At 46.7% G+C, this 1040993-nt stretch overlaps 2 protein-coding genes and 1 long non-coding RNA gene across 8 annotated transcripts; 2 read left to right on the forward strand and 1 right to left on the reverse strand.

Annotated features, from left to right (window-relative positions):
• Nucleotides 1-18783: 18783 nt before the first annotated feature.
• On the forward strand, nt 18784-560968 carry LTBP3 (latent transforming growth factor beta binding protein 3). 2 transcript variants are annotated; one of them, XM_069645022.1, is made up of 28 exons: nt 18784-20199; nt 116606-116893; nt 117068-117303; nt 123878-123983; nt 191331-191423; nt 204053-204175; nt 204544-204696; nt 221120-221311; nt 224394-224410; nt 225257-225341; nt 264538-264633; nt 303320-303445; nt 303530-303661; nt 304285-304413; nt 307795-307914; nt 308327-308452; nt 340249-340371; nt 351634-351753; nt 415580-415708; nt 439634-439801; nt 450991-451074; nt 453990-454118; nt 492517-492654; nt 494270-494410; nt 555972-556133; nt 556797-556877; nt 557442-557570; nt 560546-560968. In XM_069645022.1, exons 1-28 carry the CDS (start codon nt 19965-19967, stop codon nt 560695-560697), a joined length of 3813 nt encoding a protein of 1270 aa, XP_069501123.1. In that variant the 5' UTR covers nt 18784-19964; the 3' UTR covers nt 560698-560968. The 2 variants fall into 2 exon arrangements, with proteins under 2 accessions (XP_069501123.1, XP_069501122.1); XM_069645021.1 differs by having other exon boundaries at nt 18785-20199; nt 557439-557570.
• Nucleotides 560969-660193: 99225 nt separating this feature from the next.
• LOC138567134 (uncharacterized) lies at nt 660194-680154 on the reverse strand. Of its 2 annotated transcripts, XR_011302110.1 has the most exons (3): nt 680088-680152; nt 677969-678053; nt 660194-663751 (listed from the first exon to the last, which is right to left on the reverse strand). It is a non-coding gene; the product is annotated as an uncharacterized lncRNA (long non-coding RNA). The 2 variants fall into 2 exon arrangements; XR_011302109.1 differs by lacking the exons at nt 660194-663751; nt 677969-678053 and adding an exon at nt 678526-678845 and having other exon boundaries at nt 680088-680154.
• Nucleotides 680155-680238: 84 nt separating this feature from the next.
• Nucleotides 680239-815090, forward strand: MEN1 (menin 1). Of its 4 annotated transcripts, none has more exons than XM_069645024.1 (11): nt 680239-680335; nt 704419-704484; nt 706293-706744; nt 773298-773521; nt 791372-791500; nt 791646-791686; nt 791803-791890; nt 792390-792526; nt 801670-801793; nt 811837-812010; nt 812200-815090. In XM_069645024.1, the coding sequence occupies exons 2-11, from the start codon at nt 704477-704479 to the stop codon at nt 812671-812673; spliced, it is 1851 nt and encodes a 616-aa protein (XP_069501125.1). In that variant the 5' UTR covers nt 680239-680335; nt 704419-704476; the 3' UTR covers nt 812674-815090. The 4 variants fall into 4 exon arrangements, with proteins under 4 accessions (XP_069501125.1, XP_069501127.1, XP_069501128.1 ...); XM_069645026.1 differs by having other exon boundaries at nt 811840-812010; XM_069645027.1 differs by having other exon boundaries at nt 773298-773506.
• Nucleotides 815091-1040993: the final 225903 nt, after the last annotated feature.

The following is a 1040993-nucleotide window of genomic DNA, read 5'->3' on the forward strand; positions in this document are numbered from 1 at the left end:
GAGGGGGCATACTGTCATGGGTACTGCGCGGAATTGGTCTGTGTGTCGCCGTTGGCGTTATGTTCAAAGTATAAGGAGTTATCCTCCCAAGATGGCGCCGCTTCCCTTGAGTGTAGTTTCAGTTCTCCGACTGCATCGGGAGACAGGAACTCCTCCCTATCAACATGGAAGAGTATTTCCGGTGTCAACACAGACCGAGCAGCGCGTTGCTACGACTATCGTCAGCCACTCTCCCGGGCTTCCCGGGAACAAATCCCCAAGTCAGTTTTGCATGGTTCACATCTTGGACATAGCCAGTTCGTCGTTCTCTTTCGACGAAGGTACATTAATTTCCAAATTGAGACTACATTACCCAGCTTCCTTCTTGACCACGGATGTCACGTCATACCACGGAGATAGCACTAACACTTCTCGCTACAAGAACGAACCCGCGAGAGCAACTGTGGGTTTCTGTTTATCTCTTTACGAGTGGCGGAGCTCCCGAAACCCATGTTAACAACACATAGGGACTCATTACACGGATGGTGGTAAGGATTTACCGGTACCGGTAAAATACCGGTACCAGTAAATCCTTACCGCCTTACTACGAGGTCCCTTTGCGGGTTGGGGGATTTAACGCCTGCTTTTTGCAGGCGTTAAAATCCAACCCGCTAAGGGACCTCGGAGCTAATTATGGCACCGCAAAATTGCAGTGCCGTAATTAGCGCCTTCCCCATTCCCATAGAGCCCTATGGGGCAGAAATGGGAATGGGGAAGGGCAATGGTGGAAGGGGGATTTACCGCCCCTCCAACCTTGGAATGGGGCGGTAAATCCCCTTTCCACCAAGGCGGTGCCGGTATTTTACCGGCATGAGCCATGGCGCTAATAGCGCCATGGCTCACCGCCTACCGTGTAATGAGGCCCATAGAGTCCTCTAGAACTCCTCCCCAGTCGGGGGTCTAGACACAGACACAGACATCCAAGACTTCCTCGTGCTTCCAGCTGCTGTCCTTCGACGCTCGCTAGCTTCGACAACAGTTTCTCAGAACCCTCAACGATCCCCAGCTACCAGGGTTTTTTCCCAACCAAGGGTTTCCCTGACACCTCCACTCCACGCCTGGTTTATTAGGCAGGGTGTGGGGGATTCAGGTAGATTGCTAATATCTGCACTGTGGTAGAAGACAAGGTAAGAGTGTCTGTTGTTATACTAACTGCCTACTCGTGTTAAAGCTACCTCTGTCTTTATAGTCAAGAGCCATCGCTCTGATAGTAAGGAGCTTGAAAGATAACACCCTTCCCCTGGCGTCTTTATCACAACTCCTAGTTCGGTACCAGGAGAAGGACCTCCTTCTCCTTGTATTGCTTGGCACAGTGCTTTATCACTGCTTTCAGCTTGATGTACATTTTACCACTCTGGTTTGATGTTAGCAAAGTACCACAACATTTTGTTTTGGCCCTATACCCTCCTCTGGTGGTCAGTGGTTCTCTCTTTCCCACTGTGATGAGGAGGATTTCCTCTTATGCTCTCAGTATCAGCTTTTGGGCACCTGACCCTTCTCTGGTCATACCAAGTAGCGGGCTTCCTGCTACTAAGGGGAGGGAGAGCTTTGTGAACCAGCCTCCCTTTTACCCTTGCGTTCCCTCTGGATCTCCTGTACCTCCTATTACCTTGTATGGGATCGTGGTATGTCACTGGGATTTCCTGAGACTTCGGGTCTTCTCTCAGGCCCTGCTGGTTCACTGCCGTGGCTCTGTCGGCTGTGCAGTACTTCTTTCTTCTGTTCCGCGGCTCTGCTCTCTTGCTTGGTCTGCTGCCTGGGTTCACTCCTGCAGAACCTTTGAGGACTCCCACTGCACTTCCCTGGCATCTGCTTCCCTCCAGTCATTCAGCAGTGCCTGGATCTCTCACTCTGGTTCGCCTCCACACCTGCTCCCGGCGGAGTTTGACAGGGCTGCGCTTGATATGGCTGTGCATGACCCATTTGATAGTCCTTTGTTCCTTTTTATACATTGTATCCAGTACCTCCCATACAGATTGTAAAAGTCCTTCATCTCTCGTAACAACCTAATCCTCATGCATCCTCAAGGCCTGCTCGTGCCAGGACTGTCAAAGTCCCTTACCGGTTTCAATGATGTGATCTTGATGTTTCCTCTGGGCCTACTCGTGTCAGTACTACCATAGGTTGCAGTATTGTAATGCAACATGTAGGTGTGGGAAGGAGTGTTCTGTGATGGAGGCATGGGCTGTGTGATGGGGAAAAGAATGGAATCATGGTTGTGTGGCCTCGAATGTACGTCTTCATCCCCAAGAGGGGAGTCCTCCCCTGAAAGGTCCTCCCACATGTTTCCAACCCTAAGGGGAAATTAGTTAGCGGCCACACCTCCCTATCCTTACAGGGAAAGGCTCCCTCCTGGGGAGAAGTGATGTCCTTCAAAGATTCATCACACCAGGTACCACCCAACCACAGTTCTTTGTAGGTGTCCATCGATAATGAAATTGGCCCCTGAATCATACATCAACATTTTTGCAGCTCCCAAGTGTACTTCACACATTTCGGCTTCCTCCATCTTCCTCTGATGCACAGAACTACCATGGCTCATTCTTTGTGTGATGTTGACCTGCTGGATCTAAACCCGATGTGCAACCATCCTTACATTTCTGATCTTGGAGACTTTGGCAAAATGTTAGAATCTACAACATTTGGTGAATTGTGAATTTGCGTTGCTGAATATGTGGTGTTTGTTCCTGCAATGAAAACACTATTTTTCCTACCTGTTGGTCTGCCTTCCAGACTGCTGCCAACTGTTTTTCTGGTGTTCACCTATCCATGTACTATGTCGCTTCACAAAGATTTGCATCAAACTTTCTGGGCTTTTCTGCTGCTACTTGTCTGGCTGTCTCCTCCATGCTGTTTGCAATAGCCATAGCTTCCTCCAGTTTGAGGACTTTGCTTTCCATTACCTTTTCCTAGATACACATCTTCTTGCACCCTAGCAAATATTGTCAGAGTGCCTCGTCCACTTTGGACCCAAAACGACATGCAATTGAACGTTTTTGTAGGCTTGTCAAGTCTTGGTTGATGGTTTGTTTGCTGCTGGCCTCATACTGGAAGGTTGTCCAACGCCAGGCATCCAGGGCCGGAAACCTTACGGTTTTCAGGATATCTCTCATTAATATTCATGAGCAAAAATGTGCATACGTTTAAAATCATTGTATGCACATTTATCTCATGAACATCAACGAGGAGCATCCTGAAAATCTGACATGGATCTCCGCTTGAGGGAAGGCACTTAATACCAGAGTTCAGTTTCTAAGCGAGGAGCCGCTGGATTCGAACCTCTGTTGCTCTGTGGTCTTGATTCCATTTACAATCTGTTCTTTCTATCGTTCTCTTTGACTGGGATGCTTCTGTTGAGCAGCCCAGGTGAAGAAAATCCAGGGCTGTCAGGCGGAGTAACCCAGGTGAAGGAAATTGCCCGCCCCCTGCATCTCATGACACATTGCAGCAGGGGTGGGTCTGAAGACCCAACAAGGCCACATAGCTCAGTGGTGAAGTTTGTGGCGTCCCCATTGTCGTGGGGACACTGCCCAACCCAGAATGGCTGCAGTGAGCATGGCAATGGACATGGTGGTATCCACATGACACCGGGGATGCTATCCGAAGACAAAATGGCGCCATGACCGTGGCTGTGATGTTGGGTGGGCCCCCTAGTTAACATGGCCCAGGCAGGATAAGAAAACAATGCCACGGGTGTGGCGGTTAGTGCGGGTGGGCCCCCCAGCCAACGTGTGGGCCCCCCAGCCAATGGGGCCCACCCAGAAGACTAAAGAAGGGTCGTGGGGCGTAGCAGTGAGTGAGGGCAGACCCCCACTCACGCAGGGGCCACCCAGGACAGGATAAGAGCGCATGCTGCGCAGTGACTGCAAGACCCCATGTGGTGGACGGAGGCACCCTGAAGAAAGAAGAGGGGCCAGGGCCTCATCAGGAGTCATCAAGGGACAGGCCCAGCCTGCAGCCAGCTTATGGCAGCCCACCATTCCGCATTGGTACCAGGAGCAGCCCTCCACGGTTCACCCAGAGCCAGCGCCACCAGAGACAGACGTCAAGGTACTGCAAAGGGGTGACTGACAGCAGCAGTCATCCCATTGTGACATAGGGCCTCATTAGTGTTTAACGGCGCCGTAAAAGGCTGCGGCGCCGTTAAACACTTAGCGCCTGATTACGAGGTCCCTTTGCGGGACCCGACCTTAACGGCTGGTTTTACCAGCCGTTAAAGTAGGGACCCGCAAAGGGACCTTGGTGCTAAGTACGGTACCGCAATTTGCGGCACCGTACTTAGCGCCTTCCCCATTCCCATTGAGCCCTATGGGGCAAAAATGGGAATGGGGAAGGGCCATGGAGGAAGGGGGAATTATCGCCCCGCCAACCTTGTAATGGGGTGATAATTCCCCCTTTCTCCATGGAGGAGTCGGTAAGTTACCGGCATGGACCATGGTGCTTTTAGCACCATGGTCCTCCGCCTGGGTCGTAATGAGGCCCATAGTGTTTATATGTAGTATTTATGTTGTAAGTCAAGGTATAAAAGTATGTGTAGTTATATGTACATATTTATTTAAATAATTTTATGTAGGGTCAATATTCAATAGGGGGAAGCGTAGATTTGGAGTAAGTAGTAGAGAGTATGTTAAGTAGGGTTTCAAATTCAGTAGGGGTATGATATGATATATGGCCATTATTTAAAATAGGTGGTAGAGGGGAGGTGCTGTGGCATGTGGTAGTGGGATAGTGTGGCGGCCTGCCTGAGGCCGCCTAGCGAGATGGGACGACTTACAGACGCCATCCTCTCACACTCCATGTGGGTGGCACTTTAGGTAGGTGGTCTTTTGCGCCAGACTCACCCTAAGGGTCCCTGAGAACCCTGCAAGGATGGGTGAACTGACAGAGCAGATCCCCAGTCAGATGGAGTTCACGCCAGAAGAAACCTAAGAAAAAAATAAAAGGTATAAGTGTTTGTATTAGATAAAGTGGTGTCCCCGTTAGGATCCCTATAAAATTCAATCATGTTTCTGTATCTCGTATTGATAAAAAAACATATGTGGTAGCCCACCTCCTGCTCTCAGCTATTTTATTTAGCAGTTGCAGCGCCAAACCCAACCCAGCCGGCTTGGGGTTAGGGGTGGTGGTTCCTATGGGAACTGTCCCTGACCTAGGCCAGAATGTGGGTTAGGCCGAGGAAACAGGGGCTACACAATATATACAGATAACCTAAGTCTAAGCAGATGCATATCTAAACCTTACATTTTGAATCTTAAAAAAATGTAAAGGTCCTTAAAAAATATATACAAAGTCCATACAGTGCACTGTACAAAAAACGATATATAAAAACACCTTACTTCAGAGACACCCTGGCCAGAGCTGTCTCAAGGTCCTTGCTGCTGCTCTTTATCGATGTTGTTCTGTCCTGGGCTCTCTTGTGATGGTTCCCTGGTAGGGCAGACAGCAACATCCAACACTTTCTGTAGCCCGCACTGATGCGCAAGGGCACAGTGATTACTTACAGTCAATCTGCAGTGCTGCGCTGGACCGGCGCTCAATTTACAAAACTGCCTACAACAAGTCTGTGGGCAATCACTCCTGTCCACGATGGACGTCCTGCTCGGCACCGGAGTGCCTCTGGAGGTAACCCTGGCAACGTGGTCACACTGCGCTGATTGGCTGGGCGCACCTTTTTCCTGGCCAATAGGAAGCCGGCACGAAGGCCCACATCAGGCCTTGCCAGCAGTGCACTTCTTCTTCTTTTCTGCAGCCCTCACCAAAGCGTGAGGGCATCCAAGCCACTTTCTCCATTTGCACAATGTGGCAGCATTGATGAGAGACTCTGGAGACAATATGGAGTCATTTAATTTTAATTCCCACTTGGGAGTTAATTCATTAGTGGCAAGCAGAGGCCACAGTGATTACTTGCAGTCAATCTGCAGAGTTGCGCTGGTCCGGCACTCAATTTACAAAACTGCCCACAACAAGTCCCTGGGCAATCACTGTTATCCAAGATGGCTGCCCTGCCAGTCACCAGAGTGCCTCTGGAGGTAACCCTGGCAACGTGGTTGCGCTGCACCTGATTGGCTAGGCACACCTTTTCCTGACCAATAGGAAGCCGGCAAGTGAGAAAGCCGGCCCCAGCACAAAGGCCAACATCTGGGCCCCTCTCTGTGCCTGTCCGGGCCGAGGAAGGCTTGGGGGCCCCATCACTTGCTGCTGCGCTGCTGCCTCCCCTGGAACAGCCACCAGGCATGCGGCCTGCTGCCCCACACACTCGGACCCTTGTAAGCACAACAACCTGCATAAAACCTGTGAGTGATGGCTGAACATTGTCACTTCCTCCACCAACTACAGATATTACTGAACCAAGGTGTGCCTAAACCATTCTGCCTGCCTGCCTGCCTTAGATAATCTCACCCATTCCTTTTGCAAACACACTCTTGCTCCTGTTTGCATATTCAAAGCATGGTGTGTGTGTTTTTTAAAATCCTTTCACCCCTTTTCTGAACTGCATTTTGTGCCCCTTTTGCATATTCAAAGCCTGGTGTGTGTGTTTTTTTTAACATCCTTGCACCCATCTGCAGTACTTCAGTATTCCCACTGCCTGGTGAGTTTGTGATTGAATTGTGCTGTGCAGCCCCTCCTCTCTATTCCAACTCTCTGCCACTGCCTCTATGGCAATCTCCATCTCCACTATCTTCTCTAACTGCTACACTATTGCCTATCCTCTGTCTCTCACGAAGTCTGGGAAAAAGAAGCTTTAAAAAGCCATTCTGGCCACTAACCTACCTATCGCATACACCTACATCAGTGCCACTTCCAGGGACGTCTTGATTGATATCCTCTTTTCTGTCCCATCGCCTGATCTATGGACTCCTCGTCTCATCTCTACTCACTCTCATTTCACATCCTCACCCATTAATGGTGGAACAAAATGGGCAGTCCTCTTGGTGGGCTTTGCATCATCCAGGTGCATCATTAATGTATATCATGCTAGCACTATCATGGTTCAGGGTACTCAACCCAACCTCCTCCTCTTTGACCGGGGCCAACCATCCCTCATCAACTTCCTTCCCACACCACTTGCTCCTCTTTCTTCCACTTTGCCCCCTCAACCCCTCTGGTGGGTGTACCACGCCCCTGTACCCCTCCAAGGAAAACCTTCAAGAGTGGAGACCTCTTGCATCTAGCCACGCTTAATGCTCTTTCTGCCATCAAACACTCTGCCGACATCTGCCTCCTCCTTGAAGACATTAACCTCGATATCATTGCTCTTACCGAAACGTGTTTCAATGCCAGCTCAGTCACTGCTTTTGACTCCCTTCTCCCTGATGGCTGTAAGATCATCTCGAAGCCTTGCCCTAACTGTGCTGGTGGTTGGGTTGCTCTGATCTTTCCTGAGTGGGTCCCTTCTTCCCTCATACCCACCCAGCCTTACTCTTCCTTTGAGAGCCTGGTCTGCAAGCTGGTCATCTCCTGCACCTCCTCTCTGACCATTACCACCATCTACAGGCCAACCAGCTCTACCACCCTGTTCCTCTCTGAATGGGCTGATTTCTCCTCCTCCCTCCTCACAACCACCTCTAAACGTCTTCTCGTAGGCAATTTCAACATCCACTTTGACTCTTCAATATGGATATACTCTATTCCGGGACCTTTGCTCCTCACTCTCCCTCTCCATTCTCCCCTCTGGTCCTACCCACTCAGCTGGACACACCCTTGATGCCTTCATCCACACTTATCTTTCACTCTTCTCCCCACTGGTCACCCCTCTCTCCTAGTCAGACCACTCTCTCCTCTCACCTGGGTCCTCTCGCCCCTCTGACCTCACCTCCCTCAGCCCTGCCAACCTCATTCACGAAAATCCATCCAATGAAACGAGTGTACGCTACTGCCTTTGCATCTTCTTTCATCCACCCTCTCCTCCCACCACAGAATTTACCACTGTCTGTGCTCTCAACAACCTCCATCTTGCCATCACTAATACCCTTGACATTCTTTTCCCAGTCATGAGGATCCGCCTAAAACATGCCTGCAAGCGCAACACCTGGTACAACTCTGAACTTGCAGACATGAAACGAAAGTGCAGAGCTGCGGAACGGATGTGGCAGACCTCAGGCTCAGCCTCTGACAAGCTGGCCTGTTGCCTGCTCCAAAGGCAATACAGACATTCCAATCCACACCAGGAAAAGGGCCAACATCCAGGCCTGCATCTCTTGGGCATCCTACAACACGCCTGAACTCTTTAAAATCTGCAAGGAATTAGCCAACCCTTCTGCAGTCTTCTAGACACCTCCTCCCTCCCAGGCCCTCTGTAACGCTTCACTGCAAAAGCTCAGGACATCCTAAACTCCCTTGCCTCTCTCCCCCCTTCTCCCACCCCCTGCCTCCTCTGGCCTCCCATCCCCCCTGCTTTTCACTCCTACTTCTCTCCTATCACACCCGATGAGGTCACCAGAGATGTCTGCTCCATGACGGGTCTCCGCCAAACAGGTATCTCCCTGCTCCTCCAGAACCATTAAGAACAATATTGTCTCTCTTGCCCCTGCACGCTGATTTCGGCAACCACTCTTTTGCCATTGGATCTTTCCCCTCCTTCCTTAAGCACTCCCTTGTGCGCCCCCTCCTGAAAAAACCTTCTGCTGAACCTTCTTGTCCCGCCAACTTCCACCCCATATCTATTACCCCCTTTCTTGAGAAACCTCTGGAGAAGCTGGTGTTCCCCCACCTATCCCAGCACACAGAACTTGTTGGTTGCCTTCACAACCATCAATCTCCATTCCGAGCATCCAGAGGCACAGAAACAGCTCTTCTGAACACCTGTGAGGAACTGCTTGCATCTCTTAATTCCAACTCTTCAGCTGTTCTCATTCTACTTGACCTCTCCTCTGCATTTGATATGCTCATCCACTCGATCCTCATAAAATACTCCACAATACCTTAGGTATCTCGGGGTGCACACTGGACTGGCTAACCTCCTTCCTCAATGTCCATCCGCCCCAGGTTATTCTGAGGTTATTCTGAGATCTTTCTCCTCCCCCAACCCTATCTCCACCTGCAGTGTCCCCCAGGGCTCCAACCTTTCGCCGTGGCTCTTTAAAACCTATCTTCTCCGCTTGCACACCTCATTTCTACCTTCTCCACTAACTTCCAGTGTTATGCAGATGACAGACAACTCTTCTTCGCACTTCCCTCTAACCCTCTCCTTACTTCCTCCATCATTCCTGACTGCCTATCTGTCATCCAGTCCTGGTGTACTTCCAATGATCTCTGCATCAACACCAGCAAATCTGAGATCCTTCCTATTAGGACTTCTGCTCCCTCTATTCTCCCCTCACTCTGGCCATCATCTATGCACTCTCTCACTTCTCATTCTTCTGAAACCAGATATTTTGGAGTCATCTTCAACTCCGCTCTTTCCTCCCTCACATTCAGGACCTTGCCACGAAGGCCCACTTTTAACTCTACCTCCTCAAAGGAATTCTTCCCTTCCTCACTTTCCCCCAGACGCTCAATGTCTCTAGAGGTCTGGTTCTCTCTAGGCTGGACGACTGCAATAGCCTCTTCCTTAATCTACCCTTTTCTTCCTTACGACCCCTAAAGCTAATCTAGAAAAGGGCTGCGAGACTTGTCCATGGCCTCAAGCCCAGGACTGCATCTCTCCAGCACTAAAAACTCTGCGCTGGCTCCCGGTTGCTGCAAGGATCGAATTCAAATCCCTCTACATCATCCACATGGATGTGTGGGGACAGGGACCATGACATCTACAACTTGCTCTTCCTAAATACTCTCCCTCCAGATCTTTCCGCTCCTCCGGCACCAACTCTCTGTGTGTCAAGTGCAGCGAGCTGGTGGCCAATTTCTTTCCTCAGCAGGCTCCTTCCTATGAAACAGCCTCCCCCTTCCACTTTGTCATGAGCTGGATCTCCTCAAATTCCAGAAGCTCCTCAAGACTTTCCTTTTCACATCCTCCTTCCCTTCCTCCCTCCTCTGTTAAACCCCCATGGCTGCTGAGATTGGTGACCAGGACCCGTATGTGTCCTCCTGGGCCCTGAACTCCCACACCCAATCGCCTTCAGCCTCCGCCTCTTCCCAGCCCTTGCCTTGGCTCCCATTGGTCCATGCCACCATTGGCCTGCACTTATTTATTGGCAGCTGACCACTCACATAGGCACTTACAGCTGCTCCCCCCTAGCACGTCCCTCCTGTTTACATAGCACGTTCCCCACCACTCCCTATCCCTTCTCTCTCCCTCTGCACTTGCACATTCTGTAAGTAGGTCCACCTCTATCTTTCATTGTCATTATTAATTTTCATTCCCATGCTCCCTCCATGTTGCCCTGTGGGTGCTTTGAAACACAATTCACTTGTTGTAGAAGCCCCTTCCAAATGCACAATAAATAAATAAATAAACAGCAGCAGCAATGTATGGGGGCCCCAAAGTCTTCACTTGGTCTGGGATGCCTATGCAAGGTGCAGCCCTGCAATCAGGTGCAGGGTGGGGAGCCCCACACAACTCTCCTCCAACTGGGCCATTTCTGCCAGGTGTGGCCCAGGGAGCCTTGGTCGGCCACCTGTCAGGGACGGCCCTTTTAAAGTTGTAGCCAGCCAAGGAGGGCTGTAACGTTGGGCGCTCCCCACTGTGGGGAGCACTGCTATTTACTGCCTAGGGCCTGAGGCGGTGACGTGGGGGCGCTGGGGGCAGCATTGATCAAGTGTGCTCCCCTGCTTATCAGGGGTTGCCTCAGTGCAGGACCGGGTAGCAGTAGTGAACGGGCAGAGTACGGAGCACCTCTAAACACATAGACTTCTTTTCTGTTGTCCATAGTGCTCAGCTCACGCCTGCGCAGTCTTTTGTTTTTTCAGAGAAAAAGGAACTCTTGTGGGACCGCATGTGATGGTCCTTTACTCTAACCTTTTTCTTTTTTGTTTCAAGATCCCCGGCGTGGCTTCTCGTGTCAGGGATCCTCTTCCTTTAATCCTGCAAGGGGGTTACACCTCATCAATGACCTGGATGGTAGCAGTCTCTGTGCTGCATCTGGGTCGGAAGCCAGCCTGGTATTCTTGAAGTAGGTTGTGTTGGAAAATCTTTTTGTGCAGTTTGAGTGTGACAGTCTTCTCAATGATCTTGCCAATGGAGGGTAGATGGGTAAGAGGATGGTAGTTTTGTAGGCTGTCTGGGACGAGTGTGGGCTTCTTCAGTAAGGGTAGAGTCTGATCATTTTTCAAGGTGTCGGGGGAGATGACTTGCATGAATAAGGCATTGAGAGTGTAGAGGAGACGAGTGAGAGCCTTTCCTGTGATACTCTTCACGATAAAGGCTGGGAAGATGTCTTTGCAGGAGGTGACCTTGAGTGATATAAGGAGGTTTGTGAGTTCTTCCAGCATTAGAGAGTTGAATTTTGACCATCGTTTAACAGGATGTGGTCGTATGTCAGGGGGGGGGACTATGGAGAGTCAATGTGGTGATGATTCGTGTCGGTTTTGTTTGGGAGGAACATGTTGATTTAATGATATCTCTCTGTGTATTTGGGTACTGCAGGGGCTGGTAGAGGGCTGATGAAGTGTTTGATGGCCTTGAAGAGAGCTCTGCACCTGTTCAAGGCTTCTGCTATGTATGCTGTATGGTCATTTGCTTGGGCTGACTTGATGGGGGTTCAGTGGACTGAGCAGAGACTTTTCAAGGTGGTGACAGCTTTTCTTGGTTGTCTTTTAATCCAGATCTTTTCTTGTTTGCAGATGGCGTGCTTAAGTTTGGTGAGTTCCTGTGTGCACTAGGGTGCAGATGGCTTGGTTTTGTTGGTTTATAGGTTCAGTGGTGCATAGATTTTGGCTGGGACTGTTAGAACGCAGTTGAGCTGGTTGAGAAGAATGATGAAGTCAGATTACGGAATGAGTGTGGAAGCCAAGTTGGTGAGGTTTTCTTTGATGACATCCATGGGGAAGTTTTAGAATGAGTGTTGAAGTGTCTGATGGTTTCAGTTTCCCTCGATGGGAGGGCTTTGAGTGCTGGAGCTCGATACATATGGCTGTATGGTCAGTCCAGTTGAGTTGTATAGGTGGAGGCAGTTGATGTTTGGTGCAGAGGTGAATACCAGGTTGAGACTGCTCCCTTTGGTGTGGTTGGGATCAGTGATGTGTTGTGTGTTGTGGAGGGTGTCCAGGAGATCAAGGAGATTTTGATTTGTTTGCTTGCTTGTGTTACTGGCAGATCGAGGTCTCCTTGGAAGACATTGATCAAATAGCTGACAGTGATACAGTGAGATCAGTATTTCATCCAGGAAGCTTTGTTACTCAGTGGTTGGCGGTAGATCAAGTGGAAAGTAGCAGATGCGGGGAGGAGAACGGAAAGTACATGTCTGGAGAATTAAAACATTGCTCAAAAAGAGAAATTACAGGCATGTGTTACTAACACTGATCCCCGTCCAATCTCCTGCAGGCCCCTACACTTTTGCTGGTGCTTTAACATGAGTGCAGCTCCCTTTGTTCCTAGCACCCGCCAATCCGTATGATCCACCCTGTGCCATTGCAAAATCTCTGCATCCACTGGCCCAGTCACCTGCCCACCGAATCGAGGAGGAGCCAGACTACAGACACCGAAGAATTAGAGCAAAGATGCACCCCTCTTACCCACACAAAACACAACGTGCCGGACACAATCCTCAGTAATCAGGAGGCTGGGAGACCACCAGTGAGCAGGAGAACAGCAGCGATGAGCTGAGGAAATCACGACCAAACAAGAACTTTGAGGCACTGATTTAGGGTGCACCTGGAACAAAGATGGGAGCACCCACCCCACCCTCCTTTTGTTTCTCACTTGCCTCAGCAGACCCTGATCCCCACTGTTCCACCTTTTCTGATGCCGGTGCCACGAGAAGACTTCACGCTGCACCTCGCAGACTTATGTGTCACAGCAGAACTTCCCACACACCTATTCAGCCAGGACTTACTCTAAGAATCCTTGCTGTTCTTATTTTTCTCTCTCGCTCTCTACCTCACGTAATATGGCACGCTCTCCGCTCCACCAGCGTGCACGTATCATCACTAGCAGGCCCTGATGTATTTACATATATTGAGGGAAAGGGTTAAGTGCATGCGTCGATGAATGTTCAAGCTGTCCTATTGCTGCAACCTGCATGCTACTCCTACAATCAGGCCCGTTTGCTGGGCAGGCAGAGGGGGAGACTGCAGAGCAGAGCTTAAGGTGCTCAGGGGAGGTGCAGGAAAGGTCCAACCCAGACAGCAGCCTCTGCTTTCATAGCCGGTAGAAAGTTCACCATTCCTTTGTTTCAAATAAAGGAATGCATATTGCGAACGCAGCCTCTGAGATGCTCTGGTGACCTCCGCCCACCCCCTAGTGTCCTGCTTATGCAGTTTGTGTTGATAGAGCCTTTAAAGTGGGGGAAATGTATAAGTGATGGCTGTGACGAATCAAATTCTGGGGCACGAGTGGTCCAGGGATGAATATCGGTTTCTAAACCATCTATCAGCCCCACACCTCTAGTACACCAGAAGGGATACGAACAGATTGGAAACATAAGCAAATTATAAACCTCCTTGTCCAATTTTGATAATGTGGATGGAACAGCAGGGTTATCTACACAAGGTTGTGGATAGTTAGTTAGCTGCAACACAGCCAAAATACAATGATTACCCAAGGATAAAAGGGACTGTCCAGTCAAGGTTGTATACAGATATCTACTTTAGAATTATTCAACAGACATTTCTAGCACACTACAAAATGCAACCCACCATGTAAAGGAATGCAGAGGACAGACAGTTTCACGAAGGAAAAAGGATGCACTCTGGATACTGACAGGAGGGTAGTCCGTAAAGTAAGTAATGGCAGTAGTTCAAGGATACTTGGTTTCAGCACAAAGGGAACAATGGGTTGTAAAATGTTGCTAGGGGCCTGGTCTTGCTAGTGAAAGACCAGGGGGACAGAACCACAATGTACCTGGTGCTTGTAGAGGTTCTTGGTGCTCAATAGCGTCAAGTCAGTTTCAGGCCACTTTGCAGCTTCTGTGGCAGAGTTCAAGATGGAAGACAGCTGCGGTTATCAGGCAACAGGCAGTTTGGTGAGCAAGGCCGGATGGACAGCTGCAGGCAGGCCTACACGGCGGCTCTGGGTCAGGAATCGTCTCAGTGCTGGTTGGCAGGTCTGAATCACTGTTTGAGGCGTCTCGGACAACGTTAGCGACTGAGGTGTGACAACAGTCAGTGGTGCAGTCGGTTGCAGCTCGAGGAGCTCGAAAATGTCCTTTAAGGGGGATGCTGGTTGATGCTTATCGATGCACTCCTCCTAGCTTCTTCACTGGGCACCTGTCACCATTTAAGGTGGATGGCCCAAAGCTGAGGAGAGTGTTGAGGGCACCAGCCTTGTCCTTGGTTTGGTTCAGAGACTCTCTGGCACTTCCCACCTAGGAAGCTTGCTGTAGAGCCTAGCAGGGCACGCTGTGTGCTGGATGGGTATCTTTTATGGAGCTGCTGGAAGTGTCCTCTGGGTTCAGTATCTCCCTCTGTTCCCTAGGAGATTTTTAGGGGAGGGATGGTGCTTCCCTCTTGGAAATCCTGGCCTTCCTTCACTGCCCAAAACTGTAAGGCAGACTGTACCTTCAGCCAGGGTCCAAATGCGTTCTTCTTGTTACTCGTTGTAAAGTCTTCAGATGATCTGCCAAAAGAGGGGCTCAACCCTCTATTAAAGCCAAGTGGGCCCCAATGATTGGTGCAGTCTAAGCCTACCTTAATGAACCAATCATGGGTCCGTACCAACAATCTCCTGTATTTGTGAGTGCTTTACAACAGGAAAGGTAAAGAGGTGAAAGCATGTACTACTAAGTCCCACCCATCTTCCTGTCTGTTGTGGATCAAAGGGTCTCTCTGGTTAATTGAGCTCTCTGTGTTACCTGATGAAAGTGGCAGATCTCCCTTGAATCTGTGGTGAGAACAGACTTTCTGTCTCCATAAAATTACATACTTCTACCATCTGAATGGTGTCCCCCTGTGGGGGTTGCATACTTTAAACACATGTATCAGACATGAAAGGTCACTGCCCTTAATATTGAGAGGCGGAAGCAGGCTTCAGGTTGACACATATACACATCAAAGGTGTTGGGGTTTCCTGTCTTTTGTTAGCCACGTGAACAGGTCGCTCATGGGCCTGCCTAAATTAACCAGTATGCGTAGCTGCCACCAGCATGTTCTACAAAGGATATGGTAGATCCATGGAGCCTTTGTTATTTTATTAGGCTGGCCATGGCAGGAGGAAGGTTTTGTCCTCCCCCTTTTGAGATGCGTTGATGTACTCCTGGTGTCACATTCCAACTAAATGTGACAGGGATGAACGCGCCTGTAGGCTGTGTCCAACCAGAGTACACAGGTCTATGTGTTTGTTGTGCGATGAACATAGGAAAATATGTGCAGATTAGCCCCACACATTTTCTGGAGGTTAATCATTCAATTTCATATAACATTTTAAAAAAGCCCAGGCGAGTGCACACCCACTGTATGGATAGTCGAATTCATCACAATGGCTCATATAAAAAGCCATTTCTTTTACACCACATTGATAAGACCATTGGGTATTTTTATTCTGAAGTCCAGCACAAAGTATCAGTTAGCTGACCAAAACTACACATTCTCCCAAGAGAACTAACATGCCACACAGAAGAAGTTTTAAACCATGTTCTTTATTTTCATGTCTTTTTATTTCACACACCAATACCTTTTTTTGTATATGTTTTTGTTACATATGGCGCATGCCTGAGAAGGCTGTCATTTGCTTGCCTAAGTGGTCTAGTGGCTGCTTTGGTACATGGACTAAATGCATCTCCTGTGCATCACATAACTTTTAATTTTCTTACACGCCAACCACTGCCAGATGTTTCCTCAATGTGATTTGGCACCTTGATTAGGAAAGCAGGGTTCATTGTGTGTCACCATGCAGACAGTAATAGTCTGTGGCAAATCAATGCTATGATATGTGTGCAGCAATGATATGTGTGCTGCCCAAGTCACCACCCTGTTTGTTAAGGTGCCTTGTGCTACTCCGCTATGTAACAGCACATATGACTCTTTTTGTTTGATGTGTCCCATGTCCATACAATAGCACACTGGAATTGTTTGTGTATGTAGCTCTAACGAGTATGCCATTCTGTCCCCACACTTAAACACATGAAGCAATCAAAGAAGTTAGAAGAGTAGTTGGCTCTAAATTTGGAAATGACCTTGCTGGGTTCTGTTTTCTTGGTGCATTGGGGTAGAAAAGCAGGTTGCAAGATCACAGGTAACTTTGTTTGAGGTTTAGCCAAACACCTAATTTGTTGAGTAGGAGAAAGGGGGGGGTTGTTCCTGGCTATCTTGCTTATGGGTTTCAAAGAATTGCACTTACACGTTGTTAACTGGGATGTAATTTCGCTTTTATTTGTGCAAGTGGTTGGTTTATGTTGTCATATACAAATAGTACATTGAGGGGTTCTTGAATCCCCTTGTTGTCAGCCGACACATGTTTTGACCCAAGGGTCTTTATCAAGGCTATTGATACTGGCTTGTAGCCCCCTGTGGGGTCCTGGTGCTTGTGCTGCGGTTACAGTGGCTCCAGTTGGGCCTTGTGGTGCCCGCGATCGGTGTCCTGAGACAGGACGCCCATCGCGGGCATCACAAGACCCAACTGGAGCCACTGTAACCGCAGCACAAGCACCAGACCCATTAACCAGGACCCCACAGGGTGCTACAAACCAGTACCAATAGCCTTGATAAAGCGAAATTACATTGCAGTTAACGTGTAAGAGCAATTCTCTGAAACCCATAAGCAAGATAGCCAGGAACAAAACCCTCCTTTCTCCCAATCAAAGAAGTTGCCTCAAATTGTACATCAACTGGGCCAAATACCCTTTCTACACTGCCACACCATGATGTTCACTAGCTGCAGGACAGCACCATTAAGAGATGCTAATGCCAGCTCTGTTAGATAAAGCATGGGCCTGCTCTTTTTTGCAGAAATAACAGCCAAAGCCTGAGCAATGGTGAGGAGGCTGAGGAACTGTGGACTCTATACCAGGTATCAGAAGCCAGTTTTGTTTAAAACGCTTCATGAGCTTATTACTGGTCAGGCTAACATTTGTAAGAAGTACAGTCCTTTCTGTACATTTTCCATCTTTGTTTAGTATCTCTTGTAGGGTATCCGTCCGTTCCTGTCTAAAGATATAATTCCCTAAAGATGTTTCTGTATTGGGGGCTGGTCATGCTCAGACTGAGACCCAACCCTTCCTCATCTAAAATTCTCCAGAGACAAGAAGCAAAAGAGCCCTTATACGAGTGGTCGAAGTGTATGAAAAGTATTAGTGGAACTATGTTCCCTGCTGGTCTGGCTCGCTCCCCACATACCCTATCCCAGCACCCCCTCCCACACACAATGCAGACCCCCAAACAAACACACCTGCTATTTAAGGGAATGCTCAGTGCAGTGCACTAAAGTGCAAGCTTCAACTTCTTCCTACACTTTCATTTTAAAACAAAACCATTCCAGAACGGTTTCTTTTTAAAATAAAAGTATAGGAACAGTGAAACTTAAAAAACAAAAGTATGGGAGCACTGCTCCCGACCGCTCCCGTCCACTTCAACCTCTGCCTTATACCCCTTTTTGCGTGGCTGGTGTTGCATTCATTTTATCCTCAAACCCAAAAATGTAACATGTCCAAATGGGTATGTATGGTTCATGGTTACAAACATTTGAATGTGAAGGTGAGTGTTGTGAACAGTGATGTGAGCACCAAGCCATATGTCTGTTGTGTATTTACTGATTCACACATACAACCTTTTTTTTATCACAGACTTGTTTATCAAATATAGATTTCTCTGATTATTGTTATATTCCCCAAAATGCTGTGATGTAATGCAAAGCAGACAGGAACACTCATTGGTGCTATTTGTCCCCTTTCCCACTCTCATAGAGGTATTTGAAAGAGTACAATAGTAGTGTCCCAGACTTTCACTAGTGTTACCTCTTGTGAAATACAAGTGAGTTGGTTCGATCAGAACATCTGCATCACAGGGCCAGTGGTCCATGGGCCCTCAGACCCAGCACACTGGTCACCTCAGTGCATCAGTACTGGCAGTCTGAAACTGCATTCAGGCAAGGCCTTCCCTAATAGCAGGTGACAGAAGAACCATTTACTTGGGCAGCAGCAGCTGTGTTGTCACATTAGAATTCTTCTGTAAAGTACTTGAATTACAATGTAATGAAACCAGCTTCATTTGTTTAGCAATGATATATTGATATTGAGGAGGGAATTGTCGCGTGACAGAGGTGTAGTTTGGGAGTGACGTATGCCATGGGGGGGGCACATTCTAGTGTTTCGCCCTGGGCACCAAGTTGGCTACAAACTGCCCTGCCTGTAATTTTCCCTCCCCGTAACAAGAGGGGGTATCCTGCTCCATTTAGAACGGTATCTGTATGAAAAAGAGTAGTGAATACAAGCTGTGCAGTCAGCACTGATTGGGTTTTTTTCATCTCCTGAATAAACAGCGTTATGAAGTTGCAAGAGTGGGCAGAAAGAGTTCACTGTTTATAAAAAAAAAGATGTTTTTTATATCATTATCATGAAATTGGTAAAGCATCAAATCAAAGCTGTAGGAAAATACGTCAACTGCTGCCGCCAACCTGGTGGGTTACACAAAAAAAGCAACACCCCTCCACAAAGACGCCAGCCCACCGACACATCCCAAAATAAAAACGTGTCGCCGCCGGCTGGGCGTCGTCGTAATCGCGCCGGTACACGTTTGAGGGGGCGCGGTGTTGGCCCCGCGCCTGCCCGCATCAGCCGGCGCCAAGTACTGGATCGGCGTGGCAGCCGGACAGGCTTGCGGTGGCATCGACCGGGAAGGAGCTCGCCTCATCGCGCCTCGCTGCCATTCCCGCCCACGGCTCGTATTATCCCGAGCGAGAGGGGGAGCGAGCCAGCGCCACAGGCGGAGGATTGTGCACAGACCCGCCAAGCGCCGCTGCACGGATTTAACCGTACACACAGACGCAGCACCCTTTTTTTGCCCATTGGTGTTGTGGAAACTTTTTTCTCGCTGCTGCCTCACTGGCCCCTGCGTCCTCTCCTGGTCCACCGTGTCTCGCCGGGATTGAGGGGGAATTAACTACGTAGTAGCCGAAGGAGGAAGAATGCACAGGAGAAGTAAGCAGAGAAGGCGAAAGAACCTTCCGGGGTACTAAAGAAAAGAACGTTTCTTTAAGCATTAGCAGAAGAAGAGAGGGACTGACGTCCCGAAGGCGCAGAGTTCACGACGTACCCGCGGGGCTAGTCGAAGTCGATAGGGGTGGACGTTCCGAAAGAGGAGAGCGAAGCCCCATCTCGAAATAATTAGAAGGGAAATAGAGCATAACACTTTAAAAAAACGGAACGGAGAGACAGCGTTTTGAAGGCGATACCCACAGAGAACGTTCTGGGAACATTGTAGGAGTAGAAGAAAGAGCGTGCAAGAAAGAGAAACATTCCGGAGGAGTTAGCAGACGGTGTTCGGGGACTTCCCGGAGGATTCGGAGAAAGTTGCATGGGTGTTAGCACACGAAGAGAGAGAGTGTGGTACGTTCCGTTGAAGTTGGAGGAGTATAAGAAGGTCTCGCAGATAACCGGAGAGGAGTGTAAGGTCCAGAATAGCTGGACAAACAGAGGACTGGCGCGAGGCGAAACAAATCTGGAGGAATTGAAGTACTAGAGGAGAGAACATTCCAGAGGAAAAGACACACAAAACCTCTTGAATTGGGTAAAGTAAAAAATTAAATATTTTGGAGTAGTTTGCGTAAAAGAAGGCAAGTGATCCAGTGGATGGGCAGTGACAAGCCTTCCAAAGGAAGTGACCGTTGAGAGAAGAGATAGAGTACTCAAGACAGACAGTGAACTTTTTTTGCCCCCTGCTCTGGAGAAGATGGCACGATGATGTCAAAGCTTCTCTGGATTTTGGCCCTGGCACTGGCCGGGTGGTGCGCCGCTGCCTCTCCTGGCACCGTAGCCAGGGAACGCTTCAAGGTGGTCTTTGCGCCTCTCATCTGCAAGCGGACCTGCCAAAAGGGGCAATGCCGGGACACCTGCCGCCCTGGCAGCAACATGACACTGATTGGTGAAAATGGTCACTCCACCGACACCCTCACTGGCTCAGGATTCCGCGTTGGTGAGTGAGTCTTGCCAAAGGGAGAGGGTACTGGGTGGAGGAGGGACCTTGTTCAAGAGGCCTCTGCCTCTAGACCTCCAACTCGTGCCACACACTCTTCCAGTGCTTAATTTGTAAACATATAAGTGCCAGGGCCCAAATATTTTCTAGCACTCCTGTGGCACTGTGGGTGGGCAGTTCCCCACCACTGCTGCCACCACCCGTAGCTGCTCCCCACAGTCTCCACATATTGGGGTTACACTACAGCTCGCCCCTGCTCATTGTGGTTCATGCATGCACAATCGCCGCTTCATAATTAAAGTGAGTCTGAGACAATGAGTGCCAGGACTCAAAAATAAGTGCCAGGGCAGAGCCCTGGCAAACACCTCCACAAATTAAGCACTGCATGCTTCGAACAGACTTCCAGGTTGCTGCCGGCCTGCGCTGCACACGTTGGACCTGTGCGACATGACTTTCAGGTCTGAGCACACTATCCACATAAGAAGCCTCCAGTCAATCAAAAAAAGAGGGTGATTGCTGATGGCCTAGGTTTGATGTAGCTCCAACATGATGCACTTTGTTTGTACCATAGCCTTAGTCATTGTATGCCTGCAGAAACATAAGGTTAAAAGTCATGAAAGACGGGCAATCCTTATTATTTGCATGTTTAAAGTGCTCACACAGGCAAGGGGCATCAAGGCACTGTTACAGATTTTGTTTGTTTTGTTGTCTTAGTTGCATATTTATAATGCACTTAAATACCCAGAGGTTTCTAAGCACGGACCTGGGGATCAAACCTGTGTTGCTTCAAGTCGTATTGCTTCCAAGGCGAGCACGATGTCACTGAGCTATCCTCCCAATAAACATAGTGTGTTTCAAAGGTGTGCCCCAAAGGTACCCAGATGTAGGACCACTTGAGACTGCCTTTTCCATGGACTAGGGACCCTGCATGTCCCCCGCATCTCCCAAACACTTAAGGGAGTCCTGCGCTTTTTAATATTCGTTTTGCCACCCGCCACATGCACATCTGCTACAGCCCCCTCCCCCATATTGCCTAGTGCCTCACTCCTAGGAGGGCCCAATAGTGTGCATCGAGCCCCACTTCCTGACTCCCCAATTCAGTTATTGGTGGGTCCTCTCTGGCATTGCTCTGGCTGGTTGAGCCAGTGAACCATCAGACATGTGCATTTTGTTATATTCTTTGTTCTATTTATATATTTTTATTTGAGATGTGTAAGGCACTCGTTGCACATTGTGGGGCATTAGTGGTTTTATGTGAAATGCAGGCGCAGAGTCTCTGAGAAGGCCCATATGCCTTTCATAAAATCAACACATACTCACAACCAAGAGAGGATCTTTTCTTCGAATAGTGTTTTTGAAAACGTTAAAAGGTGTGCATGTTTTAAACTTCAAGAACCAATCAATACAAATGTTTTCCCTGGAACTTGCAGTACCGAAATCCGACATTTTACCTTTAGTTGTTTATCTTTCATCAGGTTATATAGTGCAGTGGTGAAGTGTCTGGCCTGCAGACCCGAGGTTGGCTTTAATTCATAAATTCATGGAAGACTTTCAGTGTTTCTCATTTTAGCCGGGGGGGGGGACTGAGTCCACCCTCTGAAAAAAGTGGGTGGACTGCGTCTACCCGCGTGTACCCTCGACTTTAGCCCTGTGACTTTGTCAGTCAAAGAAACTCCAAATGATCTTCAAAAACTACAGATATGTTCAATTCTGCATGGGTCTGCAACCCAAGGCTCTCCACCATGGGCCATGTTAGCAAATGCAGATGGGAGGTGTAGTTCAAAACATCTGGAGGGCCAACGGTTGCAGGCCCATGGGGGCTTATCAGTGTGAGGTAGCTACACCCTGAGTAGTAAAGTTCAAGGGGCAGCTAATGCTATCCATCCTCAGGGATATGGTTTAAATAAGCAAGGCATATCCTAATTTACAATGATAATGCACTCCCATTGATCATGTCTACACAGCTCTGCCACCTCCGCCTCCGATGCTCATTGTGACACAGGCAGGTGCTGATCTCAGCTGAGCACTGCCAGCTTTGCATAGATCACCCAGATCTTGTTTTTACCTTTGCATTCTGGAACCATTTATAGTGGACCAATTAAAACTACAAGTGCTAAGATGCAAAAGTGTAAAACAGTAATTTACTCCCTTGTGATACCTGATATGGTTCAACTTTAAATCTCTGCAAACATAAACTGCAGACAACAAAGAACACCCACTTGTTGGCTGCAACGGGTCAGGGAAAACCTCAGCGTAATCCCAATGTAAAGGCTACGCCCCTTTAACTGTGTCATTCAGTGTGTGGAGCGCGCCAGAGACAGCCATTTAGCTTTAGATGGTACCGTAGTCTGAGACCCTCGGAGCGCTAGAATCTCAATGCCAGTACCACCTAGATGAGGGACTCTGAGCCAGAGCCCTTTGGACACTGACGGCTGCACAGTCGCATGAACCAAGACCAGCTATGTCTTTGAGCCAGGGTTCTCCATCTAGAAGGGTCTCATAGTTCCCATCAGACAAAGAGGGTCTCCGAGTCAGAGTCGATCTCACTTATATGAGAAAGTGTCCAGATTTGTAACCAAGCAGACTTTCGTCCACGCGAGATCCCACACTCAAATTGTGTGATCATCGGCAAGTTAACATCTCGTGTGCATGTTCCCTTATCTTCCGAAAGTTGGAGCACTTAGCGATGAATGAAGGTATGATGTCTTGCTATCAGCCTCGCCTACAGTGCTACCCCAGCCTTGGGACCAGTGTTTAATTCTTTGTAGGGACACCAAGGAGCCTTGGGTGTCAGAACCTGTTGCGGATGGAGAGTCTCGGAGTCGCAACCCATCATACCAGGTGGGTCTCCAAGTCTGAGACCACTAGCCTGGAAGGTTCTCAGACTTACAGTACTGCAGTCTGTGCCGTTGCTGGGGTCAAACCTTCTCTAATATGGAGTATTCCATAGTCCGAACCCCTCACGTTTGGTGGGTGTCTGAAGCAGAGCCACCTCAAATAAGATGGAAGCTTTTGCAGTCAGACATAGGGCAGGTTCAACGCCAAGGCAATCTGGGTGGCTGCCTAGGGCACCAATAGCATGGAGCCACCAGGGAGGTCAGGTTGGCCCTTCAAACATCAAAACTGGCCGATTGCAAAAGATGTGCGAAAGTGTCTCTTTGCCAGAGACTGCATACAATCTTGCTCTCCTCCAAGCCTTCCCTCTCTAACCGGAGGTGGTGACCGCTAGACTTGCCGAGGCCTCTTAACCTTTTAGTCTCTTACCAGACTGCACTCTTGTCCTCGTGTGCTCACTCGTCCCTCCCGGCCCGTCCAATCATCGCATGCAACGAATGTGACCTTCACGGAACCCACATGGATAATTAAGAACTGTACACCTTCACTCTGCCACTGACTTCGAATGGTCCTCTAAACCTGCTGTTAGGTGGGTTTTTGTTAAGAACATTGTCAATTGTTTGTCTCGGCTCCTGGGATGCGACCCGTGTCTGCTGAGAAAGGAACTGTTCCTTGCCTACCTTCCTAGTTCACACCTGCAACTCTTGTTTGATCCGAACATAGTGTGCTACAAACAGCATTATATAAATAATAAAATCCCTCACTAGAGTCCCACAAAATAAGAAGGTTTCCAAGACAGAGCCCAAGGCTCTTAGTGGGTCCCAGAATCAGAAACCCCTTGACCAGGTGGGTATCGGTGACGGAACCTCTCAGAATAGGAAGGTCTCCGAGCTGAAGCCCTTGAGACTAAGCGGGTGTCTGAGGTACTTGTACTAAGAGGGTCTCAGAGCCGTAGCTTTTAAACTAGGAGCGCCAGAGCCCCTCAGGCTATCATGGTGGTCAGCAACACTCAGTCCATGAGGGGGCTAGAGCAAGGGCTTCTGAGGTTCGTAGTGTCTCTTTGGCTTCTCTTAGTAGGGCTGCCTCATGGTCAGAACCTGTGAGACGTTCAGAGTTCCGCAGTGAGGGCCCTGTAAGAGAGGGAGAGTCCCGGAATCCGAAACACTAAGACTGGCAGGGTCTCAGGATCAGGGTCATCAGTGAAGGGGTTCAGCAGACACTGTCTAGGTCCAAAAAGGAGCAGACTATCCCATGGCACGTAGAGGGTAGGGCACCCTTACTTCAGCAAAGTTGATGTTCAAAATTGCTGCACATATTGAGAAACGCACCATTTTAAAAGAACATTGGGAATACCCTCGTGCTTGTTTTGATATCTTGATTTTGTGAGCAGGTATGTAACTCGGCAAGCAGAATTGCGTCAATTTAAAGCTTTACAGTCCCCAGTCACTAAAACCTTCACAGTTTTCTAGTGTCCTTTTACATTTAGTAACTTAACTAGCTACGCCACTTAATGCATTCATTTTCTTGGGTGTATCAGGCCAGGTTTAGCAACCCCGGATCTAATCTGAGTGGTGGGGCCCATCCAGCCTATTTTTGAATTGAGCCCCTGCTCGCCCTGTGCCGTTCACGGACCTGCCTGCTGAGGGTGATTGTTGTGTCACAGAGCCGGTCTGGGATGGTTCATGAGGGACCTTTTCTTTCCTGTATGGCTGAGCTCAGCTGAGCAGGGTGGGGGCCCCTAGGCTGGGCACTGTGTGGGCTCTCTTTGACACCCATTCAGCAGACCGGTGTTAGAACAAAGACACGGGGAGCGCCTCGTTCCAGAGAGCTGTCTTCGTCACCCACTTCACAAGCCAAATGCGAGCCTTAGGATCAGCTCACCCACCCAAACGAGGTGGAATGAGGTATCTGAGGTTTTTGGGGTGACTGTGACTCAATGGCCCGTCCTTCTCGGCACTGGAAATCGCCTAGGCACTCCTAGTCTGCTTGTGGTTGGATACTCACTGGTTTGGTTTTGATGTGACCCTACAGGGCAGGGACTGGTTTTTGAGGTTTTCCGCTTATTTTGTATTTGTATTGGGAATGTCAGACATGGCTTACAGTAACACATTTATAGACGGAAGGTGGAGGCATTCCCCTGAAAGATGCCCGTACATCACTGCAAATATGAGAATAAGTGGTGAACCAGCTTATGAAGGTGTGCACAAAGGATGACATAGGGCCTCATTACAAGTATGGAGGTAGCCATGCCGCTTTTAGTGGCATGGCTACCCCCATAGCGGGGTCCGGGTTCCTGGAATGGGGGAATACCGGGCCATTCTGACCTTGGAGGGCCCGGTATTCCCCCATTCCAGGAACCCGGACCTGGTACATCCCCATTCCCATATGAGCCCCCATAAGGCTCAATGGGAATGGGGAGGATGCTAACAACGGACCTGTTAATGACAGGCCCGTTGTTAGCATGCTGGGCTGCTCGCGGGACACGCTAAGGACGCCTGGTTTTACCAGATGTCCTTAGCGCGACAAGGGAGCAGACCTCGTAATAAGGCGGTAGAGGGTTAACGGCGCCGGCAGCTCTACCGGTGCCGTTAACCCTCTACCACGCTCCTCGTAATGAGGCCCATAGACCATGGGTAACACAAAACTAAAAGCTAACAAACGGGTGACTTACAAAGGTAAAATGAAGTAGGGCGGAAAGTGCTTCAAGCTAAAGACCGTGGTGGAAATGGGTGGGAGCGCTGCTCTTCTACTTACAGCAGGTGTGTTTGGGGGTTTGGATTGCACGTGGGAGATGGCGATGGGGTTAGTGGGGAGCGGGGCGAGGCCAGCAGTGAACATAGTTCCACTACTTTATTTTGTACACTTCGACCACTGGGTAAAGAGGAGTACAGCACAACTATACAAAATGGCACTATTACACAGCACTGTACAGAGTGGTGGGTTCACTTATGGTGGGTGGGAAGAGGAAGGGGTAGCTCCCGCTTTGGCAAGCAGGTGAAGTTTAAGCCCAGCTTTTCAGAGCTGTGCCATCGGGCTGGCTTTGATTGTGATGGGCAGTGTGTTCCAGTGGGGTAGGGGAAAAGAGCAGAAAGAAGTAAGAGGTGGCAAAAGGGGGGCCTGGGACAGTGAGCTTGACGGCAGAGGACATGGGTAGGGAACAAGACAGTGAGTCGAAAGGGATGCAATCAGCCAGGTACTGAGTAGCAAGACCATTGATGGCTCTGTAGGCTAGGAGAAGGAACTTGAAAGACAGCGTTTGAACATTAAGAGCCAGCCAGCCTTGTGCAGAAGTGGATGAAGATTTGGATAGGTTGTAGAGAGTGTGGGTAGCAGAGTTGAGGACTTTGTCTAGAGGCAGAAAAGAGTAGAGGGGAAGGGTAAATAGAGAGTGGAAGAGTTGGCCTTTCCGAGTGGGCTTTTGCAGTCCTTGGTATTTCAAAGAGAAGAGGCAAGAGATGTCTTGAGAGTTTTTGCATCTGTAAACTGGCAAGCCTGAAGAGATTAAATTAAGGGCCCTCATGTCTTGCTTGTAAATATACCAAAGTCACCTCAGTTGTGCTTAATTTGTTAAGAAGTAAATGTCATTGGGCCTCATTATGACCCTGCCGGTCAGGAAACAAGGGTGCCGGTAAGCTTACTGGCACAGTTGTTTCCTGGAACGGCATATTACAGGTCTGACTTCCGGAGTCGCCGTGTCCGACAGGTCTGGCCCTGCCAGGCACAGCGGCAACGGTAGGCAGACCAGTCACAGAAACACTGGCACTGTTGGTGTGCGGAGCCGGTGCTTCCGTGTCCCCATTCCCATAGACTCTTATGGGAATGGGGACTTATAATTTACCAGCGCCTAACCAGGGTTGTAATCTTCCGGTGGCACTGGGAAGTCAGGCGCTAGTAAATATTTATGGTCCAGCGGCAACCCGCCGGTAGCACTGGCACAGTTACCGCTGGACCCGTAATGAGGCCCATTGTGTCTTCGTCACATTGCCTGGCCATCAAAGCAGGCCCTCGCGCCTGTGGTGTTGAAGGGTAACACTGCATTTACACTTGGCTTGGAATCTCGTGGTTAGCCTACAGCGTCCCTATCTGGTTGGTCTCTTTCTCATGCCCCCATATCTCGCGCCCTCACCCAGTTTCTCTCTTTCCCTTTGTCCGCCTCTCGCAGCATCAATGCTCGAGTTTCTCATGCTCGCACTTCCTTTTCTTCGCCACGGCCTATTTCTACTCCTTAAATATGTTGATCCTCACGATTAAACATATCTGATATGCCAAAGAAGCATTTTATTAGTGGGGTGAGTCGGGATTTTAATTTTCCAAAGACATGCATTTTGTATTGTGGGTGGCAGCAAAGAAATCTGAGGTTTGCGAGTGCACTTGACAGAAAGTCACATAGCAACTCAAAGATAAAAAAAAACAAAGTATAACAGAGGGTTTGTGTGTACACTGCCAATTTGTGTGGAGTAATGTGGACTGTATGAAGTGTAGTTCTTCATAGCGGAATGCAAATATGGGTGCTCTTCATAGTGCGACAGCCGGGCGCTGCACTTTATAAAATAAAGTGCAATATTTACATACGTGCATTTTTAAAGGAAACGTAAAATGAACTTTCAGGATATGACTGCTTTTTTGTCACTTTATATTAAGGGTAACGTTTTCGCATCACGTGCGCTTTATTTTAAAAGAGGAGGAAACTGATTAAAGACATGCGTCTCCAAATAATGACCATGCATAATGACCATGCTTTCTCTTGTTATGGTTACAATCGCAGCAAAAAAGGGGAGGAGCTTTGGGAAACGGGGTCTGAAAAGGCACTGGACCAGGAAGTCTGCAAGTCATGTGCTAATTCGTGGACCTCTGCGATGGCTAATTACCCTTGGAGAGTTATAGGTAACAAAGCAGGTCATCTAGCAGGAAACCAGCGAATCAGATAGTTAAACCAGGATTTCAACATTTAACGCATTACAGGGGATGTTACCAATTAAAGTTTCACGGCTAGAAACAGAATACTACTTTTTAAATGTACTTTTGAAAAAGCTCTAATAAACCATACGCATAATAATACAAAATACCATTCATGAAGTTCAGACCTGAACCATTTTTGGCACTTAATCAGCAGGGGCTGTTAGCATTCGACACAAATAGAGTGCATTTATCAAACATGGAAGGACACAAGCGCAGGCAAACTTGTGGGTTACACTGAGGTCGCTGCAGCAGGCATGCTAGCACACTGCGAGGAGGAGGGTGGGGGGGTCATGGGCATTTAAAGGAAGCATGAACATATTGCTGACATGCATGTAGCCGGGGCTTGAAACAAGCAAAGCTACTGAAGCGTTTCTATGGTTTCAACCATAGAGCAGAAACCTATAATGCATAAATGCACATATTCTATAGCGTCCCCCTCTAGCTAGAGCTCTGTTTATCTTCTGCTCTGCATATCCCGATGCTCAAGATATCTCTTACCTTAGACGTATGGTATGAATAGGTTCAAAGGTCATATGACATCACTTACTTTCTAACAGCAATGACATTTTTTACTTGCCATCTATGCCCAGTATAAAATTTCATGCAACAGTAAGAAATGTCTAGACTGGTTGCATCAAAATACATACTAGCCACGTAATAACACATATAATGGTTGCTTTATCGTGCTTAAAGGACGCATGATAATAAAGATTACCCCTGCTATCTGCGCAGGGAGTATTAATTCTATTAAAGACTAGAAGGTGAGCATTATGCTTCAACTTCTTTAATTCACTACCCTTCAGCAGTTTCAACAAAACTTCAAAAACCATAACAAAACACTGAAACAGTCTGAACAGACTTTTCCTCTTTTCAGAACTACAATCCCCATAGTCTCTGTAGTCCATCACACTCCATGCCCAGTAATAACCACTTCCTGTCCCTGGGCTCCTCCTCTTTTTTACTCGCTCTGAAAGTCTCATTGCGAACATCACGCTAAGTCGTGCAACTGGCAACGACTCGAAACACTTCAACCAACTATCGAACTCCTTCGATCCCAGACGACTCCTGTCGCTAACCTCCTATATCAGTTGTTCTTCTGCTCCTCTACTAGACATAAAAGAAAGCAGAAAAATCAGGGTGGCATCCATGTATTGACATTATCATAATATCATCACTTTATGTAACCTCATAATCTCTTATACAATACATAGATTGGGTGGGAATTTAATGCTCGCCTCCTAGTCTTTAATAGAATTAATACTCCCTGCGCAGATAGCAGGGGTAATCTTTATTCTATGACAAGACTGGAGGCGAGCATTATGCTTGTTCAAATCTCCCCAACACTGTAACTGCTAAATTCTCAGTTGGCTTAAAATAAAATTCTTTAAAAGTTCGCTCAGTTGGCCAGTCTGCCGTTAACATAATATCTCTAAGAGACACTCCTGTCGTAAAGGCTTTAGACGCCATCGCTCCTCGCACTGAATGCGCCCCGTACTTCTCCACGTCTATACCAGCTGCAAGCATGATTTCCTTAACCCATCTGGCTATCGTGGCTTTGGATACCCCCTTGAAGGGCTTTCTGCGCGCTATCAGAAATTGCTTAGTACCTGCTGCTCTGAATTCCGCTGTCCTACTCTCGTATTCCTTCACGCAGTTTGCTACGCACCATTTAGCTCTGCTTGGGAAATATGGGTAGTGCACTGACGCCGTTCCCGTCTTAGTCCTACCTACAATAGAGAACATCACCCCTTCTGGGCCAAATGACCTCCTGTCTATATCCAGTGCTCTGACGTCTGACACTCGTTTGCAAGACACTAAGCACAATAGCATCGCTAACTTTCCTGATAATTGTTTGAGCAATAAATACTTGTTGCTGGGCCAACCCTCTAACAGCTTAAGCACCGATAGCACATCCCAGACGGATTTATAACAAGGTTCAGGAGGCACTCTAAACTTTGCTCCACGAATAAGCCGCACTACTGCTGGGTGCTCGCCCGCTGGAACCCCTTCGATTGGAAGGTGTCCCGCGGATATGGCGGACCTGCACACTCCTATGGTATGGAATGCCTTCCCGTCTTGCAATAAATGAGCTAAAAAGTTCAATATTGCCACTACAGGCGCAGAAACGGGATGAACACTTCTCCCTCTGCACCAGCTCGTCCACTTGGCCCAAGCCGCGTCGTAGCTCCTCCTAGTGGATGGAGCCCAGGATTCTGCGATGAGCTGTGAAGCTTGAGACGAAATGCCTGGCAACGCCCAGCGTCTCCTGATATCCTGCATGCGACGAGCGGGTGAGCCCCCTTTACTCTCCGAGGGTGATATGATCCAGCTGGGTCCGTGAGCGGTGCTCCCCTTCCGGGAGCATCCTCGGGTAATCTACTACTAGCTCCATGAGAGCTGGGAACTACACTTGCGACTTCCAACACGGCGCTAGTAATAGCAATTCTGCCGTCTCCCTCCGACACTTCGCTAGAACTCTGCTCAGCATCATAAACGGGGGAAACGCATAGTGTGGACCTCCGACCCATTCCTGCAGGAACGCATCCGTCCCTAGTGCTTCCGGGTCTAGCCTCCAGCTGAAGTACACCGCTGTTTGCGTGTTCAATCGCGATGCGAAGAGGTCTATGTGTACTGGTCCCCACCTCTCGGTCATCCTCCGAAACGCTGCTGGATCCAGCTTCCAATTGCTGGAATCCGTGCAGTACCGAGAGTTCCAGTCCACTATGACGTTCAGCGTCCCGGGGAGATATTCCGCTGTGACAGACGTCTCCGACTGCAGGCAGAAATGCCAGAAGTCCTTCGCTAGTTCGGCTAGCATCCTGGATTTGGTGCCGCCCAGGTGGTTTATGTATCGCACTGCTGAAATGTCCATTTTCAGCAGTACACACGATTTCATTCTCCCCTTCGTAAAGGCTTTGATCGCAAAGGATCCCGCTAGTAACTCCAGGCAGTTTATATTTAAGCGGAGCTCCTCCTCGCTCCATTTCACTCCTGTTTGGAGGTCCCCGCACCTTGCGCACCAGCCTAACCGGCTGGCGTCGGACTCTATGACTAGATCCGGTCTGTCTCCGAAAATGGCACGACCATTCCAGGTGTCCATATTCTGCAACCACCATTCCAGTTCTGTCCTGGATTCCTGATCCAGCGGAACCGATTGATGATATCTCAGGCCTTGCTGCAGATGCTTTATCTTTAGCCTTTGCAGTGCTCGATAATGCAGAGGACCTGGAAAAATGGCCTGAATCGAGGTCGCTAACAGCCCCACGATCCTCGCAAGAGTTCGGAGGGACACTTTCTCGCACCGCAGACATCCTCTGATCTCCCTTTTGATGTCGCGGATCTTTCGAGCCTGGAGCTCGAGTGTCGCTTTTCTGGTATCCAGGATGAAACCCAGAAAGTTGAGCCTCTGCGCTGGTACGATGTCTGATTTCTCCCTGTTCACTAAGAACCCTAGGGATGCAAGCAGGTCCAGGACCCACTTCGTCTGATGCCTGAGGGCTTCTCGCTCCTCGGCCAGAAGGAGGAGATCGTCTAGATAAATGATCATCCTTATTCCTTTCTCCCTTATAGCTGCAGCTACCGGCTTCATTACCTTGGTGAAGGCCCATGGCGCTGACGCAAGCCCGAAGGGCATAGTCTTGAATCGCCAGAGCTGTCCTTTCCAGCGAAAAAGCTAGGAAAGTTCTGAACTCCTCCGCCATAGGGATAGTCAGGTAAGCATCCTTCAGGTCTAACCTTGTCAGCCAATCCTTTTCCCTGAGCGAATCTCGGAGCTGGTGGATGCCTTCCATCTTGAAATGACGGTATACTAGCCACCCGTTCAACTCCTTTAGGTTTATAACTGGTCGCACTTTCTCCTTTCTGTGCACCAGGAACATGTTGCTTATGAACTCGGGTTCCTCCGGGCACCGTTCTATAGTGTTCTTCGCCGCTAGCAGCCGCAACTCCTGGTCTAGAAGGCTCTGCTCTGCGCGCTCTTAACGCTGCTGATGGGGCCTGCGCTCCTGCACTGGTGTCTGAACGAACTCTAGATGCATGCCCCCAATAGCTTTCAGCACCCAGGCATCGCTGGAAAGCTTGCGCCAGTTTCTCAAGAACATGCTCGTTCTCCCTCCCACTGGAGGGTAATACGCTGCTCCTTGCGTGAATCCTTGTCCACGTCTGGCTCCTCTTCCTCTACGACCTCTTGGGAAGCGTCCTCTGGACGGGAAGAAGGAGTCGTGCTGCCTATTCTCCCAGTATTGGGCCCTGGGATTCTGAGGTATTCGTCCCCCTTGGTTGCGACCAGCCGAGCGACCTCTGTGACGACTGGTCCCTCCAAAAACTCGATTGGGGAAGATCTTTCGAATTAGAAGCTTGCGCCTTCTCCAGAGACGCGTAGGTGCCCACAAAGCGCCCCATCTCCTTGCCGAAGGTCTCCCCGAAGAGGAGTGCTTGCGCTGCTTCTCCAGCTTCGTATGACGCTAAATCACTTAGCTTAGTATCTATCTTCAGTAGGAGGCCTCTCCGGCGCTCTGATGCGATGGCGCAATTTGCGTTGCCTAGGAGGCATACTGCCCTCTGAGCCCAACCTGCTAGGGCATCGGGGTCCACCTCCTCTCCGGTATCTTTGGCTCTCTCGGCCAGGTCCATTATTTTTGCCAGAGGCCCCGCCAGGTCTAACACCTTCTCCTGGCAACTCCTCCAAGACCTATCGATGCTCTTCCGAGGGTCTTTGCTAGATTTTGACACGAAGGTCAACATTTTAGGATCTAGTTCCGGCGTCTCGGCCACCTTCCCTGGGAGATCTGGTCTCGGGCACTCCGCTCGGAGCCTCTGTCGGACTTCTTTGTCCAGTGCTTTCCGCAATCTCTTTGTCATATATTGCGCCACTCTAGGTGAGGGCTGCCAGTCCGAGGATCTCGGGTTTCAGATGCTGTCCGGATCGAACATGTCCTCCTCCATCTCATCGAGGTGCTTCTCTTTGTGGCTCCTCTTTCCTCCGCTAGGCTTGATCTCAATTTCCTCCTCTTCCTCTTGGGAGAGAGATTCGCCTTCCTCCAGCTCTTCCTCTGAGCCTGGGCCGTCTTCTCCATGTTCTTCATCCCCTGTAGAGGGGGTCGTGAGGTTTGGCACAGTCTGACGCTGCAAAAATGCCTGCCGCAGCTTTGCGAAGGCATCGACTACCTCCGGGGCCTTTCCTTCAGCCCCATCTGAAGGGCCCTGGGGGTCAAGAGGGATTCTCCTCTTTCGGGCCTCAGTACCCCCAAAGACCCTGCTTCTGAGGGTTCCGCGGGCGTGCTTCCACCCCGTCCGGTACTGTCTACGGGCTGATGAAACATCGCTCCCAGGGACTCCAGCCTGTCTTGTAGGGGTCTCACCCCCATAGCCACTGCATCTATAAGCGAGCTTCCTAGCACCTGCTTGAAGCTGGCAGCCAACTCTGACGACTGCTCCTCTTCGCTCCATTCGAAATCGGACATCTTGCGTGGGTGCTGTGTGCCTGATGTACCCCAAAAGGGTGTCACTGCACGCCCTCTCGCTATAGACACTCTGGGGACTGTATGCGCGCCCCCTTTTTCATATTTTTTTTCACTTTTTATTTTATTTATTATTTTTTTTTTTTGGTGTGGCTGTACCGGAAGGAGGGATAGTCTATGAAAAATAATAAAGCCTGGGATGGGCTGTATTCAGTAGACCTCTGCAAGAGGCACGATTCCGTGACTTTGCTCCGTCACTATCAGCTTTGTGAGGCTCCTCCCCAGCTGAAGCTGCTTCGTGTGAATCTCTCCTTGGTCGCGTGTTTATATGCCGCCTCTGCGACCGTACGTTGCTCTTCCAGAGGCAGGGCCTCATCCTTGCTACTGCGGCTTATGACTGCCGTATCACCGCCGGGCCCAGCTCCTCGTGTGCACTTCGCTCCGCGACGCATATGAAAATGCGACCGCGGAAGCGAAAGCACTCGTCGACTCTGCCCCCGCAAAGGAGGGGGCCGAGAGGATTCAATCTCCTCGCGCACCGCTCGCGCTCCGCCTCCCCGAGGGAGGGGGCCGCTATACGGCCCACGCTTCCCTCACTGTAGGGAGAGGGAGATCAGGGCCGTATTACGCGCGATCCTCTGATCGCCCCGCTATTCCTTGTGGCGTGCGATCCTCTGATCGCCCACTCTTTTCCGTGTTCGCGAGCGATCCCCAAACATGCCGGACATATGGCACGGGGAGCGCAAACCGCGGAAAGGCCGCCCGAACGCACGGGCTCGCTAATCCCGAAGTAAAACACTCGGATACCCTAAATCATGCGCCACTGCGCTAAAACATATATACTCCTGCAATAAAGCTCTCATAGAATCTATAGTCTCCCCCTCTCTGCAATATCTAACTCTACATGCGCTGTAAACACAACTTTTCCACATAAAGTAGGGAGAGAACCAAAATAGCACTTATCTGCTTGAAGAGCTTGAAAAGAAGAGGAGGAGCCCAGGGACAGGAAGTGGTTATTACTGGGCATGGAGTGTGATGGACTACAGAGACTATGGGGATTGTAGTTCTGAAAAGAGGAAAAGTCTGTTCAGACTGTTTCAGTGTTTTGTTATGGTTTTTGAAGTTTTGTTGAAACTGCTGAAGAGTAGTGAATTAAAGAAGTTGAAGCATAATGCTCGCCTCCAGTCTTGTCATAGAAGTGTTATTGCGTGCCTAGAGTGGAAGTTTGGTGTAGTAAGTCTACCACTTTTTTACTGTGGCATTGAATTTCTACTGGCCACCTATGATAGAGTATCATAGATGGCCAGTAAAAAACGTCATGCCACAATACCAAATTGCCAGACGGATTGCACCAAAATACCAGTCTAGTCACTTAACAAAACACATCATGCTTGCTTTATCATGCTTTTAAAGCAAGCATGATAAGTGTTATTACGTGGCTACATTGCATTTTCATGCTATCAGTCTAGCCATTTCTTTCTGTGGCATGACATTTTTACTGGTCATGTGATACAGTATCATAGCTGCTCAGTAAAAAACCCTTCCCCTGACCCCACCCAAATCAGCCTCTCACGCTGGCACAAACCCAACACAAGCTCACCCACATTCATTCACTCATTCAAACACTCATTCATGCAGCATTCACACAGCTTTCATCTCAAAAAGCATTCATACCGCATTTACTCGCACATTCAAAAATGTACACAGCACATACTCGCTCATTCAAACACATATTCACGCATTCAAACAGCATTTACACAGCACATATTCGGTCATTCACACACGCATACATTGTGGTGAAGCAAAAGAAGGACTCTGACTAAATTGGGTCATAGTTAAAGAAGTTTATTTAAATAAAAAGAAAACGCCTAACTTGCCTAAGGAAGTTCCCTACCTAGCAAAACTAAAGCTAAGGGTGCATGTCAAAACCTAAGTAAAAAGTCTTCTGTCCGAATCGCAAACAACTAACTGGCCCTACCACTTTAGAAAACACCTAACTAAAGAAAAAAACACTTCTGCCTTGCTCTCTTATCATTTCGGAGCTCTGCTTCCCAGCCTCACTGGACACTTCCACACCCTGCCAAGGTAAGCATGGCCTTTGCAGACATTCTTTGCACCTGATGCGCATTTCTGGGCATTTATTTTTCAAAATGATGTAATCTACATCGGCTGCACGATGATTGCAGAAGCGCAATCTCACTAAATGGATGTAACCCATTTCCTGAGTATTTAGTTTTCTTTGTGCATTGCGCACTGACTTCCACGTGTTTTTGGCCTTTAAAGATGGCTGGGTTATTTTATCTGTGCTTCTTTGTTGTGTGGCATGGCCCTGACTCCTCTCCCATTGGCTGGCCGGCCTTGATAGGCCAATCAGCTGAACTGGGAGGCGGGAGCCGGCACCAGACCACGAAGGCCCACACAAAGGCCCCTGTCAGCTCCCTGTCTGCTACAGGTACGCTGCCTTGCCCCCCCGGACGCCTGTTTTGTTGTGGTCCCCACGCCCCCTTTCTGCCATTGATGTCCTCCCCGCCTCCTTCCTTCTTATACCACCCTTCCAGCCAGATAGTGCCCTTTATTTAATTTTTGTATTTTCATACTGCTGCCGCCCTGCAACATGGGGTAGACACCATATATTTGCCCACGGATTTGACTTTGCACCAGTTTGCTGCTGGTGCCCTGCAACATGGGGTAGATACTATGTATGTGCCTATTGATGGACTTTCACTGCCCATTGTTTGACGTCCGCATTTATGTGCTGCTGCCGCTTTGCAACCTGGGGCAGGCACCATGTAGTTGACCACTGATTTGACCTTGCATCTGCGTGTTGTTGCCACCCTGCAACATGGGATAGGCACCATGTATTTTCCCAACTGATTTGACTTTTGCATCTGTGTGCTGCTGCCGCCCTGCAACATGGGGTAGGCACCATGTATTTGCCCACGGATCTGACTTTGCATCTGTGTGTTGCTGCCGCCCGGTAACACAGTATTAGGCCCAATGGACTTGATCACTTTGTATCTCTCCTCTGCACTTAGGGTAGGATGTATTAACTTTGCACGTTCCATGATGTTGTAATTTACCTCTTAAGCTTCCTTTTCTGTAACCTGAAGCACTGAAACTAATCTCTCAAGTTTTAAGCGCCTAGATACCTCAGGGCTTTGAGCGCTATACAAATAAACAAACAATAAGACCACCCTAAAAAAAAATGAAAAGGGGGGAGGCTTGCACAATAGCCTCAGTATGGGCTTCTGCCTGACCTGACTTACAATGGACTTGTTCTCATTCTTAAAGGTGCTTTTGACAGCTATTTCAGCCATAGCATACAGTGTTCGTATCTTTCACTCTGTTGCCTGTAACTGCGTCGGTTTCGGTACTTCGTGAAACCAACTTTTACAGACCTCACTGCCATCCGCAAATCGATAGCGTCCGTGTTCCCACCAGTTCCTCCCTCGGCGTAAGAGGCGCTTACTGGGTGAGGCTTGGGGGCCCATGCTTCTCTCCTGTCTCTCATCTCTCATCGATGGCTGGGCATCCAGCCCACCCCTGCTCTTCAGTGGTCGCGCCACCAGAGAAAACGGTTGCCTCCCCATTCTTTCTCCTCCCTGACTGGAGCTTCTTGCTTGGTCAAGGCATCCGCCATCCAGCCGCCAGCCAGCAGGTCTCCCTTCATTCGCACCACTGATGGATCTGCGGCTCGATGTGCCTCTGCCCCTCCAGGACGTCATTACTACAGAGGCTCACTTCTGCATAGCGGTTGCTCTTCTCCCTTCATAGGAGTCTCTCCTCCCTCCGTAGGAGTCTCTCCTCCATTCACAGTCCGTTCTCTCCTTATACACGTCATTGGAATGTATGTAATTGCGTTTGTGTTCTGTGATCATGCCATTGAAGTGACATTCAGTATTACCTGAAGCCAATAGTCAAAGAAGGATCTTTGTTAATTATGCTTGTAACAGGGAACGCCAAAGTCTTTCTAACATCCATATATGCAGAAATGGTCGTTGTTAGAATGGGAGTCCTTGTCCACAAGCGGGGAGTCACTCCCAGTGAGGTCTCACTTGCCCAGACCCCTAGGGAGGGTCTTGCATAGCGGACTCACCTGCCTAGCCTCACAGGGGGTGGCTCCCCTCTGGGGAGAAGGGACGAATTGTCCAGATTTGTCACATACCCCTCCCGTTAACTGCGAGGCTCCCCCTTGATTAGGAAGTGGAAAACGACGTAAGAAGTCTACATTGCCATGTTCTTTGCCATTTTAATGTTCTACTGAGAAACAAAATGGTTGTAAATCTAAAAACCATCTCATGTCTCGGACATTGAAATCTTTCTTCAGATTCATCCAGGTTAGGGGAGAGAGGTCAGTCACGAGCCGGAACCTCCTTCTTGTAAGATAATAACGTAAATTCAGGATTGCCCACTTGATGGCTAGGGCTTCAAGTTCCACTGTGGCATATGACTGTTCTTTGTGGAACAACTTTCAGCTTGTGTCTAAGACAGGGTGTTCCAAGCCATCATATTCTTGTGACAATGCAGCTCCCTGTCCGACCTTGGAGGCATCTGTCTGAAGAATACATTCTCGGTTGAAATCTGGCATCATTAATGCAGGCTCTTCGCATATAATTTGTTTGAGGCTTTCAAAGCTTCGTTGGGCTTCATTTTCGTAGACCAGCTTTTGGGATGGAGTTCTTGAACTTGTCTGTAAGATTGACGGCCAAGGTAGAATACGTTGGTATAAATCTTCTGTAATAGCCTGTTAATCCAAGGGGAAAAAAAGGCCTCTTTTAGTTTTTGCTAACCGTGTTGCTTGTACTGCTTTGACTTTTTCTATCTTTGGTTTATTAAATCCATTTCCCACAAAATAGCCCAGGTACTGTACAGTTGACTGGGCCAGGGGAATGTTTTGGGGGTTGGCTGCTAAACCTGCTCTCTGGAGGACTCTTGCGATCAAATAAAGATGGTGTGTGTTTTTGGGCGAGGTCTTACTATTAGGGCTGGGCGATATATAGAGTTTTGGAAATATATCGAAATATTTTCGAAATCGATATGGGATGAGACAATATCGGTAACAGATATAAACATATATATATACATTATTATATATGCTACCATTTTTATTTACATTTTGATATTTACACAGCTGTGTGTCTTCCCGAAGAGGAACCATGTGTTTGCATTTCATTTTGATCAATGTCTTATAAATAAATGTGTTTGTGGCATCTCGCATGTAGTTGGCAGTTTACAACTGAGAATTTAACCCCCATAAACAATATTGAGATATGTATTTGCCCAAGAATATTGAGATATGACTTTTGGTCCATATCACCCAGCCCTACTTACTGTGTATAATGATGTCATCTAATATGCTCCAGTGTAGCTAGAATATGGTCTTAGGATTTTATCCATCAATCGTTGTAATGGGGCGGGGGCACTGTATAACCCCCAAGGAAGTTCTTTAACTTGAAAGAGGACTTTAGGAGTGAAAAGAGCATTTTCCCCCTATCGGTGGGGTTTAGGAGCACCTGCCAATAATCTTTGGTTAGATCTAGAGTGGATAGGTGTTTGGACGATCCTAGCTTCTCAATGAGCTTGTCACTTCTGGGCATAGGGTAATTATCAAAAGTGGAGATGGAATTTAATTCCATAAAATCAATGCAAAATCTCCAGGTCTTGTCTGGTTTGGCCACAAACACAATGAGGACTACCACAGACTCTTGGAGGGCTTAATGATATTGGCCTTGAGCATCTCATGGAGTTCGGTCTTGATAATTTTCCTCCTTGCCTCCGGGATCTGATACAGTTTCATATTCACTGTTTTCTCAGCTGGGGTGTGGATATAGTGAAAGAAACTCTGCACACTACCTGGTTGCTCGGAAAAACCTCTGGAAATTGGTCTAAAATGTCATCTTGTTGGGAGAGTGGTAGATGGTTGGGGATTAGCTGTTAGTCGAAGTAGGGGTCTGTAAGAGGGTGGACATGGGCACTGTAGTCTCCTCCATGGGGTCGACCTTCCACTCTTTCAACGGGTTTATATGATAAACTTGGGTTTTCTCTCGTCTGTCTGGCTGAGTCATAGGTGGTTTAATGAACCCTTTTTTCAAGAATTCTGTAGGGACCATACCATTTGGATATCTTGTTCTCTGAGGTGGGAAGTATAACTGGGACGGATTCCCCAATGAAAAAAGACCTGGCTACCGCTTGTCTAACATGTAGGGATTTTTGATGTTCTTGTGCCTTACCTAGGTGATGTTTGACAATTTCCTATACAGCTGCCATGTGTGATTTTAACTTCTGGGCTGTCTAGGAAGTGGGTAGGAGGGCTTCTTCTCTCTCCTTCCAGGTCTCTTTCAAAATGTTGGAATATGTCTCGAGGTTCTCACCCATACAGTAGCTCAAAGGGTAGAAGAAACATGTGGAGCTTTTCGTACCACAAAAAGAGAACATGGAACCACCCTCCTCTACCAACTTGTGGAGGATTCCTTTTAGGGTTTGTTTTAAACCTCTTCACAAGGCCATCCGTTTGGGGATGATAGACGGAGGTTCTGAGGGTTTTGATCTGTAGCATCTCTTTTACCTCAGTCATAATCTTTGACATAAAAGTAGTACCCTGATCCGTCAGGATTTCCTTGGGGACACCTACTCTCGACCAAAAAGAGAGGAGGAGTTTTAGGATCTGTTGACCAGTATTATTATGGAGAAAAAATGCCTCGGGGTAGCGGGTAGCATAGTCAACGATCACCAAGAGGTACTTATTCCCCAATTTTGATGTTTCTAGTAGGCCCACTGTGTCCATTGCTATTCTGGAAAAGAGTACTTCAATAATGGGAAGTGGTTCTAATGGGGCTGGGGTAACTGGAGTGGCTGTGGTTTTCTGGCAGATTTTGCATGTAGAGACATAGTTCTTCATATCTGTGAACACTCCAGGACAGTTAAATCTGGGTATCACCTGGCTTTGGGTCTTCCCTACCCCCTGATGAGCAGCCGTGAGATGGGAGTGGGCCAGCTCCAGCACTAACCTTTGATGAATGCGAGGAACCACCAGTTGTCCCGTGGAGTACATCCTTTCCCATGTCTCCTCGGTATAGCAATCTCTGTTTCAGGAAGAAAAAAGGACTGACTTGGCTACAACCTTGTTTTTCCAAGGTGACCCTCCCAAAGGCACCCATTAGGTCAGGGTTGTTCCTTTATGCAAAGGCAAGATCGGGTACCAAGACCATCTCTTCTGCCTCTCTCACCCCAGGTTCCTCTCTAACGTGTTAAGCCTCTCCAAAACCCATTGATACCCTCTCAGTTTCGAGTAGGGTCTCCATTTCCTGAGGTTCTGGAGTGAGGGCTTTCTCAAGGATTCCCTTGGCTATGGCCTCTCCATATTTAGCGCTGAATAGTCTGATATTCCATGGTTATGGAGGATCACCCTCCCCTCCCCACTATAATCGTGATCTATTAACCTGGTGGCAGTATTTAGGGCATATTGCCATGTTAGTATGGATTTAGTTGCCAGTCTAATATAGGCCCCAGGTGGAGGGGACAGACACAGTCCTGTTACTATTAAATATTAAATGTCTCTCCTTCGGGGGTATGGAGATGGTTTCCACGCTCAGTCAATACCAATGCATTGCAGAGTGGCCAGGGTAGGGGCTTTGGCTTTCTCTGCTGTCTTGGTAAAGAGTAGGGGTCCCCAGTTTATATTACCAGGCCTGCATCCCATTTCTGACAACATATGTGGTGAACCAGAAGAAGGACTCAGACTACATTGTGTCATAGTTAAAGAAGTTTATTTAAATAAAAAGAAAAATGCCAAACTTGCCTTATAGTTATAAGGTAATTTCCCAGTATAGCAAAACTAAAGCTAAGGGTGCACGTCAAATCTAATGTAAAAAGTCTTCTGTCTGAATCCTAAACAACTAACTGGGCCAACCACTTTAGAAAACGCCTAACTAAAAGGAAAAAGGGGAGGCTTGCACAATAGACTTGGTATGGGCTTCTGCCTGGCCCAACTTGCAATGGACTTGTTCTCAGTCTTAAAGTTTTGTTTTGTTTTGTTTTATTCGTATTTATATAGCGCACAACAACCCGAGGACATCGTGGCACGTGTTACAGTACAAATCTTAGTTACTTAGTTACATGGTCATTAGCAATATATATACAGGTTGCAATATAGGTACATAGTCATTAGCAGTATATATACAGGTTACAATATAGTTATATTACATTTGTGTTATATTACAATATACATGGCAGAAGTGGAGGAGGCAGTCCGCCACTTGCTAGTTGAGGAGAGTGGCCTTGAGGTTGTTGCGGAAGACAGAGATGGAAGTTTCAACTCTAAGTGTGGCAGGTAGTGAGTTCCAGAGTTTTGGTGCAATATAGGAGAAGCCTAGACCTCCTGCTGTGGCTCTCTTTATGCGTGGTTTGTGTAGCTGGTTGGTGTACTGAGCTCTGGTGGGGCGAGTGGATTTGGTCCTTGATATTGCTTCAGCTAGGTATGATGGAGCGGTTTTGTTGATGCACCTGTGACCTGTGAGTGATGGTGAGGATTTTCAGAGTAATACATCCCTTGACCTGGAGCCACCAGGCTTCACGTCTGTCGTGGGATATATGGTCTCTTCTAGGGATGCTCATGGCGGCTCTGAGGGCATTGTTTTGTGTGGTTTGCAGTCTGTGAATGTTTTTGGCGCAGGTGCCAGCTAGGAGGGCGTTGCAATAATCGAGTTTGGCTCCTATAGTTGCTCTAGCTATGGCCAAGCGTTTGGGCGTGGATAAGTAGGGTTTAATGGCATTGATGAGTTTGGTGCTGAAACCTGATGCAGAGGCTATGGTGCTGACTTGTTTGTTCATCGATAGATTTGCATCAATGTGAACACCTAGAGTCTTGACAGAGGATGATACGGAGATGGTTGAGTTGTCTAAGTTGAAGTTGTTGTATTGGGGGCTTAGTTTCGATAATGTGTTTGTCTGGCCCAGGATGTGAATTTCAATCTTCTCCCCATTAAGACAGGCCATTGATTGCCATCCAAGCTTAGATAGTGGCATAGATGTTGTGAAGGGCCGTGGCGTCTTGGTGATAGAGTCCAGATAGGGGTAAAAGTACATGAGTGTTGTCTGCATAGTTTGTATATGCAACACCCATGGAGTCAAGTAGGTCAAAGAGGGGTTTTGTGAAGAGGTTATAGAGGGTGGGGGCTGTACAAGATCCTTGGGGGACACCGCAGTTTATAGTGGTAGGATCTGCGTTAGCTGTGTCGGAGTAGACCTTCATGGCTCTAGGAGGATTCTGTTGCATGCCCGACATGGAAGCCAGATTGTCTTTTGCCTAGTATGGAGTTAGCTTCTATGTATGATTGGATATGTATGTGAGCTACTTTGTCCAGGATTTTTAGGAGGAACGGGGCTGTCGTTATCGGTCTGTAGTTGTTGGGTTGCGCTGGGTCAAGTGTTGTCTTTTTTAGAAGTGGCCACACCCAGGCTTCCTTGAGATTGTTTGGGACAGTTCCTGTTTGGAAAGATGCATTAATGAAGGCAGTAATCAGGGGTGCTAGGTCATAGGCACATTCCTTGATGATTAATTTAGAACACCATGGTATAGTCTTTCCAGTCTTCACATAGACTGTCCTGGTATAAATGATAATTATTTTTTGTATGGGTTTCACTCTTCCCCTTTTTAAAGACAAAAACTGTTGCTTTCTTTTCAGCAGTTCTATTTTTAAATGTCCAAATTCCTCCAGGATTACTCAACAAGACACTTCGCTGTCTCCCACCTTCGTGGCATTGGGACTCCCCCAAAGTCCTGTGGTACTCTGATACTTGTCTTATTTCACAATGATAGCATTTCACTTAGGCTGTCTGCTTGTTCTGGTATTACAGGTTCCGGTGGCCATATGCACTTAGCTAGCCTTGCTGCAGAATATTCACCTTCCTTTCGCTCTGTTCCCCAGAATTCCAGCCATAGCATACAGTGTTCGTATCTCACACTGTTTCAGCGGCGCTGTGAGCCTGTTACCTTCTTTTAAGTTCTCATGCTTTCGGCATCTGTTACAGCCGTAGCATACATTGTTTGTACCTCTTTTACACAATTTTTGCGGGGTCATGACCCTGTTAACTTCTCAGTTCTCGTGCTTTTGGCGGCTATTCCAGCCGTAACATACAGTGTTCGTATCTCTTTCACTCTGTTGTTCGTACCTGTGTCGGTTTTGGTACTCTGTGAAACCGTTACAGGACTCACAAATTGATATTGTGCATGTTCCTGCTGGTACCTCCCTCGATGTAAAAGGCGCTTGCTGGGTGGAGCCTCGGTACCCAGGCTTCTCGTCTGTCTCTGGTCTCAGTGTCAGTTGCTGGGCACCCAGCCCAACACTACTCATCAGTGGTCACGCCACCAGAGAAGACGATCGTCCTCCTGTCGCGTCTCCTCCACTGTCCAGCCTCCAACTAGCAGGTCTCCCTTCATTCACACCACCGGTGGCTCTGTGGCTTGAAATGGCACCACTCCTCCAGGACGTTGTTACTACAGAGACTCTCCTCTGCATAGCGGTTGCTCTCCTCCCTGCGTAGGAGTCTCTCCTCAATTCACAGTCCATTCTCTCCTTATACACTTTATTGGAATGCATGTTATTGTGTCCGCCTTCCATGATCAAGGCATTCAGGTGACGTCCAGCATTGGCATTCCCTGTTACAAGCATAATTAACAAAGTCTTTCCAGCATCCACATATGCAAAAAGGGTCATTTGGACTGGGAGTCTTTGTTCTCCAAGAGGGGAGTCATTCCCAGTGAGATGAGGCAGTAGCAGGGGATTGCAGGGGGATCACATGGGTTACAGCTGCGACCCCCCCAAATGACGTCCGTGCTTGAGTAGCACTATCGTCATGGAAGAAGTGTATTAACACCTTAGAGAAGTACAGGCCACGCTCCCTGCTGCCTTGTCACTTCTCTCTACCTGAGGGCTGCCCAGGAGAAGGAATAAAATGCAACCCTTGGGCATAGATTATAAGTGCCAGTGCTGTAAAATATAGCCAGGTGTCCAGCCTAAACAGACCCAGCGCAAATTAAGCTCTGGGCCGGGCTTGCATGCAAACAAAGGACCCCAAGTGTCACAGGCTCTTCCTGTTGGCTTGGGAGCTTGATGAGAGGGGTGTCAGATGACCCTCACATTCCCTGTTTGTAAAAGGAGGGGAACGTAGTCTCGAAACCTTCACAAGTCAGCTCTGGAAAGTACATGTGAGCATCTGCTGTTGCCTTTCCCTGAAGTGTGTTAGAGAATGGTCCAAAAATATGGATGAGCGTAATCTGGGTTGGTCAAGTAAAGATCCTCAATAAAGTCTCACCCATTAATGGTGACCAGTACCACATGATGTTCACTTCATCACAGTAAAAGTGCCAATTATAGAGAGCTCTCAAATTTCCTATGGCCAGGCTTGAGAAGGCCATCCAGTCCTGTTTATGCTTGGAATTCTGGGGCTTGTAGTTTTCCTAAATGTCAAACAGGAAAGTAAAAGCTACAAGTCCCAGAATCCAAAAGGAAAAACAGGACTGGATGGCCTTCACATGCATGGCCACAGGAGCCCTGTTTATATGGCACTCATGAAACATTATAACAGGTTTAGATTGCTACGAAGATTAGCTGAAGGCAGAAATGAAATACGTTTCTGGTATATTTCGAAGAAAATGGGGTAATCCTGGGAAATTTCTTTAGTCTCTAAGACGATGAGGTCGGACCAAAAAACCTCAGACTTCTGAGGCATGTGCATGGGTCTAAGGGTACGTTTAACGGTACTCACAGGCCATGCACATGTAGGAGCCTAGGAAAAAGGATGTGAGCGGATCAACATAGGGTCTGTTTTTACTGCAGAGGAGGGAGAACACTGTCATCTTGGGGCACTCGCAGGCCTTGCCAGTAAACACAGCAATCTGAGGGCCCAAAACATGGATTATTTGCATATCTGCATACAATGTCGTGGTCCACTTTACAGAATTTGATGGGGCTTTGTATGTCATGATGGGTTTCCAAACATGAACACTTCATCCACACCCATGCCTATGGTGGCCCGCCAGAGACATGGGTGAGGATGAAGTGTTCACATTATGAAACCTAGCATGATGATTCATACAACAGTGATGAAACACACATGCGTTGCCACATGTTGAATAGACTGCATTACATTGTACAATTATTCATAAAATGTGATGCCACTCGAAATCAAGCACCATGCATCTTGTCATTTGATACATTTCCTTTTACATATTATTGCCTTCAAGGGCTAACACATTCTATTTAATTAGTGATGGCAACTGAATGCAGAAAGCATTTGTTTATTAAATGATGGCTCACGGCTTGAAAAGTGGTGTCCAATTTTTGGAAGTGAATATGGAACCTGCACTCCAGGGTTCTGCTCTTTCTCCACCTCCCTCCTCTTTACCCCAGAACTCAAGATCATCTGCACTATGGTGAGATTCACTGAAATGAAGACAGAGGTCTAAGTGTGGCCCTCGTGAACCCCACCTGACACGCAGCCCGAATGCAGAGACATGAGAGATGTACATCACTCCTGGGCCCTTCATCACCATCGTCGATGTATCGCAGGTGTGAGAAACGTTACTTGCTCAGCCATTCAAACCATACCCGACTGACAATGTGAAGGAGATAGAGTTGTTATCAATCGAACAAGTTGACTCACTATATCCTCGAAAATCTGATGACATCATCACTGACACCACGACGTAGATACACTTAGATATGAAGCATACAGGCATCCATACACAAAGTTACTTGAACACTCACTAGTTTATTGCATATAGACACAAAACAAATGCTTATGACTCACGCAGGTAGAGGACAGGCACACACACGTATATCCTTTGCTAAGCAGAAACCGCAAGGTGCCAAGAATACATATATCCAGCTTGCACTTGCTTAACTGCGACTAACATGGAACGCCATAAGAACAAAGATGGAAGCCATAGGTGCACTGAAGGGAATGGGGAAGGCAAGACAGACTCCAAATACATGGAGAAGCTGCCAGCCTAATTCATCTTAAGACAGACAGATAGAGGTTCCATTGTAGACACAGTGCACACCCTAGCCAAGGACGAGCAGAGACGGAATGTTTTCAGTTTACTAAGGCGATAATACACCTGCAAGGAATATGGATCAAAATCCTCATAATTACAAGCAAGAGAGCGCCATTTCCTGGTCACTACACACGGGACCTGGAAGAACAGGACAATGCCTATTCACTCGAGGTAGATGGAGGAATGCTGTTCCCATCGAGCCAGAGGTGGAAAGATACAATTATTATACAGCTACAAAGCTGGATGTACTGTCTCAGGGCCTAGGCGATCAGAGATGGCAACATGATGGGAACACACAGCACCTTCGTGGTCGTTCCCATTGCCTTGAAAATGTTCCCTTAGCTTGCTAGCTGTCCAGGTCTCATGGCTGAGAAGACATGTTCTGTCCAATTCTTAGCTACCTTTCACATTAAGGCACATTATGTTGCAGTGACCAATAGTTTCTATGCTAACCTGCAACTTTGTATTTGTTAAATGTAGAGGTGGTCCTAGCCGGAGCCACCAGATATGGCAATCCAATAACCAAACTAATCCCTACGAATTGCATATATAGTTTTCCTAAACTGACCAATCCCCTTCCCTGATAGGTTTTGGGGGGACGCAACCTATTCTTGTGACATCATGTATGGTTAAAATGGTGTGACACATGTTTGGAGGACTTGATAATAAAGACAGTAAACCTTGCCCTATGATTGAGTCTTCCGTTCTTGCATCAGGGATTTTGTTGGGGCCCAAGTACCCTCTTGCTAGTAATCGGGGTAGCTGCTAAGAGTGCCCCTGCTGCTCCTTTACAAATATATTGTCTCCTCTGTCTATAGAAGGAGCCTTTGGCAGGTACACTGCCATCATCCCTCCCTGTTGATCCTCATCCCAAACCTCAGCTGCAGTTAATTGCAAATTGTGCTAGTGTATGCTGTCTGTATGTATCCTTTGACTGTCTGTGCTCAAGCCTGCCATCTCGCCAATCAGCACCAGGTTCACATATCGCCCAAAACGTGATTGCTTTGCTGTTGTGAAGCAACAGGCATTGGGCTCTGCTCCGTCAGCCATAGGGATCGAGGTACGGAGGTGCTGTTTGGAACGCTTTCTTCCTCCACAAATACTAAATAGAAAAAAATAGAAATAACACATAGTGTAGTGGAAGAGGTGTCAAAGGACTTGCCTTTGAGAGGGGGTGTAGAGTTCGATACACCCTCTGGCTAAGCTCACCAAAGCTATGCCCATGTACTCCTTGCTCAAATAGTTCATCACGTTCCTTTGGGTGATTGCCTGGGTAATGTGACCAAACATCGGCCTTGGTGGCCCCCACCTTAGTGAGCTTCTTTTTCCCCCTCAACATGTGATATATAGGCTGCTAAAGTACATATCCAGAGGTCAGAGAGTAACGTTCTATGAGATGGATCGATGTTCCACAAGTATGTAGAGGAGGATAGAGTATGTTCACTAATTGGGGGTTTGCCAGCCAGACTGCCAAGTTCTTTTCAGGTATACCAGAATAGCGTTCTGTGAATTTGAGGAATATTACACAGGTGTGCAGAGGAAAGAAGAGGCCCGCCGGAGTCGACCGCCAAACCCAGGGCGAAGCCATGGTATGGATGCCTTTTCTTCTAGGGCCATTGCCACCTAAACTGCCAAAATATTTCCAGATGCACCAGTTTCAGAGTTACTAGCCACTGTCCCTCCAATTGTTTCTTATAGTGAATGCGGCACTGAATGAAAGCGCTTCTATTGCGGTATCCCCTCTGACTTTCTGTTCTATTTGATGAGGCCCGATCTGAAGCCAATGCTTACCAGCGGGAGTTGGGGGCTCGGAGCGGGCACAAGTTGGGGCTTGGAGCGAGTGCTTTTGTTGATGGCAGACAGGTTTTAAAAGTGTGTGCGCGCGCAGAGATGAGGATTTCCATACATGTATGCCTGGATACCTTAATCTGCATTCCCATAAATTGCACTCTCCCCCGATGATGCAAGGCATCTAGACCTGCTCAGCCCTCTGAGTCCGCTGCAAGATCTGTCGGGCCACGCCCTGAAGGGTTGCCCGTTGACTGCGCTCACTTGCAGATGCAACGCAAGCACATCTCGTCGATCATCCGCACAGCCGCCCTGGATTGTCTAGGGTCCTCCAAGCTCCAGTCCACAACTCAGGGACCACTGTGGTAGGGGGCCGCACTGCCGGTACTGGAGGAATCAGCCGGAGCACACTGCTCGCGCATCCTCAGGGTGCAGCGGCCATCTTGGAATTCCATGCATACCTTTTTGATCTTCTTTCAGGATCTCAACAGCATCGAGACGGGTTTCTGGGTGCTTTCCAATGCCTCTAGTCGGGTTCGAGTTGGAGAGCGGACGCATAGGAATTCAACAAAATGGTGCAGTTCAACAAGCAGCAACGGTTGTATCCTAGAAGAAGCTTTGAACTTGCAGGCAATATTGAGCCAGCGTGGGAGAGATTAGTCCTCAGCAGCAATGTGGCTCGACTGAATCCATCCAAGCAATGCAGTTCAACAAATGGCAATGGCTTGAAAAAGCTTAAGACACGTAGGCGATGTTCAGGTTGGCATGGCTCGAAGGCGATTGAAGCACCTTCAAGTTGAGAGAATGTCAAAGGTAGCTCTGTTAGGTCTTTGCAAAGGCTCAAAGGCAGTCTGTACACTCACATAGGCTCAAAGTGATGTACATTGAGAGTCAAAGGCAGCTTTTTATGGCCCTAGTGGTTTTTTGGGGACCTTCAAAGGATCCCTGACGAAAGGAGTTAATCTTCTGCCTTTCCCTGCCAGGAAGGTAGCCAGGAGCAGTTGTCAGGCTTGTCACTTCAGCAGGCAGAGCGCTGGGTGTTGGTGTCCAACAGCAGTCAGACTTTGCCTCCAGCAGGTTGCTTCAAATGTTCCTCAGAAGTGGACATGGGGATGGTATGCACTCTCCTTGGACGTGCTGGTCTTCACCCAATGAATGGGAACTTTGGGCAGTTTATACCCCAACAAGGTTCAAGTGAAAGGGGTTCAGAGTTGGTTACATGATGAATCTTAGAGATACTTCACCATAGGAATCCCAAAGATGATTCCATTAAGGGGACTCGGGGGACCCAACCCGTATGTATTCTCTTTCCCAAATCAGAGTGGTCCATTTGATGCCTTCTGTAAGGGATCAATCCTTGCTGTTGTCTCAGAGTCATTCCTTCTGATGTCAGCTCCTAGAGTGCTTTGTCTGTAGGATGTGGAAGAAAGTAGGGGCCTGGCAAATCCAAGATGGCTGGCCCCTTGCCCCAGCATGAAGGTCCTCTCCCAGCTATACTGTCCTTCCCCCTCTCCCTTGCCAGCCTAAGATCAAAGAACTCCAGTAATTATCTCCTTTGTGTGATTTCTACATTATGTTGCCAAGGCCCCTTTGAAGTGCCTAGGTTCCACCCAAACCCAAGAGGAGGAATGTCCTGTTATCTGGGGAACAAACACAAGTAAAGGAGTTAAAGCTAAAGCTTGCAAAAGGCTAGGGTATAATATTAAACAATACCACAAAACACAGAAAATACCCTTTCGCAATAGTCAATAGACCAATTCATGAAACATGTATTAATGCTTTAAAAACATGATTTCTGTTAATCCATAGTTCTTTTATACATGAAAGTAATTGTCAATATAACATAATCATAAATCAACATGTACAATCTGGAGCAGAAACCTGATTGCACACATTCATGGGTGCCAATACAAACCCTTCTACATTTCTGGCATCCACATACTTACCACATGCATACCATTCATACATAATAATTTATAAGGAAAACCAAAAGCTACAAAACAAAAGCCAAATGTGAAGATTATAATGGTTTTGGTCATCTGCCAAAACCAGGAGTGTCACAGAATTATGGAAATTACTCCACCTTTTCTTTCAATCTTAAACCTCTAGCCAACCACTAGAGTAAACGATTGACAAAATGTTTGTATCTGATGTCGTCGACTCGAGTTTCGGCTTGAATGGTCCTCAAGATGACAATTGGACCAGCCTCATCAGGACGAGATGAATTAAGGTGTAGACAGAGAAGGATTGTAAAAACAACTACAATAAACACAAAATATATCTCACTCTCATAAAACACCTAACAATGTAAACAACACATTTATCAAACCTGATGTTGTTAAAAAGGCATTGAAAGACAATGCTCTCTATCTATATACTTAATAAGAAAAACAGACTGTGCCAGGTGCAGTCCCCACTGCCATGCCCACGTCAGGCAAAGATCACCCAAATCTGGCCGACCTCCCTATTACTCTGGCTTGCCATCTAGCGAAAGTGTGCAGCTTGTGGAAACCAAAAGGAATGATGTTCCATGTCATGCATGTGTCATGCTGTCCTAATACTTAGAATTCAACTAGGTTTCTAACAGTCAAGAACCCCTCTGGGTTGGTGGCTTACTGGGTGTGCAAAGTGAAAGGAACCTATTCAATGCCAACCTAAGTGTGGTACAAACGAGAAAAGAGAACCTCCAGGTGACACAAGCCAACCATACCAACAATGGAGAACACTGGTGAATGCATGGTACGGAAAAAGAACTGGAATGTTTACCCATGAAGGCGTGTCTCAGAAGGAAACAGTCATCGATTTGAATAGTATACAACAGGGCTGTAATCAAACAGAGTCAAGGTTGAATTACTGAACCTAGTTTGCGCCCAGTCCAGAACATAGTCAGTGTCTTCCCAAGTTTTGTTGGTGGACTGGTACCTGGGTGATGATTCCTGAGCGGCGCATGTCGGCCCAGCGCTGCCGGTACAATATTGCCTGTTGACGGGGCTGCAGTGCCAGTGCCAGTGAACCGGCAAGAGCAACCTTACCTTAATCTTGCTATTTGAAGACCATGTGTTCCGCACATCGTGGGCTTAGCTGATGCCATGCCATGCCGAACTAGCAGGTAATAGTGCACCAGCCCTGCCAAACGTCTTGCTAATTATATAAAGAGACCCATAGCCCAGCCAGGAGCTGAAGGTACGGTGCCCCGGTTGGTGGACATAATCTGAAGGGAATGCTAGACCGTGACTCTACTGTGTTACAGAGGGGTCACAAAGGTAGCCATGTTGGATGAGTGTGTTAAATCGTTAGTTCGTAGATGTTGGCTAAATAATGCAGACCACTGCAGCTCTTGGTTTATCCCGTTGCTGTGAGTTTGTAAACGGTGTATCCACCGTTGTTCCAACTTGTGTAATTTATTTGCACTGGAAAATCACTGCATACCTAGTCAATGAGGCTCCACGTTATGGCATTGGCTGTGTGTTGAGCTTCAATGAAATGTAAAACAAGGGGTGCCAACTCAGTTCTTATGCGTATACGAGATATATGCTTGTTGATCCTTGTCACCACCTTCCTGATGGTCATACCAATGTACAATAAATTGCAAGGGCATCTAATGCCATAAATGACATTACTGCTCTGGCAATTCGTACATTTACGTAGTTGCCACACAAAGTTATGATGTACAAAAGTCATGGCTCGAGAAGCAAATGCACTGCAGTTCCCACACGGATGGTGGCCCACTAAGGGTGCCATATTATTTTGCTATGCTGCTTGCAATGTATTTTGTCGCAACCCCAGAGTTTGGGGAATAAATCTTGAATGTACCAGACTATCACGCACATTGTGCCCCCGTTTAAGTGCAAACACGGGTGATCCCATAGTGCACCTGGTGTTGGTCACCATATTCCAATGCTTTTTAATCTTCAGTCTGTCTGGAAAAAGTGCTGACACAAACAATCCGTTGTTGCTCCGGGGAGTTAATAACGAGTCTCTGTCTGTGAAACCTGCCCTTTTGGCTGCTTGTTTGATGGACTTGCGTGGATACCCACGTGATGTAAGTATGTCTGTCCGAACTTGAGAATGATGAGTATAGTCATCCACATATGTGCAGTTCCACCGAATCCTCAAGAACTGGCCATATGGTAGATTGTCCTTGAGTGATTGTGGATGTTGACTGGTGTGCAATAACATTGAATTTCTGTCGGTTTCTTTACGAAAAAAACTTGTATAGATTTTACATAGGTGTTGTCCGATGGTCAGATCTAAAAGAGGGAGCATATATTTATTTGACTGGCTGGAAAAAACTAAGTTAGAGTCTCGCTGGTTCAGCCACTCCATAAAGAGCCCCAAGCTCTCCGTCTCGGTGCGCCAAATGAAATAAACGTCATCTATATATCGTCTCCATCATTTTACTTGTTGAGCAAAGGGGTTGTTATTTCAGATTAATTGTTCCTCAAAATTGGCCATATAGATATTAGCCAATGAGGGTGCAAATGATGCACCCATGACCACTCCATGTTTTTGTAAAAAAGTTTATTGTTGAATTCAAAAAAATTGTTACAAATGGCTATATATAATAGCTCACGTAAAAAAGCCAGATGGTACCATATGTGGCACTGGGTGGTTTTCCAATTTCCCCTGGATTATTATCATCGCTTTATCCTGAGGGATCTTCGTATATTGGGCAGAAATATCCAGGGAAACTAACAGATCGCTCGTAGTGTCAAAATCCTGGCCCTCAAAGGCATTGATGGCAGACATTGTATCCTTCAGGAAGGACGGAGTCTCTTCTGTAAAAGCATGTAGGAAGTATTCTATGTATTTGCCAATTCGTTCCAGAATAGACCCACATAAAGAGGCAATTGGTCTCCCTGGAGGGTCCTCTGCATTTATATGAATTTTAGGTAAGGCATACATGGCGGGTGTCCGGCAGTCGCTTGGTAATTAAGAAATTGGCCTCTTCTGTAGATAAAAAAACGAGTTCCATCGCCCTGTCATATAGGGCCTGGAGTTGTGTCCTCAATTGGCTCCTTAGATCTGTTCTCATTCTCTTGTAGTGATTCGGATTCTCTATCGAAGCGAGTACCATGTTCGTATATTGTTCCTTTGCCATGATGACTATTCCCCCACCTTTGACGGCAGGCTTAATTATAATATTTCTGTTGGTGGACAGATTTTTCAGTGCATTCCTTTCTTCATAAGTCAAATTATGGTCGAATGTGAAGTTACGGCATTTAGCCTTTAATGTCGGAGGTTCCCGGAGGACAATACGTTCAAAGGTCACAATTTCTGCAGGGATATGTCCCTTGGTATGAACGTGGATCTGGGTCTAAAATTCGTAATAGAGTTTTCAGGTCTGTCTTCTTTATCCATGAAGAAGGCCCTTAATTTCATTGATCGGAAAAATTGCCTCAGCTCTATCTCCAATGTGTTTAGGGAAATTGTTTGAGTTGGTACAAAACCGAGACCCTTCGTTAAGATGTTCGTCTCTGCATCAGTTAATACGTGGTCAGATAAATTGAAGATAGGGGGCATTACCGTGGGTATCCCCGTTGACGGGTATTGAATGTTTGTAGTCGGCCTACATACTGGTTGTTCATGTTCCGTCCTGTCCAGTGTCCACATCCTTGTTGCCTTTTGACTATTGCTAAAGGGTATTTTCTCAGTGTTTTTTCTGTTAACTGGGGAAGGCATCAACCCTGTCCAGCAGAGAACAAAGGGCGTCCTGGGCAAGCCACCATCTGTTGTAGGTATAAGTCACATGGCCAGGCACAGTATACAAATGGCCCTGCAGCGGCAGGTCACATTGAAAACCAAGTAGATACTTTAATGACATCAGACTGGGTTTTGGCTATTTTAAGTTTTTCCTCAAACGCCACTATAGCTAACCAGATATAGCTTTACATTTAGATCTAACCAAAGTACTGCCACCAAACACATGCAGTTACAGGTTATTTTAATGGTTGCCATCACTTTTAAAGGCAGCTCATAGCTGCTTGTATTCATTTTGATTTCGGCTGTTTTCATTCGACGTGTTACTGTGTAGCTGCCATGCTGCCAATTCACATTGCAGCTGCTGGTGTGTTATTAGACAGGACTAGCAGAGTACACATGTGTGCACTTTACTTTTTCAGCATGGAGCATTTTGAAAGTGTTGCCTGTTTAGTAGAGCCCGTTTTGTGTGAGAAAAAATGGTCATGATTTTGCATAGCAAACACATAAAATGCTCATGATTGCACACCACCATCACAGATGGTATTCTGTCACATATATCTATTGCTGGTCCTCCCTAGTGTGCCCATGCCAGGTCCACACTGCCCTTCTCGCTTGAGGCGCTAGGCACATAACTGCCAGGCAGTACTAATAGACCGTGCTAATCGGTTTTACACGCAGCTTTTGGTCTCCCAAAAGTAACGGGAAAGGTCTTGCTAGATTTAGATACGGCCTCGTCAAGCCTGCTTCCCCTTAACTTGAAAACAAATCTTATGTCTGCCACTTTCACAGCAGGCAAGGTAATCCTTGCAATAAAACAGGGTGTCCGCTAGGTTTTTCGCCATGAATATTGCCACAAGATATTTCAAAGTGGTGGCACTCAGACTTTCATGACATACCAGCAAGTGAGTCTTGTGATTTGTGTAGCGTCCAGCCTAACTAACAGGCTAATGACTAGTGTGCCTAACTATAGTGCCCACCGAGGATTTGCAGCAGAGTGGGCATCAGAAACTCGAGGTAGTTGCTTAGTGACAGCTGTACTCTTTGGCATTAGATCTGCTCTCTAGCCAAAAGGGCGTCTAGGAGGTTTCGTGAGCGTTTGCTCTCCTCCAGTGTGGCACTTCCTGATTCCCTAGAGCAGTGGTATTCCAACCTTTTTATGTTGACCCCCCCTCCCCCCGTGAGTGCAAATATTGCTGCTGAGCCTTGAGTAAAAATAGTGTTGCTGGGGCCATCATATGCCATATCTGCTATATTTTCTATTATAAGCAGTCGCCGTAATCCCTTTTTGAAGAGCCTCGCGCCCCCCCTGGACAACCTTCGGGTGCCCCCTTGGGGGACCAGCCCCACAGTTTGAAGACCACTGCCCCAGAGGGGCAAAAAGTGCTGCAGCTTTCGGTAATTATTTTCCAGACAGCACACATCGACATAGGGCCATACTAAACAGGTTATATGGGCACATGTGGCTCAAGGCCTACCAATAATGCTATAGGGCTTGAGCAGACAGCCCGGAGCCCCCATTGGTGGCAACTTGCGGTAGCCATTCATGCCCCTGAAAACACCGCAAACAAGTTAAAAAAAAAAGTGAATCGCGAAGGTCTGCCTCCGTGATTTCCTAAATAATGGTTGTATTTTGTGCCAGGGTGGTGCTGGTCAAGGGCTTCGACAAAATGTTATGGTCGTTTTCCGCCCAGTCTTTGTTTCTAGTAAGGAGCGCATTTGGCATGTAATGGCGTGTATTTTAATGCATACTGCAGTAGACACAAGTGTGAATCTTAGAGTGGCAGTTGCCGATTTCTCTGTCAAGTCACAGCTCACTGGATTGGTCCAGTAGCATTTCTAAGACCCTCCATCTGTGACAACTCCAAAGTAAGTACCTTAAGGAGATAAATGTTATGTTTTCACCTAACAATGCCGACTCGGCTGTGCTGAGTCTGGTTGACATGAAATGGAAGGGTTTACCATGCTTGCACATTCTAGTACTTATGACCTGGATTTTCTAGTACTGAAAGACCTGACTTTAGGATGTGGAAAACTACAAATACTGAATAGAAAATGAGATGGACTAAATAAAATAGGATATAAAGTACATGATTTAAGAGCTCTACTTCTGCCTCTGTGAGCTACACGGGTGTGACTGAAATGATTATATTAGGTGAGGACAATGTCTGCATTTGTTGTTCCTCGATAGTAACTTGTGCCCAAAGATCATTGTGCAGAGAATGGGGGAGAGCAGGCCAGAGAGGCCCAGCACAAAGTTTGATTTGCATTTAAAGGAATCACAGAAAGGAGGTAGGTATGCCTATTCCTAAGACCCAACCTTTCATAAAAGCAAGGAATCATGGAGGCTAAGTGGGGGCATTCTGCATTTTAAAGAATGTGGGTGGTGTAATGACCGCTACCAACTCCTTTGTTTTGGATACAAGTGGAGGGGTTGGATGCGAGGGATCAAATGAAAGCTAGAAACAAGGAAAGGGAGTGTTATAAATTAAGGATGAACAGGAGTACCACTATAGGCTGCTAGTGCTGCCACCGACTTGAAGTCTTAGAAGCAAGCCCCCCTCAAGTAGAGGGTTTCCCATGCTAGCCGTGTGGGGCTGGCTAGTCAGTTTTCTAGCACAGTGTACTGGGCCACATGGCCAGCACCTCACACTACAGCCTTCTAGAGTTTCACCCATGCCACTACATTGTCTAGCAGTTGCCCTGAAAAGAGGGGCACGGTGAGTGAGGGAGAGGGAAATAAAATCTGTATTTTGAGGGCCGTATTAGATGGTAAAGACCCACAGCCAGAGTTAATAGGCCTAAGCTAAGTGCCAAAACTTTGTGCTGGGCCTCCCTGGCCTGCTCTCCCCCATTCTCTGCACAATGATCTTTGGGCACAAGTTACTATCGAGGAACAACACATGCAGACATTGTCCTCACCTAATATAATCATTTCGGTCACACTGTGTAGCTCACACAGGCCATAACCAGCCAGTAAGGCCTGAGGAGCAGGGCATTAGTGCTATTAGCATCTGGTGCAAACACCCGTGGTGCTAAGAGTGAAGTAATGGAGGGAAAGCATTGGCTGCAGCAAGCATTCAACCTGAGGATTCTGTTTATGTGAAAAACATTAGCGCCATGGAAATGTAAACTGGGGCTCCGAGCGGTGCCCCTCTTCCATTATCATGACACCGGCGTCGATGTGCCGCCAAGAGGCAGCAGGGCGGATATTGAAGACGGGGCCTCCAGAGTGTGGCTCTGAGAGCGTATAAGGAGGTATGGTGCTGCCGGCAGAAAGTGGAAAGTAGCAAGGAAGCAGTGGCGATTTCAAGAGGCAGGCCTAATAATGGGGCATAGGGGAATGAGGTGTTGGCCTGCAGCTTCAAACGCGGGCTTCTGTTATGGCGCAGTCCGCCACCAGGTCAGGTGACGGCCACGTCATCTAGTTAATAAAGGGGGAAGTCTTTGCGCCCGCGCGGCAGATCCTCCCCGCAACCACTAAGACGACTTGTGGCTATGACCTGCTGACTAGCGAACAAAACAGATAAGAGCCCAAATTATACAGCACTGTTCATCTGTGGTGCTGCAGTGCCAAATACTGAAGGAACCAGAAATTCCCCTGAGCAGAATGCTGGAGCTTGGTCGGACGCAGGAATTGTCAGCGCCCAGAGCAGCGCAAATGGAGGAGGCGTCAAGAGGTGGCAGGCCGGAGCTGGTTTAAGCCGTCATAGCGAAGGGGCCATCAAGATCTCGAGGGAGACACGGCAGGCAAATCAGACAAGGCACGCCAAGGCTATGCCAAGGCTCAACCACTATGCGCAGATGTGCTGGGCCCCCTGGCAGGTGGCGCAGTTGTCCCGCCAACACCCAACACCACAGAGACCAGGATATCGGCAGGTCACAGCAGTGGATGAGGACCAGCAGCCGAGTGGAGCGGTCCTGTCAAGGGTGAACGACACTGGCAATGTTGCAGAGTCATTCATTTAAGGCCATCTGCCTGGATAACTGGAGACGGCGGAGAAAGCCTTGCTGATCCGTCTCCATCCTGAACACTGAATGTCCATTCTTGTCGACACAGGAGCATCGGTTAACGTGATGCCGGTGGCGAACTTCAGGAAGCTCAGCCTGATCCCCAAGCTACAAAGGGCCAGAATCCGAATTTTCACTTATGGGGGGGTCTTCACCTCTCCAACTGGACAGCACTTTCACTGCGACAGTGAGCCATGAAGGAGCCACAGCCGATGCAACGAACTATGTCACCTCCGTGGCCACAGACACGTTGCTAAACTGCTCAACTGCAGAGGAGTTTGGCTTGGTACACTTTACATTCAGAATCTACCACCATGACATCGAAGGCCTGATGGAGAGGTTCAAGGGGCTAATTGATGGGGTAGGCTGCCTCAAGGGTCAGGAAGTGCGGCTGCACATGGACTCTACCATCCAGCTGGTCGCTCTGTGCCAGAGACACATACCGCTACATCACGGAGGAAGGTGGGGATAGAAATCCTCAAACAGGAGGGAGCTGATATCATTGAAAGAGTGGTGGGACCAACACTGTGGGTGTCGCCAATAGTGGTAGCAGCTAAGCCCAAATGCCTAGAGGAGGAGTGCCTCTGCGTTGACATGAGGTTGCCCAACCGCGCAATCAGGAGGGAGAGACACCCTACACCGACTTTGGATGCCATCCTGGCAGACCTCCGGGGAGCTCAGCTTTTCTCGACGCTCTCAAAGCTGGATATACCCAGATGCCCCTGCATGAGGACTCCAAAGCTATCACAATGTTCTTATTGCACATTGACTTGTTCAGGCACAAGCGCCTGATCTTCAGCGTATCTTTGGCGACTGAAGTGTTTCAGCACTCCATCAGGGGTGTACTGGCAGGACTACTGGTTGTCCTCAATGTGAGTGACGATGTGCTGATCTATTCACAGTCTCCTAGAGAGCACTTGGCCAGGCTCACGGCAGTGCTCGCCAGACTTTCCCAACAGGGTCTGACCCTTAACTGAAGAAAGTGCCGGTTCATGGAATAAAGAGTGTAGTTCGTTGGGTTCGTCTTCCATGAGGGAGGGCTCGCACCAGACACCAGAAGCCCAAGCGTTTATCCCAAGGCTGTGGAGAGTAAGGAGCGAGGTGGCCCTGGGTCCTGAAGAAGTCCTACTTCGAGGAACACAGCTAGTGATTCCCCTCGCACTCCAGGATGAGGTGCTGAAGCTGGCGCATGACAGCCACCAGGGAACCAGTAAGACAATTGCGTGCATGCGTGAGTAAGTGTGGTTCCCCGAGTTGGAGCAGAAGGTGGAGGACGTGGTCGCCAAATGCATGTGGTGTCAAGCGGCGAAACCCCTGGCCAAAGGGCCCCCCATTGCATCGCTGTAGCGAGCCGACACCCCATGGAAGGCGCTCAGCATGGATTTTGGTACTGTCCTCCAATCGCAGCACTTCCTGGTGGTGCTCAATGAGTTTTTGCAGTTCCCGGTGGTCGGGTTCTTGGACTCCACAGCGGCCCGGGTGGTTGTCCCAGTGCTAAAGGAAATATTTGCAGCCTTTGGATTCCCTGAATCGGTACGATCAGACAATGGGCCCCCCTTCCTAAGTGAGGATCAGGCCAGGTTCTTGACATTCTTTGAACACCGTTGAATTACACCGTGCTGGCTTTGAGCCAATGGGAACGTTGAGAGGTTTATGTGGACCCTCAACAGGGTGTTGTGCATTGCCCTGTAGGAAGGGCGGCAGCTCAACCCTGCTCTCACTGACTTTCTGCTGGCATATCATGCCACACCCTACTCCATGACAGGAGTGTCACCAGTCGAAGCGCTATTTGTCAGGAAGGTAAAATCAACCATTCCTGAACATGTGTCCCGACAGCCAGTGGTGGTAGAACCTACAGAAGTCCAGATGAGGCATGAGCATTCCAATGCCAGGGAGACCGCTCTGCAAGGACTGACAGCCCAGCCACTGGAGATCAAAGACCGAGTGCTAGCCAGAGTGAGGAATCCCTCGCACAAGTTGTCTGCCACACGATTCGGTCCCATGGACAGTAACCGCTAGTCAGGGAACGATGATCACTGCAACCCGTGGGAGGGAGTCACTCACCCGGAACCAGTGCTCCAGATAAGATTTGGAAGGGAGAGTATTTTACTCCCTATTTTTTAAAGTTGTGAGTAAAATGATTTTTTAGAGAGTAAAAATGTAAGTCCATTTCCCAATTAGAGTATTTTATAAGCGAGTAGAATATTTTAACTGAAAAATTGAAATGTTTTTGTAAATGTTCTGGCCCTTCTGCAGCCACCCTCCCTCCCTCCTTCTCTGCCTTTCCCTTTTTCTCTGCATCGCCTCCCTCCCTCTATTCCCTGCTCTTCCTCTGGCCCTTCTGCAGCCACCCCCCCTACCTCCTTCTCTGCCTTTCCCCTTTTCTCTGCAGATGAGGTTTCTAGACAAGTCCAATCTATGAAAGTCTCGTCAAAACAGGTTCACCCCGTTCCTCCAAAACTATCAAGGACCACATCGACTCCCTGGCTCCTGCCCTGGCTGATTTCTGCAATAACTCCTTTGCCAGTGGAGTCTTCCCATCCCCCCTGAAGCACTCCCTTGTGCACCCTCTTCTTAAGAAACCCTCTGCCGACTTGTCCTGCCCGGCTAACTATCGCCCAATCTCCATCGCTCCCTTCCTGGGCAAGCTCCTGGAGAAACCGGTCATCTCCCATCTTAATCTCCACACCGAATCTGTTGGTTGTCTTCATGACCATCAGTCTGGCTTCAGCGCTGCCAGAAGCACGGAAACTGCTCTCCTGAACATCTGTGAAGACCTGCTCTCCAACCTTGACTCCAACACCCTGTGTGTCCTCATCTTGCTTGATCTCTCTTCTGCCTTTGACATTGTCAACCATGCCATCCTGCTCAACCGTCTCCGTGATAACCTGAGTATCACTGGTCAGGCTCTGGCGTGACTGACTTCTTTCCTCTCCGACCGACCCTCCCAGGTCCAATTTGGGTCCTTCCTCTCCGATATCTTTTTCTCTACCTGTGGTGTCCCCCAGGGATCTAACCTCTCTCCCTGGCTGTTCAATCAATACCTCGCACTCCTTGCCCACCGCATCGTCGCTCTATGCCCCAATTTTCAGTGCTGTGCGGATGATACCCAGCTCATTTTCAGGCTACCCTCGGCCTCCTCCTCTCCTTCCCTCATCTCTGACTGTCTGTCTGCTATCCAGGAGTGGTGTGCCGCCAATGACCTTTGCCTTAATGCCAGTAAGACTGAGATTCTACTCATCGGCACACCCACTCCCTCCTTCCCTGCAGCTCTCTGGCCGGCCTCTCTTGGCCCTCTTCCTGCTCTCACCTGCAAGGCTAAAAACCTTGGGGTCATCTTCGACTCCACACTCTCCTCCTCTCCTCACATCTCTGACGTCTCTAAGAAGTCACACTACTAGCTGTACCTCCTCAGAGGTATTCTTCCTTTCCTCTCCTTCCCCCAGAAGCTCACCGTCTCCAGAGCCTTGGTTCTCTATAGGCTGGACTATTGTAACAGCCTCTATCTAAATCTGCCTTCCTCTACTCTCCGCCCTCTGCCCTTTATCCAAAACAGGACTGTAAGACTTGTCCTTGGCCTCAAGCCCAGGGATCGTATCTTTCCAGGACTGAACTCTCTGCACTGGCTCCCAGTGGCTGCAAGGATTACGTTCAAAACCTTCTGCATTGGCCACAAGGCCTTCTGGGGCCTGGGGCCGCAATACCTTCAACTCCCTCTTCCCAAATACCTTCCTTCTCGGGCTCTTCGCTCATCCGCCTCCAACTCCCTCAGGGTCAGTCGCTTCTCCAAGCAACGAGTTGGTGGTCGATCTCTCTCTTCGGCAGGGGCTTGCCTCTGGAACAGCTTTCCAGCCTCCCTGAAACTTGAGGAGAACCATCTCCGGTTCCGGAAACACTTCAAAACCTTCCTCTTTGCTTCTGCTTTCTCTCCCACTCTCCCCTGCTGAAATTCCTGGCTGAAACTGCACTGGTTACCTGGCCACTCTTTCTGATCTCGAGCCCAGGCCCCGCCTTTTGCACACCTGCACTGCCTCCCTGGCAACCCCCGCACCTGGGGACTGTTTTCTGTATCCCTACAGTCCCCCTATCAGCACTTATGTCTGCTCTTATCTTGCACTTGCCACCATCTGGCCGCTTTCATTTATCTTATTTATTCTTCTACCCCATGTTGTTGTTTGTTTGTTTGTTATTGTTTATTTATTTGTAGCGCGCGCCACACCCGGAAGTAACGGGCGTGTGTTCAAGAATACTTCAAGCTTACAGGTTACAGTTACATACAGTTACAGACTCCAAGTAATTACATGGTGCATTGACAGCAAAAGAATGACGATATACAAGGTCATATACACAGGTATTTGTACACAGAGGTGTATACACAGTATACATTGAGGGTTAAAGGAGCATGTCGGTGTAGGTTCAGTTGCAGGTTGACAGGTGGGTCAGGCGTGAGTAGTCCTAGTGTCCGTCAGTTAGAGGTCATTTTCTTTGAGCCATTTAATACAGTTGAGTCTGAAGTGTGGATAGGATTGGTCAGACCTTAAGGAAGATGGGAGGGAGTTCCACAGCTGTTGCCTCCGGCTGTGCTCAATTTAAATGGTGGTACAACTAGTTTGTTGGTATATGCTTCTTGGGTGGGTCTGTTAGAGGTTCGTCTTTTGAATCTTTCTGTTAGGTAGTTGGGAGCTAGGTCATTGATATGTTAGTGATACTGTTTTAAGTTTAATTTTGTCTGCATGTATTGCACTTCCCCTCCCCCTTCCGCCCGGCACTTTTCCCTTTCTCCCTTCCCATGCACTTGCGCAATCTGAATGACACCTGGCATAGTAGGATCGTTGTCTGTCTTCCCACTGTTCCCCTCCCTTGCCTCATCGCGCCTTGAAACACTTGTGTATAGGCGCGTTATGAATGCCATATCATATCATAATATTAATTTATTTGCACCTAGTTATTCATGCACATTAAAAGATACATGTTTCTTTCTTCCAATCAGGCAGTTAAAATAGTTGTTTCTTCCTGTGGTACTATGTGCATTACTGGTTCTAACATATCAATGAAGCTGTGAGGGTGAAAGCAGGGGCGCAAGATTCTACAGGCCTTTTTCCTGTTTTTTGTTGTGAGGATTTTTACTCTCTATTTTTATTTTTTGGGAGTATTTGCCAATTTTGTTGTGAGTAAAAGTGGCCGATACACACCTTATCTGTAGGGCGGCCCGGAACAGCAGCTGGTTACGTGGCTTTCGGGAACCCCGTAGTGGTGAAGATGCAGCAGACAGCAGTGGCGATGATTCCCAGGGCCAGAACAAGATTGATCATCCGACAGACGATGAGATTGCTGCTGGGAAAGACAGCCCGGGGTCCGAGGGCAGCCCGGTCCTGCCACCAGACCAGGCAAGGTACCCCCACGATCTGATGGCCGGCTTCCTGAGAGACTATGTGCTGGAGTGAGCATCTGTGGAGATTCTGGGGGGTGGCCGCAAGTCTCAGCAATGATGTTATCTCCCAATGTTGTTGTTGTTTGTGTTACGGGGGAGTTTGGATGGGACGTTAGGGTGCATGCCACCACTAGGTCAGGTTACGGCTGCGTCATCTAGTCAGTAAAGGGGGAGGCCTTCCGCCTGTGCAGCAGATCCTCCCCACAACCACTAAGACGACTTGCGTCTCATTTGTGTGGCGCCGGGTAACCGGCCCACCATATAACAGCTTCTATCTGTCAATACAGCCTGAGCAATTGCAAAGCTGATTGGCTGGTACGGATTCAGCGTGTGCGTGTAACGCTTGTGATCACCTGCAACTACTATTTATGAATTTGGCACCCATGTATATGACAGTGAAGACCGAAACAAAGATGCAGCATGGCTTCTTTTAATTAATAGCGCTGTTTTTTAAATAGTTTTGCACAAATTAAATTCATACTGGTGCTCCAAATGTGAGTTGGGGGTAGGTCTTGCTGCCAATGCCTACTAGTCAAAAAGGGAAACCACAGCCTATAGGATTTGCACAATGCCATTTTGCATCACAGGATTGCCAATGTCAGGTTTAGAAAGGTTGTTGTAACCCTCACCATAGTCATGTGATGCCAATGTGGCTTTTTTGCACTGTAAACAGTCTGTATGTTTAAATCAAATGTCACCTTCCACTGATGGGATATTTTAGTTGCATTGTAGCAAGACTAATGCACTAGAGGGCCCTGGCAAAATGGAAAGGAAAATAGCCAGCAGTTAGCTTGTTCGTCACCCAGGATCAGCCCCCAGGATCGGCCTTGTCTTTTTTTTTAGTCTGGATTATTATTATGGTATTTATTGAGCACGAACATAGCTTTGAGAAGGAACACAGTGCTTAACAGAGGTATGCAACAATACAGATGCATAACAGAGCACTCTACAGAGGTATACAACATTGCAGATGCACAGCCGAGTGCTATTCAGAGGTAACAATAGAACAGAGATACTGCGGGTGGGGGGTAGGATACAGAAGGTCACAAAGGAGGGGTACAGCTGTACCGGGTGGCAGAGAGGAGAGGGAGCGGACAACATCTAGAGATTCAGGTGGTACCAAGGGTGATGTAATGGCCTAGGAGGAGAGACTCCTTGAGGAAGTGGGTCTTGAGTTCTTCTCTGAAATGTAGGAGTGTGGGGGGGAGAGTCTGATGCTGACGGGGAGGGGGTTCCCTAGTCTTGGGGCATAGACAGAGAAGGGTTGTTTTCTGGTCCTTTCCTTTTTGCAGCGGCGTATTTCAAGTCTGCACGTGTCTGGGCTTCTGGTGTTGCGCTGTCTTCCGGAGATGCAGAGTTCCTCCACAAGCTAGCGGGATGACTTGTAGGCAACTGCCTTATAGATGATGCATTAAGACTTGAAGGTTATTTCTGCATGTCGTGGGAGCCAGTGAAGGCCGATGAGGGCCGGGGTGATGTGCCATGTCTGCGTAGACCCTTGATGAGGCATGCAGCCGTGTGTAGGATGCTTCTCAGGGGCATAAGGAAGGATGACAGGAGACCTTCGTGGAGTGCATTGCCCCCATCCAGGTGGGGTAGGACTAGTGCTTTAACAGTGAATTCAAAGCTGTCCGGAGAAAGGACTGGCTTGACTTTATGCAGGTGGGAGAGCTGATACCAAGCTGTCAGAGTTTTCTTAGCTATGTGTGTCTTGAAGGAGAGGCGTTTGTCGATGTCAAACCCAAGGGACTTGGCACAGGGGGTGAGCTTGGGTGTGAAACCCTCAGACTTCATGGTTGATAGCCAGCTCTGTATGTATGGGTGTTCGGTGTTGTTGCTGGTGTGAGAAACCTGAGGATATTCTTCCAGCAAGACCTCATGAATCCCGTATCCATGTGGCCAGGACACGGCCATCGCTGTTGGATCCAGTGCCTGGGGTTTGGGGAGGATCACCTGGGTGGGGGAGACTGGGTTATGCTAGGGGAAATATCCAAGGTGAGACGCGGTATTGTACCGAGGAGGAAGAAGAGCAGGACAAAGTCCCTGAGGCCTTCGTAGGTTGCAATACATCTGCCACGCCTCTCCCATTAAATCTCTCCTACCCAGATCCAATAACCCCTCCATACAGAACCCATCCTATAAGATCTCTAACCCGCTTGTATCCAAGAATTAACTAACCCAGGTTCTGGTTATTTTGTCCCGAACACCCAATCTACTATGACAGAACACTACTGTTGCCACCATCCCCTATGTTCTGTTCTCCATCCCGGTCATTCTCGTCCATTGCACAAACATTCCCCATCCCGTCCCGTAGGATATTCTGACACTCCACCACCTCCCCTTTCCCTAATGAACACTGTTTTACCTCATGAAAGACAACTGACTTGTAATAAAACTATTTACCTGACATGTCCCGACACAAGGGTCAGGCAAAGTCAGGCAATTGACTTAAATCACACACTCCTGATGGCTCTCCTATTCTCCCCAAGGATAAAAGGTGGAGCAAGAGAACATAGCACGAGCACGGCAGAGAGCACAATGAGATTGCTAACCAGGCTCAGCAGTTCAAGAGAAGGAGAAAGGCGGCGGGAAATGAGAGGGTATTGAGGAGAGAAGCACCCTTGCCCGCTTCTTCCCAGGCCTGCGGAACCTTCATGGAAGAGAGCCTAAAACTGTGAACAATAGCAGAAGTGTCTTGCAACAGATGTCAACAGTACATGGGGCAAGCCTATGCCCCACTACTAGGAATGAGGGAGATTCCTGCAATTGTGGTACCGGCCTTGACTCCGAAAGAAGGAAAGCCAACTGGTTCATCACAGCCAGTGAGTCGAGGGGGAACCGATAAAAGCCAGGCTGTGGTGAATGAAAGTCACAAATGAGCAAAATGAACTAAGTTCAAAGAACTGTAAAAGTGTAAAGGGGAGACCAGCTGCAGAGGGAACCAGCACCACGTAGGTGCGAACTCGAGCGACTCTGGTCGATCCTCGTCTGAGCAAAACAACAGATACCAGAAGGCTGCAAAAGTAGCTCAAAGTGGTCATACAGGGGGTCTCGCAATATCCCTGTACAATCGAAAGAGTTTGATCTGTAAACAGTTGAAACAAGGGAAGTGCATCCTGCAAACATTGAACTGTGTGAAAGAGAAGAGTGAAAGTAAAGAGGGGTATGCGCCCAGAAGAGGGGGATTCAGGGGTGAGCAACTATCACTCTAATCGGGAGCCATGGTGAACCCGGTGGTGAAAGGCTAACAGTAGAGAAGGGGTTGGAGTCCGGCAGAGGGGAATCCAAGGTTGAAAAGTTGTCACCCCAAAGTTTGGTGAAAGTAAAAGTCAGAAGCGAAAGCAAAAGGAACCTGAGAAACGGCAAGAGTGCACCCAAAGGAGGGATGCCAGAGAAGAGGGGCAAAGTCTAAAGTACCAAGAAACATTGTGTTGACAAACGTGAACCCGGCTGAGGGATGTCCACTTTGAACTGTATGAAAAGACAATGAGAAACCAAGGGAAGTGAATCCCGCTAAAGAGAAGAGAAAGCAATAGTGAACCCGGACGAGGGAAGCTGAGATTCGAGAAGGGTCTACGCCTGGAAGAGGGGGACTCAAGGGTGAAGTCGTCTCCCGATGTATATGTGGAAAAGCCATAGTAAACCCAGCAGAAGGGTACTGGCAGTCAAGAGGGGTCCGAGCCCGGACAAGGGAGATCCAGGGGTGAAGCTGTCAACCAAAGTTCACTGAGAAAGGAACTGTCTTGTGAATTGGTTTAAATAACAAGAAGGGTCTGTGCCCAGAAGAGGGGGACCCTGGGTTGAACCCATAGCACCCTAATGAACTTTCATTTGGTTAAAGGAAATTTTGTTTTGTTATTTGAATACATCAGGCCCCCGAGGGCAAGTGATTTTCAAGAGAAATGAGACTTGGCTATCGAAGACCCTGTTAACTGGAAAGAAACTGTCATCTCGTGCTGGGAAAGCCTTAGACTGTGCTGTGCTCCAAGATTCCCCCTTACCCTGTGCTCAAAACGTGGGGAAGGGAGATCCAGGCTACCACATCCTGACATATTATTTGAGAACACATCATTCTTTTCTTGAAAACTGCCCCACACACTTTTGTATTAGTTGTAAGGATTGGCAATAGGTTTTGCTTAGTTTAGGCCCTTTTATTTGACACGACGCCACTAGGACTGCCTTAATTTTCATTTGATGGTCGACGCTTGCTCCCATTTTATATTTAGGTTTAGATTAGGCGATTTCCACCCTACGTTCATTGTTCAATAAACAACCTTGAACTCACTTGAGTCTGTCTTACTTGTTGCCACCATGAGTTCCTTACAGTGAGCAGTAGGAATGTGGTCATGGAGGGGTTGAGCTTCAAGTATACACTGGACTTACAAGACTGGATCAGCGAGAGGACGTTTTTTGAGCCTATGGATGTCCTTGATGAAGTCGATATTTAGGTATAGCTGTGTGTTGTCGGTTTATTGATGGATGTGGATGTTGTGTGTTCCTAGGAGGGCTCCCAGCGGCTCCATGTGGGGATTGAAGATCACTGGGTAGAGGATGGAACCCTGCGGGACTCCACAGGTGATGGGTAGCATTAGCAATCTAGAGGAGTCCATCTGAACAAACTGCTGGTGGTTGTCAGGGTAGGACTTGAACCAGCGTAGGACAAGGTTGCTGATCCCCATGCGCCGATGTAGGGTGTCCGTAAGCGCCTGGTGGTCCACTGTGTCAAAAGCAGCTGAGAGATCAAGTAGAACCATGAGGCAGTGGCGGCCGTCATCAAGGATGTTGAGGGTGTCGTTTACCACCTGTACAGTTGCTTTCTCCCTCCTGCATCTGAGTCTGAACCGAAATTGGTAGGTTTGGAGGAGATTGTTGGTGTCCATGTGTCGCTGCAGTTGTGCAGCTACCGCTTTCTCGATGATCTTACCTAGGAAGGGAAGATGGGCTATTGGGCGATAGTTACCTTGGTTGTCTGGTTACAGAGTGGGTTTCTTATTAGAGGGAGAACTTGTCCTGCTTTTAGGGTCGAAGGGAAGGTGCCTTGAGATAGGGAGCTGTTGATGATCTCCAGGTAGGGAAGGAGAGCTTCTGTTGGAAGGGTCTTGAGGATGGATTCTGGGAGGATGCTGTCTGTATACGATGTGGCTTCGAGGGTGGCCAGGGTTTCTACCAGGTCCTCTGTCGAGAGTGTCTTGAATGGTGTCCAGGGTGTGGGGTTTTCGCAAGGAGGGACATGAGGTGGTCTGTGGATGCAGAGCCGGTGTCTGTGCTGGTGAGTCTTGCTGAATTTGTTGATGAAGAAGGTGTTGATGGCGATGGATTTTTCGATGGAATGTGGTATGGAAGGGTGCATAGCGGGTTTGACGCAGTGCTTGACCACTTTGAAGAGGGCTCTGCGTTTGTTGTCGGCTTCTGCTAGGGTATTCTGATAGCAAGAGGCCTTGGCTGTGTTGATTAGCTGTCGGTGGGTTGCTCTGAGTTCCTTGAGGAGTGCCAGGTTGGATGCGGTCCTGGAGTGCCACCAGGTTTTCTCTTGTTTCCCTGATTACTTTTTTGCTGAGGTCGAGTTCTTGCATTTACGAGTGTGCTGACAGTTTTGGTTTGCAAGTGTGTTGTTTCAGAGGCGCGTATCAATCGATGGAGACTTTGAGGGTGGCCTTGAGTGCTTCCAGTAGAGAGTCACAGTTCGGTTGGGGGTGTTCGGGTCATGTAAGGTGGAGGTTGACAGGGTCTTCTGTGACAGCTTCCACTGGGGAGTTCTTGAAGGACCTGAACGTTTGTCTGAGGGGTTTCTCCTAGGAGTGCTTGACCGGGTTGGTGTGTAGGATGTTGAAAGGCACGGCTAGGTGGTCAGACCAGTTGAGGAGAGCATTAGTGGAGGGAAGACAGTGTGGTGATGTTTAGGTTGTTGTTGTTACCTTTATCGTGTGTTGGGTCTTTTGTGTGCTATGTGAGTCTTAGGGTGTCTAGAAGATTGAGGAGAGTGTCCTTCATAGGTTTGGTGGTCTTGTTGCCTGGGAGGTTGAAGTGGCCTAGGAAGATGATGTTGGCGTGTGTGAGGGGCATGGTGGTGACCAGGTCGATGAAGTCTCAGATGAAGGCGGTGTTGGGTTTGGGGGGTCTGCAGATGAGATGAAAGGTGACTGTGTCCATCTGGGAAAGCGGAAGTGGCACGAGAGGACTTTGAAGGAGCCACTGTTGTCCAACGTTAAGTCTGGTGCAGATCTACAAGCCCTTGTGGATGACTGTGAGGCCTCCGCCTGTCTTGTTCGGTCTGTCTCTGTGTTGGATGCTGTACCTGTCAGGGACAAGGACGTCTAGTGGGTGGAGGTGGGTGTCAGCAGGTCTCTGTGATGAAGATGGTGTCAAGCTCGTGTGTAGTGATGGCGTCTGCAATGTCTGCTGCATAGTGGAGCGGACGTTGGCGAGCATAAACATCTGTGTTGTGGATGGTGAGGAGGTGCTGCTGGGCTTGGGGTTGATGTGGGTGAAGTTGCTGCATTGCGGAGTCCATGCCACAGAAGAATGGCGATGTCGTTGGCGTTGCCTGTTGATGGTGGGGATGGCCTGTGGGGATGGAGGAAGAGACTGAATGTTGGCGCAAGCTTACCTGATGTCTGAGCAGGGGTTTGGGCCCTGGGTCCTCCTGGTCTGACCAGGTACAAACAGTAATTGCCTTTTTCTTTTCGTCTGCCCTTCACTGCGGGTCCTGGGCGAGAGACGTCCTTGATCTAAGAGTTAAAGGATAGTTCCGGGACTTTTTTTTATTGTCCCTACGGTTCGGCCATGTGTTTTTAAGCATAAATCGGTAGATCGTAGAAAACTTTCCTATGGACCTTACCCGACTTTTCGTCCATTAACGCACTCGAAATCAGCCGCCATTTTGTGATAATCCTATCATTTCCCCCCATCGACCTGGCTCACCTGCGTTTGCGGCACTAAATCATATCCCCCGCCCCTGAAACAGACTTTATCAAAACATTCATATTCCCCGCCTCTATCCGTGACGTGACTGTGCTGCGTAGGCAAACGCGCCCAGGCGTCTTCTACGCGACTCCACACAGAACCCGGAAACCAACACAGATCAGCTCACAACACAGCGCGCCACAATTCGGAATATGAAACTGTACTTTTAAATCAAACCGCAAGATTGTAAATTTGGTAAAGTACATTTATTTGACATCAAATGTTTAGAGAATATTCAGCGATTTGCATTTTTCTTTGCTCTCGATCCAAAATAGTTTGTCTTGAGGCAAGCGATGTTCGTGTGCAGTACACAGGGTGTTGGTTTACGATAAAATAAGCTCTTCGGTCGCACTGATAATCGCATGGCTGTTCCAACAACGAGGCACTAGCCACCACAACGGTATGTATGTTGCATCTAGCCATTAGTACCGCGTAAGGGCATACTTGTACTTGGCGATCGTCCCATAAAATGGTCAGGGTGGTAACGTTGTTCACGCGGAGAAGCAACTGGCGGTTGAAAAAGTCATCCGCCGGTGTCTGGTACTCGTGACACATACAATAATGAAGGATGTACCTGTTTTAAAAACATAAAAAATGAAATTAGTCTCACCATCAGATCTTTATTAAAATTATTCATTTTATATATTAGGTCGGGAAATTATTTCATAGCTAGGACAGTGCAACTGGGTATTATACGTCATTTCCAGTAACCCACCCCCTCTCCTCCGCCTTTTCAGAGCCGCCTGAGCGCCAGTGGACCACTTTGTCACTGATATGATATAATATGGCATTTGCAACGCGCCTATACACAAGTGTTTCAAGGCGTGGCGAGGCAGGGAGGGGGGGGGAACAAGGAGAAGACAGACAACGATCCTACTAGGCCAGGTGTCATTCAGATCGCGCAAGTGCAGGGGTAGGGGGAAGGTAAAAGTGCAAGGGGAAGGGGAGGGGGGAAGTGGGAGTACAAGGTAAGTAGCATAAAATAATAAATACATAGGGCCAGCTGGTGGCGAGTGCAAGGTAAGTGCAGAACAAGTGCTGGGAAGGGGGGGCTGTAGGATACTGAGACAGTCCCCCAGTGCAGGGGTTGACAGGGAGGCAGTGCAGGTGGAGAGTGGAAGGGCCCAGGACCGAGGTCGCAGACAGTGGACCAGTTGTAGCAGGGGAGAGGTAGAGAGAAAGCAGAAGCAAAGAGGAAAGTTTTGAGGTGCTTCCGTAAAAGGAGATGGTTCTCCTCAAGATAGTGCGCGGTACAAAACAATATGCCACATAGAACGAACAAGTACAACTTAACCCGTCTTTAAAGCTACTGTATAGTAATTAAATTGCGGTATAAACTCATCTAAAGAGTTACTTACATTATATTTGCATTTTCCATTGTGTCTGTGCGTAGGGCAGCCCCGAAATACCACTCCTTCTATGCCGACGTTATTTCTTCTAATGAACGAACATTAAATGGCTTCCGTTTCTGAAATTATATTCATTATCGTTTCTTACGTTATTGCACCACACCCCCAAAAAGAAGTCTTTCGGGATGGTCCCGGCCTGTCAAGGTCAAATAACAATAGAACCTTATACTGAGTCGTGGGCCATTCCGGCACCCGAGCAAAAAATCAAAGCAGCTGACCTTCACTTTGAACGAGCACACATTCCTAGTTAGCTACATTCAGTGTAAGGCCATCTCACAGGACTTGAAATTTACACTCCATCTTTGCATTTTGTCTGCGTGCATTTGCAGCCCCAGAGAACCATAAATACGGAGACATTCTATATTTTTTGAAAAATGATTTATATTACTGTTTGGTTTAATTTAATGCGCAAATGAACAAGGTTGGATAGACACATTGCATGTACACTGAGCAATCACTTTTATTTACACAATACATAGCTACACATATTCAATGGGCCTGCGACATGAGGAGACTCCAGAGCAAAGTCACAGGTGACACCCGGGTGGTTCGCACAACTGCACGGTGAAGGGAGGGGCAAGGGTGGAGAGACACATTGCATGTACACTGAGCAATCACTTTTATTTACACATTACATAGATACACATATTCAATGGGCCTGCAACATGAGGAGACTCGAGAGAACAGACAATCAAATTACAATCATTTAAACCGTGATGTGTATTTCTCAATGAGCTCTGCTTTAGGTGGACATGGAACAGAGGCAATGTTGGGTGGCAATGCAGTTGTCCCCTGCACAGGTTCGTTCACAACTCCATGTATGTGCCTCTCTAGGACATCAACAATAAGTCTCTCAATAAACTCATATTGCATATCCTCAAACACTGGTTTGATCACCCATTGTTTACTTCTTTTAGTGAAGGCCTTATTGTAGCGAAGCGTCCCTAAAGTTCCGGTCGTCCTACTTTGTTGACGGCCAACATTATGGTTATGTGCCAAGACCGCTAGAAGAGTCCGATTTATCATGCCCTCCATGCCAAAATGCAATAGTTTTGGCCTGTACTTTAGGCACATATTGTGGAACACCTCCAAATCTCCTGTGTGGCAGAATTCCGTGAGTCCCCTCAAATCTCTTGTTATAGTTTTATCAAATACAATCTTTTCAATGGCTTTGTGAGTGGGTGATGAAGGAATCAACCACTTCTTCTTCCGTGCCTCCTCTGTGGACAAATGGCCATGTTCACAATTGTGGAAATGTTGGTTTGTGGTTCAGCGGTGAACGTTGCTACAGTGTAGCATTACTGACCGCCATTTTTCCAGTAGAATTTCCAACGACCCTCCACATGTTTTTGAGCTCCACCAAAGATGGTTGCTGATTGACTTGGACCACTGTGAAATACCTTGCATATCTTTTTTTTTACCTGCAGCCGACATTTTTTTATTGATTGTTTTTGCAAGATGCCATACGTCAAATTGGTGATTTATATTTTTGTACTCTTCTCTCATTGTCTTGGCAATTGAAACGTGTCTGTCCGTGGCTATCAGGTTGATCCCCATTCCCCGCGATTGTAGTTCTTGCAATGATGCTACAAAGCCAAGTTTCTCCATGGCCACTGAGGATGTACTTTGTGACACCTGCACGACCACCGAACTCACAATTTTCTTACTTTCCATGTCCTGAAAGTGGTAGGTGCAGTACTTGGCTGAAAATCCTGGGCTGTCGCACTGTCCATCACCGGCTAGCCTGAACCGTTTGCCCGCGAATGTACTATCAATAGACATTTTTTCCGTTCTCCAAGCTTCGCTAATGGCTGGAAATAGATAATCGATTTGGTATTTGTAGAACTGAGTTTTCGCAATGAAATGGATTCCCACAAACTGAAAGAAATACTCTAACTTTTTAAAACTTGAACCACTAAAAAGTGCGGCCGCTGCACAAAGTAGATTGCCTGCTGGCAGTTGCCCCAGCATGGGTTGTGCAGACCATGAGAAAGGATGATATTTTGTACAGGTGGCATGTATTTTAAGGTTAGTGCCTCGAATTGCACGAGTCACATTAATCAATGGCTCCCCACATACTTCCCCACCAACCGAATGCCCACATTTCATCCTAATAATAATATCAATCAAACAACTATCGAATACAATGAATTTGGCCTCTTTCCTTATACTGTCACTCTGCATCCCAGCTGGTTTGGCCTGTAACGTTGAGGACATGTCACTCACATGAAAGGTAGAATCTCTGATATCGTCTTCCGCTATGTTCAGTGATATTGATGGTGTTTCATTGTCGTCCACTTCATTCTCTTCCATTGCAACATCTGTTCCTTCTCCGGCGATGGGTGAATAAAACAATTTCTTCAACTTTCTCGCGGTCTTAGTTTTTGCGGGTGTGGATTCTGTGAATTGATCTCCGACTGCATCCGAACTACCAGGAGGACATTCACTATCAATGGCTGGTGGTGGTATAGCTCCGTTGTCAATCACTTCATATTCTTCCCATTGGCACGATGCATCTCCAGTCTCAAGTCCCTGCCAAAAGGTTTGACAAGCAACATCTCTCGTTCGCTTCACTGTCTGTGTAGATCTAGTTCGTACACCCACTCGCAACTAGAGGACAGATTGGAAAAGGGATGTTCAGTTTAAACACAATTTACAGTATTGAACTATTAACAGTGAAAAACAACATAATATAGTGACCAGGACACTAACCTTCTTTTGCTTTCTTTTCTTTGAAACTTTCTTGCCTCGAACTTTAACATCAGGACCCTGTTGCTCTGACTCGTGTGTGCATGTCTCCACTTCCTCTTGCGCTGCAACGACTATATTTTCATGATAAGCACATCCATCACGCACTGACGCTCCATCGACTCCCTGAAACATAGAACTTTCATTAGTATGCATAATAATATTGAAAACACAAAATGTACTTGGGGACCAATACCCACGTACATCTCAATAGCAAAACACGAATGAACGCATTGTGTAGAACATTCAAACGACATTTATTCACGCATTGTTGATCTAGTTAGATGGAACTGTCAAGATCCATACCTTGGGCTCCGCATAGACTTCCATTGATGATATTATTGAAGATGACGCTTCAGCAACTCCCTGAAACACAGTAATTGCATTAGTATGGTTTTCTATTTTGTTAAAAAGAACATAAACTTTGTGCAGGCGTCAACGGCTCATCTAAATAGACCTGCACAAATGATCAGTTGTCTAAAATAAGTAATGGATATCTAAATATGATTCGATTTGCTCGATCGTTGGAAGTGTCACCACCCAGAGATCTGCATCAACTACTAGGGGTGATGTTCTTGTAGAAGAAGCTCCGTCATCTCCCTGAAACATAGTACTTGCGTTAATAAAGAAGGAAGTATAGCGGATGTAATCACGTCATATGATCTCGCTTGATCGAACTGTCAGTATCCATACCTCGAAATGCATAAGAACATCAAGGGACGCTGTAACTGCGGTGCACACTTCTGCAAGCTGTTGCGCCGACCCGTAACTGCATGCTCCCCCTTCTTCTTGGACTAATGCTTCATCGACTCCCTGAAACATAGGACTTTCATTAGTAATGAACACAATATTGAAAAAAGAAGACACATAGGAGGGCGACGACAGAAGGACATATCAATGGCTAAAAACGAAAGAAACATTGTGTGTAACAATCACGCTACAAGAATGCAAGATCTGATGATCTCCATCGATGGAACTGTCCGGAAACGTACCTCGAGCATCTGAGTGACATCAACGGTTGTCGTCAATGCGTTGGACTCCTCAGCATCTCCCTGAAAGACAGTACTTGCATTATTTTGGATAACAATAATTATAACTGAAAACAAAGACTAGAGGACGAGTACTAGGGTGTACCATTAGGTAAAATAATTACACGATAAATTAAAACTATTGATTTACATGCCTAAAACAAGTCAGTGGCAGAATAGCTAAGTAAGATTACCCAATAGGCGCTTGAAGTGGCTGATGACTGCAATAACGACACGGGTGGAGAATCTTCCGCCTTCATATTGAGTGGATACATAAATGGGGAAATTATTGTTAGCTAATGCTACACACTACCGCAAGGCCGAGAGCTAAATCCGTAAACTTGACTCACCAGTGGAGGGATGTGGACGAATAGAGTGGGAATAGCGGTTGAGAGCAATTTTCGCTTCGCTCGCGGTGTGTTCTTCTTTATTAGCAATGATGTGGAGTACATGTCTGAGCTAAAGTGCCTGCTGCAGATGCGGTATCGATCACCCCTCTTGTCCGCAAAGACTTCTAGGACTCTACTTTCAAGCTCAGACGGTGGATATCCGCAATATCGGACCCATTCTCTTATCTGATCTATTGTCTTAGGGAAAACATGCATTATAGTACCTTCAGATTTTTTATGGGTCTTCGCAGGGCAACCGCCAATGGAACAGGCAGGCATTGTGGAAAGTTCTGAAAAGTAAAGATCAACAATTCTCTATGAATACCAATGTGTTAAAAAATTAAATGACACATAAAAGGTTCAATGCAAGGTTCGTTTTGGTTCTTGGAACTATACACGTTATTCACATGCGGATAAGTATTTGAATAACTTTAGAAAAATAGAAAAATAATTTGACTAAACTCAGAACATGTGACTATTTCCTTGCATGTACTGTCTTGAACGAAAAGAAAACATGGATGCAATTTGATGACTACTAGCAAATAGATATAAATAAAAAAATTGGACGCAAAATGATTATGGTACATGGCCTTACCTTGACGAACAAACAGTTAGATGCAGGGATCAGAGTAGTTTCTTGTCGTAGAACAGGGAGCAGTTCACAGGTTGCAAACTGACGAGTTTGCTCGAAGTGGTCACGGAAGTTCACAGAGACGAAGAGCAGATAACCAGCACCTTCACGGGTTGACTAGCAAAGCGCAAAGAAGTTCTCATTAGAAATATGAAGTGGGTTATAAAGAATTCGAAACAGGGGTGTGTTTGTGAATGAATGACGTGTATATGTCGTGGCATTATGCGGTTTGCAGGGGGGAGTCCAGCGTGAGGGGGGATGCTTGGCAGGAGACACGGGGTCTGGAGGTAGACATGGGAACAACAACCCATGCTCTATAGACCACTTTGAAGTGTACATGGTCTTTGGCACCTCTTGGCCTTTATCGCTCCCTGACAGCTCCACTTGCCAGCGCAAGTACCCCGGTGCGAACTGCCTTTGATAGGGCGTAGGGTGGATTGGGGCGGTGGTCGTGCAGACAAGACACAGGAAGACTCGTGAATGGAGACACACTTATGTGGATTGCAGGGGGGCGTCCAGCGTGAGGGGGGATGCTTGGCAGGAGACACGGGGTCTGGAGGTAGACATGGGAACAACAACCCATGCTCTATAGACCACTTTGAAGTGTACATGGTCTTTGGCACCTCTTGGCCTTTATCGCTCCCTGACAGCTCCACTTGCCAGCGCAAGTACCCCGGTGCAAACTGCCTTTGATAGGGCGGGGGGTGGATTAGGGCGGTGGTCGTGCAGACAAGACTCGTTTGCCGCAGGGCCTCACCAAGGAGAGGCCATCTAACTGCATGTAAGAGGCAGGCTGCAGGATCTAGTACATGGAAGGCAGGGGGGTGAGTTTATAAATACCTCACCCTCCTAGGAGAATATATGGGTGCAGTTCACCCTGGAGACCCTGGATGCCTAGGCAGTTAGTCAGCAGCAGGCTGGCCTGTGGTGGCAAGGCGGCACGGGCCAGAGGGGGTCATCTCTGTACCCGGTGCCCAAAAGGATGATTTATTATGATCAACCATATTGATTATTTACCTATAACCATGTTTTGTATCAATAAAATCCAACGGCCTTTTATTGCCAACGCTTGAACAAAGTGGTGTGGTAAGTATTTTTGGGGGAGGAGGCAAGGCCGGGAGGCTTGATGCCAACCCGCAAAATAACATATGTATGTCTGCTGCATATGGGTTCAACGGTTATGTGGATTGAAGGTGGGCGGCCAGCGTGAGGGAGGATGCTGGCCGGAGACATGTGGTGTGACAAGACAAGGCACAGGAAGACTATTCAATGGAGACACTCTAGATTCATTTAAAAAATCAAAACAACCATTGTTAAAATATATGTTGGGTTTTATTTTAGATCTTAATTTCAATTGAACATAAATAATAAACATTACACATTGTAAAGTTCCGGTTGCAGCACATCCAGGGAAAATCCGCGGTATTGTCCACTGCCGCTGGGGAAATGTTGTCTAATGGCAAGTACCGCACAGGCAGGTATTACTCTCCGAACGCGGTGTCCGAGCCTCCCGTGAAGCCACCAAGTGAAGCAAGGATAGGCCACCAGCCTGTACCACCTGTGAAAAAGAAAGATGCAAACTGTATTAAAATGACAAAACTTTCTTATCAATGTCGATTCAGGTAAAAAATGTCATTCTGCTTTGAAAAAAATTCTATCTAGAAAATGCACAATATGGAACCAATTTACATGCGTTCGAATGATATGTAGATGTAATTTTATATGTGGGAGACGACCATGAAATAGTAGTGGCATCACTGACATCACAACCAGAGTATACTTACTCGTTACTCGGATTACGCGGACGAACAGTGCCGCGAAGTTCGTGCATAAGCACCATCATCATCCTCAACACGGTCCGTGAGAGGCAGGCTTCCCTGAACTCTGGCAGCTCGGTGATGCATTGCGGACTTGGCTCGCCTTCCGAAATGTAGGCCAAGCACCCGGAATTTTCACGGCAGCAGTAGTTCTCCTCCTCAGTTGGCATTAGCTCGCACCGATTGCACGTGCACCAGGTGGAGACGCCGTCCATGCGACATGGTCCAGGCTCTTCATCCATTGACTGGTCCTCCCAACTGCCGTCCGAATCCCCATCGTTTTCGCGTGCTTGCCTTTCCAGTAGTTCCTCCTCGGTGTACTCGGGCTCGTACATGTACGGCATTATTGTAGCCATTGTGTGGTAAAGAAAGTAAAATAATTTACAGAGATGGTACAGGTGTTCACAAGGCCTAGAAGCGGCGAAGGTAGCTGACCAGAGCACAGAAACGAGTCACAGAATACTCAAAGTAATACAGAGAGAGTAATGGAATCGAAAATCTGCTGCTGTGTGTTGTGAAACGGTGTGTTTATACTTATTGAGGAAAGAGGCGTCCTGCCATTTCCATGGCGACACTTCATTAGCTGAGGCGCAGCGATTGTTGACACGAAACGTGCTTTGGCGTTGGGAAATGGGCGGTACGCGTCTGCTGATGTCAGGCTCAGGGGCGGGGGATTTGATTTAGTGCCGCAAACGCAGGTGAGCCAGGTCGATGGGGGGAAATGATAGGATTATCACAAAATGGCGGCTGATTTCGAGTGCGTTAATGGACGAAAAGTCGGGTAAGGTCCATAGGAAAGTTTTCTACGATCTACCGATTTATGCTTAAAAACACATGGCCGAACCGTAGGGACAATAAAAAAAAAGTCCCGGAACTATCCTTTAAGAGCAAAAAGTAACAGGCCGGGCTAAGAAGGTGGGTAGGGCTTAGGCCACGTAACCTAGATCCACTTGCACCTGCTCACCAACTGCAAAGGAAAAGAGGCTGGAGGACTGCCTAGTTAGGGAAAAGGGCAGCAAAACAGGAGGGCACCAACAGTTTAAAGTGATTGGCAGGAGGGCTCGGTTTAGTCCATGTGACCTAGATCTACTTGCACCTGCTCACAAACTGCAAAGGAAAAGAAGCGCTTTCGCACCACCTATAAGCCGAAATTATTGCATTATAGTACAAATAGAGACATGGTATATGAGAAGGGACACACAGCCTGCAGGTGCTGTTTGGTTATTTCCCCACCCATTCACTGCCCATGGTCATACTAATGCCAATGGCCATTCCCACCCAAAATACCTCCTCATGGGAACTCATTGTGCTCGCTTTATTCAAGCCTTGCCCTTAAACTTTGCACACAGCCTGACAGTGTTTTTCAAAGCAGTCTTCTGATAGTTAATGACTTAATTGGGGGTTCAAATGCACTACTGGTGTAATATAAATGTCTTAACAAGGTCTGGCTTTAGCCCACCTATTTATAAGCACTATTAGGTATTTACCAGTCACTGCTATATATCCCCATGTACTTGCACCATTTGCACCCGCTACTATCAATATCCAGTTAATAATGCTACGGCAGTGCCTGGCAAGTGCCTTTCCCATGCCGGCACAAAAGCGCAGACTGTTGGCAATGCTAATGCTTGTCAAGAATTGGGATATTTCCCAATGGCGTAGTGTTATATCACTGAACGCATTCGGGGTTTGTTGCTCCAAAAAAAAGCATTGAGGTGAAAATGGGTGCAGTCAAGGGAAAAATATATTTTCAGAAACAGCAAGGCGGGTTTGTATAGAAGGATAGCACAGGGGCAACGCAATGGGGTTGCCTTGGGAACAAGGCGTTTCAGTGCAGCCTGGCCCTTAGACGCTGGAGGAGGATGCCATCATAAATAAGGTGTTAATAAACATCCCTCAATGTGGAGCCTAGGTGCACAGTGTGACATTTGTAATTAGCCCCTAGGACACCCGTGGTCAGGTCTTGCCCCCCTGTATCTGGAAGGAGACACAGGTCTTGACGGTTTGGATTTCTGGCGCACTGGCGAGCCCGGGTACGCTCACTTTATTGTCTGCACATGCGTGACGGCGAACATTGCTGTCGCGCTCAGATGACAACGTCACACACAGTAGCCCCGCGCCAACCATATGTGTTCAGTGTTGCAATACCAAGACAGAGGCCAACACCACCTGGAACGAGAAATTCACATTGGGCCATTCTAGATTTTTCATCTAATATTTTCTGGGCTGGGTCTAGGCATGAGCTGTCTTCCACCTTAATAGGACCCCTGACTCTTCCCATAAGCCTCTGTGAGGCTCTGCATAACCCTGGAATCCGTCCATTTGTATACAGCACATACCATAACTAATTCCCCTTCCCCACAAGACAAGTGGAGAATGACTCTTGTTTGTTTTTTGGCATAAAAGGCCGAAGATTTATTCCACAATATCATAAACCACACTGCACACATTTGTGGAAAAACACTCATAAGAGAGTGCCGTTTGCTTGGGGGAAGCTGAGCCCTAGTTGTTTCTCCCAGACGCCCCTGCCGCTTGGGCTCCCAAGGGGCGCTGAGTCAGAGAAGAGCGAAGACCTTTCCAGCTTTCTCCTGGCTCCTCCGGAGTCTGTCTCATGTGTTTGTTCGGCCAAACACCGCCTAGTCGTCGTGCGACGTCGACAAACAGGTATTTCCGCTTGTTCTGTTCGTAGGGTTGGTTGGTGGAAAACGAAAACCTTCTCTGTGGCTAACGGAGCGGGCGTCCTTCTGCAGCAGCTGCAGATGCTGCCGATAGTCGGGAACCCGCCCGTTATAAAGGGGAAGCCCTTCCCCTTTCTTTTGTTTCCTTTTCGCGGGCTTCCCCCCGATTTCGCTGCGCTTTCCCTTCACGGGCTTTTCTCCTTTTTTGCCGCGCTAGGGACAGCGCCTCCCCTTCCTCCAGGAGGGGGAGGCCCGAATGAGGACACTGCCAGGGTTATCGGGGTGCCTCCTCCATTAGCTTCGCTTTCCGTCGTCACTGTCATAACCCTGGCATCCGTCCATTTGTATACAGCACATACCATAACTCATTCCCCTTCCCCCCAAGACAAGTGGAGAATGAGTCCTGTTTGTTTTTTGGCATAAAAGGCCACAGATTTATTCCAAATATCACAAACCACACTGCACACATTTGTGGAAAAACACTCATAAGATGCGGCGAGTGCTCCGTGTCCAAAATAAACTGCTTCTCCCTTTCCTTCCCCAAGATTCCAGAATAGGCCCAACTCTCCCCACCTTGCGTCTGAGCCCCTCCTGCCCCTGCAGGCGCTCATGGGCGGGGAGAGTGCCGTTTGCTTGGGGGAAGCTGAGCCCTAGTTGTTTCTCCCAGACGGCCGTGCCGATAAGGCTCCCAAGGGGCGCTGAGTCAGAGAAGAGCGAAGACCCTTCCAGCTTTCTTCTGGCTCCTCCGGAGTCTGTCTCATGTGTTTGTTCGGCCAAACACCACCACGCCACTGGTGGGTTACCGCCCACAGTGGCTCCCTCCTTACTCCCCCCTTACATTTCCAGGATTTTCGTGCAGAGGTTCCAAAAAAACAGATCCATGCCCAATGGTGATAAGTGCACCCCATCCTTGAGGAAGTACTCTGGGGATTTTAAATTAATCAGGCCGTGCCTGATCTGCCCAAAGCCTCTGCCGCTGCAGAACTTTGCCATTGCACAGTTTAGCTTCCACCTGGACTTCTCCACTGCTGCGTGATTATCTGCGCCTCTCCACTCTGGCCTTGGGATGATCTCTGACCACACGATCTCCGTTTCCCCCAGTTGACCTGCTAGCTCCTGCATCAGAGCCCCCCTCCCTAAACTTGTCAAATCGTTACCCCCCTAATGAATGACCAATATGTCTGTTTTTTGCTTGTTGCTCAGCAATCTGCTCACCTGCCCCTGTAGTTGCGCCCATTTCATACCTGGCACCCCGTGCCACCCAATCCTGAACTCGCCTGCCGTCAGCTTTTCCTGCTCCGCCGTCCAGCTTGTCCCTGCCCTAGACACAAATGAGTGTCCTATTACCATACTGATCTCTTCTTGCTTCGGGCTGGTACTGGTGGGGAAAGAAGAAGGAGCGTCAACCTTACAGTTTTTCAGGCCTGATATATCTCTTGAAACAACCTGATTTCCATCTCCCAATTTGCTTGATTGCCGCCTCCCCCATGCCCACGGCAGCGGCTGAAGTGGCGGCCCCAATCCGAAATGAATGTGTCCCAAAGACCCCTTCTGTCTCCCCTATCCCTTCTAGCACCAGTTCCATCACTCTCCTAAACTGGAAGCGACTCAGTGCTGAACCATCCTGGTGAATGATTAGCGGGGCACCCTTCACTGAAAGAGGTCTTAGTTTTAGGAAACCCGATACTGCCTTGATTGGGCATACCGTGCTTCCTGCAATGAGCTGTGGAGACACTGTGCACCCTTTGCCTTCCTGGTCTGTCTTTGAACTTTTTAACCATACTGTAACTTGCGTCTCCGAACAGTGCACATCCTGAATTTGTAAAAAACGTGTTCCCTTCGCACCCTTGTTCTCTGGCACCAGTTCACTAACCCTGAAAGCCCCAAAGAATGCTAACGTGAACGCCTCCTTGAATAATGCCACTTCGAAACCCCCATGGCAGATTCGATCAAGGCACGCCAACACCTTTTGCAGCTTAACAACGTCTATGGGCCTCCTTTCATCACATCTAGGCCTCTCCTGTTTGGCCCAACCCTTCATAGTCATACAAATATAATGCTCCTTAGTGGGGTCACTCTTGCCCTCTAGTTTTGAAAAATGGGCGATAGCTGCCAGGTGGTGTGCCATCCATGACCTGGTTTTCTTTTCTTGCCAGTCCCAACCCACAAAGGCCCTCACCGGCATCTCTTGCTGGCCTTCTCCCAGTACCTCTCGTTTGAAATGCAGGTACCGCTCCCAGCATGCCTTGTACCTTTTTGTAGTGCGTGGTGCCAGTGCCGTCTGAATCAGGTTACTCAGATTACCCCAATCATGTCCCACCACTGTGTTTCGAACGGGGACATCACTTTTTCTGCTCCAGGGCAATTCTCCCAAAATGTCTCCCACTGTAAACGAGAGAGAGCATCAGCTGCCGTGTTCTGAACCCCAAGAATGTGTCTTGCTCGTACCTCGATATTCCCTTCTAGCATGCATTTGTGGAGTTCCCTTAGTAACCGTAACACCTTTGTGCCGCAGGCTGATCCTTGGTTAATGATTTGGACTACTGCTAAGTTATCTGACCAGAGCATGACTTTGCTGTTTTTCAGTTGCTCCCCCCACAGTTTAAATGCTACAACAATGGGAAAGAGTTCCAACAGTGTGATGTCCCTGGTGACCCCTTGCTGATGCCATTCCTCAGGCCATGCCTTTCCACACCACTTGTTATCAAGGATTGCCCCAAACACCAGGGCCCCAGATGAGTCTGTGAAGAACTTGCGCCTGTCCTTGTTGTTACATTCGTCTCTCCAAAACAACACCCCATTAAAGCTGTCTAAGAATGTGTCCCACATGGCCAAGTCCTCCCGCACTTCAGGCCCCAACCTGACATGTTGGCCAGCATGCTGTAGCCCAACTCTTTTCAGCTCGACACTTCTTGCGAATGCCCTACCCACCGGGATGACTTTCCCTGCAAAATTAAGGTTGCCTGCCAAGACCTGGAGTTCCCTCAGGGTTGCCTTCTTCCTACACCTTAATCCCTTGATGATCTCTTTCAGTTTTGATACCTTGTCCCGAGACAGCCTACATTCCCCTTTTACTGAGTCAATTTCAATCCCTAGGAAGGTGAGACAGGTTACTGGCCCCACAGTTTTTTCACAGGCTAGCGGCACCCCCATTACCTTCATCGGCCGTTGAAAAGTACACATGAGCTCCCCACACTCATTGGACCCTTTTCTCCTGATAAAAAGAAAGTCATCCAGGTAATGTACTACTGCCCCTTCATGACACTCCTGTTTCACCGCAAACTCTAAGAAGGTGCTAAACGCCTCAAAATAAGCACAGGCAATAGCCCACCCCATCGGTAAACATTTGTCATAATAGTAGAGATCTTGTACCTTAAAACCCAACAAATGCTGACTTTCCTCATGAATGGGTAACAACCGAAATGCCGACTCGATGTCAGCCTTTCCCATAAGAGCTCCCCTCCCGGCTGCTCTCACCACTTCCACTGCCTCCTCAAAGGATGAATAGTGCACCCTGCACAAGTCCTCGCTAATCCCATCGTTGACTGATCCCTCCTTCTGGGAACGAGAGGTGGTGGATCAGCCGGTACTGCCCTTCCTTCTTGGGAACCAGCCCTAGTGATGATATTACCATTGGTGGCTGCTTAAAAGGCCCCTCCACCCTGCCCAAGTCCACCTCCTTGGCCACTTTCCGCGCCACCACCTCAGGCATCCCCAGTGCTGACCGCAGATTGCGCACATCATTGCCTTTTTTTACCTCCATACATGGGATCTTGAACCCCCACCTGAAACCTTCACACAACAACCTAGCATCTTCATAGTTATGATAAGTATTCAACCACGGAGTCATTGCTTGTAAGTTAACCGGGGTTGGCAGCCCACATTTAATCAAACCATTACATCTTCGTTTTGGGGTAGACCTTGACAAATTGTTGTTATCCTTATTCCTTTTTTACCTTACTTTTCCCTTTTGGGCTGCTTCTGCATCTCCATTCGCTGGCCGAAGAGCTGCGTTCCTTGTTGTTACTTCCCCGGGGGTGCTTAAAACGGCAAGATTTGCCCAAGGGGCAACCTTCCTCTGAATTGACCCTCCAGCATTCAGCTTGAAATTCACATTGGGCCATTCTAGATTTGTCATCCAATATTTTCTGGGCTGGGGCTAGGCATGAGCTGCCTTCCACCTTAATAGGACCCCTGACTCTTCCCATAAGCCTCTGTGAGGCTCTGCAGAGAACTCCTCTCCTCCACGACCCTGATCGCCCTGCGTTTGTTAACGGCAGAACTTTGGAACATAGTTTCTGACGTGTTTTAACATTTGCACGATAACCATGAAACGGTGCAGTTTTGACATGAAACCTCACATAACGTTTCAGCCAATCATCTAAATCTGTGCCTCCTTTAAAGATTATGTATAAAGGTAATAAAAATGTGCATTACAAAAAAGCATTTGATTGTTTGTCGTCAAATTTCACATTTTCTAAAAGTTATATACGCAGCATGCTTGTCTTAAACAATGACTACAACCAGGTGAACTTATACGTTGTCTTTTGTTGTTTGCCTTTAAGTCTTGAATATACATTTACAAAACGCAAGGCCATTTTTTAGCCTCACTTAGTATTCTGGGACTTGTAGTCTTCCATTTGAGTTGGTGAAATAAAGGTACACTCATAATAATTTAGCTTAACACGTGATTATAAGGATTTATCTTTTTGACAGAGTAATTTATTGTGATGTATGTACTTTGCATGTCAGCTCTATAAAACATAGCGTTCTTGAAATCCAAACACACGTCTACCAGCTACAGCTGACAAAATAGGTGGTAAAGTGCCCAAGTTGCAGACGGGTCTAAAATCCTAGTTTCAGCACTTAACTGAAGTATGTGACACCGGGTAATTCTTTTAAGCTCAATGCGTTCTCCACCAACATTAGAAGAGATTGCCACCTTTTGTAAGTCATTGAAAAAAGCGTCACTACTGTTATTAATTCATATATAATATTGATAATAATAACAGTAATAATGCCAAGCATAATAACAGCAACTATTCATATGTTGCACATCACTTTGTCTCTTGGCTTACTCTTGGCAACTTCAAATACAATTTCCGATGATCCCATTGGATATTAGACTCATTGCCTATGACATAATTTCGAGTGATGTCACAGTGATCTCAACATATATTCAAAATAGGGGGCCTGCCTGTTTTTTGCTGCTCAGGGTCTCTCATATCCTAGAACCACTGATCTGTCTTTTTGAGATCTGTAACTTGGCATATTTTATTGATAAATTAATTTTCTTTTTAATGCATGTCCCCAAAAACTGAATCGCCCCAAGGTGTGTCCGGGTAGAACGAAAGGAATGTGAAGGATGAATCTGTACAGGTACGATATAGGTTTCATTTTTTTAAGGAATAATGGTTAAGCTCTGCAGTTTTCTTTTACAAGATTGTCACAATTTGCAATTCAGAAAGCTGCCAACAGACGTCCCTGTGCTGTTTATTCATCAGCTCCAAGGATAGCACAATCAGACTTTTCTACAAAATCAATGTTAGTCATAGCAGAATTGGGCACTGACAAGGTCCACTGCCTGGGTGTGGGGACCAGCAATGACACGGGATGGCCGGGTACCACCCAGAACCAGTGGATGTTGGTCCCATGGTGGTTTCTGGAGGATCCCCTTGCCACCCTACCTTGGTCCCCAACACAAGGCAGGGGAAAGTCTCAGTGCCTCATCGTGGCCAGTCCTGGGGACCTAGAGCCTCCCTAATCATCAGTCCACTGGGGCAGATTAATTAGAGCTGAAAGCCCTAGCCCTGCCTAATTCCCTGGTGAGACTCTGCAAGGTAATACGGCATCGCCCCTCCCCACTTGGGAGACCCTGACACTCTCTTTAAATAAACCTCCAGCTCCAGTGTAGAAAAAGTTCCCTTTCCCTTTGAGGGAAAACATTTCTATTCAGTAGACATTGCTAGCGTGTACATACATTGCCAAAACCGTGTCCTGAACAGGGGGGAAGTCATTTCAAAACTTAAAAGGAGCATTCGATGAGTCTGGGTGTCCCATAGATGTAATGTTGCAAACCCATCGCTTCTTGACCGGAAATTGTATTGGAGCAATAACCAAGTTACAGAAGCACTGTCTCTTGGTAGAGTGATTTTCTGTTGAGAATACAATATTGCACTAGACAGAGGAGTGTAGAAAGCATACTCAGTATGTCTCCAACGTGCAGGGGCTGTCAGTACAGATCACTCAGCACAGAGGAGGCTCACAGAGGGATCACTATTTTTCAAGATGGCGGACAGGTCAGTGATAGACCTGCATCCCCACATGCCCAAAGTAGACAGACTGGGGTGCACTCAGGAACCAAAACCAATCAAAGCCCTATGTCAGTTAGAGAGCACAGGTGCAGACCCGTGTCAGAATTCTTACCCACCAGGAGATGGAAGAGCCTTAAAAAAACTGGAAATTCCGCCTGGAAATGTGGGTTGTTGGAGCAGGAAGGCTGGATAGTGGTGAGTGGCGGAAGGAGCAGAGACTGTAGAGCTGGAATAGGCTGGAGAGGAGGCAGCAGTGGAGAGTAAGATGAGGTGGTGAGAGTTTAAAAGATTCAGGAGGAGGTCATAAGCTAAGGGAATGAGAGGGTACATAAGGAGCTGGTTATAGTTGAAAAGGTGATATAGGATGTGGTAAACTTAGGGACAGGAGTGGACAGAAGAAGTTGGTGGGAATTCAGAAGGTGAAGGGGGAGTCAATAATATCAGAGGGCGGTATATTTGGCAGAAAGAGGCCTGAAGGAGGAAGTGCTAAAAGCAGAGAAGGAGACGGGACAGGAGGCGGTGTTGAGATTTAATGGTGCTAATCCTCACTGATGAGGCCGAAACGTGTCTTGGGATGCTTGTGGTCTCGTGCAGAAGGGATGTGATCAAGCATTTCGGGCTGGACTGCCTCTTTTGGGGTGGCACCAAGTCTGATTTGCATATGGTCTTCCCCTTTTGTAATGGCTTGGCAGGCGAAGAACGATGGTCTGGAGGGTTGCCTAGAGGAATGCCAGAGGTAAGATTAATTCTAAACCTTCCAGCCATCACCTGTTTTGTTTTGCTATGACAAAAACGGCAACAGTATAATTCAGGGTGTGTTCCCTTATGCATATAGCAGATTGAGCTTATTTGTGAAATACAACCACATCTCTCTGATGAATTAGTACCAAAAAATATTGTTCTTTTTATTTCATAAATGTCTTGATTGAAACCTCTTGTATGTGTAATTCTAATTTGAGACATGCATGGAACATATACAAAACTCTGTAGGCAAACATAACTTCTGCATATTTTAATGCATAGACAAGACTTCTCTTTTCTTTGAGGAACATACACTACCCTTATGTGCTCGAAACAATTCATTTGGGCCTGATGAACCCTGCATAGCCATTGTCATGGGTTTTCAACAGAATGTCTAAAAAAACTCATCTCGTGGCACCCAACTGTGTAATTATTACACAATGCATTCAAGTATGCACTATTGTGACAAAACAGATGCTCTATATGTCATGTTTCAGTTCACGTTCACCTAATGCTGAACATTCTTCAGGAGTGCAATCTTGTTGAATAAGGGTTCTTCTATGATGTTCCTAATAGAATAAGTGCTCTCCACTGTCTACTTACTAAGCCCAATCTTATTAGGCTAGCAGCCTTCTCTCTTTGTGAGTGGCTATAATTACCACTATTGCATCGATATCCTCAACATGCAAGCATGGGGTCGCCCTCAGCAATGGCCTCACGTCATAGCATGAGAAGGTTTGCATTTTTTGGATCATCCTATAGGAAGCAGACTTCCCGAAATTACGGCTACGACGGAGTCCGGAGGTAAAAATAAGCATCGACAGGTGGCATCCTTTAATGCCACTGACAAAGTGACAATGGTGGTAACACCAGGAGGAGGGCGGGTCCAGGAGGGGCGGATAACATCAGGAACTAGATTCTGAGAGGAGGCCGTAAGAGACAGGACGCAGGAGTAGGTGGTAAAACAAAGGGGCCAGGAGGAGGTGTGAATATTAGAATCCGGGAGTGGCATGAAAAAAGTAACATCGGGGTATTCTTCGACTCCACACTTTCTTTCTCTCCTCACATCTGTGACGTCTCTAAGAAGTCACATTATCACAGAAGTCTGCACCTCCTCTGAGATATTCTCCCCTTCCTCTCCTTCCCCCAGAAGCTCGCTGTCTCCAGAGCTCTGGTTCTCTCTAGGCTGGACTACTGCAACAGCCTCTTTCTAAATCTGTCTGCCTCTACTCTCCGCCTTCTGCAACTTATCCAAAACAGTACTGCAAGACTTGTCCTGGGCCTCAAGCCCAGGGATCGTATCTCTCCAGGACTGAAATCTCTGCACTGGCTCCCAGTGGCGGCGAGGATTAAGTTCAAAACCCCCTACATTGTCCACAAGGCCTTCTGGGGCCTGGGACCGCAATACCTTCAACTCTCTCTTCCTAAATATCTTCCTTCTTGAGCTCTTCGCTCATCCGCCTCCAACTTCCTCAGGGTTAGCCGCTTCTCCAAGCAACGAGTTGGTGGTAGATCTCTTTCTTCTGCTGGGGCCTCCCTCTGGAACAGCCTCCCTGCCTCTCTGAAACTTGAGGAGAACCATCTCCAGTTCCGGAAGCACCTCAAGACCTTCCTATTTGCTTCTGCTTTCTCTCCTCCTCTCCCCTGCTGATCTCCTGGCTGAATCTGAACTTGCACTGGTTACCTGGGTACCCTCTGATCTTGGGCCCAGGTCGCCTCCCCGCCAGTTGCACACCTGCACTTCCCCCCTGGCAACCCCTGCACTCAGTGACTGTTCTGGATCCCTACAGCCCCTACTAGCACTTGACACCTGATGTCTGCACTTACCCTTGCACTGGCCACCAGCTTGCCGCAGTTTTATTTATTGTGTTTACTACTGTTATCCTATGCACTGCACTGCCCCCTCCCCTTTCCCCCTTCCCTTTTCCCCCCTGCACTTTTCCCCTTCCCCCATACCATGCACCTGCGCGATCTCAATGTGACCTGGCCTAGCAGGATCGTTGTCTCTGTCTTCCCTGTTTCCCCTCCCATGCCTCGTTGCACCTTGAAACACTTGTGTATAGGCGCATTATAAATGGCATATCATATCATATCATAACATCAGGGGAAGAGAGTAGAATGGAGGAGGGGGAAGGACATGTACCACACGTTGGAGGTGGTAGAGAAGATGGGAGTGGTGCAGAGCTCAGGAGTGCAATATTAGGGAGAGAAAGAGACATCCTGGAGATGAAATGGAAGAGAAGACAATCAACAGGAAGTAAAGTAGACAGCAAGAGCGGGAAGGTTCTGGTGGGCCAGGTCAAAACAGTGTGAGGAAGAACTAGACAGGAAGCAGGAGGTTACAGTTAGATTTGAGAGACAAGCAGCAAGGAATCAAGGAAGCGCTGAGGCAGACCCAAGGGCCCCTCTCTACCTCATCCGGCAGCTACAAACACTGACCCGTCTGCTCACAGAACCTTTTGCTAGAATTAGTTGGGGGCAGGACACTGGAAAGCCTGCAACTAGCTCAGACTGAAGAGGTGGGTTTGGGTCACACAAAACTTGCAACTCCAGAAAAGGGGATGAAGTAACATCCTCTGAACTGTATGTACAGACTGGGACATTTGCTCCACAGGCTGCAGAGTCCTAGCAACCTGCATTCAGTGGAAGAGACATTGTTTGGAGGTGACCATTACAGATTTGCCTTTAAGTTAGCCCCTACTTGTACCCAGTCCCCAAATCTAGTTCTAGAACAACAGTACTGGATCGTGGCATCCTCCTTGATCAGAGGTGACCTACAACACTGCACCTACTAGAATTAGTCATACGCCTGCTATTGTGGAGTAGTGTCAATGTGTATTAATGTTAGAAGGAACTCCCCTATTTTGTATGATAAAACAGATGAGCATTCTGTAAGGTCTGTTTTATATTCAGTTTGAAATTTGATTCGAAAAACAGGCCTCTATGAAGCACAATGTACCTGAGAAGATGCAAACCATCTTTTTGGTATTGTCTTGTCCTGCCCAGATCCCACCCCCCTCCATTGCCCACCATGCAGCTTGTGACTGTTTGCAGCTCTGCCTTTTCCACATCCCAGAACTAGATTAGCGCAAAGTCTGGCCCAGGCTGCAGTCTGGTCCTGAGGCCGGTCAAAATCATTTCACAGAGCTAAGCTCAGATCTCTCCAGGGAGCTTCGTCTAGGTCACAGTTCAGAGGCTAGCCTGATGGTGCCAACCCAGAGTCTAGCTTAGTCTGAAGCCCCAGGCTAGAGGCGAAGCATATCTGGATCCCATCTCTGCTCAGATCCTTTTCCACGCATCCTAGGGTCATGCCCAGATTCAAGCCCAGCAAAGAGTCTTGACATCATCATTGCATAAGGTCAATCACATCCTTGATTAGCCTGGAACTGCCCAAAGCCAAGACAATCTAGGACTACTTTGAATCAAGACCGAGCCCAAACTTGTCTGTTGGAATCCTTGGTGTAAGCCCATCCCTGTTCCAAGTCTGGTCCTGAACAAGCCCTAACCAGAGTCTAATCCAGCCTGAAGCATAGCCCTGCCAGCAGTCCTACCTGAAGGCTAGCCCTTCTCAAAACAAAGATTGACATTGGGACCGGCCTGTCCAGGCACCTTCATTACCAAAAGCCTAGCCACACCTAGATCCCAGCACAGTGCCAAGCCACAGAAAACAGCCCAACAGGAAGCCCACACTGTAGCACTGCCCTGGGCATAGCCTAACTCAGCCTAAAAGTCCAACCCTACCCAGAGTCCAGCCCAACATAGAGCCCTGATTCTATCTCTGCCAGTAGCCACCGCAGTTCAGAGTCTGAGCCATGACCATAGCCTAACCGGCACCACATAGAGCCAAGCCACAGTTTAAACCTGTCCAGTGCCTATCCCAGATACCATTTTACTGGGAATCTATGCATGAACACAGCCCTAATCAAGTCATCGTGGAGCTCAGCACTACCTGGTTCCACAAACTGAATTGACTCCAGGCATGTCCTAGTAGCATGCAAGGAATCATGAAGGATAGATCAGGACGGATACGATGTAGGCCTTTTTAATGGAACGATTGGTGGTTGGCTTCACTGCAGCGCTGATTCCATCTCTGTCAGTAGCCACCCCAGCTCAGAGCCTGAGCCTTGTCGATATAGCCCAAGCCCCACATAGAGACAGGTCAAAACCGAAACCTGGCCAGACCTTATTCATGACCAAATCCGCTCGGCTGGAGACTAGAAGCGCTCAGAAGAAAGCCTTGCTTTCGACTCAGTCTGTGCAGATGCTAGCCCTTGCATGAACCTAAACCAGCCCAAAGTCAAGTAGAATTAATGGAGCCCATTATAAAGAACTTCCCATGCCAGAGCACAGTCCACCACCTACTTGAGCTCAGCTCAGACCTGAGCCCAGTACAGACTAGTCCATCCCAGAGGGGAGCACATCACAACCCAAAATCAGCTGTGTTTTGGAATTACTAATAGCAGAACTCTGAGTCCCAGTATTATCAAGGGGGCATACATACTATCAGGAATGGAACTTTGAGTTGGGGGGCTATTATTATCAATCTTAGCATGCTGGGAAACTGGTCTTTTTTGGAGCAGAACTCTGGGTCAGAGTGGGTATTACAGCAGGCAGGGTCCTGAATAAGGTTCAATATTATCAGGATAGTTCTTAAGTTGTCTAGTAGTTGTATTGTCGAGAGAAGGTTCCTGGGTAAACAGGGTTATCTGGAGTAGAGCCTTGAGGAAGTGGGCATGTTCTGAGGAGAGCTCTGTGTGAGTTGTGTATTATCATGGATGCATATTATCAAGAGAAGAGGTCTCTGTGAGTCCCATCACTTTCAAAAGCTGAGTCTTAAGTTTTATCAGGAGCAGAACTCGTCGCTAGCTGGTGCATCACCAGTAATGGAGAGAGCTACGAGAGAGCCTAGTGTTACCTTAGGATTTGAGATCTGATGTGGTAAGGGTATTCTCACTGGCACAACAAGTAATGCTTCAGGAAATACCCTTTGGTATTTCCTATACTATATCATATGTATATATGCATTCTGTTTTGATTAAGATTTAAGAGTTGGCAGATTGTTCCAAGGAAGTTTTTGGGTGCTGGAATAACACAAATATGCATACATTTTTTCTAACATAGGTGATCATATCCCTGGAATGTGTACTGGAAGTGTATACATTTTAGGATTCAGCAACAAATGTCCGTGTGTGAGGATGGTTTAAAAAAAAAACTAAATTTTTCAAAATGATCATCTGTCTGGAGGCGGATGGGCCGGTGATGCGGTGATAAGGGGATGCCCTCTCCCTTCAGGCTCACTTATTCAAGTTCAAATGTAAACTTGTAGGATTTCCGTAAGTGCTCCATTTGACAGCGTGATGGCTTTGGGCCTGTCAAGGGGGGCCAGGAACCCTTCTTCGTCTGAGGTTGGTGGTCTGCCAGGGCAACTCCAGAGGTTGTATGGGAGTGTTGAGGTGGACTTTTGCCCCTGGCATGTATGTAGCTGCACATGTTCATTGGTGCCTCTGTTCCGATGCCCATCAGCCTCTGTCTTGGTCAGGTCTCTTGTTCTATTCTTTCAGATAGTTCCCAAGAAACTACAGCGATCATCATGCACCACACTCTTCAGATCCCGGAATGAAATAATGGTTCCTGGGAAGCAGCACCATCTGAAGAAAAACTCCAAGTACCAAAAGGCACCTGGGCCCAGTAGACAAGACCCGGCTTGAAACAGCAGGAACAGACTGGTTATCCAAATGGAATAGTTTTTCCTTTATGACCTAACAAACCCCAGACTGGACATAGGGTGCAGTGGGGAAGCAACAGAGGAGCTGGACGCAGCAAGAAGCTGCCAAACACTAAGGGTGACCAGGGAACCCCCCCCAAAACCTTTGTAGGCAAGGACCTACTTCATCCAGGAGGGGAACAGAGAACAACCATCCACTGTGACCGCATGGGCCTCATGGCAAAGATGGAGGCTGAAAAGCGGCAGGGACAAAGGTCTTTATGAACGCTTTCAGGGGAAGTCTCGGCCCCCAAGAAGATAGCTCAGAGATTGCCCCACAGAATCAGCTGACTCAAGTAATCAATGGAAGCAGAGGGAGGGGTATAGGCAGGAAGGGGCAGACCATAAAAAGCCAGTGGAGTCAGTGGACAGTGAGAGGTGTATTGGTGAGGTCAGAAAGCAGGTGCAGGAGGACCAAAAGGCCAGAGAGGAGTGTGCTGCAGCGGATCAGGGTTGAAAGCCCAATATCCAAATGTTCAAGAGGGAAAAGACTGAAGATTATATTTCAAAAATAACCTTTGGTCTTTCTCCCCTGAACATTTCCAACTTTACCCCCACGCACAATCCCAGCCCCTTACTTACCTTGCAGCCGCTGACTCTGTGTCCCTGCAACGCCTGTTCCCTTTCACTTTCGTGATCGGGAACCGGCGCCACATGCTCCTTTGCTTTTTTGGGGTTTTTTGGTGTCTTTTCCGGGATGGCTGCGGGTGTCACCCCCGCGGCCCCTGCTCACAATATAGTGAGCAAGGATGCGGAGGACACACCTGCAGCTCTTAGCACCGCATGGGTGATTTGGTCAAACTTTTCAGCTGTTCTGAATTTTTGAACGGCTGAAATTCGGCCAAATCACCCATTCGGTCTAATAAACTCAGTCATTTTGGATGCATCCTGCTGCAACTAGAGGATAACACAAAGGAGACTTAAAGGAAACTGTGGAGTGTTTACAGAGAGATGACGTAAGGTGTTGGGGTTAGAAATGGTACCAATTGGATGCGAGTGTGAGAGTGGCTAGAGGAAACTTTGGAGGGAGAGTCGGAGGCCAATTGTGATAAGTGACATTGCCAGGATTAGGTAGTGGTTGGCACTGCCAAGCCTTGATTGCTGTTGGCTTGGTGCCAACTATTGTGCTTCTGTGATTGCTGACCTTGCACGCAATGGTGTTGATGACAGTGGCAGGATTTGGTATAGCTGCCAGAGGCTTGCATTGGAATTTGTTGACGGTTCCAATCATTGGTTGTTGTTTATAGGACCGGGCATTAGTGTTGGCTGAAGATTTCAGACATTGCTGGTTGTTGGCAATGCTGGAATTGGTGGATGTTGGCAATGCCAGGTAACAATGTTTGTTAACTCTGCCAAGCATTGTTCATAATTTGTAGTACTTGGCCTTGGTTGTGACTGTTATTGTCAGTGGACATGGTAGCTTGCAAGGCTACGCATTTCTGGTTGTTTTCTGTGCCAAGCATTCGTGGTGATTGCTATTACCAGACATTGGTTGTTGCTAACAGATGCCAACATTAGTCTTGTTTTTTCACTCCCACACAACAGGCATTGATAGTTTTGGTTGTGCCATGATTTCTTGTTGGCTGTTAGTACCAGATGTGGTGTTTATTTGCTATATCCACCTTTGGTGCTTGGTATCAGTTGTGGACATTGGTCATGGTTTGGGGTGAAAGCAGTGAAGGCACTGGTTGTGGTTAGAATTGCCAGTCCCAGAGATTGTTGGCTGCTAGCAATCTTAGGCATTCTTTATTGGTTGCGGTGCTGGGTATTGCTGATGTTACCATTCTCTTCCATCAGAGGTTGTTCGCAATGTCAGGTATTGGTGGTGGTTGGCATTGTCAAGCATTGGCTATTGTTGAAAGTGCCAGTCATTGGTGGTTGTTGATGGTGCAAGTCAATGTTAGTGGCTGGCAGTGCTAGACATTGGTGGTCGATGACGATTCTAGACAGCAGTCGATTTACAGGGACTGGTGCTTGTTAAAGGTGCCAAGCTTTGGTAGTTGATGGCAGCGCCCAATTGTTCAATTCAAGATGGACACCCTCAATGATCAGTACAACAGGGTGTACACCTTTATTGATGACAATCTGGAGAGTTGCCGGCAACACTTCTTTTTAAATAGCATATGGGCCGAAGGGCTCACTTTATATTGAGTTACATCGAATATAGAGTGAAAGTCCACTGGAAAAGACTTGGGTGCAAGTTTTTAGCAACCCTCAACTTCGATTAAAAAACGAGTACAAAAACATCCGACAAGGGGGGAAAGCAAAGCAAAGATCTGAAACAAACAACACTAGCTACAGCTGGCGAACAACTGTTTTAAACATCTGTAATAGAATGTTGACAAAAGCGGAACGTTCGGTACTGGATATCTTTTATACTGATCCCCAAGTTGAAATCTTTCAAACACAATTAGAATTTCAATGATTGTTTAGAAGATTGGAGAGACAGATGTTTCTCTATAGAAGTCCACAGGCTGTGACAGAATCAACGATGTAGGGGGGGTTCCACCCCCACAAAGTACTTTTTGCTATAATACAGCACTTAAGGCACTGAATATACTTAAACATAATGTTTTACATCGTGTACATTTGATAAATCTGTGAAGAAATGTTCGACATAATATCAGTCATAGGAAACCCTAGCTACTAGAACTATCAACAACAACACTTCAATAATGATAGAAAGTGTAGATCAGTGAAGAGCCACTTAGGACCTTAATCATTTGCACTCCATTAAGGAGGTGGAGAGATTTTTAAGTAGTGAGACTATCCACAAACATTTCGAAAGTGGCCTTTCTTTAAACACAGCTACATTTAATGATTCAGTGATTAAGAAAGGAACAGACTTTGATTGAAATGATAGGAGACAGGTGAGTCCTTGAAAAAGAAAACATCCAAAAGAAGACCAGTTGTGCCGCCACGGTATAGTTTATTTGGAGCATGATATACATAACTGGATTAACCTCTGCAATGCCTGCAAAACTGGGGACCATGACACAAGAGATACCAGAGATTTTATACTTCAAATTCAGAACATTGTGTATGCTGAGGAAAATTTCCTGATAATGTCGATGGATATAATGTCACTATACACAAACATTTCACAAGATAACAGCATGGACGTAATATATGCCAGGTTAAAAACGATTGATTCGGAACTGGATCATGATAGTGGTTCTAAAAAGCATTTTCTTCTGGCAAAATAAAACTTTCTTCTTGCAAACTAAAGTGGAATTGATTCAGGTAAACGTTTCACCTAGCCTTGTAAGCAATTTACTTGCACTATTTTTATGACCAGTAAATTTGGACTAACCCATGAAGACAGCAGATCTTGTTTTTCACACGCTTCTTTGATGACTGGTTTCTAATATGGAGATTCTTGAGCCCCTTCCTCCACTTTCTGGGTTTTCACTTTCCCTCTACCTTCTGCCATTCTCCTAGTTTTATCTTTCACTCCACCTGTCTCCGCTCCCAGGGTTTTACAGTTTGCCACATCTTCACTCCTCTGGTGGTAACCTCCTCCACTCCACAGACCTTGCCACCCATTCCAACAGTTTTCCCCTCTCTACTATTAATACTCACCAATCTGCACTCCGAAACCCCTGATCATTGCTGTCCTGGGAGTTGGCCTTTATGCAGAGCTTGGACTGAATAGCTTCTCCCTGATTTGCCGTAAAGGTCAGGTGCTCTCTCTGAGCATTCTCCGTGGCAGAGATGCTTTTAAGTCCTGAGTCTGGGATAGAATTATTAAAATAGATCAGACACCATTTTGGATCTCTTGTTTGTGGAGCTTCAAGATGTGTGATGGTTCTGCAGTCTTGTCTCTTGCCCCTGGATTAAGGACTTTTCCTTTTTGGAGTCTGTTCTGGCTTCCCCTGTACTCAGTTGGTTAGTTTGTGTGCTATAAAGACGTTTTGTTTGGGAGTTTGAAATAAGGTTTCTCTTGCAGTCTGTGTTGTGTGAGTGTTTCGACAATGGATTCCCATTGGACTTGCAGCTCTAGGAAAAATCAGACGTTTTTCTTTCCTCAAGCCTGCCTTTATCGTGTATAAGAAGTGAATCCACTGGCACATGGAAGAGTTGTGCTTCTCCCGGTCACCCTGGTTGTTAAATGGTAGAAAGGTCAAGGTGTCCCTAACTGTTTTCTTCAGGGGTGGTGAAAGTAACTCTGTGGTCTTATTAGGGGTTCCCTATACTTTCCCTTCACTTGTATCTGTAGTTGAGTTTCCGGATCTACTCTAGGTTTTCCTTCTGTGTGAGGGGAAGTCTGTGAGATGTGGTGCACGGAAGAACAACCCACCGGCAAACGCACAGAGAACTTACCTCGGCATCTACTCAACGGGCTGGCCTGGGATTTCAAGATACCAACCAGTCTGCCTAATGAAGAATTAGAAAACAAGAACATTAAGAAGTGTAGTAATCATAAAAGCTTGTCTGCACCTGCAGCGAACCCCCAGTCAATAAACGCAGAAATCTGCAGACTTCAAGCTACTCATCCACCAGTAACCAAACTGATAATTGCGCTTCAATGTTCTGTGTAACTCGTGGCCCCTAGTCCCACAGCACCATCCCCAAACAGTGGACCTCACAAGTCACACCGCTTTGCCTTGATAAAGACCCTTTTGGTCGAAACACGTGTTGGCTGTTCTGCTCTTTAATCATTCCTTAATTATTTTTCAATGATTGTAACAGTAACCTGTCACAAGGACAGGTCAGACCTAGACACAATACCAATGTATATATGAAATGTGCCATTACAGTATTGACAAATAAAACATTGCAGAGAACTCCTTGACTAACACTGCAAGCGCAAAGTTGCCTTTGGTCCTTCATTATCCGTGGTACTAAACTGTTTGGTCCTTCCAGGTGGTCTTAGAAACTCTTTCTCGGTTCATGTTCCTAATAGCCCTTGCTGGCTTTAAGGTTGTAGTGATATCTCTCCCATGTCCTTGTGACCAAGTGACCTGGAGGTCACTTTGTTCCAGAGTCCATGGCCCCTTTTAAAGTGCTGAAAGCAAAGGAGAGCAGGAATCCCGATTGGCAGGGCAAACAAATTCTAGCGTGTTCCTTTATTTTCCATCATTTGCCATCAAGTGTTCTTAATAAAGAAATACATTTAGAAAAATATACTGTTCAGGTTTCCTTGTTTTTGTAAGTAAATAAACATGGTTACAGGTCCAGACCTTCTCTCGGTTTCATTTTATTTTTGTACTGCCTGAAAAGTTGCCAAATCCTCATGCGATCATCAGTGATTCTAAAATTCAGACTTAAATTAATGTTGAATTGTGATCCAGAGATGGGCACACGCCATGGCCACAAAGAGCAGTGTAGGCTTATGGCAGGCTTTAACCGCTACTGCCGCGCTATTCAGTGGTAGATTGGGGGATCATTCAGCCCTGACCACAATTCCACCATTTTAGTGGAAAATCGGGGTTGATACCTCCCACAAGGACTCTGATTGTGTGGCATGGCTGAGGTTCCACCCAGTCAGAGAGAACTTTACACTCTGGAAAATCAGGGCCCCCAGAACATTTTAGCCAATCAGTAGACCAAAATGCTCCATACACTCTCATTGTCAGGGGGCACTTATTTCCAGCCAACCAAGGGCCCAGAACTCGCAGGCCGCTCTGTTTTGCTGGAATGTAGTGCATTCCAGCTACATTATTTATTTATTATTTATATAGCACTGAAACATTACAGAGATTTCTTCGAATACCATTTCCCCTAATAAGATTTCACCGAAAGTATTTCACCGAAAACTGTAGGGGAAATTGTATATGTGTAATGTATAATAGGTGGGTTTGGGGTAAAGGTATACGTTAGGGTAGGGAGGGGTGAGGGCGAGCGGGCCCGCATTAAAGAAAAAAGAGTAGAAAAAGTAAAAAGAAGATGTGGTTTTTTTGGTGAAATGGATTTGGTGAAATTTCCATTAGGAGAAATATATTCAAAGAAATCACATGCATCCGTGCTGAAACACGACCCGTAGGTAAAGGAGCATTAATAAAACAAACTACAAAAAAACTTAAGCCATAGGACCGAAAAGTGGTCAGAGGAACCGGACAGTGGAAGAAAACAAGACGAATTACTGGAACAGCATTGTCTTTAAGCCACGTTTGAACCTGGTAAGAGAGCGTCAGGACCTTGGGTCAGGTGGAAGAACATACCAGCATTTGAGTGCAGAATAAGGAAAAGACCCTTAAGCAACCAGGGGCAATTTAGCCCTACGAGCATGCAAAAGGAAAAATGTTGTTGGATCTAAGCACTCTATGTGCTTTTTTTGCCAGACACGCCTATTAGACAAATATGCTGGACTTGTTCCATAGAGGAACTTGTGTGTGGTCAACAAGTGAAAAGTTATTCTGGCCACCAGAGGGAGATAGTGCAGGGCCTTCCTAGCCTCTGAAATATGATCTTTTTACGTAGGCCCTGTTATTTTCCAGTCTGTAAGCGGGCCAACTCTCCCTTACTGGTGCCTTGCAGCAAACTGGAATAGTTCGGTTTAGCACCAATAATGGCTCTGGCAATGATGGCTCGATTATTGTGGGTAAGAAATGGCCTGAGTTGGGCTAGAGGTTGGAGATGGTAAAGTGGATGAAATCAGACTATTGACGTGCGCCTTCATTTTTATTTTATTTTTTTGAACACATTTTATTGGTTTTTAGGACATACATTACAAATGAAGACTCCAAGGCAGTCGAACCATGACAAAACAGCACAACAAGAGGTCACTGGGTTTGCGTAACTCGTACTGCTCATTTGATATGTTTGTTCACAATAGCAGCATCACTTCACAGTACTGTTCTTTATATCTTATATTGGTTCGGCAACAAGGCAGATCAATGAGCATCTTCCCACTTTTGCCAAATTTACTCAGCTTTGTCGGGGCAACCTCTGGCTTTAAACACCCTCTGTTCCATAGCTATACAAACATTTACATCAGCAATCCATTGTTCAACCTGCGGCAACACATCGGATCCCCATAGCTTGGCTATGTTTCTCTTGATCAGGGCGGTTATGGTTGAAGAGAACAATTTCTCATATCGCGTCATCTCACCTTCGCCTTCTATTCCTAATAGCAACAATTTAGGTTCTCTAGGTATTACATGACCCATAACTCTCGTAAGTACATCACAGCATTGCTGTCAATAATGTCGAATATGAGGGCACTCCCATATTATGTGGAAAAAGGTTCCCTCCTCTTGGCGACATCTTAGACAGTTGGGATCTGTACTCTTGCCCCAATGGTAGAGCGCTACTCTCTGATAATATGCCCTGTGCAGTATCTTGAGCTGAATGAGTCGGAGTCTGGACGAGATTGCCATTTCACGAGGGTACATTAGGGCCAAAACCCATTCTTCTGGTAGGATTTCACCCACATCCCCTTCCCATTTGGACTTCAATTTCGACAACTCTGGCGTAGCAAAGGAGGTAATAACACTATACATAGTAGAGGTGACCTTGCCGCCGACATTTTCCAACACAATGTTCCTTTCTATAGGGGTGCAGTCTGGCATGTTAGATAAGACTGGGAGGTGTTTGTGTAGCGCATGTCTCAGTTGCTTATAGTGGTAGCTTTTGCTTTCGGGGATGTCGAATTTCATCAGAAGATTTTCAAAAGGCATTATTACCCCGCCCTCCATCACATCTCCCACATTCATTATTCCTTTCGTAACCCAGCCTGACCACCTTGGTAGCCTGCTCACCTCTACTAGGTTCCCGTTCCCCCAGAGTGGCTGGACTGGCGTTACTTTCTTGTCCCAACCTATGAACTTGTTGATTGACAGCGTTAATTGGGCCACCAGTTTTTGAGGGGTTACCAATCTCGGTTTCTGGTAGAGCCCCTCCAGCGGGGGTGGCTTTTGTCTCATTTCTAACTCGGCCCTTACATGTGAAAGCAATTTGTCCCCGTGTGGCATGTCGTTTACTACTTCCATCTGACTTGCCCAATAGACTGTTGGCGTGGGAGCCCAATACCTCCCTGCCAAATCGATCTTTGGAGCGTACCGAGCGCTATTCTCGGATGTCCGCCTCTCCATAAGAGCTTACGTAGTATACATTCAATTTTGCGGAAGAATACCACAGGGACGTGCAATGGGGCATTCTGCAGGACATATTAAAAGTGGGGCAGGGACATCATTTTGTACAATGCTGCTCTTCCCAAGAGGGTCAGCGGCAAGGGCATCCAGTGGTGTGTAGCCTCCTTGAATCTTTCCACTATTGGCTGCAGATTCATGTCTGTATATTAATTCAGATTTTTGGTGATGAGTATACCTAGGTATTTAAAGCAGGTTCTCTCGATTCGGTATGGGCAGTTCTCTGGGATTATGTCCTCTATCTCTCTGACCGGGAATAGTACAGATTTGGCCCAGTTTACCCTTAGCCCGCTAAAGGAACCATATTGTTGCATGATGTCAGTCACTATGGGACAGGAAGTGATCAGTTCTCTGAGATATACCAATAGGTCATCCGCATATAGGGAGACCTTGTCTTCCCAATCTGCCGAACCCGTAAAGCCCTTCCAGTTTTGTGAATCTCTCAACAAACAAGCTATGGGCTCTATGGCTAATGCAAAGAGCAACGCTGACAGGGGGCAGCCTTGTCTCGTTCCCTTACCCAGTTTGAATGGTTTAGATGGCCAACCATTGACTCTGGTTTCCGCCTCGGGAGTTGTATAGTAGTTGTATCCACCCCATGAATTCTGCGCCAAATCCCATCCGACGCATTATCTCCCATAGTGCCTCCCAATATATGGAGTCAAATGCTTTCTCGAAGTCTATTGCCAATAGTGCTAGGGGGTCACGGCAGTTCTGCGCCCTTTCTAGTGCTATATGTAATCTACGAATATTGATGCATGTTGACCTGTTTGGCATGAAACCGCACTGGTTCGGGTGCACTAGGGATGTGATCACTCTCTGTAGTCTAATCGCTAATATTTTGGCCAATAGCTTCGATTCACTATTTATAAGGGAAATCGGTCTGTATGTGCTGAATTGCTCCAGAGGTTTATCAGGTTTAGGAATTACTATTATGCTGGCCTTTCTAAGGTCAGCCGCTAAATATCCTTGTTCCTTTGAGTGTTTGTACATCTTTAGTAGATATGGGGCTAGCACGCATGGACCAATATTCTTCCAAGTCTCGATCGGGAAGCCATTTGGGCCTGGGGTTTTACCGTTTTGGAGTTGTGACATTGGCGCAATCAGTTCTTCTTCCGTAATATCCTTTTCTAGAAGGGATATTTGTTCAGCACACAGGGTCTGGAGGGTTATCTTATCTAGTAAAGAGGTGTCAACAGGGCCAGTGGGGCCTTATACAGCTCGGTGTAGTAGGCTGCAAAACCTTCAGTAATATCCTCGTCTGTTGAAAGCGGATGTGCATTCTCTGGTCTGATCATCCTGACCTGACTATGTCCCTCGTCCCTGCGCTCTAGACAGGACAGCATTTTGCTTGCCTTGTCCCCTACTATGTAAATTCTGGCTTTCATTGCTGTATGAGCTTGTTTGGCTTTGTCTAATGCCACATTTTACAGGCGATTTTGCGCTACGACAAGCGCTCTATGTGACTCGGGCCGATCTTGAGTTAGGTGGGCTTCTTCCTCTTGTTTAAATTCTAGTTCTGCTGCAGCTAGTTTCTCCCTGTGTTTCTTTCTTGTAGCCGCCACCCAGGAGAGAATTTGTCCCCGGAGCACTGGCTTGTATGCTTCCCACAGCACCCCAGGGCGATCCACTAACCCTACGTTGAACTCAAAGTATATATTGGTGACAGACTGTATATGTTCTATAAAGTCCAGAAAATCATAATAATAGCCGTTAAGACGCCATGTCCTGGCAGGGCTTGGTCTTGACTTTGCCACTTCCATCAGCACGGGGGAGTGATCCGATATTCCCCTCAGAAGGAGTTTTGCTACAATTGCCCTGTGGATACTTGTCCCAGGGATAAAGAAATAACCTATCCTGGATAATGAGGCATGCACTATGAATACTCTCTGGCATCGGGCTGTAGGTCACGCCATACATCACACAAACCCATTACATCAGCAAAGGTAGCAAGCTTCGTATGAACCTTGGGGTTTCTCCCTCGTAAGTGTCTCCTATCGAGTTCCACATTCATCACTTCATTAAAATCTCCCCCTAAGATCAACAAATCAGATGTGTCATTGGCAATCAGGGGGGTGATGTCATTTACTAATGCAGACAATAGCGCGGGGGCAGGTTGATCGCTAGCAGGCCAATTTTCTGATTCCATAGTGTTCCCACAGCAAAAGTAAATCTCCCCCCTGTGTCACTGTAGAGAGGGTGAAAGGTACTGATTTATGTAGCAGTATGAGTACACCTCGCGAGCCCATAGTGAAGCCTGCATGTAGTGCCGTGCGTTAGTTGGTACTTTTAAATAAGTTACAGGTCATGTCCGCTAGATGGGTTTCAGTGAGGAATGCTACATCTGGTGTGTGTTTGTTCAAGTATTGTATAACTAATTGCCTTTAGAGACTGCTCCCTAGCCCGTTGACATTCCAGGTGAGGAGCTTTAGAGTACGGTCTTTCTCATTGGGCATGTTCTGCCTGTGTGTGGTGGGTCTAAGACCGTGTTCCGCCATGTCTTTTCTGTAAAACTATGATTGCGTGTTCTCAATGTCTTGCGAGCTGAAAAGGACCTCTACGAGGAGGTACATATGTGTATGCTTGAAGTGTTACGTTCAGCATTCCATTTCGACCTTATATTAACATTTTAAACCAAAATACCAACCAAACATTCCCCTTCCCCCCTCCCATCTCCCTATACTCCGCCCCAATCCGAAATACCTGTCGCTCGAACATGAGCCTGGAGTTAAGTAGGAACTACTCCTGACCGTAACCAAAAGCATTTACAACACTCACAACAAGTCCCAGTGGGTTGAGGGTGGAGGGGTATTCTTCCGTCCCGATTTGCCGCTCATTTTGTGTTCATCCATGCTGCATATTATTACTCACATGTGGCACCGGAGTTGTAGATCATGCTGCATGTCGCCGTTTCATGTTTCAATCGCCCTCCACACGTGGCGGTTCGTCTCGCTCCTGTCCCAATGGGTGTCTGGCAGGGGGATCCTGCGCCGGAGGGCTTTCGGGTTCCCGTTTCTGTTGTTCCGGCTTGTATTCCAGTCGCCCTCAATATGTTGTTCTGCCCATTTCCAGGCTTCCTTTGGGTTCAGAAAGTGGACTGTCATACCTTTGTGGTAAATCTTCAATTGCGCCGGAAACACTAGGCCATATTTTACATTCAGGGAGTGCAGCTGTTTCTTAAGATGATCGAACGACTGTCTTGCCTTCTGCATCTCCCTGGTGTAGTCTGGGGAAAAGGCTATTCTAGATCCGTTGTAGGTTATCATGCCTTTAGTGCGAGCCATCTGGAGCAGCGCATCGTGGTCTCTATAGTTTAGGAATTTTGATATCACCGTGCGCGGTGGGGCACCCGGTATTGCTCGTCCAGTCGGCATGCGATGCGCTCTTTCAATTGAGAAAAATTTAGGAAACACTTTTGGATCAAAGATGTCCACCAGCCATTGTTCAAGGAACAGTTCTACACTTCGTCCTTCTGCTTTTTCTGGCAATCCCATGATCCGGACTTTGTTTCGTCTTGATCTGCCCTCGCCTTTATCCACTCTCCCTTCAATTGCCTTCAGGCGTGTTGTGACTCTATTGAGCTGTTGTTCCAGGTTTCTCAGTCCATCTTCTGCTCTAGAAATTCGTTGTTCTGCCTCCCCCGTACGGGACGTCAGTTTTTGGAGGTTGTGCTGCAGAAGTGAGAAGTCCATGCTGATACTGTCCATCTTCTGCACCATGGAAGCCCGTGATTCTGCTATTGCCACCATAACGTCCCTTAGAGATAATGCTTCCCCGACCTACGCCATAACTTCTGGGTGATTTTGTTCAGGCAGCGTGGTTGCCGCAGGTGTGGTGAATTGGTCTATTTTACTCTGGGTGCCTGATTTTTTGCCTGTGTCTTTGCCCATGGTAGTATTGCGTGGCGATGGGTAATACTTTCTTGTTTGTTCTGTGGTTGGACGTGCTGGGAGGTAGTTGGATTTCCCGTTGTCGCTCTACAGCGGCAGACAGTTCTGCAAGTGCTTGCTTATGTTTCCTGCAGCCAGACGTCTGCGGCGTAGGTACTGCCACTCAGAGCCAGGGGTCCATTGTTTCTGTTGGACACAGGGGGTCAGATCGGCAGTCTCATGCGGGAATCCCAAGGTCCAACCTGTGTTTCTCCTCTGATTATCGTCCAGACACAATTAGGTCAGAGTGGTTAGGTGAGGTTTTCGCTCCACCCTGTCGCTGGGTACTCGCAGTGTCTTGTTGGTCCTTAATTCCTGTGGTTAGGGAACTGATTCCTACTCCGGGCCTTGTTGTATGACTTTATCCGTGGGCCCTGGTTGTGTTCTACTGTGCCAGTTCCCTGTCTATGCTGCTCAGTATAGTGGGTCACTGTGAGTCTTTGGGTGAGTTCCTCTATTTCCTACAGGTCTGGCTGTGCACTGTTGCAGTGGTAGGACGGTTACCATGCGGTATTCGGGAGACTGCGGTAGTTCGGGTTGTCTCAGGCTCCCGTTCTGTGTTGCCACCGGTTATGCCTATGTTTATGTTTGACTCTTTTTCGCCAGCACCCGCCCACAGCCAGATACACGCTCTCACGTGTTCGGTGTCCTCAGAGTAGCCCAGGATTTATTTGTGGTCTTTCCTTCTAATTACTTTCACGTCCAGGGGGGACTTTATCGCCATTCATGCTCCATTGTCTGTTTGCAAGTTCCATGTGACTGAGCTTCCTCCCTCGAAGCTGGCCTCACTGTTCCCAACTCACTGCCACAGAGGGACATTAGCCGCTTTTACGGTGCACTATTTTGCCTTATTGCACTACGGGTCCTGTGTAGGTTTGGCAGTCCCCCAACAGTGCCTGGCGTGAGAGTGAGGGGGATGCGCTCCTCCGTACCAGCTCTTCTTAATCGCAAGGCGCACTTACAGTCTCCTTGCCACATTACCTGCCGAACAGCAACACTCCTATCTGTGCTGCTTTTGCAGCCTCCCGTTGTGTGTCGTGACGTGAGCCAAGTATGTGTACTCTAGCTGTGCATGGAGTCGGGATCGTGAATAGATTTCACTGCGGTTTGTGGATGGGACCGTTTCCCTTTCCCTATTGTGTGCCACTCGGCTGATGTGTGTTCCGGAGTTACACCGTCCATAAACTCAGGAAAGTTTACCTTACAGCCAAGCTCATTAGGGAGCTCTCTGGTTGTTTCCTTCACGGGTCGTCACATTTCCCTCTCTCTCATACCCGCTTCGATTCGCAGTGCGTCCGGGCTCATGCTACGCACCTCCCCGTCTTCCATAGTGCGGGGCGGTCCCAGGGCCACTCCACCCGCACGGCTCAGTTCTTCTTTCCTCTACGCCTCATCGACTGTGTGATTCCGGCAGGCGCATCTTCCGATCCGCCCCAGGGCTCTCAATTCCTATCTAGTTCAGGCTCTCCCCTTACCGCTGGACTTATTGCTGTTGCGCGTCGCGCGCCGTCATTTTAGTTTCACTTCTCCAGACTCCCACAGGGAAGGCTCCTCAACGTCGTGTGGTCTGAGTCACGTGCTGTTCATGACAACACTGCATCAATACTTGCTGTAGCTCTTCGTCTCTCAGTAGGATATCTTTTTATTCACAATTGCTATGGATGACAGGCTATTTCTTCAGAATTTCTGCAGCGGTCGCGAGAGCTCCGAAGGCTCACGTCCACATCGCTCTGCTGCTGGCCACGCCCCTCGCCTTCATTTTTAATTCTTGGTCAAAAATGATTCCAAGAGTCCTGACTTTGGGGAGCGTGGTGGTGGAACAACCAGCAATTTCGAATTTACGGAATTCGGGGCTCCGCTTTTTCAGCTGAGGCGCCGAGCCCATCATCATAAGCTCCGTTTTACCGTCTTTCGTGGCAAGGCATTTATCCATCATCCAAGTCTGGATTACAGAGTAAGCTGAGTTAATACTTTCAGTATCTTTAGTGAAGTCCCCAGAAAGAGGTATGAGACACTAGGTATCATCAGGAAAACTTGTGTAGAATAACTCATTCTCATCAAGCAGTTCAAATAGGGGTTTGGTTAAGATGTTAAATAAATTGGGGGACAAGCATGCTCCCTGGGGGACTCCGCATGTCACCAAAAAGTCCTCAGCCATGGCATTACCACTGAACAACCTAGCTGAACGTCCGGCTAGGAAGGATTTGACCCAACCAGCCGAGGCTGGTGAGAAAGAGGCAGAGTGTATTTGCCTATGATATGATATGTGGTATGGAATTTATAACGTGCCTGTACACAAGTGTTTCTAGGCGCCAAAAGGAAAGGGATGCGCCTAAAGGGAGGGAAGACATAGGGAGGACAAGTCAAACGATCCTACTAGGCCTTGTGTCATTCGGATAGTGCAAGTGCGACAACGAAAAGTGCAGCAGTAAGCAGAGGGGGAAGTGCCAGGGAGAGAATAGTGGAATTGCGATCAGGGCCGCATGGCTCAGAATAAGTGCAGCCAGGGCAGTGTGGCTCTGGGGAAGTTGGATGTTCTCATCTCCTCAGATTAGACTTTCCTAAAAGAGTAAAAACTGCCTAGTTTTTAACACAACAGCAATGCAAAAACACCCAGATTTGACTTTCCTAAAAGAGGGGAAAAGGCCTAGTTTTTAACACAACAGCAGTGCAAAAAGAAAATGTGACGACCCTAGAGAGATGTGAGGGATGGCTAAGCAATACAGTTCACTGAGATGCGTATGGGTGGCGCTATAAGAGAAATAGAGTAATTAGAGAGGTGGGTCAGTTTAACGGGGTGCAGTGATTGCTGCCACCCCCCCTGACCGCACCATACTGACTTTCGCAGTCTCAGCAGGTTGATGGCTGCAGGCTTCTTGCTTCCCCAGCTGACACTGGCAGACACTATCTGGAGCTGCTTCAGCTGGAGCTGCCCTTTTCCTTGAGGCCCTTACCTGCAGGGGGCTGCAACAGGCAGTGGGGCTACCCTGAGTGCTACATTCAAATAGGGCCTAGTGCCCAATCTGGGGGTTGGGGGCAGGCAGAGGAGGGAGCAAGAGGAGGGACAGTGGGAAGGAAAAACAACGGCAGAGGCCATGAGTCGGCAAAGATTAACAATTCAATGGAAGGCAGCAAGATGGCAAAAGCCTAGCAAATTCAGAGGGAGCAGAGCGCTCAGCCACCTACCATGTGCCTGGACAGCAGAAGGAAAACATTGCGCCGAACAACTACGGTAATGTTGCAAACACACCCACAACAACACAGGCCAGTGCTCAAACAGGAGGGTCGGGGTGGGCAGAGGATGAAGCAGGAGGAGGGACCAGGGGAAGGAACAATGGCAGAGGCCGCAAGTCGGCAAGGCTAAACAATTTAATGGAAGGTGGAAAGAGTGGCTGTGCATTGTTGACTATGTCGAAAGCTGCTGGTAAATCCAGAAGCATGACGATAGCTATTCCACCTTTCTCGAAGACCTGGAGGATACTCGCCTTCAAATCTAATAGTGCTGATTCTGTTCCATGGGCACACACGCAAACCCGACTGCCTCTGGCCCAGAATGTTATATTTGGACAGAAAATAATGCACTTGAATATAGGCAGCTTTATCCAAACAATTTAGCAAAAGGGGATAATTGGTAATAGTCCTATAGTTTTAAAGTACATTAGGATCCAAAGCAGGTTTCTTAATTAGAGGCGAAATCCATCCCTGCTTTATGCATGGTGGAACAACACTTTCCTGAAAGAAGCATTAATAAACTTTGTGATCATGAGAACACGTTTCTTAGCACACGCCTTGATAGTCAGGTCAGGACATACATCTCCTTTACAGTCAGTAGATTTGAGTTGTTGTAGTATAGCGGACACTTCCAGTTCTGTGTCCTGGCTAAACTCAAAAAAGGGGTTATTACAACCCACCTCAGTCACTCCTGGACTTCACCGTGATGCCATAAGCGCGTATCGTTTGTTGGTAATAGCCTTCTGGATTTTGGTCATCTTATTAACCATAAAGTCCGGAATGGATGTGCACCATCCTTTGTCTTTGGTGACCACCGAAGCCAAAGGTCATGGATCTTCCAATTCTTTAAGGACTTTAAACAGTTCTTTGGTATTGGAGCTGCCATTTTGATCGTATGATTATACATCATCTTTTTTTGCAAATATGATGGCCACCTGGTGTTTCTTGGCTACTAGATTGCATTTGGTTTTATTTTCATCTGTATTAGCTTTTTTCCTTGTATGGAAGGCTTTACGTTTGGAGATCTTAGGTTCATAAAAGAGGTGCCAGCGGTAAGCCTACATGTGTTTCTTGACTGAATACAGATCTGCTTTGATTTTATTTTTTTTCTGTACGGTTCAAATAACTCCAAAGTGCAGGAGAGAATGATCGGACCATGGGCAAGTAATCAGTTCTAAATTCTTAATTACAACCCGATGGCTGCCGATTCAGTTCAACGTCCTGCCTTTCACATGGCATCCAGGACCTGCTGAGAAAAACCCAAGTCCTCCAATGTAGCCTCAATGACTGCTGCAGTAGAGTCAGAACTGTCTCCCAGCCCAGGATTGAAATCACCATAGATCATAACTTTGGATAACGGTTTAAGCAGAGGCATCAGCATGTCGCAGAATTGCACATGGAAATCGGGCATTATGAATGGGCCGGTGGAGGGGGGCAATAGACCAGAATACAGTTGATAGTAGTATTGTAGTCAGCCAACCATTTAACATACAAAATCTCACCTATGATAGCCACTTCTCACATCTGCAGGGAAGCCTCATATATAATAGCCACGCCTCCACCAGGTCCTGTTTTGCGATCTACTCTGAACATTTGATAGCCGGGAGGAATTGCCACAGCCAGCCCTGGGCCAGCTGCATCATGCATCCATGTTTCCATGACAAAAAGGATATCGATGATCCTGCTCGTTAAGTAATTGGCCACCTTGGTTGTTGAGTAATGGGCTGTTCAGAGTCCTGCAATAGCCCTGGCTGTTGGTGGGCATGTCATGAACCCATGTGTCCTTAGCTCCATTAGCCTTTAGGGCATCACAGACTAAGGTCCCACCACCTTCTGGTTGGGTGGCTTGATCATACTCAGCTACTAAGCCGCGGACACAAGTGTTCTTCTCTGTATTTACACAACTAGTGATAGCCTGGCTCTGTAAGGAGGAGGTAATGGAGGGAGGTCTGCCAAGCAGTGACTCCGGCGTGCATTTTTTGCTGGCTGATTTACAGTCCTCTGAGGGTAAACCACTTTGAGTATTAGGGGAGGGTTCTATGAGTAGCAACAGGTGGGTCAAGAAAGCCCTCAACAGCATTCTCATTGAAAACCTCAAGCATAGGCTCTAGCAATGCTGTGGATGTAACAACACCTATTTCCTTCTAAACCCCGACACCTCCTAGTGTTAAAAGTCAATGGAATCCTTGGATTTCCATTTCAGTAGATGGTGCTGATTGTAATGCAGAATTCACCAATTCAGTTTCTGTATGTGTTTTTTGCCCCATGTACTTGTGCCCACAGACAGAACTAAGTGTTACATATCGAGATGTATTGACATGGTGTTGTGCTCTTCCTTTCACACTCACATAATATAGTGGCGTATGGTGCTTGCTGTGTGCTGTTGTTGCACTTAGTCCATGTGCAAAATAACAACGTGACTCTTGTGTTGCAGAAGGCCTCCATTCACATACCCATGCCCTCTGGTTAATCGGCATACATTTGACGTCCAGTGACATGCAAGGTCACTCTCGAGCAAAGCAAGACCCCAGTGGCTAACTTCATGACAACATAAGTTTCATCCTGTTTGGGGTGGGGCAGCACCTTGAAAGGCGAGAACTCCAACCACAACATAGACCTTTATCTTCAAGATCTGGTTTTGAATAGTAAATGGGCTGGATAGGAAACAGAATTTCCTACAGGGGGAGGAGAGAAAATATGCCTGGACAAGTCTATTGTTTATTCCGAACTGTAAGGCTAAATCCAGGTTTCCTTTAAGGTATTCTGTGTGGCACTGCTTGACAGGTGGGTTATTCCCCTCACATGGTGCACCCCAATGTATGCCCATCTTTCCTATTTAGAACTGGATCCTTTGGCTGTTTTGATTGGAACACATCCTTGCGTGTAGCTCATCTGCTAACCATTCTCTGTGACTGGCAGAATTTATCAAAGTCACTGGTACCGTTTTTATTTGTATGATCTGCATAAGGACTCGACAGCACCTTCTATCGTGCTCGTGGGACTATGGGGATCAATTTTCAATGAAGTCCCCCTACCTGGGGCAGCATGCCTGCACCCTCTCTGAAGGTGACTTGAGCATTGGTTGAGGAGGACCTGCTCCCTGGCTCGAGGTACATGTCAGAGGAAGGAGGGAGCAGTTGTTGGGTCTCTTAGAGTTGTTCCTCTGATTTTGCCTCTAAGTGCCAGCTCAAGTGCCTGATTTATGAACCTGCTGCTGGTGCCCTTGGTGGAGTTAGGCAGGACTGTCTCACGTGGAGAGAGACAATTCCATTTGTGGCAATGTTTGTGTTTTCTACAGAGTGAAGAGATCAAAAGCCCACGCACCCACCTCACAATTGTGAGAATACGGAATTGTGCAACAACCTAAAACATGGACCTTTGCCTACCAGGTAGCTCAGGGTGAATGAAACCTTAGCTGCCACCACTCATACAGACCTGCCCTCACTTATGTAATTGTGCCATCCACATGCTTGCCGAAAAAAAGGGCCGCTTTCGTGTCCCCCTGACAATGGAGTGTAACACTTTACTTGGCAGCCACATTTGCCACATTTTTGGGGATTACAGTAACCACATTTGGCAGATAACCAACCGGCTGCTTGACAGGCATAGATCATGCCTCTCATCCCTTAAAGCAGGGCTGTCCAACTCTAGGCCTTGAGGGCCAGAAACTTGTTGGAATTTCAGGATACCCCTCATTAATATTCATGAGATGCATTTGCATATAATTTCTAAATGTATGCACATGTTATCTCCTGAATATTCATGAGGGATATCCTGAAAACCTGTTGATATTCCGTCTCTGCTCGAGGCCTGGAGTTGGACAACCCTGCCGTAAAGAATGGCTTTATTCATTGTCGATCTTGATTAGGAAATGTGTATGGTCTGCCTTCGTTCAGTGAATGTACTTGCCACCTGTTGTGAATCTTCCCCCACTAAAGGTGGGGTCCCCTTTGCCATTTTGTTCACGTGTAAGAGCGACATTGTTTTCCTTTCCCCCTAAGTGATTCCCCGAGACAGCTTGCTTAGTCTGTCTCCACCTTTTCTCCTGGCATGTATGACGACAAGGACAAGTGGTGAGTGACAGTGCCAGATGGGGATGTTGTATGATATTGCCATACTTTTGTGGTGGTCGGCAGTGCCAGATGGCAGTGCTGTTTCTAGTGCCAGAATTGGTGGTGAATTGAAGAGCAGGTTGTGGTAGTTGTTGGCAGTACCAAACAATGATGGTTGTTGACTTTGCCAGGCTTGGTTGGTCATGTGCAGAGCCAGAAGTTGTTGATGATTGTCAGTACCATATTTTGGAGGTATAGGCAGTGCCTGACATTGGCAGTTGTTGGTAGGGCTGGGTTTTGGGGGTTGTTAATGTAAGACAAACCAAGCTGCTAGCAGCATCTGGTCCGGCTATGGATTGCATTGCTAGGCACAGGTATGGTGACATTGCCAGGCATAGGTATTCATTGATGGCTCCAGATATTGGTCAAAGTGTTTGGCAGTGTCCGGAGGTTGTGACTATGATTGCTATTCACTAGTGGTTGTTTGCAGTGCTAGGCATTGGTAGTGTTTGGCGCTGGCATGCAATCTAGGAGTAAGTAGTGGCAGGCATTGGGGATTATTTTAGAGATTTCTATTAACTGGGAGTTGTGTTGCTGCCATGAACTATGTATTGCAGATGTGCGCACATACACATGCTCACTTAGCCGTGTCCACGGGCGCATACTCCCTTATTTAGTGACTCACATTCTCCCACAGCAGTGCAGATATAGCTCCTCAAAAACGCATGCCTTTTACGGCCAATGGCAGTGGCGGAATCTCCCAAAGGGCCCTGGTGGCCAGCCATCTTCCTCAAGACCCTTGCTGGAATCATTTTCCATTAGCATCAGGGCTTTTCCAAGTTAACTTTGTGAGTTAACAGATGTGTAACTTAAATTGCACCACCAGTGACCCTCCTTCAATATTATGTATACTCCAATGAACAAAAAACCAGAGTGATAGTTCACTATAAAGCATTTCGAAGGAAGGCCTCCAACTATAGACCAGAAGGAGCTGGCACCTCTTACTTAGCCCTTTGCTTCAGGAACTCCTGTGGGCACAAATGCCAAATGAAGGTTCTCTGGAGATCTCTCTGCCCCACGCTCCTACATAACATGTTTTCGTTATGTTTCCCTACCTCCTTGCCTGTTTCTGCTGGGCGCTTTTACTCTCGGACTTTCCTTTTCCCTCCCCTTCAGTTCTGCTTTCTCCACTACATGCTGGTCATAAATGCATACCCAATATGTCTCTGCTCATTACGTTCATGTCCACTTCCTTCTCCAATGCCACTCTGTGGCGAGGATCTGAACTTCTCATCACACGTGCCCCTAAGCTTCCTGCCCTTCGCTTCTCTTCCCTTTCCAGCTTCTCTGTTCTAATGTCTCTGTTACTGCCTCACGTTCAGATGCGTTGCTAGGGGGGGCGGACTTGGGGCACTATAGCCCCAGGTCTTTTGGTTGTAGCCCCGGATAGAAGCTCAGGGGCTACAACCAAAAGGCTAGCTAGCCCCGAGTCCCGACAGTCCCGACATTAGCTTAGTCCTGGATTTTTTCCAAACCTAGCAACACCCCTGCGTCACGTTAGATAGTCTATGTGATTCTATACATGTTAAAATATTTCTTCCTTTCTCAATTCCAATCTCTGGTCCATTTATTGGATTCTCATGCACCCAATCTATCACAAAACATGTATTTTTCTACATCTACATAACTCCCTCTCTTTGCCTGTGGCATCTGCACCCACTTTCCCATCGTCTTACCTTTACTCCTCTTCCCCTACAGACTACAGTCTGGATACCCGAGGCGGGGGCTCAATACGCCAACTTCTGGGACAAGCCAGCTTCTCTGTGACAATTTGGCACACTATACAAACCTAGCATAATAACATGACAATGTTACTGCCCTTCTAAAGCAGTGGGGTCACAATTAATTGTAATGACCCCTTCAACCCACTGCCCCCAATCTAGTCACTGTTCTCCTGGGTTAATGCACTGGAAGTTCCTACCACCCCAGCACATCCATTCTTCTTTATAGAATGTGTGTTTGTGTGCGTGTGCGTGACCAGAAATGAGACCAAGACCCAAATTACTCACTTTTATGTAGATCTATTCAATAAACAAGAACAGGATGACCACTAAAGTGTATCAAAATAACTATGCAAAGAATTCAAAAAGAACTTCTGGGAATCCTACAGCTCCCTTTCTTTGGGACAAGGGAAGTTCGATCAAGTATGTCTCTCTTAGTGTCCATAATATAGAGGCCTTTGTCCACAACTCCTAGTTGCAGGCTTTCTGGTGTCTCGTGCCCAACGACTAACTAGATAACTAGATAAACAAACAGGTTTGTCGTCTCTCCGTCTTCTCTAGTGTAAAATAAAAAAACACCATCACTCCTGGTGTAGTAGCGCTGTCTCATAAATCCTCCTGTCTTCTGCGACTGCCTTGGATCACCAACCTGTTAAGCCGGAACCTCCCTAGGCTGAGTAGCTGGTCTCGTTTGTCCTGTCCCTCTTTCTCCCCACTCTGCCTTCACTTCATCCTTCCTCTCACGATGTTCCACTTCCAACATCTTGTCCTTCGTTTCCTCCTTCCTTTCCTGATGTTCACTCCAACCTCCAACAATCTGTCTCCTTCCCACCCTCCCCTCTTCATGTTTCTCCAATCTCACTTTCTTCATCCGTTTCCAAAACTACTCTCTCAGTCGCTTCTCCAGTGACCCACACTGTCAGGCTGAGCTGCTTGCCTTGTATAGGGTGATCGCCCCTCCCCATGCGTGGTATCTCAATGAGGGTCTGCACCGGTGTGAGCCTTTTTGGGCTAAGCATGATTTCTTAATGTGATTTGGGTAATGTAGTCAGGAAGGGGGCTTAGCCCTATCATTTTTAGTGCCTGCCAACAGTTTGGATTTCATTTTCCACTCAGTGACCTGCCCTGATGCAGCCCCCAGGCCATCACTTCATGTTTCCACATTGAATCATCTTCCCAGTGAGTCAAGGAAGTTACTTTCCATAATTGCATTTTGTAATTTGGTTACGACAAAGGGAGTAGGAGTTCAACTTTCAGGAAAATATATTAGTTAATGTAGGAATATGTATTGCTTTGCTGAGCTTTGAGGTCTGCTTGCTGTCCACTTGACCTCAGCAGCATTGAAAAACGTGAGTCTGATTTTGGATTGTGTATATGCAGCTCAATTCCAAATGCACTCCTGTCTGCAGGCACATGTACTTGCCAAGGTGTTGGTGTTAGCTTTGGCATCTTCCCTCTATATTTGTGTAGATAATTGCTTGCTAAACAGCAACAGGCAAGCTCTAACTAAAGAAGAGGAAGAGGTGGTCTCTCAAAAGGTTGATGATGTAAATATATTTCCCGCAAACTCCATTAACCTCTCTGATTTTCCTTGGCAGTGGTCTGTCCTCTCCCTTGCATGAATGGCGGCCAGTGCACCTCCCGGAACCACTGTCTGTGCCCCCCTGAGTTCACCGGACGCTTCTGCCAGTTCCCTGTCAGCCGCCAGGGGCACCAAGCAGTCCAGTCTGAGGGCAGCCACGGGGAGGCCGTGTCGAGCAAGCATGCCATCTATGCAGTCCAGGTCATCTCAGACACTCAAGGCAACGGAGAGCAGGCGTCCAGCAAGACCTCCGCAAGAGCCAGCATCACGGTGCCACTGGGCAAGGGCGAACACTCTGCAGAAGGTAAGAGGAGTCAAGCATCCATCTGTTCTGTGTCAGTGCCTGAGTCTGAAGAATATTGCGAGTAGTTCCTTCATCTGAAATGTCTTCCCTGGTCTGGAGAGTAGCTCCTTCAACCTGAAGAGTGGCTGCTCCAGTTGGTGTTTCTGATTCTTCTCATTTTCTGTCCCTCTGTAGTGCAGGCCCATCCACCGATGCTGAATGTGCGCGTCCACCACCCTCACGATGCCTCGGTGCGTGTGCACCGCATCGACAGCATGAGCGCAGAGGCGACCGGCCAAGGGTCCCAACATCTGATCCAGCACCCAGCACAAAGCTCAACAGGGCAGAGTGCCCCGAATCTGCACCCCAGCCGTCCACAGACCCAAAAGCCTCTGGGGCGCTGCTTTCAGGAGACCCTGCCCAAGCAATCCGTGAGTCTGGACCACCTTTCCTTATGTGACCCAACATAGAACAAGTGCCATGGGCCAAGCTTCACTTAGTCACAGAACATGCACAGGACGTGCAGCGTAAATGCAAGCTTCTTCTCAAACAACACAATGTTTACAGCTCAAGCGTTCCTTTCATGCATAGTAGGGTTATGTAAGGTCTATAAGAAGCAGAACAAGCTCCGTTTATTGTCAGCTCAGCTCACCACATAACCTGCTTCCTTGCATGAATTTTCACGCACCACCCACCCACCCATCTTCCAGCCCCGTGGCCAAGCACACAGAATTGTAATGGTCTTCAGTTGAACAAGATGGAAGACTCGCCCTAGCAGTTACAGTGCTTGTGGGAGGAGCCCCTCCACGCATTGGCTAGGGGGTTCAGACAATACAGCAAAATATAGAGGCATCAGAAATTCTACTAGGAATCGCCAACCTTTAAAGATGTCAAGGCCCAGTCTAGGAGACTACAGTGTAGATCGAAAAGTAAACTCGTTTTAGCAGACACAAGCCAGCCATCCTCCCGGAGCCTAATACTGACCGGGCTGATATCGGAGAATCATAGCACACCTCCATGGACCCTCCAGCCAAAGCCATCACTGTGGTGAGCTAAGAATGACCGGCCAGTCGATGACTGTGCCTGGGCATTCTCTTGAGTGATTAGCCAAAGGGGAGGGGAAAGAACAGTTTGAAATAGTATTCCAGGGCAGAAATTCCCTTAAAATCAACAAAATGGCTAACCCCATGAATAGGGGACTAGCATGAATAATTGTATTTAAAACATGGACTGTATCACCAATGGCCCCATGGAGAATAATAAAGATTTGCAAAACAATATATATGTTAAATGGGGGAGAAACAGGCCTTCCAGGTGGCCCCTGGAAGGAGCCATCTTCCCCACTGTCTCGGATGAGGCTATGGCTCCAGTTGCACAGAAGCAGTTGTAGGGTTGACTGATCACTGCAGAACGCGCTAATAATTCTGGGAGGCAATGGCTCCTGTTACCAGTATCAAGAGGAAACTTGACTGCAGGACATATTTGTAAACCCTGAAGTGCAATGATACAGTTATAAAGTTGACTAAATTGCAAGTCGTACATGTTTGGTGCTGTTTTGCTGTGATAGTTTGACCCACGCTTATTCTGCCTTTCCTTCTCATTCCTTCTTCATAGCTATCGCTAGTCTCGTCTCTTCTCTTTCTTCTACCTTTCTTTCCCATTCCTTCTTTCATTATTTCTGTTCTTTTCTTCTCTTCTTTGTTTTCTTCTCCACCTTCATGACTATCCAGGTCCCTTCACTTGTCGTTCTCAATTTCGTGTTCTTCTTTCTTTGAATGCCTTTCCTTCTCTTTGTATCCGTTTTCTTTCATTCATTCCACCTATCAGTGTCTTACTTTCTCTTTGATTCTCCCTTTCTACCAATCCAACTTTTTTCGTACTCTGCTTCATTATTTTTCTCTTTAATTTGTTTTCCTTTTTTCCCTGTGCTTCTTTTCTTTATTCTCGTCTACCTTCTTACCTCCTTTTCTTTCCCGTCTTTTCTTTTTTTAACTGAAAAACAAAAAGCCATTCACCAGGTTGAAGACGAATTTGCCCCCTTCAGGAAGGTCTGACGTGTCATTGCTCAGGCTATATATGATATGTAGGGACAGAGTACGTTTTTTGAAAATCTATTAGTATAAAATGTATTTAGATCCGTAATAGTTTCTAATGCACTATGCACTAGATAACTGCACAGATAACGACAACTGGAAGACAGCTAACTATGGGTGGTGTTTATCAATTCGTGAAAAGATAAGAAAACAGGAGGGAAGAAGTAATTATATTATGAAGGAAAGAAAGGAATACAAGAAAGAAAATAGAAAAGAGACAAAGATGGAAGGACGGGAGGGAAGAAAGAAAGAAGGGCAGCTGGAAAGAAATAAGACTGAAGGAAAGAAAGACCGGAATGAATGATGCAATAAAGGAAAGAAGGAAAGAAAGAGTGAATGGTGGAATAATGCAAAGGAATGAGGGAATACATGAAGTAAAGAATGAAGGAAATAGGGAAAGAAGGAAAGATGGAAGGAAGAAAGGTGGGAAGAAATCGGGGCCGAAAGAAAAAATGAACGAAGCACAGGCATGAAGGATGGAATAAAGGGGAGGAGCAAATAAAAGAGGATGATATGCTGAATAAACGAATGAAGGAAAGATTGAAAGAAGGAATGACGGGAAAAAGCTGTTATGCAAGAAAGAAGGAAAGATGATATGAACAAAGAAGGAAGCAAATATGGACAGAAAAAAAGGAATGGTGAAAGGAGAAACGAAGAATGAAGGAATGGCATAATGAAGGGAATAGGAAGATGAAAGGAGAGAAGGGCTGAAAGCTGGAAGGGCAGAAGCAATGGAAAAATGCAAAGGAAAGATGGAAAGGATGAAGACATTTAAGAAGGAAACACAAGGAAGGAGGATACATAGATACGAAGAGAGAACAAAAGTGGAAAAGAACAAAAAAGGGACAAGTAAAGGTAAAGGAAGGATAGAACATGGATATAAGGAAATACAGATGCAAAGAAGGTCAAATATCATTGCAAAAGGACATTAATGTATCCATTTCAGAATGTGTTTTATTGCACTTCAGAGTGGGGAAAATGCGGGCCAGTCCATTATGGATGCTTTGTATCAGCAGCCATCGGCTCCCAGACGTAATCGAGTCCAATTATTGATTCTTTTTTCCAGGTGCTGAGGTCTCAACAGAGGCAAAGGGAACCCTGGCAGCCACCAGGAGCTAAATAGTGGGCCACGCTTTGCTGTATTTTATTTACCTATTTAACGGTGATGTGTGTGGTGCCATCTGTAATCGGGTCACTTCTTTGCACCCCATTATTTAACATATGTTTTAAAGTCGTATGTTCTCCAAGGTATCGCTGGTGATAACTATACTGTTTTAAAATAAAATTGTTTAAGACCGTGTTCCTTTAATAAGACTGGAGGAACACTAGTAAATGAATACAGCGAAATTTCCTGTGAATGCATTCCAGACAAATACATTGCGTTAAAAGAATGTTCGAGTATAAATCAAGTACCTGCTCTTGGCTTCATGCGGTGCGACAGTAAGGAAAGAAAACTTGGATGAAGCCCACACGAATTGCGCAAAGATCTGTCCATGAAGCTGCTGCAAATATTCCCAAGATCTCAGTTTTTGGGGACAACCTCTTGGTGTTCCGAACCCATTGCTCTCCTTGGCCGAGCTAGGTGCCAGGAAAGATGACGACAGCCCGCACAGGCCCATCTAACATCACTTACTGCGAAATTACCAAAATATCCGCAGTGGAAACTACAAACAAGCAGTGGCAAAGCCAATAGCTTTTCACTATCGAGCAAATGGCAACGGTGTCTGGTATAAAACCCAATAACATAATATGTCAAAGGGCAGCTTCAAAAGCCCCAATAAAACCTTCATATGCATGGCATAGTCACCGTATGGCAAGGTGTAACCCGCATGGGCAGCTGCTGCCATCATCTGCCATGTACAGCTCCAAATGTCCCAATAATGTTCTATATACAATGTCCAAAAAGATGAAGGCGACAGCCAAGCATGATTACAGCAAGGCTGGGGTTCCTCCAGGGGCTCCAAGTTCACGTCTAATAAATTCAGTTGTAGCGCACAATGCTTTTCTGTTCCTATGCATACTGAAAATACGTGCTCGTGCCACGCACCTTATAAAATATATATATTTTTTTAAATAATGTTACAAAAAATTCAATGGGTTTTTCCGTTAAAAAATGTGTGGTAAAAAACCCTGCGAAAAAAAAGATCGTCCGATGAAATTACATGGAACCCAAAGCACATGTTTTGTTTTAATTAAGCACTTCCAGGGCATGGAAATATGCGCGTTTGGCTAGCCTGCTGCGCTGCCACACCATGACCCTTCAGAGGAAACTGCAGCAGCTTTAAAGTAGTTAAGCACTGACCCGAGGAAGAGGCAATACAGTTCAGCATCAACCGAGAAGCAGTACAAAGAGAAACCTGTTGCTCTCTAGAGCTGTTACAGGAACCACCCAAATGATCGGCGGGGAATTAGCTTGAGACAAATCCATTTAAAGAGACGACGAATCAGCTAAGAGAAGGTCAATCTCAGATTCACAGATTCTCCAATACCTTTGCTTGCAAAATTTGAAGGACAGCATTAAGAGGCCAATAGCTGGGGTTGCCCATTTCCTGTTGTAACGTGGGCCAGCAGTGGCTGCACTGTTCTGCATGAGTGTGAAGAGGTCAGTGGCATGATCAAAGCACTGGTGCAAATGTATTCAGCTATGAATCCTAGCCTCTCCTCTTCACACTTGCCTGTGATCCAAAGGCTGAAACAAATGCATGTTTCTTCTGTGAGCGCCAAAGCAGCGTTGAACTTGAATTAATGGCTGCTGATTGGCTGGAAAGACTGCTGAAATGACAGTCTTTGGCGCGTTGTAGGTGCTTATAGTACCTATGTGCTGTTGTTTATGTTAATGTAGCCATGGATACTTTCGGGCTAGTGCCAATTGGGATCCTCTTGCACAGGGCCTGACTGACATGCTCTGTAAAGAAAAGATTCCCATCCAATTTCTCCCACCTGTAAAACAAAGGATGCCTTTCGCGTTTTTCTTGGCTGGAAAGGCTTTCTCCTGCCATTTAATAAGTAATGCTTGTTGCTGTGTGATTGCCTAAGGGGTGAGGGGGAGGGGGGGCACAGAATTAGCATCTGAGCAGCTTATTACACGATCCAATATTTCACCACCCTGGTGCTGGCCTGCAGACCTGCCTGGAAGTAGGGAGGAGTTTCTGCCAATCTGCCATGCGTTTTACTCCATAAAATTCTTTGCCTTATAGGGAAGCCCCATTATATACATAGCTTTTTCAACCCAAGACAGACAGCTGGGTGCCAACAACCACACACGCATTTGAACCTCATTGGGGATCCTCACTGTAGTATAGTCTGACATCCTTCTTCTTCTGGAGAGATGATGTTTGCCATTAGTCACCCATGTCAGCTGCACACCTCCAGTACAGCTCCTTCCACTTCCCAGTCTCCCCAGCAAACTGAAGGAGGAACCTGCACTGCTTATCCTCTGGCCCCATTTTCAGGTGAAACAAATCAGATATTCTTCTCACTGACACCCAGATGCTACTCATCCTGGCTATCTGTGTGGTTGGAGCATTGGGGTATGTTTAACAAATGGCATCAATGTTATGGTGAGTTTAGAACAACATGAACAAACTTACCTACATGTGAGAGTAGAATATGTAATTTCAGCTAAGTGAAGTGTGCTACACCACCACCAAGAAGCCATACTTTCAAGTTCACTTCCAGTTCTTAACCACTGAGCAGTGCATTGTGGGTATGCATATTAGCTTTCGTTATACAGTCTCATCAACCCAAGCCAGACAGTGCCTAAGGATACATTCAACCACATACATTTTCCACGCTCATTAGGATGAATCTGCAGAGAAATCGAGGAAAGCAAAAATATAAGATGTCCCTTGGAAAGAGGTGCCATCAGCTGTGAATCAGATGACCCTACCAAACAGAGTTTAAAACTCTAATCAGACCAGCCAGTCGTTCATTCTCAGTCGAGCTGTCGATCATTTAGCCAGTGTTTGTGATGGTATGTGTGGGAACATTGGTGGCACAGTAAGACCAGTGCCATGGGCAGGAAAATAGAGCAGTGCCACTCCCTGGTATTGTCTGGCACATGTTACACACATGTTCTAACCAGTGATGCATTCTGCCACCAGCCTAATGCGCTTGTGATTTTGCACTGCTCTTTCACCTCCGGGACTCCCATCATTGGAATGCCCCTCCACCGGGAAATAAGGCTAATCCCTCCGAGACGGGCTTCTCATTCGCCCGTAAGAGTCACCTTTTCTCCCGGATGGGTTTCCCCTAAGTGTATGCTGCTGCAACGCTGACTCTTCCTATGAACCCCAACCACCCCACCACCAGGCTGCAGTTCTGCATACAGATGAAATAGTGTAGTTGACGTCCATCCTGTGCTCTCCCTATTGTCTGTCTCCATCTGCTCCAGACACAGTCCAGTTGTATGTGTTCCCAGTCTGATGGTGACCTCACATAAAGCACCAGCAGCCATCACACCCTTTGCATATTGCTGCTTGTTAGGCATAGTTTACCTATAATAAATAATAAATGCAAACCCATTCTTATGTTTGTTGGTTGGCATACATGTCACTCTAGTAAGGGCATCATTCTTATTTTAGAAAAACATGTTGATGTGCTATTCTTTTTTTTACTTTCTGCTTGCTACTGTATATTAAAGTAATTCGAGTTAAAGGGCGAGTATAGCTCTCACTGATTGTTTCTACTCGGATCAAGGCCAAAGAATTCCATGAAAATGCGTATTGCTGTCCAGACTATAAAGAAGCATAAGAAATATTGAACACTCGGGTTCTAATGTTAATGATGGGAAGATGGGCTTCTAAGGTTTTCTTGTGAATCCACGTGCGCAAGTGTCCAATGTTGTGGGTTTCTTTTGCTAATGCTACTTCCTCTCCTTTCCTGGTGGTGTGCGACTGCGGCGGCCCCTCAGTGTGGAAGCAACCCCCTGCCTGGGCTGACTAAGGAAGAGGACTGCTGCGGGAGCATCGGCACTTCCTGGGGACAGGGCAAATGCCACAAGTGCCCCCAACTTACATGTGAGTACAACCATCCCTCCACAGCGGGGACCATTGGAACCTTCTGTTGTGCACCGACCTTCCTCTGTTGGCAGTGCTTTCTCCCTCTATTCTCTACAATGGTACCACCATGGACTTCACCTGCAGGGCCAGTGCCTACTGTGTGGACAAACCGTGCCTTCATTTGCTGTAACACCAGTGCCTGGCCGTAATGTGAGTAGAGCCAGTACTTGCTTCTGATTTACCACCACAACCTCTATGAGCAAAAAGCACCAGTAGAACACCCTGCTGCTTCTGCCACAAAAATCCTTCGCGCTATTTTATGTACCGTTACAGTACTGCTCCGTGTTGTATGTAGTGTGAGAGTAACTTGACCTGGAAATTGTGAGTTCCGCAATGGTACTGTGTACTGTGTACTGCGATGTAACTCCTGTTCTTACAAGTACTACACAAGTAACTTTCTCTTTTGTGAGTTATTCAGGATCCACCCTGTACTTTGAGGTGACACCTCCCAGCTGAGATTAAAATAGGAGTAGAGCACAGCATGTCCTAGTATGTGACTCCTCATTAGAGCAGATCATGTCCTAATACGTGGCTCCTCAATAGAGCTGAGCATGTCCTGGCCTAGCCTGTTAATCCTCAGTAGAGCAGATCCTGTCCTGGCCTAGCCTGTAGCTCCTCCATAGAGCAGAGCATGCCATGTCCTAGTGTGTGACTCCTCATTAGAGCAGATCATGTCCTAATACGTGGCTCCTCAATAGAGCTGAGCATGTGCTGGTATGTGACTCCTCAGTAGAGCAGAGCATGTCCTGGCCTAGCCTGTTGCTCCTCAGTAGAGCAGATCCTGCCCTGGCCTAGCCTGTAGCTCCTCCATAGAGCAGAGCATGCCATGTCCTAGTGTGTGACTCCTCATTAGAGCAGATCATGTCCTAATACGTGACTCCTCAATAGAGCAGAGCATGTCCTGGCCTAGCCTGTAGCTCCTTCATAGAGCAGAGCATGCCATGTCCTAGTGTGTGACTCCTCATTAGAGCAGATCATGTCCTAATACGTGACTCCTCAGCAGAGCAGAGCATGTCCTGGCCTAGCCTGTTGCTCCTCACTAGAGCAGATCCTGTCCTGGCGTAGCCTGTAGCTCCTCCATAGAGCAGAGCATAGCCATGTCCTAGTGTGTGACTCCTCATTAGAGCAGATCATGTCCTAATGCGTGACTCCTCAGTAGAGCAGAGCATGTCCTGGCCTAGCCTGTAGCTCCTCCATAGAGCAGAGCATGCCATGTCCTAGTATGTTACTCCTCATTAGAGCAGATCATGTCCTAATACGTGGCTCCTCAATAGAGCTGAGCATGTGCTGGTATGTGACTCCTCAGTAGAGCAGAGCATGTCCTGGCCTAGCCTGTTGCTCCTCAGTAGAGCAGATCCTGCCCTGGCCTAGCCTGTAGCTCCTCCATAGAGCAGAGCATGCCATGTCCTAGTGTGTGACTCCTCATTAGAGCAGATCATGTCCTAATACGTGACTCCTCAATAGAGCAGAGCATGTCCTGGCCTAGCCTGTAGCTCCTCCATAGAGCAGAGCATGCCATGTCCTAGTGTGTGACTCCTCATTAGAGCAGATCATGTCCTAATACGTGACTCCTCAGCAGAGCAGAGCATGTCCTGGCCTAGCCTGTTGCTCCTCACTAGAGCAGATCCTGTCCTGGCGTAGCCTGTAGCTCCTCCATAGAGCAGAGCATAGCCATGTCCTAGTGTGTGACTCCTCAGTAGAACAGGGCATGTGGTAGTCTGGTATCGCCAGTATAGCAGGCCCTTCCTTGGACTCCACAGTAGAGCAGTGGGTGACTATTTAGCTCTGGGGCTTCTCGGGATAGTTGTACTGCCCGGGCCATTCAGGAAAGCAGGGCTCTTCTACAGAGCAGGCTTTGTCTAGCAGACTCTAATTGTAAGTCATGTTTTCTTCTGGGGCCCCTCAGCAGAGCACAGCCTTTCCAGCGGACCCTCCGTTGGGCAGTGTGTGCCCCTAAACACCTCAGTAGATCGGGGCCTCCTGCGCGTGCAGGCCCTGTCCTTGAGATCGTCAGTGGAGCAGGGCCTCCCCTGGGGTCCACGGTACGACAAGGCGTGTCCTGCCCCTCGCCCTCTCTCTTCTCTCCTCTCCATGGTGCAGAGCAGGGACTGTTGTGCCACTGGCCTCCTCAGGAGGACACGACACGCCTTGCCTCTGACACCTCGTTAGACCAAGGCCTGTGTTGCCCTCCTCCTCACCCACAGAGGGGGCATGTGGCGTATACTATTGATTAAGCGTCCTGGTGCTTCTCTGTCACCATGCCTTACATTAGTCCGGATTGTGCTTACATTCACCTGGGTGTTCAGTAGTGGGCGGGGGGTGGCGTCGGCTGTCGTGCCCTCGGCTACTCGAGTGGGCTGCCTTCCAGTTCCTGTGAATACATTCTGCAGAGCTTGGCGGGGCCCTGGGCATGATTCACTGACTGGCAGACATGACTGTTGCTCATGGTTTACTTGAAACGGGAATGTTTATTTTTCTCCTTCACTGTGTGGTCAGGAAAGAGCGCAGACTTGTGTTGGGAGGGGACAGGGAGCACACGGTCTCCTCAGTAACTGGCTTCTCGCTAGAGGGGTCACGTCTAGGGCAGTGTGGGGTGGGGTCGGGGAGAGCTCTGTCTCTGTGCCCCTTCAGCTCTGGTGTCCGCGAAGAGACTATGTCTACCGGTAGGTGGCCCTCAGTCTGGGTGGGTGCCCCTTCAGTACTAGATTTCTCCAGTGGTCGCCAATTGGGGGAGGGGGTAGCTGAGTCTGTTCCCATGACGCGCTGGACCACTCTCTGATTGAGGGTTCCCTCAATGGGCGTTGACGGTGTGCCCTTCCGCCGTTGGGGGTGGGCGTGTATGGGGGGGGGGGGGGTAGTGCTCCATTCCATGGATGAAGGGGATTTTGGTCTCCGAGTATATCTAGTCATTCATCTGTAAAGTATTTACAAGTAAGTGCATGGCAGAGTGTGTGTGCTAGGCCAGGGGTATGAGGAATCAGTGATGGGAGGGTTAAAGGGGAATATGTGAGGTTGTCAGAGAGAGGACTGGCCGTGGCCAAAGCCTAGACCAGGAATGTGTGCGTTTGTTGGGGGTATTAGGCTGAACGCCCCCTCCGAACAGCTCTTCTGCAGTGGTGTATGTGTGTTATACCCAGGGGTGCTGCTGTCTGGAAAAGACCCGGGGCTACGCTAATGTTGGAACTGTCGGCACTGGGGGCTAGCTAGCCTTTTGGTTGTAGCTCCTGAGATTCTATCTGGGGCTACAACCAAAAGACCAGGGGCTATAGCCCCCTTAGCCCCCCCTAGAGACGCCTCTGGTTATACCTCTCCACTTGTAATGCGCGTCCCGTCCTCTGGCTTCAGAATTCTGGCCTAGCTAGAGCTTTGTGTTGCAGTGTACTGTACTGGTTGAATAGTTTGTGAAGGTTCACATCATGAAAGCTGTTTTTTTTATTCTTGATATAGTGCAGATGAAATGAGGGTTGGCCTCTCCATACTGTTGTGTGTTTCACCGCGCCCTGCGGGGTGACTGTGAGCCCCACCCCTGTCACAGACTGCACACAGACACGTCCTTCTTGTTCGGGCTCCCAGGTCGCTCTGCGTGGCAGGGAACTCCCCCTTTATTTGTACTGCACGCGGCAGAGTGCAACATCAATCCACCAAGTGCGTGCAAACCTTAAAGGGGCAGCATCACACATACCAGTGTCAGTTGAGAGTTATTGCTCTGTCTGAGGGCCTTCCACCGCCATCATATGACTGTAGAGTAAGCAAGGGCCCAAGCAGGGAGGGATATGCATTGGCAGAGTGTGCAAGGGATCTGCTGTGGCGTGGGTAACTCGTCCCGCCTGTACCACACTGTACAGGTCTCTGTGTCTGAAGTGTACATCGAGTCCCTCCTTCCCAAAAAGGTTTGAGCAAAACACATCATGCATGGCCAGCGCTTGCTTCTCTAAACTAAATTACCACCTCTACCTAAGGAGGAGGAGAGCCATCTGGTTTTTGGGGAGCCTCGTGGTTACTCTAATCTCTTCCACTCACTACATGCCCCTCCCTACCCAAAACACATAATCCTGAAATCTCTTTGAGTAGTCACGACAAGCAGTAATATCAAACTTTGACCTGCCAGTGTTATTTCGAAGCAGTCTGCTGAAAGTGAATGGCTTAATTGCAGCTGTAATTTTGCCACTGCTGTATTAAATATCTGTACCAAGTGTGCCTTCAGTGACTTGACATGTCTTCTTTGCCATCAGTTTTTTCTTGCCTATACGTGTTAGATAGACATTTGCCACCCACTGCTATCATTTGCCTTGCTAATTACCCAATTTCCCAGCTGTTGCCATATTATACCTGGAACTGCCAATCCAATGCCACCACAAAATCCCAAACTGTTGGCTTTGCCACTGCTTGTTTTCTCTCGTGGTTCTTAGGTATTCGGGCTTCGCTTTGCGTCTCTCAGATGTTCGATCCGCACGAGCTGTACTGGGAGTGTGCAGTGAGGTGCTTCCCTGGTCTCTTGGCGTCTCGCCCTTCTGCCCCACGCCCCGGCCTCCCCCAATCTGCCCGTGTCGAGAGATGGGGGGTGCCACTGCCGTGCAGCTGCTTTGTTTGCGAGCCCCCTCAGGATAGGCCGAGGCCTGTGCAGTGAGGTAGTTGTTTTGGCTGGACAACCCCCCACCCTTTCCGCCCCCACCACTCGGCCTTCTCCACCACTCCAGAGGAGGCTGGGCTTGAGCAGCGAGGTGAATCGCAACGGTTTTGGCAGCGAGCCCCCCTGTCCCCTGGGCGGCTGGGCCTGTGCGCATATTTGCTGGCCTTTACTTGCTAGCATCCGTCATGCCGCCCATGATGTGGGAGGGGAAACTCGCATAGTGCCCCACCCACAGTTTGAAGGGAGGAGGGAGAAAAAATGAGGAGGGAGAAAAAATATGCTTATAAAGGCGGAGGTGGAAGAGGGTGAGAGGGATGATGTCGCAATACAAGATTATTGGCATGACAATTTGGGCAAATATTACTACATAGGGTAAATATATAAACTATTGCAATTTCTGCAGTAGTTATAACTGATTTCAGCTTTTTTTTAGAATTGTTATAATGCTTTATGCATTGTCTCTTCTTTGGTGACATGCTTAGACAGATTTAGCTTTTTTGCTACTAATTCTGGTGTGCAGTTCTGCTCTTGTCCCCTTTTACTTGTTGTCACAGAATGTGTGGATTTAAGTGTCCCTTCTCCTGCGCAGGGCAATTTCTAGACAATATTGCGCCCATGGTGAAACACCACCCGGGCGCCCCAAAGCTCGGTGCTCCTCGACTGCTACCCAGCACTGCACCCCCTCTCCAAAATAGTTGAACCTTGCAATTTAAATACTGTTTTATTGACTTTTACTTAACATTAATAAGTACACAAAGTACAAAACAATATTTTAAACAGGAATTCATTTTCTAATTCATGTTTTTGTTTGTTGTCTAAATGGAGGGCACTTTCCTTGATGATGCTTTTGCAAAAGAATCTACAGCTCCAGGTAATCTATTTTTCCAACAATTTCGCTCTCAATTGAAGGTGTGGCAAGAGCCAGTAACTCTCTTCAGATGGTGAACACGGCGCTTAGAGGCCATTCCAAATGCTCTGGCGGAAGAATGAAAGATGGGTGTGAAATAAAGGGGAAGTTTTAGGCGTTGGTGAAAAAGAATGCGGTTCCCAGCTACATTAAGTAAGATTATATTACAGAGTTCCTTGAAGCTACTTCAAAGCTCTGTAGGGGAAGACCAGAGCAAGTAGGTAGGCTACGAGGTGAAGCAGTCGTGTTGACATATGATATGAGGACAAAGGATTACACTACCTGCCAGATGGTGTGAGTGCACGAGCATCTAATTAGAAAACCTGGCACATGGTGAGAGTACCTGAGTATAAGATTACAATACCTAGAAAATGGCATGAATAATTAGGCACGTCGTGGCAATAGCTGCCCAATGGTGAGAGTTCCTGGGCATATCATGTTCTCTTCTGGCAAATAGTTGCCAGAGGAATATCTCATGTGCAATGTGCTGGTTTTCGCAATGGGACAATACCATGCAACACGTTTGTAACCTTGGTGGCACCGACTAGCCCCTACTTCATTCTGAGAGCGATGAATCGAGTACCCTCAGTGGATAATAATAAACACATTAAAACAGCGCTTAGAAGGGGTCCTTCTACGTGAAGCACTATACAAATCACATTATAATTTTATGATGCAAGTGCAACGCCAAACTATTGTAATGCCTAGTAAATTGTGCTTTTTGCTGCTGTCCGATGGTCAAAGTAGGACACTTTTGTGCATACATGTCATAGATGTGAGTTCCTTACTGTATGATGATGATAGGTTTTATGTTGCCATATTCTAGCAAAACCTATCAAATGATGGTAACTTGGACATGCAATTGCAACACTAGGTACGTCGTGAATGTATATGGCCATGTGATCTCAAAACCTTAAGTAGCAGGAAATAATTTTTTTTCACTAGACGCATTTTAAAACTGTTCGTATAATTTTCTTGTTGCTACAATAAATGTTTTCTACCTTTCCATATACATTTTTTCACAGTAAATAAAACACACACACACAACCAAAGGAAGTAATTCTCAGTGCAATCCCCTCGGACTTCAAACTTCCAATTTGCCAACTTCTGGCCCGTTTAATAAAACTTAGAGATCAGAAACAAACATAATGGGTAACAATATTGCTTTCACCCCTACTTAAACTATTTTTCCTCTCTTTAAAGAGCATAGTTTGGCAAGGTGACTTCATGCCACCTGAGAACGTTTCCTGGGCTTTCGTGTAACAGATACATGCAGTATGTAGTATTTTGTCCCAACTGGATTAACATACCAGAAAACACTGATTTTCAAAAGAAAACTCAGTGTTGTCCAGCTGACATGGAGGCGCTCATTTAAGTGCCCTAAAACATATATTAACCAAGAAAATTAGCTTGCCCACCTGCTAAAAGGCAAATAAATGTAAATTCCTCCCCTCCTTCCGTCCTCACATTGCACCTTCCTTTCCCCTTTACTTTGCTCTACCACTCCTGCTCCCACAACAGCCTACTCCTGCAGGCTAGCCCTGGCCCTTTTGATTAAGCCGGCAACAAACAAACAAAAAAAAGCCCTTTCAGTCCCCCATAAATCCGCAAGCCCCCTTTCAAGCATGCCAGTGCTATGCCAGTGTAATGCCCAAGTCATCACAGCGTTAAAGCACTGGCTTCACTGAAAGATGCCAATTTGTGAGGTGGAAGCCTTACAGAAATTCCTCCAAGCAGAGTATGAAGCCATTGGCTGCATCACGAGAGGTAGGACATGGGCGGGCTTTTGTTCCCTGCACGTGCCCAAATAGCGCTCAACAGTGTTAAATGGGGCAGCTCCCTGCACTCGCAGGAGGGAGATTAACAGGCTTCTCCAGCATGGGGTCTGGCATGGATTCACATGCTCATGAATATTCCCCGTTGTCAGGCTGGGAATCCTCGGTACAGAAAAAAATCAGTATCAGTTTCGTTTCTGATCTGTCTTTCCTAGTAGTAACCAATCACTGATCTCTGGGTCATACTGCCCACAGCCAATGACTGCCCTCTCCCTAAGCCCCACCTCCGGCAGCCATCCTCAGATTTTTACCGCATGTTCAAGTGTTGGGAGTCCTCGTTCTTAGCTCTCAAGCTTTTGCTGCGTTTTCGCGCTTTTTCAAAGAGAATTTCTCATTTTTCAGTTAAATTGAGCCTCAAGCTCCACCGTCTTTACATCCGATCAACGGGGACCCATTTTGGAAGTTTCTACGCCCCTCAAGGGTGAAGATTTTGTCGAACGACGCTTTTGGAGGATTCCAGAAGTTTCTGAGGCCTACCCCGGACATGGCCCAAGAGAAAGGGAGCTCGACGCTTGGGATGCTGTTCAGGACCTGCCCTGGATGCCAGCTGCAGAACGTGTTCAAGGAAGACAAGCATTCCTTATGCCTCTACTGTCTTCACGAGGACAAAACGCACGTGGAGGAGGACTGTGCGTTTTGCGGGAACATGTCGGAGCGGACCATGAGGGACCGCCATCTCCGTCTCGCCAACTGGCTGGAGGGAAAGAGCCCGTCAGGTGAAAAGAAAAAGAAGAAATCCGAGCGGTCTTCTAAGTCCTGTGAGGGCGCCCCGGCGACTCGGCTGCCAGGCAGGGCACACCCTCCCCAGTGCCATCGACCACGAGCCAACGCTCTGGCTCGGGTAAGAGGAAATCCGAGAACCCGGCCAAGCTTCTGGAGAGGACCCGGTCGATCTCGAAGATTTCGGCTGAGGTGGAGCGAGGCGTGGAGCCCCCCCCCATGGTGAAGGCCACAAGCACGCAGTCGGTGACTAAGGCCTTGATTCACCCAGCCAAGGCCTCTATCGAGGAGGTTGCAGCAACCCTGGCACAGCCTGCGGAGGTTACACCTGTGGTTGTGGCCTCGGGGCCCAGAGTCTCCCTGCCACCTCGGAGGGAGGCATCTTTCAAGCCCATCGAAAGAACCCCCACGAAAGCCCCGGCGGAGAAAGAGGGGGGGGCAGTGGCCGTCGTGGATTCAGACACACCCTCTGAGGAGGAACTTGTCGAAGCCCCTGAGAGCCACGACGCGGGCACGGAGAAGGACCAGCCCATCGAGAGGCATCCCGACGAGGGGGACGACGGAAGCGACGGTGGCGCCGAAGGGACCCCAGACCAACCGTTGCGCCCGTCGCAGCCAGTGCCGCAGGACAACTCGGCGGCCATTTTGATGGCAATTCAATCCTATTGTTTTAAATTAAGGACTAGATTGCCTTTACCCCCGACGGGGGAGCCTGAAGTATCAAGAAGCTCAACGCGATGGGACAAAAAGTCATCACGTCGTCGGCGACGACGATTGAGGCGGCCAACGCCCTGGCTATCGTTGTCTGTTACGACATGGAACTTTGGTATAAAATCGGTCCCTTGTTGGACTTCCTGCCGGAAGACAAGAGGGCAGAAGCCCTGGAAATCCTGCAAGAAGGCGAGGTGGCGTCGGACCACGCCATAACGGTGGCGACGGACATCGCTGACACCTGTTTCCGCCAGTTGGGCAACAGTGTTTGCCTCAGACAGTGCGGATGGCTGAAGGCGACGGATTTCCGCCAGGACGTACAAGCCAAAGTGTTGGACATGCCCTTCGACGGGAACAACCTGTTTGTGAAGACAGTCGATGAGTCCCTGCAAGCCATCAAAATGGACACGGAGACAGCCCGGGCCCTGGGAGTTCTCCAGCAACGACGGCTGTCCTTTCGGAACACCGGAGGCAAGCAAGGGGCCTCCAAAGGTTCCGGCAGCGGCTCCTCTACCTACCGTCAAGCGGCCCGTTCCTCGTCGCAGGAGGCCTATAGAGGACGGGGCAAGTCTGGAGGTTCCCACCGTCATCGCCAGGGAGGTCAAGGCGGCAAGGCGGCCTCGAAACAGGACTGAACCAAACGTGGCGTCGGGCCCCCACCGAAGCACCCCGGTGGGAAGCCGGCTGGCGAAGTTCATCAGCGTGTGCGAGTCCATCTCCACCGACCGTTGGGTGCTGGATACCCTGGCCCAGGGGCACGCCCTCGAGTTTCTAAAGAAGTGCCTTCGCTACCCGTGGCCAGGAAGGAAAACCACGTACCCCAGCTGCTGCTGGAGGTAAGGGCGATGCTTAAGAAAGGTGCCATCGAGCTCGTCGAGCTCCGGGTCTACTCAAGATACTTTCTCGTAAAGAAGAAAACAGGAGGTTGGCGTCCCATCCTGGACCTGCGGCGACTGAACAAGTACATCAAGGCTCAGAAGTTCCGGATGGTCACCCTCCAGCACGTGCTGGGACAGCTGGAGGAGGATGATTTCCTGTCATCGTTGGACTTGGAGGATGCCTACTTCCACATCCCCATTCTAAAAGGACATGAGAAGTTCCTCAGGTTCGTGGTCCAAGGACGGCACTACCAGTTCAAGGCCCTCCCGTTCGGATTAAAGTCGGCACCCAGGGTATTCACCAAGTGCCTGGCACCGGTGGCGGCGTGGCTATGCCTGCAAGGGATCCACGTCTCTCCCTACCTGGACGACTGGCTCATCCGAGCAAGGACAAGGGAGCTCACCGTAGAGCACACAGCGAAGACCGTCCAGGTACTCATGGACCTGGGGTTCTCCATCAACTTCCCCAAATCCCACCTGGTCCCTTCGCAGGTTGCCCTGTTTCTGGGAGCCAAGCTCGACACAGTGGCACGGCTGGCCCCGCCGTCCGACGAAAGCCATCCTGGGCAAGGTGCAACGCCTGCTAGCCACGGACGTAGCCAGGGTAAGATCCATCAAATCCCTTCTCGGGATGATGTCCTCCTGCATCTATCTGGTACACCTGTGCAGACTTCGAATGCGTCCACTGCAAGGGTTCCTCGACGCACGCTGGATCCAGGCGACGGGCACCTTCGAGGAAAGGATACCGCTCAACGAGACCTTCCGACGAGCGATCCGGTGGTGGGGCACTCGCAACCATCTGACGGTGGGCGCAGACTTTCAGACCGCAGCTCACCAGGTAACGGTGACGACGGATGCCTCCCTGGAAGAGTGGGGAGCGCATAACGGAAATTTCCACGCGAGAGGCCTTTGGCTCCCGGAGGAAAAACAGCTTCATATCAACATTTTGGAGCTCCGCGCAGTGTTTTGGGCCCTCAGGTCCTTTCTTCCGTCCCTCAAGGGCAAGGTGGTGAGGATCTTCACCGACAACACCACCACGATGTTCTACATCAGGAAGCAGGGTGGAACCAGATCCCCAGCCCTGTCCAAGGAATCCCAGGATCTGTGGCACTGGGCCATCGCCCAAGGGATGTTTCTGGTACCTTTTCATCTGGCAGGGATAAAGAACACCATCGCCGACTCAGCAGGGAGCTGCGCTCGTGCCACGAGTGGGAGCTACGCCAGGATCAAGTGGATTGACTCTTCAGGCTATGGGACAGACTCCAGGTCGATCTCTTCGCAACGGCGATGAATTCCAAGTGCCAGAGGTTCGCCAGCAGGTTCCCCCAACCGAGGAGCATGGGCGATGCTTTCTCGTTCTCCTGGGACAACCTGTTCCTCTATGCTTTCCCGCCGTTGCCACTGCTACTCCGGCTCGTCAACCAGCTCAAGAGGTCCCGGTGCAGGATGATCCTCGTCACAGCGGCGTGGCCGAGACAGATCTGGTTCCCGGACCTTCTGGACTTATCGGCGTCCCCACCAGTCAAACTGCCCGTGGACGCGGATCTTCTCTCCAGAGAAGGAGGCGCCATTCTTCATCACGACCCGAAGTCGCTGAACTTGCAGGCCTGGCTCCTGCAGCACTAGAGTTTGGGGGATACGATATACTGGCCGACTGCAGAGAGGTTCTTGCAAAGGCCAGGGCCTCCTCAACTCTCAAGTGTTACGGACACAAATGGAAGAGGTTCTCTGTTTGGTGCCGGGCACAGAAGATTAACCCTCTACGGATTACGGCCCCTCAAGTATTGCCGTACCTACTGTCGTTGGCCAAGGCTGGACTAGCTCACGCCTCCATCAAGGTACATCTGGCTGCCATCTCCAGATACACCAGGACAATAGGACGGGTGTCCTTGTGGTCTCATCGCCTGGTGAAGGAATTTATGAAGGGACTATTCCGCTCGTTCCCACCGGTGAAGGCCCCAGCCCCGGCGTGGGAGCTCAACGTGGTGCTGACTAGGCTCATGGGGACCCCGTTCGAGCCTATGCATACAGCACCATTGAAGTTCCTATCGTGGAAAACAGCTTTTCTTATGGCCATCACCTCCGCACGGCACGTGGGAGAGATTCAGGCCCTATATTGCAAGCCTCCATACTTGACTTTTCACGACACGAGGGTGGTGCTCAGGACGCACCCCTCCTTCATGCCCAAGGTGCCGTCGGACTTTCACCTCAACGAGCCCTTGGTGTTACCAGTTTTCTTCCCGTCGCCTTCGTCGCCGGCCGAGAGGACTTTGCACTCGCTGGATGTAGCTAGAGCGTTGAAGTTCTACGTGGACCGCACAAAGAGTTTTCGGAAGACGTCACAGCTTTTTGTGAACTTTGGACCTGTGAATCAAAGGAAGGCTCTCTCGAAGGCTTCCATTTCCAGATGGCTCTCCGGCTGTATCATGCACTGTCACCGGTTGGCAAACTGACCGCTGCCCGGCCGTCCGAGAGCCCATTCGACCAGAGCGATCGCTGCTACCACGGCGTTCTGCTGGACGTACCCCTGCTGGACGTCTGTAGGGCTGCTACGTGGAGGTCGATGCACACCTTCACGAAATTCTACTGCGTCGATGGGGATTCCAGGGAGGAGTCCAAGGTCGGCCAAGCAGTGCTGCGCAACCTATTCGCCTGAAGGGCCTGGTGTGGGGGTAAGAGTTGCTTAATGTTGAATTTATGTATTACTTAATGTTCAGCCTTTTGCCACCTCCTGTGGTTGTGCATGTGTGTACTGCTATGTAATCTTATATTCATGAGCATGTGAATCCATGCCAGACCCCATGCTGGAGAAGGAACAAGTTACTTACCTGTAACTGTTGTTCTCCAGCATGTGTCTGGCATGGATTCACATGCGAACCCTCCCGCCTACCCCTCTGCGGCTCTTCACTTAGTCATACTGCCACTTTACGTGCTACCAAATCTGAGGATGGCTGCCGGAGGCGGGGCTTGGGGAGAGGGCAGTCATTGGCTGTGGGCAGTATGACCCAGAGATCAGTAATTGGTTACTACTAGGAAAGACAGATCAGAAACGAAACTGATATTGATTTTTTTCTGTACCAATGATTCCCAGCCTGACGACAGGGAATATTCATGAGCATGTGAATCCATGCCAGACCCATGCTGGAGAACAACAGTTGCAGGTAAGTAACTTGTTCCTTCCTGCTGTGCCCCTCACCTCCAACTGTGCCCCATGCCTCTGCCTTGTGTGCCCGCCCCCATAAACTGGTCTGCTCCTAGTCACTCTGTTACAGACCAGTCTCGATTTCCAGTTTGTGGTCACTTAAGTCTTTATTTGGTCTTTGCCTGTCCTTTGGGGTATTTTTTTAAAACTAAATGTAAGTACTCTGCAAGTTCAAAGTTTTGTCCATGTGAAATGTAGCATTGTGTTGTATTGTGTTGTCCTAGTTCTTCTTTCCAGTACATTGTGTGTTGCTTCTCTAGGACTAGGGTCTGCTACCTGCGGCTCTCCAGATGTTTTGGACTATGGCTTCCATGTAGTCTCACCATTAACTGTACTGGGTAGGGCTGATGGTAGTTGTAATCCAAAATATCTGCAGAGCCAAAAGTTACAGAGCCCTGCTGTAGGACTTTTTATTTCTGCTCCTGTCTTTGGTTTCCTATGCTGAGAATCTTTGGAGCACTATTGCAGAAAGGCTGCACCTCTGTAAAGTGCTGTTCAAGGGTTTGTTTCAACAGTTTTATTGTTTGATCTTGCAGTGCCTGATATTAGTGGGGCATTGTGTTACTGCACTTGATGTGGCACCAGCGCCATTTAGTCTCAGACGTGGGGCCTGGAATTCCTCTAGTAACCTAGAGAGGTCTTTTATACAGAGACTGAACAGGGCTGTGCTGCGGCTGCCCTTGTCTCACTCCTCGTTGCTGTTTGGAGGCCCATTTTGCATGTGGTTAATTTTGACCCTGCAGCGGAAATACTTTTACATGGATTGTTTTATGTCTCATGCCCCCCTTCCCAGTTTAGGCTGAAGTAATTTAAGGTTGTATTCTGGGTGCCAGTTCGAAAGAAATACTTTTCAGAAACCTATAAAGCGATCAAATCGTCTCCCCCCGTTTTTGTATCTTACATATTTGGTGATCAGAAACTGCAAGGTGAACACATGTCTGTGATTCAGTGTTTGGGTAGGAATGCTATCTGACTCCTAAAATGTTTCCATTGATTAGGAAGTTCAATGTTTGTTGGTTCTTAAGGCTGCAGAATAGTCTGCCGAGGTTACTGTTTACACAGATTCCCCTGTAGTTGATTGGTTCCAGGGCATCACCATCTTGCTAGATAGGAGTGATGAGCCCCTCAGACCAGGTGTCTGGGAAGGGACCAGATTGTAAAATGATGTTGAATAGTTACACTAGTGGTTTTTGCACTCAGTACGAGCTTTGCATGAGCATCTCATTCAGTTTTTTTTTATCTATGCCAGAGGATTGCATTGCTTTCAGTTTGTGAATGACTATTTTAGGTCCACAGTTGTTATAGGTTTGTTCACGGGGGTTTTGCTGGTCTGTAATAATTCCCTCCAGCATACTGAGTTCTGTCTGGACATTTGTATGCTGCTCAGTGAGGTTTTCATTTGGGATGTCTTTGTTTAAGTTTTGAGGTAGCCTGTCCATATGACAATCCACTTGTTCTATCTGTTGCTGCATCACTTTTTTCTTGAATGTTTCCATGTAATTGTAACTAAGCATACTGTACTAAGTCATTTCTGTTGGGCCGCATTCTTGTAACCCTGAATCAAGCCTGCTTATGTTCCCTCATAGCGCCTCGATGCCTTTGGACTCTAGTGCGCTCTATGAATACTAAAATAAAATAAAATATCTGGCCATTATTAATAGCCATACTGGGTTTTTTATCTGTTGTAAGCTTTCCACACAGCACCCGTTTAGAGATCTACACAGCTGCTAATGGTGATATGCCCCTCGGTTGCGGACCGACCCTGTAGGTAACGGAACCACCACGCTTGTTAAGGGACCCGCTCTGCGCTCAGGCCTTTGACTTGGGTGACAGGCCGTTACCTACAGGGTTGGCCTGCCACCTCGGGCCTATCGCCCCAGTATAGCTCAAAAATTATTTCGTACAGTCCGCACATTGTTCAGAACGCTGAATGCCAAGGCACATTCAGCCAATTCCCTACGACGGTCAAGGCAGATTTTTGATTAACAATTTCCATTCACTTTTATGTTATGTTAATGCGAGTTATACCTTGCTCCGCTGCCATTTTCATGGTGTCTCGGTGCTCATATATACTATATACCAGATGTCTGCCACCTGTGTATCTCCAAATATTTTGCACCATGACCCCCTTTTCACAAACCATGACGGATAGAGGTGATGCGACTTGCAATCCAAAACATCTGGAGAGCCAAAGGTAGAAGACCCCTGTTATAGGCAAGCGCAACACTGGTTATAATGGCTTTATAGACGCTGCCCTCGAGCCGTACTGGGAGCTATGGGCCCCTAAACATAGTTAAACAACATTGCTGTGCTCTGGCTTTTAACTCGGTCTTCAGGGCCCATTGCTACTACTGCGGCCCTCAGGCAGCGTCTATTTATAGCTTAATTAGAGCATGTTATGTTTTCTTACTCTCAGATAATCAGAAACTGTGTAATGGAGGCCCAAACCACAGTAGATGCCTGTATTCTACGCATCACCTCTGCTCGTCTCGCAGCTTCCAGCTTCCTAGCCAATCAGCAATCTTGGAATGGAGGCTCTAACCAACTGTAGAGGCTGCATTTCAAGCTTCCCTTTGTGATGTGTACACATTGGCACTAGTCAAGGAGAGATGTACAAGCTGTGGCACAGGAATCCCCAGGTGCGGCTGCCCTTTTACCTACGGTATAAGCTCCAATAGCGTTAAGAGACGTTACCATAGGTCTCTATTGTGTGGTAGGTGATCTTCGCTCTCATTAGTGGCCCTCACGCTTTTGGTTCTGAACATCGTGAATGGCAGCCACCTACCACACAATAAAGGCCTGTGATGCAGGCTTTAATGCTTCATTGTGGCATGGGATCTTCAAAGATTCTAGGTTTACCACCACTAGGACAGCAAAGCCATTCAGTACTTGCAGTATTTAAATAATACTGCATGAGGTAAATACCTCACTACTCATAATGGTTATAGCCGCAAAAACAGAGGTGCTATAGTGAAATACAGTCTATTTGAAGCCACCCCACCATACTCCTAATGAATCACCAAGATTGCAAACCGTGTACCAGGTGTTCATTGTAGGCATATGGAAAACATACTGTCAGAACTGCACTGCATATATTGTGTGCCTTATATAGGTGCCTATAACCTTTGGCTCCCTGGATGTTCTGGACTATAACTCCATAAGCCTTAGTCGGCATAGTCAACGATGAAGGAGCATGGGATCATAGTCTAAAATATCTTGAAAGCCGCAGGTTGCAGACCACTGGCCTAGTACAACCAGACACAGACAGGCTGCCAGCAGTGCACTATTGTGACTGTGTACTTGCATCCCAGCGTGTCCTGTATTATTATTATTTGTTTATTTGTTTATGGTTATAGACATAACCTTTACAAAAGATAAAAACATAATACAAAAAGAAAACCAGATAAACAAACAAATTACTAAATTAGTTGAATAACTTATACATAGTTCCCAAATCTAAAGAAACACAGACGAGAACCAGAAGGCAATAAAACACAAAATACAGTGAACATACAATTTAACATGCTTATTCACTTACCTCATATTCATTACTCAGTATACAATTTACATGTTTTCCAACAACCTAACTACCGCAAGCTGTAATGATTTACTTTTCCCATGAAGCATTTTCCACCAAAGTAAATCTAAATTGACGACCTCTGTATCGTTAACAAATTTCCCAAAGTACTGTATTCTTGCATTCCTAAGAGTGACGCAGTCCACCATTAGATGTTCAAGATTTTCAATTGCATCCGGATAATTTCAAAATCTACAAATCAGTGGAAACTCATTCCCCTACATGACACATATGTAAAATTTCACAAGTTGGAAGGACATTAAATTTGAAGCGCATGTATTTCTGTTGAGCACCCTTATCAGGGAACAGAATTAAGTAGGATTCAATTGTGCCCAGTGTTTTAAAATCACACACAAGATGTTTGTATAAGACTGTTGCAGCTGCATTTCTGACAGTGACACTCTGTTAAGATGGAAATCACGGGAATGCTGCGTACCTGTATTTCTGGATGATCTCGACGGGGCAGCCAGACTGACGGGAAGACTTGGTAACACAAGCAACCAGCCCTTCCTCCACCCTGAATGGGAACTGGGTGGAAGATGAACCGATTCCCAATGCCACAACCAGGTTGCAGAGATGGCAGTTCTGCACGGCGTTGACCGAAGAAGTGGTAGGAGGGAATCCTTGAGGTGAAGTTAGAGTCCCAAGGTGTGGAAGGCCACACTCACAGCTGGCAATGGATGATGAGAAGCAAAGTCCAAAGGTGTGGGAGGCCACACCCGTAACAGGCAATGGGTGCTGAGAAACTGAGTCCAAAGGTGTGGAAGGCCACACCCGTAGCAGGCAATGGGTGCTGAGAAGCAAAGTCCAAGGTGTGGGAGGCCACACCCGTAGCAGGCAATGGGTGCCGAGAAGCAAAGTCCAAGGTGTGGGAGGCCACACCCATAGCAGGCAATGGGTGCTGAGGAGCAAAGTCCAAGGTGTGGGAGGCCACACCCGTAGCAGGCAATGGGTGCTGAGGAGCAAAGTCCAAGGTGTGGGAGGCCACACCCGTAGCAGGCAGGGGAAGCTGGGAGGATGAGAATCCAAAGAATGGCACAGGAGAACCCAGAATAGCCAGGCCAAAGATAGGGAGGAAAGAGGGCTGAGAACCAGGGCTGAATAGGGAGGAACCCAGGAGGAGAGAAACTGGACCAGAGAGAGGAGCCAGGAGAACCCCGGCAGCAGGAGGGAGAGGACCGGCAGGGAAGGAGGTAAGGACTGAGAAGCAGGGAAAAACAAGACTGGAGCTAACTGGTAGCGCGGGGAAAGGCGAGGACACGATCCGGAACAGAACGCGTTGAGACGCGATCTGTTCCCGACCGCGCCCTCCCCTTTATGGGCCGCCGGCGCCTGCGAGGCCTGGAGCGCAAGCCCGATGGTTGCCAGGCGCCGGCGGCCTCAGAATGAGGCTTGAGCAGCAAGCTGCTCCAGGCTTCGGCGGCCGCCCCCACGGCGCATGCGCGGGGCCGTAATTGCGGTCCCCGACGCAAGCGCCGCGGAGCTGCCGCCCCTGTCCCTGGAGCTCTCCCCCCCTGCGCCTCCCCAAACGCGGAAGCGTGGGTAGAGGCGCCAGGGAGGGGGAGCGCGAACGGTGAACCCCGGTCTCCTGGTAAGCGTGACACACTCCAATCTCGCCATTCAAATCTCTTTTTCACTTTCTTGGGGTTAAATATAAGAAGATCTAAGGAGATGCCAAGATGGTTCAAATATTCTACACAATCCATTTTCAATCTTGACAAATAATCAGATGCAGTTGTATCAAATCGAAAACCTCGACCCAAAAGATTGTACAAAGTGTCCTTAGGAGAAGTCATTAGTTTCCTAAACAACATCATCTTTCTCCATATAATCATATTTACCATGGAGGTGAACCCCAATTCATAACGAATGGCTTCCACAGGTACACATTTTAGTAGACACTTCACAGATGCCATTAGTAAGCGAGCTTCGAATTTGGGAAATTCAGCGAGCATCCATTTTGGGAACAGCTCGAGGCCATAGCACAGATGGGGTAAAATCTTCAATTTATAGTAGCGAAGCGTAGGCACAATAGAGAACTTTTCGAATTTACTGTCCACTTTTTTTAGTTGTATAATAGGAGGTGCTACCTTAATCTCCAAGAAGTCCCTATATTGAGATTTCTGAAGACACCCAAAAATTGGGTAACCCAGGTATCTCAAACAAGGACTCACCACTAGCTTAATGTGATTCAGAAGCCACACAAACTGTTTAATATAAGGTCTAGGATGCAGCCGTATGATTACTGTCTTTTTTTCATTTATAGCGAGACTGTTGGCCACAGTGTAATCCCTGAATCTACAGAGTAAGCACTGTAAGTCAATTGGGGTGTGGTCCAAGAGTAAAAAGTCATCCGCATAGGCAGTCCAACTAATTTTGACTCCTTCCACAGTGGGAGGAACAAAAGATTTTTCTTCCAATTTATTTTTGGCATCAGAAACATAGAGGTTGAAAATGGTGGGAGCAAAAATGCACCCTTGCCGGAGGCCGTTGGAGGCAATTATACAGGAGGTTAAGTGACCCAGATTGTTCAGCCGGACCTGGAGCTTTGATCCGTCATGCAGATGGATTAATATAGACAGGAGATCCAAAGGCATCCCTAATCGATGTAACTTTCCCCAAAGCACTGACCTATCCACCTTATCAATCGCAATCGACAAGTCGATGGAGGCGATGTAAATGGGTGCCAAATTCTTAGTCCACGCCTTTGCCTGCAAACCACCAAGGTCTGTTCCCACCCCTTTTCTAAAGCCAAACTGGAATTGGGACAAAATACTGTGTGCCTTAATCCACTCTCGGATGTACTTCAAAATAATTCCTGAAAACAACTCGGAATCCGCATCAAGAAGGGCGATTGGCCTATAGTTTTTAGGACAAGACTGATCGCCCTTCTTGTAGGCGTGTCCTGTAAAATTTCAGGGGTGCACATCCAGTCCTGAGTTTCTTTTGCTTTCTGAGACATGTAGTCTTGTGATTAGCGTTTGTAGGACACATAGTCCTGAAAACACAATTCCATGTCCCAGAATGCTAAGAAAAAGTAATGTGTGTAGGAAACCATAAAGATAGAAAGTGGGGCTTCTTCAGGGGATGCTCTGTTATGTGAAACTTTTCTTTTTTAGAACTTCCTGTCATGGGCCACATTTCCAATCCTATGATCTGAAGGACGTGTTCTTATTGTGTCCATGCAACTGATGCCTACCTGGTCTGGGGGCGGAGTGAACCTGATCTTCCCTGAGAAGGTCCCTGCTACGATCATACCCACCCAGGCCTACTCCTCTTTCCAATGCCTCATCTGCAGGCTTGGTGTCTCTCCTGTCCTCTCTCTGACTCTGGCCACCATTTACAGGCCTCGTTGCCAGGTCTTCTTCTTAGAGTGGGCTGACCTTACTTCTTCTCTCCTGGCTTCTACCTCCAACTTCTCCTCTGAGACTTCAATATTCAACTCGACTCCCCTGATGCGGCCGCTGGACTTTTCTGCAACCTCTGTGGCTCTCTTTTCCACTCCATTCTTCCCTCCGATCCGACGCACTCAGCCGCACACACCGTGGATGCTCTCATCTCTGCTGACATTCCCATCTCCAACTCCCTCATTACTCCTCTCTCCTGGTCTGATCATGCTCTCCTATCCTCTCGCCCGGCTCTCTTGGGTCCCCTGTGTAATCCCCGACCTGCACTGCCAGCATCCTCTGTCATTCGACCTATGAAGCGAGAATGAGTTGCTGCTTTTGCTGCCACCTTCACTCCCCCTCCTACTCCTGCCACTGACTCTGACACAGCCCTTACTAACCTTCAACTTTCCATCTCCAACACTCTGGACATCCTTGACCCTGTCATGAGGATCTGCATTAAACCTCCCTCCAAGTGCAACTCCTGGTATGACTCTGACTGGCCTCTCTGACACACAAGTGCAGAGGAGCTGAGCGGAAGTGGCAGGCTTCAAGCACATCCTCTGACAAATTGGCCTGCCGCCTGCTCCAAAGGCATTTCCAGACTTTCCATCTGCTTGAAAAAGATGGCCTATACCCATGCCTGCATCTCTGGGACCACTAACAACTTGGGTGAACTTTTCCAAATCTGTAAGGAACTCAGCAATTCTACTGCAGTCTCTATTTCCCCTATGCCTTCCCCAGCCCTCTGCAATTCTCTGGCCTCTCATTTCATTACTAAAACTCAGCACATCCTGTCCTCTCGCTCTCTTCTTCACCACACCCTTCCCCCTCACCTGCTCTCATGCCCCTTCCCACCTACTCTCCTCTTACTCTACCATGTCACCTGATGAGGTTTCTAGACAAGTCCGCTCTATGAACGTCTTATCCAAACAGGTGCTTCCCTGCTGCTCAGGAACTATCAAGGACACCATTGCCTCCCTTGCTCCAGCCTTGGCTGATTTCTGCAATTACTCCTTTGCCACTGGATCTTTCCTGTCACTCCTCAAGCACTCCCTTGTTCACACTCTCCTCAAAATGTTTTCTGCCACCATTTCCTGTGCGGCTAACTACCGCCATATCTCCTTTTCCCGCTTCCTCAGCAAACTCTTAGAGAAGCTAGCAATCTCCCATCTTATCCACCGCACTGAACCTGTTGGTTGTCTAACCACCAGTCTGGCTTCAGAGTTGCCATAGGCACAGAAACTGCACTCCTGAACACCTGTGAAGACTTGCTCTCTAATCTCGATTCCAACTCCCCTTTCGTTCTCACCCTTCTTGACCTTTCCTCTGCCTTTGATATGGTCAATCATGCCACCCTGATACATCTACTCTGTGATACCCTTGGCATCACAGACCTGGCTCTGGACTGGCTAACCTTCTTCCTCTCTGAATGACCCTTCCAGGTACAACTGGGCCCTTTACTCTCCCCCTTCCCACTGTCCACCTGTGGTGTTCCTCAGGGCTCTATTCTCTCACCCTGGCTTTTCAACATATACCTTGCCCCCCTAGCCCACTTGATCTCTGCCTTCTCTCCTAACGCCCAGTGTTATGCGGATAAGACGCAACTCTCCTTCAAGCTTCCCTCCTTTTCCTCTCTCATTCCTGATTATCTGTTATTCAGGCATGGTGCCCTGCAAACAATCTCTGCCTTAATGCCAATAAGGCCAAGATCCTTCTCATTAGGACTCCAGCTCCCTCCTTCCCTCTGGCCACCCTCCATGGGCCCCCTCCCCTCATCCTCCTGTGAGGCAAAAAACCTTGGTGTCATCTTCGAGTCCCATCCCTCCTTCTCTTTGCTGATCACTGACCTTGCCAAGAAGGCCCACTTTCAAAAGCACCCCCTCAGAGGCATTCTCTCTTTCCTCACCTTTCCAGACAAACTCATTGTCTCCAGAGCTCTGGTGCTCTGCAGGCTGGACTACTTAACAGCCTCTTCCTCAACCAACCCAGCTCCTCCCTTCGCCCCCTTCAACTAATCCAGAATAAGACTGCAAGACTTATCCTTGGCCTCAAGCCCAGGGACTGCATCTCTCCAGCCCTAAATTCTCTCCACTGGCTCCCGGTTGCTGCAAGGATCAAGTTCAAAACCCTCTGCATCATTCACAAGGCTTTCTGGGGTATGGGACTGCTCTACATTCAACTCTTTTCCTAAATACCTCCCTGCTAAAGCCTTTCGGTCTTCCAGCTCCAACTCTTTGCAGATCAGACGCTTCTCCAAGCAGAGAGTGGTGGGTAGATCTCTTTTTTCCGCAGGTGCCTGCCTCTGGAATGGCCTCCCTGCCCCTATCAGACTTGAGGCAGATCTCCTTAAGTTCCTGAAACTTCCCAAGACCATCCTGTTTTCTTCCTCCTTCCCTCTGCCCCTCTGCCTCATGACTGGCTGCCTGGTTTCTTCAGATTCCTACAGGGCACCCGGCCCCCCCATACAGTCTACTCCTGCACTTGGTCGCCTCTAACCCTCCCATTGCCCCGCCCACCTGGATTTGCCCGACTGGGCTCCCTTCCCCTGCACTCTCCTGCCTGGGCTTGCACCCGATGGGCCTTCCAGCCCCGTTCCTCACACTTAGCACGTGGACCCCTGCACTTGGGTTCTTCAACTGGCCTCCCTGGCTCCCGCTCAACCCTCCTGCGCCCCCCCTCCCCAGCATGGCTGTTTACTGCACTTGCATGATCTGAATGTCACAAGGTATCAGCCATGGCAGTGGCTGGCATGACTTAAATCGTGGGTACTCACGTGTGGACGGAGTCCCCCCACTTTTTGAAGAGAGCATCTTTATATGCTAATTTCTGGTGACAGCACATTTAATTGGTATATTAATGATTAACCCCACTTTTATTTTTAAGATTTGACCCCTGGTGGCTAGTTTTGATCACGTCGTGTACTGTAAAAGTAGTCCGTGAGGGGGAGCACTCGCATCTCCTGCCATCCCTTCCTCGCCATGTAGATGAAGGCCCTGCGTGCAATGTCCTCGATTGTTCTGTGTGAAATGGGAGCTCACACTTCCTACAGGCTGTGTCTGCCTGCAAGAGGCCCTGTAGATAATGCTGGCTGTAGAAGGGAACTCACGCAGCTTCTACAAGTTCTGCCTCTGTGCTACTTGCTTTGGGGGGTGAATTTGGGGGTTGGGGGGCGCAGGCACAGATGGAAACGGGTTGAGGCCGCACAGCAGAGAGGAGCTTGGAGGGCAGGAATTGCAGCCTGTTTTCCTAGTAGAAATCTCGTTTCTTTGTTCCCTGTCTGGTGGGTCTGTGCTGCTCACATTTTCCAGACCTGTTGGAATGGGTTCTGGCAGGAAGGGCCGGGTATTGTTGCTCACGGAGGGAGTGGGGGGATGGGCGCAGCCACGAAGAACGAAAGAAGGGATGGGACAGGAGCTGTGGGGGTGTGGGGGTGGGGAGCGAAGGGACGCCTGTAGAAAAAGTGAAATGGGGGAAACGGAGAGAGAAAATGGAAGAGAGTTGGAAACAATAACTTGGAGAAAGCAGGAAAGCATAAGCAAGAGAGAAGGGATACATGAGTAGGGCTGGGAGAGGAGTGAGGGGAGCTGGGAGAAAGTCTAGAGCAGCGAACCAGGAAAAGTTATGGGAACTGAAAAGGCCGAATAGCAGAGGTAGGCAACAGCTTGCAGAGAACTAGGACAAACGTTACATGGGGCAGGGTGTCAAGTACTAAAAAAAAGTGAGGGGACTCATTAACATATGGAATGGGATGTGACGCCACCAGAAATTAGCATAGCAAGGTGAAATAATCACACCAATTGTCTGAAACATTAATTGAACAACCTGGAGGAAAGGAAGTGAACATTGTTTAGTTTTGAACAAAATGGATTTTAGTTTTAGCTGTGGATTGTGTTAAAAGTTTGTATGTAAACTAACTCACAATAAAAATTAAAAAATATATATATGCCCATGGCATTCATTTGGCTTTGCATAACCACAGTGGTAGAAGTGCACCGAAAAAAGTAGTGGAACTGTTGTCTCCAGGGGAGAGGGTAGACGGAAGCCTAGTGCAATATGTGACAAGATGTTGCAGCCACGACATTGCAACCGTCTAAGTGACTAGTTAAGGCTCCTATTACAACTTTGCATTTGCACAGGGACATGAATGGACAAATGCTCTGTATAGAATGGGGAATATGGTTGCAAAAAGTAGAGGAATGGTAAACTGAAGAAAAAAAAAGTAGTGGAACACCGCTCCCGACTGTCCCCGCTCACTTCCATCACTGCATAACCATACAAATTGCACAGGACGAATGGCATTTGCCTTATAAAATCAAGACACACAAAAAAACAAGAGAGGATATTTTCTTCTAATAGTATTTTCAAAACAATAAAAGGTGTGCATGTTTTAAACTCCAAGAATCAATACCAATGTTTTACCTGGAGCATGCACTCCCGAAATGTGACATTTCAGAGTTGCTTGCTATTTCTCATCAGGTTTTATAATGAAGTGTCTGGCCTGCAAAACTGGCAACTGCGGGTTACAGTCCAGATATTGTCATACATTCAGAAAAGACAGCCAATGTTGTTCATTTTACACATGATATGATTGGTTATTTATAACGCGCTTAGTACCCAGAGGTTTCTAAGCACAGACCCGTGGATCGAGCCTGTAATGCTCCATGTCGTCTTGCTTTCAAAGGCAAGCATTTTGCGCTTAATACCCAGAGGTTTCTAAGCGCAGACCCGGGGATCGAACCTGTGATGCTCCATGTCGTCTTGCTTTCAAAGGCAAGAATTTTGCGCTTAATACCCAGAGGTTTCTAAGCGCAGACCCAGGGATCGAACCTGTGATGCTCCATGTCGTCTTGCTTCCAAAGGCTAAGAGGGCAGAAGCAGTCCGCCCGCGTGCAGCTTCGACTTCAGCCCTGAATTGGGAAGAACTAAAACATGGTGATAGAACTAGAAAAGGGGACATTACGAAGTGAAAACATATAGCATGCCACTCAACTGGATGAGTGCTAAGAACAGGGGTTAGGGCAAGGCACGTGGTTGGGGCGGATGAATTGGTGAGGACGGGGAGAGTTTAATGAGGAAGGTTGGACTTGTAAACTGAGGGGGTAATGATCTACAATATACGAAGTTCATGAGTTCTGCCGGGCCAGGCTTGCTGTGAGTGCAGATACTCCACATTCACCCCTCCAGCTTTATTATTTTTCAAGACGTAGTTGGGCTGATATTTCCTACTTGCAGTGCTGGAAATTGAACAAATTTTACCCTGGGAACCCTCACCTCCTTGTGGGTGGGGGTAGGGGGCGCCTGTGAGGGAAAGGATGGGGCTGAGGGGTGAGGTGCAGCACATTCCTTCATAGAAACCACGCCTGGCTATTTGCAGGAAAGCAAAGAGCATTATGGGAATATAATCTATCAGCAAGAAACCCTTTTGAGCTAGTAATGGAAGTTGTACTCTTCTCTTTTTATTGGTCACAACACTCACCCCTGCAGAAAAATGTCTGCAAATTGTAAGCATTTATATCAATTTGGATGTCTGTGAAAATGTTTGTGAGGATTTGGCTGTTTCTGTATTTAGTCTCCCGCCCCAACTCTGAAGGGTGGACTGCAAGAGTTCGGCTTGAGGACATATCTGGGAGTGTACTGGGCTGCTCTGCGATGAATATCAGGACGGAGCACAGCCCTGGCAGCGACACGCTTAGCTGGAGCTCCGCGTCTGGTTCCAGCCCACCACCTACCCTGCCTACTTGTCATGTCAACCCCCCTCCCCATTGTTGTGGCTCTCATCACCACATGGTATTTTGCCTAATCTCGTGCTCTTCTCCCCAGGGCCATTTTAAGCACTTTTGGGGCCCTGGACACGGACATCTTTGGGGCCCCCTTCCACCACCAAAGGAATTAAGGGATCAAGAATACTGGTCGCGCCCCACACCCGTCACGCTCACAACCTATAGGTTGATATGCTGTATCGCAGCATAATACGCATGTTTACTCCCTTTAAGTCCCCTTACCCTCTTCATTCTTGTTCTAATCAGAATGATAAACAAGTAGCATTTGAAGATCAGCATTAGCAATCTACCAAGAGGTTACTGTTCTAGTAGATACAGGATACCTTTTATCAATAGCATCCAGGAAGGTATGCAGCATGTAGTATTAATGCAGGACCGTATGTAAAAGGTACATGAAACCCATAATAGACAGCACTCACATTAGCTGTGTCACAGAATACAAAAGTGCTCATGCATGGATAGAGGAGACCAATTGGAAGGAAGTAGAACGCTACACATACCGTACCATGGATAGTGGAGGCAGATTAGAAGCTACCAGGAAGGTGTCTTTATCCAGACAGGCTGAGATTAGAAGTGGGATATAGTATTCAAATAGGACTGCCATTAGATATCAAAGGAATAAATGCCTGTGGTGTGCGATATAAATATGCTCATTATTAACATAGTGAAACCATGAATAAGGCTTTTATGAAGATCATACCATGAGAAGGAAATCACTCGAAGGGCTGACAATTTTGAAAGGCTTAGTGACTGGCAATATTGAGAGGTTCAGCAATATAAGATTAAATGAGATGCCCCGGATCACACATTGGTTAAGGTCTGAAGGGGTGAAGGTGGGATTTGTGCCAGACTGCAATTTCTGCATTTGAACACTTTCTTTTCCAGTTCTTACCATGAACTAAAACAATCTCATTTCATTAAAAAACAGACTTGGAAAGTACACAAATCACATTATTAAACAGGAACATTTTTAAACAAAATATTATAGAAGGGTGTTATGCAAAATGGGAATGATTCTAGCTTCATTCTCTCCATCATCAAGGGAAGTATATAAGAACCAGCATACCAATCAATGTGATTTAACAAATTTAATTTGGGTTTGTCTTTAGTATTTTAAAGCTTGAAATGCTTCCAAAACAATGGCTTGTGACATTTTCATTTATAAACGTGCATAAAAACCTTCGACTTTAACCAAAAACCAAACCGTTTTTTGTGTCAAACAAGCAGATCTTAAAATATGCTTGCCTAAGGCCTGCAACATATGGTCCGCTCTCGTCTGTCTACCAACCCTTCCAACCAAATGGCCTACATTAGAAGAAAGATCAAGTAATGGGCTAAACGATACCAGTAGCATGCAAGAAGGCAAACCTCACAGAAGACAGCACAGTAATGTAAGATATATTAGATGATTTGACCAGGATCACTGTATCGTCTGCTGGCAAATCCAGGATACAAACATGAACACTGTCGTTCCATAGTCTTGAATTTGGATACTTATTCAACTCTTGGACTAACAGTTTATGCCATCGTTGGAGACGATTGCCTAGATTTTACAACACCCAATCAGAACAAACCGATTTCTCGACCTTCACCATACAGATGACATGTTAGTTTTTATAGCAACCCCTATCTGGTACAGGTACATTGCTGATAATAGCAGATGTTGTTCTGCAAAACCAAGTACATATGCACGCAGGTTTATAAACTTCAGACACAGGAAAGGCTCAGCCAGCCTTGCTGGAATGTGATATTCTAATTTTGCATATGAATACATATCTCTGCAATGGGTGCTTCACACACTGAGCGAACCTCTGAACCATTGTGACACTCAATTTATCAATATGCATTTTACCATTCCCTATTGCACATGATCAACATAATTCCCACAGGAAGGAGCGAATGCTACAGAGTTGTGCCATAAGGAACACACAAACTATGTATACCACAGTGAACACAGAAAGCAATACATGATGAATTGATCAAGAAAGAATGCACTTGCCAAAACAGAAAGGCAATGGGTTTAGAGCCTCAGCAGCACCCCTAAAATATCCTGATGCGTGTTATTTAAAACTGGTGAACAATGGAATCTTACTTCTTCAGATCAGCTAGCCTTGTGGGGCACCCAAGGTGGGGGCCCCGGGCAAGTGCCCCTTTTGCCTTACCATAAAAACATCTCTTCTTCTCCCCCCTCATGGTCCCCACCTTTCCTCTGGTTCACCTGCTACCTGTGGTACCTCCTCTTTGGCTATGCAAACCCCCATGTCACTTTTCTAGTCTCTGCTTACTCTCCTGTTCCCATGCTCCTCTAACTTTTTGCATTTCTCAATCGCCATTCGCTCCCATTTTTACACATTTTATGATATGCCCTCCTTTATTTCTTCTCACCCCATGTGCCCCTTTCCCTTCTCGCCTCTCAAATTGACACTTTTCTTTGCCCACTCTGCCACCCTTCCCTGCTTTCTCGCATGCTCGTAACTCTTGCCGTCCCCGCCCCATCTCTTTCTCCTTGCCTCGCCCTCCTCTAAAGTAAACCTGCTACTATCTTAAGCGCCCTATGCTCTCATTTTGCATAAACATCTCTTCTCCTTTCCGCTTCTAGTGGCCAAACACAAACAAGGTTTCTCGCTTTCATTATGCAAGCACTCGGCCCTCTCACTTTCCGTGCACAAGCATTTTTGTGTACTTTCCTTGAAGGGGCAGGAAAATGTTGGTATTGCTCACTTATTTTGGACTAACGCCTACTCTTATGTGCAATCTGCACAACTACATCTTTTCAATCTGGCAAATCCACCATCTTCTCACCACCATCCCTCCCAGTCTCTCTTGACTCATGTATCTTCTTCCTCTGTTCCCAGGCAATCCTGCCCCTGAGGACTTCATCCACTGGGCAGCCGCAGGGATCGAAATTAAGATTGGCTAAGCAGGAGCTAAAAGCAGCTCCCAGGAATCCAGCATTAACCAGGGACGAGGAGCTACTACTGTGGAACGAGTATGTAGTACATAATGTTCCCCAAATCTAACTTCTACACAAGATGCAAACGTATAATTTTGTCCATAATTTATGATCCCTTATGCTTTAAATGCCAGATAGATGTGTCCTCGTATTATTTTTTGATTGTCCCAAATGGACAGAGTTAAATTTGCATAGGTGTTTGTTTGGCATCAGTTGGCCTGAGGAGCTAAAAGTAGCTCCTGGTAGCTGTTGGTGTCAAGCTAACGAGACACTTATAAGATAAAAACAGTAGCTAAAGGGCTCCAAGCACACCTAAATTTCAAACCCGGCAGTCGTCACCCTAAATTAAAAATAGCCCAATGTACGATGAAGGAAAAGATTTCTCCTTTTGGGTTGAGAGGATTTGTTTGTTTTGTTTTGTTTTATTCGTATTTATATAGCACACAACAGCCCAAGGACAACGTGGCACTTGTTACAGTACACAGCTTAGTTACTTAGTATATATACAGGTTACAATATACTTATATTACATTTGTGTTATATTACAATATACATGGCAGAAGTGGAGGAGGCAGTCCTCCACTTGCTAGTTGAGGAGAGTGGCCTTGAGCTTGTTGCGGAAGACAGAGATGGAAGTTTCAACTCTAAGGGTGGCAGGGAGTGAGTTCCAGAGTTTCGGTGCAATATAGGAGAAGCCTAGACCTCCCGCTGTGGCTCTCTTTAGGCGTGGTATGTGTAGCTGGTTGGTGTACTGAGCTCTGGTTGGACGAGTGGATTTGGTCCTTGATATTGCTTCAGATAGGTATGTTGGAGCGGTTTTGTTGATGCACCTGTGAGTGATGGTGAGGATTTTCAGAGTAATACGGTCTTTGACCTGGAGCTACCGTGCTTCACGTCTGGCGTGGGATATATGGTCTCTTCTAGGGATGATCATGGCGGCTCTTAGGGCATTGTTTTGTGTGGTTTGCAGTCTGTGAATGTTTTTGGCGGAGGTGCCAGCTAGAAGGGCGTTGCAATAATCGAGTTTGGCTCCTATAGTTGCTCTAGCTATGGCCAAGCGGTTGGGGGTGGATAAGTAGGGTTTAATGCCATTGATGAGTTTGGTGCTGAACGCTGATGCAGAGGCTATGGCGCTGACTTGTTTGTTCATCGATAGATTTGCATCAATGTGAACACCTAGAGTCTTGACAGAGGATGATACGGAGATGGTTGAGTTGTCTATGTTGAAGTTGTTGTATTGGGGGCTTAGTTTCGATAATGTGTTTGTCTGGCCCAGGATGAGAATTTCAGTCTTCTCCCCGTTAAGACAGAGGCCTTTATTTGCCATCCAATCTTGGATAGTGGCATAGATGTTGTGAAGGGCCGTGGCGTCTTGGTGATAGAGGCCAGATAGGGGTAAAAGTACTTGAGTGTCGTCTGCATAGTTTGTATATGCAACACCCATGGAGTCAAGTAGGTCGAAGAGGGGTTTTGCGAAGAGATTATATAGGGTGGGGGCTGTACAAGATCCTTGGGGGACACTGCAGTTTATAGTGGTAGGATCTGCGTTAGCTGTGTCGGAGTAGACCTTCATGGCTCTTCCTTCAAGGAAGGAAGTGATCCAGGATGTTGCTTGATTAGAGAAATGGGCTGAATGGGTGAGGTGGGTGGTGAGGGTTTGGTGATCTACCAGGTCAAAAGCAGCTGATAGATTGAGGAGGAGGAGCAAGGCAGGTTTGCCTTTGTCCATGATCTGTGAGATTTGATTTTTTTAGGTCTAATAAGGCGGATTCTGTTCCATGCCCGACACGGAAGCCAGATTGTCTTTTGCCTAGTATGGAGTTAGCTTCTATGTATGATTGGATCTGGATGTGAGCTGCTTTCTCCAGGATTTTTAGGAGGAACGGGACTGTCGTTATCGGTCTGTAGTTGTTGGGTTGTGCTGGGTCAAGTGTGGCCTTTTTTAGAAGTGGACGCACCCAGGCTTCCTTGAGATTGTTTGTGACAGTTCCTGTTTGGAAAGATGCATTAATGAAGGCAGTAATCAGGGGTTCTAGGTCATTGGCGCATTCCTTGATGATTTTGGGAGGGCAAATGTCTGCTTTGCAGAGGGATGGTTTGAGGTTTTTGATGAGATTAAGGACCTCAGGTTCAGTGACGTTTCTGAAGGAGAATTGAGCGTGATTGAGATTACTACGCTTGTCTTGTGTAGGGCGGTTGGTCCTTTGGTTTGGGAGGGCTTTGCACTGGTTTTGGTTTTTGTTCTGGAGGAGTTTTATTTTGTTGAGCATGGCAGACTGAATGCTGGCACACCAGACTTTGTCTTTAGTTAACCCGTCAGCGGTAGCTGGAGGAGTGACTAATTCATTAAAGATTGTGAATAGTTCTTTAGCTTGGGAGTTGGCCTTTGAGATCCTATCATTGAAGGAGTTGGATTTTGCTGCTAAAATGCCTTTTTTATATTGGAGGGCTATTTGTTTGAAGAGGCTCTTTAGATCACTCGGATCCGTTTGCCAGTTTTTAAGCGACTGGCGCTTTTGAGCTCAGAGGTTTTGGAGGTCTTCCGAGAACCAAGAGTTGCAGTGAAATTATTTTTATTCCTTCTTGCTTTCAAGTGGGGCTATAGAGTTTATGGCATTGGTGAGAGTATCATTGAAGATAGCTGATAGTATATTTGGGTCCTGAGAGAAAGGTGGTGTTAGGCAGGGGCTTTTAAGGTGGGGACGCAAGTTGTCTGCGTTGAGTTTTTTAGAACTTCTTATTGTGGCAGGTGGTACGTGGGTGAGAGTCTTAGGTTTAGGGTTGGTGGGGATGAGGAATTCGATGCATGTGTGGTCCGTCCAAGTAAGGGCGGTGTTTGAGGTAATGTTGAATGCACAGTTGTGATCCATGACCCAGTCAAGGGTGCGGCCTTTGGAGTGAGTAGGGGTGAGGACTCTTTGGGAGAAACCTAAGTCTGCGAGTTCTTTAGCTAGGGTTGCGGCAGATTTATCCTTAGGATCATTGTGTACTAAATTTAAGTCTCCTAATGGAAGGATTTTGGAGGACTTTTTAATGTTGTTGCTGAGTCAATGGTAGAGGTGCTCTTGGAAATCAGCTGGGAGTCCGGGAGGTCTGTATAGGATGTGGATGTTGATTAGATTATTGGGGGAGAGCGTAAGCTTGGCTGATAGGATATCAGCATTACCACCCCATGTACTATGGTCTGCTAATCTGATGGATAGTGAGTCTTTGTAGATAAGGGCAACTCCCCCTCCAATCTTATCACATCTATCTTGCCTAAGGATGGTGTAGCCTGTGGGTAGGGCTAGTGCGATGGCTGGGCAGGAGGCATCATTGAGCCAGGATTCAGTGATGCAAAGTAAGTCCAGATTAAGTGTGGATAGTAGATCATTTATCTCGAGGGCATGTGCAGGATTGTTGCTTCCAGACAATTATCCCTTTATGTTGTGAAATAGCGTCCCTGTGCGCATGCCCCTTATGTTGCCCAGCTGGGCAACATTTCTGTTAATCCAGTTCAGATTCTTTAGGTATTGCTAATGTTGCATGTACCCCAGATCAATTCTGTAAATATCCAAGCAAACGCAAGGCCTGAGCGTTGTCTAGAGGTCTAATAATAATAATTATAATAATGCAGTTAATTATATGGGGTATTGCTCCAAACTGTTGCCACCATTACGGCGACATTTCCATTACTGCGCCTTTTCACAGTGCAACATACCCAAATCACCCTCCCCCATTACACCATCTATGGGAAGCAGGGGTTGCGGGGTGTCCCCCACTCCACTTGTTCCCCTGTACCAAAACCCTCCATACTCCCAGCAGCTTCACCCTTCACCTTTCCATTGCCACACTTCTACATCCCATCTCCCCTGTACCAACACCCTCAATATTCCCAGCACCTTCACCCTTCACCTTTACAGGGCCAACACTCTACATCCCATCTCCCCTGTACCAACACCCTTAATATTCCCAGCACCTTCACCCTTCACCTTTCCAGTGCCACACTTCTACATCCCATCTCCCCTGTACCAACACCCTCACTATTCCCAGCACCTTCACCCTTCATCTTCGCAGTGTCCAAGCCCTCTGTCTTGCCAGTAAAACTCACTGCCTGGTATCCGCAAAACCTTGGATTTTGCCAGCACAACACCCCTCAACTGGTGTGTTGGATCTAAAGAGTCCGCTATTAGATAGGGCACAGACACTGCATCGGCATCTGACAGTTAATGAGGTCACTTGCGCCACAACCATGCTAGAGAAGGGTAGGTGCATAACCCAGTAAAGAAAATTGCAGGCAGTCTAAGCGTGCATCCTCATGTGACATTGGCCTTAAAGCGGGAGTGGTGCAGCTAATAGCCGAAATGTTATTAGGGATACGAATTTTATTACAATAAAAATGCAAGAATCGCTTCTAAGAAAATGCGCCCGCTGCCTTGTAAGAAATCCGAAAGTCTCAATTAAGGAAAGTATGCCCATGGCTTGCTTAGTCACACGCACGCACACGAGGGCACTGTTTTGGAAATGTGGACAGGGCTGACCTTCTTCTGTACCTCTCTGAATCGCGCTGTAATTATAGCTTTGCCAGAACTGTGCTTTTAAGGCTATATAATTTGCAGGGTGGATTTGTTGACTGGGAAACGCCGCCCACACCGCCCTCACTCGCTAAGTACGTGGCCATAAAAATCCACTGTGGAAAAAAAGAGTATTTAGTCGCAATGCTTTTGTCTGAGCAAACAAGGGCCTTATTCGAATTCGAACGGGCCTATTGATATTGACAGCTATAGCCTGAAAATTGAAGAGGGGTTTAAGTCGTTTAGAATTCTGTGATTTGGGGGTAGTTAAGGACCTACCCGTTTTTTTCTTCTTTTTATATTCTACATATATAGACCAACATTGCCTCCTCGACCCTCTTTCTCGTCCCAGTCCCCCTGTAGGAGACGTCAGTCTCCTGCAACATACCCCTCATTTTTAGTTTGGGCTATTAGTTGTCTCACCTATGACCCAGAAGTATTGCATTAGAGTACAGATAGGGAGGAATGGCATATGAGGAGCACACATACTGTAGGTGATTGGTTATGTGCCCACCCATTGCCTGCCCATGGCCATGCACATCTCTATGGCCATTACCACTTAGTTCCTGCCCCTCCCTGCCCAAAACACTGCCTCGTGGGAACTCTTGGAGCTCGCTTTAATCAAGCCGTACAATCAAACTTTGCACTCAAGTGCCTGCCAGTTTTTTTTCAAAGCAGTCTTTGGAGAGGTAATGACTTAATTGGAGTTATAAATCTGCTACTGGTGCAATAAAAATGTTTTAATAAGTCTGGCTTCAGCCACTCTGCGTGTCCTTTACTGAAGTCCTGTCAAAAACAAGCATTGGCAAAGCCAACAGTTTTGGCTTGTGAATAAGTATTAGGCATTTGTCAGGCACTGCCATTAGATGCCCAGGTACTCGCACCATTTTGCTCCTGTTGCCATCAATGGCCAGTTATTAATACCACTATGACTGTGCCTGGCAGGTGCCTATCCCATGCATACACAAAAGCCCACGCTTTTAGCATTGCAATGCTTTATTTTGGCTATAAGGTGGTGCTTTAAAGCCTCCTATAAACTGAAACAAATGCATTAGATACAGCTAAGGAGAGATGGAATTTGAGGAGGGAAAAATGCTTTCAGGTGTTGCTTGGTTTTTTACCCACTCATTGACTACCCATGGTCATGCCAATACCTATTCCCACTCAGTTCATGCCCCTCCTCGCCCAAACACACTCTCCTGAGATCTTTCTGAGCTAACCTTATCAAGCAGTATCATCAAACTATGCACTGAAGTGCCTGCCAGGGTTTTTTCAAAGCAGTCTTCTGAGAGCTAATGGTTTAATTGCAGCTGTAAAAGTGCTACTGGTGTAATAAAAATGTCTGTACTCAGCCACTTGATTGATCAGCAGTATGTATGCCTTTCACCGAAGTCCTGTTAAAAACAAGCATTGGTAAAGCCAATAGTTTTGACCTGTTAATAGGTATTAGTTAGCCATTTAACAGGCACTGCTAATTTATGTCCAGGTTCGTGCGCCATTTTCATTAATTGCCACTTAGTACCATTATGCCAATGCCTGGCAAATACTTTTGTGTCTAAACAAAAGTCAAATATGTTCGCATTTGCCAATGCTTTTTTTCTTTGTTGACCAAGCAAACAACCCCTTCTTGTCAAAAGTGAACCTTGACCCGTCCCCTGCAGTGGTGAGCATACAACGGCACCATTTACCCAGCAAATCTCTTGTTTTGTTTGTCTCCTGGCATATGGCCCGCAGGGGTAAATAGTTTAATGATGTCCCTTTTAATGCTGTCCCTTGGTTGTCTGCCAGCTGAGTTGCCATTTGTGTGGGTGTTTGAGTGTGAATGACAGCTTGGTGTTTCTGTATGTGGTTGTAGAGTATTCTATGACAGTGTGGTGTTCCGTTGGTGTGGTCTCTGCTGCATGTTGTGTATTGCTGTGTGGTGTTAAGGTGGAGGTTGGTTGTCATTTGGATGTTAGTCTGCATTTTAGCAGGTTTGCATGACACCCCAAGGAGGGCGCTGTTTGTGCTCAGGTATGGCAGGCCTGTGGTTTGCCAGTGGCAGTGGTGAACGGGAGGTCTATCGTGACTTTGGTGGTTCAAGGAGGCTGGAGTGTTCTCAGGTGTGGCAGGCTGGAGACCCGCTGGTGGCGGCAGTTGGTAGGAGGTGATACGTAGGATACGATGGTCTGGGGGCATAGAATTGTGCTACGGTCTGTTGGCGGATGTGAGTAATGCCTTGATGGGTCAATCAGTACGTATGGCTTGCAGTTGTAGGTGGTACATCACAGTATAGTCGTGTTTGGTTTTTGTGTGGTGCTCTGTGTGAGTTTTGCAGGGTAGTGGTGTTGGTGTTTGCTGTGCATGTTTGGTTTGGATGTGTAATGAAGGAGGTGTGTTGTGGTGTTGACTGTGCTGTGTGTCTGGTCTGGTAGTGTACGTTTCCTTTGGGTGTGTACTTTGTATGCGTGCGTGCCTTATCTCCATGTGTGAGCAAAGGAGGTGTGTTGTATTGTGCCTTTCCTCCTGTCCTTGTGAGCTGATGTCTTGAGAGGTTTCTTGAGTCTGTGTGATGTCATGATGGAATGTTAGTGTTTGACTGAATGTTCCACCCAGGCAGTTAGAACGATGTACCCTGGGCGGTGGGAGTCATTGAGCTCTATTCCCTATCCTTAATTCCTACGCCTAATGGATTTATACCTAATGTCAGCTGATTACTTTTGATGCCTTACATACCTACTTATGAAACCTTACCTTCTGCCTCCACGAATTTATAACACCTATTCTGCTGTAACGTTCCCGGCCTCGTTGCGCAGCATGGAGTATACATAGTTGGACACATATGTTGCCCTGCCTGGCAGACAATTTTAACAAGCCACAGACTTTCCTCCATTTTTGCAGGACATCGCAAGGAAAAACCCATATCTTTATAGGGAAGCAAAGCAGTTTGGTCTAGTATCTAATATTAGCGTGCAAGCAAGGCTGAGGCAGGAGATGGAGGCTCTATTTTGTCAGGTTCACACAGGTATGGACGTCCACTTGTTCTCTTGTGACTCTGCTGAATTCTGCACTAAATGTGTGCAATGGATCAGAGACCCTAGAAGTCATCTCTGCGTTTTCCTTGAAGGAGGGATGATCATAGAGTCCACAGCTTCTGCTCCCATTACAGGGGAAAGAATACCAGACACAGGATTGTTCCTGGTCTCATTCCAGAGCTATTGATGCATTGCCTCCCCTCCAACAAACCCTGCCTCCCTCTCCATACAACCAACAGTTCCCCATGGATACTTCAACAGGGGAAGCTGAAGCTCTGAAAGGGGGTGAGTGATGATGAGGGGAAGCAGGGAAGTTCCCGAAAAGAGAAGTTATAGAGGAGGTGGCCACAGATCTGCTATGAAAACCTGCACGTGAAGGATTTACAGCCACTCTGGTCCCTGACCTTGTCCTTGCCATTCCATACATTTGATATGTGCTAATCCCGAAGATTGCATTAGAGAGTATGGGTCATACTCGCTATGCTCCGGCCTGTAACTTGAGGCCCCAGGGGCATTACCTCAGGCGGTAACGGCCCGCTGGCTCTGCGATTATTGCCATATTAAACTCAAAGATGCTTATATCTATATCCCGTCCTTCTGAGTCACAGGAGGTTTCTCAGATTCCCAGTTGGGGTGGAACACTTCTAGATCCAGGTGCTTCTCTTTGGGCCATGTTACATAACAATGGTGTTCACAAAAGTCTTTTCACCCATAGTGGTGACACTGCACACGTAGAACATCAGTGTCTACTCCTATCTCGATGTCGGGCTCATCCATGCACGTTCTTCACCCCATTCATGGAGGGGCACACCTGTTGTTCAAAGCCTCCTGGAGAAATTCGGCTGGGTACTGAATGTGGAAAAATCGTTGCTAGTTCCCACCTAGGAAACTGTTTATTGGGGGTTATCTTTAACACCAGGAGTGGGAGGGTCACCCTCTCCTCTCACCAGACACTCAAACTGCAGACCAAACTCTCCATCCTACTGAAGAACATTGTCATGGCCCGCTTGTGGATGGAAGCTCTTGTCATATGGCCACTTGAGTGCCTGTGGTTCCCTGGGCCAGGTACCATCTGAAGCCCCCGGTAATCCACTTACTGAGGTACTGTCATTCAGCCAAAATGGAGTATTCCAGAAAGATCAGAGGAATTCCAAACATCAGGTAGAGCATGGTGTCTCAAGGATTTTCACCTACTCAAGGGCTTCTTCTCAGCCGCTGTGAGGTGTCGGAGTAAGGCGACACTGGCTCGGGTAGTGGTTTTGCCAATAAACATCCAAAAAATAAAAGGGGTGGAAAAAAGGCCCCACTACCCCGAATTCTGAGGGGTTTCCCTGCTGCAACGAACCTAACTAATGTGACAGTCATCAGGATGTCAAAATTAAGTTCACTTTCCTGTATCAAAACCTACTCTGACCCTCACACTCTATGGTCATCAAAATCTACTACAGGGAAAATCATAGTGTACTTGGCTGTCTGCTGGTATTCTTTAGCATGTCATTTCAAAAGGTACAAATGCTTAAGTAATCACAACTTAAATGTACGAGGAAGTGGCTTTCTGCCCCCAACCCCCACCCCTTTTCATTATCAAACAGTGCCAAGGGGACAATCCACTTCCTTGGTCTTTCCTCGCGTTGGCAATTATTCCAAGTTATTAGTAAGGTTGTTTTACCTGTATTCGGGTGATTATTAGGGAAAGAGATTTCATTCCCCTAACTAGGCTCCCACAATGACAAGCGGGACAATATCCATCCCCTGGTCTTTTCAGTTGGGCATATAGGGTGTTCCCCTCCTCTGTACACCCTTCTATCACCTAGTTCACGTGTTTAACTCTTCGGTTACACGATGTGTTCGCTTGCGAAGTGTACTAATCTTTTGTGTCGGTTGGGACACACTTGGTCGACTCTTTTGCCAAGTGGCTCAGCAGTTCTTTTCGGTAATTTATTATTTATTTCCAACAACAAATTACAATAAAATATGGCATTAATCTTAAAATCACATTCCTCACCAATCAGGCTCAAATCATATTAAACAGATCAGCATAAATTAACACTAAATATCCTGTATAAGAAAAAGGATAGAGGTACGCGACTTTTGGACACTGATCTCTGCTGGAAATGTAACCACTCAAGGGGCTCCCTCAGTCATTTGATTTGGTCATGTCCCAAAACTATGCAGTTTTGGGTAAAGGTTTGTGAACGTTTCAGTCTAGTCCTGAACATTGCAATTCCCATGAATGCTTCTTTACTCATTCTAGGCGATATTTCTATACTGGATGAAATTGATTTTGGCAAGAAAATTTGGCTGCTGAGTGCATGCATGGTTGCTAAAAAAATGATATTGAGGTCCTGGAAGTCAAGCCTTTCTTTCAATATTGATGAATGGGTGGAGGAGTTTCTAACTGTTTCGACGGATGAGAAAGCTCAGCAGTTTTTTCATGTTTCAAAAACTGAGTCTCACAATAAAGCGTTGGGTGTGCACTGCACACAGTTGTCTAAACTGTTTTTGTGGTGCAATTTCCCCCCCTTTTACTGCTCTCTACTTCCTCATACAGTTTGGACTTGTACAAGAAAAGGGTCAAGGAGGTAATGTCAAGATTACTTGCGTGTAATCCCATTACTCCTATTCCGTCTCTTCCTCGTCCCAGCCCTGGGTCCTTTCATAATTGTGGGTAATTTCTGAGGGGATATTGCTGAATTATGACAGGCAGCATGCAGGCCAAATGGTGTCTTTGTACCATCCAGGGGTTGTTTGATTGTTCAACAAAGAAAAAAGGGGATGTCTGTCTCAGGATGCAGATGCCTCATACAGCTAGGAATGAGTCGAGGAAGAGAAGGACTCAAAGTGATGGAATTACCATAGTTCATCTTGACATTATACTCCCTATGGTGTCATAGGCTGACAGTTTAGGAAACAAAAGTGTGGCAGTGCAATTGTTTTTGCAAACATACAAGCTGAAGTGAGCAATCCAGTGGCCAAATGCATTCACTGGGCTCCCATGAAGAGAGCCCTAGGATAAATGCCTGGATCAGTAACCAGTAATATTCATTAGTCCATCTCTTTCTTGTTCATCCTGTTATTTTTGTGGTGCATCCATTACCCTCAGACATGCAATGCCTTGGTTTGTCACTAAAGAAGGGATCATGGTGTAACCCTCAACTATCAGAGCATTCCTATTAAAGAGGCTTGTGTCCCCCCGTCTCCTCCTGTGCAAACCCTCTCCTGATGTGCAATTGAAGGCAAGAGGTCCAACACCCCATTGTGACAGGGGCAGCCAGTAAAGTAATGGAATGAGGAAGAAAGAAACACAGTTGTAACACTTGCATTTTCATCCTGCAAGCAGGGATAAAAATGCTTTTCTTTTTTTGTTTGCATCTCACAGTGACCTATCACTGTGAAATGTGCTCCCAGCACCCAGGTAGCTGCTGGCCGCATGTCAAATTTTAGTGTTGGTGGTGTGTTCCCAACATTAATGTATGCAGTGAATTTTTTGCACTCCCCCACAGCCCTCAAGAAATGATTAGAGCGCCTTTGTGGATCAGGTGATCTACAATGAACGCAAATGAAAAAAGCACTTCCTATGCACTTATTTCATTTGCATTCATTTTTCAGAAGCTGCTCCATGGTGACAAGAGGAGGGGCATGGGGCAGTTGGGAACCAGACATTGAAATACACAGTATTTTAAGTCAGAGCAGGATGATTGCTAACACCAATGTAGTCCTAATATTATTAACCTCTGGGACATAGTATCATGAGTCGTCCAAACATGTACCTAACAGTAAATGTAGGACCTCTAGAGGGAGTTAAACGGGCAAAGCACACAATAACACACCAGAGGTCACCAAAAGGTAGGATACGTATAGTCTAATAGCCCCCGTACTTTACACCCCTAGAGAAAACCAGATACAGTGACACTACAAAGGGATACATTAGGACTCCTTAGGAGTTGACCAGTAAAACGGCGGTAATACCGGTCCAGCGGTGTTCCAGGTGAGGTGACCGGTGGAATTACCTCCATATTACGAGTTATCTGCCCCGCCAGTAATGGAAATACCGGCTGGCGGAATTACCAGCATCGATGACCATCCGCCGGTAGTACCGTCAAAATAATGCCAGTAATGCCGTCTCAAACACCATACAGGACGATATTACTGTCATCAGATATAGCATCATCGCCGGAACGGGAAGCTTGGCGGTGGCCATCTTCAAAAACTGAATATACTCTGAATCACCCATTTCCTGCTGGCACCCTGTCTCCAAAGTTGCGGCAACATACTAGCACAGTAAAAAAAGGCCTGTCTGCCAGATCTCCGGCTTCGGAACCCAAAATTTACTCCGATGGAGCTAACTGCATTGGCAGATGCAGTAGTGGAGCATGCTGATGCCCTATTCAGCAGCGGCCACAAAAAAAAACTCTGCCCAGAGAAAGACAGCCAAATGGGCCGACATACAAGCAATGCGGACGGCAGTGGGAACTGTACCCCTTAGTGTCCGGGTTCCGCCAGAAGCACTTGGACGACCATAAGGCAAGGGATTGCAGCCTCATAGCCAGACACAGGAGGGAGAGTGCTGGCACAGTGGAAACTCTCCACCTCACCCCCTGGGACGAGACTGCCAGCTCCATCCTCCACATGAAGGGCATAGAGGGGATAGGGAGTGTGGAGGCTGGAGCAGGGACCCACAGCAATGTCAGCAACTACATCTGACACCATGTACATGTGAATGTATTGTCCAAAATCTTGCACCCCCCAGCAGAGATGCACAAAATGGGCACAGGAATGGTTCAACACATGGCAGTTACAGCAAATGGCCAATGAGCACACGCACGTGCCAATGGAGGCAGGTAAACGTAGCAATGAACGTGCACTGTAGTCGAAACCTGCATGCTAACAAATGGACACATGAAAAGCACCCATGAGTGCCATGATAGTCCATGTCAGAAAGTGAAGCCCCACAGCACCCACAACAAGCCATTTTGGCAGGCGAAAAGGCAATGTGCACATGCATGCACTGTGTACACCCTCAGCAGGCACTACTATCACCACCTACTAGTAGCTGCACCCATTGGAGCAATACCACCCAAGCCAACCACAGGAAATGTGCATCTCTGGGACACACAATGTCGCATGAGTGTAATGCAAGTCTTCAGAAATGTCTGTTACATCACTATCAGCTTGTTATTCTATTCCCGACAGGAACACAGTCCACGGACAGTGATGAGGCTGGACCCTCCACTGCAGGCACAACATCTGCCCCACCCCTGCACAGGCCAGACCTCTTGCCAGCAGGAGCAGACAGCAGGACAGGGCTGTCAGGCCACCACAACCTCCACCTACCAGCGCTGTGGACACACCGGCAAGTCCTGAGGAGGACACAATTCCCATGGTCGCACTCAGTGGCCGCCAGGCAGGTGACACGTCAGTCACTAACGATGCCACTGCTAGGTCTCAGCCAGCACCTGTCATGGGACACAGTGCTGCCATCCTTCCTGTGTCCGGAAGACACCGGGATTACAGCACACCCTCCTCGCCACCACGGGCAGTGCAGCCACTGGCCCATCATGGCAGGGCCCATGTTGGCAACACAGATGAGGACGAGGGGGATGAGGCGGAGCACAGGATGGGAGGTGCATCTCCATGCTTCAGCCATGGTCCTCCACAGAGCCCACCACCTCTGCTGGTGCCTAATGTGTCATCCATGAGTGCATGCCTGCTTGCGATTGAGGCACGGGAGGTTTCCATAGAGAATCTGGTGGCCAGCAGCTGCAGGAGATGCAGGCCATGTGTGAGTGTATGTAGGGTTGCAGCCGCAGGATGTCCTTGTCTCTCTGCCATGCCTTCAACGAGACAGAGAGTGCGGTAGCACACAGAAGCCACCTCCACCTCGACCCTGCACCAATGCATGCAGTTTACCCCGCAGTTCAGGCCCAATGGTCAGAGGCCTCCACCTCTGTGACGCCCACAGAGGGCTCCCTAGATGCTTCCCCAAGGCGCCACTCACAGCACCTCCTCACTGGTGAAGAGACCCATGCCCAAGAGACACACTAAGTGACAGTTGGACACTGCCAGGATGTTTAAGGGTGTGTTTTTGAGGAGGGTGTTTTGAGGGTGTGTGTTTGGGGAGGGTTTTATGATGGTGGGCCTTTGGGGAGAGGGATGCTGTTCTGATGAAGGTCGTTACACATTACTACATAAAAATAATTTTCACTTGAAGCCATGACAGGACATTGCTTGTTGTGTACAAGGTTTTAATGTGAGAGAACATTCTTTACAGAGGTGCAAGGGGAGGGTAGTGTGATGGCTTTTTGTTGGCTTTAAAAAAAAAGTCAATTAGTTCCTGGCGAGCCAGGTGCCGTCTCTGGCCTCTACCCGCTCAGTGTGTGCATGCATGGCACCCACAGGCACTGCGTCATCCTCCTTAGGGGGTGGCACGCCCAAATCCAGGGGCAGGGGAATGTTCTGCCAAATGCAGATATTGTGCAACATTGCAAATGCAAGCACAATCTGTTCCACCTTGCCGTGCCTATACATGTGCACACCCCCAGATGGGTGTAAACATCGGATGCCAGCCATCCACAGGCCAAAGGTGCACTCAACACACACCTTTGTCCGGACATGTGCCCAGTTGTATGCCACCTGTGGTGTCTGGGGATTCCTCGGAGGAGTCATTAGCCACAGAAGGTGAGGGTATCCAGAGTCACCTTCAAGGGGAAGGAGAGACATAGGTGTAAATCATGATGATGATCTGTGGTTGCATTGCCTGCAACAGCAGCATCTCGATAGTCTGTGCATGCATGTCCCATGCATCGCTGCACAGCACTATTTCACATTCCAGTCCTTGCATTTGGAGTCAAATGCTCAGTGGGGATGTTCAGTTTGTTATGGTACATTTTGCACACAGTTCACAGCCAACATTCATTGCTTTCATGGTCGATGATGGACAGGGCAGCATGCCGGTTTGGGTCTTCACACCTTTACATAACGGACACCCCATGAGCTCCATTGGTGTTTGTGGGCCCTACACCTAGTCATTCCCCACCCCCCTCAGCTCACACACCAATGGTGTCTGGAGGTGAGCAGACTATTCAGAATTTCAGAGTGTCGTTTGAGCAACTGTTCCCCCTGTGTAATGTTGTACTGTGTGGTTATACTTTGAATGGAAGGTAACCTTGGTTATTGGTTGTGTTGGCAACTGTCATCTACACCCTTTTCCCCTGGCTCTTGGGGCACCCCTGGACATACTTTGGACACCCCTAGGTGGGCCAGCCCCTTGTTCTTAGCCCATGCATGTTGTGAGATGTTTGATGTTGCATTCTGGTACCTGTAGTCCACTGGGTGTTTCTGGCCTGTTGGGGAAGCATGGCTTGGCCATCTACTGCTGCATCGTGAGTCATGTCCTACTCCTGTGGGTTGAAGCTTGTCATGTGTGCAGTTTGCGGGTGGGTCCTGCATGTCCAGGGCCTTGTCAGGGCATGCAATCTCCATGTGGAGCCCCCGCCCCTCCCATGTCACTTATACAGAAACGTTTGTGTGATGGAATATGTACTCACCGAATATCCAGGTCTGTTGGCCTCTGTGCCCCTCCATATATGCTGGCAGGGTGCTGTTCCACAGGACCATGGCATCATGTGTTGATCCTGGGAAGCAGGGACAGCAGTGTGTAATGGTGAGGTCTGCATCACTGGTGACCAGGACATTGAGCGAATGGAACTTCTTCCCGTTCCTGTACACCTCCTCTGAGGCCTAATGTGCCACCAACTCTATAGGGGTACAGTCCAGGGCTGCTACCACACTGGGCATGTGTGCCATGGCATAAAACTTTCCCTTTGTGTGCTAGGGTAGTGGAAAGTGAAATGTGCCGTCCCACATGGCGCAGGAGTGAAAGCAGGCTGTGAAAGCAGGCTGTGAGATGCCATGCAGTTGGCTCACAGTGATGTGGAAACTGCCTGTGGCAAGGAAGTGCAGTACCGACACCAGCTTTACCAGCGATGGTATGGCTGTCCTGATGGTGATCCTGCTCCCTATGTCATCTTGGATCTGGTTCAGCAGATCTGCAATAGACCCCCTGTTGAGACAGTGCAGGGTAAGAGTCTGACTGTCCGTGAGAGTCCACGATGAGGACCTTACCCAGGGTATGGGCGCACGCCTTGCATGGCGTCTCCTTGTCATTATCATGCTAATGCTCTCCCCTGCCTCATATTCCCTGTGGTAGTCCTCGAGCCCCTGTAGCTCTGCTGGCCTGGAGCAGCTGTATGGGAATATTGACAGAGGGCAGCATGGTGTTCTAGGTAAGTGTGTTTGGGGAAGGTTTGACCCTTTTTGTTCTCTTCCTGTGTGCATCTGGTGCACCTGGGTGCATTGGGTGCACCTGTTGCCTCATTTCCACCACCTGTATGCATTTACTGCTTGCTTTCAGGTGTAGGCATCTGTTGGGAAGGAGGGCGGATGTCCCAGACCCTCAAGCGCTTTCGGATGAGGCGGAGGCCTGGTAGTGTGCAGAAGGGATTCAGGAAGGTTACAGGGGGGAGGGGCGGCGGGAGGTGTTGAAAAGGGCCATAATGCGGGGAGAGTGATGCATGCTTCAGGGTACATTGGGAATTAGATGCCATTTTAGATTATAGCAGCCATATTGAAATTGAGGCCTAGCCACGCGCTGCAGCCAGGTTCGCAGTGCTGAGATATACACATGGAGAGAACTTTATGCATGCGGGAATAGGTTGTAGCTTGGGCACCGGTGAGAAAGGCCAGAGCTGCAGAGATTCCTAGGCCCTTCATTGTCTCATGTTACCAGCAGTCGTATCCAATAAGGAATGTGCCCTACAAGGCCATGAGGGAGTTGAGAGCTCTCTGCGAAAAGCGATCCCACGAGAAGGAGGGCACGAGGCTCTGACCTTCCCCGTCCCAGCTCAAAGTAATAGCGCCACTCTGCCCACATCCCAAGACCCCCAGCATTCCAAGGTACCAATCAGTCCCAGAACACTGCCATAAAACTGTTAGGCCCCCAATGGATCAGAAAAGATATGAAGGCAGGGCCCAGTTGCCTTCACAATAGGTCATTTGATTTGTGCTGCGAGGTGCCGGGAGGGCTAAAACAACCTAGCTAAAACAAAGGTGGAGGGATTTGGATGGGCGCCGACGTGTCTGGAATGAAGCTAGTGTGTGCAATGAAATGACCTCGAAGTATCCTCTTAGCCCGTGTCTGCAGTACCAGGTAGAGATAGTGCCTGCATTGTTTTTCTTTACATAATCACCAATTAATTGTAGCTTCATGCCTGATGACGCGCAAAGAGGAACCCACGTGGAAGAAGACGGACAGACGGCCTGGGACCAATGGCCTGGCATCCCTTAGAGCAGGTAGCCTATCTATAGGGTCTCACCAAACATCCGTTTGGATTTGTACATTATGTAATTTACGTCACTGATGACGCTGTGCGCCTTCATAAAGTGTTGCTCATACTGATTTTTCCAGAATGTTCCATGGCAGCAGAGTGCTTTGTTGGTCCATTTCAATTTTTGTGGAAATAAAACTTTGTTCTCCTTTCAAGAGGCGTGCTGGGCCTTTTTCCCTAGTGGGTTGCATTTTTTCTGGCTTGAGCATTGAGGGGTTTCTCTACATTTTTGGTGACCCTGATGTGGTCCCTGTGAGCCCAGCGAAGACAGGGGCTTCCAGACTGCATCTCTGGAGGTTCTGTGCCCACCTGCAACGACCTGTCCCAAGCGCGCAAACTGCAGTGATTTACAGGAGCCGTTTTAACAGAATTCCTCTCTGCTCGAGCGGGGCGCGGCTCCGAGGAGAATGCAGCCTGTTATTGGGACCCTGTGACGGGGGAGCTTGGGTGAACACACAAATGTAAGTACACCTCTTGCAAGCAACAACAGAGGACAGGAGCGAGTGGGGGAACTTAGTATGTGTGTGTGAAGGAAGCATGTGTAAGGCCGCGTGGCAAGTTCTTTTTTGTATTTATTATTATCATTAAGGAGATAAGGAAGAGGAAAACAGGAGTGTGGCATCCTTTCTGAGTAAGGGGAAAGGATGCTGCCATTTTTATTGTGATTAATGGATACAAAAGTAGGAGCTCCGTATAATGAGAGCTTGGATTCCTGTGCCCAATATATTCAATGTGGTGGAAGGAGATAGAGTAGTGGTTGTTGTTTTGGCTTATTAGTTTAGTTTATTGTTTTAGTGTGTTGAAATAGTATTGTGAATTCGGTGGACTGCAGAAACCAAAAGAGATTTTAGACTTGGTGAAAATGGTAGAGGATATAGAGGATACTGGCGTGAAGATGGTACCGCCCTGGATATATCAAACGTGACAGCGCCTGAGGAAGTGACGCAGTCTGCGCCTAAAGAGGGGCTTTATCCACTTACTGCCTGCTCAGCCACAGGATACACTAACACAATATATGTGCCCACGACTGCCTCCACTACCCCCCACCCCCCCATATCGACCAACACTGAACAGGGTAAATCACAGAAGGATTTAGAGGAGGCCTTAGAGGCAACAAAAGTGGAGCTGGCCCATCTGAGGGCAGTGAAGGAAGGTGAGAGCAATCGGGTGTGGTCTGGATGAGTGGCGGGCCAGAGATATTTCGTTCAGTTTGGACAGCAGCACAATTAAAGATGTGCACATTGAGAGACGGAAGGGTGACTACTGCGGAGCAGAAAGCATAGGCAATGGGACGGTGCGGTCAGACAGGAATGCAAACAGAGAACTACGAGAGGGAGAATGTGATACTGTGGATGAATTCTAAAATGATGAGAGGGGTGCCTACGAAGCGCCAGAGATATCACTCAGAGTAGAGAGCTTGATGAGTAGATATGGGCGGGTAGCAGTGTCAAGGAAAAAGGGAAGTGATGGATGGAAAGTAAAGCGAGGTGTGGGCACGCAACTGCCATTATTGCGCAAGTGACCCGGGAGGGCGCATTATGTGCCGTGGACTCAAATGGGCAAGAAATATTTGATCAAAACGGTTCATCCCCTTACTACTAGGGCTGGGAAGTAGATATAGGCTTTTGAAAAGCAGACAGCAGGAATTCCCTTGGACATGAAATGTTTACTTGTCGCAACTGTGGGAGATCAGGCGGGTGACGTGTGGGTAAGGCCGAGTATCCAGAGGTGAAGTTAGATGATGGTGCACACGATGGGGCCCCTTTCAACAATATCAGAGCGCAAGTATGGGATGTGCTACGGCCGGCATACCCGGACACACCGAACTTGCAGTCCATAATGCAGTAAACAATGGGGGACGATGAGGACCCCACGCAGTATATTTTAAAAGTTCAGGTGGTGTGGAGAGCGGAGATGGGTGACCAGTGGTACCGATCAGTTCCTCTTTTCTATTTTGTTATTAAAAGGTGATTACCTAAGGAAGTTCAGAAAGTGCTTGACAAGAGAGTGGGGGTAGAGGCAATGGGGTGGGACAAAATTCAGACCATCATTCTATATCATTGCAAAAGGATTAAAGAACGAGAAAAGGAAATGGCTCAGAGATTGCAATCTGACGAAGCGAAACCAGTGCAGACAAAATGTGCTAAAATAGCACTTGAAGGGCCAGTAACAACAAGTACAAAGACTGACTCGGCGGAGCAGGCTGCCCTACGCGCAGATGTGAGGATAACAGCATTTTGGCTAGGCAGAGAACAGGGGCGGTGGGGCGGCGGACCTCAGCATCAGTATCCCGAGTGGCACCAAGGAGGTCAGCTGCGGAAAAGATGATGGTTCCAAGGCGGCAGAAGCGTTTGGGGGGATGGGACCTAGGGGTGGTATTGGATCATCTCAGCGTTGGAGCTGGCGGGTAAGACTGTAGAAGTAAGCAGGGAGCGCGGTGCAACCCATACAACCAACCTTCCACTGTACCGCTACAGCCATGTACCTTCCCACCCCCGATGTTCACTTCTATACCCTATGAAATACACCAAGCATGCACCCAGTTGCCACCAAAACCCCCACACATGCGGGCACGAGCACCACCTAATGCACACTCACAAGCAGCCCAACAGAATACATTGTACGGTGGCCAAATGCCCACATCCAATGCAGTGCCAAATGGAACGGTATCACCGTACCGAGGGCTCAGTGTCGTGAGAGGGAATCTCTTTCACGTTCCTACATACCAATACCTACCCTGATTAGGACAGCCCACAGAGAGCTCTTGCATGCCCACTTGTAACGCTCACCTGATTCCCGCAGAGGCGCCGGTCTTGACTGGGCGTATACCGTATCTTCAAAGGTGATGTGTAACACACGGCTGGCTCTTTGGGCTGGACCTCTGTGCACTGTATGTCTGACTCGAAGGGTAAGATGTCTGCAGATAGAAAATATGGGATTAAGGAACTGGGTTATTGAATGTCTCTCTCTTCTTCCCTTTCTCTTCTCCGGTAGAACCCCAAAGGTTAACGCTCTCACCTTAGGTAAGTGAACGCCGTGCTCTCCATCTGCCTCGGGGCAGGGTGCTGTAACCAGTTTCTTCACTGGATAAGGGGAGCAGGCCTCTTGACTTCAGAGGACTGCTGTCTGTCGTTTACTGCACGAACGGTAAGTTTCGAGTAATTCTAATGTCTTTAAAGTCTTTAGTAATGATGTTTCTTGTTTTGCAGGGTTCCGGCGATGGCGGATGACGGGCTGAAGTGAGTTGAAGATGGAGCCCGTGTGATGAATAGAAGCGCCTGGAAGCATGTAAGTAAGCGCTTGTTGCCTGCTTCACGATGCGCTCTAACTGTCTTTTTATTTTGCAGGTACAAGTTCGGAGCGGCTGCAGGGTGCCGGAATACCCACTGGGTTAGATGTGGAAAGGAGTAATGGCACGTGAGTATTAAAGTTCCCCAATGTCTTTAAACGCACCTTGTTTTGTCTTTCAGATGCTGGATGCAGCGCCGAAGGCCTCCGGAGCGTGCGAAGAGTTGGTAAGCTTTTGTCTTTCAGATGCCGGAATGCAGTGTGAAGACCTCCGGGGCGCACGAAGAGTAGGTATGCCTTTGTCTTTCAGATGCCGGAATGCAGCGCGAGGCGTTGGTGACAGCCAATGGACCAGGTAAGTGAAGAGCTGTCACTGAAGACCGTAATGCTAACCTGTTCTTTCTTGTCTTTATAGGTGTTGCTGAAGACTGGATTCAGGATGGTAAGCCTTTTTCCTTAGGCCCAGGATCAGATGCAGAAGACACGATGAGCGTTCTGCTGCAGAGGATGCAGAATAACGCAAAGCAAGATTCATCCATCGGGTGTGGTTTAAATAGCCTCCTGTAGTGCTTAGGTGTCTCCTTCCGCAGCCACGCCTAGGTAAGAAAAGAGTTCCTGCTTTCCAGAAGAGTTCCAGTGTTCTGAATCTAGGGAGTGGCTCCTGCCCCACCCAACAGGAAAAGTAGTTCCAAACAGAAGAGGATCAGAGGCTCAACTGGCAGGCAAGTAAGCAGCATGGTCTGCTGCAGGTAAGTCCACCCAAGCATTATGAGCCCGGCACTTCCAGCGCTGGGACTGGGCATATTTATGAGCCTGGTGCCACTGGCGCCAGGACTGGGTCCAAAAGGTCCCAAGTGGGACTGGTTGGCACTCGGAACCTGGGTTATGGATCTGCTTCCAAGGGAGTTGGGAAAACCCTGACCTTTTGGAAGCAGAGATCATGACACCACTCCTGTCCATGACTACCCACCCTTACGAGGAACCCTTGGGCGCTGAGATCGGTAATAAGTAATGCATCTTTATGCAACACAGGTGCCACTAAATCATGCATCAGTGAGGGAAACTTTCCACTATCAAATAAAACTCTTGACACGCAAGGTTTTTCTGGGGTTGTCGCCATGGTTCCCTACACAAAAGTGGTAGCAATTAAATAGGAGGAAAAGTGGTGCATGCACCCCTATTGTACTCAGATTCATCCTTGATTAATTTGTTGGGGTGGGATTTGCTGAGTAAACTGAGCATGACCATCTCTTTCACGGACCATGGGGTGGTTATGCCACCCCAGGTATGTGTGCCTTGAGGGCGATGGTCATAATACAGGTCTGGGGTGGAGAAGTGGTGGTTTGCTACATCCCTGTGGATCCAGATATGTTTATGCATGGTATCACAGTTTTACTTGATGCTGTGCCCCAGTTTGGTAAAGCATGTTGGCGGTTGCCATCAGATTTCATATTTGGACCTGTGGTGACCCCAGAGCTTGTGGCAGGTATAATACTTTCTCAAGATATACAGGGCCTGGTTGTGTTAGCAAAAAGGATTGTTGTGGTGGGCACGTACTCCGATGGGTGCGAGTGGCGTACTGTATTGTCCAGCGGTGCCCCTCAAAGAAGTAAGAGGTGCAGAATTGTTTGAGGATCGAGTTTACGATGGAGAGCTTTTGTTAGCAATTTATATCCCCTGTGAGATTATGGTGCAATACTGCAAAGTGCAATGTTCCTTGATGGCCCTTGTTGCTCCGCCCCCTTCACTGAAACAGACTTAGAGCAGGTGCCTGGAAGATTATGGACAACCAATGCCCATGATTGTGGCCCTCCTGAATCAGGGAATAATTGTACCCTCCACATCCCTATGCAATACGGCTATCTATCCAATCAAAAAGGCGAACGGGGGGAGTTGGAGCATTATCCAGGCTCTCTGCCCTCTAAATGACATTGTCCAAGCAGAATTTCTGGTAGTTCCGAAACCCTGCAATGATACTGTGCAGCATTCCTAAAGAGGCGACCCACTTTACCGTGGTGGATCTAAAAAATGCCTTCCTCTCCATACCCCTGCACTCCGATTCACAGTACCTCACTGCGTTTACGCATGGGGGAATGCACTTCAAACACACAAGATTGCCTCAGGGGTACTGTGAGTCCCCCAGCATCTTCAACAGGATATTACATGCTGACTTAGGGAACATTGAAGTGCCCAGTACCAACATCCAGTATGTTGATGATTTGCTGGTGTGTAGTGACAGTGAGCAGCAGTGACAGAAGGACTCCATCACCCTCCTGCAGCTACTGGCATACAAGGGGTACAAGTTAGATAAGGCAAAGCTGTACTAGTGCCTCCAAGAAGTGCTCTGTTTAGGCCAGTTGATATCTGTTCACAGGAAGAAAATTATACCTGATTGCGCTGCTTCAGTTCGCAGCACTCCCCAGCCCAAACCTGTCATAGATGCAGAAGTGTCTAGGGTTGTGTAATTACTGTAGTATAACAAGGGGGTTTGTCTTACCCTCTATGAGTCAAAAAAGGGTGTGCACAATACATCAAGTGCACACTGGTTTTTAAACCCTTATGGGTGCTCATGTGATTGGGGCAACCATGATTTGAAGAAAACACATGTTTGCTACTGAAAAACACATATCTCAAATTAGTAAGAAAATGTCAGCATTTATTAGTTTTAGCTGATGCTTTTTCTTTTTTTGCAAAGTGATGCTTTTTCTTTTTTTGCAAAGTATTTTAAGTTTTGATACATACATAACAGTGTGAGGTAACCATTGTAATAAACAAACAAATAGTTCTATTGGTAATTCAGTGTAACATTTTTACAGATGACATACGTTGTTAAACATCCATATGCACATTTTAACAATGGATTTTGCTTGTAAAAATATCCCATGTGATTGGGTATAGGAAACACAGGAAAATGAATGTAAATGGAGGAGACGTTGATAGTAGGTCTCTAATGTCCGGCTGAAGTCTGACCTCATATACGGTCTTACTGTAGAGCATGCATTCTACACTATGCAGCGTACACCAGGCCCCTGTTACAGGGCCTCAAAGAGGCTCAAAAGAGTGACCGCAAGATTGTATGGACGGATGACATGCTCACCAACTTCAACACCCTAAAACAAGTGATCTCCACTGCCCCAGTGCAGGCTACCCCAGACTACACACAAGAGTTGTATCTATTTACCCATTCAAATGGCCAATTGATGAGTGCAGTACTGACACAAAAGAGCACGATGGGCCACAAGCCATTGGCCTACTACAGCAGACAACTAGATTCTATGATGCAGGGCCAATTCCCATGCAAACAAGCACTAGCTGCAGCTAAATTAAGATTAAGAAAAGCTCCACAATTGTCATGGGTTGCTCTGTAACACTGTACGTTCGCCATCTTGGAGCATTCCAAATCAACTTTGACTACACAGTGGGCATCCGAATATGAGATCATCCTGTCCAGCCCGAATATAATAAGAAACTGTAAATCCTACCACCTTTTTGACAGAACAGTGTACTGATGAAGACCTCACAACGCATAATTGTGTGAGCTTTGAGGGGGAGGAGTATAACATCCCAAAGACAAGGGATAGCCCCCTCGAGGAGGTGGGAGGGGGTACATTTCATTGACTGGTCAGCAACTATCAACTAGGGCACAGGTTTGAGGCATACTGGAGCGGCAGTGGTCCGCAGAGTTGAAGGTGTCAATGAGGTATTGGTGCAAAAGACACTACCCATGAATTACCCTGCCCAAGCAGCAGAACTTATAGCGCTCATTGAGGCACTTCTGGTATCTCAAGTGTGTCGCGTCACCATCTACTCAGATTCAGCCTATGTCACCACCACGGTGCATGCAGGACTGGAACTTTGGAAGAGAAGAGGGTTTAGGAGGGCTGACGGGTTCCCCATACAACATGCAGCACTGATTCACGCACTATCCCGACCCTCCTTGACAACAGTGGTGAAATGCACTGCCCATACCAACAGTACCAACAAGGTCTCACTCAGGAACGCTGCCGCGGATGCGGCGGTCAAGCAAGCAGCGTATCTCTCTGTGCCGAATGTGTCAGAGTACCCAGTAGTGGCGCAGAGTAGAGAACAGCTGCCAGATCCTCGCAACTCCTTACTGATTGCAAAACTGATTGAGTTGCAGGCACGCGCCCCACAGAAAGAGAAGGACTTGTGGGTCAAGAAGGGATGTAAACAATCCCCCACAGATTTATCATGGTGACAAGAGACATCGCGCAAAGCAGTAATGCCGCACAAATTGCTGCTGGTCGCATTCAACCAGCTGCAACATCCATCCCATGTGTCAAAACAACATATTGCTGCGGATATTCAGGAGGACTGGTTTGTCCCTAATCTGCAGTAGACAATCACTAAAATGGTTATTAACTGTACTACTTGTCAGACTTACAGCACTGGTCTCACCCTGCAGACAGTCCGAGGTACACTGCCCCGCCCTACTGGGCCATTCCACAAGTTGCATATTGACTATGCGGATATGGGTAAAGGGGTAGTCGGTCTCGCTACCTAATAGTGGTCGTATGCCCTTTCTGTGAGAAACCTCATGGTGTCTCACCCGCTAGTCCCCGGGGATCTGTCAATCAGGTGGCCAGGACACGGCCATCGCTGTTGCATCCAGTTGCTGGAGGTGGACCAATGCGGGAGGATCACCTGGATGGGGAGTTCTCGAGGAGTGAAAGCGGGACACCAACGGGTCAGATGTGGTAACCCCTTCCTTATAACACCTTTTCCACATCCTACCAGGTAGGATATTCAGAAGCTCTACTTCCCCTTTCCGACATAAACACTTTCTTACACCTTGAAAGACAACGGACTAACACCAGGGCCGTTTTTCTGACGTGCCTCTACACAAGGGTCAGGCATAGTCACGCAATTGACATTAACTACACACACCTGATGGCCCTTTCCCTTCCCCACAGGTATAAAAGGTGGAGTACGAGAGCACACTTTGTGCAAGGTGAAATGCACAAGGAGGTGTTTGTTCCAGGACAGCAGTTCAAGAGGAGGAGAAAGGCGGCGAGACTTAAAAGGATGACAAGGAGGGAAGTGCCTTTGCCATTTTCGAGCCAGACTTGCAAAGCCTCCAAAAGAGGAATGATAAGACCTGGAACTACAGCTAGCGTGTGGTGTAACAGATGTCAACAGTGTACAGAGCCCTCGCACACTGATAATCAAGGCAGAGGGAGGCGCTTGCTATCATGGTACCATCCTTGATTCCACAGACAAGAAACGATGAGGAGTTCAGCGCATCCGGTGAGTCGGAGGGAGAACCAATAATAGACCAAGCTGTGTTGAGTGAAGGTTGCAAACGGCAACATGATTTGAACAAAGGAAACACCTGTTACTGAACCTTTAAAACCCAGGTAGAGAACAGCGGCAGAGTGTTCTGGTGCCACTTAGGCACTTATTCGCAGGGCTCTGATTGGTCCCCTTTTGTCAAAACTACAAATACCGGTAGGCCCTAGCAGAGCCCGACGTAGGAGGTCAAAGTGGTCATACAAGGGTTGAGAAAAACCCCTTGTACAGTCGAAGGTCTTTGACACGTAACCAAGAGGAAAGCTAAGGGAAGTGAATCCCGCATTGTGAGAAAGCAAAGCGAACTGCGTAACTGGCAAATGTGAACCCGGCTCAGAGATGCCTGCAAAATGGGGTGAAGAATGATAACCCTGAAAATATTGTGAGACTGGCTAAGGAATGTCCACAGTGAAAGGTTGTTTAAAAGGACGTGGATACTACAGATAAAGGAATTTTTGAATAAAAGGTTGTAGTGAACCTGGTGGAGGGAGGCTAACAAGAGGATGGGAGCCCAGTTAAGAGGGATCCAGAGGTGAATAGTCAACCTCTTATCATTTTGTGAACACTCTTTTCTGGTGAATATTATCCTGCACTATTTTTGTAATTTATCGGTAAGGATTGACAGTAGTTTTTTCTTATTATTATTTGATGGTTGTAGCTGGCTCCCATCTTAGATTTAGGTTTAGATTAGGTGCTTTTCTCACCCATTTATACAGTTTAATAAACACCATTGAACTGTGATTACTTGTGTCTGTCTTTACTGTTTCCACCATGAGTTCCTTACATTTCTCACACTGGGTGGAGGTTGGTCCTTGTGCACACCCTGATGCAAAATGTGGGGCTAAATTCTTGGTCGGATAGGTTTTCCCTCAGTGGGGCGTCTGCGATGTAATCGGGTCAGATAACGGCAGGCACTTTTTCAAATAACTCTTTAAAGAGATCACTGCATTATTGGGCATCAAACATCGGATGTGTGCAATTTACCACCCTCAGGCCAACAGATTTATGGAGAGGATAAATGGTCAACTAAAGAGCAAATTGTCAAAGCTTTGCACCACATTAAAGAAAAACTGGGTGCACGATTTGCCCCTTGCTTTGTTTAGTTTGCGCACACAACCCTGTAAGGATCACCACTTAACGCGCAATGAGGTGGTAATAAGGTGGCATAGGCACACGCCCCTCTCTCCAATCAGAAGAGCATGTGATGTTCACAGGGCTGTGTCTATTCTAGGGGACGAATTTCAAAGCTACTCGTGTGCCTTAACCAAAGCCATAAAATGTATCTCTCAACAGATCGTGCCACCAAGGACTGAAGAGACGACCAGCGCTGCATCTGATTCTCCACCTACGTCACCCCCTCTCCACCTTTTCCCTGATGATCTTGTCTTTGTAAAGAACTTTGTCCACCGGTGGAGTGAGCCTAGCTATAACAGCCCCTTTGAGGTTGTTTATGCTACTCCTCTTACTGTAAATGGTCCTGAGTTGCGGTATTGGGGGCACCTATCTGATGTTCGCAAGGCACCCCAGGCCATACCCCCTGCTAAGCTCAGTAAAATGCTAGCAGTACAGGTTAAGTACTGCACATCAAATTCTCCACCTTGTAATGTTTCTGAAGAAACACATATAACTGCAGATTCACAGTTTCCTTCCTGGTATGTTTTGAAGGTTCTACATTAAACTTACCTCTGTGACACATAAAAGTGCTGGTACGCACTATTTTGCACAAGCGTTCTCTCCCACGCTCTCTCACTCCCTTTTTCTCTCTTTCTCTTTCTGAATTATTTATTTTGCAATGGGTGTGCACAGGTCTAACAACTCCATTTAAAAAAAGCAACATCCACGTTTTCAAGAATATTCGCTCATAACTGTTCTCCTCCACGTATACATGTGTTATGCACTGTGTAACGGGTCTATTCGCTATTTCTATGTTTGGACTAAGCATTTATTTCAGTGTAGTTTGATATGGGATGGTCATGTAAAGGGCGGGTTTAAAAAATACTAACATTACTAGTGGATCTTTTACTAACAGCTCTTTGGGTTCTTTAACACATGACAATGGGCCTCATTACGACTCAGACGGTAAGGGGTTTACGGCGGCGTAAACAGCGCCGACCCTTACCGCCTGATTCCGAGGTCCCTTAGCGCCATGGAGGTTTTAACACCTGCTTTAAGCAGGTGTTAAAATCCATGGCGCTAAGGGACCTTGATGTTAATTACGCCACCGTAATTTACGGTGGCGTAATTAACGCCTTCCCCACTCCCATTATGCCCTATGGGGCAAAAATGGGAATGGGGAAGGGTAAATGGGGATTGGGGACTTACCGCCCCACCAACCTCGGAATGGGGCGGTAAGTCCGCCAACCACCATGGCGTAAACATAGTTTACGCCATGATGGTAAAGGTACGACCCAGGCGGTAACTTACCGCCTGGGTCGTAATGAGGCCCAATGTTACAAATATAACTGAAATGAATAATGTCGTGGCCCATGATAAACACCCTAATGCATTTGTTTCTGTTAATGATACACTTGATTACTCATGTTGTCATTGTTTCCTGTGATTTCTGACATAATTGCAAATGACAGTTTCCCTCCTAGTGCCCCACATTTTACTAGTCCGAAACATTTTAAAAGACAAGTTAGAAGGGCCAAATAAAAGTATAAAAGTATCAAGGACTTGGTTTAGACACCATAGACGATGTGCACCATCCAGAGTTAAGTAATAGTTGGTATGCAGACATGAGCTCAGTGGGGGGAAAGAAGGTAACTGGAAGCTGATATGTTTGTTCCTTGATTCCACATCCCCCAGGAATCCCCAAGGTATTGACGCCACAAGAAACTCTGATTGTGGAGGCTCAATGTTTACTCCTTCTGACCTTGTGCAGATTGCGAAGCACTTTCCAGGCAATAGGCATGTGACTAAAAGTAATGGATCCTGACCAACTGCAATGTGCTCAAAACCCCAAAAGTGTGCAGTGCCTACAAAGACCTTACCTAAAGCTAGAAGGAGTGAGATTTGTGGCAGGTAGGTGGCAAGAAACTACAATGAGCTGCATGGCAGGAGGACTCGTATGGTTCAGAGAAGAAGTGATCAAAAAAGTGAATGCTGTGTGCAGCGGGTACTGAAATGAGCAAATAGCAAAACTCGTGTGGATTGAGGCAATGAAGAAACCAGCGAAAGTGCAAAAGCAGGAAGAAAATGAACTGCGTTTTTACAATGAAGGAGGCGTCTTTGTGGGGACCAATAGTAGGTTCAACAAGACATTTTACATCCCAGATCTCAAGAAAGGGAAAGCAGCTGTGATGGATGACTATTGGGTGTGCGCCCAGCAGGAATTTCTGCACCTCCCACCATCATGGAGGGGCACCTGCTCGCTGGCCTTGTTGCACTCCTGGTGGTCCCTGAAGAACATTTGATAGTGGGACCAGGTGGCTTGTCGATTCCAACATCTACACCAGCGTCTGATATCCCCACCACAGAAGCCCATATTCTGTATCTTGCCAGAGAAGGAAAAAAAGGGAAAATTGTGGAGAAGGTTAAATTATCTATCGCAAGATTCCTCACAATTACTCAAGGAAATACCAGATCAATACCGAGTCGACCGCAAAGAAGAAACCTTTTTTGCATCATTGCTGGTATTGGGAGTGCAGACTCCCGCAAATGCCAAATGGCTCAAAATTGTGCACTGGGAGGTGATCCAGCTGACGAATGACACTGAACTAGGCCTCAACACGATCAAGATGGAAATGCACGCAATCCCACTGATGACGTTGCAGAATCGCTATGTACTGGGCCTCCTCACAGCCATGGAGGGAGGGGTCTGCAAGAAGATTGGCAATTCATGTTGCACCTACGCACCACCTAATGATGCAGAAAATGGGTCCCTCACCAACATGATAGGGGCCCCGCACATCCTTGGCACTCGCATGCAAACAGAAGCCGGCATACAGGACAGTGATTAGTTTGACAACCTTTTTTCGAAGTAACCATCCTGGATGGGTGCTGTCGTGAAGATGCTGGTTCCTGTGATTGTGTTTGTGTTGCTGATCTTCTGCACCTGCCAGCTGGGGCGTTGATGCTGTGCCAAAGCAGTGCCTAGCAGCACAATGATTTGATTTACTTTTGTATTTGTAAAGCACAGAAGCCTGCAGCCATCGGGGCGCCGAGAATGATGATGACACTTAAAGAGATATTTTATCACAGGGACCCCTGAGGGTAATATCGAGAGTAACACACCACCCCAGAGCCTAGAGGTAAGTACTCACAGTGATGGCTCTTAGGAAATTGGTTTGGGAATCCCTAAACAACTCAGTGAGTCTGGCACTTCTTTCCAGATGCGGTTTACAGGATCCCAACAGCTAGGCACTTGAACCCTGGACCAATGGCGACCCAGACAGTGGGAAAGAGGAAAAACCACCCTTCTTAGGAGTGGGACCCTCAAGCCAGAAGTGGAAGCAATGGTGAAGATGGCTCCACGAGGGTGGAATAGCCCATTAAAGCAGGTTTGGGTGGCGCAAAGGACAGAGAGGCAGCCCAGCACCACAGAATGGTCCTTCAAAGGGAACAATGAGGGATGGGGGACCCAGGATGGCCCAGGCGATCAGAAGACCTATGGTGTTGGGTGTTCAGTAACCTTTTGTCCAATGGCAGCTTCCAGCACAAAGACGTACGACCCAGCCAGTTAAAACGGGAAGCAGCAGTAAAACGGCCCAGAAGACGGTCTCGGCAGTTTCCCAGACAAAGAGATGGGCAAAAACGAAAGGGCCTACAGCAGACCTAAAAAAAATGTTTGGTTCCCCAATGGCTGCCATAAAGGTGCACTGTACTGCTAATTCAGCAAATCGGCTTGCACCCTCTGTAAAGCCAAAACTAAATTCCAGCTGCCATCAGCCTACTCTCCAAAACCAGCACAAGTTTATAAAAATCCTCCTATGTCCAAAGTGTGGGCCTTAAAAAGCACCCTTGACCCTGGAGCCTTATTTGCTATGTCAAGAGACCATTTACTAAAAAAGGTTGCATGAAAGGGGCTTAAGTAAGAATCCCTCTGGCCACATAAAAATAGGCCTGAGATCCAAATGAATAAGAAGGGGAAAAAGCAGAAAGCACTAAAAGTCCCTAAAAGGACCATCAGAACCCCCAAAAAATGTATTTTGTTATAACAGGTGCTTTAGTCCCAAAGAAAGATCTAAAACCTTTGTGAGCATATGTTATACAGATTTCTCCCCAGCCCCTTGGTGAGGTGTGCAAAGACAGAGTTCCTATTTTAGGGGATTTGAGGCCACTTTTTGCTTTTTTCTCTTTATTTTTAAATATTTGTTCTCGCCAATTGACATTGTTTTTGCCCTTTTAAAGCACTTTCATGGCCATGGTGGCTGGTTACAGTTTCTTAGGCCTATTCTGGTTTGGGTGTTTTGCCTCTAAATGACCCGTCCAGGCTTCTTGAAGACCTATGCTGCCTCCTCATATCGGCTGGGTCAAGCCTTCTATGCTAGAATGATTTTCTGGGCTATTTGCCACTGCATCCGGCTGTTTCCTGACAGAATCTTCCTTTTTGGCTGTGAGTCACTGCTGTTATGGTGCTGAGACTCCAGCACCCCAACAGATTGTTTGCCTAGGACATCTGAGGGTGAATCCTGCTGTTGTCGCCATACAGTGACCATTTTCTGCTGATCTACCCTTCGTCCGTATCCAGTGAGCCGTTGGAAGCCATCTTCATAGGTTCCCTTGCCTTGTCTCAGTGAAAACATAAGCTTGAAGGTTAATTTTGTGGGAAGGTCCTTTGTTCCTTTTCTCGGTCGTCTGGGTCATTGCTGGCTCTGGGCGAAAGCCCAATGGGCCCTGGATCCAGTAAAACTTACATGGAAAAGAAGCTCTGTACTTATGAGGTTGTTTTGTGCTGCTGGGGCGTATTTTGCCGAATATGACTGACGATGTGAGTACGTACTTTTGTGTCTTTGGCTGGGCAATTAGTTGTGATACTCACCCCCGGGGTCTCTCTCGTCTGCTGTCGAGATTCTTTGCAGGCGATTCTCCACTGCACTTCCCATATTGGGGGTTCTGCTGCTCGGCTGCATCTCCCTCTGCGACTTTTGGTCCGTCTAGCAATCTCTTGAACTCTTCTTTGGGGCTTCTTTGCTCTAGAACCCAGATCAGTGGTGTAGAATTAACTTTCATTAAAGCAAACGGCCCCATAACTGTAACTCATCTTTTAGTACTTACCAGTGATTTTTCATACATTTTTTTATTCATGTTTTCCATTTCTCTAATGGTGAATGTATTTTAACACTGACTCATTTTGGAAACCTTGTAAATATTTTCCCTTAACTGTACTGTTACAATGTATTCTTAATTCTCTGAAGCCTATGGTTAGGGTTTGGAAATCCTTCAGGCCCTGCAAGGCTGTGTTTGAGCACCTTATGTGCATTAATATTATTCGTAATACTATGCCCTAGGGGGTCCACATTGGTGTGGAGTTTCAGTGTTGTCCTGAGGGATTTTTTTAGAATATTTTTCCTTTTGGCTAAAATATCTACTTCCCTTTTTCTCCCATGTCCGTCATGTGTTAGATGCTGACCACTTGGTTTAGGGCTTTCCACCTACACTGCAGATGGCTTGTGCATTTAGGACACTGTACATAATTGTGGAGGTCTATGGGGGGCTTTGCCCGCTTTTTAGGTTGTGTGGTTCCCTTGTTCTGCCCCTGTTAACCTTAAGTCGGCTGTGCTCGCATCCCTATTAAGGTCAGTGGTTTCAGTTCCTCAACAGAAGGTGGTACAAAAACTACCTTAACAAGGGATATGAAGAGATCTATCATAGGGGGGGGTGATATTGTGTCCACCAAGTTATAGTATTGCACAGAAAATAATTACTAGTCAGAAATACAGAAGAGTTACAGTGTATATAGTATAAAAATAGTAGGAGGGCCTTAGGCAAAACCCTTCCCATCATAAATCCAGTATCATCTTACAGTGCTAGAGGAGGGTAAAAAAGAGATTCACAGAAAATCAAAATGTGTTAACATGGGTTGAACATTGTTCATTACAGTCGATACCCTGAGGCACAGAGAATCCTTACATAGAAGTACTCAGGAACAAGCAATACCTGGAGGGAGAACAGCGTTAAACATATGTGAAGACCCTAGCAGACACTTCACAATGTTACATACGATTAGGCAGCACTGTCCTAATAAATCACTAGAATCTCCTAATATCACCAAGTCGCTCACAAAACTCGAGGACCCGTAGGGGGAGGGAGAGGGACGACGACCAAGGAAAAATATCAGTGTCCAAGTAAGTACCTTTTAGAGTCAACTTTTCCGAATTTAAGACCCCAAGGTTTTCCCACAGAGAACAATGGGGTAAACCCAAGCGGCCTATTGCGGTTCTGGGGGAAAACTAGGCAAGTTGTTATTTTAACTCAACGGTGCAGCGGAAGGATTAACTGTCCAAGGATCCCACAAGAGAAGCCTTCCAAGAAGAGTTCAAGTCCAGGGTTCAAGAGCCAGCAGGCCATGAAAGGTGGGTAACAGAAGCAGAAGTCCACTTCACACAATGGAAAACGCAGAAGGGGGAAACACACAATCCTACTGTTCATGCACCTACGTGACCCCTGATGAAGAATCCAAAGAACAAACAGTGACCCCAGGACTCTGGGACAAGTACTCAAATGGCTGGATGAGGAAGATTCGTACCACAAATGGAACGAGAATGGAGTTTTAAGGGCGAAAGCTTAAGTCTGGCTCTAAGAAGCTCAAACCCATTAACTAACGAACATCTAGATGAACAAAAAACTTCAATAAATAGGACACCTACGAGAAAGAGTGATCACGCAGGAGTGATAAGGCAGGAGCACCAGCATCTGAAAAAATGGTGGTAGGGGAGCTAGGAACCCAGCATAGCGAATGGCTCCAGGAAGGAGCAACCAGCCAGCAGGAAATATTCTCACTACTGAGGCAAGGGCAGAAGGTGACTCAGGTCAACCAGTGTAGGAGTCGTGGCAGGGTGACAGCAAGTCACCCAGTTTCCTGGCTGGGGAGACTTTCTAAATCGATGAACGTGGTCCAAGAGAACTTTGTAGAGATGCCCTACAGGTAAGGCCAAAAACCTTTGCCAAGACAGAACAGGCAGTCCAAACAGCAAGGAGGACTGTTGGAGGCAGGGGAGGGGGTGACAGGGGCAAGAAGGGAGGGACAAGGAAGTGTCCAGGAAGGGACTCCATAAGCCACAAATAAAACCATGAGCAAGGGCAAGGAGGCCAAGGTTTTGCAAGTATGGCCAAACAAGGTCCTCAGCAGCAGCAGCCCTTCTTCAGTTGCAGTCCTTCACCAATTTATGTTATAATGTAAGGAATGCACAGGGTCTCCCACTGTTAATTTATTCACTCAGGGGCTAGCCTAAGCCAGCCCTCGAATCACACCCCAGGCAGGCACAGGAAGGGTATGGTGGGCAGTCAATCAGACTTGCCCTTAAAACTGCCAAACACACTGGCACACCCCTACAGGATGTATATTGGGATTTCTTGGGCCATTCAACCATTCTACACTAGTTTTAACCACAACCAAGAGTTCAGGGGTGGGCTCAAGGTGACCCAAAACAAAATTGGCAGAACTAGATATTAAACTACATTAGTATCCCAATGGTTACCACATCAGCGCATTGGGCTATGAATGCGGTAAACTTAACTACACCCCTGGTGAAACCAAATATAAATTAGAGCTGCCACCAGCTGCCTACACCCAAACACTCTTGAAGGGTGGTAGAATCAACATGGGAACAAAAAAGGCGTGCTTAAAAACACCTTAAACACACCTTTGCCTCAGGAGCCATTTGGGCTACCAAGAGCTGCACATCAGCAAAAGGGTTGCAGTGTCCTGGGGGCTTTGGTGGAATGTATGTTCTCAGGGCAGAAAAGTCAAATAAAAAAAGAAGCAAAAAAAAATAAGGGGCCCAGAAAGCTAGGTAGCCCGGACCCCAAAAAAGAATCATGCCACGACAAAAGTCTCGGGAAACACATTTCCTTCGAAAGGCAGTACCTGGAACATGAAGTGTAACTGGCCACCTGTGAATCGTAGAAATTTCTGATGAAGCTTGACAGTTTGAAAGTGGAGACAAGTGTCCTCCACCTCTATGGAAGTCCGAAAATTGAGCAGCAAGATCAAGTGAATAATCTTTTGTAGAGTAACAATCTTTAACTGAACAGTTTCTATGAAGCAGTTGGCCTGTTGCAGAGTAATGATTAATTGGAACTCTCTTGACTTGTTGGATACTAGGAAGCCATGAGAATAAATCCCCTCACCCTTCCTTTTGGTGGGACATGAGTGATAGCCTTCCTGGGAAGCATAATCTCACACTCCCCTATGCGGCCTTCCTCTTCAGTGGGTCTTTTGACCAATGGGTGAGTCTTACATTTAAATTTAGAGGAGGGAGCGATGGTCTAGAGTGCACCCCCGAGACAGAAGGTCCAGTACCTGTGGATTGGAAATGGAAAGAGTCCACTCATCGAAGCAACCCTAGTCTTTTGATGTTTCTGCTGAGGTCAGTCTTTTTGAGTCCTTTAACCAATGTCTACTGAACTACAGTGCCAAAATCGTGGCACTACAGGAGACCCACATTCGTAAACGGAATACGTATAAAGTGAGGTTTAAGGGGGTACCCCCACATCCCACAATCGAATGCCCAGGGGAAAACGAGAGGGCCCCTCCTAGCCTTCAAGGAGTTACCGGGACTGCACATCATTGCTAGGGAGGAAGACGAGGAAGGCAGATACATCTTTGTTCATATTCGCTGGGGGAGGGAGCAATGAACGGTGACGTCAATATAGCCGCCAGTGAGGCGTGGTGCGGCTTTGCCAGCAGGCGCTGCTGTTGGCCTCACCAGTGTTTCTGCCACTGCCAACTGCTCCCTGCACCAGCTTGTTCTGTTCCTGCATGCTGACTGTGCCTTAATTCCCTGCAGGAGGAGTTTGTTCTATCGCACTGATCTACCAATACTGACCTATGTCTTTCCGCACTTCGTGGGTCATCGCTCACCAGTCCATCCCTGCCTGACCCTGCATACAAGCATGTCCTAGCAAGTGGGCTTTTATCTTTTCTCATACCGTAACATTTCTGATGTCTTTAACTAGAGTAATTAGTATGTCTGATCATCGTAGTACCTTTTGCCTACTAATTTAGGCTTCAGCCTTGCGCTGAAAATGCCGATTTTGACCGCTGTCTTGTGCTAAAATGTAACGTAACCTACTGATTTTTTTTTTTACCTCCGCCTTGTTCTGAAAATGTAGTAACACCATCTCTACTGTAACTAGCTCCAGGGTTTTTGTGCGCTGCTATGAATACAAAAAAAGAAGGAAAAAAAGGATTGACGAGTTTAAATTTGACACAGTCTTCAAATACGATTCAAATTGAAAGACACAAGAAAAGCAATATGATAATGAGTACCCAGTGATGGACCACAAGACCCTAAAGAGAAATTTAGAGTACAAGTGTTCAATTTTTTGCAGGACACTACATTACATGATATATCAGAAAGGTTGAAACAAATGAAGCAACACAGTACAACATAGGTGTATCTGTGTGACATGAAACCGTTTCTTGGCAGTGCCCTCCTTTTTGAACACTGCAGGGACCTGGTTGTGGCACTGACCTCTGCTACAGTCTCAGACTTTGATGCAATGGGCCTAAAAGACTAGCTTTTTGCTTTTAAGGGCATGTTTCCAGAAGGCACACAGAAACCGCTTGATGTGCTACAATCAATTCGGTGTGGTCACCTGTGCAATGCTTTCCCAAACGCATGGGCTGCTTCACAAGCTCTGCTGACCATGCTGGCCTCTGTAGCCAGGGGAGAAAGAAGCTTCTAGAAATGTCTCTGATTAACCACGAGCCAAGAGAAGCTTGTTTCATTGGCAATCCTCTTGTTTGAAAGTGACATTGCTTTTGATCTAGATTTTGGCTGACGTCATGACTGAGTTTGCTGACAAAGAGGCAAGACAAGGTCACTTTTAGAATGAGTTGGCCTTTGAGGCATGTGCTCATTGGGGAAGAATAACTGGATGAAATTATTTTCTCGCAAATTGGGTTCCCATATAAAAACCTTTGTACAGGTGATTGCGTCCCTCTATGCAGTTTTGTTACTGTTCTAGTACATGTTTTTCTGCTTTAACAAATGGAGTTCAGTCTTGCAGTTTGTCATCATGATTTTTCGTTCTGTCATTTTACTGTACATTGGACCTCATTACGAGAGTGGCAGTATGGTCAAAATGGCAGTAAAGTGTTGACAATTCTTTGGCTGTTGTATTACCGCACTGCCATACTACGGGTTGGTAGGTAAAGTGGAGGCTCTGCCTCTTAAATGGATTTACCCTGCAGAATTACTGCTTGCGCTAAATCTCATAAAATTCCACAAATGGGGATTGACACCACCATGCCACCGCTTAAAATCCCTTGGTAATGATAAGGGACCGAGTGCCAGCCACTATAAACGTGTTTGTGGGTAATTCCACAGATTTACCATTGAACTACTGCCAGAGCCGTAATGGGGCCCATTGTTAGCGATGCATGGGCTTGTAGTGGGTATTGGGATCCAGGCAGGTGGGATCGAAGGCGCGCCGGCAGGGTTGCGCCAAACTTTGCTTTGCCCGGGGCTCTGTCTGAGCTATGACTAGCCCTGAGGTGCCCATTTTATTCAAAGTAAATGGGGCGCTGAAGTACTAGGAGGAGGTAAATTCTGATATAAATTGACATAGTCTACATTTGGAATATGCAAAATGTAATGGAATTGTAGATGAGAAATAAACAAATGTATTATTCCTAAGTACGATGAAGTGCCATATTGTGCGTAACTGTGCCAGTCTGTCAATCAGTCCCATATTCTCCTTGCCCCTGTTCAGTGCCAGAAGCCATACCTTTTTTCATTATGTGAACTAGTCTCCCCTCACGGTCTTGTATGACAACTGGGTACACTGCGGAAGTGCATACTTGCTAAGATGACCGATTCCAATCTGTGGGTGCTTATCCAGTCCTGTTTCTTTCTTTGCATTCTGGGACTTGTAGTCCGAGTTTTATAGGGCGGGACTACAAGTCCCAGAATGCAAAGAAAGAAACAGGACTGGATAAGCACCCACAGATTGGAATGGGTTTTGTTGGCAATTATTTAAGTGAATTAGAAACAAAAGCACAATTATTTAAATCGACAAAGCCCCAATCGAACAATCTGGGCTCAGTATTTTACTGAGTTCAGTCATGGAGCGCTGCACTTAGCATACAGGGGAAGAAGCTGTGTGTTACAGTATAAGCACATTTTGCGCTGTTTGTCTTGAGAAAACTCTTATAGAGCGAAACAATAAACCTCTTAACTGATATGCTGTATGCTTGGGCCTCCATGATTGACTTGGATGAATGTGTTGGCATCTGAGCTGTGGACCACCTGCGAACCGGGCACCAGGAGCACTGTCCCTGCCAGTCCTTCTACACCAGCTGCGCACGTCCCTCTCGTGCAGTTTCTCCAACACAATTGCTCATTATTACATCCTCAGTAAAGAAGCAATGATGTGCCTGTTTAACCGGCAGAATAACAAACAGAAGCAGTGCCTTATTGCCGGCAATAAGTACACCCGACTCAGTTTCCTGCACCTTCTTGATGATCTTTTTGTACGTTTCAATAAATGTGATTTAAAAAGAAACGCATATTCGAGCTGCCAATTTGTTAAACACATAGTGCATACTGGGGAGTAGCTTGAACACCTCCAAACTGTGGAACTTGAACTGTTTCTTTGTTTTTTCAGGATTGTTGCCAGCTTTTTAACTAGTTGATTCCACCATTTTCATTGTTCCCCTCTTCTAGTACTAGACCCCATGCCAATGATTCAGCATCCGTTCGGGCACCAGAATGCACGCCTTTGTCTTCTTACTTGAATCATCACCCGGTTTGGGTAATAGCTTGTGTGTGAGCTGTTGTACCCCTACATGTAAGCTATTCGGCCCCCTGGAAGTATCTACGCCCACATGTATGGTGCTGTGCCCGAGCTGTCCTTTTGTGATCATTCACAGAACCAGTTTCCTGCTGCTGAGCCCCTGAACTTTGCTCAGCACCAGAGCTCCCCTCTCACGTCTCATACTCTATCCCTCCTCTCGCTACTTCCCATGTGACCTCTCCTGTATCTTCTGTTCTGTTTTGCAGATACCGGCGTGCAGAAGACTGGGCCACTCAGGGGTGATGTGGGTATCGACTGCCCCCAGGGCTACAAAAGACTGAACAGCACCCACTGTCAGGGTAAGGCTCCTAGTACCTCGGGGGATCTATAGATTTGTTTTAGTTTTATTGTGGGAATCAGCTAAGAGGGAGTAAGTGCAAATCCGAGGTGCTCAGGGGCATCTCCACAAATAGCTTATGTGCAAACATGTTTGTGAATGTACAATGTCAGATAGATTTCGTATATAACTCCTTATTGTTTCTGCTTCTAAAATGTAACCGCTCAGTTTTCCCACCATTTATGAACCACTAGTGATATGGTTTGAGAAGTGATGGGAAAAAAACCTATTAAAAGTAGCAGACGCCCAGAAGACTATTTTGAGGAGTCAGACATGTGTGATCGTTTGTAACTTCCTTTGGACCTGTAATGGAGTCAGAATAAATGGTAATCAAGACTTAGGCCCTCATTCAGGGCCTCATTACAAGTTCAGCAGTGCAGGATCTGTGGAAATTCCTTTACCACCACTTTTTTGGTGGTAACAGAGTTACTGCTACTTTTCATGCACCGTGGAATAATACATTTGAAGGTAAAGTGGAAAATGTACCTCCCAACAACTAGCTGGAGGTAAATCCGACACATTCCCTCCAAAAATTGGTGTATTTACCGCACTGTTAATCCACTGGCTGTAGTCTGCCAAATATCACCATGGCGCCCTATGGATTCCAAAAATGGGGAATGACCAGCACTTGTAATCCCATGATAAACCCACGGGACCAAATGACATTGAGCTTGGCGGAAATTCTGCAGATTTGCATGCAAGTTACTACCAAACTCGTAATGAGGATCTAAATTAGAGTTTGAAGGTGCAGTAAAGAAGTGGCGGTAACAAGATTACCACTACTCTGCGAAACTGCCGGGTTTTGTGTGGACGAAAGTTTCTCCACAGAAAAACATTGCCGCATGCAGCAAGATGAAATTCCCAGTGGAGTCCAATGGGACTCGGAAATGGGGAGTAACACAAGGGTCTGCATGGCCCTGGATCATGTGAACCCTTCTCGTTATTGCACAGTTGCTGTGTGGAATAACGGTATTTGAGTTTGGAGGAAATGGTAAATGAAATACTGCCAAACTTTAAATGAGGCACTTAACAGCTCGGGAACAGAAGAAGCACTTCTTTAATTTCACTTATGACTGATGCTCACATCGCTTGTAAATACGATTTGTAGATAAGCTTCCTTAGTGACCCATGATCTCCAAAGGGCTATTGTGAGATGATTCTATCATATCTGTGGTTAAACATCAGCTTTTACTCAACCTCCCCAGAGAGCCTCACTGGACTGTGCATTGGTAAACAACGCATAACATATCAAATGGAAAAGAACGGTGGCGAGGTGGAAGAAACGCCACCACCAACTGAGTCTGCTTTCCCGTCCCACTGTCACGTGACCACCGCTGCTGTCTTTGAAATCTGGCACTCCAGGTGTTAGGGGAATTCTTCTCTGTTCCTGTGTTCAGGGTGTGACAGGAGTCTACTGACAGACGACAGGGTTTCCTTTAAGTCTACCTGAGACTCTTAGTGGTCAAGGCGCTATCGCAGCCACTGCAGTGCTCTGGAGGGTCAGCACGCTGGTGACAGATACAATAGAACCCTTCCTAGCATTCAATAAGAGAATGGGGGTCATTCCGAGTTGGGCGGTAAGGGATACCGGGCACCAGTAAGGAGACCGGTGCCAGTAATCCTTTACCGCCCAATTCCGAGATCCCTTAGCGGGAACCGTAAAGGACGTGTGCTCTGACCACACGTCCTTTACGGGTCCCGCTAAGGGCCCAGGGCACTAATAACGGGCCTGCTACTCGCGGGCACGTTATTAGCGCCTTCCCCATTCCCATTGAGCCCTATGGGGGCTCAATGGGAATGGGGAATGGTTGGTTGAATGGGGACTTACTGGGCCCTCTAGGGTCGGAATTACCCGGTAAATCCCCATTCAACCAGACCGGACCCGGTTTGGGAGGCAGCCATGGTGCTAATAGCACCATGGCTACTGCCCAACTCGGAATGACCCCCAATATCAGGATATATCTTTATCTGTGGAAATAAAATAAAATGCTGTATTAAAGCTGAGTAATGGTCATTTATATAGCACCCTTTCCCCATTTGTATGGCCTCAATGCACTTTGTGCTTGGAATGCCCTCGGTGACCGAAGTCCATGTATGGGAGATTCTAAGAGTTAACTTTAAGATGTGTGTGTGCATTGTGCCAGGTTAGGACTTATGAGGGCTGGCTGGGCTCCAGTAAGCACCCTGCGTTCAGGCACGTGGCTGGGTGCTGTTGGTGGATTAGGATAGAGTGCTAGCACAGGAGACTCAATGTGTGCCCAGCTAGACCGACATGTTTTCGTAGGTTGTCACTGCATACTAATTATAAAGGTGTTGAGACACGTCTGGGGTTTCCGTGTGGACGGCTATGCGAGCTGCTAGACCGGGTTTGCATAGCCATAGCTGCATTCTATAGTGCATGGATGGGGAGCTGTGTCTGTAGCACCTGTCTATAGATGTGATGTGAGTTATACATACCTTAAACTCGGATGGAGTTCATCTTCGATGGAGCTTTCCAAGGTCCAAAGCGATTAGCTGGTCTCGCCAGCTGTGGACTCCCTACACTTGAGAGCCTGAGTAGTGGGGCAGACGCCCAAGTCTGAGGGACCGCAGCAGAAGTAGAACCACCCAAAGCACCAAAGCAGCGGGGGAAACTCTCAAGTCCGAGTAAAAGCATTAAAAGGCATCGCTGTCAGATATGAGACGCAGCAGTAAATGCAGAAACGCCTAGGTTTGAGATACCTGGATAGAGGGAGAGACGCCTAAGATGGGGACACGACAGTAAATGCAGACGTACCTAAATTTGGGATACGTGGATAGAGGGAGAGACGTCTAAAATGGGGACACAACAGTAAATGAAATGGCACTTAAAGGTTGGTGTGTAGCAGTGATAAGACTACTACTTTTTACTTGTAGAACAGATAGTTCGAGACCAAAGAGCCCGACCCTGCCAATTGTGGGACACCAGAGGATTTCAGGCTCCACTGAGGGCCTCTGAGCAATAAGATTTCCTAAGTTAGGTTAGGATTCCCAAAGTCAGTGTCTATTCAAAAGGTAATATACCTCTTCCATAGAGTCAAGTGCAGCTGTACTGTGGGAATAGGCAAACACTTGTGGTTTTAAGAAAGAAAGGGTAAACTATAAAACACGTTTAGAAAAAGCTTTTTGAAGTTAGATTTCCCCACTATCATAAGCAGTCTCTGGTTGAGCATTTTTAAGAAAGGGTCCTTCAGAGGAGGGGAGTCATTAGGTTTACCAGAGATGATGTGTCAGAGATGAAGATGATCTGGGGCTGGGCATGGTGCAGCTGTACGATATCCAACAACACAAGGCCAGTAGCCAGGCATTGCAGATAGTGGCCCAGTGATGCAGAGCAGGTAGGATTGTGGCTACCTGGAGGTCCATGAATCTTAGATGCAGTTTTCTTCTTTGAAGACCATCTTTTGTAATCGTAGGCTGCTGGTTACACCGTTATTCACCCTAAGTCGTGTGGAGGGTGAGTAATGTCTGGAGGTATTGCCTCTTTGTGACCAATCTTCATTTCTCTTCCCCTACTACCCATGCCCCCAGTTTGGTTACTCCCCTAAACTAAACAACTCCCCTCTAAAATCTACTACCAACTTAGTGACTGGGATTCAGTGAATTTACTTACCTGAACTTTACCTAACATTTTTACTCTTTTAATCATAACCACTGGCATTGTCAACCTCTTAATAAACCTGCATGTGAAGTGTTACTGTTTGGAACTGGTGACCACTTGGCACAAGACCCCAGGCCATCATAGGGTTAGACTTCAGAAAAGATAGGGAAGCTATTCCATAGTTATTCTTAAGTCTTTTCTCCGTCTAATGCATCTGTGTACCTGTGTTACGCTGGTTACTGAATGAAATGCTTATCTACATCTTCAATAGCTTATTTATGGAGTTGGATTTTGTGTGTAGGATCCCCGGATGGTGTAATGCAGAGAAAGATTACAGCTGTTGTTCTGCCCCAAGGCAGATCGAAGTTGGAAGGGATGCCAGGTGTTTGAATAATGAACTGCCTTGTTTGTTTATCATTGCCTAGTCAGCGATATTGTCCATTTGTATCAGAACAGCCAATCCCTGGATATTCAGGCAGAAGGCCACGGCCTCCCTCTGGAACAGCCTCCCTGAAACTTGAGGAGAACCATCTCCGATTCCGGAAGCACCTCAAGACCTTCCTCTTTGCTTCTGCTTTCTCTCCTCCTCTCTGCTGCTGAACTCCTGACTGAAACTGCACTGGTCACCTGGCTACCCTCCGATCTCGGGCCCAGGTCCCCTCCCCCACCAGCTGCACAGCTGCACTGCCTCCTGGGCAACTCCTGCACTTGGGGGATGTTTCTTTATCCCTACAGCCCCCCCCAGCTCTCGACACTTGATGTCTGCACTTACCCCTGCACTTTCCATAAACTGGCCGCACTTTTACCTATTGCTTTTATTTATTTATTCTTACTGTTGAACTTATGTGTTGCACTGCCCCGTCCCTCTTCCCCCTACAGTTTCCCTCCCCCCCCCTGCACTTTCGCGATTTCAATGTCACCTGGCCTAGTAAGATCGTTGTCTATGTCTTCCCTCTGTTGCCCTTCCCTTGCCTCATCCCGCCTTGAAACACTTGTGTATAGGCGCGTTATAAATGCCATATCATATCATATCATAAGTTGAGTAGAGGCAGGCGGATTGCCTTTTAGTCTATTTATTTGGAGGAACGTAAAGCCTCTGTTGGTGACCATTTTCCTTGTTTTGAGAAGTACCCCCCAATGTGTCACCCCATCCCCTCCTAGCTTGCGTCTGTTGGGGCTATATTCGAAGGAGGAGTCAAAAGGGCAGTTCCTGCTTTCCGGTTTAGGCACCCAATGTAGGCTGCTCTTTAACTCTGTGTCAGGTGTGGGCCAGGCAAGCAACAAGACTTTCAAGGGAACCTGGGAAGTGTGCCCAGCCCCTGGAGAAGATGCCCCCACTGTTACATTATGCACACCTACACCTGAGGCAGGGGTACTTTGGACCAACACCCCTGAAGAATAATGGAAAGATACCCTGAAACTGGAGCTGCAGTGGAGAGAGTGAGAGAGCGAGAGAGAAAGAGAGACAGAGGAGAGAGAAGAGAAGCAAGGTAGTATTACATCCTTTCTATTGAGAAAGGGCTGCACCTAGAATTCTTCTCATCCATGACCCCTATCTGTAATCCCACAGTGTCTCACCTGAGCTGCCTTCCTATCAGTGAGATTTTTTGGAAATTGGGAGATCCATGTGGGGTGTTCTTGTTTCATCAAAAGGGGCTCAAATACCTGTATGTCTCACAGGATTCGGCCAGGTCATTCAGGGTGATGGTACAAATAGTTCCGGTGGGTTCATAAATGCAAAGACTAAATACCTAAAAATATCTGGACCACCTTAGTATTTGTCCGGTTTGGAAAGGATTCATCTGGCTTGGGAATCCTACTGGGCTGGACAAGGCTTGAGATAATGTTTGCGGAGCTGGATAGATTCTGGCATAACATTATTCAGTATGCATTTATACACCCTGTGCGTGATGTCAGTAGGCTGATGTGCTGCCGACTGAAGTGTTCCAGGAAGAGTGTTGCAGTGGGGCATGGGGGTTGGATCTGAATTCCCTCTCGTACGCCATGCTCGGTTTGCAGTGAGCTCTACCCTGCTCTTCTCCCAGCTTGTCCACCACTTTTGCTAATGTTTCTCATAGTCTTGTGAGGCCTGTGACCATGCATCCAGAATGTGTTCGACCAATAGGTGAAGATGAAGTCTTTCATATGGGTCTATGAAAATTGTTGAAACAAGAAGTCTGTGCACCCAGAAATTTTAGCACCATGGATGTGTGGGAAGAGTTGAAATGTTAGGTGTGCATTTAATTACATTTCTGTGCCAGGGAGTGTATAGGGAGTTAGTGTGGTGGGATACACATGAACTCAAAAGGGTAGACCCTTTTCAAAACAGTCTACCACCCACTTATCCTTAATTTGAGTACTCCATATTGGGAGAAAGTATTTTAGTATACCCCCTAAAAGAAGTTCAGAGGGGGAACTGCCTCTGATGTTGTTTGGAGAATTTGATCTAGTTTTTATCTGAGGAGTGCCCATACATCTTGTTCTGGGATGACCTCCTGAGATGACCTCTCAATTGAGATTGTCGACAAAAATATCTCAAGGGAAACAATTTGATCAGTGGAGCCCTGGAAGGTTTGGGTGGTAAAAGGATAGACTTCACATGTTTATCCTTGTTACACACTTTACACGTACTTTACTCGCAATCTTATCTATCTGTTATCCAACAACAGTATTCTAGCAAGGGTATCTTTAATAAATGTGATTTCTGCATGTTTCCTGCCTGGCACTCCTTTAACTGTAAGTGTCTCCTGCCGAGGATTGCTGCACGCTACTCTTATGGTTATTATGGGGAGTAGGTTGGTTATGGTCTCACTTTTATAAGTGGGCCATGTGATTTTCTTTATTTCTTGCAGAATGCTTTGGGATACGAGCCAGCAAAGCCTCTTTTCAGTAGTGTATCATCTCTTTATTTACTGTGTCCTTCAGGGTTGGGTCTTCTGCAGTGATTAAGGGTCCCCCACACAGATTGGTTAGCAATGGATGCAATATCAAAGAATCCACTAGCCTATTGGTTGGCCATTCAGTTGGCTTACATCTCTTTTAATAAAGTGAGGTACGTTTAACTTTTCCAGATCTTCCCATTCTTTGTGAATTGCATTTTTGATGGATGTAATTAGTGAAGCAATAGAGGTGTAGTGCACCTAAATGGAAGGTTCAGGAAGGGTAAGTTTAAACTTGACTCTATCTAAGACTTGCTTCAACCTGCCTTTTTATAATGTATTTGCCTAAGTCTTCTTGATTTTCTTTGTCCTCATCAGAAAGAGGTCTGCATTATCTCGTTCATCTCCCCTTGCTCCTCTTCCTCCTATGAGGAGCAAATGCAAGACACCCTCTTCTATTTTGGGGCTGGAGTGTCTGGTAGTTTGTTCTGTGTCAGGAAGGTTGCCACAATTATTTTAAACCATCCTCTAATTTGTGAGTCCGGGGGGGTGGCGGGAGAGGAGTGGTGGGTGTAGAAGTCGGCAAGACTGAGGCTTCCTTTCTTTTGGCGGAGCATTTCCTCCTTGATATGTTTGCAAAGAGCAGATTGGCATATGTAAAGAAAACATGCTTACCTTGTTATATGTGCCACTCTTCTTGTGGGTACAAGCAGGCTTTGTGTCACAGTTCCAGGCATGGAAGTGTGGGGATGTCATTTCCTGTATTACATTATGTGAACAGGACTTTTAGAATTATTTTGATGTATCATACAGTTCCAATCCCTTTGGTGTGCCCATCTCCCCCCAGCCCCCAGGCCTGCTCATGAATATTGGAAATGGAGATTTGTTAAAACCAATTAAGAATTTAGTTCCCTGACCAACAAAGAAAGTATCTGTAAAGAAAGTGAAAAAAACAGTAAAAAGTAGAGATGTTCCCAGTGGTGGCTCTGTGCCATCAGAGCCTACGTCAGCTTTGCGAGACAGACAAAACAGTCTGAAGGTAGTGGCTGCTGCTTGAGGACCTCATACATGTAAGGGAGTGGGTGTAGTGTGTTTGAAGTAGTTCATTAGCATAAATGATAGTTTCAGGGTCTGGTCTCACCACAAAATGTAGTGACTGTAATGAGGTAGAAGGGTAATGATGCATAAAGGTAATGATACTCCAACTTCAGCAGAACCACCTCTGTTCCAGAAGCAACTCAAGAACTTCCTTTTCGCTTCTGCTTCCTCTCTTCCTCTCCCCTGCTGATGCACCTGACTGCGCCCCGCACTGGTCACCCACTGAACTCGGGGCCCAGGCTCCTGCATGTCCAGTTGCCCTCACACTGCCATGGGCTAGCCAGCACTTAAGGGTCAGTAACTGCAACCCTCCAGTCCCTTCTCTCTGCACTTATGAGCCACCCACTGGCTGCACTTGTGAGTTAACTGCACTTCCCCCGTTCCCTCCCCCCTGGCACTTCTCCCCTTCCCTCCTCCCTGCACTTGCGCAATCTGAATGACACAAGGCCTAGTAAGATGGTTATTTTGCCCTCCTTTGTTTCCCCCTCCTTGTCTTGTCCTTTCTAGAATACTTGTGTATAGGCGCGTTATAAATGCCACATCATATCATATTATATCATCATTTGCAACTTAGTTCAGAAGAAAGATGTAAAGAAGGACAACCACAATGAGCGCTCACACTGTCTTAGATTTGTTCAATAAAGAATAAGAACATTTAATTCGTACCCTGGTGAGGGAGAATTTGGAAGAATCCCACTCCAAACAAAAATAACTGTATGACTGTGGATCCCAAAGTCACTCTTTCAAGGTAGGAGATCAGAGGCTACTACTGTTGCCCAGAAGTGAGGACACACTCACTGTGATGGAAATAGTCTGGAATTTAAACTATACTAGGAGAATAAAGAAAGAACATATTTACCACGTGAACTGGTTGAAAGCTTGGCAACCTGTAGAAGATAGACCTTCTCCAGTGGTCCCAATTGCCAACCAGGAAGAAGATCCAGAAGACCTCTGCACCCAACATACGAGGAGGTAGCCCAGAAATGCTGGAATCTCAAACCACCCAGAAATGTGAGATTTACAAAAGTTCCTAAAGTGCTTTAAGACATTTTTCTCAGACCACCCTGGTCATCATATTTGGACGCCACCTGGGAAGGTGATCCCACACATTTCATACAATCTATTAGAAGCCCAACAAGATGTCATCCATCAATAAGTAGATACATTACAAATTAGAGTTTTAAAATAGTCATTCAGCGAAGGAGCATCAATTCCAGATGAGCTGTAATTTTGCATTGATTTTAAAAAATGTAATTCCATCTATTGGCTGCATAACCCATGTCCAGAATTGATGATCTGATGACTTCATCAGTCCATATTCAGTACCACCATGGACTTGAAGAAGATATATTGGCAAGTGCCCCTTGATACACCCCAAAAAAAGACTGCCTTTGCTATGTCCGAAGGTTTGTTCTAAGTTATGGTGCTACCTTTCAGGTTACATTCAGACACCCACATCGTTTCAGCATTTGATGGGCCATCTCTTAAGCTCTCCATAGACCTACTTAGATAACATCATTATCCAAAGTAGAACTTGTAAAGAACATCCCACTCACCTAAGATCTGACCCACTGTTAAAATGCAGGACTAAGAGCCAACCCTGCCAAATGTGACCTCACTGCTTCTTTGGTCAACGTGGTAGGGAACAGCATTATACAACTGCAAGTCCATTAGGTAGAAGCTAACAAAAGCATAGCTAATTTGTGAAAGAAGAAAGACCTCTGTTTTTTTTCTCTGCCTTATTGGATATTACTGCAGATTCTTTACCCACATTTCTTCCAATGATACCCTGTTTACAGACATGTGGTTGACTTATCAATCCAATATTAAGTAGCATAAACCAGCTCTAAAAGCTTTTCAAGATGTAGAGGCTGTGATCTGCAACCTACCAGTACTAATCACTCCAAACCATAATCAATATTTCCTTCCCCAAACTGATGTCTCCAGTGTCTGAGTAGAAGCTGGTCTCTCAAAGGTTAGGGGAATAGAAGAGCCCATTTGATGCATCTGTTGAAAGCTACCCCTTCAGATCTGAACAAGTACTCCACCACCAAGAAAGTATGCGCAGCAATTAAATAGGCCATGGCGACACCACTTGGCAGGCTGACAGTTTACACTGATCACAAATGCCCAATTAGTCTGCATGTCATAAAGGTACTAAAAACTACATTATGAGGTTTTATTAAAATCTCCAGGCCTTCTGTGTTACCTTAGTGTTTCAATGAAGATCTTCTACAGTGGAGCCTGAAGGGCAATCTCCTGAGTGGGTCATCTTTCCAGGAGATAATTCCCCAGGATACAATGGGCTTCATTATGAGTTTGGAAAAAAGGGATCACAAGGAAGCACCAGCACCGTTAGCAACAGTGCCGGTTCTTCAGTGACCCCATTCCCATGGAGCCGTATGGGACTCCACGGGAATGGGAATTTACCATTTCCGTCGCCTGCCATGATATCCCGGTGGCACCAGGCAGTCAGGCGGTGGAAACAGTGTTACAGAGTGTCGGTATCCACCGCCTACTGGCAGGTTTTACCAGCAACCCTGTAATGAGGCCCTATGACTACAAATTCCTCCATGTTTAGGTTTCTCCATTCATTACCAACAGTCTTATCAAGACCGTGAAGAACATATACATTGTGGATTTCAAAGCAATTTTTCTGGCAGTCACAACAGTATTCCCTGTGATTTAAGAACAGACTATTCTATTTCTGAGACAAACTGCAGTGCAATGATTTAAGTGAAGAAGCAGGATTCTGCAAAGTCCCCACATCTTTACCGTCTTGACGTTCAGTTGTTGGACTATACCATTCACTGATGTATATCGCAGTGTCTCATTGGTTAAGGGACACCAATATAGAGCCGATTCCCTCAGCAGCTTGACGTGTCCGAACTACAAACGGGAACTCCATGTGGAATGATGAGCCACATCCTCCAGGAGTGGGAATTTGCCAAGCATCTCCACACCAAGTGCCCACCTTATGCCTCCTATATGAGTCGGGGTCCTCAGTCCCTTGTGCACTGCCCTAGATCTCAGTTGGGACATTGTAAGGACTTCACTTTGCTGACAATTTCAAGGATCCTGCGTGATGACAATGTCCTGGAGGTCGAGGAACTGTTCTCTGATCCTAATGCCCTCACACAATTACCAATAAGGTTGTGTTGCTTGGAGATGGTGAACCTCTCCTGCCAAGCTTGTTTTCTTCTGCCATCTCAGATCTGCGCACTCGACAGGGTGGCCTGGTACTTCACCACTCACCTTTATCGATGAGTTTGGCAGCATGGTAAAAGAGCACAAAACCACGGATCATCATGAGCTGTCTGGGGACAACATGTCTAGTATCCAAGCAGCCAAGCAAGACAAGGATATTCCTCTGCACTGTAGTCTAGACTCTGATTCATATTTTATCTGATATCACTAATCCCCAGGCTTCAGGTGGATTCCGTTTATACCTGTCTAGCTTCTATTGGAATTTATCTATACACAAATGAGTATGTTTTTCTCCGCCAACAATTAAGTACTAAGTAGATTTGTGGGGGGAATTGTGGATTTTCTTTCACCATGAGGAAGTCCTCCTCCCATTTGGTAATCTGAATGTTATGAGGTCCGCTTTAACCCACACACCCTTTGTACCTGTGGCCACAGCTAAGCTACGGATAGTCTCCTGGAAGATGTTTTTCTGATTCCCATTACTTCTGCCAGAAGAACTAGTGTATTGCAATCTCTATGTGCTACAAAACCTTGTACTGCTTCCAAATGAATGATATGGTGCTTCTGGCACATCAATCATTTCTGCCTAACCTCCATTCAACTTTTCACTTAAATCATGGAATTTTCTTCATTGCTTATTTTCTAAATTCTACTTCTGATTTGAGGAAACACTCAATATGATAGGTGTTTGAAGAGCCCTTAAATTCTATTTGGACAAAACTAAGTCGATGTGATCATACGACAGGTTACATAAGTACCTTTGGGATTTCTTAAGCTTCCCAATTACAAGAATACTATCAATATTGCAAAGAATGAATTGGTGCCTTCAAATCTAGGATCAGACAGCTCTGATCCTAGAAAGGAAGGTACCAATTCACCCTTTGCAATATTGATGCTATTCTTGTTATTTGGAATCTTAAGAAATTCCAAAGTTCCCTCTTCCAAAGGGCATGCGTGCCATTGCAGTCAGGTGTAAGGCGGAAGCATTAGCTTTTTAAAGGCATGAGGCTATTGATGTAGTGGCTGCTATTTTGAATTAATCTTTGCCCTTCTGTTCTAACCATTCCATTCATTTTAGGACCAAGGCTGATTCCCAGTCAGAAACAGCTGTAATGCAAAACCTTTTTGGTTTAGTGTGGAGCTCAGGTGCCTCTTCCCATACTTTCAGCAATGCTAGGGAATCCCCCATGAGTAATGAGGAAAGGAGTGGTAGGTAAGGAGTGTGTAAATGTTTCTCGATATGACTGCTATATTCCCTAGTCCATATTTCATTTGCCCCCATATACCCGCCAGTATCCCCTCTATATTAGCTCCATCGGGTCGGAGCTGAGCGCATGGAAAGGGACTGGCAAGACCCCTGTGTGCACGCCAGCTTTGCAAATTGTTTTGCAGTGCAAACGTCTCTGGTCTCGTCCCAGTGGGACTGACATCCATAAAGTATGAACTAAAGAGGGCTATAGACTGGAGTAAAGTAGTCATTACGGTGATTAACCTTTACATTTTAGGACCTTAACCAAGTTTAGCAGAGCTTCAGAAAAATACAGATTTCCAGTAGCTAAAGGCTGTCATAAGCTAAACAGGTTCAAAGAACATTTTGAAACTTGCTTCCTGTCTGTGTCCTTGTCCATAATGTGCTTAATGTAAGAAAGTTTTTAAAAGGCATCACCTGTTTGCAAGAAAAGTGTGACACATGGTCTGCTTAAGATGTGCCATGCTCTCTTCCTTCATCTTTTAAATTCTTTCAATCAGAATGTCATCTAGAGCCTTGCCATGTTCTTTTTGTTTCAGACATCAACGAGTGTACAATGTATGGAGTGTGTCAGAATGGAGAATGCCTCAACACCAAGGGAAGCTTCCTCTGTGCCTGCAAACCGGGGTACATCCTGCGACCCTCACGCACCCAATGTATTGGTAGGTGCCAACCTCACTGCCTGCTACAATGTGTAGAATAGCACTGCTTCCATTTCAACCTCCTGTTCTCGCCTATACCGACAGAGGTCCTCAACTTGACACCAGGGGAGATGGAGAAAACATCTCTCAATGCCTGACACCAGCACAGACTGAGGCCTCATACGTCCAATGTCATACCCATGGATCAATAAAATCATCTCTTCTTTACACAACACAGATTGAGAGGGTCCCTGCTTAAACTAGTACAGAATGAGAAATGCCATATTGCAGCACTGTTACTGCCCCTGCTCCCAATGACTCCTGATTATAATGTACTAATCTATTATCCTTTCTTCTCTTGCGGGGAACTTCTGACTACCTACTGACAGCGGAGAAATCAGAAGAAAAAGGCCTTTGTTTCCGGCTGGTGAACCACAGCTGCCAGCACCCGCTGCCCAACAAGCTCACCAAGAAGCTCTGCTGCTGCAGCGTGGGAAAAGCATGGGGGGCACGCTGTGAGCAATGTCCTGCAGATGACACAGGTGAGCACCACACACCAAATCCTGACCGCTTCAAATCAAACTGCTTTAGTGGTCACCAGACTACCACCTGCTGACTCCCTGGTTGGGGCACTGGCCTTCTTTTCTATTTGTTCCAAGATAGCTTTCTCCACTACAACCCTGATCCACACATTTCATTGTTACACCTGCAATGGTAAGCAGCCTTGCACAAGTACTTTGAAAGGTTCCATGTTCTTGTAACAATGTTTACTTGAAAATGTCTTTGGTAACAAGGCTGACACAGTAAAGTTGTTGATTTTGTAATCTTGGTTTCCTTTTCCTTTGTAAGGGGGGGGGGGTCCACTATATTTTCTTTTTTCAACTGCCCACTTTCCATCAAACCTTTTCCCCTTTGCTCAGTATGTGTTGTGTGTCCCTTTATGGGAGTCAACCTTATTGCGAAAGACAATATTCAGTAGACTTGTCCATATGTGTTGGGACTGATTTTCTATAGTCTGGCCTGGTGGACAGATGTATAGAAGGCCAACCTAGTATTGTGACAGGGACACCTCGGGAGCTGTATCCAGTTCAAGGTTGCAAGCCGAGTGGTCTAGGCTAAGTCTCAAGGACGGGTGGGCACTAACGCTGATATAGTTTGGCGGGATGCCACCCGGGACACCGCACAAATTGAGATCAGGCCAATTGCCTCCTATCTTGGGTCCCCTTGATGCTAGGACCATGAAATGTCACAGAGGTAAGACATATTGCACAAGCTGAAGATCCTCCAAGTTCCAGACCTCAACTTGGAACTCCAACGTCTGCATCATGGTAGCCCAAACTCTTAGCTGGTCAGCCACTGGATGGTCCAGGGGCACTTTCGAAAGCTCTTCTTCGTAGGACTCTGAGCTGATATTGAGAACGGATGTTCCCTCCACTCCAAGGGTCACCGCTCCTTCACAGGGCTGCTGGAGATCTTCGGCAAGACGGGACTCTAACAGGACAGCAGCAGAAGTTTGTTACCAGGCCTTTGTCCAACGGCTCTCCGGTCTCTTTGCAGGTCTTGCAGCTGGTCAAGATTCTTGGCCCCTTCAGTTTCTTCCAGGATCTCTCTAGAATGGGTGCAGGTGTCCTCTTATCCCAACAGATCTGACACACACACTCTCTCTCTCTCTCTCTCAGGACCACTGGCGGGAAATCTCATGCATACCACCCAGACATACTGAAACCAGTTTGTAGATTGGAACCAGACAGTCTCAACCCACTTCCTGGCAGCAAACACCTATATCCCTCCAGTAGGCTGCCAAAAGCCTCTGCTTTCCCAGGCACTGGAAGTCCATATAAGGATGTTCCTGGCCTCACAGGGCAGGAAGAAGGCTAAAAGACAAAATGGCCAAAGGACAAGTGAAAATCCTTGTGGTATGGCCATGTTTGAACACTAGCCACAGTTAGTAGCCAAACACAGTAAACGTGGCAAGGCTAAAATGAAATGCACCAACACTTTGCAAAAAAGTAACTGCTGGCACCAGCTTGTCCCTTTAGCACAACTAGAGTAGTGTTAGTCTAAGGCAAAACAAAAAGTGTACCCCACTGTACTGCATTAAGATGCACTGTGCAATGATAAAAGTTACCAAAAGTGATAACTATTTAGCAAAAGTAGTGACAAAGTACAAGACTAAGGGAAACAATGTTTCCCAGTACTGACAGCCTGAAGGACATGTCAGTTTCCCCATAACATCTGAGCAAAAATCAGTGTAGTCAAGCTTAAGGCTTCACTGTCCTGCTAAAAGAGCAGGTTAGAATCAAAAATAAAAGCAAAACGTTTGGGGTGCCATAGAAATGGAAGGAAAGGTGCTCTAAAGCTAAATCTTTCCTAACACTAAGTTAATGCTGAACTTGTTTCTCAGAATGCTAAGGAAACTGGCATATTAGACAAGGCTATTTCAATTGCTGAACTATTTTGAGTGCTGCTGACTGTTATTGGCCATCTGTAGTTTATCATCTGGGGGATAACAAAAGCAACATGTAGCTTGATTTAGAGGGAAGTTATGCTTACTGAGTCACCAGTTGTTCTACATTTTGAGGTGTGGAGGAGTAAACGTTAAGATGTATTTTCAGAACCAGCCCTGAACGAGTGTTCTGAGATGCCATTGTAGTTAATGAAATGGGTATTTAACACTCAGGTCTAGCCAAACTCTATCATAGTAAGCTTGGCCTGAGTAGGAAAACAGACTTCAGGAGATCTGCGGATGGTGTAGTATCACAGATAACCCAACACAGAGCACTCAACTCAAGTAACTCACTAGTACAAAAATACTTCATAATATTAGTCCTTTATATCTCTAAGCATATCAGGTGAAATGTAGGAAGCAATCCCTGAATCACCCGTCAAAAACACACACACACACAGACACACACAGACACACAGACACACACACACACACACACACACACACACACACCTCAAAGTGAGATCACCTGCACTTTACACTTAAACCAGTAGCAAAAGTGTAAGAATAATGAAGCAAGTAAAATGTGGGTAGTAGTCAAGAAAACCGTGCAATGCAATCAAAACCTATATATCGTGCCTTCTAATTATACAGCACTTATAATTTGAGAAGTCCTTGTGGGGCAGTTGGAAGTGTTAAGTCACAGAACAAGTAGTGGCAAAGCCAACATGTAAATAAACTTTCCAGAAGAATTACACCTAGAAGGATTGAAGGTATGTAAAAGTAATTTAAAGGGACTTTCCCAATCCCACCACATTAGGGTTTCCCTGGGTGGGATCCTTGTCCAGAACTCCACTGATCATAATCAGGCAAGGGAGAGTTAGAGAGTGTGCTTTAGGCAATCCCTATGAACGGGGTGGGTGGTAACAGGTATTCAAGCTGTTGACTTTCCGAGGAACCACCCATACGATCCTCATAATCGCTGGGCCCACTTCTGTCATTGGTCCGGTTGCAGCCGGCCAAAGGGCCGTGGGTGCAGTGGCTGGTTTTGAATTTAGGATTGGGTCTGGCAAAGCAGTTCCATATGTCTTCAAGCAGACAGTCCAGGCACCTCGGAACAGCAGCACCAGCCGGTCCCACGATGAGAGGAGACCCTCTGGACACACCAGAGATGGCCAAGTCCAGCCAGTTTACTAAACATGTTAAAACAAAATGTATTCGTACATCAATATCTCATCACAAATATAAAAAAAGAACATAGATGTTTTCACCATATTCTGGTGTGCTTTCCACAAGGCACATCTAAAAGAACAAACACATTTATCTATCATTCACAATGCCCCATATTGGGCTGAATAGTGGGGTTAGTACGTGACAGCTCTTATTGTGTACATGAATTGACTATAGAATGTATCAACCTCGTTATAATTTTGTTAACAAATTTCCATACAGTTATTTAGCAAAGAGAAACAGTTACTATAGTCTCTTTTATAATTGGACAAGTTTCTTCTATGTCCAGCAGATATGTCTACGTGAGTTTCGGCTACATAAGTGTTTTAGGCACCATCCCTGGTGTCCATCTCCTTTGTTTTAGCCGTCTTCAGGACAAAATATTTCTTTGATATAAATGGAACACTCATTTCTGATGCTTGTTAATCTGCTTAGAATCACATGCTGTGCATATGGTCCGACATCCAGTGGTAACCGCAGAGTATTGCATCTTGTCTTTCGGGGGACCGAAAGGGGACGACGGCATAGGCGTGTCTGAAACACTATCCCTATCGTGACATGTGTAGTACCCAAAATCCCTCACGCGCTGAGGTCCCTCAGATTGTTTTTTTCCGCCCAGATAACTGGTCTCCCTATAGCGAAGCTCTTCATGAGACATTGTTTATCTTACCGAATTGTCGGTTTAATCCTCGTTAAGTCACTTCGCCCATCAAGAACATCTTCGACGAAGACTACGGGGTAATCGTCTACGGCTGTGGGTTCCGGCGCCTAAGATCCGGCGTTTGGACTTCCACGTGGTCGGGCCTTCTGGCCGGCCGACACAGTAGGGAGAGTAGGCTCGGGGTTTGCCATACTGCTATGATGTCTTTCCTCTTTTCCACTGCTTTCCTTTTTGCTCTGGTCACCCTTCCCTTCTGCTATGGAAAGGACTCCATTTAGATTCTGCCCTGTGTGTAGGGTCAGATATCTGTGGAAAGACGAGCACACGTTGTGTAACGCTTGTCTCCCCCTAGAGCACGACGAGAAGCAGTGTTCGGCGTGTAAACTCCTTAAACCTAAAACCCTTAAGGAGCGCCGGTTGAAGCGGTGGGCCGCGTACGGAATGTCACGCGTGGAGCCTCCCTCCCATGCCGCGACACCAGCCGAAAGTGACGGGGGTACATCGGATGACCAAACGTCTAACGCGGACATTATAGACCTTGAGGCGGACTATTCTAGAACCGCCACGCCCGTCCCCGACCCTTCCAGGCTCGACTCCGGTCTTGCTACAGGGACCACACCCGGTGACAGGGGCGTACAATCGCACTGCATAAAGCACACAACCCAAGGGCCCTCCTCGACGACTTCGTCGAAGAAGGCGAAAGCGCCATCGGATCAATCTGATCTGAAGCCTTCCCCGCATCCGCAGCAGCGCATGACGACTGGGCATAACAAACATAAGAAGGGCACTACTCCCCAAACTACACACGCCGAAGTTTCTGAACAAGAAACTTCGACGGGTTCCAAGGTTTCCAAGGCCCGTACAGGCCCTAAAACTGCGAGTAGGCCTCTACCCGAGAAGCCATCCGCTGGCCCTTCTGGAGCCGTGGAAGACATTTTCACTGCCGACACATCATCGGATGTGTTGTCTCCCGAAGATTTGGTGACTATCCGTAAGAACATCAATAGGATTGCTACGGCGGTGGGCCTAGTACCGGTTCCACCCACAGTTATGGGCCAATCCGCCGTAAAGTGTTCCACGGATTTGGAAGACTATCGCGAAGACTCTTACGAAGAAAGCCAGGTACCCCTCTCAAGCACCCTGAGGAGATCCTCTCAACGCCCTTAGGGCGGAGAACCGGGTTCCTACTCAGCTAGGTCCATTTGGGTCATCCAAGTGGACCACGGAGCAATTCGAGGGGTGTATGGATCGGCTGGACCAGTTTTTCAGGGCTTCTGATCAACCTCCGCCGAAAAAAGCTTGGGTAGACCCTAACCCTCAAACACAAGATGCCCAACACCTAGATGTCCAACACCATGTTGACTATCAAGAAGATGTCCAGATGGACACGTATAGAGACATCTATACAGAAGAAGAGGAGGCTTCTTTTCTGGACAACTATGGGGAAGATCAAGGGGCAACGGACAACTGGGAGGACACCCAGCAGGATGATCACAATTCTGATATTGTTTGCCTCGACTCTCCCCCATCCACCCCAATTCGACAAGCTTCCCCGGTGGATGATCAAATGGCTTTCAACAACATGTTGAAAAAAGCAGCAGAATTCTTTAACATTGCCACGCTTGAAGCCTTGCCCGAACAAGATTTCACGGAGGACATTATTAATGAAAAGCCTCCGGCAAGCCAGTCTATCCCTCATTTGAGCTCTGTAAAGAGACGGCTGGCCCCTTCCTTACTCATACCCGCTCAGACTAGGGCTGTGAACCCAAGGGTCGAAGAACTTTTCCAACCCTCCCCCACCGACCCACTTTATATCAAAGGACACGCAATCCCAGACTCGCTGGTGGTGACCAACACTCGCAAGAGAGAAGGGGTTCCCCTTGCCACGGGAGAGTCACCTCCGGACAAGGAGTCCAAAAGGTTGTATGCCTTAGGCAAACGGGTTACGTCGGCGGCGGCCTATACCGTCCGGATTGCCAATAACACAAAGTTACTGGCAAGCTACATCGACGCCCAATGGAACCTGCTCCAGGAAGGCCTTCAGGAGGTTCCGAAACCAACCAGAGCCAAGCTTCTCACCATTGTCTCAGAGGGCAAACTTGCCAATCAGAATGTTGTAAAGAATACCCTGGACACCGCAGAGACAGCAGGCAGGTCTCTCGCACAGGCTACTCTCCTAAAGAGACACGCGTGGCTGCGCACGTCGGGCTTCAGGCCTGAGACCCAGGCATCCATTATCAACAAACCCATCGAAGAGGCCAACCTCTTCGGGAAGGCGGTAGACGATGCGTTGGAGACAGCCAAGAAGGAGCACGAGACTATTAAGTCGCTGCACCAGATTTCCCAAAAACCCTCTTCATAGAGGGGCAGTAATTCTCGGCGGTCCTTTCGAGGACAAGCCCACGCCGCTCAAAATAATTTTCGGCACGGGCAACTTCAACTCAAGTCAACCTGCTGCAATCCCCACTTACTACCCCCAGAGGGGTCAGAAGCGCGTAAAGAATAGAGGCAGAGGCTACAATTCCAGAGGAGCGTCAACTTCGGGTCAGAAATGACCACCAAGTTCAGGTCCCCTCCCATGTCTCCCCGGTCGGGGGGCGATTAACATCTTTCCTCAAGGCATGGGAGGGGATAACTTCAGACCAGTGGGTCTTAAAGACGGTCGCCCACGGTAACTGCGTGGAATTCGTCCGACCTCCACAGTTCAGACCGCCGAAACATTGACGCCTTTCACCGGAACATCTGCAGATCCTGATCCAAGAGGTGGAAGCGCTGCTGGGAAAGGACGCCATAGAAGCCGTCCCGATTCTTCAGGTAAACAACGGTATCTATTCAGTGTACTTCCTTGTACCCAAAAAGGATCTCACCATGCGTCATGTTCTAGACCTGCGCCCAGCGAACAAGTTCATAAAGCCCCAAATGTTTCGCATGGTAACACTGCAAGAGGTGATCCCATTGCTAAAACAGGGGGACTTCATGACAACATTGGATATGAAAGATGCATACTTTCATATTTCAGTGCTGCCAGCGCACAGAAAATTCCTAAGGTTTGTGATTCAGGACAAACACTTCCAGTTCAAGGTACTCCCCTTCGGCATACCAAGGTCCTGGCAGTGGCAGCGGCACACTTGCGCAGACTTTCAGTTCCAGTTTACCCTTACCTCGACGATTGGCTCATCACGGGGGACTCGTTCGACGTTTGTTTTTCGAACACCCAAAAGACAGTAGACCTACTGTTCAACCTGGGATTTTCTATCAACGAAAAGAAATCCAACTTAGTCCCCAGCCAAGTAAAACAGTCCCCAGGGGCTCTAATTCGTACAGAAGACGGTCCAATCTTCCCTTCCAGCGAGAGGGTTCAGAACATGCTCTCTCAGGTTCCTCAGTATGTAGCCAGTCGAGAGGTGACGGTACGCAAAGCTATGCGTTTGCTAGGGATGATGGCGTCCTGCATATACTTGGTTCCCCACGCGCGGCTGTGCATGGGTCCCATGCAAGAGTGGCTCAACAGCCAGTGGTGTCAGGCCAGCGGACAATGGGAAGATCTGTTAGTTGTCTCGCCAGCCCTTGTTCTCTCTCTGCAGTGGTGGTCGAGGGAGAACCTCTTGAAGGGGAAAACCTTCCCCACCCCTGCAGTGGAAGCCACTCTCACGACAGACGTATCTCTCACAGGGTGGGGGGCTCACCTGCTTCAACAGACAGCGCACGGAGTGTGGTCCCCTCAGGTAGCGTCCAACCATATAAACCTACTGGAGCTTTCAGGAGCAACTGCAAGGGAAGACAGTGCTGGTCCTAACCGACAGCAAAACAGCAATGCATTACCTGAACAAACAGGGGGGCACTCACTCTCCAGGGCTATCCAAGCTGTCCCAAAACATCTGGATATGGGCTCTCAAACTGTCACGAGTGCTGGGAAATAACGGAGAATCCTCCAAATCTGATAAAGCAACGTCCACCTCCCCTTTCTCCTCACCTGTCTCTTCCGGAGGGGTTTCTCGTCTGGAGATCTTGTCTCTTGGTTTTTTCTTCTTTGTGAAGAGATACGGCCGTCCGCGGGAAGAAGCCATCCTGATTCCCTGATAAACAGGGAAGCAGCCGGCCCCTGTCCCGAAGAAACCAGGAAGAGAGGAAAAAAGCAGCCGCTAAAAAAAACCTCTCTATGGATGTTGTTGGTACTGATGCACTGCAGGAAGAGATGGCTAATGAGCCCGGGAAAGCAGGTGAATACAGGTGAGTCTTTCCGATGCTGTAGTAAGCTAAAGAGTCCGGAGATGTAGGTCTTTCCGATGCTGTAGTAAGCTGAAGAGTCCGGAGATGTAGATGCTGGAGCAGGAGCAGAGCGAGGAACCGGAATGGAAGCACCACCAGAACCCGGAGCGAGATCCGGAAAAAACAAGAAGGAAAGAGAGGCCCCGTAAAGTACGAGCACCGAAGGAACGGGAATACAGGAAAAGGGGAGGAAGGGGAGTAGCAGAAGGAAGGAACTCTGCTAAAGACACTGTGGAAATAAGCAACAGGAAAAAGCACGGGAAACAACGTAGCACGGCAACAAAGCGAAAGAAACAAAGTTGCAACGCACAGAGCCCAAAGAGGGGCGTGGTTAAATACGGAAACAGGAGAAAAGACTAGACCGTCAAACCAGGAAGTGAAAGGGAAAGCACCCGGAACGTCTAATGGCGCCGCCAACGCCAAGCCTTCCACAACCGCCAGCGACCACCAAAAGACGGCGGCATGACACAAACACAAGATGTTCCTGATATCCCAACATGTTCCAGGGGAACTCAATCTTCTGGCAGACGTACTCAGCAGAGATTTTCCTCTGCCAGAAGAGTACGAATGGCGACTGCACGAAGACATTGTATCCAACGTCTTCGCAGAATGGGGATTTCCAGAGATCGACCTGTTCGCTACTCAGGAGAACGCCCAATGCCAAGATTATGCCTCCAGGTACCCCCAGAACCGATCCAAGGGGAACGGTCTCTGGATAACTTGGTCGGGGAAATTTGTCTCCGCTTTTCCCCCGACTCCCCTTCAGAACAAGATAGTACACAAGATGTACCAGGAACCACCATGATTCTGGTGGCTCCCATGTGGGCCCGCCAACCTTGGTTCGCACATCTGATGGAAATGTCCCTCTCTCCACCAGTCAAGCTGCACTGCCCGTACAACATGTTGTCTCAGGACAGGGGGGAGACTCTGCACCCATGCCCACAAACTCTGAACTTAGCAGCCTGGCTCCTGAGGTCATAGAGTTTGGACATCTGCAACTCCCTCAAAGATGCATGGAGATACTGAGGGAGGCAAGAAAGCTTAACACACGTTATTGCTATGCCAGCAAATGGAAACGTTTTGTCATCTGGTGCAGTTCCAAAGGCGTCAATCCCACCGATTGCTCGCCTTCACACATTGTGTTATATCTAACCCATCTGTTGGACTCTGGGTTAGTCTTCAATTCCTTAAAGGTCCACCTAGCTGGGTCATCAGCCTACACCACGTCATAGCAGAAGGTGTCGTGGTGGAAAATACCTGTGATTAAAGCCTTTATGGAAGGGGTTAAAAGAATGTATCCCCCCATCACTCACCCAGCCCCTGGGTGGGATCTAAATGTGGTTTTAACTAGGCTCATGGGACCCCTTTTTGAGCCTATGCATAAAGCTAGTCTGAAAGACCTGACTTACAAGACAGCCTTTCTAGTAGCTATCACTTCTATCAGAAGAGTTAGCGAACTACAGTCTCTCTCGGTTTTTGACCCCTTTGTTACAGTCCACAAAGATAAGGTAGTCCTGCGCACTCATCCCAGATTTGCGCCGAAATTTATTTCGAAGTTCCATGTGAACCAGTCAATCGAACTACCCACGTTCTTCCAAAGACCTACTAACATGGCCGAAAGAAGCCTTCACACACTAGATGTGCGCAGGGCGGTCATGTTCTACATGGATAGAACTAAACCACTGAGGAAAACTAAACAATTCTTTGTTTCAGTGGCAGCTGGTAGAGAAGGGGATCCTGTCTCTAAATCAGCAATATCAAGGTGGATTGTCAAATGCATCACACTATGTTACACTCTTGCAAAGCGAGAACTGCCCTTCAAGCCTAGAGCACATTCTACTCGAGGCACTGGGGCATCCATAGCATTCATTGCAAATGTTCCCCTAGAGTCCATTTGCAAAGCGGCAACCTGGAGTTCTGTACACACCTTTACAAAACACTATTGCCTTGACACTTATTCTAGGTCTGATTCTCAGGTGGGACAAGCAGTACTAAAACATCTTTTTTCTACTGTTCCTTCTCACAACCCACCTCCAACTCCGGGTACTGCTCGCTAGTCTATGCACAGCATGTGATTCTGAGCAGATTAACAAGCATCAGAAGACATGCATTACTTACCGTAAAAGCATTTCTGATGATTGTATCTGCTTAGATTCACATGCGCCCTCGATGCCTCCCCGCTCGGGGTGGAAGGAACATAGACTTCTTACTACTTTCTCTCTTCATGTACTCACTCACTATAGCCTTGGGCTCCCTCATGGCAGAAAAAATACAATCGGAGGGACCTCGGCGCGTGAGGGATTTTGGGTACTACACACGTCACGATAGGGATAGTGTTTCAGACACGCCTATGCCGACGTCCCCTTTCGGTCCCCCGAAAGACAAGATGCAATACTCTGCGGTTACCACTGGATGTCGGACCATATGCACAGCATGTGAATCTAAGCAGATACAATCATCAGAAATGCTTTTACGGTAAGTAATGCATGTCTTCTGATGCTTGTTAATCTGCTCAGAATCACATGCATGTCATATTCCCCAACATTTCTTGCCTCGTGTTCACTGGTCAGTCTTCTTGGTCAGACATGAGCATAGTGATTTCTGTAGAAGGAATGTTTTCCTTTATTGTCAGGGGCTACTTTGATAAGCTTCCTGTGTTGTTTTCTTCCTTAATTGGAGGCGACATTTGTTCTACCTTCATCTGTATCTTTCTGCACCCCAGACACCGATTTTGTGGAGAGGATTATCAAAGAAAACCCCCCCACTAGCCAGGTTATACCCATCCTCGCCTCAGTTAAGCGACGTATTACACCTTCTCTTTCCACTCCGGCATTGGTGAGAGGGGTCAATCAGACCCATTATATATTAAGGGTCACTCAATCCCAGACTCCCTGGTTGTGACCAACACCAGGAAAAGGGCATGAGTCCCACTATCTACTAGCGAGGCACCCCAGACAAAGAGGGGAAGAAGCTGTATGCCCTAGCCAAGAGAATCACCACCTCTGCAGCATTCTCTACCAGAATCGCCAATAATAACACCCTATTGGCAAGCTACGCCGATGCTCAATGGGCTAAGCTCAGACAGGACATCGAAGAAGCTCCCGAACCCCTAAGGACTCGTTTACTGACTACAGTTAACGAGGGCTCTCTGGTCAATCAAAGAATCATCAAGAATACCCTCGATGCAGCAGAGACGGCTGGCCGCACTTTGGTACAAGGAATTTTACTGAAGCGTCACGTCTAGCTTCGCAATTCCGGATTTAAGGCGGAAACACAAGCGTCCCTTATTAATAAACCCATAGAGGAGTCCAACCTCTTTGGGAGAGCAGTGGATGACGCGCTGGAGAACGCGAAGAAAGTATTTGACACAATAAAGACCTTAGACCAAATTTCAAAACCCCCTAACAGGCAGGGATTTGGTAATAAGAGCTTTTTTTTCGTGGACAACGCCAGCAACAAAACCAACAACAACAGTATTCTGCCAGCAACTACCAGGGTAATAGTGGCCAGTACAATCAGAGGGGTCAACGTCGTGGCAAAGGGAGAGGCCGGGGTTCCACCCCCAGAGGCTCCCAAGCCACCAACACCACCAAGTGACGCGAAGATTCGCGCCCCCTCCCATGCAACGCCGGTCGGGGGCCGGTTAACATCCTTTCTTCCAGCATGGGAGGGAATAACATCAGACCGCTGGGTACTTTCCACCGTAGCTACTGTATAGAGTTCAACAGTTCCCCAACATACAGATCCCCGAGGGGACGCCGCATGACACCAGAACACCTCGCCATCCTTCTCCAAGAAGTGGACCAACTGCTGGAAAAAGGAGCCATAGAGGTCGTGCCTCTATCTCTGGTAATGGAAGGTATTTATTCAGTGTACTTCCTTGTACCCAAAAAGAATCTAACCATGCGCCCTGTATTAGATCTGCGCCCAGCGAGCAAGTTTGTCAAACCCCAAAAGTTTCGTATGGTGACCTTACAGGAAGTGATCCCACTGCTATCACAGGGAGATTACATGACAACACTGGACATGAAAGATGCATACTTTCATATTTTAATGTTGCCAGCGCACAGAAAATACCTCAGGTTTATGATAGAGGGCAAACACTACCAGTTCAGAGTGCTACCCTTCGGCATAGCATCTGCACCAAGGGTATTCACGAAGGTACTGGCAGTGGCAGCGGCCCATCTGCGCAGATTATCCATCCCAGTATACCCGTACCTCGACGACTGGCTCATAACAGGGGATTCTTACGAGACATGCTTCTCAAACACCCAAAAGACTGTAGACCTTTTGTTCCAACTGGGCTTCTCCATCAACGAAAAGAAGTCCAGCTTAGACCCCAGCCAAGTCAAACAATTCCTAGGGGCTCTAATTCGAACAAAGGACGGCCTCGTCTTCCCCTCCAACGAGAGGGTCCAAAACATGCTGTTTCAGATCCCCCAATATGTGGCAGGTCGAGAGGTGACGGTGCGCAAAGCGATGCGCTTGTTAGGAATGATGGCGTTGTATATTTATTTGGTACCTCACGAGCACCTGCGCATGCGCCCAATGCAAGAGTGGCTCAACAGCCAGTGGTGTCAGGCCAGCGGACAATGGGAAGATCTAGTGGTGGTCTCGCAGGCCTTGGCTCTCTCGCTACGGTGGTGGACAAAGGAAAACCTGATAATAGGGAAACCCTTTTCCACACCCGCGGTGGAGGCCACTCTAACCACGGAGGCATCCCTCACAGGATGGGGGGCTCACCTATCCCATCAGACTGCTCACGGAGTGTGGACTCCGAGCGTAGCATCCAAGCACATAAACCTACTGGAGCTACTGGCGGTGTTCAAAGCACTAAAAGCCTTCCAAGAACACCTACAAGGGAAGACAGTGATGGTCCTTACAGACAGCACCACAGCCATGTACTACATCAACAAGCAGGGGGACACCCACTCTCCAGGACTGTCCAAGCTGTCCCAGAATATATGGCAGTGGGCTCTCAGACACAACATGTTCCTACTGTCACAACATGTACCAGGGGAACTCCATCTGCTAGCAGACGAACTCAGCAGAGACTTCCCCCTGCCCGAAGAGTATGAATGGCGATTGCACGAAGACATCGTCTTAAACGTCTTCACGCAATGGGGATTCCCCGAAATAGACCTGTTCGCAACTCTGGAGAACTCACAATGCCAAAGTTACGCCTCCAAGTACCCCCAGAACCAGTCCAAGGGGAACGGTCTGTCGATTCAATGGTCAGGGAAATTTGTTTACGCCTTTCCCCCGACTCCCCTTCTCAACAAAGTTGTGCACAAGATGCACCAGGAACAAGTTACCATGATACTAGTGGCCCCGATGTGGGCCCGGCAGCCATGGTTCGCTCACTTGATGGAGATGTCCCTATCTCCCCCAGTGAAACTTCCCTGCCCGTACAACATGCTGTCACAGGACAAGGGCAGGACACTGCATCCATGTCCTCAGACCATGAACTTAGCAGCCTGGCGGTTACCAGACATTTGGTCGAAAAAAATTGGTCGACCAGACAAATGGTCGAACCAATTTGGTCGAAAACCAAATGGTCGAATTTTTTATTTTTTTTATTTTCACCCCTTTTTTTGGGGGGGGGGTCCCCCCCAACCCCCTTTTTTTTCTAAAAACCCATTTTTGTAAAAAACGAAAACCCGAAAAATAAATATATAATTAATTTAAAAAAATCGCCTATTTGGTTTTCGACCAAATTGCGTCGACCAAATGTCATTCGACCAGTTTTAGGTCGACCAAATGTCTGGACACCAGCCTGGCTCCTGAGATCATAGAATTTGGACATCTACAACTCCCGCAGAGATGTATGGACATCCTCAGGGAAGCCAGAAAACCTAATACTCGCCACTGCTATTCTAGCAAGTGGAGAAGATTTGTCATCTGGTGTAGAGGTAAGAGCATCAACCCGGTTGACTGCTCTCCCACACAGATTGTTCTGTACTTGACCCATTTATTGGATTCAGGTCTAGTGTTCAATTCCATTAAAGTCCACCTGGCGGCACTTTCTGCATACACCACTTCCCATCTTAAAGTGTCGTGGTGGAAGATACCAGTTATCAAGGCCTTCATGGAGGGGGTAAAGAGAATACACCCTCCGATAGCTAACCCAGCTCCCGGATGGGACTTAAATGTGGTACTTTCCAGACTCATGGGCTCGCCATTTGAACCCATGCACAAGGCAACTCTGAAGGACCTCACTCTTAAGACTGCTTTCCTAATAGCTATCACCTCCATTAGGAGAGTAAGTGAACTACAGGCTCTTTCTGTTCTAGACCCCTTCGTAACAGTTCACAGAGATAAGGTGGTTCTACGCACACACCCTAGGTTTGCACCGAAATTCATCTCGAAATTCCACGTAAACCAGTCAATAGAACTACCAACGTTCTTTCAAAACCCTTCCAACTTGGGAGAAAAAAGTCTGCATCCACTGGATGTACGCAGAGCTGTCATGTTCTACATGGAAAGAACCAGGCCACTGAGAAAGACTAATCAGTTCTTTGTCTCGGTGGCAGCAGGAAGAGAAGGAGATGCAGTCTCAAAATCCACTATATCTAGATTGATTGTTCAATGCATCACTCTCTGTTACACTCTTGCTAAGAGAGAACTACCCTTCAAGCCAAGAGCACATTCTACTCGAGGCACTGGGGCTTCCATAGCATTCAGTGCAAATGTTTCCCTTGAGTCCATCTGCAAAGCGGCTACCTGGAGTTCTGTGCACACCTTTACAAAACACTACTGACTAGATGCACACTCTAGATCTGACTCCCAGGTGGGGCAGGCAGTATTAAGACATATTTTCTCTACTGTTCCTTCTCATAACCCACCGCCAACTCCGGGTACTGCTCGCTAGTCTATGCACAGCATGTGATTCTAAGCAGATTAACAAACATCAGAAGACAATGCATTACTTACTGTAAAAGCATTTCTGATGGTTGTATCTGCTTAGATTCACATGCGCCCACCCTTCCTCCCCGCTCGGATGGAAGGAACATAGACATCTTTCTACATCTCTCTCTTTTCTGTACTCACTCACGTACAGAAGGCTGCCTCAGGGCAGAAAAAATACAAACAGAGGGACCTCGACGCGTGAGGGATTGTGGGTACAACGCACGTCACTATAGGGATAGTGTTACAGACACGCCTTGTCGACGTCCCCTTTTCGACTACGAAAAACAAAATGCAATACTCCGCAGTGACCACTGGATGTCGGACCTAATCACAGCATGTAAATATAAGCAGATACAACCATCAGAAATGCTTTTACGGTAAGTAATGCATTGTCATATATGGAATTTCATGGCCTGAGAAGACAGAAAGAAGGCCAAAGGAAAAGTTGGCTTGAGGACATGGCAAAGAAAAACGCATGGCACAATCATTTTGAGGATATGGTACTTAGAATGGCATTATGCTTTAAAGTATAAAAGTGCCTGCAGGTAAAATGAAAGAAACAGAATTGTCTTACGTGCCACCAGGACACATCTTAAAAGTAACAACAAAATGTACATAAGACAAGGGGCTACCCCTGCAGCAATTTACTTTAAGGTGATGTGTGCTACAATAAAACAACAAAGGAATATCGCAAAGGGGGCAGGGTTCCCCTGCAGAGGTAGCTATAATGGCTGACCGGTGACCCCAAAAAAGACGATTTGAGCAAAGAAAGTAAGTCAAAAATGGGTAACTCGCTTCCAGAAGTCAGGGAAGGTTTCAAACCATTAAAGAAAGTTGGGTCTTTCCATTGATGTCAATGTGAGGAAAGCAGAAAAAGAAAATCTTTCTCATAATAAGGCAAAAGACAGCATGTTTGTTCAGAAATTGTAGCTGGGGGAAATGGAAGCAGACGTAAATCATGTTAATCTACACATTGTGAACAAATGAAGTAACATATTTGGGTTTTGCAGGCTTCATGCGAAAATATGTGTTGCAGGTTTATTACTGAACTATGGAGCCGTGCTATGGACTATATCCTCTGTGAATTAATATAGTATTTGATTGAAAAGGTAAAACTGGGCGGCCTGGAGCATGATGATAAAATGTCTGCAGTGTGTTGTAGGGCAAAATTTGCAACCTGTTAAAAAGATCACAAGTTTACAATTCTACATTCGCAAAGACAGCCACAGTTTTAAAGATTTTGTAAATGTTTGGCTGAAATCCTTCTGGGTTTTGAAAATGGAAGCCTTTGAGCTTAAATCAGACTCTTTGATTGGCTCATGCTGAGCCCATGTACTTCGCTATGGTGGTCTCCAGTTACTTTTGGTTAGCAGCACACGTCGACATTAGACAAAGCAAACCTTGAAAGCAGACAATGTCTTATCCCTTCTTCTTCCACTTACAATTGCAGCCGCATTCAAGGAAATATGCCCTGCTGGCAAAGGCTTCCTTGTTCTTACCTCACATCAAACACTGACCATCGAAGGCAAGAGTGACTTCACCCTCCATGTCCACCCATATGGGCCTGAGGACAATCAGCAACTTGAGACATTCCCAAGCATCCCATCTGAAGTTTCAGAGGAGGAGAGTGAGAAACCTGCAGGTATGGCCTTCATCTCTGCATCCCAAGAGAGTTGCATTGCATAGTCAGGGGGTCACACTTCCATGCCTATTTACTGCTTGAAAAGTCCTGTAACATACACTTTGGTCTTGGGATTGGTGAGGGGTCAGGTTCTCATTCACCATCTGATTTGTACATGAGTGAGTGGGTATGACCATTTGTATAGGACACACACTGAACATTTGAAACATTTGCCAGTGGCATCTTGGAACTGGCTAAATAGCTGCTAATTATGTGCTAAATACCAACTAGTAGGCACTAGTGCTTCTATGGGGTGGACTTAGAATACGTGTTCATGTGTGGGTAGAGCGGATGGCACTAGGAATTTACCTAGTCTTCTCCCAGAAAGTTCAAGGGTTTTTATTTTTGAACAACATAAAATATGCAGATTATTCAACATTAAGAGGATCAGATTGTTCAATGGTATTATGTGTAAATTGTTCAGTGTTATGATAGGCAGATTGTTCAATGTAATGCACCGGCTGGAGAAGGGGGTACACGAATGCTCCAGTGGCCTTGCACCTCCCTAGCCCAGGCATCCCTAACCCTAGGATTGTTAGTTAGAGATCAATAACGCCTACTATCAGGAAAGTCTATCTTAAATGAGAACCTAAAGGCCAAAGTCTCATCTGTCTGACTCCATGTGTGGTTCTTCTATGGGCTTCCTATTTTAACACTCCCCAGGTCTTCTCAAAGGACATGACACTTTTCATTTTGCCAATAACTTACACCATAGTCCATTCTCTCCCTCATTCCATCCCTTACCCTCCTTTCCCTGATCATACTACTCTTCTCTCCTCCCTACCCTAGTCCAATAGCCTCTCTCCTCTCTCTTTATCATCTGCTGTCCCGCTCTCCTCTCCCTTGGATATTCCAAACTCTCACTCTATTTCCTTCTAGCTCCTCACTTTTCACCCATCCCCACTCTGATGCTCTCACCCCTCCTCAATCTTCTACCCAGGGATATGTTCCCAATCTCACCCTTCCACGTATATGGTGCCCTGCCCACTCTCCCTGGAACATAGTGCCCTGCTCAACTTCCTAGGGATTTAGTGCCCTGCTCACTCTCCCAGGTATATGTTACCCTGCTCACCCTTCTTAATACACGCACTTTCCCTATTCAAATACCCCCCTCGCTTCTTTCCTGCTCACTTCATCTGAACCCCCCCCCTCTTACACTGCTCTCTGCTATCCGGACCTATGTGATTTTACCGAACCGAAAAGTTCGACTCAAGTTTTTTTTTCTTCAATTTTCCACAAATATATATATATTTCCCCCCCACCTAACCCATATACATTTTTTATTCACTTTACCCCCTCCCACCCCGACATATATGCTGAAAATTGGGGGTCAAACTTTTGGGAGTAGGTAAATTTGTACAATTCCTGCTATCCTGCCTCTCCCGCACCCACTTCACCTACTCCCCTCACTCCCTTACTTCTCTCTCCTACACTTCCCTCAATGCTACTTTCACTCACTACTTTACTCTCACCAGATTCCCTTATTACCAATCTCTGCGCAAACAACTCCTCAGCACTCCGCTCCACTGTCCCTCCGCTCTCTGGTCTCTCTGTCGACCTTCACACATCCTGATCTCACCCATGAATCTTCCACTTTGTCTCTCGTTCACACTTATATGCTGTATCTTTTCTGACCCCCCTGCATTTGTTCCAGCACTCACCTACTCTGTGGGCCAATTTGTGTCTGTCTTTTCCCAAGAGGCTGGGTTACACAGGGAAAAGCTTACAAAACACCCTAAGTCCCTCTCCCCTTTCCAGCACAGTTTTGGTTGCAGTCTCTGATGGGTTCTCGGCTATTTCTCTGGTGTGCTGTGCGTTGCAAAGTTAATTTTTCTTCTGCTGTGGTGAGTGGTTTGCTTTTCCGGTGTTTCTGGATGCTGTTTGGATTATCAGGTATGGCACATGAGGGGGCGGGGTTAAGAACTGAGCGCCCCCAATTCCCACTCATCGCCACTGGGGCAGGGCTGTCTCCTGCTTATTTACAGGTAGCACCCCTGCTTTAGGTCGGGAGAGGTCCCAGTTCTCCCCTGACAGGGTTGGGCTGCTAACCCAGTCTCACACTGTCCAATAAAAGGTACAAGCTTGCAACTTTGCTTCTGATGTACCAATTAGAAACCATGTGTTCACACTACTGTTCTCTGCCACCCTATATTATAATGACATATTTAAATCTGGCATCATTTGCTACTTTATCAACAAATATAATTTGTACACTGGGCCTTGTTGTGAAAGGTTTGCGGTGGTAGGAGTTGGGACAGAATAATGTAATGTTTTCTTTTGACACTTTCTCCACATTTATCAGAAAACAAAAGGTTTCCCATTCATTGCTCATATCTTGTTTCCTCTGAGTGATGTCTCCAAACCAGATTGACCAGCAATTTAGAGATAAAGGAAAGCTTGACCAGCCTTTCAGAGACAAAGGAAAGCTTGACCAGCCCTTCAGAGACAAGGGAAAGCTTGTAGGAGTCTCATCCAGGCTTATAGTGTATGAAGTCTGTCCCCATGATATTTGGAGAACATGATACAAAAGAAATATAACAAGATTAAAACTGTCATTGTTACATGACGAAGGTGATGTTTTTTGGATATGGATGGGGATGTGTTCAGATTCATTGGGGGTCATTACACGTTTGCCAGTATCCAGCTGGTAATTCCGACGGGATACCGGCAAACTGACCCCACCAGTCCCACTGCCTGATATCCCAGATTTTCTGGGATATTACAGGTGGCGGAAGGGCAGTAAATCCCCATTCCATACAGTCTGAGAGGACTCCATGGAGGGGATTGCCAGTATTTCCGGCACCACAAATACTGGTTCCGGAAATACTGACTGTTCTTTGCCAATGGGTGCCTGATTTACCTCCAGCTCTTTGGTGGGGATAAATCAGTGACCCCACTGACAATTTTCCCAGATCGGCAGATCTATAATGACCCCCCCATTATTTGGATTTTGTTTTAATGGTGGTGGGGTCCAGTGGAGTCATTGCTTTTCACCCAGTTTGTATATGTACTAACACGTCCTTTCTCATTCACTCTCTTTCAGCTGTCACTGACACCATGGTAAGTCTGGGCATGCTTTGTCTTTTAATCCTAGTGCCCTGATAGAATTGAGTGGATTCGGGAGACGTGAGAAAAAAAGATGGTGATAGAAAATGGAGTGACATGTGATAAAGATGAGGCAATAAATAAAAGAACACGTAGTGTAGAGCTGTGTGATTCAGGTAAAGTAAATAGGAATCTATGGTTGCAAAGAATTCAGAACAAAGGGAAAGAGGGGAGATGGAGAAAATGCAGATGAGGCAAGAGGGCTCTGAAAGAGGTATTAGAAGGTAATGGAGAAGATGAAATGTGTACAGAGACAGAGAGAGATTTGCAGAGGTAGACAAGGACATAATTTGACAATGAAGATTCTGAAGAGAGCCAGGCGGGATCATTGAGAAAGACAGAGAAACCGGTTAGGGACAAAATGGCAGACATTTGTGGAGATATGGTTGGAAGAGTGGAAATAAATAGAAGGTGCAGGGGATTCATCGAAAGGAAGGAAAGGTCTGCAGTGTAAATGCTGTAATTATGGTTGCATGGTAAGAAAGAACGCATGTAGAGAAGAAAACGTTCTTGGGTAAGAAACCAAGAGTGTAGAGAAGGGGAGAACATTTTTCAATGCTTAAGACAAGTCCTGGCACTCAGGCTCCCAAGAAGCACTCTGGATTCTATGTTGGATACTGAGGCCAAACATAGACAACTTGCAATGGTTGTGTTGGTCATACACTGCTCAGTGGAGAAAGTCCATAGGGCTTTTGGGTGATACCCAAAGGGAGCCAGAAGACACAACCATCCGTGTAAGATGCAACTTGTCTTAGTTTGGGTCTTACCAGATCTAACTCTACTTTCATCTTCTACCAATAGCTCCCAGCTTATGGTAACATCTCAGAGGAGCAGTCTGTGGATGTCTTACCTGGACTTGTCACCACCCCTGCGCCACGGTACCCAGGTGAGAGAATGGTAGTTCTTGCTTGCTGAAGGCTTTCCTAGACTAACTGAAATTTATTTTTTCTGCTATCATCTAAGGCCTGGCTCTGATAAGGCTGAAAGTCTGTGTAAACTTTTGAAGATGTCTGTTATGTAAGATATTCAACCGGAGGGACAGTTCCTGTATCTGTTTTTGAGAACAGTGACTTCTATGGGTAGGTTTAGATATTTAAAGCTGCTAACTTGACAGATAACCCATCTGTATAAGGCCTATCACATTGCTTTCCTGAGGGATAGAGCTGCCACCTAGAGCTGCCACCTAAGAGGTGTTTGCCCAAGGGATAACTCTGCCTATGAAAGGTGTGTATTTATTTTGAAATTTGTTTATTGGCATTTAGTTCGGGTTACAAAACAACACCATCAGCGGGTGCATCTGTCAATATCAAATGAGCAAATTTCCACATAGTACAGCAGCATCTTAAACAGTAACTACAAACAACAAATTAACTTTAACCGTCTCCTTAGTCGTCTTGAACAATGTTCTGCTGGTCTCCGACAGGGTGGATGTTTGGGTTATGGGGGGGGGCAAAACCAGTTCAGGAGCCTTCTTGGGCCGTGGTGATTTAGTTCCAAGCAACTTAGTTGGCCGCATGGATCTGCTATTCGCCCTGGCGAGTTATTCAAGGAGGTTTGTCGTCTGGAGAGTGGAACAGTTTTACCATGGTGTCTTTCCATGCAGTTAGTGCCATGCTCGAGTCTTCGGAAGATCTGGCTACTCTATCCTCCCAGGCCCTTGTTTCGGCGTTCGCCCATTTCTCAAGTTCTTTATGCCATACCGTGAAGATCAGACCTGTGGGCTTTTTCCATGACATGGCCATAGTTCTTTTTGCCAATATGCACACTAAGTCCATTAGTTTAACTGAGTGCTTGAATTTAGCTAGTCTGGGGTAGGTTCCCAAAAGGCATTCTTGCGGAGTCCATGTGTACCTGGTCAGACCCGCCTTTTCACACGTGTGCTTTATTTTTGACCAGAGGGTCTGAGTTTTGGTGCAGTTCCAGAGCATATGGATCAGGTTTGCATTATCCGACCCGCACCAGGTGCAGTTCGGTTGTGTAGAATTGTTGAATATAGCCAATTTGCTTGGGGTTAGGTAGGTGCGGTATAATACATTTATCTGGATCAGTCGAAATCTGTGGTTTCTAGAGACCTCCCTAGGGAACGCCATTGCCCTATCCCATTCCTTATCTGACATCTCCAGTCCCATGTCCGTTTCCCACTTAGACCTAAGTACTGCACTCCGGGGGTTAGGAGTGTCGATTAGGTGACCGTATATTTGGGACACCACCCTCCCGCCTTCTCCGAGATTGTATAGTAGTGTTATGAAGGGGTCCATTTCCGGTTCCTCTGGCCAGGTTACCCATTTTATTCGTGCTATTTTTCAAATCTTCTGGTACCAAAGGTATTGGCCAGAGGGGATACCATCTTCTGCTTGCAACATGGGGAATTCCCGGAAGGTTCCCTCAGCGTATAGATCTCCCCAAGTGTATACCCCTTTCCTTTCCCAAAGTCTGATATTATGCAGATCGGTATCGGCCTTGTCCTGCCCCGAGATTAATGGCATTTCCGGGGAGTATGGCTGCTTTAGTTGCATGACCGACTCGGTTCTATGCCAAATTTTCCTACCCAGGGTCACCAAAAAGGGTGCATTGCGTAGCAGGTTTTGGGGGGCCCAAATCAGTTCTTTCAGTCTTACCGGAGATATCATGTCCTGTAGCAGGGGAGTTTCAGACGTGATCTCGTCTGCTAGCCATTTAGTTACAAAGCCCAGCTGGGCAGCAAGGTAATATTTCTCTAGATTCGGTAGTTGAATTCCCCCTTGCTTGTATGGTAGAACCAATGTGGATAGGGCAACCCGGTGTCTACCACTTCCCCATAAAAAGTCCCGGATTATTGCATCAAGTAATAGAAAGAAGGGTTTAGTGATGTAGAAGTGCACATTTTGGAACCCGTATAAGAATCTAGGAAGAACAATCATTTTAACTATAGAGGCCCTACCCATCATTGATAGAGGTAGCTTAGCCCAGAAACCCATGGATTTACGTAGTCCCGGGAGTGCAGCCCTCGTGTTACATTCATGCATTAGCTCTGGGGTGTGCATTATCTGGATCCCGAGGTAACGGAATGAAGTGGTTTGCCAATATATGCCTACCGAAGGAAGTTCTTCAGCAGGCCGACCCTTTAGTCCCGCTAGCGGAAACAAGCAGGACTTGGTTTTGCTGAATTGTATGCCCGAGACCTTCGCATAATTATCTAGGACTTCCAGCATTGTTGGCACATTAAGAAGAGGGTTGTTGACATATATAAGCACATCATCGGCATATAAAGAAACAATGTGGTCTACCCCGCCTATCCTTATGCCTGCGTCAAAAAACTGCTTTCTAAAGTAAATAGCTATGGGCTCCAGACCTAAGATATAAAGCATGGGTGAGAGAGGGCAGCCCTGCCTAGTTCCCCTACAGATGTCCCAGGCCTCTGACACATATCTCCCAGATTTTAGTCGTGCTCTCGGTTTATTATACAGGATCTTAATCCACCTAATGAACCCCTGGCCAAAGCCGAATCCTTCCAGTACTGCCACCAGCCACTCCCAATAAATAGAATCGAATGCCTTAATGGCGTCTAAGGACAGTAGTGCATAACATTCCTGGCTTGTGTCGGTTTGAGCTATTATGTGCTGGAGCCTGCGCAGATTCATGGTCGTGTTACGACCAGGCACAAAGCCGTTCTGGTCCGTATGTATTATGTCTCCTATTACTCTGGATAGCCTCTTAGCTAGAATTGATGTAAGTATTTTAACGTCATAATTAAGCATAGCAAGGGGGCGGTAAGAGTCGCACCTATCTGCGGGTTTATTAGGCTTGAGCATTGGGACGACCAGAGTTTCCCTCATGCTGTCCGGTAGGGTCCCCCTTTCATAAGATTCCAAGAAGACTTCATGTAATAGCGGTGTTAAGGAGGGTTCATATGCCTTGTAAAATTCCGGAGGCAGCCCATCGCTGCCCGGGGCTTTACATGTAGCCAGGGATCTAATTGCCTCAGTTATGTCCTCGGGTGTGATGTCCATGTCTAAGGTCTCAGATTGTGTGGGAGTTAGTTTAGGCAGGCCGATCTCATCAAGAGTATCTAGTATTTGGTCTTGGGGGACTCGATCAGTGTGAGAATATAATTGCATGTAGAAACTCGTAAAAGTATCATTAACACCCTGTTGAGTGTTGTGAGTTTCATCAAATTCATCCCGCAGTGTGGTGGTTATGTGTCTGGGGTGTTCTTTCTTGCAGAGCCAAGCTAGTAACCGGCCAGGTTTGTCTGCTTCTGCATGTGCTTTGTTTGTTCTAGCGACAAAGTCAAATTTAGCTAATCTGCTCCATGCTTCAGCGCAATTCTCTCTAAGCGTACTAAGTTCTTCTTCCCTCTTCGGGGTGTCTATGGGGGCAGCTTCCAGATTCACTATTTCTTGTTCCTTCCTGCTTAATTCGCTGCGCAATAGTTTCCTGATGCCACCCGCCTTGGCAATGACTTCTCCTCGCGTTACTACTTTTAGGGCATCCCATAGAGTACTGACGTGGTCTACGCTCCCAGTATTTTCTGATATGAAATTGTCTATGGACTCATGTAGCTCTTCTTTAAATGCCAGATCTTTCAGGGCTTCCACCGGCATTCTCCACATGGGGATGGGAGGTTTTGGGCCAATGTGATTCCATTCCATTAGGAGTGGAGAATGGTCTGAGATGGTCCTTCCCAGATATTGCGCATCCCCTATCTGAGGTAAGTGCTCTCTACCCACAAAGAAATAATCTAATCTAGTATGAAGGGCATGTGGAGACGAGAAGTACGAATAACCTCTTTCCTCTGGGTGTATTTCCCGCCAAACATCTGCCAGATCTAGTTCATCAGTCATAGCTTTCAGGGACGTGGTGGCAGTGGAGGGCCCCTTTGTTGGAGGCCAGGACCTATCCAGCGTTGGGTTGTGGACACAATTGAAATCACCCCCCCATATAAAGTAGCCATTCCTATATTGTAGCATTTTGGTACTCAGCTCCCTCAAGTGCGTAGGGATATTGTGATTGGGGAAGTACGAATTCACAATACATATTTCCATCTGCTCAAAGGTCCCCCATATTACCACATATCTGCCTTCTGGGTCTTTTTCCATCTTGGTGAGTCGGAACGGTACCTGGGGGTTGATCCAGGTGTAAACCCCTCTTGCAAATCTGGAGTAGGAGGCCCCAAAGCCCTGTCCCACCCAATGTTCCCTGATCTTCGCCTCTGACTCGGCAGTGCAGTGCGTCTCTTGTAGCAGAGCTATATCCACTTTTTTCCTATGCAGGTAGGATTTAATCCTATTTCTGCGGAGATAGGTGCCCAGGCCCCGCACATTCCATGTCATTATCCTGAATTGACCAGCCATAATGGTTTCAGAAGGGGTCCGGGGTCAATCCACCACTCATAGGGGCCATCTGTTAACTTGGCTGAGTCCCCACGAAGTTCCCCTAGCTGTAGGTTCAAACCCATCAAGTCCTCTATTTCCACCCTCTCATCCCTTATCCTCATATTGACGTTCGGAGACTTACCAACTTTCTCAACTTTCATCTCAAAGGATGTGTTAACCAAAGGGAACAACAAATAACTGCCCCCAGCAGTTGTTTCAAACTCACAACGCTCGGGGGCTCCCGAGCCTCCGGGGCCTCTCCAGGCCTTTCGGTACGGGTGGTGTGTAGGCATTCGGCCAACACTGTATTGGGTGGGGCGGGTCGCTGGTGTTCCTGCACTTGGGCCCTCGTGCTCCTGCCCAATTAAGACTTCTGTTCGTTGCAGCGTTAATTCAGGCTCCACAGACAATGTCGTGATTGCTTAGTGTCGTGATCCTTTTCTCAGGCAGTTCCAATCGTTCCTTTATCGCTTGTTTCCTTTTTCGAGTTTTTCCGTGTCATCGGCGAGGTTGTTGTGTTCAAGCCACATATTTGCAGCCGCCGGAGTTTCAAGGAAGATTGCCTTCCCTTTGTACAGTATTTTGAGTCTGGCTGGGTACAGCAGCATATACTTCAGATTGAGTTCCCGTAATTTAGCTTTTATCGGTACGAAGGAGTTCCGCGCTCGTTGCACCGTGGGGGTGTAATCAGGGTATATGACTATTAGAGAATCGTTCCTTCTGATCTCTCCGCCTTCTCTTGAGAACCGCAATATTACCTCTCTATCTCGGAAGTTTAAGATTTTAGCTATTATTGGGCGTGGGTGTGAACCAGGTGGCGGCCTTTTCTGGAGAGACCTGTGGGCCCGTTCCACAGAGAATCCCTGGGTGAAATTGCCTGCTCCAATTTCCTGAAGTAGCAGCGATTCGATGAACTCAGTGGGGTTCAGGCCCTCCATGTCTTCCGGAATCCCGAGAATTCGAACATTATTGCGGCGGGCACGTCCCTCCGCGTCCTCGGAGCGAGATTCCAGTCTAGCCACTATTGATTCCAGTTCTTGGACTTTCGCCTTCAGTTCACATGTGTCCTCACTGGTTTCTTGTAGGGAGGCTTCAGTTTTGGTCACCCTTTCCGTCAGGTTGCGGGCATCTTGCCTCATTAGCTGTATGTCTGACCTGATTTCTCCTATCTTATCTTCCATGGAAGTTCGTAGGGCCGCAATAGCCTGCAGGATTTGAGTGTCTCGGGGGTCCGCCACCGGAGTGGGTGTCTCTGTCGGGGGAGTGATCTCCTGCGTTGGTTGCTGCCTTTGCAAAGTCGTTGTGAAGGCGTCCATCGTCACAGTTTTTGATCTGTTCTTCGGAGGCGACATGGCCCGGTTTGGGGGAGCCAGACTTGTATTCCACGCTATGAGCTTTATCTTGTGACCAGAGGTTTGTTTCGGGTGGCCCTTGTTCGGGCGGAATATGGTTTCAGGTCCAGTGCGGATCCAATATCTAACCCGCCGGGCTTCATGAGCTGTGTTTGGCCTCTAGTTTTCGGCAGGTGGGGTGGGAGCCCTACCTCTTGGGCACACGTGTGATTATTCAATTCTCCCCAACCGTTAGATGCCTCCGGCGGTTCCGTCTGTACTTTGCCCTGGTGAGATCTGTGGCACTGTGGGGCGGTATTTGGGTTAGTAGGGAGCAGTGTAACAGACTGTTGTGGGTTCCCGGATGATGATGCTGCGTCCGGCCCCAGCCGCCTAGTCCAGAGGCTCGCCTGGCGTATTACTCAGCCCGCCAAATTTCAGGTATAGAATTACCTTCTGTGAATCCTCCGTATTGTGGGTGCTTTGTGGTACCTTCTACCGGTTACGACAACCAGATGCGGTTCACCTTCCGCCTCCAACCGATGGGACCGTGTTGCGAGGAGTTATCCGTTGATAGCACTCGCGGTCTCCCGACCAGACGACTCGGCGATCCTCTTAACGGGTGCCGGTAGGGGTGGGCACCGAGCGGTCCGCTCCGTCCCTGCTTCAGTGCACCGCTGGGATTCCCCGCTACCTCCTGTGCTTATCCGCCAACTGGGATCTCCTCTCGCGTTCGGTACGTCGTGTATGCACCGAGGTCACAACGCTCGTGCCGGTGTCGTGCTTCGTTTCGGCTGCTCGCAGAGGGGCCCGAGACAACAGCCACATCCAGCCAGCTCGCCGGCACTCTAGTCCGTCTCACTGTCGCGGCACTCCGTCAGCCTCCGTGCTGGGAGCCGCCATCTTGGGTGCCACCGGGGTGCCTTTTCGATGCTCCGTTTACTGCGTTGCTGGTGCCGATTTTTTCCAGCGACACGGTCAAGTGTGGCAAAAGGGTTCTCCTGCGAGCACGTTGATTTGTGTCTCGGATCTTTTAGTTCAGACGCCGTTATATCGGCCGTTGTAGGATCATGGGCAGGAGCACGGCGGGTTGCTGACTTCACTCCATGCGTGCAGGCCACGCCCCCTATGAAAGGTGTGTAGTTTGGTGAATAACTTGTGCCTTCTATGACTGTATGCTTTCTGGTTAAACTGTATGAAGAGAAGGGGGAAAAGCGACATAACACTACATTTTGAACATATGTAGAAAGATTGCTGTTTTTTATGAAAACTATTTGAAAATGCACTATTTGTAAACATTTTTGAATGCACTGTGACAAATCGAGGGAATTTGCCTCTTCTCCCCGAGGGGGAGCCCCCTCACCCAGTGAGGCTAGGGAGGTGAGCCTGTTCTGCAACACCCTACCTAGGGATAGAGGCAAGGTGGACCTCTCCGGAAGTGAAGAGACACCCCCTTCAGACGGCAAGAGCTCTTGTTCCTGTGAGGAACTCCCTTCTCCAGTAAACATGATGGCAAATATGGGTCTGTCTACTATCAGGACTGGCACAAAGACGAAGATAACCAATGCTAATATTTCCAAAGAAAGAGAAACTGTCTCTTTAAGAAAAAGTGACCAATCCACGGAGACCAGTGGATTGAAAGAGGAGCACTCATAAAGTACGAGGAGAGAATAAGGTATCTCCAAGCAGGAGAGGTACCCTGGTAATGTGAACATGGGAAGAGGGGGAGCCGCAGGAGGACGCAGAGCCCGCAAAATCCAAATCCACTCGGAAGCAGCAGAGAGAACGCTGAGAAGCCAGCGTAACTGAGAGCCTGAGAAGGAACAAGGCAAATGGGGCTCGAGAATTGGTGGTGGCGTGACCGCGAGAGAATCATGATGGGTGTTGGGTATGAATTTCATATTGATGATAAATCGTCCTGACCTGTGTCAACCCTAGAACATTTTGCTGGACTGGTAGATTATTCTTGCATATACCTCACTGAGTGGAAACCTTTTTTCACACTCTGAGTCTTTTACTCTTTTTATGGGTGTCATTTTTAAGACTCTCCATAGTGTCTTTTAAAAGTTATCCCTTTTGACAACTTTATGGAAATAAGTGCCTATTGTTGCTGGGTTGCCATAGGGGCTCCCCTTTTATTTTTCGCTGGCTAACCTTGTGAGAACCACAATTCCCAAGAGTAGAAAGGATCTTTGGATCCCTTTTACATTTTATTAGTTGAGACCAGCACCACCCACCTTATGTGGAGTGCTAGGGAGATATTGAGTATGCCCTTTCTCATTTTAAATGTAACATTTATGTTACAAGGACAAACCTACCTTTAATGGCTGGTGGCAGTGAACCTTTTTATTAATTCAGTGCACCTTTACCGCAGGCTGTTTGCACAGCCCCGGTAAAGGCACCCATGGGTGCTCATTTTACCAAAATGGCCCCTCTCTTCTTTTTTCGCAATTTCAGTATTCCTTGTCCTTTCTTGTTCCTTCCGCTGACATCCTGGGTGGGAAATTCCTTTGTATTAACTTTATCTTAGGCAGGAATCCTGTGGATTCCCCCACCCAGGCTCCAGAGTGTCTGTAAAGGCAGGAAGCGAGGGAGGAGTCCAAAACTCTGCAGCCCTTTGTCTTCCAGCCTGACTGCGAGAATCCACTTCAAACTGGAAGGCTGGCTGTCCTGAAAGGACTGCCAACCTCTCAAGTTTGAATGTTGCAAGGCTGTTTGATTGGCTGGGTTCCTGCATAAAAGTCTGATCCTGCAAGCTGAAGAGGTAGTCGACCACTGGAACCAAAACCGAAGAGGAAGATGAAGATATCGGAGCAGAGACGATTTCCAGCAACCAGAGAGCCTGCTGTGGAACCAGAGCTTTAGCCCTTCCTTCCAATCGAACTGGGCAGTCCAAAAACAACAACCCTGACCCAGAGCCTGGTGTGACCCACTAGACTCAAAAACACCTGCATTTTGAGCCATCACACATTGTGCTGCGACCTTGTGGGGCTGCAATACCCTGGGACCTCAAGCCATTGTGCGGTGCACAGTCTTCCGAATCTCGCTGAAACTTCATTGGACTCTTGCTGGATCTCCAGAGGCACAATTCAGGTCCGAAAATTCCCTCACCAGAGTTCTAGAACTTGCAAACGATGGGAATCTGACCAGCGATATTCTGTCGTCTTTTGTGCTCCTAAAAAGACGTCAAATCCACAGAGCCTTATCCAGCCATGAGGACACAGTTGCATGGAGCCTTCTTCCATGATCCCTGTTGCAAAGTCCTTCCAAAGTCCTGTCTTCCGTCTTCTTGACAAAGGAATCCATCGACTGGGTTTTTGGCTGCAGATCCTGAAGTCTTCCTGCTGCAACTCTTCTTCTCTGCTCAGGTACTATGTTGGCTGGGGTAGTTTACCTACTTTAAGCCTTTGTGATTTCTGTATAGCTTTGGGGTGCTTTCTGTGATTCGGAGGCCACACATCCATTTCACCCAGGCCCACTGTGGAAGCCTCCTAGGGTGTCTTCTCTGAAGTCTTTGGACCTTCAACTAACGTTAAAGTGAAATACTTCTTGTTTGAACAGTTAATCTGGAACTCTGGCTTTGCCTGCAACTGATGCCCATTCCCCCTTCCTACAGCTGGCTCCTAGCCCACCTGGGTCCCCCTGCTGCCTCTGAGTGAACTCATGCTATAGAATAATGGAAGGAGTGGATAAGAAAAGGGTTCTGCCTTGAAAAGAATAACAAGTGTTCAGAAGTTACTTACTTGTAAAAGAAGTTGGTTGCTAACAGTAACTCTGAGAGTGAACAGTAATACACGTTCTTACTTACCTTGAATGTGTGTTGCACTATTCTGAAAAGTATATATAAGGTTAAGTTACTCACCTGTGAATTGGTTGTGCATCTTCCCCAAAGGTAATGCTGTTAGTTTCACTTTACTATTCCTGTTAGGATAGATGTAGGAGTGTCCCCAATTGGGTCTTGCTTCCCCTGACTTGCTGTTAGCCTGTTCAGAATAAGTCTGCCTTAAGTTATTCTTTCCTCTTAAGTTGCTGATAGCCCCTTTAAAAAGTATATAGCTTTTACTTACCTTGTGTTAGCTGTGTGCCATCCTAAAACAAATTAAAGAGTTATTGCTTATCTCAGCCCGTGTTTCACTGTTCTTAAAAAGCAACTGTAACAGTATGTTACAACATTAGGTCTTACCTGCCTAGAATAGCTGTGTGCCATTCTTGAAAAGTGTTCCTTAAGGTGTAGCTGACTTTGGGATGCCTGGAGCATCCAAAATTAGGGTAAAGAGTAGTTGCTTATCTTAGACTGTGTTCCACTGACCCGAAATGCAACTGTATTTGTATATTACGCCAAAAGGTCTTACCTAGTATAACTGTGGTATCACAAAGTAGTATAGGCATATACTGTTCCTTGATTCTGTGTTCCACCATTCTGAAAAGTATATTTGTAAGTTGGTTGACTAGGTGATTTCCTCGGTGAGTGTCACTGCATAAATGACAGGGCCTACTACCCTTGTGTTACTATGAAGTAATCTGAAAGTAACATATGGTTTACTCCCCAAGAATTGGTGTGCCCTATGCTGAATGTGTATACAAAGGTCTGACTTACCTAGAAATACTGTTAGGTGTTCTAAACAAGGTCTGTGCTTTGATCTGTGTATTTAAAGCATAATGTTGTGTTTTATAATGTGTTTATATGCCTTATGATAGTACTTACTTACCCAATAATTGGTCTGCTTGTATATAAAATAAACCCTTTATTTTTACAATACATAGTGTGGTAGTATTTCTTCCGACCATATGTATAATACATGTTCTTTGTACTGATTCTACAGCCCTCTCTCCCTCCTCAGATAAGCCTGGCTGCTCTGTCTACAGTACCATGAACTCAGGTGGTACAGCCTTAAACTAAGAGTGGAGTCTTGTACTGTCTCAGTTGATTGGGTTTACTAAGCCCTTAGTTAGACGTCAGAAAATCTGCCCTAACAGTGGGCAGCTGGCCCATACAACTACACCGATGCTACCAGAGGGAACTTGCAACAGACAGACTGGCTCCCCATTGAGACTCAGAATAACCAAAAATGGGGAGCAACTAATGCATGCCAGAGACACTGAGGAAGTTGGCTCAATAGTGTGGTGGAGAAACAAAACTATTGCCGGACCTGTAAGATACCCAAAGACTTTCTGAGGAGACCGAAGGTAACAGGGCACCGAGAAGGCACAGGAAGATCACGGACGAGTATTATACAACACAAATAACTTGCTTTAGTACTAATGAAAAAAACTGAAGCTAAACATATTGAGTTTGAACTGTGATAAGGCAAGGTGGAGAGCAATACCACTCTCTGAAGTGGAATTGAATGGAAGTGGTATTTTCTTGTTGAATGTGGTTGAATGTGAACTGTGACTGTCTGTGAAAGAGAACAATATTGATCCTGGAAGGGGGAGGAGAATGGAAATGTTAAAAAAGTACTGAAGAGAATGCATAATAACGATCCCAAAAAGGAAGTTGAAGGAGAGTGAGAAAAGCTTAACGTCAACCTTAATTAACTTAAGTGTTTTCAATAAAACACAAAGTCACAGAGAAACCATAAGGAGGGAATTATAAAGTGAATAACTCTTTATACTGGAATGAAAGATAAAACCTGTGTCTCAAGCAGAAGGGTGTGACCTAAGAAAAAGTCTGAAGAGCTAAAAAAAACAAATCGGTCTTTATGATAAATCCATCTGAACTAAGTAAAAACCTCATTTAAAGCAGAAGGACGTGACCTAAGAAAAAGTCTGAAGAGCTAAACAAACAAATCAGTCTTTATGATAAATCAATCTGAACTAACTATAACCACATTTAAAGTGAAGATTACATATAGTACATGAAGAAAGAATTGAATTAACTGCTAAAAAGAGTTCCCAAGAACTATTGAAAAAGCGTATATTGAGAGGACAAGTGCTGGAAGGATGGAGCAGGAGAAGGTAGTCATTCTCCTGCCCCTTCTTTTGTTTGGAATAGTGACAGGGTCAGATAATGTTAATTTTTGGAAGGTGGACATATTCTTTTTGGACACTGGAAAAGACGACTGACAAGCACCTTAGTTATTCCTTTATGTAGGGAATACCCTATAGCCATAGGGATAGTTAAGTTTACCTTATTATTCAATAAACCTTGTTGAAAATTTTCCTTAAAGAGTCTGTATACTACTTCTGACCTGTCACAGCACCCTATGAGTTGTTGAATACTAAGAATAAAAGGGAGATATGTGCAAATAATCGAGGTATCAAGCCACAACAATACATATAAACAAAACCTATGTGTATCAAAGGGCTTGCAAAATGTATGAGACCACTAGCATTGGCAAGTAGTTTTTATGAAGGGTGAGTACCATTTACATGATACTCGACATTGCTGGCGAGTATGGGGATGTTAGAAACTTATTTTTCATTTACTGCAAACACACTTTGTTTGCAGTAAATGACAAATACAGGTTTCACTGTGCGCGCTTGACAGCATTGCAGCAAACATGAAGTGTGCTTATGGCGACATGCAACATTTTACAAAAATCACTCGTAAATATATTGTCACCAGTCACCTTGGGGCAAGTGCATTTCTCCTAGGTCGAGTATGTAAAGTAAGGAACTCGCCCTGCAGATCTAGTGGGATTTTTAAGACTTTGCAAGGCCTGTGTATACACAGCATCTTATACCATAAATACACAATTTCTTACTTTAATGACATATACAAAAACTTCTCATTGCTCACTTCTCATACATACAGTGTACAAAGTGTAAATTACAAAAACATATCTCATAATATACACAAATTATACATCCAATCGAAAACAAGCAATTTAAGAATTCCTTTTTATACACATAGTCTCTGCAAAATATCTTGGCTGGTAACACTATCTGACGAAAACATAAAGCAAATAAATCACAAAACATGTAACGCAAGATAAAATATTCATCACACTCACTGCACTATAGCATCACATTATTCATCTATGTGATTATATTTTGAGCAAGGGATCTTGACTGATGGCACCGGCCAACAAAATATCTGTGGCCAACTAGTTTCCTGTGAGTGCATTAAAACCATTGACGAGCCACCTATCTGCTGGTAAAAGCTCTTGAGGCAGCACATATCGTACATTTTCTGTGGTCTATTAGTTTCGGCAAAGAACATTGTACTCATCTCCCTCAGGGCCAATCTTGACTTATGCAATAAACAATACAAAGTGACACTCCTAAATTATGGCAGTACAAATACTACCAAGAGTAAATGTGAACAAAATTAAAATCCCAAAAACTATGCCTCTAACGTCCGCAACTCATAGTAGCACGTATATCCCAGGTCTTGGGTTTTCAAGAAAACTGTACTTTAACCACTGTGAACATATGTATGCTTATAAAGCAACTACTTTGGGCTCAAATAATAAATACGTTCAAATGAGGCAGTGGAAAACGTAGACATTCTTTCACTTATTCAATTCATGGCCCTCAGTCCTGACATGCTTTCCCGCTGTAGGCGCTGTGGCAACAGCAACACCTCTGTATGCTACAATGTCCCAAAAATAATGTTTGAAACATCACTTCACTTATTTTCTCTTACCTAATGCCTAATGTTCATTGGTGTATACTCAAGAAGCATAACTGCCAAAGGAGCTCACACACTGATGCTGTTTTGTAAACGTGGTGCTACAAAGTTCGTTTCTGTGCTCTTGTGATGCGGGACAACATGTGAGCACAACTAGAGCATTACATGGGGACGCCTTTGTTGAACTAAACTAGCAGCCATCGATTGCATGCAAGAACTAAGTATTTGTTCCACGTACATGACTAAGGCCCATACCACCTATAAAGGGGCTCTGCCCTTCTACTATGTGATTTTATGAGATTTCCTTATTCTTGCAATCAAAAGAAGTTAAAGTTCAAGGAGCATACAAAACTAGCATGTACAAGCAAGGGCACACATTATCAGCCGTTCATAAGCTACTCTTGTTAATGATGGCAAAACTAGCCTTAAAATAACACATTGCATTCCAAGAGATCATTAAGACCATTAATAAATGTGTGCAGGTAATAGAACAAAACTTGTTCTCAAATTGCTAACTGCTACTCAATGGACCCTCCTCTTCCATCAGCACTGATCTTTTCCTTGACCAACCATTTAAAATCTTCCTGATTATGGTTGGCTTCATTGAAATGTGCGACCAGAGGTGCAAAAGCCACGTTGTTGTGAATCCTTGACCTGTGCTCTATTATGCAAAGGTGTACAAGTCTTTGTGTTTTACCCACATAACGCTGGCATGGGCACAGGATCCCATATATCTTATTTTCAGATTTACAATTGGTGTGTGTATGTACTGTCCAGATCCTGTCAGCCTAACAAAATTCTGCTATTTTTATGGTTAACTTACAAACTGAACAATTCTCACATGGGAAATGCCCACAAATAGGCCCAAGACCCCATATATTTGAAATGTCTTCTTTAGGCTTTTCTTCCCTTCATAACGCATGAACTAGTGATTGCCGTAAATTGATACCACCAGGGTGGGGACATTTATTGTTCATAAACTTGTACTTTGTCCCAATTGCATAGTTCAAGGTTATGCATCTTGTTTGACCCTAAATAGTGACACTAACCTGTCTATTTTAGGTTTGACATTTTTTTTGAGTAAACCTTGTCTGTCATAAAACGCAACCTCTTCGTTGAACCTTTAATAGTTGTTTAGAGTACCGTCTCTGAGATAAACATCTCACAATAATCTCTCATTGGATGTAGAATTCCTTCAAAGTGGTGCAGTTGCTCTGAGTCCTCAAGAACGTATTTAGAGGTATGTTTTTCCAGAAACTAACCGGCCGCTGCTGTCATAATGTAGGATGGTGTTCCTATCTGTCTGTTTTCGATGCAGGGTAACCACCAGTCATCCTCTAATTTCTCTAATCACCAGATCCAAGAAGGCAATTTCAGTCTGACTGTACGTAGATGTAAATCTAAAGGTAGCATTACGTGTGTTAATCCAAGCCAAAACCTTTTTGAAATTCTCAGAATGACCATGGCAGATGATAAGAATATTGTCCATGAATCTACGGTATAACGAGATGAATGGCAACAAAGTATATTTATTATTCCAGATGTCCAAGGATTCAAATTCTTAGACAAATAGATTTGCGAGAGGGGGGCAAAGGTTTCCCCCATCGAAGTCCCTTTAATCTGCTTGAAATGCATCCCTTTAAAGATGAAGTAGGCAGTGAAATCCATGAAGGCTAAACTCTTACTTTGTTTCTCTAAAGCATAGTTTTCTGATACAGATGTGGAAGCTCTGACCCATACATAGTAGAGCTAAAACCTGTGGACTGTATTACCACCTAGACATTAACACATAGCATTGGCCAAGACACATCTTAACCAAGCCATTTAACTCATTCATTATATGCATTATACAAGCCAACTGAAAATGCAATAGCCAATCAAAGATATTTAACCCAATGTCTTCCTGTAAGATAGATGCTATTGTGTTAGTTTAACGCCTTACATGTCTAGATGAAAAGTTTCAGCACGTGCTAACTGAGGGGAGATCAAAGGACAGTCGAAGGAACAATTGCAAAGATGAAGTGGTAAATGTACCTTATGATGAATCACCCCTTTTCTGAAAAGACCAGACAAGGAATTACCTTGAGTCTGACTTTCAGCAACCTTTTCAACTCACATGTAACGCTCACCTGGTATCCACGAGGACGTCACTCAGCCTGTTCTGACCTCTTACGACCTCGAACCCTTCCCTGGAGGCTATTTGACTGGAGACTGGGCTTCAAACACATGATTAGAGTTTAACTCCCTATTGTCTCTGTGTGCTTGAACCCCTTCTTCCCCGGGGTCCAACCCTTCCCTTTGATCCACAGCTCACCTTGTTTTCTTGGATAGTGTGCTCTCCGTCCTGCTTTCAGCGCAGGGGCGCGTTGATTGATGCGGGCTTGTTGCTGCCTAGTTACTTCACTGGCAAGAGTCCGACAGTTAATTTTAATGAGTCTTTTGAACAGTTCTCTAACTTCGTTCCTTTCCTTCCTTAGATGATGGCCGGCGTCTGGGGATGGCGGCGTGCTGCTGAGATGAGTAGCACTGAAGGTGAGTGAGAGCACGATGCACCCCTTTCGTATTTGCATTGAACTGAAAACTTTTTCTGTGTCTTTTAGGTGCTGCAACGTTTTCAGCGTGGATGCCGGTTATGAAGAACAAATGCGGTGGGTAAGCGCCGTATGCGGCGCCTCTAGATGTTTCCACGCTAACCTGGAGTGTCTTTTCCCTCTTGCAGATGGATGAGAAGTTCCGGAGACAGAGTTCCCCCAGAGCGGCTGGGATTCAGGTAAGCGTTTGAAGCTTGTACAGTATTTAAAAATAAGCAAAGATTTGCAGAATGCTTACTAATGCCTTTTTTCTGTTCTTTTCCCTTTTTCTTAGGAAGCGGTGTGCCGGGATGGAAATGACACTGCCGAAGATGCCCGCAGAACAGAAGGAGCGATGAATGATGGGCAGAAGCGCCACAAGGTAAGGCTGTTCCTAACGGTGTTCTTGCAGGAGCTGAGCGTAGAAGAAAGATGCAGGCCTACTGGAGACCGATCCGAACACAGTGAGTGTCACGCTGCAGGTGCAGAAAACGCAAAGCAAGTTTCTCAGCCTGGATGTGGCTTAAATAGTCTCTGGATATCCCAGGTGTCTCTGGGCTGAACCACACCCAAAAGACTAGACCGCACATGCAGTTCTGGCAACCGAAATATGTGGGGGCATCCATCTTGTCCCCATCAATGCACTACAAGTCCAATCCCCAATGTTATCCTATGGGAGTGAGTGAGTCTGGTGGCACAAACGCCAAGTCTGACTCCAAGTGGGTCTTTGGAGGGATGGAGAGACCCTTGAGGGCCATGTAGGTGATCCTGGCCTGGCTGCAGCCTGGCATCTTTGAGGGCTGGGGACATGAGGGGCAGGAATCATGACATCACAAAGGAACTGGTCCACTGGTGTCATCACCAAACAGACAGTAACTAACAAAATCAAAGATGGCCAACTGGATATAGATCACCTGATGTTTTCCGGTCATGTAACAGGAGCCAGGGAGACAAGCAAAATGGGGAAAGGGACTGAGCTAGAAATCCTGGCGCCAATAATGTTTTCAATACCTTTCAAAGGAAGTGGAGATAAGGGCTGAATTGTGTGAAGGAAGTCAATTGTTGTCTGGAGCAGAAGGAGAAAGCATCAAGCTGCAGTGTAAAGATGTTGATACCAACTGTTAGGCAAGATTTGGAGCAGTACCCTTTGGGTGCACTACAACAACCCTGACCTCCTGGCAACAGGAGCCTGGCCTTTGGTATAAGTCTGTACTTCACAGGTTGGTAGTGTGGCTGAGCAGCCAGGCTTATCTGAAGAGAGGTCAATATGAGCAGTAGGGGAGTTACACAGAGATTCACAGTAACAAGTATCCAGATAAACACTTACACTCAAGGTTTCTTGATTAAACAATTATTAATTTATTTAACAGTCAGTTTGAATAAGCCTTCTTCTGAAGGGGCAATATAATAGTTACACCCAAATACTCTCGAAAATACACATTATTAGTTTCTCTAAATCACCAAATACCCATTTGTGAGGGCACACAAACTTCCTACACCCTCAGGTGACTTAAATAGTTAGGACACTGTGGGCATTAATATAACACTGGTACATTTAGAGCAATACTGAGATGAGTGTTAAAGTAAAGAGATTTCAGAATAAAACAAGAGATCGCACAAATATTCAGAAGGAGGTAAGTACTTTTGAACCCCCCAATGCAAAGTAACTTAACCCTTTCCTGGAGAGAAGGTAAGACGCAAGCAGAGAAGAGAAGAGTCATTCAGGGAGTCAGGCCAGCCAGTGTCAATTGGGCAAAACTCTAGGTGAGCTGAAGCACTTCTTGCAGGTAAGTAAAAGTCTTGCACAATGTTTTAGGAGTCTTTGTAGAAAAAGTAGAATCATGTAGGTTCAGAAGCTGGGAGGCTTCTGAGAGGTAGAAGATGCAAGCAACTCTACAGAAGCAACCAAGTCAAGTCTCAATTAAGATAGTAAGGCTACAACAACAAGAGGTAAGTCCTCTCAAACTGTACAGTACCTTTGGTTAGAAGAAACAGTTCCAGCTGGCTTCTGTTCATTTGCATCTCTGTAGACCCTGTTGTTCCTGTGCCTCAGCCGTGGGGAAAAGAGTCAGGACATCTGGGGCGGAAGAAAAGGACAAAATTCTATTCAGCGGCAGTTTGTGGTTTCAGTTCCTTGTGTCTCAGCAAATAGCACCACCACGGACAAGACTCTGGACTTTCTTCGCATCTGGGGCCCAGCACTCTGTTGAGGTGGCTCAGGTTTGGTCAGTCCTGCTTACTGGGAGTCTGGAGGATCTTCCTCAAGCTAAGGTACGACTTAAAAGTGATGCACTCCATTTGGTGTTCCTCTCCCTGGCACTTCGGTTCCAGCAGCAGCAGCAGCAGCAGCAGTGGAAGTACAGCTAGCTCCGAGAGGATGTCCAAACAAGTTAACTTTGGAGTTGATTGGTCCCACCAACTCAAGGGGAGAAGTTGTCCTTGCAAGGCTTCTCTAGTCAAGGTGAATTCAGAACTTCAGCACAGCAGCAGGGCTTCATCAGCAAACCAACGTTCCAGGGGTTGCAGCAGGCGTCTCTTCCAAGTTCTTCTTCGGATTCTTTCGTCCAGTGGTCGACTCTGCCTTCCAAGCCAAAAAGCCTAGCCTTTTATGCAGGTTTCTCCCATTCATTCCAGCCTAGCTGTCAATCGCACAACAGGGTGGCTGTCTTTGCCAGACAGCCAGCCGGCCAATCACCTTTGGGTGCATTCCTGTAACCAAGACGATTAAGCACAGGGAGTTTCGGGGACATCCCTCACTTCCTGCCCCTGCCAGACATACTGGAGCCAGAGGCGGGCTTCACTCGCGAATCCCGCCAAAGACAAAGCGAACAAAGGGACCAAACCTGGTTTGGCGTGCAGAGTAAATCTCACAAAGGACCTTTCCAACAAGAAATGGTGAAAAAAGAAGACTGGGCCATTTTGACAAAATGGGCACCAATAGGTGCTTTACTGCAGCTGCGAATGCAGCCCACGGTAAAAACACACAATGGTAGTAAAAAGTAAACCACTGCCACCAGCCATTAATTGTAGAAAGGGTAACATAAAAATGTTACATGAGAAACTGGACAAATGGGATACTGGGTAAACCCTCCAGCACCCTATGGTAAGATAGTGTGTGCTGGGTCTAGAAAGTTGCACATTGTAAGTGAAGTCATTTTCACTTTACTGCTCTTGGAAACAGTAGTTTATCCAAGAGAAGGTATATAAACCTTTGGGAAATCTAAGACTTCCCTGTGCCACTGCACTGAAGATGCTGTGTGTCACAATGCAATGATGATGCTTATGGAGTTTGTCAGACTCCAAAACCAAAAAGAAATAGTGTTAAATCACAGAAAAATACATGAGAGTGGGAACAATGTCTCACTCTCCAGGTTAAAAATGAACAAGTCCTAGAGTCAAGCAAAAGTGCTGGGGATCTCTAAGGTAGAGAGGAATTAGCACATTTCGGAGAATTCTCCCTAATACTCATCCCCCCCAGACTAAGGCACAGGAGGATTTAATCTACCCCGGATGAATCTCCTTACTCCAGTCGGTCATACTTTCTGGAGAGACAATCAGCATTTTAGTGATTACACCCTGACCTGCATTCTATGGTAACATCAAACCCTTGCAGGCTGATAGACCATCTTAACAATTTAGGAGTTTCCCCCTTCATCTGCATTAACCAGCTCAAGGGTTGGTGGTCTGTTTGAATTACAAAAGTAGATCCATACAAGTATGGTCTAAACTTCTTCAAAGACCACACAATGGCAAAACATTCACGTTCTATGGTTGCCCACCTTGTTTCAGGGTCCTTCAGTTTCCTACTGATGAAGCAGATAGGGTGTTCCCTGCCTTTCTCATCCAGCCGACTTGGAACTGCACCTATACCTGTATTGGAAGCATCAGTGTGCACAATAAAGGATTGGTTGTAGTCAGAAGCTTTTAAGACTGGAGCATGACAAGGGGTTTTCATAAGTCCTTCAAATGCCTTAGTGCACTCCTCATTCCACTCAACCTTCTTGGGGAATTTGGGTGAGAAGATCACATTCAAGGGAGAAGGTATGGTCCCATAGTTCTCAATGAAGTCCCTATACTAACCTTTGGGACCTAGAAAGGCTCTAACTTAGGTTTGAGTAGTATGGGTGGCCTAGTCTTGTACAGCTTGTACTTTGCTAGGAAATTGCCTTATTTCACCTCCTCCTACCTCATGTCCAAGGTAGACCACTTTACTCTGACCAATTTGACATTTGCTTGCTTTATGGTCATATGGACCTGCTCAAGAGCATGCAAAGCATATCCTAGGTGGTCAAGATGTTCTTTCCAAGTAGGGTTGAACACTGCAATGTCATCCAAGTATGCCATGCATAATTCCCCCAACCCATTCAGAACCTGATGTACCATCCTTTGGAATGTAGCAGGTGCATTCCTTTGTCCAGAAGGCATAACCCTAAACTGGTAGAGGCCTCCTGGGGTGGCAAATACAGTTTTCTCATTGGCGGGGTTTGTCAGAGCAATTTGCCAATAGCATGAGGTTAGGTCAAATGTACTGAGGAACTTGGCTAAACCAAGTGTATCCACCCGTTCATCTGTCCTAGGTAAACGATGGGCATCAGTCGTGGTGGCTGCATTAACAGCTCTATAGTCCACACAGAATCTCAACTCCTTGGATCTTGCCTTTGGCACTAGTACAACTAGACTAGCCCATGGACTAATGGATGGCTCTATTACCCCAAGATCAAGCATCTTCTTGACCTCTTCCTTTATGTGGGTTCTTGCATGGTCTGACATTCTGTAACCCCTGCTCTTAAGAGGGAGACAGTCACCAATGAGAATATCATGCTGACCCCAAAGGATGAAAACAGGGAGGCACACTGATTGAACATAATGTTGCACTCCTCCTGTTGTTGCAGAGTCAGATCAGAAGAGAGATTAACTCCTTCTATCTTTCCATCTAAAGGTTGTCCCCTGAGGAGGTCGGGTAGAGGCTCACTCTCCTCCTCCTCTTGATCAGAGGCTAGGAGCAACGGTCCCAGTTCTGGTCTAGAGACACATGCATTTAGGCGGTTGATGTGAAAGACCCTGGGGGCCTCCTTGGTATTGCCCAAGTCCATCAAATAATTGACCTCTCCAAGTTTGCCCACAACCTTGAAGGGTCCAATCTATTTGTCCTGTAAGGCTTTCTGCCTTGTAGGTACCATAACTAGAACTAGCTGTTGGCCATCTGGTCATGCCAATGTTTAACCAGAGCCTGACCTGCTTTTGAGTTATCTGAAGCTTCTGTCATGTGTGTTGTTCTCCTTCAGAGACCTAACACATAGTCAGTGACTCTCACTGGCTTGTGGGAAGGAGCACTCTCTAACCTTTCCTTGATTAGGGCCAATGGACCTCTAACCGGATGACCATAGAGAAGCTCAAAGCGGCTGAAGCCAACCGCTTCTTGAGGGACTTCTCTATAAGCAAAGAGAAGGCATGGCAATAGAAGGTCCCACTTTCTTCTAAGGGGTTCTTCTAAAGCTCCTATCATGCTATTCATAGTTCTATTAAAACTCTCTACCAACCCATTGGTTTGGGGATGGTAGGACGTTGAAAACCTGTAGGTACACCACAGTTTTTCCACATGGTCTGCATATAGTGGGACATAAAATTGGTCCCCCTGTCTGAGATAACCTCCTTAGAAAGCCAACACTGGTAAAAATACCAAGGAGGGCCTTAGCCACTGTCTGAGCAGTAACAGTCCTCATAGGTATGACTTCTGGGTACCTGGTAGCATGGTCTACCACAACCAATATAAATCGGTTGCCTGAAGATGTGGGAGGGTCTAAGGCACCAACAACGTCAATCCCTACCCTCTCAAAAGGTACTCTTACCATTGGGAGGGGCATCAAGGGTACCATGTTCTTGGCTCCACTCTTGCCAATAGTATGACAGCTTCTACAGAATTTATCTACATCAGACCCCATTTCGGCCAGTAGAGATACAGAGGAATCCTTTCCTTGGTCTTCTTAAACTTAAGGGACCAACCAAAGGAATCTCATGGGCTAACTGTAGAAACTGAGGTCTCACCTCCTGAGTCACTACCAGTCTTCTGTAGTCCCCTGGGGTAGACTCTAGAGGCTCACTGTAAAGGAGGCCATCCTCCCAGTACAGCCTGTGCTTCCCTGGCTCTTGCCCATCCAGCTGGGAAGCTGCCTGTTGGCGAAGTTCTTCATGAGTAGGATACTCTCTTTGCAGTCTGCTGAAGTCTTCCCTACAAGGGTCACCTTCTGGAAGCAAAGTCTGCAGCTGAGGATGGTCTTTAAGATCCAGATCTCCAACAAGGGAAGGGCTTCTTCCAGCTCTGGTTCATCAGTATCTGGTTCACCATCTTCTGGTTGGTCCTCCGACTCAGCCTCAGCCAAGAGCCATTAAGTCATTCCCCAACAGGCCTCTCCCAGGCACCTCATTCTGTACACTGACAGGTATTCTTACAGTCATATTGTTGCACTGGATGAGAGCTGGTAGTATTGGAACCATCTGGACAGGGCCTCAAGCAAGCTTAGTGGGGCCTTTGGGTGCCTTAGCAACATCCACAAGTTTGGAAAAGATTTCATCCACCACTGTAATGTTGGCCTCAGTGTCTCTTATGGCAGGGGTCTCCTGACCATTCACAAGTACACTGCCCTTTTAATATTCTTTGGTATTATCTGGAATAGAGTTATACACATCTACATTCTGCTGTTCCCACAGACCCAGGGACACTAAAGAAACACTGACCGAGACTCCAATGGGTCTTCAGCCAATAGATGAAAGTTTCCACTTGCCATATGAACATCTCCCTCAGGGATGAAGGCTAAGGAGGCAGTGTGGACCCCTCAAGTTGTACCCTTAAATCTGGGATACCCTTTCACATGGTTAGTTGACCCACAAGCATAACATTTTCTACATGTTTTCACTAGACTGACCTGGTTTCCCAAATAGCTTACCCCTGGCCCAGGACGGCAGCCGCTACATGACCTTGGGGAGAGGTCAACAATTGGAAAGGACTGACGACACCATCAGATTCATCACACTACACATTTTCAGCATTTGATCCAGACCCGTAAACATGTCAACCACCTCTGCATTGTATGAGAAACCTGAAGGTGTCTGACATGGCTAGTCTCCGGGTATCTGTCATCCTGGGGGTGGACCAGTGCGGGAGGATCACCTGGATGGGAGGTCCTCAGGGAGCGGAAGTGGGACACCAACAGGTGAGACACGGTACCCCCCTTCTTATAACACCTTTTTCCCAACATACTACATAGGATACTCTGAAACGCTACCCCCAGCCCTTTTATGACACAAACACTTTCACACACCACGAAAGATAGATTAACACTGAAGCCGTTTACCTGACATGTCCCAATACAAGGGTTAGGCAAAGTCAGGCAATTGACCAGAATCACACAGACCTGATGGCCCTTTCCTTTCACCACAGGGATAAAAGGTGGAGCACGGGAGCACACGAAGGTCAAGCAAAACACACTACAAGACAGCTATCCCAGTACGGCAATTCAAGAGGAGGAGAAAGGCGACGAGAACCGAAGGGGCGACAAGAAGAGAAGCAAACTTGCCCTTTCCAACCCAGACCCACAAAGCCTCTGTGAAAGGAATTGTAAACCCACGAACAATAGCCAGCGTGTGTTGCAGCAGATGTCGACGGTACACTGAGCTCTCCGACACTGATAGTCAAGACAGAGAGAGAGACGCCTGCTAATGTGGTACCGTCTTTGACTCCAGAGACAAAAAAAGCCAAGCAGTTCATCACAGCCAGTGAGCCGAGGGGAGAATCAATAAGAAACCGGACTGTGTTGAACGAAAGTTACAAATAGCAAATTGAGGGAAGTTCAAAGAACTGTTAACTCCTAAGGGGAAAACAGCTGCTGAGGGGTCCCGCACCACGTGGGTGCTCACTCGAGAGACTCTGGTTAATTTCCCCCGTGTGGAAACTACCAATACCAGAAGGCTTTGGGAAAGCCGCAAGAAAAGGTCAAAGTGGTCATACAGGGGTCTAGCAAAATCCCCCGTACAGTCGAAAGTCTTTGACCGACAAACCATTGGAAAACCAAGGGAGGTGAATCTCTCATAGTAAGAAAGTATAAGAAACGGAGAGGCTGGCAAACGTGAACCCGACAGAGGGATGCTGACAGAAAGGGGCAAAGCATGAGGCCCCAATGAACATTGTGTTGACAAAAGTGAACCCTACAGAGCGATGTCCACAGTGGATTGTTTAGAATGCAAAAGGTGCAATTGTTTAGGACAACAAGCCGTAGTGAAACCAACAGAGGGAGGTAAACATTCTAGAAGGGTCTGATCCCAGAAGAGGGGGATCCAGGGGTGAGAAGCCATCACCTAATGACATGTGAATTCTAGAAGGGTCTGAGCCTGGTGAATGTAGCAGATGTTATCTTTTTGAAAGCAAGCCATAGTGAACCCGATGGAGGAGGCTGTCATTCGAGAGGGGTCTGAGCCCAGAAGAGGGAGACCCGGGGGTGAAGAACTATCACCATAGAGCAAGCAGAAAGGAAATTTTGTTCATTATTTTGAACCTGTCAGGTCCTCGGAAGCAAGAAACGTAACCACCGAAGGTCCTGATGTCACTCAGAACTTTTGTGGATCTGAGCCCGGAAGCGGGGGATCCAGGGATGATATGTCATCACCCAACATACATGCCCAAAGCAACTTTTTGTTTGTTATTTTGAACATATCAGGTCCTCGGAGGCAAGAGACTTTTTACAGAAAAGAGACTTAACCACTGAAGGTCCTGCCATGTCCCGTGCTCAAAACGTGGACAAGGGAGACCCCCGCATACCACATCCTGACTTATCATTTGTGAACACTTCTTTCTTTCTTGTGAATCTTCTCCCACACTCTTTTTTTTTGTATTTAGTTGTAAGGATTGGTAAAAGTTTTTATTCAGTATAGGCCCTTTTATTTGACAATGACGCCACTAGGACTGCCTTACTATTTTTTGATGGTTGTAGCTTGCTCACATCTTGAATTTAGGTTTAGATTAGGCATTTTTCCAGCCTGCATATACAGTTTAATAAACACCCATTAACTTTGATCAGTTGTGTAGTCTTTACTGTTTCCACCATGAGTTCATTACAATTGGCACATGTGGAAGCAGAGTCTAATATCTTAGGAAACTGTTGAATGGTAAAATTCCAAGTTACGTTCTGGCACTCAAAGGCAAAATATCTTTCTTTCACACCTTTGTCCTACTTGCCATTCAAAATCCTTAAAAGGCCATTGTCCTATGCCATATTTCCTGGCCATCTTGTAGATTAACCATCAGGCTAGCTGCTTGGTCAAATTGCACTTTCATTCTCCTAATTTCAACCAGTGGCATTATGTACCCCATTCAATTAAAACTTCAACTACCCGCCTACTTAGGGTAGGTCTCCTTACAATGCACACAGGGCCACCCTTTTAGTGGGTCTACAGTTTCCACTTACATACAATTTAAATGCTTTCCCCCTCTCTCTCTCTCACAAATGGCAGTGCCCTTGTTAACTAAAGAACGCCAGTCTCTCGATAGTTTCCAGCAAACAACATGTTTGTAAAAGCATTCCAATCAGAGACAGGCATATATGATCTTAACATTACCCTGCCTGTACACCACCATCCTTATTGGGCCTGGCCAGAAGTGCAACATAGTAGCAGACTGCATTTGGTAACATTTTCCATAATGCATTTTAGTCAAAACCAGGTGCTCTGTCATGTACCGCAGAGGCGTAGAAGAAAAAAGAGGGTGCGAAATGCATGTAAGCGTGTTTACATGGAACCAAAGTGGAAGTACTCTGCTCAATGGCCAATATGTAAGGTAACAGTGGAAAGAAAGGGCCAATGCAGGGCATGTGTACATCTGCAAACGACAGACGTTCAAAGGAGAGTCATAGATGGCTAGAGGAGAGTTATAAAAGAGCTGAGACTCAGAAAATGCTTGTTGGAGCAGCTAAGCTACAACCCATATAAGGATATTGATCCTAAGGTGTAAGAGCCAAATGGTACTAGCTTAAGGATGCTAGAATTATCCTAGAAGGCTGTTCCATTCAGCTGATGAATTCAATCCTTTATTGACCATATTTAGATTATAAATCCACTGTTGTTCTGCGAAACTGAGTGAAAAATCCCTATTGCCGCCTCTAGACGAAGCAGGAATTATTTGGATCACAAATCATTGTATATCAGTGTATTTGTGTTTGGCTGTTCTATAGTGGGCAACCAGAGGTATCTTATCTGTTTTGTTTTTGAGACATGACCTATGTTTGAATATCCGTTGTCTTATATGTATACCAGTTTTCCCTATATATAGAAGATTACAAGGGCATTTGATGGCGTAGATCACCAAATCTGAAGCACAATTAGAAAATTGTCTAAGTTCCCATGTGGTACCATTCAGCTCGATAGATTTAAGATTATTTGTGAGCGAACAGACTGAGCAGTGGCCACATTTAAAGTGGCCAATGACAGGTGGTAAATTCCAGAGCGTGGTTTGAATCGGAAGTCTACATTCTGTAGGATAAGTGTTTACCAGGATATCTCTGAAATTTCTTTGCCATTTAAAGGCAAATCTGGCCTGTGCAGGGCAAAAATCTGCGGACGATAAAATGTGCCAGTGTTTCTTTATGATTTTGCGTAACCCATTACTAATGGGGCTGAACGTGCTTATGCATCTTATTCTTTCTTCCTTGGTTTTGGCTTCAGGATAGAGTCATCTCTCTCTACTAGCATATTGGGCTCGTTTATAGGCCACATTGATAGGTTTTTTAGGGTAGCCCTGTGTTTTCAGATGTTATTTTAGGTCTTTCCCTTCTTGGATGTAGTCATTGAGATTTGAGCAATTTCTCCTTACTATAAGGAATTGTCCTATGGGTAAGTTTTCCCGTAAACTCAGCAGATGGAAGCTAACAGCTAAGGTAACTAGTAGGTCTTGTGGATCAATCTGTATAGAGTCTAGGAGATTAATCATGCTAGTGGTGTCTTTGACAAAAGAATTCATCGATCTCACGAAAGGTCTGAGAAACCATTTGGCAAAAATCGACAGCGGTACTAGGATAGAGTTAATTGCTGACACAATAGGTCTGCCTAGTGGAGTAGTGGAATTTTGATGTACCTTCGGAAGAAGATAGAAAGCTGGAATCATAGGAGAAGTTTTAATCAAGAAATGATGTTCATCTTAGTCGATCCAATCTTCCCGTAGGGCATGGTCTATAAGGCTTTTAATTTCAACGCAAAGATTTTCAGAGGGTTCTCTGTCAAGTTTGCGGTAAAACAGAGGGTTGTCAAGTTTTAAGGCTGCTTCAGTTTTATACAAGGTGGTATCCCAAAGTACAATACCTCCGCCTTGAACGGCTGGTTTGATGAGAAAAGCAGGGTTGTTTTGTAATGATGTTAAAGCTGTGCTTTCTTCCCGTGTTAGGTTGTCCTTATGGTGATTTTTTACTTTAAATAGATTTTTTGTTTCTTCCAAGATCTTATTTTCAAAGGCCAAAATGGCTGGGCTCACCATGGAGTTAAGCGGAGTAAAGGTCGAAAGGGGTTTCAGACCTGTAATACTGGGTTCTTTCGCAGATTGAATGCCATCTTTAAAAAAAAGTATTTTAAACGGATGAGGCAAAAGAATTTATGTAATTCGACTTGAGTGTCAAAATCTTTGGCTTTGGTGACTGGGACAAAACTCAGACCATTTTTCAGGACTTTAATTTTAGATTCTGTCAATGGGGGAGTGTCATGACCCGGCGAAATTGCCCCTTCTGGACCTCATGGTCATTGCCACGAAGGGCTTGTACTCCCTGTTCCTCCCAACATGGTCGTACCAAGCTCCGTGCTACGCACTAGCTTTCACGTCGTTGCACGTACTATAAATTGGTCACGCCCCTGCGGGTCCGCGCGTCTCAACGCTATCTTCGGTAGTGACACGACATGTGTTTACTGTCTACATTGGTTTCCTTTTATCCTCTTACTTCCTTCCTTGCCTATTATCCTGTTCCTGGATTTCCCCCCTACTTACTCGTTCATCGCTATCCTGGATACCCTGGAACCACGAACTTCCCGGAACTCTGAACGCATCCTACAACCTGACGAGGCTCGGGCAAGCCTATTCAAGACCCGAACCATCCACAGGAAGACTCCTGCAGCCAAACAAGGGAGATCCCGATCACAGGTGAGACGGGGGAGATTTACGACAGTTTGAGACGCCAAACGATCAATACGGATTCTACCATGGAGAATGCTATTCAGGACCTGATGCGCGGAATGCAAGAACTTTCCACAGAGATGCAGAATTTAAAAGCCGAGAATGCAGAGCTAAGAAAGCTTGTCTTGCCACGTGACTCCGCGAACAAGGACAGCGTATTATTTGGAGGAGTGGTTGATAAATACGATGGTTCAACAAAGACCTTACGTGGATTCCTGGATTCTTGTTTGATACATTTTACCTTCAAGCCCTACTATTTCTCAACTCCTAGGGCTAAGGTGGGCTTCATAATATGGCATCTTTCCGGTAATGCCCTTACATGGGCCACTCCTTTACTCAATTCAGGGGATGCTCTCCTGAATGATTATGAAGGGTTCATCGCGGAACTCAAGGCCATGTTCGAACGACCAGAGCTGGTTCACGGTGCTCAAGAGAAGTTGCTTGACTTCCAACAAGGATCCCAAGACATGTTGACCTATGCTACCAGATTCAAACAGCTAGCCAAAGAGGCGGACTGGCCCCTGGAAGCCAGTTTTACCTTGTTTTGCAGAGGTCTAAATGAAGAGATCAAGGACGAGTTAGCCAGGGTGGCACGTCCTAGTTCATTCCAGGCCCTCCTGGACTTGTCTATGCAAATAGACTTCAGAATCCAAGAAAGGAAGGCTGAAAAGAAAAAGAATAAGGTCTCAATTCAAAGAAACTCCCCAGAGAATACTACAAGGACAGAATCTGCCAAGAATCCGAGCACTGATTCTGAACCCATGCAACTTGGAGCCTTTCGTGGACCAATTTCCCCGCAGGAAAGGTTAAGAAGGATACATACAGGATTATGCATGTATTGTGCCTCAGATAAACATCTAGTTAAAGAGTGTCCTCTGGCTCCTCCCCGACGCTCGGGAAACGCCAGCTCCCGATCCTAAATGGAGCAAGGTTTCGGGAGAGCGATGTTTGCTCCACATCAATTCCATCCTTGAACTCTCCTGGACAAAACAAATTGGTGATATTACAGGCCTTTTTATCACCATCCAAGGACAAGGTCTACCCCATACTGGCTTTGGTGGATTGCGGAGCAATGGGAGTCTTCATTGATCAAGATTGGGTCAGAAGTCATAACATTCCATATGAAGCAAGACGTTTTTCAGAGCCAGTGTAAGCAATTGACGGAAGACCTCTTTCCTCAGGACATTAAGTCTGCAAACAAGGGAGATCCATCTTTCCATAAATCATCATCAAGAAAGAATTGTGTTTGACATTATAAAATCAGCCCGTCACCCCTTGGTTCTGGGCATGCCCTGGTTACAAAGGCACAATCCATATATTAACTGGACGGCCGGATCCTTATTCCTGGGCTCGGAGTTCTGTATGAACCATTGTTTAAACCTGGATACCTCAGTCACAGCTCCTATAAGTCTACCAAGGTGTCCAGAGACACCACTCATGGTTTCCAATATTGTACACGTTCCAGAGATCTATCAAGGGTATGCTGATGTATTCTCTACTGCCATTGTTCAAGCCTTACCTCCACATAGACCCGAAGACTGTGCCATAGATACTGAACCCTCAGCAGTGATTCCCTTTGGCAGGATGTTTATCCTTTCAGAACCCGAAAAGAGAGCCCTCTGGGAATACCTAGACACTAATCTTGAGAACGGCACCATAAGACCTTCAAAATCACCAGCTGGTGCTTCATTGTTCTTCGTTCCAAAAAAGGATACCAAAGAGCTTAGACCTTGCTTGGACTATCGGGGCCTAAATCAATACACCCTGAAAGACAGATACCCACTACCCCTGATCTCGGATATCCTTGAAGCTGTGAGAGGTGCAGTGATATTCACGAAACTGGATCTCCGAGGTGCTTACCATTTGATCCGTATCCGGGAAGGAGACAAATGGAAAACAGCCTTTAGAACACCCTTTGGTCACTTTGAATACCTAGTCATGCCCTTTGGTCTGACTAATGCTCCCGCAGTCTTCCAGCGTTTTATGGATAGGGTGTTCTCTGACATGTTATTTCTCAATGTTATCGTCTACTTGGATGACATATTGATCTTCTCCAAGGACTCCCTGAAACATGAAGAACATGTAAAAGCAGTACTTCAACGTCTCCGTGAAAATCAACTCTTAGCCAAACCAGAAAAATGTTTGTTTCATGTTACATCAGTTCACTATCTGGGATGTGTCCTTAGTTCAGAAGGAATTAGTATGGACCCTTCAAAGGTGAAGGCCATACTGGCTTGGCCCGCCCCAACATCTGTTAAGCAAATACAATCCTTCCTGGGGCTTGCCAACTTCTACCGGAAATTCATTCCCACCTTTTCCGAGGTTGTTCAACCCATTGTTAATCTCCTGAAGAAAGACGTTCCATTTAACTGGTCTATACCACAACACAAGGCATTCCAACGCTTGAAAGAAGAATTCACTCAGGCCCCCATCCTGGCCCAACCTGACATAAATCGTCCTTTTCTAGTGGAAACTGATGCCTCCAATTACGCCATAGGAGCAGTTTTAAAACAAGAATCCGATGATAAGCTGGAACATCCCATTGCTTATCTCTCACAGACCCTGACCACCAGTGAGACTCACTACTCAGTTCTGGAGAAGGAGTTATTGGCTATTCGTCATGCCTTCACTGAATGGAGACATCTACTCCTGGGTGCTAAATATCCAGTTCAAGTCCGTACTGATCATCGAAATCTTCAGGTCCTACAATCCATGGAGTGCAGGAACAGTAGACAAGCTCGATGGGCCTACTTCTTTGCTCAATATCAATTTCAAATTTCACATGTTCCTGGATCACAAAACTTGATTGCCGATGCCCTTTCTCGGCGTCCCGACTACGTTCCCTTGGAGGATAAGATCTATCTTAAAATGTTTCCACCACAATCTTTGTAGCTCAAGCGATCGATCTCCTGGAAGAAATCAGAGTACAGACTCAATTATCTGAACTCTGGAAGGACATATCGAAGAAAAATCCCTGGCGTCTAACAATCGAGGAAAGATATTTATTCCAGAACAATTCAGTGGTCATTCCGACAAAAGAACTTCAACAGAAGGTAATGAATCTATGCCATGATACTCTTCACTCCGGCCATCGAGGAGTAACCAACACCTTCCGTCTTATACAAAGACAGTTCTGGTGGCCAGGGATGAAGTCCAGTGTAGTTCAATACATCAAGATCTGTGCTATTTGTAGTCAGAACAAATACGATAATTAGAGGCCGGCGGGTCTGCTTCTACAACCTACGTTGCCAACCAGACCCTGGGAAGTTATTGCCACTGACTTCATTGTTGAATTACCACCTTCCCGATGATATACAACCATCATGGTAACCATTGACTTGTTCACTCATCTAGCTCATTTTACACCATTGTATAAACTACCATCTTCCTCAGAACTTGCTGGAATTTTCCTGGAACATATTTTTCGTCTTCATGGCTTTCCTTCCAAGATTATTTCGGATCGGGGACCTCAGTATATTTCACAATTCTGGAAACCTCTCTGTCGTGTTCTAGGAATCCAACGTGCCCTTTCTTCAGGCTATCATCCACAAACCAATGGGGCAACGGAACGAGTAAATCAAACCCTGGAACAATATCTCCGTTGTTTTGCCACCAAGGTTCAAGACGATTGGTCTCTCCTTATACCTTTAGCCGAATTCTCCTACAATAACTCAGATCATTCAGCTCTCAAGATCAGCCCTTTCTATTGCAGTCAAGGTTATCACCCGTCTGTTTTACCATCAGTTCTTCCAGAATCTACTCAGGTATCTACCCTTGACTCTTGGATTCAGGTTTTGGAAAAACAGACATATTTGTTTCTTTGACGACCAGTGTTTCTATTTCTATTTTGGGCCAGTTTGTTTTGGTCGTCATAGAAAGATTCCACTAAATACGGATAGGTGATTGTTTCGTTGTAATTTTCGGTGTCTTTTTTATATTTCCATTTTTTTTAAATCTAAAGTGAATTTTTTGAACTTTTGTATTTCTTCTTCAATTTTTGAGTTTTTCTTTGATGTCTTTAATTAGATTGTCACCTTTCATTTTGTTTTCCGAAGCTTCAATTTCTTCTTTTTGTTTGGAAGCCTCTTCCACTGAAGTATCAATAATCAGGATGAGGTAATCCCTTGAACATTTATTCCCGACTGCACTAAATTGTCCTTTAAATTTAGGATTATCAATAAAAACTTGCGGGACATTTTTAACCTGGAGATCTTCCGGTATGATGCCTGCTTTTAAATAGGCTAGCATCATTTGTCCGTGAAGTTTTAATCAAGTTTTAATCATTTGTTCTTTTTTTGCAGTAGGAGATCTAGATCATTACTGTTGGCTGCGGGTGTCGTGCCAGTAGAGTCAGATGCCACTATAGATGGCAGACCCATCAGTCTCTGATAATATTCATCAGAGAAAGTGAGGATATTAATGTTATCCATTTTGTTTAAATTACCTAACGAAAGGTGTCCTTTGCCACACGAACTGTGTGCCACAAAGTTTTACCTACCAGCCCAGGGCTGTCAAAAACAGGTATATAATGAAGTGGTAAATTCCTGTAGTTGGGCCCACCTGTGTGACATTTACATCTGTCTACAACTGTGATGAGTAGTACAAATATTCTTCAACATTGGGGCAGCTGCTCACTACACGGCAATAAGCCCAGAGTAATGCTTAAGAGTGTGATGTTTGGCAGTGGCTATATTATGTACTTTGCTGAGTATCAAGTTTAGGTCTCCATCCTAAATCAACACACTAGCTAAATAATCCTAAAAGTGTATCACTATACGGTTAACACATTGTGGGTCTTTATTAATGGGAGCATACAAGTTTACCAGGATAATGCTGATTTCATGTAAAGTGCCTTGGTAACAAAGTACCTCTCCTGGTGAACCTCGATTTTAGAATAGAACGCATATTAATTTGTAATTGGGAGGGAGACATTGATGACAGTGCAAATCCCTCTCACATATGTTGCATAGCTGGAAAGGAATGCCGTAATCCTCCCAGGTATGCTGCTGGTGCCGAGGTGTGTCCTTTGCAGCATAATAATGTAAACATGTCTTTTACACTTTGCAAACACTTAACTGGTCTTCATTTTAGTATGTAGCCTACACACATCCCATGACAGTTTATTGATTTTTAGTTTGGGCATTGAAATTTTGAGAAGCATTTCATCATAGATTCTTCATATTTGCTAGTATAAGGGAGATGTGAATGGTATAAGACATGCTGGCAAGTATTATGCTTTACTTTCTTTACTAAAAACACTCTGCCGCAACTGAAATCTCTTAACAGGGACTACATTTCCTAGCAAACTTAGTCTTCGAATGTAGTTTGCCACACATTTTACAAATTGGAACTTTCTTAACACTACAAACATCTAGGCCAATTTAGAGTATATGTGACCTCACTTCCTTGTCTGACCTGTTACTGTTTACTTGCTGCTCTCATCAGGATAAGTACTCTAAAATGTTGCTCTGGGTATTTTATCTAATTACATCGGGCCAGATTCGGGTGCGAGCGAGGATATGCGCTAGCTAGCTAATACCTTGCAGTCACCTCATGTTCTGTTTTACTACTAGTAACAATTTACTTTGTCATGTCAACTATGCAAGTAAATACTCAAAATAAAGATGTGATGCATTTGGCGGAGGCACTAACGAGCCAAATAAATATGGCAGCTCCTCCGTGAATAACAGCACATTGTGGGACCTAAGAGCAGTTTAATATGCTGAATCTCTGTCTCTGACAAGTGATTGAAGAGGGCACTGGAGGCTTGGGAAAAGTGAGAGCAACAACTACCTGCTTGCAGGGGAGCATAGCTGCTCCGGTAGCTGGAATCATCACTCCCAACCCCAGTTGTCTTGCCATGTTACACTCCTGGGAAGGAGAAAGGTGTGCTGCAGATCAGTATCCGAAGGGATCAATATAGAATAGCAGCCCTAACCTGCATTGACCATGGTCCACGCTGAGCTCTATTTCTGGTGAGCCTCAGGGCTCATGGAGAGAGGGAACTCCCAGCGCACAGCCTCAGCGGACACTGACTACTGCCAACTCTGCCTGGTTCATTGCTGCTTGTGAGGCATGGGCCACAGTTGGTCTCCAGGAGTGATTACGTGCCCGCACACGGGGGGATTTCTACTAATGAGACCCACCTGGCAATACTGGTGGAGGAAGACTACTAAAATCTCTTAGCAGACTTAGCTCTCATATCTTTAAGGCACTTAAACCGAACATAAGCCTTGCATTTCCCAGCTGTTGGAGCCACCATAATGCTCCCCAACTAGTAAATGGCAAGAAATATGTAACTTGTGCTGAGACCTTAGCATAAAAGACAGACTTACAGCTGGCCTGCTCCCCATCTGCAAAGGAAAAGAGGCTGGAGGGCTCCTTAAGTAGGGAAACAGAGCGGAAAGCAGGAAGGCACCAGGTGGGTGGGGCCTGCTAAGTGGGGAAAAAGAGTGGCAAGCAGGAAGGCACAGGTGGGCGCGGCTTGCTAAGTGGTGAAAAAGAGCGGCAGACAGGAAGGCACCAGGTAGGCAGGGCTTAGGCCAGGTGACCTAGATCCACTTGCACCTGCTCCCCATCTGCAAAGGAAAAGAGGCTGGAGGGCTCCTTAAGTAGGGAAACAGAGCGGCAAGCAGGAAGGCACCGGGTGGGTGGGGCTTGCTAAGTGGTGAAAAAGAGCGGCAAGCAGGAAGGAACCAGGTGGGTGGGGCTTGCTAAGTGGTGAAAAAGAGCGGCAGGCAGGAAGGCACCAGGTGGGCAGGGATTAGGCCAGGCGACCTAGATCCACTTGCACCTGCTCCCCATCTGCAAAGGAAAAGAGTCTGGAGGGCTGCTTAAGCAGGGAAACAGAGCAGCAAGCAGGTTGGCACCAGGTGGGTGGGGCCTGCTAAGTGGTGAAAAAGAGCGGCAAGCAGGAAGGCACCAGGTGGGCGTGGCTTGCTAAGTGGTGAAAAAGAGCGGCAGACATGAAGGCACCAGGTGGGCAGGGCTTAGACGGGGTGACCTAGATCCACTTGCACCTGCTCCCCATCTGCAAAGGAAAAGAGGTTGGAGGGCTCCTTAAGCAGGGAAACAGAGCAGCACGCAGGATGGCACCAGGTGGGTGGGCCTTGCTAAGTGGTGAAAAAGAGCGTCAGGCAGGAAGGCACCAGGTGGGCGGGGCTTGCTAAGTGGTGAAAAAAGCAGCAGGCAGGAAGGCACCAGGTGGGCAGGGTTTAGGCCAGGTGACCTAGATCCACTTGCACCTGCTCCCCATGTGCAAAGGAAAAGAGGCTGGAGGGATCCTTAAGTAGGCAAACAGAGCGGCAAGCAGGAAGGTACCATGTGGGCGGGGCTTGCTAAGTGGTGAAAAAGAGCGGCAAGCAGGAAGGCACTAGGTGGGCGGGGCTTGCTAAGTGGTGAAAAAGAGCAGCAAGCAGGAAGGCACCTGGTGGGCGGGGCTTGCTAAGTGGTGAAAAAGAGTGGCAGGCAGGATGGCACCAGGTGGGCAGGGCTTAGGGCAGGTGACCTAGATCCACTTGCACCTGCTCCTCATCTGCAAAGGAAAAGAGGCTGGAGGGCTCCTTAAGTAGGGAAACAGAGCGGCAAGCAGGAAGGTACCATGTGGGCGGGGCTTGCTAAATGGTGAAAAAGAGCGGCAAGCAGGAAGGCACTAGGTGGGCGGGGCTTGCTAAGTGGTGAAAAAGAGCAGCAAGCAGGAAGGCACCAGGTGGGCAGGGCTTGATAAGTAGTGAAAAAGAGCGGCAAGCAGGAAGGCACCTGGTGGACGGGGCTTGCTAAGTGGTGAAAAAGAGTGGCAGGCAGGATGGCACCAGGTGGGCTGGGCTTAGGCCAGGTGACCTAGATCCACTTGCACCTGCTCCCCATGTGCAAAAGAAAAGAGGCTGGAGAGATCCTTAAGTAGGGAAACAGAGCGGCAAGCAGGAAGGCACCAGGTAGGTGGGGCTTGCTAAGTGGTGAAAAAGAGTGGCAAGCAGGAAGTCACCAGAAGGGCGGGGCTTGCTAAGTGGTGAAAAAGAGTGGCAAGCAGGAAGGCACCAGGTGGGTGGGGCTTGCTAAGTAGTGAAAAAGAGCAGCAGGCAGGAAGGCACCAGGTGGGCAGGGCTTAGGCCAGGTGACCTAGATCCACTTGCACCTGCTCCCCACCTGCAAAGGAAAAGAGGCTGGAGGGATCCTTAAGTAGGGAAACAGAGCGGCAAGCAGGAAGGCACCAGGTGAGTGGGGCTTGCTAAGTGGTGAAAAGAGCGGCAAGCAGGAAGGCACAAGGTGGGCGGGGCTTGCTAAGTGATGAAAAGGAGTGGCAAGCAGGAAGGCACGAGGTAGGTGGGGCTTGCTAAGTGTTGAAAAAGAGCGACAAGCAGGAAGGCACCAGGTGGGCAGGACTTAGGCCAGGTGACCTAGATCAACTTGCACCTGCTCCCCATTAGCCCATAATGGTGCTAGGGTGGGGGTGCTTTTTAACCTCATCACCTGCATTTTGACCGTAGGATGACTTTATCAACATATATTGGTTTTAGGGAGTAGGATGGTGGCTGCTGTAATTTAGTTTGGGCTTCATAAGGGTTGCAAGCTGATTTTGCACATTAGTAGCTCAATTATAATTATAATTGCTTAATTATAACATGCTTAATACCCAGAGGTTTCTAAGCGCGGACCCGGGGATCGAACCTGCAGTGGTGGAGCAGGGAGAACCTCTGGGCACTGTATCATGGATCCTCTATGAATGGGTCCACGGTAGGTACTGAAAGATGTATTCAAATTAGAAAAGGCACACGTTCCCGCAGCTCGGTTGTTGTTCGCATCACCACTCTCTGAACTGAGGATGAGTAGAATTCCAACCCATTTTTGGAGCGTCCCTGCTCAGCGTTGGCGAGGGACAGGCTTGTTTCTCAGTCTGACGCTGTTCCATCTGCTGTGGGACCAGGGCTAAGCAGACGGAGCAGTGTCGGACTGAGCACCGGTACATCTTTCGGTACCTACCATGGACACATCCATAAAGGATCCATGATACAGTGCCCAGAGGTTTTCCCTGCCCCACCACTGCATTTTGTCCTGATGAGGCTGGTTCCACTACTAGCTGGTGGACCACTTCAGCCAAAACCGAGTCGACGATATCAAGCACAGATAATTCTCCACCTGTATCTGCGCCGTAAAGGAAACCATTGTTGACATTAACTCACTTCTAGCATCAGTGTCTTGGTGCACACTACAGTATACACTCAGTAGAGACATCCAAGTTTTATCCTTGAATTTAAGAGTGACAAAGGATCTTGGGTTTCAAGACCATTTGTAAAATAGATTCAGCAATCAGCCATATTACTGCAGATTTTGTTCACTGTTATTTCTGGTATGTGTATGAATGCCATGGTTGTGAAGTGTGTGCGGGAGAGGAATGATTGAAATGGTTTCTAATTCACCTTTTGCTTTTGCAATGTTTGCCGAAGCAACAGACAATTTTGATGATGAATTTTGTATGAAATGATTTAATAAATGTTTTCAATTATTTTTAGTTGTGGCATGATTTATGTTTAACCAAAATTGCAAAAGGGTATACTCAGTGTTTGTATCTTTGGCCTGCCCCTTTTGATACCCTAGCCCAATTGTAAGCATTAGCTCTACCTCCTTGTTTTAGAAGTTTAGTTCTTGACACACAATGCAGGCTTCTTCTTTTTCTTGTCTGGGATTTGGCGTTCTCTGTGTCTCCTTCACGGTTTCTCTGAGGCAATGACTCCTGCAGGGAACTTTGGGGTTTCCCTACCCTTTGCTCTGGTCCCTCGATCGGTCGTCCTGCTCCAGTGGGTTCGCCTTCATCCCGGAAGATCGGCTTCTTGTGTCTCCTTTTGCTCAGAGTGTATCGCTATGTTCCGCCTTTTATCAGGTCAGGCAAAGTCAGTGCCTGACTTTGCCTGACCTGATTAACGGGACATGTCCAATGAGATATGTAAGTGTTAGCTTCTTTACTCTCAGTCACCCTCTTCCTTGGCCGAGTGTTTGTGTAGAAAGGGGGGGCATTTGGGACGTTGGAGAATCCTATAAAATAGGATGGGGTATGGGCATGGGAAAGTGGAATACCGCATCTCCCCATCAGTTGCCTCACCCCCACTCCCAAATATCCCCAACCCAGGTGATCCTCCCACACTGTTCTACCCCCAGGGTCTGGATCCAAAGATGAGAGTGAGATCCCCGGTGACTAGCAATGACTAAGTAAACATATTATTCTACTGTGCCAAGGTGTTAAGACAGAATTTTATTTTAGGGCATCTGTGGGCTGAGTCAATAAAAGATGGGTACACAATCTTGGTGTCGGGTAGCCCTGTCAAATCAATCACCTGATTATGCAATGGTCCCCTCCATTCAGGAGGCTTTCAGCAGTGTTTATGTATGATGAACTGCTGAGACCTCTGAGACCTTTCTTGTAAGGCAATCTCCTTGAAAGAAATTCTGCGACCTTCACAAAACTATGACAGAACTTGGATAACTCCTAAACTACTTCCCATTCCACTGCTAATTTACACTGCTCCTCTAAAAACATATGCATGTGTAATCAGCAGCACATTGTGATTTTGTACCATTACACCCTCATACTTTAACCACTCCAGGCACCCCTTAATTACTTTACTCCACCTCCTAATGTGTAAATTGTTATAAATCATCAAAACCCATATAAAGAGTTAGCTATCATAAATTGTAAAATACCATATGCTACAAAATGTATACACTAAGTAAGTTTGGAAAATGCTTCTCCTTGCTCATTAGATCAATTTGGGACTTTATATGCACTGTAAATCATAAATAGGTTATAATATCTGAAATATACATTCTGAGCCTCTCTTTAACCAAAGGGGACATTTAGTCCCATCATGCAATCTCATGTTCTAAAGCACTGTGAGGCGAAATGCCAGATTATACACTACCCTGTGGGCAGAAAGTGTATACTGGGCATAGCTTAATCCTGACATTGGCCAGCAGTCCATGTCCCCCTGATGTTTGTAGTATGTCCTCATGCAAGGATGTCAGCGCGTGGTAATATTGTGTCTACTCTTGTTGCAGAGTTGGTGCTGAGGCCAACAACGGAGCCCGTTCAGGAGGTCCTGCCAGATCAATACACACGCAGCGCAGTGGATATAGAGCCTACAAAAGTAACAGGTTTGTATAAGCACCGTCTTGTTCAACAGGGGGGTGGGGTGATTTTGCTTTTGAGAATTTATACAACGCCGCACTGCAAACTCAATTGCTTCTAGGTGTCAGAATATCACATAGCACGGACACCAAAATTGCTCCTAGATGCAAGGATGGTAGCTGGCAGGGACCCACCCCCAACCAAAGCTGATCTGCACCAGGAATCATAACCAACAGTAGACAATACCTAGACGGACATACATACCTCAAGAACAGTAATGACCCACCATAACTCTGCTAGGCACCCCACCTATCATCTATCCTAATTTGACTTGTCTGCTGCCTTTGACACTGGTGATCACACTGATCTCCTTAATTCTCTTTGTTCTTGGGATTCGCAATCGAGGATTTACCTGGATTGAATCCTACCTTGCACCTAGCCAATTCTCTGTCTCCTGGAGCAACAACACCTTTTCACTCGCTCCTCTAACTGTTGGTATTCCACAAGGCTCTGTCTTGGGTCCTCTCCTCTTTACAGTCTACACTTCTGCTCTTGGGGCGCTAATCTCCTCCTTTGGGTTCTCTTACCAACTCTTTGCGTACAGCACCCAAATCATCTTCTCTTTTCCTGAACTCTCCTCTGATTTCTCTATCAAAATTGGATGGCTTTGCACTGTCTGATGTTAAACTCTACCAAAACAGAGGTACTCTTCTTCAATGCCAAAAGCTCTCTGATTTCTTCCTCTGCCTATCCAGTTCACACCTGCCACTCTCCCCTAGTCTTTTTCAGCTAGAAACCTCAGTGTCATCTTTGACCCTTCTCACACCTCCAAAACTGGAACAGCAGCTCGTCTCAACCTCCTAAATATTAGGAACATCAGGCACCTCCTTCCTCTCAACACTGCCAAGCATCTCTTAACCACTCTTGTCTTCTCTAAACTGCACTACTGTGCCAGCATCCTCTGTGGTCTCCCCAACTATGCTTTCTGTCCTCTCGACAAGATCATTAACTTTGCTACCAGAGCTCTCTTGACCTCCCTCACTACACACCTACTTCCTCGTACCATCACCGGGCTGGATGGCTGACGATGCAAAAGAGGTCCATATTTAAATTACTTCTCCTGCTTCACAAATGTATCCATAGTAAGGTACCACTGTATCTATCCTCCTCTATCAAACTCTACAAGTCTTCTCGTAATCTCTGCTCTGCCTCCTCGACTACCCTTGTGGCTATTCGCCCTTTCTGTCCTTACTCTCACCTCTGCACTTGCATCGAATTCTCTTCCACCAGACATCCAAGAAACAGTCCACACAGATTTGTTCAAAACCAAACTAAAAGCCTACCTCCTGGCCTTTGAGTTACCCTCTTAACCTACCTCTCATCTGCCTGCTAGCTAACATTTGTCCCTCACCTCTAACCTACCTCTGTCCCTAATTTCCTCTGCCTCTACTCTGGCACTTCACCCATCGTGGTCAGAACCTGAGCACAGCTGGCTCTACTGCCTATCTGCACTTAAACATTTCCAATGTTGGTTGTCCTTAATTAATGTATGTGCACTTATGCAGTGTCCTCATTGACTGTTCCATTTACTCCCCTCCACAACCTGGTCAAAATGTCCCTCAAACTCACCCCCTTGTAGGAAGCTTGCAGCTTCCTGTTAAATCTAATTTCTTATCTATTGTACATTCTTTTGTGATCAAAAGAGCATTGTTCCTCCTGTATATGAATAAATAAATAACTCATCACGCAAACACGTTCCAGACAGTTATCTGCCCCTTACATGAAAAGCCAAGAGACAGGTATCTATTACACCAAAGACAATTAGCGACCTATAGGTCCTCATTATATAGACCTACAGTCTCATACACAAATATTTCTTCCAGGAGGTAGACTGGAACCCACAAGAATTAAGCAAACATACCCTGCTGCAATAAATATTGTACAATTAAACAGAGGCAGACTAAGACTTGCATATCTGAGTCATACAGAAATATATAAATATGCACCACAGGATGGGTTGATCACCATTAGAATCTGATACACATGCACACAAGTCCCATACAGGTAACTACACCTACAACACCCCTCCACACACATAAACCCACACACATATAGATACATACGCACACACACATACTCAGTACCCAGACAGATATCTTTTGCATCAGAAACATGCTTGGATACACAGCAATTTATTGATAAACTGTATCCCAGGCAAGTATGTATAGCACTGGAGTAAGGCTGGCTGACACACTGTGCAGGGATACCCTATGGTCTCGGCACTTGTGTTCTCAGGAAGTAGAGATGGACAAAAAATATGTTTCAAAGTGTTTATGTGAAAATGTATATAACGTGTCCGCATGCTATTCAAACCTAAGAGTGTCAGGATAATAATGGCCAAAATGATGTGCTGGAAAATGGTCCCAAATTGTCTATATCTATCATGAGGAATTGGGCAAGAGGTTTCCTAATTAGGAACTCAAAAGAATAGGTGTCTCTCCTCTTGTGCCAATGGGTGTCTTCGTAACCATGTCCAGTGTTCAAAAAGCCAAATACAAAATCCTCAAAGTCTGTAGTAACAAAACTCCAAAGTTCAATAACAAGTTCTCCAAGAGGGGTGTGGCCAAGATGGTGACTGGGCGGGATCTTTGTCCCAAAGTGCTGCTAACCAATCCCTGAAGCCCGGGATGCCATGTGCAGAGGGCCCACATCGTGGTGCTTCCACAGATGGGTAGAGCTTGGGGATCGTCCCAGGGAACATTTGAATGAAATCTGCAGAACGGAATAACTAAGTCAGGCTTCATGGGGCACAGGGGGCTAGAGGCTTCAGACGCTAAGGAGGTGGAAACAGCAATTCGGGCAAGATAGATGGCCTGTGACATGGGGCGATCACGACCTGCAGCAGCGGAGTGAACAGGCCTGCCTGAATGAACTGGAACGCTTTGAAGACTGCAGGCCTTGGTTGCCGGCTCTTCAGTGCGCATATGGTCCACTCGCCATGAACAGCGTGGCAGTTCATGAATCCAAGGACAGGTGGCTACAGTGAAGAGTGGTGATGTATGGTTGACAATAAGAGATCTGAGTGTCACAAGAATCTCAGGCCTGCTAGAAAGCATGGTAAACCGACTGTCAAAAGAGTGCTCCTAGAGTGCTCTAAATCCCATCATGACCAGCAGGGTTGAGATCAGCTGCAGGAGGGATAAGGGCGGCTGGAATCCACTGCAACGCAAGGAAGTGTTAAAAGGAGGAATGCCTGCACTCACAGAATAGTTTGAAGCATTGGTGCTTGACCTGAGAAAGAACCTAAAGGAATTCATGAAAGGAGAGTTGTCCGCCTTAGGAATCGATCTAACATCAGCTTTACAGGAGGACGCAAAGAAGATCGATGCACTGGGGACATTGACAAATCGTACCAGGTGGCCATTTGTGACCTAGAAACAAAAGTGAGATCTCTCCAAGGAGAATGCGAGGATTTAGAAAACAGGGCTCAGAGGGAGAAAATATGCATCACGGCCCTAAAAGAGGATGCATAGAATTGAGACATAAAGGCATGTATGGCACCCTTGTTCGTAGCAGTGGATAGAGACCCATTAGATACACAGGGTCAGATCAATAGAGCCCCCAGGGTGGGCCCCTCTAAGGGAAGAGCTGTGGACAAGACCAAGAGATATTATGGCGAAGACACATAGCTACCAGGTCCAGTAAAAAAAGACTGCAAGCAGCGAAGAATAAGCGCTCAATCTCGTTCTAGGTTTGCCGGGTGCAAATTTATAATGATCTGGTGAAGACTATCCTGAGCTACAGATGTGAAATGATGGCAGTCACAGAGCTATTACAACAACAGTAGCGGATATATCATTGGACTTTCTCCTTTGGGTGTCCATTCCAACATGGAGACAAAATGTTGGCCGTCCACTTGTTGCAGGAGGGCATGTAAGCACTGAAAGAGAAAGATTAAACCGTTGGAAGTGTGTGGGAGGTGGGTTAAAGGGTCACTATGCCAAGGAGAAGAGGACTGTGTGCATGTATAATAACATGTGGAAATCAACCCCAATGGTCTCTCCGGGAGTCGTAAATTCACCAAGGTGGAAAGAGACGAGCATATGATCACATCTAATGAGATTGTCTCTGGGAACTGTGCCTGAGGACATGCTGTTGTTACCCACTCGTACAGAAGGTTATGAGAGACTGTGTGGTTTGCGATTCCTGCATGTTTCATTATGGATTTGTTGATGTTTTTAGGCCACTACATGAATGAGCGAGAAGAAGCGATTATGCAAAAGTTGGGAAGTTTAGGAGGGGTTGGGGATTTGTGAAAAGGGGGACGGACACAGGGAATGGTGGTGATCGAGTGCAAGGAGTAGAAGGAGGGCACACTAGCAATGCTATGTGTTTAAAAAGACGAATCAGGGTTTGGCGGGAATGGGAGTAAGTTGTTTAATGTCATGATTAGCGATACAATCTTGCTTTGTAGTAAACGAGACACAAACATGAACACAAACATGAACCAGGGCACAAACATTCAAGATGCATTAACTGATCAATAAGCAAACAAATGGGAACCATTGGGCAGAGGGAACAGGGAGGAATGGGGTAAGGGGAAGCCAGATGTAATGGTTAGGATATTTTTCACTGAAAGTAAGGGGGCTCAACTCCCCCAGAAAATAATTATGCTATTCAGGGAGCTACATAAGATTGAGCCCAACATAGTCATTTTACAAGAGACCCACTTGCTACAGAGAGACACAAGCAGATTGCTGACAAAAAGGTTCCCAACTGTGTACTCATGCAATATACATATATACATAGGTCTGGGAGCCCGAGAATGAACACGGCCAAATAACCTGTTGTTTGGGTAGGTTCCCACTCGGGAGGGTCTGCAAACACGTTTTAGATCATTGTACCTTTCACAGAGGAGAAATAGCCATTTGCATATCAGTCTGGTCCCACCTGCTTGGGCAGTCCAGCACCTAAATGCTAGGCATTTCTCCTCTGAACAAGAAAACCAACAGAAACCCGAGCCACGTGTTTCGGACTCGTTGTTCAATATACAGAAGATGGTTGGAGAGGCCACACAGTTGAAGATTCTGAAATCAAGCATAGGACGGCCGATACATACTGTTGGTTTGGAAAAGTAGATTGCACTCTCTATCATTAATGCTCCCAATCAGGAACAAGAGCTGTTCATTAGATTCTGAAATCAAGCATAGGGAATGCTGATAAATACTCTTCATTGGGAAAAGTACAGAGCGCTTTTTAGGATTTTCTTGTTTGCACCTTTCCCTCCAAAGATTTCTATGGAACCCCATTCTTCTGGCTTGTTTTGAACACTGCCCTGACATTTTGGAGGTCACTAAAGCCATCTGCTTTATTTCCTTTCCCTGTTTTGCTCATTCTTCTGGGGAAATTGACTAGTCCCAAAGAATATCAGTACTAAAGGCAAGTGAAATTTTCACCCACAAAGCGGAAAGTGCGGAATCTGCACTGGAATTTGCTTCCACCCGTTCTGTGTAATCAGCATTATGGTTCCATCTTTTCTCAGTAAATGCTGAGCAAGGGCAGGCTAGCAATCCTACTAGATTTATGGATTGCCAGAAATTGATCAAGAAAGCTAGACAATATAATTTAAATTACATTTTGACATTGGTGATAGTGTTTGTATGCTGATTGCCGCTCACACTGTTTTATGGAAACCTTACCTTTTTAGTGTGATACTAGCAAGCATCTGTTTAATACGCTTTTTTAATTTTTTTATTGATTACTGATCTTGTTTACGGGCTGCAGAGGCTTTGTTGTCTCTGTTGGTGACCGACGCGTGGCTTTGGGACTTCATATCCCATTATCCTCACTGTTTGCGCGCCCTCTGACGCACTATTCACAAGACAAAGGCCATAATTGGCCTGCATCAGTGGGAACCACTGACGCAAAGCCTGTTTGGCCGGGTCGCGGCAGTCGGCGGGGTTATGCGGCCCAAAACTTCCGTCTTCTCTTATTTTGGCATTTCGCCATAGGTAAGTGTTGACTTTGGCATCTAGCCATTTTTAGACCATTAATCTTTTATCTTTTATAAAATGATATGCCATGTCACGAATTACCTAGTCAAGGGATTCATTCTTGATGCGAACAGTAATATGGGGTCCTTCTCATTACGCGCACTATCCAAATTCGGGCCATGGGAATTGAAAAACCTAAACTGACAAATGATTGTTATAGCCCTACATCTTAATGACCAGATGTCAATATCAGTAGGGCGGTTAAATACTAGATCTGCCGTTGCCCATGCAACAGAGATCTGCCTTTTAATTGAGTCTCACTGACTGGATGTGCTATTTATGACCGAGACATGGTTTACTGAAACTTCTCACTCTGTTCATAGCCTGATACCAGAGGGCTATTCCATTCAATATATCAATAGGCTGAGTAAAGTAGGTGGAGGGATAGCAATTATCTATCGCTCCCATCTAAAGTTTCATTACCTTAAATCATTACAATGGTATAACTCCTCAGAGATTGGTGTTATGACTTTTTCTTTAACCCCAAAGTATTCAGTACGAATTGTTCTGATCTACAGGCCCCCTGGGTCAGCAGCCCTATTCCTGGAGGGCCTGGACGATTTCCTTATTTCAATAGTTAGTAAATATAAGGAAATGTTGTGCATCGGGGACCTTAACATTTGGTTAGAGGATCCTACAAATTTAGATTTAAAACAACTACATGAACTCTTAGCTCAGCATGATGTTTCAACATTAACTCATACCCCTCTCACATAATGGGCCACTGTCTTGATTTAGTGCTAGCAAAAGGAAAGGGGATTAGTATGGTTGATACATTACCTATTCATTGGACAGACCATTATCTTAGGGTGTTTTGTATCAAGGCAGGACAATGTGAAGACCCTATTGAAGTCTCTGTTGGTACTAAACTTGTGCGAAAGAAAAAAGACTTAGATACTATACCTGGGACGGAACTTAGTACAGCATTGAGTAAGTGCACCCAGCTCAATGACTGTGATATTCTATTCCAAGAAGGCACTCAAATTATGAGCAATATTTGCACAAATGATGCACCCTTGAGAAATATTGCTTTTAAAAAGCGTTCCAAAACATGGTATACCAGAGACCTTCTGGAGGTAAAAAGAGAATATAAATACCACGGAAATTGATGGTATCGTTCCAAGTCAATTGAACATTCTTCGTTGCCAAGTATAGCACTGAACAAATACAAAAAAGCAGTGTTCAGAGCCACATTTAATTTCCTATCTGCTAAAATTACATCAGCAATTAACCGTCCTCAAGAACTATTTAAAAGAATTGCTGACTTTGTCAGCCCCGATAAATACGCACCAGCGAAAACGTCATCTGTAACTCATGGTAATGGCCTTAATAATTTTCTCAGAGATAAAATCCTGAACATTCAAAATAATATTAGGCTTCATTAAAATTCAGATAAAGCTAGAGCCTCCCAATTAGAGTCTGTTAGCCCAGTTAATGAAAATTCTAGTGGCCTGGAGATGATGTCTGAGACAACTCAGTTTAGTTTCAAACAAGTTTCAGAGGATGATATTACTGCCCTTTTGTCTGAATTGAAATCTACAAATGATTTTCTTCCCAATCCCTGCTCTAGTCGCTAAACGACTTTCTTTGGAACTCACTCCTTTTATGACTAAGTTTGTTAACCTTTCACCCACTCAAGGGTCAGTCCCCAATGCCCTGAAATTAACAATGGTCTCTCCATTACTGAAAAAAGTTAGTATGGATCCTGAGAATTATAATAACTACCGCCCAATTGCCGGTCTCCCCTGGCCGAAAATCCTGGAAAAGGTGGTCACTAAACAATTACAGGACTATTTTGAAGATCACCGTGTTCTCCACCCCGTGCAATCTGATTTCCGTCCCTTAAATGGGACGGAGATGGCACTGATGGCGGTCTGAAATGAGGTGTTACAGGCTGAGGATGCAGGTGAACTCTCCCTGCTTGTGATGCTCGACCTGTCTGCCGCGTTTGATACGGTGGACCTCGGCATTTTGTTGGACCGTATGAAAAATATTGTAAATGCGGACTCCTGTCTGTTAAAATGCTTCACACCATTTCATACTGGTCATCAACAACGTGTTCAGGTTGGAGGCTTTCTTTCAGAAATTCTCCAGTGCTATGGTGTGCCACAGGGATCGGCACTTTCTCCACTTCTTTTTAATATCTATCTTCGTGCCCTTATGGATATCTTGGAAAAATATCATCTCAGATTGCATTCATATGTTGACGACACCCAGCTATACATCAGGCTTGATGATGTGGAGGAAGCTATTGCCTTGGTTAGCAGGTGTCTGGAGGAAATAGGAACTTGGATGGAAAAAGATTTGTTACAATTTAATCCATAAAAACTGAGGTGATTTGGTTTGGTCCAAAGCATTTGCTTGTAGGAAACAGATGCCCCCGTCCACCACAGTTTTTGGGAACTAGTCTCAAGTACGCCACTAAAGTAAAGAATCTCAGCTGTATTTGGCAGAGTGACCTGGCATGTAATGACCAGGTCTCAGCCAAAGTCCAATCAGTCTTTTATATCATCTGTCTGTTGCGTCAAGCACTACCCTATGTTCCCATCACTGATCGTGCTGTGGTGGTCGGGCTCTAGTCAACTCCAATTTGGATTATTGTAACAGACTTTTGGCTGGAGCGCCAGCAAACAGATTTACCGCCTCCAAAAAGCACAAAACGCGGGTGTAAGACTGGTCTTTGATGTAGCCAAGAACACCCACATGTCTGGTCTTTGTCGATCGCTGCATTGTTTAGTGGTGGAAGACTGCATTAAATTTAAAATCGGGTGTTTGGTCTACAAATGTTTGATTGGGCTGGCACCAGTTTATCTAATAAATAAACTGAAGCGATTTCAACCTACTCAGACCACTTTCTTCTCGTTGTCCCTAGGACGAATTATAGCTCGAGAGGAGATTGCTGTTTCTGAGTAGTTGCACCCAGACTATGTAATAGTCTTCCATTGATTTATTAGAAGCCCAACGCGTTTTGTGAAATAATTCACTTCTTCAGGGGCAAATTGCATAATTGTTCTTAAGGTAATCTGGAAGACATACTATTGAAGTAGTTGCATATTAGTCCCAATAGTTCACAAAAGAAAATTGTATAATTTCCAATAGCAAAAAAACTTTCATGGAGGATCCATATATATCCTACTGTCGAATATCTCCAGTTGACATGAGTTTAAACTTAAAGCAAATCATACAGTAGTGACCAATAGTAACCATTTAGAAATATCCTCACGTTCAACAATGATCAGTACATTGACATTTTTATGTTATAAATAAATTACCTATGGAAAGGATTCCATTGTTCCAAAATGTTGGCTGTTCATCACAAAGAGAGAATTTGTCAGTCTCCTGTGCTAGTAGTGTGGTCTTAGTCCCTAGCGAGTTAACAAGAAAAAGTGGGAGAAGGGGGGAAAAAAGTAATCAGGAAAAGAAATCCTGAATCTAGCTATCAGAAGATTAGAATAAAATAAAAGTGATGATTTACCACCTTATGTCAGAAGAAGATGGTAAGTTGAGTAAATATTACTTCATCTTTTTAAAACCTTTAGTGTAGGAACAAGCGTCCTGCCCAAAGTGGGCGAGTTCCGAAATACTTAAGAATTAACCAAAATGTGGACTAAGTATATAGCCAAGACGTCTGGCTAAAATAGCACAAATAATCCCAGAACACTTACAATTGAATAGTCTTGTGGTGTGTAATGGGGAGATCGTGATCTGCTTTCAGGACTCGCTAGTCAATACTGGCGTTGGCTGTCCTTAAATACCCATAAAATGGCAGCTTAACGTCAGGCATATGTGCATCAGAAGACGCATGACGTCACGATGTAAACATCGTGATGTCATTGCGCGAATGCGCATAGCCTTAATTAGATGTTCAATTTGATAGGATAAACTCGATGCACAAAACTATTAGCTCCCAAGGGGGGGTCTGAATATGAAAAACGATAGGTTTTGAGAAAACGTAAAGTGCAAAGATGCGCATGAGGTGGAAAATGTGGTTATTGTAGCTAGCGCTAGTTGAAGGTTAATAAATGCCTGCTAGGGAGTGGGAGGACTTTAAAAAATAAATATGTAAAGGGTTAAAAAAAAAGGGCCAGAAAAGCTAAATTAACAATTGAGATGAATCACTGAAATTTGATTCAAAAATGGTCACATGATCAAAGGACAGGCTGTTTAAAAGGACAGGTTGGTTAAATGTCGTAACATAGTCATGAGATGTAAACTCACAAGATAACAACGTGAAAAGAAATAGGAGATGTACAGACATGGTAACAGGTTATTTTAGCTACTGTAGCTGTCTCATTAGGAGCTCACATTCTGGTAGGACACAATTTAATGGCACCAAATACAATTTGTAGCATATGCAGATTTTGGAGATTACAACCTGTATCACAAGTCTTCAAAGTCTTGTTATGAACAGTACTGTATTGTTCCCAAACAGTAATTTAAAGGAGTCATTCATAAAAAAGGACCCATATAAAAATCTTCATTTAGCCCGAGTGGGGCCAATGAGTCAAGTTTATGGATCCAATATAGCTCTCTCTGAGCAAGACGTTTTGCCAGGTCGCCTCCCCTTGGTAACTGCTTCATGATTTCCAAGACTACCCATCTAATTTGGGAAATATTATGTCTATTGTCTTTAAAATGTCTAAAGACTGGAGATTTCTGATTGCATGTTCTTATATTAGATTTGTGCTCCGTGAGCCTCTCTTTAATTTTTCTTGAAGTCTTCCCCACATAATATTTACCACAAGGTCACTTGGAGGAGGGCATGTAAGCATTGAAAGAGAAAGATTAAACCGTTGGAAGTGTGTGGGAGGTGGGTTAAAGGGTCACTATGCCAAGGAGAAGAGGACTGTGTGCATGTATAATAACATGTGGAAATCAACCCCAATGGTCTCTCTGGGAGTCGTAAATTCACCAAGGTGGAAAGAGACGAGCATATGATCACATCTAATGAGATTGTCTCTGGGAACTGTGCCTGAGGACATGCTGTTGTTACCCACTCGTACAGAAGGTTATGAGAGACTGTGTGGTTTGCGATTCCTGCATGTTTCATTATGGGTTTGTTGATGTTTTTAGGCCACTACATGAATGAGCGAGAAGAAGCGATTATGCAAAAGTTGGGAAGTTTAGGAGGGGTTGGGGATTTGTGAAAAGGGGGACGGACACAGGGAATGGTGGTGATCGAGTGCAAGGAGTAGAAGGAGGGCACACTAGCAATGCTATGTGTTTAAAAAGACGAATCAGGGTTTGGCGGGAATGGGAGTTAGTTGTTTAGTGTCATGATTAGCGATACAATCTTGCTTTGTAGTAAACGAGACACAAACATGAACACAAACATGAACCAGGGCACAAACATTCAAGATGCATTAACTGATCAATAAGCAAACAAATGGGAACCATTGGGCAGAGGGAACAGGGAGGAATGGGGTAAGGGGAAGCCAGATGTAATGGTTAGGATATTTTTCACTGAAAGTAAGGGGGCTCAACTCCCCCAGAAAATAATTATGCTATTCAGGGAGCTACGTAAGATTGAGCCCAACATAGTCATTTTACAAGAGACCCACTTGCTACAGAGAGACACAAGCAGATTGCTGACAAAAATGTTCCCAACTGTGTACTCATGCAATATACATATATACATAGGTCTGGGAGCCCGAGAATGAACACGGCCAAATAACCTGTTGTTTGGGTAGGTTCCCACTCGGGAGGGTCTGCAAACACGTTTTAGATCATTGTACCTTTCACAGAGGAGAAATAGCCATTTGCATATCAGTCTGGTCCCACCTGCTTGGGCAGTCCAGCACCTAAATGCTAGGCATTTCTCCTCTGAACAAGAAAACCAACAGAAACCCGAGCCACGTGTTTCGGACTCGTTGTTCAATATACAGAAGATGGTTGGAGAGGCCACACAGTTGAAGATTCTGAAATCAAGCATAGGACGGCCGATACATACTGTTGGTTTGGAAAAGTAGATTTCACTCTCTATCATTAATGCTCCCAATCAGGAACAAGAGCTGTTCATTAGATTCTGAAATCAAGCATAGGGAATGCTGATAAATACTCTTCATTGGGAAAAGTACAGAGCGCTTTTTAGGATTTTCTTGTTTGCACCTTTCCCTCCAAAGATTTCTATGGAACCCCATTCTTCTGGCTTGTTTTGAACACTGCCCTGACATTTTGGAGGTCACTAAAGCCATCTGCTTTATTTCCTTTCCCTGTTTTGCTCATTCTTCTGGGGAAATTGACTAGTCCCAAAGAATATCAGTACTAAAGGCAAGTGAAATTTTCACCCACAAAGCGGAAAGTGCGGAATCTGCACTGGAATTTGCTTCCACCCGTTCTGTGTAATCAGCATTATGGTTCCATCTTTTCTCAGTAAATGCTGAGCAAGGGCAGGCTAGCAATCCTACTAGATTTATGGATTGCCAGAAATTGATCAAGAAAGCTAGACAATATAATTTAAATTACATTTTGACATTGGTGATAGTGTTTGTATGCTGATTGCCGCTCACACTGTTTTATGGAAACCTTACCTTTTTAGTGTGATACTAGCAAGCATCTGTTTAATACGCTTTTAATTTTTTTATTGATTACTGATCTTGTTTACGGGCTGCAGAGGCTTTGTTGTCTCTGTTGGTGACCGACGCGTGGCTTTGGGACTTCATATCCCATTATCCTCACTGTTTGCGCGCCCTCTGACGCACTATTCACAAGACAAAGGCCATAATTGGCCTGCATCAGTGGGAACCACTGACGCAAAGCCTGTTTGGCCGGGTCGCGGCAGTCGGCGGGGTTATGCGGCCCAAAACTTCCGTCTTCTCTTATTTTGGCATTTCGCCATAGGTAAGTGTTGACTTCGGCATCTAGCCATTTTTAGACCATTAATCTTTTATCTTTTATAAAATGATATGCCATGTCACGAATTACCTAGTCAAGGGATTAATTACTTGATGCGAACAGTAATATGGGGTCCTTCTCATTACGCGCACTATCCAAATTCGGGCCATGGGAATTGAAAAACCTAAACTGACAAATGATTGTTATAGCCCTACATCTAAATGACCAGATGTCAATATCAGTAGGGCGGTTAAATACTAGATCTGCCGTTGCCCATGCAACAGAGATCTGCCTTTTAATTGAGTCTCACTGACTGGATGTGCTATTTATGACCGAGACATGGTTTACTGAAACTTCTCACTCTGTTCATAGCCTGATACCAGAGGGCTATTCCATTCAATATATCAATAGGCTGAGTAAAGTAGGTGGAGGGATAGCAATTATCTATCGCTCCCATCTAAAGTTTCATTACCTTAAATCATTACAATGGTATAACTCCTCAGAGATTGGTGTTATGACTTTTTCTTTAACCCCAAAGTATTCAGTACGAATTGTTCTGATCTACAGGCCCCCTGGGTCAGCAGCCCTATTCCTGGAGGGCCTGGACGATTTCCTTATTTCAATAGTTAGTAAATATAAGGAAATGTTGTGCATCGGGGACCTTAACATTTGGTTAGAGGATCCTACAAATTCAGATTTAAAACAACTACATGAACTCTTAGCTCAGCATGAGGTTTCAACATTAACTCATACCCCTCTCACATAATGGGCCATTGTCTTGATTTAGTGCTAGCAAGAGGAAAAGGGATTAGTATGGTTGATACATTACCTATTCATTGGACAGACCATTATCTTAGGGTGTTTTGTATCAAGGCAGGACAATGTGAAGACCCTATTGAAGTCTCTGTTGGTACTAAACTTGTGCGAAAGAAAAAAGACTTAGATACTATACCTGGGACGGAACTTAGTACAGCATTGAGTAAGTGCACCCAGCTCAATGACTGTGATATTCTATTCCAAGAAGGCACTCAAATTATGAGCAATATTTGCACAAATGATGCACCCTTGAGAAATATTGCTATTAAAAAGCCTTCTAAAACATGGTATACCAGAGACCTTCTGGAGGTAAAAAGAGAATATAAATACCACGGAAATTGATGGTATCGTTCCAAGTCAATTGAACATTCTTTGTTGCCAAGTATAGCACTGAACAAATACAAAAAAGCAGTGTTCAGAGCCACATTTAATTTCCTATCTGCTAAAATTACATCAGCAATTAACCGTCCTCAAGAACTATTTAAAAGAATTGCTGACTTTGTCAGCCCCGATAAATACGCACCAGCGAAAACGTCATCTGTAACTCATGGTAATGGCCTTAATCATTTTCTCAGAGATAAAATCCTGAACATTCAAAATAATATTAGGCTTCATTAAAATTCAGATAAAGCTAGAGCCCCCCCCAATTAGAGTCTGTTAGCCCAGTTAATGAAAATTCTAGTGGCCTGGAGATGATGTCTGAGACAACTCATTTTAGTTTCAAACAAGTTTCAGAGGATGATATTACTGCCCTTTTGTCTGAATTGAAACCTACAAATGATTTTCTTCCCAATCCCTGCTCTAGTCGCTAAACGACTTTCTTTGGAACTCACTCCTTTTATGACTAAGTTTGTTAACCTTTCACCCACTCAAGGGTCAGTCCCCAATGCCCTGAAATTAACAGTGGTCTCTCCATTACTGAAAAAAGTTAGTATGGATCCTGAGAATTATAATAACTACCGCCCAATTGCTGGTCTCCCCTGGCCGAAAATCCTGGAAAAGGTGGTCACTAAACAATTACAGGACTATTTTGAAGATCACCGTGTTCTCCACCCCGTGCAATCTGATTTCCGTCCCTTAAATGGGACGGAGATGGCACTGATGGCGGTCTGAAATGAGGTGTTACAGGCTGAGGATGCAGGTGAACTCTCCCTGCTTGTGATGCTCGACCTGTCTGCCGCGTTTGATACGGTGGACCTCGGCATTTTGTTGGACCGTATGAAAAATATTGTAAATGCGGACTCCTGTGTGTTAAAATGCTTCACACCATTTCATACTGGTCATCAACAACGTGTTCAGGTTGGAGGCTTTCTTTCAGAAATTCTCCAGTGCTATGGTGTGCCACAGGGATCGGCACTTTCTCCACTTCTTTTTAATATCTATCTTCGTGCCCTTATGGATATCTTGGAAAAATATCATCTCAGATTCCATTCATATGTTGACGACACCCAGCTATACATCAGGCTTGATGATGTGGAGGAAGCTATTGCCTTGGTTAGCAGGTGTCTGGAGGAAATAGGAACTTGGATGGAAAAAGATTTGTTACAATTTAATCCATAAAAACTGAGGTGATTTGGTTTGGTCCAAAGCATTTGCTTGTAGGAAACAGATGCCCCCGTCCACCACAGTTTTTGGGAACTAGTCTCAAGTACGCCACTAAAGTAAAGAATCTCAGCTGTATTTGGCAGAGTGACCTGGCATGTAATGACCAGGTCTCAGCCAAAGTCCAATCAGTCTTTTATATCATCTGTCTGTTGCGTCAAGCACTACCCTATGTTCCCATCACTGATCGTGCTGTGGTGGTCGGGCTCTAGTCAACTCCAATTTGGATTATTGTAACAGACTTTTGGCTGGAGCGCCAGCAAACAGATTTACCGCCTCCAAAAAGCACAAAACGCGGGTGTAAGACTGGTCTTTGATGTAGCCAAGAACACCCACATGTCTGGTCTTTGTCGATCGCTGCATTGTTTAGTGGTGGAAGACTGCATTAAATTTAAAATCGGGTGTTTGGTCTACAAATGTTTGATTGGGCTGGCACCAGTTTATCTAATAAATAAACTGAAGCGATATCAACCTACTCAGACCACTTTCTTCTCGTTGTCCCTAGGACGAATTATAGCTCGAGAGGAGATTGCCGTTTCTGAGTACTTGCACCCAGACTATGTAATAGTCTTCCATTGATTTATTAGAAGCCCAACACGTTTTGTGAAATAATTCACTTCTTCAGGGGCAAATTGCATAATTGTTCTTAAGGTAATCTGGAAGACATACTATTGAAGTAGTTGCATATTAGTCCCAATAGTTCACAAAAGAAAATTGTATAATTTCCAATAGCAAAAAAACTTTCATGGAGGATCCATATATATCCTACTGTCGAATATCTCCAGTTGACATGAGTTTAAACTTAAAGCAAATCATACAGTAGTGACCAATAGTAACCATTTAGAAATATCCTCACGTTCAACAATGATCAGTACATTGACATTTTTATGTTATAAATAAATTACCTATGGAAAAGATTCCATTGTTCCAAAATGTTGGCTGTTCATCACAAAGAGAGAATTTGTCAGTCTCCTGTGCTAGTAGTGTGGTCTTAGTCCCTAGCGAGTTAACAAGAAAAAGTGGGAGAAGGGGGGAAAAAAGTAATCAGGAAATGAAATCCTGAATCTAGCTATCAGAAGATTAGAATAAAATAAAAGTGATGACTTACCACCTTATGTCAGAAGAAGATGGTAAGTTGAGTAAATATTACTTCATCTTTTTAAAACCTTTTGTGTAGGAACAAGCGTCCTGCCCAAAGTGGGCGAGTTCCGAAATACTTAAGAATTAACCAAAATGTGGACTAAATATATAGCCAAGACGTCTGGCTAAAATAGCACAAATAATCCCAGAACACTTTCAATTGAATAGTCTTGTGGTGTGTAATGGGGAGATCGTGATCTGCTTTCAGGACTCGCTAGTCAATACTGGCGTTGGCTGTCCTTAAATACCCATAAAATGGCAGCTTAACGTCAGGCGTATGTGCATCAGAAGACGCATGACGTCACGATGTAAACATCGTGATGTCATTGCGCGAATGCGCATAGCCTTAATTAGATGTTCAATTTGATAGGATAAACTCGATGCACAAAACTATTAGCTCCCAAGGGGGGGCCTGAATATGAAAAACGATAGGTTTTGAGAAAACGTAAAGTGCAAAGATGCGCATGAGGTGGAAAATGTGGTTATTGTAGCTAGCGCTAGTTGAAGGTTAGTAAATGCCTGCTAGGGAGTGGGAGGACTTTAAAAAATAAATATGTAAAGGGTTAAAAAAAAAAGGGCCAGAAAAGCTAAATTAACAATTGAGATGAATCACTGAAATTTGATTCAAAAATGGTCACATGATCAAAGGACAGGCTGTTTAAAAGGACAGGTTGGTTAAATGTCGTAACATAGTCATGAGATGTAAACTCACAAGATAACAACGTGAAAAGAACCAGGAGATGTACAGACATGGTAACAGGTTATTTTAGCTACTGTAGCTGTCTCATTAGGAGCTCACATTCTGGTAGGACACAATTTAATGGCACCAAATACAATTTGTAGCATATGCAGATTTTGGAGATTACAACCTGTATCACAAGTCTTCAAAGTCTTGTTATGAACAGTACTGTATTGTTCCCAAACAGTAATTTAAAGGAGTCATTCATAAAAAAGGACCCATATAAAAATCTTCATTTAGCCCAAGTGGGGCCAATGAGTCAAGTTTATGGATCCAATATAGCTCTCTCTGAGCAAGACGTTTTGCCAGGTCGCCTCCCCTTGGTAACTGCTTCATGATTTCCAAGACTACCCATCTAATTTGGGAAATATTATGTCTATTGTCTTTAAAATGTCTAAAGACTGGAGATTTCTGATTGCATGTTCTTATATTAGATTTGTGCTCCGTGAGCCTCTCTTTAATTTTTCTTGAAGTCTTCCCCACATAATATTTACCACAAGGTCACTTGAGGGCGTAGATCAGATTTTCACTCTCGCACGTAGCAAAGTCTTTGAGTGGGATTTTTTTGCCACTGTTGGGGTGTCTGATGTAATCTCCTTTCAGGATGTTGGAACAGTGTTGGCAGTTTAAGCATGCAAATGTGCCATGCTTAGGTTTGGTCAAAAAGGTTTGTTGTTGACTTTTCAGTTTTTCGGCTCTGATCAATGAGTCTCTGAAGTTTTTGCCTCTTTTGAAGGCTAACATTGGAGGTTCGGGGAAAAGTTTGTTAAGATTGGCGTCTGATCTGATGATGTCCCAATTTTTCTGAATTATTTTTTTGATTTGGAAACTTTGGCTAGAGAATTTGAGGGTATGAATTAATCTTGTATTTTCTTTCTTCATTTTATCTTTAAGGAGTTCCTTCCTGTTCAAGGATGTTGTTCGTTCGATGGCGTGGTTGAATGTGCGCTCCGGAAAACCCCTTATCTTGAATCTTGTTCTCATGTTATCAAATTCTTGTGCCAATTGTGTTACATCAGAGGTAATCCTTTTTGCTCTTAGGCAATGGCTGTAGGGTAAATTCTGTTTTAAATGTGACGGATGAAAACTAGCGAAGTGTAAAGTACTGTTATCATCTGTGGGTTTTCTATAGATCTCGGTTGTGAATGAGTTGTCTATTCTTGTAATGTTCACATCTAGAAAATGGATCTGTGGATTACCAATTTCCAGTGTAAATTTGATCTTATCATGGCAGCCATTCAGATAGCTGAAAAATTGTTGTAAATCTTCATGTGATCCATGCCAGATACCGAAAATATCGTCTATGAATCGTTTCCAGAACAGCAAGTTCTTTTTCCACGGTTCTTTGTTCAGAATATATGTTTTTTTTAAATGATACATAAAAATGGTTGCATATGCTGGAGCTACTGAAGAGCCCATTGATGTGCCTGAAATCTGGAGATAAAATGTATTGTTAAAGCGGAAGTTGTTATTGTAAAGGATGATGTTAATTACTTCTATCGCAAATTCCTTATGTTTAGTGATGTCACCATGTTGTAGCATGCTACGACATTAGCTCAATATTTCAAAAGCAAAAAAATAGCAAGAGGGCTCAGAGTATATCCTAAACCAACATGGTGCAGAGAAAACCAGGCACTTGTTAAGAGATGGGCGCAGATATTCAATAAATGCTCATTGGATTTGATTCTACTGACAATCGAGGAATTGTCCAAATCCTTAAACTCAATCAACCTGGAAATAGAAGAAGTCACATCACAACTTTCCAAACTTAAAACACAGGATGAATTAATACAAATACTGGAAGATACAAACCAAAAACTAGCATCGTACAAACAGAACATTGAACAAAGGAAAATTCGCAAATTCAGAAGAGATACTTTAGATTACGCTCGTGATATCGTATATTCCTGGCAGGAATTTTATAATAACTCAAGACCACAGAGACCTCCAGCAAAAAGGCATCCAAACCCACAGGATAACACTGACAGTTCCGATGTTACCAGCGGTGAATGTGAAAATCCAAATATTGATACCAGTGGAAATCAACCACCATCAAGAGATACCGAACCGTGAAACACAACAACACCAACACCAACAGCACCTACCAGTGACCCACCTCCTTTTTTAGGAGAAGGCGAAAAACCCGTAGAAGGAAGAAGAAAGCAGAGACAGAAAAACAAGTAAAAGACTCCATTATTTTCAACATATCATCTAAACAGCTCTCCAAAGCACAAGAGGACACTCTCAATTTAGGAATTTCCTTTATTCCAACTACATACACAACTCTCTTTGAAGAAGAGGTCAATATGTTCAAATTGATTCCTAAAATGGAATTAAAAGTATTTTTTGACTCCATTCCGGAACCTCCGACTCGACGCAAAGAACATGAGTTTTTGGAAATAAAAAAAAAAAACATTCCATCCTCAAATCGATCACCCAGCCATCAACCTGTTTAAATATAAAACTACCAAAGACCTCAAACGCCTAAAATATGGGCCCACCAACAAACCTAATATACGGAAACACCAATTGAGATTGATTAAAGAACTTGCTGAGGATAATACCATAACACTCAAACCAGCGGATAAAGGCGGAGAACTGGTAATGATGGACACCACTATGTACAACGAAGGATGTTTGAAACTTCTAAGAGACGAAAATACATACATCATACTAGATAACGATCCCACAATGGCAATTAAAGAGGTCATCAAGAAAACAATTGATAAAGCGGTGGAATATGATTGGATTTCAGACAATACTGGGGAATTCCTCATCAAAACCTTTCCTGTCATTCCGGTATTTTACGCGTTACCGAAAATACATAAAAACATGCAAGATTCGCCATTCAGGCCAATAGTGGCAGGAATGGAAAGTGTATTTCATCCACTGGCACATTATTTGGACAAGGCACTACAACCATTGGTGCAGAAGACGGAAACATACCTTAAAGACACTTCACATTTTTTGAAATTACTGGAGGATCTACATTGTAATGAATCCCAAATCCTGTTATTCACATTGGACGTGAACAGCCTTTATATGTCAATTCCACACGCAGAAGGCATTGCAGCCCTGAAATGGTTCTTGCTACAACATGGTGACATCACTATACATAACGAATTTGCAATAGAAGCAATTAACATCATCCTTTACAATAACTACTTCCGCTTTAATAATAAATTGTATCTCCAGATCTCAGGCACATCAACGGGCTCTTCAGTAGGTCCAGCATATGCAAACATTTTTATGTATCATTTTGAAAAAACATATATTCTGATCAAAGAACCGTGGAAAAAGAACTTGCTCTTCTGGAAACGATTCATAGACAATATTTTCGGTATCTGGCATGGATCACATGAAGATTTACAACAATTTTTCAGCTATCTGAATGGCTGCCATGATAAGATCACATTTACACTGGAAATTGGTAATCCACAGATCCATTTTCTAGATGTGAACATTACAAGAATAGTCAACTCATTCACAACCGAGATCTATAGAAAACCCACAGATGCTAACAGTACTTTACACTTCGCTAGTTTTCATCCGTCACATTTAAAACAGAACTTACCCTACAGCCAATGCCTAAGAGCAAAAAGGATTACATCTGGTGTAACACAATTGGCACAAGAATTTGATAACATGAGAACAAGATTCAAGATAAGGGGTTTTCCAGAGCGCACATTCAACCAAGCCATCGAACGAACAACATCCTTGAACAGGAAGGAACTCCTTAAAGAAAAAACGAAGAAAGAAAATACAAGATTAATCATACCCTCAAATTCTCTAGCCAAAGTTTCCAAATCAAAAAAATAATTCAGAAAAATTGGGACATCATCAGATCGGACGCCAATCTTAACAAACTTTTCCCCGAACCTCCAATGTTAGCCTTCAAAAGAGGCAAAAACTTCAGAGACTCATTGATCAGAGCCGAAAAACTGAAAAGCCAACAACAAACCTTTTTGACCAAACCTAAGCATGGCACATTTGCATGCTTAAACTGCCAACACTGTTCCAACAGCCTGAAAGGAGATTACATCAGACACCCCAACAGTGGCAAAAAAATCCCACTCAAAGACTTTGCTACGTGCGAGAGGAAAAATCTGATCTATGCCCTCAAGTGCCCTTGTGGTAAATATTATGTGGGGAAGACTTTAAGAAAAATGAAAGAGAGGCTCACGGAGCACAAATCTAATATAAGAGCATGCAATCAGAAATCTCTGGTCTTTAGACATTTTAAAGACAATAGACATAATATTTCCCAAATTAGATGGGTAGTCTTGGAAATCATGAAGCAGTTACCAAGGGGAGGCGACCTGGCAAAACGTCTTGCTCAGAGAGAGCTATATTGGATCCATAAACTTGACTCATTGGCCCCACTCGGGCTAAATGAAGAATTTTATATGGGTCCTTTTTTACGAATGAATCCTTTAAATTACTGTTTGGGAACAACACAGTACTGTTCATAACAAGACTTTGAAGACTTATGATATAGGTTGTAATCTCCAAAATTTGCATATGCTACAAATTGTATTTGGTGCCATTACATTGTGTCCTACCAGAATGTGAACTCCTAATGAGACAGCTACAGTAGCTAAAATAACCTGTTACCATGTCTGTACATCTCCTGGTTATTTTCACGTTGTTATCTTGTGAGTTTACATCTCATGACTATGTTACGACATTTAACCAACCTGTCCTTTTAAACAGCCTGTCCTTTGATCATGTGACCATTTTTGAATCAGGTTTCAGTGATTCATCTCAATTGTTAATTTAGCTTTGCTGCCCTTTTTTTAACCCTTTACATATTTATTTTTTAAAGTCCTCCCACTCCGTAGCAGGCATTTATTAACCTTCAACTAGCGCTAGCTACAATAACCACATTTTCCACCTCATGTGCATCTTTGCACTTTACGTTTTCTCAAAACCTATCGATATCATATTCAGGACCCCCTTGGGAGCTAATAGTTGTGTGCATCGAGTTTATCCTATCGAATTGAACATCTAATTAAGACTATGCGCATGCGCACGATGACATCACAATGTTTACATCGTGACGTCATGCGTCTTCTGACGCACATACGCCTGACGTTAAGCGGCCATCTTATGGGTATTTAAGGACAGCCAACGCCAGTATCGACTAGCGAGTCCTGAAAGCAGATCACAATCACGACCATTACACACCACAAGACTATTCAATTGTAAGTATTCTGGGATTTTCTGTGCTATTTTAACCAGACTTCTTGGCTATATACTTAGTCCACATTTTGGTTTATTCTTAGGTATTTCGGAACTCACCCTTTTGGGCAGGACGCTTGTTCCTACACAAAAGGTTTTAAAAAGATGAAGTAATATTTACCCAATTTACCATCTCGTTCTGACAAAAGGTGGTAAGTCATCACTTTTATTTTATTCTTATCTTCTGATAGCTAGATTCGGGATTTCTTTTCCTGATGACTTTTTTCCCCCCTTCTCCCACTTTTTCTTGTTAACTCTCTAGGGACTAAGACCACTCTACTAGCACAGGAGACTGACAAATTCTCTCTTTGTGATGAACAGCCAACATTTTGGAACAATGGAATCTTGTCCATAGGTAATTTATTTATAACATAAAAATGTCAATGTACTGATCATTGTTGAATGTGAGGATATTTCTAAATGGTCACTATTGGTCACTACTGTATGATTTGCTTTAAGTTTAAACTCATGTCAACTGGAGATATTCGACAGTAGGATATATATGGATCCTCCATGAAAGTTTTTTTGCTATTGGAAATTATACAATTTTCTTTTGTGAACTATTGGGACTAATATGCAACTACTTCAATATTATGTCTTCCAGATTACTTTGAGAAACATTATGCAATTTGCCCCTGAAGAAGTGAATTATTTCACAAAACGTGTTGGGCTTCTAATAAATCAATGGATTTTTTCTAAAAATACTTAACTGTGTCAATGTGTATTGATATATGTATTGATATATGTCACTAAGCAAATTATTTACATTTTTGTGCAAATCAAACTATTGAATCACTTACTTAACAAATAATCAAACATATAAGGACTCCTCACAGAGCCACCTATAGAGTTCAGAGGACGGGAGTTCCCACATTTGGGAACTTGATCTATTTTGTACTTTTTTTCAAACTATATGCCAGGGTTGTTATTTTTCTCCTCCGCACCTTAAAACTAATAATTCTCAGGATATATCTTTAAAAATACGCTTGTGTGAAAATTAGGAGTGCAACTTGATTAGTTCTTACTTGGATATAGTCTTCCATTGAGCTTAAGACAGGCACACTCTTTATTGAGCTTCAGAGCGGTCCAAAAGACCTGTTTATTAAAGTAAACCTGGTGATTGCAGCTTTCGTTGAACTTTTGTGGCATCCGTCTCTACTGGGTTGATATTTCCCCGTTTCATTATATGATATCACCTGCGCCAGGACTCGATTAAGTTGGTTGCGTTCGCGTTATAAATTATTCAAATTCAAATTCTTCAAATTCCACCGCCACTAATATTTTGCCCTTTTTTGTGTTCGCATGGAGCATGGTGTTTCGTTCCCATGTTAGATTTGTGTAGCGCAACAAGAAACTTTGCAAGGGTTTTTTTTCCCGATCTGTGCTAGTTTAGTGCAGCGACTTGAGAATCTTTGTGGTTTTTCAATTCGTGATAGGTTCGCGCACCGTCACGCGAAACGTGCAGGACTTTTTTCAATCGGCTAGGTTCGCGACACGAGAAACTTTTTGCAGGTCTTTTTTTTCGATCTGTCATAGTTTCGTGCAGCGGCACGAGAAACATTGAGTGGTTTTCCACAATCCGTGCTAGTTTCATTTTGCGGCACAAGAAACTTTGCATGTTTTTTTAAAACCATGCTAGGATCACAAAGCGGCACAAGAAGCTTTGCACATTTATTGTTCGATTTGTGATAGGTTTGTGCAGCGGCAGGATAAACTTTGTGCTTCTCTTTTCGATTCGTGCTAGGTTCACAAAGTGGCACGAGTAAACTTCACCTAGATTTTTGCTCGATTCATGCTAGGTTCGCGCAGCGGCTCGAAAAACATGGTGCTGCTCTTTTCGATCTGTACTAGGTTCGTGCAGTGGCACAAGAAACTTTGCACAGCTGGAATTGGTTTGCAAGACGGCACAAGAAACTTTACGCTGGCGGATTGGTGGATTGCTGCATTGCTGCAAAATGGATTGAAATTTTACATATTTCGCTTCTGCAGCTGGCAGAATGGAATTTGTGACAGTTTCGCCCATCCCTAATCAGTACCAATAGATCATGTCTCTCTTTATGGATCATTGTATTTTTACAATTTCACACATCGTCTTACAGTGAAGTGCAGTTAGCATACTTTGTATCTATATAACTTCTTAAATAATGGGTTTTTGGATACTTTGACAATGTGCCTAAGACAAGCTGGTTTTAAATGTTGATTTTTGCTGTTTTTGTGATATTTTCCTGGTGCACTTTTGCATTTACAGCGAATGGCTACAAAAGGTGGCTAGCACCCTAAAATGGCTGTGCCACAAGATCTTTGCTTGTTCTTTGGCCACATTGTTCTTTGCCATTCTTCCTGCCTTCTCAGGTCAGGAAATGCCTTACATGGAAATCCTTTGGCTTTAGTGGGAACTGGGCTTTACGTGTGCAAGCCAAAGGAGGGGGCTGGGACTGTCTGGACCCAGTCCACATCCTCTGGCACTCAAACATCTGTTACTGGACAGATGTAATGCCAGTGGTTGTCCATAATTTGACAACCCTGGGCTGTTTGAATATCGCAGATCCTTAGTATTGGTGGGAGGCCTGAATCTTGGGTAAAAGGAGGGCTTCTGGAATTGTTTGTCAGATCATCATTGAAACCAACACTTCTACGAAGAGCGGCCCCCGGGTGACCCCTGCAGCTGACCAGCATCGACTCCACTGTTTGGCCCGCTGAAGCCCTGATCCTCTGCGTGATCTCAGAAGACCCTTGTTGTTGCTTCGACCCCATGACCGGTGCCAACAACCAGTATTGACTATTGATTAAGGATTCATGCCTTCTGAGCCTTCGGAAGCGTCCCTGGACCAACCGGTGGATTGACCAGCTCTATCCTGGGATACCTCACTGCAGCCGTCATCGTTCCAAGTAGAGCTTTGGAACTTTGCAGATCACAAGTACACTGCTCCTGCATTTACAGCCGTCTCACTTGAAGGGAAACTGTACCGGGGCTTCTTCTGTGTTCGCTGCTGAACGATCAGCTATCACCACCTGACCGTAGTGATCTTAATTCTAACACACCTTGTTCAATCCCATGAAGGAATCTGCATCTTCCTTCATTTTGGGTCTTTTTCTGGAAGCTGACTGAAACCGTTTGCTGTGCAACGCGACCAACTTCCAACACGGAAAGTGATCTCTGTACTCGTGACTCCTAGGCCTGTCTCTCCTGAACCAAGCGCAGAAGATTGTGTCCTCAATGGATTCCGGAAGACCTGCAGTAGTTTCTGGAAGAATCAGTCAGTTAACATACCTGTTTCTGGTGCCCTTGTGCTCCATAGGGCAAAATTGGGTATAAAGTCCTGACCCTAACTCACGCTGACCTGACCTGTGGTGGCCTATGCTGGTGAACTGGATTGGGATGAGTACTTGCCTGAACTTTTCCAAAATACTTATCTAACTTGGTAACCCTTCTAAAAGCACCACCACAGCCTACTGCATCCTTTTGAAATAGTGTACCTGCTTTCCTTTGGTGGTGTTGGAAGGAGGAAGTCAGACTGCCTTAAGGAAGCCACCAGAAGGCATTGTAATGCGGGAAACCAACCCAGTGCTACCCCGATGTATAGGGGAATGCTGAATCAGCTCCCCACGCCACAGGACGGCACTTGATTAATGTGGCAAAAGAACTGTGTAGTGGGCTGACATGTACGGCCACTCTAGATTAAGATGGCAGTCCAAGAATGCAAAGTGTGGAATGGTGGTCTGACTGGAAGCAGCGTGACACTGAGAAGCGAAGCCGCAGGAGACAACGGAAGTCAAGGCAACAGGAGCAATGCAAAGCAAAGCAGGATGGCAGGAGACCTAGAGAAAGTGTAGCCAACGAAGGAGAGACCAGGGAAACAAGGAGGCTATGAACCAGGAAGGCTGACCCAAGAGAGCCTAATAAGGGACAGAGGCGGCAAGGCTGGATACCAGGAATTGAGAAAGGAGAAGGGCCAAAGAACAAAGGGTGAAAAATGGACCTAAAAGTAGGAACTCAGAATGCTGGTTGTATAACTGGTTGAATGCTGGTTCCAGGAGTGAAAACACAGGCAGAAACAGGTCTGTGTTGAGCCACGCAGAAGATAGTCTCAACACTGTCTTTTTACACAGCTGTGCATGATGGAGGCTGAGGGGTGCCTTACGTGGTTACCCCAGTAACCTGGAGAGTTCATCAGACTGTGCAAGCGCGAAGAGCCGAACGCGGCCTCCCGTTCATGTGCAGGCCTATGGCAATGGCAGTGCCCATTGTGGTCGGTGCGCAGACTACCTGAGCCCCCACGCATTGGCGCCAGTTAGGTGGCATGACAAATAGATTCACCTGGAGAAGCTGTACTATGAAATCTATTAACCTTTGGGCGCACGGCCCCATACCCTTTTACGGTTGGACTTATTTAAGATTGAGGGAAGTGTGCTGCCTATTATACCTTGCATCTGACTACTCCCCTGATCTTTATATGCTTAGTGTGTAACTAAAGGCCTATGAATAACAGTATTTTTGTATACTTACAGTCTAACCTAAATTATTGATGTTGCTCTGTGTGACCACATTGTAGCCCTGGACCACTCTTACCCTCAGCTACCTTAGCTTGATTGGACTTTAGCTAACCTATCAATGTCTCCTCTGTTTACCACAAATAGGGTGGCCTGCCCAAATCTTCCCACCAAGGGCTGATTTTGGAAATCCATCTTAATCGTGCTCTTGATCATTAATTTTGTTCTATGCTCCCAATTAGGAAAATTAGACCTACATTTTAGATGGTAAAGAGTAGATGGTTATGAAAGGCGATGATTATTGGTGATTCATCCGAAATCAACACATCCAGTTTATGATGGGATGGATATCCACAAGCCTTAGGGCTACATTTAAGGAAATGGGGATCGTGGGTAGGTGAAGATACAAACACAAAGGTATCTGGGACACTCCTTTCCATTCAGCAATCCATCTCACATACTCCTCAGTAGATTTGGTCTTCGTGTCCACTGGAATAGCTAAGCGGCTCACAAAAGCTGAAATGGAAAGTGTTACATGGTCTGACCGTGTGCAGGTGCTAATGGAAGCAGAGTGGGGAGGAAAGAAAGCGAGGGGAGGGTGAAGGATGAACTATTTTTGAAGATATCCACTTAAAGGGAAGTAAATTGAGGCAACTATTGACACAAAATAGCTATTGAAACAAATAAGGATGGGGAAACGTTGTTGTTGATAAGATGGGGCGCTTTGAAAGCGGTCATCAGGGAGAAATTCATCCAAAAATCTAAAGAACTTAAAATCTTCCACGGGAAAATTAAGGAGCAACTCAGTATTGAGGTAGGGTTATGCGAAGCTGAATATAAGCTAAAACCCTTATGTGCAAGTGAAAGAGGATGTACGTGAAAATAATCGAGGTGGAAAAGGAGTTTTCTTTGGTCTAACTACCAACATTTTGTTCGACTTTTTGCACTTTTTTTACATAATGCGGAGGGAGATCCCCAGCATCTCCCCTTTCTTCCCCCACCTAAGGTAATACCCTTACCCGACTCCCCATCTATTTTCTTTTTAAAAAGTGGCAAACTGTCACAAGAATTTGACCCAAAAAAACTCTCCCTTGATTTTTTTGTCATTCATAATTGTTTAGGTAATTCTGTGAAATAAAGACAAAGGGCATTACAGCCCAGCTGCACAGTCTCCTCAAGAAAAAAGTGTGTCAGTGTATTGCAAGCAAAGCAATGCTTAAGAAGGAAGGATGATAGTAGGGTCAGAGAAGGAAAGATTGTCTGCTTTCGCAGGGGTCTATGCATCACTGTATTCTGGGGAGGATTTATATCTAGAGGCTCAGCATCGATATTTAAGCGTGCTTGGGGTAACTGCTATATCGGGGGAGCCAAGGGAGAAATTAGATGGCCCTGTAACAGAAGCCAGGTTAGTAGGAGCTATCCAGACACTAAAAATTAATAATAGCCCTGGTCCGAAAAGAATCCCAGCCCTTTTCTACATGAGGTTCTCGAGGCTCTTAATTCTGAAACAGACCCAGTTGTATAATTCATTCTAAGCAACTGGAAGGATCACAGCAACCATGCAGGAAGCGCATGTTGCAATTATAACAAAATGATGTAAGGAACTCATGTTCTGCTCCTCGTATCACCGAATGTTGCTAATAAACAAGATGCATGAATACTGGCTTATTGATTGGAAACGGTACTGGATGATTTAGTGGTCCCAGATCAAGCACGGTTTGAGGAGAAGCCAATGGTGGATAACACCAGGCAAATCATAACATAATTGCCAAGGTGGAAAGAACTGTGGTGGGATTGGTGCTTCTTTTGCTAAACGCAGACAAAGCGTTTGAACGACTGGACTAGACCCTTCCGATTGAAGTACTTCATAAATGTGTCTAGGGAAAATGTGATAAAACTGATACAAGCCAATTATACCGTTTTTGTGCCACAAGTGGGAGTCAATGGTGAATTACTGCAAGGATTTTTATCACAAAGAGGGACACAACATGTCCTCTTGATCCTCTCTTTTATGCCCTCATAATGGAGCCTTTTGTGGCTCAAATAAATACAGAGAATATACATGGTGTGAAATGAGCTAAAGAAGAGAAGACATTTGTTTATTTGCTGAGGACGTAGTTTAAACCTTTACCAAACTGGGTAACTCAATTATGGGGCTGCTGTCTGCCATGAAGAGGTCCTTAAAGGTATCAAGTTCAGGGTAAATATGACAAAATCAGAGATTTTGAACTTCAAGGGTCAGAGAAATTGGATTAGGAGGAGAAGTGGATGTTTCAATTTGGCCAGCAAGTCCCTGAAATGTTTAGGAATGTATCTCACTAACTACCCACATAATAAGGAGCAAATATCTCAAGTCCCGAGTAGATGGAAGAGGGTGGGGATGTCATGGGTTGGCAGAAATGTAATGTGAAAGATGAATATTTTTCCCACATTACTAAACTTTTTTCAGTGTTCCCAATAATGCTATCTCACAACAAACTGTTAAACTGGCAGAGAGAACGTGGATATAATAGGAAACAAAAGGAGAAGATTAACTTTATAATTGAACTTTGGGAGGCCAAGAAATGATACCATACACAGAGTGGCCCGGCGTCACATGGATGCTCATTTGAAAGTCTCTTTTAGGTATCCAATGTATGCTGAGTGTGAGGAAAGGGAATATTAAGATTGAAGTGGCCATGCAACGGGTCATGCTAAACCCTGTGCGCATTTGAAAGTCTTGATAATTAAAAGTACATCACAATTGGTCCGAGTCCAGCTGTGGGAGACTAATAGAGTGAAAAGAAGGGATCTGAGTCCGGCTGAGGGGAATCCAGGGTGAACTGTGAGTCACCCGAGAAGGAATTATTTAAACTTTTGTTTGAAAGTGATCTGAGCCTGGAAGAGGGGGATCCAACATTAAACTTTGGTTCGAAAGGGATCTGAGCCTGGCTGAGGGGGATCCAGGGTGAACACCCACATTGAATACTGGAAAAGGAAAAGAAAAATAACGTTTTCGTGTTGCTTTTGTATACCAGGCCCTCTGAGTCAAGAGACTTGCAAGAAGTAAAGAGGCTTGGACACAGAAGGTCTTCAAATGTGAAAATTGAACTGTATCCTCGTGCCGCAGAAGCCAGAGTGTGTGCTTTGCCCGAGTGAACCGTCTTGCCCTGTGCTGAAAACGTGGGAAGCCAACGGTTCAATCATCATGACTTATCATGTTGTGAACACTTCTTTCTTTTTCATCACCCCACATTATATGTAAATGAGTAGTAAGGATTGGCAATAGGTCTTTTTTTGGGATAGTCCCTTTTAATTTGACAAGACCCCACTACGACTGCATTATTATTATTTGATGTTCGCAGCTTGCTCCCATCTGTAGATTTAGGTTTAGATGGGCGTTTATGTCACTGTTGCAAAAGTTCAATAAACACCCTTGAACTGTGATCACTTGTGTCTCTTACTGTTGATACCATGCCTTACTTACAGTGCATAGTAAAATGCTAAGTATGAAACTTGTGCAAATCCAAACAATACTATCATTGTAGCATAGTGGTTAAGTACTGCTTCTTGAACTCCTGCAGGCTAGGGTTCTCCAAGGCAGCGTTTAGCACAAATGTGTTTTTATTTTGTTTTTTCAGTTTTATAATGTTGCCCAGAAACAGTGTAATACATGTTTCATTCTATTTTATAATGTTGCAGTAAATAACTGTGTTCCATGTTTAATACGTGATCAATTCTGCAATGACGGTTTAATACATGTACCATCCTGTTTTATAATTTTGCAGTAAATAAATGTTTTTCACGTTTTTCCATATTACAAAATGCAAAGTGCCTGCAGGTTCGTGCCAATTGCAACCTCTCGCGCGTAACATCCCTGCACTGAGATGTCTCTGTGCCCAACTGGCTGCGTCTAACTGGGCGCGCCCAAACAGGACCTGCCAAAATGTCCTGTCTCGTGCCCCAAGCCACTTGTTTTCTGGCCGGTCCCTTGGTGACTGTTATACATCGCACAACCCCAACTAACCACATTTAAGCAGCACAAAAATGGGAAAAAAAAGACCGGCTGCAAGAATAACATATGCCCAGATACTTTCTGCACCCATAGCGAAAATCAAAGCTGGCACCCATGAATATACGCACAGTACTGCTGAGCATTAAAGTGAGTAAGGGGCCGGTCCCTTCAGGCTATGTTACTCTTAAGTGGTCTTGTAACTTTGCATCACTTGTTAGGCACCGTGGCCTGTGGGGGCTGTCCTTTTCCTCACTTTGATGCTAAGCAGAGTCGGTCCTGGTTACTGCATAGATGGGACATCCGCTCACCAGTGAATTGTCACCCTCGATGTCAATGTAGCTGTTTGTTTGTTTATTTTATATGTATAGTGCGCCAGACCCAGGGGTATATGGGCGCTCAAGGATATGGTTACAGGATACAGGTTATACATTTAGAACATTTTGTGGAGAATTTATACAATTTACAAACATACAGTTATAGTACAGGAGTTATACATTTTATATAATATGTACACAGGAATGATACAGAAGCTAGTACAATCAGACGCAGGGTGGTAGTGAATGATGACTGGGGTATGTGTATGTGGTGTCCAGAGTGACATGAGGTGGTGTTAGTTTTTATTCAGAAGCCAGGGTTCTGAATGATTGAAAGGTTGAAATGGATTTGATGTCCAGTGGAAGTGTATTCCAGGGTTGGATAGCTAGAACCGGGAAACTGGTTCGGCCGGCTCTTTTTAGGGTGTATCTGGACACCGCCAGGCATAGTGTGTTGGTGGATCTGGTGATTCTGGTAGCACGTTTCATGATGAATTTATTGGTGAGATATGCCGGGGCTAGGTGATTCAGGGCTTTGTAGGTGAGACAAATAGTATTTAGGTTGATTTTTTTCGTTGTTGAATGGTTAGCCATTTACACGATTTTCTGATAGCAGAAATATGTTCTCTCCTGGGAATATTAAGAGCAGCTCATTTGTTAATTATGGATTTGTTTGCGCCTGCATATAAGCCGTTGCAGTAGTCCAGTTTAGACTGTATAAGTGCCCTGGCTAATATGAGGCAGCCCTTAGAGGATAGCACAGTTCTGCAAGCCCTGATCAGCTTACCTGTGTAGGCAGTGGCTGAGGTGGTCATGTTAATTTGTTTAGAGAGGTTGGTATTGGTATCTATATAGAAACCAAGGGTTTTTACATTTTTAGCGATGGGTATAGTATTTCCATCAATAATGATGCTATTGTAGCTGGTGCTGAGTTTAAGGAGGGTGTTGGGGGAGCCGACGAGGAGCAGTTCAGTCTTATCATCATTCAGGCAGAGGCCATGTGTGGCCATCCATGCCTGAATGATGGTAAAGACTTTGTTGATCCGGATGATATCAGAGTTGTAGTTACCTGATAGAGTTAGTAGTATCTGGGTGTCATCTGCATAGTTGGTGTAGGTGACACCCAGATGGTCCAGCTTGTCGAATAGAGGCTTTGTAAATATGTTCTACAAAGTAGGCGAAACACATGAGCCTTGTGGGAAATCACATGTAATGGGTATCGGGTCAGCCGCCGCTATCGGTGAGAAGACACGCATGGTCCTGTTAGCAAGGAAGGATTGGATCCACGTGACCGCAGAGTGGGAGAAGTGTGCTTCAGATGACAGATGGTTACATATTAATTTGTGGTCGACCAAGTCAAAGGCTGCAGCGAGGTCTAAGAGAAGAAGGATGGCAGCCCTACCCTTATCTGAGTTCGTCGATCTGACTTTCGAGATCAACAAGGGCCATTTCTGTTCCATGTTTAGGTCGAAAGCCAGATTGGCGGATTCCTAATAGTTGGTTTGTCTCTAGATAGTCTTGAATTTGTAAGTAGGCAACTCTATGTAGGATTTTTAGTAAGAACGGGACAGTGGTGATGGGTCTATAATTGGTAGGTATAGACAGGTTGAGTGTTTGTTTTTTTAACAGTGGGAGAACCCATGATTGTTTCAAATTGCTTGGGACTGGGTTGCTAGTGAATGACTGGTTTATTAGTTTGGTAATGAAGAGGGATAGATCCCTACCTGCGTATTTTATAATCTGAGCAGGGCAGCTGTCCCCTTTACAGTTCAATGGTTTCAAAGAGGCTCTAATTTTTTGTACTTCAGGTAGAGTTATGTTTTTGAATGGAAAGACAGAATTGATATCAGTAGGCGATGGTAAGGTTGGACTGGAGGTTATGCCACTGGTGAGTTGTTGTTTGTTTTCAATTTTAGTTTGGAGCCCAGTGATTTTGTTGGCGAGGGCATTCTGGATGCCTGTGCACCAGAGTTTATCCTTAGTACAGGAATCTGTGGGAGGATTGGGGTTTTCTAGTTCCTTTAAGATGTTGAATAGTTCTCTCGTGCTAGAGCCTGCCTGGGTTATCCTGGAGTAGAAGGTTTCTTTTTTTGCGAGTATTATCTCGTTTTTGTATAGAGCGGTAACATTAGTAAGATTAGTCCTATTTTCTGAGGAGGGAGCTGTTTTCCACAGTGTTTCAAGTTTGCTTTTTTTTGTCTGAGTAGTTTGAGTTCAGGGGTGTACCAAGAGTTCAGGTGTGCTTTGGGTTTCCCTTTACACAATTTCAATGGGGCAATGACGTTGATAGCTTTAGACATGGATTCGTTGTAAGTGTTGACCAGCAGGTTCAATTAAGCTGTGACCGGTAGTGTGTTGAGAGTAGGGACTACCAGGGGTATTAAAGCTTCAGCTGTAATGTTACGCTTGTTCCTGGGTGGGCAGGCAGGTGCATTAGGAGGCTTTTTGGGCACTAGGTTATTGATATTGATTTCTAGCGAAAGGAGGTGGTGATCCGTCCAGACAAGAGGTAGGGGGTCCTTGAGGGTAATATTGCAATTAAGAGCAGCTACCCAATCGAGAGTCCTTCCTTTCGAGCGAGTGGGTTGGGAGCAGAATTAAAGGAGGCCATGCTCAGCTAGTGCATTGGCCAGGGAGGTAGCTGGGGAGTCATTGGGGTCATTGTATCCGAGGTTGAAGTCCGCAAGGATGATAATTTGTGCGTTTAGAGCTTTCGGCTACTAGCTGTAAAAATATCAATTTTTTTATTATGCATAGAAGATTGCAGGCTTTCAGCACTCCCAATATTTTTAGTTAATGCCCTGTGCAATTACATTATTTGCCGAGGATTACACACTTTGGTTAAGCAGCGTGCTACAAGCCCCTTGTTTTATGTTCGGTCTCTTGGTGACTGTTGTCATACATTGCACAACCCCAACTAACCACATTTAAGCAGCACGTAAAAGGGAAAAAAATGACCAGCTGCAAAAATAACATGCCCAGATGCTTTTGCCCCCATAGCAAGAATCAAAAGCTGGCACCCATGAATATATGCACAGTAAGTGAACGTATATCTTAAGAAATATACAAATGTAGTAGACCTACTCCTTAAGCGAGTGTGCAAGACAAAATAGCATTGGACTTTTAAAAAAAGTAATGAACACCAGAAAAATAACCTGAGAGGTTCCAATAAATATGTTGGAAAGTATAAAAGCTGCTCCCCTTTTAAACCCAGCAATCTGTCCTGAAATATTCCCTGGAAAACAATCCCAATACGAAACAAGTGATTGTGGTCTTGTGGGTAAGCGTCTGCACTGAGAACATGACAACCTGAGTAAAATCCTGGTAGCCAATCCTTGAGCAAGCTTGCTAACCTAAAAAGAAACCAAGGGGTTGCGTCCGTACTCTGAAAAAAAGTTGCGCTGTCCACCCACATGTGTCCTTTACTGGTGCCATGAAAAGCAGCCACCATCATGGGAAAGTAACTGCACCAGTGTCCAGGATTGCAAACTCTCTTGCCACATATTGGGCAAATACTCATGACTTACTTTCCCTCTCATAATTTCCCCTCCTCCCCCCCATGTCTAGCTTTCAAAAATACTCTGCTTTGTAAAGCTAACTTGATATGTACACATACTATAGTGTCGTTCAAATATATAAATCCTTATAGAACTATGTTAGGCAAAAAGCGTACAGTTGGGGCATTATTCCCCCATCTCGACTGTGAGACTACAACTACCAGAATGCAATTCAGCAAAAGACAAAAAAATGGTCTCAGAGTGCAAAACTTTTAAGGTATGACATAACACGGTTTTAAAAAAAATAATGTGGATGCTGTGTGTTATGAGATATTTAGAACAAAGAAAACTCATGACATTCGAGACTGTGGACTGTCTCCCACCCATGCAGTAACCAGGACCGACCCTGCTTAGTTTCAAAGCGAGGAAGGAGCCAGCTCCCTTAGGCCATGTTTCTCTAAGTAGTCTAGTAAGGTGGGCTCACTTATTTGGCAACATGTCCTTAGGGGGCTGACCCCTTCCTCACTTTGAAGCTAAGCCGTGTTTGTCTCAGTTACTGCTGGGATGGGAAACCCACTGTTGCTGTACAAATATCTATTTTTTTTTAAATTATTATTGACTGGGAGACTACAACTACCAGTATGCAATTCAGGAAAAGGCAACAAATGGTCTCTGAGTGCAAAACTATCAAGGATTGACAGTAGCACGGTTTTAAAAAATAAAATAATTTGGATGCCCATTCGGTCACCCATCCATGCAGTAACTGGGACTGACTCTGCTTAGCTTCAAAGGAAGGAAAGAGCCAACCCATTCCTCTAAGTGGTCTAGTAACTTTGGCTCATTTATTGGGCAAAATGGCCTGAGGAGGCTGGCTCCTTCCTCACTTTGAAGCTAAGCTGGGTCTGTCCTGGTCACTGCATGCATGAAAAACCTGGATGGCGATCGTGTCACTGGCCATGGCCAATGATTTTTCACCACAGACATCACTATAGCTGTAAAAATATCTTTAAAAAAAATCCATAGTCCTTTATAGCCGTGAATATCAGAAAAACGGACAAAAACATGATTTCCTTTGCCCCAGGCTTTCATCAAGTCCCTCATGTGTGCCAGCTCCCCCAGTCTCCGGATGGCCTCATCACCTCCCCTGCTCTCTCCCTTTCCCCCACAACCCACACTGTTTCTGTGACGCAGTTTACTGTGAGATGTCGGCTATTCGAGGCTATAGCTGAGGTTACAAATAGCTTTGTGTTGCAAAATCAGTCCGTAGAACCCCTCCAAATCCCAAATTTCTCTTGGTGACCTCTAGCCACCCCCCACCTCTAACCTGATGGCATGTGCATGTTTTTTTACCTGTAAATAGCTTTTTCCCTGCGTTTCATTTTTCGCGTATACTCGGCTATAGCCGCGGATATCTCTCGCATCAAGAGAAAAACAAGATGGCAGTCGTTTTATTTGTAAAAAAAAACCCGCTTTTGGGTAAATCCCAGCGATATCTCTATCTATTTTTGGGAAGGTGCACCCCCTTCTCCATCAAATATTTAAAAAACTACTGCACGCAATAACACCAAACAATGCATGGATCACAAGTCAACACGCCGTGCCCAAGTTGTTTCAGACCTGGTCCAAATCCGTCCATTTGTTTGGGCTGTGCACTTTGGAAAAAATGTACCTTGTTTGTCTATGGGAAAATTATTGGGAAGTAGGCCGCACTTTTGGAAAAATACATCTTTTTTGATGCTTAATAACTTTTTAATTTGTTAACAAATCTTTACGAAACTTTGCTGTCTGGGGGGACCGCAGGTTTTTAATCTCTTTCGAAATTTCAGCCAAAACTATTACCCGAATCAAACGTTATTAACGATAGAATAAGGAGGTGTTCCTATGGGAAGCCGACTCATCTTAAATATAGGGTGGCTATCGGTACCCTATAATAAAAACATTACATTTCATACAAATAGCATCAACCATGAGGGCTAGCTGTCATTCATGTTTCTGTGTATCCATGTGGAACAAGTGAAATTACAAGCGTTCTTCTTTTTGCCCAAGCTCTAAAAATGTTACTAGATACAGCAAAAGTGGCCAAGTCGATGTCCAATAGCTTACATAGAATTAAAACATCGCTGAGATATCAAATAGATTTAAATATTGCTCCCTCATTCTTCCATAAAACAGGCATAAGAACAAGAAGTGTGTAGTATACACTTTGTTTGTGTGTGGTATACAATAATGAGGAGTAACAAAGCACAGTAAGGTAAGGAATAAAAAAAAGTATAGGCTTTAGAAATTAAGTCGGATGGTACCGGTTCAGAAGGAGCGGCAGTAGGGCTTGAGAGAGAACGGGAGTCATATCAACAGCAGAAAGGGGATGGAAAGCAGACCTAGCAGCTGAAAGAGAGGGTCAAGACTCAGGGCACGAGAAAGAACAGCTAGAAGAACGAAGAAATGTCACCATAGAAGATAAATAGTTAGCAAAGTTAGAGGCGGATAGGAATCGGAAGAGGGAGGAGATGGGATACAGTTTAGAACCTGGAACAGGTGATGACGGTGAGAAGAGGAGAAGACCAGGAACTCAGTAAAATGTTGTTGCTTAGCCAGGAATAAAGAAGAGTCATAAGAAGTATCTAGCTAGAGACATTAGAGAAGCGAGATCCTAAGGTGATTGTGTTTTCCTTCACCGACGCTCGTCCTGACATAAAAGACAACGAGAAGAAAGAAGCAAAGGGGTCATCCAATGCTGTGGTGGTTTACGTGAAGGAGGAAAGGACTTGGACATCGTTCCAAGTAGTAGCCTAGTGAGTGGCGTGGGGACTCCACAGTTATGCATGGACAGACACACTTAAACAGACACACAGCTGGGGGTGACACTAGCACATTTCAAACAATTGCACACACACAAACACAGCTGGTTTGACACCAGGCCGCCAATCACATCCCATGCACCCTTCAAATAATTGGCTGCCACCAAACCGAAAGGAATGTGGATTACGGTGTCTTGGAGACCTCACCTAAATCAAACTGTATTCCATTCATACAGAAAAACCTTTGTGAACTGTGCCTGAAACACAATCAAGGACTGCGAAGACAGTAGGCAGGTCCCAAGATTTAAAAGTTTCGGGTAACAATGCTGCTCCTCTACCGGCTGAAAGTGGCGACCATTGTTGCAAAAAAGGCTATACCACTATGCAACCACATAAAAAGTATAAAGTTGCCACCAGTCCGTAAAACACTGGCACATTGCTTAGCTGAGGAAACTCACCCAAGGACAAAATATGGCAGGTTTGTAGTATTCCTGTTCTGGTAGCCCTATGGGCTTCTAAGCCAGCACATATATAATGCCTTGCTGGAGACAAATAAAGGACCTGGACACCAAAAAGCCAACAACAAGCCTCCGGGGCTATTATTAAAGTTAGGTCAGAACACCCCCTTTGCCTCGTTTTGACTAACCATATCAGTGCTCTTCCCCATGCACTCTATGACAGGCCTATAGATGAGACAGGTTCCTACCTATAGGCTACATATGGCAACCCAGTATGAAAATGAGGGTGATCCTTCTAGTTCAATTAGTTTTGACCGGACATTTTTTCAATGCGTTTCTTAATCTTTTTGTTGCTGTAAAATGCGGAGGGAGGCCACCAGACCCCAACATTTTCACCATCCCATATTGCCTCACCTGATCCTCCACCCTACACTTTGTGGAAAACAAAATGGATACTGTTCTTGCCTTCCTGGGCTGGATGCAGGGCCAGGATCTGCCACATGAGCTCCTCAGATCCAACACTCTAAATCGTGCCCTATGATTAGGTAAGTATACTGGATTATTACGTGGTCAGCAGAACTTGTCATACATACAAGCGGGGGTGGGTAGGTCTGAAACTCATTTCTCCATAAATTAGACAGAAGTGCCCAAATTCCCACATCACCATCCCTTCTCCCCCTTAAATCTTGGTCTTTGGCAACTTGAATCAAAGTCTTTTCATATTATTATTTCCAGAGACAGATGAGTGCAAGCTGAACCGGAACATCTGTGGACACGGGGAGTGCATTTGGACTCCCTCAGGGTACTTCTGCATTTGTCACACAGGCTACCAACCACACCCCCAGAGGAGGTACTGCGTCGGTGAGTTGTGACTTGAGACCCCATGTCTCTCAGGCAACAGCAGTTCTATGCTGTCTCTAACCCTCCCGTACCTTTGTATTGCAGATGTGAACGAGTGCGAGAGTGAGCCCTGCGGCACCGGGAAAGGCATGTGCATGAACACAGTGGGCTCATACAACTGCAACTGCAATCGAGGTTATAGAGTGCAGCTGCAGCATGGCATGCGCTCCTGCATTGGTGAGTACCTAAAGGATGCTCTGATGGCTTAGCGCCTCCCTACCCATCTATTCCTTTCCTTTGAGGGTCCTGTGTATTTCCCTGTGGAGCCATGCTTGCTTCCCTGCAGAACTCAATTTGTTTCACTTTGAAGACATTTTTCCTTTTTCAGATCCCACTTCTGAGATCCACATCTTTACCTCCCTCAGCCCTCCTCCCTCGCCCCTCCACCCCCCCGTCAGATCCATGTTTGTTTCTCTTCAGGTCCACATTTGATTTCCTAGAGATACATGTCTCCTCCATTTAAGCTTGATGGATTTTTGTTCTTCAGATCCACATCTTTAGATCCATATTTCTTTCTCATGAGATACACACAGAATTCCCTTTAGATTGTTGATTACTTCCCTTCAGATCCTCATTTATTTCCCTTGCATATGAAGTGTGTTTTTTTTAATTACCTGTTTTAAGATCAATTTAATTCCCATGGAAATCCTGGTGTATTCCTTTGAGGTTCCCTTGTTTTGCCTGAGTTTCCTGCCCATCTCCCTCTACATCCACATTACTCTACTTGCAGATCTATAGTACACCTCCAGCTCCTTCTGTTTCCCAAAGGAATTATCTATTTTTGCTCTCTACTTTTGCAGACATCAACGAATGTTCCAAACCCAACATCTGTGGGGAAGGCCGCATCTGCCACAACTACCCTGGGTACTACACTTGTGACTGTTATCCTGGCTACCAGCTTAAACTAGGGCACTCCCCAATCTGTGAAGGTAAGGATGGCTTGAAAAGGGGGCATGGTCAGGTACTTGTAAGAGAGGGATCGGCACTCAGTATCTGGGCCTGCATGTAGTTCTTGGTGGCACAGATTGCCTGAACTATTCTTGCAAATATAATCCTTGTTGTGCATTTTGGGATATGTATTGGCCTAGCAACCAGGGACAAGAGACCTTTTTTTGTATCGAGCACAATAACATATATAAAAATATTGTACAAAAATAAATCACACAACGCCCTGGTTCCCTGCATATCCTAGTGGGATAGAGGAAGTTGTGTTTTCCATGCTTGGGTCCTTCCTATCATCTATCTTCCTCTCTACCTGTGGTGTTCCCCAGGGGTCTAACCTCTCACCCTGGCTTTTCAACCAATACCTGCCAACTCTCGCCCACTGCATTGCCATGTTCTGCTCAAATTTCCAGTGCTACAAAGACGACACTCAACTCATTTTCAGGCTGCCCTCGGCCACCTCCTCCCCTCTCTCATCTCTGATTGCCTAACTGCCATTCAAGATTGGTGTGCCGCCAATGATCTTTGTCTGAATGCCAGCAAGACGGAGATCCTCCTCATCAGCACACCTTCACCATCCTTTCCCCTCACTCTCTGGCCGGCTTCCCTTGGCCCTCCTCCTACCCCCACCTGCGAGGCTAAGAACCTCGGGGTCACCTTCGACTCCAACCTTTCCTTCTCCGCCCACATCTCTGAGGTCTCTAAAAAGTCTCCTACTGCACCCCCTCAGAGGTACTCTGCCCTTCCTCTCCTTCCCCCAGAAGCTCATGGTATCCCAAGCTGTGGTTCTCTCTAGGTTGGACTATTGTAACAGCCTCTTTCTAAATCTTCCTGCCTCTCCTCTCCGCCCTCTGCAACTAATCCAGAACAGGACTGCAAGACTTGTCCTTGGCCTCAAGCCCTGGGATCGTATCTCTCCAGCTCTGAAATCTCTCCATTGGCTCCCAGTGGATGCAAGGATTAAATTCAAAACCCTCGGCATTGTCCACAAGGCTTTCTGGGGCCTGGGTCCAAAATACCTTTAGCTATCCCTCTGCAAATACCTCCCCTCTCAAGCTCTTCGCTCCTCTACCTCTAACTTCCTCATGGTCAGTCGTTTTTCAAAGAAATGAGCTGGGGGTAGATCTGTCTCCGGGTGGGGCCTCCCTCTGGAACAGCCTCCCTGCCACTCTAAAACTTGAGGAGAACCATCTCTGGTTCCGGAAGCACCTCAAGACCTTCCTATTGTCTTCTGCTTTCGCTCCCCCTCGCCCCTGCTAATCTGTTCTCTCTTGACACCGTGCACCTGGCCACACTCTGTCCTCCGGGCCCAGGTACCTGCTCACCCTGCCACCCTCCCGCACTGCTTCCTGGCCGCCCCTTGCACTGGGGTCGGTGTCTGTACCCATACAGCCCCCCCTTTTTCTTCGTGCACTTAACAGACCTACCCTGTCTGCTCCCTTAAACTTAGCACTTGCAAATTGCTGGCTGCACTACCATTGTTTGTTGTCTTTATTATTTATTTATTCATTACTATTTATGTGTTTCTCCTCTGCTTCGCACTTTCCACTTCTCCCCCCTTCCATGCACTTTTCCCCGTCACCTCTCCCATCCACTTGTGCGTTCTCAATGTCACTGGGCCTAGTAAGATCGCTGTTTTGTTCTCCCCTGTTCCCCTCCCTTGCTTTGTCGGGCTCTGAAACACTTGCGTACAAGCGCGATAGAAATAAAATATCAATATCAATGCTTCATTATGACGACTCACTAACCAAAGGCACAAAGCAAAGCACACTCTATACACTGGTCAACAAACATTAATTTTCTAGCATTTCTAGAATGACTAGCATTACATGTGATTTGTGCAAAATGATTTGTTCTTTTTCATGATTCATGAAGGTCCATCTAGGTTTCATGTCTGGTGCTAGAGGTCCCGAGTACGACAGTATTCAGGTATTTAAATGTACTCAAGTAAACTGCACTAAAAACAATTCCTGCTGTTAAGATAACGTCATTCAACAGCATATAGTCTAGCCTAGACTATTTGGGGTTGGGTCCTATGTGGGAGGATGTCTATTCCCTGCAGCTGGGGATAACAAGAGCTCCAAGCTTACTCTCTTTTCTTCCAGGGTACAACTCACCCTTGGATGGGAAATATATAGCCTGATTCATGGAATTATTTGCGTGAAAAACGCAGATTTGCGCGTCTTTCTGCCCGAAAATCCCCAGACTTCAAACAGGGATTTTCGGGCACGCAAATCTGCGTTTTTCACGCAAAAAAATCTATGAATCAGGCTGATAATTGTGAATTTATAAAAGTTTAAAAATAAAATGTTGGGGGAAAATGTGTTGTGGCATAGATGTGAAATTAATAAGAGATTTGAAAATATAATGAAGTTGAAGAACTTTAATTGGAGTGTTGGGCAGGGGGTGTTTACCCCTTTAGAAGCATAGAAACAGATAGGGGAAGGGGAACGTACAGTGTAAGGTTGAGTGAATGCCTCCGGTTCTATGTGAATAAAGAAAAAAACCTTGTAAGAAGGGAACATGAAATCAAAGAAGAGATTGTAAAGGGGGGAAATGGGCAGTGAAATTACAGGAATAAATGCAGCACTGTCAAGAGGTAGAAAAGCCCAACCTACTCTCTGTCTTTCTGTCTTTCTGTCTCTTGAATAAATGTGACTGTCCAGCATCTGTATAGCCCTTTTGCCCGTCTGGGAAAATTGCTGGTAATTCCGTGACCAGGAGTATTGCCAGACCAGCAAACTACAGGTTTGCGGTGGGGGTCACTGATATACCTGCAGCAAAGAGCTCTGGGACTCCATGGAATGGGGGTTTAACGTCCTTTCCGCCTCCTGTCATATCTCAGAAATTCCGGGATATCAGGTGGCAGAAACAAACTTGTAATGACCCCCATCTTCCTTCCAAGCACTCCCCATTTCTGTAGATATGCAAATTGCCTCTGGGTGGATTGGCACTCCTATCCCCCTCTTTGTGGGTCCGGACAAATAGCTGCTCAATCTGAAATTTGATCTCTTTGTCCATCTGGCCAACTAGTACTGTGAATCGACAGCAAGGCAGCGACGTTGAGCAGTCAACAAAATACCCAAACAATTAACATGTGCAAAAGAGTGCTTCATAAAATCCCAGAGTACCATTTGGCCACTTTAAATTGTTCCCCTATATTTGTAGTCTCACAACTAGACTATTTACATTTATTGATTTCGAGATCTTGTCCCCCTACAATCTCACCTTAGAGTTCTGAAGGGAACTGAAGTTATCTCCAGTCACTAATCCAATCAAGAGGCAGGAAATGTTAAGTACGTTCGAAACAAAACATCGAGTTCCTTTATTTTATTTTAACATGTGTACATTAATGAATTTTACTCTAGATATTGATGAATGCCAGGATCCCAAAACCTGCGCTGATGGAAAATGTGAGAACATACCGGGCAGCTATAAGTGTGTCCCTTGTAATGAGGGATATTACAGCCAGGCTGGCGAGTGCAACGGTGAGTGCAGCACTCTCTATGCCCTTGACTACTTTGACGCTTGATACCGGAGCACTATTTTACTGGCTCAGCATGTTCAGTCTGGAATTGCAAATCCCGCACTGCCGTATGGATTCTGCACAGTAGTGGGAACTTGAATACTCAACTGGCCACGGGTCTATGACACCTGAACAAATAATATGGGCATGTAGACAAATGCACTAGGCATTACTCACACTGCCTTGGTGTAAGGATGCTCGTAGTAGGATGTCCTTAAAATCTTGTTACCTAATTCTCACTTCGCTCATTATATTTTCCAATTTTCTAATTTCTTCATAGTCTTTCTATAGTTTTTATTGGCCCGCTTTTTTGTGACGTACCTAATGTAGTATGCTTGTATCTGCCTTTCCCCACCGTACACCGGATGGCACAGACGTGGACGAGTGTGCTGAGGATGGCACAGTCTGCCAGAATGGCTGGTGCGAGAATATACCTGGGTCCTATCGCTGCTCCTGTCGAGCAGGTTTTGAACTATCCACAGATGCCAAAAAGTGCACTGGTAAGTAAATTGCCCTTAATCTTAATGTTTTTCTGAACTTGATCTTTCATAGTTTGGCCATGCTATCATCTTCCCATCCAGCTTCAGTGAGATGTCACGCAGCGGACATTGATCGACAAATAGGATAGACATGGGAATTTGGTTAACAAAGAATTGTATTACTAAATGTGTACAGTAGTGACCAAAATAAACAAATGGGGCTAGATTTTCAAAACATTTTTTGGCGCAAGTTATAAGTTGCATTAGCGCTAGCGCAACTCATCCCTTATGCCAAAAAAAGGAGCAGGCCTATTCACAAAGGGCATCTGAACGAGTGCAACTTGGATGCGCTGATTCAGATGCCCTTTTTCACCCCTTTGCGCATATCAAGGGGCATTTCTGTGCATTTAAAAGTGAATCCCGATTTCAGAAACGGAATGTGCAGAAATTAATTAAGCGTACTCCTGACACTAATGCATGCAAGTGGACTGTATCTCTAATAAGGGTTCCTGGTGAGCCTTGGCCATCCAGGTATAATATATGCAAAAAAACAACAAATCACCATGGCTATTATGTCACACTCCCCACCTTTAGTTTTTTAGACCAGTATCAGAGTTTTTCAATTTCTCGTAAAAACATTGTTTTTTATTTTGTACCGAAACAACACATATATTCTTTTTTTTTTTTAAACAATGCATTTCTACACATTCGTTAGCCACAGCAGAGCCTTCACTCAATGTTTTAAACAATGATAACAACACATATCTATTTCAGACAGAAGATCCAGACCCTGGTATTTTCCAGTGTCCTATTTCAATTCCTTTTATTCTTTTGTGTTAAACCTGCCCTAACGTAAGCAGTGCTGTTGGTAGCTGTATATAAAAGGTCAACAGGGTGTGTTTCGGCCATCTCTTCACCCACTGCGGTGTCACAAGTATTCAGCCTTCATCAGGACGAAATACAGTTTCTAGCATACACAGCCAAATCTGTATTGTGTCTTATTTACTAGTAGCCCAGCAAAATCATCATTCGGGGAAATCCCCATGTGCAGAGCAATTTCCAATCAATGGATGTACTCAGTGCGGCTACCTTACAAAAGTAGGCTTCGTCACAGAACTATAAGTAGCCTGCGGTCAGGTATGGTAGTTCACAGAAAGCTGTTCTAGGTATGGAAGTGCTGGTCCCTGTCCATGTGATTATTAGTTAGCTCACAACCAGATCCTCCGGCATTGTGTTGCGGTTACGGCACCCGTTTGCTAATGCAAGTGGACTGGACAGTGCATCGTTGAGCCACTGCCCAGCCCCTCCTGAAAGGAGCAGGTCACCTATTTTTATTTTATTGTTTAAAGTGAGAGCAGCAGAGCGCCGTTCAAGGTTTGAGCAGCCAGCATTTGGGTTGGCATCTTTTTAACAGTAGCCCAGTACTGTGAGTTGCGTTCTGTGAGTCTATTGGAATTAGTCCATGTTCATGAGTTGTTGAAAAAGCCATGTTTTGATGAGAGTTTTGCGAAATAGAACAATTGTGGGTACATTCCAAGTCGATACTGGGATTGAGTTCCATAGGGTGGGTGTGTGACAAGAGAAGGGTTGTTTGCGGTTCTCCTCTTTGCAGAAGAGTTGTGATTCAAGCCAGATGGTCGATTTGCTGCACAAGGAGCGGTGCCCAGCAAAAATGTACAGGTTAGCTGGCAGGTACGCTAATGTGTTACCAGTGACTGCTTTGTGGATGATGCATGCAGTCTTGAACAGTATCCCGGCCTGGAGAGGAAGTCAATATAGTTTGCGTGGGATGGGAGTGATTGAGTCACATTTGCACGCACCCGTAATAAAACGTGCTGCACTGTAGTGGACTGCTTTTAGGGGAGCCAAATGAAAGACTGGGAGCCCTGTCAGGTGGGCATTTCCCCCATCGATGTGCGAGATCGCAATGGCCTTCACTACAGTCCGAAAGGCCTGTAGCAGAATGAAGGGTTTGCTTTTGTAAAGGGTGGAGATTTGGAACTAGGCTGTTTGGGCCTTCTTGCCTATTTGTTTCTGGAAGGGCAGGCTGAGGCGAAGCCTAAGGATTTTGCTGAATCAGAGAATTGCAGATTAAATCCTTCTAGGCGCATGTCTTTGAGCAATTGTTGGCCAAGTTGTTGTTTAGCAGGGGGACTGATGAGGATGAATTAGATCTTGGCTGGGTTAAGTTAAGAATTGACTTTGAGAATAAGTGACCAGTGCAAATCTGAAACTTGCGCACATGAAACAATCACATTCTCTACCCTCCTTTTATTTGCGCTACCTTTTGAAAACCTGGCCCATAGTGTCTTAATTAAACTAAATGTTTCCAGGGTGATTCATCTCCTCAGTGGGGCAGCAGTCCTGCACCCTTTTTTCCCACCTTTCTATGGGTCTTTTCTCATGTGTTCGCAGTTTGTGGTTTAAGGTTTCACATACCCTGTTTCCTACAGTTCTCAGGGTCTTTTCTCCTTGACTCCCAGCACCGTGATTGGAGCTTTGTGGGTGGATTCCATAATAAGGGTAATGAGTGTTAGGGAGGTTTATCATTATTGTGCTTCATCCCCTCTCCTAGTAAGACCCCAGCACTTTCTGCCAGACTGCTGGACCTTTTTCTCTAAATCCTGAATGAGTGGAGCCGTTTTCCACTCATTCATTCTTGTGGACTCTTTGAACTACAGTTAGCAAGATTGAGCTAGGATACAGGATAGAGCGATACTTGGTGTCTCCCCCAAAACTCTATAATCTGAGAAATTGGCGCACACCACCTTCAGTGAAGTGCCAAAGGGATACTTAGTATGCCCCTTCTCTCTGCTCCTGTGAAGTTTTAATCACATAGACAATCACCTAGTTATGGCTGGTGGCAGTGGATGTTTTCTACCAACTATTGTGTATTTTATATACCGCAGGCTATGTCCATAGCCCCGGTACTGCACAATAGGGGCACCCAAGTACCAACTTGGGGCCTCCCTTCTTTCTTGCCATTACTAGCGTGGTTGTTCTTTGTTAGCCCTTCTACCATTCTGGGAGGAGGAGGTATGTGTGTGCATTTTGCCTTTGGCGCGAACCAGTAGGTATCCCTGCCAAGGCTCCAGAGTGTATGGGAAGGCAGGAAGTGGGGGAGGACTCCTCCACCGTCCTGTCCTTTGTCTGCCAGAGTGCCTGAATAGGATCAGCTCCCAAAGGGGGAATGGCTGTCCTGATTGGACAGCCAAACACCCCTTTCTTTAAAATGCTGAGAGAGATTGCAGAGGGGTGTTGAAAACTGTATGAAAGGTGAGGCTTCTGGAGTGCAGAGCAAGTGGATCACTGGAAACAGAAGTAACCAAAGAAGAAGACAACCAGAGACGCCTGCAGACCCTTTGCAACACTGTGAAGCGGTCCCTGCTGTCTTGACCCCGTTTTCTATGCAACAGAGGAGCTCCACAGAGGATGACTCCTTCCCTTTGTCTGGTGGGAACAACCGGTCCTAAATTGAACTTTGAAACAAGCCATCACCCAAGGTCTTAGGAGTTTCCAGAGCTGCGGAACCTTTAAGGATACTCCAGAGATCCGATCCAACTCACCCAAACCACCTCACCAGAGTGTGGGACTGCAGGAAGCGACGAAGATTGACTGGGTGATCCATGTTCTTTGTTCGTGTGACTGAAAAGGTGCCAAAACCACAGATATGATATGATAGTTTATTTGTATAGCGCCTATACACAATGTGTTTCAAAGTGCTTAAAGGCAAGAGAGGGAACAAGGGAAAAATACAAACAGTGAACATTCTTACAAGGCCTTGAACAATAAGAATGTGAAATTTACTATCGTACTCAGCCTGGCGACATTTCAGATAGTGCTGGCGACATTTCAGATAGTGCAAGAGCTAAGACACAGATAAGGGAGGGAGGAGGTGGTTGGGAAGGGAAAAGGAACAGGCAGGCGTCTAACGTACTAGGCCTGATGACATTTCTGTAAGAGCTGGAGGATTACAAGAACAGTGGGTGAAAGGGAAGAGAAGGAAGGAGAGGAACAAAACAAGCGACTATCATACTAGGCCTGACGACATTTCAGATAGTGCTGGAGAGGAAGGGGGAGGAAGAGAAACGAGAGGGGGGCGACAAACAATGTAGTTTTTATACTATGTCCAAGGACAATTCTGATAGAGTAAGTACACAGAGGAAGGGAAAGGGGGAGAGGAGAAAGGGAAAAGGAAGAAGGGGAGAAGAGGAGAGAACAGAGTGAGCAGTGAGAGAGAGTGGAGAGGCAAGTGGGGAGAGACTAATGCAGTTGCAGAGTCCGTGATAACACGTAATGTTGCAGGGAACAGCGAAGGTACAACAGGATTCAGGATGAAAATGGCACAGCATGATACAAGAGTCGAGAGTCCACAAGGTCAAAACCAAGCATTTTCAACAACACAGTGATGCGAGAGCAATAGTGTATCAAGACCAAACTCCTGCAGTGGTATGATGTAGGGGGGCGCAGAGGGAGAGGACTAAGAGGGATGGGAAGCAGGATAGACAGGAGTAAGAGAAGGCAGGAAACAAAAGCAAACGAGAAGGGGGAGGGACCATGAGAACGGCATACAACATTACAGCATGCTTACCTGCTATCTGAGCAGGGGTTCAGGCCCTGGGTCCTCCTGGTCTCAACAGGTCCAAAAAGGAATTGCCCTTTTCTTTCTCTGCCCTTCGCTTCGGATGCCCGGGCGAGAGACACCCTTGATCTAAGAGTTAAGAGAAGGAAGGAAGAGGTAGGGCTAAGAAGGTGGGTGGTGCTTAGGCCAGGTGACCTAGACCCACTTGCACCTGCTCCCCATCTGCAAAGGAAGAGAGACTAGAGGGCTCCTTAAGTGGGGAAAAAGAGGGGCAACCAGGAAGATACCAGATGAGTGGGGCTGAGGCCAGGTGACCTAGACCCACTTGTACCTGCTTCCCCTTTGCAAAGGAAGAGAGGCTGGAGGGCTCCTTATGTGGAGAAAAAGAGTAGCAACCAGGAAGGCACCAGGGGGGCAGGGCTTAGGCCAGGTGACCTAGACTCGATTGCACCTGCTCCCCATCTGCAAAGGAAGAGAGGCTGTTCCTTAAGTGGGGAAAAAGAGCAGCAACCAGGAAGGCACCAGGTGGCCGGGGCTAAGGCCAGGTGACCTAGACCCGATTGCACCTGCTCCCTATCTGCAAAGGAAGAGAGGCTGTTCCTTAAGTGGGGAAAAAGAGAGGCAACCAGGAAGGCACCAGGTGGCCGGGGCTTAGGCCAGGTGACCTAGACCCCTTGCACCTGCTCCCCATCTGCAAAGGAAGAGAGGCTGGAGGGCTCCTTAAGTGGGGAAAAAGACTGGTAAGCAGAAAGGAGCCTGGTGGGCGGGGCTTAGGCCAGGTGACCTAGACCCACTTGCACCTACTCCCCCTTTACAAAGGAAGAGAGGCTGGAGGGCTCCTTATGTGGAGAAAAAGAGCAGCAACCAGGAAGGCACCAGGTGGGCGAGGCTTAGGCCAGGTGACCTAGACCAACTTGTACCTGCTCCCCATCTGCAAAGTAAGAGAGGCTGGAGGGCTCCTTAAGTGTGGAAAAAGAGCGGCAGCCAGGAAGGCACCAGGTGGGCAAGGCTTAGGCCAGTTATCATAGACCCACTTGCACCTGCTCCCCCATCAGAGTGAATCAAGAAGTTGCTGAAAGTCGTGCCACAGGACCCCCTCGAGACTGCTACTGGAAGACACTGTCCAGCCTTTCGTCACCAGACCAAGGAAAACGGAAATCGGGTCCAGAGGTGCCACATCGTGGAGGAGCCAACACAAACACTTTTTTCAAATTCAAGATACTGTGGGGAAACAGGTATTGCTCACCTGATTTCGAGAAGCCGCTCCAGAGTGTTGGAGTGCACTGAGAGGTGTCCAGGGCAACTCCCTCTTAATTCTGACCCAATCTGCTGCTTGTGTCCCCTTTACGAGTCTGTTTTTCGGAGCAGGAGCTCTTCATTATTTGCAGTTTGCCAAGACTTCAAGCCCTCTCCGAACTGCCTTTAGCTAGGGTTGCTTTTTCTGGACTTAAAGGACTTGTCAGGCAAAGAAACAGTCTCTAGAACCTTGAACTAAGCTCATGTTGCACTAACCACTTATTTTCCTTCCTTTAACTAACTTTTCTATATGTGTTTGCAGAGTAAATGCATTACTTTATAACCTGTTGAAAACCGCATGAATGCGCAATTACCGATGATACGGAATCCTTGTCTTTTCCCTTTCAAACATTGCTACTAATGTAACCACAAACACAAAAGTGAAAGTGCCATTTGCAGTGTATTATCTAGTATTCCAAAGTGTTCTAATGTTACCGTCTGAAGTATTTAAAGTGATTCTTGTGTAAATATAATAAATATATATCTTTTACTGAACTCTATGTGTAAGTGCTTTTTTGCTGTGTCTCCCTAGCTAAGATTTGGAGTACTTGCCTACAGCTCACATCGTCCTGTTAAGATAAGCCTGACTGCTCTGCCATACTACCATGGTCCTAAGGTAGTACGGACTGATACTAAGAGTTGGAGATTTACAAACCACTGGGATAGCTTACTAAAGTCTAACTACCAATAGGACTTTTGGAAAACTCCCCTAACAATGAGAGGCAAGCCTTCAAAGAGGGATTTTAACTAGAGGAGAACAGGAGATTGCCCTAACGCTGGTACAGGGTTCTCACTAGGTTCCCCTCTTCCTTGTTCTCTGTCAGGGTTGTGATCCTTCAGCCACCTGCTCCAATCTCTCTCTCTGCTGTGATGAATCTGGGCAACTCATCCCTTCTACCCAGAGGGGTGCCACCCCTTTTGAGGCTAGGTAGGTGAGCCTGCTACGCAAGACCCTTGCTAGGGGTCTGGGCAAGCGAGGCCTCACTTGGAGTGACTCCTCTTGGGGAAAAGGACTTTCCGGAGCAGAACTCCCATCCAAACCACCTGATCTGCATATATGGATGTGGAAAAGACTTTAATATCTCCTGCAACAACTATATTGTACAAAGATCCTTCTTTACATGTATTGGCTACAGGCATTGCTGAACACAGCCTGAAAGCCACAGTCAGCAAAGAAGGACACTGTTCTGTTTATTCCTCTGATGAGTATAAGAGAGGAAACTCCTATGGAGGGAAGAGAACTGCTACGCAGAGGTGAGCCTCCGCATCATTGATGTCCTGGCGGGGCGGATCCACACTGGGCCGCAAAGCCAGTGGCTGCAGAGAGGGCGAGCAAGCGGTGAGCCGAGCGCGTGAGGATTGGCATTCTACCTGATCGAGGAGCCGAGGTTGGAGATGGAGCAGAGATGGAAATACTCACGTCTCATCTGGTGGTGCAACCACAAATGAGCTGTGGTTGGCCAGTAGGCCGGTAAGAGACGCTGAGACCATATCGTTTGAGGTAACCCGAGTAGCCACAGGGAAAGCCGAGGTTATAGGAGCCTGAGAAACCCAACAGAGAACATATTGTTACAAGGTACGAATGTGGTGATTAACGGCTGAGAAAGCTATCAACGTTACGGGAGCCTGAGAAACCAGAGTGTGCAAATACCCTATGAAATGTGGTTTGATAAAAATATGGACATTGTAAATGACCGCTGGGAAAGCTATCAAGGTTACAGGAGCCTGTCATGACTGCGCCACTGAAGCACTTATTGGAACCCTTTGTGGAATATTTGCAACTCATTCATCACAAACTACATATCCCTAATTGCAGCTTGTGGCAGTTCTCATTCCCTGGCTATTCCTATGCAGCAGTCTGAGAACCACAATCCCAAGAAGCCTTAGAGATCAGTTCTGCTTTCCCTTTCCCAGGACCATAGAGGGAGGAGGCAGATTACCTTCATTTGTGGTGCTCCAGGTGCTGCTAATAAGTCTGCTACTTCACAGGGCGGTCAGTATTTAAGCAGCTGCCTGAGTTCACTCCCAGCCCTTTGTGCTTTGATCCTTTGATTTCTACTGTTTCCTGTTGCTTCCAGAGCCTGCTCCTGTTCCGGTGCCCTGTGCTCCCTGCCTTGCAGCCCTGCTACTCTACCTACCATCCCCTTAACGTCTGCCTTGCACCTCTGTGCTTCCTGCACTGCATCCCTGCTGCCCTGCTTGAAGTCTTCTGTTCCCTGTGCAGCCCTTACTCTCTACCACCTATTATCTTGTTCCTTGCCTGAAGTTCATTGTTCTATGCCCATAGTCTGTGTTACCTGCCTTTAGCTTCCAAGTTTCCAGCCCTGAGTTCCTTGTTATGTCTGCAGTCCTGCCCTTCCGATTCCAGTACAGATTTACAGTTTCTTGAATTTCTTGTTACCAATTTACAGCTCAGTCCTGTTTTTTCTTGTCCAGAGTTTCAGTCCTGAGTTTTCTTGTTCCTGGTCTATAATTCAGGCCACTGTTCCTTGATTTCTGGTACTTAGTTTCTAGTCTGCAGTTCCATTATCCTGTACGATTGCACTTAGATTCCTTTAATCTTGCTTTTCCTCTTTCATTCCTGGTCTGTGTCCTGAACCTTACTTACTTTGACTTCCTATTCTTCCCTTGATATTTCTGTTAATGTTCTTGTCCTCACTTATGCTTGTGTAATTCCTTTGTTTAGAGTTTGGCTGCTGGGTTTCCCAGCAGGCAATCTCTGCCCCTTTCCTTTGTCTCAAGACAGAATGTGAGCTGTAAGGATGTTACATAGAGGTCTACAATCACAAGTATTCAAATAAACTCTTACACTCGAGATTTCTTGGTTAAACACATATTAATCTATTCAACAGTCAGTTATAAGTATTTGCCAAAGTTCTCAGAGGTAGTTTGTAAAAGAATCATATGTTGGGTCACAAGCTGACTAGGTCTGCAAGTTCCCAAAGTTCCAAGCACTTTTGCAATGAGAGGTAAGTTCTCTCGGTCAGGTTTTCACAGTCCCATACAAAGAAGAAAAAGATGCCGCTGAAGACTTCTGTTCCTGGCAGTTCCTGCAATTATCGCTGTTCCTGAGCCTCAGTCATGACGACAAGAGGGAGGACGTCGGGGGACTCCTGCATTTGGACTGGTCAAAGCTGGCACTTGGCAAATCTTCAATTCCGGTAACTGTAGTCAAGCACACAAACTGGTGTCCCTCCCTGGTTATTCGGTTTCTTGCAGCACTCTGAGGAAAATACAACCAGCTCCGAGAATGGTATCCAGGTGGCCTACGAGTTGATTGGTCCCACCAACTCAAAGGGAGAAGTCGTCCTTGCAGGGCTTCTCTGTCGAGATGAACTTGGCGATTTGGATCTGCAGCAAGCCTTCACCGGGCAAACCAACAGTCCAGGCATTGCAGCAGCCATCCTCTTCAAGCTCATCTTCGGTTCTTTCGTTCCAGTGGTCGACTCTGCCTTCCAAGCCAAGAGACTCGCCTTTTATCCAGTTCCCTCCCATTTATTACAGCCTTGCTGCCACTCACCCAGCAGGGTGGCTGTTCTTGCCGGACAGTCAGCCAGCCAATCATGCCAGAGTGCATTTGGGTCTCCTAGGAGACTAAGCGAAGGGAGTTTCGGGCACCTCCCTCACTTTAGTGCCCACCCCAGACACTTGGGCGCCAGAGGTGGTCTTCAGTCTTGAAGCTCGCCAAGGCGATGAAACAAAGGGACCAAACCTGGTTTGGCGCGCAGAGACAAACTCTAGAAGGACCTTTCCAAAAAGAAATGGCGAAAAAAGAAGACCGGGACCTGTTTAAACAAAGGGGGCTCAGACACCATCTTGAAAAACATGGCTCTCGCGATTTAACGCTACCGGTGTTCGCGGTCGGGAAAAATCATGGTAGTTCATTGTAAAACCACTGTCACCAGCCATTTCGATAGGAAAGGTTAGCATTTGACTGCTACATGAGTATCTAGACACAGGGGATACTAGGTATCCCCTCCAGCACTCTATTGTAAGATAGGGTGTGATGGGTCTAGGAATTTGAAAAGACTAGTAAAGTCAATTTCACTTTACATTCTCTGGGAAACAGTAGTTTATCCCAGAGAAGGTATTTAAACCTTGGGAAAGCCTGAAATGCTTCCCTGTGCCACTGCACTGAGGATGCTGTGTGATACACATGAAAAGATGATGCCAATGGGGTTGTCTAAAACTCCATAATCAAAGAACACAAGAGTAAAACACACATCAAAATACATGAAAGAGTGGGAAAAAAGGGTCACACTTTCTCCAGGTAAAGAAATCAAGTCCTCAAAATTCAGCAAAGTTGCTGGAGGTCTGTAAGGTGAAGAATATTAGCACATTTTTGAGAATTCTCCCTAACACTCCTTCACTTCCTGGAAGATACCCAATGTGTTCCTCCTTCACACTTTTCTCTCACCTGCTTTTCCAACTTCCCATGGTTTCTCCTCCCGTTCACTACCTTCAATACTTCAATGCCCCCTCTGTTTCAATCTCCTGTTCTTTCCTTATCTATCCATCCTCAACCATTTATTTCAATAGCTGTTTAACCTCCGCCCCACTTTCACCACTTTGGGCCCCTCTGTCACACCCCGTAAAATAGTCCAAATCTCTTCAAACTCTCCCACCATGTTCACCCCTTTGAGCCTGTATCTCACAACACAAGTCTTTTTCGACGTTCCCATCTTCTTCACCCCTTTTTGCCACTTCTACACCACTTTGGGCACTTTACCTACCTAAAACCAAAACTGTTCTCTATGTCTCCCCTCTCGCTGCTACCTTTTCGATCTTCCTTCCCCCAGCCTCCCAGGTACACCTCCATCCTGCCCACTGAGATTATTAACACCTTGTAGGTGTGCCTTTACTCTGCCTACTAGGTCTTTCCTGTACCTGCTCTTTCCTCCTTACCCAAGCCTTCCGGGTCCCTCCTCCAACCTTCTGCCTCCTGCTCTTCCCAGGTTCCAGAGGCTCTGCTCCAGTCAACTGCCCTCAGCTCCTTTCCCAGCTGCTTGTCTTCCGCTCACCACCTAGCTCCGAAGCAACTCTCCCTTCTTCCGCAACCACCTATTAACCGAGTCCTTGAGGTTTCATGGGATTTTGGAACCTCTGTGAAACCACCCTTTGGTGGAATGGGGATCAAGTGAGGCCATTTTGCATGAGGAACTTAGGAGTCGTAGTTCTCTGGGCCTAGATAGATCTGGTCAGCAGCTTTGAGAACCAGGTCGACCATGCTGGAGTGCCCGACTCCCTCTTGTTCTTTACACTGTTAGCTGGCTAACTCAGGTCCCCCTATTGGTTTCTTGGTTCAGCTGAATCACAGAGCAAATTCATCACCAACAAAAGGTGAGCCAAGCCTTCCGGCAATGCGGGCCATCAGGAACATTGCTCCTCGATTTTCATAATGGGACCAGAGTGACAATCGTTATTCTATGACGAAGTGCCCCGCGATACTACCATCCACCAACTCAGATAAACGGGGCACTTCGACACAGAGCATAATATAGGGAAGATTCCATCGGATAATCACGCTTCTGTAATAAAACTACCTACAAGCATGTATATTTTCTGTGAGTCTTCCAAGATCCTCATCATGAGAATGGGAGATACTCTAAGCATGTGACTCTTTGGAATGAGCCCAAAAAACACTGCAGTGAATTTAACCTCGAAGCAATTATTTTTGTTGAATTTTTGTTTTTTATTAATTATATATTGTAAGCGTGTAGAAGTAGGACTCAGACACAGTGGGCTCATGTTGGTTGTGTGATGAATCCTGTCTAAATTCTCCTCCCAGGTGGCCAGAAGGCAACTGTTACCTGATCCTAACCCGGGGGTGCTACTAGCTGGGTGGATCACCTGGGAGGAGAAGGCCACCAAGGGAATGGGATGACTCTGCTAGGAATGTGGTATTCATCCTCTTTGGAGGATGAGACTTGCATGGTACCGGAATACCTAATGGATTCTTGTCAGAGTAAGGCTTCCCTTCCTGAAGTTACACCAATTGTCAGTTGTAAAGACCCTTATGGTCAGCCTAAAAATTGTACATATAAGAATCAGAGAATTGATACCATTACTACTGATAGTTGTAATTGCACCTTAGGTTGGAATTATGAAAAACAATTAGTCATCTCTTTGGAAGCCTCTCCTAAAAATACCTTGGGTACAACATCTAATCAGAGAGAAATAAATAAGGTTAGAAGAAATCAGAACATTAGCAACTTTGAATATTTAAGACCACTCAGGTGCAGGCCGTGAGGAGGAATAAATTGCAGCAATGTAAGCAGCAGAAGCGAGCGCGAGAAGACACCGGTACTGCCGCTGTTTGTTCAGCGTGTCACAGAGCTGAGAGGGTTGTTAATGCTGGGAGTCCAAGTTGCAGAGATCGCCAACAGGAAGCGGTAGCAAGACCAGCTGTCCTGTGGGAGAGGAAGGCTCTCCCGACTCTGTGGCTCACTCAGGTGATTGGAGGTCACCGCAGCACTTGAGAAGCGAAGCAGGCTTCTCTGGCAGAAAGGGCAAGCAACGTGGATATAAGCAGTGTTGTTGGATGCCCAGTTCCCAAAGAGAAAAGAAGTGGAAGAGTCAGCAGGTCAATCGGAGGCGCAGAGGAAAACCGGTGAGTTGGCCTTCACAAGGTAACCCTGGTCTCTATATTAGACCGTTGATACTAAGTAACAATTTTGAATAGAGTGAAATTAAGTCAACATAAAGCTTACCTTGAGAGAGAACATGCAGAGGCATATTGTAACCCCGTTGCTAAGGGGAAGAGGGGATAGAATTATTTTGAATACTGAACTAATGTATGAAAGTATAACGCTTACACTAAGAAAGATTGAGCAGAGACACATTGTAACCCTAATGTTAAAGTGAAGAGGGGACTAGGGGACCAATTGTTTTGAATACCAAACTAATGAAGTAGAACAATATTGGCACAAACATTGTATTAAAAAGGGCCTACATCCAGGCACGGGTATCAGGTGCCTCCAACAACAATAAGCGAAGGAGTGCAAACAAGATCAAAGAACCTAAAGAATGACAACAACAAAAACATACTAGTCAACCTCACGGATTTGGACCCTTCACCCAACCTTGTGCGGGCTCTCAATAAAGGGCTAACCGTTTGCCCCTATCAGACTACTTCACACTAAATACAGATCTTTATCGATTTTGCAGAAGGCTAAAGCTTAAAAAATACTTCTCACAAAATTTAAAAACCAGAAAACAAGTGGAGACTAAAATTCCCTCCAAATTAACAGTATCCCATATTGAGAACACAGCCCAACTACTAAATATTGGAGAAGAAGAAAATATTCATACTCTGGACACAGTAACAGCAGAAATTGATATAAACATAGATCTAAGTGAAACAACTACCTTAAGACCCAAATCTAACTTCACACCCCACCTGACACAAGAAAATGTGATAGATCTATTCTTTAAAGCAACTACTCAAGAACTACGTAAGAACTACCTAACAGGAAAACCTCAAAAAATTAAATGCAATTTGACCTTGAAAGAAAAAAGAGAAGTTGCATATCTAAGTAAGAATGGAGAAATTATTGTCAAAAAGCCGATAAAGGCAGTAACATTGTTCTGATGAAAACAAATAATTACCTAAGAGCAGCAGAAGAACATCTAAATATGGAAAACTGCTATAAAAAACTAAGTTCCAAACCAATTCAACAATTGGTCGAAGATTGGAACCTTATAACAATGCATTGGACAGATCTCAACCTACTAACGGATGATGAGCAGAGTTTCCTGACAAACCAATATCCAATCTTAGGCACTATATACTTCCACAAGATCCACAAGCCCTATGTCTCATTCCCAATGTTCAGACCAATAATCAACAGTATTGGATCTTTAACAGAGCCAATTTCCAAATATATAGACACTAACTTACAACCCCTGGTGTCAGGCCTTGCATCTTATATTAAAAGACACTAAGCATGTCATACAGCAGCTGGAAGCTATCAACTGGGAGAGTGATTTCAGGCTAGTGACTCTAGATGTCTCATCTTTATACACAAGTATACCCCATCAAAAAGGCATAAAAGCAATCAACTATTTTCTAAAGATGAGGTCAGTTTCATATCACACTCACAACAATATGCTGTTGGAAATGCTTACCAACAACATTTTTCTGTTCAATAATAACATTTATTGTCAAAAACAACGGACTGCGATGGGCGCTATTCGTATGCAAATCTCTACGTAGGCTTCTTCGAGTTGGAACATGCTTGGCAACATGAAGCATTTACCACAGCAAACAATATCATCTAATCACAGTAAAGCAGAGTGAACGCTGATTATGACGCCGGATCTCGCAAGTGCTTAGAAAAACATGGGAGCCTCACAGTAAGGAACAAACAAACTGGAAGCAGATACCTTGTATTGACCAAAAAGCACCTAAGAGTGGAAAAAAACCTTAAAATAAGACATATTTAAGAATCTCCAAGTCATAACAAAAGCTATAACAAAAATCTGTGTATAAACTGAAGTCTAATGTGGGACTATTCCTCCTGAAGATCTGTCAACAAGACAATGGGGGTCATTACAAGTTTGGAGGTAAGTAACTGTCCTTACTGGCATGGAGCAAATACTGTGTCCGTGTAGTAAAGAGCCCACTAGTAGAGGGCTATTATGAGTTCACGGGCACAAGCTTTGCGCCATGCCAGTAATGACCTAACCGCCATGCCGCTAAAGACCCAAAAATCGCCCTTAGCGGCATGAAGGGAAGCGCAGATAGCACTACCGCCATCCATGGTTCCGGCATTGGCGGTGACCGCTATCAGCGCTGGCCGCTAATAGCGGTCACCGCTAATAGCGATGGCTGTAAATAAGCGGAACCGGAAGTAGCGTCATCACACAGGAACGGGAAAGAGCACGGCGGCCATCTTTAAAAACATAATCCATTGCCATCCTCAGCACCCAGGATCCACATCACCACCAGACCTGCTCCAAAATCACCCAACAGCATATCAGAATGCCCAAGGCCCAGAAAAAAGGAGCTGCGCGCCTGCGCAAGGAGCGCTTCTCTGAAGAAGAGCTGAACATGCTCGCAGAAACCTTGGCCGAAAATGGGGAGGTTGTTTTTGCGAACGATAAGCGTCGACCTGCACAGTTGCGCAAGAAAGAGATCTGGGCGGAGGTGGCGCGCAAAGTGAGTGCGGTTGGCACCACTCCACGCTGGAATGACCTGCGCCTACGCGTCCGGAACATCCTCGCAGCAAATCGTAGCCAGAGCATGGCAACAGGTGGCGGAGGTGCCTCACCCATTCAGATGACTCGCTGGGAGGAGACATGTGCGAGCAAAATTGGAATGGAGGCAATCGAGGGAGTGGGGGATATGGAGCGTGGAGCCCCGTCATCGGCTGATGGAGGTAAGTGTCCCTAGAAACCACTGTAATGCAAAGCATGAAGATGTCCCCCCAAACTAACAGTGAAATGATGCAATGCAGGGGCCACCAGACACATGTACGCAACCCTGCCTACAGGCAGTGCACAGCACCGTCTCGTCCACATGCATGCTGCACCTCATACATGTGTCACCCAGACGTATCCCTGCATGACCCACCGATATGGCAAGCAACCTGTATGGCACTACTCCAACGGCAAATACCTACCATTCCATAGAACTGCAGCAACCCCAATCCATGCCTGATGCACGTAGACCCATCACTGATGCTGTCCCTCTTTGGTCCCCCACAGGCACACAATCTGACAATGAGGCTTAGGACCCCACGGAGCAGCCCACAACACCAGTGAAGAAGGCCGGGGGCACGGAGGGAGCAAACAGGCCCTCAACATCAAGGGGCACAGTGAAACCTGGACTAGCACACAAGCCCAATCCAACACACGAAGCTACAGCACCAATGTGCAAAAGGGCCACCACCACAGCACCCACACCAGCCACCACCACACAGGAGCCAGTGGCTGAAGGCTCTGTGTCCACTGCCAGCAGTACAATCTGAGAAGCAGCTGCCACGGCACCCGTGTCGGATGATGATGCACACAGTCCGACACCCAGAGCACCTACCGCAACAAGCCCGCTGCAGTCACCCCACCTCTCCCCACCCAGCATACACAATGCCAGCAGCCATGAGCTGTCTGCTGTGGAGTCATGGCCAGGGAGCTCCAGCCCCACGGGGAGCATGCATGATGCAGCACCCTTGTCGCATGGTGCCTCGACATCCACCGGTGTCCGGGACAGGCAAGAGGGTATCACGGTCATCCGACAGCGCCAGGAGGATCTGACAGTGCTGATGACCCAGCACATCATTGAAAGTGGCCAGGTGAGGGAATATTTCGGGGAATGGGCAACTTCTCTCAAAGCTGCCATTGAGTCAACTTCCACAAACATATGCAGTGAATTGGCGGCTGTGAGGCAGGTCCTAACCCGCATGTCGGATGCCTTGGAGGCCCTGCGTCCCGCACAGGTGATCGACCAACCAGGCACCTCCTCGAATGCCAGCTACACACAGACCAGCCCCCTGCGTAGGTCTGCGCACAACTTGTGCAGGTCAGACATGGGTCCACCCGATGCTGGCAGTGGACAAGGGATGTAGGTGCAGCCTGCCATTCCGAACTATTGCAGACTAATGGTGCATGGAAGTGCACACCATGTGTGGGGGAGTTGAGGAGGGAGGGAGGGAGAGGTTGTATGGGGGAGCTGAGGGGGGACAGGGTGTGTGGGGGAGTTGAGGGGGGAGGGGAGGGGGTAGACGGTGTGTGGGGTGGTGGGTTTGTGCACATTCAATATTCTTAATGTTCAATACACCTGGTGTGATATGAGAATTCACATGACCGGACATTGCTTATTGTGTACGTGTGCTTTATTGGTGAACAGTGTACAGTGTCCATGTCCCCCACATGACCAGTGCCCTGAGTCCCACCTCCATGGCACACTCCGCATCCATGTGTATTAGAAACATTGGTTAATCAAATTCTGGCGCACGGCACATCCCTCCTGTGCATCGCTACCTGCCTGATGTGCAGCCCCATCTCCTCCTTCCTCCTCCCCCTCGTCAGGTGGTTGCAGTTCAGCGTCAGGGGGCAGAGGCACATTCTGTCTGATGCACATATTGTGAAGCATGACACATGCCATGATGATCTTGCCCACCCTCTCATGCCCATGCAGGCGTGCCCCACCTGACCTGCTGAGGCAGCGAAACCGTGCCTTCAAAATCCCAAATGTCTGCTCGATCACCACACGGGTACGGGTATGTGCACGATTGTAGTCCTCTTCGTGCCTGTTCTGCGGGTTCCGGTCAGGGGAAAGGAGCCACCTCTTCAAGGGATAGCCAGCATCACCTGCATGGGTGCAACAATGGTTATGTGTAAGTGATTTCATCAAATGGAACCTGTATCAATGACACAAAAGCATGCATTCATTTCCTGTTTTCATCCACATATCCATGCATGAATTGAGCTACTCAAAGTAACTGCAATGTGTGAAGTCACATGTCTGACAGGTGTGTGTGGCATCGTCTAGTGGACGCAGGGGTGTCCTATTCCTTGTAGGTGTTCATGCACTGTGGTTGCCCACGCCGGTTGTTTCCATGATCTAGGTGATGTGTAGTTAATTGTATGCTTTGATCATGTCACCGTTGAAGCCAGACTCTTGATCTGACATTCCACGCTTGATTTAGCTATGCTGGAATGCTGCACCTCAGTGGCAGTGTAGGAGTGAGATTATGTATGTTGGCCTCATGTGACTCCTTTGTACGCACTAATGGGCACATGTCCGTTGTGATGCTGTTCTTCGGTCATTTGCATCGGCCATACTAACTGCATGTCGCTGCATTGTGTTGCAGGGGCTACGGTCTGATTATGTGCAGTGTACATGTGGATGGCTATGGAATGGTTGCAGTACTGCCTCATTTTCATAGTTGTGCAGCTTACGTCTTGCATTTAGGTGTCAGGTCCAGTCTATGGCCATAGTCCATCCTCTCACCTAATCTCAGCCAGCTGAAGTATGCATCTCCCCCCCCCATCTCAGCCGGTGAGGTATGCATCTCCCCCATCTCAGCCAGGTGAAGTATGCATCTCTCCCCCCACCCCCATCTCAGCCAGTTGAAGTATGCATCTCTCCCCCACCCCATCTCAGCCAGGTGAAGTATGCATCTCTCCCCCCCATCTCAGCCAGGTGAAGTATGCATCCCCCCCCATCTCAGCCAGGTGAAGTATGCATCTCTCCCCCCCAATCATCTCCCCACATCACACAGCCATGTGCTTGACATGCAACTCACTGAGTAGCCAGGAACGTTGCCCTGCATGTAGCATGGTATCGTGGAGTTCTGCAGAACTATTGAATCATGAGTTGATCCGGGAAATCGGGCACAACTATGTGTGATGATCTTGTTTGAGTCACATACCATTTGAACGTTGATGGAGTGGTATAACTTATGGTTGCGGTACACTACCTCCATGGCATGTGGAACCACCAATTCAACATGGGTGCAGTCGATGGCACCAATGCAACTTGGGAAGCCTGCCAGTGAATGAAAGCCAACTTTGGTGTTGGAGATCTCCTGGGCAATCCGTGGTAGGAATATGTGGTCGTCTGTGTGCTTCAGGAAGGCATCGAGCACTTGGTTCAGCGTGCGTGAGAATAATGGTTGTGATATACCATGCATCTGCCCTACTGTGTGCTGGTAGGTGCCTGTGGCCAGGACGTGGAGCACAGACACCACCTTCAGTAGAGGGGGGATGGCGGTACGGATGTCTGTGAGGCTGGCAATGTCATTATGCATCATGTCCACAATGGTGATGATGGTGTCCCGGTCCAGACGGTACAGGGTGTAGATCTGCTCATGGGTTAGGCTGAATGGACTGGCTCTGATTTGAGGGATTGGAGGCTGCCTGTGTGGTGCAACTGCCTGCACTGATGGGGCATGCTGTGCCTGTCTCATCCTGCTTCTCCTCCTGCGTCTCCTCTGTGCTGCCTGCTGTTGTTGTTGTTGTTGCTGGAGTTCCACTACAAGCATGTCCTCCAGCCCCAGTATTGCTACTAGTATTGGAATCATTTTGGTGTGTGAATGGGTGTGGTGTGCTCCTTTTGTGCTGGCCCAGTCTACATTGCCTCCACATGTGATGACTGTGAACACCTGTGGCAGTTGAGAACACTGCACATGGCCATTTACGGGTGTTTCGCGATGCTGGTATTTACTCCATGCTGGTAAGGTACTTTTCCGGCTTCAGTAGGCCGTTAATTGCATGTCCGCTTGACTTGTGTTCAGCTCCTGTTTACGCTATGCCGGTATTGCCGGCATGAAGGGTCATGTGCCCACGCCAATGCCGCTATTAGAGGGTCGTAATAGCCTGGAGCGGTAATCGATGCCGGTAATCCTTTACCGGCATCGTTTTTCCCTTACCTCCATCATCGTAATGACCCCCAATGACAGTGGAACACATGTAGAGGGTTTTTTGATATAAATACAATTTAAAACAACGGTTCGGAAATAAAGGCACTGCTAACCTGCAAAAGGTGTCTTGCCTAACTTTCAACCAAGAAAGGTTTATCAGATCACTATCTACAACAAAGTAAACATTTATTATCAAAAACATTTATTATCAAAAACAAACAGCGCACAAAGAAGGGTTCCACCGTTCCTTTTTGCACAGCATTCAACAACACGGCTGAACTCTTTAAAATATGCAGGGAACTAGCCAACCCTTCTGCAGTCTCCTCCTCCCCTCTTCTTTCCCAGACTCTGTGCAACGCACGGGCCACACACTTCACCAATAAAACTGTGGACATCATGAGCACCTTTCCTTCCCTCGCTCCCTCCCTCTTTTGCCTCCCATGGCCTATCCCCCTTCCTTCTTCCTCTCTCTCCTCTTTCTCTCATGTCACACTTGAAGAAATCACCAGAGTTGTCCACTCCATCAAGGTCTCTTCCTCTTCCAAACAAGATTCCCCTTGCTCCTCCAGAACCATCAAGGACAACATTGTCTCTCTTGCCCCTGTACTTGCTGATCTCTGCAACCACTCTTTTGCCACCAGATCTTTCCTATCCTCCCTCAAGCACTCCCTTGTGCGCCCCGTCTTGAAAAACCTTCAGCAGATCCTACCTGTCGAGCAAACTACCACCCTATTTCTATCACCCCCTTCCTTGGGAAAGTGCTGGAGAAGTTGGCCTTTCCACAACTTAACTCACATACTGAACTTCCTGGGGGTTTCCACGACCATCCATCTGGAGTCCGGGCATCCAGACGCAGGGAAACTGCTCCTCTGAATACCCGCGAAGAACTGCTTGCTACTCTGGACTCTTAACTCTACAACTGTCCTCATCCTACTCAATTTCTCCTCTGCCTTCGATACGGTTAACAATTTCATCCTCATAAAACGGCTCCATGATACCCTTCGTATCTCGGAGCGGACACTGGATTGGCTTACCTCCTTCCTAACTCACAGTTAGTCCCAAGTCATTTTGGGCACCTTCTCACCTACTTCCGTTTCCACCTGGGGTGTCCCCCGGGGCTCAAACCTCTCCCCAGGGCTCTTCAACAGTTACCTTGCTCAGCTAGCACTCCTCATTTCCTCCTTCTCTTCCAACTTCCAGTGCTACGCAGATGGCACACAAATCTTTTTCAAACTTCCTGCTGCTCCCCTTGCATCTTCCATCATCCCTGACTGCCTATCTGCCATCCAGTTCTGGCGTACTTCCAACGATCTGTCTCAATTCCAGCAAAACAGATTATTCCCATTGGGACCCCTTCTCCCTCTTTTTCTCCCTCACTCTGGCCATCCTCCACGGGCTCTCCACGAGCTGCTTCTTCTGAAGCCAGAAACCTTGGAGTCATTTTCGACTCCCCTCTCTCCTTTCTCCCTCGCACTCAGGACATTGGCAAGAAGTCCCACTTTCAACTTTTCCTTCTCCCTTTTATCACTTTCCCCCAGAAGCTCAATGTTAGCAGAGCCTCTCATGGAGCAGCCTCCCCTTCCTCTTCGTCTTGAGCAGGTCGTCCTCAAATTCCAGAAGCTCCTCAAGACTTTCTTCTTCACCACCTCCTTCCGTTCGTCCCTCTTCTGCTAATCTCACAGTCGCTGTGATTGGTCGCCAGGGCCCTTATGTATCCCTTCAAGGACCTGCCCACCCATGCCCAATCACCCCATCCTCTGCCTACCTCTCAGCACTTGCCTCGACACCCACCAGCCTCACTCCTGTAGGTTTGCACCTTTTACACCTTTTACCCAATGCGGCTCCAGGCTGCATAGCACTTACCACACTATGCACTTCATGTGCTGCTCACCCACAAGCACGGACATTCCTGCACTTACTCCCACCCCTGTTTTCCCCTTTTCTCACTGCACTTGCACATTCATAATACTCATAAGGCATAGTAGGTTTGTCTTTTATCTTCCACTGAAATCATTGTTTTTAATCCCATGTTCCCTCCCTGTTACCCTCTGGGCGCTTTGAAACAGAATTGACTTATTGTATAAGCGCCTAACAAATGCACAATAAATAAATTGAGAGAGACTGAATGAAAGAAATATTATATAACCCAGCATTGCCTAAGCCAAGAGGAAGCCATTATCAATGAGAAAGCATATAACTTTCCTAAAGAGGGGAAATTGGAAAAGAAACAATACCAGCAATTAACTAATGTTTTACAAGGAATAAACATGTGGCAGGATAGAAGCCCTTCTTGTTGAGATTTTCAAGGGGGAGAGGAAAATGATCTGCATTGCAAATGGCAATAAAATCTGTGGAACAAACTGCATCCATGTGTATTGTATTCTTATGGTGAAAGTGTGAATCCCAATGTGGTTATTGAAAGTGAATATGTTCTCTTTGTTGAGGAACAACGTGAAGTGAACCGTAGCACAAAGTACTCCGAGTAGTAGTAGTAGATATATCCTGGCCATTGAGTACACCAGGAAAGGAACTGTTAGTGGTAGTCCTGACAGGTTAGTGAACCAGGAAGAAGACATTGTGGTATAAAGTTGTGTTAGAAGAAAAGTATTAATGTTGATGCGACGTTATGATGAACTATGGAGAAGCCATCCTGACAAACCTTCATAAAGAAGAAGTGCAAATTAGTTGTTCCTCAACAAAGAGACATTACTTTGAATACTGACTGAGAGTATGAAGATAAAGTTGTTTTGGTAATCAAAATAAGAGCTTGTGGAACATTTGACAATCCTTGTGGAAACTAACAGATTCCATTGCCAACTTGAAAGCTTGTGGCGGAAAAAGAGCTTTTGTTTTGTATTGAAAGCAGAACTTATATCCTGGAAGTGACCTTCTTGATACAAACTTTTGTGTTGAAAATCCTTACTTATTCTGGGTTAGGGGTCTCCGACCCTGGTTACTAGGTTACAAATTTGCAAAGTTTATGTTTGAATGCAATTATTGTTTATTTAGTGAAATAACCATACACTACCTATATGATTTATGTTGTATGTATAAGTGTGAGGAACAGAAGCCGCTTACAGTGTTTTCCTTTAGTTTTAGTTTAACAGGCAGGGAAATCCTCATTAGGCTAGGGGAAAGTGAGGTGTTTATCACACCCTTATCATTTAATAAATGGCTACTTACTTGTGATAAAAATCTATCTACTTGTCCGTCTCGCATTTCTGATCCCTCTCAGTTGCCATAAACATTTATTTAAAAGGAAATCAGGAAAATCCCTACTTGTCCCTATATCTATAAGGGGCTTCCCTGCCTCAAGCAAAACTAAGGAAACTTTCATAATGTATTTGTCTAAATTAAATAGTCCACTGTCACAAGTTCAAAGCCTATTTATATCTCTCACACGATTGACTAAACTATATAGAACAGAAGATTTTCTTGACTCAGAAGAATAGAGTGTTGATCCAATCAAAGAAGGGGAAGACTTGTTCTGGAACAATGTCCTCCTTCTTCAGGTCATGTTCCTCTTTTCAAGACAACTCCTAACAACAAAAGTTACAAACTCAAGGTTCTGTGAAGACATCATGAAGCAAGACCCATACAACAGATTCAATTTCTTAACAAAAGGGAATTTATTTTAAATGTCAGGATGGATAACGGCCTAACTTTCCCTAAGCTAAGGTCAGTAAGTTCAACTTAAAGGTCTGTCTGTGTCCAAAACCTATACTTGCCCTTACAACTAAAGATATACAACGTGTAGGGATGTCAACATTAAAAGAAACTGTGTTCAAAATAAAGTTATGATCTTCTTCAATCTCGGGCTTGCTTCAGCTTCCTCTTGCCCAAGTTGAAATAGTTCCACAAAAAGGACTCTGCGTTCCCTTTACCAAGTGTAACACAGTTCCAGTATATTTCGGGGATACCTTCCCCAAGTTCAACACAATTCAAGAATGTCTCTGGGTCCTTTCCCCAAGTTCAACACATTTCCAGAATACCTCGGGGTTCCCTTGCCCAAGGGTTAACACATTTCCACACAGTTCAAGTCTCTTGACTTTCACCAATAATTTCAGCTTCACTTTACACTGCTTTTGACTCAGTAACATTTTGATCAGATGCTTTCTTTCATTTCAGCACAGCCTTTGTCTTGGGCTTCTCTTGGATCTTTCCCAAGCCGGGCTACTCGGTCTAGGCGCAGTTGTCGGACCACACGGTCTACCCATTGCAGGTCACGCAACCGATAACCCTTGGCACTTTGTGATGCTCTTAGTTTGTCTTGATTAACACAGGTTTTCCACCTAGTACCCATGTGCTGTGGTTTCTCTTTGGCAGTCTTTTGGCTTTGCCACAACTTTTATTCACTTATTCTGTGGTGTATATCCTCTTTCACCACCTTACTTTCACTTTGTCCATTCAAGTTCAGCAACTTCTCTTTCACACTGACTTTTCACCTAGTCCATAAGTATTCATGACAGGCTTTCACTTTGCTCATCAGTACTTCTTAGCAAGTTTCATTGCTTTCACAATAGTCGCTACCGCACAACTGCAGTCATACGTAGAGGCCAACGAGATCTTACACCCTCAACAATCCGGGTTCCGGGCTGCACACATCACTGAGACCGCAATGCTGGATTTGCAGTTGCACATGCTGGACATTATTGATGAAGGCAAGACAGGACTGCTGATCTTGCTCGACCTCAGCTCCGCCTTTGACCTCCTAGATCACAAGTTCCTCCAGCAGGCTCTTGAAAAATTAACCAACTGCTCTAAAGAGGCAATTGATTGATTGGTTTCTTTCTTTGCCTACAGGAAATCGAGAGTACACTGGGGAGATACATTCTCCCAGGAAACTGACATCTTCTGTGGGGTCATTCAGGGAGTGAGCTTGTCCCTGCTTCTATTTAACCTGTACCTAAGGTTTCTTTGTGAAGTATTGGATTACATAAAGACCTATTTCACAAACTATGCTGATGATACACAGCTAGTGGTAGAATTAAGTGGTGATTATGAAAAAGAAAGCCAGACAGTAACTGATCTGTACAACACCATATAATCTTGGATGGATCGCAACTGGATGTGTCTAAACAGCAACAGAAATGAGTTTATGATCTTTGGTACTAATCAGGCTAGGGGCAAGCTATCTCTGAAATACAACTCCTTCAAAATCAAAGACACGCATATACAGGTAGTGAATAATGTCAAGACCCTGGGCATGACACTGGAAGCCTCTTTAAGTTCCGAGGCTCTATTATCCTATGTGAATAAAAGTTGCACCTACTATCTTAGATTGCTCAGAGCAATCAAGCCCCTTCTTAATGAAACAAAGTACACTACTATCTCGAGCGCAACCAGACTGCCCCGTTTAGACTATGGCAATGGACTACTACTTGGAGCCAACAAGCAAAGTATGAACAACAATGCGGTCACAATAATAAAACAGAAGCGGAGAACTGAACAGATAAGTGAAGCTCGGAAAGTGCTACATTGGTTAAAGATTGAAGACCGAGTGCTGTTTAAATCCTTGACACTAGTTCACAAGTGCTTACATGGGAAAGCTCCAGCATATCTGAAATCAAAGATTATCCAATACGTACCAGCACGTGCACTCAGGTCAGAAGCACTAGAACTCATCGTAGTAAAACCACATAAGAAAGCAAACGGCCTAGCCAGGGCTTTTCAGATCTGGGCAGCCACAAGCTGGAATGGCCTGCCCCTAAACCTGAGATTAGAGACAAACCATCTTGCTTTTAGGAAAAAGCTGAAAACACTCCTGTTTAAATTAAACCACAAGCCTGGTAAGAAGATAAATTGAATGTTCCATTGTTTGGTCTTCCTCTACTGACTAAGTGTCTTGTTTTCCTGTTTTATCCTCTCTGTCCTGACTCTATGTTGGCACCCCGATGCCCGCAGGCTTTCAGCGCCTCCCAAATAAATAAATTAATAAAAATAAAAAACCAATAGCACATCACTCGCTTTCCACTCGTGTTATAATTTCACATGATTTGCATTTCTTCTCTTTAGTTCGGTATTCAGTAAATGCCATTGTATTTCCCAAAATACTAGACAACTTGTTCATGATTCATTATTCCTTCCTTCGTATATAAAGACCTATTTCACAAACTACGCTGATGATACACAGCTAGTGGTAGAATTAAGTGGTGATTATGAACCTTCAGAAAGCTGTTATGCTTCCAAAGCCTCAGGACCGCCTATCGCTTGCGCCCCCCAGCCTGCTGTCCTTGCTTGTATCTCAGGTCCGGCTCTGCAGCTCTCGGCTTCTTCTTGGGCATCTCAGCTTTCTTACTGTGCATGGCAAACACACCACCGTCTTCGCAGCTCCTCCAGGAAGGACTGCTCCCAGTCGGAAGTCCTTTCCTTTTTATTCTATAGCCGGGTTCGGTTAGATTGAATAGGCTGGTATGCTCACTGTGGTTCTGCGGGGTGCTCTTCCGTACTCTGTAGAGGGTAAGAGGGTGAGGGAGCTGAGACAGTGGTAGAAATATACTGCGTCCATCGTAGGGTGTCATCGCTCATTACATGAGGTTTTTCCCTGTGATCCTTCCACGGTGCACCACCGCCAAGGGAATTATTGGACTGTGGCCGCACTGTCCTGGCCACAGGAGAACGGTCCTCCCTAACGGGAGAAGGGATGACATTTAAGGATTTGCCACAGTGACTGATGGACTACTTTCTGTAGGAGGCCACCCTGTGTGTACCAACGTCAGACCTATGCCACCCCCTGTTGTGATGCATTGCCATTGTGTGTATCCGTTTTCTTCAAACCTTGGTGGCCTATGCCTTTTCTAAGTACTCTCTCAGTGAGGTCCAGATGTCTCTTGGTCTAATCCTAGTTGGCAGGATTGTGTGGTACTGTGTCTCCCACTCTTCTCACTTGGACATGACGGTCAGCCAGGTTTCTAGCTCGGGGGAGGGTCCCCAAAACCATGACGTGGCTACGATTGATCTTGCTATCACTGACGCCATGGCTAAGAATCTGCCCAGGGTTCTGCTCTCTCCCTCGAAGACGTCTAGCAGCCAGTTCATAGGGGTCTCTGAGACCTGTTCCCCCACAATTTCCTTGCGATGTCTTCAATTTGCCCCAAAAAGCTTTGTATTCCCCTGCAATGCCACGTCATATGTGTACAATTGGCTTTTTGTTCTAGACATTTGCCGCATTCTGCTGATCTCTCCGGATAATAATAATGTAGTCTGAGTGGGTTTCTAGTACATTTGGTGTAGGTACCTATAGTGCGTGAATCTATATCTATTATTTAGGGCTATTTTCCTTGTTTGCAAACATGCCAATTTCCACTGACGATCCATGATCGCCTCCCTCGCTCCAGTGGCACTTCCCATTTGTCCCATGTGACTGTGAAATTCCCTGATATAGCATGCCAGGGGTTCTATCGCCCTGTCTCATCTCTCGTGATGGGAATGTAGATTCAGGTGAGCCCGTGTTGTATGAATAGTCATAGATTTGTAGGAGATGTGGGGTGAGTTCCTCCGCATATTCCTTGTAGAATTCTGCGGTCACCCCCTCTATACCCAGGCCTTGTTATTGGGCATAGATTGTATTACCTCTTTGATTGCCTCTTCTGTCCGGGTATAGTTGAGAAGCAATGCCTGGTTGGTATCCAACCATCCCAATGCTACCTAATCTATAAAGGAGTACATTTATGCCGGCTTAGCCCGATCCCACTCTGTGTATATTATGGTTAGTAGTAGTCCTTAAATATCTCATTTATGTTCTCGTTCTCCCTCACTATATCACCATTCTGTGCTTCGATCTCTATGATGCCGGCTTTCTCCCATTCCTTCCGGATTGCCCATACCAGTGTTTACTTGGTTGATCTCCTTCACCATATGCCTTCGCTAGGGCTGGGCCCACTATATTTTACCCCGTTTGCCGCTAATCTTGCGAATTCATCTCTGTCCTCCCATAGTCTTTGATGATTAAAGGCTGTGCCTGATAGGGACTGCATTGTGTCCAGTGTTTTTATTTCTGCCTGTAGGTGTGACATGGTTCTCCTGATAGATTTAATTTTGCCTCCCTCCTTGGGCATGCAACATCCCGGGAATACATACTTTAAATTCCTCACATATTGTGTTAACATTATCGATCAAGTCAAGATTATGTTGGTAGTATTGCTCGATTTCCTGTGCAACCTCCTCCCTGAACACCAGGTCCCCCAGCGCATCATTTTTAAACTACCATCTAGTGGCCCGAGGTCTGGGGATAGCCCTGCTGAGTGTGCATAGAACCGGGGAGTGGCCAGATAGAGCCAGGGGAGAATTTCACATTCTGTTGTGCTCTGCCATAACTCTGGGGTGACCATGATGTAATCTATGTAATCTATGTGGGATGCCGAGTTGTGGACACTCGAGTAGTAGCTGTATTCCCTCTGTAAGGGCTTCCTGCATCTCCATGTATCAGACGATGATACTCTGCAATCTCCCACCAAGTTGAGGCCGACTTCAGTACCTGTCAATGTACATAGTTTGATCTATCTAAGTCTAGTGTGAGTACAAAGTTGAAATCGTCCCCCAAAATAATTTTGCATCCTTCACATTTATGTAGGTGGCTCGCACACTGTCAACGTTAGGGGCATACATATTTATTATCACCACTCTCAATGCCTGCATTTTGCCCACCAAATGAAATAGCGGCCGGCCCCTCACTTCCATTTTTGGGTAATTTATACTGCACTGACGAGTGAATATATGTGGCCACTCCTCTAGAATTTGAGGTGTGAGGTGCGCCATATCTATGTACTCCCCATCCTTGCGCTGCCATTAATCTGTCACCTTTCCCCAAATGGGTCTCCTGCAGTATCAATACCCGAACCTGGTGCCTCAGTGCGTATCTCGTTATTTGCCTAAACTTTATTTGTCATGCCCCTTATGTTCCATGACATCACTGCAATGCTATCTAGCGCCACTCCAGTGTGATTATGTGTTTAGAAGGATATATTTCCCTGTCACCCCCTGCCCCTTGGCGAGCTTCGCAAACCAATGGATCTATTTCACTGTCTTCTCTGCCTGTACCCAGAACTTGATACTGTGCTTGAACACATAACCCGTGAAACAAACCTAATCCCCACCCACACCAGAAACCATAACATACCGGTCTTAAGTCCCCCCCTTACAGCCCATCAACTGTCCCAAACTGCAGTTACTGTGCTGGGTGGCTGTCTGTTAGCCCAGCTTCTCCTTTCGAAAATCGGGGTCGAGAGAACGATGTGCCCTCTCACCCATGTAGAGGTGCGATACCTCAGGGTTTCCTAGCACCTCAAGTAGAAAGCGCTTGATAAATGTTTCTATTTTTTCTATAGCCGTCGACTCTGGTAGCCCTAGGATGCGCAGATTATTACACCAGGGCCTCCCTGTATGACCTCACTCTGCAGTTTCATGATGTCTTCCCCCTCGCTGCGTGCTGTTCTTCTACCGCCATTCTGCCACGTGGCTTTTCGATCTGCACTGCCGATATATCCATTTTACTGGGTAGGCCATTGATTTTCTGGCCTAGAGTGTCTGTGCTGTCCTTCAGTGCCAGCAGGGTTTGATTCAATGCATATTAGTAGCTGTTATTCCCTTGGGTTTCGCAGGAGTGCCCAGCCTGGCTTAATGTTCCATTTTTTACTGCTTCTTAGGACTAACCATGATCGCTGCAGGGTGTCCTACTTGTCCCCTCCGAAATAATCACTCCGGAGGGCTACCCTTAAGCGACCGTCAGGAGCTGGTATGACCGTGTCTCTCTTCCTTGCTCTGTGAGATTTAGGATGTCGGAGTATGGAGTACAGGCGTGTTGGTGGGGTTACTCCAGTTTGCGGCTCGTTGAGGTGTTCTGTATTATCCCACCTCTTTTTTTCTCTTTGCATTCTAGTGCTGCATGGGTGTGCTCCTGCTGCCCCCTGGGCTGATTCCTCCTGCCTCTGGACTGGGTGATACCACAGTCTCAATGCCCCAGGCCTTGTAACTGATGCATCTCTCTCTGCCTCTTCGGAGCTCCTGATGGGGGTAGTATGCTTCAGACTTTGCTGTGAAACTAAAAAGAACAGGGCAGCTGGTATTGTGGCGAACTCCACACTTTTCCCACACTCTGCTGCTCTACCCTCGCCAGTCCCGTGCCGCCGCCCTCAATACCTTCATCACCGGCCGGGTAGTGTCACCTGGAGAGGGTATGCCGCGCACCTCAAAGGATCTTCCTAGGGGTATGTGGGCCCCGGCGTTGCCAGGTTACAAGCGACTTGGGAGCCTCTGGCGGCTCCGCCGTGTTCTCGTGGGAGTGCCGGAAGCCCTCTCTCCTTAGCCATTCCCTCACCTGCACATCTCGGGGAGGGTGTCTGTGTGCCGCCCAGGATTAGTGGTCGAAGTGAGCGGGAGCGGTTGGGGGCGGTGCTCCTCTACTTTTTTTAATTACGTTTTTCTGCTCCTATACTTTTATTTTAAAAAGAAAAGGAAGAAGTTGAAAGTTGCACTTCCAGTGCACTATACTGAACGTTCCCTCAAACAGCAGATGCATGTATTTGGGGGGTTTGTATTGTGTGTGGGAGGCGGTGTGGTGATGGGGTTTGTGGGGAGTGGGTGCAGGCTAGCAGGGAACATAGTTCCACTACTTCTTTTCGTACACTTCGACCACTGCCCAGGATCCTTCGTAGGGTATGGTTGCCTCGAAACTGCCAGCCGACCTGCGATACGTTCTACGCTATCAGTTTCGGCGTGATCTTTATATGCCAGTGCCCTCCCTCAACCGGCCCGCGTCAGCTCGGCCCCCGCCTTATCCGCTCTCCGTTCCACAGTGTTTCATCCCTTCAATGGCCTCAATTCGATTTCTCGCTGGGTTACATTGTGCTCAGCACCTTCGGCTATGATCGCCCTGCTATGCTCCTGCAACTGGCACCGGCTAAAAGGATATTCTTTGAAGGATGTTAAGTTCGGCAGTGGAAGTGATCTCAAGATGCGTCCATCTTGTTACAGACTCAAGCCACCATCGCTGATCCACACCTAGCTCAAGCAGCACCAGACACTTCTGCATGTGGAAGTTCTCTGGAGACTGCCATCTTGGACGAAAACAAAGATGAACAGATACCATCCTTCGAAAATAAAAATGCGAGATTGACCAGGAAGCGCAATACCACCTCACCAGCGGGCAAAAAACTAAAGAAAACGACATTTTAGCTCCTTGGTTATAGAATTTTCCATATGCATAACTGTATTTAAAGAATTTCAGGATTTATATACATTGGGCCTCATTACGACCCTGGTGGTAAGGGGTTTACGGCAGCGTAAACAGCGCCGACCCTTACCGCCTGAGGACGAGGTCCCTTAGCGCCATGGCGGATTTAACACCTGCTTTTAGCAGGTGTTAAAATCCATGGCACTAAGGGACCATGGAGTTAATTACGCCACCGTAATTTACGGTGGCGTAATTAACGCCTTCCCCACTCCCATTATGCCCTATGGGGCAAAAATGGGAATGGGGAAGGGTAAATGGGGATTGGGGACTTACCGCCCCGCCAAGGTCGGAATGGGGCGGTAAGTCCGCCAACCACCATGGCGTAAACGTAGTTTACGCCATGGTGGTAAAGTCACGGCCCAGGCGGTAACTTACCGCCTGGGTCGTAATGAGGCCCATTGTCATGTTATGTCATGCTATTAGGTAAGTCTCATCTGCCATTGCTTTGACCGGGTAGGGCTGTTGGCTTGTGTTAGACTGTGTTCTATGAAACGACCATTTTGCTGGGACATAGCCATAATAAATCAATAATAACATTGGCTAAGCAAATACATTAAAAAAAAAAAGAAAAGATGCGTCCATCTTGCTTTACGCTCATCAGCTCCTTATTTTATTTGTAGGAATTTGTTTCTGGTTTTCCATTGTTTCAGATTTTTGGCATTTAATGACATATGAAACAACCACTGGCTCCTTTATTACTTCTCAGTGCCTTCTCCCCTAACACAAGTGGAATTATTTCGTTTTAAAGTATTCATTTCCATTAGGGGTTCACCACCAAGCACATCCTTCCACTACTACTTATGATATTTCATTTTTTGAAACCTCAATGAATTTTTTTGTTTCTTGGTTGCCTAATTTAAATGTTTTACTGAATTCTAATCCTGGACCCGAAGCAATTTAACACAAGTTCTCGAAAATTGCAAATCTACCTTTAAGTTTCTTGTGGAAAGAATGCTGTCCCTCTGTGAATACTTCTAGAGGCAGTTAATAATTTATAGGGGGCGATTTCATTTTTGGCACTAGCTTATTTGAAAAAGAAAACGATCAAAGTGTACAGGGTGTTTGGAAAATGGGCCAATCTTCCAGTCGCTTCCCTTGGACTCATGTATGTATACCTTGGGGAAATGTCTGGACCATTAAGATTCAGAAGTTGTTTCTCCAGCAAGAGGTGAGTGATGTAGGTGCAGCCTCATCTAACAAGCTCCCTGTGGAACTTAATTACAATTCTAAAGAGGGCATGCTTCAATTAGGGTGTACTGAATGATACACTGTTACCTAAGGTGAGGATTGGATGTTTCACTGTGTGAGAACAGGAATGACTTGCGATGGCATCCTCTCTCTTCAGATATCAACGAGTGTGATGACACAAGTGCATGTGCTCATGGAGTGTGCATCAACCAGCCTGGTACATTCAAGTGCCAATGTGACATCGGGTACCAGACTGCCAGAGATAGCCATCGCTGTGAAGGTGAGTGAGATGGCATAATGATTCTACTACATTTGTAGAGGTACCAGTTACCTTTTCCACAGTCACTTCCACATTATATGAAAGTGCACATCAGCCTTTAGTTATTAGCTCAGAATTATATGTTGGTTCATTTTGCTTACTCTGAAATTCCACTACATTTTTTGTTGGGTTTCTTGGTTTTTCCAGTTTCATTTTTCTGTCATATGGACTTCTCCTTCTTGAGTGTGCTGCCCTTAGTAGCCCATATGACTTGCTATGCAAGGAGGCTCTTCCAGCACCCCATGTTGTACATGGGCGATGTCTCTTACTGAAAAAGTGTTTTGGCCAGGGGCTAATAGCTCTGAAGCAATTCTGAGGAGAAACGAAGAACTGCAGCATTGACAGACCCAGCCTGCCTGGGGTCTCTACGATAGCAGAGGAGGCTCGCAGGGTATGTTTTTAGCATGAGCACAGCTTACCTGGCCAACTCCAGACTCAAAGTTATAGTTATCCATTTCATGAGCTAATATTCAGTATGACTGAGCCGGGTGTAGGCCATGGCCAATTGCATGCCTTCCTGCTACACAGATTCTGGGAAACATCCAGCTGAAGCTTTTCCCCCTCCCTGTTAAAAGCTGTATGATCCAAACACCTCTTATTGCAGCAGAAGCTCTCTGGTCATAAAGCCCTCTAGTAATTCTTTATTTTATAGCAATGATGTATGCAGTCTCCTCATTCCAGTAAACTGGGTCAGAGGTCCGAACATGTATTTTCTGCCCTTCATACACAGTCTGGTCATTACTGTATAATGCATGTTCAGTCATGGGGGAGCTTTGCTGACATGCTGCAAGGATGCAAAGCAGCAACCTCATTATGGGCCTGCAGCGAGAGGATGGTGCAGCCTGCAGTCACACTTCCCTGGTCCTCCTGGTCGTTTGCAGATGCCAAAACATCAAGGGTCCCCCAGCATTTATAAAAGAGCCTGCCTAATTAAGGAGATCTCCCTGCAATGCTCGCTCTATGGGGAAGATGGTGTGGTAGCCATCATCTGCCCAACCCCTCCATGCAGCTCTGTGGACACAAGGGAGCCACACTAGATGTGTTGGTAGCTGGGTGGGCCAAATCTGCCCTCGTGCACATTCTCTTTTCCTCCATGCCCTGTAGGCTGACACCCTCTCTATTGAAGACATTAAACAAGACACAATTTATGAATACATGTTCCATTTATTGCATTTATGTTATACTAGCATTAATTTGGAATCGTTATTACTTTTGGGCAAAGCGCGTCTGTTAGGGAGAATTCTCATAAATGTGCTAATTCCCTTCACTCTTTCATGTATTTTGATGTGTGTTTTACATGTATGTTCTTTGATTATGGAGTTTTAGATAACTCCATAGGCATCATCTTTTCATGTGTGTCACACAGCACCCCCAGTGCATTGACACAGGGAGTTCCTTTTAGACTTCCCACAAGTTTAAATACCTTCTCTGGGATAAACTACTGTTTCCCAGAGAATGTAAAGTGAAATTCGCTTTTTCTAGTCTTTCCAAATTCATAGATCCAGCACACACCATCTTACAATGGAGTGCTGGAGGGTTTACATGATACCCCCTGTGGCTAAATACTCATGTAGCAGTCAAATGCTACCCTTTCCTATTGAAAAGGCTGGTGGCAGTGGTTTTGCAACAAACTACCATGATTTTTCCCGACCGCAAACACCAGTAGCCAAAAATCACGAGAGCCATGTTTTTCAAGACGGCGCCTTAAGCCCCTTTGTTTAAACAGGTCCCGGTCTTCTTTTTTCGCTGTTTCTTTTACGAAAAAAGTCCTTCTAGTGTTTGTCTCTGCATGCCAAACCAGGTTTGGTCCCTTTGTTCGTATGCCTTTGGCGGGCTTCAGGACTGAAGACCGCCCCTGGCATCTGAGCGTCTGTGGTGGGCAGGAAGCGAGGGAGGTGCCCGAAACTCCCTGTGCATAGTCTCCTAGGAGACCCAAATGCACTCTGGCATGATTGGCTGGCTAACTGTCTGGCAAGGACAGCCACCCTTCTGGGTGAGTGACAGCTAGGCTGGAATGAAAGGGAGAAACTGTTTAAAAGGCGATTCTCTTGGACTGGAAAGCAGAGTCGATCACTGGAACGAAAGAACCGAAGACGAGCTGGAATAGGATGGCTGCTGCAACTCTTGGACTGTTGGTTTGCCCAGTGAAGCCCTGCTGCAGGTCCGAATTGCCAAACTCCATTCGACAGAGAAACTCCTTCAAGGACGGCTTCTTCCTTTGAGTTGGTTGGACCAATCAACTCATAAGACACCTGGATACCATTCTCAAGACTGGTTAGGATTAAGCAGGGAGAGGGACACCAGTTTGTGTTCTTGAATCCACAGCTACTGGAACTGAAGTGACTCCATCTTGTTTGCTTTCTTCAACGATCCCGTGCAGTGCAGGAGTCCCCCGATGTCCTCCTTCTTGTCCCCATGACTGAAGCTCAGGAACAGCGAGATCTGCAGGACCTTCCAGGAACCACGACTTCAGCAACATTTGTTTCTTCATACAAAGGTACTGTGCCAAAGTGATTGAGAGAATGCCACTCTTGCAGTGAAAGTTTGTGAAACGTTACCAACTTGCAGGCCTAATCAGCTTGTGATCCGACAAATTATTCTTTTTTTCATCTAAACTACTTCTGAGAACTTTTGCAAAGACTTTACTGTTTGATAACAGAACTGTGCTTTCCGATCCAGAACACTAGCCCATTGACTTTGGCCTGGCTTATTGACTTGAATGGAACTCTTCTGGTGAACTGAAACTATTTGCGCTGCCTAGAAAGTATGTGATCTATTCTACTTACTTTTGTCCTATTTGCTCACTGCTAAGTAACTGAACTGTCATTTGGCTCCTATTTCAGGGGAGCTCAAACCGTCTCAAAAGCTTATAGTTTTGTATTGAAGTGTATTGGTATATAATATTAAGTTGCCTCCTTCTAGTGAAATGTTTTCTAAATGATTGTGTAATAAATCACTAAGTGTTTTTACCATGAAACCTTAAGTATAAGTGTCTAATTGAACCACTGTGATTGAATGTCCTCTGTGTGACTACTTGTACTGCTCACATTCACTCTTGAGATAAGTTTGGCTGCTCAACTTGCTACCAAAAACTGTGTGGTACAAACTTATGCCAAAGGTTGGTTTGGCTAACATCTGTAGTCCTAATTGTGTTTAGTGGTCCCAGAGCGTACTGCCTGGAATTCTGCTTAACACTGGTGTACAGCAGTGAGGATAAAGTATAGTTTTTACATTGAGAGTGCTGCTTTTACTTTTGTTCACATAACCTTCACAAGGATCAGTACCACTAGAAAAGCAATTGGGCCTCATTCCGACCCTGGCGTTAACCAAGGCGCTAATAGCGCCTTGGTTGACGCCGTTATTTTTCCGACTCCGCCATGGTGAATGGCGGAATTACCGCCCCATTCCAAGGTTGGCGGGGTCGGTAATTCCTCATTCACCAAGGGCCCTTCCCCATTCCCATTTTTGCCCCATAGGGCTCAATGGGAATGGAGAAGGCGCTAATCACGGCACCGTAAATTACGGTGCCGTAATTAGCTCCTAGGTCCCTTTGCGGGTTGGTTTTTTAACGCCTGCAAAAAGGAGGCGTTAAGTACCAACCCGCAAAGGGACCTCTGAATAGGGCGGTAAGGGTTTAACGGCACCGGTCTCGTTAACAGTGACCGTTAACCCTTACCGCCCTACTCGGAATGACCCCCATTGTTTTGTAATACCAGATATGGATAACCTCAAACAGGAAGCCCTGATCATTCTTACAGTAGATCAACTGAAAGATATGTGTAAAGTCAGGTCTCTCTCTGTTAAAGGCAAGACAAATGAATTGGTTGACAAATTGTTGAATCATCAAAGACTGGGAGGTAGAGCTATAACCTCTATACCCCCAGGAAATGTGGATAATGTTGATGAGGATGATAATGATTCAGAGTCAGGCTCTAATGTTATTGATGAGTTAGAAGAGTCAAATGAGTCTCAGGATGTGAGCCCCACTGCACCTCTACTTGCTTTAGGTCCTCAAGCTATAACCACGGGGACCCTACCAGGTCCAGTACTGAGTCCAGAATGTGTCTCTCTTGAAAAGATGAGACTTGAGTTAGAGTTCAAAAGAATTCAAATTCAAACTGAAAGTAAACATCAAGAACTCAGGCTCAGAGAAATGGAATTGAATCATGAACTTGAAATGAAGAAATTGGCCCTCATTACAACACCAGCCCTAAACCATGGCGCTATTAGCACCTTGGTTGGTGCCGGTGTTGTAACGGGTCCGCCATGGTTCAATGGGGAATTACCACCCCATTCCAAGGTTGGCGGAACGGTAATTCCCCATTGAACCATGGCCCTACCCCATTCCCATTTTCACCCCATAGGGCTCTATGGGGATGGGGAAGGCGCTAAGTACGGTACCCCAAATTGCGGTACCGTACTTAGCACCAAGGTCCCTTTGCTGGTCCCTACTTTAACGGCTGGTGTAGACCAGCCGTTAAGGTCGGGTCCCGCAAAGGGACCTCGTAGTAAGGCGCTAAGTGTTTAACGGCACCGCAGCCTTTTACGGCGCCGTTAAACACTTAGCACCAGGGTCGTAATGAGGACCCTTGTCTCTTGAAAATGGTTCTCTCCCAGAGTCTTCTAGGTCTTCCAGTCCAATGAAGACTTGCATGCCTTAAGAAGCTGTGAGTATGTATGAGGTGAAACTTTATATTTTAGATTGGTTGGCTGCTTTTGAATATAACTATGGGATTCAGCGTTTCACGGGGAATCAGTTGATTCCTTGGCTTTTGTCTAGGCTCCCCCAGGTTGCAACTGATGCTGTAATGGAGGTGGTGGAACTTGAAAGATTGGAGTATGAAATTGTGAAGCTAGCTTTGATAACTAGATTTGAGAAAACTCCTTCCCAGTACCTTAAGAGGTTTAGGACCCTCAAAAAGCATGATGGTACCCCTTGGGCTACCTGGGTGTGTGAATTTTTGAAAAACTTAGATAGCTGGGTAAAGGGTTACAGAGTTAACACTTTTGAAGGAATGAGAAATCTAATTTTGTTGGAGTCTATTTTTGATGCCTGCTCTCCTGAGCCGCAACAGCACTTGGCTGAATCTAAGGAAATTGATCCAAAGAAGTTAGCAAAGGCTGGTGACTTGTCGGTTGCCAACAGGGCCACTCACAAGGATTCTGGGGCAACTGAGAAGAAGGATGATGGGAAGCAGCAAAAGAAAGATGGCAGAGAGAATTCTAATACCTCCAATCCAAAAGAGGGCCCCAAACATAAGAAGGGTAAGCCACCAGGGAAAACGAATCAGGCTAGTGAAACCTCTGGTGCCAAACCAGAGGGAGGTCAGCAGAGACCCCATTTGTCAAAACATTTGGAAAATGTTATGCTTGTGGGTCTACTGACCATGTAAAAGGGGATCCCAGATGCAAGGGTAAACCTTCAGGGGTCCACACCATCTCCTTAGCCTTCTCCCCAGAGGAAGAAGTACATGTGACAAGTGGTAACTTTCAAGTACTGGCTGAAGACCCCATTGGAGTTTCTGCCAGTGTTTCTTTAGTGTCCCTGGGCCTGTGGGAACAGCAGAATTGAGAGGTCTATAATATGATTTCAGATAACACAAACGAATATTACAAGGACAGTGTACTTGTAAATGGTCATGAGACCCCTGCCATTAGAGACACTTGGGCCAGCATTACTGTAGTGGATGAATCTTTTGTCAGGGCTGAGGATGTTGCTAAGGCACCCCCAAGCCTCACTAAGCTTGCTGGAGGCCCTGTCCAAATGCTTCCTAGACTACCAGCTCTCATCCAGTGCAACAACATGACTGTCAAGATACCTGTTAGTGTGCAGACTAAGGTGCCTGCTAGAGTCCTGTTGGGAAATGACTTAAAAACTCTTAGAGTTGTATCAAGCACCCCCATCCCATGTCTCCCAACAAAAAAGAAACAGGAGCAGACCAGGAGGGCCAGGGAGAATACCTTAGATGGCTCTCCAGAGGATGTCACAGAAGACTCTATCCTAGCCCACAGGAGCTACTAAATGCTATTTCAAGGAACAATGAGACAAAGGGGAAACCCACGCTCTAATGGAAAAAGTCAGAAAGCACTCCTGTGCTACCAAGAAGGACATCCCCGAGAGGACTGTCCACAGTCACACCCGTGACTGCTCCACCAGCTGAGGCTGAGTGTGAGAAACAACCAGGAAAGGTTGAATCAGATGCTGGATACCATTCTCAAGGCTGGTTAGGATTAACCAGAGAGAGGGACATCAGTTTGTGTTCTTGAATCTACAGCTACTGGAACTGAAGGGACTCCATCTTGTTTGCTTTCTTCAATGATCCCGTGCAGTGCAGGAGTCTCCCGACGTCCTCCCTCTTGTCCCCACGACTGAGGCTCAGGAACAGCGAGATCTGCAGGACCTACCGGGAACAACGACTTCAGCAACATTTGTTTCTTCATACAAAGGTACTGTGCCAACCCGATTGAGTGAAACTTTCCCAACTTGCAGGCCTAATCAGCTTGTGACCCGACAAATGATTCTTTTTCATCTAAACTACTTCTGAGAACTTTTGCAGCGGCTTTACCATTTGATACCAGAACTGTGCTTTCCTATCCAGAACACTAGCCTAGACTTTGGCCTGGCCTATTGACTTGAATTGAACTCTTCTGGTGAACTAAAACTATTTGCACTGCATAGAAAGTATATGTGATCTATTCTACTTACTTTTGTCCTTTGTGCTCACTGTTAAGTAACTGAACTGCCATTTGGCTCCTATTTCAGGGGAGCTCAAACTGTCTCAAAAGCTTAGAGTTTTGTATTGAAGTGTATTGGTATATATTAGTTAAGTTGCCTCCTTCTGGTGACATGTTTTCTAAATGATTGTGTAATACATTACTAAGTGTTTTACCAAGAAACCTTGAGTATAAGTGTGTTCTTGAACCACTGTGAGTGAAAGTCTTCTGTGTAACTACTTGTACTGCTCACATTCATTCTTGAGATAAGCCTGGCTGCTCAGCTTGCTACCAAAAACTGTGTGGTACAGACTTATACCAAAGGTTGGTTTGGCTAACACCTGTAGTCTTAATTGTGTGTAGTGGTCCCAGAGGGTACTGCCTGCAATTCTGCCTAACTGCATCATGCCAATCTTGTATTCTCAAAATTGTTTGGTTATTTGCCCACACATTGACTGCCATGGCCATGCTAATCCCTATGGGAATTACCACCCAGTCCCTGACCCCTCTCCCCGCCCCCCCCAAAAAAAACTCCTCCTCATGGGAACACGTTGAGTTAGCGTTAAACAATCCTTACCATCACACTTTGCACACAAAGAGTGAATGACTTAATGGGTGCTGTAAATACACCCCTGGTGTAATACAGGTTTCTTGACCAGGTCTGTCTTCAGCCACTTTATTTAAAAGTACTATGTGTGCCCCTTATTGAAATCCTGTTAAAAACAATCATTGGCAAGGCCAACAGTTTTGGTGTGTGCATAAGTATTAGGCCTTTGCCATGCACTGCTATTAGATGCTCAGGTTCTCGAATCATTTTGCACCTGCTGCCATCAACGGCCAGTTAATTCCAATACAGCAGTGCCTTTCTCATGCCTACATGAAAGCCCAAACTGTTGCCATTGCTTGTTTTGCTTTACCCTTGATGAACAGGACCATGCATCAAGGGTAGAGCCAACATAAGTGTTACCACATGGCTATTCGGGACCACATTGAATGTAGGCCAGTCTAGCCAGTAATAACACTGATGGTGCGCAGCCAGCCTGGATATGCTTTCTGTGGCATGGCATTTTTAGTGGCTGGGGGTCCTTATCCGGTAATACTGGCATATATTGGTGCAGCCTGCATGGACATACATAGGAACAGCCAGCATGAACATATTTTTATACTGGCATATGTTGTGGGCAAAGGCGGCATGAAAAGCAAAATGTTCCTGTGCATGGTTGGTGACTTGCAACTATTGGCTTTTTCCATGTGCTACCATACAAATCCAATTGCAAACTGTATGGCTTTCTACCCAATTTTTTAAAGAAAGTGATGTAAAATGCACCATTTTAACCCAATGTTTTAAACGTTTTCTTGTGAATGAGAACCCCTCTCAAGCACCCCTTGTTTGGTTTGGGCTCTCTCACCAGCCTCCGCTGTACATGTCACTGTGCATGATGTGTGTTTTAATGCGCAAACAGAGGCAGGGCGCTCCTTAATGCTGGCGCCTTGCAGCACACGCCAGCATGCCATCCTGTATATATATTTATGCAAAAGTTAATCTGTCATAAACCTTTCTACAGTATAGAACACAAACTTTGCTGTAGTTGATTTGCAGTTGTAGGACTAAACCACAAATACTCAAGGGGATATTTATCGTGTTTCCTTGTTGCACGTGGTGCCGCCTCTGGCCCATTTTACCCCAGGCCTCACCACACCTTGTGATAGCCACAGAGCCCCAGGTTGCCCCAATGTTGCACAGTTTGCTTGGTGCAGGGGATGGTGTCAAGCTGGTAACCAGATTGTACGCCAGCATAACTGACAAGTCGGCATGATGGGCTGATTATTCCTGCGGTAAGTGGGAGAGTGCTATAGGTGTCCCCCTCTCAGATGATAACTGGCAGTTTTGCTGTGCGCAGACAAGAAAGGGTGGCAGTCAACAGCAGATTTAAATGGATTCACTTCAAAGTTCTTCATCAGTTCTACCTAACCCCAGTTAACCTACAAAAGTTCTTTCCTGGTACGTCTGACTCATGCCTGAGATGCAGCGCCTCTCTGGCAACATTTATGCACCTGGCGTGGCACTGCCCTCATATTCATACTTTCTGGGTGCAGGTATTCAAAACTATTAGTGGGATTGTGGAGGAGAACCTGACGCCCACCACTGTGGTTGCTCTGCTGGTGTACACAAAAGAGATGGTGAAGTATGTAATGCGCCTCCTCGACCTTTTACTGTTGCTGGCACCGAGAAGGGTTGCCATGGGTGAGGCAGAGGCCGCACATCATCGATCGACCAGTGGGAAGCGACATTTTGTACTGCCATGATGTTGAGGTCGAATATTGTTCTACCTTACATCCATCTGCCTGGCCGAAGAACATTTGGGCACCTTATGCAGCCTATTTAATGCTGAGATAGAGATACACGTCACGGGCATGAGACCGAGTTGGCCAACTGAGACTATTTGCTTTGCAATAAACCCTAGCTTTAGGAATACAACCTAGTGTCTGGCGTATCTATCGTGTGTGGTGATTTGCCTTGTTTCCATAACACGAGGGACCCCTAGGGGCCCCTTTCAATTGCTTCCCTTAGTCTGTGAACTGACAAGCAACTGTAATTGAATATTACACCCCAAGGTCCACCCCCCCTAGAATAACTATGTTATCCTGAATCAGAGTTATATGTTTATACTGTTCCTAGAATCTGTGTTTCACTAGATCAGAAAAGTATATTATCCAGTTGATATGACTATGTGATTTCTTGCTGAGCATCACGGTACAACTAATAGGGTCTACTACCCTGGTATTACTAAAAGTAATGGGTTATATGCTTTGGTCTGTGTACCTTCAGGCATAGTGTTGTGTTTTAATAATTGTGGTTATATATAATGTGATAGTACTTATTTCCCCCAAGATTTATCTGGGCATACTTGGATTTATTTTTTACAATACATAGGGCCTCATTACGACCCAGGCGGTAAGGGGTTTACGGCAGCGTTAACAGCGCCGACCCTTACCGCCTGAGTACGAGGTCCCTTAGCGCCATGGCGCTTTTAACACCTGCTTTTAGCAGGTGTTAAAATCCATGGCGCTAAGGGACCATGGAGTTAATTACGCCACCGTAATTTACGGTGGCGTAATTAACGCCTTCCCCACTCCCATTATGCCCTATGGGGCAAAAATGGGAATGGGGAAGGGTAAATGGGGATTGGGGACTTACCGCCCCCGCCAACCTCGGAATGGGGCGGTAAGTCCGCCAACCACCATGGCGTAAACATAGTTTACGCCATGGTGGTAAAGTCACGGCCCAGGCGGTAACTTACCGCCTGGGTCGTAATGAGGCCCATAGTGTTTACGTGTTTCTTTGGACCATTTGTATTACAATTTCATTTGTACTGATTCTACAGCCCTTCCTCCCTAGCCTGGCTGCTCTGTCTATGCTACCCTGAACTCAGGTTGTGCAGCCTTATACTAAGAGTGGAGACTTGTACTGCCTCAGTTGAATGGTTTTACTAAGTCCTTAGATGGACTTCAGAAAAACGGTCCTAACAATGCACAGTCAGACATAGACCTAATCCGAATAACATTCAATGCCCTCAACTACAAATTGACCTTACATTCTAATCAATCAAATAAAGGAATACATTAGTCATCCCTTAAATCACTTAATTCCTAAATGATTACGCCCATGCTATTGGCTTGAGTACTCAGTTGTCCACTCTCTTGAACAAGAATGGTACGGTACACTGCTCTCTGCTCTTGAAACATATGGTGAAGCCACAGCTAATCTGAACACATCAGCCCCCACCGTAAGACTTTACTGCCTCCCGATGAAACAAGCTGCCCCTTTCCTGTTCTTCCTGTATACTGTGCCCTTAATAAATCCAGCCGGCTGTACATTTAAAATCCATGGAACAAATCGCTCACAACAATCAGCCAGCAAACCCTAAAGGTCACCATAGTCGATTCCACCAACAAGTCTGGTTGTTCTCTTATCATGCAGTGAGCAAGACTTTGGCACTATCTTCCCTTCTGACTCAGATGACCTACTGTCCTCCTTCATTTCAGAGGATCTTACAGAGTCACACTCTTCCACATTTGCATGGGACCAGGGTGCCTCCTGTATTATACGAAAGCTAGATAGACAGAACAACAGATAGATAGAATCCATTAGATGAGGTACCAGAATACAGATCTAGTTCTCCTAGGGCCATTACCAAGTTTATGAGAGGTACAGAAATAATGGCCAAGCTCCCTCAAAGTCTGCACAGAGATTCCTGTACAGGAGCTCTGTAATCCAAAACAGGGGCTGCACCCAGAGCTTATCCCATTAGCTGTCCTCAAAATCATTGCCATTTTGTTCTACGAAGAAGTGCACTCAATGTCCATTCCAGCAAGATTAGAAGTCCGGGCTGGGTTAAATTAATGCCTGGGCTACAATTAGTCTAACTGGGTTTAGTGGGGAGGAGTGGATGTTAGATCGTTTTCGTGTGTGGTAGCTTCAGATTTATTGCTTTGTTTTTTTTTCAGACATTAATGAATGTGACTTCCCAACTGCCTGTATAAGAGGAGATTGTATTAACACCGCTGGATCTTATCGCTGTCTTTGTCCAGAGGGATACTATCTCGTGGGTGACCGGAGATGTCAAGGTAATATGAAGAAAGATGATAATAGAGAAGTCCCCCGACCCTCATAACAAAGCTGCATGTATTGGTGGTGTAAGGAAGGCATATTATCAATAGTAGACACAGAGTCTCGCCAACGCAGCCCCTAAATACTTAGCAGACAAATTCTTCAAAAACACATTGGATCGACCTGCCAGAACCCTACACTCTCATTGCCTCAGGGTTTCCAGATATAAGCTCATGAACGCAGGGGGTTGCAGCTTTCCGGTACTGGCAGCCAAACTGTGGAATTCCCTGCCTGCAACCCTAAGATCAGAACCATCCTTCTAGTTTTAGAAAAAACTAAAATATGGCTCTTCTCTCAAGATGTTTAATTTTGCATTACCATACCATACTTGTAAATATGTGTATTGTAATCCCGTACTATAGAGTGTCTGGTGCTTATCATAACAATGTAATGCAAATAACTGCTTGCACCAGTCTCAATGTAATGTAAATATTTTGCTTGTATCTGTCTCACTTGTATCGCTGTTCCTCGTTTATCTGTAACCTTGTAAATGCGCCCAAATACCCACAGGTTAGGCGCGCTATATAAATAAATCAACAAACAAACAATGGATGCAAGTTTCGAAAACCTTTATTTGATATTTTGGTTGGGTTGGTAGAATTCCTAACTGGCCCTAACTCTAGAATGGGAGTAATCTTGACAATTAAGTAAATAACAAAACAGTCCAAGTCAGTCTAGTCAAAACAAAAAGGCCTATACTAAACAAACCTAGCATTGCCCTCCTTCTCAAAATGACAAATGTGTTAAGAGAATACAAAAGGAAAATAGTGTTTCAAATAAATGTCAGAATAGCTTAAATAACTCCCTTCCCCATGTTGAGTACTACAGGGTCTTGCACACTTTGGCTTACTGATTGGATGTAACAGTTCAGGCTTGGGCTTCAAGCTTCTGGTAGTTCAATCACTTCCTTTAGGCCTCATTACGACCCAGGCGGTAAGTTACCGCCTGGGTCGTACCTTTACCACCATGGCGTAAACTATGTTTACGCCATGGTGGTTGGCGGACTTACCGCCCCGTTCCGAGGTCGGCGGGGCGGTAAGTCCCCAATCCCCATTTACCCTTCCCCATTCCCATTTTTGCCCCATAGGGCATAATGGGAGTGGGGAAGGCGTTAATTACGCCACCGTAAATTACGGTGGCGTAATTAACAACATGGTCCCTTAGCGCCATGGATTTTAACACCTGCTAAAAGCAGGTGTTAAATCCGCCATGGCGCTAAGGGACCTCGGAATCAGGCGGTAAGGGTCGGCGCTGTTTACGCTGCCGTAAACCCCTTACCGCCTGAGTCGTAATGAGGCCCTTTGTCTGCATGGTCACAAATATACAGTTTCACTTTAGATCTTTACGTTCCCACAATCCAACACAGGCTTCCCTCTGCCGGGCTCTAGCCTGCCTCTCTTGTCACATTCACTTTCTTCATTTCTCACACAGTTCTGTACAGGCTTCCCTCTGCGTGGCTCGCGGCTGTCTCTCACCGTTAACTTTATCACACAGTTCTGCACAGGCCTCCCTCTGCCGGGCTCAATCCTGTCTTTCTCTTCGTGGGGGTTGCCTTCCCCACGTTTTGGCTCACGTGACTTTTCACTGTTGAAGACTTTCAAAACTGCAGGGATTTTACATAGACCTCTCCATGACCACTTTGACCATTAATTCTACAATCCACAATCTTCCTCCTCTTACAACACCAATACTTCTTGGTACTTGTAGTTTCTTATTCTCTTTGGCTTGCCTTCTTGGCCTCTTTCACAGTTCATACATCGTGCCCTCTTTGCATATTCAGAATTCACATATTTTGCTTCCCATATTTTGCTTTTCATTTATTAAACTTTTTTTCGGGATCGCAGTAAATTTCTTGCCTTAGGTTCCCGTTCAACTCACAACATTTCACAGAGACTTTCAAATGTGCGATTTCTCCCGTAGGACCACTCTGTTACTTTGTATCCAGTCCTCTTACAATTCAGCAAGTGTCCTTTTCATTACGCGTTTAATCGGCACACGTGCAACCTTCAACTTTCAAGTTATAGTTCCTTTTGGCTTTTACCGCAAACCGAACTTTTGTTGCCTTTGATTAACTCACTGATTGTGTTAATCAGTCTTTCTACCATCAACGCTCTTCATGCAGCAGTCAAGGGCGTTTCCAACGCCCCCTCTGCTCATCCCCAACTCTGTCGTTCACCCGGAAGGGTCGCAGGCAACTCTCAAGTACCTTAAAGGTTTCCTTCTTCCGCTCACTTGGATTAAGTCTTTGAACACTTACTGCTTCCCGAAAGTGTGGGATTCTCATCTGGCTCTCTCTCTATCTTCGTCACCGCAGATCAGCTCCTTGGCCTTCCGACTTCCATCGCCTGCGTTCGCATCAGCCCCAAAAGAACTGTTTCTTGTCGTATCTAGCCGCGGCTCACTGTGAGCCTGTGCACGCAACCTTTTGTTTGCCTGAACTGGCGTGTCAACAAGTGGTAGGTGTACATAGTTGGGATTACGTGCCTGACTCTGCCTGGACTTAATATAGGGACAGAGCCATTGCAAGACAGTAGGAGTAATCTGTCTGAACTCATTCCTCATCTTCCTCGTCTCAGTAGTGTTGCTAATGTAACGTGGGGGGGGGGGGAATTATGGAAGCTGTAGTTTCCCATAAAATAAGCAGGGTTAGATGGGTTGTGGAAAAAGGGGGATACCATGTCTCCCCATCGGGTGCTTCTCCCCCACTCCCCGAGGACCCCATACCCAGGTGATCCTCCCTCTCTTGTCCACCCCCAGGGTTGGAATCTAAAAGCGATGGCCCTTTTCTGGCCACCTGAGTACGGGATCCCTGGGGACTAGGTTGTGAAACACTCTCTGGTTTTTCACAGTGGTCAAGAAACAGCCGAATGCACAAAGGGTGCTCCCAAAACAGCCTGACAGTCTTCAGTTACAGGCCAGCCATGCACACTGCAACAAAGCTCTCAACATCCATTTTGAAGCTCTAGCCAGCATTTTACATTCCTTCTTTGTCAAAGAATGGCAACATTTGTGCTATAATCATCCAAACTTGTCACCCAGTTCAATGGATTTTTAATAGAATGTTCACAGTGGGCAGGAATTTTAATATCATAAAAATCTCATTACAACTTCTTATACAGAGTATGTACACACCTCAAGCAATATATGTGCACAAGTCACACGGTACAGGGATTTTGTCAGTTTAAAAGAGTTCTCGTTTTTTATATACTTAACATATTTCCTGACTAACAAATGAGGAATTTAATTCCATGCTACTGAGTTTTCACACCTGCGATGCACTTTATTTGGACTTTTTAGCCTTGATAATGGGCATTGTATGGTGTCACAGATGGCCTCAGGAGCACACCAATTCTCAGAGACAGTTCAACGGTTTTCAGTTGAAGGATCGTAAAGGGGCTCGATAAGGGTCGTCCCTCTCTCTCGTCTAATGCAGCTTTTCCTTCCCTAGCAAAGGTGTCCCTCAACCTCACAATGGTCTCTAGCAATCAGTAACATCTAATGGCTAAGGTTCTGTCTGCCTGGTTGTGATGGCCTAAAGAAAAATGCCTTTTCTCTCTAACTCCCTCTGGGAAAAATCTAGGTGGTCCATAACCTATGTTCTCTGATGCAGTATAATTTAAGGATAGGTGGCTTTCAGGCGCTCGGGCCCCACTCAGTTCTTCCCTTTTATGCCCTTCTACTCCTCGGCTTCATGTTCTATCCTGCTTTTCCCTTTCTTCTACTCTCCTCCCCTTCTTTTACCTATACTCATTTGCCTTTCCCTCCTTCCTTCTGTCCCTCCGATGTTCTCTCTCTACTCCTACTCTCCTCTGCTCTTACCACTACTCTCCCCTTTCATACTGCTGCACTCCCTTCTCCACACTACTACTCTTCCCTCTCCACATCACTACCACTCACCCACCACAATTTCACTCCACCCACATCTTCTCCCACAGTCAGTCTCATTTCACTCCCTCTGTCACCTTCTCATTCACTCCCCACTCTCCCTGCATTAGCACCACTCGCACACCTTACACACAGACACTGCTTCAGTAATCTTTCTCCATGGTCTTCTACAAAGCCATTCCTCTTCTTGGTGTCTTAGTCCTCTTTCCCTCCCTGGACCTCACCGGAATAACTCACACCTTCCTGTTTCCTGTGCTCTATTTTATCCCTCCACTCTCAATTGGTTCTCTCCCTTACCTGGTTCCCCAGGCCTACAGTTGTCTTTCCTTTTCCGGGGAAGTGAGCCAACACATAAAAGGGTCTGAATCCCTGCCCCCTTCTTGTATGTGGGTTTGCCGGCTGTAGGCAAAGGTGACCAGCTGCTTTCACTGTAAATGCCTCAGTACATATTAGGGTTTCTTTATATGTTTGCTTATGCCAGTTTGCCAGGTGGACTGCTCTGCTCCCCTTTCACAATCTTTCTAGTCTGCCTGTTGCACAGACGTTGCTGGAACGCTGAGGGGCATGCTCTGCATATTCGTTAAGGCTGGCATTCAGTCCCTCAGTCGAGGCTGGTTTGCTGTGTTGGCTGCTTGGAATGGCAGCAACGCCCCCCCAGCCCGCCCCCACTGTTTCTCTGCCGGGTGCAGACTACTCTCTCGTTTTTCCACCACTGTGCTTGCTGATTGCTGAAGTCCTATGGGACTGAAAGAGACTAGCCAGCATTGTGTGCACTAAAGCCATTGGACAAGAAGAGGTGGTGTTCATTTCATGTAAACAGGCAAAAATATAAGGGGCAGGACTGGCTCTGGTGACAACCCTGGTTTGCCTCTGGCGTACCAGAAATAGGACTCAGACAAAAGACAGACATGTTTCAAGGGTGTTTATTAAAAGTAAAAGATAACCCTCAACTTAACTAAAAGAGAGACCGGAGCAATGGCTTCTTTGGCTTCTGCTTGGCCCAACCACTTGGATGGCTTGTCGTTAGTTTCTAAATTTGTCAATATACAAATATAGTTCACAAGTTTCTTGCAGACTTGGTTGCTCAAAAGAAAATATCCTTGTACGGTTCCCTTTCAACACAGTTCTCTATTTATCACAGATTGTGACTCTTGGACTCCCTGAAGAGCTATGGCCTTCTGGCAGACTTGCTTTCTCTCAATCAATGAAGTCCACATAGGGTGCTTGCCCACTCAGGTTTTTCAGACTCATGTAAGCTTGTCGGCTTTCACAGTTGTTAGGGAAAATTCTCAGAAATGTGCTAATTCCTTCCACCTTCGAGATTTTTTTAACCTGGAGAGGTGAGACCCTTTTTCCCACTCATGTATTTTAATGTGATTTGGTACACTGTGTTTCTTTTGGTTGTAGAGTCTGACAAATTCCATAGGCATCATCTTTTACATTGTGTCACACAGCACTTTCAGTGCAGTGATACAGGGAAGTCTTCCAGATTTCCCAGAGGTTTAAATACCTTCTCTGGGATAAACTACTGTTTCCCAGAGCAGTAAAGTGAAATTGACTTTACTTACATATGTAACTTTTTAGACCCAGCACACACTATCTTACAATAGGGTGCTGGAGGGGTTACCTAGTATCCCCTTTGTTTAGCTTCTCATGTAACATTTTTATGTTACTTTCCTCACCTAATGGCTGGTGGCAGGGGTTTAGTTTTAACTACCGTGGTGTGCGTTTACCGCGGGCTGCGTTCGCAGCTGCAGTAAAACACCCAATGGTGCCATTTTTGTCAAAATGGCCTGGTCTTGTTTTTCGCAATTTCTTTGTGGAAAGGTACTTCTTGAGATTTACTCTGCGCGCCAAACCAGGTTTGGTCCCTTTGTTTGCCTTTGGCGGGATTCACGATTGAAGCCCACGTCTGGCTCCAGGGTGTCTGGGGTGTGTGGGCTACATTGACCCACTGAACAGAATTTCTCCATAACCAAGCTGCACTTCAGCAGAAACAGCAAAATGGCTGCGCTGGCTCCAGTAAGCACAATAGCACCAAAACTGTGTTTTGCAGCAACAAAAAGATGGCTGCTCCATCTTGCCAAGCACATATTGGGCAGGATGGAACAAGGGGGCACACTTAGGGAGCTTGCCAGTGTGTTCTTACATATACAAAAGAAATAGAGTGAAAAAGCAGCGCTGCTTTGCTGCCAGCACAAAGTCCCCATTGAAAAGGGGGTATTTTACCTTAAAATGATGCTGCTCTGACGCTATTTTTACCTGTTCTTCCTCAAACTAATGTTAGTAATAAGGCCCTGCCATGCTCATTCATATCCCCATTGTGCTTCAGCAAAACCAAGCATGACCCCTGAATGACAGGCTCCGTCAAACCAAATCTGAGAAAAATCAACAAAAAAACTTAATTTTTTCGCCGCACGGGAAAAAGCTTCACTTTTAAGTTACAAAGTGTCAAGGATCAGTAATTCAAAGAAACTCCAGCTCTAGACTATGTCAGTTTCAGTGCATAGGTGGTTCAAATAAACTACTTCCTAAAAGAAAATAACTATAGCTGCAAAACAGTGTGGGAATCCAGAGGGCAAGTCAAAAACCGAATTTGAAAGCAAAGTGATCGCAGCTTGCACCACATGTGTAAAAATGGGCTTTGCAAACTAAAGGAGAAAAATGCTTGTTTGAGAGTACTAGGTTGAACAAAAACATCTTCTTGCATAGCAATGTGAAAGGGGATTGTGCTGTGAAAATACAATTTATGAGATGGTTCTATTCAGCAGATTTTCTTCCCATTCAGAACAAAAGTAAATACAAGTAAATTAAACTTCATTGGCTGCACGGGGGGAGGAATCAGCCCAAGACAGGTTTCTGCTGAGAAGATGACAGAAACAAAAGGGGTCCTCTCAGTAGATACTAACACCCCAGCGATAATTACCAGGTTGGACAGAATCTGGTCTGGGCTGAACCCTCTGACAATGGATTTCCAGGACACGGATGTGCGAAGTGGATAAGGGGCAATAAACCTTCAATCAAGCTGGGAAACCCCCATCCTCCCTCTGGGGGAAGTGACAGTTGGTGGTAGCTGAAAAGAAAAAAATGGGCCAGTGTAGGACAACAGTTCCCATTTGTTTCAAAGACTATTTTATTAAGAAAGTTTGAGGATGGTTATCTTTGCAACAGGACTTTGCAAAAATGTAAAAATGTAGTAGTTTAGATGTGATTTTTGTGGCTTTCAAATAAGAGGTCTTGGCTGTCAATAACATGTATGGGACACAAACGCCAGAAGAATGTGAATCATGGGGAATGGGCACACGATGGAAGGTTAAAAATTAACAGAAATAGGCCCAATGATAGTATGTACGCACGTGTAAAGCCACAGAATTTTAGGCCGAACATTTCACACTAAAAATGACCAAATATTATTAAAGATACAAAATAATGTCTCACAGATTGTAGAGTTGGACTGCAATGGTTGGCATAAAATATGTAACCTGTTTATGTAATTTGCTAAGAGACTTCAACTGTATAAATGTACCATTTGTGGCAAAATCGGATTTTAGCTAAAGTAACTGTGCGAGGTTTTTGAACATTGTAAAACTCACATCATAAATCTGACATTGTGTCCTTGAAATCCAACCAACTGAGAGCGAGGTGGGGACTAGCACCCCTGACCAATCCAGTGGGTTAGAGGTGTGTTTAGCTAAGCCTGCCCAGCCATATACTTCTATGATGTTACTATGCATTATAAATACGAGTCCATGACAGGACTCAAGACACACACTCTTCCTGAAGTTCCTGTGCTGCGTTCCTGATCTGCTCCATTCATCTTGCTGATTCCTACTACAAGGCCAAAGTATTGCTGACCCTACTCCAGAGCTCACTGCAAAACCCAAGCATAGCTGATTTCTATCCCAGCAAGGCCAGTGATCCAGAATCAACCCACTAATCTCCCATTAAAAGGGGGAAAGCTGTGGTACCTTTTGCATCCTGAAATCAGACCGGCTTGCTGCCCACTAACTGCTTGCCCACAGACTGCATCCAGCGGTACCTGTGCCATCCAGTGACCTTAATTGCCCAGCTGTTCGCTACCCGGTGACCAGACCTTGCCCAGCTGACTTCGGCGGTGACCAGAACCTGTTGACTGTCCAAAAATCCCCAAACTAAAAAGTGGACTGTGAGTATAATCCCCACCCCATAGAAACACATAGCCTATCTTGTCTTGTTTTTGTCCTTATCCCACTCTCCGAGAAGTCATATTTCGAAGGGATTGTGTCCTCCGAAGTATTCCTCATCTTAGATATCTCCTTCCAGCTCTGCTGGCCTCGGAAAATTTTTCTCTAGAGGGCGCTGCACGTCGACGTCCTCCGAGTCAATGTCCCTCGACAGCCGCCGTATCGACGTCGACGTCATCCTGCCTATAAAGGCCGCGCGCAGTGTCCGTTGCTCAGTTCCGTTTTTCCGCGCTTACTCAGTGCCTCGGAATACCGTTGCTCAGTTTTGTCAGGTTAAACCTATTTACCTCGAGTTATTTGATCCGTACTCGATGGCTTCTTCGTCGGAACCGACAACTCCTCGATCCGGCTTCAAAAAATGCCGAGATTGTGGGAAAAAGATGTCGCTGACTGACCCTCACAGAGTTTGTCTGTGGTGTTTGGGAGCTGAACACCATTGTTCGGAGTGCGAGGACTGTATGTCCATGACAGCTAAGGCCCTGAAGGAGCGTAGGGGGAAGCTGGAGAAAGGTAAGACTTTTAAAGCTTCTTCTTCGTCGACGAAGTCGAGAGATTCGTCTCCTCGTCACCATTCGCGCTCCAGGTCTCGGAGTGAGTCCCATCACTCCTCGAGATCGAAGCACTCGAAGAGGAGACGTCGAAGATCCCCTTTTCCGTCTTCCTCTTCCTCTGTTTCGCCAAAGAGAATACCTTGCCCCACGAAACATAGTTCCCGGGCTGAAGGGGAGGAATTCCGCAAAAATATGATGAGCGTCTTCGAGAAAGCGGCCTCGACCCCCTCGAAGACTGCTGAGAGCGATGCTCTGGTCGAAAGATCCGAAGGTCAAAAACGCCGCGAGTCGCAGTACCCGGCGAAGGAAACCTCTCGAGCGCGTCTCGAACCCTCGAGTAGGACTATGACCTCCAAACCTTCCTCGAAGGTTCCGTCGACGCCGTCGACGAAGGTTCCGTCGACGCCGAGGTCGGTGTCTTCGACGCCGTTGTCAAAGGGACCTTCGACACACGGGTCTGTCGACTCGATGCCAGCTTCGACACCGGCGTCGATGCCAAGAAAAGTAACGGTTACGACACACCCAGTGATTATCCCCAGGTCCTCGATGACGATGGCTTCGAGATTGTCGAGCAGAATCCCAATTCTGTCGAGGTCATCGAGGCCTCCGCCTTTGTTTTCGACGCCACGTTCGAAGCCTTCGACGTCGGCGTCAACGACATCAACGTTTTCGAGGCCGATTATGACAAGTTCGGCACCCTCTGCCTTGGAAATGGGGTTTACACCCTTTATGAGTTCAGAACAATTGAGAACTATGTCCTCAATTATGGAAGAGGGTGAATTGTCTGAACAGGAAGACACATTTGAGTTGCAGGGACCTGTAACCCCAATTAGAGAGGAATTTTCCTCTGAAGAACGCAGATTAAAGGATCTTCATGATTCCTTACATGAGGCAAGTGGGTTAGACACTTCCCCTGAGGTGGAGTTTGCTAGGCCAGACCCGGGGGAGCATGCTGAAACCCCCTATAGAGCCTTAATGGCCAGGATCACAGAGTTTATGGGGTGGTCTGCACCTTCACAATCTTTCCAACAAGATGACCTCACGGATATTCTTGACAAAGGCCCACAGGAGGATCCTGTGGTGCCTTTTCATAAAGCTCTTCATAGGAAGATTATGACGAACTGGGAAACCCCAGATGTCGTCTCGGCAGTAAATAAAAGATTCGCTTGGTTGAGAAAGTCTGGTTTTGCCCCAGATGTGCAAGCCAGGCTCTTGAACATGCCATTCCATGGCTCTTCTTTGTTCGGGAAAAAGGGGGATGACAGTTTAGAGAAACTGCAAACTTCAAAAGCAGCAGCAAAATCCCTAGGCGCTGCAATCCGTCAGACACCTTTTCGTCCCACAGGAACCTCTGCGAGGGGCAAGCCCTTTCGCTTCTACTCCGCATTCGGAAGAGGTAGAGGACGACCGGCTCAAAGGGGACAAAGAAGAACTACCCGAGGTGGACGGGGTAGATATTCAAAAGCCGCAGCAACAGCAGGTGCCTCTTTACCATCGGCATCTGCATCAGCCACCCCAAAACCACTCTGAGGACTTCCCTCACAGGACACCTGTAGGAGGCAGGTTGACTCAACATCTGGCGGTATGGCAGGCTATCACGTCAGATGCTTGGGCATTGGAAACAGTTGCCCAAGGTTACTGCCTGCCTTTCCTACGCATACCTCAGAGTCATCCACCGGGGATCAGCTCTCAGAAAGCTCCAGATCCGCTCCTCTTGCAGGAAATTTTGGACCTGCTAGAGAAAGGTGCCATAGAACCGGTACCCGTAGCAGAGAGGAACAAGGGCTGGTACTCCCCTTACTTTCTCATTCCAAAGAAAGACGGAGGACTGAGACCCATCTTGGACTTGCGAGAATTGAACAAATTCCTCAGGAAAGACAAATTCAAGATGGTCACTCTTTCTCAGATCCTCCAGGCCCTTCAGTTCCAGGACTGGTTGGTATCTCTGGACCTTCAGGACGCTTATTTCCATGTGCCTATCCATCTCAAACACAGGAAATACCTGAGGTTCGCAATTGGCAACTCTCACTATCAATTTCGAGTGCTGCCATTTGGGCTGACCTCCGCCCGAGGGTCTTCACCAAGTTAATGTCTGTAGTGGTGGCAAGTCTAAGGAGGGAAGGGATTCACGTCTACCCCTACCTGGACGATTGGTTGATCAGGGCTGTTTCTTCGGAACAAGCTCAGATCCAGCTAAATCACGTGTGCCACTCCCTTCACAAACTGGGCTTCTCCCTCAATTTAAAGAAGTCACAAATGATACCATCGCAGAGACTCCAGTTCATAGGAGCGATCCTGGACACTTCCCTGGGAAAAGCCTCGCCACCAGAGGTGAGGGCTCAAGATATTCTACAGATGGTTACCAAGTTCCAAGATGCCCAACATCTCCCAGCCTTCGACTTTTTGAGGTTGCTAGGCCTCATGGCATCCTGCATTTTCCTAGTGCCAGAGGCTCGCCTGAGAATGAGATCCCTCCAGTGGGCACTGAGGACTCAGTGGTCACAATTCTCAGGGAGAATGACAGATCATCTTCAGGTTCCCGACAGGGTGGCTCGAGACCTTCAGTGGTGGGCCTGTCAGGAGAACATTCTGAAAGGAGAACATTTTTGGCAACCCTGGCCGGAGATAACAGTAGTCACGGATGCCTCACTCACGGGGTGGGGAGCCCACGCCAACGACTTGACCATCAGCTGTCGTTGGTCTCCATCGGAGTCCAGACTACATATCAACCTGTTAGAGCTGAGAGCCATCAGACTTGCGCTGAAGGCGTTCCTGCCAGCTGTACAAGGGAAAAACGTCCTGATAATGACGGACAACACGGTGGCCATGCATTACCTCAACAAAAGAGGAGGCGTAGGATCACTACCCCTGTGCAGAGAGGCGATGCAGCTCTGGTTTTGGGCAATCCAAGAAAGAATCTCTCTATCGGCAGTTCACCTAGCCGGAGAGAAGAACTTGACAGCGGACGCTCTGAGCAGGCAGAGCACAGTCTCCCACGAGTGGGAGCTAGCTCAGGAAGTCCTTCAAGAGATCTTCGCCCTTTGGGGAACCCCTCAGGTGGATCTGTTCGCCACCAGCCTCAACAGGAAATGCGATCTGTTCTGCTCAAGGGAATTTCCCCCGAGAGGAGCTCTGGGAGACGCGTTCATAGTGGACTGGGAGTTTTCGCTTCTGTACGCGTTCCCACCGGTCCCTGTCATTCCTCATATGATCAGGAGGTTAAGAAGATTCCGGAGAACCATGATCCTAATTCCCCCGGATTGGGCCAGGAGAACGTGGTACCCGGACCTTCTAGACTTGTCCATCTGCCCTCCAATTCGACTTCCACTCAGAGAGAACCTACTCTCACAGAAGGGAGGTCAGGTTCTCCATCCAGACATCAAAACCCTCAACCTTCACGCTTGGCTTCTGAAAGGCTGAGGTACAAGGATTGGGACCTCCCTGATGATGTTATGGAGGTGTTGCTTTCGGCAAGGAGGCCAGCAACAAAGTCTTTATACCGCTGCCGTTGGAACATATTTTGCAGCTGGTGTAGAGAACAGAATATCGACCCTTTTTCATGTGGTACACCAATGGTTTTGTCCTTCCTACTATATTTGGCGAATTCAGGCCTTCAAGTTGGCACCATTAAGGGCTATCTCGCAGCGCTATCCATCTTTAAGCGCACTGCGGAAGAACCATCCTATTTCAAGTTACCCTTGGTAATACAGTTTCTAAAGGGGTTAACCAATGTTTATCCCCCAAGACCATTCCAAGTTCCCCTATGGGATTTAAACTTAGTCCTAACTTTCCTGATGGGCACACCTTTCGAACCACTCCATTCTTGTTCGTTAAGATTCCTTACCCTTAAAACTGTTTTATTAATAGCACTTACATCTGCTAGAAGGGTGAGCGAATTACAAGCTCTTTCTTGTAAACCCCCTCACACAATCTTTCACAAAGACAAAGTTGTCCTGCAAGTGAAGCCTAATTTCCTCCCAAAGGTGGTTTCTGAATTCCATATCACTTAGAAGATTACCCTACCATCTTTCTATCCTCCTCCTCATCCAGGGAAAGAGGAAGAGAGGTTGCACAGGCTAGACCCTAGAAGGGCTTTAAGTTTTTACATCAGTAGACTAGCCAGGATAAGACAGGCAGACCAGCTGTTTGTAGGTTACACAGGTCACAAGCTGGGGTTACCAATAACTAAGCAGACCATTTCCAGATGGATCATTCTAGCCATTCTGGAATGTTATAAACTGGCAGGGAAAGAGCCCCCTCAAAACCTTAGGGCTCATTCGACCAGAGGTATTGCAGCTTCATCGGCCCTCAAAAGAGGTGTGCCGGTTAAAGACATCTGTGCGGCCGCTACATGGTCGTCTGTCCATACCTTTACACGATTTTACAACTTGGATTCCTCCTCCAGTCAAGAGACTAGGTTTGGAAGGGCTGTACTGCATTCTATTCATCAATAGAAGATAGCGTGAAGTCAGTACTCCCTCCTCCAATAATAGAATACTGCTATGAGAGCCTATCTAAGATGAGGAATACGTCGTAGGACACGATCCCTTCGAAGAACAAGTTACTTCTTACCTTGTAACGTTCTTTCGACGGGATGTTCCTCCGACGTATTCCTCATCGACCCTCCCATCCATCCCCGCAGTTCTACTTCCCTTGTTGTTGCAGCTTACGCTCCTTCAGGGTGATTAGTCTAGTCCAGAAAGAATTATTGTGGGCTACAAAACGGAACTGAGCAACGGGCGCTGCGCGTGGCCTTTATAGGCAGGATGACGTCGACGTCGATACGGCGGCTGTCGAGAGACATCGACTCAGAGGACGTCGACGCGCAGCGCCCACTAGAGAAAAACTTTTCCGAGGCCAGCAGAGCTGGAAGGAGATATCTAAGATGAGGAATACGTCGGAGGAACATCCCGTCGAAAGAACGTTACAAGGTAAGAAGTAACTTGTTCTTCTACCCTGGTAACTTGTTGAAACTATTAGAATTATCCTCGTATCCTGTCCTTCATTTTTAAGTGCTAGCGCCATCTCTTTTCAATTTTGTCTGGTGTAAATTGTAAACCCTTAGTTTATTTGGAGTAATCAAACTAATTTCCATATATTTTATTGTTGGGGTTGAGCACTGGGGTGACAAGGTTGACCTCGCGAATCAACCTTGGAGCTTACCGTGTTCCTCCTTAACAATATAGCCTAAATAATTTACTGTAACATTTTCCTTTCTTTCAAAACCTATTTTCTCATTTTTAAACGAACCTCACTCTACCTTCCAAATCCCTCTCAATTCACCAGCTAGAGACCAATTTTCACCTCTATATTGTCCCTGTGATATATATCTATTCCCCAGCCCAAATACGCCCACCAAATCAGAGTATTTTACCCGTTTTTATTAAAAACCGTTTCAGTAATTTAAAGCGGGAATTGAGAAAATTGCAAGTTTTCCAACGTATCATTTGGCTGCAGAATGCTCTAAACTTCCACTCATTTTCAAATTGTATGCCTTTTGCTGATCCATTGCCTTGTGATTGCCAGTGATATAACATGCCTGCTATTGTGATAAAACATATGTATATTATAATTTAACCACACATTAATTAATTATTTGTAAAATTTGAGTGTTATTTTAGGCCTTTGCTAAGGATTTTGCCTCTTATTCTGCAAGGGAAGGTCAGATTGTTATTATGTTTTCTCCCTCTTGTTCCTGACTACCTGTTGCTTCTTTTTTATCTATTTGTGGGTTGAGGGAACATTGCAGGGGAAAACCTTAACTTGGGTGCTATCTTTCCTAAAATCAAAAAGTGCTCCTATTCAATTGTGCAGTGTATATTTTATGGGAGAAGGTTAATTAAGTGCATTGCTTACATTTCTGTTGTAATTATCACCCCGTTGGTGATTGCTGCCCCATATTAAAATTGTCTGATTTCATTTGATTTGAAAAATAAATAAATATTGCATTTTTACCAACCGGCCTGGTTCATGATCCATTGTGACCTGGGGCATTTGAAAAAGGGGCTCTGATCCGAGTTGTGTATCATCTCAAATTAAATTTGCATATAATAAAGAGAAAGGGATATCAATTGAGCGCTACATCCTAGGCTGAGGACCAAGTTGTGTGTCACCTGATTGAAATCCTTAACAGGTGGGCAGGAAGTGAGGGAGGTGCCCAAAACTACCTGTGCTTAGTCTCCTAGGAGACCCAAATGCACTCTGTAGGTATTGGCCGGCTGACTGTCCGGCAAGGACAGCCACCCTGCTGGGTAACTGACAGCTAGGCTGGAATGAATGGGAGAGAACTGAATAAAAGGCGGCGCTTTTGGCTTAGAAGGCAGAGTCAACCACTGGACGAAGGAACCGAAGAAGAACTTGAAGAGGACGCCTGCTGCAACTCCTGGAACATTGGTTTACCCGGTGAAGCCCTGCCCTGTGCTGAAACTCCAAATTCGGATCGACAGAGGAGCCCCTGCAAGGACGACTTCTCCCCTTGAGTTGGTGGGACCAATGAACTCCAAAGTAAGCCACCTGGACATTCTCTCAGAGCTGGTTGAATTTCCACAGAGTTGCTGCTGGAATCGGAATAGCCAGGGAGAGGAATACCAGATTGTGTGCGTTGCTTTTAAGCTGGCAAAGAGCTCCAGGAAGATTCTCCGGACTCCCAGGAAGCAGGACTGACCGAGCCTGAGCCCCCTTATCAGAGTGTGGGACCCCTGAAGCAAAGAAAGCCCATCTCAACAGCCAGGAACCGCAGTGTTGCTATTTGCGCTAGACGCGAGGAGCTGAAACACTGAACAGCCACTTGTTAGAAGATTGCCGGTTTCAAGCGTTGACCTTCCCATTGCAGTACAGGAGTCCCCCAAAGTCCTCCCTCTTGTCCCCACGACTGAGGCACAGCAACAATGAGATCTGCAGAGCTGCTCAGGAACAGAAGTCAGCTGCTGCACATTTTGTCAGAGAGAATTTACCCCTTGCTGTAGAGTTACTTGCATCTTCTTCTATTCACGGGTCTAACAGCTTGGGCCCTACATTGATTCTTCTTTTTCTTTGAAAGACTTCTAAAACATTGTGCAAAGACTTTTCTTAATTACCTACAAAGAAGTGCTTCAGCTCATATAGACTTTTGCCCATTGACTTTGGCTTAGCCTGTTCCACGGAATGACTCTTATTTGGGGATCTGAAAGTATTTGCCTGCTTAAGAATATTTGTGGTCTCCTGTATGTTCCAATAAACCTTTTTCCTTTGACTACTCCTAACGTATCCTAAATACAACAGTGATATATAAATGTCCCCAGCACCCTAGCTATTGAAGTCACCTGAGGGTGTAGGTTGTGTCTGTAGGCCATCCCTAAAGGGTATCCACTGGTTTAGAGATATTAAGAGTGTGTATTTTGCAAAGTATATTTAAGTGTTACTCCTCCCTTCTGAAGAAGGCGTAATCTAACTGACTGATAAATAAATTAATAATTGTTTATGCAAGAAACCTTGTGTGTAAGAGTTTATTTGAATGCTTGTCACTGTGAATCTCTGTAACTCCCCTACAGCTCACATTGACCCCTCTTAAGATAAGCCTGGCTGCTCAATCACCCTACAAACCTGTGTAGTACAGACTTATACCAAAGGTTGGGTTCCTATTGCCAGGAGGTCAGGGTTGGTGTAGTGCACCCAAAGGGTACTGCATACAATCTTGCTTAACAACAGTCTTGATGCAAATAGTTTGTATCTCCTTCACTCTGACTCATACAGGGCTCTTGCGGGATTTCTCAGAATCCTGTAACCTCATTGGTTATCCCCAGCTTGGATGCAAATTGTTCGTATATACTTCAATTTGAATCACATAGAGCGCTTGCCTGCTCGGGTTCCTGAAGATCTGGTAACCTTGTCGGCTTTCTCAGCCTTGATTCCAAGTGTTCGTACCTCTCAGCGGTAGTCTCTCCGTGGGAGCACTCGCTTCCCTGTAGCTGCTCGTCTCTACATCCAAAGTCCTTCGGGAATAGAGCTTGGGGATCCATGCTCTCCCAGGTGATCCGGTCTTGGCAGCGGTTAGTGGACCCCAGGCCCACCACGGCTCTCCTGTGGTTGCGCCACCAGCGGAGACCGGTGCTTCTCCATCTCTGCCTTTCCCCCTATCTTGGTTTCCAGTCGGACGGGACGCCAGACTTCCAGCATCTGGCTAGAGTTCGACTTACCCTCCACGCTAACGCCGACTCTGCTGTCTGCATAGGGATCCCTCTGCCCCCTGCGTAGGAGTTCCTCTTACATTCACAGTTCCTCCTCTGTTTATATATGTTTTCACAAACAGAAAGGCTAATGCCTCCTTTGACTATGGTGATCAGGCGAGATCCAGCATTAACCGAAGTCAACGAATTTGAGGAAATGACACTATTCAGTGAATCCAAAGTGAAATCACAAATAAGAGGTTTCTGTTGATGTTCTTTGACTGTGGAGTTTAGGCGAGATCCAGGCTGACCTGAAGCCAAAGAGATAGAAGAACTGTCACTGTTTGGTGGTTTCAAAACAGAAGTAACAACAGTCTTTACAATTCCCATATAGGCAGATAATGTTCTCTGAACTAGGAGTTCCTTTTTTTCTTTTTTTTTTTAAACAGGTTTATTGGTTTTAGCAGACAAACATATATATCAAGCAAACCATTTATACATCAGTAAGCAGTACCATTACTCGTTCTTAAGTTAACCAGATGAACGACTTTCGTGATTATTAACTTCCCTAACTTCCACCCTTCCCTCCCACAGACTCCCTACCCACAGTATTGCCCGTTAGGGAGAATTTTCATTTTAGTGCTTAATTCCTCCCACCTTAGAGACCCCCAGCTCTTTTGCTGGACTTCAGGAATTTTTAATTTTAATCCTGGAGAGAGTGAGACCTTTTTCTCACTCTCTCATGTATTTTTGATCTGATTTGGATTCTGTATTCTCTTTGTTTTGGGAGTCTGACAAACTCCATAACATCTACTTTTGTACTGTGACACACCGCACCTTCAGTGCAGTGCCACAAAGAAGTCCTTTGGATTTCTCATAAGGTTTAAATACCTTCTCTTGGATAAACTACTGTTTCCAAGATTAGTAAAGTGAAATTGACTTTACTTACATGTTCTCTCTGTAGATCCAGCACACACGCATCTCTGTAGACCCAGCACACACCATCTTACGTGGCGTGGTGGGTGGTTACTTAGTAGCCCCGTTGTCTACTTATTCATGTAAAAAATGTTATGTTACCCTCACGACTTTTAATGGCTGGTGGCAGTGGTTTCATTTTCCTACCATTGTGTGTTTTTACCGCAGGCTGAATCCTCAGCTGCAGTATTGCACCCATGGGTGCCCATTTTGTCAAAATGGCCCTGGTCTTCTTTTTTCGCCATTTCTTGTTTGTGAGGTCTTTCCAGGGTTTAACTCTGTGCGCCAAACCAGGTTTAACCCTTTTGTTCGTTTTGCCTTTGGCGGGCTTCAGTGCTGAAACCCGCCTCTGGCTCCAGTGTGTCTGGCAGGGTAGGAAGTGATGGAGGTGCCCGAAACTCCCTGTCCTTAGTCTCTTTGGTTACCTGAATGTACCTAGTGGTGATTGGCTGGCTGGCTTTCCTTGCAGGATAGCCACCCTGCTGTGTGAGTGAAAGCTAGTCTGTGCATGAATGGGAGAAACCTGCATAAAAGGCTAAGTCTCTTGAACAGAAGGCAGAGTCGACCACTGGAAGAAACATCCAATGAAAGAAATGGAAGAGAAGCTTGCTGTAACCTCCTAGACCGTTGAACTGCCCAGTGAAGCGCTGCTGCAGTGCTGAAGTACCAATTTCGCATCGACTAGAGAAGCCCGGAACCAATCAACCCCAAGATGAGCTTTGTTGGAAAACCTCTCCCTGCTGGCTGTACTTCTTCGCTGCTGCTGGAACCGAGTGTCCGGGGTCAGGAAAACCAGAATCAAGTGCATGGTCTTTAAGGCAGACCAGAGCTCCAGGAAGATCCAGAGGACCCTCCTGAAGCAGGACGACCCAAGCCTGAGTCACCTCACCAGAGTGCTGAACTCCAGAAGCAAGGGAAGCCCATCAAGTGTCCAAGATCCGCAGCGGTGCTATTGACCGCTAGCTGAATCCGTGAAGTACAGCTGAATTGGAAAGAGCCTGGAGCTGTTGCCGACCTTCAAACCGCAGTGCAGGAGTCCCCAGACGTCCTCCCTCTTGTCCCCACGACTGAGGCCCAGGAACCCTGGTTCTGCAGGACTGCAACAGGAACAGAAGCCAGCTGGATCCCCTTCTTCCAACCTAAGGTACTGTCTTGACAAAAGGGGTACTTACCCCTTGTGTCTGTAGCTTGCTTGCTCTCACTTGAGACTTGCAGGAGCTGCTTTTTGCAGAGTTCATTCCAGCTCTGCCCTTCATAAGCCTTGCAGCTTGTGGCCCAACTGTGATTCTTTTTGCTACAAACTCTCTAATAACATTGTGCAAGACTTTTGTGCTATCTGAAGAAGTGCCTCAGTTCCAAAAACATTGTTCAAATTGACTTTGGCTGTCCTGGCTCCCTGCAGACTCTTCCAACCCATTGACTTTGGTTCGAACTGTCTTTCATAAGTGGTACATAAGTTTAACTTGTATTGCTTTGAAAGATCTAATCTAGACTTCATTGGGAGATTGAAAAGTATTCACATGCTCTGAGAATCTGTTAACCTTTTCCTTCCCTAACCTTTTCCTTTTCCACAACCTCAGTATTTCAAACAGTGATATATTAATGCCAAACATTGTCCTAGCAATTGAAGTCACCTCAGGGTGTAGGAAGTGTGTGCGAGACATCCCAAAATGGTATCTAGTTGTTGATTTTAAATCTGAGAACGTGTCACAAAGTGTATTTTTATTGTTGCATATTGCCTTTTCTAAAGAACGCTTATTTAAAAGTGACGGTTAAATAAATAATTGTTTTACTAGAAAACCTTGAGTGTTATTTGTATACTTGTAACTGTGAAACTCAGTGTTACCTCTCTATAGTTCCCATTTACCCCTCTTGAAATATGTCTGGCTGCTCAGTCACTGTACCAACTTGCATAGTACAGACCTATACCAATAGATGGGTTACCTATTTCCAAGAGGACAAGGCTGGTGTAGTCTCCCACAGGGTTACTGCATCCAATCTTGCCTGACACCCGTCCAGCCTCAGTTCTTACACCCTGCCCTGTCGTGCAAGGGCAGGTCTGTTTGCGTGGTCTCAGGGGACCCATGTCCTGTCCCTGCTCCTGAACAATCTGATGCAAACAATGTATGTGTAAGTGTGATCCATGTCGTGATCTCTACATTGGTGTCAGAAGGGCTTATATGTGCTGCTCTTTGCCATACTGTGGTCTCGGCCAGTGCCCATTTTTTAAGGTCTCGTCACCAGTCTTCAAATTGAGGGCCCCTCAGAGACTTCCAAGCCATCGCTATCCTCAGTTTGTCTAGTATAAACACTAAGTCTTGCATCTTGGAGACAGAACGTAGATGTTTGGGGTGTGTAAATCAACCCAGCATGCAGGCCTCTGGTGTGAGTGGGTGAATATGTGTACAGTCTCTCTGCTATCCCCCCCCCAGTACTGTGATATTCTGGACAGGACCAATAAATGTGCAACATATCAGCGCCTGTGGCATCACATCTAGGGCAGCCTCAGGGAATTTGGATATCCTCAGAGGGTCAAGTACGCTCTATGCGTTACATACAATTGGATCAATTGCAATCTCGCTTTCCGGGACATTTTCTTATGGTACTGCAATATCGGTGCCCAGTGTGTGTCCAGGAACGGAGTCCCCAGGTCTTTCTCCCACCCGGACCTAATGGTTGCATCAGAGGAGGGTCTGCTCTCTAGAAGTAATCCATACAACCTAGAGATTCTGTGTGGGCCTTCTGCTATGTCATACATAGTGTCAATTAAGGAGAGTGCATTTGCTGCTTCTGCATACGTTGGCCATCTACTTACAATCTGGTTTTTTATGGTGCCATATAACAGGTACTGCCCATGATGTAGACCTGTGGTATTGGCTTACTCTAGAAATGGTGTAAGAGGTGTCTGTAAGAAGGTCCCCTATCGTGGCAATGTCCTTAGGTTCCCAGTGTGTTCGGATATCCAGGTGCACCTGAGACGCCTACGGGGCCAGAGAAGCCAGATGGATTTGTACCGAAAACGGGTCCCTCAGTTTTATTAGTATTAATTCCCACAGTTGTATACCCAATATCACCAAGTATGGGTAGAGGTTTAGGTGTAGTCGTTTACTCCACAACAATTCCTTCAGAAAAACATGTGGCGTTGCCGGTTGCAGAAGCTTGGTGTCTGGGGTAGGTTTGTCTGCCAGCCAACCGTCTATAAATTGTAGCTGCCCTGCAAGATAATACAGCTCAAATTGCTGGACCTTAATGCCCCCCTGCTCATACAGTCTTTTGTAGTGTAGTCAATCCGACATCTGCCGTTGTGCCATAGGAATTCCCTACACACGGAATCTATAGCTTTAAAGAAGGCCTTTGGTATATTATACGGGATGTTTGCAAAGTAGTGTAGGACCATAGGGAGGACGATAATCTTTAACAGTGCGGCTCTGCCCATTACTGAAAGGGGTAATTTATTCCAGAAAGACATGGGGCCTCATTACAACCCTGGCGTTGGACCATGGTGCTATTAGCACCATGGTCCATGCCGGATTCCGCCATGGTGGATGGTGGATTTACCATTGCCCCATTCCAAGGTTGGTGGGGCGGTAAATCCCCATTCACCATTGCCCCTTCCCCATTCCCATTTTTGGCCCATAGGGCTCAATGGGAATGGGGAAGGCGCTAATTACGGCACCGTAAATTACGGTGCCGTAATTGGCACCAAGGTCGCTTAGCGCCTTGGACTTTAACGCCTGCAAAAAGCAGGCGTTAAAGTGGGAATCTGGCGTTAAGGGTTTAACAGCGCCGCTGCCTTTTACGGCGCCGTTAACCCCTTAACGCCAGGGTTGTAATGAGGCCCATGGAGTTTTTAATCCCTACTAGGGTTCTTTGTGTATTATTGTCATGCTCCCTAGCTGGGTTGTGAAAAATGTCAAACCCCAAGTAATGGAATGTGGTCAAACTCCACTTTAGGGCCAACACTGGCAGGTTGTCAGGTTGTGTCTTAGCCAGACCGGCTATTGGGAACAAAGAGGATTTATCCATGCTGACTGTGATGCCTGAAATCTGGCCAAAACTAGCAAAGACCTCAATTATCAATTTTCAATTGTCTTCTGGGTTTTGCACATATATGAAAATGTCATCAGCGTACAAGGAGATCAGATGATGGGTGCCCATTACTGGTATACCTGCCTCTATGTATTCTGATCGTAAGTATGTGGCCACCGGTTCCATCACCAAAATGTAAAACAGCAGGGACAACGGGCAGCCCTGTCTAGTGCCTTTCTCCAGCAACCAAGGCCTAGAGAAATGCCTCCCTGTTTTGACTCTTGCCACCGGCTCCTTGTATATTATTTCCACCCATCGTAGATAATAAGGGCCAAAGCCACACCTGCGTAGAGTTGCATATAACCAATCCCACTTAATGGAGTCAAATTATTTTATCGCATCGAGAGCAGTGATAGCACACAGTGTCTCCCAGGAGGCCGCGATGTACATGATATGGTGTAAACGTCTAGGATTCCAGGAACTATTTCTACTCGGCACATAACCTGTTTGATCGGGGTGTACCAATGTATGCATCACTTACTTTAGCCTATTGGCCAATGTTGCAGTCAGAATTTTGCTATCCTGGTTAAGCATGGACAAGGGTGTATAGGAGCTACATTCTGTGCGCACATTCAACCTGATCAGCTGGTTTTTCCCTTATACGTCTCGCGCTCGCAGCGCTCATTCATCTGTGATCAGCTGCTGTTCCTGATTATCTTCTGGGCCAGCGCTAACATCCTTATCTCCCAAACGGCTGCCTGAGACTCCGGATGCAGCGCATGCTATTCAACTAATCAGATGTGCTGAAAGACTTTGCCAACGCTGCACTCGCAGTGCAAGCATCTTTTCAACTGTGCTCAGCTGATTGGGCCAGCTGGAAAGGCTTTCCCGACGCCACGCTCGCAGAGCGTTTTCTTTCTAACTTTTCCTAGCCAATGCAAAAGTCCCTTTCCCATCGAATCCTGCAGCGCTCACACTACACTTGAGGTAAGCCTTGTGGCAATCACTTGTCCACAGGACCCTTTTCCGTTTTGCATGTGTGAAATTTGAATGTGACCAACATTCAAATCGAAAAGATGTAAGAAACAGAATGGAAGTAAAGCATTTTGATGAGGCATTTTTCTTGTAATGCAGCCACTTTCCTGAGAAAAGCACATGTGCAGAAGTACATGTTTTTCGGCCTGCATTAATCTACTTGTGCTCCGGATTCTGTTGGACTTTGTATTCCTTGCCACAGTATTGCAGCGGCCATCGACCCACTTCCAAGATGGTGGCCTTATTCTTCATGTTTACTCTGGTGCCTGTCCTTGCCCCCTGACCAATGGCTAATCTGCTATTCAACTTCCATTGGCTGGTCCGGGAGGCGGGAGCCAGCCCTTGTTTCAAAGGCCCATTTTTAAGATCCCTGTGTGCTCCCTGTCCTCTACCGGGTTGCTACATAAAGCCACTACCTCAACCTGACCTTCCTTTGAAAGTCAAATCTGGGTGTGTTTTGTAATTGAAATTTGGGTTGTTTTTGAAAGTCAAATCCAAGTGTGTTTTGAAATTGAAATTTGGGTTGTTTTTGAAATTAAAATCTGGGTTTGTTTTGAAATTGAAATGTGGGTTGTTTTTGAAAGTCAAATCTGGGTGCGTTTTGTAATTGAAATTAGGGCTGTTTTTCACATTAACTTTGGCCCTCAACTGTAACCTGCTAGCCCAGTGACTTTTTCCTTACCTCCTTTCTAGCATATTTCTCCTACTGCCATTCTCTCTTTACTCTCATGGCGCTATCTGTTTCTCCTATCTACTCAAACTGTTTCTCTATTAACTATCCTTCCCTTCTCACTAAGTCTGGCGAGAAGAAATTCAAAAAGGATATCTTGGCTTCCAACCCAGGTCTCCCCATCTCTGATACCTATTCCTGTGCCTCTGCCAGACGAATCCTCACTGATATTCTCTTTTTCGTTCCTTCGCCTGATCTATGGATCCCTCATATGATCTCTGTGCTTTGTCCTATTTCCCCCTCTCCCATTAATGGTGGCACCCGCTGGGAAGTCCTCATGGCTTTCTTTGACTCCTCCAGAGTCATAATTAATGTCTACCTGAATGGCACTGTCATGGTGAAAGGCCCTAAGGCTAATCTCCTCCTCTTTGATAGATGGTTCCCTCGCCTCATCAACTTTCTTTCTTCCCCAGCTGTCCCCTACTCTCCTCTCTTGGCTACCTTGCCCTCCTTTCCTTCCACCTCTACCCCATTTCTAGCTCCCTCCACACCTCACAGAGCATACACCTGATTTGTACCCCTTCCCGGAAGGTTTTTAAGACTGGCAACCTTCTTCATCTTCATCTTGCCAGTCTCAACTCTTGCTCGGCTGTCAAACACTTCACTGACATCTGCCACCTCCTTGAAGAACATGACCTTGATGTCCTCGGTCTTACCGAGACTTGGTTCATGGCCAGCTCTGTCACGAGTTTTGACACTCTCCTCACTGATGGCTACAATATCCTCTCCACCCCCAGATCCAACAGGCCTGGAAGGGGTGTAGCCCTGATCTTCCCCTAGTGGATACCTGCCTCTATCATCCCTACTCAGACTTACTGTTCTTTGGAATGCCTTGTCTGCAGGCTCTCTCTCTCTCTCCTAGCCACTCTCTCACTGTTGCTACTCTCTACCGACCCCTGGTCAAACTACCTCTTTTCTCTCCGAGTGGGCTGAACTCTCTGCCTCTCTCCTGACCTCAACCACTCAACCCCTCCTCCTTGGTGATGTTAACATCCATCTTGATTCTCCCTGTTCCTCATCTGCGCTCTTTAGCAACCTCTGCAATTCACTCTCCCTCTCTATCCTCCCCTCCAGCCCGACTCACTTTGCCGGTCACACACTTGATGTCTTGATCTCCTCTGGCCTTCCCCTCTCTATTCGCGTTACCACTCCTCTCTCCTGGAGTGATCACTGCCTCCTCTCCTCTCATCTTTCCATCTCCTCCACCCAAGCCAGGCCTACCCCAAGATTGCCGCCCACCTTCTCGGACATCCGGCCCATGAAGCGTGTGTCAATCAAGGCTTTCGCTTTCACCTTCACTCCCCTCCTACACCCTTGGCTGCCCACACCCTGACACAGCCCTGTCCCTGCTCTACTACTCTATTTCTGCTACTCTTGATGTTCTTGCCCCTATCATGAGGATCCGTTTGAAGTCCAAAGGCAAGTGTAATTCCTGGTATAACTCTGACCTAGCTACACTTAAACGTAAGTGTAGGGCGGCTGAGAGGAAATGTAGGGCTTCCTGCTCATCCTCTGACAAAAAGGCCTGCTGCCTGCTCCAAAGGCAATACCGTCTCGCTGTCTGCTCCAAGAAGAGAGGCCATATTCAAGCCTGTGTCTCTGCGGCATCCAACAACTCGGCCGAACTCTTTAAAATCTGCAAGGAGCTGGCCAATCCTGCTGCTGTCTCCACCCCTCCTCTCGCCTCCCAGGCTATTTGCAATGCCCTTGCCTCTCACTTTAATTCCAAAACCAGGACATCTTGACCATCCTCTCCTCCGTCCCCTCTTCTTCCCGGTTTGCTGACCCACCCTCAGCCATCCTCTCCCTCTTTCTCCTCCTTTCCTCTTTTCTCCCTGGATGAGGTTGCTAGGCAAGTCCGATCTATGAAAGCCTCATCAAAACAGGCCTATCCCTGTTCCTCTAAAACCATTAAGGACCACATCGATACCCTCGCTCCGACCCTTGCTAATTACTGTAACCATTCTTTTGCCTCTGGATCTTTCCCCTCCCCTCTGAAGCACTCCCTTGTACATCCTCTTCTCAAGAAACCCACAGCTGATCCCTCTTGTCTGGCTAACTATCGCCCAATTTCCATTATGCCCTTTTTGGGGAATCTCCCAGCTTAACCTTCACTCTGACTCTGTTGGCTCTCTCCATGACCACCAATCTGGATTCAGAGCTGCCAGAAGCACGGAAACTGCTCTCCTCAACATCCGTGAAGACCTGCTCTCCAACCTTGACTCTTAACATTCCCTCCGTCCTCATCCTACTTGATCTCTCCTCTGCTTTCGACACGGTCAACCATACCATCCTGCTCAGTCGTCTCTGTGACAACCTGGGTATCACCGATCAGGCTCTGGCGTGGCTGACCTCTTTTCTTTCTGATCGACCTTCCCAGGAACAACTTGTGTCCTTCCTATCCTCCCTCTCTACCTGTGGTGTTCCTGAGGGTTCTAACCTCTCGCCATGGCTTTTCAACCAATACCTGCAACTCTCGCCTACTGCATCTCCATTTTCTGCTCAAACTTCTAATGCTATGCTGATGACACCCAACTCATTTTCAGGCTTCCCTCAGGCACCTCCTCTCCTTCCCTCATCTCCGATTGTCTAATCGCCATTCAAAATTGGTGTGCCGCCAATGATCTTTGTCTGAATGCAAACAAGACTGAGATGCTCCTCATTGGTACACCTTCATCATCCTTTCCTCTCACTCTCTGGCCGGCCTCCCTTGGCCCTCCTCCTACCCTACCTGCGAGGCTAAGAATCTCGGGGTTATCATTGACTCCACACTTTCCTTCTCCGCACACATCTCTGACGCCTCCAAAAAGTCAAACTTCTTACTGCACCTCCTTAGAGGTACTCTGCCTTTCCTCTCCTTCCCTCAGAAGCTCACTGTCTCCCAAGCTCTGGGTCTCTCTGGGTTGGACTATTGTAAAAGCCTTTTTCTAAATCTACCTGCCTGCACTCTCCGCCCTTTACAACTAATCCATAACAGGACTGCGAGACTTGTCCTTGGCCTTAAGCCCTGGGATCGTATCTCTCCAGCTCTGAAATCCCTTCATTGGCTCCCAGTGGATGCAAGGTTTAAATTTAAAACCCTCTGCATTGTCCACAAAGCTTTCTGGGGCCTGGTTTCAAAATACCTTCAACTATCCCTCCGTAAATACCTCCCCTCTCGAGCCCTTCACTCCTCTACTTCTTACTCCTTCAAGGTCAGTTGTTTTTCGAAGAAACAAGCTGGGGGCAAATCTGTCTTCAGCTGGGGCCTCCCTTTGGAACAGCCTCCCGGCCACTCTGAATCTTGAGGTGAACCATCTGCGGTTCCGGAAGTGCCTCAAGACCTTCCTCTTCACTTCTGCCGTTGCCTCTCTTCTCCCCTGCTGATCTGCTTTTCTCTCTCAGCACCGTGCACCTGGCCACCCTCTGTCCTTCGGGCCCAGGTACCTGCTCACCCTGCCTCCCTCCTGCACTGCCTCTGGGCCACCCCTTGCGCTGGGATCTGTATCTGTACCCATACAGTCCCCCATTTTTCTTCTGCACTTATCAGATATACTCTATCTGACTAATCATGCACTTGCTGGCTGCACTACCACTTTTCACCACCTTTATTTATTTATTGCACTTTTTGTTTATTCTGTTCTCTCCTCTGTTCTACACTTTCCACTTCTCCCCCTTCTACACACTTTCCCCTTTTTCCCTTTGCCATGCACTTGCACGTTCTTAATGTCACTGGGCCTAGTAAGATCGTTGTTTTTGTTTTCTCCCTTGTTCCCCTCCATTTGCTTGGTCGTGCTCTGAAACACTTGTGTATGAGCAAGATATAAATAAAATATCATATCATATCATATATGCCTCATTCAGGGCTTACAGAAGATGGGGGGCTAATTCCGTAGCAAATTCTTTATAGAACTCACAGGCAGGCCATCTGAGCCTGGGGTTTTCCCTGTAGGTAGCAATCTCATTGTGTTGATCAGTTCCTGAGCCGTGATAGGGGTGTCTAACTCCCCGACTGCACTCTCATCCAGTCTTGGGAGTTCTATTTCACTTAGTACCTCCCCCATGACCAGGTCGGTTGACCTAGGCATTTCTTGATAAAGACTACTGTAGAAGTCTTAAAAGAGTGTGTTGATGCCCTCTTGAGTGTTACACGTGGTGCCTTGTGGCGTGTGTATTGAGTAGATAGGTGTACGTAGTTCCTCCTTTTTACTTAGCCATGCTAGTAATCTGCCAGGCTTGTCCCCCCTCAGGCTATATATATCTGGTATAGCTATGTTTCCCCAGTCGTTCCCAGCAGCTCAGACATTGTTGCCGCAAGGCTGCTTCGTTTGCTTCCCTGTCTCCCCGGTCGCTGTGGAATTGTGTCAGTGCTTGCAATGCGTCCTCCGCTGCTGACAATTCCCTGCGAAGCGTAGCTTGGATGCCCCCTGATTTGGCGACCACCTTAAGGGCTTCCCATAGAGTACCAGCACTAGGAGAACTGCCCATGTTGTGTTGAACGTTTTCCTGATACCGTCTCTGAAGTGGTCTCAGAAAGCGAGGTCTGATAGAGCCTCGCTTCTCAGTTTCCCTGTTGGGATTGGCAGCCTTTTTTGTCTTGCTAGTTTTGTCAGAAGAGCTGTCTCTGTCTTGACTTCCTGTATTGCAGGATAATACTATTTATAACTTGATTCACGCCGTGCAACTTGAATCAGAGCTCTTTCTGAGTCTCTGCACGCACTGCTAGCTACACAGAACTACAGTTCCCATAGGATCTGTAGTTCTGCTTTGCCCTCATATTCCCGACCCCAGCGTGAACACGCCTGCGTGCACGGGTCAAGCCAGTCAGCGTCTGTCCACGTCCGGCTGCGTTGCTGTGTCTCCCGGACTCTTGGGACCATGAGAATACAGGAGGTCCTTGCTGCCTTGGAAGCAGCTAAAGGTACACTAAATAAACACCAGGTTGTGACTGACCATATTTGCATGAAAACTAGCTTACTGAAAACGGCATTAGCCGATATAAACAAACTGTTTGCACTGGAAGATACTTGTGACCAGACTACTACATTGCGCCCTCACAAGCTTGACCCTGTTATTGCCCCCAACGCAGTGCATCAGCCACTGACCTATTCACTAGTGTCACGCACTCACGGCTCCGTTCAAGTACGCCAGTCATACACCCCTCATCCTCACACAGCTCTCACACACGCTCTCATGTCCGGGGGGTGTCACGTGAGCAGGCTCATCTCTGGGGTCGGAAGCACCAAACAACCAGGTACAATAGGAGCTTTCCATACCTCCACTGGCGGCTTCCATGGCGCTTACGGGACAGCAACTACAGACAAACGCCTCGGCATTCGTCAACACAGTTCCGGCGTGCACTTCCTGGTCCCGGGTCACGTGACACGCTCACCGGTCCCGCTCGTGGATCAGCTGACACAGGGACACACAGGATTTAAACGCTGGACTCCCGCGAAACAGCGCTTCACAGCTGTTCGCACCGGAGGACTCTGTTCAGCTATTCTGCTTCTTGGATTCACGGCTTTTGACACGGATTTCGACTCTGGACCTTGCTCTGCTCTTCTGCCCCTCCTGACTACTTGTTTGCTTTGGAACGTTATTCGGAATTGCCTTTGGATTGCCCCTTACGGATTTTGTGTCTCGGATCTGGCTTCTCGCCATTCCAGCTTGCGCATATATCTCTGCAGGTTGGTTGGGTGGACCCTCGCACGACATTGGTCTTGATACTACTGGGAGACCAGCTCACTTGATCACCCCCCCCTCTCCACGAAGTACCCCAGCATAGGTATACGGCATACCAACTCTCCACATAGGTAAGACTCTGCCTTCTGTTTTCATCAGTGTGTTTTATTGTGCTCGCTTGGTAACTAATCAGACCTTTTTCTACTGCTGTCTGGGGTCAGCAGTTTCGTGGTATCAGACCGGCGAGGGAAACCCACCTGTGGCCCCAATAACCGCAGAGGGAGTGCTTCTACTCTTCCTCTGTGGTGCTTGGGGACGGAGGTTCCATACGCTGCACGACAATCAAGAACAGAACAACTAGCCCTGCTCTTGATAATATATCCATCATTAACGCTTCACATATACCTGACCCCTCCATGGCTATTGATAATAGGCCTTCATTGAAAGAAGATCATACCTCTAATTATGTACCCAACAAACCCCTCTCACATCACACTTCCATTAAATTTCTTCTTATAATTACTAAATCCCTAGTTAAACATGCCTTAGAGATTACCACACACATGGAAGCATATGATATAGATGTGTGTGCTATCTCTGAAATTTGGGCCCACACAGCTGCAGGTCCTTCCCTTAACCTGGCGATCCCACTAGGCTATGGAATGATTAGAAGTGATAGAAAAGATGGTAGGGGAGGGAGTGTTGCTTTCATATACAAGCTAGTCTTTAACATATGGGAAAGCGGGGAATTCGTGATCGAAGGAGTTGACTCCCTTAGTATTAAAACTAGCTTGAATGCGGAGAGCACCCTGAATATACTCCTTTTATATAAACCACCTACTATAATTGCAGACTCTGTGAAAAACCTTTCTACTTTTTTGCTCTCCTCTCTCAAATCAAATACAAAATATCTACTCATGGGAGATCTCAGCTTGTGGTTTAACCATAAAGATAAGATTGCACTCTAACTACAAGACGCCCTGCTTGAACTGAGTTTTATACAACTTATGCAAGAGCCCACACATAGCATGGGCCATACCCTAGATTGGGTAGCTGGACATGTAGTCAATATTAATGACATATTAGTATCACCCTGTCCGTGGTCCGATCACTTCTTTGTGAACTTTGATATCACGGTGGATCCCACTATTAAACCTAAACGTCAAAACAAAACAGAAAAATCATATCGGAATTTAAAAAATATCACTATGAACAAAGTTGAACCAATACTTAACACCCTACTCAGGCATCCTAAAACAGACACACCGGAAGATTTAGCAAAATTGATTTCTGCTTACCTAGAAACCACAGCTAACATCTTGGACCCCATTAAAAAGAAGACAGCAAAGCCTGATCTCAAATGTAACCCATGGTTTACACCGGAGCTTTAACCCTGAAGTCGCTAACCCTTAAATACTACCACACATGGAAGACATGTAACACACCCCAGCTCCTCAGAAAATATAAAGCCACTGCCTCCACCTATAAAATGGCCATTACCAGGGCCAAACGTAACTTCTTTAATGATAGGATCCAAAATGCTCAAAACGAAACAAAAGAACTCTTCTGTATATTGAAAGAACAAGAAAGAACCAATCACACAACACCAGAGAGATCTATCACAGATGACGTCTCTTGGTGTAATGTAATGCAACAAGCCATGAATAAGAAACTGGACACTATTAAGGAAAACATCTTGGAAAAAAGCAATAACTAAAAATGTAACAAGATCAAGCCCGCAGACTGGTCCTTTCAAAGATCTCCGCTTATTCCTACATTTAACTTCTCCCCTGTCACGGAAAAGGATTTGGAAATCATCATCAATCAACTTAAGCCCACCAAATGTAAGAACGACATATACACCACCATGCTGATTTAAACATGTGTCCCCTCCCTAATTACCTCTATTTGTAAATGTGTAAATGCCTCCATAACCTCTGGCACGGTTCCACAGGATCTTAAGAAGGCCTGGGTCATGCCTATTTAAAAGAAACTTGGCCTTTCAGTCGATGTGCCAGATAACTATCGGCCTATTACTAATACAGCGTTTCTTCTCAGAATTCTTGATTGTGTGGGCTACATAGAAATTGCAGACCATCTAAAGAAATACCCCATCCTAAATGACCACCAGTCTGGGTTCCGGGCTGGTTTTGGAACAGAGTCCGCTCTCTTGGAACTCAAGTCCAAGCTAATGTCTCGCATGGATCGTAATGAGGCCTCACTACTTATGCTACTTGATCCTTCTGCGGCCTCAAACCTGGTGGATCATGATATCATGGCCCCTAGGTTGCACGACGTCACAAACTTTTCCCTCTTTGCATCTAAATGGGTTTCATCATTTCTTAACAACCGTGGTAGCAGTGTCTTCTGTGGCACAGCGGAATCCGAACCCACTACAATCACTTGCGCAGTGCCTCACGGAGCTTGCACTTCCCCTTGTTTCTACAATATTTTCACAGCCGCGTTATTTGCAATGCTTGACCATGAGTACGTAATATTCACTAACTACGCGGATGACACTCAATTTGGCATCCCGCTGTCTGGCTCACAAAGCTTAGATGAACTTGTCATCAAAAAAGTCTTCGCCATAATTGAAACATGAATGGTCCACAATAAGTTGGCCCTGAATAAATCGAAGGCTGAGCTCCTTGTCATAGGTTCTTCACATACACTAAATAAACTTGGGCCATGCTATGATAGCTTTCAGCTGGGAGATGAAACTAAAAAGGTGAAAACACTGGGGGTGACTTTTGACCAACGTCTGACTATGAAGCAACACGTCAGCAGTCTGGTATCATCATGCGCCTATTATATTAAACTTTTAGTGCATCTAAGGCCCCTTATATCTCAAGACAATGCGGAGACCATTGCTAGAGCGATAATAGGATCAAAAATTGATTACTGCTCAAGTCTCCTAATGGGATTAAACAAGACTGACTGCAACAAATTGCAAGTGTGTCAAAATGGAGCGGTCAGAACTGTCATGAAACTTAAACGTAGAGACCATGTCACAAACGCAAGAAGTGCTCTCCACTGGTTGCCTGTAGAGTCCAGAATTTTGTTCAGGACTCTAACTCTAGTACAAAAATGCAGACTAGGCAGCATGCCGGACTATTTACAACAGCTCCTTAATACGAGATCTAATACCAGAACAATAAGATCGAATAACCAGCTTTTGTTATTTGTGCTGAAATGCCGAACTGCTAAAGTGGCCAATTCAGCCTTTTTTTTCCATTGGGCCCAAGGTCTGGAATGCTCTCCCTCTGGATATGATATGAGAGACACTTTAGATTTTGAAGAAAAGGTTGAAGACTCACCTTTTTAATTAATTCATTCTTAGTTTTTATCTGATGATTTTATCTCTTTTTTTAGTACCCTATTATGTATTTCACATGATCTCTGTTATTCGTTGATTGTCTTGTAGTGCCCTCACGCCTTAGGGTCCATGGCTGCGCTATATAAATGTAATAATGTAAAAGTAAAGTAAAACCTCAGAGCTACGTACCGCGCCTGTAGCAGCAGAGGAACATGGTCAGATATAACTATACTCTTGCAATCTACTATCATGTAGCCATCCAGTAAATCCTTCCCCACCAAGAAATAGTCAAGGCTAGTGTGGACTGCGTGAGCGCAGGAGGCATGGGAGTAGTGTTTAGAGTTCGGGTGGATCGCTCTCCAAACATCAAACAATTGAAATGATGCGAGTAGTGACTGTAGGGCTCTGGTAGGCGAGGGTGGTGGGTTACAGGACCTTGGAGTCCGATCTATCCATGCAGGGATTTTGGACGCAATTAAAATCCCCGCCCCCCCATATGACAGAACCATTTCTATATGGACCAAGTCTAGGGTACAGTGTCTGAAAGAAAGTCGCTGTGTTGTGGTTGGGTGTATATGCAAGTGTCTACATTCTCGAAGAGCCCTTGCACAAGCACCATCCTGCCCTTGTTGTCTGTCCTAGGCTGCGTCACCTTAAAGGGTACTGTGGGAGCTATCCAGGTCAGTACTCCCCAGGCATAAGCCGAGTATATAGAGCCTATGATTTTCCCTCCCAATTTTCTAGTAAGTAGTGCTTGCTTTTCAGGTGTCAGGTGGGTCTCCTGCAGTAGGGCTATATCAATTTTATGTCTTCGAAGATAAGTATACATTCTATTTCTTTTCACAAAATTGTTCAGCCCCCGGACATTCCAGGTTAACAATTTTATCTCACTAGCCATCATCAAACATTTGCGGTAAAAAGGGCCAGTATTTTCACCCCCACTCTGCCCCGCTCCCCCTACCTCGTGCAGCTTGACCCATTGTTCAAAAAAGGGTCCATAGTGCTGAGACTGATATCGGCAACACAAATCCCCTGATAACTTCCTCAACTAACAGTCGCCCAGCATTGTTACCCATGCTCAGGCGTGCCCGCTCTTCTCCACTGCCTTCGGGGATTCGTCCCAAGGTTGTGCGCAGCTATTGGGCGCAAAAAACAAGTGCCCAGAAAAAAGAAAACCAAACTCTGTGGGCGGGTTAGTAGCAGCCTTGGAAGCGGACCGCTCCTTCGGGTTTTAATGAGTACAACTGTGGTATGCATCCTGCCGATTGAGCGTTCTAGGCCGTGTCTGCGGTTAAAAGGAGGGGGTGATACCGGTTGGTTGCGTTGCCCGCCCAGGATACATTTGTCGGATATCTGTCCTGCAGTCCGGATGCTCCCCCTCCTCGAATCGATTAGCAAGTACCACTCATTTCCACTTTCGCAGAGTCCATGTGCTTCTGTGCTGAGGTGTCTTCATCTGTATGTGGATTAATTCTCTCTCTATCCATCCACTCCTGCACTTCATCAGGCTGGTCAAAAAATAGGGCACGATTTTTGTACAGGACTTTTAGAGACGCGCTGGGTACATTAGCATATACTTCATGCCAGCGTTGCGAAGCCTGGTCTTAGCCGATGAAAACTGCGCCCTCCTTTTCTGGACCTGGAAAGTATAGTCCGAGTATACTGCTAAATTTGCAGATGCCCTGCGCATTGTGCCGCCCTGTCTGGAGTATGACAAGATCTTTTCTCTGTCCCTGTAGTTCAGTACTTGCGCTATTATCAGGCGTGGAGGGGCACCCGGTGTAGGCTTTCTGATGAGGGCCCTGTGCACCCTCTCTATTGTGAATCCTTGGTAGAGTTTCCCCAGACCGTTTTCTTGCAAAAATAATTTTTTTCGATGTAAGTCGTAGGGTCTGTGCCCTGTTCACCTTCTGGTAGGCCGACGATGCGGACATTGTTCCTTCGGGCCCTCCCCTCCACATCTTTTACCCTGCTCTCAAGGAGGTTGAACTTTTGTTGCAAAATGTGAATCCGGGCGTCATTATCTCTGTGCCATTGTCTTGTTTTCCTTCAGTTGAGATTCCAATTCTGGTGTTCTTTCTGATAATTTCCTCATTTCCTGCTGTATCAGCCCCACATCGACTATTACCTCGACAATCTTAGAGCTTAGTGATGTCTTCGATTCCGCAATTGCCAATAGGACCTGGCTATTTGTTTTGCTTGCATCCGTTTCATTGCCACTTGACAAATTCATCTTGTCTTTGGGATTTGGAGCAGGAGTATGATATAGTTATCAAGAGTTTTTTGGCTGCACTTCACTTTGGCGTTATAGAAGGCATCCAGCTTGCCTATGTGTGACGGTGTTGTCCTTGACGTCTTGGATATGTCTGTTATATTGCTGGCCACCACGCTCTTAGTTGAACCCAACAATTACACTATGCCCCACTGATCCTCCCACAAGCACTCCCGCCTGCTTTCTTTAATGAGTGAGTGGGCCAAGGTGGGGGGGGTGCGTCAGTTAGGGAGGCTCGGGGAACTCTCCACTCACCAAATGGTAGGCTCTGGTTCCCTTGGCTGGGAGTGCCCCCTCCCAATTCCTCCTGCTTAGTGCTGTGACCAAGTATAAGGGCCCCAGTGAGGCAATGCAGTTGTCCTGTGGAGGCCCACTGCAGATGAAACAGCCTCACAGTAAGCATCCAATTATCAGGCCACGGCAGCTCTTTGCCTTCCTCCTAGTCACCCCTGACTCTTTGTGCCATTTAGCACACTCCTTAGTCCAGTTTACATAGTGAGTCCAACTGTCTGCGCGGGTTCGCAGTCTTCGCGTCAGAGTTTAATTCCCCCTGTTCCACCAACGTACCCTCAGCTCCGTAGGGGTCCTCTTCTTCCCCTTATAATGTATGGGGGTGTTTGTGGCTTATATGGACTTCAGGCAGTATATATGTGGAACGCTCCATGGCTTTGCAATGCCGTGAGCGCTCCTGATGCAATAATACGTGGGTGGCTGGCTCCTCTTTGTACCTACTTCTTCCGGCCAATCTGCGCTGCATTCCGCTCTTTCTTGAAAGTGCGATGCCAGGTAGCCAGAGCCACTGTGGGTTAGCTGTTTGGGGCGTACGGGTTCACCTCTTCTTCATCCTACGTCCACTCCACATCGTTTCTCCGCTGCCGGTGCTTATATAAATGCCCCACCGTTATGTTAAACTGCTTCTTCTCTGGGCCTTTGACCAGGCGCAGGAGGTTGTGGCGGGCACTTGTACTCCCTCTCAGCTGCTGTTGCATTTACACTCACTGCCGCCATCTCATGGTCACCATGTTCTTTCCGTTGTCTGGAGACACGGCGCAGCTTCGGAAAGCTATACCATGGTGGGCAACTTTGCTGGGTCGCTCCGCTGGCCAGGAATCCGTTGTGGTCAAATTCCTACAGGTCTTTCAGCGTTCGTAGGTCGTGCCAGTTCAGGGTTTCTGCCTGATATTGTTAGATATTGTAGGATCCAGCAGGAGCTCCTCTTAAAGCAGCCTCATACCATGGCTGCTAGCCACGCACCCCCCTGACACAGGAGTTCCTTATCGGAGTGGGAGTTATTGTCACCAAGAGGGGAGTCACTCCCAGTGAGGTCCCACTGGGCCAGACCCCTTGGGAGGATCTAGCTTGGCAAGCTCACATCCCTTGCCTCAAAGGGGGTGGCTTCCCTCTAGGGAGAAGGGACGAATAGTCCAGATTAGTCACACCTCCCACCCCAGGTTCAGAGGAGTCCCTATTCCCTCTTGACAGGGTCACATTCCTGCACCTGACACAATGGAATTGCATCTTGTATCAGTTGATGCATAAAACCTAGTAACAATGCTCATGACTTATTGATACCAATCCACTCAGAATCATTGTGTATGTGTGTGCATGCTGTAAATCTACATGCAGTAATATTGAACTCCAGAGACCATACGTGAGAAAAAAGTTCATGGCGAAGCCACATGGCCTGGATTTTGTTCTAATTCACTGCCCCTTGGTATGAAGTGGAAGTAGGGGTTATTTTCAAATGTACAAGAAGCTATAAATCCTTTTTCACATCATTAAAACACGTTTAAATTTAAGTGGTGAGAAACAATCACTCAAGTAAAGCTAAAATGTAGAAAACACAACAGAGGGCATTAAAAATGCAAAACTTGAATTTTTCCTCATCAGCCTTGCTACAGTGAACTATATCCCTTCCTAACTTTTGCTTGAATAAATTTTGTTTTACAGACAATGGGCCTCATTACAAGTTTGGAGGTAGCCTTGCTGGTAAAACCGTCAGGCTGCCGGGGTATTCCGCTCCTGCCAGACCCAGTAATTGTCCATTCCCGGGCGCCGTTAAAAAATGCTCCCCATTCCCATTGAGCCGATCATGGTCTGCTCGCGGGTGCCGGTACGGCCGCCATGTCACCTGCCGGGCAGTAAGGCACCCTCAAGCAGAACAGTTTGCCAGTCCGGTAACAACAGTACCGGCAAGCTTACTGTACCATTGTTACCGGACCAGCAAACTTGTAATGAGGCTGAATATTTAAGGTTTCCTAGCATAGAGCATTTTATCCACCTGGAGTCTGCCAAGAGCTTCTTCACCCCACTAGCTTCCGTCAACATTCTTTGTTTTATCACTCTTCAAATGAAATCTGTATGCTGCAGCTCATTTTGCTCCCACCCCATCCTGAAGATTTTTGTTAGCAGTCATAGTTTTCTAGTACCAGCTCCCCAATATGGGCAAGACCAGTTGAGATTTTATTTTATTTGCGGTTTACTCTTGCTTGAAAAGCACTATGAAGGTAAAGGTAGGCCTCAAGAGATAGCTAGTGGCTAGTCAGGAATATGAAGTTAATATGCAGAGAGGAACAGATGACTGTGGGCGCCGCGCCTGACTCTTATATGGTTTGGCACTACGTGTAGATGTACTGAGGGAACAGTCTTGAAGATGGAAAGATCATCCCTGATAACAGGTGTATTTTGACCTGTATCGACATGCTCAGTGATTTTGTTAACTGCTGTTTGACCCATGCCCCCCTTCTACCATCTATTCTAGCAGGCCACATCCTTTTCACAAACTCACAGGGAATTTAATATTGGTTGAATTCCTCGCTGCTCATATCCCTGCCCTGGCAAATTATGTATGGCAACAACCCACTAGGAATAATTGAGAATCTCTATCTTATACAGACTGTTAAATACACTTAAGCAGCCGTGCTTTGGAGGATGCTGCCCTGCTTGGACTCTTCCTTCACTTGCCACTGTGTATACTAGTAGTCACTTAGGGTTTTTTGGTTCACATCATCTAGCGCTCTTCTGTCATCCTGTTCTTCAGGTTCAGCTTGAGGTTCACTGCAGCTCTCTTTGATTGAAGCTTCTATGACTTTGGAGTCTGCCTTCACCTCCCCAACCCCAAAAAACATTGTATGCATTATGTCAAGCCTCCAACAAGTAGGCCTTACTTTGCTTTTGGAGGAATTTGAGGCACTTGATGGTGTTTCCCTTAATAGTTGACCAAGCTACCCAGACCCTAAAGAGGATGTGAAGATGATGTCACATTTGTGATAAGGATCAAAGGATCAGACATCATCAAAGTCTCATTCAAAGTGGTTTATTAGGGAATATTCATAGTGAGTGGGCAAAATAATAAACGGGCTGAGTATAAAGTCCAAGTGAAATGTCATGATTAGTCTGTTGGCTTTGACGAATTCGAAGTTCAAGGAACAACAAAAAGTTAAAAGTAGCTTCTCTACAGCCTCACAAGGTTCTCGGATTTCCTTCCCAGGATGAACTTGTGTGACAAAAAAAGTTACTGGTTTTCCCACTGTCCGGGGCATGCCTTCATCCAGGATTCTTTGAGGATTCTCAACCAAAACTGGTTTCATGGGTTTATCTCTCCCTTTCTCCTCTTTCTACTTTGCAGCCTGGTCTTGTTGGTGTATGTTCTGTTATCTTTCTCCGGGAGCCCCATTGTCTACCCCTCAAGATAGTCTGCCACAATGGAAACATCAGTGTGCCATGTCAAGAAAGTGAGGGGCTATGTCAAGAGGGTGGCAACTCCCAAAGTCCTGGATGTGGAGATTGGCAGGGTAGGAGGGTAGCTAACTACTGTGGTCTCCTTGCTGGCTTGTAAGCCAACCTTTAATCCTATTGACCTGGCTTCTCTAACTCAAGTCAAGCTCCTTTCGCCTCCTTATCATCTAGCTGGCCTTCTTCCTCACTTTCTCTGACTTCTGTCAGTTGTTCTTTTCTGTCAACTTCTCCACCACCCCTAAACTCTCTCTCTCCTCCCTTCTACACCCCTTTGGGTATCTCTTTCCTTCTGACTGCCTTTACCACCAGCACCTTCCCTACCCTTCTTTGGGGCACTTACTTCGTTGCAGGGGACCCCAACCATAAATCCTCTATTCTTCTCAGGAACTGGTGTTAAGTTTCTCTTCTTGTTCTCCTAACCACTAACCAAATCCCTGCTCACTAGTCTGTTAGCACCGTTATCAATTCCTGAACCAACCCCTTGTCTCTTTCCTGTACCAACCCCTTGCCAACTCCACTTCCAATATTCCCCCACATGACATATGTAACACTATATGCACAACTGGGAAGAGGAAGAGACAAGGAGCAGCAATAATTACTTGCAATAGAGTCCAACATCAACTTCCTCGGTATTGTGCTAAAACCAATCTGACAACAACTGGGACGAGGAAGAGGGCCGGAGCAAAAAAGATGACTAGGACTGGTAAGCCAACGCCACGTCCTCCAACCTTCGCCAAACAAACTGCCCCTTATAGGCTCACTTGAGCTTACTCTGTGTTCTAGGGCAAGATAAGGCATTTATCTGGGCTTTCCACCATTTTTTTTAATCAACTTGCCTTTTCCTGCTACTGCAGAGCACTGCCTGGGAAGAAAACAGTGCATTGCATTCCTACAGGTAAACCTGGTGCTGGTAAATCCTCTGACAGTCTCTATAATGACTCTGAAAATTAAAGGAATGTTTGCCTTTGATAAAATTGCCACTTTGTATAGCTCACAAAGGAAAAACTCTGCTGGCAGAGGCTGGCTTGGTAATACTGTATCATTCACATGTGAAAATGCTCATGAAAAACTGGCAGCATGTTATCACGTGCAGGAACATTCTTTCTGGGCCTTTGGGGAGTGTTATTCTCTACTGTGGGCTCTTTGGCAACAGTATGTGGATTTTAACAGTACCTTATGTGCACAGCTTACTTTTGATGAGTCGTTGTGTTTGTTATTTCTCTTGGGGGTGTTGCGTCTGGCTAATGGGACCTTCAGCCTCTTTACCTGGAGAGGGGCCAGTATAGATTATTGTTGTGACTTTGCCCTGATTTGAAATGTGGACTAAGTGGGGTGACCAGGGGATCCTCCACATACAATACCGGGACTATCATCTGCTAACGTGGGAGGTGCCCTGTGGTCACCCCCCCTGTAGGTCCCTAGAGTGAAGCAGGGTACTCCATCACAAATCCCTTCACTTCCCTTTTACTCCACCTGGGAAGGGCTAGCCCAGTGTTTGTGGTGATGGCAATCTTCAAGGAGGGCATTGTGGCACTTAGCATACCCAACTGTAGGTTCTAACCCAATAGAGGCTCAGAGATATTGGGGAACTCAAAAATAAATTGAGGTCCACTTCCAGGTATCTTTGGCTCTGTTGTGACCCAACACATTTCCCGTAACCCCTTTGCTTCTCTTGGTCCCACAGCTGTTCTACAAGCTGAATGTTCTCTTTCTTCTGTATAGCTTGGGATGGTTGATATGATGCTTCCATGTCACAGATTCGGGACGCATAGATGAGAGATGAAGTATTCAAAAAGTTCACCTGGTCTTTCTAGCTCCAGAGCACTAGAAATCTGGAGCCATCATCTTAGATAGGTGGCCCAGGCTTGGATAAGCAGGCCTCAACAGCTCTTCAGTATCTTCAAGTTTAGGCCAGTTTTAAGGAGTACCCAATGTGACGGGTCAGAAGGATGAGAGAGAGTAGTGTTCACTGTATTTAAACTGTACTTTATGAAAAATAAAGAGAATAACTTTCCCTAATCTAAGGGTTACCCTACATAACGCACCTAAAACTAGGGTGCTTGCCTTCAGTCCAAAATCTAATGTCTGTCCTCAGTCGCAAATCTAACCTAAACTGGCCCCTGCCACTAGCTCTAACCAACTAAAGACTAGGAGAATTACTCCCTTCTCCTGGTGCGAAATGTGTCCATATCCTCTTTGGTAAACCTTGTGGTTTCCTTAAACGGTCCTTCAGGTTATGGGTCCCTGCCTTCTTCAGTGTCTTGAACTTATCTCCAAACAGTCCTGCTTAATTTTCCTACCATTGTGCATTTCTACCGCAGGCTGAATCCTCAGCTGCAGTAGTGCACCCATGTTTGCCGATTTTGTCAAAATGGCCCGGTCTTCTTTTTTCTCCATTTCTTGCTTGTGAGGTTTTTCTTGGGTTTTACTCTGCGCACCAAACCAGGTTTAACCCTTTTGTTGGTTTTACCTTTGGTGGGCTTCAATGCTGTAACCCGCCTCTGGCTCCAGTGTGTCTGGCAGGGCAGGAAGTGAGGGAGGTGCCTGAAACTCTCTGTTCTTAGTCTCCTTGGTTACCTGAATGCACCCAGTGGTGATTGGCTGGCTGGCTGTCCTTGCAGGACAGCCACCCTGCTTTGTGAGTGACACCCAGGCTGTGCATGAATGGGAGAAACCTGCATAAAAGGCAAGGCTTCTGGAACCAAAGACAGAGTCGACCACTGGACGAAACATCTAACGAAGAAAACTGGAAGAGAAGCTTGCTGCCCCCTCCTGGACCGTTGAACTGCCCGGTGAAGCCCTGCTGCAGTGCTGAAGATCCAATCAATAAATCGACTAGAGAAGCTCCACGATGGACGACTTCTTCCCTTGGGTTGGTGGGACCAACTAACCCCAAGACAAACTTTTCTGGAGGACCTTCCCCAACAGGCTGTACTTCTTTACTGCTGCAGTAACTCAGTGCCAGGGGTCAAGAAATCTGTAGTCGAGTGCATCGTCTTTAAGCCAGACCAGAGCTCCAGGAAGATCCCGAGGACCCTCCCGAAGCAGGATGACCCAAGCCCGAGTCACCTCACCAGAGTGCTGGACTCCAGAATTAAGGTAAGCCCATCAAGTGTCCCAAGATCGGCAGGGGTGCTATTTGCTGGTAGTTGAAACTGCGAAGTGCCGTCGATCTGAAGAGAGCCCGTGGCTGCCACCCACCTTCAAACCGCAGTGCAGGAGTCCCAAGACGTCCTCCCTCTTGTTCCCACGACTGAGGCCCAGGAACCCAGGATCTGCAGGACTGCAACAGGAACTGAAGCCAGCTGGATCTTTGTGACAATGAGACAGTCAGGCGGTGTTCGAGAAAGTAAATCTGGTCTTTATTCAGACTTAACACTGTTGAAATAAAGTATAACCAAATAACAAAAATTATTTTCCAGGAAGAGTCCATCCGTCTATCCTTCTTTATTGAGTAGTGGTTTCTTCTGATTCCTTGCAGGGCACGATGTAGGGCCCTCTGGCAAGTCTTTTCCTCCCAGTCTTCATACGCCCAGGTGCTCCCCGTAGCTCCTGCCTCCACGTCTGGTCGGTTCTGCAAAGAGAGCGAGAGGGAACACACCTTCTCAACATATCTGGGCATTCATATAGGCAGATTTCAACTGGCCAATCATGTTCCACTTCCTTCCCCAGTTTATAAAAACCCTCCCAGGCTCCACCCCCTTTTTCCTGAGAGCATGGCGTCTGGTGTCCTTCCTCCAGTCCTCCTGTTTCTACCTCCCTGCCTGAATCCCAACTGCCCAGGTAGGTGTAGTGAGGTGAGAGGGGTTGGTTTTGCTTCTGTTGTTCATGGGGAATGAGGGGCTGGTTTTGTCTCTGTTGTTCGTTGCACGCCATTGACACGGCTGCCATGCCGCCGCACAGCGGTTCATTCGTCGCGTTCCCACGGCCAGGTTTGTTGGAACAATACCCGCTGACCGGCTGCGGAACTGTGGCCCCGATGCAAAGCAGTGGTTCTTCCCTCCTCCTCCCTTCTCGCTGGTCCAGGTCTTCCCTTCGGGTCTCGGCTGGCCGAAGGCTATCAGCCGTTTTGTCACCCGGCCCAGGGCCGTTGTAGCTGCAGGTCCGGTCAAACTGCTTGCGGAACTGCTGTCTTGCAGTGATGCAGTGGTTCGGTTCTCTTATACTCGTCTCGTGGCTCCAAACCTTCTCCTCGAGGGTTTTCCTCTCTATCTCCAGGTATGAGTCCTTCTTCGTCCGTCCACTCTTGGTGTGTGTTTTCTTCTTTCCCCTTTGTTTGGTTTACATCAGCCCTTATCCTCAGGGTTTTCACTCTCTCCATAGGCTGGCCCCACCACTCTTCAAATATGGGTGCTTCAGTTTGTTCCTTTTCACCAGGTGTTTGTCGTTCCTGGACACGTTCTGAGTCGTCACAATCTTCTTCTTCAAACATAAGGTACTGTGCTGACTAAGGGATACTTTTTTGTCTGTACTTGCAGTATCTCACTGGAGCCTTGCAGTAGCTGCTTTTTGCAGAGTTGATCTCAGCTCTGTCTTTTCACAAGCCCAACAGCTTGTGGCCCAACAGTGTTTTTATTACAAACTCTCTAAACTTTGTGCAATACATTGTGCTATCTAAGAAGTGCCTCGGATCCGTAGACTTTGCCCGAATTGACTTTTGCTGTCCTAGGTCCCTGCGGACTCTTCTGACCCATTGACTTTGATTATAACTGTCCCTCATAGGCGGTGCATAAATTAACTTGTATTACTGGGAAAGATCTAATCTAGACTTCATTGGGAGATTGAAAAGTGCTCACATGCTTTGAGAACATGTTAACCTTTTTCCTTCCCTATCCTTTTCCTTGTACACAACCTCAGGATTTTATAAAAAATTATCAAGTACAAAAAGGGATATATAAATGCCTTTACTGCCTAGCAATTGAAATCACCTAGGTATAGGAAGTGTATTGTCTGCATCTCTAAAGAGTATCTACTTGCTTGTCTTAAATCTGAGGCAGTGTTGTCAAGTGTATTTTTGTTGTTGCATATTGCCCTTTCTAAAGAAGGCTTAGTTAAAACTGCCCTTTAAATAAATAAATAATTATTTTACTAGAAAACCTTGAGTGTAAGTGTTATTTGGATACTTGTAATTGTGAATCTCGATGTTACATCTCTACAGCTCACATATACCCCTCTTGAGTTAGGTCTAGCTGGTCAGTCACTCCACCAACTTGTGTAGTACAGACCTATAACAATGGTTGGGTTACCTATTACCAAGAAAACAAGGCTGGTGTAGTCTCCCACAGGGTTACTGCATCCAATCTTGCCTAACACAGATATAGGACTGTGTGCTGCGGTATCCGTTTGCAGAGGGGTTCTCTCTTTATCCAGCTGGAGGTGTTAGGGAGAATTCTCAGAAATGTGCTAATTCCCTCCACCTTAGAGAACTCCAGCAAATTACTGGATTTTGAGGACTTGATTTTTTAACCTGAAGAGAGTGAGACCCTTTTTCCCAGTCTCTCATGTATTTCAAATGTGATTTCTGAGCTTTTGTGTTTCTTTTGGTTATGGAGCCTGACAAACTCCATAGGCATCATCTTTTACATTGTGGCACACAGCACCTTCAGTGCAGTGACAGAGGGAGGTCTCTTAGATTTTCCAAAGGTTTAAATACCTTCTCTTGGTAAAAGTACTGTTTCAAAGAGCAGTGAAATTGACTTTACTTACCTTTGTAACTTTCTAGACCCAGCACACACTATCTTAGCATAGGGTGCTGGAGGGCTTACCTAGTATACCCTTTGTCTAGCTTCTCATTTAACAATTTTATGTTCTGCTTTTCTCAATGAATGGCTGGTGGGAGTGGTGCGTTTTAACTACTGTGGTGTGCCTTTACAGCGGGCTGCGTACGCAGCTACCGTAAAGCAGCCAAGGGTGCCATTTTTGTCAAAATGGCCCTGGTCTTCTTTTTTCACCATTTCTTTGTGGAAAGATCCTTCTTGAGATTTACTCTGTATACCAAACCAGGTTTGGTCCCATTGTTCACTTTGCCTTTGGCGGGTTTGACGAGTGAAGCCTGCATCTGGCTACAGGGTGTCTTGGGAAAGCAGGAAGTGAGGGAGGTGCCCGAAACTCCCTGTGCTTAGTCTCCTAGGAGACCCAAATGCACTCTGTAGTGATTGGGCGGCTGACTGTCCAGCAAGGACAGCCACCCTGCTGGGTGATAGACAGCTAAGCTGGAATGAATGGGAGAGAACTGAATAAAAGGCGAGGCTTTTGGCTTGGAAGGCAGAGTTGACCACTGGACGAAGGAACCGTAGAAGAACTTGAAGAGGACGCCTGCTGCAACTCCTGGTTGGTTTGCCCAGTGAAGCCCTACTGCTGTGCTGAAACTCCAAATTCGTATCGAACCAATCAACTCCAAAGTATCCACTGTCACGATCCATGCCCCTGACCCCCTCAGGTATAACAGCCCCCTGGCAGCAATGGGGCTAAAGCCCTTTACACTGGCCCCAAGGGTAGGATGACCAGACATCCCGGTTTTCCCAGGACAGTCCGTCCCGGGGTCCCGGTAGTTTTTTCATATTAGAAACCCCGTCCGTAATTAAAATTGTAATTATTTTAAACAACACTTTCAGAATTTTGAAGTTGGAGGATTGGCTCGAACCCCCAACCTTTCAGGTACAAGTCAGAACACTTACTGACTGTGCCACAGAGACTGGCTTGGAAATGATTGTACAGCAAGTCATGTAATATCAATTAGAGCAAACGCCTGTTTTGAATCAACATGCCAAGATTCACAGACAAAACTGCACAAATGAGATCATATACAGTTTATGGAAAGGAGAAGTGCTGGAAATATGATTGGGTGGTGGTTATGGGGGCGTGTTGGGGGAGGGCCGGTAATTGGTGGGCTGCGATAGGGTAGTCCCTCTTTTATGTTGTTGGTTGTCCCGGTTTTTCATTTTAGAAATCTGGTCACCCGACCCAAGGGCTTTAAAACTCCATCAGAAACATACATGGAGTCAGTCCTGGCGCTTTTGGCGCCAGGCTCATTATCAGGAATAAAGCAATACCAGTTTTGGATCTCAATCCAACATGGAGGCCTATTACACAGCTCAGTTCTTTAGAACCAAGCCATGCGGCCTAGTGTTTTGGGTGTGGCTGGGCCTGGAACTACTTTACCTGGCCTATTTAAACCACACCCAAATAGCAGAACACGATTCAAGTTATTCTGCACTCCTGCAGCGTAACGCTCACCATGTCCAGCTACTGCTCATCTGCTTCTCCGGCGGCCCGATCCTGAAGCCCTAGATCCGAATTCCATTAATAACCTGGAAGAACAAGAACAGCATTAGCAAGCAGGAACACTTACCTGTGAAGTAACCGGCCTTGAATCCATCCTGCGCTTCGCTTACCTCGCCCATCTCCGGAGTTCGCCGCAACCTGCAAAGATAAAGAAACAAGGACAGCATTAATAACAATTCTTACCTGGGCAAGCAACGAGTCCTGGCAGCACCTTGCGCTTATCTTACCTCGCCCATCTCCGGGTTTCACCACAATCTGCAAGGGAGAAGGAACAAGGTCAGCATTAACAAAGCACTTACCTTGGCAAGCAGTGCTTCGAAAGCTCATCACTCCGGAACATCACTGCAACCTGTACAAAGAAGAGAAGAGAACACAGGTTAACAATTAACACCAATAAACAGCGCAGCGCTCCGCGCATCAATAACTCACCGTGGTCTTCGCCATCGGCGCGGTAACTCCGAGATCGCAACCATCCCTGTGAAAACAAAAAGGGACATTGTTAGGGAACAGCGTAGTGGAGCAAGATGCCGAGAAGACAGAGAAAATGGAAGGAAAGAAAGAGACAGAATAAAGACAGAAAAGACATTATAACTCACCTGGAAGACAGCAAGCAGATTCAGAGTCACAGCTGGTCTGGACATAAGGGCACACAGACCAGTGAAGCAACTAGGTCCACGGAACGCCAGCACCAACCACGCACCCCTGCACAGAGACGCAGGATGGAGAGATCAACGCACAAAAACCTAAGGTGAGCAATAACCCCAAGGGAGGGGATTTGGACCAGAGGGAGGTGGGAGTCCACCCATCTCAAAAGCAGTATCTTAACCCTCCATTCTCCTGTTATAGGCGCTACCCAACGTCTGGCACATAACCAAGCAGAGAGGGGTCCGAGATAGCGCTTAGACCTCCATCCAGTATCGTGTGGTGCCCCCATGGATACCAGGTGAGCGTGAAACCACCTGGACATCCATCTTGGAGCTGGTTGAATTTCCACAAAGCTGCTGCTGGAAACCGTATAGCCAGGGAGAGGAACACCAGATTGTGTGCGTTGCTTTTAAGCTAGCCTAGAGCTCCAGGAAGATCCTCCGGACTCCCAGGAAGCAGGACTGACCGAGCCTGAGATCCCCTCAACAGAGTGCAGGACCCCAGAAGCAAGGAAAGTTCATCTCGACGGCCTGGAACCGCAGTGTTGCTATTTGCAGTAGACGCGAAGAGCTGAAGTGCTTCATCCTATATAAAACGTTTGCCCATTGACTTTGGCCTAGGCTGTTATACTGAATGTCTCTGCTGTGGGGATACAAAAGTATTTGCCTGCTTAAGAATATTTGTGGTCTCTTGTTCTAATAATCTTTTCCTTGTACCAACTTATAACAGTATTCTAAATGCCAACAGTGAGTTATTAATGGCCTCAGCCCCCTAGCTATTGAAGTCACCTGAGGGTGTAGGTTGCGTCTGTGGGACATCCCAAAAGGGTCTTTACTGATTTAGAAACTAAGAGTGTACAGTATTGAGGTGTATTTGTATCTTACTATTATATTGCTCCCTTCTGAAGAAGGCTTATTCTAACTGACTGATTAATAAATTAATAATTGTTTATTCAAGAAACGTTGAGTGAAAGAGTTTATTTTAATACTTATCACTGTGAATCTCTGTGTAACACCCCTTCAGCTCACATTGACCACTCTTGAGATAAGCCTGGCTGTTGAACATGCTACCAAAACTGTGTAGTACAAGCTTATCCCAAAGGTTGGGTTTCCTATACCTGTAGTCAGAGTTGTTTGTTTTGTTCTCAGAGGGTACTGCATACAAACTTTGCCTAACAGCAGGTTACCATACGTCAGGTATTTTTCACTTCCCTTGATTGCTTCGGTCAGCGGTACCACTCTGGTACCACTCTGGTTCATATCGAACTTGATGGTTCGATATGGCGAGGTCCCGCCTCTCTCTCTTCTGCCTGGCACCTGCTTTATATGAGCGAATGCCTCTGGGAATGCTCGTTCCAGTCAGAGCCTCTCGACAGCTGCTCTGCCCACAGGTCTACCTCGGGCACCTTTCTCTCCGCTATTCTCGTCATGTGGGACACCAACGTCTCGGTCTTTGCGGAACTCGTTTGAAACTCCCGGGTCCCTCTCAATGTTTGCCTAACTCCTCCCAGTTTTAGGAGGCCAGTCTGAGGCTTCCCAAAGTCCCAGCAATAGTCCTTTCTTTCTGTCCGAATCACGATCCGCCTAACTCCATTGTGTGTTTCGTCTCAGTGTCAAGCAACTGTTCATTCTTCGCTACTCCTTTAGGTTTACTCGTCTCAGTACCAAATAGACTTTCTTCAGGATAAGTACTGCAGTAACACATAGAGGACTATTCTGGTGTTATGGATGTTTCTTTCTTCGTCTCTTGTGTGAGATAAAAAGGGAGTTCCTTCCCAGAACGGGAGTCTTTATCCCCAAGAAAGGAGTCTCTTCCTGTGAGATCCCTCTTTCCGCAACCCCCAGGGGGGAATGTTATGTAGCGGACTCACCTCCCTAGTCTCACAAGAAGAGGTTCCCCTCTGGGGAGAAGTGACCGAATCCCATGATTCATCACACCAATCATAACCTAGAATTTCCAGCTTGAGGGGTTAGAACACTTGGTAGCCTGTACTCCAGGGTTTGTTGAGTAGCTATTTGGGCGGGAGGTGTCAACTGGAAGAAATGAAGCTCTGATCGCCTCATCGTCCCCTTAGTGGTTGCCTTCTGTATGTTCTCCAGGACTATCTGACAAATGTAGCTTGAGAAGTGAGGAAACCCATTGTACCAGTACTAGCAATAAGGCCCAGGACTGAAAGTAGGGTTGGAAAAGCTGTGTCTTAGGGCAGATTTGCATTTGTGGACGTTCTGCTGACCCTTTCTAATGCCACTTAAACTTTTTGCTTGCTTTGTCCTATCCTTTTTTGACTCTCTCACCTCTTTCTTTGGTCAGATAGACGTCTACTGTAGTCCCTTTGCCACAGCAACCCTTTTTGTGTATTTGGTCGTTGGTTACCCATATGGCTTACAGACCATAGGTGCCTTTTAAGCACCCTATTCTTGTCTATGTGTGATTATAGCACCCTGCATTTAGTTTTTCGGAGTAGGCTGGGGGCAGTTGGAATTCTGTTTTGTCTTCAGCAGGGCTGCAAACAGTGTTGCCGCATTGGTAGCCCAATGTACCTTTTTGGTAGCTAGCCACTTGGCTACCAATGTATTTATTTAGGTCCTACATATAGCCATTTTGTCATTTGGGCATCCTTTGTTCAGGGGAACCATGAGGCAGTCCTACAACGTCTATTGTGAACACGTGGGCTCATTGTGTGCCCAGCCCTGAACTCTTCCCAATGGTTTTTACTGGTCTAGGTGCTGAGCAGCCCATCACAATTCCTTGTGCTGAGTGTTTGGCGGTTTTGGGGGTCAACCTTATTGGTTGGGCACCAAAACCTTTGCTTTAAATTCCTGAGTATGATTGGTCGGCTTGCTTAGGCCAGCCCATTTGTGTGGGTACCTATAAGGGAGACCCTGCTCCTGACATCAATCATGTCTGATTTTTAGAAAGTGGGGACGTTTTCTTTCCTGCTGGAATTTTTCACTGTTAGGTCACTGTTGCATTTTTAGGACCAGATTTGCCCATACTGGCTTACCCCTGTATCCAGTGCTAAGTTCCAGTGCTAAGTTGCAGTCCAGATTTTGAGTTTCAGAGCACCTTTCCTGGGTCTTCCTTGCTTGTCCTCGTCTACTTGGGCTCTGCTTCCATTGTTATCCAGGTCGTTTGACTGCTGCTTTCTGCTGTTTACTGCCAGGGCTTCATGCCTTGGTACTGGAAGCTGCCGCTGTCTGAAAGTGTGTTTGGACCCCAGCTCACTGCTTCATCTGCTCATCCGGGCCATCCTGGGTCACTCCCACTGTTGTTCCGTGCTGGGACCGTTTATGTTGGTATGCCTCTTTCCTTTGCCCGCCAAGCTGCCAGAATCGGCCCTGGTCGGGTTCTTCCATCCTTTTAGAGGAAGGCTTGTATTTACTGTGTTGTTTTGCCTTACTGGAACCGTATTTTAAGGAGCTAATGCATCTGAGTTCTTACCTCTGGGCCTGGAGGTTGGTAGGTTATTCCTGATAAACACCCTCAGAACACTCTGCAGTAGAATATCTCTGCAGGTATTTTCAAACCCTGGTTTCCAATCGACTTCCATAAGGGATCAATCCTTCTGGGCTGCACCTTATTCTGGGGCTGCAGGGGGTTGCCACCTGGCACTGGATCTTTTCAGGGGGTCTTCTTGGGGGTACCGTGGGGTTGTTTGCCGCCATGTCTGCCCTTGTGGGGAGAAGTTGACTTACCTGCTTTTCATCACAATTGCAGAACTAGCTACTGATTTTGTTGTGTATTCATTGGAAACCTTAAAAATGACCTTACATCTCTTCTGGAATCGACTCTAACAAGGACTCACATGATGGTACTATTTTCCTGGGTTCTCTCTGGGTCCCTGGAGTTTAGGTCCAAAAACTAGAATTGTAGTGGGTGCACCTAATTTCCTCTGTATGTTTAAAGCCATGCATTACATTGTAATGCTAGGAAATGCACTGTTACATTTTCATCTGTGCTGATGTATCACTCTCAGCCCTAAGAATATAATGAGTCCTCGTGGCTACCACTGCAGTCTTGATTTATTACGCTCATGTGTGGTGCTCCTGATTTTATCTGCATTTTGAGAAGTCCTACCTAACACTACTGTTGAAAGGCCTTGCTACAATGTGTCACTTGTTGTTACATGTATATCTCTGCCTTTGCTGGAAGTAGAAGGAGTCCTTGTGATCAATATTGTAAGTCTACACTAATCTTGTCTCTTTGGGGTCATGTTCTAAAGTTTAAGCCCTTTTTCTTCTTTCTAGCTCTATATATTTACCGTCTTGTGTGCATTTGGATCATCCATGTTCCTATGAGCTAGATGTGCAGGAGTGCATTTATTGTGTGGCTAATTGGGGACTTATCATAACTGTGTAAATGCAATGTTTCCCTTTCTCTGGGCCCTCTTGTCTCTTGCTCCCTCTTTAGAGTATATGAATAGGACCAATCACCAGATACTACCCTCCTATGTTAGCGATTGGGGTGAGGATTGTCTTCATTGGCCTTTGTTTTTTATACATATCCCAGCACCATCTTCTATTATTTGCGCCTCAAGTACATATTTGTAATTTGATACATTTTATATGTGTTAAAGTATGTCAGTGTTGGGTGTTTTTTGTTTTGTTAACTGTGTGGTCTAACTTTTGGAGCATTTCGGGTTCTTTTTTGGTTGGATTTGTTATTCTGCTATTAGGCTAGCTGGTTCAGCAGCCCTTACAAGAGGCCTGTTAAAAAAGCCTCCTGAACAGTGAGCATGGGTCCCAGGTTTCTACTGTCTACTCCTCTGTACACAACTTGGGCCTCCAATTCGGAGGTTGGATCCACCTATGTGGTTAAAATGAGATCCTGTTGTGGGTCGGTCTTAGTTTTCTAGGTCGGTGATCCCACTTCTGACACAATGATCAAAGTATCAGCCAGACTCAGACACTCAAGTTGAAAGGGGTTTATTCAGGATCTTTACAGTGAGTTGGCAGAAAAATAAACAGGGGCACCCTAAAGCGCAGTGGCAGTGTGTGGATTAGTGTGGTGGCTTCAAATAAGTAAAAGTTCAAGGGAAAACTAAACGTGCAAAGTGGAATCTCTCCCGGTTCATGATATTTCAGGGCTCTCTTCTGAGGATGATCTCATGCAAAAAAGAAAAGTCATTTAACAAAGTCTCTGTTTTTTTCCAGTGCGCAGGGCTTGCCTTTTTATTTTATTTTTTATTATTTTATTTAAACATTTGTAAGGCGCACCTAACCCTCAGGCAACTGGGCACATCAGACTTAAGAATATGGTTACAGGTTCAACAGGCTTAAGAGATTGGTTACAGTTGTGGCAGACGTAAGAATATGGTTACAGGTAAAGTAGATCTATGTGAGGCATCCTTAAGTATATGGTTACAGAATAACACAGCCACTCTCAGTCGGCTGGGCGCAACAACCTTATGATCATGGTTACAAGCTACGGCGCCTTAAGAGTATGGTTACAGGTTTTAAGGTGGCTTGCAGGTGGTGTATGCCATGTCAGTTACTCCCCAGATGGAGAGGTGCAGGATAATCCACATTCATTGCAGGAGGGAGAGGGTACCTTGGTGTCCTGAGTAAAGAGCCAGGTTTTTAATTTTTTTCAGAACGAGAGTATGGCGGGGTCCAATTTTATCTCAAGAGGGAGGGCATTCCAGTAGTCAGCTGCAATCACAGGGAAGCTTGATCCCCCTACTCCGGAGTAGGCACAGCGGGTAGGTCTGGAAGATTGGCTTCTAGATATCATGCTAAAAAGATAACGAGGTGCAGTATTGGAGAGGCATTTGTGGATCAGCGAGTTTTGATAATCCTACACCATCATTGGTTTCATGGGGGTGTCTCACCTTTCTCCTCATCTATAACCTGATGTTGACCTGTGGCCTTGTATCCTTCTTAAGCAGGCCCACTGTCTGTTCCTAAGAATGGTCTACCACAATGGAAACATTGGTCTACCACAATGGAAACACTGACTAAGGGAGTGAGGAGCCCATGTTGGGAGTGTGGCAACTCCCAAAATTCTTGGTTGTGTATGGGGGAGTTTGGCAGAGTAAGAGGGTGGCCATCTACTTTACGGTTTCTATATTAACCTTTATTCCTTGTGAAGTGGCATCTTTCTTACTCTAGTCAAGCTCCTTCAGCCACTCTATCCTCAGGTCTTCCTTTCACTTTCATTGTTTTCTGTCAATTCTTCCTTCTCTGGAGGCTTCTCCTCAACCTCTATACACTCATTTACCTTCTTCACACCTTTGGGTATCTTTCTTTCTGAATACTTTCACCCTCAGTGTCTGCCCATCTTTGGTATGTATTTTCCTTCTAACAGTTCTCAACCACAACTCCTTCACCCAATCTCAGCAACTTCTGTCACAGTTCCTCTTCTTGTTGTCCTACCTGTAAATCTGCTCTCCGGTCTTCTGTGTTCACTATCAATTGTTCCTCCAACTCCTTATCTCTTTCTTCCACTTCTTTCCCCCTCTATGACCACCTCTCGTCTGTACACTCCTCGTTTGATTCCTCACTCTCTTTATCCATTCCTCTGCTGTTCTGGCCAGTGCTTGGTTTGTCTCCCAACCTTCAATTGTATGGCCTCCCAACTCTCTCCCAGGTTCTTCGCCCCTTTTGACATTGTCAATATCCTCCTCCTTCGTCTCACCTTCTTCACCCCTTTGGCCCTTTAAGCTCACAAAGCAACTCTCCAAAGGCTTGCAGGACCTATGATGAACTCTGCAGCACTCCAGATACAGTGCTGCAAGTTCTGATGTTTCCAAATGCTGAGGGTTCAATGCGGGAAGGACATTTTAAGTGACAGTGCTCCCCGGCGAGAGATTTTCCCAACAGAGATAAAATACCAATTCCCTGCACACCCAGTGAAACAGAACACCTTCCAAACGTGCCCAGTATGTTGTCAGCCAGCAAAACGCATACTGGGAACGCCTCAGAGCTCAGTACAGCCCAAGAGAAGACACAGGGAGTTTCAGGGTAGAGATGGTAAGAGCCAAAATGGCAGATATGTCAAATAGAGACTTGACCCCACCCCTTAAACCAAAAGCAAGCACAGGTGCACACAGAGATGCCAGCCAATCACAGCCCTCATCAAATTACCAGTCAACGATTCAGACTCACTGGAAAGTCCACCTAGGTGAAGGAGGGAGCACTCTATAAAAACACTCAGCTCTAGTCAGGCGGAATGGGTGCAGGAGTTAGGAGGCAGATGTTTGGAGAAGGCAGGAGACTGTAGAGCAATGAAAGGGGCAGAAGCTAGGGAGATGAAGAGTAGAGAGGCTATTAGCAGTGACAAGCAGGTAGAGGCAGTGAGTGAAGAGGGTTGAGAAAGAGGTGATAACAGTGGTTTATAGTCATAATGTAGAAACCAATAATGTCGAGTCATTTTTTTGAGAAAAAAAATGTCGAAAAAAAATGTCGAATTTTCTTTTAATGGATTTTTTTTTTCGAAATGGGGGCGTTCCCCCCAACTCCCCTTTTTTACATTTTTTTTTTGTTTTACCCATTTTTTTTATCCCGAACCCCAAAATAAATATATAATTTAAAAAAACGGAATTCGACTTTTTTTTTTTTTTTTTGCGACATTATTTTTTCGAAAAAATTATCATTCGACATTATTTTTTCGAAAAAATGACCGACCACCGATAACAGTGCATGGGAGTAAGTGGATGGAAGAGTTGGGAACTGAGAAGGTGAAGGAGGAGGTACTAATATCAGAGGGTGAAAGTAAACCAAAGGACGTGGTAATAAGAGCAAAAATATTAAAGAATGGGATTATATAGGAGGTGATGAGAATTAACAGAAACAGAGAAGAGCAGGTATCAACAGCAGAAGGATAGTGGCATGTGTCAGAGGTAACATCAGCCTGGGCAACTCGAGAGCGTGGTTCGTGACTCAGAATATGTAAAATTAGGGAGATAAACAGATAGCAACGAGGCAGGGAAGAGAACATCATAAGATGGAAGTGGTAATAACAGTAAAGGTTGTATAAAGGGAGAGAGGAATGGCATTTGGAAGAGGAGGAATGGCCAAGAAAGGAACATCAGGCAATGTTGACAGGATACAGGGAGAGAGAGAGAGCATAACCTAGTTATTAAGAGCGGGCACGTTTCAGTGGGCAGGACCAGACAGTGGGAGATGGTACAAGCTGTGGACAAAGAGCTTATTATGAGCATAGGGAGGCGGGAAGGAAAGATCTATGGGAAGTATAGGCAGACCCCAGAAATCCAACTCTATTTCTCCTCCCTACTATGTTTGATAACCCACATGCTCTCTTGAACATAAAATGGTTAGCCGTTGGGGTAAGGGACCCTGAAAAAAAACTTATTGATCAGATCACGAAGAGAAACGCAACACCTGGGAGGAATGCAGTAATCCTTCTTGAAGGTATTGACCTGCACTTTTACTGGTGAGACTGGGAAGGCACAGTTGCACAGGTCTCAGAATAGACATTGGACACAAGAGGTTCCCTTGGAGTCATTGAACCAAGCCATTTAAAAGAGAATGCCACCCTAACACTTATTTGGTTTGTAACATACTCCTAATAAAAGATGGTGACATTTGAGATCTGGTTTTGGTGTTCTTCTTGATCCCAGGCGGAACCTGTGACACCCTCCAAGAACCTTTCTAAATTGTTTATGAACCAGTTGCAAAGGGTTGGAGCAAGTATGGAGCTTTACCTCACTTTAATTTCTATGGGGAATTCATGATACATTTAGTAATTCTTCACTACTTGCACACAAGCACGAATATTGTATGCAAAGATTTAAATATGTTAACCAAAGCACTCACAGGATCTTTTAGTGTGGCCCATATTAGTGTCAAGGCTTCTAAAACAAATGTGTATTTATTTTTTTCATGTATGTTTTTATTGGCATTTTCATTAACATTTTACAACTCCCCCCTCTCTGTATCTCTCCCCCTGGCCCCCAAAGCCCCTTTGTCCCAACCGTTGTCCAATGCGTTCCTCCTTTCTCCCTTTCGGGTATAAAGCCCAAATTCCCATAATGTTTAAAGTCCATTCCTGCCGTTGAATTTCTCTTCTCCCCCCTATGAGACTTCGGCCTTCCAAGCTGAGCCCACAGATCAGACCAGACCCAAAGGTGTCATCTTTCTCAGGCACCATATTCCTCTGGAGTCCCTCTGTAAGAATTTCATTATCAAGTCCCAGTCAGCAACAAATCCCTGATAGTTCCCTTGTAAGGAATGGGATACCCATTCTAAGGCCGCAAAGTGCCACACCTTACCCACCCATTCATGCTCAGTAGGCGACTCCTTTGATTTCCACTTCTGAGCAGTCACCAGTGCCTCTGACGTCATTTCGAGGGTAGCTCTTCAATTATTCCTCCTGAGCCCAAGATTGCAAGGCCTGGATTACTCTTTTGCTTAATCCGCACAATATCCTCAAAAGCCTCCATGATCGTTTCCCAAAACCATTGGATCCGCAGGCACTGCCAACAGACATGGCTCAACGACCCCTCCTCACCGCATTCCCTCCAACATCCCTTTGAAAACTTTCAGAAAGATCTTATACTGCGTCACCGAAGTAATGTGCCACTGCAACATCAGCTTTACCCATATTTCCTGTAGTTGGTCTGACCTTGTTAGTTTGGGGATAATATCCCTTAGTTGTACCCACACTGCCTCTTCAATCGGCTGTCCCGCCGCTTCTTCCCATTGCCTTATATAACGTCTGTACCCTAACTCTTTGTTTTGTTTGATGTACTGATAAATAGTCCCCACAATACTTCTGTCCCCAGAATCCGCTAATAGTAGTTTTTCAAAGGGTGTTGGGGACCTTATTGCTGCCTCCTTAATAAATGGGTTCAGCAACCAATGTCTCAGTTGTGTGTATTTGAATCTCTCCCCCTCTCTTAATGAAAAGTATAGTTTGCACTGGTTAAAGTATTTGATCTCTCCCCCTTCGAACATATCACCTATCTTGAGGCATCTGCCCATTTCCCACTTACTGAACCCTGACCCTCCCATTCCCGGAGAAAATAGAGGATTATGAAATATAGGGGTAAATTGAATTGAATTGATATTTTATTTCTATCGTGCTTGTACACAAGTGTTTCAGAGCACGACAAGGCAAGGGAGGGGAACAGGGGAGAACAAAAAAACGATCTTACTAGGCCCAGTGACATTGAGAATGCGCAAGTGCATGGGAGAGGGGGAGGGGAAAGTGCATGGAAGGGGGGAGAAGTGGAAAGTGCAGAGCAAAGGAAAAACAGATAAATAATAATAAATAAATAAATAATAAAGGCAACAAACGGTGGTAGTGCAGCCAGCAAGTGACAAGAGCTGGATTTAAGGCAGCAGACAGTGTAGATCTGATAGGTGCAGGAAGGAAAGGGGGGTACTGTATGGGTACAGATACAGACCCCAGTGCAAGGGGTGGCCCGGATGCAGTGCGGGAGGGTGGCAGGGTGAGCAGGTACCTGGGCCCGGAGGACAAAAGGTGGGCAGGTGCAATTGTGATGGAAAGGTGGGTAATCCCGCTCTTGTCACTAGTTCGTCCCCCACTAGAGAGCCAATCGTATTGCGGTAGAGATTCTGTGGCCTATCCCTCTTAGGTTTCCAAAATACAGCCTCAAGATGACCTCCCAATACTGCCTTGCCGGTTTGTCTCCACACCTTTTCCCTGTCATCTTTCAACCAGTCTCTATTAACCCTGGTCTGTGCTGCCAAATAGTACACCCGGATATCTGGTTCTCCCATCTCGCCCCTGTTTCTCGGCATGGTAATTACCAGTCTTGCCACCCTAGGTTTTTTATTGTTCCAAATAAATTTCCCTATGTGCCTTTGAACAGCTCGAAAAAAGGACCTGGAGACTTTAGTTGGTAACGTCATGAAGTTAAATAAGATTTTCGGGAGAATGACCATCGTCACCACATTAATCCTTCCTATCCATGATATCGTCAATGGACCCCTTTCTTGTAGCATTTGTCTGATGTTCCCCAGTAGGGGAGAGTAGTTTGCTGCAGATAGTGATTCAATATCTTTAGTGATGTTGACCCCCCAAGTATTTTATTGCCTTACCTGTCCAACTATGTTGAAAGAGACTTTTAAGCTCCTGTTCTTTCCCCTCCGGGGTATTGTCAAATTCAGGGCCTCAGATTTGTGGGGGTTAATTTTTAACCCTGCTACTGACCCGAAATTAGACAATTCCCTATTCAAGGCCCTAGTAGACCTTTCTGGGTCAGTGAGTGTCAACAGCATATCATCTGCAAATACAGCTACTTTATGGAACTTTCCTCCAAATGGGATTCCTACTATGTCAGGTGTTTCCCTTATTGTAGCCAAGAGGGGTTCCAAATGAATCCAAACCCGATAGTTGTCCATTTATCATCAAACGCAGCACGGGTTAGAATAATTTGCCTTTATCATTTAGATTATCTGAACCCCAAACCCATTTCATTTTCTCCATAGTGGAAAACAGGAACTGCCATTCCACTCTATCAAACGATTTCTCTGTGTCTAATGCAATCAAGAGAGCCAGAACGTTCTTAATATTAGCCTTTTCTATTAAGTGTGTTATTCATCTGGTATTATCTCCTGTCTGTCTACCCCGTATACACCCAGATTGATCAGTACCAATGAGTTTCGGAAGAAGATGGTCCATCCTGGATGGCAATATTTTTGTGTAGATCTTTGCGTTTATATTATTTAGAGCAATATGCCTATATGATTTGCAACATGCCGGATCTTTTCCTGGCTTCGGATGCATGACCACCTTAGTTTCTTCCATAGTTGGTGTTATTTTCCCTGCCTCCCCAAAATTGTTGAACATCTGGACCAGATGAGGAGTTAACTGTTCCCTGAATGTTTTATAAAAATCAGACGTAAAACCATCTGGTCCTGAAGATTTATTATTTGGCAGTGACGCCATGGCCCTGTGGACCTCCTCCACTGTAATGTCTTGGTCTAGGTCCAGCCTGTCTTGCTCTGATAGTCCTGGGAGATCAGATCTGTCCAAATATTATTTTTGAGTCTGCTCTAGGGGATTATCGGTTTATATAACTGAGTAATACTCTGAAAATTTTCTGGTTATCTCGTTTAACTCTGTACTCTCCCCTCCTCCATTTAATTTAATTCTTGTTATGGTTCTGACTTTCTCTTCCTTCCTTAATAACCTAGCCAGCAAGCTGTCAGCCTAGTTTGCCTTTACATGGTATTTCTGTCTAAGGTATAGCAGTGCACGTTCTGCTTCGCAGTGCACGTTCTGCTTCGCAGTGCACGTTCTGCTTCCCTTGTTTGCAACATTTCCAATTGTCCCCTTATGGCCCTAAATTCGCTCTGGGTTTCTCCACTAATTCCAACCTCCATCGTGGACATGACTCGTTTAAATTTTTCCTCCAACTTTCTTTCCAAGAATCTCCTCTCTTTATCTCTGCAGGCTTTCACCGCAATAATCTTCCCTCTAATCGTGGCTATAAGTGCATCACATGTCGTATTTTGATCCGTATCTCCCATCTTATTATCTTGGAAGAATTCCTCTATGCCTGCTCTTATTTCCTCCCTCAGTGTTTCGTCTTTAAATATATAAGTTGGGTATTTCCATTTCACAGCCCAAGGAGGATGTCCTTTCTGTTTACTGTCAACCTAATGTGGGCATGATCCGATAGTGCTATTGCCCCCACCTCAATCTCTACAACCATACCCAGCATACTCTGGGATACCCACTTACAGTCTATCCTAGAGGAAGTCCTATGAACATGAGAGAAGAATGTGTATCCTTTAGTGTCTCCCCTCTTTTCTCTCCTATTTTCTCATATAGTTTTCTGGTGGGTTTGACTTGGGCACCCACCCTACCCCTGCTCCTATCCACCCTCTGTTCCCAAGCTATATTAGTCTCCTGTTAATATAATTTGTCACTTAGCAAATCTTTCCAATTTAGCTAACTTCTGCTGAATTAAGCCTTCTTGCCCAGAGTTAGGCGCATAGATAGTAGCTAGAGTGTATAGTTCTCCCCTTGCCTGTAGTATCACTGCCAGATATTTCCCACTGGAATATATTTCCCATTCCGTTACTGTGAAGTTGAGGATGGTTCGTAAGGCTATTAACACCCGTCCTTTTTTCTTCCCCTCGTTGCATTGGAATATTTGACAATAACCCTGGAGTCTAATTCTGTGCTTGTCGCTCATTTGCAGATGGGTTTCCTGTAGAGACAGGAGGTCTGTTTTTTCCCTTTGTAAAAATCTTTCCAATTTCGTCCTTTTCAGGGGGGAGTTCAACCCATTGACATTCAGTGACATAATGTTCATATTATTGAGTCTAGCCATCTCCTGAACTGTTCATAAAGCTATTTCCATACCCCTTTGCTTATCTATCAATTGGGGTCCCCTCCCCCTTTCCCTCCCTCGCTCCCTTCCCCCTCCCTCCACTGACAACTCCCTCCCCACACTGGGTGGACTCAGCCGGCCTCTAGCACCTCCCGATTAGCCCTCTCTGGGATTAAGCCTGTACCACAACTCAGCCCTACCAAATGCAGGCTCTCCCAAGCCCATGTATTGGTCCCACATGCCACCACCACCCCCCAACACTTACACTACTAAAACAATTGCCCTCCCCAGGCTAACTTATCTACACTAGACATTCTACGGATCATATGTCCTCCTTTTAGGTAGCTGTGGGGTGCTTCGGAGGCCCTTAAAGTTCCTTCGTTTCACCGTGGACCATTCCAAAGTCTTCCTGATTTCCTGTCCTTTCACCATGGACTCACTAGGCCCTGCCTCTTCTTTCTCTAGCCCAAGTATGTTCACACCTTCATTACATGATGAAACGCAATGTTGTCAGCCCTCCCATTCGAATACCAGGCCAAAGGGGAATGTCCAACGATATCGGATTTCCTTTTCACAAAGAATCTCTCAATTGGACCCATTTTCCTCCTTTTAAGCAATGTTATTTGGGAAAGGTCCTGAAAGAGTTGTATCTCCGACCCGTTGTATTTTAGCAGCTTCACTTTTCTTGCTGCCAGCGAGATCTCTTCTTTCTGACCATAATCGTGCAGGCCCTCTAGGGCATCTCTTGGTCTAGCTCCCGGTTCTCTCCTCAGCTGACCCACTCTGTGCACACTGTCCAATTTCAGTTTGGTACCCCCTTCCAATTCTATTAGATCTACAAATATTCGCTGGTTCGCCGCATTCAGGTCTTTGTCGTGCACATATTCAGTCAGGCCTTTTACCCTTATATTCGATCTCCTAGACCTATTTTCAAGATCCTCTGTTTGCAGTTCCAGGTTGTGGGTAGCGCTTGCAAGCCGTTCCACCAATTTGTCTGTTTTCCGGGCATCGTTCGCCAGTTCCTGGAGCGCTGTCTCGTTCGTATCCACTCTTTCCTCCAATTTGTTCACATCTCCTTTTATCTCATGTAGCGCTGATGCCAGGACCTCCTGGATCTTATCCAACTGTACCTGAATAGTTCCTGCGATGTTATCCCCAAAGTCTTGAAAATACCTTCTAAGAATATCTTTCGTGACCGCCTGGTCCTGCCCAAAGTCTGCTTGAAGCCCCTCAAATTCTTGTTTTTCTAGACTTCCTTCCACCTCAGGCGAGTTTTCCGTATCTTTTCTCCATAGCTTTTTAATGGTACCTTCCTGGGGTTTCTTAGTACCTTTGGGTATATTCTGCGCCTCGTTTCCTCTATTTTTCGACATCTTCAGTTTGTGACCCCTAATAAAAATGCTCTTCAGACCTACACGTGCGTCTACCCTTTCTTTACTGAACCCGCAAGGGGTCTCATGCACAGAAAATGTTCCTCAGTTGCTGTATTGTCTCGAATGCCTTTACCGCTTGTGGATTACCCCTCTCTTCCCCCTTAGGAGATCCAGGGAGCCCAGGACTCTGTCAGGGCACATGGTCCTTGATCTTAAATTCTCTCAGCCCCCCACTACCTCATTCATCGCTTCTAGGTTTCTCCCCTTTTATCCACTGAGCGGGTTCCCCCAGCGCGCACAGAAAGAGGGCGCCTCCCCCCTTATGTGCTCAGTTGCTGCTCCTCTTCAGGTTGTGCTGCCTGTTATTCACTAAAGGTCCAGTGCCCTGGGCCTCCGTGCTGCCGCCTCCAAGGCTTAAGTTTCTGGTGGAGACGATTACCCCAGCGTTATCCACCTCTGCTTCACTGTTATGGAGGGATGCCTCTGGTTATTTCCCAAATTTTCTTCTGGTGGGAGAGAGGTGCAGGGGAGCAGGGGATGCGCGTCTCCACCTCTCTAGTAGCACCCCTGGGTCTTATCTCTCCCTTACTGCCCGTGGCCAATCCCGCTAACGCTCCACCACTCACCTCACCTTTGGTTTTCACCCTCCGATACCTACTCCTCCGGAGGTTCTCTACAGTCTTGCCTCATCCCTGGCACTCGGCCGCTCTCCTCACTGTCAGGGTTCCCCGTCTGCTTATGCGCGCAGGCCCCCTCTCTTCAGGAGGTCCTCTCCAGTCTCGCCTCTTCACCGGCACAACCTTGTCTTCTTGTCTGGCTCCGATCACTTACCTGTGGGGTTCCCAGAGCTGGCTTTGCAGAAGTCTGTAGTCTCTTCAAGCAACTTCTCGCCCCACTTAGCCTGCTCTTTCTCTTGCCGGAATCCGCCCCAATGCTTCGTTTTTCTCAGACTAGACCAGGTCCTTCTTGCACCACCAAGGTGCTGTTCATGATCCTTTCAAATCTTCACACCTGGGGAGGGAATAGCAACGAAAATTCCTAGAATCTGTGTTGGGGGGGGGGGGTGGGGGGAGGAGAGCATCAGTTACGGTGCTCTCCTGTTGGCAGGCATTTTGGAATCCATCAAATGTGTATTTTAAGACTTCAAAAACAAGTATAATTGCCTCATCTTCGTTATAGTAACATAGGTATTACAGAGTAGATGTAATCTAAAACACTGACTCATCCATCCCTGTTATATTCATGAAACCAACCTGTGCTCCACATATGATACATTTTTCATCGTGCTAACCTTGCATGCAATGTAGTAATAATTTCCCAAGACCTGTGCTAGAGCATCAAACTGGGAAAATGGTCCCAGGGGTAAAGATTTCTAATTGCAAACTACTAGCCAACCATTAAAAGTCACTTTCCACCTCGATTCTAAACATAGACACAGCACACCATTTCTCACTCGCCAAAAGTCAATTATCGCTACCCAGTGGCGAGTGCAAATTCTGCTCCCTTGTTTATACTTTACAAAAGTATAACATATTGATGGACTTTCTATCCACTCATGTGAATTGCAAAAAATAATTGGCTATTCAATTGCAGATTAAAGCATATCTGCCATTAGCTCTTGTCTGAGATAGCTTCTGAGATAAAGTCCATTGTCTCAACGTACTTTGTAATCCAGTGGACAGGCTGGCACAAAATCAACAATTCGTCACCCTGTTATTTGCCAACATGGGGTTCTTCCCTCCTTACATTTCAAGGTAACAAGCTGCAACTGGAAGATAAAATTATGTTATTTTTCATGTTTCATAATGGCCGGATGTCACTTTCACCATTTGGAACTCTCTCCCTGGAATAATATGAACTATGAAGGACCATGAAAAATTCAGAAAACTTCTAAAAACCTGTCTCTCCAGCACCGAATGGGGGAGTAGGCCGAACTGGAGTGAGGGGCAGAGGAGAAGAGAGTCCTCTGAAAGAGAAAGGTTGTTTTAGACCTGAAGTGTACCCATCATGATAGAGGGCCAAAGGTGGAAACAGGGGAGGGAGATGTGTGCCACTTAAATCGGACTACTGAGGGTGCAGAACACATCACACATAAAAGAATAGGGCCAGATGCAGAAATCAGCCAGCCAGGTGTAGGGAACACCCTACTCCTGGAGGAACTCGTGGTGGCGGTATTTGCTACACTCGATAGTGATCGACAGGGGAAGGGATATGTAGCGCATTTAGTCAGAACAGCGCAGTTAGGAAATGTACTTCAACTAACAAACCATACTAAAAACTCACCCTTCTGCATACACCTCTCAAACACTGAACTAGACGCAACATACCTCTACAGCACCACAAACTGCATGAATTTCACAACAACGAAACAAACCACATGCCCATCACAGCTCTTTTTCACGCTCAATATTACTAACCACCCCACCCTCCTTACAGTACAGATCTGCCAGAGTGGCAAGAGACCAAGCAGGTGGCAACAGTGCGCGGTATAAGGACCTTTAAAATAACATAACATTAATCCCATGCTCACTTGGTTATTATTCTGTATTCAACATTTGTCCTTTTGTCTCTCTCTCTCTCTCTCTCTCTCTCTCTCTTTCTTTCTATCTCCCCCCTCTCTCTATCTTTTTCTCTCTCCTTTTGTACTTTTAGATATCAATGAGTGTAACCTGGACTCCAGCCTGTGTGCCCCACATGGGGTTTGTGAGAACATTGATGGGTCATTCATTTGTGTCTGTGATGAAGGCTTTGCACCGACGGATGATCGTAAAGGCTGTGAAGGTACGTACATGTTTGGGAATGCTGCCATGGTAAGACTGGAGGAGTGATGAGATGCGTTGGCCCTTTTTATGAGTGTGGAGGTACTGGTAATAACAGGTGCAGTAAATGCAGTAAATACCACCATACTATGAGGTGAAATAGTTAAAATGGAAAAAAATAATGCATGGGGTCAACCAAAACAGGTGGAAAAGTGGGTATTTCCAATGGCCACCTTCTCACCCACTTTACAATGTATTGCATAAAAGGTTAGAAAATCAATCTTCTGTGCATTACTAAAGTGATCACCACTGCGGACAGGGGTGTTTATGGTGCGGTGAGTGGGGTGGGGGGGGCTTGCAGGCTGCTAAAGGTACGGAAATCAGATGGGTTGGTTTTTCAGCAGCCGACGGGGAGCCGGGGTGTGAGTTGCTCACAGAGAAAATAGTGACCTGGCGAGAGATGCAATAGGCTGGAATGGAACAGGTGCAGACACTGGCGGATTCTGCCCAAGTTCCCAGTCTCCTGCTTGGTATGCACCTCTCACCGGGGTACTGATCTGCAAATGTACAAAATCCATTTGCATGAGTGTGAAAAATGGAGAAAAATAATGTGTGGAGATTTTCAGACATACTGCTTGCAGTATTTCTGGAAATCTGCAATCTATTACTGCCAACATGGCAGATTTCTTGTGAGGAGGAGGAGGATTTCTAGAAGTACTCGGGAGGAATTGGGCCAGTACATAGCGGAGCTGCACTCCAGCATAAACTGTCTCGCAGAGCACCGTTCCATGTAGACATGAGGCCCAAAACCACCCAAGTTGAGGAAGCTCTCTGCCCCGGGTCTCCTGAACGCTGTATCAGAGACACCGCGTGCAGGAAACTGCCACGAGTCTTGCTCTATCTGGAGCCGCAGTCAGGGGCTGAAGCTACACAGAGCTTTCCTTTACTTGGTGGGTCGGGTGCTTACAGCACACGTTGCTTATCGCCACTCAGCTGCTCGCATAGAGACACAGTGCCACAGTGTTTCTATGCATGCAGGGCAGGGGTGTTTCTAGGTTTGTAAAAGATGCAGGACTACGCTATTGTCGGGTCCGTTGGGACTCTGGGCCAGCTAGCCTTTTGGTTGTAGCCCCTGATCTTCTATCCCAGGCTACAACCAAAAGACCTAGTGCTATATTCGACACCTAGCTCTGCCCCCCCCCAGTCCCTTCCACTAAATGGGAGGGGTGGAGCGTTCTCGTTCAGAAAATTAAAGTACACAGCAAAACTTTGCGTATTGAGGAGCCAGGGCATACTGTAACAGGGTTTGTTCAGGAAATAACATGCAGTAATACTGTGAAATAAAACTATCCAGGAAGTTCAGCCTCCTGGGGACTCCACACATAAGTACACTGAGACCGGATTGGTCAGATGGCCCACCAGTAGTTGCAGCCCCAGTCCGCCGGATGGTAGATCCGGCAGAATCTCAAGGTGGAATCCTAAGGCGGCAGCAGCTCGCTTTTGCTCTCCGCTGCTTGCCGCTGCCTCTCTAGCAATCATGGCAAAGGTAAGCCCATTGCACCGATGCTCGGAAAAGGCCCCACTGCTCCTGTTGGGTTACATATTGTGAATTTGTATAGCTGCATCATCACTGTTCTCTCCAACCTGACTCCATTCTTACCTCCAGCTAGGGCCTGCCCGACGCATGACTACCTAAGAGAAGCCCCGACTTCTAACCTGGCCCAGGTCTTAACACTGCCCGCTATTACAATGGGTCCCGCAACAAAGCCTATTCCACAACAATACATGTTGCAGATTAACCCCGCCAGCACAAGAGTAATAACACTTAGTCATCTGTGCATTACCGACCCAAACACATCAGCCTTGCCTAACAAGCATCCAGTGATCCCCAAAGCCTCACTGCACGCCCCCAATTTTAGGGTCAGACCCACCCACACTCCTAAGGTAGCTGCAACGCTGGCATCAGAGCACGCAGCAAGCCCTTTGGGCTCTGTTGTTCCATCTGTCCAACCAACCACCATAACAGGGCCCACTTGTGCTGGTCCCACCTCCGGCAAGCCCCCGAGCCACTCCTATATGCAGTCAGTCACCCACCACCCCAAAGTATATCAACCACCAGCACATCACACATGCAGGCCATTCTCCTTCATGCAACTAGCAGTTCCTCATCAGCATGGCCCACAGCACGAAACCAGGGCCTCCCATCATGACCCTCGCCTGCAATGCTGCCCCTACTACCACATGGCAAAGAAATCAGCGCCTCAGCAGCAGAACACTTCACATGACCAGTATCTATCCCCAACCATGTGCCATTAGGAACTCCTGGCTTGCTGAACGCACATATATCACCAGGAAGGCTCTGTTCCAGCAGCAGGCCCCTCCTTATTCACCATCCAAACCCCACCCCCACCCTTGCCTATTCACCCCACTACTCCCCCTCAGTTGCCCGCTGTACCACCAAAGCCATCCACACAGCCATCCACACAGCACAAATCCTCAGCAACTATCCAGAGTCACCCCTAACACTCCCTCCCATACCAAGGGAGCCCTGATCAATGCCAGATCGCTTCCCGCCCACGCACTTGACATCCATGACCTCATAACTCCCTTGATCTTGACAATTTAGCCCTTGCTGAATCCTGGCTACATGTAGCTTCAGGCCCGGCCCTGTCCCTTGCCATCCTACGAACAGATAGATAAGACGCCAAATGAGGGGGACTCACTCACAATTAGAAAATGCACATCCAAATTAAAGGGTAACTGTGACCTCCTATCTGCCAAACTCACCATCTCCCATACCTGCACAATCCTACTCAATATTCTCTACAGACCAACTGGACCAACAAACACATTTGAGGAAGACATATTACACTTACTAAATGCTACCCTCAAGCCAGCCTCTAAAATCGTCCTCCTGGGTGACCTGAACAGGGGCCTAAATTACCTCACTGACCACAATGCCACTTCCCTAGTGAACTCTGAGAGCCCTAGGCTTCACTCTCCGCGTCAATGCCCCCACCCATGCCAAAGGCTGCACCCTCGACTGGATAGCCGACCTCAACTGCAAGGTAGACATCTGCGCCATCTTCCCATGCCCCTGGACTTATCACCATGTTGTGACCTTCTCTATCCCACAGCCCTCAGACAGCACACTGGCCTACTCCCCTGCCTCCCACATTGGCACGGAGCTCTCGTAAAATTACCAAGGACAGCATCACTCTGTTGCTTTTGGACCTCCAACCAAACCACATCCTCCACCTGGCCAACGATCCAGTTGCTCTGGCAGACATCTATCTAAAAACATTGGCAGTAGCGGGGGACACCATTGCCCCCCTAAAAATCCACATAGCCAAAGCGCTGACCCACAATAATTCTTGGTACTCAAGTGATCTGCAAGAACCGAAAGTCAAGAAACGCCGGGCAGAAACTTCCTGGAAAAAAAAACCCATAGAAGCCCACAAAGCCCTATTCAAATCGGCTGCCAAGACCTACAAATCAGCCATCATTCAAGCCAAAGCAACCTCATATAACCTCAGAATTGCCAATACCAACTCTGACTCTAAAGAACCTTTCTCATTCCTCAAGGATCTAGAATCACCTTTCCCCCTCACCCAACCCCCAGGCATCACTAAAGATGAAACCTGGTGTGCGAACATCCAAAAGGCTCTTCTCAACAAAATCACCACCTTTTCATGAGAAATTCCTCGACAAACAATCGGCAATCACAACCACCCTGCCACCTGCCCCTTTCCAGTTTTACAAAGTATCAGAAACAGGTGACTACCATTCTCAAGAACTTCAAACTCTCCAAATGCAAAGGAGACACCTGCCCAGCCCCATCACTAAGGACTGCGCCAAAGCCCACATCCACTTCATCACATGTTTTATCAACTCATGCTTCACCTCAAACCTAGTCCCTGCCTCCCTCAAGGAAGCCTGGGTGCTCCCCCTGTTAAAGAAACCCATGCTGGACCCAGCAATCCCAAGTAACTAACGACCCATCACCACAGTTCCCTTCCTGCATAAAATCCTAGACAGGGCCACCTACAATCAAATCCAACACTATCTGGAAAGCAATCGCATCCTAGCCCTACGATAATCAGGATTCCGACCTGGCCACGGAAGAGAATCAACCCTACTAGACCTCAAAAATCAACTTGATGAAATCAGAGGTGAAGGCAAGCCCACCCTCCGCCTCCTCCTATTAGACCTATCGGCCGTCTTTGACTTGGTCTACCACAACACCCTCTGCCATCATCTCACATCAGCAGTCAACTTCTCGTTGGAAGCCACATCATGGGTCGCCTCCTTCCTGGCCGGAAGATCAATCAGAGTCTTCTCAGAAGCTGCCTGTGCCCCACCATCTCCCATATCCTGCATGGTGCCCCAAGGATCATGCGTTTCACTGACACGCTACAACATTTTCATGAAGCCCATCTGCGATCTCCTGGATTCCATTGGCATCTCCTACACAAACTATGCCTATGATGCCCAAATTCTACTACTTTTCTCCGGCGACCACACCAAAGACTCTCAAGCCCTAAACAGAATCTACCTTACAATCCAAGCCTGGATGGCAGCCAATGACCTCTTTCTCAATGAGACAAGAAGACAGAAATCTTACTATTGGGGCCCTCATCAGTAATAAAAAATCTTCATCCCCCAATATACCAATTTCAGCATTGATGGTCTGCAGATACCTGTCTCAACAGCAGTAAAAACCGTAAGGGTGTACCATGACTCTACACTCTTCCCTGACACGACTAGTCAATGCCACCGCTACATCAGCAGCCTGCACAACGAAATTAATTAACGCGGCCTGACCATTCCTTAACCCTAACAGCTGCCTCACTGTCGCTAGAGCCATTATTGGGGCCAGGTTAGACTACTGTAATGCCCTCTTCACAGGAACATCGGCTCACAACATCCACAAGCTCCAAGTGATACAAAACGGCGCTATCCAAGCAGCTCTTAACATTCCGAAAAGAAAGCACATAACAGAGACCAGAAGGAACATCCATTGGTTGCCAGTCAAGGAAAGAATTATCTTTAAAACTATGTCTAACACCCACAAATGTATATCCAACGCCACCCCACCTTACCTTGTGCAAAGATTCCACAAAGCCCATTCCAGACCCATTAAAAGCTCTTACACCCGCAGACTGATCCCACCCAAATATAAAAGGGTAAAAAGTGGGGATGCGAGCTCCCCATCAGTGGCAGTCAACCAATGGAACTCCCTCCCACCACTCCTAAGGGAAGAACCCTCCTAATGGACCTTCGGGAAGGCTCTTAAAAACTGACTATTTACCTAAGCAGCTGGCCTTTTACATGGCTACCGCCCTAGCCATTTGCACCTGACTTTCTACCATATTTGAGTGTAACTGGTTGTAAAATTGCCACAAGGCCCAAGGGCTTTGTGCGCTTAACAAATGTAAAATTAATAAAATTGAAATTAAGGAATATTTCTGACATTCCCCTCACTGGTTTACCCAACAACGCCCTGATGGGTCCTCATCTAAGGTCTAATCAGGCATGCAAATATTGATTGTGCCAAATGAGACCAAAATCCAATGCTCCCTGTTTCCCCCAGTGAACCAGACTATTGTGCTTCACTTGCTGGAAGCCAAAGTTTACTTCTAGTATACCCATGGTTTTCCCTACCTAGAGCCCATAAGTTAATCTGGTACCTTTCCCTGAACAAGTGAGTAGGATACAGATGTTGCATAGATGGATATGGCTGGCAAAACCAGATATGACATTTTTATGACTGGCGTCTTGATTCAAACCCAAACCAACATCTGAGAAAACATCTGATAAGGTGCCCCAAACGTTGAAAGCAAAACCCATTGGGTGGCTGCCAAAACTTAAATGTTTGTAGTCCAGTGATGATGAACCAGATTTCCCACTGAGTCATCCCCCTAGTGTTATGGAGAATTCTCTTATAAGGCTAATTTCCCAAACCTAGTGAGTCCCCCAGCAGCTTTGCTGGATTTTTGGGGTTTGTTTTTATCTCCTGCTAAGAGTGAGACTCTTTTCCTCCCACTCTTAGGCATGATTTGAGGTATGTCTTTGACACTTTGTGTGCTTATGGGCTATTGGGTTTTCTTTTTACTCCATAGGGTATCATCTATTTTTTATGTGTGTGTTACACAGCACCCTCAGTGCAGTAACACAGGGGTTTCATAGTGACCGCCAAACATAGACTCCATACCCTGGGACTGACTACTGTCTCCCAGGGCATGTAAAGTCACCATTGACTTTACTAGTCCTAAATTGTGAACAGAAACAGTACAAACAATCATATTGTGGAAGTACTGGAAGGGGTTAATTATATTGCCCCTGTGTCTGTTTTCAAGGGGGCACTGTCCAGTCCCCCCTTGTCGAGTTTCTGGCTGGTGGCAGTGGTTACCACGCGAAATATTCCACCGGAATATTCTCTATGGGATTTTCCCATTGATTTTAAACGCACCACTTTTTGGTGCAATGTTAAAGATACGGCCGGTTTATTTATTTAATATTAAATCAACGGTTGGGTCATTTTTCCAGAACTCTTTTCTAAAATGGCATTAGTGTCCATCTCTGTAACTCTGACCAAGGTTGAGCCCTTTGTTCCACTTTTTGGCGAGCTTCTCCACAGAAGCCCTCCAAATGGTGCCACTCTGTCTGGGTTCCACAGGATGTGTTGGGAGGGGAATTGGCACCCTGGACTGCGTTGCCTTAGCAACCCAAGTCGCACTCTATTCTGATTGGTCCAGAGGTGAGCCGCCCGGCTCACCACTTAGCATGTTTGAGTGACAGTAGGCTGTTGAATGGGGGTTTTTCTGCATAAAAGCAGGGCCTTTGGGACTGGAACTTCAGAAGTCGCCACAGAACCTAAGAATCCAAAGAGGGAAGAAGCTGAGCCATCTGCAACGACGACACCACCGGTGAAGCCCTGCTGCAACGAACTTGCCACTTTCCCAACGACAAGAGAAGATCTTCTGATGGACGTGTCTTCTTCCTCTGAGCTGGTGGGACCAACCAGTTCGCCCCTTTCGCCTTCAAAGACGTCTCTTGGTCGAATCGCCCGTGCCAAGCACCCCGGTGGCCGGATAGCCAAGCTTCACCACTTTGATCGCGAATAAAAGGAACGCACCTTTTACCGAAAAACTCTGCGGCTGGTTTCATCCCTGTGCAGTGCAACGACTCCATGTTTCCTCCTCAACAAGATCCTCTCTTCCCCTGGTCGAAACAACGAACTGAAACCACTCCCAGGAACAACTGCTACCGCTGGAGCTTCCTCTCTCTTTAAGGTACTGTGTCCTGCCTGGCCTCCCTTTCTCCGGTTTACCCTAGGTGACCCTTAAATCCTTGGCTTTCCAACTGGGTTGGCCCCAGACCTTCTAACATTACCTTCTTGAATCGCCCCAACCTCTTCTGAACATTCTGCAAAGACTTTTAGTGCATTTTAAACCATGTGATCCTGGGCACATTTCGCTTTGCTCCATTTAAAGTGGGCCTGGCCTATGAACTTTGGCTCTACAGTATATACTGCCTTTATTCCCTTGCTGAGAACTCCTAAAAGTGTTGGGACCTATTTTATTTTTATGCTCTGCCTTTTTCTCTCCCTTTAACTGAACTATTGGAGTGCCATCAGGTTACACGCTCACATCTGTTTTAACAAATCGTGGTGTTTTAACTCTGACTTGTCTGATAGTTATCAAGGGAGGTGTGTATACGTTACCTGACTGTGTTTCAACTTGCTTTTGATTTAGAGTGCTAGTATATTGCCTAAAGTGTGTTTTAAATAAATAATTATATACATTTTATACAAAGCTCTGGTCAGTGTTTGTTTGCTCTACTGTGTTTTTAGCCCTATTGTGTATACTCTATATACTGCCCTACTCTTCTTGAGAGAGGTCTGACTGCTCAGCCACAGCTACCAGGTAAATCTGGGTGGTGCAGACTGCTACCAATTGGGTTTACTGCTTACTCCTGTAGTCTTAATCTTTTTGCAGTGTTCCCCAAGGGAACTGCACATGATTCTGCCTAACACCTATCTCATGTATATCCCTAGAGTCTGCATCCTAACCTTAGTTAACTTGGGCATGATAATATAGAGCACCCACTAAAAAGGAAATGTGAGGAAGGTCTGGTTGCCCCTGCGCCTGCCTGAGAACTTTTCTGGCGTGAAACTCTGCTGCATATCTGAAAACACTGGGCCTTTTCCAACCAGAAGTTGATGTGCTATTTTAACCCTGGTGATCCTTGACCTCTTTAACTGAAGAAAAGGGTCTACCTCCACCTCCAAGATTACAAAGCATTCTTAAAGTTATCAAGGGCTTTTCATTCCGACTTACCCTATATTGCTATTCTGAAAACTCACTTATGAGGAAAAGGTCTTCTGAGGGGTGTACATGCACAATTCTGCTAATCGATTTGTACGGGAAAAAAGTGAGGAATTGAGTACGTGAACAATTGTTCTCTTCACTGCTTTCCCAAAGCATGCTTTACAATGTGCTAGGCTCCATACCAACCAGTTTAATCGATAGGCCACATGAAACTCTTAATCAGTCTGTTGTGATCTCATTTTCATTTGTAAGTTATTTAGCAGTCTAAACATTACTATTAACTGAAATCAAATCAGGTCATTCATCAATACGTTGTTGTTCTTACCAATAATGTGATTCACATCATTGCTCTGTATTCCATTAAATACCAGCAATGATTTTTAAAACAATGATATAGCTTTGTTTAATCATCTCAAAAAACATTATTGCTAGTTGTTACAAAACCCAGCCTTAGTTGCTTGATCTAAAACCAAATTTCAAAGCAACTGCACATGAAATAGAACCGCTTCTAAAATGTAAAATATTGCTCAAAATGTGTTTTGTACTCAGTTCAGATTCCCATACCTGGTGTGACGGCATCATGAAGCAAGACACAGACAACAGACTTGAAGTTCTAAAAAAAATACTTTATCAAATCAAATGTCAGGCTGGTAGAAGGCCTAACATGCCCTATGCTAAGGGGGGATTTCCCTACCTGAATGAAACTCAGGAAAGTCTGAGTCAAAGAGTTCAACTTAAAAGTCTCTCTGTGTCCAAAACCTGTACTTTCCCTCACAACTAAAGCTAAACAATGTGTAGGAATGTCAATAATAAAAGAAATAGTGTTCAACTCAAAGTTCTGAGCTTCTTCCAGCTCCCCATCCCCAAGTGTAAGTGTAAGACAGTTCCAAACAATCCTCTGGGTTCCCTTCCCCAAGTTCCAAGCAACACAGTTAAAAAACAAAAGATCTTGAGGCTCTGTTCTCAAGACAACACATGTGGTTTCTCAAGTCTCAGGGTTCCCTTGCCTAAGACTATCCACACCACTTATACGTGTTTCAGTCTCTTCAAAAGGTTTTACAAAACTCAGGGTCCACTTGACCCTCCTTTCACTTAAAGTGCTTTCATTGGTTTGTTTCACATGTCTTTGGTTTTCAGCATTCGGGGCTCACTGGTCTAGGCCAGTTGTCAGCCACACGGTCCATCCATCACAGGTCACGCAACCAGGATCCCTGGGCTCTTCAGCCCACACAGGTTCTTTGACACTGGCTCCTCTGCTTCAAATAACCTTCACTTAGTTCTTCTTTTCCGGACTCTTGGCTTTATGTGCTGCTTTACACAGATCTGTCATCACATGTCACTCACCTATTGCCAGTCTTTGGCCTTTCCACGCTGCATTTACTCATAAAAAATCACTTGTGGGAGGGGTGGATGGTATGTTCATACCGCAGCTTTTCTGGCGCTCTCTCTCACTTGCGCCCTTTTTTGCCATTCACTTTCACATGGGCACTTGGTTGATTCTCTGTTATTTGCTTTTCCCATAAGGTTTTATTCCATTCAATGTTTAATATGTTTAGTTTCAAGATTTCACTCAATTCGTTGGTCAACATTTTCAGTATTCAATATATACGCATGTTTCTTAATTTAAGGTTTCCATACAGTTCATTATTCAATCGCCATAGTTTTCACTTAATTTCGCGGACAGTTATTTCGTTTTTGGCCGATAGGAGTGCCCCGTTGCTCGAGTGCCCTCCCTGTCACTCACCGGCTTCAGGCGTCTCCTCTCGGTCGGCTCCCACTGCTTCCTCTGCACTTCTGAAGCCGAGAAGTCCACCGCTATGAGCCCAGCTCGTCTGCCGGGTGTTTCCCTCAGGACACCGGCAACCTGAATGCTTCTTCACGGATGCGGGCAGCGTCCTCTCTCCTAGCTTTCTCGCAGCTCCCACTGCCTGCTCTCTATTACGGAGGCTCCCAGACCTGCAGCAATTACACAGCACAGTTGCTTTGGGCACCCGCAAGTCCTCTGGGATATATGCCGGTGTACTGGCTTGTTCTCCGGTCCCACCATGGCTGCCTCCTCTTAAAAAGGGTCCCCTGCTGGTCTCCCCCACAGGCCTACGTGTTGCTCTCTCTGATGTTCTCTTCTCTAATTTTAGACACCTGCAAACTAATTAACTGGGTGCAGGTGTGTTCTCTCAATTGGGTCTGCCTGTGTTTGATTAAGGGGACATGCCTGACTCTTACAACACTCGTCAGGCATCTTCTTTGTCCCAGTACTAGAGTGGTGAAATGGTATAGTGTTCCCTACTCTTTGTTGCCTCTTCCTCGTCCCAGTACTGTCAAGTGTCACATGTGAGGAAATCAGGGGAACAGCTTTATAGTAACCCACAAAGGTCGGGGGAGGGTTAGGTTGGTTTGCAACAGGAAAAGGGGGATACCATGCCTTGCCTGTGTATACCCCACTTCCAGTCCCCAAGAACCCTCCACCCAGGTGATCCTCCCTCGCTTCTCTACCCCCAGGGTAAAGATCCAAGAGCGATGGCCTTTCCCTGGCCACCTGAACAAAGGATCCAAGGGGAGTAGGAGTGAGACTACCTTCAGGTTTCTCACACTGGTCATCTTGTTAATATGAGTTTATTAATAGTTAGGTAATAAGTATTTTACGTAGGTACGACACTAATTCTTTCACAGCTCACTTTAGAGTGTGACTGTGGCATATTTAAGTATTTTGTGTAGGCATTACCCTATGTGTCTCGATGCTCACTATAGTGGAGTACTTTAAAAAAAACTAGGCTCTTCTGATTCAAACTCATGAAAGCATACTCTTTGCTTTGCTTTGCTTTTCACAGCGCACTGCTCTGTTTATAAGTATAGATGTTTTTTTTATGTTTTAACCCTCTAACAATTTAAATAGCCTAATTTCAAACATAGGAAGTCAGAATCTTTTATGCTTTGCTTTTCATGTCTTTGTAATAAAAATGAGAAGTTAGGTTCTAATTGGGATTCATGTGACATACCAAATTTTTAGATGTGACAGGTGTTCTCCCTGGAGCTACTTGCTCCTGTAATGTTAATTTATGCCATTCTTTGCATCTCAGCTGCTCTTCTAAAGCCCCTTCCTTTGCCTACCTGGGAATCGTGGAATCCAGCATATTTGTTCTTCTCCCCTTGTATCTGGATGTGCTCTCTGACTTCTATATCTTAAATCACTGTACTATCTTATTGAGGTAGATGTGTTTTGGACTATCATATTAAAAACAATTCCCTAATCGCTTATCATTATTTATGTATTGGGTTGTAAGCTTATTCAATTCGTACAGTATGTACTTAAAACAAATAGCTAATATGCATTATTTTGGTTTGTGATACCTTATCACTGTGAACAGGTTGGATGTTTGGTTCAAAACATATCTCCTTGTTAATTGCCTATTATGCAGTTTTGCCAAAACACATACTCGAATGCAAATTAATGTGACAGCTTTTGTCTTTTTCACTATATTCAAATCTATCTGCCTATTTCAAGTGTGCATGTTGTTTACATACCACTGTGAGTTTATAGTTCTGCTGTTACCTTCAATTCTCTGGCCTGCAGTGAGAAACCAATTGAATGTTGCAGGCCATGTCTCCCTGAGTGCAAGCTTTATATTTACACCTATAGTTCTAGTTCCACTAAATGCTTAATAAAAGTGCCAATTATAATAATAATGTATTATTTTTATTGGTATCCTCTTCTTATTGATCTCCCTTTCAGGGAGATCTATTATTCTCTCTCTTTCATTAAGACAGTTCAAGTTCCTTAACTTTGATTCCCAGATTTTCGCGCTTATACTGGGACGTGTTTCTAGGAGCATATAATTCCCTTTTGTGCTCCTGTTCCTCCCGGGTTCCCCGTTACCTTCCATACTATTTGGGAACATCTGCAGGATTCTTACGGGCCTGGGATCTTCTCATGTTCTCTTTCTCCCGTTCAGCTTGTATCACGACTAGGAGCCGTATTGCTTGCTGTCACTTCCCTGGGGTGGTGTTGGCGTTGTGGCACAGGCAGCCTGCTCGCCATGACAATCTCGTACTCACGCCACCACTGAAACTCTGACTCCAGTTGTCTATGCTTTCTGTCTCTACTGCATGCCGGGCTCACAGCATTTGCTTTGCTAGTTCCATGCAACTTTGGATTCCCCTGCAGATCCACCCCTGCTGCTGTTAGGCTACCAGGGGATCTCTGCTGCTTCAGTATGCATTCCTCTCTCCTTCCTCGCTCTCGTTGGATGAATACTCAGTGGATTGGTGATGTCCATTTAAAGAGACAACTTCTCTTTCTTCGTGATGATAGCACTTTTTAACTTTCTCTTCTGTCAAGTATCTGTACTTGGAAGTATTTGATATGTTAGATAGTCCTATGTATGCATCAATTGAATTGGTTTAGGGAGTTCCTCACAGGAACGGGAGTCCTTGTCCCCTAAGGCGCAGTCTCTCCCGGTGAGGTCCCACTTGCCTCGACCCCTAGGGAAAGTGGTGCAGAGTGGGCTCACTTGCCTAGCCTCACAGGAGGGAACTCCCCATTGGGGAGAAGAGACAGATTCCCTCAATTTGGCAGTTAACACATTAATAATATCCAGTAGCTGCCAAGTCACCAACAGCATACAACATATTTTTAGTTTACCTGTACCCACAATATAAGACAGTACTGCCACTGTAAAACACACTTTCATGATCACTGTACCCAGAATATATGCCTGCATGGCCACAGATATGCCATTGGTCTGTAAGCATGTTCATGCTGGCATTACCTAGTTTACATTAGTATTGCCACTGGAAACCATGTTCATTTTGGTTGTGCATGATAAATACCAGTATTGCCACTGTAAGGAAACACTTTCATGCTGGCTATGCCCAAATGCACTAGTATTGCCACTATTACAACCTAATTTCATGCTCACTGTGGCCAATATATGCCAGAGTGAGCCACTGAGAGACATGGTGGATGTGCCCATTAATCCCCAACCACTCTAAGAACACACATTCCTTCTGTCTGCAGCCAAAATGCACCAGTATTGCCACTGTAAATCATTTTCATGCCGAATATGGTCAATATATGCCAGTATTGTGTCATTATCCATTTTCTGGTTGGCTGGTCCCAATAAATGCCAGAATTGCCACTCTAAAAACACACTTTCATACTGCATGCACTGTTCAAAATCTGCAAGGAACTCTCGAAACCTACTGCAGTCTCCACTTCTCTGCCATCCCTGACCCTCTGCCCTGGCCTCTAACTTCATAACCACAACTCAGGACATCTTGTCATCATTCTCCTCTACACCCCTCCCTTCTCCCTCACCCGCTTTAAGGCCTCCCTTACCCCCACACCCTGAACCTCACCCCCTTCCTTCCTACTCTCCTCTTTCTTGCCCATTTGATGAGGGCTCCAGATAAATACTATCTATGAAAGTCTCTTCCAAACAGGTGCTCCCCTGCTCCTCCAGAACTATCAAGGACAACATTGCCTCCCTTCCTCCAGCCTAGGCTGATTTCTGCGATCACACCTTTCCACTTGCTCCTTCCCGCTACTCCGCAAGCACTCCCTTGTGCAGCCTCTCCTCAAACAGCCGTCTGCAGACCCCTCCTGCCCGCCCAACTACTGCCCTATCTCCATTACCCCCTTCCTGGGCAGACTCTTGTAGAAGTTGCTCATCTCTCAGCTGATCCAGCACACTGAATCTGTTGGTTGTCTCCACGACCACCAGTCTGGCTTCAGAGCATCCAGAGGCACAGAAACTGCACTCCTGAACACCCGTCAGATTTTCTCTCAAATCTTGATTCAAACTCTCCTTCCGTTCTCATCCTACTTGACCTTTCCTCTGCCTTTAATATGGTCAATCATGCCACCCTTATAAATCAGTTCTGTGATACCCTTGGCACCACAGAGCTGGCACTGGACTGGTTGACCTCCATCCTCTGACCTACCATCCCAGGTTCAACTGGGCCCTTTTCTCTCCTCCATTACATTCTCCACCTGCTGCGTCCCTCTGGGCTCTATCCTCTTGCTGTGGCTCTTCAACATCTACCTTGCCCCGTGTCACGTCTCGGCTAAATTGGAAACTGCCCTGGCGGTTGTTTGAGCGCTATCCGGCATGTAAAACCCTTTGAAACTACAACTCTCACAACTCTTGCTATTTTAGCCACGTGACATACACGCATGACGTTGCTGTGTTTTCCTTCGTTTGTGAACTGCATTTAACTCCCGTCGGTTACCAGACATTTGGTCGAAAAAAATTGGTCGACCAGACAAATGGTCGAACCAATTTGGTCGAAAACCAAATGGTCGATTTTTTTATTTTCACCCCTTTTTTTTTTTTTTGGGCGGGGTTCCCCCCCCAGCCCCCTTTTTTTCTAAAAACCCATTTTTGTAAAAAACGAAAACCCGAAAAATAAATATATAATTAAAAAAAAATTCAACCATTTGGTTTTCGACCAAATTGCGTCGACCAAATGTCATTCGACCAGTTTTAGGTCGACCAAATGTCTGGACACCACTCCCGTCTATCCGGAGATCTAGTGCTCCTAAACTGTTGTTAGGTGTGAGCTTCTATTACCGGACTTCTGTTTTGTTATTGAATACTATGCATTTGAATCTAGACCTTGCTTCTGTCTTGCCCTTTTTCTGTCTCCTGACGCTTGCCTCCCCGGACTGCCTCCCCTGGAAAACTCGAACCCGGCTTCTCCACCTCGACCTCCCATTTCTGAATCCTTACACTTGGGCGACCTGATAAACCTGAACAATTCTGCAATGGAACTAGCGTGAGGCGAACGCTCGTTCCTCTGGATATTTCTTTTACTATTTTTTGTGGTTTTGTTCAACATTTTTTGACACGTGTGTTTATTCCTTGGTACACTTTTGGGACGCTTTGCTGTTTTGAACATTGGATTGCTGTGGTACACTTTTGGACGCTTTGCTGCCTCAACCCTGGATTGCTTTACACACTTTTGGGACGCTTTGCTGTTTTGAACATTGGATTGCTTTGGTACACTTTTGGACGCTTTGCTGCCTCAACCCTGGATTGCTTTACACACTTTTGGGACGCTTTGCTGTTTTGAACATTGGATTGCTTTGGTACACCTTTGGACTCCTTGCTGTTTCCACGTCGGTGTTCCTAAAATATTGGCACACCCCTCCTTCACTTTACAATCTCCTTGTTTCTGCACTCGATACTAGTAGGTTACTGGTATATTGTCTCTACGGCGCAGGTAAGAGCGGGTACTTGTGGGCGGTGTTGGCTGTCTGTATTTTGGCATTACATGGCTGTATTTCTTGAACAATTGTTTTGTTCTTTGTCCCTCTAGCTCTGACGATTCTGCTCCTGCCTTTTCACTCAAGCCCCCGGCCTACCAGGTGTGTTGATCCCTGTAGGCTGAGCTCTTGGGAGGGAAGTCTTTGGCACATCAGCATAAAGACTCCATATTCCCGGAGGAAAGGTAACCTCCCCAAAAGACTGGGAGACATTATCCGCAACAACTGGGATACCAGCCCTGAGTTGTGACAGATTTAGGAGCCTTATTTAAACGCCTATCGGTAATGGAGGCTGCATCTGATCCAATGACAGCTCTCATGCAGGCTTTCTCTACTTTACGTACCGATATGGCATCCGCCCATGCGGCTTTACATCAGCGCATGGATGTACTGCAGAGCTTCGTGCAGCCATTGCCCCATGATGAGGAGTTTGGTGATGCCGCTGCGGCGGCACCTCCTCCCGTACCCCCTCCAGCTCCAGCCCCAGTTGTCCTTCCTGGGCCCTTTCCTTTGGCTCCACCCAAGCGTTTTTTGGGGGATCCTAAGACTTACCGGACTTTTGTGAACCAATGTCGCCTTCATTTTCTTTGTCGTCCCTTGGCGTTCCAAGACGCTACTACTAAGGCGGCATTCGTTCTCTCCCACCTAGGCGGCACTGGCGCGGCATGGGCTAATCCATTGCTGGAAGCCGATGACCCGGCTCTGTACGACTTTGATAGGTTAATCCAAGCCATGAATTGTGTTTTTGACATGCGATACAAAGCACAGACTTCGGATTTGGAGTTCTTGGCTATTAGGCAAGGCAAGACAGATCTTTTGACTTATCTAGCCTGTTTCAACCAGTTGGCGGCTGAGACTACGTGGCCAGAACAGAAAAAAGCGGCCGTTTTCTATAAAGGTTTGTCGGATGAGCTAAAAGATGCCCTATCAGTGGTGCCCGCCCTTCCACCTGGTTTTCCTGAGTTGCTCGACCTGGTTCTTTATGTCGATGCTCGGCTTCGGCAAAGACGGGGCGAACGTCGGTATCCTGATATTCGTACCTCTTCCCGACCAGGTGGCACTACTCCTGTTTCTCAAAGTGAAGCCGAACCCATGCAAATTGGGGCCATCAGGGGTCCATTATCCAAGGCCGAACGAGAGAAACGGGTGCTGAATAACCTATGTTTCTATTGTGGCCAGTCAGGTCATTATATTCGTTTGTGTCCTAAAAGACCCGCCAAGCCGGCGGGAAACGCCAGGACTCGTCCGTAAACCGGGCCTTTAGGATGAGTCAATTGTACCCAGGCTCGGATGAGTGTTTTCCGTCTTCACATGTTTATCTTACTATGTGCTTCAAGGCCCCTGGCATCAAATCTTTTTTCAACCCTGTAATGATAGACTCAGGGGCTAGTGGGAATTATATGGATTCCAGGTTGGCCGAACATTACGGACTACCCATAATTCCCAAAATACGACCTGACGAGATACATGCCGCAGACAGTTCCCGTTTGGTATCCGGACAGGTTACGGAGCAAACGGCTTCACTACAAATGTCCACCTACAAGGTCATTCGGAATCCATCACCTTTGACCTTATTACGGCCCCCCAATTCGGCATGATTCTGGGTCTTTCTTGGCTGCAAACGCATAATCCTGTAATTGATTGGGTTGAACAAACCGTGCGGTTCTTTTCCTCTTTTTGCATACAGAAATGCCTTGGATCTCATGAGGTAGCAGCCTTTTCTCCCTGCCTGGCCCTGGTGACTAGTGTTCCTTCCATCAGTGCCATGTCCTCTATCCCGGTCCCTGTACTTCCATTGGAATACCGGGAGTTCTCGGATGTGTTCGATAAAGGCTTGTCAGAAAAACTGCCCCTGCACAGAGATTATGATTGCCCCATTGATCTCATACCTGGGGCAGTCATTCCACATGGCCGTATTTACTCACTCACTCAGAAGGAAGAGGAACACCTGCGAGACTATGTGGACAATGCTTTGTGCTTGGGACACATACGTCCGTCCCGTTCACCAGCGGCCTCCCCGATATTCTTCGTACCTAAGAAGGAAGGGGACTTACGCCCCTGTGTGGATTATCGTGCCCTCAATAAAGTCACGATCAAAAACCAATATCCGTTGCCGCTCGTCACGGAACTCCTTGATAAAATGACCTCCTCTACTATCTTCACCAAGTTGGATTTACGGGGAGCATACAACTTGGTGAGGATGCGTAAGGGGGATGAATGGAAAACTGCATTCAAGATGAAATTCAGGCTTTATGAATATTGTGTAATGCCCTTTGGGCTTTGCAATGCCCCAGCGACGTTCCAACACTTTGTAAACAATGTTTTCAGAGACTTGTTGGATTGTTACGTCGTAATATATTTGGACGACATCCTGATATATTCAGAATCCTTGTCTCAACACATACAACATGTACGCTCTGTCCTACTCCGTCTAAGAGAGCACTCCCTCTTTGCAAAACTGGAGAAGTGTGTGTTCCATGCATCGTCTGTGGAGTTCCTGGGGTTTCAAATTTCTCAAAAGGGAGTGCTTATGTGCACCTCCAAGGTCTGGGCAGTACTGGATTGGCCTGTCCCGACTTCAGTAAAAGCCCTTCAATCATTCTTGGGTTTTTCTAACTTCTACAGACGTTTCATCACCTCCTTTTCCGAAATAGTTGCGCCACTAACCCGGTTGACCAGTCCGAACGTCCCTTTCATTAGGAATGACAAAGCGAGGTCCACATTTCAGAAATTGAAGGAGGCTTTTACCACCGCTCCCGTCTTGCAGCACCCTAATCCATCACTTCCATTTAACGTGGAAGCCGATGCCTCTGCAATTGCAGTGGGGGCCATCCTGTTGCAGATTTGCCCAGCTACTCATCGACTACATCCAGTGGCTTTCCATTCTCGGAAACTTACGTCGGCCGAACGTAATTATACGATCATGGAGAGGGAATTACTGGCGATTAAGGTGGCGTTTAAAGAGTGGAAACACCATCTATTAGGTGCTAGGCACCCATTACTGTGTATACGGACCATCGGAATCTTCAAGCATTGTCCCATGTGAAATGCACCAATGCTAGGCAAATACGTTGGCATTTGTTTTTTACCATGTTTGATTTCACGGTGACATATCGCCCCGGTCCATTAAATGGAAAGGCAGACACGTTATCTCGTATTGGTACAGATATGGAAACTACGAAGCAGTCAACCCCGGTATTACCCTCAGGGACTGTTGTGTGTGTTTGTTCGGTTTCTCCGTCCACCATAGACGGGTTAAGGAGATGGGCTAAGGACCATGCTCCTATTCTTAAGGAGATGGACGCCGAACTCATCACCGGCCTTCCATATGTTAAGGGTCTACTATACCTGCCTGACAATCAAACTTGGCGAAAGGCTCTCGAATGGTCCCATGATCTCCCGTTGGCAGCTCACCCTGGCCGGGCCAAAACCTATGATCTTCTCCACCGATGGTGCTGGTGGCCTGGTATGAAGAAGGACACCGAAGAATATGTCTCCAAGTGTGCCATATGTACACAGTGCAAAAGACAACCGGGCAAACCCGTAGGTCTTCTAATGAGCATGCCATTACCCCGTATCCGTGGCATACGGTCACCCTTGATTTTGTGGTGGAACTCCCTTGTATTGGGGGCATGTCCACCATTCTTGTGGTTGTGGAAGTTTTTACCAAGATGGCACGATTTATACTGTGTTCAGAAATACCTACTGCTTCTATGTTAGCGAGTTTGTTTTTTGACCATGTGGTACGTTTTTTTGGACTACCTACGGTTCTGATTTCTGACCGAGGGTCTCAATTTACCTCGCGTTTTTGGCGCTCCCTCACTTCCTCCTTGGGTATCGATGCCCGCTTGTCCTCGGCCTACCATCCTCAGACGGATGGCCAGACCGAACGTACCAATGGCACTATGGAACAGTTTCTTCGCTGTCTGTGTCTGCAACATCAATCTAACTGGTTCTCGCTACTAGGTGCAGCAGAATTTGCCTATGACAATTCTATACACTCATCAATTGGCTGCTCTCCATTTTATGCTTTATATGGTCTGCACCCAAGGACTCTGCCGCCTGTCTTGCCTTCTTTAAAGCAGTTTCCCGCAGCTAATGCCGTGAGGGATTCCCTGCTTGCCATCCGTAAATCAGTGTTAACCCATTTGCAAGCTGCGCAACGTCGTACCAAAATGCAGGCTGACAAGCAACGCGCACCGGCTCCTTCGTATTCTTGTGGTGACCGTGTATGGCTCACTACAAAACATCTGGCCATTAGGGGTAAAAGGAAACTGTTGCCATGTTACCTGGGTCCTTATACGATTCTATGGTGCCTTAACCCTGTCACTGTTTGTCTAGACATTCCATCTCATTGGCGGGTGCACCTGGTATTCCATGTCTCCTTGCTTCACCCTTTTGTACCTGGCACGCGGTTACCTGCTGTCCCTACCCCAGTTAACGTCCATGGAGAGGACGAGTATGAGGTGCGTGCAGTCATGGACACTCGCCTATGTCGTGGGGTTCGGTCTTACCTGATTGACTGGAAGGGGTATGGTCCAGAGGACAGGTCCTGGGAACCAGACTCTAATTTGAATGCACCCCGTTTGTTGCATGCCTTTTGGTCTCAACGCTTGCGAAGGCACAGGAGAAGGCGCTCTTTGTGGAGGGGTACTGTCACGTCTCGGCTAAATTGGAAACTGCCCTGGCGGTTGTCTGAGCGCTATCCGGCACGTAAAACCCTTTGAAACTACAACTCCCACAACTCTTGCTATTTTAGCCACATGACATACACGCATGACGTTGCTGTGTTTTCCTTCGTTTGTGAACTGCATTTAACTCCTGTCTATCCGGAGATCTAGTGCTCCTAAACTGTTGTTAGGTGTGAGCTTCTATTACCAGACTTCTGTTTTGTTATTGAATACTTGGCATTTGAATCTAGACCTTGCTTCTGTCTTGTCCTTTTTCTGTCTCCCGACGCTTGCCTCCCCGGACTGCCTCCCCTGGAAAACTCGAACCCGGCTTCTCCACCTCGACCTCCCATTTCTGAATCCTTACACTTGGGCAACCTGATAAACCTGAACAATTCTGCAATGGAACTAGCGTGAGGCGAATGCTCGTTCCTCTGGATATTTCTTTTACTATTTTTTGTGGTTTTGTTCAACATTTTTTGACACATGTGTTTATTCCTTGGTACACTTTTGGGACGCTTTTCTGTTTTGAACATTGGATTGCTGTGGTACACTTTTGGACGCTTTGCTGCCTCAACCCTGGATTGCTTTACACACTTTTGGGACGCTTTGCTGTTTTGAACATTGGATTGCTTTGGTACACCTTTGGACGCCTTGCTGTTTCCACGTCGGTGTTCCTAAAATATTGGCACACCCCTCCTTCACTTTACAATCTCCTTGTTTCTGCACTCGATACTAGTAGGTTACTGGTATATTGTCTCTACGGAGCAGGTAAGAGCGGGTACTTGTGGGCGGTGTTGGCTGTCTGTATTTTGGCACTACATGGCTGTATTTCTTGAACAATTGTTTTGTTCTTTGTCCCTCTAGCTCTGACGATTCTGCTCCTGCCTTTTCACTCAAGCCCCCGGCCTACCAGGTGTGTTGATCCCTGTAGGCTGAGCTCTTGGGAGGGAAGTCTTTGGCACATCAGTATAAAGACTCCATATTCCCGGAGGAAAGGTAACCTCCCCAAAAGACTGTGAGACATTATCCGCAACAACTGGGATACCAGCCCTGAGTTGTGACACACCGCTAGCCCATTTGATTTCTGCCTTCTCTCCTCACTTCCAACGTTATGCAGACGAGACATAGCTCTCCTTTAAGGTTCCCTCCACTACCTCCTCTTCTTCCTCTCTCATTCCTGACTGACTGCTATTCAGGCATGGTGTGCTGCTGACAATCTCTGCCTTAATGCAGTAAGACTGAGATCCTTCTCATTGGGGCTCCCTCCTTCCCTTCTTCCCTCCTACTCTCTAGCCGCCCTCCATGGGTCCCCTTCCCTCACCCTCTCGTGAGGCAAAACACCTTGGTGTCCCCTTCGACTCCCCTCTCTCTTTCTCTCCTGATATCACAGACCTTGCCAAGAAGACCCACTTTCAGCTGCATCTCCTCAGAGGCATTCTCCCTTTCCTCACCTTGCCCCAGAAAATCAGTGTCTCCAGAGCTCTGGCCCTCTCTAGGCAAGACTACTGCAACAGCCTCTTCCTATATCTGCCTAAATCCTCCCTTTGCCGCCTTCAACTAATCCAGAAAAGGATTGCGAGACTTATCCTTGGCCTCAAGCCCAGGGCTTGCATCTTTCCAGCGATAAAATCTCTCCACTGGCTCCCGGTTGCTGCAAAGATCAAGTTCAAGACCCTCTGCATCATTCACACGCCTTTCTGGGGTCTGGGACCACAGTACATCCAACTCTCTTGTCCTAAATACCTCCCTGTTGGAGCCCTTTGGTCTTCTAGCTCCAACTTTTTGCAGATCAGACGCTTTTGCAGAGAGTGGGGGGTAGATCTCTCTCTCTCTTCTGCAGGAACCTCCCTCTAGAATGGCCTCCCTGCCCCTCTCAGACTTCAGCCGGATCTCAAGTTCCAGAAGGTTCTCAAGACGCTCCTTTTCTCTTCTTCCTTCCCTCTCCCCCTCCCCATCAAATGTCCCCCTCTGCTTTTTTTTGACTGGCTGCCTGGTTCCTTCTGATTCACACAGAGCACCCGGTCCTGCTTGCCCAGTCTACCCCAGCACCTTGGTTTCCCCTGAGGCCCTCTCTACCCCCCTAAACTGCAATTGCCCTTCCGGGCTCCCTCCCCTGCACTTGCCTGGCTGGGCCTGCACCACTATTGAGCCCATCCAGCCCCTTCCTCGCACTTAGCATGTCGACCTTCATTCCCCTGCACTCTCTGCATTCCCCTGGCCTGGCACTGGTCCAGCTGGCCTCCCCTTAGCACTTGCCTAGCCCAGGGGCCCTCTTCCCCCCTTTCCTGCCCCACCCACCTCCAGCACTCCTCCAGCACTTGCACGCTCTCATCTCCCAATACCCAATAAATAAAATGCACTATAACAGCCACTGTAAAACAATTTCTTGCTGGCTGTGACTAATAAATGCCAGGGTTGCCACTAAACTAACAGACTTACATTTGGGTTGTGACCAATGTATAATCTAGAATACCACAGTACAAATATTTGTCATGCTCATTATATCCAACTTATGCCAACATTGTCCTGTGATCAAATATTATGCTGCCTGTACATTGTGTCCATCCTATGGCAGAAGGCCACATTCTCAGTGTCAGTATGGTGCCCCGCATTTCCCAAACAAACACATTCACACATGCACACACACACACACACACTTATATGCACAGGCATGCATGCAGGAAGGCTTCGAAATACACACAACACATACTTTGCATTTGCAACAGTCACGCATGCCCACAGTCTGTTTTTTGTTCACAACTGTCCATATGTTCCAGGGTTCCTGCAATAGCACTCAGACATCATCCTTACCACACACTCCACTGCAGATTTTCTGCTAAGGCCTTCCCATGCTCGCGTGCTACTTCAGCTCCTGCCTTCCTGTGACTTCTGGAAGTGTCTTAGAACCTAACGGAAAGTAACATGAAAGGAAGACATTTTCAAACAGCTATGCTACGCACCAGTGATGCAAGGCAGCCATCTGCTCCATTACCCTGATAGTGACTCCTTCATAATTTGAGGTCAGGGCCCTGGTATGTTTTCAATTCGGAATTTTTGTCACTTGTCTGGCGGAGTGCAAATGTGAAATGAAAAAGGCGGCGTACATTCCGCCTAGCAAATGAGTAGCATGCCAGCGTTTACTTTTAATTGGGCGTGCACGATAAGCAGTGTTCACAATTACAAATAAACGCTGTCCAACATGCCGGCATGTTGGACAGCATTTAACGGTACACGCGGCCTGACATGTGAGCATGGCAGTCAGCGTGTACAATGGATCCCTCTGGGGTTTGCCTGCATTATGCTGGTGTATAAAGCTGGCACACCCCATAGGGATCTTAAGCATTTGCACCGGCATGACAATTCATGCCAGTGCAAATGCTAAAACATTTGTATGGCGGAGAGGAAGGAAGGTGGCAGAAACACAAGTTGTGTGGCGCCCCTCCTCCCTGCCATTCAATTGACTGAAAATGGGGCGTGACTTTAATGGAAGTCATTAAAGCCTTACTCAAGGCTTTTACGCCTTCCATTGGGACCCCATGGAACATGAGCACCATAAGGTGTGAGCCCCATAGTGTGTGAAATAGAAAACATTCTTTCTCTGACTTCATGATCCGTGTCAGTTAATGCCTCTTATGATTCACACTCACACAAACTTCTTTCTGTAATTCTGCTCATAGAGGTGGAGCCACCGGGAGACAAGAAAGAGTGCTACTTGAACTTTGACGACACAATCTTCTGTGACAGCGTCCTGGCGACCAACGTAACCCGACAGGAGTGCTGCTGCTCAATTGGGGCTGGCTGGGGTGACCACTGTGAGATTTACCCTTGCCCTGTCTCCCACTCTGGTAAGGGACATGACCAAGATATGGTCCTTGAATGTTTTCTCAATATTACTTTTGTGTAAAGCAACAAAATATGGATGGCATTCCAAAAATCTGGTCCCCCCAAGGTAAGTATAAAGAATTCTGTGAACACCATGCCGATGAAGACTTGCTTGACCCTTAGATACATGCATGCAGCCTAACGGTAAATACAGGCAACAAAATTATCAAGTTGCGATGACAATAGTAGACTATAATCTCTCATGTTAAAAATACATCACGCCTACTTGTCTTGTCCCTTCACAAAGAATACCACACAATGATGAAGATAAATGCAGCATCTTATCATAAACACATGTCAAAAGTAAGATCATTTGGTTGCCATGAACACAGCAACTTTTGCGGCACTGAAAACTCTGTGTACCAGGAAACACAAGTAATGCATTTCAAGGACAAACAAGGGTGAACCACTAGCTTGCAATTAATTAAAGCATATGCAGCTCAAAATGCTAATATGCACTTTTAGATTAATCATGTTTGTCATTGCAATGGTTGTATAACGAAGAAAGGGTAAAGAACTATTGGATCATGTGCTCTGTGAGCAGTTCAGAAAAAAAGAATCATGTGTGTTTTGAATCCAGCTAAAGGCTGCAAGTAAATAGATAAAGAATACATCCGAATGAAGACACTCAAAGTGGTTACCATGTTGGATAGTTGCATAATTACTAACTAGAAACATGTAAGACCAGGGATTGAATCCCCTTAATGAGATAAAATCTCATTTTACTAGAGTAACCCAATAATTAAGGATTCAGAGGCACTGGATTGGATTCACTGATGTATCTTTTATTTACAAATGTGCAAGAATAAAGGGTGCACCAGTGTAGCTTAGGCAGAAAGCCTACACAGTGAGGGCGTCCTCTCAGCTCCAGGTAGCACGCAGGGACGCCTTCTTGCAGTCCATCTTGTCTCGTACCTGCTGGGCAATTTTGTTTTGCGTGCTGGTCTGGACATACTGGGTCGTTGTACTGGGCGCATGAATTTAGAACCTAACAGTGCTCGATGTGATGTTGTCTATATTACATTTCTGTGAGTGGGATGCACCAATGGGAGCTTTTTTCTGTGACGGTTATGTTACCTTCCAGTGTTCTTTTTTCAATTACCTGTGTCCTTGTATTGTACTCTATTCCTTTGGGAATCTTCTGTTGAAGGGTAAGTATTCCAGGGTTTAAGTACCTCCTTTTCCTGCATGGTTCCTACAGAACAAATCTGCTCTCTTCATATTCCTTACCTTACTGTCACGCGTGCTTGGTTGTCACCTTCCTGGAGTGCACATTGGGATATCTAAAAAACCATGACATTTTGGAGTTGCCCTAATGGGTAAGTCTGAACTTGGCCGATTCACCTTCTTCTTTAGAGGCATGCACTGCTTTTAATTTGTCACAGTGAGTCTTTCCTTTATTTTGTCTACTCTTGATTCTCCACAAATGTATTAAATGGAGACAGATATGCCCGTCCTTATGTCTCGTAGCTATGGGGGTATTAGCATTGAGAATGCTCTCTTTGCCCTCATGCTTTGAAAGGGAAATATGCCTATAACTAATTTGACCGTTATACTCTGAGCAACAATTCCTTCTATGGCTGTGAAGTAGGGAAGCCATGGCTAACTGGGGGTTGAGTTTGATGAACTGTCGGCCCCCTCAAATTGACCATTGGCTTGTTGAGGATATTCTCAAGGAATTGTTCCTTTTCTTTTGATACTAGTTGCACTATGCTATCAGTGTCTATCTGTTTGGGTATTCCTTGTCTTCCGAAGATGTCTCTTGGGGATCCTGTTAGGCAAGATTTTCTTTTTGCAACTTTCCCTCCATTGACATCAATGGAACCCCTCAACACTATGATATTGTTTGATTACTGTTCTTACTTTTGAACATTCCTGGCTTAACTCATCTTTGTGGGGGTTCTGGCCAATCCGTAAGGCTACCAGTGCACGGGGATTCCTTTACGAAATTCCTTGTTGTGGTTAAGCTAAACACATCACTTTAAAGTGAGGTGGGACAGGGGTACTTTGTATCCCCTTTCCTTTTTTTCTTTTAGTAGCATTTTTCTTACTGCCATGGTGTGTCCTAGAAGGGCTGATGGCACTGGATATTTTTCTAATGTGTTTTGCGTTTTGTACGTATGCACTTATGCATTTTACCTCATTATGCCCTATGAGTACCATATACTCAAAATGACAGTGCCACATGGTTTTTGACCTGTCCTTTGGGCCATCTTGTCATTTGGCCTTCTTCCTGCATCATGAGGTCAGGAAATATCATACAAGGAATGCCCATTGCCGGGTGAAGCCTCCGCTTTCCTGGGCAAAGCAGGGATGGCTGTTGCTGAGCATATGTGGGGCATGGACAGCCCTTGCCAGTTTTAATGGTGCAGATCCTTATCACTGAAGAGCTGGGGGCTACCCTACATCACATCTATGATAAAAGGAGGACTTCTTCAGCCATTCTTGAGAACGTCATTGGAGCCAAGACTACTTTGAAGAGTTGCAGCCAGCCGAAGACCTATGGATGGCCGTTGAAGCACTGATTTCAGTTGAGAACCAGTGATGCTCTGTTCCTCGCGGCCGGTCGTGTAAAGACCATCAATGGTACTTCAATTTTAGGGCAAGTGGGGCCAACTAGTCCAGACCGCTGCATGCCAAACCTTCCTTCTAGAGCCTTTGGAACCAACCTGTTGGCTTTGCCAAGACGTGCTCCTCCATTCCAAAAGCCCCTTGACTCTCTGTAAAGGTTACTCCTTGGGACTAGTGACTCTAAAGGGCATTAGCCCCATTCACTTTAGCAAGGAAGGATTTTAAAGTTCTAGCAGCCTCATTTTTATAAGTAAAGTAACTGTGTTACATGCACTGTTTCTTTCACTTACCTCAATCTATTACTGCTCTTGAACCTCTGGCTTGCTTTACTTACTTAACTGCATATATTCTTAACCAAATCTTTTTGACTGTTTTAAAAGTAAAGTGTTGATGTTTTCTGGAGAGAACATACATGGTAAATGTAAATATGTGTGTAATTGTAATGTGTTGGTAATACATTTTTGTTTAATTGCATAGAGTGTATATGGGCCTAATAAAAAAGTGTATTTGTGTACTCTATTGTCTAACTGGTTGTATTTCAGTGCTCTGTGTGTCGCATTATGCTACTTCACCAAACCCACTATTCCTGAAGTTTAAGCCTTACTGCTTGGCTTACTGCCTCCATAGAGTTGGGCTAGACCTAAGTTCCTACACCTTGTTCACTATAATTGGGTGGCCTCCCAGAACCCTCCCTCAATATGCAATACATCTCAAAGATGAGAACCCTCCCAGCTCCCTAGCTCCGCCTCTGGGACAGGACTGGCTCTAGCAATTACCTGGTAGGCCTCCTGCCCCATGTTGAGACGGCTTCCTATCCCCACCTGACAGGGCAATTTCCCTTTCCCGCATCTCCACCCTTTCTCCCAAGGGCATCTGGCTCCATAGGTGTACAGGGAAAGAGAGTGTGTGCTTAATCCTTTCACCCTGTGCATCTTCCCATGTGTGACAAAATCAGTAACGTGACCTTGTCAAGTAGGGATTAGAGCCCCTCTTATCCTGGGGTCGGAGGCCGACCAGAGAGGAATCCAGAGCAGCCCTGTACAATAAACACACCATACACTACACAACACATGTACACTGAATAAAGTATTTTATTTATGCACCCTGGAGTCTTTGTCTTTATTTCTAGTTTCCCTTCGGGGATGAGCATTTTGCCCCATCTAGCTGGGCCTTTTTCATGCCACAGGCTACATAGAGAACTAACAAAAAAGGAGCTGGAGCTCCTACATGGCTTGGGCAGTTGCTGCGTACCTCTCCCCAGCCTTGCAGGCACAGAAGTGACACCGCTGCAGCCACCCTAGACAACCAGGGACTTGAAGTAGAGTGGCAACTGCTCATTGCAACTACATTGACCTTAAGGGGATCTGCGCCTTGGCCCCCTAACGCCAACTTGAACAATTTGAGGTGTGGGCGACCATTCCTGCAGAACGGTGGCCCCAAGCAGTAAAAAGGGGCTGTGTTAAGCTACGTAAATGTAATTTTTACACCTCAAGGAAGACAGGCCCATATTGGTCAGGGCTAGAGAACCAGTCAGAAGATGAGAAGGGAGATACGAGGAGCAGCAGTAAATAAGTAGTTTGGAGTTGTTCGGGTTAGGTCAGAGGGGGAGGAGGTTGTTGCAGACCATGTGGCCAGCTGTAAGAAGGAATGGGGTGTGGAACGTGAAAAGGGTTAGATATTAGTTTAGTTTATGGTTTGCTTGTTAGGTACTTGTACAGCACATACATTCTGTTTCAAAGCACCCACATGACAACAGGGAGGGAACATGGGATTGCAGTACAATTGAAATATACCAAAAATAAAGTGGGGAGGGACGGCCAAACTTATTATTCCTTGTGAGTATTCAGAACGTGCAAGTCCAGCAAGGAAAGGGCAGTGGAGTAAGTGATGGGGTGTCCGTGCTTGAGGGTGAGACACAGATGAAGTACAAGGTATGCGGCCAGGAGCCATGTTGGAGGGGAAAGTGTGAGTTTCCAGTGCGGAAGGTGTGCCGAGGCAAGTGTGGAGGTGTGCCGAGGCAAGTTCTGAAGGTAGACAGAAGCTGAGGAGATTGGGTGTGATTGGTCAGAGGTCCGAGGATGCATAAATAAAGGTCCAAGACACCAATCACAGCAACTGTGAGATTAGCAGAGGAGGTGGAAAGGGGGAGGAAAAAAGGAAAGTCTTGAGGTGCTTACGGAATTTAAGAAGGTCCTGCTGAAGACACAGAGGGAAGGGGAGGCTGTTCCATAAGAGGCATCCCGCTGAGGAAAGCGAACAACCTCCTGCTCTCTGTTTAGAGAAGCGCTTTACACTCAGGGAGTTGGTGCTAGAGGAACCTAGAGGTCTAGAAGGAGAGTATTTTGTAAGAGAGAGTTGCAGATAGTGTGGTCCCTGGCCCCAGACAGCCTTGTGGATGATGCAGAGGGATTTGAATTTGATCCTTGCAGCAACCGGGAGCCAGTTGAGACTTTTTAGGGCAGTAGAGATGTGGTCCCTGGACTTAAGGCCAAAAATAAGTCTTGCCTCTATATTCTTGATTAGCTGGAGGGGACGCTGAGTGGAAGAAGGTAGATTGAGGAGGAGGGCTGTGGCAATAGTCAAGCCTAGAGAGAACCAGGGCTCAGGAAAAATTGTGCTTCTGGGGGAAAGTGAGAAAAGGGACAATTCCTCTGAGAAGCAAGAGTTGAAAGTTGGACTTCTTGGCAATGTCCTGAGTGTGAGGGAGGAAGGAGAGCGAATAGTCAAAGATGACTCCAAGGTTTCTGGCCTTCAGAAGGAGCAGGGGGAAAGCCCAAGGAGACAGGCCAGAGAGAAGGGAAGGAGGGAGCAGGAATCCCAATAAGAAGGATCTTAGTTTTGCTGACAATGAGGCAGAGATCGTTCGAAGTGCACAAGGGACTTCGAACGATGGCAGATAGGCAATAAGGGATGAGGAAGGTGCGCGAGTGTCAGCTGGAAGTCTGAAAAAGAGTTGAGTGTTGCCTGCATAACAGTGAAAGTTAGGCGAAAAGGAGGAGGTGAGGAGTGCCAGCTGAGCAAGGTAGATATTAAAGAGCCTGGGGTAGAGGATATATCCCTGTGGGACACCACAGACAGAGAAGGAGGTAGGAGAGGAGAATATGGCCAAAACGATTTGGGAAGAGTGGGCAGTTAGGAAGGAGGGCAGCCATTCCAGTGCCCATTCTGAGATACCAAGTGTATCGTGGAGTCTTTGTATAAGGATAGAATGGTTGACAGTGTCAAAGGCAGAGGAGAGATCAAGTAAGATGAGGACAGCTGGGGAGTTGGAGTCCAGGGATGCAAGCAGTTGTTCACGGGTGTTCAGGAGAGCAGTTTCCATGCCTCTGGTGGCTCAGAATCCAGATTGATGATTGGGGAGCGCACAGGCAAGTTCAGTGTGCAAGTTAAGTTGGGGCAAGGCCAGCCTCTACAGCTGCTTCCCCAGGAAGGGGGTGATTGAAATAGGGCAGTAGTTGGATGGACAGGTAGGGTCTGCTGAATGTTTTTTTCAGGAGCAGGCGCACAAGGGAGTGCTTGAGGGAGGAGGAGAGCGAACCACTGGTGAAAGAGTGGTTGCAGAGGTCGATGAGTGCAGTGGGAAACAGAGCCAATGTTGTTCTTGATGGTTCTGGACAAGCAGGGGTAAACCTGTTTGGAAGAAGATTTCATAGAGCGGACAACTCTGGTAAATTCTTCAGGTGTGACAGGGTTGAAGGAGGAGAAGGCAGTAGGAGGAGGGTGAGTGGCCAAGGGAGGCAAGGGAGTGTGGGATGGGTTTGGCAGGTGAGTAACAAGGGTGTTGAGGATGTCCTGAGTTTTGGTGAGAAAGATTGTGGCCAGTGGGAGCAGAGGGCCTGTGGTGGAACAGGGGAGGAGGAGACTACAGAAGGGTTGGCTAGCTCCCTGCAGATTTTGAAGAGTTCAGCTGTGTTATTGGATGCACCAGATTCCTGTGCCTGAATGTGGGCCCTTTTCTTGGCACGGATGGAGAGTCTGTATTGCCTTTGGATCAGGTGGCAGGCCAGTTTGCCAGAGGATGAACCTGAGATTTTCCACTTCCATTCCGCTGCTCTGCACTTTCGTTTCAGGGCTGCAAGTTCGGAGTCATACCAGGTGTTACGCTTAGATGCGGGTTTCCGGCAGATCCTCATGACTGGGGCAAGGATGTCAAGAGTATTGGTGATGGCTGAACGAAGCTTGCTGAGAGCAGAGTCGGTGGTAGAGTCTGAGGTAAGGGGTGAAAGGGGATAAAAGTAGAAGCAAAGGTAGCAGCTTGTACTCATTTTACCGAGCGAATGTTCAAGAATGAGGTTGGCAGGGCTTTTGAGGGTGCGGTAGCAGCGCGAAGGGACCCAGGTGGGAGCAGAGGACAGAATGGTCTGACCAAGAGAGAGGGGTAACCAAAGGGGGAGAGAGAGGGAGGTTCAAGTGGATGATGGCGTCCAGTGTGTCAAGCCAAGTGTGTTGGACTGGAGGAGAGAATGGAGAGGCAAAGAGTGGATGCTGAGGCATGGGAATCCAATAAGATGTTGAAGTCACCCAAGAGGAGGAGGAGGATGGAGGTGGTTGAAAGTAAGGAGGAGCAGAAATCAGTCCATTCAGAGAGGAACAGGGTGGAAGCGCCTGGAGGCCGGTAAATGGTAGCAATTGTCAGAGTATTGGGTGGGTACGATGGAAGCAGGAACCCACAGGATAGATTAAGGTGACCCCACCGCCAGTATGGAGGAAAGTGACTGAATGGGACAGAGTGTCTGAAGGCACATCCCCAGATCTTCTGATCAAGACTAACCAGTGGGTAGTGTACAACGGGTTTAGTAAAGTCCCTCACGGAATTGCCTTTAGGTTCTCATGAGCAGTCATCTAAAGAATAATCAGTAGGAATCAATATTCTCGATCTACTAACTCAAAGAATAGTGACACCTGGGCTACGGTGGGAAATGTTTCTTCTAGACAAGATAGAGAGGCAGTCCTAGCACCCTGGTAAAACAATCAATAAAAACCTGTGCACCATCTCTGGGACTTCATGTATTCTTTGAGCCATATTTGTGACACAAGACAGAGATCAAGAAGTGTATAGTCCATCTGTAGGAGAACCCCTGGCATGACTATCGTTGGCACGTCAAGATGTTTCCCTAACACTTGTATCTTTTCAATGGCTTGTGGGTAAAGATCAGTGTATCTGTGTGCACAGATTATCTGGGACAGGGACCCAAGTTCTTCTGAAGTTATTAGTTCCACCTTGATAGCAGTCCGCTTACTGCCAGAATCTAACAGGGTTCTGGCTAGGATCCTCTGGACTGTTACTGGCATTTAGAACTTTCAGTCTGCCTCACCAGTATAGACTGCCCAGGTGGGCGATTCCAGCATGTCTTCTTCATCCGGGAAAAGATCAGCGAGACATTAAGGTTATGTCAGTTCTTTCCCCATTCCAGTCAGATCTCCCCCAGTCGTGTTGGTACTCCAGGTACATGTGCCAGATCGCCATAGGTTCTTCCTTGGCTTTTTCCGGACAGAACCTGGTGAAATATCCTGATTTCCCACAGATATAGCACCTTACCACCTTTGGACGTAGACCTGACCAAGGTTTTCTCCAGTCTGTCTGTAAGGAAGGCCTTGTCTTTGTTTCAAGTATCAGTTGGGTGGGACTTGGTGTCCTGTGGGCATCTCTTCCCGGAGTATCAGCTTTCACGTCACTGGTTTTCTTCGGCCCCAGAATAGGCTCCCGTAAGTACATGGCTCTCTGGTGCGCATTAGCCGTTTGGGTGGCTTCGTCTAAGATGGGCTTGTGTAGATGCCACCCTACTGATACAGGGGCAAAGAGCTGATTAACTGTTCCAGGAACAGCATCTCTTTGACTTCTCCTTTGGTTATGTTGTTTAACCATTTATTTAATAGATCCTATACTCGACATGTGGAACTTTCAGCATCTCTCCAATGCTGGAATGTGAAGTTTACCAGTCCACTTCTGCTGGCTTGAACTTGTTTCAATTGGCTGATACTTACACAAGCCTCCAATTTTTGCTCAAATAGACTCTTTTTTGGTTCCTCCAAAAAGTCAGTGGTAGCTGGAGCACAGTCAAACCATGCTCATTCCCAGGAATCCTCTGATTCTTCTAGTAGAGGATCAAGACAAAGGAATTCCAGTTTGACTCCTACCACCCAGATCTCTTGGTCGAAGGAAATTCTGAAAGCACCTTACAATTCTCCAACAGCCCTAGTACTCTCTCCCTCAAGTCACGCAGCTACTATAAAATCACCAACATACACCGGATCATACAAGGTAGACCAATCAATCAGACTGTACACCCTCCCCTCCCTATTCCAGGACCACAGAACATGCTGAACAGTTTCTCCCAAATGTCAAGAGAAAAACTCATCAAAAGCAACAAGGTAGGCCCCCCAATGGACCCCTGCTCACCAGACATCTATAAATCAATCCTTCAACAGTACACACCTTTGGAATGCTACCTAAACCTCGTCAACCTATCGCTCTCAACAGGGACAGTACCACGGGCATTCAAATCTGCCTGCATCAAACCACTCCTCAAGGACATAACAGGCAGTATGGAAGACCGCTAAAACTACAGACCGATCTCAAACATTCACTATCCAGCAAAACTACTAGAGACCTATGTCCACGAACAAATAGTGGAATACATAGCAAATAACCAGCTACTAGACCAGGCACAAGTTGGTTTCAGACCCATGAGAGGGACGGAAACAGCACTTCTCTCTATATGGGATGACCTAAAAACCAATGCAGACTCCAACATGAATTGGGTCCTGATACTCCTCGACCTCTCCACAGCATTTCACACAGTCAATCACAAAGTCATCATTAAGAGACTGGAAGAAATAGGGATCACTGACCTGGCGCTGCTCTGGATGAAATCCTTCTTGTCTAAAAGAACAGAAACACTATGGATAAAAACATTCAAATCCACACAGCGGCACACCACCTGTGAAATACCACAAGGATCCTTGTTAACCTTGCTCCTCTTCAACATCTATAAGATGCCACTAATCAACCTTATTAAAAGACAAAAAGACACAGCTTCACATGCTACAACTACACAGATGATAACCAAATCATGTACAAAATCCTTCACGCACATAACACTGGCCATCATTTCCCTCATGTCCAGGATAGACTACGCCAACAGCTTGTACCTCGGAATGCTGGACTATTTACTGAAGAAACTGCAATGTATACAGAATGCAACTGCCAGACTTCTCCTCAAACTCTCACGAAGGGACCACATAACTCCAGCGCAAAAGATGCTACATTGCTTTCCAGTCAAAAAACTATGTGCATAACACACACAGCAATCCACGACCTAGAAGCGCAATTCATACAAAAGAAAATCACCATCTACCAGCCGACTAGATCACTCAGATCCAGCGATGACATTCACCTAGAACCTAAACCGTACACAAGAAAAAAACCTGGTGGGTCAGCATTCTCTTGCTTATCCTTAAAACTTTGGAACTCCCTCCCCAGAGAAATACGAACTATGAAGGACCACATAAAATTCAGAAAACGTCTAAAAACCTGGCTCTTCAACTCTGAACAGGGCACAAATGAATGAACAACACTGACGCAGCATGAAATGAACACACAACTGAGAAGGGCTGCGGAGTAAGCTGACCAGAGTGGAGTGCAGGGAAGTAGAGAGCAGTCTGAATGGGAAGGAGACCTAGGTGTTCCCTTCCCTATAGAGGGTCAAATGGGAAACAGGGGAGAGAGATGGGCCTGACTTAATTGGACCACTAATAGAGAGCCTTAGATTAAGAAAAGGGGAGAGAGAGGCTCCCCATTCTCTGAACAAATGGTTCACAGAGCACAGGGACCACATCCCAACCTTCAGGAACCCGAGGTTGCAGCACACCAAAATATACTAGAGGGGAAGAAATAGCCCATTGAGAACCCACTCTTCTGCACACAACATAGGAGAGGTAAATGTAGCACACCAGAATATATGACAGAGGAAGGGCTACAGGTCACGTACAATCAAAACAAACAGTATAGGATAGGGTACCACCACTAACCAACCCTAGTAAGAAAACAAATGCTTCTGCATACACCTTTCAAAATGGCAACTAAATACAAACATACCTCTACTGCACAAAAAACTGCACACACTTCACTACACCACAACAAGAAAACAAACCACACATAGTCTCGCATGACAGCACATAACGGCTACCAACCGAAAAACACACCTACGCTCAGCGAACTGTGTCAATTGAAGCTGCCAATAGCACATCACAGCTCTCTTGCTGTTTTCTCCCGCTCAGTCCTGCTAACTTACCTCCCTACCGTCTTGAGTGGTGACAGTGCGCGGTGTAAGAACCTTTAACACATTGTTAGGGCTAGGTCATGGATCTAATACGGGCAGTGGCATGTCCACTCCACCTCCATTTCTTGCTCTTGCTCTTCTAAAGGTGTTTGAAAAAGCATGTTTGCCATTTGTTTAATACCCAAGCATCTATTTGGATTCTGGCTAAATTCCTGTGTGATAAGTATTTTTATTCAACATTTGGTATATGCTTAACCTCTTTTATAACTTGCTTCTTTCTGCCTTTTATATGCTTTCAGCTGAGTTTGTCTCCCTGTGTCCTGATGGGAAAGGCTTCATACTCGATGAAAGCATCATCAATTATGGAATACCAGCACACAGAGGTAATGGCAGCACAAACTAAGGACATCACATGAAGATAAAGAGCACCCCACAGGTGTACAGGGCATCATCTGGGGTAAACGCAGAGCATAGAGGCGCTAAGTAAAACCAAGGGTAAGGGCAGCACACAGATGTAAAGTGAGGCCCCTTGAGGGTTAACAAGTATACACACCCGTACGAGCAGCACTCGTGGGTAATGGCAGCGCACAAAGGGAGAAGAAAACCCCCAAAGATTAGGACAGCACGTACAGGTATTGAAAACCCACAGCAGTAAAGGGGAGCACAAATGGAGGTATGAACAGCCCGCAATCAGGGCAGGAAGAGCACATATACATGGGTAAAGGACAGTGCCTCCATATAAGGGGGAGTTCCCAGGAGTAAAGGACAGCAGCCCGAGCTAAACACCTGCACTCAGCTTTAAAGGGTAGCACATGGGGATAAGGGCAGCACTTAGGAGTGTGGCCTGGATATGGGCAGCACACAGATGGGTAAGTGGCTAATATAATACATGTCTGGTGGATGGGAAATGTGATGGGCGACAGACTGTGAAGGTATATGGTATGTTTTGGAAGTAGAGTCAGGAGTGATGGAAGATTTTGGGGAAGGGAAGTTTTGTCAGATGTTCGCATTTAGTCATACGCTCATCACCATACCTTCTCCCATTTCCCCCCACTCATCTTTCCAAGCCTTCACATTTCCCTCTCTTTCTTTATTTATTTATCTATTTATTTTACATTTGTATAGCGCACATACAGCCCAAAGGCATTATGGCACAGTTACTTGTGGCAAACTTAGTTACGCAAGGTTACATACATAGGTTACATGTCAGATGACGGTATATGCTGAAATTGTTGTACATTGAGAATTTGTTGCACAGTATTTGTTACACAATCATTCAAAACGATTTTATGTTTAGGGCACCTTGAAGAGTTCCAGTGAAGGCGGGGTGCAGGCTAGATTTATAAATGTCAGTTGAAGAGCATGGTTTTCATAGATTTTCGGAATGCTAGGTGAGAGACTTCTGCTCGCAGGGGTGGTGGTAGGGCATTCCAGTGTAGTGCAGCTAGGTACGGGAAGCTGGCCCCACCTGCTGTGGCTCTTTTGACTCTAGGGGTCGTGAGCATGTTTGTGTATGGGGTTCTGGTAGGCCTGGATGATCTGGTTAGGTGCATCCTGTCGGGGAGATAGGGTGGAGCAGTGAGATGGATGCATTTGTGGGTGATGGCAAGTGCTTTGAATACAACTCTTTCTCTTACTGGGAGCCAGTGTGCCTGTTTTCTCGTCTCTGTGATGTGCTCTTTTTTGGGTATTCCAGTGGCTGCTCTGAGAGCGTTGTTTCGTATCGTTTGAAGTTTAGCTAAGTTCTTGGAAGAAGTGCCCAAGAAGAGAGCATTACAATAGTCAAGTCTTAACCCTGTTATAGCTCTGGCAATTGTGATGCAATTGTCCTTTGATAGAAAGGGTCTGGCTGCTGTGAGCAGTTTAGCATGGTAGGCTGCTGTTGAGGCGATGGCGTTCACTTGTCTGGTCATTGTTAAATTTGAGTCCAGATAGACACCTAGTGTCTTTACTGCGTTGGCCACTGGGATTTTTATGCTGTCGATTGTAAAGTGGGTGAACTGTGAGTCAAGGTTCTTGAATGTCTCTTTGGAGAAGTTCAGTTTTGTCTGAGTTGAGGCATAGTCCGTTGGTTGCCATCCATGCTTGAATTGTGTTGTAGATGTTTTTAAGCATTTTAGAGTCGGTATCATAGTCTCCTGTTAGGGTGAGGAGGATCTGAGTATCGTCAGCGTGGTTAGTGTACGAGATACCCAGGGAGTCGAGGATGAGGAATAGGGGTCGAGTGAAGATGTTGTAGATTGTAGGCAAAATGCAAGAGCCTTGCGGAACACCGCATAGGATAACAGTGAGTGAGGCTGAGGCAAGGTCTGAGAAGACTTGCATGGTCCTTCCTTGTAGGAAAGAGGCGTAGCTGTAGTGGATAGGTGGTGGCATAGGACTTGGTGGTTAACAAGGTCGAAGGCCGCCGATAGATCTAGAAGGAGGAGGAGTGTGGGTTTCCCTTTATCTCTTGCGTCGTCCATATGTTTTTTTAGGTCAAGTAATGCTGACTCAGTCCCGTGACCTGGGCGGAAGCCTGATTGGCGCAGCCCGAGAAGTTTGTTTTCCTCAATGAATTGTTGCACATGTATTTATGCAGCCTTGTCCAAGATTGTGAGAAGGAAGGGGACCGTGGTAATAGGTCGGTAGTTGTTGGGTATGCAAGGGTCGAGGGAGGGTTTCTTTACGAGAGGGCGGACCCAGGCTTCCTTCAGGCAAGAGGGGACTTTGCTTGTGGCAAATGAGTCGTTAACAAAGGCTGTGAGGAAGGGGGCAAGATGGCTGGTGCAGTCTTTGAGGAGTGTGGCTGGGCATATGTCTCCTTTGCAATTAGATGGCTTGATGGTTTTCATAATGCGGATTAGATCAGTTTCTGTTATGTCCATAAAGGAGAAAGAATTTGATGCAGTAGGTGGGGGTGGTGGTGTGCTGTTGGCGGTCGGGATGTTGAGTGTTTGCCTGGTTGTTTGAATTTTAATTTGGAGGGTATTGAGCTTATTGTTCATAGCTGATTGGATGTCATTGCACCAAGTTTTATCTTTGGTGAAGTTCTGAGGTGTAGGTGTGGGGGTTTCCAGGTCTCTGAAAATCGAGAAGATTTATTTTGTGTTGGATTGTGCCTCTAGGATTCTGGCTCTCTTTGCTACAAACACTGTCATTCATGTTTTTCTCTCTCCTCCCCCGGTATTCTATTGCCTGTGCTCTCCTCTTTATCTTCTTTTCTCTCTGACCCACTCTACAACCTGTGCTTGTCATCTACCACTCGCACCTCTCCCCCCCTGCTCAAGGTAGCTCACTCTTTTGCCTCTTCTTACAGATATTGATGAGTGTGTGCTCTTCGCTGAAGAGATCTGCAAGGAGGGGAAGTGCGTGAACACACAGCCCGGGTACGAGTGTTACTGCAAGCAGGGCTTTTACTACGATGGGAACATGCTGGAGTGCTTAGGTAACACAGATATTGCACCAAAATGTTTCAAGCGGAAGTCAGTGTTCTAAGTATTTCTGTTTGCCATTCATACATGTCGGCTTTTGCTGGTGCATGTGCTTGCACAAACCTTTGCTTATGATGGGCAGTCGTACATGAAGGAGAACAGTATATTATATAAAGTCCACACAATATAACACTCATCTTATTCTCTAAAATGATAACACAACCTTCTTTCACGAAATCGTCCCGACCCTGGTGTCCTGGGAATCCCAGAGGCGGAATCGTCAACAAAAAAAGGTCAGACACAAGTACCATGGCTAACCTTATACCCCGATTCAGTTCAACAGTTCAGTAAATGTACTGCGTGTTAGGCAATCCTTGATGTAGTAACACTTTGAGACTAGCAACACTTGTCTACTTGGTATTAGGTAACCCACCTTTTGGTATAGGTCTGTACTACACAAGTTGGTAGTGTGACTGAGCTGCCAGGCCTATCTCAAGAGGGCTAAATGTGAGCTGTAGAGCTGTAGCAATGAAATTCACAAATACAGGTAGCCAAGTAACACTTATACTCAAGATTTAAGTTATAAATAGTTACTTATTTAACATCAGTTTTTAAATAAGTGTTCTTTAAAAAGGCAAGATATCTAACAATCAAATATACTTTAAAATACTTTTCCAGAATCATCATAAATTTAGTAGATACTCTTTAGAGAAGCTTATTACACACATTTCCTATACCCGGAGGTGACATCATTCACAAGGACTGTAATGGCATTTATATATCACGAGTACACTTTGCAGATTCTGAGGTTGCACAAAGGAAAGGTTAAAGGAAGGAAAAGGTTGAAACAGTTTCTCAGGGCATGTGACTATACTTAAGCGCCCAGATACCCCTGGGTCAGGCGCGCCATATAAATAAAATAAACAAACAAAAAAACAACCTTAAATCTTCCAGTGAAGTCTGGACAAAACCTTTCCCAGCAATAACAGTCTAAAACAAGTTATCACCTCTGAGGAATAGAAAATATCCAAGTCAATGGACTAGAAGAGTCTGCAGGGAGCCAGGACAGCCAAAGTCAATTGGAGCACAGTCTATGGAGCTGAGGCACTTCGTACTTAATAAAAGTCTTGCACAAAGTTAGAGAGTTTTGTAGAAAATCACTGTAAGGTCACAAGCTGTTACACTTGTGGAGAGCTCATATCAACACTAACAAAAGTAGCCACTGCAAGTCTCAACTGAGAAGAGCAAATCTAAAGACACCGAGGTAAGTACCCCAAGTCTGAGCAGTACCTCTGGTTTGAAGAAGAGTGGTCCAGCTGGAGTCTGTCCTGTTGCAGCGATGCAGATCCTGGGTTCCTGAGCCTCAGTCGTGGGGACAAGAGGGAGTACATCTGCAGGACTCCTGCAGCAGCAATTTGGAGGTCATCAGCAGCTACGTGCTCTTTTCGGATCGGCAGGACTTTGCAGTTTCAGCACACGGTAAACGGCACCACCACGGATCTTGGATACCGTTTGGGCTTCCTACACTCTTTCAGTCCTGCATTCTGGTAAGGGGACTCGAGCTCTGGTAGTTCTTCTTCTGTAGGGTCCTTAGGAGACTCTTGGAGCTTCTGGCCAGATTGCAGACGTTGCACTCGTCTACAGATATCTCAACCCTGGCACTCGGTTCCTGCAGCAGCAAAGAAGTACAGCCAGCCAGGGAAGATGGACCAGTGGAGCTCATCTCGGGGTTAGTTGGTCCCACTAACCCAAAGGAAGAAGTCGGCCCTTCCGGAGCTTCTCTTGTCGATCAGAAAAAGGAGTTTCAGCACAGCAGCAGGGCTTCACTGGGAAATTCAAAGGTTCCGAAGGATGCAGCAAGCTTCGTTCACGGTTTCTTTGTTGGGTGTTCTTCCCAGTGGTCAACTCTGCCTCTAGTCCCAAAACCCTTGCCTTTTAAGGAGGTTTCACCCATTCACACAGCCTCGGCTGTCACTCAAACAGCAGTCAGACTAGTTGCATTCATGGACTCCTAGAGGCAAAGGACAGGGGAGTTTTGTGAACCTCCCTCACTTCCTGCCCTTCCAGACACACTGGAGCCAGAGGCAGGATTCAGGACTGAAGCCCGCCAAAGGCAAAACGAACAAAGGGCCAAACCTGGCTTGGCGCGCAAAGTAAAACCCAAGAAAGACCTCACAACTAGAAAATAGTGAAAAAAGAACACCAGAACATTTTGAGAAAATGGTCACCCATGGGTGCTATACTGCAGCTGAGGGTTCAGCCTGCGGTAGAAAAGCACAATGGTAGGACAATTAAACTACTTCCACCAGCTATTTAAATTAGTGAGGGTAACATAAAAATTGTTATGTGAGGAGGTAGGATAAGGGGCTACTAAGTAACCCCCCAGCACTCCACATAATATGGTGTGTGCTGGACCTACAAAGAGAAAAGGTAAATAAAGTCAATTTCACTTTACTATTCTTGGGAACAGTAGTCAGTAGTTCACACAAGAAATGGTATTTAAACCTTATGAGTAATCTAAAGGATTTCTCTGTGACACTGCACTAACGGTGCTGTGTGTAACCATTCAAAAAGTAGATGCCTATGGAGTTTGTCAGACTCCATAAACAGTGGAAACACATTATCCAAATCAGGTCAAAACACAGGAGAGAGTGTGAAAAAGGTCTCACTCACTCCAGAGTTAAACTTAAAAAGTCCTAAAGTCCGGCAAAAGAGCTGGGGGTCTCTAAGGTTGAAGGGAATTAGCACAGACATGAGAATTCTCCCTAACAGCGGCCAGGGGGAACAGCCATTACTGCTCCCTATTCATCTGTCCCTCCTCACTTATTACTCCTATTAGCTACGTTTGCAGTCTGCTGCATGTCACAGTTTGTTATCCATTTCTGGCACTAGGTGAATTGTGTTAGTTAGCCATTGGGATCTTACCTTCTTGCAGGAAAGTCGAATCTGTGTGTTTTCTCACTCTTATCCTCTCACCCCCTTTGTCTATCTGCACTCTCCCTCAATTGTGCTCTCTATCTACCCTATATTCTCTAACTGCTATTCTATCACCTGTCCTATCCCTCTCTCGATGTCTGCAAGGTAAAAGTTCAAGAAGGATCTCCTGGTCTCCAATCCAGGCCTGCCCATCGCTGACATCTATGTCAACGTTTCTTCCAGGCAGACCTTCACCGACATACTCTTTGTCATCCCCTCTGCTGACTTTTGAATTCCCCATATGGTCACAGAGCTCTTCCCTTTTCCTTCCTCTCCCATTAATGGTGGCACCCGCTGGGAAATACTCTTGGCTTCCTTCCTGTCCTCTAGGGCCATCATTGATGTCTACTTAAATGGCACCGTCATGGTCCAGGGCTCTCAGCTCAACCTCTTCCTTCTTGATAGACGTCTCCCGTCTCTCATCAACTTCCTCCCTTCTCCTGCCACTCCTCCTTCTGCCTCCCCTCTGGCCCCTCTACCACACTCTTGTACCCCTCCTCAGAAGACCTTCAAAAGTGGCAACCTGCTCCACTTAGCCACCCTCAACTCTCACTCTGCCGTCAAACACTCCTTTGACATCTGCCACCTCCTTGATGACCTCGATGGCCTCGCTCTCATGAGACGTGGTTCACTGCCTGCTGCTCTGTAATGAGTTTTGACACTCTCCTCCCTGAGGGCTACAAGATCCTCTCTAAGCTCAGTCCTAACCACACTGGGCGCGGAGTGGCCCCGATCATCCGTGAGTGGGTGTCTGCTACTATCATACCCACTCAGGCCTGCTCCTCTTTCGAATGCTCGTCTGCAGGCTTGGTGTCTCTCCTGTACCTCTCGATGACTCTGAAAACTCCTAACAACCAGGTGCACACCTATATTTAACTCTGAATTGGTATTTTCCTTAGACAAGTAGAAGGGTCCAAGGGAGAAAAACAACCCTGACAGTAGGTTGTGAAACTAATGAGACCAAAACCGGTGTCTACAGATTTGTGGAACTCTTCCGTCCCCGGCACACCTGTAATTAATGTATTCCAATCAACATTTAGGACCACGTATGTAATCAATTATAATCAAAATATGTTATCTCAAGAACATGTTTTTTTACTCATAGAATTCTTTAAAAAATCTCGATTTGTTTATATAGTTACATGATGCACAAGAAATATTTTACAATGTTTTTATTCAACAGCACAATAATACTAAAGATTCTTAACATGGACAAGCCATAAATAATATGCTTTATGCCTTTCGGGAAATCAGTTCCCTTCTTCGGGAGCTATTGTTCTTACTTTGTGTGTCAAGTCGCACACGATCTACAAAACATAAAATGGAGAATACACTTTTTTAGTGAGATGATCTATATGAATCCATTCTTAGTGTTTACATCAAATAGATATGGGGCCTCATTACGAGTCCGTCGGTAACCGCGGCGGTAAAACCGCCTGGTTACCGCCGGCCTCGTATTACCATTCCGCCTCCGTGACTTCCGGAAATACCAGGGCATTACGACCCTGGTGTCCTGGGAATTCCGGAGGCGGAATGGTGTAAATCCCCATTCCCATAGAGTCCAAAAGGACTCAATGGGAATGGGGAAGTAGAAACACCAGCACCATCTCGTGATGGTGCTGGTGTTTCCACGTCCGCCTGCAGGCGGGAGGTGTTCAACCCGCCAGGTCAGACCGCCTGCAGGACTCGGGATCGCGCGGTCCGGAATTAACAGTGGCGGCGGGTTTACCGCCACTGTTAATTCCGGACCGCCCGACCTGTAATGAGGCCCATGGTCTTTTTTCATTAATGTTCACCTGGTATCAGTCAGGCTAACACAGTCCAAACTGTGGGTATTGTGTTCTGGAATGCTGGAGCATGTTGTTGTCTTTGATCGACCGACGGTGCCTGATAAATTCAAATGAAGCGTATCATATATTTGTAAATGCCTAATGCTGCCTTTGTTCTACATATTATCCAAACATCAATCTCAACCTCAATAGAAGTTGTCTGCTCGTGTATGCTGATTGGGTCCTTTTCTTGCTTTCATCGGTGTAAGTGCATCCCGCTACGTTTTTTAGTTTGACCCTTATTGGATTAATTGTGTAGAGGAGCAGTTGCATACCTCTGCAGGAAATCCCACCCCCTACCACCTACATGTTGGCAGCCTGAGATTGTGCCATGCTTGGCAACAGCAGTTGTGCCAATTCCTCAACGAGTGTTCGAAAGAAGGTATCCACTGAGAAGGCCCTATCAAATGTATCCCAGAAGAGACGGCAACCAGCGGGAGGAACTCCCTGAAGGAATATGAAAAAGAGCAAGAAGAGGAGCTGGGGACGTCACGAAAGACGAGCGTGGATGCCCTGAGAATGCTGACTGGAAAGAATGAATGGACCTTATAAAAACTGATGACGAAGTTAAAAATCGAGTAAACTTTCATATGCGAAAAGAAGATTGCATGTGTGTGACGCACTGCAGAAAATGCAAGCCATTCAATAACTGTACAGATGCTGTAACGCAAGTAGACTAAGTGATCATTGAAGCTGGCTATATGTAGTGAGTAGGTTATCTATTCTTGAAGGCAGTGAATGTGAGAAGCTGGATCATCCCTTATTAAGGTGCAAAGAAAGAACACCAAGTGTGCCAAATTTGATTCATTTAAGACATTTAAATGCTGCAAAATAGACCAAATCGTGGTCTACTGTCACGTGAGCCAAGGATGGAAATAGTCAAGCGTGGAGTCCTAGAACGACGATAGTGCGTGCTCGCACTCCTCTGCAAGGCCAAGTTCAAAGACAATCTTCATGGCAGAAGGCATGGGTGATGAGAGATGATGGGCTAATTCGGTGGGGAGGTAAAATCATGTCCACCTCCTGGCACCTGGGTTTGAGCTTACATGCTGCTAATTGAACCGAATGTTCCAGAAGGGCACGAGCATGCCAACCAGTTATAGAGGGCCGTAATACGAAGGGCCGTATAACGAAGGGCCTTATAGTTTGAGAGCCAATGATATACCGTGTACTTCATAGTGAGGAAGGTTGTTAGAGGTAGGCATAAGTTGTCCACCTGACAGTAGATATCCAATAACAATCCCACCCCTTATAGAAAATATACTTGGATGTTCCCCTTGAACCTATCACAACCCCTCGTAGGTTTTCTATCATTTGCCACATAGTATGACGTCACGTCTGATGTATTTTTTGTATAAAAGGATGTTTTTCTGTGAAGTACGTGGAGAGACTTGCGCGAACGTCCGTTGATGGCCGCTGTAACTCCCTGTTTTAGATAATTGTTGATAAAACAGCAACCTTTGCCATCTTCCTGAATTGGTTCAATTATTTGGTGTCAGAGTTATTCTGCACCCCATCCATTGCATGCACATTACCCAAAGGGCCACATGCTCAATTGATTGAAATATATTGGTGGACCTAGATGGGGATAACTGGTCAGAAAAACTGTGTGTTAGATCGAATAGTTGAGTTGTCATGTTTTTTACATATATTCTCGGTAAGTTATGTGTGTAAAGCTTATGCCTGTAGAGAATAGTGATTCACATGGGGCTCCTGGCTGAATTTGCATTGATGTTGGCTCCTCACCAGAATGTATAAAATAGATGGTCAATTGTGTGTACCTATAAGGGTGAAGATATTGCTTTAGATGACTATAAGGAATTCATTGGAAATAATGCACTAAGGCACTATTCTAGTCTGTCGATTTTTAGCCAAATATGCAGAGTCCCTTTGCAATGATACCACAAGGTGCCCATTTTGCTTTATTTCATTCTTCTTACCTGTTTTAGTGCATCAATGCATGAGCTGCTCAACTAGCCCACCGATTCTCAGGCCAATTCAAGATGGCTGCTATTTGTAACGTAACACAATCACGTAACATGATGACATCACTTTTGTTTACCTGTGAATGACACGAAAAGCGTCATTGTTCACTAACATGCTTTCTTTTGTCTATTTGCCCAGGATCAAGAGTAAAAATGTGTATAATATAAAAAAGGATTTACAAATAAATGTCTCATGTTGTGAAAGGTAGAGAAGGTCTCTTTTAGAGGATTATCTTGCAATTACTCTTTCCAGGATTAATAGGTTTCTAAATAACCAGATGCATATAAATGTTCATCAACATGTGTATGAAGCCTACATAAGTTGACGAGGAGGAGTCCTCCGGTAATACTAAGGTGTCAACTGTTGGATTCAGTAGGGGATTATTCACAATGGTTTAGTACAACCAAGTTAATATGCACAAACCCATAACAGAGTGTCAGAGAGTTGTCTGCAGTAATATGTCTAGGCGTATCAGTGGGTTTAGAATTTCAAGACCTCTCCAGGTGTAACATTAATGATAGATTCCATGTATCCATTATAACACATTTTTTTGGTCAATAAGCAGGTTGATATCATTCTATGAAACTTTCCGCTGTTCCAGTCTAATATGCGGTTAATGTCAGGCAAGGTTTCTATAAAAGGTGAGACTTTTCCTTTTTTGGTTAGACACAATCATTTGTTATCAACAATTCCTTTGTGGTTAGGACATTATGGAGAATCAGTTCTTTGTCCATTTCGCAGAAAGGCACCTAAATAGAAGTCGTTGTTCATCCCATTAGGGGTCAAGCTGTCCAATTGATCAATCCAATACAGTTCCCTTTGATTAAGTTTCTTTCTTAGATTTCCTCCCCTTTATAATTTCCGTACTAGTTCTAATACAAAACTGTGCCACTGTGTGTTTCTGTTCTGTGAAATGTCTTGCTACTGGGGAACGTACATTCTTAGTTCTTATATTACTTTTGTGCTAGTTTCAGCGATCCTTTACTTTCCTTGTTGTCTGTCCTATGTAAAAGATCCAACATGGGCAACTAAGTCCATAGATAACAGATTGGGAATCGAAGGTGGTGAAACAAGTTTAATGTTTGCCCCTCTGCGGGGGTGTCTCACTTGACTGCCTCGCATGATATTATTGCAATTGTTGCAATGTAGGCAGGAAAGGTGAGATTCTTTTTCTTATAGAGTGTACGTTGTTTGTTTGGTCTTGGCTTTTCAGCCTTCAGTAGTTGATCTCTTAAGTTTTGACCTCTCTTAAACGCAATAGGTGGGGTTTTTGGAAAAAATGTCTGTAATTGAGAATTTAATTCTATTATCTCCAATTCTTTTTGATAAGTCTATTCACATGGTGACTTTGACTAGAATATTTCAAAGCATAAAAGAATGGGATTTCATTCGTCTGTCTTTGAAATAAGGATATCCTCTTGTCTTAGTTGACTAGCTTTAGTCTGTGCCTTCTCCACTATTGTTCTTACATAGCCTCTATTTATATATTTCTGGGTCATTCGTGCATTTTCTATTCTCATGATTTCATTCTCTTATAAAATACATTTTAATCTTATGAACTGACTGTGCGGGAGATTGTTTTTGAGGTGCATGGGATGGTAGCTGAGGTAATGGAGGGAATTATTCACATCCATGGGCTTATGGAATATGTTGGTTATAAGCATACCATCCTTCAACTCTAGTTCTACATCCACAAAATGCAGTCTGGGAGTGCCTACCTCCATGGTAAATTTGATGCGTTCATGTATAGAGTTAAGATACTCTAGGAACTCATCTAGCTCGGTGTGTCTTCCCTTGCACATCGTCTATGTACCTCTTCCATGTTCTTAATTTAGTTGACCAGTGTTGATGTTATGTTATGTTATTTTGCATTTATATAGCGCCTTATATACCATTGGTATGGTCTGAAGGCGCTGGTAGGTTGAACGCCCTCGGGAACCGAAGTTTGGGTCAGTAGAGAGAGAAGAGAGAGTCAAAAAGTGCGTGTGTGCACCAGGTATGTGTGCAGCTGGTGCGGAATTCAGGTGGTAGCTGCTTCTTAGCGGTAGGTGTGGTGGTTGAGAGATCAGGAGTATGTGTTCGCTCTGGCTGGCTTTATCCAGGACGAGTGTGGCTGCGTTAGGCCTGAGGAGAACGCCTGGCTGGGGGGTGTGAAACCAGCAATGTTTACTTAGAGTGTTGTGGAGTGAGCGGGAGATGTAGATATGAGAACAGTTATACCGAATGGTGTCATAGTATCTCTGTGTTTTAGTTGAGTGGTGGTGTAAGGGAGAGAGTAAGCGTGAGTGTGTTATGATAAGTACTCTTTCAAATGTTCCCTGCATTCCAAAGAATATTATGTATGTCACGCAGTTCCGAGAGGGCAGGTCCGTTCTATTCATTTTGTTCGTTTCAGGCGTTCGGGATTGTCCTAAACATTCATGCTTGCTTGACCTATTCTTTCTCCAGTGTGCCTCACGCATGCTCTCATGTGTTCCATAAGTGTGCACTCCTGTCTTTCTTGTGCATGCATTCCAGTCTACCCAGCGCATGAACTCCTGTCTGCCTACGCACTCATCCGCTCTGTATACTCAAACGATTTCTATAAACCCATCCGCCCTCCACATTCATCCGCTCCCCACACTTATCCGCTCCCCACACTCATCCGCCCTCCACACTCATCCGCTCCCCACACTCATCCGCTCCCTACACTCATCCGCTCCCCACACTCATCCGCTCCCCACACTCATCCGCTCTCCACACTCATCCGCTCTCCACACTTGCTCTGTGCTTTCCACATTCAGTCGCTCTCCACGCTCCTCCGCTCTCCATGCTCCTTCGCTCTCCACACTCATCCGCTCTCCACACTCATCCGCTCTCCACACTCATCCGCTCTCCACCCTCATCCACTCTCCACACTCATCCGCTCTCCACACTTATCCGCTTTCCACGCTTCCCACCCATCCGTTCTCCATACTCATCCGATTTCCACGCTCATCCGCTCTCCATGCTCATCCGTTCTCGACGTTCATCCGCCCTCCTCGCTCGTCCTTTCTACATGCTCGTTCACTCTTACACATTCGTCTGGTTAAACGTTGTCCGCTCCGCACATTCATCCGCTCCGCACATTCGTCCCATCTACACACTCATCCCATCTACACACTCGTCCCGTCTATACACTCCTCCCGTGTACACACTCGTCCCGTCTAGACACTCGTACAGTCTTGATACTCGATCACCCGGTCCACCCACACATCGGCAAAACATACTACTCGTTGGCCTGATAATATTACTTGTCTGTTCTGCGTGACTATCCATTCCAGACACTCATCCGCACTGTGTATTTGTTCGCTCTACACATTCATCTGTTTCACAACATTCATCCGCACCACACATTCATCCGCTTCACACACTCGTCCGCTCCACACACTCGTCCTCTCCACACACTCGTCCGTTCTGCACACTCGTCCGCTCCACACTATTCGTCCGCACCAAACGCTCATCCGCTCCCCACACAACATCCACTCCACACAATCCCCCGACACCACCCATTCACCTTTTCGCACAATCGTCCGCTCCATCAGCTCATCTGCGCCACTCCTACGTCCGCTCCACGTATTCGTTTGTTTCAGAACACTCATCCGCTCTCCACACTCATCCGCTCTCCACACTCATCCGCTCTCCACACTCATCCACTCTCCACACTCAACCGCTCTCCACACTCATCTGTTCTCCACACTCATCTGTTCTCCACACTCATCCGCTCTCACATTCATCCGCTCTCCACCGTCATCTGCTCTCCAGGCTCAACTGCATCCTACGCTTCTGCGCTCTTCACTCAGTCGTTCTCCATACTCGCTCTGTGCTTTCCACATTCAGTCGCTCTCCACGCTACTGCGCTCTTCACACTCATCCGCTCTCCACACTCATCCGCTCTCCACACTCATCCGGTCTCCACACTCATCCGCTCTCCACACTCATCCGTTCTCCACACTCATCCGCTTTCTACACTCATCCGCTCTCATACTCATCCGCTCTCACACTCATCCGCTCTCCCGGCTCAACTGTATCTTACGCTTCTGCGCTCTCCACTCAGTCGTTCTCCACACTTGCTCTGTGCTTTTCCACATTCAGTTGCTCTCCACGCTCCTCCACTCTTCATGCTCCTCCGCTCTTCATATTCATCCGCTCTCCAGACTCATCTGCTCTCCAGACTCATCCGCTCTCCACACTCATCCGCTCTCCACACTCATCCGCTCTCCACACTCATCCGCTCTCCACGCTCCTCCGCTCTCCACGCTCCACACCCATCTGCTCTCCATACTCATCCGATTTCCACGCTCATCCGCTCTCCATGCTCGTCCGTTCTCGACGTTCATCCGCCCTCTTCGCTCGTCCCCTCTACATGCTCATTCACTCTTACACATTCGTCTGGTCAAGCGTCCATCCAGATCTCCTAGTTTCCTGATGATTTATTCATATTATCCACTTCGCTGTTTTGATCTACATTATTCGTTTGGTATTGTTTGTCTTATGGTTTACATTCGATTTTATTTAGTTGTACATTTCTTATTTCCAGTCAAATTGCTGGTTAGTTTTAGGGGAAGAGCCAGGTTTTCAGTAGTTTGCGGAAGGCCGTTAAGTCTTCAGTTAGGCGGATGTGGGGTGGGAGCGAGTTCCATAGGGTTGGGGCTAGCGCTGAGAATGATGATCCGCCTAACCTGGTTGAGTTTGTCTTAGGAATTACTAGGAGGCCGGCTGAGCTTGATCTTAGGGTGCGAGTGGAGTGATAAGGTATTAGCTTGTATTGAAGATATTGCGGTCCGGTTTTATGTAGTGCTCGATGAGAGAGGCATAAGGTTTTGAAAGCTACCCTACGGGCTACTGGGAGCCAGTGCAGTGTCTTAAGGGCTGGGGATACGTGGTCTCTTGGACCGAGCGCGAGTAGCATTTTGGCTGCCGCGTTTTGTGCTCTTTGGAGTTTGTTTAGTTGGTAGGTATGAATTCCGAGGTATAGGGAGTTTCCGAAATCCAGTCTTGATATGACAATTGATTGGACCGCGGAGACTCTGTTGGGAATTGAGAGATATTGAAGGATGCACCTAAGATTTTTGAGGTGGTAGTGGCAGGATTTTGAGGCATTGTTGACTTGGCGCGAGAGTGTTGGGTCGGAGTCTAGGGTGCATCCAAGATTTTTCACTGTGTTGGAGGGTGTCGGTGAGTTGCCCATGGTGGGTGGCCAGGGTAGTGGGTGCGGAAGAAGATCGAGGTTGCCGCAAATCATGATTTCTGTTTTGGAGGGGTTTAACAGGAGGTGGCTTTGGGTCATCCAGAGTTCTATGTTAAGGAGGCAGGATGCCAGGTCGGGTCGGGAGTCGGGTTTCGAGTTCAGGATTTTTAGAATTAGTTGAGTGTCGTCGGCGTAGTTGTAACACAGGATGTTGTGTGAACAAATTATTGGTGGGAGGGTGATCAGGTAGAGATTGAACAGGAGGGCGGATAGACATGCTCCCTGAGGGACTCCCGTGTCGACAGGTCAGGGTTGTGAGGTAAAGCTGGAGAGTGTCGTTATTTGGTGCCTGTCTTTGAGGAATGAAGCTATCCATTTAAGGGCGGTTCCGCGGATTCCTATGGAGTGGAGTCGGTCTAGGAGGATTGAGTGATTGATCGTGTCAAGGGCGGCCGATAGGTCGAGGAGGATTAGTGCGGCGCATCCCGCGGAGTCTGCTGTCATTTTAAGGTCATCCCAGATCGAGGTTAGGGTGGTTTCAGTTCCGTGACGTGATCTGAAGCCTGATTGGGCTGGGTCTGGGAGGTTGTTGGTTTCGACAAAGGAGTTTAGTTGGGAGTAGGCGGTTCGGTCAATGAGTTTGGCAAGGAACCTAGTGTTTGAGATTGGGCAGTAGTTTTTGGGTTCGAGTGGATCGAGCAATGGTTTTTTAATTAGAGGTTTGACGTGCACCGTTTTGAATGCATCAGGAAAGATACCGGAGGAGAGGGAGGAATTTATGATAGATCTTGCGTGTTCTCCTGCGCAGGTTGAGGCAAAAATGTCTTTAAGGGTTGTGGCTGGGCAGGGGTCCAGTGGCGAACCAGAAGGTTTGCGGGCAGATAGCAGTTTGAGAAACTGTTCTGGCGATATTGGACTAAAGGATTCAAACGTTGGTTGCGTAGAGGTTGCGGTTGCAGGGCTGGGCGGTATGGGCGGAGGATTGCCCGGTGGCTGTAGTTGAGCCATCTTGGTGTTTAGAGTTTTTGTTCTTTCGATAGCCGTGTTGTGTGGCGGTCGGGCTGGTTGTATTGCAAGCAGGATTGGGGAATTCTGAGATGATTTTGTGGAGTTCTTTGCTTGGGTTTTTGCAGTTTAGGATTCGGGTGTTGTAGTGGGCTTTTTTTGCTTTCCGGATTTCGGCTTTATATTGTTATAGGTGACGTGCCAAGGTGGTCCTGCTTTCGTGGGTTTTCTCTTTCTGCCATTTGCGTTCTAGGTATTTGTAAAGTCGTTTAGTGGTCTTCAACTCAGGAGTGAACCATCTGGGGAAAGGGCCGCAGCGGGTTGATGGTTTGCATGGGGGGGTGAGTCGCAAAAGAGGTGCGTTGAGCCATGAGTCAAAGGCCTCAGGGGTTAATCTGTTGTCGGGAAGGCAGGTGGGTGGTGGAGACTGGAGGAGTGCCTCGGCTAGGTCCGGGGTGATCGTTAATTTTTTCCAGCATTTGCGTAAAATCGGAGGTTCGGATGCAAGTACGGGAAGGGGGTCAGGTGAGTGGATGGCGAACGAGAGAATGAAGTGTTCGGACCAGATGATTGGGGTGTGGGGCTTTAAATGAATCAGGGTGTTGGAGCTAAAGATGGCATCAAGAGTGTGTCCTTTGTAGTGAGTCGGGCCGTTTATGTGGGGTTGGAGATTAATTGCATCTAAACCGTCAACCAGGGAGTGTGTCATAGGGTTGGTGGGGATGTCGAGCCATATGTATTCCCAATTGCAAACATAACACGTGTTGGGTTTCAAGACTATACATAAAGAGATTTGCATAGACAGGTGCCATGGATGACCCCATGGAGGTACCTGAAGCTTGCAGATAAAATTGTGTTTTATAGCGGAAAGAATTGTTACAAAGTATACTTTTGGTAAGTTCTAGAGTAAAGACCTTACTCGCCTTGCAATTCTCTTCTTGTAAAAGTGACCATTCTAGTGCCTCAAGTCCGTCTTGGTGAGGGATAGATGTGTTCATCGAATGTTACTAATATGTCTTCTTGTTGTATTTCCTCCAGAGTATTAAGAAAATGTGAGGTGTCCCTTAAGTAAGTTGCTGTTTTCTGTACTATCCGCTGAAGTACTCTGTCTATATAAATTGCCAGAGGGTAAAAAAGGCTTTCTGTCCATGCCACAATTGGTTTAAGAGGTGGATTTCTAATGTCTTTGTGGATCATGGGCAGACCGTAAAACATTGTTGTGATTGGATTATCTTTTGTCAAGAATTTCTGGGTCTTTGTGTTGATCCCTTCATTTTCTTGAGCTTTTTCAAGGATGTCTTTTATTAATGTCACAATTTAATCGGTTGGATCCTGTTCAATTGTCACATATGTATTTGTATCGTTCAGTAGAAGCATACATTGTGTGTCACGAAAACCGGTATCCATTACAACTATTGCCTGCCCTTATCTGCTGGTTTCAATGTCAGTGTGCCGTCGTCAGCCAGGTCTTTAATAAGTTGACTTTGGTGTCTCCTAATGTTTTATCCTGATGATGTATGAAAATTAACTCTGCCAAGATCGTTTAACATCTGATTCTCGAAAAGTTTGATTGCCATGTTGTTAACCTGGGATCAAATGAACTCTTGGGCTTCATTTCTGAATAATCAAACGTCTCTGATGCTTCCTCTTGTGGCGGTTGTAAATCAAAGATGACTTTCAGTCTGATTTTTCGAATAAGTCTTAATAAGTTAGCTTTTTCCTCTAGCAGAGTAGAGTTCTGTGTCAGGTGAAAGATAATCCTTGATTTAGTACATCAAGTTGGCTTTTCGAAAGATGTTTGGAAGATATGTTCACCACTAGCTGTTCGTCTGCTTGTTTCAGGACTTTAGATTTCTTGTTGCTTCTTCTCTAAAAAAAAGAGACTGGAAGAGCATGTGAAGTGGATGCTGGCTTTGACTGGCAAGTGATGACTGGTCATCACTAGTGTTGGACACTGTGCTTCCTGTGGTTGCTGTACTGTCAGTGTTGGAATGTGTCTGGTTTGTCCTAGTTTCTTTCCCCCCTAACTTTTGGTTGTGGTCTAGTATTGTGGGCTGGTCTAATGTGTTGGCAATGTTCCTGCCATGTGTAGACAATGTCCTGACAATAGTCCAATGTGTCTCTCCAGAATTTCCACACCTTGTGCTGTTCTATGTCTTTTTTATACCCTTCCAATGAAGAGTTTAGCGCCTCTAAGATCATCTGCATCTCTTCCCTACTTGTGAGTGTCGCTAACTGTTCTGTTAAATACTTAATGTCAGTATCAAGATATGTTACCGATTTTGACAACTCCTCAATGGTTAATATAATCAAATATAATAAACATTTATTTAATATATGCACCCATCTTTTTTTACAAATTCAGGACTGTCCTTGCATAGTGTTGGTCGTAAATATACTCTCAATCCTCTAGGTATTCTCTGTGCTCAATAATATTGAGCAAGTGTTGCTGCATGTAATTTTTGCAATATCTCTCTTCAAATAAGTTTCTCTAGTTGAAATATAATGCAATCTGGATTGGCTGCTGTTGGTATGCTTATTTCTATAGCTTTAATTAGTCCCGAAATACGGGTAGCTTCGTTTTCATCAAATACAATAGAATTTATTTTAGAAAAATACAGTTGTGATTTGTTGAGTGCTGCCTGTGGTTTATGTGTCACCCCCTCCTTTGAGGCGAAACCTTGCAATGCAAACTCCTAACAGCCAGGAGTACACCTATATTTAACTCTGAATTGGTATTTTTCTTAGACATGTAGAAGGGTGCCACCATCTACAGGCCCCTTGGCCAGGTCTCCCTCTTCCTTTGAGTGGGCTGACCACACTCCTTCTTTCCTGACTTCTACCCCTAAGCTTCTCCTCTTCAGAGACTTCACTATCCACCTCGACTCCCCTGATGCGGCCTCAGGGTTTTTCTGCAACCTCTGTGACTCTTTCTCCCTCTCCATTCTTCCCTCCGTTCCGACAAACTCAGCCAGACTCCATCTCCAACAATCTCATTACTCCTCTCTCCTGGTCTGATCATTCTCTCCTGTCCCCTCACCTGGACCTCCTCGGTCCCTCGGCTAAGCCCCCAAACACACTGCCAGTCTCCTTCTCCGTCATTCGACCCATGAAGCGAGTGTCAGTTGCTGCTTTTTCTGCCACCTTCACTCCCCCTCCTGCCATTGACTTTCACTCTGACACAGCCCTTACTAAACTTCAACTGTCCATCTCCAACACTCTGGACATCCTCTTCCCTGTCATGAGGATCTGCATGAAACCGGCCTCCAAGTGCAACTCCTGGTATGACTCTGGCATGGCCTCTCTGAAACACACATGCAGAGCAGCTGCGTGGAAGTGGGGGCTTCAAGCACATCCTCTGACAAACTGGCCTGTCGCCTACTCCAAAGACAGTACAGACTTTCCATCTGCTTGAAGAAGAGGGCCTATATCCAAGCCTGCATCTCTGGGGCTACTATCAACACAGCAGAACTTTTCAAAATCTGCAAGGAACTCGCCAGTCCTATTGCAGTCTCCATTTCTCCTCTGCCTTTCCTGGCCTTCTGCACTTATCTGACCTCTCACTTCATAACTCAGGACATCCTGTCCTCTATCTCCTCTAGCGACTCTTAGGCCTCCCTTGCCCCCCCCTTCCTGCCTACTATCCCCTTTCACTCCCATATCACCTGATGAGGTTTCTAGACAAGTCTGCTCTATGAAAGTCTCATCCAAACAAGTGCTCCCCTGTTCACCAGAACTATGAAGGCCAACATTGTTTCTGCAATCACTCCTTTGCCACTGGATCCTTCCTGCTACTCCTCAAGCACTCCCTTGTGCACCCTCTCCCCCTCTCTTCAAAAGCCTTCTGCTGACCCTTCCGGTCCAGCTAACTTATTTATAAGTGCATAAGAAATAAAAAATCAATCAATCAAAACAACCTCCCTATCTCTATTACCCCCAGCCTGGGCAAACTCTTGGAGATGCTTGCCATCTCCCAGCTTATCCACCACACTGAATCTGTTGGTTGTCTCCACAACCACCAGTCTAGCTTCGGAGCTTCCAGAGGCACGGAAACTGCACTCCTGAGCACCTGTGAAGACTTGTTCTCTAATCTTGATTCCAACTCTCCTTCTGTTCTCATCCTTCTTGACCTCTCCTCTGCCTTTGATATAGTCATTCATTCCACCCTTATAAATCGCCTCTGTGATACCCGTGGCATCATGGACCTGGCACTGGACTGGCTGACCTTCTTCCTCTCTGAATGACCTTCCCAGGTTCACTGTGCCCTTTTCTCTCCTCCATCTCACTCTCCACCTGTGGTGTCCCTCAGGGCACTATATTCTCACCTTGGCTTTTCAATATCTACCTTGCCTCCCTAGCCCATTTGATCTCTGACTTCTCTCCTAACTTCCAGTGTTATGTGGATGAAGCGCAACTCTCCTTCAAGCTTCCCGCCTCTGCATCCTCCTCTTCCTCTCTGATACCCGACTGTCTGTTTGCTATTCAGGCAGGGTGCACTGCTAACAATCTCTGCCTTAATGCCAGTAAGACTGAGATCCTTCTCATTGGAACTTCAGCTCCCTCTGTCCCCCCACACTCTGGCCCCCTCCGCTCACCCATCTATGAGGCAAAAAAACTTGGTGTCATCTTTGACTCCTCTCTCTCCTCTTTAAATTACCTATCAGACCTGGCCAAGAAGGCTCACTTTCAGCTTCACCTCCTTACAGGCATTTTTCCTTTCTTCACCTTCTCCCAGAAGCTCAATGCCTCCAGAGATCTGGTCCTCTCCAGGCTGAACTACTGTAACAGCCTCTTCCTCAACCTACCCAACTTTTCCCTTCGCCCCTGCAAAGTAATACAGAATAGGGCTGCAGGATTTATACTTGGCCTCAAGCCCAGGCACTGCATCTCTCCAGCCCTAAAATCTCTCCAATGGCTCCCGGTTGCGGCGAGGATCAAGTTCAAAACCTGCATTATCATCCACAAGGATTTCTGGGGACTGGGGTCCTGCTACATCACGTCTCCCAAAATACCCCTCTGCTAGAGCCCTTCGGTCTTCTAGCTCCAACTCTCTGCAGATCAGATGCTTCTCCAAGCAGAGAGTGGGGGTAGATCCCTCCTACGCAGGTGCCTCCATCTGGAATGGCCTCCCTGCCCATCTCAGACTTGAGCCAGATCTCCTTAAATTCGGGAAGCTTCTCAAGACCCTCCTTTTGTCTTCCTCCTTCCCTCTCCCATTCCATGCTAATTTCTCCCCCCTCTGCCTCTTGACTGGCTGCCTGGTTCCTTCAAATTGTTACAGGACACCACGCCCTCCATTACCAGTCTACCCCTGCACTTGGTCTCCTTAACCCCCCTCCCCCTACTTGCACTAAACCTTCCAGGTTCCCTCTCCATGCACTACCCTGGCTGGGCCTGTAGCCCTTCCAGTCCGTTCCTCGCACTTAGCACGTGGACCTTTCTACCCCGGCACTCTCGTCTCCCTGGGCTCTGTCCATCTGGCCTCCCCAGGCACTCGCTTAACCCTCCACCCCACCCTCCCCTGCACATCTATTACTGCACTTGCACAATCGGAATGTCACAAGGCCTAGTAGGACAGTTTCTGTTTTGTTATCCCTGCCCCCCACTCTTGCCTCTTTGCGCCTTGAAATACATTGTGTATAGGTGCATTATAAAATCCAATAAATAAATAAAACAAGGGCTATTAAAATCAATTTTTACCCAAATGGCATTTACAGGGGCATTTGGCTCACATCAAGGTAAAAGGTCTATAGTTTGATATTGCAAGAATCAATGTATATCTGCCACTAGCCTATTCTCCTACTCAGTTTCTGGCTGTGATATCTCACCTAGGGACAAAGTAAAATTATTTAAAAACAACCCAGCCTTGGAAGCCAAACAGAATACCAATGGCAGTGTTAGGAAAGATTTTCTTTTTGCTGGTTTCCATCCATAGACATATATGGACCACCCTAACTGTTCACTGTTATTGTTAACCTATCTTGACTTTTGTCGGAGGTAAGTGCCGTTTTCTGCTATACTTAACCTTGCTAAGCTCATCTGTTTTGGGGGCTCTGATCAGTCCCTATGGCTATTAATGCAAGGGGTCTCTGTCCTCCATTGTGAATTTCCCTGAATTTCCCTGTTTTACACTACACACATCACCTTACAGCAGTGGTATTCCAACCTTTTTAAACCGAGTCCTCCTTTAATAAAAATATTGTTTCCAGCCCACCCACCAACACAAGCTATTAATGCTTTCATTTTCTTTTAAAAGCAGTCACCAGAATCCCTTTCAAAACCACTTAGTGCCCCCTGAACATCCTTCGGGTCCCCATATGTGGGGCAGACCCACAGTTTGAAGATCGCTGCCTTACAGTGAGGTGCGGTAAGGAAAAGTTGTGTCCCTTTAACTTTTTTTTTCGGTTACTTTGTGGTTACTTGCACAATGTATCGAAGGCAAGCTGGTGGCAGCAGAGATTTTCCTTCAATGTTTTTTTTTATATTCTCACAATCACTTTTGCATTTTACCACTTGATGGCATTAGAGTACCATATATTATAAAAATGGCCATCCCACAAGATTTTCACCTGTCCTTTGTCCATCTTGTTTTTGGCTTATTCTTGCACGCTCACGGCTGAATTTACTAAAAATGGTAAGTGAGCCTCCCCAGGCAAAGCAGTGATGTGTGTTTGTCGCCAGATGTCGGCACTGAGATTGTCTGGCCTCTGTTCACATCCATGCCAAAGTTTGTCTGTTGCTGTACAAATGTGGTGGCCGTAGACTGCCCATGCTTGGACAGCCACTACCAATTTGAATGGTTCCATTCCGTACCATTGGTGGGCTTAGAGGCAACTCCAGCTCAAATCCAGGATAAACGCAGGACACCTACAGCCATTCTTCAGATTTTTGTTGGAGCTAAGACCCCTATGAGGGGCAGCATCTTGTTGAAGACCCGGAACTCGTCATTGCTGCCATCCAGCACTGCCTTAAACTGTCTCAGTGAAGCCCTGCTCCTCTGCTGATCTCCAGAAGGCCTTCATCAGTGCTTCGACCACATGGTCGGTGGGAACAACCAGTCTCAACGCCTGCTTAAGAATTCTACCCTTGCCCCCGAGCCATCCTATGGGCTGACCAGCTTCCTCGTGACCTACCTCACTGCATCAGTCATCGTCCTGAGTTCAGTCCTGAGACTCCATAGACCCTCAACTTGTGAAACAAGATGCCTCCCATGCAGTTGCAGCCCTCCAGCACAAAGAGGGGCTTCACAGGACCAACTTCCTTGTTTCTGCCACAAGGGTAGAATTTATTCTCAGTGGCTGTTGCGGATCTCCCTCTGTATTGTGTCCTGAGGTCCTCTTAGGTCTTTAACAATGTGGTGGTCATTTCTTCGTTGTGTCAGGATCGTCCAGCTGTCCAGTGTCAGAAACAGGCTTGCCAGAGCATGGAACCACTGACTAGCTGGACCTAAATCCTGACACCGAAAGTGATCTCTGCACCCGCACCCCCCACACCTCTTTCAACACAACCAAGCCACGCAGCACGGGGGGCATCAATTTTAGGAGCCCCTGAAGTGGTCCCTGAGTGATTTTGAGTACAAGGGGTAAGTGAACATACCTTTTCCGTCACAGCTTGCTTGCATAGTGTTTAACAAGCGTAAAGGCCATGCCCTACCTCTCACTTGCCTGACTGTGATCAGTGGAGTTCTGGTCAAGGATGCTCCCCTGGGCTTCCCCTAAAGGGGTTTGATTGGGAGAGGGTCACCCACAAACTCTGATTGTTCTTCAACTTTTAAACACTTACAAACTACCTGATGGCTTTGCCAACACTAGTTCCGGCTCCTTTACAGACTCCTAGCCTCCTGAAAATGTTGTATTGGAACTTGTGACTTTAAGGGCTCTAGACCCCATCTTTTCTAGCTATGGAAGGACTTAAAGTGTAGTGCCTTAATGCTGTGTATTGTACATTTGGGGATGCTTGTGGTCTCGTGCAGAAGGGATGTGACCTAGCAGTTCGGGGTGGACTGCCCCTTTTGGGGTGGGATCAAGCCTGATTTGCATATGGTCTTTCCCCTACTGTAATGGCTTGGCAGGCGAAGAACGATGGTCTGGAGGGTTGCCCAGAGCAATGCCATAGGTTATGAATCATTCTAAACCTTCCAGCCATCATCTCTTTGTTTCTGCTTTGTCACTTCGAGTGGGTCGGGTATGCCCAGACGTGGGCACCGTGCCTGCTGGACCTAGAGACCCAAGCTACTCTTCACTGAGGCCCAACAAGGCCGAAACATGTTCGGGGATGCTTGTGGTCTCGTGCAGAAGGGATGTGCCGTAGCATTTCGGGCTGGACTGCCCCTTTTGGGGTGGGGCCAAGCCTGATTTGCATATGGTCTTTCCCTTCTGGAATGGCTTGGCAGGTGAAGAACAGTGGTCTGGAGGGTTTCCCAGAGCATTGCCAGTGGTTAAGATTCATTCTAAAGCTTCCAGCCATCACCTCTTTGTTTTTGCTTTGTCACTCCGAGTGGGTCGGGTATGCCCAGACGTGGGCACCGTGCCTGCTGGACCTAGAGACCCAAGCTACTCTTCACTGAGGCCCAACAAGGCCGAAACATGTTCGGGGATGCTTGTGGTCTCGTGCAGAAGGGATGTGCCCTAGCAGTTCGGGCTGGACTTCCCCTTTTGGGGTGGGGCCAAGCCTGATTTGCATATGGTCTTTAACTTCTGTAATGGCTTGGCAGGCGAAGAACGGTGGTCTGGAGGGTTGCCCAGAGCATTGCCAGTGGTTAAGATTCATTCTAAACCTTCCAGCCATCACATCTTTGTTTTTTCCTTTTGGGGTGGGACCAAGCCTCCTTTGCATATGGTCTTTCCCCTTCTGTAATGGCTTGGCAGGCGAAGAACAATGGTCTGGAGGGTTGCCCAGAGCAATGGCAAAGGTTAGAATTCATTCTAAGCCTTCCAGCCATCATCTCTTTGTTTTTGCAAGAGTTATCCAAGGCCTGAATAAATATTTTCGTTTATATAAATTCTGCCTACCTTGTATTATTAAGAGTGCTCTGTGTGTGCTTAACTGAACCCTTCCCTAATCTCACACTCTCCTACGTCTAAGACTTGCTGCTCAGTCACACTACCCAGCTAGAGTTTAGCTAAACATTAGTGTCTAAACCTAATCACAGAATAGGGTGGTCTCTCAGAATCTGTGCATGCTGCTGATTCTGAAACTCCATCTGCAGCATATCAAAAGTAAGCTGCAATTATAAGGGGACTTTTGTAGAAGTCAATCTGATAACAAAATTAAAATCAAGAAATCAGAAAAGTCATTGTAGCCCTTGTTTCCGGCCCTGGTCCAAACAAGGGCGTGCAACCCCCCCACCCCAAACCAGGGACAGTTCCCATTGGGAAACCCTGCCCCTCCAGACTAGCCAGTAGGGAAGAGTGCTGCCCTTCAAAATCACTACACCCTGAGTTTGTAGATCACTAATGGACACACCAGAGTTTTATCCCAACGGGGGCCCCTCTTTATTTATAAAAACACTTTTATACTTTTAACCCCTTTTTTTCTCCTGGAATTTTCCTGGCGTGAGCTCCATCACGGGGACCCGCTATGTCAGGTCACCCTTCCTTGGAGGTATCTCGGGACCCTTAGGGTGAGTCTGAAGCATCAGACCCCTTATCTAATTCAGGTACCACCCACATGGAGTGTGAGGCCAGAGAATGGCCTCTGTGGGTGGTCCCATCCCACTACGTGGCCTCAGTCAGGCCGCCACACTTTCCCGCTGCCTCATGCCAGGGTAACTCCCCTCTACCCACTTTCTCTTCTTAACATTCCTATATATACGTAATATCCTACCCCTACTTAACTTGTAGCCCTACTTAACATTCCCCTTAACTCTACGCTTCCCCCTACTTAACATGCTACTTAACACCTAATAAATATATACAGACAACTACACATACATATATATATATTTAAATACAACATAAAACACTATGTCACAATGGGGTGACTGCACCAGTCAGTCACCCCCGTCACAGTACCTTCCTGGGTCTGTCCATGTGCCGCTGGCTCTGTGCTGGCTGCGTTCAGGACTGAAAGTAAGGCTGGATGGTGCATGGCTGGAAGGTGGTTGCAGGCAACTGGATCTCTATCCTGGTGTCAATGAGATCTGGGGCATGGCTTCACTGTTCATTCTTCAAGGGTAGCCGCCACCTTTGCTCACCACACAGCCCTCATTCTCTTAAAGGTCCTGGGCAGCCCGAGTAGGAATCCGCCCGCGCTCACCACCATGCCCCTCTTCAACATGCTTTAAAATCTTCAGGGCCATGGCCTGTGCCGGCATATTTCTGTCAGGTGGCATCCCCATGACAACAGGGGAAGCCACCACTGATCACTGCCGTACTCGCGGCCATGTTGGAGCTATCTTCACCCGGGCTGCTTCATTTGGCGATCCAGACCTTTCCTTCATTCGGGCCGCTGAACGGAGCAGCCTGGGACTTCCTCTGCCTATTGACCCTGGACTTAATCTTCACCGCTCTCCGACCTTCACCTCCCAGACTGCGCCTAGCTTACTTAGCCCAGGAGGACTTTTATGAAAGGCTTACCTCACTAGCCACAAGGCGTTTCATCAGAAGCATAGCCGGGCAGCGTGGCCTGTGCCCCCCACACACGCAGCCTGGACTGTTCTTCTGTGGCCCAGGCAGCACCTGGCATGCTGTCTGGGCCCTGGAGTATGCTGGGCCTGCCCGGTCTGGCTTCCGAGCGGGCCGACATCTGCCATGGACCCAGGGAAGCTGAGCTGCCCCTAACATAAGCAGCTCTGACCCCTTGGATCTCTCTCTCTCTCTGGGGGGGATTACCCACATGCCGCTTGGTGCCATTTTCTGGATTTAGGCGCGGGGGGAGGGGCGCTTGAGGCAGCGACCCTCCAGGTACATTTTTTTCCTTCTCTCCTTTCTTTCTCTCTCCTCCAACTGTCTTTTTTCCAACTGTCTTTTGTTTTAAATCATCTTTGAATTATTTTCTCCCCTGCCCAACCCTCTGTTCTTTCTGTTCATCCAGCCCCATAGCAGAGCGGTCTTCTCTGCTCTCTGCTCTCTTCACCTCCTGGGATGCGACTAGCATATGTAGCCCAGGAGCACTTTTATCGCAGGGCGGGCCATCAGGGGCTAGCCGGGCAGCCTGACCTGAGTTACCCCACACATGCGCCCAGGCTGGGCTGTTCCTTTTGTGTCCCAGGCAGCACCTGGCACACTGCCTGGGCCCTGGAGGCCGACATGCGAAATGGCCTAGGGGTGGCAGAGCTGCCCTTGACATAAGCAGCTCGGCCCCCTTGGATCTCTCTCTCTGGAGGGACTCCCCACGCACCGCCTAACACCATTTTCTGGATTTAGGCCTTGGGGGGATGCTTAAGGCAACTAGCAAACTGGTAAGGCTCTCTCCTTTTTTCCTTTCTTTCCCTCTCCTCCAACTGTCTTTTTTCAGCTGTCTTGTGTTTGGATTCTTTTCTCCCATGCCCAACCCATTATTTGGCAGGGGAGTTATGTCCTATTGTTCTTCTTTTCTTTCTGTTTCCAGCATTCCATCCAGCCCCAAGGTAGACTGGATCGTATGATCCACGCACATATAAATAAAGAAGCACACTACACATTTATGAAACTGTTTCTATTACCTTGGTGTCTGTGGGCCTCATAAGTTCGGCAGTGCAGTAAAAATGTGGCAGTAATACTGGTACTGTTACTGTTACTGCCATATTACTGCAGCGCCAAACTGCAAGTTTGGGGGTAAGGTGGAGGAGAAACCTCCAGCAAGAAGCTGGAGGTAATTCCCCCACCTTACCACCCCACATCAGCCAATTTGGCAGAATTACCACCGAAATCCCCCATGGAGTTCTATGGACTCCAATTAATGGGGATTTACACAGCCTACTACCACTTGTAATCTGGCAGTAACGATAAATAAAGTGTGGTGGTATTTCAGTGAATTTACCGCAGATACCACCATACTTGAAATGAGGCCTGTGTCATTTATTTATAGGTGTTCCCTTAGGGGACAAGCAGATAACCCCTATTAGCCGGGCCCTGTAAGGCCATGGGCTACACCATCAAAACGTTTAGGGGACTCGCAGAGTTCAACCAAGGAAACCCAAAATCGATATACAAGAATGTCATAATCTATCATACAAGCAAAACAAACGATGCGTTTCCCCTACTTCGCTGGCTGAAGGGAAGCAACAAACAGTAATAGATGAAAGTCAAGCCAACGGAAAGGCAAAGAAGTTCACTCAAAGGACATCATCCAACCATATGGACAGGGAAAAAGGCCCCCCTAGCTGCCCCACAGATCATCATACATAAAACAATTGATTTACAATATTATATTTATTTGTTACAGATAGAGTCTTAAAAAAGTTTTAAATTGTCTGAAGCTCTAGTACAATATACAGAAATATATCTTACAATTGGCTAAAAAAGTGCATACTGTTTAAAGTGCTAGTATCGAATAATGTCTGCTGCGAAAGGTCGCAAGCCAATCAATCGCATGGAACCTAAGAATTAATCTGGGCATGCCGTGGGTGGTGCCCCAAACGAGTGAAGGGAATCACTCAAGTGGGGGACCCCCAGTCGCTCTGACTAGACTAAATATATAAACAATAAGATGAGTATCAAAAACGCAGTTCAAATAATATTAGATCCAGAAAACCAAACAAAGAAGGTTTCATTTCAATAATCAAATCAGGAACACAAAAAGAGAACTAGAGAAAGAAGTTATGTCAAATACCAAAAGGAAACAGTAAAGCACACACACTAAAATCTAACTATGGGATGCTGTGCGTCAACTACTAAGGTGTCATGAAAAAGGAAAGAACAAATAATAAATGTGAAGGACATGGCACCATTGAAAAATAGTAGTTTTGATGGAAGTAACACATCTAACAAGACATGCAGGTGATGTCCATCTTCGTCAGGGCATAGCATTCCCTTGAATTTCATAGATTCTGGATCGTTCATCTGTGTTTTTCTGAACGTGCCCAGATGTAATTAAAATACTTTTTTACCTTCTGTATGTTTACACATATTTGAAAATAAACACATTTTTCACCTAAAGCGAGGTGTGAACAAAGAAAAGTAAGGGAGAAAAAGAAACACATTATGAATAACAATTACATACTGGTTAAAAAATGAATGATCCGTGAATGCAGTAAGCAGGACTTCTCCCATGTCAATTGGTTTCAACAAGTCACGTGACATTCGATGGAGAAAGGGGAGAAAAGGTAATTACCATAATCTCAACCCTATATGAGGGCTGATTCCGCAATCCTGTCTGTAAGTCCAGGGGGTAACTGTGCAGCCACACCAAAAAGAGATCTCAAACAAATTGGATCTGCCACGCAAGGTATAAATGTACATTTAGAATTTTCAATTATCTTATAAAGTACATAGTCATAAAAATACTAAATTGTCAAGAAATTCCTCCAGAGAGCAAGTGAAGCAAAGAGGTTAGGTAGGTTCATACTGTCCGGTAATCCCAGAGTCCAAGTGCAAATTGCCCAAAGGAAAAGGAATCAGAAAAAACAATGTGAACTACAGTGTGAAGAAAAGTAGATGATGAAAGATAAAGACAGGGGCAATAACTAAATCTGTAAATGTCTGAAGAAATAGCAGGTCCTAGAATGATCAAAGCTGGGTTGGTTATCCAGATGGAAACCGCTTGTACATAAAATGTATATAAACTGAAGCTTGAAGTTAGAGTCTAGAATTAAGTGGCTCACCTGAATGTCCCAATGTATGTGTTCAAAACTTTGGGAACTTAGCGTGGAAAAAGACAGCGCGGGTGAGGTTCAAATTCCAGTATAGTTGTAATCTCAATAAGAGCAATGAATCCCATGGTCCATAGGGCTTGTAAATTCCCCAGCTGACCAAAAGCAAACCTAATAAAACGAATATACATAGGTGCCGTGCAGGAGAGCTGCGGAGCTCTGCTGAGAGCAGGCAGTGAGGGGTGGGGCCCATTAGAAGAAGGCATTGGTGGGGCATTTGGGGGAAGGCCTGAACTGTGTGTGAAGCAGAGGTTCAGGGGTGTTCCAGCCCCACTGGTCACTTGGATCCATGTGAGGAGCGAAGGAGGGGCCCAGAAAGCCTAGACTCATGAGAGTACAGCAGAACTGCACTCACACCACCCCCCTCAACCCCTTGTACCAGGAAGGTTTGAGTATAGGTGCTGCAACCGGGATGTGCAAAGGCTTTGTGCCTGAAGGAGAGCACTTCAGGTGGCCCATCGGCAAGGAGGCAGAAGGGAACCTCAGGACTTGGTTCCCAGCAGACGTTGGCCCTCAGACAGGTGGCGTGAAATGGCAGCCTGGGGGCAGTTGCCAGGTGAGGCCAAGGCGGGCAACAGGGTGCCCAGGTGGGGAGGAGGGGCTTGGACCCTCCTCTATTCGTCTTTGATACACACATATCCGAAAGCAAGGGGAAGGACTTGCAGGTGGCCCCCAAGTCAGCAAAGAAATTACAGGAGGGCAACTTGCAAAGACTCTGGCTCAAGAAAGGTGATATCCCAGGACCCTCTGGATAGGAGGAGCCCGGTGACATGGCGGACCCACAAAGAATCAAGTGGTTACCCAGGGGGTCCTCCGCCAGTGCTTTCAGGACTTTGGGCACAAGAGTTTGGAAACTATTCAATCTCAGCTAAGCTTGATGCGTGTAGAACTCTCCCAATCATTGCAGGAAGTGAAATGCAACATAACGAAATTGGAGGAGCGGGTGGATGCACCAGAGAATGCCATAAAGGACGTTGCAGAAGACACCAGTAAGATTGATGAGTTGGCAAGGGTCACTCAGAATCTGGAGATCCAGAGTGAGGACCTAGAGAACCGATCGAGGAGAGCCAATATTGGAATCAAAGGTTTACCCGAGGCAGTGGCAGACAGGGACCTGCAGCATGTAATTGCGGACATGCTGGAGGTGGAAGATTGGTTGGGAATAGAGCTGGACCGCATACATAGTGTGGGGCCTAAGCGAGAAGAGCCCGGGGCCAGACCCAGGGACATAGTGGTTGCCTTGCCCTGCACCATTATGGGGAGAAGAAGGTGCTGGCGGCCACCAGAAGGGCTACATCAATCAACTACTGACCAGAGTGAGGGGGGTGAGTGGTGAGGGAGGGATGAGACTGGGTGGGAGGGCGGCGATGGGGCAGGTGGGTGGGGGGGGCAGCTGAACAGAATGGGGGACCGGAGCCTGAAATCTCACAGCAGGAATGCCTAACTTTAAGTTGATCACTCTCAATGTCAAGGGTCTTAACTCCCCAGTAAATAGGAGGAAAATGGGGCCGTTTTGGGGAAGGGATAGGCCATACTGGGTGGCGCTGCAAGAGACACACATCCAAAAATCTGACAGACATAAACTTAAGTTGAAAGGATATCCCCAGTTGATTCAGGCTAATGCTAAGGGTAAATGTGGCGGTGTGGTCCTGGCTTTTTGCGCTCAGCTGGGGCTGCTTGTTATAGACACTATGGGAGACCATATATGAGGGCAGATATATTTTGTTATGTTATGTTATGTTAAAGTGCATTTGTATAGCACCTTGTGGTCCATATCAGTTGAGAGATTGATGTAGTAAATAATGCTTGGGTGCACTTGGTATGTGCGCAGCCATTGTGGTTCACAAGGGTTGGCTGAAATCTAAATGGTAAGTGCGATGCAGTGGAAGTCAGGGATCCATGTAGTGTGTGCACCAAAGAGGGTGGTTTCAGAGTCTGCATTCTGGCTGCCTTGGGGCATGTGTGGGAGATTATGTGTGCTGCTAGGCCTATACATTAGTAGGTTATAGCAGCATTTTACCAGGCTGTTGAGGTGTTCTATGTGCGATGTAGATATGTGTGCAGCTAGGCCGAATTGATCGGTGGGTGTAGCTGCGTTCCATTGTTTGTTGGTGTAAAGTGGAGAGTGAGCATATTGGTAGGAATGAGTATTTGCGGTTGTTGGGGGGGGTTGCCTCCTTGCTTGGGATGCTTTTAGAGCTCAGCGTGCTGTCTGTGTCTGCAATGGTGGTTCGTGGTAGTGAATTTCAGAGTGAGGTAAAATGATCAGTTGGTTATGTTGTGTTATCTTGGTCCGACCGTTCTTTAGCTGGCGCTTTGTAATCGGACTCGGCCCATTTTCCAGGTCCCAGGAGGGATATTAAAGCTACGTTACTGGATGCTTCTTAGGTTATTGTATGATTTATTGGATGGTTGTAGCCAAGCATAGTTGCTTTAGTCCCACCATCGCTTGGTTGTAGGTTTTTATTCCTCGGTAGATAGGGGACGCCTCTATTGATTATATAGCACCAACTGTGCTTTGGTGGTTGAGGTCAGTGCGTGCGGCTTGTAACTGCATAGGCTGTAAATTCTTGGTAAATAGGCTGACTTTCGTGCCCTGACTGTACCTGCTATTCTGGGGAGAGCTAATTAGTTAATTGGTTAGCCGTTTCCCGTGTTGTGTTTCAGGTTAGTGTTGATTTTCATGGGGCTTAGCTCATTGAAGATTGGTTTATGGTCTTGGGCAGACTCTTTCATGGATTTGGGAAGAGCCATGTATTCATCTCTTTACGGAATGCTATGTAGTGCTGGTTGTGTCGAGTACGGGTGGTAGCGAATTCAGTAGAGTTGGTGCCAAGGTTGAGTAGGCTGGCCCTCCATGTCTGGCTGAATTGGAGTGAAGGATCATTAGTAGGAGGGCTGTGCTTGATCTTAGGGTGCGTATTGGGTAGTAGCGCATAGTCTTCTCTTGGAGGTATGTCGGGCCGGCCTTGTGCACTGCCCGGTGGGTGATGCACAGGATTTTGAAAGTGGCTCTTCGTCCAATGGGTAGCCAGTGGAGGGTGCAGAGAGCAAGTGAGATGTGATCTCTTCGTCCCAGTGCAAGGAGTAGTTTAGCAGCTGCGTTTTGGACTCTTTGGAGTTTGTTAAGTTGGTATGCCGAAGCACCCAGGTACATGGAATTTGCATAGTCCAGTCTCGACATGACAATTGACATAACAAAAGTCAATATATTGGGGAAGGATAGATGGGGAAGATGCGTCTCAGCAGCCTGAGGTGGTAGTGACTAGATCTGGATACATTGTTGATCTGATGGGACAGGCTTCGGCGTGAGTCCAATGTACAGCCTAGGTCAGTGAGTGTGTTGGGGTTGTGGGGGGGGGGCGTGCCGAGGTCGGGAGGCCATGGGAATGGTTGCGGGAGTAAAGCTGAGTTGCCACATACCATAATCTCGGTTTTCCCTGGGTTGAGAAGGAGGTGGTTTATAGTCATCCTTTGGTCTATACTCTATATCACTGATGCAGGCTGCTAGGTCGGGGGGATGATCATCGCTCATCTTGGGGATTCTTAGGATAATTTGAGTGTCGTCAGCATAATTGTAGCAGGTGAGGTTGTGCAATCGGATGATCCTTGGTAGAGGTTGAAGAGGCGCCAGGAGAGGCAAGCGCCCTGGGGTACTCCAGTGCTCACTGGGGCGAGCTGGGGAAGGGTAGTGATTTGTTTCCTGTTAAGGAACGAGGCAATCCATTTGAGAGCCAAGTCTCGGATTTCAAGGGACTGAAGTCGGTCGAGGAGGATTGAGTGATTAATGGTGTCAAAGGTAGCTGACAGATCAAGCAGAACCAGAGTGGCGCATCCTTCAGAGTCTGCCGTGACTTTGAGGTTTTCCCAGATTGAGATCAATGTGGTTTCAGTTCCGTGGCGAGCCCGGAAGCCAGACTGAGTGGGGTCAAGAAGGTTCTTGGATTCAGCAAAGAGTTTGAGCTGGGAATAGGCAGAGCAGTCAATGAGTTTTGCCAGGAATCTAGTGTTCAAGATGGGCCTGTAATTGGATGGTTGGAGGGAGTCGAGGCCTGCCTTTTTAGAAGGGGTTTGACGTGCGCTATTTTGAAAGGGTCTGGGAAGGAGCCGGAGGTGAAGGAGTCGTTGAGTATGGACTTAGCCTATTCCCCTGCACAGGTGGAGAAGAAGATTTCTTTGAGGAGGGAGGCGGGGTAAGGGGGGACCGGAAGGTCTGCTGCTTGATAGAAGCTTAAGGAATTCCTCGCTCGAGATCAGCTTGAAGGAGTTGAAAGTCGGCACTGTGTGGGGGAGGGGCTTGAGCACCGGGAGTTGGGCAAGTTTGGCATGGAGGGTGGCGGTCCTGTCCAATGCTGTTCTGTACAAGTGAGGGAGAGGGAGTTGCAGAGCGCTTGCGTGGGTGTGTAGAGACAGTTGTACAAGTGGGTTTCAAAAATTCCGAGATGATCCTGTGCTACTGCTGCAGCAGTTTAGAATTTGTTTATTATAGTAGGATTTGTTGGCCTTTCGGATCTCAGATTTGTAGATATGGTGATGACGGGCAAATAGCGATTTGCTAAGGGAGGTTTTTGATGCTTGCCATTTGCGCTAGAGGGAACGGTTGTTGGTTTTGACAGTCTTCAGGTGGGGCGTAAACCATTTGGGGATTAGTGGGGATTGGTCCTTTGAGGGTGCGGGTGGGGCATGAGGAAGAGAGAGTCATTGAGCCAAGAGTCAAAGGATTTGATAGGTAGAGGTTTATCTGTGGTTGGGAGTGAGTGTAGCAAGGCTTCAGCTAGGTCAGGTAGTACCTTAACCATGTTCCAACATTTGTGCTCGTGTGGTGAGACTGTGTGGATGGACAAAGGTAAGGCTGAGTGGTCTGTCCAGATGAGGAGTTTGGGGCTGGACGCCGAGATGCAGTTAGAGGAGCTGAAGATTGTGTTAAGTGTGTGGCCTCAGGTGTGGGTGGGACCTGTGGTATGCCCAGAGAGGTTGAGTGCTTCTAGGCTGTCAACCAGGGGTTTGGTATGGGATTGTTGGGTATTTCAAACCAGATATTGAAGTCCCCCAGTAGGGTTAGTGAAGGATGGTTGACGAGAATGGTAGCTAGTGAGTCACAGAGATTGTTGGAAAAATGTCTGTTGTATCGTGGTTGTCTGTAGATGAGAAGGAAACTGTGTGATGCAGGCTAGGAGAGGCATAACGAGTTGAGGGTGGGGGGGTTATTATTCTTAAATTTGGAGTGCTTTGGCACTGTAGGTGTGTGAGTGAGGGTTGGGGGGTCGAAGGAAGAGGGGGATGCCTCGATAGTTCTGGAGAGCGCAAGCCATACCATGTTGAGAGAAGGGAAAGGTGAAGAAGGGGATGTCTTGAGATGGAGAGTGAGTGAATATTGGTGGAGTTTGGGTGTCTGGGGGGATAGGCATGGTTGAGTCGATAGTTCTGGAGTGAGCATGCCGTGCAATGTTGAGGGCAGGGAAGGGGGATGAGGGGTGACATCTTGAGATGGAGGGTGAGTGGATATTGGTGGAGTTTGAGTGGGCATTGTTTGTCGAGAGCGAAGGTGGTTTGACTCAGGGGAGAGGGGGTAGTGTGAGCGGGTTGGACTTGCTGAGGGAACGCCGGGCAGTGGTGGGAGGTGGTGAAATGTTGAGGCGAGGTAGGTAGGGGCTGGGTGGGCAAGAGGGTGGGTGTGTCGGGGATGATGGGGTTAGTTGAGGGACATAGCCTCCTTCCAGGAAGAGTGATTTAAGAGGTTTGAGGGGGTGGGAGGGTCTGCAGGGTTCTGGCTGAGGCATGGAGCGATGAGGACGGGGGTGATGATCTACGGGGCAAAGTTATACGGGGAGGGGCTGATGAAAAGGGGGTGGCAAGGGGGTTGTGTAAGGAGCAACAGCATGCTCCTCTGGTTTAGGAGTTGTATGTAGCACGGAGTGGGGTTCTTGTTGTGTGGGGGGGCAGCACTGGATCTGGGAGAGCTGTGGGGTTGTGCATGGAGTCTGTGGGGGGAGGTGCAGATGTTGTCGAGGCCTGGAGGCTGTGCCTGGAGTGCCAGAGAGCTCCTCTGGCTTGGGAGTTCGAGTTAGCACAGTGGGTGGTGGAGTTGCAGTGGCGATTGCTCTTGGCGTATGATCAGGTGGGGGTGTTGGGCAAGGGTGGAGCATGAGTGGGAATGAGAGGGGGTTTGGTAGGGCAGAGATGGTTCCTGGTGAGCCTGACGGCTCCTTGGCTTTGAGAGATGGAGGCAGTGCCATGAGAGCATGAAGGAAGTAGGGCGTCAGAGTGAGGGATGCTTGTGGTGGTGACGGTAGAGAGCGTTGGCGTTTATGAATGAGAATGCTAGAAAGGTAGTGGTGGGTCTGGCATGGGGTTTATTTGCTTGCCAGAGTGCCTCTTTTGTTTGATGGTTGAGAGGTGTGTGTGGAAAGGTTGTGTGTGGGATTGCTGTTCTGAATGGCTGTGTAGTTGCTGGGTCAGTATTGAGGGTGCAGATAGGAGGTCTTGGTTCTTGCTCCGTTTTTATAGGGTTGGAACTGCCGGTCGTGGTCATGTGTGGGAGTATTGTGGCAGGCCGGCAGGCAGGGTTGACCTGGGATTTGAGACACCTTGAATATAGGGAGGAAGGGTCTGAAAGTGAGGGCACAGTAGTGAATGCAACAACCTCTAGGTTTGAGATGGTTAAATGGGTACAGTGGAGCATGCAACAACACCTAGATTTGGGATATTTGAAGGGGATCACGGTAGTAGTTGTAACAGCACCTGGATTTTGGACAGCTAAGATGGGGGCACAGTAGTAGATGTAACCTAGAGTTGAGGTGTCTAGAAAGGGGGCACAGTAGAGGTTACAACAACACCTAGAACTGTTGTGATACCTGGATGGTGGGAAGGAACACTTAAAATGGGCGCACGGTAGCAAGTCCCACAATATGAAGGTTTGAGAAGCATAACAAGGGCAACTGCAGCAAATGCAGCAATGTCTAGATTTGAGAAATTTGAAAAGCAACAATGTCTAGATTTGAGATGCTTAGAATTGAGGGCACAGTAGCAAAATTAATGATACTTATATTTGAGATACCTTAAAGGTGGTACAGTGGCAGATGGAACAATATCTAGATTTGATTTGCGATACCTTAAATGGGGGCACAGCAGTAATCACAACACTCAGATTTGAGATATCCAAAATGGGGGCACATTAGCAAACACAACAAGATCTAGATTTGAGATGCCTACGATGGGGGCACAGAAGCAAGTGCGGCAATATCTAGATTTGAGGTACCTAAAGTGGGAGCACTGTAGTAAATTCCTAAATGGGGGCACAGTAGTTAAATGCAACAATATCTTGATTTGAGATACCTAAAATAGGGGCACAGCAGCAATCACAACAACACCCAGATTTGAGAGATCCAAGCTGAGGGCGCAGCAGTAAATGCAACAGTATCTAGGTTTGAGATACCTAAAATGGGGGAACAGCAGAAATTAAAACAGCACCCAGATCTAAGATACCCAAAAGGGGGCAGGGCAGCAATCACAACAACACCCTGACTTGTGATACACAAAATGGGGGCACAGTAGCAATTGCAACAATATCTAGATTTGAGATATCTAAAATGGGGGCACAGTAGCAAACACAACAATATCTAGATTTGAAATATCTAAAATGGGAGCACAGTAGCAAACGCAAAAATATCTAGATTTGGAATACCTAAAATGGGGGCACAGTAGTAAACACAACAATATCTAGTTTTGAGATACCTAAAGTGGGCACAGTAGCAAATGCAGCAATATCTAGATTTGAGATACCTAAAGTGGGGGCACTGTAGTAATTACAACAGCACCCAGACCTGGGATACCTAAAATGGGGGCACTGCAGCAATTGCAACAACACCCAAACTTTATGGGGGCACAGGAGTGATTGTCCCTTCTTTTTCTGCGCTGCACTAACCACGGTAGCCGACGCTGGTTGACGGCTGCAGGCTCCTCAGGCTAACACGGGCCAACACAGTCCTTTGCCTTGGGTCCTTAGCCGGGGCTGTCTGGGCAGGGGCTGCCCTGAGTGGGATTCTTAAAAATGGGCCTACGGGCCAATCAGATGGTGTTGGGTGGGAGGGAGGCGGGTATTGCGTGAGGCAGGGAAGCGGGATTTGGATAATTGAATGAGAGAGTAAAAAATAAACGCAAACACAGAAGCGGGTCGTGGGCTCGCGCGGTGCCTGTAGTGGTGGAAGCGGGCAGAATGGTGCACTAGAAACATGCCATATTGACAGCACTTACATTGTTGATGTGCACCCTGACGACAGTGTACACCCCCAACACCGGGCAGGATGGTTTCCAGAGGATCGTCATAGCCAAACTTGAACAGTTTGCAAAGGGTATGATTTTGCTCACTGGAGACTTTAATTTAGCATGGGACCCAGACAAAGATAGGAGTGTGAGGATATACCATAACCAAGTGGCCCCGACCAAGAAGACGAAGGAGGGTATGGGGAGGTTGGCTCTAGTGGACTCATGGAGAGAATTAAAGGGGAGGATAGAGGGTATACCCTCTACTCCCATATCCACAGGTCTTTCTTGAGGATATACTATGTGTGGGCATCCCGTACTCTTTTAGGGCAGGTGAGAGAGGTAGATCTGGGGCTGATAGCCATATCAGATCATGTGCCCATTAGCCTTACTCTGCACAAGAGGAAAAAGGGCCCGGGGCTCTGGAAATGGAGATGATTTGTGATGACCAGAGTGGGTGGATTAAAGAGTACTTCATAAATAACGGTTCGCAGGGGACGGAAGGGCACATTGCATGAGACATATTTAATGCCACCATCAGGGGGTACTGATTGCTAGAAAAGCACAGAGGGATAGGCAAAGGGACCAGATGCAGAGGGAGCTTGAGGACCAGCTTAAGAAGTTAATGGACAAAATGGAGAAGGACACAGGTAATGCAGTCAGGGAAGAATATAGGCTGATCAGGGGCCAACTCGAGGTTCTCCAAACCAGGAAGGAAGAGCAATCCCTCCTATACCTGGAGTAAAAATACTATATTTGATATTTTTTGATATTTGATATTTTATTTATATCGCGCTCGTACACAAGTGTTTCAGAGCACGAATATTAATGCCAATAAGGCCGATAGGCTTTTGGCTAGACAGGTGAGGAAGAAGGAAGCGTCTAGGACCATACTAAGGATTAGAGCAGGGCATGGAAGGGAGAGCTCCTCAAATGAGGGCATGATAGTTGCCTTTACGCAATTCTATTCCAGTCTATACACAACCGACTCGCCAGAGGAGAGGGCCCAGAAGGAAAATCAGGCGAGATGCCCCCTGTTAAAAATTACACCAGGGGAAAGGGAAGAACTGGGTGGGATATCACCCCTGAGGAAGTGAGGACTGCGATCTTGTTGTTGCCGAATGGTAAGGCCCCGGGGCCGGATGGCTACTTGGGCAGCTTTTATAAAATATTTAGGGAAGTTATCCCAATTTTGGTGCCCATGTTCAACACCTTTGGGTGGACTTGACGAATTGCCCTATCTATGGAGGAGGCCTAAGTGGTCCAGCTCCCTTAGCCCAATAAAGATCCCATGTTGTGCAGGTAATACCGGCCATAGCCCTAATTATTGCAGATGCAAAACTATACACCAGGATTCTGGCATCTCGCTTGGACAGGTTGCTCCCCAAACTGATCGACCTGATCAATCCAGTTTTTTTATGCCCAGGATATGCCATCTCATAGAGAAATCCACTCTGACCACCACCCCAGCAGGGATTCTGGCCTTGTACGTGGAAATGGCCTTCAACCATGTGGAAGGGTCTTTTCTTTTTCACACCATGGAGGCCATGGGGGCAAGGTTCAGGCGAATTGTGAGGGCTAATTACTGGGACCTGACCCTTCGAATTGCTATCAATGGCTGTCTGTCTCAGGGGAGAAGGGTGTCCCGGTGTACGAAACAGGGGTGCCTGCTCTCTCCTCTTCTGTATGCAATTCACCTGGAACCCTTACTCTGCCATATCAAAGAAGCACTGGATGTCAGGGGTATTAGTTTTGGGGTGGGGGGTGAGAATCATATGGTGATTGCTTTTACAGACAAAATGTTACTTGCAGTCACGACTCAGGAGACATCATTGGAAGTTGGAGGAATTTGGCACAGTGCCAGGCCTGAAGGTCAATGGCCACAAATCAGAGATGCTCAATCTAACTGTGCCTGGGGAAAGGGTGAGACGTATGAAGGAGACTGCCCCTATGTGTGGGCTGTTGGTAGTGTTCGTTACCTGGGTGTACAGCTCACAGGGTCCATGGGGGTTCTGTATAAGGCCAATTATCCGCCTCTCCTGGAGAGAGTCAAGCAGCTCTTGAGGGAATGGGGACCCCTATTGATATCATGGCTGGGGAGAATAAACACCCTGAAGATGATCGTCCTCCCTAAGATCCTCTACTACTTTCAGGCTCTCCCCGTGAAGGTCCCAAAGCATTTTTTTACAGAGCTTCAGAGACAAATGAGTAGGTTCATTTGGATGAACAAAAAACCACGAGTGTCCATGAGGTTACTAACACCTACTCAGAAGGGAGGTCTGGGTGTTCCGAACTTTTACCTTTACTACTTGGCGGCCCAGATTAGGGTGGTACAGGAATGGTTCATTGGCAACCGGGACAAGATATGAAGGACTAAGGACAGACCTAAGAATATGTATATGAGTGAGATTGCAGCTTTGGCAGGGGAGGTGTGAGATTCCCTGGTTAGGCTGGTGGACCTGACAACTTCCCCATCTTTGACGCCAATATTTGGAAACCCTCAATTTACTCTGGGGGTTACCTGCAGACTCACCTTACTGTTTTCGGAACCTGATATCCCGGTAATACAGCGATATTACGGGCGGTGGAGGAACGGTAATTTCCCAATCCCTTGGAGTCCCATAGGAGTCCCATAGGACTCCACGGTAATGGGAACACTGAAGCACCAGCACCGTTAGTCGCAATGCAAGTGCTTTGGTGAAATATCTTTCGGTAGGGGCTTGAACTACTGGCAGGTCAGGCCTGTCAGTAGTCCACTGCCCCTACCGGCACACTTGCAGTTTGCCGGACCAGAAAATGTACCAGTAACTGTTGTTACCAGCACTTTTATCCAGACTGGCAAACTTGTAATGAGGCACATCTATTACGTAACACCTTTAGTTACATAGGCCACACGTTTTCCTTAGCTGTTTGTAATTCTTAGGCGTGCACCCCAAATATTGTCTTTCAACTTATTAGCCCCCCCACCCCTTTTGATTTCTTATCCCACTTAACACACAAACTACATGTTATCAAGTGGAAGAGCATGGAGAGCATCCTAGCAGATAGTCATTCATTGATCATCTTAACACCCACTTATAACACATATTAAACAGGGTGTAAGATTCTGGACCAACCACTAGATGACCACTTATGCACAAATGTGAATCTTGAACAGGGACAAGCTACAAAAATACTGTTACATGTAAGTAATATTTCTTATACTCACACTGTGGTGTATGGGCAAACCTTTAAAAAGGGGTTCAACGACTACCCCATTTTTTTGGTCCAGTGGCACAGTTTACCCTTGATGGCACGATTCTTGTTCTATAAAACATATTTCTTATTTTCCTCTTTCCTCCACCCTTCTCTAGATGTGGATGAATGCCTGGATAAATCAAATTGCTTCAATGGTCTCTGCATCAACACACAAGGATCCTTTCATTGCAGCTGCCCCCCATCCACTATTTACAATGGCGTGCAGAAGAAGTGCCAACCCCTGAGCGAGATTGGTGAGTTACTGGGCAAACTGGTTTAAAAGAAACAAGAAATTAACAAAGCCATTCTGCAATAACTGATCTTGCATAGTGCAGAATTCGTATCACTGGCACCTTTCTTACAGAATGCTGGTTAATGATAGAAAGGGGGAGTGTACAAAAGGCAGGCCATGATAGTGAAGAGAAACACAAATGGCATCCACCACTTCGGCTATCATAGAAGTATAACAGACTAAAACAATTTGCACTTCTGAGGATAAATCCAGCATCCTACCAGGCTCCACTCACAAAAGACCCCAAACAACATCTACTATTCAGAATGCAGCACCAAGTTTCCATGCTGGTCCCAATAGCCAAGGACTGGATCGGATATCACAGTTTTTCTGATTCCCCCCTACAACAAGCCCCTTGAGAGCCTTTCTTGTCCCAATAACCTGGCATACTCTGCTGGCACCAACACCCAGGCATGGTGTGGTGGAAATATGATTTCAACATAAAATGGAACCTTCTTGTGCCCGCCATTGTGGAAAGAAATGACATAATATCTAATTTTATAGGCCCTATTCTGCAACCGACTATTTTTTTTAATTTGTGATTTTCATTGTACAACATGTTGCAAAAACAGAGTTTGGTCTTATTACACTGTGTTCCATGCATATCTCCAGTTTATCACTACAATTAGTCAGAAGAAAAAAACTCGACCCCATGCACACAAGCCCTCTGTTACAATTCTCCTCAATTCGGTCCTTATAACTTACATCCCTTTCCCATATACATTGCCTGCCCAATCCCCAATGAATGGTCAGGACCTCCCTCTCCCAAACCCTTCCTCTGGTCTGATTGTGCTTCAAGCTTATGCCAGACCACATGCCATACTATGTTACTATGTACCATGCTCCTCCATCCTCTTATGGGCCCATCAGTGAGGCAACATCCATTTCTGTCCTCACCAACATATGCATTGCCCAACGCTACTCACCCATCTTGCGTCAAGCCTTCGTCTTCCATGCCATGGCAATCACCTTTTTTGCAAGTATAAGCCACAGTGCTAAAGCTCTATAAGTAGCTCTGCCTTGCCTTCCCTTCCTACGGGGCCCCAGTCCCAATATAGAGTGCTGCACCATAAGCTGGATCTGAACATTAACCATGTCAAACAAATATTCGCACATCCCTTCAGCCAATCCTATCCCCTTCACGTGTGAAGAAATGTCGCGTCGCCCCTTGAAATCTCCAGCAAGGTAGATCCACACCCAGTACCATTTTTGCTACTGTAACCGGAGTGCAATTAGCCCGCCTCACAATCTTGTACTGTATCCATTGACGGCGCGCGTTCCTAGAGACCTGCTTTGTGTACATGAGGGTCCTGCCCCATTCGCCATACAAGAGTTGCTCACCTATATCCTTTTCCCACTTAACCCTCAAGTTTATAGCATTGACATCCAATTCTGCCCTATCCGCCATATGCAGATCAGAGACATTCCTACCGCCCTCCGCCAGCCGTGCCACCATTATATTCACCCTGTGAGTACAAGGTCTGAAACCCTCCCATGCTACTCTCACTCCTGCCATAAGAGTCACAAATTCCAAGTCTGCACCTTATTGATTGGTTTCTTTTTTACTTTGTTGGCAGATGTTGATGAGTGTCAGGAACCATCTACCTGCAAAAATGGGCGCTGCATGAATACAGTGGGCTCCTTCACCTGTGAGTGCAGTGCACCTTGGAGCCTGGATGCCAGCGGGAGGGAATGCATCCTGCCTGAGACTCATGGAGGTGAGACAGAACATTTCCAGGAGGAGTGAGAGGGGGAAAGAGAGACAGAGAGAGACAGACAGAAAGAGAGAGAGACTCCGCCTAACATCACAATGCCCAGCTTTCACCCTACAAATGGGATTATTCCCCTGGTACAGAGGAATATAATTTTAGTCTGGAAGAAGATGAACTATGATCTTGGAATACAAAGGTCCCTACAATATGTAACATGCAATGTCTTGGTGTTAGTGTGTACAGTATGTCTCAAAAAAGATGTGTTCACGTCTTGCTAAAATGTTGTCCCATGATTACTATTAGGAATTATTTTCTTTTTGCTCCTTTCATCCCATCGACATCTATGGGACACCTTTTCTTTTTGCTTGTTTTGCATCCTATCATGACATTTTGGAGGTAAGTAAAGCCCTTCTGGTTTACTAACTTGCCTGTTTTGCTCATTTGTATGGGGAAACTGACATGCCCCTAAGAGTATCAGTATTGAGATATTATCGCTCTTTGTGAATTCCTGTATTGTTAGAATAACACACATCAACTTACAGTGAAGTTTACTGTTTTTGATACAGTTTACTCATGCACGTTTGCATTACCCGCCAATGGCTACAAAAGGTTGCTAACACCCTAAATGCCCTGTACCATGAGGTTTTTCGCTTGTTATTTTGCCATATTTTTATTTGGCCTTCTTCCTCCTTTGTCAGGTCAGAAAATGCCTTATATGGAAATCCCTTTCCCGGTGAAAAGCTGTGGCGTTTGTGGGTTAAGGGGCGTTTTTTGTGTCAGAGAAGGGGGCTGAGACTATCTAGTCCCAATCCACATCTGAATGCCTAAATGTCTGTTGCTGGGCAGATGTGGTGACCAGTCCACTAGCGGTGTGAATGGTGCAGATCCACCCTTGGTGGACTTGGGCATGCTCCCAGCCTGAATCTTGGATAAAAGGACAGGTCCTGCAACTGTTCATCAGATAACCATTGGAGGTTGGAACCAAGACTTCCATTTTTAATTCCTCAATTGCATATGTTTTTTTTGGTTCTGTATATCTGGTTTTCAATATTTGCTTTTGGGTTCCCCCAAATCTGCAAACAATCTTTTTAATGTCTTAGTTTCTGTGGCTTTAAGGTTTTGGGTCACCGAATCACCCGGGGGTCCCCACTTTGCTTGGGCTGACTCACCAGCTGTATGGTCCCGTTCGCGCTTACGCAGCAAAGCTTTGCCGCCCGCTTTCCACTCTGGACTGCTTCCACATCGTTCTGGTTCCTCTGACGGCTTCCTGCGAGCATGCATACCTTCCTTCAGGTCCCAGTAAATGATGCATTCCTTTCTCCAACTGCAGAACGTCCATAAATCTTCCCTCTGTTCCTGGCATGTTTGCGGCATGTACTGCTCGTGCAACGTTTCTCTGCCTCCTTGCTGGTGAGCCCCTTGGTTCTGCCCACATCGGTCTGTGCTCCCAGGGACCACACTCCTCACAGAGAGGTACGGCAGCTTCCAACAGCAGCAGTTTCTTGCAATTGGTCTTCGATCTTTAAATGTCCCACACACAGGTGTATTGTGAAACCAACTAGCATGCTCATTGAGCTTAAGACTCTTTCTGCTCTATATTGCTCCCTTCTGCTCTGTATTGCTCCCTTCTTCCTCCTCGTCCCAGTACTTGGGTAATTGTGGGAGATGAAGTCTATTGATGTTAACTGATGCAAATTACTTAACACATTACTTGCAATCTTTCCAAATGATGAGCCGGTTCTACATGGATGATAATTAGAACTGGAAAAGACAGTCTTGGAGCTTTTAACCTTTTGTCCAGCAATGGAAGTTTGGTTAAAAGGGCTTTGAGAAAAGGTTGCTCTATGTTCCCTAAAAGGGTGTATCGATGCATGGCAATAGGCAATTCGGGTATTGGGTCTCAAGGGGTCGTCTTCATGGGCAAATGAGGGATAGCATGCCTCACCTGATGAAGCCAGGACATCTCCCCGGAGGCTGTCTCCTCCCATGCGATCCTCCCTCATATAGCAGCCCCCAGGGTCAGGATCAGGCCATGGCTGCCTTCTCATGGTCACGTGTGAGGAGGTTACCGGCAGGGAATCCGTGATAACTCCATTGGATTCATCACACTACAATTGTCACACCTGCATGACTTGGAAGTTTTCCCAAAAAGTACAGTCTTTTGACAGTGTTGTAAAAACTTGGCAGCTAAAATCCTTCATGACATGCAGAAGTTCCAATGTGATTTATGCCAGTGTTCTTGCAAAATGTATACTGGAAAAACTGCACGAGTGGTTCACCTTAGAATCAATGAACACGGCTCTAAAATTCGCACAGGGACTTTAACAGCTCCATGAACCCCACATTATATAGAACAGGTCACATGGTTGATGAATTGGTATGGTTCTGTGTGGAGAAGGTGTGTGGGTGGAATAATGAAATGCTTGAAAGCATACAAGGAGCAGCTTTGGATATTCAACTTAAAGGAAATTGAACAAGGCCTTCATTTTCGAGAGGAATGGAAGCCTGCTTATATGAATATGTAGACATCTTCCATTATTTCAATTTTTGCAAATGTATTCATCATAGTCAGGTAGAGTATTAATCGAACCTGGCCATGGTTATGTTTGTTTAAATATATTTGTCCATTATAAACTTGCAGCAGTATCAGTGGTCATCATCCACGGTTTCGTTTTGAGACGGTATTCACATAGTCTCCACCATTCTCTGCAATTAAATATCTTGTCCAGTGGACTATTCAGGATACTTCTTCATAGCCCTATAATATTCTAAGATGGCCGCCGGCTATCCTAGTCCTCAAACGATGGCCTTTCTTTGCGAGGATTCGGTGGGGCTGAATTTTGCTGTTTTTCGTGGGTCGTGAAACATGCAGCTGGTTTGTGTGAGGACATGTTTGGATCAGAAATTTGTTTCTCTTGAGGTAGCCTTACCAGCCGAGCATGGATGGCGAAGTAGCGACTCGCTGATGCACCTGACAGGCAGGGTCACAGCACTCTTAGTCATTTTCGAAGGTGAGTGTTTTCAATTCCTACATTTCAATCCATTTAGCCGTGTAACTTTGCTGGCCAGGGCACCGATCATTTTTGAAATTTCTGGTCTTTAGGTACCGTATGCTGCCTTGGTTACTTCATTTGTGGAGTTTACCAATGCCTACACAGTGTTCTAGAGAAACCCCAGTGTTGATAAGCAGTCCTTCATTCAGGGTTGTTTTAAAGACTATGTAATTATCCCATTTTTAATTGATATATACTTTCCTGTTTATAGATTCATGTGCTTTCATTTTGGCATTTATGACATGCCCCCACTGTTTTCCATATAATAGATTTCTTCTGGATTTGTGTATTTTCAGCACAAAAGAGTGATGCTCAGTTTGTGGGGCACATGGTTTCCTTGTGTGGAGGGCTCTTGCTGTCCTGTTTGCACTCACTTAAGGGGTCACCGTCTTCAGGGACTGTTCTAGTTCATTAAACCTATCTCTGTTGTACATTGGAAGCATATTAACTATTTTTGCTTCTTTTCATTTGTTTGTACATCAAATATTATTATTGGGGGCAGAGAGTTATTCATTCACTTTTGTGATTTCAATTGTGTTTAGAAAATCATTCCCTGGTGAAGACATGATAAATCATTCATATATGTCGAAACCAGTTGGATGTTGTAGAAGATTATTGTTTTGGCCAAAAGATGGAAATATGAGAAGTTGAAGCCATCTTCCATTATCTGTCATTTAAGCTTGTAGTTTAATTTTCTAGTGTTTGATAAAATTGTTATCAAAGTGTTTGGAGGTTTGGTAGTGGGTTTGAGAATGATGTGTGATTGAGGAGTGCGTTCATTTAGGATCGTTGTCCTGTTGTCTCTTGAGCTGGTTTGATTTGTGTTAGGTCCATTCATTTTTGCAGTCTGTATTCCATGAATGTTGTTTATTTATATGTGAATTTATTTTCATACATTGAATAATTAAAAAGAATGTGTTTTCTAAACAATCTCCTCTGATCCTTTTCTGAAAATAATGAGATGTTCCCTGATTCTAGGGCAGTAGGGACCTCTGCTTTCTGTTCGTTCTTGTTAGGACACGTACCTGGAAGGCTGCGGGTCGCCACTTTCCTTGGCAGCTCTATTCCAGGTATCGGATCAGTGGGAGGGAGATTCTCCGACGCCCGAATCAGCTGTTTGGTCCCGGCTACGGGGGCACGCGTGTGCCGCGGACCAAGGCGATCGATGGCTTGCGCTCCAAGCCTCGTTCTCGCCCCGGAAGGACCGCGGCGCATGCGCCGTTCTCTTCGCGCTCCAAGCCTCGGTTTCGTACCACGGCTGTAAATAGTGGTCTGGTGCAGGAACGAATCGTGTCTTAACGCGGTTAGTTCCTGACCCACCGTTGTTTCGCCGCCGGCTCTAGTTGGATTCTGCAGCCTCGCTCTGCTTCCCCGCCTGGATTTCCAGCCCTCCCTCCTGTCTGGCCTCCTTGTTTCCTCTGCCAGACTCTCCAGTTTTTCCCGCCTGGGTCCCTGCTTACCTGCCAGGCCTTTCTGCCTTTTTGCCTGGTTCTCCAGTTTTTCCCACCGGACCTTCTGCCTTCTTTCGCTTGGTTTCCCTGTCTGGTTCCCTCATTTTGCCTGGTATCCCCGCTTCCCAGATTGGCTCCCTACTCCTTGCCTGGCCTCCCAGTTGTCCCCTTGTTGCTCTCCCCTTGGTTCAATCCTTTGAGGTTCCCTGAGGTCTATCTGCTAGCCTACTTGGTGTCCCCATTTTTGTTGCCTTGCTGGGGTACCAGTCTTCTTGCCTGCTCCAATTTACCCTCAACATCTTACGGATTCGCCTGGGCCTGGACTCTCTCCGACAACTCTGCTACCCATCATTCCTCAGCCTGAAAATTGACTGTTGTTTGGATTTCCATAGAACTGAGTGTGCCTGGTTCTCCCAGCGATCTACTGAGCTCTCCCTCTGGGCCATTCTACTGAGCTCTCACCTCCCTGGACTTCTCGACCTCCTTGTTGCCCGTCTCGCCTGTGCCAGCTACAGCAACCAAGGTCACTACAGGAAGAAGATCTTTGGTGCCGGGGGTGGCCCCCGTCCATTCCTGTACCCTCAGGACAGGATTGAGGCCGCTTCCTTGTGCCATAATCTCTACTGGTTTACCCGAATTTCAGACTGGCTTCCCCAACGTGGACATCATCCGGAAACAGAGGTACATCCAAGTTGCGTGACGTACACCTTAACAGATTAAGACGCCTTACTACCAGTTCAGATTCTGAGATGGATGAAACCAAAGATTTAAGAAACGAAATCAGAGCCCTACGTGCTGAGATGTCTGCCCTACATCAAGAGAATCTTACCCTGCAGCAAGTAGTGGCACATGGGGCCAGTTCTGTCATCTCTGCAGAGTCAGTAATGGCTCAGACTAGTCCGGTTAAGTTTGATGGTGATCCTCGCCGAGTGGCCGAATTTTGTAAACATTGCAGGATCCATTTTTTGTGTCGCCCAACGCATTTCAATCAAGACAAGGCCAAGATTGGATATATCTTGGGAAATTTAGTTGGAAATGCATTGGCCTGGGCAACCCCACTGGTGGTAGTCAAGAGCCCCATTCTCGAAGATTTTGTGGCTTTTGAGAAAGCATTCTTGGAAGTATTTCAATCATCAAACCTTGCGGCTACCGCTCAGAACCAATTTATGGACTTAAAACAGGGGTCAACCGATATTATTTCCTACATCAGTCGTTTCCGGCAATTGGCCACCGATTCTCAATGGCCCGAGATTACCCAGAAGACACTCTTTCGAAGGGGTTTAAGAGAAGAGTGCAAGGACGAGCTACTTCATATTCCTGAACCAAATACCTTACAGTCTCTCCAAGAACAGGTCTTACGAATCGATCACAGGCTGGCCGAGAGAAGAAATGAGAGACGGCGCTCGGAGAAAACACTTCCTCGATTCCTGAATCTTCCATCCAAAGCGTCGGGTTCCACCGAATCGGCGCCAGAACCGATGCAACTCGGAGCCGTCAGAGGTCCCTTATCGGAGGCGGAGAAGAAAAGAAGAAGAGATCTCAGGTTGTGTCTGTATTGTGGGGCCTCAGGACATTACCTCAGTACCTGCCCGCTTCGACCACTCCGAAAGTCAGAAAACTAAATGGCCTGTCGTATGTAGGGAAGGCTACGTCAGGCCCCTCTTCTTTTCCAGTCCTTCCAGAGAAGACGCAGGAGAGACAGCCCATGCAGCCTGTGGTCCTCATGGCTCTGCCTATTAAAGTCTCTTGGTTGGGTAACAAACCAGTTGAAGTGTTAGGCTTGTTAGATTGCGGAGCTTCTGGTAATTATATTGATGTCGATTTTGTGGCCAGAAATGGAATCACCTTGCTTAAAAAGAAGCGCATCTCAATGGTGGAGGTTATCGATGGGACCCCTCTGTCTTCAGGCCCTGTTCACCAACATACTGAAACCTTGCAGCTACAGATTGAAGGGCATAGTGAACAGATCTCACTTGATGTGATTAAGACACCTACGTACCCCATAATTTTGGGATTACCTTGGTTGTTGCATCACAATCCTAACATCAATTGGGAGACTAGAATGTTGGTATTCTGTTCCGATCGTTGCTCTAAGGAATGCTGTATTTGTGATCCCATTCAAACAACTGCCTCCACTTCAACACAGACCGATGGGGAGAACAGAACCAGTCTATATTCTGTCATCTCAATTCCATCTGAGTACACCAAATTTCAAGAAGTTTCTCTAAACCTAGTGATATTCCTTTACCTCCTCACAGATCATTTGACTGCACCATAGACCTGTTACCAGATTCAGTAATTCCGCATGGTAAAGTGTATTCCTTGACGTCCCAAGAGAGGGAGGTACTCCGAGAATATCTGCAGGAATGTCTTCAGAAGGGTTATATCGCACCTTCAAATTCTCCAGCCGGGTTTCCATTATTCTTTGTCAAGAAGAAGGAGGGTACCCTACGGCCTTGCGTCGACTATAGACAGCTGAATGATATTACCAGAAAGGATAGAGACCGGCTTCCTTTGATTCGAACTATTATGGAATCCTTGCACAAAGCCCGAGTGTTTACCAAGCTCGATCTACGAGGGGCTTACCATTTGGTGCGCATAAAGCCTGGAGACGAATGGAAGACAGCATTCAAGACACCATTGGGACATTATGAATATTGGGTGATGCCTTTTGGCCTGTGTAATGCCCCTTCTGTCTTCCAGCGTCTGATGGATCATATATTTGCTGATTTCTGTGTGGGTGTACTTGGATGACATCCTGGTTTTCTCTGAAGACTTGAAGGGACACACTACTCAAGTGAGGGAGGTCCTTAAGCGACTACAACAGAATCATCTATATGCTAAACCGGAAAAGTGTCTGTTTCATCAGGATCACATCGAATTTCTTGGATACGCGATCAGTGCCTCCGGGATAAATATGGATCAGGCAAAGGTCCGTGCAATCATGGAATGGAAGACTCCCAAGGACCGACGGTCTCTCCAACGCTTTCTCGGTTTCGCCAATTTCTATCGCCGTTTTATACCGGCTTTTTCCAAGGTGACTGCTCCACTGTCCAGTTTGACCAGTACCAAGAAAAGTTTTGAGTGGGGATCGGAGGCCTCGACTTCTTTTCAACAGTTAAAGGAGGCCTTCAGCACTTCCCCGATACTCTGTCATCCTCGGGAGGACAGACCGTTCATAGTAGAGACTGATGCCTCCGACTTTGCGATTGGGGCTGTTTTGCTACAACATGATCCCAGATTGAACATGGAATTCCCATTAGCATATTATTCCAGGAAACTCTCGGCCAGTGAACGGAATTATCCGGTTATTGAAAAGGAACTCCTGGCCATTAAGACCGCTTTTGAAGAATGGCGTCACCACCTCCTAGGGGGCCGGTTTCCGGTGGAGGTACGCACTGACCACCGCAATCTACAGTTTTTACGATCTCTTCAATGTAGGACTTCTCGGCAGGCCCGTTGGGCTTTCTTCTTTTCACATTTTGATTTCAACATCACCTATGTACCGAACTCTCGGAATGTGAAAGCAGATGCATTGTCTCGATCCCTTGAGGATGACATCAAACATGAAGGCAGCGATCAGCCAGTGCTGGCCCCCGAAACATTTCCTTCTGGCCTTGGTACCATTCTTACAGAAAGTAGCCCAAGAGACGTCAGTGGATTCCAAACGGTCTGCTTTGCTAACACATCCACAAGTGCGTGAGAAAGATGGTTTGCTGCTCTTCCGAAATAGATTATACTTACCTACCGAAGCTCTACGTAAAGCTATACTGCATGGTTTACATGATTCCAAGGTTGGGGGACACCGAGGAGTTCGATCTACACAAGAAGTGATAGCGCGCCAATTCTGGTGGCCTGGTTGGGCGACTCAGGTCAAGCAGTACGTAGAATCCTGTCCCACCTGTGCCCAAGTCAAGACTCCCCGCAGGAAACCTTTGGGCTTATTACATCCTACTGAAAGGGAACCTTATCCGTGGCATACACTTGCCACAGATTTTATTGTGGAACTACCAAGTTCCGAAGGCAACACATGTATCATGGTGGTGGTCGACTGTTTCACCAAGACGGCCCATTTTATTCCCTTTGAGAAGATACCAACAGCAACTCAGATGGCTAATTCCTTCTTACAAAACATCTTTCGCCTGCATAGGTTGCCAGAGAAGATTATTTCGGATCAGGGCTCTCAGTTTATCTCAGCTTTTTGGGGCCAGCTGTGTCGACATCTGGGAATTCATCAAGCCCTTAGTTCTGGTCATCACCCTCAAACTAATGGGCAGACTGAGAGGACAAATCAGACTTTGGAACAGTACCTGGGATGTTTCACAAACGCATCTCAATCGAATTAAACCTCCCTCCTTGTATTGGCCAAAGTGGCCTATAACAATTCAGTCCAATCGGCAACCGGATTCAGTCCCTTTTACTGTTCTTCTGGGCTTCACCCCAAGCTGCTGCCTCTCTCTCCTGTTCAACCCAGTCCAGTTTCGTCCACGGATCAGTTGGTTGCCGAGATTCAGTCCCTTCACCTTCGGGCAGCTGGTACCCTAGCTCAGGCACAAGAATACATGAGAAGGACTGCCGATAAACATCGGAGTCCTGAGCTTCAATTTCAAGTGGGAGATTGGGTGTGGCTATCTTCTAAGAACTTACCTGCCCGTAATTTACCATTGAAATTGGCTCCTAGATTTCTTGGTCCCTTCCAAATAATCAGACGGGTTTCCCCGGTGGACTTCAAGTTGGCCCTACCTGTGTCCTGGCGTGTTCATCCAGTATTCCACGTTTCCTTGTTGAAGGTCTATCGCCCCGACCGTTATGGTCGTTCCCCTTCACGTTCAGCACCCATTGAGGTTGAGGGTATGCCTGAATTCGAGGTCCAAGAAATATGTGATTCCCGTTACCTTAGGGGGAGGTTGCAATTTTTGGTCGACTGGAAGGGTTACCCTGTCTGTGATCGCACTTGGGAACCTGTGGGTAATGTCCATGCGCCTCGTTTAGTGAGAGAGTTTTATCGCCGTCATCCCTGGAAACCTGGTGCTCCTGGCCTTTCTGGAGGGGGTTATGGTGTTAGGACACGTACCTGGAAGGCTGCGGGTCGCCACTTTCCTTGGCAGCTCTATTCCAGGTATCGGATCAGTGGGAGGGAGATTCTCCGATGCCCGAATCAGCTGTTTGGTCCCGGCTACGGGCGCACGCGTGTGCCGCGGACCAAGGCGATCGATGGCTTGCGCTCCAAGCCTCGTTCTCGCCCCGGAAGGACCGCGGCCCATGCGCGGTTCTCTTCGCGCTCCAAGCCTCGGTTTCGTACCACAGCTGTAAATAGTGGTCTGGTGCAGGAACGAATCGCGTCTTAACGCAGTTCGTTCCTGACCCACCGTTGTTTCGTCGCCGGCTCCAGTTGGATTCTGCAGCCTCGCTATGCTTCCCCACCTGGATTTCCAGCCCTCCCTCCTGTCTGGCCTCCTTGTTTCCTCTGCCAGACTCCCCAGTTTTTCCCGCCTGGGTCCCTGCTTACCTGCCAGGCCTTTCTGCCTTTTTGCCGAGTTCTCCAGTTTTTCCCACCGGACTTTCTGCCTTCTTTCGCTTGGTTTCCCTGTCTGGTTCCCTCATTTTGCCTGGTATCCCTGCTTCCCAGATTGGCTCCCTACTCCTTGCCTGGCCTCCCAGTTGCCCCCTTGTTGCTCTCCCCTTGGTTCAATCCTTTGAGGTTCCCTGAGGTCTATCTGCCAGCCTACTTGGTATCCCTATTTTTGTTGCCTTGCTGGGGTACCAGTCTTCTTGCCTGCTCCAATTTACCCTCAACATCTTACGGATTCGCCTGGGCCTGGACTCTCTCCGACAACTCTGCTACCCATCATTCCTCAGCCTGCAAATTGACTGTTGTTTGGATTCCATAGAACTGAGTGTGCCTGGCTCTCCCAGCGATCTACTGAGCTCTCACTCTGGGCCATTCCACTGAGCTCTCACCTCCCTGGGCTTCTCGACCTCCGTGTTGCCCGTCTCGCCTGTGCCAGCTACAGCAACCAAGGTGACTACAGGAAGAAGATCTTTGGTGCCGGGGGGTGGCCCCCATCCATTCCTGTACCCTCAGGACAGGATTGAGGCCACTTCCTTGTGCCATAATCTCTACTGGTTTACCCGAATTTCAGACTGTCTTCCCCAACGCGGACATCATCCGGAAACAGAGGTACGTCCAAGTTGCATGACGTACACCTTAACAGTTCTGATCTCAAGAAGGCCTTTGTTGGTGCTTTGACCCCTGGACTGGTGTGAACAGCCAGACTCAACCCCTGTTTAAGGAATCGTGCCTGAATTGTACTTCAGAATTGTCGTTGGGCCAACCGGTGGACTGGCCAGTTCTCTCCTGGGCTTCCTTGCTGCAGCCATCACTGTTCTGGGCAGCACCTTGGAACTTTGCAGATCTTCAGCTTGTACCACAAGTCACCTGCTCTTGCATTTTCAGACATCGCACACTAAGGGAAGCCGTGTTGAGCCTGCTCCTGCGTTTGCCGCTGGATGATCGGCTGTTGTCACCTGGCCTTGGTGATCTTCGTTGAATCTTGTCGGCTTCATGTCCTTGAGCTGTCCTGTGGCCATTGACCTGCAGAAGTCGTCACCTTTCTCCATTTGGGTGTTCTACTGGAAGCTGTCTGGAACCGATTCCTAATTCCATCGGGAACGACCAAAGCTAAATCCTGCAACCAAAAGTAACCTCTGTTGTCTAGACATCTAGACGACTATGTCGAAAGGAACCAAGACAGACGAACAAGTAATCAGCAAAGTATGGAAACTCCACAAATGGTATCCGGAGACCTCTGAGCCAGAGGTGTAAGTCTACATACCTATTGCTTTTCCCCACATGTCTCCCATAAGGTAACAAGGGTGTAAAGTCCTGATCCTAACTCACTCTGACCTTTGGTGATGGAACCTGCGTTAAGGACCCCTGCCTAGGCCTAGCCTAATGTGTTGGGATTGAGTTGAGTCCTGCTCTGAACTTTATGTAACTTTTAATGACTCTCATTAATCATAACCACTGGCGTTGTAAATCTCTACATAAACCTACCTGAAGAATGTATACTTTGGAACTGGTGACGTCTGGGCACAAGTCCCCAAACCATTTTAGGGTTGGACTTAATAAAACTTAGTGTTTTATGATTAGTCTGAAGAGTTCCTTCTATTTCTATGCATCTACCTGAAGAATGTATACTTTGGGACTGGTGACGTCTGGGCACAAGTCCCCAAACCATTTTAGGGTTGGACTTAATAAAACTTAGGGGAGCTGTTTTATGATTAGTCTGAAGAGTTCCTTCTATTTCTATGCATCAGAGTACTTAACTGTGTTACACTGGTCATTGAATCAAATGCTATTCTATTTCTCCGAAGGGTGAATGTATATATCTGTTTTATTAGGGTTTTGTGTGACAACATTTACCTAGAAGTTTTTTATTTGCTTAGTGTGTAAACTGAAGGCCTAATAATTCTTTTTATTTTTATACTTGCCTGTCAAACGGAATTAATGGTGGTGCTCAGTGTGGACTCATTGTAGCCCTAGGCCACTCTCACACCCTTCCTGCGACTAAGCCTTGCTGCTTTGCTACCCTACCTTGATTGGGTTTGGCTAACCTCTAAGTGTCCTCCCTGTTCACCATAATAGGGGAGCCTCCCAAGTTCCTACCCCCTCAAGTCTGATTTTGGAAATCCATCTTAACAATTACACACTTCCTAAATTGCAAGACACTTCTGATATAATTACATTAAACTAGATGTCATCTTTTAGAGACATAAGTCACTCGATCTGTGGCTGGATATTCCTGCATCTGGGACAATACAGAAATTGTTGTCCCAAAGAGGGTGTTGCGGAGCGGCCTCACTTCCCTAGCCTCACAGAGGGGAGGGCTTCCACCTGTGGAGAAGGGACGAATTCCAGGATTCGTCACATGACCCTCCACTTATGTTCATGGCTTTGCCATGTTCATTGATGAGGAATCGGCTTAGAAAGTCAACATTTCCTTGTTCTTTCTGTTTCGATGTTTTACGGTGAACAGAAAGGTGGCAAGTCCAAAAACCACCTCATTACTCTTGCATTAGTGTCCTTTCTTAAGCTTATCCAGGCCAATGTTGAGTGGACCATAATAAGTTTGAACTTTCTTCCAGTCAAGTAATATTGCAGCTGCATGATAGCCCATTGTATGGCCAAAGTCTTGAGTTTCACCGAAGAATAGGATTGTTCCCTTGGAAAGAGCTTTGTGTTAGTATATAACACTCGGTGCTTGACTCCATCATAATCATGAAAAAGCACTGCCCCCAAACCCACATCTGATGTATCTGTTTGTAATAGGAACTCGTTATTGAAATCTGGCATTTTACGGGCAGGTTCATGACACAGTATACTTTTTAGTCCATCAAAACTCGCTTGATCCTTTCTATCTCAGAGCAATTTCTGGGGCTGAGAGAGTTGTTAGGTTAGCGGCTAGGGTGGAATAATTCAGGATAAATCTCATATAATAGCCGGCAAACCAGAAAAGCACGAAGCTCTCCTTTGGTTTTTGGGGTAGGAGTTTGTTTAACCGCCTTTACTTTCTCTGCCTGTGGTTGTATTAGGCTATTCCTGACGAGAAATCCCAGGCACTTGACCACGGACTGGGCCAGATGACATTTCAGAAGACTGGCTTTTAACCCGGCTCTCCTGAGGGCACAGGCAATGGAGTACAGGTGATGAACATGCTTTGGCCAACTGACAATGTGAAACCACAATGTCAGCCAAGCATGACCCACAAAATGGAGAGTATGGTGTTGGCACTTTGTCCATTAGTCTCAGTGAAAAACACCTCCCTGTCATTAGTATCAAAGAGTGCCACCAAAACATTACCCACAGAATCACCTTCATTGGTGGTCTTCCTCCCAGACACCCATGCTTGTTTTATGCTTGGGGTGGTGGGGGAGTGGGGAGTCTTAAGGCTCTAAAGGCAATGCCCTGCCAACAGAGTCCTCAATAAAAGTAACAAGCTCTCCCTCTGTAACCCAGGTAGGCAGCCCTAGCAACTCCAGATGTTCCAGCTTGAGGTTAGCCTCCACAATACCTTATGTGATGCATTTATTAAACGTCATTGTACTATCCTCAATGCCCTTCACCTCTATCCCTAAAGCTTTCACTCATTTGATTCTCCCATCCATCAATTAATTGCAGGAGGCTTCATTCTTATGTACTCACCCCATTAGCAGTCCATGGATGCTCTACATAAAAATGACCTAATTTACCCTCCATCCCTGAAATCTGTAGTTCATGTTCTTCCACCTTTTTATGTAGAGCATTCATGGACAGCTGTTCCCCCTGGGTTAACTCCTGATTGTCCTGTTCCTCCATTTTATTGGTAGCATCCAATCCTTTATTACCAATGGGCTGAAATATATTACAATTCTCCCCATCCCTGTGTGTTTTTTCAGGGTCATGGTGTGCCAGGAACTGTCTGAATCTAGTGCTACTAGCAGCTGATGCAGGAGGCCAGTGTACTCCGTGGACCTTCCATTCTGTGACAAATTGAGGGATTATGTCTCCCGGTGAACCTAGGGAGGTGAGCCTGCTCTGTAACACACTCCTTAGGAGCTGAGGCAAGTGGGACCTCACTGGGAGAGATTCCAGCTTTGGAGACGAGGACGCCTGTTCCTGTAAGGATCTCCCTAAGTCATACCCCGCAGTGGCAGACATGGGAATATCAAGTGCACGGAACAGTTTACAATCCAGAGACTTGGTTGAAGAGAAGAATAAAATATACTGTTACCAACAAGAAAAGGTATCTATCTCTTTAAACAGAAATCTACATTTAACGGGGAAGAAGAGACTGGAAGAGGAGGACCCCCTGAAATGAGCCGAGGCAGAGGAACACGTATGCAAGCAGAGGACACCCCCTGGCAGTATAACACTTGACAGTCACTGAGAGCCGTGGAGCCAGCGAGTTTGGAACTGAAATTCGAGCAAGAGCAAAGCACCAGACATGCAGCGTCCATACAGAGGGAGAAACTGAGGAACAGATGCTGGTGGCATGACAATGACGATACCGTGGTGGGCAGGGTCCCCACAGAAGAACACTGAAACAGCTATTCTGCGGAAGCAGCAAACCGTCCGGATACCTGCAGCGTTACCAGCTCACACGGGGAGAGAGCATGGAGAGCGGGACCGCAGAGAAGACAGGGACGTTGAGAAAACAGGCAACCGAAGAGACCCTTAGCGAAGAGAGGCCCCCAGAGCCATTCCCCGACAGAATCCATGGGTATGGGGAGAACGCCTGGAATAGCAGGCACTTGTCTCAATAGAATTGACAAGACAGTAACGTGGAAGGTAGAGGAAGTGGAACTATAATAATGAGAAATAGCAAATCACAATAAATGCTGGAACAGATATCAGTAAGACTGAGACAGAAATACCCTGAGAAGAGGGGAAACTACTACAGATGTTGAGGCAGAGACTGCAAACCAGAAAGAGAATCCTATAAAGGGAAGGCAAAAGACACCCACAAGAGTAAAGATATGCCAAACAAACCACCCCAGGAGATGGGGAACCTTAACTAACAAGAAAGCATACTATAGCTAAGAAAGGATATGCTACCAAAGCACAAAGGGTACCTCATTGTTGAGGAAAAGATGAGAGAGAGACAAAAGGGATTCCTGGAAAACACTCCCTAAAGAGGAGAGAAACCCCACAGAGCATGTGAAAGAATTACAAGAACATACACAGAGGGTGACAATAGACTATTTCAAATTAACCTACTAATAAGAAGCCTGAAGCCAAGAAGAAAATCTTGAGAGAAAAGACAACCAGGAGAAGAGAGTTATTCTCCTGACCTTATTTTTGTTAGAATAGTGGTAGGGTCAGTTAGGATTAGTTTTGGGACAGCTGACCCTTTGTGTTTCATGACTTCCTGACGACAGACGAGCACCTTATTTATACAGGCAGGGAACACCCACATAGCAATAGGGAAAGTTAGGCCTTTTCTTATTATTTAATAAACAAATAGAGATGTCAACACTGTGTCTGTGCCGTTCTTCCGACCCTCCACAATACACAATGACTCTCAGAAATGAACACCTCCGAGCTGGGCAGGGAGGCTATCCCCTCCTCGGTTTGATGTTTGGCTACTGATCTGGTTTCCTATTTGTTTTTGTACGTGAACGGTATCATTTTTGTGTGCACTGAGGTCTACGGGTGTGATGCGCGATATAAGAAATTAAATAATAATAATGTGTAGGGACATGTCCAATGCCTACTGCCTACCTGCTGTACATTTGTTGTGACTCCCTAGTAACGCAACCATTGACCCATGGGAGGCAGGTTATTTCCTCCAGCCTCCAAATTAATCCTGGTGCATTTCCTTCCATTATTCCCCTACAGGTTCCTGCTAGTGCCACAATGCCTGTTGGCTTTGCGCAGGCCTTCGGGAAAGATCCTGTATCCCATGGGATATTGGGGGCTTCAAATTATTCTCACACAATTTCAATCAACAGCCAAGTGCCACTCATGAGTAACATCAAGGCCTTTGACATATTGCATTTTTCATGTGTTCTAAGGGGGAACAGCTCTGCCAAAACACCCCAAGTCAACCGTGGCAGTTGAAGACAAATGGCAGACTCCCTCAATGGAGCCCCATCATTTGTGTTAAGGGGTTGGACTTCTGGCTAATTTATGGGTGGGCACAGCCTTTTTAGCCTTACTCACTTGCTTAACTCATGTTGTTTGGGGTGCACTGGGTAGTCTTTATGGCTCACAGTTCAGGGATAGTGTCTCCCATTTCTTTTTACCTTTGTATTTTAGCCATTACATACCATATTTTGTGTCTTTTTGACATAGTATTCCTTGTGTATGACCTTTTAATTTGTATTGTGCAACATTTGGTCATGTTATAAATCCTTTTGCCATAACGTTCCTCCTCCTACCCAAAAAACAAAAAAGAAACCATTTATAAATGTCTTTGTTTTTAAAAGAATTTGTCCTGCCCTTCTCCTGCCACTGTGTTAGGGAGAATTCTCATTTCTGTGCTAATTCCCCTCTACCTTAGAGACCCGCAGCTCTTTTGCTGGTCTTTAGGACTCTTAATTGTTATCCTGGAGTGAGTGTGACCCTTTTCTCACTCCCTCATGTATTTTTGATCTGATTACCATTCTGGTAAGATAGCTCAGCGGGTTGAGCGCTCGCTGCTGCAATCTGAGCGTGATCTGCAGGTCGCAGGTTTAAATCCCGGCAAGGCCAATTTAGCCTTTCTTCCTTCCAAGGTCGATAAATGAGTACCAATTTCAGTTGGGTGATACCGTATTTAAATATGTGCTCTGTAAGGCGCTATATAAATAACACATCATTATCATTTGGACTCTGTTTTCTTTGTTTTTGGAGTCTGACAAACTCCATAGGCATCTGTGTTTTGCATTGTGACACACAGTACCTTCCAGGCCGACTTTCCCAAGAAACTGAAGGATAAAGGGACACATGGCTTATTTAGTAGAAATCTTAGTTGCTTACGCAGGAAAGAGTTGAACCCATGTTGAGCCCCACTATCAACTTTTCATCCCATGACTCTGTTGTAGGGATGTCTAAAACCCTCCAATCTAATCTGGAGATCATTACCAATTCCTTAGCTCCTCTTAAACGCAGAAAAGTCAGGAATGGGGTCAGAAATAAATCTTGGTTCTCTCCTGAATTGCAAAAATTAAAATCTTATACCCTGAAATTATTCTATTGTTGGAAAACGAATCCTTCGCTAAGCACGCTGGCGGACTATAAAAGTGCTGCCAATGTTTATAAATTGGCAATTGCGGAAGCCTAGAAAAAATTCACTCAATTCTAGAATCTTGAATGCCCACTCGGAGGTTAAGCAACTCTTCAAAATACTCTAAGAACAAGAAACTACAAGTTCCTCTAACGTGGCCAATTAGTAAAGGATGCCGCTTGGTGTCAGGATATCCAGGATGCCATGTCAGATAAATGTAAGGGTATTAGAGCAGACATAGTGCGCAGAAAAGAAGATCTTCCTATAGAATCTATCAAAGCTGGGATGGAATAATTTAAAAGAAGTCCCTCCATTCCCCAGGTCAATTTTTCCACCATTACAGTGGACGAGTTGTCAGGTGTAGTGAATCAATTAAAAACCACCAGTTGTAAAGGTGACCCTTGCTCGGCCATGATAATTAAAACTTGTCCACCTACCTTATTGGCTGCTATTTGCAAGTTTGTGAATGCTTCAATTATAGAAGGAAATGTGCCGGCGGATCTAAAACACGCTTGGGTCACAGCCCCATCCTCAAAATACCTGGCTTACCCATGGAGGTGCCACTCAATTACAGGCCCATCGCTAATACGCCATTTTTAATGAAAATCTTAGACAGGGTAGCGTATGGGCAGATCACCCAACCTTTGAATAACTTTCCCATTCTGAATTCTCGCCAATCAGGTTTAGAGTGGGAAATAGAACTGAAACTGCGTTATTGGAATTGAAGTCCAGGCTGCTGGAGCGGGTGGACAAGGGTCTCTCATCTATGTTGATGCTCTTGGATCTATCAGCCACCTTCGACCTGGTCAACCATTCAATACTGGTTGGAGGCAGTGGCCAATTTCTCCACAGCAGCGGTACACTGGATTGCTTCTTTCTTGAACAATAGAGAAAGCAGAGTCTTTTCTGAGGAGGCAGAGGCCCTTACGGTCTCTGTCGAATTTGGTGTTCCGCAGGGCGCCTGCATCTCTCCCTGCCTCATGGCACCCTTCTTTGCCCTGCTGGATCAGGAGGGGATTTTGTTTACCAATTATGCGGACGACACGCAGTGTGTCATCCCCATGTTTGTTTCTAATGCTTGGGACGAAGCATAATTAAATAGAGTCTATACCTCCATTGAGAACTGGATGGTCTGGAATAACCTAGCCTTGAATAGGGCTAAAACAGAGCTGTTGATTATCGGTACGCATGCCCATACTATCCCAGCTGGGTCTGGCATATGAGAGCTTCCAATTGGGAGATGTCAAGATAACCCCCCTAAAGAAGGTTAAAAGCTTGGGTGTTATTTGCGACCAGCAGCTTACTATGAAGGCACATGTAGGGAGTCTCGTTTCTGCAGCGGCCTATTATATCAAGCTTTTAGCCCACCCTAGACCTTTCATCACACAGGCCAACGCTGAGACAATTGCCAGAGCTATTGTTGGCACAAAAATAGATTACCCTGCAGCCTCTTAGCTGGCCTTAGCAAAACAGAGGGGAGTAGATTACAAGTCATCCAAAATGGGGCAGTGAGGGTGATCATGGGGCTCTCACGCCGAGACCACATCTCGGATGCCAGAAGAGGACTGCACTGGCTTCCGGTGGAGGCCCATATACGCTACCGCCTCCTAGTGATTACAGTAAGGTGCAGACAGGGCACAATGCCCAGTTACTTGCAAGATCTCATTGTGGAAAAAGTTCATAGCAGATCTCTTAGATCGAGCAATCAGAAACTTCTAATGCTCCCTAGATGTAGAACTTTGCTGGAAAACCTCTCCCTGCTGGCTGTACTTCTTTGCTGCTGCTGGAACCGAGTGCCAGGCTTCAGGAAAACCAGAATCGAGTGCATCATCTTTAAGCCGGACCAGAGCTACAGGAAGATCCTGAGGACTCTTCCAAAGCAGAACAACCCAAGCCTGAGCCACCTCAACAGAGTGTTGGACCCCAGAAGCAGGGGAAGCCCATCAAGTGTCCAACATCCACAGTGGTGCTATTTACCGGTAGCTGAAACTGCGAAGTGCTGCTGAATTGGAAAGACCCCGTAGCCGCAGACGACCTTCGAACTGCAGTGCAGGAGCCCTCCAGATGTCCTCCCTCTTCTCCCCATGACTGAGGCCTTGGAACCCAGGTTCTTCAAGTCTGCAACCAGAACAGAAGCGAGCTGGATCCTCTTCTTCCAACCTAAGATACTGTCTTGACTAAGGGGCACTTACCTCTTGTGTCTATATCGTGTTTGTTCTCACTGGAGACTGGCAGTAGCTGCTTTTTGCAGGGTTGATTTAATCTCTGCCCTTCACAAGCCTTACAGGTTGTGGCCCAACAGTGATTCTTTTTACTACAAACTCTCTGAAAACATTGTGCAAGACTTTTGTGCTAGCTAAACAAGTGCCTCAGCTCCCTAGACATTGTTCAAATTGACTTCGGCTATCCTGGCTCCCTGCAGACTCTTATGACCCATTGACTTTGGTTCTAACTGTCCCTCATAGGTGGTACATACGTTTATCTTGGATTGCTGGGAAAGATCTAATCTAGACTTCATTGGAGGATTGAAAAGTATTCACATGCTCCGAGAATCTGTTGACCTTTTTTCTTCCCTAACCTTTTCCTTTTCCACAACCTCAGAATTGTATTAAGTAAAAAAAGTGATATATTAATGCCAAGCATTGTCCTAGCAATTGAAGTCACCTCAGTGTTTAGGAAGTGTGTTTGCGGCATCCCAAAAGGGTATCTACCTGCTTATCTGAACTCTGAGAAAGTGTTATGAAGTGTATTTTTATTGTTGCATATTACCCTTTTTAAAGGATTATTTAAAACTGACTGTTTTAAATAAATAATTATTTTACTAGAAAACCTTGAGAGTAAGTGTTATTTGGATACTTATAATTGTGACTCTCAGTGTTACATCTCCACAGCTCACATTTACCCCTCTTGAAATAAGTCTGGCTGCTCAGTCACTCTACCAACTTGTCTAGTACAGACCTATACCAATAGGTGGGTTACCTATTACAAAAGGACAAGGTTGTGTAGTATCCCAAAGGGATCCAATCTTGCCTAACACTGGTGGCAGCATTGAGGATTTGTGTAGAGTTGTTACAGTGAGTGTTTGATGTGCCTGTGTCCAACTAAACTATCCACAAGGCTAAGCTCCATCAAAAAGTAAAGCAAGTGTAACATGTCAAATATGGATAACTTCAAGCAGGAAGCCTTGATTATTCCGACAGTAGATCAACTGAAAGATATCTGCAAAGTCAGGGGTCTTCCTGTAAAAGGAAAGAACAATTAATTGATTACAAGGTTGATGAAACACCAAGGTTTGGGTGGTAGGCCTATAACCCTTACTATCCCAAGTAATGTGGAAAATGATGAGGATGACAGTTTAGAGGCTAACTCCAATCTGCAAGAGGATTCTGAGGAGGTAGAGGAGTCTCAGGAAGAGATCCCCTCTTTGCCACAGCCTGCCCTTTTGCCTCAACCCATTTCCATTGGGACCCCACAAGGTCCAATATTAAGCCCATAATATGTTTCTCTTGAAAACAAAAGATTAGAGTTGGAGTTCAAAATGTTAAATGCTCAAACGGAAGCAAAACAGCAGGACAAAAGACTGTCTCTTGAATCTACTTCCTTCCCAGGATCCTCTAGGTCTTCAAGTCCCAAGAGGCCTCGCCTGCCCAAAGAAGCAGTGAGTATGTATGATGCGAAACTTGATGTATTGGATTGGTTGAGTACATTTGTATACACCTATGGTCTTCAAGGAATCAGTGGGAATGATTTAGTCCCTTGGCTCATGTCTAGGCGCCCGCTGAATGGCTGTGATGCTGTAATGGAGTTGGGTGCCATTGAGAGAAAGGATTTTGAATCAATGAAGCTGGCATTAATAGCCAGATTTGGGAAAACCCCATTCCCTCCCAGTACCGTTAGAGGTTTAGGACCCTCAAAAAGACTGATGTATGTGAGTGTTTAAGAACGTAGATGGTTGGGTTAAGGGTTACAGAGTGAACACCTTTGAAGGAATGAGAAATCTGTTTTTGTTAGAATCTATTTTTGATGCCTGCTCTCCTGAGCTAAGACAGCACTTGGCTGACTCACAAGAGATTGATCCCAAAAAGTTAGCAAAGGCTGCTGACTTGTGGGTAGCCAACAGGGCCACTCACAAGGACTCCGGGGCAACTCACAAGACGGATGAGGGGAAGCAGCACAAGAAAGAGGAAAAAGAGAATTCTAATTCCAACCATCCAAAAGAGGGCCACAAACATAGTCAGGATACATTTAATGGGAAACCAGGTTAGTCTAGTGAAACCTCTGGAGCTAAACCAGAGGGAGGTCAGCAGAAACCCCCATTCCAGGGAGCATTTGGGAAATGCTTTGTATGTGGGTCTACTGATCATGTGAAAGGGGATCCCAGATGTAAGGGTAAACCTTCAGGGGTCCACACTGCCTCCTTAGCCTTCATCCCCGAAGGAGAAGTCCATATGGCAAGTGGTAACTTTCAGTTATTGGGAGAAGATCCCATTTGAGTCTCACCCAGTGTTTCTTTAGTGTCCCTGGATCTGTGGGAACAACAGAATGTGGACGTGTACAACTTCATACAAGATAACACAAAAGAATATTATAAAGACAGTGTACATGTGAATGGTCAGGAGACACTGGGGGCAAGCATTACAATGGTTGATGAAAGTTTTTTCGAACCTGTGGATGTAGCTAAGGCACCCAAAGGTCCCACTAAACTTGCAGGAGGCCCAATCCAAATGGTTCCAATTCTGCCAGCTCTCATCTAGTGCACTAATATGACTGTTAGAATACCTGTCAGTATATAAAAACGAGGCGCCTGGGAGAGTCCTGTTGGGTAATGACTTTAAAACTCTTGGAGTTGTATCTAGCACCCCAGGCCTCCCAGTAAGCGGAAACAGGAGCAAACAAGATTGTCCAGAGAGGCAACTTTGGATGGCTCTCAGTGGGAGGTTGAAGAGATTCCTCTTACCTCCAGTCCACAGGAAGGACACCTTCTATTTCCAGGCCAAAGAGAGAGAGAGGGGGGGAACCCACGATCTCTGGGAGAAAGAAAGGTATTACACCTAAACCTGTTCAAAGAACAAGGATAACGCCGTGAAGACAGTCCAAGGTCACCCCAGTGACCCCTTCCCAAGCTGAGGCTGAGTGAGAGGACCAACCAAACTGAGAAGAGTCAGATACCGGAGAAACTGAGCTGGAAGAAAACCTTCCCTATGTAGGAGATATGGATTTTAAGGACCATCCCGAGCTGCAAACTTTACTTGCAGAAGGTGGACCCTCTAGGGCAGACCTCAGAGGTCAAAGAGAGTGTCCCTTTCTAGAAAGTCTTCACCAACAGACAGCTTCTCAGCTGGAAGGGCAAGAGCCAGGGAAGCATAGGCGGTACTGGGATGATGGCCTCCTCTACAGTGTGCCTACTGAGTCCACCCCAGGAGATTGCAGGAGACTTGTAGTGCCCCAGGAGGTGAGACGCCAGTTCTTTGAGTTAGCCCATGAGATCCCTCTGGCTGGCCACTTGAGTTTCAAGAAGACCAGAGAGGCTATCTCTGTATTTCTACTGGCACAAGATGGGGTCTGATGTAGAATAATTCTGTAAGAGCTGTCACACTTGTCAGACTTCTGGGAAGAGTGGAGCCAAGAATGTGGCACCTTTAGTGCCTCTCCCAGTGGTGAGAGTTCCTTTTGAGAAGGTAGGGAATGACATTGTTAATCCCATAGACCCTACAACGTCTTCAGGCAACCAATTTATATTGGTTATGGTAGACCATGCTACCAGGTATCCTGAAGCCATACCTATGAGGGCTGTTACTGCTCATGCAGTGGCTAAGGCCCTGCATGGTATCTTTACCAGGGTAGGTTTTCTTAAGGAGGTAATCTCTGACAGTGGGTCAAATTGTATGTCCCACTACATGCAGACCATGTGAAAAAACTGTGGAGTGACCTACAAATTCTCAACAGCCTACCAACCCCAAACCAAAGGGTTGGTGGAGAGGCTTAACAGAACTATGAAGAGCATGATGGGTGCTTTAGAGGAACCCCTTAGAAGAAAGTGGGACCTTCTACTGCCATGCCTTTTCCTTGCATATAGAGAAGTCCCTCAAGCAGGGGTTGGTCTCAACCCCTTTGAACTGCTCTATGATCATCCGGTTAGATGCCCTTTGGCCCTGATCAAGGAAGGGTTAGAGATTGCTCCCTCTCTCAAGCCAGTGACTATGTGCTAGGTCTCCCGAGGAGAATGGCACTCATGATGACAGAAGCTTCTGTTAACTTGAAAGCAGGTCAAGCTCTGGTCAAACATTGGCATGACCAGAAGGCCAGCATGGTGGAGTTTACTCTTAGTTATGGTACTGTCATGAGCACTGCTCCCGAGAAGCCAAGTCAAGCCCAGCATCCCCGGAAGCAGGCTCACGACCCTCGTCCCCGGCTCCAGCAAACCCCTATTGGGGCCCTTTGGACCATGTCCTGGCGCCTCTGGCGCCAGGCTCATAAGGAACCTCAGTCCCGGCGCCAGGGGCGCCGGGCTCATAATTCTTGCAAAGGTGCTTGGGTGGACCTACCTGTAGCAGACCATGCTGCATACTCAACTTTGCAAATGCTGGCAGGATGAAGTCCCCAGCCTTCTGCTGGGAGGAACTATTCCCTGAACTGGGACTACTTTCTTACCTGGGTGGGGCTGGTGCCACTCCTTAGCTCTGGAACACAGGAACTCTTTTACCTGGGCGAGGCTGACGAAGAAGACACCCAATCACTCAAACACTATTTAAACCACACCCGATTGGGAAAACGTGCTTCGCGTTATTCTGCATCTGCAGCAGGACGCTCACCGAGTCAGCTCCAGCATTCCAGTGACATCTCCAGCTTCAGCTCAGCAACCTGTGGAAGAAAGACACGAGAACTATACTTACCATCCAGGAATCCAGACACCGGCAGAACCTGCAAGCAAAAGAAACATAAGGTTAGCAAGTTGCAGCACGTTCGCAGCCGCGCTCGCTTACCTGATCCATCTGTGCTTTCACGGATTCTTCGCGGCCTTCTCTTCAGCAGCCTAAACGGCACCTGTAAAGACAAAGAACATTGTTAAGTAGGAATCGGGTGAAGGCGGCCGCATTTACTTTTCTTACAGGCTTTTGTGCGCGTATTACGATCTCTTCAACCGCAGCAGCCCGGCACCTGAAAACAAGAAAAGACATTATTTAAGTGCCATTAAAGACTGCAAGAAAGCCTAACACTTACGTGTTTCCCCACGTGCATCCGCGACTGGGAAAACGCCCGCAACATCTCAAGACCTGAAAACAGAAAACCAGGGACATTATTGAGGTGTCATTGAAATTCCCATACCTACGTACAACCGCACGTGTCGCGCTCTCAGTGACCACGCCCTCAGCATCCAGGCACCTGAAAAAGACAATGCAAAGACTTCATTAAAGGTGCCCATCTCTTCAAGACTATAAACTCTTTATACCTACTGGCATCCGCTCGTGCAGTAACGGCGGCATCACCTTTTGGCATCTCAGCATCTGTGCCACTTCTAAGGCCACAAAAGACTTTGAGGATCTCCAGTGACGTAACTGGAACCCACGCACCCCTGCATAAGTCGCAGGATGGAGAGCCCAGCATTTATACGCCTAAGGTGAGAGCTCACCAGGACATTGGACATTCGGAGAGTTGGCGGTTAGTGAGGAGGAAGTCCAGCCAAACGGTCATTAACCCTTTTTTCTTCCGCCTGCAGAAACCTTACCCTGCAAGCCAGACGGTCAATAAGAGGAAGCCCAGTCCAGAGAGTCATCCGAGCTCTACGCTTCTCAATTGAAGAGACTATAACAGTTCAGCCGGGACCAGCTCCGTGGGAATCAGGTGAGCGTTACAGAACGCGAAGCCCTCCAATAACCTCCTACCCAGGCGCTATGGAAACTTCCGACACTGATCAACTGGCCCAGTTACTAGGGGAATTAAGAGCTGAAGTACATGCTGCCCGCCAGGAAACGAATGCCCTGAGGAGGGAATTGATTATGTCCAAAGAACAAACTGATGACCTCGCCAGACAGTTATTACAAACACAAGCAGTGCAATCCCCTCTACCTAATTCAGGAGGGACCTGTACCCCGGCGGCTTCAGCCAATCCTGTTCAAATCAATCTGCCCGGAAATGTGCCTTTGGCTCCGCCCGAACGCTTCTCTGGTGACCCTAAGAGGTTTGCGGTGTTCATAAATCAGTGCCGATTGCACTTTCTTTGTAGACCAGCTGCTTTTCCGACTGATCAGACTAAAGTAGCCTTTGTGCTTTCGTATCTTAGCGGCAGCGCCGCTGATTGGTCGATCCCTCTGGTTACACAGGATGACCCGATTCTTCGCAATTTCCAGGCCTTCCAGGCCAATATGGAAAGACTTTTCGCAAGACATTCCCAGGGGCAGGCCCTGGACAACGAACTCCTTTCCCTACGGCAGGGCAATCAGGATCTTCTGGCTTATATTGCGTCATTTAACAGACTAATCGTAGAAACCAGATGGCCCAAGGACAAGAGGATCACGCTTTTCCACAGGGGTTTGCGTGGCAAACTCAAAGACGTCCTAGCCCAGGTCGTAAATCCCCCTCAAGATTGTTCAGAGTACATTGATTTAGTGGTCCAATTGGATCACAGACTACAAAACAGAAAGGCAGACCGCTCCAGGTTCGAAACTTGAGTATTCTCTAAGCCACTAACTCACAACAAAGGAGTTGAAGCCGTAGAACCTATGCAAATAGGGGTCGTAAAGGGTCCCCTAACCCAGAAAGAACGCGACAGGAGACGACAATTGCAGCTATGTCTCTATTGTGGAAATTCAGGACATTTCCTCCGAGATTGCCCGGTGAAACCTCCGAAGAAGACAGTGGGAGCTTCTGATAAGAATTCTGAAAAGCCTGAGCCGGGAAAGACCTCGCCCGACAAGTGTAGAGGTCCGCTTGCCGAGCGTAAAAAACAGTTCTTTGACCTCGCACTTCATAATGTCAATGGTCCTCATAAATCCAGAACGACCGGATCGTTTGCATGCCATTAAAGCATACATTGATAGCGGAGCGTTGGAAATTATGTAGACCGCGAGATGGCTTCCAGGATGAACCTACCCCTTTGTCCTAAGGTAATTAAAGACGTCATTACCACAGTGGATGGTACGGAAATAGCCTCCGGACCGGTATCCCATACCACCACAGAAGTGACTTTATTAGGCCAAGATGGACATCGGGAGGTAATCGTGTTCGATGTGATCAAGCCCCCTCAGTTCCAAATAATTCCGGGGATCCCTTGGTTGGAGAAACACAATCCTCAAATTGATTGGCGAGCAAAGACGATACAGTTCCCAGAGTGTGCACCTACTTGTTATCCTCGACCCAGTATTGGCCTAGCGGTAGCAACATCCGAAGGACCGCAATTGCCTCCAGAGTATCAAGAATTCCAAGATGTCTTTCAGAAGGAACAGGCTAATACCCTGCCTCCCCACAGATCTTACGACTATCAAATAGACCTGATACCCGGAGCCACTCCCCCTTGTAGTAGAATTTACGCCCTTACCGAGCCTGAAAATCTTCATTTGCGACAGTATCTGGACCAGTACCTGGCTAATGGATTTATCCGCCCATCAAAGTCTCCTGCATCCTCGGCTCTGTTCTTCGTACCTAAAAAAGAAGGTGACCTTAGAACCTGTATTGATTATCGTGCCCTGAACCAGATAACGGTAAAGAACAGATACCCCCTACCTCTGATTCCAGAACTCCTTGACCAAGTTAAGAACGCCTGCATTTATACAAAGCTAGATCTCCGGGGAGCCTACCACTTGGTACGGATTAAAGAAGGCGACAAATGGAAGACGGCATTTCGCACCAAGTATGGACTATTTGAATACCAAGTGATGCCCTTCGGACTTTGCAATGCACCAGCCGCGTTTCAGTATTTTATGAATGATGTCCTCAGAGAACTCATAGATGTTTGCGTAGTCGTCTACATAGATGACATCCTTGTGTACTCATCTTCAGAAGCAGATCATCGGAAACATGTTAGAGCCGTCCTTGAAAAACTCCGCCAACATAAGCTTTTTGCTAAGCTCGAAAAATGTGTTTTTCACGTCACGGAGGTCGAATTTCTAGGCTTTATTCTGACACCCAAAGGAGTCCACATGGACTCGAGAAAGGTGGACGCTATCATCAAGTGGCCATCACCTACTTCCGTGAAAGGTGTCCAAAGCATGTTAGGTTTCGCCAACTTTTACCGCAGGTTTATTCCAGAGTTTTCACGAGTGGTGCAGCCCATCACCGCCCTCTTAAGAAAAAACAAACGTTTCGAGTGGTCAACAGAAGCAGAACAGGCCTTTCAAGAGCTAAAAGCCAAGTTCACCTCAGCACCCATACTGAAACACCCACGCCCAGACCTCCCTTACATCGTTGAGACCGACGCCTCCAGCTTAGCAATGGGGGCGGTTCTATCACAGAGAGATCCGGAAACTAACCAATTGCACCCCGTGGCATTCTGGTCTCGCAAGTTCTCGGCACCTGAAATTAACTACACCATCACAGATAAAGAGCTTTTAGCAATTAAGTCCGCTTTCAAGGCCTGGTGGCACTATCTCCTTGGAGCCAAACACACTGTCACAGTAATCATCGAAACCTACAATACCTGAAAACCGCCAAAGCTCAGTCCTCCAGACAGCTTCGCTGGGCACTTTTCTTTGCCGAATTTGACTTTGGAATTACTTATCGCCCCGGCAACAAAAATGGCAAAGCAGATGCCCTTTCCCGGATTGGAATGGGAGATAATATTGTCAATCCTGAATCTGTGCCAATAATTCCAGAACAGAGAATCCTGGGCCTGATTTCTTCACAATCCATCGAAGATATCGAAGCAAAAGTTAAACAACTTGTGACCCCTTCGGACTTACAAAACTGGCAACTGAAGGGAAAGGACTTCATCATAAAAAAAGACCTGCCTTATTTTCAGGGACGGCTATTCCTACCACATGCCGATTTACAAAAACAGGTAATCTCTTGCTACCATGATTCCTTGATGGAGGGCCACCCAGGCATTGCCAAAACCTCAGAAAAAGTCAAGAGACACTTCTGGTGGCCGTCATGGAGAAAAGACATAAAGGAGTTTGTGATGTCCTGTGGTGTGTGTGCCCAAAACAAAGGTCAGAAGGAAAGACCAGCGGGTCTCCTGCATCCGCTAGACATCCCGCCACATCCCGGGCATACCCTCTCCATGGACTTCATCACCGATTTACCCTCCTGTTCCGGATACAACACTATTCTAGTAATTGTAGATTTGTTTTCTAAAATGGCCCACTTCGTTCCACTAAAGGGCTTACCTTCAGCTTCAGTTCTAGCACGGGAATTCCTTGAAAATATTGTAAGATTGCACGGCTTCCCTTCGGTTTTGATCTCAGATAGGGGGAGCCAGTTTATCTCTCACTTTTGGCGCAGTTGCTGTCGTTTAGCTCAAATCGATGTGAGACTTTCAACCAGCCATCATCCCCAGACCGACGGACAAACTGAGAGGACAAACCAAACTCTGGAACAATATTTACGTTGTATGCTACAGCAGTCGGAAAGTAATTGGAAAGATATCCTTTGGATAGCCGAATATGCTTACAACAACTCGATCCATTCAGGAACCAGAAAAAGTCCCTTTTACATTTTATATAGGATTCATCCTCGATCCTCCAATCTCGACCCGCCCCAAGATCTTGGAACGCCTGCCGTGGATCAACTTCACAATGCTATCACTCAAGCTTTCAAAGAAGCGACAATCCACCTACAACAGGCTAAAGAACGGTACAAAAGGGGAGCAGACCAACACCGAAGAGACGCCCCTCAATACCAGGTTGGAGATCAAGTTTGGTTATCCACCAAACATTTATCACTTAAAGGACCTCACACCTTCAACCCAAAATATCTGGGACCATATCCAATTACAGCCATAATAAACCCAGTGGCTGTCAAATTGGGTTTGCCATCCCACATGAAAATACATCCAGTGTTTCACGTATCTCTACTAAAACCTATGCAACCTGGAACCAGACTGAATAAACCTCCAGAGCCTATTCAAGTAAATGGAGAACCTGAATTTGAGGTTAAAAACATCCTGGACTCCAAGATCATCAAGTCAAAATTATACTATCTGATCGACTGGAAGGGTTACGGACCTCAAGAACGATCATGGGATCCCTCTGACCACGTCCATGCTCTTCGTCTAGTCAGAAAATTCCACCAAACTTTTCCCAATAGGCCAAAACCTCCGGGGAAGACAAGTTTGGGAGGGGCCTTGAGGGGGGGTGCTGTCATGAGCACTGCTCCCGAGAAGCCAAGTCAAGCCCAGCATCCCCGGAAGCAGGCTCACGACCCTCGTCCCCGGCTCCAGCAAACCCCTATTGGGGCCCTTTGGACCATGTCCTGGCGCCTCTGGCGCCAGGCTCATAAGGAACCTCAGTCCCGGCGCCAGGGGCGCCGGGCTCATAATTCTTGCAAAGGTGCTTGGGTGGACCTACCTGTAGCAGACCATGCTGCATACTCACCTTTGCAAATGCTGGCAGGATGAAGTCCCCAGCCTTCTGCTGGGAGGAACTATTCCCTGAACGGGGACTACTTTCTTACCTGGGTGGGGCTGGTGCCACTCCTTAGCTCTGGAACACAGGAACTCTTTTACCTGGGCGAGGCTGAGGAAGAAGACACCCAATCACTCCAACACTATTTAAACCACACCCGATTGGGAAAACGTGCTTCGCGTTATTCTGCATCTGCAGCAGGACGCTCACCGAGTCAGCTCCAGCATTCCAGTGACATCTCCACCTTCAGCTCAGCAACCTGTGGAAGAAAGACACGAGAACTATACTTACCATCCAGGAATCCAGACACCGGCAGAACCTGCAAGCAAAAGAAACATAAGGTTAGCAAGTTGCAACATTCGCAGCCGCGCTCGCTTACCTGATCCATCTGTGCTTTCACGGATTCTTCGCGACCTTCTCTTCAGCAGCCTAAACGGCACCTGTAAAGACAAAGAACATTGTTAAGTAGGAATCGGGTGAAGGCGGCCGCATTTACTTTTCTTACCTGCTTTTGTGCGCGTATTACGATCTCTTCAACCGCAGCAGCCCGGCACCTGAAAACAAGAAAAGACATTATTTAAGTGCCATTAAAGACTGCAAGAAAGCCTAACACTTACGTGTTTCCCCACGTGCATCCGCGACTGGGAAAACGCCCGCAACATCTGAAGACCTGAAAACAGAAAACCAGGGACTTTATTGAGGTGTCATTGAAATTCCCATACCTACGTACAACCGCATGTGTCGCGCTCTCAGTGACCACGCCCTCAGCATCCAGGCACCTGAAAAAGACAATGCAAAGACTTCATTAAAGGTGCCCATCTCTTCAAGACTATAAACTCTTTATACCTACTGGCATCCGCTCGTGCAGTAACGGCGGCATCACCTTTTGGCATCTCAGCACCTGTGCCACTTCTAAGGCCACAAAAGACTTTGAGGATCTCCAGTGACGTAACTGGAACCCACGCACCCCTGCATAAGTCGCAGGATGGAGAGCCCAGCATTTATACGCCTAAGGTGAGAGCTCACCAGGACATTGGACTTTCGGAGAGTTGGCGATTAGTGAGAAGGAAGTCCAGCCAAACGGTCACTAACCCTTTTTTCTTCCGCCTGCAGAAACCTTACCCTGCAAGCCAGACGGTCAATAAGAGGAAGCCCAGTCCAGAGAGTCATCCGAGCTCTACGCTTCTCAATTGAAGAGACTATCACAGTTCAGCCGGGACCAGCGCCTCCGTGGGAATCAGGTGAGCGTTACAGGTACCTACAAAGCAGAGGGCCTTACAGGACAAATGGATTGGACCCTTCAAGGTTGTGGGTAAACTTGGATAGGTCAATTATTTAGTGGACTTCTGCATGGCATACTTGGAAGACATTGCAGTGTTCAGCCCCACTTAGCAAGAGCATCTTTACCACATTGGATATGTTTTACAGGCTCTTGAAGAGGCCCATCAGACCAAAAAGGTAAGTAAATGTCAAATTGGTCAGAGTAAAGTGGCCTACCTTGGACATGAGGTGGGAGTAGGTGAAATAAGGTCATTGCCTAGCAAGGTACAAGCTATACAAGACTGGGCCACCCTTACTACTCAAACCCAAGTGAGAGCCTTCCTACGTCTCACTGGGTACTATAGGAACCATGGGACCGTAGCTTCTCCTTTGAATGTGATCTCCTCACCCAAATTCCCCCAAAAGGTCAGGTGGAGTGAGGAGTGCACTGAGCCTTTTGAAGGACTAAAGAAAGCCCTTTGTCAAGCTCCAGTCTTGAGAGCTGCTGACTACAACTAATCCTTCATTGTACAGACAGGTGCTTCCAATATAGGGATAGGTGCAGGTTTGAGTCAGCTGGATGACAAAGGCAGGGAACACTCTATCTGCTTCATTAGTAGAAAACTGAAGGACCCTGAGACATGGTAGGCAACTATTGAACGTGCGTGTTTTGCCATTGTGTCGTCTCTGAAGAAGTTTAGACCATACTTGTATGGCTCTACTTTTGTAATTCAGACAGACCACCAACGTTTGAGATGCTTAATGCAGATGAAGCTGGATAATCCTACATTTTTAGGTGGTCAATCAGCCTACAGGGGTTTGATTTCACCACTGAACACAGGTCAGGGTGTAATCACCAAAATTCTGATGGTCTCTCCAGAAAGTATGACCGACTGGATTAGGAGATTCATCCAGGAGGGGATTAAATCCTCCTGTCCCTTAGTCTGGGGGACAAGTGTTAAGGAGAATCCTCATTTCTGTGCTAATTCCCCTTTACCTTAGATACCCCCAGCTCTTTTGCACGGGAGCAAAGTAGCAGAAGGAAGCAGTAAGCAAGAACTGGGAGAACCTGGAGAAGAACTGAGTGCCGAGGCAATGACCCGGTATGCCAGAGGGGGTGCAGCGTGGCTAGGGAGATGTGTCTCCAAGGAGCCGGAGTAAGGAACTTGACTGCAAGCTGCTGGCAGTGTTCAAGGAATTGCTTGTTCCCTTGCCCCAAGGGTGTCAGAGGGGCAGGTGGTGAGACCTTGACCCAAGCAGCTAGAGGAAGACCACTTGACAGCCGACTGGATTAGGAGATTCATCCAGGAGGGGATTAAATCCTCCTGTCCCTTAGTCTGGGGGGACAAGTGTTAGGGAGAATCCTCATTTCTGTGCTAATTCCCCTTTACCTTAGATACCCCCAGCTCTTTTGCATGACTTTAGGACTCTTAATTGTTATCCTGGAGTGCGTGTGACCTTTTTCTCATGCCCTCATGTATTTTTTATCTGATTTGGACTCTCTTGTTTTTGTTTCAGTCTGACAAACACCATAGGCATCTGTTTTTTGCATTGTGACACACAGCACCTTCAGTGCAGTGTCACAGAGAAGTCCTTTGGATTTCTCATAAGGTTTAAATAGCTTCTCTTGGGTGAACTACTGTTTCCAAGAGTAGTAAAAGGAAATTGACTTTACTTGCCTTTTCCCTTTTGTAGGTCCAGCACAGCCCATTTTATGTGGAGTGATGGGGGTTACTTAGTATCCCCTTTTCCTACTTACTCATGTAAAACATTTTATGTTACCCTCACTACATTTAATGGCTGGACCCTCACACATTTAATGGCTGGTGGCAGTGGTTTAATTTTCCTACCATTATGCGTTTTTACCACAGGCTGAATCCTCAGCTGCAGTATCGCACCCATGGGTAACCATTTTGTCAAAATGGCCCGGTCTTCTTTTTTCACCATTTATTGTTGTTGAGGTCTTTCTTGTGTTTACTCTGCGCGCCCAACCAGGTTTAACCCTTTTGTTCGTTTTGCCTTTGGCGGTATTAAGTACTGAAACCCGCCTCTGGCTCCAGTGTGTCTGGCAGGGATGGAAGCGAGGGAGGTGCCTGAATACTCCCTGCCCTTAGTCTCCTTGGTTACCTTAATGCACCCAGTCATGATTGGCTGGCTGGCTGTCTTTTCAGGACAGCCACCCTGCTGTGTGAATGACAGCTAGGTTGTGCATGAATGGGAGAAACCTGCATAAAAGCCCAGGTCTCTTGAACAGAAGGCAGAGTCGACGACTGGATGAAACATCCAAAGATAGAAACTGTAAGAGAAGCTTGCTGTACCCTCCTGGACCGTTGGACTTCCCGGTGAAGCCCTGCTGCCGTGCTGAAGCTCAAATTCCGTATCGACTAGAGAAGCCCGGAACTGACAACTTCTTCCCTTGGGTTGGTGGGACCAACTAACCCGAAGACGAACTTTGCTGGAAAACCTCTCCCTGCTGGCTGTACTTTGCTGCTGCTGGAACCGAGTGCCAGGGGTCAGGAAAACCAGAATCGAGTGCGTGGTCTTTAAGCCGGACCAGAGCTCCAGGATAGATCCTGAGGACCCTCCTGAAGCAGGACGACCCAAGCCTGAGCCACCTCAACATAGTGCTGGACCCCAGAAGCAAGGGAAGCCCATCAATCACCGCTGTATAAAAGGTGAGGCACCTGGAGTGAAAAGCAAGTCGACCACTTGAAGCTGAAGTAACCAAAGAAGATGATGACCAGAGATGCCTGCAGACCCTTTGCAACACTGTGAATCAACCCATTATGTCCTGACCCTGTATTCTGTGCGACAGAGGAACTCTGAAGAGGGCGACTCCTTCCCTTTGACTGGTCGGAACAACCAGTCCCAAGACAAACTTTGATTTGAGCCATTTCCCGAGGTCCTGTGACTTTCCAGAGCTTCAGAACCCCAATACCAGGAGACCTGCTGCCCATTTTGAGTGCATCATCATGGAAAGGCCGATCCCGTCCAAGTCTTTGCTGAGCCCTTAAGGGCCCTCCAGAGACGTAATCCAACACATCCAAATCCCCTCAACAGTGTGCAGGACTGCAGGACCCGAAGAAGATTGACCGGGCAAATCACATCCTATGTTTCTGGTGCAGAAAAGGCAGCAAAACCACAGAGTGACCTGAGAAGTTGACGAAAGTCGTGCCAGGGATCCTCCCTCAAAACTGCTGCTGAGAGATCCTGTCCATTGTGCTGCCTTTTGTCATCAGACCAAGGAATCCGGAGGTCGAGTCCAGAGCAGCAACATCAAGGAGCATCCAGCCACAAACATTTTCTTCTAACCAAAGCTACTGTGGGGAGAAAGGTATTGTTTACCTACGGGTATTCTCACATGTAGACCCTTAGAATTCTCTATTCAGGTGGGCAGGGGAAGGCCATCGCTCTTGGATCACAACCCTGGGGTTGGGCGAGCAAGGGAGGATAACTTAGGTAGGGGAGCCTGGTGGTTTTTTTGTAGGAGTACCCCAGATGAGGCAAGGTATTCCAGTGGGACGGCAGGCAAGGAGGAAGTCCTGGAAGCCTTCATGGGGTATTCAGGAACCAGGGTCCCTAATCCGAGAAGGAGGTGGAAATGTTGTATTAGAACAAAAACAGACAAGGAAGAGGGCCAGATAAGTCAAACACATAGTTTTAAACTCAACACCATTTTTTTCCCCTGGTTTAGGCCAGAAAGAAAGGAAATCACCCCAGGCATATACAGAAGGAAATCACTCCAGGTATATACAGACGGTGCCATGGGACTCCCCTCTTTTCTCTATCAATCACCTTCTAGTGAGTTGGCCCCTAAATATCAATTTCCATCTTCCCCTCCCCATTTCCAACATGTACTGGGACGAGGAAGAGGCGACGGAGAGCAATTAAGATTACAGGAACAACAAGGAGATGCAAAGAGAGGCCTATTACATACCACCATTAGGCTGTCCCGTTAATATAGTTAGGCAAGATCAGGCACTTTACTACAACTGTGCACACCTGATTCCACTTGACTCTCCCCTACCCTATAAAATGTGTGGTTCTGCTTGAAGCAGTGAGCGAGCTGGGGATGCAGTGTGGAGCACGGGAGCCAAGCAGCAGAAGGAAGCAGTAAGCAAGAACTGGGAGAACCTGGAGAAGAACTGAGTGCCGAGGCGATGACCCGGTATGCCAGAGGGGGTGCAGCGTGGCTAGGGAGCTGTGTCTCCAAGGAGCCGGAGTAAGGAACTTGACTGCAAGCTGCTGGCAGTGTTCAAGGAATTGCTTGTTCCCTTGCCCCAAGGGTGTCAGAGGGGCAGGTGGTGAGACCTTGACCCAAGCAGCTAGAGGAAGACCACTTGCCAGCGCTGCGCTTACTGGTGAGCTTCATGAGAAAAGGAAGAGAGAAACTTGTTAGCTTGCTGGTGGCTGCAGTGGAATTGAAACGTTGTTGTAAGCGGCATGAAAGGAAAGAAAGTATAAAGGAAAGCTGGTTACAAGCGTTACGAAAGAAAAGATGACAGAAAGGAAAGCAAAATGTAATGCCCTAGAAGCGCAGAATTAAAAGGAGAAATTAACTTTAAAAGTGAAAGGCGCTAAAGGCGCGGAGACAAGAAGAGAAGGGAATTATAAAGGCGAAAGAAACACAGAAAGGGTGCAAGCGACCCGAAAAGTGGAAAAGGATGCAAGTGAGCACGACAAAAAGGAAATCGTGTGCAAGAGGCACAGTCAAGTGAAAAGGAGCAGGAAGCGAGAAGAAAGTATGCAAGACATGGAAAGTGTGAAAACGGGTGCAAGAGACTCCAACGAAGTAGAGTTAAGAAAATTGTGAGGGGTTATTCATCAGAGTGGTGGTGCTAAGGAGGAGCAAAGAGCCAGGTGTTCTCGAAGGTCTCTGATACTGTCCCTAAAAGAACTGTGAATAAAGAAAGGCCCATCCTGACCAACTTAACTTTTGTTTTGAGTGAAAGGGGCCTAAGCTTGGAGAAGGGAACGCTGAGAGGCCTACAGAGTTATAAGAAACTGAACTTTTGTGTTGCATCCAAGGGGCCTAGACTTTGGGAAGTGAACCCTGAGAGGCCTAAAATAAACTCCTTTTTTCTTTATGTGTTTAAGGCCTAGACTTAGGGAAGGAAACCCTGGGAGGCCTAGAAAAAAAACTGGAAAGTTTGAAGCTTGGGAAGGGATCCCCAAGAGGCCCAGAGACAGTTGAAACTTGGTTGACTTGCTGCAAGGGCCCTGTGTGGAAAGCTCAGAGGGCAACCCTGAACTAATTCTTGAAACTTGCAGAACTGCACTTGAGGGTAAGATTACCTGAAACCAGCCTTTGTTTATATTTTCTTTTGAGCCAACATTTTTCCTTCAAGAAGACCCAGATCAAATTTTTATCAAAGAGTGAGGTCAAGCATGGGTTATGACACAGACGGATTTTGGTTTTGGACTCACACCGACAGCGCTTAGAAACATCAGTTGAGGGAACAAACACATTAGAGTTAGGGCCAGTTAGGCATTATACCAACCCCACAACATTCTTTACTAAAGGTTTTCAAACTATTGCCTTTGCATCTGCCTCTCTTTGATACCATGCCTATCTCACGTTACCTTATTCCAGAAGGTTGCTCCAGAGCGTTGGAGGTGTCCAGGGCAAACCCCTCTTACCTCTGACTCAAGCCGCTGCTTATGTCCCTTTAGCGAGTCCTTTAACAGGGTGTCCAACGTTGGTTAAGCCTTCTTGCATTCTTTATCCTATAGACTAAAACGTATCCAGAGGAACTTTTCGACTTCTGCTGCTTTTCAAGTCTTTAAGCTTCTCTGAACTGCCTTTTAGCTAGGGTTGCATTTTCGACTTTAAAAGACTTGATGCTCAAAGAAACTGCCTCTAGAACCTTACGCTATGCAAGTATTACACCATCCAACTACTTTCCTTCCTAGAAATCACTATCTGATATGTCTTTGCTAACTTAATTCAATTACTGTATTACTTTGTGTGTGCGCATTATTAACGATAATATGGTAGACCTGTCAAACTCATGCAACAATTGTAAGTGTTCAGCAACTAACAACTAAGAAGGGGCCTTTTGAAAGTATGTAAAAGTATACCTATGTGTGTTTGTTTTATTTTGCTAAGTATTTAACAGTGACTCTTGTGTAAATATGATCTATATGGTAATATACATTCATGTGTAACTGTTTCTTTGATGTGCATTAGTAGCTGCGTTCAGTGTACTTGCTTACAGCTCCCATCTTCCTCTTATGATAAGCCTGACTGCTCTGCCACTTGTAAAGAACTCAATGGTGGCAACAGTAAAGACAGACACGTGATCATAGTTCAAGGGTGTTTATTAAACTGTAAAAGTAGGTTGGAAAAACGCCTAATCTAAACCTAAATCTAAGATGGGAGCAAGCTTCAACCATCAAACAATAAGACAGTCCTAGTGGTGTTGTTGTCAAATAAAAGTTCCTATACCAGCAAACCTACTGGCATTCCTTACGCTAAATACAAAAATAAGTGTGGGATAATGTTCTTAAGAAAGAAGGATGCAGTAGTTGAGGTCTCTCTTCCCCACGTTTTCAGCACGGGACAAGGTAGGACTTTGGATCACAGCACACGCTCAAGCTTTCCCAGCACGAGCTAACAGTTCTGTTTTCAGCAATCAGGGCTTTCGGTGGTCAAGTCTCTTTTCTACCAAAAAATCTCTCGCTGCTATGGGCCTGGTGTATCAAAATAATAAACAAGGAGTTCCTTTTCACATATACATTGGGTGATGCTTTCCACCCATGCATCCCCCACTTCCGGGCGCAGATCCCTAGAAAGTTCCTTAATGATGCCAAAACCTCTGATAGTTATGTTCTCTTGCTTTCGAGGGCCTGACAAGTTCAACGTCTCACAATACAGATTCAAATAAAAGTTCTAGAGTTTTTCTTTGATTTTATTTGGGTGATAGCTCTTCACCCCTGGGTACTCCTTTTCCTGGGTTCAAGCCCCTCTTTTATTTTCGTGGTTTGCATTCACGGGTCGGTGGGTGTTGGCATCTCACCCTTTGGATCCCCTCTTCCGGGCGCAGATCCGACTTCACTGTTCGCCTCCCTTGATTGGGTTCACTATTGCTTTCAATGCAATTTATTTGGTGACTCTCAGAAATCTAACGTTTTTTTGTACAGTTCACTCTGGACATCCCTCGGCCCACTGTATTTCTGACTTTTAGACTTCGCCCCCTCTTTATCGGCATCCCTCGTTCGGGTTCACTCTTGTCAATCATACTTTTCTCATTCAACTCTTACGAAGCAGGATTGATTTCCCTTAGCTACTCAATCATCTGTCGGTCAAAGACTTTCGACTGTACAGAGAATTTTGCAAGACCCCTATATGACCAATTTGGCCCCCTTCTCGCCTTTCCCAAGACCTTCTGGTTATAGTAGTTTCAAAAATAGGGTAATCGCCCAGAGTTTCCTGGGTGAGCACCCATGTGGTGCCGGACTCCTTTGTTGCTGGTTTTCCCCCCTCTTAGCATCAATAGCTCTTTTAACCTTTCGCAGTTCAATTAGCCGTTTGCTACTTTTCGTTCAACACAGTTCGGTTTCTTATCGACTCTCCACTCGACTCACCGGCTGTGATGAACCTCTTGGCTTTCGTTCTCTTTGGAGTCAAGGTTGGTACCACGGAGACAAGCATCTCTCCCCGGCTTGGTTATCAGCAGAGGAGGGTCTCGTGTACCATTGACAACTGCTGCAACACACGCTGGCTATTTGCGTTCTTACGATTCCTTCTGCAGAAGTTTCACGGGCCTTGGTCAAAAGGGCAAGGTCACTTCTCTCCTTGTCACCCTCTTGGTATGCGCCGTCTTTCTCCTCCTCTTGAACTGCCATGCTGAGTTAGCTCTCTGAGCGTGCGGTCTGCCTTGCTCGTATTGCGCTCTCGTGCTCCACCTTTTGTCCCAGTGGGGAAGGGAAAGGGACATCAGGTGTGTGCAGTTTTGGTCAATTGCCTGACTTTGCCTAACCCTTGGGTTGGGCATGTCAGGTAAACAGTTTTATTAGTCCCTTGTCTTTCATGGGGTAAGACAATATTTATGTTGGAAAGGGGAAGGGTTAGTATGCCGGATTGTCCTACGGGGTAGGATGGGGAAAAGGTGCTATATGGAATTACAACACTTATACCAGTGGGTTTGACAAACTCAGAAGGGTGAGATTGGTAGGGGTTGTGGAATGAATGAAAATGCCCAGAGTTTTTATCGTGACCTGAACAGGACGGATCGTGCGAATGGTAGTTTGTTGCCAATGCAGTATACTGGGTTTTTCGAAAAAGAATAATCAAAGGGATGTGAAGAAGAATGACTGAGTACCCCGTCTCACCTGGGGCATTTCTCTGCGCACCATCCAGGTGATACCTTCTCGCTCTTTCGCCGCCAAATTTGGGATCTAAGCGTGTCAGCCCTTCCTTGGCCACCTGAATAGAGGAGTCGTGAGGTCTGATTGGGAGAATACTGCCAGGTTGCTCACACACTCTACCAAGGTTCCTGAGTAGTACAGAATGATACTAAGAGTTGGGGGATCTACAAACCACTGGGATAGCTTACTAAAGTCTTACCGCCAAGTGGGACCTTAGAAAAACTCCCCCAACATCAGCAGCCTGCTGTGAAAGGCGTATTGGGTAGACCAAAGGGTGGCCTCTTGATTGTAATGTGTTCTGTCTGTTAAAGGGAGATGCAAATGTTTGATTCCGAAACACATGGAATTTTGGCTGTCCATGTGAGTCTGGGGCTTACTGGTACCAATGTTTTGGTTATTAACATTTATTGTAATTATTCCAACACGCCACAATCTGGTCTATTTAATAAGCTAGAGAAAATATTCATGGACTGGATGGAATTTTCTCTACAAGGTCACATCATCCTGGCGGGAGATTTTAACAGTGATTGTAGTGGGAAGTCAGAGGGCAATAATATTCTTGGGGCAAAGAGAAATTGTCAACGTCAAAAGCAAAAAGAGGGACATGGAAAAGAGTGGATTGATTTTTATGACAATTGGAACCTGTTTGTCACTTTTAATCAATTTAGTGATTCAAATAGTGGGAATGTCACCTAGCAGCGAGGAATTCAGGTTTCCTGCATAGATTTTTTTAGTTGTTCTCGAAGAGTTGTGGGCAAGTTATTGTAATTTCTCAATTGTTGATGGTGACCGTAGTGATCACCATAGATTGTGTTGCATAACCTTGTTTAATGGAAGAGGCAACACAACAAACACATAATGTAATGGTGTCCTTTGGCAAAAATTGTTTTATTTGGACCCCTATAAATATAAATTTAACCATACTATTGAGAAGAATTTGCCCCCAGGAAATGACTTTCTACTTTATGACATCTTTTCGCCTGAACAGCTTCCAATTTGCGTAAGTAATTCACGCCCCCTCTGCAAGATGAGATCTTCCTCTTTTCCCACCCACCTGTGATATTATAATGTTGACATTCAAATGCTTAAAAAGCGTTCATGAAGGTGTGTAAAATGGTTGAAAAGAAACACCCAAGTGGGTGGGGTAAGATACTCCTTTGAAAAACCAAGCAGCAATCTAAAAATAAAATAAAATCTAGGTGCACATTATTATACCAAAAAGGAGAAGAAATGCTTAAGTGTTTGATGGAATAGGGGGACATACATTTTTGGAAAGTAGTAAGATAACTCAAACTGATGTCCAGTTGAATCCAATTACGGAATATCTTTGGTTTGACCGTTTTTCAGAGTTGTACAGGGCCACAGATTTAAGTGCTACCATGACATCTGTAGTTAGGAATCGAGAGTGGTCTTTGGAGTTTGATCGGGAGGATATAACAAAGATAATGAAGAACAGTTGTAGTTCTAGGGCGCCTGGCCGAAATGGGCTTTGTAATCGTATATTTGAGGAGGATCCTGCTATGGGGTCTGACATTTTCAGGGTAATTCATAGAAATTCGCACAAAAGTGGCGCACGCGGCTGGCTCACAGTGTTCCCATGCGAATGTCTGCGCCAGCCGCGTGTGCAAAAATCGATTTCCGCGCACAGCGTATTCATGGATTTTAGCCTCCAAAAGCAGCCGTGGCGCAGAGTGGTGCAGCGACCCTGCAGCAGCGCCAGTTACGCCCCCCAAGAACACCCTCGCGCAAGGAAAAGCCATCAAAATCCCCAATCCAGTGCAAAGGGCTGCGCCAACCCTGGACCAGTTTACTGGACTGCCAAACAGCAAACGCCAAGCGGGGAACGTGTATTACGGGTTTTGCAGTAACTCCCACACGCGAAAGGGCCTGTGCGAGTGGGGTACGTGTATAACTGTTGTTCGCGTGAATTTTCACACACGATTGGCCTGGGTACGTGTATTTCAGGGGTGCGTGGGAAGTTTCACACGCGATCGGGCCTGGGGGAGTGGGGTACGTGTATTTCAGGGGCTCGCGGGAAGTTTCACACGCGATTGGCCTGGGTACGTGTATTTCAGGGGTGCGCGGGAAGTTTCACACTCGATCGGGCCTGGGTGAGCGGGGTACGTGTATTTCAGGGGCTCGCGGGTAGTTTCACACGCGATTGGCCTGGGTACGTGTATTTCAGGGGTGTGCGGGAAGTTTCACACGCGATCGGGCCTGGGGGAGCGGGGTACGTGTATTTCAGGGGCTCGCGGGAAGTTTCACACGCGATTGGCCTGTGTACGTGTATTTCAGGGGTGCGCGGGAAGTTTTACACGCAATTTGCCTGGGTACGTGTATTTCAGGGGTGCGTGGGAAGTTTCACACGCGATTGGCCTGGGTACGTGTATTTTAGGGGTGCGCGGGAAGTTTCACACGCGATCAGGCCTGGGGGAGCGGGGTACGTGTATTTCAGGGGCTCGCGGGAAGTTTCACACGCGATTGGCCTGTGTACGTGTATTTTAGGGGTGCGCAGGAAGTTTTACACGCGATTTGCCTGGGTACGTGTATTTCAGGGGTGCGCGGGAACTCTCACTCGCGATTGGCCTGGGTACGTGTATTTCAGGGGGGCGCGGGAAGTTTTACACGCGATTTGCCTGGGTATGTGTATTTCAGGGGTGCGTAGGAAGTTTCACACGCGATTGGCCTGGGTACGTGTATTTCAGGGGTGCGCGGGAAGTTTTACATGCGATTTGCCTGGGTACATGTATTTCAGGGGTGCGCGGGAAGTTTTACATGTGAATTGGCAGTGTGGGTCCTCCCAGGTGTCCCCTCTACCCCCTCCACGGCCCCTGCAGGCAGCCCACACCACAGGGGACTACCCTGCACCCCCGGTCATGTCCCGCAGGCAGCCCATCCACCATGGGCATGCCCCTCAGCCAAGCCACATGTCACGTTGCAATATGATCACCAACTCATGTCTCCCAGCTCCCCCACCCCCCAGCAGTCAGGGGCACCTGCCAGCAGGCCCCCACTCATGTCCCCCAGCATCCCCACCCCCCAGCACTGAGGGACACCTGCCAGCAGGCCCCCACTCATGTCCCCTTGCACCCAAACCCCCCATCACTGAGGGGCACCTGCCAGCAGGCCCCCACTCATGTCCCCTTGTACCCCCACCCCCCAGCAGTGCGGGCCACCTGCCAGCAGGCCCCGACACATGTCCCCCAGCCAACACGTCATCACAATCTAGATCCCTGGCCCTTATGGCCAGCCTCCACATGCCAAAGACCCACCCAAGTATTGCATCCACCCACATAGAAATGCAAATTACATGATACAACCCCAATGGCAAGTATGTGAATGAACAAATGTCCGTCACACACACACAATGGGTGCAAGTGAATGTCAAAACACATATTATGACATGCATGAAACCAATGAGATGATACCACAAATGGAAGTATAAAAAAATATATATTAAAGATAACATGAACGTAAATCAAAATAAACACACAACAATGGGAATAACAAAAGAAATGGTCCATGTCCGATAAATTATGAAAATCAAGAAAACATAAGCAAAAGAAATCCAAAAAGAAATGTTGTCCAAAGTCACAGTTCAAAAAATCAAATCCAAGGGAAAATAAAAAGTAAAATCCATTGCTCCATGGAAAAGTCAAAAAAGAAAAAGCCGACAATTGCACATTCCAACTATTTACAAGGATGAAATCCTGGGTCCATGAGCCGAACTGTCCAAAGGAAACCTCCAAAAAAGCCTACAGAATAAACAACTATGTACAAAAATGTGGGGCATAGTCCATGCGCCCCAAAGGAAAGAAAAAAAGAACAGAAACTTAACACTAATGAACTATATACAATGGCGGCGGGCAAGTCCAACGGCTCACTGGTTGATGTCATGGGCCAGGGCATCATCGAACTCCTGATCAATGGCTTGGAGGCGGGCATGTTCACTGGCCCCGAGGTCTCGCAGGGATAATGCGGTGTCCAGCTCCAACTCCCTGCGAATACCCTCGAGGCACTCAGCCCGCCTCAGCACCCTGCGGATGGAGTTCTCCGCCCTGACCATTGTGAGCCGTTCCTCCTCCGCCCGCCGCCGCTCCACACCTATCTGCTGGCCCAACCGCTGCCACACGGAAGACACTCCCATTCCAGGGTTCTTCTGCCCTCCGGCCGATGCCTGCCCCTCTGATGTAGATGGCCCCAAGCCATGATGCCTCCCACGTCGAGCCTGCCGCTGCCTCCGACGCAACTGCCTCTGCCAGCACGACGTCATCCAAGCTGATGGAATCCACCGACGCCGTTGTGCACGTGCCCTGCCCGATGATGCCGGCACATCCTCCATCTGCTGGGGTCCAGTTGCTGGTGTGTCCACCCCTGCTGAACCTCCGACTCCCGACTGTGGCAGGGATGGGAGCCCCACCGAGCTGGCTGCGTTGGTCAGGGCAGGTCCACAGGGGTCCTGGTGGCATCTGGTCCGGAAGACGGCATGGAGAACGACTGGTGCATAGCCTCCACAGAGGAGGAGAGGGTCGCCAGAGTGGCCGACACATGTACGAAACCCCCGACCATGGTCGCTCCCAACTGGGCCACGTTGGCATGCTGCTCTTCGTGATGACGTGCGTGCTCCCCCCGGAAAGCGTGCACGTCATCACGAATGACACTTGTGCGCAACGCGACACCAATCAGGACCTTCTCCATGTGGCCAGGGGTCCCCTTGTCCGCAGGTAGAGGAGTGTCAGATGACATGGACATCCCCCCTACCTGCGGACGGGCCTGGGATGAGGCATCCCTGCTGGTGCATGGTGGTGCAGTCACAGTGTCAGGGACAGTGACATGCACAGGCCCCTCCACGGCGACCTGTGCTGCCTCCTGCCTCTGCCCCTGGACTGCATCACTTGCACCAGTGGTACCACCCCCACCAGGCCCCATGTGCAGCTCAGTAGCAGCCTCCTCCTCTGTGGAAACCACCAACCTGGATGGCTCCACACCGTCTCCCGCCGTTGCAAGCCCCTGTGGGGGCTCACCCACCCCTTCCGCTGCAGGCGTGGGGGCATCCCCGCCGCTTTGCTCCACAGCGCCGTCTCCGCCCTCTTCTTCACTTGCCGCTGTGTAGAGAGAGACATAGAACACAAGCATCAGGGTACTGTACAATGGTCCCCTAGACAGGAAGCAATAGCAGATGAGTGGCACTGTCAAACATCACTTTCATCATGTCCCTCCACAACACATGGGTCAGTGCAGGCAAAACACATGCAGTAACAGGCATGGCACATGCTATGGACAATAGCATACATGTCCAAGGGACTCTTGAAACATACAATGTTGGTTTGAGACTCACATGCATCATGGGTCATGCCTATCACATGCACACACTTCACCGTAGTTTCATCCATCTGGCCTCGTACACCCCAGACACAGTGGATACAAGGATGACTAGGCTGCATCAGTGAATCTGAACATTGTCACAAACATGTGTCATGCATCCATGGCATTCACAAGTCACAGACATGCAGGTCAGACACACAGACATGGACACCATACATGTACATGGCATCAGCACCCATCCCTCACCCCCACCCATGTCCAGGAACAGAGACTGGCATGCTCTCATGTGTCCATTCCGCATAGGGCTCCCCATGTTGCATTTAAACACATACACCAACCGTGTGCTTCACACATTACTGGTCTCACATGCATGACCATGATGTCTCTGCATGTATGGAGGGAGAGGAGGGCACCACTTGTATTCAATCTTGTAGTAGTAGGATTCTTTAAATGAGTCAAATTCAATACTCAAAATGTTTTTGCCTGGAGCTGCCAGTCCATAATGGTCCCATAGCACAAAGACCAGTCAAAACTTGAAGTATCCAAAAACAAAGTAACACTACTTTGTTAGGAATGGCACTTCTCAGTTAGCCCCATGCGGTTGCTGTTGGATTTCTAAAATATTAGGTACGCCTAACTGTATTGATCAAAATTAAGTAATTGATTCAAAAAGTGTATCTCTTAAAGCAGGATATGTTTTATTCACCTTCCTGAAGTTTTTCTTAAAATAACGTAATTGTGCACATCGACAAACGGATTTCCATCTTGTATTGCCTATAATACACTAGTGCCAATGCATTTCGGATTAAACCTTCTTCAGGGCAATATTAAGGCAAAATCAGTATTACATAACTCATGTTATATTCATATCTTGTAAATCTGAGTCATGTCAAATTCTTGTCTATGTACGTGCCTGTACAAAGATGTATCGATCATCTTCTGCTCGCGAGTCTTGTGAACCGAGAGAGCCGCTGGAAAGCCATGATGTCCCTGCACACACACATACGTACATGGCCTATGTCACACATACAGGCAAGTATCAGACAACCAGCACACTGCAAGATGCCCTGTCTCACACAGCAATGCCTGGCCACTTACCACTCAACTCCAGACGGGTCTGCCTCTCAAGGATCTGGCCGTGGAGCGCTGGGCGTACGCGTTCCAGGACCCTCAGCTGGATGGTACTCATACGGCCCCGGCCCCCCTCCACGAGGCGCCGGGCCTTTAAGAGGGTCCTGGACCTCAAGTCCTCCCAGCGCTTCTTGACTTGCCTGATGTTGTGGGTTGCCACCCCCTCCGCGTTGATGGCAACCACAAAGTCGTCCAAGGTCCCGTCCTTCCTTGTTGGTGCGTGATGATCCGAAGAGGGCATCATAATGCCCCAGGACAAGCTCCACCAGGACACCAACTTCCTTCTGACTGAAGATGGTGGCCCTCTGCCCCTCTGGCTGGGGGTCGCCAGTGGGCTCAGATGGTGTTTGCCCCGACATGGCGACCCCTGAGGCAGGCGTGGGTGGGCAACTGGGTCCTGGGGCTGGGCTGTGGAGCGATGGTATACCATTCGGGAGTCTTCTGTTCCAGCAGGGGTGGACACAACAACTGGACCCCTGCAGATGGCAGATGTGCAGGCACAAAATGGCAGGGCACGATGGCAGCAGCAGATGGCTCGTGGGAGGCTGCTCGGGGCTCTGGGGGGCAGTAATTCGGCCTTTTGGGCAGGAGCGTGGTCTTCCGTGTGTTTTCGTGTGGCCAGATTGATACGGAGTGATTTGGCACATGAAATTCTTGCACGTCAGCGTGTAATTCGAGGAAAGGCCCTTAGCGCGTAAGCGTGTCAGCACGCATACGTGATATCATTGGACCAAAGGCCCTCAGCGCGTAAGCGCGTCTGTGACGTATCGCACACAGGCCTGTACGTGCTTTTTGTGGGGTGCGGTGCGTGTGTTTTCCAGGCGTTGGCGTTCACACGCTATTACTTCACAGCGGGTGGGTGTTGGTTACGCGTTCTTCTACACGCAAGGCAGACGGTGAGTCGTACCCCGCTCACCCAGGCACAATCGCGTGTGAAACTTCACGGGCACCCCTGAAATACACGTACCCAGGCCGATCACGTGTGAAACTTCACGCGCACCCCTGAAATACACGTACCCAGGCCAATTGCGTGTGAAACTTCACGCGCACCCCTGAAATACACATACCCAGGCCAATCGCGTGTGAGACTTCACGCGCACCCCTGAAATACACGTACCCAGGCCAATCGCGTGTGGAACTACACCCGCACCCCTGAAATACATGTACCCAGGCCAATCGCATGTGAAACTTCCCGCGAACCCCAGATTTGCACGTACCCCGCTCGACCAAGGCCTATCGCGTGTGAAACTTCACGCGCACCCCTGAAATACACATACCCAGGCCAATCGCGTGTGAGACTTCACGCGCACCCCTGAAATACACATAAACAGGCCAATCGCGTGTGGAACTTCACGCGCACCCCTGAAATACACGTACCCAGGCCAATCGCGTGTGAAACTTCCCGCGAACCCCAGATTTACACGTACCCCGCTCGACCAAGGCTTATCGCGTGTGAAACTTCACGCGCACCCCTGAAATACACATACCGAGGCCAATCGCGTGTGAGACTTCACGCGCACCCCTGAAATACACATACACAGGCCAATCGCGTGTGGAACTTCACGCGCACCCCTGAAATACACGTACCCAGGCCAATCACGTGTGAAACTTCTTGCGAACCCCAGATTTACACGTACCCCGCTCGACCAAGGCTTATCGCGTGTGAAACTTCACGCGCACCCCTGAAATACACGTACCCAGGCCAATTGCATGTGAAACTTCACGCGCACCCCTGAAATACACGTACCCAGGCCAATCGTGTGTGGAACTACACCCGCACCCCTGAAATACATGTACCCAGGCCAATCGCGTGTGAAACTTCCCGCGAACCCCAGATTTGCACGTACCCCGCTCGACCAAGGCCTATCGCGTGTGAAACTTCACGTGCACCCCTGAAATACACATACCCAGGCCCATCGCGTGTGAAACTTCACGCGCACCCCTGAAATAATGTACCCAGGCCAATCGCATGTGGAACTTCACGCGCACCCCTGAAATACACATACCCAGGCCAATCACGTGTGAGACTTCACATGCACCCCTGAAATACACGTACCCAGGCCAATTGCGTGTGAGACTTCACGCGCACCCCTGAAATACACGTACCCAGGCCAATCGCGTGTGAAACTTGACGCGCACCCCTGAAATACACGTACCCAGGCCAATCGCATGCATTCCGCGCACTTGCCGTCTGTACTTCCCCCGTGACGCCCACATTTTCACGAGTTGATCCCCATTCCGCGTGTCACGCCCCGTGTTCCGCCTACTTTTGTTATGTGCGCCACACTATGTGCGCTTTCGCTGTGGCCTTAGCGCACGCCTAAGAGATAACCTGTGCGCCGGCGTGCGCCGCGCACTTTTTCTGCGCACATCCCAGATTTTACTCGCGCACGGACTTCCATGAATAGATGTGCGCTGGTTTCCCGGCGATATTCGCACTTGCACTGCGATTTTCGCACTTTCACTGCGATTCGCACGTTTATGCACGCTTGCGCCGATATTTTCAGCGCACATTAATTCCATGAATCGGCCTGTTTGACAAAAGTGTTTAAATCAATTATTGCCAAAAAGCAAACACTTCTTACTTAGAGAATGGCCCATATAGTCCCCATATTCAAGAAGGGCGTTAGGAATAATCTGGCTAATTATAGGCCTATCGCCCTTCTTGGTGTGGACTCAAAGATCTTTTCTTCCCTGATTCTTAGGCACTTGCAACTATGGGCCAGTACGAACAAGATCTTGGAGGATTAATCTAGTGGGATTTAGAGTGGGGGTCAGTACCACGCTTCTGGATTCTCTCCAACAACTATCTTGGGCGAAAGATGGTCATGAGATCTATGTTGCAAACATAGATCTCTGGCTCGCGTTTGATTGAGTGAATCGTTCATTACTCTGGAATAAGTTAAAAGATTGGAGGATTCCATATGACCGCCTGGTGCTTTTGGTTAATTTAGACTTATACTCTATATTAGGTATCAGACTAAACAAGGATGGAAATATTTCTAGAGCCATTTCTACCTCACGCGGCCTGAGAAAAGGCTGCATTTGGTCCATTTTATTTTTATCATATATTTGGCAGATTTAGGAATGCCATTTGGCTAAGGCTTCATTCACTGCCCTCACTTTTCAAGGCATTAGGATTTTTTGGATGTCATACGCTGATGATATTATTCTTATAGATCACACTCGGGTTGGCCTTCAGCGTTGTAAGGAAGGCATGGTATCAAATAGTAAGACATACACAAGTGATCATAGTTAAGGGGCATTTATTGCACTTCATTTGGGTTTGAAAAACACCTATCTAATCCAAAATCTAAAGATGGGAGCAAGCTACGACTATCAAATAATAACGCAGTCCTAGTGGTGTCTTGTCAAAATAAAAAGGCCTATACTAGTAAACCAATTGCCAATCCTTACTTCTAAATACAAATAGTGTGAGAAACAATGTTTATGCAAAAGAAAAGTGTTTGAAGAAATGAAATGTCAGGATATTCAAGCCGTTGGCTTCCCTTCCCCGCATTTTCAGCACAGGACAAGGCGGCACGCTTGAGCTTAGAACAGTCTCTGGCTTCTCTAGCACGATGATGCAGTTCTAAACTTCCACATCAGGGCCTTCCATGCCAAAGTCTCTTTGCCATTCAAAGTCTCTTATTTCAGGGGGCCTGATGCAACACAACATCAAAGTTCTTTTTTCAAATGGATTTCACATGTACAAATTCTCGGGTGATTTTCGGTTCACCCCGGGTCCCCCTCCACTGGATGTAGACCCACTTTAACACAAAACCTTCAATTGGTCTCCCTCTGCCAGGCACGGACCAAATTCCCATGCTTTTCCTAACTTTCTCCATTTCATCAAAATCGAAGACTTTCAACTATATGCAGGATTTTGCTTGACCCGTCAGAGGACCACTTAGATTTGCATGTATTCGTTCTCGTTCAATTGGTCCCCCTGCGCCAGGCTTGGACCAAATGTATCTACTGTTTTTACTTCTCAGCTGGATACCTTACAGAGACCTTCGATTGAACACCCAAGCGGTGCCGGACCACTCCGTCAAAGGTATTGTAACTTGCTTTAAAGTTCAATCACTCATCAGCAGTTCAACTTCACTTGCATCTCTTATCACACGCGTTTAACAATGTTTATTCCCGAGCTCGCCATACAATGTTGCTGCTTGCAACCTTGACTTCAACACAGACTGGTCTTGTATCGGTCTCCCTAACTCACTGGCTGTGTTGACTTCACTGATGCTGCTTTGTTCTAGGAGCCAAGGGCGGTACCATGGTGGCTAGTGATTCTCCCCGCCTTGACTACTGACACGGGAGAGCTCTGGGTATCTCTGACACACAATGCAGGATTCTTCAGCCTGGTTTCCTGGTTTTACGCTTTCTATTCTCAAGGTCTCTGGAAAGTAATGGTTCCTTGTCGAAAGGGTCAAGGAGATTTCCCTCTTTGTGATCCCCTTCGGTTTTGTCGTCTTTCCCCTCTTGTTCAGCTGCCGTCTCGAAACTGCTGTTTCCTCATATGCTGTGCCTCGCTCTGAGTGTGCTCTTGTTCTCCGCCTTTTATCTATGTGGGGAAGTGTAATGGAAGTCATGTGTGAGTGATTTCCGATAATTGCCTGACCTCGCCTAACCATACTATTGGGACATGTCGGGTACAAAGCTCGGGTTTTAGTCTGTTTTCCCTTGTAGCATGTTGTCCATGAGAAGGTGTTCATGTTATAAAAGGGGCGGGGGGGTCAGAGTTCCTAAATAACCTACCAGGTAGGATGGGGTAAAGGTATTACAGGGAAGGTGATAACATTTCTCACCATTCGGTGTCCCACTCCCACTCCTCGAATACCCCTCACCCAGGTGATGCTCCTGCACTGGTCCACCCCCAGGAACTGGATCCAAAAGCGATGGCCGTGTCCGGGCCACATGGATGACAGAACCCTGGGGATTAGTGAGTGAGACACCTTCTAGTTTCTCACAGCGTCTACTAAATTCTTTTGGCGAGTACTGTCACATGAATGATCTGTTGATTCATGTGAATAAAACCCAGATATTATTATAATTGTATTTATTGAGCGCAGACCTAACTTTGAGAAGCAATTGAGCACTTTACAGAGGTATACAACAATACCGATACATAACAGAGCGCTCTACAGAGGTATACAACAGTACAGATGCATAATGGAGCGCTTTTCAGAGGAAACAGATCAGATATACAGTGGGGGGTAGGATACAGAGGGGCACAGAGGAGGGGTACAGCTGTACCGGGTGGTGGGGAGGACTGGGGCAGGTGGCGTCTAGCGAAATAGGTGGCGTGAGGGGCAACGTGATGGTCTAGGTGTTGAGGAGGAGAGACTCCTTGAAGAGGTGCATCTTGGAGTTCTCAGATATTTACACTCTCAGCTGGTAGGAAAGAAAATGGGGGAGTCTGGAGTTTGGCCAACAATCATTTGGAAATGGTAAAGGATTTTAAATATTTGGGTTTCCAAATATTTTCCAATCCTTGTAAGGTGAAGTTACTGAATAAGATACATGACGAATCAAAATGTTTACTTGCACAGTTGAAGCACTTTAAATATTGGTATGGGAAATTTCCTATGGTACCTGTTGTAAAGTTTTATAAAACTAAGACTATGCCTGCACTCATCTATGGGTTGGAAATTATGTATTAACCGATGTGGATTCTTCTGGAAGACTTTGTTGTCATTTCAAAAGTCTACCCCTATGTGTTTTACAAGATTCGAACTAGGGTTAGGTTCCTTAAATATGGCTATATTTTGGAAAAGAATATTGCTATGTCATAGATGTGTGTCCCCGCCAAACAATTAATTGTTTGAAACTGTCTCATCAACCAATCAATGTCTTTCCTGCCCATTAATGGGAAACTGTGCTGCAAAATTAGAACTTTGGAGTTTTAATAGTAACTTAATGTTCCAGAACCCCTTTCCTTATAAGAAACAGTTGTGGCTTCTTGAGTGGTCCATTACTTGTGATGCTCGGACTAAATACAAAAGATTCCAGCCACTGAAAATCCTTCATAAGCAACTTGTAATATGTGTGCCATATCTGAGGCAATTTCCCTTGTGGTCTTTTGGGGAATATCATAATGAGATTCACGTTTGATTTATTGCTGACGAGGGAAAACTGCCTCAGATGGAAGAAGGGTTATTGCACTCATGACACATGTAAATATTGTGAACAAGAAGTGGAAACTCTTAAATACGTGGTCTTGAATTGTTCTACATTGGACATTTTTAGGTAATGTTATGAAGGATTTTAAATATCGGCCAGTAGATCATCTTTGGGAGTCTTTATGTGAGTCCCATTCTTTTGTTCTCTGTAAAGCTTTGTTTAATTGTGTACAACATATAAAATTGCTGGATTGGTTCATTTATATTTTTTCTAAACTGTGATGCGATTGAGATTTTCTTTCTTTTAATTTTAAAAGTATTATATATTGTGAGAAACCCACAACTTCTCCAAGGGGATCTTCTGTTCTGGTGGCCTGGGAAGGGCTATCGCTTTTGGATCCCGACCCTTGGGGTGGACTAGCAAGGGAGGATTACCTGAGTGGAGGGTCCTTTGGGATTGGGGAGAGGGAGACAGAGGGCGAGACACGGTATCCCCTTTTTCTGACATTGAATTACCTAACCCACCCTCAGCCTTTGTAGGATATTGTTCTTCATATCCTAATTACCCCCCTCAAATTACACAAAGTACTGAGAAGAGGAAGCTGCCTCAAAGAGTAGTCCAGACTACCTATAGAAAGCACCACTATAGTACTGGGACGAAGAAGAAGGATCCTAGAGACTATAGAGCTGAAGGTCAGGCATGTGCCACTGATTAGTCTAACTATAGTCAGGCAAATCCAATCCAGGACTTACACCTAAAACCCTTTGAGAGGGTTCAGGTTCATAAAAAGTGGAGCACAAGACAGGAGGGGGAGAGAGCAGCAGGGAAGCCAAAGCAGACCGTTGTGAGCCAGAGCAGGGCGGAACACAAGAATGCTTGAGACTTTCAGAGCAGGGCGCTCTGTGAAAGTGGGGCAAGGGAGCCATTTCTCCAGGGAGCTGGTGAGGTCAGTGGAAGGAAGCCATGTGGAGTGTCGGCCGTTCCCATTTGGTTCTGCAGATTCTCGTTCCGCTGGGCGTAGGAGTCAGCCCAGGAGTGCCTGAGGGGCAGGTGGCGAGACCCTGACCTCATTCGTTGAGAAGCCATAAAAGCAGAAGAGCCGTGATGTGCAGCAATGTGACCAGTAAGTTTCTGTGTGTGAAGAAACCTGGTACGCAAATACAGGAAGAGAGGCTACATTGTGACAGAATAGGCGTGTGCTGCCAGTATGCTTATGAATGTCTACGAGCTGTGATGAGAGCAAGAATAATTGAATGCTACGTTAACAATCGAATACATTGAAAGTTATTGAAACACTTTATCAGAGTGATCACGTGCAATCGGCATGTTCTCGAAGTCTCTGATCAAAACAGAAGAGTGAAATGAACCAAATGCAAGGTTAAAAACCGTGTGTGGAAACAATATATCAGAGTGGTCACATCTGAAGAAGCTGAACATGTTCAAAAGTCTCTGATCAATTAAGGACACTGAGAAAGTAAAATGAACAGTCAATATTATTGAAAAGAGAATGAAAGCTGTGAATGAGCACCTCAGGGGAGCCAGTGAAGTGTGAGCAAAATGCAGAACTAGCGCAACGAATAGAAATTAAGGTTGTAAATGAAAACCAACAAAGTGTTCACTATACTGTGTCTGGGGATTGGGGGGGTGTCCCCCACAGCAGATACCATAAAAAGTATTAAAATAAGAAGAAAGAAAAAAAAAGTAAAGGAACCTGTGGTGCCAGTTCCCGATCACGTAGTGAAAGGAAACAGGCGTTGCAGGGAGACAGCAAGTCAGCAGCACACAGCGAAGTGTGCCGCCGCAAGGTAAGTAGGGGTGTGGGGGTAGGGGCAAAGTCTGAAATGTTCAGGGGAGAGAAGACCAAAAGTTATTTTCGGAAAAATTACTTTCGGTCTTTTCTCCCTCGAACATTTCAGCTACATGCTTCCAACCCCAATCCCTTCCTCTCACGGCTGTGCTTGACTCCATAACCGGACTTGCCCTATCTAGGTGTCCATTGTTGCTTTTTATACTTTGAATCCAGTACCTTCCAGGCTGATTGCAAGGGTCCTTTGATTCTGTTGATGATTTAATCCTCATGCCTCCGCGGGGCCACCTCGTATCAGTATTAACACAGTCAAGGATCTTTATGTTTCCTTGTCCTAGTACTTTGGGCTTTATTTCCTGGGTTACAATAGTACATAGGTCTGCATTCAATGTAATGGTTCTGAGTGTTAGGGAATGTCAAGGAGTGACGACATTCAATGGGCTGTACCCTAGGTGATCATCCTTGTCCCGAGGGAGTCCCTCCCCATGAGGTCCTCTCGCATTAAACCACCCCTGTGGGGACTATTCAGTAGCAGTCGCACCTCCCTAGCCTCATGGGAAAGGGCTCCCCCTTGGGGAGAAGTGACAACATCTTGTGAATCATCACACAACACAAGCGATTAATGTGAGAATCAATTAACATCACTCCATGGTACATATGAAACCACTCAATGCATCCCTAGCAGCACATTTCATTACAAAGGGTCACCAAGAGAGTGATATGAAATGGTTGGTCCTTACTATACCCACCGGAGATGAGAGTGCCCTTGATGATACCTCTCAGAATGGAACAGAGATACACCAACATCTGCAACACCCATCATTGTGGTCTAAACTCGATGACAGATTGGAATACTGTAATGTAATTTACCACTAGCAGGATAATATTATAATTGCTTCATCAGCTATATGGCATAATTGAGACGAGACACTTGAACATCCAAATTCTATATGAGGATCTGTTAACTGAGATTCTCTATGACAATCTCAGAGGGCCCCCTTTATTGTAGATTTCAATAATTAATTAAACATGAGGACCAGTTTGCTAAAAGACAATCGACTGTAGTGATGTTTACATGGGAGAAAACGCCACAAGGACATTATAATATCATGGAGGCATTGTTATTTAATGGAATAACGAGGTGATAGTGATAGCAACATCCAGTGTCATTTTCCCATACACCATGACAAATGCCCATAAAATGGAAACAAAGCAATTCTGCATAGATGGCCAGGTGTTCCCGGGATGATGCACATGTATAGTCGGTAAGATGTCATGAGGTACGCTGGATATCTGTAATGGTGGACAGATGTAAAACTCACGGCTGTGGTTATACGGGTTGCAGTTATCGTAGGGTCCCTTAGGAGGGGAGTAACCATGCCAGTGTTTTGCTCTCCAACACTGACTCCCAATAGATGAAAGAAACGGAGGTGAGCTATCGCATGTTGAAAGAGGATGTTTGTAAATATCCGTTCTATGTTTATGAGGTCTGGTTGATTTATTGGAAAATATGTTTTTTACAATACACACACTACCAGTGACAAAATGCAACACTGGAAGGAGGAAATATTACTGACAGTTGGCTCGACTAATAGGAATTTTAAACAATAGATAAGAAATTGGAGGCTACGAAATTACTTTTATTTGAGAGAGGAAATGTGTGTGAATTATGTATCTAATCTGTAGAGAGAGCAGACACATGATTAGGACTCCCTTTTATTAACACAGGCACCATCAACTGGAATGCCTCATACTAAGAAGTTCATACTAATGACCTTTTTAAACATTATTTTATTGTTTAAAGTGCAGACCTAGCTCGAGAGCAGCAGAGCGTTATACAGGGTGTGGGTAGCCTGCATCTTTTAACAGTAGCGCAGTAGCACAATACTCTGAGCTACAGTCTGTGCGACCACTGGGGTTAGTCCTTGGTCAGGTGTTGGGGAAAAATCATGTTTTGAGAGATTTGTGAAATTGGAGAATTGTGGGGCATTCCAAGCCAATACCGGGATCGATTTCCAGAGGGTGGATGAAAGATAAGAGAATTATTGTTTGCTGGTACTCTTTCTGTGGAGGAGTTGTGATTCTGTTATGTTATGTTAAGAGCACTTATAGCGCGCACTTTCACCTGGAGGCATCTTGGCGCGAGGAAAGGAGAGAGTACAGGCCCCAGCAGTGACCCTAAAACAGGACAGTTTTCAACGCTCTTCTGAATTGGAGATGGTTTACCAGGCCTCTAAGGCCAGAAGGAAGCCCATTCCACAATCTACTGGCCGCATATGAGAATGCCTGTCCACCGACACGGACCAGGCGAACCTTCGAGCTAACAACTGAATTAGCATCTCCGGACCGCAGCGGCCTGCCCGGAACATAATGGGGAAATTTTTCCTGCAGACATCCTGGTCCCTGCTTGAAAAAGGCATGGTATACCAAACATAAGGCCTTGAATTTATTCCTCTGTGCCACCGGTAGCCAGTGCAGTGCCCGAAACACAGGACTTGGGCTCCATAAGGAGAGGAAGTGACCACCCGAGCAGCCAAGTTCTGCAACAATTGCAGACGATGAATCAGCCCAAGAGGTTGACCCATATAGAGTGCGTTAGCAGCATGATCGATTTTCTGTGCAGAGTGTGTGCCACCAGATATGTGGAGATTAGCTGGCAAGTGGTAATTTGGGGAAAGATGGTTAGCCATGGTGTAAATCTACATCTCTCCCTGCCCCAAGTAATATGAACTGATTGAGAATATGATTGAGGTATGTAATCTCTATGAGTGAACCATACACAGACGGACCTACCATGTCTAATCTTAGTTACGTTATGGGACACCTACACATATCTCTTAGTGACAGGAGGCAATTGACGTACTTACGGTTTGTATCATGCTCATTGACTAAGCAATTATGATGTGAGTATGATGCTTTTTTGAATGTCTTCTTCAATTTGCCCATTTCCATGTACAATGACCTGATCATACATCAATGAAGAAATAGTTCATATTTTAAACAAATGTTATGCTTGCTAAATGACCAGTTTGCAAAAATGAAAACAGCATAAATTTGATCCATGAGAAGTTTAAGCAACTAAAAATAGACGAGTAATGAAAATATGCAAAGATGACCTGTGTTCTATGTTGTTTCCTTTCCTTTCCCTAATCTATGTTCTACTCTGTCCCTCTTACATCCAGTGTTTAGTTATCATTATAACTGTTCGAACAAAAGACAGGAAAGGACCATACTGCGATGGCGTTGTGTTCTGTGGTCCAAGAGTGAATGATGGAATGGATGCGTAATGCAAGGTTGTAGGTTAATGCTGTGTTTAGAAGGTTCTAGGCAGCCCCTGCCACTGAATGGGGGGTTTAGTTCAACTTTTTGGCCAAATCTCTCATCCAGGATTTTAAATACAGTGTTTTTGGCTGATTCAGAGAAGAAGCAGGTGCAGCCAGTCTCCGACAGAGGATCTTCTTTGAATCCTGCTGGCGGACCAGCAGGACAGGGACGCAGAGAATGCCTGTGAGCAGCTGTGGGAATTCTCTGCCGAGTCTGTCTGTGCAGCCCAAGCTCACGACCAAGAAAAGGAAGTAAACTCAGCTGTGCAGGGCAATGCCACACTGCATATCCTGACACGGAGAGAAGCCAGAAGGGCCAACAGAGCCGGTCCCAGTCACAGGAAGCCCCAGTGATGTACCTAAAGCCCAGAGAAGGTAAGGGGAGGTACGGGAGACCTGGAAGGGACCTGGGAGCGGCTGGGAAAGATGATCGATCAGCTTTCCCTTGGCCAAGTGAGACTGAATCAGTTATTGGGTCTAGAAAGTGTCAGTCATCCCTCCAACACCATCTTCCTCGTATCAGTGGCAGAGAGAAACCCACTGACCACCAGGGAAGGGTTGAGAAGTTTACCACGAATATGAGCAGGGTCAGGAACCCTAATCACAATCCAAGAAGCAGCAGTCACAGAAAAACGACCACTGATCACCAGGGAACGGTTGGAGACTCTACCACTAACACAAGAAGGGTTGGGGGCCCTAACAAGAGTGCCAGAAGGCTCAGGGACCCTAACAAGAGCCGGAGAAGGGTCTGGGACACAAGAACAGATACTGAAAGCACCAGAGGAAATCTTCCTCATCACAGTGGGAAAGAGAAAACCACTGACCACCAGAGAAGGGTCTGGGGCCCCAACAAGATTTGGAATAAATCAGAGTGGCAACGTGTGCATCAAGCTGAACGCAGTGAGAAAGACATGTACCAAGCAATACCAAGAGAAGGTAGTCCTTCTCCTGGTACCAAATCAGGAGCTTTGATTAAGATGCCAGGGGCAGGGAGTCATTCCCCCTGGCCTTGTGGAGAACTGTGCTAAGCCATATCGAGAGAAAGGAGGCATTCTCTTAGTCTTGAACTGAGAGTTGAGCTGGAGGCACCAGGGGAGGCATTCCCCCTGGTTTTACTGGAAATTGTACGCATCCACACCAGGAGAAGGGAGTCATTCTCCTGGATGTGACATGATATAAAGACTCAGTGAAACCCACAAGCCGGGGGAAGGGAGTCCTTCCCCCTGGTATTTTTGTTGTGAGAAAAGATTCTTTTGGATATTATCCAAGAAGCAGGAGAAGGGAGCCATTCTCCTTGAGGAGGGAACTTTCTGTTGGTTTACCCTTTGGTTGTAGTGTGAGGGATAGAAGTAGGTTGGGACACAGGACAGTGGAGATTCATTTCACTGACATTCTGACAGACTCTTTAGTATTAGTTTTAAGGCAAGGAAACCCCTCTTAAAAGTTAGGGATAGCGAGGATCTTTTCCTTAAATAAATACAAGTCGATAACTAAAACCATGCCACCTTTGTGTCAGCTTTCTTCTTCGACACCCTTACAGTTGTCACACTAATGCATAACAATCCAAACAGATACAAAATCCAATATATCACCTTTCTGGGGCTGAAGCTTTGATTTTATTTCGACATACTGGAACATTTCTTTTCTGATAGTATACTGCATGAGGTACAATTTCCATGAATGGCATGAATTGCAGGCCTCGAATCGATGGGTGTCTTTTTTGTTCTCAATGAATAGGCCAATTGGCCCTTCAAGTTATTCCCTTTGTTTAGGGAAAACAGTTGTTTTTCTCCAATCACGCCTGCAGCTTTCTGTTGATATTCAATGCCCTTTTTGGTTTTCCTCTCTACTAACCTGGGAGGGTAAGCTCTACTCATAAGGCACTCTTGCATACTTGGAGCCAGTTTAAAGCCTTTCCGGCACTAACTCAGCATATGGTTACGGGGGATATTAGCCTTCTAGGCTCAGGGATGCTGGAAGTTGTCATCTAACAATGTGTTCCTCTCAGTTTCCTGAGGATACAGTTTTGTCACACAGTACTTCTTCTTTTCAAAGATTATTATAACACAATTCCCATGAAAAGGGGCCCTATCAAACAACAGTTGTCGCTGCCTTGGAGCCAAGAGCACCCCATGTAATATTTTGCTTTGACTGTTGCACCACTTATCGTTGATGGCATTGTTCACCTAGCCAATCTGACATGCACAAAGTGGAATTTGAATCAGTGGCAATTGCAGTCTTCAAGTGGTACTGTGGCAAATTGTGAGACACCTGTAATTGTTGCAGTATTTCTTGCACTTTATCCCAGCATGATTTTTGAGTTGATCCCCTGGGCCATGGTCATCATTTCCTTCACCCGCTGGCAATGGCTGCTAAAAAGTGTTACTACAAGGTGAAGAATGTGAACAAAGCATGTTGCTGAATTGCTATGCCCACAACAAAGCATGTTATGGGCATAGCAATTCATAGGGCAACAAGGATATTCAACCCATTTTCAGAAGCAACAAACCCCAGCTGTAGGAGACGGGGGCTAGACCACTGTGCTGCCACCACCACCACCCCATCTATCTCCTTCCAGGTTCCAATTCCCCTGTTAATCCATCAAAACCTTGCAACTGCATAAACCAGCCTACTTCATAGATGACTTCAGGATAAGGGGAGGGAGGATGGCCCACTGTGCAGTGACACTCACGGTGAAGTGGACCTTTTGGTCCTCTCACTGCTGTATTGCAGTACGTTGCATTTCTTTCCTGCCTCTGTTCTTCGTTTAATTTGTTTTCCAACTGCTACATAAGGGTATCTATGTATGTTTTAAATGTTCTGCAGTGTTCTCCTAGTTCTCAGCCGGCACACATCGGGCTGAAAATGGACACTCAAATATTGAAATATGATTCCATACTAGAATGTATGCAATGCTCGCATGTACTGAAGGTCTGCGTAGTTCCCCGTGTAATGTGAAGAGTTTATCGCTCAGAGGACAGGCAGCATCCACCTCGCAGGGCAGAAAATTGGACCTTATCATTGACAGGTTTCGTTCTACCAGTGGCAGTACCTTACTGAGTGATGCAGTGTGTTGGCTAATATGCTTGGGGGCCGCCTGGGCTGTTGCAACGTTTGGCACAGCTGGAATTGGTGCAGTGCATTTCTTGCATTAGAGGCCTGCTTGAAGGATGAGCTGGTCCTCTGGGCCACAGCCATCATTTCCTTCACAGTCTAGCAGATGATAAAACGTGCTGCCAAAAGGTGAAGTTCATGCACAAAGCAAGGGGCTTGTAGACATGAGCAGAGGAGAGGACATGCATTGTCATGGAAGATCGTAGGGCAACAGAGATATACCCATGTTCAGCAATAACAAAGCCAACTTCTGAATCGTAGGCTTAACCAATCACCTCTGGGATTTAAAAAAAATAACCAAGATATCCCATTTCAATAGTTGATCTATCCCTCAACTAGCTTAGCAACCTCCTACCCGTTCCTACAAGACTGAACACAAACTCCACCCAGGCGTGCCTTATGTATCCTGTGAGGCCAAACTCACCTAATCCACTCCACACGCACACCTTGAAGGAAATTTGTAAAACGTTTTCCTGGGATATTTTCTTGGACACTATCAGGTATTGTTAACGTTCTGTCAGCAATCTGAAGGACATCCGCTAGAGGGAATGCCTCAAGGGGACCACTAGATAACTTTGTGGTTATTAATTTAGAGGATTGTTTACCAGAACCTCAGGCCCAAAGAAAGCAGCGCTGTCTACAACAGTGATGCTGGCATCAGTGTCCTTTATTCCAGTGTTTGACGTGACACCCACTTGAATGGAATGAAGGTACTGCTGAATGGTGTGAGCAATCACAACTTTCTTCTTGACTCTTAATTACCCTACTAAGATGCAGGCGGATGAAATATCTGGGATGACCCCTGCATAGAAGCAAGTCTCCTGAGAGTCAGAGGGCATGCGTAAAACACTTGCTGCCTCCTTGAGACGGCTAAGGTGACATCTTTGCTGGTTGGACCTTCCACAATCCCTTCAAATGGTAGTATGTCTGGAAATAGTTGAGGAACCGCCACTTGCCTTTATGGGTAGTAGTGCCACCCATTCTATAGGCCCATCATAAGGTACTTATCCACCTCTACTTTTGAGACCTCTGGGCAGGGAGAATGTCGACTTGACATACTTGTCACTTTGTGAAAAGCTGAGGCAAGTGCAGGGCATGTACTGTTGCAAAATGCAATAAAGTGGACGCACCCAGATGAGCATGAGATCCCTGAGCTGATGGCAATGTGTGTCTCATCATTGTAATAATTCTGCACGAGTCATCAGACTACTGCGGTTAAGGAGCACTTTTAGGAGGCTGAACTATGCACTTGCCCTTGTCTCCCCCTTCTTTATCCTTGTCTTTTCTTCTTTCTCTTGTAGACCGTGCAACAGAGCGACGAGATATATGCTGGCAGCACCTGGGGGAGGATAAAATGTGCAGCCAGCCCCTGAACGGCTACCAGCTATCCTTTGAGGAGTGTTGCTGCCACAGTGGCAAGGGCTGGGGTTTCCAGTGCAGGCCATGCCCCCAGCGAGGACCAGGTGAGACTGCATCAATGGGCGGGCATTGAAGGTTCCACTGTCTTCTCCATCCCCTGGCCAAAGTGAAATGGAGCATCAAAGAGTTAACCCTGAGCGAAGCATCAGGCCCTCTGCCTTCGTAATGCGAAACTGCAAGCAATATATGCAGTTCGCACACTGTGTTGTTGTCACCCAGCATGGGGGCACAAAACAAGCGCTGGGGATATCAGGGTGGTATTATGGTCGGGTGCCCACCATGACAATGTGAGATCCACAAACCGAGGGCCGATGATAAGGATTGTGTGGCCCAATGAGCCTAGGGCCCCTGATCGCCTGGTTGAGGCTTTCATATTATGCTGAAAGAATCCTGTAGCCATTGAACGGAGCACACGTCCAGAGCTCTGCTGCTTAATGCACGAGTGCCCCAAAATGGGGATCTCAACGTGCCATGGGGACATTAGGGAGGGAAGGGAGTCACTAAAAATGGGGATTCACAAACCTGGGCAGGTGATAAGGCAGGACACAAGGCTTACAAGCCTTTCACGCATATATTAACAGCTTGTAATACCTGCGCAACCACCTTCCCCGCCCCCCCCCTTCTAACCCCCACACCCTGCACCTAAGGACATTGTTCCCATTTCATTCAGAGGGTACTTGAAATGTGTTTTGATTTTACTGTTTCAGGGCAGTCCTGTCAGCATTCGCAGAGTGAAGGCAACTCTTTCTGGGAGACCAGTCCCCTGTTCCTGGGGAAACCCCGCAAAGGTGAGTCATCCCGTGCAGCTGTATTAGCTTTTCTCAGTTACAGGGCAGATCCAGTGCAGAAATACAGGCGTCACTCACATAGGAGCTGTGTGATCACTGCAAATTTTTTACTGCGCTTCCGAAAATGTAAATTTTCTATTTCTTTTACCCCATTCACATACACAGCAGACGCAGCATCAGTTAACACACACACATCCTGAATAGCACAAACAGCAGCAGTGGGAAGTTTCTTTGCATAGGTTGGGGCAGTGCTATTTCGCTCTCACACAAGAGAACAGCAACACGCGAATCCAAGCAGGTTGCTTTCATGCCTGCCCAGAAAAGGTTCAGTGCAAACAGTACAGGCTTGGGCCCCGCACATACAAACTAGGTAAAGAACAGTCATCATCAGTGAGGGTTCCTATTCCATATAGAACAGGTACTAAACAGACAGTGGGGGTGCACGCACCCAAACATTGATGGTAGCAGTGCAAACTGTCTCTTATATGCGTGTGAATCTACCCATCTAGTTAGGACTTTGGCTTCATGTCTGACACTATTCTCTCTTCCCCTGTCCCCCAGAAGAAGAGAGCTCTGAGGAGGACTCAGATGAATGCCGTTGCCTGAATGGGCGCTGTGTTAGGACCTTCCATGGATTCGCCTGCGAGTGTGCCACAGGCTTCCAACTGGACAACACCAGAGCACGCTGCATAGGTAAGGGGAAACCTCAATGCACGTTGCCCTTTCCAAGGAAAACCCGCTGGCCACTGCCACATTCTGGCCAGTGGCAGACGTAACTTTTTGGTGAGAGGGCAATAACTCCTGAAGGGGCACCAAGATTTCTAAATGATTAATGGGTAAGCAAGCCCTCGTAGGGTGATGAATGTTTTCAGTGGGGGGTTCTAAATTGTTCCTCAAATTAGCATAAGCAACCGAGCGTAGCAAGGGAGCCCCCAAAAATTAAAGGTCAGAACTTTATTTAAATAATGTGGTGAAAAGATGCCTCTTGCAGCACAATTTGTGGAAAAAACAAATGTAAAAAGTGATACAATTTACATTTGGTTCTCAATGGTAGTAACACATGAACAAATCGAGTAAATGCCATGTCACCAGCAGTACACTACATAGAAGAACGTTGTACAATTTTCATAGGGCTGCAGCCTTAACCTATCTATGCCAGTAATGGTCAGTGTAAATCGCATGCATAAGGCTGCAGCCTTACCCTATCTATGCCAGTAATAGTCAGTGTAAATCGCATGCATAAGGCTGCAGCCTTAACCTATCTATTCCAGTAATGGTCAGTGTAAATCGTATGCATGTGGCTGCTGCCACAACCTATCTATGCCAGTAATGGTCAGTGTAAATCGTATGCATGTGGCTGCTGCCACAACCTATCTATGCCAGTAATGGTCAGTGTAAATCACATGCATAAGGCTGCAGCCTTAACCTATCTATGCCAGTAATGGTCAGTGTAAATCGCATGCATGAAGCTTTTCAGCATTCGTGCATATGATTTAAAGTTACCATTCTGGCATGGAAAGGTTGTGGCAGTAGGTTTGTGCATGTTATCTGAAGTGTCTGTTGCTGGCATAGATAGGACAATCTATCTATGCCAGCAATGGTCCCTTTAAATCCAGTGGCAGCTGATGATTTTATTTATTGGAGGTGTGTACATATTTCACCCAAATATGCCAGAGCTTCTGAGCATAGAGAGGGAGCCCAAAACATCCTAGAGGTTGGGGGCGTTTCTGTTCCCTAGAGAAATTCTTTTAAAATATTGGGTTAAAATGGTGCATTATACAGCACACTTTCTGTGTAAAACTGAGTAAAAACCCAGACCGTTTGCAGGTCACCAACAATACACACAAGCTTTTCCCAGTGCATTTTCATGATGCCTTCACCCACAAGCTATGCCTTTTTAAAAACATGTTCAACATTTCGCACACTGGTTGTGTCCATACATTTCCATACTGGCTGCACCAGCATATGCCAGCATTCCTATATAAGAACATACTCCTGTTTGCTTTGCACATAATGCCACTAATCGTAATACAGTAACACATGTCCACATTGGCTGTGCCAATATCTGGCAGTATCCCCACATAAGAACATGCTCCTGTTGGCTTTGCCTTTGCAATTCCACAATAAGAAACCACGTCCAGATTGGCTGCACAATATAGTCCTATCTAGACACATAAAAACACGCTTTCATGCTTATTTTACTATCGATGCCCAGAATAAAAGGCCATGCCACAGTAAGAAAGGGCTAGACTGACTGTCACAAAATTCCAGTCTACCCACATAATAACACATCATAATTTCATTTATCAACTACAGGTTAATTAAAAAAAGGATGATTGTTTACTTGCATCTTCTATAGATGCCCAGTAATAAATGTGTTGTTGCCGCACTACCACCCGCTCCCTGACTCAGCACAAACACACACGCATGAACACATTCACAGAACACATTCACTTGCTCATTCCATTCACATACAGCATTCACTCACTCATTCAGACTTGCACCATCATACACACACTGATTCACACACATAATACATTACAAAATCATACCCGCATGCAGCCCAGCACGATCCTCAAGCACCTCCATCGCGGCCTCCACAAAGTCCTCCGGCTCCCACACAGCACAAACAGGAACCAGGAAGCAAAGCACTTCCTGGTTCCTGCACATGCAAGCAGGAGCTGACGCGCTACTGATTCTGTGCCCCGGCTCATTTATATGTGCGTGGTGATGCATTAGCGCTCACTTCACATACAAGCGTGCAGTGTCCCAGCCTGCATCGCCAATGGGCCATGCAAGGCTGGCGATGCAAAACGCCCCAGGCCTTGCATGGCCCATTTGACATGCACGGCTGGGGTACGAAACCGTGTTTCCACTTGACAGTTCAGGCCAGCCCAGGAGCTCTCCCTCAGTTGCAACAGGCAGCTGGGGGTGTGCTCCTATGCTAGCAAAGCTCCTCCATTATGGGCTCGGGAGAGTTGTTGCCCCATCGCCCATTATGGATGAGCCACCCGTGTTTACATTACTTGCTTGTCATTTAAAGTCCCCATTACTGCCTATCTATACCAGTAACGGTCACTTTAAATCACGTGCATGAAAGCTGAAGTGCTTCATGCATATGTTTAAAGTGACCATTACGGGCATAGATAGGTATTGGCAGCAGCTTCATACATGTGATTTAAAGTGACCATTACTGGCATAGATATGAAAGCTATCTCTGATAGTAATGGTCACTTTAAATCACATGCATGGGGATGCTGACACACAACCTATCAATAGCAGTATGGTTGGTCACTGTAAATCCCCTGCAAAGGTGCTACACACACAGGCTGACTTTACATCCATGAGTTACTCCACCCACCCACCTTGTGTTCTGTGTCCTTCTACAAGTTATTTCATCCTCCTTCATGAGATCTCTCTCCGCCCGTCTCAGAAGGTACTTCATTGCCATACATAACTGTGTCGTTCTTCCCCAAATTGTGTTCCACTTCCCTTTCATAGGGTACCACCCCTATCAATTACTACAGGTAACATCTTCATGTAAAATTTCAGCCTCTGTTTTCAACGATGGCCTTTACCGTGAATATGCCTAAAGTTGAGTCGTGTAAAGACTTCTTGTAGCCCGACACTTGTCAACACCCCTATTTTCTGCCTTCCCTCTCACACAGACATCGACGAATGCCGTGAGCTGAACCAGCGGGGGCTGCTTTGCAAGAACGGGCGGTGCCTTAATACCAGCGGCTCTTTCCGCTGTATCTGCAAGCAGGGCTTTGTGCGGTCCCGCCACCCCAACATATGTGTCTCTCCGAGGGTCCGGTAACCCCGCCTGTGCTGCCCGACCAGGGCCATGCCTCCAACAACAGCGATCAAACCCTACCTTCAGACTCTTAGCCTCCTCTTCTGCTGAACTGTTTAGGGGGCATTTACTCTGTTATGAGTCTCTTACTAAGAATATGTATCTTTTTTATTTTTTTATTTTTCTAAAGAAGCTAAATTGCACTTCGGCTCCATAGGACGCATTTAGAGGCATTGCAGATGTTGAAAATGTATATATTTAAAGAAGCCCCAACATTAAAGTAACTTTAATTAAAGCTGAGTTGTATTTTCGTTCTGGAAAGCAAAAAGTACTGTCGGCAAGCCAGTTTTGTTTAAGTGTGATTTGCGATGTGATGCTCAACCCATTCTGTAAGGTTCTATGTGAAAATGCCATCAGCAAAATGTAGTCATGTGAAAAAGTAGTCAGAACATGTTTTAAAAAATGTGGCCATTCAATACAAGCAATGCAAGGTGTGAAAATATTGCCAGCAATAAGGCTGCCAAAAACCTATTTTTAAATACAAAAAGTACAAAGCCTTAACCCTTACAATGATCCAAACCTCTAATAAATCTTACCCTAACTCTAATTATAGCAATTATTCTAACACTAACCCTATTTGCATGTGACTACTCCATTTTCCTTGCAGAGCCACGTGAGCGCCAGGAGACCATGAAATTGCCAGATGTGCACGGTATAAATCAATTTAACAAATCGCCAAATAGAACATTATCAATGAACCTATACCAACGCTGTCACCAGCTCTCCACAAACTCCATAAACCTAACCCAAACCATTGCTCTAATTCTAACCTTAGCCTTCCCCTAACCGCAACTCTAATCCTTACCTTAATGCTTACTCTACCCCTAGAATGATCCTAACCCCTACCCTATGCCAACATCTCCAGCCCTCTCCAACCTCCTTATCCCTTTCTTAAACACTTACCCAAACCATTACTGTATTAGCCCTAGCCTTACCATAAACCCTACCCTAGCACTTACCCTGACACTTAATCTACCCTAACCACTAACCAAACCTCAACATCACCAGCCCTCCCAAAACCACCCTGACCCTAGCCCTTACTGTAATCCTAACACCTATCCTTATCCTAACCCCTATCCTAATCCTAAACCAGGCAATCGCAAGCCCACTAAACTAACACTTAATGTAGCAGCACTGCATTTTTGGCTACTTTTCAACTGCATTTTATTTTGTTGCTACTTTTTGATTGGCGACTTTTTCAATGCCGAGGTATTTTCACCATGATTGTTTCACTGACATTTCTGTTGGCAGCACGTTCACTGGCTACCTTCTGTAACTGCACCACCTTCCAAAGGCCAGCCTCCCCTCCCAGGCTCTAGCTCGCATTTGGTAAACCTGCTTCTAAAGCTTTTGAAAATCGTTTTTCAGCATCTTTCTTTGCTGTTACCATTAACACAATTGCTCTTCTGTTTGCAAGGAGTGTCCGTTCAAGCCATGAGCTACAGGGATTTGGCCACCAAATTGGGAACTTTTGTGTTCAAGTGTACATCATTCTGGAAAGACTGGGTGAGAGCAACCAGTGCGTAAGGAGGCTTTGAGGCCTGTTCGTTATACACATCCATCCATCCATCCTTTCCTTGTGTTTCTCATGGCTCCTTGCTCTTTGTGGACCTCACTCCGTGTAAAAGCCAAACTGGAAGTTATGAACAACCTAGCCGGGTACCGTTGGTGTTTTTTAGCCATTCCCCATAACCAACTAAATCCTGACTTAGTGTGTACATGAAATGACACGCTTTGCACACCACTGAAATCAAGCGCAAATCCGGAATACAACAGAATACCACGAATGAACCATTGTAACTGGGACTCGGGTCCACTCCTCCACAATGAGAATCAAACCGTACTCTCGACAATGTGACCGTTTCTGAAAAAGCTCCAGATAAACAATGCACCGGCCCGTTTCTGTAAGTGAAATAGTGAGCTTTGGCAGTGATGCTGGCTTGTGAACCCTGTGGAGAACACGAGTGACTTCCAGAGCTTCCTGGATCCAGTGCTCCCCATTCTGGTTACCCGAGTTCCACTATTCCCTGACTGTACTGGCTATTGCTCTGACCTGAATGGACAGAGCAAATGGTATGAATTTACTGCGCATGAGGATGAAATTCGTAAACATTTTTATTGTTTTATTTAGTATATTCCAGTCAGAATTTCTACTTTTTATACAGCAAATGAAGTTCAATTAAAAACCCATCCTAATTTAAAATAGCACATGATTCCAGCGACAGGCAGACTTCTTGATCAATAAAAATATTGTACACAGAATGTGTGGATAGTTCCATCTTAATTGATAGTTTTATTTTTTCCTTTACCTCAAGCCAAAATGCAGTCATGTGATAGACCAGAAACGTGTTATGTCCGTCCATATATGTTGCCCATATTCTATTCTCACTGAGTAGGTTGTTGGCTCCCAGTCCCATAAGATGTTTCTTATGACTATCAATTAAACCAGCTGAATTGGATATCAGGTGTTTCACAATGTCCACCTCTGGAGCGTCATATAATCAGCAGTGGCTTAGCTCTCTCAATACGTTCATTTTTTTACATTTTGTTTTTTTATTGATCATTTGGTAGGCGGTTATACAACAAGTAAACTGTGTTTCAAAGTGCCCACATGGCAACAGGCAGGGAACATGGGATTGAAAAACAATATAAACACTGCAGGATAAAGACGAACCTACTAGGCCTTGAGAGTATTCAGAACGTGCAAGTGCAGGGAGAGAAGGGAGAAGAGGGAGTGGGGGTAATTGCTGGAGTGTCTGTGCTCGTGAGTGAGCAGAAGATGTAAGTGCCGTGTATAGTAAGTGCAAGGGAGCGTTGAGCTTCAATAGGCGAGTAAGTGCAGGCCTATAATGGCTTAGGCCAGTGGGTGCAGAGGCAAGTGCTGTGTGTAAGCAGAAGCTGAGGCGATTGGATGTGGGAGGCCAGGTGCCCGAGGACACATAAGGGCCTTGGTCACCAATCACAGCGACTGTGAGGTTGCAGAGTAGTGAGGAAGTGAAAGGAAAGTCTTGACGAGCTTCCGGAATTTGAGGAAGTCCAGCTCAAGATGAAGATGAAGAGGAAGGGGGGGGTGCTCCACAAGAGTGAGCCAGCAGAAGCAAGAGATTGGCCCCGGGTCCTCTGTTTAACGAAACGCTTCACACACAGAGAGTTGGTTCCGTGGGAACGTAGAGGTCTAGAGGGAATAGTAATAGCAAGTTGCAGATAGCCTGGTCCTCAACCCCAGACAGCTTTGGAGATGATGCCGAGGGATTTGAATTTAATCTGTGCAGCAACCGGGAGCCAGTGGAGAGTTTTTAGGGCAGGAGAGATGCAGTCCCTGGGTTTAAGGCCAAGGAGAAGTCTTGCTGCCCTATTCTGGATTAGCTAGAGGGGTCGTAGAAAGGAAGAGGGTAGATTTAAGAGGCTGTTGCAGTAGTCAAGCCTAGAGAGAACCAGATCTCTGGCAACATTGAGCTTCTGGGGCAAAGTGAAAAAAGGGAGATAGGATAAGGAAGAGTTGAAAGTTGGACTTCTTGGCCATGTCCTGGATGTGAGAGAGGAAGGATAGAGAGGAGTTGAAGATGACACCAAGGTGTCTGGCTTCAGATGAAGGAGAAGGGGGAGAGCCCATAGAGGATGGCCCAAGTGAGTGGAAGAAAGAGCAAGCAGGGGTCGCAATAGGAAGGGTCTCAGTCTTGCTGGCATTGAGGCAGTGATCATTGGAAGTGCACCAGGACTGGATAGCAGATAGGCAGTCTGGGATGATGGAAGAAGCAAGAGAGTCAGCAGGAAGTTTGAAGAAGTGTTGAGCGTCGTCTGCGTAGCACTGTAAATTGGGGGAGAAGGAGGAAATGATGCATGCCAGCGGAGCAAAGTAAGTGTTAAAGAGCCAGGGGGAAAGGTTGGAGCCCTGGGGGACACCACATGTGGAGAAGGAGGTAGGTGACGAGCAGGTGCCCAGAATGACCTGGGATGGACGATCAGTTAGGAAAGAAGTCAGCCAGTCCAGTGCCCGCTCCGAGATGCCCAGGGTATCATGGAGTTGTTTAATTAGGATATAGTGGTTGACCGTGTCAAGGGCAGAGGAGAGATCAAGTAGAATGAGGACAGCTGTAGAGTTGGAACCAAGGGATGCACGCAGTTCTTCACAGGCATTCAGAGGAGCAGTTTCCATTCCTCTGGATGCTCGGAATCCAGATTGATGGTCGTGGAGACTGCCTACAAGTTCAGTGTGTGAGGTAATTTGGGGGAAGGCCAGCTTCTCCATGAGTTTCCCTGGGAAGGGGGGGATAGAAATAGGGTGGAAGGTAGCTAGACAAGTAGAATCTGTTGAAGGATTTTTCAGGAGGGGGCACACAAGGGAGTACTTGGGGGAGGAGGTTGAAGAAGCCAGTTGCAAAAGAATGGTTGCAGAAATCCATAATAGCAGAGGCAAGAGAGCCAATATTGGCCTTGATGGTTCTGTAGGAGCAAGGGGAGACCTGTTTAGAGGAGACCTAATTGAGCGGACAACTCTGGTGACCTCGCCGGGTGTGACAGTAGAAGGAGGAGAGAGGGGAACGAGGGTGAGAGGCCATAGGAGGCAGGGGGGTGGGAGAGAGGTTGGGGAAGTGTGTAGCAAGGGTGCTCAGGATGTCCAGAGTTTTAGTGGTGAAGTGTGTGGCCAGTACATTGCAGAGGGCCTGGGAAGAAAGAAGAGGGAAGGAGGAGACTGCAGAAGGGTTGGCTAGTTCCCTGTAGATTTTAAAGAGTTCAGCCATGTTGTTGGAAGCACTCGATACCCGAGCCTGTATGTGGGCCCTTTTCCTGGCATGGAGGGAGAGTCTGTATTGCCTTTGGAGCAGGCTGCAGGCCAGTTTGTCAGAGGTTGTGCCTGAGTTTGCGCAGCTCTGCACTTGCGTTTCAGGGCTGCAAGTTTGGAGTCGTACCAGATGTTACGCTTAGAGGCAGGTTTCAGACGGATCCTCATGACTGGGGCAATAATGTCCAGGGTGTTAGTAATGGCCAGGTGGAGGTTGCTGGGAGCAGAGCCAGAAGTAGAGTCGGGTGGGGGGAGAATGGGCAAAGAAGGTAGATGCAAAGGCAGCATCTGACACTCATTTTATTAGACTATGTTTGTGAACGAGGTTGGCAGGGCTGGAGGAGGTCCAATCAGGGAGACGAGTGGACCCAGGTAAGAAGAGAGCAGAGAGTGGTTGGACCAAGACAGTGGTGTGACCAGAGGTGGGGGTAGGTCAGAATGTTTGAGGGCATCCAGAGTGTGCCCAGACGAGTGGGTTAGTATCATGGCCACAGGCCCCAGAACACAAAAAACACACCATCTAGTGTTGGGGGCAATGGGTCACTTGACTCACTTCTGTCCCTTTGGGACCTATAAACACAGGGGCCCTGGCTGGACTCAGTCCTGGTGCCTTTGGCGCCAGGCTCATATAGAGATGTGAGCAGGAACACTTTATTTCAGTGCAGGAGTGCTTTTACTTTATTTCAGTGCAGGAGTGCTTTTATTTTACAAGAACTTTCCAGGAGCTGAAAGCCTTTTTTCCAGAGAACATCCTCATGTGCTGATTCATCGGGTGTGGCTCTCCAGGCCTGGTCTTCATGTGCTGAGTCATCAGGTGTGGCAGGGCGTGGCAGGCAGGCTGAACCTGGTGGGCGTGGCTTGAGAAGGTCAGCTATATAAGCTGCTCCATCCTTAAGGCCGTTGCTTCACATTACAGTACACTCGCGTGCAACGTGACACTCACCGCCGCTTGGACCAGTTTACTTATCTTTGAAACCAGGCGTTCTCCTGCATACTCACCTCCAGGAAACCGGTGCTTCATCGCTTCATCTGCAGACTCATCTCCTGACATCTAGTGATCTTGTTCCCGACGTCGCAGCACCGCACTCTGCATCCAAGAACTCGGACCCTGTGAAGAAGAATAAAGACAAGGTTAGAACATCTGTCCTACGGCTGTGCCGCATTTGAACCCCGCACGCCCCTAGTTAACAATTTACCAGCTACTGTACTGCTGCAGCTTCGTTCCTCAGTCCCTTCGGCTGTCGCCTCGAGCTCTGCAGCTTCTGCTGGGCAGGCAACATCACCTGCAAGGGAAGAAAGCAAAAGAGCAAACATCAAAAGTGGAACTGACAGCAATACAAGACAACGAACTTTACAATACAACAAAAACAGACGAGGAAAGACAAAGGCAAACAGGAACACTTACCTGAAGTATAGTGGCTTAGTCGCAGCAGGACTGGACTACCACGTGCAAGGGACCAGTGAAGGAACTCGGTCCAGATCATACAAGCGCCCCTGCCAGAAGCAGCAGGACGGAGTGCTCGCCAAAACTAATCAACAGGTGAGCTTTCCAGGGACACCGCATCCCACGGGTACCACGGTTTGGGAGACGGGGTCTGGAAGGGGATCAGGCGCGCAAGCTGGCATACTCACACCCCCTATTCGCCACGCAGGAGTAGTCCCGAGCAGCATCACCTATTACCACCAGCCACCACATAAGCGCAGAAGACGAAGTCGGACCCTAGCGACCTCACCCGCCGGAGGGCTGCAACTGTGCCCCAACGCCTCTGCAGAGACCAGGTGAGCGTAACAGTTGGACCAGAAGGGAGAATGGAGAGGGAGAGAGAAGTGCAGAGGTCAAGGAAGAGAGTGGATGCTGTGACAGAGGAGTCTAATTGGATGTTGAAATCTCCCAAGAGGAGGAGATTGGAGGTGGTTGAGAGGAACAAAGATCAGCTCATTCAGAGAGAAACAGGGTGGTAGTGCCGGAGGGCCTGTAGATAGTGACAATGGTCAGAGATGACCAACTTGCAGACCAGGCAGTCAAAGGAAGAGTAGAGCTGGGTGTGTATGATGGAGGAAGGAACCCACTCAGGGAAGATTACGGCAAACACGCCACCGGCGCGGTGAGGTTGTGGCTTAAAAATGATCTTGAAGCCATCAGGGAGAAGGGAGTCAAAAGCAGCAACTGAGCTGGCATTGAACCACGTCTTGGTAAGAGTGAGAATGTCAAGGTCTGTGTCTTCACGAAGGAGGTAGATGTCGACGGAGTGTCCTGGCTCTGATTACTTCCCATGTCTCAACTAAATTAAATTTAGCAATGATTTATTCCGATCGATTGAAGGGATGCACTAGGAATCTCACTGATGTAACGGGGTGTATGGCCTAATGTTGGCAAATACAGAATATAATCTCTAGTTGTCGGCTTTGTGGCCAAATTGATACGGTTCTGTTGCCAATCTATCTCTAGCATTTTTCTCCTCAATAATCTCTTATACTTTTTTCGCTGACATCCCTAACACCTCTAGGTTATTTCAAAGACTCACTTAGTTCTCTCCTTCATAATATAATTACCAATGATTATTTTTGATGAACAAGATTTTGTGGTCTAATCTTTATATAGTAGTTTCAGGAGAGTGTTGTTACTAGAATTAATAATTTCCTGTAAAACCAGAGGCAGCCCAATATTCTTAAAGAACTAATTGAGCAAAGCCAAAATCCCCCCTAGCAAATTCCACCAGGAGATTCTGTGGTAAATTCAGCATAGCGCTAAGGCAGAAACGTTCCAGCTTTTTAAGGTCAGTCTCACGCTCATCAGCCCAAATCTCAATCCCATACAAAATGACTGGAATCATTTAAATTTTGAAGAGAGTTATCAAGGAGGACAGCATAAAACCACAATGTTCAATCGCTAATCTTCTAATAGCGCCTACTTGCCACTTCACTTCTACACTAAATTTTCCCCAGTGCTTGTCCCGTTTCAGCTGATTGTCTATTTCACCCTAATAATTATCTTACGGAAATCGCTTCAACCAAGTCTCCTGCCACTCTACATGTGTAATGCCTTTTTTGGATTCCTCGGCCAGAATGTCATCATTTAGTTTTTTTATGTTCATTTTTAACTTATGCTGCCCCACGAATTCCCTTAAAAGTTGAATTTGTATCCCATCCATTGTAGTTGTACTGACCCTGCGTTAAGGGGATATACATACTCACAAGTTAAAGTCTTGGTGAGGTCTGCCACATAAAGATTGAACAGGACTGATGCTATGATACAACCCAGTTTCGATCTAGTGTACATTAGTAAAAATGTGGTTAAAATGGCAAGTTGATCAAGTCTGACACTTACCGAAGTCTTTCGATACAACTGCATTATCATTTGCAATAGCCCCACTGCAATATCCCATTTCTGCAGTTTTTGCCATAGTTTACTACGAATCCCTGAATGATGTGCTGAAGTCCACAAAGGCAGCATATACAGGCTGTCCATAGTGGCGCCATGCACACTCGATAATAGTTACTAAAGCAGATATATTATCAATAGTAGAAGAAGATTTCCTAACACCTGTTTGGATTATTGGGAGAATTTGCTGCCGATTTAACCAATAGGTCAGCTCCTTCAATAGCACTCTAGTAAATATTTTGGCTGGTTCATCTAGCATAGCTAGAATGTGGTACCTCTTGTGTTTGTCTCTAGGGCCCTTTTTAGAACCTCACAATGATGCTTTTGTTCCAGCTTTACGGTAAAAGGCCTGGTTCCTAAATTGTAACTCTACAGAGAGACTGAACTTTTAGCTTTTTCCTGGCTCATTGCTGACCTTTTTCCATGACATTTTCTGATAGGTGACAGTTGACAAAAGTTTGAAAATAAATGGGTGCACTCAGCTCTCCATTTTCCCATTTTACCCGAGAGTCTGAATCCTCAGCTTACCAAAGTCGTAACACAGAACTTAGAGAAGATGCTTAGAGAAGATGCTCTGTAACTCTGTACAGGAAACAAGAAGAAACCAAACCAAAAAGAACCTGAGGAAGCTTTGATGCTGGACCATGCCAAGACCCATCTTACAACTAACCTCTGCTGCTGTCTGTGAACACCAGAATTCTAAGCGACTCGTGGGTACTGAGCAACTAGTGTTCCCTTCCCCTAATCTGATGGGCAGAGTTACTGCCATGACCGTGCCATTGGAGCACCAATTGGCACCCACTGTGGACTATTTGGGACTTAGTCATCTCCATAATACTCCCTGGACAATACCTATTCATATTCTTGTCTTTACTTTTCCGGTTGCAAGACTTTGGAACTTTCTTATTTATTTTCATAAACTACATGTCCCATAATGCACTTTGTTGCAGTTCCCATTCCCTGGCTATTCCGATGCAGCAGTCTTAGAACTACAATCACCAATAGCCTTAGAGATCAGTGCAGCTTTCACTTTCCCAGGACCAGAGAGCGAGGAGGCCAATTACCTTCAGGTGTACTGCTCCAGTTGCTGCTAATTCGCCTGCTTCAGCACAGAGCAGGTCAGTATTTAAGCAGATTCCTGCGGAGCACAGGCCTCTTGCATTGAGCTCGCTTCCAGCCCTTTGTTGCCTTGATGCTTGGATTTCTGCTTTGACCTGTTTCCAGAACCTGCTCCTGTTCCAGCGCTCTGTGCTCCCTGCCTTGGAGCCCTGCTACTCTGCCTTCACAGCTCTGCCTGCCTTTTGCCCTGCACCTCTGTGCTTCCCACACTGCAGCCCTGCTCCCTTGCTTGCAGTCCTCTGTTCCCTGTCTACGACCCCTTGCTCTCTAGCACCAATTATATTGTTCCCTGCCTGCAGTTCCTTCTGCTGTGCCCATTGCCCGTGTTGCCTGTTTTTAGCTTCCTTGAGTCTTCAGTCCTGCCCTTGTTATCACACTTCAGAGCTACAGTTCCCTTGTTGTCAGTCTTCCGTCCTGCCTGTGTTATCCCACTTCAGAGCTACAGTTTCCTTGTTATCAGTCTTCAGTCCTGCCCTTGTTATCCCACTTCAGAGCTACAGTTTCCTTATTTTCTCTCTGCAGTCCTAGTTATTCAGTCCAGAGTTACTGTTCCTTGTTACCAGTCTACAGTTTCCAGTCTCCTTACCCCTGCACTTAGATTCTAGTTTTCTTGCGTTTCTTTTTTCTTCCGGTTCTCTGTCCTGAACCTTGCTCACTTTGACTTCCTTTTTCCCCTGGATATTTCTGTTACAGTTCTTGTCTTCACTTGTGCCTTGTGTAATTCCTTTGTTCAGAGTTTGGCTGATGGGTTTTTAGCAGGCAATCTCTGCCCCTTTCCTTTGTCGCGTTTCACTATTGTACCTTGTGTCATTGTTAACGGTGTGCTGGTTCCTGTTTCAGGAGGCAGTCATTGTTCATTTCCTGCTGGGCACGTACAAACTTCAGGCTTGTGAGTACTGTTGCCTTGTTCGTGCCTTAGGATTCAGACACAGACACCCACTCCTGTTGCTCCTTTCCAGAGTGAGGCCCTGTAATAGTAACCTGCTCAGAAGGCTGGAGTTTCCCAGGTTCTGTGGGAAACTCTTCCCCCATTCTGCGTATACCCCAAGAGGGAACCTAACATGCTTTTTTCACTTGTACTCTCTGCCCCTTTCTGTTCACTGCCTCTGTTGACTATCCTTTCTTGTCTGCAGGACTCCTTGTACTCCTGTTGCTTGTGTACTTTCCTCCCTTTGGCTTTGTGGGCATGTCTCTACCTGCAAGCCCTTGTGAAAGGTTGAAACTCATAAGGGCCCAGTTTCATAGTTACCTGCAGAACGTTCTTGTTGCTTTTGTAAACCTTGTTGCCCAATCGCCAGCCAGAACTGTCACTGATGACCTTTGAATTCTCAAAGCTACAAAGTTACAACTGGCAGTGATCAATGCCAACTGCATTTTGTTTTTATATATTAATTTGTATTCGTTTTATCAATGTAATACAAGATAATGAATGAAAAAGCAATCAACCATTCAATACGATACAGTGGAAAGTTCTCATCACCGTGTCCCAGTTCATAGTCTGAGGTGCCCCTCCCTATCCCATCACCCCCACATCCCTTCCGTGTCAACTGACTCCCTCTACCCTGTCCCAACTCCACAAGTCCATGACCCCGTCCCATTGGCCCCTTGTTAACTGGATCATACCAACTCCATCCAGCGCTCCCATATTTTGTCATGCTTCGGGGGACAACCCCTATGCCTGTACACCCTTTGTTCTAATTTGCAACAGTGGTCCGTTCCCTCTCGCCATCTATGTATGCTTGGTGCGATAGGACTGTCCAACCCTCCGCAAGGTCCCTTTTGCCCACCATCAGAGCCATCTTAATGAATAACTCTTTCAGTCTCTATCGAGTGAGGACGTGCTTTCTACGCTCTTCCGCTGACGCCGCTGTGTCTTTAAGGATTTTTCCCAGCAGCACCTTTAAAAAGTTGCCGCGCGCGCGGAGTTCGGGCAGAGTTCCAGTCTGCTCCAGTCTCTATCGAGTGAGGACGTGCTTTCTACGCTCTTCCGCTGACGCCGCTGTGTCTTTAAGGATTTTTCCCAGCAGCACCTTTAAAAAGTTGCCTTGCGCGCGGAGCGCGCGCGGAGTTCGGGCAGAGTTCCAGTCTGCTCCAGTCTCTATCGAGTGAGGACGTGCTTTCTACGCTCTTCCGCTGACGCCGCTGTGTCTTTAAGGATTTTTCCCAGCAGCACCTTTAAAAAGTTGCCTTGCGCGCGGAGCGCGCGCGGAGTTCGGGCAGAGTTCCAGTCTGCTCCAGTCCGCGCCAGGACAAGGCTCCAGAGTTCCAGAGCCCGATCTAGGAGTCTCAAGGTAACTCCTGCTACTAATCTGTTCCCGAAGTTTACAAACTACCAACCGCCCTCTTCCTTTACCTTTCCTTTTCCCCACCGGTCTCCTACTTCCCTACTCCCCTACTCCTACCCCCCTACCCTCCTACTGTTTCTTTCCTCTTTGCTTCCTTAACTTCTACGCACCAAACACTCCCACCCTTCACCCCTTCACTCCTTCACCTCCCCACCTACCCTCATTGTGATCCGCCCCCCCCCCTTTTTTTCCCATTTCCCCTCACCATGGAGGAAGATCTAGACCAGCGCAGACTTAGAAGCAAAGTGCGTAAGAACTTATGCGCACCACCGGCCGCCCCGGCCTCAGCTCATTCACAGCAGTCGAGGTCCCTGGCGACGACCGCTCCGCTGCTGTCCCCTGCCTTGACTCCTCGCGAAGATTCCCCTGTCCCCCTGTTGAGCCAATCTGAAGGAACTGCTGAAGGAACTGCTACAACTTCTGGGCTACAGCCACCGGCCCCCACTAGGCCCGAGCCTCGGATCGTCCATAGGCATCCCACAGTGCACAAAGGCGGACAAGCCAACGCTACAGCAACGGCCAGCTATACGACTCCAGCCTCTGACGCGACCCGCCCTCGTACCGCCTCGGCGAGTGACTCGTTCTGTGCAGGGACCGGAGGGTCCCTGTCAGTGGGTCTGAGGGAGCTCGCGCTAGCTAGCTCATCCGACACAGTCTGGCCGGATTTTTCTGCATCAGACGGCATGGCGGAGCTGAACAACATGGCGGCGCCACTAGACACCTCACTCAACTTGACTCCGACCAACAAGCCGTCACCTGTGCCTGACCTTCGCTCCGAGCCTCAACCACGCACATCCAATATATCCATTGAGGCGATGATCCATACAACCATGGCCGATCCCAGGAACTTACCGGATAAGGTGGAAAAAAAGCACTCAGCCTCCGCACAGGACCCAATGGCGCTCAGAAAGGCGCCGGCCCTGATCCCAGCCAACCCCGCACAAGCAGCCGATATTGAGCTTAGCACTTTACAAGACAACACATTCACGGCTGAGTTTCCTTTTCTTATCCCTTCTCCAGATCGACAACTCCAGTCGCAAAAGAAATCTAAAGACACATTAACGAACTCTCTCTCAGAGCTAATAACTGACACAGACTCAGACGAGGACCTCATCTCCTCGAACACTGCTGCGCATAAAAAACTGCTCCCCCAACCTAAAAAAAGACCACCCTACAAAAATCAAGCCAACACAAGAACGAAACCTGTGCCAGTGCCACAATTGCCCAATAAACCGGTGGCACCAACAAAAAAAACAAAAAAACATCAAGCCCTGATGTCTGTATCAACAAAATCTACCAGGCACCCAACAAGTGAGGCACGACCACAGCCCCGGAAAAAGAGAGGTGAACCCAAACTTTCTTTACCTACGCCTCTCCTATCATCTGCTCTGTTAAATTTCTTCAAGAACCAAGGGAAAAGAAAATTATCCACCGACTCTGAGCTGTCAGACGCGGAAATTTTAGAAGCACTTGACGAAGCAGCACCTGCCCTAAAAACCAGAAAAACTGTGGCTACTGAATGCCCCCAGCCACCTATTTGCTCTACAGACCCGAGCCAAACCTTAACTTCCAAAAGCAATTTACAAGATCTTCCGATACCACCCACGTTGTCCCCTGAGCGGTCTCATTCTGTTCCACTTATCGTTGCTCCAGACAACCAAACTGAGAAGTTCCCCTCTAGAAACTCGGAACCCAGTTCACTTCCTTACCCAACACTTAAAGATTGCCCGGCAAACCAGGGTCTCTTGGGCATTCTAGACCTATTACAGCCCAAGTCCGATTCTTCCCACAAAGTAAAGTCTGCGCAATCGGAGACTAACTCGCACCCACCCAGTCTCCCCCCCCTGGCGCTGCTGGCAGATCCCCCACCCAGTATTATTATACAAGATGACAGCGACCAACACCAGAGCTCCGTCACAGAGAGATACTCAAGTGATGTCGAACTCGAAGGAAGATCAGTAAGGCGCAGGCATTCCTTGGCGAATCTGGCATCTTTAGGACCCAGAGACTTCCCAAGAAATAAAAGACCAGTCTTGGACCCTGCCTCCACACCTCAAAAAGACACATCGGGCAACAGAAAAGATTTAACGACAATCATGTCGGCTATAACCATCGCAATGGCCCCCTTTTGCAAACTATATGAATCACTAGGAGATGCATCAAGAGACAACACGGCCATTTTAGCTTCTATCCAGTCTAAACTCACCTTTCTCGAAGGCTACATCACTGCTATCGACTTGAAACATGACATATTTCACTCTTCAAAAGATCCAGCTCCACTGAGCCCGCTGCAACCACACTCACCAGCAATAAGGGCGACGATCCCCCCTCAAAAGACTTGGGCTGATAGCTCCACACAGACGCCCCTAACTAACCCCTACACTGACCTTGCTCCAATATTTTCGAGCAAACCAAAGCTCACGTCAGTGGCCTCAACGTCCACTTCCAGTACTCACCCCGTATCCGCTCAAAACCCGGATCGGACTCAACGGAGACTTCCAGGTAAAAAGACATTAAAACTAGTGCCAAGCGATCGCCACTCCTCGCCGTCGACCCATCCCTCCAACCACCTGTCAGTAGGCGGCTCAACAACCTCCAGCCACTCTATCTCAAAGGATACTCTGGTTCTGACCAGGCCACGGCCTCAAATCATAACACCCCTGGTTCAGTCTCCGAAAATCCCTGAAGACTCCTTTGATTTGAGCCTTCTATCTCCAACCCCAGTCCAAGAAGTGGACGATTTGCCCACGATACTCTCATCCACCCAAGACGCTGGACAAACCTCTCCTCGGTCGCCAACCGCACAGGTCCTCTCTGTCGTCCAATCCACTTCAACAGGAGAGTCGACTGGGAGGAACCTCGAGTCCCACCATCTGCCCACAACTGCGGCAACTGCTCTGACCAAATTGAACACTAACCACGTTCAAAATAGCGTGGAAGATAACACAAGGCCGTCAAAGTTATCTACTTCCCTCAAAACTATGGAATTGAACACGGCCAATGCTAAGACGACCAGCACCATAACCCTATTCAAAATGGAGCAGATCTCAAGCAAAGACAAACACATAATTCTCAATAGAAGAACTGTGTTAAAGATATCATCGGCAGTATCCGCCTTAAAACACTTGAAATCGGATCACTTCCAGCGGGTTGAACCATACCATAGAGACAACAAGGCCAAGGCGTACCTTTACATCTATACCTCGGCAATACAAGATATTTGTAAACAAGCTGGTGAAGACTTAAAGACAATGGGGTTCCTCCTCTCAGAAATAAAAACCTACGCCGACAAACCAACCCCTTATGGGACACACTCAAAGAAGAAAACTACCAACGACCAGAGTCCATCTAGACGCCTTCATGATCGCAGAGACAAGCTAAGGTCTCACTTTAATGCCTCATCAAGGAAAAAGTCAACTTCCGACCAGGTCCACGACCATCGCACAGACCCTTCTAGGGATTACTCCTCCCAATACAGAACCTCACTGAAAGTGGCCTGGGCAGACGCATCACCCCAAAGGTCCCCTGGTCACAATGAACACAGGCAAGCCACACCTACCCGGTGCCTGTCTCAGTACCAGCGAGACAGACAACGCACGGGCAGATCAGCATATGCCCGGAGACACTGTTCACCTCAAAGTGCCAGCTATGCCAACAGGTCTCAACACGGACATTCAACTTTTGTCTTATCACCACCGAAAACCACTGTAAAGCCAACTGGACCATGGCACTGGATCAAAGAAGTCCTAGCTCCAAACAAGGCAAAATAGCAATCATTAGAGGAAGCCGACGTCCCCCTACATTCAAAACCTTTAACGCTGGCCTCCTGGAACACAAGGGGACATGCTCACTTAACGACTCAAAACAATATTGACTTACAACAGTTCGATATCCTTTGCCTCCAGGAAACATGGCTGCTAGACAAACCTGTGTTGGATGGCTATGAAATCGTGACATCACCCGCGGTAAAGGGTCTTCTGGGTCGTCCCTCAGGAGGTCTCTTAATAGCGGTGAGATCGGACCAAAATTTAAAAATTCTCAAAACCACTGCTAACTCCTACGGGGTTCTGGCGGTCCTGTTGGCATGGAACACCCCGCTGGTCTCTTCCAAACCATCTTCTAAACCAACTTTGTCGCCCCCCCTTGCGCTGATCACCACCTATTGGAATCCACAGAGAACTTCTCCATCTCTCTTTTGCCAAACTATGGAGGAAACAATCGATGACATCTGTATTGAATGGGAGACGCCATGGATTATTATTTGTGGTGATCTCAACGCAAAATGCGACCAGCCAAAGGCGATCTCTTTGAAGGACACGGAACCCACGCAAGCCGAACGAAGAGGTGAACTATGGATGACACTCATGTCCTCTAGGAACTTATACAACGTCGCCAAGATCAGAGAGGGCCAGCCCCCCCCCCCCAACATGGAAAAGAGGCCATTGGTCGGCCACTTTGGACTACATCTTTGCCTCTGCAGCCCTGTGCACAGAAGTCCAAGACTTTCAAGTGGTGGAAACAACGTTAAGCGACCACAACCTTTTGTCCCTTTCTTGGGCCTCTAAAGCACTCTCGAACGGCAACTATCTCCCCGAGGTGGAGCTCAACCCACAACAAACGCGTCTGCGTCTGTCTGCCACAAACATAAGGGCAATCACCTCTCAGTACGCGACTAATCAAGCCGCTGAGTTACCCTGGGAGCCTCTTGGTAGACCAAACTACCTTCCGTTTCTTCTACCTTATAAGCACCCCTCGACGGTGGGTCCAAAAACCCAAAAGATCCATACTCACCACTTCGACAAACAAATAGCACTCAAAAAAACGGCATTGAGAAAGCAAAAAAGACAAGCCAAAGCAGCCAAAACTGTCGAAGCATGGAACAAGTGGGCCAATGAATTTCGAACGTATAAAGCATGGCTAAGAGCCAGACGGGCAGGCATCTACCAGCGGGACGCTGAACTTATGCTCCGAGTCCTTACAACTAAAAAGACAGCAGATTTTTGGTCCCTAATAAATCACACGCAAGCAACAACCTCTTCAAATATGATTAACGCTGTTTCGGAGCAAGCGTGGGTCATCTTCTTTACTGACCTTTTTTCGAGTCCATCAGCAGCAAAAACCCAGTGTATCACCATGTCAGACTCCCCATGGGTGGATCTCTCAGCCGTATCAGACATATCTTTTGCAATCAAAAAGCTAAAACCGTCCAGAGCGCCAGGTCCGGACGGGCTGTCCAACATAGACCTAAAAAAACATCACCATGAATGGTCCATCTTCATCTCTAACCTGTTTAACCATTGCAGATTAACGAGAAACATCCCCTTATCGTGGTGTACATCCATCATTATTCCCATCTATAAACAGGGAACTAGAGACGCCCCGGGAAATTATCGCCCGATAGCTTTGCTGGACATTATGGGCAAGATCTTTGCGTCTCTCCTTCTAGGCCACTTTCAACAATGGGTCAAAACAGCCCCTTGCAGCGACCCTCTCCAAACGGGCTTTAAAAAGAACGGGAGCACGACACTGAACATATTTATACTATCCCTGTTGAAAGCGAAAACGAAAGAAACGTCACAACCCGTTTACGCTGCTTTTATTGACCTTTCACAGGCTTTTGACAAAGTCGACAGAAGGAAACTATGGGACAAGTTAAAAAACTGGAACTGCCCAGAATCGGTCCTAAACCCACTAATGGCCTTGCATACCAATACCACTCTCAAGGTCAGGCTGAACAGACAAGGCACTCTCTCTAGGGAAATCAGCGCGAACAGAGGGGTTAAGCAAGGCTGCCCACTGGCCCCAGCCCTCTTTGTCGCATTTCTTGGGGACTATAAAGACTCTGAACGACTTGTGCGTTCCTTTCCGCCAAAGCTTGGAAACACGGCCCTGTCTCGACTCCTCTATGCGGATGACATGATTCTGTTTGACCAAACGCCAATTGGCTTGCAAAGACAGCTCGATAACCTTGCAGCCTACATGTCAGCTAACAACCTATTAATAAACCAGGCCAAAACCAAAATTATGATCCTCTCAAAAGCCACTCGCCCTCACAAAAAACTCACATCGTGGTCAATAAACAACATCAGAATTGAGGTGGTTTCCCACTTCAAATATCTGGGGGTGATCATTGACGGTTCAAGCAAGGAACAGAAAATGCAAGCTCACCTCTGGACAAAAACCAAGCTTTTGACCTCTCAACTCAAAGCGATCGACAGAAAATTTGGCAAATATTCATTATCCCCGGCCATTACCTTCTACAAAGGGAAAATAGTGCCAGCATTAACGTATGGCATGGACGCAATGTTCACAATCCCACACCAACTATGGCGTAGGCTAGAAGGACACATCTGGAAATCACTTTTGGGCCTACCAAATGCAATTCTCTCGTTAAGTGCGTCTGTCAGGGTGGCTTCCCTTGCCCTGTTTAGAAAGACCTTAATAAAAGATGGCCTTCCAATCTGTAACTTTATTGGCCAAGAGCTCTCCTCCTCGTCCTCCAAAGCCGCTCTGCTCTGGGTGAGTAGACAAGAACACACACTGGAAGAAGTGTCATGTTCCAAACTTGATCTAATTTCGAACCCCCAAAGGGTAAATGGAAAAGTAAAGAACCAAGACTGGATTTATACTATTGATAAAGCGGTAGCTATGAAGTGCTTAAGACATCTTCCGCCAACATTTAACAAGTTGAAGTTGCCCCTAGGATACTGTACAAAATTCCCAGATAAAAACCTGCGAGGAATATTTTTGCGAGCACGTCTTAACCTGCTCCACACAAGAGAAATCTTGGGGATAAGATCTTTAACTGCTACAACCACCTGCAGGCTATGTAACGACCCTGACTCCACGGAGTCAATTCGCCATCTTTTGCTAAACTGCCCCTCGCTGCACCGAGAACGGATGGCCTACCTTCTTCCATTATGGCACGATTCAATCCTGATTGAAGAAAACACATGGTGGTGCCGTTTGATTTCCGGTGAAAAACCCCGTTGGGCAACGGCCACGGCAAAAATAATGCAGGCGGCTTTTCTTAAAATTGCGAACCAAAGCAAGAACTCCACACCGGAAGCGCTTGCTGCTGGACATCAACCTGATAACACAGGTGCATGACATGAGGCTACAACAGACGAACCAGGCTCCGGTGGATGCTCTCCTCTTAATCTGTAAAAATCCCGCCCTGACTCGTTTTTTTCACATCAACGCTTCAAAACCTTGCCTGCTTCCCGGCTTTGCACCTGTGTGGGTTCTCGAAACTTATGGAATTAAGAACTGATACCTCTTGTAAAAATCATGTTTTTTCTTTGATTATGTACAAGTAATAATAAAAAAAAAAAAAAAAAATAACTCTTTGGAGTTGAAGCCTGTGTGAACCCAAATGTGTAGGAGTCCTAATTCGGGACAGTCTGGCACTGGGGACTCCCTAATCAACATCCAGAAAGGCTGTATACCAACACATTTCCATATTGTGTGGATAAAAGTGCCAATTACTGTTTTGCATCTCAGAGTGGATCAGTTGCTCTCCCCATGCAGTGTAGCCTATCTCTCGTATAGTAGACTTGGTGCAATACATTAGATTGGACAAGGCGCAATCTACAGGTTATGCATGCTTCCCTTGGTGAGCGAAGGGCCACTATCCAGTCCTCTTCTTCCAATGTCCCCAAGTTTGCCTCCCACTTATCTTTGTTTGGTGAGGGGTTTTGAGGGAAAAGTAGTTATTGGGCTTCATTACAAGTTTGCAATCCAGTAAACTACAGGTTTGCCTACTGGAGCCGCTGTGCCCGACAGGTCTGACCATGCCGGGCACAGCGGTCATGGCAGGCAAAGCCGTCACGGAAGCACCTGCACCGTTAACAACAGTGCCAGTGCTTCCGTGTCCCCACTCCCATAGGATCCTATGGATCTCTATGGGAATGGGGATTAACGAAATTACCGGTGTCTGACTTCCCAGAACCACCGGGCTATTCCAAGTCCGGCGGCCAGGAAGTCAGGCGCTGGTAATTTCGTTAATCACCATTCCCATAGAGTCCCAAGCGCAGTAGTTTTTTACGGTCCGGCGGCACCCCACCGGTAGCACCAGCAGGGGTTACAGTTGGACCCGTAACAAGCCCTATTGCCTGATATAACTGATTGTTTTCCCCGTAACTTCCCCTTCCAACAGGTTAGCTTCTATAGGAGAGTGCTCAGGGACATACCAGCTATCTCTACTTTCTTGCATCATGGCATGCTGTAATCCATAGCTCTCAACTCACCCGCTTTTGGCGGGTGTCACCCGCCTTGAAAGCTGATGAATCACCCGCCAAGCCCCTCCTACGCCCATTCACTTCTATGGGCCTCTCACCCGCCAAAAAGAAAATCGGGTGTTTTCACCCGCCTTGGTGACACAAAAGGTTGGGAGCTATGGTAATCGTAAATAAGTATATTGATCTCTGTCTGATAGGCCTAAATCTCCAATAGTTGTTGAAATGTGGACAATTGGTCTTGGATTATGACCTGTTGAACCTTCCTGATCCCTAATGTGTACCACTTTTGAAACCCCACCTTATTTTCCAGTAGATCTGCATTTCCCCACAGTGGTGCTTCTAGCTTTAAGGTACCCTCCCAACCCATTGCCCCGAGTACTTCCATCTGCGTATCAAGCGTGCATATTCCTAGTTGAGGTAGCTTGTATTTATGTGGCTGTAAAAATAGCACCTGGAGAGGGGGTGAGATTCCATACCTTTCCATTGTAATCTAATATGTGCCAAATTCTGGTTGCCAAATATCCACTCATTCGCAGCCATAATTTGTGAAGCACAGTAGTATTTATGTATGTCTGGAATTCCCAGTTCGCCCTTCCAGACCGGCCTGGTCAAGGTTGTAAGTGCTATCCTTGGAGTGGTCTTACCCCATATTATCTCACTTTGTATGCTTCTATCATGCGGAACTCCTTCAGAGGGATCCTCACTGGAGTGTTCTGGAGGACATATAGGAGCCTAGGCAGTGACATAATTTTAAATAGGTTGGCTCAGCCCATCGTTGTTACCAGGAGGGTCGTCCAATGTCTGGCGTCGTCCTGCAGTCTTATCCATCACTGGATCCAGATTGTTCCAGAGAACGGCCAACTCCTCTGCACTGATTCGAATCCCCAGGTACTGAATAGAGTCCCTACTTATTGTAATCAGGCAGTCGTCCGGGATAGCTTCTGCATCCCTCTTCATCAGCAGAAGCACAGATTTGTCCCAATTTTACATAGAGTCTACTAAAGTCTCTGAATCTTTCAAGCACCTCCATCACCACCGGATCAGTGATGCTAGGGTTGCCCAGGTAAGTCAGGACATGATCTGCATAGAGCAATATACTTCACTCCCCCAGGCCATATAAAACCTGTGATGCGAGGATTTGCCCCTGCTTTCACCGATAATGCTTCTATGGCCAGAAGGAACAGGAGCGGCACGAGCTGGCACCCCTGTCAGGTTCCCCTTTGGAATGGAAATACTCTAGAGGTGTATCAGTTTACCTTTAGCCGTCAGACTGTCATATAGCAACTTTACCCAGCTAATGTCCCTGGGTCCAAAACCTAGTTTTGCCCTACTGTCCAAAGGAACACACAACAGATTGGCCCTCATTACGACCCTGGCGGAATACGAAAAACGATGGCGGAAATGTGATACCGCCATCGAATACCGCCCGTTGCGATCATGACCCGTCACCGTAAAGTACGATGCGATTAGCGACACCGTAGTGAACGCCAACGCTAACTGCACCAAGTACACGCACGCGCGCCGTGCAAAACCGCAATATCCACCATGGCGCAACGGTACGCGAATGCTGACCCCAGCGGACATTCACCTAACGCCATCAAGCATGGCGGAAAGTACCATTCCGCCATGGCGAGAACTACGGCATCGCGAACCAACCGTAATGGCCCTACTGAGTGCCTGTACTCCACTCCCTGGCCACATTGCACAACTCCTCGTAGGCGCAATGCAGTCACACCATGCAACCAGTGAAATGTACAAGTCACTCATGCATGCCAACGAACCAATGCATGCAGGGGCCCCAAGTGCCCTGTGAGTGGCCATCCACAATTGGCAACACACCATTGCCGTACTGATGCAGCACAGGCATCTGAAGGTGCAAGTACACCAAAATGAACTGAAAATGCCATGACACAAAACAACAACAGTCCCCCATCGCTTGCCACCAGTGTAAACCAACAGTCAAAGCAGTAACCTGAGGGAGACTGCACCAGCCCTGTACACATGCCAGTAGTCAAACCAACCATCAGCATAAGCACGTACCACACAACTGTACCCAGAAGCCGGAACCCAATGCAGAACACCTCACAACACATCGCGCCACAAATCGGAATATTCCACATTACTAGCAAAGAATAACGCTACACGGTTAATATCGGAATATAAATTTAATGCACATCAAAATCACCAAGCCCATACAGCCATTTGAGCATAAACTCACAAATGATCAGCATTACTGTGGGCTGCATCCGCAATAAATGACCAGCTTCCCCATGTGTGACGCCCTGTACCTTCATGGCACACAGGGGCTACATCCACGTCCAAAAAGGCAACGTGGAAGCGCCTAGGACCGCAGGCCCGTCCCATGAAGTAGGCACTAGTCCAGCTGGAAGCTAGGTATGCTGCACCTAGCCACTAGTACTGCATAAGGGCATGTGGGCCATTGGCGATCGTCCCATAAGATCGTAATGGTGCTCCACTGATTAACTCGAAGCTGCAGGTGTCGACTGTAGAAGCCATCTGCAGGAGTGGCGTACAGATGGCAGCGGCAGAAGGGGAGGAGATACCTGTCACCCAAATGAAAAAAAAGATAGTATGGGCATCCGAACTTCATATGTATTACTCACTACATTCAACACACCAAACCTACAACCATATGCATGCTAGCCCACTCATAAGGATCAATTGCACCCAAAAATCACTTGCGAATCATAACGACACAAATCGAGGTGAATACACTATTTCAAACGAGTGTCTGTGTGCATGCGCCTGTCAGAACAGGATCCATCAGATGGGATCATCAACGTGCATAGACACAAGTGATTGAAGGCGCATCGAGACAGGGAGGGTTCAACAAGGGCAGACAGACGATGGTCCCACTATGGCAGCCTTGCATCACATAGCGCAGGGGAAGGGGATAGATTCCAAATAGCCATGTACATGGCAGACTCCCAATTAAATCATCTTTCCATGCATCCATTCATCATTCCCTCAACCCGTAATGAAAACGCCTGAATATTCACTCACATAACATTCGACATTTCCATTGAGTCTGTGCGTAATGCAGCCTTCAAAATCCACTGTGCTCCTGCCCGGATTCCTTGTGTAGTGAAGTCACATGTATTTGGGAACGTCCTGCCTTATCGTCCACTACGCCATAGCGCATCCCATTCAAATCACATCAATCATTGCATTCCCGTCATGGGCCCTGTCCCAAGGACATTCAACAATAGAACGTTACATTTCCAGTCAGACCTGTGGGCGTCTCCACGCCGCTAGTTGAAAAACGAAAGCGCTGTCCTTCGAATTCCTAATTTGCAACATCACGTTGAAAAGGCATCTGTGAACGCTTGTATTCACAAATACATCTATGCAGTGCGGCTGTGTGTGAAAATGGTAACTGGCCTCAGTCACTGATGGGACTCCCCGCCCGTCGGTTAACGTCGGTACAGTGCTGCATGAGTGTCCACCGTTGATCGAGCACTACATTCCACTGACCCTTCACAAGTCTGCTCGCGAATGCAAATATCGTATGTGCAACAATGGGACCATAGCATAATTAACATATAAACCAATATTGCACAGCCTTCGGGATTAAGAACATGAATGCAAATGCAAGATGCCATGCGTCGAATTGCAGCGTCGTGTGCGGGACGTGCTCGCACGAAAGGCATTGCAGCTGACACAGGTGGAATGAATCACCACAGGTGAAGGCTATACAGCCTGAAAACACATAAATTGCATACCCAAACCCCTCCCACAACCACACCCACTCCAGAATGCTACCGGCAGGACTAGCGATGTTGGCCCTGGGGGACCTGATAGCACTGCAAGTACTCCAACTTCAAGAAGAAGACGAACGCCAACTACTACAACAACCGGCCGCACAGAGGAGACGCAGGAGGAGGAGGAGGAGGGCAAGGCATGGCCAGCAAGCCCCACCAGCACAGCCACTACCACCACGCAGGCAGCCCGCAATCCCACGCCTCCGAGCTAATCCGTTCAACTTCACAGCTGAGCAGATCCACACCCTCTACCGTTTGGACCGGGACACCATAACCGCCATTGTCGACATGACACACGCTGACCTTGTCAGCATGATAGATAGCCCAACCGCCATCCCACTACTGAAGGTGGTGTCTGTACTCCACTTCCTGGCCACAGGCACCTACCAGCACACAGTCGGACAGTTGCATGGCATTTCACAGCCCCTATTCTCACGGACACTATTCCAAGTGCTTGATGCCCTCCTGAAGCACTCAGACGACTACATCACTTTACCACGCTCGGAGCAGGAGCTTACAAACACAAAAGTGGGATTCCATGCACTTGGCGGCATACCGGGTTGCATTGGTGCCATCGACTGCACCCATGTGGAATTGGTTGTCCCACATGCCATGGAGGCCCAGTACCGCAACCGGAAACAATATCATTCTATCAATGTACAAATGGTGTGTGACTCCAACAGGATCTTTACACATTGTTCTGCCCGATTTCCAGGATCAACACATGATTCCATGGTCTTGCGGAACTCTAGAATACCACGCTACATGGAGCGACACGCAGGGCGCCGATCCTGGCTACTCGGTGAGTCTCATTTAATGCATGAGTATGTGGGGTAGGTGATGCGTGAATGACCTGGCAGGAAGGGGGGGGGTGCGTACGTAGCAATGACATTCCACAAACATCCTTTCTTGTCCACATACAGGTGATTGCGGGTATCCACTGAAGAGATGGCTCCTTACACCAATCCGGAACCCACAGGACCAGCATGAGGAGCACTACAACCATGCCCACTCACGTACCCGTGTGGTCATAGAACAGGCATTCGGCCTACTGAAGGCTCGTTTCCGCTGCCTCAGCAGGTCTGGCGGGGCACTCCTGTACCGCCATGAGAAGGTGGCAAAGATGGTCATGGCATGTGTCATGCTACACAACATGTGCGTACGTAGGAATGTGGCCATGCCCCCCGACGCCGAACTGCTAGCACCTGAAGATGGTCATGATGAGGGTGGGGATGTGGAAGCACCACAAGGGGTCCGCGAGGCACAGGAGGCCCGTGAATTACGTCAGAATCTCATAGATGCATGCTTCTAGCACTCACGCCTGGTGGCTGTTACATGGACACGGGACTTGTGGCACTGTGTGTGTCTGGAACATGCACAATGTGGTCTGTACGCCAAGATAGGCCTCGTACACAGAGATCAATGTCCACACATCTCATTGGATGAATATGAAGAATTGTATTGCAGATGTGAAATGACATTACACACCCAATCGACCCGCCACCCAAAGAAGCACAACACACCCCCTCCACCCTCCTAACCCCCCCAACACCAGTGTCCAATGACGCTCATTGTCAGTGGGCAGACGCTATTGCAAGCCCCCTCTCCGGGTATCAGGGGCACCCCTGCCTGTGGAGCGCCGGTTCCTCCCAGATCTACGTTGGGGGCTGCCCTGGACGGAACTTGCAACGGATGATGTCTCTGCCTGCTCACGTCCATGCATGTCCCTAAGGGTTTGTGAGAGCTCAGTGAGCACACGGCGCACAGCGGCAAGTTCACCACATACGTCTTTGGACGTCGCATGCAGTTCCCCCCTCAGGCTCTCGGTGCTTCTCTCCATTTGTCCCCTCAGGCTCTCGGTACTTCTCTCCATTTGTCCCCTCAGGCTCTCGGTACTTCTCTCCATTTGTGCCCTTAGTGTCTCTGTACTACGCTCCATTTCTGCCCTAAGTGTCTCAGTAGATGTTTCAATGGCTGCCTTAGAACCCCCACATTCAGCAGCATGCTCCTTGAGGAGCGTGGAGATTTGCTGCTGTTGCACTATCATCTGCTCGAGGGACTGTTGCCTCTGCTGGGCCATGCCCATTTGCGGTGGTGTCACAGAGGGGCTGGACGCCTCATGTTGCCTTGCAACAGGCCTTGTGGGGGTTGGCCAGTCGTCGTCTTGTGGGTGCCCCTGCGTGGTTTCCTCATGGTGTACGGGATGATACAAACAGGGGGATTGAGACAGGTCATGGATGTGTCCTACTTCGGCAGCACCGTTTTCTGTGTCGGAGCATGCTGGCATGTATGCAGTGTCACCTGTGGTGCTGCTGCCACCAGAAGCAGTGCCTTCTGTGGCATCCATTGGGGGGACCTGTGGTGCTGCTGTTGTGGACATGCTGGCTGCTGGGGTGCCTGTTGATGTCCCCTCCAGTGTGCTGCCACTCGATTTGTGCTGCTGCCGTGTCTTGATCCGTGCAGCTGAGGTGGAGGGTCTTTGGCCGTTGGTCTTGGCCCTCTTTGCAGGTGTGCTGGTAGGGTGTCCTGAAGCTCGTCGTTGGAATCGGACCCTGTGGTGGAGTAAAGGAGGGCGATCGTTATTCATGGGTCTGTGGTAATTGTGATGGCAATTGTATCACATGCATTGGGGTGGTACCTGGGGGTGATTTGGGTCAGGGCCTTGGAGGTGGTCTCATTTTTGTGTGCATTGGGGATGCAGTTATTTTGCAGTCTGCAGTTAGGGTGTGCATGCTGCACATGTAGAGTGTGTTTTTTGGATTTTTAAATATTTATTTATTTAATCTGACTTTTAAGGGGCGCTGTCATGGCAATGTATGTGGTCGTTCTCCTGGACATGTGTTTCTAGTGCACTATGGGGACACATGGTACTTCACATGGTTGGTAATTGTGGATTTGGCATAGTTTCATTTGTGCCACCTACCTGATTCTTCTGATGTCTGCACTCCTTTCTCCATCCCTCCGACTCCCTCTATGCTCTCCATTCCAATGGTGGAGGCACAGATTTCTTCCCAGGGGGTCAACTTGATGGGTGATTCCGATCCTCCCCCGGTAGCTGTGGCAATGTTCCGGTTGGCAGAGAGTATGCTCCGGACGCGTATCCGTAGGTCGTCCCATCGCTTTCTGCATTGCTGTGGGTTGCGGGGTGCGGTCCCCACCGCACTTACCCGCTGTGCCACCAGCGCCCATATGGCCTTCTTGTTCGCAAGTGCCGTCCTGGTCATTTGCGTCGAGAAGACGACGGCAGCGTTCTCCTGGAGGGTCTCTGTGAGCACGGTGAGTTCCTCGTGGGAGAAGTGGACCTGCCGCTTGCGGTCGCACGCTTTTTTAGCAACTTTTCCCATATTGATTTTTCGGACTGGGGTGGCTTACGGGTTGGGATGTGTGTCAGGGTCGGATTTTTAATGGTTGTGTTGGGATTCTGATTTTATGGGTGTGCGGCGTGCTGTTTCCCGTTCCGGCCCCATGTTTTTACTTCTGTTTCCGTATATTTACGGTGACCGTATTTTGCGCTGACCGCTCATTACGGTGACCGCTAAAATGGGTGGCGGAATTGCACCTAGGGCGACGTACGACGGCGGTAAGGGGCGTTTTGGGGTCATTTCCGCCATCGCGGACTTTGCACTTCCGCCATGGCGTAATGCTCGTGCCCGATGGGTCAGAATTAGCCGCTCTTTCCTCCATCGTGCAGTGGCGGAAACGCTATTTACGCTATGGCGGTCATGTCAGTTGATTTCCGCCAGGGTCGTAATGAGGGCCATTGAGTCAAATGCCTTCTCTGAGTCAAGGGCTATTAAAGCATGGGTACCAAGCAGGAGTGCAGATGCACCTCAGGTCTTATTTACCCATCTGAGATTCATTCTGGTAGCCCTACCTGGTAGAAACCCACATTGATTAGTGCGATTGGCCGATAGGCACTGTTTTGTTCCGGGGGCAAACTGCATTTTCTTATGACAACTGCACACCTAAAGCATTGGGCCCTATCTTTAACAGTTGACCTGTGCTTAACATTTGAGGGGAATACCACAGCATCAGAACTGTATTCTGCTCTGCCATTCAGGAGCCGGTCCATCTCTCCCATTCATTCATATAGCAGACTGTTTCCTGCTTAAACAGACTCCGATCTGAAGGCACCCGTGTGGTAGTGACATCCAGAGTTTCTACCCGGGTCATCCGCATGACACTGGACATTACCATTGATCTTAGCTAGTAGGTCAACATTTAAACTGTAACAACATTATTTTTGTATATGCTTACCTATAACCTGTACCATATTTGAAAAACCATCACAAAATGGAAAGTAATGTTGTTCATGACATCCCCATGTAGACATTTCTCTATTGAATGTTTTATGCGATTTTATGTATCTTGAATATTCCTTCTTCCATCCACAGAATTCCTCTTGCTCTGCCATCTCAACCACTAGGTGGGCTGGGGAAAACTTGGACATTCTGTTGCCTAGCTGTGAATTAGTTCCTCTCATCTTTGGAAAACAGGGTGTAGAGAAACTGTCCTAAAACCGGGCTACTTCTCCCTTTTCCTCCCTACTGTAGTTAAGAAAGTAGTCTGGCCCCAAGTATTCTGGGGCCAAGAACTAACATCACTGCCCACTATTTTGTTCACAGCAGGATATTTTGTCATTACTGCTGAAACAGGTGAAGGGGAGAAGAGATGTGCTTGTTAGTATCAGGGAGAGATTCACAAACATCACTTCTGTTTTCTTTCAGAGAACATTTGAAAAAAGTGATCTCATAGACTACCAGTTCAATATGTTCTACATAAGGGTGTGTGATGAAATTACTTGTTTGCTCTCCAAAATAGAGGATGGTGAAGATCTTGGAGTCCAGGGCAAGCCTCCCGCTTCTTGATGCAAATTCTGGAGGTGGTACACACGGAAACCCTAGTGCTCTCTCATCAATGCCATGGATGGAATCCAGGACAATAAAGCTGAATGCAGCTCAAAATGTGTGGGGGAGTAGCAGAGGCAGATTCAGACAACCAAAACCCTGGGACAAATAGGAAGCCCCTATAAAAAGGGATAGGGTGATTTCTTGAAGGGGCCTTTTGAGAATAAATGGCAGAAACCCAGTTACTAACTGCATCCTTCCAGACTTCAGGTACACAGCCTGCAAACCTTGTCGGCAGACTCCGGTTGATATGGCAAGACAAAACGAACTGCCGCAGGAGCCAAAGAATGCTTATGTCCATGGACCAACCTCAGGGCAGAGAGGGGAGTTGATCTCAGCAGGAACAACTCGCAAGCTGCTGCTACAAGGTGTCCTGGGGATGGAGATTGAAAACCATGCCATCAGGTTCCGCAGGACCAGGCAGCCACTAGCTTTGAACAGCGTGAACAAAGATGGCAGTGGCCATGCTGGTATCATCAGTCCTCACCAGTAACAAATGCTATCCCCAGCATGTCATTTTAATGGGAAAAGGGCCAGCATCTAAGAAACTACCAAGGCAGCTTTGCGGAGGAGGTGAACTTGACTAGGATGGACCAGTCTCAAGCAATGAGATTAACAGATATACAGACCCAACAGCTAGGACCCTAGTTGGCCCAATGTTTTAATCAACAGCCATATAAAAAGGGTGGAGAATGATCATATTGTGGGGGCTGTGCCAAGAGATAGAGCAGCTTTTTCTGAGGCTCAAGCTTAATGTGCAGAAAAGGAAGTGTAGAGAGAAAATGCTACTGCAGTCAAGGGAGAAAGGTGCAGCATTTGTTACCCTGCCACGGACACCAAACCCATAGCAAAATACAGAAGATGGTAGTGCAAGAACAGTGGAACTAAACTTTCCCTAGTTGGGGGATGTTTTTCCCTATATATGATGTATGCAGCACCTATATAAAATAAGTACAGGAGAATCCATAACTTATATACATTTTTCCGCACATGAATTCTAATGCAACCAGCAGAAGATTTCATGACTTTATTAGGGAAAATGTCATTCCTTGCAGACAATACAATGAATCTCTATGCAGAGACGAAAAAGCCCTGGTCTTCCAAGGTTACTTCTGTCACCTTTAAGCATAACCAACAAAGATGTCCGGTCATTATTCAATTAAGATCCACAATGTCTTATTAACACTTTGTTTGAAGTGAGGTCAAGGAGTACCAGAATAAGCTTTGGCAGCGTGAGCAAGGTTACAAATATGAGTGATGAAGCAGGAGTAAGCCAGTGCGCAAGTAAAACACTGCTACTTCGAGCTAAATTTCAAAGCTCCATTTGGACAGCAAGCATATATGTAATTCAAAATGGAGTCTAACTATACCAGGCAGTTGCATTGAATATAAGAACTAGCTCTCTTCAATCAGTACATCTCTTTCATCTTCATTTCAATTATTTTATACAAGCATTTCCATCTACCTTCTTTTAAACAATCACATACAACAGCATTTGTCCTCCACAGAAATCCCTCCTTTGAGCCTAATGACCACTGGCTACACACTTCTAAAGATTCTGGATGATCGAATCAAACAGACCTGTGTCTTTTTCAAACATTTCGTCTGAGGTTTTCATTAATAACAACTTTACGTGAACATTCAGAGTGCTAACAGTGTTCTTCCCAAACAATTAAAAACATACTTGATTAACAAATGTATGCAATAAATTCAGAATGATAGCAAACATCATTGGACCGCCATGTGCTATGGTGGTTCCTAGCAAGCCGCAAGCCAATGCAACTGGTGAGCCAGGACCAAAGGGATCATCCAGTATAAATGTTTTCTCTGTGTAGTATAGCCACTAACATTCGAATGTGAGAGATAACAGCAGTAAAATTGTCCCAATATTCTGGGATAAATGTACAGCATTCGGATCTTACAAGTGTGCAAATGCCTCCTTTCGAAACCAGGATAGTTCTTTCGGTTTTGCAGTACCATAGTGCGTATTGCTAACTGCGCATGAGTGATTTATAAATGTAACAATCTACCTAGTTGGCTGCTTCCGAGGATGTCAGTGACGCCTACTTGATGCCAACACCCATCCTCCCATGAGAAATTCCTGTTGACTAATTAGGTATAGCCACAATAGGTGTTCCACGGGGTGAGTGTTGATTGTGTCTTGGGACTGGTGGTTCTGGTAGGATGTCTTGGAGAATTTGGTATCTTAGATTCTGGCTCTTCCCCCATGCCGTTAATGATAATGTGAGATCCTTACTGACTTTCCATAGGCTCCCTCCACTCCCCTGTCTCCTCCCACCCGAGAATGTATTGTAACTGTTTGATGTGGATGAAGCATCTAGTTCAGCCTTAACCAGCAATGATCAATGCTTTCCACTAGTCCCTGGATCTTCAACTCCTTGACTTGAGGATCTGAAGAGATGATGATGGATTCTGCTGTAGTTAAGCTTAGGGTACACAGATGTCCGTAAGGTTGTAATATGGAGTAGCTCTTTGACTTCAGCAATGAGCTTGCTCATAAAATGTGAACCGTGATCCGTCAGGATTGCCTTAGGAAAGCCAACCATGGAAAAATATGGTAGGAGGTACTTTAGGATTTGCTGGGTGGTATTGTTCCACATAGGGAAAGCCTCTGAGGTATCTGGTTGCATAGTCAACAATCATGAGGACATATTTGTTGCCCAGTCTAGATGTTCCTAAAGGTCCAATGAGGTCCATCCCGGTTCTTGAAAAGGGGACTTCTATGATTGGTGAAGGATTCAGAGGGGCAGGCAATGGGATGCAAGTGCTGGTTTTCTGACATATTTCACATGTCTGAATAAAGGTTTTTATATCAGTGGGATGACTAGCCAGTAAAACTTCCCACGGATATTTGCCTGGATTTTGGATTGTCCTAAGTGCCCCCCGGTCAGATGGGAATGTGCAATCCCTAGTACGATATTTTGGTGGGTTTTGAGGATTACTAACTGCATTTTACCTAAGCCTTCTATAAATGTTTCTTTTTGATATAGCAACCCCTGCTTTACGAAGAAAAAAGGGCTCCCGGAGTCTGTGGTGTTTGAGAGACGGGTTTTAGCAGATCTGGACATGTTGGAACGTACCCACTCTCCGTTTGCTTTCCAGAATTGCTCGAGGGCACAGCGAAAAGCGTTCGAATCTCTAAAAACCAACCAGACTATAGTAATACGTGGTGCTGATAAGGGTGGTGTGATAGTGCTATTGAACCGTCAAGATTATGTCGCAGAGTGTTTACGACAGCTTTGAGATACCACCTTTTATAAACGTGTTGAACAGGATCCCACGGCACGTCTGATGAATATCATTGCCCATAAAGTCGAAAAGGCTAGGGACAGGAATTGGATAACTCGGAAGGAAGCTGAGTATCTGGTTAAGAAAGATCCTAGTGTTCCTTTGTTTTACATCTTGCCGAAGATTCATAAAACATTATTGAATCCTCCGGGTAGACCAATAGTTTCGGGAACAAATACAGTACTGGAACCTCTGGCCAAATTTGATGATTCCTTTTTAAAAGGGTATGTTAGCAAAATGAAATCCTATGTCCAAGACTCTATGGCTGTCATTAAGTTGATCGAAAATTCACATTTCAATCCCTATGAGGATATTCTTGTAACTCTGGACATTGTCTCCTTATATACCAAAATTCCCCAGTCATCCACTTTGGATGTTATCGAGAAGTTGCTGGTAACTAAACACAGCACCGGAATGACACCTAATTCTTTCATTCTATGGTGCACGGAGCTAGCTCTGACTGAAAATTATTTTCAATTCGATGGCCGGTTTTACCAACAGGTCCATGGCACTGCCATGGGCTCGGCTGTGGCACCATCTTTAGCCAATCTTTATGTTGATTTTGTAGAGCACATGAGTATCTATAGCGAACAGAATGTTTTCAAAGAATGTATCTTGTTGTGGCGTAGGTACATTGACAAAGTACTGTTAATATGGCATGGCGATGAAACCATTTTACATTCTTTTTTTCATTGGTTGAATGGGATTAACCCTTTTTTGAAGTTCACTATGAACTTCCATAGGGAACATATAGATTTTCTCGATCTGACCATCTATTCTAAACCGTGCAACAATGTATTGGGATTGAAACCTTTTCACAAGAGCACGGACAGGAATTCTCTTCTCAGATATGACAGTTTTCACCCCAAGGCCCTGAGGGATAATCTCCCTTTCGGACAATTTCTCCGACTCAAGCGGAACAGCAGTGAGAAAGAAAGGTTTGAGTCGGAAGCCTTAGACTTGAGTCATAATCTGATTCAACGTGGATATCCCACGAAAATTGTTAGGAGATCGCTGAAAAGGGCCTCCAATAATCACCGGGAAGCCTTGCTAGAATACAGACCGAAAACCAGCTCTTCTGAGTCAGACCCTTTAGTTTTCGTGAGTACCTTTAATCATCTTTCCAATCAGGTGGTTAAGATTGTTAAAAGACACTGGCACCTGTTAGCGCATGCTAAGATACATGTTCCGACTCCACGATGCGCCTCTAAAAGGGGTCGCAATGTTAAGGAGATGGTGTGCAGAAATGATATCAGTAATAAGCTTAACAAACAAGCCACCATCACTCAACAGTGGGGGTTACCTAAACTGAGGGGACATGCCCCGTGTGGCATGTGTGTGTGCTGTCCCCTGACTAGACGTACCACCGAGGTGGATATTGGACTTCCCAGACTCTGGGAGCAAAGAGGCTTCACAAATTGCAATTCAAGTTTTGTAATATATGCCATTTGGTGCCCTTGCCACAAAATGTATATCGGTAAAACCGAGCGAAAAATCAAAGTCCGTATCAGCGAACATAAGAGCTGTATCAGACTTAAGAATTTAACAGCCCCGATGGTAGGGCATTTCATAATGCGGAACCACAATTGTGAGGACCTGAGATGGACCATATTAAAAAAGATTATGATTACTAACAACGCTGCTGTGGATAAACAGACTTTATCAAAGGAAGAGACTAAACTTATTTTTTTGAGTAAAAGCCATGTGGTGGTATTAAATGAGGTGATAGATTGGAATTTTTAATTCAGAATACTATTTCTGATCGGGTTGCAGCCCGGTATTCAGATTGATGGTTCGGTTGCCCTCATTGATAGTTACCACCTTTGATACATGTTACAGCTTTCCAGGATTGATAGGATTGGTTATGTTTATACCCTACAATGTACTGTAGGAGTTTTCTCATGTACACAATTGTATCCAACACATGTTGGTGCTTTTCCTTTCTGCCATCCGTGTGCTATTTTGTCCCTGTTTTCGCTTGTCTCCTCTTGTGACACTCACGGGTCTTTCATTCACACAATCGAGGCGTATGGTTATTTTGACCAGCGTTACCTTACTGGTTGAATATCTGGCCGTGCCTCCTTTGAGCCTGTTGGGGGCGTTCCTCGTCGGTTCGGCTCACGTTGCGTGCGAGTCACGCGTGTGTCACATGACAACACGGGGAGGATCTTTTAAACCGGATCCCTCGAGCCGGACTGGTGGATACGCCGGCCGATTGGATTTATGCGGCCACCCTGGACGTCTGTCGGAAGTTAGTCATTGAGGTACGAGCGGCTACAGGGATTATTCCCATTGAAATTCCGCTGCATGCGTAAGAGACTCTCGCATGAGCGCGGATATTATGTTATTTTTTTGTCGGCTAATAGTCACTGAGGTCAGAGGAGTTTTAGGGACAATTCCCTTTGTTATTCCTCTTCATGTACCAGATATTCTCGCCTAAGAGCTGATACTATGTTATATTTCTTTTCTGACTTTGCAAGCCGTATAGACTTGTAAACATTGGACACACAGCACATTCTTACAGTTGCACTCGTGTGATCTGTCCCTCGTTCTAGACCTTTTAGCGGTGAACGTATATATGGGACAGAGGTCGAGTCCATGTGTGTATATATTCATGGTACACTTTATGTATTAGGTGTTTCAAGCAGATATGTGATTCTGGTACCTGTAATTTTATGGGACACTTGACAGATTAACCATGATTCTCTGATCCATTTCTCTTTGTGATTCTCTTCTGTTTCTCTTTTTTGTCCCAGAATTCTATACCTTCATGGTCACGACTAACCTTGCTACCGTGGTTGATACTATTGTATTAGAAGAGTTCTTCCATGACATGGTCGAGACTCATGCAAAGAGTGAAAAGAGTTTGACCACTTTATATAGGTGAGCTTGTTTTCCGTTGGGATACTTGTGCACTAAGGAAGTGTATTGTGTGTACTGGCATTTCTGATGGGGTTCACTTTAATTTAGCTGCCCTTCAGACATTACGCTAATACATAAGATTCTCCATGTTGATTTCCACGGATTCACATAGTGTATGGCTTCTTATTTTGTTTTTGTTTGTGTTTTTCGCTTCTGCGTTTACAGACAGGTATCAAGTTGCCATCACTCATGTATTGAACACAGGTTGAGGCTTTTCCTTCTAAAAACATTAGTGCCTGGACGCCGGGTGATTTCGTGGTGACGCGGTGCCCCCATCGGTGTGATATTGTGAGTCACCCTTGTTCGGGTACTCCCATTACAAAATCACAGAATACGAAATGTAAGTGTCTTTATAATGATGACTTTCACTGTGGGATCTCTCTCATCCCGTGGTGTCCGGGCTTTATGGACTTTTTGGTAACTCGAGGTTTCACCCTTCGGTGAGGTATTACTTGGTTGAGTTTGAGTGTCTGAGAGGTACCACGAGGTGATGGTGATGGTGGATAGATTTCAGAGGCACCAATTCATTATGGTGTCTTCTATTGGTTTGTGGATTACGGTCCGCTTTCTGTTTCCATTGTTGAAGAGAGTTCAGAGGTATTAATAACCTAATCTACGCCATGTTTATTGAAAATACGATGGCAGTAATGGTCAATCATGTAATTTGAGCATTTTAGCCTAATTGACTTTGTTTGCATTTAGGTGTACTCTGTTGGTGTATTCTACAAAATTCCTTCTTTTCTATGTACAATCCATCTGACTCCGCTGGACCATAGTGTCCCTGAAGAATTTCTGTCTACTGGATGATATACAGAAAGAAACATGTCGGGTTGGGGATGTTTTGTTATTTGTTAGCAAAATTAGAAGTCAAATCCACCCGAGCCAAGAAAGTCCATAATAACATGGAATAGGCTCTTAGGTGTCATATTAATGGTTCGTACTAATAAGGGATTGGATGTGGTATAATGATGTTTTATATTTGAGATTTTACTGAGGATACATTTTTTTATCATTGTATGGATTGTGATTGATCTTCTGAATGATTAGTGTATGTATGTGGTATGGTTGTAGTGTGGTTGGATGTGATTCATGGATGAGAATGGTGTATCAGATCAGTCCATTAATGAATTGTAGGGACTGTTCTACATGAAATATTGTTGATACTAATGTTGTTGTATATTTTTATTAAAATATGACTTTTTCTAGTGATTTATTTAATAAATGTTAATAAATAACAAATACTTAATTGATTGAGCGTCTACTGGGTTGAATTTAATTGTTTCACCTCATAAGAATCGTTATATGACAGACGCATGTACCTTATGGTTGTTGTATGTACTCAGAATTTAGTATGAGTTTGTAGGTTTTGTAACTATACCAACAGTGGCCACCGGAACACTTTACTACTCTGACCTTTTATGTTAATTTTGCGCTTGTTCTTTCCAGGCCAGGTCACAGTAATTGGATATTCCTGGTATCCCCTGTTACTCTAGTTTTTGGCTCCCCTTTTCTATGCCTTCTCCTTCTGGAATAGCTTGTAAAAAAGCTTCAGTGAGGGCTGGATCTTTTCACTGGAAAAAGGCCAATTTGGGATAGATGGTAGCTCTTGCCCTTCGATGTTAGGTTTATAAGCTTTCCCAAAGCCTAAGGTACCTCTTTCTGTTTTGTCTGATTCACCTTCTTCAAAATGAGGAAATAGAGCCTTTTCCAGAATTTCTTGGGCAATTTGGCCCCCACAATGTACTTTAAATGGGATCTCACAATGATTCTGTAGGAGAACCTTTATGTCTCACCGGAAGTCGGGATCGATGACGTCTGCTAGAACGTCTATACTGAACTTCCAAGTCAGGCCAGATTTTAGGGCCAATCTTATGTAACACCCAGGAGGGGGTATTAAAACCCAGTCTGTGGGAATCATTCCTCTTTTCCCAGGAGGGATAGTAGCCTCTCTACTGCTACAGATATCGAAGCCTATTGATTATTTTGTGGCAACAGAGGGGCTGGAGGCTCTATGATTAAGCTTCTGAAATTGTAGGGTTCCCACATTTGTTTCAATTGAGTCACATCCCACCACTGACACCATATGTAAGGAAGGCATGGTATTGAAGTAAGACAGACACAAGTGACCACGGTTCCAGGGTGTTTATTTACCTTTAACAAGGGAGTGAAGAACACATATCTAAAGCTACATCTACAGATCAGAGCAAGCTATGACCATCAAATAATAATAATACAATCCTAGTGAAATCTTGTCAAAAGAAAAGGGCCTATACTAAAAAGCCTATTGCCAATCCTTACTGCTACTTTACAAATAGCGTGAGGTAATGTTCACAAAATGTTAAATCAGGATGTTCAGGCCGTTGGCCTCCCTGGCCCACATTTTCAGCACGGGGCAAGGCGGTTCACCTGAGCCAAGCACACACTCTGGCTTCCTTGACACGAGGATACAGTCTCTTTTCCACCCCCAGGGCCTTCAGTGCTGAAGTCTCTTTTCTCATCAAAGTCTCTTGACTCAAAGGGCTTGATGTACAAAATAAAAATAGAAAGTTCCTTTCTTCTTATAATTACATGATTCTGGTGTCTATCATTGGAACCCCCACAGCTGGGGTCAGATCCCTTTTCTATTATGGGGGATCCCCCTCTTCTGGGCACAGGTCCCTTTATTTTCACTTTCAATAGTCTCCCTCAGCTGGGCTCAGACCAATTACAGTTCATTCAGCTTCCAAAAATGTTTCCTTCTCAGGTGATTCACAGATCACCCCGGATCCTCCTCAGCCGGGCTCAGATCCCTTCTTCACATTCAATTAGTCGCTCTCAGCCGGGCTCAGGCCAATTGCAGTTCACTTTACACTTATCGAAAACTTTCAAATGTGCACAGGGTTTAGCTCGACCCATCGCAGGACCACTTCGATACAAAGTTCCCTTTTTACAATGCAGTTGCCATTCAGTTGGATACCTAACAGAGACCTTCGAATGAGCACCCACGTGGCGCCGGACCACTCTATGCACGGTACCTTAGTTGGCTTTTCCAAAGTACATTCACTCCTTTAGGTTCCACTTGCTCGTGCCTCTCATCATATGCGCTTCAAACACTGTCCGTTATGGATTTCCTCATATAATGTTGCCACTTGCAACCTTGGTTCAAACATAAGTTGATTTCGTATCAGTTCCTCTGACTCACCGGCTGTGCTGCTTTTACTGGCGCAGCTTTTTTGCAGGAGCCAAGGACAGTACCACAGCAGCAATCGCTGCTCCCGGCCTGGGTTATCGACACAGGACCGCCCCGGATACCTTTGATGCACATCGTAGGTTTGTTCAGCTTCAGTTCCTGGTTTTAGGGTACTTCCCTTCTTGCAACCCTTTCCGGTCTCGCCACCTTTCTCCTTATGTTAAATTGCCATCTTGGAACTGCTGCTTCCTCGTGTGCTTTTCCTCTCTTAGAGTGTGGTTTCGTGCTCTGGCTTTTATCCATGTGGGGAAGTGTGATGGGAGTCAGGTGTGTGTAATGATTAGTAATTGCCTGACCTTACCTGACCAGGGGGTTGGGACATGTCAGGTATACGGCTCTGGTGTTTGTTCGTTATCGCTCACGATGAACTGTCTGTGAGGAAGTGTTTGTGTCGGGAAAGGGGCGGAGAGTTGAGCTTCTAGATATCCTACCTGGTAGGATGGGGAAAAGGTGTTACATGATGGGGGATACCGTGTCTCACCCTTCGTTGTCCCAAATCAACTCCCTGAAGACCCCTCATCCAGATGATCCTCCTGCACTGGTACACCCCCAGGAACTGGATCTAATAGCGATGGCTGTGCCTTGGCCACCTGGATGACAGATGCCAAGGGCCTACTGGGTGAGACACCTTACATTTCTCACATATGCTTCCCCCATGCGATGTAGCCACATCTGTTTCACAGGGCAACCGGGAGAGGAAATCTCCATTCCCTTGGTCTTGGAAAAACCACCTAGTCTAAATCTAAATCTAAGATGGGAGCAAGCGTTGACCATCAAAAGGAAAAATAAGGAAGTCCTAGTGGTGTTGTGTCAAATAATAAGGGCCTATACTAAGAAACCTATTGCCAAACCTCACAACTAATAAATAAAAGGGTGTGGGATAGTTGTCAGAAAAAGAAATGTGTTCACAAATAATATATCAGGATGTGGTAGCTTGGATCTCCCTTCCCCACGTTTGGAGCACGGGTAAGATGGAACTTGGAGCACAGCACACACTCGAGCTTTCCCAGCACGAGTCAGTTCCACTTACAGCTATCCAGACCATCGATGGCCAAGTCTCCTTTTCTTGGAAAGTCTCTTGCCTTCCAGGGCCTGATGTATTCAATACACAAATATACACAAAGTTCTCTTTCACAGTTCACGTTGGGCCCCCCTCTTCCGGGCGCAGACATTTCATGCCCAATTTTCAATGTCTTTTTAAACAGTACTGGTGGACATCCCTTGCCTTTGTCAACACACTGTTTCTCAGGACTTTAGACTTTGCCCCTTCTTGTTAGCCCCCCTCTTTTGGGTTCACTCTTGCTGATTGCACATTCACATTTGCTTTCACTGTTCACAGGATTCACTTCCCTTATTTTCACCATGCGGGATTCACTTCCGTTACTTTCTCAAGTTTGTAGATCAAAGTCTTTCGATTGTATAGGGATTTTACTAGACCTTGGTTCAAACATAAGCTGATTTCGTATCAGTTCCTCTGACTCACTGGCTGTGCTGCTTTTACTGGCGCTGCTTTCTGGCAGGAGCCAAGGAGAGTACCACAGCAGCAATTCTCCCAGCCTGGGTTATTGACACAGGAGTGCCTCAGATACCTTTGATGCACAGCATAGGTTTGTTCAGTTTCAGTTGCCGGTCTTAGGCTTCTCACATTCCAATGATCGTGAAAGTCGCGGTTTCTAGAGGTCAAGGGTACTTCCCTCCTTGCAACCCTCTCCGTTCTCGCTGCCTTTCTCCATGTGTTAAATCTGCTTCCTCGTGTGCTTTTCCTTGCTCAGAGTGTGCGTTCGTGCTCCGCCTTTTATCCATGTGGGGAAGTGTGATGGGAGTCAGGTGTGTGTAATGATTAGTAATTGCCTGACCAGGGTGTTGGGACATGTCAGGTATACAGCTCTGGTGTTAGTCCATTGTCGCTCACAATTAACTGTCTGTGAGAAAGTGTTTGTGTCAGGAAAAGGGGGGAGGGTTAAAACAATATCTGTGTCACAGGAAGAAGCAACCTCCCACACACTCCCCTGGACTTTGGATTCTACCTGCCTATGGCAAGAAAAGGTATTTTAAGTCTAATATCTTCTCCTCCCTCTCTTGCAGGCCAGTAGTGTCTATTGGTCAGGAATTCAGTTGTCAATATGTTGAAAGAGACATAAAAAAAATTGAACCATACCTGGAGATGCAATGGCCTAACCCCTAGTGCCATGAGGACACACTTAAATGATCAGTATTCAGATAAAGTAAGTTCGATCCCAAGGTCCAGAGTCAATACAGACAGAGAGTCACACATCAAATATCTGAATAGAATCCAATTCAAACAATGGTTGCAAGTCGCAGTCCTGCAAATCATAAAGCCAATTGGAAAATCCAGGGCAAGCAGGGTCAGAGCCAAGATCAAGGCCAAGGCGAGGATACAGAAGGTATAATACTACTCATAAGAAGAAAGGAACAGGTACGGAGCTTGTTAAGAAAGCACTGTTTGACCTGCCGCTTGTGTTTTCTGTGGCAAGTCAGAATCAGGAGATGGAAGAGATGTCATCTTGCTCAAAGGTTTCTTTATTTTGAATGTCTCAACACCTAAGCTCTTAGCCCTAATCTAAAGAAAAGAATTCTTAGAAAGAAATCAAGTCCGCTATCCAGAAACGTATTCTAGTCTGACTCTGTCTCTGCCACATGAAAATAACCCAACTCTTAACAAAAGGTACAATAAGGGCTTTTGCCCGACAAATGAAGGGTGGCTTGTTTCTGACCCCACGGTAATGTCTCTTGCTAAAAAGACAGGCGGCTCCTTGCCCCGTTGCAAAGTTCCCATCAGGACACCAAGTTTCGATTATAGTTCCTCTCTTCTTTGGTATTGAGTCTTATAAGCTCATTTGGAGTTTGCCAGTCCGGAAATAAGGTGCCGGTAACAATGTTCACCGGCACCTTTACAGACCAGAAACTCCAAATCTGCTGGTAGTTCAGGCCCCTACCGGCAGACAATTGCCGCAAACCACCGGTATCGGTGATTGCGGCATCCCATCACATGGAGTCCACTAGGACTCAATCGGATGTGGATGAACCAGTGTTTCTGTCACCCGGTAATACCGGGATAGCGGGCGGCAGAGACAGTCCGGTAGTCCCCATTATCCCACTGGAATTACCGGTGGGATACCAGGGGACTTGTAATGAGGCCCTTAGTCTCTGATTAGTCTCTCTTACTTGTGATTCACAGACACTGTCTCACGTCTGTGTTCAATCTGCGGGTGCTTCCTGGCATCTATAGATCCCAACCAGGTCTTTTCCTGGGATTCCCCACCCAGTAATATTGCTGTACTCTCTCCAAGTAGGTATATGTTGGTTTCTACCCCTTGCTGGGGTCTCTGATTCCTCACCCCGACTTGGGGGTCTGTCTCTCACCCTGCCGTGGGGCCTGGCTTCCATCTAATCTTGGGGTTTGGCTTCCACCTTGCCTTGGGCTTTGGCTTCCTCCCTGCCTTGGGGCTTCGCTTCCAACCTGCCCTGGTATCTAGCTTCTACCCCGCCGTGGGTGCAGTCTTTCACCCAGCCATAGGTTTGTTTCTCACCTGCCTTGGGGTCTCCTGGGATGTTTTTGCCAACCCTCCAGTTCCCTAAAACGACTGCGTACCTTCTGCTTCTGAGAAGTGCTCCTCTGGGCAGGCCTTCCAGGAGTGCAAGACAGCTTCTTCTCCTGACCTCCCTCCATGGGTTTTGTGTGGTTTGCAGCCTTGGCTTCCTCCCTGCTGCCTTTCCACAGGGGTCTCACATCTGTTCCTCATCGTGGCTGTTCTTTCCCACTCGGGCAACCTCCTCTGCTCAAGGCTCTCTGTGAACGGGTCTCTCCAGTTTGTCTCCCTGCAGTGCTAGCAACTTTTCTGCAGGATTTTCCGCACCTGGGTTTGGCATGCTGGCGTATGCTTCCTGTCTCGTGCCACAGCTTCCAGGGGGAGGTTTTCCGACCTCTGCTGCTCCACGGGTGGATCCCCTCCTTTTGTTGAAGTCTGATTGGAGTTTTATTTTCCCCACAACAAAGAGGTCTGTCAGTTCTTCTGTCCGTAAAGGAGTCATTAACCACAACAGCCCTTTATGTATCAGTTATCATGAAGGTTAACTCCCATATAACCAATAAAGCAGTTTGTTTTTGGGACAAAAGAGGATAGCATAGACCCGTATCTAGGGGTTGCCTGTCTTCTAGGGGGGGTGTTAGGCTTAGCTGGCTCACCTCCCTAGTCCCAAATGGGGTGGTTACCCATTGGGGAGTGGGAACAAATTCCCTAGATTCATCACATTTCATAGTGGAGATTGCAGACTTCTGGATTGTGCAGCACTGGTCTCAGCGGACGCCCCCAGCATAATGGCATCACACCGTCATGATTCGCTCCCTTCGCTCCTGTTCCACTTGGGGGCATGATTTGGGGTTTATTCCCTACTGAACTTTCCTTCTGAACCTTATGCTACAGTGCTCTGGTAAATTGGGAGCACTAAATCCTTATTTTCCAATCTGCTTCACTTCTGGATCCATTCCAGGTTTTTTGCAGCCAGCATGCTGCTTTAATTAAATGACTATGCTTCCCAGAATGCCTGGCCCACTGCTTCATTTCCGCCCTTGCAGGACAAGGTTGGGTGGAGGATAAGCAACACCTGTGGCCGGCAGGTGAAGCAAGCAGAACACCTGAGGCGTGTGCTCTGAACTGGATGACCCCAGCTCTTTAAGATGAGTAGCAATACCCTGGAGATGGAGATGGATGGGGATGCAGAATGTATTCATACATCAATAATCGAAACGACTCAGGTAGTTGGCAAAAAAGAGAACTGTTTTAATGTCATTTATCTAAAACAGGGAGTACAACGGACATCAACAGACGTCGCAGTGCAATTCTCTCTCTCAGTGCATCTTTAAAAAAACACATACTTATTGTGAAAATTCGTCATTGATGACGTTAACCTATGTATCTACTAACATCATCCTACGTGGCAAACTACAAAAATCTACGAGTAACGGTGATAGGCTCTCAGTGAACATCTAAGTATACGTTCCATACTAGTCTAAAAGAGTAAAACTATGTGATTGGTTACTTAACACCAGGTGGGGCAACTAAGCCCTCCCTTTAAAATGGCCACTATGAACGTCACTAAATTTACGACGTCCCATTGGCTACACAAACTATAGGACCCTTAATTATTTGGCCCCCAACAATTGGTTGGCATTCTAACCTCCGTCAGTACTTTTCCACCTACGTTAGCAGCACACAGGCTGGGCTTCCAGGTGCTGGTGAGCTTGTCTTAACCATGGCTTCCCACCTATTAGCATACTCATCTATCATCACCTAAGTGGTCTGCTGTAAATTAGGACTTTGAACTTTTCCTTGGGAATGTTCTTTGCTCTGGAGAGTTCAAGGGAGTGAAGGGACGCTCTGCCTTCATGCATAGGTTTGGGAGCCTTGTTCGTCCAATTTCATCCTTTCACGTGACTGTAGACCATGATTTCGAGCTTCTAGTGTATTTAAAATACTATTTTCTAATAGACCTCTGACATCTTCCTTGTTTGTTCATGCCTTTTAAACAGGAGTTTTGTTCTTTCACACAATTTGTATCCAATGTCGGCTTACTCCAGTTTGATAAAACCTTGGCTTCCTAAGCTCATCCAGCCCCGTCTTCGGAGATTCACTTCTGCATTCAATTGTTTTTAACTGTGACATACTAGAAAAGAGGCCTTATTTCTTTAGTCCAGCACTGCTATAATACATAGTGGAAACATCCATCCTTTTACTTATTCATATATATATGGTAAAGGCTTTGTACTGCAGTACAGAGTGTTTGGAGTGCACTCCAAGAGCAGTCCAGAGGAGAAAATGTTCTCCGAACTCTGAGTCCAATCACCAGAAGTATGCTAGGCAACAAAAATGTCCTTTATTAATTATAATGTCATGGAAAAAAGAAGAAAAGCACTGCAAAAACGTAGCGTTTCGCGGTACACACAACGCTTGGTCACGTTCAGGGTGTAAACATAGGTACAGTACTATAAAGCTCTCATACTTTCTATGGTCATTCCTTGTAGAATAGTATACAATCAATGACTAGCCTTAACTTCATAGGTATCAGGTCAGACATCTTGGAACAGTGTAATTAGGTGGTCATCAAGTGGACAGGGTATGTAATATACTGACTGCATTGCATGTTATAGTTCAGACAGATAAAAAACGTTAACAGTAAATTAAATGTCTAACTCCATAGCGTTCCACTCATGTATACAATCTGATTATATATATGAAACCATATGCTTAATTAACAAACTGCTGGCATCATGTGTTGCAGTAATTTGCCATTACTATCCCAAATTCGGAAACGTAAACGAAAACCGTCTCCATTCTGCTCTAATGGCATAAATGTAAACAGGAGACGGTTGCAATGGGAAACTCCTGAGTTAGCTCCGTTATTTTACCAGTGCGTCTGTGAGGGCTGCCGTAATGAAAGGCAGGTATGTGGTTGACTAGAAGCACTGTCTGATATCTGTGTTGATGCATAGTCTGAATTCTATGCTGACTGCCACACATTGCCCGCTTGTTAATGACTGGACTCTGTGCGATGCGTGTCTACTGCAGACTCAAAGGTGCTGCCATAAGTGCAAATAATCATAATAAAGTGCATGGTGCTTCTAGCAGCTATAAGTGCAAGTATGCTGTTAGTGCTTCTAGCAGCTTAGTAACTATACTTTTATAGCAAAATGCTATGTGTATAATAGAAGCAATTCCTAAAGTGCTAATGATAGCAGCAATTCATAAGGTGCTAAGTGCTTACTACAGTCCCTTCATGTATACGTTGGCGGTTGCCACAATATATTCACTATAAAGCTAGCCTCAAGAAAACTTCATCTGCTTGCGTTTCTTTGGAACTGTACACGTGTAAAATGACTTGATATCTTCATCAGTTCTGTAGCATAAGATTCTTCACCTTGATCCCAAGATGTCACTTATCTTTGATACTTTCTTGATGCCTTATAGAATATCTTCATTCTCTCGTCTCTGCATCCTCTGTGTATGTCAACTCAACTCTGTGTGACGTCACCATTCATCTTTGCCATTCATTTTCTCTGCTTCATCCGGGATTTCAATCAAATGGCCATCATACTTTTTCGTATGCAGGTATGGCTTTCTCAATGGAACCTTGCTTCCAGGCTTCTCTTTGGTATCAGTATTCTCAATGGTACTGCACGTGTCTCAGATGTGGTTCCCAACATATAGGCAATATGGGCAAAGTGGTTGAGGTGGGGGTACTTGGCTCCTCCTCTACACTCCCTCATCTGGGTGATTCATCAACCACTTTCCCTTCATCCTTCACATCTAGATATCCTTGTCTGAAGAAATGCTTCTTTGGGATCCATATTTTTATGACTACCTTTAGGCATCCAGCTGATTTTACCTGCTCGTATTTGTTCCAAGTCATAGGTATGCACTGTCCACTTGGATTGCAGTAGATCCATTCTCCCACATACTTCTTATGGTTCTTTGGATACAGGAACTTCGTTCCCTCAGGTGCATGGATACTGGCCTTCACAAAGTCTCTGATTTCTTCATCTGTCAAGTCTCTGGCCTTCCATCCTTGCTCAACATTGATCATGATTTTCATCCATATGGCTTTCTTTGCAGTCTTCTTGCATTGTGAGATTATTATCTTGATCACACAAAATCCAAGCAGTTTCATTACTATCAGGGCTCCAAGAAACTTGAAAATGTCTGCCATCCGTTGGGGAATCCAAGAAAAATGAGCTCCAAACCAACTGTCATCAGCGATGTCTTCGACTTCGTCTATCATCTGGCCGTGAAGCTTAGTTAGCATGTCTATGGCCTCTGTCAAGGTACCATTCTCGTCGTCATGAGAAGGTATGAACGTGAAACATGATTCTCCGAATTTTTACACATCCATAGCTGTGATCATGTCCAGGACATATCTATTCTGAAGAGTCAGCAGTCGAATGGCTCTCATTTCTTCTCTGATAGCATTGAATCCCTTTATGGTCTTGTTGATCATCTGTAGCAATTCCCATCTGGTAATCTGCAGCCATTTGGTATTTGCTCCAACCTGGATCCTTGGCAAGAAAATCATTATAAATATCAACAAAGTCTGGCTGAACAGTCTGTGTTCATATGGAATAGCATCAAACGTTTCTATTGATTTGGCTGAGAAATAATTCTCCCTCTTCATTCTTCTTATCAGCTCCACAGATCTCTTCTTCCTTATGTGAGCATCTGCTTTCGGGAAACTGTCAAGATTCAGGTCACTTTTAGGAATCACCAGCGCTGGAGCATGAACATTCACTATCGAGCAAAGTCCTCCCCAGTTTTCTGGCAGTTTTATATAAACTCTAGATCCACAGGCCCAATAGTGATCCATTATTACTGCTATCCCAATCTTCATTCCTGGTACATCAAAGATTCCCCACAGTTCTGATTCTACCCAACTCGTTTTGTGCCATAGTTTCTGAAGCACAATTTTGCATTCTCCAACGGTACTATCTGCAAGGGTCCTCCTCCATCTTCGACCCAGGTCAGCAACTTGGCAAGACTTGGCCATAGAGGCTTGCATCCATGTTGTATCATGCTAATAGTCGATTCAGGGCTACCAATTATCACCCAAGCACTGCAGATAACCACTCCTTCTTCCCATCCACCTGGAGAAAGTACTGATCCCCAGATCTGCATCTGTCCTCTGTTTTTACATCTTCTGACATCTTCTTTAGACTTTCCCGGACTCTCAAGTCTTCTGTTTACTTCCCATCTAATTCCAGCTCCTTTTACTCCAGGTTTTCTGTACCTGATCACGTGATTCTTGGTATGCGCTCTGTCTCTTAGCACATAATCATCTTCATCTGGATCTGTCCATTCAGTAGCCCATTTGAGATAGGCATCTCGGCCCAGAAACTAGCCTCTTGTGCAGCAAAGTGCTATGTGCGAAAGACAATATGCTGTCTGGACGTCTATTTCAATAGCTATGAAGATCTTAGATTTCCCCATACTATAAGGCAGGAGTGCACATACAAAGCATTCCTCCTTGGAGGTCCTTCTTCCTTCCTCTTTCATATGCTGGTACCATATGTTACTCCCCAAATGTGCTGTGCTATCCAGGTAATCATTTAGCTCATAATTATCCTCTTAGCATTTCTCTTAGATCTCGTTCTTTTCTTATGATCCTCTATAATCATTTCATGAAGTATGTCAGCATAGTTTCTTCTTACTGGACCAATCATAGAAACATTTGTCAGTGGACTGGGTGTCTCTACATGTACTATCTGTCTAGGAGAAAGGTCTGGAAGTATTTTCCTATCCCGGAATTTCTGTTTAGCAGCAGCAAAAGCTGGCCATATGGAGTCTGCTATAATCTCTGCATGTGACCTCCCTCCAAAAGGTAACTTAGATTCATCTATCTCAAGAGTAGGTGCTTTCATGAGTACCTCTAGAGCAGGAACAATTACATATGTTCTTGGCTGCCTTGTAGTTGTTGCATCTGTACCTTCCTTCTGTATAGGAAGATCCACAAGAGTCTTTGCTTCCTTTACATCTATATAATAAGAAGTACGTACTGTAAGTGAGAGCAGTAGCACTATGAACAAAATGCAAATGTAAATTACACACAGGTAGGACCATTTACAGCAATGACTTCTTACACATTGTGGACGTCCCTCAGGATCTGCCATAATAAAGTTGCTGTTGATACATCCCATTCTTCTTCTTTGTGGAAGTAAAAAATAATCTTTAATCATTCAACATTATGCATTTACTCGGGAAGCTGCTGAGTCGGCTTCACAGGTTTCCTTGATCAGCTGACTGTTACTGGTCAAGGGTGAACACAAATTCCCAATGAATGCCACGAATTGGCTTTTCATCAGATGACATGATGATTCTTTCTCAGCATGAAATAAAAGTTCTTTAATCAGTAGACCTCGGAGCTGTCCCTCGAAAATCTCACTCAGTGCTTATTGTTCTCTCTGAATAGAAATGCACCTGTTATTATGTCTCTCAATATCTCATTAAGTGCTGCATTATTTCTCGGGTCTCTCAGGAACAAGCGGACCTCTGTGTGTCTGTCAACAAGGTGAGAGCATTCCTCAATCAGGTAATGGAATACTAGGTTGACCAGTCTATGTGCATTATCCGCTGATAGGGGCATTTGCGTTTTCCCCACTATAATCAGGAAGCTGGAGAATCTGCTCCATAATGGCTGTGAGCAATCTCATCATGATTGGACCATTCTTAGGGTCTTGCAGCAACAGATGAACACTAGTAGTTCTCCCCACAAGCGCAGGGTATGCACGCAAAATGAACAGAAAAACTTTAAATACAATCCGTGAAATGTTGTCATTGGGCATCACCATGGACACCTCCAAACAGGAATTCAGTGACAAAGGAATCTGGGAACTGTTGCCTCTTGCAGTCGTCGATATGGAACTCTAGATCTGGCATATGTTCTTCTTATCAAGGCTTAAGCATGCCTCAGTCCAATGTCAACAAACTCCTGTGGCTTCAAGAACAAATATCTTCCCTTAACTCCTTTTTCAATGACTAAAAAGAGTGTCCAGAAATAAGCCACAGTCCAATGAACTCTTTATCTTTATTCAGCAGTTTCTGCGTCCTTCTTCCTCATCATAGACCTAGTCTGCACATGCTGTGGTTCTTCCCCGATGCTTGCTTCCGATGGGTATGGGGGTGACGGGGTCTCTCCAGCATACATTTTCACGTCTCCAAGAAATATCCAAGTGCATCTGCCTTGCACTTTGATTGCAGACAGCGTAACGTCTTCCACTACGAAGGGGCCGTTGAAACGGGGCTTGTGCCACCTTCTAGTGAAGTTGCAGATTAGGGCCGCATCTCCAGGGAATAGTTTGGGAAGACATAGTTCTTTAATTCCACTTGTTGAAGCATCTCCTTCTGTGTTCTGCGAGGCCCCACACCCTTTTCGCTTGAGCTGATCTGAAATGACAGAGATACTGGAAGTTATGCATGTAAAATAATCGCGTAGCTCCTTTCCTAACAGTTCTGCAGTTGGCTGGGCATCACTTCTAACTCTAGATGGAGGTGTGAGAGGTGTCCTCATTCGCCTCCCTGTCACTATCTCGTCAGGGGTAAGATTATAGTCTGAACCTGGTTGGTTCCTCAACGCATATAATGCCAGTGGTAGGCAATGCAACCATCCTTTCTTTCTTCAGGGACAATTTGAGTTTGGCTATCCTTTAATTTAATAGGCCATTGAGCCTCTCCCAAATCCCATTTTCTTGCGGATGATAAGCTGAGGAAACCGTATGGTTTATGCCAAGCAGCAAGCTTATTTGCTCAAAGACATCATTTACAAAATGAGGGCCATTATCTGATCTTAATACTTCACATATTCGCCATCTAGGAAACACTTCTCTTACTAAATATTTTGCTGCACAGGTGGAATCTGGGTGTGTACATGGACCAGCCTCAATCCACCTTGAAAAGGGACAAACTACTAAAATCATATATGTATATCCATTGCATACTTGCAGCTTGTCAACATAGTCAATGTGCAAATGTTGAAAGGGACCATTAGGTCTCAGAATAACTCCCCTAACTGTGCGAAGTGTGCCCAGCAGTAAACCTTTGACATACAATACAATTTACTACATAAAATGCAACGTGTTCTAACAAATTTGGCACAAACCAGTCCTCTTCAATGGTTGCTGCAAGGTTCTCTCCAGTTGTGTGCGCAGGGTAGTGTAGCTGTTCCAACACCACCCTTAATAAGGCTACAGGCATCACCGGTTTACCAGTGCTGTCTTGTCACCACAGTGCTTAAGAGGGTTTTAAAGAATACCTTCTCCACGTCCATAAGTCTTTCTCATCTTGAGGTGCTTCCCCTTGGACCTCTATCAACTGATTCCTAGACAGATTGCTATAACATTCAGACACACTCATCACTACCATGCTTTTATTCACATCCAATGTGACAACATTCATCATGACATTATCTGAATATGCAAGGCGTTTGGCTCTGTCATCGGCTGCTTGATTTCCACGTAAAATAAAAATGTGCCCTTTTAGTATGAGCTGCGCATTTAATGACTGCAATTGCTACTGGGTGTTCTAGTGCCTTAATAAGCCTATTGAATAAGGCTGCGTGCTGCACTGGAGTGCCATCCGCTCTAATGTACCCCTCCTTTTCCAGCGTGCTAGCCCTGCGTGCACTGTTGACGTCACGTAGGCAGAGTCACTGTACACTGTTACATCCTGTTCTGCATGTCTCTCGAGCGTGATATCAGCGCCAATAATTCTGCAGCCTGTGCTGAATAGTGAGACGGTAGTCATGTACTTATAAGTACCTGAAACTCCCCATTTGCTGTGTGCTTCACCACAGCAGCACCTTTATAACTCTGTCCATCATTTTGATCGATCCTTGAAGAACCGTCAATAAAAACAATTTCTCCCCCTGCCAAAGCATTTTCTTTTATCCTAAGGATCTGGTCATAAAATTCTTCATAGTTTGAACAATCATGTGCATGCTCATCTTCCGCCAGTGGTTCAGCTATACACATGGCAGGGTTCACTATTCTGTATCGGACTATTTTAATCGCTGGATTCGATATGACCACCTCGTATACAGAAGCCCTTTGAGACGTCAACATACCTTTCGGTTTTTCTAAAATGGCAAACAATAAAATGGTTCAACAAATAACGTCATAGAGCATCCCATCACTATGCTTGCAGCCTTCTCAATGGCGAACGCGGCGGCTGCCAAAAATTCGTTTGCAAGGAAAATGACCTCTCATTACTGTTTCTAGAACCCCACTGCAATATGCAAGGGGCTTATATCCCAACATGGTTCTCTGCATGAGGACTGCCGTCATAACAGTGCCATCCATGTGTGAGAACAAACAGAATTCCTCAACATAATTGGGAATCCCTCAAACTAGAGCTGTATAAATTGCTTTTTTCGATTCGTCAAACCCTTCTTCCATTTCCTCAGTCCAGATAATTTTTTCTTGCGTTTCCTGTGCCTTCTTCAGAGCTTGCAATAAGGGCCTTATATATGAGCTGTTATCAAAGACCCATGCTCTCACAGTTACATAGTCCCAGAATTCTTTGCATGTGCTTTATCGTGTGTGGTTTAGTGATTTTCAAAATAGCCTAAGCCATTTCAGGAGTAATCTACTGGCCTATATACAACAGTTCTTGTTGACAATACTGCAATTTTTCCTTGTCAACTTTATATTCTTTGTCAGCAAGAATAATCATCAGCTGAACAGAACCGCGCCTGCACTCTTCCTCTGAGGTGCTACAGACAATATGTCATCCACGTATTGCAATACATTTTTTAAACCAATATTGCTAAAGTCCATTTGTAGGACCCGCTTGAAAATCGACATAGACTCACAGTACCCCTGGGGCAAGCGAGTACTCTTCAGGCGAGTCTGTCTAAACATAAATGACGTCAGATCTTGCGAGTCTTTATTCAATGGGATTGAGAAAAACGCATTTTTCAAATCAATCACAGTAAAATATTGTGCTTCAACATGGATATTATTTAGGATCATAGCAGGATTAGAAACTAGAGGGAACTCGGCCTCTACAATCTGGTTAATCGGGCGTAAATCTTGAATTAAATGCCACAACCCCCTTTTCCCCTTTTTCACTCGATAAATCGCAGTATTACATGTTGACTCTGACGTCACTAAGATACCTTGTTCCATCATAGCAGATATTGTCTTAAAAATACCTTCATCTGCCTCTCAAGACATAGGATACTGTCGTGCTCGAGGTAAAATTGCTCCTGGTTTCAATTTAATCTTCACTTCTCCGACACACTTCAATAAGCCTACGTCATAGGGGCCTGTTGTCCATGTCTTCATCAAAATACTCAGGACGTTTTTGTGCCATCATCATTTTCTGACGCACCTCACGTTTAATTGCTGTCACCCAATAAGTAATACTCATCTCAAATATTACTTCATCATCATCATCATCATCATCAGATGGATGATCTCTAAACATATCCTCATCGGTGACATCAGCCAATCTGTAATGTTCTCCAATGGCAATTATGGTGCACCATTATCTTCCTTCATTGTCAGTGCCATCAAGTAAAGCCATTTCTCCTCGCTCTATGGCTGCTTGTAATTCTAAGGGAAAGACTTGTCCCTTTTCCTCAAGCATAGGTATCCTTGGTCTAAATAGGAATTCATCATGTACTCTCAAGGTTCTACCCACTAAGCCTGGTAGCCACTTTAACAGAATGCATACCCCATAATGAAAAACTTCCGGTTCCAATGGAACTCCTCGCATGGCCAATTGTCCTGCAAATGCCATAATAAATTCAGTCATGTTTCAATAATGCATTCCTGGTGTTGAGCATACTATGCCTTCATCCGTGAACAAAATCGTCATAACAACTTGGTCATTAAATCTCGACCTAGCACATTGACAGGTATCTGCCTTGAATTTAGCAATGGCACCAACATGTCACACTCTCCTATAGAGACTGATAATTCTTCAGTAAAATGAACTCTACTTGTAGCTCCTGTGAAACATTGAGTATTCATGGCATTTCAGACATTGAATATTCCCCCTCTCGTATACATGAGTGTGTTACACCTGTGTCTACTAAAAATGAAAAATTCTTGCCTCCTATACTGACGCCAACCCTCGGTTCCTCTATGTATCGAACATATCAAGTCTCCCAGTGAGCTGTCCTATTGTGGATACAGTCTCATCCCTGTACCTGAAAAAGGATTCTAGGAGCCATTAACTGTTCCCTATTCATGCTTTGCTGTATCTGCATGGGTGACTGCTGTGACTGCCCTTGTGGCGGATTGATTGCTGCTTGCTGTGTTTGCAAATCTTGCTGCATTCTCGGCACTTGTGTCTGCTGCACTGTTTGATTCTGAGCAAACCCATCTCCATTCTGCTGCGAATATGCAGGTGGGTTTGAAGTCCCCCCTCTTGAAAACTGACTATTCTGCACAAACCCATGACTTCTACATGTGCAAGCAAAATGCCCTGTCATACCACACACCCAACATATAGGAGGAGGTCTCCCCTACCCTGCCCATCCTGCAAGTCTTGATTATCATTCTGCATGTTTTGAAACCCACCTTGATTGTTCTGGAAATTTCCCTGATTATTCTGAAAGCCTCTTCCTCGAAAACCTCCCCTTCCCTGTGGTACAAACCCATTATTACCTTGGTTTTACTGCGTTTGGTTATTCATCTGTGGCATGTTTGCCATTTACTGTGAGCTCGATCCGTCTACACTAGTCAACATTGCCCCTTTTATGGTGTACTTGGATAGTTTTTTCTGTACTAACTCTGCCTCTTCGCCTATCCTAACATCGTCTTTGTTGTGATTCTTTTCTTGCAAGAGCTTACAATAATGCGCAATGGTCAGCTGAATCTGTGACCATGGTTTCGCTTCCATGCCTACTAACTTCTTGAGCTGCTTCTGTACTGTGTCTGGCAGCCCGTGGCACAATATATGATAGAACACATGCATGGATTTTCCCCAAGCCTCGCGTGTCTCCAAAGCCCATTGCTATTGGAAATTCTGAATGTAAACAAGCGGATCATTCCCTTCCTGCATCTTTTCTGTCATTATAGCTCCCATATCTGACGTTTCGGGATACATCGCTTTCCAGACTGCCGCTCTACAGTTATTGAACGGTGCTCCATCCTGAGCAGTGTTCGCCATGGTAACACCAGAATATCCTGCTCTCGACCAAACGTCATCAGCTTGTTCCCCAAGAATAGCAATTAGGAGACCCTTAATGTCCCCTATAGCCAACGTATTTCCTCCTGTCATCTTCTCCAACTCGTGTATCCATTTCCCAGCACCAGAAGTTAAACTCAGGAGTTTGCACCTTAAATTATCTTTGTCTATCTGTGGCCAAGGTATGTTCTGTGGTCTGGCCCCTTCTTTCTATAATAAGGGAAACTGTAAAACCCCAAACTCACTCTTGTCTCCCATCACCTGCCTATCTATAGCAGGAACAATGGTTCTGCGCCGCCTTTTTCCTGGCAGCGACCTTAACCTGCTCACATAGGGTGGCGAGTCACCCCTCTCACCATTGGATCGCCCTTTGGGTCGGTCTAGCCGTGTCAATGATTCTGACAGCCAAGGTATAGGAAAGTCCAAATCCACCCATCTTACTTCCTTATCCATTGAAAAACATCCCTCAGGACCACATGCGTCATCTCCCACCTCCCCACGGAAGGTATCTCTGTCTTCATCTGACATCTCCTGTGCCCAACTTGTGTGACTTCTCTCTTCTTCGTCTCTATTCAAAGTCAGTATCTAGAGGCAATCCCTTGGGCTCGACACTACATGAGGCTCCCTCTGTCAAATAACTGTGTACTGTCAAGTTGATAATTTTTACCCTTCCGTTTGAACTCTTTCTTAGTCCTCATATTATGATACGCTTTATCGATTGCGTCCCCAATGCTTCTAGAGTCAAACTCATCCTCGAGATTTGTTCTAGACGGACCTGGTAATGATTCATATTCTGGGAAGAAGTCTTCTAAATCCTCCCATGTCACTACTGGATTAGGATTCATTACTTCCTTCTCCATGCAATCTATGTCGCGTGTTCTCTGCCTTCTCTTCCGTTCTAATTCATTGTCAAATTCTCTGTTTTCTTGCTTCTTCCCTCACCCTGTCTTCCTCTTTTTTCTTCACATCTCTTCTCTAATTTGCCCTTGGTATCTCTTCATCATTTCACCTTTGCAATATTATTTTTGTTAAACAATTTTTATGGATTTTAACAAACACTACAACCAAAACAAACCAAACAGTCAATTCCAGTCTTAACATCTACCGTATCATGTTTTATCCACTGTTGTCCCTTTAGCCCCCCCCCCAAGCTTACTCTCCATCACCACCTGTGGTCGTCTTTTCTTTGGGTGTCCTCCTACCCTCACCCACCAAAGAATCCTCATCATCAAGGTTGGTCAGGGTCGACTCTGACAAAGTAGATACCAAGTGCCTCCAGGCTCTCAATGTCTCTGCTTCTTCTGCGTCCACCCATTTCTGAAGGTCGTGCCACCACACATCCACTCTTGGTCTATTAGTTGCTTTCCAACCCATGGCAATTCTGCGCTTGGACAATGCATAGGCCAAGTCCTTGAGTTTGCTGACATGTGCTTGCTTACATGGCCTAGAAAATCCCCCCACCATGCATGCCCACAAATATTCTACCTCCAGTTTAATCCCTTTCTCATACAAGAGGTGGGCCACCCCCCCCCAGAATTTCCTTATTTCAGGGCACGCCCAGAACATATGTATCATTCCCGCATCCACCTCACTGCATTTGGGGCATGCTTGTATCCCATCATTCTTGAACCTTGCAACCTCTAGGGGGTCAAGTACGCCCTATGAGTGATATATAACTGGATCTGCTGCAACCTTGCATTCCTAGATACCTTCTTATGGTATCTTTGTCCCCACCTCCACAACCCGTCATTCATAGTTTCCCCAGCTTCCTCTTCCCAATCCTGTCTCAACTGAAGTACCTCCTTCCCCACCCTTGACATCAATAGTTCATAAATTCGGGAAACTTCATGACCACCGTTCGACATATCATAGAATGTTTCTATGGTCCTATCGGGCGGATCCTCCAGCACTATTTCTGACCATGTATCTTTTATCTTCCACACCAGACCCGTATCTGCCATCAGCGTGTTGAACTACACTGACTTACCTTCTTGCAAAATATCCCTTAACGTAGCTATTCCAATCGATTCCCACTGCTTGCGAACTATCATCCTCAATTGCTCGTCAACTCCTTTCAATGCCACCAGCGGCATTTGTGGGGGAACATGGGGTCGGGTTCCCCATGATCCGACATGCTCTTCGCCAAATCTTCCATCCCAGGTCTAACATTCTTACCTCCCTGTCTTGTTGTTGCTTCGACGCCGATATCCATTCTTTCAAGAAAAACGGGACACACTCAGCCCTCAGCAGTCTGGACTCTGATGTTGAGTCTTCCGATAACCATCCAACCACATATTGTAACTGACTGGCCAGATAGTAAATCACGAAGTTGGGCAATTTGATGCCCCCTTGGTCATATGTGTTCTGCAGCTTACACAAAGCTATCCTGTTTCTAGTATTGTGCCATATAAACCCTCTACATATGCTTTCAAGCTTGACAAAGAATCGCTTTGGTATCATGTATGGTATGTTCACAAAGAAATGCAGCAACCTAGGCAGCACTACCATCTTCAGTAATGCCACTCTCCCCATCATGGCCAAGGGGAGCTTGGCCCAGAACCTCATGCTGCTTTCAATGTTAGCCACTGCCTTCTCAGTGTTATGCTTATATTCAGACTCAACCGTATGGTATACTTCGATCCCCAGGTACTTGAAGGTTCTGGTCTCCCATTGTATCTGTAATACCAGCAGTTCCTCCTGAGGTATCCCTTTATATCTGCATAGGGGAAATATAAAGGACTTCTTGGGATTTACCGTTAGGCCTGAGAGTGCCGCATATCTCTCCATCACGTCCAGAATATACTGTAGGTTCTCTTCAGGGTATCGTAGATACAGCAGCATATCATCAGCATACAATAATATCAAATGTTGCCCTCCCTTTGCGCTGATCTCCACCTCTCCAAATTGCTGCCTCAGGTATATCGCCAAAGGTTCCAATGCTAAAATAAACAGCATCAGGGACCACAGACATCCCTGTCTAGTACCCCTACTAAGCTGCCATCGATCTGAGATCGTTGTTCCCGTCTTAACAGGGGCTAGGGGCATACAGTATAGCAGCTGTTGCCATCTCACGTATGTGGGCCCAACCCAATACTCCTTCAAGGTCGCCAACAGCCAGGACCACTTGACCGAGTCGAAGGCCTTCACCACATCCAACGAGATTATAGCAACCTCTTGTGGGTCCTCTTCCATTTGTTCTATAACATGATGTAGCCTTCTAAGATTATCCGATATACTCCTGCGCGGTACATACCCAGTCTGGTCAGGATGAATGAGTTTGTTGATTACCGGTCTAAGTCTGTTTGCAAACACTTGCTATCTTGATTTAGCATGGATAGCGGTCGGTATGACCCGCAGTCCGTGCAATGTTGGTTGGGCTTAAGAAGTGGGATAATGACCGCTTCCCTCAGGGACTCCGGCAGTATCCCTCTATCCAGAGCTTTGTTTAGCATTGCCAACAGCTGGGGGACCACTTCCGCCCTGTACGTTTTGTAGAACTCACTAGGGAGTCCATCCGCACCTGGAGACTTACTAGTAGGTAACAACTTAATCACTGCCTCAAGTTCCTCCCCTGTAATTGGAACCTCCATGGCCTTTCTCTCTGCAGTCCCCAGCCTGGGAAGGCCAATATCCGCCAATATTTCAGTCACCTCCTCTCATTCACCCTTCTCAATATCCCCATACAATTGCAGATAAAACTCTAGAAAGCCTCTGTTGACCCCTTCTTGGGTATCTAGCATTTGTCCATCCATTCCCCGTACTGCCCTAATTGTTTGTCTGGGCGTCTCACTCTTATAGAGCCAGGCTAGTAGCCTTCCCAGCTTGTCTTCCCCTGCGTGTTGTCTTTCCACATACTTTTTATAGCTCAAGTTACATTATCACACCCAATGCTCCCCGCAATCCTGTTGCAACTGTCTTATCATCCCAGCCTCCTCAGGGGAGTGCTCGCCTTTTCGCATACTTGCCTCTATTTTCTTCTCTGCTTCCTGCAGCTCCCGTACTATCCCTCCTTGTAGACCTTTGGAGTTGGATATTGCTGCTACATCATGTGACAATGAGGCAAAACAGGCGGGTTGAAGGAACTAAAATGCTGGTCTTTATTCAGACTTAACAAAAATAAGTGCTGATTGGCAAAATTCAAAGTTCTTTTTCCAGCATCCTTCTGGGTGTTCTTTATGTGGAGCAATGGTTTTCCTCTGTTTTCTTGTAGGGTACGCTGTAAGGGCCTCTGGCAGTCTTCTTCCTCCTAGTCCTCATACGCCCAGGTGCTTCCTGTAGTTCCGTAATCCAGGTCTGATCGGCTCTGCAAGGAGAACAACAATGAGCACACACCTTCAAACTAGCTGGCTCTTTACATAGGCAGGTAAGAATGGGCCATTCAGGTTCTACATCCTGTTGTAGAGCATAAGAACCCATATAGGCCCCGCCCCCTTTTCCTTGTAAGCCTCTCGCCATGTTACTTCCTGCACCTGTTCTCCGGGATGTCTTACTGTAGCCCAGGTAAGTGACTGCTGTTTTGTTTGTAACAATGGTAGGGTTGTGTATTCCCTGCCAGAGAACTCTCCCTGTGTGCCCGTGACTATGTGTCAGCGGGTCGCCTTTCTCCTGTTCGCTGTTTCCCCGTGACACGTGGTTGGCGTCCTGCTCGTAATTGTAACACACGCGGACTGCATCTCCATGCGGTGACTGGGCTTCTTCCATCCAACGGCCGTGTGTGGTCGAGTTCTCTCCGCGGCCCCAGTTTCCCTCCCCTCTCCCACTCGCCATCAGCGCTGCTCTGGTGAGGCGGGTCTCTCCCTGGTGGACTTGGCGCTCTGCCTCTCCGTTCCTGCACTCAGGGATTTCGTCCTGGCGGGTACGGCTACACTTCCCTCTCCTCCCTACCGTCAGCGCTGCTCTGGCGAGGTGGGTCTTCCCCGATTGGACACGGCACTCTCCCTCTCCGTCCAAGCACTCAGGGATTTCGTCCTTGCGGGGACGTTTCGGCATCCGCGTCTCTGCGGACTGACCTAGGGTCGGCTGCTCGGTTTTCTTTTCATCGACCCGTACCTTCCCATGCACTGGTGTTATGGTCCCCCACTCAGTAAGTTCCTCTGTTCGGGGTAAGTCGGGATTGCATGTGGGTTCCCACCAGTCGCCTACCATGAAGGTCGCGCCTGGCTCCTTCCCCAGCCCGCAGGTCTCCCCTCCATAGTCCTGGGTCATGCTGACCCCCGTGTCTAGGTCATTACATACACCCCCCGAAGAATTCAGCCGATCGGGCTGATCTACGCTTCTTGACAGATAGTCTGGTACCAGCTGGAAGGCAGCTGGTTTGTGTATGGTTTTGAAACAAAACTCTTGAAGTGTAAGAAACCACCTTAACACACGTTGGTTGGGATCCTTGTGCTTGGCTAACCACTGTAGAGGGGCATGATCCGTGAAGACAGTGAACTTACGTCCCAACAAATAGTACCTGAGTGTCTCAATTGCCCACTTTATCGCTAAACACTCTTTTTCAAGGGTAAAATATCCGATTTCATGTGGCAATAGTTTGCGACTGATGAAGGTTACAGGATGTAGGTCGTTCTCATCTCCTTGTGAGAGTACTGCTCCTAAGCCTACCCCTGAAGCATCTGTTTGTACAAAAAAACGATTGCAGAAGTTTGGGCATCTCAACACCGGTTGTGCAGTTATTATTTTGTTGAGTTCCTGAAAAGCTTGGTGAGCTTTCTTGTCAGTCAACACGTTTTCATGGTAAGTTGATTTGAGGGCTTCTGTTAAAGGGCTAGCTATAGTTGAGAAATGAGGTATAAACTTCCGGTAGTATCCAATAAACCCCAGGAATGCTCTGATCTGTTTCTTGTTGCAGGGCATGTGTAGTTTCTCAATGGCCTCTATTTTATCGAGTTGGGGTCTGATAACCCCATTTCCAACCAGATGTCCCAAGTATTTAGTTTGACTGGTAGCCAACACTGTTTTCTTTGGATTGATATTGAGACCGGCTTTTATGAGAGCTGCCACCACTGCTGTGAGATGTTCTTTATGTTCCTTCCATGTTCTGCTGTAGACCACTATGTCGTCCAGATACGCAGCGCTATACTTATGGTGGAGTGCCAACACTTGGTTCATGAGGGCCTGAAAAGTTGCAGGTGCCCCGTGTAGCCCGAATGGCAAAACCGTGAACTGGAACAGTCCTGACGGAGTGGAGAAGGCAGTTTTTATTTTGTCTTCCGACCGTAGAGGTATCTGCCAGTATCCCTTGGTTAGGTCTATGGTGCTGATATACCGGGCAGATCCTAACTGTTCAATGAGTTTGTCGATGCTGGCCATGGGATATGCTTGGTATGTTGATATGGAATTTAACTGTCTATAATACATGCAGAATCGAATGCTTCCATCGGGTTTTGGCACCAAAACAATGGGAGAGGAGCAGTGGCTACTGGAGGGTTCGATCACTCCTAACTTCAACATATCCTCTACTTCCTCTTGCACTGCCTCCCCTTTGGATTCTGGAAGGCGATAAGGCCGGATCCGTACTGTTTTACCCGTTTCAGTTTCTATTTTATGTTCGGTTAAATGGGTTTTTCCTGGAAGGTATGAGAACACGTTTCGTAATGGTTGTAACTGTTCTTCCATCTCTTGTCTCTCCTTGTCGGTAAGCTGTTTTCCCCACTGGACGGCCGAAAAGGCCGAATCAGAGTTTTCCTGCTTCATGACTTGAATGCTAGCGGTACTCCGGACCGATGTTTTCCATTCTTTTAGGTGGTTTACATGGTAGCTTGGTTTTCCGATCAGGTTGTTCTACCATGTAATTCACTGGGCCCAATATTCCTGTTACCTTGTAGGGCCCCCACCACTGGGCCAACATCTTGTTATGGCTTGTGGGTAACAGCACCAATACTTGATCACCAATCTTGAACTGTCTGACTCTGGTCCCTTTATTGTAGTACTTTTCTTGGGCTATTTGGGACCTTCCCAGATTATCCCTTGCTGCTTCTCTGAGTCTGGTTAGGGTTTCTCTCATGTCTACAACGTAATCCGTTAGAGTAGTGGTTTCTTCCTGTTCCACCCACTCTGCTCTTGCAAGGTCCAATATTGTCTTTGGTTGGTGTCCGAACAGTAACTCGAAGGGTGAAAACCAGGTTGATACTGCGGGGTATCCCGTAATACCATAAGGACCCACGGTATCGCTCGGTCCCAGTTCTTCCCGGTGGGTGCTGTCACCTTCTTGAGCATTAACGTGATGGTTTTGTTATAACGTTCTACCAGGCCGTCACCCTGAGGATGATAAACCGACGTGCGGATCTGTTTGATATTCAGTTGCTGACATACTTTCCGCATTACTCCTGACACAAAATTCTTGCCTTGATCCGTTATGATTTCTGAAGATATACCAACTCGTGAAAAGAACAGAACTAACTGGTTACATACTTGCTGAGAACTGATACCCCTCATGGGAAATGCTTCGGGATATCTCGTTGCGTAATTTACGATCACCAGCCGATACTGGAATCCATGACTACTGGGTTCCAAAGGTCCCACCATATCCATCCCAATCCTGAAAAATGGCTCTTTTATTAGGCGCATAGGCTGTAGAGGAGCACGAGGAGGTTTATATGGGTTGATCTTCTGGCAGGTATAGCACTCATCACAATATTTGGCCACTTCCCTGTAGATACCGGGCCAGTAAAACCTTTTTAGTATCTTCTCTAGGGTTTTCTCCCGAGCCATATGACCCCCTGTTTGGTTGTTATGTCCCATTTCCTGAATGGACAGCCTAAAACTGGATGGTACTAGAAGCTGTTCTATGAGTTGATCACTCTGATTCTTGGTGATCCTATATAGCAAACCCTGTTTAAATGTGAATTTTGGATAGGAAGGTTGACTATCTGGATCTTCCATTGCTCGTTCTCTAGCATTCTTTAGGGTCGGGTCTGAGAGGGTTTCGCTTCTAAAGGAGACTCTTCTATCTTCTGGGACCCAGTCCACTAAAGCATTGAATCTTTCCATCCACTTTCTCTTTTCTACCCTCACTTCTCTTCAGGTTTTCCTAACCGATCTTCCTTGATTTCCTGCAACCTCAACATTGGCAAAGGGAGCGGTGTTTAACCATTCTGTTTCTCTGATATAGTCTTTAAAGTTGGGTAAATCCGTGCCTACTAACACTTGTATGGATAGGTGTGGCATGACGGCTACCTCCATTGGTGTGATAACCCCGTTTACCTCTAGGTTGACATGTTCTGAAGGGTACAACCTGACATCTCCATGTACACATTTAACCGGTATCTCTTCACCCCTTTTCCCCGATACACTTACTTCTGGACGTATGGCAGTTTGTTCGCTCCCGCTGTCGATCAGGCCTTGGCGTGGTACTCCGTCAACCCGAACCTCCATCATGTAGGGATCCCGTCTTCTTCGGAATTCCCGATTCTGTGTGAGTCCTATTTCCATGGGTTCAGGTCTGTTTTTCCTTGGGCAAAACCGGGCTATATGCCCCCACTACCCACAATCAAAACATTGGGGTTGTTTGTTGGACGAGGTCCAGGTGGTTCCTTTGGGTTCCACTCGAGTGGGCTTGGCAGCCATGGCTTCCAGAGTTCGGGGAATGTGTGGTTTGAGCATTTCCACTTGTCCGAGTCGGTTTCCTCCTGCCTTTTGGGACGCAGAGGCGATATCTATGGCTTCATTCAGGGTGGGCCTATGGTGTTGTCGGACCCACCGTTGCATGGCACTCGGAAGGGCGTCTACGAACTGTTCGAGCTTCACTTTTTCCAGGATTTCCGGAATTGAGCTGTTGGCTGGTTTCAGCCATCTCTCTGCTGCGTCATGCACTCGATAATACAACTGCCTGGGGCTCTCTCCATTGCGTCGTTTGGTTTCTCTTAATTTCTGTTGGTAGGCTTCTCGTCTACCCCCATCCTTTCTAGTATGGTTCTTTTTATGTCCGCATAAGCAGTGTCTCCATTAGTGTTAGCGGCCTGGTAGGCGCCTTGCATAGATCCGGTTAGTAATGGAGCAATGTAATGATCCCATTTATCCGCAGGCCACTGTGAATTTCTGGCCACCCTTTCAAAGTTCGTAAAGAAGTACCCCGGATCATCCCCAGGTTGGTATTTTTGCAAGATGTTGGAAGGGCTGGCGTAACTCCTCTATAAGCCACAACTGCTTCTGTTACCTTCTTTAGGGCATCTTGACTTGCAGCTTGTAGTTGTAAGGCCTGTTGGAGTGCCTGCCGATCTGCTTGAGCTTGGTGCCCTTGAACTTGAACCATTTGTTGGAGTTGTTGTTGTCCGTCGGCCAGTGCCTTGATAATTGCCTCCATGTCGTGTTTCTAATCCCACCTTTGCCAACAAAATATGTGACAATGAGGCAAAACAGGCGGGTTGAAGGAACTAAAATGCTGGTCTTTATTCAGATTTAACAAAAATAAATGCTGATTGGCAAAATTCAAAGTTCTTTTTCCAGCATCCTTCTGGGTGTTCTTTTTGTGGAGCAATGGTTTTCCTCTGTTTTCTTGTAGGGTACGCTGTAAGGACCTCTGGCAGTCTTCTTCGTCCTAGTCCTCATACGCCCAGGTGCTTCCTGTAGTTCCGTAATCCAGGTCTGATCGGCTCTGCAAGGAGAACAACAATGAGCACACACCTTCAAACTAGCTGGCTCTTTATATAGGCAGGTAAGAATGGGCCATTCAGGTTCTACATCCTGTTGTAGAGCATAAGAACCCATATAGGCCCCGCCCCCTTTTCCTTGTAAGCCTCTTTCCATGTTCCTTCCTGCACCTGTTCTCCGGGATGTCTTACTGTAGCCCAGGTAAGTGACTGCTGTTTTGTTTGTAACAATGGTAGGGTTGTGTATTCCCTGCCAGAGAACTCTCCCTGTGTGCCCGTGACTATGTGTCAGCGGGTCGCCTTTCTCCTGTTCGCTGTTTCCGCGTGACACGTGGTTGGCGTCCTGCTCGTAATTGTAACACACGCGGACTGCATCTCCATGCGGTGACTGGGTTTCTTCCGTCCAACGGCCGCGTGTGGTCGAGTCCTCTCCGCGGCCCCAGTTTCCCTCCCCTCTCCCACTCGCCGTCAGCGCCGCTCTGGTGAGGCGGGTCTCTCCCTGGTGGACTCGGCGCTCTGCCTCTCCGTTCCTGCACTCGGGGATTTCGTCCTGGCGGGGACAGCTACACTTCCCTCTCCTCCCTGCGGTCAGCGCTGCTCTGGCGAGGTGGGTCTTCCCCGGTTGGACACGGCACTCTGCCTCTCCGTCCAAGCACTCAGGGATTTCGTCCTCGCGGGGACGTTTCGGCATCCGCGTCTCTGCGGGCTGACCTTGGGTCGGCTGCTCGGTTTTCTTTTCTTCGACCCGTGCTTTCCCATGCACTGGTGTTATGGTCCCCCACTCAGTCAGTTCCTCTGTTCGGGGTAAGTGGGGATTGCATGTGGGTTCCCACCAGTCGCCTACCATGAAATGAAGGTCGCGCCTGGGTCCTTCCCCGGCCTGCAGGTCTCCCTTCCATAGTCCTGGGTCATGCTGACCCGTGTGTCTAGATCATTACATAATATTACGCACTCTTATTTATATGACATTTCACGCAGCGGCCAATATTTTTAGAGGGCCCCGCTGGGTGTCAGGGCTACTTCTTACCCAAGTCAATATCGGGGTCTCACATATGGCATCAACCAAGTATATCAGTGATGCAACGCTGGTTCACTTATCTTGTCCGCTCCGGTCCTGACTATTCGCATCCTCCAGGCATCCTGGTGCGTCAAGCCAGCTCGTAGCCTCCTCCGGTGTCTCAAAAAAAAAAATACCTTATGTCTGTGTATGATTTTCAGTTTCGCCAAGTATAACAGCATGGAGGTCATTACGACCCAGGCGGTAAGTATCTGACATTACCGCCATAGCGTAATGAACGTTTACGCCGTGGACCGATGGCGGAAAGAGCGTCACATTCCGACCCATCGCGCACGAGCATTACGCCATGGCGGTAATGAAAATTACGCCATGGCGGAAACGGCCCCTACCGGCATCGTACGCCGCGCAAGGTGCACTACCGCCACCCATCTTAGCGGCGACCGTAGTGAGCGGACACCGTAGTTAGCGGTGACCGTAATTAGCGGTCACCGTAAATAAGCGGAACCGGAAGTAGCGTCATCGCGGCGGAACGGGAAACAGCACGACGGCCATCTTGAAAAACACAATCCATTGCCATCCTCCCCAACCATACCAGATCCAACCCTGAGACCTGTCCCAACCCATCACCCACCCAATTACCTACCTAAAAATGCCCGAAATTGTGAAGAAGGCATGCGATCGGCAGCGCCAGGACCGATTTTCTCGGGAGGAACTGACCATGCTTGCTGAGATTCTTCAGGACAATGCTGCCGTAGTATTTTCTACGCAAATGACCAGGCCGGCAATAGCCAAAAAGAAGGCCATATGGTCTCTGGTGGCAGAGCGTGTCAGTGCGGTGGGGACCGTACCCCACAACCCACAGCAGTGCAGGAAGCGGTGGGATGACCTGAGGCTCCGCGTCAGAAGCATCATCTCCGCTAATCGCAACCTGGGCCTGGCTACCGGGGGAGGATCTGACTCCCCAATCAAACTCCAACCATGGGAGGAAATATGTGCCAGCACAATAGGCATGGAAGGCATCGAAGGTGTAGGAGGGATGGAAAGAAGAGCGCCGACATCAGGCGATGAAGGTAGGTGCCTCAAATCAAGACATGCTATAGTCACTGAAGTCCATTCATGTGTAGCACAATGTTGCCCTAGAGTGTAAATGCAACACATCAGCTGGACACTGCCCACAGCCACATGCAACCTCTACCCTGTATACATGTAGCATGCATACCCTAACTGCAGGCACCCACATACCTCCATCCTTATTCCACACAAAAAGGAGACAACCTGCATGCCCCTGCCTCAAATGTGTCTCATCTAGTGACCAAAATCATGTCAATCATTGCCATTCCAATGTCCCCAGACCCATCAATAACGCTCTCCCTCCTTTTCTCCACCACAGGCTCAGAATCCAACTCCGAGGATGAGGACACCCCTGCCACAAAAAAAGCCAAGAGGGCCAAGACCACCGTGCACAGACCCTCCACCTCAGCTGCAGTGATCCAGACACCGCAGCAGGCAAAATCCTCTGCCAGCACACAGGACGGGCCACCGACAGGCACCCCAGCAGGCAGCAGGCCAGCAGCAGCAGCACCACATGTCCCCACATTGTCCGCCACAGAAGGCACCGGTTCTGCAGGCAGCAGCACCATAGGGGAAACAGCTGCCATTGCAGCATGTTCTGACTCCGATACAGAGGAGCCCGATGTTGGACGCCCCACTGACCTGCCTCATTCCCCCTGTCCGTCCCATACCAGCCCCCATGAGGATCCCACACAGGGGCACCCAGAGGAAGAGGACTGGCCATCCACCCCATGCCCTGCTGAAAGTCCGCAGGAGAGGAGCAGCCCCTCCGTGACACCAACTGCAATGGGCATGGCCCAGCAGAGGCAACAGTCCCTTGAGGATGTCATTGCACGTCAGCAACAGCTGTTCACGCTCCTCAATGAGCATGCTGCGGAATGTGGGGGGGCTAGGGCAGCCATAGAACAATCTACAGAGACCCTAAGGGCTGAAGTTGAGCGGAGCACGGAGACCCTGAGGGCTGCAATGCAGTCCACCTCAAGGGTCATTTGTGGGGAACTTGCCGCCGTGCGCCGTGTGCTCTCAGAGCTGTCCCACACCCTTCAGGACATGTATGCACGTGAGCAGCCAGGGACATCCTCCGCTGCCAGTTCTGCCCAAAGCAGCCCCGTCCGACGATCAGGACGGAACCTGCGCTCCACAGGCAGGGGTGCCCCGGGGGCCGGGAGAGGGGGCTTGCAATAGCGTGTGCCCACTGTTACAGGCATCTTTAGCCACTCACAGGGTGTGTGTTGGGTTGTTCAGGGGGAGGGGGTGTGTTGGGGTGCTCAGGGGGAGGGGGTGTGTTGGGGTGTTCAGGGGGTAGGGGGGAGGTTGTGTGTTGGGGTGTTCAGGGGGGAGGAGGGACGGGGGAGGGGGTGTGTTGGGGTGTTCAGGGGGAGGGGGAGGGGGTGTGTTGGGGTGTTCAGTGGGGAGGGGGGAGGGGGTGTGTTGGGGTGTTCAGGGGGAGGGGGTGTGTCACAATAATTTACAATTGAAATACACATTTTCCTTTTTTCCAAATCAAATGTGTGGACATTTTCATTGCGTATGTGTGCTTTATTGGTCTACAGTCCACAGTGTGCATGACCCAGAGACACACAGTGCCCCAAGTGCCGTCTCCATGTGATACACACCAGCCGTGTGTGCTAGAAGCATTGGTTGATGATATTTTGACGCATTTCACGCCCCTCCTGTGCATCGGCTCTTCCATGAGGTGCGGTCCCATCTGCACCCTCCTCATCCTCATCGTCAGGTGGTTGCAGTTCTGCGTCAGGGGGCAGGGGCACATTTCGTCTGACGCACATATTGTGTAGCATGACACATGCCATGACCATCTTTGCCACCTTTTCATGGCGGTATAGGAGTGCCCCACCAGACGTGCTGAGGCAGCGAAACCGTGCCTTCAATAGGCCGAATGCCTGCTCAATGACCACACGGGTACGTGTATGTGCACGGTTGAAGTCCTCCTCGTGCTGGTTCTGTGGGTTCCGGACTGGTGTAAGGAGCCACCTCTGCAGGGGATAGCCTGCATCACCTGTATGTGGGCGAGAATGTATGTGTCAGTCATGACGTCTAATTCAGAACATGATGTGCCACCATGGCTTGCATCCAACTGTTACTTTGGACCACTTCTAAATGCACTAATTGATTCACACTATGCGACCGGTATATGCTCATGGCTCTCATGGCCTGTTTTGCATGCCATCAACCAATGTATGCAGAGGGGTCGAGTGCCTTGTGAGTGCCCATCCACTGTGTTCGTTCATGCCGTTTGTTTTGGTGGCCTGGCACGTGTCCTGTGATGTCAATGCTCACATCATTGCAACATTGCTGTCGGCCTCAAAATGACCCCAGTGAGCAATACTGATGTTGATAGGGACATTTTGGGGGCCCTGCTGTCTGTGTAATGGTGTGTTGATGTTTCTGTCCGTCATGTGCCTCCTTCGTGCGCAGTTATGGGGGACATACCTTTCGGTTGATGGTGTTTGGTGACATGCATGTAGGTACATTTCGTTGTAGTCAATGTGGTCTGAATTGGTACAATGCACTTGCAGATGGTTGTGTCATGGTTGGGACACGACCTCATTCACATGGTAGGGCTGCATACATCATGTATTGGGTTTACTGGTGTTGGGTGAATTTTGGGTTGCTTTAGGGTATGATCTGGCTCCGTTGTCTCTGCTAGTCACAGCCAGGTGGAGTATGCATCATCCCCCCCCCCCTTTCAGCCAGGTGGAGTATGCATCATTCCCCCCCCCTTTCAGCCAGGTGGAGTATGCATCATCCCCCCCCTTTCAGCCAGGTGGAGTATGCATCACCCCCCCCCCCCCTTTCAGCCAGGTGGAGCATGCATCATTCCCCCCCCTTTCAGCCAGGTGGAGTATGCATCATTCCCCCCCCACTTTCAGCCAGGTGGAGTATGCATCATTCCCCCCCCCTTTCAGCCAGGTGGAGTATGCATTGGTACGTCGTTCACCTACCCACTTCACATTTCCATGGTCATGACATTAGACTCACTGAGTAGCCAGGATCTTGGGCCTGCATGTCGCTCCATGTAGTGTGGTATTGTGGAGTTCCTCAGGACCATTGAATCATGGGTTGCTCCGGGGAATCGGGCACAACAATGTGTGATGATTCTGTTGGAGTCACAGACCATTTGCACGTTGATTGAGTGGAATTGTTTCCGGTTGCAGTACAGTACCTCCATGGCATGTGGAACCACCAATTCCGCATGGGTGCAGTCGATGGCACCAATGCAACCAGGTATGCCGGCTAGTGCATGGAAACCCACTTTGGTGTTTGCAATCTCCTGGGCAGTCCGTGGTAATGAGATGTGGTTGTCTGTGTGCTTGAGGAGGGCATCGAGCACTTGGATAAGTGTACGTGAGAATAATGGTTGTGAAATGCCATGCAAGTGCCCCACTGTGTGCTGGTAGGTGCTTGTGGCCAGGAAGTGGAGTACAGACACTACCTTCAGTAGGGGTGGGATGGCGGTTGGTGTTTCTATCATGCTGACAATGTCGTTGTGTGTCATGTCTACGATGGCGGTGATGGTGTCCCGGTCCAAACGGTACAGGGTGTGGATCTGCTCAGCAGTGAGGTTGAATGGACTGGCTCTGATGCGTGGGATTGGGGGCTGCCTGCGTGGTGGCACTGGCTGTGCTTGTGGGGCTTGCTGGCCCTGCCTTGCCCTCCTTCTCCTGCGTCTCCTCTTTGCTGCCTGTTGTTGTTGTTGTTGTTGTTGTTGTAGCACTTGCATTGCTATCAGGTCCTCCAGCCCCAACATTGCTAGTCCTATTGGTATCATTGTGGAGTGTGACTGGGTGTGGGAAGGGGTGGGGTGTGCTCTTTTTGTACTTCCTGAGTCTGTATTGCCTCCACCTGTGCTGTTTCTGTGCACCTGTGGCAGCTGGATTCACTTTACATGGCCATTTACGGTTGGTTTGCGATGGCGTAATTAGCACCATGGCGGTAAGGTACTTAACGGGCTGTGTGATGGCGTTATGTGCATGTCCGCTTGGGTTGGCATTCGCGTACCTTTCCGCTATGCCGGTAATTACGGTGTGGGAGGTCGCGTGCGCGCGTCCTTGGAGCAGTTAGCGGCAGCGTTAACTACGATGCCGCTAATGGCATCGTAGTTAACGGTCACGGGTCATAATCGGACCTAGCGGAAAACGATGGCGGTAATCATTTACCGCCATCGTTTTTCACTTAGCGCCAGGGTCGTAATGAGGGCCCATGTATTTAAAGCCAGACTCTCTTACCTGTTTTTTGACAGCCACATAGTGAAATCGTTGTCATTGTACCAGCATGGTGTAATCTGGGTATGCCGTGACAGTTGATGACGCTCTGCTTATCGTTCCCACTTTGTGAAAAAACTCCAGGATCTTTTCTATGTCCTTATAGCTCAAAATCTTAGCTATAAAAGCACGTGGCGGGGCTCCCGGTTGGGGCTGTCTGAGCTGGGCCCTGTGCGCCCTTTCGAACGTGAACCCTTGAGTGAGCACTCCCGCTCCTATCTCCTGCAGAAGTATGTTTTCCACATAATTTATCGGGTCCGCGCCTTCTTCCCCTTCTGTTAATCCCACCACAAGTATGTTTCTGTGTCTCGCTCGCCCCTCCGCCTCTTCTGCTCGGCTCTCTAGGTTACGTACCTTTTGCTGTAATATATGAATCTCCTTGGCATTGGCCATGCCAACATCCCTGTTAGTCTTCACCTTGCTCCCCAGGCCGCTTGTGTGCTCAGCCAGTGTCCTTACATCCTGTTTTAAGAGATTCACATCCACACTGACCGCATCATTTTTGTATTCCAGGGCGGTTTTCAGTTCTGCTATCGCTGCGTCGATTTTACTGCTCCATGAGGGCTTTAGCTCAGCTATGGCTTCTAATATCTGGTAATCATCAAGCTATGGGGCAGTTGTCCCCCGTGCATCTCCTTTTGTCTGGGCAGACACCTCTGGTGAGTGTGGTGGTTTGGTGAAGATGTCCAACGTGGGTTGTTTCCCCTTAATCTTGTTCACTTTGGACGCCATCTCCTTTGTCATCCAGATGGCTCCCTCCATACTATGTCTCTTCAATACCTCTTAAGCCTTCATCTTACTCCGGTCTGGGAACTTCCTGTGTCCAGTATATCTGCATTACGCTAGCTGGCAGACGGACGTGCCGTCGCATGCACCCCTGTGGTTTCCGCACTTTAGTTCAGGGAGTTCATGTGCTGGCAGAGGGTGTGGGAGCCATGTGCGCTTCCTTCATCAAATCTCCATCTGAGTTAACATGTACCAGTGTTTTATTCACGGAAGGCTACAGTCGACCCTTCTGGGCGTATGCCCATGCACAGAACTCCGAACACAGCACCTCACCTGATCCTACCTGGCCTTCGCGCCTATCATTTGCGTTATTGCTGGCCTTACCCGCACACGTGTGGTTCTTACATCATAGAAAGGCACTGTTTAACAGAGTCGTCTTTTATGCGCCGGTGTCCATGCCTTGCTTCCAAGCCCCATCCCCAGGCCGGATCCCATTAGGTCTGGGTTGCCCAGGGTCTCACACAGCTCCACGATACCTGCAACAGTATAGTTCCATACCCGCCCTCGTTGTGGCTATGGGCTTCTGTTTCTGTCCTTGCGCCAGCTCCCGCACTTGTAGTGGCATCCGGGCTATGTGTCTCTATTTGGGGGTTAATCCCTTATCACACTTGGATATTGTGCAGATGTCCCATCAAGCCCTCACGGTCACTCATCTGCGCAATGGACAGGTCTTTTGCTCTATTGTCACCACCCCCCTCTAGGGCATTATAATATCTGCTGGCCGTCTCTGGGCACTCGGCTGCAGATCGTATCACCCCATCCATGGGCAATCCAGCTCCTCTTCTCCAGCGGTAGCACTTCGCTTGCCCGCAGTAACGTGCCCTCGCCACACCATCAAGTCCTCCAGTGGCAGGCAGCATCTACCATGCCCAAAGCCTGTCTTCATTCGTTTCTGTCCTGCCCACAGGCTTAAGTCTTGAGTGTTATGTGCATCCTCTTCTTGCTCATGGGTGCTTGCTGTGCCAGTTCAGCCTATCTTTATCTTCGCCTATGAAGGCGCTCGCCAATCCCAACACACCTCCACAGCAATCACTTGGGCCCAGGGTCTCTTTGTGGTACCAGTGTTTTACATTCCTCGTGACACCTTCTTTGTGTCACGGTGTGCACTTCACCTGGTACGGAGGTCCATCTGCCTGCTCTTCAATCCCTTATTTAAAGGGGTTTGCGCAGCTTCTGTCTTTTGTTATCTGAGTGTACTCTCAGTACCGGTCGGGCCACGCTGAAGTCACTCGCACCGTGAACTGTAAAACGATGATTCACAGTCTGCCCAGCCAATGCTTCTGTGTTGTGCGCTGCCTGCGTGCTGCTTTTTTCGGTGATATAATGTATCCACACTATGTAGGTATCATGTGGATCATTCAGTCTCTGATGGTTCCGCCGTAACGGATGCTCTGTGTTACAATGTATCCACACTATGTAGGTATCCTGTGAATCATTCAACCTCAGAAGGTTCCGCCGTCACGGATGCGCTGCGCTCCCCCTCTCAGAGCGATCTCATTCGTTGCAATCTTTCGTTGTCTCCACAGAGTCTCATACAGCATCCTGGCATTTCCTTTGGGGACCTGTCTCACCCTGCTTGCAAGTCTGACAATTAAACTATTCCGCTAGCTACAGGGAGCTCCACTTCCTTTCAGCTGAATGGCAGAGGTTGTGCGATATTGCCGGGACCCCAAAGCTTACTTATCTCGATGGGTTCTTTTTAAACCATCCTCTTCGCTCCCGTTCCCACCACTTCAGGGCATGATTTGGGGTTTATTCCCTACTGGACTTTCCTTCTGAACCTTATGCTACAGTGCTGTGGTGAATTGGGAGTGCTAAATCCTTATTTTCCAAGCTACTTCCCTTCTGGATCCATTCCAGGTTTTTGGCAGCCAGCATGCTGCTGTAATCAAATGACTCTGCTCCCAGAATGCCTGGCCCACTGCTTCATCTCTACCCTTGCAGGACAAGGTTGGGTGGAGGATAAGCAACACCTGTGGCTGGCAGGTGCAGCAAGCAGCACACTTGAGGTGTGTGCTCTGAACTGAATGACCCCAGCTCTTTAAGATGAGTAGCAATACCCTGGAGATGGATGGGGATGCAGAATGTATTCATAATCAATAATCGAAACGACTCAGGTAGCTGGCAAAAAAGATGTTTTAATGCCAATTATCTAAGGGAGTACAACGGACATCAACAGACGTTGCAGCACAATTCTCTCTCTCAATGCATCTTATAAAAAAACACATACTTATAGTGAAAATTCGGCATTGATGACATTAACCTACGTATCTACTAACGTCATCCTATGTAGTAAACTACAAAAATCTATGAGTAACGGTGATAGGCTCTCAGTGAACATCTAAGTATTCGTTCCATACTAGTCTAAAAGAGTAACACTATGTGATTGGTTACTTAACACCAGGTTGGGCAACTAAGCCCTCCCTTTAAAATGCCCACTATGAACATCACTAAATGTACGACGTCCCATTGGCTACACAAACTATAGGACCCTTAATTACGTGGTCCCCTACAATTGGTGTGCACTCTAACCTCCATCAGTACTTTTCCACCTACATTAGCAGCACACAGGCTGTGCTTCCAGGTGCTGGTGAGCTTATCTTAACCATAGCTTCCCACCAATTAGCATACTCATCTATCATCGCCTCAGTGGCCTGCTGTCAATTAGGACTTTGAACTTGTCCTTGGGAATGTTCTTTGCTCTGGAGAATTCAAGGGAGTGAAGGCACGCTCTGCCTTTATGCATAGGTGTGGTAGTCTTGTTTGTCCAATTTCATCCTTTCACGTGACTGTAGACCATGATTTCGAGCTTCTAGTGTATTTAAAATACTATTTTCTAATAGACCTCTGACGTCTTCCTTGTTTTGTTCATGCCTTTGAACAGAAGTTTTGTTCTTTCACACGATTTGTATCCAATGTCAGCTTACTCCAGTTTGTCTAGTCCCGTCTCCGGATATTCACTTCTGTATTCAATTGTTTTTAACTGCAACATACTAGAAAAGAGGCCTTATTTCTTTAGTCCAGCACTGCTATAATACGTAGTGGAAACATCCATCCGTCAACTCAACTCTGTGTGACGTCACTATTCATCTTTGCCATTCATTTTCTCTGCTTCTTCTGGGATTTCATTCAAATGGCCATCATGCTTTCTCGTATGCAAGTATGGCTTTCTCAATGGGAGCCTTTCTTCCAGGATTCTCTTTGGTATCGGTATTCTCAATGGTACCGCACGTGTCTCACACTCTGGTTCCCAACATATAGGCAATATGGGCAAAGTGGTTGAGGTGGGGGTACTTGGCTCCTCCTCTATAGCTCGTTAAGCAGCTTTAAAAGCCTCAGTTTGCTTCATTCCAGCACTGGTGATTGATACAGTGTTCCTATTTGTGACTGGTCCCTTGTTCCTGGTTCTTAGCTTAAGGTCTAGTTCCTAGTTTCTTTTTCCTTTTCCGTGGATTTCGATTTTAATGTGCTTATTAGTAATTTCTGCTTCCTGGATTCCCTTTCTGTCTTCCTCTGTTTTGCAGGCAGCACTTCCCAGTGCTTATCTTTTTCTGTGTAGCCCAGTTTGCCTGTATTCTATATTTCTTTGACTTTGCCTTATTCTGCTGTTAAACCTTGATCCTTTAGTCTTTCCTCGTTTATAGATTTAGCATTTTGCTTTTTTCCCTGGATGGGGGAGGAGGGAGAGGGTTTGACTTTGTAATTTTGTTCTCCCTGCTCCTGTTCCTTTACTTTCTCTTGAAATCTATTTCTGGTTTTCCCTTGCACTTCTCCATTGTTTTCCTATTGATTATTAGGTGTGGTGTGCTCATGTGTGAATGCCTATGTTTTCCTCACTATTCTGTAATCACTAGTCCTACTTGCCCCTTGTCATGAATCTTATGTATTACGCTTTCCTCCCATTGCTGTTATAGCCTTTCTGGGTCGCTGTTTGATCAACAGGGTTTGTGGGTTTCACTGACATTTCAGGTGGTATTTCTCATCCTCGTGAGTATTGTCTTTAAATTACCTTATACAATACCATCAAGGGTATTAGCTCACAGATCCTGTCGTTGCTTGCCCTGTGTGTGGGCTTAGCACTGTCAGTACCTGTAAAGCAATTGTGGCTAAGGAGCTTGCCGACTTTCTTTGTAATCATAAGGAGCTTCTAAGTGCTTAACCCAAAATCCTTTTCATATATTTCTGTTGTTAACATGCTCTACTTGCACATCCTGGGTTTTAGTGTGCATATGTCTTGGTTCCTGTGTGCATGTTCCTTGACTCAAAGCTATTCACTGTGTGATCGTGTGCACATTTCCCTTGTCATATTCACTGCATTTGTCCTCTCTTGGCAGAATGACCAGCCTACTATTCCCATTGAATATGGCAAATTTAAGAAAGAAAGGCAGCAAAGCCTCTAACATGTTTGTACAGAAAGGTTCCCCTACATTTACCTCTGATAATAAATCACTAGTTCTGACATAAATAAAGTCCTTGTCACGAATGGGCATTTACGTGCAGAGTATTTTTCCCACAGGATGGCACATCTTACATTGCCAGATCCTAGTTCTGTCTTTTATTCGAATCCAGATTCTATGTCTGCACAGGCTTTAGCAGCAGAAAACAACACACTCTTAGGCTTACTACACAAGAGTGCCTCTGTTGTTGAACCCCATGATTCCAGTTATGCTTCTCCTCAGATTGAACAGTTTCATGATACAAACAAAAAGAACGAAGAGGTTCCTTGCATAACTACTGTTTTCTCCCCTCAGTCTCTAGCATGCTCTGCACAAGTAGATACTGTAGTCCCTAATGCCAAGAGGTCTGATGTTAATAGTTTGCTTAAGGGAAATACAGACCAAGTTGGTAAAACAAAGAAGAAATCACAGAACCTGCAAGCAGTAAATAACAATGTGCAATCGGTGCGCATCCAGATTGCTAGTGCAGGATCCAGCCCTGCTGTTACCATACCTCCCACCGTGCCTACTGATAGTGATGTACAGTTAATGCAGGACATGCTAAAAGCTAAGCTTGAGGCGTTAAGACAAGAATTTGTTTCTTTACAAGAGAATAAAACCTTGCAGTCTTTACTGAATACACCTTAGACCTTATCTGTTGTTGATGTGAACACTGTTCAGTCATTGAGTGTAGAGACTTTAGTAAACCATGATATTTGTCAACATGTAAGTCTTTCTTCTAGCACAGCGCTTAATCGGGGCACAGTTTCTGACATGTGTCCTTCTGTTTGTCAGGGATTCCAGTTAGCTGAAGATTTACTATACACTCCTTTACCTAACATTTCCTGTGTAGCAGCTTGTCACAACCCTGAGCTAACACACATGCACATTTCTGATTTCTAAACACAATCCACAAGAGTGGCCTACATAGAGTCAGTCCTTACAGTAGGCTTAGGCTCTGCTCTTGATCCAGCTGCTGAGCCTGAAGTAGATGTTCAATTTGTATTTGTATTTATTTTATTTGTATAGCGCACCAGGCCCGAGGTCAACCGGGCGCATATCTTCAAACAGTAAGTACATGAATGGCAAGGTTACAGTTACAATTACAGTCAGTCACTTACATAAACAAAGGCAGTAAAGTACAAGAACAATGCAAGTTGGCAGGCAGAGTAGCACAAGATAGGAGTCAGGCATAATGAAAGGTGGCAGCGATCAAATGGCCTGAGAAGACAGTTAGTCAGATGCAGTCCTCAAGTTGATGTGGAAAACGATGCTACCTCTGTGTTCACTCTTCCTTCTGTCAATTCTGGTCACAACGAGCAGTTATAGAAATAACAGATTCCATGTTCTGATGAACTCATTCCACAGTATACAGAACCAAAAAGCCGGCAGGCGATTCCTGAACTGTTGATTGTTAAAGGATAGTTCCGGGACTTTTTTTTTATTGTCCCTACGGTTCGGCCATGTGTTTTTAAGCATAACTCGGTAGATCGTAGAAAACTTTCCTATGGACCTTACCCGACTTTTCGTCCATTAACGCACTCGAAATCAGCCGCCATTTTCTGATAATCCTATCATTTCCCCCCATCGCCCTGGCTCAACTGCTTTTGCGGCACTAAATCAAATCCCCCGCCCCTGAGCCTGACATCAGCAGACGCCTACCGCCCATTTCCCAACGCCAAACCATGTTTCGTGTCAACAATCGCTGCGCCTCAGCTAATGAACTGTCGCCATGGAAATGGCAGGACGCCTCTTTCCTCAATAAGTATAAACGCACCGTTTCACAACACACAGCAGCAGATTTTCGATTCCATTACTCTCTGTGTGTTACTTTGAGTATTCTGTGACTCGTTTCTGTGCTCTGGTCAGCTACCTTCGTTGATTGTAGCCCGTGTGAACAGATACCAGTACCACCGCTATAAATTATTTTACTTTCTTTACCACACAATGGCTACAATAATGCCGTATATGTACGAGCCCGAGTACACCGAGGAAGAACTACTGGAAAGGCAAGCACGCGAAAACGATGGGGATTCGGACGGCAGTTGGGAGGACCAGTCAACGGATGAAGAGCCTGGACCATGTCGCATGGACGGCGTCTCCACCTGGTGCACGTGCAATCGGTGCGAGCTAATGCCAACTGAGGAGGAGAACTGCTGCTGCCGTGAAAATTCCGGGTGCTTGGCCTACATTTCGGAAGGCGAGCCAAGTCCGCAATGCATCACCGAGCTGCCAGAGTTCAGGGAAGCCTGCCTCTCACGGACCGTGTTGAGGATGATGATGGTGCTTATGCACGAACTTTGCGGCACTGTTCGTCCGCGTAATCCGAGTAACGAGTAAGTATACTCTGGTTGTGATGTCAGTGATGCCACTACTATTTCATGGTCGTCTCATCATTCGAATGCATGTAAATTGGTTCCATGTTGTGCATTTTCTAGATAGAATTTTTTTCAAAGCAGAATGACATTTTTTACCTGAATCGACAGTGATAATAAAGTTGTCATTTTAATACAGTTTCATCTTTCATTTTCACAGGTGGTACAGGCTGGTGGCCTATCGTTGCTTCACTTGGTGGCTTCACGGGAGGCTCGGACACCGCGTTCGGAGAGTAATACCTGCCTGTGCGGTACTTGCCATTAGACAACATTTCCCCAGCGACAGTGGACAATACCGCGGATTTTCCCTGGATGTGCTGCAACCGCAACTTTACAATGTGTAATGTTTATTATTTATGTTCAATTGAAATTAAGATCTAAAATAAAACCCAACATATATTTTAACAATGGTTGTTTTGATTTTTTAAATGAATCTAGTGTGTCTCCATTGAATAGTCTTCCTGTGCCTTGTCTTGTCACACCACATGTCTCCGGCAGCATCCTCCCTCACGCTGGCCGCCCACCTTCAATCCACATAACCGTTGAACCCATATGCAGCAGACATACATACGTTATTTTGCGGGTTGGCATCAAGCCTCCCGGCCTTGCCTCCTCCCCCAAAAATACTTACCACACCACTTTGTTCAAGCGTTGGCAATAAAAGGAAGGCCGTTGGATTTTATTGATACAAAACATGGTTATAGGTAAATAATCAATATGGTTGATCATAATAAATCATCCTTTTGGGCACCGGGTACAGAGATGACCCCCTCTGGCCCGTGCCGCCTTGCCACCACAGGCCAGCCTGCTGCTGACTAACTGCCTAGGCATCCAGGGTCTCCAGGGTGAACTGCACCCATATATTCTCCTGGGAGGCTGAGGTATTTATAAACTCACCCCCCTGCCTTCCATGTACTAGATCCTTCAGCCTGCCTCTTACATGTAGTTAGATGGCCTCTCCTTGGTGAGGCCCTGCGGCAAGCGAGTCTTGTCTGCACGACCAGCGCCCTAATCCACACCCCCCCCGCCCTATCAAAGGCAGTTCGCACCGGGGTACTTGTGCTGCCAAGTGGAGCTGTCAGGGAGCGATAAAGGCCAAGAGGTGCCAAAGACCATGTACACTTCAAAGTGGTCTATAGAGCATGGGTTGTTGTTCCCATGTCTACCGCCAGACCCCGTGTCTCCTGCCAAGCATCCCCCCTCACGCTGGACGGCCCCCTGCAATCCACATAAGTGTGTCTCCATTCACGAGTCTTCCTGTGTCTTGTCTGCACGACCAGCGCCCCAGTCCATCCCCCGCCCTATCAAAGGCAGTTCGCACCGGGGTACTTGTGCTGCCAAGTGGAGCTGTCAGGGAGCGATAAAGGCCAAGAGGTGCCAAAGACCATGTACACTTCAAAGTGGTCTATAGAGCATGGGTTGTTGTTCCCATGTCTACCACCAGACCCCGTGTCTCCTGCCAAGCATCCCCCCTCACGCTGGACGGCCCCCTGCAAACCGCATAATGCCACGACATATACACGTCATTCATTCACAAACACACCCCTGTTTCGAATTCTTTATAACCCACTTCATATTTCTAATGAGAACTTCTTTGCACTTTGCTAGTCAACCCGTGAAGGTGCTGGTTATCTGCTCTTCGTCTCTGTGAACTTCCGTGACCACTTCGAGGAAACTCGTCAGTTTGCAACCTGTGAACGACAAGAAACTACTCTGATCCCTGCATCTAACTGTTTGCTCGTCAAGGTAAGGCCATGTACCATACTCATTTTGCGTCCAATTTCTTTTCGTTCAAGACAGTACATGCAAGGAACTAGTCACATGTTCTGAGTTTAGTCAAATTATTTTTCTATTTTTTTAAAGTTATTCAAATACTTATCCGCATGTGAATAACGTGTATAGTTCCAAGAACCAAAACATACCTTGCATTGAACCTTTTATGTGTCATTTAATTTTTTAACACATTGGTATTCATAGAGAATTGTTGATCTTTACTTTTCAGAACTTTCCACAATGCCTGCCTGTTCCATTGGCGGTTGCCCTTCGAAGACCCATAATAAATCTGAAGGTACTATAATGCATGTTTTCCCTAAGACAATAGATCAGATAAGAGAATGGGTCCGATATTGCGGATATCCACCCTCTGAGCTTGAAAGTAGAGTCCTAGAAGTCTTTGCGGACAAGAGGGGTGATCGATACCGCATCTGCAGCAGGCACTTTACCTCTGACATGTACTCCACATCATTGCTAATAAAGAAGAACACACCGCGAGCGAGGCGAAAATTGCTCTCAACCGATATTCCCACTCTATTCATCCACATCCCTCCACTGGTGAGTCAAGTTTACGTATTTATCTCTCGGCCTTGCGGTAGTGTGTAGCATTAGCTAACAATAATTTCCCCATTTATGTATCCACTCAATATGAAGGCGGAAGATTCTCCATCCGTGTCGTTATTGCAGTCATCAGCCACTTCAAGCGCCTATCGGGTAATCTTACTTGGCTATTCTGCCACTGACTTGTTTTAGGCATGTAATTATCGTGTAATTATTTTACCTAATGGTACACCCTTGTACTCGTCCTCTAGTCTTTGTTTTCAGTTATAATTATTGTTATCCAAAATAATTCAAGTACTGTCTTTCAGGGAGATGCTGAGGAGTCCAACGTATTGACGACTACCGTTGATGTCACTCAGATGCTCGAGGTACGTTTCAGGACAGTTCCATCGATGGAGATCATCAGATCTTGCATTCTTGTAGCGTGATTGTTACACACAATGTTGCTTTCGTTTTTAGCCATTGATATGTCCTTCTGTCGTCGCCCTCCTATGTGTCTTCTTTTTTCAATATTGTGTTCATTACTAATGAAAGTCCTATGTTTCAGGGAGTCGATGGAGCATTAGTCCAAGAAGAAGGGGGAGCATGCAGTTACGGGTCGGCGCAACAGCTTGCAGAAGTGTGCACCGCAGTTACATCGTCCCTTGATGTTCTTATGCATTTCGAGGTATGGATACTGACAGTTCGATGAAGCGAAATCATATGACGTGATTACATCCGCTATACTTCCTTCTTTATTAACGCAAGTACTATGTTTCAGGGAGATGACGGAGCTTCTTCTACAAGAACATCACCCCTAGTAGTTGATGCAGATTTCTGGGTGGTGACACTTCCAACGATCGAGCAAATCGAATCATATTTAGATATCCATTATTTATTTAAACACAAACTTTCTGTTCTTTTTATCAAAATAGAAAACCATACTAATGCAATTACTGTGTTTCAGGGAGTCACTGAAGCATCATCTTCAATAATATCATCAATGGAAGTCTATGAGGAGCACGAGGTATGGATCTTGACAGTTCCATCTAACTAGATCAACAATGCGTGAATAATTGTCGTTTGAATGTTCTACACAAAGCGTTCATTCATGTTTTGCTATTGAGATGTACGTGGGTATTGGTCCCCAAGTACATTTTGTGTTTTCGATATTATTATACATACTAATGAAAGTTCTATGTTTCAGGGAGTCCATGGAGCGTCAGTGCGTGATGGATGTGCTTATCAGGAAAACATAGTCGTTGCAGCGCAAGAGGAAGTGGAGACATGCACACACGAGTCGGAGCAACAGCGTCCTGATGTTGAAGTTCGAGGCAAGAAAGTTTCAAAGAAAAGAAAGCAAAAGAAGGTTAGTGTCCTGGTCACTATATTATGTTGTTTTTCACTGTTAATAGTTCAATACTGTAAATTGTGTTTAAACTGAACACCCCTTTTCCAATCTGTCCTCTAGTTGCGAGTGGGTGTACGAACTAGATCTACACAGACAGTGAAGCTAACGAGAGATGTTGCTTGTCAAACCTTTTGGCAGGGACTTGAGACTGGAGAAGCATCGTGCCAATGGGAAGAATATGAAGTGATTGACAACGGAGCTATACCACCACCAGCCATTGATAGTGAATGTCCTCCTGGTAGTTCGGATGCAGTCGGAGATCAATTCACAGAATCCACACCCGCAAAAACTAAGACCGCGAGAAAGTTGAAGAAATTGTTTTATTCACCCATCGCCGGAGAAGGAACAGATGTTGCAATGGAAGAGAATGAAGTAGACGACAATGAAACACCATCAATATCACTGAACATAGCGGAAGACGATATCAGAGATTCTACCTTTCATGTGAGTGACATGTCCTCAACGTTACAGGCCGAACCAGCTGGGATGCAGAGTGACAGTATAAGGAAAGAGGCCAAATTCATTGTATTCGATAGTTGTTTGATTGATATTATTATTCGGATTAAATGTGGGCATTTGGTAGGTGGGGAAGTATGTGGGGAGCCATTGATTAATGTGACTCGTGCAATTCGAGGCACTAACCTTAAAATACATGCCACCTGTACAAAATATCATCCTTTCACATGGTCTGCACAACCTATGCTGGGACAACTGCCAGCAGGCAATCTACTTTGTGCAGCGGCTGCACTTTTTAGTGGTTCAAGTTTTAAAAAATTAGAGTCTTTCTTTCAGTTTGTGGGAATCCATTTCATTGCGAAAACTCAGTTCTACAAATACCAAACCGATTATCTATTTCCAGCCATTAGCGAAGCTTGGAGAATGGAAAAAATGTCTATTGATAGTACATTCGCGGGCAAACGGTTCAGGCTAGCCGGTGATGGACAGTGCGACAGCCCAGGATTTTCAGCCAAGTACTGCACCTACCACTTTCAGGACATGGAAAGTAAGAAAATTGTGAGTTCGGTGGTCGTGCAGGTGTCACAAAGTACATCCTCAGTGGCCATGGAGAAAGTTGGCTTTGTAGCATCATTGCAAGAACTACAATCGCGGGGAATGGTGATCGACCTGATAGCCACGGACAGACACGTTTCAATTGCCAAGACAATGAGAGAACAGTACAAAAATATAAATCACCAATTTGACGTTTGGCATCTTGCAAAGTCGTTGGAAATTCTACTGGAAAAATGGCGGTCAGTAATGCCACACTGTACAAACGTTCACCGATGGAACACGAACCAACATTTCCACAATTGTGAACATGGCCATTTGTCCACAGAGGAGGCACGGAAGAAGAAGTGGTTGATTCCTTCATCACTCACTCACAAAGCCATTGAAAAGATTGTATTTGATAAAACTATAACAAAAGCTATGAGGGGACTCACGGAATTCTGCCACACAGGAGATTTGGAGGTGTTCCACAATATGTGCCTCAAGTACAGGCCAAAACGATTGCATTTTGGCATGGAGGGCATGATAAATCGGACTCTTTTAGCGGTCTTGGCACATAACCATAATGTTGGCCGTCAACAAAGTAGGACGACCGGAACTTTAGGGACGCTTCGCTACAATAAGGCCTTCACTAAAAGAAGTAAACAATGGGTGATCAAACCAGTGTTTGAGGATATGCAATATGAGTTTATTGAGAAACTTATTGTTGACGTCCTAGATAGGCACATAAATGGAGTTGTGAACGAACCTGTGCAGGGGACAACTGCATTGCCACCCAACATTGCCTCTGTTCCATGTCCACCTAAAGAAGAACTCATTGAGAAATACACATCACGGTTTAAATGATTGTAATTTGATTGTCTGTTCTCTCGAGTCTCCTCATGTCGCAGGCCCATTGAATATGTGTATCTATCCAACCTTGTTCATTTGCGCATTAAATTAAACCAAACAGTAATATAAATCATTTTTCAAAAAATATAGAATGTCTCCGTATTTATGGTTCTGTGGGGCTGCAAAGCACGCAGACAAAATGCAAAGATGGAGTGTAAATTTCAAGTCCTGTGAGAATGCCTTACACTGAATGTAGCTAACTAGGAATGTGTGCTCGTTCAAAGTGAAGGTCAGCTGCTTTGATTTTTTCTCGGGTGCCAGAATGGCCCACGACTCAGTATAAGGTTCTATTGTATTTTGACCTTGACAGGCCGGGACCACGTAAGAAACGATAATGAATATAATTTCAGAAACGAAAGCCATTTCATGTTCGTTCATTAGAAGAAATAACGTCGGCATAGAAGGAGTGGTATTTCGGGGCTGCCCTACGCACAGACACAATGGAAAATGCAAATATAATGTAAGTAACTCTTTAGATGAGTTTATACCGCAATTTAATTACTATACAGTAGCTTTAAAGACGGGTTAAGTTGTACTTGTTCGTTCTATGTGGCATATTGTTTTGTACCGCGCACTATCTTGGGGAGAACCGTCTACTTTTACGGAAGCACCTCAAAACCTTTGCTTCTGCTTTCTCTCTCCCTCTCCCCTGCTACAACTGGTCCACTGTCTGCGATCTCGGTCCTGGGCCCTTCCACTCCCCACCTGCACTCCCTGTCAACCCCTGCACTGAGGGACTGTCTCAGTATCCTACAGCCCCCCCTTGACGTATAAAACCCAGTTGCACTGTCCTAGCTATGAAATAATTTCCCGACCGAATATATAAAATGAATAATTTTAATAAAGATCTGATGGTGAGACTAATTTCATTGTTTATGTTTTTCAAACAGGTACATCATGCATTACTGCATGTGTCACGAGTACCAGACACCGGCGGACGGCTTTTTTAACCGCCAGTTGCTTCTCCGCGTGAACAACGTTACCACCCTGACCATTTTATGGGACGGTCGCCAAGTACAAGTATGCCCTTACGCGGTACTAACGGCTAGATGCAACATACAGACCGTTGTGGTGGCCTAGTGCCTCGTTGTTGGAACAGCCATGCGATTATCAGTGCGGCCGAAGAGCTTATTTTATCGTAAACCAACACCCTGTTTACTGCACACGAACATCGCTTGCCTCAAGACGAACAATTTTGGATCAAGAGCAAATAAAAATGAAAATCGCTGAATATTCTCTAAACATTTGATGTCCAATAAATGTACTTTGCCAAATGTACAATCTTGCAGTTTGCTTTTAAACCACAGTTTCATATTCCGAATTGTGGCGCTTTATTGTGAGATGATCTAAGACCCTGTGTACAGCAAAGGAACATCGCGTGCCTCAAAACGAACTTTTTGGAACGTGAGCAAATAAAAAAGAAAATCGCTGAATATTCTCTAAACATTTGATGTCAAATAAATGTACTTTACCAAATTTACAATCTTGCGGTTTGATTTAAAAGTACAGTTTCATATTGCGAATTGTGGCGCGCTGTGTTGTGTGAGCTGATCTGTGTTGATTTCCGGGTTTTGTGTGGAGTCGCGTAGAAGACGCCTGGGCGCGTTTGCCTACGCAGCACAGTCACGTCACGGATAGAGGCGGGGAATATGAATGTTTTGATAAATCTGTTTCAGGGGCGGGGGATTCGATTTAGTGCCGCAAAAGCAGGTGAGCCAGGGCGATGCGGCAAGTGATAGGATTATCAGAAAATGGCGGCTGATTTCGAGTGCGTTAATGGACGAAAAGTCGGGTAAGGTCCATAGGAAAGTTTTCTACAATCTACCGAGTTATGCTTAAAAACACATGGCCGAACCGTAGGGACAATAAAAAAAAAGTCCCGGAACTCTCCTTTAATCTGCCACTTTCAGAGGCTAAGACAGATGAGTGGACAATTGAAGAAATCCTGATTAACAGTGACTTTACTATGGTGATTCCTCTGGTTGATTTTGACTTCTACAAAGAAAGAGACTCTGTGTCATCGACTAAGGAAAGGGACTGCAAGGGTACAACTCAGTCTTTGGTTACTGGTGCCAAGGAGTCTACTGCCCTAGAGGTGCCTTCCATTCCTGAGACACCAATGTGTCAGTCGACTTCTGAGACTTCAGTCTGTGCTCCTATAACCATTGGCTCTTCTATGTTCAAGTCCCCAGCTCTCTAGTCATCTTTGGCACACGTGTCTTCAATCAATGAACCTCTGCTATGTCTGCCATTTACTCAAGACCTTCCACCATGCACGTGGTCAATCCGAGAGACCTTGACATGTTTGTCTTCAGCTGCCGAGATTGCGGCAACATGTATGTCTTCAGTTTCAAAGTTTACTCTGGCATGCCTGTCTCCAGCTACAGCGACCCATCCAGCATATCGCTTTTCAGCCCAAGACCCTCTGGCAGTCCATCCGAAGTGCATGTCTTGAGTCCTACAGCCTACTATTATCCTTGCTGCCAATATCCTATACCTGTCGACACCGTCCGATCCTGCTGCATTTTCTTAGGATTGTACTGACATTATTTAGGAAGGAAGATTGTTGCCCTAAGGGGAATGGGAAAATATTTGATTTATAGCTAATTTAATAGGGCAAATGTGGTTTTAGTAGTTAACAATGTTAGGATATAATATCTCAATTGTACTGTTCAAAGTATGCCTTGTTGAAAGATGATTAAGAAAAAGGCTGATCAAACGACTGGCCGGATGGGGTACCAGCCGTTGGGTGGCAACAGCTTAATTACGTTGAATGGCAATGTTTCTCAGGAGATTGTGCAAGAGTGGCATGATGTTGCAAAGGTCATTGTACTTGAAAGTAAAAGGACATTGTTATATGGATCAATAAAACCTGTGGCCATTTTCTTCCCACCAACTGATTATTGTATCATCTTTGTGCGTTAGCATGGTTAGTTGCTAGGCAATGGAATGTGTCCAAGAAGGAAGATTGCTGGATAGGTTTGCTCAGTATTCTATTCATGGAGTATCAAAAGCCAAGATCAAGAATTCTGAGTTCATCAAAAAATCTCATTTGTTCTGGCTAGATTATTTTAGTCCCTTACTGCGGTTAGAAGATCACTTATTAAAATGTTGAGCTTTTAGGTTTCATCTGTACGTAGACAGAATGAGGGATTGGACAATTGGCAGCTGATTTCTCCCTCAAAGCCAGCTGTGTTCAGGACTACGATTATCCCCCTCCTTTGTCCATGGGTCCGACGGTAAGGAAACAATCTTCCCCCAAAGTTCTGAAGGCTTCACATTCTAACCGCAATACAATATTTATGCCTTACCACCTCACTGAGTCCCACCTAGGTTATTTTCAGGGGGTAAGGAACTGAACAGGGCTGCTTTTCAGCCAGCAGGTGCTTTGTCTGCACCAAACACTTCTATGTAGACCTCAAGGTTTTGTTTCTATCGGACTGCTGATGTGCCTGGTGTCTGCATGGAAGATGATCGATGGTGATGTAATGTCTTGCACCATGATATTTCATTTTCTCTCTGTAATATATTTATAAGCAACTCTGCAGTGCTGTGTGAAGTAACCTGGTACCGTGATGAGGTTCCACGCTGGACTGCAAGGTAAGTATATACGTGTGTTTATTCCAGTTCGTTCCTTTACACTTATATGAGACAAGATGTTGCACACAACCACTGGCTCATTCACACCCCAGCCAGCTTCCTTCCAACGGACACTTTCAGAACACTCAACCAGTGTCCCAACCAACATTTAATTCACACCTGCATTATCCTGGTGAGCACATTACTACACCCTGCTAACAGCATGTGGATGTCCTTTGCTCTTCGTGCATGGGAGAAATTGTGGTGGCCAGATGGACACAGGACACCAGGATAAAGATAAAGTGTTTTATTTGGCACCTTGTGACATGCAGAGAATTGGCTGTAATCACAGTTAAGTCGTTGATGGGTCAGTGCAGTTAGCTTCACTGCAGAGCTCCCACGAGGCTCCATATGATAGCCATGGAATTACGCTCTGCAATGAGATAAGCAGCACCACACAGTGTCTGGCTGGTCAGAGGAGGCTTTGGGCCTCACCTCAGGTGGAGCACTGGAGCATGACCGTTGCCCTCACTTAATGCGCATATTCTCGCAAGATCTCGGAGCTCCGAGATCTCACGGGACGAGTCTTCACATACCTCCTTTCGTTAGAACAGCTATGTCCTACTCCATTATGAAGTCTATGTATTTGGTTGGTCTTCTCTTTTCTCGTTGGGGTCAATTCTGGCTGATTGCTGATTTTGGGGTAGGAGTGTTCATGCCTGATGTTTCTCCTTAGCCTTGGGCAGCTGGGGTTACTCTTGGTGTTGTTCTCTTGCTGAGGGCGCAGGGCTCATTGCGACACCCTTACCTTGGTTCTCTTCTTCTCCATCTTCCGACCCTTGCAGCTCCAGACCGTCAGTAGATTACTATGCTTCATTGGTATCTCCTACTCCTGTGGAAGTGCGGCTTGCCGGCATTTCCTTCTTCCACCTCTTCCCATCGCAGGTATAGACATGATTGGTGCCTTTCTGGGTACCTTCAATGGCCCGGCTATGCCTGGAGCCAGTTGCGTTGTCCTTGTGGGGCAGTTGTATTTTTATTAGAGCTCCTTCATCGACTTTAGTGCGGTGTACAGCTTGGTGCGCGTCACTCTGTCCTTTCATGACGTCCTTGCTCTTCTGTATTCTCCACACAATTTCACTCATGTCTATGTCATCGTCCTGCCTAACTTTGTGTAGCCACAGGGGTACCAATGTGGATGCAGCCCTTCTCCCTCTTAACATTTGGAACGGCAAGATGCCCCGTAATGGCACTGGGGGTCAGCCGGTGTGCCGCCACAGCCTCTTTGACCGTCTTATAGGCGTTCATGCCTGCTGCACTCGCTAGTTGTAGGGCTCCTTTGACAAAACAGTTCACTCTTTCCACCAGACCGTTTGTTTGGGGGTGGTAAAGACTTGCTCTCAATTGCTGAATGTTCTGCTTCTTGAAGAAACTTTCCATGTCTCGAGACCAAATGATCTCGGTTGTCTGTCACAAATTCTTTGAGCAACCTCTCTCTTTGAAAGACTGCATGGAGGACATATAGTCCACCATGACCACCACTCCATACGTGATGTCGATCGACATGCCATCCAATGGGCCTATGAAGTCCAGCCCTAATTTGTGCCACACACCCGAGGGAATTTCTGTGGGGATCATAGGTGTTTGCCTTACTTCTAATCTTTTGTCACTCTGCATCGTGTCATGCTGCTGCCAGGGTGACCCGTATGGGCTCTGCATAGTATGACTTTGCGCATAACTCGGGGGGGGGGGCGGGGGAATTACCTGATCCCCTCTCATCACCAGACCGTCCACCTCTACGATTTATTTGTTGACTTTCCAGAACGGGCATAGGCCTTCCGGGACTGCCCTCTCGCTGGGACGCATTGCAGGCCCATTCTGCTACTCTGCTCAGGGATTTGTCTTGCCTCATTTCTTCCTTCCAATGGGATGCGCTCATTTCCATGAACTCCCCATTTCTTAGGCCCCCCATGGACGCCACGATGCACTCATCCTCGAGGAACGTGGTGCCTGGGATTTTGTGATCAAGTAGTCTGGACATACTACTGGACAGAGCCTTTCCGATCTGTGCAGCCACAAACTGGAATGGCCTGCCCCTAAACCCAAGATTTAGAGACCAATCACCTTGTTTTCAGGAAAAAAGCTGGAAACACGCCTGTTTAAATAAATTGGACTATACAACAGTAATATATACTGAACACTCCACTGTTTGGTCTTCCTCCGCTGACCAAGTGCCCTGTCTCTTTGTATTGTCATTGACGTGCTGTCTTAATGTTGGCGCCCCGATGCCTGCGGGCTTTAAAATACAATACAATAAATAAATACAGTCCACCTGGGAGTTCTTCCAGTCAGCGATGTGTATGATTTCATATTTTTGTAGTTTCGCTGCGATTCTGGCCAGTCGTGACGTTGAGTTTTCGTCGCCCCCTGGGACTCAGCATGTGCACTAAGGGCTTGTAGTCGATGACCAGACGGAACTTGGTGCTCCACAATTATGACCTGAAGTAGTCCACGGCCCAGGCACAAGCAAGCATCTCTCGACTGTGGAGTAATTTTTTTTTTCAGACTCGGACAGCACTTTGGACACAAAGGCGACTATGTTTTCTATGTCTCCCCTTCTTTGGGCGAGTGTGGCACTCAGCACGTAGGAGCTGGCATCGGTCATCACATACATTTCCCATTCAGGGTTGAAAGGTTTCAAACAGGAGGAGAAATTGCAGTGGCCCAATGAACCAAGGACATCAGGATAAAGATAAGGTGTTTTATTTGGTGCCTTGTAACATGCAGATAATTGGCTGTACTCACAGTTAAGTTCTTGATGGGTCAGTGCAGTTGGCCTCACTGCACTGATGCATCAGTCTCTGCCTTAGTATCTTAACTTAATTATAAGAGCTCCCACGAGGCTCCATACTATAGCCATGGAATTACGCTCTGCAATGAGATAAGCAGCACCAGGGTGTCAGGCTGCTCAGTAGAAGCTTCGGGCCTCACCTCAAGAGGAGCGCTGGGGTACAACGGTTGCCCTAACTGTCCACTCCGCGTCTGCCACTTTCCCCTCTCCAGTGTGCGCTTTGTGCACATATTCTCGCAAGATCTCAGTGCCCCGAGATCTCACGGGACGAGTCTTCATAGAAATCTCTCTTCCATGCAGGAAGAGCAAAGGACACCCACATGCTGTTAGCAGGGTGTAGTAATGTGCTGAGCAGGATAATGCAGATTAAAATGGAATGTTAGTGTCTGTGAGCGGGCTGTGTCTTCGAACGGCTACCAGAAGACAGCATGGACGGGTGCCCAGGAAGCAGACACAGCAACGAATAAGCTGGAATCCGGAGTGCCTGGGTGACTCGCATAAAGGGGTCCAAGCAGCACATTTTCAGAAACCGCTAGGAGCGACCAGGGAGGCTAAAACAGTGCAGAAACCCAGAGACTCTGCTGCGCCTAATGAAAGAACACCAGGGGTGACCAGTGCGGGTAACAAAGTACCGAAACCTGGACTAACACTATGAGAGAACAAAGAAACGCCACCAGGCGGTGAACACCAACAGGGAACAGACACGGGGAAGTGGTACCTCCAACTCAGGTGTACGGGTTGCAAGAGGAGGGAGGAGGCAACCAGCGATCGGCATGCAGCAACCATTAGTGAAGCACCAGCACCAGAGGATGGTTTAATTGCACTAGCAGCTCCTATTCAGGGACACGTTCAACCAAACACCTATAGTAACTCTTACCATTCTAATCCTAGCGGTTCAGAACCCACGCGTTCCCGGAAGTCAGCAGGTGCACGTGTCCCTCCGGAGTCGGTTGGGGAGTCGTCATGGCAAACTTCAAGCAGAGAGGCAGGGGGGAGGGCTTGGAGGGTTTATATAGAATATTAAGCCACTTAAAGCAGATTGGTTAGAATCCAGCCCCTATTTAAGCCAAGAAGCAATAACGGGACTGTGTGTTGTTCATCCATTCCCTTACAGACCCAGCGAGGAGCAGATGAGAGAGCCGCACCAGAAATGCTCTGGGCGTACAAGGACTAAATCACAGGCACAGTTGGGGTCCCCTTATCGGCGAAGCTCCAGAAGGAAAGCTGATTTTTGGGAAAGACTGAATCAAGTTCTTGAGTTCATACCACGAACATCTTCTGTTTATTTATTTATTTACTTAATGGTGAAATAAAAAAAACATTCTACTTATACTACCAAAGCCATCCAGCCTCATCATTACAGTGTGGAATGTTGGTTGGAGCACAGGCGTTACCCTGGCTCTGATCCCCATTATATTCTACACAGTTGCTGTGCAGGCCCGGCTCCAGGAACATTCATCTGGGTGGGCCCCGTTTGTGATCAGAGGGGCAAAGTTCCATTGAGTGTGGGCGTAGGAGCACGCTAGAAACATTGAGCCAGATTTCCCAGATCCATGATCCAGCAAAATATTTCTTTCCTGGATACGGAACAATCCATTCGCACCCTTCAATTGGTTTAGTCTAATGGACTGCTTAAGCAGCCTGGATTCAAACCATGGTTGTTAGGACCAGGGGCGAGACACTTACCCCTAAGAATACTTGAATGTTTCTCATCAGGATGCTTGTTAGAATTACACTCAGTGGTAGCATTAAGGCAAAGGGATTCATGGGCAAGACTGACAAAGGGCCCTGGGTAGACAGGGTATGTGGGTAGAGCTTAGGGAGGGAGTAGCTAATGGCTGTCACTAGTGCAACGAATGTTCCATGCTTTTAAGTAGTTTTGCTGACAATGTGATTTCCCCAGGATCACTCAATTTGTTCAAGTGGGAAATCTTCTCTCCCACGATCCGTGCATCCGTTCCAAAATCAAACACTCTCCAGTACCCATTCCAAAGTGTTCTGCTCTCCTCTTGCATCCATTCCTTTGTTCCCTTTCATAAAGTCCCACACTACTTTGACTTTCCATTCACTATTCACGTCAGCTTCCTGCCATTCCTCCTTCTCCATAAGGAAAGCTATTGTCAAAGCATGAAAAATAAACAACTGTATACCGCAACCCCTGAAAAAGAGCCTGAGAAGTGAATCACAATTAAGCATGCCCTAAGAACAAAAGTTATTTATCTTTTTTTTTAAAAATGCTATAAATGAGTTCTAAAACCAGTAGAGAAGGGGAAGCAATCAAAATAGTGTGGCAACATCAATTTACCTTCATTTCCCATCTGCTCTTCCCTTTTTATTATAGCCACTCCTCTTTCACTTTTCACCCTCAGTAACCTTCCATGAGCTCCCCTCGACCACCATTCCCAACTACCGCTACTCCCAGAGAATCGAGGATGATGCCTCCTAATCCTCTGTGACGGGCGAGCAACAAAGCCCCCAGTACTAATTCAATCTCAGATGGTGCTCACTTAGCAGTGCCTCCCAAACACTGTGGCTACTCCCAGCAGGCCACAGATGAGGTTCTTTTGGTCCCGCCCTCTTTTGTGAAACACAGACCCCCTCAGAATACTGAAGCAAAGAATAGGAAATGTTATTTCTTACAAAATTACATTTTGCAGCACAAAAATGTATTTTTTGTTGAATTTTTGCAACTTATTTTAATTGAGTTGAGGGTGTGACGGGACCGCTAGCATGCAGTGGAGAGAGCCAGGGCAGGTGGTGCAGGTTGAGGCGTTTCTGGCCTCTTGGTATTGCATGACACGGAGGAGGCCTATACGTCATTGTCTAGTACATACTGTCTAATATGCAATTGTCCATTATGACTTCTCGTTTGAGGCGTTTGTTTTTCTGTTGAATGTCACAATTCTGTTAAATAAATTCGGCCTTATATTTTACAAAGACAGGTAGGAGTTGGTGGTGGGGGGGGAGGTGGGGTGGTGGTGTGTGAGTGTGTGTGTCTCTATCCCCTTGGCAGTCCCTGACCCCCTGAACTTCCTATCTATTAAACCATGAGTGAGGCTTTTTTTGGAATAGACTGAACTGCAAACCAAATCACTTCTATGGGCACCAAATGTTGGCAATTTACAGCGCAGTGGCATTGAATGATTTGTCCATGATCATACACTTTGGTTAAGTGGTAAAGCCAACATTTGAGCATAACCTTTCCCTTAGGTTTTGAATACATAAAATAATACTCAAATGTATACATTTATTACTATAACCCCTTATGTGCCAAGGTGATCTATCTATTCCTTAACACTACTTTTGCAGTGCCAAGGACGAAATACCTAGTCCTTTTTGGCACTCCAACCCCCAGGCTACGTGGGTTGGATTTCCTGCAGTCACGTCAGCGTGCATAATGCACGTTGACGTGAAAATGAAAGTACATTTCACTGCCACATCCATTTTCGGCTGCGGTGGTGAAAGAGAAGGTAGGTTTCCACCTTTTTTCTCCTTCGTTCTCCAGCATTATTGTGCCGTTGAGATTGAGGGAGAGGTCAGGGGAGACTCTCCCCATTCCAACGGCACCTTCCTTGAAGCATTGCTGGGTGCAGATTGCTCGATCCACGCCCAGCAATGCCACTAGACCACCAGGGATCTGTTTTTGAAATGGGGCGAGGGGGCTGATTACTATGTAAGCGGCCCTCTTCCCCAGCCCCCAAAGCATGGGGCAGTACGTAATGTGCACATTTGCCCTTAGGGAAGGGGCAAAAAATAAAACAAATAAAGATGTTTTAGTGGGGGCCAGGGGGGACACTAAACCACCATGGATGTTTCTAGTGGAAAGGGGGGGTGGCCCTCTCCCTGGCATCTCATGTAGCCCTCCTTGGGGGCAGATTTCTGCCCCTAGGAAGGGGTCCATGAGATGCCCCCCCATCTATCTAGGGAAGTTTGATATGGAAAGGGGGTGCCCCTCCCAACCCCCTGGGGGCAGATGGGCACAGTAATGTGCCCATCTGTCCTTAGGGAAGGGGCGAAACAAAATAAACAATAATAAAGATGTTTTTGGTGGAGGGACACTACACCATCATGGATGTTTGTACTGGAAAGAGAAGGGGGCCTTCACTCCACCCCAAATGAATGTCATGTAGCCCTCCCTGGGGGCAGATTGCTGGTGCAATCTGCCCCTAGGAAGGGGTACATGAGATGCCCCCTCATCCATTTGGGGTAGGTGGAGAGGGCCACCAGATAATTTTGCAATGGGAAGGGGTTGCCCCCCCCCCTCCCCACTGGGGGCAGATGGGCACTGCCCCTAGGGAAGGGGCAAAACAACACACAAAAAACATGTTGGTGGAGGGCACCCTTAAACACCAGTGAAGTTTGTAATGGAAAGGGGGGAGGCCCTCTCTCCTCTCTCCCCCCACCCCAAATGGATGGGGGGGCATCTCATGTAGCCCGCCAGGGAACTTTGCAATGGAAAAGAGGTGCCCCACCCAACCCCCTGGCAGCAGATGGGCACACTAGTGTGCCCATCTGCCCCTAGGGCAGGGGAAAAACTAAATATTAACAACTATGTGTTTTTGGTGGGTGTGTTGTGGTGGGGGTGGCTCACTAGACCACCAGGGAACTTTTCAATGGAAAGGGGGTGGTCCTCCCCCCACCCCAAATGCAAATGTGTTTTTACTGGGGGGGGGGGGGTGAGGGTCAGTAGACCACCAGGGATGGCTTGAAAGGGTAGGTGGGGGGAGGGGGGGTGCACTGTCAGAGCGTAATAGTTACTATTTGTTTTTGCCGGGTTGACCATAGATAAATGTTTTTTTATTTAATTTACAGCTTTTTCTACGTGAGGAGCTGCAATATTATGCAAGTACTTTTTGTACTATTCTACTGTTAGGGCCCATTGTCAGTGGGGTGGGTGGGACTTGGGCTGGATTGTTGGTGGGGTGGGTGGGACTTGGGCAGTCTGGGGAGGTATTTTGGTGGGCTGGGACAGGGTCAGGCAACAAATCCACTCCCCCCCCACCACCCCTGCCAGCAGAACATTGGTGTTTCCCTGGGAGCGGCTGTCTCCCATGTGGTTTGACCGTCCGCAAGCCCAGGCTGCACCTCTGGCTGTGCTGAGTTACAGATTTCACCTCCAGGGAGGAACGGGGACCCTACCAGGGCTCCCCAGAACTACCACTGGATTTAGGGACGGTTGACCCACATGGGAGAGAGGCACCCATGGCCGGGGACATCGCCCCCACCTTCCTGGAGCTCGGACTTGCCTGCATTACAGCTTCTCTGTCCGGGAAAGGACGGGGCTCCCTGGGACTGGCACTGCACTTGGGGAAGGCCAATCCACATGGGAGACGGGTGCCCAAGCGCAGGGACATGCCCCCTGCCCCCAACCATCCTGGAACTCTGGCTGGCCTGTGTTACAGCGTCTCCCTCTGGGAAAGGCCAGGGAATGTGCCAGGCCTCCCTGGCACCACCACTGGGTTTGGGTGTGTTCAACTCACATGGGGGACAGCCACCCAAGCCAGGGACATGACCCCTACCACTCTGGATGGGTTGCGTTATAGCTTTTCCCTCCGGGAAAGGACAGGGAATGTGCCGGGCCTCCCTGGCACCACCACTGGGCTTATGGACGGTCAACCCACATGGACAGCCGCCCAAGGCCAGGGACCTCATTCCCAACCATCCTGGAGGTCTGGCTGGGCTGCATTACAGAATTTCCCTCCGGGAAGGGGACCCTGCCGGGGCTCCCTGCTACTGCACTTGGGGATGGTCAACCCACATGGGAGACAGGCGCACAAGGCCAGGGACATAACACCCCTCCCCCACCCAGACCAGCCTGGAGATCTGGCAGGCCTGCGTTACAGCTTCTCCCTCTGGGAAAAGATGGACACCCTGCCAGGGCTCCCTGGAACTACCGCTGTGCTTGGAGACGGTAGACCCACAGAGGAGACTGATGCCAAAGTCCGGGGACATCACCTCCAACCGCCCTGGAGTTCTGGCTGGGCTGCGTTACAGCTTTTCCCTCCGAGGAGGTATTGGCACACTGCCGGCGCTACCTGGTGGGGAGAAGCTGTAACAAAGGCCAGCCAGAGCTCCAGGATGGTCGTGTGTGATGTCCCCGGCCTTGGGCGGCAGTCTCCCATATGGATCTACCATCCCAATGGGATTCCCACGGGTATCTCCTTTTCAAAAATGCTTGGGGTTCCCCGTTTTCCTTGGTGGCGGCGACACACCCAGGCCCAAATCTGTAGGTTGTCTACAAGAGCAAATTCCTGCAAAATCTGCTGTCCAGAAACACTTGGGGTTACCAGTGGTTTAGCCTTTTCCCTTTGCACCCAGGTAGGTGCACCCACACGTGAGGAACCGTTTTCGTCAGGACACCTGTGGGAATATGGGAAGGTAGAACATTTGTTGTATTAAAACACCACGAAAATCGAGAGAAGACATTTGCTGCTGCACTTCTTTACACAACCCTTTAATTTCCCAAATGTGAACTACATTTAGACGCTGCTTTAGGCACAGTACACTTTTGTAACCTGCACAAGTCATCGACCCTTCATAAATTCCGCCTGTGCACTTTAAAAAAAAATGTATGCTTGCCATTCCTCACCACATTTGTTTTCCTTATTTAAACATGCTATATACGTCTGATTAGGAGGTCAGCATACAAATCCTGTGTACCATGGCTCAGTTTTTGGCTTGTGGTGTTGCTTGTTTTGTGAAACATTATGGAAAATGTGTGATTTCCTAACTGGAAGTGTCAGGGGAATGTAGCTTTTCTCAATATTCACAGAAGCGATTACCTTACAGGTCCAACCATGTCCAGCACATACCTTTTTTTAATCTGTCATTTTTCAAATTTTTCCCCCAAGCTACAGGAATTTTCCCTACATAGTTGTTGCCTGACCTGCGTAAATTACCCCTTCCTGAACTTAGAATTTTGTCTACTTTTCAGAAATGTATGCCTTTCTGTCTTCCCAGTCAGCTTTCCTACCCTCCTCTTCCATTCCGGCGATGCATGTCCTATTGGAAAAAATTGGTTAAATCGCCTACCTCTCATAAAACTGATGGTACCCATACAGAAATAGTTTTTGGGGGTTTCCACTGAACTGTTCTTGAAAGCCTGGAAAATTGTGAATTCAGCACAGTAAACCACTTGTTCCTAGCTCTTACAAGGAAAAAAAAAAACACAGGCTTCTTTGTACATCATTTAATTTTTATTGGCTTTTTCCTGAAGGGAGAAGAAAGAAAAAAAAGTCTCCTTTTTGGTTATTTTCTCTCAACTCATACAGCAAACTAGGATTCCTTGGTGGCGTTATGACCGCTTGCATGTGTGAAGAAAGGGGCCAAATTTGGCTGAGATATCCCATGTAACAAAAAAGTTACTAGGGATTGAATGGCGAGATACCGAAACAACCCAAAAAAAAAAAAAATGGGGGGGGGTGGAGGGTTTGTAGCGGTACTGGGGGGTGTGGGGAGGGACAATTGGCAGTTAAAAATGCACAAGTGACATGATAAATCAACCTGAGAACGTATACATCACTGTAGAAACATGTTGATAAGGATTAAGGCGGTCATTTTGTTTTTAATCCTGAATTGGACAGAGGGACGCACATGGTTGCAAAAGGGCCCTTTCATGCAATTTTAATTGTTTACACCAAGTATTGAAAAATTAAATAGTAAAACACAGGCAGAAACACTACAATAGATTCCTTTGGAAACTGCCTGCTTTCACCAGGTGTCAGTTGGCTTTCATGGGAATCCATTCGTTTTCCACCAGCATAAAAGTACATGGTGGTGGAAAATCAATCAGATATGGCAGGGGGACCTGTAAGAGCAGACAAACGTGTGAAGTCAGAACTCCTCTCCGAATTTGCCTGCCAAATCATACAAAATCCTTCACCATATGAAAAGTGCTGGTAAATCTTTTAGTGTCACTTTTTCCACTCCGCTAGACTTGAAAAATGACCCCCTATGACTGTAGCTTTATTTGCCCGATCTTGAATGAAAGCCTACACGTTACGCAAGTTACTAAGAACTTACAATAAATCTCAGCAGACACAAAGTAAACTGAAAGTCATATCAAGGTCATTGCTTCACACAGCTTTTTCTGTACCCCAGAATTTCTATTCACCTAACAATCACACTTAAGGAGCTTATTAAAAATCTTCCGTCGTTTTAAGAAAAACGTGCCACAACAATCTCAAATCACTTCCTGTTGCGAATAATCTGCTAAAAAACATTACATGAAACCGATAATACCTCACTGGGGCGGATGTGCAGCTCTGGTATTTGTCTTGAGATAGAGAGATAGAGAGACACACACCATGGGCATTTGTTCCTTGTCCGACTGTTAAATCCACCTCTGATTGGACTATGCAGGTAATATTTAAATGCCACTTTTTAAGTTTAAAAAAAGATATGCCCATTTTATACTTTACCAGCAACATTATAAGAAACGCTTCGCTCGTGTCATTTGCCAGATTTTCATATTTAATCTTCTGAAAAGCAAATGTTTTTTGGGGGGTCAGAACAACCCTCCATTTCGCTCCCTGCTCCATCACTGGTCGGATCCGACAGTAAATAATTTTAATTTATAACACTGCCTAAACACCCAGCTGCCAGCACAGAATACCTTCTACACACAACTGACAATAAACATGATTTGTTGTGTTTGCATGCAATCTCTGTAATAGTTACTCAAACAGTATGAGGTTTTGAAGCCAGTACTTATCAGTCTGATTAGCAGAAGTTCTGTCAGTGCGGTCTAGGCTTCCACACAAAGAAAAGATATGTTCTATTATGATTAGAACCCTACTTGTAAGATTGCATGAGAAGAGGTTGTGAAATTGGCCCATAAGTCATCCTAACCTTGACATGTTCACGTATGATCTTGTTGGATTAGCACAGCGATGATTGATTTGTGGAGCAAGCAAGGCACCCACATCTGGGCATATTCACTTTCACTTACTGAAACCAACATACATTGGCAAAGCCAACAGCTCGGGCTTTTGAGTAGGCATGGGATAGGCATTTGCCAGGCACTACCATAAGGGTACCATCCGACTGTGAGATGGGCATTGCCTGGCAAATGTCTAATACCTATATACAAGCCAAAACATTTGGCTTTGCGATTGCTTGTTTTAGACAGGTCTCCAGTGCAAGAACAGATGCATGGCAAGTCTCTAGTGCAAGGAACAGATGCATGGCACAGAAAGTGCCTATGAACGAACAGGCTACAGAAACACAAGATTTGTATTACATCAGGAGCTCAATTACAATGGCATTTAAGTCATTAAACACTCAAAGCAATGCATAGATATAACACTGACAGGTGCTATACAGCACACATATTGGTGTTACTTTGTGAAAGATCTTACTCAAAGAGTTTCCAGTTGGGTATGTTTCATCAGGGAGGGGAAGGTAGTTGGTGGGAATGCCATAGGGATTAACATGGCCCTGGTTTTTCAATGAGTTTGTAAATGACTAAATGCACTGCACATACCATCTCCATCCTATCTCTGTTCCAGAGAAAGTGTTCTGATTTACACCTAACAGCCCAAACTAAAAAAGTATGGATGTAAGTCTCTGATCATAACCACTGGCATTGCTTTGGTCAGCCTTCCAGATGATTGTTTGCAAATCAGCCTTCGCCCTGCCACTAATGGGAACAGGCCTGCCCAAACTGCTTCACCACAAGGCCTAAAAACGCCTGCCATGACTTGTGTTCCAGTTCAGAGGGTACATTGCCTAGCATTTGAGGTTGAACTGCACCTTTTGTTGGCAGAACCAGGCTCATTTGCTAATGGCTTGTCTCCTTTTGCAAAGTCATATTAAAGACTTATGGCATGGAAGGCTTCCCAGAGCAATGACAGCGATAATGTTCAATTCAAAGCCTTGCATCTATCACTTTTTGATTTTACTACACTCTCCTCTGTGTGCAAAGGTTATATGTATAATCACTGGTACAAACATCAAGGGTGACTTGATATTTGTTTATAAAAGGCAGCAAACACCCTTCCCACATAAACAAACACCAGTGCTAGAATATTTGTTGGAAAGTGCCTTTAAAAAAAAATGCATCGAGTCACCCTCAATGTTTTTTCCAGCAATTTTATCACTGGACGCTGTGTGCAAGCAACATGACCTGTCATTTATTATTTGGTACAGTTAACCATTTTATTAAGCTTGATGGGAATAACTGGTGTATTCCCACAAAAATATAAACATACTTTACATTACAGAAATCAACTCGTGATTTTAGGTTTGAGAAAATATTTCCCAACATCTCAGTTACAAGCTAAGTAAGAAAAGCGGTGCAGTTAAAAAAATAAAAAGCAACACAGGCTCTTGCTAGATAGTTGGAGGCAGCCTGCTTGAGCAAGTGTGCTACCTCACAACTGGTCCTCCATCTCCCTGGTCATTTGTGCTTTCTTGGCTGGGGTGGACACATCCTGGCCAGGCCTACTGCAGTGCAGACCTTCAAGATGCTAATCGTACTGACGTTGTTGCAGCATATTTACAGTGAAATCCCCCTTGCCTTCCCCCAGGTTCCATTTACAGTGGGGTTTCACACCACGGCAAGAGCTCCATTCTAAGGGGGGAGGGGGCAGGGAGCGGCTGGTGGGGGGGGGGGGGCTGGGCCCCCCTGCAGGAGCCGGGACTGTTGCTGTGCCTTTTAGCATACCTTCCATCATCACTACATTAACTTTATTTAGAGGAACTTGTAATGTTGTCTACAAGTCCTAAAATGCAAATGAAAGGACAGAATAATCATCCCCAAAATAACATAACACACACACACACACACAGTTTTAATAAGTGACATGTTATTGGGAACCATTTCAACTCTCACGCATTTGGAGTTCACTCACCACCAAGCTCCTTGTGCCCATAAACTTTAATGGGCTCTCGTCAGCCTAAAACAAAATCTGGTGTTTTAACCCACCCTGGGGACACAAAGGTTTGAGCGCTATGGGACATACAAACCTCAACCATTGACAGGATATACTTTACAATCCCCTACAAGATGTTTGTCTCAGAACTATCAGCATCTTTAAACAATGCTAAAGGGTTTTGGTATTGATATTTCATTTTGGCTTGCACTCCCACGACTACAATTCAAAAGGAGCACTTTAACCTGAAGGTTAACAGGACACTTTTCTCATATTCCAGTGGTGTCTCATTTGCACCCGTCAAAGTAGATCATACTTTCCAATGTGCTATAAAGAACTAACACACGTTGAACTTCTGTGATCGGCCAATTATTTTGAAAACCTCCCTAGTCGCGACCCTAGAGCGAGTTCAAGGCTTAGAACGAAGATGGTGGTCATGGCGGCGCCTCAATAGAGTAAGAAGTGAATTGGGCACAGGAGCCAGAAACAAACAAATGCTCATTGAGCAGGAGAGGAGAGATCGTAGGGGTGTTCTGAACCCCAAGGTGACTGGGAAGGGGGGATAAATAAGGAACGGGTGGTGAGAAAAAAAAAACTGTTCCTGAAACTGACAGCATTAAAGTGCCACCGTGTTAGTCCAGAACATTATATTTGCACAAAAGCAGTAAAACAATACAGCTGCTAGTTTCAAGAAAGTCTTCCCTCACCTCAGTAATGTGAAATGCATACAACAGCCCCCTCCCCCACAGATGCAAGCCAAAATATAACAACGTTGTGTTCTTTCACATGGCCACACCTTTTCTTTGGCAGAGAGGAGCCTTTCATGAAACTAGCGTTAAATGGAGTTACAGGTCAGCTCATTGTGTGTAAGGAGTGTGTATATGTATTGTGTGAGCCCAAGTCAAAAAGGAAAATCTTCCTGGAGTCATCCAATGACCCCATCCTAGAGTCATCCATGGCTAGTTCAGTTTGATCATCCAAAACCATCTTGATGTAAGTGTATAGGCCGAAATATTTAAATGAGATGACTACAGTCATCACAGAAACTACTCCAGGATGGGTTCTGATTATTTCCAGTGATGGATCTTGTATTATTCCAGGATGACCCCATGACAACTTCAGGATGGGTGAGTGATTACTCCAGGATGACCCCGTGAAAGCTTTAGGATGGGTTTGGCATTGTGAACGATTATTTCAGACTTCAGGAGGAGTTATTTAATGTTGCTTCCAAATGATTTAGGAAAAGGGTTTTGATTCCTTGTGTATAAAACGGGTGGTATTACTATAGGATGAGTCTAGTTAGACTTATGGATAGTGTACTGGAAAATCTCAAGGAAATTTGCAGCCATCACTTTTGATCTTTGACTTCTTCAAATGTCATTGATTTAGTATACAAAACTACAAATCCACCCCCACAATGTCACAAACAAACCTGTAAACTCTCTCATTTCAGTCCTCACCTCTAGCTAACATGACATCACAGCCAATAAACTCCCACAATTACTCACTGCACTAAAATACACACTTTCAGTATCTAAACAGAGTCTGTTAAAGGTCTACCTGCATGATAAACGGCCAATCACTTCACCCAATATTACTATGAGCAGCTACTAGTGATTAGTTTGAACATTCACCACATCCAAGAAAACAATAGCGGACCCCCCCCCAACAGAAATCAATAGCACAAAAAAAAAAGGGTACCATTTACAAGTTGGCAGCAACCTACAAATTCACCAGATCAACTATATAGTTCTACACACAAGAGCACTTGCATCTTCAGTTCCACAGAGCAGCGTGTGAGCTACAATTACGTTGTCGATTAGTAGCAGGGGCTGACGCAGCAACCAAACTCGGTTGTAGGGATATTCCAATTCCATTGTTTTTAAAGACCGTAATCTGAATGATTATTGAGCAGGTGTGTGGGAAAATGCAGTTGTCACTTCACTGTCCAAACAGGCATGACCATCATACTGTAACAAGGACACATTGTTGAGAAGACGTGGTGATTTGAGCTTGTCAAATTAGATCTGTCCGACAAAACATTTGTAGCAGACAATTTACTTACTTTATAGTCCAATATTTTGTATTTGTTACGCAGTAACATCTTTGGAAACTACACAGAGACATCTGCTGATTTACTGCTGTGGCTTTCAATGTCCAGGTAAAGTAACAGAGGAATGTAGGAGGAATTAAGAACACTAGCCATCCCTGCCAAAAGATTTTGTGAACAGCCATTATTGGGAATAGTTTCCAAAAACCAGAACAGCTTTTTACTAAGCAGTAAGCCCAGATGCACTCGTAGAGAACCGCAGTTCAATTATTCAGGTCCAGCCTCCTAAGCAGGCTAAATCAATATAATGTTATAAAGATTTTGTGTTGATTATTCCAAGACAAATATCAATCCTAGTTTCAACGCAGAGTCTATAATGAAGTCAATCCTCAAAATGAGAATGTTTGCAACAATTTCTAGAGCTATGGCACATTTTAATTGACCTGTTTTTTTCAAAACGTAAATTCAAAATATCACAACAAAATTTCAAGACAAAAATCATCAATTCACAAACAAGTAAACGATAAAATGAAACACTTCACATAGGCATTTACAACTTCATGCACTTAATCCAGCGTTTCATTACAATACAGAGATTGAACTTTTTCTTATGGGGAGAATCAATTCCCACATGGGAAGCCCTTTTTGCAAATGTTTGCAATTAACCGACGCGTTTCGGATCTACTGATCCATGTTCAGGGTAGGGGCTTCACTTTAAATGTAAATCTTGGATGGCATGGTATAGACAATTTTTCAAATGCGTGACCTATAAGAAATTAGAGAGGGACATTATTATACTTTTTCTTTTTTTTTAAATGTATTTTATTTTATAACGACCACACAGTGCAACAGAACATAAATAGAACACATCAAGCCACAACAAAGGCCAAACAACAGATATGAAAAAGAAAAGAAAGAAAAAACAGAACAGAATCAACTTAACAATCCCCTTCCCTCCCCCCTATGAGCCTGTAGGGTGTCCACCATCATTGTCCGTTCCGTGTGGTGGGGTTCCATCGCTCTCAGATCCAGCCGAGGTCGACCCCGTACTAAACAGTTCAGCCAATAGCACCTTCCATGCCGTGAGGGAGCTCACCTCTTCCTCCCCTCCCGCCCTGCTGGCCTCCCACCATGCTGTCGTCTCGGCGGCAGCCCATTTCTGGAGGTCACGCCACCATACCTCCACCCGCGGCCTCTGACAATTCTTCCATCCCATGGCTATTCTGCGTTTGGCAAGTACATAAGCCAAATCTTTAAGCTTCTCCACGTGCCGAAGCTTGCGCGCCCTGGGGTACCCTCCAAGCAAACAGGCCCAGGCCGAATCTGTCTTAAGTACAATGCCCCTCCCTGCCAGCTTCTGCGCCACTTCACTCCAGTAGGTTGCAATCACAGGGCAGGCCCAGAACATGTGAATCATATCAGCGTTCTCTGTGTTACACTTGGGACACGCCTGGCGCCCAGCGTCTCGAAATCTGGAAATTCTCAGGGGGGTCATGTATGCCCTATGCGTGATATATAGTTGTATCTGTTTAAACCTGGCATTCCTCGATACTTTTTTGTGGTACCCCAGGGCGCGCTCCCACTGCCCATCCGCCATCGGGGCCCCCATCTCTGTTTCCCATTCCAACCTCAGGTACCCCAAATCCTTCCCAACCTTTGCCATCAGCATCTCGTACAGCCTGGAGACCTCATGCCCGCCCTCGGATGCGTCATACATAATCTCCAGCGTCGCATCCGGCTCGTCAGCCAATACGGTCTCGGGCCAAGTGCTCCGGACCTCCCTGACCACTCTGTGGAACGTCATGTATTGCCCCGCATGCAGCCCCGCCCCCGCCTCTAGATCTGCGAACTCCGCCAAGGCCCCATCCTGCCAAATGTCACCCAAAGTGACCAGCCCCACTGACTCCCAGTATGTTCGCAGGATGGCCCTAAGCTGCCCGTCTTCCCCTGCCAAGGCCACCAGCGGCAGCTGCGGCATGCACGGCAGGGGATCCCCCATCATCCGGCAGGCTCTTCGCCACATGTTCCTGCCCAACGCTAGCATCTTAGGACGCCCCCTCATCCATGTGCTGGATACCCAAATAATCTCTCGCAGGTAGAAGGGGGAGCAGTCCTTTCCCAACAGTCTATGTTCCGGGGTTTCGTCGTCCGAAAGCCACTTGGCCACGTACTGCAGCTGCGCTGCCACGTAGTAGGCCTCAAAGTTCGGCAGCCTCACGCCGCCTTTCTCATAAGCCTTCTGCAATTTCCACAATGCGACCCTGTTACGCGTGCCCTGCCATAAGAAATCTCTACATACCCTATGTAGTCTAGCAAAAAACCCCTTGGGTATCATGTATGGAATGTTATTGAAATAATGCAGCAGCCTAGGTAGCACGACCATCTTAAGCATAGCGCCCCGGCCCATCATCGCTAAGGGTAGTTTCTCCCAAAACCTCATGCACTTCTCGATCCTCCCCACTGCCAATTCAGTATTGTGCCTGTGTTCCTCCCCGGTCGTGTGGTATACGTCTATGCCAAGGTACCGAAAGGTGCTTGTCGCCCATGGGATTCGCAATACTGGCAACCTCTCAGTCGGTATCCCCACATAGCCGCCCAGCGGGAACAGAGTGGATTTCCGAGGGTTGACCGCTATGCCAGAAAGCCAAGCAAACCTCTCCATCACCACCAAGACATATTGCAAGTTCTCTTCAGGGTATTGGAGGTACAACAGCATATCGTCGGCATACAGGGATATCAGATGGCTCTCCCCCCCCACCTCTATGCCCACCGGGTCATACTGTTGCCGGAGGTAAATTGCCAAGGGCTCAAGGGCCAGGATGTACAACATTGGCGACCAAGGACATCCCTGCCTGGTGCCTCTACCTAACTGCCACCTATCCGACACTACTGCCCCCGTACGAACTCTGGCTAGAGGCGCGCTATATAATAATTCAGCCCACCTCCTGTACCCTGGCCCCATTCCGAAGTGATCCAGTGCCGCCAACAGCCACGGCCAACGAACAGAGTCGAACGCCTTGACCGCATCCAGCGCCACTATCGCCATTTCGCCGTCTTTGCTACATCCCCATTCGACCACTCTGTGTAGGCGTCTATGGTTGTGGGTAATGCTCCTGTCCGGGACATAGCCCGTCTGGTCAGGGTGAATCAGCTTGCCTATCACTCTCCTCATTCTAGCCGCCAAGACAGCTGTTAGGATCTTGCTGTCCTGGTTCAGCATCGACAAGGGTCGATAGGAGCCGCAACCGTGTCCCGGTGTATTGTGCTTGGGGAGTGGCACTATGACCGCTTCCCTGAGTGATTCTGGTAGCTGTCCCAGCTCAAACGCCTCATTAAACATGTCCAGCATGGGTGGGAGTACCTCCTCCCCATACGCCTTATAAAACTCGCTGGGGAACCCGTCCGCCCCCGGGGCCTTGCAAGTGGGCAGCTGTCGCACTATCTCTCTGAGCTCTTCCAGAGTGATCGGAGCATCCATCGCCTCTCGCTCTTCATCGCTGATTCTGGGCAGGCCTATATCCCCGAGTACTTCATCTATCTCCTCTCGGCTCCCCCCTTCCCGATCTTCATACAATGTTTGGTAGTATTCTGCGAATGCCCCATTTACCCCTTCTTGCGTATCGATCTCCGCACCCCCTTCGGTGATGACCGATCGGATCGGAGCCCTAGGGGTTTCGCTCTTATATAGCCAAGCGAGGAGCCTGCCTGTCTTGTCCCCACCCGCATGCAACCTCTCAATGTACTTCGTATAATTCAGGTTACAAAGTCTGTCCCAATGCCCAGAGCACCGCTGCTGCAGCTCAGTAACTACTTCCATATCGGTCCCACCCTTCTCCAATTCTTTTTCCAGCTCGATCTCGGCCTCTCGCAGGTCGGTCAGGATTCCGCCCATTAATCCCTTGGACTTCGCGATAGCAACTCCCCTCATCACCACCTTAAAAGCCTCCCACAAAGTACCAGCCGACTTGACACTCCCTGTGTTCGACTCAAAGTACGCGACTATCTCCTCCCTCATGTCCTCCTTGAATACCGGATCCCGTAGCGCTTCCGCCCGAAGGCACCATGTTGGAATCCGTGCACGTGGGGGGCGCAGCCGCCAATGCATGATTAGGGGCGAGTGGTCCGAGAGGACCCTCGCCCTGTAGTCAATCTGTTCACACTCCGTAAGAATGTCTGGAGTGGCAAAAAAGTAGTCGAGCCTCGTGTGCAGTTGGTGCGGAGCCGAATAGTACGAATACTGCCTCCCACCCGGGTGTCTCGCTCTCCACACGTCTACCAGGCCTAGATCCGTTAGCAGCGACTGCAACACCTTGGCCGCTGGGCTGGGCCTAACCATTTTGTCATCCGACCTGTCCTCCCTGGGGTTAAGCACACAATTAAAGTCTCCACCCCAGATTACTGTGCTCCCCATCCCTTCACCGAGTCTCGCGCACAGTGTCTTAAAGTAAGTCGCTGTGTCCTGGTTGGGCGCATAAGTGTTTATGATACAGACAACTCTACCTTCCACAAGCCCCCGAACCATGGCCAGCCGCCCGTCCGACTCCACAACCTCCCCCAAGAGCTTGAACGGGACATGTGGTGCAACCCAAACCAGCACACCCCTGGCATACGCAGAGAATGTGGATCCAACCACTGTCCCCCTCCATTTTCTCCGCACCATTTCAAGTTTATCCCGTGTCAAATGCGTCTCCTGTAACAAGGCCACGTCTATCCTCTGCCTCTTCAAATACAACATGACCTTATTACGCTTCAGGTAGCTATTCAACCCTCTAACATTCCATGTCAATACCTTAAGGTCTCCCATGATTTATCCGTAGCTCCCACTTCCCCCTCTGGTCTGATCGCCTCCCCCCAGTCCCGACTACATCCCTTCTCAGTTTCTTCCCCAGGCTCACATAACAACTAACACCCCCCACCCCCCTAACCCAACCAACTGCCCAGCTCCATCCCTGGATCTCAGGCATCCCCGTGTTCGGTTCTCTCCGGAAGCCCGTGTAGAGAACCCGACAGGGTGTCACACCCCACACAGTGACTAACCTAACCACACACTGGGGTACGAATAAAACGGCCCTCGGATGCCCCCTACACATTTATATCCGCGCTCGCGGACCATGTTCGAAACAGTTAAAAAGTGCATCCCCATCACAAAGTGGCAAAGACTATATTCCAGTCCAAATGTTCAAAGTCCGCCGGGCCCACTGTTTCACTTAACTCTCCCTGCTCCGTCCGCCATCTGCTCATCAGGCTCCTGAGGGCAGTTCTGCGCATCGAGCCATTCCATGGCCTCCTCAGGGGTGTCGAAAAACAGCGTCTTAGCCTTGAAGAAGACCTTAAGTTTGGCTGGGTAGAGTAACATATACTTGAAACCGGCCGTCCGCAGGCGCCTTTTGACCGCCCCAAAGTTCATCCGACTGCGCTGCACTTGTAGAGTGTAGTCGGGGTAAGCAGTGATGGTTGCCTCCCCTCGCCGTATGGTGCCCCCTTTACGAAAATGTTCCAGAATCTTCTCCCGGTCTTTGTAGTTGAGGATCTTGGCGATCACGGGCCTGGGCGGATTACCCGGCGGTGGCCTTCTGATCAGGGCCCTATGTGCCCTCTCCACTGCAAATCCCTGCGTTAGGGCACCTCCGGTGATCTCCTGCAGCAGCAAAGTCTCAATAAAATCTGTGGGATTCTGGCCCTCAGCTCCCTCCGGTAGGCCCACAATCCGGATGTTGTTTCTGCGGGCCCGACCTTCTGCCTCTTCAGCCCTGCTTTCCAGGTTGCCTACCCTCTGCACCAGGGCATGGATCTCTCGTTTGTGCGCGGTGCATTCCGCCACAGTCGGGCCCATCTCCTTCTCCAGGGACTCTGTGCGCTCGGCCAGGGTTCGCACATCTTGCCTCAGGAGGTTCACATCCTCCTGTACCGCCCCGACCTGAAGTTCCATCGCAGTTTTCAGTTCGGCCACCGCAAGTTGGAGTTTGGTCTCCCATGTCGCCTTCAGATCAGCGATCGCTGCCAGGACCTCCTGGTTCGTTCCTCCTGCGGCCATCTCCTTGGGCTGGGCCTTCTCTTTGCTCCTGGTCCCCTCGGTGCCAGGCGATGTCTTGGCAAATTCGTCGAGCGTGGGCTGTTTATTCTTCGCCCTCAGGAGCTTGCTCGACATATCTTCGATCAGGAGCGTCCCTTCGATCTCGCTTAGGCCCCAGGCCTGGGGGCACTATGTCCCCCCGTCGCCACACAGTTTCGGCTACCTCCAGTCAGGCTTGCTCTCACTGGATTGCGCTGAACGTGAACTGAGGGAATCGCCTCCAGAATCCCGGTCCCCGATCCTTTGTCCCAACATCAAGCGACGGCAGCCATTTTGTCTGCCGGCGAAGCTCCGGCCCCAAAACTTCACGCGGCTCCTGAGTACACAAGCGCTGCACAATCCCGTATGAGAATGCACCCACATGTGCAGCCAAGCCTCGCATTTACAGTCATCACCGTCTATGCCACATCGTAGCGGCCGTTGCGCGGATTCAGCCGGATAATGTTCGGATCAGCGGGAGCTCCCGTTCAGGCACGTCCTTTCACATGGCGTCCAAGCCACGCCCCCCGAGGGACATTATTATACTTAATGTTAATTGGGGGAGATAAGTGGTAATGGCTGAAGAACCAAGCGAGGTAAATGTTACTAACCTCACTCCGAAAAAAAAAAGCAGTGTTTCACTTCTGACCTATCAAAAAGCAAGAATGTGGGTATGGTAAGTATCTATTATTCAAAATAAAAGTCAACTTATATATACAAATGCCAGATCAATCCACTCACCCAGTCTTCAACTGAAAGGCACCTGAGACTGGGAAGCGGCAGAGTGCGGCTGGAGAGACCCTAGGAAGGGATAAGTGTGTAAGTAACACTCGAGCTCAAATTCGTCCATAGAAGAATTAAAAACAACATTTCTCAAATGGGTCTAATCTCATGGTGATTCAGGAAAAACGTATGTGCGCAAGCTGTATTCCGCCGTTTGCAGCCTTACCTGATGTGCGGAGCTATACAGTGAACGCCAACTCCTGCAGGGACCGCTGCCCGACTGCGAGTGGCATGCCGTGTAGTCCAGGCAAACCACGCATGCGCACGGGGGCCGACCCGAGATCGGCCATCTTGGTGTGGGCGCTTCGTGCACCGGGGCGTTGTCATGACAATGACAAACGCTTGCCGGTCACGAAGTCGGGCTGTTTCACATATGTCTCGTACTGAGTCACTAAAAGCAAAGTGGAGAGCAAGGGGACAAAAAATAATTAACTCTCTAATGTTACACATGAGGGTAAGTGAGGCTCATCCTCGCATGCACGTGGAATCGCCGGGTCCACCTAAGGGCCAAGAGGGAATATTTAATAATGACAGAACTTAGTCTAGGCGCCCCCATCTTGCATTGATTTAAGTTAATTAAATGGGAGATCTCTCGGAGACTGATACTAAGCCTCGGATGGAGGCAGTGGCAGATCTGGCATTCAGGTTAAACCGCATAAATAAAAGCTAACAAGCTGTTATGAGTAAACGGAAAACCCCAAAGCAAAACCTCTCTCAGAGGTACATTATGCCTTAGGTAGAGGATACCAGAACTCAGTCAATATAATGCAAGTGGGGGCCCAGAGTGCATGTCCCAAAAAGGGGGGTACGCTGGGCGCCCCCATCTGGCATTGGTTTAAAGTCATTTAAAAGGGGGGCCTCAGGGAAACCGCTACTAAGCCTGGGATGGAGGCAGTGGTGGATCTGGCATTCAGATTAAAGATTAAACCAAATCACTAAAAAGCTAACTGGCCATTTTGAATAAAGGAAGTTACCAAAGCTAAAACTTATCTCAGAAGTACATTAAGCCTTAGATGGAGGGTACCAGCATGCGACATAACACAGGAATAAACACCAGCAGAGGTAAATCCAAACCAGTCAAAGAGGGTTGTATGTTTTAGGGCAGAGTGTAGGTTACATCATTTGACCGCAGTATACAGCCCAGTCCAAACGTTACAGGATATGAAAAAACTAAACTAAACAAAATACAGGCATGTGAGAGATTCCAAATCTTCCCGTCCTAGATGGTAAATTAAGCTTGACCCTAGCCATGATGTGTCAATCGCAAATCACCGGTTACATAATGAAACACAATGTCCAGATTCCATGGTGACAGTATACATTCCATACATTGTTCCAGACCTTTGCTACATCTGAAGCAAGACACTGGACTTTAAATTACTTTAAACCAATGCCAGATGGGGGCGCCCAGTGTACCCCCCTTTTTGGGACATGCGCTCTGGGCCCCCACTTGCATTATATTGTCTGAGTTCTGGTATCCTCTACCTAAGGCATAATGTACCTCTGAGAGAGGTTTTGTTTTGGGTTTTCCCTTTACTCATTTGTTAGCTTTTATTTATGCGGTTTAACCCGAATGCCAGATCTGCCACTGCCTCCATCCGAGGCTTAGTATTGGTCTTAGAGATCTCCCATTTAATTACCTTAAATCAATGCAAGATGGGGGCGCCCAGCATACCCCCCCTAGTCAGGGCCTGTGCTTTGGGACCCCACTTGCATCAATTAGACTGAGTTCTGTCATTATTAAATATGCCCTCTTGGCTCTTAGGTGGACCCGAGGACGTGCATGCGAGGATGAGCCTCACTTACCCTCATGTGTAACATTAGAGAGTTAATTATTTTTTGTCCCCTTGCTCTCCACTTTGCTTTTAGTGACTCAGTACGAGACATATGCGAAACAGCCCGACTTCATGACCGGCAAGCATTTGTCATTGTCATGACAACGCCCTGGTGCACGAAGCACCCACACCAAGATGGCCGATCTCGGGTCGGACCCCGTGCGCATGCGCGGGGTTGCCTGGACTACACGGCACGCCACTCGCCTTCGGGCAGCGGTCCGTGCAGGAGTCGGCATTCACTGTGTAGCTCCGCACATCAGGTAAGGCTGCAAACGGCGGAATACAGCATGCGCACGTACCTTTTTCCTGAATCACCATGAGATTAGACCCATTTGAGAAATGTTTTTAATCCATCTATGGACGAATTTGAGCTTGAGTGTTACTTACACACTTCTCCCTTCCTAGGGTCTCTCCAGCCGCACTCTGCCGCTTCCCAGTCTCAGGTACCTTTCAGTTGAAGACTGGGTGAGTGGATTGATCTGGCATTTGTATATATAAGTTGACTTTTATTTTGAATAATAGATACTTACCATATGCACATTCTTGCTTTTTGATAGGTCAGAACTGAAACACTGCTTTCCTCAGAGTGAGGTTAGTAACATTTACCTCGCTTGGTTCTTCAGCCATTACCACTTAGCTCCCCCAATTAACATTAAATATAATAATGTCCCTTTCTAATAGGTCACGCATTTGAAAAATTGTCTATACCATACCATCCAAGATTTACATTTAAAGTGAAGCCCCTACCCTGAAGTTGGATCAGTAGATCCGAAACGCGTCGGTTAATTGCAAACATTTGCAAAAAGGGCTTCCCATGTGGGAATTGATTCCCCCCATAAGAAAAAGTTCAATCTGTGGATTGTAATGAAACACTGGATTAAGTGCATGAAGTTGTAAATGCCCATGTGAAGTGTTTCATCTTATCGTTTACTTGTTTGTGAATTAATTTTTGTCATGTGATATTTTGAATTTACGTTTTCAAAAAAAAAAAAAACAGAGCTAGGCCAATCAATTAAAATGTGCCATATCTCTAGAAATTGTTGCAAACATCGTCTAATTTTGTGGATTGACTTCATTATAGACTCTGCGTTGAAACTATGATTGATATTTGTCTTGGAATAATCAACACAAAATCTTTATAACGTTATATTGATTTAGCCTGCTTAGGAGGCAGGACCCGAATAATTGAACTGCGGTTCACTAGGAGTGCATCTGTGCTTACTGCTTAGTAATAAGCTGTTCTGGTTTTTGTGCATTTTGTGTCCCAAGTGGTCTTGCGACGCCAGCCCGTGTGCACCTGAAATATTAACAGCACCTCTTCACTGAGGTAGATATCAGCCACTCTTTTGACATTATAATAGAAATCACTTGTATAATTTTATCCTGAAAAAGCAGTGCACTCCCACCCCCATTTCTTTTGGGAATAGTTTCCACCCACCAGCTTTTACAATACAATTCTCTTGTTTTTTTCCACTGCATCTTATTGTAGTTCACGCAGTACGTTTTACAGCGCTTTCCAGATTCCACAAGTAGCTGCTTTTTCTCCTCTGCCTTTCTTTTCAAAGCCTCAATTAGTACCTCTGCTTCACAATAGGTTTTCATTATTTCGTCAAATTTTCTATATCTTAATACACCATTTCTGACCTGCGGGTATGAAAAAGGCAAGTTGAAACATCAAAATGCGACCATTAATACAACAAAACATTTTGCTTCAGCTGTCCACTGGGGTAAGTGACTCCCCTTAAGCGCAATCCTATCCATCCCCTAGGATTTCTGCTTATTCTTGCACTCCTTGCCGCTTTCCCTCCCTCCCCATGTAGTTGGCCACAACTCAGTCTAGCTGCACACATACTCGGACCTGGACTACGGTCCCCAAAGGCGTTCAACCCATAGCGATTTGCCAATAACATAAGAGACATCATGTAGACCATTTATACTTCAGAGATTTACTCTAGAGGAAAAAGATGCTGTAAAAACGTGATGGGCATTGTGCAGCACTTATCTATGTGTGACAAAAGGGTATGCCTCTGCATAGGGACATCAGACGTCTCCCAAACATTAAATAGATGAAAAGAGAAAAATAAAATACATGGCTTACGTGCTGACTAGAAAAGCACTACTCCCTTGAAATCCTTTTCTTCACATATTTCTTCTACTTTCATCAAGACCCTCCATCAGCCATTTACAATCAACTTCAACAAGAATTGCCAAAGGGTCATATTCTCCATCCTTTCAAATACACAGAGAATTGTTGGAAGATAAGGCTGTAACCTGTTTCCTTATCATATATATCATATATGATTGTACTGTAATCTTGAATGTAACCAACTTCTTAAGAAAAAGCACCTAGATGACTCTGGGCTTTGTGCGCTATATAAATGTCAAAATAAATCAAAAAAGATATTGTCTAAATTAATGTGTGATCACTAGCCCTAGCAAGCATTCAATTAACATAACAGGCAAACTATCTTCAATTAAGTGGTGAGGTGAAATGGTGCATTGAAGGGGCAATTAAAAACCCTATGGGAACCTCATCAACCCATATAAAGAATGTGGCAGAAGTATAACTAGAACATGCAGTCATCCTGAGTCCCCTACATTTGTATATATTAAACCATGTAGCGATTGCCCCATGTTAAAGATAAACTAAACGTAGATGGAGGGAATTACAACACTGTCCCCCGTGCCCAAGGGCTGGCACAACTAGCCCTACTGTGAACTGAAAAGGCAATGGAAAACAGGGGTAAAAAAAAAAAGCCCTCTTTCTGTGCTTTAAAATAAATGGCGTACACACACTACAACAGCTCTGCCTCACTGGTATAGCATCCATAACTTCCAGCAGTAAAAAGCATTACAATACAAAATGACAGTCTTTGAATGCCAGTTTGCTTTTTATGGGGGGCAGCTTTACAGAAACTCTTTAGGGGTGCTTTGACCTTGAACTTAACTTGAGAACAGAGTACCTGTCATGTACACATTACACAACTCATACCAATGCACATACTGTAAACAATCTTCCCCAGCTTGAACAAGATCAGGTCACGAGCATTGTTAAGAAAAATAAATAGATGATGGGGGGGGGGGCGGAATCTGTCCAATGTTGGTTAAAAAAGCCCTTTTCTCTCCCTTCTTAATGAGCTTGGATGGCCAATATCTGCAACCATTCTCTGTGCGCAGAATTACAACAGCAAATCTAATTTGGAGTTTTTGTAAAGTAAAGCCCAAGGAAAGCAGGAATCAAAGAGCACATTCATACGGGCATTTCAACCATCCCCAGCCCAAGACTACACCTGGCGGTGTGTGCGGCACACCCCGTACCACACAGTGGCACAGTCTGCCACACACTTCAAAACGTAGCCAGTCTTCTTGCCAGCCAAACAAAACTTTGCCACTTGGCACCCTGCTTCAGAATCAATGCTGCGAAAGTCACACACGTGTCCCACGAGCCACACATCAATCCCCATACAAGGGAAATCTAAGCCAGCGGGCGTCTGCACAGGCATGCAGCTGTCTGGGCAACTTACAAGCACTGTGCCCTTTATATACAATAGCTACGCGAGACTGCAATGTTCTTAAGCAGACGACCAAGTGAAATCTTGAGTATAGCTGGGCCCATGCGACTCTTTCCTTCACAGTAAAGCACTGGAATGATTTTGCTCGTACCCACTGAAGGTGCGGTCATGTGTACAAGTTGAAAATGCACCATACCGTACACATAGCAACGCCACACACAGTAGTGTAGTAAAAAGGCAACCAGGGATTTAGCAAAGGTTTGTTTAGTACATTAAGCTTCTGCCGTTCAAGCCCACACGTGCCCTCTCCTCTAGGGACCGGGGAGGATCCAAGTGCTCTTCCATAATAGCAATCAAAATATATGTTAACATATAGCAGTGCCAGCAAGATAGCAATTAGGTTTTTTGCCGTTTAAAAAAAAAAAAAAATAGTCACTCTACAAGAGTGGTCTTCAAACTTCTTCGACCCCCCCCCTAAGAAAGATTAACCTCCCCAGTAGGTGGTCACTTTGAAGCTCCATTAGTTCCTCCTGGAGGTGAGTCCCTACGTCTGCTAGGAAAGGCTAAACCATCATTGATGTTACAATTGTCCTCTGGAAAATACTTTGAGGCTCGTTCGGAGTTGGTTTCCTATTAGTTGAGCAAAACATGAATGATCATACTCCCATCTCCTCAAGAGCATCTGCTAATAATGGAAACGCATCAGAATACAGACATCAACCCTCCTCCTGCAAAGCTCCAGCGTCTTCGTGAATGCTGATATTTTTGCGTTCATAGCCAATGATATGGTTTCTGTGCCTTGCAGGGAACGGTTTCAAAAACGTAGCTTTTCAAAGATGTTGCCATAGTAAACTAACAGTACAAGGCAGTGTGAATCACATAGAGGCTCTTCTTTCGTCTGGTCTAAACCCAGGAGAAAGGGTCTCACTTTTGTTTCTGAGTTCCTAAACACGATTTAAAACCTTTCCCGTGGAGAGCCACCTGCCCTCCGTGAAACAAAGCATCATGTTCAGCTCTCATTTCTGCACATAATGTGGCAAACAGATGGGCTCTTGTGGGGTGCATCTTAATAAAATGTACAATCTTTACAACAGAAGTCAGCACCTCACAGTCCATTCCCCATATTGCCCACAGGCAAAGCTTGCTGGTGTATCACTATATATGTGGAGCTACTGACAACACATTTGCTTTTAACCTAGCTCTAGCACCACACATTGAAGGAGCACCATCCCTGCAAATACCAACACACACCTCCCACTTCAGGCATTTGGGAACTTAGGAACAATGTCAAAGACTACAGATGCAGTTGCTCTGTCCTGAATTGGTCTACAAAATAGGAAATCCTCCAATATTGGTTTTCCATGGCATACCTCACAAAAGCAATCAAATGTGCTTCTTTTGAAATGTGAGTGGCCTTATCCAATTTAAGGGCAAGCAGACTTTTTTCAAGCTCTATATCAATTCTGTACTGATCGAGGACAGGTCATCGATGTGCCAGAAAATTGTGCTAACAGACATAGGGATACTTTTGCATTTCTCTGCTGCACCGACACCCAGCATTACCCGGCTGACAGAGATACTTGTTGGCAGAATTATTTTCTCAGCATCTGTAAAATTATTTTTGTTTTTGCCCCGATGATGTGTCAAGAAGCTTCCAAAGCATTTACAGGTAATGAGGCTACATTTTTAACAGTGTCTTTTTGCTTTTGCATGCCTCGCAGCTGCCGTACAAAGAAATCCCTGGTATTTTTTGCTAAATCGGCATGTTTCCAAATGCCACCTTAATTGTGTTGGCTTCAGGTTTGCTAATGTAGCGCCACAAACCACACGCTGTTTAGCTTCTCCAGCAACTGAGAGCCACGTGAGCCCAAAGTCCGAATAGAGACATCATATTTCCATATTTTTGCATTTCTTTTGTCTGTTTCCACCTCTCCTTCTGCTTTTCGTTTGAGATTCCTACCATCTTTGGGCACTAGTAAACGATCCGGTTCTATGTGATATTTCTGCATTTTAAAGCCTGAACACAAAAAAAAAAAAAAAGATTTTTTTGCCGCCGTTTTTGTATTGGCCTTAAAATGCAGAAATACAGAAATATCACATACTGCCCCCCCTGCTTCCGCACCTGCCATTCACTCGTTAATCAGGGGGGTTAACCCCTCCCCAGACCTCCAATTTCCCCACCCCCACCCCATCAGCACACGCATCCTCCCCATGCATACAGTCCAAAACTCACCTCTGTCTCCTGCGATGACTCAGCTGGGACTCAAAGCACCCGTCAGCCACTGTGCACACTCTGGTGCGGCAGGTGTTTGACAAGTATGATAGTTCAATTTAAAAAGACTGCTCTGTGCAATCACGGAGCGGTCTTTCTAAAGCGACCCCTACCACCCATCGGTACAGTGAAAAAGATCTTTTCACTTAGTACCAACGATCCATCTAAAAAAGGAGCCCGAATCTGTGAAAACACTGCAAACCCACACTTTAGTGTAGGTAACGTAGTTTTTAAAAACCATTTCAAGTTTTCAAAAATGTAAAATGCCTTAAAAGATTGAAACAATGGCAAACAGCAAAAACTCAAAGGAACCATGTGAACAGCTTGGGGGTAACTTCAAAAATGGGTCACAAATACTGGTTGGACTCCCTGTTCAGATTGTTAAGTTCTAGCGCAAATATTTTTGGGAAGTGTGGTCCTGGAATAGGCCAAAGATGGTGGCGAAAACCACATGCACATTGCACAGGGCCGATATAAACCTTCAGCACTTTTACTCAACCAATGGTACATAGAGAAAATAAATACTTACCTGCGTGACTGGGTCAAGTGCTTCACTGGATTTTCCTTGCTGGGATACAGGTGGTTAGGTTGACACACTGACGCTTGAAGTGATGCTGCTATTGCAATAAACAGTTAAGTCAATGATACATGGGTCTACCTGAGACTTCAAAATTAAGATTAGATGAGCAGGGGTTAAATCCAGCTCTTGGGTGTTAGGCATTAGCTAGTAAGCAGGACTGAATGCTGGGAAACCAGGAGAGTACACAGTGCACTGTAAATGCAACTCCCACATGAGACATGAACTTACCGCCCCAAACTGGACATGAGAAAGGAACAGCCTCAAAAATAGGTTTGAAATCCCAGTTTGTGACATCCCTGATTGCGACTCCTAACTATACCTTTAAAATTGCCCCACCATCACCCACAGCAAAATATAACAGCATTCTTAACATCGGCAAGTCCTACTACAGATGTCAGGATTTTTTTATAGTGACAACATGCTACCCTCAGAAATCTGAAAACCACCCACAGCCATTCAACAAATGTGGGCTGTGTGTCCCCCAATTAATAACGTATACCAAAAAATTCACTAAAATGTAATTTTAATTCATTTGCTTAATCGCACAAGTATCAAAAACTTTTTTTAAAATACATGTATACCACATAAAAAATATACAGTGTTAAAAGTAGTTGTTCCACCACACAGAGTCAAGTTTTACAAATACTTGAAACACTACACAGTAGCAACTAATTTCCTCTTGCTTCCCACTGCGTACAAAAATGAGCCCAATTTATATAAGTTTCTGTCCTTGATGTTACTATTAACTGGACATTCTTCAGGGGCAGACGTCTTGTGCCTCCTGTAGACTTCTCCATTCTTTCCTCTATGGTCCTGGTTCCTATAGCTGAGGGTACATATAAACACAAACACATTACTACATGGGCATGATTGGTTATCTTACTAAACCTAGCCAAACCTAATCACCATTAGCAGCAAACTCTACTGCAGCTGCCATGCCCAACACGAGGGCCCCTGGCTTCTCTGCAACATATGGTGCCACATGCAGGCAATGGCCCGGCACCCACAGCAAGAAGATATACATCAATTCCACTTTAAATCACTTCTATGGTGTTGGTGCACTCAAAGTGGTAATGCAGTGATTTTAGTACATCAAGGGATGCATAGACAACTCTATAGTAGATGGCTACCGTGGTAGCTCAGCAGGTTGACAGACCATTGCTGAAATGTATATATATATAAAATGGTGTGCATTGATATATTGTTGCTGTTTCTTTTAATGTGTTTAAAGTTGAATTCAACCAAAACAATCAGAACAAAAAATATGAAAAGCTACAACTTTTTGCAATTGCTTATAAAAAAGGAAGTGCTATAAAATGTGTTTGGCCAAGGGATGGGTTGGGCCATTTCTGCCTCTGTAGTGAAAGCCAGAAGTTGGCACCCATTAACACAGTTTAATTTCCTAATAACTGCTGTCAGCACAACCGAACCATTTATTTGTGATTAACAGTTTGATAAACCTAACATCTTTATAAATATAACCTGTGATAAAAACACAAAGCAAAGAACACACGAATTACAGAGTATTGGTGTGGTGCTCGGTCAAAAACAAAACAAATAAACAACTCAAAGAAAACTAGTGAATGCAAGTTTCAGCAGCGTTTCTAAATTTGGAAATTACTTTTCCTATGAACGTATAAAATGTATTGGTAGAAGACCCCTTTAAGAAGCCAGTCTGCGGTTTGTTAATACGTCCGAGTATGCCCATTGTTCTAGAGTGTAAAGTTGTTGTCACATTATTGCTCAACTATCAATATCGAATAAAGAAATTACGTATAATCCGACTTGTTGCTGGCTGGCAGCCGAATTTGGAAAAAAAAACATCAGCCCCGAAATTCCCTTGGCGTGCAAGGCATGGCCATAAATCACTTCTGTTCGGGGGCGGAGGTTGGCCGGGAATGGGGATAACACCAGCCAAGAAGACACACACAGATCCGCTGTTGCTACAACCAAAATCAAAATTGGCAAAACAAGCCCACCGGCACCTAAATATACCTGGCGCTTCGAAACGCTTCCGAGATGTATACGTGCCTTAAAAATGCATAATAAAAAAAATAACTGCCCGTACCAGCATGGGGTGCTCCTTCCTCCCTGATTCTCTTCCTACACGCGTAGACGTACTACGTGTAAACGTCACGACGATTTAACAGAAAACGCCATAACTCCGGAAAGGCATTTCCGAAAGTGTCGGCAAATATTTGAGCAAACACACAACGCTATCTGGTCTCATAGGGACTTTAAGTGTTTGATTGATAATGAAAGCAATATAAGGCCTCCCTTTAGAAACGCTCGTGTCCTGATTCCAGGCAGCATCAGGTGAGTGCATGCGATTCCCGCTCCATATATTAACTTAGACGTTCCCACCCCTTTGTTGTTATATTGGTAAGAGGAGCTCTTTTGCAACCCCTGGAAATGCACGTTGAAGCTGCGTTGTATTGTATTTATCACATGTTGACATTAAAAACTGTAAGTACGTGACTTTCTAAACATCTGGTTTTGAAATTACACAGTTGTTGGTATCGTAGACACAGTAGCTGCTCCGCAGCTCATTTACGGCACCCTTCAGGCTTGGAATGCACCGCAGACGCAGTAACTGCTGTGCAGCTACTACACAGACTTGCTCTGGTGTAAGTGACTACATATGATATGACATTTATAGCGCGCCTATAAACAAGTGTTTCAATAATAATACCTGCGCAGGCTAATGATTGCAGGCACGTACTCTCTCCAGTTCCAGTGCCTCCTCTGAAAGTAATGATTCCCCAGGGCTAATGGCTGCAGATCCTGTAGTTTCTTTGGGTCTAATGACCCTTCTGTGGATAATAACTGCAGGCACAGTGTCTGTTTTAGGTCTAATGGCTGAAACACCCCGTTGAATATCGGCAGACATTACCTTCTGTAGCGCTAATGGTAAAGGTTCATCACATCCTTTGGCTGGAGGGAATGATCGAGTGCAGACACAATACTGGAGCTAATGACTTCTAATACAGTACGTCGTACCTGCTCATCAGTTGCATCATTACCTGCCCTGGTGCCAATAATAACAAACACAGTACAGGATCTGGGATACCGATTCCAGACACAATACCTTCTAATCGTTACACATGACAGAATACCTGCCCTGGGCCTTATAACTACAGACACAATACCTGCTCTGCAAAGTACGTTCTCTGGGGCTAACGATTCCAGTCACAGTATCTGCTCTGGAGCTAATGGCATTTAAAATAATACTTGCCCATGAGCAAATCTGGGGTTAATGACTGCAGAAACAGTAAAAACTCCATGCACCCTTTCCTTCTCATGTGTCCTTTATCATTCTTAATTCATCTGACCCCTCAAACCCCACTCTGAAATGAACGTCCGCGTAAAGAAGTGATTTGTAGGGATACACCATCGTGCCATAATTTTCAAAACATGTTTGGTGCAACTGAGGGGATGCTCATTAACTTCACTTTCGCCAAAAAGGTGGTGAAATCTGCACAAAGGACATTTAACTGTGTGCATCATAGTTGTGCACATTGAGGTGCTCTTTTCCCACCAAATGCACAGCTGTGCAAGGCAGAGGGTGAAAAAGAGGGTTTTGGGCATTTTCAAGTAAATCCCGATTTTCAAAAGAGGTGTACTTTTTCAAAGCACAGGGGGAAAATAAACATTTCCCTGTGCCTATTTGTAACAGGTGCACTGTGATATAACCTGTATGGGTAGGTCACTTATGATCCTTTCATGCAATGAGTGAGTTAATGCTGTGTGTGAATAAGCGAGTGAATGTTGAGTCAAATAATGTGGGTGTGTTCGTGCTGGGCTAGGAAGCTGATTTTGGCTGGTGAGGGCAGCACAGTAACAATGCCCGTTAACATTTGTTTTTGTTAATTGCCATTTTCAGCAATAAGAACACATGTAACCCCGCTCCACATCCCTTCTCGCCCCCAAACCTTCTCCCCTCCCCCCCCTTTGATCCCAACACATGTAACTAACAACGCACCCAGTCCTGTCCCCGCCACTGAGTCCATAACCTATGTAGGTGGCTCCCGGTCCCAAATTTCTGTGAGTGGCCAGCTCTCTCGCTACTCTAGCCGGTATATTGGGCCCTTGCACCGTTTGAGAACCTCCCGCCCTCCATATTCCTCGTCTCCCCTAGAAACTTCAGCCATATCTCCTCCCAGCTTTCCTGTGAAGTGGAGCGAGTACTCACACCAGCCCCAGCAATCTCGTTTTCCTCGGGCACCATGCAGTACGCAAGTCCTGCTGCAGTTGATGCAGGACAATGTCCAGTTTGAGAGAAACCTTTGCTGATCCCCTTGAATCGAATAGTTCACCCACTCCAGTGCCACAAAGTTCCAGATTTTATTAACCCATTTGTGTTCTGTCAGGGCAGCTTTTTGTTTCCATTTGTGTGCCACCATAAGCATTGCCGCCACTATCAGGATGATGTATGTCCTTCTTTGAGCTTTTGAGGGTAGATTTTCCAGGCCCTGCCCATTCCCAGGATGGCCATCCTTGTGTTGTCTGGCATCTGACTCCCAAAAATGCTATTAATTGCTACACAGGTCCTTTCCCAATAAGGCTGTATGACTGGGCTGTCCCACCGGATATACTTCCACAATCCCAGTTCCCCACAGAATGTATGTAGCTTTTCTGGGGTGAGATGCCATTGGACCATTATCTTAACCTACATCTCCTGAATCTGGATGGCCAGCGTGAACTTGGGGATATCTGCCCAGAACTGAGTCTTAAGTTCCCCCTCCAGTGGCTGCCCCATTGCAGTTTCCTACTGCTCCATATAGTGCCATGCCTAGTTCCTTGCCCCTTCTGCTATAATCCCATTAAAACCACCCCTTTCCATACCCAGTGTGAACTGGGGATTCCTAAACAGCGATGTCTGCGGGGATGGGAAATAGTCCCGTTCATCCTCTGCATCAGCTCATGCAGCAAGTTCCCCACTAAGGCCCCTATCCTGCTACGGTACATGTTTGCAGGTCTATCCCCCTTGGGTCGCCACAACTCCTCGTCCAGCGGCAGCCCACCAGCGTTTTGTCAATTCGACACCAGACCTTCCTGCGATCGCGCCTGAACCAGTCCCGGCTCACTCTGATTTGAGCCGCAAGGAAATGGAGGCAGAAGTTTGGCGCTCACAGCCCTCCCTACCTTTTGGGAGACATTAGCATCAGCTATCCTGGTTCTCTTGCGGTTCCATATAAATGACCCCACATGTTTTGGAATGGTCCTGAAGAAAACTTGGGGAACCCCCGCTGGCAGGGCAATGAAATAATACAGGATTTTTGGCAAAATCACAATTTTAGGGATTTATCCTCCCCATCCAGGATATTGATGAGGGCACCCATTCCGCCAGCAGCCGGTGCAGCTTTTCTGCTGAAGGCAGGTAGTTAGCACGCTAAAGAGCACCCAGAGAACAATAATCTGGACCCTTGAATATCTAATGCCGGTTTCTGCCCATCTGACTTGTGGGCATTTATTTTTAACCCTGCCACCTCCCCAAAGAGAAGAAGTTTCTGAGATCTCTGTAAAAAGGTTTCGGCTTCTGGTTTCTGGTTCTGTGATCAAGAGGAGCATGTCATCAGCAAACAATGCGACTCCATGCTCCTCGCCTCCAAAGGGAATCCTCCTAATATCCGGGGAGGCCCTAATGCTGGCGAAGAGCGGCTCCAGGTGGATGGCGCATAAGAGTGGGGAGCCTCGTGAGACAGTGATCCTGTGGGAAAGTTGCCTGTTGATTGCCAGGCGCAAGGAGGGAGTTCAGTAGTTAGCTCTTACCTACCATTGAAAGGAATTTAGAACCGATTCCCATAATCTCCATGGTATGGTAGAGGAATGCCCATTCGACCCAGTCGAATGCCTTCTCACCATCCAATTCTAGTAAGTGCAGCGGTTCCAGATTTATTCACTTTTTCAATGAAATGACAGACCTGCCAAATGTTATGAGGTCTGCCCATGCCTGATAAATCCCGACTGGTCAGGATCGATCAGTTGGGGGAGGAGCTTATCCAGGCATGAACGCCAGAACCTTGGTGTAGATCTGTGTCTAGATTAATAAGGGCAATCGGCCGGCACAAACTTCATAGAGACATCCTTACCGGGCTTTGGAAGCAGCACAACCTTGGCTTCTTCCATTGTCGGGGGTGAAAGACCCAGCCCCCTCTGCCTCGAGTAGCTGGACTAAGTGCAGTATCAGTGCCTCTGTAAAGGTTTTGTAGAAGCACGCTGGAAAGCCTTCCACCTCCAGCATGTCCGCAAACACTTGCTGTGCCATCCTGCGTAGATCCTTGTCCACCACTGCCTCAGCTAGGCACTTGATTTTGAAGTTAGATCTTCTCGGGCGGTTTTCAAGGTCTTCGCTCTGGGTCACAAGGTTCTGCGTTACCCTTGCTAATTGCTCTACTAGCTCGTCGATCTTCCTTGTGTCCCCTGCGACCTCTGGTATGGACATCTCCGCTGCATCGGTCCGCTCCTAGTTTAGTTATGTCCGCCTTCACCTCTTGCAACGATTGGGAGATTTCCGCTCGCATCATGCTCAACTGCGACTGAATGGTGTTCGCTATCTAGTCACCAAAACGCTTAAAGCATTGGCGAAGGACCTCGTGGGTGACCACTTAATCTTTGCAGTGCCCACCAGCGCCCCCAAATCCTCTCCTGCCCTGGGCCACTGATCTGCCACATCTGTTACCTCACTGTCTCTGCGCCAGAGTCTCTGCAGATTGCCCTCCTGCGGTGTCTTTACAAACTTGGGGGCATCTTGCCTGTCCTTCTCCTTGTCTTTGGACATAGTACGTAGGCAGGTCTGATGGAAGGAGCCCTGCCCCCTCCTCTTCTCCCTGATATTGGTTTGATTCCTTCAGATCTCTTCTGGCCATTTGTTCAGGGCATAGGAACCTCCTCCCTCTGCCTATTTGTGGATCCACACTTGACTGTGCGGGGGGGTTGGAACTCCCCTCTTAACTGTGTGCGGGTGAGCCACTGTTTGTCCTCCTCTGGTTTCAAATGACCCTCCTCCTGTCCTTGGTTCCAGGATCTCTCTGCCCTGAGCCCGATCAAATGGCCTCTCCCATATTCTTCCTTTCCCACCACGGATGGAGATGGACTCCTTAGCCCTCTATCCTGCCTCAGGATTGGCCTGGGGAGGCCAGGGCCACACTGGTCACTGTCTCCTATGCGTGGTGCGCCTCTTGCTCCCTTGCCTCCCTTACTGTGCTTCCAGATAGGGGAGCGCTAGCTGAGGCACTATATGCAGCTCCAAAATTTACCTCAAATGGGCCTCCAGCTGCCTCGGCTGTAACACCACAGGGCCTCCGATAGTCTTCTCTTGAAGTGCTTGCTTCAAAGCTTAGGCAGGGGCCTGGACAGGGGGCCCTCCTGCCGCGCTCCCCCACTCCTCAGTCACTCTGCTCAAAGCTGATGAACACTGCCTGCTGATCACTGCCTGCACTGGCCAGCCTCTGCCTGCTTGCACCCTTTGCCGGGGCCAGGGCGAACACTGACCTGTGATGGTTCTCCCCCAAGAGTGGGGGCGAGGTGGAGTCAAGCCCCCAAGGGTTGCCGCCTTCCTGCCTCTTGACTTTCGCTGTGCGGCCGCTCCCGGGCCTCTTGGCCGCTCTGGGGGGTCTTCTTCACTGCGCAGCTCTCAAGAGCGGGCTACGGTTATGGCTCCTCCTGATCTCTCTGAGACGCTGCTTCTCTGGCGCAGGGGCGGCTCGGTCCCGCCTCGATCTTCCTGCTGGTGCTCGCTGTGTTGCTCTCCCCTGAAAAGTGCACGGAACAACCATATCACCAATGCAATTATAGAGCTAATACTTCAACCCATAAACAGACAGACACAATAACTCACAGCCACGCATTCTTTAGAAGATAATCAGCTCTTTACGGCTATTTATTCGAAGATTACAAGTACATAGAAATAACTCATAAAACTAACATGGACATAGATAAGAAGTCAAATAAGTCAAAAGAAATGCATCACTATGAGCGTAATCCAAGTCCTCATCTCGTCCAGAAGCGGCTGGAAGATTCCGGGGGCAGCCAGGCCGAGAGTGCCACAGCTCACAGGAAGGCCAGACGGAGCGTCCTTCTCTGGCTGAAGTCTCACCTGACCCCTCCGAGTTTCCGCATATATAGGAACTCCACAAAAGGGAGTTCATTCTCGAACCTTCTGGAATTGCACCTGCGCAGTTGAGGAACATCCGTCGGTTGCCAGCTGGGTCAATCGAGAGCTCCCCCCAAGGAATGCAGGGCATCCCTGCTCTAAAAACATGCTCCACGGAAGAACAGTAGCAAGCCATAACAAAGTTAGCTTTTCCCAGCAGAAATGGCCTTGACTGCATACCAAGTTTGAAAAAGCATGTTTGTCTCAGCACTGTGAATCTAACACTTCAGCAAAATGTGTGCAGCCTTTCACTGCGGAGTGAAGTAAATTTCCAACATGGCTCCGAGCGCTCCCAGAATGCATTGCGCGCCCGCGCCATTTTGAACCAAGCATAAATCAAGCAGAACACTTGCCAGCAGGGGAGCCCCTGCTCCACAAATCCAGCCCCGGTGGGTCTCCAATATTGCAGGCAGCTCCTTCCTGACAGGGTCCTGCGCCGTCCGACAGCGGCTGCTTTCCACCACCCGCCTCACAGCTGCACTAGTTCCTCGGCTGCCCTGGGTATCCCCGAGTGGTTCTTGCTCGAGGACTGCGAGCGTGTCTCTCACCTTGGCCTGCAGTGCCCCTCTACCTCAGACGCTGCAGAAATGAAGGCCACCCACCCACCTCTGCCGAAGTTCCCCAGCGATCCGGGCTGTTGCACTCCACCACTGCAGCCTACATTGATAAATCCCCTCCTGAGGAAGGCTCTTTTAATCGATCTTTATTGCCTTTGGCCCCAGGATGTGACTGCTTCATGATCAGGCTGCTCTCCCCTCTGCGGCCATCTTGGAATCCCAATCGTGATCGCACTTTTTTTTTTTTTATAACATATTTTATTGCATTTTCATCCTATAATACAAAGACATTCAATACACAAACATATATAACTTTACATACAAAAGGTAGAGCAGTGTGAGCAAATAAAATATATATATATATATATATATATATATATATATATATATATATATATATATATATATATATATATATATATATATAACACACAAATAAGAGTAGGTGCAGAGAACAATGAAAATAGCAAATGACACTTTCTTGCCTGCCACTTTCGAGTGATACAGGTAGTGGAGTTATATTCTGGAGCGGCGACAGGGTTCTACACCAAAGTCCATTAGTTCATTCTATACGAGTCTTAAAGCGTTAGTTCCCATTTCCCCCAAATTTTGTCTGCCTTGCCCGGGCAGCCTCTTGCTTGGTAGACTCGACGTTTGATTGCATCTATGTCTGATATCCATTGGTCCTATTGTGGAGTGGTTTTTGAGCCCCACAGTTACGCGATCGTTTCTTTTGGCTATTCCTATGGATGTTGAGAGTAGCCATTTTTCGAAATGCGGCATGTCCCCTTCCTCTTCAATTCCCAGGAGAAGGAGTTTGGGGTCTGTTGGGATTGATCGGCCCATGACCCTTGAGAGCCGTTCACTACATTTTTGCCAAAAGTGTTGTATTCGTGTGCATTGCCATAGGATGTGGTAGAAGGTCCCTTCCTCTTGTTTGCAACGTAAACATTTGGGGTCAGTCATTTTACCCCAGTTGTACAGTGCTACTCCGGGATAATATATTCTGTGAAGTATTTTCAGCTGGATGAGCCTGATCCTAGCCGAGATTGCAGTGTCTCTGGGATACATCAGGGTCGAGATCCATTCTTCGGGTAGAATTGGACCCACGTCTCTTTCCCATTTCATTTTCAGGCTCGACAGTTCTTTCGTGGCAAATGAGGAGATGGCATTATACATGGTGTGTGTGACCTTGTTTTTCTGTCGATGTCTGTTCCTTTCTTTGGGCGTGCACTCCGGCATGTCCAACAAGTGGACCCTTTGTTCAGTGAGTGCATGATGTAGTTGTCCACAGTGGTAGCTTTCGGTGGGTGGGAGACTATGTGTGGCCGAGATCTTGGCAAACGGTATTATTTGGTTATTTACATATATTTGCTGGATAGTTTGAATACCAGCTTCTATCCAGTTTGCCCATTTAGGGCGGTTTCTGAGACCCGTAAGGTGGGCGTTATTCCAGATGGGCTGGACTGGGGTGAGTTTATTGTCCCAGCCTATGTGCTTATGAGTTTCCCTCCATATTTGGGCTGTATGCGCTATTATCCTGCCTCCGGGAGGGCGGTTCTCCATGTTGTATAGGCTTTCAATTGGTGACATGTCATGTCGTGCAGCTATTTCGGCCTGTATGTGGGAAATTTCGGGTTTCCATGCAGAATGTCGTTTACCGTCGCCATTTGCGTTGCCCAGTAGTAGACTTGGATGTTCGGGAGTCCTAATCCCCCTCCCAGACTGAGCGTTGGAGGGTTTTGAGAGCTATCCTCGGATGTTTCCCTCCCCACAAGAATTTACGGGTTCTGTCTATTTTACGGAACTCTGCAGTGAGGATGTGGATGGGCGTTTTGGGGGATGTATAAGAATCTGGGTACGGCCAGCATCTTGAAGAGCGCTGCTCTGCCTAAGAGTGTTAGTGGCAGTGCTTCCCAGTGGACTACATCTTGTGCGTATCTTTTAACTAGTGGGTGTAGGTTTAGGGTCACGTAGCTATCCAGCTCATTTGCGATTAGGATGCCGAGATATCGAAACTGTGAGTTCGATTTGATATGGGGAGCCGAGTGGCGGTATGCAGTCTACCCTTTTCACCGGAAAGAGGTGATGCATTTTTTAATGGGTATCCATCATAGATGCAAGTACAAAATGCAATTTTTTTTGTTGTTGAAATGACATGTGCTTTTATGTGGCTGCACTGGCATTTTGGGGCACCCAATCTAGCCATTCTTTGCTGGGGCATGACATTTTGACACAGCATTTGTAGTGGGCATAGGGCAGGGAGCACACTGGATGTCGACACTTACAGTGCAACAAGAGGTCCCCTATTTGCATGGGAGCATGCCCCTTATACATTTGTAAAATGTCCCCTTTTTCAGTGCAAGTGTTGGGGGAGTTTTCCTGAAGTCCTACTGGTAGTAAGACTTTAGAGCTATCCCAGTGGTGTGTAGATCTCCAACTCTTGGTATCAGTCTGTACTAACTCGGGACCTTGGTAGAGTGGCAGAGCAGTCCGGCTTAGCTTAAGAGGAAGACGTGAGCTGTAGGTAAGTAGACAGAACCTATTTAGACATGCACACCAAAAAAACACTTGCGCTTATAATTTATATGAAATTATATATTTATTATGTTTACACCAGAATCGCTTTAAATACTTGATGTTTACACTAGAACAATTCGGAATACTTGAGAATATACTTTAAGGGGCCCTTTCCCTTTTGTGTTTGTTCGCGGTTACATTTGTAGCAACGTTAGAAAGGCAAAAGACAATGCTATTGTACTCGGTCCACTGAGTCTCACAATGGTCTGAACACACAACCATACTTTTGTTCATGTTCCCACACATGCTTTTGGTTTCGCCTCTATTTCCAATAACCAATTTATAGCCGGCACGCCATGGGTGCACTTGGGAGAGAAGGAGGGCCTGCGATTAGTGCAGGCAACTGCTCTCCCCATCTCTGCTAATCATAGTTCTTGTTTGACACCCTTACCTTCGGCATGGACCAAGGTAGTTCCAACCTACAAACGCTGTACGTGGCAAACTCGAGTTAAAACACTTTTGAAGTCATCTGCTCGCAATGGTGATCATGAGATCTTTATAGAGACACTGGCTCAAAACATATTAAAGTTGTTGAGTTAGACCCTTCGGCAGCAAGTCCATTCCTCAACTGCTCTTGGTTTTTAGAATTACTACATCCTATTCTGGATTTGTGTCCTCTTTCGAAGACGTTGAAAGACTGAGCTGCCTACGATCTAAAGTTTCTCCAATTGGGCATTGGTCTTGTTTGTATCTCCCTTAGTGGTAGAGCGACATGCTGAAGCCTTTTTTGAGCTGGGTTTTGAAGTGTCTATTTTTCATCCGTGCACTTTAAAACCTAAAGAAGTCATGCCTAGTTCTATCTCTGAAGGGTGTCATCAACCTTCTGTGTACTCTGGCCAAGTAATTAAGCTCTCCGCCGTATAGGAGCCGCAAGGCCAGGCCTCCCTTGCCCAACGTCTTCCCTCCAGTTCACAAAGGTAAGCCATGTCACCCTGACACAGTTGGCTCCCCTTTGAAAATGACCTCGTGTGTGAACATCACCTGCTGCCTAAACAAACATACCGCTCCAGAGACCCACAACCTACCTGATGCTCTTACACCCGTCAAGTTTCGGAAGAACTACCCCCAGCTGCTCAGCATCCAAGCTGGTCCACCTTAACCCCACACACCCGCCTCCTCACCTTACAGGACAGCCCACGTTTTGTCCTAGCAGCGTGACCCACCAGCCTCCCCATCACGAAAGCTCAGAAATGCTGCGCTACCTCAACGGCACCTCCGCTGCATGCTCTAACCCCAGCCATTTACCCAGTGCCTGGCCTGGCCCTGCCAATAACATCAACCCATCCACAAGACAAAACGTGCACAAACGGGCAGACCCGATATCGCCTCCGCTGCCCAAGCCAGGGCCTCAATAGGCTTGCTGCTCCTCCCTACCCTACAAGAATTTTTGCAACACAAAACGCAGAAACGCGCTCCTCCGCTACAGAACCTCCTCACAGACCTTCTCCTCATACCTGTGCCCACTTCCCATCAGGAATGACCGGCTAAGGCTGTGACGATCGCCCCATCTGCCTCCTCCCCCCCCCCCCCCACAGCTCAACCACATCCGCGCCCATGGAGCACCATACAAAACTAACGGCGCCCCACTCTCTCCACACTAGCCAAACCAAAGCTCCAAATGTACGGCCGTTAGCAACACTGGACCTGCAGCGGCTTCAGCACACTGCCTTATCGCCACCGTCATGTCACTATAGTCTACTGCTGCATCTCCTGAGCATATCCAGCCAGCAAGCCATCGCACTAGGCATCCTAATGCCACAGATGCAGCGCCACTCAGTGCCTCTACCATTACAACGGTCTCGAGACCCATTAGGGCTACCACCAAGGCTACTATGTTAACTGACAATGCTGCCAATTCTACCCCTCCTCACGCTATTGCCTCAAACACTGCTATGATACCTGACATTGCTGCTAACATTGCCCCCTCATTTTGCAAGTGCACAAACTCTGGTAAAATGTTACCTGAAAATGTGGAACCTGCCTCCCATCATGCAAGTGCCCCAAACTCTAGTGCTATGCTATTTGAAAATGTAGATGTTACCCCCATCATGCAAGTGCCCTAAACTCTGCCATGCAACCTGAAAATGCTGCCTCTCGCCACACAACTGTCCCAGACCAAGCTCCAACACCAAATAGTGTGACCATCACGGCCAGTCCAATGCCCCCATTAAGACCTCGGCACTAAAACTCGCACTAGTCAATGCACGCTCCCTCGCCGCCCACGCTCTTGACATCCATGACTTCCTCACCACCCATAATCTAGATGCCCTAGCCATCTCAGAAACATGCCTTCTAAAAAAGCAAGTTGGTCGAGAGCGCCAGGGCCAGACGGTCTGTCAAATTATATTCTAAAGGCGACCCCTGAACAATGGGCGGACTTCTGCTACATCTTATTCCAGAATTACCGAACTAGGAAAAAATTCAAAATCCTGGGAAAATCGATAGTGTTCCAGTATTCAGAAAAGGAGACCAGACCTCTGAGAAATTGACCAATAGCTCTATTGGACGTCGTTGGGAAGTTGTTTGCAACGATCTTGCCGAGACGTTTAAATTAGTAGATTTTGGTGATAGGAAACTTTGACAAAAAACAGGGTGGGATCGTTAAAGAGGTCGGCTGCAGTTTAAATTTACACTTGCTCAATCTATTCAAACTGCAAGTAAATAAGTCAAAAGGAAAGATCTATTTGGCCTGTATAGACCTCGAGCAGGCTTTTTATAGTATTGAAAGATTTACTGTGGTATAAGCTCACAGTTGAAGGATGTCCAACTGACCTTCTGGCTGCTATCAAAGATCTCTATACAAACACTAGTATGCAAATTAAGCTTGATGCCAATGGAATTCTAACAAAAAAAAATCAACACAAGAAAAGGCCTCAAACGAGGATGGCCACTAGCACCAATCCTATTTAATTTTTTTGTTGAAGACCTGAAGCATGACTTTGGGAACACCCCATCCTTCTCGGCCAAGACAAATGGGGTTTGTTACTATACAGTGATGATTTGGTGCTAGTGGACCAAACTAAGATTGGGCTTCAGAGAAAATTGGCTACCCTGGAAGAGTATGTCAGGCGAAACTGCCTTCAGATAAATGCATCAAAGTCAGAAACACTGATATTTGGGGTTTCAAATAGCAAAAAAGCAAAAAGGAAAGTTGGATCTGAAATGGTAAACGCCTGACCCCCTCTAATGAATTAAAGTATCTGGGCTTAATTCTAAATCCAGGAAAAAGAAAACCTGTAGTGCCTGCCTAAAAAAGAGAGCACGATATTTGACCACACAGGGAATGCTCATTAATAAAAAATGTGGCAGATTCTCGTTACAACCGATTGTGACATTTTACAATTTGAAGGTCGCTCCATTTCTTAACTATGGTGCATAGACCTGTTCTGGTATGAATTGGGCACTCTGGGACTACTTAGAAGGCTTCTTTTGGCAGTGGATACTCCACCTGCCAAAGGCAATCCTGGTGGCGATAATCCGATATGAGCTAGGCCTGCTGTCGCTATATGTGAGTTGTATGGAAGGCATTGCAGCTCTTCAGGAAACCGATCATTATAACCAGACCCCCTCAGTTTGACATATTCGAGACGAAGGAACCCGATACAACAGATTGGGCCTTGAAACAGTGGAGAAACCTTTGTTCAGCCATCTTACTGGATATGGGTGTATCCATGGACATCTTAAGTGGAAACCCGACGTGTGTCAAAAAGATCCTGTGGGCCTTTGATTGCTGATTGACGGAGCAAAAAGAGCAACTTCCTCAACCCACTACTTATCCAAACTTAAGTTTGGCCAACTAAATATTCTCTCCGGCTATTTGAAAAAGTTTCCGATAATAAACAAACCGACTTATTCTTGAGATTCAGGCTAAATGTGCTCCACACGATAACCACACTGAAGAGATATAGAACCAAACACAAACACGAAAAATGCTGCCTGTGTGGGGTGAAGAGTGAGTCCCTGAAACATTTAACTCTATTTTGCCCAAAACTCAAAGAATTAAGGATAATACACCTTTATAACAAAGTCTTTGAAAAAGTTGGCCTGGACGCTGTGATGTGGTGGGAGACGTATGGAGGGCAAAAGACGAAAACCACGTTTGCTTTGCTAAAATTCATGGAAGCAGCATTAGGAAAGCTAGAGAAAATAGATCCACAATCACAAATTGATGATCATGAGTGGCAAGAACTATGGGCGTACGTCTATCGGGAAGCATATGTTTTATGGGCGATTGTTAAATGGGGGAAATTGAGATTTCAGTTGTTTTGCATGTGCGATTGCCTATTTTCTGTCCTTGCCTTGCCTCTACCACGAAAACTGGTAATTTGTAGATGTACATTTTTTACAGTTTGTTACAAACTAGTAAAACATAAAAACAAAAATGAATAGGATTTGTGGTGGTTGGGGGATTGGGCTATCCTCATGGGAGCTCGGGCATGGCTGGAGATTTCTCTTGTCTCGTAATTTGGGCCTAGTGTATGCAATGCCACATTTACTGCACAGGCCTCCCCTTCTACCTGTAGTTACTAATATCTACGCAAAAATAGCAATGCTGCTCATGCCTTATGCTGTACTATGTGGATAGACTATATTTAGTTCTATTGGAGCAAAGCCCTTTTGTATTGGGAGGTGGTCCTCTCACCGTCCCCCCTCCCACCTGGCCCATCACAGTGCTTCGAATGCATCTAGCCTCACTCTAAAACGCATAGGGGGTGGGTGGGGCTGCCCATTTTCCAACATTATGCTGAGCAGGACATTGAAATCCCCCATCCATAACACCCTATCCGCAGGATGCGCAACAATTGCACCCTGCATCTTTTCAAAGAACTGTGTCTGCTCTACATTTGGTGTTCATTTGTTTCCCCCGTGCAGTTGCAATAGCTTCTTACGGTGGGGTGCTGCAAGTGCTTGGAGGCAGCGTAGTTAAAAAACAGCTCCCCTGTCGTGTGTTTTTTTAAAAAAAAAAACAAATAAAGAATTTAAATGAGCATTTTGAAGGAGGACTGGAGACACAGCAATGTGTGAATAACAAGCAATGTATGGGAGGATGTATAAAGCAGTATGCTGTGACGCAGGCTAAAATCGGTTGCAGGTCACATGTTCTTTGGTTCCGATATCAATAATTTCACCCTTTCCTCCATTTTGTTCTGTTTGTTAGTGCAAGTTCCCTTTCTGTTTATCTCTATTTTCTCTCTGTTAACTCTTTTGCTTAAAATCAAAGCCAGAAAAAAGAAAATACTGAGATTCATGGGTGTGTTAGGGTATTGTAATTTGTCTGAAGTACAGTCATATATTTACTTGGAATGGGGATTTGTTTTCTACTGCATTCTTGCATCAACCCGGCCACTTTAATTACACCTGCAAAATAATTTAGTAGTGTAGTAAGCAGTTCATGAGCTTTGGGCATACTTCTTTTGAAAGGTCAGCATAGTAATGTGGTCTGAGCACGTTTTTATATTTTCAAGGTTTCATTAGCTCTGTTGACTTTATTTTGCGTTATTGTCCCTCTAGTTGTTGATCAAGCATTTTCCAGGTAATGATGATCCAATTACTTGTGAGCCCACTTATTTTGATCAACTACAGCCCATTCTAGATTTCCTCAAATACACCTGCATTGGTTGGTCTTTTGTGCACCATTTCCCTATGTTTGGTCTCCATTTCTTAAATGGTAACTTTGTCTATTCGGCAAGATCATGCCAGATCAATGTCTTCTTTTTTTTTCCTTTTCTTAAAAATGTTGCTTTCATTGTATTTGTACATTTTCTGCAGCTTTAATTTTGAAGGCATTGGGGTATATCCTTACACTCCTTGTTAGTCTGTAAAAGTTCCTGATGTCTTATTAACTGCTTCTAATTTGTGTCTCTGCTCTACCTTTCTCCTTCTTGTTCGTTTAACATTTGATGAAATTCCTATTACACCTGTCCTTAATGCTGCTGCAATTACCTGCTAGCAAATGTCCAGCCTTGAGGTATGCAGGGATCTTTCAGAGATCAACACTCATTGCACCACTTTTGCCTTTTGGCCTGGTGAAAAATACCCATGGTCATTTGTACTGGATTTACCTGTAGTTATAATTTTCCGTTTTGTAGACCATCTTTACATAACGCACCATTTGCATGTTTCTGTAGTTGTCGATCATGCAGAAATACATGCAGTATATGTGCAAATAATGTGTAGTATATGTGCAAATAATGTGTAGTCTCCATCAGCCAGTTGCAGTTCCTACAGGTGTATTAGCCCTACTTCTTCTAATTCACATTCAGCCGACTCTATACTGTTGTGGCTTGTCAAGGGGTTTGGTTAATCGGTCACTGTAGATATGTATGTAAAGTTGTGAATTTTCTAGTTGGAATTATTTTTCCTTACCATGGAAGGGTCATGGAGGAAGCCCCTGAGAAATTCTTCTTGTGGCGTTTGTTCAATATGCACAGGCATTCATCATTACCAGTGGGCCAAATTTCCCTTTGTAAAGATGTAACTGCTGCTACCCCTATCCTTTGTGGTGTCATTCGGGTTAAAATAATGCTATTGCCAATTAATATTGCCACCCGTGCTTTCCTCTATGGAGGTGTCAGATGGCTATGTAGAGAGTATAGAAGCAAGTATATAGCAATCTTTTATCCAGGAATATTGTTGATATTATATTGAACGGCAGTCAGCTCACTGCAAGTTCTCCCACTAGGCTCTTGACATTGAGGGGTGGATTTCATTGGACACTGTACTTTGTGTCTATGCTTTCTGCAACCCGCTAAATGTTCTTGCACAAGTGCTCTAATTTTCATTGCGTATTGTAAAATCATTCAAAACCATGATCTTTTTTTTCTTCTGTTGGTTGTTATGATTTTTCTTTTATTCATACAATAGTGTATGGAGTATTCTTAATTGTGCCTGTAATGTTCTTCGTGGTCTGTTGGAAACATAAACGGTCGGAGGATTTTAAAACCCCACATGGTGCTGGGATACAAACACAGTGTATTTTAGGTTATTGTATTGTCAAAAAGGATTGAAGACATTCTGACTTGTAAATCTGTTCCAGGATTCCTCGTTGGCTCTGCTTCCCCACGCATGCAGATTGCGTGAGGGTAGTGGTGTGTTTCCCCTTCAAGGAATTAAATTGTATCTCTTTTGACGGGTGTGCTCTTAAACCAGGTAAACTTGTTTTAATTGAATGAGGACCTTTTTCCCACAACTGCTTTGCATGAGCCCCATTTGCTACTTAACTTCATGACCACCTACTTTAAAAAAAAATTATAATAATAATTAAAAAAAATGAATATGCCCTCATTCAATTTTACCAAGCAAAACTATAGACTCTAAGAAATGCATGCCTGTTTTCCAAGGTCGTTACTGTTGGTCTTCCCACGTTTCTTTCACCAGTTTCTATAAGTTTTAAAGTTTTTCTTAGCTATATTTTGTTTATATTGTCATGTACTCAAGGAGGCATGGGTCAGACCGCTCCTTAAAAAAAACCCTCTCTTGACCCACTGGTCTCAGGGAACTATAGACCCATCACAACTGTCCCATTCTTTTTCTTAAGATATTGGACAAAGCAGCCTACCTGCAAGTTCAAAAATCCCTCAAAGACAAACGCCTCCTTGGACTCCGCCAGTCTGGTTTCCGGCCCAGGCATGGGACCAACGGCTCTACTTGACCTAAAAAACAAATGGATGACCTGAGACGCAGGCAAACCTGCGCTCCTCCTTCTCCTAGACCATTCGGCGGTCTTTGATTTGGTAGATCATAAAACCCTGTCTCCCAGAGCCAACTTCTCCACGAAGGCCTGTGAGTGGATAACCTCCTTCATGAAGGGAAGAGTGATGAAGGTTTTTGCTGACTCTTCCAATGCCAACCCTAGTCCAATGCCAACCCTAGTCCAACCCTAGTCCAATCAAATGTGGGGTCCCATAAGGATCCTGCATAGCCTCCACTCTCTATAACCTCTTTATCAGGCCGCTGTTCTGAATCCTTGACGCCCTGGGCATCTCATATACCAATTATGCAGATGACTCCCAGGTGCTCAACCCACTATCGGGTGACTATCGTACTGATCTGAACACTCTCAATTTCATCTACTCCACAATCCAAGCTTGGATGGCTGAAAACTGGCTATGTCTCAACAGTGAGAAAATCAATCTTCTGCTAATTGGCTCCCCCTCCACTTTGGGGAAACTTGACAAGCACCGTCGACAACATTCCCATAGCAGTGTCCCCAACTATCAAGACTTTGGAAGTATATCTTGGGTTCAATGTCATTTCATCGCAGGATGTTTTTTTTGTGGGCTTTTTAACGCTGATTTTTTAATGAAAAAACACATCACATATTTTATTTTTGGGGGGGTTCCCCAATCCCCCATCCCCTTTAATTTTTTATATATCCCCGAACACCCACGCCCAATATATATATTTTTCCAGCCTATCCCACTGCCCCCCCCCAAAATTAGAGAGTTTTTTCGGCAAAAAAATGGCTGCAAAAAAACAGCCTGCGATGAAAGGACGTCGTACCATATCTTGGACCTAGCCCTACCATGGATAGGCAGGTTAATGCCATTGCATCGTCCACAGCCTATCACTCCAAACTGATCAATGCAATTAGGCCTTTCCTCTCCCAAAAGAATTGCATCACCATCGCTAGGGCCATCATTTGCTCTAGGTTGGACTACTGCAATGCCCTTTTTGTTGGGACCTCCCACAAAAATCTGGCCAAACTCCAAATAGAGCAGAACAATGCCCTTGGGGCAGCCACAGGAATCTCATGTAGGGATCACATCTCTGGGGTTAGAAGACAAGTTCACTGGCTACCTGTAAAAGAAAGGAGTGTTTTCAAAACACTTGCCCTCACACATAAATGTCTCCATGGCCTGGCGTCCCTGTACTTAGCACAAAGGATCAACAAAAAGACATCTTCTAGACCTTCTAGGTGTGCATATGCCAATCGCATTACGGTTCCTCCCTCACGTAGAGTGCGGGCTGGGGCTCCAGCTTCCCAACCTTGGGTGCAATACACTGAAACAACCTCCCAGCCCAGATCAGGCTGATTTGAGTCACATGCAGCTTTCTGGAAGGCCATCAAAACTATGCTATTTGTCTGAGTGGGCCCTGCCCAGCATCTTGTTCTGCTTTACTGTATATGTACTTCCACTGTATATGGAATAACATTTCTGATCATGTGACCAAGCTAACTGTAACCAAACAAATTTGCGTGTAACCAAGCTAACTGTAACCAAATCATGTATCCCAAGCCTCTGTCCATGGGCCGCAACCCTCAAGCAAGGTATCTTACCTATCCCTATAGCGCCTCGATGCCTGTGGGCTGCAGTGCGTTCTATAAATCCAAAATAAATAAATGTCTCTGATGGGTTGCAGTCAGTTCAGCGTGATCTGTCACAGAATACTTGCAGTGCATGGGCAAAATAGGTGTAGGCATAAAGTGCAACAAAGTCAGGATTATTCTGTTGGCTGCGAGTAATTTTACATTTCTCTTGAAACTAAAGGTTCAGACTGCTTTGCAGCCGCTTTGTGGGATTATGGGGGTCCCCATCCCAGTAACAGACCCAACTTCATTCTTGTTGAAAAAACCTTTGGGAAGTCTGGGGTAACTCGGTGTTTGGTACTTGTCTTATCCTGGGTTTGTGACTAAGCCATCTACTGATACTGGTTTCATAGGGCTGTCTCCCCTTCTCCCCTTTTCCTCTTCTAAGACTTCTATGGTCTATTCTTCTTACTCTGTTCCCCCTCTGTTCTAACTGGTCAGTCAAAATGGAAAGATCGAGTCTCCGATTTAGGGTGCAGCAACTCTGAGTCCTGGCTGGGGACCAGTGAAACATTGAAGCGTAAGAGTGGCCAACTATTCTGCAGTCTCCCCGTTGGCTTGGAACAAACTTTCTCCACAGTGCCCTGGCCCCTGTTTTACTCGCCTCAACCTCCTCCTGCCATTCAACCTCCCAGGCTTCCCATTGCTTCTGACTGGCATTCCTCCTTCATCTTGCTACTGTGTCTCATCCGCTGCACTCTAAAAATCCCTTTTTCACTCTTCAATGGTGAACTATTCCATCAGTACCTGGCATGACGAATGCAGAGGTTTCATCCATTCTTTCCTTGGGGGAGGCAACCACTTTGTGGCTAGGGAGGTGAGCCCTCTAATCAAAACCCTACCTAGGGGTTTGGGAAAGCGGGACCTCGCTGGCAATGACTCCCCACCAGGGACATACAGTAAGGAACTGTATCTGCATACATGGGAATACCCGAAGTGGATCTGTCAGTTGTGGAATTACAAATAATGAAGAAAACAGTTGGCTCAAGGCAATTTCAAGGGGCTGGACAATCAAACACACCCCTTTCATATACCAAAGTTAAAAGGACTTATTCACTTGAATGGAGGAGACACGATATGCAGAGTCGAGCCTCTGTCCTTGGGAGGCAGGGCAGCACTGCTGAGCGGAGTCAGCTGTAGTGCAGAGAAGGACTAAGAAGGAGATGTAGAGCTGGGAAGATACCGTGAGAGAAACTTGCCCCACGAGGCAGAGGGCTGTGTGGAGTTGGCAAGGCCTATTGGAGCTGGCCCAGAAGGAAGGCGTTCTTGTAAGCCACTGCTTATCAATGAGACACAGCCACTGCTTCAATTGTTCTATTAAACATGTATATAGCTGATTAGTGCTCAATGAGGAATGGGAGTTGTGCAAAGAATGTTGGAGGGGAATCGGTTGCTGAGGGAAGGAAGGCAGACTGGTTGGATGCTAAAGCTGGGGGCTTGGTATACGCATTATTCTACATGTGAGATGCAATAAATGAGTTTGTTACCATATATCATGAGATTTGTATCTTTGGAATAGTGATGGCGAGCTAGGCCAGCCCCCAGGGTCCACCGCTCACCTTCTCTATGGATGCTTCCTCGCTGTGGACTGTCCATGGCAAACCATAAGGGACTGCCTGGCCCTGCATTGCGCAGTGGGCATCCTGCGCCTTTGGATTGCTCTGGACTGTGAACTTCTGGGCCGCCGCCCTGAGGATATGTGACCCTCATCCCGCCACTGCATGGAGTTGGTCGTTTCTGCCGTGCGGAGGTGTTGGTAGTGGCAGCCTGACCACTAACGTCCCCCCTCTGCTGAGAATGCACTGCGCTGCCGTTGCAACATCTGCAAGTGGGGAAGGGGATGCCGCAGGTCTGGGCTCTGACGTGGGAAAACCCCAGCCGCATCAACAAGCACAAGCACTCTGCTCCCATGCAAGCTTTCTCTGCCAAGTAGGCAGCAGGGCGCTGAAGCTACAGCTTCTAGAATCAGGAGAAGATGCCAGCTGCGTCAGCGGGCACAGACCTCTCTGTCCCAGCTCCTCTGCATTAAAGGAAAGGACCTGCCAATGCTGCACGTATTGTTCAGTTTACTTGGATCAAAAGACCATTGTGGGCTTTCAGGTGGCAATACAGTTGTGGGTCCAGCTCTATGTGCAAAGGTGAGAATTGTATTGTGGTTCGAGGACACAGCAATACAATTGAGGGTTGAGCTCAATATGCTGAGGTACACATTTCGTTGTGGTTCTCGGGCACAGGATCACCAACGAAAATCGCTGAACAAAAATGAAAACCAAGGGGAAGGCTCAACTTGAGTGAGGTGATTATTGGGCTGCAAGCGCACACCTTCCAACTTTGCATCACAGTAGTAACGTCCTATAGCGATGAGCAGCTTGCCCCCTGCATTTCTACCAAATGCATGGATGCCTGTTGTCAAATGGGACACATGGAAAGAGGACTTGCAGGACTATGTCCTGGCCATACACGGCCCTTCGTACAGTACTGAATGCCTGCGAGCACCATTGATGCACTGTTTAGGATTTGAAGGACAGAGGATATTGAAGAGCTTTCCAGAACCAGTGCAAAAGAGAGCCGGTACCGATAGTAATATGGGTGGAAGCGGAGAGATATTTAATGCCTAGGAGATTATTTTAAGGAAACTAGAAAGATACTACTTTGGGATACAGGAGCAAGCAATTTGTGAGTCCATAGAGGATTTCATAACTGGTTTACGGGAACTTGCCAACAAATGTAACTTTGGCTCAACATATGAATGACTGCAGGATCGATTTTATGCTGAAAGTAAAGGAGAATAACGTTTGCTGGGAGATTTGGCCAAAAGGTAACCCCAGCTTTCTGAAGTTCTGAAACTAGCAAAGAAGATGAGTGTGATGGCTTGCGTGAAAGAACTATATAAGCACTACAGTCAAGTGGGGCATGTGCTGTGGTTACGGAAAGAAGAGGGCAATCAAAGGTATTGCAAAACAAGAATGCCCCCTTCAAGAAGGAGGGGACCATGAAGGATGCGCGTAAGAAGATCGCAAGGGAAAGCAGCAAGTGTTGAAAAGGTGTTTCTGGTGTGTTTGTGTGTGTATATAATGCTCTTGCTCTTTTGATCCCAAAAGAATATATAATAGAGAAGAAATCGGATATGACAGGATGCAGTGAGCTTCTTAACATGGGGTGAGGTTGAGGGACAGTCTGGCCAGGTTGTGGAGAGGAGTAAATGGAACAGTCGCAGGGGACAATACATACGTGGACATACATAGATTAAGGACAACCAACATTAGACATTTTTGAAGTGCAGGTAGGTGGGATGTTACAATGATGGGTGAAGTGCTAAAATGGAGACAGAGGAAATGAGGGATAGAGGTGAGGGGGAAAAATGTTAGCTAGCAGGCAGATGAGAGGTAGGTTTAGAGGGTAACCTGGAGGTGACGAGGGAGGCTTTTAGTTTGGTTTTGAACAAATCCATTTAGACTGTTTCGCTGATGTCCGTGGGAAGAGAATTCTGTGCACGTGGAGCAAGAGGGGAGAAGGAGGAATCGAGATGAAGCACCAGGAAGGCAAAGATCCACAAGTGTAGTCGAGGCAGAGCAGAGATTACTAGAAGGCTTATAGAGTTTGATAGAGTAGGATAGATGCAGTGGTGCCTTACTGTGGATAGATTTTTGAACCAGGAGAAATTTTAAATCTGCCCCTGTTTGGCATCATCAGCCATCCAGCGTGGTGACGATAAGTAGGAAGGAGTTCAAAGATAGTCCAGCTAGCGAAGTTAATGATCGAGAGGACAGAAAGCATATTTGGGGGAACCAAAAAGGATGCTGGCAAAGTAGTCCAGTTTAGAGAAGACAAGTGAGCGGCCAAAAGATGCTTGGCATTGTTGAAAGGAAGGAGGTGCCTAACTTTCCTAATATTTAGATGGTTGAGGCAAGCTGCTGCTCCAGTTTTAGAGATGAAGGTAGAGCAGGTCCTAGATGGCACTGAGGTTTCTAGCTGAAGAAGAGTAGGGGAGAGTGTCGGGTGGGCACTGGATAGGCAGAGGAAGAGATGAGGAAGAGCTTTTGGCAGGGAAGAAGAGTACATCTGTTTTGGTAGTGTTTAATATCAGAGAGTGCAAATCTATCCAATATTTAAAGGTAGATAGACAGTTGGAAATTTTGATGGAGAGTTCAGGAAAAGAGAAGATTTGGGTGTCCTCCACGAAGAGTTGATACGAGAACCCAAAGGAGCAGATTAGTGCCCCAAGAGCAGAGGTGTAGAATGTGAAGAGGAGCAGAGACCCAAGACGGAGCCTTGTGGACCACCAACAATTCGACGAGTGAATTGAGGTGTTTTTGCTCCTGGAGACCGCGAATTGGTGAGGTGCAAGGTAGGATTCAATCAAGGGCTCGATATCGAATCTCAGTAAGAAAGAGTATTAAGGAGATGAGCGTGATCGACCGTGTAATAGTCAGCAGATCTGTCAAGCTGAATTAAGATGGAGGATAAGTTGAAGTGATTAGCAGAGGCAATGAAGTTGGACACATGCATGAGAGCAGTTTCTGTGAAGTGACTGGAGCGGAAACCTGCTTGTAGGGGGCCTTGAAAGTCGTGAATGTCTAACAAATTGGTAAAATGGTTGAACACAACCCTTTTTGAGCACCTTAGTGCGGATGGAGAGAGACCTGGTGAAAGTTAGCCAGTAGGTTTGGGCCAGCCCCTTGCTTATTTTAGGAGAGGGACGACCATGGCTGTTTTGAAAACGGAGGAAAGCCAGCAGAGTCGAAGGGCAGGTTGAAGATTTCAGCTAATGCGTGATATGGTTTGTCATAAAACATGTTCACATGGACATTGTTATAGCATAACCATACAAATGAAAAATGACAGTGCTTAAAAACAAAATATAGACAATTGATACATATAGTACTTTTAAATACTTTAAATTCCATTCATACCTTTTTGAGGAGTGTTGGGGAGGAAGGGAAGTAGAGGCAGGGGGAGGGGGAGAAGCAAGAGGAGGAAGATGGGAAGGGGGAGAGATGTGAAAAAGAAAAAAGTAGAGGGGAGAGGTGAACAGGGGGAAGTGGAGGAGAGGCGAGGTAGGCTGGGAATGGAGGAAGGCGAGGAAAAAAGAACAGGGAGGAAAGTGACAACATGGGGTTGGAAGGAGTTTTGCATATTTAATACAGCTATGCATAAAGGGGATTGGGATAGTGGTGAAGTGTAAGTGAACAGTAACCCTGTTTCCCTGGGCACAAGTAGCAACTCCCTTCTTGAAAGCAATCTCTACCTTCCTTAATAAAACATGTTTCTATTTGACAGCTTTGTCCTCAGTTGACCTTTCCTGAAGTATTTCTCTTGCTGGTCCATTTTTCTCTATAGCACACGTTTAGTTCAGAGTCTTTGCCCTCCGCCTCTCCCCCTGAAGCAGTGCTGAGATGCAATTAAGCTTTGGGTAGGTAAACCTAGATGACCTAACATTCTGTTGCCTTCTACCCTCTTGCACTCCTACAACCTCATTCCTTTCTTTTCTTGCAAAACTTTGATAGGGGTTTAGTGGCATACATGCTACTTGAGTAACCAGGACAGAACACCAGACCCCATTCTTCCCTCTTCCTTGCAACATGATCACTCCCTCACACCCTCCTTGATTCACCGATCAATCTTATGATATGCCTTCATTGTATTCTCCGTCAGTGGCTTGGGCTATCGTTGGTACCATACAAGCCACCAACATGACCAAAGTGTGTCTGGTTGCAGACCAGATTAAATGTTTTTTGTGTTTTGAGTTTGATTCAATGTATGTTGTATTTAATAGTTCATTTGATGTCTCTTGCAGTGTTTGATTACAAGGGTTTTCCTCAGCTGCCTTTAGTTGTCTTCAGTTCACCCACCTCATGCAACTGTAAGTACCTTTGCTTCTTTTTAAAATCGTTTTGTTAAGCATCTTAAAAATTATACAGCAGTGAAAATGTGCTAAGCAATAACAAATAGCCCTGTATAAAATGTATATACATCCCCATCTTACTCGCAGTAATCTCTGACCTATGAAACCCTCCCAGCTCTAATGTAATAATATAAACTCAATAAACCAGCAAGGGGCAAAAATGGGATTGTGGAGGCAGGCGGGACTAGGGAAACAAAGTGTGTATTCACTATAGACAAAGCTGCCCTCTATGCAAGCCACATAGGTACCCCAGAAAAACCCTCCAGGGCCAGGCCAAATAAAGAACCTCCCTGCCCCCCAACTCCAGAGGAGACCCATGCTCCGTCCCCTCATGACACTCTGGTAATTAAACTTTAAGGTCCATCAAGTAGAGAGGTAACATCACCCACATCCTAGAGTTCTACCCATTTTAAGCTTACCGGGTTTGAATGGCAACCTCAGCCATCCATAGCTGTAGCCTTACTTGCTTCACTGCAAGTAAAAATGAACAGACTAGGTTCGCTGAAGCAAACGAATGACCTTTGTTGTACACATTGGCCCAACTCGATTATGTATGGTTAAAACACAGGTGCTTCTTACTTACTGTGGGAATAGAGACCAAGAAGCCAACTTTAGGGGTTAACGTTTTTGTTGTTACTGGATTCGATAAATAGCCCCTTCCTGTACTTGCTAGGTTTCTTAACCAGTAGATCTGTTTGGTCTTTTCAGGTTTTGGGATAAGGAATACTCCCAACAACTCTTTTATTCCTTCTCACTCTGTTAAATAAGCTCAGTAGAATCCTGGGCTCCCCTCGGTAGCGTTGTCTTCCTTGAAGGCAGAAAACCAAAGTGAGACAGTGTATCCAACTGATCAGTTCTTTATAGTGGTTTGGTCCCATCTCTACCAATCCATGACTGTCATTTGATTGTGAGCACAGTTTTATGACTTGTGCATGTGATTTCTTTTTTTTCTTTTTTTAATTTTTTTTGTATTTTATTTTTTTCATATTCTGAATAAAAACCAGTCTCTACCATGTGTATTTTGTGACTTTCCTTGCCCTCCTTGAAGCACGGGTTGTAGACTATTCTGCCTGCCCACGCTAGAGTCTATGCTGTCACATAAAGCCACCACCTGGTTTTGCACATGCCTGTATTTTAGAAATACCAAATTTTAGGAATCTGATATATTGTTTACATTTATTTTGCATTAATATCAATTTTCCAAGATCTCAATGTCTGTTCAGGTCAAACGTTGGGTTGGGAACGTCAATGCAGAGCTTGACATCTCTTGCCAGGGACCTTGGGAGAGCAAGATTGACGCTTAACGCCTTGCCACTAGGTTTGACACATCCCTTCTAATTTCTCGGACTGGACCAACAGGTGTCTGGGACGCTTCTCATTCCTATGTATGCTTTCTAAGTGTTGCCCCTCCCAAGACATCTTTTGATTGAACATTACATCAGATGCTCCTTGATCACCAGGTTTACCTTGTTTGGCAGCCTTCTAGTTCTTCAAAGTAAGTAATTGACTCGAGCTCATGGATTGACAATGTTGTCTTGAATGTACAAGAAACTGCCTGCTTTCCCCTATATGCTCTCTTAATTTCTTTCATCTTTTCCTTCTAGCCTCCCCCTTTCTCCAATTGCCGCAGTTTGTATTCCCAGTCTATGCTTTTATCAGCACTCTTTCCTTCCTCCCTCTGTATTCTTCCCCATTTTCCGTGCTTCGCTTACTCCTTTATCAATTCCTTTCTTTCTCATCTCTCCCTTTCTTTCTCTCACATTCAGAATTCACGCCATGGGTCTTAAAGAGGCTCAGAAGGCATTCTTCCCCATTCGTTCAATCGATGGCGTGGTCAGCCTTTTCGAGTGGGAAGTTCAACGGGATGAGCCAGACCTGATCCTGCTCTCGCTGGTGCTGGGCTTCGTGGAGCACTTTCTGGCAGTCAATCGAGTCCTGCCCACCAATGTACCCGAAATCACATTCGAGCCCGTGCCTGGCTCAGACCCAGAGTGCCCTGCCTACTTTCCAGTGGTTGACTTGACTATTGCTACTGCCCTGTATGCCCGCTTCACTGCGCAGATTCGTGGGGCTGTGGACCTGTCCCTCTACCCCAGGCCCAACGGGGTGTGCAGTCGTGAGCTCGTGAAGAAGGTGTCTGATGTTATCTGGAACAGCTTGAGTCGCTCATACTTCAAGGACCGGGCCCACATCCAGTCTCTCTTCAGCTTCATCACCGGTGAGATACACATCCATAACTGTCAAATAGTAAGTTGCGGGAGGGTTTAAATCTCCTCCACCATGGTTGTGCATTTCTGAATGCCTGTCACTTGCGACTAGCACTTTTAAGTGTTTTTGCTGTTCGGTTAATGGGATCGGAAGTACTCTTTTCATCACTAGTATTTGGAAAGCCTCCTCCCGATGTTATGTTCTATAAGGCCACTAGATCTGTTGGTGTTTCAGCCTATGCTGAACAATGGAGGTTTCTCCAACAGCAAGTCTATTTTGGGGCTGAGAGGACATTTTCAGTGCAGTATACTAGAATCGTTCAAACTGTCTTTACTAGGAATATCAAGCTTGCTGCCAATGCCAAACTGGGTGCGTTCTGGGATTTTCAAACCAGGCGTTTAGTTAGAAAATGTTATCCCTTGCCTGGATATCGCCTGCCCTGCCATCCCATCATTATCCTTTACAAACATATTCTGTTGTGTTTTTGCAGACCTATCTGGGCATGGCAGGGCCCCAATTTCATGGCACGATATGACAGATCTTGATAGGAAAGATCATGACATTACAGATCATGGCATGTCCTCTTTTGACATGTCCAAATACCGGGACCCCACAAACTGGGAGTAAACCAGGGTTGTCAGAATCTTTGTCTGCAACTTATTATGGCAGGCATGAATTGCTGGTTGAGGAGGGAGCATAAAACCCAATTTAGACTCCTTATCATTGGCACAATTAAAGGATTTGGACGAGTGTTGGGCTGGTGCACTGGCCACATTTGCGCTGGTCTTTCCATATTAACACTGGTGCAAATATTGCCATTGTGCCTAAGACTAGCCATATGTGTTCATTGTACTGGGTTTCAATTAGCAATGCAGGTACAGTGACCCAATGTTTGCCAGCGCAGTGAAGGGAATTATGCCAGTGCTTCCGGCAGTGCGAAAACTGACTCATCATTGCAAAATACAGGCATTATAGATTAGCAATATAGACTCTACTCCAGCACAAACCCACATGATAATTAGTCACTGGCCCAGTGATAACACAAGTAATGTACACATGCCCTAAAGAAGCTTCTAGAGCAGTGATCTTCAAACTGCAGGACTGGCCCCTTCAGGGGCCCAAAGGATGCCCAAGGGGTGCACGAGGATCTTCAAAAAGGAGAAACGGTGACTGCAGTTAATAGAAAACAAGCAGATATGGCATGGGGTTGTTGCGGGGCGGTAAAGGGGACACAACAATATTGACTCCAGTGAGTGGATTCTGCAACTATATTTTTACTCAGGTGGGGGTCAACCTAAAGTTTGAATACCACTGTTTTAGAGAATCGTGCTGATATGGCCCACACGGCCAAGCCTGTGTGCATGCTCGCCTAGGCTGGCTGCCCATGGTAGTTCAGCCTGCAAGCCAATAGCAGACACTGCCTCTGGGGCAGGGTATTTACTGCTGTGTTCATTGCTGATGGCAAATTTGCTGCCCGTTGAGGTGTTAGATCACCGCAGGGAGCATTTGTCTCCCTGCTTTCCGGCAACATCAGGTAAAACCTGCTCGGAGAGGGCAGTTAAAGGTGGATATTGGGGGGGGTAAAAGAACACAACGGGAACTAGCCATGTGTGACAAGCACGTTTGCTGGCAACAAGCAGCTATTTATCTAGGCATAATTCATACTTTAATCCTGTACAAGCTAGGCTAAAATGTACATGCCGGGAAACAGAATAAATCGTATTCATCAAAATATTTGCCTTGCAGTGGAATTACCGCTCTTCGTTATTTGCAGGATGATTTATGCATGTCTTTTGTCTGTGGGGCGCACAGTGCTTATTTTGCAGAGATGGAACAAAGCATTAGCCTTCTAAGTGCTGCACACTTTATCAAATGGTGCATGTAGTCAACACCATATCATGAAGTACTCTATGGGGCTTCGAAAGCCACGCAGTGTGTCATTTCTGCATAATATTTTCAGTTAGTCCAATAAAAGATGTAAAAAGCTGTCTGGATTTTGTGTAAATTTAAAACTAGAATAGAAGGCCCCAAACTAATTAATTCACAAAACGAAATGGTAGCTGTCCATATCATCATAATTGCAGGAAATTACCACACAAAATAATCTTCTACAGCTGATTTGCATGCTTCCTAAAATCATAATTATTCATCAATAAAAATACAAGGCAAGGAGGCGTCGTTCTTGCACACCGTGTACTCCATTCAATGTCAGAAATGGTAGGAAAAGCTATTTTAATAAAAAGGTTAAGTGATTGCATTTACAATTTTAGTGATTTATGTAGAAAAGTGATGCAAGATGTGGCACCTTTCCATTTCACTGAAGGGCCTTTTCTGTCACATGGACTATTTATTACATGGTTGATGTGCACTGCCTTAAAAGGTGTTTATGTAAAACTGTCAGTCCTCCAGGAATCCAGGGTGGTGCTGTGGAGCAGCCCAAGATGGCTGCCTAGCTTTTCAGCTCCGTGCGGCTCAGGCATCGATCCGGCTACATCTGCGGTCTCCTTCGCTATCTATCATCATTGCTTTGCTGAGCTACTGCCTACACTGTGGAACGTGTGTTGTTCAAGTTTGGGCCCGATACGACCTTCAGGGACCCAGATGTGACATCCTTGGCTGCGGCTGGCCGTGTGTGCACCCGGGCCTGGCGCTCACCTGACTTCCGGCTTCCCCCGCCTGGCTCCCCAGAGGCCGTTGCCGTAACAACTGCAGAGGCGGCCCCGGGTCCCCTCCCTCCGTGGCATCGGTGGGGTAGAGGCGGGGGGCCCTGAGTGTGCTGCGGAGACACAACACCGTTTGCTGCGGGGGCCCCGTGCGGGGCGGGCGGCGGCGCGGCTGAGCCTGTGCTGGAGTGTGCTGTTACCCCCCCACCCCTCCCCCACCCGCCCACCTGGTTCTGGGAGGCCGTGCTCTTTGCTACGATCAACACCATACTTGCGGCTACAGACTGGCTGCCGCCCATTTGGGAGGACTCTGAGGCTCACGGCGGTCCAGGTGAGAAGCTGAGGGAAGTGAGCACGGTGCCCCCCCCCCCTGTTGTTGCCCACTGTCGGTGACCGAGTGGCACCATCTCTGATCATATGCAGAGCCCCCCCGGGGCCAGACCAGTTGACTCTGTTGCTCCCCTGTGTGATTCACCCCGGATCAGAACATAAACCCATGCAGGCTTGTCCAACCTGCGCTGAGCAAACTGCCCGTGTGTTTAATGAGGCCCCACTCCTCGCTGTGACACCCGCCTCGACGTGTCCTCATCATATGGCCACTACATACTAGGTGTGAGCAGCTCCCTCCCCCCCTCTGTCCCGGAGACCTCCAGTGCTGATGGTTGCGGATCCTGCCCGACATGGCTGACCAGACGCAAGCAATTTAAGCATGTGAAGTGACAACGCGCCTTAGCCATCACTGCCCTGTTGCTTCATTTGCGGTTCTCCACAATTCACAGCTGCCCCTGGGCGACTCGCACGACACATCATACTGCAGCCGCAACTAACTGCCTCCACTACGGCCTGCACACTCTGCTAATGCTGTGACATTGGCGGGAGGACTCCGGCTCTGCCGAGGCTAATGCCCTCCATGCCGCCGTCCTCTCCGCCGGTGTGCCCGCACCATATCCAGGCTTCTTCTTGCTGCAATGCCTATTAGATGCAAGGGAGCTGCCCAAGGGGGTACTATGGACAAGTTCACTAAAGCGGTTCCGCGGGCTGAGCCGGGCCACATGTCATCTTCACGGGAGGAACCCGACTCGGACCCTCACCATGGGGTTGTAACGTCAGATCTCACCACGCTGATGGAATCTATGGCAAAAAAGTTCGCCTCCTTTCATGAAAAATTAGACGACATTAACGCAAATGTTGCCTCACTAAAAACTCGGGTGGACCAGGCGGGATCTAGGATCACTGAGGCCGAAAATAGAATCTCAGTCAATGAGGATGAAATACACATGCTCCAAGACACTGTGGTCTCCCTATCGCGTGACATGAAGAGTGTTAAGGTGAAATGTGATGACTTGGAGTCTCGCTCCCGCAGAAACAACCTGCGCATTATCAGAGTTCCCGAAAATGCCCTCAGGGGCGGATGGAAGATGCAGTAGAAAAACTACTCCAAGACCTGCTGGGTAATCTGGACCTCTCACCATATTTTACAGTGGAGCGAGCTCACCAGGCCCTATCACCACACCCTAAACCAGGCGACAGCCCCAGGCCCATCATCGCTAAGATACTCAATTACTGCGACAGAGACCTCATTCTTCGCCTGTCGCGTGAGAAGGGAGACCTACGATTTGAGGCCCACTCTATTAGAATCTTCCCAGACTTCTCATTGGCGGTACAGCAGGAGAGGCGTCAAATTCCTTGGCGTTAAACTGCTCAGGGAGCGCAACATCCCGTATGCCATCCTGTTCCCGGCGCGACTCAAAATCACCCACAATGGCAAACTGTATTTCTTCACTGTCCCAGACGAAGCAGTGAAATTCATCGAGTTGCAAATACCGCTTTGCGGTCCGAGAGACGACCGCACCAACAACAACTAATCACGAACAGCGTGGCTCATGGTGACTTATCATACCCACTGATCCTTGACTTATGATGTGTTGATGGCAACCTGACTTGGTCCACTCAGCAAACATGGCTCCCTATCACATGCATTTGGGTCGCAGGCTGGCTCCTGGATGGTATACACTGGCCATTCTCCCCTCTCAATGCCAGGAGCTAGCCATATGTCCTACCCTCGCCTGCAGTTTTGACCAGCTTGAGAGTGTTCTCTGGCTCCAGGGGCCGATGGCAAAATCCATTTACCGCAGTAACATATCCAGGACAGCACTTGCTGCCCTACATCATGCTTAAAATGCCGGCCGCACGGCATCCGCGCTCCCCGCTGCAGTTGCAATTTCTAATTTAATTTGGTTGTTGCTAATGTTTGGCCCCTGTTGGGCTGGGGTGAGGGTATATCCACGTTGGATCCGGCCCTCTGACCTTCACCTCCCGGGGAGAGTCGGTCCAATTGGTGGCACCTGTGTTTGGGGGTGGGGGACTGCACTGCATGTTGGGGTTGGGCAGTGAGGGTGGGGGGGCACTGTTGGGGTTGGATTAAAGGAAAATGGCATGGCATGGTGATACATTACTACAACGCAATATACCTGTACAGCAGGTGAATGCAAGCTATGGAATGGTAATGAATACTACTGCAGGGATGTCCCATAATGCGACACTGTCACTTAATATCATGACATGGAATATTTGTGGACTGGGTAACTTCACCAAAGCCCGCAGGATAACTGCCTATGCCCAGCGGCATGGAATTAAGATACTCTTCCTTCAAGAAACTCATGCCCTGGGGCGCCCCGACCTGGGGCACCAATAGTCACTATACAAAGTATTCAACCCAATCCAGGTGGGGATACTCGCTCTAATTCATAAATTAGCCCAATTCCCATTGCGCACCAGTCACATTGACCCCGAGGGCAGATATGTAATCCTTCACTGCTCACTCGCCAATATGGAATGCCTCCTTGTGAACACATATGCCCCTAATTTCGACGCTCCAGATTTCTTTGACGCAATCACCACCATACTCCTGAAGTATATTGGTGTTCCTATCATATGAGGGGGGGAGACATGAACTTAATTCTGGACAATGAGCTGGACAGATCCGGGACCGCCCGTAGAGCCACATCACGTGCGGCCCATAGATTACATGCCCATATGGACACACTGGGTCTCAAAGACGTATGGAGAGCTTTCAACCAGCAGGCGAGAGAGTATACATTTATACCTTTTACTCATCGCTACATGATGGCCTATCCAGGATAGACCCATTTCTCATATCAGGCGGCATAGTGGGCAAGGCCACAGAGACTCAGATATTGCTGCGCACACTTTCGGATGACTCGCCAGTAACACTGCGCATTACACTAGGACAGGACCAGCCTCCCCCGCTCCTCCTGGAGATTCAAATCAGAGGCCCTCCAAGATCTAGTTTCCAGAGCTGAAATCCTGGCTGACATTAACATCTTCTTTTACTGCAACAATAGACCAGATACATCTGATGGGGTACGTTGGGAGGCATTCAAGGTCTTCATCAGGGGGGTGTGCATCTCTGGAGAAGCCGGGGTCCTCAAAGTCATTAAAAATAGCTTGCAGAGGTCGGAAGCGAAGTTAAAAGAACTTGAGAGGGAGTACACCTCTGCCCCTTCCCCGACCACGCTGGCACAGATTAGAGTGGAACTGGAAACATTTTTAGAAGACGAAGACATCATTTGACACATTAGAAATGAAGCCCAAAAGTAGTTTCATCCCTAATGTTAGAAATTCGACACTAGATTTGTTTGAGATGAAAATGAAGAAAGATCTGAGGTTGATGAAATTTGCAGAAGTTAGACAACAAAACCTTCGGAAACATCAACATAGAATACTTCAAGAATTAGCAAATGACAGGACGATTGAGATTAAACCAGCTGACAAGGGGGGCGCAATAGTTATAATGGATGTTGACTTATACAAACAAGGCTGTCTGTCCTTACTCGAAGGTACTAATACTTACATGACTCTTGGGCATGATCCAACAAAAGAGATCCAACGTATGATTGAAGAAGTGGTGAATGAAGCAGCAGAAGAAATGTGGATCAGAGAGAAAACCAAGGATTTTCTATTGAATAAAAATCCAATTCTTCCGGTATTCTACGGATTACCTAAAGTTCACAAAAATCTAACAAATCCTCCATTCAGGCCAATTGTGGCAGCGACAAAGTGTTTTTGATCCACTATCTAGGTACCTCGATAAATTACTTCAACCAATTATTCAAGCAACATCAACTTATCTAAGAGATACCACTGACATGCTAGATCAAGTTGAAGAAAATTGGATACTGTTCACACTTGACGTACAATCTTTGTACACATCAATCCCGCATGAAGGACTGGAAGCTCTAGAATGGCTGTTACTTCAACAATAATTTTTTCCACCCAATAAAACCTTTGCTATTCAACTTGCCAAGATGATTCTTTATAACAATTACTTCAGATTTCAAGGTCAATATTATTTACAGATATCGGGAACTTCAATTGCCCCGGCATATGCAAACACTTTTGTTTTATTTTGAAACTCAGCATGTTCTAGATAATCTAAGATGGTCAGACAAACTGATAATGTTATATTGATGACGTTTTTGCAACATGGAGTGGCACAACAGTGGAATCGGGAAGTTTCATTGTATACCTGAATTCATGTAACAGCCGTATTAAGTTTACTCTTGAAATTGGAACACATGCAGTACATTTCCTAGATACAAAGATCTACCCAGTAAATGGGAAATTGCAAACGACGGTTTACCGGAAACCCACGGATGTGAATAACAGTTTATTCTTCACGAGCCATCACCCTCAACACCTTAAAAACAATTTACCTCTAAGCCAACTGCAAAGAATTAAACAGATTATCTCAAATGAAAATACATATGCGGAAGCAGAGAGTGAATTGATTCTACGATTTGAAGAGAGGATTCCCGGAAAGAATTCTAACAGAAGCGAAAGAGAAATGCCAATTCAAGAACAGATCAGATCTTCTGATTCAAAAAACTAAACAAGACAAGGATAATCCTCCACTGATCTACCTGTCGCAATACTCCACCAAAAGTACACAAATTAGAAGGACATTACATAAAAATTGGAAAATTACTAGATTGGACCCACAACTCTGTACTCTGTTCGCAAAACCACCGCTAATGGCCTATACAAGAGGGAGAAATTTACGGGACTCACTGGTAAAGGCAGAGAGAACAAGTACAACACAACAACGGTTATTGTTGAAACCAAAAAAAGGAACATTTCCATGTTTAAACTGTAGCCAGTGTAACAATGTCCAAAAAGGTCCAATAATCAGACATCCATACACAGGTCAGAAGATCAACTTACAACACTTTACCACCTGCGAAAACAAATGTGTAATATATGGACTAATTTGCCCATGTGGCAAATATTATGTTGGCCAGACGCTGAGACGGGTGAAAGACTGCATCTCGGAACATAAGTCTAACATAAGAACAGGAAATCTGAAGTCACTGGTTACAAGACATTTTAGAGATCACAAACGCACAATTTCACAACTCGAATTTGTTGTTCTTGAAATCATTACACGACCAGCCAGAGGAGGGAACCTACAACAAATCCTATCCCGTAGAGAAATGTTCTTGGTACACAAATTAGATGCCTTAGAACCTAGAGGCATGAACGAAGAGTATTCTCTGGATGTATTCTTATAAAAAACAACAAAGAAATAGTGATATGATTAGCACTTGTTGCTGTGAGAAAGGTTGATTGATGTCCTTTATAGTCGTTTTCATATTGTTGTAGAAGTAATAATCAAGGTGAAATGAGGAATAATGGAAAGACAGTCTGGAGCTTAATAACCTACATGTATTCTGCACATCGCTGTAACAAAACAGTATGAACAATGTGTCGTGACACCATTCAGTATAAAAGACCAGAATTCCACACCATCAGATGGAATACCTCTATATACACTATCAGATATAGAACTCATGTCCGCAAGTGTTTGTAGACATATCCACTCGTTGAACATTATTATTCCCAACAGTTAGATGTTTTATACCACCCGCGTTAATTGAACCACACAAGCTTTAGTGTGGGCAAAGTGTGGGATAAAGTGAGAGATTAAATGGCTTTTAACTATTTAAGTCTTTGTAGGTCCGTGGGCACTACAACTCCCAGAAGTCTAGGACATCACGTGACGGAGATCATATGTCACATGACATTAAATCTCACGTCACATGACTTTAAATAACCAAAGGTAGTGAGTGAACCGTGTTACCCGCGAGAAGGCTGTAGGACATATCTTTTGAGGCGAGGAAATCACTGACATATCTTTTGAGGCGAGGAAATCACTGACATAAGTAACAAGGTGGATGGACCAGTATCTAAAAATGACTGATACTTAGTTGATTATTCAAAACACTTACACTCGTTATTCTTCGTGTAGATTTTTTGAGAACTAACGGGAATCGACTCCTGTGCTGGGACTGTTAACATTGTTATTTCCCGATACTGCAGCACCACACAGGTAACACACTGACTTTTTAATCTAAACTTGTCGAATTGGAAAAGCGTATTATTATAGCCTGACACATATTATTATACTTTGTATAGAATGTAAGCTGACTAGGCATTACGGTGGATAAACACGACGACACACGGTGTATTACAGAATCTGGAAACACAAAGGCCTTGACAATAATACACAGGTAGGAACAAGGATACTTACCCTTCTAACACCATAGTGACGATTTGATCTAACCATTATCTAATACACATATCACTATTATTATTTTCAGAACATATGAGAACTGTCTCATAAGATGACGTTTCCATCATTCCACATCGAAATGGACATTTGAAGTCCTAAAGAAAAGAAAAACACTGTTTTGTGTTTGGATGAGAAATTATTTGTTGAAACTTATATTTAGAGTATTGTTGAATTATCAATATTATTAGGAAACACTGTGTTTAATGATATGGTTATTGCTCCTGAAGAAGAGAGGCACACTCGAAACGTGTAGAGCTCCATATCAAGAATGTTTTTGTATTTTATGTAACCTTAAGTGAATTGAACTCTGATTTTGGTTTAAAATAAGTACTAAAAATATCATGTGGATAAATAATTGTTGTACAACATTGTGTTTATTGAAATTTGATTTCTAATTAAGAATTACAAAACAAAATGACTTACGAATTTAGCTGTTCTAAAAACTTAAACTAGTAAAAATTGTGACATTTATTTAAATTTTGGTTGGATCTTTTTTCCAATATCAAGAGGTGTGCAGGGGACGGGAGTTCGTAATTAATAGGAATTCTATGTTTTTTCACTGGAAACATTTGAGACCCATGCCCGGAGGGAGATACAGTACCATGCCTGTCCCGTAGCAGCCAGGAAATACGGTGAGGGGGACAGACAGGGGAGGACACTATCCAGACTAGTTTGTGCAGAGGGTGGCAGAACTCGCATTGACTGCGTCAAAGACGCAGGGCGCGCTGTGCTGGTCTGACCAAGGCATCCTCGAGACATTCACCGCGTTCTATACAACACTGTACGGCCCCCAGCAAGAACACAGCCCACAAAACAGACATTGTGCATGGCGCTCCTCTCCCGCGCGACCAGCTTGATGCTCCATTCATCTTCGACGAGGTAACCACAGCCATCTCGAACTGTCCGGCACCAGGCCCAGACGGTCTAATTTTGGAGTTTTATCAGGAGCCAGGATGGCTGGCACCCAGACATGACTCCTAGAGGTGTGGAACGAATCACTTAGGTTGAACACCCTACCCCAATCCATGCGCAAAGCGCTCATAACTGTGCTTCCCAAGCCGGGCAAACCGCTGTCTCTAATCAACACCGACATGAACATTTTTGCTAAGATTATTGCGAATAGATTCCTCCCCATTATGACCCACTTAGTTCACCCCGACCAGAGTGGTTTCGTGCCTTTCCAATCCACAGCCCTCTATCCGCCGGTTATTCAATGTCATGTCCAGAATCGACCCCAATGCAAGCGCCGTAGCGGTCACCCTCGATGCCCAGAAGGCATTCGACATGGTGTTGTGGCAATATATGTGGGCTGTACTTCACAAAATGGGAATTGGCCCATGCATGATATCCTATATCAAACTGCTCTACACAAACCCCGTAGCAAGAGTCCTTGTCAACTCTAGGGTCTCGGCCCCCTTCGCCCTCCATGGAGGCACCAGCCAAGGCTGTCCTTTCTCCCCAATACTTTTTGCGCTTGCTATTGAACCCATGGCTGACAACGTCAGAGACAAACATACACGTAAAGGTATACATCTGCGTGACACCCCAGAGATCATCTCACTATATGCAGATGATGTGCTTCTCTATATCAGAGACCCGGCTGCCCACTTGGACCCGATTTTATACGGGACCTAACAAAAATCGGAACATTCCCGGGCTTCACCATAAATTATACCAAATCTGAATCTTCCCGCTCACGCCGACCACTTCTCAACCAGCTCCGCTGATCACCAAAGGGCATCAGATACCTCGGGGTTCAGGTATCCCTCACTGAATCTTCACTATTGGCTGACAACTACGTGGCTGCGGCGCAGCTTGCAGAGGCCCAAATTTCGAAATGGCGCAACCTCCCGCTCTCCTGATCGGGCAGACTGTCCCTAATCAAAATGATAATTGTCCCTAAGCTGCTCTACGTCTTTGTTAATGTGCCGATCTGGCCTGGGAGGCGATACTTCAAGAATCTACACACTACATGCGCCCAATCTTTGTGGCACTCTGGCGCGGTTCGTAGGAAGTGGCAGCATGTGACTCTTCCATATGAGAATGGGGGCTTCAAGCCCAACACGCCACACACTGGTATGCATTCACTGATCCTCCCCCACAGGTGAAACTCGAGAAACTAGCAAGTGAAGGAGTTAACACCCTCTCTATCATACTCCACCATACATTTCATACTGATGCCCCGGCTGACCCCGTAGCGGCAACAACCATGGCTTGGAAGCGAATACTATATACACAACCTGGCCACCACCCGTACTACAAATGGCTGCCCATTTGGCAGTTCCCAGGCCTCAGCCCCACACACGACAAACTCCTAATGAGAAACTGGTATGACTTGGGATATCGGGTCCTGACCGATTTATACCCTGATGGGAAGTTTATCACCCTGCAGACATGGCGTCCCGGTCACTCCGGCTCCGCGCTGGAACTATTACAATACTTCAGGTTGAGAGCAGTAGTCCGTGCCTGGTGGCCTTCATACCCCGACGAACCCCCAGACTCGCCTGAGATCCACTATATAACCAACTTGGCCGGGGCTAGAGGGATAATATCCTCGCTGTACAAATTGCTGATGGCCAACCCTAAGGATGTGCTACAGATGGCACGCGACATGTGGAGTGGTGAGCTGGGCCTGCTCATCACTGATGCAATGTGGAGGAAAATGTGCATACACACCCGTACCACCTCCTTAAATGCCATATATAGGTGTATACAATATAAGCTCCTGAATCGATTATATTGCACGCCGCACAGGTTGGACAGATTCGCACACAGCCAGGCTCACGCTTGCCCCAGATGTAAATCTACAGATGCGGACCACATACATATGTTTTGGGCTTGTGATGCGCTGGGCCCATACTGGAAAGCCATAATAGACGCTCTCTCTGAAATAACAGTGTCCCACATCTCTCCTGAACCATTAGCTGTACTGTTCGGCCTGTGGGATAAGCCCGAATTAAGAAAATTGTCCATGTTTTTGAATGTCGCCATCATGGTGGCCAGAAAATGCATATTACAGTGTTGGAAGCGCCACTCCCCCCTCTTCATTTGAGATGTGGCTGAGGGGCCTCACCTGGACTCAAACGTGTGAGAAGGATTACATCATTACCCTCCCGCTGACCTCTCGCCCCAAGAATGTATGGACTGAATTTTGCAGCTATCTGAACAGCAAGGAGGACTTGGAACTACTGTCACCCCCCTACACCCTCCAGATGAAGTGAACTAGACTGTTGCTGAGACTCACGGAACTGCAAAACGGAATGTCTACCTTCATTTGTATTTCCCATGCACTATAAACCATCCATGTACCTGCAACTGTATATATCAAGTCCTCCAGGAATCCATAAACTCCAATATTAAACAACGTTTCACGGGGATAAATTGTATAGTGAATTTACATTTTATCCAAAAACGATTTTATTCCTTATTCAACTCTAATGAATCCGATTTCTATAGTAAATTCCAATTTTATTTCTTAGATTTATGTGATCCTGTTGAAAATGTAAAGAACACATTTGTAAAGATGAATTCTGGAGGTTGGTTTATTGCGAGTAACGCAAAGGTTTTTGACTAATGCAAATTCATAATAAATGGACCTTTGTGTGTTTGTGCATTCATACGGTCAGTCATTCTGTCACATGCTCTACTGATCCATACATTGGTTACATAAACCCGTAAGCCTTTTTTTTCCGTTTTGTGCGAGTTTACATCTCTCACATTCAGTTGAACAAATATCAAACCGGGTACCAGCATGTTTTGTCAGAACAGCAATTTCCAGGAACTTCTCACCACTCCATACCTTTCAATTTAACCATAATTAGGAGTAGGGATTCTCAGAAATGTCATCTAAATATTTTTAGCAGCTACAATTTTGCCATCAAAGTAGGACATGTGTAAATCTAAGCCTGTTTTTCTTTTGTGGTACTCATTTAATTTTCCTCTTTCAATATAAAGTTGATCTAATGCTTTTTTTTTTTTCAGCATTCAGTTCAGACAAAGAAAAGTTTCAAAGAACCGAATAGTATTTTAGCGTATGTTCTCTATATTCATGTAATTTAAGCGTCAATGAACTGACTTAATGCCCTCAGTTTCGCGTTGTAGCTACTCTGCCCACGCCCACTTAATCTCTCCCTCTTTCACTCTTCTAGACACCTTCATATTTGCTCCCTACTCTCCCCTGAGACCCATCCAAGGCCCGAGGGGCTTCAACCTGAAAGCGCTGTGGATTCATTGCACATATGTAGGAGGCACTCTGCTTTCTGGTTCCTGAAGTATGTTGCGCAGGAGCTGGGAGGGGCTTTGTTGCAGAAGGTAGTGTGGACTGGAATCTGGAGAGGGGCTGCAGTAAGAAAATGAAGCAAAACATTTTTGAATGCAAGGATTTGTATGTGGGTGCGTGAATGAGTGTATGTTTGGGTGCCGTGTGTGAGGGTGTGAATGCTGTATGGGTGCGAGGGTGAATGTGATTGAGTGAATGAAGAATTAATGTCATATGAATGCGTGTGTGAGAATTAATGATGCTGTATGACTGCTGATGCGTGCGCACCAGCTGGGCAGCAGGGCTCTGATTTTGGAGGAATGGGTGGGGGAATGATTTTGGAGGAATGGGTGGGGGAAGCAGCCAGGAGGAGCTTTTCTTTACTTTTTTTTTTTATTTTTTTTTTTTTATTGGTGTCATTCACTGTGGCATGGCGTTCATTTACTGGACAACAATGGGGAAGGCAAAGGATGTGAGCTGCTACTGTCACTGGCCTAAATTTGGTGGGTCCATTCTGGACATGTTGCTTTACTGTGGCATGGCACTTTTTACTTGGCGTCAAGGGTGAACAAAGTATGAGTGTTCCTACATTGTATTGCCACACATTGGAGGGTCCAGTCTGGGCTAATTTCTTTATTGTGAATTTGTGGTATGGAATTTTGTGTTGGGCATCCGGGGTAAAGGCATTGCAACGAGTCTTCCTATGTACTAACGCACATTGGGGCGGCCTATCTAGACAAAACCTTCACTGTGGGATGGCTGCTTTTTTTTTTTTCTTTCTTTCTTTCAACTGGGCTTCATGCGTGTTATTGGCTATCATTGGCAGGTCGAGTCTGGACATATTTTCAATCTGTGGCATTGCATTTGGTACTGGTAAAGCTAACCGAAGCTGGAAAATGCTCCTGTGCAATGTTAATTTATTGGATTGTTCATTACCCTAAAAAAGCTCATTGCAAACTGTAACTGTTTACCCAATTGCATAGATAGTGTTATGCTATATTGATTTATACCGTACACCCCTACCACTTGCATGGTCTCCAGGCTCTCAGGTGATTCTGTAAAAAAGAGGGCTGGGTAGGTTAGTGTGGGAAGAGGGATAGGATAGAGCTTGTGCTGTACTGTTGATGCTTGCAGAACCAGGAGAAACTGGCGTCTATGCGTGTCGGCTTGCTGAGTGTGCTTTGATTCTCTGCACTGGCTTGTTGTGTCCGAGGGGTAAGTCCCAGTGGAAGCGTTTTGTTTGTGGTTGTTTGTGGCGGATGTGGGGTTTGTGTATTTTGTGTAGTGTTGCTGCCCTTTAGGACGTGTTTAGTACTTGGGAGATATGCGGGAGAGGAGCAGGGGTGGTTAGTACAGTGGCAAAACCTCAGAGTGTAGTTCGCTTTCAACACAGGCAGGATTCAGTGGGAAGCAGTACCCTATTTTATCTGGTGGCTATACACGGAGATCCAGCTAGGTTAAAGCACGGTGTCTATGCTCAAATGTGCACCTAGATTCAATACAGTGGCTACACTCTAAAATTCAGCTAAATGCAATGGTGTCTATACTGAACAATTTAACTAAATTCGATACAGTGGCTAGCTTTGGAGCACAGCATGATTGAACACAATGGCAGGAATCGCATCCTAGTAATAAAGTAATAGAGTAGTGGCACGATTTCAGAAGCACACCACTGGCTGTGCTTCCAACTTCTACACCCTACCTGATAGTTGCAATAGACGGCTGTGTAGAGCTCCATTGGCAGACAGGAAAGGGAGAGGTGCCCTTTGCTTTATAGCCCATAGCTGGCTGCCAGGCAAGTCTTCCCTTGTACGCTCAGTTAAGAGTAGCTTTCTCAAAGCTCATCCAATCCGAGTTGGGGGAGGGAGGGGCCAGAGGACGAACAGAGGGGTAAGGAAGGCCCAACACTGCGGAGAGGCGGCGGCATTGCTTGGAAGCCTGTTGGTGGAACGGATTCCATGGGGGCTTACCCGCTTTCATGGAGGGTCTGCAGTCACCTCTGGTGTTCTGAAAATGCATGATTTTAACCCATTATCATTTCTCATGGGGAGATAACCTCATTGAAGCTCCTTGTTGGGTTTGGGTCCCATGCTAAGCTTGGTCACTCCCACATGTTCAAGGAAAAAATTTACATTAGCCCCACTCTCCTCCCACAATTTCAAAGAAATCACCAGCCACCACTAGTTAAGTGACATGTCCTTAAGCAGTTTCGAGTGCTGTGTATATGCTGGCCTCTGTTGTTCTCCATGGCTCTGCTTTACATAGCGGATTCCCTTGGGATATTGCTGGTTTGGGTTCATAGGAACCCGGCCACTCTGAAGTTTTGGGTTGGCTGGTCTATTTACCTTCTGCTGCCTGGCATGCTGGGATATGTAGTTTTCTGGTGGAAAAAGCAGAAAGAAACTGACCAGCATCATGCGAGACGGGTATGATGAGGTAGTTAACGCAGGTACTCTGGTAATGTAAGAATGGACAGGAATTGGGCCGCAACCCTCCTAACTGCCACATTCCCCCTCTGAAGTAGGACCTGTTGAAGCTTCCACCATGCATGCCTCCCACCCCAGCTTGAGAGGGGCCTGCCCTCTTGACTGGGCCAGAGCACTGACCCTGTAACAGTATCCAGAATGAAGCCCCAGATGTAGGTATGCTGCTTGTGTTTCAACTAATGGCGTCAGCCCTGAGAGCAAGATTTGGTTGAGGGTTGCTGGAGAGCTGTGTGCGAGAAGTTGGTAGAAGTGTAGATTTCAGGTGGTGTGTCTGTGTCAATGGAGGAGTGTGCTAGATAGTATAAACCTGGGGTATAAGTGGCTAATTGATGCATGTAGCCCAGGGTGAAAAGGAGAACTGTGAACCTTCTAGTGAGAGTCACCAACACTCGAAGCCACATATAACAATGAATTAAAGCCACAACACAGCCCTATCCTCACGTGTCCGGCAGTGGCCTCTACAAAGAGGTTCAATGTTCCCTTTTGAAACTGTCAAACCTGTGTCCTGCCGTCTTGTTCACTCTTGCTCGTTTGCACTCATGCCCTCTTGCCAATTCCGTGCTGCGTCTCTCCTGCACCCACTGTCCTGCACCCTCTGTCTTTGCGTGTCTATCATCAAAATGCCCTTCAGGAACTGGAAATGCCATACTTTCCTCAAATCTTGGACTGGTCTGTGGATCGGTTAATACAAGAAAATGAGCCCTGTGTAGAAACTAGTTTAATTCAGTTTGTTGCAAAACCGCTCAGTTAACTAAGGCTTCTGCTCAGGGCACAAAATGTGCACTCTCCACTACCCGTTGGCTAGTGATGATAGTGTCTTGGCGAGCAAGAAAGGGTGTGCATGTGTGGAATTGAGGTGGCAAGTGACTGTTTATGGCTGGTTAGTCAGGTGAACATAATATTTTTACCCCTGCTCTGCTGCATGGATTCTTGTGGGATTACTAGTTCAGATTCCATGAGAACAGACTCCGATCTTTCTTTCTACAAAGGGTGATAAAAAGGTACTGTGTAAAATTGGTGACTTGTCATGCAGAATAGTAAAAACATCCTGAACAGAAATGTTGAGTGGCAGATGGACCATAGCTATACGTTCCGTTAGAAATGGCACCCCATGGATAGTAAAAATCCAAGTTCTAATGTGGTGATTAAGATCTCAATCCCCCAAGTAATTTTTGTGACCTTGTGTTTGCAAATAAATCCCTCCCTGGACCTTTCCTCTTCATAAACCTACATTAATAACATTTTTCAAAATCTGTATCCCTTGCATATTCTGGTACATGACTTCACTTCACTTTGAAATGAGTATTACACATAACGTCGGTACAGATTTCAGTTCTTTATTTGTTCCTTCTTCTGTATTAATTAGTCATCCTATACTTTATTTTTCACGTATGGCGTTCATGAAATTCGATAAAAGTACGTAGGCAGTTTTCAAAAGTTATTGCAATAAAGATATACATTTATGTTTTAAATAAAAAAGGTCTTATGTGCAAAAGTAGCATGACACTAGTATACGTTTTATTTAAAACTGTGTTAAATTGCTCATCTGGCCCTTGCAAAGACCCCGGAAGCACTTGCATACCCCCACACCTATGTATGGTACACACATCATGCAACATGCCTGGGTTCCCTTTCTAAAGGTTGAAATCCCAGTATAACTAAAGAATTTAGATACATGTTCCTGTACCATCTGTGCTCTATGATGCCCAAAGGCTTCTTCAAGCTCTATACAAAAACTATAAAACGGCCCCATGTAGAACTTCCATCTTCTACATTTGGACGTCCCACAATCCATCCATTAGTCACCATTACACACAACAGTGATGAACATTTTCTTTCCCCTCTCCCAACCCCCTTCCAGCACCTGAAACCTGGAATACCGCAATACCTTGAAATCACAACTTCTTTGTCCTGGCTACTTTTTATACTGTGTCCATCAACTTACCATAACTATGGGCATCTCATCAGACCTGTACACTGCCTGTCCTCTGTTTTTGCCTACGTTTTATTTTGTGTAAAGTGCACAGAAGAGAACTATTGTAAAAGAATCTGGATTCTGTTCTAGCTGGTATAATCTTACAAATTGTCAGATCATTGATTGAGCATGCTTTGGCATAGGTTGCTAATGGCATGCATGTCAAAATGAGGGGACAGCAACTGTCTGGGTATTTATGGTAATTTATTAGCACATACTCGTGAGTAACCAAGAACCTTTTTAAAAGAACAGTCACCCATGTACTATTTCTCAATAAATCATAAGTACACCTGCTTTGCACCTCATGGCAATGTATTAGAACTGTATTTTCTACAGCATCACTTACATTTTGATGCACTTATGACTGCGATCCACCCTTTTCACCACAGTCGTCTTGATGTAACGCAAAGTCCGAGATTGATGAGTAAAGTTTGAGAAACCATGCCTGCATTTCCCCCCCCCCCCCCCCCCCAAGAGTTTTGGTCTGCATATAGATTATATTAGGAATTGGTGTCCTGAAAAAAGTTTGACAATTCAAATGCCCATTTCAGAGAGATCTCTGTCGCATGCGCAATAACACCAATTTTCATGTTCAAGCAGCAACTGGGTATACACTGCAACACAAGCTGCATGGAGCTTAAAAGGCATACAAAAAGGACACACCCATATGAACTGAGCGCCCGGCTGCCTCGGGTACGCTTTACAAATGCCCAAAAAAATAAACAGCATGCTACAATACCAACTGCGTTAAGCTTAAATCGCACAAGTACACACCAATACAAACAAGAGGAAAGATGTATAGGACGCAAACAACAATTTTCTATGAACACTAACTGGTAACAGATTTGATTGCATGCAAGTATGCATCAATAGCAAAACCATGCATTGAAAACTAAAAACTGCGTAATGGAAAGGATAGAAAGACTCAAATTGTATTTATTACACAAGTAGTAAATTACATAGAAGCATGAATGTAATGCGTAACTTATACGTCCAATAAAACAATACACACTAAAAAAAGTGTACAGAAATGTACAATTTATGTATGAAGAATACGCAAAACTTGCACTGCATAGTAAAACTTAGTCCTCTTAAGGGTTTAATATATTAAAATCTCTGTAGTTGATTATGCATACCTTCAAGAATAGTACATAAAAGTAAACTATTGCTGGCATTGGTTAAATGTGATCCATCATCTCTAAAAATGCTTGAATTGTTAATTTTTTATGTTATAGTGAAATATGCAAGGTAGTCCATGTAGAAACAGAACTTGCGATATACATCTATTTACAGTCGGTTCATAAGGCTTTATTCGACACGTGTCTTTATCACAGCAACAATAATGCAGCACAGTTAATAAGTATAACACATCTGTAACACCCTAGGATTAAAATCGCTAAAAAACGTTAATTTCATCAAGCATGGATACAGAAATAAATAAAATACAGCAAGAAGGTTCTTAAAATATCCCTGCAATCTTTGTGTCCAATAAACGTCTGATCAAATAATTCCTTTGAACCCATGCTCTGTAGATGAATCTCGCCACAATATGTACTATGTTTCAGTCGGCAGCTGTTTTGCATAGCAAGAATGCTTGCAGTACTCTAGACACGCAGGCGTGTTGTACCACACAGTGGACTGGTATCTGAATTGGAGTTCTTCCAGTTGCACATATATGTTGCAATCTTGTATCTGTCCTGTAAAGTGCTTGAGCTCAGTCTGGGGATATCGAGTCAAGCTATTCCTCTAATATAAAATCGTTTTTCAATGCCAAATAATGCGCCCCTGCTTTCGCTCGTAAACCAAGCTTTCAAGATGTACCCACAGATCTCTCTGTGCTGCGTCTTTGACCTCACTCCTTGTTTGTACTTGGCGTCCCCGATTTCAGCCACAAGCTGCTTAAATTAAGAGCATTCAGAGCGTATCCACCTGCAGAATCTAATATATGGTTTAGAGTCTCTCTATATTTTTTAGGTTCTGTTGTTGCCCAGAGCCTGATCCCATTTAAAAAAAAAACGGGCTTGGGGCTGTTCATTTTATAATTGGCTTCAGTCTACAACCCATGTGCAACGGGCCATTTGGGAAACATTTTCAAAATGTTTTCAATGAATGCCAGTTTTTGGTAATCATTATGACCCCTTAACTCGACACCGTACAAAACTGCTGTAGCTGTTTGTACTTTGTAAATTTCAATTGATGGTGATACAGCCCCTCCATGATAAATTTATAAATGTACTCTTTTTGTCCTTATGTAAAGCGCTTTGGATTAAAGAGCTATATAAACCCTAATAAAATACAAAAAAAGTTGTCCCAAGGTCCAAGGTTGTACACGATTTTTATCTAGCGGACCAAGATCCAGTATTTAAGAACTTTACTCGAATCAACTTCCAATGACGAATCACAGGGTTTTGATCTTTTTGGCCTAAACACCAATACCTTTTTTGTCTTTTTCTTTATTCAATGACAACCTCAGTTGATTGCAGATGTTAACAAAACGGGCCAAGCTGCGTTTTAGCCTCAAGGGTAATGTTGACCGCAGTATTGCGTCATCCGCGAAGAACGGTGTCCGAAACAAATCACCACCCATCCCCGGGCAATCTAACTTCTCCCCAACGCATTTGGTAGTTAATTCTATGATTACTTTGTTGATCTATAAGCAGAACAGCGGTGGGGCAAGGACACAGCCTGGCTGCGTGCCCCTGTCTACTTTAAGGGGATCAGTTGTTTCCCCGGCTAGACCGCACAACAGCTGTATTACCTGTGTATAGTTGGTGGATGATAGCCAGTACATTGTCGGGCACCTCTTCTTGCCAAAGTTGATCTCTCGGAACACGATCGATTGCAGTCTTCAAATCTACAAACATGGTGTACACCTTCATTTTATTTAGGACTGTATTTTTGAAAAATTAAAAATAAACAAAAACCTTGATCAACTGTACTAGTCTCCTGCTGAAACCCAGCCTAAAGAGGATTGTGTGCTTGCACCTTTTTGAGGATTACGTTCGAGCCGTTTTTCCAACGGCATTGCAAGGCATAAAATAAGCAGTGTCGCATAACAATTTGCTATGCAATTCTGTAGTTTTGCTAATCAAATGAACACTTGTGTAGCAAAGTTAGCTATGTAAATTGCCCTTTTCAATGAAAGCACAGCTCACCCTGCGTTCCTCTCTTGCTGTCAGTGCTCTCTTCACCCTCTTTTCCCTGTTCACTTCAATAGCTAATGGAGGGAAAGTAAAGTAGTAGTCTTATCCTCCATCCGCTCTCAAGTGCCAAATGCATGTGTAGAGTGCAAGAATATTTTTTTCAAATGATTGCAAACCATAAGTAATTGGGATAATTTTATTAAGCTTTTTAAATCCTGTGTGGCAAAGACAAGTATGTGTTATTCAATTCCATTCCTAAAATGTAACTTGTTAAATAATATATTATGACAGTATTAAGACTGTTAAACCTTGGAACGATGCATGCTTTACAGCAAAGTTTAGGCCAGTCTATCTGAATTTCATAGTGTCAACTATATTTCATTTTGTTGGGGAAGATGAATCAGGTTGACTAGTGAACGTTTGAAAATGTACATTATCACATGATTTTGATGGCTAACCTAGTTCTGTGTACAGGTTGCATTCATCTTGCAACTGGTGCACAACCCATACTCGAACCCATACTCTTGACATTCTATATTATCACCTTGTTGCTTTAATCCAGGGACCCTGAGAGTGCGATTAACACGAACTACAATATTCCACCTAGTTTAGCCAGTTCTCTGCCTGCTACGCAATCGACTCTGCTTAGTCTTTCTTTCTTCTTGCATAATAAATACACAAAATGAACTAAATGCTTGCGCAAAGTAGTGATCAATAGATCCATCCAGTCTGTAGATCTACTGCAATACCAAACACTGTAGTTAGCCTCTAGAGCTCGCTTTGCTTTATGATAGTAATATATATTACCACCTACAGGAGACAGCTGGGCAAACTGTTTTCAGAGCCTTTTTAAAAAAATCCAATCTATTTATTTGTGTCCATTCATGCATCTTTGGCTTGCAAAGTAGTTTCGCCCACTCAGTCCAGTAGATTTTACGAAGGGTGAGTAGCATTTACAAGAGATGTTTGAAACTTGTATTTAACATCTACTTTGTTTGCATCAAATGTCAAATAAAAGTTTCACTGTGCATGGCTGGACTCTGGGTGGCAGCAGTGTGCCAAACATAAAGTGGGTTTGTAGCGACATGCACCATTTTACAGAAATCACAATATACATTTGTTCTCCTCCGTTGATATAGGTCGAGTGCATTTCTCTCAGGTTGAATAGGTAAACTAAGTTACCCGACCTGCAGGTCTAGCTGAAGATTAAAGAATTTGCAAGTTTTGACTCCTCACTAAGGTCTTATTTCAAGCTGTAAGCAAAACTGCTGAATTGTTGCTCATTTCATGCCTTGGGTACAACTAACATCCAGTGACATTAACAAAATAAGTACAAAATTGCTAATCCGATGGGTGTGTTTGCTAATCAAAAACATTTTAATTGGCAAACTCTGCTAATCAATTTTTGAAAACTAATCTATGCCTTGCATTGAGTAACTTGGCCTGTAATTCTTCCACCCTTCTTATAAATTGTTACTATTTCGGCTTTTACCAATGAACCAGGCACCACATTTAAATGAATCGCTGCTGAAAATAGCCTCCCCGGAATGGGTGTCCAAATTTGGGCCTCATCTTTTAATAAACCAATCGGACTGGTCTGGCCCTGGGTTTTCGGTCCTTTGGAACTAGTAATTGCATCTTTAACCTTAAGGTAATCATTAGCCCCCTATATCAATTGTCGGCCGGTCCCTAACTGGGGCCCCAACAATATTCTCATTGACTTCAACGTCTTCATATAAACAATGTAAATGCTTATGCCTGTTTTCCAGGCCAATACTGCAATATAGAGTGAATCTGCCTTGTTCCTCTGTTTGCCACTAAAGACCAAAAAGCCTTTGTATCCTCTTTAGCTGTCCCAAACAAGCCTTCCCATTTGTATTTATTATATGCATCCGTTTTACCTTAATGTTGATTTATACTGTTTTCTGTAGTGTCGCAGTCCACTTTTGTTGACCCTATCTTTAGTAGCCAGACACTGCATTAATTCCCTCTTTGCTATCTTAAAATCGTCATAGAACCACCCCTCTCTCAATGTTAATTTCTTAATCTCAGGTGCTGGTCGAGTTAGCCGGGGGAAAAAGGCGAGCGACTAGGCAATCTAATGCCACCATTCTGTCCGCCTCATTGGCTTCATCATTGCAGATGTTCTCTGTTCCCCAGCACTGTTCGATAGATATGTTAGCCCCAGTTAATACTAAGCTATCCCACTTAAAAGTTCGGCAAGCATGACCTGCAACTGTAGTATGTGTGGATTGGACTGTGTTCTCAGCCCTAGGATTGAGCACATTCCTCAGCCTAATCGTAGTGGTTAAGGGCTTGTGGTCACTTAAGAGTTAAAGTCTTCCATCAGCCCCCAGTCATTGGCTAGTACTAGGATATAATCTATCATTGACTAACAGCCTTGGCTGAAAAAGGTGGCTGGTCCTTCATAAAATGCCAATTGCATGCCCTTAGATTAAGCCTCTATAAAATCCGGGTTGAATCTATGGCATGTTTGTGTACTTCCCCTTACTTTCTTCTATGCACTTACTCTATCAGAATTGTCCCTGGACCTAGTATGATGGCAACCTCGTCTGCCTCCTCCCCCCCTCTCGTTACCTGTTTTGTTTATTTTCCTCTTGCCGCCCCCTCCTCCCCCAGCACTATCTGAAATGTCGTCAGGCCTAGTACGATAGTCGCTTGTTTTGTTCCTCCCCTCCCTTTCTGCACCCCTCTCCCTCACCTTCTGTTTTTCTCCAGCTCTACCAGAAATGTCAGCAGGCCTAGTACGGTAGTCACCTGTCTGTTTCCATTTCCTTCCCACTCTTCCCCCTCCCTTCCTTATCTACGTCTTGGCCTGACAACATTTCAGATAGTGCAAGAGCTGAGTACGATAGTTAAATTTCACATCCTTACTGTTCATGGCCTGTAAGAATGTGATTGTATTTTCCCTCCCTCCCTCCCTTGCCTTGAAGCGCTTTGAAACACATTGTGTATAGGCGCTATATAAATTAACTATCATATTTTGGGACGATTAGCAGCTTCCAAGGCTGGGCTTTCCCATACCAAGTCCAAGTCCTGCTCTTCCCACAGCCCTTGTAGTTCCTTGATGGGTTCATATTGCAGATTAAGATCGCCCAACACCAATATATGAAATGTATTGGGCTCCCAGTAGTCCCATCTAGATATTGACTCTTGCATATGCAATAAGGTCGCCAATGGGTTTACTCTATATGTTATGTTAAAGATTTTTTATACTGCACACTATCACCACCTTCTTGGTCCCCTGGTGCTGTGGCGGATCTGTGAGGCAAGAGGGTGAGGAGGGTGTAAATTAGTAGGACTGAGCGGTAGAAAAGAGCAAGAGAGCTGTGATGTGCTGTTGGCAGCTTCAGTTCGGTTTAGACCGTTTGCTGAGTTTAGGTGTGTTTTTCAGTTGGTAGTAATGTGCTGTTGTACAAGGCTATGTGTGGTTTGTTGTGGTGAAGTGCATGCGTTTTGTTGTGCTGCAGGAGGCATGGTTGTGTTTAGTTCAGAGTTTGAGAGATGTATGCAGAGGGGTGAGTTTTTTTTTTAGTAGGGGTTGGTTAGTGGCATCACTGTCTAGATGTGTGACACATGCTAAACTACACAATTCTATCTCTAAGTGGTGCAAGGTTAATCTTACTGTGCCATCTAGATGTGGCGCAAGGCTAATCTCCACAATTCTACTTGGATGTGTGCTTGTGCCAAATCTTCACATTTCTATCTAGATGTGACCCAAGCCTAATCTTCACAAATCTGTCTTGGTGTGAGGCGAGGCTAATCGTCGCAATTCTAACTAGGTGTGACACAAGGCTAGTCCACACAACTCTGCCCCACCCAAGACTGGCCAAGTGCGAACTGTGGACAACTAACACAAATAGGCTAGCTGCATAATATGGCTGAGTAACCCCGTTAGGCTGGATGCAAAATATGGTCACCTTACACGGAGGCAGATTTAAAAGCCCACGTTTTACATTTAGGTTAAATGCCAACAATGGCTTAATTGCATAAATAGGCTATATGCCTGATGGAGTGATATTGGGTAATGAGTGGTTCAGTAGTTCATATAATTCAGTAATGGCTGTACATCCTACCTACACCACACTTCTCTTATATGTTGCTACTGGTTGTGGCTGCAGGCTCCCCAGGCGAACGCGGGCCGGATTTGCTTCTTCAGGAGCTGCCTTTTTGCCTTTAGCCGATGGGTCTGCCCGGGCAACAGGGCTTCCCTTGGTGGACAAAATAAGGATCCTGGCAGCCAATGAGGCGCTGGTGGCTGGCTATGGTCAGGAAGCAAGGACTAGCCAGGAAGCGGGGGAGAGGGCATGGAAAGGAGCACCGAAACGCCCCCAAAAACAAAGGTGGGGAAAATGAAAGCAACGAAATGGGCACTATTGGTGATGGGGAGAGGAGGGGGGGCCACAGGGAGGGCCGGTCACTCGCCTGCACTCCGGAGCTCAAATGAAGTGCATCGGTCGCCGTGCGGTGGTCAGTACTCGCAGTAGCGAGTTTGGCAGCCAATGAGGGGTGGCGGGGGCCGGCTATGGGCAGGAAGCAAGGACTAACCAAGAGCAGGGGGCGATTTATATGGTCGATTATACACATTAAAAATCAGTTAATTATGTCCCTTGTTATTCCTAGCAGTTATAAGTTGAAGATCCGCGGAGCTTAGCTCACAGATCTCACTCAATGAAGCCCAGTTTCTTTTAGAGTAAGTACCCCCCGCCATGGTCTACCGCTTAGTCATTCTAGCACAACGCACTTTGTATTTCCACGCATCCAACTTTTACGTAGAGCGACGCATGAAAACACAAGTTTTTTGGGGAATAAACATACTAAATTCAATAAGTCACATACTTCTTAAAGATTCTGTTCCTTTCATGTACCCAAGTTATTGGGTACATGGTGTAACAATATTACATCAAGGATTTCGCCACTTGCATGATTTTATTGCACTTGTCATTTATAAAGCGCCCACCTTTTACCATTATTATAGTCCCAATGCGCTTGTAGTGTAACACCCTCAGAGGACCGAAGTCCAGAGTGAGATCATGGAGTAAGATTAGAATGTGTGTGTGCATTTGGCCAGATAAAGCTCAGCAGGGCTGGCCAGGCTCAGTAGAGAGCAACCCATGCAGTCAGGAATGTGGATGGGTGCTGAGAGTCCGGAGATGGCGTAGTGCTAGAGACTCTGTGTTCAGCGTCCCCGAATAGGTCTTCACTGCATTCTGATGTCAGAGTTGTTGAGGCATAGTCTGTAAGAAGGCGCAGAATTATCTGAAGAGCGTGACCACATTTTGTCATAGTCCTTGCTATATTCTGATGTGTGCGGGTAGCCATGCCTGCTGCCAGTGTCCTCCGGAGTGGTGTGTTATACGAACGTAGCAGATTCGGTGGTGATCTATTGTTTGTGCGCCCTCTCAGGTGTTGGCTTCTTGTGTCGATTCTTGCGGCTGCGATAAAACGGTAAGTGACAGTCTATGCTCCCAGCTATTTGCAACATGGGGAGAACCAGTTGTACTTCCAGGTTCTTATAGGTGGATAGCGTGGCTAGTCTACCCCAATACCGTGCACTTATTGACTGAACCTTTTCAGTTGTTGCCTTTACCTCGGGCGGCCCATCCTATAGATCATACATGCGCAATACCTGCCCATCCCTCAAGTCCTTCCAGTGCAATTCTGGGGCTAGTTCTTGATTGCCCTCCTGGAGTAATGCACAAAGGACCCCCACCTGGCCCTCTGGCGCCAGACATGGCCATGGCACGATTCCTCCCATGCCAATTCCCTGCAGTGCCTCCCAATCTGTCCAATTGCTATAGTGGGGATTCCCTCACAACCCCTTTGAGTATGATTTTGTATCTTTTCCCGTACATGCCAGGTGCAGTGACTAATCGATCCTGTTACATTTCATATATGAAGGGCTGTGCTTCAACTATAGTGGTGCTTGTGGGAAACCAGGGGCATGATTGGTGTTTCATAGTGTGTGTGTTTCTGGCTGCTGCGAAAGAGTGTTTGGATTGGGAATTGTAAAGTTTAGGGAGGGGTTTCAGGATAATGTGCCAAATAGGCAGGTTTTGAGGACTTTTAAAAAGAAATGTTAGGAAAGGTAGTTCTCGGTGCGGCGGATGTGCAGCGGAAGAGTGTTCCAGATGGTGGGAGCTAGGATGGAGAAAGCCAAGCTACCAACTCTGGTGAAGTGCTAAGGAGGGAATCGCGAGGGGGGGGAACTGAGCCCGATCCAAGGTTTCTGAGGGGTTGGTATTGGATGATTTTGTTCTGAAGGAACTCTGGTCCTGTATTATGGATTGCTAGGTGTGTGATGCACATGGCTTTGAAGGTTGCTCTTAGGCTAACAAGGAGCCAGTGTAGAGTGTGAGGGTGATGTTCTCTGGGCACGAGGGCAAGGATCAGTCTGGCTGGTTGGATTGGTGGAGTTTCCTGAGCTGGTGTGCTAGGACGCCAAGATGGAGGGAGCTGGCGTAGTCTAGGCGGGAGATGATGATAGCCAGTATTGCAGAGACTCTTTGAGGATCGGAGAGGTAGGGAAACATTTATTTTAGGATGCATAAGTGGAAGTGGCACGTTTTGGATATGTAGTTGATGTGTTTGGAGAGAGAGGTCTGCATCGTTGGTGCATCCATGATTTTTAATGGCATTGGAGGCAGCAGGCGGGGGTTCCAGGGCTATTGGCCAGGGTAAAGATTGGGGAATCAGAGCAACTTTGCTGCATATTATGATTTATGATTTTTTTCCCGGGTTGAGGATTGTGGTTGGTCGTCATCCGTAGGTCTATATCCGAGAGGTGAGGTTGGGAAGATGGGAGGCTGAAGTCTTGGGAATTTTGAAGATTATTTGGGTGTCGGCTACATAATTGTAGCAGGTAAGGTTGTGTGAGCGGATATGAGCTGGCAGTGGACTTGGGTAGAGATTAAAGAGGAGGGAGGAAATGGAGGCTCCTTGTGGCACCCATTTTGTAATGAAGCGAGGGGTGGAGGAGGAAGGTCGGAAGAGAATGATTTGTGAGCGATTGGAAATAAGAGGTGATCCAATTAATGGCAGAATCTTTTATGCATAGGGTGAAGAGCCTGTTTGAGTATTGTGTGGTCGATCGTATCAAAGGCTGCGGATAGGTGCAGCGCACCCTTCTGAATTGGCAGTTCTTTTTAGGTCTATGTCTAATTTTATGAATCCCTTCCACGCATGTAATATTTAGCAACCTTTCACCACTACATGTGGCTAGGATGTGCAGGCCTGCTGGCCTAAGTCTTTCTTTCAGTGTTCCGTGTCTGGTGCAGAAGCACCTTTGTTGGAGGGTTTGCACCCCACTAAATGATTTAAATACATTATCGATAGAAGAAATACCGACCACCATGAATCGTGTTGTGCCCACTCACGCATCCACTTGTACTTGTCCCAGGGGGACCGCGAACCAGCATTCCAGTTCAAACGGGTTCCAGGCAAAGGGCGGTGTTGCTGAGCAGCAACGAAGATGGCTGCTTGACTCAGCAGCTCAGAATCCGCATAAATCCTGACTAGCAAATATCCTCTCCAAGAGTGCGGCAGAGCGCTCAAATGACTTACTTGGCCCAGTAAAGATTGTGGCGAAATACTGACAGAATACTGCAAAGATCTGTGGCTCGGAACGCTGCGATTGTTGTCGAAGGATGGCTTGGTGAAACGCGTAAGACCCTGGGCCCTGTTTCCAGCCCAGTGAGAGCTGGGGCGCACAGTGATCCATCAGCAGCTCCTGGAGACTGGACGGCCTGATCGAGGGTGAGCGCAGTCTGCTGCCCCGGACTTACACAGGGCCTGCTGAGGAGATCCGGGGAGGCTGGCGGGCCTGCAGCCCTCAGATGCGGAGGGCATCTGGTGTGGACGCAGGGGGAGTGAACGCCCTCTGCTAGCGGGAATCCGAGATTGTCATTGCATGACCTGCTGAGCGGTACTGCGGCCGCTTCAAGTCTCTCAGGGGGTGAGTGCAACTCCTGAGCACACAGGGTAGCGTGCTGGTCGGGTCTCCAATGTTGGGGCCGACAACGGGACAATGCAGCCTGGGGGTACATGTTTGAGGAGGCTTGCGGGCACCCTGCGGTTGCAAGTGGGGGGGGGCACTAAAATCTGCCTGAAAGGTGAGGGTGTGAACAGGAGGCAGCACCTCAAGGTCTGGTGGAGAGGAGCTGAGGCCCCCTGTGGAGTGGGATCATCACTTTCCCAGCCGGGGCGAGGGTACATCCTTCAAGTAAATTGCTTGTGTGACTGGCCTGGAGAGACTGGTAGAGCAGTTCCTCTGGTAATCAGCAGGTACAGAGTGGACCAGACATACTGGGGTAACCCCCTTAATCCTTCATAAGTATTTTGCGAGAAATCCTGGTGGGCCTCGCCAGACATCACCTGAAGCACTGACAAGAGCTTAAGGCCATCCGGAAAGAGCTTATGGCAATGCGTTCAAAGTGTGACGAGTTGTTCCCTTGCCCACTCCCGAAGCCTGGGCGCCACCACGCCAGAATGCCACATCTATCCAGACATTTCGGCTGGGGTCCAGGCCACTTGGAGGCCGTTTGATCGGGTGACACGTCTTCTGCAAGACGATGTTCCCTGCCAAGTTGTGCGTACAGCATGGTGGGAGGGTCAATTTTTTTTTAAAAACCCCGGAGGAGGCTGCAGCATAAATCGAGCAGTCCATACTCATTGCGGCAGGCTGAGATCCTGAAACGGGAAAGAACATCCACACGTCAGTAACTGCAGTCTTTGTCCAATACTTGAAATTCAGTTGAAGGTGTTAATTGGAAGAAACCTGAAGGTGTCTCCCTGACTAGTCCCCGGGGATCTATCATCCAGGTGGCCAGGACATGGCCATCGCTATTGGATCCAGTTTCTGGGGGTGGACCAGTGAAGGAGGATCACCTGGATGGGTGGTCCTCTGGAAGCTGGACATCGACAGGTTAGACGCGGTATCCCCCTTCTAACACCTTTTCCTCAGCCTACTACGTAGGATACACAAACACTCTACTCCCCCACTCCCGTTCCCCCTTTTCCAACACGAACAATTTCACACAACATGAAAGACTGACTAAGACCAGAGCCGTTTACCTGACATGTCCCAACACAAGGGTCAGACAGTCGGGCACTTGACCAGGAACACACACACCTGACGGCCCTTTCCCTTCCCCCATAGGGATAAAAGGTGGAGCACAAGAGCACACGGCGAGCAAGGCAGCCCGCACGACAAGACAGCTATCCAAACACGACAGTTCAAGAGCAGGAGAAAGGCGGCAAGAACCGAAAGGGTAACCAGGAGAGAAGCGACTTTGCCCTTTCCGAGTCAGACCCGCGAAGCCTCCGCGGAAGGATCGTAAGACCGCGAACAATAGCCAGAGTGTGTTGAAGCAGATGTCAACGGTACACGGAGCATACCTACGCTGATAAGCAGGCCCGAGAAAGACGCCTACGACTGTGGTACCTTCCTTGACTCCAGATATGAGGAAAGCAAAGTGGCTCATCACATCCGGTGAGTCGAGGAGAGAATAAGAAACTGAACTGTGTTGAATGAAAGTCAAAGTGTCAAATTAAGAAAAGTTGAAAGAACTGTGGACATTGAGGGAAAACCAGCTGCAGAGGGCTCCGGCACCAGGTGGGTGCTCACTCGAGACATGTGTTTGTTGAAACTACTGAAACCAGAAGGCCCTAGGAGAGCCGCAAGGAAGAGGTCGACGTGGTCATACAGGGGTCTTGCAAACCCCCTTGTACAGTCAAATCTTTTACTTGCACGTATTAGGAAAGCTAAGGGAGATGAATCCTGAATAGTGAATTCAAGAGAAAGAACTGTATAATTGACAAAGAATTGGCAAGACTGAACCCGACGCAGGGATTCCGATGAAAAGGGGTGAAGCCTGAAGGCCCAATGAACAGTGTGTTGACAGGAGTGAACCTGACAGAGGGATATCCACAGTGAACGGTTTAAAAAGACATTAAGGTTTTTGAATGCCATAGGTGAAATTGTTTTAAGAAAAGCCGTACTGAACCCGTCGGAGTGAGGCTAAGATTTGAAAGGGGTCTGAGCCCGGAAGAGGGTTTCCAGGGGGTGAGAAATCATCCCACCGGCATGTGAATGCAACCAAGAAATCTTTTTGAATGCAAGCCAAAGTGAACCCGATGGAGGGAGGCTGAGATTCAAGAGGGGTCTGAGCCCGGAAGCGGGGTCCCATGGGTGTAGAATCATCTTAAAGCGTAGTTGGTTTGTTATTTTGAACCTATCGGGCCCTCAGAAGCAAGGCATTTGCCCATAGAAGGTCCTGATATCGCAGAGAACATTTTGTGGATCTGAGCCCGGAAGAGGAGGATCCAAGGGTGAAAGATCAACACACAACATCCATAGGGAAAGGAACATTTGATTATTTTGGATCCCATCAGGTCCTTGGAGGCCAGAGACTGTTTATAGAAAAGAGACTTGACCACCAAAGGTCCCGATATCTGAGAACTGTCTCGTGCTGAGGAAGCTAGAGCGTGTGCTGTGCTCGGGAGTGCTGCCTTGTCCCGTGCTTAAAACGTGGGGAAGGAAGACCCCAGGCTACCACATCCTGACTTATTTGTGAACACTTCCTTCTTTCTTATAAAACCCTATCCCACCCTCTTTTATGTATTTAGCTGTAAGGATTGGCAATGGAGGTTTTTTAAGTATATGCGTTTTTTATTTGACAGGACGCCAGTAGGACTGCCTTCGTAGCTTGCTCCCATCTCAGATGTAGGTTTAGATTGTGCGTCTTTCCAACCTACCTATACAATTTTATTAAACATTTTTGAACTGTGATCACTTGTGTCCATCTATTCTTGATACCATGCCTTCCTCACATAATGATGTGGTTTGTTGCTCTATGTAGTCTTGCTCTGCCTAGCATTTGCGGACTCTTTGCCGGGAGATGAAACGACTCCAAAGAAAATGTGATGTTCGTATTGTGCTCCTCGATATTTCGATGGAGACATGGGATGGGTTGGGCTACACTATCAAGTTGGGGTTGGATGGTGCGGGTGGGGCTGGTGGGATATTGGGGGAGGGAGTTAAAATGTTAAACTGTTCGACAGTCACGTGGAAGGCAGCTACACGCAGCACAACAGGGTGTTATGGAGTTGGGGTGGATGCAGCGGAGTATGGAATGTGATGGGTAGAGTACGGGTGCTGTCCCAATGAAGCTGCTGACGTGGAATGTGCGGGGGTTGAATAACCCAGTTAAGACCAGGAAAATTCTGGCGTATGTTGACAGACATGGGCCGAAAATACTTATGCTCCAGGAGACACATGCCCTGGGAAGGCACCATGAGGCGTTTGTTCACATGGGGGCCCCTTGAGGTTCTACGCAGATTACTACTTAGTCTCGTGGTGTCCTCACCCTTCCAATCCACCACATATTGCAATGCCCCTCGAACCTTCCAGGAATCCATAATCTCCTGCATCTCATACTTGTCCCTAGAACCTTCCGTCAAAATTGGGCCAGGACTTTCTTGTAATCTAGTTGTCGGCAAGCATGGCTTTAACCAATTAACGTGAAATGTTGGATGGATAGTTAACCCCTACGGTAAATTTTACTTCAGTGAATAGAGAATATACTCTTTGTACCTTAAACTGCCCTATAAAGCGTGGACTAAACATATTCTTGCCTTCCAAGGCTCTGTTTTTGGTAGACAACCAGACTGAATCGCTCACTTGATAATCTTGTAGCGATCCTACATTTTTAAATCTGCAAACCTCATTCTGTTCCCATCTTCATCTTGTATCCTGGCTTTCAACATTATGTGTTACTACTGACTTCTGCAATTGTATTCGCTCTCCCCTCTTGCTTCTCCACTCTTTTTGACTGCTTACTGTCCACTCCTCTCCTCCCCTCCCCTCCCCTCTGCCTTTTCCTATCTCCTCCCGTCCTCCCCTTACTTTCTTCTACGCACTTACTCTATCAGAATTGTCCCTGGACTTGATGGCAACCTCGTCTGTCGCTCCTCCATCCCCTTACTGTTCCCCCCCGCACCCACTCCAGCACTATCTGAAACGTTGTCAGGCCTAGTACGATAGTCGCTTGTTTTGTTCCTCCCCTCCCTTTCTGCACCCCTCTCCCTCACCTTTTGTTTTCCTCCGGCTCTACCAGAAATGTCGTCAGGCCTAGTACGGTAGTCGCCTGTCTGTTTCCATTTCCTTCCCACTCTCCCCCCTTCCTTCCTTATCTATGTCTTGGCACTTGCACTATCTGAAATGTCATCAGGCCCAGTATGATAGTTAATTTTAGATCCTTACTGTTCATGGCCTGTAAGAATGTCGTCGTATTTTCCCTTGTTCCCTCCCTTGCCTTGAAGCACTTTGAAACACATTGTGTATAGGCGCTATATAAATAAACTGTCATATCATTACTCGTCTTACTTTTCTGTAAAGCTTCCACCACCTTTTTCAATTTCTCACCCATTATCTTAAGCCTGCCCTCTTCCTCGGGGGATCCCAACCTCCTTCACGATTATGTCTCTTAAACAAGGGTGAAAACCTTACTAAAAACTGTGACATAGTTGTAGAGTCCATAGCAGGGTTATGGCAAAATTCAGTGAGCCGCATTAACTTCACCCATCCTTCTTCAGATGAAGCCACAATAACTTCACCCATCATTCAGATCTCAAATAACAATGTAGATACTTCTCCAGCTCCTGATTAACCCTCTGTTTGCCCATTGTCCGCAGGATGATAACTCGTGGTTGATAATCTTGTGGTTAGTTTTATATTAATTTACAATTCCTTACAAAACACTTGCCATAAATTTGAGACACTTTGTGACCCTCTGTCCGAAATTACTTCACGAGGCAAACCATACTATGTTTTGCAATAAGGCTTGTGCCACAGAAGCAGTAGCAGCGCCTTTGATCAGATTGAAGTGCCTAGCTTGGTTCACAAATGCACAATTACCAATATGGTCGAAAAACCCTTATCGAGAGGTAGATCCACAATGTAATTCATTGAAACTGTATGCCACGGTCGAGGAGGAATCGGTATCGACTTTAAAAGATCTGCAGGCTTTCTATTCTCTGGCTTTGCCCAAGCACACACCTCACAGGTTCTCACGTAATTCAAGACATCTTCCCTCATTCCTTTCCACCAGAATTCTCGACAAACGTCTTTCTGTAGCCAGGATGACCTGCTAATACTGAATCGTGGCATTGTTTCAACGCCTCCTCTCGCAGACTCTCAAGAGGCAAGTATAACTCAGAATCCGAATATGGAAGACCCTCCTTGATTTACCTCACAGGATCCTCACTGGCCCACTCTTCCAATTGTTCTGTGGTCGTCTGATGACTATTTTCATCTGAAAAATCAGTGTCTTCAAGGACCTACCCAACTATGAAGTACTTATCCGCCAATAAAGGAAGTGGAGCTGAAGCATTCACCTTTTCACTACCAGGCTGACATCTAGATGGGGAGTATACTTTCCCATTCTGGGGACCTAGTTTGAACGTAATGACAGTCACACTCTGAAAAATACAAGGACCAACAGAGTTGACGCAAATGTTAAAATGTTAGCTGAACGTAGAAAGGTTTTCTGTGATCAGTGAGAACCGTCACCTTATGTCTGTCTCCCAGAAGGTAATGTCTCCGTTCTTCAAATGTTGCTTTGATAGCCAGGAATTGCTGATCTGAAATGGTGAAGTTCCTTTCTGAAGTTGAACATTTCTTGGGGGGTGGGGGGAGGCCACTGGGTGTAGTTTACCCATAACAATATGTTGCTGTGACAGCACTAAACATCTGAAGCATCTGCCTCAACGAAAAAAGGCTGTTCCACATTTGGATGCAAAAAGATTGGTGAACTTCTCCTTAAGGTACTGAAAGTCTTCCTGTGCTGTGTCATGGCCACAGGACAAGGGCCACTATCTTGGTCATCTAAAGGGTCCAAATTGACCTAGTCCTGGCGTCTTTGGCGCCAGGCTCATGAGGCTCTGCACACTTTGTGTCTGGGAAACGTGCATCCAGGCCCGGTGTGGCCATTGAGAAACGTTGGGGAGCACGTGCAGCAGTCTCTGGGAGTGGCAAGGTGGAGCCACAAGGCAGGGCCAAAGGGGAGTGGCTGGGACCAGGCTATTTAAGCCAGCCCCACCCGCATGCAAGCGCTTCACGTTGGTCTGCTTTCTGCAGCGTACCGCTTACTGCCGCCTGAAGCGCTCTTACCTTTTCCAGCTCATCATCACAATGCACATCTCGCCAGGTTCCAGTACATCTTCAGCGCGCACCTTACCTGACTCCAGCAACACCACCGCTTGAAGCATAGCTTACCTGACTCCAACACTTCATCTTAGAGCGCACCTTCCCTGCTTCCAGCAATACCCTTGCTCGACACGCAGTTTACCTGACTCCAACGCCGGACGTGCATCTTAACCTGTCTCCTGCAATCCCATCGCCTGCAGCGCATCGTATCTTACCTGATTCCCATTGTCATCGGAGTCAGGGCGCATCCTCACCTGTTCCGTACGTCTAGCTACACAGGACTTCTTCTCGCCAAGCATCCTCACGGATCCATCCAGCCAGTAATCGCTGGCAGGTCTTCGGATAGCCGCTTCCCGTCTGACGCCGCCAGGCCATAACTGCAAGAGAAAAGAGCACACAAGGTTAGAAACTGCATAAATATCTTCCGCATCGCCGCGCAGCACATAAGCCTTACGTTCGACCCTGAAAACCAACTTCCCTTCTAATTGGGAGCTCACAATCACCTTTGGCACCATTTGAACTCTCTCCCAACACTGCGACTCTGCGTGGCCATCTTCACACCTATTGGGGAGAGAAAAGACATTACAAGGGTTACGGAAAATAATCACGGGAAAAAGACATTGCAAAAGGATACAGACAATAATCATTGTTGAGAACACTTACCTTCAAAGTGGTATGGTCACAGCCGGTCTGGGCCGCCACACACACGGACCAGTGAAGCAAATGGGTCCATCTAAGGCGCCCCTGCTGATAAGCAGGACGGAGAGCTTGTCCACACAAGAAAACCAGGGCAGTGCCTGCAACCAGAGCAGCCCACACTACAGCAGCTGGGGAAGGAGTCTGATCCAGGGGAGCCAAGTCCCAGGGAGGGCTCCAACCGTGCCCCAACGTCCCAGCAGAGACCAGGTGAGCGTAACCTGCTGCGATACTGCAGCAAAACTTCACTCCTTTCTTAAGCAGCCTATTAAGCGTCTCTAATGAACCTTCGGTAGAAATTCGCAAATCCAATGAAACTTTGGATATCCTTTACACTGGTGGGTGTCGGCCTATTTAACACTGCTTGAACTTTGTTATTGTCCATCTCAAGGCCCGATGGCGAAATTGGAAAACCCAAAAACTCGACCCTTTCGGTGTGAAATTGACTGACAATTTTGCAAACTGATGCTTCTCCCATAATGTCTCCATAACTCTCCATATGTGCTCCACATGCAGCGTTAAATCCTTTGAGAAAATAAAGATATTATCTATCTAAACTATGACGGAAATGTCCAGGAATTCTCAGAGCACTTAATTAATAAAGAACTGGAAGGCAGCTGGGGCATTACATAGACCGAATGGCATCACCTGGTACTCATAGTGACCAAACCTGGTTCTGAAAGTAGGTTTCCATTTGTCCCCTTCGCAAACTCTTATTAAATGATAGGCTCCTCTGAGGTCCAGCTTCGTGAAGATCTTTTTGCTCTGAATTCTGTCTAGCATCACTGATATCAAAGGGAGATGGTAATGTTTCTTTAAGGCTCTGTGGTCTATATGCGTTTTGTAAGGTCTTATCCTTCTTGGGCACAAAGAACAATGGCGACGCTGCAGGAGACTGGCAGTGTCTAATGAACCCTTTTGCAATGTTTTCCATCAAGTAATCCTTCAGATGGTCATTCCCCTTCTCTGTTAGTATATTCTGCTGCATGGTATTGGAGCTCCATCTTCCAAATCAATCTTGAAGCTATATCGGTGATTTGGAGGCAATTTACCCGCTTCCTGCTCATTAAAAGCATCCTCAAAATCCTGATGGCAATCAAGCAAGACTCCTACTATAGCCCCTACTGAATGTTCATCAACAGCACTTCCTGCCAAACCGACACGTACCTCTGTCTCCTCTACCCTCCTTCCTACATGAGCACTTCTTGCAGACATTGTTCCAAAAAATACTGCAAGTCTCACTCCACTGTTCTTTTTCCACAATCTTTGGGCATGCCGTGGCTTATGTTACACAATCCTGCTTTATCTGAAATTGAGGAGCATCGATAAACTCAAATGCCATCTCCTCCCAGTGCCCACCTACCAACTTAACTCCAAACAATTCTGTTTCAGGACTCCTGATGGTAATGGAGTACCATCTACTGCTCTGACCTGTTCTAGAATCTCTTTCAGCACTATTGGAACCCAAAGACGTCTGGCCAAATTCTTGTCCATGACACCTGACTCAAACACACATGGACCACCACACCTCAACTTGCCTTCCCAATGTAAGGATACGTTTATATGTGGCACTGCCGTCTGTATTGTATTTGCCACATGCTGTTCCTTTGCCGGGTAAGATGAAGGTGATCAATTTCGGGGAGTTTGAGGACCTATCCCCATAAAGAGACCACTATCTCCACAATACAAATGGAGGTTTCTCGTCCTACATATATCCTTTTCCTCCTTGGTCAATGAGGGTTTTAAATGACTCGCTCACCCTGGGCCGCTCTTAACTTTGCTAAATGGAAAACCCGCCCCCTTCGGTCTCTCACTTCTCACCCAGGTCCTACTCTCAGGAGCACTTCTCTGCTCCAAGCGTCTCTTGTTTAATCTAGTTTACAACTGCACTACCAAATTAATGAGTTTGTCACAAGACGTGGGTCTCTCTACAATAGTGCTAGGGCATCTTTCGATTCCTCTCGTAACCCCCTGTAAAACGGAGAACGCCTCTTCTCCGGCCAGCCACTTTCCAGAACTTAACGCCCAGAACTGAGTGTAATGAGTTCCATGTGATAATGTCCCTGCAAAAAGGCTGTGTGGCAAAATATTTGCTGCAAAAAGGCTGTGGTTTGAGGCAACATTATCCCTGTGAACCTGCGGGGAACACCGCCGCAACCCCTTTTTTTTAAAATCTTTTTTTTCCTCCACCACTCCCCTCACATATGTTCACCATACTTAATGTCGCCAAAGCCTTTTCCCGGCGACTGTATGTATGGCGACCATTTGTGTGTGGGTAATATTACCCGATACCGTGTAATGTAGGTGACTGGATCTCTGCTCCCCTGTCGCAACTCTTAACTCCCTGTTAACACACTGAGAGTACGCCAATCGAGCAGCTTACAAAACTCTGCCTTTAAATAGATTCCAGTCTTGTAACTCTGCAGTTCCCCTAACCACCAAAGGAAAAGACCATGCTGCTGCTTCCCCTGAAAAATATGAATCTGAATTCATTCAGGAATCTGTTCCTGTGTAACCTCTGTAGTTAAAACCCTGGGCATTTATCTAGACTCTAACCTCACCATGACGGAACACATTAGTGCACTTTCGTCCGCTACTGCCTACACGGCCAAACTCATTGCTCTCAGCTGCCAATTTCTTACCCCACACAACTGCCTTACCCTAGCGCGAGCCCTCATACTATCGAAATTGGATTACTGTGGATTAGGCACCACAAATACCAACCTGGCTAAATTGCAATTGCTACAAAACAAAGCCTTACGGGCAGCCTTTGGATTAAACAGAAGTGACCACATTTCGCACATAGGAGAAACGCTCACTGGCTACCCATCCAAGTTAGAATCCTATTCAAGTCTCTCCACGCACAAATGTATCACCAATGATGCCCCCTCATACCTCAATAACTGTGTCACCCAAAAAAGGTCAATTGGATCCCTTCGATCGGCCTCTAGTACCACCTTTTCGTGCCAAGATTCAAGAGCATTCGGGCAGGGGTCTCCAGTTTCCCAGTTGCTGCACCTAAGATCTGGAACTCCCTTCCTATGCACATTAGAAATGAGCCCTCACACCAGTGCTTTAAGAGTCTCATCAAAACAGGGCTTTTTAATAAATTCTAACCAGCATCGCGTTATCCTGAAATGTGTGCCCGCACGGTAACTACCTGTTGCTTGAATGGTGTCGCCACCATGTTGAACTAATCCTGCTTGTATTGTAAGTTCCTCTGTAACCAGAGAAGCTCTCAGATGTAACCTATGTAACCTACGCCGTGATACCTCTGGGTTTGGGCGTATAATAAATGCTATAAATAAATAAAATGGTAGACGGCCAGCCAGGTCAGGTGCCCTTCTGACACGCAAACTCAACTCCTCCATTTTAGCATTTAAAATCTGTGCTTCCCTCCTTGATTCTACTCTTCCCTCATCTCGGCCAACCTCTTCCCCAAAGAACCCAATGTTAGCTTGACGCTGGGTTCCACCTGGGCAGGAAAATCCATGTGGGCCTTTCATTCTGTCGGGTCCCAGCTTCTGATCCCACAGAGGCTGAAGTTGAACCCGGCTATCCCCTACGAGGTTGTGGACTCCATCAGTTTTAGTGATTACTGCTCAGTGAATAAAACAAAACGTAGCAGGACTTGCTTATGACTTTCTCCCTAGATTCTCCATTGGTCAATTGGATCTCCAATCATAAGCTATAGCCATAGAAAACAAATACATAAGGTTAATAACTTAGCCTCTTGCCTCCTGCTCTCCCTTCTCCTCCTGTGGGACAACTACTCTCCTGATTACCTGTCTGCCTCTTAGAGCTCGAAGGCACCTCCAAATCCTCTTACTAGCTTCACTGAATGGAATGTTTGTTCTGTGTACTAGTACTTCTCTTCATGAAGGGTTTAGCTAGAAGGATTCACTGGATGTCTTCCTAGAGTTCTTGTCTATTCTGAGTTTGTAGTTGGTTTCTTTAGACTTTTTTAATTCATTTAATGGTCTGTCTTTCAGGTAGCCTCTTTTGACCTAACTTTGTCCTGGTCAATCGGCGAGTTCTGATTTAGTCTTCTTTTGAAAAATATTCAGTCTGTCCTCCTCTAGACTACTAGGTTGCTCTGCTTCAAGATGGCCTGAATTATTTGTGCCTGCTGCTATCTTGAGCCTCTAGACGCCGCATACTGCGTTCACAGCAGACTTTTCTTTCTTAATGTCACGCGGCTGTGCGCTATTCACTCTTAAACTTAGCATGTGATTCACTCTGCTGCCACGCTCTTGTGGCTCACTCGCGTTGCAGTGCTCTCATTTGCTTTGTTTGCCGTGTTCACCTGCCGCGCTCTGGTAAACCTCTCCCATCGCGTTGCTGGAATTCCCTTTCAGTAGCTTACATGACAGCGTCACAGCACCCAAAGGGGTTCCTTCCTCTAACCTAGACCTCACCGCTCGCGTATTCCGTAGCACAATTATTGAAACAGATAACGGACTCCCTCCCGCGCACTTAGATCTTCCGAGTTACGTACTCCTACCACGGTTTACAATGCAAGCACATGTTTTAAAGCAAACCATTATTTACAGCTCAATTCTACTAGTTTTCAATATTTACTAACTTTGTTAACCCTAAACTGAGTTCTTTTACAGTTTAACTTAAGAACTAACTACACTTAGCTTAATGATTCTTGTCGGTGAACTTCTTCAATGATTTCTTCCTGAAGTTTTATTCTACATTTTGTGTGGAGCTCATATGATGTGGCCTGCTCAGTTCATGTTGTGAATGAAAGACAGTTTAGAATTCCACAAAACATTCCAAGCTGCCTTTCTAAAGCCTCCAACCTTTCAAATGCAATGAAAATGTCTGCCATCTTGGCAAGCGGTAATTCCTGTCTCTTGATGAAACATCTGTTAAGGAAACATTGTTGTCTCATAAAACACTTGCACACTCCAATAACATTTCTTCTACTTCTAATAGGCAAAACACCCCCAAACTTGTGCACCACCTTCCTCTTCCTGGAATATATTCCCTGCAGGACCCTGACAATCCAGGAGTAGTGTGGCCCCGCAGGGCCGATATGTTATAGTTTGGGGTGTGCTGGCAGGCAACCCGGTTATACTGGTTGTAATTGGTTATTCATAACGCACTTAACACTCAGAGGTTTCTAAGTGCGGATCCGGGAATCGAACCTGTGTTGCTCCACGTCGTCATGCTTCCAAGGTGAGCGTGTTGCTGCTGAGCTATCCTCCCGAGACCATACGGTCTGAATTTGGATCAACAGGTTTCGGGTGTGATGGTATAAACTGATGAGGCAAATATATTTGGTGGTGGGAGGGATTTCAACACTATCCTCAATCAAGGGAATGGAACATCCAGTGCCTGTCTGAGGCTGGGCAGAACGGCCCAGACGCTTCACCAGCTGATGCTATTTTTCCCATTGACTGACGTGTGGTGTGAATTGCACCCGGACACAAGGGAATACTCTTATAATTCCTCAGTCCATGATTCTGGATCAACCATAGATTTCTGATTACTTGCTTCTGAATTGTCAGCGACACAGGATTGCAGTATCTATCCACGGACTGTCGTACCACTCTCCAGTTGTGCTGTCTGTTTGTTCAGAGTCCCAGGCCACGACCACTGTGGAGGATGGGTCCGGCCATGCTGAAAGATGTGAATGTGGCGGAGACGCTGCACACTGAAATCGCTGCGTTTATTTTTACAATTAATGAAGGCTCAGTGCAAAGCTGCTGTATGCTGTGGGAGGCTTTTAAGTTATGGTTCAGGGGGGGTGCTTCTGTCTACATCAGCTGGCACTCTCAGGAACCTTAGGCAGTAGATGGATAGGGTTGAGACCCAGTTAAGGGAGCTGGAAAATGAACACGGCAGATCGCATAGCGAGTTGTCGGGGCAGAGCCTTTGTAAACTCGAGAGAGACCGGGAATGAGCAGATTGGGGAAATACTATATATGTCCAAGTCCATTATTGCTAGACGTTATGGGAAAGGAGATACGTTGTGAAGGCTACTGACGAATATAGTAGGTCCGAAAAGCTCCAGATAGCCAGTCACCGGAGATGGCAGTGTTGGTGAAGGAAGGGGATGTAAATGATGCCTTCCGTACATATTGCTCGACTCTATATGATAACTGCAACACTTCCACAGAGGATGCTTTGGTAAGATATTTGGAGAATATTAGGCTGCCGGAATTGTCAGAGGAGGCATATCAAACCTTTGAGAAGCCCCTGACGGTTGAGGAGGCAATTGCGGCCGTGAAAGCGTTTGCTGCTGGGAAGGTACTGGGTTCCGAAGGGCTGGGGGTGGAACTATACAAGGAATTCCATCAGGAGCTGGCTCCCAGGTTGTTGCTGGTGTGGGAGGAGCCTCTCAATAGTGGTCATCACTCCCACCCCCACATAACCGTCCTTGCAAGAGGCAATTATAACTGTGTTTTTGAAGCCCGGCAAGCCATCCCTTGATGTTCATACCGGCCATTGTTTTTCGCAAAGACATTGGCCTTGTGCCTTCTCCCACATATGCATCACTTAGTGCATCCAGATCAGTCGGGATTTGTTCCCACCAGATCTACTGCTCTGAACCTGAGACGTCTGTTCTGTGTCATCTCGCAAATTAACCCCCAGGCTAAGGCGTCCTTGGACACTGAGGAAGCTTTTGACTCTGTTTCCTGGAGATATCTATTTGGGGTGCTTTTGATTCGGGCCCTATTTCACCTTTGCTGTATGAGGACCCGACTGCTAGCGTCTGCACTAATAAGTCTATATTCACATTGGGGAGGGGCACCCGACAGGGCTGCCCGCTCTCCCTGTTAATATTTGCGCTCACGGTCGAGCCGCTTGCGGTGCTTATAAAGGGATACACATTGAGATAACTTGGACCCAATCATGCAGGATATAAACACTTTTACACACATCTCTTGCTATAAAATAAACCGCACTACGGGCCTTATTCATGGAAGTATTTTATAATGGCACAATCCCATAGTAAAACATTCTGTTAATCAGGCCCACAATTTGAGCGGATTTCGCTAGGCTAGGCCCCTATGCATTTCTGATACCTGCGATCCTCGTCTCGAAGACCCAACTATCGTTCTATGGTGATAATCACCAGATTTATTTACAATGGTTGACTATTAAACTGAAGATCTGGGCGGGCCTTCTGATCTCCCTGTGCGGACGGATCTTGTTATTGAAAATGGTAGTGCTTCCAAAGTTAATCTATTTCTTTTGTAATGTTCCCATATGGTCGTACGAGCGAGGGAGACTTGCGGCCCCAGATTTTGAGCTATACTATCTGGCAGCCCAGCCCCTTTTGCTGGATATTGGTATGCTGATCTGATGTGGCGGGGGTGGTACATGTGTCACTTGAACGATGCTGGGCGTCGCTCACCAACCTGAAATCGGCCATCTTTAGTGACCGGTATCACATGGTCCTGCATATGACGGTTACAATATAAATAAACTTTCAAAATGGCAGTGGGGGCGATCAATCATGCAGAACTCCACCCTAGAGTTCAGACTGCACTTGCAGGTAAGAATATAGGACAGTTCCCCAACATAACTATATTCACATAGACTAGAAATCTAAGGAACACCATATTTGTATTACAGGTGAGATACAAGCAAATTCTAAACTGAAACAAGGATAACAAGCATGTTGCCTGAATGAAATAAAAAACGGCTACATAGCAAGGTGCACTGGCAATTTCCTTTGCAGGTAAGCTGACAATGCCGATATGATTGGCGGGAAAGGGGTGTGCCAACCACAAGCATTGAGCTAACACAAATCATGCGTTGTATATTGCAGGCAAGAACTAAAATTGACTCTTATGTGAAATGAGAAAAACAGACTGTTAAATAGGGTTGACACCAACAAGTCGGAGACCCCGGATAGGTTTAATGAGGGTCGTTTGTTAACTTTTCTCAGGTTACCATTGACTTCATTGTAATTTCTTCTGTATCTTTGTCCGTTCTCAATCCTCTTCTGGGTTCCACTCTTAAGTCTCACTCTTCTCTGTTGACTGGATCTCTTCCTTTGATATGCCCAGGTAAAGTGCTGCTGCTCTCCACACAGCCTCCTCCAAGGAATGACAATCCTCAGAGTAATGACAAACTGTCGCCGCCTGGTCCTTCTAAATCCACTACCCATCCCCGATTGTTGGAGGTCTCAGAAGTTCCCACCCCTGATGTAAGGTGAAAAGGGTTGTCTGTCTCAGTTTTCCCCTTTCAGGCAACACGTATGGTTTGGGTTTTCTCTGCCCAGGGTAAACTGTTGCTTCTATACCTTTTACCCTTTCTCTGACTGATGTTCAGTGTTTCAGCTAAATTATCTCTGCAGGTAGTTTTTCTGCAATCAGTATACCCATTTTGTTTAAACCTGATTATGCCGGGAGAAACGGTTCCCGTGCTTTCTGCGTTCCCCTGGCCCTTCTTTGAAGAATCCTATGAGGGCGTGAGCCTGGCTTTGGCTTAGCCGGCTCACTCGTCTCCTTGACGCAGGGCAGCCACTGTGGCAGGTTGTGTTGCCTCACTTAGTGAGCATTTTCAGGTTGTAGGCAGTGCTGTAGGGACACCGCTCGGCGGTGCCCCGCCCTTTCCTGACGCAGCTGCTCCCCGCTTCGACTGTTGGAGATCCTCTGTGCAGCTGTAGCAATTTGCTGTCGAGCACAGCTTTCTCCCCCGATGCCGCTGCCAGAGTTAGATAGTAATCTGCTCCGTAACCCACTGTTGGGTAACATGTCTCTGGATGCTGCCCCGGTACTGTATGTGTTGGCCTTGTGCATCGTGGTGTTGGTATCTCGTTGGGGTTCCCGGGGAGAGGTGTACTTCCTGTTCGTGGTCCAGTGCATGTGGATTGGTGTTGACGTCCTGTTTGGGGTCCTTGGAAGGGTTGGCATCCAGGTTAGATGTGTGTCAGACACAAAGCTCGAAAGGAATATTAATACTGTGACTAGCCAGGCACTGAATTTTCTTTACTGACAGGTGAGCAGTTCTGCCATGCCAATAGACTAGAGGGCATTAATAATTCCTCGGACAGTACTAACACTGCACCAATATTACAGATCCAAATAGAAGAGGGCATCAATAACAATTCTGGGGACAGTACGAACACTGCACCAATATTACAGATCCAAATAGAAGCTTTTCCTTATCCATCAAGAGGATAGTAGGAACATAGCCCAACTAGGAAAGAAATAGTGTGCCCAAGTAGGTGATCAACAGAGTTCATTAGCAACAAGTCAATAAGGTAATTCTTTCTGGATGAATAACCGCTTTTCGGCATTTTTGCTTAATCACAGCAAGATAGATGGGTGTGGATATGTTGCTAATAAGATAGGAATTCCAGAATGGCTGATCTGCCCACACATGGGGGTGCCGCCCACAGATCTTTTTTTTTTTATAGTCTCTGTACCAGGTCTTAATTGTGAGTAATCTAAAATGGTTTGGTTATGTGAGTCAGCACAGAAGAAATGTTGCAATGACTATTTCTAACCATAAAACTTTATTATGAATCCTTTGAAATGTAATAGTGGTATATAACACCAGTATACAAAATGATGGATAACATGGTGGATATATTCTCTGATTTGCCAATGTCTTTCTCTCTCCCTCTCTTTCCTCGCTTTTTCTTGAGCTGGCACACAGGAGGACCATGTAGTCATGTGACCACTAAATAGTGATGGGGCTTTTCCATCCTAGGTGAAGCCAAGGTTTGGCAAAACATTTGCACATGCACCAGTGGGTTAATGTTAGTGATTGATGTGTACTAAGCCAGGAAATGTGTGGTTTCAAAGTGTGTCCGACAACTGTATGATACATTTGCAGTGACATATATCCTGGATCTGACGTTCAACATTTTATTGGTGGTGGGACAACTATTAAACTCCTGTGCAATTAACAAATGCTTAAAGTGTTCAATTCCTTTATAAGGAACCGAACTGTGCACACCAATAACGTTGTTCTCCCTCTACTAGAAAAGGTAGTAATATCCCAATTAAATAACATTTTGGAATCCACTAAATAGCTGGACGTTAACCAGTTGGGCTTTTGTCTGTGCACTTTTTATGGTTTGGGATTATATCCTGGATACTGCCGATGATGGAACGCTTTCCTTACTAGTCTTGTTGAATCTTTCTACAACCTTTAGCATGATCAACCATGAAATACTACTTTTGCTTCTCTGAACAGCCTGTCTGATGCTTCTTGTGTTTGAAGTCCTTGTCTCTCGTGTGGTTTATTTATTATTGTTTCTGCAGGGATTCCTGTTATCTCCCTTGCTATTTAATGTTTACATTCAAACTTTTATGCCATTACTTAAGAAATTCCATCTTGGTTATCTTAGCTATCTCTTGTCTGCGTAGGACACTGAAGTTTACCTTAGATTTATCATTTTGAGTACAAGCTTTGAAGATCTATTCAAGTGAAGTTAAGAATCTGATGCTGAGAACTGGACTTCAACTAAACCTGAGATGAAACTTGCAGCCCAGAGACATTTAATGAGTCGTTGAGGACTTCTAGTTCCCACCTAATGTTTTGGCCTGTCTCTATCTTATTCTGATAGTATGAGGAATATGGGAGTTATCTGGCAATCTGATCTGGACCTAAATTAACAACATATTAGCTCAGTTGTGAAGATCTATTTTAGATTGTGTTTGTTATAGCAGATTGTATGGTCGCTCTGTAAGCAGGATCATGCAGGGATAGTTGGAACCATTATTAACGGTCGGTTGGATTATGCTAATGCACTGCTGACCGGCCTCCCGGTTAGGTATCTACACTGACTACAGACTGTGCAAAATGCTGCTGTTCAACTGATCTTTTAAACGTCCAACTTTTTCTATAGTTTCAGAAAACCGTTGCTTATTAAATTCACTGACGGTTGAGAGAAGAAGAAATTTAAAGTTTCTGTGCATGCTTTTCAAGGTTTACATTTGCGTCCCAGTATCTTTTTTTTGATCAAACCAAGCTATGCATGCAATCCAGATTACTGCGTTCAGAGAATAGGCATCTCCTTGGTTTTTTTTAACTCTCGGGGATAGTAGATCTTTTGTGATTGGGCCATCTCCTTGGAACACTTTACGGAACACTTTACCTTCCTATCTGTGTCTGTGTTCGTTACAGGATTTGTTTCTTTTCTTAGACAATTAAAATAAACTTCCTTCTTTATTAGGGGTATAGATCACGCATTGGCATGTATTTTCTATTTAAAAAAAAAAAATCATTGTTATTCTTCTCTGTGGCTAGATGCAGTGATCTTCCTTGGGGAGTTGTATAAATTCATAAAGCGTGAACATTAGACAGTTTGGCTAATCCACTCGACAGTTTGGCTAAACCAAAACTACTCCGCCTTCATCATCGATGGCAACACTATCAAGGTCGCCAGAGAAGTAAAAACCCTAGGTTTTTACCTCGATGCGACACTATCTTTCACCAAACAGGTGAACTCACTGTCATCATCCACTGCCTATACATGCAAGTTAATACGAGCCGGGAAACCATTCCTTTCAGAGGACAGCTGTCTTATTCTAGCTAGAGCCCTCATTTTATCGAAACTAGATTATTGCAACGCCCTCTACATAGGGACTACCAAACAAATCATCCACAGAATCCAAGTGCTCCAAAACAATGCACTTAGAGCGGCCCTAAGTATCCCCAGAAGTGCACACATTTCAGAAATAAGACGAAAACACAAATGGCTTTCCACCCAAGAAAAAATCAACCTTAAATCTGCGTCCCTTATCCACAAATGCCTAAACAACAAAGCTCCCCGATACCTCTCAGAACGCTTCAACAGGAAAAATCCAACGAGACTCACAAGGACAGCCAGCCCCAACTGCCTCCTAGTGCCCAGATTCAAACTAGCCACCATTGGAGGTTCCAGCTTCCCAGTTAAGGCAGCACAGTTATGGAACTCCCTACCCCTTGCACTCAGATCTGACCAAACCTTCAATAACTTCAGAAAGAACACCATAAAATGGCTTATTGAGAATGCGACATAGCGTATGTCACTTTATACGTAACGTCTTCTTATAATGTTTGTACTAACCTGCTTTTACTGTTTGATCGCCATAGATTTGACTGTTTAGCTACGCCTTATCTGCACTTGCACTTGCCCTACCCTGCAGATTCGAAATGTCCACTATGCCTGTAACCTGTAACGTTAACTAATCTGTAACCTGTAAACGTTAACTAAGCTGTAAACCTCCTTGTTCTCTTGCGCCCTGCTACCCTAGGGTCTGGTGCGCACAATAAATAAATAAACAAACAAACAAACAAACAAACTCGAGCCAGACTCATAAAATGGTCCACAAGTAGTATATAGAAGTTGCCACAAGGTGTCCTTTACAGCTATACAATCCACCTAAATAACTGAATAAGAAGTTTAGCCGAACAGAACATCCATTTGTTAGCGAACGGCTGACTGGAACACGGCTCCTTGCTGTTAGTGGGTCGTAAAAAGGCAGTCACTTGCACTTGAAGATTTTTGACCCGAGGAGTTCATGATTTTATGAGGGCCTTGTTTTTATTTCACCAAATAATATTGGACTCCACTTTGTATGATCATTTGTTTAAGGGGGCATGAATGTATGATATGATAGTTTATTTATATAGCGCCTATACACAATGTGTTTCAGGTGCTTCAAGGCAAGGGAAAATGCAATGACATTCTTACAGGCCATGAATAGTAAGGATGTGAAATTAAACTATCGTACTCGGCCTGACGACAGTTCAGATAGTGCAAGAGCTAAAACATAGATAAAGAAGGGAGGGGGAGAGTGTGAAGGAAATAGAAACAGACAGGCGGCTACCATACTAGGCCTGACAACAATTCTGGTAGAGCCGGAGAAAAACAAGAGGAGAGGGAGAGGGGTGCAGAAAGGTAGGGGATGAACAAAACGAGCGACTATCATACTAGGCCTGACGACATTTCAGATAGTGCTGAAGGGGCGGTGGGGAGGAAAAAACCAGTAAGGGGAGGGAGGAGGAGACTGACTAGGTTGCTATCATACTAGGTCCTGGGACAATTCTGATAAGTGCATAGAAGGAAGTAAGGGGAGGAGATAGGAAAAGGGAGAAGGGGAACGGAGGCGACAATAGTTAGCAGTCAAAAAGAGTGGAGAAGCAAGAAGGGAGAGTGAATACAATTGCAGAAGTCAGTAATAAGACATAATGTTGCAAGCCAGGATACAAGATGAAGATGGGAACAGCCTGATTCAGGGCCACCATGAGTACAAGATGCAAAGGAAGTTCAGCATGAGAGTTGAGAAAGGGTGACACACTGTGAATCAATGAAGTCCATAAAAGTCAGATCCAGCATTGGCGACAATACGGTGATGGTGAAACCAGAATGTATCACGACAGGCTCCTGCAGAAGTAGGCTTGAGTGGGCGGGGGGCAGGGTAGAAGAATCAAGCAAAACGGGCAACGCCTGTGTGCGAGAATGGGGGGGGTGCACAATGGAACATCACAGGAGGACCAGAGGGGGTGGGGATGGCCTGTGGGTACAGAGGGAGTAACACATGTTGGTGCATACCTCCCCTGCTGTCTGAGCAGCGGGTCGGGCCCTGGGTCCTCCTGGCCTGAACAGGTCCAAAAAGGAATTGCCTTTTTCTTTGTCTGCCCTACAGATCCAAACAGGAATTGCCCTTTGTCTGCCCTACAGGTCCAAACAGGAATTGCCCTTTTCTTTGTCTGCCCTACAGGTCCAAACAGGAATTGCCCTTTTCTTTGTCTCCCCTACAGGTCCAAACAGGAATTGCCCTTTTCTTTGTCTGCCCTACAGGTCCAAACAGGAATTGCCCTTTTCTTCGTCTGCCCTTCGCTTAGGACGCCCGGGCGAAAGACACCCTTGATCTAATAGTTAAGAGCAGGAAGGAAGAGGCAGGGCTAAGAAGGTGGGTGGTACTTAGGCCAGGTGACCTAGAACCACTTGCACCTGCTCCTCATCTGCAAAGGAAAATAGGCTGGAGGGTCCTTAAGTAGGGAAAAGAGCGGCAAACAGGAAGGCACCAGGTGGGCGGGCTTAGGCCAGGTGACCTAGATCCACTTGCACCTGCTCCCCATCTGCAAAGGAAAAAAGGCTGAAGGGCTGCTTAAGTAGGGAAAAGAGCGGCAAACAGGAAGGCACCAGGTGGGCTGGGCTTCCTAAGTGGTGAAAAAGAGCGGCACACAGGAAGGCACCAGGTGGGCGGGGCTTAGGTCAGGTGACCTAAATCCACTTGCACCTGCTCCCCATCTGCCCCCATCTGTAGGAGTGATAACATTTTTGAAAATGCTTTAAAGCTGCAGGCATTTGCCAATATGATCACCTTGGAAGCTCATAGTGAAACCTTGTCTCAATGTAGCAGCACTTCAAGGCCATAACCTTAGCTTTTAGATGCTATATTAATGTCACATAACCTCTCCAATGAAAATCATATTGCAGAAGATGCACCATTGTGTTTGCTTTCCTTTTGATGTACGCTTCTGTTCTTCTGAAGAGATGGCTGGCTGATTGTGTGGCACCAGATGTGTACTCTCCTTGTAAATTGCAAGACTGGTATGTAATAAAGGATAAATAGAGCATACTCAAATGATCTTTATTAACTTAGCCTGGATGGGTGGGGACAGTGCTCCAGACAAGATATTGAAGTGTGAGTTTTTTTACTCCCTATTTTTTTTAAAGTTGGGAATAAATAGATTTTTAGGGAGTAACAAATTAGTCACATAACCAATGGGAGGATTTTATAAGCAAATACAAATGTTTTAACTGTGTAAAACAATTTTGTTTTGTTAAAAATACTTCTTTGCACCTAGTTTATTCATGCACATCAAGATACATTTTTACATCTTATCACGCAGTAATAATAGTTTCTTCCTGTGTACTAATTGCACTTCCGGCCTGAACATATCCATGCAGATGTGCGACTAAAACCAATGGCAAGCGGTCCAAAATATGTCTGTTTCCTACTTTTTGTTGGGAGTGTTTTTACTCTATATTTTTTGGGAGCATTTGCCTATTTTTAGGGGCTAAAAGTGGCTGATACAGCCCTTATCTGTAGGGCTGGGTGGGGATAACTCCTACAGGTTCTATGGGAATCGCACTACAACTGATGAGGGGGTACTATTTCAAAGTCGGAATGGGATTAACTCAAGGTGTCTCCGTCCAACTACGAGAAGATTGAGCTTCTCCAGGGTTCCCTACTCTAATGTACAGTCTAATGGATATACATCCCAGCCACTCACCTTGCTTATTGATCTGTGTCTTGTCTGGCACCTAGTGCTCAGATCGTTTCTTGGCAGTCTTACCAGCCAGTACTTCTTCCCCCACTAGTTTGAGGGTATTTGTTGGCCATACATATTCTCACCCTTACAGCGATTCATCCTCCTGGGCAAGCAGCAATTCCTTTTTAGTATTCTGAAACAAGCAAATATTTCTTCCCCTTGCTTATGGTTTTGTCATGCTCTGATATTAACCTCTAGCACCAGAATCTCCTGCTCTGCTCTCGGGTGGCTCTCATTAGGTTCTTCAGGTTTGTCTCTTGGTCTGATCGAGCCCAGTAGATCTAAGCAAGTGCTTACGTTTTGTTTTTCTCTCACTCTGGTCTCTTGGTCTCTTCCCCATGAGGTCTGTAACCTGGTCTGAGGCGTGTAAACTGCAGAGCACTGGTCCTTTTTTATTTTTTTTTCATTTATATAGATTTCCTGATTAGTCAATTGTTAGCAAAGTGATTAGTTATGCCTTCTTCTTATGTGTTCTTCCTATGTGTTCTTTGTCCGATGTTTCTCTTTCATTACTACAAGTTGTGAGCAGTGGATGCTTATGATTTCCCTCCATGTAATTCTTACTAAAGGGACCATCTGTGGTGGCAGTTCAGGTGTCAAAAAGGCAGAATTGGGGAAACTGGCTATGTGGCTCCACAGTGCAGCATTCCCTCTCCTTGCCAACAGACCGTGATGGCTCCAAAGCAAGTTGAGGATATATACTTTACAACTTTGAAACCGTGCTGAGAATCGAGCTGTGCTAACCTGTCTCGTACCAAAGGGTACTGCAAGTGCGCTGGATTGGCATGTGCGGTTTCTTCAGCTGATTAGATAACCCATTATGCTTGGGAAAGAGATTCACTTCTACTTTTGCCTACATTACAGAAGAGGGACTATGTGGAATCACCCCATAGACCACCTCCTGGTAGCTATTAATTTGGTGATGTATTCTCCCTGAGCCCCTGTGTTCGAAAGGAGGCATATTAAATGTGACTGTCACTGGTGACAAAAATCACGTAATTTCTGTATTTTCCTTATCCTTTTCTTCACTGCATTATTGTGAGCATGGAAGGCTTCGCCTGTTGCTCTCAGGTGGAGTCCCTGAACATTGTTTTTTGTTACATTTTTATTTTTTTCTGCTGAGCTCTTAGAGCTCACCAGGCATGCAAACAAAGATGTAAAGTGACCTTGTGTAGGGCAAGAAAAGAAATTGGCTGGTGTTGTTGGAAAGAGGAAAAGGCACGCGCTAAACCTGAGATGTTAGAAACTGCAGGCCAAGGGTACTACAGTCCTGCATGCTGTTGGGGCTCTGTGTGATTTCTGGTGGCAACAGACTAGAGGGGGAAAATGCCAGCTCAGAAGGTCCGGGTCAGCCAATGGCTTTCATGGGGGATGTGGTAGAGCTAATGATGTGAGCTCCTGCATTGTTCGGTCAAAGTTAATGTGCCATTAGTAGACCTAAAACTGCTGTGTGAAAGGTGTGTGGAGTTGTAAGGAGGCGGGAGATGGAGAGGTGAGTCATTGGTTGAGGATGGGTGAGGATTTGTGTTTAATGAGAACTTAGTTTATGGCATTTAATACTGGGCGGCTGAGTGCCAGTGGGATGCTCACCCTGGAGTGGTGTTTTTTGCCATCCGTTTCTCAAGTGGGATGCCGACTCCTTACTGTTTCAGGTTCCGTTTTTATGGGAAGAGCAGAGGAGACTGTACCAAAACACCCTGATTTCCCACGTTTCTTGATTGTTTTGTCCAGGAGTGCGACATGTGTTGGCTAGGCTAACCCAAAAGGGTGTAGTCTCTTTTTCAATCAGGATTGTGAGGTGGTTTGTTCATCTTTTTTTCATTTTATTTTAAAATGTCTTTACTGAGCTTGTTTTAACATGAAAAAGCTGGAAAAAGTAAAATTTTCCAACAAGTAAACATCATTTAGATAACATTATATTTACACATTTTGTGAAGGCGCAAAGAGGAAGAGTAAGGAAGAGAGAAAATATATATATATATTTTTTTTAAATAATAAACGGGGAATATTTTAAGAATACAAGTCATTAAAGATATTCTTGATGGCTGAATATTTATCGGCTTTTTTCAATCTCTGGTAGGTCACTTTTTCTCTACTTGATAGAATGGTTAGCTAACACTATTGAGGAGGCAGGCCTCACTATTCGAAATAACGGCCCCACTCATTCCAAAGGTCGCACACTGGACTGGGTCGCAGACATCAACAGCACCTCCCTCATAACGGCAATTGAACCCTGTATCTGGACTGATCACCATCTGATCTCCCTGACTATCTCGGACCTCCCACAACCTAAATCTACCAAACCTCATGCTCCATCTGCCCTCACCCGTTGCAAAACAAATATAACACTTGCTAACATTCTCCCCTTGCTCCAACCCATCACTAATCACTCCAACCAGCTCTCTAACCCTAACGATCTAGTTGACCTGTACAATAACACTGTCAACTCAGCGATCGACGCCATTGCGCCGCTGAAACCCACCAAATAAAAACCCATTGCTCATCTGAACACGTGGTTCACACCCGCGCCCGCGCTAAAAGCCTTACACAAAGAGAAACGACACGCAGAAGCCTGCTGGAGAAAAAAAACCCTCCTCTCACAACAAAGACCTTCTCACTGCCCTCTCTAACAGCTACAAAAAACAAATCATTCAGGCTAAAAAGAGAACTTCAATGACAGAATCAAAAAAGCCAATTCGAACACAAGGGAAATCTTCTCCATCCTGAGAGAATTAGAATCCCCTATTGCACCTATAGACTCTTGCATCAAAGACGAAGTCTGGTGCACTAACATTCAAAAAGCCTTGCGCAACAAAATCACAATGCTACAAGACAAAATACGAGCTAAAAAATCTGCCCTCCACAACATCGCCCTCTCTACACAAGAAACCATCCTCGAGGAACTTGCCACTAACCAAACCAAATCCCCCCCCCAACCAATTTAGCTTTAGAGCCATCTCCACTGCAGAAACTAAAAACCTCATCTTGTCCTTGAAACCATCCCGTTGCCTCGGGGATACCTGTCCAGCCCCAATTATCAAAGAGGCTGCTCATGAACTAGCCCCCTTCGTCACATCATTCATTAACTCCTCATTTAAATCTTGCTCTGTGCCAACAAACCATAAAGACGCATGGATACTACCTCTACTAAAAAAAGCTAACCTGGACCCCAATGTCCCAACTAATTATAGGCCAATAACAACGGTCCCGTTCCTCCTTAAAATCTTAAACAAAGCCGCATACCTTCAGATCCAAGATTATCTGGAGAGCAACAATCTACTAGGAGAGCAACAATCTACTAGGGTCAAGACAATCTGGATTTAGACCTAGACACAGAACCGAAACTGCTCTCCTTGATCTTAAAAACCAGCTAGACGAGCGTAAAGCCAGAGAAGATGGGTCTATTCTCCTACTTCTATACCTATCTGCTGCTTTCGACCTGGTAGATCACAAGGTACTGTGCAATCACCTCAAATCGGCAGCCAACTTCTCCACAAAAGCCACAGCTTGGATAAATTCATTCCTGGACCAGAGAACTATAAGAGTCTTCTCTCCTTCATCAGCAGCGGATCCAGTCCTCATCACTTGCGGAGTCCCTCAAGGGTCATGTGTTTCCCCCACGCTATACAATATTTTCACAAAGCCTCTCTTTGATATATTGGATAAGCTAGGGGTCTCATATACCAATTACACAGATGATACCCAAATCCTCATCCCAATCCAAGGTGACTATGAAAAAGACACCAGACTCTTAAACAAAATTTACCAAATCATCCAAACCTGGATGGCCACTCATGGCTTATGTCTTAACGACGATAAGACTGAGCTCTTAATCATTGGTTCTACCAATAAACTGAACAAACTACCCCAGCGTTACAATTTCATCACGATCGATGACATCAAAATAAAGGTAGCCAAAGACGTAAAAACCTTAGGTTTCTACCTAGACTCGGCCCTCACCCTCGACAAGCAAGTAAATGCTACAGCCTCAGCAACCAGCTTTACCTGCAAACTTATCCATGCCTGCAATCTATACCTTTCGACAGCTAGCTGCACCACCATTGCGCAAGCCCTCATCCTCTCCAAATTAGATTACTGTAATGCACTGTACCTAGGCACCAGCAAACATAACACTAACAAACTCCAAACCCTGCAGAACAATGCCCTCAGAACAGCCCTGGGCATACCCAAAGGACAACACATAGCTACCCACAGGAGATCCGTCAACTGGCTGGCCATCAATGACCGTATCAAACTCAAAACCCTGAACATTACACACAACTGTCTGAATAATAAAGCCCCTGTATACCTGTCAGAAAAATTCACCAAGCGCACATCTGAACGTCCCATCAGAAAGGCCCTCTCTAACAGCATCAAAGTCCCTAACTTTAAACTAAAAAGAACCGGTGGGTCCAGCTTCCCGGTTCGAGCAGCACAGCTATGGAACTCCATCCCAGATACACTTAGAGCCACCCCCTCCTTCAATGTGTTCAAAGCTAACGCTAAACTATGGCTTAAAAATAACGACCGCTAAATGCCACAACCATACCAAAAACGTTGTATTCTCATTGCAAACAGTGTAACTGTAACTTAGCTATACTGCAAGTCATCCGACAGTGTTGCACAAAAGATTAAGATAAATGTAATATATCTCTCTTGTAAGTATATATGCCTTGTAAGTAATGCTCGACATATGAGCCTGTAATATATGACACTGTAACTAAGAAATGTAATGGAACGGTAATATATGTATGTAACCTAAGAAATGTAACTGGGTCATGCACCTGTAACCTAAGATCTATTTCACTGCAAGCGCCCAGTTGCTTAACGGCCAGGCACGCTCTATAAATAATAAACAATAAACTTAAAGAAGTTTTGGAAGTAGGGTCATCTTTATTACGTTAATCTTTCCCCACAATGTTGGGTTCAATCTTTTCCACTTCAAACATAACACTACTATTTTTGTGAGTTTGACCCAAATATTAGAAGCTAATAAACAACGTACTTGCCTAGAAATATGTATTCCCAGATATTTAAAGCCATTCTCAGCCCATCCATCCCGTGTCATTCCAAATGGACCTCTATAACATGAGGCTGAAATCGGGAAGATCAATGGTTTAGATGCATTGATTTTATAGTCCGACACTGCCAAATATACACAAAGTCAAAATGAATTCCTTGTATGAAGTCTCAGGGTCAGAAAGCAAAACTAGAAGGTAGTCTGCGTAAAGGACTTTTGAGGAGCAGTTACCTACCAAGACCCCTTTATGCCAACATTTCCCCTCTCGCGATAGCAAGGGGTTCTATAAAGCGAGCAATATAAAGCGAGCAAATAATAAAGGGGATAGGAGACCACCCTGCCTTGTACCCCGATGTATTGAAAAACAGTCCGATTAAACAACCGTTCACCAATACCCTAGCCTCTGCGTCATTATAGATGGCATTAAATAGCTTCAAAAAGCGAGGACCACAGTTAACACGTGTTAATACTTGACAAAGGAATACCCAACTGACCCCGTTGAATGCCTTTTCTGCATCGATGTTAACCGCAGCACAGGCATCCATTGAGCTGGCCTTTAAATGTATAACGTCCAGTAGTTCCCTTAAGTTATCATAACTATTTCTACCTACAATGAAGCCTGTTGGATTTCAGTGGATCAGCTTTGTCAGCAAAGGGTTTATTCTTACTACATATATTTTGGCTAAGAGCTTAACATCTGTATCCAATAAAGATATGGGTCTAAAGTTACTGCACATTTTGTGATTCTTTCCAGGCTTAGGGATCACTGAAATTACAGCAGTTTTCATGGATTCAGCCACTTGCTCAGACTCCATGATCTCAAGTCTAACCAGGAATGGTGTAAGCGGAGCGCTAAATATTGCATAAAACTGGGAACCCACCTGGACCCTAGCATTCACCAAGGTGTTAATAACCCCATGGCGTCTACAATTTCCTGCGGTGTAATCTCACCTTCCAGATAAAGTCTGACATCGTTTAACTTGGGGATAGCAATTTGGTCAAAGTATTCCGATACATCCTCATCACTTATATACCCAGTTTCACAATATAATGACGCATAACTTTTCTGGAAAGCACCACAAATGTCCTCGTTATTCCAAAAATGTGCCACATTACCTTCCAATATGGACGGCACCTGCTTTCCTCGTTCCCTTCCTCTCAATCGGAACCCCAGATTTTTTTCTGTGCTCCCAGAAAGCTTGTCTGGTGTAAAATAAGTCTCCCTCTGCCTTAGTGTGAATTACGCTGTCCAATGATAGTTTGGCACTACGCATAGCAGACGGAGTATCACGAGCGGGGAAAGTAGTATATTCATCCACTGAAAGCTTACAATTGGACTCTAAACGCTTCTAATCTGCTCAGCTTTCCTTTTTTATGAGGCATAACTTATGACACAGGTATGTTTTCATCGCATCCCAGACAATAGACAATTTATTAACTGAGTCAACATTTTCTGCTAAGAAAAGTGAGATATCGGCACCAATTTGCCTAACAAAATCCTCATCAAACAATAAGCGAGTATTAAGTCTCCTTTGCCTGCTGCCTCTTTCACCTCCTAAGGACTGATCCAATTCCAGATACACTCAAACATGATCAGAGATTACAATATCACCCATATCTGACACATTTACGGCACCATAGAGGTCTTTGCTAACTAAAAAAATAATCAATCCGAGAGTAGGTACCACGCCATGTTATTATTTGGCATTTATATAGCGCTCTATATATCATTGGTATGATCTCAAAGCGCTTTTAGGTTGAAAGCCCTTGGGGACCACAGTCAGGTCAGTCGAGAGAGCAGGGTAGAATACAGTGCTTGGGTGCACTCAATATGTGTGCTGCCAGTGAGCTTAGCTTGATGGAGGCAGCATCCTAACATTAGGTGTGGTGGTAGTGAGAGATGAGTCTAATGTGTGCAGTCAGGTGGTTGGTCTGAGACTGCATTTTGGTGGCATTAGGCCTGTGTAGGAAGTTTATTTGTGCAGCTAGGCCATTGAAAATAAAATCTATTTATTTTTCGTGGGGGTGTAGCTGCGCTCTAGCAGGTTGTTGAGGTGTTCATGTAGGATTGTTCGTATGTGTGCAGCTAGGCCAAAATTGATAGAGGGGTATAGCTGAATTCTGTTGTTTGTTGGTTTAAAGTGGAAAGTGAGCACAGTGGTAGGCGGTGAGTCTAGAGTGGGTGGTGTACTTTTTGGAGCTCACTGATCCTGGTTATATTATGGATCGGGATGAGCTGGCAGTGATCGTTCTCACGATTCGTAGTATCGATACTCTGGTGGTTTCACATGGTGGACCGTAGTAGGTTATGATTTGTATGATAAGCGGGTCCTTATTCTAAGAGTCGACAAGTGTCGGAGAGCCTATTTTCATTGAACTCTGCATTTTATAATTGCGGTGAGTTTCGGCGGGCATTAGTAGTGGTTATGGAAAAGCCAGGTTTTTAGAGTTTTATGGAAGGCCATCTAGTCTTGGGTGTGTCGAATGTGAAGAGAGAGTGCGTTCCACAGAGTTGGAGGCAGGGATGAGTAGGAGGACGCCCCTTACTCCCCCCGCACCTCATTCCTGGTTGAATTGGAAGCTGGAATCACTAGTAAGAGGTCAGTGCTTGACCTTAAGGTGCGTGATGGGTGGTAGGAGTGATCTTACAGGTGATTTGTTTCTCCACCACACCTCAGGATTATTCTACGCTGGGTGTGGCTTCCTAAGCACCTCCCACATTACGTCACTGTCAGAAGGACCCTGCCGGGTAGACCTCTCCCTCCATAGTCATTCCCTCTCTACCCAGGGACATTTATTTACTTATTTTGTATTGTATTAATTTTTTGTTATTTTCTTTTTCTTTTTTTCTCTTCACGTTCTATCCTTCTATTAACTTGTTCTCTTCACATTCTATCCTTCTATTTCTATTCATTAGTTTCTTCACATTCTATCCTTTTCATTTGGTCGCTATGTCCCCATTTCTTTCTTTACCCGCCCCTTCCCCTGTCTAACACATCCTCCCCTTCTGCCATTCCCCCAGTGCTTTCATCCCCCTATGGTTTTGTCTATAGCCCCCCTTACGATTTCCTTTCTCATTTCTTTCTATTCCCCAAATACCTATCCTTGCCTCACCAAGTTTTTCCTGTGCCCCACATCTTAGTTCCCCCAAATGCTTTGCCTGCCCCCCAAACTCCTTCCCTTGCTAGTCGATTCAATCACCAGTACGCTCTTTCTCCTACCCCAGCTCTTCCAATACCCCCATACCCAAGTCTGCCTTCCCGTTCCCCAACTCCTTCCCATTCCGCCAATTCTTTCCTTACTCCACTCCTTCCTTGACCCCATTCTTATCGATTCCCCAAATCCTTTCCTTTCCCAATTCTTCCTATAACCAAATTCTTCCCGTTCCCCACTACTTCCCCTCCTTTTCCCAAGTTTTCGTTCTCCCATTAATCCCCCCTCCCCGACCATTTGCTTTCATTCCCCTCCTCCCGAGCTTCCCAAAACTACCCCCCACACACATTCCCATGACTGCATGAATTGCTGGTGGCCCTTTCTGGCTCTCTTCTGCATAGGAACATGAGGGCTCTGATTTATAGAATACTTGTTGTTCTAGACATTCATTGATTGTGTCTTTTCAGTCTAGGCCTGTGATTCCTATTTATGTTACAAATATCTGAAGCGATTTGCTGTTGGGTTTGTGTATCTTTTTGTCCGTTTCTGGACCTTTGCATCTGGGATGGATGTTGGTTGAGCTTGGTCAGGTAGGCTCTGAATTTGTTCAGTTACGATAGAATTGCTAGTATAGCAATTGGGGCTTGTGAATAGGCACTTTTTTTAAAAATCTTTTTTTTAATATGTTTTCTAACCACTAAGTGGTATACCTTTGCGTGAGTATGCTTTGGGATAGAAATAGAGCTTTGTAGGCGCTAAGGCTGTGTTGCTGGACTGAAATGTTCTGATCACGGATGAATATCCTCTGCCCCTGCCATGGAAGGCATCTACTGAGAGATCAAAGTCCTTCCTGTCAGGTTATTTTACCCTATTCTAATAAGATTGCATGATTGTTGCCAGTCTTTAATCAATTTCAAGAAGTATTCTCGGGAGGAGCCTACTAACTAAGCCTGTGTAAAATCCAGTGCAGGGCCAAGCCTGGGCTGAAGGAAGAATATTCGATTGTGACAAAATGACTACTGTTCTGTTGGAGTACAGGGTTGAGTAGGGTTTGGAACTCCTATTTGGCCCAACACTACTACTAAATCAGCAGTGATCTTGATCACAAAGGTGAAACTGGTGCAACATGAATGATACACCCCTTGTATTAACGTTGGACGAGGGAAGGCTGTAATCTTCGAAAGGATGGGAGCTAGCATAGGAGCAACGCAACCAATAGTACATTTGTACCAAAATAAAAGCATGTCCAATCAAGTTTCTCTAAAAAATACACACAACTAATAAGACGAATTACCCACCCATGTATGGGAAAGACGACACAGAATGCCGACTTTGGAATAAAGGAGCACTTTTGGTTGAACGATGTGGGCAGACGGGCAATACTTTCAGCAGCACATGGTCAGTCTTTAAAAGGTTAAGGGTTTACAAGGGCCCTTTTTAAGGCGGGCCAGTCGGACAGAGCCCCTTCATGTACCTTTTTAGGTTTGTTCTTGGGGATAAATAGTGTCAATCCAGTAATCTGGGAGCTTTCCAGGGTAGTGATTCTGTGTCTGGTTGATGAGCTGCTTGACTGGTTCCAACATGTGGTGTGGTTAAACAAGCGGCAAAGACATGTAGCATGAAGAAGCTTAGGCTAGGCAAGTGATGACCGGGTTGGTGTAGGTAACAAGAGGTTTGATGCAGAACATGATCCCAGGGCTGTTCTTTAATTTCTGGGAGGCCCTGTCAACGGTCTCCTTGGGCAAGCATGGTCTTTGTACTGCCCTTCCCAACTAGGAAGGTTACCAGAGGTTACTTGCAGGGACTTCTATGTCCAGTGAGCAGAATCCTAGGTACAAGTGTTCTTGTTTGCAGTAGGCATTGTCCAATCAGCAGGCCACCCAGATGTTCCACAAAGATAGATATGGGAAGGGTCTTTTTGCTCTCTTGGGCCTTTATCTTCACCTGTATGGCAGAGGGCTTTGGAGCAGACTGTACTCTCAATAACCATCCAGAAGAAATCCTTTTGTGGTTCAAGGAGATTGGTTCCCTTCTAGCCTTCTGTAAGGCATCCAGTCCTAGCTGCTGTGTTAAGAGTCTTCGGCTTGGTGAGGGTAGTCCCAAAGTACTTTGTGTCCACAGCCAGCTTCCTGCAGACAAAGTTTGGGGGACCTAGGAAATTGCAGGTGATGGGACTAAAGCCAGCCCGCCTTAATGGTCTAATCCTTGTTCATGAATATAGTGGAGTCTTCCTCCACTGTACAGAGCCCTCCTGTCTACTTCAATCCCGCCCCCTTCCCTTCTCACTAGTAACAAACACCTTTAGAAATGCAACACCCTGGTGTGAGGCTACTTCCTTTTGAATAGGTGTGCTCCTTTGAGTCCTCAGCACAGGAGAGCTGCCTGTTATGCGGCTGTCTCTGGCGAAGGGGGTTACTTGCTCTGACAAAGAGATCAAAGATGATGCATGGCCATTCAGGGTCCTGTCCTGTTATTTCACAGGCTCATTTGTGATATCAAATTGAATGTGGCTGTAATCATTGAGAATACCATCCACCATACCCTAACTTGTGTCTGTCTGATATTTAAAGATTACTCTGCCACCAGTAGGTAGACACATAAAATAGGATTTTTGAACAGGGGTGTATATCTTAAATGCAGCCCCAGTGCTGTAGAGACTTGACTCACTGCAGCTGTCAAATAGGCACCTGTAACTTCTGAACCTGCACTGTGCCACTGGTAGGGCGTGCGCTGCAAATCGGGGTACTGATGCAGCAGGACACAGGTGCACACTATGCTTTTGGCATGCAGCTTATGGAATGGGAATCTGATCAGATTTCCTTTTCAGAGATGCATATTTCCCTTTTAGAGATGGAATTACCTGCATCATTTAACTTAATAAAAACCAATAAAGTCGGGTCTCCTAAATCCTTGCCAAATGGCAATGCGTCACACTCCCACTCCCCCCTTGCCGCCTCCTCCTCCCCCACACACACTGTTAGTTCTGCTCTAGCCCAGGAGAGCATGGTTAGCTTAAAGCGAACAGCTAGCAGGAGCTACACTTTGCTCCAGAGGCAAGCCAACAAAACGCCTATGTGGCATTAACTTTCTGTATCCAGGAACGTGTGATTTCTGGCACGCAATGTACTAGCTCTTGGTTCTCTAGGGGAAGCTCCTGCCTGCTACGTAATGGGTGATACCCAGGAGATAGTCTGCTCATGAAATCTCAATTTTGACCCCTGCTGTTTGGGGGGGGGGAGTTGGAAGGAGGGCGGCATGAAAAGGTTTGTCCTTTTCAAAATTACATGGTGTTGAAGTTCTGTCAAAGTCCTGTGGGAACTATACAGTTTTTTTTTCTTCATGAACCAGGTGAGCGCTGCTATCCTCTGTTCCTGCCTGAGGCCCTAATTTAACAAAATGTGTCCTGCATTGAGCCCCCCAGGCCCCTGCGCACAGCATCCCTCGACCCTGGCACCCATTCCCTGGTAGGCTTCTCTCCTGCCTCCCACCCCGCCCACCATCCCTGATTAGTTACATAGGCGCACTTCACCGACCTTCCCAGGGAAGCTCTGTGCCCGTGCAACCCCTGCAGCTAAGGGCCCCAGGGCAAAGAGCGGCTCCTACTGAGGCGGCTCCAGATCGTGTAGGCAGGTTCCTGCAGGGGAAGCCAGCCATCAACTGACCGCAACAAAGTAAGTGTGGCATGGGTGGGGAGTAAAGCAATCACTCTACTCCAGAAAGCCCTGCCACTCTACATTACCTTACCAAAACCTAGACTGCCAGGCAAACATCACTTACAACCCTCATACTCGGATAGAATTGTGACCATCAGCCTACGTCTATTCGAGACAGGATTGGAATTGTGCCTTGCGTCACATCTAGACATATAAATGTGCATGTTAGCTAGTACCACACACATAGATTTTTGAGTGTTAGCGTGTGCCACGCCTAGATACAATTGTGAACATTAGCATGCATCACATCTAGATGGAACTTGAACATTAGCCTGAGTCACATCTTGATAGAAATGTGAATGTTGGCATATACCACACTAAGCTGGAATCGTGATTGTTACCATGTGCCACACCTAGATAGATTTGTGAACATTCGCCTGAGTCGCATATAGATAGAAATGTGAATATTAGCATGCGCCACACTTGGATGGAATTGTGAATGATATGATGTGCCAAACATAGATGGAATCGTGATTGTTAGCATGTACCACACCTTGATGGAATTGGGAACATTAGCATGTGCCACACTTCGAACTGTTAGCCAGTGAATGCTAACAGGTTCCACACTTATGATTGAACTACGAATGATAGCAATGACCCATTTGGTTTGAATTGGGAACAATTGCCTTCGTAGCATCTAGACTGAATTGTGAATGATGGCAATGACCTCATTTAGTAATGTGTCCTCCAGGCGTTGTAAATGCTAGCTTGCACCGTTTCTAGTCGGAACTATGAATGTTAGCCTACGCCACAAATAGATATAATTATGTACACTAGACACTGCCACCCTCGGACGGTTCTTTGAATATTAACCTGCATCACATCTAGGTAAGATTGTAAATGTCAGCCTCTGTCACATTTAGATAGAACTATGAATACTGGCTCATATCAACCCACATGACTCAAACCTAGAAAGGGCCCACTGTAATGGACTGTGAGTTCACTAGTCTGCGTCGAAGTTAGAATTGAATGTGCACTGCCCTAATGCTTAGAAACTGTTAGCACTACACTGAACCAAACCTAGAAAGTGCCCACAGTGATAGTTCTGTGTATTTCCTAGACTGCGTCGCACACTTTGTAACTTGTTACACTGGTCTTGTTACAGTGATTCAAATCTAGAGGATGCACACTATGATGACACCGTCATTTATTAACACTTAGGAATTGCTCTTGTTAGACCGATTCACATCTAGAAATCATCTTAACTCATATCTTAAAGTACCCCTGATGGCACTGTGACTCACTTGCATGCACTACACAATTAGAATGGCTCCCACTCGCTTAATTCACAACTAGAAAGGGCCGCCTGAGAGTTCTGTAAGTTACTTACCTATGTTTTAGATCATAACCCAACCCAAACTCTCACCTCCATATCACTATGCTTACTCTCTACTCTACACCATCACTCATTTAGAGTGCAGCTATACCCCTCGATCAAATTCGGGCTAGCTGCTCACATACGAACATTACCCCATAAACACTTCATCACTATAATAAAACGCAGCTATATCCCATGACAAACTGGCCTAGCTGCACACACAAGTGCCTGCAGGCCTAACGCAGCCAGAACTCAGTCTGGGTGTCCACCCACCAGACTGCACACATTCAACTGATTTCAATAACGCCACACCTAAATGCTAGGATGCAGCCACCATCAGGCAATTACACTAGCTGCACACAACTGGTGCACCCAAGCACCGTACAACACCCTAGTCTCTCAACTGACCTGGACTGCGGTGCGCAAGGGCATTCAACCTACCAGTGCTTTGAGGTCATACCAAGGATGTATAGAACACTATATAAATGCCAAATAACATAACATACTTCCTGCTGCTAGGATAATGCTTACTCCTCTTCTCAGTGGAATCAGACTTTGCCACCAAGCCATCTGGAAGCATTGCTGAACCCAGTTAAAGCGCTCCACCTGACAATGATGTGAAAAGAGCACCATCACTGAGACGCTGACGAAGCCTGAAGACTTGTAGCAGCCTCAGATCTCTGAACCTATACACCCCTCCTCCACCCTTTCTCCTGCTGTACCCAAATATGTGCTGACAATCCGTCTCAACTGTTTCACAAATGCAGTCCTTTTGCATGCCTCTGCTGCTGTACCTCTGCCAGACCTGAGCAGTTTGCAACTTACCCCAGCTTTAGATGACCTTTTTACATGACCCTCAACTTCTCTTGAAGACTCCATAGTAGCTTACACAGATACTCTGCGACCTGAGGAGTTTCACTCCCACAGCATCAAACCAATCCCTGGTCGTAAATCCTGTACTAACCCGTACCCCCAAAAAAAGACTTTCAAGGGGATTGTGTCCTACGACGTATTCCACATCTATGACAGGTAATGACCGCAGCTGTGCTGCGGTCATTACCTGTCATAGATGTGGAATACGTCAGAGGAACATCCCATCGAAAGAACGTTACCAGATAAGGTAAGTAACTTGTTGATTTGACAGATTCTCCAAAGACGTTTCCAAGGAGCCCCGCAACCGCAGTGGTTGACGATAATTTGACGTGGGTCCAGGATGTTCCGACTAAAGAGTTCCACTTCCGCTCTCCTACTCCCTTGAATCCCATTTTAAGGACTTAGCATGCAGACCATCTACCACTCAACCAATCGCTGGCCATCTAATTGACAAAACTTTAACATGATTTTGCTCTGTATTGGGATTGAGTGGAGCTTGTTCCAGCATATCCTCAGGATACATGGTAAACCCTGCAGTCGACACCAGTTGTTAAAACATTAATGTTCCGCCTTGAGACTCGGGATGGGGTTCTATGAATGATGTTGCCTTTAATGCTGAAGGTACACCTAACTTCTTAGTGATACAACCAATACACTACAGAATTCTTTTATTCAGCGATTCTTGTTACCATGCATCTTTTCCGCCTCCTACATTTGGGAGCTAGTTCTTGAAGATAGGCAGCCCAGCACCACCTGTATCAGGTACCCACTTAGACTACCATATATATTGTCTCAGGAAAAATGTTGATTATTGAAAACTTTGGTCTCTTTCGAGGTCTTTGAGTTTGAGAGCACCATTACAAATTTCCCCTTATTTTATGTGCTAAATAATGCCTGACCTTTACTTGTAAATACCAGCTGTCAGTCTTGATGAATATTTGTGCCAATGAACGAATGAGTCGCGGGAATTAATAATATTCCCAGCATCATAGCATGTTTCTGCATGTGAATCCTGAGGTAAATGTATCTATTAATTGGGGACATCTGATTACTGAAATGCTTAAGCAGTCAATCGCTGTTCAAAATGAACTCTAGTTTCCAATTTTATTTATTTGCGTTTTCCATGTTTTCATTTTTCAGGCACCAAGCTGGACAGCTCAGGTGTTGCCTTTGCTGTGGTGGGAGCATGCCAGGCCCTAGGTCTCCCAGATGTCCACTTGGCATTATCAGAGGACCATGCCTGGGTTGTCTTCGGCAAAGACGGACAAGAGACAGCAGAGGTGACCTGGCATGGCAAAGGCAATGAGGACCGCCGCGGGCAAACAGTGAACTCTGGCGTGGCTGAGCGGGTAACCAGGGAGGCAGTTGGGTGAACTTATATTTCTGTTTAATTTGCAGTTAAAAGTATGACTGTCTTTAATTTGCCCTCTTTGTCCAACTCACTTTAGTCTTTCCTCGCTTTTCTTTTCTATTTTTGCCTTTTGGGATTGTCCTTCTCTTCGTTCCATTTTCTTTTTCTCCCTTTCACTTTGTTCTCTCTCCTGCGCGCGCTTAGTCTAATGTCTCCCCTAATCCTGATCCGGCATTGGCTGTGGCAAACGCATTCCAAAGCACTCTTAGCCTCATTTCTCTACTAGAATGGACTGTACTTAACATTTGTGGGAAACCTTCCGTAGACCTTTGGATTAGTTCCCAAGTGTGATCATTGATTGAGTTGACGGGCTATAGTAACTGAGACCATGCCCTTGTCAGCAAGGACTATGGCGTTTATCCCCTGCTCCAAGGGCTGGAACGGGGGGAGGGGGTTAATGGCCCGGCAGCCTAGGTTATCGCCCCGAGCGAAGCGACGGCAGATAACACAGGCGCAAGGTCATTACCCACCCATTCCAGCCTTTGGCATGGGGATTAAGGCTATTAGCACCCCGGGTTGCCAAAGCGGTAACCCTGGGTGCTAATATTCCTTTGTTAAACAGGCCGAGAGCTTTTCTTTTTACTTTTTCCAAGATGGACACCATGGAAAGGGAAGTGGGGCTACATGAGCCCCTCTGCCCTTTACATAGCGGCCTGCAAGAGCGAGGAAGGAGCGGCGGCGAGGAGTGCCACTGCCGCAGAAATATGTTAAGTGGGGTTGGGAGGTGGAGAGAAAAGAAACTAGGACGGGGGGAAGATGGCTGCAGGGGGAGCCCGCTGTCAGGTGGGATGGAACGCAGACTTTCGCCAGCGGTTCAAGCCTGTGTTCCTAGCCACCTGATTGGCTGGGTCCTATTAATACCTATTAATCTTCTGAATGATTTGTCTGTACCAAGACTGTATAAATGGGAGATATTTGTAGAAAGGTAGCTCTCGCTTCAGCATGGCTTGTAAATAGTTAAAATGACTAGAGCTTTTAATTTCCCTGATGAAAGGGATATCTAGTCCTTTGGATTGTAGTCCTAGGAAGGCCTTTGAGTGGATTAATTTGAAGGCAGATGGAGACCATATAGAATGCACGCTTTAGAAAATTGACTGCTGCTGTCGAGTTCGAAGAGCATGTCAAATGGAAGGTAGAGCAGAAGGCTGCAGTTTGGGATGGTATTCTGCGGCTCATCACCCAATATGGACTTTTACAAAAACTAAGAATGCTGATGTGACTTCGAAGAAGAGCGAGAAGGCATGAGGTGATGACATATTGGTGAGCTGCTTGGCCTAGCAACTAGACGAGATCTGATTGGCACCATGTGACAGGAAGGGTTCTGTCTTGGAGCTATGGATGACTTAGAATGCCATATCTTAGCAAACAGCAATGGAACACTTTGGGGCACGGCAGTCCATAGGCAATACTTGAGGAACCATTTTTACTTTAACTGCACCTTGCTTGTGATAGGTTTACCCTGAGTGGTTCTTTTGCCTGTATAGGAGGGAGGGTAAATGAAGGTGCTATTTGTAAATATACAGCCTGTAGTCATTCAGTTTGTGCTAGGTATTTCTCTCCATTTCGCCTACCCCAACCTACTTCTGTAGTGTTCTTTTGACATTCCACTTGAAGATCTAAAATTAACATTTCTTTTTAAATGTAAGGAGTGTTCACAGGGTACCTGCTTTAAATTGAGTGAGATGGTTTTCTTTTTGGGTTTGTCTAATCCTGCATGTAAATTTCTTGTGGGGAGATGGATGCAGACCGCGAAAGAGGACTAATTAGCAAGTAGACTGTTATTTGCATTACTTGCACTTTTTTAATAAAATATTTCAAATAAAATTGATTAGTGAGCAGTACCACTGGCACAGGTATTGGGTGGTAAAGGGCATATTGATTATTGAAAATGGTTCTTGAGCTTGGGTTGGCCCACTTGCGTAGTCTCTTTTACATGCAACCAATGCAAAACTGTGTGCAAAAACTATACAACTATCTTCAGGCATCAGCCCAGCATATTTCTTCAACAGAAATGTTGAGGTGCGCTGCAATAGTAGTCTTGCCTCGCCTCTATCAACCTGAGTCATCTGTTTTTACTTACAGTCAGCAATTTGCATTCTCATAACCAAGCCAGACACAGGATACGGACCATCCACCTGAACATAGATTTTGAGGCTGGTGATTCTACAGCAGTTTTTAAGTCGGAACCAATTCATTGTCCGATATTGATGAGCTTGTTCAGTGTAATTACTGTGAACTATTTTTACATCCATTGACATTCAAGGATTTGCCTGCTAGCAGGTTGGTAAGCCTAGTAGACTGTCGAGAGGCTAGACTCTTTCGAATGAAACCAGACCGTGGGTATATTCTACTGTCTTACCTCTGTGTTATGTTATTGATACTTGTATAGCGCACCGTCACCAACGGAATTGGTCCCCAGGCGCTCTGGCGGATCTGTAAACAGGAAGGGCGGGTAGGGTTAGTCGGGAAGAGGGGAGAAGGAGTGGGAGAAGTGGTGTGCTGTTGGTAGCTTCAGCTCGGTATACTCTGAGTGCTGGGCTTTGGTGCTAGTATCAGATTGGGCGAAGGCCATGAGTGCTGTGGGTGAAGTTTGTGTTGTTGATGCAGTGTGGTAAAGTGCGTGCAGATTGCTGGGAGAGAGATGGTTGTGTGGTTTTGTGTGGGTTTAAGTATGCAGAAAATTGAGTGTTGGGTTAGTGGGGTCTGTATCCTGATTCAGGTACTTATGGTTCCGTTAGTTGTATACCTGTGGGTTGGGTTATTGCTGGTTCCTCGTGGGCCGACTTGCTTTGGTGGTGTTGCGCTGATCCAACTGTATCCTAATGAGTATAGTTTGGATTGGTAGGTGCGTCTGAACCTAATCTAGTTATCAGTTATCTAGTGTGACCCTGGTCGGTTAAGGCTTTGAATGGTTCAGGGCCGGAATCGTGTTGATGTGTTGTCCTAGTGGATACGTCTTGGTGAGCCTGTGTATTCAGTCGTTTGTATCCTTCTGTCCTGACTGGTTCTTTGGTTTCCGTGGGGTAAACGTCCTTGGGACTATTGTTTAGTTGTGGTTTTGTATAGAGGGGCATTGTGCTTCCTGCTGTGTATTGGTGGACAGTGTGTAGTAATTCTGTTTCTCACCCACTGCATTGGGGCTCATGGTGCAGTGCTTCCTTTCCCTCTCTATATTTTGTCCTTGGGGCTGTTGGGGAAGGTAATAGTTGAGGTCATGGTCCTCTTGATGATTTGTCCTAGTCTTTCTGTCTTAGTTTGCTATGTTTACTGTCTTTGGTCCTATTGCGGTTGTCTCCCGTTTGGTCCTTTAGTATGTCGTGGGATATTTACCTTGGCTTTTCCCATTGATTGATCAGTGTGTATCGCGGTCGCTCTACGTTCATTGATGTTTTTAGTTCTATCAGTGCCCCTGTGGCCAGTCTTTCTAGTTATGACGTGAAGAGCCAGGTTTTGAGTAATTTCCTGAATAATAGGTGGTTTCTTGTGTTACGTATGTACTTTGGAAGGTCGTTCCAGGTTTACGGGGCTTGGTGAGAGAAGGAGGGTGCTCTAGTTTTCTTTTGTTGCAGGGCTTCGGTTCCAGGCAGATGTCCATGCTTGATCTGAGCGTTCTTGTTGGTTGATGTAGGCGCAGTTTGTCTCTTAGGAACTCAGCACCTTCGTTGTGTACTGCTCTGTGCGTAATGCACATTGTTTTGAATTTTATTCGTTGTTTTATTGGTAGCCAATGTAGTGTTTTCAGCGCTGGTGCGTTGTGTTCTCTTTGGGGTAGTTTCAGAAGTAGTCTGGCTGCTGCATTTTGAATGCATTGTAGTTTTAGGAGTCGTTCAGGCATACCTAGGTATCGGCTATTGGCGTAGTCTACTTTGGACATGACGAGGACGATTATGGTGGTTGTTTTGTTGGTGAACGATATAGGAACGGTAAGATTCTCTTTGCCGTTCGCAGGAGGAAGAAGCATTTCTTGAGGAGTGTTTACTTGTGGCTCTAGCGTGAGATTATTGTCCATCAGAACCCCCGCGTTTTTTACAATCCGCGAGGGTGCTGGGGTTGGCCCGAGTTCCCTTGGCCAAGGGATGAATTGGTTTTCTCCTCTTTTTTTTTTTTTTTTTTTTTTTTGTGACTATCATTATTTCAGTTTTGCCTGGGTTGATTTTGAGGGAGTTGGAGTTCATCCAGAAGAATACATTGCGGAGGCAGTTTTCTAGCGTTTAGTTTCTTTCCGGGTTGTCTTGTATTTTGAAGGTTTGTGTATCAGTGTAGTTGTAGCAGGTGATGCCGTGGCTTTTGATGATTCTGATAAGTAGATACAGGTAGATGTTGAATAGTAGCGGGGAGAAGGATGATCCTTGTGGTACTGGATTTGAAGGGTTTCATCCATACGGTTTTCATTCGGTTTGTTAGGAAAGATTTGATCCATAGTAGGGCAGTGTCTGTTATTCCAAGTCCTTCTAATTTCGTTATGAGGGTGTCATGGTCGACTGTGTCATATGCTGCCGATAGTTCTAGGAGTATCAAGGCAGTGCTGTTGTCCGAGTCTGCGTTGATTTTTAGATTGTCCCATATTGAGAGTAGAGCTGATTCCGTTCCTCTCAGTGGTCTGAAGCCAACTTGTGCCTGGTCTAGTGTTCCATGCTCTTCTATAAACTCTTGGGTTGTTTTGTATATGTACATTTCGAGCAGCTTGGCTGTATACGGGATGTTGGAGATGGTTCTGTAGTTGGAGAGGCCCTCTACGTTTCCCGCTGTATCTTTGAGTAGTGGCCTGATGTATGCAGTTTTGAAGGCTTGTGGCACTTTCCCAGTTGCGATGGAATGGTTGAGGACGTTCCTGTGATATTCCATGGGGGCTCCTTGTTTAAGAATAGATTTGTATATGTCTGGTGGGCAGGGTTCTTCGGGGGACCCCGAGTTATTGCTTTCATTCACCAGTTTGACGAATGTCTCCACTGATCTTTCTGGAAAGCTTTGTAGTTTGTTTGGGTGCTCCTCCTGGGTGTAGGTTGGGGTTGTGGTCAGATCAGACGGTCTTCTTTGTATGGTTTGTTGGATGTTGGTGATTTTGTTTTTGAAGTGGTCTGCAAGGTCGTGCAGAGTTTCGCGAACAGAGTTGGTGTGTTACATCCGGGAGGGTTTTTGATTTCGTTTATGATTTTGAAGAGCTCTTTTTGGGTGTTTAGTGCTTCGAAGATTCGGTTGTCGTAGTGTTCCCTCTTTCCTTTTTGTATTTCCTTTTTGTAAGCCCGGTTGTGATGTAGGAATTTCAGTTCGTTCGTTGCTTCGTTTTGTTTTATCCAATCAAGTTCTAGTCTTTGTTTTTTTTTCTTTTCATGGTGCTAAGTAGTGGGGAGTACCATTTTGCCATTGACCGTTTATTAGAAGAAGCGAAGGGTTTTTCTTTGGCGATGTTGTCTGTAGTAGTTCTAATCCAGGAATGCAGCAGGGTTACCTTTTTGTCCAGGTCATCTTCTTCCATGAATGTTGGGTGTGGTTTGTTTAGCTCCAGGAGTTCATTCAGGTTGGAGTTTTTGATGGTTCTCCAATTTCTTTTCATGGTTTTCGTTGTTTTGTCCGGTTGACTGACTGTTAGCGTGGTCATTTTGATTACGAAGGGGATGATTAGGTTAGGTAGTCGCTCCAGGGTATTTGAATTGGGGGGTGCCGTGGTGAGGAGTAGTTTGTTCGCGAAGATTGCATCAAGTGTATGCCCTGCCGAGTGGGTTGCTTCTTTGACTAGTTGTTGTAGGTTCTTTGCTGCTAGTTGGCTGGTTAGCGATTTTTGTATGGTATTGCTTTCTCCTTCAAACCAGATGTTGAAGCCTCTGAGGACTATCAGGTGATTGTGTTTGATGGCTAGGACGATGATTGCTTCTGTGAAGGAGTCTACAAAGGTTGCATCATAGGTTGGTGGTCTATATATTAGTACGAATTTCAGGTTTGTTTTGGGGGTTACTGCTAGACTTATGATTAGGGATTCGCATTTATCGATGATTAGTGGGTCTTCCAGTTTGATATCCAGGTGTTCCTTGTGAATGATTGCCAGCCCTCCCACTCTTGGTTTTTCTGTTTGATTGGACACATTTGATGTATTCAGGCAAGCAGTTGTTGAGGGTGATCTTGCAATTGTCGTCTAGCCAAGTTTCTGTTACAAATAGGATGTTGATCCCTCGGTCGCAGAGCAGATCGTATATCTCGGTGGCATGTTTGGACATTGACCTTGCATTGATGAGGTTGCAGTGGTTCCTTTGGTGCGGTTTTGCTTGTTGGTTGTTCCTTGTTTTGGTTTGTGGTTGTTTGGTTGCAGTGCATCGTTATTGGCGTTGATTGGGGGTGGATGAGGATCAGTGAAGCCTGCATCTTCATTGTGGGCGGGTGTATGAGGATCAGCGGAAGCTGCATCTTCCTTGAAGCGGTCTGCTAGATTGAAAGCTTGGCTGGTCAGTGGTGTTGCTTCTCCGTTTGTGCTGGTTAGGTGATGGTCCATGAAGGCTTCTTGAAAACTTTTATGAAAATTCTATGAAAAATTGCCTGGTTAATTTTGCAGTTGGTCAGGTGGTGAAAATAATTCTAGGTCATATAACTTTTGCCCTGCCCATGTGCTAATCACTGTTTATCTATTGGTGCTCTTGTTGTCTTCCCGACCCCTTCGGTTCCTTCTCAACTCTTTGATTCCTGGGCATCCAAAGCAGAGCCAAAGAAATGGCCATTGCAGTTTGGTCCAATTAGGACATGAACCCCTGCTGGGAGGCATCCTGCATAAGCCTGCAATATGTGGATCACATCTCACTCACCCCTTTACATACCTACTCACACATTCAGAGACTGTTTCCATAGACCGCCAACCCACAGACCTTCACAGCCAACCTATCACCACCCAGCCTCCTACAGATTAAAAAAAAGGATCCTCCGGTTTTACATTTCATGGCAGATGGAATTTGCAAAGTGGAGGACCAGCTTTTCATCTGCAATGCCAGTGGCTGGGCAGTAGAGCTGTGACTAAGCAGACCCTGTTCAGGTGGTATTCCCCACTGTTGGCATTTTATTTCAAATTCATTTTCAACAAAATGTTTAGCCACAAACCTGCAGATGGTAAGTATGGGTAAGAGATATGCTAAGCCTTAGTGGGGGTGGAAAGATGGGTGCATGGAGTTCCCTCTCCTCCACTGTTTGTGGTAAAGAAACAAAGTGGAAAATTCAATGAATTTGTATTTGACCAAAATGCCATTCAGCAAAAAAAAACTGCAAACAGTCATAGATCCTTTTCAGGTGGATCCTCTTTGCATATCTGAATGGTATGCACTAAGTATTAGACGTGCCAGTGGGTCTTTGGGCTCATCCCACAAGGTGCCATAACTTCTGCCTTACATTAATGGATCACTTTCATTGCCATCTTCCAGGCTATGACGTAAGCACCCATGTATACGTTTACAAAGCATTGTCTTCATTCCTTATCTGAAGAGGACAGTTACTTTGGACATTCTATCCTCCAAAGATTTCTGGTGTGGGCACTAGTGCCTCGCTCTCCTCCAACCTTGTGCTGGTTTAGAAGTATTTCTAAGATAATAAGGTATCCGTTTTAGAATAAATACCTTTTCATTCTGTAATGTTCTTACTGATAAATCCTTCCCTCAAATCCCTGTTTGATAAATGGGGATTTGCAGGCAGAATGGCACGCACGTCCCTGTTTTACAAGCAAATAATTACATGAATCAAGGCATTGGTGTCTGAATGTCCTCAGGTTGGATAGGGAGGGCGGTGGGAGGTCACCTTGTGCTTTTGAGTGGTAGGATATGCACATGCTCTTGGTTGGGAAAGAGTCATGAAGTGTTAGTCTATGCTTGCTGCAATGGTGTCATTACATGTTAATGTTAAAGGACATTTGCACTGTCCCCACCGGAGTGGTCCTCTGGCAGCTCTGAAAAAGGAAGGAAGGGCAGGGAAGGGGGGGTGGTTAGTGGGAAGTAGCTGGAAAAGTGCAAGAGAGCAGTGATGTGCTGTTGGCGGCCTCAGCCATGAAGGTGACCGAAGACTATATTCTCCAGTGAACTGGTTGGTTCTGAATACTTGAACTCTGAGGTAGGGGGTGGCTCCAAGCAATTGACCCTTGGGGGTAGAGAGGTCTGTCACTAAATAGTTTGCATGGCATGGTGAATCTGGCAAATTGACCGCAGGCATTTGATCTGATGTAGTGAGTAGCTCAAGGGCTCTTCGTCGTCCTTGTGAAATTTTGTCTTAAGTCATCTAATAACTGCCTCCTTTCATTGTCTAGCTGCTTATGCTGAATTTGCATGTGTCTTTTTGGGAGGTGAAGTGCGAAGGAACATATGGCCATGGTGTCATCCCTTTACCCAAAGCCCATGTAGACATTTTGAGTTGGCTACATATATTGAGTAGTACAGGGGTTCCCTAGAAGCACCTACTGGTAGCCATGGTCAATCAAGGCTAAGCTGTCCAGAGGGAGCATGGTGAACAAGAATACAGGCAATCCAGAGATCCCTTTCAATAAATTATTGCCCCCACAGTTAAATTTTACATACTTTATATGTAATTGAAGATAAAGACCTATGTATGCATTAAAAGGCTGACAAAAGTCTCATTGGACGAGCGGAATATGGCTCTGTTGTTGCATGTCAATAGGTAACCTTATGTTGCATCCCTTTTTCTCCGTACTTGCATAGTTTTTAGAACTAATGTCCAGAGAAGGCCTGCAAAAAGCCTGAGGGGTGGCCCAATCACTGCCTTGCAGATATCTTCCAAATGAATGTGCTAAACAAGGCAGATTTCCAGGTAATTTATGTGCATGAAGTCTCTGTGGAGGGTCTTGCCTCACTACCTTTAGGCTTTTAACACTGTGGAAACCAATTGGGGGGCTAGAGTTGACTTGGAGGCCGCTGTGCCCCGAATAACCCAGCCAACTGTCAAGAAAACAGCATGGTATTTCTTATTCGTTTTGGTTATCTCGAATTTTATAGCCCTCCCCACATCCAGGCAGTGCAAGGTCCTGTCTGTCTGAGGTGGGGTTCGGAAAGTAGAAGGGCAGAGAAACTTCCAGTTTTCGATAAACTCAACACAATTTTAGGCAGGAAGGAAGGCTGTGTCCTGAGAGCAACGTTTCTTCTATGAAATATAATACAACTACTTGGAGGAGAAGGCCTGTAATTTCCCATTTCTGCTGGCTATGGTAATGCCCACCAGAAAAGCAGTCTTGACTGTCACCCACCATAGATCCAGTGAGCCCAAGGTCTCAAAAGAAAATTTTGATTAGCGCTGAGAGACCCATGTCAAGCTCCCAATGAACGTAAGGTCGTCATTTGGTTGGAAAGAATATCAAGACTTTAGCAATGACATCTGGGTAATGGTTAGCATGGTTTCTGACTCCAGGCAATAGTATAGTTTTGGCTCCATTTATTTATGGTTGTTTCAAGAGGGTGAACTAACTAAGATGCAAGACAGACCTGGACTAGATCTAGCAAAATATATTTAGATGCAGAATTTATTTACCAAGCACCTGACTGGTCCAGGGATATACAAATGTCACTCGCTTGCAGGTGTGACCGTACTGATCATGGCAAAAGATGTCTTCATGTTGATGTTGGGGAAAGACGTTTCTTCTTGCAACTTTCCCATTCTGTTTAATGGGATCCCCAGCTTATCTTCTGTTTAAAGCGCGGACCTAGCTCGAGAGCAACAGAGTGCTGTGCAGAGTGGGGGTAGCCGGCATTTGGGCTGGCATCTTTTAACAGTAGTGCAGTACTGTGAGGTATCTGCGTTTGTGTGTGCACCCATTGGATTTAGTCCTTGGTCAGGTGTTGTTGAAAGAGCCATGTTTTGAGAGATTTGCAAAATTGGGGAATTGTGGGGGCATTCCGAGCCGACACTGGGAAAGAGTTCCAGAGGGTGGGTGCATGACAAGAGAAGGATTCTACCTTACCTCATCGTGCCTTGAAACGCTTTAGGTGCGTTATAAATGCCATATCATATTGTTTGCGGTTCCTCTTTGCGGACGAGTTGTGATTCAAGCCAGTTTGTCAATTTCCTGCGCGAGGGACATGTGCCACCAGAAATGTAGAGCTTAGCTGCTAGGTACGCTGGTGTGATACTCTTGACTGCTTTGTAAATGATGCATGCAGTCTTGAACAGTATCCTGGCTTGGAGTGGAAGCTAATGGAGTTCACGTAGGATAGTGGTAATTGGGTCTAATTTCCCTGCTCCCTTAAGACGTGCTGCAGTGTGGTGGGACTGCTTTTAGGGGAGCCAAGTGGGGAACTGGGAGCCCCGCCAGGCGAGCAATTCCTCCATCGATGTGTGAGACCACAAGGGTCTGCGCTACGGTCTGGAAGTCATGCGATGGACTGAAGGGTTTGGGTGTGGTTTTGTTTTTTTCTTTTTGTTTTATTTTCTTTTTTTATCAAAGCGTAGAGATTCTGAGCCAGGCTCTGGGCCTTCTTGGCTATGTGTTTCTGGAAGGACAGATTGCTGTCCATGGTGAAGCCTAAGGATTTTGCTGAGTAAGAGTTGTGGATCAAATCCTTCTAGACGCATATCATTGAACCATTGTTGGACAAGTTGTTTTTCAACGGGCGGACCGAGGAGTACGAAATCAGTCTTTGATTGGTTTAGTTTAAGGTAGGCAGTCGACATCCAGGACTGGATGATGGCTAGCTAAGCGCAGAGAATAATGATGTCTTGCGTGCTATTTACTCTCATAAAACGGAGTATCGTCGGTGTATTGGTGGATGGCTATATTGGGATCTTTGAGGACCGTGCCCAGACGCTCCATGTAAAGGTTAAAAAGGATTGGTGAGAGGATGGAGCCTTGGGGGGGACTCCGCAGGATACCTGGAGTCGGTTAGAACATAACAAGTTAATCTGGACAGCCTGGTGTCTACCCGAGAGGTAGGAGCTAAACCAATTCAGGACCGTGCCAGAGAATCCCATCCTCTCAGCAAGGAGGGAGAGAAGGATGCAGTGGTTGACTGTGTGGAAGGCAGCCGAGAGTTAGAGAGGATGAGGAACAGGAGGCATGAATCACCCTTATCCATGATTTGGAGAGCATCATCCGCCACCTGGATGGTGGCTATCTCGCTGCTGCACTTTGGGTAGAACCCTGACTGATAGTCATTTAGAAGGAGAAGTTTTTCCCTCCCTCTTTCCTTCTCTTTGCCTCTGTCCCTCCCTCTGTTCCTCTTTCTCCTTCTCCCTCCTTCCCCCCCTTTTTTATTCCCCCCACTAAACCCACTAAACTAGCTGTCCCTCCTCTGTCTACCGTTTACTATCCTAAAGGAGTAGCAAAGTGCCTTTCACTTATTCAGTAGATGCCAAACTAATTCACTCGTGCACTTCACCCTCTGCTCCCTAACCCTGCCTCTTCTCCTGCCAATCCTCTGTCCCTCTGATGTCTAAGTCCTAGCTCTTCCCTCCACCCTTTAATCTCGCTACTCCCTCCCACCACACTGATTCTCCTCCCACCACTAGTAAATTAAAGTAATGGACCGATACGTTTGATGGGCGAAGTGGGCATCGCTGACCGAAAGGACATCAAAAGAACTGCATACTTCCCTCGCATAAATGGAGATTTCTGTTGGGGAAGAGCCGGAGTTGTAAGTATTGTATTGTATTGTATTGTATTGTATTGTATTTGATTATTTATATAGCGCTGATTCCCACTTGTGTGGCCTCAATGCGCTTTTTCCTCAGTTGACAGCCCTTGGTGACCGAAGTCTATGTGGTTGGAAATTCTACGGAGTTTAGCTTAGGAGATGCTGTGTGCCTGTTGCCGTTCTAGGACTTGGGTGGCTGGCAAGGCTGGATTAGGCAGCCCAAGAGAGGTCAGGCACATGGGTGGGAGCCGTTGAGGGTTGGAGATAGATTGCTATTGTTGAGAGAGTCTATGTGCAGCCAGCTATACCGGTTTCCTTTCGGTTGGTGGTCGCTGTATGCTAGTGGCAGAGGTGTTAAGGTACGTCGGGTGTTTCAGTCTGGACGGCTATGTGTGCACTAGACTGGATGTGCTTGGCCAAAGCCCTATTCTATCGTGCATGGATGCTTGGCCGTGCCTGTGGCCTGTGTCCACACTAGTGGTGTGAGGATATACGTACCGTAGGCTGCGAGATTGCTCAGCTGGGGCAATATATGTCCAGGTCTAGAATTGAGAGGCCTATACCAATGCGCCTAGCTTTCATACTGTAACAGGTATCCGCATATGTTAAAGAGAAACCAAAAGTGTGTGAGGAAATGTCGGAAAACTCAACCAAAAAAAACTTGGAAAAAAAAAAGCACCATCTGAAATTAGTGATGGTGTAATTGAAAGAACAAATGGAAAGAGATATATAAGAACTTCAGGTGGCCCAACGGATTGCTGAAACTAGGATAGCTATTCAGGCTTCGACCACTCAACCCTAACCAACTGTCTAAAAGAAGTCTTCAACTGGATGGATGCCAACAACCTGAAATAACAGTCTACAAACCAACGAGATCCCTCCGATCAAGCAACAAAATCCGCCTGGAACTCAAACCATACCTTAAGAAAAAACTTGGAGGCACCTCCTTCTACCACTTAGCCGCGAAAACCTGGAACAACATCCCAAAAGAAATAAGAAACACTGAAGATCACCTAAAATTCAGAAAATCACTAAAAACCTGGCTCTTCAACACCACAGACTACATCTGGAAATCAAAACCGGAAAAGGGATGAATAAACCGGAAAAGACACGGACATACCCGACCCGAGAGGGTAACTCCCACGGCACCTGGACGGGTGACACTGGATAGACTGGAACACAGGCGGCACACACGGAAACTGAGTCAACTAACCCAGTCAATCCCACCAATACTTTCGCCCACCCCTTAGTTACCGCCAGGCACCACAGTGATGTGGAAGTGTCGAGATATCGGCAATCACCACATCACCTGAGAGGTCGACATTGGCAGGTGCACTGGCCACAGGAGTACGAAGGGAGGATAAGGGAGCAATGAGAGAGCATGTTGGAGGTGGGGGCCAGAGGAGTAAGGAACCTTATGTCAGTCGGACCCAGATCAGGACAGAGCCACATCAGGGGAGACTAAGCAAGCCTAGCGCCTCAATTCAGGATAGAGACGCAAACTAACCAACCCTACTAACAATTTCCCTTTCTGCATACACCTCTCAAACTCCAAACCAAACACAACCAAAACCTACAGCACAACAAACCGCACAAACTTCACTACATCGCAACAACAAAACAAAAACGCACATAGTCTTGCGCAACAGTACAAGACGACTACCGGACGCAAACACCCCAGGCCCAGCCAACGGACCCAACGGGCTGAGGCCACCAACAGCACATCACTGCTCTCTTGCACTTTTCCTGCTTCCTCCTATTAACTCAACCTCCCCTCCTTTTCAGAGCCGCCAGAGCGCCAGGGGACCACTCCGGTGGTGATAGTGCGTGGTACAAATGTCCTTTAACATTAACATAACTTGGCTTCTTTTTGAAAAACTAGGAAGAGTTCACATTTTGATTTTAAGCAGTCCTTTCATAAACGCCTATGGTGAAACCTGCTACCTTGAAAGCATTGAAAGTAGTGCTGCAATACCTAGTGAAATTATTCGATCAAATAGAATTTGAGGAATGCAGAAATGCTTCATGCTCTAAACAATTTAAAAGTGTAATATAGCAGCATAGAGTTGTAATAATCATGGTGTGGATCAAGTTAATATTAAACAAAGTGAGTAAATTGAAAACAAGGAAGCGAGTAGAAACTGAAAATTGTGAGGGGTCAGAAATGTGAGGTGGACAATTTGATGTTGGTTTTTCACAAGAAGCCATTTTATTAACTTGAAAGGGTGTGATAAATGCCTCACTTTCCCTAACCTAACGTGGGTTTCCCTGTCTATGAAACTAAGATCAAAAGAAGAAACTCTAATACACAAGGGTATCAGTCCCTCACACTTATACATACAACAAAAGCATTGCAGGTATTCATATGGCTGTTCCAAATTCAACAAAATTATCATTAGAACCAATTATTCTTATAACCAGGTTTGGATTGCATTACCCAGGGTCAATGTAGAATTTTCAAATTAAAGTTCCAATGCATAAAGTTCTAATCAATAGTTAGTCTGCTTCAAAAAGTTACACACAAAGGTTTCTCCAAATAACAAAGTTCCTTCACTTAGAGATAGATTCACTTGTTGTGTTTGTATTATAATCAAACAAAGTACAGGGTTTCTCTCCTCTTGAGAAAGACAATTACTACATACTACTTCATGCACGACAATGTTTTCGTCAGGATGGCTTTACCACAGTTCATCATCAACATTAGTGGTGTTGCTACTTTTTTCCACCACAACCATTCACCCTACCAGTTGTACCGTGATGCTCAGCAACAAATCACATAATCAGTCAACTGGACAGTATGCGTTTTGTGACTAGTGGAACACTTATTCTAGGTAAAGTAACAACCTAGAGCTACTTTTGTGATAAGTTATACGAGGTGATTAAAACCTAAGGATGTAATGTTCAATTACAGGTGCTTTTGAGATAAACAGTAAGTAGTGTAACTTATTTTTGGATGGCACACCGTTAACTCGAGGTAAGTAAAACCCATATATTTTTTCAAGGAGCGATCAGCAACTTGGGGCAGGTACAAACCTAAGACTCTCTTTTTGTGCCTGTCTAAAAAAGACCAGCAAAAGCAAAACCCACTGTTACACTTTATGAATGACTCAAATTTAATCTAGGTAGGTAAAACCTAATACACATTTATTCTGGACAGGCTAACATATAGTCGTGGGAAGCAAGACCCAGTTGGGGGACACTCCTACAATTATCGTAACAGGAATAGTAAAGTGAAACCAACATTACTTTTGGGAAGAGGCACAACCAAATCACAGGTGAATAATATACCATTTCATCTACGTTCTGCTAGAATGGCAAAATAGTTTCTAAGGAAATAGAGGTTACATATACTTTTCAGAATAGTGCAAACTTTTGTAACTGTTCACTCTGTTACCAACTCTTTTACAAGTAAGTAACTTTTAAACCCGTATTCTCCTTTCTAGGCAGAAGGCCCAATCCCATAAAAGTCTTTCCCTTATTCTTGGAGCATGAGTGTTCTCAGTAGCAGAAGGTGGTCACTAGGGTGTCCAACAGGCATTGTCAGGATAGGTTCTTAAGTAGCAAAATTCTGAGTCCCTCAGGATGACTGTTCAAGCAGGTGAGTATTTTACTTAGTTAGTTGAGGATCCAGGGGCTTCACAGAAGGCACCCTACGAGGATTCCAGCAATGGGACTGGGTGAACTGGACGAGAGGCCTCCCAATTACAGAAACCGCCCCCACAACTACACAGGAATCTCAAGAGACTTAAGGTAAGTACATACTCAAGCCAGCACAGTACCTCGGCACAGAAGATTTTGCAGCAGGAGGATTTTAGGATCTGCAGCCAAAAACCCGGCCAGTGGATTACTTGTCGTGGTGACTGAAAACAGGACCTTGGAAGGGACTTTGCAGCAGGGGTCAACAGGGAAGGCGCTAAGCAAGGTTTTCCTATTGGCAGGATGCGGCTCTGTGGATTTGGCGCCTTTTACAGGAGCACAGAAAAAGAAAGGACTATCGCTGGTCGGACTCTCGTTACAAAGGTCCAGCGCTCTGGTGAGGGGACTTTTCAGACTTGATTCGTGTCTCTGGAGATACACCAGGATGCCCACGAAGTTTCAGCGAGATTCAGAATTCGGAAGACCCTGCACCGCACAATGGCTCGAGGTCGCAGGGTATTGCAGCCCTGCAAGGTTGCAGCACGGCGTGGGATGGCTCAAAATGCAGATCTTCTTGAGTCCAGTGTGTCTCAATAGGCTATGGGGTGTTGTTTTCGGAATCCACAGATCGATTGGAAGGAAGCGCTACAGCAGGCTCTGGTTACACAGCAGGCTCTCCGGTCGCTGGAAATGGTCTTGGCTGCTTTTCTTTCATCGTCCTTCGGTTTTGGTTCCAGTGGTTGACTTGTCTTCAGCTTCCCGGTTCGGAGTATTTAACAGGAATTACAGCACAACTTCTGCATTCTCTCGCTGCATTTTACAAGGGGTGGTTGTCCAATCAGGACAGCAGCCCCCCACTGGGATTTGTCCCCATTCAGGCAAGGAGGAAGACAAAGGGCTGTGGAATTTTGGACTCCTCCCTCGCATCCTGCCTTCAGACAGACTGGAGCCTGGACAGGGATTCCAGGGGGACACTCCCCGAAGATAAATATAACGCAAAGGAATTTCCCACCCGGGATGTCAGGGAAAGGAAGAAGGAAGGACAAGAAACACTAAACTAGTGAAAAAACAAGACCGGGGCCGTTTTGGTAAAATGTGCACCATTGGGTGCCTTTACTGCAGCTGTGAACACAGCCAGCTGTAAAGGTGCACCGAATTAGTAAAAGGTATCACTGTCACTAGCCATTGAAGGTAAGCTTGTCACTGTAACAGAATTGTTACAGTGTATCCCCTTTCACACTAAAACTGTTTCTCCACCACACTCCACATAAGGTGGGGTGTGCTGGTTTTACCAAATAAAATGTAAAAGGGATCCAAAAATACTTTCTACCCTTGGGAACTGTAACTTCTCTCCTGTTTAGGCAGAGAAAGTTAAAAGGGGAGCGCCTAGGGCAAACCAGCAACAGGCACTTATTTCCAAAAAGTTGTCAAAGAGGATAACTTTAAAAAGATACTATGGAGGGTCTAAAAAATGACACCCTTAAAAAGAGTAAACGATTCTGTGAGTGTGGAAAAAGGTTCCCACTCAGAGGTATACGGAAAAATAATCCACCAATGAAGCAAAAAGTTCTGGGATTGACACAGGTGAGGAAGATGTACATTTCTATGAAAATCTTACCTAACAATACCAAAAAGGAACACTGGGCTACTAACGCTATAAATCGGGCTGCACCTCTGTTGAAGCCAAAACTAATTCACAGCTGCCACCAGCATACTCCTCAAAACCATATTCGGTTGATGTAATCAACCTAGGGACAAAATGGGGTGCTCAAAAAGCCCAGCTCTCCTACGAGGCATAGGGGCTAGCATAATACCTTATACTAAAGAGTTGCAGCAGCAGGGGGACTTCAGTCAGGTCCCTCTGACCACAAAAGGAAGTCAGAAACTAATGGGAAGAAAGTAGGCGTCCGATAAAATTGGGCAAAAGAACCACAAAATTGAATTTGCCCTAACAGCGAGGGAGCATGTGAGTCTTAATTCAAAACATCTGGAGAGTTCCAGGTTGCTGGCCCCATGTAGGAGATCCCCCCCCCCCATAAAACTTGGCTAGGAGTTAAATTCCCTGCCTTACAAATATTACACAGTAGTTTCTATAAGATGGAGGAAAGGTGTTGGGCATTCAAGAGTATGAAAGAGTTCCTGTAGTGACTAATGTACTTCTAGTCTATAATCCCCATCCATATGTACAACCATCCCTGCTAAAATGTAGCTGGACCACCGGTGGCAACTTTGTGGATAAAAGTGGACTGGCAAATGAAACGAAGGGTGTAGCAAGTGGGAGAAGGGAGTGAAGCTGCTGACGTTGTGCATGCACACCTTTGCTGTTCAGATATGTTTCTTTTGTGGTGTAAAATGCTCCAGTCCCATTGGGGGATGTCAACCTATTTGTATGGAGGTAACAGACATATTTTATTTTTCAGATTGAGTCTCTTAGTACTGTTCTGTACTCATTCTGATTCTCACTCTTCTGATTTACATCTCCTTCTACAAGGCATATGCTCGGAGTCCTCTTTGATTTTATAGTTGGCTATACAGTACACATTTTGAGATTTACCTCTATTTCATAGAGCTGGCTGTACCTGAAAGGGTCCTACCTGAGGTGTGACCGGAAGATGGAAATGGCATTCATGGTTTGCGCCATTAACCCCTCAATCGATGTGCACACAGACAGCCTGGAGCTTCTACAACTCCAGCAGGTGAGATTTGTCATTTCCTGCACCCACTTTCGGTATCCTCAGGTCTACACCTCTGCCATATGGCTAGAGATGTATTCCTTTCTTGTCTACCAAGGATTCAAACCAAAAATAGAGCTGTAACCCTGCACCTTTGCCTCCCCTGCAGAAACTGCTCTGGGTTTTGTATGATCGGAGTCACCTGGAGAGGTCAGTATTTTCTTTGTTGTTCCTTCCCTTTTTTAGCTGCAGACCCTATCCTGTTCTAATTCAGTATCACCAGACTCCCATGTCTGCATGCCTCATACTGGGGGTTTGTTTTATAGGTATCCAATGGCACTGGGGAATTTGGCAGACTTGGAGGAGATGGAGCCCACACCAGGTCGTCCGGAGCCTCTGACAATCTACCACAAGGTATGCATTGAGTGAGTTCAAAATGTAAGGGTGACCCCCTGCATGGGGAGACACATGGAATTACAAGACTACTGAAAATCCTACCCCCTTCCACCAAAGCCATGAATGCTATCTTCTGGAACACCAAAACGATGACTGCTCTCACCTTGCCTCAAAGGGCTGACTTGTATTTTCTTTTCCCCAGGAGTCACTAACTGCTGTTGGTTTTCTGCTAATCTCCACTGTTCTTGCTTGCAGTCTGGACCTCTTCAGCTACTTACTTAGTACAGATTATTGCTGAAAGCCTGTTGTCTTCTCTGCTCTCACCTACTTATCCTCCTAGTATGTGACAACCCGCTGCTGTTTGCCCGAAGCCCCCCCATGCAGTAACCAGCAGCACACTGCATCGCCTTTCTGCCCTATTTCCTGACAGCTTAGCTCCATTTTGCTACTACTCCAGCCTCTTGCCCATATTATTATTCCGCCTCAGTAATTGCTTCTCTTTCCTTCTTGATTTTAGGCAGTCGACTCTGCAAAGAGGTATTACAACAATGAGCACATCTATCCGTACATCTACCTGGCAGGATATCATTGCCGCAACAAGAACGTGAAGGACGCCCTGGAGGCCTGGGCTGGCACAGCAACAGTTATTCAGGAGTGAGTCACCCCCACAACTTCACTTTGTTAAGCTTTGCCCACCTGACTGTATTCATGCATTTCTTTCTTCAATCTGCTCCCAGACGTTTCCCGACCTTCTAATATCTATATTGCTCACAATTCAATAGTGCTACAGATAAAGTAGACATTTTAATACAGTTCTTCTGACATGTGTGATGTGTGGGTTGTGAAGGATGATGGGGTGCACTGTGAAGCAAGGATTCTGTTTCTTGGTACCCTTATTCCCAATGTCTAGAGATTCCAGATAACGGTTCTAATACTGTAGTGAATAGAATCTGGGATGATGGGCACCCCCTGTCTGCTGTCCCTGCTTGCAGCCCAGCAAGGGTAGATTTATTTTACCAGTTTTTATCCTGGCCAGGAGTTCACTGTATACAGTATATCCAGCCAAGATCTTCCTGTTTGTTGGGAGCTCTTCTGTGGTGGCAACAATCGCAAACAACTTGGGATTTATCCCCACACTATTGTGATCACCATCAACCTATCTCTGGAGGGCTTCCGTAGAGGAGCGGTCTGTCTATGGTTACGGTCAGCCATGGATCTGTCTATTGATGTCAACATTCTGGACCTTAAAAAAAAAAAAGCAATTTTCAGTGCTGTCGGGGCCTTCCTTCGTCGAATTTAGGACAAGATCGTGTTTTTTTTTTAGGATGGAACACACTATCTTGATGTTCTGTGCCAACAAGCATAGGGTTGTATTTTGAACTGATTTGGACTCTGGAGTCTGACAAACTCCATAGGCATCTGCTTTTTGTATTGTGACACACAACACATTCAGTGCAGTGTCACAGAGAAGTCCTTTGGATTTCTCCTAAGGTTAAAATACTTTCTCTTGGGTGAACTACTGTTCCCAAGAGTAGTAAATTGAAATTTACTTTACTTACCTGTTTTTCCTATATAGATCCAGCACACCCCATCTTGCTGGGGGGGGGGGGTTACTTGGTAGCCCCTTTGTCTAGTTACTCTTGTAACATTTTGTATGTTACCCTCTCTACATTTAATGGCTGGTGGCAGTGGTTTAATTTTCCTACCATTGTGCTTTTTTACCGCAGGCTGAATCCTCCGCTGTAGTATAGCACCCATGGGTGACCATTGTATCAAAATGGCCCTGGTCTTCTTTTTTCGCCATTTCTTGCTTGTGAGGTCTTTCTTGGGTTCTCCAGCATCGGGTCTGGCACGGATTCACATGCTCATGAATATTCCCCGTCAGGCTGGGAATCCGCGGTAAAGAAAAAATCTTTCAGTTTCGTTTCTGAACTGTCTTTCTCCTAACAAGCAATCGCTGGTCTCTGGGTCATACAGCCCCCAGCCAATGACTGCCCTCTATCTAAGCCCCTCCTCTGGCAGCCATCTTCAGATTCAAGTGTTGGGGAGTCCTCGTGCTATAGTTCTCAAGCTTTTACTGCCTTTTGTAAGAGTTTTGCTCTATTTTTCGGTCAATTGAACCTCAAGCTCCATCGATCCATCATCCGACTAACGCCCCTTAAGGGCGATTTCTCGTCTGGTTTCCTTCTTGGAGGATTCCAGAAGAGTCTTGAGGCCTACACCATGTGGACATGGCCGAGGATAAAGGAAACTCAACGCCTCTGTTCAGGATATGCCCAGGATGCAGACTGCGGAACATCTTCCTGGACGATGGGCAGTCCCTGTGCCTTTATTGCCTACATTCGGACCGCTCACACGTGGAGGAGGCCTGTGTGTTCTGCAAGGACATGGTGCACGTACCATGAAGGACCGTCGCAAGCAGCTTACCGAGTGGCTGCAGACGAAGACCCCGGTGGCGGGTGAGCCACGGCAGCATGCCTCTCCCAAGAGAAAATCTGAGCGGTCTTCTAAGACCTTTGAGGGCACTCAGGCGACGGGGGCCCAACATAAGGCAAAGCACTGCGAGTCCGCAGGCACAGGGAGCGCCATTGGTACGGGCTCCGAAGCAGCCATCGCCAACGCAGTCAACCACGAGCCAGTACTCCGGCTCAGCGAAGAAAAGGAAGTCAGACCACCTGGGTAAGCTTCTGGAGAAGGCCCGGTTGACTCCGACGGAGAAAACCAAGGGGGAGCGGGACATTGACCCCTCCCCCCATGGTGAAGGCCTCAGACGCGCCCATGGTCGTCAAGGCCCAGGTTCACCAGGCAAAGGCATCTATTGAGGGAGTGGTGGCGTCCCTGGCAAAGGCCATGGATGCAGTCCCAGTGGAGACGACCCCCCAAGACGAGAAATTCCCTACCTGCTTGGAGGGAATCATCTTTCCTGCCCATTGAGAAGACTCGCGTGAAGACGATGCTGATCCGCTCCCTGATGCAGTCACCCGTGGCCGATAAGAAGGGGGGACTCAGATAGCTCTTCCGAGGAGGAGCTCTCGGGTCTGAAGACAGTACTTGACAAGAAGTTTGTCGGGGCCAGGTCCTACGGGAAGGACCCCGCTGAGGCGGACGTGGAAAGAGACGAGGGGCGTCAGGGCGGTGAGGAACCAGAGGATGCCACGCCACTTCCAACGCTCCCATCGCAACTGCGGCCGCCACCACCGACGGACATGTCGTCAGACATCCTACAAGCTCTGCACACCCTGTGCTCAGAGAAAAGGACGAGGATGCCCGTGCCTCCATCCGATTCCGCGGCACCTGGCCATATGGGGACCCGCTGCTTAAGAGAAGAGTCCACCCGCCTCCACCCTACCATCCTTCACCTCCATCCACTCCGCCGAGGGACGAGACGGAGATGACGGAACAGACCTCCCGTCGCCGGTACCCAGGGCTTCTCCACCCGACGAGGCCGGTTCATTCCATGCCATGATCTCTAGGGCCTCAGAGCTATTTCAACTGAATCCTGAGGAAAAGGAGGGATTCCTTTATCAGCGCCAAAAGCCCAAGAGGAAGACCATGCTCTCGATCCTGCTGTTGGACGACATTTGGGATGAAGGAATGTCCCTCCTGAAGAACCCGTCCTCGGCCCCGGCAAAGAGACCCATACGAGAAGAAACGCAGGGTGCCAGACTCTGCACCAAAGTGTCTCAGATCTCAGCCGTCCCCAGACTGTCTCGGCAGCGGCCAGGAAGAAATCTGCAGGGTCGGCGGCATCGACTTCCACTTCACCACCGGACAGCGAGGGAAAGAAGCTGGACGCCATGGGATGACGGGTCATCTTGTTGGCGGCAACAACCCTTAAGGCAGCCAACGCTCTCGCCATTGTGGCCCCTCTCCTGGACTTCCTTCCAGACAAGAGGGCGGAGGCCCTTGAAATTCTACAAGAAGGCGAGGTGGCATCGGCCCATGCCATCACAGTGGCCACGGACCTCGCCGACGCAGGCTTCTGTCAGATGGGCAACAGCGTTTGCCTTCGTCTGCGAGGTTGGCTGAAGGCCACCAATTTCAGTCAGGACGTCCAGACAAGGGTATTGGACATGCCCTTCGACGGGGACAACTTGTTCGGCAAGACGGTGGACGAATCTCTGCAAGCCATCAAGGCAGATACTGAGACGGCTCGTGCCTTGGGCACACTACAACAGCGACGGCCCTCCTTTCGGGCCTCCGGAGGCAAGTCCCATGGTGCCTCCAAAGGATTCGGTGGCAACTTCACTTTGTACCGTCAACCACCCCGTTCCTCAGCCCAGGAAGCCTACAGGGGCCGCAGCAAAGCCGGAGGAAATCGATGTCGTCGTTGCCAATACCCCCAAGGTGGGACGTCCACGACGAAGCAGGACTGCACCGGCCGTGACGTCGGCCCCCACGCAAGCTCCCCAGTTGGAGGCCGACTGGCGAACTTCGTCGGCGTGTGGAAGTCCATCTCCACTGACCGTTTGGTGCTGGACGCCCTGGCCCACTGATGCACTCTGGAATTCCAACGGAAGTGCCCCTGCGTTCCAGCAGTAGCCAGTCAAGAAAACCACATTCTACAACTGCTTTTAGAGATACGAGTGATGCTGAAAAAGGGCACGATAGAACTCGTCCAGACGAGGCTCTGGGGTTCTGGAGTGTACTTGCGGTACTTCCTCATCAGGAAGAAGACCGGCGGTTGGCGGCCCATCCTGGATCTCCGCCGCCTCAACAAATACATCAAGTCCCAGAAGTTTCGGATGATCACCCTTCAGTACGTGCTGAGACAACTAGAGGAAGGGGATTTCCTGACGTCGCTGGACCTGGAGGATGCTTCTTTTCACATCTCCATCTACAAGGGACATCAAAAGTTTCTACGCTTAGTGGTCCTGGGGCAGCTCTATCAATTCAAGGCCCTTCCCTTCGGTTTGAAGTCAGCGCCAAGGGTCTTGGCTAAGTGCCTGGCGCCGGTGGCGGCATGGTTGCGCCTGCAGGGGGTCCACGTCTACCCCTACCTGGATGATTGGCTCATCCGAGCGAAGTCAAGGGAACTCACCGTCGAGCACACAGGGAGGACCGTCCGCCTGCTCGCAGAACTGGGGTTCTCTATGAACTATGCAAAGTCTTGCTTGGTGCCATCGCAGGACGCTTGGTTTCTGGGGTCCAGGCCCAACACGGTGTCACGCATGGCTTTGCCGTCGGAGGACAGGATAAAGGCCATCCTGGGCAAGGTACAACGGCTGTTGACCATGGAAATTGCCAGGGTGAGGTCCATCAAGTCCCTGCTCGGCATGTTATGCATCTACCTTGTTCGGCTGTGGATGCGGCCGCTGCAACAGTTCCTCGATGCCCGTTGGATCCAAGTAGCGGTAAGCTTTGAGGACGAGATCGCACTCAACGAGACATTTCGTTGAGCGATTCGGTGGTGGGGCATCCGTGCGCTTCTAGCGGCGGGCACGACTTCCAGACCCCAGCACATCAGGAGATGGTGACAACGGACGCCGCGCTGGAGGGATGGGGCGCGCACACCGGAAATCTCCACGCAAGAGGCCTTTGGCTACCGGAGGAGAAGTGGTTGCATATCAACGTCCTCGAGCTCCGGCCAGTGTTTTGGGCCCTCAAATAATTCCTTCTGTCTCTCAAGGGCAAGGTGGTGCGGTCTTCACCGACAACACCACCACAATGTTCTACATCCGGAAGCAGGGGGGCACCAGATCCCCGGCCCTCTCTAAGGAAGCACAGAATCTATGGCACTGGGCTGTCGCCCAGAGGATGTTCCTGGTACCCTTTCATCTGGCAGGAGTGAAGAACACTGTCGTCGACTCACTCAGCAGGGAGCTGCACTCCGGCCACAAGTGTGAGCTTCGGCAGGATCAGGTGGACCTACTGTTTCGAAGATGGGGCACTCCCCAGATCAACCTATTTGCGACGGCCACGAACACCAAGTGTCGGAGGTTCGCCAGCAGGTTTCCCCAGTCAGGAAGCATGGGGGATGCATGCTCCCTCCCCTGGGACGGCCTGTTCCTCTATGCGTTCCCACCATTGCCGTTGATTCTGCGACTCATCAGTCAACTCAGGCGGTCCCGGTGCAGGATGATCCTCATTGCACCAGCGTGGCCGAGGCAGATATGGTACCCGGCCCTTCTGGACATGTCAACGTCCCCTCCAGTCAAGCTTCCGGCGGACGCAGGTCTTCTCGCCAGAGAAGGGGGTGCAATTCTGCACCACGACCCAGGGGCTCTGAACTTGCAGTTCTGGCTCCTGCAGCGTTAGAGTTTGGAGGATACAATATCCCAGAGGACTGTTAAGGAAGTGCTCGCTAAGGCCAGGGCGTCATCTATGCTGAAATGCTACGAGCATAAATGGAAGAGGATCACAGTCTGGTGCCGTGCACAACTGGACCCTCTGCGGATTACGGCTCCACAGGTGCTGGCGTACTTGCTGTTGCTGGCCTAGGCAGGATTGGCTCACGCCTCAATCAAGGTTCATCAGGTGGCTATCTCCCGCTACACCAGGACTCTAGGACGGTCGTCGTTATGGTTGCACTGCATGGTCAAGGAGTTCATAAAAGGACTTTTCTGTACGTTCCCGCCGGTGAAGGCTCCAGCCCCGGCGTGGGAGCTCATTCTGGTGCTGACTAGGCTCATGGGTCTTCTATTCGAGCCTATGCATTCAGCACCGCTGAAGTTCTTATCGTGGAAGACAGCGTTTCTGGAAGACAGCGTTTCTTGTGGCTATCACCTCTGCACGACGGGTGGGAGAGAACCAGGCCCTCTCCTGTAAACCTCCGTACTTCACTTCCCACAAATCGATGGTCGTGCTGCGGACGCACCCCTCCTTCATGCCTAAGGTGCCGTCGGACTTCCATCTCAACGAGCCCATGGTGTTACCTGTTTTCTTCCCGTCGCCTTCGTCGCCGGCTGAGAAGACTTTGCACTTGCTGGATGTGGCTAGAGCGATGAAGTTCTATGTGGACCGCACAAAAGAGTTTTCGGAAGACATCACAGCTGTTTGTGAACTTTGGCCCTGTGAGCCAACGGAAGGCCCTCTCCAAGGCTTCCATTTCCAGGTGGCTCTCTGGCTGCATCACCCATTATCACTGGTTGGCAAACCGACCGTTGCCTGGCAGTCCGAGAGCCCATTGCACCAGAGCGATCACTGCAACTACAGCGTTCCTGTCTGGTGTGCCCCTGCTGGACATCTGCAGGGCTGCTACATGGAGGTCGATGCACACCTTCACGAGATTCTACTGCCTCGACCGGGATTCCAGGGAGGAGTCAGCCAAGCAGTGCTGCGCAACCTGTTCGCTTGAAGGTGAGCCTGGTGAAGAGGTAAGAGTTGCTTATTGTTGAGTCTTGCCACCTCCTGTGGTTGTGCGTGTGTGTACTGCTATGTATTCTTGTATTCGTGAGCATGTGAATCCATGCCAGAACCCATGCTGGAGAAGGAACAAGTTACTTATCTGTAACTGTTGTTCTCCAGCATGGGTCTGGCATGGATTCCCATGCGAACCCTCCCGCCGACCCCTCTGCGGCTCTTCTCTTGGTCCTACTGCCACTTTACGTGCTAACAAATCTGAAGATGGCTGCCAGAGGAGGGGCTTAGGTAGAGGGCAGTCATTGGCTGGGGGCAGTATGACCCAGAGACGAGTGATTGGTTGTTAGGAGAAAGAAACTAAACTGAAACAGATTTTTTCTTTACCGAGGAGTCCCAGCCTGACGGGGAATATTAATGAGCATGTGAATCCATGCCAGACCCATGCTGGAGAACAACAGTTACAGGTAAGTAACTTGTTCCTTTTTTACTTTGCGTGCCAAACCACGTTTAACCCTTTTGTTCGTTTTGCCTTTGGCGGGCTTCAGTGCTGAAACCTGCCTCCGGGTCCAGTGTATCTGGCAGGACAGGATGTGAGGGAGGTGCTCGAAACTCCCTGTCCTCAGTCTCCTTGGTTACCTGAATGCACAAAGTGCTGGCTGGCTGGCTGTCTGGCTGTCCTTGTAGGACAGCCACCCTGATGTGTGAGTGACAGCTAGGCTGTGCATGAATGGGAGAAACTTGCATAAAAAGCGCGGTTTCTTGGACAGAAGGCAGTCGACCACTTGACGAAACATCCGACGAAGAAAACTGCACCTTCCTGGACCGTTGAGCTGCCAGGTGAAGCCCTGCTTAAGCGCCAATTTCGAAATCGACTAGAGAAGCCCGGAACGGACGAATTCTTCCCTTAGGTTGGTGGGACCAACCGACCCCAAGACTAACTTTGCTGAAAGACCTTTTCCTGCTGGCTGTACATCTTTGCTGCTGCTGGAACCGAGTGCCAGGGGTCAGGAAACCCAGAATCGAGTGCATCGTCTTTAAGCCGGACCTGAGCTCCAGGAAGATCCAGAGGACCCTCCCAAAGCAGGACGACCCAAACCTGAGTCACCTCACCAGAGTGCTGAACTCCAGAAGCAAGGAAAGCCCATCCAGTGTCCAAGATCCGATGTGGTGCTAGTTACCGGTAGCTGAAACTGCGAAGTGCTGCTGAATTGGAAAGAGCCCGTAGCTGCCGCCAACCTTGGAACTGCAGTGCAGGAGTCCTCCGACATCTTCCCTCTTGTCCCCACAACTGAGGCCCAGGATCTGCAGGACTGCAACCAGAACAGAGGCCAGCTGGACCCTCTTCTTCAAACCTAAGGTACAGTGCTGACTAATGGGGGATTTACCTCTTGTTGTCTGTAGCTTGCTTATTCTCACTGGAGGCTTGCCGTAGCCATTTCTTGCAGAGTTGATATCGGCTCTGCCTTTCACAAGCCTCCCAGCTTGTGACCAAAAGTGATTCTTTCTTTACCATCTCTCTATATACATTGTGCAAGACTTTTGTGCTATCTAAAGAAGTGCCTCAGCTCCATAGTCATTGTTCAAATGGACTTTGGCTGTCATGGCTCCCGCAGACTCTTCTGACCCATTGACTTTCATTCGAACTGTCCCTCATAGGTGATGCATAAGTTTAACTTGTATTGCTGGGAAAGAGCTAATCTAGACTTCATTGGGAGAGAAGTATTCACATGCTCTGAGAACCTGTTAACCTTTTTCCTTCCCTAACCTTTTCCTTTTCCACAACCTCAGAATTGCATGAAGTACTAAAAGTTATATATCAATGCTAACATTGTCCTAGTAATTGAAGTCACCTCGGGGTGTAGGAAGTGTGTGAAGCATCCAAAAAGTAAAAAGTATCTACTTGCTTAACTTAAATCTGAGGAAGTGTTATGAAGTGTATTTTTATTGTTGCATATTGCCCTTTTTAGAGAAGGATTATTTAAAATGGACCGTTAAATAAATCATTATTTTGCTAGAAAACCTTGAGTAAGTGTTGTTTGTATGCTTGTATTTGTGGATTGCATTGCATTGCAACAGCGCTACAGCTCACATTTACCCCTCTTGAGATAAGGCTGGCTGCTCAGTCACTCTACCAACTTGTGTAGTGCAGACCTATACCAAGAGGTGGGTTACCAATACCAAGAGGACAAGGCTAGTGTAGACTCCCACAGGGTTACTGCATCCATTGTTGCTTAACACCTGTCTTCCTCTTTCTTTCCTGCCACTTGATTTTAGATTCATATTTACTGGTTCCTCCTTTTCCCCCCACCACTTTGTCCCAGTGAGCGATAATCTCCTTCATTCCTTGAATTTGGATTCTTATTGTACTAACTGTCTCTCTTTCACACTTGTATCTACTCCTGCAAACCACCCCTGCTGCCCTTTTCCGTTTCTCCTGGGGGTTGTTTTGTCGCTATTTGTACTCAACCAATTCTCTGATCTTCTTGTCCTTACAGCTATAACTATTGCAAGGAGGATGAGGAGATCTACAAGGAGTTCTTTGACATTGCCAATGAGATGATCCCAAACCTTCTTAAAGAAATTGCTGGCCAAATGGAGTCTGACAGTGACAAAAAAGGGGTGAGACAATTTTGCAATAGGAAAATATTTTGCTGCATCTTCTGTTGACCATTGCTTTTAGATTGAGTTGGAAAAATTGAGTCTAATAGAGCTCATACGTTCAGCGATTTCTTGTGAGCCCTGTGCAATCAATCGTGTTGGGCAGCGGAGGGAGGTAATACAACTAAGTTTGTACATATTCTTAATAAGATTAGTATGGAGATCTAGATCACTGATCACCTGTGATCAAGTTCAATCTCAGAATTGTTTTGATGATAACGTAAATCTTACATTTGGAGTGTTCGTTCTGTTTGCAAACGTCTGTTGCAAAAAGGCCTTCTCACAAACCTTATTGGCAATACGTCAATCTCAACTTCACTGAATAAACCCAGAGAGCCTTTTTACACAATTTCTAAATGTTTACACCCCACAAGCATTTCTTCTAGCTTAATACCCTCAATGGAAAATGCTAATGCATTTAATACATTCTTGTGAACGAAATGAAAACTATTCAGTATAACATTGACCAAGCCTCTGTCCAGACCAAACTGCACGATTCAACCCCACGGCCGGATGTAATTTGTTAGTCCAATCACCCCTGATCATATCACATTGCTGAACATTGGAAACTTTCTGACACATTTTATGTCCTTCAGGCATGTGTGGCACAAGCACATGCCACGTCCTGGGCCCAGACCATTAGTACTTGTGTTAATCTTTCCTTAAATCAAGGCTTGGTCTGCTGAAAAAGCCGTCTCTGGATGCTACGGATTTCCAGAACTATTGTCTGGTGGCAGGCCTTCCATGGCCAGCCATTATCCTAGAGAAAATAGTCCCCTTACAACATAAGGAAGACAACGATAAGTTGTCGCTGTTAAACATTTTTCAATCAGGATTTCTGCCATGGGACTGAGACTGCTTTGGTGCCAGTTGCTGATGAAGGTGATTCATTTGACACAGTGGACCCTAATATATTATAGTCTAGACTGCTCAAGGTGGCCGGAGTCTCAGACCAGGTGTAATAACTGGTTTAGGTCATTTGTCTAATCGTTATCAGTTTGCTAAAATAGAAGGTTACCTATCGGGTGCAATCAAGTGTAATGCCGAGCCCCACAGGGCGCCTCGCTGTCGCCACTACCGTTTAACATGCATATACTGCCAGTAATGGCCATTTTCATAACATTTTATGTGGGATAACATTCCTATGCAGATGATTTCCCCAAGATTTATTTGAGAGTAAAACGGCAGAGTCCCTGCATAATGTGGCACAATCCATTTAGGTTGTGGACTGGTAATGACCACTAACAGGCTCCAACTTAACCCAAATAGCTGATTTGTTTGAAGCCTAAACACCTGCTGGCGGATCACTCTTGTTGCCTGTCTGCACCATGCATCTTTGGTATACAATGACCTTTGTACCCAATGTCATAAATGTGAGGTGCCTATGACAGTCCAATCTAGGTTGTGAGCAGCAAGTAGGAGCCAATGTACATCTGTCTGCTCTCTACGCTGGGTATGACACGCCCTCCCATTTATCACACAGAAAAACCATGCGGTAGAGGTAGGAGTGCTGGTCAGTTCCAGGCTGGACTATGGGACTAGCACCTGTGAGGCAAGTAAGGTGAGCCCGCTCCACAACATCCTCCCTAGGGGTCGAGGCAAGTGGGACCACACCTTTGGGGACAAGGAATCCTATGAAAAACTCCCTAAAATACATCCCACAAACACCTTTTTTGAATATACCTTATGAAGATTGGTATGAAGAAAAGACCAGCATGTGTTACTGTAATCTAGCTGGAAACTGTAAATATTTCTTTAAATGAAAAAGCGCATTTAACTGGGATGAAGAAGAGGATATGGAGGGAAGGAGAGAAGCCGAGTGACACAGAGACAGACTTGCGCTGGGGAAGTCCCACAGCTACGTCACACGTGAGCGGGGTGGAGATTGGAAGAGAGAAAACCTGTGTATTACAAACGGGTTGGGAAGCCAATGCAGAAGGGAAACTGGATGCACAGCGTCCTGAAACGAGAGAGGAACAAGGAACCTAGTTGGACGCATTGCATCGCGACATCGGGAGAACGAAAGAAAGCAAGCCAGACACACAGCGTCCTGAAGCATTGAGAGAGAGAAGGCAGGTGGTGGCCTGACGGCAATGAGCTTGTAATGGACCGGGGCGGTTCGCTAAACAATGCCGACACCACTCCACAACGGAGGCCACAGAACCTAACAGTATTGAAGCTACCGCACGACCATCTTGGAAAACAATGAGGGAGCCAACCCTGAGCAAATTAAATCCCCAGTGACGTTCTCTCTGCAAACAGCAGTGGAAATGGGAGACCCGCGAGTGAGACAGAAAATCGCTATGGGACCAATCCTGCTCGTCCTGGGGAAATTCAAAATTCTGTAATATTAAAGACCTGAGGAGTGAATGAGAATCATTGTGGAGTCAATCATACTCGTCTCAGTGAGGTCCAAGAGCCTGTAACAGTAATGCCTAGAGGACTGAACGAGAATCATTGTGAGACCAATCGTATTCGTCCCAGTGAAGCACAAGAGTCTGTTGGGACTGATCATACTCGTCCCAGTAGAAATAAGGAGCTCAGAATACTGATACCTAGAGAAGTAAAAGAGAACCATCATTGGAATACTCTCTTATTAGTCAAAAAAGAACCTTTCTCAGTAGAGAGAACGAAGAGGAAGGGAATCAAATAAACATTTATGAAAAAGAAGAAGCAAACCCAAGTTAAAGTATTGAACGAGTTGCATAAGCTGATCAAAAGTCACCAGAGTCTATCTGAAAATCAATAAGGTTTGTGGAAAGCAAACACCCCAGGAGAAGGGAGTCATTCTCCTGTCTTTAGTTAATTTTCTTAGTGGGAGGGCCAGTTGACGGTAGTTTGGATGGTGAACAGATTCAGTTAAGACATTCACTGACGACTGACTAGCACCTTAGTTTTGTTAGATGGTGACACCTTCTAGTATAGGGGAGAGAGTGGCCTTTTTTCCCCTTCCTTGGTTAAGGAAGAAGATGGTGAAATGTCTTATCGGAGGCGGAGTCCTTCTGACCCTCCACACACCCTTACTGGTTAACCTGACAAATTATTCACCTTCAGAGGGGGCAGAATGCAGCAGTTCAATTTATTAAAGCACCCAAAACTGTATCCATCTCCACCATTTGCAGGTCACTCCATTGGCTTCAAGTCAAGCAGAGGATCGAGTTTAAAGGCCTAAATAATCTAGCTCCAAGCTATTTGCCTATCAGGTGTGACAAATCTAAAGTATTCGTCCTTCTCCCCAAGGGGGGGAGCCTCCCTTTTGAGGCTAGGCAGGTGAGCCCGCTCTGCAAGACCCTCCCTAGGGGTATGGACAAGTGGTACCTCACTGAGGGAGACTGCGCCCGCTTCCCCCCCCCCCCCTTAAGGGACAAGGACTCCCATTCCTGTGAGGAACCCCCTACGCCACATGTTATAGTAGCACTGAGAAGAAAAGGAGACTTTCGAATGGATTGTGTCCTCCCACATATTCCTCATCTTGTGATAATTCGTTTCACCAGCTTCGCTGCATTGGGAAAAAAAAAATTCGGCAGAGGGCGCTGTGCTCGAGGTCGTGGCGTCGAATGTCCCTCGACGGGCTCCGTACCGTGTCAACGTCACCAATGGTATAAATGGCTCGAGCTGCGCCTATTGGCTTCAGTTCCGTTTTTCCAATTGCTTCGCTCTCGTGAACCGCGCGCTTCGAGATTTTCTGTCGAGAAAATGCCTTCTTCATTGACCGCTTCGACTCCCAAGACTGGGTTTAAGAAGTGTAATGACTGTGGATTGAAGATGTCCATCACCGATCCTCACCATATCTGTTTGTGGTGTCTGAGCTCAGACCATCGAACCGGCGACTGTGGCTCCTGTCAGTCTATGACGGAGAAGGCCCTCTGTGAGAGGAAAAGTAAGTTAGCGGTGGGGCGGGCGGCGTCGAAGGGCTCTTCCAAAGCCTTATCTAAAAAACATAAAAAATCATCCAACTCTAAGGAATCGGAACACCATAAAAAGCACTCGAAGAGATCCCAATCTCATAGCAGGTCGAGACTATCTTCTTCGTCTTCCTCTAAAAAGTTCAAAAGGAGATATAGATCTCCGTCATCATGATGTCCGACTAGATCGGATTCCCCTTCAAAGTGGGAGAGCTTTAGAAAAAGAATGTTGCAGGTCTTTCAGAACGTGGCCTTGACCCCCTCGAAGAAACCTCAGAAAAGCCACACCCCGGTCGCTCCTTTGGACGACGCAGGGAAGTCGGGAACTACAACGGTTAAGCCTAGTAGTACCCATAGATCTCGAGTCGACAAGTCGTCGAGAGATCCTCAACGATCGAGTGCCTCTCTGATTCCTCATAAGAAACAAAAATTGTCGAAGTCGGGTGCAACTTTATCGACGCCGACTGCTCCGATAACGAAGCCTACTTTATCCTCGACGCCTTTGTCGAAGGCTTCGTCAAGTGTGTCGAGGTTCCTTCGACTTCCTCGAAGAAAACACTGATTCCTTCGACAAATTATGAGGAAGAAAAGAAAAGTTTTGCACCTTTTGCCAAGATCGGACTTCTTTAGGTCCATGTCTTCAATTTTTGAGGAATCTGGTTCAGATGATGATGATGAGGAGGTCACTCCTCTTGGAGTAAAATATGGGACTAGACAAGGTCCAGAGGAACTGATAAATCCTGAGACAAAATGAGATCTATCTGAAACTCTGCATTCTGCTAGTGGTGTGGACACATCACCCGAATTGGAGTTTGCTACACTGATCCTGCAGAACATGCAGGCTCAGGGTATAGGTATTTGATGAGTAGGGTGATTGAGTATATGGGTTGGGGAAGAGCCTCCCCTACGCTTGAACAAGACGATATGACGGATATTATCGTCTGAGGACCCCCGAAAGATCCAGTTCTACCCTTTCATAGGGCATTGCAAGGAACAGTTGAGAAAGACTGGGAAAAACCTGATCGCATTGCTGCAGTAGCCAGCATCTCCCAAAAAAGTACAGAACTGATCCAGAATACCTGAGTAGACGCCCTACTCCAGAAAGCTTGGTTATTCGGGCAGCTACTACATCCAGGCAGGCAGCATACCCAACCATACCTCCGGACAGGGAGGATAAAAAGGTTGATGCCTGGGCTCGTAAAGTTTTTACATCGGGTAGCATGGCCTTGAAATCTACCAATGTCACCTTGTACCCTGGCCAGGTTCAGACAATACCCTGTGGGATTGCATTTCGGCAGCGGCTGAACATATTCCGGAAGGCGAGGAAAGGGAAGGCTTCCTGAATATAGTCAATGACGGTAAAGAGGCAATGGGGGAACGCCTCCAGTCTGGACTGTATACTGCTGATAGTATTAGCAGGTCCATGGCATCAAGCACAGTGCTTCGCAGATTTGCGTGGTTGAGAAAGTCTGGGTTTGCACCAGATGTACATACTATGCTTCTCAACATGCCCTTTGTTGGCTCGAGGCTGTTTGGTAGTAAGGCTGATGAGAGTCTGGAAAAACCACAGACCTCGAAAGCAGCAGCAAAGTCCCTTAGTGCCTCCATGCGACAGCCTCAGAAACCCTATTCAGGCTCATCTTCCTGGAGGGGTCGTCCTTTTCGATACTACTCCTCTGTTGGTAGAGGAAGAGGACAGGCTTTTCAAAGGGGCAGAAGAAATGTCACTCGTGGTGAACGAGCAAAGACTACAAAGCCATCTTCAAGAACGGCATCTATGCCCTCAGCCACTCCTACAGCCGCCTCCAAATCTCTGAGGTCTTATCATACAAAACACCTGTGGGAGGCAGAATTTCTCACCATCTGGAAGAATGGCGAGGCATTACTTCAGATGCATGGGCACTGGAGACAGTAGCTCAAGGTTACTGCCTACCCTTCATAAAAAGACCTCAAGATCATCCACCGGGAGCCAGCTCTACCAAAATTCCAGATCCGCTACTTTGGCAGGAAATGATAACCCTGCTAGAGAAAGGTGCAATAGAACATGTACCTGTAGCGGAGAGGAACAAAGGCTGGTACTTCCCCTATTTTCTCATCCCCAAAAAGGACGGAGGATTGAGACCCATCTTGGACTTGAGAAAATTAAACAAATTCCTCAGGAAGGACAAGTTCAAGATGGTAACGCTTTCTCAGATCCTTCAGGCTCTCCAACTCCAAGAGTGGTTGGTATCATTGGACCTTCACAATGCTTATTTTCATGTGCCAATCCATCCCAAGCACAGAAAATACCTGAGGTTTGCAGTTGGTGGTTCTCACTATCGGTTTCGAGTTCTGCCATTCGGGCTGACCTCCGCCCCGAGGGTTTTCACCAAACTGATGGCAGCAGTGGCAGCGAGTCTCAGGAGAGGGGGGATTCACGTATACCCCTACCTGGACGACTGGCTAATCGGAGCACATTCTCCAGAACAAGCTCAGGAATACCTGTCTATCACCTGCCACTTCCTCCACAACCTGGGCTTCTACCTCAATTTCAAGAAGTCCCACAACATGATACCATCCCAACAACTCCAATTTATCTGAGCAGTCTTGGACACTTCCTTGGGGGATCCTCGCCGCCCGAGGTGAGAGCTCTTCACATCCAGCAGATGGTAACAAAATTCCAAAAAGCCCAGCATCTACCAGCCTTCGATTTCCTGAGGTTGCTCGGCCTCATGGCATCCTGCATTTTTCTGCTGCCAGAGGCCAGATTGAGAATGAGATCCCTCCAATGGGCCCTCAGAACTCAGTGGTCCCAATACTCGGGGAATATGTCAGATCTTCTGCAAGTCCCGAGCGCAGTTGCTCAGGATCTATCATGGTGTGCTTGCAACAACAACATCCTCAAGGGAGAATCTTTTTGGCAACCATGGTCGGAGATAACGCTAGTGACGGACGCCTCACTCACGGGGTGGGGAGCACACACCAACGATCTGACAATCAGCGGACGTTGGTCTCCATCGGAATCCAGACTACACATCAACCTTTTGGAGCTGAGGGCAATCAGACTAGCTCTGAAGGCCTTCCTGCCCTCCATACAGAGTAAGAATGTCCCGATAATGATGGACAACACAGTGGCCATGTACTACCTCAACAAAAGGGGAGGCGTAGGATCCCTACCTCTGCGCAGAGAGGCGATGCAGCTCTGGTTCTGGGCGGTACAAGAGGGAATCTCTATCAGCAGTTCACCTAGCCGGAGAGCAGAACACGGCGGCAGGCGCTCTGAGCAGGCAGAGCACAGTCTCCCATGAGTGGGAGTTAGCTCAGGAAGTCCTTCTGGAGATCTTTGCCCTTTGGGGAACCCCTCAAGTGGATCTGTTTGCAACCTCGGTAAACCAAAAGTGCGATCAGTATTGCTCAAGGGAATTTTCTCAGAGAGGAGCTCTAGGAGACAAGTTCGTAGTGGATTGGGATTTTCCCTTGCTGTACGTGTTTCCTCCAGTCCCCGCGATTCCTCAAGTAATCAGGAGGTTGAGAAAGTTCAGGAAAACCATGATCCTAATTGCCCCGGATTGGGCCAGGAGGACGTGATACCCCGACCTTCTGGACATGTCCATCGGCCCTCTAATACGTCTTCCACAAAGAGAGGATCTTCTCTCGCAAGAGGAAGGTCAGGTTCTCCATCCAGAGGTCAACACGCTCAACCTTCATGCATGGTTTCTGAGAGGTTGAGATACAGGGATTGGAACTTTCTGGATTACGTAATGGAGATTTTACTTCAGCCAGGAGGCCAGCAACAAAATCTTTGTACCGGTGTCGTTGGAATAAATTCAGTAACTGGTGCAAGGATAGAGATGTGGACCCTTTTCAATGTGGCACACCAATGGTGCTTTCTTTCCTGTTGCATCTAGCCAATCTGGGGCTCCAGATCGGAACAATCAAAGGATACCTTGCTGCGCTGTCCATTTTTAAGCGCTCCTCGGAAGAGGTTTCTTACTTTAAAATACCATTAATAATACAGTTCTTAAAAGGGCTTACAAATGTATATCCACCAATACCATTTCATGGTCCAACCTGGGATTTGAATTTAGTTCTCAAATTCCTAACATGTATACCATTTGAGCCTCTGCACTCATGTCCATTGAGGCTTTTAACGCTAAAAACTGTCCTTCTTGTGGCATTAACATCAGCCCGCAGGGTTAGTGAACTACAGGCTCTCTCATGTAAACCTTCATACACCACTTTTTATAAAGACAAAGTGATTCTAAAAGTAAAACCATCTTTCTTACCGAAAGTAGTTTCCGACTTCCATTTGTCGCAGAAAATTGTTTTACCAACATTCTATCCTCCTCATTTGGGAAAAGAAGAGGAGAAGTTAAATAGGCTGGACCCCAAGAGGGCTCTCAGTTTTTACATTGCAAGCATGTCAAAATTACGTCAAGACGACCAACGTTTTGTGGGATACACAGGTCGTAAATTGGGGTTAGTGGTGACAAAACAAACCATATCCCTCCTCGATTATTCTAGCTATATTGGAATGCTACAGATTAGCAGGAAAAGACCCGCCGGATGGGTTATGTGCTCACTCCACAAGAAGAATGGCTACTTCTGCGGCTTTGAAGAGGCGAGACCCTGCAAAAGATTTGTTCAGCTGCAACATGGGCATCAATGCATACCTTCATCAAGCATTACTGCTTAGATGCCTCATCCTCAAATGAGGGACTTTTGTAGAGCAGTACTTCACTCTGTACATGAAAACAACATGGTACGGAGCCCATCGAGGGACATTGGACGCCACGACCTCGAGCACAGCGCCCTCTGCCGACGAATTATCACAAGATGAGGAATACTTGGGAGGAACATCCAGTCGAAAGAACGTACAGTTGGTAAGTAACTTGTTCGTCTCTTTAAGAGGAGACGCATACTTAACTGGGATGAGCAAATCAACATGGAAATGCAGAGTATCCTACGCAGAGGAATCCCCCTGATGTGAGCACGCCTTGGAGAGGCAGACCTCGGAGGAACTACAGAGCTTGCAACTTTGAGAGCTGCAGAATGCCAGAGTGAGAGACCCGGCGTACCCAACAACATAGGAGCCTATGTCAGGTGGAGGCAAGACCACATCCATAGCGTGGTGAGCAGGATGCCCGGGGAATCAAGACAATCCCCTGGACTTGTTTAAGTTAATTATCTTAGTGGTAGGGTCAGGTGGAATTATGGGCTCTGGACTTTTCTTTCTTTGGGACTTCCTGACGACAGACGAGCACCGTTTTAGTTCCTTTAGAAATATGGCAACATGGGCCTTTTTCTTTATAATTTGAATAATAAAAATTAATTAGAAAGTCCTTGGAGTCGACTCCTTCCGACCCACCACATAGGATCGCCTATTATAAGCCCAAGTGCCTTTTCTGACCCATTGACAAGCATTTATTAGTGATTCTGCCATCCAGATTAGTGTACAGGGGGGGGGACAGATGTTTTTCGATCTATGGACCCACACTATGGAACTCACGACCTTTGGGGTATTCGAAGTATTATGGCAGTTATTCTCTTCCGGAAGACATTAATATAGACTCCTTTGTTTACCTAGTTGCTTTGCCTTTTCATTCTCCCTCTGGCTGAGTTTCAGTGATTCTGGTGTGGATGAGAACTTAGTAACATCTTTGCTTGGATGTAGTTAATTCTGCTGGAAGTGTGTTAGAAATGCAGCAACAAAAGGAAAAAAAAAGCTTAGTAGTTACATCAATTTATTGCCTTTTCCATCATTTTGTGTACTTTGAAGCAACATAGAACTATCACGGAACCAGACAAAAAAGTATGTGGAAACGTGAACTACAAAGATCACGTGTGCTAGCTGTCTGTAGTGAAGACTATTTAAAAATAAAAACACTATTTAGTGGGCGGACACAGCCTTCAATTATTTTCAAGTTCGATAGTACAAGTATCCTTTGTGTGATAATCCTTGTAATTTAAAGTAATGAAAGACAATGCAGTTTCTCCTGCACCATATAAACTGTCATGCCACACTGACATTTTACAATAGAAGCCTGATGAATATTGGTTTTGCAAAAGCTTACATATCAATGATATTTATATACATGGTCTACTGTTTCTCTTCTCCAGCAGGGCTCCCCAGCACAGACACCAAGCACTGCCCTGCAGGACGAGGAATGTTTTGCTCACCTTCTGCGCTTCTATGATGGCATCTGCAAGTGGGAAGAGGGCAGTCCAACACCAGTCTTACATGTGGGATGGGCTACCTTCCTCGTGCAATCACTGGGTCGTTTCGATGGACAGGTGAGTCCCAATGCAAGCATGGTAGGGATGGCGTGGTTTGAGTGGAGCATTGGATGCAATGCTTGTGTCCTGTAGAGATCTGAACCCTTGTGTGGATTTTCCACATGGTTCACATAATCTGTAAAGAGAAAATTGAAGAAACTTGTTGCTGACCTACCCCGGCAATAATTGTGCGCCTGTCTCCTCCAGGTGCGCCAAAAGGTCAGGATAGTGAGCAAGGAACCCGAATCCAATGAAGACGATGATCAGTCCAGTGAGGACCTGCGGGAGGGCCGCCGCCGTGGCCCTCGTCGTGAATCGAAGCAAGAGGAGCCACCCCTGCCTAAGAAGGCAGCCAGCGAGAAGGCAGTGGACCGGCGGAGGTCCAGCCAGAAGGCAGTAGTGGAGCGACCAACGGAGGAAGACGATGAGGGACTACAGCAAAAGGAGGAGGGTCCACCAACTGCGACAGCAGTGCCAGTCTTGCCCGATGGCCCTGTGGTGATTTTCCAGAGTGAAAAGATGAAGGGAATGAAGGAGTTGCTGGTGGCAGCTAAGGTCAATTCGAGTGCCATCAAATTGCAGCTGACGGCCCAGTCTCAGGTGCAGCTGAAGAAACAAAAAGTGTCTACATCCAGAGACTATGCCCTCTCTTTCATCAAGAGGCAGCGAAAACTTATGTGACCTCTGGAGGGGGAGCTGGTGGGCATGAACATCTCATTCTTTGTAAATTAATTCCTCTCCCCATGAGTGTTTCCATGTACAAGGGCTGGGCTTTCCTTCAGGAGGGAGGGCTTATCTCTGCCTTGAGTGATTCGATGAAGGGGGTGCTTGCAGCCTCTGGTGGTACTCTTAATGGTCAACACTAGTACTACCCAGGCATTCCAATTTTGGTAGAAACCATTTCTTTGCTGAAGCAACAGTGCACTCTGCTTCCTCAGGGGGGTACATGGCTGGGGCCTTTAACTGTTTCACATGCATTGGCTGCCCCAGTTGTACCCTAATAGCTTGAAACCTTTCCTCCAAGATGCTCTTCACTTTCATAGATTGGACAACCTCTTCCAGGATGATGCAATGGAAGTTCACTTGGTCCACAACCCGAGAGCTTCAATGTATAGGCACTTGCATTACACAAAAATCACCAGTGGTCTCAATATGTTCATGAACTGCACCCTGCCCTCCAGGTGGGGTAGTCCAGTCTGGTCATGAGGATGCTCCTATAGTTCACCGTTCTGTTTGATCGTCGTAGGCATGCCAGGACATTAAGGATTATGTATATAGCGAGAGAATTAAATAGATCAATGATGCAGTGAATAACCATTATTGTGGATACCTAGTATACGGCTGTGTTTCAGAGGCACGTGTATTATCTTGGATTAGAGGTGCTTGGATCATTTGAGAAATGACTGTGAGATGGAGATGCAGTTCTTGCCCAAGTGAGATTTCCTCCTGTTAGCACCTCTGCTAATCTAGTGAAACGGGAGGTGCAGATCTTTTTTTTCTTGCATGTCGCTATACCCGATTAATCTAGTAAATAGAACCTAACGGTTAATGGGCGAAAGAGCCGTACTTGGCAGTGATTTGGAAAATGAAGGCCTACTTGGAGCTTATTCATTACTAGCCTTCACACTGGTCCAGCATCAAGGCAACCACTCTTGCCTCCCATTCGAGATGAAGCTGCGTTACCACTAGAACTTCTGGCTGGTTAAGAGGCCATTCCTGTTAGCTACATCTATTATTCACTTGAGATACAGCAGCTTTATGATCAGCCTAGGGTGCTAAACCTGTTTGTTACAATCCTTTGAAGTGGAGCTAGTTTTTTAACTAATGCCTTTTACCGGCCAAGCTGCAAAACCTGTTGACCGCAGTTTTATTTTTCACTCTCTTCAATAGAGTTTACACACAGTCACTGCCTCCCCGTTTATTGCTAGGTTTTGCCATATTGGGATGAGTCGTGTACAATGTTCACCTAAAAGCAGGAAATCGTGGTAACGCTACCAGTTTCATGGTACCTAAAGGCAACCGGTTTTTCTGGAGAAAGCGATGACTTGTTTCATAGATACGATAGGGTGCACGGGCAGAGAGTTTCCTCCCTTTTTGTTGGTGTAAAGTTAGAACGCTTCTAATGCAACTGAAGGAAGATTCATTCAAGCCAGTACTTTGTAACTGGGAAGCATGAATTTGTTACCTCGTTACTCGTTTTTCATCTTGAGAACATTGATGCAGAGTCTGTGATGACCTTGAGCAGTTCCATCTGTGGAAGAGGCAAACTGTAACACTAGGTGGTCAAGCTCAGTACATCTTTACAGGCACATATGACTTGTTAAACCCCAACCCTGTCACCTAACTAATGGCTGATCATGACTACTAATTCTGCATTTACTGCTGTGACTAGGAGTAGCCTGTCAAATGCCATGTCTGGTCTGTCTGGCTCGTCCCAGGCATGAATATCCCCGAGTCATCCCTTGTGTGTAAGGACACCCTGTTTAAGTTTTTTAACCACCTGTATGTAATGATTTTGTTGATAGTTCTGTCATCTGCATATGCTTATGGACGAGATCTGTTGAGGACCCTGACGTTGTTGCAAAAGGTGCCCGTCATTGCAACCCATCTGCTCCAAAATGCATACATTCCAATTGAGCCTGATGGTTCCTTGTGGATCAAAAACTGCCGCCATCTGATGGTTTGCACAGATTTTGCATTATCGGGGTGGATGGACCGAGGGAGAGAATAAAGTGGCATTGTAGCTATAACAATGGGAAGCTGTGCAGATGTACTGAACAGCTGTTATCTCTGCACATGGCGACGCTTGTAAGTCTATCCTGATGTAGAGTTTATGGTGTTGGTTGGCTGTTTTTTTTAAAAAATGTACAGCAATGTGAGGAGCTGCACAATGGCACATGTACGAATAACCACAGTTAGTCGCACTTGGCTGATAGAGGGAAAACAGTCGCCACATGAGCAAGACATGGAACTTTCAACTGTTAAGAATGTGGCCAATGGTAGAAAAAAAGCAATACATATGATAATTCTATTTTTTTATAAAATATACATGTACTTTTTATGTTTATTCAAAATAAATTTTTTTATGTAAATCTTAATCATGCGTGCATTTGCTGATCAAGAGTCACTTATTTGTGTTTTATGTAGCTGCCTACAAAAATGTAGCTTAAAAATATAGTCCTGTGTTCTATGGTAGGACAATGTGCGTTACCCTGAGAATGTTCACTTTCACCCTACATCTCTGTGACTAATGTGGACACCCTGAGAGTTACCATTTATGCCGGTGAGGAGACTCTGGCAGCTGTAGTGAGTGGTGCTGGAGGGAGGGAGGTCAGGCATGTCCCCTGGGAGAGTTCTCACCTACTTCCTCGAGAAGGTGCTGTGGGTAGTAGCATTGGGCTAATGGTAGCTCAAAGCTCCTGCACTGCCAGCCTCTTCTTGTAGATGGTGCTGCTGGAAATACAATATTTCTACCTCTAAGGAGCGTTCACACACCCACCCATACGTTGTCCCAGCTTTTTAGCAAAGGCTTGTTTCAGAATGCAACAGTTGGACTTCAGCGGGAGGAAAAGGTGTTGCCATTTTCTACTGTGGGGGCAGTATGCTACTTGTGGTGGCAGCTTACAGAAATAGTCCTACTGTAGAACTGTTGTATTGCTACAGCAACTGTTTCATTAAAGGGATTCTAGTGTTCAACAGGCTGCAGCCAGTAGCGTAACCCGTGTGGCCTGAACCCCAGTGCAACCATTGAAAATTGTCACCACCCCCCTTCCACTGACACAGACTAAGTCTTTCGCCCATCTCCAGATCCCTTGACTAGTGAAAGCATTTGCATCAAACACTGTGAAAAAGAAGCATGTCAAATTCCCCTCTTCAAACAATAACGATAGCCTGAATGGGAAGCAGCAAGTGCTCCCGCCATTCGGCTGATGGCTCTCTTTTTCTAGAGGTGTGTGGACAGCCGAGCATTGACTTGAATATGCCAGGCTAGATACATGGGCAACACATCCTCAATAGTGGATTAATTACAATTCAGGGCAGTAGAAACCACATCATGTGCAATGCTGGGTTAGCAGTAGTTTTATTGATCAACAGCAGCCAATAAAAACAGGTAATGTAGAATTTTAAAATAACGCCTAGATCTGTAAATGGTCCAGATTTCTTCCCATTTGTTCATTTAGAATAGACCGATATTTGTAATAATTCTATTATAAATATCTGTGATGTCATGCAGTCTCTTAAGATCAAATATGGCAACAATTCATTTTCTCGTTTGGTATAGCACCTGTCACCATAATTATGGTCCCAACGTGCTTTTCGTTGAACGCCCTCTGATCGACCGGGATCCAGAAATTTGGGAAATGTTTGGGAGGAGCTGTTATGTAAGTGTGCATTTCAGCTATTATAGTTATGCAAGGGTGGCCAAGACCCGGGTAGTCGCCCAGGTCTAAATGGCATGTGTATGGGCGCAGCAGATTAAATATGATGGACTAAAGGGGAGGGACTGTGTTTAAGGCGCTAGTTATGCTACAGTTCGTAATTTTCGAGGGGATTGGGTCCTCCGACGTATTCCATATCTATGACAATAATCGCTACAGCTATGCTGCTTCGGAAAATCTTTCTGTATTGATGACGTTGATACTGTCCTCGAGGGCCTCCGTCGAGCTGATGTCACCGGATGTTATAAGTAGGACGCACAACACCCGTGGCCGTTTTTTCCGCGAACGTGTTCTCCTGAATCCTATTCTTTCAGTCCTTCAAACCTGTTCGTTTGTGTTTTGTAATGATGGCTTCGGCTTCTTCCACCCCGCGGTCGGGTTTTAAGAAGTGTCGGGTCCAAGATGCCGTTGACGGACACGCACAACGATTGCCTCTGGTGCCTCAGGGAAGAACACAATACGGATGACTGTGTCGACTGCCAGTCGTACACATCGAAGGCCTTGCGGGAGCGTAAGAAGAAGCTGTCGGTGGGTAAGGTGGCCAAGCAGCGGAAGTCGCGATCCACTGGACTTTCCATGGACGATTCGAGGGGCGACTCTCTGTCGTCGTGAGTCCGGGGGGTCTCGGTCCAGGAGCCGGTCTCCCCGTTCCTCTGCCTCTTCGAGGCACTCACGGAAGCGCCGTCACAGGTCGCCTTCCCAGTCCTCTTCCGAGGACTCCGCCCGTCGGCAGGTTGCTTGTCCCGACAAGCATTCCACTCCTGAGAAATGGGATTCTGTCATGAACCGTCGCCTGTGTCCCTTTTGGACCTCCTGGTCCCTGACCCATAGAGCTCTGAATGCAGTAACCCTCCCAACATGGCCGTCGTATACGAAACTTAGCTTGCCAGCCTTTACGTTCCGCGCTTCACACACTATTAAACAGACTCCCCCCGCAGCGCTTTGCGTCTCAACGCTGCTTTTCGCCGTAGCTGGACGTGTGCTGCCGGAGTTCGTTGGGGCTATCCTTTTGAATTTCCACCTTTCCCGGTGTGATGCTGGAAATGCATCAGAGGGACAGGGCCTCTGAATCCTTGTCCTTTTCCGCCTTTTATCGTGTGTTCTGTTATGTTTTCTGCCCAGGAGTCCATTTGGGACTCCTGGCAGTGCAGCTCTCTCTTTTGGTTTGGTGAACAGACCCATGGGATACCCTTATGGCACCCCTGGGTAGGGGTACAACCCTGTGCCCCTAGTGTATGTTTTTGGGCACCTGTGGGTGGCCCACAGAGCAGGGTATGGGCTGGTGGCAGCTCCATGCTGAATTAGACAGGTGCTCTGGGTGTCCTCCATTTTGGGATACCCAGGCCCTGCCATTGGGATCAGTCGATTCCCGATAGAAAACAAGATGGCCCCTGTGGCCTCTTGCTTTCTATTGCCTGTTGTCTTGTTTTTCCCAAAGTCCTGGGAAGCCCTGACTCTGTCCCTTCCCCCTGACTGGCTGTTGGGTGGAAGTTCCATATATGGTGTTGTTGTGAAGGCCCAGCTAGACTGACTGGAGCCTTCCCTTTGACTGTATGTTGTGAGTGTCTGAAAGGGAGGAGTGTGGCCTGAATGCACTGTGTGCCTGATTGGCTGACTGACTGCATGAATGCCCTTCTGTGTGATTGGCTGCTGTGTGTGTGCCAGCAGTGTGGATGAGAGACAGGATAGTATATCTGGGGACCTCTCACCACTGGAAATTGTTCAGAAGCATTCAGAAGCTGAGTCTCCACTCAAGAGTAACTGGATTTGCTGATCCTCGACGTCCAACTGGAAGAAGAAGACTTGCTGTGGCATTTGCTTCGACAGAAACTGAAGGTTGTCGAAATCGTCGAGGACTGACCCGAGAGAGGACCTGGCTAGGCGCCCTCTTCCCGTGCTCCGAGGGACCATCGAGCACCGCTGAATCTTCGCCGAAGCGCCCTGGAAGTCAGACCCTCGAAAGGCTGCCGACCCGAGACGGGACCGCCGAGGAGATCGAAGTGAAGCACCCGGACATCGACGCCGTCGAAGTCCATTGCCGTCGACCAGGGTTCGCAGGTCTGTGTAACCGCTGGAGGCCCGTCGAAGTTGTGTTGCCCAGCCGTGGGAACCACTTGACGCCGTGCCGCCGACGACCGGAGCCGTCCGCTCCTTGCCTAAGAACATTTGACCCGAAGGACTCCCTCGTCCGCACCGTCGACCGCTTTTGTCCTGCCGGAGAAAGTCGAGGACGACCAACGCGCCGAGGAGAATCCGCCGGTGGGTTTCCCGCCACCTCACGACCCCAAAGACTCGAGCGACTCGACGCCCTTGCTGGGCCACCGTCATTCACAATCTTTGCGGTCCAGAACTAGTGTCGCCGAGGTGCCCCGCACGCCTCTTCCTCGCAGGACGCCGACGTCTCGACGCCGACGAGCACCGCTCGGATCGAAGCCTGCCGCCTCATCGACGCCGTTCTACCTCGTTTGTTGTCGGACGTTCGACGCCCCGTGTCTCCCGCTTGAAAGGGGAGGCATTCAAGAAGGGCCGTCGATTCCCCGACACCGAACACCGAGTTCCTCGACGCTTCTCGACGCCTCTCGACGATCCGTGACTCCTGCTTTAAAGGGGGTCATTCAAGAAGGATCTGTCGACGCCTCTTCGAAGAACTCGACTCCACCAGGTACATTGGGGGGGTAAAAACATTGCAGGAGAGAATAAGACTGTGGAACAATATATGGACTGGGCTTGTGTCATATCCCTTTATTTTACAGGTTGCCCAGGTGGGGGGATCTCCACACAGAACTGTGTCCAGTAGCTAGGGCCAGTATTCTGCCTATTGTTTCAACCATCTTTTATCTCTCCTCTCTCTATTGCTGGTTTCCTTCTTATTGATCTGTGTGCCATTTTTACAGTATTGTGAATGCACTTTAATGAGGTCTAATATTAGTGGTACCACTTTAGAATTGTAGATATTTACCATTATTGATTTTCCTGAGCACAAAGTGCGTTATTGTGATAAGTGTACATAACCTTTGAATATTAATTATATAAAGACTGTGTTTTCAGTAATACAGTGTGTGGACATTCCTTTGTGGGGGCTTGGGGGATACACTGTACTTAAGAACCAGCCTGCATCACCTCCTGAGAAGCTAGGCCTTGATTGCTCGTCCATTGCTACCGTAATCGAGAATCTTGGCTGGCGTCTTCTGTGCCTCTCCTCTACCATATAGAGAGCGGAAGTACAGACCCCCCCACCGGTCTTGACACCCGGTTCATTGATTCTTCCTCCTTTCCTTACATCCTCTAAACTTACCCAACTTCCTGGATTTTCACTGCGCTCGAGTCACAGCTACCGTGCTTCCGTGCGCAGACATTGTTTCTTCCTGGTTCCATCCCGGACAGTCTGAACGAAGCATGCTGGAATCCGAAGACCCACGCACAGCTCTATACAAATCCCAGACTGTGCGGAAGAAGTCACGAAAGAAGGTCGCAAGCCAACAGGAAAGACAGATGAGAAGGGGAGAGACTTGCGACAGATTCCTTCCAAAAGGAGATGATGGCGATTTTTCAATCGCAGGGCTCCGGTCCATCCGTGCCGTTGAAGGACGCCGGCCGTGACCGTGCTAGAGACACCGCTTGTCCGCCTTTGGGCTCGAGCAGTCGTCGCGACCACCGGGCGCCTTCGAGGTCCCGGTCGGACAAGGATGGTCGCTATAGACCATGCCCGTTCCAGGTCCCGGTCCTCGACACGCTGGAGACCGCGTGAGCCTGTGAAGTCTTCGAGGAAGACATCGACATCTGCGGTGCCGAGGTCGTCGAGGGACTCTCTCGAGGATCCGCCTCCGAGGAAGTTGTCTGCGCCCAGGCTGTCAAAGGACACGCTCGGGGCTCCTCCCTCGAGGCCTGTGTCAATGCCGTTGAAGTTGTCGGCACCTCGCTCGACGCCGATGCGTTTCGAAGCTGGTTTGTCGGAGGTACCCCGTGCCACAGTGGAACCCCCCCAAAAAGGCTCTGGCCAAGGCTAAGAATGTCTTTGTCCCTTTTTCTGTGCCCTCTTTCTGACCTATGGATTCTATTTCTGAGGAGGATGAGGGATCTGAGGAAGGTTTGGTGCCTGAGGAAGTGCCTGACGAGATTCTGTCTGGTCAGTCGATTGAAGACCTGCGTCAGTCAATGCACGACGGCAGTGGTCTGGACACCTCTCCGGAGGTGCGGTTCTGTCTGCCTGAGCCTGGCACCCATGCCGAGTCCTCGTACCGGCGCCTTATGTCGAGGGTCACAGACTACTTGGGGTGGTCTGCGCCACCTGTGGACTTTCTGCAGGATGACCTGACAGACATCCTCGACCAAGGTCCTCCAACTGACCCGGTACTGCCATTCCATATGGCATTGCAAGGAAGGGTGGCTGCGGCTTGGACTGCTCCAGAGTCTCCCGGCAGTGAGTAAGTCTTTGCCGCGAAAATACTGTCCAGCCAGTAGTGACCCCTGCTACTTGACCACGCACCCCACTCCGGAGAGTTTGGTGGTGCAGGCGGCCACGGCCCCAGCAAAACAGGCGTCGTACCCTACCATCCCTCCTGATAGGGACGACAAGCATTTTGATGGCTGGGCGAAGAAAGTGTTTGTTTTCTTTAGGGGGTATGGCTTTACAGGCAGCCAACACCGTGTGTGCCTTGTCACGTTTCACGCACACTCTGTGGAACTGTATTTCCTTGGCGGCTGAACATATTCCAGAAGGGGAGGAATGGGATGCTTTTCTTGCTATTGTACAGGATGGCAAGGATGCCATGTGTGAGACCGTTCAGTCGGGTTTGGACATGGCAGATTGTGTCAGCCGGTTCATGACGGCGAGCACCGTAATATGCAGGTTTGCGTAGTTGCGGAAGTCGGGGTTTGCTCCTGATGTGCAGGCCCGGCTCCTCAACATGCCCTATGATGGTGAACATCTTTTTGGCAGCAAGGCTGACGAGAGCCTTAAGAGGTTGCAGACCTCCAAAGATGCAGCCAAGTCGTTGAGCGCTGCAGTTCGCCAACCTCCGCCTTTTCGTCCTAGGGGACAGCAATGGAGGGGAGGTTCCTTTCGATATTACTCATCCTTTAGTAAATCAAGAGGAGCCACAAGGGGCCACCGTAGGAGTGCCAGAGGTGGAAAACAGGGTACTCGAGGTGCCAAGGCCGCTCGGGCAGTTGCCTCTTTGCCCTCAGGCACTGCCACAGCCGCTTCAGCTCAGTCATGAGGCCATGTCCCATGGTTTGCCGGTTGGGGGGGAAGGCTGGTACAGCATCTTGTAGAGTGGCGTGCCATTACTTCAGATGTGTGGGTTCTGAAGATCATAGCCCACAGCTACTGCCTTCCTTTCCGGCAGAGGCCTCCCAACAATCCACCAGGGAATCTCTCTTTGAAGAGTCCGGATCCACTCCTTGTGCAGGAAATTCAATCCCTGCTGGAGAAAGGCGCCATAGAAATGGTGCCTGTAGCGGAGTGGAACAAGGGATGGTATTCCCCCTTATTTTTTTATTTCAAAGAAAGACCGGGGATTGAGACCCATCATGGACTTGCGTGGTTTGAACAAGCTCCTCAGGAAGGGCAAGTTCAAGATGGTTACTCTTTCTTAAGTCCTCCAGGCCCTTCAACTTCAGGACTGGTTGGTGTCTCTCGACCTCAAGGACGCTTATTTTCATGTGCCAATCCAAAGCACAAGAAGTACCTGAGGTTCGCGTTTGGCGACTCGCACTTTCAGTTTCGGGTCCTGCCGTTCGGATGGACCTCTGCCCGAGGGTCTTCACCAAGCTGTTGGTGGTGGTGGTGGCAGCCTATCTCAGGAAAGGGGGATTCACGTCTACCCTACCTGGCCAATTGGTTGATCAGGGTGCACTCTCCTGAGCAAGTCCTGGATCATCTGTCCGTCACCTGCCACTCCCTTCACAAGCTGGGCTTCTCCTTCAACTTGAAGTCCCATTTGACGCCAACCCAGCGGCTCCAGTACATCGGAGCTGTGCTCAACACATACCTGGGGCAGTGTTTTCCTCCTCACATTCAGCAGATGGTGCACAAGTTTCAACACGCCCAGTCTCCCGGCGTTCGAGTTCTTGAGGTTACTCGGCCTCATGGGATCCGGCATTCTTCTGGTGCCGGAGGCCAGATTGCGGGTGAGATCTCTGCAGTGGGCCCTCAAGATGCAGTGGTTGCATTCCTCCGGCAGGATGTCGGACCCTGTTCAGGTGCCGCCGTCGATCGCCCAGGACCTTCTGTGGTGGGCCGTCGAAGGCAATCTGATGAAGGGGGCTCCATTTTGGCTACCCTGGCCAGAGGTGACGATCGTGACTGACGCATCCCTCACGGGATGGGGAGCTCATGCCAACGAGTTGACAGTCAGCGGTCGTTGGTCTCCGTTGGAGTCCAGACTCCATATCAATCTGTTGGAGCTGAGGGCTGTCAGGCTTGCCCTGAAGGCTTTTCTGCCGACTGTGCGAGGAAAGAATGTCCTGATTCTGACGGACAACACAGTGGCCATGCACTACCTCTCAAAAAGGGGGGGGCAGGGTCACTCCCTCTGTGCAGGGAGGCAATGCAGCTCTGGTTCTGGGCCATCCAGGGAGCTGGCTCAGGAGATTCTCCTGGAGATCTTCGCCCTTTGGGGGACCCCTCAGGTGGATCTCTTCACCTCCAGTGTCAACCGGAAGTGCAAAAGGTTCTGCTCACAGGAATTTCCTCCAAAAGGAGCCTTGGGAGACACGTTTGTGGTGGAGTGGTCCTTCCCACTGCTGTACGTGTTTCCTCCAGTCCCTGTCATCCCGCAAGTGCTGCGGAGGTTCGGTTCCCGGATGATCCTCATTGCTCCGGCTTGGGCTCGGAGGACGTGGTAACCGGACCTTCTCGACTTGTCCATCTTCCCTCCACATCGTCTTCCCTACCGAGACGACCTGCTCTCACGGGAGTGGGGAGTGGGGGGTCAGGCTCTCCTTCCAGAGGTCAGGTCCCTCAACCTTCACGCTTGGCTTCTAAAAGGTTGAGGTATAAGGATTGGGACCTCCCTGAAGATGTGATGGAGGTGTTGCTTTCGGCCAGACAGCCGGCAACAAAGTCCCTGTACCGTTGCCGTTGGAGAAAGTTCTGCGACTGGTGCAGGGATAAGAATGTGGATCCTTTTTCATGTGACATTCCTGCGGTTCTGTCTTTTTTGCTTTCGTTGGCCCACAGGGGCCTGCAAGTGGGTACTGTTAAAGGTTACCTTGTGGCGCTGTCTATATTTGAGCGCTCGTTTCAGGAGTGTTCTTATTTCAAAAATCTGTTAATTTCTCAGTTTCTCAAAGGACTTAATGTGTTTCCGTCGTCACCTTTCCAGGTGCCTGGTTGGGATTTGAACCTTGTTCTGAAATTCCTTATGGGTGCTCCGTTTGAGCCTTTACATTCTTGTCCTTTGAGGCTGTTAACCCTTAAAACTGTGTTTTTAGTTGCAGTCACTTAGTGAGTGAGTTGCAGGCACTTTCAGTTAAGCCACCCTTCACTGTGTTTCATCAGGACAGGGTTGTCCTTAGAGTTCGTCCTTCCTTTCTTTCTTCCGAAGGTGGTGTAGGAATTTCATTTAAGCCAGCAGGTTGTTCTTCCGGCATTTTATCCTCCTTCACATCCTGGTAAGGAAGAGGAGAGGCTCCATAGGTTGGATCCTAGGAGAGCTTTGAGTTTCTACATTTCTCGCATGTCCTGGGTCAGAGTGGACGATCAGCTCTTTATTGGTTACGCTGGAAGGCGTTTGGGACAAGCTGTTACTAAGCAGACTTTGTCTGGATGGATGGATTGTCTTGGCAATTTCTGAATGTTACCGCTTGGCGGGTAAGGACCCTCCGGTAGGCTTACGGGCCCATTCTACTAGGGGTATGGCTGCCTCTACTGCCCTGCAGAGGGGAGTTCCTATTTGTAACATCTGTGAAGCAGCCACATGGGCTTCGGTCCATACTTTCGTACGACACTACTCCCTAGATTCTATCCATGGGCAGGATCTGGCCTTTGGTAAGGCGGTCCTTTACTCAGCAATTTGATTGGGCATTCTAAATTTCTATATTATAAATTCTTTTTCCCTCCTCCATACGTTGGTACTGCTTTGGGAGTCTGTCATAGATATGGAATACGTCGGAGGACCAAATCCCCTCAAAGAACAAGTTACTCTTACCTGGTAACGTTCTTTTGATGGGATGGTCTGACGACTTATTCCATATCGTTCCCTCCCTACCTGCCCCGCTACAGAATTTCTTATGCGATTGCAGCTTACGTTTCCGCAAGGCTTTCTGTGGTCATACTGGCAGTGGTTTGGTACCACACGTTCTGGGGAAAAAAACTACAACTGAGGCTATGGGCGTTGTGCATCCTATTTATAACATCCGGTGACGTCGGCTCGACGGTGGCCCTCTAGGACAGCGTATCGACGTCATCGACACAGACGCCGAAGATTTTCCGAAGCAGCACAGCTGTGGTGATTACTGTCATAGATATGGAATACGTCGTCGGACCATCCCACCGAAAGAACGTTACCAGGTAAGAGAGTAACTTGTTCTTTTTCATTAAAAGTAGCTTCATTGTTATGGCAGAGGTGATGTGCAAGAGTATCTGTGTTGTATGTGTGTGGAGTGAAGCCTTGCCTTCCACTAAGTTGCGATGGTGCAGTGTGGGAGTTGAGAAATGGGTTAATTGTACAAACAAGAATGACTTATACCTGGTTCCATCTATGTACAAGAGAGCAGCCAGGGGACCACTCCGGTGGTGATAGTGCGCGGTACAAATATGCTTAACATTAACATTTCTCCATCTCAAAGGCAAATAAAGTGCATAATATTCGCCCTCTGAGAGGCTCTTAGAGAGAGATTACCATCCCTAGTACCTTCAAGTGCGAGAACAAGGACCCGTTTTGTGATTTCATACTGCGGACTGCCCTACCATCCTGTGCTTTAGAGTTATCTGCTGTGCCAGCCCTGAGCGATGGGTCTGAGGCACCTGGTTGTCCTCCTTTTGCACAATCGGCTTGATATTCTCAAGGTGCAATTTTAAGTGCAATGTGTTGCCACCCTCCCAGCCCATATGGTTCCAATATCTGGCCCATTGTCAGGTTCGTTCTAGGTGCAAGTTGCTGGAGTGGCTACCCAAGTCCTCCATGAGTGCTTTGCATTCCACAAAGAATGTTGGATAGCCGAAACTGGCTGATTGAGTAAGAAGAGGCTAGTGGCTGAGATGGGCACAATGGGGTTTCGAGAGCAGGCAGGGGCGAAGGGCTGGAGAGGGGAAATGCTGGCTGAGGCGGGTGTGGGTAGGTTGAGGGTGGGCGTATGGGGGGGGGGGGAGAATCATGATATTGGGTGGTGGGGGGGACAGCCAGGTTTTTCCTGAAGGCCAGGTGATCCTCTGAGGCAGAGCGTTAGGGGGAGAGATTTCCAGAATGTGGGTGAGCGGACCGAGAAGCAGGCACCTCCTAATCTGGAGAACTTGAAAGGCGAGACTACCAGGAGGTGTTCAGAGCCTGATCTAAAGTTTATGAAGGGGTGGTAGCTGGTGAACTTGTTTTGGAGAAACTGCGGGCCTTTCTTCTGGATTGCGAATGGGTAATGCACATGGCCTTGAAAGAGGCCGACAACTGATCGGCAGCCCGTGGAGTGTCCTGAGCATCGGGGAGATGTGTTCCCTGGAGGAGAGTGTGAGGAGGAGTTTTGACCCTGTTGGAGCTTTCTCAGCTGGTGTGTGGAAGCGCCTAGTTAGAGGGAGTTGGTCTAGGTGCGAGAAGATGATGGTCCTGATTGCAAATTTTCTTTGGGTGTACGAAAGATGGGGGGAGGGGACAATCCGCTTGAGGATGCGGAGGTGGAAGATGCACGATCTGAAGATTGAATTGATTTGTTGGGAAAAGGTTGGGTCTGAGCTGAAAGTCATCGTAGGTTTTTGACAGAGGGATGCAGCGGGGGCGGGACCTGGTGAAAGCGGCCAATAGATAGGTTGGAGAAGGAGCTATTTTGCCAGAGATTAGGATTTTGATTTTTCTGGGGTTGAGGAGCAGGTGATTGCGTCATCCAAAGGTGAATGTCTGAGAGGTAGGAGGAGAGGTCTGGGTGGGGTGAGTAGGGGGGGGAGTTGGGAATCGTGAGGATGAGCTGGGTGTTGTCCGCTTAGTTGTTACAAGTGAGATTGTGAGAACGGATGAACTTGGGGAGGGGCGAAGGGTAGATTTTGAAAAGAAGGGGCGAGATGCAGGCTCCTTTGGGGACTCCGTGCAGGACTGGTCGGGGGAAGAGGAGAAAGAAGCGAGAGAGATGGTTATGTTAGTAGCACCAGGTGGGGCAATCTCCAGTTTGCTGTGTGCTGAATTTGCTCCAGAGACATGTTGACAAATAACCTTGCAGTGCCACAGTCATTTGCTGGGTAAATGTGACTGACCTCCTTCCTCACCCCTGCGCCCCTAACTTCCTGGTCACCAGTGAGGTCCATGATGCAGCTGAATTAGTTGCACCAATGGGTATTGCGCCCCTGGCTACAGCAGAACTTTGGGGCATTAGGGCATTTGATTTCGTAGCAGCTTAAGAGTTGAAGCGCTTTGATTATTTTGGCATCCCCTTCCCACATTCCACCAAATCTGGTCATTGTTCATAAACTGCACATGTTATGGCAGACGCACATTCACAACTGGCAAATGCTCTGATGTGCTGGGATAGAGTGACTGTTGCATTTCACACCTTTTCAAATATGATAAAAGGAGGTTCCTGTCTCCTAAACTGAAGTACATTTACAGCAGTCAATCCTGGATAAAATGCTTGCAATTACCAAGTGTTCCGTCCCAAATAGTGTAGGTATTTGAAGCAGTCCTTAATAGTTCATGTGACTGGTTAATTGTTTGGTGTGTGGTCTCACCCCAATACAGGCTATATTGAGCAACCTAGGTGTCAAGGTTGCTTTTCTCTCCTCTGCACCTCATATATTTTTCTACCTAATTCTCAAAAAGTTTTCAAACTTACCTTCCTCCTACTCACTCTTAATATTTCCTTTAACTAGGGTGTGCCATTGTTGTCCTACCTTTCTTCTTGCTCACTCCAGTACAGCTCATGAATTGCACTGAATTTGACTATAGTCTGCCATTCTAATGGGTCTAAAAAAAGCCTATTCAGTTCTGCTGTTGGGTCTGTCATTGATGTCCGTGATTTTACTGCTTGCTGGCTCTTGTAAGTACGAGGTTTAACTTGTAAAAGTTAATGCGAATCGGAATGATTCTAAAATACGCCAACCAATGAATTCAAGAGAGCGTATAGTTTTCAGGCGAGTCAAATGTTCAAATAACAAGCCGACACTATATTGAATTGTTATAGAGTTTGTGCTATATTTTCAATTTATTCTTGATTTGCTGGTGTTGCTCAAATTAATTTCAATTTTTCCCAAGAATGTAGATCTTAATGATTTGGTCTCTCAACACGCGTTTCCCCATTATTGTTATAAATGGTTCATCAGGAGAGAAAGGTAACTAAAACAACACAACAAAAGATTGAAAAAACTCCAATTCTCTTAGACTGAATGGTTCAAACTGTAATTGCCTAACACGTTGGCACTTTGTTAGGTGGACATTACTTTTTAGATCATAACAATACATTGATTTTAATGCTTAATAAAGATTGCATTTACATTTTTTACAACTTTTACAAAAAGAAAATGTTCATGAAAAATATGACTCCCCCAATTTAATAATGACATGGATAATAAGCAGTACTGATTAATTTCTTAATAGTTGGAAAATGGGTCCCTGTTGAGTAAAGTTCTTAATTGTTTCAAAGTAAGTTCCAAAGCTGTTAAGCTAAGAGCTGGTGCCCAGGGAGGAGGAAAAGAAAGGTGGAAAAATAGAGTTATAATTTTGACTGACTTATAATATAAAAGGTAGCCGTTGCTGTATGGCCTCTCTGGCCTGTCCATTCCTCTCTCACTGCTGATTTTGCATCCTTTAATGGCTCCCCCTTCCCACTAGGAGTTTTGTAGCAGTTGTGAAATCTCTCAAAGGCAGGAGTCTGCAGCCTTGGGCTCTTCATGTGTTTTGGATTACTAATACCACCAGTCCTAGCCAGCATAGTCAATGGTGAGGGATCATGGGAGTAGTCGTCCAAAACATTGGGAGAGCCGAAGATTGCAGATCCCTGCTATATAAACTGTCTTTGGGGCTAGGGACAGAATCTGGCTAGTGCAGGGCTGGAGCTTTTAAGCTTGGATGAGTACGTTTACTAAGGGTGAGGCGCTCTGCTGTTGTCGCCACTTTCAGCTGAACTTTTGGAAGGTTAACGAACTGCTGTGGCAGAGATTTTTTGCGCTTTCTCGTGGTGACTTGGTCTTAAGGTTGGAGCCTGTTTGCTATATTTTTCATTTCTATTTCTATGTCAAATCTCCTTCACCTGTGAGACCCTTGGCACTTTTTGCTAGACTTAGGGATGATTTGGTCTGTTCTCCTGAGTGAGTGGGAGCCTTTTTCCACACTCACTCATCTTTTTTACTCTATGTATGGGAACCCTAGTTCATTATTTTTCTCCAGCATGGGGTCTGGCAATGATTCACGGGCTCATGAAAATTCCCTGTCAGGCTGGGAATCCTCGGTAAAAGAAAAAACAGTTTCACTTTCGCTTAAAACTGTATTTCTCCTCTAAACCAATCACTGGCCTCTGGGTCATTCTGCCCCCCATACAATGTCTGTCCTCTCTGCGCACAATGTGGGCTAAGGAAAGTTTTCATGGAGGATTGACACCACAAATGTCTGGTCTGCAGTGGTTTTTCGAAAAAGACCAAGAAGGCCCGCTACAGCAGGCTGACGGCATGGTTACAATCTGGTAAGGTCTTCTGACTCTACCTCTGGGCATGGTCATACTTCACCCCCACCCCCTCTAACCCCCCATGACCCACAATCAAACTCCCTCAGAAAAGAGGTTGAGATCCTTTAAGGACACCCTGCCCGTGGGGGTCCAAAAGAAGGCAAAGTTGAATGCCACTGGGTTCGCGACTGCTGCGGGTCCCGGCTTGGGAAGGACAAGGTCCACCACATATACAGTGAGCCTACTGGTGAGAGGGGGGCACCCCTCTAAGAGAAATTCCTTGATCCCTTTGAAACTCTGCTTGCCATCAGCGCATAAGGAGATGAAGGAGAAACCCAAAGTGGGCCGTTCCCGGCCTCCACCAGCATCTCAACCAGCCAAGCCAACCCCATCATCAACCGCCACAACCACATAGACTGCTACTGTTGCTACCCCGTTGATGACCCCATCGACTACCACTACTTCGTAAGGAGGGCAGAGCACGAGGGATGGCTGCTACGCGGGTGTCCCTGCTGGCACGGTGTGAGGTAACTGCCTCGGCGAAGACCCCTGGAAAGGGGACAGCAGCCTCTTCACCCCGACCCCAGGAACTCTCAGGAGAGGGGAAGCAGTAGGGCTCTGACAACCCCTAGAAGGGTGCAGAACAAGGGGCTGAACCAAGTGTACCGCGGCACGTTTATACTATCTCCAATGATGGTGACGACCTGCCCAAGGGCTACTATTCGGACCACAAAGGTGGCCAGGGACCCTTTTTGGAAAGTGGTTCACCGCTGGGTGAACCCCATCTTCTACCTCTACAGATGAAGCATACTAGCCCAGAGCCTCCCTCTTTCATTCCTCCTACACCTCAACCCAGGGATGTTTCATGGTCATTCTAACCACGCTGGTATCAGAAATACCACACACCGGGCCCTGCTTTGTCTAGAGGTCCTCCAAGACCGCTTTCCAGAAGTCCTTCTAGACACAAACACAAGTCAAAGGACCCTGGTGCCAACTGACGGCACCGGTGACTCCACCTCGGGATTAGACCCCAACCGGGTATCCTGCCACGCACACGGGCACGTATACGGCAGCTACAGCGATGGACACAGAAGAGGCCGATGACTTTGTGACAGGGGCGGGGATGACCCGCAAAGAGACCTCCGTCGGATGAGGTCGGCTCCTTCCACTCAATGATGCCCATTGTCTCTGAACTTTTTCAACTGGTGCTTGAGGAGACGAAAAAGGAAGGGTTTCTTTATCAACGTCGCAAGTCCAGACGGAGGACCATCATGTCCGTCCCTTTGTTGGACGATATTTGGGATGAAGGCCTAGCGCTGTTTAAGAATCCGAGCACCACCCCGCTCAAGCGGGATAGGCCCGAGAAGAAATACAGAGTCCCGTACTCTGCCCCCAACTGCCTGAGGTCCCAGCCTTCACCTGACTCTGTGGTCTCAGCCAAGGCATGGTAACACTCTGCAAACCCGTCATCCTCGTCCATGGTGCCCCTGGACCAGGAGGGGAAGAAACTGGCCAATATTGGGATGAGGATTATCTATACGGCTGCCAGCACCATTAAGGCCGCTAATGCAATTTTGCCATGCTACGACCGGGAGCTCTTGTATAAATTGCTCCCTATTCTGGACTTCCTACCTAATGACAAGATGGCAGAAGCTCTTGCGCTGTTCCAGGAGCGGGACGTGGCCTCACACCATGCCATCAGTGGCAGTGGACAACGGATTCCGTCAGATGGGCAACAGTGTGTCTCTTCATCAACAGGGATGGCTGAAAGCCACCAACTTCCAGACGGACGTTCAGTCTAAGGTGTTGGACATGCCATTCGACGGAGAAAACCTGTTTTGCAAGAGTCGACGAGTCTCTTCAAATAATCAAGACTGACACAGTGACGGCACATTTGCTGGGCACCCTGCTGCAACGTCAGCCATCGTCCTTTCATAGCTCAAGGGGAAAACCAAGGGCTACACCACCCCTTATCGACAACCTTCCCGCTCCACGACGCAAGGGGCGTACAGAGGCTGCTCTCAGGCATACGGCAGTGGAGGACAGCACCGGCAGTGAACCGGCTGTGAACTCGGGCCCCCACTTGTGCACACCAGTGGGAGGCTGGCTAGTGATGTGCGTCAGCATGTGGAAGACCATCACCACCGACAGATGGGTGCTGGATGCTCTCGGACAGGGGCACACCCTGGAGTTCCAACGCAGATGCCTCGTATTCCCCTTGTAGCTCGACAAGAGCAGCATGTGGCGCAGCTGCTGCAGGAGGTCCACGCCATATTAAAAAAGGGGGCGATGGAGACCACCAGGGGGCGCGGAGCATGCAGGACGGGACCCAGCAGAGTGACGGAGAGCAGTTGGAGGTGAGGAGAGCGTGGGGGGGGGGGGAGGACAATCAAGTGGACGAGCCATCTAGGGGCACCCCCCCAGGGCCTTCACCTTGGTTGTACACAGGAACGCCACCCAGTCGGGGCACGGCGAAGGGAGGTCGGTGCCGCCTGAAATCTACGGATCCAACTAGGACCAGTACCTCGGAGACTCTACTTAGACCAGCAGGCCCCAGCTTGCAATTAAAGAATTCTTTGAGCTAAATGACACGGGAGAGGTGAGCCGGGAGATGGTGTGGGAGGCGGCTAAGGCGACTTGGAGGGGAAGGTTGAATAGCGAAGGGGCATCCAAAAAAAGAATTGGGACCCTCTTGACCCACAGGTTAAGATCTGAAATAATCCTCCTAGAAAGCTCGGAGGGGAAGGTGGAGACAGAGAAAGAGAGGGACCTGGGCACAGCGAGGGAGAAGAGACTAGAATTGAGAGAGATGGGGAAAATTGTAGCGGGGCTCCAACATCTACGTCAGAAATACTATGAGAAAGGGGACAAGACCGATGCTATGCTGGCAGAAAAATTGCGAGGCCAAAGGGCAGGTAGATGGGTGGCAAGAGTGGTTAGCGCTGAAGGGGGGGGAAAGATCTGATCCGAGGGGAACCTCGAGAGTTTCGCTTCTTTCTATGAGAAGCTCTATGGGAGGGAAGGGGAGATAGAAGGAAGCGAGTGAGGCATATCTCAATGGGGTCACCCTCCCTGTCCTTGGTCCCTTAGAAGCATCGGCCCTAGACGCCCCATAACTGAGGAGGAGGTGCTTAGAGCCATATCGGGATTGAAACTGGGCAGGGCCCCGAGGGGAGGACGGGCTCACAACAGGTTTCTACAAGGCCTTCTTGGGCCAACTAGCGGGGTTCCTGGTGGACTTTTTCTCGAATATTATGAGAACGGGGAGGGCACCCCCTTCCTTTGGCTTAGCTCTGATCACGGTGATTCAGAAGGAGGGGAAAGACCCAGTGGACTGCCGCTCCTATAGACCCATCTCCCTCCTGAATGTAGATGCTAAGCTATTTACCAGGATTATCGCCTCGAGACTGGACAGCTACATGCCGAGGCGAATTCACTCAGATCAGGTGGGTTTTATACGGGGAAGGCAAGGTGCAGATACACTGCGCAAGACGTTGAACCTGATGAGAGAGGCGGCACCGAAGGGTGAGAACCCCGTCCTGGTGTCCATTGATGCCGAGAAGGCGTTTGATCGGGTTGACTGGGGGTTCTTTCAGGGGGTACTCGAGAAGTTGGGATTCGGTACAGGGATTAAACAAGCCATCACGGCCCTATATGTGTCACCAACTGCCACAGTTACAGTTAACAGGCGTTTGTCACAAGTCTTTCATCTCTCCAGAGAGGTACGAGGCAGGGTTGCCCCCTTTCCCCTCTCCTCTTCGCCATGACAATGGCGATTCTGGCGGAGTACCTCAGGGGCGCATCAATGGTGAGAGGAATTGAGGTGGGCGAACGTACCTTTAAATTAGGCCTCTATGCAGATGGACATCTTGCTCCACCTGCGGGAGCCAGCAAGGTCGGTCCCAGCCGCTTTGCAGGCGATTCAACAGTTCGGCCACTTCTCCGGATTCAAGGTAAACGTAGGCAAGTCAATGATCCTTCCATTCGCACCCGATGCGGATAGAGATCTGGCGGAACTCGTCCCACTGGGCCTCCGAATTTGTACGGAGATAAAATATTTGGGGATCAACATAGTCCGTCACGACGGGGATTTAGACCAGGCAAACTACCCCCGCTCTTTGATAAACTATTCAGGGACATGGAGGCTTGGGGAAAGGGGCAGATCTCCTGGATGGGAAGAATAAACGCCATAAAAATAGAATCTGCTCCCCAGGGTGCTGTATGTCTTTCAGATGCTCCCCTTGGAGGCTCCTGAACCATACCTCAGAGAAGCCAAGAGGCGTATAGTGTTTATATGGCAGGGCCAGAGACCTAGAATTGGATACGAGACTCTCAGCCTCCCCAAGGATAGAGGAGGGGTCACCCTGCCAGACCTGAATGCCTACCATAGAGCAGCCCAACTTAGGGCCCTGGCTCCCCATCTTAGAGAGGACCCCAATAAACAATAGGTATACATTGAAAATTTCTATCTACGCCCAGTTACCGTGGGTGAATGGCTATGGGTCCCACTAAAAAAGCTCCCCAAACGAATTAGGGACCACCCAATACTGGGTACATTGTGGAAAGCACTAGCGGGGAAAGGCTCTAGCGAGAAAGTCACCACATGGCCCTCTCCCCTGAGCCATATCTGGTCTACACCAGTCCTGGAAGAAATCCCAGGCCACGAACACTACCAGTCATGGTTCGACGCGGGCCTCTGTAGGGTAGGTCAATTGGTAAGAGTGGACACTTTCATAAGCATCCAGGAGCTTGAGGCGGCACTGGGAATCGGCAGGCTCTCCCCGCTCCTATACCTGCGCCTCAACGGCATCCTAATGAAGCCGAAACTAAAATCTTGCATACAAAGAGGGCTTACCCCGGTTGAGACAATTCTAGACTCCCACACTGAAATGAAAGGTCTCATATCCCTCCTGTACGGAGCACTGTTAACCTCCCACAAGGGAACGACTAAGAGCCTCAGAGGGAAATGGGAAAGGGACTTGGGTTGTGCCATCGGGGATGGGTTCTGGGGGAGACTATGTAGCAGGGCATTTAAGACTTCTATCTCATGTCAGTACAAGTCCCACGCCATCAAGCTTCTCCATAGGTGGCAGTATGACCCGATCTCCCTCTCTAGGACGTTCCCAGATCCTGTCCCGTTGTGTTGGCACGGATGTGGGGAAAGAGCCGACTACTGGCATATGTGGTGGTCCTGCAAGAAAGTGCAAGTCTATTGGTCAGAAGTGCACAGCTGGCTTGAGGAGGCGGGAGAGGGGGTTTACCCATTAGAGCCATTTTCATTAATATTTGGTCTCCGCCACAGGGACGACCACTGGGAGAAACTTCCGGACCTGACACACTTCCTGCTATTGGCAGCCAGAGCTGCACGGGCCAGGACTTGGAAGAGAGCATCTCTTCCCTCGAAGATTGTGGCCAAGGACATTTATTTTATGGAGAGACTAACAGCAGCAATACACGGCTCCAGCACGCAGGTTGAGACCGATTGCCTGCAATTCATGGAAGCGTTCTCCAATGTTGAGGACGACACAGGAGTTTAACAGAGGCACTCCACCCAGCCCGAAAACTGGTTGTGGCATAAGACTCTTTGTACTTTTCCAAGTAAATTTCACTAATGTTTATCCCTTGTATGCCCGGTTGGAGCTGCCCGAAAAGGATAATCATGGAGATGTGGATCGTGTGCCCTATCATTAGGGGTCTTGTGAGGGAGGGTGTATACAGCAGAGCATTATGGTTCTCTAATGGAAGTTGGCACGGGCCAGTGCCCCAATGTCATTGTTTGTTTTTATACTTTGTTGCCATAAAAAAAACAATAAAATTGAATAAAGAAAAAAAGGGGGGGGTGATCAGCACCTCTGGGGTGTACTCCAGATACTTACTTGTCCGATTGAAGACAAGAGGGTGGAGGCCGATCCTTCACCTGCGACGCCTCAACAAACGCCTGAAGTCCCAGAAGTTCAGGATGGTCATGTTGCAGCACTTGCTCGGCCGACTCGAGGAAGGCTACTTCCTGGGGTCTCTGGACCTGGAGGAAGCTTACTTCCACATGCCCATCCATTGTAAGCACTTCAAGTACCTAAGGTTTGTGGTCCAGGTCCAGGGGCTGCACTATCAGTTCAAGGCACTTCGGCCTGAGGGTCTTCACAAAGTGCTTGGTGTCGGTGGCCACACATCTTCATCTCAAGAGCATCCACGTCTACCCTTACCTGGACGATTGGCTAGTTCAATCCTGCTCCCATGTTCTGGTGAGCAAGCACATGACAAGGACCGTGCGTTTGCTGACGGATCTGGGATTCTCCATAAATTGTCCCAAGTACTGCTTGGAGCAATTGCAGAACGTTCTGTTTCTGGGAGAGCGACTCAACACAGCGACTTGCCTGGCATCTCCCTCAAAGAGAGGGTGGTTGCCATCCTAAGGAAGGTGCGCAGCGCCTCTCGTCGGCGTGGTCGGCTCCTGTATGAGCCGGCAAGTCGCTGTTGGGCATGATGGCCTCCTGCATCAACCGCTTCCTCCTTTGCAGACTAGAGATGAGGCCTCTCCAGGAGTTTCTGAATGCGAGTTGGCTGCAAGTCTCGGGATCCTGGACGGACAAGATCCTTCCCCCCTCCACCCCCACCTCAACAAGGAGTTCCGACGAGAAATACATTGGTGTGCTCTCATCTCCCACAAGGGGCCCCATTCCAAGTCCCTCCTTACCAGGAGACCGTCACCACAGATGCTTCTCTGGAAGGTTGGGGACCTCATATTGGACAGTTGTACGCCAGAGGCCTCTTGTTGCCAGAAAAAAAGACCCTTTACATCAACGTCCTGGAGCTTCGGGCCGTCTTCTGGGCCCTCAAGTCCTTCCTGCCGTCGCTGAGGGGCAAGGTGGGGAGGATCTTCACGGACAACACTACCACCATGTTCTACATCCGGAAGCATGGCGGCGCGCTCTTCCGGCTCCCTCCTTGGAGGCCCAAGATCTGTGGCACTGGGCCAATTGTCAGGACTCCTCCCTTTCCACCTAGTGGGCACCAAGAACACCATCGCTGTCTAGCTCACCAGGGAGCTACATTCTTACCATGAGTGGGAGCTTCTAGTGCATGAATGGGGCCAACCCCAGATCGACCTTTTCGTGACGGCAACAAATTCCAAGTGTCAGAAGTTCACCAGCAGGTTCCCACAGCCGAGGAGCATGTGGGATGCATTCTTGTTCCCATGTGAGGGACTTTTCCTATACGCTTTTCCTCCGCTCCCACTCCTGCTAAGAGTGATCAACACATTTAGACAGTGTCACTGCAGGATGATACTTGCTGCATCGGCGTGGCCACTACATATCTGGTATACAGACCTGCTGCGTCTGTCGGCGGTTCCGTCCATCAGGTTGCGATCCGGACCTTCTCTCCAGAGAGTGAGGAGCGATTCTGCACCCCAACCCAGCGTCGCTGAACCTTGGGGCCTGGTACCTGCAGCCTTAGAGTTTGGACATTATCATTTACCTGTGGAGTGTAAGGACATCGTGGACAAGGCCAGGGCCTCTTCAACATTGACATGCTACAGCCATAAGTGGAAGTTTCTCTGTCTGGTGCTGGGCTCCGAAGATTACCCCTCTGTGTGTCACAGCCCTGCAGCTCTTGCCATGCCTGCTTTCCTTTGCAAGGCTGAACTGGCTCATGTCTCTATCAAGGTGCACCTGGCAGCCATATCCCGTTACACCAGGGCACTGGGTAGGCCTTCTCTGTGGTCGCAGAGACTTGTCAAGGAGTTCCTCAAAGGGCTCTTCAGGACTTTTCCACTGGTGCAATCTCCTGCCTTGGGAGCTCAATGTGATTTAACTAAGCTCATGGGAGCTCCCTTTGAGCTGATGCATCAGGCCCCGCTCACGTTTCTATCGTAAAAGACGGCTTTCCTTGTGGTGATCACCTCGGCAAGGCGGGAAGATACAGGCCCTGTCGTGCAAATAGCCGTACTTGTCCTTCCACGCTTCAAAGGTGGTACTGCGTACACACCCCACCTTTATGCCAAAGGTGCCATCTTGAGTTCCACCTCAACGAGCCTTTGGTGTTGCCAGTCTTCTCCCGAATCCATCGTTGCCAGCAGAAAGGGCCTTGCATTTGCAGTATGTTGCTCGTGCCTTGAAGATTTTTTGGCACGCACAAAGAGCTTTCGGAAGACTTCTCAACAGTTTGTCAATTTGGAGCTGTGCATCACGGAAAGGCCTTGTCGAAGGCTTCCATCTCCAGGTGGCTCTCCAGCTGCATCATGCAATGTCATCGACTGGCTAGCAGGCGGCTGCCGGGCCGGCCGAGAACCCACTCCACCAGAGCCAACGCAGCAACGACAGCGTTTCTCTCTGGTGTGCCCCTGCTCGACATCTGCAGGACTGCTACCTGGAGGTCTGCACAAACCTTCACATGGTTCTACTTCATCGGCAGAGATTCCAGGGTGGAGTCCCGAGTCAGCCAAGCAGTGCTACGGAACCTGTTCACTGGAGGTGAGTCTGTTCCCAGGGTGAATGTTTTTTTCTGTTGAGCTTTGCCACCTCCTGTGGTGGCGTATATGTACTGCTGTGTAATCGTTATTCATGATTATGTCCATACCAGACCCCATGATGTAGAAGGTTTAAGTTACTTACAAGTAACTGTTGTTCTCCAGCATGGGTCTGGCATGGATTCACATGTGAACCCTCCCTCCTTCCCCTCTGTGTGGCTCTTCTTGGTTCATACCACCACTTACGTGCTTACCAAATCTGGATATGGCCATCAGTAGTGGCGCTTAAGAAGAGGACTGCCATTGGATGGGGACAGTATGACCCAGAGACATTGATTGGTTTAGAGGAGAAATGCAGTTTTCAAGCAAAAGTTTGTTTTTTCTTTTACTGAGTCCCAGCCTGACGACGGGGAATATTCATGAGCATGTGAATCCATGCCACACCCATGCTGGAGAACAATAGTTACAGGTAAGTAACTTGGACCGTGTACTTTATTTTTGTACTTTATTTTATGGAGTCATGTTTTCCTCCATATTTCTAAGGCATCTGTAATGTACGTGTATAGCCCACCACACCTTTTGTGCAGTGCTGCTGGGAGCCCTTTGGGCTTCGCTTCCTTTGTATTTTCTTTGATTTTCCTGAATGGCTGATGGCAGTGGACGTGTTCTACCGACTTTTGTGTTCTTTTACTTGCAGGCTGTGTTCACAGCCCAGTTAATACACAGAAGGGTCACCATTGACCCAAAATCGTTGCTGTATTCTTTTTTCGCCATTATGTGTGTGCTTGTCCTTTCTTGGTCCTTCTGCCATCCTGGGTGGTGGGGAGGGGTCCTGGTTTGACATTTGTCTTCAGCATGAATCCTTTGTGAAGCCCGTCAATGCTGCAGAGTGTCTGTGAAGACAGGACACGAGGGAGGAGTCTGAAACTCTGCAGCCAATTGTCTTCTGACATTCCTGCCTGGAACCAGTTCCAACTGGGAAGCTGGCTGTCCCTAAAAGAACAGCCACACCCCAAAGTTTGAATGTAGCATGCGTGCTGATCGGCTGGGTTCCTGGGTAAATGGCTTGGCTCCTGAGGCTAAAGACAAGTTGACCACTGGAACAGAAGAACCGAAGAAGGTGACCAGAGACGCCTGCAGCCCCTTGCAGTAACCAGTGAAGCCTGTTGAAGTGACCACTGAAGTCCTAACCCTGTTTTCGAATCGGCATCAAAACTCCAAAGAGGATGAATTTCTCCCATGGACTGGTGGGCATAATTAGTCCCAAGACGACCTGCAATTGGGGCCATCCCACGATGACCTGTGCCCTTCCTGGGCTGCAGTCCGACAATACCCAGGGACTTGAGACCATCCTGCAGTGCATAGTCTTCAGAAGAATGAATCCTCCTAAACCTTTGGTGGACTCCTTCAGGAACTCCAGAAGCAAGATTCCACTCAAACTCCCTTCACCAGAGTGCAGGCCCGAGCAAGCGAGGCAAATCGATCGGACGAGAACCGTTCTTCACTGGTGTCTCTGAAAAGGCACCAAAACCACATATATGCGTTGGAGCACGATTAATACTTTGCTGGGAGTCCGCTCTCTCGACTGCTGCTGTCAAATCCCATCCAGAGTCCCTCCTTTCGTCCCCAAGATCAAGGAACAGGTGATCGGGTCTATAGCTGCTGCATCGTGAAGGCATCCAGCTTCATCTTCTTCATCACCCCTAAGGTACTGTGAGACTTGAGGTAGTACTTACCTAGAGTCATTCTGTCGCGGTGTGGCTAGGGGGAAAATGTGTGTGGTTGAGAGTTCGCCCATACACGTTTGCCCAGGCCTAATGCTGCAACGCATGCAGGGAGCCTTCTCCGAAGTCCCTGAACCCTTTTGCCCACACACTGTTACTTGCTCCAGAAGAATTCCACAGGAACTCCTGACTTTCCTACAGCTTGTGCCCTCCTTTTTTTACCTACCACCAATCCGACCCTGAAGGAGACTAATAACTAGAAGGGTAAGGACTCCTAAAGCCTAGGCTCTGTGAAAAGATTGCTAAGTAATTTACCTTGTGTTGGTGTGGTTTCTGTCATAGGATCTGACACCAAGTTCTTACTTTGAATTGTGTCTACTATTCTAAAAATGATTACAAAGTTATTACTCAGCTTTGAATTACATAGTCATTCTGAAAAGTAGTTGCCAAGTTCCTGCTTACCTTTGAATTGTTTTTACTATTCTAAAAAGTAACTACACGCTCTGTAAATTGTTTACCTGCGTGTGTTGGTCTTGTACCGTCATGTTATTTCTGAAACTGAATAAAATACAAAGTTATTACTCTCCTTCATGAGGCCCTTGTGAAAAGTAATTATTAGGTTCTTAACTTTCTGAAGATTCATACTAGAAGTTGGAGCTCTGTATTAGGGGGGCGGGGTGTGTGTGTGTGTGTGTTAGTGTGTGTGTGTTAGTGTGTTAGTTATCTTGGTTTAGCTTTGACTCGCACTCTAAGCAGCTTTACATGGAGTAACCTTACATCAGAAGGTTGTGACTTCTCTAGAAGGCACTCCTGGTGGATTGTCACTGGGGGGGAAAAAAAGGACAGGTGTCCCCTCTTGACTTTATGCTGGATGATACTGCATTATGGTTATAAAATGCTGTTTAGTGAGTGCAGTCTTCTAATGTTCTAGCGGTCAAAAATAGTTCCTTGCTTTGTGGACCATAATTTTGGTTGGGTGTATGTGTCCTCCCCGGAAAAGACTTGGAACCGCCTCCACCCTGCTGCATTTCGTGAATAGAAGCTCCCAAGCAATTGTTTAGCCTCTCTTGTCCCTAGACACATTGGAACATGTTAAAATCTTATGGTTTTTTATGATTATATGAATGGTTGCATATAAATTACACGTTTTAAACGTACTTGGTTTGTATTACCCGGATAACATTTTAAAGAAATGCATCTAATATAATCTAGCCTCTCGTGTACACGCTCGTTGTTTATTCTGATGCTTTTTTTCAGTTCAAGGAGTAAAATGCAGTGCTGTGATGGGGTTTGAGAAATAGTTGAAAATGGTGGCTTCACTACACCACTTCCTATTACGCCTCCCCACCCCTCCAAAACAGGCTGCGCAGGATGCTGCTTTCAGATGGCGACGTACAAACTGAATCCCACTCTCCCGACTGTCACAAGCGCCCTCCACCTATCCGGTCTCCAGAACGAGTGCATTGAGCTTTGTAATCTTGCAGAGTTCAGCGGAAGCTCTGCGTCGCATCGATGGTAGCTTCGGTTTTCTGTTCCCGCAATGCTCAAAGCACTCGGCAAGCATCTGGAAGGCAGCATATTGACTCTAAGTCACCAAGACAAACATTTCTAGCCGTAGCTGGTGTTTTTATGTTTTGTTATGTTACTTGACATTTATATAGCACCTTATGTATCATTGGTATGACTTCAAAGTGCTGGTAGGTTGAACGCCCTCGTGAATCGTAGTTCAAGTCAGAGAGGAGTGTCGTATGGTGCGTGGGTACACTGGATAGGTGTGCAGCTGGTGTGGTGGTTGGATGGTAGCTGCTTTATAACAATAGGTGTGGTATTGATGAAATCATTTGGATGTGTTCAGCCTGGTTGGTGAACACCTAGACTGGGTTCTGACTGTGTTAGGCCTGAGGAACGCTCAACTTAGGCGGAATGTGCTCAGCTAGTTGTGCTTTATTAGGGCGATGAGGTGTTTGTGGGGTCGTGTTCGTATGAGAACAGCTAGGCCGAATTATCGGGGTGTAGCTGTTTTCTAGTTGAATGATGGTGTATAGAACAGAGTAAGCATACTGGTGTGAATGGTGGATATCAGTACCAGTGCCTGAGACCAGGCACATGAGCAGGACAGTGGGGGACATAGATAGCGACATACGTATATATAGCGTCAGTTTCATCCACTCCGTCTGTTCGATCACTCTATGGGTTCCATCCACACTTCCACCTGTACCAACCATTTCGTCCGCACCTGCCATTTCATCAGTTCCATCCGTGTTACCATTCTATCCGTGCAAACCGTTCTGTCCGCACCAACTGTTCCGTCCATTCCATCCGCGGCGACCGTTGCAACGGCACCAACTGTTCCATGTGCACTAATTGTTCTATCAACTCCATCGGTTCCATCCGGTCCATCACTCCATCCATTTCATTTCCAACCGTTCCATCCACACCGACCGGTCCATCCGCACTAATTGTTCTATCAACTCATTACGTTTCATCCACTCCTTCGGTTCCGTCCACTCCATCCGTCACATCTTCCTTCCATCGAGTCCCTGGGTGCTATCAACTCCCTCGGTTCGGTCCACTCACTCCGTTCCATTCATTCTCTCTGTTCCATCTACTCGGACTGTATCATCGCCTCTCTCCGTTCACTCCCCCTTATCAGTTCTGTCCGCCTTGTGGCAGCATGGTGAGCGGTAATAGGGAGATGAGCGTCCATTCCATCCGTTCAGTCCATCAGCTTCATCCCAACCATTGGTTGGGGGCTGAGGATTAATTGCCTGGTGGTTAGTTTCGTGTGCATCATTCGGGTGATCATTGGGTTAGGGAAGAGCCATGTTTTTAGTAGTTTGTGGAATGATAAGTAGTCTAAGGTGTGTCGAATGCGAGGGGGGAGTGAGTTCCAAAGAGTGGGGGCCAAGACTGGGAACGAGGATCCTCTGATCTTGACGGAGTTGGTGGTTGGGATCACCAGGAGAAGTGCTGAGCTTTATCTTAGCGTGCGGGGAGGGTGTTAACGGTTTAAGCTTGTCTTGCAGGTATGTCGGGCTAGTCTTGTGCACAGCTCGGTGACTGATGCAGAGTCGTGAAAGTCACCCTTTGTCCAATTGGGAGCCAGTGCAGAGTTCTGAGAGCTGGAGAGGTGTGGTCTTGTGGGCCCAGTGCTAATAGTAATTTGGCAGCAGCGTTCTGTGCTCTTTGTAATTTAGTAAGGTGGTATCCCTGGACTCCGTGGTAAAGGGAGTTGGCATAGTCCAGTCTTGACATTACAATGGACCTAACAGTGGCAACTTTGTTCGGAAATGAGAGGTAGAGAAAAATGTGTCTGAGAATCTTGAGATGGTAATGACAAGATTTGGAGATGTTGGTGATTTGGCGAGAGAGGGATACGTCTGAGTCTAGGGTGCATCCAAGTTTTTTTACTGTTGGGGAGGGGGTTGGAAATTGGCCCATGGATGGGGGCCAGGTTAGGGGGCGGGGGGAGGAGCTCAGTGTTGCCACACACCATGATTTCAGTTTTAGTGGGGTTTAGGAGGAGCTGGTTTGTAGTCATCCAGCGGTCTATGTCAAGGAGGCAAGCTGTAAGGTCGGGCTGGAGGTTGGGGTTTGAGTTGAGTTTCAGGATGATTTGTGTATCATCACCATAGTTGTAGCACAGGATATTGTGTGGGTAGATGATTCCAGGGAGGGTGGACATATGAGGGTTGACTAGGAGGGCTGATAGACATGCTCCTTGTGGTACTCCAGTATTGACAGGGCGCACGGCCGAGGAAAAAGTGGACATTTGGGTTATTTCTTTCCTGTTGCTGAGGAAGGAGGCGATTCAATTGAGAGCGGTTCCACAGATTCCTAGGGAGTGGAGGCGGTCAAGTAGGATTGAATGGTTGACTGTATCGAACACGGCAGAGAGGTCTAGGAGGATTAGTGCAGAGCACCCTGCAGAATCGGCAGTGATCTTAAGATCGTCCCAGATTGAGGCCAGAGTGGTTTCTGTTCCATGACGTGGTCTGAACCCGGATTGGGCAGGGTCCAGGAGGTTGTTGGATTCCTCAAAGGCATTTAGTTGGGAGTAAGCAGTTCAATCGTTTTGCAAGTTATCTGGTGTTCGAGATGGGGTGGTAGTTTTTGGCGTCGAGGGGGGTCAAGGGATGTTTTATTTTTTAGGAGAGTTTTGACATGAGTAATTTTGAAGGCGTCCGGGAAGATTCCAGAGGTGAGGGAGTCGTTTAGAATGGTTCTTGCGTATTCTCCTGTGCAGGTGGAATAGAATATTTCTTTGAGGAATGAGGTGGGGCACGGTTCAAGGGGGGGGGGGCGAGCCAGAGGGTTTTCGGGCAGAGGGAAGAGCAAGAATATCTTCTCTGGAGATTTGTTTAAAGGAGTCAAAAATGGGTGGAGTTGTTGTGATGGTGGGTGGGGCGGTGGTCGGAAGGGCTGGTGGATTTTGTGGTGTTGAGAGGAGGGCCAGTTTGTTAAGAGAGGTCGTTCTGTCGAGGGCAGTGGAGTAGAAATGGAGTGAGAGTGAGTTGTCGAAGAAAGATTGAGAAGGGGCAGAATGGGCAGAGGTACAGGATGTTTTGACAAACTTGGAGATGATTTTGTGGAGTTCCTTGCTGGGGTTTTTACAGTTGTGAATCCGATTGTTGTAGCGTTTATTTTTTTTTTGGCTTTCCGGGTTTCGGCTTTATATTAGCGATGGTGCAAGGTGAGGTTGGATCTACTCAGGTTGGTTGTGCTTTTCTGCCATTTGGTTCTAGGGTTTTGTTCCGCTGTTTCGCAATCTTCAGCTCCGGAGTAAACCATTTGGGATGCGGACTAAGGCGTGGGGAGGAGCGGCAGGTGGGGGTGAGCAGGGTTAGTGAGTTAATGAGCCAAGAGTCGAAACTGATGATGGTTTAGGGTTCGTTGCGGGAGGTGTATGAGGGCGGTGTTATGCACAATAGGTCAGTTACACACCCATACAACACCTTGCATAACACTCCGATACAAAGTACTGTCAGGCTCCCCGGGTCACAGTCCAACCCTCCAATTGCCCCATCACCTAGGGTGCAGGAGAGTCGCCATCACCGATGGTTTCGGGTCACACGCAGAGGACGGTGTTGTTTGTTTCCTCGTCTCCAATGGCAACTGCCATGGAGATTGCGATCGGGCTGGAACAGCCGATCGCGATTGCTTCCTGGTTTCACATCAACTTCCCGATCACGTGCACGGAGCCCCGCTCACGTGATCGGGAGGCGGCTCGCATAAAAGCCGGGAGCTTCGAATCACTCGCCGCTTCACAGCTGTTTCCTAACACTGTTCGGCGCTCTTGACTCTTGTTTTTTGACCACATCGGATTTCGACCTCAGGCTTACTCATCACGGATTTGATTAACTCTTGCTCCTTGGATACGGTTGTCTGATACTCTGCACGGATACTGGTACTTTGGACCTTTGGCTTGCGCATAACGGACTGCTTTGGATTTTCCCTATCTGCTCACTTGCTACAACCTGGAATTTGACCCTTGGATTGTTTACGACCTTCCTTCCGTTTTTTATTGGAAATCATTACGTTCACCTTAAGGGTTACGGGTGGTCAGCCCGTACCTGCCTCCAGGTACTTGACTGTTTGAATCATCGGCGCTCCCTTGCACCAATACCTCAGGCACTCTTCCACTGAACATAGGTAAGAGAGTATCATTTATTCACATTTAACTAAAGCACTGTCTTTGCCTGTATTAACCCCGACTTCCTTCCAACAGCCTCTGGGATCCTCGGCGCCATCTGATTCTACAAACCAACAACCACCTGTGGCCTCAAAGCTCGCACAGGGAGTGTTGATCTTTCTCTCCCTGTGGGTGATTTGTGGACAGCGGCTCAATACTCTTCACTTCGTCGCAAATCTGGACAGACTGTGAAGCCGTTGTGCTGTGTCGAGTATGGAGCCTGTAGCCGAGGACCCCGTGGCTGCATTGGTACAGGCACTCACAGTGCTGAGGGCAGATATGACAGCCGCCAATGCGGCTATACATCAGAGGTTAGATTTGATCCAAAGTGTACAACACCCATTACCCGTTGATGTAGAGTTCGGGGAAGCCGCCGGCCAACCCCCAGATGTCCAACCTATTGCTCCCCCTGTAGCGCCACAAGTTCCTGTACTCATGCCTACGCCCTTTCCCCTGGCTGCTCCAGAAAGATTCCACGGAGACCCTAGAAAGTTTTGCACTTTTGTAAATCAATGCAAACTACATTTTCTTTGTAGACCTCAGGCCTTTCCCGACACCACCACAAAGACGTCTTTCACCTTGTCCCATCTGGCCGGCACTGCGGCAGCATGGGCCAATCCCCTACTGGAGAACAACAACAACCCTGTCCTATATGATTTCGAGTTATTGGTCACAGAAATGTCTCATGTATTTGACACACGTCATAAAGCCCAATCCCGGGATCTTGAACTGTTAGATCTAACTCAAGGAAAGGGGTCACTCATAGAGTACATTGCCCGATTTAACCAACTGGCTGCTGAAACATCTTGGCCCGAACCCAAAAGGGCAGTTGTATTTTACAGAGGGCTCAATAATACCATGAAGGATGCTATGGCCGTCGTTCCTTCTTTGCCCACATCTCATACTGACTTAGTGGACCTCGCCCTACAGATCGATGCAAGGCGTTCCGAACGCAAGTTCGAAACAGGGTTCCCTACTACTAGTTTGTCCTCCCCCTCCTTTGATACAGGTGCTGAACCTATGCAAATAGGCGGTATTCGTAGCCCAATCACACAACTAGAGAGGGACCGCAGAAGAACCGACCATGCCTGCTTCTACTGTGGCCTGAGTGGGCATTTTGTAAAGTCCTGTCCCAGACGCCCCAAGTTAAAAAATCCGGTTTTTCGGAATGCTCGACCCTAGATCCGGGGGCCGGATCGAGCAATCCTTCAATTCCCTCGGACAAGTTTCCCACATTTGGCAGGATCAGGCCGGTGATGGTAAAGGCTACGTTAAAACCCACACCCGACATCATTCATGCCGTTTATATCTATATCGATTCTGGTGCCACTGGCAATTATGTCGATATAAACCTGGCCGGGTCATTGAATCTGCCCCTGATTACCAAACAGCATCCGGAACCGCTACAGGCGGTGGATGGCACAGCACTGATTTCTGGCCCAATCCGACAACAAACTGCCCCGATCACCCTAACTATACAGAAAACACATCAGGAAGTCTTATCCTTTGATTTAATTACGATGCCCCAATTTGGGATTATACTAGGGCTCCCATGGTTACATCAACACAACCCTTTGATCGACTGGAAGTCTGGGCAGGTTCACTTTGAATCGGAAATCTGCCAGAATTTTTGCCTCACCGCACCTGACGACACTGAATCTCCTTCACGTGCCTTGGGGGCCGTCGCACAACTTACCCTACACGAGGTAGCGTCTACGTCCTTGGAGTCTCACATGGTGGGGGCGGTTGCGACAAGTATCCCTTTGGAATATAAGGACTTTCATGAGGTCTTTGACAAGGGTTCCTCGGAGGTACTACCACCACATTGTTCTTACGATTGCCCTATTGACCTCATCCCTGATTCCAGCATTCCTTCAGGACGTATTTACTCCCTGTCCCCCTCAGAGGAACAGGCATTGAAAGAATACATTCAAGTGGCTCTGAAGGTTGGCCATATACGTGTAACGCTCACCTGATTCCCGTAGAGGCGCCGGTCTTGACTGGGCGTATACCGTATCTTCAAAGGTGATGTGTAACACACGACTGGCTCTTTGGGCTGGACCTCTGTGCACTGTATGTCTGACTTGAAGGGTAAGATGTCTGCAGATAGAAAATATGGGATTAAGGAACTGGGTTATTGAATGTCTCTCTCTTCTTCCCTTTCTCTTCTCCTGTAGAACCCCAAAGGTTAACGCTCTCACCTTAGGTAAGTGAACGCCGTGCTCTCCATCTGCCTCGGGGCAGGGTGCTGTAACCAGTTTCTTCACTGGATAAGGGGAGCAGGCCTCTTGACTTCAGAGGACTGCTGTCCGTCGTTTATTGCACAAATGGGAAGTTTCGAGTAATTCTAATGTCTTTAAAGCCTTTAGTAATGATGTTTCTTGTTTTGCAGGGTTCCGGCGATGGCGGATGATGGGCTGAAGTGAGTTGAAGATGGAGCCCGTGTGATGAATAGAAGCGCCTGGAAGCACGTAAGTAAGCGCTTGTTGCCTGCTTCACGATGCGCTCTAACTGTCTTTTTATTTTGCAGGTACAAGTTCGGAGCGGCTGCAGGGTGCCGGAATACCCACTGGGTTAGATGTGGAAAGGAGTAATGGCACGTGAGTATTAAAGTTCCCCAATGTCTTTAAACGCACCTTGTTTTGTCTTTCAGATGCGGGATGCAGCGCCGAAGGCCTCCGGAGCGTGCGAAGAGCTGGTAAGCCTTTGTCTTTCAGATGCCGGAATGCAGTGTGAAGACCTCCGGAGCGCACGAAGAGTAGGTAAGCCTTTGTCTTTCAGATGCCGGAATGCAGCGCGAGGCGTTGGTGACAGCCGATGGACCAGGTAAGTGAAGAGCTGTCACTGAAGACCGTAATGCTAACCTGTTCTTTCTTGTCTTTATAGGTGTTGCTGAAGACTGGATTCAGGATGGTAAGCCTTTTTCCTTAGGCCCAGGATCAGATGCAGGAGACACGATGAGCGTTCTGCTGCAGAGGATGCAGAATAACGCAAAGCAAGATTCATCCATCGGGTGTGGTTTAAATAGCCTCCTGTAGTGCTTAGGTGTCTCCTTCCACAGCCACGCCTAGGAAGAAAAGAGTTCCTGCTTTCCAGAAGAGTTCCAGTGTTCTGAATCTAGGGAGTGGCTCCTGCCCCACCCAACAGGAAAAGTAGTTCCAAACAGAAGAGGATCAGAGGCTCAACTGGCAGGCAAGTAAGCAGCATGGTCTGCTGCAGGTAAATCCACCCAAGCATTATGAGCCCGGCGCTTCCAGCGCTGGGACTGGGCATATTTATGAGCCTGGTGCCACTGGCGCCAGGACTGGGTCCAAAAGGTCCCAATTGGGACTGGTTGACACTCGGAACCTGGGTTATGGATCTGCTTCCAAGGGAGTTGGGAAAACCCTGACCTTTTGGAAGCAGAGATCATGACAGTACCCCCCCCCCCCCCCAAGGCCCCTCCCAAACCGGGCTCCTCCGGGGGTTTTGGCTTGTCAGGAAATGTTCGGTGAAATCTTTTGATTAGGCGAGGAGCGTGGACATATTCAGCAGGTTCCCAGGATCTCTCTTGGGGGCTGTAGCCTTTCCAGTCAATTAGGTAAAATAGTTTAGATTTGGAGATCTTGGAGTCCAGAATGCTTTTGACTTCAAACTCGAGTTCCCCATCAACTAGGATAGGTTTTGGAGATTTAGTTAGTCGGGTTTGAGGTTGCACGGGTTTTAATAGAGAGACGTGGAAGACCGGATGTATCTTCATGTGCGGGGGCAAGTCCAACTTGACCGCTATTGGGTTTACTATGGTAGTGATGGAATAGGGACCAAGGTATCTTGGGTTGAATGTGCGTGGCCCTTTTAGAGGTAGATATTTGGTGGATAACCAGACTTGATCCCCTACTTGATATTGAGGGGCTTCCTTCCGATGTTGATCTGCTCCTTTCTAGTATTGTTCTTTAGCCCTTTGAAGGTGAGAAACAGCTTCCTTAAAGGCTTGGGTGAATGTAGAATGCAGGTAGTCTACTGCTGGTGTTTCAAGATCTTGGAGGGGATCCAACTCCGAGGTTCGAGGGTGACTGCCGTACAAAAGAAAAAACGGGGTTTTCCCAGTTCCCGAATGGACAGAGTTATTGTAGGCATATTCGGTTATCCAAAGGATGTCTTTCCAAGTTTTTTCAGTTTGTTGCAGCATGCAGCGTAAATACTGTTCCAGAGTTTGATTGGTCCTCTCGGTTTGTCCGTCGGTCTGAGGGTGGTGACTGGTCGATAGTCTCACATCAATTTGAGCCGACCGACAGCAACTTCGCCAAAAATGAGAAATAAATTGACTACCTCGATCCGAAATTAGAACCGAAGGAAAACCGTGCAGTCGGACGATGTTTTCGAGAAATTCTCGGGCCAGAGTTGCTGCTGTTGGCAAGCCTTTGAGCGGAATGAAATGCGCCATCTTGGAGAATAAGTCCACGATTACTAGAATCGTATTGTATCCGGAGCATGGAGGGAGATCGGTGATGAAGTCCATAGAAAGCGTATGCCAAGGGCGAGGTGGGATGTCAATAGGGCGTAAGAGGCCTGCTGGTCTTTCCTTTTGACTCTTGTTTTGGGCGCATACTCCACAGGACATTATAAAGTCTCTGATATCTTTTTTCCAAGACGGCCACCAGAAGTAGCGCTTGATCTTTTCTGAGGTCTTGGCCATACCGGGATGTCCTTCCATTAAAGAATCGTGATAACAAGAGATTACTTTTTTCTGTAAATCTGTGCTGGGTAGGTATAATCGTTCTTGGAAATACAATAAGTTGTCCTTTACTGCAAAGTCCTTTCCCTGCAGATGCCAATTCTGTATGTCTGCTGGAGTGACAAGTTGCCTGGCTTTATCCTTAACTTCCTCTATGGATTCTGTGGCGATTACACCCAGAATTCTTTGTTCGGGAATGATTGGTACAGGTTTAGGGTTGACCAAGTGTTCTTCCACTCCCATCCGAGAAAGGGCATCAGCTTTACCGTTCTTTGTACCAGGTCGATAGGTAATTATGAAGTCAAACTCGGCAAAGAATAATGCCCAACGGAGTTGTCTAGAGGATTGGGCTTTTGCGGTTTTCAAATATTGCAGGTTTCGGTGATCCGTAATCACAGTAACGGTGTGTCGGGCCCCCAGCAGATAATGCCGCCAAGCCTTAAAGGCAGACTTGATAGCCAGAAGTTCCTTGTCAGTAATCGTGTAATTGATTTCAGGAGGCGAGAATTTGCGGGACCAAAATGCCACGGGATGCAACTGATTGGTTACCGGGTCCTTTTGTGATAGAACTGCCCCCATGGCAAGGCTTGAAGCATCAGTTTCCACGATGTAGGGGAGTTCGGGGCGAGAGTGTTTTAAGATTGGTGCAGAGATAAATTTAGTCTTCAAATCCTGGAAAGCTTGTTCCGCCTCGGTAGACCATTCAAAACGTTTGTTTTTCTTTAACAAGGCAGTGATGGGCTGGACTATTCGAGAGAATTCGGGGATAAACCTGCGGTAAAAGTTAGCGAAGCCTAACATGCTTTGCACACCTTTTACGGAGGATGGTGATGGCCATTTGAGAACTGCATCGACCTTCTTTGAATCCATACGCACTCCGCCACGTGATAATATGAATCCCAAGAATTCAACTTCAGTCACGTTGAAAACACATTTTTCCAATTTAGCGAAAAGTTTGTGTTGACGCAATCTTTTGAGGACCATCTTCACGTGTTTCCGATGTTCAGATTCCGATGAAGAATAAACGAGGAGTCCGTCAATGTAAACAACAACACACACATCTATGAGCTCTCTGAGGACATCGTTCATAAAATATTGAAAGGCGGCCGGGGCATTGCAAAGTCCGAAGGGCATGACCTGATATTCAAATAGCCCATACTTGGTGCGGAAGGCCGTCTTCCATTCATCGCCCTCTTTTACTCGTACCAAGTGGTAAGCTCCTCTAAGATCCAGCTTTGTATATATGCATGCTTTTCTGACTTGGTCCAGGAGTTCAGGGATCAAAGGTAACGGATATCTATTCTTAACGGTGATCTGGTTCAGGGAGCGATAATCTATACAAGTTCTAAGGTCTCCTTCCTTTTTTGGAACGAAGAACAAAGCTGAAGAAGCAGGGGACTTGGAAGGACGAATAAACCCATTTGCCAGGTATTGATCCAGGTATTGTCGAAGGTGAAGGTTCTCAGGCTCGGTGAGGGCATAAATTCTACTACAAGGAGGAGTACATCCAGGTATCAGGTCTATCTGGCAGTCATAAGACCTATGAGGAGGTAGAGAGTTAGCCTGATCCTTCCAGAAAACATCTTGGTATTCTAGGTATTCGGGAGGTAACTGGGGAGTCTCTGAAGAAATTGCTGCCAGTGCAACACCAGGTGGAGGGTGACAAGTAGAGACACATTCTGGAAACTGGACCGTTCTTGCTCGCCAATCGATCAGAGGATTGTGTTTCTCTAACCAAGGTATTCCTAGAATAATCTGAAACTGAGGGGCCTTGATCACATCGAACACGATCTTCTCATGGTGTCCATCTTGACTTACTAGCGTCACCTCTTGAGTGGTATGCGTTACTGGCCCGGAGGCTATCTCCGTACCATCCACCGTAGTAATGACGTCCTTTACAGCCTTGGGACAAAGAGTTAGATTCATCCTTAAAACCATTTCATGATCCACATAATTGCCGATGGCACCGCTGTCGACGTAAGCTTCAATTGCATGTAATCGATCCGGATTATCAGGGCTAATGAGGACCATAGGTATCACGAAATGCGAGGTCACGGAACTGGTTTTCACGCTCGGCAAGAGGACCTCTATTCTTGTCGGGCGAGCTAGTTTCCCTGCTCTGAGTTTGTAACTTTGGTAACTGCAGCTCCTACTGCCTTCTTGGCAGGTTTCACCGGACAGTCTCGAAGAAAGTGCCCTGAGTTTCCGCAATAGAGGCATAATTGCAACTGTTTTCTCCTTTCCCGCTCCTTTTGTGTTAGAGGACCTTTCAGACCCCCTATTTGCATGGGTTCCCCAGAGTCTACTCCTTTGGAAGGAGTTGGCGGTTTGGAAAATACTCGAGCATCAAACTTGGAACGATCGGCCTTCCTGTTCTGCAGTCTGTGATCTATTTGAACGACTAAGTCTATATAGTCCGAACAATCTTGTGGGGGATTCACTACTTGGGCTAACACATCTTTGAGCTCTCCACGTAGACCTCTATAAAACAGCGTAATCCTTTTGTCCTCAGGCCATTGAGTTTCTACTATCAGTCTGTTGAAAGACGCAATATAAGCCAAAAGGTCTTGATTACCTTGTCGCAACGAAAGAAGCTCATTGTCCAAGGCCTGCCCCTGTGAATGTCTTGCGAACAGTTTTTCCATACTGAGCTGAAAAGCTTGAAAATCATGGAGGACCGGATCATCTTGATTTACTAGAGGGATCGACCAGTCTGCCGCATTGCCACTAAGGTACGAAAGCACGAAAGCTACTTTAGCTTGATCAGTTGGAAAGGCTGCTGGCCGGCATAAGAAATGCAACCGGCACTGATTGATAAATACTGCAAACCTCTTTGGGTCACCAGAAAATCGTTCGGGTGGAGCCAGAGGTACATTCCCAGGTAGGTTGATCTGCACTGGATTCATAGAGGATATAGAAGGAAGATTTCCCCCAGATGCGGGTAACGGGGTCTGTCCGGCTTGTGACTGTAGCAATTGTCTAGCGAGATCATCTGTTCGCTCCTTGGAAATAATCAGTTCCCTTCTTAGAGCGTTCGTTTCCTGACGGGCTGCATGCACTTCCGCCCTTAGTTCCCCAAGTAACTGGGCTAGCTGGTCGGTATCCGAGGTTTCCATAGCGCCTGGATGGGAGTTTTGTGGTAGGCTTTGCGTTCTGTAACACTCACCTGATTCCCGTAGAGGCGCCAGTCTTGACTGGGCGTATACCGTATCTTCAAAGGTGATGTGTAACACACGGCTGGCTCTTTGGGCTGGACCTCTGTGCACTGTATGTCTGACTTGAAGGGTAAGATGTCTGCAGATAGAAAATATGGGATTAAGGAACTGGGTTATTGAATGTCTCTCTCTTCTTCCCTTTCTCTTCTCCTGTAGAACCCCAAAGGTTAACGCTCTCACCTTAGGTAAGTGAACGCCGTGCTCTCCATCTGCCTCGGGGCAGGGTGCTGTAACCAGTTTCTTCACTGGATAAGGGGAGCAGGCCTCATGACTTCAGAGGACTGCTGTCCGTCGTTTACTGCACGAACGGTAAGTTTCGAGTAATTCTAATGTCTTTAAAGTCTTTAGTAATGATGTTTCTTGTTTTGCAGGGTTCCGGCGATGGCGGATGACGGGCTGAAGTGAGTTGAAGATGGAGCCCGTGTGATGAATAGAAGCGCCTGGAAGCACGTAAGTAAGCGCTTGTTGCCAGCTTCACAAAGCGCTCTGTCTTTTTATTTTGCAGGTACAAGTTCGGAGCGGCTGCAGGGTGCCGGAATACCCACTGGGTTAGATGTGGAAAGGAGTAATGGCACGTGAGTATTAAAGTTCCCCAATGTCTTTAAACGCACCTTGTTTTGTCTTTCAGATGCGGGATGCAGCGCCGAAGGCCTCCGGAGCGTGCGAAGAGTTGGTAAGCTTTTGTCTTTCAGATGCCGGAATGCAGTGTGAAGACCTCCGGAGCGCACGAAGAGTAGGTAAGCCTTTGTCTTTCAGATGCCGGAATGCAGCGCGAGGCGTTGGTGACAGCCGATGGACCAGGTAAGTGAAGAGCTGTCACTGAAGACCGTAATGCTAACCTGTTCTTTCTTGTCTTTATAGGTGTTGCTGAAGACTGGATTCAGGATGGTAAGCCTTTTTCCTTAGGCCCAGGATCAGATGCAGGAGACACGATGAGCGTTCTGCTGCAGAGGATGCAGAATAACGCAAAGCAAGATTCATCCATCGGGTGTGGTTTAAATAGCCTCCTGTAGTGCTTAGGTGTCTCCTTCCACAGCCACGCCTAGGAAGAAAAGAGTTCCTGCTTTCCAGAAGAGTTCCAGTGTCCTGAATCTAGGGAGTGGCTCCTGCCCCACCCAACAGGAAAAGTAGTTCCAAACAGAAGAGGATCAGAGGCTCAACTGGCAGGCAAGTAAGCAGCATGGTCTGCTGCAGGTAAATCCACCCAAGCATTATGAGCCCGGCGCTTCCAGCGCTGGGACTGGGCATATTTATGAGCCTGGTGCCACTGGCGCCAGGACTGGGTCCAAAAGGTCCCAATTGGGACTGGTTGGCACTCGGAACCTGGGTTATGGATCTGCTTCCAAGGGAGTTGGGAAAACCCTGACCTTTTGGAAGCAGAGATCATGACAATACGTCCTTCCACCTCTCCGGCGGTTAGCCCTATTTTTTTGGCCCCAAAAAAGAGGGCGACTTACGTCCTTGTGTGGACTACCGACGCTTGAATGCTATCACCATAAAGAACCGATATCCGATTCCCCTGATTACACCATTGTTGGACAGGTTGAGTCACGCCAATATCTTCACGAAACTCGATCTCCGCAGAGCCTATAATTTAATCAGAATTCGCCCCGGAGATGAGTGGAAAACGGCTTTTTGCACTCGTTACGGACTGTTTGAGTACGTAGTCATGCCCTTCGGGCTTTGTAACGCCCCTGCTACGTTTCAACGTTTCATGAATGAGATTTTTCATGATTTATTAGACATCTGTGTAGCGGTATATCTCGATGACCTGAAGGAACATGTACTACATGTCCGCGAGGTATTGTCTCGACTTCGCCGTTTTTCACTCTATGCTAAGCCAGAAAAATGTCAGTTCCATACTGGAAGTGTGGAATTCTTGGGATTCCACATTACCCCTGGGGGTTTAGCAATGAACCAATCCATGGTTCGTGCAGTTTTGGACTGGCCAAAGCCCTGTAATATTAAGGCATTACAATCATTCCTTGGGTTTTCAAATTTTTACAGGCGCTTTATCCAGGATTTCTCATCTCTTGTAACACCTCTCACTGCCTTGACCAGCCCCAAGTTACCTTTTATCTGGTTGGAACAACACCAAAAGGCTTTTGATGCGCTAAAAGCTGCATTTACTACCGCCCCTGTACTGAAGCATCCCGACCCGGAACTCCCCTTCATTGTAGAGGCGGATGCATCCTCCTTTGCTCTTGGTGCGGTATTATCCCAACATTGTCCTTGTTCAGGTCGGCTACACCCGGTGGCGTTTCATTCTCGAAAGTTTACTCCTACAGAAACGCACTATACGGTCACGGAGAAGGAATTGTTGGCCATCAAGGATGCTTTTCAGGTCTGGCGGCATCATCTGTTGGGAGCAAAACATGCAGTCACAGTATACACAGACCATCGTAACATCCAAGACTTGGCCTCACTCAAGTGCATCAATAGTCGGCAGGTGCGGTGGCATTTATTCTTTGCAGCCTTTGACTTCCAGATAAAACACCGGTCAGGTCTGTCCCACGGGAAGGCGGACGCTTTATCTCGTTCCCCTGGTGGGGTATCCTTGCCTGTTTTCCCTGAAAAACTACTAGATCAGCACGTCATTAGCCTCTGTACTCCTCCTTTGCCGCTTCTAGAGTCCATTCGTGCATGGGTTTCGTTACATCCCGAACAGACCTCTGAGTGGGATCTGGTGTTACATGATGGGCTGCCATTCATACAGAACAAATTATGGTTACCAACAGCCGACACTCGCAATCTTGCACTGGAATGGTCCCACAATAGTGCCATTAATGGTCATCCTGGACAGAAGCGTACGCTGGACCTCCTCAGGCGATGGTGTTGGTGGCCCTCCATGAAACGCGATGTTGAATGGTATGTCAACACGTGCGCCGTGTGTGCCCAATGCAAACATCGCCGGGGACATCCGATGGGGCTTTTACTTCCCTTACCTATACCTCCTAGGCCCTGGCACACAGTGTCGATGGATTTTGTGACAGATCTACCTCGAACCAAGGGCTTCGACACCATTTGGGTGGTGGTCGATTCTTTCTCTAAAATGGCCCGTTTTGTTCCCTGTTCTGGCATCCCATCAGCACCGGCTCTGGCCGACCTTTTCTTTAGATCGATCTTCTGTCTTTTCGGGTTACCCACTGTTATAATCTCGGACAGGGGACCCCAGTTCACTTCTCGGTTCTGGCGGGCGCTCACAGGCCTCTTGGGCATTGATTCCCGTTTTTCCTCCGCATATCACCCGGAGACAGATGGCCAGACGGAGAGGGTGAACCAAGCCATGGAGCAATATTTACGTTGCCTCATTCTACAGCACCAACGGTCCTGGCTGAGTGTACTGCATCTCGCTGAATTCTCATATAACAATGCTCTGCATTCTTCTACTGGCTTTTCTCCCTTTTTTGTCTTGTATGGCCAACACCCCCGCACCTTACCTGTTCCAGACCTTACACATTCTGCTAACCCTGCCGCTGTTACCTGTGCACGTGACCTATCGGCCGTTCATGCCCAGACTCTCGCTCACCTTCGTGAGTCCCAAGTCTCTGCTAAATCTGCGGCTGACCGGCGGAGGGCCGTGGCACCTTCCTATGTAGTGGGGGACAGGGTGTGGCTTTCCTCTCGTCACCTCCGGCTGCCTGGTTGTCGCAAATTGCTACCCCGTTTTGTGGGTCCTTATAGGATCTCTGCTGTGATCAACCCTGTGGCTTATCGCCTTTCAGTTCCCGCCTCCTGGCGCCTTCACCCTGTATTCCATACATCTTTGCTAAAGCCTTGTCCTGCCCGTACTCATCTTAGGTCTACGCCTAGCCCTGTTTCTGTGGGTAGCTCTGTAGAATATGAAGTGTCAGGTATACTGGGTTCTCGTATGGTTCGTGGTGGTCTTCAGTATCTGGTGGACTGGGCGGGTTATGGTCCGGAAGAGCGGTGTTGGGTCCCCGCGAGTGACGTCCATGCCCCGAGGCTTGTCTCCCGTTTTCATTTGGACCATCCCACCTGCTCACGTGGTCGTGGGCCATTGAGGGGGGGCTCTGTTATGCACAATAGGTCAGTTACACACCCATACAACACCTTGCATAACACTCCGATACAAAGTACTGTCAGGCTCCCCGGGTCACAGTCCAACCCTCCAATTGTCCCATCACTTAGGGTGCAGGAGAGTCACCATCACCGATGGTTTCGGGTCACACGCAGAGGACGGTGTTGTTTGTTTCCTCGTCTCCAATGGCAACTGCCATGGAGATTGAGATCGGGCTGGAACAGCCGATCGCAATTGCTTCCTGGTTTCACATCAACTTCCCGATCACGTGCACGGAGCCCCGCTCACGTGATCGGGAGGTGGCTCGCATAAAAGCCGGGAGCTTCGAATCACTCGCCGCTTCACAGCTGTTTCCTAACACTGTTCAGCGCTCTTGACTCTTGTTTTTTTACCACATCGGATTTCGACCTCGGGCTTACTCATCACGGATTTGATTAACTCTTGCTCCTTGGATACGGTTGTCTGATACTCTGCACGGATACTGGTACTTTGGACCTTTGGCTTACGCATAACGGACTGCTTTGGATTTCCCCTATCTGCTCACTTGCTACAACCTGGATTTTGACCCTTGGATTGTTTACGACCTTCCTTCCGTTTTTTATTGGAAATCATTACGTTCACCTTAAGGGTTACGGGTGGTCAGCCCGTACCTGCCTCCAGGTACTTGACTGTTTGAATCATCGGCGCTCCCTTGCACCAATACCTCAGGCACTCTTCCACTGAACATAGGTAAGAGAGTATCATTTATTCACATTTAAATAAAGCACTGTCTTTGCCTGTATTAACCCCGACTTCCTTCCAACAGCCTCTGGGATCCTCGGCGCCACCTGATTCTACAAACCAACAACCACCTGTGGCCTCAAAGCTCGCACAGGGAGTGTTTATCTTTCTCTCCCTGTGGGTGATTTGTGGACAGAGGCTCAATTCTCTTCACTTCGTGGCAAGTCTGGACAGGCGGTCTGAGCAGTGCTTCGACAAGGTCGGGAAGGATCTTTAGTTTCTTCCAGCATTTGCGGAAGAGGGGGGTGGCTGGATCAGGGATGGGCGTGCAGGTGGGGGAATTGGATGTAGAAGCGGACGATGAAGTGATCGGACCAGATGAGAGGTATGGGGAGGGGGGAGGGCTAGGTGTATCTTGTCGTGTGAGTTGAAGATGGCTCCAAGGGTGTGTCCTTTGGAATGGGTTGGGCCATTTATGTGAAGGGAGAGGTTAAGCGCATCAAGGCAGTCGACTAGAGAGTGGGTCACGGGATTGGTCGAAATGTCTAGCCAGATATTGAAGTCTCCTAGGAGGGTGAGAGAGGGGTGGTTTACTTGGATGGTGGCTTTATAGTCCCAGAGATGTGTTGTGGAATGTCTGTCATAGCCGGGAGGTTTGTAGATGATTAGGAAGCTGTGCGAGAATGACGGGTGTAGTGAGTTTTACGAGAAGGGATTTGCAGGAAGGAGTGGAAGTCTGGGAGTCGACGAGTGGGACGGAGAAGTGTGATTTGAAAATGACTGCAACTACACCTCCTCTAAAGGGTCTATTGAGTGGGATGAGTAAGTATTCGGGGGGGGAAGGCTTCATGAGCAACAGTGGCAAAGTCGTTGGAGAACCAGGTTTCGGTGATAAAGACTAGGTCGGGATTGTCAGAGGAGAGGAGGTCAAAGATGCTGTCTGTTTTTATTTTCCTACAGAGCAGGCATTAAAGAGGATGCAGTTTCAAAGGGGTGAGGAGGATGCATCTGACCTCAGAGAGGGGTTGTCCTTGCGGTAGAAGAGGTGTGGGTGGGGGGGTTGTGAGTGACGGTTTGGGGGGGAGTGGAGGGGGAAGGTCAGGAGCAGGTTCTGGAGGGTAGCTGGCTGGCCGATGGTTGGGGAAAGAGGAGGCGGCCAGAGGAGGTGGTGGGGGATGGGGTTTTTGGCTGCGGTACAGTGGTCGGTCAGAGGGCAGGGTTGGTGGTTGGTAAGAGGACAGGGAGGAAGTAGGGTTTGGGAATCTGTGTGTGGACCTCATGGGGTTGGTGAGGTTGGGTGTGCTGGGTGAGAAGTCTAGGGAGAGGGGTTGGAAGACTGTTGAGGGGAGGGGGAGGGTGGTGAAGGTGGGTGGTGAGGGAATGTGGGGGGAGGATCGGCAGAGCAGGGGAGAGGAGAAGAGCAAGGAAGATGGGGATCAGGAGCGTTTCCTCTTTTTCAGGGGATTTAGTGCAGTCTGTGTGAGAGAGAGGGTGGGGGGACTGATGGTGATGCAGATGAGGCCACCGTTCTTGCCAGGGTGAGACCTGCACTACTCAGGGAAGGGATACGGTGGGTGGCGGGTGTTGGTGGGTGTCGAGGGGGGGGCAGGGGATGTGGGTGGTTCTTCACGGGCAGTTCAGTGCAGGGGTGGGAGGGTCAATGGGAAGTGTGGACTGTGAGGTAATGGAGGTTGGGAAGGGGGGTTGGTGCGCTTGCAGGAGAGTGGGTGGAGGAAACGGAGGTCTTTGGATGTCTGGAGCGCCAATGGGCTCCTCTGGCTTGGGAGTTGGATGGAGGGCATGGTGGTTTCGAGATGGTGGGTGGTTGGGGCGGTGGGGATGATTGGGAGGGGAGGGTGGAGGATTCAAGGAGGGGGGGTTTGAGGCACACTAGAGAGAGGCTCTGAGATTGGATCTAGATAAAAATGGTGGAGTCATGGCACACTATCTCGCTGTAAGACTCAACACAGAGAAGCAATTAGGGCACTCTCAATGATATTTGGGAACACTATCTGGGTGAGATATTCAGCACAGTGAAACAGTTAAAGCAAACACTATCTTGATATGAGACACAACACAGTGAGACAATTGGGTAAAATCGGCTATATTTGGGTGCACTATCTAGAAGTGAAGACTACACGGTGAGAACAGTTAGGGTACACTCAATGCTGTTTGGGTACAGGATCTAGATGTGAGACACTCAATGCTATTTGGGTACAGGATCTAGATGTGAGTTAACACAGTGAAAATAGTTTGGGTACACTTAATAATATCCTTTGCTCACTGTTGGTGGGTAAACTTTCCAAATCAGATTTTAATACAGTGACACTATTAGGCACACTTTCTGAATTCAGTTTTTTTGCCAGGTGACGCTATAAGGGAGCGCACTCACATGATGTTGGGAGTATCTTCAGATTCAAGCTTTAACACAGTGACGCTATTATTCACACTTTCTTAAGACACCTTTAGCACAGTGACGCTATTATTCACACTTTCTAAAGACACCTTTAGCACAGTGACGCTATTAGGGCACACTCAATGATGTTGGGAATACTTTCATTCCAATTCGACTTTTGGACGGAGACGCTATTAGGGCTCACACAATGATGTTGGGAATACTTTCAAAATCAATTTTAACACCGTGATGCTCACAGAAGAAGGGGAGTTTTAAAAAGTGTAATTACTTGGTTGACATTTTGTCAACCCGTAGTACTTTTCTGTTAACGTGTTAATTGGTGGCCTTCTGTTAACGGGTTAACTTCACTTGGTGGCTTTCGATCTGTGTGCGCACGTTACAACATTACTACCTGTGGATGAGGGACTTCAAGTTAGAAGGCAAAGGTCGAAGACTTGCACCGAGTCCATGACAAAGCATCATTGCACATTGTATACCAGACGATTTAACAGTACTGACTATGGAGTGTTTCTGACGAAATAGAACTGCATGAATAGTTTATAGGGGATTCAGGGTGTTATGATTTTAGAAGTCCAGGTGGGATGGATGCCAAATGTTTTCTAACTGTTGGCAGTGGCACAAAGACTGTTAGAGGGTAGCTATGAGCAGATCATTCTCTGCGGGAGTTTGGGGGGGATGCACTGCATGCCTTGGGACCTCTGAGAAAAGGGATTTGATACCTGCTTTAAAGTGTCCAGCAAGGACGGACCATAGCTTGTTCTTGAAGATGTGCCACTAGAAGCTAGGATGGGTGTGATGTAATGTAACTGGGTCTTGTTTAGTACCATGTGTGTTTTTTTTGGGAGGGGGGGTTGTTGGTGCTTAGTGCTGCAAGAAAGCTGGTGGGTTGGATGTGTTGGGGGGGGGGGGGAGCGATCTTTGTGAGGACTTCGGAAATGGAATTTCGAAGACCCAAATACACTTCCCCCCCCCCCCCCAACTTGTGATATGCCTCCACCTTTTTTTTTTTTTTAACTAAACCCACCCCCCACATATATGTACGGTAAAGTGGGGCCCTCGAAATGTGGTATTTTGGGCTCCGAAATGTGTACATCCTTTATTTTGGTATGATCCCAACAAAGAAGCATACACAATATGTAAACCTTGAGATGTTAACCTGCATGAAGATTGAAAGCAACTTATTCATTATATGCTAGTAAGAGTCAAAATGAGTTGTTGGGACAGTGTGCGTATGGGGCGGATGGCTGGGTCGGCATAGAATGGCCTTGCGCTCCAATGAAAAAGTGGCCCATCGTTGCAAATGGTACTTCACTCCTTTGTGACAGACAGTTTGAGTAGTACCCAAGGGGGAGGTTTTTGATAAAAATGTGATGCAAATTGTGCATTTTAAAGAACATTTATTCAGTAACACTGGTCAAAATTCCTAGCTGCATGAGGAAGTAACTTAACAAACTGGCCCACTTGACCAGTAAAGTGTCCCACTTAGACCAAAAAAACGGGCCCACACTAGCATTTTGTGTTTTTTGTTCGGGCATTGCCGTATAGGCCAGTCGGAACCTGGCGGGGTCGTGGCAGAATGGAGTCTTGCGTGTTAATATCCTGCTCAGATGCTTGCTAACGAGTTCTGTCCCACGAGCAAGTATATGCTTTGGCTGACGTGTATGAGAGACAGGTGGTGAGAAGAAGGCTACTGATGTTAAACTTGGTGAGGATAGCCCATGTCTGTGGCTACTTGCCAGGCCTGCAGGCCCTCCATTTTGTCACTGAATCAGTGACACAAACCTGGTGAATTTGTTGTTGAAGTGTCTAGGATGAGACTATCCTGGAGCTGAGGTGATTGGCAAAGGACCACTTTCATTGGGTGTTGGGGTGTCCCTGATCTTGTCATTGTCAGTGGCTCGCACAAAGAGTGTGTAATAGCAATGTTTTCCTGGTGGCCAAATGAACAGTCATGTTTTCAGGACTTTCCAGGTGGTTGAGAGGTTCTCCAGTGTACAAAGACGCCTTGGCATTGTTACAGATGGTGGCCGCTTCATTTGATGGTAGCATCTTGCCTTGGATAAATGGGATGAATTTCGCAATGACTTCTGAACCCCTGCTCTGGGCTGAGGTTAGTCAACCCCTATGGCTAAGAGATCACCATAAGGTGTCTTTTCTTGGACAGATCGTGATTTCAATTTTGCTTTGGTTGAAAATTAATAGGTTAGTCATCCACTGGTCTATTCATGAGAAGCCTCTGGCTAGATCCAGTGGATGATTTGTCAAACGTGGCTTTAATTTCTAGGCAATTTGGTTTTGTGTCTGGGTGATTTCTGTGCAGTTGGAGAGACACTGCATGATCCTGCTTTTATGGCCAAGCCTCAGTGAGTCTTATTTTGTGACTATTTGTATTGAAAGCTGCTGACATTGGCAGGACGACGAGAGTGCTGGGAAAGCCGTCCTTGGTGTTCTTGAAATGTTATGTTAAAAATGTTTTAAATTAAGCGCAATGGTCACCTGAATATATCTTGCCACTGTAGTTGAGATGGAAAATGAACAAATCGGGTCTAAAACATATGGCTTAGCCCAGGTTGAATCTGGGTGTTAACTGTAGCACTGTTACTGGCTTTCTTTAGGCACCCTCCCACCCTAGATTCCCCTCCTTCCCCCTCCTCCTCCACCTTCCCCCCTGCATGGCATGCCGTTCACTGCTGTGTTTTACTTGTTCTCCTCCTGTGTTTTCCTTTGATGTAGCCCTGTCCTCTCTTCCCCCGTGCATCCTCAGATGTGTGCTACAGGACTGTGTGCCTCTCTCTCTCTCTTCCCTTGGGCCCTTCTCCTACCTCCTTCGCACCCTCTACGGTGCTTGCTGTTCCTCCCATCTCTAACTGCTACTCTCTCTCCTATTCTATCCCTCTCACGAAGTCTGGAAGGAAGAAGTTCAAGAGGGACATCCTGGTTGCCAACGCTGACCTCCCTATCACTGATACCTACATCAGTGCTTCCTCCAGACCGACCCTTACCGACATCCTCTTCGTCGTTCCCTCTCCAGGCCAATGGTCCCCTCATATGGTCCCTGTTCTCTCCCCTTTTTCCTCCTCCCCAATTAATGTGGTACTCGGTGGGAGTCCCTCCTGGCTCCCTTCCACTCTTCCAAGACCATCATTAATGTCTATCTGAATGACACTGGGCCTCATTACAGGGTAGGCGGTAAGGGTTTACCGGTACCGGTATTTTACCGGTAACGGTAAATCCTTATCGCCTTACTACGAGGTCCCTTTGCGGGTTGGGGAATTTAACGCCTGCTTTTTGCAGGCGTTAAAAACCAACCCGCAAAGGGACCAGTGGAACTAATTACGGTACCGTAATTAGCGCCTTCCCCATTCCCATTGAGCCCTATGGGGCAAAAATGGGAATGGGCAAGGGCAATGGTGGAAGGGGGAATTACCGCCCCGCCAACCTTGGAATGGGGTGGCAATTCCCCTTTCCACCAAGGCGGTGGCAGTATTTTACCGGCATGAACCATGCGCCATGGTTCACCGCCTACCGTGTAATGAGGCCCACTGTCTTGATCCAGGGCCCTCAGCCCAATCTCCTCCTTTTCTATAGGCGTTTCCCACATTTTATCAACTTCCTTCTCCTCCTACCTGCACTCCTAGGGCCCCTCCACCACCTCCCTCTTCAGCTACCTCTCTGGCACCCTCCTCATCTTCTCTGGCTACTCTGCCATCTCCTTCCTCCTCTGCCCACTCTCTTGCCCCTCTACCACCTATGCAGGGTGTACCTCATGCCTGTTCCCCTGCACGGAAGTCTTTCAAATGTGGCAATCTGTTCCACGTTTCTACTCTCAACTCTCATACACTTACGTCCCATCCCCTTTCCTCAATACTGTGTGGGCGTCCCTTGCGAGGGACGGGAGACAGAACCTTTTGCACCAGAAAAAAAACTTCTTAACCTTTAAATGTAAAGGTGCGCTGGGGCGCGGCCCTGGGAGCAAGGGCTCCCCTGACTCCGCCCACTGGTGCCACTCCCCAGTCCCCTTTTCCCCGTCAACGGGAACGGGCCAAATTCACCAGCGCTCCTGGGTTTGGCTTCGGCCATGTAATTCCACACTCGGATACTTCTTCTCTTCTGTCTTTGTCCTTTTATCATTCGGGTACTCGGTCCTCAGGCATCACGCTCCTCCCCGGCGCATGTTGACGGCAGGTGTCCATCCTGCAATGGGCTCTTTCCAACTTCAGACCCCCACGCCCTCTGCCTACGTTGCTTTGGCCCGGACCATGGCTTGCAAGCTTGTAACGCGTGCAACACAGTCTCTGAAGAACGGAATGGCCAGGTGGAGGGAGCTCTTACCACTCAAGTTCCCATACGAGCACGAGTGCCAAGGCTGAGTCAGCTACCGGCCGCAATGCTGAGGGGATCAGTGGATCCTCCCGGTGATGGGGTCTTCACCTGAGGGGCTAAGCCCTAGTACCGGACGGAGGTCTGAGGGAGCACCTGTACGTACCATGCACCCGCAAGGGCGGCTCCTCCCTCAGGAGGCGCAAGAGCAGGAGGGACCTTTCAGGTCATAATACAAGTGCAGGTACTGAGGCTGCTACAGCTACCGGCCGTCAGGCTGAGCAGTCGCCAGAATCTACCAGACACTACGCTGAGGGGGTGCAAGATTCTATTACCGGGTCTTCACCCGAGGGGCTACGCCCTAGTACCAGACAGATGTCTGAGGGGGCGCCTGTATGCACCATGTACCCCGCAAAAGCAACTCCTTCACCAGGAAGCACAGGAGCGGGAGGGACCTTTCAGGTCCTAGTACCAGGGCTACTACAGCTACCAGACATCAGGCTGAGGGGCGGCAAGGTTCTATTACTGGGTCTACGCCCTAATACCGGACAGTTGTCCGAAGGGGCGCCTGTACGCACCACTTACATAGGAGCGGGAGGGACCATTCAGGTCCTGGTACAGGGCAGGTACCAGGGCTACTACAGCTACCAGCTATCAGGCTGAGGGGTTGCAAGGTTCTATTACTGTTCTTCGCCCGAGGGGGCGCCTGTACGCACCACAGACCCCGCAAAAGCATCTCCCTCCCCAGGAAACGTAGGAGCGGGAGGGACCTACGGTCCTGGTACCAGGCCGGCGACAGCTACCAGCCGTCTGGCCTAGGGGTCAGGTGATCCTAGCGGGCAATTACCGGGCCTACACTCGAGGGGTGACGCACTAGTACCGGACTAATGTCTGAGGGGCCGTCTGCATGCGCCACGCACTCCGCAAAGTTGTCTCCGTCCAGGAGGCACAAGCATTGGAGGGACCCTCCAGGTTCTTGTACCGAGGCTGCTACTACAGCTACCGGCTTTCGGGCCGAGGGGCCGCGAGATTCTACCGGTGACTGAGCGGAGGGGCCACAGGGTTCTATTACCGGGATTAGCCCTGATGGACTACACCCTAGTACCAGACATATGTCTGAGGGGCCGCCTGTAAGCAGCACTACTGGCAACCTCGCTGAGGGCAGTCTGCCTACCAGGCCCCATTCTGAAATGCAGGCTAGTCCTCAACCGCCACCGCCAGGAGTCTTGAAAGAGGCAGGGCCCAACGCGGCAAGCACCCGAACACAGGCACGGAATTTGCCGCCCGACAAAATGGCCACTGGGACAGATAAAATGCTGGCTCGTCCGACACCATCCCCCTTTGGGGAACAGGTAGGGGAAAGAGTTTCCATGTGGGACTGGTCTTCACTAAGTATGGAGCCCACGGCATACCCTTTCTCGTCACAGGGCTGATACACCCCGCAGACAGAAGGCAGAGTGGGTCCAGGCCGCACTACCCTCAAGGCCCCGTGCCTCCAAGCGCTCCACCAGCCTGTGAAGACGGGTTTTCTTGAGAAGCCATGACCCTTATGAGGTCTCCGCAGAGGGGTATCATCCTCTAGAGGATGGTCAGGGACATACTCACTCAGTTCTGTCACTAGCACCCACAACCACTCTGCCCTTGGCTGCAGTGCCTGCGGCTCCTCTGCAGCCCCAGCTGCCCATGCCAGTACCCACTACACCGGCTGCCATGCCTCCAACGGCCTTGGAAGCCCCACAGTTTCCTTCTCAGCAGCCGGCTCGGGTCAGCACAGTTTAAACCCCATTCGGTGCAGCCTACCAGCAGGCGCTTCCATGCCAAGTTTAGGTATTTGGAGGGGGCCCCCCCTTTGCTGTCAGCACTCTCACAGCCACACTCCTCAGACACTTCCGGTGTAGCGCCAGGCACGCTCCAAGGTAGGGCTGGTGGAGGCCAAAATTAGTTGGCTCCGAGCACCGGCCGTAGAGCTTGAACAGAAAAGGCTCTGAACCATTCAGAAGTGTTGAGTAATCGCTTGTGGCTGAATATTGCTGCTTTGAACAAGAAAGGCTGCCATTCCTGTGTTCTCCGTATTTTGAACTGCATTCCTTTGTGAACAAGCAATATTGCAATCCTTGAGTTTTGTCTTTTGAGCAAACAGGAAGACCCTTTATTTTGGTTTTATTGCGATGAGCGCTAATTGAAATTAATTGGATAAAGAGAAGTCCGGGTGCACAATCATTTAACCTCTGGTGAGCTTTAAGAAATAAATACTATTGAGTAACTTACCCCCTTGTCTCTGGCTCACTACTTTACAGCGGTGGGATTCTCAGAGACACGTCTACCATGGAGGCAGTCATAAAGGCATTGGCTGAGGGGCAACAACAGTTACAACAACTAGTGCAAGTGCAAGGTCATCAGGCCCAAGCAGACTGACAAGCCCTGCAACAGGCTCTACAGGAACAAACTGCAGCCCAAGAGCAGGGCAGGGAAGCCCTGAGGATCCTTGGGGAATCGGTAGCGGCACAGAGGTCACATCCAGCCATTCCGCCGACTGTGCTTCAAAAATACCAGGCGGGAGACGATCCCAGTTTCTTCTTTGTAAATTTTGAAAGAATAGCTCGAGCAGCACAATGGCCCCAGGACCGATGGTCTTTCTTTCTGGCGCCCCTTCTTACGGGAGTGATGCAAGGAGCCTATCAGGCAGCCAATCCAAATGGGGATACCCCATATGCCAACATGAAGAAGTCCGTACTGGAGAGGCTAGGAATGGACGATGAATCATATAGGCTCCAATTCCGAGAAACCAGACTAAAAACCGGCTAAAGCCCAAGGCAGCTGTTTTATCGAGTACAAGACCTAACGGAGAAATGGTTACAGACCAATACAGCCACAATGGGGCAAATAAAAGAGAAGATGATGCTTGAGCAGTTTATTGAAGCCATACCAGGGCCCATCCAGAGGTGGGTTAAGCAACATCACCACTTGACCCTGTCGGAAGCTATTGATGTAGCCACGGCCTACCAAAAAGCTGGAATCCCTCGCAGTGTTACAACGATACCAGCAAGACACCACCATGATATACCTTCCTTGCGTGGTAACAACCGAGGAGGCGCCCCGGAGCCGAGAACAAGACCTGGACTGAAAACTAATAACGGCTCCAACCTAATGAAAGGACAGACGCCCCAATGCTTTGAGTGTGGAGCATGGGGGCACATTGCCCGGTTTTGTGCCAAGAGAAACAAAACCAAACCCATGGAAATAGGGAACTTCCAACCGCATGGAAATCGGAAGAAGCTGCCATATGTGATAGAGGTAACAGTGGATGGACATCCACAACAAGCTATGATGGATAGCGGAAGTCGACAGACGGCCATACAACCACATGTGAGCGAACCTGATCCAGGACAGGTGAGATCTATTGACATTAAATGTGTACATGGGGATATTAAAGGTTACCCAACAAAAGAAGTGGTATAAGGGTTACAGGGGAAGGAACTACCGGTTAAAGTGGCCATTATCCCTACCCTACCCGCTCCCGTCCTAATAGGAACAGACATTCCTGAGTTTGATCAATGGTTAAAGGAAGCCCCTTTTTCATAAACAGAGATAAGAGGAAGGGACATAAGGGGAAAACTCACAAAAACCCAGAAAAGGAAGAATAAACAGAGTGGGGAAAAAGAAGAGGATATTGCCCTCATAGACTGGCGAGTGGGGGATCATCTGCCATCCTTCCGGACTGAATCAGGTCTAGACGAAACCCTAAAACGAGCCCAGGAACAAGCATTAAAGAAAGAGGAAAACCCAGCTACCACTCCATACTTTAAGGAGAAACCAGGATTATATTATAGGTTGACACGAGGAACAAATAACAAAGAAAAGGAACAACTGTTGGTTCCCCAGTCCTATAGGAAAACGCTGATTCAACTAGCACATGATCATTCCACTGGAGGTCACTTAGCAGAAAACATGACAGGGAAGCGAGTGTTATAGAACTTCTACTGGCCTGGGATATACGCAGATATAGCTAAATATTGCCAGGAGTGTGTCATATGTCAGAAAACGAGCAACGACACACCAGCCCGAATACCCATGCAATGAATGCCCCTGATCAAGGAGCCATTTCAGAGGATAGGAATGGACATAGAAGGGCCATTAGAACCCTCTAGTCGAGGATTTAAGTTCCTCCTAGTAATGGTGGATTACGCCACTAGATACCCTGAGGCGTTCCCCTTAAGAGGAACCTCAGCTAAACAGGTGTGCAATGTACTATTACCCTTCTTTGCTAGGGTGGGAATGCCCCTTGAGATCGTGACAGACCAAGGGAGCAATTTCATGTCCGTTTTAATGAAGGAAGTGTGCAAAACCCTGGGTATACATCACCTAAAAACCTCAGTGTACCACCCACAGACAGATGGTTTGGTGGAAAGATATAATAAGACCAGTAAACAGATGATGAGGAGAGCCACCAGCCCTAACGGTCTGGGGTGGGAACGGGTTTTACCATGGGTGTTAATGGTGGCTAAGGAATACACCCCAATCGTCCACAGGGTATTCCCCTTTTGAGCTGTTATTCGGAAGACAACCCAAGTCGGTGCTGGGATTACTGAAGGACAATTGGGAACAAGAAGAAGAAACATCCCTCACAGACTATGTTCACGACTTGAGGGAGCAATTGAGGAAACTGAGGGACTACGCTCAAGAAAACCTGGGTAGAGCCGAAGAAAGGCAAGAAAAGTATTATGACCAAGGAAGCAGACCCAGGTCCTTAAAGATAGGTGACAAGGTACTGGTACTACTGCCTACCCACACTAACAAAATGCTGGCCCAATGGCACGGGCCATATCAGGTAACCAAAATCCTGGGACCAGTAAACTATGAGGTGGAACAACCCGAACGGAAAAACAAATTTCAAAATTACCACATCAACCTACTCAAGCTGTCGAAAGAAGGAACCCAAAGTATTCTGTGTTCATCCTTATCCGATATGTCCGTCCCAGAACAATTGGTTCCAAACCAAAATAGTAGCATACAGGATGTGCAATTGGGGGAACAATTGAATGAGAACCAAAGAACAGAATTGTTTGATACATTGAACCCAGTAGCCGAAACCTTTTCAGGTATACCAGGGCGAACACATTTGGCAACCCATGCCATACCAACGGTGGAGGGGAAAACCGTACGCCTTAGACCATACAGAATTCCGGAGGCAAAACGAGGAGAGATCACCAAAGAAATAGAAGAGATGCTGGCTCTAGGAACCATTGTACCCTCAAAGAGCGCCTGGTGTTCTCTAGTCGTCTTGGTGCCAAAACCAGACGGCTCCACCAGGTTCTGTATGGACGTTAAGCAGCTGAATGCCATTTCGAGGTATGAAGCGTATCCAATGCCCAGAATTGATGACCTCATAGAAAGAATGGGTTCAGCCACATACCTGAGTACCCTAGACTTGACAAAAGGTTATTGGCAGATTCCCCTCGAACCAGCTGACCAGGAGAAAACAGCGTTTGCCACACCCCAGGGCCTGTTCCAATTCACGGTTTTGCCCTTTGGGCTACATGGGGCTCCAGCTACTTTCCAGGCACTAATGGATAAAATACGGAGACCCCATGAACGATATGCGGCTGCATATCTAGACAACATTATAATTTTCAGTAAAACGTGGAATGAACATTTATTACATTTAACCCAAGTAATACAGGCGTTAAAAGAGGCTGGTTTACATACTAACCCAACCCAAACCACAAAATATCTGGGGTATGAGGTTGGAGGTGGTATCGTAACCCCATTGATAGACAAAATTCAAGCCATCCAAAAGTTGAGAATGCCGGAAACAAGAAAAGAAATTCGAGCCTTTCTAGGCTTCGTGGGATACTACCGGAGGTTCCTGCCTCATTTCTCAACCATAGCAGCCCCCCTGACGGACGCTCTGAAAACAAACCGTCCTCTACAAATCTCCATTGAGGCAAAACAAGCTTTTCAAACGTTAATACAAATGATTTCCTCCAAACCCGTTCTACATTTTCCTAATTTTGCCAAGGAGTTCTATTTACAAACAGATGCCTCAGGATGTGGATTGGGAGCAGTACTCTCACAAGGTACCGAACAAGACCTATGTCCTGTAGCTTTCATCAGCAGGAAACTACTTCCACATGAGATCCCATATTCTACTCTGGAAAAGGAATGCCTAGCAATCAAGTGGGCAGTAGAGACACTAAGGTATTACCTACTGGGAAGGCGGTTCACCCTCTTTACTGATCATGCTCCACTGAAGTGGTTGGCAACACAGAAAGACTCCAACCATAGAGTCTTATGGTGGTTTTGGACTTTACAACCATACACTTCATAACAGTTCACAAACCTGGACGATATCAATTGGTGGCAGACTATCTATCCAGAGCCATTGACATGCCCGAACGGCATGAGTCTTTGGGGGGGGGGGGGGGGAGTATGTAATGAGGAACCAATAGCGGCCAATCCGGAACAAAACAAGAGGGAGGGGGATGAGCCTATGATCACACCAGACCATATAATGACAAGTATAAGAGAGACGCGTGAACAAGTAAAAGCCCAGACTACATGTCCCAGAATGCACCACCAATCAACTATTACACCGGACAGTACAAATATAAGAGACACAAGAGAAAAGACACAAATGACATATCCCAGAATGCCCCAACGGATACATAATCAAAACAAAAGCCAGAAAATGGGAATAGAAATCAGACAAGGAAGACGAAAAACAACGTTTCCATATAATGGGGACTCCGGGCTGGCGGGGGTTAAATGCAAAGCTAACTCGGTGAAGTCGAAGCTGGTAAGAGATGAATTAGCCTCAGGTGTAAGGAGCCCAGGGCTGGGAACGCCTAACTCTAATCACTGGGGAGGAGACTCACCGGGGTTAAAAGCATCAGAAAACAGCTCAACTTGTCTCTCGTTTTGCAGGAGTGGAAGGAGGCTGACAGAGTGGACTCGGAATGGTACGAGGACAGTACCCCATATCGGTGGGCGTATTAGAGGAAAAAGGAAAACTCACCGGAGTGTACTGTACCAGACCTGTGGTCAAATCCGACTGCACAGCAGATGAAGACACCCGAGTTCCAACGGCGGGAAAAGGGAAGTTTGGTTATTTACTGAAGTCCAGCCAGGAACAGTGTGGAACGGCTGGCTCCGAGCACCGGCCGTAGAGCTTGAACAGAAAAGGCTCTGAACCATTCAGAAGTGTTGAGTAATCGCTCGGGGCTGAATATTGCTGCTTTGAACAAGAAAGGCTGCCATTCCTGTGTTCTCTGTATTTTGAACTGCATTCCTTTGTGAACAAGCAATATTACAATCCTTGAGTTTTGTCTTTTGAGCAACCGGGAAGACCCTTTATTTTGGTTTTGTTGCGATGAACGCTAATTGAAATTAATTGGATAAAGAGAAGTCCGGGTGCACAATCATTTAACCTCTGGTGAGCTGTAAGAAATACATACTATTGAGTAACTTACCTCCTTGTCTCTGGCTCACTACTTTACAGGCGCATGAACCCTCTGGGCCAATGGTCTCCACAGACATCAGGCTAGTTACCATTAGGTCAGCCCACTTGGTGGGTCTTATGTCTGCATGCTGTGTCAGCAAAATCCAGCCTCGGAGGGCTCTGAGCAATACACTACATTTCACCGGGACAGGGTGGTCCTCCTAATGCTCCCGAGTACTTACCTGAGGTAGTCCCTGCGTTCCATCTAAATGACGAGATAGTACTCCCTACTTGCTTCGCAGACCCCAGGAACCCTGCTCAGGGGGTTCTGCACTGTCTTCATGTTAGACGAGTGCCAACGTTCTAACTGGACAGGGCCAAGAGCTTCCACAAGTCTGAAGCTCTATTTATCACCTTTGGCGGGTCAGGGCCAGGATATCAGGCTTACAAGGCCTCCATAGCAAATTGGATGGTGGCCTCCTCAAGGAGGCCTAGGAGGAGCAACACAAACCACTGCAGGTTAATGTGTATGTCCTCGCAGTCAGAGTCAAGGCCACTAGGGTCGCCTTCTAGAGACACGTACCGTGGAGGGTCTTCAGCAGGCCAGCCACTTAGGCCTCTCCCTCGGCTTTTTGCAAGCACTACTGTTGGAATGCCGGCTCCAGGTCAGACTCGGCATTCTGGCAGGCAGTATTAAGGAACTTGTATTTTTAAGGAGGGACACCTCTCCACCCTGGGGCTACTTTCAATTGCAATCGCCCATACAGTATGGAGGAAAGGGGACGGGGCGTAAGAGTAATTACAAGTTACTCACCGTAGTGACTAATGTACTTAGTCCATAGTCCCCTTTCCTCCATACGTCCCACCATCCTCCCCCCCTAATTAAACTGGTGTCACTTAGGCAATTGTAATATTGTCGATGCCTCAATATGGACTGAGAAGTGCCGCTGGTTGGCAGTCAGGTGAGCCCTTGCTCCCAGGGCTGCGCCTCTAAATTTAAAGGGGAAGGATTTTTCTAGTGAAAAAGGTTCCGTCTCCCGTCCCTCGCAAGGGACGCCCATACAGTATGAAGGAAAGGGGACTATGGACTAAGAGTACGTTAGTCACTACGGTGAGTAACTTGTAACTTCTGCAAAAACACTCCTCAGACATATGCCGACTCCTCGCAGAACTTGATCTGGATGTCCTCAGTCTCACCGAGACATGTTCACGGCCAGCTCTGTCACAAGTGTTGACATTCTCCTCCCTGATGGCTACAAGATCCACTCCGAACCCAGAACTAACCGTGCAGGAGGTGGAGTAGCCCTGATCTTCCCGGAATGGATCCCTGTCTCTGTCATTCCTATGCAATCCTACTCCTCCTTTGAATGACTTGTCTGCAGGCTCTCTATCTCTCCTGGTCTCTCTCTTACCATGGCCACCACTTACAGGCCTCCTGGCTAGGTCGCCCTCTTCCTCTCTGAGTGGGCCGATCTCTCCTCTTGCCTCTACCTCTCAACTTTTCCTCCTCTGAGACCTCAACATCCACCTGGATGCTTCTAACCCCTTCTCTGGGCTCTTTCGCAATCTCTGCGACTCTCTCTCTCTCTTTCCATTTTACCCTTCGGCCTGACACTCTCTGCTGGGCACACCCTGGATGCTCTCATCTCTTCAGACATCCCCCTCTCTAACCACTCCTCTCTCTTGGACTGACCACATTCTTCTCTTCTCCAACCTGACGCTCTCTGTTCCCCAGGTGAAGCTGACCCTGCACTGTCACCCACCTTCTCGGTCATCCGGCCCATGAAAGTGTGTCAGTGGAGGCCTTTGCCGGCACTTTCTCTCCTCCTCCTATGCCTGCAGCTGACCCACGCTAGGACACAGCCTTCTCTAACCTGCATCGCTACGTCCTTGCCCCTGTCATAAGGATCTGAAGTCCACCTCCAAGTGCAACTCTTGGTATCACTGCGACCTGGCCACCCTTAAACACAAGTCTTGGGTGGCTGACGTGAAGTTGAGGGCATCGGGCGCATCCTCTGACAAACTGAGAAACAGTATGGTTGAGGTATGCCAGAAAGTGGAGGCGCTTGAGCTATTATATTTTAGGTGATTATTGACCTTCCTCAATGACTTTGTGCTGGCTGCAGCACCCGAGGCGGACCAGTGCGTACCTCAAACCCACAAAAATAATAAGAAAAACAGTGAATTTGTTCCACCATTGAATGCGCTGCCAGCTAATAAAAGTTATACATCCAGTATCACAATAATCATCAGAGTCAATTACAGTCCAAATACAAAATCAATTTCTGGTCAAACATGGATGAATTTTTGCGCGATTTAATTATATTCGTTTCCAATAGCAGAGTTGCGTGCCAACACGTGTTTCGCCCCCACGGGTCTTTCTCAAGGCAAAACTCTGTTTCACAAAGACAAGATACATTATGTCGTTGCAAATAAAATCTTTGGGATTAAACAGTGACACGGAACTACATGTCTTTTTGTAGATGGACAAAGGTGGTATCAACAACTTGACGTACTAGATCAGTTTAGTGCCATTGCTTGAGTAAAGTGAATCGCTCGTTCACATGTGCTGCATCCCTGTGCCAAACATAGTCTTTTTTTATTGTCCTTCACTGTACCTTGCTCATTTGTGTGTTATGGGCACAAATCGACACATGAGTTTTGGAATTTTCACCAACTCACTTATTGCAAAGCATTCATACTCAGTGTAATAGTCATACCTATTACAAAGCATTCATACTCAGTGTAATAGTCATACCTATTACAAAGCATTCATACTCAGTGTAATAGTCATCCCATTGGATATATGCTAATTCGGCAGATCGGAGAAAGTACTCCGCAATTTGTCATATTTTCTCACCAAATGTCCGATTTCATATCTTGGTGAATATTGAGGACATTGATTTGATAAGTTTAAATTAGGACCTGAATGGTATTACTAAACATAAGTAGGGTTCTGTTTAGGAATTAACGTTGAGAATAAATAGCTAGTTGTTCATCTAATGCACCCTGAGTGATAGATCGAGCATATGATTAGTAATACAATGCTTTGTTTTGTGGTACCATTACGGGAGATCTAGTTTGCTCAGAATCCGTTACTACGGTGCCTATGACTTCCTTGTTGTACACGTGACCAATATGGGTCACGTGATCGTGAGTCAGGTGACGATGAGGTGCTTTTTTCCCATTCTTATTCGCATCACAGGATTGATCGTGTTTTGACTTGTTGGTGCAGAAACGGTACTAGCAGACGGTAGTTTATTTGAGGTAAGGCATTTTCTAATGTGCTTTCTATGCTTTGTAAGCGGCGATTAGGTTATTTATATTCTGTCGACTCGTGTAAACTTGACTGCTTGCTGTATGTATTGATTGACTGGCTAGTCTCAGACATCGCGTAGTGAAGGTAATGATATACTTTTTCATTCACAATTGGGATTTCTACTTAGACTGAGCTCTCAAGATAAGCATTGTACACGGAGTAACTCAATGTTTGATTTCAATAGGTACCTTCGCATGGAGTATAGGATGGCATCATTATTGTTGCAGACTCTTTTGTAACATTTACAAGTGGATACGCATTCGCTTTACTTTCTACTCGGTAATGATTTTGTTGATATATGGTGACATGACACGTTTCTGAACGGCACAGGATTCTTATTTCCAAACCTTTGGACTGTAGATCCTATTATCCTTATGTACATTGATTTGGCACAGTGGATGTGGTGACGGGTGCTCTAGCTGATATCACTCGGCTTCTAAGCGGTGGCACACGTGAATGCATGACATTAAGCTTTTGGAAATGTTAACATGCTATTTTTATGATCTAATAATAGTTCACTAACATACGACTCTAGCCTTCCTTCTGTCCTCATCCTCCTTGACCTTTCCTCTACTTTCGACACGGTCAATCACGTCATCCTGAACAATCGTCTCCTGTGACAACCTGGGCATCACGGATCAGGCCCTAGCCTGGTTGACCTCCTTCCTCTCTGATCGACCCTCCCAGGTCCAACTGGGGTCCTTTCTCTCCACCACCTCTCTCTCCACATGTGGTGTTGCCCAGGGCTCTAACGTCTCACCCTGGCTCTTCAACCTTTACTTGGCACCTCTTTCCCACCTCATCTCTATATTCTGTCCTAACTTTGTGTTATGCGGATGACACTCTGCTCTCCTTCAGGCTCCCCTCTGCCTCCTCACTCATTCCTGACTATCCGCGATTCAGGAATGGTGTGCTTCCAACGGCTCTGTCTTAATGGCAGTAAGACCGAGATCCTTCTCATCGGGACCCCTGCTCCCGCTTTCCCTCATTCACTCTGGACATCCTCCTTGAGCCCTCTACCTGTGCCTTCCTGCGAGGCAAAACAAACCAAACCTTGGTGACATCTTCAACTCCACCCTCTCCTTCCCTCCTCGCATCACAGACCTCTCTAAGAAGTCCCACTACCAGCTGCACCTCCTCAGAGGTATTCTTCCTTTTCTCACTTTCCTCCCTAAGCTCACTGTCTCCAGAGCCGTAGTTCTCTCTAGGCTGGACTACTGCAAAAGCCTCTTTCTAAATATTCCTGCCTCTACTCTTCGCCATCTTGAACTAATCCAGAACAGGACTGCAAGACTTGTCATTGGCCACCAGCCCAGGGATTGTATCTCTCCAGCCCTGAAATCGCTCCACTGGCTCCCAGTGGCTGCAAGGATCAAGCCCAAGACCCTGTGCATTGCCCACAAGACTTTCTGGGGCCGTGGCCCACACTACAGCCAACTGTCTTCCTAAGCACTTTCCTTCTCGAGCTCCTCTGCTCATCCACCTCCAACTCTGAGGGTCAGATGCTTTTCCAGGCAGATTAGTGTTCCATGTAAAGTTAATGGAAGTGTTTCATTGTCTGGCTGCCTTGTGCTTCTTTCCGATATCGTGGAATGGTTATCAACCTTTCTGTGTTTGATCTCAGTCAGCAATTTGGGATATAGATCCTAAATCAACACTCTCCCAGATAGACAGTGTTGATTTGATTCCTCAACCCGAATCCTAATTCTGTAGGATGGTACTAGACGCTACATGGACCAGAACCTACTGATGGGCAACATTAGCAATTGGGTGGTAGTTAGCCAGGCCATTGCTTTAAGCTGTTTAGAGTCTTGGTATGTGTGCAGACTCGAATGCTTGTCGGACATTTCATTGTTTATCAAGGAGAATTTGCAACGCCCATGCAATGGTCTTGTAGATGCTTGGTCGGCAGGCATACCCTGCTTAGTAGCTGGAAATGATGACTATTGAGAATTTCTGGTCTTTGAAGGGGTGAAATGTTTTTACTCCAGATTTGTCCCTCCTGCATTTTTTTTTTGTTTTTGTTTTTTTTTGCGGTCATTTGATGCACTTTTATTATTTTTTTTTTTTTACCTTTTGTTTGAACAGCCTCTTTTTGTCATGTGTGAGGAGTCGTTTCCTCCTGGGTAACAATGGTTGGCAGCCTGGAGGCATCCAGCACTGTGAAGAAACCCTCCTCTTAATGTTTCCATGCTGTTATCTGTGTATAGGGCTTGAAATGTGGTTGGGTAGCAGGACGAAGCTATCGCCACGTGACCTTCCCACAATGGGGTGGGAGGAGGTATCAACAGCAAGATTTTCATTGGAGACTATGCTGTAGAACGAGAACGATGGATGGGAGAAAAATAGTGTTGTCTCTTTGCATGTATGGTGGGTTCTCCCTGTGGCAAACATTTAAAGGACCTTATTCCTGTTGTACAGGGAGCCTGTCTTGATACCCTGACCCCTTATGGCCCGGTACAGTCCAGGCCAACAGTCAACACAGTTACAGAAGTTGCACCTGGATGGATGAAAAATGGAATAGCTGTATCTTTAGCGGCGAACACAGCTGCAACCTGGAGTGCCGCAGCACATGTTCAACAGACCTGTTATCAATCATCCCCTTTCTGCCGACAGTTTTGAGGGGAGACTATTCACAAATAAGCATGGCAGTGCTCTGTTTCCAAAATAAGTGTTTCTCAAGCATTCTTTCATAGAATTACTCTTTGAAGGGCTTCCCCATCTTCATACTAGGAAGAAATTGCAACCCTGTTTGTATTGGGGCTGGATCCGTGAAGAATTCACTCACATCTTGTCGATGTTGGTAAATGAAAGGTCAAGACCCTTGTGTACGTAGTCTTGATTTAATCGGCACGTAAGTGGTTAACTAGGCACGTGTGTAGTGCTTGGTCATGTGAGGAAAGCTAACACGTGTTTCGACCGTAGGTCTTTATCAAGGCTGTAATTTTGCAACGCAACATGTTCTCATACATCGATAAATTGAAAAATCACAAACATGGTTCGTATAGACATTGTGATTTAGTGCGGTGAGTGGTGTTTTTTCTTGGTGCAAAAAATGCTACTTCACTATAAAATATACCCCTGGGGTTTATATAACATGGATTTGTAACATGCACATGTTTTAAACTGTCACGTCATGACACCACTCCCCACACTAAATCACAATGTTTATATGAACCATGTATGTGATTTTTCAATTTATTGATGTATTACAACATGTTGCGTCGCAAAAGTACACGGAAACTCACCATGCCACCAACAAGGCCTACGGTCAAAACAAATGTTGGCTTTCCTCACGTGACCAAGCACTACACATGCCTAGTTACCACTGGCAATTACGTGCCGATTAAGTCAAGACTACATACACAATCCAGTGTTTTGACCTTTCATTTACCAACATCAACAAGATGTGTGTGAATTCTTCACAGATCCAGCGCCAATACAAACTGGGTTTCAACTTCTTCTCTTACCTCCACACACGGGAACCTGTGAGCTTGTCCCGCTGAAACCTTGTATATGGCAGCAGGAAGAAAACATGTTTGAGAGCCAGATCAGCGCAGGGGTCCACCTTTCCTATAAACTCACAACCACCAATTCCAAATTGTGCCAGAAATAGGATCCCCGCAGCTTCAGATCCACATAGTTCAACATGGCAGACTACTTACTATCCAGAAAGGATGATATCAAAAACCTATTTTCAGAGGCTCAACTCTGCATGCATTTCCTCCTAGAGCAAATGCACCTGAGACTCTTCGTCAGAAATTCACAAAATTAGAACGCCTTTGCACCAAGGAGATAAATACATTCCGAGAGAGATTTACTCTCCAAACTTACATTGAACAAGAGAAAATCCCTCATGGATTTAGAATCATAATCTTCCCAGATTTCAATAATCCGGACGAATCGGATCTTGCAGCGAAATGGGAAGAAAACCTTATTGTGGGCTCAAAAGTTATGTTAAAGCTTCTTCTTGAACATGCTGACAGAGAACATAAGAGACTTGCACTTGAAATAGATAATCTCAAACAAGACATTGAAGCAAGTAATGCGCCTGCAGCCACCAAGGACAGAAACTACAGAACCATGTATGTTAATGTTAAAGGTATTTATATAGCGCACTGTCACCAACGGAGTTGGTCTCCAGGTGCTCAGGTGGATCTGTAAACAAAGAAGTGGGGTTGGGTTAGTGGTGAAGAGGGCGCAGGGAAGTGAGAAGGTGGTGTCCTGTTGGCTGCTTCAGTTCGATTTTCACTGTGTGCTGAGCTTGGGTGTGAATATAGGATCTGAGCCAGTCCTTGTGTGCTGTTGTTGCGGATTATGTGTTGATTGTTTGTTGTTGTGCTGTGGTGGAGTCTGTTCGGTTTGCTGCAAGAGAAGTGGTTGTGTGGGTTTTTGTGTGAGTTAAGTATGCCCAACGTGTATGACATTCTCAAAAACCACCAGTACGAATTTAAACTCCGAAAATGCGGGAAATTCTCTAGGGATGAAAGGGATCATGGAGATCATGGGATCACGTTTCTGCCCAAATTTGATGACCTTCACAAGAATACGCCAAGAGAAAGCACACCCAACAGTACCGGCAAGTTCAGACGTGGAAAGTGATATAGATCTTGCAGAAACTAAAACAACAGAGGCAATAACCAGTGCAACTACCAGCAGAAGCCATGTATACCATTTTTTTAGTTCAAATACAAAGATACAAATGGGGAACACAACACCAAACCAAACACGCGTACGCTTCCAGGATATTTTACTAGACACTACACCAATGAGAAGAGACACAAGAGAGGTAAGAGAGGTGGGAGCAAGAAACGTGACAGAAGAGAACGAAAGTGATTAAGGCTAAAAAGGTCACAGACACAATTACAGCAAAGAGAACTGAGAGGCTGAATCTGGTGCTCAACCTTTCCAGCTACCTACTAACCGCTATGGATACCAGCATGCTCAACAAAGGTCTTTCCTTTGTACCAACTGCATCGGCCAACCTCATTGAAGCACATATAGATTTATTCAAGTATACCAGAAAACGAAATTCTTTGCAAAGTAACATGGCATCCTGAGAATAAGACCAAACCAACAATCAGTAACATCGACATGGAAAACCTGGATGTGACACTTATTCGTCAATTTGGAGAATGACGAGGCTAAAGTTAACCCCTCCAAAAGAGACATCCTAAAGGACTTCGATATAGAGGAACACAATCTTAGCATACCAGAACTAAAGAAGAAATTGAAACCTACACCCAATATACAAGGGGACAACGCCATTGATATCTTTCAACAAGCGGTGACCCGTGACCTTCATACCCTTCAGGACAAAATGCGTCATAAATGTGACACGAGACACCTGGAACTAACAAAAGAATTCTTAGAATTCTCACTGACAAACACTATTTTTTATCTTCAACCAAGTGTACTATAAACAGACTAAGGGAATCGCAATGCGTGCGACATATGCCCCTCAATGGCAAACCTTTTCATGAATCATTATGAACAAGTCCATGCGCTTTCCAATCCAGACTTCAACCACCTTATCTATAAATGGTATTGTTATATTGACAATGTCCTGATGATATGGACGGGCACAGCAGACCAGCTGAACTGCTACAAAGAATATCTCAACAACAATCGGTTTGGTCCCAATTAACAGGTACACACAGTGACAGCGCCATTGACTTCCTGGACGTAAATATCACTATGAATAATGAGGAACTGACGACCACCACATACAGAAAACCAACCGAGGTCAACTCTGTACTTTTTTGCTACCAGCTGTCCCCACAGAACCGTAATAGACAATCCCCAAAGGTGAATTCATTAAAGCCAAATGGAACTGTAGCACTAACAAATCCTTTGAGGCGGAATGCAAACTATTGCACAACAGATTTTCGGAAAGAGGATATACAGAGCAGGCGATTGGATCGGCAATCGCCATGGCAACGAATAGGGCTCGCAGGACCCACTGACCCCCAAAGCTAAACTAAGGACGGTAGCCCCAGAAAAAACAATCAGATACGTGACCAGGTATAACCAGGATAGTCACCGGGTTCAGGAAATACTCCAGAAACCCTGGCACCTCCTTAGTATAGATACGGACATCAAACAATTGATACCTTTTAGGCCGCAATTAACATACAACAAGGCACCTACCTTGCGCACCATGCTGAGCACATCATACATGGCAACTGTGACAGCCGCCAACCAGACTTGGCTCACATCTGTGAAGGCAGCAGGCTTTCACAAGTGTGGAACTTGCACCATGTGTCCCCATGCGAGGAACACCAAGACTCTAAACTTCAATGGTACCGATGAACACAGAGTCACAGAATGTATTAATTGCAAATCAAAATGTTATTTATGTCATTATCTGCACCTGTAACCGAAAATATTTTGGCAGCACTATAAGGGAATTGAGAACCAGAATTAGAGTACATCTAGGTCTACTCAACTCGCAAGATGCAAGATCCTCTGGCCCTAAACTGGCAAGAGAAACACCAGTTGGACAAGAAAGAAGACATTACATTCATGGGACTCAAAATCATCCTGTCAGACCAGAGAGGTGGCGACAGAGAACTACGACAACGTGAAGCTAAAATAATCTGCAAATACAGATGTGTGAGTTTATGCCTTAATTCTGGTCACAAGCTCAACGTCTTCCTTTAAAAACCCTTGTAACCTTTGCAAATTTCTGTTTATTTCTTGTTCAACATGTTTTTCTTCAAGCATTGAAACTATGATGTATCAATGGTATCTTTGACCCTTACCTCTTGGCTTTGGCAATAAGCCCCATGACCCTCAATCGAACCTTAGCTTGCAAAAGCTAAACATGGATTTTGACTCACCCCACAGAAACTTTGGTACTTTCCCCCTATTTCCATTAAGATTATCTTAGCCTGTGAACCACACAGCCATGGCATCAGACAACACAGAAACCCCTATACTCAATCCTTTCCCCCCCCCCCCCCCCATTGAGATTAACTCTTTATTCTCTATCCCAGCACACCCCCCCTGGTGATCTCCACCTAAACCTGCCAATGTCATGGTGCTGGGCAGCGACATCCCATACTCACTGTATGAATCCCAGGCATTAATAGCAATACTGCCACTAAACTGGCTCCTGCCTCTTCCTGTTGCACCGTCATCAGGCATGCACACTCCGCCACTCGACTCAAATAATGTATTTTAACCTTCGTCTCAGGTCTACCTTTGGGTAACTTACCCATAGCCCGGATGCTCTGCACTTTATCATTTATTGGAATTGAATTATAATTGGATAATATCTTCAACCTACAGTGCTAGTTGCCGTCCTCAGCACTTAAAGCACAACCAGTCGAAATCATGCTTATGCATAACTGCCCAGCCAATGAGCTCCCAACTCTTATTTAACACCAGGAACAAGAGGTGGAAGGGATCGAAAGATCCCTGTGGCTGCCCATCGTGTCTCCTGCAGCCCTCCTGGCTCCTCGGGTAAGCCTCCTAATGCCCCTACGGGCTCAACCAACCCCATATGATCGCCGACCTCCCATTGACACTTTTCTTCCACTGCGACACCCCCCACCCCCCACATTGTCCGCCGCCCCCACCATGATGCGTGTCCCCACGGCCGTCACAACCATGCGCGCACCCTACTCATGCTTTCCCAACCTTTCTCACCTCGCCATCTTGCCCTCCACAACCGTGGCCCAGACCACAGACACCTTCACCCCCCCTTTCTAGAGGGGCCCTCTCATTTAGCTCATTCAGCGAATGTATTGCCTCACAAAGGACTTACTTACACACATGCTTATCAGCGCATGGCGCAAAGAAACATTCCTTTGACTCTGACACATATACGGCAAGTCGACTCCTTAGAGTAATCCTATGTAATTTATGTCCGTTAATTCAATGCCCCATAACTGACGCACTTCGCATCTGCTTTTCAGCTGTAAGCTTTACGTAACATCACCTGACTCTGACACTCAAACGGCCATCTGGCTCCTCGGCTTAATCGCGAATCCTAGCACCTACCTCCCAGTGGATGCATGCATACCTGCGTATGCCCCTCCCCTAGTACATGCCCAGGTGGCCCCCGAGGCAATTCCCACAACCCCTATCACCTGGACACCACCCGCTTTCCCTCAAGGCCAGCCTACCCAGGCCTCCCATATGCTATTCTGCTATTCTCCCATCGGTGTCCAGTCATTTGGTCGACTACAAACTGGTCGACTGCAATTTGGTCGACGTCATTTGGTCGAAAACCAAATGGTCGAATTTTTTTTTTTTTATTTATATATGTGTTTTGTGGGTTTTCGTGTTAAAAAAAAAAAAAGAAAGAAAAAAAAGGGGGTTGGGGGGGGGACCCCCCCCAAAAAAAAAAAAAAAGGGGTAAAAAAAAAAAAAAAAAAAAATTCGACCATTTGGTTTTCGACCAAATTGATTCGACCAGTTGTCCAGTCGACCAATTGATTTCGACCAAATGACTGGCAACCCTCCCATCATCGGATTCACGCACCAACTATTCACCGCATCCACATGCTCCCTCAATCCGGCAACCCAGGAACCCTCGGACCCGCCGCCCCCCCTCCCACACCCCGAAGCTCAGCCACATCCTTTTGCCCTCTGCTATCATGCTCTTATATCTTCGGTCCATTGCGTTTTTCCTTCCAGTGGCTATCCAGCATCCTTACTCAAGGACCCCTACCAATCTAAGACTCCGGTAAGAATCCTTACCAAATAATAATTAGAAATACCAACACCTAGTTAACTCGAGCTAACCAACCCTCTCCTCTCGACCCCCCCTTTTTTCTTGTTTTGTGCTCTTTCCTTGGTGCAAAAACTCGCCTTCTCTATAAACTATACCCCCAGAGTTTATATAACATAGATTTTTACTTATTTATAATCCAACATGCACATGTTTCAAACTGTCACCACACCACTCACTGCACTAAAACACAATGTATATATGAACCAGGTATGTGATTTTTCAAATTATCGATGTATTACAACATTGCGTTGCACAATTACACGGAAACTCACCATGTCACCAACAAACACTTTCACCTCACCACCAACTGCACAGCCTTGATGAAGACCAACACGTGTTGGCTTTCCTCATGTGACAAAGCACTACACGTGCATAATTAACCACTGGCAATTACGTGCCAATTAAGTCAAGACTACATACACAAACCAGTGTCTTGACCTTTCATTTACAACATCGACAAGATGTGAGTGAATTCTTCACGGATCCAGCGCCAATACAACTGGGTTTCAACTTCTTCTCTTACCTCCACACACTGGAACTTGTGAGCTTGTCCCGCTGAAACCTTGTATACAGCAGCAGGAAGAACACATGTTGTTTGAGAACCAGATCAGCGCAGGGGGTCCGCCTTTACTATAAATTCACAACAACCAATTCTAAAAAGGAATCCTATATATTTATACAATTGTAAAATTCTGTACATTTATGCAGTTTAAAGAAACAAAAATGTGTGGCCTATCCACTCCCTTTTATGTAATTTCCCCCTTGACCAGTCAGATGGATGCACTTGGGTTCTTTCTTAAATGAGATGCAGCTGCATGAGAGACAGTAGTGTTTACTTTCTGCCTGCCTGGTCTTTAGCTCTGCAGATTCCGATTGTTTCCACTCAGCCCTTAAACCTTCAACATTTCTGACGCTTGTAATGGGGGAAAGAACAATATTCCAAGGTTAACACGTTTTTATACTATGAGAACTGTCTGATGAGAAATGGGTTTCTCAAGGACCATTATGTTGTCTGTATCTGCTGTCAAACGGCTGCTTGTCCAGAGGTCACAATTAAGGCGAATACTGATAATTTTGACCGCCTCCACTCTGGCAAATCTCCCCTTATCCTGGTCACACCTCTATTTAAAAAAAAAAATCGAATGGTGATCCAGCCATTCTGGCTAGCTACCGTTTTATGCCAAAAAACCGTTCCTAGCCAGAAGAATTGTGGAAAAACCTGCCTCACTCCAACTGAAATTCACCATCTCCTCCTACATCATCAATCTAGCTTTCGCCAGTTGAGGGGAACTGAATCTGCTCTCCTGTACATTAGGGAAGAACTCGGCCTTTGACACCAACTTGCCTTCAATTCTCATTCTTCTTGATCCGTCATTGTCCTTTGATACAGTGAGTCACAACATCCTCCTAAACCACCATCTACATGGCATTAATGATTTGGCCCTCTCTTGGATCACTTCCTTCCTGACTGACAAACTACCTCCTGTGCTTATGGGCCCAAGCTACTCTGATGTCACCTCCCTTAACCTACGGGTCCCCACGACTCCATTCTTTCTCCTTGACGGTTCAATGCTTACTTTAAATGACTTGCCAATATCACTTCCTGTTAAACCACCACCACCTTTGAAACGTACGCAGACAATACTCAAATCACCCTCAAGCGCTCTTCCCACTCCCTACCCTACAACACTATCCAATTGTTTACTAAAATCCAAGGAGTGAAACATAGACAATAGCCTTTGCTTAAATGCTCAAAACAGAAATAATCTATTTTGGTGCCTCCATTCCACCCTCCTGTCCTTTCACATGACCATCATCCATGGTCTCCACTCCTTCCATCCATCTCTAGGGTATGCAGTGATAAAATTGCGACAAAGATGCCATGGTTTGACCCATTAAAGGTGTACCCCATTACACCATTTAAGGGGAGCAGAGGTTGCGGGGGTGACCCCTGCATCCTTTACATGGATTGTGGTGGCAAAACCACAGCCTTTTTCCCGCGATATTTTGTGTCCACGCCCATTTCTGCTGCAATTTTAACACATGGAACCCTCTCTAGTACTTTGAAGAATGCAGAAGTGGTATTTCATTGTTCCCTTTTCTTCTAGCAACAAATCAATGAGCTCACATAAAAATTGATCTTCAAACTCTTGATGCTCAAGTGTATACTTCTGGTCTGGAATAATGGCACAAAGAGTTCAAGTAACTGTTTCCCTCATGTCGCGCCTTGAACACTAAAACAGCCTTTACCTCCATCTTCCCAAACACCTTATACCCCTTCTGTAACTCCTCACACACCCCCTGCTCTCCTTTCATTGGCTCCTGGTACCAGGTTGTATTAAATTCAAATTGTTTTGCCTTCTTTACAAAGCGATCTGTGCCTTGATAACTAATAGCCCAGACTAATAACTACTCACTACTGAGAGCCTTGAATTCTTCTTCCTCTAGAAAACGGATAATTTCTCCATTCAGGAAGAAAAGACATGGTGTAAAAACCCTGGATACGACTGGTTCCCTCAAATGGAATGCCCTAACTCGCGAAATACAAACAGCGGAAAGTCCTCTGTGTAGGAAAAAAAACCTAGTCAGCAAACGCCATGTAACCGGATCGACCCTCCCTCGCACCCCTTATTTTCCTTTATTATTTGCACTGATGTCATGATCTTGCTCTTGAGCAGTCGGCTGGCTCAGTTTTGCACTTAAATCCTTTGTCATCTGTTTAGTCTTCCTTGCACTGTAATGATAGTGTTGCACTTACCTGATCTGAATCTCCCCTGACAACTCATGCCCTTCCCTACTATCTATGGGAGAACTGTGAAGGGACAGTGAACTAAATATAATGTGTACCGTTATGAGTGATCTGGGCAGAGATATTTTTGAACTGAAGATCCATTTAAAGGTCTATTCTGAGGATAGGACATGAGGAGGGAAAAAGGGGAACGCATCGGACGTGACCCTGGCTGCAGCACGGGACAGGCCCTCCCAAAAACAACCACATTTACCTTCTTGTTGCTGGAAAAGATCTCAGATGCAAAGCCTCCAGCTTGTGAGGCTTCCCCATTAACTTTCTCCCTTTGAATGAGTGGCAATTGCTCATCCACGAGTACAGGAGCAAAGGCTCTTTGGTTTGTCCTGTCCACCAGCTCATCGATGGGTTTTCTGTCCACTGTGGTGCCTCAAAGACCTCTACGTTGTTGGTCATGAGGTAGTTCACTGTGTTGACAGCACAGCTCTTGGTGTCAACAACTGCAACACTGTCCATGAGAAACCCGCCCTCATTGTCTACTACAGTAACCTCCATGTTGATGGCAAGTAAACACAAGCTAGTGAAGATTTCATGGACAAAGGCGATTTCATTCATCTACAATCCTGCCTGTGACTTTGGTGTGTCACTTAGTATAGACCATCACATTGGAGGATCTTTCTTTGTGGACTCTACTGTCCCTCATCAAAGAACTATCTATTTTGGAGCAAATACTGGAGGATATGCCATCCAATTCAGAACTAGAGTTCCTCATGAAGACTGAGGAGGGGGCCCCTTTAGACGGGCCAGTCCATTACATCAGTGCTCCGCAAAGGGTGTGCCATGTCACCCATGGCATGACAACTGCAGGTGTTTCGAGTTACAGATGAATTTTGCAAAAATAAAGAACTGAATGGAAAAACTGGAACAGGCTAGATATATCAAAGGTTCCATCGCAAACGTTGTGGGAAGGGTTCATGTCTCACTATCTTGTTCACTGTGTAGCACGTCTTTCCAAGAGTTTGGCAGATTAACTCGGTCAGTACTGGGTCAATGCATCAAAATTGTTAATTTAATGCAATTGGGCTCAACATTCTGGACGCTGAACATCTGTACTAACATAATAAAGAAGTATGCTGGATGTTTCATGATAAGTTTTTCTCGAGAATACCACTCTACTGAAATTACAAAATTAAATTCTGATTATTTTAAATTCATCATACAAAATAGTTTCATTATGTTTTCTGGTTGGCTGAGCTTGCAGATATGTCCAATGTTTTTGAACACCTGAATAAATTAAACCACATGCTGCAAGGTCCCAATGAAAATTGACTAATCTGTTTGGGCAAATTAAATGGTCTTAAAACAAGATAAAAGGTATCCCCACAAAATAAATGTGCCAAACTGTTTGGTATAAGATTTTTTTTCCAAAGAGTCTGTAATACGTTTTTTTCTTTCAGAAACAAAGTATTGTGTTGCCCTTTTGGTTTACACATGTTTCGGCTACACTTGAGCCTTTCTCAAACAAAATAGCGCGTAGTACTGAATGTGGTAGTCCACTGAGTGAAAAAAAAGCTTGCATCCATTTTGTTGTGGAAAAAGTCTCGGATTAAATCCCACCTAACAATGTCTGTGTCTAGTCTCCGCACGTTGGCTGTGTGAATGACAAAGTTGCAGTTATGAGTTATGACATGAATCATGGAAGATATTTGAGGGAACGCAAAGGGTGGACAAATGACAAATGTAAGCTTTTACAAGGGCTAGAAAAAGATTTTACCACTATCAGGAGAACTGCTTCTGATTGTTGGAATTGGATCCACTATTCCTTTGTGGCATCTGCCGAGACCTCCAAAAACACCAATTATGTCTTAGGCTGAGAGAAGTTTGCCAACTCGAGGAGCAGAACTTTAGCAGTGTACTAAGAGATGTTTTCAGTTTCAAGTAAAGGTACTCCTTTTTGATGAGGTAATTGTGCTTTTACTACCATTTTTCACAACAGATCTGGATTACCTTAGCTTGTCAACGTTAGCCTACATTGAAAACCACTAGATGGCAGGTTTGTTTAGGTTGGACCAAGAACTAATAGCATCACTTTCCAACATGGAGCCAAAAAAAAGGCCACATTTCCCATTAAAGGAAACTATAATGTAGCAACACATTTCCCATGTTTGTATTTTCCTAAGCAAGAATGTATTTGTATAACAATTAAAATATATATTCTAGTAAATGTGCTGTGAAATTGAGTCCACAAGTGTGCCACAAATCGAAAGGCTCAGCCATACCCAGAAAAACACTTGCCCTCCCTCCAAAAGATTGTGCAGGAGAATGGGAAAAAAAGGACACACAATCTAGCTTTAAAAGATTAGCAAAGAAGTGATGCATGGTGCCTCCCACTCTATAGTCCTCTGCTGAGGAGTTGAGTAACTTCTTCCTTCCCAAGCCCTGAAGGTAGTTCTAGGAATTCAAGAAAACAGTTGTCAGCATATTCTTTCCCCCCTACACCGGCAAGGCTGTCCTACCACCTGTGCAAAGGATGCTGTGACTAAACAACTAGTGTGTCATATGAAGTACGTATTTAACCTTTGTTTATTAGTAATCAGAAGGATAGGTGTTTATCTACAGCTAAACGAGGGGTGGGGCGATCCAACCTCAGAATAATCTGAGCAAATCCTAGGAATACTGGTCCCCCAAAGGTTCTCTTCTCAACCCAATCTCGAGGATATAGGATCCAGCACACATCTAGATCAATATCACAGTCACGGCCCTACTGCTTCTATGCAACCATTTGCTTTCACGTGGGTATAGCCGCCTGCTCACTCATTATAATTCAGCCAAGAGGATAGTGCTTTGCCTACATTTTCTTGCTATCGGGATAGCCTTGCCCAGTTCATTCACAAGAGATATTATTCCCCCTCACTATTAAGGGATATTGTCATAACAATTGAGTGATATATTGCCCTCTTAATGGCTATTGTGCTTTTCCCCACTAATGTGAGAAATGTCTTATCAACCCACTCTGAAGCTTTTGGCTCTGTAACTAAATCTCCCAGAGCTGGGCAGGGCGGAAGTTAATGCTGGTGTGACAGACGTAGGTGATGTGACATTCATGGCCTGGTAAGTGTGGTTTAGCTCATTTTGGTATTAACATGAGAACTCAAAATATTGATATTATCGTTGGTTAACTGAAAACGCTTTCAGGACTTCAAAATGGCAGCCAACACCAGATAGGTGTGTCGACGGTGTGCCTGAGCCAAAGGTGTAATTGGTGGGTCCGCCACCCCAAAAGCAAAGTCACTGAGGGCCAAAAGAGGAGCATTTGCGCCCCAGCACAAATAATTAAGGACGCAGCCAGAGATTTAGAACCATTTATCTCCAAGCTCATCAACGCTTCCTTCAATTCATGCTCCGTCCCCATCAACCTAAAGGAACCTGGGGTGTTACCTCTCCTCAAGAAACAGACCCTTGATCCAGCCATTCCTACCAACTACAGGCCCATTACGACAGTACCATTCCTCCTTAGAATCATTGATAGAGTAGCCTGCCTCCAAATCCAAAAATTACCCTGAGGCTAATCTCTTACTAGGATCTCGTCAATCCGGTTGCAGACCACAGAATGGAACTGAAACGGCCCTAATCGATCTAAAGACACATCGACGAGTTGAAGGACAACGGTAAAACAGCTATGCTACTCCTCCTCGACCTATCTGCAGCATTCAACCTGGTGGATCATGCAGTACTATGCAAACACTTAGCGTCAGCTGCACATTTCTCGAGCGATGCCATAGCCTGGGTACAATCCTTCCTTGCCAACCGTACAATGAGAGTATTCTCCCCCTCAGCCTCAGCAGACCCAATCCAAATCGCCTGTGATGTTCCACAAGGTTCATGTATCTCACCAACAATGTATATTTACCAAGCCACTCTTTGACAAACTTGACAGACTGGGCGTGACATACACTAACTATGCTGATGACACCGAGATCCTTTTACCCCTTTCTGGCAACTTTGTCAAAGACACAGCTCTGGTAAACAGCATATACCTCATCATTCAGGCATGGATGGCCTCACACGGCCTATGCCTGAATGATGACAAAACTGAGATCCTGATTCTGGGTTCTGACTACAACCTAAAGAAAGTCAGCCCCAACTACTCAGCCTTCAATATCGACGGCAACGACATCAAAGTAGTAACAGAGGTAAAAACCTTAGGTTTTACCTCGATTCTACACTTTCACTGAACAAACAAGTCGGCTCCATGGCCATATCTACAGCCTACACTTGTAAATTGATTAGGGCCTGTAGACCCTTCTTATCCAAAGCCAGCTGCATAACGCTAGCCAATACTAAACAAAATTCAAATACTACAAAACAACGCCCTGAGAGCAGCGTTGAACGTACCCAGAAGAGAGCATATATCTAACGTCAGAAGAGATCAGCATTGGCTAAAAATCAGCGATGGGATACTCCTTAAAACAGTCTCCCTCACCTTCAAATGTCTGAATAATGACGCACCACCTTATCTCGCTGCTAGACTGACTAGGAAAACTTCCTCATATAACATTAGATCATCTAACCATCTCCTTCTTGATATTCCAAGATTCAGACTCGCCAATGCGGGCGGTGGCAGCTTCCCTGTTAAAGCGGCCCTCTCTTGGAACTCCCTCCGACAGCCTTCAGAGAGGAACAGACATATGCTAGATTGAGATGTAACACACTGAATTGGCTCAGTTCCAAGGACATCTAGATATCACCCTACACCCTGACCTTTTGTTAATTCACAATCCTTTCTCCTTATCCATGTGACTACTGACATTCCGGGCTACTAATGCCATACCACCTGCACTGTGCCTGTACCACCTACCTCTGTTATGTTTTTGTACCACATGTATTGTAATTACTTTATGCCTGTACTTATACATCATGTTGTAACTAAGCTTAAATATTCTTGTACCTGCTGCGCCCAGCTACCTGAGGGTTTGGTGCGCATTATCAAATAAACCAACAAACAAACATAGTCCCGGAGACATTGTCGAGCTGTGGGAACACCTAAGTTGGGTGTGGCGAAGGGCAAAGACGCTTCGGAGGGGAGGTGGCCAGGACAGCCAAGCAGGCCGTGAAGTGAGGGAAGCCGGGGAAAAGACACCAGCCGCTGCAAGGAAGGATGCAGCGTCTCGGCAGACATGAAGAGGACCGTCCATGAGGGAAGCAAGGACCGCCGAGACCCAGTGGTGAAATTGCTGTGCCGTGACTTGGAAAGGATTGGCATAGAAAGGCCGGAACCCCAGCACAGAGCGACCGACAAGAGGCATCGCCTCAGAGGCCTGAGCCCGCCACGGTGGGAATGGTGAGTCTAGGGTCATAGTCCAGGGGAGGCGGCGCTGTACCGGACCTGCGGGAGACACCCATGGGTCCTTTAGATAGCGCCAACCCCCAGAAAGAGGGAGTGCAAAGCGCAATGAAGCAGGACCACAAGCCGGCCCCCCATGTGTAGCATGCACCGCCGGGGAGGATGGAGGGGGAGAGGAGGAGCCAGGGCATAACCAGGAAAGGGTGGAAGCTGGTGGGAGTACCCCCAGAGACCTGAGGGGCGCAGAGCGCCCGTAATGCAAGTCCGCACAGTAGCTACATCTGGGTGAACAAAGGCGGGCACTCCAGCGATCAGGGGGAGCCCGGGTCGGAAGGCTCCAGGCACAACATGACAGGGAGCGCAAGAGAGGGAACCGGCACAAACGGAGACTGGTAGGGGGAGCCCCATGCACGGTGCATGGTGTGGGGAGGCCCCCGGCTAACAAGGGAAGGAAAGCACACCGGACCAAGGATTACACGAAGACACAAAGGCTCAAGACCTAGGCCCCCCCATACCAGTATAGGAAGCAGGGCCAGCCCCAGTAGAGCCATGACAATAAAGGCAAAAGGTAGGAGCTCGAAAGCAGGACTGAGCATAGGGGAAGCTCCGGGTACCCCTTCCAACTATGTGGCTGCCCTTGGAAAGCCAGGGAACAGGGCAAAAGTAATCAGGATGGCCCAACAGCGCACAGCAACTCGGCGGAGGGTGACTTAATGGCTCACCTCTCGAGGCAAGACTTTCATGGGGAAATGTTAACCCTCCAGGCGTCCCTACCAAAGACATTTCAGGAGTAATTCCAACTTATGCGGACGGACCTTAACTCGGCCTTGGTGGAGATAAGTCAAGAAGTGGGACAACTAGGCAAAAGGACGCACCTAATAGAAAGGGGCCTGCAGGAGATCTACAAGGAAACTACAGCAAACAGTGAGGCTATAGAACGATGAAACGTAGCCACACAGAATCTGGAGCTCCAAATGGAGGATATGGAGAATAGGTCCCAGAGGGTCAACATCAGGCGGAAACTTCTACTGGAGACAGAATTGGAAAGAGAGCTAAAGGAAGTGGTCCAGAGAATCTTCACAACCAAGACCTACCCAACAGCACATTAATGATGTTATTATTATCAGATGGGTCTGATAATCAAAGCCTTAAATGAGCGAGGGATCAGGACCTTTCCTTTTGGTTTAATATTCGAGTCAGCAGGAGTACAAAAACGCATAGTCTCCCCCCAGGAGGGAGCAAACATAATGAATTTGGATCTGAGACCGGATCGGCAGGATGAAGGGCCACCCGCAGTGGAAAACAGATTGAGACCCAGACCATGGGAGTGGTCAACGGTGGGATAAAATCGCAGAAGGAGAACACATTGCAGGGCCCACGCTGAAAGGAGGTAGAGGAGGCAAAAAGTGGAGGGGCAGCAGCAGAAGAGGGGGGCAATAAAGAGCCCACAAGCTACTACTTGAAGGGTTGGTAGACACTTAGGAATACTACAGGGTTCTGGGGCCCAGAGTGATCAAACATCATTGAGTCGGAAAGGGCACGTAACCCTGGCTGGGGGAGAGGGGATGGAGTTGCGGAGGAGGAGGCGAGGGCTACATCCAGACATGGGGAAGGGGAGTGAGGGGGGCGTGGAGGGAGGGGACCAACGGGAGGAACTTAAAGGGCGGCAAGGGTAGAGAAGTGAGGGCACAACTCAGTGGGGACGAGATCCGAACAACTCTAAGGAGGTTACCAGAGGTTGGCGAGGCACTCGGGAGAGGGTCGGTGGTGGGGGTACATTTAGGAGCCTGACCCACCTAGCTACAAATTCAAATGGCTAACCCATAATGTAAGAGGGCTAACACCCCTCTTAAAAGGAAGAAGTTGTAGAGATTCGCCAGAGAAGATGGGGCCCGACGTCCTAGCACAACAAGAGAAAATGCCAAAAAAATGATGTGCAAAGAAGCCTGTGTTTTTTTCCTTGTAAGAGCTAGGAACAAGTGGTTTGCTGCGATGAATTCACCATTTTCCACGCTTTCAAGAACAGGTTCAGCAGAATCCAAAAAAACATATTTTTATAAGGTTACCAGCAGTTTTGTGAGAGGTTAGCGATTTTGCCCTTTTTTCCAATGGGACATGCCTGGACGGAATGGAAGAGGAGGGTAGGAAAGCTGAATGGGAAGACAGAAAGGCACACATTTCTGACAAATTCCAAATTTAGGAAGGGGTGATTTTCACAGGTCAGCAACAACTATGTAGGGAAAATTCCCATAGTTTGGGGAAAAATTGAAAAAATTATAGATAAAATAGGTATTTGGTGGACATTGGTTGGCCATGTAAGGTAATGGCTTCTGTGAATATTGCGAAAAGCAATGCCCCGCTACATTCCCCTGGCTCGTCCAGTTACGAAATCACACATTTTTCATAATGTTTCACAAAACAAGCAATACCACAAGCCACAAACTGAGCCATGGTACACAGGATTATTTTGCTGACGGCCTAAACAGACGTAATTTGCATGTGTAAATGAGGAAAAAAAATGTGGTGAGGAATGGCAAGCATACTTGTTTTTGAAAGAACACAGGCAGACCTTTTGAAGGGTAGGTGACTTGTGCATGTTACAAAAGCATATAGTGCCTAAATCAGAAACTAAATGTAGGTCACATTTGGGAAATGAAAGGATTGTGTAACAAAGTGCAGCAGCAAATGTATGAAAACGTTAAGAAAACCAAGAGAAAACACATGCCCTACCTTCCGGTGTTCCCACAGGTATCCTGGTGAAAACAGTACCTCACATATGTGGGTGCACCTACCGGGGCGCAAAGGGAAAAGGCTAGACCACTGGTAACCCCAAGTGTTTCAGCAGAGCAGATTTTGCGGTTATTTGCTCTTGTGGACAACCTACACATTTGGGCCTGGGGTGTCACAGCCACCAAGGAAAACAGGGAACCCCATGCATTTCTGAAAAGAAGACACCCGTGGGAATCCATAGAGGTCTGACTTGGGTGAATCGCCTTAGAATTTATTACCCACAAGCCCCAGCAAAGTCCCAAATTTAGGAAAAAAAACTCCAGACATTTCCCACCTGGAAACTACTGAAACACGCTGCCAACAACACATGTCCTACCTTCCCACATTCCCATAGGTGTCCGGATGAAAACAGTACCTCATGTGTGGGTGCACCTACCTTGGGCGGAAAAGAAAGTTTCGACCGTCCACAAGTCCAACAGCAGTCCCAGGGAGCCACAGCAGGGTCCCCCGTCCAATCCCCAAGGGAAATTCTGTAATGCTGCCTAGCCACAGCTCCAGGATGGTGGAGGGTGATATCCCTGGCCTTGGGTGGCTGTCCCTCATGTGGGTTGACTATACACAAGCCCAGCAGCGGCTCCAGGGAGGACATCGCCCCCGACCATCCTGGAGCTCTGGCTGGCCTGTGTTACAGCCTCTCCCCACCAGGTAGCCCTGGCAGCATACCTCACCGGAGGGAAAAGCTGTAACTCAGCCCAGCCCAGCCAGAACTCCAGAACGGCTGGAGGTAAGTCCCCGGCCTTGGGCATCCGTCTCCCATGTGAGTCTAACGTCTCCAATCACAGCGGTAGTTCCAGGGAGCCCCAGCAGTGCATGCATCTTTTCCCAGAGGGAGAAGCTGTACCGCAGGGCCGCCAGATCTCCAGGATAGTCAGGGGGGTTATGTCCCCGGACTTGGGCGTCAGTGTTCCATGTCGGTTGACTATCCCCAAGTGCTGCGGCAGTCGCAGGGAGCACCGGCAGGGTCTCCATTCCTTCCCAAAGGGAAATTCTGTAACGCAGCCCAGCCAGAGCTCCAGGATGGTCGTTGGTGATGTTCCTGGCCTTGGGCATCCGTCTCACATGTGGGTCAACCACCCCCAAGCACAGCGGCAGTCCCAGGGAGCCCCGGCAGGGTCCCTGTCCTTTCCTGGATGGAGAAGCTGTAATGCAGGCCAGCCAGAGCTCCAGGAAGGTGGGGGATGATGTCCCTGGCCGGCTGTCTCCCATGTGGGTTGACCGTCCCCAAGCCCAGCGGCAGTTCCAGGGAGCTCCGGTAGGGTCCCTGTCCTTTCCCAGAGGGAAAAGCTGTAACGCAGGCCAGCCAGAACTCCAGGATGGTCTGAAGTGTTGCCTCCGGCCTTGGGCGCCTTGTCTCCCATGTGGGCCGACCATCCCCAAGTCCAGCAGCAGTTCCCAGAGAGCCCCGGCAGGATCCCCATTCCTCCCTGGAGGTGACATCTGTAATGCAGCACAGCCAGGGGTGCAGCCTGAGCTTGTGGTCGGTCAACCCACATGGGAGACAGCCGCTCCCAAGGAAACATCAGTGTTATGCTAGCATGGGGGGCAATTTGTGGCCTGACCCTGCAATTGTGTCCCAGCCCACCAAAATACCTCCCCAGACTGCCCACTCCCGCCCACACCACCAACAATCCAGCCCCAGTCCCACCCACCCCAGTGACAATGGGCCCTAACCGTAGAATAATAAAAAACAGTACTCCCATGATGTTGCAGCTGCTTGTGTACAAAAAGCTGTAAATGAAACAAAAAAAATTTGTTACCTATGGTCAGCCCAGCAAAAACAAATCATAACTACTACTCTCCGATCACGGCCCCCCTTTCAAGCCATCCCTGGTGGCCTAATGACCCTCACCCCCCAGTAAAAACACATTGCCAGTGCAATCTGCCCCTAGGGAGGGCTACATGAGAGCCCTCCCTCCATTTTGGGTGGGGGAAGAGGGCCACTCCCTTTCCATTGCAAAAATCCGTTTTGGTTTAGTGTCCACCCGCAACTAACACATGTTTATTTTTTATATATTTTTTCTTGTTTTTTCCCCTTCCCTAGGAAGTTCTGCCATCTCCTTGGACAAGTAGTCCTTGGACCATCAGGCCCCCATGGTTATAGGCCAATTCCCACAATGGATATTGCCAGTAAGATATTCTCCAAATGTTTGTTGCTCATACTGGAGGAGTGGAATAAGTAGCAATATCTTGAAGCCCTGCAAAACGGGATTGAGGGGAGGACGTAGTACAGTGGACCACTGCTTCTCTCTGAGCACCATCATGGAGAAATATGGTAAGGTTAAGAGAGGAAGATTCTTTTGGGCTTTTTTCACATTTGGAGAAAACATTTTATTTGATTGCTAGAAACATAATGTAGCGTAATTTACATTTTATTGGGGGTACCTAATGTTTTATAAAATCTTATCCAACTGTGATACACAGATCTCCCCGTCTGTCCGATATGCAAGATTGGGTAATTATACATTGTTTTCCCTACCAATAAAGGTGAAAAGCACGGATGTCCGTTGGACCCAATTTATTCCTTTCAGACGTTGATACAGACATTAATCCACCCTCTCTGAAGGGTACATTTTATAGCATGCTGCTTAATGCATAAAACACAGCAATTTTGGACTTAGCCCAGGCAAATCTCCAACAGGGCCTGCTTAACACAAATTAATATTTTGGGAACAATAATTTGACACTAAATATAATAAAAACAAAAATGATGGTGTTTGGGTAAAGGGTTAAACCTTGTAGCTAGTTTTTAAATGAATGTAGAGATGAGGGGCCAGTCTCATTTTTATTTGAGCCTACTCTTCTCGAAGAGCAGTGCTGCAGTCAATCATTTTCAGAAGAAAGCTGAAAGGGCATAATTAAGGATTAAAGGGTGTTTTACATTTTTGATTTCAAGTTTGGGGCATTCTGATTGTAAAAGGACCTGGAGGTATATTTATTTTATTATTTTTTATTGGTTATTTGTAAGGCGAATATACAACCAATGATGTTTCAATGTGGGAACAGGGGAGAAAGAGAACAATAACGGTCCTACTAGGCCTTATGACATTTGGATATGGGGGGGGGGGCAAGAGCCCGTCTGCGCAAGCGTGAAGTGCTAGGGCGGAAGGGAAGTGCAGGGTAAAGAGGTGAGAGTGCAAGTGAAGGGGTTTTTGGGGGGGGCAACAGGGACTGGGCAAGTGCTAAGGGGAGGCCTGGGGGCAAGGGAATTGTATGGACTTTAAGGGGGGGCTGGTGCCCTGTAGACTAAGAGGGAACCAGGCAGCCAGTCACTGTGGCAGATGGGGGTGTTAGCAGGGGAGAGGGAAGGAAGAAGAGAAAAGAATGGTCTTGAGGAGCTTCTGTAACTCATGGAGATCTGGCCCAAGCCTGAGAGGGGCAGGGAGACCATTCCATAGGGAGGAATCTACCCGCACTCTGCTTAGGGAAGCGTCTGACCTGAGAGTTGGAGCTAGACGATCGTAGGGCTCTAGCAGGGAGGTATTTAGGGAGAGCGAGTTGGATGTAGCGGGATCCCTGGCCCCAGAGAACCTTGTAGTTGATGCAGAAGGTCTTGAATTTGATCCTACCAGCAACCGGGAGCCAGTGGAGAGGCAAAGGTCTGTTCCCTGATGTTTATGCCGTTTAATCTAGGGTCGTTTAAACTGCCATGTCCTGGAGGGGTTGCAAAACAAATTCCTGTGTCAAAGAGCAGGTCTCTCTGCAGCTACACCTGGTAACGCTTTATAAGCCAAATTGAGGGTCTTCATTTTGAAGGTGCTGGACCAATTAAGATGTTTTACTTATTTTTAAAAGCACATCTGGGATTTTCTGCTAATCATCAAATTAATTTCATTGCAAGTGTGTTTGCAGCCTCCCCTGGTAAAGAAAAATACTTGTGGTACGGGGGTTGTAAGGCAATGTCTATTTGGATAGGGGGTGGGACATAACTCATTTTGGCACATTAAGTCAACTCAAAATAGCTCTTAAAGTAAGTCCTTGTCTGAGTGGGAGAGGCAGATGTCCAAAATATTCATAAACTGCCCTCTTTAGCTTTATATACGGACTTATGTACACATATAAGATGGCAAGGAGAAATCTGTGAAATAAGATCCCCAGAATTCAGGAGGCTGATGCTAATGGTACGTTTAAATGTACCCACCCATCAATAAATTAAGGTGTGCAGGAGGAAGCGCAAAGTGTGCCTGCAAAGTAGGAGTCGATGAAGATTTGGTTAATTTTCTGTTAATTTGTCATTGTTTCTCTGTTTTGCGTAAACATGGACATACATGGGAGCTATGTTTTATATAATTCATTGTAATGATCAGGGTTTTATATATAGCTTGTTTGAATATGTTAAAGCTGCTTTTTTATTTTGTGCTTGTTGTATGAGAATTCTATGAAATATGATATATGGTTTTAAATGTTGCCAACTTCATGGAGAAATGTGATTAGACAAATATTGATTGATTGAGTAATACTGGTCATTACATGGTAGACTTTAAAGATCACTTCACTGGGGGCTTTGGAGTCTACCTGTAATGCATCGACCTTGGAAGGTTTGGAACCGATGGAAGTACACCTAACATGGATGCTGGAAGCTTCGTGTTGCGGCCTATGCATCATCCAAGATGGCCGCCAGCACGTATTTACGTACAACGCACCAGTGCTCCGATGCGTTGTATCAAAGTACTTTCGTATCTTACCAGCGCTGTGTTTCTGAATCTCTCGCTACCTATTATTGCTTCCTGTTGTTTATTCTTCTCTCTTCTCTCTCTCTTCTTCCACTATCTTACACCAAGGTCTACGTACTATTTTTTGGGTAGCTTTCCTTTATGCGGTTGGATCCCTGATAACCGCACTTTGAGGTTAGTTCTTTTACTCCTCAGTCTCTGTATCTATCCTTCCTGCTACATACCTTGTTTACTTTCACCTTGCCTACCGTTTCATTTCAACTTACTCTGTTTTCTTCCGCCTGGAGTTTCTTCTCTCTAGTGACAGTCTACCCTTTCTAGGTTACTAATCACCAGTTTGTTGGTTCGCCGTCTTGGCGTTCTTCTACCATCCGGCCATTATCCTGTGCTCCTGGTGTGCCTCAGTTCCTTCGGCACCACCGTCTACTATAAACTGCCTTTTGGACCCTATTTCTCTGTGCACTCGATCATTCTACACCGAAGAAAAGACTGGACTCGCTTCAACTCTTCTACCCAACCTGAAGAAGACCATCCACACAGGGTTTTTTCAGCTTACGGCTTTTTCCCTGGAACAGCGGGTTGGCTCCTGGGAGGCTCCTGGGAGGCTTCTGGGATTTGGTTCCTATCCGGTCACGGTGGCCTCCGGGGAGTCACGCCTGTATTTGCATCAAAGAAGGAGTAATGAAACCAGAAATACATGAAGGAAAAAGAAGACGGAACTCCAAGAAGATTCCGCCGGTGATTCAGGTGAGGAGGAGTTGGAAAGGAGGGGAACCAGGGTTGCAAGTTTTGACACTACCTCCTAAGAATTATTTTGGCATGTAATGGCAAATTGTACATTTTAAAGATCCTGTGGCCTGTTACATTGGTGAAAAAGTGGTTAGGAATAATAATAATACTTTTCTGAAGAATTATGATCCTCTTTTCTCTGCCCAAAATTGATTTTACACAGGACTAGTGGCAAACATTTGTCAAAACTTCATTTGATGACCACTTCATAGAGGGGTGTGGTGGTGTTAACTAAGTTTTTGGATTAATTCACTGGCTTGTTAATTTTATTTATTAACTTCATTGGATTTGAACATAGGGCAAAGTAATTATGAAAAATGTGGCAGGCATTTACCTTATCATCCCATTACACATGTGCCAGATGGGCAGAGTATCAAACGATGATGATTTTTCCACTAGGACACTATGCAATAATAAATATAGGTGTCACTAAAATTAATATTTCTGCTAAAAAAAAGAATGCATGGTGGCAGCAAACACAAACCTCACTTGTACAAAAAGTAGTGCATGCAAATTATCTAATACAAGAAAGTTGGATATGTATGTCACTCAATTGTCCATTATGCTCCTACTAGCTGTACAAAGTAACAGAAAATGACAATGTTCTCCAGGGCACAAAACATTTTAAATTATTTTACTCATTAATTTGTCAGCTGGGCAAAGTATCCGAAGAGGACAGAGTTTTAACAATGCACTGCTATAATAAGTAAGGATATTTACCGAAAAATGATTTGCATCGTGTCAACAAACACAAACCTTGCATGTATAAAAATAAGCCAGCTGGAACCATGGCAGGCTTATTGGTCAACATTCTTGCACTGTACAGGACTCTATCCTGGCTATATTGCTACTGAGGTCCCATACCTTCAGCACCTCTTTGTAGGCCCCCACACCATGGCCCAGAGCAGCTGACGAGCAACAATTTAGGGTGCTGTGAGCACATGTTGCTCCTGAGCTACATGTTGGGGATCACTGATCTAAAACATTAAACACGTATTATTATTTTGTGAGAGCTTGACCACCCTGAAGAGAATAACACCGCTTTCTTGTGGAAAAGATAGAGAAAATGTATTTTATTCGGTAATACCATTAACCATTTAAAACAATACAATAATCAGAATATTCCACAGAATTAATTAAACAATAAAAGAATTAAAATATCTAGACAGTGCAAAACAAGATGAAACCTTTACAAATGTCCATATACAATTAAAAAGGCCTACCTATTTTAAAAACGCTGCTTTCACAAATTCACATATATCCATTAAAACATGAATATAATTAATACTTAAAAGAAACATCATTGCCTCAGCTGTAGTTCTTATGTTATACTTAATAAAGGGTTCCTAAGCAACAATCTTTGGATATCTATCAAATTGGTGCAGAACAGCATAAAATGTATACTGTGAAAAGATATGGGCGAAGCAAACCCAAAGTAGAACAATGTGCTTGCACCGTGCAATAAGTGGAGGGAGGGCTGCAGTTGACTTGGATTTGTGGGTACCTTGCCCAGGTACAGTACCGTAATGTAAGACAAAGGAAGCGTTCCAGTCTTACTGCGCCGACACGACAAGAAAATACACACTGCTGAGATTGCAGATTTATTATAGTCTGGAACAGCCTGAAACGTGTTTCGAGCAGTCCTTGCTCTTTAATTGAGGCTGATAGGTTTTAAACAGTAAATAAAAAAAAAAATAATAAGATAGTAATATCCAAGGTTTACACAATTAAGATTTTGCATCAAATTCCAAAAAGAATAAACAAAAAATTAAGGGGGAAGTAGGGGAGGGGAGGGGTTGGCATAGCGGCACAAACAATTGTCCAATCAAAAAGCAACATAATTGTGTGGAGGAGGGTCCACGTGGTGCAAACGGCAAAACACCCAATTGCATGAGAAGTCTCCACAACATAATATCACATTACTACATATACAAATAACGTCAATGCATATTGGTAAACACATCAAGATAAATCAAAATGTGTGCATTTGAGAAAAAGTACCGTCAATTTTGAAGCATTGCAGATGTAGCATAGGTCAGAAGTAATTTCCGTTGTTGAATCCCAAGTGGGGTAAAGAGGAGTGCAGATAAAAGAAGGAAGTAGGAAACAAAGCAACACAGTTAGGAAATTGAAAAATTACACTACCAAATTATGCCGTAGTGTACTGACACCATGTTGAATCTAGTTACATATCCTGAAATGCACCTTCGGGTTGTAGAAAAATGCCTTAGCATCTGGAAAATATATCTGTAAAGGCGCAATAATAGCTTTAGCATGCTGGCACACTGACTGCATTAGCATAGAAAATGATGCGTTGATAGCGCATACAGCCTGAGGTACGTGACAGATAATGTAATGTAATTACAAACATACCTCAATGTCAATTGCATCGCTGTTGCGGCATACTCTTAAGTTTAAGAGTCGAACTGTACATGTTCATATGGAAGAATGGCATAGGAAAGGTAAATCCAAAAACAAGAGAGAGAGAATTAGAAGTCTTGCAGGCGTCTGCCTCCGAAAATACCTCGAGCGCTAAGGGTTACGAGGGACGGCCGCGATTCTGGCAGCCGTCCAAGGGACCATAGAAAAATAGCTTACCCGGGTGGTCTGCTGCACGAAAAGACGAGCCCCTCGCGCGCGTCCGCTCTGACTTGCTGATGAGTTTTAACTCTGCATAAGGGAGGAGCCTGGGCGCGAGGAGCATCCACTGCTGGGGCCGCCATCTTGGAGTGGATTGACTGTTAATGCGAGGCAAAGGGGATGCCAAGCGAAAGGTTATCTCCTGACTGATTGGTACACAGCACTTACCCCTTGTTGCCCAGGAATCATGAAAGTGTTTGAGTTGACTCCAATGGCGGAAGAAAAATAATTTTAAAAAAAAAGGAAAACATTTTTTATTAGCAAATTAGAAATACGCAATTCCGTTGTTAAGCATTACTCTCATTACAAAACGTGTATATGGCCCTTTAATATGGCGTGCCTAGTCTCATGTACCATTAGCATGAATGTATATAGGGGATGAAGGAAAGAGGTAGATTAAATACAGATAAGCGCATGAACTGGTAGTAAAAATGAAAATAATAATCATTTGCTTGAGGCAACGTCTTGGGCTTTGGCCAGAATGACTTAAAGTTTAAAGTTATGGCCGTAATTCCATCTTTCTAAAAATCGTGACATCTGTTGCTGTGTTACCTAATCTAGATAATTCATTGAAATAACCAGAGTTGTGTGAAAGTGATTAATTGCTATGGATGATCCTTGTAGGCACAGATTGCACCATCGCATGCGGATAGTCATATTCAGTGATCAAAGAGTTGAGAGGAAAAAGATAATGAAAGAAAAACGAGAAATAAAGTTGCATATGCAAGAAATGGTGGGGGTTTCTAAACCAACAAAAACATATTGTGAAAATAAAAGGTATTGATTGACTAATTATAAGAAGACAGATAGCTCGTGATCTGAATTAAGGCTGCTATAAACAGTCCTGTATTTACATCTAAGTCTGGCTTCAAGTCTACACAGAATCAAAGTCAGGTTGCCCCCTCTTGGGGGCAGGACTGCCTTTGTGAGCCCTACGAATCTGATATTTTGTTTAAGATCCATTTGATGATATTTCTGCCAATGGCTGGCAATAGGGAACTTAGCATCCTGACTGGCAATAGTGGATAAGTGTTCTCTTATCCGAGTCTTTAGCGGTCTGATCGTACTGCCAATGTATTTTTTGTTGCAAACACAAATAATGCAGTAGAAAATGAATATAGTGTTGCAATTCATGAATGTCTCAATCTGGTGAATTTGCCTAGGGTTGAATACCACGTTTGTGGTCTTCAGTGCATATGGGCACATTGAGCAACTGCTACATTTGTGAAAACCTTCAAACTGATCTTGGTTTAGCCAAGTCAATTGGTGCGCTTCATTGCACAAGAAAGATGGGCTAAGTGTGTTCTTATGGGTGATCCCTTTGCTGAAAGTGAGGTTAGGAAATGGATCAATCCAATTAGTGATATCCACATCCAAATGCAAAAGGTGCGAATGTCTTTTCAAAATCTTGTAAAGAATGTGACTGTCTTGATTGTATCTGGTAATAGGGCGAATCTTGTAAGCTCCTGTTCGCGTAGTTACAGTTTTGGGTTGGAGTAAAGCATGCCTTTCAAGTCTGCTGACCTGTTCTGCTCTAACTGAAATCTGTTTAGCATTGTAACCTCTTTGTGCAAACCTGCCTTGGATAAGTCTGCTTTCAGAATCAAAGTCTTGGCGAGTCGTACAGTTTTGTCGAGCTCTGATTAGTCCTCCCTTAGGGATGTTTGTGATGACATGTTTCTTGTGGCAGCTATCTGCGTGTAGAACTGAATTTACTGAGGTGCTTTTTCGAAAAGTCTTGGTTAAGAATCCGGAATCTGAATTGCTAATTGAAAGATCCAGAAAGTCAATAGTGTTGGAACTGTAAGAACAGGTGAATTGGATACCCCATGAGTTGCAGTTAAGTTGACTAACAAATGAAAGCAATTGCTGCCTGTTACCTGTCCAGACCATGAAAACATCGTCAATGTAGCGTTTCCAGAGGTTTATAAATGGTTTGAACGCTTGGTTACTGTAAAGAAACTCCTGTTCAAAATAATGCATAAAAATGTTAGCCAAAGCTGGGGCAAAGCTAGCCCCCTTAGCAATGCCAATAAGTTGCTTGTAATAGATGTTTTTGAAAAGGAAAACGTTGTTTTGCAGTGTGAACAATAAGAATTGTTTAAGCATCTCAATGTGCACGTAAAAGGAGGCAGAGTCTTGCCGAAAGATGTAATCCACACTTGATATGGCCATATCGTGCTTAATTGAGGTGTATAATGATCTGACATCTAAGGTGACCATTAGTAGGTTAGGTTGAAAGGCTACCTCTTCTAAAATTTGGAGAACATGCATAGTGTCTCTTATGCATGCCGGTGTTGTGAGCATAGCAGGCAACAGGCATTCATTGATATATAGTGCCATGGGTTCCAATACACCCCCTCTACCACTTATGATGCGTCTACCCTCAGGTATATTTGTGTATTTGTTGTGTATTTTAGGCAAGAAATAGATTGTGGCCATGGTTGGGCCGTCAACTGTAAGAAATTGTTTGTCTGTGTCTGATAAGACACCTTTTTTATGCTACTCCAGAACCAATCAATTAATTTCACATTTGATCTCAGTTATTGGGTTAGACAAAGGTTTCTGATAGCAACCTTCTTGTTCAAGATGTGCTGGTCCCATAGTAATGTAGTCCGCTTTGTTCATAATTAAGACGTTTCCGCCCTTGTCGGCTTCCTTAATTATCAATTGTTGGTTTTGAGCCAGCCCTTTGAGAGCTGTGATTTCTACTTGACTAAGATTAGAAAATCTATCAGGTCTTGCGAACTTTTGTTTTGTCAGATCAATAGTTTTGTGGATGTCCTTGATGGCTGCTTGGTAGAAGCGATCAATATTGTTATCTTGACTGAATACAGGTGTGAATTTAGATTTAGTTCTCAGTTCTTTGATGTGCAGATTCTGTTGTTCAATATCAAACTCACTTAGTATTTTGGAGATGCTCGTTTCTGATTGTGAATTATCCTCCAGTGACATCAAAATATGTATATTAAGCATGGTCTGTAACGTAATGTCCGAAGGAGCTGGAATGGGTTCTTTAGGCTTGTAGGTCTTAATCTATGTGGCGAAAAAAAATGTAAGTTTTAATTTGCGAACAAATTTGAAAATATCTATTTGGATATCAACAAAGTCATTAGATCACGATGGTAAAAAGGGGAGGCCTTTGTTGAGAACAGCGTGTTCAGCAGTTGAGAGGTGATGTCTACTCAAATTGCAGACAAGATTCAGCGATTCTGATTCATCAATTGTTGTTGATAATAGGCTCTGGTGAGCCTGCGTGGTGCCGGTGGGGCGTTTACACCGGTGTTGTTTGCCGCCCCTGGTGCCCCTTGTGGTATGTTTGGGGTTGGCATATTTGTGGCGACTGGTGTTTGGAAGCGTATTTTTTTTTGTTTGTTTGTGTTGGCTATTTGTGCTTGGTGGTTCCCTTTTTTGTACCGCTGGATTTGTAGCATTGTAAATGAAGCAGACTTTCAATGTCTCTGGATCCACACACACAAAGAGCTTAGTGTTTGCAAGCCAACTCATAACCCCCTTAAAGGTAGGACGCTCAGTCGCACCATTAGAGAAATCCTTTGATATTCCGGGGACTGCATTTGAACAATCACACTATGAGTAAGGGGCACACAGTGAGCAGCAATCAAATGTTTTATTTTTATTTTTTTTATTTTTATTGAAACTTCAGTTCAATGAACCTTTAATGCAAGCAACCAAGGAAATTGAACTTTTGTTACAACCGAACAAATCACTAACATCCAATCCTTCCAAATTAACAACCAAAACATAGCACAGAGACAAATTAAACATCACCTTAATAAAATACCACCGGCAACGAAAGGAAAAAATTAAAACCAAAACGGGCATCCTTTTGTGTCCTTTGCAACTAATTTTCCAGAATTATCATTAATGTACAATTTTTTCATTCAACTGTAGCAAATCCATATAGTCCACCACAGCACAACTCTATTTTACATTATGTCCCGCAGATGCATAAGCCCACCAATTATGAATGTTCATATCAGCTGGTATGAATCCCCCAAGATGACATGTCCGCAGTGCAATAGTGGCAGAGCCACCTGTCAATAGATGTTGTGTTGTTTCAATTTCAAGCTTACAAAATCGACAGATTGTCATTTATTTCATTATTATGGCGAAACCATGACATCTCCTTGGTCTTCAACGCATTTAAGCGTAACCTCAAAAATTGCTCGCAATGATGACGAGACGGGCAATTTGTCAGGTAGCGACACTGCACATTTAATTTGTGAGTTCCTATGCCCGACTTCATGGTTGAAGACATTTTTTGATGATGTTCCAGATTCTGAATCCAGCACCAAGTTTCAAACTTCGTTTTCACAAGTTGCAGTTGAGTGATCAAGTCAGATGGCTTTTGGTCGGCATTTGACAAGATTTCATCCAAGAGCTGTCTCCATTTTTCTAAAAGACCTGACGTGCCACATCCTGATTTAGCCAGGAATATTTGTTACGCCGGAATCAAAGGATTCAGGCTCATCTTGCGCATCCCCATCAATGATTTCCAAATGACCCAGGAATGCAAAGAATTCAAGGAGGGGGGGCGCTGTTGCGCTCGTTTAAGATGGCCGCCTGAATTGGAGCTCCGTTCTACAAGGCACCTTCCGCTCCTAATATTTGCTTTGGTGCGCTCTTACACCCTGAAGGCGAGCGTCCCCAGATAGCACGATCCTCCCCACAATGAGAGACAATAATGGACTCTCCCAAGATGGGAATAAGGCTAAGACAAAGTGCGGGTGAGCTTAATGGGAGTTTATATAAGTCAGAATAGGGCGTGCAAAGGACCCTGCAAACTCCGAGAGCGCTCTGTCTGACAATAGCAAAGACAGGCGTATATATTTACAAAATGCGTCATAAGAACCTACACACTATAGGGGGCACAAGTTCGTGGGGATTGGGTGGCGACGACTAACTATAGGTGCAGCTGTGATGTGGTTTGCCGTGGTTGGTGGACGTCACTGGTTACCCACGTGGGCCGGGCCGGGCAGGTCAGCTGGGCTCATCCGGGCGGTGTTGTTGTGCCAGTCGTGACCAGTGTCAGTGATGAACGTCTTTCTTGGCTTTCTGCCCTAAGGCCAACGCACACCGCATTCATTCAATATTGCAATATTATCTTCCCCGGTAAATCTTCCAATAGGTTATTCTACAGGTTAATGCAACACAGGAGGAATGCACCTAGAGTGGGATCTTTTGGTGATACATCAATACATGGTTACCATCGTCCTGTTGACCGGGTATCATAGGTCGCGAGGTTGGGTCTCAGGGCAAGGGACGAGCTGTCCAAGTTATCATGTCCCGATAAGAAGTCATTATGAATGTGTTCCTACAGTGTTGCTATAATATTGGGTGTCCTAATTTTACAGGGGCCATTAACCTGGGGTGAGCTGGTGGGTCGTGGAGCCTAAGAAAGGGCGCCTTCGGGCCTGCGTTTATGGCCGGGGTTTACTGCTGGGTTGTACATAATTCAGGTGGCTGGCCGCGGCCCTGGGAGCTGCGGGGGAACGTGAATGTTTGAAGCGGCTCCAGCCGAATTGGGGGAGGTGAAGCAGAGCAGCACAGGCCTCTGCTTTCCATCTGGCAGGCTTCAATGGGGAGGAAGGGGGAATGGCCTTGGATATGCCCACATTGGTATTTTCCTCGTGCGTTGCAGATTATGTGGAAGAGGCATAAACATTCATATAATGTACAATACTCTGAGTCTTTTCAAAGCTTATGTTTTCTACATTGTTAGTGCCTTTTACATGGCCATTTCAAATGCGTTACCTATATGTTAAGTATTTATCAAACACAACATTTTGTTACATTTCTATACATGCGCGGTAAGCGAGGTAGTAGTAAGGTTGGTGGAGCACGCAGGAACAACTGGCCAATGAGACTGATGGCAGTGACACATGGTGAGCTTGGACATTCAAATACATATTGTGCAGTTTCGTGCACCATTTACATGAGCTCCCAATGGGGTTGAATGTGTCTTCCTTTGCACTCTAGCAGCATTAGTTCAGTTATGGCATGGGACCTTGGGGTGCATTCTTCTCGGCGAAACATATACCATGAAAACCCCGGGACACTTTTACCATTTGCGCATAGCTACGGGGATGTGGGTACTTCAACCAGAATGCCATATAAACATACATTCTGCCATCTCCATGGAGGTTACATGTTTTAGTCAAAAAGGTCATGGAGAGAAGAGTTTCATCACAGGTAGTTTGCTCATTAGTATTTGGGGGCTCTGCTTTTGTCGGGGGACCATTTTACAGTTCTTTGCCCCCCCTAGCCCTGCTGGCCGGGTCATACTGAGGGCAGTGATACACTGCGGAAGGTGAATGTTACAGTGTTTGCATCTAGCACTAGCTCATGTCCATCTGCTCGTGGGAACGGGCTCTCAGCGGATCTGCCAGGGAGCTGCGGCCGCAGGGACACGTGAGACTCTCCAAGGGTAGGGGCCGCGCTGCAGTGCACAGGGCCCATGCCATTTTGATTTCACAAAATGGTTTCCAGGGCCTAGCTTAATACAGCATGTTTGGTCAATGTCTTTAGCCAGTGGTCCACCCGCCACCTGGGCCCTGGTGGCAGGGGGAACCCCCGACGAGCCATGGACTGCACAAGGGGGAGAGGCTGCAGGGGGGTCTCTTGGACCAATCCTCCCATACAGTGCGCTCTTACACCCTGCATAAACCTTGTGAGCAGACCTCTGCCAGACCCAGGCGGACACTGTTCAAATCCTGTGTCCCGGGCCGGCTCCGGCGCAGAGATCTGCCATGTTGAAGGTGGGCCGGGAGCTGAGACTGCTCTGTTCCGTCCTCCCGCTCCGGCGCTGCTTGCCTCCTGGTGCAGCGGATCTGGGGCCTGCAGTGTGGGAGGGGCGCTGAGGCCACACGACACTGCCCTTTCTCCCCCGTGCATCTGTGGCCTGCGGCGGCCTGATCGGAGGAGTCTGCCGCCGCCTGGACCCAGAGGTCCTTCACGACCGTGTGCGCTGCACCGCGGCCCCTTTCGGGCGGCCTCTGTTGCCTGGTCCCCGTGAGACCCGGATGCCTGCTGCGACCCGGAGGTCCATCACGGCGCAGAGCTTCCCGATCCGCTGCCTCTCCTGGACGGTGCACTGCTGCTTCGGCGCTTGGGGAACCCGGACGTCTCCCTGGACCGGGAGGTCCTTTGACCCATCAAGGGCCCAGCTCAGCTGCTCCACCTGGGTGGCATACTGGCGCCCTGCGCCTGTGAGGCGAGGCCACCTGCCTGGACCGGGGGATCCCCAGCTACAGAGAGCACGCCGCTCTGCTGCCCCTCCTGGGCGGCGTGCCGATACACGAAGCCCAGGAGACCCTATTTTGCGACAACCTGGCCCTAGAGCTGCTCCTGGGGTGCTCCTGCCTCCAGACAACTGCGGTGAGTCCTGTGGCCCCCTACCTGCGCAGCCGACCCAGCCCTGGCGCCACCTGATCCCCTCTGGACTGCCTCCCGCCCTGAGATTCCTGCCAGCGCCTGTACCCCCCCACCTCACTGACACTTAAGGGCGCTGGCGCTGTGACTCTGCCTCCCTCTCACTCTCCCTGAGACTGGGGCCCTTGTCCCCAACACATCCTCGTGGTCATAACCGGGGCACCCCCACTCGCCCCTGCGCCGTCGACACACCGGGTCCTTCGCTGGCTCGCCGGACTGGGGTCTCCCCCACAATCTGATCCATACTGGCCTCCTTGCAGCACTCGAGTGGAGGCCCCTCTACAGACCTACGCTGCCCGCACCCTCAACTTACACACATCTACGGGAGGCCCTGATCCCCTGCGGTCCTGCGTTGGATATTCGCAGAGTCAGACCCTCTTGCTGGGCTGCATGGCAGTTGACCCTCCTGCTGCAACCGAGTTCCTTGTGACCCAGGGGTCCCCCGCCCGGACTACATCTCTGCTGCCTGGTCCCCGCCTGACTCCTATTCACCCACAATCACCGCGCTGAGGCACTCTACCAATTTCCTGGCGAGCGAGGTGAACCTCCCAACCCTCCCTACCACACCAGAGCACACAGATACTGCTCTCCTCAAAACTGATGCAGCACTCGGTCCTCAGGCTCCCGGTCTCCTCTGGGTCGCACTAAGTTAATTTCATATCAGTGGATTCGCCTTGGCCCACTCTGAGTGCGCACATCGCTGCTGGCCGGGGTGGTCCTCCCCGGTTCCATTAACAGGCAGTCAACCACAACTCAACAACCCCACACTTCACCATTGAACGTTTCAACTTTGTGAGCTCTGGGGCCTCCCGGACACCCCAAACAGCTCACCTGCCCTCCTCCGGCGACCCGCCCCCTTCCTTCCCCGACCTGTTTCGGCTCATCTGCTCCCATCCTGGGCCTCGGGCCCTGCTATCCATCCGGCGTCATGACCAAGGGAGCGGGAAAGAAACAGAGTTCGATCAACATGGTCACCAAGGCAGTGTCGGAGGCTCCTGAACAGGAACCGTCTAATTCATCGACCTTAGACCCCTCAGACTCTCAAAAAATGATGGAATTTATCCGGGAGGGGTTCACCACGCTCTACAGTAAGCTGGACAACATGAATGGCACCATATCCTCCATCAAAGCCCACATGCAGAGGACGGACGGCCGGGTGGCTGAGATCGAGACACGAGTGAGAACCACCGAGGATCATCTGGGCTCCCTCAGGGTGGAGGTCTCTGCACTCTCTACCCAAGTTACTGAGGTTGAGAAAAAGAATGAGGACCTTGAGTCGCGCTTGAGGCGCAACAACCTCCGCATTATCGGAATACCCGTAGATGGCATAAGAGAACCTATGGAGGACTACGTCGAGCGCACTTTACTAACATTGCTTGATTCCCCAAAGCTCTCCCCTCAGTTTGCAATCGAGAGAGCCTACCGAGCCCTTACTGCAAAACCCAAGCCTGGTGCGCCCCCCCGAACCATCATAGCCAGGGTACTAAATTTCCGCGATTGTGACGCCCTCCTCAAGGCGGCAAGAGCAAAGGGTGAACTCCTGCTGGGGGTCGCCAGGATCCATTTATATCCGGACTTCTCAGTGGCGGTTCAGCGGGAGCGCAAAACATTCCTAGCGGTGAAGAGGAGACTACGAGACCTGGAGGTCAAATACTATGTTATACCCCGCCAAGCTAAGAATCGAACACTTCACAATCCCTGAGGAGGCTTCTAGGTTTATTGATGAACACTTTCCCGGCTGACCCCCCCCCCTTTTCCTCTTCATTCACCCATTTGTCATTACTATGCATCTCGGCTGATTACATGCAGTCCGGGGCACCCTCTGGGCCTAATAATGCGCAAGTAACAAATTAATATGTGATCTAACTCTCTCCTATGGCACCCATCCACTACTATAAAGTTTCTCTACCATAGGTTGTTGTATCCAGTTACCTGCCTTACTTGATTACTAGAAAGGCTCCACCTCCCAACCTTGAGAATATTGCTCCCCCTCTGTTCGTCCGTGCCTTCCCCACCCGCATAGGGTCCGGCCTGGGTTGTGCATGAGGTCACTACTAGGCACCATGGTTATCCTTCAAGTGCCTTACGGTCCGGAGCATTACTGCCAGGCCAGTTCACAGGCCCCCCCCCAGCGTTGATGCCATTGGTTTGGATTTGGTTGTTTGGGTTTGGGATTATCATTCCTCTGTTTGGGGGAGGGATGTGGGAGGGGGTGGGTAATGTTGGGTTATATGTTGAAAAAGGCTTGGTATCCACGAGGAGGGTGGAGCATGGGGCAATATTGTCCCGTTGTTGTCACAAGACTGAGCAAGCAGTGCACCGACCTTGGGGACCACCACTTTGTTATCCTGTAATTACTAATAAATATCTCTGATCTGGTGACTGAGGATAACAACGCTCATGAGTTGGAATGTGCGGGGCCTGGGAAACTACAAGAAAATGAGACAATTACAGGTTCAGGCCGAACGACATGGGGCTAAAATCCTGTTTCTGCAAGAAACGCACGCCTGCACTGAACACTGCGAAACGTTTGCCAAAACATGGGGCCCTCAAAGATACTTTACTAACTACTCTACCCAGAGCCGTGGGGTCATGACCCTACTGCACAGGAGCCTTAAATTCAGTTCCATATCCACACAGATTGACCCCCAGGGCAGATATGTGCTACTCCATGGTATTCTCCAGAATAAGGAGGTAGTACTGTTAAATATCTATGGTCCCAACATCGACGATCTGGAGTTTTACTTACACCTCATGTCTCTCCTTGACAGCCTTCCGCTAATACTGATCCTCTGGGGAGGTGATTTCAACACAATATTCGACGTAGACCTAGATAGCTCCGGTTCCAGACCCCGCCAACTTTCCAAGGCAGCCTACACTACATTGTCATCTCTCCCCTGTCTTTCCTTGGTTGATGCATGGCGACTCCTTTACCCCGACTCCCGCTCCTACTCCTTCTATTCCTCGGTACACGACTCATACTCCCGAATCGATAGATGGCTGGTGTCTGACATATTTATAAGAAATGTGTCCTGCCTAAAGATCATTCCCAGAACCCTCTCTGACCACTCACCAGTGACCATTACCCTCAGCTGGGGCCCAGATCGGTACCGGGTCAGACACTGGAGAATGAAACCCCACTCTCTCCTCGACCCTGTCTTTAGCTCCGAGCTCGAGACTGCCATCGAAGAGTTCTTCGAAATGAACACCAATACGTTGTCCTCGCAGGCTACCCTCTGGGAATCTTTTAAAGCATACATTAGAGGTATCGCTCTGTCCAAGGAAAACTGCATCCTTAGAACAATCCGGAGAGACATAACTGCAAGCGAAGCCTCGCTGTCCACACTGGAGGTCCAATGCTCGCTACACCAAACCCCGGAACTCCTAGCATCGATCGGTGTGGAACTCGACACATTCCGCTCTTTAGCAGACTATGAACTGAGGTTCCTGGACAGCCCGGGCCTTGCGAGGAAGTACAGTGAAGGCAAACGGCCAAGTTGCTTCCTGGCCAGGCTTCTCCGCCGAGAGTTCGGCACCCCACCCATCCCCAGAGTGGAGAGGCCCGATGGCTCCCTAGCCACGACACCACAAGAAATCAACTCCGAATTTCATTCCTTCTACGAATCCTTCTACGCCAACGCGGACAGTGTTTCGACATCGGAGATTGACTCCTACCTGGATAATCTTCCCCTCTCTGCGCTCTCCCCTGAGACTACCGGTGCCCTCCAGAACCCATTCACCCCAGAGGAATTTTCGAACGCCATAGACTCACTTTCATCAGGCAAATCCCCTGGTTCTGATGGCTACACCATTGAATTTTACAAACACTTCAAACCTCTCCTCCTTCCTCACTTGATTGCCCTTTGGGAAGAATCGGCTGGGGCGAGCCAGCTCCCCCCCTCGCTTCGCAAAGCCACGATAACAGTCTTACTGAAATCCGATAAACCCCCCCCACTCAATGCAGCTCCTACCGCCCACTCTCGCTTATCAATAGCGATGTCAAAATTTACGCCAAACTTCTAGCCCTACGCCTAGTCCCCTGCATGCCACACATTATTCATCGAGATCAAGCAGGATTTATCCCCGGACGCTCTACCTTCCTGAACCTGAGACGCCTCTTTAACATTATAAGCAGAATTAACCCAAACACCCACGCAGTAGCCGCGACACTTGACATGCAAAAAGCTTTCGGCTCTGTCTCGTGGAAGTATCTCTGGTGGGAAATTCGGCCCCTGTTTCCTCTCCTGGGTCAAGCTGTTGGACTCTAGTCCAGTAGTCAGGGTCCGCACTGAAGATTGGTGTTCCCCCCTGTTCCAAATAGCTAGAGGAACGAGGCAGGGCTGCCCCTTTTCCCCCCTGGTCTTGAGGCCTGTGAGGCGAGGCCACCTGCCTGGACCGGGGGATCCCCAGCTACAGAGAGCACGCCGCTCTGCTGCCCCTCCTGGGCGGCGTGCCGATACACGAAGCCCAGGAGACCCTATTTTGCGACAACCTGGCCCTAGAGCTGCTCCTGGGGTGCTCCTGCCTCCAGACAACTGCGGTGAGTCCTGTGGCCCCCTACCTGCGCAGCCGACCCAGCCCTGGCGCCACCTGATCCCCTCTGGACTGCCTCCCGCCCTGAGATTCCTGCCAGCGCCTGTACCCCCCCACCTCACTGACACTTAAGGGCGCTGGCGCTGTGACTCTGCCTCCCTCTCACTCTCCCTGAGACTGGGGCCCTTGTCCCCAACACATCCTCGTGGTCATAACCGGGGCACCCCCACTCGCCCCTGCGCCGTCGACACACCGGGTCCTTCGCTGGCTCGCCGGACTGGGGTCTCCCCCACAATCTGATCCATACTGGCCTCCTTGCAGCACTCGAGTGGAGGCCCCTCTACAGACCTACGCTGCCCGCACCCTCAACTTACACACATCTACGGGAGGCCCTGATCCCCTGCGGTCCTGCGTTGGATATTCGCAGAGTCAGACCCTCTTGCTGGGCTGCATGGCAGTTGACCCTCCTGCTGCAACCGAGTTCCTTGTGACCCAGGGGTCCCCCGCCCGGACTACATCTCTGCTGCCTGGTCCCCGCCTGACTCCTATTCACCCACAATCACCACGCTGAGGCACTCTACCAATTTCCTGGCGAGCGAGGTGAACCTCCCAACCCTCCCTACCACACCAGAGCACACAGATACTGCTCTCCTCAAAACTGATGCAGCACTCGGTCCTCAGGCTCCCGGTCTCCTCTGGGTCGCACTAAGTTAATTTCATATCAGTGGATTCGCCTTGGCCCACTCTGAGTGCGCACATCGCTGCTGGCCGGGGTGGTCCTCCCCGGTTCCATTAACAGGCAGTCAACCACAACTCAACAACCCCACACTTCACCATTGAACGTTTCAACTTTGTGAGCTCTGGGGCCTCCCGGACACCCCAAACAGCTCACCTGCCCTCCTCCGGCGACCCGCCCCCTTCCTTCCCCGACCTGTTTCGGCTCATCTGCTCCCATCCTGGGCCTCGGGCCCTGCTATCCATCCGGCGTCATGACCAAGGGAGCGGGAAAGAAACAGAGTTCGATCAACATGGTCACCAAGGCAGTGTCGGAGGCTCCTGAACAGGAACCGTCTAATTCATCGACCTTAGACCCCTCAGACTCTCAAAAAATGATGGAATTTATCCGGGAGGGGTTCACCACGCTCTACAGTAAGCTGGACAACATGAATGGCACCATATCCTCCATCAAAGCCCACATGCAGAGGACGGACGGCCGGGTGGCTGAGATCGAGACACGAGTGAGAACCACCGAGGATCATCTGGGCTCCCTCAGGGTGGAGGTCTCTGCACTCTCTACCCAAGTTACTGAGGTTGAGAAAAAGAATGAGGACCTTGAGTCGCGCTTGAGGCGCAACAACCTCCGCATTATCGGAATACCCGTAGATGGCATAAGAGAACCTATGGAGGACTACGTCGAGCGCACTTTACTAACATTGCTTGATTCCCCAAAGCTCTCCCCTCAGTTTGCAATCGAGAGAGCCTACCGAGCCCTTACTGCAAAACCCAAGCCTGGTGCGCCCCCCCGAACCATCATAGCCAGGGTACTAAATTTCCGCGATTGTGACGCCCTCCTCAAGGCGGCAAGAGCAAAGGGTGAACTCCTGCTGGGGGTCGCCAGGATCCATTTATATCCGGACTTCTCAGTGGCGGTTCAGCGGGAGCGCAAAACATTCCTAGCGGTGAAGAGGAGACTACGAGACCTGGAGGTCAAATACTATGTTATACCCCGCCAAGCTAAGAATCGAACACTTCACAATCCCTGAGGAGGCTTCTAGGTTTATTGATGAACACTTTCCCGGCTGACCCCCCCCCCTTTTCCTCTTCATTCACCCATTTGTCATTACTATGCATCTCGGCTGATTACATGCAGTCCGGGGCACCCTCTGGGCCTAATAATGCGCAAGTAACAAATTAATATGTGATCTAACTCTCTCCTATGGCACCCATCCACTACTATAAAGTTTCTCTACCATAGGTTGTTGTATCCAGTTACCTGCCTTACTTGATTACTAGAAAGGCTCCACCTCCCAACCTTGAGAATATTGCTCCCCCTCTGTTCGTCCGTGCCTTCCCCACCCGCATAGGGTCCGGCCTGGGTTGTGCATGAGGTCACTACTAGGCACCATGGTTATCCTTCAAGTGCCTTACGGTCCGGAGCATTACTGCCAGGCCAGTTCACAGGCCCCCCCCCAGCGTTGATGCCATTGGTTTGGATTTGGTTGTTTGGGTTTGGGATTATCATTCCTCTGTTTGGGGGAGGGATGTGGGAGGGGGTGGGTAATGTTGGGTTATATGTTGAAAAAGGCTTGGTATCCACGAGGAGGGTGGAGCATGGGGCAATATTGTCCCGTTGTTGTCACAAGACTGAGCAAGCAGTGCACCGACCTTGGGGACCACCACTTTGTTATCCTGTAATTACTAATAAATATCTCTGATCTGGTGACTGAGGATAACAACGCTCATGAGTTGGAATGTGCGGGGCCTGGGAAACTACAAGAAAATGAGACAATTACAGGTTCAGGCCGAACGACATGGGGCTAAAATCCTGTTTCTGCAAGAAACGCACGCCTGCACTGAACACTGCGAAACGTTTGCCAAAACATGGGGCCCTCAAAGATACTTTACTAACTACTCTACCCAGAGCCGTGGGGTCATGACCCTACTGCACAGGAGCCTTAAATTCAGTTCCATATCCACACAGATTGACCCCCAGGGCAGATATGTGCTACTCCATGGTATTCTCCAGAATAAGGAGGTAGTACTGTTAAATATCTATGGTCCCAACATCGACGATCTGGAGTTTTACTTACACCTCATGTCTCTCCTTGACAGCCTTCCGCTAATACTGATCCTCTGGGGAGGTGATTTCAACACAATATTCGACGTAGACCTAGATAGCTCCGGTTCCAGACCCCGCCAACTTTCCAAGGCAGCCTACACTACATTGTCATCTCTCCCCTGTCTTTCCTTGGTTGATGCATGGCGACTCCTTTACCCCGACTCCCGCTCCTACTCCTTCTATTCCTCGGTACACGACTCATACTCCCGAATCGATAGATGGCTGGTGTCTGACATATTTATAAGAAATGTGTCCTGCCTAAAGATCCTTCCCAGAACCCTCTCTGACCACTCACCAGTGACCATTACCCTCAGCTGGGGCCCAGATCGGTACCGGGTCAGACACTGGAGAATGAAACCCCACTCTCTCCTCGACCCTGTCTTTAGCTCCGAGCTCGAGACTGCCATCGAAGAGTTCTTCGAAATGAACACCAATACGTTGTCCTCGCAGGCTACCCTCTGGGAATCTTTTAAAGCATACATTAGAGGTATCGCTCTGTCCAAGGAAAACTGCATCCTTAGAACAATCCGGAGAGACATAACTGCAAGCGAAGCCTCGCTGTCCACACTGGAGGTCCAATGCTCGCTACACCAAACCCCGGAACTCCTAGCATCGATCGGTGTGGAACTCGACACATTCCGCTCTTTAGCAGACTATGAACTGAGGTTCCTGGACAGCCCGGGCCTTGCGAGGAAGTACAGTGAAGGCAAACGGCCAAGTTGCTTCCTGGCCAGGCTTCTCCGCCGAGAGTTCGGCACCCCACCCATCCCCAGAGTGGAGAGGCCCGATGGCTCCCTAGCCACGACACCACAAGAAATCAACTCCGAATTTCATTCCTTCTACGAATCCTTCTACGCCAACGCGGACAGTGTTTCGACATCGGAGATTGACTCCTACCTGGATAATCTTCCCCTCTCTGCGCTCTCCCCTGAGACTACCGGTGCCCTCCAGAACCCATTCACCCCAGAGGAATTTTCGAACGCCATAGACTCACTTTCATCAGGCAAATCCCCTGGTTCTGATGGCTACACCATTGAATTTTACAAACACTTCAAACCTCTCCTCCTTCCTCACTTGATTGCCCTTTGGGAAGAATCGGCTGGGGCGAGCCAGCTCCCCCCCTCGCTTCGCAAAGCCACGATAACAGTCTTACTGAAATCCGATAAACCCCCCCCACTCAATGCAGCTCCTACCGCCCACTCTCGCTTATCAATAGCGATGTCAAAATTTACGCCAAACTTCTAGCCCTACGCCTAGTCCCCTGCATGCCACACATTATTCATCGAGATCAAGCAGGATTTATCCCCGGACGCTCTACCTTCCTGAACCTGAGACGCCTCTTTAACATTATAAGCAGAATTAACCCAAACACCCACGCAGTAGCCGCGACACTTGACATGCAAAAAGCTTTCGGCTCTGTCTCGTGGAAGTATCTCTGGTGGGAAATTCGGCCCCTGTTTCCTCTCCTGGGTCAAGCTGTTGGACTCTAGTCCAGTAGTCAGGGTCCGCACTGAAGATTGGTGTTCCCCCCTGTTCCAAATAGCTAGAGGAACGAGGCAGGGCTGCCCCTTTTCCCCCCTGGTCTTTGCCATCGCAATGGAACCATTCGCCGACATGCTTCGTCAATCCCATGCACACAGGGGCCTACGTACCTCTGGTCATTCAGACATAGGGCCTCATTACACGGTAGGCAGGTTGCTGCCGGTATTTTACCGTGTCCGCCTTGGTGGATGGCGGAATTACCGCCCTACTCCAAGGTGAGCGGGGGCGGTAATTCCCCATTCACCAAGGCACTTCCCCATTCCCATTTTTGCCCCCATAGGGCTCAATGGGAATGGGGAAGGCGCTAATTACGGTACCGCAAATTGCGGTACCGTAATTAGCACCAAGGTCCCTTTGCGGCACCCTACTTTAACGGCTGGTAAAACCAGCCGATAAGGTCGTGTCCCGCAAAGGGAACTCGTTGTAAGGCAGTAAGGGTTTACCGGTACCGGTGCCCTTACCGGTACCGGTAAACCCTTACCGCCTACCGTGTAATGAGGCCCATAGTGTCCTTATACGCGGATGACGCCCTACTCTACATTCGTTCTCCCCATTCCAACTTGGCCCCGATACTGGAAGATACTATCCGTTTCGGGCATATCTCCGGCCTCAAAGTGAATTGCTCTAAATCCACCCTACTCCCTCTCACTGCCTGCACATGCCCCCTCCTGACACCCTAGGATTCACATGGGCCCAATCAAACTTCACCTACCTAGGTATGGTGGTGTCTCGTCACTGCGAACGTGTTTTCGAGGAGAACTACCAGAAATACCTTACAAGCCTTACAACAAAGACACTGGGCTGGGGCAAACTCCTGATCCCTCTTGCAGGCAGGATAGGAGTGCTGAAGATGGTAGTACTACCCCAGCTTCTGTACAGGTCCACCAACATCCCTCAGTGGCTGGGCAGCGGGTTCTTCCAGGTGTTGACTTGCATCCTCAACACTTTTCTTTGGCACTCAGGAGTGGTCCGGCTTAAACTCAAAACCTTGGCCACCCCAATGGAGGTTGGCGGCTTCGCCGCACCCGATTTCCTCAAGTACTGGCTAGTTGCGCAACTCCAATACACATCATACTGGTTCAATGCTTCGGACCCCCCACCCCACGTCAGACTGGAGAGGCTATCGGTCAGCGACTGTGATATCCGCTCCCTGATTGTCACACCTATACCGATGGTATCGGAGTCACTCGATCCGGTGACCTGCACCTCATTGGCCATAACAAAAACTTGGAAACTACTAGGAATTGCCCACCCATTTCATGGCAACCTACCACTTTGGAACTTCCTCCCGGGGGTCCCACACGTACCCCTCCTTATTGTTCGCCGATGGTCAGAGGCTGGTTTCGAACTGCTCTGCGATGTTTTTGAGCAGGGCAATTTCATAGAGTGGCCTGACCTCCCATTGCCTCTGAGGCAGAGTCCATCCATCTGGCTCCAGTACTCATCCCTCCGGAAAACCCTTAAACGCAAATACCCCAGCTTTCCGGCAATACCACCAGATGAGCTCATAGTTACAGAGTTAACCTCCCCCATTCCCATGAGAGGCAAAGTTTCCAGACTCTACACTCTAGTGCAGTCCAGATCTGCCCCGCCACTCACCAAATTAAGACAAGCTTGGGAGGATACCTCGGGCTGGAGATGACTGACGAGCGGTGGGCCCATATGTGTGCTCGCATTCAAGGGGTATCTCAACTCCCGCTTCAAATTGATCCAATTCAAGGTACTTCATAGATACCGTTACACCCCGAGCAGACGGCACCATATTTCAAACGACCTTTCCCCTGGCTGCCCTAGGTGCGGCTGCGATGACGCTGGATATATCCACATGATCTGGTCCTGCCCGCTCCTCACCCAATACTGGAGTGCAGTATGCTCTACTATGTCAGATATTCTCGAAGTCTCTATCACCCCGTCTCCAATGAAATGTCTTTTCCATGAATTCCCTGAACTCTGCCGTGACTCCAAAAAGCTAGCTGGCCTTTGCATCGGCCTACCACACCTACCCACGCACAATGGCTCAGGGTGGTCACATGGGACTCAAATACTGAAGAATCCTTGGCCGTACAACAGTCAGCCCACTCAAGACCCAGAGACGTTTGGTCAAAGTTTTGTTCATACATGTCTCCCCCCGACGCTACTTCGGACACAGCACCTCCAGTCCTTTCACCCTACCATTCCCCCTCCGCCTCCTGAACAGCTCCCCCTCTACCCCATACCCGCCTCTGTTGTACCCCAGATGTGTATATGCTGGTTTCGAGTTTATACTTTGTCTGTATCACATGCACTGCTCCGATTGTAATTGCCTTTTATGCTACTCACCTGTTCTTGTGTTGCCAAGCCAAATAAATAAAAGTAAAAAAAAAAAAAAAGAATTCAAGGATAGTTCATACCGTAAAGATGTCATTGAGATCTAAGAGGGTAACTTCAATACCGGTCGCCAGAATTGACCCTCTACTTTCTGCCAAATCTCAGCATCGATGTTCCAGCCAGCTTCAGACCCGAAGGTAATTGCCCAAACTACTTTTTGTAAATTAAAAATAAGAACCAGTGCGAGAGTGAATTTCCCATAGTTCTTGTTTATCTTTACTCCTTGAATGCTGAATTGGGTCATTCGATTGGCGAGGTCCTGCTTCCAGTGATATTCATTTAATGAAGTATTGAACATTATATCAAGATATCTAATGGAAGTAACCAAACTTAACGGTTTACCATCAATTTTTCCACCTGAAGGCTTTCTGTTTTTTTGTGCCACATGCCCCAATGGTCATTATCTTAGTCTTTTCAGTATTTATTTCCAAGTCGTTAAGGTTTAAATAATCATGTAATTTGTTTAATAACCGTTGTAGGCCAATCTGCGTGGAGTCCATTAAGACAAGATCGTCGGCATAAGTTATGCACCTAATAGAGGTGTTGTTTAGTTTTGGATGAAAGCAACACACATTTTCAAGATGTTTTGGCAAGTCAGAGATGAATAATTTAAACAGTTAGGCGGCTAGGGGGCACCCCTGTTTAACAACTTTTTTGGTTGGTATTTTTTCTGATAATTCCCCCTGATTGTTTAGGCGTATCCGGATAATGGTATCAGAATGTAAGGACTTCACTGGTTCAAGTAAATTTGGGGGGCACTTCCAGTTCAACATTTTCTGCCAAAGCTTTCCTCGATTTACACTATCGAATGCACGACGCATGTCGATAAAGGCCAGAAACATTTTTTTTGTTTGCCTTTAAAGTTTCAAGTTTTAATATATTCAATGGTGGTCAGTCATAATGTAGAATGCAATAATGTAGAAAGTCAAAATGTCGAATTTTTTTTTTAGAAAAAAATAATGTCAAATTTTTTCTACATTTTTTAGAATTTTTTCGGAAAAAAAAAATATATATATATATAATTAAAATGTGTTGGGTATGAGGGGTGAGAGGGTGGTGGGGGGTGTGGGGGGTGTGGGGGGTGGCTGGGGGGAGTTGGGTGAGGAGGGTTGGGGGGACCCCCCTAGTAGTGTTTATTTATTTATTGATAGTGCTAATTGACATTTTTTTTTCAACATTTTTTTTTCTAAAAATTGACTCTTTTCATTATATGTATAGGTTTTCGACATTATTGTTTTCTACATTTTTTTTCTACATTTTTGTAAGTCGACATTTTTTTTTCTACATTATGACTATAAACCATATTCAATATCAAAAGGTTGGACAAACACTCAAGCCAAAGAACCAACCACTCGACAGAGCATAAGACATCATGGAAATAGCCGCAAAGGAAGGCTACAGAGACTGACCACACAACTAGACCCAGACGAAACCTAGACCTAGACTCTCCCGCTCGTACACACCGGACAAACACACCCAGACCGGCAGACGCATCTAGATAGACGTTGGCCCGCGTCGCATGTAGATAGGATTGATCGAAGGATAACACGCCCGCGCCTAGAAAACCGTGAATGCCAGCTTGTGCCACACTCAAAGCCGTGAACACCAGCCTGCGTGGCATTCGGATGGAGTTGTGAACGTTAGCTTGCCCACACCTGGACCGATCTCTAAACACTAGCCTGCGCCGCGGCTAGATAAAAGTGTGAATGTTGGCATGATCACACCTGTATGGAGCCCTAATCATTGGCCTGCGCCACATTTAGATGGGAATGTGAGGGCCGACAAGTGCCACACTCCCCAGAACTGCGAGTGCTAGCATTGGTAAAGGTCAGATAACCCACTAACCAATAAGCTCAAACTCTGCATACTTATCTCACTCAAAAACTCACACAACCATCTCTCGCACAACAAACCGCACGCACTTCACAACACTGCTACAACACATAAACCGGATCAACAGCACACGCGGACTGTCTCCGATCCGATACCTGCACCAAAGCTCAGCACCCGGTGTATACTGAGTTGAAGCTGCCAACAGCACACCACTCCTCTCACTATCCTACTCCCTTCTTCAGCCTACTAACCCATCCCACCTTTATCGTTTGCAGATCCGCCTGAGCACCTGGGGACCAATTCCGTTGGTGACGGTGCGCGGTACAAATACCTTTAACATTTAACACCGACCCCTTGTGTGAAACAAGTTTGGCGAATATCGCCAATCTGTTCTCAGCTGGCCCACAGGGCTAATTTTTGTCGCAGGAAAGAGGCAAAGATTTTACCAATTGTGTCCAGCAGGGCAATCGGGCAATAGTTGTTAGGTTCAGCCCGATTTCCCTTCTTGTATATTGGCACTATGATTGCTTCACGCCAAGACTCCGGGATCTGCTTTGAGATGGAAAGTGACGAAAACAGGGACTTCGATGAAGATCGCCCATTGAGATGCATTTTTTTTCAACATCACATTTGTGATCAAGTCCGGGCATGCAGCATGAGTTTTTCAAGCCACGTATTGCGGTTTCGATGTCATGCAAGGCTATATTCAAGTCCCATGTAATTAGATCATTCTTTAACAAAATCGTTGGTTCACTCATCGGTTTGCTATAGATGTGCACAAAGTGTGATTCCCATTTGGCAGCTTCAATTTCATTAGAAAGAGAGGCAGAATATCATGAGTCACTCATATTCAAGATAGCCCAGATTTCGCGAGAGTTCTTGAATACCAGATGTTTCATTATAGCCTCAGCTTTATCTTGTTCGATTATTATTTTTTGAGATTTCAGCCAGTTCCTATACACTTGCCGTCGTAGTCGAATTGCAGATTTAATTGCCGCCCGACGCTTGATGGAGCCTTTAGTCTTTCTCAGCGATCTTATGTCTCGTCACATCGCTCTCTTGGCATTTGTGAAGATCTTACTTGAGAAATGCTTGTGCATGATGCCCATAGCTCGCTCAGAGACTCGGAACGGTGATAAAGTCTGTAAGCAAGGGAGCATAGTCTACAGACTGAGCAACATTCTGATTGAGAAACCGCTGACTCAGATTTTGAATTTGTGGGCCACTGATCCGAAGAAGATTTCCGCCTGCATTAACCAAGAGTGGAATTTCATGCGTCTTAGAAAACTGTGTCCATTCGATCATGCAGGTAAATCGGAGTAAATCATGGTCACTATTAATCATCTTACATACTTTTAGAGTCATCTCTTGTTCAATCAGATTACGAGACACCCAAAAGTAGTCTGATTGTCTGTGATTTGAAATGTTTTAATGAATGTACTCAAGGTAGCTAGATCTCTTTTTTAAAATAGACATATTTATTTCCCTGTTAAACAACTGCATAAAATCTAAACCGCAGCACCTAAATAAATATACATAATTTATAAACCAGGGTTTTTTTACCTGGGGAATGAGGGACCACCTTTCCCATATTGCGCTTTTAATTTTCAGGTTTTCTACACCACTACTAAAGGATTTTTCTGCATAATGCAAGTATTTACACTGGGCTGGAGTGCTAATAGAAGGAACACCCAATTATGTTCGCAACGCATTGTTTAGGTAAACCAGAGGACCAGGGTTCTTGCTACACAATCACCATTCAGAGTACCCAGGGCTCAATGAACCCTCCCCCGTTAAACAGACGGAGGACTCAGCCAAGGGCAAGTTAGAACTGTGCTCCACTTTCCATAACAGACAGGGATCATATAGGAAATAATTCTCCAGCAATCACAGCTCCTGAGCCCATGTCAGGAGCTTTTGTTGGTGTGTGTCGTCACAAGTTGGGGCTCTTCCCCAAAAACCTAAGAGCTTACACGATTGGGTGGCTGGGGTGGTAGTGCCTATAGATGGCACCTCTAGAGTTTAGCTGACTGGCTCTGGCAGGTCAGGTGGCTTTGCCTCAACCTTCCTCAAAAACTATCTATTACACTGTTGCAGGGTCGCAGGATTACCATTGGCCCTTGCCCTTTGCCATCCACCCCTGGATCTGTGTTCCCTGATTGGCTGGAGCAGGTCTCCTGAAGCCTGGGACCCAGCTCTGTTCTCAGCACTCTGTGTACCTTCTCAAGGTGATGAGAAAGACTATGGGCCTCATTACGGGACCAGCGGTAACCCTGCTGGTGCTACTGGCGGGTTGCCGCCGGAACCCGTAAAAATTTACCGGTGCCTGGCTTCCCGGTGCCACCGGCTCATTGCAAGTCTGACAGCCGAGAAGTCAGGCAACGGTAGATTTGTTAATCCCCATTCCCATAAAGTCCCATAGGGGACATGGAAGCACTAGCACCATTGCTAACGGTGCCAGTGCTTCTGTGAAGGTTTTGCCTACCGTGACTGCTGCGCCCGGCAGGGCCAGACCTGTCGGGCACAGCAGCTCCAGCAGGCAAACATAGTTTGCCAGTCCGGAAACAAGGGTGCCGGTGAGCTTCCCAGCACCCTTGTTTCCAGACCGCCAAACTTGACATGAGGCCCTATGTGTCCCCATTGTTGCCATCAGTATAACCACTTTGCCTTCGAGAGTACCTGCAAGTTGCAACATTGTAAGACAACACATGTATCAGTTCTTGTCTGCTTCGCTGGGAACTGCTCCTCTTCCCACTTCTGCTATTGTTCGGCTCGGCCGCATCACGTGGGTTAGGACCACAAAACTGAGCTTTTTGGTCTGCAATTAGTGAGTATTTATTCTGTTATTTTGCAGGTGGCTCCCTTTCCCCCGAGCTAGGAATGTTCTGCTGCCTCTGACCTTGACTGCGAGCACCAGTTCTGAGCAGCATGCTGTAAAATCTGTTTTCCTTCATCCCTTAGTATGAGGCCTGTGGCTTCATGTAACTACTATAGTTATGTTATAATCTCTATATGTTTATCTTGTACTAGTTTCCTTATGGGCTAGTGGTACTTGGCTCTCCCAGGTTCCTTATACGATCCTGTAGTTCCATAGGGTTAGTTGCAATAAGCGGCTGCAAGCTTGCTCTGCACCTCTTGCTTTCTTGCGTTTCTGTATTTGGCTAATTAGGGAAAATAAGAAAGGCTTTCGACAGTATGTATATATATCTGTCCTCTATCTACAGAACTGTGTGAGCATGCTCTTCTTTTGTGCACGTCTGTGTCCATGTAACTTCATTATGATGCGAGTTTGCTTCGTTACTATGTTGTGGTGTCTCTAATGACATCAGCACAGCTGGGTATTTATCATTAGTCAGTTAGGTCCAGCGAGGCACCTGTATCCATGAAGACGTCAGCTGGATACGGTTTGAATGGTTGTCTGAGAGAATATCTGTTTCCATATGTAGAGGTCACTGGCCCTCCTGGGGGCTGGCCAAACTGCTGTCATGCTTATAGGGGTCAAGAGGGGCATTCCAGGGACCCTTTCTTCAGTTCCCCCTCTGGTCAACTTGTCGACCAAACCACCAAACCGCCTAATCACGACTTTGGCGGTAACGCCGGCAGTATTACCGCCGGCGGTATTAGCCCTACTGCCGAACTCCCCGGCGCTAATAGCACCGGATCACGAGTTTGGCGGTAATGTAATTCCCCATTCCCCATTGAGCCCATTCGGAAATGCCCCATTCCCCATTGGGCTCAATGGGGAAAATTCGCGCTCTTACCGCCGGCGGATTTACCGCCGGCGGTAATAGCACGCATTTTCAGCGGATTTCCCCCCAGCTAAGAGCTGGGACGAAATCCGCCAAAGTCCTGATTTGGCTGACCCTTAAATCCGGCGATTATAGCGCAATTGCCGGATTTAAGGGTTACCGCCAAAGTCTCTTTTTCTGAAACCAAATCTTCGTTATTCCTCCAAGATGCGCTCCGGAGGTCTTCACACTGCATTCCGGCATCTGAAAGACAAAAGCTTACCAGCTCTTCGCACGCTCCGGAGGCCTTCGGCGCTGCATCCCGCATCTGAAAGACAAAACAAGGTGCGTTTAAAGACATTGGAGAACTTTAATACTCACGTGCCATTACTCCTTTCCACATCTAACCCAGTGGGTATTCCGGCACCCTGCAGCCGCTCCGAACTTGTACCTGCAAAATAAAAAGACAGTTAGAGCGCATCGTGAAGCAGGCAACAAGCGCTTACTTACGTGCTTCCAGGCGCTTCCATTCATCACACGGGCTCCATCTTCAACTCACTTCAGCCCGTCATCGACCATCGCCGGAACCCTGCAAAAACAAGAGACATCATTACTAAAGACTTTTAAAGACATTAGAATTACTCGAAACTTACCGTTCGTGCAGTAAACGACGGACAGCAGTCCTCTGAAGTCATGAGGCCTGCTCCCCTTATCCAGTGAAGAAACTGGTTACAGCACCCTGCCCCGAGGCAGATGGAGAGCACGGCGTTCACTTACCTAAGGTGAGAGCGTTAACCTTTGGGGTTCTACAGGAGAAGAGAAAGGGAAGAAGAGAGAGACATTCAATAACCCAGTTCATTAATCCCATATTTTCTATCTGCAGACATCTTACCCTTCGAGTCAGACATACAGTGCACAGAGGTCCAGCCAAAAGAGCCAGCCGTGTGTTACACATCACCTTTGAAGATACGGTATACACCCAGTCAAGACCGGCGCCTCTACGGGAATCAGGTGAGCGTTACAGAACGCAAAGCCTACCGCAAAACTCCCGTTCAGGCGCTATGGAAACCTCGGATACCGACCAGCTAGCCCAGTTACTTGGGGAACTAAGGGCAGAAGTGCATGCAGCCCGTCAGGAAACGAACGCTCTAAGAAGGGAACTGATTATTTCCAAGGAGCGAACAGATGATCTCGCTAGACAATTGCTACAGTCACAAGCCGGACAGACCCCGTTACCCGCATCTGGGGGAAATCTTCCTTCTACATCCTCTATGAATCCAGTGCAGATCAACCTACCTGGGAATGTACCTCTGGCTCCGCCCGAACGATTTTCTGGTGACCCAAAGAGGTTTGCAGTATTTATCAATCAGTGCCGGTTGCATTTCTTATGCCGGCCAGCAGCCTTTCCAACTGATCAAGCTAAAGTAGCTTTCGTGCTTTCGTACCTTAGTGGCAATGCGGCAGACTGTTCGATCCCTCTAGTAAATCAAGATGATCCGGTCCTCCATGATTTTCAAGCTTTTCAGCTCAGTATGGAAAAACTGTTCGCAAGACATTCACAGGGGCAGGCCTTGGACAATGAGCTTCTTTCGTTGCGACAAGGTAATCAAGACCTTTTGGCTTATATTGCGTCTTTCAACAGACTGATAGTGGAAACTCAATGGCCTGAGGACAAAAGGATTACGCTGTTTTATAGAGGTCTACGTGGAGAGCTCAAAGATGTGTTAGCCCAAGTAGTGAATCCCCCACAAGATTGTTCGGACTATATAGACTTAGTCGTTCAAATAGATCACAGACTGCAGAACAGGAAGGCCGATCGTTCCAAGTTTGATGCTCGAGTATTTTCCAAACCGCCAACTCCTTCCAAAGGAGTAGACTCCGGGGAACCCATGCAAATAGGGGGCCTGAAAGGTCCTCTAACACAAAAGGAGCGGGAAAGGAGAAAACAGTTGCAATTATGCCTCTATTGCGGAAACTCAGGGCACTTTCTTCGAGACTGTCCGGTGAAACCTGCCAAGAAGGCAGTAGGAGCTGCAGTTACCAAAGTTACAAACTCTGAGCAGGGAAACGACCTCGCCCGACAAGAATAGAGGTCCTCTTGCCGAGCGTGAAAACCAGTTCCGTGACCTCGCATTTCGTGATACCTATGGTCCTCATTAGCCCTGATAATCCGGATTGATTACATGCAATTGAAGCTTATGTCGACAGCGGTGCCATCGGCAATTATGTGGATCATGAAATGGTTTTGAGGATGAATCTAACTCTTTGTCCCAAGGCTGTAAAGGACGTCATCACTACGGTGGATGGAACGGAGATAGCCTCCGGACCAGTAACGCATACCACTCAAGAAGTGACGCTAGTAAGTCAAGATGGACACCATGAGAAGATCGTGTTCGATGTGATCAAGGCTCCTCAGTTTCAGATTATTCTAGGAATACCTTGGTTAGAGAAACACAATCCTCTGATCGATTGGCGAGCAAGAACGGTCCAGTTTCCAGAATGTGTCTCTACTTGTCACCCTCCACCTGGTGTTGCACTGGCAGCAATTTCTTCAGAGACTCCCCAGTTACCTCCCGAATACCTAGACTACCAAGATGTTTTCCGGAAGGACCAGGCTAACTCTCTACCTCCTCATAGGTCTTATGACTGCCAGATAGACCTGATACCTGGATCTACTCCTCCTTGTAGTAGAATTTATGCCCTCACCGAGCCTGAGAACCTTCACCTTCGACAATACCTGGATCAATACCTGGCAAATGGGTTTATTTGTCCTTCCAAGTCCCCTGCTTCTTCAGCTTTGTTCTTCGTTCCAAAAAAGGAAGGAGACCTTAGAACTTGTATAGATTATCGCTCCCTGAACCAGATCACCGTCAAGAATAGATATCCGTTACCTTTGATCCCTGAACTCCTGGACCAAGTCAGAAAATCATGCATATATACAAAGCTGGATCTTAGAGGAGCCTACCACTTGGTACGAGTAAAAGAGGGCGATGAATGGAAGACGGCCTTACGCACCAAGTATGGGCTATTTGAATATCAGGTCATGCCCTTCGGACTTTGCAATGCCCCGGCCGCCTTTCAATATTTTATGAACGATGTCCTCAGGGAGCTCATAGATGTGTGTGTTGTTGTTTACATTGACGACATCCTCGTTTATTCTTCATCGGAATCTGAACATCGGAAACACGTGAAAATGGTCCTCGAAAGATTGCGTCAACACAAACTTTTCGCTAAGTTGGAAAAATGTGTTTTCAACGTGACTGAAGTTGAATTCTTGGGATTCATATTATCCCCTGGTGGAGTGCATATGGATTCAAAGAAGGTCGATGCAGTTCTCAAATGGCCATCACCATCCTCCGTAAAAGGTGTGCAAAACATGTTAGGCTTCGCTAACTTTTACCGCAGGTTTATCCCCGAATTTTCTCGATTAGTCCAGCCCATCACTGCCTTGTTAAAGAAAAACAAACGTTTTGAATGGTCTACCGAGGCGGAACAAGCTTTCCAGGATTTGAAGACTAAATTTATCTCTGCACCAATCTTAAAACACCCTCGCCCCGAACTCCCCTACATCGTGGAAACTGATGCTTCAAGCCTTGCCATGGGGGCAGTTCTATCACAAAAGGACCCGGTAACCAATCAGTTGCATCCCGTGGCATTTTGGTCCCGCAAATTCTCGCCTCCTGAAATCAATTACACGATTACTGACAAGGAACGTCTGGCTATCAAGTCTGCCTTTAAGGCTTGGCGGCATTATCTGCTGGGGGCCCGACACACCGTTACTGTGATTACGGATCACCGAAACCTGCAATATTTGAAAACCGCAAAAGCCCAATCCTCTAGACAACTCCGTTGGGCATTATTCTTTGCCGAGTTTGACTTCATAATTACCTATCGACCTGGTACAAAAAACGGTAAAGCCGATGCCCTTTCTCGGATGGGAGTGGAAGAACACTTGATCAACCCTAAACCTGTACCAATCATTCCCGAACACAGAATTCTGGGTGTAATCGCCACACAATCCATCAAGGAAGTTAAGGATAAAGCCAGGCAACTTGTAACTCCAGCAGACATACAGAATTGGCATCTGCAGGGAAAGGACTTTGCAGTAAAGGACAACTTATTGTATTTCCAAGAACGATTATACCTGCCCAGCACAGATTTACAGAAAAAAGTAATCTCTTGTTATCACGATTCTTTAATGGAAGGACATCCCGGTATGGCCAAGACCTCAGAAAAGATCAAGGGCTACTTCTGGTGGCCGTCTTGGAAAAAAGATATCAGAGACTTTATAATGTCCTGTGGAGTATGCGCCCAAAACAAGAGTCAAAAGGAAAGACCAGCAGGCCTCTTACGCCCTATTGACATCCCACCTCGCCCTTGGTATACGCTTTCTATGGACTTCATCACCGATCTACCTCCATGCTCCGGATATAATACGATTCTAGTAATCGTGGACTTATTCTCCAAGATGGCGCATTTCATTCCGCTCAAAGGCTTGCCAACAGCAGCAACTCTGGCCCGAGAATTTCTCGAAAACATCGTCCAACTGCACGGTTTTCCTTCGGTTCTAATTTCGGATCGAGGTAGTCAATTTATTTCTCATTTTTGGGGAAGTTGCTGTCGGTCAGCTCAAATCGATGTGAGACTATCGACCAGTCACCACCCTCAGACCGACGGACAAACCGAGAGGACAAATCAAACTCTGGAACAGTATTTACGCTGCATGCTGCAACAAACTGAAAAAACTTGGAAAGACATCCTTTGGATAGCTGAATATGCCTACAATAACTCTGTCCATTCGGGAACTGGGAAAACCCCGTTTTTTCTTTTATACGGCAGTCACCCTCGAACCTCGGAGTTGGATCCCCTCCAAGATCTTGAAACACCAGCAGTAGACTACCTGCATTCTACAATCACCCAAGCCTTTAAGGAAGCTGTTTCTCACCTTCAAAGGGCTAAAGAACAATACAAGAAAGGAGCAGATCAACATCGGAAGGAAGCCCCTCAATATCAAGTAGGGGATCAAGTCTGGTTATCCACCAAATATCTACCGCTAAAAGGGCCACGCACATTCAACCCAAGATACCTTGGTCCCTATTCCATCACTACCATAGTAAACCCAGTAGCAGTCAAGTTGGACTTGCCCCCGCACATGAAGATACATCCGGTCTTCCACGTCTCTCTATTAAAACCCGTGCAACCTCAAACCCGACTAACTAAATCTCCAAAACCCATCCTAGTTGATGGAGAACTCGAGTTTGAAGTCAAAAGCATTCTGGACTCCAAGATCTCCAAATCTAAACTATTTTATCTAATTGACTGGAAAGGCTACGGCCCCCAAGAGAGATCCTGGGAACCTGCTGAATATGTCCACGCTCCTCGCCTAATCAAAAGATTTCACCGAACATTTCCTGACAAGCCAAAACCCCCATAGAAGCCCGGTTTGGGAGGGGCCTTGAGGGGGGGGTACTGTCATGATCTCTGCTTCCAAAAGGTCAGGGTTTTCCCAACTCCCTTGGAAGCAGATCCATAACCCAGGTTTCGAGCGCCAACCAGTCCCAATTGGGACCTTTTGGACCCAGTCCTGGCACCAGTGGCACCAGGCTTATAAATATGCCCAGTCCCAGCGCTGGAAGCGCCGGGCTCATAATGCTTGGGTGGACTTACCTGCAGCAGACCATGCTGCTTACTTGCCTGCCAGTTGAGCCTTTGATCCTCTTCTGTTTGGAACTACTTTTCCTGTTGGGTGGGGCAGGAGCCACTCCCTAGGTTCAGAACACTGGAACTATTCTGGAAAGCAGGAACTCTTTTCTTACCTAGGCGTGGCTGTGGAAGGAGACACCTAAGCACTACAGGAGGCTATTTAAACCACACCCGATGGATGAATCTTGCTTTGCGTTATTCTGCATCCTCTGCAGCAGAACGCTCATCGTGTCTTCTGCATCTGATCCTGGGCCTAAGGAAAAAGGCTTACCATCCTGAATCCAGTCTTCAGCAACACCTATAAAGACAAGAAAGAACAGGTTAGCATTACGGTCTTCAGTGACAGCGCTTCACTTACCTGGTCCATCGGCTGTCACAAACGCCTCGCGCTGCATTCCGGCATCTGAAAGACAAAGGCTTACCTACTCTTCGTGCGCTCCGGAGGTCTTCACACTGCATTCCGGCATCTGAAAGACAAAAGCTTACCAGCTCTTCGCACACTCCGGAGGCCTTCGGCGCTGCATCCCGCATCTGAAAGACAAAACAAGGTGCGTTTAAAGACATTGGAGAACTTTAATACTCACGTGCCATTACTCCTTTCCACATCTAACCCAGTGGGTATTCCGGCACCCTGCAGCCGCTCCGAACTTGTACCTGCAAAATAAAAAGACAGTTAGAGCGCATCGTGAAGCAGGCAACAAGCGCTTACTTACGTGCTTCCAGGCGCTTCCATTCATCACACGGGCTCCATCTTCAACTCACTTCAGCTCGTCATCCACCATCGCCGGAACCCTGCAAAAACAAGAGACATCATTACTAAAGACTTTTAAAGACATTAGAATTACTCGAAACTTACCGTTCGTGCAGTAAACGACGGACAGCAGTCCTCTGAAGTCATGAGGCCTGCTCCCCTTATCCAGTGAAGAAACTGGTTACAGCACCCTGCCCCGAGGCAGATGGAGAGCACGGCGTTCACTTACCTGAGGTGAGAGCGTTAACCTTTGGGGTTCTACAGGAGAAGAGAAAGGGAAGAAGAGAGAGACATTCAATAACCCAGTTCATTAATCCCATATTTTCTATCTGCAGACATCTTACCCTTCGAGTCAGACATACAGTGCACAGAGGTCCAGCCCAAAGAGCCAGCCGCGTGTTACACATCACCTTTGAAGATACGGTATACGCCCAGTCAAGACCGGCGCCTCTACGGGAATCAGGTGAGCGTTACAACCTGCTGGAGTTTGGGTTGTGTTAATAGAGGTCACAGCGGTATCACTTGCAACATGACATTTGCCAAAAGATGAGGGCGAACATACCCTATATAAATAAGACACAGGACACAATAAGCATTCTTTTAATAATAGCTCCCATAACTTACTCTTCTTTTCACTCTTGTGTAGTCTTGAAGATGTTTGTTGCCCGCCTGCAATGTGCTAAAATAGGTGTTATTGTATTAGTATTTTATTAATTCAAGCACCGCAAACTTGGTGTTGGGTCATTGCAAGAAGGAATAGTTGTTCCCAAACTGTGCATATTCTAGGACCACGAAGTACTGCAAGCACAAAAGGGTTCCCTATTTCTAGGTGTGGGTATGTTTGGGCCAAATAAGCTATAAAAACACATTAGGATGGCGTCTTCGATCGCTGTTGGATCTCCGAACAAGCTGTTGGATCTCCTAACATATTGGCCTTGGAAGGTTCCGGGATGAGGATCAAGAGGAATCATGGGACAATACAATAATAACAGTCGCAACTTTCATGATGAATGCTGTCATTGTGCGAAAAGAAAAATAATACAGATGGTGTGCCCTCACTCTGGATATGTAGGAAGTCATTTCCCTATCTGTCTTGCTCTGGAGCGGGTAACCATAGGTTGGCCTCTGCTGGGTTGTGATGTTTTGAGGCAATTGTTTTGTTCTTCTGCTTGTGGATCATTGGCCCTTTCGTTGTTGGTGCTAGGAGAGGCCACCGTTTTGCAGGGCTTGATGTCTCCCAGGTAATTCAAGGCTTTTTTGCCTTTGAGTTTTACTGCTCGATCTGTATATGGTCCTGTAAAATGCAGTTTATACCACCTGATCACCAGAATACAGCTGTGGTTGCTTCAAATATTCCTTGTTTGCTGCCGGATCTTTGTTCTTTTATCGTGCCTCTCCCGTTGTCCCTGCAGTTGATGAGAAATAAGAGGCACTAGCCATCAAGGAAGTGGTATACTCGTACATTTCCTGACCCAATACATCAGACATTTTTCATCTTTTAAAGCCCTAGTGGGCAGAGCCAGGGGAAGTCTCATGCGCCGTCCTGTCACCACCGCATATGGGGTTAAATGGTGGTCGGACCCTGGTGTATTGCTCAATGTGAATAATGGTAATGAAAGACAGTGCAGCCAACTCTTGTTGAGGGTCTTTTTAATTTTGCCGATGCCTTCTTTAAGCAGCCTGTTGAGGCACTCACACACCCAGTTTGCTTGCTGATGATGGGTGCAAGAGAATTTGTGTTGTATTCCCAACAAGGTTGTGATGTGGTGGAACATCTCATTAGTGAAGTGAGGACCATTGTCAGACTTCAGGACCTCACACCCCCCCCATTGTGGGAAGATTTCTCAAAGCAGGAATTTTGCTGCTCTAAGGGCATCAGGATGGCACACCTTGAAACACTTGTATATATGTGCATTATAAATGCCATATCATATCATATATCAAGGACCAGCTTCGATCCATCAGAAAAACAGGCATACAGCCACTATCATGTAGCGGTAGCCCTGGCATACTTAGAGCATGTCAACATAGTTGATGTGCAGGTGTTGGATTGGACCCATTAGGCGAGGTATTGCTCCTCTCACTACCCTTAGTGTATGACCTGCTGTAAATTGTTTATAAACTATACAATTAGTCATGAATTCAACCACGTGTTCCGCAAATTAGGACAGAATCAATCTTCTTAAATATGAGCAGCAAGTACCTCCTTACCATATGGGTAGGATGGTGTAACTGTGTCAGTGCAGTTTGCAATTCCTGTGTTGATTTGCCACCATAAGGCGTCTGTCGGAGACACTGTACATCCCCTTCTTATCCACAATTCCTTTTCCTCCTTTGGTCCAACTCCCTGCAATTTCATAATCTGTGTCACTGGTAATGTGTTATATCATTCTTTTAATATCATTGTTCGTGCATAGTTGTAAGCTGGGGATGAAGCTTCCATTTCTAAAAGGTCACCAAAATAGGTGGCACATTTTGCTTCCACATCCGCTGCCTCATTGCCCCTAGAGATGGGGTCCTCCACCTTCATGTGTGCTTGGCACTTCCTCTATCAGTCTGCCCAATAATGCTGCTTGCTGCACGGTGACCCATCAGCACTTCTGAAGCCCCTCCTCAGCCAACGTTAGAGCCAAGAATGCACTGTGGATGTCGCATAGGCTGAATCTGAATACACTATTACTTCCTTGCCTATGCTGTGCACCAGTGCCAATGTTAATGCTACTAATTCTGCTGCTTGTGCTGAAAGATGGGACGGTAGACGTGCGCTTGTTACTGCCTTGTTCGTCCTTCCTCTTTTAATCTCACTACTGCTGTCCAAGTATGTCTTTCCCCGGTTGTTTGGTCAATTGTTGACAACCCGTCAATATAAAGTACGTCTCCTCTCTCAAGTGCGTTTTCCTGTACCTTTGGGGTGTTGCTGAACTGTTCTATGTTGGCTGTGCAGTTGTGCACATAGTCACCCTCTTCTACGGGTTCGGCGATGAAAGTCACTGGGTTGACAAGTTGGCATCTCACTATCTTCAGTGCTGGGTTTGACAGGAACACCTCGTACCCTGAAGCTTTATGTGTTGCCAATGTACTTTTGGGTCTTTCCAGTATTGCGAAGAGAGCATGCTCCACATAGAGAGTGGTGCTGCATCCCATGGTAATACTCGCTGATTTGTCTACTTATGAATGCGGCAGCAGCCAGTGCTTGTTCACATGCATAGTGTCCTCTCATCACTGGGTCTAGCTTCCCACTGTAATATGCTAGAGGTTTGTGCCCCATGCTTGTCTTTTGTGTCAGTATTGTAGTCATACCCACTCCACTGGAGTGCGAGAATAAGAATAATTCACCTTTATGGTAGGGGATCCCTAACACTGCAGCTGTGAATATTGCTTCTTTCAGCTTGTCAAATGCTTCAGTCATTTCTTTTGTCCATTGCAATGTACCCTGCCATCTTTGTGCTTCCTTCAGTGCTCTCAACAAGGGCCTAGTGTAAGTGCTATAGTCAAATACCCGTGCTCTGCAATAATTACGTAGTCCTAGAAAAGGCTGCATTTGTCTAATGGTCGTGGGCGTTGCTGTCTTGCATATCGCTTCTGCTTTTTCTGGTGTCACTTTTTGCCCGTCTTGTGATATCAGTTGTCCAATATACAACACTTCTTTCTGGCAATATTGTAATTTAGCCTTGTCTACTTTGTATATGTTGTCTATGTATTGTATAACAATGCTCTTTAACTTCACATTTCCTAAGTCCATTTGAAGGACAATGTTGAATATGGAAGGTGATTCACAGTACCCTTGAGGAAGTCTTGTATGTTTCCACTTCTTATTTCTGTATAGAAACAAAGTTAAGACTTGTGAATCTGGTTGTAGTGGTATAGAGAAGAAAGCATTCTTCAAATCTATGACCATGAAGTAGGTATCTTCTGTGGGAATGCTACACCAAATTGTCGCTGGATTCGGAACTAAAGGAAATTCTGCTTTGACAATATGGTTTAGAGGGCGCAAGTCCTGTATAAAACACCATGACCCCCCTGGTGCCTTTTTGACAGGGTACACCGCCATGTTGCACAGTGATTCTGATGGTATTAGGAGGCCTTGCTTCACTAGTGCTGCAATTGTCTCATAAATACCCTTGTCTGTCTGCCTCCCTCAACAGGGGATATTGCCTAGCTCATGGTAAAATGGCTCCTGGCTTCAGTTTTATTTTCACTGCTCCTATCCCTTTCAGAAGCCCCACATCATAGGAAATGGTGGTCCATAACATACTGGGGACCTTTGCCAGGACTTCCTCAAGAAATGTCGGCGGTGCTTGTAGCATCATCGCCATTCTCTGTGGTACCTCTCTGTGATGTATTTTTACCCAGTATATGATGCTTATTTCAGACACTACCTAGTGATCTGATTGATTGTCTTTGAACAGTTCTTCATCTGTAACAGTAGTCAACCTGTACCCTTCAGCCACGGCGATCACTGATCGTCATGCTTGCTCTGTGTCATCTGTCCCATGTACTGTTATCCAGTCGCCCCCCCACTATTACTGCCTCTATTTCTAGTGGTACCATCGTCCCTTCCCTCTCTTCTAATGGTAGTTCTGGCCTGAACATGTACTCATTTGGAAGGCACCACATTTTTCCCTGAATCCCTGGGAGCCATGCTATTATTATTTCAGTCCCATATCGAAATAGTTGCACATCTGCTGGCACCCCCCTCTGTACCTTGCATCCACAATAAGCTTGAATCATTTCCCTCACATTTAGAAAGTATCCTAGGTGTGGAACACACTATCCCTTTGTCAGTGAATGAGATGGTCATGTTAAGTTTGCTCATGATGTCCCTCCCCATTATCTTTACTGTTGTCTGTCAGGAATACAGTAAGGGTACAACTAAGTTGTGCTCTCCTATAGAAAGTGTAATATCGTCTGTAAAGGGAACCAATTCTGTCACCCCAGAGAATCTCTGAGCGTTCATGGCTTCGGCTGACATCCTATACTTCCCCTCCTGGATGCAGGATCTAGTTGCCGCTGTGTCTACAAGAAAGGAGAATGTTTTGTCACTTATCGTCATCCCTATGCATGGTTCTACCGCCGGGTTGGGTGTAATCGATAGGATGGAACACATCAGTTCTGTCTGTGGGCTGTCCTATTGAGGGTATAATTACATTCCGTTACCTGCAAATGGGTTGCTTCCCACCACAGTAACCCCCTGTAAGGAACTCATGGTGCCAACCGTAAAGACAGACACAAGTGATCACAGTCCAAGGGTATTTATTGAACTAAATGTGCAGGGTGGAAAAACACCTAACCTAAATCTACGATGGGAGCAAGTGTCGACCATCAAATGAAAAATAAGGCAGTCCTAGTAGCTTTGTGTCAAATAAAAGGGCCTATGCTAAAAAAAACAACTAATGCCAAATCCTTACAACTAATTACAGAAAGAGTGTAGGATAGGATTTCAATAAAGAAAGAAGTGTTCACAAATAATAAGCCAGGATGTGATTTCCAGGAGTCTCCCTTCCCCCTGTTTTGAGCATGGGACAACGTGGGTCTCCTGAGCACAGCACACGCTCGAGCTTTCCCAGCATGAGCCGACAGTTCCGTATCAGCTATCGGGTTCTTTAATGTCAAAGTCTCTTTTCAATAAAAAGTCTTGCCTTCGAGGCCTGATGTATACAACAAACACAAAGTTCATTTCCTCATATACTTTGGGTGATGGCTTCACCCCTGGGTCTCCCTCTTCCGGGCGTAGACCCTTCACAAAATCGTATTCAACAAATCGGCTAAACAGTTCCTTTTCCAATGAACTTTGGGTGATAACTTTCCATCCTGGATCTCCCACTTCTGGGCTCAGACGCCTCTCAGATGTCAGCCTCCCTCTTCTGGTATTCACCATGGATCTTCTTACTTTTTCAAAACAGTTCACTGTGGACAACCCTCTGCTGGGTTAACTCATGTCAACACACTGTTCATAGGGACATCAGGCTTTGCTCCTTTCCATCAGCATCTCTCTGCCGGGTTCACTCTTGCCAACTTTTACGAAATATACTGTTCATATACCGATTACACAATGCAGGATTAATTTCCCTTAACTTCACAATCATCTGTCTGTCAAAGATTTTACAAGACCCCTGTATGACTACTTTGACCTCTTCTTGCCTCTTCGCAAGGGCTTCTGGTTATGGTAGTTTCTACCCTCAGGTAATCATCCAGAGTTTCCTGCCTGAGAACCCACATGTTGACCGGCTCCTCTGTTGCTGGTTTTCCCCCTCTTTAATCAATAGTTTATTTTTGCTTCTTCAAAAAGTTCAAATTAGCCATTGGCTACTTATCATTCAACACAGTTCAGTTTCTTATCGGCTCTCCCTCGACTCACCGGCTGTGATGAAGTGCTTGGTTTTCTTCTCCTTCGAGTCAAGGTTGGTACCATAGAGACCTGCGTCTCTCCCCGGCTTGGTTATCAGCGGAGGAGGGTCTCATGTACCGTAGACATCTGCTGCAACACACGTTGGCTCTTGTGCGAGGACTAATGATTTCCTTTGCGGAGGATTCACAGACCTTGGTCGGAAAGGGCAAGGTCGCTTCCCTCCTTGTCACCCTCTCGGTTTACGCCGTCTTTCTCCTCCTCTTGAACTGTCGTGCTGAGTTAGCTCTCACATCGTGCAGTCTACCTTGCTCGTCTTGTGCTCCACCTTTTATCCCTGTGGGGAAGGGTAAGGGCCGTCGGGTGTGTGTGAATCTGGTCAATTGCCTGACTTTGCCTGACCCTTGTATTGGGACATGTCAGGAAAACGGCTCTGTTGTTAAACTGTTGTCTTTCATGTTGTGCAAAGTGTTTGTGCCAGAAAAGGGGGGCGGGGGTAGTGTTTTGGAATAACCTATGTGGTAGGATGGGGAAAAGGTGTTGAAAGAAGGGGGATACTGCATCTCACTCATCGGTCTCCCACTCCCACTATCCAAGGATCCCCTCCCCCATCCAGGTTATCCTCCCTCACTGGTTCACCCCCAGGTACTGGATCCAATAGCGATGGCTGTGTCCTGGCCACCTGGATGAGAAATCCCCGGGGACTAGCTAGGAAGACACCTTCAGGTTTCTCACCCCCCCCTCTAGTTTTTTCTAATGGGAGTCATTGCTATGGAGTCTGTGCGTGCCAGTGTCCCGTCGTTTTGCTGTGTCATATATGATTGCTGCGTGTTATTCTGCATCTCTGGTATCTGTGGTGCCTGTGAATACTGTTGCACTGGTGCCTGCATCTGTGGTGTCTGTGCCATGGGCTGGTGAGTCTATGGGTATGCGTTTGGTGCCTGTCCTTGTAGTTGTGTCTGATCCTGGGCATAATACTCATTCTTTTCCCCTGGATAGGTTGCTGGTATTGCATGCATTCCCCCATTCTTTGGCATCCCCCTCTGCTCCTGCACACTCTAGAGATGTGCCCTACCTGTCCGCACACCCAGCACTGGGGTGGTTCGCTCATTTGCCTCTGATAGCCCCCAGCGAACCCTTCTGGGCCCTGCTGCATTTGTTGCCCATATCCGTGATACCCTCCCGTAAATCCAACTTGGCTTTGTTACATTTGATGGCCATACCCACGTCCCCTAGGTAGCCCCCCTCTTCCTCGGAACCCATGCTGCACATCCCCTGGCCACATGAACCCTCCTGCCCGGGTGATGGTGCGTACTGTGTCTGTGGTGCACTTTGTTCTCCCATGCTTGTTAATACAGCTCCGTCCATGGCGTATTTAGACAGTAGGCCTCATCACGAGTTGGGTGGTATCCTGGCGGTATTACCGCTGGGATACTGCCAGGGCTACTAGCGTTACTGCCAAACCCCCTGGTGCTATTAGCACCAGATCACGGTTTGGCGGAACAGTAATTCCGCATTGGGCCCATTCGGAAATTTCCCATTCGCCATTGGACCCAATGGGAATTTTCGGCACAACTACCATTGGCGTTATTACCATGCAGTAATTGCACAGAACATCAGCACATTCCTGGCACATTTACCCCAGCTCAGAGCTGGGGTAAATGCTGCCAATCCCGTGATTTGGCGGACCCTTAAATTTGGCGGTAATAGCATTAGCACGGCATTTAAGGGTTACACCAAACTCGTGATGAGGCCGAGTGTCTTCTGCACTAACTTCGCCTCTTCCTGTTTCCTTTCCTCATGCTTTTTCCTCACACTTTCCTGCATTAACCTGCAGTAATGTACTATCTATCGCAAGTTGAATTTCTGACCACGGTTTAGCCTCCATCCCCACCAACCTATTTAGTTGCCTTTCACTTGTTCTGGTAACCCTTGACATAGTATATGATAAAATAATGCCACTGTTTTGTCCCACGGTTCTCGCGTTTCAAGTCTCCATAACTCTTGATTAGCTTGAATATATTGTAAGGGGTCTTCGTCTTCCTCCATCCTACGTGTCATTATTGCACTAATATCTGACTTGTCTGGGTACTGCGCCCGTAGAGCTTGCAATATGGGCACTCAGCAGTTATCAAACTGTGACCCATCATGCACAGTGTTCTGGGTGGTTACTCCTGGGTACCCAGACCTTTTCCACACGTCATCGACAGCCTCTCTGAGGGTTGCCACTAGTAAACCTTTTATGTCCCCTACCGCTAACTTCTGTTCTGCTGTCATCCTCACCATTTTGTATATACATTTTCCTGCACCCGTGGTCAACGAGGGTAGCCTACACCTCAACCTTTCCTTGTCAATATGTTTCCAGAGTATGTATCACCTCTCATATTCAACATGGTCCTTCAAATGGACTTTGGAAATGTGGAGTTAAAGAGCATTGTTATACAATATGTATTGCGGTTGCCCCCTCCCTTTTCCAGTAAGGGGAACTGTGTTAGCCCAATCTCCCAATCCAGTCTCCCCGTGTCTTTGGTGGCAGGGAGTGCCCTTGCCACTTCTCCCCTCCTGCGTGCTGGAATTTCTCTGTGCATACAGGGTTATGTCATCCATGCTGCGCAATCTAGTCCTGGACCAATGTGGTCTCTCATCCTTGTTGCCTAGTAATCCCCCGTGTGTTTCTATCTGCTCCCCATGTCGAGCTGTGATCTGTATGCTTCCCTGTCGATCGACAAACAGGTCGCCCTACTCCCTTGTCCTCATTCACTTCCAAGTCATCTTCAGACTCGGTGTCTCCCAAGTCACTGCCGATATCGTCATGGAAGCTCAGTCTCCTCAGTACCACACCTCCCTGTGTTTCCCCTTCTAGAGTAATCACGTTTTCACAGTGCCTCCCCTCACAGAAGATCTTGTGTTGTTTTTTCTGGTTGCCCTATCACTTTTCCTGCCGCGATCTTCCTTCGTCATCGTTCAAACTTGCTAATCCCAACTTTAGTCTTATTTCTCTCACTGCGAGTTCATCCTCTTTACGCATGTGCTCTCTTATGAGCTGCTCTATTTCTAACTTCCTCCTCTCCCTTTTTATCAAAACCTGCTTTTCCTTCTCTTCTTCCGTCTTTTTCCTTTCTATCCCTTCAAGCTCTCTTTCGCCTCATCTCTCGTTGCTCTTGCTTTTCTCTTTGTACTCTCTCACATTCCTCCCTTTCCTGTTTTCTTGTCTTTCCACCTCTTCCATTATCTCTGCCCACTCCTGTGCTTCACTGTTCTCTTTTCAACCAGCTACTTCCTTACTCGCTCCCCCAGTTTCTCCCACTGTCTTCCCATCTAATTTCAGTGATATCTGTCCTCCCAACCACTCGTTCGGTACTATATTCGCCAGCCCTGTGTTACAAAGCAAGTTCTGAAGTCATCTTTGTAGTAAGTCCTTAAGTTACTTTATTGGGTTGCACGTTTACAGGTTATATTAGAGACAACCGGTACAGGAGATGGTAGGCAGGATATTAAGTAGTACAGGGAAAGCCCACTGGCTCCCACCACCCAGGCTTCATGTCTCTCCGTCTAACTCTCTCTGGGAGGAACCAAGCACAAGGCATAACCTTCAGGCTGCTGCATCAGCATGTGCTGAGCATTCAATGACATCACAGCCACACAGGATGAATCTACACAGATGAACCAGGAGGTGGGTAAGCAGGATATAACACGCCTCTTTCCGTTAAACAACCAACAAGGCAGACTCTGCAAACACCAAGCAGGGGGAAACACACCTTTGCTCTTTAACCAACCAACAAGCAGGAAAGATCTGCACAAGATAACACACAGGATGAAGAGAAGGGGAGAAACACAGGCACATAACCTCCGGCTCCATCCTGAAAAACACAGAGACATCCGACTGGTTAAGGACTGGTAGATGCATGGATTTCTGATGGGCGAATGCAACCCCAAAACGAGACATACCGGGACAACACGCTCAAGCGGAACCTTGCTGGCAACACCCATGTGAGACAGAAATCCACCATTCCATCACAATCGCAGTGACCTGGGGGTGACAAACCCAACAAAGGTCCTCCAGGCTGTCAACACCCTGTGCTCAGCGCTGCTGGTCAGGCAACTAAGAACAAAACTGCTATTGCACCACACACTACTGAGGACCACATGGGGAGATGGAACCTGTCACCGGGCTGACCAAGCACATTGCCCAACCATGAAGGGATGCAACAGGTTGAGCTGTTGATCAGCACAAAATACAAAAAAATAAACACTTGAAGGGGTCAGTAAACTACATCATTGACGCTGATCTTGACCGTGTACCGCACGTCTGATCCCCTTCAGCTCACTAGTGCCAGCAAATGCTTCCCTTACTGTCGAAAGCACCTGTGGACCACACGTCCAAACACTGCCAAATCACACTGTCTCTAAACCTTATCAAACTGAATACCTCGGCGAACAGCTCCATTATCATGGGAAACAACTGTGTACCACAAGTCTGAGAACTCACCTCACTACTAATAACGCATTGTTCCTTTGCAGTGTTTTCCTGACACTTCCCTTCTTTCCTCTGTTCCCAGTTTGCATCCCCTTTAACTTGTCTGGGTTCCGCTGTGCACCCCTTTTTCACCTCCTGCGCTGGCTGCTCCCCCTCCTGCTTGTCTGACCCCTTTCTGCCCCTCCTCCTTGGTGTATGGTGGAGGTACGAATATTGAATTTGTGTACCCCTATGCTGATAATTCTTGTATAGGGTATAATCCCTGGGCTCCTGCTGCAGCTCCTTTGCTCCCATGTTTAGGAGGAGGTGGGGAAGTAGGGGCCAAGGTTTTCGGGCGTGGTATCCTGTCGGCTCAGCATCCATTGATGCAGAGCCACATCCCCTCCATCGCCTTCGAACATCTTCCAGAGCTCGAACATTGCCATACAATTGAGGGGTGGGGGGAGGGTGTGTGTGTGTGTGTGTGTGTGTCCTTCACACACACAATCTTGTCCTTATATCACAGAAGGGCCTTGCATAGGTGCTGTACAGGCATGCGCCCGCAACATTACCACAATACATTGCTTTTATTACTTACTTGACCAAGTCAAGGTTTTTTACACTTCTGCTGTTATTTAGACACAAAAATACAGTTTATCTTGTTTTTCTTAAATTTTACAGATACCAGCTGTTTTCAAAACATCACGAGCCTCTCTAGCTCACAACCAACTTCTCAGGCATACTCCCGGCACCGCCCTTATGCAACTCTCTGCCTCCTCAGGTACACCCACCAATCTCACGCATGCGCCTTCCGCACACTGCCACAGAACAGCCTACTTCATCAATTTTGGATTGTCAAAACTGAATTCTGCACCTCCTTGTGCTCTCCTAGTCCCATAGACAGATCTCACTGGGAAGTCACCTCTACAGTAACTAAGTGAATGATAGCAATCACTAACAGAGCTCACAATGATAGATATTGTCCCATTACACAGACATTTTAAAAAACACGCAAACACGTCCTCCTCACAGGCTCCCTTGCCATCTGCTTCCATGAGCTCCCTGGCTCCTTCGCCTCCTCTTGACCCCATGACCTCTCTCACAATGGCTCCCTTGCCTGCACTCTCCCCACTGACATCCTTGTCATCTTCCGGACCTCACCTCTACCTCCTCCTGCCTCAATCTCTCAGGCACTCTTGCCGCTTACAGGGAGGGACTTCTGTTCCCTGTAATCCCCCTGTAAGTCTCTCAAAAATGGCAACCGGCTCCATGTTGCCACACTTTACACTTGCTCTGCTGTCAAACACTCCTGACATCTGCCACCACCTTCAACTTATGGATCTTGATGTTCTGCCCTCACTGAAACATGGTTTAAGGACAGCTCCGTCACGAGTATTGACACACTTCTCCCTGAAGGTTACAAGATCCTTTCTGAGCCCAGGCCCAACAGGCCAGGAGGTGGAGTAGCCCTCATCTTTCCTGAGTGGATACCTGTTTCCATTAGTCCCACTGTTGGGATGGAAATGAGTCTATCCCACCCCCCGAGATGATTCCAGATATGGCAAACCCCATATGAGCCAATGTAACCTACAAGGGGTGGGGGCACAGCATGCATCACTAGATACCATATATAAGCCCTGCAGCACCTAGAAATTAATCCTTGGCACTAGAAATGCCCATGCTTTCCAAATCTAAAGGAACACCTCACTGAGATGGTGGTCCAATGTACTGTGTACCAATTATTTAGCACTGGTATGACACTGAGGACATTACCCCGCCCTGTAGGGGCCTTTCCTGAACTGCACATTGATTACACAGACATGGGAGAGAGGTGTAACGGAGCAAAATATCTGATTGTGGTGGTGTCCATTTTCTCGATGGGTGGAAGCAGGGCCAGGCACCCACCCTGATACAAACTGTGCTGCAAAATTCCTTGTTTGGGAAGTGTTCCCCCAATGGGGAGTGTGTGATGTCCTGCTATCAAACAATGGGACTCACTTCTTCAATTAACTGTTTAAGGAGATCACAACATTTTTGGTAATTAAACACAAAATATGTTCCATTTACCGCCCACAAGAGAATGGAGTGGTGGAGAAAATAAACAGCCTCCTCAAACGTAGACTGTCCAAATTGTGCAACACCCTCAAGAGAAATTGGGTATATTGCTTACCCCTGGCACTTTTCCAATTGTGCACACAGCCCAGCAAGGACCACCACCTGTCCCCCCACGAAATAGTGACTGGTCGACACATACAAACACCACTGTTACCAGTAAGGAGGGTATCTGATGCCCACAGAACTGTTACTATCTTAGGAGAGGAATTCAAGCAATATCTCACACAGCTCACACGCACGATAAGATGCATTTCAAAACACCCCCTACACTGAAAGCAGAGAAACTACTACCACCACCCTGACTGACACTTCCCCAACCCAACCCTTGTTACTGGGTGAGTGGATCTATGTCAGGAGCTTTGTCCGGAAGTGGAACACACACAGATTCAACGGACCCTATGAGGTGGTGTTCTCCACCCCTATGGCAGTGTAAGTAAAAGGGCTAAGGTACTGGATACATCTTTCAGATGTACGAAAAGCCTCAAGCAGCACCACACAAAACAAACCGACTGAGAATGACCAAACTACCTCAACATAGGTAGCCTTACGCTCACATTATTTTTCAATGTGCAATGTGCTAAAAGACATGCATTGCTGCTAGAGCATGGGCTACTGGAAATTAAAATCTCTCTCTCTCTCTCCCTCTCAAACCCACCCCGTTCTTTCCCTCTCTGCAGGTGCAACGATCATGGAGATGACGCCACTGCAAAATGTGTCGAATATAGATAACAGTAGGAATAGAATTAGCTTTACTAGAATATATAGTTACCATCGTGGATTGCATTTTGTAGCTATTCTATTTACTATATTAATGTTTGGACTGGGCATTTATTGGGGACCGTCTTTTATCTGGGGTGACCGTACAAAAGAAGAGGGGGGGGCAAATGGGCATGGGATGGCTATAAGTGGACCTGGAATGGAAATGCCCTCACAAACCTTACAAATTTACATTGAAATATGAAAAAAATGCCACAGGTGTTGGTATGCCAACAAGAAATGTAACTGAAAGGTTGCCACACTCCCACTTCTATACCCTCTTTGGCATCTAACCCACAACCATCTACCTCAGTATTTAACATATTGGTCATCCAGCCCCTAAGATGGTTATAGGTTTTCCCGCTTTTTAACCCAGAATGAAAGAATGAGTAAAAGTAGTTATGTTAAGGGAATTAAACAAGCTGTTCGGGTAACAAACAACATAATGCACAATACCACATACACCACATGTAACAACTGCCAATCCACGCTTTGCAATAGTTTAATGTTTCAGCTACTAAAGCCAAGCATACAATGTTCCTTGTATCACACTTATATTTCTCACAGAACAGGGCTAGGAGGGAGGAGGTTCCCCTTGCACAGTAACAGACAAAAACGACAAACACAACCACGTAAGTATGATGCATATCATGGCTTAGGATTAGATGCAGTGGAAGACCTTTGACATCCCGAACAATCAAACTGTTGGTACTCGGATATGAGTGAAATGGGAAGGCGAACGACTAATGGGAGTTGTTATGTTTGTTCTTTAATACCACATGCATCTGGAGCACCCAAAGTTTTACTAGCACAACAGGTACCATTAAATAAAACCCATTGTCTGAGTCATCTTGCACTATGTAGAGTAAAAGGCACTTTCCAGGCACGCAGTGTTAATCTACAACTACTCATGCCAGACATGAAGAAATACAAACAAAGTTCCACCAATCCCAACTGTTTCAAGGAAGCATTCCTCGTCATACAAGGGACAAAATATATGGACAATAAGAGGCAAGAAACTACTTACATGTGCAAAGCAGAAGGACTCCTCAGGTATTCAGAGAAAACATTAGCTCTTGTGGATCAAGCATGTGGACACATCTGGACAGAACATGCCACAAAACTAACATGAGTCACGGCAATTGCACCAGGAAAAACGCTATGAACTTTGTTTTACAGCAAAGGAACTGTTTCAGTAGGATCAAACAAGCAATTCAATCGAACACTGCTTATCCCAGATCCCTCAAAAGGAACTGCAGCGCTGATGGACTACTACTAGTTATGTGGCCAGAGAGACTACTTGCACCTGCCACAATCATTGAGGGGCTACTGTTCACTTGCAACGCTGCATTCTGCCCTGTTAGTAGTACCCGAAGGACACTTGAAGGGGGGACCCTTTACAGACAAAAATCAAGCACTGCCGGAAGCCCCAGCAATAGCACCCACCATGTCGCCTCTAGACTTTCGCATCCTCCCAGAAAAAGAATGCTGTTTCCGACTACAAAGAAAGAAACAATCATCTAGCTACTTGTCTCAAGAATCATCTGATCTACTCGCACAAATACCTGATGAATAAAGACTGTACAATTCTGCTTAGACATTTTTTTCATCTCTTGTGCCCAGGGTCCAGACGAGAGCCAATGCTAAATAGCTTCAGATCGTCTGATGGGAACTGATCCATCTGGCAAACGATACTGAAGAAGGGTTCATCGTCATCAAAGTGTAACTGAGAGCCCTCAGACTAATGACAATGCAAAACCGATATGTTCTCGACCTCCCAACTGGTATGGAGGGCAGGGTTTGCAAAAAGTTTGGGAGTTCATGTTGCACGTTCGTACCTTCTGCAGAAAATGGGACACTATCACATGTCATTGCAGCTGTACATGAACTTGGGGTAAAAATGAAAAAGGAAGCGGGAATACAGGAGGACGATTGGGCAAACATGGCTTTAGGATGGGTACCATCCTGGCTTGGAACAACTGTAAAGATGCTGGTCCCTATCATCGTGTTCATATTGGTGTTTTTCTGCATGTGCCAATAGGGTCTCCCTTGTGCCAAAGCAGTACCTAATAGTGCAATGATGATGGTGACAATTGGGAAGCATCAGAATAAAGTACCTCAGAATACACAAGAAGTAGAGATCCAAACAGCCATCTATCAGGGACATGGGGATGAGGTGGACACCCTATACCACACAACCATTGCACCTCCCCCAGACCCTGAGAACTACACAGATGTTTGGGTAGATTTAGCTGGGGACGGTGGGTGTATATATATATATATATATATATATATGACCTGCACACCTGAACAATATGCACACAGGGGGAAAGTCTAAGAAGCGTTTGTCGAGCATGGATGCCTCTAAAGGGGACACCGACCTGGGAAGAAGCAGAAAGAAGGGCCAATGAATGGAAATATGGGGGGGGTTGAATTTGTTACTGTACAAGTAACGAAAGGGGGGGAATGTTGGGATGGAAATGAGTCCATCCCACCCCCCTAGACTATTCCAGATAAGGCGACCCCATAGGAGCCAATGTAACCTAAAAGGGGCGTGGCATGCATCACTAGATACCATATATAAGCCCTGCAGCACCTAGAAGTGAGCCCTTAGCACTAGAAATACCCATGCTTTGCGACTCCATTTTGTAGTAGGCCCAAACTGAACAGGCCACAGGCCCACACTGCTCGCTTTCCCCAAGTCACCAAGCCCCATCTCTGTACAATATGTCGGCTCCGCTCGAGCCTTGTTCCCACTGAAGTCAGTCTCCCTCTCGTCTCTTTAGTGTTGTGAATATTTAGTATCGCCTTCAAGAATGTGCCTGACGCTCAGCGTGAAACAGTACCAGGCCCTGCAATATGCCCATTCATCTTCACCCGCCCACCATTGTGCCTCTAACCCCCACCCTGCCTGATCAGTGCTGGTCACATACCACCAACCCGAACACCATGCCCTCTGCTCTCTGATGAGAATCCGACCCCGAGGTCCTAACCTCCATAAAGTGCCCACTACACAGCTCTAAAGCCCACAGGACTGTAATTGTTCCTGGCAACAATACACATCCCCAGTAACATGAGATGCAGGGAAGGGTAAATCAAAGATAAATCCCTGGAAGGGAGACATTGGGTGTGGGGACTGTGGCATCAATGGAGCCCTGAATGTATGGGTCAGCATGACTGTATTTTATCCTCCCCTCTCCTTGGCACCCTTTTCCTGTGCCGCCCAGGTGCCTGTGATAATGAATGAATAGGCCGGTACAGTTGTTTAGTTTAGCTAGATACTGTGTAGTTTATGCATGCCCTGACCTTCATCTCGAGGATGAGCCCAGCTGACCCACGTCGAGCCAGATCGACTGGAGAAAGCCAGCCAATTAGTGCTTGACATCCCCTATGGAGCAAGCCGATGTGTAGGGGCCTCCAATCAACGGCCCCGGATTGTACCTTATAGAGTGACCTAATTTGAAGTTATAAGACATTGTTTGCTAATGTAAGACCAGACCGCTCTCGGACAGCAGAGTTCCTTGCTGGCACTTGTATTTTATACGAGTAAATCTTGTTATCCTTGCAAAGCTATCTCTTGGCTTGTTTCACTAGCATTTACTCTGGAGTGTGCGTACAAAGGGACTCGCCTTCACCACTCAGGCCTACTCCTCCTTTGAATGCTTCATCTGCAGGCTCTCTCTCCTGTCTCCTCTCTTACTCTGGCCACCTTCTATTGGCCGCTGGGGCAGTCTACTCTCTTCCTCTCGGAATGGGCAGACCTGGCCTCTGCTCTACTTTCCTCCGCTTCCCAACTCCTCCTGCTGGGGGATTTTAACATACACCTTGACTCTCCCGACTCTTCAGGACCTTTCCGCAACCTATGTGACTCACTTTCTCTTTCCATTCTACCATCAGTCTGCCACACACCGCAGGCCATACCTTGGATGCTCTCATCTCCAGACATCCCGCTCTCTATCCCCCTCACTACCTCACTCTCCTGGACCAATCACGCTCTTCTCGCTTCACACCTGAAGCTCTCTTCTCCTTTAGCACTGGCTCACCCTGCCCCGCCGACTGCCTTCAAGGTCTTGCGACCCATGAAAAGAGTGTCTGTAGCTGTCTTTGCCTCCACCTACTCTCTTCCTTGGGTTACTGTGGGTGACTCCCACCCTGACACAGCCCTCACTAACCTTCACCTTTCCATCGCCAACACTCTCGACATTCTTGCCCCTGTCATGAGGGTCCGACTGAAGACTGCCAAAAAAAGCAACTCTCGGTACAACTCTGATCTTGCTGCCTTTAAATGCAAGTGCAGAGCAGCAGAACAGAAATGGCGATCCTCAGATCTACCCTCTGACAAACTAGCCTGCAGCCTTCTTCAAAGGCAATACCGACTCCTCATAAGATCCAAAAAGAGCATCATCGTCTACTGCGCCCACCCAGGCCCTTTGCACGGCCTTGGCTGCTCACTTGACTGCCAATACACAGGACATTCTGACCACTCTCGCCTCTGCACCTATTCTTGCAACAACAGCTCTTGGGCTCTCCTTGGCCGCCCTCTCCCCTCCCCCTGCTATCTCCTCCCACTCCCTGGTCACACCTGAGGAGGGCTCTAGACAAGTCTGGTTTATGAAAGCCTCTTCCAAACAGGTGAGACCCCTGCCCTTCCAAAACAATCAAGGGCAATATTGATACTGTCGCTCCAGCCCTTGCAGACCTCTGTAACCTCTCCTTCACCACCAGAGTTTCCCCCACTTCTCTCAAGCACTCTTGTGCACCCTCTGCTCAAAAAACCTGCCGACCCTTCCATTCTGCAAACTACCGACCGATCTCCATCACTCCCTTCCTGTGTAAACTCCTTGAGAAGTTGGCTATTTCTCAGCTTACCCTCCACACAGAATCTGGTGGTTGTCTCCATGACCATCAGTCTGGCTTCAGAGCATTCAGAGGCACGGAAACTGCTCTTCTGAATACCTGTGAAAACCTGCTCTCAAATCTTGACGCTAACTCTCCCTCTGTCCTCATTCTTCTCAACCTCTCCTCTGCATTTGACACAGTAAACCACAACATCCTGCATTCTCGTCTCCGTGATTCCTTGGGGATCCGAAATCAGGCCCTGGCACGGCTTGCCTCTTTTCTCTCTGACCATCCTTCCCAGGCGGAACTGGGGATTTTTCTCTCCGCTATCACTCTCTCTACTTGTGGTGTCCCCCAGGGATCTAAACTATCCCCGTGGTTCTTCAATGTCTACATGGCCCCTCTGGCCCGCATGATCTCTGCCTTCACCTCCAACGTTCAGTGTTATGCGGATGACACACAGCTCTCTTTCAGGCTACCCTCGGCCTCCTCCTCCTCGCTCATCCCTGACTGTCCGCAATTCAATCCTGGTGTGCCGTGAACGATCTCTGCCTCAATGCCAGAAAGACTGAGATTGTGCTCATTGGGATCCCTGCTCCCGCTTTCCCACTGTCACTATGGCTGGCCTCCCTTGGTCCTGCGCCCTCACCAACCAGTGAGGCAACAAATCTTGGGCTCATCTTCGTTTCCACTCTCTCCTTCTCCTCACACATCTCGGACATCTCTAAAAAAGCCCACTACCAGCTGCACCTCCTCAGAGGTATTCAACCTTTCCTCACCTTCCCTCAGAGGCTTACCGTCTCCAGAGCCCTGGTTCTATCTAGACTGGACTATTGGAACAGTCTCATTCTCAATCTTCCTACCTCCACTCTCCGAGCTCTACAACTCATCCAGAACAGAACCGCAAGACTTATCCTTGGCCTCAAGCCCAGGGGTCGCATCTCTCCGACACTGAAATCCCTCCACTGGCTCCCCGTAGCTGCAAGGATCAAGTTCAAGACCCTCTGCATAGTCCACAAAGCCTCCTGGGGCCAGGGCCCACACTACCTACAACTCTCTCTCCCTAAATACTTTCCTTCTAGAGCCCGTCTGCTCGTCTGCCAATTTTCAAAACAGAGATTTGTGGGTAGATCTCTTTGCTCTGCAGGTGCTTCCCTATGGAACAGCCTCCCTGCCTCTCTCCATTTTGAGCATGATCACCTTAAGCTCCGGAAACTCCTCAAGACCTTCCTCTTCTCTTCCTCCTTCTCTCTCCCTCTCCCTTGTTAACCCTCTCTCTACTCTTGCCTACTGCCCTCTCCGTAACTCAGCTCCATTTGCTGACTGGTCACCTGCTGCACCTCAAGAACCACACAGGTCTCAGGCTCTTCCACCAGCCCTCACACTTGCCCCTAGCCCTCTGCACTCCACCCACCACTTCTGCACTTCTTTACTCATTCCTTGAGAATGGTAACCGCTCAGCACTTAACCCAGGTCCTTGGACTGGGTGCACGTGTTCCCTTCCTCCCTCCCTTTCATTCCATGTCTGGCACTTACATTACCTAGAATGCACTGTGCCTGGTCCGCCAGGCCTAGTAGAGTAGTTTTTTGTTTCTGTATGTCCTTCTCCCACCACCCTATCGCCTTACCATATGTCACGCACTTGCACTAGTTGAAACGTTGTTGGCCGAGTACTGTAGCTTAAAGACTGTATGTTCTCTTCCCTCTCCTCCCCCTTCGTTCCTTTCTTTTTGTCTTACACTTGCACAAGTAGTAAGGCCGTCATGCCAAGTTTGCTAGTCATTTTTGTAAGTTCATTCGCAAATTTCAAGGCATAAAAATGACTCTGTATTCCCCTGTTCCCGTCCGGCCTTGAAGCGCTTTGAAGCACTTCACCTGTGTATAAGCACTCTATAAATAAACAATTACAATTGCATATACCCACGGCCATCATCCTGCCTCCCAACAGGGGATACCAGTATTTCACATGCTCAATCTGTACCCATAGCGTTGCCTTGTTGGAAAAACACCTCTGCGAGATTTAAGAAGAACACCTTCCGCAGTTCATGCTAGCTCCATTTGCTAAGCCCTAAACACACGGATACCATCATCCATGACCTGAGCGAAAATGCCCAATCCACAGGAAATCCAATATTTACATCACTTCTGTCATCCGTACCCTTACGTCAATAGTCTAGGCTAACCGCCTGAACGTTTTACCTCAAGATCGAATGTTTCCTAACCACGAACAAATGAAATCTACCTCTGCTCCTTTCTCAACTAAACTTCACAACACTCAACAATACTTAAAGGAATGGTTCGGTCAAAATTTTGTATTGCCCCTACGGGTCGGCCATGTGTTTTTAAGCCTAAGTTGCTCGATTTTAGAAAGATTTCCTATGGACCTTATCCGAGTTTTCGTCCATTAAACGCACACGAAAACAGGCATCAGGGAGCTGCCATTTTGTGATAATCCTATCATTTCCCCCATCGCTCTGGCTGACCTGCTTTTGCGGCACTAAATCATATCCCCCGCCCCTGAGCCTGACATTATCAAAACATTCATATTCCCCGCCTCTCTCCGTGACGTTTCTGTGCTGCGTAGGCAAACGCGCCCAGTCATCTTTTACGCGACTTCACACAGAACCCGGAAACCAACACAGATCAACTCACAACACAGCGTGCCACAATTCGGAATATGAAACTGTACTTTAAAATCAAACAGCAACACGGTACATTTGGTAAAGTACATTTATTTGACATTAAATGTTTATAGAATATTCAGCAATTGCCATATGAACTCCGAAAGCCATTTATTATCTTTTATCTCTATCCGCAAATCCGTAAAAGTTTATCGTGAGTCACGCGCTGTTCCTTTATGGTACACAGGGTGTTGGTTTTCGTCAAAAGAAGCACTTTGGTCGCACATTGAACCGCAAGGCTGTTGCATCAAGTAGGCACTAGGCCAGCGTAAAGGTTGATATGCTGCTTCTAGCCGCTAGTACTGCGTAAGGGCATATGGGCCCTTGACGATCGTCCCATAAAATCATCAAAATTGTGCAGTTGTTTACATTTAGCTGCAGCTGGCGGTTGAAAAAACCATCTGCCGGTGTCTGAAACTGGGGGCAGTAGCAAAAGGGAAGAATATACCTGTTTTGAAAACATAAAATTTATAATTAGTCTCGCCAGCCGATCTTTATTAATATTATTCATTTTATTTATTACGGCCGAGCTGAAACTATTTGCTTTCAAGGATAGTGCAATGGAGTATGTTCGGCTCTAAAATCAATGCGAAAAGTAACAAAATAAATCGAGGTTAGTACACAATGAGAAACGACTTTTTGTCTACATGCGTGTAGAATGTGGACCTGCATGCCCATGTGCCCGCTACAAGGGCAATCCCACAAACGTTTTCCAAGCTCTTCATGCATTCATTTATTCATGCATCCATTCATTAATTCTTCATTCCGGTATAAAAGCGTCTAAAGAGTTACTTACATTATATTTGCAATTTCCATTGTGTCTCTGCGTAATGCAGTCCGTAAATCCCACTGTGCTCTTGACAGTGATTTTTCGTATACTGAACTAACATGAAACTCGGTCTAGTTTCAGAATTTTCTGCCTTATCGTCTCTTACGTTATTGCACCCCCCCCCACCCTTCAAATGAAGTTCCTTCGGCATGGTCCCTGTCTCTCAAGGTCAAAAAACAATAGAACCTTATACTGCCAGTGCGAGTTGTGGGCCTCTTCAGCGCGCGAGCTGACAATCAAAGCCGTTGACCTTCACTAGAAATGAGCATACATTCTTTCTTTGCAACATCCCGTAGTAAAGCCATCTGTTAGAACTTGAAGTTTCGAATCCATCTATGTACTGCGCCTCAATGTGCAAATGCGAACTGGCTTCTCTCCCATCTGCAACGGCTCGCTTGGCGCGTTCTAAGGCCCCCAATTTTGTCCTTGTTGTCTGCGAGCTTTGAAGCCCCAAAGAACCATAACTATTGAGACTTTTAATTTTTTGGAGAAGGTCAGGGAAAGTACAAAGTACCCGAGGAGTTGAGTTGAAAGTGAGATTTATCGTTTGTTTGTTTTATTATTTGCAATACGCAAGCCTCCCCTCGGTTAATAGTGTGCAGCATTTACAAGAGATTGCGAAAATTAGTTACATCAACAAAAATATAAACATACACATATAGACAAGGTCAGCAATATGAGGTGAATAGAGAGAGAATTCAAAGATGACACCCAGGTTGTTCGGCACCCAGGATGGTGAAGGTAGGGGTTAGGGTTAGCGTACTTTGTATGCACACTGTACAATAACATTTGTTTACAAAAAGACAATCGTATTACAATTATTTAAACCGGGATTTGTACTTCACAACCAGCTCTCCTTTGGGTGGACATGGCACAGTGGCAATGATGTTGGGTGGCAATGGATCAGTGCTCTGCACAGAAACGTTCAAAATTCCATATATGTGCTTCTCTAATACAGCAACAATAAGGCTTTTGACAAAGTCGAACTCCATTTCCTCATAGACTGGTTTGATCACCCATTGCTTACTTCTTTTTGAAAAGGCCTTAGTGTAGCGAGGCATCCTTACATTACCCGTAGTCCTAGATTGTTCACGGCCGAGATTCTCGTTATGGGCCAAGACGGCAAGTAGAGTCCTATGTCTCATGCCCTGCATGCTGAAATGCAAGCGCTTTGGCCTGTACTTTAGGCACATATTGTGGAACACCTCCAAACCTCCTGTGTGACAGAATTCTGTCAGTCCTCTCAAATCTCTTGATAGAGTTTTATTGATAACAATCTTCTCAATGACTTTGTGGTCGGTGAAGATGGATTCAACCACTTCTTCTTCCGTGCCTCCACTGGGGACAAAGGGCCATGTTCACATTGGTGGAAATGTAGGTTTTCTGACCAGCAGTGCACGTTGGTACAGTGGTGCATCAGTGACCGCCAAGTAGTATTTCCACTGATCCTTCACAAGTTTTGGAGCTCCACCAAAGATGGTTGCTGATAGACTGGGACCACTCTGAAATACTTTCCAAACCTTTTTTTTTCCCTGCAGCCGAGATTTTCTTATTGATTGATTTAGCAAGATGCCATACGTCAAATTGATGTTTAATATGTGGGAACTGCTCTCTCATTGTCTTGGCAATTGAAACGTGTCTGTCCGTGGCTATGAGGTCGATGTGCATTCCACTCGATTGCAGATATTCCACTGATGTTATAAATCCTAGTCTCTCCATGGCCACTGAGGATGTACATTGTGTTACCTGCACGACCACCAAACTCACAATTTTCTTACTATCCATGTCCTGAAAGTGGTAGGTGCAGTACTTGGCAGAAAATCCAGGGCTGTCGCACTGTCCATCGCCGGCTAGCCTGAATCGTTTGCCTTCAAATGTACTTGCTAGAGACAATTGTTCAATTTTCCAAGCATCACTAATGGCCGGAAACAGATAATCATGTTGGTATTTGTAGTACTGCGTTTTTTAAATGAAATGGAGTCCCACAAACTGAAAGAAAGACTCTAACTTTCTAAAACTGGAGCCACTAAAAAGTAATGCAGCTGCACACAGTAGATTGCCTGCTGGCAGTTTCCCCAGCATCGGTTGTGCAGACCATGAGAACGTATGATTTAATCTACAGGCGGCATGTATTGTGACGTTACTGCCTTGTTTTTGACGAGTCACATGAATCAATGGCTTCCCACATACTTTCCCTCTTTCGGAATGCCCACATTTCAGCATACTTATAATATCCATCAAACAACTGTCGAATGCTATGTATTTGCCCTCTTTCATTAGACTGTCATCCTGCGTCAAAGTTGTTTCGGCCTGCGACGTTGAGGACATATCACCACATTTGAAAGAAATATCGCTGCTATCAAGTTCTGATGCGTTGGTGAATGCTGCTGCTGGTTCATTCTCTGTCATTTCAACATCTGCTACTTCAACATTGATGGGAGAACACAACAGTGTCGACAGCTTTTTTGGTGGCAATTTTTTGGCGGGTGTAGATTGTGTGAATTGATCTGCGACTACTTCAGAGCTATCTTCAATACATCCAGTATCATGTTGTTGCGGTGGTGCGGTCGTACTGTAGCAATGGTCCAATACAACTTTGCTGGATTCTCCGGACACATTCATTTCATTTTCTGGCCATTGGACATGAGCATCCCAAGTCGCAACACACGGTGTCTGAATTAATAGTTCCTCCATAGCCTCCATAGTGTAAATGGTCTGGCAAGCAACATCTCTCATTCGCTTCACTGTCTGTGTATGTATAGTTCGTAGACCCACGGGTAACTAGAGGACAGATTGGAAAAGGGATGTTCAGTTTAAACACAAGATAAAGTATAGTACAATTGATTGGAAAAAAACATAAAATAGTCCCCAGCACAAAATAAATTCTAAAGTTATGAACTGTTTGTAACTAACCTTATTTTTGTTTCTTTTCTTTGCAACTTTTTTGACTCGGCCTTCAACATCTGCACGCTGTTGCTCCGATTCGTATCCGCATTTCTCCCCCTTCCTCTTGCGCTGCAATGACTATATTTTCTGTATCCGCATAGACAGCATGAAATGAGGCTCCATCGACTCCCTGAAACATAGGGCCTCATTACGACCCTGGCGTTAAGGGTTTAAAGGTGCCGTAAAAGGTGTTTGCGCCGTTAAACCCTTAACGCCTCATTACGAGTTTCCTTTGCGGGACCCGACCTTAACGCCTGCTTTTAGCAGGCGTTAAAGTAGGGTGCCGCAAAGGGACCTTGGTGCTAAGTACGGTGCCGCAATTTGCGGCGCCGTACTTAGCGCCTTCCCCATTCCCATTGAGCCCTATGGGGCAAAAATGGGAATTACCGCCCCACCAACCTTGGAATGGGGCGGTAATTCCGCCATTTACCATGGCGGACCCCGGCATGGACCATGGTGCTAATAGCACCATGGTTTAGCGCAGGGGTCGTAATGAGGCCCATAGTATTTTCATTACTGTGTATCAAAATTTTGTTACATAAAACACACGTGAGGACGAACACACATGTACATCTCAATAGCCAAACACGATTTAAACATTGTGTGGAACAATCAAACGACAAGTATTCGAGCTCTGATGACCTAGTTCGATGGAGCTGTCAGTATCCATAACTCTGGCTCTGCATGGAATGCCACGAATGATTGTATTGAAGAGGAGGCATCAGCAACTCCCTGAAACACAGTACTTGCTTTAGTATGGTTTTCAATATTGTAAACATAACACACACTTGGGGTCGACGGCACTTGTACAAATAAAGAGATAACCACAAATGTTGCATTGTCTAAAAGAATCAAGGAATATTTAAATATGATCAGATTTAATCGACTTATTTCTCCGATTTCTTTATATCTGCATCATCTAAATGGGATCTTGTGATTGTAGTGGAAGATCCATGGTCTCCTTGAAACACAGTACTTGCGTTAATAGGGAAGAAAGTATAGCAAATGGAATCGCGTTATATGATCACGCTCGATGGAGCTGTCAGTATCCATACCTCGTGCTGCTGAAGAATATCTAGGGCTGTTGTCAATGTGGTGCGCACTTCCAAAAGCTGTTGCGCCGATTCGTATCCGCATGGTCCCGCTTCCCCTGGAATTACTTGAATGTCAGGCTCCGCATCAAGTGCGTGGGTTGACGCTTCAACAACTGCCTGAAACATAGTATTTGCATTAGTAAGGATTACAATATTGAAAACACAACACACACTTTGGGTTGACCGCACAGGTACATATCAATGGCTAACCACGAATGAAACATGGTGTAGAACAATCAAACGACAAGTGTTCCAGTCCTGATGATCACGGTCGATGGAGCTGTCAGTATCCATACGTCGTGCTGCTGAAGAACATCTAGGGCTGTTGTCAATGTGGTGGACGCTTCAGCATCTCCCTGAAAGACAGTACTTGCATTAGTATGGATAACACTAATTATAACTGAAAACAAACACCAGGGGACGACAACTAAGGTGTATATCAATTGGAAAGCACTAACCAAACAATTGGTATAATAATCACACGATACATAAAAACTATTACTTGACATGCATAAAACAAGTCTGTAGCGGAATAGCCAAGTATGATTACCTGATACGCGCTAGAAGTGGTTGATAACTGCGAGCACGTCACAGAAGTAGAATGTTCTTGCTTCAGATTCAAGGGATAGTCAAGAAGTTGTAGAGGTAAATTATTGTTTGATAATGAAATGCCAATATTTAAAATTGCCATGTAAGGAGACAGAATACTTGAGTAATGCGCAATATAACAGTTCCCTGTGCCCATGTATAGATTTCGTTTGTGGGTTATGAAATCTAAAAATAATATATTGATAAATGTCATTATTCAAAAAGCTATACACTCATATCAATGTCGAAAGTATTACAAATTGGAAAGAACACCTAAAATATCAATGAATCCATTCGGGTACCTACACACTACCGCAAGGCCTAAAGCTAAAAACGGACAATTGAATCACCAGTGGCGGAATGTGGATGAATAGAGTGGGAATAGCGTTTGCGAGCAATTTTCGTGTCAATCGCCGTTTATTCTTCTTTGTTACCCAAGATGTGGTGTACATGTTCGAGGGAAAGTGCCGGCTGCAGATGCGGTATCGATAACCCCTCTTGTCCTCAAAGGCTCGTTGGACTCTACTTTCCAGCTCATCCAGTGGATATCCGCAATGTCTGACCCATCCTTTTATTCGATCAACAGTTTTCGGGAATACATGCATTGTAGTGCCTTCAGATTTAGCATGGGTCTTCGAAGGGCAACCGCTAAACGAACAGGCAGGCATTGTTGAAAATTCTGAAAAGTAAATATCAAGATTATTATAAAACCTTGATGAATAAAAATGTAATAAAAAAGTAAATGAACCATACCATGCTCAATGCAAGGTTTGTTTTGGTCGCTGGAACTATACCAGTTCATCATGTGCGGCTTAGTATTTGCATAAATTACAGACATTTTTTAAATGATGTGACTATACTCTGAACATGTGACTCTTCCCTTGGATGTTCTGTCTTGCACGAAAAGGAAACATGCTTACATTATAGACTGGACCCCCGAAGGATGCAATTCGATGACAATTGACACAGATGAAAATAAATAGATCTATTGATAGCATAACAATTGAAACTCAAGTCAATAGCAATGAGACCAATGACCTTAGCTCTATTGGGTACTGTAATCGCAAATAGATAGAAATGTAAAAATGACCGAAATATGACTAGGATACATGGCCTTACCTTGACCAACAAGTTGGATTCAGCAGGCCGAGCAGTATGTTGCAGGAGAACAGGTAGATGGCCACAGGTAGCACACTGACGAGCATAGATCTCAGTGCTTCTCAGGTAGAAGGTTCAGGAGTTGACTTGCAAAGCACAAAGATGTTCTCATGAGACATATTAAGTGGTTTATAAAGTATTAGAAACAGGGGTGTGTTTGTGAATTAATGACGTGTGTATGTCGTGGTATTATGTTTATTGCAGGGGGGCGGCCTGCCTCAGGGGAGGCCTGCCTGGAGACACAGGGTCTGAGGAGGCCATGTGAGCGATGGCCCCTGGGCGTGGGATACCTTTTGAAGTGTACATGCTGTTTAGCACCTTGGCCGTTTGCGCCCGTGACAGCCCCCCATGCCAGCGCTCATCCCCGGGTGCAAACCGCCTTTGATAGAGGGGGTGGGATGGATGGGCCTGGGGAATGCGGGTAAGGCACAGGAAGACTGCTGAATGGAGACACACTTATGTTGATTGCAGGGGGCGGCCTGCCTGGAGACACAGGGTCTGAAGAGGCCATGTGAGTGATGGCCCCTGGGCGTGGGATACCTTTTGAAGTGTGCATGCTGTTTGGCACCTTGGCCGTTTGCGCCTGTGACAGCCCCCCATGCCAGCGCTCATCCCCGGGTGCGAACCGCCTTTGATAGAGGGGGTGGGATGGATGGGCCTGGGGCGTGCAGATAAGTCACAGGAAGACTGCTGAATGGAGACACACTTATGTGGATTGCAGGGGGGTGGCCTGCCTCAGGGGAGGCCTGCCTGGAGACACAGGGTCTGAGGAGGCCATGTGAGCGATGGCCCCTGGGCGTGGGATACCTTTTGAAGTGTACATGCGTTTTGGCACCTTGGCCGTTTGCACCCGTGACAGCCCCCCATGCCAGCGCTCATCCCCGATTGCGAACCGCCTTTGATAGAGGGGGTGGGATGGATGGGCCTGGGGCGTGCAGGCAAGTGTGTGGGAGCGAGGGGCCATCAGGCCCCTCTCATCCTTTACTTCTCAGTAGAAACTCGTACCAAGTGCCTCCAGTAGTGGGTTCGCCCCTTGCCCTTATGTGATGTTAACTTTGGATGACATTCACGTAGATGGGACCACTGAGCAGCATCCATTTTTGTACCCCCTTTCCACTCCATCTTGGTGACCAGGCCTCACTGCGCAGAGCACGTGGCCCCGACACTCATTCCCACTCTGACTGGAAAACTCCAGAGGGTATTTGCAACAGCTAATAAATGTAACACATCACTCTTCCTCTGAGATCACGGTCCTGCATTTGAACCAGCCTGAACTAAGCACATAGCTCGTTCATCTGCACAAACGTGTCCTTGCCCACGCACCCTCGCCAGTGGAAACTTACTGCCATTCTGACCCTGTGTCCCTGCAAGGTATTCTCTTCATGTGCCAGACCACTGACAACTCCATGATGCCCACCTAGCAGATCCCCAACTAACATTAGACCCCTACTGCAGTATATCGTTGCCTATCAATAACAAATGCCACATACCGGAGATTCTTGTGAGCACAGACCCACACTTCAAACAGTGTATTATAGTGGTCAAGACCCTTAACCTAAGGCCTGTATAATCCAATGTTAATTGATAGTATAAATATATGTGTGACTTTTATAGAGACATAACCGACTGAAAGACTTTGAACACGTGTTATTTAGTGCATGCATTATTGAGAATATATTATGTTAGCTTAGATAGTGACCACCCTGCTTCACAGCGACCTGACCTTCACCCATTCGGAGCACAGATGTCTGACGTCCATCCTTGAATGGAGACACACGATTCATTAAAAAAATCGAAACAACCGTTGTTAAAATATATGTGGTGTTTTATTTTGTATCTTATTTTGATGACACAAAACGACAAGACTTTAAACATTGTACAGGTCAGGTTGCAGCACAGCGAGAGAAAATCCCCTGTACTGACCGCTGTCACTCAGGAACGTTTCTCTTATGGCACGAACGGCACAGGCAGGTATCACTCTTCGAACGCAGTGTCCAAGCCTCCCGTGAAGCCACCATGTAAAGGAACGATAGGCCACCAGCCTCTACCACCTGTGAAAAGGAATGAACAAACTGTTTTTAAATGACCAAGATAAGTTTAATAAACGTTTGTTGTCAATGACAATTCTTGTAACTAATGGCATTCTGCTCGGACAAATGCTATCTAGACACTGCACACTATTGAACGACTTTCATGCGTTACAATGATATGTATATGTAATTTTGGATATAGTAGAAGACCATGAAATAGGAGTGGCATGACAAGCAGAGTATACTTACTCGTTACTCGGATTACGAGGACGAACATTTGCGCGTAGTTCGTGCATAAGCACCATCATTATCCTCAACACGGACCGTGTGAGGCAGGCTGCCCTTAAGTCTGGCAGCTCGGTGATGCATTGCGGTCGTGGCTCGCCTTCCGAAAAGTAGGCCACGCATCCCGAGTTTTCACAGCAGCAGCAGTTCTCGTCCTCGGTTGGCATTAGCTTGCATCGATTGCATGTGCACCAGGTGGAAACACTGTCCATGCGACTAGGTCCAGGCTCTTCAGCTGTTGAATCGTCCTCCCAACTGCCGTCCGAAGACCCCTCGTTTTCGCGTGTTTCCCTTTCCAGTAGTTCCTCCTCGGTATACTTGGGCTCGTACATCTAGGGCATTATTGTAGCCATTGTGTGTTAAACAAACTAAAATAATTTATAGCGGTGGTACAGGTATCTGGTCACACGGGCTATAAGCAACTAAGGTAGATGACCAGAGCACAGAAACGAGTCACAGAATACTCAAAGTAACACAGAGAGAAGAATGGAATGGAAAATCTGCTGCTGTGTGTTGTGAAACGGTCTGTTTATACTTATTGAGGAAAGAGGTGTCCTGCCATTTCCATGGCGACACGTCATTAGCTGAAGCGCAGCGAATGTTGACACGTGACGTGCTTTGGCGTTGTGAAACGGGCGGTACGCGTCTGCTGATAACAGGCTCAGGGGCGGGGGATATGATTTAGTGCCGCAAAAGCAGGTCAGCCAGGGCGATGGGGGAAATGATAGGATTATCACAAAATGGCAGCTCCCTGATGCCTGTTTTTGCATGCGTTTAATGGACGAAAACTCGGGTAAGGTCCATAGGAAATTTTTCTAAAATCGAGCAACTTAATCTTAAAAACACATGGCTGACCCGTAGGGACAATAAAACATTTTGACCGAACCATTCCTTTAACAATACTTATCACCACCCCACACTGACATTTCTTTACCACCCCCTCAATTGCCCTGTGGCTGAGTCAATACTTACACTCTGTGATCCACTGACGCTGCTCGCCCACCAGCTCTCCCGAAAACTGCCACACTGCCCTTCTGGTCTGCTGGGCTCCTCACAGACGGCAGGTAGGATATTCTCCAAAACGGCTTCTGATGGCCTCTGCACGGGTTGCACCCCTGTGTAGTCTTGTGCTCTGCCTAACAGTCCTCCAGGCATTGTGACGGAAGAGGCGGTTTTATGCCGAATGGGAGTAGTGAACCATCCCTCTGCTACCAATTGTTTAAGTATACCAGAGGACCAGGTTCGTGTTACACAATCACTGTTCAGAGTACACAGGTCCCAATGAACCCTCCCCCGAAGCCAAGGGAAAGTTAGAACTGTCCTTTATTTTCCACAACAGACAGGGATCATACATGAAACTATTCTCTAGCAATCACAGCTCCTGAGCCCGTGTCAGGGGCTTTTGTTGGTGTGTGTCGTCACAAGTAGGGGCTCTTCGCTAAAAACCTAAGAGCTTACATGATTGGGTGCATTGGGTGGCTGGGGTGGTAGTGTCAATAGATGGCACCTCTAGAGTTTAGCTGACTGGCCCTTGCATGTCAGGTGCAAGGGCCTTCCCCCAAAACGTTCCATTACATTGTTGCAGGGTCGCAGGATTACCATTGGCCTTTGCCCTTTGCCATCCACTGCTGGATTTGTGTTCCCTAATTGGCTGGAGCGGGTCTCTTGAGGCCTGGGGCCCAGCTCTGTTCTTAGCGCTCCGTGTACCTTCTCAAGGTGATGAGAAAGACTATGGGCCTCATTACACGGACGGCGGTAAGGGTTAACAGTCACCGTTAATGGCAACGGTGACCGTTAACCCTTACCGCCGTACTACGAGGTCCCTTTGCGGGTTGGAGGATTTAACGCCTGCTTCTTGCAGGCGTTAAAATCCAACCCGCTAAGGGACCTCGGAGCTAATTACGGCACCGCAAAATTGCGGTGGCGTAATTAGCGCCTTCCCCATTTCCATAGAGCCCTATGGGGCAGAAATGGGAATGGGGAAGGGCAATGGCGGAAAGGGGATTTACCGCCCCTCCAACCTTGGAATGGGGCGGTAAATCCCCTTTCCGCCAAGGCGGTGCCGGTATTTTACCGGCATGAGCCATGGCGCTAATAGCGCCATGGCTCACCGCCTTCTGTGTAATGAGGCCATATGTGTCCATTGTTGCCATCAGTTTAACCACTTTGCCTTAGAGAGTGCCTGCAGGTTGCAATGTTGTAAGACAACACATGTAAACCTATTTCCCAAGAATCTAGGAGCACTGCTTGTTTTTCTGTTGACTTCCTAAACATTTTAAGATAGCTAAAGGGGTGAAAGGGAAATAAACCAACCCTGACACTAGGTGGTACCAACAATGACAAACAGCAGATGTCCACACCTTTGTGGAACCCTCCCGTCCCTCGCACACCCAATATATGTTGCAAAGCAACCAAACATTCAGTGTTTACTGTATCTCTTTTTATTATAACACATGGTCACAGTGACATTATTATAAGGTAATTTTTACTATTTCTGTGTATTAGTTTTCATACAGGCAATATTAGATCATATTGTACATATAAAACAATTCCTTTCGTTTTTTTATAAAGTATATTCAATACAAAATTCAATTACAAAAGAAAAATAAATGAGTTTGATAAGAATACAGTTACTTCTGTTGACACAATTATTGGTCCAATGATTTCCAACCAAATCCTCCACAATTTAGCACATTGATGAATGTTGAAAATGGCAGTATCCTAATTCCTTGAATATCTGCTCTACGTGTTTCGGGAAACCTTCCACTTCACCCGGGGCTGTTAATTCAATGCAATGCTATTCCATATGATTAATTATATATAATGATAATATATCAGATTTCAACTTTTCATTTTGTTATCATAAATAGTTTGGTCTGTCATGTATCCCAATTGCAATAATCACCTGGATGATACTGTGTTTGTAAGGAAAGGTTTTGACTTTTCCTTCTACTAGGATTTCCTTAAGAGAACCTGATTCCTTCTGTGGATAGGAGGGGTATAATTAATCAAATGAAGAGGCTATATCTTACTGAATTAAAATCTTAGCACTTAAAAAGACATTGTACTGATATCTAACTAAATGCAATCAATTGGCTAAACACTGGATTTTAGTATCTTATTTTATTTAGTGTACCTGTGTGAGTTAGTAAGGAGTTCACTACTCTAAGCTGGCCAAAGGTGTCCAGTCAATCGCTTGGGTCATTCACTTATCACATCTTATTGGCACGTTATCTATCCTCAGTCTCCTCCTGTAAGCCTGTAAGACAGGTTAGAAGACCTTGTCATTTATTTTATAAATCTCACAGAAATGTGATTCCTAGTCATTCAACTTTAAATGCCCAATGATATGTTACAAGATCTTACCAAGGGGGAGTAGGCTCATTAAAAGATCTTCTTGTGTCTCTAATTTGTTTATAAGCCTGGTGGTCAGATCTGTGCCCTGTTAATACAAATCGAAAAAGTAGAGTATTCGGGCACTGCTCAAGGCTCTCATAAGTTGTGAATTGTTATCCCAGACAACAATATATTAATATTATCAGCCTCCAATTACCCTGTGGTGTCCTGTGTAGGGACTCAACACTTTAAGTGTCATGAACCGTCGTCTGCGACCCTTCTGGACTTCCTGGTCCCTGACCCATATGGGGATTGAATACAGTGATCCTTCCAACATGGCCGCTTAAAACGGAATGCTCCTGGCCAGTCTCTACACTCTACAAAACAGACACGCCCCGCGGCTCTGCGCATCTCAGCGCTACCGCTTGCTGTAGTCGGACGTGTGTTCCCGAAGTTCGTTCGGGGCTCTCTTTTGATTCCTGGTTCCCGGTTCCTTGAATCCCCCATCCTTGCTCCCATTTCTCTACCTTACCTCTGATCTTCCTGGATTTTCTTCCGCGCTCGGGTCACGGCGATCTGTGCCTCCGAGTGCAAACTTCTTTCCTTCCTGGTATTCACCCTGGACTTCTGAACGCTCCCGGAAGTTGGATAGCGAACCTCACGCTGGAATCCGAGGACCAGCGTTCGGGTTTGTACAAATCCCGGACCGTGAGAAAGAAGACATCACAGAAGGTCACAAGCAAACAACAAAAGCAGGTGAGAAGGGGAGAGACTTGTGACAGATTGAGATGCCTAAAAAACGATACAGATACAGAGATGGAAGCCGCTGTTCAAGACCTCATGCGAGGCATGCAGGAACTAACCACAGAGGTACAGAACATTAAGGCTGAGAATGCTGCATTAAAACAGCTAGTTGTGTCACGTGACTTTGCAACTAATGAAAGCGTGTTATTGGGAGGAGTAGTGGATAAGTATGATGGTTCTTCCAAGACTCTCTGTGCTTTCCTTGATTCATGTTTAGTGCCCTTCACCTTCAAGCCCTACTACTTCGCCACTCCTAGAACAAAGGTGGGCTTTATGATCTCACACCTCACTGGAAATGCCTTGACCTGGGCAACCCCCCTAGTCAATTTGGGCGACGCCCTGCTGGATGATTATGATGGGTTTGTGGCTGCTCTAAAGGCCATGTTTGATCGCCCAGAACAGGTGTACAGTGCCCAAGAAAGACTGCTCGAATTTCAACAAAGATCCCAGGATATGCTCACTTATGTGACCCGTTTTAAACAACTCGTGAAGGAAGCAGATTGGTCTCAAGAAGCCAGCTTCACTCTCTTCCGAAGAGGTCTGAATGAAGAAATAAAGGATGAGTTAGCTAGGGTAGCTCACCCAAGCTCCTTCCAGGCTCTCATGGACCTTTCCTTGCAAATAGACTTCCGAATCCAAGGAAGAAGAGCGGAAAAAAGAAGTCTAAATCGGTTTTCCAAAAGGCCACCACAGAACACCCATCTAGATCTGAGCCCACAATTTCTCCAACCCCAGAGCCAGAACCCATGCAACTGGGGGCCTTCCGTGGACCCATTATCCCACAAGAGAGGATGCGACGTATTCACACTGGTCTGTGCATGTATTGCGCCTCCGATAAACACCTCGTGAGAGAATGCCCTATTGCTCCTCCACAGCGTTCGGGAAACGCCAGCTCCTGATCCTAGAAGCGGCACAGTTTTGGGAGAGAGATGTTTGCTCCACATCAATTCCATCCTTGAACTCTCCTGGACAAAATAATCTTGTGGTTCTACAGGCCTTTCTATCGCCTTCCAAGAAAGAATCCTACCCCATCTTGGCATTAGTAGACTGCGCAGCCATGGGCGTATTCCTAGATCATGATTGGGTCACTGCTCACAACATTCCACATGAAAGTTGAGGAACAATGCATAACCCTTCAGACTAAAGAGATTCTACTCTCTATAAACCACCATCGAGAGAGGATCAAATTTGACATTATAAAATCAGCCCATTATCCGATGGTTCTAGGAATGCCCTGGTTACGAAGGCATAACCCTTACATCAATTGGGCAGCAGGCTCCCTGTTCCTTGGATCTGAACACTGTATGTCTCACTGCTTATCCCTAGATTCCTTACCAAAGCCTTCTGAAGACTTGCAAGAGAGTCAGCAAAATCCAGTCACCGTCTCTAACATCATCCGGATTCCCAGGGCCTACAAAGCCTTTTCTGATGTATTTTCGACCGCTATAGTTCAAGCTCTCCCTCCTCACAGACCAGAGGATTGCACCATCAATAGTGAACCTTCAGCAGTGATTCCTTTCGGCAGGATGGTTACATTATCAGAACCTGAAAAAAGGGCCCTCTGGGAATACCTGGATACTAACCTGGAAAATGGCACCATACGACCATCTAAGTCCCCAGCGGGTGCTTCATTGTTCTTTGTTCCCAAGAAAGACACCAAGGAGCTCAGACCATGTCTAGACTACCGTGGCCTTAACCAGTGCACTCTCAAGGACCGCTACCCATTGCCTCTCATTTCGGATATCCTGGAAGCAGTCAGAGGTGCAGTGGTCATCACAAAACTAGACCGAAGTGGTGCCTACCATCTTATTCGTATAAAGGAAGGTGACGAATGGAAAACAGCCTTTAGAACCCCCTTTGGCCATTTTGAATACCTCTGGTTATGCCCTTTGGACTTGCTAATGCCCCAGCGGTATTCCAACGTTTTATGGACCGAGTGTTCTCTGATATGCTGTTCATCTTCGTCATTGTATATCTGGACGATATACTGATATACTCCAAAGACCATCTAAAACACGAAAAGCACGTGAAGGCAGTCTTACAACATCTATGTGAACATGAGCTCCTGGCCAAGCCCGAGAAGTGACTTTTCCATGTATCAACTGTTCACTACCTCGGATTCGTTCTCAGCCCAAAGGGAATTGGAATGGACTTCTCGAAGGTAGACTCCATCTTATCCTGGCCCGTTCCAACTACTGTGAAACAAATTCAATCCTTCCTGGGGCTTGCTAGCTTCTATCGGAAATTTATACCAACCTTTTCAGAGATTGTGCATCCTATCGTTACATTGTTAAAGAAGGACCCCCCTTTCCTGTGGATCTCAACCCAAGATACGGCGTTCCAACGGTTGAAGTCGGAGTTCACATAAGCCCCCATCCAAGCTCAACCTGACATTGATCGACCCTTTCTTACTGAAACTGATGCTTCCAACCACGCCATTGGGGCAGTCCTAAAGCAAGAGTTGGATGACAAGTTAGAACACCCCATCGCCTATCTTTCTCGCACCTTGACTCCCAGTGAAACCCATTACTCTGTTTTGGAAAAGGAATTACTAGCCATCCGTCAAGCCTTCACTGACTGGCGGCATCTCCTCCTGGGAGCTACACACCCAGTACAAGTTCGCACGGACCATCGGAATCTTCAAGTCCTACAATCTCTAGAATGTAGAAACAGTCGTCAAGCCCGTTGGGCCTTCTTTTTTGCTCAATATCAGTTTCAAATCCATCATGTCCCTGGAACACATAACATTATAGCCAATGCCTTATCCAGACGTCCTGATTACGAAACCCTTGAAGATCGGACCTTCCCAAAGATGTTTCCCCACACAATATTTGTTGCTCAAGCACTCACCCTCCTGGAGAATATTCAAATTCAAACTCAAACCTCTGAAACCTGGAAGGAGTGTAAGAGAAACAATAGATGGAATCTCAAAACAAAGGACGGGTATCTATTCAAGGAAAATCGGTTGGTCATTCCCACTCCTGGACTGAGACAAAAGATCACATGTCATTATACCTTTCATTCAGGACACCGTAGCATTACCAACACCCTCCATCTTATACAAAGACAGTTTTGGTGGCCGAAGATGAAGGATGATATCAGGATCCATATCCAGACATATGCAGTCTGCAATCAGAACAAAAATGATAATAAGAAACCGGCAGGCCTCCTGCTCCAACCAGCAATACCAACAAGACCCTGGGAAATCATCGCCACGGATTTTATCGTGGAACTACCATCCTCCAGGGGCTACACAACTATCATGCTTACTATTGATTTGTTTACTCATATGGCTCACTTTACACCTTTATACAAACTGCCATCCTCATCTGCCCTTGCCGGAATCTTCCTAGAACACATATTCCGGCTTCATGGGCTACCCTCCAAGATCATTTCTGACGGAGGACCCCAGTACATATCTCAGTTCTGGAAGCAATTATGTCGTATACTGGGAATCCAATGTGCCTGGTCTTCAGGCTATCACCCACAGACCAATGGAGCCACTGAACGTATAGACCAAACTCTGGAACAATACCTTTGTTGCTTCACTACCAAGGTCCAAGATGACTGGTCACTCTTAATACCTGTGGCCGAATTCGATTACAACAATTCGGATCATTCAGCTATCAAAACCAGTCCCTTCTTCTGCAGTCAAGGATTTCATCCTTCAGTTCTACCCTACGTTCTCCCACACCCTACCCCAGTTACTGCGTTAGATTCCTGAATTGAAACCCTTATTACCGTACACAAAGAAGCAAAGGAACACTTAGAAAAGGCCCGAAGATCCTTCCAACATGGCTGCTTGAAACGGAATGCTCCTGGCTAGTCTCTACGCTCCACGCTGCACGCTCTACAAAATAGACACGCCCCCGTGGCTCTGTGTATCTCAACACTACCGCTTGCTGTAGTCAGACGTGTGTTGCTGGAGTTCGTTCGGGGCTCTCTTTTGATTCCTGGTTCCCGGTTCCTTGAATCCCCCGTCCTTCCTCCCATTCCTCTACCTTACGTCTGATCTTCCTGGATTTTCTTCCGCGCTCGGGTCACAGCGTTCCGTGCCTCCGAGTGCAAACTTCTTTCCTTCCTGGTATCCACCCTGGACTTCTGAACGCTCCCGGAAGTTGGATAGCAAACCTCACGCTGGAATCCGAGGACCAGCGTTCGGGTTTGTACAAATCCCGGACCGTGAGAAAGAAGACATCACAGAAGGTCGCAAGCAAACAACAAAAGCAGGTGAGAAGGGGAGAGACTTGTGACATTTAGAAGGAACCACGAGGAGCGCGTGTTCCCAAAATGGCACGCGCATTCCCAAAATGGCTGCTTTATGTTTTCAAACATCATCACGCTGTAACGTGATGATGTCACGAGTCTGTTTACATTTATGACAATTGATGTTATTGCAAATATATACGAGCATCAGTGCTTCAAATAAGACACTATGTCCAATTTTGCATTATTGCCATGATGATCTTTTCAGTTTCATTGATGTATATTAATCACTTAATTATACCTCGAATACGGTGTTAAATTAGGAAATTAGTACTGACTCTGTAGCAGTCTCTAACATCTTCTGTGGAGATGTCTAGACTACCATAAGTTATTATAGTGTTAAAGTCTTAATTCCAACATTACTATGTTGTGTGTTTCCTATACTGGGACCGAATCTGGTGTTCAGTTAAGCCTCTGCATGACCCTTTGGCCATTCCTAATGCGAAGATTATTGTGTTGGGGGATATCTGGGATCCCACACGTTCAAACTGATTTACTCAATATGAGGAGGTTACGGAGTTAACACTATATTCGGTATTGTTAGCGTGAAGGTTCACAATTAATTCAAGTGCCGTTGACCTTATGTATTTAAGATTAGAGAGAGAACATCTTTGTAACTGGTATTGTATAAATTAATCCCACATGTTCATACTGATTTGGAGTTAGTATGTCAGTCAGTATTGTTGCTGTATGTGATCGCAATCAATCAAGGTGTGGTTGGCCTTTTGTTCTAAAGAATAGCGAGAGAGATTCTTTGTACCCAGTGTTTTTTAAATTTTACAATAGCTGCATGTTATTGGTGACATAGATCCCAAATCGGTTTATCTGTTGGGCAGTACAGCATCCATATGTTTATTTTCAGGATTATGTGCACAATCTTGTGTAAACCTGTTGCGCTCAGTACTTAAATTATTGCATGAAAATCAATTGCACATAGTAGAGGTTACAATTTAACTAAACAGAGCCCAATTCAATGCATCAATTCTTACACATAGGTTCATTGCACATTATAAAATGTGCTGTTTCCCAAAAAGGATCCAAAACCATACTCCTCATTCATTCCATCAGGGGTTAAACTGTTTAAGGTTTCAATCCAGAAAATGTCTCTTTGGTCCATGCGTCTGTCATGGTTTCCACGCTTTCTTGACTATTTCCAAAATTATTACTTTAAGCTGTGCAATAGTGTGTCTGTTTTCATTGAAGTAGCGAGCTATTGGTGACCTTGTTTTGTTAGTTCTTATATTACTTTTATGCTCGTTCCACCTTTCCTTTGCTTTTCTTGTGGTTTGGCCTACATGAAAAATTCCACATAGGCAACTTAGACCATATATGATTAATTTAGTATCACAAGTTGCAAAATCTTTTAATATGATTTTGTTGCCTTTCTTAGGGTGTGTGATGTAACTTCCTTTCATAACATTTTTGCAGTTATTGCAATTTAAACAGGGATATGTCCCTTTTTTCTTTGTACTCAGAGTCTGTTGCTTATCCCTCGGTGGTCTCTCGGCTTTCACCAGCTGGTCTTTAAAGTTTCATCCCCTTTTGTAAGCGATGATAGGTGGTTTTGGGAATAGTTGATGGAGTTGTGGATCCAATTCTGTGAGCCTCCAAATTTTTTTAATTAATCTCGATACATGATGACTTGTCCCGAGTACCGCAGTGCATACAGAAATGGAATGACTTTTGATTTAGTTTCTGGCACTAAAAGGTCCGTCCTTTCCAGGTTTCCAGTTTTGACTTTAGCTTTCTTTCTTTAGGGTAACTACTTTTCCGTCAGCTTCTCATTCTCTTCCTTTAATGTATCTTCTGATATAATACCAGGGGTATCGCTGGGTTACTTTTGTTCAGCAGTTCGGGAGTCATATAATACCTGTAACATACCTTATTCCCCCCTCTCTGTTAGTGATGCATTTGGTGCTTTTTTGCAGCCTCGACCAGTCTTCAATTTCTAGCATGGGTCCCAGATCTTTTTCCCAGGCTAGCATGTATTTATCCTTCAAATTCGAGTCTGTTTTATCTAACAATCTATACGGCGGGAGGAGATGCTGTCAGGGTTTACTCAAGCGCTGTAAATTCCCTCCCACCTTTCTCTTTAATCTCCAAATGCTATATCCAGTGTCTTAATTGCGAGTAGTGGTAGCACTCAGCTTCCGAGATCTTGAACTTTTCTTTACACCCTACGAGTGTGAGTGGGTTCCCATTTTTCAAGAAGTCTCCTATCTTCCTTAGGCCTCCCACCCTCCATTTGGTAAAGCTGTTTGAGGGGACCCTAGGGGTGAAGTCCGGGTTATCCCAGATTGGAGTAAGTGGTCTCAGGGTGCCCACGCAACCCCATTTGCGCGCTGCCACGTTCCAGTTTGTTACCATGTATTTTTGTGGCTGAGAGGGGACCAGAGTTTACAGAACATCGTAAGGGTGCTATATGTGGGAGAGCGGATAGTGGAGCTGAGCACCAGGCTTCTTCAATTTGCTTCCAACAGGGCTGGATTGCTTCACACTCCCAGGCAAATGCGTGAGAGAGCTGAGCTGCTCTGCGATATCTGACAATATCCGAGACCCACAGCCCACCCAGGTCTCTACTATGGAGCATGATGCGTCTGGCTATATGCGGGTTTATTCCCACCCCCCATATAAATTTAAGTATGCCTTTCTGCAGTTTCTCTAGATCTCCCTCCGGGATGTGAAGCGGGAGCGCTGCGCAATGATAGATTACCCGTGGGACAATGTTCATTTTGACTGCTGTGACCCTCCCCAGCCATGAGATTTCCTGCTTTTGCCAGTGCTCGAGTTCCTTTTGGCTTTCCTTAAACAATGGGGGAAAGTTGCATTGGTATAATTGGTCTGATTCCCTGGTACCCCCAGGTACCCAATAGAAGGTTCTGCCCATGGGATGGGAAGCGTGGTGGCGAGCGCTACCCTCTGTCCACGTGAAATGTTAATAGCTAGCGCTGCTGATTTAGCATAGCTCACCCTGAATCCTGCAACCTCCCCAAAGGTTTCAACTTCATCCCACAGGGCCTCAATAGACTTGTCTAATTGCGTTATTGTGAGGAGGACATTGTCTGCGTACATGGTCATTTTATACTCCTGCTTACCCAGCACCAGACCCCGTATGTTTGTGTTTTGTAGGAGTTTAAGGGCGAATGGCTCCATTGATAGGGCAAATATTAATGGGGAGAGTGGGCACCCCTGACGTGTCCCTCTGGAAATGTATATCTTGTCAGATCTAGCCCCGTTAATTCTTAAGCTTTTGGATGGGTTACTTAGACATTGCCCAGGTCAAGAAATTCGGACCAAACCCAAAGTGGGTCAGTGTTTTCCTGATATATTCCCAGTCTAACAGGTTGAATGCTGTATGGGCGTCCAATGAGAACTGCCATCTTCACCCCTTTTCTGTAGGCCGATTCAATCAGGTCTATTGTACGCCTAATGTTATCGTGGGTATATCGTCCGGGGATGAAGCCAGTCTGATCTGGGTCTATTAATTTTGGAAGTGCTGTCCTTAGCCTAGTGGCGAGGATCTTGGAATATATTTTCCCATCATTATTCATCATCGTAATTGGCCTATAGGAGGAGCATATCTCCGGATCTTTGCCTGGTTTGAGGGTCGGAATTGTCAGGGATTACCCCATAGATGGAGTGACACTGTGTTGAGCAATTAGTTGAATAGGTCCATTAGTTGCGGGCCAAGATCTGCAAGTTTGTCTTATAAAATTCAGTTGGCAGTCCGTCGGGACCCGGGGCTCAATTTTCCAGAGTTTTGATCGCCTCTGCCGTAACCTCCACTGATATTGGGAGTTCAAAGGAATCCTGTTGGACCCTATGGGGAGCCTTGTCAATCAAGTGTAAGTAGTGTTGCTGTCTTTCCGATTCAAAAGAGGGCCCAGCCATAATTTCCCTATAGTATTCTACCATCATTTCCATTTTTTCCCTTTCCGCAAATCGCAGGGTGCCATACTCACTCCTAAGTTTTAAGATGTTATTTCTATTATGCACCTTCTTAAGTTTGTAGGCGAGGATGCGATTTAGCTTTATTCCCGTTTACATAATAATATTGCTTTGTGTATGCCAGAGCCCTAGCCGATCTATCTGCCCAGTGCATTTCTAAGGCCGTCTTGGCTTTTTTGAGGTCCCTTTCGATTTTCCTGGCCATGCATCTTTTATAGGCTATATCCAATTCCACCACTGCCTTTTCCAGTTTCTCCCCCTGTAGTCGTGAGACCCTCTGTTCCGCCACTGCGCTAATGAAGGTTCCCCTTACTACCGGCTTCATAGCGACCCAGATCAAGGCTCTTGGTGAGTCCTTAATTTTCTTCTCCCTAAAATAGTGGGTGAGGGTGTCGCCTACTTCCTTTCCGATTGTTTCGTCTAGCAGGATGGAATCCTGTAGTTTCTACTATTTTTGGATGTTGCTGGAGAGCCCTGAATTCGTAAATCTGCTGTGACAGGAGCATGGTCTGATAAAATTCTGGTGGGAATTTGTACCTTATCCAGGCAGGGAAATAGGACCCTGTGCATTAAGAGTAAATCTATTCTGGAGATAGGGCTACCCAAACTAAGAGTAAATCTATTCTTGAGAAGCCTCTGTGAGCATTTGAGTAGAACGTAAAGTCGACCTCTCCCTTGTTCGCCAATCGCCAGACATCTACTGACTCTGTCTCCCTCAGAAACTCAGCTAGGTCCAGGTCCCTGGAGAAATCCACCCTGGTAGGGGGAAGAGTTTTGTCTATTTTTGGGTCTGGGACCACATTGAAGTCCCTCCCCCACCCCCGATCAGGAGGTGGCCTTTGGTGTACAGTAGGATCACAGGAATCTGGTCCTGCAGGAATCTTTCTTGCCCCGCATTAGGGCAGTAGATGGCTGCTATGGTGAGTGGTTGTTCCATGAGGCGCCCTTTTAGCACGATAAATCTACCCCTGGGGTCCCATTTTACTGTGATATGGGTTAAAGGCACATTTTCACTGAGCAGGACCGCTAGCCCCTTTTCTCTGCCAATGAGGCAAAATATGTTTTCTTAAATCTTTTGAATTTGATTTGGTGTTCATCTGACTGTAGCAGGTGTCTCCTGTAAGCACACAATGTCCCCTGGGAGTGCAGCTAGCCTCCGCTCAACTGATCTCCGTTTGCCCGGGAAGTTAAGCCCCTGAATATTCCATGTGATCATGCAATTTTCGCTCTCATTATCGGACCCCATGATTCCTAATGTTCTGCATGCTAATAATTGTGAATGTGTGATCCCCCACCCGGATGGCGAGCGCTAGGATACTCTGATTGTGTATGCCTATGTTGATACCAGATGTTGATATTTTGTTCCCTTTCGTCTCCTGAGAGCTCCTGAGTGAAAACATTCCCCTCACTTCTTCTCCCCCCACCCTTCACCCTACCCTCCCTGCTACTGTCATGGCGGGGAGGTGCCCTAGACCAGCGGGGAAACCGGCTCAAACTCCCCACCGACAAACCTGTAGGCCCAACAGGGCCACTGCCATTGTAACAGCTTACCTCCAAACATGTTAAAATAAACTTCCAGCCGCCTCAGGAGCGCGATTTCCTCTAAATTTGACCTGAGGTTCAGTTCTTGGAACCCCAACCCCTGTCTGTGATGGATCTACAGGGGTGGTTGGGATCTCCCCATGTCTCGCCTGGTCGTCACTTTCCGGATTTCCTCACCCGGCCACCAAGCAGAAGAGAAGAGAACAAATCTTGGTAAGGAACACTTAGGTTTCGTCCTCTAGTCTATAGTCCGGGAGCCTGTTTTTCCCGCTGAGGACCCCTCAATCTGCACCTCCGGTTAACTCTCGTCCACATAGCAGTTGCTGGTTTCTCTGTTGGTTCTTGCGATGCCGATTCCCTCTCCGATCCTCCGCTTCTGTCTCAAACTCCTAGGAATTTTTATGCTTCTTTTAGGTTTTGTATTTGTTTCTGGGCGCCTTCTCATGTGGAGTTTAATGAGGTCGGAAAACCCCAGCGGTACAGGGTTTTCCTGTCTCGCAACCATTCCGTGAGGTGTTTCAGCACCTTTATCTTCAGTAGGGTATTGGTCGCTAGGTCCTGATACACCAGGATAGTTACCCCTCTGAATTGGATGTGTTTAGTGTTTCTGGATTCCCTCATTTTGTCCTACTTCACCTTAAAGAAGTGAATCCTTGCTAGAACGTCTGGGGACGTGGAGAATGTTTGTCATGATCTGGTGCGATGTACTCGGTCGATTTATAGCGGGACTACATCCGGAAGGGTAATTATGAACCTGAACAAGTCTTTAGTATAGCTTTCCAGCTCTGCATCGCTGACTGACATCGGAATGCCCCGAAGACGGATATTATTTCGCTTCGAGCGATTCTCCGCATCCTCTTGTTTATCTTCCAATACCTCACATCTCTCCTCTAGTGCTGTGATTCGGGATAAACCGTCCTCCAGTTCGAAAGCTTGATCACAGAGATTGTTTTCGATGTCCGTTGTTCTGCTTTCCACTGCCCGCTTATCCAGGGTGGCTATCTTGCTCATGACTTCTTCAGTCCCTTTTTGGAATTTCCTAGTCATGGCAGCCAGCAGGTCTTGCAGGTCTGATTTCGTTACAGTTTGTGTAGATAGGGGATTGACCACTGCACTCTGGGGATCAGTGCATTGAGGTTGCTCGATCTGTTCTCCCTTTTTTGCTTTCTCAGAACCCGAATGGCTTAGCAGTGTTGAAATGTCAGTCTGTTTTGTGCTTTTCCCACTTTTCGCCATGCTGCTCCTTTGTTTTCCTACTGTACTGGTTCTTGAACCGGTTTCCTTCTGAGTATTGAGTCTCAAGGGAGCCTCAGAATCCGGCTGGGGCTGGTCGTTTGGGCGCTGCGCTTACTTAGCGTCTCCCTAGAAGTAGGAAGGGCCAGAGATTTTACAGTCTGAGTTGGGGGGCCAGGGGCTCCAGAGGGCCAGATACTGCTGCTATAGATCTTCAATGTATATTCGGACCCCGGCCCCTCAGCTTTGTTGCAATCCTACTGAGACGCCTGCTGCACCACTCTTCCTTCAGTGAGGTTTTGGTTCCTCCTATCTGCTCAGTGCTCCAGGTATTACTGTGGAATCTCCATTTCCCACTGCGCTCTGATTTGATTTCCCTTGGGGGATTCCCGACTCTGTTCCCTCACTGTCACCTCCATCAGGGTGGATGCAACCGGGTTGGGATCCCCCTGCCCTGTGCGTCCGGCAATCTTCCTGTGTTAGGTGAGATATCACCCCGCCCTTGTACTGCCCTGTGCAGGAGGGCACTCAAGTGTCTGTGGCTAAGACCATATTCCCCCTGCGCCCCACTCCTTTGGTCGAATTGAGACAATGACCCCTACTTATTGATGGGGGGGGTATCTCCCAAGAGGAGGATGGTGTCCCGCTGGGTTGCTGATGGCCCCCTCAAGGTGGGGGGAGATGTTGCTCCTATTTGTAGCTGGTCAGACTGCTGCAACTAGGGGCTCCCATAGAACCCTCCTGTGGGAAATATCTTGTTGCTTTAGGGAACTTTGTGTCAGGACTTTGAAGAGTTCGGGGCCCGTGGTGCTACTCCCTTTCTTTCCAGCCGACTGCCCACAATCGGAGGATAGCCCCTGTTTATTGTCCCCAATTCAGGCCTTTTAATTGCTTGGCGGCGGCCTTCACTGGTCGCGTGACCCCCCCCCCCCCCGGGTGCTGTTCTCTATTATGGGCCCGGGAAGAGCCTTGCTGTAATGCGCGGCCGACTCACCATGCTAGTGTATTGCCACAGAGAGAACCGACAGCATGCCACCGCTTAGGGAACCGCAGCAACTCTCCCCCGGCTTAATCATTCAATCGGTGAGCGCGGGAATTGCATTAGCCATCCGGGCACCCAAGCCTCATGCGTCCTTAAACGGCATCCTCCTGTGCTGGGCCGCTCGGTTCATGTGGCCCCGGCACCCGGTGCAAATCCAATGCCTCAGCTTGCCTCTTCTTCTCGGCGCTGGATCTCAGCTGCACCTCAGCCTGCAGAGGGCACATGGGTCTCCAGTCCCCAGCAGGGCTGTATCGTTTACTCCGCTGGTGAGTGTGCCTTCAGGGTTACAGATTATACACCTTCATTGAGGACAGTGGAATGTCTGTGTCGATCTCTCATTTCAGCTCCTCCACTCTCGTATCCCCAGGAGCTCCGGAGCTCCAGGACGATATGCTGTGGCCACCATTTTGCCCGATTCCAGTCCGCCCGCCCTGGCACCTGCGGCGGCTGTTCGCTGTGGGCGAACGAGATGATCCCTAGCAATTCTTATAAGCCATTGCACACAGCATACCTGCCTTACTCCATTTCCAATTCTTAGAACTTCCTGTGTGAAGTTTTAGCCTGCTTAAATGTTGTGTGTGGTTGGATCGAGGCAGGAGCTTCTATGGAGCCATGCTTCCAGTAACTGCGCCAAGCCACGCCCCCTCGTCTATGTACCTTCTCCAAGTGACAATGTTATCATGCCATCTTTCATTATAAAGTATAGATGTAGTTTCCAAGTGGAACATGAACAGGTTTGCATAGGCTGGGCCATTGATAACCCCATTTATGTTCCCGAGGATTGTAAGTTAAACTGTGTTTTGGGACTAAAATTGTTATTCACCAATATTATTTTGCTTAATTCCAAAATGAATATCTTGTTGGCTTCACAATTGTCCCCTCTTAATAGGACCATACCAGAACATCCAGTCCATCAAGATGAGGAATTGACGTAGAGAGACTCTGAACATCAAAAGAAACTAGCAGGCTGGTCTCTTGTACATCTGTCAGTTATTGTGGTGAGTTAAGAAAATCTGTTTTGTCCCTGAGGTATGTAGCGGTTGTCTGCACCAATGTTTGCAAAGCTTTATCGACACACATTGCCAACGGGTTGATGAAACTATCAGTACCCGCCACTATGGGTCTTAACAGTGTTTTTTTCAGATCCTTATGAATTTTTGGTAATCCATAAAATACTGGAGTGTTGGGGTAATCATGTTCAAAAATCTTTGTGTCTTTTCAGATATCCAATCCTGTTCTTGTGCCTTTATAAAGGTATCTATTTTAATCTTTGCCACCTCTGTGGTTGGATCCTGATCGATCTTGATATATGTATTTTCATCCTCCAATAATTCTTTTATCTGGTTCTCAGAAATTTCAGTGTCCACGATAACAATAGCTCCACCCTTATCAGCTGGTTTTAGGGTTATTGTGGAGTCGTCAGCTAGATCTCTGATTATCTGGCGTTGGTGTCGCCTAATGTTATATCCTTTATTCTTAGTAAAGTTTACTGCTTTTAGATCTTTCAGCATCTGACTTTCAAACATTTTGATAACTATGTTATTGACCTGAGGGTCGAACTTGCTCTTGGGTTTAATTTCCAGGTATTCCTGTCTAGTAGCTTGTGATTCAATTGGTAGTTGGGTATCAAAGAATACTTTCAATCTCATTTTTCTTGTTAACCTATGTAGGTTAATTTTTTTTCTTCTAAAAGATTAGAATTTTGTGTTGGAATAAAGGATAACCCTAAAGTTAGTATGTCCAATCGTTTTTTTGTTAAATTCTTTGCTGAAATATGAACTACTAGCTGTTCAGTTTGGTTTTTCGATCCCAGACTTCTTGTTGTCTCTTCGTGTTGTCTTTTTTTCTAAGAAAGAGGAAGTTGGTTGAGCATTAGAAGTTATAGCCTCTTGTGATGTATGTAAAGTTGATGTTCTTTGTGATCCAGTCTTCGTGGTTCTGTTTTTTCCCCACTGGTTGGAACTTCACTGCTTTGGTCACTTTCGTCCTGGTCAGGTGTTTTAGGGTTCAGTGGTGGTCTTCTATTCGGTGCTGTTCTTGTCTGGCCGTAATGTTCCTGCCACGTATAGCCGATTGTAAGGACTGGGGGGGGTTATCTGTACTCCTGCCCTCTATATGGCAGAGTAGAAGCACAGAGCAACCCAGCCAAGATTATCTATTGTTGGTAGCAATGGACAAGCAATCAAGGCTTAGCTCTCAGGAGATGATGCGGGCTGGTTCTTAAGTACAGTGTAGTCCCCAAGTTCCACAAAGGAATGTCCACACACTGTCATGTGATAACACAGTTCTTTATATAAATAAGGGTCAGAAGTCTTGTTTCCTTCTAAAAATGTTCTACTACCACAATGTACCTGGTTTAGCAGAGTTCTTCGATGGTTCGTCGACAGATTCCTCTTGAGTGGACTCCCTTTAAAGCAGGAGCCACGGGTCATCAAGATTCCTCGATGAAAGGTGAACACTGTCGTCGAGATAGCAGCTTCAATCTTCATGGTGCTCGTCAACGATCCGTCGTGGATGTCCTGTGTAGATGAGGCATGCTGTGCACCTCGATGACGAGAGTTTGTTGCCACAAAAATGATTCAATGAAGAACGTAGGCCCGGCAGCGGGCATCAGGTGTCAGCGTCGCCGATCGGGACTCGACCACGACTGGCTTTCGGGTCTTTGTGGACTTCATGTGGCGGGAAACCCACTGGTGGATCCTCCTCGGCTCGTCAACGACCTCAACTTTTCTCAGGCCGGACTAAGTGGTCGACGGTGATGGCAAGGGAATCCTTTGTTTAAATGTTCTTGGGCAATGGAGCGTTGCAGCTCCGGTCGACGAGTTATCGGCAGTCCTCAGAACCCCGGTCAACGGTGACGGTCATCGACGGCCTCAACGTCCTGGTGCTTCACTTCAGATTCCTCGGCGGTCCTCGTGTCTGGTCGGCAGCCTTTCGGGACCGACTTCCAGGGTGCCTAGGTGAAGATTAGCTTTCTGCACAATGTTCCCGCGCAGCTCTGGGGGAGGTCTCTTAGCCAGGTCCTCTCTTGGATCAGTCCTTGACAGACACAACAGCTTTCAGATTTCGACGACGGCAAACAGCAGCAAAACCGTATTCTTCCAGCTGGGCTTCAAGGTTAAGCATCAAGTTTCGACTTCAGCTTCTGAACAATTCTGGTAAGTGAGAGGTCCCCAGATATACTGGGCCTCATTACGACCCAGGCGGAGGACCATGGTGCTATTAGCACCATGGTCCATGCCGATGTCCGCCATGGCGGAATGGGGAATTACCACCCCATTCCAAGGTTGGCGGGGCGGTAATTCCCCATGCCGCCATGGCCCTTCCACATTCCCATTTTTGCCCCATAGGGCTCAATGGGAATGGGGAAGGCGCTAAGTATGGTGCCGCAAATTGCGGCACCGTACTTTAGCACCAAGGTCCCTTTGCGGGTCCCTACTTTAACAGCTGGTAAAACCAGCCGTTAAGGTCGGGTCCCGCAAAGGGACCTCGTAATTAGGCGCTAATAGGTTAACGGTGCCAAAGCCTTTTACGGCGCAGTTAATCCATTAGCGCCTGGGTCGTAATGAGGCCCACTGTTCTGTCTCTCATTCACACTGCTGAGCCAAGCTCAGTCAGCCAAACAGTCAGAGGGTAATTCATGCAGGCAGGCAGCCAATCAGGCTGACAGTGCATTCAGGCCATTCACTTCCACCCAGACACCCATAAAAGGGAATGTGGATTGGGGCAAGCACCCAGCCTTTCAGCACACCACACTGCATTCATGTCAGTTTCAGGCAGGGCTGTCTCATTCTTTGTGTCTCACACACACAGAAACCAGACAGCCATCACATGAAGTGCATATTGGTCACACACGCCATTCACACAGGTCCCACACCAAGGGTGTACCCACAACAAAGTCATGGGAAGGCTCCAGCAAGTCTGGCCTGGACTTCCCCACAATACCATATATGGTTCTTCCACCGAACTGCCAGTCCGGGGAAGGGACAGAGTCAGGGTGTCCCAGGACTTTGGGAAAACAAGGTAATAGAAACCAAGAGGCAACAGGGGGCATCTTGTCTCCTACCAGGAATCCACTGATTCCTATGTCAGGGCCTGGGTATCCCAAAATGAAGGCTACTCAGAGAATCTGTCAAGTTCACAATGGAACTGCTACCAGCCCATACTCTGCGGGCCACACACAGGTGCCCAAAAATATACACTAGGAGTACAGGGTTGCACCCCCACCCATGGGTGCCATAAGGGTATCCCAAGAGTCTGTTCACCACAACCCAACAGAGGAAGAGCTGCATTGCCAGGAGTCCCACATGGACTCCTGTGCAGAAAGCAACACAGAACACACATAAGGGAGTACAGGACAAGGACATGTCCCTCCATGCATTTCCAGCATCACAATGATATCTTGAGAATAGAAATTCGGCAGCTTTCCCCGGGCATGCAGTGAACCATCCATACTGCTGCTTTGAGCTCCAGACTATGTGCGGCAGTGGCTTCCGGCTACGGCGCTCCAACAGCGGCATTTCTTAATGTCCAGGTGTACTCTCGAGTCACCGGGACCCTAAGATAACTACATTCAAGTATTTACGTTAATGCCTCGAGCATGGTGTTTAAGTGCTAAATTCTGAGCGATTTTCATGAGCTACTGGCGTTGGATCAGTAGGTGGTTGGTAACTTTGTTTATACCCAGAGTATGAGGCAATACTCGCAGCAAACAGAGGAATCTTTACTAATTCAGGCATCCAACTACAGACAAGTCATGATCTATGTTATCGCTTATGTTTTCTCACGTTCAATGTCAGTCCACGGGACCATGTGTCATGTTGAATTCATGTAGGGAAGATACCCTTGTGTGTGGCATACAGTTTATGTTGCTTCATGTTTGTTATGTGTTATATACGTTATAGACGCATGTACATGGTCATGGGTATGGTATAGTATAATTAAGAACCCTAGGTGCTACATAAGTATATTCAGGAGTTGAACAGGATAGGCAGTATCACGCATGGAGTGCAGGATTATGAAGTTTTAGTATTAAGTGCTGTGTTAAGAAATGCATGTTTTCTCTTCCCTATCTTCCCTTTGTCATTCCACACCCTTTCCCAAACTCTGTCTCCCCCCCCATTGGCTGCCACGTGGTTTTCTGTGTATTTACAGTCAGACGCCCGTGCCAACTACAGTGGGAGGGTCGATCTATTCGGCTTCTGTGGTTCGGGAGAGGGGTTTGAGACTCTTTCATCCCTCATTTGACTTGACAAAATTATCAGCACCCGATTTAGGGGTATTTGAACCACCCAAGCCAAATGGATTCAAATCCTCCTTCTTTAGCAGAAGTGCTAAAGACATTGCAAGATATTCAAGCAGAGTTAGTGCATGCCCGACAGGAGTCTAATAATATTAAGGCTTAAGTACAAGGGTGTGTGACTCAGGGTACTCCCTTGGAGGGGGCGGGACCATTCACAGGGGCTACCACAGGAAGAGCCTCTACAGTTATTGTTCAAGCACCCATCAGTGTTCCATTAGCGGCACCCGAAAGATTTGCGTGAGATCCTAGGAAGTATATGACATTTTTGACGCAATGTAGGTTGCATTTTCTGTGTAAACCCGCTGCATTTGAAACCATCCAAACTAGGACAGCATTTGTGATTTCCTACTTAACGGGGGATGCGGCGGCGTGGGCCATGCCATTAGTACAAAAGGATGACCCATTGCTATACAATTGGGATATGTTTTTGACAGAATTCGGCTGACTATTTGATCGAAGAGAAGTTTCATTAGCCCAGGACAAGGACCTGTTAGCATTTAAGCAAGGGATACGTGATTTAATATCCTATGTTACGCAGTTCAATCGGTTGGTAATAGAAACGGATTGGCCAGAGAATAAACAGACGGTATTGTTTTATCAGGGACTCAGGGAGGAATTGAAGGATGCGATGGCTCACGTGGAACCTCAACCGAGTTCTTGTACTGCTATGGTTGACCTAGCTTTGAGGTTAGATCATCGTATGAATGAAAGGAAAGGGGACAGGAAGAGACCTGGAGTGGTTCCTTTTGTAAGATTGGATAAGGGCCGGGGAGGAAAAGGTAGTGATGTACAGCCCATGCAAATAGGTGGTGTAAGAGGGTCTTTGTCGGCGGTGGAGAAGGAGCAGCGCAAGGCTAATAACTTATGTTTGTACTGTGGTCAACCAGGACATTATATACGAACATGCCCTAATACGCCAAAAAAGGTTGTGAGAAGTGATGGGAGCAAGGTGGAGGTGGGAAAAGGATTGGGCCGGCCTTAGGGGGAACTCAGGTGTCAGGCCCCAGTCTGAGTAGGTTCCCAAGCTGGGCAGCTAATACGATGGATAACAAGAATTCTCATTTGTATCTGTTGGTAACGTTATTATTTGCATGCACAAAACAAATGGTGTCAGCCATGGTGGATTCAGGTTCTACTGGAAATGTTACTGACATTGGTTTGGCACGAAAATTGGGATTACCGTTAAGAAACAAGACATAGGTGGAAGGAGTACAGTCAGTGGATGGTTCTCCCTTAATTTCTGGTCCCATTTATCAGCAAACCCAACCAATTCAGATGAGATGTGAATCAGGACATGTGAAGGAGATTGTGTTGGATCTGACAGCAGCACCTCAATTTGGCCTTATTTTGGGAATGCCTTGGTTGACCTTATACAACCCTAGTATTGATTGGGTCAAGAGAGAGGTATAATTTGAAGGGGTGGGGTGTGAAGAACATTTGGAGGAAGAGGTTGGTCCCGCCCTATTTCTGGCGGATCAGGCAGGAGATTCACAAATGGTGGGTGCTGTGGGGCCTGGTATTCCTAGGCAGTATGTTGATTTTGCAGGAGTATTTGACAAAAGGGGAGCAGAGAGGTTACCTCCACATCGATCTTATGACTGTGTGATTGAATTAGAACCTGGGGCCAAGTTACCATGCAGTTGTATTTATGCACTAACAGAAAAGGAAAATCAACATTTAAAGGAATATTTGGATGATATGTTGCAAAAAGGTTTCATTAGACATTCTATTTCGCCAGTGTCATCCCCTTTGCTTTTTGTGCCGAAAAAAGAAGGAACACTTAGAACCTGTATTGACTATAGGGCGTTGAACAAGGTTACCATAAAAAACAGGTATCCCTTGCCTTTAATCTCAGTACTATTGGATCAGGTGAAATCAGCAGTGATATATACTAAACTGGACTTGAGAGGGGCATACCACTTGATTCGTGTAAAAAACGGGGACGAGTGGAAGAAAGCCTTCAGAACTAAATTTGGATTATTTGAATACTTAGTTATGCCGTTTGGGCTGTGTAATGCACCTGCAGCATTTCAGTACTTTATGCAGGAGGTGTTGAGGGAGTTTTTGGACATATTTGTCATTGTATATATTGATGATATCTTAATTTATTCTGCTTCAGAAGGACAACACATAGATCATGTGCAAGCGGTGTTACAAAAACTACAGGAGCATGAATTGTGTGTAAAGTTGGAAAAATGTGAATTCCATACTACTAAGGTGGAATTTCTGGGATTCATACTCACTCCTACTGGTATAGTAATGATCGAAAAAAGGTACAGGCAGTCATCGATTGGCCAGTGCCTCAATGTGTCAAGGACATTCAGTGCTTTTTGGGATTTGCCAACTTTTACAGAAGATTCATTGTGAATTTTTCACAAATTGTTGCACCCATAACTAAGTTGTTAAGAAATTCCTCTGGGTTTAGTTAGAATCAAGAAGCAGAACAAGCATTTAGCGCACTTAAAAAGGCATTTACCTGCGCTCCTGTTTTGAGACATCCAGATCCAGAAAGACCTTTTCAAGTAGAGACCGATGCCTCCAATATAGCGGTGGGAGTGGTGTTGTCTCAAAAGGATGGGGAAGGTAGGTGTCATCCAGTGGCTTTCTATTCCAGGAAACTCACCAGTTGTGAGCAGAATTACTCTATAACGGAAAAGGAATTATTGGCCATACGAGAAGCATTTCTGGAGTGGCGTCAGTATCTTCTGGGAGCGAGACATCAGGTGTTGGTAATAGCTGACCATAAGAACCTATAGTACTTTAAGACTGCACATAATTTAAGTATCAGGACTGGCGCTATGGGCTACGGGACTTGCTAGGTGATCAGCTATGTCTTCGTCTTCACTCGATTGATAACCCTCCCCAATCACTTCCTCCTCACCTGAATAGTCCAGTTTCTTCCGGCGGGTAAGTCCTATGTAAGGCTTCTTCTTTTTTAGAAGATATGGTCTACCTCGGAAGGAAGCCACCGTGACTCCCAGACAGAGAAAACCCACGGTGACTCCCCTCCGCGACAGCCAGAGGGGAAAAAGCCACTGGAACGGCAAAAAACCCCTGGATCCAAGGTAGTCGTGAAGGCTGTGGAAGTCGTCTGCACTGTAGTAGGTTGAATGGGTCTTCCGCCGAAAACCCAGGAAAATGGTAAGGTCGGCGTGTCTCTGCAAATCGAGTGAATGGATAGGGCGGTTTACAGGTAGGTACCCCTCGGGGTGGAGGACAAGTGTGAACGGGAGAATCCGGGAGTTAGAGTGTCCTAGAGCGAAGAAATTGCAGCAGAGAATCAGCACGGGAACAAAACACAGGAGAAGGCAAGCAGGAACCAGAGAAGGGGGGGAGCCCATAGGGAACGGGAGGAGGAGAAAAACAGGAAGAGTAAGGAAGGCGTGATAGCAAGGCAGAACCGTCAGAAGGAAATCTAGCGCAAGCAACAGGGCGAGGAATGAACTCAGTTGCAACGTGCCGAGCCGCCGGCAGCCGAGTGAGATATACAAACGGCGGCGGCCATCTTGAAAACAACTAAACCGAGTCTGGTAGGCAAAGAGGAACGTAATGGAACACTTTAATGGCGTCCTTGTTTCCACCTTCGCCACAAACGCCAGTCGCCGGCGGCAGTGACAGTATGCCCCCTCCGAAGGCTTCTCCCTCCCGGCCTTTCTGGATGTAGTCGGTGGAACTTGTGTAACAGTTGAGGAGAGTGAATGTGGAGATGCGGTTCCCAAGTGTCTTCTGAGGAGGGATACCCTTTCCAATGTACGAGATACTCAAGACGTCCCCGATGATCACGGGAGTCCCGTATCTGAGAAACTTCATATTCCTCAAAGGCTGGAACCGGCAAAGTCCATAGCTTGGGGGATGCTTGTTTCCGGGTATCTGGCACAAAGGGACGTAAGAGAGATGAGTGAAACACGGGGTGAATCCGCCTGAGTCCCTTTGGCAACTTGAGGCGGAAGGCCACAGGATTTATCTTTGAAGTTATCTCGAAGGGTCCAATGTAGCGGGGTGACAGCTTAGAAGGCCGAACCCATCGAGGAAGGAACTTGGTGGACAGCATGACCTTGGAGCCCTTGTCCCAGGCAGGAACTTGACTCCGGTGTTTGTCGGTTTGCTCCTTATAATGTCTGCTAGCCTTAGAGAGGCTATGACGGGCCGTGTTGTGGGCCTCCTTGATCTGCACAAGGGTGTTCTCCAAAGAAGGAATGTTAGTTTCCTCCCAGAAACTCGGAACTATGGACTGCGGGTTTTATCCGTAGGTACAAAAGAATGGGCTAATTCCTGTAGCCGTGTGAACAGCGTTATTGTATGCAAACTCTGCTGTGGGAAGCAGGTCCACCCAATTGTCTTGCTGTTTATTGATGAAACACCTTAAGTATTGCTCTAAGGTACCATTTAACCTCTCGGTTTGTCCATTTGTCTTGGGGTGAAACCCCGAGGAAAGAGCTCTCTCAACGCCCAATGAATTGCACAATGCTGACCAGAATCTGGAGGTATACTGGCTGCCCCTGTCTGAAATTATCTTTTGAGGAAGCCCATGTAGCCTAACAATGTCTTTGAGGAATACATCAGCCATGATCGAGGCGGACGGGATCTTTGTCAATGGAGAAAAATGTGCAAGTTTCGAGAAGGCGTCTACGGTTACCATTATGCAGGTACAGCCTCGGGAAACCGGTAACTCCACAATAAAATCCGTAGAAATGCATTTCCAGGGACCATGTGGAACTGGTTCCTGTTGTAACAGCCCCATAGGTTTCGAGGTGGTATATTTGCTTTGTAAGCACACCATACAGGATTGAACATAGGCTTGAGTGTCGGCCTTCATGTTGGGCCAGATGAAAGCTCTTTGGAGAAGTTCCAGAGTGCCTCGTACTCCTCGATGACCTGCAGCCTTGGAATCGTGGCACCACTGAGTGACTCGTCTTCTGAGATTACTGGAAGGAATAAACAGTCTTCCGCGGATAAAGTGCAACCCGTCCTTAGTGGTGACTGGTTGATTTCCCATATTGAGAGTAGGTTCTTGGAGGTAGGCTCCTCGTACTTCTTCCAAGAAGTTTGACACTGTAGATATGATCCGGGTACGAGGAAACATAAGCTCCTTTCTGTAAGGGAAAATAACATCGTCTCTGCGGGAGAGAGCATCGGCAACTAGATTTTGAGAGCCAGGGATGAATGTGATGACAAAATCAAACTGGGCGAAAAAATGAGCCCATCTGGCCTGACGGGTGTTATAACACTCTTGCTGCTTGAGTATTTGCAGATTTTTATGGTCTGTTCGTATCTGGAACGGGTGTAGGCTCCCTTGGAGAAAATGCCTCCACTCCACACAAGCCAACTTCATAGCAAGTAATTCCTTTTCTATGACTGAGTAGTTGCGTTGGCTAGGATTCAAAGTCTTGGAGAAGTATGCCACCGGATGTTCGAGGTCCTTGACTCTCTGAAGAAGAACAGCACCTACGGCTGCTGCAGAAGCGTCAGTCTCCAGAATAAAGGGTAGTAGTTGATCTGGTTGTTTCAAGATAGGAGCTGAACAGAACTTGTGTTTTAAGCTGAGGAAGCTTTCTTCAGCCTCATTTGACCAGATGAAAGGACCTGTGGATTTCTTGAGAAGGGATGTAATAGGAAGAGTGAGTAAGGAAAAGCTCAGAATGAACTTCCGATAGAAATTTGCCAGCCCCAAAAAACGTTGAATATCCTTAACTGAAGAAGGCGACGGCCATGACAAGATGGCATCCACCTTCCTTGGGTCCATAGTAACCCCTTTGTTGGATAGGATGAATCCCAAGTATGACAATGAGGATTGAGCAAATGCACATTTCTCAGGTTTAACCAGAAGACTGTGATGTTGTAGTCTGCGCAGAACTTCCTTGACATGTCGGGTATGTTCCTCCTGGCTCCGTGAGAAGACTAAAATGTCATCCAGGTAAACCACTGTGTTAAGGTTCAGAAGGTCGGAAAACAATCGGTCCATGAATCTCTGGAAAATGGAAGGTGCATTGACTAGGCCAAACGGCATGACTTGATATTCAAACAACCCATAGGGAGTGCGAAACGCCGTCTTCCACTCATCTCCTGTTCTTATGCGGAGTAGATGATACGCATTCCGTAGATCAAGTTTAGTAAACACAACAGAGCCTTGGACAGCCTCTAGAATCTCTGATATAATGGGCATAGGGTACCGATCCTTTATGGTCACTCTGTTTAACCCCCGATAGTCGATACAGGGCCGCAACTCCTTAGTATCCCGTTTGGGTATGAAAAACAGAGAGGCCCCAGCGGGGGATTTGGAAGGTCTTATGAGTCCATTTGCTAAATTATCATCAAGGTAACATCGGAGCACAGCCTTTTCCGATACAGAGAGGGAATACATCCTCCCAAAGGGGACCAATGCCTGTGGTACTAGGTCGATACCACAATCCTCTGGGCGATGTGGAGGAAGTTTGATGGGGGTCTGCTCCTGAAAGACTTCAGTGTATTCGGAAAGATGTTCCGGTATGCAATGGATGGAACTGCTTTCGACAGCAGACATGGTCTTTACAGTTGCAAATGTTGGTTCCGGAAGGCATTCTCGTAGGCAGAAAGCGGAATGACAACTTAGTAGATTCTTAGACCAATCCACCGTTGGGTTGTGTTTCCTGAGCCAGCCTATTCCTAAGATGACCGGGAAGTGGGCCGCCCGTATAATGTCAAACTTTATGATTTCAGAATGCTGGTGAATGGACACCTGAATCTCCTCGGTGGTGTGAGTAATGAGTCCTGAACATAGGGGTGTACCATCCACTCCTTCAACCTTTTGGTCCTCTTTTTTCTCAATCCTTAGCAGACCCACCTTATCAGCCCAAAAGGTGTCAAGGAAGTTTCCAGCCGCCCCACAATCCAGTAGAGCCTGCGTCTCTACTTCTCTCTTCCGGAAGCGGAGTTTAATGGCGATAACCATGAGACGCAAATCTTCGCTCATCTGAGATGAGGCCACAGAAAGTGTAGTGTAGGAACAAGGTGTAGCCCCTCGATAGTCCGTTCCACTGATTACCGAGGGCGGTCGTTTCCCGATCTCCTTGGGGGCACATCGGGACAGTCTCTCAGCAGATGGTTGGCGGCTCCACAATATAAACAAAGGTTCCCTTCACATCTCCTCTTCTTTTCTTCGGCAGTCAACGGAGATCTGGTGGTTCCGACCTGCATGGGTTCATCTCTGGCGGGACACGATGCAGGTGAGGAGGCTGAGGGGGGTGTATCCAAGAAAGGATGTGGACCACGAGCCTTCTTCCTTTCGTTTCTTCGTTCCGTCAGGCGGAAATCGATTCTTAGAACTGCAGTCTGAAGATCTAAAAAGGTTTCTGGCCGCGGGATCCGGGCAAGCTCATCCTTGAGCTCTTCTCGCAAGCCCCTGCGGAATATGGCATACTGGGCCTGCTCTTGCCAACCTGCCTCTGCAGCGAGCTTCTTGAAAGTGGAGATATAGGATAGTAAGTCGGTACTCCCTTGACGCACATCCAGCAGGTCTTCGCTAGCCACGTGTGAGCTTTCGGTTCGCAAAAAGGTGTGTAGCAGTAGTTCCTTAAAGGCCGCATGGTCCTGCAAAACTGGGTCTGATAGGGATACCAATGGAGTAGCCCATGCCAAGGCGTTTCCCGTCATGTGCGTGATCATGAAACCCACCTTGGAATGATCTGTGGAAAAGGCATTTCTGCGGAAGGTGAAATGAATATTACAGGCTTCCAGGAATTCCTTAACTTTTCTTTCCGAGCCGTCGAATTTACCCGACACCAGGGGTAGTGGGGGTAAATCAGTTGTCTGTTGTTCTCTTGCAGCTACTCTTAGTTGGAGCGCCACGTTGTCAGCCTTTAGTGTTTGGACTTCTGCGTTGAGGGTTTGGACAGCTGTCACCAGCTCTTGCAGTTGTTGTGGCGTAGCCATGTCTTCTTCTGGGCGTTGCAAACTATCAGGACTGGCGCTATGGGCTACGGGACTTGCTAGGTGATCAGCTATGTCTTCGTCTTCACTCGATTGATAACCCTCCCCAATCACTTCCTCCTCACCTGAATAGTCCAGTTTCTTCCGGCGGGTATGTCCTATGTAAGGCTTCTTCTTTTTTAGAAGATATGGTCTACCTCGGAAGGAAACCACCGTGACTCCCAGACAGAGAAAACCCACGGTGACTCCCCTCCGCGACAGCCAGAGGGGAAAAAGCCACTGGAACGGCAAAAAACCCCTGGATCCAAGGTAGTCGTGAAGGCTGTGGAAGTCGTCTGCACTGTAGTAGGTTGAATGGGTCCTCCGCCGAAAACCCAGGAAAATGGTAAGGTCGGCGTGTCTCTGCAAATCGAGTGAATGGATAGGGCGGTTTACAGGTAGGTACCCCTCGGGGTGGAGGACAAGTGTGAACGGGAGAATCCGGGAGTTAGAGTGTCCTAGAGCGAAGAAATTGCAGCAGAGAATCAGCACGGGAACAAAACACAGGAGAAGGCAAGCAGGAACCAGAGAAGGGGGGGGGAGCCCATAGGGAACTGGAGGAGGAGAAAAACAGGAAGAGTAAGGAAGGCGTGATAGCAAGGCAGAACCGTCAGAAGGAAAACTAGCGCAAGCAACAGGGCGAGGAATGAACTCAGTTGCAACACGCCGAGCCGCCGGCAGCCGAGTGAGATATACAAACGGCGGCGGCCATCTTGAAAACAACTAGACCGAGTCTGGTAGGCGAGGAGGAACGTAATGGAACACTTTAATGGCGTCCTTGTTTCCACCTTCGCCACAAACGCCAGTCGCCAGCGGCAGTGACATTAAGCCCCAGACAGTTGCGGTGGTCACAATATTTCAATGAATTTGACTTTCTGGTAACTTTCCGGGCCGGGAAGAAGAACGGGAAGGCTAATGCATTATCCAGACAGCAAAATTTAGAAAATGTGACTACCGAGTTGAAGACTATCCTGCCGGTGGAAAGAGTGGTAAGTGCAGTAACCAACAGTCTGTTGATCCAGGTGAAAAAGGAAATGAAGAAACAAAAGAATATGACATTGGGTACCAACGGATCCTTAGAGACGATGAAGAATGGTCTCCCATACTACGCAGGCAAATTATATTTACCTACTCAAGATTTACAAACAAAAGCCTTGCATTGGTGTCATAACTCTCCCTTGGCAGGACATGCCGGGAGGAAAAAGACACAGGAAATGTTGACAAGGTATTTCTGGTGGCCAACTTTAAGACAGGATACCATTCAAATATATATATATATATATATAGGATATATTCAAAAATGTGAAACATGCACACGATGTAAGGCTGATCATGTACGTAAGTGTCACGGGATGACACCCTGTAAAGAGAGGCACAGGACACCCAGGAAGGGTTTCGGGTGGTTGTGCCGAAGTAAGGTTGACAGATAAGTACACACACAGCTGAAAGTATGAGAACGAAGAGTAATCAAGTGTAGCAAGGAATAAAGTACTACAGAATGGATTCCCTCTAGGGGTGTATGCAGATATAGGAAAAGAGTATTCCACGGACCTTAGGAAAAACTCTAGCCTTCTGCACAGTTTGCTATAACAGAGGCCCACGCTGGTTGCTCATGGCTTGGAACAACAGCTATGGGTGTCTGTAACGTAGAAATGAGACAAGGGAAGGGGCAGAGGTTGCCTGATGGAAACCAACAGACAAGCTCTGTACAAAAGGGTCTACAAACAGTAGAAGAGAAGATACTTACAGACAAATCCAGGAAAAGGAAGTTGATAGCAAACTAGCAGAAGGAAATGAAGAGAAAGTCGTGTAACCGGATTGGATAGCAGGGGACAGTAAGGAACAAGGTTGAGAGCTCAGAGGAGCAGGAAAGCAATGAGCAAGCCCACAGGAGCAGGGCTGTAAGGTAGGGAGCCCAGAGGGAAAGGGCTTAAGGCAGTGGAGTAAAGCAGGCTGCACGGCAAGGAGCCCAGAAGGGCCGGGCAGCAAGGAGCGAGCCCTGGGGGGCAGGGCCGCTGACCGTAGAAGGTTGCAGAGGACTGTAGAGGGCTGCTAGGCTGAGAACCCAGCGGACAAAGGCTGTAGGTAGCAAGCAGCGGAGCGTGTTCGGCTGCAAGGTAGGAAGCCCAGAGGACAAGGGCTGTTGGCAGAGGAGAGAAGCGGGCTGCGTGGCAAGGAGCCAGAAGGACCGGCAGCAAGGAGTAATCCCAGAGGAGCAGGGCCGCTGACTGTAAAAGGCTGCAGAGGACTGTAAGCTGCAAGGTAGGAAGCCCAGAGGACAAGGGCTGTAGGCAGCCGGAGTGAGGCAGGCTACAGAGCATGGAGCCCAGAGGACAAGGGCTGTAGGCAGCCGGACTGAGGCAGGCTGCAAAGCAGGGAGCCCAGAGGACAAGGGCTGTAGGCAGCCGGAGTGAGGCAGGCTGAAGAGAAGGGAGCCCAGAGGACAAGGGCTGTAGGCAGCCAGAGTGAGGCAGGCTGCAGAGCAGGGAGCCCAGAGGACAAGGGCTGTAGGCAGCTGGAGTGAGGCAGGCTGCAGGGCAGGAGCCTGGAAGACCAGGGCAGAGGGGAGCAGCTGAGCGTGATTGGCTGCAAGGCAGAAACCCGGAATGGCACAGGCGGAGGCTGGAAAGCAGCAGAGTGTGATCGGCTGCAAAGCAGAGAGCCCGGCAGGCAAGGGCGGAGGCTGGAAAGCAGCAGAGCGTGATCAGCTGCAATGTAGAGAGCCCGGCAGGGCACTGGATCCAAAGCAGGAGTAAGGAGGAACCGCATACAAGCTCCGTAGCTCGAAACAACAAGGTGCCGGAAAGACTCCTAATGCAAGAGACTGAGCTCCTGCAGGCAGCAGCTTTTATACCGCCCAGCCCAGCACAGAGTCAGGCTAATTGGTCGCACCTGGATCCGCACACCTGCAGACAATCGGCCTCCTCCCTCTCTGTTCCTGAGCTGGTGGAAGCAGAGCAGATCCCTAGGGCTTCTGGGGATTGTAGTTCCGAAGATGGCGGATAGGAATGGCCAGGAAACGATGGTTATAGCCGAGTGCATTGTGGTAAGTGTAGTTTGTTGGGAAAAATACAAAAGCACCAAAGTCTCGCAAATGGGAAATAAGGTCCATATTATTGATCGTAAATGTATGCGCCCATGGCGCAGGCATGACAGTAAGGCAGGACTATTGCAGCCGCTGCCTACTCCGGAAAATGTTTGGACACATATTTCAATGGACTTCATAACTGACTTGCCTCCTGATAATCACTGACACAATCTGGGTGGTAGTGGATTATATGGAGAACAAAGAAATCCAAATTTTGGAAAGCTACATCCCCTGCACACTTTCCATAAGGCAGTAAGCCTAAAAGATATAATGGCAGGTCTGTCTGGCTTAGGAAAGACTTTTGTAAAACACATTCAGTGTTTCAGCTATAAAGTGACAGTGTTCTGTAATCCAATACATTCAAAAAATGACATACAATAATTCAGTTAGTTTAGGGGAAAAGATGTCTTCTCCTTTTTATTATTTTCAGGTTGGCCCAACGCGTTTCGAGATTCATATTCTCTTCATCAGGGGCATATATTTTCAAAAATTCTTTCACATTGATCTACAAGAAATGAATCAGACATTTATTGATGTTTTGAAGGTCAGAAAAGAATCAAATAAAGTTAAATCACTTTTTTATAATCAAAAATCAAAAAGAATTTATATAGAAGGGCATCCTATTGCAAGTTCCTCTATGAACCCGACTTTGCTAGGGTACAATTGTTAAAAAAAGGGTAACTTAATGCATGTTGTACATTGGTAACTTGTTATTATGTCACACTGCATGATGTATGACCAAGAATGAAAGCTTTAGAGATTTCAACACATTAAAAACCTTTGATTTGATGGATGTAATGTCTTGAGACACAACAATGCCTAAATTTGAAATAAGGAAAAGGAGGGGAGAAGAAGAACTCACCCTTCTTCCAGTTCGATAGTGGAATGGGATTCAAAGTGAGGGCAGCGGTTTCTGGTAGTGGTGTGGGTAGGTAGCTCCGTTCTCCTATGGGAGAATAAGAGCATAAGTCCCTGAAATGTGTGTAGGCTAAGAGGTAGCCCAATAGTGTAAAGGGAAACTTACGTGCAAAGAAATAACAGAAGATACAACAGTCCACGGCGGGGATCCGGTCAGATAGCACTGCTCTCCGACCGCATCCGCCGCGGCTTGTTTATTTATGTTGAAAGATGGAGCAGTGACGTCACCCGCGCATGCGCGAGCGGCGTCACAAAAAACCATGACGTCACCCGCGCACGCGTGAGCGGTGTAATGTGGGAATATGTCAAGATAAATGCGTGTGTGCGGGCAACGTCATAGCAAACCACATCCCCCGCCACTGCGCAAAGAGTACTGCAAAAAGGTTTTTAACGTGTTGAAATCTCTAAAGCTTTCATTCTTGGTCATACATCATGCAGTGTGACATAATAACAAGTTACCAATGTACAACATGCATTAAGTTACCCTTTTTTTTAACAATTGTACCCTAGCAAAGTCGGGTTCATAGAGGAACTTGCAATTGGATGCCCTTCTATATAAATTCTTTTTGATTTTTGATTATAAAAAAGTGATTTAACTTTGTTATTTGATTCTTTTCTGACCTTCAAAACATCAATAAATGTCTGATTAATTTCTTGTACATCAATGTGAAAGAATTTTTTAAAATATTTGCCCCTGATGAAGAGAATATGAATCTCGAAACGCGTTGGGCCAACCTGAAAATAATAAAAAGGAGAAGACATCTTTTCCCCTAAACTAACTGAATTATTGTATGTCATTTTTTGAATGTATTGGATTACAGAACACTGTCACTTTAAAGCTGAAACACTGAATGTGTTTTACAAAAGTCTTTCCTAAACCAGACAGACCTGCCATTATATCTTTTAGGCTTACTGCCTTATGGAAAGTGTGCAGGGGGACGTAGCTTTCCAAAATTAGGATTTCTTTGTTCTCTAGTATTTTCCAGCCTAGATACCAAGGCTGAGTTTTTCTCCCCTGCACCTCAAAATTTTGTTTAAGTATTCCATCAAATATGAGTCAAAAAGTAATTCTTGTTAAATTTTACTGACAATCTGGTGTGCAAGTGTATTTCTGTGTTTTGTTGGTAGTGGATTATATGTCCAAACTGCTCATTTTGTGCCTTGTCAAGGTATCCCAGGGGCAGGGAAATTGGCAGAGATATTCTTACAGAACATTGTTCGATTGCATGGATTGCCACAAAGTATTGTGTCTGATAGGGGTCCACAGTTTACATTTATATTTTGGCGTGCCTTTTGTCAAATGCTGAGTATTGAATGTGCTTTATCTACAAGTTATCACCCACAGACTGATAGACAGACTGAGCGTGTCAATCAAACTCTGGAACAATATTTACAATGTTATTTGCATGACGGTATGGATTCCTGGGTACAGGCTTTGTGGTTAGCAGAATTTACGTATAATAATACCAAGCATGCTTCACTGGGGATGTCACCTAATGAATGTTTGTATGGACAAGGACAGAATATGTTGCCAGAACAGTTACCCCAGTGGAAACATTTCCAGCATTACAGGAAAGGAAAGAATTATTGTTGGCTATCAGACAAAAGGCTAGAGTGAATTTAGAACAAACAAAGAAGGATTATAAGAAACAGGCAGATAAAGGAAGACGCGCAGCTCCTCATTATCAAATGGGAGACAAAGTATGGTTATCTACACGTAATTTACCCTTGGCAGGATTTCGTGAATTTGCCCCCAGATTTATTGGGCCCTATGAAGTGGTGACATGTATTTTGCCAATGGCTGTTAAACTTGAATTGCCTAATATGTTAAAAATACATCCTGTGTTTCAATTGTCTCTCCTTAAACCCGCAGTTCCAGGAACACGCGTACAGAGACCGTCAGCCATCACCAAAGAAGGTCAAATGGAGTATGAAGTCAAGAAGATATTGGATTCCAGATGCAGACAGCGGAACTTGTGGTACTTAATCCAATGGGCTGGTTATGGACTGGAGGATTGTTTGTGGGAACCTGCCAGCTCAGTGCATGCACCAAAATTGATAAAACAATTTCATTTACGTCATCCGGAAAAAGGCAGGGCCAGGGAAGAGCCCTGGGAGAGGAGGTACGGTCAGGAATAGGGTGTGGGGCAAGCCCAGGAGACAGTATAGGAGAAATTGAGGTAAAGACTACAGTTCCCAGCATGCTTAAGGGCAAATTGTAGTCACTGGAGTTCGCGCCGTGAGACTGCTGGAGCCCATCAGGGGAGTATTTAGCCATTGAACGCCCATGCACAGGTGCTGATAATTGATGTTGTGCAGCACGGGCGGTTAGGTCGGCGTGTATGGGGCTCTGGACGAACTGATGTCGATCTGGGTAATCAGGCAATCACGGTGGCAAGCGGGGGCTGCAGGCAATCACGGCGGTGAAAGAGAGTAGTCGGCCTGAGTCTGTTGATCCTTGCGGGCTACGGCAGTGACTCTTGGACGCAACGTGGGTCACTCGGCAGCTTTCCCCAGCCGCAGCGGTGAACCTTTCATACTGCTGCTTTGAGCTCCAGACTATGTGCGGCAGTGGCTCCGGCTACGGCGCTCCAACAGCGGCATGTCCTAATGTCCGGGTGTACTCTTGAGTCACCCAGACCCTAAGATAAGTACATTCAAGTAATTACGTTAATGCCTCGAGCATGGTGTTTAAGTGCTAAATCCTGAGCGATTTTCATGAGCTACTTGCGTTGGGTCAGTAGGTGGTTGGTAACTTTGTTTATACCCAGAGTATGAGGCAATACTCGCACTAAAGAGACGAATCTTTACTAATTCAGGCATCCAACTACAGACAAGTCATGATCGATGTTATTGCTTATGTTTGCTCACGTTCAATGTCAGTCCACTGGACCATGTGTCATGTTGAATTCATGTAGGGAAGATTCCCTTGTGTGTGCCATACAGTTTATGTTGCTACATGTTTGCTATGTGTTATACACGTTATACACACACATTCATGGTCATGGGTATGGTATAGTATAATTAAGAACCCTAGATGCTACATAAGTATATGCAGGAGTTGAATAGGATAGGCAGTATCAAGCATGGAGTGCAGGATTATGAAGTTTCAGTATTAAGTGCTGTGTTAAGAAATGCATGTTTTCTCTCCCCTATCTTCCCTTTGTCATTCCACACCCTATCCCTAACTCCGTCTTCCCCACAGTGGCTGCCACGTGGTTATCTGTGTATTTACATTCAGATGCCTGTGCCAACCACGGCGGGAGGGTCGATCTATTCGGGTTCTGTGGTTCAGGAGAGGGGGTTGAGCCCCTTTCATCCCTCATTTGACTTGACATAATTACTTGGAGTAAATCCCGTGGAACACCAAGTTTACATAATTTCAACCAGAGGGTTGACAGATCGAGTGTGTCCAAGACCTTTGGCAGATTCCAAAATGCAACAAAATCCATGGACTGCCTAATTCCCAAATATTTCTCTAGCACTGTGTTTAAAATAAAGCAGTGAACTATTGTCCTGTACCCAGACCTCAATCCGGCCTGATAGGTCAGGAGTATGTTATTCAACCTCGCCCATTCCTGCTATCTTACTGCGAGGCAACTTGCAAATAACATACCAGCCGTGTCCAGGAGGGTTATTGGACGATAACAACGTGGGTCACAATGCAACCCTTTTTTATACACCGGAGTTACCACACTCTTAGCCCATGAGGCCGGAAAACACCTGAATTTGGGCCATTAGAAACGCCCAATAAAATAGGAGCCCACCAGCCTTTGTACCATTTATAAGCCTCTGGCCTTATGCCATCAGGGCCAGGGGCTTTGCCCACTTTAAGAGCACTAATTGCCTTTGACACCTCCTCTAAAGTAAACACAATGGGGTGTCTGAAGTAAACCTCCATAGATTTTGTGAAACTTCGAATGCTGATTTATACAGAATCTGTTTATAGTGCAGAGCACAAGTCAAGGGAGGAAATCTGATTGCCATCACTTCTTTCACTGGGTCCATAATACAGAGCCACAAGAGCCCAGAACCCTTTCGCGTCATGTTCCTTAACCATTTTATCCAAACATTCCCATTGAGATTCAATATAAAACAGCTTCTTAGCTTTTAGCAATCTTTTGTAGATAGCTTTTCAATTACACAATTTCTCTGGAGATGTGTTTTTGCACCTTACCTCCCAGAAGAGCTCCCATTTTGCCCTTAGGCATTGCTTATCAAACCAGGCCGCGTCTTGACACTCTTTTGTGGGAGAGATAGTTGACATAAATGTCTTTGAGCAATACTCTCTAGGAATGAGTGGTCAGCTCCTCAAATATTCTAATCACTTGGCCATATGAGCAGGCTCCGGAGCCTTTGACAGTAGCCAAACTATTTACACCCTCCTTACCTACCATTAGCGCCATTGCATTGCTGGTCATTTTTACGGAGACAGCTTTTCCCAAACAAAACTCATGTTTGCTAGGATTACGTTTGATAGAAACCCCCACTTTCCAAATAAGAACAATAGGATCGTGGTCGCTTTTTGTTCTGATATAGACACAGAAATCATGCACATTAGAATATGAAAAACAATCTAATAGCGACTTTCTGGAACCTGATCTAAAAGTCATTTTTGGGGGATTATCCCCCCAAGCACCTTCCATTAAGCTCCACTAGTGAAAGCACCCACGGGGGTCTCCCTTTATCAAACATTCATTATTCTCTGGAATGCTGCAAGCTACTTCTAGCTCTTTCTGCCCTATGAAGGATTCATTACCCTGGCCCAACTTTGCATTGAAATGACCCATGACAATGGGATTCTCATTGCAAGTTCAAATCGCCAAATTTGCCAGCCAATCATTGCCTGTAAAGAACTTGGTAACATTCTCCTTAGGATGCGGATATATATATATATTAACAACTGTAAGCTGGCTGCCAGGATTTAAGGGAAATGAAGTTACTATTAATTGGTCCCGATCATTTACGGCCACTTCTGTAAGCATGCAGCAAGTCTTGCTTAACAAGTTTGCATTACCTTTAATGGGGCGCCCGCCCTGAGCCACGCACTAGAGCTACAGAAGAAAAAAAACAAAAGTCAGGAAAACTTGAACAGAGATAGCCGTCATCTTTCAACCAGGTCTCTTGAAGGCAGATCACAGCATATCCATCCAGCCAGGATTTCCCCTCAGGATCCCCTAACGTATTAAGCACTCCTGACATATTCCAACTAACTAATTGCCATAGACTATTTTGCACTTGTATATCCTCAACTACATTATATCGCACACTGTTGTGCACATCTTCTGTCACATTACGCTGTATTCCTTCGAACAAACCATCTCTTGTTCTAGATGCCATTACCTGAAGGTATTTGTGACATAAGCATTTCTTTGGATATACTAATACCGCCAGCCCTCTTCAGCCTCAGTGCTTGCTCTAACTGATACATCTAGAAGGAACTGCTTTGTGCCAATGTTCTTATTAATCGTTCCCACAGCACTGCTGCTTTCATCGAACCCCATATAGTTATCCGCTGGTACATACCATGTATCATGGAGATGGCATAATTTAAATCTACCGTCCGGGAACACCTCAATTCCTTTTAAACCTAAAACATCTCTACAATTTAAAACATACGTTGTAAAATGCAAGTTTGTAAAACATAAACAGACATTGCAACCTTTACAAAACAGGCAGTCTGACAAAATATGAATACTAGGAGCAGCGGCGTAACACAGAATTTGGTAGCCACGCTGCGAGCCATGCTGAGGGCCCCCCACCCCCAACTCTGCAACAAATCACGGGTCACGCCACACTCTGGGCTGGCCTAGATAACCACGAAAGCGCAATACGCACAAACCTACTGCTGCAGGGCTACACCGCACACTGCTCTAGGAGGAAGATGTAAATATGTGTTTTCATGCATTCATAATACAGAACACTTTCTGAGAAAAAGTGGCTAAAAGACAAGAGCGTTTGCAGTTGTTTTGAAGGCTAACACCAATCCAACTATCCAATACATGCAAGTCGCCAACAGTGCACAGGAATATTAATGCGTTCATTAATATCCTTTGCTATTAAAAATGCCATGCCACAATGAAAATATGCCCAACTGGCTGCAGAATGTAGACCAGTCTAGACACACAATAACATATTACAGTAAAGCATGCCAGGCCACATTTAGACGTACCTCGACTGATTACACTAAAATGACAGTCGAAGCAATTACACTTATCATGGTTATTTTATCACAGATGCCCAGAAAAATATACCATGCTGCAGTAAAACGACTAGAGTGGCAACACCCGAATGCCAGTCTAGCCAGGTAATTACACTTAGCAGGACTGCTTTATCAGAGATGCCCAGTTTAAGAAAAAAAAGTAAATCCAAACTAAGAAATGACTAGACTGGCTGCACCAAAATGCCTCTCTAGCCACTAATACCACATATCACGCCTGCTTAGCCTGGACATGGATGACCATTCTGGTTTATCACACAAACCCCGTCCCACCCCACAGATCCCCTCTCCTTACCACCCCCTGCCCCAACCCCCAAAATCAGCTTCTCGAACCAGAATTACCTCCACATCCCTTTTCCTTGTCCCAGTGCTTACGTATGTGGCTCCTTGCCTCATAGGTAAGTACTGGGATGAGAAAGAGTCGGACTAGGAGTAATGAAGATTACAGGTAACTAAGCCAGGCATTACCTCCATGTCCCTTGAGCTCATCCCAGTATTTGTGAATGAGACACAGCGCCTCATACACAAGTACTGGGACGAGGAAGAATAGGGCTATCAGTAATGAAGATTACCAATAATTAACCAAGGTATTAAGCAAAAGTAGTGGTGCAACACCATTGAGATGACTGGGCTTCAGACCTCCCCCGCCCTTTGAAATTCTGGACTATGTTGACTCGACTTGGCCGATGTTAAACTACACCTGGGTTTCGCTGTTAACAAAGGCCCAGCAATTACTAACGTACAGCATTTCACTGTTAGTACCTGCATTCTAATGCATAATTCTTTAGGCAATTGAAATCTTGATGTGGGTTTAGTACTTGCATGCCATGGCAGTGATTGGAAGGGTAGAGAGGGGTTAGGAGACTGCTTATTCTGACAGCAGTCCATAAGTGGGTGCTTTCAGAATTAAAGGAGAGAATTAATGGCTTGTAACATTAAAGCTGCACTAGAATAGTCTCATTAGAATGCATAAAGAAGTTAGATGCCCCACACAAATAGGTGTGCCCCTCCCCCATTTGAAGGGTTAGCACCTCCCACCCCCTGAAATGTAGATTTTGTTGTGCCCCTGAACACAGGCACACGCCATTCACCATACACACACGCATACATACATACACACGCACACCCAGCCACCCATACATCTAGGTGTGTACCCTTTAACCATACAGACACACCCAGGCAGCCACCCATACATTTAAGTGAGCACCCTTTTACCATAACCTCACACAGGCAGCCATCTAACATGTAATTGTGCACCCTTTCACCATACAGGCACACACCCATACATTTAAGTGTGCACCCTTTCACCATACCGGCACACACACAGGCAGCCACCCATACATTTAATTGTGCGCCCTTACACCATACACTCACACACGCACACGTCATGGGGTTGAGGAGAGCCATATTATTTAAAAAAGAAATGGTTTCTTTTTAAAGTCACTTCGACTTCATAAAAGTCACTTCGACTTCATAAAGAAATGATTTCCGTTAAGGACCAAACTATAATGGAAATAATTTCTTTATGAAGGCAGAGTGACTTCAAAAAGAAACTATTTTTTTAAGTCATAGAGCTCTCCTATCCCATGACATGGAAGCCTACAGCCTCTAGAGGCTTCCATGTCATGGGGTGGGCAGAGCCCTCGGATTTCAATAAGAAATAGTTTCTTTTGTAGTCACTCTGCCTTCATAAAGAAATAACAGTGCAGGTGGTGGCGGGGCCCCCGCACCGCAGAAGGTGCGGGGGCCCACCGTTACGCTAGTGACTAGGAAAGAGTTTCGAGGTATGTCACTAACACCAAGGATCTCTGCTAGGGCTTTACCCAGCCCTCTTTTATGTTCATTTTTATTTCCATGTGTTAGAGCCTTAAAACAGCCTATCAGAATCTGTTCTCGCCATCCTTAGAGAGGGTCCAGGGGAGCCACAGCCTTTTCTCGGTTCTTCTGCAGCGCTGGCAAACATGCCTCAGGGCACCCACCATTAATGGACTGCAGTTTTATATCGCCACCAGATGTAGGGTATAGATTCTTACACAGGGAGCCTTTAGTAGATGAGCTTAAGGTCACTTTACCAGCGTTTTGCATGCTATGGGTGTCACCAACTACCGACGCACAGCCTACTTTTCGACTAGCAGGTGGGCCGCAATATGACAGGGCCTATCCACCCCACAAATAGCGTCCACACGTCCTCCCTGCTCCAAAACCCTATGTGGCTCGTAGGTCACACGTTTACTAAATGTATCTGCAGCTGTTTCTAGTTCAAAACGAGAAATCGATACAGGATACAAGGTAGAATTCGCACTAGTAGAAAATCAGGAAGGATTTGGGTGGGCACTACTATGGTCGGTTATGTTGTACTTGTACTAGTAATTAAGGTAATCCGAGCAGGCCTTCAGTAGAAAAAGGAACTAGAAAAAGTACTAGTTCGAGGTATGCTCACGCCGTGCTCCTGAAAAAAAGCTGCTGTAGGCATTTGTGTTCAATTTGCCACATATACTTCAATTGTCAAAGCATAGATTCAATGAAAATGTTCCGTTTTTTAAGTTTTTTAATTGCTTAAAAGGCAAAAGTGCATCCCGATATTGAGTGTCGCCATTATAGTGTGCCAATGCATTTCGGATCGAGTCCGTCATCAGGGCTAGGACACTGGGTTAATTAACAGTGCATGGTAGCAATTTGTACAACGATCAACAGAAAGCACAATGTAATTAATCAATATTTACATACCATAGTGAGTCCAGTCAGCAAGTGCATACAATGAGACACAATAAGGCAAAGAATTAATTTGTGCATGTTTACAAATCGGTGTTGATCTGAATACATGATTGGAGTGCATGTTCTTAATGAGCGTACCTCGAACTAGTATTTTTTCTAGTTCCTTTTTCTACTAAGAATTCGCGCTAGTAACACATTGTTTTCCAAAGTTAGCCTTACCTATTATAGTGGAAAGAGAACTTATAATGTTGAGGGATTTATCCATTTCTTCAGCATCTCTTGCCCGATCATCAATCACGGTCCTTATAAAAAAACTTAAAGGCATGGTCTAGTAAAAAATTTTATTTAAAAAATAGATAGGCAACATAAAAAAAAATACTAGCATTCTCTTTTTTAAAACTTCCTATGTAAAATTTTGAGCTATTCAAGCTCAAAATTTGCAGAAGCAAGCACATGGGCGCATCCATTTTGTGAAATGGATGCCCTCCTGTGCTGGCTTTTGCTTTTGCGGCACTAATGAAGGAAAAGCCAGCCAGCTGTAGTAAACAAAAGCTACCGCTGGGTGGCTTTCCCTTTATTAGTGCTGTACGCGGAGGACGGGGACCGGAGACCAGAGCAGGAAAGCTGCAGCTGAATCTCGGTAAGTGCTATTTATTTTTTTTTAAAAATAAGCACTAGATGTGTTTTTTTTTCTAAGTTTTCCGGGCTGGAGGAGCCCGGAAAACTTAGAAATAAAACTGCAGCTTTAAAAACGTTGTATTTATGTTTGCGGTCGCTTTTGAAGCGACCGCAAACATAAATACAACGTTATTGTGTTGGAAAACGCTGCGGTTTTTCTTTCTCGAGTTTCTCAGGCTCCTCCGGCACAGAGGAGCCTGAGAAACACGGAAAGAAAAACCGCAGCGTTTTCCAACACAACCACGTTGTGTTTCTTCCTGAATCTGCTTTCCCATTTGGGGCTCTCGGGCTCCCCACCAAATAATTTTGCTATTTCAGACGTTTTGGAAAGAAATACATCAGGTAAAGGTATACCTAAATAACAGGTCCCTTCCCAAGTTCTAGGTAACTATGGATAGGCCTGATCTCCACATATAAAATAGACAGAACCTCCTATATATAATGGTTTTTCTTCTTGTTCAAGTACTGCAATATTCATACATCTAGTGAATGTTCCCACTGGGTAGGAACCCTTTTTCCGTAAGCAAAATGGGACAGAACGTGGACTATCATTAATAGTATAGTAGGGAGCCACAGCATTGTTATTTCCTACCACAGCCATTTTAAAGGTGATTAGGGACGGGTAAGGCCTAGAGAATCTATCTACTGGACTTGTTGTTACCAGTATTTATTTTTGCTTCTGCTTGTAAATATGGAACAACCCAACGGTTCCAATACCAATCTTTCAAATTAATTTATGTTTGTTTCATCAAACTGACCAGTGAGACTATCATTCCATTTTCCAAAAAATAGCGCTCTTAATGATGCATAACAGGCGGTATTAAGTGGCAAAGGATGTACATCCCAACCCATTCCTCTTTCCCCGTGCTGGGGTAAATGGGAACAAAGCCAACAATTGGACCTATTCAAGATAGCATGGGTCATATTCATAATCGGTAGCAATGTATTATTATCATATCCTTTTCTATGTTTCACTTCTTTTGAAGGGAGAGTATAAAAGAGCAAATGTACTGGGCTGCTCATGGTAGGAACATTGGTTGCAGTTAGGAGAGAGTTTAAGGGATGCACAGTTTGTAGATATCAAAATATTGGGATCAGTGTAATGAAAATGCAAAGCGGTATCATAATCATTAACATATTATTCTTTCCAAACCAAGTCTTTCTTGGAGTTGGCTTAATCTCTATCTCTATCTCATCAACAGCATCGGTGCAGGAGGGAGCAGGAGCGGATATAGGCATTGTCTGTAATGTTTTTCTCAGGAAAGGTTTTACAGTGTCCGTCGGGGAAAGTTCTCCACAGCAACACACGTTGGCGACAAACGTTCAGGCCAGTCCAGGCTAGCCTGCTTATAGATGATAGCAAGCTGATGTTAATCTGCACAAAGCTCCAAAAAGGCAGGAGCAAGTATCAATTTTATAGTGTCGGTACCATTTGCCCCGGCTTGTCCGTGCCAGGTTGCAAAGACCTTCACTTTCAATGGCAGCACCGGGAAATCGCGTGTCAGAGCTTTCAACTCGATACAGCTCATATGCGCCTTTTCCCTAGGCCTCTGTTCCCAGCTTTATCCATGAGCTAAGAACAAAGGCGATTCAAAAGCTGATCACTTCCGATTTTGTGAACGTAGATTGTACCTTACAGCTCCAGGTACAGTATGATCGATGAACAATGCACTCTCATTTCCAGATGCAGGATCAGTGCCAACTTGTGATGCACTGCGTGATGGTGAGGCAGCAGTCGGACAAAGTTGAGGCAACTTTGGCCTTTCGATTTTCGTTGGAATCTCCCCAGGCCCTTTCTCGGGTTTAGGAAGTACTTCTGACAGGGAACTGGCGATGATATCTTTGTGATCAAGTACAGCTGTCTTTCTTTCGACGTCAGGATCATCAATCTCTTTCTCATGTGGCAAAGGAAACTGAACTCTTTTCGTGTGTGTTGTGTGGATCCAGTGCTTGCGGCCATTCACTCGGACTGCAGTCTGCGCGGCCAGTAGCACCTGGAAGGGTCCCGTCCAGCGCGGTGCAAGCGAAAAATCTTTACCAGTGTCCAGGCGCCAGGCTGCAGACAATGTCCTGAGCCGGTATAGCTGACAGGAAGGGGGCGTGGCTAAGGAGCCATGTAGGAAGACATGTTTTCTTCGAGGCTCCTGCAGATCCGTATATCATCCTAACGAAAACCTCAGAAAAATATGAATAATCGCTCCAGAATTGAAAGGACGGGTGTAGTATGCCTCTGTGCATAAGAGGACACACTGTGGCACTGCGCGGCCGCATTACGAGAAATCATTGAAGATTCTGAAGAATCCACTGCGGCGGTGAGGAAGATGGCTGCTGCCCAGTGAACAAAGGAAATATTGGGCTGGGGTGGATCGGGAGCCCGATTACAGAGGTTCCAGATACTTCACAACAGAGGTGCCCGGAAGACGCAAGGAGCTGGCCGAGAGGGCTACAGGCATCGGACTGATCCTGACACCCTGAGCAGACCGTGAACGAAATGCAGCCGGTACTGAGACCCGCTGTATAGGCTGCATTGTAGGTGCCTGAACAGCCTCAGGAGCAGACTACAGCACAGATGCGGCGGTCGCGCTGAGGGGGCCGTGCCCGAGCAGAGAAACATAGGGACACAGGCATCGCATTATCAGAAGTCATAGAAGACTCAGAATAATCCACTACGGCGGTGAGGAAGATGGAGGCCACCTGGCGAACAAAGGAAACAACGGGCTGAGGCGGACCAGGTGCCCGATCACAGAGGTTCCAGATATTTTAAAACAGAGGTGCCTGGAAGACGTGAGGAGCCGGCCGAGTGCACTACAGGCATCGGATGGATTCTGACACCCTGAGCGGACCGTGAACGGAATGCAGCCGGTACCGTGACCCGCTGTATAGGCTGCATGGTGGGTGCCTGAACAGCCTCGGGAGCGGACTGTGGTGCAGATGCACTGAGGGGGCCGTGGCCGAGCAGAGAAACACAGGGACACAGGCTTCGGGAGCCAGAGCGGGTGCGCTGGCTACAAGGCACTCTAAGCCTGTAATTGACATCAAGATCACGTCGGCAGTGACACATACGTATCAGGTAAATGTTTTCGGACCAGAGTTAACGCATCAGGTTCCACTCGTTGTGCAGCAGGGGGTGCCAGGGCTCTGGATAAAGCATATAACAATGGATGTATAAAGCAGAGAGGTGGCCAGATACAAAAGGGGCACAGTGCCCACAAAGCCCTGCAGCCTCACTGTGATATCAAACCGCAGAAAGACCATAGGAACTGCATCCGGGGCCGTTGGCGCACCGGCACACTGGTCGATGCAGGTTACATTGTGTCAGTGTACAGGCGGCTGAATCAGGACAAACGAAGGCACGAAAGAAGACCGCACACTGCGGGACGATAACAGCCTGCACACACTCGCAGGCGAATCATATGGATACTTTGTCGCATAAGGCCAGCATAGCAGAAACGTGGGCTGCGCTTCCAAAAATGGGTAATTGATCAGACGAACAGTGAAGGACGGATTCTCTCTCTCCTATAGGGCCTGGAGTGGCACCAACACAGGCCCCCAAGCCCCGGGATGTGTAAAACAGGAAGAAACAGCAGCGCCCGAGGACGTGGGAGAACATAATCCATTTGCGTCATGACACAGATAGAGCACGAGAACTTTCACTGCAGCCCCCGAGGGTAACATACCCAAGCAGGGACTATCCCTGAGGCGCTAAATAAACCATATTTCTGCGAACCTACAGAGAAACATACGCCGACGCCAAGATGGCGAACAAGCAGACCAAGGCGAAGGGCAAACAACCCATGCTGGAGGAATACGCGAGAACGCTGCAAATGTCAGAAGGGGCCAGAAGTAAGGAAAAGACCCCAGCCGCAGACACCGCTGTGGGGAACAAAGACCATCAGATCCTGGAAGCAATTGCGGACCTGAAACTTACATGGGAAAATAAACTGGAAGCGGCCATGGTCGAACTGAAGGCCGCACTAGAACTTAAAGTGGGCGCACTTTACAGGAAGAGGTGAATCTCCTCAGGCAAGACGTCAGAACGCTGGCAGAACGCACGGACGAATTGGAAAAAGAGGTGGCCCCGAACACAGCTGCATGCGCATCTCACAAATCAGAGATTCACATCTTAGAACAACGCGTGAGTAACCTGGAAAATAGGGCAGAAGAAGTGGAGGGACGTGCCCAGAGAAACAACGTACGCATTGTGGGACTGCCGGAAGGAACAGAGGGACCGAACCCCACGGACTTCATTGAAACAATGCTGTTGCAGGAAATAACGGGAGGGGTGTTGACCCAGGGATTCGCAGTGGAATGGGCACATAGGGCCTTAACGCAGAGGCCACCACCAGGGGCCCCACCGAGGCTAATCGTTGCCAAAATCTTGAACTATCGAGACAGGGAGAGAATCCTGGAATTCTTTCAGAAGGGAGGAACGATACGAAGGGCATCAGCGAACATCACGGGATACCCGGATTATACACTGATGGTACAAAGACGGCGCATGAACTATGGCGCAGGGAAAAGACGGCTGCAGGAAGCAGGGTATAAGTACATGCTGATATATCCCGCGAAACTGACTGTGTACCATCAGAACAGAGCACTCTTCTTCGATACCCCAGAAGAGGCATCGGATGGCTGCACACGCAGAACTGTCCGTCAGAGACTGGCCCCCAGAAGGAAGGTGGCGCAGATAAGTAACCTAAAGTGCCGCGGACTCTGACATTGGGACTTGAATATAAGATAGGGTGTGGGCAGTTGTGTCTTTGGCTACGTAGACCGCATTGATAAGTACAGAGGTATGGAGATAGAGAGAAAATTGCAGGAGCCCCATGAAACCCGCTATTATACCCCTGCAAATAGATTAGTTAGGATACTGACACATCGGTAGCACCCTGCTGGGTTCCTCATTTCGGCAACCCGAGATAGGACCAAATGCGGGAGAGCCTGAGATCCAGGGATGGAGCTGGGCACCAGTTGGGAATGAGTTGGGTTGGGGGGGGGTGGGAATGTGTGCAGTGAATAAAGTTGGGGGAACCGGGAGGGAGGGAGGGAGTTAGTTGGGAGTTAATGTTGAATTTAGACGGGTAACAAGCCCATACTCATGCCAAAATAAGTTCAAGAGAGGAAGAGATAGAGGGGGAGCGGGAAAAGAACACAGATGGCAACGGGAAGTCTCAGAATTGGAACTTGAGGAGGAACAAGCTAATGTCGTATCTGAGGAGGAAGAGTGGACATAGAATTATTACAGGAAACCCACCTCACCAAAGACAAACTTGAGAAGCACAAGAAAAAGTGGAGAGAGACCACAGTGGGAGCGACATATTCAGCCTACGCCAGGGGGGTGATTACCTGGCTAGCACCTCATGTCCCATTTCAGATGCTCCAAGTTACGGTGGAGCCAGATGGGAGGATGATTGTAATACAGGGACTGCTGGAGAACAGAGAATTGAGCATCATAAATACCTATGCCCCCAACCATGCAACAGCGGCCTACTTTAGGACCTTATATGGCAAAGTTGGCCCCCTCCTTGGAGGTGCGATTATGTGGCGAGGGGACTTCAACTGCACGTTATATCCCAAAATGGAAAGGTCCGATACAAAACTGGATAAGCCCACCCCCGCCGCAAAAGCCCTACAGGCCTTGCTGAGAGACTGGGCTAGAGGATATCTGGAGACAGCAACATCCGAATGATAGGCAATACTCACAACACGCAGCCCCACAAAACCTTTACACGAGACTGGACTATATGTTCGCTGCCTCCGAACTCGTGTGTGAAATGGTGGGCTCGGAGTATAAGGTCAGAACGCTATCAGACCACTCCCCCTTGGTGGTGGAGTGAAGATACCAGCCGCCCAGAGCAAGAATTCCGACATGGAGACTTAGAGCTAAGGCCCTACGGGACTCGCCATTCCGTGAGGACCTAAGGGAGGAAATCATTGAGTACTTTGACATTAACACAGGGCGTGTGGAGTCGGAAGAAACTGTATGGGAGGCGTTTAAAGTGGTAGTAAGAGGTGTGGCTATATCTAAATCTAGAGGGCTCCAAGGGGGTATAGAGGTATACTTACCACCATGGTGGTGTCTTTAGAAACAACATCTCTGCAAAAGACAGAGAAGAAATTGGAAGCACTGATGCGGAAAGGGGGCGCCTCTCAGGAGGATACCGAACAAGTGAGACAATTACTGCAAGCCAACAGTGAGCTCTGGAAATGACTATGCAAATTGAATTATAAGAAATACATTGAAAGGCAACACGCAGGGGGGGACAAGACGGGGAGGCTGCTGGCATGGCTATATAAAAATGAGACACTGAGAACGGTAATCAGAGAGGTAACGAGAGAAGAAGGGCAGATCTGGAACACCCAGGGGGGAGTGAATGAAGGCTTCCTAAGATTTTCCTAAGAATTTATGCAGGATGGGCAATGGGAAAGAGCCCAGAGGTACCACAAGAAAGTGTCCCGGAATGCGCGGCTGCAGGAAATCCAGCTATACATCACCCATAGGGCATACATGACCCCTAGTAAAATTGCCAAGTTTGGAAATACAATGACACAGAAATGCCCTAAGTGTGGGGAGGTGGATGCCGGGATGATTCACATGTTCTGGACGTGCCCAGAGGTGGGAAGGTTCTGGGAGGAGGTTAAACAACGCTTGGCCCAAAAGGGGATCAAGCTGGAGGTGGAATCAGCATGGGCAAGCATGTTGGGGGGATTTTCTAGACCACGTAATTTAAAACACATTAGCAAACTGAAAGACCTGGCGTATATCCTGGCCAAACGGAGAATAGCTATGGGCTGGAAAGCAGCCCACAGACCCATACTAGAGGTGTGGTGGAGTGACCTCCTGAAGTGGGCAGAGGTGGAGACGATGGCATGGTATGAAGCAGGCCGTAGGGGAGGGGAGGAGAAAACAGGACCCCTGGTAGCATGGAGGCAGATGGTAACCGCAATGTCGGGACTTCCCGAGGTCAAATCCGGTGTAGACGATACGTCTGAAAACAACAAAGGAGATAAACCCTAAGCAACAAACCTTAAGGCATTGAAGTAGGAGCTCGAGTTAAGAGGGCAGGAGGGGGGAGGACTGTAAAGCATAACATGTGACTGTAAGACAAGATGCGCATTAATGGATATGTCCTACATGTTGGTTAAGTTTGATGTGTTGTTTAAAATAAAATAATAATAATAATAATATCTGACAGGAAGAGCCTCCTGCACCTGCTGATGAATCGAACGCACGTTTTGAGTCAACTGTTGGCAGTAATCAATGAGTAATGGGTATTCAATATCCCTCAACCGTTTTGGTCAGGGCAAGTTCCAAACATTTGCTGGTCTCCCCATCATGATCTCGTAAGGGGAAAGACCAGTCCTCGCCTGTACAGCTGTTTGCATGCAAAGTAAAGATAGGGGTAGTGCATCGGCCATTTCAAATTGCTCCCTGTGCAAATTTTACTCAGCTTGTTTTTCAAGATATCGTTTTGGCGTTCTACCAAACCGGCACTCATCGGGTGTCTGGCCGAATGGAATCATTTATCAATTTGGAGACCTGCGCAAATTTGCAATATCACAGCCGCAATAAAGTGCGGCCGTTGTCTGACCATATGACATGGGGTAGCCCGAATCGGCAAATTCAGCATGGCTTTAGCTGCGGACATAGCTGTACAAGCTTTCAAGGGATAGGCCGCTACCCATTTGCTGAATGCGCAGACCATTACAAGGACATACTTATAGTTTTGGCACCTCTCCATTTCTATGAAATCAAAATGGATGACTTCAAATGGCATAGACGGTGGGCCAAAACGACCTACTGGTGTCACTGTTCCCTTTCCAATGTTATGTTGTAAACAAGTCATGCAATTCTGAACCAATCTTTCAGCAGTTGTTCTAATGTGTGGATTCTGCCATACAGAATCCAGGTGTTGAATCATTTTTCTAGCATGTATATGTATCGGACTGTGAGCCATAGTTACCATGGCCATCACATAGGCATTTGGCAATTGGCAACATCCATCGGTTATTTTGCTTGTCCACCCAACAACCCTCAGAATCTAATTCTGCTGGACCCTCAGACCAATTTTTTATTTCATCTACAGTAGCTTCTGCTTGGATCTCCTTAACTGTTGCAATTCCGTTTTCTATCACTTCTTCTATTCTTTCGAAATACATTTTTGTGTGTAAATCAGTGGCAGTTTGTTTCGCAATTTTGTCTGCAAATGCGTTTCCCTTACCTACATCCCATGTGACTTTTTTATGTGCTTCACATTTCATTATCGCTAATCGCTTGGGCAGCGCAAGTGCTGACAACAGTCTCGCTATTAAAGTGCCGTGTTGGATTTTGGTTCCGCATGATGTCAGGAAACCCCTTTCAGCCCATAATTGACCAAAATTATGTACCACTCCAAAGGCATACTGGCTGTCAGTATATATGTTTACATTGAGGTTTGCAGAAATTTCACACGCTCTTGTTAATGCTATTATTTCTGCAGCTTGTGCTGAGTTATATGGGATTTGTTTGCTTTCTTTAAAAGTTGTCAGTATAGTGATGGCATAAGCAGCAGTTGATGTGCCATCTGGTAATTTAAAACAAGAACCGTCACAAAACAATTCTCCATCTGGCTCTTTTTGTGGGGTGTCAGTTAAGTCAATTCTTCCTTTTGTCTCTTGCTCAGTAACCATTAAGCAATCATGGGGGAATTGTTTTCCACCCCTTTCTCATTTGGAGGAGGTATTAACTCAGCTGGATTTAAAGCACAACATCTCTTAATTTGGATATGCGGTGCAAATAGAACAATTTCATACCTTGTTAATATGGCTGATGTAAGATGTTGCATCTGCGTTCTATTTAAAAGAACGTCCACTGAATGAGGTACCATTACGGTTAAAGCGTGACCTAAAACCATTCCCTCGGTTTGTTTTACTGACGCAGCAGCAACAGCTCGTAAACAACACGGCAATGCACATTCAACAGGATCCAACGTGGAATAGATGTAGCCGCATTGTCTAATTCTCCCCCTGTGTTCCTGAGTCAAAACAGCCAAAGCACATTCATTGTTTTCACGCACAAATAACTTAAAACTCTTGTCGTAATTTGGCGTGCCCAAAACTGGAGCTGAACACAATGCAGCTTTGAGCAGGTCAAATTCTTCTTGACATTCCGTGTTCCATGGCAAAGTGTCACACACGCCACCACGCAACCTACCTCTCTGCTGACACGGAGTCCAGTTGGGGGTCCAGCAGTGAACCGCCGGGGCTTGTCTTTACCCTCGAGCTCTGGGCCTGTTTGGGGGATGTGCTCGCCCGCTGCCGCTGTGCCACTCCGCGGCCAGGTCGGCTCCCCTGTTGTCCGGCACGGCTGGCGCTGTTGGCTGCGTTTGTCTTGGAGGTGGCCATGGCGCTTGTCTCTGGGAGGTCCCGGCCGCTCACGTGATCGCTCGCAAGACGCTTTTCCTCCCATCAAGAAGCGGTCGCGCGGTGGTCACGTGATGCGAGTCAGGTGACCAAGATAACGATCACGTGACCAGGAAGTCTCAGCATAAAAGAAGCCCGTTGCATTTGCTCGATGATTCTCAGCTGTCCTGACGGCGTTTGGCTACACTTGCTCTTTGTTTTTGTGTTAAAGCTATGATCTTGGGTTTTGGACTGTGTTTGGACTCTGGACTTCTCTTGGATTTTCCCTCATTGGATTTGATGCTGTGATCTCAGATTTTGAACTGTGTTTTGACTCTGGACTGCCCTTGGATTTTCCCTCATTGGATTTGATGTTATAGGACTGTCTCTTGAACTGCTGCTACCTTTGGATTTGCTTTCACGGATTGTCCTCTTCTTGCCACTATGCTCGGATACTTTGATATTTGGACTGCCTTTCCAGGAATCAAGCACCTCGACCATCATTACCCTTAATGGGATATTTTTCAGGGTGGGCCCTGTGTTAAGTGAGGTATACACTATCCTCTCACTCCCTTCATCATCAACATTCACAGGGGGAACAATCAGCTGTCAACGGTCATCCCACGGGTAGGTGCACCTATCTTCCTGCTTATATATCGTTCATTTCCCTGTCCCTTACATATCTAACCCAGAGCTTTCCTTTGCAGTCATCCGGGACCCGGTGTTCTCTGTTCCAGCCAACCACCCGTGGCCTCAATAATCGGTCAGCAAGTTGCTTCTACTTCTCTGACTGGTACTTGGGGACGGAGGTATCCTAATCCACGTGGACCTCAGAATTTTAAACAAAGGTAAGGTAACATCCTTCCTTGTCAATGCCACTATCGGTTTCACATGCCAATTAAAGCCCTGACTTCTTTCTGCATATTTGGAATAGGCATATCAGATATGCTTTCTATTCTTTCTGGTGTCAATCTTCTTCCCTCCTTCGAAAGGAGGTAGCCCAAGTAGGCCACTTCCTTTTGACAATACTGGAATTTTTTTAGCAAAGCTTTATGTCCATGCGCTGCTAAACGTGTCAATAATGCAACTGTACTTTCTTTACAAATTTCTTCTGTCTGCTGCTATTAGCAAGTTATCTATGTACTGTAGTAATACGCAACCTGCTGGTATTTCAAGCATATCTAGTTGTTCCTTCAATGCTCTACTGTAAATACTTGGACTCTCAGTGTAGCCCTGTGGAATTCGTGTGAATGTAAATGAACTTCCTCCTAATGTAAAAGCAAACAAATATCTACTATCTGGATGCGCTGGGATACTAAAAAATGCATTTTTCAAATCAATTACACTAAAATATGATGCAGAGGCTGGAATCATAGTCAAAATTGTACTCACTTCCGGGACTAATGTAAATTGCGGATCAAACACTTTATTCACTCTGCATAAATCAATTATAAAACGGTAAGGTACATCATTTCCTCCTTTCTTGTAAACCGTAAGAATCGGACTGTTGCAAATACTACCAGAAAATTCTTCAATTATGTTTCTTTTCATTAAATCTGATACAATGCATTTCAACGCTTTTTCTCCCTCAGTCGAAATTTTATATTGCGGAATAGGCGGCAATGTAATTCCTTCTTTCAGAACAATCTTTACTGGCTCTACTTTCAAACAACCAACCTCATTGTTGTTCACTGCCCATATACAAGCTGGTACTTTACTCAATTCGGTTGGTAGTGGCATAGATACAAATTGTGATACAGGAGTCTATTGTGGCGAAATTGTCAAATACACTCCATCAGGAGAATAATAAATGACCGCATTCAATGTCTTAAATTTAATCCCAACAAATTTTCGCTGCAGTTTTTCGTCAAAGGAAATGGGCAAGACTCTGTGAATGGACCTAGTGTTATAGGTACTGGTTGTGACACTGGACGAATTACTGGTGTACCTGAGAACCCTACTGAGACATTTTTATCCCTGACAGTGGTATTTCTGGAACCCGCTGATGGTCAATTGAACATTTCTGTGCACCTGTGTCCACTAAAGCAATTTGCTCCCTATTCCCTACCTTCATTTCTACATAGGGCCCTTTCAGGTGAACAGGAATAGGTACTGGTTCCAACCCCTGTCTCTGGCTGTCCTAGTAGAACAGTACATCGTCAGATGTAAAGTCACCAGAATAATATGCATTGGACTGATTATCAAAAACATTCTCACCATTTGTATTGTTTTGCAGTTGATTCTGATTACCCTGATTTTCCTGAAATTGTGGCGCCTTTTGGTTTCTATTCTGTCCTTGTATTCCCGGACGACCTCTGTTCTGTCTTCTCGGAAAAGTCCCATTTCTATTCTGTATATGCGGGCACTGTGCTCGCCAATGTCTTTCTTGCCTACAATAGGCACATTGATTAATCCCTATTGGACCCCCTTGCATATTGGACGTTAATGCAAATTGGACTCTGGACGGTGCGTTCCCACCACCTCTATTATTGTTAGCTACTTGCTGTAACAATACTCTTGTTTTCAAATTCCCTTTGTCCCTTAGTTCCTTATCCTTTTCTGAATTTACCCTGTTCTCATAATTTTGGGCCGTATGTAATACTTCACTTTGTGTTTTTGCTTGCCATGCACTTTCAGATGTCATTATTAAACTTTGGATTGTCTGTAACAACCCTCGCACAAACTTATCAACAAACAATCTCTCCCCGGGTTCAGTACTTAGATCTTGACCACTAAAGTCTGCAAATACTTCTTCAAACCGATTAAAATAATCCGTTGCTCCTTCCTCTTTGCCCTGTAAACAAGCAGTCAATTTATCCCAAACTATTCTTTTTTCGGGCACTAAAGTTTTCAATTTCTCTACTATTCACGATAGCAAGGCCAACATTACTTGCGGTGGCTTTTCTCCAGCCTTTCTCTCACTATCAATTTTAATCAAATTCTCCCATGTATCGCCGAACATCGGCGCGTCATTTATATTTCTAACCTGTTTCCATATGTCTACAGGAAGAATCCCGGGAAACAGTAAATCAATGTCACTCACTGTAAAAACAGATGAATTCAAAACAGATTCAATTTCCTTATAGACTCCTGCCGGGTTTTTCCTAATATCAGGGATCGTCTGTTTTATAGTATTTACCTCTTGCCTAGAAAAAGGGACATGTACAAACTGTGCGATATAATGAGTTTCTATCGTTCGCGCTGGAGCTGCTCCATCGGCAGCAATCTCTACTTTCGGGACAAACGTGGGAGGCACCTCCCTAATGGGTAATTGCAAACTAGGTGATTCTACATTCGTTCGTCAATTAAGCAACAAAGTTAAATCAATTGAAAAAGCAGTCGTTCCAGTTTCGTTTCAGGCAAAAATGCTCTTTTATAAATTGTCATTAGATCAGCGGGACAACATATCTTATTCTTCATACATTCATCCTGTCGGTACTCTACATTACCTGTAATACCTTTCTCTGCATTTCTGGTGTATACTGACTAACCGTATCATGCACTTCAATTGGAGAGATGGCGGCATCCGTAATCCATCTAAGCGCATCTCGTGTAGAAATTCGCATCTCTTCACCAACAGGTTTCAACGGTGGTAAAAACCGTTGCTGGACATACAACATATGCGGTTTATCTTTTCTCAATAATTATTTATGCAGTCGATCAAAATCTCGCTTAAACAAAAATATTCGGCCTGTGTGTTCTCGTACTTTCGTCGCATTATCTCGCAGATTCGAAAGAACAACCAAATCACGCAACTCTTGTGGTTCCACTGTATCGGTCAAATCACTCCATATTTTCACAAGATAATTCCCCATACATTCTAACAATACCTGCTGTTCACCAAGGCCTCTATGATCAGATATGGAACTTTGCACAACCACTTCATTGTCATCATCAATATGTTTCAGCCCATTCTTTCAGTTCTTCTTTACTTACTTTGCTAATCGTACTACGAGTCTGTCTAATACTTCCTTGCGCAGGCCCCATCTCTGCAGAACTGCCTGCTAAAGCGGCTAACTCATGCTCTGGAGGCGGTGAAGGGAATGATGTCACAGGCACAGGGGGAGAGGAACTGCATACTACAGGTGCAGATGGAATAACGGGAATTGGAGGTACATAAGGAGGAGGTGCAACTGGGTCAGTACTTTGATGTTCATTTCTTCGCTCATTTAATATTTTGTTTATTAGTTCATCTGATGTATGCAGATCTTGCTGGGGATATATTTTCTGTACATCTAATTGGAAAGCCCTGTCCATGTTCCTAACGGCTTCTGTCTGCTGATGCTGATCATGCTCTAGCGCTTTCTCTACATTTGTTTTATGTCTGCGCGCATGTTTCTCCCTACTTCTCAAACTGAGATTAGCTTCCTTCCTCCAGTCTCTCACAACGTTGAACGCTGCAGGTCGGGCCTTTTTACGTAGCAATACTGATTCTAGGTGTTCTATACGTGCTAATGCAAAGCTCCCATTATTAGGCCACTGAAGGTCTGATACATGTCTGGTCTGCCTATGCCAAATCGCATTAAACACTATTGCCCCAATACCACACTTGATATTCATTTCATGTGCCAGCGACCCTTTGGGTGGCGCAACCTGGCCAGTTTCCAAAGATTGTCTAGCATAGTGAAAAAAACTCACTAAACAGGATGATAATTTTCCAAGCATGGTTGATTCTTACCCTTGGCATTTGAACTTGCAAGTGCAACTCTCTACTAATATCAGGACGTTTAAGAATCGGGGCACGACTCACCTGATCAACCAATTTGTCACTCAGGACGCAATTCGCCCGTATACAGAAGCAACCAAGAATAGTTGTGACTGCGTGTCTGGATCAATCTGCCTCGTTCCAGGACCCTCCCCTTGATGATCTCTTGGCGCTGCTCGTTGATCAGGGATCGGCTGTGTATAGATCTGTGGAGGAGTCTCATCACTTCTACAGGGGCGCCCCGAACACCTTCCGATCCCGGTTCAACGGCTTCGTCCTCGACTCATTTTTGCCTTCCTTCAACTTCAACGTATACGATGGAGCATTAGTGCGAGGGTCCCTGTTTGGGCGCCTTATTTGCTAGGCCATAAGGACTGCATATGGAAACTAAGGCACAATAACCATATACTAAAATGACACGTCAGACGCGAGGTTCGTTTTCCAAACAAGTCTGGTTTATTTCAAAGTATTCTCAATCGGCCGACTGGGTCCCAACGTCTCACGACGTGTGTTCCCAAACACTGTGAGATGCGAGAGAGAGCGAACAGCGCTCAAGCAGCAATATATTTATATTAGACATATCCTTTGTTAAGGCAATTCGACCCGCCCTCATACATGTCATACAGGCTAGGGTTCAGTGATTGACAATTATGACAATTATGACACGTTATGACAAGTCTTCATTCAGCCGTAACATGGTTATTTTAGCAAAGGCAGCAGAGACAGCTTTCTGTTGTGAGGAACATGGAGCTCTGGCTCGGCAAGGATATCGTGTTCTTAGCAGGGAGACATTCCTTACTACGTTATCTGTGTGTTTCGGCTCATGAGCTAAGGGTCAGATAGTTCTGAAGCAGAAATACCACTCTCCGCGAAGGAGCACCGTTAGGAGAATTTAATTCATGTTTAACTGCCTTTTACAACAGCGCTTGCAAGACAAACTGGCACCTGGACTACTGATTAGATGCAGCTTCTGCTTGACTTCAAGGACTTAGTGAGAGAGAAAAACAATGTATTTCTGCACAGTTTGACATTCCTCTCTGTGTTAGTATTTCAGCGTTCAAGCCGTGGCCTTGAACGGTGTGCGAGTCTAAAACATAGAATACATTTGCAAAGCATTTTGACAGAAAAGAAAAAGCAAATGGCTGACATTTCACAAAATGGACGCTCTTTGGTTACATTGACGATTCTAGGATTGTGATGTTTGTCACATGATGCGATTTATTCTGGCCAACATATTATACATACTAAAGGGTTGCTTTTTTGGTCTAACAATGCAGCTAGGTAAAATAAAAACGTGGAAGCAGTAAGCAGGTGCGCTTGTAGCCCCCTGTGGCCTTCCCTTCACCCATAAGTAGTGCCCATCTGCACAATGCAGGGGCAGATGTAATCTAAGTAGTGTTCAAAACCAAAAGTTAGTTTCCCCCTCAGGTAATCCGGGCCCAAAGAAAGCTTGCTTGCAGTGTGTATCAATAATTCATTCCTCCTCAGGGAAGCAGCAAATTTAACTTTTATAAATGAGTCTTTTCCAATCTCTTTGGAATTTTGGTATGCACTCACTGCAGATTCATGGAATGACACTGGATCGGGCTTCACTTGGAGGGGCCCAGAGTCAGCACAACACTCTGTGCCTCTCCACACACAATGCAGCTCAAAGCCAGCAGCTACGGGACAGGGCTATCCAGACACGGCACAGCTTGGAAAGATCCTCTGCGACCTCAAAATCCTAGAAGAGCAAGAGTGTGTCTCAGTTCTGCATTGCCACAGTCATGAACAGAATAAAGTGAGGAATGGACCTCACAGCGTCACGGCCGTCAAGCCGCACTGATGAATGCAGCCGCTTCCAACACCCTCAGCTTGTGGAAGGTCTCTTGAAAATCAGAAGATTTTCTTTTTATTGCTGTGGGAAAATGTCTTGCATGTGAATGATGTTGGATCAATTTATCATGACTACATTTTGGTCTGTAATTGAACACATTTTAGATATAATTGTTTCTTAATACGAGTTATTTTTTCAAATGGGTTTTCTAAATGTTGTATAATATATTGACCTATGAATTTTAACTGTGCTGATCTTATTTTTTATCGTTTAATGCATTTATCAAATTGTAAAGTGTTTTAACTCTCTTGCTGATGTGTAAAAAGCCTCAACAGGATAAATTATACTAAATAAATAAATATACCCCAATCTAATTGGTCAATGCATGTGATTGTACAGTGTTCCAAAAGTGACATCACAGTAGACCTACCTGTCAGTGGTCATTGGGCATATTACTGAAGGGGGCATTCTGATGGGAGTAAATTCTACACCTAGTTTCCCTCCCACTTGATGTGATGTCATCTCAACGATTTCTTGCATTAAACATTGTGGCATTTCTGAAATAGTAAATTCCACACATGACCACTTTACTAATCGCTCACCAGATTTCTCTGTGGCACAAATCAAAATGCAAGTTTCATCATGATAACATAATTGGGTAATAACTTACAGATATTTCCATTTAATTTATTTCTACATTTCTATACAAATGATTTTCCGTCTCAAAGTAACAGGCTTGTCACTGTGGATGCTCGGACATATAAATCCATGGCACACTTTTTCTGTGTAACTAAATGTGAATTCGTCTAATTTGCATAATTAAATATCCCATTAGAAAAATCATTTTTGGTCCATCTAACAGACATTTTCAAACTGAACGCTTTATAAGACAAAATGTGCTTGCTATGACTCCGTTTGGGAGGCATCACAAGAAATATGAATTCAACATAGCATTTTTCTCTTCATACAAAATATTGTAGGTCATCTGCGGCAAGGTCTGTTAATATAGCATCTGGTGCCTTTTGTTAGTTCAGGACCAAAAGAATTCAGCCTGGCAGTCGTAAGGTCTTTTGATGTTCTTGGGGTTTATGACTCTAATTCCTGTTCCTCTTGCAATAGTTCCCGGGTCTTGCAGATTCTAGATAAACACTTTGTTTTTTTTTTTTTTTCCTTCCTCCAGGAGGGTCTGGGAGATTCACTGGTCAAGCTGAACTCATATTATATTTATTTTTTTAAGGTTAAGCCCCCCACACACTGATGCAAGTCATAAAGAAGCCCTCTTAGAATGAATTGAAAGTTCGGCCTCCTTCGTGACCGAGTTGCAGGATCTTAATTATCTTTATGGCGCAAACACTTCAAAAGAAATCCAGTTCCTTGAGAGAGCAACGCAAATCAATGATGTTGTTGTTTTGCTCGGGCTGGTGAATTGAACCGAAAATCAGATGTCAGAGTTCAGTCCTGGCTTCATTTTAATTTGGTCGCATACTCAATTGCAGTTTTTGAATATGCATGTGTTGGTTCAACTTGATTTCCTCCTTTCACCAAACATGGCAGTTTATCCATTGTATTGGCTTATCAAACATCCACATTTTCAACATCTGTAGGTATCATAACCCTGAAATCTAATGAGGGCTATGTTGGATGTCGATTGATGAGGGCCTGTGGGCATTTTGGTTTTCATGTTTTGGCTGCCGTGTGGTGGTATTTAAGCAGATGTGCTACTTGAGCTTGCAGCAAAACTGGGTATATTCTGAGGATAACATAATTGCTTTAAATGGGCCGGTCTGAATAGGCCCTCAAGTATGTGTACTTCTTATTTTGGATAATGGGTACCTGGGACTTCATTTCATGTTTTCTTTATTCCACTCAAAGCCATGAAAAATCAATACATAGAATAAAATACACTATATATCAAGTTTTCATTAAAAACACCATTAAAGTATGTACAATCTAAATATCAATTATAAATCGAACCATAAATTCATCCACAAAATCAAAATAGACCATAAAATGGTTCCTTAAAGAGAACATACTAACAATCTCAGAGGAAAACGAATGAATAATTTCATAGATTTTAAAGTAAAAACCTATAAAATTGAAATTCTAATAATGAATTCTTTCAAGGTTCTCCAGGAATGTTGTTCTATACAACCAAGTCCTATGTATGTAACGTGCTACATTAAATACAATATGTTGCTCAGAGGAGTTTCTACACAAATTTAGGGCATCCAAGGTCAACCATATGCAAGCAGCCTTGAACAATGGTCTTAAATAATAACGCCTTGGCTCTCCAAATTTTGGGCAGATGAACAGAAAATGCTTAATGTCCTCTGTCTCCATCCCACAAAGGGGCAGATCCCGCTGTTCTCATAATCCCAAGACTTCCTAAAGGCAGCGAGTTTAAGAAGACCCAATCTAAATTGGACAATCAAAGATCTCTCATGGGGGTTAGGGGCAGATGTAATCTAAGTAGTGTTCAAAACCAAAAGTTAGTTTCCCCCTCAGGTAATCCGGGCCCAAAGAAAGCTTGCTTGCAGTGTGTATCAATAATTCATTCCTCCTCAGGGAAGCAGCAAATTTAACTTTTATAAATGAGTCTTTTCCAATCTCTTTGGAATGTTCCCAAAGCTCAACCGTATTTAGTTTTCTTAAAATGGGCAACCCACGGAATAGACATCCCACCCTCCAGGCCCTTTAGGTGTTTCAATGTGCCCCGGAATCTGTCCAGACCCTCAGATTGCCATAGTCTGAGCCAGTAATACGCTGGTCTAAGAGCAACTAACTCATCGATCAGGCTCATATCCAGTTCCAGATATAACAAGAGAGTTGGAGTGCTTAAGGGTGATAAAAGTAGATTAAAAAAAGCCAATTTCAATTCTTTGAAGTGCTTTTAAAGAACAAAAACCCCACATTTCAGCACCAAAAGTAGAGGCTATAATAGGCTGCCTACTATAAGGGTCAAGCGCGGAGGAAATAGCCCCTCTGCTGTGCCTTCTGAAAAAGGATTTTGTTACCACTGAGAATTTTCCCAAATTCAAGCAAGCTATAACCAACTACGAAGTCCAGCCTGCACTTTCGTGGAAATGGATACCAAGATAATCGTGAAACAACGTCTGATCCAGTTTGCAATTATTAACAAAGATGTTCATGATACTAGGGTTAGCAAACTGGGACTTAAAGACCATTGTCTTTTTTGTCAGTATTAAGCTGCATTTCCAAATCCTTGCATTTACTATAAAATATATTTGTTTTTAAACCAAATGGGGAGCTAGAAAGAAGCACGGCATCATCCGCATGAAATAACATTGGATAGATGTCCTGGTCCATCTTGGGCTGGCTAAGGAGCCCTGTGCCAATGCTTTAGTGTTTTCTTCAATATACAAATTAAATAGAAGGGGGGCCAGAACACAACCTTGTCTATACCTCCACCTAACTTCAAATCGGGCAAATTGCTCCCCCGCCAAACCAAAGCGCATGGTTGCCCTATTTTCAGAACAGTAGCTGGATCGCAAAAAGCAATTTAGGTGGTAGTACCTTTTTCCTCATTACATGCCATGAGATAGCTGGGCTTCTCAAAGCTTGAAGGAAAGCATTTAATTTAACTGTACCTCTCTGAAGGACTAAGCTTCTGTAAACTTTGCGGTGGAAAGCAGTGCCATGTTCACCCTCCATTCCCCTTCCCCAACCCCCCCAATATGCATAATCTCTCTTTAGGGCCTACCCTGCAGAACAAAAGACCCAAACAGCACACTAGGCGCGTTACCCCATTTAGCTAACTGGGCTTTAGCCATGGAGTCCCTTTAGATTTTTCATTTGGAGTACAAATTGATTTGTTCTGGACACCCATGCACAGGCAGCACCGTAAGAATGCCTGGGCAATTGCTTTTGTTTTTTTAAAACATTTCTTTGTTATAAACAGTGCCTTTTCTCTAATATGTAAATGTTTGTGTTTAGAATTATGATGGAACGTTTTTGACTGAAAGCCCAGACACAGCTCGTAATAAATCCCTTATTACTAGACAATGAAAGCGAGCAATAATACAACTCTGCTTTTAAAACGTAGTTTATAGCTATGAAGTCTGCTAGTTGTACGCAAAAAAATTGCTTTTGTGTGGATATTCAAATTTTCTTAATACCATACATGAAAACAAACTCTTTAAGCAGTGAAGCTGGGCTTCTTTCACCCAAACTTCCAAAGTGTGTGATCCAAGGCAAAACAATTAATTTTACTGTGCCTTAGCTGCAAAAACTGCGCCTTCTTAAAGCCTGCCAACTTTTGTACATCACAACACTGGTACCAAAACAGGCCAAAAACAGCCGGTGGGTTTTGAGCGACTTTGAGAGAAGGCTGCATTCATTGTAAATGCCTTTGCTGTAAAGAATTTTTCTGGGAGTTTGGCTGGTATCACTGAGTTGTTTCTGCACATCAAGCTCCCAAGACCAGGCTCAGCAACAAAAAAATAGTCATAATGGGTGTGAAAAACAAACAGGAATGGGAGTGTGGGGAAAGAGACACCAGACATAGAGAATGAGACACGAATAGTGAGACACACATCGAGTGAAACAAATGGAGACTGAAAATGGAGCGGGACACTATGGCTTTACTTGGGCCGGTGTAACGGTGTAACGTCACTTTTTGCTGTGTGTCAAAAAATCCTACCCTGCTGACTGAGCATGCGCACGCATGGTCAGTCATTACTTAACGGATAGGATTTTTTGACACCAGGAATGTGGTGTGCCTGTCTTTCTGAGGTCCCGGGGGTGCAATACTTTTCACTTTGAGAGCCAGGCTGACTAAAATAAAAGAGTAGAGTGAAGCCGTGTCAGGAGCAACTCCAAAAGGGACAGACAGAGCACGAACCCTGCAGATGAAAGAACCAGAACCCAGCGGACACTTTGTTTTATAACCTCCAGGATTCTAGTAAGCACTAAATGTGCAAAACATATTAAAGAATCCATAAAAAATGTATAGGTATGTGTATGTGAACAAAGTGCATTATTAACGTGATAATAATGTTTTTAGTTGGCATACACATACATATTCGTGATAAGTCCTGCTGACTGCGCATGCGTACTCATGCTCAGCGTTTGCAGGAAGCCTGAATACACAGTGCGCTCTGCGTGCATCTCTCAATCAGCCTCAAGGATACAGGTCTCCATGTACAGCTCTGAACCTGCGCGCTCAAGCCTTCACACTAAACACAAAGCTGTTCCATATCACACAGTCCTGCTTTTCCTTCGTATTTGCATTCTGTGACTTGAACCACTTTATACATTTATAATGGGGAGAAAGCAAAACTGTAGTCTCAAAATGCAAAGAAAAAACGTACGACCAGTTTCCGTTGGGCAACTTCAGATCGTGTTTATATAGCACACCATGTGGGTGTCTTGAGGTGCTAGACTTAAAATAGCTAGGCCATTAATGTCCATCGTGTTATATGATGGCTTAATTATAGTAACGAAAGTCTATTACTGATGCGGGTTCAATGTAAATGTCTACACCTATTAATGCTTGTTATATGTACAGCATCAATACATTGCTTATATCATGTTATAATACTGATTTGTATTTACAACATAGTAATACCGCTATGATACGTGTCATTTATGATGTGCTCAAATGCCATTGCACATGGCACTTGCGGTATCTAATAAATAGCACTGGTAGGACCTAAAGAAATGTAAACATCTGGCACACTTATGCTTGCGGAATGTAATCGTCTGTACGCCCCTGGTACCCATCAGAATGGTTTAATACTATACATTCGATATGGTTTGTGCTGCCTGGCCACATTGTATCAGATGCTAGTGCATAGTGCAAGTCTGGCCATATTGTATCAGATGCTAGTGCATGGTGCCGGTCTGGTCACATTGTATCAGACGCTAGTGCATGGTGCAGGTCTGGCCGCATAGTAGCAAGCGCTAGTGTATGATGCAGAACTGGATGCATTGTATCAGATTCTAGTGCATAGTGCAGGTCTGACCGCAATGTCTCAGATTCTAGTGCATGGTGCAGGTCTGGCCACATTGTATCAGATGCTAGTGCATGGTGTAGGTCTGGTCACGGCCACATTGTATCAGATGCTAGTGCATGGTGTAGGTCTGGTCACATTGTATCAGATGCTAGTGCATGGTGCAGGTCTGGCCACATTGTATCAGACGCTAGTGCAGGGTTACGGTCTGGCCACATTGTATGAGACACTAGTGTATGGTGCAGATCTGGCCGCATTATATCAGATTCAAAGTGCATGGTGTAGGTCTGGTCACATTGTATCAGATGCTAGTGCTTGGTGTAGGTCTGGCCACATTGTATCATATGCTAGTGCATGGTGCAGGTCTGGCCACATTGTATCAGACGCTAGAGCAGGGTTCCGGTCTGGCCACATTGTATCAGACACTAATACATGGTGCTGGTCTGGCCACATTGTATCAGACACTGGTGCAATGTGCAGGTCTGGCCACATTGTATCAGACGCTAGTGTATCGTGCAGAACTGGCTGCATTATATCAGATTCTAGTGCATGGTGCAGGTCTTGCCACATTGTATCAGATGCTAGTGCATGGTGCAGGCCTGGCCACATTGTATCAGATGCTAGTGCATGATGCCGGTCTGGCCAGATTGTATCAGACGCTAGTATAGGGTTCCGGTCTGGCCACATTGTATCAGACACTAATACATGGTGCTGGTCTGGCCACATTGTATCAGACGCTAGTGCATGGTGCAGGTCTGGCCACATTACATCAGACGCTAGTGTATGGTGCAGAATTGGCCGCATTATATCAGATTCTAGTGCATGGTGCAGGTCTGGCCGCATTGTCTCAGATTCTAGTGCATGGTGCCGTTCTGGCCACATAGTATAAGATGCTTGTGCATATTACAGGTCTAGCCACATATTATCAGATCATAGTTCATAGTGCAGGTCTGGCCGCACAGTAGCAAGTGGGCAGGTGCATCAGGTGGGCAGGAGCCCAGCATGCATCAATCTAGCCAGCTGATCTGCAACGACCGAGCCGCTGCAGAAACTAACGCCGCATCCAGGAACGCATATCAGAACAATCCGTTGCCGTTTTACTACCCGATCCCAGGAGGGTTCAGGTATCCATTGCCACGTTATTTCTACTGCCCCAAATTACCAGAATCTACCTCATCTGGGCTACATCTTCATTTACAGGCTACGCGGAGCCACCAAAATGGCCGCCACTGATTTTGTTTGTTAGGTTGCCTAGCAACCACACAGCAATCCCATTGGCGCGTCAACACCTTTTGTTGGGAGAGGCCTGCCGGAAGGCGTGAGCTGGTGTAACGTCACTTTTTGCTATGTGTCAAAAAATCCTACCCTGCTGAATGAGCATGCGTGCGCATGCTCAGTCATTACTTAACGGATAGTATTTTTTGACACCAGGAATGTGGTGTGCCTGTCTTTCTGGGGTCCAGGGGTGCAATACGTTTAACTTTATGAGAGCCAGGCTCACTCAAATAACATAACATGGTGAAGCCGTGTCACTACCAACTCCAAAACGGACGTAAAACGCACAAACCCAGCAGACAAAAGAACCTGAACCCAGCGGACACTTTGTTTTATAAGCTCCCAGGATTCTAGTAAGCACTAAATGTGCAAAACATATTAAAGAATCCATAAAAAATGTATATCTATGTGTATGTGAGTTAAGTGCATTATTAATGTGATAATAATGCATTTAGTTCGCATACACGTACATATTCGTGATAAGTCCTGCTGACTGCGCATGCATACTCATCCTCAGCGTGTGCAGGAAGCCTGAATACACAGTGCGCTCTGCGTGCATCTCTCAATAAGCCTCAAGGATACAGGTCTCCGTGTACAGCTCTGAACTTGTGCGCTCAAGCCTTCACAATAAACACAATGTTCAGTGAACACGAGCAACCTTCATAATACACACACACCACTGAGTATACAGTCTTGACCATGCACCGTGTACACACCGGCAAACTTCACAACACAGTCACACATAACTCTACACCAGCCTTATGTATGCATTCCTCCTCACTGTAGTGTACAACAGCAGCATTCATAATACACACATCATTCCGTGTACAGCTCTGACAGTGCACACAGTGCTCAGGAGCCACCAGCAGCTTGCACCATACAGACAGTCTTTACAGCCTCGGGACAGAACAGTTTTCACAGTACACACAACCCTCGGTGTACAACGGTAGAACGCACAGGGTTTGCCGTTGCCAACTATGGGCCCGATTCATTGAATTTTTTGCACGGTTCAAACTGACTTTGCACTGCTGAAAAGTGACTTTGCAGTAGTGCAAAGTCACTTTGAATCGTGCAAAAAATTCCATGAATCAGATTCAGTCTCTATATGTGGTCTTCACAGCACACACAGGCATCGGTGCACATCAGAAGCCTTCACAAAGCCTACATTGCTCCACGTACAGCTCGACAACTCAACCGTGGCACTGGCAATACACGAAGCCCTGCACACACCCACACAGCAGCTTGGCACCCTCGCCTCCCCCAGTAACTGACTGCAACAACATGTGGGACCATTACACAAAGTTCACAACATGTATTAGTACTTTTACTCATCGATACTGGGCACAACTCTCTCGGTGTGAAGAGCCTCAGCCACTTAGCCCAACAGGGAGTATGTATGTACGCCCATGCTCAAAAGACAATGCGTTGTGTACAGCTAACACGTGTGTTGTGCACAGCCCAGGGTACTTACATTGCAAACAGCCCTGATAGCCATGAGTTTACCAACACTTGACCCAATACAGACTACTGCTGTGTGAGCAGCCCCTGCTTTGCCCAGCTCTCGCGTCGCGGTGTGTGTGTTCCCCATCCTCAGATCTGCCAGTTTGGTACTGGGGTTTATTTTCTCTTCCTTTTCCCAGCTGGTGTCCCCTGTCACTCCCCTGGGCTCCTCTGCAACTTACACAGGAGTTGTATCAAGTGGATGGCTTACTGATCTCTGTGCAGCGAGCGGTTATAAATAACCGAGGACACAGGAGGAAGGGGGAGGCGGTAGCAGAGCTTGGGGAGGCAGGCACAACAATGGGAAGAACACGGGCAGGACGTGGAGAGAGAGGACGAGACTAGGAAGAGGGTGGACAACACTGGACGAGGAGTCTAGGCAGGACAGCAATGAAAGGATTTAGGCACCGTGTGGAGAGGGAGGACAACAATGGAAGGACATAGGCAGTGTGTGGAGAGGGAGAACAACAATGGAAGGACAAAGGCAGGGTGTGGAGAGGGAGGACGAGACTAGGAAGAGGAGGAGAGGGTGGACAACACTGGGACGAGGAGCCTAGGCAGGGCGTGGAGTGGGAGGACAGCAATGGAAGGACATAGGCAGGGCATGGAGAGGGAGGACCACAATGGAAGGACAAAGGCAGGGTGTGGAGAGGAAGGACGAGACTAGGAAGAGGAGGAGAGGGTGGGCAACACTGGGACGAGGAGCCTAGTCAGGGCGTGGAGTGGGAGGACAGCAATGGGAAGCGGGCATATATAGGGCACAGAGAGGAAAGACAGCGCACGGAAGGACATAAGCAGGGAGCAGTACGGGGGGCGGACGCGCATAGAGAAGAAGCATAAGTAGGGAAATGGTGTGGAAGGCAACATAGGGCAGCACATAGGCAAGGTGTGGCAAGGACAATACTGGTGTTCAGGAGGAGAGGAATTCACTGACGGGCCCATTGGTCAGCGCTCACCCTCTAGAACTTGTAAGACAAGATAGCTGCATCATGTGAGGACTGGGGGTGCAGGATTCACTTACTCCAACACGACTCAATAACGGGGACTCAGTAGTTTGGCAAAGGGCAGTCCGTTTCATGACAAGTACATCAAATAGAGAAACAAATGGAAATCTGCAGTAGTGCGTTCACCTGTCTCGCTCCGACTTCCTCGAACTTCAGTTGAACAGCAATTCTTATAGACAATATTCGTCATCATTGACGACTAACTCTACCAAAACTCGACATGCAATATAATTGGTTAAGAAAGGTAACTTAAGCATAGGTGCTATATCTGTATATGATAATAGGGCATGCGGATTGGATAACTCTAATAGGGTGGGCGTCTACGCCCATCCCACTACATCACACGTGATTGACGTCACTATAAGTACAAAGTCTCATTGGTTCTACTATCTATAGGACTCCAGATAACTTGGTCCATTGTGATTGGGCAGGTTACACCCCTAGACATAAATCCCCATTTTAATTAGCAGCATGCAGAATGGACACCCAAGGACCTGGTGTACCAAGTTTCACCCTGTCTCCCTTTCATCAATCAGTTTCTTAGGGCTATGTGTCAATTAGTTGGCTGGGTTTGTCCTCGCGACTGTAGCCTCTTATTGGGAAATGATACGGCATTCTGGGTTCTGGATGACATCAGGCGATGGTACGTCTTCGCGCCTGGCTGGTCGTGTGTCTGTTCACCATGAATTTGCTTCAGTTTCCAGCTTTTATTGTATTTACTTCTGCTTCGGCCCAGCCACCTGTTTGGGCCTCTCTTATCTTGACATTCACGGGCGAGCTGGTATGCTCTGAAGTTTGGTTCTTGCGAGCTGACGCTCTCCTACCTTTCTCTGTGTGACCTCGATTTCCCAGGCATGAGCCGCTCTCTGAGTTTCGATTCCGCTCTTCCTCTCTGTTCTGGGTGGGTTGTGAAACTTGCCCTGTCAGGCTTCTGGTAACCTAGGTACATTTCTGCTTTTACAAAATGGAGTCGCACTTGTATACTGTGCCTTATCGAGGTAGATATATGGTAGGCGCTTGCCGTTCTATCTTCTACTAAGCATTGCAAGCAGTATCGATTACTTAGCATCTTGTGTTCCAAGCCTATTTACACACGGTTAACAGGTCGGTTGCTTCCATCTTGTCTTGTAGCACCGTTTTCTCACGTTTTAACATTGTCTCTTCTTTGTATCCATTACATTTATTTTCGTATCACTTACACTGGCGTGTTATATTCGATAGTGGCTTTTGTTCATTCACAAGTCTGTTCAGGCCCTTGTATCATTTCCACTGGCCTTCCATTAGGGCTCTTGTGGTCTCTTCGTGGACCGTATGTAGGCACTCCTCATTTCGTATCAGCAGCTGGTATGGCTGTCTGATAGGGTACCGTGCCGCCCAGGGTTGTCTGGTTACGGGTGCTTCAACAGGTATGGATCTTCTAATGTACACTGGGCAGAGTCCTAGTGCAGCTCTCTGTTGGTTCATTTGCTCTTCATACGTCACATGCCTTGGCGGGTACCTTCCTGGTAGCTCGAAATGAGGGGCAGGGGTGCAGGTCATGTCTGGGATCTCCTTTAAACTGGGATACGAAGTATAAGAAGAGTGTGAGTAGTTAGGACCACAAGAGGAAAAGGAGTATAGGCAGGGTGTGGAAAGGGAGGAGAATATAGGGAAGAGACTAGCCAGGGTGTGGAGAGGCAGGATAGCAGGAAGTGCGTAGTGGGGAACACAGGCAGTGCTTGAAGAGATGTGGGCAGTATTGGCCCGCACCACAGCCTGGTTTGGTCCATCGTAGGGAGAGGGCTGCAGGCAGTGCTTGGTAGGGGTCAGAATTTGGGGAGGGCCACAGTCAAGTCTTGGAGATACATTAGCATTATTCATTTAGTGCATCCAGTACTATGGAGGCGTGCTTATTGGCAGAGGAGAACAGCTAGAGCTTGAAGGGGTGTGATTATTGCTAGAAGAGAACATGCAGTGCTATGTGAGGCACTGTTATTGGTGGGGTACAGTGTTGTTTGGAAGGAACCTCACTGTACTGCTCCTGAAACGGTGTGATTGATAATGTAAATGCATCTGTCAGATAGCTCAGTGAGTTCAGTGCTCTCTGCTGAGAACTGTGCTCATCCTCAGATCTGCCAAGTCTGGCCCAAGCCAAGATCAGTCAGGGTCTTCAAGACAAGCCCCTGCTGGGTTTCTACAAACCAAGCGTCCTTACACTGCCCCTGTGAAGGCGTGGGGTGGAGTGCGCTGAAAGCTGATGCCTTGCTTTCCACTGCAAGCAGCGCTTAAAGGACATGCCCACCCTAATAATCATGCACACCCCAATAATCATGCACACCCCACCCTAGCATCTTCTAGCACCCCACCCAAACACCTATGATATGATATGATATGATATGATATGATATGGCATTTATTACGCGCCTATACACAAGTGTTTCAAGGCGCGACGAGGCAGGGGGGGGGACATGGGGAAGACAGACAACGATCTTACTAGGCCAGGTGTCGTTCAGATCGCGCAAGTGCATGGGAAGGGGGGAAAGGGAAAGTGCTAGGGGCAAGGGAGAGGGCAAAGTGCAGTACATGGGAGAGTGGAAAATAAGATAAATAAATAAGGGGCCAGCTGGTGGCAAGTGCAAGGTAAGTGCAGAACAAGTGCTCGGAGGGGGGCTGTAGGGATACAGAGACAGTCCCGCAGTGCAGTGGTTGCCAGGGAGGAAGTGCCAGGGGCAGGTGGCTGGGCAAGGGACTGAGATCAATGAGAGTGGCCCGGTGCCAATTCAGTGCAGTTTCAATCCGGAGTTTAGCAGGGAAGAGGGGGAGAGAAAGCAGAAGCAAAGAGGAAGGTTTTGAGGTGTTTCCGGAACCGGAGATGGTTCTCCTCAAGTTTCAGGGAGGCAGAAAGGCTGTTCCAGAGGGAGGCCCCTGCCGCGGAGATAGATCTACCCCCAACTCGTTGCTTGCAGAAGCGGCCGACCCTGAGGGAGTTGGAGGCGGATGAGCGAAGAGCGAGAGAAGGAAGATATTTAGGGAGGGAGAGTTGAAGGTATTTCGGCCTAAGACCCCAGAAGGCCTTGTGGACAATGCAGAGGGTTTTGAACTTAATCCTCACAGCCACTGGGAGCCAGTGAAGAGATTTCAGTCCTGGAGAGATACAGTCCCTGGGCTTGAGGCCAAGAACAAATCTTGCAGTCCTGTTCTGGATGAGTTGCAGAGGGCGGAGAGTAGAGGCAGGCAGATTTAGATAGAGGCTGTTACAGTAGTCCAGCTTAGAGAGAACAAGGACTCTGGAGACAGTGGGCTTCTGGGGGAAGGAAAGGAAAGGAAGAATACCTCTAAGGAGGTGCAGCTGGTAGTGTGACTTCTTAGAGACATTAGAAATGTGAGGAGAGAAGGAGAGTGTGGAGTCGAAGATGACCCCAAGGTTTTTTGCTTTGCAGGTAGGAGCAGGGAGAGGGCCTACAGAGGCCGGCCAGAGAGCTGCAGGAAAGGAGGGAGTGGGTGTGCCGATGAGTAGAATCTCAGTCTTACTGGCATTAAGGCAGAGGTCATTGGCGGCACACCACTCCTGGATAGCAGACAGACAGTCAGAGATGAGGAAAGGAGAGGAGGAGGCCGAGGGTAGCCTGAAAATGAGTTGGGTATCATCCGCATAGCACTGAAAGTTGGGGCAGAGATCGGCGATGCGGTGGGCAAGGAGTGCCAGTTATTGGTTGAACAGCCAGGGAGAGAGGTTAGATCCCTGGAGGACACCACAGGTAGAGAAAAAGATGTCAGAGTGGAAGGACCCAAGTTGGACCTGGGAGGTTCGATTGGAGAGGAAAGAAGTCAGCCATGCCAGAGCCTGACCAGTGATACCCAGGTTGTCACGGAGACGGTTGAGCAGGATGGCATGGTTGACAGTGTCAAAGGCAGAAGAGAGATCAAGCAAGATGAGAACACACAGAGTGTTAGAGTCAAGGTTGGAGAGCAGGTCTTCACGGATGTTCAGGAGAGCAGTTTACATGCTTCTGGCCGCTCTGAAGCCAGACTGATGGTCATGAGGACAACCCACAGATTCAGTGTGGAGATTAAGCTGGGAGATGGCCAGTTTCTCCAGGAGTTTGCCCAGGAAGGGAGTGATGGAGATTGGGCGATAGTTAGCCGGGCAGGAGGGGTCAGAAGAGGGTTTCTTAAGAAGAGGGTGCACAAGGGAGTGCTTAAGGTGGGATGGGAAGACTCCAGTGGTGAAGGAGTGATTGCAGAAGTCAGCCAAGGCAGGAGCCAGGGAGTCAATGTGGTCCTTATTAGTTTTGGAGGAACAGAGGTGAACCTGTTTTGACGAGACCTTCAATGATTGGACTTGTCTGGAAACCTCGTCAGCAGAGAAAAGGGGAAAGGCAGAGAAGGAGGGAGGAGGTGGGCTGCAGAAGAGCCCGCGGAAGAGCAGGGAATAGGGGGAGGAAGGCGGTAGGAGGACAGGATGTCCTGAGTTTTTGAAATTAAGTGAGAAGCCAGTGCTGCGCAGAGGGCCTGGGAGGGGACAGGAGAGGTAGAGACTGCGGCAGGATTGGCCAGTTCCTTGCAGATTTTAAGGAGTTCAGCTGAGTTGTTAGATGCCGCAGAGATGCAGGCTTGGATGCGAGCTCTCTTCTTGGTGAGGACAGAGAGCCGGTACTGTCTTTGCAGCAGGCGGCAGGCCAGTTTGTCAGTGGATGAACTTGAAGCACGCCATTTCCTCTCGGCCGCCCTACACTTGCGTTTTAGGGAGACGAGGTCCGAATCAAACCAGGAACTACACTTGGCTTTGGGCTTCAGGCGGATTCTCATGACAGGGGCAAGGATATCAAGAGTATCAGATATAGAAGAGTGGAGCGAGGAGAGGGCTGTGTCAGGGTAAGAGTCAGCCAAAGGGGGAGGAGGGGCTGAGTATATGGCGGCGAAAGCCTCAATTGACACGCGCTTCATGGGTCGGATGACCGAGAATGTGGGTGGCAGTGATAGAGGAGGCTTGGCCTGAGGGGTAGGGAGGGTGAGGTGGGAGGATAGGAGAAAGTGGTCACTCCAGGAGAGAGGACTGGAGAGAGGGGCAGAGAAGGGAAGGTCTGAAGGGATCAGAGCATGGAGAGTGTGCCCTGCAGAATGAGTCGGGCCAGAGGGGAGAATGGTTAGTGAGAGAGAGTCGCAGAGGTCTTTGTCCAGAGGGGGGACAGGAGGCATCCAGGTGGTTGTTGAAGTCTCCAAGAAGGAGGAGTTGAGTGGTAGAGGCAAGGAGTGAGGAGGAGAGGTCCGCCCACTCAGAGAGGAAGGGAGAAATCTGACCAGGTGGCCGATAGCTAGTAGCCACAGTAAGGGAATGGCTAGGGGAGAGAGAGAGCCTGCAGACGAGGCATTCAAAAGAGGAGTTGGCCTGTGTAGGTGTGACAGAGGCAGGAATCCACTTGGGGAAGATAAGGGCTACACCCCCACCGGAGCGGTTGGGCCTGGGTGCGGAAAGGATCTTGTAGCTGTCGGGAAGGAGCGTGTCGAAGCTGGTGACAGAGCTGGCCGTGAACCATGTCTCGATAAGACCGGGGATATCGAGGTCAAGTTCTTCGAGAAGACGGCAGATGTCGGAGGAATGCTTGACAGCGGAGCGAGAGATAAGAGTGGCAATGTGGAGAAGGTTTCCCTCCTTGAAGGACTTCCGGGGAGGAGTACAGATCAGAGGTACGCCCTGCGGAGGTGTTGGTGGAGCCTGAGAGGGAGGGGGAAGGCAAGGTAGCCAAGGAAGAGGGAGGGGGAACAGCAGGAGAAGAGAGGAGGTTGATGAGGCGCGGGAAGCGTCTATCAAAAAGGTGCAGGTTGGCCTGAGGACCTTGGACCAGAACGGTCCCATTAGAGTAAACATTAATGATGACTTTGGAGGAGAGGAAGGAGGCCAGGAGGGCGTCCCAACGGGTGCCACCATTAATGGGAGAAGTAGCGAAAGGTGAAAGCACAGAGACCATATGAAGGGCCATAGGTCCGGCGAAGGCCCGGCAAAGAGGATGTCGGTGAGAGTTTCCTTGGAGGAGGCACTGGTGTAGGTGTCAGCGGTAGGGAGGCCTGGGTTGGATACCAGGATGTCCTTTTTAAACTTCTTCCTACCAGATTTAGTGAGGAGAGCAGGATAGTCAATAGAGAAGCAGCTAGAGAAGATAGGAGAGACAGAGAGCACCATAGGTGGGGCGGGAGAGGAGAGAGGTGAAAGGGAGAGGGGGGGCACTGGTGAGGATGAAGAGCAGGCAGGCAAGGCAGCGAGAGGTAGGCAAGTTTGCCAGGGCCAAGGTGGCAGCACTCAGGATAAGGAGCTAACAAAAGCACATTATTGCTAAGCCAGGTCGGACACAACTAGGATTGAGATTCTTGAATGGGAGACAAAAGGCCTAGTATTCACAGCGCAGATGTTATGTTTTTAAATACTGGTACAGTGCAAGTTATAGCACTAAGGAGAGAAAGTACACCTATCGAGCACCTCAACACAGAACCCCACCCACCCTGGTTTGCTCCAGCTCTACAACCCACACCCTCAAGCTCAGCTCAGCAATGAACTATCCAAGCACTCTTGCCACCCACTACAACCCTAACTCACTGCAGCACAACAGCTCACGCCACCCAACCTCCCCACACCACCCATATAACCCACCCAAGCTACCTCAGTCCGCTTCCTCACCACCTCACCAACATCACCCCAGCCACCCTTAACCCACCACCTTCCCCACTCCATCCACTCACCAAAGCTAAACTCTCTCTTACCTCATCCCACACATCGTTACCGCACCACTTTGCCCAACATGCACAGACCCTAACTCACCACAGCCCACCATCCATTCACCTTACCTCACACAAACACACCCACACCATGTCGTCCCAGCATGCTACCCACCCTGGTTTGGCTCAACACACCAACCTGCACACCCAACAAAACTTACCCCAGAACACCTCAAACGACCCATCCTACCTCATCCCCAGCACAGTATAGTCATTCCATCTCACTGCCTCCCACCGTAGCTTGACACAGCATACCTCCCAGCAACCCTTGATCGCCCCAGCACAACATCAACCATTATATATCACCCCAGCAGCTCATCCTTCCACACTAGATCACCCCAGCAGCTCATCCTTCCACACTAGATCACCCCAGTAGCCCAACCTCCAGTATACACACCCTACCGCCCACCCTTTCATCCTACCTCACCGGAGCACTCCAAATGGCTGTGAAACCTAACAGCACCCCCTTTACTCACCCACCCTAGCATGCCCTGGCCTGCCACTCATTAACCCAGCCGACCCCCACCCAGAATCCCAAACTTTCACTAGCCCCTCAACCACCGACCAACCCTTGTTGACCCCAGCTCACCTACTTCAACCTAGCACCCCATCTTAGATCGTCTTGTCACCCTACCTACTCCTGAAACACACCTAGCCTAGTTTACCTTAGCACTGAAACCCACTCGCTCTAGATCACCCCAGTAGTGAATCCCAACCATCCGAGCACACCCCAGTCCTATGGTATGTTATATTACTTGGCATTTATATAGCGCTCTATATATCATTGGTATGACCTCAAAGCGCTGGTAGGTTTGCCCTTTCTCCATCCATGCACCCTAGCACATGCCAGCCTAAAGCTCACCACACCCAACCCCACCCAACTTCACTTAACCCACCAAGCCTGTCCCAACGACCTAACCTCACCCTAAACCCTCACCCAGAAATCTCAGACCGCCCACAATCACCCCACTAATACACCTAATTCCACCCAACCACCGCCTCAACCAAGCCAACCCCCACTACCTCACATCACCCCATCTACAGCACTCACCCAACCATGTCACCTGCTCACCCAACCTCATCACATTAGCTTGCCTCATCCAACATAATATCACCCCACCACCTCACTGACCCCAAGACCCCTCCCACCTAGGCTAACAATAGCACATACGCTTGAGGACCCTAGTTTACCCTAGCACGATACCCACCTACCCTAGCTCATCCAGGCACAACAACCCATTTTTCATAACTAGCCCCAGAACACCATAGCTGACCCCAACACCCCACTCACACATGTTAGGTCACCTCAAAGTAACACACCACCCACCCACCCTAGCGTGCCCCAGCAACCCACCCAAGCTCACCCAAGCATCTCAATAGCTCACCCACACTTGCTACCCCAGGATCACACCTAACCATCTACCCACCCTTCCTCACCTAGGTTGCAGCATCACACCAACACACACACACCCCAAGAACCCACCCAAGCTCACTCCCAAACCTTAGCCCACCCCATACCCTATGACTCCCTGATCACTCCCAGCCCGGCTACATCACTGCAACACATGCGGCTCACCCCAGCACTACAGCACCCCAACCACCCTTGCGCACCTTAGCAAACCCTAGCTCACCCCAGCAAACCTACCTCACCCCAGCACAACCTAC

The sequence above is a fragment of the Ambystoma mexicanum genome, chromosome 2p (genome assembly GCF_040938575.1).
Source record: "Ambystoma mexicanum isolate Mex_15411 chromosome 2p, UKY_AmexF1_1, whole genome shotgun sequence".
NCBI classification, from domain to species: Eukaryota; Metazoa; Chordata; class Amphibia; order Caudata; family Ambystomatidae; genus Ambystoma; species Ambystoma mexicanum.

What these genes read in the sequence shown, in the direction of transcription:
- LTBP3 (XM_069645021.1), top strand. Translation starts at nt 19,965, where the DNA reads ATGATGTCAAAGCTTCTCTGGATTTTGGCCCTGGCACTGGCCGGGTGG. An exon ending in ATGTCCTGCAGATGACACAG is followed by an intron (nt 204,697 to 221,119) that starts GTGAGCACCACA and finishes TTACAATTGCAG; the next exon opens with CCGCATTCAAGGAAATATGC. An exon ending in AGATGCCAAAAAGTGCACTG is followed by an intron (nt 308,453 to 340,248) that starts GTAAGTAAATTG and finishes CTCTCTCTTCAG; the next exon opens with ATATCAACGAGTGTGATGAC.
- MEN1 (XM_069645024.1), top strand. An exon ending in GATCGGAGTCACCTGGAGAG is followed by an intron (nt 791,687 to 791,802) that starts GTCAGTATTTTC and finishes TTTGTTTTATAG; the next exon opens with GTATCCAATGGCACTGGGGA. An exon ending in ACAGCAACAGTTATTCAGGA is followed by an intron (nt 792,527 to 801,669) that starts GTGAGTCACCCC and finishes TTGTCCTTACAG; the next exon opens with CTATAACTATTGCAAGGAGG.